Source organism: Paramacrobiotus metropolitanus, unplaced genomic scaffold, assembly GCF_019649055.1.
Source record: "Paramacrobiotus metropolitanus isolate TYO unplaced genomic scaffold, Prichtersi_v1.0 Parri_scaffold0000004, whole genome shotgun sequence".
Taxonomy (NCBI): domain Eukaryota; kingdom Metazoa; phylum Tardigrada; class Eutardigrada; order Parachela; family Macrobiotidae; genus Paramacrobiotus; species Paramacrobiotus metropolitanus.
Genome location: NW_026570224.1, coordinates 405,596 through 1,445,662, shown reverse-complemented (window position 1 = coordinate 1,445,662; position 1,040,067 = coordinate 405,596). Strand labels below are relative to the sequence as shown.

The 1,040,067-nt window shown below is 41.4% G+C and overlaps 218 protein-coding genes, 9 long non-coding RNA genes, 1 other non-coding gene and 2 pseudogenes across 346 annotated transcripts in view; 108 read left to right on the top strand and 122 right to left on the bottom strand.

Annotated features, from left to right (window-relative positions):
* LOC129580737 (spindle pole body component 97-like) overlaps nucleotides 1-6,655 on the bottom strand; it is a 7,786-nt gene extending 1,131 nt beyond the window's left edge. Inside the window, 11 exon segments of the mRNA XM_055471395.1 lie at nucleotides 93-228; nucleotides 297-498; nucleotides 576-640; nucleotides 710-1,063; nucleotides 1,123-1,431; nucleotides 1,838-2,476; nucleotides 4,018-4,584; nucleotides 4,626-4,792; nucleotides 4,794-5,312; nucleotides 5,835-5,954; nucleotides 6,244-6,655. Coding sequence (XP_055327370.1) covers nucleotides 93-228; nucleotides 297-498; nucleotides 576-640; nucleotides 710-1,063; nucleotides 1,123-1,431; nucleotides 1,838-2,476; nucleotides 4,018-4,584; nucleotides 4,626-4,792; nucleotides 4,794-5,312; nucleotides 5,835-5,954; nucleotides 6,244-6,640 — 3,475 coding nt within the window. The 5' untranslated portion in view covers nucleotides 6,641-6,655.
* A 95-nt stretch (nucleotides 6,656-6,750) lies between these two features.
* On the bottom strand, nucleotides 6,751-11,536 carry LOC129580736 (junctophilin-2-like). Its single transcript, XM_055471393.1, has 5 exons — nucleotides 10,325-11,536; nucleotides 9,493-9,519; nucleotides 9,155-9,427; nucleotides 7,203-7,249; nucleotides 6,751-6,948 (listed from the first exon to the last, which is right to left on the bottom strand). Exons 1-5 carry the CDS (start codon nucleotides 10,464-10,466, stop codon nucleotides 6,751-6,753), a joined length of 687 nt encoding a protein of 228 aa, XP_055327368.1. The 5' UTR covers nucleotides 10,467-11,536.
* A 965-nt stretch (nucleotides 11,537-12,501) lies between these two features.
* On the bottom strand, nucleotides 12,502-14,791 carry LOC129602614 (gamma-aminobutyric acid receptor-associated protein-like 2). The gene is made up of 5 exons (XM_055501686.1): nucleotides 14,343-14,791; nucleotides 14,191-14,246; nucleotides 13,762-13,934; nucleotides 13,525-13,564; nucleotides 12,502-12,975 (listed from the first exon to the last, which is right to left on the bottom strand). Exons 1-5 carry the CDS (start codon nucleotides 14,374-14,376, stop codon nucleotides 12,928-12,930), a joined length of 351 nt encoding a protein of 116 aa, XP_055357661.1. The 5' UTR covers nucleotides 14,377-14,791; the 3' UTR covers nucleotides 12,502-12,927.
* Nucleotides 14,792-17,339: 2,548 nt separating this feature from the next.
* LOC129602583 (uncharacterized) lies at nucleotides 17,340-23,375 on the top strand. 5 transcript variants are annotated; one of them, XM_055501638.1, is made up of 7 exons: nucleotides 17,340-17,585; nucleotides 17,685-17,734; nucleotides 17,872-18,049; nucleotides 20,501-21,175; nucleotides 21,282-21,412; nucleotides 21,469-22,292; nucleotides 22,886-23,375. In XM_055501638.1, exons 4-7 carry the CDS (start codon nucleotides 20,645-20,647, stop codon nucleotides 22,978-22,980), a joined length of 1,581 nt encoding a protein of 526 aa, XP_055357613.1. In that variant the 5' UTR covers nucleotides 17,340-17,585; nucleotides 17,685-17,734; nucleotides 17,872-18,049; nucleotides 20,501-20,644; the 3' UTR covers nucleotides 22,981-23,375. The 5 variants fall into 5 exon arrangements, with proteins under 5 accessions (XP_055357613.1, XP_055357612.1, XP_055357611.1 ...); XM_055501637.1 differs by having other exon boundaries at nucleotides 17,840-18,049; XM_055501636.1 differs by having other exon boundaries at nucleotides 17,340-17,734.
* Nucleotides 23,376-23,399: 24 nt separating this feature from the next.
* Nucleotides 23,400-26,338, bottom strand: LOC129602584 (RNA-binding protein NOB1-like). The gene is made up of 8 exons (XM_055501640.1): nucleotides 26,018-26,338; nucleotides 25,559-25,691; nucleotides 25,039-25,175; nucleotides 24,852-24,932; nucleotides 24,296-24,718; nucleotides 24,136-24,233; nucleotides 23,905-24,046; nucleotides 23,400-23,713 (listed from the first exon to the last, which is right to left on the bottom strand). Exons 1-8 carry the CDS (start codon nucleotides 26,099-26,101, stop codon nucleotides 23,447-23,449), a joined length of 1,365 nt encoding a protein of 454 aa, XP_055357615.1. The 5' UTR covers nucleotides 26,102-26,338; the 3' UTR covers nucleotides 23,400-23,446.
* Nucleotides 26,339-26,814: 476 nt separating this feature from the next.
* On the top strand, nucleotides 26,815-35,090 carry LOC129580735 (1-phosphatidylinositol 4,5-bisphosphate phosphodiesterase gamma-1-like). The gene is made up of 27 exons (XM_055471392.1): nucleotides 26,815-27,346; nucleotides 27,445-27,588; nucleotides 27,719-27,821; nucleotides 28,521-28,562; nucleotides 28,635-28,716; nucleotides 28,791-28,870; nucleotides 28,935-29,127; nucleotides 29,286-29,401; nucleotides 29,596-29,681; nucleotides 29,756-29,876; nucleotides 30,077-30,162; nucleotides 30,232-30,314; nucleotides 30,384-30,841; nucleotides 31,083-31,358; nucleotides 31,427-31,558; nucleotides 31,632-31,845; nucleotides 32,219-32,269; nucleotides 32,355-32,458; nucleotides 32,537-32,864; nucleotides 32,970-33,069; nucleotides 33,143-33,233; nucleotides 33,300-33,424; nucleotides 33,506-33,657; nucleotides 33,738-33,852; nucleotides 33,925-34,172; nucleotides 34,238-34,413; nucleotides 34,485-35,090. Exons 1-27 carry the CDS (start codon nucleotides 27,175-27,177, stop codon nucleotides 34,609-34,611), a joined length of 4,005 nt encoding a protein of 1,334 aa, XP_055327367.1. The 5' UTR covers nucleotides 26,815-27,174; the 3' UTR covers nucleotides 34,612-35,090.
* LOC129600411 (60S ribosomal protein L3-like) lies at nucleotides 34,830-37,338 on the bottom strand. Its single transcript, XM_055498911.1, has 8 exons — nucleotides 37,201-37,338; nucleotides 36,908-37,100; nucleotides 36,620-36,788; nucleotides 36,290-36,425; nucleotides 36,005-36,191; nucleotides 35,499-35,764; nucleotides 35,201-35,296; nucleotides 34,830-35,132 (listed from the first exon to the last, which is right to left on the bottom strand). The coding sequence occupies exons 1-8, from the start codon at nucleotides 37,201-37,203 to the stop codon at nucleotides 34,974-34,976; spliced, it is 1,209 nt and encodes a 402-aa protein (XP_055354886.1). The 5' UTR covers nucleotides 37,204-37,338; the 3' UTR covers nucleotides 34,830-34,973.
* Nucleotides 37,339-37,535: 197 nt separating this feature from the next.
* LOC129600294 (uncharacterized) lies at nucleotides 37,536-40,111 on the top strand. Its single transcript, XM_055498777.1, has 7 exons — nucleotides 37,536-37,806; nucleotides 37,906-38,022; nucleotides 38,112-38,454; nucleotides 39,015-39,207; nucleotides 39,325-39,491; nucleotides 39,569-39,978; nucleotides 40,041-40,111. Exons 1-6 carry the CDS (start codon nucleotides 37,735-37,737, stop codon nucleotides 39,634-39,636), a joined length of 960 nt encoding a protein of 319 aa, XP_055354752.1. The 5' UTR covers nucleotides 37,536-37,734; the 3' UTR covers nucleotides 39,637-39,978; nucleotides 40,041-40,111.
* LOC129600300 (chymotrypsinogen A-like) lies at nucleotides 40,078-42,019 on the top strand. Its single transcript, XM_055498789.1, has 7 exons — nucleotides 40,078-40,235; nucleotides 40,327-40,401; nucleotides 40,611-40,720; nucleotides 40,823-40,848; nucleotides 40,940-41,393; nucleotides 41,572-41,651; nucleotides 41,726-42,019. The coding sequence occupies exons 1-7, from the start codon at nucleotides 40,202-40,204 to the stop codon at nucleotides 41,808-41,810; spliced, it is 864 nt and encodes a 287-aa protein (XP_055354764.1). The 5' UTR covers nucleotides 40,078-40,201; the 3' UTR covers nucleotides 41,811-42,019.
* Nucleotides 42,020-43,436: 1,417 nt separating this feature from the next.
* Nucleotides 43,437-44,749, bottom strand: LOC129602681 (superoxide dismutase [Cu-Zn]-like). The gene is made up of 3 exons (XM_055501783.1): nucleotides 44,413-44,749; nucleotides 44,159-44,308; nucleotides 43,437-43,932 (listed from the first exon to the last, which is right to left on the bottom strand). The coding sequence occupies exons 1-3, from the start codon at nucleotides 44,624-44,626 to the stop codon at nucleotides 43,736-43,738; spliced, it is 561 nt and encodes a 186-aa protein (XP_055357758.1). The 5' UTR covers nucleotides 44,627-44,749; the 3' UTR covers nucleotides 43,437-43,735.
* Nucleotides 44,750-45,347: 598 nt separating this feature from the next.
* Nucleotides 45,348-52,021, bottom strand: LOC129602680 (delta-like protein B). The gene is made up of 8 exons (XM_055501782.1): nucleotides 51,752-52,021; nucleotides 48,953-49,243; nucleotides 48,198-48,288; nucleotides 47,829-48,086; nucleotides 47,534-47,594; nucleotides 47,247-47,377; nucleotides 46,767-46,936; nucleotides 45,348-46,606 (listed from the first exon to the last, which is right to left on the bottom strand). Exons 1-8 carry the CDS (start codon nucleotides 51,896-51,898, stop codon nucleotides 45,452-45,454), a joined length of 2,304 nt encoding a protein of 767 aa, XP_055357757.1. The 5' UTR covers nucleotides 51,899-52,021; the 3' UTR covers nucleotides 45,348-45,451.
* Nucleotides 52,022-57,539: 5,518 nt separating this feature from the next.
* Nucleotides 57,540-59,003, bottom strand: LOC129580608 (uncharacterized). The gene is made up of 3 exons (XR_008689371.1): nucleotides 58,568-59,003; nucleotides 58,071-58,217; nucleotides 57,540-57,930 (listed from the first exon to the last, which is right to left on the bottom strand). It is a non-coding gene; the product is annotated as an uncharacterized LOC129580608 (long non-coding RNA).
* A 420-nt stretch (nucleotides 59,004-59,423) lies between these two features.
* LOC129601320 (uncharacterized) lies at nucleotides 59,424-81,099 on the bottom strand. 2 transcript variants are annotated; one of them, XM_055500106.1, is made up of 21 exons: nucleotides 80,754-81,086; nucleotides 80,627-80,692; nucleotides 78,028-78,953; nucleotides 76,515-77,662; nucleotides 71,711-76,266; nucleotides 66,170-66,294; nucleotides 65,645-65,703; nucleotides 65,196-65,263; nucleotides 64,911-64,951; nucleotides 64,784-64,848; nucleotides 64,591-64,685; nucleotides 64,222-64,428; nucleotides 63,708-63,851; nucleotides 63,188-63,629; nucleotides 62,280-63,080; nucleotides 61,949-62,220; nucleotides 61,598-61,753; nucleotides 60,841-61,421; nucleotides 60,581-60,655; nucleotides 60,304-60,496; nucleotides 59,424-60,150 (listed from the first exon to the last, which is right to left on the bottom strand). In XM_055500106.1, the coding sequence occupies exons 1-21, from the start codon at nucleotides 80,784-80,786 to the stop codon at nucleotides 59,794-59,796; spliced, it is 10,410 nt and encodes a 3,469-aa protein (XP_055356081.1). In that variant the 5' UTR covers nucleotides 80,787-81,086; the 3' UTR covers nucleotides 59,424-59,793. The 2 variants fall into 2 exon arrangements, with proteins under 2 accessions (XP_055356081.1, XP_055356090.1); XM_055500115.1 differs by lacking the exons at nucleotides 59,424-60,150; nucleotides 60,304-60,496; nucleotides 60,581-60,655; nucleotides 60,841-61,421 and having other exon boundaries at nucleotides 61,834-62,220; nucleotides 80,754-81,099.
* Nucleotides 81,100-83,980: 2,881 nt separating this feature from the next.
* LOC129580779 (paramyosin-like) lies at nucleotides 83,981-89,909 on the bottom strand. Of its 2 annotated transcripts, XM_055471446.1 has the most exons (17): nucleotides 89,582-89,909; nucleotides 89,434-89,479; nucleotides 87,978-88,034; nucleotides 87,820-87,906; nucleotides 87,551-87,717; nucleotides 87,415-87,493; nucleotides 87,086-87,331; nucleotides 86,828-87,024; nucleotides 86,639-86,771; nucleotides 86,338-86,554; nucleotides 86,034-86,274; nucleotides 85,720-85,915; nucleotides 85,509-85,637; nucleotides 85,170-85,364; nucleotides 84,909-85,085; nucleotides 84,644-84,844; nucleotides 83,981-84,584 (listed from the first exon to the last, which is right to left on the bottom strand). In XM_055471446.1, exons 1-17 carry the CDS (start codon nucleotides 89,599-89,601, stop codon nucleotides 84,372-84,374), a joined length of 2,601 nt encoding a protein of 866 aa, XP_055327421.1. In that variant the 5' UTR covers nucleotides 89,602-89,909; the 3' UTR covers nucleotides 83,981-84,371. The 2 variants fall into 2 exon arrangements, with proteins under 2 accessions (XP_055327421.1, XP_055327420.1); XM_055471445.1 differs by lacking the exon at nucleotides 89,434-89,479 and having other exon boundaries at nucleotides 89,521-89,908.
* Nucleotides 89,910-91,294: 1,385 nt separating this feature from the next.
* On the bottom strand, nucleotides 91,295-95,579 carry LOC129602695 (uncharacterized). 2 transcript variants are annotated; one of them, XM_055501801.1, is made up of 2 exons: nucleotides 95,240-95,579; nucleotides 91,295-92,841 (listed from the first exon to the last, which is right to left on the bottom strand). In XM_055501801.1, the coding sequence occupies exons 1-2, from the start codon at nucleotides 95,296-95,298 to the stop codon at nucleotides 91,512-91,514; spliced, it is 1,389 nt and encodes a 462-aa protein (XP_055357776.1). In that variant the 5' UTR covers nucleotides 95,299-95,579; the 3' UTR covers nucleotides 91,295-91,511. The 2 variants fall into 2 exon arrangements, with proteins under 2 accessions (XP_055357776.1, XP_055357775.1); XM_055501800.1 differs by having other exon boundaries at nucleotides 91,295-92,888; nucleotides 95,240-95,350.
* On the top strand, nucleotides 94,392-94,463 carry Trnar-ccu (transfer RNA arginine (anticodon CCU)). Its single transcript has one exon. It is a non-coding gene; the product is annotated as a tRNA-Arg (tRNA).
* Nucleotides 95,580-96,035: 456 nt separating the features above from the next.
* LOC129602616 (structural maintenance of chromosomes protein 3-like) lies at nucleotides 96,036-101,765 on the bottom strand. Its single transcript, XM_055501688.1, is given in 12 exon segments — nucleotides 96,036-96,593; nucleotides 96,749-97,039; nucleotides 97,294-97,512; nucleotides 97,633-98,546; nucleotides 98,611-98,733; nucleotides 98,901-99,578; nucleotides 99,581-99,856; nucleotides 99,859-99,949; nucleotides 100,027-100,482; nucleotides 100,735-101,128; nucleotides 101,414-101,453; nucleotides 101,456-101,765. Coding segments are annotated over 12 exon segments (3,774 nt in total). The 5' UTR covers nucleotides 101,526-101,765; the 3' UTR covers nucleotides 96,036-96,371.
* A 345-nt stretch (nucleotides 101,766-102,110) lies between these two features.
* LOC129602615 (afadin-like) lies at nucleotides 102,111-110,639 on the top strand. Its single transcript, XM_055501687.1, has 11 exons — nucleotides 102,111-104,107; nucleotides 104,494-104,848; nucleotides 105,240-105,772; nucleotides 106,131-106,390; nucleotides 106,570-106,906; nucleotides 106,971-107,056; nucleotides 107,672-107,782; nucleotides 107,902-107,967; nucleotides 108,152-108,341; nucleotides 108,407-108,996; nucleotides 109,347-110,639. The coding sequence occupies exons 1-11, from the start codon at nucleotides 102,862-102,864 to the stop codon at nucleotides 110,367-110,369; spliced, it is 4,797 nt and encodes a 1,598-aa protein (XP_055357662.1). The 5' UTR covers nucleotides 102,111-102,861; the 3' UTR covers nucleotides 110,370-110,639.
* Nucleotides 110,640-110,773: 134 nt separating this feature from the next.
* Nucleotides 110,774-112,009, bottom strand: LOC129602621 (uncharacterized). The gene is made up of 4 exons (XM_055501693.1): nucleotides 111,805-112,009; nucleotides 111,379-111,728; nucleotides 111,079-111,182; nucleotides 110,774-111,003 (listed from the first exon to the last, which is right to left on the bottom strand). Exons 1-4 carry the CDS (start codon nucleotides 111,851-111,853, stop codon nucleotides 110,991-110,993), a joined length of 516 nt encoding a protein of 171 aa, XP_055357668.1. The 5' UTR covers nucleotides 111,854-112,009; the 3' UTR covers nucleotides 110,774-110,990.
* Nucleotides 112,010-113,039: 1,030 nt separating this feature from the next.
* LOC129580734 (atrial natriuretic peptide receptor 1-like) lies at nucleotides 113,040-119,441 on the top strand. The gene is made up of 21 exons (XM_055471391.1): nucleotides 113,040-113,693; nucleotides 113,849-113,912; nucleotides 114,049-114,204; nucleotides 114,401-114,546; nucleotides 114,627-114,670; nucleotides 114,733-114,771; nucleotides 114,899-115,120; nucleotides 115,272-115,322; nucleotides 115,406-115,588; nucleotides 115,732-115,873; nucleotides 115,966-116,053; nucleotides 116,495-116,615; nucleotides 116,683-116,856; nucleotides 116,970-117,146; nucleotides 117,424-117,748; nucleotides 117,884-118,118; nucleotides 118,179-118,277; nucleotides 118,341-118,560; nucleotides 118,676-118,811; nucleotides 119,006-119,054; nucleotides 119,136-119,441. Exons 1-21 carry the CDS (start codon nucleotides 113,336-113,338, stop codon nucleotides 119,317-119,319), a joined length of 3,213 nt encoding a protein of 1,070 aa, XP_055327366.1. The 5' UTR covers nucleotides 113,040-113,335; the 3' UTR covers nucleotides 119,320-119,441.
* Nucleotides 119,442-119,867: 426 nt separating this feature from the next.
* On the top strand, nucleotides 119,868-127,106 carry LOC129602617 (atrial natriuretic peptide receptor 1-like). Its single transcript, XM_055501689.1, has 19 exons — nucleotides 119,868-120,302; nucleotides 120,811-120,874; nucleotides 121,388-121,689; nucleotides 121,817-121,860; nucleotides 122,010-122,048; nucleotides 122,234-122,455; nucleotides 122,934-122,984; nucleotides 123,118-123,300; nucleotides 123,454-123,601; nucleotides 123,681-123,774; nucleotides 123,934-124,075; nucleotides 124,142-124,327; nucleotides 124,462-124,638; nucleotides 124,739-125,057; nucleotides 125,332-125,662; nucleotides 125,750-125,969; nucleotides 126,066-126,207; nucleotides 126,289-126,337; nucleotides 126,565-127,106. The coding sequence occupies exons 1-19, from the start codon at nucleotides 119,945-119,947 to the stop codon at nucleotides 126,773-126,775; spliced, it is 3,282 nt and encodes a 1,093-aa protein (XP_055357664.1). The 5' UTR covers nucleotides 119,868-119,944; the 3' UTR covers nucleotides 126,776-127,106.
* A 419-nt stretch (nucleotides 127,107-127,525) lies between these two features.
* LOC129602620 (cytosolic-abundant heat soluble protein 86272-like) lies at nucleotides 127,526-129,045 on the top strand. The gene is made up of 2 exons (XM_055501692.1): nucleotides 127,526-127,885; nucleotides 128,412-129,045. The coding sequence occupies exons 1-2, from the start codon at nucleotides 127,645-127,647 to the stop codon at nucleotides 128,960-128,962; spliced, it is 792 nt and encodes a 263-aa protein (XP_055357667.1). The 5' UTR covers nucleotides 127,526-127,644; the 3' UTR covers nucleotides 128,963-129,045.
* Nucleotides 129,046-129,542: 497 nt separating this feature from the next.
* On the top strand, nucleotides 129,543-131,195 carry LOC129602618 (cytosolic-abundant heat soluble protein 86272-like). The gene has a single exon (XM_055501690.1). It carries the CDS (start codon nucleotides 129,912-129,914, stop codon nucleotides 130,725-130,727), a length of 816 nt encoding a protein of 271 aa, XP_055357665.1. The 5' UTR covers nucleotides 129,543-129,911; the 3' UTR covers nucleotides 130,728-131,195.
* Nucleotides 131,196-131,791: 596 nt separating this feature from the next.
* LOC129602000 (protein elav-like) lies at nucleotides 131,792-139,061 on the bottom strand. 2 transcript variants are annotated; one of them, XM_055500938.1, is made up of 8 exons: nucleotides 138,842-139,061; nucleotides 138,662-138,743; nucleotides 138,281-138,511; nucleotides 137,868-137,971; nucleotides 134,257-134,410; nucleotides 133,388-133,847; nucleotides 133,020-133,242; nucleotides 131,792-132,788 (listed from the first exon to the last, which is right to left on the bottom strand). In XM_055500938.1, exons 2-8 carry the CDS (start codon nucleotides 138,690-138,692, stop codon nucleotides 132,633-132,635), a joined length of 1,359 nt encoding a protein of 452 aa, XP_055356913.1. In that variant the 5' UTR covers nucleotides 138,693-138,743; nucleotides 138,842-139,061; the 3' UTR covers nucleotides 131,792-132,632. The 2 variants fall into 2 exon arrangements, with proteins under 2 accessions (XP_055356913.1, XP_055356905.1); XM_055500930.1 differs by having other exon boundaries at nucleotides 138,662-139,061.
* Nucleotides 139,062-139,936: 875 nt separating this feature from the next.
* Nucleotides 139,937-142,326, top strand: LOC129602700 (28S ribosomal protein S31, mitochondrial-like). The gene is made up of 5 exons (XM_055501805.1): nucleotides 139,937-140,654; nucleotides 140,742-140,894; nucleotides 141,046-141,231; nucleotides 141,438-141,658; nucleotides 141,877-142,326. Exons 1-5 carry the CDS (start codon nucleotides 140,299-140,301, stop codon nucleotides 142,149-142,151), a joined length of 1,191 nt encoding a protein of 396 aa, XP_055357780.1. The 5' UTR covers nucleotides 139,937-140,298; the 3' UTR covers nucleotides 142,152-142,326.
* Nucleotides 142,327-142,931: 605 nt separating this feature from the next.
* On the top strand, nucleotides 142,932-145,376 carry LOC129602639 (uncharacterized). The gene is made up of 4 exons (XM_055501715.1): nucleotides 142,932-143,415; nucleotides 143,815-143,902; nucleotides 144,104-144,146; nucleotides 144,705-145,376. Exons 2-4 carry the CDS (start codon nucleotides 143,833-143,835, stop codon nucleotides 144,964-144,966), a joined length of 375 nt encoding a protein of 124 aa, XP_055357690.1. The 5' UTR covers nucleotides 142,932-143,415; nucleotides 143,815-143,832; the 3' UTR covers nucleotides 144,967-145,376.
* Nucleotides 145,377-145,383: 7 nt separating this feature from the next.
* LOC129602637 (serine/arginine-rich splicing factor 1B-like) lies at nucleotides 145,384-148,706 on the bottom strand. 2 transcript variants are annotated; one of them, XR_008692429.1, is made up of 6 exons: nucleotides 148,168-148,705; nucleotides 147,912-148,008; nucleotides 147,532-147,767; nucleotides 147,019-147,191; nucleotides 146,602-146,931; nucleotides 145,384-146,340 (listed from the first exon to the last, which is right to left on the bottom strand). XR_008692429.1 is itself a non-coding variant. In XM_055501714.1 (5 exons), exons 1-5 carry the CDS (start codon nucleotides 148,241-148,243, stop codon nucleotides 146,659-146,661), a joined length of 855 nt encoding a protein of 284 aa, XP_055357689.1. In that variant the 5' UTR covers nucleotides 148,244-148,706; the 3' UTR covers nucleotides 146,347-146,658. The 2 variants fall into 2 exon arrangements, 1 of the variants encoding a protein (XP_055357689.1); XM_055501714.1 differs by lacking the exon at nucleotides 145,384-146,340 and having other exon boundaries at nucleotides 146,347-146,931; nucleotides 148,168-148,706.
* A 401-nt stretch (nucleotides 148,707-149,107) lies between these two features.
* On the top strand, nucleotides 149,108-151,258 carry LOC129602632 (homocysteine-responsive endoplasmic reticulum-resident ubiquitin-like domain member 1 protein). Its single transcript, XM_055501710.1, has 4 exons — nucleotides 149,108-149,647; nucleotides 149,727-149,804; nucleotides 149,882-150,144; nucleotides 150,407-151,258. The coding sequence occupies exons 1-4, from the start codon at nucleotides 149,516-149,518 to the stop codon at nucleotides 150,996-150,998; spliced, it is 1,065 nt and encodes a 354-aa protein (XP_055357685.1). The 5' UTR covers nucleotides 149,108-149,515; the 3' UTR covers nucleotides 150,999-151,258.
* Nucleotides 151,259-151,433: 175 nt separating this feature from the next.
* LOC129598917 (alanine--tRNA ligase, cytoplasmic-like) lies at nucleotides 151,434-155,984 on the bottom strand. The gene is made up of 10 exons (XM_055497008.1): nucleotides 155,673-155,984; nucleotides 155,422-155,610; nucleotides 155,199-155,344; nucleotides 154,644-154,835; nucleotides 154,422-154,566; nucleotides 154,174-154,319; nucleotides 153,329-154,049; nucleotides 153,019-153,138; nucleotides 152,668-152,949; nucleotides 151,434-152,489 (listed from the first exon to the last, which is right to left on the bottom strand). The coding sequence occupies exons 1-10, from the start codon at nucleotides 155,814-155,816 to the stop codon at nucleotides 151,656-151,658; spliced, it is 2,919 nt and encodes a 972-aa protein (XP_055352983.1). The 5' UTR covers nucleotides 155,817-155,984; the 3' UTR covers nucleotides 151,434-151,655.
* A 1,396-nt stretch (nucleotides 155,985-157,380) lies between these two features.
* LOC129602627 (proline-rich transmembrane protein 4-like) lies at nucleotides 157,381-159,289 on the bottom strand. Its single transcript, XM_055501703.1, has one exon. It carries the CDS (start codon nucleotides 159,153-159,155, stop codon nucleotides 157,701-157,703), a length of 1,455 nt encoding a protein of 484 aa, XP_055357678.1. The 5' UTR covers nucleotides 159,156-159,289; the 3' UTR covers nucleotides 157,381-157,700.
* Nucleotides 159,290-160,997: 1,708 nt separating this feature from the next.
* LOC129599952 (oxidative stress-induced growth inhibitor 2-like) lies at nucleotides 160,998-169,138 on the bottom strand. Of its 3 annotated transcripts, XM_055498323.1 has the most exons (6): nucleotides 168,815-169,138; nucleotides 168,647-168,744; nucleotides 165,365-165,717; nucleotides 165,164-165,294; nucleotides 163,055-163,628; nucleotides 160,998-162,054 (listed from the first exon to the last, which is right to left on the bottom strand). In XM_055498323.1, the coding sequence occupies exons 3-6, from the start codon at nucleotides 165,459-165,461 to the stop codon at nucleotides 161,333-161,335; spliced, it is 1,524 nt and encodes a 507-aa protein (XP_055354298.1). In that variant the 5' UTR covers nucleotides 165,462-165,717; nucleotides 168,647-168,744; nucleotides 168,815-169,138; the 3' UTR covers nucleotides 160,998-161,332. The 3 variants fall into 3 exon arrangements, with proteins under 3 accessions (XP_055354298.1, XP_055354305.1, XP_055354312.1); XM_055498330.1 differs by lacking the exons at nucleotides 168,647-168,744; nucleotides 168,815-169,138 and adding an exon at nucleotides 166,407-166,745; XM_055498337.1 differs by lacking the exons at nucleotides 168,647-168,744; nucleotides 168,815-169,138 and adding an exon at nucleotides 166,421-166,745.
* Nucleotides 169,139-170,464: 1,326 nt separating this feature from the next.
* LOC129599973 (CKLF-like MARVEL transmembrane domain-containing protein 8) lies at nucleotides 170,465-173,156 on the top strand. Its single transcript, XM_055498350.1, has 5 exons — nucleotides 170,465-170,773; nucleotides 170,845-171,018; nucleotides 171,767-171,842; nucleotides 172,203-172,261; nucleotides 172,828-173,156. Exons 1-5 carry the CDS (start codon nucleotides 170,630-170,632, stop codon nucleotides 172,918-172,920), a joined length of 546 nt encoding a protein of 181 aa, XP_055354325.1. The 5' UTR covers nucleotides 170,465-170,629; the 3' UTR covers nucleotides 172,921-173,156.
* A 1,898-nt stretch (nucleotides 173,157-175,054) lies between these two features.
* Nucleotides 175,055-179,492, top strand: LOC129602457 (uncharacterized). Of its 2 annotated transcripts, XM_055501478.1 has the most exons (4): nucleotides 175,055-175,695; nucleotides 176,522-176,542; nucleotides 177,822-178,066; nucleotides 178,384-179,492. In XM_055501478.1, exons 1-4 carry the CDS (start codon nucleotides 175,602-175,604, stop codon nucleotides 179,380-179,382), a joined length of 1,359 nt encoding a protein of 452 aa, XP_055357453.1. In that variant the 5' UTR covers nucleotides 175,055-175,601; the 3' UTR covers nucleotides 179,383-179,492. The 2 variants fall into 2 exon arrangements, with proteins under 2 accessions (XP_055357453.1, XP_055357459.1); XM_055501484.1 differs by lacking the exon at nucleotides 176,522-176,542.
* An 816-nt stretch (nucleotides 179,493-180,308) lies between these two features.
* LOC129580766 (ecdysone receptor-like) lies at nucleotides 180,309-196,042 on the bottom strand. 2 transcript variants are annotated; one of them, XM_055471427.1, is made up of 4 exons: nucleotides 195,851-196,042; nucleotides 195,644-195,762; nucleotides 185,305-186,081; nucleotides 180,309-181,719 (listed from the first exon to the last, which is right to left on the bottom strand). In XM_055471427.1, exons 1-4 carry the CDS (start codon nucleotides 195,958-195,960, stop codon nucleotides 181,172-181,174), a joined length of 1,554 nt encoding a protein of 517 aa, XP_055327402.1. In that variant the 5' UTR covers nucleotides 195,961-196,042; the 3' UTR covers nucleotides 180,309-181,171. The 2 variants fall into 2 exon arrangements, with proteins under 2 accessions (XP_055327402.1, XP_055327403.1); XM_055471428.1 differs by lacking the exons at nucleotides 195,644-195,762; nucleotides 195,851-196,042 and adding an exon at nucleotides 189,521-189,851.
* Nucleotides 196,043-196,727: 685 nt separating this feature from the next.
* LOC129580767 (serine/threonine-protein kinase PLK4-like) lies at nucleotides 196,728-200,758 on the bottom strand. 3 transcript variants are annotated; one of them, XM_055471430.1, is made up of 9 exons: nucleotides 200,571-200,758; nucleotides 198,959-200,408; nucleotides 198,619-198,865; nucleotides 198,426-198,558; nucleotides 198,265-198,356; nucleotides 198,081-198,195; nucleotides 197,798-198,015; nucleotides 197,169-197,478; nucleotides 196,728-196,989 (listed from the first exon to the last, which is right to left on the bottom strand). In XM_055471430.1, exon 2 carries the CDS (start codon nucleotides 200,179-200,181, stop codon nucleotides 199,234-199,236), a length of 948 nt encoding a protein of 315 aa, XP_055327405.1. In that variant the 5' UTR covers nucleotides 200,182-200,408; nucleotides 200,571-200,758; the 3' UTR covers nucleotides 196,728-196,989; nucleotides 197,169-197,478; nucleotides 197,798-198,015; nucleotides 198,081-198,195; nucleotides 198,265-198,356; nucleotides 198,426-198,558; nucleotides 198,619-198,865; nucleotides 198,959-199,233. The 3 variants fall into 3 exon arrangements, with proteins under 3 accessions (XP_055327405.1, XP_055327406.1, XP_055327404.1); XM_055471431.1 differs by having other exon boundaries at nucleotides 197,214-197,478; XM_055471429.1 differs by lacking the exon at nucleotides 196,728-196,989 and having other exon boundaries at nucleotides 197,022-197,478.
* A 431-nt stretch (nucleotides 200,759-201,189) lies between these two features.
* On the top strand, nucleotides 201,190-203,504 carry LOC129580732 (PIH1 domain-containing protein 1-like). Its single transcript, XM_055471390.1, has 9 exons — nucleotides 201,190-201,273; nucleotides 201,418-201,493; nucleotides 201,566-201,633; nucleotides 202,102-202,219; nucleotides 202,294-202,440; nucleotides 202,495-202,585; nucleotides 202,752-202,896; nucleotides 202,991-203,143; nucleotides 203,219-203,504. The coding sequence occupies exons 1-9, from the start codon at nucleotides 201,190-201,192 to the stop codon at nucleotides 203,246-203,248; spliced, it is 912 nt and encodes a 303-aa protein (XP_055327365.1). The 3' UTR covers nucleotides 203,249-203,504.
* LOC129601868 (pyruvate dehydrogenase protein X component, mitochondrial-like) lies at nucleotides 203,425-206,667 on the bottom strand. 2 transcript variants are annotated; one of them, XM_055500787.1, is made up of 8 exons: nucleotides 206,405-206,667; nucleotides 206,242-206,308; nucleotides 205,984-206,094; nucleotides 205,053-205,266; nucleotides 204,697-204,834; nucleotides 204,339-204,482; nucleotides 204,172-204,218; nucleotides 203,425-204,066 (listed from the first exon to the last, which is right to left on the bottom strand). In XM_055500787.1, exons 1-8 carry the CDS (start codon nucleotides 206,448-206,450, stop codon nucleotides 203,775-203,777), a joined length of 1,059 nt encoding a protein of 352 aa, XP_055356762.1. In that variant the 5' UTR covers nucleotides 206,451-206,667; the 3' UTR covers nucleotides 203,425-203,774. The 2 variants fall into 2 exon arrangements, with proteins under 2 accessions (XP_055356762.1, XP_055356772.1); XM_055500797.1 differs by having other exon boundaries at nucleotides 203,427-204,066; nucleotides 204,345-204,482.
* A 194-nt stretch (nucleotides 206,668-206,861) lies between these two features.
* LOC129599841 (26S proteasome non-ATPase regulatory subunit 6-like) lies at nucleotides 206,862-209,852 on the top strand. Its single transcript, XM_055498181.1, has 8 exons — nucleotides 206,862-207,028; nucleotides 207,148-207,363; nucleotides 207,754-207,959; nucleotides 208,016-208,161; nucleotides 208,286-208,505; nucleotides 208,903-209,011; nucleotides 209,081-209,301; nucleotides 209,494-209,852. Exons 2-8 carry the CDS (start codon nucleotides 207,186-207,188, stop codon nucleotides 209,614-209,616), a joined length of 1,203 nt encoding a protein of 400 aa, XP_055354156.1. The 5' UTR covers nucleotides 206,862-207,028; nucleotides 207,148-207,185; the 3' UTR covers nucleotides 209,617-209,852.
* Nucleotides 209,840-211,594, bottom strand: LOC129599849 (NADH dehydrogenase [ubiquinone] 1 alpha subcomplex assembly factor 2-like). The gene is made up of 5 exons (XM_055498193.1): nucleotides 211,252-211,594; nucleotides 210,937-211,044; nucleotides 210,581-210,621; nucleotides 210,293-210,428; nucleotides 209,840-210,224 (listed from the first exon to the last, which is right to left on the bottom strand). The coding sequence occupies exons 1-5, from the start codon at nucleotides 211,385-211,387 to the stop codon at nucleotides 209,962-209,964; spliced, it is 684 nt and encodes a 227-aa protein (XP_055354168.1). The 5' UTR covers nucleotides 211,388-211,594; the 3' UTR covers nucleotides 209,840-209,961.
* On the top strand, nucleotides 211,573-214,980 carry LOC129599835 (tubulin-specific chaperone E-like). Its single transcript, XM_055498167.1, has 7 exons — nucleotides 211,573-211,914; nucleotides 212,040-212,124; nucleotides 212,377-212,544; nucleotides 212,848-213,327; nucleotides 213,459-213,588; nucleotides 213,762-213,911; nucleotides 214,385-214,980. The coding sequence occupies exons 1-7, from the start codon at nucleotides 211,821-211,823 to the stop codon at nucleotides 214,853-214,855; spliced, it is 1,578 nt and encodes a 525-aa protein (XP_055354142.1). The 5' UTR covers nucleotides 211,573-211,820; the 3' UTR covers nucleotides 214,856-214,980.
* On the bottom strand, nucleotides 214,060-215,829 carry LOC129599866 (uncharacterized). The gene is made up of 2 exons (XR_008691976.1): nucleotides 215,272-215,829; nucleotides 214,060-214,719 (listed from the first exon to the last, which is right to left on the bottom strand). It is a non-coding gene; the product is annotated as an uncharacterized LOC129599866 (long non-coding RNA).
* LOC129599824 (paramyosin-like) lies at nucleotides 215,242-220,056 on the top strand. Its single transcript, XM_055498157.1, has 7 exons — nucleotides 215,242-216,056; nucleotides 216,677-217,167; nucleotides 217,704-217,832; nucleotides 217,914-218,103; nucleotides 218,612-219,097; nucleotides 219,157-219,306; nucleotides 219,562-220,056. The coding sequence occupies exons 1-7, from the start codon at nucleotides 215,985-215,987 to the stop codon at nucleotides 219,745-219,747; spliced, it is 1,704 nt and encodes a 567-aa protein (XP_055354132.1). The 5' UTR covers nucleotides 215,242-215,984; the 3' UTR covers nucleotides 219,748-220,056.
* LOC129599860 (uncharacterized) lies at nucleotides 220,007-221,108 on the bottom strand. The gene is made up of 4 exons (XR_008691975.1): nucleotides 220,841-221,108; nucleotides 220,447-220,496; nucleotides 220,249-220,340; nucleotides 220,007-220,155 (listed from the first exon to the last, which is right to left on the bottom strand). It is a non-coding gene; the product is annotated as an uncharacterized LOC129599860 (long non-coding RNA).
* A 9-nt stretch (nucleotides 221,109-221,117) lies between these two features.
* On the bottom strand, nucleotides 221,118-226,054 carry LOC129580731 (atrial natriuretic peptide receptor 1-like). The gene is made up of 13 exons (XM_055471389.1): nucleotides 225,400-226,054; nucleotides 225,044-225,110; nucleotides 224,352-224,668; nucleotides 224,067-224,110; nucleotides 223,630-223,668; nucleotides 223,458-223,535; nucleotides 223,251-223,400; nucleotides 222,760-223,011; nucleotides 222,354-222,492; nucleotides 222,217-222,298; nucleotides 221,809-222,091; nucleotides 221,556-221,732; nucleotides 221,118-221,276 (listed from the first exon to the last, which is right to left on the bottom strand). The coding sequence occupies exons 1-13, from the start codon at nucleotides 225,716-225,718 to the stop codon at nucleotides 221,118-221,120; spliced, it is 2,106 nt and encodes a 701-aa protein (XP_055327364.1). The 5' UTR covers nucleotides 225,719-226,054.
* A 933-nt stretch (nucleotides 226,055-226,987) lies between these two features.
* Nucleotides 226,988-229,994, bottom strand: LOC129602562 (receptor-type guanylate cyclase gcy-3-like). The gene is made up of 8 exons (XM_055501607.1): nucleotides 229,549-229,994; nucleotides 228,798-229,113; nucleotides 228,432-228,651; nucleotides 228,203-228,353; nucleotides 227,912-227,960; nucleotides 227,697-227,746; nucleotides 227,523-227,620; nucleotides 226,988-227,174 (listed from the first exon to the last, which is right to left on the bottom strand). Exons 1-8 carry the CDS (start codon nucleotides 229,922-229,924, stop codon nucleotides 227,124-227,126), a joined length of 1,311 nt encoding a protein of 436 aa, XP_055357582.1. The 5' UTR covers nucleotides 229,925-229,994; the 3' UTR covers nucleotides 226,988-227,123.
* A 164-nt stretch (nucleotides 229,995-230,158) lies between these two features.
* On the bottom strand, nucleotides 230,159-236,074 carry LOC129580730 (uncharacterized). The gene is given in 14 exon segments (XM_055471388.1): nucleotides 230,159-230,289; nucleotides 230,449-230,721; nucleotides 230,812-230,896; nucleotides 231,433-231,568; nucleotides 231,643-231,873; nucleotides 232,176-232,313; nucleotides 232,419-232,496; nucleotides 232,719-232,757; nucleotides 232,882-232,925; nucleotides 233,072-233,341; nucleotides 234,530-234,846; nucleotides 235,173-235,239; nucleotides 235,432-235,564; nucleotides 235,566-236,074. Coding segments are annotated over 13 exon segments (1,902 nt in total). The 5' UTR covers nucleotides 235,755-236,074; the 3' UTR covers nucleotides 230,159-230,289; nucleotides 230,449-230,546.
* Nucleotides 236,075-237,131: 1,057 nt separating this feature from the next.
* On the top strand, nucleotides 237,132-241,338 carry LOC129602208 (DNA polymerase kappa-like). Its single transcript, XM_055501198.1, has 10 exons — nucleotides 237,132-237,535; nucleotides 237,701-237,845; nucleotides 238,263-238,746; nucleotides 239,013-239,118; nucleotides 239,277-239,366; nucleotides 239,458-239,567; nucleotides 239,843-239,939; nucleotides 240,023-240,191; nucleotides 240,298-240,658; nucleotides 240,902-241,338. The coding sequence occupies exons 1-10, from the start codon at nucleotides 237,302-237,304 to the stop codon at nucleotides 241,017-241,019; spliced, it is 1,914 nt and encodes a 637-aa protein (XP_055357173.1). The 5' UTR covers nucleotides 237,132-237,301; the 3' UTR covers nucleotides 241,020-241,338.
* Nucleotides 241,339-241,374: 36 nt separating this feature from the next.
* Nucleotides 241,375-248,355, bottom strand: LOC129601313 (protein fantom-like). The gene is given in 16 exon segments (XM_055500092.1): nucleotides 241,375-241,668; nucleotides 241,735-241,941; nucleotides 242,215-242,690; nucleotides 242,693-242,887; nucleotides 243,134-243,732; nucleotides 243,911-244,213; nucleotides 244,283-244,510; nucleotides 244,574-245,005; nucleotides 245,071-245,334; nucleotides 245,456-245,818; nucleotides 245,883-246,029; nucleotides 246,098-246,265; nucleotides 246,370-246,537; nucleotides 246,788-246,911; nucleotides 247,051-247,195; nucleotides 247,321-248,355. Coding segments are annotated over 16 exon segments (4,029 nt in total). The 5' UTR covers nucleotides 247,427-248,355; the 3' UTR covers nucleotides 241,375-241,564.
* Nucleotides 248,356-248,659: 304 nt separating this feature from the next.
* On the top strand, nucleotides 248,660-250,383 carry LOC129602787 (uncharacterized). The gene is made up of 4 exons (XM_055501937.1): nucleotides 248,660-249,163; nucleotides 249,229-249,281; nucleotides 249,440-249,777; nucleotides 249,945-250,383. The coding sequence occupies exons 1-4, from the start codon at nucleotides 248,877-248,879 to the stop codon at nucleotides 250,083-250,085; spliced, it is 819 nt and encodes a 272-aa protein (XP_055357912.1). The 5' UTR covers nucleotides 248,660-248,876; the 3' UTR covers nucleotides 250,086-250,383.
* A 563-nt stretch (nucleotides 250,384-250,946) lies between these two features.
* LOC129599499 (aldehyde dehydrogenase, dimeric NADP-preferring-like) lies at nucleotides 250,947-254,787 on the top strand. 2 transcript variants are annotated; one of them, XM_055497766.1, is made up of 12 exons: nucleotides 250,947-251,213; nucleotides 251,413-251,619; nucleotides 251,696-251,791; nucleotides 251,894-252,029; nucleotides 252,288-252,373; nucleotides 252,447-252,610; nucleotides 252,795-253,022; nucleotides 253,081-253,207; nucleotides 253,400-253,586; nucleotides 253,936-254,065; nucleotides 254,142-254,277; nucleotides 254,348-254,787. In XM_055497766.1, the coding sequence occupies exons 2-12, from the start codon at nucleotides 251,422-251,424 to the stop codon at nucleotides 254,426-254,428; spliced, it is 1,569 nt and encodes a 522-aa protein (XP_055353741.1). In that variant the 5' UTR covers nucleotides 250,947-251,213; nucleotides 251,413-251,421; the 3' UTR covers nucleotides 254,429-254,787. The 2 variants fall into 2 exon arrangements, with proteins under 2 accessions (XP_055353741.1, XP_055353733.1); XM_055497758.1 differs by having other exon boundaries at nucleotides 250,949-251,213; nucleotides 251,350-251,619.
* An 851-nt stretch (nucleotides 254,788-255,638) lies between these two features.
* On the top strand, nucleotides 255,639-259,677 carry LOC129600650 (histone-lysine N-methyltransferase EZH1-like). Its single transcript, XM_055499193.1, has 5 exons — nucleotides 255,639-255,807; nucleotides 255,881-256,436; nucleotides 256,700-256,986; nucleotides 257,254-257,818; nucleotides 258,042-259,677. The coding sequence occupies exons 2-5, from the start codon at nucleotides 256,004-256,006 to the stop codon at nucleotides 259,385-259,387; spliced, it is 2,631 nt and encodes an 876-aa protein (XP_055355168.1). The 5' UTR covers nucleotides 255,639-255,807; nucleotides 255,881-256,003; the 3' UTR covers nucleotides 259,388-259,677.
* Nucleotides 259,678-265,195: 5,518 nt separating this feature from the next.
* On the bottom strand, nucleotides 265,196-271,326 carry LOC129601388 (dorsal-ventral patterning protein tolloid-like). 3 transcript variants are annotated; one of them, XM_055500187.1, is made up of 7 exons: nucleotides 270,632-271,326; nucleotides 268,320-268,545; nucleotides 267,260-267,534; nucleotides 267,019-267,073; nucleotides 266,785-266,901; nucleotides 266,283-266,545; nucleotides 265,196-265,841 (listed from the first exon to the last, which is right to left on the bottom strand). In XM_055500187.1, exons 1-7 carry the CDS (start codon nucleotides 270,678-270,680, stop codon nucleotides 265,762-265,764), a joined length of 1,065 nt encoding a protein of 354 aa, XP_055356162.1. In that variant the 5' UTR covers nucleotides 270,681-271,326; the 3' UTR covers nucleotides 265,196-265,761. The 3 variants fall into 3 exon arrangements, with proteins under 3 accessions (XP_055356162.1, XP_055356169.1, XP_055356176.1); XM_055500194.1 differs by lacking the exon at nucleotides 270,632-271,326 and adding an exon at nucleotides 268,948-269,063; XM_055500201.1 differs by lacking the exon at nucleotides 270,632-271,326 and adding an exon at nucleotides 268,881-268,933.
* Nucleotides 271,327-273,825: 2,499 nt separating this feature from the next.
* Nucleotides 273,826-275,125, top strand: LOC129601436 (U-scoloptoxin(01)-Er1a-like). Its single transcript, XM_055500240.1, has 3 exons — nucleotides 273,826-274,243; nucleotides 274,403-274,507; nucleotides 274,690-275,125. The coding sequence occupies exons 1-3, from the start codon at nucleotides 273,972-273,974 to the stop codon at nucleotides 274,862-274,864; spliced, it is 552 nt and encodes a 183-aa protein (XP_055356215.1). The 5' UTR covers nucleotides 273,826-273,971; the 3' UTR covers nucleotides 274,865-275,125.
* A 2,236-nt stretch (nucleotides 275,126-277,361) lies between these two features.
* On the bottom strand, nucleotides 277,362-278,969 carry LOC129601426 (uncharacterized). Its single transcript, XM_055500230.1, has 4 exons — nucleotides 278,555-278,969; nucleotides 278,290-278,470; nucleotides 277,945-278,084; nucleotides 277,362-277,884 (listed from the first exon to the last, which is right to left on the bottom strand). Exons 1-4 carry the CDS (start codon nucleotides 278,645-278,647, stop codon nucleotides 277,570-277,572), a joined length of 729 nt encoding a protein of 242 aa, XP_055356205.1. The 5' UTR covers nucleotides 278,648-278,969; the 3' UTR covers nucleotides 277,362-277,569.
* LOC129601413 (protein NDRG3-like) lies at nucleotides 278,787-284,282 on the top strand. Of its 2 annotated transcripts, none has more exons than XM_055500218.1 (12): nucleotides 278,787-278,802; nucleotides 279,182-279,479; nucleotides 280,406-280,514; nucleotides 280,581-280,701; nucleotides 280,845-280,907; nucleotides 281,295-281,355; nucleotides 281,506-281,670; nucleotides 282,000-282,100; nucleotides 282,322-282,387; nucleotides 282,918-283,017; nucleotides 283,110-283,197; nucleotides 283,766-284,282. In XM_055500218.1, exons 2-12 carry the CDS (start codon nucleotides 279,339-279,341, stop codon nucleotides 283,810-283,812), a joined length of 1,062 nt encoding a protein of 353 aa, XP_055356193.1. In that variant the 5' UTR covers nucleotides 278,787-278,802; nucleotides 279,182-279,338; the 3' UTR covers nucleotides 283,813-284,282. The 2 variants fall into 2 exon arrangements, with proteins under 2 accessions (XP_055356193.1, XP_055356186.1); XM_055500211.1 differs by lacking the exon at nucleotides 278,787-278,802 and adding an exon at nucleotides 278,990-279,128.
* A 330-nt stretch (nucleotides 284,283-284,612) lies between these two features.
* Nucleotides 284,613-288,739, bottom strand: LOC129602598 (uncharacterized). The gene is made up of 5 exons (XM_055501662.1): nucleotides 288,035-288,739; nucleotides 287,612-287,918; nucleotides 286,358-287,024; nucleotides 285,345-286,290; nucleotides 284,613-285,259 (listed from the first exon to the last, which is right to left on the bottom strand). Exons 1-5 carry the CDS (start codon nucleotides 288,437-288,439, stop codon nucleotides 284,801-284,803), a joined length of 2,784 nt encoding a protein of 927 aa, XP_055357637.1. The 5' UTR covers nucleotides 288,440-288,739; the 3' UTR covers nucleotides 284,613-284,800.
* Nucleotides 288,740-288,861: 122 nt separating this feature from the next.
* On the top strand, nucleotides 288,862-291,583 carry LOC129602599 (GDP-mannose 4,6 dehydratase-like). Of its 3 annotated transcripts, XM_055501664.1 has the most exons (8): nucleotides 288,862-288,992; nucleotides 289,071-289,265; nucleotides 289,448-289,575; nucleotides 289,660-289,792; nucleotides 289,870-289,979; nucleotides 290,235-290,532; nucleotides 290,693-290,939; nucleotides 291,000-291,583. In XM_055501664.1, the coding sequence occupies exons 3-8, from the start codon at nucleotides 289,492-289,494 to the stop codon at nucleotides 291,226-291,228; spliced, it is 1,101 nt and encodes a 366-aa protein (XP_055357639.1). In that variant the 5' UTR covers nucleotides 288,862-288,992; nucleotides 289,071-289,265; nucleotides 289,448-289,491; the 3' UTR covers nucleotides 291,229-291,583. The 3 variants fall into 3 exon arrangements, with proteins under 3 accessions (XP_055357639.1, XP_055357640.1, XP_055357638.1); XM_055501665.1 differs by having other exon boundaries at nucleotides 288,924-289,265; nucleotides 289,472-289,575; XM_055501663.1 differs by having other exon boundaries at nucleotides 288,924-289,265.
* Nucleotides 291,584-291,801: 218 nt separating this feature from the next.
* LOC129580600 (platelet-derived growth factor receptor alpha-like) lies at nucleotides 291,802-296,378 on the top strand. The gene is made up of 8 exons (XM_055471194.1): nucleotides 291,802-292,530; nucleotides 292,789-293,087; nucleotides 293,215-293,365; nucleotides 293,438-293,834; nucleotides 294,692-294,907; nucleotides 295,015-295,409; nucleotides 295,563-295,786; nucleotides 295,865-296,378. The coding sequence occupies exons 1-8, from the start codon at nucleotides 292,264-292,266 to the stop codon at nucleotides 296,085-296,087; spliced, it is 2,172 nt and encodes a 723-aa protein (XP_055327169.1). The 5' UTR covers nucleotides 291,802-292,263; the 3' UTR covers nucleotides 296,088-296,378.
* A 399-nt stretch (nucleotides 296,379-296,777) lies between these two features.
* Nucleotides 296,778-309,064, top strand: LOC129580598 (CAD protein-like). 3 transcript variants are annotated; one of them, XM_055471192.1, is made up of 23 exons: nucleotides 296,778-296,980; nucleotides 297,056-297,356; nucleotides 297,835-298,104; nucleotides 298,409-298,467; nucleotides 298,998-299,078; nucleotides 299,570-300,084; nucleotides 300,470-301,340; nucleotides 301,413-301,601; nucleotides 301,663-301,899; nucleotides 301,966-302,103; nucleotides 302,159-302,391; nucleotides 302,523-303,007; nucleotides 303,065-303,282; nucleotides 303,346-303,639; nucleotides 304,356-304,768; nucleotides 305,356-305,778; nucleotides 305,837-306,065; nucleotides 306,141-306,337; nucleotides 306,399-306,658; nucleotides 306,722-307,113; nucleotides 307,342-307,784; nucleotides 307,844-308,033; nucleotides 308,134-309,064. In XM_055471192.1, the coding sequence occupies exons 2-23, from the start codon at nucleotides 297,266-297,268 to the stop codon at nucleotides 308,716-308,718; spliced, it is 6,813 nt and encodes a 2,270-aa protein (XP_055327167.1). In that variant the 5' UTR covers nucleotides 296,778-296,980; nucleotides 297,056-297,265; the 3' UTR covers nucleotides 308,719-309,064. The 3 variants fall into 3 exon arrangements, with proteins under 3 accessions (XP_055327167.1, XP_055327166.1, XP_055327168.1); XM_055471191.1 differs by having other exon boundaries at nucleotides 296,778-297,356; XM_055471193.1 differs by lacking the exons at nucleotides 296,778-296,980; nucleotides 297,056-297,356; nucleotides 297,835-298,104; nucleotides 298,409-298,467 and adding an exon at nucleotides 298,648-298,798.
* Nucleotides 309,065-311,425: 2,361 nt separating this feature from the next.
* On the top strand, nucleotides 311,426-315,034 carry LOC129599136 (uncharacterized). 4 transcript variants are annotated; one of them, XR_008691884.1, is made up of 12 exons: nucleotides 311,426-311,722; nucleotides 311,939-312,185; nucleotides 312,559-312,600; nucleotides 312,778-312,824; nucleotides 313,030-313,091; nucleotides 313,262-313,331; nucleotides 313,528-313,575; nucleotides 313,761-313,825; nucleotides 314,007-314,061; nucleotides 314,339-314,365; nucleotides 314,561-314,607; nucleotides 314,805-315,032. It is a non-coding gene; the product is annotated as an uncharacterized LOC129599136 (long non-coding RNA). The 4 variants fall into 4 exon arrangements; XR_008691883.1 differs by having other exon boundaries at nucleotides 311,939-312,016; nucleotides 314,805-315,031; XR_008691886.1 differs by having other exon boundaries at nucleotides 311,939-312,600; nucleotides 313,030-313,087; nucleotides 314,805-315,034.
* On the bottom strand, nucleotides 314,991-317,607 carry LOC129599125 (N-acetyl-D-glucosamine kinase-like). The gene is given in 6 exon segments (XM_055497269.1): nucleotides 314,991-315,406; nucleotides 315,408-315,592; nucleotides 315,896-316,363; nucleotides 316,918-317,079; nucleotides 317,082-317,342; nucleotides 317,443-317,607. Coding segments are annotated over 5 exon segments (1,107 nt in total). The 5' UTR covers nucleotides 317,311-317,342; nucleotides 317,443-317,607; the 3' UTR covers nucleotides 314,991-315,343.
* Nucleotides 317,608-319,106: 1,499 nt separating this feature from the next.
* Nucleotides 319,107-322,633, bottom strand: LOC129600708 (uncharacterized). Of its 4 annotated transcripts, none has more exons than XM_055499275.1 (3): nucleotides 322,204-322,633; nucleotides 321,908-322,056; nucleotides 319,107-320,573 (listed from the first exon to the last, which is right to left on the bottom strand). In XM_055499275.1, exon 3 carries the CDS (start codon nucleotides 320,431-320,433, stop codon nucleotides 319,408-319,410), a length of 1,026 nt encoding a protein of 341 aa, XP_055355250.1. In that variant the 5' UTR covers nucleotides 320,434-320,573; nucleotides 321,908-322,056; nucleotides 322,204-322,633; the 3' UTR covers nucleotides 319,107-319,407. The 4 variants fall into 4 exon arrangements, with proteins under 4 accessions (XP_055355250.1, XP_055355263.1, XP_055355256.1 ...); XM_055499288.1 differs by lacking the exons at nucleotides 321,908-322,056; nucleotides 322,204-322,633 and adding exons at nucleotides 321,239-321,300; nucleotides 321,737-321,881; XM_055499281.1 differs by lacking the exons at nucleotides 321,908-322,056; nucleotides 322,204-322,633 and adding an exon at nucleotides 321,737-321,885.
* A 1,196-nt stretch (nucleotides 322,634-323,829) lies between these two features.
* LOC129600690 (bile salt-activated lipase-like) lies at nucleotides 323,830-329,260 on the top strand. Its single transcript, XM_055499252.1, has 12 exons — nucleotides 323,830-324,750; nucleotides 325,565-325,841; nucleotides 325,905-326,118; nucleotides 326,577-326,666; nucleotides 326,942-327,127; nucleotides 327,205-327,410; nucleotides 327,549-327,696; nucleotides 327,862-327,922; nucleotides 328,137-328,266; nucleotides 328,466-328,619; nucleotides 328,720-328,855; nucleotides 328,959-329,260. Exons 1-12 carry the CDS (start codon nucleotides 324,434-324,436, stop codon nucleotides 329,092-329,094), a joined length of 2,055 nt encoding a protein of 684 aa, XP_055355227.1. The 5' UTR covers nucleotides 323,830-324,433; the 3' UTR covers nucleotides 329,095-329,260.
* LOC129600700 (polycomb protein esc-like) lies at nucleotides 329,125-331,839 on the bottom strand. The gene is made up of 5 exons (XM_055499263.1): nucleotides 331,608-331,839; nucleotides 331,274-331,410; nucleotides 330,407-331,096; nucleotides 329,702-330,141; nucleotides 329,125-329,604 (listed from the first exon to the last, which is right to left on the bottom strand). Exons 2-5 carry the CDS (start codon nucleotides 331,362-331,364, stop codon nucleotides 329,377-329,379), a joined length of 1,449 nt encoding a protein of 482 aa, XP_055355238.1. The 5' UTR covers nucleotides 331,365-331,410; nucleotides 331,608-331,839; the 3' UTR covers nucleotides 329,125-329,376.
* A 4,398-nt stretch (nucleotides 331,840-336,237) lies between these two features.
* Nucleotides 336,238-349,259, bottom strand: LOC129580705 (nitric oxide synthase-like protein). Of its 2 annotated transcripts, XM_055471359.1 has the most exons (26): nucleotides 348,644-349,259; nucleotides 347,387-347,435; nucleotides 344,896-345,777; nucleotides 343,746-344,056; nucleotides 343,257-343,396; nucleotides 342,730-342,892; nucleotides 342,213-342,446; nucleotides 341,981-342,120; nucleotides 341,658-341,764; nucleotides 341,497-341,561; nucleotides 341,317-341,418; nucleotides 340,915-340,986; nucleotides 340,752-340,781; nucleotides 340,583-340,675; nucleotides 340,208-340,305; nucleotides 339,618-339,917; nucleotides 339,396-339,518; nucleotides 338,830-339,149; nucleotides 338,490-338,750; nucleotides 338,208-338,380; nucleotides 337,780-337,976; nucleotides 337,606-337,707; nucleotides 337,196-337,469; nucleotides 336,935-337,012; nucleotides 336,730-336,840; nucleotides 336,238-336,649 (listed from the first exon to the last, which is right to left on the bottom strand). In XM_055471359.1, exons 3-26 carry the CDS (start codon nucleotides 345,554-345,556, stop codon nucleotides 336,587-336,589), a joined length of 4,218 nt encoding a protein of 1,405 aa, XP_055327334.1. In that variant the 5' UTR covers nucleotides 345,557-345,777; nucleotides 347,387-347,435; nucleotides 348,644-349,259; the 3' UTR covers nucleotides 336,238-336,586. The 2 variants fall into 2 exon arrangements, with proteins under 2 accessions (XP_055327334.1, XP_055327335.1); XM_055471360.1 differs by lacking the exon at nucleotides 347,387-347,435.
* A 162-nt stretch (nucleotides 349,260-349,421) lies between these two features.
* Nucleotides 349,422-354,528, bottom strand: LOC129580707 (uncharacterized). Of its 2 annotated transcripts, none has more exons than XM_055471363.1 (5): nucleotides 354,333-354,528; nucleotides 351,584-352,177; nucleotides 350,872-351,029; nucleotides 350,477-350,505; nucleotides 349,422-349,731 (listed from the first exon to the last, which is right to left on the bottom strand). In XM_055471363.1, exons 1-5 carry the CDS (start codon nucleotides 354,343-354,345, stop codon nucleotides 349,539-349,541), a joined length of 987 nt encoding a protein of 328 aa, XP_055327338.1. In that variant the 5' UTR covers nucleotides 354,346-354,528; the 3' UTR covers nucleotides 349,422-349,538. The 2 variants fall into 2 exon arrangements, with proteins under 2 accessions (XP_055327338.1, XP_055327339.1); XM_055471364.1 differs by lacking the exon at nucleotides 354,333-354,528 and adding an exon at nucleotides 352,408-352,567.
* Nucleotides 353,531-358,048, top strand: LOC129580706 (cocaine esterase-like). Its single transcript, XM_055471362.1, has 11 exons — nucleotides 353,531-353,626; nucleotides 353,808-353,955; nucleotides 354,351-354,579; nucleotides 354,799-354,888; nucleotides 355,042-355,227; nucleotides 355,525-355,739; nucleotides 355,910-356,054; nucleotides 356,338-356,537; nucleotides 356,604-356,757; nucleotides 356,825-356,942; nucleotides 357,030-358,048. The coding sequence occupies exons 1-11, from the start codon at nucleotides 353,541-353,543 to the stop codon at nucleotides 357,292-357,294; spliced, it is 1,836 nt and encodes a 611-aa protein (XP_055327337.1). The 5' UTR covers nucleotides 353,531-353,540; the 3' UTR covers nucleotides 357,295-358,048.
* LOC129580708 (beta-alanyl-bioamine nonribosomal peptide synthetase ebony-like) lies at nucleotides 356,991-361,022 on the bottom strand. 2 transcript variants are annotated; one of them, XM_055471365.1, is made up of 5 exons: nucleotides 361,002-361,022; nucleotides 359,968-360,479; nucleotides 358,752-359,347; nucleotides 358,350-358,507; nucleotides 356,991-358,227 (listed from the first exon to the last, which is right to left on the bottom strand). In XM_055471365.1, exons 3-5 carry the CDS (start codon nucleotides 359,293-359,295, stop codon nucleotides 358,072-358,074), a joined length of 858 nt encoding a protein of 285 aa, XP_055327340.1. In that variant the 5' UTR covers nucleotides 359,296-359,347; nucleotides 359,968-360,479; nucleotides 361,002-361,022; the 3' UTR covers nucleotides 356,991-358,071. The 2 variants fall into 2 exon arrangements, 1 of the variants encoding a protein (XP_055327340.1); XR_008689383.1 differs by lacking the exons at nucleotides 359,968-360,479; nucleotides 361,002-361,022 and having other exon boundaries at nucleotides 356,991-357,821; nucleotides 357,993-358,227; nucleotides 358,752-359,272.
* LOC129580709 (uncharacterized) lies at nucleotides 360,758-364,026 on the bottom strand. The gene is made up of 4 exons (XM_055471366.1): nucleotides 363,764-364,026; nucleotides 363,173-363,233; nucleotides 362,987-363,063; nucleotides 360,758-361,613 (listed from the first exon to the last, which is right to left on the bottom strand). Exons 1-4 carry the CDS (start codon nucleotides 363,819-363,821, stop codon nucleotides 361,057-361,059), a joined length of 753 nt encoding a protein of 250 aa, XP_055327341.1. The 5' UTR covers nucleotides 363,822-364,026; the 3' UTR covers nucleotides 360,758-361,056.
* A 2,218-nt stretch (nucleotides 364,027-366,244) lies between these two features.
* On the bottom strand, nucleotides 366,245-369,921 carry LOC129580659 (multiple C2 and transmembrane domain-containing protein 1-like). Of its 5 annotated transcripts, none has more exons than XM_055471290.1 (4): nucleotides 369,598-369,921; nucleotides 369,331-369,441; nucleotides 367,849-368,984; nucleotides 366,245-367,073 (listed from the first exon to the last, which is right to left on the bottom strand). In XM_055471290.1, exons 3-4 carry the CDS (start codon nucleotides 368,872-368,874, stop codon nucleotides 366,318-366,320), a joined length of 1,782 nt encoding a protein of 593 aa, XP_055327265.1. In that variant the 5' UTR covers nucleotides 368,875-368,984; nucleotides 369,331-369,441; nucleotides 369,598-369,921; the 3' UTR covers nucleotides 366,245-366,317. The 5 variants fall into 5 exon arrangements, with proteins under 5 accessions (XP_055327265.1, XP_055327262.1, XP_055327263.1 ...); XM_055471287.1 differs by having other exon boundaries at nucleotides 369,354-369,441; XM_055471288.1 differs by lacking the exon at nucleotides 369,598-369,921 and having other exon boundaries at nucleotides 369,354-369,588.
* Nucleotides 369,922-370,059: 138 nt separating this feature from the next.
* Nucleotides 370,060-374,482, bottom strand: LOC129580658 (intersectin-1-like). Of its 4 annotated transcripts, none has more exons than XM_055471283.1 (3): nucleotides 374,188-374,482; nucleotides 372,084-374,010; nucleotides 370,060-371,515 (listed from the first exon to the last, which is right to left on the bottom strand). In XM_055471283.1, exons 2-3 carry the CDS (start codon nucleotides 373,842-373,844, stop codon nucleotides 370,151-370,153), a joined length of 3,126 nt encoding a protein of 1,041 aa, XP_055327258.1. In that variant the 5' UTR covers nucleotides 373,845-374,010; nucleotides 374,188-374,482; the 3' UTR covers nucleotides 370,060-370,150. The 4 variants fall into 4 exon arrangements, with proteins under 4 accessions (XP_055327258.1, XP_055327259.1, XP_055327260.1 ...); XM_055471284.1 differs by having other exon boundaries at nucleotides 374,253-374,482; XM_055471285.1 differs by having other exon boundaries at nucleotides 372,084-373,911; nucleotides 374,253-374,482.
* Nucleotides 374,483-375,286: 804 nt separating this feature from the next.
* Nucleotides 375,287-378,023, bottom strand: LOC129580660 (solute carrier family 2, facilitated glucose transporter member 1-like). The gene is made up of 8 exons (XM_055471293.1): nucleotides 377,883-378,023; nucleotides 377,693-377,816; nucleotides 377,209-377,487; nucleotides 376,923-377,110; nucleotides 376,591-376,803; nucleotides 376,304-376,421; nucleotides 375,998-376,125; nucleotides 375,287-375,714 (listed from the first exon to the last, which is right to left on the bottom strand). The coding sequence occupies exons 2-8, from the start codon at nucleotides 377,763-377,765 to the stop codon at nucleotides 375,550-375,552; spliced, it is 1,164 nt and encodes a 387-aa protein (XP_055327268.1). The 5' UTR covers nucleotides 377,766-377,816; nucleotides 377,883-378,023; the 3' UTR covers nucleotides 375,287-375,549.
* LOC129580661 (solute carrier family 2, facilitated glucose transporter member 2-like) lies at nucleotides 377,710-378,909 on the bottom strand. Its single transcript, XM_055471294.1, has 3 exons — nucleotides 378,418-378,909; nucleotides 378,227-378,322; nucleotides 377,710-378,115 (listed from the first exon to the last, which is right to left on the bottom strand). Exons 1-3 carry the CDS (start codon nucleotides 378,427-378,429, stop codon nucleotides 377,852-377,854), a joined length of 372 nt encoding a protein of 123 aa, XP_055327269.1. The 5' UTR covers nucleotides 378,430-378,909; the 3' UTR covers nucleotides 377,710-377,851.
* Nucleotides 378,910-379,292: 383 nt separating this feature from the next.
* On the bottom strand, nucleotides 379,293-381,334 carry LOC129602573 (uncharacterized). Its single transcript, XM_055501625.1, has 3 exons — nucleotides 381,214-381,334; nucleotides 380,396-381,157; nucleotides 379,293-379,884 (listed from the first exon to the last, which is right to left on the bottom strand). The coding sequence occupies exons 2-3, from the start codon at nucleotides 380,796-380,798 to the stop codon at nucleotides 379,487-379,489; spliced, it is 801 nt and encodes a 266-aa protein (XP_055357600.1). The 5' UTR covers nucleotides 380,799-381,157; nucleotides 381,214-381,334; the 3' UTR covers nucleotides 379,293-379,486.
* Nucleotides 381,335-381,421: 87 nt separating this feature from the next.
* On the top strand, nucleotides 381,422-382,830 carry LOC129602574 (uncharacterized). The gene is made up of 3 exons (XM_055501626.1): nucleotides 381,422-381,811; nucleotides 381,900-382,082; nucleotides 382,324-382,830. Exons 1-3 carry the CDS (start codon nucleotides 381,561-381,563, stop codon nucleotides 382,529-382,531), a joined length of 642 nt encoding a protein of 213 aa, XP_055357601.1. The 5' UTR covers nucleotides 381,422-381,560; the 3' UTR covers nucleotides 382,532-382,830.
* Nucleotides 382,831-382,858: 28 nt separating this feature from the next.
* On the bottom strand, nucleotides 382,859-386,177 carry LOC129602572 (prolyl 4-hydroxylase subunit alpha-2-like). Its single transcript, XM_055501623.1, has 5 exons — nucleotides 385,769-386,177; nucleotides 385,553-385,695; nucleotides 384,490-385,088; nucleotides 383,628-383,902; nucleotides 382,859-383,450 (listed from the first exon to the last, which is right to left on the bottom strand). Exons 1-5 carry the CDS (start codon nucleotides 385,948-385,950, stop codon nucleotides 382,925-382,927), a joined length of 1,725 nt encoding a protein of 574 aa, XP_055357598.1. The 5' UTR covers nucleotides 385,951-386,177; the 3' UTR covers nucleotides 382,859-382,924.
* Nucleotides 386,178-386,398: 221 nt separating this feature from the next.
* On the bottom strand, nucleotides 386,399-390,504 carry LOC129600740 (solute carrier family 2, facilitated glucose transporter member 1-like). Of its 6 annotated transcripts, XM_055499338.1 has the most exons (13): nucleotides 390,326-390,504; nucleotides 390,043-390,111; nucleotides 389,579-389,917; nucleotides 389,317-389,415; nucleotides 389,011-389,218; nucleotides 388,901-388,952; nucleotides 388,595-388,719; nucleotides 388,143-388,421; nucleotides 387,871-388,058; nucleotides 387,366-387,578; nucleotides 387,177-387,300; nucleotides 386,984-387,111; nucleotides 386,399-386,844 (listed from the first exon to the last, which is right to left on the bottom strand). In XM_055499338.1, exons 3-13 carry the CDS (start codon nucleotides 389,591-389,593, stop codon nucleotides 386,653-386,655), a joined length of 1,623 nt encoding a protein of 540 aa, XP_055355313.1. In that variant the 5' UTR covers nucleotides 389,594-389,917; nucleotides 390,043-390,111; nucleotides 390,326-390,504; the 3' UTR covers nucleotides 386,399-386,652. The 6 variants fall into 6 exon arrangements, with proteins under 6 accessions (XP_055355313.1, XP_055355289.1, XP_055355298.1 ...); XM_055499314.1 differs by having other exon boundaries at nucleotides 390,043-390,504; XM_055499323.1 differs by having other exon boundaries at nucleotides 389,579-390,202.
* A 156-nt stretch (nucleotides 390,505-390,660) lies between these two features.
* Nucleotides 390,661-397,468, bottom strand: LOC129580729 (uncharacterized). Its single transcript, XM_055471387.1, has 23 exons — nucleotides 397,074-397,468; nucleotides 396,901-396,951; nucleotides 396,600-396,699; nucleotides 396,402-396,455; nucleotides 396,148-396,202; nucleotides 396,010-396,069; nucleotides 395,418-395,568; nucleotides 395,220-395,315; nucleotides 394,979-395,137; nucleotides 394,745-394,833; nucleotides 394,535-394,686; nucleotides 394,274-394,416; nucleotides 393,309-393,530; nucleotides 393,108-393,158; nucleotides 392,905-393,007; nucleotides 392,715-392,768; nucleotides 392,521-392,635; nucleotides 392,214-392,460; nucleotides 391,952-392,110; nucleotides 391,747-391,783; nucleotides 391,617-391,668; nucleotides 391,221-391,372; nucleotides 390,661-391,127 (listed from the first exon to the last, which is right to left on the bottom strand). Exons 1-23 carry the CDS (start codon nucleotides 397,218-397,220, stop codon nucleotides 390,985-390,987), a joined length of 2,592 nt encoding a protein of 863 aa, XP_055327362.1. The 5' UTR covers nucleotides 397,221-397,468; the 3' UTR covers nucleotides 390,661-390,984.
* Nucleotides 397,469-398,243: 775 nt separating this feature from the next.
* On the bottom strand, nucleotides 398,244-414,201 carry LOC129580682 (mothers against decapentaplegic homolog 9-like). 5 transcript variants are annotated; one of them, XM_055471322.1, is made up of 7 exons: nucleotides 413,848-414,201; nucleotides 402,045-402,456; nucleotides 401,310-401,460; nucleotides 400,365-400,586; nucleotides 400,108-400,227; nucleotides 399,413-399,652; nucleotides 398,244-399,158 (listed from the first exon to the last, which is right to left on the bottom strand). In XM_055471322.1, the coding sequence occupies exons 2-7, from the start codon at nucleotides 402,306-402,308 to the stop codon at nucleotides 398,746-398,748; spliced, it is 1,410 nt and encodes a 469-aa protein (XP_055327297.1). In that variant the 5' UTR covers nucleotides 402,309-402,456; nucleotides 413,848-414,201; the 3' UTR covers nucleotides 398,244-398,745. The 5 variants fall into 5 exon arrangements, with proteins under 5 accessions (XP_055327297.1, XP_055327298.1, XP_055327293.1 ...); XM_055471323.1 differs by lacking the exon at nucleotides 413,848-414,201 and adding an exon at nucleotides 412,848-412,910; XM_055471318.1 differs by lacking the exon at nucleotides 413,848-414,201 and adding an exon at nucleotides 402,687-403,179.
* LOC129580683 (serpin B10-like) lies at nucleotides 405,359-408,867 on the bottom strand. The gene is made up of 5 exons (XM_055471324.1): nucleotides 408,766-408,867; nucleotides 407,925-408,549; nucleotides 407,663-407,730; nucleotides 405,802-406,608; nucleotides 405,359-405,719 (listed from the first exon to the last, which is right to left on the bottom strand). Exons 2-5 carry the CDS (start codon nucleotides 407,957-407,959, stop codon nucleotides 405,541-405,543), a joined length of 1,089 nt encoding a protein of 362 aa, XP_055327299.1. The 5' UTR covers nucleotides 407,960-408,549; nucleotides 408,766-408,867; the 3' UTR covers nucleotides 405,359-405,540.
* Nucleotides 407,463-414,933, top strand: LOC129580685 (uncharacterized). Of its 4 annotated transcripts, none has more exons than XM_055471330.1 (7): nucleotides 407,463-407,688; nucleotides 407,933-408,145; nucleotides 408,495-408,720; nucleotides 413,221-413,574; nucleotides 413,863-414,067; nucleotides 414,360-414,479; nucleotides 414,565-414,933. In XM_055471330.1, exons 4-7 carry the CDS (start codon nucleotides 413,261-413,263, stop codon nucleotides 414,583-414,585), a joined length of 660 nt encoding a protein of 219 aa, XP_055327305.1. In that variant the 5' UTR covers nucleotides 407,463-407,688; nucleotides 407,933-408,145; nucleotides 408,495-408,720; nucleotides 413,221-413,260; the 3' UTR covers nucleotides 414,586-414,933. The 4 variants fall into 4 exon arrangements, with proteins under 4 accessions (XP_055327305.1, XP_055327303.1, XP_055327304.1 ...); XM_055471328.1 differs by having other exon boundaries at nucleotides 407,933-408,293; XM_055471329.1 differs by having other exon boundaries at nucleotides 407,933-408,332.
* LOC129580728 (intersectin-1-like) lies at nucleotides 408,929-412,396 on the bottom strand. The gene is given in 4 exon segments (XM_055471386.1): nucleotides 408,929-409,266; nucleotides 409,268-409,668; nucleotides 409,671-410,340; nucleotides 410,852-412,396. Coding segments are annotated over 4 exon segments (2,259 nt in total). The 5' UTR covers nucleotides 411,791-412,396; the 3' UTR covers nucleotides 408,929-409,017.
* Nucleotides 414,934-415,016: 83 nt separating the features above from the next.
* On the bottom strand, nucleotides 415,017-417,078 carry LOC129580684 (nuclear transcription factor Y subunit alpha-like). Of its 3 annotated transcripts, XM_055471325.1 has the most exons (7): nucleotides 416,739-417,078; nucleotides 416,530-416,661; nucleotides 416,421-416,465; nucleotides 415,814-415,937; nucleotides 415,721-415,747; nucleotides 415,418-415,608; nucleotides 415,017-415,338 (listed from the first exon to the last, which is right to left on the bottom strand). In XM_055471325.1, the coding sequence occupies exons 1-7, from the start codon at nucleotides 416,853-416,855 to the stop codon at nucleotides 415,240-415,242; spliced, it is 735 nt and encodes a 244-aa protein (XP_055327300.1). In that variant the 5' UTR covers nucleotides 416,856-417,078; the 3' UTR covers nucleotides 415,017-415,239. The 3 variants fall into 3 exon arrangements, with proteins under 3 accessions (XP_055327300.1, XP_055327302.1, XP_055327301.1); XM_055471327.1 differs by lacking the exon at nucleotides 415,721-415,747 and having other exon boundaries at nucleotides 415,817-415,937; nucleotides 416,739-417,076; XM_055471326.1 differs by lacking the exon at nucleotides 415,721-415,747 and having other exon boundaries at nucleotides 416,739-417,070.
* A 990-nt stretch (nucleotides 417,079-418,068) lies between these two features.
* On the top strand, nucleotides 418,069-422,250 carry LOC129599624 (prolyl 4-hydroxylase subunit alpha-2-like). Its single transcript, XM_055497910.1, has 7 exons — nucleotides 418,069-418,236; nucleotides 418,402-418,593; nucleotides 418,886-419,040; nucleotides 419,116-419,660; nucleotides 419,910-420,154; nucleotides 420,213-420,574; nucleotides 420,815-422,250. The coding sequence occupies exons 2-7, from the start codon at nucleotides 418,409-418,411 to the stop codon at nucleotides 420,967-420,969; spliced, it is 1,647 nt and encodes a 548-aa protein (XP_055353885.1). The 5' UTR covers nucleotides 418,069-418,236; nucleotides 418,402-418,408; the 3' UTR covers nucleotides 420,970-422,250.
* Nucleotides 422,251-422,274: 24 nt separating this feature from the next.
* On the bottom strand, nucleotides 422,275-423,897 carry LOC129599632 (cytosolic iron-sulfur assembly component 2A-like). Its single transcript, XM_055497923.1, has 3 exons — nucleotides 423,708-423,897; nucleotides 423,322-423,603; nucleotides 422,275-422,843 (listed from the first exon to the last, which is right to left on the bottom strand). Exons 1-3 carry the CDS (start codon nucleotides 423,811-423,813, stop codon nucleotides 422,692-422,694), a joined length of 540 nt encoding a protein of 179 aa, XP_055353898.1. The 5' UTR covers nucleotides 423,814-423,897; the 3' UTR covers nucleotides 422,275-422,691.
* Nucleotides 423,898-425,310: 1,413 nt separating this feature from the next.
* Nucleotides 425,311-429,838, top strand: LOC129601376 (prolyl 4-hydroxylase subunit alpha-1-like). Its single transcript, XM_055500178.1, is given in 6 exon segments — nucleotides 425,311-425,882; nucleotides 426,012-426,163; nucleotides 426,658-427,166; nucleotides 427,168-427,218; nucleotides 428,517-428,761; nucleotides 429,121-429,838. Coding segments are annotated over 6 exon segments (1,662 nt in total). The 5' UTR covers nucleotides 425,311-425,706; the 3' UTR covers nucleotides 429,650-429,838.
* A 689-nt stretch (nucleotides 429,839-430,527) lies between these two features.
* On the top strand, nucleotides 430,528-434,255 carry LOC129600221 (prolyl 4-hydroxylase subunit alpha-2-like). The gene is made up of 6 exons (XM_055498678.1): nucleotides 430,528-431,297; nucleotides 431,554-431,720; nucleotides 431,997-432,559; nucleotides 432,781-433,025; nucleotides 433,213-433,346; nucleotides 433,622-434,255. The coding sequence occupies exons 1-6, from the start codon at nucleotides 431,119-431,121 to the stop codon at nucleotides 434,047-434,049; spliced, it is 1,716 nt and encodes a 571-aa protein (XP_055354653.1). The 5' UTR covers nucleotides 430,528-431,118; the 3' UTR covers nucleotides 434,050-434,255.
* Nucleotides 434,014-444,824, bottom strand: LOC129600209 (serine/threonine kinase SAD-1-like). Of its 2 annotated transcripts, none has more exons than XM_055498665.1 (19): nucleotides 443,986-444,824; nucleotides 443,645-443,899; nucleotides 442,151-442,245; nucleotides 441,984-442,069; nucleotides 441,346-441,486; nucleotides 440,843-440,959; nucleotides 440,659-440,692; nucleotides 440,080-440,148; nucleotides 439,891-439,948; nucleotides 439,731-439,819; nucleotides 439,295-439,381; nucleotides 439,064-439,176; nucleotides 438,017-438,427; nucleotides 437,346-437,714; nucleotides 436,831-437,190; nucleotides 436,417-436,603; nucleotides 436,019-436,289; nucleotides 435,347-435,790; nucleotides 434,014-434,992 (listed from the first exon to the last, which is right to left on the bottom strand). In XM_055498665.1, exons 2-19 carry the CDS (start codon nucleotides 443,895-443,897, stop codon nucleotides 434,487-434,489), a joined length of 3,690 nt encoding a protein of 1,229 aa, XP_055354640.1. In that variant the 5' UTR covers nucleotides 443,898-443,899; nucleotides 443,986-444,824; the 3' UTR covers nucleotides 434,014-434,486. The 2 variants fall into 2 exon arrangements, with proteins under 2 accessions (XP_055354640.1, XP_055354632.1); XM_055498657.1 differs by having other exon boundaries at nucleotides 434,015-434,992; nucleotides 443,645-444,200; nucleotides 444,280-444,823.
* An 870-nt stretch (nucleotides 444,825-445,694) lies between these two features.
* LOC129602561 (selenocysteine-specific elongation factor-like) lies at nucleotides 445,695-449,097 on the bottom strand. The gene is made up of 6 exons (XM_055501606.1): nucleotides 448,283-449,097; nucleotides 447,811-447,900; nucleotides 447,479-447,736; nucleotides 447,089-447,260; nucleotides 446,400-446,906; nucleotides 445,695-446,005 (listed from the first exon to the last, which is right to left on the bottom strand). Exons 1-6 carry the CDS (start codon nucleotides 448,745-448,747, stop codon nucleotides 445,836-445,838), a joined length of 1,662 nt encoding a protein of 553 aa, XP_055357581.1. The 5' UTR covers nucleotides 448,748-449,097; the 3' UTR covers nucleotides 445,695-445,835.
* A 162-nt stretch (nucleotides 449,098-449,259) lies between these two features.
* Nucleotides 449,260-454,251, bottom strand: LOC129580727 (uncharacterized). The gene is made up of 11 exons (XM_055471385.1): nucleotides 453,873-454,251; nucleotides 453,655-453,748; nucleotides 453,245-453,585; nucleotides 452,640-452,931; nucleotides 452,525-452,535; nucleotides 451,343-451,567; nucleotides 450,950-451,043; nucleotides 450,655-450,869; nucleotides 450,209-450,325; nucleotides 449,740-450,034; nucleotides 449,260-449,674 (listed from the first exon to the last, which is right to left on the bottom strand). The coding sequence occupies exons 1-11, from the start codon at nucleotides 453,982-453,984 to the stop codon at nucleotides 449,563-449,565; spliced, it is 1,908 nt and encodes a 635-aa protein (XP_055327360.1). The 5' UTR covers nucleotides 453,985-454,251; the 3' UTR covers nucleotides 449,260-449,562.
* A 212-nt stretch (nucleotides 454,252-454,463) lies between these two features.
* Nucleotides 454,464-457,000, top strand: LOC129580669 (mitochondrial ribosome-associated GTPase 2-like). Its single transcript, XM_055471303.1, has 4 exons — nucleotides 454,464-454,838; nucleotides 454,961-455,108; nucleotides 455,561-455,898; nucleotides 456,332-457,000. The coding sequence occupies exons 1-4, from the start codon at nucleotides 454,638-454,640 to the stop codon at nucleotides 456,890-456,892; spliced, it is 1,248 nt and encodes a 415-aa protein (XP_055327278.1). The 5' UTR covers nucleotides 454,464-454,637; the 3' UTR covers nucleotides 456,893-457,000.
* Nucleotides 457,001-457,367: 367 nt separating this feature from the next.
* Nucleotides 457,368-462,490, bottom strand: LOC129580670 (protein Wnt-16-like). Its single transcript, XM_055471304.1, has 7 exons — nucleotides 461,897-462,490; nucleotides 461,236-461,522; nucleotides 460,541-460,827; nucleotides 458,897-458,956; nucleotides 458,568-458,775; nucleotides 458,131-458,226; nucleotides 457,368-457,937 (listed from the first exon to the last, which is right to left on the bottom strand). Exons 1-7 carry the CDS (start codon nucleotides 462,007-462,009, stop codon nucleotides 457,837-457,839), a joined length of 1,152 nt encoding a protein of 383 aa, XP_055327279.1. The 5' UTR covers nucleotides 462,010-462,490; the 3' UTR covers nucleotides 457,368-457,836.
* A 480-nt stretch (nucleotides 462,491-462,970) lies between these two features.
* On the bottom strand, nucleotides 462,971-464,728 carry LOC129580677 (lipopolysaccharide-induced tumor necrosis factor-alpha factor homolog). Of its 3 annotated transcripts, none has more exons than XM_055471313.1 (6): nucleotides 464,613-464,728; nucleotides 464,206-464,289; nucleotides 463,905-464,061; nucleotides 463,700-463,791; nucleotides 463,467-463,497; nucleotides 462,971-463,259 (listed from the first exon to the last, which is right to left on the bottom strand). In XM_055471313.1, exons 2-6 carry the CDS (start codon nucleotides 464,273-464,275, stop codon nucleotides 463,187-463,189), a joined length of 423 nt encoding a protein of 140 aa, XP_055327288.1. In that variant the 5' UTR covers nucleotides 464,276-464,289; nucleotides 464,613-464,728; the 3' UTR covers nucleotides 462,971-463,186. The 3 variants fall into 3 exon arrangements, with proteins under 3 accessions (XP_055327288.1, XP_055327287.1, XP_055327289.1); XM_055471312.1 differs by having other exon boundaries at nucleotides 464,566-464,720; XM_055471314.1 differs by having other exon boundaries at nucleotides 464,562-464,679.
* Nucleotides 464,729-465,933: 1,205 nt separating this feature from the next.
* Nucleotides 465,934-467,761, bottom strand: LOC129580678 (LITAF domain-containing protein-like). 2 transcript variants are annotated; one of them, XM_055471316.1, is made up of 5 exons: nucleotides 467,448-467,761; nucleotides 467,048-467,180; nucleotides 466,644-466,735; nucleotides 466,414-466,447; nucleotides 465,934-466,217 (listed from the first exon to the last, which is right to left on the bottom strand). In XM_055471316.1, exons 1-5 carry the CDS (start codon nucleotides 467,482-467,484, stop codon nucleotides 466,142-466,144), a joined length of 372 nt encoding a protein of 123 aa, XP_055327291.1. In that variant the 5' UTR covers nucleotides 467,485-467,761; the 3' UTR covers nucleotides 465,934-466,141. The 2 variants fall into 2 exon arrangements, with proteins under 2 accessions (XP_055327291.1, XP_055327290.1); XM_055471315.1 differs by having other exon boundaries at nucleotides 467,433-467,742.
* A 984-nt stretch (nucleotides 467,762-468,745) lies between these two features.
* LOC129580675 (titin-like) lies at nucleotides 468,746-470,527 on the bottom strand. Its single transcript, XM_055471310.1, has one exon. The coding sequence runs from the start codon at nucleotides 470,023-470,025 to the stop codon at nucleotides 469,075-469,077; it is 951 nt and encodes a 316-aa protein (XP_055327285.1). The 5' UTR covers nucleotides 470,026-470,527; the 3' UTR covers nucleotides 468,746-469,074.
* Nucleotides 470,528-471,020: 493 nt separating this feature from the next.
* On the bottom strand, nucleotides 471,021-478,336 carry LOC129580668 (metalloprotease TIKI1-like). Its single transcript, XM_055471302.1, has 9 exons — nucleotides 478,050-478,336; nucleotides 477,879-477,950; nucleotides 477,174-477,552; nucleotides 476,466-476,704; nucleotides 473,145-473,306; nucleotides 472,593-472,755; nucleotides 472,261-472,351; nucleotides 471,857-472,162; nucleotides 471,021-471,385 (listed from the first exon to the last, which is right to left on the bottom strand). The coding sequence occupies exons 1-9, from the start codon at nucleotides 478,107-478,109 to the stop codon at nucleotides 471,193-471,195; spliced, it is 1,665 nt and encodes a 554-aa protein (XP_055327277.1). The 5' UTR covers nucleotides 478,110-478,336; the 3' UTR covers nucleotides 471,021-471,192.
* A 1,775-nt stretch (nucleotides 478,337-480,111) lies between these two features.
* Nucleotides 480,112-481,953, top strand: LOC129580671 (neuroplastin-like). The gene has a single exon (XM_055471305.1). It carries the CDS (start codon nucleotides 480,443-480,445, stop codon nucleotides 481,535-481,537), a length of 1,095 nt encoding a protein of 364 aa, XP_055327280.1. The 5' UTR covers nucleotides 480,112-480,442; the 3' UTR covers nucleotides 481,538-481,953.
* A 227-nt stretch (nucleotides 481,954-482,180) lies between these two features.
* Nucleotides 482,181-487,047, top strand: LOC129580667 (uncharacterized). The gene is made up of 6 exons (XM_055471300.1): nucleotides 482,181-482,382; nucleotides 482,533-483,323; nucleotides 483,401-483,503; nucleotides 483,999-484,343; nucleotides 484,707-485,889; nucleotides 486,000-487,047. Exons 3-6 carry the CDS (start codon nucleotides 483,450-483,452, stop codon nucleotides 486,638-486,640), a joined length of 2,223 nt encoding a protein of 740 aa, XP_055327275.1. The 5' UTR covers nucleotides 482,181-482,382; nucleotides 482,533-483,323; nucleotides 483,401-483,449; the 3' UTR covers nucleotides 486,641-487,047.
* Nucleotides 487,048-487,420: 373 nt separating this feature from the next.
* On the top strand, nucleotides 487,421-489,639 carry LOC129580673 (rRNA 2'-O-methyltransferase fibrillarin-like). Its single transcript, XM_055471309.1, has 6 exons — nucleotides 487,421-487,604; nucleotides 487,664-487,894; nucleotides 488,123-488,292; nucleotides 488,349-488,522; nucleotides 488,771-489,162; nucleotides 489,332-489,639. Exons 1-6 carry the CDS (start codon nucleotides 487,592-487,594, stop codon nucleotides 489,351-489,353), a joined length of 1,002 nt encoding a protein of 333 aa, XP_055327284.1. The 5' UTR covers nucleotides 487,421-487,591; the 3' UTR covers nucleotides 489,354-489,639.
* A 1,480-nt stretch (nucleotides 489,640-491,119) lies between these two features.
* Nucleotides 491,120-492,381, top strand: LOC129580676 (uncharacterized). The gene has a single exon (XM_055471311.1). The coding sequence runs from the start codon at nucleotides 491,338-491,340 to the stop codon at nucleotides 492,001-492,003; it is 666 nt and encodes a 221-aa protein (XP_055327286.1). The 5' UTR covers nucleotides 491,120-491,337; the 3' UTR covers nucleotides 492,004-492,381.
* A 3,383-nt stretch (nucleotides 492,382-495,764) lies between these two features.
* Nucleotides 495,765-499,247, bottom strand: LOC129580672 (sideroflexin-5-like). Of its 3 annotated transcripts, none has more exons than XM_055471307.1 (6): nucleotides 498,812-499,247; nucleotides 497,937-498,325; nucleotides 497,797-497,827; nucleotides 497,174-497,332; nucleotides 496,204-496,767; nucleotides 495,765-496,139 (listed from the first exon to the last, which is right to left on the bottom strand). In XM_055471307.1, the coding sequence occupies exons 2-5, from the start codon at nucleotides 498,288-498,290 to the stop codon at nucleotides 496,250-496,252; spliced, it is 1,062 nt and encodes a 353-aa protein (XP_055327282.1). In that variant the 5' UTR covers nucleotides 498,291-498,325; nucleotides 498,812-499,247; the 3' UTR covers nucleotides 495,765-496,139; nucleotides 496,204-496,249. The 3 variants fall into 3 exon arrangements, with proteins under 3 accessions (XP_055327282.1, XP_055327283.1, XP_055327281.1); XM_055471308.1 differs by having other exon boundaries at nucleotides 496,246-496,767; nucleotides 498,826-499,247; XM_055471306.1 differs by having other exon boundaries at nucleotides 496,246-496,767; nucleotides 498,812-499,245.
* A 109-nt stretch (nucleotides 499,248-499,356) lies between these two features.
* LOC129580680 (transmembrane protein 256 homolog) lies at nucleotides 499,357-501,077 on the top strand. The gene is made up of 4 exons (XM_055471317.1): nucleotides 499,357-499,449; nucleotides 499,601-500,022; nucleotides 500,161-500,206; nucleotides 500,675-501,077. The coding sequence occupies exons 2-4, from the start codon at nucleotides 499,861-499,863 to the stop codon at nucleotides 500,812-500,814; spliced, it is 348 nt and encodes a 115-aa protein (XP_055327292.1). The 5' UTR covers nucleotides 499,357-499,449; nucleotides 499,601-499,860; the 3' UTR covers nucleotides 500,815-501,077.
* LOC129580681 (uncharacterized) lies at nucleotides 500,910-502,208 on the bottom strand. 2 transcript variants are annotated; one of them, XR_008689377.1, is made up of 3 exons: nucleotides 501,636-502,208; nucleotides 501,495-501,543; nucleotides 500,910-501,360 (listed from the first exon to the last, which is right to left on the bottom strand). It is a non-coding gene; the product is annotated as an uncharacterized LOC129580681 (long non-coding RNA). The 2 variants fall into 2 exon arrangements; XR_008689376.1 differs by having other exon boundaries at nucleotides 501,499-501,543.
* Nucleotides 502,209-504,030: 1,822 nt separating this feature from the next.
* On the top strand, nucleotides 504,031-505,074 carry LOC129580725 (ubiquinone biosynthesis O-methyltransferase-like; annotated as a pseudogene).
* A 1,036-nt stretch (nucleotides 505,075-506,110) lies between these two features.
* LOC129601562 (ESF1 homolog) lies at nucleotides 506,111-509,779 on the top strand. The gene is made up of 5 exons (XM_055500400.1): nucleotides 506,111-506,814; nucleotides 507,019-507,447; nucleotides 507,549-507,901; nucleotides 508,181-508,643; nucleotides 509,135-509,779. Exons 1-5 carry the CDS (start codon nucleotides 506,361-506,363, stop codon nucleotides 509,614-509,616), a joined length of 2,181 nt encoding a protein of 726 aa, XP_055356375.1. The 5' UTR covers nucleotides 506,111-506,360; the 3' UTR covers nucleotides 509,617-509,779.
* Nucleotides 509,780-510,061: 282 nt separating this feature from the next.
* LOC129599641 (protein O-mannosyltransferase 1-like) lies at nucleotides 510,062-514,635 on the top strand. 6 transcript variants are annotated; one of them, XM_055497966.1, is made up of 10 exons: nucleotides 510,062-510,221; nucleotides 510,744-511,014; nucleotides 511,078-511,229; nucleotides 511,636-512,207; nucleotides 512,503-512,825; nucleotides 512,898-512,994; nucleotides 513,068-513,278; nucleotides 513,435-513,655; nucleotides 513,845-514,158; nucleotides 514,224-514,635. In XM_055497966.1, exons 2-10 carry the CDS (start codon nucleotides 510,833-510,835, stop codon nucleotides 514,393-514,395), a joined length of 2,244 nt encoding a protein of 747 aa, XP_055353941.1. In that variant the 5' UTR covers nucleotides 510,062-510,221; nucleotides 510,744-510,832; the 3' UTR covers nucleotides 514,396-514,635. The 6 variants fall into 6 exon arrangements, with proteins under 6 accessions (XP_055353941.1, XP_055353934.1, XP_055353926.1 ...); XM_055497959.1 differs by having other exon boundaries at nucleotides 510,727-511,014; XM_055497951.1 differs by having other exon boundaries at nucleotides 510,062-510,249.
* Nucleotides 514,570-515,570, bottom strand: LOC129599676 (uncharacterized). Its single transcript, XR_008691946.1, has 2 exons — nucleotides 515,158-515,570; nucleotides 514,570-514,965 (listed from the first exon to the last, which is right to left on the bottom strand). It is a non-coding gene; the product is annotated as an uncharacterized LOC129599676 (long non-coding RNA).
* An 813-nt stretch (nucleotides 515,571-516,383) lies between these two features.
* LOC129602807 (neuronal acetylcholine receptor subunit alpha-2-like) lies at nucleotides 516,384-517,988 on the bottom strand. Its single transcript, XM_055501963.1, has 5 exons — nucleotides 517,697-517,988; nucleotides 517,202-517,356; nucleotides 516,900-517,060; nucleotides 516,756-516,812; nucleotides 516,384-516,668 (listed from the first exon to the last, which is right to left on the bottom strand). The coding sequence occupies exons 1-5, from the start codon at nucleotides 517,934-517,936 to the stop codon at nucleotides 516,541-516,543; spliced, it is 741 nt and encodes a 246-aa protein (XP_055357938.1). The 5' UTR covers nucleotides 517,937-517,988; the 3' UTR covers nucleotides 516,384-516,540.
* A 3,119-nt stretch (nucleotides 517,989-521,107) lies between these two features.
* On the top strand, nucleotides 521,108-523,796 carry LOC129602634 (zinc metalloproteinase nas-7-like; annotated as a pseudogene).
* A 911-nt stretch (nucleotides 523,797-524,707) lies between these two features.
* On the top strand, nucleotides 524,708-531,102 carry LOC129580635 (V-type proton ATPase 116 kDa subunit a 1-like). Its single transcript, XM_055471250.1, has 20 exons — nucleotides 524,708-525,031; nucleotides 525,175-525,253; nucleotides 525,531-525,628; nucleotides 526,064-526,192; nucleotides 526,325-526,528; nucleotides 526,616-526,698; nucleotides 526,978-527,071; nucleotides 527,234-527,446; nucleotides 527,638-527,788; nucleotides 527,950-528,089; nucleotides 528,652-528,791; nucleotides 528,887-529,070; nucleotides 529,186-529,223; nucleotides 529,283-529,520; nucleotides 529,591-529,683; nucleotides 529,775-529,852; nucleotides 530,251-530,365; nucleotides 530,467-530,601; nucleotides 530,680-530,716; nucleotides 530,783-531,102. The coding sequence occupies exons 1-20, from the start codon at nucleotides 524,915-524,917 to the stop codon at nucleotides 530,886-530,888; spliced, it is 2,472 nt and encodes an 823-aa protein (XP_055327225.1). The 5' UTR covers nucleotides 524,708-524,914; the 3' UTR covers nucleotides 530,889-531,102.
* A 562-nt stretch (nucleotides 531,103-531,664) lies between these two features.
* LOC129600107 (protein NEDD1-like) lies at nucleotides 531,665-535,209 on the top strand. Of its 2 annotated transcripts, none has more exons than XM_055498519.1 (9): nucleotides 531,665-532,098; nucleotides 532,175-532,441; nucleotides 532,597-532,748; nucleotides 532,809-532,892; nucleotides 532,982-533,174; nucleotides 533,257-533,350; nucleotides 533,526-533,729; nucleotides 533,840-534,057; nucleotides 534,145-535,209. In XM_055498519.1, exons 1-9 carry the CDS (start codon nucleotides 531,808-531,810, stop codon nucleotides 534,247-534,249), a joined length of 1,608 nt encoding a protein of 535 aa, XP_055354494.1. In that variant the 5' UTR covers nucleotides 531,665-531,807; the 3' UTR covers nucleotides 534,250-535,209. The 2 variants fall into 2 exon arrangements, with proteins under 2 accessions (XP_055354494.1, XP_055354486.1); XM_055498511.1 differs by having other exon boundaries at nucleotides 532,982-533,195; nucleotides 534,145-535,208.
* LOC129600124 (uncharacterized) lies at nucleotides 534,535-540,172 on the bottom strand. Of its 6 annotated transcripts, none has more exons than XR_008692026.1 (5): nucleotides 537,433-540,172; nucleotides 536,644-537,301; nucleotides 536,208-536,333; nucleotides 535,780-535,932; nucleotides 534,535-535,020 (listed from the first exon to the last, which is right to left on the bottom strand). XR_008692026.1 is itself a non-coding variant. In XM_055498530.1 (5 exons), the coding sequence occupies exons 3-5, from the start codon at nucleotides 536,293-536,295 to the stop codon at nucleotides 534,770-534,772; spliced, it is 492 nt and encodes a 163-aa protein (XP_055354505.1). In that variant the 5' UTR covers nucleotides 536,296-536,333; nucleotides 536,644-539,166; nucleotides 539,407-540,149; the 3' UTR covers nucleotides 534,537-534,769. The 6 variants fall into 6 exon arrangements, 4 of the variants coding, with proteins under 4 accessions (XP_055354505.1, XP_055354513.1, XP_055354522.1 ...); XR_008692029.1 differs by having other exon boundaries at nucleotides 536,644-537,243; nucleotides 537,433-540,171; XM_055498530.1 differs by having other exon boundaries at nucleotides 534,537-535,020; nucleotides 536,644-539,166; nucleotides 539,407-540,149.
* A 516-nt stretch (nucleotides 540,173-540,688) lies between these two features.
* Nucleotides 540,689-542,684, top strand: LOC129602705 (synaptosomal-associated protein 23-like). 3 transcript variants are annotated; one of them, XM_055501812.1, is made up of 3 exons: nucleotides 540,689-541,033; nucleotides 541,371-541,414; nucleotides 541,576-542,684. In XM_055501812.1, the coding sequence occupies exon 3, from the start codon at nucleotides 541,638-541,640 to the stop codon at nucleotides 542,400-542,402; it is 765 nt and encodes a 254-aa protein (XP_055357787.1). In that variant the 5' UTR covers nucleotides 540,689-541,033; nucleotides 541,371-541,414; nucleotides 541,576-541,637; the 3' UTR covers nucleotides 542,403-542,684. The 3 variants fall into 3 exon arrangements, with proteins under 3 accessions (XP_055357787.1, XP_055357786.1, XP_055357785.1); XM_055501811.1 differs by lacking the exon at nucleotides 541,371-541,414; XM_055501810.1 differs by lacking the exon at nucleotides 540,689-541,033 and having other exon boundaries at nucleotides 541,047-541,414.
* Nucleotides 542,685-544,970: 2,286 nt separating this feature from the next.
* Nucleotides 544,971-545,459, top strand: LOC129580724 (uncharacterized). Its single transcript, XM_055471383.1, has one exon. It carries the CDS (start codon nucleotides 544,971-544,973, stop codon nucleotides 545,457-545,459), a length of 489 nt encoding a protein of 162 aa, XP_055327358.1.
* A 1,796-nt stretch (nucleotides 545,460-547,255) lies between these two features.
* Nucleotides 547,256-552,549, bottom strand: LOC129600583 (uncharacterized). 2 transcript variants are annotated; one of them, XM_055499145.1, is made up of 7 exons: nucleotides 552,410-552,549; nucleotides 551,954-552,222; nucleotides 549,617-550,831; nucleotides 549,316-549,455; nucleotides 549,142-549,227; nucleotides 548,882-548,979; nucleotides 547,256-547,688 (listed from the first exon to the last, which is right to left on the bottom strand). In XM_055499145.1, the coding sequence occupies exons 3-7, from the start codon at nucleotides 550,764-550,766 to the stop codon at nucleotides 547,552-547,554; spliced, it is 1,611 nt and encodes a 536-aa protein (XP_055355120.1). In that variant the 5' UTR covers nucleotides 550,767-550,831; nucleotides 551,954-552,222; nucleotides 552,410-552,549; the 3' UTR covers nucleotides 547,256-547,551. The 2 variants fall into 2 exon arrangements, with proteins under 2 accessions (XP_055355120.1, XP_055355119.1); XM_055499144.1 differs by lacking the exon at nucleotides 552,410-552,549 and having other exon boundaries at nucleotides 551,954-552,353.
* A 3,450-nt stretch (nucleotides 552,550-555,999) lies between these two features.
* LOC129602834 (uncharacterized) lies at nucleotides 556,000-558,931 on the top strand. Of its 2 annotated transcripts, XR_008692447.1 has the most exons (4): nucleotides 556,000-557,536; nucleotides 557,658-557,745; nucleotides 558,103-558,260; nucleotides 558,439-558,931. It is a non-coding gene; the product is annotated as an uncharacterized LOC129602834 (long non-coding RNA). The 2 variants fall into 2 exon arrangements; XR_008692446.1 differs by having other exon boundaries at nucleotides 556,000-557,960.
* Nucleotides 558,932-562,771: 3,840 nt separating this feature from the next.
* LOC129602826 (uncharacterized) lies at nucleotides 562,772-563,936 on the bottom strand. The gene is made up of 4 exons (XM_055501990.1): nucleotides 563,727-563,936; nucleotides 563,308-563,493; nucleotides 563,055-563,242; nucleotides 562,772-562,988 (listed from the first exon to the last, which is right to left on the bottom strand). The coding sequence occupies exons 1-4, from the start codon at nucleotides 563,809-563,811 to the stop codon at nucleotides 562,968-562,970; spliced, it is 480 nt and encodes a 159-aa protein (XP_055357965.1). The 5' UTR covers nucleotides 563,812-563,936; the 3' UTR covers nucleotides 562,772-562,967.
* A 2,284-nt stretch (nucleotides 563,937-566,220) lies between these two features.
* Nucleotides 566,221-568,851, top strand: LOC129602084 (uncharacterized). Its single transcript, XM_055501045.1, has 6 exons — nucleotides 566,221-566,701; nucleotides 566,760-566,950; nucleotides 567,024-567,182; nucleotides 567,894-567,962; nucleotides 568,042-568,227; nucleotides 568,345-568,851. The coding sequence occupies exons 2-6, from the start codon at nucleotides 566,887-566,889 to the stop codon at nucleotides 568,518-568,520; spliced, it is 654 nt and encodes a 217-aa protein (XP_055357020.1). The 5' UTR covers nucleotides 566,221-566,701; nucleotides 566,760-566,886; the 3' UTR covers nucleotides 568,521-568,851.
* A 406-nt stretch (nucleotides 568,852-569,257) lies between these two features.
* LOC129602076 (uncharacterized) lies at nucleotides 569,258-576,996 on the top strand. Its single transcript, XM_055501032.1, has 8 exons — nucleotides 569,258-570,134; nucleotides 571,342-571,783; nucleotides 572,247-572,351; nucleotides 572,582-572,880; nucleotides 574,507-574,615; nucleotides 575,311-575,847; nucleotides 576,089-576,196; nucleotides 576,523-576,996. The coding sequence occupies exons 1-8, from the start codon at nucleotides 570,045-570,047 to the stop codon at nucleotides 576,711-576,713; spliced, it is 1,881 nt and encodes a 626-aa protein (XP_055357007.1). The 5' UTR covers nucleotides 569,258-570,044; the 3' UTR covers nucleotides 576,714-576,996.
* A 387-nt stretch (nucleotides 576,997-577,383) lies between these two features.
* On the bottom strand, nucleotides 577,384-580,754 carry LOC129602666 (uncharacterized). Its single transcript, XM_055501756.1, has 5 exons — nucleotides 580,542-580,754; nucleotides 579,176-579,277; nucleotides 578,872-578,995; nucleotides 578,209-578,328; nucleotides 577,384-578,093 (listed from the first exon to the last, which is right to left on the bottom strand). Exons 1-5 carry the CDS (start codon nucleotides 580,622-580,624, stop codon nucleotides 577,992-577,994), a joined length of 531 nt encoding a protein of 176 aa, XP_055357731.1. The 5' UTR covers nucleotides 580,625-580,754; the 3' UTR covers nucleotides 577,384-577,991.
* Nucleotides 580,755-583,155: 2,401 nt separating this feature from the next.
* LOC129602665 (uncharacterized) lies at nucleotides 583,156-586,286 on the bottom strand. The gene is made up of 5 exons (XM_055501754.1): nucleotides 585,614-586,286; nucleotides 584,407-584,508; nucleotides 584,176-584,299; nucleotides 583,885-584,007; nucleotides 583,156-583,726 (listed from the first exon to the last, which is right to left on the bottom strand). Exons 1-5 carry the CDS (start codon nucleotides 585,766-585,768, stop codon nucleotides 583,622-583,624), a joined length of 609 nt encoding a protein of 202 aa, XP_055357729.1. The 5' UTR covers nucleotides 585,769-586,286; the 3' UTR covers nucleotides 583,156-583,621.
* A 2,292-nt stretch (nucleotides 586,287-588,578) lies between these two features.
* On the bottom strand, nucleotides 588,579-589,987 carry LOC129602784 (uncharacterized). The gene is made up of 3 exons (XM_055501935.1): nucleotides 589,759-589,987; nucleotides 589,284-589,527; nucleotides 588,579-589,163 (listed from the first exon to the last, which is right to left on the bottom strand). The coding sequence occupies exons 1-3, from the start codon at nucleotides 589,923-589,925 to the stop codon at nucleotides 589,062-589,064; spliced, it is 513 nt and encodes a 170-aa protein (XP_055357910.1). The 5' UTR covers nucleotides 589,926-589,987; the 3' UTR covers nucleotides 588,579-589,061.
* A 5,203-nt stretch (nucleotides 589,988-595,190) lies between these two features.
* LOC129602647 (uncharacterized) lies at nucleotides 595,191-596,733 on the top strand. The gene is made up of 4 exons (XM_055501727.1): nucleotides 595,191-595,357; nucleotides 595,732-596,086; nucleotides 596,173-596,201; nucleotides 596,388-596,733. The coding sequence occupies exons 1-4, from the start codon at nucleotides 595,321-595,323 to the stop codon at nucleotides 596,483-596,485; spliced, it is 519 nt and encodes a 172-aa protein (XP_055357702.1). The 5' UTR covers nucleotides 595,191-595,320; the 3' UTR covers nucleotides 596,486-596,733.
* A 304-nt stretch (nucleotides 596,734-597,037) lies between these two features.
* LOC129602645 (DNA excision repair protein ERCC-1-like) lies at nucleotides 597,038-602,371 on the bottom strand. The gene is made up of 11 exons (XM_055501726.1): nucleotides 602,343-602,371; nucleotides 601,945-602,218; nucleotides 601,740-601,843; nucleotides 601,546-601,645; nucleotides 601,195-601,271; nucleotides 601,019-601,118; nucleotides 600,831-600,902; nucleotides 600,668-600,736; nucleotides 598,196-600,593; nucleotides 598,077-598,132; nucleotides 597,038-597,387 (listed from the first exon to the last, which is right to left on the bottom strand). Exons 2-9 carry the CDS (start codon nucleotides 602,203-602,205, stop codon nucleotides 600,510-600,512), a joined length of 867 nt encoding a protein of 288 aa, XP_055357701.1. The 5' UTR covers nucleotides 602,206-602,218; nucleotides 602,343-602,371; the 3' UTR covers nucleotides 597,038-597,387; nucleotides 598,077-598,132; nucleotides 598,196-600,509.
* On the top strand, nucleotides 599,174-600,402 carry LOC129602648 (keratin, type II cytoskeletal 2 epidermal-like). Its single transcript, XM_055501728.1, has 3 exons — nucleotides 599,174-599,332; nucleotides 599,604-599,843; nucleotides 599,971-600,402. The coding sequence occupies exons 1-3, from the start codon at nucleotides 599,293-599,295 to the stop codon at nucleotides 600,201-600,203; spliced, it is 513 nt and encodes a 170-aa protein (XP_055357703.1). The 5' UTR covers nucleotides 599,174-599,292; the 3' UTR covers nucleotides 600,204-600,402.
* A 218-nt stretch (nucleotides 602,372-602,589) lies between the features above and the next one.
* LOC129600838 (exocyst complex component 5-like) lies at nucleotides 602,590-605,995 on the top strand. The gene is made up of 4 exons (XM_055499454.1): nucleotides 602,590-603,098; nucleotides 603,258-603,688; nucleotides 604,035-604,606; nucleotides 604,953-605,995. The coding sequence occupies exons 1-4, from the start codon at nucleotides 602,713-602,715 to the stop codon at nucleotides 605,874-605,876; spliced, it is 2,313 nt and encodes a 770-aa protein (XP_055355429.1). The 5' UTR covers nucleotides 602,590-602,712; the 3' UTR covers nucleotides 605,877-605,995.
* Nucleotides 605,902-608,783, bottom strand: LOC129600932 (uncharacterized). The gene is made up of 9 exons (XM_055499615.1): nucleotides 608,327-608,783; nucleotides 608,061-608,211; nucleotides 607,602-607,688; nucleotides 607,119-607,258; nucleotides 606,970-607,056; nucleotides 606,848-606,911; nucleotides 606,597-606,652; nucleotides 606,403-606,528; nucleotides 605,902-606,343 (listed from the first exon to the last, which is right to left on the bottom strand). Exons 1-9 carry the CDS (start codon nucleotides 608,593-608,595, stop codon nucleotides 606,226-606,228), a joined length of 1,098 nt encoding a protein of 365 aa, XP_055355590.1. The 5' UTR covers nucleotides 608,596-608,783; the 3' UTR covers nucleotides 605,902-606,225.
* A 658-nt stretch (nucleotides 608,784-609,441) lies between these two features.
* Nucleotides 609,442-612,107, bottom strand: LOC129600961 (phosphatidylinositol transfer protein alpha isoform-like). The gene is made up of 9 exons (XM_055499652.1): nucleotides 611,669-612,107; nucleotides 611,566-611,596; nucleotides 611,223-611,386; nucleotides 611,064-611,163; nucleotides 610,886-610,963; nucleotides 610,727-610,807; nucleotides 610,234-610,311; nucleotides 610,065-610,160; nucleotides 609,442-609,989 (listed from the first exon to the last, which is right to left on the bottom strand). Exons 1-9 carry the CDS (start codon nucleotides 611,683-611,685, stop codon nucleotides 609,816-609,818), a joined length of 819 nt encoding a protein of 272 aa, XP_055355627.1. The 5' UTR covers nucleotides 611,686-612,107; the 3' UTR covers nucleotides 609,442-609,815.
* Nucleotides 612,108-612,450: 343 nt separating this feature from the next.
* On the bottom strand, nucleotides 612,451-615,664 carry LOC129600908 (cytochrome P450 2U1-like). The gene is made up of 6 exons (XM_055499580.1): nucleotides 615,274-615,664; nucleotides 614,875-615,105; nucleotides 614,073-614,600; nucleotides 613,522-613,698; nucleotides 613,194-613,454; nucleotides 612,451-612,923 (listed from the first exon to the last, which is right to left on the bottom strand). Exons 2-6 carry the CDS (start codon nucleotides 615,077-615,079, stop codon nucleotides 612,691-612,693), a joined length of 1,404 nt encoding a protein of 467 aa, XP_055355555.1. The 5' UTR covers nucleotides 615,080-615,105; nucleotides 615,274-615,664; the 3' UTR covers nucleotides 612,451-612,690.
* Nucleotides 615,665-616,063: 399 nt separating this feature from the next.
* Nucleotides 616,064-619,720, bottom strand: LOC129600915 (adipokinetic hormone/corazonin-related peptide receptor variant I-like). Its single transcript, XM_055499591.1, has 2 exons — nucleotides 617,962-619,720; nucleotides 616,064-617,065 (listed from the first exon to the last, which is right to left on the bottom strand). The coding sequence occupies exons 1-2, from the start codon at nucleotides 618,451-618,453 to the stop codon at nucleotides 616,328-616,330; spliced, it is 1,230 nt and encodes a 409-aa protein (XP_055355566.1). The 5' UTR covers nucleotides 618,454-619,720; the 3' UTR covers nucleotides 616,064-616,327.
* A 1,089-nt stretch (nucleotides 619,721-620,809) lies between these two features.
* On the bottom strand, nucleotides 620,810-624,346 carry LOC129601001 (arf-GAP domain and FG repeat-containing protein 1-like). Its single transcript, XM_055499697.1, is given in 5 exon segments — nucleotides 620,810-621,617; nucleotides 621,619-621,888; nucleotides 622,493-622,846; nucleotides 623,545-623,638; nucleotides 623,708-624,346. Coding segments are annotated over 5 exon segments (1,491 nt in total). The 5' UTR covers nucleotides 623,872-624,346; the 3' UTR covers nucleotides 620,810-621,008.
* A 1,938-nt stretch (nucleotides 624,347-626,284) lies between these two features.
* Nucleotides 626,285-627,783, top strand: LOC129600971 (cytosolic-abundant heat soluble protein 86272-like). The gene is made up of 2 exons (XM_055499665.1): nucleotides 626,285-627,109; nucleotides 627,291-627,783. Exons 1-2 carry the CDS (start codon nucleotides 626,610-626,612, stop codon nucleotides 627,457-627,459), a joined length of 669 nt encoding a protein of 222 aa, XP_055355640.1. The 5' UTR covers nucleotides 626,285-626,609; the 3' UTR covers nucleotides 627,460-627,783.
* Nucleotides 627,784-628,586: 803 nt separating this feature from the next.
* On the bottom strand, nucleotides 628,587-633,316 carry LOC129600864 (neuroendocrine convertase 1-like). Its single transcript, XM_055499496.1, has 13 exons — nucleotides 632,915-633,316; nucleotides 632,197-632,427; nucleotides 631,834-632,037; nucleotides 631,602-631,737; nucleotides 631,436-631,473; nucleotides 631,021-631,359; nucleotides 630,670-630,882; nucleotides 630,524-630,593; nucleotides 630,353-630,383; nucleotides 629,705-629,932; nucleotides 629,483-629,640; nucleotides 629,283-629,416; nucleotides 628,587-628,984 (listed from the first exon to the last, which is right to left on the bottom strand). Exons 1-13 carry the CDS (start codon nucleotides 633,071-633,073, stop codon nucleotides 628,832-628,834), a joined length of 2,094 nt encoding a protein of 697 aa, XP_055355471.1. The 5' UTR covers nucleotides 633,074-633,316; the 3' UTR covers nucleotides 628,587-628,831.
* Nucleotides 633,317-633,845: 529 nt separating this feature from the next.
* On the bottom strand, nucleotides 633,846-636,150 carry LOC129600924 (uncharacterized). Its single transcript, XM_055499602.1, has 4 exons — nucleotides 635,518-636,150; nucleotides 635,245-635,445; nucleotides 634,472-634,995; nucleotides 633,846-634,275 (listed from the first exon to the last, which is right to left on the bottom strand). Exons 1-4 carry the CDS (start codon nucleotides 635,811-635,813, stop codon nucleotides 634,178-634,180), a joined length of 1,119 nt encoding a protein of 372 aa, XP_055355577.1. The 5' UTR covers nucleotides 635,814-636,150; the 3' UTR covers nucleotides 633,846-634,177.
* A 294-nt stretch (nucleotides 636,151-636,444) lies between these two features.
* Nucleotides 636,445-637,769, bottom strand: LOC129600992 (histone H2A). The gene is made up of 2 exons (XM_055499686.1): nucleotides 637,366-637,769; nucleotides 636,445-636,831 (listed from the first exon to the last, which is right to left on the bottom strand). Exons 1-2 carry the CDS (start codon nucleotides 637,639-637,641, stop codon nucleotides 636,643-636,645), a joined length of 465 nt encoding a protein of 154 aa, XP_055355661.1. The 5' UTR covers nucleotides 637,642-637,769; the 3' UTR covers nucleotides 636,445-636,642.
* A 425-nt stretch (nucleotides 637,770-638,194) lies between these two features.
* Nucleotides 638,195-641,706, top strand: LOC129600897 (uncharacterized). 2 transcript variants are annotated; one of them, XM_055499547.1, is made up of 8 exons: nucleotides 638,195-638,355; nucleotides 638,744-638,950; nucleotides 639,164-639,210; nucleotides 639,311-639,404; nucleotides 639,492-639,662; nucleotides 639,907-640,199; nucleotides 640,263-640,365; nucleotides 640,530-641,705. In XM_055499547.1, exons 1-8 carry the CDS (start codon nucleotides 638,349-638,351, stop codon nucleotides 641,285-641,287), a joined length of 1,680 nt encoding a protein of 559 aa, XP_055355522.1. In that variant the 5' UTR covers nucleotides 638,195-638,348; the 3' UTR covers nucleotides 641,288-641,705. The 2 variants fall into 2 exon arrangements, with proteins under 2 accessions (XP_055355522.1, XP_055355529.1); XM_055499554.1 differs by lacking the exon at nucleotides 638,195-638,355 and adding an exon at nucleotides 638,399-638,607 and having other exon boundaries at nucleotides 640,530-641,706.
* A 3,521-nt stretch (nucleotides 641,707-645,227) lies between these two features.
* Nucleotides 645,228-647,496, top strand: LOC129600940 (prisilkin-39-like). 3 transcript variants are annotated; one of them, XM_055499632.1, is made up of 8 exons: nucleotides 645,228-645,384; nucleotides 645,621-645,802; nucleotides 645,988-646,139; nucleotides 646,210-646,269; nucleotides 646,400-646,474; nucleotides 646,566-646,697; nucleotides 646,808-646,976; nucleotides 647,007-647,496. In XM_055499632.1, exons 1-8 carry the CDS (start codon nucleotides 645,373-645,375, stop codon nucleotides 647,170-647,172), a joined length of 948 nt encoding a protein of 315 aa, XP_055355607.1. In that variant the 5' UTR covers nucleotides 645,228-645,372; the 3' UTR covers nucleotides 647,173-647,496. The 3 variants fall into 3 exon arrangements, with proteins under 3 accessions (XP_055355607.1, XP_055355600.1, XP_055355616.1); XM_055499625.1 differs by having other exon boundaries at nucleotides 646,808-647,496; XM_055499641.1 differs by lacking the exon at nucleotides 646,400-646,474 and having other exon boundaries at nucleotides 646,808-647,496.
* A 2,669-nt stretch (nucleotides 647,497-650,165) lies between these two features.
* On the top strand, nucleotides 650,166-651,531 carry LOC129600982 (uncharacterized). The gene is made up of 4 exons (XM_055499676.1): nucleotides 650,166-650,246; nucleotides 650,569-650,738; nucleotides 650,798-650,841; nucleotides 651,024-651,531. Exons 1-4 carry the CDS (start codon nucleotides 650,235-650,237, stop codon nucleotides 651,302-651,304), a joined length of 507 nt encoding a protein of 168 aa, XP_055355651.1. The 5' UTR covers nucleotides 650,166-650,234; the 3' UTR covers nucleotides 651,305-651,531.
* Nucleotides 651,532-651,639: 108 nt separating this feature from the next.
* LOC129600904 (uncharacterized) lies at nucleotides 651,640-653,715 on the top strand. The gene is made up of 3 exons (XM_055499568.1): nucleotides 651,640-652,490; nucleotides 652,576-652,867; nucleotides 652,959-653,715. The coding sequence occupies exons 1-3, from the start codon at nucleotides 651,777-651,779 to the stop codon at nucleotides 653,495-653,497; spliced, it is 1,545 nt and encodes a 514-aa protein (XP_055355543.1). The 5' UTR covers nucleotides 651,640-651,776; the 3' UTR covers nucleotides 653,498-653,715.
* A 423-nt stretch (nucleotides 653,716-654,138) lies between these two features.
* On the top strand, nucleotides 654,139-660,682 carry LOC129600871 (multiple C2 and transmembrane domain-containing protein 1-like). 2 transcript variants are annotated; one of them, XM_055499507.1, is made up of 5 exons: nucleotides 654,139-654,498; nucleotides 654,702-654,800; nucleotides 657,287-657,908; nucleotides 659,053-659,465; nucleotides 659,778-660,682. In XM_055499507.1, exons 1-5 carry the CDS (start codon nucleotides 654,484-654,486, stop codon nucleotides 660,525-660,527), a joined length of 1,899 nt encoding a protein of 632 aa, XP_055355482.1. In that variant the 5' UTR covers nucleotides 654,139-654,483; the 3' UTR covers nucleotides 660,528-660,682. The 2 variants fall into 2 exon arrangements, with proteins under 2 accessions (XP_055355482.1, XP_055355490.1); XM_055499515.1 differs by having other exon boundaries at nucleotides 654,629-654,800.
* Nucleotides 660,683-660,741: 59 nt separating this feature from the next.
* LOC129600842 (uncharacterized) lies at nucleotides 660,742-663,906 on the bottom strand. The gene is made up of 4 exons (XM_055499466.1): nucleotides 662,708-663,906; nucleotides 661,948-662,512; nucleotides 661,377-661,763; nucleotides 660,742-661,196 (listed from the first exon to the last, which is right to left on the bottom strand). Exons 1-4 carry the CDS (start codon nucleotides 663,659-663,661, stop codon nucleotides 660,880-660,882), a joined length of 2,223 nt encoding a protein of 740 aa, XP_055355441.1. The 5' UTR covers nucleotides 663,662-663,906; the 3' UTR covers nucleotides 660,742-660,879.
* Nucleotides 663,907-664,140: 234 nt separating this feature from the next.
* Nucleotides 664,141-668,398, top strand: LOC129600888 (E3 ubiquitin-protein ligase synoviolin-like). 2 transcript variants are annotated; one of them, XM_055499535.1, is made up of 9 exons: nucleotides 664,141-664,686; nucleotides 664,806-665,164; nucleotides 665,482-665,574; nucleotides 665,961-666,162; nucleotides 666,264-666,367; nucleotides 666,449-666,578; nucleotides 666,649-666,748; nucleotides 666,812-667,194; nucleotides 667,503-668,398. In XM_055499535.1, the coding sequence occupies exons 2-9, from the start codon at nucleotides 665,012-665,014 to the stop codon at nucleotides 668,129-668,131; spliced, it is 1,794 nt and encodes a 597-aa protein (XP_055355510.1). In that variant the 5' UTR covers nucleotides 664,141-664,686; nucleotides 664,806-665,011; the 3' UTR covers nucleotides 668,132-668,398. The 2 variants fall into 2 exon arrangements, with proteins under 2 accessions (XP_055355510.1, XP_055355501.1); XM_055499526.1 differs by having other exon boundaries at nucleotides 664,799-665,164.
* Nucleotides 668,399-668,994: 596 nt separating this feature from the next.
* On the top strand, nucleotides 668,995-674,255 carry LOC129600851 (DNA topoisomerase I, mitochondrial-like). Of its 2 annotated transcripts, none has more exons than XM_055499478.1 (11): nucleotides 668,995-669,148; nucleotides 669,417-669,508; nucleotides 669,851-670,503; nucleotides 670,974-671,095; nucleotides 671,228-671,350; nucleotides 671,415-671,666; nucleotides 671,956-672,180; nucleotides 672,437-672,691; nucleotides 672,783-672,897; nucleotides 673,068-673,440; nucleotides 673,507-674,255. In XM_055499478.1, exons 3-11 carry the CDS (start codon nucleotides 669,861-669,863, stop codon nucleotides 673,607-673,609), a joined length of 2,211 nt encoding a protein of 736 aa, XP_055355453.1. In that variant the 5' UTR covers nucleotides 668,995-669,148; nucleotides 669,417-669,508; nucleotides 669,851-669,860; the 3' UTR covers nucleotides 673,610-674,255. The 2 variants fall into 2 exon arrangements, with proteins under 2 accessions (XP_055355453.1, XP_055355459.1); XM_055499484.1 differs by lacking the exon at nucleotides 668,995-669,148 and adding an exon at nucleotides 669,242-669,265.
* A 721-nt stretch (nucleotides 674,256-674,976) lies between these two features.
* On the top strand, nucleotides 674,977-677,621 carry LOC129601302 (Parkinson disease protein 7 homolog). The gene is made up of 8 exons (XM_055500081.1): nucleotides 674,977-675,222; nucleotides 675,513-675,538; nucleotides 675,657-675,686; nucleotides 675,755-675,893; nucleotides 676,241-676,301; nucleotides 676,399-676,526; nucleotides 677,233-677,291; nucleotides 677,358-677,621. The coding sequence occupies exons 1-8, from the start codon at nucleotides 675,144-675,146 to the stop codon at nucleotides 677,457-677,459; spliced, it is 624 nt and encodes a 207-aa protein (XP_055356056.1). The 5' UTR covers nucleotides 674,977-675,143; the 3' UTR covers nucleotides 677,460-677,621.
* On the bottom strand, nucleotides 677,366-679,689 carry LOC129601292 (adhesive plaque matrix protein-like). Its single transcript, XM_055500070.1, has 3 exons — nucleotides 679,469-679,689; nucleotides 679,160-679,307; nucleotides 677,366-679,003 (listed from the first exon to the last, which is right to left on the bottom strand). Exons 1-3 carry the CDS (start codon nucleotides 679,478-679,480, stop codon nucleotides 677,865-677,867), a joined length of 1,299 nt encoding a protein of 432 aa, XP_055356045.1. The 5' UTR covers nucleotides 679,481-679,689; the 3' UTR covers nucleotides 677,366-677,864.
* A 1,204-nt stretch (nucleotides 679,690-680,893) lies between these two features.
* LOC129600507 (trafficking protein particle complex subunit 8-like) lies at nucleotides 680,894-686,596 on the top strand. Of its 2 annotated transcripts, XM_055499073.1 has the most exons (8): nucleotides 680,894-681,075; nucleotides 681,195-681,843; nucleotides 681,976-682,622; nucleotides 682,774-683,566; nucleotides 683,733-684,044; nucleotides 684,234-684,682; nucleotides 684,843-685,250; nucleotides 685,527-686,596. In XM_055499073.1, the coding sequence occupies exons 2-8, from the start codon at nucleotides 681,480-681,482 to the stop codon at nucleotides 686,361-686,363; spliced, it is 3,810 nt and encodes a 1,269-aa protein (XP_055355048.1). In that variant the 5' UTR covers nucleotides 680,894-681,075; nucleotides 681,195-681,479; the 3' UTR covers nucleotides 686,364-686,596. The 2 variants fall into 2 exon arrangements, with proteins under 2 accessions (XP_055355048.1, XP_055355041.1); XM_055499066.1 differs by having other exon boundaries at nucleotides 680,894-681,843.
* LOC129600534 (uncharacterized) lies at nucleotides 686,349-687,895 on the bottom strand. The gene is made up of 3 exons (XM_055499093.1): nucleotides 687,718-687,895; nucleotides 687,164-687,523; nucleotides 686,349-686,787 (listed from the first exon to the last, which is right to left on the bottom strand). The coding sequence occupies exons 1-3, from the start codon at nucleotides 687,755-687,757 to the stop codon at nucleotides 686,555-686,557; spliced, it is 633 nt and encodes a 210-aa protein (XP_055355068.1). The 5' UTR covers nucleotides 687,758-687,895; the 3' UTR covers nucleotides 686,349-686,554.
* A 29-nt stretch (nucleotides 687,896-687,924) lies between these two features.
* LOC129600523 (uncharacterized) lies at nucleotides 687,925-689,711 on the bottom strand. The gene is made up of 4 exons (XM_055499084.1): nucleotides 689,593-689,711; nucleotides 689,270-689,506; nucleotides 688,507-689,199; nucleotides 687,925-688,384 (listed from the first exon to the last, which is right to left on the bottom strand). Exons 1-4 carry the CDS (start codon nucleotides 689,645-689,647, stop codon nucleotides 688,275-688,277), a joined length of 1,095 nt encoding a protein of 364 aa, XP_055355059.1. The 5' UTR covers nucleotides 689,648-689,711; the 3' UTR covers nucleotides 687,925-688,274.
* Nucleotides 689,712-690,315: 604 nt separating this feature from the next.
* On the bottom strand, nucleotides 690,316-693,431 carry LOC129602592 (uncharacterized). The gene is made up of 4 exons (XM_055501654.1): nucleotides 692,705-693,431; nucleotides 691,565-692,526; nucleotides 690,954-691,373; nucleotides 690,316-690,784 (listed from the first exon to the last, which is right to left on the bottom strand). The coding sequence occupies exons 1-4, from the start codon at nucleotides 693,343-693,345 to the stop codon at nucleotides 690,606-690,608; spliced, it is 2,202 nt and encodes a 733-aa protein (XP_055357629.1). The 5' UTR covers nucleotides 693,346-693,431; the 3' UTR covers nucleotides 690,316-690,605.
* Nucleotides 693,432-693,800: 369 nt separating this feature from the next.
* Nucleotides 693,801-697,678, bottom strand: LOC129580609 (medium-chain acyl-CoA ligase ACSF2, mitochondrial-like). The gene is made up of 10 exons (XM_055471207.1): nucleotides 697,322-697,678; nucleotides 696,987-697,255; nucleotides 696,277-696,520; nucleotides 695,928-696,195; nucleotides 695,654-695,819; nucleotides 695,380-695,531; nucleotides 695,168-695,275; nucleotides 694,911-695,059; nucleotides 694,512-694,782; nucleotides 693,801-694,373 (listed from the first exon to the last, which is right to left on the bottom strand). Exons 1-10 carry the CDS (start codon nucleotides 697,417-697,419, stop codon nucleotides 694,218-694,220), a joined length of 1,881 nt encoding a protein of 626 aa, XP_055327182.1. The 5' UTR covers nucleotides 697,420-697,678; the 3' UTR covers nucleotides 693,801-694,217.
* Nucleotides 697,679-698,966: 1,288 nt separating this feature from the next.
* On the top strand, nucleotides 698,967-703,647 carry LOC129580611 (tyrosine aminotransferase-like). 3 transcript variants are annotated; one of them, XM_055471213.1, is made up of 11 exons: nucleotides 698,967-699,118; nucleotides 700,235-700,471; nucleotides 700,766-701,041; nucleotides 701,192-701,296; nucleotides 701,470-701,537; nucleotides 701,625-701,783; nucleotides 701,964-702,238; nucleotides 702,393-702,462; nucleotides 702,712-702,840; nucleotides 702,917-703,099; nucleotides 703,227-703,647. In XM_055471213.1, exons 2-11 carry the CDS (start codon nucleotides 700,279-700,281, stop codon nucleotides 703,389-703,391), a joined length of 1,623 nt encoding a protein of 540 aa, XP_055327188.1. In that variant the 5' UTR covers nucleotides 698,967-699,118; nucleotides 700,235-700,278; the 3' UTR covers nucleotides 703,392-703,647. The 3 variants fall into 3 exon arrangements, with proteins under 3 accessions (XP_055327188.1, XP_055327187.1, XP_055327186.1); XM_055471212.1 differs by lacking the exon at nucleotides 698,967-699,118 and adding an exon at nucleotides 699,148-699,555 and having other exon boundaries at nucleotides 700,249-700,471; XM_055471211.1 differs by lacking the exon at nucleotides 698,967-699,118 and adding an exon at nucleotides 699,148-699,555.
* Nucleotides 703,648-708,006: 4,359 nt separating this feature from the next.
* Nucleotides 708,007-710,008, top strand: LOC129580612 (uncharacterized). The gene is made up of 5 exons (XM_055471214.1): nucleotides 708,007-708,283; nucleotides 708,415-708,568; nucleotides 708,759-708,827; nucleotides 708,912-709,336; nucleotides 709,501-710,008. Exons 1-5 carry the CDS (start codon nucleotides 708,124-708,126, stop codon nucleotides 709,797-709,799), a joined length of 1,107 nt encoding a protein of 368 aa, XP_055327189.1. The 5' UTR covers nucleotides 708,007-708,123; the 3' UTR covers nucleotides 709,800-710,008.
* On the bottom strand, nucleotides 709,766-715,582 carry LOC129580610 (chitotriosidase-1-like). Of its 2 annotated transcripts, none has more exons than XM_055471208.1 (9): nucleotides 714,989-715,582; nucleotides 712,616-712,792; nucleotides 712,254-712,492; nucleotides 712,027-712,142; nucleotides 711,780-711,823; nucleotides 711,287-711,363; nucleotides 710,851-711,159; nucleotides 710,377-710,761; nucleotides 709,766-710,256 (listed from the first exon to the last, which is right to left on the bottom strand). In XM_055471208.1, the coding sequence occupies exons 1-9, from the start codon at nucleotides 715,215-715,217 to the stop codon at nucleotides 710,018-710,020; spliced, it is 1,815 nt and encodes a 604-aa protein (XP_055327183.1). In that variant the 5' UTR covers nucleotides 715,218-715,582; the 3' UTR covers nucleotides 709,766-710,017. The 2 variants fall into 2 exon arrangements, with proteins under 2 accessions (XP_055327183.1, XP_055327185.1); XM_055471210.1 differs by lacking the exon at nucleotides 714,989-715,582 and adding an exon at nucleotides 712,906-713,140 and having other exon boundaries at nucleotides 709,772-710,256.
* Nucleotides 715,583-716,202: 620 nt separating this feature from the next.
* On the top strand, nucleotides 716,203-719,985 carry LOC129600565 (nuclear pore complex protein DDB_G0274915-like). Its single transcript, XM_055499127.1, is given in 9 exon segments — nucleotides 716,203-716,760; nucleotides 717,208-718,180; nucleotides 718,325-718,610; nucleotides 718,693-718,744; nucleotides 718,804-718,863; nucleotides 719,029-719,076; nucleotides 719,079-719,175; nucleotides 719,288-719,598; nucleotides 719,659-719,985. Coding segments are annotated over 8 exon segments (1,707 nt in total). The 5' UTR covers nucleotides 716,203-716,732; the 3' UTR covers nucleotides 719,451-719,598; nucleotides 719,659-719,985.
* Nucleotides 719,986-720,451: 466 nt separating this feature from the next.
* Nucleotides 720,452-724,145, top strand: LOC129580702 (uncharacterized). Its single transcript, XM_055471355.1, has 9 exons — nucleotides 720,452-720,773; nucleotides 720,879-721,795; nucleotides 721,953-722,217; nucleotides 722,287-722,341; nucleotides 722,415-722,480; nucleotides 723,052-723,202; nucleotides 723,451-723,577; nucleotides 723,697-723,784; nucleotides 723,882-724,145. The coding sequence occupies exons 2-9, from the start codon at nucleotides 721,473-721,475 to the stop codon at nucleotides 723,971-723,973; spliced, it is 1,167 nt and encodes a 388-aa protein (XP_055327330.1). The 5' UTR covers nucleotides 720,452-720,773; nucleotides 720,879-721,472; the 3' UTR covers nucleotides 723,974-724,145.
* On the bottom strand, nucleotides 724,060-727,178 carry LOC129580700 (uncharacterized). Its single transcript, XM_055471351.1, has 5 exons — nucleotides 726,363-727,178; nucleotides 725,384-725,912; nucleotides 725,007-725,110; nucleotides 724,765-724,899; nucleotides 724,060-724,494 (listed from the first exon to the last, which is right to left on the bottom strand). Exons 1-5 carry the CDS (start codon nucleotides 727,042-727,044, stop codon nucleotides 724,223-724,225), a joined length of 1,722 nt encoding a protein of 573 aa, XP_055327326.1. The 5' UTR covers nucleotides 727,045-727,178; the 3' UTR covers nucleotides 724,060-724,222.
* Nucleotides 727,179-728,309: 1,131 nt separating this feature from the next.
* LOC129580701 (soluble calcium-activated nucleotidase 1-like) lies at nucleotides 728,310-734,679 on the top strand. 2 transcript variants are annotated; one of them, XM_055471354.1, is made up of 5 exons: nucleotides 728,310-728,630; nucleotides 732,614-732,934; nucleotides 733,428-733,577; nucleotides 733,963-734,078; nucleotides 734,148-734,679. In XM_055471354.1, exons 1-5 carry the CDS (start codon nucleotides 728,573-728,575, stop codon nucleotides 734,613-734,615), a joined length of 1,113 nt encoding a protein of 370 aa, XP_055327329.1. In that variant the 5' UTR covers nucleotides 728,310-728,572; the 3' UTR covers nucleotides 734,616-734,679. The 2 variants fall into 2 exon arrangements, with proteins under 2 accessions (XP_055327329.1, XP_055327327.1); XM_055471352.1 differs by lacking the exon at nucleotides 728,310-728,630 and having other exon boundaries at nucleotides 732,409-732,934.
* Nucleotides 728,660-730,982, bottom strand: LOC129580703 (uncharacterized). Of its 2 annotated transcripts, none has more exons than XM_055471357.1 (3): nucleotides 730,463-730,982; nucleotides 729,304-729,388; nucleotides 728,660-729,131 (listed from the first exon to the last, which is right to left on the bottom strand). In XM_055471357.1, the coding sequence occupies exons 1-3, from the start codon at nucleotides 730,826-730,828 to the stop codon at nucleotides 729,007-729,009; spliced, it is 576 nt and encodes a 191-aa protein (XP_055327332.1). In that variant the 5' UTR covers nucleotides 730,829-730,982; the 3' UTR covers nucleotides 728,660-729,006. The 2 variants fall into 2 exon arrangements, with proteins under 2 accessions (XP_055327332.1, XP_055327331.1); XM_055471356.1 differs by having other exon boundaries at nucleotides 728,673-729,179; nucleotides 730,463-730,970.
* Nucleotides 734,680-736,021: 1,342 nt separating the features above from the next.
* Nucleotides 736,022-743,587, top strand: LOC129602659 (VWFA and cache domain-containing protein 1-like). The gene is made up of 12 exons (XM_055501743.1): nucleotides 736,022-736,516; nucleotides 736,712-736,992; nucleotides 737,162-737,495; nucleotides 737,572-737,722; nucleotides 737,998-738,145; nucleotides 738,213-738,548; nucleotides 738,737-739,171; nucleotides 739,306-739,743; nucleotides 739,958-741,086; nucleotides 741,280-742,421; nucleotides 742,487-742,750; nucleotides 743,108-743,587. The coding sequence occupies exons 1-10, from the start codon at nucleotides 736,405-736,407 to the stop codon at nucleotides 741,909-741,911; spliced, it is 3,996 nt and encodes a 1,331-aa protein (XP_055357718.1). The 5' UTR covers nucleotides 736,022-736,404; the 3' UTR covers nucleotides 741,912-742,421; nucleotides 742,487-742,750; nucleotides 743,108-743,587.
* LOC129602660 (ATP-dependent DNA helicase DDX11-like) lies at nucleotides 742,918-748,586 on the bottom strand. The gene is made up of 20 exons (XM_055501744.1): nucleotides 748,223-748,586; nucleotides 747,996-748,090; nucleotides 747,896-747,924; nucleotides 747,659-747,801; nucleotides 747,272-747,457; nucleotides 746,986-747,093; nucleotides 746,715-746,912; nucleotides 746,557-746,652; nucleotides 746,036-746,330; nucleotides 745,838-745,953; nucleotides 745,742-745,778; nucleotides 745,565-745,666; nucleotides 745,284-745,396; nucleotides 744,891-745,067; nucleotides 744,668-744,820; nucleotides 744,523-744,591; nucleotides 744,284-744,460; nucleotides 744,140-744,218; nucleotides 743,871-744,025; nucleotides 742,918-743,787 (listed from the first exon to the last, which is right to left on the bottom strand). The coding sequence occupies exons 1-20, from the start codon at nucleotides 748,355-748,357 to the stop codon at nucleotides 743,758-743,760; spliced, it is 2,493 nt and encodes an 830-aa protein (XP_055357719.1). The 5' UTR covers nucleotides 748,358-748,586; the 3' UTR covers nucleotides 742,918-743,757.
* A 555-nt stretch (nucleotides 748,587-749,141) lies between these two features.
* Nucleotides 749,142-751,341, bottom strand: LOC129602656 (activator of 90 kDa heat shock protein ATPase homolog 1-like). The gene is made up of 5 exons (XM_055501739.1): nucleotides 750,875-751,341; nucleotides 750,359-750,552; nucleotides 750,076-750,282; nucleotides 749,663-749,973; nucleotides 749,142-749,532 (listed from the first exon to the last, which is right to left on the bottom strand). Exons 1-5 carry the CDS (start codon nucleotides 750,952-750,954, stop codon nucleotides 749,308-749,310), a joined length of 1,017 nt encoding a protein of 338 aa, XP_055357714.1. The 5' UTR covers nucleotides 750,955-751,341; the 3' UTR covers nucleotides 749,142-749,307.
* A 283-nt stretch (nucleotides 751,342-751,624) lies between these two features.
* On the top strand, nucleotides 751,625-753,761 carry LOC129602287 (gamma-aminobutyric acid receptor-associated protein-like). Its single transcript, XM_055501287.1, has 4 exons — nucleotides 751,625-751,807; nucleotides 751,999-752,208; nucleotides 752,681-752,776; nucleotides 753,253-753,761. The coding sequence occupies exons 2-4, from the start codon at nucleotides 752,002-752,004 to the stop codon at nucleotides 753,301-753,303; spliced, it is 354 nt and encodes a 117-aa protein (XP_055357262.1). The 5' UTR covers nucleotides 751,625-751,807; nucleotides 751,999-752,001; the 3' UTR covers nucleotides 753,304-753,761.
* Nucleotides 753,762-755,877: 2,116 nt separating this feature from the next.
* Nucleotides 755,878-758,997, bottom strand: LOC129602270 (ubiquitin domain-containing protein UBFD1-like). Of its 2 annotated transcripts, none has more exons than XM_055501269.1 (6): nucleotides 758,792-758,997; nucleotides 758,573-758,666; nucleotides 758,104-758,342; nucleotides 757,611-758,016; nucleotides 757,496-757,538; nucleotides 755,878-757,280 (listed from the first exon to the last, which is right to left on the bottom strand). In XM_055501269.1, the coding sequence occupies exons 2-6, from the start codon at nucleotides 758,649-758,651 to the stop codon at nucleotides 757,205-757,207; spliced, it is 843 nt and encodes a 280-aa protein (XP_055357244.1). In that variant the 5' UTR covers nucleotides 758,652-758,666; nucleotides 758,792-758,997; the 3' UTR covers nucleotides 755,878-757,204. The 2 variants fall into 2 exon arrangements, with proteins under 2 accessions (XP_055357244.1, XP_055357253.1); XM_055501278.1 differs by having other exon boundaries at nucleotides 758,573-758,663.
* Nucleotides 758,998-761,423: 2,426 nt separating this feature from the next.
* On the top strand, nucleotides 761,424-763,392 carry LOC129602749 (uncharacterized). The gene is made up of 5 exons (XM_055501884.1): nucleotides 761,424-761,587; nucleotides 761,673-762,156; nucleotides 762,527-762,618; nucleotides 762,709-762,799; nucleotides 762,897-763,392. The coding sequence occupies exons 2-5, from the start codon at nucleotides 761,767-761,769 to the stop codon at nucleotides 763,176-763,178; spliced, it is 855 nt and encodes a 284-aa protein (XP_055357859.1). The 5' UTR covers nucleotides 761,424-761,587; nucleotides 761,673-761,766; the 3' UTR covers nucleotides 763,179-763,392.
* A 312-nt stretch (nucleotides 763,393-763,704) lies between these two features.
* Nucleotides 763,705-765,612, top strand: LOC129602699 (40S ribosomal protein S3a-like). The gene is made up of 6 exons (XM_055501804.1): nucleotides 763,705-763,885; nucleotides 763,970-764,073; nucleotides 764,282-764,469; nucleotides 764,602-764,727; nucleotides 764,854-765,046; nucleotides 765,420-765,612. The coding sequence occupies exons 1-6, from the start codon at nucleotides 763,824-763,826 to the stop codon at nucleotides 765,539-765,541; spliced, it is 795 nt and encodes a 264-aa protein (XP_055357779.1). The 5' UTR covers nucleotides 763,705-763,823; the 3' UTR covers nucleotides 765,542-765,612.
* Nucleotides 765,613-768,091: 2,479 nt separating this feature from the next.
* Nucleotides 768,092-779,771, bottom strand: LOC129580723 (uncharacterized). The gene is made up of 16 exons (XM_055471382.1): nucleotides 779,571-779,771; nucleotides 778,528-779,064; nucleotides 775,803-778,154; nucleotides 773,521-774,117; nucleotides 772,958-773,407; nucleotides 771,200-771,506; nucleotides 771,091-771,123; nucleotides 770,918-771,028; nucleotides 770,650-770,837; nucleotides 770,502-770,566; nucleotides 770,301-770,400; nucleotides 769,874-770,032; nucleotides 769,351-769,695; nucleotides 769,098-769,271; nucleotides 768,533-768,995; nucleotides 768,092-768,433 (listed from the first exon to the last, which is right to left on the bottom strand). Exons 2-16 carry the CDS (start codon nucleotides 778,546-778,548, stop codon nucleotides 768,276-768,278), a joined length of 5,523 nt encoding a protein of 1,840 aa, XP_055327357.1. The 5' UTR covers nucleotides 778,549-779,064; nucleotides 779,571-779,771; the 3' UTR covers nucleotides 768,092-768,275.
* A 2,248-nt stretch (nucleotides 779,772-782,019) lies between these two features.
* LOC129602649 (paramyosin-like) lies at nucleotides 782,020-785,024 on the bottom strand. The gene is made up of 4 exons (XM_055501729.1): nucleotides 784,888-785,024; nucleotides 784,082-784,798; nucleotides 783,235-783,755; nucleotides 782,020-782,894 (listed from the first exon to the last, which is right to left on the bottom strand). The coding sequence occupies exons 2-4, from the start codon at nucleotides 784,698-784,700 to the stop codon at nucleotides 782,145-782,147; spliced, it is 1,890 nt and encodes a 629-aa protein (XP_055357704.1). The 5' UTR covers nucleotides 784,701-784,798; nucleotides 784,888-785,024; the 3' UTR covers nucleotides 782,020-782,144.
* Nucleotides 785,025-785,565: 541 nt separating this feature from the next.
* Nucleotides 785,566-792,062, bottom strand: LOC129580722 (atrial natriuretic peptide receptor 1-like). Its single transcript, XM_055471381.1, has 18 exons — nucleotides 791,681-792,062; nucleotides 790,949-791,302; nucleotides 790,811-790,854; nucleotides 790,600-790,638; nucleotides 790,432-790,509; nucleotides 790,184-790,327; nucleotides 789,971-790,021; nucleotides 789,722-789,898; nucleotides 789,434-789,651; nucleotides 788,998-789,304; nucleotides 788,641-788,826; nucleotides 788,236-788,545; nucleotides 787,299-787,641; nucleotides 786,963-787,182; nucleotides 786,669-786,807; nucleotides 786,267-786,315; nucleotides 785,911-786,049; nucleotides 785,566-785,830 (listed from the first exon to the last, which is right to left on the bottom strand). Exons 1-18 carry the CDS (start codon nucleotides 792,060-792,062, stop codon nucleotides 785,747-785,749), a joined length of 3,264 nt encoding a protein of 1,087 aa, XP_055327356.1. The 3' UTR covers nucleotides 785,566-785,746.
* Nucleotides 792,063-794,162: 2,100 nt separating this feature from the next.
* LOC129602760 (MAM and LDL-receptor class A domain-containing protein 2-like) lies at nucleotides 794,163-818,129 on the bottom strand. The gene is given in 70 exon segments (XM_055501904.1): nucleotides 794,163-794,400; nucleotides 794,735-795,376; nucleotides 795,430-795,779; nucleotides 795,850-796,713; nucleotides 796,947-797,777; nucleotides 798,007-798,348; nucleotides 798,495-798,833; nucleotides 798,914-798,985; nucleotides 799,052-799,139; nucleotides 799,240-799,405; nucleotides 799,473-799,589; nucleotides 799,892-800,067; nucleotides 800,140-800,474; nucleotides 800,542-800,700; nucleotides 800,821-800,863; nucleotides 800,922-801,098; nucleotides 801,317-801,681; nucleotides 801,750-801,843; nucleotides 801,999-802,141; nucleotides 802,224-802,358; nucleotides 802,434-802,621; nucleotides 802,816-802,859; nucleotides 802,920-803,070; nucleotides 803,134-803,248; nucleotides 803,330-803,530; nucleotides 803,593-803,937; nucleotides 804,078-804,206; nucleotides 804,266-804,373; nucleotides 804,441-804,546; nucleotides 804,613-804,750; nucleotides 804,809-805,038; nucleotides 805,150-805,515; nucleotides 805,668-806,004; nucleotides 806,137-806,540; nucleotides 806,743-806,878; nucleotides 806,880-807,103; nucleotides 807,166-807,324; nucleotides 807,416-807,472; nucleotides 807,535-807,625; nucleotides 807,691-807,989; nucleotides 808,051-808,258; nucleotides 808,337-808,806; nucleotides 808,873-808,969; nucleotides 809,034-809,305; nucleotides 809,434-809,779; nucleotides 809,841-810,247; nucleotides 810,437-810,790; nucleotides 810,875-811,027; nucleotides 811,109-811,165; nucleotides 811,236-811,326; nucleotides 811,387-811,685; nucleotides 811,751-811,961; nucleotides 812,042-812,337; nucleotides 812,404-812,583; nucleotides 812,887-812,983; nucleotides 813,059-813,327; nucleotides 813,395-814,117; nucleotides 814,201-814,466; nucleotides 814,523-814,790; nucleotides 814,857-814,913; nucleotides 814,985-815,075; nucleotides 815,224-815,516; nucleotides 815,579-815,710; nucleotides 815,838-815,928; nucleotides 816,020-816,309; nucleotides 816,373-816,537; nucleotides 816,791-816,887; nucleotides 817,220-817,509; nucleotides 817,631-817,780; nucleotides 817,872-818,129. Coding segments are annotated over 70 exon segments (16,065 nt in total). The 5' UTR covers nucleotides 817,930-818,129; the 3' UTR covers nucleotides 794,163-794,379.
* A 2,496-nt stretch (nucleotides 818,130-820,625) lies between these two features.
* Nucleotides 820,626-822,491, bottom strand: LOC129602673 (uncharacterized). 3 transcript variants are annotated; one of them, XM_055501764.1, is made up of 3 exons: nucleotides 822,168-822,491; nucleotides 821,594-822,040; nucleotides 820,626-821,300 (listed from the first exon to the last, which is right to left on the bottom strand). In XM_055501764.1, exons 2-3 carry the CDS (start codon nucleotides 822,023-822,025, stop codon nucleotides 820,863-820,865), a joined length of 870 nt encoding a protein of 289 aa, XP_055357739.1. In that variant the 5' UTR covers nucleotides 822,026-822,040; nucleotides 822,168-822,491; the 3' UTR covers nucleotides 820,626-820,862. The 3 variants fall into 3 exon arrangements, with proteins under 3 accessions (XP_055357739.1, XP_055357740.1, XP_055357741.1); XM_055501765.1 differs by having other exon boundaries at nucleotides 822,267-822,491; XM_055501766.1 differs by lacking the exon at nucleotides 822,168-822,491 and adding an exon at nucleotides 822,104-822,165.
* A 1,709-nt stretch (nucleotides 822,492-824,200) lies between these two features.
* On the top strand, nucleotides 824,201-826,789 carry LOC129602767 (uncharacterized). The gene is made up of 4 exons (XM_055501910.1): nucleotides 824,201-824,367; nucleotides 824,586-826,312; nucleotides 826,404-826,433; nucleotides 826,515-826,789. The coding sequence occupies exons 1-4, from the start codon at nucleotides 824,296-824,298 to the stop codon at nucleotides 826,591-826,593; spliced, it is 1,908 nt and encodes a 635-aa protein (XP_055357885.1). The 5' UTR covers nucleotides 824,201-824,295; the 3' UTR covers nucleotides 826,594-826,789.
* An 85-nt stretch (nucleotides 826,790-826,874) lies between these two features.
* LOC129602768 (tyrosine-protein kinase RYK-like) lies at nucleotides 826,875-830,820 on the bottom strand. Its single transcript, XM_055501912.1, has 9 exons — nucleotides 830,407-830,820; nucleotides 829,927-830,051; nucleotides 829,539-829,644; nucleotides 829,279-829,407; nucleotides 828,250-829,177; nucleotides 828,012-828,171; nucleotides 827,838-827,864; nucleotides 827,592-827,701; nucleotides 826,875-827,443 (listed from the first exon to the last, which is right to left on the bottom strand). Exons 1-9 carry the CDS (start codon nucleotides 830,495-830,497, stop codon nucleotides 827,332-827,334), a joined length of 1,788 nt encoding a protein of 595 aa, XP_055357887.1. The 5' UTR covers nucleotides 830,498-830,820; the 3' UTR covers nucleotides 826,875-827,331.
* Nucleotides 830,821-830,977: 157 nt separating this feature from the next.
* LOC129602765 (ubiquitin carboxyl-terminal hydrolase 43-like) lies at nucleotides 830,978-835,386 on the top strand. Its single transcript, XM_055501908.1, has 7 exons — nucleotides 830,978-831,313; nucleotides 831,665-832,560; nucleotides 832,714-833,028; nucleotides 833,103-833,343; nucleotides 833,401-834,138; nucleotides 834,221-834,472; nucleotides 834,536-835,386. The coding sequence occupies exons 2-7, from the start codon at nucleotides 831,697-831,699 to the stop codon at nucleotides 834,898-834,900; spliced, it is 2,775 nt and encodes a 924-aa protein (XP_055357883.1). The 5' UTR covers nucleotides 830,978-831,313; nucleotides 831,665-831,696; the 3' UTR covers nucleotides 834,901-835,386.
* Nucleotides 835,387-835,787: 401 nt separating this feature from the next.
* Nucleotides 835,788-839,148, top strand: LOC129602766 (hepatocyte growth factor-regulated tyrosine kinase substrate-like). Its single transcript, XM_055501909.1, has 4 exons — nucleotides 835,788-836,734; nucleotides 836,991-837,354; nucleotides 837,496-838,166; nucleotides 838,336-839,148. Exons 1-4 carry the CDS (start codon nucleotides 835,982-835,984, stop codon nucleotides 838,762-838,764), a joined length of 2,217 nt encoding a protein of 738 aa, XP_055357884.1. The 5' UTR covers nucleotides 835,788-835,981; the 3' UTR covers nucleotides 838,765-839,148.
* LOC129602763 (FACT complex subunit SPT16-like) lies at nucleotides 839,146-844,508 on the bottom strand. Its single transcript, XM_055501907.1, has 15 exons — nucleotides 844,253-844,508; nucleotides 844,086-844,187; nucleotides 843,376-843,603; nucleotides 843,030-843,269; nucleotides 842,803-842,957; nucleotides 842,475-842,738; nucleotides 842,084-842,270; nucleotides 841,621-842,022; nucleotides 841,154-841,514; nucleotides 840,844-841,046; nucleotides 840,652-840,777; nucleotides 840,144-840,491; nucleotides 839,941-840,087; nucleotides 839,646-839,856; nucleotides 839,146-839,500 (listed from the first exon to the last, which is right to left on the bottom strand). Exons 1-15 carry the CDS (start codon nucleotides 844,319-844,321, stop codon nucleotides 839,397-839,399), a joined length of 3,147 nt encoding a protein of 1,048 aa, XP_055357882.1. The 5' UTR covers nucleotides 844,322-844,508; the 3' UTR covers nucleotides 839,146-839,396.
* Nucleotides 844,509-844,731: 223 nt separating this feature from the next.
* Nucleotides 844,732-848,037, top strand: LOC129602675 (ras-related protein Rab-35-like). 3 transcript variants are annotated; one of them, XM_055501773.1, is made up of 9 exons: nucleotides 844,764-844,850; nucleotides 844,925-844,973; nucleotides 845,317-845,481; nucleotides 845,572-845,637; nucleotides 846,063-846,110; nucleotides 846,510-846,539; nucleotides 846,664-846,849; nucleotides 847,485-847,612; nucleotides 847,673-848,037. In XM_055501773.1, the coding sequence occupies exons 3-9, from the start codon at nucleotides 845,385-845,387 to the stop codon at nucleotides 847,733-847,735; spliced, it is 618 nt and encodes a 205-aa protein (XP_055357748.1). In that variant the 5' UTR covers nucleotides 844,764-844,850; nucleotides 844,925-844,973; nucleotides 845,317-845,384; the 3' UTR covers nucleotides 847,736-848,037. The 3 variants fall into 3 exon arrangements, with proteins under 3 accessions (XP_055357745.1, XP_055357746.1, XP_055357748.1); XM_055501770.1 differs by having other exon boundaries at nucleotides 844,732-844,947; XM_055501771.1 differs by having other exon boundaries at nucleotides 844,732-844,973.
* An 865-nt stretch (nucleotides 848,038-848,902) lies between these two features.
* On the top strand, nucleotides 848,903-851,817 carry LOC129602708 (galanin receptor 2a-like). Of its 4 annotated transcripts, none has more exons than XM_055501816.1 (4): nucleotides 848,903-849,018; nucleotides 849,127-849,414; nucleotides 849,481-851,308; nucleotides 851,387-851,817. In XM_055501816.1, exons 3-4 carry the CDS (start codon nucleotides 850,343-850,345, stop codon nucleotides 851,588-851,590), a joined length of 1,170 nt encoding a protein of 389 aa, XP_055357791.1. In that variant the 5' UTR covers nucleotides 848,903-849,018; nucleotides 849,127-849,414; nucleotides 849,481-850,342; the 3' UTR covers nucleotides 851,591-851,817. The 4 variants fall into 4 exon arrangements, with proteins under 4 accessions (XP_055357791.1, XP_055357793.1, XP_055357789.1 ...); XM_055501818.1 differs by having other exon boundaries at nucleotides 849,127-850,004; nucleotides 850,158-851,308; XM_055501814.1 differs by having other exon boundaries at nucleotides 849,127-851,308.
* Nucleotides 851,818-852,605: 788 nt separating this feature from the next.
* LOC129602704 (uncharacterized) lies at nucleotides 852,606-854,781 on the top strand. Its single transcript, XM_055501809.1, has 4 exons — nucleotides 852,606-853,389; nucleotides 853,808-853,926; nucleotides 854,060-854,118; nucleotides 854,257-854,781. Exons 1-4 carry the CDS (start codon nucleotides 852,864-852,866, stop codon nucleotides 854,414-854,416), a joined length of 864 nt encoding a protein of 287 aa, XP_055357784.1. The 5' UTR covers nucleotides 852,606-852,863; the 3' UTR covers nucleotides 854,417-854,781.
* A 707-nt stretch (nucleotides 854,782-855,488) lies between these two features.
* LOC129602529 (60S ribosomal protein L13-like) lies at nucleotides 855,489-856,964 on the bottom strand. Of its 3 annotated transcripts, none has more exons than XM_055501569.1 (4): nucleotides 856,808-856,964; nucleotides 856,458-856,705; nucleotides 856,212-856,388; nucleotides 855,489-855,843 (listed from the first exon to the last, which is right to left on the bottom strand). In XM_055501569.1, the coding sequence occupies exons 2-4, from the start codon at nucleotides 856,695-856,697 to the stop codon at nucleotides 855,580-855,582; spliced, it is 681 nt and encodes a 226-aa protein (XP_055357544.1). In that variant the 5' UTR covers nucleotides 856,698-856,705; nucleotides 856,808-856,964; the 3' UTR covers nucleotides 855,489-855,579. The 3 variants fall into 3 exon arrangements, with proteins under 3 accessions (XP_055357544.1, XP_055357552.1, XP_055357561.1); XM_055501577.1 differs by having other exon boundaries at nucleotides 856,458-856,722; nucleotides 856,808-856,959; XM_055501586.1 differs by having other exon boundaries at nucleotides 856,458-856,719; nucleotides 856,808-856,958.
* Nucleotides 856,965-857,476: 512 nt separating this feature from the next.
* Nucleotides 857,477-861,552, top strand: LOC129602661 (uncharacterized). 5 transcript variants are annotated; one of them, XM_055501748.1, is made up of 4 exons: nucleotides 857,477-857,563; nucleotides 859,833-860,032; nucleotides 860,481-860,828; nucleotides 861,016-861,552. In XM_055501748.1, the coding sequence occupies exons 2-4, from the start codon at nucleotides 859,894-859,896 to the stop codon at nucleotides 861,303-861,305; spliced, it is 777 nt and encodes a 258-aa protein (XP_055357723.1). In that variant the 5' UTR covers nucleotides 857,477-857,563; nucleotides 859,833-859,893; the 3' UTR covers nucleotides 861,306-861,552. The 5 variants fall into 5 exon arrangements, with proteins under 5 accessions (XP_055357723.1, XP_055357724.1, XP_055357722.1 ...); XM_055501749.1 differs by lacking the exon at nucleotides 857,477-857,563 and adding an exon at nucleotides 857,823-857,840; XM_055501747.1 differs by lacking the exon at nucleotides 857,477-857,563 and adding an exon at nucleotides 858,564-858,758 and having other exon boundaries at nucleotides 859,520-860,032.
* A 541-nt stretch (nucleotides 861,553-862,093) lies between these two features.
* On the bottom strand, nucleotides 862,094-866,106 carry LOC129600284 (N-acetylneuraminate 9-O-acetyltransferase-like). The gene is given in 6 exon segments (XM_055498765.1): nucleotides 862,094-863,105; nucleotides 863,291-863,575; nucleotides 863,657-864,250; nucleotides 864,496-864,758; nucleotides 864,761-865,002; nucleotides 865,200-866,106. Coding segments are annotated over 6 exon segments (2,619 nt in total). The 5' UTR covers nucleotides 865,610-866,106; the 3' UTR covers nucleotides 862,094-862,280.
* A 295-nt stretch (nucleotides 866,107-866,401) lies between these two features.
* LOC129602835 (neuropeptide-like protein 33) lies at nucleotides 866,402-867,490 on the bottom strand. The gene is made up of 4 exons (XM_055501998.1): nucleotides 867,332-867,490; nucleotides 867,097-867,242; nucleotides 866,715-866,747; nucleotides 866,402-866,657 (listed from the first exon to the last, which is right to left on the bottom strand). The coding sequence occupies exons 1-4, from the start codon at nucleotides 867,335-867,337 to the stop codon at nucleotides 866,618-866,620; spliced, it is 225 nt and encodes a 74-aa protein (XP_055357973.1). The 5' UTR covers nucleotides 867,338-867,490; the 3' UTR covers nucleotides 866,402-866,617.
* Nucleotides 867,491-868,476: 986 nt separating this feature from the next.
* On the top strand, nucleotides 868,477-871,874 carry LOC129601784 (PRKCA-binding protein-like). 3 transcript variants are annotated; one of them, XM_055500687.1, is made up of 10 exons: nucleotides 868,477-868,777; nucleotides 869,328-869,401; nucleotides 869,863-870,029; nucleotides 870,144-870,210; nucleotides 870,272-870,361; nucleotides 870,442-870,558; nucleotides 870,614-870,747; nucleotides 870,813-870,905; nucleotides 871,016-871,211; nucleotides 871,402-871,874. In XM_055500687.1, the coding sequence occupies exons 1-10, from the start codon at nucleotides 868,722-868,724 to the stop codon at nucleotides 871,653-871,655; spliced, it is 1,248 nt and encodes a 415-aa protein (XP_055356662.1). In that variant the 5' UTR covers nucleotides 868,477-868,721; the 3' UTR covers nucleotides 871,656-871,874. The 3 variants fall into 3 exon arrangements, with proteins under 3 accessions (XP_055356662.1, XP_055356653.1, XP_055356670.1); XM_055500678.1 differs by lacking the exon at nucleotides 868,477-868,777 and adding an exon at nucleotides 868,788-869,219; XM_055500695.1 differs by lacking the exon at nucleotides 868,477-868,777 and adding an exon at nucleotides 869,182-869,237.
* Nucleotides 871,875-871,996: 122 nt separating this feature from the next.
* On the bottom strand, nucleotides 871,997-873,203 carry LOC129599103 (elongin-C-like). 2 transcript variants are annotated; one of them, XM_055497247.1, is made up of 4 exons: nucleotides 873,049-873,203; nucleotides 872,693-872,954; nucleotides 872,499-872,547; nucleotides 871,997-872,397 (listed from the first exon to the last, which is right to left on the bottom strand). In XM_055497247.1, the coding sequence occupies exons 2-4, from the start codon at nucleotides 872,868-872,870 to the stop codon at nucleotides 872,256-872,258; spliced, it is 369 nt and encodes a 122-aa protein (XP_055353222.1). In that variant the 5' UTR covers nucleotides 872,871-872,954; nucleotides 873,049-873,203; the 3' UTR covers nucleotides 871,997-872,255. The 2 variants fall into 2 exon arrangements, with proteins under 2 accessions (XP_055353222.1, XP_055353216.1); XM_055497241.1 differs by lacking the exon at nucleotides 873,049-873,203 and having other exon boundaries at nucleotides 872,693-873,042.
* Nucleotides 873,204-873,227: 24 nt separating this feature from the next.
* LOC129580720 (uncharacterized) lies at nucleotides 873,228-874,425 on the top strand. The gene is made up of 4 exons (XM_055471380.1): nucleotides 873,228-873,715; nucleotides 873,785-873,788; nucleotides 873,828-873,896; nucleotides 874,004-874,425. Exons 1-4 carry the CDS (start codon nucleotides 873,615-873,617, stop codon nucleotides 874,109-874,111), a joined length of 282 nt encoding a protein of 93 aa, XP_055327355.1. The 5' UTR covers nucleotides 873,228-873,614; the 3' UTR covers nucleotides 874,112-874,425.
* Nucleotides 874,399-877,766, bottom strand: LOC129599083 (urea transporter 2-like). The gene is made up of 4 exons (XM_055497227.1): nucleotides 876,791-877,766; nucleotides 875,792-875,984; nucleotides 875,133-875,415; nucleotides 874,399-874,969 (listed from the first exon to the last, which is right to left on the bottom strand). Exons 1-4 carry the CDS (start codon nucleotides 877,354-877,356, stop codon nucleotides 874,683-874,685), a joined length of 1,329 nt encoding a protein of 442 aa, XP_055353202.1. The 5' UTR covers nucleotides 877,357-877,766; the 3' UTR covers nucleotides 874,399-874,682.
* Nucleotides 877,767-878,243: 477 nt separating this feature from the next.
* Nucleotides 878,244-881,102, bottom strand: LOC129599093 (C-1-tetrahydrofolate synthase, cytoplasmic-like). Its single transcript, XM_055497236.1, has 11 exons — nucleotides 880,741-881,102; nucleotides 880,521-880,593; nucleotides 880,378-880,459; nucleotides 879,848-879,961; nucleotides 879,720-879,779; nucleotides 879,574-879,650; nucleotides 879,407-879,507; nucleotides 879,156-879,292; nucleotides 878,965-879,076; nucleotides 878,800-878,892; nucleotides 878,244-878,699 (listed from the first exon to the last, which is right to left on the bottom strand). The coding sequence occupies exons 1-11, from the start codon at nucleotides 880,955-880,957 to the stop codon at nucleotides 878,626-878,628; spliced, it is 1,140 nt and encodes a 379-aa protein (XP_055353211.1). The 5' UTR covers nucleotides 880,958-881,102; the 3' UTR covers nucleotides 878,244-878,625.
* A 260-nt stretch (nucleotides 881,103-881,362) lies between these two features.
* LOC129599073 (uncharacterized) lies at nucleotides 881,363-884,590 on the top strand. The gene is made up of 2 exons (XM_055497215.1): nucleotides 881,363-883,027; nucleotides 883,442-884,590. Exons 1-2 carry the CDS (start codon nucleotides 881,737-881,739, stop codon nucleotides 884,533-884,535), a joined length of 2,385 nt encoding a protein of 794 aa, XP_055353190.1. The 5' UTR covers nucleotides 881,363-881,736; the 3' UTR covers nucleotides 884,536-884,590.
* A 1,432-nt stretch (nucleotides 884,591-886,022) lies between these two features.
* LOC129602013 (uncharacterized) lies at nucleotides 886,023-889,825 on the bottom strand. Its single transcript, XM_055500949.1, has 14 exons — nucleotides 889,747-889,825; nucleotides 889,623-889,680; nucleotides 889,436-889,545; nucleotides 889,159-889,266; nucleotides 889,014-889,077; nucleotides 888,881-888,947; nucleotides 888,715-888,813; nucleotides 888,451-888,582; nucleotides 887,909-887,966; nucleotides 887,605-887,848; nucleotides 887,287-887,501; nucleotides 886,996-887,206; nucleotides 886,886-886,932; nucleotides 886,023-886,544 (listed from the first exon to the last, which is right to left on the bottom strand). Exons 4-14 carry the CDS (start codon nucleotides 889,235-889,237, stop codon nucleotides 886,345-886,347), a joined length of 1,416 nt encoding a protein of 471 aa, XP_055356924.1. The 5' UTR covers nucleotides 889,238-889,266; nucleotides 889,436-889,545; nucleotides 889,623-889,680; nucleotides 889,747-889,825; the 3' UTR covers nucleotides 886,023-886,344.
* Nucleotides 889,826-893,278: 3,453 nt separating this feature from the next.
* LOC129602838 (putative gonadotropin-releasing hormone II receptor) lies at nucleotides 893,279-898,439 on the top strand. The gene is made up of 5 exons (XM_055502001.1): nucleotides 893,279-893,867; nucleotides 893,930-894,143; nucleotides 897,122-897,265; nucleotides 897,418-897,519; nucleotides 897,787-898,439. Exons 1-5 carry the CDS (start codon nucleotides 893,409-893,411, stop codon nucleotides 898,074-898,076), a joined length of 1,209 nt encoding a protein of 402 aa, XP_055357976.1. The 5' UTR covers nucleotides 893,279-893,408; the 3' UTR covers nucleotides 898,077-898,439.
* Nucleotides 898,440-899,413: 974 nt separating this feature from the next.
* On the bottom strand, nucleotides 899,414-900,956 carry LOC129602770 (prisilkin-39-like). The gene is made up of 2 exons (XM_055501914.1): nucleotides 900,530-900,956; nucleotides 899,414-900,216 (listed from the first exon to the last, which is right to left on the bottom strand). The coding sequence occupies exons 1-2, from the start codon at nucleotides 900,591-900,593 to the stop codon at nucleotides 899,660-899,662; spliced, it is 621 nt and encodes a 206-aa protein (XP_055357889.1). The 5' UTR covers nucleotides 900,594-900,956; the 3' UTR covers nucleotides 899,414-899,659.
* A 988-nt stretch (nucleotides 900,957-901,944) lies between these two features.
* Nucleotides 901,945-903,244, bottom strand: LOC129601260 (uncharacterized). Its single transcript, XM_055500021.1, has 3 exons — nucleotides 903,116-903,244; nucleotides 902,513-903,000; nucleotides 901,945-902,301 (listed from the first exon to the last, which is right to left on the bottom strand). Exons 1-3 carry the CDS (start codon nucleotides 903,192-903,194, stop codon nucleotides 902,242-902,244), a joined length of 627 nt encoding a protein of 208 aa, XP_055355996.1. The 5' UTR covers nucleotides 903,195-903,244; the 3' UTR covers nucleotides 901,945-902,241.
* A 739-nt stretch (nucleotides 903,245-903,983) lies between these two features.
* On the top strand, nucleotides 903,984-907,299 carry LOC129601225 (uncharacterized). Of its 2 annotated transcripts, none has more exons than XM_055499989.1 (4): nucleotides 903,984-904,848; nucleotides 905,264-905,740; nucleotides 905,961-906,717; nucleotides 906,777-907,299. In XM_055499989.1, the coding sequence occupies exons 1-4, from the start codon at nucleotides 904,087-904,089 to the stop codon at nucleotides 907,109-907,111; spliced, it is 2,331 nt and encodes a 776-aa protein (XP_055355964.1). In that variant the 5' UTR covers nucleotides 903,984-904,086; the 3' UTR covers nucleotides 907,112-907,299. The 2 variants fall into 2 exon arrangements, with proteins under 2 accessions (XP_055355964.1, XP_055355958.1); XM_055499983.1 differs by having other exon boundaries at nucleotides 905,264-905,752; nucleotides 906,777-907,298.
* On the bottom strand, nucleotides 907,050-908,763 carry LOC129601252 (39S ribosomal protein L21, mitochondrial-like). The gene is made up of 7 exons (XM_055500010.1): nucleotides 908,427-908,763; nucleotides 908,200-908,344; nucleotides 908,000-908,094; nucleotides 907,743-907,906; nucleotides 907,558-907,610; nucleotides 907,385-907,488; nucleotides 907,050-907,299 (listed from the first exon to the last, which is right to left on the bottom strand). Exons 1-7 carry the CDS (start codon nucleotides 908,500-908,502, stop codon nucleotides 907,196-907,198), a joined length of 741 nt encoding a protein of 246 aa, XP_055355985.1. The 5' UTR covers nucleotides 908,503-908,763; the 3' UTR covers nucleotides 907,050-907,195.
* Nucleotides 908,764-908,938: 175 nt separating this feature from the next.
* LOC129601242 (WD repeat domain-containing protein 83-like) lies at nucleotides 908,939-910,407 on the top strand. Its single transcript, XM_055500000.1, has 2 exons — nucleotides 908,939-909,552; nucleotides 909,620-910,407. Exons 1-2 carry the CDS (start codon nucleotides 909,157-909,159, stop codon nucleotides 910,148-910,150), a joined length of 927 nt encoding a protein of 308 aa, XP_055355975.1. The 5' UTR covers nucleotides 908,939-909,156; the 3' UTR covers nucleotides 910,151-910,407.
* Nucleotides 910,408-910,501: 94 nt separating this feature from the next.
* Nucleotides 910,502-914,044, bottom strand: LOC129602717 (uncharacterized). Of its 3 annotated transcripts, none has more exons than XM_055501832.1 (6): nucleotides 913,651-914,044; nucleotides 913,415-913,574; nucleotides 912,736-913,004; nucleotides 911,809-912,198; nucleotides 911,289-911,503; nucleotides 910,502-911,011 (listed from the first exon to the last, which is right to left on the bottom strand). In XM_055501832.1, exons 2-6 carry the CDS (start codon nucleotides 913,508-913,510, stop codon nucleotides 910,854-910,856), a joined length of 1,128 nt encoding a protein of 375 aa, XP_055357807.1. In that variant the 5' UTR covers nucleotides 913,511-913,574; nucleotides 913,651-914,044; the 3' UTR covers nucleotides 910,502-910,853. The 3 variants fall into 3 exon arrangements, with proteins under 3 accessions (XP_055357807.1, XP_055357808.1, XP_055357806.1); XM_055501833.1 differs by having other exon boundaries at nucleotides 913,845-914,044; XM_055501831.1 differs by having other exon boundaries at nucleotides 913,415-914,044.
* Nucleotides 914,045-914,839: 795 nt separating this feature from the next.
* On the bottom strand, nucleotides 914,840-917,447 carry LOC129600161 (mitochondrial uncoupling protein 4-like). Its single transcript, XM_055498584.1, has 11 exons — nucleotides 916,953-917,447; nucleotides 916,750-916,887; nucleotides 916,467-916,529; nucleotides 916,275-916,359; nucleotides 916,033-916,155; nucleotides 915,833-915,945; nucleotides 915,644-915,772; nucleotides 915,521-915,569; nucleotides 915,367-915,459; nucleotides 915,227-915,263; nucleotides 914,840-915,112 (listed from the first exon to the last, which is right to left on the bottom strand). The coding sequence occupies exons 1-11, from the start codon at nucleotides 917,062-917,064 to the stop codon at nucleotides 915,041-915,043; spliced, it is 1,014 nt and encodes a 337-aa protein (XP_055354559.1). The 5' UTR covers nucleotides 917,065-917,447; the 3' UTR covers nucleotides 914,840-915,040.
* A 628-nt stretch (nucleotides 917,448-918,075) lies between these two features.
* LOC129600178 (uncharacterized) lies at nucleotides 918,076-920,287 on the bottom strand. 2 transcript variants are annotated; one of them, XR_008692030.1, is made up of 6 exons: nucleotides 920,089-920,287; nucleotides 919,904-920,022; nucleotides 919,412-919,652; nucleotides 918,796-919,041; nucleotides 918,685-918,727; nucleotides 918,076-918,482 (listed from the first exon to the last, which is right to left on the bottom strand). XR_008692030.1 is itself a non-coding variant. In XM_055498608.1 (5 exons), the coding sequence occupies exons 2-4, from the start codon at nucleotides 919,996-919,998 to the stop codon at nucleotides 918,814-918,816; spliced, it is 564 nt and encodes a 187-aa protein (XP_055354583.1). In that variant the 5' UTR covers nucleotides 919,999-920,022; nucleotides 920,089-920,280; the 3' UTR covers nucleotides 918,078-918,482; nucleotides 918,796-918,813. The 2 variants fall into 2 exon arrangements, 1 of the variants encoding a protein (XP_055354583.1); XM_055498608.1 differs by lacking the exon at nucleotides 918,685-918,727 and having other exon boundaries at nucleotides 918,078-918,482; nucleotides 920,089-920,280.
* A 134-nt stretch (nucleotides 920,288-920,421) lies between these two features.
* On the top strand, nucleotides 920,422-922,484 carry LOC129600167 (eukaryotic translation initiation factor 6-like). The gene is made up of 5 exons (XM_055498596.1): nucleotides 920,422-920,822; nucleotides 920,990-921,075; nucleotides 921,323-921,498; nucleotides 921,701-921,877; nucleotides 922,068-922,484. The coding sequence occupies exons 1-5, from the start codon at nucleotides 920,716-920,718 to the stop codon at nucleotides 922,260-922,262; spliced, it is 741 nt and encodes a 246-aa protein (XP_055354571.1). The 5' UTR covers nucleotides 920,422-920,715; the 3' UTR covers nucleotides 922,263-922,484.
* An 894-nt stretch (nucleotides 922,485-923,378) lies between these two features.
* On the top strand, nucleotides 923,379-924,608 carry LOC129599945 (uncharacterized). Its single transcript, XR_008691987.1, has 3 exons — nucleotides 923,379-923,762; nucleotides 923,869-924,071; nucleotides 924,392-924,608. It is a non-coding gene; the product is annotated as an uncharacterized LOC129599945 (long non-coding RNA).
* Nucleotides 924,609-924,775: 167 nt separating this feature from the next.
* On the top strand, nucleotides 924,776-926,788 carry LOC129599926 (uncharacterized). Its single transcript, XM_055498294.1, has 4 exons — nucleotides 924,776-924,908; nucleotides 924,993-925,611; nucleotides 925,704-925,844; nucleotides 925,998-926,788. The coding sequence occupies exons 2-4, from the start codon at nucleotides 924,993-924,995 to the stop codon at nucleotides 926,369-926,371; spliced, it is 1,134 nt and encodes a 377-aa protein (XP_055354269.1). The 5' UTR covers nucleotides 924,776-924,908; the 3' UTR covers nucleotides 926,372-926,788.
* Nucleotides 926,690-929,087, bottom strand: LOC129599934 (immunoglobulin-binding protein 1-like). The gene is made up of 6 exons (XM_055498306.1): nucleotides 928,820-929,087; nucleotides 928,480-928,592; nucleotides 927,930-928,293; nucleotides 927,617-927,790; nucleotides 927,252-927,528; nucleotides 926,690-927,129 (listed from the first exon to the last, which is right to left on the bottom strand). Exons 1-6 carry the CDS (start codon nucleotides 928,907-928,909, stop codon nucleotides 927,089-927,091), a joined length of 1,059 nt encoding a protein of 352 aa, XP_055354281.1. The 5' UTR covers nucleotides 928,910-929,087; the 3' UTR covers nucleotides 926,690-927,088.
* A 176-nt stretch (nucleotides 929,088-929,263) lies between these two features.
* LOC129599905 (uncharacterized) lies at nucleotides 929,264-931,825 on the top strand. Of its 2 annotated transcripts, XM_055498262.1 has the most exons (8): nucleotides 929,264-929,559; nucleotides 929,629-929,799; nucleotides 930,180-930,424; nucleotides 930,477-930,550; nucleotides 930,757-931,129; nucleotides 931,227-931,313; nucleotides 931,382-931,482; nucleotides 931,570-931,825. In XM_055498262.1, the coding sequence occupies exons 1-8, from the start codon at nucleotides 929,433-929,435 to the stop codon at nucleotides 931,712-931,714; spliced, it is 1,323 nt and encodes a 440-aa protein (XP_055354237.1). In that variant the 5' UTR covers nucleotides 929,264-929,432; the 3' UTR covers nucleotides 931,715-931,825. The 2 variants fall into 2 exon arrangements, with proteins under 2 accessions (XP_055354237.1, XP_055354246.1); XM_055498271.1 differs by lacking the exon at nucleotides 931,570-931,825 and having other exon boundaries at nucleotides 931,371-931,560.
* On the bottom strand, nucleotides 931,803-934,339 carry LOC129599919 (general transcription factor IIH subunit 2-like). Its single transcript, XM_055498281.1, has 10 exons — nucleotides 934,107-934,339; nucleotides 933,918-934,032; nucleotides 933,750-933,836; nucleotides 933,576-933,681; nucleotides 933,111-933,307; nucleotides 932,743-932,907; nucleotides 932,630-932,660; nucleotides 932,501-932,555; nucleotides 932,177-932,389; nucleotides 931,803-932,116 (listed from the first exon to the last, which is right to left on the bottom strand). The coding sequence occupies exons 1-10, from the start codon at nucleotides 934,175-934,177 to the stop codon at nucleotides 931,957-931,959; spliced, it is 1,200 nt and encodes a 399-aa protein (XP_055354256.1). The 5' UTR covers nucleotides 934,178-934,339; the 3' UTR covers nucleotides 931,803-931,956.
* Nucleotides 934,340-934,466: 127 nt separating this feature from the next.
* On the top strand, nucleotides 934,467-938,478 carry LOC129600774 (armadillo-like helical domain-containing protein 3). Its single transcript, XM_055499358.1, has 14 exons — nucleotides 934,467-934,899; nucleotides 935,004-935,057; nucleotides 935,138-935,203; nucleotides 935,345-935,443; nucleotides 935,650-935,748; nucleotides 935,905-935,994; nucleotides 936,128-936,289; nucleotides 936,451-936,507; nucleotides 936,573-936,671; nucleotides 936,817-936,939; nucleotides 937,019-937,273; nucleotides 937,330-937,701; nucleotides 937,782-938,066; nucleotides 938,132-938,478. The coding sequence occupies exons 1-14, from the start codon at nucleotides 934,816-934,818 to the stop codon at nucleotides 938,345-938,347; spliced, it is 2,061 nt and encodes a 686-aa protein (XP_055355333.1). The 5' UTR covers nucleotides 934,467-934,815; the 3' UTR covers nucleotides 938,348-938,478.
* On the bottom strand, nucleotides 938,161-939,745 carry LOC129600783 (uncharacterized). The gene is made up of 3 exons (XR_008692131.1): nucleotides 939,269-939,745; nucleotides 938,958-939,011; nucleotides 938,161-938,778 (listed from the first exon to the last, which is right to left on the bottom strand). It is a non-coding gene; the product is annotated as an uncharacterized LOC129600783 (long non-coding RNA).
* Nucleotides 939,746-939,963: 218 nt separating this feature from the next.
* Nucleotides 939,964-944,786, top strand: LOC129599534 (M-phase phosphoprotein 8-like). 2 transcript variants are annotated; one of them, XM_055497813.1, is made up of 8 exons: nucleotides 939,964-940,831; nucleotides 941,152-941,247; nucleotides 941,475-941,561; nucleotides 941,754-941,990; nucleotides 942,312-942,499; nucleotides 942,579-942,840; nucleotides 943,374-943,400; nucleotides 943,673-944,786. In XM_055497813.1, exons 1-7 carry the CDS (start codon nucleotides 940,384-940,386, stop codon nucleotides 943,379-943,381), a joined length of 1,326 nt encoding a protein of 441 aa, XP_055353788.1. In that variant the 5' UTR covers nucleotides 939,964-940,383; the 3' UTR covers nucleotides 943,382-943,400; nucleotides 943,673-944,786. The 2 variants fall into 2 exon arrangements, with proteins under 2 accessions (XP_055353788.1, XP_055353779.1); XM_055497804.1 differs by lacking the exons at nucleotides 943,374-943,400; nucleotides 943,673-944,786 and having other exon boundaries at nucleotides 939,965-940,831; nucleotides 942,579-943,250.
* On the bottom strand, nucleotides 943,253-951,851 carry LOC129580719 (uncharacterized). Its single transcript, XM_055471379.1, has 18 exons — nucleotides 951,455-951,851; nucleotides 951,156-951,300; nucleotides 950,903-951,087; nucleotides 950,577-950,751; nucleotides 950,244-950,395; nucleotides 949,875-949,970; nucleotides 949,510-949,639; nucleotides 948,978-949,405; nucleotides 948,822-948,917; nucleotides 948,616-948,756; nucleotides 948,465-948,554; nucleotides 948,248-948,405; nucleotides 947,950-948,102; nucleotides 947,678-947,872; nucleotides 947,382-947,590; nucleotides 947,034-947,063; nucleotides 945,721-946,720; nucleotides 943,253-944,824 (listed from the first exon to the last, which is right to left on the bottom strand). The coding sequence occupies exons 1-18, from the start codon at nucleotides 951,603-951,605 to the stop codon at nucleotides 943,718-943,720; spliced, it is 4,641 nt and encodes a 1,546-aa protein (XP_055327354.1). The 5' UTR covers nucleotides 951,606-951,851; the 3' UTR covers nucleotides 943,253-943,717.
* Nucleotides 951,852-952,700: 849 nt separating this feature from the next.
* On the bottom strand, nucleotides 952,701-955,812 carry LOC129599543 (uncharacterized). Of its 3 annotated transcripts, XM_055497843.1 has the most exons (3): nucleotides 955,796-955,812; nucleotides 954,818-954,938; nucleotides 952,701-953,868 (listed from the first exon to the last, which is right to left on the bottom strand). In XM_055497843.1, the coding sequence occupies exons 2-3, from the start codon at nucleotides 954,831-954,833 to the stop codon at nucleotides 952,964-952,966; spliced, it is 921 nt and encodes a 306-aa protein (XP_055353818.1). In that variant the 5' UTR covers nucleotides 954,834-954,938; nucleotides 955,796-955,812; the 3' UTR covers nucleotides 952,701-952,963. The 3 variants fall into 3 exon arrangements, with proteins under 3 accessions (XP_055353818.1, XP_055353800.1, XP_055353809.1); XM_055497825.1 differs by lacking the exons at nucleotides 954,818-954,938; nucleotides 955,796-955,812 and adding an exon at nucleotides 954,072-954,343; XM_055497834.1 differs by lacking the exons at nucleotides 954,818-954,938; nucleotides 955,796-955,812 and adding an exon at nucleotides 954,102-954,341.
* A 374-nt stretch (nucleotides 955,813-956,186) lies between these two features.
* On the top strand, nucleotides 956,187-958,535 carry LOC129599563 (zinc metalloproteinase nas-8-like). Its single transcript, XM_055497851.1, has 8 exons — nucleotides 956,187-956,455; nucleotides 956,534-956,680; nucleotides 956,763-956,898; nucleotides 957,039-957,196; nucleotides 957,308-957,379; nucleotides 957,525-957,590; nucleotides 957,673-957,837; nucleotides 958,189-958,535. The coding sequence occupies exons 1-8, from the start codon at nucleotides 956,383-956,385 to the stop codon at nucleotides 958,245-958,247; spliced, it is 876 nt and encodes a 291-aa protein (XP_055353826.1). The 5' UTR covers nucleotides 956,187-956,382; the 3' UTR covers nucleotides 958,248-958,535.
* Nucleotides 958,536-959,722: 1,187 nt separating this feature from the next.
* On the top strand, nucleotides 959,723-968,423 carry LOC129599512 (mucin-2-like). Of its 3 annotated transcripts, XM_055497786.1 has the most exons (8): nucleotides 959,724-959,934; nucleotides 960,329-960,457; nucleotides 960,542-960,677; nucleotides 960,745-960,971; nucleotides 961,160-961,396; nucleotides 961,492-964,371; nucleotides 966,482-967,648; nucleotides 967,691-968,423. In XM_055497786.1, the coding sequence occupies exons 1-8, from the start codon at nucleotides 959,871-959,873 to the stop codon at nucleotides 968,191-968,193; spliced, it is 5,343 nt and encodes a 1,780-aa protein (XP_055353761.1). In that variant the 5' UTR covers nucleotides 959,724-959,870; the 3' UTR covers nucleotides 968,194-968,423. The 3 variants fall into 3 exon arrangements, with proteins under 3 accessions (XP_055353755.1, XP_055353761.1, XP_055353767.1); XM_055497780.1 differs by having other exon boundaries at nucleotides 959,723-959,934; nucleotides 966,482-968,423; XM_055497792.1 differs by lacking the exons at nucleotides 966,482-967,648; nucleotides 967,691-968,423 and having other exon boundaries at nucleotides 959,732-959,934; nucleotides 961,492-964,671.
* A 4,935-nt stretch (nucleotides 968,424-973,358) lies between these two features.
* LOC129602687 (exonuclease 1-like) lies at nucleotides 973,359-976,958 on the top strand. Its single transcript, XM_055501791.1, has 11 exons — nucleotides 973,359-973,489; nucleotides 973,578-973,746; nucleotides 974,024-974,143; nucleotides 974,350-974,473; nucleotides 974,827-974,964; nucleotides 975,050-975,301; nucleotides 975,400-975,590; nucleotides 975,689-975,791; nucleotides 975,847-976,027; nucleotides 976,089-976,329; nucleotides 976,392-976,958. The coding sequence occupies exons 2-11, from the start codon at nucleotides 973,586-973,588 to the stop codon at nucleotides 976,714-976,716; spliced, it is 1,836 nt and encodes a 611-aa protein (XP_055357766.1). The 5' UTR covers nucleotides 973,359-973,489; nucleotides 973,578-973,585; the 3' UTR covers nucleotides 976,717-976,958.
* Nucleotides 976,959-978,048: 1,090 nt separating this feature from the next.
* On the top strand, nucleotides 978,049-984,394 carry LOC129580715 (beta-2-syntrophin-like). The gene is made up of 8 exons (XM_055471371.1): nucleotides 978,049-978,458; nucleotides 980,103-980,807; nucleotides 981,268-981,344; nucleotides 981,440-981,481; nucleotides 981,956-982,267; nucleotides 983,007-983,146; nucleotides 983,817-984,043; nucleotides 984,102-984,394. Exons 2-8 carry the CDS (start codon nucleotides 980,201-980,203, stop codon nucleotides 984,392-984,394), a joined length of 1,698 nt encoding a protein of 565 aa, XP_055327346.1. The 5' UTR covers nucleotides 978,049-978,458; nucleotides 980,103-980,200.
* A 2,929-nt stretch (nucleotides 984,395-987,323) lies between these two features.
* LOC129602841 (UPF0711 protein C18orf21 homolog) lies at nucleotides 987,324-988,707 on the top strand. The gene is made up of 3 exons (XM_055502003.1): nucleotides 987,324-987,726; nucleotides 987,802-988,034; nucleotides 988,230-988,707. Exons 1-3 carry the CDS (start codon nucleotides 987,447-987,449, stop codon nucleotides 988,602-988,604), a joined length of 888 nt encoding a protein of 295 aa, XP_055357978.1. The 5' UTR covers nucleotides 987,324-987,446; the 3' UTR covers nucleotides 988,605-988,707.
* A 7,515-nt stretch (nucleotides 988,708-996,222) lies between these two features.
* On the bottom strand, nucleotides 996,223-998,528 carry LOC129602643 (uncharacterized). Its single transcript, XM_055501721.1, has 2 exons — nucleotides 997,858-998,528; nucleotides 996,223-997,238 (listed from the first exon to the last, which is right to left on the bottom strand). The coding sequence occupies exons 1-2, from the start codon at nucleotides 998,348-998,350 to the stop codon at nucleotides 996,490-996,492; spliced, it is 1,242 nt and encodes a 413-aa protein (XP_055357696.1). The 5' UTR covers nucleotides 998,351-998,528; the 3' UTR covers nucleotides 996,223-996,489.
* A 1,310-nt stretch (nucleotides 998,529-999,838) lies between these two features.
* LOC129602860 (bone morphogenetic protein receptor type-1B-like) lies at nucleotides 999,839-1,004,028 on the top strand. Its single transcript, XM_055502029.1, has 7 exons — nucleotides 999,839-1,000,202; nucleotides 1,001,068-1,001,479; nucleotides 1,001,758-1,002,098; nucleotides 1,002,594-1,002,888; nucleotides 1,002,976-1,003,157; nucleotides 1,003,222-1,003,415; nucleotides 1,003,596-1,004,028. The coding sequence occupies exons 1-7, from the start codon at nucleotides 1,000,139-1,000,141 to the stop codon at nucleotides 1,003,722-1,003,724; spliced, it is 1,617 nt and encodes a 538-aa protein (XP_055358004.1). The 5' UTR covers nucleotides 999,839-1,000,138; the 3' UTR covers nucleotides 1,003,725-1,004,028.
* Nucleotides 1,004,029-1,004,094: 66 nt separating this feature from the next.
* LOC129602863 (uncharacterized) lies at nucleotides 1,004,095-1,005,996 on the bottom strand. The gene is made up of 3 exons (XM_055502033.1): nucleotides 1,005,390-1,005,996; nucleotides 1,004,883-1,005,282; nucleotides 1,004,095-1,004,588 (listed from the first exon to the last, which is right to left on the bottom strand). The coding sequence occupies exons 1-3, from the start codon at nucleotides 1,005,532-1,005,534 to the stop codon at nucleotides 1,004,387-1,004,389; spliced, it is 747 nt and encodes a 248-aa protein (XP_055358008.1). The 5' UTR covers nucleotides 1,005,535-1,005,996; the 3' UTR covers nucleotides 1,004,095-1,004,386.
* Nucleotides 1,005,997-1,007,565: 1,569 nt separating this feature from the next.
* LOC129602861 (protein SHQ1 homolog) lies at nucleotides 1,007,566-1,010,220 on the top strand. The gene is made up of 7 exons (XM_055502030.1): nucleotides 1,007,566-1,007,733; nucleotides 1,007,848-1,007,949; nucleotides 1,008,086-1,008,153; nucleotides 1,008,248-1,008,309; nucleotides 1,008,364-1,008,784; nucleotides 1,008,851-1,009,103; nucleotides 1,009,369-1,010,220. Exons 2-7 carry the CDS (start codon nucleotides 1,007,875-1,007,877, stop codon nucleotides 1,009,879-1,009,881), a joined length of 1,392 nt encoding a protein of 463 aa, XP_055358005.1. The 5' UTR covers nucleotides 1,007,566-1,007,733; nucleotides 1,007,848-1,007,874; the 3' UTR covers nucleotides 1,009,882-1,010,220.
* Nucleotides 1,010,221-1,010,439: 219 nt separating this feature from the next.
* Nucleotides 1,010,440-1,012,462, top strand: LOC129602866 (DNA-directed RNA polymerases I, II, and III subunit RPABC2-like). Its single transcript, XM_055502036.1, has 2 exons — nucleotides 1,010,440-1,010,714; nucleotides 1,011,814-1,012,462. The coding sequence occupies exons 1-2, from the start codon at nucleotides 1,010,604-1,010,606 to the stop codon at nucleotides 1,012,090-1,012,092; spliced, it is 390 nt and encodes a 129-aa protein (XP_055358011.1). The 5' UTR covers nucleotides 1,010,440-1,010,603; the 3' UTR covers nucleotides 1,012,093-1,012,462.
* Nucleotides 1,012,463-1,012,626: 164 nt separating this feature from the next.
* LOC129602864 (uncharacterized) lies at nucleotides 1,012,627-1,014,015 on the bottom strand. The gene has a single exon (XM_055502034.1). It carries the CDS (start codon nucleotides 1,013,649-1,013,651, stop codon nucleotides 1,012,941-1,012,943), a length of 711 nt encoding a protein of 236 aa, XP_055358009.1. The 5' UTR covers nucleotides 1,013,652-1,014,015; the 3' UTR covers nucleotides 1,012,627-1,012,940.
* Nucleotides 1,014,016-1,014,509: 494 nt separating this feature from the next.
* Nucleotides 1,014,510-1,016,815, top strand: LOC129602865 (uncharacterized). Of its 2 annotated transcripts, none has more exons than XR_008692449.1 (3): nucleotides 1,014,510-1,014,842; nucleotides 1,014,903-1,015,253; nucleotides 1,016,416-1,016,815. XR_008692449.1 is itself a non-coding variant. In XM_055502035.1 (3 exons), the coding sequence occupies exons 1-3, from the start codon at nucleotides 1,014,818-1,014,820 to the stop codon at nucleotides 1,016,500-1,016,502; spliced, it is 447 nt and encodes a 148-aa protein (XP_055358010.1). In that variant the 5' UTR covers nucleotides 1,014,511-1,014,817; the 3' UTR covers nucleotides 1,016,503-1,016,815. The 2 variants fall into 2 exon arrangements, 1 of the variants encoding a protein (XP_055358010.1); XM_055502035.1 differs by having other exon boundaries at nucleotides 1,014,511-1,014,842; nucleotides 1,014,919-1,015,253.
* On the bottom strand, nucleotides 1,014,674-1,018,479 carry LOC129602862 (uncharacterized). The gene is made up of 3 exons (XM_055502032.1): nucleotides 1,017,958-1,018,479; nucleotides 1,017,078-1,017,706; nucleotides 1,014,674-1,015,270 (listed from the first exon to the last, which is right to left on the bottom strand). Exons 1-2 carry the CDS (start codon nucleotides 1,018,295-1,018,297, stop codon nucleotides 1,017,093-1,017,095), a joined length of 954 nt encoding a protein of 317 aa, XP_055358007.1. The 5' UTR covers nucleotides 1,018,298-1,018,479; the 3' UTR covers nucleotides 1,014,674-1,015,270; nucleotides 1,017,078-1,017,092.
* A 226-nt stretch (nucleotides 1,018,480-1,018,705) lies between these two features.
* On the top strand, nucleotides 1,018,706-1,021,353 carry LOC129599342 (nuclear receptor-binding factor 2-like). Its single transcript, XM_055497562.1, has 3 exons — nucleotides 1,018,706-1,019,013; nucleotides 1,020,012-1,020,096; nucleotides 1,020,198-1,021,353. The coding sequence occupies exons 1-3, from the start codon at nucleotides 1,018,978-1,018,980 to the stop codon at nucleotides 1,020,914-1,020,916; spliced, it is 840 nt and encodes a 279-aa protein (XP_055353537.1). The 5' UTR covers nucleotides 1,018,706-1,018,977; the 3' UTR covers nucleotides 1,020,917-1,021,353.
* On the bottom strand, nucleotides 1,021,338-1,023,218 carry LOC129599334 (26S proteasome non-ATPase regulatory subunit 7-like). The gene is made up of 5 exons (XM_055497549.1): nucleotides 1,022,892-1,023,218; nucleotides 1,022,726-1,022,818; nucleotides 1,022,560-1,022,657; nucleotides 1,022,056-1,022,228; nucleotides 1,021,338-1,021,973 (listed from the first exon to the last, which is right to left on the bottom strand). Exons 1-5 carry the CDS (start codon nucleotides 1,023,073-1,023,075, stop codon nucleotides 1,021,535-1,021,537), a joined length of 987 nt encoding a protein of 328 aa, XP_055353524.1. The 5' UTR covers nucleotides 1,023,076-1,023,218; the 3' UTR covers nucleotides 1,021,338-1,021,534.
* A 168-nt stretch (nucleotides 1,023,219-1,023,386) lies between these two features.
* On the top strand, nucleotides 1,023,387-1,025,597 carry LOC129580618 (tRNA N6-adenosine threonylcarbamoyltransferase-like). 2 transcript variants are annotated; one of them, XM_055471219.1, is made up of 7 exons: nucleotides 1,023,387-1,023,783; nucleotides 1,023,944-1,024,063; nucleotides 1,024,127-1,024,240; nucleotides 1,024,361-1,024,434; nucleotides 1,024,604-1,024,928; nucleotides 1,025,118-1,025,349; nucleotides 1,025,409-1,025,597. In XM_055471219.1, the coding sequence occupies exons 1-7, from the start codon at nucleotides 1,023,669-1,023,671 to the stop codon at nucleotides 1,025,446-1,025,448; spliced, it is 1,020 nt and encodes a 339-aa protein (XP_055327194.1). In that variant the 5' UTR covers nucleotides 1,023,387-1,023,668; the 3' UTR covers nucleotides 1,025,449-1,025,597. The 2 variants fall into 2 exon arrangements, with proteins under 2 accessions (XP_055327194.1, XP_055327195.1); XM_055471220.1 differs by having other exon boundaries at nucleotides 1,023,389-1,023,783; nucleotides 1,024,139-1,024,240.
* LOC129580615 (microfibrillar-associated protein 1-like) lies at nucleotides 1,025,538-1,028,893 on the bottom strand. The gene is made up of 5 exons (XM_055471217.1): nucleotides 1,028,469-1,028,893; nucleotides 1,027,877-1,028,222; nucleotides 1,027,242-1,027,414; nucleotides 1,026,670-1,026,960; nucleotides 1,025,538-1,026,195 (listed from the first exon to the last, which is right to left on the bottom strand). The coding sequence occupies exons 1-5, from the start codon at nucleotides 1,028,570-1,028,572 to the stop codon at nucleotides 1,025,763-1,025,765; spliced, it is 1,347 nt and encodes a 448-aa protein (XP_055327192.1). The 5' UTR covers nucleotides 1,028,573-1,028,893; the 3' UTR covers nucleotides 1,025,538-1,025,762.
* A 144-nt stretch (nucleotides 1,028,894-1,029,037) lies between these two features.
* On the top strand, nucleotides 1,029,038-1,030,262 carry LOC129580620 (LYR motif-containing protein 4B-like). The gene is made up of 3 exons (XM_055471224.1): nucleotides 1,029,038-1,029,262; nucleotides 1,029,676-1,029,796; nucleotides 1,029,911-1,030,262. Exons 1-3 carry the CDS (start codon nucleotides 1,029,189-1,029,191, stop codon nucleotides 1,030,007-1,030,009), a joined length of 294 nt encoding a protein of 97 aa, XP_055327199.1. The 5' UTR covers nucleotides 1,029,038-1,029,188; the 3' UTR covers nucleotides 1,030,010-1,030,262.
* A 686-nt stretch (nucleotides 1,030,263-1,030,948) lies between these two features.
* Nucleotides 1,030,949-1,035,720, top strand: LOC129580617 (glycogen-binding subunit 76A-like). Its single transcript, XM_055471218.1, has 2 exons — nucleotides 1,030,949-1,032,196; nucleotides 1,034,617-1,035,720. Exons 1-2 carry the CDS (start codon nucleotides 1,031,710-1,031,712, stop codon nucleotides 1,035,213-1,035,215), a joined length of 1,086 nt encoding a protein of 361 aa, XP_055327193.1. The 5' UTR covers nucleotides 1,030,949-1,031,709; the 3' UTR covers nucleotides 1,035,216-1,035,720.
* An 85-nt stretch (nucleotides 1,035,721-1,035,805) lies between these two features.
* LOC129580619 (uncharacterized protein C6orf136-like) lies at nucleotides 1,035,806-1,037,785 on the bottom strand. 2 transcript variants are annotated; one of them, XM_055471223.1, is made up of 3 exons: nucleotides 1,037,591-1,037,785; nucleotides 1,037,287-1,037,475; nucleotides 1,035,806-1,037,037 (listed from the first exon to the last, which is right to left on the bottom strand). In XM_055471223.1, exons 2-3 carry the CDS (start codon nucleotides 1,037,391-1,037,393, stop codon nucleotides 1,036,161-1,036,163), a joined length of 984 nt encoding a protein of 327 aa, XP_055327198.1. In that variant the 5' UTR covers nucleotides 1,037,394-1,037,475; nucleotides 1,037,591-1,037,785; the 3' UTR covers nucleotides 1,035,806-1,036,160. The 2 variants fall into 2 exon arrangements, with proteins under 2 accessions (XP_055327198.1, XP_055327197.1); XM_055471222.1 differs by having other exon boundaries at nucleotides 1,035,808-1,037,037; nucleotides 1,037,287-1,037,460.
* A 127-nt stretch (nucleotides 1,037,786-1,037,912) lies between these two features.
* LOC129599789 (uncharacterized) lies at nucleotides 1,037,913-1,039,780 on the top strand. Its single transcript, XM_055498115.1, is given in 3 exon segments — nucleotides 1,037,913-1,038,764; nucleotides 1,038,992-1,039,038; nucleotides 1,039,041-1,039,780. Coding segments are annotated over 3 exon segments (945 nt in total). The 5' UTR covers nucleotides 1,037,913-1,038,336; the 3' UTR covers nucleotides 1,039,511-1,039,780.
* The last annotated feature ends 287 nt before the right edge of the window (nucleotides 1,039,781-1,040,067 follow it).

The following is a 1,040,067-nucleotide window of genomic DNA, read 5'->3' as shown; positions in this document are numbered from 1 at the left end:
TTCTCACTGTACAGCATTCTGGCACCAGCGTACCAATTCAAATATCTGCTAAACAAAAGATATTTTCGCCATTCCCCCACCTTGCTTCTTACCTGAAAAATTCGAAGCGCCCGCTTTCGGCTTCAATTCCCGTCGCCATAATGCACACAGCAAATATTCAGCTCGCTTAATCCGCCATAGATGGCTAAAAATTCTCTTGTATCTGTTTATGGCGTGCTTTGTTAAAACCTACAATGAAAAGGTGACGGTCAGCTATAATGAAAGACTGGAAATCGTTTAACCCACAACGGTCGTACATTAATCAACGGCCCTGTGATCCGGTACTCTAAAGAGAACGCATCCCAACCAATTTCCGTATCGCTTCTCACGGAAACCATGACTGTATCCAAAGCTTTGATCACCTCTGCTTCTTCCAAGTCCATATTAATCGCTTCGTACAGTGTTGCCGTAAGATTAGCAGAATACATTACGTTCACTGTGGGTTGATCCAGACGGTCACTGCAGCATGCCGGAAAAAAAGTGTACAGATAAATAAAAAAAAGATTCGTAAACACGTGTACCAAAATTTGTCTTACCGCAAATTATCCATAATAATCTGAATGAAGTCCCCACGGCTCATAAGGAAATACTTTCTCAGGGCCTATTCCGACAATAATCTTCGAAATTGATCCCGATACAACACACGATTCAAACTAAATTATGAACTTACCAGCAAATGAAGGTCAAGTTTATGGTCAACGCAAAGCATATCCACCACATATTTCGTCGCAATTCCACTGGCTGTACAAAGACTGCGCAAATATTGCGGCTTAATTCTGTTCTCCTGGTAATCCCACACGAGATCCATCGATTCGGAATTCCATTCACTGTTGTACACCTCCATTCCCGGAATATTGCACCGCATATTACAATGAGTACGAATAAAAGACACCGACTTTCCGCCAGAAAATAATTGGTTAGCCACTTCCGCTGGAAGAAAGTACGGTATCATGGAATCGGAGATTCTGTACCGATCTGACCAGAAGGATTCCGCGCTCGATGCGTGATCCAGAGAGACAAAAAACTGAAAAAACGCGAAATCTTAGACTTATTCTGCATAAAACATAAAAATCTGCGTTTAACCTCGTGATACGGATCGTGGAGGTAACCAGAATAAACCCACTGGCACAACTGAATTAGAAAAGGTTCCACGGCCGCAGCAATCAGTTTACCGCCCAACTGTCGCACGTCCGGATCGCCGTCTTCAGCCATTCTGTGAAGAAGCGAGGTTAACAATTCTCCGCCTTTGCCGGTTGATGCACCACGGATGAGATTGAGAAGGGAATCGAGACGCGTTCTGATGGGAAAAACAGCTTGCTCAAATTTGCGTAAGGTGAGTTGCCCAGAATGGAGACCAGAATCGGTAACGGTAGTCGGGTTATCCCGATGAACCTATCCAGCAAAAGCAAAACAACTGCGTAGACAACTGCAAATGCGATTACAACTACAAGTCAAGTGTGCTTGCAACTTCAAGTGACATGCAAAGTTCAACAACTCAAGGCAAAAAATCAAAAGCAGCCAAAAATGCAAGCAGTCAAAATGCTAAATGAAAGTAAATGTAATACGAATACACTTAATTAAATGTGTAAATACATAATTATTTATTATTACCTTATTATTCTTTTTTGTAAGTGAATCTATTTTTTTGCCATGTGTAGTTTTATTTGTTTTAGTGTATGCTAACTGCGAACCCACAACCCAAGTAAGCGGGAAAAATAAGGAAACGTAAAAATATCGAAGACACAGATATCACGAATAAAAGTCCAATAAATCATAAATCTGTGGTTTTGTTTCTAACCTTCGCATCAAGCAATGACACCAACTTCCGATGCGACTGTAATTCATCTTCCACGACAGCGCACATTCGCTGGCTGCATAACCCACCAACTTTATCCGTTCTCTTCTGAATACAAAACTTTTTCAGTTTATGACAAATCCATCCCGTGTAGGCAATACGCAGCGCCATTTCCTGCATGTGAGGCTCAATTTCTCGACTCTGAACGAAACGACACCCATCATGAACGAACTTTACAATGCTCCCTTCAAACCCATGCACCACGCTCAACAGATCCCGTATCAGCTCATTTTCATTGACTATTGGTAGATTACACACGTGTAGCGAAGTAGGCGGACAGGGTAGGAGCACACGGGTTTCGGGAAAGGGAACAGTCTTCCCAATGGTCGCTCCAGGGAATATTCCTGCTGCAGGGCCATCCGCAGGCGTTGAGGCGAATCCGGATTCCGGAGATAATGACTGGTAGTTGCGGTCGATGGAGTTCAGCCATAATCCATCACCAATGGGGGAATTACTGGTCTGAGAAAGAAAATGGAGAAACTCGACTATTTCGGGAATTCTATGCAGGGAAGGAGACTTTTGCAGATCTTCGCAGAGATTCGAAGTGACGGATCTGGGATTCGCTAGCAGAAGATATGGCAGCTAGCTGGCGTTTCATGCGATGGAATGCCGTGACGATATCAGAGCCTCTATGATTTTTGCTGGATGAAAAACATGTCATGCAGTTCGCGAAACTGTTAACAGCGTTGGGTCCACGATCCGCAGTCGAAGAACAAAGAGACGCATGTAGGGCACGCAGACGCTGCTTGAGAGCGTCCTCCATTTTCAATGTTGAGCGGCCTGCACATTAAGTTTACAAATAAGTTTCGGGGCGATTAATCCCAAATAAAAACTACAAATACAATTAGATTATTAGAGATTACAAAGCAGTACACTTCAATTCCATTGTAAGTTTGTGACAAAAACAAAAGTCACCGTTTGAATGAATTGAATGACGTTCAGTACCATACGGAAGTGCGTCACTTTTTACCTTAACGTGCGCATGTGCACGGAGTGTGCACGACAACCCGACACGGCGACAAACAACAGTTTTCTTGTTAATAAAATTTATACGGTCAAGAATCAAGATGGTGAAGATACGTACCAAAGTGAATCAAAGTATCTAAGCACGAAATGTAAAATTATCTTTCTTAACAATAATAATTAATATACATATTATACAGTCACTATTAGTCTACATATTACTAATATCCTACAATAATATACTTTTGAAGCATAGATTTGAACTCGGAGTCGGCATGTATCTGTATCGACTATCGAATAAGTACTTCTACCATGGCATACCAAATACTCTAGTGTTAGTTTGCCACGCTTCTACACTCTACAGTTCTACTTGTAGTCTTGCACAGAGTACCCCTTTTTATGGGATGAGGCTGAGGCTGATGAGCATCCTGATTTTTAACAGCCTGCGGCCAAGGATGTAAATATGGGCTCAGCATTCCATGTTTACTTACTAGTTACTACCACTCGCTTTGTGCAGCACTGATAACAAACAGCAAACATTTTCTGTCAAGTTTTTTCTGTTCACACAGTTCGCTGGAAAATAAGCCATCCTCAGACGTTATCATTCAATCGTACGTAAAATGCTTGAACAGTGAGTTGAACTTTAACAGTACAAACTAGAAAGCACTTCTGGCAGACCAGAATTTCGCAAATTTGAGTTAACAACCTGCTCTGTTAATTTATTTGTTTTGAAAACGCACGGCGAAGCACACACACCCTTCTTTGCCTTGACAGAAAGATGCGGAATTTACTGACAACCATGCGACCCATCGCTAATAACACCAGAACAAGGCTAACGTTAACATGACGCGTGTGGATGATGGATAAAAAAAACCATTTAGATATCAAAAACATCGAACGTAACAGAGTGTGTATAATCGTATTTAACTACGATTCCAATCGGCATGCGGGTAAAACCTATTAATAAACAACCCCGAAAGTGGATGTCGTTAATTGCCATGTAATAGATCCATAAATAAATAAAACAAAATCATATTTAGTAATCCCACTAGTAAAATCATATGGTGCCGGTACAAAAATTCCTGCAAGATCAATTCACAACAAATATTAGTAATTATGTCTCAGTTCTCAAGAAATAATGCTGATAAGTGAATACGAACCTTAACAGCGGGATGGAATATAAACAATAACGGATTCTTCCGTATCCGTTCCTCTTCTTCTTTCATTTTTCTAACCGCTTCCCGCCTCTCAGAGCTTAACCGGGACACTTCTTCCCGTGAGAGCGGCGGAGGCGCTTCGACGGTTGCGGCTTCGAAAATATCCGGCATACTGACTCGAAACGATGCCCCCATATTAATGGAGCCCAACTTGGGGATTTTCCCAAGCGCGGGATTTCTCCCCAGAGCGCCACGTGAGCCGTTGACCGCATTTTGCGATGAGCGATTAGAGGGGACATCCTGGGACGGCTGCCGCGGAAGGGTTCCCAGGGATGTCTTCGTCGTCATGGTTGTATCTGACGGACTATGGACAATGGTTTTCGTATTGAGCGAGCTTCCCGTACTACCGTTACGGCTCTCCTGTATAGTGGTCATTTGTGACTGGGGTGTACGGGGCGGTTTCGGCGGTACGACGATCTGTATCATGGGGTCGGGAATAGCCGCGGGTAAAGTGCTGCGCCGGTTGATTGGTGATAACGGAGGAGGCGCCGTCCGCAGCGGATGGTACTGCTGCGTACTGGTGCCGCTGTCCACTAACATTGGAGAGAAACCCGACGGGCGGAGAGAGAGTTCTGTTGGACGGAGAGTTTATCCACTACCTGCTGCATGTATTCCGGTGTGCCTAATTGGTTGACATGCAGCGGTGTTAGCAGGGCGGGATTGGGAGTGGCCGCATAATATGGTGAACCGGCGTCGGTGTACTTTAATTCCGGTACCGGGAGATTGCGGGTCGGCGGCCCCAGGGGTGTGGCTTTCGCCGGGCATTTCCATGACGGTGGCTGCCATCACGGATGTGGTGCCGTGATCGACACGCCGCGGAGCCAACAGATTCGCCGATCGGGCCTGGGCGTTCTGTGCGGTAAGCGAGCCTTCGGGTGTTCGGCTCGAACGGTGGGAGCGCACGGATTCACGCATGCTGGTCTGTCGCGGAGAATGCCGATTGAGAAACTGCTCCGGTGCGTAATCTTCGTCGGTCATGGGCGGTACCAAGCTGTGGCGCCGACTTCCGGTCGGCTGGTCGGCCACGTAAGCGTCGTCGACAGTTAGGCGTCCGCCGATGCGAGCGGCTATTCCCGACGGCATAAACGATTCCTCATCGGTAACACTCGAACGCATTCGATTATCTGGGATGGCATTGGCAGCAGCCGGCCGGCGACCGGCACCGTACAGAGACTGGGCTCGCTGGTGAGCAACGGCGTCGATTTGACTGATCACAGTATGAAACTGAGGCTGATCCCCTGAAAAGTGCAGTAGTTAACACTTTGTGTCCAGTTAACGTTGTTACCTGCTTATTTTAGCTATTGCTTAAAGATCTGTTGACAACGTTAGCATTGGCTGCATACTGATAATAATTATAACAACCGGAAATTCTGAATGAAAGATCATTATTATGATAAATTTTTCTTAATAATTATATGCCTCGGTTTTCAAGCGCTTAAGTTTATACGTTAAAGTAATGGAGCAAATCAGTTGGTTAACTTCTTGCAGAAAGCCGGAAACATTATGTAGCACTATTAGCCGCCATTTTTGCCATCCTTTCATCAGGTGGTTAATCATTTTGAAAAATTTGTGAAACTAACGACAAGATGTCCAATTTAATCGGAAAGTGGGTGTAATATATAGGGCATTCACAGGACAGAGAATTTTTTACCAGTCAATCAGACGGACGACTGCCGTCTATCCCAAAATAGCTACTCTCATCTGGCCAAGTGCTGAATGGAAAAGCTTCTCTATTCCTGTATAAACAACCTCGGTCTTACCCTGCCTGAAGTCGGGACCAAACTGGCTGGCATACGCTCTCGCAATCTCAGCATCTTCTTTGGCATTCATGGCAGCGATTTCCGCTTGTTCGGCTTTTCCTCGAGCCGTAGCAGTTCTGTCTCATTCAAAACCACGATAGTGAACACAATCTTAACAGCGCATTAATTTTGTGACATCCACTGCGCGCTAGCTAATGCGCTTATATTAACCAGTTATTAGAGGGGAATTCTTCTCCTAAATGATGGTTAATTTTACCGAAAATTCGCGTAGTTTTCATTTATCTGTAAAAATAATTCTTTTACTTTTCTTTATTATACGATCTCTTGATGCAAATAAAACCAGTATGAAGTAGTAACTACGAGTAGTAATTCAGTTTATTTCGAGAATGCTTATTTTACGTAGATGTACCGGCCCACGGCAATATCGCTTTTGAGCAATCTGGGACGCTGCGGAACTGGCCCCTGGTGTCTTCTCTCATTTTGCTGCGCAACATGAAGGTGGCCTTTTTCTTCTGAGATGATATGAGAATATTGTTCTTGTATTTTCCTTCCTCTTTGGTTCCATCCTTAAAGTACGTCACACCGTAACCATACTTCCGATTATTCTGCCATTCGCCTTCGTATTTCAGGCCATCGCTCCGCTCAGCCACGCCCCACCCAGTGCGCTTATCGTCCTTCCATTCACCCATGTACGTTTCCGTGATATTGGGATCCAGAATCTCATCCTGGCTGATAAAACTTATGTTGGACGCCGAGCCATCCACCAGAGCTGCATGAATTCCTACTGTGCCTACGTAAACTGCCATGCATGATGTTAGCAAGGAGCTACGCATATGGCCCACATATATGCAGTATACAATATACTTTACTGTCTTTAAAGTACAGTATTGCATTCAAGATTTATAATTTCTCGCGCTTACTTTCTGGTCAATGTCACCAGTGCTGTGTTGTTTCCTAAGCCGAAGTCCACAATTATGGAGTTTTTCATTTGGTCTTTGCTCTCCGCGAAGGTTTTGCGCTTTTTCTCCACAGTCGGCTCTTCACTATGAGCTTTTAGTATAAAGCCACCGCGATTCTGCTCTATTTTATGGTCCCGATCAGCAGCGGGGTCCTCCTAGCATTAATAGCAAAACAAAACTGAGGGGATTTTTTTGTAAACAGGGCGGAAGTCTGACATCAGCCACGTATACCTATTGTGTGCCGCATGACAAGATACGAGTATATTGTACGCCGCCGTGACGCCGACACATTACTATGAAATTCCGCCTAGCCACTGTACATTTACCTGCTCTTCTTCCGGCACATGGGTTTCCGGCTCGCTGGTGGGAATGCAATTTTTTTGCTGATGAACAGTAGAAACGGGCGAACTCTAAACCGTGCGTAGAAGACACGTAACCATTGTCCTTGAAAAGTGCCTACGATGAGCAGAAAGAAATCATGATAACGAAGAGGTCATGGCAAAAATATATCTACGACTACGATTATCCATAATTATGATACGAACGACAATTGACCACAATTGTATTATCGGTTCTAAACCTAAAGATTATCATTATTATTGGCTCATGCAGAACCTCTCAGGTTATGCCAGACAAGATGTTGGCGTGTCGAAGTGATTACCATACCGGTAATCAGGGAAATACCATGGAAGAGTTGCAATAAATGAAGCTGCACTGAATCTGAAATAGGTCATATATATACATTACAGTACATAGTTTATTACATTAATCAACCATGTTGAGGAGAATTTGCGTTTAGAGGTGGACACTGGAAGATTCCCAAAACCTACACGGGTAAGGTATATATATATATTTGTATCGCTCAAATGTCTTGTAATTGTAAGAGGCCGGGCAGGTAAAACAAACGGAATACTCTTGTAATGTACGTAAGAACCACAATTTAATTTCTAAAATTGGATGGCCTTAATGTTGTTGTTTGCTGAAACTAAAACCCCTGAAAACAAAACAATTGCGGGAAATTTTAGAAATATGGCAAAGTTTGAAAAAATATGAAACGTGATTATGGTTAATTTTACCTATGAAGCAGGAGAACTAGAACTATTGTTACTTGAATAGCTGCATACACCGTAAATCATTTTCAGTTTGGCGGACGGCTTTATCAAATTAACAAGAGAATTAAGTGCTATAGTACGCGTATATATACTGCGGTGTAGAGTCTGTAGACGTAGATATGCATGCATGCATGCATGCGCGAATGCAGGCAGACCTGAAATGTACTATCATTTCGATCATCAAGAAGAAACCGCACTCGCATATTTGGGAGTGCTTCACCACATCAAACTGTCTTATATTGCTCTCATCTGCGCCGAACTGGCCGCCTGGTGGATCTTCTTCGGATCATCAAGAAGCAACATGAATTTGGGAGTGCTTCGAGATGATATGAATATTGCTCTTCAAATTTTCCTGCCTCTTTGGTGCATCCTAAAGTACGTCACACCGTAACCATACGGAAGATTATACTGCCATTCGCCTGTATTTCGCCATCGCTACGCTCAGACACGATCACCTAATCCGCTTATCGTTATTCCATTCACCCATGTATCCATCATATTAATCCACAATATTTCCTGCTGATATTGACGTATGTTTCTCGCTTGCTATCCATATAACCGGTTTGCCCAATGTATGTAAATTCCCTCCAATAGCTGGTTTGCCCAACGGTTTTCGAATGATGTATTTAAGTCTACAATGGAGCTACGTATTCACCTAATAATCAAAGTATTTAATTAATTGCCTAGCCTGGTGGTAGTACGTAATGGCTTTCAAGATTTATGTAATTTCTCCCAGGTTACTTTATCTGGTAAAATCAAACCAAAAAAGGTAAAATTTTCAAAATTAACATAAAAAAATTTTCCAATAAAATTTTGGTTTAGCAACGGTTTTCACCTGAGGGTAATAAGTCTCCGTAATGGAGTTTGGCTACTGTAGTACGATAATAATAATAATAATAATAATAATGTACACTGCGGTAGCAAAGAAATCCTAGTTAAGTTAAGGCAAACAACGTTTTCAAAATCAAGCTCGTACTTATTTAAGTACTTTCATTGATTTTAAGTTAGCAATAGTTAGCAAAATAGTAGTTCTGTTACCTTCTGAAAAAGAACTGCAGTACAACTAATTAACTAGTTATTTAAGTAACGGACAAAGTAAACTGATCCTCGAGAATCATAAGCCATGAACGAGGAAAACATCAAATTTTTGGTATAATAAATTATGAGGTCACTCTGTACACTAATTTCAACTGAAGAAAATCGAACGCTCGCACCACTGTGAAAACAGCGTTGAACGTCTGGTACCTACCTCCGTCGGCATAAGTTTCCGTGCCATATCCATCCTGCAGGCCATTGGAGAACGTGCCTTCGTATTTGGCGCCGGTGGTCAGACTGGAACGGGTACCGTATCGCCCCTTGAGGCCCTGATTCCATTCGCCACGATAAATCCAACGCCCGCGTGTCTCCACACCGAGCCCATGCCGTTTACCGTTCTGCCACTGACCCGAAAACGTATTCCCCGACGGCCACGTATAGCATCCACTCACTTCGAAACCCAGATGCCAGCTCCCAGCGTATTCACCTTTTTTTAGCGAAAGCTTAGTTAATTTTGATGGTTCCCAATTGTGTAGAACGATCGCACAATACCTTGATTTCGTGGACCAGTGCATATACCTAGCGGAAAACAACACCAAAAATACTTAAATTTAGTCTAACTGAATTGTTCGGACGCTAGTTGGTTATTATAAGGAACGAGAAGACTGCTAAAAACCGCAAAATTAATCTGTTGTCACTGTTCAACTGTTCACGAGTTTGACCATGATCAACTAAAAAGTTCCTTATTATGTTTAGTGATACTAATGTAGTATTAGGATGAATAAGCCGGCACGGCAAGCTAGAACCTCTATCGTCGGAGAACAATGTCCCGTTTAGAAATATATTCGAGTAAACAAATTTAGTCTTACACCTCCTCAGTTTGACTTGTAACGGGGCCACAGCGCTGTGGAATTATTTGTGTAATCTGCTAGCAAGTAGCAGATAACAAAAATAATTTGATCACTACTACATCATACACTTTGGTGATGAAGAAAAATATGAGAGAGAGAAAGAACTGTATGGAAGTAAGACGTGTACTTCAATCGTACACTTAGGACAATCATTTACCCCTTATACACCTTGCTTATAGTTATGACAACCCCATCCTACAGCTGCAAAACTGTAAGCAAAAGCAAAACGTTCGCCTCACTTTTACTATCCAGACACGCTTACCATATGTTCTATGAGATAATATCTATATAAGAAACAAATTTAATAAAAGTTTATAAGAAAATCTAAGCATCTCATATGTAAATAATTTTTAACGGTTTTCGTCCGTAATGGACTGCAAATGGAAATCACCCACAGGTGGCACATCAAATATGGAATGCGCTGCTTAAAGCAAATGCCACGCTACCAAGACGACGCGACACATGGGACTCACCGTGGCCTGTGGCCTTCCCTTCTTCCCATCCGCCACAGTACATACCGCCATCGTCAAAATCAAATCGACCACCCGGGAGCTGTTGCTGCCCCGGCTGCTGCACCTGGCGACCTTCATGTTGGATTGAATTTTGTTGCTGCATTTTAGCGGGAAAATTTAATTGTATTCCCTCAGTACTATCATCGTGTTAGTGGTGGTAAATGCTAACTAGCCACCAGTATCGCATTCACAGCATCGTTTGGATGGTCACGGTAATACTACATATAATGTAAGCGGTAATACTACATATATGTAAGTACATATATGTAAGCGAGCATATGTCGAATAGATCCGAATAGATGTCATAAACTGCATAATCCGCGAAGCTGCCAAGTGTTCACCGGTGATAAAGAACCAAAATTAAAAAATACAGTGTGAAAAAAAAGCAGAAATCAAAACCAATTTCCGATTGATTAGAAATAAAAATTTATCACAAGCTAAACTCCTCGTTCAGCCGTATTCGTGTAAACATAAACGAGGCATGATAATCCATGCGCACGCGAGAGATCGCATGTTTGATAACCTTTGCAATCCAAACTAGATGGTCCTTCATCAATTCCATATAAGCACTTTACTACACATTGCGCGCGGATTTATGTCCAAAAAAACTTGAGAGATAAAAACAAATTTTTCGACGACATGCGTCCCCAACAATGGGGACTCGCATTATACGTCCATGATTACAGATTTATAATGTGTCCAAAGTGTCGGCATACGCTCCTCTTCATTCACAATACAAAGCGACTCACAGCCTAAGTATGCGGTACAACTCCCGAAACGGAAAAGTAGGATGGGCAAAGGATGATTTAATTCTTGATCTATGATTTTCCCGTCGCATCAGATAGCGCAACGTACCACTTTACAGAGAACTAATTGCCAGAAAAGCGTCGTAGACCTGACGCGCTCCAGCATGTATAATCAGCCACGGCATCATCGTCTCCTCCCATCTCTGAGCTGGTCGGCTAGTGGCGACGGTCTACTTGTCTCCGTCGGAAATGATTTTAAGTGCTCGTTTGGGCTCTGTGCGTTCTGTCCCAGCTTCGCAGATCAAGCGCCGTATGTAGAAAGTCCGTCATTTATGAGATATGTATTCCTTGAAACTGCACCGGCATGTCCGACGTTCAGTTTTCTTTGATAAACATAGCGTAATACTTAGCCGGCATGGCATCGAGCACACCGCGACCATGCTGCAGCGTGAAGATATTCATCCGTTTAAGCAATATACGAGTAACGTAAGTACCTTACCCGGCTTCAACTGCAAACCCTTCCGCCATACCAGTTATTTTATTTTCAGTGATTATTTTGGGCGATATGGATGCTACAGCATCGCATCCAGTAAGGAGGGTAAGACATCTGTAAGACCGATTCCATCGGCATCACATAACTTAAAAGGCAGAAATTTAACCACTCATGTGCACTGCAGAATCAAAATGCTGCGCACTGGCGCAATGCTCCACTATGACTAGCCATAAGGAGATTGTAGAGCGGTGACATGAGGCGGTGGCTCTTCATTCGTGTGACCCTAGCCTGTCTGCAAGTTCAATTTATATTGAATTTCGCAATTGTATGGTCAGTTGGGCACTAATTTAAAAAAAAAGCACAGAATAACAACTCAAATCCAATAACAGAAGTCAGCAAGAGCGTGAGGTGGCTGTTTTCACAGAAAGTGACCTTTACCGATCGCGTACTACATGGTCGGGAAAATGCCGGGACAAGCAAAACTGCTGTGCGAAAGAAAACGAAGATTTGTTACTGTAGGAAACAAACACACTAGTAGTGCTAATCAAGTGTCTGAAATAAGTTTATGAAAATGCAACGCTGAGTAATTTTCAAAACAGTTATGTGCATTTTGGAAGTCTAAACCGCATATATACGTATACTGTACTCTTATCAGTCGTGGTTTACTCTCCAGTGGGATGCATTTTTGAGACTGTCTTAAGACAACAAATCCAGTGACAGTTAGGTACTAGTCTTACAATTTTGCAGAATATGGAACGACTGATATATATAAGAAAAATGTAAAGTGGTATAAACATATGATGCAGATCACTTTGAGGGTTTATTTGGCGTATTCAAAGGCACCTAACCAGCCTTCCGCAAAAGTATCTGTTTACGTGAAAACAGCAAAGAACGCCAGCCACACGTGCAAGGGTTTCCATATTAATATCACTAAAATAGAGCGATAAATATAGCGAGATTACAATTTACAAATGAATCAATCAAATCTGTAAAAATACACCAATTAAGCCGCATTCTGTTTGAGACTGCGAATATCATCGAATAATCAGCAAACGCCAAACAGGCTAATCCGAGAAATCTCGCAAATTACAACATCGATGTTTTAACACAGGAAGCAAAACAGCATACCAAACGATTGCGTAATTAATAAGTAAATAATAATTAGAAAAGCAAAATACTCTGAACAGACGAATGTATTCGCAAATTCTCACAGAAGCATAGCAACTCTGTCAATCTCCAGAAAAATACAAATCCCTTGTTTGAGCACTCGTCATTTCCGAAAGTCCAACTGAGAATAATCAAGTCAAATCCATACCGTAGTATCTTCAGCCGAATGTATTCTCGCCCGAATAACATACGTACAGAAAACCATCCTAAAAGCGTAAAATAAAGATGTTTCGATTCAGCGTAATCCGTATCGAATCAAACAAAAGCCTGCTGCAGTAATCACAACATGAATTAACACAGCCTGTAATTCACTTACTACTCGCAGTACTAAAACCAACAACGATTCATCTCTGGAGCTTACAATTGTCAGCCAAAACATGCTAACCTCATGCTGACATAAGTCTGCACTGATAAATTGAAAAAATAAAGTGCTTAACATTCCTGTCATAAATTATGCAAATTTTTAAAAAATACCGAATATCAGAACCAACATTTTAGGCGGTATAGAGTGCAACGAAACAAAACTTTTCCTGAAGAAATAAAAGCTGCGAAGTAAAGCAATAAATGAAGGAAATGAAACATGTACTGCTTCGAATGCATCGTTAATTATTAGAGTCTGAAATTTGAAAATGAAATGGATATACACTCTAAAAATTGAGTAAAAAACGTGTGAGGCTCATTGTGATTTGTGAGCCTTAACGCCTGCTTGACCATCGAATGCTACAGGTTCAAATTACGGAGCACGGTTCACTTACCGCATCTTTATGCTCTTCGTAGATTTCACTTAGACTGGCACTGTAAACAAAACAACACTGCAGTTAGCAACTTAATCGATCACTTTGACGCGATTTTTCCAAGAAGCTCGTTAGAATAGGTTAATCAAGATGGGTACAACGATCATCCATGACGTCAGATAAGGAATCACAAGGTATGCACGACACATAGTGCAGCGCTGATAACATTCCTTACTCACGCCTTCGAGAATCACCGACCTGCTCTGCGGAAGAACTTTTCCAACAAAGAGGAAAATGGCTTTTTCTGCGGGAAGTTGGATACGCTGTCGAATTATCCACATAAACTGAGCAACAGATATATCACTGGGTACAAGAAATTTTCGCTTGTCGATTTCTTGAATGTTACTTCCAGGGCCTTTTTCGACAATCACCTGTTTGGGTACAGCAAAAAAACTTGAAACGGTACAACCAGCCACACTTAAGCCCTATGGATACAACAAGTTGAAGTTTCATATAAATTACTTCTATACCAAACGATCTATAACTCCCACTTTTAGCTGACTGTTTCATCGTTTATCACTATATCTTATGATTTTTATCCAGAATATTAAAATAACATGTGCGACACCTGGTCGATCATTACTCTGTATTAAAGATGTGAAGAACAATGTCTCCCAGGGAACTTACTGGTATGCGTTCAGGATATTTCGCCCGAATTTTTTCACTCTCCTTTTTTCTCTCCACTGAAAGCGTTAGACAAAAAAAATTAGGGACACCTGACTTCAGTGACTTGCACACTTCCATAGCAGAGAATTAACACCGAAGTCATTGTTTATTACCATATGGATGGAGCTCCTTGAATTTCCACTTCATTTTTCCAAATTCGAATAAATAAAAAATAGTACAGAACTCTAAACTAAAACCGAAAATATAGCTAAAATAATAAAATCAAATTCCACTCCTAAAAATGCGAATCCACAAAAAAACTGAAAGCTCGCGCTATAGAAACTCGCGCGCTACTGCTCGCTATAGAAACCACAAAAACTAACCCGTACACGGCAAATTAAAAGTGGCAAGCAGACTTTATGTAAGAATATTTAATATCAACTCATTTACGTAGGGTTAAGCGAAAACAATTTGCATCATAAGAATTTTACCAGAGCAGCAAAAAAATTTACGTAATAATTTGCTAACACTGAACACTACTGTCGAACAGTTTCTGAAAATTGTCTTCCCAAAACGAAAAAACGGAGGCAGAGACCGCGCACACACTTCGCTTTATGTTTAACCATAAGCACAGGCCCGGTATGACTCGAGCTACGCTACGTATGTAGACTGTAGAAGAGGCCAGAGGCGGCCAGGTGCTTATGGCGGGCACCATATGGCGGAGTGCACTAAGGCGGGTTTCAGTATCAGTGGCGGGCACCGCCAATTACACATTACTGGGCATCAAGTGCGCTGCACTTACCTAATCGGTAGTGCAGTTCTACTTGCCACGAGCCTTTTAATTTTAAACTTTTGTGTATTTGTCTTTTGTTTTCGTAACTAAACTCGTTCTTTTAAAACTGTAACTCTCAAAAAACGAACGTTTTGTAGTCTTTCTGTTTGTTTAACTGTCCTGCATGTAGGCAACACGTTCAATCACGTGACCACCTGAAAACAGAAAAGGATCAAGGATGTGAAGCTATATGACGTGGATCGCTTTGACACCTTCAAAATTTCAGATATTTTATTTTGTAAAGTTGAATATAAAAATAACGTAGCTGACACCATATATATTTTTCAAGCAGCCGTTATATATGGTTATCTACTTTAAAGCACCAAACAAACTAAAATTACCTTTATATAAAAATTAACAGCAAAAATTAAAAATGGTGAGTTACGTAGATAAAAAAAAGTGCCCAAATTTTAAAATAACAGTAGACTTCGCAAATCGGTCTCGAAACGTACAGAATGATATTGTCAGTGGTAGCTATTTAGCAGGCATAATGTATTTAAATGCATAGAAACCGTACCGTATTCCCACAGAGTCTCGGGCATACTCTGATGCCCGGAAATTAAGCAAATATCATTCTAATAATTACGATTTTTTATCGCTAATGAAAAAATTTAACATTCGATTAAGTCTTCTAGCCGTACCGTTAAAATCTACGAGATATTCAGGCTGCCAGTCAGAGACCAGCAACAGCAAACGCAATTCGGTCTACTAACTGCTTACATATATGTAAACCGTCTTTGCTTTAGTCCCATACAACCTTGTTTGACACCATGATGGTTTTCAAAACAAATTAAAAAAGGTTTCAAGCTGTATCACATAAAAGGTTGAGAAAAACGCGATTTACTCAACGCTTTTTTATTTTATTACTGCAGTTTGCCAAATTTTTCATTAATTAAAGGCCACAGCCTAAGTGTTTTACATTCATTTACTTTATCACAGAACATTCTTTTACAGTACCTGTTTTGATCTTCAATTCGAGCAGGAATTGGAAGGCTTATTTAAAATGCATTCTTTGTTAATAAACTGCAGTTATCAGATTTAGGCTGTGGCCTAAGTTGGTAGCCCTGAATCAAAACGTTCACGAAACACTCCTTTGAATTTAGGTTTGCAGCCTATTTCGTTATACATTAGGCTTTCCGTTTGATGTCAAGAAATGCTGTTACCTTTGCTTCCGCAAGTAAAGATTGCAATTGTAAGACCCTTTTAGGATTGAAGCAAAATTGGTTTTCCCTTTCAAAGTGCCTCTTTTTTGGTTCCACTTCGGTCGAAAATTGTTTCTCAAAGCAGCTGCTTTGATCGCTTCGATTTTTCAAATATCAATAAAATCATCTTGTTGTTCTAAGCGATAAGCTCATAAGCACGTGCTTAAAAAATGATATCTTTTATTATTTTTTTGCGTCTCTAACAACTTATAAATGAAAGCCATATAATTGGCTCTGTAATGCGCTAACGTTGGACAGTTATTTAAAAAACCAAACTGATTACATAAATGCATAATTTGGCTTGCTGTAAAGTATTGATGATTTTCAGTGCATAAATGCACAAATGGCATCGCTGTTAACTGTAGACAGCTACAATTAAAAATTAAATTAACCTGGCGCTGCTCAAACCGTAGGCGTAAATATTGGTGCTTGTTGGGAGAAGTTGCCATCTCATATTTGAATGCGGAATGTTCGTTTTATTTATTAGTATATCAAACTGCTTGTCCTAATTTTATAACTGTCATCGTCTCCACGCAAGCGTTTTGAAAACAAACTATATATTTAAATATTTTGCGCCTGTGCTTTCACCTTTGTATTTTTGTATAAAAGAAATTAATTCGTTTTAGTGCTTTAAAAACACCTACTAAGTTTAAGTGAATGCTGGAGCCAGTAGAGAATAAATCCGCAGTCAAAGTAATGGGTCACTGGGACATTTATCCTGCATTGCGTATTTTTAAATATAACTAAGCAACAACAAATCGATTTAGAAAGATCTGGGTAAATCTTTTTTGTAAAACAATATTGGGGTTGGTTTAAAGTATCAATAATCATAAAGCGTGGAGTAGCGTTAGCAAGTTCTTTAACGCTAGTTATGACTCGCACTAGCAACTTGAATGCGCAGCTAGCGGGAAAGTGCACTGTGCAAATGCATTTCTGCATTGCCCGCTACCGATGCCCACCTGATGGTTTACACCCGCCTTATCGCACCCGCCAAGGCGGGTGCCCGCCATAAGCACCAGGAAGAGGCGGCGAGCTTGCGTACGCGGTGCGGTAGTACTCGTACGTATGCCGTATGTATTTCGTAATCGTGCGTGCTCTTTCGCGTACGTTAATGCCCGTGCCGGATCCCGCCGCGAACAAGCTTTCCTGGGTTAGAAAAACAGAAAAAAATTCGGCTTGTTGCTTGCGTTTTCCTTATACAAATTAATTTGATTTTTGCATTGATTTTCATATACGTTATTTTTTTGGAAGTATTAGTAGAAGTGCCGCTTTGCGCAAGACGCCGAAAACAGTATTCAAAACGATAGATACTGTTTAAAATTAAACTGTAGAGTGTAGACAGTAAACGGAGTAAACTGTAAACAGAATAAACTGGTTTTAATGTAAGTACAGATTATATACATTCCTGTGTGCGAAAACTACGAACTTGATTCCATTATTTCCCACTGTCGGACTTGGTGCAAAAGTTTGGTGCCCTTCAGGGTAGTCGAATCGCGGGAATCGCCTTTCCGCCGTCTTATGAGCTGCCGAGGTAAGGGTAGGAGATTGGCTACGTGCAGTTATTAGTTGTTAAGGATTGTCCATATGCGCGATTTGACAATACTTACATATATACTGTATTTATATACTTCTACAGTCCTACTCGAATGATCTTGGATCATGCTCCAGGTCCATATTCCACTCTATGCAACCAACAATATTGTAGCCCATGTTGAGAGCCATCATATACCGAAACCTGGGAGGATTCTTGTGGTTGAAATCCTTATGGACATTATGGTTATCCACAAGCCTCATGAGTGAAAGTGTCACAGAAGCGAGGTTTTCGACATAGTCACGTAGCCCTAGAGTAAGCATTTTCAAAACTTTGGAGACTAAGTACTGGTTAAACTTTAACGGTTAAACGGTAACATTCTAAATTGATTTCTAAAGGTAAATCTGATTTCGTATGCGTAATGTTTCTGCATGTACGTAGTTCGAAATATCTGTATGATTATAATGTATCTACTGCAGTCCTTAGAATAGTGAGGTAGAAATGAACAGTTACTGAATTGGTTATCAATAATCATCATCACAAGATTCACACCCGAGAGGTTCTGTAGTTACACTACTCATGTCATCGTTTCAGTGGTTGATTCGAATTTCGAAAAGGCTGGCGGAAAGTGTTTCCAAGTTGCTAAAGCTTTTCAAATATGTTTTTCTTGTTCTTTCCGCTAGTTGAAATTGTATCGATTCGGATTTTGGTTATATATTGTTAAATTATCTGTATATCCTTCTGCTGATGGTGAGACTCGGCGCTCTCTGTCTGGTTTAGTACAATCCTGTGTAATACAATATAATGTACTAGTAGACGCGCAAATTGCGCGGAGTAAATAATGCATTGGATAAATCACAACTCAGCGCAAATTAAATCTCATAACTGCGGTATGTAAATATATGTAAACTCATAACTGCAGGTTTCATGAACGAAGCGTAGCATTCTATACACAAAATACACAATTATGTCCCTGCACACTGCACAGTTGATGTCACGTGATGATAACTGGAAAATTTGCTGACTGTTTAATTGACTGCGGAATGGCTAAAACCTGAAATGCAAAATTTTTAAAGTTATTTTTCTCCCAAAAACAGGTGACTTTTTTTTGTTTCCGATCTGTTTATTTCCAGATCAGTCGCCATCAGTTAAATTTCGTGCAGCTGCTACATAGGGACCCTGTAATTTACAGTATTAAAACATTCTCCCTCTTTTTCTTACCATTCTGAGCTTTTCAACGTATCCGATAACAATTTATGGCACTTTACATCCCAGATTGACCCCTAATGCACCACTGCACCTGCCCTTCAACAATCAGTACACTAACGGGTGATAAATTAAAAACAGTAATAGTCACCTTTTCACTATTACTTTGACCACAAAACAAACTAAACCACTTTAATTAAATGAGGACAGAAGCATTTCGCTGTATTCCCTTCTCCGCTGATAGCTATTTCTAAAATCGAGGACTTGTGCAAAATTTCTTGCATATTTGCTGCATCATGAGCAGACTCACCTTATGTTTTCAAACTAACGGAAGTTTTAAATTTCCCAAAACATTCTCTTGTTCTCAATAGTCGCTGGTCAGTAGTGAGCATGCAGCTACCTTGTAAGGGATTTGGCCGGTACATAGCACAAATTCGTGTATCTGTGCGAAAACTTCCACTCGAGCACTCCCAAACCCAATTTTGCTTTGTTTTATGACATACTGCAGCCAGAGGATTTGTATACATTGGCGTGAAAACCGTTTGAGCGCGCAGCACCTGGTTCAGGACTTATGGCTGTATGAAAATTCAAAAGTTTAAATGCATCCAGGTCTTTCAAAAGTCGTTAGCCTTGATCTTCTTCAAATTCTGCATGTAAACGCACATATGCATGAATATGGTTTTACACGGAGGCAGTTCTGGCACTGTTTTCACATTTAAAATGAACTTAAAATTCACGAATTTAGTACTATGTACCGGGCCAAATACTTTAACTGCGGTTCTCGCCTGATGACTGCCAAGCAGTCGCTAAAATGTGCGGCTATGGCTTGCTGTCCTTTAAATCAGCCCCAGACACGCAATTCCGCCCTTCTGGAACATAATTGTCCACAGAAAAAAAAATTAAAAGTTTTTTTTAAATAGATCTGTAAATTTTTAACTTCAACAGCAAATCAGTACCAATGGCAACCACCCGTGGAAGCGTGGCTACTATAAACGGGTTAAACCACCGCGAACGACAGTTCCTTGAGAAAAAGTTTTGAGCAGTTGCACTGCGGCTTCATACTCGAAGACTTTATAGGTCTTTTTTCTCAGTTCTTCTTTTTCTTGAAGCTAACTATCAAAAAAATTTATAAATTTATTCAAGACTATGGAATAATACATAGTCATGATTCAAAACTTCAATGTTTTTCACAGTCCTAGCAAATTAGTAGCGCGTGAGGGCTATCGAAACAGTGGTTGGTCGGTTTTGTGATGGTGGATTCTTGACTTTTCCCATTAGCTTTCTATGTTAATGTTTTCTGAAGTTTTTCCAAATGTTTGATTTTCTTTAAAAACTGGCTTTTGCTGTGGCAAATCTGTACGTTAAGGGCTATCAGACGACCTATCGACGTCGGGTTTGGTTGAGAGCAGCGCTAACGCATCGATGACACACACCGAATTTCGTTAAGGCTTATCCTTTTATTTATATAGATGACAGTACAGTCTTTAATACAATTACAAATTAATTTGATATTATGAAATTCTCAGTTTTATAGTTTCTTGATTTATGTCTTCTTCTTAGTTTGATGATTCCATCTGTCTGGATTAACACGCATCCGTCTTGCTGATCCTGATTACATTCCGATATTTCGAATGCTCTGACATGAGTCATTGAGTACGTGTATATGAATTATGCGGTTCCATATTCGCCGGGAATTGGTTTACCATGTCTTCAAGAGCTTCTTCCGGTACAAGCGAGTATACAGCACCCAAAGTTTTGGCCTGGGCACGTGGTTTGGAAACATTCGAGCGCATGGATTTCGTCTACCTGTTGATGCATAGCTTGTTTCCCACGGAATTACGCTATATTCATGGAATACTTGATGGGCTGCTGAAACGGGACGAAGCGCTCTATGCCGGTTCCGTCAATCAGGCCAATGATTTTGTCCGTCTTTCACATTTTTACGAGAATTATGATCCGCGCACGGTTATGGCAAATGATGGATTGCGGCGCCAGTTTATTGTGGACCTTTCGGCATTGCACCCACTGAATTTTTATTGTGCTGACATCTTTTTCGGTGTTTTGCAAAGGGCGGAGTTGGGAACGTGGAGTTTTAATTCCGACAGCCAAAAACTTTTGCGAGAATTAATTCTTATAACACTTATGGTAGCCCGGCACGCAGCTTTCCGGTTCGACAACCGATTATTTGTTTGGAACATCTCGAGAACGCTTACTCAAAAATTAAAAATCTTCAGGGTTTGTTTTGACGAAGGCCGCCTAAAATCATTTTACAATGTGTTTTACATTTAAGAACTAAAAACAGGCTGCTTCAGAACGGCAAAATTATGTTTTGTTATCACAGGAAGCGGAAGAGCAAGCGGAAGTATCCAGAGAAGAAACCGAAGAGGAGCTGGAAGAGTTGAAATCCCATGCAGATATTCCTGCACTTACCCCGGAGCCGGTTGAGCAGCAGTCTACAGTCACTGCTTCGGGGTAAGACGTTTTAGTCATAAACTGGCACAAGCTAAAGAATTGATTGCAACTTGTAGTTCCCTGGTTAGGGCTGACAGACTGCCGAACGGATTATACGAATCTCCGCCCCCGTTCGGACGTGCACCTTACAATCACGAGAAGCGAGAGAAAAAACCGCCCACCATTAAGGCCGATTTCCCTCCTCTGGGCGGAAATGTAAACCACAGACCTAAAGCTCCAACGATTTCTGCCAGGGTGCTGGAAGTGGCGCCTTCCATGAATGCTTACGAAGCCGCGCCTTATGGTGATTCTCGAAGCAGGGCTGTTGAGCAGGCACTTGTTATAAATACCCATGAAAGTAGTTTTGCCGAAAACTGTGATTTTCAAGATTCTCGTTTGGCCTCTAATAAAGAGAGTTTTGCTGCAAATAAGGAAACAAAGGGAAGCAACAAAACAGTAAGCGCGCTGCCTGTATCCTCTTCCACGGAATTCCCGCATTTTGCCCATCAGAACATGCCACTCGTCGCACCCTCCCTGTCAAATTCGGTTGCCCAGAACTTCCCTAAAACCTTGGATGATGACGTGGAATCACTGCGGAGAAATGCCGCTGAAGCGGAAGATGTGGTTCATATGGTTGCAGCACAGGAGAAGTTTTCGATAACGAATAATAGACCAAGTGGTAGTGCACCAGGAATAATTGGTGCTTTCCCTCGTGTGTATTCCATAACTGGGCCGAGCGGTCCGCGGTTGCCCAGTCATGTTCCTTACAGTTTACCACCGCATCATAACTTTGCCGTTCCGCCTGTTTTCCCTAAACCTGTTTCCTGTTACAACTGTGGATTTTCTGGACATCTCGGCGAGTACTGTCCGAAAAAGAAGCCGCTTGATTCAGAGCAAGCTGGTAAGCTTACTGGTTAAGTACTTAAGCTTCTTAACGACTACTTTTAAAAGTTTTGGTCTCGGACTTTGTGTGAGTTAGTGCACATTAATGCGCTTTGCTGTACATGTATCTCGAATCTTGCGAAACGCAGTCGGAATCGTACACTAGAAACACGTAAAAAGTAATTATTTTATTCTAAAATAACCTCTAATTAGTACAGCGTGGTACTTATAATGTCGTCTGTACTCCTGCCACCGTTGATTGTAAGTTGAAGGGAATCCTCATGACGTGACCTTAAACGAGTGTATGTTAAAAACTTAAAAATTACCCAAGTCAAGTTATCATAGGTAGAAATACAGATATAATGGTTCCGAGATGGTAGATAAACCAAACCATAAAATTTTTGCTAGGGATTTACTAGTAAGATTTATTACAGTGCTTTTAGATTCAGATTTTGATATGTACTCGATAACCGATTATTTGTTTGGTACATTTCGAAAGCGCCTGCTCAGAAATTAAAATCTTCAAGGTTTTGTTTCGGCGTCTACACTTTCTCTTCTCTAGTTGTACTGATTATAAGAAACATTTGTTTTGTATTTTTCACAATTTTTTAGATAAATACTGCTCTCTGCAGCGTGATGCCAAAAGATACCCTGAGAAGAGTCGACCATCAACACGATTGCCTGGACCTCACAGTCATCATCCCTAACGGCCTTTGAAATACTTCTTTTGAGGCTGTTAGACAGGTTTCCGTGATGCCTTTTTTGGATAAGTCAACATTCAACAATGGACTGCCTTGCCTGCATCTGGCTACAATCTCATGGAACTGGAAGTCAAGATATAGTTGTCTGGCATTATCCTTGTGCTGAAGATGGAAGCATTTTATGGAGCGATAAGTTTGCAACATTTCCGCTCCCTTTTTTATTGAATTAGGTTGCTGTTTTGTTAAATTTCGATTCGGTAAAAAATAGTGAACTGTATCTGCAGCTCAGTGATCGTGCCGCACTGCATCTGCGCGATCGGCACTGTAAAGCGAATCACCCTGCTCAGATAGGGCTGTAAATAGAAGTAAATACTTACTGTATGTTACTTGTATAAGCATTGCTTTTTTTGCACGATTTATGAAAGCGGATATATAATTTTTAATCGGAAGAGAAAACATCCCGCCAAGGAATTCAACCTTTGGGTTTGCGAGCAGCATTAGGATTTTTCGTCATCCAGTATTTCGTTTCGGTCAACTTATTTCCACGCCGCCCAAGCTGGGATGCTTTACTAGTTAAATCATTAGTTAAAAATGGAGAGTCCCGACAAATATAATCCGTGTCCATTGCATTAAGCTTCTGAAGGGATTTTTTGGAAGCAAAATGGTGCGGTTGAGGTTGATCTTCGCAAAGGATGGGGTTAACGGCATGCTTTCCGCCCTTCGGCAGGGGTAAAGAGAACTACAAACAAATGCACACTGTTATAGCTTACAATCTTTCAGGTTCTGAACACAATCGCAGCTTTCAGATTTTCGTACGCAGGTATAAACTGATTCGCACTGCACAAGCCATAAAGAAGCACAATAAAACGGTCCAACGCCATACTTTTTCGGATCAGAAACCACAGTACGTTTATAAACGTATGTACTTACCTTAGTTCCGCGAGTGTTCAAAGGCCGTTTGGTGGAAATGTGATATTTTGGTTGTCCGTCTTTATCCACGGTCATACAAACACGCTTCAACGTCGAATTGCCGCAGGATGGACAAAATTTTTTGGTTGTATTGTGAGTAACTCTAAAAAGACGAGGCAGTGTCATTAAAAAATTGAAAGAATGGCAAATGCATCACGCATGCAACTGGCATCTATGTACATACTGACTTACTTGAAACAAGCAAAACAGCGCAAAACATAAGTCCGCAAAGATTTAATAAGCATGCCATCCGGCCCGATAACTTGCATCCCCATTTGTAGTACGACGTTCTAAACAGGTCGTAGGAAGCATGAAAATACAGGCCGACAGAATACGGCAATAACAAACAAACCTGAACAGAAAAATCCGTAGTCAAGCAGGCAACTTTATTGCTGTTGGATGGCTGTTCTCGTTGCACGCCAATTTTCTCATAAACTCGTTTAACGTTTGTCGGTGTGATCCAGCCTTCATCGTCATCAAAGTTAGATAAAGCGCCGGTCTGTACGGATGGTGCTGAACTTGAATCGTCTTCCTGACCACCACCGGTCGGTTCATCCTCCGTTTCCGATAGGCGGAGATTTTCAAGGTCTACAGCAACTGCTACAAAATCTTCTTTATTCTCACTGTCCAGCGGTAAATTTTCACTTCCGGGATCACAAGTAACATCTGCTGGCGACTCGCACTCAGTATGTGGGATGTCGTCTGCTACGAAACTACATTCCGAAGTGCGAGTACTTCTGGACCGTATGGAGCAGGTAGTTGAATCGTCTTCATCCTGTAAGGAAAACGATGTATGCCTACTGATCGTAATTCAAATATTAATAAAAAAAAATTACTTTCCAGCAAACCCTGTAAGCAGCAACGCAGACAGCAGCCGGAATAACTATGATTCATGGTGATAAGCGCACCTTTGGAAGAAAAAAACCCGGAACGGAGGATTGCCGCACATTGTTATCTGAATCGGTGGAAACAGGATTGTGTATCAGCGTCTAAAAGATCAAACGAAAAACAAATAAAGCAAAACAAAATCAGCCAGACAGGGTACTCTAAAGTCTAAAGCTGCTACTAAATCAACAAGGAATATTCAGGAATTACTTTGCCAGTAAGCGGATTAGTCCGGATGTGGTCCAGTCCGTTATTTTCTTTTTCCAACAACAATGTCAGGGCAATCACTTTAATATCCGTTGGTGACAAATTATTAAAATCCCCCGTTTTCTTTGCAAAATCGGTCACTAAAACAAGCAATATTTTCGATAACGGCATCACATCCAAACCATCAACAGCCAACAAAGGCTGTAACAGTAAGTAAATAATAAATAACTCCTGACAACTAAGAGCGAAGGCTTTAGTGCATCTTCGGAATAACTGTAGTGCAGCTTTAAAGCTCTTCTCCGCAATTATCCGAAGAACAGTAGTTATAACTCACACTGATCTCGCAATTTCCATTTGCATCCAAAAGCAATGTACTTTTAGACGTCACGGAACTGCTTCATACTTTCCATTACAATTACAAAGCAATTAATAACTTGAAAAATACAGAAAAAAATTTAAATCGTATTTTCTTATATCCGCCAACATAATTACAGTGGGGCCAGTCTCCAGGGGTTTTGCATACCTATTTTAACCACTTCAACGGGAGGCTCCCGGAAATGAATTTCGTAAGGCAAGACCGCAAGGCGCTCCTTTGTATTCTTGTCTTTTATTTCCGCGACGACATCGTGTAATGTGTAAATCCTGTGACCGAGATTCTAAAAAAGCAGGTCCCGGTGTTAGCACACATAGAAGGTCTCTGTAATCGGTGCTGTGTGTATTCGTTCATACTCGTACATGAAAATTTACGATTAAAAGTCTGTTACCTTATTACTTATGATTTATGGTGGTAATGAGGTAATCTGTTAAATCCCGTCAGATTTACTTATAATCAGAAACACAAGAAGTAATTAAGTACTGTAATTTGAAGAATTTACATTATTTAAAGTAAGTTCTGCAATCGAAATAATACGAAGTCAATGTAAATTTTTAAGGTTCCAGATGGATTGTCACTCGCAGTTTAGCGCACTGCATAATTTCGTACCTGTAACTCCACATGGCGAAGAAAACCTCCGGCATCTACAACCAGGTTTTCCACTGCTCTGCTGCGGTTCCCAAATGGGTCCATGCCTGAATTCAACTCACCACTTCGATAATAACTGAGGCTGTTCTCTCTATCTCAGACTATTGACGTGAGGTGAAAAGTAAAAAAGTCCAAATTTCGTCCAGCTTTTAGCTAATGTGATGATAATGGACGACTGATCCTCGGGATATCGAATGCATGCAGCGCAAAGTTCAAACGTAAATCATAAATGATAAATGTTTCAACTTTCAAGCTTCCACAGCAGTATAAAGTACGTACTGTAATGAGTTATGGAAAGCGCGTCTGTGACGGTCTGTCAAGCACGTTCCTATGGGATAATTATGTGGAAATCCATACGCTGATTCCATTTCCAGTGATTCGTATAGCGCAATTGCACACGGGCTGATGGTACTGGAAATGCTGAAGTTCCCTTACTGAACGGTCAATAATTATACAATATCTATATTTGTTTTCCTATTGAATAAACTTTGTCTTTAAATTCGTGGTTTCATTTTTTCATTTAAATTTTAGTGATTTTACTTGATACGCAAATTACTTTCCGAATTTTCATATTAATCACCTGTTGAATTACTAGAATTGACCTGTTTAATGTAAACAGTCTGGAAATGCAACCCGCGCTATCACGTTACTACCGATGTGTGCAGTTACTTTAACACTATTGCTGCCTTATAACTTATGAGCTTCCGTGTGACTCACCTAGATATCAAGTCAGTTCACACGTTGGTCAGATGGTGAGCGGAGCACTGACAGTGCAACTCCGATTTTTCTGCAAGATTTGCCATTTTGTATAGTATCTTCCGATTTTCATTAAGCGAACTAACAATTTACTCCAGCGCGAGCATTCCTTTGATTAGTACTTCTGGAGTTCGTGCTTACTGCTTTGTATAGGCCAAAACGACTAGCTACACGGCTCTATCCATTTCTTATTGTTAGCTTCGGATGAGCGTATCATACCTCTATTCAAATTTCAGGCATAACTGAGAACTGTGTCTGCATTTCAGACATTCTGTCACAGAATCTGAAAATACAGGCCAGTACGATGTATGGAATGGATTAACTGAACAACCGGACTGTGGATAGAGTGAATTACTTTCACAATGACTCTGGACGATATGCTAGATCATTTCGCTGACGCCGGTGTAGTGCTGACTAAATTTTATCCGAAAAGACGACCAGAAAAGCGTTTGTTTGTTATTCGCAAGGAATCTCGACAGCTTGGCTGGAGCGCACACCTGCAGCATTTCCGGTCCAAACCTTTAGAAGGACTTGGTGAGACCTAGACTCTTAGTCAACTTAAACTGATGCAAAATTTGCCGATGACTACTTAATTGCAGTCAACATTTCCGTTCTGATTACTTCTTTTACAGTTGACATTAGGGATATTAAGGAATTGCGTAAAGACAAAATATCGCGCGAATTTGAACGAGTCGCTGAAGATGCCAAACGTTTTTTGTTTCCGTTGGTTATCCACTATGGAGCGGAATTTCGTCTTGCCACGATTAGCTGTGCTGGTACGTTTACTAGAGCGTTGCTCAAGAATCATTGCGGTGATCACTTTGATCCTGTTATCCGTAGGCCAAAACTGAATTAAAATAGTTAGTGCTCCTTTTTTTGATTTTACAAATTTTTTCTTTGTTTTAGCGGAATCCAGGCAGACGCTGGACGATTTCCACAAGATTTTGCAGTCATTAATGCAGGATGTCGAAAAAGCAAAAAGTCTCCCGTACAGCTTGCATTTGGAGAGGTAATTTTATGGTTTACGACTACGCGCTGTAACGCGCATTGCTTGCTCAATGCTTTTTAACGTTCAAAATTGCGAATATGTAGTTTTTCACATGCCTGTATTCTTGTCACACTATGCAGATGTTTTATGTGGATTTTTGTTTGAATTGAAATGCGTTTAGTAATGCTTAGATTTGCCATTACATATAAAGAAATTAGTGATAAATTTAAACTGGAAAAAAGTGGTAATATAATATTAATCAACATTCTGTGTGGTTCAAAGAAACGTTCTTAAATGCAATCCCCATTTTTTCTGGAATGTGGCGGTTTTTCATTCATTAGCTTCTTGTCACATATTTGACTATTTGTTTTCGGTGTTACGTATTCCTGGATAGATAATACTAATTATGAATATATTTATTGGTTTATTTGTATGTGCAGTAGTGCGATAATTTCATATACTATATAGTACTTTTCTGGTTTGATACTTGTATCAGATAGTTAATGGAAAGACCGGAAATAATAAACGTTTGGTAGGCCACGTATGAACAACTTAGCCCTGAATTGACGGTAACACAGATGATTTTGTCTCCTGCTTAATTATAAATTTTTCTGTCACAAAGAAACTTTGTTGGCTCTGTTTGTTTGCGCTACTTGCATTAAGTCTTCTGGGCGAGTGTTTTTATGGGGGTTTAAATGCGGTCGTTGATGCTTTTTTCAGATGGCTAAGCAAGGAATTTCATCAACGGGGGCACCGCATGTGGTAAGTAATGTTTTCACCGACTGTTTAGTGGTCATTTGTCGCGGTCCGGGTGAATAGTACTTCTTGTTTCAGCATAAATTTTGTCGATACAAAAAATTTTCTGTATCGTGCCAACTGCAAAGTACAAACCGGACGATTGAAAGATCTCTTCCAGGTGCATAAAAGTGGTCCCATCGGGACGAGATGTGCATGTCGTATTTGAACTGTAACAGATCACTGTGTAAACAGGAATTGGATACAAGCGGCCGTGGGGAAATTAATTTCAATGCTTTTGTCGCCATATGCTGTAAACTGTTGACAGTGGAACAGGTTCGACACGCTCCGATGAGTATAAAATTTGAATAACATGATCCAATAAACCTGACTTTGCAGATATTTTTTGGATTGCTTTGGTAATTACTCCGGCAACAGGCAAACAGTGAATGACAAAGAATTTCAGCGCTTCCTGTTAACTGAACAGCACGAATCCTGGGCGAAGCGGGATGGGAAAGTTGTTGAGCTGATGAATCAGTTTCAGTATGGCCTGCGCCGGAGTTCGGATGAACCATCATTCAATACAACAGAAGTTCGTAGTCTTGTTTATTTTCGTAACCTTTCTATTTTACACGAACTTTGCCCGAACGGCAGAAAGGAATCCGTAAAAGCGTACTTAACAACTTTCACTGGATAAGGTTAATTTTTTTGAATTTAGATTTAATGCTGGTATGGTTTAATCTGGTTTAGGCTATGAATTACTTGTTTTCGAGGCAAAACACAATTTGGGATTCCACTCATGATCGCATTACCCAGGATATGGACCAGCCTTTGACACATTACTGGATTGCTTCTTCTCATAATACGTACGTGGGTAGCAGAAGTAAATTTAGCAGCGGCTTAGAAGTGGGTAGCAGAAGCATAAAGAAAGAAACGAAGCAAATGAATTTTCTGAAATAATGGCATTGCCGAGTGGATTACAAGGTGTTCCAAAATAAAAATCGTTTTGTTTTTATAAATGTTAATTTGGCATACTTCAAGTACAGAGTACATATTATAGATATCTCACCGGAAATTCATTGACAAGTGACTCTGCTGTTGAGGCTTACGCCAGATGTCTGCGTATGGGATGCCGATGTATAGAGCGTAAGTTGTACAGATTTTCAAGATATCATGTAGAATCTGTGTTCTCCTTTAATTTTTTTATTTTTTCTTTACAGTTGACACTTGGGATGGACAAGATGATCAACCATGGATTTACCATGGTCATACCTTGACCTCACGGATTAAATTCTCTGATGTTGTGGAATGTATACGAGATCATGCGTTTGTGACGTCTGAGTAAGTGCAATGGATTGACATTTGTGAACTTCTCAAAAAACGATGTAAACGTACTGTAGTAATATTTATACATTAGAATTTGTATATCGTTCTGGCCTTGCTTTGCTAATTTTTGTATTGAACTTCCAAGTGTAGGTATGAACACAGCGGAACGGGTCTTTAGGAATTGCATGTCAGTACTTCCATGTCGTGATTTTTAGTTACCCTGTGATACTGTCAATTGAAGATCACTGTTCGCTTCCGCGGCAGAGGAAAATGGCTGAAACTTTTCGGAGTGTACTGGGAGGTATGCATGCAGAGTGTATGAATACGTTCTTTACGAAGGCGAAGAAAATAAAACCGACGTCCGTTTCAGATCTTCTTCTTACCGAACCTTTCGATATGAATGAAAAGCTGATGCCATCTCCCAATCAGCTGAAACGGAAAATTATCATTAAGGTTCGTATCTGTGGTTAACAGGTATTTGTTAAGACCAGTTTTGACAGCTGTGTCTCATTGTATTTTCAGCATAAGAAACTGCCAGAGGGCGTGGAGACTTTGATCCGTACCCCGGTTACTTTAAAAGAGGATGACAGTTTCCGCGACTCCCTGGAAGCTTTGGACGTCAGCCTGTACCGCAACGGCATCATGTTCCTTCAGGAGCACGGCAGTCACGAGTGGCTTCCACATTATTTTGTCTTGACAGCTACGCGCCTTTCATATATGGAGAAACCACCGGATGATGAAAACGGGCATACTCAGACCATGGAAGAAGGAAACGAAGAAAATGAATTCTCCCAGGAACCAGATTTACGGGAGTCTGCAGAGGACTTGCATTTGGCGGAAAACTGGTTTCACGGAAAGCTGCCTGAACCTGCTCGGGAAAAGGCTGTTGAGTTAATCTTGCAGCATGCTCATTTGGGAGATGGAACTTTCCTGGTCCGGCAGAGCAGCACTTTCGTTGGTGATTACAGTTTGTCATTCCTGTAAGTTTATGTAGGGATGGTTAAAGTGCCTTTTTAACATGATAGGCTGGGAAATTTGAAAAAGAAGCCAGATACCGTTGTTACAGATGGAACAGATTTCTTCTGATGATAAAAATAAATATAATTTTATGATATTATTATCATAACGGGAATACGATTTACAGTATTTCAGTGACTGTGCTCGTTTTTGTTTATCTATTACGGCGGCTCGTTTCCTTCGAAATAATTTTTCTACTTTTAGAAGAAAAGGCGATGTTCATCATTGTCGAATCCATTACAAGCCAGAAGCCGTGAATACCAACGGCTCATGTTCGGGTGACGGAACGATTAATGTAACTGATCGTAAGCTTGGTCCACGGCGCTCGACGAAGTACAAGTATTATTTGGTGGAAAGAAAATCCTTTGATAGCCTGTACGATTTGGTCTCATACTATAAGAAAAATCCTCTCAAGAGTGCAAAATTTGATATTATCCTCGCCCACCCGGTTCCTCAACCTGAAGCGCATAGACATAAAAGGTATATAATATATCGGTATTTTAAAACTTTCAGTCAGTTAAAATAACGTGCCGAGGTCATGTTTCCAGCTGGTATCACGAGAACGTATCGCGGGTGACTGCGGACATTATACTCCAGAGGCTGGCTTTGAACGGTGCTTTTCTTGTGAGAAGAAGTGAGACCTCTGAAGCGGATTGTCCCCGATATGCGATATCATTTAGGTATGGTACCATTCTGACGAGAGATTTGCAATTGAATCATGACAGATAAAGTCTAGTGCTTTCGATCTTGTAGAGCCGACAAACAGAATAAACACTGTCGCGTTGCTCGTGATGGGCGGCTTTATCTGCTGGGATCCATGCAATTTGAGAGCCTAGTTGATATGGTCGAACATTTTGAAAAGACGCCGCTCGTTAAGGATGTCCGATTGAAAATCCCGATCACTCCTGAGTTGCTTAAGCGTGTGGATTTGCAGGCCGAAATTGTTAACGGCGAAATAGTTCCACAGGTGAGCAAAGGATATTATTGGGGCAGCCTGAAAATCATTTTATCGCCGCAGCTGAAGGATGGCAGTTTTTCCTAAAGGCCTTTTATTTTGAAATTTTTGCAAATTTTTAAATAGGCCCGCATCTAATGTCGATCATTTACGAGACTGTTAAACCCTGCTGAAGTAATGTGGATTTGTTTATGAATTTTTTACTTATGTACGGTTGGCTTATCCAACCATGCGCTCTAGTGTTGTTCTTGCAGTAATTACTGCTGTAAATGGATGGATACTAAACTAAGTTTGTGAACTACTAACGCGCTAAAGACTGCCGTACTGCACTAGCTCGCATTCCGAATCGATATGTTATACATACCGGTGTCTCTGTTGCTTCTAGGATAAGGATTCCTCTTCGTTGGATGCCGAATACTTCAATCCAAATTTTGTGGTGAGTTTGAGTTGTGGATTCTGAAGAATTATATTTTATTTCGTACGTGTTGACTATCACATCTACCGGTGATATGGTTTTCCAGGTGACTTGCGAAGCCCTCTTTGCATATACTGCTCAGCGTCCAGATGAGCTGACTTTCCCCAAAGGAGCAAGAATCAATAACGTTTACAAAGCTGAAGGCCAATGGTACGGTAAAAAATGGTATGATCAGTGTGTGTGGTAAAGCATGCAGTAATTTTTTGGAACCCTTTGAATGTTGTGCAGGTGGAAGGGCGATTATGAGTTAGAACAGCGGTGGTTTCCCTCTAATTACGTTCGAGAGATTACTGATGACGATCAGCGCCGGGATTCTTACATTTCTTATGGCGAAAACACGATTTTTGGGGCACAACAAAAAGGATCATTTGATGTGACCGATTGCGTTCTCCATGAGCTTCCGGGAGGAGTAAGTGGAAAGCAGTTTGTCTTCCGACTGACCATGTTCCCTGACCGACCGAGACCAGAGGCTGTGGACTTGGCTTGTGAAAGTGCCGATGATATGCATCACTGGGTGAACGCTATCCGACAAGGAGTGGATATTTCTAAAGAACAGGTGAACCGTGTCATGTAAACGTGTCATTTGGTTTTAAACTCTTAAATTGTTTTTGTTGTTTTTTTATCCAGAAATTATTTGTAGATGACATTGTGTTAATTACAGAGTCGGCTCACATTTGGGCAGGAAGTCAAAGTTAACTGCGCGCGGGAATTGTCTGACTTGATCGTGTACTGTAGATCTGGCGTTCCGTTTGATCCTTACAGTACGGCTGCAGTTTTTGCATCGCGGATTTGTTACTGGACAATAATTAACTGAAGTTTTTTTCCTTTTTGAAGGGACGGATTTTGATTTTCGCTGCATGTCATCATTTTCAGAAACGAAGGTCGAAAAATGGTTAACACCAGCGAATTGCAAGACATTCTTGAAGTAGAAGAAACAGACTATTTTGGTTTGTTACTGATCGTTGTATTAGCATGAATTATCGTTTAATAGGTACAACCAGACCCGGTTCAGTCGCATCTATCCCATGGGTAAACGCGTCAACTCCTCGAATTATGATCCCACTCGGATGTGGAACTGTGGATCTCAAATGGTTGCTCTGAATTATCAGACTCCGGGTAATTAAAAACGTTAACTCACCGGTTGTGCAGCCGAATTGTGAAAAGTGCAATTACAGTGTTACGTTTTGACTTCTGAAGATGCTCCGATGCACCTTAATCAAGGACGATTTATGCAGAACGGAAAATGTGGCTATGTGTTGCAGCCGGCTTTTATGCGCAATGAGAACTATGATCCATACAATGCCTTAACGCTGAAAGGCATTGTTGAGCCGATAGTTTTGTCTGTTACGGTAAAAAATACGATATTTTCTAACTGAATATTTGTGTTTTTGTCATTATTACGAGTATATACGGTTGCCGTTGTGTTAAGGTGGTCGCCGGCCGGCATCTCCTCAAATCGGGAAAGGGTATTTCTAGTCCATTGGTGGAGGTAGAAGTAACGGGTGCGGATTACGATTGCAACAAATTCCGAACTGATATGATCAGTAAGTGGATTAAGTTACTGTAGTAGCGAAGTAAGAAGTTTATAGTGTGGATCAGTATGGTTCATAATTTAGATGATAACGGCTTTAATCCGTTCTGGAACGAAACATGCGACTTTGACATCCGCAATCCCGATCTGGCTCTGATCCGTTTTATCGTTCTGGACATCGATATGTTTAATGATCAACATCTAGTGGGTCAGGCCACCTTCCCCGTGCGTTGTATCCGACAGGGATTTCGATCTGTACCTTTGAAGAACGGATGGAGCGAAGATCTCGAGTTATCATCGTTGTTAGTGCGAATTCAAATCAAAACGCTGACAGTAAGTTGACCCTGTTTTCTTCCAACTGCTCCACTACGATAATAGATTTTGTTTCGTTTCTTTAGGAGGAAGACAGCGATTTATACCAGGAAATACAACAACTTCGTCATGAGAAACGGGATTTGACCAGACAGATTGACGAACTGGAACACTCAGGGCAGAAAACAGATACGCTCCAAGCCGAGCTCCGTGAGAAAAATAAGCAGTTGTCAGTCAAATCCGAGGAACGTCAGCATAAATCGTAAGCTGTTTTTATTTCAGTACTCCTTTAGGATAGTTCCTTTAATCTCAACTGTCTCACTTTATCTGCAGAAATGTTCAACCTCCGCAAAAGAAGCGAGTCGCTAAAAAGCTGAGCAGTATTAGTAGTGTTACCTCGACCATGAGTGGCCTGTTTTCCTCTTCATTCAGTAGCGGATACAGTGGAAGCGTCTCTTGATTACTAATTACTAATTACTATATTGCCTCGTGAAAACCTGCCTTCAGCGTAATTCCAGAATACTGACAGGAATCAGTCATTTGTACCTGGTTCCTAGTTCCAACCTGTTGCCTGTGCTAGAGTTTTGATATTCTTGTATTTTTCTGGTTTTTAACTTGCATGTATATGATTGAATTTTTAATCTTCCTAAAGTTTTACACTGCGAGAATCGTTGCCTGTTTTACACGTTTGAAATTTCTGTATTTGGTTGTGTTATGTCTGGGTGTAGAAATAAAGTTACGTACGCCCCCGTTATATTTGAAGGAATTTAATTTCAATTTAGCACCAAAATCAAGAAATAAAAAGCCGCAGCACCGAAAGTATTATCCCTTGGGCTTGACTTTGTCCTTCTTGAGAGGACCCATGAAAGAAGCCTTTTCTTCGGCTGTCTGGAAACGACCATGCCCGAATTTGGACGATGTATCGATGAATTTGATGTTGATTTTTTCCAGGGCCGCACGTTTGGTTTGCACCAAGAGGGACTGAAACGGCAATATTCACGTCAGTGACGCGAATAAAACAACTAGTTGAGTCAAATACAACAGCTCACCTTTCGAATTGTAATAACCCGTTTTCGGGGACCCATGACGCATCCTTTCAGCATGATGTAATCATGGTTTACTTCACCATAATGTTTGAATCCGCCCTGAAGTCCGAAACGATTAATAAATAATTGTTGTTTCAAAAAGTAATGCACAGCAAAACAAATTGGTAAACCTATGAAGGCAGCCATCAGATATCCGCAAAGGTTCAACACTGATTTCTGTATTACGTCCCATTTTATCATCCTGTCATTTTGCCAGTGTAGGTTCTTAAAGAATTACGACGACAGCTAAACAGCGTCTTACCATGGGAGTAATATTCTTCTTTGTCATATCGGCGGCCGTGCTGGCGTTAAAGGTGTCCGTATTGATCTTGCCGTCTTGGAAGATGCCTTTCCCGATTTTGTACACTTTCTTGTTGATTTCAGTGCGGTGGAAGAAGCCTTTCTGACCAGCACGTGCCACGTAGATGCTGACGCGGGCCGGATGCCATGCGCCGATACAAGCCACTTTGCGCAGACCTTTATGAGTCTTGCGCGGCAACTTCTTCGTATGCCAACGTGATGTGACACCTAATAAAAAAAATTTATCAACCACGAACTTCTGTGACGTTAGGCTAAATTGATTTTTTTTGCATTCTTAGTATAATACAATTTCGTGGTTACATTTTCAGTAGGAAGGCAGCATACTGTGTCGTCATATATTTCAGAAAAGCACACAATGCATTCATCACAGTAACCTCAAATTTAGGCTGAATTTTTATGATTGTGTTTTAAACCTGCTTAGAAGTTGTTAAGCCCATTCCGGCTTACCCTTTCGTCCGTGTCCCTTCGTTACACCGATGATATCAATCATCTCATCCTCAGCGATGACATCAGTAATCGAAATAGATTTCTCGAAATGCTCGCGCGCCCAATCAACTTTCTGCGGTATCGTGCCACCATTCAACTGGATCTCCATGATGTGGGCTTTCTTTTGGCGTTTCTTCAGCAGTTTTTGCTACAACAACCAGCCTCATATAACAAGCAACGAACCCATAATTTCTTTGAATATTCTGGTAATAACCTAATTTAATAATAACGCTGACAGGCATTTACCTGGGTATGGGCGATGATGCGGATGACCGAGCAGTACTTCTTCATTTTAGCCAGATCCCGTTCAATATCGGCTTTGCCTTCCTTGTCGGCCCATTTCTTGGCGTAGCGCGTGAAAGCCTTGCGCTTAGCACGGAACCTTTGAATGGGGAAAATCGAGTCTCATGAGTAATACTCAGCGGAGACTCAGTGTGTCCTCAACAGCGACAGAAACGGTTTGTAAACAGGCTCATCTAGCCGCGGCTAGAGAGGAGCCTACACCGGCCAATTCCCCTGCGTGAAGTGTCGCACACCTCACATTTCATCAGCTTATGCACAGAAAACTACACATACCAGTTCTTATAAAATCGTCGACGGCAGTCATCACTCAGATGCTCAGCAAAGACGGTCTTGAATTTGCGAAGACCCTTGGGAGTGTCGATGTAGCCGACAACACCGACAACGATCATCGGCGGGGTCTCCAAGATGGTCACGGCATCAACAACCTCCTTCTTGTGCACCTCTGCAATTTTTTTGAAATACATTAATTTCAAAATTTTCAAAAGTCTTTAATGTTCATAAAATAAACTACGGTGTCTTCGTAGTTCTGGCTACCGAGGTTCACACTTCTGAACTACTTACTTGAACCGGGCTTTTCCACTTCACGCACAACATGCGACATGCCCGCTTTGAAACCCAGGAAAGCGGTCAGATGGATAGGCTTTTTCTGGTCATCTTTGGGGAACGCCTTGACGCGCCCACGGATCTTACGTGCCCGGCGCTTGGGAGCGAATCCCATGCTACCATGGCGTGGTGCGGAAAACTTACGGTGGGACTGCAAGCACGCACGCAAATATTTAACAGCATTCTAATCATTCCAATGCATATTTTCGGTCTTCCAGTAGAAGACTTTCAAATATTCTTTTCTCCCTTACCATTTTATACAAAGATCTTCCTATATATATTTACAGTTCGGCTTCGAGAAGAATTGGATGGAAACTATGAAATCTAGAATAACTCAAGAAACCGAAACCAGACACGAATGAAACGGGTCGCCGACTCGCCAATGCACGAAAATCGTTTGCTTGCAGAGTCGGTACATACGGAGCCAGTAATAAACCAGTAATTCAGCAGTAGGTCCAAAAGAGACAGATGAACCTGTTGTGACAATAAACAGTCAGCCGTTCAAATCCAAGGGGATTTTTTCGGATAGCCACCACTCTGCGCCGGCAGTTTGATTATATTTCTGGGGTAACCCCCCCGGGGCCCATGTTGAAAAGGTTTTGACATTCTACGACCCTGCTTTCGAAAATCTTGATACTTGATAATTTTTGTTTTTGTAATTTTTTTCTCGTTAGCTTGCTTACGTCTTTCACGTTAATCTTATTCTTACGGATACCGTACCTACATGCTTATGCATAAAAAAACTGGTGCTGTTGGAATCGGAAAAGGACTTTTCTACACATTTCATGGAGTTACCAGAGGAGCTAACTGCAGCTGAAAACGAGCTGAAGCAGATTTATGCGGAATACCACACTTTGGTAGATATTTCCCTTACATCATATAATATGTTAATGTTTCGCATTCTTATTATTGTGCGAAGTTGGGATCGCTGTATGATAGCCTGTATCAATTTGCAGAAAAATGAGGAGCAAAAGAAGAAGGAAGCAGCGGAAGCGGCCGCGTCTAAGAAGCGTGTGAGCGATGTGGTCGCCGAGGATTCCAGTACTGTTTTGAAAAAACTGAAAAGCTCTGGGGTAAGGCCGTAAGCACACTAAATTGTGTAAATCGAGTCTCGGAGTCCTCAAGAAACAGCGTATGCTACTTACTTATTTTTACATTTCAGCTGTTGGAAAAGCTTCACTCCGAGAGCTCGGCGCCGAAGACGCAGTTCAAACGCGCGGGTAACCTGGAACGGCGTTTACAAAATCAGAAAACTACTGTTCCACAAACGCTTTCCGATTCTTCCCATGTTTCCGGCGACGCTGGTGATATTTCCACTAATTTCGACAGTCGACACGGAATACCACCTGAATCGAATTCGAGACCACCCCTCTCCGGATTTTCTGCGCGCATTCCCAAGAAAGAATCCTTCAGTCCACCCAAACCGCGAAGTTTCTATGATTCTTCCTTTTCTTCCAGTTCGAACTCTTCCGTCGATAAAGCGGCGAGTGATCGTTCGGAACCGAGTAAGTGGTATAATTTTTTCGAAAATTATTCTCCTCTTGCTGACAAGCGTTTGATCAGTGGAAAAACGTAAAGTGGGTTTTTCATATTGCTTCCCCTAATTTCTTTACAAATTAGCTGTATATTTAAGTGGTATATTAACTTAAGTTGTCTACATTAAATCCTTAGTCCACACAACCATCGCTTTCGAGCGGTTTTCAATTTGCAGAAATGATGGTTTAGTGACCATTAGAAGATTTTGTGGTTATTCGCGTTTGCACAATTTGATGCCTTACGTCGTTGAGTTCGTTATTACCCGTATAATTTCTAAATAAGTGGAATGCTTGTTATAAATGTTCTTATGCTAATCAGCTAATGACAAGTGAAGTTGCTTATTATTAGTATATAATAGCTAGTTCGTGTTGATGTAATTTGCAATAAACCTTTCTTCGGTTTGCTTTGACTTTTTGTAACAGTAAAGAATAACTACACGGCTGCCGATTTATGTATTTGCTAGAAGTACTTAAGTACATTTGATTTCGCTCATTAATAAGTCGTACATTGCTTCTGGTTTATTATGCAGATCGGGAAAGAGCTCGCGAAATGCCTCGGGACGGAAACGGTTATCGTCCGCGCGGATGGAATAATAATGGTGGGGGAGGATTTCGACAGAAGATGGTTTACGTCGAAGCGGATAGGGTGGATGAAGGTTTCATGCGGCCTTTGTTCGAAAAATTCGGTCCATTAATGAGAGTAACATCTGTACCACAAGCAAGGTAAGATCGTTTTAGAGCTATCTTCGTCGTTGAAAATTACGAAAAATGAATGGTTTTTATTGCGGGGCGCGGTGTCAGTAAGTAGTTGAATTATATCGTGCATTGTATACATTGCAGACAAGCTTTTGTGTTATTCAAAGTATGGGAGGATTCACAGAGAGCAATACAGGAAATGAATAACAAAGTTGTGGACGGTGTGACACTACACGTTACTCTGGCGCCGGATCGCCGACGACCCGACCATACTTCTCCTGGAATTCCGCGACGCACATTTTCTGAAGCCGGTACGAATTATTGATGTGTTGGTAAATTTTTACGTAATGCATTTATTATGTGTTGCTTGCTTGGTTTGCCTACTTAGGTTCGGCTTCCGAAGCAAAACCCGATCACAGGGAATTGGTTACATACGAAGAAGGAGAAATTGTTTGATGCCGTTGTGCTTTGAAGGACATCGCAAAGAGTTAAACTGTCGTGATACACTTCAATGTGAGCCTTATGACGAATTTTGTGTTGGGTTGGTGAATCTCGTCTACGTCTCTGTTGTGCTAAGTATTACATTGTTTTGCAGTTACTCATACTCTAAATTTCGCATTTGTAAATGCTGAGCCTATATCGTTGTTCCGGTTTTGTTTTATTGCTGATATTAAATAAACGATAAGAAGCGTACTAAGTGCTTAATCATGCTGCATATCCAAGTGGCTTGCTCCCATGAAAAGTCTGGATAAGATTGCTTGTGGATAGTTTTTCGACACTGGTGATATCAGTTCTCAGGTGAACAAAAGAAATACGCGTGACGGAAAGCTCTGCTTGATAACTCGAAGGTCACATTGCAGAAACCGATAAAACGAAACAATGTTCCTGTTGGATTTCGATTCAATAGCAGAAATATAGTGAAATCAGAAGCGCTACTTGCCAGTTAGACCCGCCGACGGTTTTCTAATTCAAGTGCAGTGAGTGGAGCGCTTCATCTTGTTTTTACTGCACTTGATTCAAGATGAGGTCTTTCGTAATAATCCTAACCATTTTAGGTAAGCGCGCATCCTTCCTGTCTTTACTTTTATTTAAAGGAATTATTAGCATGTAAAGTGATTTGCTGAATCAAGACCGCTATTTCTGTAGGTGCTGCTTTTGCTCAGCAATGCGGCAGGCCTGATGTTGACCCCGCTCGCAGCGACTCCGTCGACAAAATCGTAGGTGCGTGCGAACTAAGTACTTCCAGTACCAGTTCTCTGTAACTAAAACGCCTTAACTTGTAAGTAATCAAAAACGTATTAATTCGATTTTTAAAAATTTAACGGGCAAAAGACTATGGAGTGGAGGCAGAATAATTTTTTGAGAGAAGTTGTACGACCTTGTAGCGCTGAATCTTACGAAGCTTTAATCGTTTTTACGGTTTTTGCCAGGTGGGACCATTGTGGTGAAAAACAGCCATCCATGGCAGATCCACTTGGGCTACAGAAGTTTTCTTTCAACTCAGTGGATTTGCGGAGGCACCATTATCGGCTCCAAATGGGTATGGTTATAGAGAAAATTCAATGCGTCAGTGTAACTTTATTAGGGTAAGTGGCAAAGCAAGAGCCGGTTTGAATTTCGATGATTATGTTGTTTTATGTAGGTCCTGACCGCTGCCCACTGCATCGTGTAAGTTGCCCTTTTCCATAACTTCGTGATCGTTTTCTATTAATATAATGTTTATCAGCCAATCAGTGTTCTTATTGATTTTAAATCACAGGACCACAAGTGCAAGTGCCTACACAGTTCGGGTTGGCCAGCACGATTCCACTCTTCAGGAAGCCACCGCCAAAAATTACAAAGTGAAGCGCGTTATTAAGCACCCGCAGTACAATGACAACACCATCAACAACGATATCGCCCTGCTGGAAATTGACGGCACCATTGCCTTTACCGGCTCCGTCAAGGCCGCTTGCCTACCGCCCTCGGGCAAAGACTGTACCGCCGGCTCAACGGCCATTGCCACCGGATGGGGAGAGACCAGTCAGAACGGTCGGGAATCCATTGGCACACTGTTCCCCTGGATACAGGAGGAGCGCGCCGTCAGCACCAAATTGCGCCAGGTCAAAGTTTCATGTGTGGCACGCACCACCTGCAACCTGGCTGATTATTATGGAGGTATGATCACCACCTCCATGATGTGCGCTGGATCCTATGGCAAAGACTCATGCCAGGTAAACCAATATGACACAATTACATTATAACGAACCTGCTGTATCCGGTAATTTTTAATTAATTAATTAAAACGGCGTCATAGTGCTAACCCATCGTAGTTTGGAATAACATAAATCTAAAATAAGCAACCATATGTTTTACTTCGTGACCTTTGACGCATTCTTTTGTCGTTTTCAGGGTGACAGCGGTGGGCCGTTCGTCCAGAAGAACAGCGCTGGGAACTATGAAGTTATCGGTGTTGTAAGCTGGGGTATTGGGTAAGCGAAATTATTTGGTACTAATTAGGTTGATAATTTCGATTACGACTAAGTTTTGGAAAATTTATCAACAGATGCGGAGCCAACAAAAAGCCAGGAGTTTACGCACGCGTTGGCCAGTTTGTCCCATGGATTACCGGATATACTGGTGCATTGTAGATAAGTGCAGGCTAGATGCAACAAGTGTGTGAAGGTCCTGGGCACGAGAAAACGAGGCGATGTCGCATACCATGCTTCCAATGTTTTGTTTTTCTGTCTTTCACGCTTATTGTTTCGTTTGCTGTAAGCGATGTTGAGATTTAAAACTGATGCAATCCTAAACCTAAACGACGGTTGTACCGAAAGCACAAATTAAAAATATTTTGTAACTTGTAGCGGAAGAGAAGTTGAGAAGAGAACTATGCCTATCAGAACAGTATTTATACGTGTACAGATAGGTACAGTAAAACGGAAATGTCGCTTTTGTAAGTTTTGTAATGCCTGCGTAAATGTAGAAATAATAATAATAAAACTAAACATTATCTAATAAAGTACAAATCGATTCTGCAATTATCCAATTAAAATTAATAAACCTTTTATTACAAGTTAATGTGATTCGCGAGGTAGTTTGTTGGTGAATAACGGGATGGAAGTTTCCACATAAACAAGCAGCCAAATATAGCCTCAAGAAGCGAATGTTAGTTTGTAAACAATACATCCCTAGCTAGACAGTTGTAAGTTGGCTAGATAAATGCGAGTTTACATATAAGGACCTATAATATGTAAGACAATTTGGTGTCATTTCGAATACCTGCTTTGGGTAGATTTCAGTTTTGTGAAATCCTGCTTTGTTGTTGTACATTACTTGTACATTGTGGTACAACATACGATCGCCATAAAAGTTTCCAGCGCCATGAATCCTGGATTCACCGCCTTTTTCCTGATTCTGGGTCTGATTATTACCGTATGCACTGGCTGTCTTTGTATAAGTAAGTTCTCTCGCTATCGAATCTTTTCATATAAATCGTATGTAGAATCGTAGATTATTCTGTAAAGAGGCTTCACAGTCTACCGGAAACGCATTAAACAGTTTTCTGCTAAAAAGCAAAACTAGTATAGGCATATGAGTATTATTTCGTTTATTTGATAACTGGAAAATTACAAAAATACACTGTGTGGCCCAAACATATATTGTAGTTTATTCTTTTGCCAGTGCAAGTAGTAATTCGTATATTGAACTACAAAAAAATGAACTTTTGTATTGAACTTTGCCATTTTAACCGAACAAAGCATGGACGCCACCTGCTAAAAATGCTTAAAAATTCTTATTTCCAAATATCGAACATTTTCAGGAAGTAACTGTGGTTTATAATGTTTCAGTACTGCTACTGTAGCGACGGCAGGAGAAAACCGACAAAATGGGTGGATTACGGATGCGCAGGGCTTCGTACGCTGCAATGCTGGTCGTTAGGGAATGGCTAGTAAAGTTTGGGCAACCCGGAAATGTCAGACAACGGATTGAGAATTACTCCAAAAATACGAGTACTATACTTTCGAAAATAGGCATATGAACAATAAAGTGTATTTTCATTAGGATGGTATAGATATTTCGCTACTTGTACAGGACGCAATGCGTGTGCAACCAACATTGTTTCCACAGTAGTTCACGAACGACACGTAAAAGATGTTGTAAAAAATTTACAAAAGAGAATGCAAACCAGTAGCAGCGTACCTATGCACGATGCGGTCACAGCATAAAATAATGAATATGAGTACCCGTGCTTGTACAAACGCTTGGTCTGTACACAATGTCGCCTACATAATTTATCGTTAATTGTAACTCTGTATTATACAAAGGATGTCACAACAATAATGTATTATCAGAATGCACAAAAGCGTTTTCTCCATTAACGGCACTTATACTCGTACATCATCCTTTCCTACAGGGGCAACCACAATTTTTGAGCGCACGAAAAGGTTTTATTACATGTATAGGTGATGTAATCACATAGTCGTGTTAAAAATTACTGCCTATATTTATATAATGACAAAGCGTATAGATGATTTGCCACAGTGAACATATGTTTCCCATAACAATTTAGGTATTACGCATTTTGCCGGTAACCAATGATCCCACAAGCCAGTCGCGGCCCGGAATTGCCATTAGCCAGACTTGTAGCATTTCCGCCTTTTCCCAGATCATCCATATTCTGGTGAAGAACGAACAACCGTCCAATCACTGAGTTTGATCCGACCAACTGGGACACCGTATCCGTAATGGATATGGTAATCACACCGTTAGCTGCAATCAGAAGATGTTAAGCAAAAATTATAATACCGTACTTACGCTCAGGAAGTAAAACACCTATATCTAAAAAAAATGAATGCTTTCGTAGTAAAATTAAGCACTCCAAGATAAAAAAATGGAACAAGTATTGCGATCGTGATAAGCATATTACCGTATCGCTTTGTTCAGTTACTCGCAAAGAAATATGCGGCACGTGCCAGTCGCCACTGCCTGCGCTTACCATCCGCTACGGCATTTCCTAAATCCCCGACATGGCGGACCATATCGGTAAGGCCTCCGTGGGTCATGTTCAGAGGGTTAAAGTGATCTCCTCCACTGGTGCACCCATTGCTGAGATCACCGAAGTAGTGTACATGAACTCCGTGCTGACCTTTAGGGTAAAAACATGAGTATACCTGTAGACAGCTGGTAATCTTCAACTTTCTAGTTAATCTGCATTTCAGTCTAACGCCCGCCTCCAGATTGTAAACTTACTATTAGCAGGAAGTCCAGAAATCGTTCCGGTATACATAGTAGGCTGCCCTGCTCCGGCCTGGTCAATTTTAACAGTACCGCTAACCGTGCCGCTATCTTTGATTAATGTGATGGCTCGGTAGGGCGCGGGCGCCATCGAGCAGGATCCAGGGTTGCTGTAATCCTGAGCTGCGGTCAGCATCACGGTTATGGAGAACACGAGAAACTGCAACATTTTCCTGTGGATGTATTGCGTTGAACCACTAAATGCGCGAGCAAATCAAAAAAGGCAATCAAGAGATCTCAAGGACAGATGTGAATTCGCTACAGAAAAAATAAAATGATGCAAAGCGGTATAGTATACGGATACCTGCGCTAATCTGATTGCCAGCTTCGTGTACAGGTCGACGTCATAGGTTGCTTGCGGATATTTTTCACCTTTACTGTAAAATTGCAGATTCATCGAAAGCTGCCGTAGTGGCAGTGCTTCTTTTGATTGCTCACAGAACTGTACAGTTTATTTTAAATGTCGGTATGTCCAACAGGTGTTTTGGCCACGTTGGAGCCAAGTTCGGGATGTGAATGACCTAAACTTGTGCATCTGTTCGAATCGGGTCGGTTGTTACTTGTTGATCGATAACGGATGCGATAATGCATTCGCTGACCAGTGTCCATATACTCCACACAATTTCAACTACTCTCGTTATACTTTCTGAATAAAATAAAATCAAAATAAAAAAAGAGAATAAGTTATATAAATAATTTGACGCAAGGAAAACAATTCTTGGATGCCATTCGAAGACCAAAATAATAATGTAACATGGAGTTAAATTAATTTTGATACTTATGGTAATTCACGCAGCTTTGCAACGGGACTTTGAACGCAATAAATGCAGTTATTATTGAGCCACTAGGATATCAGTTTCACACCATCGTGGCTGCCATCAGTCCACGCAAAGGCCTAATAACAATTTATACAAGATGTAGAAAAATTAACTTGCTTTAAAAATGTTAACAGGAAGCCCAAAAGGCGATAATAAAAGTCATATTCTCAATCAAATCAACAAACTGCATAGCTGCGCCGCGGCAGAGTCTTGTAACCAGAAAACGATTCATCAATATTACTGGAATCAAGTAATTTATCAGCATGCGAAATGTATGATTTACGATAGTTGTGGTGAGAGTGATACGGTGGTGGATCCGTCATGACTTTCATATAAATCGCATCTTTCATTAACGGCCCACTTCCACTCGCCGCCAGCGGCATGGCTGAGGAGCTGGGCGTATAAATTGGCGGGCATCCATTGTTCCGTTTCGGCAGCACCGCGTAGTACTCCTCCGCTTCCGTCTGCACCGTCACAATTGGCTTCCATTCCTTGGGACCGTGAGGGATCGAATACGGAGCCTTATGGAGGTTGTTCATGCTGAAGTTCACTTCCGTTGCCGGTGTTGCGCGTTTTCGCTGCTCCCGCTGGCGGTTCTTCATAGCGACACAGCGCCAACCAGCCCAGCCAACCAACACGATGAGGACCACCAGTACCACCCCGCCGCCGATGGCCCCGTACAACTGGGCGGATGTCAGGCCGTTTGCCACAGAGTTGGCGCTCTGTAGGCGCAATGTTGATCCGGTCATGGATAGGCGTTCAATACTGTTGGTCTCATCGGGGATATCGCACAACTTGCCGACAAATCCCTGCGGGCAATGACAGAGAAAACCGCCTTCTTTCCGATCCTCACAACTGGCACCGTGCTGGCAGGGATTATCGGCACACTTATCGTAGAGTGGCTGCTGGCATAGGGCACCATCGTAGCCGGCCGGGCACAGGCAGGTGTAGGTGTGATGACGGTCATCGTGGATGCAGGTGCCAGCATTCAAGCACGGAGTGAGTGAGCAGTTGTCAACGGACTGCTGCTGGATCACTTGGCAGGTGGAGCCAGCGAATCCGGCCGGGCATGTGCAGGAGAATGTGTTCAACAGGTCAGCGCATGTACCGCCATTTTTGCACGGGTTCTGACTACACAGACCCACACGGTGCTCACAGTTCTTGCCGGTGTACCCCGAAGGGCACGAGCATTCGTAGCCGGTGGCGGGGTTATCGTGGCACAGGCCTTGATTTCTGCACGGGGAGTCAACACAAGTGCGGGTGGTGGATTCGCAATTTTTGCCGAAAAATCCTTCTTGACAATCGCATGTATAATTTCCGGGTCTGCTCGACTGCAATAAAACATATTTCCAATTAAGATTTATTAGATTAGAATTCGTCAATATTACTCATCATTACATAATAATTATAACCCGCTTTTACGCATTCGGTTATAAGCTTTTAATACAGCAAACTTTTTTTGGTTAGTTTGATTAATTAAGTAGCACTCACTCGACAAACTCCATCATTCCGGCAAGGTTCAATAACACATGGATTCTTCCGCAATTCACAGTTGCGTCCAGTGAAGCCGTCGGCGCATGTGCACGTATAACTTCCTTGACCAGTATTGGCACACGTGCCACCATTGTCGCATGGCTGATGGTGAGTGCAGTAATTCAGATCTGCAAATATGAAAAATTCACCTTACAACACTCCCATTTTCTAAAGACATTCAGTTAAATTTTAATGAGATTCTTTCACATTGTCACGTCGGTTTTCATTAGAGAAAGCATATGCCGGCAGAATTTTTGGTGTGGAAAATTGACTCAATTCCTCTCCACCCCCTGTGACGTAGATCACACGTGCTGGCGTGTAGACCATGTTAACTGCCATAGAAAATCTACACGCCAAGCCAAACCACGTGTTACCCGACCAATCAGGATTGTTGGTCCAGCCTTTGGAATAGTGTCAATTGTTGCGGAAGTAATTTACCTAGACTACAGAAGAGGCCACCCCAACCCTCATCGCAATTACACTGGAAAGGCTGCTGGCATGTGCCTCTCTCGCAACCGGGATAGCGGATACATTCCGAACAGTCACGCCCTTGCCAACCAAGACGGCACCTGCAAACGATCGCCATTTTAATTATTAATACAATATCTATATGAAGCGACGATAATGAACAGTAATGTAATTTAAGAAGAAAACCATCGAACAAGTGGGTTTAGATTTAATCTTAAAAATTTAGCGTTGAACCATTGAGCCAATATATAACTTACTTGCACTCGTTTGGAACTTCGCAGTATCCATTTTGCGCGTGGCATCCGGGGGAGCAAATTGCTACAGAAAAATAAAATTATTAAACAAATTTTATAATTGCATTAAAGTATGACTAGAGCAAAGAAAACAATAAATTAAATTATTAAATTATTAAATTGCATATGTGAACTGATGTTACGTTGTTTTCGACCATTTGAGAAATTTCAACATACAACTCAACAAACTTGAATTTTTATGTCAGAGTTTGAATAAACGCTGACATAAACTCTTATGAATAAAAAGAAATGAACTTACGAATTTCGCAATAGGGGCCAGTCCATCCGTTTGAGCAGATTTTGGCGCCATTCTTACTGCACATGTAATGTCCATGGGTATCATTGCGGGCTTGGCAGAAATTTTCACAGCCGATCCCATAGTAGTGCTCATTGCAGACAATGCGGTACGCGTAGAACAGCGGCGTATTCGTACCCGTGCTGAAAGCCGCCACCTCCGTCCAGTTGGCATGGGGTCGGAGGGTGTGGTGGGCTGAGAACTGCGCAAGCAGTTGGTCATCTGCGCCAACACACACATAATTTGTAAATTAACATACAAACATGGCACATTTTGAAAATCGTCAAATTTCACATCAAACAAGTGTCGAGTGATCTGTATTTAGATGTTTACCAGTACGACTGCGGTTGTCCTCCATTGCGTGATGATCGATGGGGGATGGCTGCGGTTGGTGCCAGGCTTCGATAACTACCGAAAATGACTCCTGTAAATAAAAACTTGGATTGCGAAAAATGTCGTAAATTTCCCACGATGACAGATGCAGTCATGCGCTAGATTAGTTAGTAGCTATCCTTACATACAATGCAGACAAAAGTTACTGTTAGGTAATTGCGTAAGCAATTTCAGCTACGCAAGACTTTACTACGAAAATTTACTAGATTTCTACAAATAAACAATTAAGCAATATGGCAAGCTGAAATATAAAAATTTTTTGTCACATATGCAACGTAGCCGTTATAAACGCTCTGATACAAAATGTTTGGCTGAATTCGCTCTCCATTTTGAATTACGTTCCCAGTTTTCGCAAAAAGAAAGTGCGAATTGTAGAAATGTATGCAATGGAATATTTTTGCCCGAAGCATAAAAATGGCAGTCCTGCTGGCATATTTGCTTAGAGGATTTTACAGCGGAAAGGAAGTCATCATTTTATATAGAGCCGGATTTGTGGTCAAATGCTAATCTGACAGCAACAGGCATAACATGTGACAATGGGGAAAATTCATCTTCCATTCTGTTAGGAGTTTGTGGTGAGAAAATCCACTGAACCGTTTGACAGTACCGGTCTGGTCCAGTCGCCAGCGTGGATAAAACTTCTTACATGACTGATCAAATCATACGACAGATACATGTGTGGACATATAACCTACCGGCCATTTGAATTTAAACGGGAATGCCTTGGTCGTAAATTTCTCCAGAATTGAATTGTCCACACCGTCGGCATCAGAGGTTGGCGAGATTTTTACCGCACCGAAGGTGCAGGGTGGGTCGGCAACAATATTACTCTGGAAGTGTTTCAGGCAGATCCGAAAATAGGCATTACATTCATCGGAGCATTCGCCATTAGCGTTTTTGCAGCAGCCTCCCACACGATCAATTGTAAAGGTTAATTTTTCCACGGTCTTTAGTCGGATTTCAAACACCCCAGACGCCTGTGTTTGCTGCAATGAAAATATACAAAACATCAAAATGTGCCATAAAAAATGCCCACCAGAGCGTAGCATTTCTATTATAGCGATTTTTATGTTCTATTTTTCCCACTTCTAATTGAAAGCGGCTTTCATTGGGACGCTTTCGTCTGCTTAAGATTTATTGCTAGAAGGAATAGTGCGGCTATGTGCCGTGCGGCGCAAAGTGCGATCGCATTACAATAACCATCTGCTGGGCCATGGACATATGATTGCTGTAAAAATAGAGCACAGCCTGTTGATCGAATATGTCCGGCTGCAGTCCTGTGCTGCATTATGGCACATTATACACACAACACACACATACACTCAGTGTCCAGCAGTTGCACGCACGCTCAATGAAGACTGCAGTGGCAGACAATGGACAGGTGTGGCCCGGAGCACCTTAGAACGATCTGCTTGTCAAAGCTCCTTGAGAAAACTCAGCTACCTCTCCCTGCTGCGCTAAGAATGGGATCAAGAACATAAAAGATCCACGCGACCCCAACCCTGCGCAAGCAGATTAGATTTCCGCGCATGTCTGACATGCTATGGACCGTGCCGGGCTGCACCGGGCATTGTGCACGCGCTTATCACCGGCTTCGCACAATGCGAAACCGTTGCAACGTGGTCACCGATACAGTACTGGTAATGTGGAATGTCAGGCAAGCCAAATTAAAATTATCAATGCTAGTAGTATAACTGCTATTAATAAATTTTGCATTGATCAGTGATACTAATTATGACGATAAGTTATGGTTACTAAAAAAATTAAATGTTATGCAGTACAGATAATAGGTTAGTCGGAAATTAAAATTTTATTTACTCTGGAGAATACATTATTTTTTTGAAAACGTGCATCGACGATATTCCATGTATTTGTTTCGAAGAAACAAAAATAAGTAGTAAGTACGAATATGATAAAGAATTTTATGAAATTATCGTTATTCCTCAACAGTTGCAAGCTATCCGCTTTGGGCATCGAATTCGGTAACAACTAATTGTTAGAATCAGAAAAGCTTGCAGCAAGCGGTGTGCAACCTGCCATATGTCAGCACCTGTTATGGACTAAATATGACGCCGGCAGTGCGTGCGTCCATCTGACTGATAAGCTACCCAGTTGCGCTAGCTGTGAGCATATCGGTATTTCATTGCCGCTAATACACACCATATCCCGCCAGCGCAAGAGGGAACAGACAGACCGGCAGGCTAGCTGGGCGCAAGTTTAAAAAGGACGCCGAGATAAATCGAACTGCTGAATCAACACATATCCATTTTGATCGACATCAAGTGGACAAACGCCACTGATCAATGCCTGCATGATATTTAATATGCAGCGTTGACCAAGGCCAGCACATAATATTATAACCCACTCAAACACCATCATCCCTACTGAGACTGGACACTGGACACCTGCCAGCTAATAAGAGCGGGTGATTGTCAATGCAGTACCGGGATGGTGCGGATGCTAACATGGAAAATCAGACAGCTAGACTTTACCACGCCAGGCGACGAAAAAGCTGCTGACTTATTAGAAAATGTTGCGGAACACCGGACTTTGGTACTTCCTTTCGCCATTTATTCAAGAGTCTCGCGGCAGAGTTTGTATTAAGCGCCTCATTATTTAGTTTACTGGTAAAACAAAGACACAAATTCTCTAAAATCAATATACTCTTCTGTCCGGCGCTGTTGATCATAACTGTGTTTACGATGTATTGACGGCGTTTACATGACACATACACGCGCAATGCGCGGCAGGTTCTCACAGACACTCCCAATGACTGGACTTTACAATTTTACAAGTAGTGTAAGCAACGCTATATCTATATTTGTAATGTTAAAAATTGGAAAAAAAGTTAACTAACTAACGATAACCAGCTTTTAACCAGTGCGAAATTTGAGACTCTTTCAATGAATCTCAGGATCTTGAGTAAAAACAAAGATTATATATATATACTGACACCGAAACTCGCACAATATATTGCATATCTTTACACGACAGCAGAAGCACACGGGTAAAGTAACCAAAAGTGTCATCCCTTACAGTATTTTCAAATAATTATGACTATCCTGTTGCACGTAAACTACTTCAACCAGTTTTAAAAGAGGATATCGATTTCGAATGGACTGGATAACGTGACTTCTAAGTTTATTCTCTAATTCTTGGATAAGTCTTAGGCAGTCCTGCAGCTGACCAAGAAGTGCTACAGGTAAGTATTCGTGTTACAAGTATTACAATACACTCATCAGTAACTCATAAATTTTTTGAAAGCAATGCTTAAAAATTATAAAATCAAGCATAATCGTCTTACAATTTTATGAAACAATTTGACGCGGGTCATTATATATTACTGCTTCATCGTCACAATTCGTAATATTATCAGATAAAATCTTGAGGCAATAAACGTGAGTGACGCAGATAATAACAACTGCTAAGGAATCTCGAATATTATAAAAACTTTTCAGACAAACATCCTTATCACATGCCGGCAGCACACTTACCGATTGACCAAAGGATACAACGAGCAGGATTACCATAACACACAAATTAATGGCATACATTTTTTGATACATTGATATCAGATGCATGGAAACGAAAATTGGCGCATCGATACAATAAAATGAGCTCAATTCTGATAAAAAAAGCATCAAAATGTTCAGTGCATGCGCGATATCCAAGATAATCACATATATTCCGAAAATTGGAAAAGCAACAGCTGGCACTGACTGAAATGTCCACTCGCGCGACCACTGACTTATTCTGTTTCCCGATTGTTGTTGGAGCGTGATCGACATAGAAAGCACATAGGCTTTTCATATGCACCGGCTGCATTTACTAGCCAGTGGTATCCATCCAGACGGGAATTGTAGTGCACGGGCACCCACGAGCCAATCAGCATACAAGCAGCTGCCAGTCAGAGCACGGCAGGACCGCCCCATCGCGGGACGATTAGCACCTGTAAATTTCTAGTAAGAATAATACAGAATTCAGTGAGGCTGCATATTGGAGCAGGCTGCAGACATAAATTCGTCGCGCTGCACTGGCAAATATAATATGGACCTTGTTAAAATTACGCAGGGAAATAGTAATTTGCGATTTGCAAAGTGGCTAGTGCACGGGATACCTGTGCACATCTCCAGAGAGCGTGACAAGTACAGAAATGTGGTACCTAAACCGTAAACGCACTGCTGAAACCCTATAAGCATTTTGGGCAAATAAGACTTTGAGTAAAATATTGTACATCTAACCAGTAAGCGGTAAATACTTCGGTCAATCAAAATTTCATTAACCAATTTTACAGCGTTTATTTAGTTATTTAAATTCGCAAGTTGATTTTCTCGCTTCAGATTTGTCAGTTGCTAGCCTTAACTACTTTGTATCTTAACCATGACCTTATCTTCGCTTCTTCCATAAATGAAGTGATATATCCTTCCTTTTCCTTCTTCATCTGTCTTAAAAACTATCATTGCAGCAAATCTGAATAACAAAGGAAAACGTCTATTCTTCTCCATCTCAACAAAATAATTTCTCCTAGTTGCGACAGTTGGTTGACCGGGCCTCACCCAAGCCAAATGGTTTTGTTTAGAAAGAAACGACTGGTGCATAAACGAACCCTTATCGACCAAATGGTCAATATGAGAAGAAATTGCTCTGCTAATTCATCATCAACTGGTGTCTATCGGCAGAATCAGCTAACTAGCCTGAGATCGTCCTACCATAATAAGGAAAGGGTCGTTATATTTCAAGGGTGCAGGTCACCTGCTGCTATTTCTTGATCGTGACTGCTGTCTGCAGCACAAATGTAGTTGTGTTTGTAACGGATTTTGCAGGTATATTTGCAGAGAAAGCCGAACTCAAGCAATGCCGAATGCAGTCAGAACACATCTGCAAAAAAACAATTAAAGACGAAATAGTTTTAAGCTAATTTTCGTTCTCTATTTCTTCAAACAGATCAAGTAAAATTTAATGTTCTGATCTTCGCTTTTTGCAATGTGAATTATTTTCACGCCTAAATCTGCTATGATCTATCGCTATAGCGTACTGTTTGACGCTCAGCTGAATTTTGTAACCTTACTAAATGATTTGTAATCTCTTCCGTAAGGATGAAAGAAAATTCGCATACAGTAAATGATTTAGAACGGAACAGTCTTCACTGTCTCTGTGATTTTGATGGTTCACGCCTGATTTCGTGGAAATTTTTCGGTACGAAAGGGATTCTGGTATCTTCCAAGTTCCAACCAAGAAAGCGAAAACTTCCGAGATTACCGGTATGCTTGTCACTAACGCACCCGATAAGCGAATACCTGTTGCAAACATTTTGGCTGTCTCGGACAACAACTAATGTCTTAACCGCTGAAATCTGCTGAATCGTAGTATTTCACTTAATCTAGCGTATGCGGTATTGTACGGTAAACGTAGTAATATTTCGGAAACTGCCAGCATATGCGGAAATGGACAAAGAATGACCGTTTTGTGATGGGGAGAATAGCAAGCATTTTTCATTCATTTACACAGCCAGCCCCAACTTATCAATGGCACACAATGGTTATGTACTTTAAGTTAATGGAGGAGACGAAAGGGAGTGAAAGAGCGAGACCGACACAGAGAGTTGACGCGCGAACAGGCAGCTATATATAAGTCCATGTAACAGCTGCTGTTGGTCTTTGTCCATTTGAATGAAACCGCACCAGTATGAACCCGTCTTGACTTGTTGTGTGGACAACGGATGTGATAATTGAGGAAGCGAATGAAATTTCAATTATTCCTTCATTTACACAGCCCTTCTTAATGAAAGATGGCTAATTGCTGATTTTCATCACATTCTATAACGGGCACAGCCGCACATGGATTCAGTATCACAAGCCGAAGCCGGCATGCTCACCATAACATTTGGCGTATTACGGTCTATTAATTAGTTTAACTTATCTTTAAGCAAATTTATGTACATCCATCTTTATTGCTGTCTAAACGTACTTTGAGAAGATCATTTTTTCGTACGAGAGTTTCCAAAAGAAAAGGGCACCACACTGTACATACACACAAACATGAAAACATAAAACATTTGAATTTACGCATGCGTACTCAGTACTGTTGATCAACCTGATTTATCTGAATCTCTTGATCTTTAGATACTTACGTGCTCCTGTTTTTTCGTAGTAGCGCAACATTACGATTAAGATTGTGAAGCATTTAATCGTCACTAACCATAACTAATATTCTGCAGTCATTTTTTGCACATATTAACAATATTCTCATCCGTGATGGAAAAACACATCCTCTGCGCTTTCTTTTGCACTCGAGTCTGTCAGAATTTATACGCTAAATGTTTGCTAAAGATGCTAGAAAGCTTTTGAAGAAGGCTCGATCTAATGATGGACAGGTGTGGACTGTCTTAAGGAGCATAAGCCTAGTGTTTATTCCTGCTGACCGGTGTCCATCCGTCCGTTCTGCTCTTTGATGTGTCAAACAGGTTGATTCCAGACAGTGAGCGGCGGAACACAAGCCGGCGTACAGTACAGCAGCCGGTCAGAATGAATGGATTTCGATCAGCCACGCGTCCTACCATGCATAGCGCAGCATACGCCATTTACAGAAAATACGATCCGTGTTTGGGCTAATAAAGCAGCTGCCAGCAGCAGCAGCCTGTTGCTTCTCGATCATTTTTCCTGAGGGCGCACGCGCGTTTCTTTCCGCGCGCTTCCCGTCACCGTGCCCCTCTTAAACCGCTGCTAATGAGACAATCCCTTAATTATATGTATATAGGGCAGGATGGTGAAGTGCATGGTGAAGATGCGACGACGCAAGCAACAGCTGAGCCACGCGTCTTTATGGTAATTGACTAATTACCAAATGAATTCGTTTCTGCTCAAGCATACTGGGACCACTCGGTGGCGGAGATGACGAACGACTGGGCCAGAAAACAATACACTGAATAGTCGTTACTCTACAGCGCACAAAATAATGCAGAACAGTCCAGAAGGTGCCTGCCGATCGTGCGATATGGATCATCCACCGCAAATATGAAGGTGCGAGCATTTACACGCGGTTCAGAATGGCCGATACAGTCTATACAGTCTATTACGGTTTTTGGAGCTTTATTGATCATTTGTTAACTACTCTGTACTGTAGTTGTATAATTTGTAGTTTGTTCTGTTAGATACAGTACATAAGCACTTCTTTTTATCGAAGTGTTAGTCCACAGAGAATTACGCACAGAATTACGTTCGAACTATGGAATATCAATCAGTTTAACCAGTTTTAAATCCGAACTGATTTTCTTATATATTGGTTGTTCGGCTGACAATAAGGACCTATAACTGAATTTATTCCGCTCCATCCATGTGCGCAAAACAGATTATGCCAACAAATGTTCGTATGACATTAATATTACACGAAACCGCAGAGATTATGAATGTTAATAAGACTGGTGATTTTCGTGTCGGTCAAGTCAAAGCATTGTGTTAAGTATTCTATGCATCTGTAATTCGTAGTGCGCAGAATAACACAATGCTAAACATTGTTGGCATCAATAGTACACACAAGCGTAATTCTGCGCAATAACTCTAGTTCATTCGCATGCCAATGTGTAACAGCGTACTACACAGTGTGACATTTTGAGTGAAATAACCAGTTTCCATTCTACTGTATCATTTTACGCAATGGTAATCTGCATTATTAAGAATCAGTTTTTTATGTTCGATGCGCCGGCAGCATGCAGCACAAGATCGATACACACAGCCCAACTTCTAAACTCGGAAAGACTTCGCTCCGAGACTCTTGCGTGTGTTTGCTCTATAAACTTACGTACCCCACAACTATACACAGAGAAGTTATCTCTCGTGGTGTATCGGAGTGTTGTCATCGAAAGATGGCGTGAATTTATTTTAAGAGATGCTGGCAATGCTGACAGGGTTGGCGTGTAATCCGCTGCACTTATCTTTGGCTTTTTAACTACGTTCACGTTGCGGAAAGCCGGAAACCGCCTTTAAAGAACGGAATGTGATTCTTTACACACAATTCGCTAGTGCAAATCTGGAAAACTCGGATTACAAAAAATGCTCAGTCTTTTGCTCAAAGTATTCTTTTCTGTCCTGGCTGTAGTACATTTCGCCACAGGAGCAGCAGGTAGGACATTGCACAATTTGAAAGATGACTGCTTACCAGATTTACAAGTTTTTTGCACCGATCGAAGTTATGCAGTATAGCAGTATAACAGTTATGAAGTTATGCAGTATAACAGTAATGACACTGATCCTTACTAGAGTTTGCCAATCTACGCTGTTGGTCATGTAATAGCCGCAACGCCAACGATGGAAGAGTGTGTGAGACTCTGAGTTCTGCCTGCAAAAATAACTACAATTGCCGGGATAACTTCGTACAGCATTGTAACAAAGATGGAGCCGATACGTACAATTCCTGCGCCGTCATCTATTATAAAGATGGTAAGTAAAAATTAATAACGTGATTCCCTAGTATTAGGTCTACTTTATCAGTATGAGAAAGTGCAGTGCAAGTAACAATTTGAAACAGCGGCGTAATTTTCTTAAGAGCAAGTATACTAATTTTGTAGTTTTGTGTACACACTTCCGTTATAGCAAAATTTATCAATGAGTTTTGATTGAATGTTGGATTTACCAAATTTTAGGACATATATGGCGGGGTTGTTACTACGATCAGACTAAGCTGCCGATTTCTAACGATCAAGTGTGCGAATATAAAGACGGAAACCGCCAATGCCTTTGCAAAGTAGAGATGTGCAATACATCATCCCGTACTTCCTGGAGCTTCCTCACAGTCTTCCCGTTCACACTGGCTCTGATAAAATATTTGTAGGATTTATGAGTTGAACTTATTGTTAGCATATGTATGTACAGTACAACTATCTGTACAAATACTGTATTTCTTCCATGTGAGAACAGATCTTGTGTTCGTGTACAGTGTGCTTCTTGGGCAAGTGCATACTGCATAGTGATAACTTTAGAATGCATTTATAAGCATGTTTTATGCGAAATCTAGTCACTTGCCAGAAGAGAGTTGCGTAAATGTTTTATTTTTATGTGCCTCTGCCTTAATAGTGTCATTATGTAAAGCGGCAGTTAAGGGAGAGAATATTTGCTGACGCAACATACTGGATTTGCGGCGAGTTAGTTTTTACCGTTAGCGCACTTAAACAACAGCTGATACTCAACTTAACACTTTGGCTAGCATCCTTGGACTTTGTAGAATGCTCCTCAGTGCTACATATTTTGGAGGCACAAACAGTTCTGCATGTAATAATCAAAAGAGCAACATAGTACTAGTTTTAATATCGCATCATGGCGGAACCGTATCACAGGAAAGACAGTGCACAGTACATAGCTCATTGCTAAATAACGAAGAAATCACTGTTAGTCAAGAAGCACTGATTTTTTTTCGGCGGCGCGCAGATAAACAGATTTTCAGGATATGATCAATATTGTGGACAGAATGATAGAAATTTTTGACTCGAATCCAATGTTTCAAACATAATTATAACAAAGCGAAAAAAGAAAAAAGCCGGAATAAATAATGCCCACGCGCCATTTCGCACGATGCGAGTTATTACATAAATCGGTATCGCATGTACATATGATCAGTCCTCGCTCTGAAGTGCATCGGGATTCCGTTGACATCACTGCCGAACAGCCGCGTATGATTTTACCTGGAGATGACAATCATAACAAGTAAGTATTGAATATCTCTACACACATTTATTGCTCAATATCATGAACCGGACTGATTAAAAAGACCTAACTGCAAAATTTAATTGTTACATTGAAGTTTGATTAAATAGCGCCATACTTGCAGGTCCAACTGTTTTAACGCACTGTGTCACGTTGGATATCCCGGTACAGTCAATCAGGTATTCCCCTAGGGCTTCGGGTTTAGGGGCTAAGGTGCATCCAGGATGTATGTCACTGTCACACTGATAGCAGTGCAAGCAGACCCCTAACACAGCCCAAAGTTTAAATAACCAAAAGAAATGTTTCTTAGTCGCTTTAAACAATGCGAGTTGGTATTAAATAATTTTATGCATTCTTATTCGATAAAAGTCAATACAGCAAATATTGAAAAACAATATAACAAATATTAGCAGCAGTTTAAAACGAATATCATTATAATTGGTTAAAATTAATTTGGTTTTGTTTTTCACCAACGAAAATATGTTTGCATATATATAAGACAGACGACCTAAAATATATCAGACAACGACAATTAATTATTATATATCGAATGAGGTCTGCTTTGCGGCAGTCTTCCGCGTAAAGCGTGGTAATTTCCCGTGTGTACTTGCTTACCTTGTTCCGCCATGGTCACCAACACCACGATCACCACCCATATTATATATACACTGTTGCGCTGAGACATCCCCATTATTATTGTTAGTCCAAAAATTCCTTCCGGTTTACCACATTTCCATCTTGTCCCACCAAAGCAGAAAACCGGCTGAGTATAGCTAAGCTGAGTAGTATCGAAATAACGAGAAGCGATGAGAGCAAATGAACGAAGAAATACTTAAATCCGAGGTAGCAACAGATTTGAACACACAAAAATTTGCATCACTATTCCATGTGTTGGTTAACCTCGGACATGGGTGTATTTCTCAGCACTGTCCATGAGGTTATCATAACGGCAAACTGTCGGAGTCTGTAGCACAACAGTTTTACAAGTACGGCGCTACCTGCATGTCATCTTTCGCGGTGCGGCAGCCGGTGCCAACTTTGCATGTTTATGGTGCCGGTCATTTATAATCTGATCATTGGTAACACAATGTTTATTTTAAAATTACAAGGTGTTTTGATGGTTGACGGCTTGCTATCGGGCACCCAGTAGAAGCACTAACAATATACATGTCCATACTTCATAGTACTCCATACTACACTAATACAGTATCTGGGCAGTGGGCCAGTGGCAGAAGGAAGACCTGTGAAGGAACTAGCATCTGTGAATGTCGGCCGATCGTCTATTAATGATCGTCGCACATAATATATTGTACGTTGTAGATACTTCTGCTAGATGTCTACAACATATTACTCCTTTGTATTACCCTGTAGTCTGTATTACCACCGTAATGATACGGTTGCATTTTATGATGTTTTGTATCTTCGTGGTTCACATTGTTGACTGACAGTGGTATTAAGTAGCTAACGTCTAAATAACGGATTTTAATTCTTTAAATTGTTTTATCAAAGCTCAAGACTACACAAACCACGAGCAAACGGCCAGCTCGAACCCAAAAGATCTATATACAAGTTAAAACCATCATAAAATATTCAAATGAACCGGATGAGCAAAGCAGCATATCTAAAGGCCAAAAATACTACTGCAGTATAAGAAGAACACTTAGTACGTAGTAACTTCGCAAATCTGATTAGGGCAAAATCGGAGCAAAAAGCACAAAAAATTTGGGGGTTAATCACAAAAAAATGCGCGTCAAGAGATTACAAATATCGCAATCCCTTTTTGTGACACGAAGAATAATTAATCTCTACAAATAAAAAGCCATAAAATCTATTCGGCCCAACTACTGCGGCCCATCGACTTCATCCAGCTTCAGCGTTCGTGTACGGCGCAGGGATTTGCGATTAACAATCCGTGACGGTTGCTTTTTCTTGTCGGCTCTATCGGCAGGAGTTTTACGGCTACCAGTGGCAGATTTCACCAGACTCTCTAGCATCGCATCCTCTTCCTCCGTGTCATCACTGGCACCCTGTGCAATAGCTGGCTTGGCCGGCTCAAAGGACTGCCGAGTGCGCACCTTCACACCGTGAGTATTCGCCACTTTGCTATCGTTAGCCGTGCCGTTCTTCAGAAGATTTTGTAGAGCTTTATCTTCTGGATGAGCACCAGGTGTCGGTGAAGTACCAGCGAAATTATCCGTCTACAAAATGAATCATAAAAATTAATCACTGACTTCGATTTTCAAAATACAACATGCATCCAAACAAACAGCAAAATAAACAAACAGCAAAATATTGAAAATACAAGCTGCATATTCTAACAGTAGCATGTAAGTTAAACAAATTAGATTCACCTCGGTAATAAGCTTGCCGCGCGTTCGCTTGCGATCTTTGTACTTAATCTTTGACTGGCCCTTTTCTTTTATTTTCTCCCGTGTGGTTCTGTACTCCAAAGCGAACTCACTAATTATTTTACAAAACTGATGCGGCTTTGTCTCCTTTGATTGGGACATCGGAAGGCCCATCCATATCAGGAATTTGTGATAACTGTGAAATTATGCAGAATTCTTCAGTGCCACCCAACTGAAAGGCTGATAATGCAAATAAAGCATAAACCGTATACTAACTAACCGGTTCATCACACGCGTATAGACAATCTTTAGAACAATAATCCGTTCCGCCGCATCGCTCAAAAATTGCGTAATCCTGCAAATGACGGAAGTCAAACCAGGCTGTTATCCGTTTTGTTATAATTATTGTAGACTGCGAAGAAGAAGTTGTCCTGTACAGATCGGCAATTACTCTGATTTACTGGTTAGTCAGATAACAGCTCACTGGAAAATTGGACCCATTCCAATAAATAAAAATATCATTTATCACGGAAACCTTACTTCTGCTTCATTTCTCCTTGCTCGTGCTTCGCGATCGCCTTCAAGTGATCCCAAGACGCTTTGCATTCCGTTTCCATTTTATCGAGACTCGTCTTCAGATCATCAAAGTCTACTTTGGAGCAGCGTGAGATTTCTCCCAGTTCCGAATGCAGATCAGTGGACTGTGGGAATTTCTCCTGCATCATGTCACAAACGTGATGCATAAGACTCTCTTTCCGCACTGTATCTTTCACTTCCGGAACTTTAGTCAGGAAATCAATCTGGAAACCTTTGGCCTCTACACCGTTCAGGAAGTTGCCCACTGCTAGTAACATGCCCAAAATATTCTTGAACGTTGCGCTTTTCTTAAGCTTTTCCATGCCGAGTTTCAGATCTAAGAGCGGTTCAGCAACCTCCTTTTCAATATTGGGGAAATCCAATTGAAACAACCACAACTTCAGCCGCGGAACCAGATCAGTAACAGTAGTCAAGGTAATCAAAAACTGTTCTGCCGAAGCCAAGGGTAATTCAGGGTTCGCCATTTGAGCATCCAAAATTTTGGTCCTCTCTTCATCGGTTGGTAACAAACCAGAAAGTATTTTCTGCAAACAAAATTAACTGTGCACGAAACATACAGAAAATCCTCGTTTACTAATAATTCGTAGGCATACCGCTTACTGTTTTTGAATTTGTCACACAGATGTTGCAAAATCCCGACACATCAACCACCGAAACATTATTTAGCCGATTCAAAAATCAAACTCTTGAAAAGGCTTACCTCAATCCCCTCTTTGCTCATGATCGTACTGTCCATCTTCATAATTGCTGTCTTAATAGTTCGAGCCGGTGGTAACTTGGTCAATGCGATGTTAATGGCGTTTGATCGCTTATTGTCCAGAACGACGACATCTTTGATTTTCTTATCGGTAGTGGCCTGTTGTAGACAACAATAGCGAAATGTGAACACAGTTTTCCAAGTCCATATTAGTTTAGTGATTCAAGGTTATGCCTTACCTCCACCTGTTAGTCAAACAAAAGTCGTGTGTGATGACGACGCACAAGAACAAAAACCCGCATAATTAGCGAGATCAGTTGTTAAATGACGCGTAACATGGACTGCTGCACAAACCTTGGCAGATTCTTTCTGCTTTGCCTCGAATAAGGCTTCCAGTTTTGTTTTATCAATTTCGACCGGTTTAACATTGTCCCAAATTGTTCCTTCTTTAGCAATCACAGGCGGTAATGGCTGATTTTTCGTTTCTTTCCAGAAGACTTTGACCATTTTCTTGCCAGGTTTCCCACCCGGTGCGGGGGAGGCACTCCTGCTTCCCGGAGGTCCGGGAGGAGGTGGGGCTAAACCCGGAGGCGGAGGAGGCCCAAATCCAGGAGGAGGGGGCGGACCTGTCAAAACAAGAAAATAAGATTAGAAAAAGCTGACCAAGACTTCGTCAAGGAAGTACCAGGAGGAGCTCCTGGTGGTGGTGGAGGTCCGAAACCGGGAGGAGGTGGCGGCGGACCGAAGCCAGGAGGTGGTGGGGGTCCTGGTGGAGCACCCGGGGGCGGTGGGGGACCACCGCCTGCGCCCATCATCATCGCTTGAGGTGCAAGCACGTCGAGATCATCCCCGGCTACAAGGTCAGTGAAGTCCATTTCGTTAAGTTTCAGGGGTCGTTTGAAGGTCCTTTCCAGATCTTCCCAGAGTAAATCGGTCTCAGACTTTTGTGCTGGCGCTGCGGATGGCGCACCCGGCTCGTCAATCTTCGATAATCCTCGACTGAGGTTCTTATTAGTAATAGCACCAGCTATAGCGGCAGCCTGGGCTTTGGCAGTCATGGGAGCCGTAGGCGAAGTCGCTGGTAGTGGCGCAGGCGCTGCATCTGGTACCTCAGGGGCGGCTGTTAGGCCACCACGCGCCTTGGCCAGTTTTTCAGCAAGTGAACCAGCTGGAGCTGCAGGAGCAACAGGTGCCGGCGCAGCCCCTGGGACGGGATATCTGAACGGTGCAACTGCTGGAGAAACCGCAGGTGGCTGCGGAGTGGGGGAGGTAGATTTATCCGGGGTAGACGCGTACATCATACCCATAGCAAAACTTTTCTTCTCAGTCATAATGGAATCACGGCGTCCGGGCTCTGGTGCAGGCTCATTCACCGTGGGCTTGACGCCCATACCGGGCGGTGCAGGACGCGTAAAAGGAGATGTCGGCGATGGTTTAGGAGGCTCAGCAGCGGGCTTAGCAACTTCACCATATCGGCGTGGCGCACCTAGTTTGGAAGTAAAATTTCAGACCAAACTCAGAGAACTTTTCTGGCTTTCTGATACAAAGTAACGATCGAGAATAACAAACAGTAAACTTGCTCACAAAGCTCACCTCTTCCCGCTTCCACAGTCTTCCCAGGTGCGTGGTTGGTAACGGCATTATAGTCTGCAGAAGTGGACACTGGACTGTACGTACTGGAAGCCACTGACGATCCTGAGTCGTTTCGGTCATAAGGCACTTTTCTGGCACGGTTGGGCGAAGGCGTTGTCAACTGATTCCGTCGTGTATCCCCAGGATCCGCATAAGGTGATTCAGATCGCTTTCGCAGTGTGGACGGGGATGCAGGCACTTGAGTTTTGGCAGCTTCAGGTTGCAGAAAAGAAATCGGTTTGGACGAATGACCGTTCGGCTTTCCATTGACTTGTTCTGGCCCGGCACCGCCATGTCGACGACTCTTTCGTTCTTCGCCGGCTTTCTTGGTCCTAGGAAGCTGTCGAATGTTCGGCTGATCGGGTAAGGCACTTTTCATACCATCCTCATGCTTCAGCACAGCCTAACAGAACGAAAGCGGGTAAAGGAATCGAAGGTACATACAACCGATACAAGCACTATCAAGGATGCACCCACTCACATCATATATTTCGATCTGCTGTATTAATTCCATATCCGAGCCTTTTCGCTTTTTATGATATTCGCAAGCATCAAGCATACCCAGTTCTTCGAGATGGTCGACGACGTCATAAAAGGTATCCTGGTCTGGAATGCCTTGCACGGTCTGTCAAAAACGATACACAATAGTTCACATTTAGGCATTTAGGCAGGCACATTTTCGATTCAATATAATGAACAACCGGTACCAAGTCATAATACGTTTCAGTACACTATAAACTACTATTTTCTAAACGCGAATCAAAGTCTCGCAGAATCTTAAAATGGATCACTGACTTTTCTTCAACACATGTGTCACAGTTCAGCATAAGATGCCGTTAACTGATCTTTTCGCAACATAAAGCAACAATCAATTAAAATATGTGCTCAACCAATCAACGTTTCCAACAGTCTACTTGTACTGTTAAGATAGCCGTACAAACCATAAACACGAAAACAATGCTACGGAAGCAGCGCCTGGCTTCGAATCTCATTACCATATTGATCAGTGTCATGGCGAAGACGAGCAGTTCCGGATCGCTGGGATCTTTTTCGCTTAAAATTTTCATTACATTTGACCATGGCTTCTCGCGACTGACTCTGTCAACCGCTTCAATAGCTTCAACCAGGAGTTCGCAATTGCTTTCAGCATACTCCACAAAGACCAAGAGAAGTTTCAACGCAGTTTTTTGCACAAGACGGTACTGCAAAAAACGAAAACAAGCTGCTTCCGGGAAGCTACATGTCTGACCACAAAATGCATCCTACTTTAAGAAAACTAAACCAAGCGCCTTCTGCTTTCAAAGCGATTCTATATTCAAAACACTATTCATGCACCGTTCAGACAGCTGGCACTTGAAACTAACCTTAGAGCCAAGAAGTGTGTACAACCAACGGACTGTGTCGTTATGTTGGATAACGCCGTTCATCCCGTCCACGTACAACATCACTTGACCAAGTGCTGCAAGAATAGCGGAATCTTTACCCACGTCAAAACCACAAATTTTTTAATCGGCGCCACAAAGCTCACGATAAGTATTAAAAGGTGACCTGGCGTACCTCGCAGAATGTAATTCTGATAGTTATGATCGGCTTCGCTTCCGACTTTCATTAAACAATCCAATCTACAAAGCAAAACATTAGAATCATGTTTTATCTCTTCCCGCAACCTCTTTAGATATCTCACCCATCATGTGTAACAAATTCATGTACAAGATCCTTATCATCCTGCAAGCACAATTTTGTCAGCAGTGTAAAAACACACTAATTTTTCCCTCAATTTTGCGCAATTTACTTAGATTAATCTTAGCGATCACTCATCTGCACCCGAATACAATGTAAACGTAAATTCGAGCTAACACACATTAGTACAAGTGTTACTAAAATTCTAACATATATAGATATTATACATACATACAGTATTCACTGTCATACATATTTATCATGGGCGTAAAAACATATCAACACTTGCCTGGAAGATCTGCTTAAGGGAAAACAAAGCCCTTCTTAACTCCCGTCCATCTGAGTGTAGAAGCTTTTCTAGAAACATAACAAAATGGTCAACAACTACGACCAATGTGGTACCCAACTTTAAACATATGAATGACAACAACTGATGCTTATGCACCGCAACGCCTCCGCTTTGCGTGGAATTCACATCATATGGTTCATGACTAGCCGCATAATTACACAACTTCAATGTTTTTGCGACACCATGACCGGTCATAAGCATAAAAATACCATATCGCAGAACGTTAATAATCACTACTACAGATACGTCAAACAATTCCAGCACAAGAAAAAATCAAATTTTTGTGGCATAAACCTGGTTAAAAATTGTTCAACACTCTTCTGCTATATAACATGGTCATTATATTAAATAAATTATTGTATAACGGCAAATTTACATTTTGCACTTACCGACGATTGTATGCACACGAACCGTTAATGATGTCCGCAATATCATGGCGTTCCGACGACTGCAACCAGAGACACAACTGGGAGACATGCTCGGATTCGTGAAAGTTTCCACTGAACAAAACTCACAAATCAACTGTAGGTTACGAAGATGCGACGGTCATTAAAATAAAAAGCAAGCTGTACTAAGCAAATAATCTGCCAAATGAGCTGTCTAAATAAGAGCGAAGGGAATCTTATGAATCAAAATACAAAGTCGACGCTGTATCTGACATTAGGAATATTTCATAACACAAACAGTCTATAATTACATAATTAATATTAAGTCTGCTTTTTCATCTAATTTGAAAAGAGCGTGAAGACTTCAAGTGAATCGTATTAATAGATGCAAAGGAAACGCCCTGCAAACCCATACGGTATCCCGTTTCATAACCGTAAGTGCTTTTTTGTTTACACTCGTACACAGCGTAAGGTAGACTGTAGACAACACTGATGCTGCCAGACGTAAACCATAAAGCATTGACATACTTATGGAAGAAGCCGTCAAATTCTTCTCGTTGTTCGTCAATACTTGACTCAAGATCAAGATACGAGGAGTTTTCCAGCTGACCGGCGTCATTGTACCGCCACAACTGTAGGGCACAGTCGTCAACCTGTAAAGCAGGAAGCCGGTAAGTCTTCTTCGCGAACATTTGCTGCCACCAGTTCTGACCGAACAGGACTACGCTCCACAGAATACAATTATGTATTACCAACGAAATTAAATGATTTACCATTAACTGTCAGATCTACTAGTAAGTACAGATACTGCAACTAAATTTGTATTTACGGTTCTGGAATTCATTCACAATTCCCATACTGAAAAGGGCAAAAAACGTGTCTAAGGTGTCTTATTGGATTCTATCCATACAGATTCAACGAGGAAATACTACCTGGCCAGGATAAAATAGAAAACATACTCCTGTTGTAAAATTTCTGTGTGTTAGATTTTTTGTTGCAGCTGCTTTACATTGTCAAAGTTTTTCTGATTAAGAACGGCTTTCTGCCCTTACCGGTAACAAAACTTCTGAGCAGTCAATGAAAAAGATGTATCAGCCAGTGCCATTTGAATACATCGTATCAGCAAAAAAGCTTTCGCAGCTTCAGCCACGCTTGAGTACACGTATTGAGAGGTGAAATGTTTGCACCTGCTAGCTGACAATGGCAAAACTGCCGCAGATTTACAGGTATAGCAGTGAATGTTTACACTTGCTAATCGAGCTAACACTGATCACAGAGTAAGTGATAATCAGAAACCTGCACAGAAATAACCCTATTTCGTGAAAAAAAATTCTAGTGCCAAGACACACTTTTTCTTGTTTAGGACCGAAACACCTGCTAATGGGCATCTGACAAATGCGTACCGTTAAAAACTTAAAGCTCCAAAACAGAAAATGTCGATGCCAAAATAAAATTTTTTTCTGAATTATTCACCGACTTTGTTTGAACTATTCAGCCTTAATTTGTAAGTGTAGCATGTACTGCGATAGCGCTTAGCGGCGCTGCCGGTACACAGTAAGTACTGTGTTTTGCGATGTGCAAATCATTAGTTACAAATAAACACACCGGTATCTTTTCTGCCATAATTTTCTCATTAATTTACAATAAAAACAATTTCGCTTTTCTATTTTGCACGAAGACTTCTGACCAAAGCAGTTAAGCACTAGGTCAAAAATTATAGTTCGACAAAAACTGTACAGTATTCGAAACCAGCTATTAGCACAGAAAGCCGCAGGCTCCATTGAAGAAAATTCGCAATGAAAGCGCTGCATCTGCGCTGGTGCCCTGGTGCAGAGCCTGTCCCAATCTCAGAACGTTCAAAGTATGGATGACAGTTGGTTGGAAATCTGACACTAAAAATAAACCGTTCTATTTCTCCGTTATACGTCCTGCAAACAAACTCTTCCGCATGCAGATTTCTGGAGATCTGTCGCGCATGCGCACTTGAACGCCAGCAACTAAGCCACTGAAACTATCTGCTCTGTTGATCATGAGGAACCCACGACGATACTGTAACGAGCCATTAACGATGCTGCGGCAGTGCGGCTTTACATAGGACAGCCGTTTCAACCTCACCAGAATACCGTAATAACAAGACGTCTAAAACCACAAAATTAAGTTAACAATTACCCAACGCTCAATCGAAGGAAGGACAAAAAGTTAATAAGCAGATATGTTCGCATTTAAAACTGAAGAAAAGTCAATTCAATCGCTGGTCGTGGCCTATGACCAAAATTTTTGTCAGAAAGCTTTTAGAAAATATTGCTCATACGGTCATGGTCATACCTTTAAGTTAATGATCTGTTTCATCTGTTTATCATAAACACAATAATGTTAATGCAAATGCAGCTCTAAATAGATTCGTTAAAAATAATGTTATCAACGCAAGTCTTAAAATGTCTTACTCTTTGAGGGGGTCTCAACAACCGATGAACTGCAGCTATTTGCTCTGACAGCGGAATGGAATCATCGAATGAAAAATCGGGCGGTCTAGTTGGTTCTGGATACTGTGTACTCGAAAACGGATCGGTATCGTTTAAAAACTGAACTTTTATTACTAAAGTCATGATGAATTCCAAATCAATCAGCGAAAGCTAACACCCAAATCGCTTCAATAAAAATGATTAATCATTAATCCAAACAAACAAGACTTGAGTTTGATCCATCGTAGGACCATCGGAGAAATCAAACTGAGAAGAAGGATACGGACGCAGGAATGTTTGTGCGCTGTTTTGATCAGTTATACATAACTTCCAAAGTCGTTACGCATACGTGGCGAGAACAAAAATTTTTAGAAAACGGACTGTTTCAAGTCTCTCATGGCTACAGTAAAATAATAGTGGATGTTTTGGTTTGCAAAACAACGCCAGCAACAAAAGCGGTTCACTGTGCAGTGTCGCAAACGGCAAATATCCTATACATTTAGTGGGCGGGCATTCTTGTCTGCAGCCTATCAAAGCCAAGTAACCGGAAGTACGTCACTGCGGAAGTCCTAATGGGCTGATTTGGCTACCCATACTAGCTACTGGGCTCTTGTCCACGTACTTAGAAGAAATCGAACAGAAAATGCTATTGAAAAATTGATGGAGAGACCGAATGCTTTAACAAATGGTTGTGAGGATTGCGAAAACTGAAACGCATCGATTGGCCCTCTGTTGCCGTCAGATGTTAAGTTCTGAATGTTCTAGAATTGTCAACAAGACACTATTTCCGTTCAGGACCTGACAGATGTGAGAGTTGTGCGCTGTAGCTATTTTTAAGCGTTGTTCGTTCGCAGTCACAGAGCAGAAACAAATGCTGGTGTTTTGCGCGCCACAGCGGCGAGGGAATAGCATGGGTTCGAGCGGCGTCTGTCATTTGCTGCAGTTTGGCGAGTTTTTCTATCGTTATTCCAAGACCACGAAATGCGCAAACGTAGCTTCTCTTCGCCGTTTGCAGATCGTGGGCGAGCCCAACAGAAGACCTTAATTGCTTTTGCCCTACGGCAAACGCGCGTACGTAGCATCATGCGATTCTTAGGATACTCGTATATAGATATGACGCAAGCATGACATATGTATTTAAATCAACAAACTGGAGATTCGGTATTAGCAATTTTAAAGCTATTATTGAATCGGGACAGTTATGACGACTTCATGATTCCACTCAAGTGTCACTCTCAGTTTTAATCACTGAAATATTATTAAGTATTAGAACTAATAATTTAGAAAACATACCGGTTATTTTCTAAAACCGGACCGCTCATTTTGAATACATAGTATAAGTAAGTACTGTACCAACAAACTCAAAAAAAAAATAATAATATACGATATATCCTAATTCAGATCTGTATTCCCACGAATGGAATACACCAGAGCCGGCAAATCAAAAAAGACTGACCAAAACCAATACTATATTCTGAAAGCCCGTAGTCAAAAACCCGGCCAGATAGTATTCATTTCTTTCAAAACCTCTCCCGCTTCGAACGCCAAAGCGGAAGAGTTTTGATTACCTTCACCAAATGCAACTAAATTACTGTAATAATAATAATCATCGTGGTATTTTTAACCAGGCAATGTTGCCTAAAATATAGCTAAAAAATGAAAGTCATTTCTACTATTTAAATTATCAGAATGAATTTAATTAGCAAACCGATATTACGACAAGAACGACTACAAATGTAACGTTGTCATCGAGGACAATTCTGCACGAGTGCCGGCCGACCAAGTGACAAAGCTACCGGTACTGTCCAGTGTACGGGACCCGCTAGGTGAGTGGGTGACCGAGCAACCAGTACTGTCCAGCGCAAATAGCCCGTTAGGCAAACGACCTAGCGGGTGACCGAGTTAACGGGTGCACAGAGCCCGTCAGACGAACGAGTGACCAAACTACCGGTACTGTGCAGTGCACGGGGCCTGTTCGGTAAACGGGTGACTGAGCCCTCGGTACTGTCCAGTGTACGGGGCTCGTTAGGCGAGCGGGTGACCCATCTCGCGAAGCTGTCCAGTACCCGTTAGATGAGCGGGTGACCGAACTGCCGGTACTGTCCAGTGTAGGGAGACCGTTAGGTGAACTTGGGACCAAGCTGGCCCTACTCTCCAATGCACAGATCCCGTCAAATGAACGAGTGACCGAGCTTCCACTACCCAGATTCATGAGGTTGAGGTCCACAGAATCATGAATTCAGTTGTGAGAAGTTATGGTGATTTGAGAGAATCATGAACTGATTAAAAAAATCATATAAAATTAAATTCCGTGTTTTATATAAAATCCGTTTTGTTGCGTTAATACGATGTACCGATTATGATTCGACGAAATATGTTATTCTAATAAATATTTATTGAAAACTAAATAAAGTGACCATTGACCACAAGAAACGCGGATGCAAAGCCGAGGCCGTTTCCGAGCCGAGCCGAGGCTGAACTTGAAAAGAATGCCGACTGTATACTGCACAGCACGTCAGGTTTCGAGCACGTCAGGTTTCGGGTGATCACTTCGGAATATCATATTATAGTGACCGAGCTACCGGTATGGTCCATAGTGTCCAGTGTGCGGAGCCCGTAATGTGAGCCTGCGACCGAGCTCGCAGAGCCCGTTAGGTGAACGAGTGACCGAGCTACCGGTACTGTCCATTGCACACAGCTAGTTAGTTGAGTACGAACTACCAGTACTGTCCAGTCTGCGAAGCTCGGAGATCGAACTGCCACTACTACTATCCACTGCTGCTATCTGACAGTGTACAGAGCCCATTAGGTGAACGAGTAACCGAGCTACCGGTACTGTCAGTGCAGTGTGGAGCCCGAGTGGCCGAGCTACCGTTACTGTCCAGTCTGCAAAGCCCGTGAAGTTAACGAGTGACCGCTGTCGGTTCTGTCCAATGGGCGGGACTCGTTAAGAGAATGAGTTACCAAGCTACCGGTACTGTCCATAGTGTCCAGAGTGAGTGACCGACCTACCGCTACTGACAATCAACAAAATGAAGTTGAGAATCACGAATTCAATTGAGAGAATTAATACTGAATGGAGAGAACCATCAACTCATTTTTATATTAAATCCGTGGTTTTGCGCGATAAACCGATTATGGTTAGGCAGAATATAGAATGCTGATGTTGTGCCAATATAAATACTCGTTCGAAATCGAATATAGTGGCCATGGACCACAAGAAACGCGGAGGCGAAGCCGAGGCTGTTTCTTGTATGTCTTATGTTCACAGACAGCGGTTAGTTTTGTTCAGTAGGAAGTAGGATTGCTTCCGGTAAGGTAAAGTAATAAGCCTCAAAGTTACAAATATTTTCTCAAAATAAAAAATTTCAAACCAGTGGCGGAAAAATTAAATGGTCCTCGGCTTAGCTATATATGGCCAACGTCGATGCACGGATGTCCTTTAAAGTCAGATTTACGTTTTTCTTCTATGTACTGTACAGCATACTATTGTATTACAACATACTAAAGCATTATTAGCAACAAGTGCTTAGAGAAATCGCAGCACATGTTTGATAGGCATTTGATCAAAATTCACAAGTAGATACTACAGTAAGTTTTTGCTCACCTTGCCGTGTTTATTGCAGTACGAACTTTTTCCGGGAATTTTAAAGATATCATACGAGGTTTGGGAGCTCCCAATCATGGGGTCTGGCAAAGCGGGCAAGCCCAAGAAGACATCCACATCGGGGCGTAGACAGCGCCTTAATTCATGCCACACGCGTTTTCTTACATAATCTTTCTTCTCCAGCACAACGCAGGGCACAGCAGGAGAAGCAGGAGAAACACCTTGTGCAGGTTGTGCTTTCCCGCTCTGCCCTAAAGCTTGTTGGCTGTTAGTCTGGTCAGCTGCTCGATCACGACTCTGAGAGGCACTGCGTGAGCCGGGGCGTTCCTGTGATCGAGTGCGAGCCGTTTGTAGAAAATTTGTTTTACTGCCGCCCAGCAGATCGTCAATATCCACTACCCCGCCAATGTACGATCCGCGGGAGCGTTGCGGCTTCAGCTGTCCTGGTGGCGGGGGACGTTGTGCAACATCCGGTTCAGCATAGACAGGCTCCGGCTGAACCTGGTGCTTGCTTTGTTGGCTCGGGGCTTGCTTGTGCGGTTGTCCTGTGCTCTGAACGGGCGGTCGGCCAGCATCTACCTGAGTACCGGCAAATTTATCTTTGATCTGCTGGTTCTGATTCTGTGGTTTTGGTGGTGCCCGGATTATATTAACAGTTTTTACGGGACCGGGCTCATCGTAAATGTGCTGCGATGGCGCTAGCGGCAAGGTCGTAGGTCGCGGAGGTTGGCTGATGGATGCCGGTAAAGTTACTTTCGAGAGTTCACTCAGATCTCGTGGTAATGGTGTTTGAAATGGACTTTGCGCGGATACTGGCGTCGTCGATGTTTGTGGCTGCTGTTGTGGTTGCGGCTTCTGGGCAGTTAATGCTGCCTCTGGCGGCTGTACCTTTTGCGTACTATTTGATACCTGGGCCTTTTGTTCTGCCATTTTTTGTTGAGGAGGCGTGAAAGCTTTTTGCATAGGCGTTTCGGTTACAGCTTGTTGCTCCCACTTGTCTTTGAGGGAACCGACTTTCTTTTCTGTTGGCTTTGGAACGGTCGTGACCGCATCCAGTGGAAGTGGTTGCGTCGGCTGGCGAGCAGGCAGCTTTAACGATGGGTCCAGCTCCGGCGCGCCTCTCATACGCTTTTCATTCTGTTGGCGCGCTTTTTCAGCTTCCGCTTCCAGACGGATTCTTTCTACTTCCTTCTGCTCGGTCATTTTAATTTGAGCTAGTTCATGCTTTCTCCGTTCGGCTTCTTTGTGACTTTCGATATTTCTTTGGGCGACGTCTGAAATTTCTTTTTTATGTTCATCAATCTTTTTAAATTTTTCCTCATATTTTTGTAGTTCTTGCTCCTTGCGTTTCTGCCTTTCTTCTTCTTTCCGTTTTCGCTCCTCTTCATCCCGTTTCCTCCGCTCTTCCGCTCGCCGTTTTTCCTCCTCTTCTAATTTGCGCTTCTGTTCTTCGAGTTTTTTCTTCTCCGCTGCAAGTCTTTCCTTTTCGGCTTCTTCCCTTAGTCTGATGGCCTCTAATTCCTGTCTGCGTTTCTCTTCTTGTTCCCGGCGCTTGGTCTCGCGTTCTTCCCGCTTACGTTTTTCTTCCTCGAATTTTTCTTGTTCTTCTTTTCGTCGGCGTTCTTCGTCCGCTTTCCGCTTTTCTTCCAGTTTTTGTTTACGCATCCGCTCTTCCTCAGCCTCTTTCTTTCTCTGCTCCTCTAGTGCTTGTCGCTTGGCTTCGCGCTCTTTCTTCGCTCTGTCCATTGCGTCCCTTTCCGCTTCCTCGCGCTTACACCGCTCGTCTTCCACTTGTCGTTTTTCTTCTCGTAGTTTTTCTTCCAGCTGACGAATGCGCTCTCGTTCTTGCCGTTCTTCCTCTTCCTTGGCTTTCCGCTGCTGCTCCTCGGCACGTCTCTTTATTGCCTCTTCTCGGCGTTTTTGCTCTTCTTCCGCTCTTTGTTTCCTTTCTTCTTCTATCTTCCGCAATCGTTCCTCTTCTTGTCGCTTTTTTTCAGCCAAGCGTTCCTGTTCCTTTTTTTCTCTCTCAATATTGCGAAGCCTGGCAGCTTCTTGTGACGCTTTTAGTTTTGCTTCTTGCTCACTTAACTCAGTTGTTTCCATTGATGATTTTCGTGATCCTAATGGTGAAATATTTTCCGCTGATAATTTTCTCACACTGGGTTGTGCTACTGAAAGCTTTCTTTGTCCGAACGGGTCCGACGGTTCAGGCGTGACCGCTGCCGCTTGCATTTTACTGAGGAGTCTATCTTTCGCTGACATAACCGGCGGTTTTGACTCGATATCAGTTTCAGCGTATTTTGCTGACGGGCGTTGTCGACGTCGAAGTGTGCTATCGGGTGAATCGGTCTCGCCCTCCCGTGAATTAGACTGTGACCTTTGTCGCATGGTGGTCATTGGATGAGGTGGTTCAGGTGTCGACCGTTGGGCTGTAGTTTCAACGGAGCTGGACCGGATTTTCGTGCTATCTTGTTGGGGAGTCTGTGTCGTTGGAGATTTTGGCTTAATCTCCACTGTAACGACGGGAGCGGCTAATTCAGCCGATTTATCCGCAGGTGTTTTAGATGAGGGTTTCGTCTCAGGTTGTTTAGGAAGAAAGCTAAGAGGTGTCACATCAGGAGTTGCAGCCGTCACCGGGGTTTTTGGTTCGGTTGATTTAGGCAAAAAGCTGAAAGGTGATTCCTGAAGCTGTTCCCGTTGCTTTGTTGCTTGTGCCGGCACTGGCGGAGAAAATGAACGTCCACTTTTTATGTCAATTTTCTCCGGTTCCGTTGTGAAGATGGAAGCAACAGTACTGGTTTGGGAAGTCTGTCGTTTAGCCGCATACGGACTTGGACTTTGTGGTGGGCTGAATACTTTTGCACTAGGTACGTTATTGTCACTTTTGGGCTGGAGAAAACTGATTGGAGATACTTTTGCCTGCGATTTTTCCTCGCTTGTTTTTTCGGTCTGGAATGCCTTTGAACTGTCTGTAACTGGCGAGGATATATTGGAATGCAAATTTTCTGCGCTGCTTTTTTCTGTAGCGATTGAAGACGACTGCCTTAAGAAACTGATTGGCTGATACTCAGAATTTGGCGACTTTATCGACATCTTTACCTCCGATGCTTCCTTCATTTCACTATCTTTATCGGATATATCTGAGCCTTTTGCGGTCAGAAAGCTAATAGGCTTCTCGGCCGAAGGAGATATTGTTGGACTTCCAGGAAACACCGTATCGGCAGCAAAAAATTTCGGTCCCCGCACAGGACTTTTTGGGATCTCTGGAGTTGCCGAACCGGAATCCACCGAGCCACGCGATCGCTTGCTGGCCGGCGAAGGTGAAGGTGACCGTCTTATGATGGGCGGAAGAGACGCCATATTAGTGCGTGGTGATCTGGGTGTCGGAGGCAGCTCATTCGCGGCAAACATATCGTTGAGAGACACTTCGGCGGAGCTCGTGCGCCGAAGAAAGCTAATGGGCGGTGGGCGAGATTTGGCAGCCGGTTCCGCTCGCGTCTCTTCAGTATCCGCAGACTGGCTCCGTTGCCGCAACAGGGACAACCGACGCTTCGGTTCTGGCGGTGTCGCCGGTGTCGATGGTGTTTTCGTTGAGTTATCGCTCTGTAAATACGGGGAAGCCGGCATGTCTTGGTCATTCTCCCTTGCCAGTGCTTCGGTGTTTCCCGGTTTTGAGTCGCCTAATGGCAGGCTGCTCGGTCTGGCTAGTTTTGATCCGCTTCTCGCGTACGGAGATACTGCGCGTTGAACCTCTGAACCAGATCTATCGTCGATCTCTTCTAAATCATTTTTTTCCTGTCGAATATTTTCCGGTCTATCGTTGGCGGGATTAATTTCAGCCCAAAAATCAACAGAGTCGTTGCTTTCCAATCTCTTGAATCGCGCATCGCCTGCTTTTGTATTGTTGTTTTGCCCTGGATCGTCGTTATTGCGCGAAGGAACATTTTTGCTGCTTTTGTCTTCGGTGTCGGCATCATTACTAATTTCCGCCCAAAAATCCGAGCCGCTGTCCGCCGATTCTTGATGTTTCAGTGACCGCGCAGCTGACTTCTGTTCTCCTTCGTCTTCATTTCCTAACTCCTTCCAGAAATCAACAGACTCCTGTGATTCATTCTTTTTCAGTTTTGCCTTGCTGGTGAATGTTTGTGGCTCATTGTGAGCTTCGTTAATTTCCGCCCAGAAATCAGGCGCGCTATCCTTGGATTCTTGGCTTTGCAGAGATCGGCCGATTGTGATGTTATTGCTTTTGTCGTCTTTGCCTAGTTCTTCCCAGAAGTCTATCGATTCTTGGGATTCGTCTTTCTTCAGCTTCGACTTGCTGTTGGATGGCTCTGTTGACGAGTTTAATTCTGCCCAGAAATTGCCGGCTCCATCTTGCGATATACGGCTCGTAGTCTTGCTGGTTGCAGTATTATCATTCATGGCATTATCATCCGGTAACGGCTTAGATGGGTGTTTCTCTTCGTGACCTTCGTTGTCACTGAGAATTTCAGCCCAGAAATCAACAGAGGGTATTTTCTTTAGTTTTGCTGTTGTTGACGGACTTTCTGGCGTTTCTAGTAATCATATATTCAGTTATTTCATCCACTCAGCTCCAGTTTATTGCAACATGAGGCTTTTCAAAGCATAATATTGTTAATTACCATATTTACAGCACCTACATTCGGCAAAATGCCGTTGTTCGTACGCCGTTACGCAAAAATTATTTTATACGGCTATCTAGCACAGACGGTTACATTTTACTCGATGAATATTTTATCCATTTAAGTACTGAAGGTAAAACGCATTGTGAAAGGGCACTGACCTTTATCTGACGCGCCTGGAAACGCTTCGTCATCCGCATTTTTATTGAAGTTCAGAAAACTGAGAAATGGAGTAGTAGGAGATTTCTTGCTTACTAATTCGTCTTTCACTCCGTTGTCAATGCTTAGTCGTTTTTTCGAAAAAACATCGAAACGCAGATTATCGTCCGTATCCATACTTTCATAGCTGACTGGTGCGGTCGAAGGGTCAGCTGACTTCGAACGTGGCTTGTCGTCATCATTAAACGAATCCCAGAAATCGCTCTCGACGCTATCGGTGCGCTGCTTTTTTGTCTCTTTTTTTTCTTCCGTATTTGGTGTAGTTTCCAGCTCATCACCGGCTGAATTGGTTCTCTTCAGAAAACTTAAAAACCCGCCTCTACGATACGGACTAACGTATGGTTGGTCTTTCGGGGCATCATATACGGAATCGCTGATATCAGAACTGGACTTCCGCCTGGAAGTCTTGTTCATACTGCTCCAGTTCCGTTTATCATCTGAAGAATCCAGTGCACTATCTTTGCGCGGCGGTGACACTTCATGCATCGTGTCGTCGTCACTGTGCGCAGCCGACTCTTTACCGATGATCAACGTGCTGGGCTCATCCTCGTCCGCTGCTTTTGTACCAGAACGGCTACGATGTGACACGCGTAGTTCCTCCTCTGAATCAGATCCTCGGACAGTTTCGCCGAACTCCGATTCCGGTAGGCCACTGTCCGAGATAAAATCCAGCTCGCGGCCGTCTTCGCTGCGTTTTGACCTAACACTGTCGGTGTCCTTTTCACCCGTTGTTCTACTGTCCGTCGTGGGCAAAAAGCTGATATGCTTCCGGTCGAAATTATCGGCGGAAAGACGGCGCTTAGGTACTGTTGGCTCATCTGTTGCGTTGTCGATATCCCTCAGATCTTGAAATGATGAACAGCGATTAGGCCGGCCACTGGTAGTTGATTCCCGACTGTCACTGCGCAAAAAGGATATTCCGCGTGGTTTGGCTGGCGGAGGTTTCGACGTGTTTAGTTTAGTAATTTGCTCGTCTGGACTAGGCGTTCTGGGAATATTCGCGCCTTCCTCATCTGTCTCGAGATTGTGATCGTCGACATCAGCTAGGGATGATTGAGGAGGAGAACCTGCTGAAAGCTCGCCGGGTGTTCTACAACATTAAAATAATCATTGCAGCGTATTTAGATAGGTGCATTTTATACCATCTTATACGGCAGTTATGACTAGGCAGCTAAGACCTTTTGTTTATGTTTATACTCCTATTATGGTTAGGTCTGACTTTATAAATTCGTAATTTATTTAGTTTACTACGTCTCGGCAATATAATTTAAATATAGCACTGATGTTTTCTCAAGTAGTTTATCCCCGGACAGGGATTCAACGATTCCTTCAAACTACAAATGTTTGACACGGTACAATTTATAATGTGTATTCTGTGTACAGATAAATATCACATTTAGGCAGTGTGATAAAATAATTTTTGGTGTAATAGTAATTACTGTATTATGCATTAACCTGTATGACATGGTGTCCATTGCATCGCTACTGTCGGTTTTGCGAAAACTGAGATACGGTGACGCTGTTCGTTTATAAGGACTGACATCTTCCTTGGTGGAGAAAAAGGCCTCCCCGTCGTCAGAGTCTGTATCAAATGTCGAGACCTTTATCTCCGGAGTAGCGTGATCTGGCAAGCTGGTTTGGGGAATGGAACGTTCAGGCGTTTCCGAATCCAGGCGTTTCTGCCATTCTGAGACTTTTGTGATACTGTCGCTAACATTGGACAGCGACGGTTTACGAGCGGTTGTATGGTCAGCGTCCGCCACAGAATTCGGCTGCTGATTTTTGTGGGCTGCATCCGCGTCAGCTTCAATTACGTCCAAACGCGTTGGATCATCATGGCCACTTGGCACCAATCTTGAACTTGACGGTATTGCCGCTACCTCCGGACTGTGATAACGAGTTTTTTTATTAGCATCTGCGTCAGCAGCAGCCTCATTTTCGCGTTCATCAGGTTGTGGTTTTGATGCTGATTCGTCGCGACTGCGATAACGGCGATAGGGTGAATCAGATGCTGTTCGCACGGTTGTACCGGCAAATGACATGTCCGTATCGTTGGCGGGGAGTCTATCATAGGAACGTGAGGCGCGGGATGAAATTAAGGAACTGGTGTAGGGCTCGTGATCGTATTTATGCGCGCCCGACCGTGTACTGTAATCTCCTGTGCCAACAATATCCGACGTGCTGGAGTACTTTGTTGAACTTGGTTCGTATGATCGTTTGTAAACATCGCCAACGTCATGTGAAGAGCGTCGATAGCTGCTACGCGGAGTGCTGAGATATGTGCTGGACGTTGATGGGTAGGCCGGCGGTCGACTGGGGAGATAGCTGCTACTTGAAGGGGAATAGTTAGAAATGTGGGGAGTATTGCTGTAAGAACGGCCCTGAAAACCAAAGGGGTTTGCAACATTATTCAGGAGATAATTGGCCAAATCGTTCAATTATCGTAGCTGCACTATTTCGGAAGACGAAAGCTGCAGATGTTTTCAAAACTTTTTGCCGGTATATGAACTGTGAATGCTGAGAATATTGATTACTGTAGCTTGTTATGCAGACTTACAGTATAATTTTTGGTTAAGTTAAAGCTTGTCTGATAACTACTGCCAGTGCCACGTCTAACTAATTACTGCTCACCAGTTAGGAGACTGATTTAAGAATTTTATTTATCATCCGCAATACACCACAAAGGGCGGAAATTTTTTAAAACATAATTTTTTTCTAGAAACACGTAGAGTGATATACTCACTTACTAACTTACTACCGTAAGAATTGAATGTGTCAGAATTGACCGTATACAGGGTATAACGTATTGTATAATTAGAATATATTATCTATTGTTTTTCATTGTATTTTCTTCTTTGTGGAGTAGGAACATGTACACTTAGAAATTTTGGATTTCAGAAGTCGATATTTTATGGTGTACAAATGATAGAGTAACATTATGGTCGCGATATAATTGTAGTAAATGTAAAGGTACAGACAGCTCTGCGCAAAAACCTAAGGAAATATCGCTAGTCTCCAGACACAATTAAATAATAGTAGCACGAGGATAGTTTTCTTAAAAATTCTGCTAATCCTGATTCAAGCGCGTTAACGTTATTTTAAATGGGTGGCACAAATTGCAAGCGTCAAAAACAAATTTGAACTTCTGTTATAATTAATCGATATACAAGTACATAATACGGCAGAATACTAAGTTAACCCAGTGTTAAATATTTATAACAGAAATAACAGAATAATAAATATAACAGAATATTACTAGACCAACTTATGTACGTCGTACTCTTATATGCAAGCGTTGCCAGCAAAAGTCTTGGACTTCGTAATCCTGCTGTATCACAAAGCTAACTGCTCAGATGCGCAAATAAGTAATGCCGCAGATAAGTTCCAACTTTCAAAAGGAACAAGCGTAAAACACATTACGTATATTATGTTGCACAACAGTCCCAGTCTTTTGAGATGAGCACGAATGTCTTTCCGGCCAAGATACAGCGGTTATCATACCGGAAAATACATCTATCGCGTTTCGAAGTCACACGCGGTATTTTAAGTGGTTGAGCAACTCAAATCCACGTTTCACAGCCAAAAATAGCGGCAGAACGATTGGAGGTAAATTATCCTCGTGCCCAACAATACTTAAAGGCTTAAGGTTTTGGATTCGCAAACTGACCGGTAGTCACTACTCGAGCTCAATGAAATATTTGTGGGCAAGCAATCCTGATCCATTAAATCTAGGCTAAATGTTGAACAAGTAAAAAATCGTCCGATTACGTTTCCTCTCTACTGGATATTTCCTTTTCTCGGCCACAGAATCGACCGGAAGTTTTTTTATTAGTCATCATCAAAAGTAAATAACAGTCCAGCTTATAAACATCTGCGCAGCACTTCAAGTGTGCACATACTCGACCGTTCAGCCAGCGAATCTGAACTTATCATGTGCCATAGCGGCATACAGTCGGAAATCTTATTACTAATGCGGCAGTAATGCTTACCAAAAATATCATTCAAATTAATCGCGTTTTACAGCGCTGAAGATGTACAGTATACGTTCACGTACCGCCGAATACCGTCTGGAAGATGGCGTCTGATAGTCCGCGGATGAGCCACTTGATCGAGTGCCAAACTAAACACAACCAATATGGCCGTTGTGCATTTTGCATATCTAAAAGAAAATTTCAGCTTACGTGATCTGAATGGCGGGATGTGCGGTAGGACATTTTTATCTACTGGATACTGTAAAGGTCAACAGCTGCACAATCCGCTGACGTGCGCAGTATCATCAAAAGACGAGTGGTCACAGGATACTTTAATAATAATCACGCCATTGCATTGCCGTGGCGGGGAATACAATCATCAACAACAACTGTTTGGGAAAAACGAATGCTGCAATGTGGTTGCTTGTGCTGTGTCAGCAGAATTTTCGGAATATGAATATTTAACATTGGCTGAGAGCGTGGTCGGTCTGTGCAGGATGCGGGATGTTCCGGCAGGCGCATTTGAGACGTACTAGCAGTGGCGTTAAGAAAACGAGTTCAGGGTATTTGGGAGCGAGAAAATGTCAGTGTGACGCGGGTTATGTTCTGTTGGGTTTTATTGAACGCGTTTGTATGTGATGGTTTACGGTGAACTGCATGGATGACGGTTCTTTGCAGTTGTTCAGAGCGAGTAAAACATTCTATTTTTAGTTCTTATTTGGCGGTCGTGGATTTTTTGATTTACTTGCTAACTGCGTATTTAGTTCAGCGCTTATATTGAAAACCCATCCATATGACTTTGGCAACGCAGTTTGAGAGAAATGCTTGCCGGTAATTTTTTGTGAGATGTTTTGCAAAAGAATTGCAGCTGATTAATCCAGAAGTCCCAACAGTGTAAACAACATCTTATTGCGATATGCATTAATTGCATTTACAGTACTTAATTTCCAATGTCCAAGCCAGTGTTATTTTCGAATTCCGGCTGATCTTCTGAGTTTGCACCTGCTAACCGTGCAGTACATCATAACAGTTACATGAAGAAAAGCGCAACACCTGTGAAATATTAACATTTCTCACAGCTGTTGTTTTCAGTGTGAAACAGTTTAATTTGGTGTGCTTGATCATTAATTGAGCAAAGCAAACAATAAACATCTGTACTGGTACATAAAGATTTAGATTTGATGCATTACTTGTAAAATGCCCTCATTCAGGCTCATTGTATGACTCTGGATTCCGAAGTTCAACTCTGTAGGCCCGCACAGCATAGTTTTAGCATCGAAATCTGATGGCCTTTCTGAAATCATTCAGTGCGTCCTTTCATAAACAGTTCCACAATGCCAATTCGTTACTTCTCATAAAAAGTAAATGAAGTTAGAATAACCAACCGTTTAAGGTGAGTTGTGATCTTCAAATTTTTGATATATACTGTACGAGGCAGTTGTGGATTTGCTTGTTACGTATATATGTTTTACAAGATTTATTTCCGTATGCAGCGTGTAAATTATTCGTATACCGGTACTTCTGTTTTTGTGGATTACCGGTATGCAATACACTTAAAGTAAGAAAAACTAACTAACTAGTGACACAAAAAAACAATGCAATTAGGATTAAAGGAGAAAGAAGTGGTAGAGTATTACTAACGGCTTTCGAATTTCTGGTAACAATTGGTATAAACGCACTTCTCGAAATTTTTTTACGCGGGGAAAACGTATATCAGCTTAGGCAATTCAAATACTTTTGCCGCACAGACAATTTCACGTTTGTATACAGCAGAAGTAAGTACAGACTGTACAGTAACAGAGAACCATAAACCGGTTCCAGTCTCGTTCAGGGTCGATCCAGTTCTTGTTCCCATACAAGCACTTAAATATTTATATTTTATTACAGTTGTGTAAATTATGAGCTTCTGCATATGCAGGTAACCTTGATAAACTGCCCTTATTAATGTCGCTGTTGTTTGTTGCAGTGGCATGTACTGTAGTTCTATATACGGAATTAAGAGCACAGAATTCTGTATCGGTGAACATTGCCGATCAGATTATTTTTTAGGTATTCCCACTAATTTTAAATTCTGTGTCCTATATTACGAACATAAAAAGTAACGAACCGATGCAGTGCGCTTGTGGACACGAATCAGATGTTTTAGATTTACCATGCTTTAATAAAAATAATTATGGTATACAGAACGTAAATAGTGTTAGACATTCAATTCGGGTTTGACGTGGACCATGCAGAATCCAGTCTCCCAAATAATAAGTACTCACATAAAGATCCATGGGAATTAAATTCAGGGAGCGCGAGATCCTCCTCAAAAACATTTTATCTTTTGTTTGAAGACAGAGTAGGCAGTGCAAGTACTTAAAAAATGGTTTCATCGGCAATGGCCCAGTGGGCATGGCAAAAAATCAATTTAAAATAAAAGTAGCGTATGTGTTGTCAATGTACCGTATTACTCGTACTTACTATACTGTACAGATACTGCTCCTATTTCGCCGGTGAAAATATTTTTTTGGGCCTACTCTAAGATTACCCGTTATCACTGCAAATTTGCCTCCTCACTCGATTTTCCTTGAATAAGTGACTTGGCAATATACAATCCTTAATTTTGCGTTTTCCCTTGTCGCCTTAATGACTAGCATTTGGCGCTATAATGCATGACATTGCATGTATTGTTTGGTGAAGTCCGCGTAGTACGCATCTCAGAGCTCGATAAGTGGGAAAATTTCCTAAAACGTTTATGTTGGCAAACCGTTTAACAAATTATTCAAGATCAATAGAAATCAACGGGCAGCAGACACTATGCTAAAAAATACATTTCACCGACGAACCAGGAGTGTAAGTTGTACACAGACAATATACGAGTATACGATAAAGTGCCTTTAGAACACAAGTATGAGTTATCATTAAATGTACCTTTATCCTTTAAATTGGGTTTTAGCCACGCCTACTGAAACATTGCCGATCAGATTATGTTTTAGGTATTCCCACTAACTACTTTATTAGCAAAGAAAACAGGAAAATTTTCTGAGGGGAAGCCTGTCAACGTTCAAGGTTAGAGCATAAAGTGCATTTGACTTCGAGCTATAATTTATCTGTTATTTACTGGTGCTCTATGAATTAATCAAAATGTTTCAAAAAATGGCTACGTACTTCAAGGTCACAAAACGGTAAAGCTGTGCTTCCTTTAGTTATCAACTTATCAGTTATACGTTTATCTGTACAGTACACCTAAAAAAACGTATACGCTCTAAAAAACGTATACACTCCAAAAAAAGTATCATGCATGTACTGGGTGATCCTTTTTTACTCAAACACCGTAAAGCACTAGTTAAACCTTAAATTACGACGGCTGAGATATGCGGGTACTTGGTAGCGAGTTGTCCAATGCAAAACAAAGGAGATGTATCACGTTACGTGCTGACCACCGGTATGCAAAACAACATTAACGTTTTTATTACAGTTGTGGTTGTGGATCAAGTGGGATGTCGAAATAGACAAATAGTTAATACTCACGGTAACAAGACTTACTAGAATATTGGCTTTCGATTAAATAAAGCCACATCTACGCATAATTAAAGTGACTACCACAAACAGAAAAATATGGGAAAAGCATAGAAATTGCGGATGTTGGAAAAAAACCGCTGCCCATTAGGTTTTCTGCCTCCGTCGTTGCAAGGAGGCCCGTCTAACATACAACATCAACCAATCGAAAAGCTCGAAAGCTCTATGAAACTGACGTCTAATCTCATCAACAGTGACGACACCTTAACGACATTAATTAGCGCATGCTTTTGGAAGTTAAACTAAATTATTGTGAGTGACTTTCTTCTAATAATTTCTGCTTGACGTGTAATCTGCCCGTTCTTCAAGGACATAAACATTTCCGCGAGCAGCGCCCCCAGAGCTGGTAGTTACGGTGCTTCGGTGTTTGGCACGGATTAGAGAAAGGTTGCTTTCAGCCATATCAGCCCGATCTTCGGCAGCTTCCATCTCCCGCTGGAATTTTCGTACTTTGGTAACATTTTGTAGAGCCAGAGACTCCTGCAAGTAATTCTCTGATGTACAACACCGGTGACCCTAAGATGTTGATAACTACATACGGCTTCGTCAGCTTGACGTTTCAGCAGCTTGCATCGTTCGGTCAGTTTTTCAACTGAATCTTGAAGGAGAACAACATTCTTGCGGTCCTCCTCTCCCTGAAGCTGGACTTCCTTAATGCGTCGCTCTTTCTTAGCGCAGATCTTTTGGGTTTCGGCGTGGCGACGACGTTCCTCTTCGAATTCGGCTTCCATATCGCGAATCTACAGATCGACTTGATTAACGTTTCCTGTTAACTAGAGTACACACCGAAGACTGAAAACTTACACGACCCTCGAGTTTGGAGACCAAGCGTTTTCCACCAATGAGAGCAGACGCCTCCATCTCCTGCAGGCGGACCTGCAGCTCTTTAACCTGACCTTCAAGAGCCTTGCGCATGGTGTCGTATTTCATAGCCCGCTCTTGTTCCTCGTGCATTTGTTCCACGGCTTTGTTCAAATCACCCTGCGAATGATGTTATCAAAATTTAAATTATGTGCAGGTAGGCATTTGATGTCACGCAACAGTATGCGACTTTTCGCCTCTTACCTGAGCCCGAGTTGCACGTTCTTCAGCACCCTTCCATTCACGGCTGACTTCATCGAAGTCAGACTGAAGTGAGCCATAATCAGTTTCCAGCTTGCTCTTGGCGGCCAGAAGAGTAGCATTCAAGGTGGTCAGTTCTTGAGCGCGAGCCGAGACCTCGTCAAGCTGAGCCTCTGCAGCCTTGCGGCCACGAAGCGCCTACAAACCGTAACAACAGGTTTAGAAATAGACCTTACATATATTCAAAGTTGGTAAACTTTGTAAATAAATAATGTATTCGTTAAGCCCCTACAAATAAAGTGGGTGGTGAACAGTTTAATGGAGATCAAGCTACTGCTGCACCTGTTCCGCGGCGACGCGCAGCTCATCGTTGTCAGCTTGAAGAGTCTGGACACGTTTCTGCATGATGGTCAGTTGATCCAAAGTCTGATGTAACTGACGCTGGACATCTTCATAATGAACTTGGAGTTCCTGTAACCAAAGGCTGGTCAATGTAAATTTTTCTGCTGCAGATTAACGTTTTTTTAATCCTGTAATGCATAACCGTGCAGACCTGAATGTGCAGTTGCTGTTTCTTGATGGTCTTATGGGCTTCCAGATTGGCGCGGTTGGCATTGTCCAACTGCATTTCCAATTCGGTGATCTGAGCCTGCATCTTCTTCTTGATGCGTGCAACTTCGGTCTTCAACTTAGTTTCGGCATCGATCAAGCGGGCAGTCAGTGTCTCAATTTCAATGGTCAGTTGCTTCCTGGAAAGATCGAAGGTCACAGTTCAAAAGTATGCATTATTAAATCGGAACGGAAACCAAAAATGGTCGAATGGCCAAATTGGCAAAATGGCCAGATAAACACCGCAATAAGTTTTACCTCATTGCTTCGTATTCCTCTTCTTTGTCATGGAGACGACGTTCGTATTCAACACGGATCTGTTGGTTCTCAGCAGTCAAGCGGATGACCTTTGCTTCTTCCTGCTTACGAAGAGATTCGGCATCTTGATAAGCCAGACGCCAGTCATCACGTTCGCCTTCCACACGACGCAGTTCGATCTCCAGTTCATGGAAGCGGCGAGTGGCATCCGCCAGAGCTTCCTTGGACTCGTGGAGGTCATCTGTGCACATGTTATGAATGCGGTGATTAGTCTAGTACCTCGTAAGCATCTTATATGATTTACCTTCAAGTTTCTTTTTCTCCCGAGCCAGAGCGTCACGCTGCTCGGTCAGTTTCTCGACAGCTTGTTTCAGTCGGTTGACTTCACCCTGAGCAGCGCGCAGGTCACGCTGGGAGGTTTCCAGTTCCAGGCTGATTTCATCGATGCGACGTTTCAAGCTGTTGACGGTGTCTTCCAAAGCAGCATTGCGTTTTTCCAGTTGCTGAACAGCTGAGTTAGCCTAAAAAGACGTCCACATAAAAATAAACACCGTCTTGATAATACAGTGCCATGATTACGCTTGACCGTTGTAATAACTGCGTACCTTCTCCAGATCAACAATCAAGATCTCAACTTCGGCCTGGAGACGACTCTTCTGCTTCTCCAGGTTAGATGCACGGGCTAAAGCGTTCTGCACCTGTTCTTCAGCTTCCACCAGGCGGAGATGGAACTTCTTCCTAAAACATATCTTAATAAAGATACAGCTGATTGTCACAATGCCACGTAGATTTACTTGATGTCTTCGACTTCCAGCTGATGGGCAGACAGTTCAGCTTCGTATTTGCTCTTATAGGTGGACGCTTCCGTCTTAGAGATCGACAACTGTTTCTCGATCTCCATACGGAACTCGGACTCCTCTTCAATCTGGACCCGGTAGGTCTCAATATCCGTCTCCAGGTTGTGGACAGTTGTTTGCAGAGTTTGGCGAGACTGGAAAATATTTTACTGTTCAGCGCTATACCGTTTTGTATGTCGGACGTATCTCTCATACTCGCTCTTCCTCCTCCAGTTTGCGTTTGGTATCCTCCAGTTGACGAGCCAGAGTCGTTTTCATAAAGTCAAGATTTTCAATGGACTTCTTCAGTTCTTGCATGTCACGGATCAGGTCGTTGTTTTCCTGAACCAGCCGAGTCTTGTGGTTGTTCAAATCCTGCACTTGCCGATTGTACTCTTCGGCACGCTGAGTAGCCTGGGCGGCCGCAGCTTCCGCCTTGTCGTACTTCTTCTCAGCTTGGTCCTAAATATTCCGAAAATTTAGTATTTAATGAACAACGACTTAAACATTTAAACATCGTAATATCATTTGCAGTTATCGTTTACCCGTTCGCTGCGCAGATGGTCCACTTGGGCGACCAAATCGATGACCTCTGCCTGAATGCGGCTGCGTTCCTTGTCCACCCTAAAAACATCAGGTTTCAGAAAATAGTTAGGAAAATTTTATAATTTCAAGAAGTACTTTTGCTTGGATTTCTGAAGCTGGTCAATTTGATCTTGCAGTTCAACCAGTGATTCGTTGTGCTTCTTGCGGAGTCCAGCGGTGGTCTCTTCACCTTCCAGGTGGACATCTTCAAGCAATTTTCGCAGTTTGGCAAGCTCCTGATCACGTTTGCGATTCAGTTCCGTCTGCAAAGATGTAATGCCTCGTCAGTAAACGCCTTTCATACTATTAGCTGACGACGCAATTGTTGCTAGATTTCTTCTGCTCGAACGTGCTCCATGGTTTACCTGCGCCTCCTGAGCTCCTTCAGCTTCCTCCAAGCGATCGTTCAGCTGGACCAGCTGAACGGCTAAGTCGGATCGTTCCCGCTCAATCTGATGATGAATAAAAAAAATTAAAATTGATTACGGTCTGTACAGTACCGGCAGATACACGATGACCTTACCCGGGCTCTCAGCTCCCGTTCAGTTTCGAGATCTTCCTGCAGTAGCCTGATTTTGTCCTAAACATCCATGTTTGTAAGTAAGTAGAGTTAAATCAATTTAGTTGTATATGGTAACACAAAAGGTCAACACAACTGGGGCTGATTGGGTGGAGCAGAAGGGAAGGAAATGGAAGCAGCCGGCAAAACATGGACGTCCGGGTGGAAGTTCAATGGGCTTGCAATTAACAGGGTGCGAGGCAATCAAAACGATGCTTCACCGCGCAAAGTTTGCACCAGCATAACGCTTGTGCGGCGTTGAGTACGACTTGCCACTGTAAACTCAAGGCAGGTGGTCGAGGCCACTGTAAACTTAATGCAGGTGGCTGGAACATTTTCCGATTAGGTAACATAACGTCTGCTATCTAATTAGACCGGGACTGATTTCGTAACAGATTCATATTCCAAGGATTAGTTGCAAAATACTGCCGCCTCGCTACATATCTTGTGGTATTTCCTGCCAGAAAACAGCCAGAAATTTTGCCTTGACACTGGGTCTGTTAGCCTGTGCTTTACTGTAAACTGCCATATAGACCCTCTCCAATAGTAGCGCGCGATCTTTTGCGAGTCTAAATTAAACATTACGAAAGCATCCGCCGAAAACGCGCAATTTTCAGATATGGTAAACGGAAGAAAGTTATTTTCAGAACCCTGGCTCTACGCCTGCAGTGTGATGACAAACGATGGGCGGCAAGCTTGGGAACTGCTTCGAAACTGTTCAATCAAGGCGCGATCTATTCCTACCGCCTAAAACCAGTAGACTCACTTTGGGTGATACAATCGATATCAATGCGTTAATTCAGAATAAAGTACGTAATTTTTCAGATAATTTAATCTTTTCGGTACCATTTTAATGCCATAATTTAATACTAAACCATAATTTAAAATTAATTTATGATTTCTTTTATACGTAATTATGTCGAAATTTTAATACTATCTCCTCTTCGGTTATTCAAAGGCCGAGCGGTAATGCTAACGAGCAAAACGCAGCAAAGCACAAACTTGCTAAAGAAAACCGGCGACTATATCCTTAATAATGTCACATATTTTAAAAAACGATACGGTTGCACGGAGCTAAACCGGAAGTTTCGAAAAAATATTTTCTGTTGCCGCATGAGATCACAAACGAAAGAAAACGTTATCTGATAAAGCGCAACTAGATTGATATACAATTAAATTCAACCAAACAATGTACAGGCATCGGAAGGAGCATTGAAAAATACCGATGGTCAGTTGCGCTTCGAACAGAACGGAAAACCCAGGAAAAAATGAACGGGTGTGTTAACACACAAACTATTGAAGGTGCGGCTAAATAGCGGACAGCAGGAGAAAGGACATCTTGACCTGGGTGACACGCGCACGAGCCAGGTGACACGGACGGGGACATGAACCGTTGGCCATGTTGCAGCCCAACACTTACCTCCAGTCTGCTCAGCACCCCAATATCAGCGGCACTTGTCGTTGTCCTAGAAGAGGATGTGGTCACACCGTCTTTTGTATAGCTTACCTCAAGGCGGGACAGCACCCCGATGTCGGCCGCGCTGGTTCCCTTGGTGGATGTTGTATACCTGGATGCGGAGAAATCCATCGTCCGAACGGGTTATCGAACTGATCCACAAGAACAAAAGAGTAGCAGTTAATATCCGGTGGTTGGTAAGAGGAATTACTGGACAGCTGTGGTCAGGTTAACGCCTAGGCGCAAGCTTGAGGAGAGCAGTGAACCGTCAGAGCAGCTGAAAGCTGGCGAAGAGCACGACAGCAATTGTGCAGAATTGCTCTCTTCTGTTAACGGGAATCTACGGATGGCTATCTATACACCCCATGCACCCAACATGTGTTGCCGACTTCTCTAATACATGCGATCTCGCGCTCGGGTTTTTTTGCCTCCGATGTCTGGTAGTCTAAGTGGTGAGAATTTTTAGATTCGGAAATGTTCCTGCCCATTTTGTTTGCTTCAGTCAGCTGTATATGCGCCCAGCATATGTGTTAAACAGCGCGATCTATTACGTGTGTGTCAACCCGGAGCAGCCGACTGACTGACTACAAGCAAACAGCAGTTGTGCACGGCCGGCATAGGCGGGTAACGCTGGTCCGCAGCAGATGAGAAAACGAGATTCACGATGGAATATCTTTCGGTTGTGGCTCCGTCGTATGATACGCGTGAAGAACGACTTCATGGCTTAAATTACTGTGTGCGTATTTTAGGAAGTCCTTTCTTGGATCAGGACCTTTTTTGGAGTGCAGTTGTACACCATAGTAGTAGTGTCTTTTCTGTCTCTTATGCTTGGTTGAAGTCCTTGTACGAAAACATTGCTCACGGCATGAATCTTCGCTCCTGCACATGCAGACAGCAGCGCTTATGATTATTGCGGAGATCTTACGATTAGTCAAGATGCCTGGAAACAATCCGCTTGCTGTTATGCTGAAAATATATAGTGTGGTGCGGTACTACAATTTCGCAATTAATGGTCAAGAAAATTTGCGCAACCTTATTGTCAGAGCTTAAATTAATTTCAAACACCGCATCAAAAGCGGAAGCCGGCACGTTTACTGTAATTTACTGGTAATCCTAATTGCTGTACGCAGTCAGTAGTACAGTTGCAGTGGGAAAGTCTCATTTGACTATTCAGTTTGGTATTTACTTCGCAAGCATTTCTTGCGCTCATATCGTGAACGTTAACTGATCCTGATTACTAAGGCCGACTAGTCGACTACAATAAAATATTGCATTTTATAAGTTATAAAATGGCTGTCATTAGCAGTGGTTCGACCACAGTGAGAAATAAGCTGCATAGTGCATGCCTACAGAGTTTATTATATTATTTTTTCACGGTACCTGTACACAAGTTAAAGTAACCGCATTTACTGTATATTATAAGTTAAAATTTAGCTGTAAAATTAAATCAGGTCACCGCGTACGAAGACTTTTCGCTTATGATACTTCGTAAGTTTAGGCGGATCGATCAACTGTCTAGTACAAGCCGATTCGCAAGATGCTAACTGATCTTCCACAAGTAAATGAAAATAACAAAGGTGCATGGTACCTACAACACTGACATAAAATTTATGTTTGATTACAGCTTACGCTGCTGTATATATAACTGTTTAGTTCAGCGTTGAAGCAGCTGAAAATTCTCAAATAGAAACCGGTACGATTATTCTTTCTACCTTTAATTGTTCACGTATGGCATCGAAGTATTGCTATTGTATTCGATCTGTTTAAAATAGCACGGGTGTGATTGTAGCGCGCAGAGCGCAATATCAACGAACTAATCAATATCAACGTCAATATCAATGCACTATTACGAATATTCCTATTTAAAGAACAATGCTGTTAAACCGGCTCCAAGAGTACAGATAGCATACAATATAACGTACATTTTAATAATTATATGCATGCATGCGGTACGAATAATGATGTGGAATTTGAAAAGAAACCGATTGACAATATGGGGGCGAATATCGTCAAAACCACGACCTGTAAAAAATTGCAGAGATTTAGGAATCGGATTTCGGTAGCAGTTTTGTAACCGCTAAGGGTGATATCATCAAATTGTGCTGTCGGCCGGTGTTCACCGATAATCCAGAAACTGGCGATGGACAGAAAGAAGAATCCGACGATTCACTAGTACTTCGGGGTTTCCGTTTGAGATGCAGCTGCGGAGCGGAACCTTGCCGTTCTATTAAATGACCACCTTGTAATGCATTTTTTCTACATTCCCGAGGCAAAGCCCGAATCAATACCGCCGACATATCCCGTGGCTTATTAATGGAGTCTTCCACGGAGCGTGATTTGATTAAAATTGGAGCCGAAGCTGCCGGCAGTGAAGTGCGGCGCGGCTCCCGCTCGGTGCTTTCTTCCTCAATGTCGCCAAGCACGTCGGCCTGTTCGCTCTCCAGGGGTTCTGGAGTTTTGTCGAACGGATAATCCGTTTCGTCCAGGTAGATACATAAATTGTGCGTTAATTGTGCGAACTGCAACGCACCGGAAGTCTCTTTGAACAAGCGCACGTCAAAGGTTGCGCTGCAGACGCGCCGCATGACCTTTGAGAAATTCACGTCACATGTACCGGACTTGGATGTCGATGTGGTGTTCGTGCGGTCTTCACTGGTCCGTCTCGTCTCCGCAGCGGAGTTTCGAGGTTGGTTGACCACCATCGATAGAGGACTACTACTGGAGGCGGGTGAACATGGTGACACCCGAAAGCGAATACCGTTAATAGGCGTTCCACTCAGCGGTGAATTGGAACTCTCGGCAAACACGTTACGTTTGGGTGACCCTTCCAACATGGCTGGAACTTCTAAGCGGTCTCCTCTGGGACTCAGACGTAATTTTTCAGTCCAAATATCCAAGTTGATAAATTTCAGTTGTAAGGCTGCACATGTTTTAGCCCGATAATCTGGGCAAATCAGTCGTACAACGTCGGTACGCAATTTAGCAGCTGCATAAATCAGTCCTGACAGTTGGTTGTGGTTCTGCAGCTTTGGATCGGCACCATTGCGCAGCAAAAGTTTGACGATTTCGAGATCTGCACCATACCGCACGGCATACATTAGCGCATTGTCTCCTTGATTATCAATGGCGTTTGGATCGATTTTAAATTTTTCCAGCAAAATTTGTAAAACTTGATACAGCGTCTTTGGTTTGGTTTTCTGGGTCTTGCACAGTAGAACTAAAATAGGTGTCTGTCCAGATTTTGTACGAGCCCAAGTGACCCGATCCAAACCGAAGCGCTTCCGTTTTTCATTATCCAGGAATTTCACCAATAAGGAATAATTACCGTGTTCCACGGCCTTCAGTAATGGATGGTAATCCCACTCAATCGTTCTAGGATCAAATTCTTGTTCATTCGATGGAGTCATTGTCAGCGATAACTATTAAAATTACTTGTAAAAATATCTCTTTCTTTTATACAGCACAAGTAACGGTTAGAGTGCAGTACAAATCAAAGTACAATGCAGTGCTTTTCCAAAGAAATATTTTCACCAAGTGTCCAGGAGAGGTTTTAGAAATCCGGATAACCAAACCTGTATATCAATCCGCATATACAACCGTGACAGACTAATAACGGTAAAGTAAGTAGAGTATAATTATAACAGCAAACGCCAAGGTCAGCATGCGGTTAATTCCAGTAATTACATAAATATATAAATCTTGTCACATAAAATTAATGATTTGGCTGGGCCGGCTGCGAGAAGAAACAAAATTCTATTTCGTTGCTTTCAAATGTAGATACACTGTAACCAAGAAATATTTTGTGTCAGCGAATGTTCACTAACGAAAAAGAAAAGGTTGCTGAACCGAAAGAGAAAACCTTTACAAGTGCGCGATACGCTTTGATCACGATCTGAATCATCGGTATCCAAGTTCATAGTGTACTTATAATTAGGACGGTAACAGATGGAGGTTGCAGCTAGGTATCCTATGCGTTTAATGAAAGGGTTAAAAGATACAAGACACCTGTCATCCTATTCTACTTACGTATTCTTTTGTTATGTAATGGACCCCGAATGGAAGGGCAACAAATGGATTGTGCATTTGCAACAAGACACCTACTGAGGCTCGTGATGCTTTATTCGATATTTACGTGCGGCTTAAGCTTTACATGTTCCTAGACACTGCCATAAAAATGGCATATAAAGCATAATAACAATAATTATATAGTGATTAAAATCTGTCCAGATCACGCCATACACCCTTGGGATTCATCCGGTACTGACATGCAGTGTTCACGATCGTACTGCAGAGTGCAGATTACGACACAAAACAGGCATTCGCGCGAGTTTGCAGTTTATAAAGGTCACCATATGCATGCTTCAGTTTGCTATATTTATGTTAATAATACTGCGTACTTGTACGCACGATTCCATTATTTATGCGTGGCTACATGTTCAATTTACGTACTGTGACTATTTATGCTAACTCGTAGCCTACGAAAATATTTTCCCGCGTAAATATGTTTGGCTTCTGTGGTGCATACAGACTGTACGTAAGAATACGTATAAAACTGCATATTAGATTTAAATGACAGCAACATAATACCTAATTAAAATTCATTGTACATAGTAATTAAAAATGCAGCACCATAGTGATTGTTTTCATACAAACACCACCTTCAGCTGAATTTTTTATAGCGTTAACTGTTAAGGAGCAAATTCAACAAACATAAAAGCAAAGTATTTATGTATCTTAACTTTTTAATTGAAAAACGAATTACACAAGTATCAGTAAAAGAAAACATTAAAATAAAACCGTTTATGTGAGTATTAGTTCTACGTATACGTAAAACCTTTAGGCTTTAGTTTCTCTTTAACTTCATGAATCGTAATGTGCTTTTCTGTTGCTTAAAGAATTAAACCAAACTAGTTGAACGCGTAGCCCCTGTAGCGCAGTGGAAGCGCGTCGGTCTCCTAAACCGAAGGCCGTGGGTTCGATCCCCACCAGGGGTGCATTTTTTTATTTTATTATGGACTTTATGGTCATAGATCGATAGTTTATTGGTATATACAACTTATTGGAGGTGGTCACAAACTGGGGATAAATTGTGAACAATAGCATTACAAAAGTTACGTAAAATGATAACAAGAACTGGCCTAACCTTGTATCACAAAGCGCATGCCGAATCTGTGGCAAAAGTCTGTCACCGAACGGCACGTACCTGATTCATCTCGTTATATACACGCGACCGCCCTTGGAGAGGTGTGCTTGACAAAGTTTATTGCAACCGCCCCGAAGGTCGAACTACCTGATGCGACGACCACTCGTGTAATTATATTACAGTATATTAATTTTTGCAGTCTAAAAATATATTTTAAAATTTAACGGAAGAAAATGCGAGTGCTCAGTTTTTATTATTAGTATTTACGAGTTAGTGAAATTAATGTTCTTGATTGTTTTCTGTTCAGAAATTTTGCCTTGTGCGGAGCGACTTGCGTTGTTGCTTTGTATTTTTTACTGCACTAATGCTATTGAATAATAGGATATTTCCAGTTGCACCGCTGCATCCTAATGGTAAGACGGCTATTACAAAAAAACCGTATTCTAATATATCGTAAGTAATCTATCTATATAAATCGTACTATAAAGATAAAGTTGGTAGTATAAACGCCATGTCTGCTTTACAGCTTCCCTTGAACATTCTATTTTCCGCCACCGCGGGATTCGCGGGAGCTCTGGCGTCAGTTTCGGCGAAGTTTGTGATGGGAGATGCTCCTGAGTTTCTTACTTTGATTGTTCCGAGTGGAATCCCGTCCTTGTACTTGCTGGCTGTCTTCCGATTGACATTCATCTTGCTCACTCTGCTCATGAATGGAATAATGTGGTTCTTTTATGTCAGGGCTCTCCGGTTATCAAGAAACTCCTTGCAAGCACTGGCGATTAATACAGCATGCAACTTTATGTGCTCCGCTTTGTTTGGGTATTTTCTCTTCAGTGACTACATTACGGTTACCTGGTTATTTGGCGCTTCATTGATGCTTGTTGGAATTATATTGATGAATACTGGACACGTGTTATTGCCCGGAGAAGCTTCCTCCGATAATGAAGAGCGCACAAAAAAGACTGATTGAACGTAGTTACGTAATAATAAGTAATAATGATAAAGCAGAAAAATTACTTCAGTAATCGACTTCAATAATCGTAGTTGATCGTCTGAAACTGGAAGCTTGTCAGTTGACACTGTTTAAATTCTGTACAGTTCTGTTTACGGTCTCTTTTGCATAAGCTGTTTAGTGCTTACGGAATAGCCTCGGCGAAATGTTGATTATGATAGAAAATAAGTAATTATTTCGGTTTTGAGCGCATTTTTGCACTATTTATAATTGCAAACGTTTATTAGTACGAGTATTTTGTTGAATTATTTGCTTGCACAATACTGGTGTCGATCTCCGTTTGGGTGAAGTTATAAATCTGAATTAAACAGGTATCGGATTCAGACTGCAATAACGGCATTTTTAAATGTGCAATTGAACACGCCATGTGTTTTTCCCGGACGCTTTTATAATTTCGTGCTTAGAGAAAAACATCTGCCTTTGGGTTTTTTTCCGCCTGTCTTGCCACTGTACCGTGCACAGAGTCACGTAGGAACGTTATAAATAAAAATGAAAAACACATCAAAGAAAATCTGATTTGTAAATTATGTGCACACAGCACATTGGCTTAATTTACAAACAACCCCAACGCACGCCTGACTTATTTCGGACTGATACTGCTTGTGCAACACCCTGGAAATTTTAAAACTAAAATAAAACTGGAGTGCCCGCTGCGTTCAGCAGTGTTTGCCATCATGGAACTGACAGGGCGCAGAAACAAAAAAAACAACAAAAACAATAACATTCAAGGCGTCACGAAGTCGAAGCTCATTCTTCGTCGACAGATTCGACCGCGACTGTCCCGTCGAACATTTCAACATCTCCTGCAACGTCCGAAGTTTCGTCAGCGGCATTGAACGACTGTAATGATCCATTGGCAGAAAGATTTTTGAAATTCGACGAAGACGCCAGTTCAGTGTTCCCCTGACTTTCGTCGTCGGCAATGAAATCCTGAGCTTCCTGTTTCTTGATAGCCTGAATGCGACTGACCTGAAATCCCCACAGTGAATAAGAAAACTACTAGAAAGTTAAAAACTCCTAATCGCTGTCATAATTTCAGAAAAAAGGTCTCACTTAACAAATAATCACGCTCGCACAAGTATTACACATTAAACTGAATTTTCGCACGACTGGCAACATTTTACCTTCAAATTAGGATCGTATTTGACTCCGTAAAATTTATCTGCGTGTTCCAACAACTCACTCCGGAATGTTGTGGTGATAAACTGTGCATTATTACTTAATCTCTCGATCATACGTCCTACGGATTTACGGTGATCAGGATCAAGATTTTGGTCGATTTCATCAAACAGATAAAACGGTGCTGGATCGCATTTCTGAATGGCAAATATCGTTGCCAAAGCCACCAGTGTTTTCTGACCACCAGAAAGCTGATTCATGTCCTTCATTTCCCCTGTGCCGCCAGTAAAAGTAACCTGTAGCAGGAAGACCATGGTTCAGAAATATTATTACCAACTTCTCCCAGGGTGTAGTAAACATTATTACCAACTTCTCCCAAGAATATGTATGTATGAGCAAAAAAAGGTTCAGACGAGCAACGTAATCGTACTGACATAAAGACAACTATTTTTTATGCTACAAGAAAAAACATTTTACGAGAAGAATATATAGAAAGCAGCTCGCGTCATTTTTCGGTTGGAAATTAAAAGAATTATACAATTTTGCTTACCTTAACGCCGATACCAGTAAACTTATTGAGTTCTTCCATGGATGGCTGAGTATCTTCCACAGTGGACTCTTCCGATCCCTTCAACAATGTCAACAGTCCCCGGCCTTGAGGAACCAACTCTTTAAAAACAAGTTCGAAGTTCCGGGTAACTTGCTGAAATGTGCGTGTAATAGCTTCGTATTTCTGGTGTTCCAAGTTGTCCATAAGGTCAGCAATCGACTACGGCAATAGCACACCAGCAAATTAGTTCATTTGTCAGTACAAACATATGAACCACTTCAGTAACGTTAACTGCTAAAGTAATAATGGATTTCACCACCCTAAAACCACCAGATCTACCTTTTCACCGCGGTCAAGCTCGTCTCGGCGACTCAATAGTTTGGTACGTTGCTCCGAGAAAGTGACGTACTGATCAAGGGCGCGTTGATTGACATGGCCAAACTTCTTCAGTTCCTCGTTGACTTTGTCTAAATCCCTCCCTAGTTCTCGAGCAGATTTCTTCATATATTCCGAATTATCCACTCCCGCAGGCAGAGCCGACAGCTCTCGAATTTTATGTAGGCATTCATCTTTTTCTTTCTGCATAAGTACAAGACGATTAATAATTTTATCAAGCTCCCGCGATTCGGCCAAAATCTTTTCTTGTAGCTCCCTCTCCTTCGATCGCAGCCGTTCAAGTTCGGCAGCCGTATTTCGGCGTTGATCTATCAGCTCGTCCAATTTTTTATCCAGTTCAACAATATCATTCTGAAGCTTTGCTACGGCCCTATTAACCATATCTCTTTCCTGTTTCAAGGATAAAAGCCGGTGCCCACTGCTTTCCGCCGTAGATTCTTGAATAGAACCCTTTAATTCATCTTCACGACGTTTAAGGTTATCTTGAAGACTGTTCTGCAGATTACTTTTCTGCATTTCCAGATTACGACGTTTTTCGGACAGGTTTTGCATTTGCTTCGTCAAGTTCCGAATTTCAGCGTCCAGAGAATCGATATTACGACGCTCACTATCCGATAAGACGCTGGTCAACTCGGTCCCTCTTTCCTGTTCCAACGTGTGCTTGGTGGTTTCCAGAACAGCAATTTCCGTGCGAATTTCTGCGATACTTTTTTCTCGTGGCTCAATTCCGTTTTGCAAGCTCCGAAACTCTTCCTTAGATTTGCCCAGCTCGATTTTATTCCGCTCATTTTGCGCTTTTATTCGTTCCAGCTTTGTTTCCAGCGAAGAAAGTTTATTGTTCTTGTCCTGCAGATCGGCTAAGAAACAACAAAACAACTGAAAAGTCCAGCTCAGCCCTCGCGCCAACTTGCGACATCTTACCTTCATATTTGTCCAGTTCGGTTTTTACTTCATCAAGCTGCTCCTGGACTCGTTGTTCTTCCTTTGTAATTTCACGAATATACTTCTGCAGCATCATGCGAGACTCTCTGCGGTTGAGGTAACCTGTATGCAAACAAAAAGGGGATTAAAGCGAATAACGAAACTTGTACCGCCTAGTCGATTGTTTTCGTCCTTGTACAAATCAGATTCAAAACTCAGATGCCGACAACTGCCATTCATAATCAGTGTACTATTTGATCACACTGCCTTCAAAAAAAGTTTTATCATACCTCCGGTCATGGTTCCACGACGACTAGCAGTATCCCCATCGGGAGTGACACAATCCATATTGTACTGTTTACAGAGATCAGTAGCAAGCTCAAGGTAGCGGCAGACTAATGTCTTTCCGAAAATGAATTTCACAGCCCGTTCCACCTCTTGAGGAGATGAGATCTTGTTGATTAAGGGAAGCGCCTCCACATCACCCAAATCCGGATACTCCACCTCCTTAACACTCAACCGGTTCAGTGGTAAGAAATTGAATTCTCCTGGCAGATTGCGACGATTAACCTCTTCCAGAATTTTTGCTGCGATGGTGTCGGTGTCAACGACATGATAGAATAACTTATTTCCAGCAACAGTATCCACCGCGGTATAAACCATCTCATCGCAAACGATGCAATCAATAAGAAGACCATGATAACCTTGGACATATTCTTGTTTATTCTGGTCCTCATTCCACTCGTTCATCACCATCCGTACACCATCAACTCCGCGGAGAATTGATTTACCCATTTGTGACTGCAGATCATTTTTTCTTTTGCGAAGCTCATCCTTTTTCAGATTTAGCTCTTCCTGGAGACTATGCTGCTTCCTCCAGAGGTCATTACGCGTCCCTACCAGTTCTTCTTTGGCTCGTTTATCTTCGTAGAAGACAATCTGATCGCGTTTATACTGCTCGCTTTTTCAGTCACAGCTTTTTCCAGACCGTTAATACTATTTTCCAGCTGCTTGATTTTTTGGCGATCGCCGTCCAGCTTCTTTTCAGCCGCTTTTAAAGTATTGCTTTTGTCAGTAATAAGCGCACCAACGCGTTTTAGTTCCGTTGATAGCCATTTATCCCGTTCTTCTTTACTGCGGAACCGGTCACCGCGATTCTGTTTGGCAAACAATTCGCTTCGCTGCTGCTTTTTAGTCTGTAAATCCTTATTAACAGCATCCTGCTCCGCGACCGCCTCGTTATACTGGGGGCCAGTTGTTGCAGCCTAATTTCTGTCTGTTCGATCTTGTCTCTCAAATCGCGCAATTCTCGGTCCCATTGTCTTTTATTTGATTTCACCTGTGAATAGCAGAAACAGCCGTGTTTAAATCATTATAAATTTCAAAACAATTTGAACGACTTGTGCTAAAACTTACCTGTTCATCGTCGGTCTCACAATCTTTTATGCTGAGTTCCAGCTGTGTTTCTCGATGATGATGCTCTTCCAGCTCCTGTAGCACCTGGCGTTTTTCCTCTTCAAACTGGGCCACCTTTGATTTCGTCTCACGGTGCACTTTCTCCACCTTCTGGATTTCATCACCAAATTTGCGCATTTCGGCTCGCAGCCCTTTCAGTGATGTATCCTTTTCTTCGCTCTTGATCTCCAGAGCCGACACTTTCGCGCGGACTTCTTCCAAATCTTTCGTGAACACTGTATGCTCCAGAACGCGCCGTTTTTTATCGAGATGCTGGTATTTTTTCAGTTCTTCCTTCTCTTCTTCTAGCGTCTTCAGTCGATCTTCCATGTTGCTAATTGCTTTGTGGATTTGTTCGCTTTTTTCAGACGTCTCCTTCATGGCCTCCTGGCTTTCAGCGCGACGCTCATCGTATACCTTTCAATAAGGAAAGCAACAAATGAAACAACATGTAATGACCACAAACGAAAGAGAAACCAAATTAAAATTAACCAAAAACCAGAACAGAAATAAACGACACATAACAAAACTGCGACAAAAAAACTAAAAACAAACGAAACATGCAAGAAAACATCTCAAAATTTTTCGCGAAAAATAAAGCTAAAACATGCAGTGTGTCAAACCTGTTTTTTTAAAAAAGAGTTTGTGATTTTTGTAGGTTTTACGTACTTTCGTTCCAGCAACTTCCTTCAGCAAATTCAAACGCTTCTCGACTGGCGCTGTGGAGAGCTCATTCACTTTTCCCTGTTTCACGATATAATAGGGATTACTCTTGGAGAATCCAGCTGTCTCGAATAGATTAGCCACATCCTGTTTTGTGGCTGTTTTTCCATTCAAGGTGTACTGGTCCTGCTTGGCGGAGATGGTGCGACGGATAACGACTTCATCGCCCTCGACGGGGATTCGACCGTCCGTGTTGTCGAACACCACTTCAGCGTACGCTGTGTGGACTTTATTTCCGGTTCCTTCATGGAGAAGGCTCTGACGGGAATCAGCACCGAGACGTGCTCCAAATTCCGATTCATCGCCCAGAACAAACTGAATCGCTTTGAAGAAGTTGCTTCAAGGAAAACCAAGCATAGTGTAAAAGAAATGTATCTGCACTGCAACAATTTTACATTAAAATGATTAAATCCTTACGAAATAAAAAAAAAGTGCGAAGCAGAATGCCTGAACAAATGAAAAGCCTCAGCGATCACGTTCGCGGCTGCTCATCTTTGCAATATAACGCACAACCACGCAATTTTGCAGCAGACGTATTTTAATTTTAACTACATTACAATTGTGCCTAGCAAGGCTGCTGAGAAATAGTTTTCGATATTAGCAGTTTCATCTAGGTACTGTACCTTTTCCCGAGCCATTTTTTCCAACGACAACGTTATGCTTAGGGAAAATGGCTCAACGGCTGTCTGGTCCTTGTAGCTGCGAAATCCTTGAATTGTCACCTCCTTGATGTACATTCTGCCCGGGCATCGGTGAGGCAGCAACTTAACTGTGGAACATTAAAACAACGATAATTATTGTGGAACAAAGAATAACGTCGTACAACACATTTTGTTCTGCACGTAAGTGAAATCATTGTCACAATAGTAGCTTTGACTTCCGCTTTCAAATTTTTTGGTGTTTGATTGTGGGCCTTGTTGGGGGTTGCCTTCCGCAAGTACGGCAACAACTCCGTACACCGCGAGCCGCGAGGGGCTGTCAGCAGCCATGTTCTTACACATGAAGTAAGTAGCAGAATCCAAACTTACTAATTAGTGACCAATAGTATTAGTGACCAGTGACCACTATCGAATTCATTGCAGTTCTGATCACATCGAAGTGTATATAGGGTGGGTATATATATATAAGGTGGGTGGGTATATTGCAAGGGTGGGTATATATATATAAGGTGGGTGGGTGATGGGTATATATACCCATTATGCATCTTGGTTTACAGTTTACACTTTACCGCTGCTTACACACCGTATCTGCAGTATCTATACCTATGCGTTGGCAGAGGATGCTGAATCAGCCGCAAGGTCAAGATGGCCTCTGCGCTCTAAGTACTGTACTTTAAAGTAGGAGGAGCTAACGAGGCGCACGATTGTGTCTACGCTGTGTGTGCGGACACACTCAAGTGAACGCATGGACGCTCCGTCTCGCTCTTTGACCGATTTAAGTGCCTTGCTCGTCGTCCTGCAGCTCCTGCTACTATTCCTGTGAGCGGCGATACAGTTGTGCACTGACTGTTCTCCTTACCTGAATATGAATATTATTTCGATTAAAATTGAAATTCAGCACCGTATGTGTATATGTAGTCCAGTATCCTTTTGTTCACAACAATATAAATCCGATAAGTTAGTCGGTTGACTCCTCCCATTTACAAGAAAGATCCGCTTGAAGCTTGAAATGTTCCTCCATCCGTCGTCAGCTACTGACGTTGTCAAGATGCTCTGCAGTGCGCATATGCTGCAAGTTTACGATTCTTATCGGGTAATCGTGTTATGATGTTATCAGAATTTTATGCATTCCGGAATTCCTTTGCGTCAAGTACATTTATGGAATATTTTTGCTCGGGGAAGCTTAAGCGTACAAAAAATTTTCGATCGATATTGAAAATGAGTTAGTGCTGGCTGGATATGATTCACTACTCAGACTACTGTTACGCTTGCTGACTTGACCGTTGGAGTTAATCTGTGCAAGTGCAACGCGGATCAGAGTCAATCTGAATTGATCGTCATCAAATAAACCCAACAGCTTTAATTTTCGGACAATGCAATTTTGCTTCGTGGATGATCGTGTAAGAGCCATAAAATGGGAGCTCCTGACGGGATGGTAGCTGCTGTAAGACCCAGCCGAACCAACGTCGTGATGGATCCACGATCGCATGATCGTGATACGCTGCGGACGATCATTGCACAGTGGAATGCCAATCGTCTGGACTTATTTGAACTGAGTGAGCCTGATGATAACATGCAGTTCTACGGCGTAATGCGCTTTTATTTCCAAGATGATTCTCAGAAAATTGCCACCAAATGCATTCGAGTGTGCAGTGCGCAAACTGTGCGCGAAATCGTCGAAATATTAATCGAGAAATTTCGACCCGATATGCGCATGTTATCAGTTCCTCATTTTAGCATCTATGAAGTGCATGCCAATGGTGAGGAAAGGAGACTACGTGACGACGAAAAGCCTCTGTTAGTTCAGCTGAACTGGCACAAAGATGACAGAGAGGGACGATTTCTGTTGAAAAATGACGACGGTGCCGAAAAAACAAAAAATGGAGAGCACTCGAAAAAGTCTGCTCGGATTATGTCGAAGCAAGAAAAGAAGGAACTGAAGAAGAAGGAAAAGGAGGAAAAATTGAAGAAAGCTAACGAAGCTCTGGGTATTGTTTACGATTCAAAAGAAAATGATGCGGAACGCCTGTTTAAGCAGCTTCCGGAAACCAGTTTCCATCGCAGCATCTCCAATCCGGAAGCCGTTATGCGTCGTAGACGGCAACAGAAACTGGAAAAGAAATTACAGCAATTCAAAAGTAAAGATGGTGGTCCGGATACGGGTGGGACTTTGAAAATCTTTGGTGAGAGTATTAATCCGGATGTTCCATACAAAACACTGCTGCTGTCCATCAACGACACAGCGGAAATGGTCATTAAACAGACGCTGGAGAAATATGGTCTGGAACGTGACGATTACTCCGATTATCGACTGGTGCAGGCCGTTTTGCCGGTGGGATCGGATGCTGGCACCGTTGATCCCAGTCTGATTAAGGAAAAAATACTCTCACCGTCCGATTGTCCGCTGCAGATTTTGATGAGATTTCCTGCTCAAGAGGGTATATTGATATTTAATTTGAAGAAACGGTCCGATTTAATCGCGAATGACCATAAAACGGAAAACGGAATCACCAGACCGTTGCTGTCCCATAATCCATATTTGGTGGAGGTATTGCCGAATGGGCTCGGACAGGCGGTGCAGTTATTTCCTGGAATTACTGAAGTGGGAAATGATCATTTGCGACTGGGCGCTGCCAACTTTTTCCATCTCAGCTCTCCAGGTGGGTAGCATTAAGCAGGAAGTGAATAAATGGCTCGGTCATTTTTAGATTCAGATGTTTTAGAATTGGTTGTTTTCTGGTAAAATAATAAATTTCCGGCATTACCCACTTCCACCCTCCCTATTGTTATTAATTAAAAAACGGAAAACAGCTTGGCAACTTATTACCATATTTTTCAACTCGGTTGGGTAAAAAATAGGCATTCTGTGTTGACTCTCTGCAGTTTCAAGATTTCTCCGCGATTTTAATATCGTTGTAATTTACGTTCATTTAGCTTAGAACTTATTTTTAATTAATATTTCTAACCCTCGTTCATCAGTGTTTAGATAGAATTCTATGTCAGTAAATCCTGATGATTTAGTATATTTCTTGTTGTTGGGCTATAGATGTTTTGCCCATACATTGTGTATTTAACCGGCTGGAGGCTACAGTGACTGTTTGTCCAGCGGTCCCAAGCGCTTTCCTCACCATTGATGGAAGGAAAATTGAAAATCGTGCAATTGTGGAGAATGGGGTGGCTATTCGAATTGGGCAGTGCCATGTTTTCCGCTTCTTTTCTCCACAGAGTTTCAATGAGACAGCTAAACCGGTTCCTTCTTTAAACCGCGACAAATTACAGCTTCCTCTCGCGTCGGTTGCGCTGCCGAAACGATCTCCGGATGGTGATTTGCGAAAACATGTGGCCTTACAAATGGATACGAGTGAGCATGACATGATGGATACTGGATCTTCTGTGCACAGGTAAGCAGGTGGAACCGGTCATCATGGGCATTGTCGGTCAGATCAACAATGCCCCCAATTAAACTTATTTGGTGACTCATTTTCTTGAAAATTAATCATTCAGAGTTATCGCCGGTCTTTACTAAAGCTTTGCAGGAAATCATTCTTACCATTAGTTGGTAAAATACATCAGTCTGGAATCTGGATCTGGTAAATTTGCTACATAAAGTTTTCCGGATTTTTGAAAAAAATGTGTAGATGACATATGGAAAGATTACGTAATTATTTCAGTATGTACTGCCTTTAGATTATGTGCACCACGCAGTATTTCTTGGGTGTGGTCTTCAAGAGTGGTTTAAGTGATGCGGGCATATTTGCCTTATTTTTGCACTTATTTTACCGATATTTTTAGTCATCGATCGTCTCCGGATGTGCATGTTTTTGGTCGTCATAACGGCTTATCCAGCAAATTGCCTATTCTTCCGGCCACAATTGAATTCCGCGAAGATCACGAAGATATTTTCCTGGCCGGGGTCATTCTGCATTCAAATCCCATGCAGATCACGTTCAAATTATCTCCCGCCTATGTCCTGTACATAGCCGCCCGATATCGTGCTTCGACCAATTTCCGCCCAGAGATTGTTCCCACGGAGCGTGCCCACCTGCTGACCAAATTTCTCCACAAAATGGCTACCGTTTTCGTGAGAGTCGTGGAAGAGCACGCAATGGATGGGGAATATTTGGCGTTTTGGCTGGCTAATGCCTCCGAGCTGCTCCATCTCCTCAAGCTAGACCGCCACATGTCGCCGTATGGAGCAGATGCCCATGACATACTGGCCGATTGCCTTCATATGGCTTTTCATCACCTGACACTCCAACAGCAGGAGCAGTTGGCTGGTGTATTACCGGGGCTATTCAAGCTTGTCTCATCCGACAGCGGCTGGGGTATGTTTGTCGCAGTGTGGTGTGTGTAGTGTAGATCGTATGGTGATCTGATTATTCCTCTATTGGGTAGTACTTACGGTTAGCATGCTTGTGTGATAAGTTTGAACAGCCATAGGGTGAAGAGATTAGACATCTGGCAGATTCGTTTCGCATTTTTATTTATTGCTTTTGGAAGGCTGTTTGCGTAAATATTATTTTGACTGAACATTTGTCTTATTATTGAAAATTTGGAGATGCACTATAGACACGATTTCGTTAAGCAAGATATTGCACCCTCAGAATGATGTTGATTTCAGTCTTTTGTACAGAATGTAAAAAGTTTTAAATCAAGAAGTTTAACTAGTGTCACTTTCATTAGGTGATGTTTTGAATGTCCTCTCAGTGACCATGTCGCTATTGCGGCGATGCCGACTCAACGCCGCGCTTACCATTCAGCTATTCTCGCGTCTATTTCATTTCGTTAATGTGTGGCTTTTCAATGCTTTGATCCGACATCCCGAACACTGTAATGGACATTTTGGGAATTGGTTACGAGCTGGATTGGATCATGTTCTACAGTGGGCTGAAAAGCAGGGCTTGGAATTGGCTGCTGATTGTCATCTCAGTAAAATTATTCAGGTTGGTATGAATAGAATGCTTCTTTAGAATTAGCTGAAATCACTGGCGATGGTGCTTGTCACATTTCTGCAGTCACTTGTGAGTTGTATGCCCAGAATGGAAAATTTCGTATGAAATTGATTTCTATCAGAAGAAGATACGTGTTTTGGATTGGTGGTTTACTGAGATTTATGCTGTAGGTCACTAATCTGCTCGATTTGCCTAAGGATGAGTCGTTTTTCGCCAACTTTGCTTCGGCCTGTTATCGGCTCAATTCCATTCAAGTGCGCTTTATTATGGAGCATTACATGCCCGCCCCACAGGAATACGTCACGCGTGATCTAGTCGACAACGTGGTATCCATCGCCAAGAATCTGGTCGATGAGCCGGCCCAACTGAATGGATCAACGGTGCAGTTAGAGGAAGACATGGCTTTGTCGGCCCAGTTTCTCATTCCAGAAGACGGTTACTCTGTGGACGTTGTGTGTGGCGTTCCAACTGGACTTCATGAGTTCCTTGAACCACTGTGCCGCTCAAGTACTGCTTATCCATTTTGCACTGCATAACGAATTTGGTGCTAGTGTTTGTTTTGATGTTTTAGAAATTTGCGAAATGAGTGTTCACCCGTTCTCCCAAGGATTGTGGACTGTCTATCTGACACCTTCATCTGGAAATCACTCTCCTTCAGTAAGTTAACAGTAAATTATCAGCAGGGCTGCTTATCGTTTATTAAAACAGTGAAAGTTATTAATAGAATATGCATGCTCCTATGTTCATACAAAATTCTTTACCTATTGTGTAAGCACTACCTGAATGCGTACATGCTACTAGCCTGTTTGGTGCAGTAGCTTGGTCAGTTGAGTCATTTCACGGTCGTAAGCTGGCTTTCACTACGGTGTGTGGGGGCGATTTAACAAACCAAAACGCTTCGAGCGACGAGCGACTCGTGTAGGACAGTTTGAGTGAGGACTGTTTATTTGCTGATCCGTCATTGTTCGCGACGGTTTTTTACAATTGTATGTATTGGTAAGTTCAGTTGTGAATGAGTGGATCCACATGAACTTGCCAGATTTAACAATCTTATGCGGCGGATTATGCACAGCTTTTATTTTTTTCCTGAAATTAGCGATTTTTGGATGGCTGTAAACCACCTTATTAAATTTATCTTTCATTTGTGACGGTGCGATCCGGAGTCTATCAGATTTTGTTGCACAGTGTACTTTTATGGTAGGCATAATATACAGCACTTTGAATACGAGTACGGTTGGTGCTGATTTATATGCATGTTTCTTTTCTTTACAGACATCGTATGATGGTCGAGTCATGCATCCCACGCAACACCTCCCAAACGTAATGGAAATAAGTTTCCAGAAAGGCAGCAGCGGTATTGGACTGAGCATTGTCGCAGCGCGAGTGAGTGGGGCATTTGTTCACATCTTTATGTTTTCAACTTTTCATGTTGTTTCGAAAATCTCTCCAGATCCTCGATAATGTTATCTTATTTACGTAACTTGTGCTCCTGTATTCACCAGGGCTCAGGGCAAGAAAAGCAAGGGATCTATATTAAATCCGTTGTTCGTGGTGGCGCTGCTGATCATGTAAGTGCAAATTTGCAGTCAGATACATAAAAGAGGGCAAATTTATAATTACGTATGTAAATCGAAATCCGCTTCTATGAAAGGGTGGTTTCATTGTAGCTGTTTTAGATATGGTGCTAGAGAACAGTTGAATTCTTACTACTGGTTATTTTCTGTTGTGCCATTGATTTTTCGGCGCTTCTAGGATGGACGTTTGTATTCGGGTGACCAGTTGTTGAAAGTAAACGGAAAAAGTCTGATCGGAGTAAGTCAGGATCGTGCCGCTGAATTGATCGCCCAGAGCGGTCAAACAGTTCATTTGGAAGTGCTGAAACAGGGAGCATTCGCTCATGGCCTTGCCACTATGCTCAACAGCCCTTCACCTCCTCCAACTGGTTTGTTAGCGTGATGCGATACGTATCTGTAATCCTGCAGCGCTAATTCAACATTTTTTATGTAGCAGTGAAGCCTCCCATTGCGAACGGTATCGATCGCAACACCTTGTCATTGACTCGGGAATCCAATCCCTATTTGCGCAATGGCAGCGGTTACGTATCCCAGAATTTCACGGAATTCATGCCACCGGAAGTGAATAAATTGCGTGTAACAAAGCCGCCTACGGATGTGAAATCACCTAATCAAGCGCCCGCAAATCGTTTCCAGTTCCAGACTGATGGATATCAGCCGCCGCAGGGATCAGTGACCGTGCGCTCTCCATCTCCGGTCCGCGAGCTGATTGCCGCGCAGATGCATTCGCAAAGGGATAAAATCCGTCAGGAAGCAAAGATGCTGGAAATGGAGGATGAATTGCGTCGACGTCGCGAACAGATTCATCAGAATTCGATTAGAGAAAGGTCTCCGGTCCCCGTCACTCGTCCGCCTCCCGCTGTTGTAGCACGACCGTTGGGCGGTTCTCAGCGCAGCGTGAGCATGGAGCGGATGGACAAAACGGGAAGGCCACCAGGCGAGAAACGGGTGCAGTGGGCAGTTGATAGTCCTAACCAGTCTCCTAGCCCTACGATTCAACTTCATCCTGTCAATGTGCAGCAGGTATGCGTTGGTAATGAAAATTAAAGGTTTTCATTAGTTTTTTTTGCTGCGTTTTTAGTTGTTGTTATTCACAAGACAGGCGGAATGTTACAGTTGAATTTATGATACCATGCTGTTGTCGAATTTATATACAGACTTGTGTGCATTGAAGCCTGTATTGTGGTTTTGCAGTTTAATTATTACTGACACTGAAACCAATAGGTCAGTTTCCAGATTATACTGCAAATGCATGGACAGCTCGCTGTTTTGGAAACTGAAAATTTGTAATTTTTGATAATCTCTAGATTTTATTAGAAAGCTACGTGCCAAAAGGGTTGTGTTGAGTGAATTTGATGATTGTGGTCTTCTAGGTACGTCCAACAGAACAGCCAGTTCGCATTGCTGTGCCTCCACATCCCGGTAACTCAACTGCTCGAGTTCCGATAGCCCAAGAAATCCAGTCGTGGTCTCGTGGATTTAAAGAACGCGGCGAAAATGGTGGCTCACCTACATCATCTCCATGGAACCGCGAAGAAACACAACGGATAAAGGAAGAACGCATCGCAGAAGCCCGCAGAGTTCGAGATAATGAAATCGCCGCTTTACAGAACCGGGGCGATCTCAGTGAACATGAAGAGGAGCGATTGCGAACTCTCCTGCTGGAACGAGATTTTCAACGCCGAGCGGAAGAAGTACTGCACCGCGAAGACGAGGAGGAGGAAGCCGAGGACGATGATGAACAAACGCCTAACCTTCGGCAAGTTCCGGTTAACGTTGTACCTGTTCCAAAAACATCCGTTCCGAAGAGCGCTCCCCATCTGCATCACCCAGCTGCTGCCGCGGCTCCAGAGGTGTACCGGACCAAACAGCAGGAGGACTATGACCAGTTTCTGCGTCGACAAGAGGCTCATGCTATTAACGAAGCAATGCGACGAAGTCGGGACCATTTGAACAACGGCAGTAATGGCGTCCAATATGTTCGTGTCCAAGAAACAACTTACCCGTTGCCTGCAGTGGCTACGGGCCGGGAGACGTCGCCAAACTTCACAAACGGCTCCAAACATGTTGCTGAGATGAACGGAAGTCATTGTACTGATGTTCCTGTAACTGTTGTCAAACGGCAGACAACCGGCATGGAAATCCGTCAGGAAGTAGAGGCAGCGCGACCAACGGCAGTGGCTGTAGTCGGTATTCATGAAGTTTACAATGATCCACGGAACCGAATTTTGAATGCGAAAACAAGACTGCCTGTTGTGGATGAAACATCACCGGAGAAATTGTCCTTCAAGGATAAGATGCGGATGTTTGCGTCGACCGTGGGAGAAGATCCAAAGGATCGCATTATGGCATCTAGTAAACAGAGGGATTTGGAAGTTGCGTTTGTTACACCATAAGGTTCGCTAGGAGTGACGTTTGTTGGATTTTCTCGATAATATTAGAAGTCTTTGATGCACAGGACCAAGGAATTTGCACCGCTTGACGCTCGTTAGCACATTTTGTTATAGGTTTTATATTGTTTGATGCGTAGTGCCTATCCATAATATTTTGGTTAGAATCTGAAATTCAGTAATCTCTGTCGGCGGACCATTCTGTTTTATAATCGTCTACTGTAGTTCTGCTGTAATTGTGCCTTTAACATGTTGAAACAACACTTTTTTGTGCTTCCTCGGTGATAGTGCATGACAGTTCAATTTTGCTGATTATTTTTGTACTGCAATAAGATTTCCAGTATTACTATGGACCACGAATAATAAATTCACAGCGCTAAAGATTTCTGAGGCTTCTAATGATGTACAACGTACATTTTTACTGGGACAATTGCCACCGTCCAGGTTCGACTGAGCTTTACAGAGTATATGCACAATGAATAACAAATAAGACTGTAAAAAAATAAGATCAGGCTAACAGAGAATCAAGAAATTCGCCGGAGACTTGCATTTGGAAATAACACAAAAAAACATGGGCAACGCTCTTCCCTTTTAACACCGAGCGCCAAAAACTTGAAAACCGCGGCTTTAGCTGCAGAATCTGAAAGTTAAGCTTGCTCACTAATCACTATATACAGCTAATCAACTAACAGTCATCATCAGAAAAAAACCGTACCTGGGCGCAAATGGTGGAGGCAGGATCCATGCTGTATTTGTGCCGCCGTTCCCCGGAAATACGGGATAGTTACGCTGCCAATTTCGATCACTGTACCATCCGTCCTACAAAAAATCGAAAATATATCACGCTTCTTGATAGAAACTAAAGCATGTTTAAAAACAAAACAAGTACATTTTCAAGAAAACGGATAAGCTGAAAATTATATAAATTCAACCACCGGATACAGGACATACGAAAGACCGTAATAACCTTACAGACCACTGACAAGCAAGACCAGTCACCCGTTACGATCCTTACCGGTGCAACCGGGTCCGTGCCCTTGTAGTGGCGAGCGTCGCTTTGATGGTTCCACTGCTCACCCCGGTACTGTTGGGCCTGGTGCTGAAAATGAGCGTGATAGGCGATATAATCCTCGTAACTCTTTTTGAACGCCTTGGCCAGCTGCAGAATCAGCGGGCGCAGACGCTGGCGATTCTCAGCGTCCTGCGGAGCGAAGTGGAGGTTGGGGCACCTGTTGCCGTTCGGACACACTACACCGTATGCCTGGTACGGGCACGGTTCCGTACGCCAGCCCGGCGGCTTCCAGTGCGCTCCATTCCCTCCAGCAGCCAATCCATAACCCCAAGTTCGTCCGTATCCTGCGTTGACTACAAAAGCAAATGGGATTGTTATCAGCTAATGGCAGACTTTTGGGAGAACGCTGAATAGTGAGCTGCTACTGACAAGAATCTGTCAACATAGTCCATCCATTGAAATACGTTAAACCCTGCATTTTTTCATTAGACAGTCAGTTTTGCGGCACTTCGTCAAATAATAAAACAATAACAGCCCTAATTGTACATAAGACAATGAAATTTGTGGCGCTAGAATTGTCGGTTACTGCAACTTAAAAATTTAAAACAAATAAAGTTCAAGTAAGTTCTCTCAAATTCCCACGAGTGTGATTAACGATAAAAAATTCGGCAATTCTTACGTCATGTGCTTATAAGGTTGAGCTGGGATGACACTCAGCCTTCTAACGAGCAAGTGCAAAATAGCACGGTGCGTGCGTAAATTTGCGCAGCTCAGAAAACGGCGCGAAAACGTTTGTAACGTTAAGTGCAACTGTGCAATGTTCAGCTAAAGTTCAAACACTTCTACACGCACAGTTTTCGCTATTTGTAAGCGAGTAAAGTTATAAGAGTGTTTTAATTCACACTATTTCAAATTTATGATTAACATATTGATAATTAAAAAATGGGATGTTTTGCTTCGCCTCAGTGGTTTAATATCGATAGTGTCCAGCCAGGTGCTGATTACCAAATTGCCAATGTATTCGTATATACTGTATGGTTTTTGGATTCAAGGAATGCGAAATGTAATTATGTGTAAGTGCAACTAAAATTTTTTAGTTTTGCAGCCCAACCGGTAAATAAGTGATCTCGAAAGGGACGAATCAAATGGAAAACACTAATTCATTCAGGAAAAACATCTTAATATTGTGGCAATGACTACGTTTCTTTGAAGACCGCGAGAGATTTTGTAGCGAACGAGCAATCACCGAAATCCGCTACCTTCACGAGTATCAAGTAGCTCGTACGTATTTTTGACCAGTGTTCAATATTATTTGTCACACCTTAGACGAAGGGCACTAGAAATATTGACAAAACACCTGCTACTCGCATGTCAGTAAAGAGTGCAAATGCAGTTAAGTTCCATTACATTGGATTACAACATCCAGCCATGATGGGCTCATAACACTGGGATTAACAGTGAAAGCCCCGTTTGATCGACTCCACATCGCTTTACGATGGGACGGGATATTCCTTTTCCTGATTGAGTTCGTTCCTTAATAGACACACTTCCTGCATCAATAACCTGTTTGTTCTGGAAATATGATAGCTTAATATCGAACAGCAATCTTGCTTTACAACATTGACGTACTTACTTGTACATTGATCTACGTAGTATCGTAAAGATTAATAGTAAAAATCGGACCGAATGTCGGAGTATGATCCGATGTTCCTCGCTGTGTTTTTTTGCGGATCGTGCATTTCTTTTGCTGCGTGACTGTCGTGACTGTCCATTTCATTGAATTGTCTCTTTGGTACTTACTACAACCTCATTCTGTTCATGTGACTGTAACGCACGATGCTGTTCAAGCGGAAGTGCTCATTCAAAGCGCCACTCATATATTCAAGTGACCTTTATTAATGCCGTATTCTTTCAGAGCAGCTAGTGCTGTTTTCTTAGTAGTTCATTCTGCGATCATGATATGAGACGGACTTACGTAGAGGTCTTTATATGGATTACCTCAGTTCTTTGGCAAGGAATTCACGTGCAACGCGCTGATGACGATGTTTCCGGTGTCCGCACCATAGAGATCGTCACACTGGGATATCGCGAGCCGATCGGCTATCCTTCGCTGGCATTTTCGGCTCCTGCCATTGACTCTGCCATGGTCGAGATACGAGCTAAATACAAGGAACGCTTTGAATTTTTGCATACGTTCTTGTTTTTACCAAATGGAACAATGGATTGTTACGAGATTGAAGCCCAAGCTGCTTATGCATTGTCCGAGTGGTACTACAATTCAAAAGAACGATGGGATGCGGCAGCGTACATCGCCCCAAGTAAGAAGCATGCAACGAATCACCTTCTAAGCACTCTAATTTATGTTTTGACAGATCATATCTCATATTTATTTAGCAATTATATTATTCCAAAAATTCTACTACTGTGTCGATACTTACTTATTTCCTTGATTATGACCCGCTGACCTTTTCAGCATGTTCGGATATGTATCAAATAAACCAACTGGTTGCCGCATGGAATCTTCTAATGATTACGAGGTTTTGTATTTACTACGTAGTGTTGACATAAGCTTATTGAATATGCCGAGCTTATAACATCGCATGGCATAACAATTAATTATTCTTTATTGCAGCTAGTGAAATTAACTTTTATATCTATATCTGCTCATTACAGTTCTGCAAGTGGAATTGATCAACGCAACAAAACTCTTGCTCCAACCTGGATAGCCGCTGTTTCGGCATCGGCAACAAATTACATTCTCCTTCCGGTTAATTTATTTAAATACTTCAATTGGACAAACATTTTTATGGTCCTAGATTTGGATTCTAGGTGAGATAATATTTTGATCTGATGATTGTAAACCAAGTTAAAGGGTGGAGTATCCAGTATCTGCATCAGTAACTTAAACTGACATCCACCAGCGGGGATCATGGTAAAGTGCACCATGGTAAAGTGCACCATGATTGCCACAAAAGCATCGTATATTACGTATAATACTCGTAATAATGATTATAAAATATTCCAGTCGATCATACCATGCTGGTGTGGATGGAATTTTGAAGTATTTGCCTAGCCAGATTCCCGGTTTTCAGTCAACGGTAATCTCGGTCAGGTCAAGCGCCGGCATCGATAACCGCGCCATACTGCTGGAATTCAATGTCACCAGCAGAGGTTTGTACTCATATAACATGTCGCAATGCTTATTGTTGCCGCATTTTGATAAAAATTGGCTAATAAAAACCTTTTTTCAGTGTTGCTGTTTTTTTCTCATTCGGATAATCTACGAAAATTTATGGTAAGCTTAGTGATCCACTTTGGTAGAACTGTGCTTCACTAAACCTTGTCAATTTTTCTCAGCTGCAAGCTCACGCGATGAACATGACGAATGGAGAATACGTACGTACTCCTATCCATGTAGTGTATTTATTTGTAATTTTGTTTATTCCAAGATTTTGCTACAAAAGAATAAAGTGGATGCTATTTTCTCTGGGATATACCGTAATGTGGTTTCTGTTTACCCTAGGTTTATGTCGCTCAGCAAATATTCCACGACATTATCGAGTTCGGAAATTTTAGCTGGCATTATGGTGACCAGTTTGATGAAACTGCCAGGGAAGCCTATCGATCACTACTGTTTATCGAAGGTGATCCAGTCATCTACAGTACACCATCCTCAAAACTGGTCAACGAATGGAAACGGCAATCATTCGCAAATTTTCACTTTAAATACGAAAACAATGAAGAGGTGATTCTAATAACTTATTAAAATGTTTTGCGGCCTGCTTGTTGTCCCTGGCGCTGGAATTACTTAACGATGGAATTATTTCTCCATGCACTTGCGCACAGAAGTATGTATATTGGATTAGCTTACTACCTGCATCTGTACATGTCTACAGGTGAATCCAGTAGTCACCGCCACTTACTTATCCATCCTCATATTCGCACAGGTACCTTGAAGTTTATAGAGAAAGAGAAATGGTTTTTAATCATGACTGCATTAACAATAGTGCGCTGCTGCGAATTTGTCTAGGTCATAAGCGATACACTAGAAGCTGAGCCGGACTTCAATATATCCGATGGAGCATTATTAGCATCACAGTTTTACGACAGCAGTTTTCATTTTAATTTTACTGACGTGTACTTTGATCTGGCCGGAGAGCGCAGCACAAAAATAATGATTAATGACCTTAATTATACAACTGGAAAATACCAGGTGCGTAAAATAAAGATGACATTCTTATCGTCAGTCAAAAAAATTTTCTGCATTCTATTTGTTATAAAAAGCTGGTGCAAAACTGCAAATTGGATGATGTGACGAGTCATATAAACTTGGACCGCGTTTTTCCTTTTTTTTAGGTCGCCATGTTTCAAGATGAAAAATTTCGCCGCTTGCATGCCGTATTGCCGATTGACTGGGGAGGAAAAAGCAACAGCAGTCCCTTGAATCAACCAATCTGCGGTTACAGAGGCAATCGAGGTCCCTGTGCACTGATATCTAGTAAGCACTGTAACTGGAAAAACGCGGACTCGAACAGAGAACCATGTTGTCGGGGTCAACATAATAAAACTAATGCAGTACTGTATAAACAGCGGACGAAAAAAGAACTTACGCAACCATTTTCGGCGCGCTTTTGGGCGTTCTCTTGGTGATTTTCTTGTGCTCCATATTTGCCATCAGGTCAGTGCAATGATAAAGCATTTTATAAACAGTTATTACTGTTTCCGGCACTTTCATACCGCTCGATTCTCGGTCACAAACTATATAATAAATAGCATGTCTATTTTCTGTGCGCATATCAAAAACAAAAACTATAGTTTCCTAAGGTCCCAAAATAGCGTAAGCAAAGCACACATACAAAGCACTGCAAAATTGCTTTTTTTAATTGCGTAAATGTATAAGGGATTAGGTTTTGCAATCACTAATTACAAAATAATGCACAAGAAATTTACTATAAAGGATAAAAGTAAAATTGATAGATTGATCTTTTTATATAATTTGTTTAGTGATAGCTAATTTTGCGAATTTGTGCCTGATTTATGTCGGCAATCTTTTGACAATTTAGTTAAACCGGCTATCAGGTAGAAATACTAAACATGCCTTATTTCTTTCGATTAACAGGCGCTACCGGTATATCCAACAGTTCCGGGATGCGTGGTGGCTGATTGACCGCACGTACCTGCAGTTTCACACTGCTGGGAGTCGTATTTCGGCAGCGGAAAACACGAATCTCCAATACTTAGTATGCCGCAAAGCATTTTCATGCGCAATAAGAAATTTAACTTAGTGGATTTAATCTGCAATCCTAGGGACAAAATATGAAGCCAACAAAAGGTATGGCGCGATACAGGGACATGGAAGTATGGGCCGACGAAATACCTTTGCCGGATGATGCCGACAAGATGTTCAGCGACGGGGAGAAAATACGGAGAGGTTTTGGCCGTATAAATTTTTCTGCATCCGTCTTGGATATTTTGCGAACGGTATTCGATAATTTGTACACGGCTATATAATATGCAATACGTAGGCAGTGCACATGATTGGTGAGCGCGGCTATTTTTCTCTGCTGTTTATTAAAATATATATACTTGTATAGCTGCGCGACGCTCCTTCCGACAACATTAACAAGTTTCTTGGGATGTGTGGATATCCAGACCATCGAATGCTATTTTTCATTAGTAATTATTGTCATAAGGGATCCCTGCATGATTTATTTCATCAACCGTATTTTGAAGATCAATTTCGAGTGTCCCTTATTCTCGATTTGCTAGAGGTACGACTGTTAAGTACTCGTAGAATTCTGAAACGTGCTAAACGACACGCTTGGAGTATCCAATAATCCAAGTATTAACCAAAGATTATCAACTACCGTACTTAATGCTGCTGCAGGTGAACGTGAACATTATGTTTATTCTCACATTATTGATAACTAATAGTCTATAAATACGTAATATAGTTTTAATCACGTGTTGAGTATCGAAGGAGCAAATCGTGCTTTGACCGGAAAGCAAAATGCCGATAAGCCTGACTTTCTTCCCAATTGGTTGTAGGGTCTAGTTTGGATACACTCATCGTTTGTGCGCTTTCACGGTTTTCTCACGGGATGGGTGTGTCTTATTGATCGACATTTTGCGCTGAAAATTGGGCGATTTGGTTATTATCACTTGCTCGACCAGCCGTATTATAAAACAATGCCGTACTCCATTGAGAAATTACCAACCGATAAGCTCTTTTGGACGGCACCGGAACTCCTTAAAATGGCCATAACGGCTCCCAACAGTGCTACAGACATTTTCGCTACGGGAGTCATCCTTAACCAGATAATCTGCAGCAGTCTGCCATACAACGACCTGAAAGAATACTTGGCAGCAATTGGCATGTCACTACATAATGCAAATTTTAAATTGATTAAAACCAGCGTTGTATTGTGAATGATGTGCTTAATAATTTAGCGGCAAGCAGCGCTGTAGCATGCCATTTTCAGCCGTGACCTTTGTTTGGTTGTTACAGATTTGTTGGAGCAAATACGAAAAGGCCAGAACCTTCAAACGACGCCAAGGCCAAGTCTTTCCGAGAGCAGCTACTTAGGAAAACGGTTGAATTTTGTGATAAAAAACTGCTGGGACGAAATACCACAAAGACGAAAAACTATCCAAGCCGTCCGCAACGAAGTTTATTTTGCTTTGAATATCAAAGATCGACGGCGCGGGCATCTCATGGAGGAAATTCTGAAGCGACTGGAAATGTACGCCCAGACTCTGTTAAACTTGAACGTACAAGTTATGTTGTTCGCTGCTGGTGACAGGTACGCTCAGACTCTGGAACGGGATGTGACAAGTCGCACCCATGCGCTGATGTCCGAACGGAAAAAATGTGATGACCTTTTGCGGGAAATGCTGCCGTCGTAAGAAATCATATGAAAAATCGTTTTCTTTAACTTTTTTAATATTTGCTGTTATTGTCTTAGGTCTGTTGTGGAGCAACTTCGAGCCGGACATACCGTTAACTCGGAAAACTTTGATTCGGTGACCATAATGTTTAGCGATATGTTCGGCTTCAGCCAGTACGCGGCAGGGTCTTCACCAACGGATGTGACGGAATTGCTCAATGCGGTTTATTCGGTATTCGACAAAGTCCTTGTTGTATTTGACGTGTACAAAGTGGAGACGATTGGGGAAGTGTATATGGTACGATTTATATACTGTGCTACCAATATACCAATATTCTTCATATTTTCAACTTTCCCATCATTGAAAACAGTATCACTGCGGAAAATATAAGTTAATGCTTTTATTTTGACAGGTAGCTAGTGGTGTGCCTGTACGTAACGGTATTGCCCACGCAAAAGAAATCTGCTCTTTAGCCCTTGCACTGCAGCAGCATTTTGCCGCTAGTGATTTCGCCCATTTTCTTTCTTTACGGAGTGGAATTAACTCCGGTAATTAACCCAGTCGTTGAAAATTTGCTGTTTTACTGTATGCGACTTGTAAACAACGAATACAACAAGCTCGCCTGTTATTCAGTAAACCAAAAAATATCAATGAGAATTTTGGTACCGTGACCTTTAACTTCCGGTCGGCGTAAAAGCAACCAATGAAAAATGTGTAAAAGTATGCATTTGTGTGTTACCAGGATCTTGTGTTGGAGGCGTCGTTGGTCTTCAAAAACCGCGGTATTGTTTGTAAGTCCGTTATCACGTGTTATGCTATCCGCTTTGCTATACTATATGAGCTTGTAATCTTTGGGCAATTGTTGCTAACAGATTTGGAGATACTGTCAATTTCGCCTCAAGAATGGAAAGTACAGGATTACCCAATCGAGTGCAGATAACCGAAACAACCCGGAAGATTTTACTGGATTACCATCCATATTTTGACATTGTACTACGCGGTACCGTTTTTGTTAAAGGCAAAGGCGACGTCAATACATATTGGCTAAATAACTGATACGCATGCATGCAGCAAGAATATTGTTGCGGCTGTATCTGTCTGCCGGTTAATATTGCCGCGTCGCAAAGAAGCGAGACATTATGCCGTGTCTTCAATAACTTCTCCAATAACTTGCGTAGTATTCAGAGCTGTAGTATTTCATTTTATTGTTGAAGCGTGCATTACAAAACCGCCAGAAGAACTACTACGATGGGTATCACCATATCGGTATAAATATCCAAACATAAAATTTCATTCAATAGCAAAATCAATAAATTTCATCTCCGTCTAAATGAGACTTTTCTACGAAATCCAAACGGAAAATTAATAACCGCCAGACTGCACAGCAAAAACATGTAGTGCAAACTGGATGTAGCACAGAAAAATTCTGCATATATCAGTTATTGAAACGTAACTCTGCAAAAGGTGAATGACGGGAAATCCCAATCTGAAGCCGCATTATTAATACTTCGTGATGCACTGAATACAATGAATTTCCGGTTCCTCTTCTTGACGTGTCCTTCCTGCATGATAATCCGATGAAATTGCATTCCGGTGATGAAAGCCCATACGCATCTAACCGGGAATCAGTGCTCGATTCTTACCGGTCGGTCAACGCATCACCATTTTTTAACCAGACGTCATGTTAACCGTTATACCTTCATCGAGCTCAGGGCCATTATTGCTGAATCGTTTCATTTTTTTGCACTGTTTGCATGTTGCCAGCTGTACCTTCACAGTGGAAATTCTGACTCTGGGATTTCGTGAACCTGTAAGTTACTCCTCATTGGCGTATTCGGCGCCGGCTATGGACTCTGCTGTGGAAGAGATTCAACGAAAATATGGCGAAAAAATTAACTTTTTGCATACATACTTGTACTTGGAAAATTCTGATAACTCATCTGTCTGTCGAATGATCGAATCCAATACATCCTATGCTTTATCGAAATGGTACTACACAAGATCAAGCATACCGGACTTGACGGCCTTTATCGAACCAGGTAACTATCGAAAAGGAGAGCTTCTTAAAGTAGACAATAACAATGAAATTTCCAAAGATGAAATCGTATAAGTCAAACTAACACGGATTTGAGTTTATTACGTGTTTATACTTTTTATATCTGTATGCCATAACACTGCTTAACTGAATAATGTAGTTATGAAATGATAAAGCAATTAATCAAGGTATTTGAGTCATTAATAATTATTGAATGCTGAAATATTGAATAACAGTGTATTAAGCTCTTTATAGTCTTCAGCTCTCAAATACTTCCAAATTAATGTTTTATTTGTGGTTTGCATTCCTGTTTGATGTTTGGATTGATAGGATTAGTTCGAATTCTTTTCAATTTGCTTATGAGCGAGTACAGTAAACAACTGCTACAATACAAACACAGATCTAATCGTAAATACAGATCTACCGGTATATCTGCGCTGTAGCTAAATTTTTTAAAATTATGTACACACAAAAATGGTCCTTTACAACTTTTGCACGCATATCATTTGCAGGATGTGATGAAAGTATGGAAGTTAATCGGTTAGCAGCTTCCTGGAACATCCTTTTGATAACTAGGTGAATGCCACTGCGCTAATGGTAGCAACCCTTCAACGTTATATTTCTGCAGAAATTCTCGTAATAGCAGAATCATTAGGGTATCGCGTATGTATTAATCTAACGTGACATGTCATACGATGTACGGACGACAGTAATTTAATTCTATCTTGGGATACTTCTGCAATCGAATTTTCGGTCCACTATAAAGGTCAAAAACTAGAGAATAGTTTTATCCCCTGTAGTATACGAGTATTGTTTAAAGTAGACTGCCTGCCTTTAGATGCAGTACAGTCTTTCCACGTACTTCTTCTACAAATTTAACTTATGAAATATACTTGTGCAACATAACTGATTTTATTGTCCTATGTTAATAATATACTATGCCGCTGTCAGCTGTGCGCTTTACAAAACGAAAATCGTTTGCGTCCTCAATCATTTCTTGTAATTTTTCCTTAATCTATATTAAAGCTTCACAACTTTAGTAACTTTCATATCAAATTGAATAAGGAAATATTAATTTTGTGGTTTCAGCTCCTCAAGCTTTGTAGATCAGCGCAATAAAACAATTGCTCCCACATGGGTGGCTGCAGTCTCAACGTCTCCGACAAATTACTTATTACTTGCTTCAAACGTCTTCAAGTACTTTCACTGGATGAATCTATTTGTCGTTCTGGATCTTGATGCCAGTCGGTCTTACCAAGTTGGAATGGAAGGACTGGCAAAATATCTGCCGGATCTAGTACCTGGGTGTCAGTTAACAATTAGACGAATACGCTCTACAAAGGTGGAAAATGACACAGAAATTTTAAAGGAATTCAACACAACCAGCAGAGGCAAGTACAGAGTACTATGGTTTTTTATTCTGCAGTTCCGATATTACTTTACATCAGTGTCCAACCTTGCGATTAAAACATATATACAGTAGTAGCATATAACGAAGCAATAATTTATTATTTACAGTGCTTTTCTTCTTCTCTCACTCTAACGTCTTGAGGAAATTTATGGTCAGTATAAAACATATTTTATTTACAAATAATCTATCCAAGTACCTGTACGTGTGAATAGTTCTATCCAGCTAGCTGGGTTAAGATGATAAAAGGATATAAAAATACATTCATCATGCACTTTAATTTAGACATCTAAAATGTTGCAGTTGCGAGCACATTCCCTTAATATGACAAATGGAGAATATGTAAGTTTAATTTACTTTCTGGCGCTTCCGAGTTTTTTTAGGCTTGCATAAGCTAGTAACAATAAGCGGCGCAAGCAGCAAATTCATTTTTTTGCCCTGTACTGATAAATTCATTCAATAAACCATATCGAATAAAATATCGAATTTTTAATTATAAAAAAGTTAGAATACACTTTTCAATGTAGGTTTACCTTACGCAAGCATCCTTCCATGACCTTGATGAATTCGGCAATTTCAGCTGGCACTTTGGAGACCGATTCGATACCGCTGCCAAAGAAGCTTACCGATCATTAATTTTTGTGGAAAATGATCCAGTTATTTACAATGTTCCGTCCGTAGCGTTGGTGGAGAAATGGAAAGAGCAATCTTGGAAAGAGTTTGGTTATTTGTACAAACCGGACGAAGGGGTAAAACCATATAACGAGTTTGTATGCCAGAACAAAACTTTATTATTATTATTATTATTATAATTATTATAATTATTACGGCACAAGAGCAGACTTCAAGTCTGGTCGAACAAAAACAATTTTCTGCTAACAAAAACATTTAGGAGAGATTAACAGATCCGAGTAGAAATCTGAAAGAAGGTACATAAGCCCTTCTTCATAACGCTTTAGCTCTTCATAATACTTTAGCTCTTCATAATGCTATTCATAAATTTCATATGGATTGTTTAAATCTGCAACAGATATTTCGAATTAAACATCTGAGAAGCTATACATACTCGTATTTATAATTATACAGTATACGGTTAGTCCAGCTCCTAGGTAGAGTAGAAGTAGATTTAGAGAACAAAGTACAGAAAGTTCCTGCTAATCGTTGGAAAAATATATGCACAACGCCATTTACTGTGTTTCTGTGAAATAACAAGAAATTTTTTTGCAGCTACAACCGGCAGTAACATCTACCTATTTGGCGGTTGTAATATTTGGTCAGGTACGGTTCACGTCCTTGACGCATCACACAAAACACGATGTACTTTGTAAACTATAAATCATACGAGAAACAGTGGTCGTGTGGAAACCGTATGTATTACTTACCAAGGCACCAATAACAATGTTTCGCATAGGTTGTCAGTGACCTTTACGAATCCGAGCCGGACTTCGACTGGAAGGATGGCACAATGCTTGCAGCACAGTTTCAAGATTCGAAATTTCATTTCAATTTCACCGATGTCTATATTGACATAGCCGGCGAACGCAGCACGAAATGCATGGTGAATGACCTTAATCCAGAAACAGGATTATGGCAGGTAGGCAGCAAGAATAGTACTGTGCAGTCCTGCAGTACCAGTATTTACTTTGATTTTACGAAAGCCGGATTTGTTTATTGTATTGTGTTGCATTTTGCAAACACAAACACTTAGCTAGAGCTATTAAATGCGAAACTAATGATATTTGGGCAGGTCGCAATGTATCAAGACGAAAGTTCTCGCACATTACGTTCAGTAAAGCCCATGGATTGGGGTGGAAAGCGTAGCAGCGTTGACGTTCCTCCCAATGAGCCGGTCTGCGGCTATCGAGGCGATCATGGATCGTGTGCCACCAGAACAGGCAATTACGTAACCTTTTTGCTCATGCTAGCACTCACCTTTCGAACGCACTGTTTAACCGTTTCTTTATATTATTCCAGATACACTTTCCCTGAGCCAGTTTTATGGATTGATTCTGGGAGTACCGGTTTCAGGGCTACTTCTCATCTTAATTGCATCAGCATGTATAATTAGGTACTACGTACACATCGTTCGCCTGTGCAAATGTATTTAACGCAATGTAATAAAATTTTTAGTTCTTCAATCATATTTTGCTTGAAGGTTTAAGGATTTTATTTTCTTGATCGCTAACGTAAAAAAATCATGAAAAATTAATTGTTATGTTGCGCACAGACAAGTACGCCGAGCAGCCGAGCTTCGGAGCACGTGGTGGTTGCTTGATCGTCCGCAGCTGTATTTTCGACAACCCCAACAGTCAGCGATCTCCACTATTCTGATTACACCCAATTCGACACGAAAAGTTCTGGACAATACAGTAACGCGAAAAATCAACTGCATCAGTCTCTGTATGTATGCGCCTACCGGCAGGTCGCCTTTACAGGATATTATGGTGAATAATACTCCGGCAAAAGGTCATGCAAGATACCAAGAAATGGATGTCTGGGCGGATCGAATTCCTGTCCCGATGGAAGCGGCTAAAGTTTTTGACGATGGAGAAACTTTAAGACAGCGCGATAAGCAGCACTTAATCAAATATCCTAAGGAAATCATAAAAATATTACGAGTGGTACGTTAAAGAGGCAGTACATCCACTTCATTACTTTAGTTGCACTGTACCTACGATCGCGAGCTGAGAAAGTGACAGGAAGCTAAGGATTTCATACGCACACAGGTATCCTCTAAATCATGTGTTTTTGTCAGATGAAAGAAGCGCCACAGGAGCATATAAATAAATTTATTGGCATGTGCGGCTATCGGGAACATCAATCATTATATTTCGTGAGCAACTTTTGCTCCAAAGGATCTCTACACGACCTTTTTGAGCAGCCGTTTTTCGAAGATCAGCTACGCATCTCGTTCATTCTGGACTTAATAGAGGTGGATATCTTCAATTATGTTTAGCCCGCTGAGGACATTTTATAATTTTCTTGTAATTGTGTATAGAATAATGTCATTTCATACGAAATGGTGACGACAGGGTTTGCACTGGATCCACTCATCTCCTCTGGCGTTTCACGGCACTCTTACAGGATGGAACTGCTTAATTGACAGACATTTCTCATTAAAAATAGCTAAGTTTGGCTATTATCACCTGCTAACGCACCAGCATTACGGCAAGCTAAGTCCGGCAGTTCAAGAATCTGACATCTGGAGAAAATTTTGGACAGCACCGGAAGTACTCAGGGGTGCAGCACCGTTGTCAAGCTTGACGGATATCTACTCACTTGGTATAATCCTCAATGAGATTTTATGGAATTCGTTACCATATGTGGAATACAATCGATTGACGTCTTCCGGTAGGTGCAAAGTGCAAACCGTTTTGTCGATTCACCGAACGGACGGGCAAAGCCTAGCGACTTTTTTATTTTACTTATTTCGCTATATAATAATAACCTAATTTAATTGTAAACTAAGTTAAGTTATAAGGTTAATTAAGTCGGCCTGCAAAAATTTTGGTTTGAATGGAGCGAACGCTTTATAAAATTTTGCTTGTTGGTTTCGGCTTTTTTATTTCGTTGATTTGAAGAACGGAAACGTTTTTGGCTAGTAATTAATGGCGTTTTATAACAGAAATTATTTTTGCGATTGAAAATGGCGGTCAACAGCAATACTTGATGCGACCCATGCTGTCCCATGACGGCAATCTAGCCGGTCGGCTGAATCCGGTAATCGAGCAGTGCTGGTCGGAAGATCCAAAAAACCGCCGGGATATCAACTCGATTCGCCATGACACCTTGCGCGCTCTCGATATGAAAGGTCGTCAGAGAAATCTTCTTGATGAAATCTGGGATCGCCTGCAAGCGTATGCGGAAACACTGGAAAACGAAGTTGCAGCACGCACACAGGCAATAGTTGCCGAAAGGAGGAAATGTGATAATCTCCTTCAAGAAATGTTGCCAAAGTACGCACAATTTTATGCTTGCACGACGTGATACATAATACAGTGTTTAACTTAACATGAAGAATATTTTACTGCAACTTGTTTAAGGTATGTTGTGGAGCAACTACGTACCGGCTACAGCGTGCTTCCCGAAACATTTGATTCTACCACGATACTCTTTACGAGTATATTTGGATTCGACGGTTTTGCTGGGAAGGCGACACCTTCGGCTATTACTGATCTGTTGAACACTATCTATTCCTTATTCGACAGGACTCTGCATCGGTTTGATGTGTACAAAGTGGAAACGATTTTGGAGACATACATGGTAGCATTAGAGTTTATTACACGTTTTCGTTTGCAAACACCAAAATTTGCCGTTGTCCAATTACGAGTTACATTTAAAGTGTGGACCTGATTAAAGGTTTCAAGTGGCGTTCCCGAGCGCAATGATGTCTTTCACACCAAAGAAATTTGTTCGTTTGTTGTGTCGCTGCACAATAAGTTCACAGACACTGCCGCAGCAAAATCAACTGAACTACAACTGCGAAGTGGAGCCAACTCTGGTAAAAATAATTCTTTGGAATCCAGATTTTGGCGCTTTGGATTTCACAACTAACGATTGTGAGAAAGTGATTCCTCTTTAGGGCCGTGTGTCGCTGCTGTGGTGGGCAACCAAAAGCCTCGATATTGCTTGTATGTTATTTTCATCTGTAATAATTTCCAAAAACAAGTGAATACTGATAAGTATAATTATACGATGTAAAACTGTGTAAATTTCACAAAATCAAAGCAGCTTTGCTTAAGGCTATGAACCAAAAATCTTCTCTTTGCACTACTGCCACACTCTGAAAAATAGTATAACCGCTGCGTAACACAAGTATTACCTGTATCACTACAGAGTACAGCACGATTTTTTGCAGATTTGGTGACACTGTTAACACGGCTTCGAGAATGCAGAGCACAGGAGAACCTTCCAGAATTCAGATAAGCACCGCATCGGCAGATATTCTGAGAGAATATTTTCCGAACCTCTTCGACATCTACCCAAGGGGTTTTGTAAAGGTCAAAGGAAAAGGCAACGTCCTAACATACTGGGTCGAAGGTTCCAGAGAAAGGCTGACTACGATATAAACCCAACTCGAGTTTGGGCATGTACTGGACATATAATAATATCAATGTTTGGCTATTACCAGTCGAAGGCGCTTCGAAACGAAGCTGTCAGAAGCATTGTTTCGTCGTTGACGGCTTCTATATCTTCCCTCTAACATTGTAAGCTCCACTGTCTGAGCAAGCACATGTACGGATATCTTAGCTGCTGTTACTTTCAAAAGAAATGTTATAATTAAGTAGTATACTAGAAGTATCTGTAAATGCCGACACTCAGAATGTATTAATTTTTCCTTTGATATGTTGAGAGCAAATTACTAATTTTGTACAGATGTTCTAATCGTTTAAAGCAAAATCCTCGTAATTTGAGTCATTATCACAGGATTTTGATGATATCCACCTGGCGAAAAGCGAAACCACTCGGGTCAAACTTACTTACTGTTATTCTGGTGCGAGTACTTACTGTCATGGCTACAGAAAAGAAATATCGGGTTTTGGCGGCTGATCCGACTTACCCTTATTTTATTTTTTGAAATAAGTGAGAGTACTTACTAATTATTAAGTACTAGTTACTACTGTACTTTGCCAGCATTACACTACTGCTTCACATCTTGTTGTTGTTGTTGTTGCATAAACATACAGCATAGTCCTTTAAAGGACTACGTGAAGGCTATGTGAAGGCTTCACATCTTAATAATCATTATAGTAAGTACTACTGTATCTGTTTGACTGTTGGTGTCTAGCAACGTCTCCCAAATACACATCTTAATGCAGAGTACTGCCCGTCAACACTGTCTGCATAAGTATGTCAGTCACTTCCGCAAAAAATACAACGCAAATAATACAAAGCTGATTCTTGCTTTTTAAAATAATTTCACCTATATACAGCGAGCATGGCGCAAGAAGTCAATCACTCTGAGCACCGAACGGACTTTTCCGATGCAGAAGGCGGTAGCTTCGAGAAAACAGTTGAGCTAAAGTGCGAGTTCCGAGCTCCGTCGGCCACATCATCTGGACACTCCCAAAGCGAAAAAAAGGAAAATGTCAGCTATACTTACACTGATGTCCGAACACCGCAAATCAACCCGCCAGCACCAGTATTAATCATTTCCTCGGCTGCGGGATTGGCACAAGGTATTGTATTTAATAATTAACTATCTAGGTTCCCATGCTTCCCAGGTTTAAATTCCCATGCTGTCTGTGTATGTAAAACAGCAAGTCTATGGTCCACCTGTACCGTTATAAAACTGCAGTTGTACAGTATTAACCTTTCTTCATACAGTAACCTGTAGGCCATTTCTTCCCAGTGACTTTACGACTGTGAACTGTTAACGATCCTCCTAAAGTGGTTGCACAGCTATTATACTTGATAAACTAATGGCTGGCAGTGCAAAATTCAGCAAATGCATTAAACCAATTCAAATTCTAAATCATTTTTGAAAAAAAACGTAAATATAGAGCACCCATTATCCTGAAGACGTGACAATCCCTAAAATTTATTGTTTCGTCTTAATAGGTGTAGTACTGCTTGTATGCTATATAATTACGTACGTATTTGAATTACTGGTAGATGCTGGATTATTCGTGTTGAAGACTCGCCGTACAATTATATTATAACATTTTTTAAAGAAAACATTACGCTCATCTGTACATTTTGCAGAAATTGTTGGCGAAGGCTTTTCTGCCTCCGCGGCACGCGTGACCGGAGCCAGCCCGCAGGTCACCGTGACCGAGACACTGACTTCCCAGGAAAAATACCTCCGTGAACAAGAAAACTACCGCAAAGAACAAGAAGCTTTGGTGCGTAAATATGAACGCGCCGTCGAAAAGATGAACGAAGAATATCGCAAGAAAACCGAGCAGGAAGCGGAGAAAATCCGTAAAGAGATGGAAAAGCAGCATGAGCGCGATATTGAATTCCGCAAGGAACTGATGGAGAAAGCCATAGAGCGGCAGAAAGAGGAAATCGCCCTGGAAGCAAAATATGCCCGCAAGGAGCTGGAACGGCAGCGCGAGATGGCAATGGAGGCACTGGATAAGACAAAAAAACAAGCGGATGTCCAGGTCAATCTGGACACAATGGCCGGCCACACGGTCAGCGAAAGCCAGAGTCAGAGCCAGCAGATGGAAGTGGTCGACATCCCGGCTGATCAAAAAGAGCCTCATAAATCGCTGAGTGCGAAATTGCGTGATACTTTTACCAGTAAATAATTTGAAAATCTTTATTTGTTACTTCAGTGTGCCGTCTCCATACTTCAATATTTTTAAATCGGTGTTAAAATGTCTCGACAGGATTATCTTCGCGGTTGTTTACTAAGTGCTTTAGTAAAGCATTTCAAGTCAACTGCATAGGCGCGTTACAGCGTTACCGCATTATCAGAGCAATTAGGCGTATTGTCGTTTCCGCTAATATCCTCCTTCATGCGCGCGGGTTAACCGTGAAGGGCACCCGGCCGACATCAGGCTTAACAAGAAAAGCAATCGATATTACGGGAATATCTGACGGTTTATGAATAAATCGATACTCAAGTACCTACACAACTACACTTGTCGGCATTTGCCGCTTTCAATATGGACGCCGACCAGCCCTTGGACTGGGAAATCAGGCGGTTTGTACTTCGGAGTCACAACTGCAGTCTAACGCGCTGGTGCAACCCAGTCGAAACCGCCGGCAAAACATGACTGTTTCTTTAATTTTTCATCATTCTAATCTTCACACCAAATTTAAACTTTATTCTAAACTGTAGTCTAAACCGAGGCGCTGTAAACAGGAAGGCAAACGTTGTTGCTTGCTCCCGTTATCCCGTAGCAGAATTTGCGACGATGAACGGTTTTATACGGGACCGGCAGTTATCCTATCAAGAAGCTGACCGACAGAGTACCGCACAGTGGCGCACTCGGTCCCGTTGTATATTAGATCCCAGCTGTGAATATTTCATCATGTAGTCTGCCTGATCGATTGACATTTGCAATTCTGCTAGCTGCACACCATCCTCAAAACAACATCCCTCTTAGCTGTTCTGCGATTATGACTTTATGAGTGCATTATTGTTTTCCCGTCACATGCTCTTACTCTCAAACCTAGCGTGTACTCCCCTCTGACCTGCCGAAGCTACACTTTATTTTATTACATTTCAGCGGAAAACATTAGTGTCAACACATGGAACATACGGAAACTCGTAAAACAGCGGTGGATAGTGCCGCTGGCCGCACGTATACCAGTATGGAGACCGAAACAGTGATTAAAGATCAGCCTGGATCGACGTATGAGGCCCTCCGCGAACACGACAACCATTCCCCTACTTCTTCCCACCAGTCATCCTTCCAAGAAAAGCAGACTGTATACACGCACACGGACGCCCGCAAACCCAGTTTGGGCAATGTCCAACCTGTCGTCATATCCACCGCCACGGGGCTGGCCCAGGAAATTGTGGCCGACGGATTTCAGGCGTCGGCCGCTAGTGTGCATGTTTCAGCCGGATCCGCCGCCACCATCACCGAATCGCCACAAACCTACGAACTGAAACTCCGAGATCTCGAGCATTATCGCCGCGAACAGGAATCCATTGCCCGAAAGTATGAGAAGGAAGTGGAGAAGCTGACGGAAAAGTACCGCAGAAAGACGGAAGCCGAAGCGGAAAAGATCCGGAAAGAACTGGAGAAGCAGCATGCCCGCGATGTGGAGTTTCGTGAGAAGTTGGTGCAGGAAGCAGTGGCGCGTCAGAAAGAGGAGATCCTCCTGGAGGCTAAGTACGCTGCGAAGGAGTTGGAGCGACAACGGACGCTGGCGATGGAAGCACTGGAGCGGAGTCGTCATCATGCCAACATCCAAGTTAATCTGGACACCGTGGCCGGACATACGGTCAGCGAAACTCAGAATATTGTCACGCACTATCAGTCACACGACAGTATCGGGGCTGATCACAAATCAATCGGTGCGAAGATCAAGGAAGCCATCATGGGCAAACACGAGTAAAAGATGGAAATCGTACACCGAGTCGACAGTCTTCAGGTCTCTCGGCGCGGACGACAAAGAGAAATCTTTTGGCGAAACTTTTGCAACGTGTATACAGCTTACCGATTTTGTGTAATTAGTACTAAATTAAAAATCGTTACTGCCAGTTTCATTCAGTGAGAACTGTAAATTCTGCTACAATTTGTACAGAGTTACATACCCTGCACTACTTTGTCTGCATGAATTTTTTCCGCTTACGTCTGTGTGTTCCACGATAATCTGCGACTGCAGTTACCATGAGCAATTGTTGCCGCTGATGTGTCCGTTTTGTCGACATCTTTAGTAAGGCTGTCGAAACTCTTTGTATGTTGTAACATTTAGCTCATCAGCAGGTGCTCGTGACGACCTTTGAAAATTAATGTTGTTCTGAACTTGACCGAAGCTATCTATACTAGGTACACTGTATTTATAGATTATACTAAATTAGAAAACAGGATGATGTCTTATAAAAAATTGCATCTGCCTCGAAAAAGGTATCGTTTTGCATCTTTACACAGAAGTTGTCACAAATTGCAGTTATAAACTTCAAAAATTTATACTACCGTGATGGCGTAGAAACGTAGTTAAAAAGTGCCAGAATACTAGAATAGCACAATAATTAATATCACTTGAACTCGGAAGGTCTTCCGTTTTGCGGTTGGTCGCTGTTACTAACCGCGGTACATGCATTTGTGGTCAAACACTTGGGGAACACGTTTTTCCAGGCATATTGTTGATAAAACATATGTCCAAATGGAAAACACATTTCCGATTAGCACATATAGCCTGTTCCCATATCGGGTATCCCACCAATATCGGCTATGATGTGTGTAAATTCTTCACAACTAAAATGTTTTACTGCAGCATTTTCTTTGCAAAAGTCTGCTTTTAAGCCGTAATTATAATTCGCAGGGAAATGGGTTTTTTGAACAGAAAACGATAATCTGCATGTACCCAGGAAACGCAAGTAACGATAAAATCTGGGATCAACTGAACTATTGAAGACATGTTTTTCTCCACTTACAAGGGACGAATTAAATTTATCGCCACTACCGACTAACATTTGCGACGAAGCATTAATTATTTATTGAGGTGTACCAGAATCCAGTTAAAATACGATAAAACATTTATGCGAAACAGGAATGTTAACGCACAAATTGAGATCAATTGAAGCTGGATTGCCCCACATCCATTTAAGGATATACGGGAACAATTTCAAAGATTAAATACACAACACAGGATTTACAAATTAACAATATCACCGCTTAAAAGGTTAAACGGAATAAATAGGAACATTTCCGTGCTCCAACGGTCATCAGTCAGACGCTCGCCCATGGAATGCATGACGAAGTTGGAATGCCAGTTACAGTATTTGTGCAATGGCATGCTACTTAACTAACAACGGTGCACATAACAACACATACAAAATGCACCTAAAACGACAATTAGCACAAACGGGAAATATGGGCGTATTAATAACTGAAAATTAAAACAAAAAGCGACTAGCTCCTTAGACTCTGCTGCTTTGGTATGCTTTGAGTGCTCGAATGTTTAAAATGGAAAATCAGAAAAATGACGATTGTATTATTAGCACGGAACTAAGAACATAAAACACAAATAACAGCACGCACATAACTTAATAGCACCGAGTAATTATTAAAACTCAACTGAATCAAATAAACATAAAATAAATTTAAAACACTACTGAACTCAGTACACCAAAAACGAGTTACGTCGATATAATGAAATAATCATATCAAGATCCTTCTTCCGGCTGCACTGAGAATACATGTACGAGAAGACGAAAATTAAGAGTTGAACGCTGTCCAGTGAGATTCAGCTATCCTCCGTGAACGGTTAGCATATGTACCAGATTAAAGTGGATGGTCACTTGCGATTATTAGATTTGAAGGAAACCTGGAGTACCCGATTGCCAAGGATATATCCATTTAAACTTTGTATTGCCATAACTGCTTCTTCGTAGTTGGTCATGGTTACGAAAGCAAATCCCTTGCATTTTTGGGAAACGGCATCGCGAATCACCTGCAATACGAATCAGTGCAAAGCTTCAGAATGCACCAACGTTACTCAAACGATGTCTTCTTATAAAGCTATCGCATTTTATGGAATTCGGAATGACTGCGGCTAAACTTTGCTTAAACAGACGAAAACTGATTATCAGTAGCTTATTTTATGTCATTACGTGCTTTACGGCATGCACAATATAAGCGTGTACAAGTCATTAAAATACGTTGTTTAATTTCATACTGTTACCTTCACGCTTTGAATACCACCAAAAGGACCAAACAGTTGCCACAAAGTTGTCTCTTCCGTATCAGGAGCGAGGTTGTAAACGAAAATACTCCATCCGCTTCCAGAACTGGCACTATTACTGGAAGAGAACCCTGCCGTTGTGTTGCCTAATCCGATGCCCATTAAATTGCTTCCCAGTAGATTACCAGCGGCCAGCATGTCATTAGAGCTCATGGGAGAGTACCTAGTTAAGGAAACATACGATGATTATTATAGGCACATGTGTAAATAGCTAACCATAAGCATTGCACTTACAAGCAATGTAAGTATTCCCTAAATTACCGGTTGTTCAAAAAGCTCCCTATAAAATTAGCCAGTATATTCCGTACCGAACGCGCGGTGTCTGGTGATGAATGGGACCCATTGCCGTATTGCGATTTCTGTGACTTCCGGTTGATGAGGACGACCCGGTGGATGCCGTGGCCACCGACGTCCCCAGGCCCAGAGGCGATGCTAAACCCAAACCCAAGCCCGCTGTTCCGGCACCGGTCAAGGCGCCGTTGTTGGCAAAGGCGGCCAGCGCAGGAAATAAAGATCCGTGCGGCAGGAGTCCATTGGCGCCGGCGTACATCCCGAAGCCCATTCCGCGTCCGGTTAACGGTGGTGTGATGGACGCCGCGGCGGCTGCAGCCGCGGCCAGTGCGGTCGCCGTGGCCGATGGATTATTAGCGAACTTCACCTGGATCTGCTCATTGTGGCCTTCCGGTGTGACGCCGTGCAGATGCTCAATAGCCCGCTCCGCTTGGCTGCGCGTGTCGAAACGCACGAATCCCACGCCCTTACTGAGTCCTACAGATAATAAATAAACGTTAGATTATTTTCACGTACGATATGCTAAATCACAGGTTTTTCTAATGCGGACTTATTCAGTAATAAAAATATTCTGCCATATTCATGTCGTACAGTGCACAAGGCCTGATCGCTCCTTCTACAAGCTATCAAGAAACGATAAAACAATAACCGTGGACCGTGGTAAACCATTTTTTCCTTATAAGTTTTGCAGCGGCTATATTTGGTGTGAAAGAAACAAAATGATTTTACTTACATCTGCCGCATTCTAACCGTACAACCGCGCTGCAAATTACGAAAGGACAACAATTCAGGAAAACAAGAGACATGGATATAATTTAAACTTAATATTGTTTGAATTTAAAAACGTGGCACTGTAGTCGTGAAAAATTTTGCCGAATATACTTACCGGAGACGGAATCGCTCAAAATTCTGGATGTAATGATTTTTCCATACGGCGAGAAAAACTGTTCTAAATCCTTTGGCTCCCAACGTTTCGGAAAACCGCTTACGTAAAGATTTGCTCCTTTAATTGTCTCACTGCTGGGACGTGCCAAGGAAACCTACACATACGAGTATAATGTAAAGAAATCCTCAGTTATTATTTAGTTCCGGAAATTAAACTGGAGAGCTGCTCTACTGCTTCCCGTCATCCTGTCCAGTAGCACGACTCATTCTTGTTATGCATCTTATGACTAACTATTCTGGAAATTTTCTCACATCCAGTTTGCATTAGAGTCCCATTATACAGTATATAAAAGGTCATAACATTATTCTGATGTCATTATTGATTTTGACTTCTGCTTTATTTGATTGTTGTCACCGCATGAGTCACCTGGAGATGATTCTTTATGTCCGATGACATATACACTACGTAAAACTGCTTAACAAAGTTATTGTTGTACTCATGCAAAAGAACTGCGAGCCTTTCAGGCACAAATTATTTTTGTAAAATATTTAACAAATTAAAGGCATCAAATGCATATCTCTCATTTCGGCATTCGATCATCATGGATAATTAATCTGGCAGCCTATTTCGAAGCCAAAGAAGCAAGCGTATGTTAAATATTCACTAACTTTTATGCCATAAAAATGCATGCTGGCGTTTATTGGCTGATCGGAGCAGCGAGACGAAAGTCCGTTTAACTTATTAATATGGCAAATTGCTTGTTCAGATATCACAAGTCAGTGCCAGTTTGGACCGAGCATTTCATTGGATGCTTAAGTCGGATTTCTTCCCGTGTTTGCAGCAAGGCTCATTTTGCTGTTGTAATACTTGCAAATTAACTGAAATATGGGTTTAATGTGATATGTCGCTTGGTGTGCCACAAATTTTGAAGTCTACAGAAAGTACAGTATTGAAGTAATTTTGGAGAGCACAATTCATTGGAGAAACACACAATTCATCGAACGTGCCCCTGTTTGAATTTCTTCACCCAACGGCCACACGTCTGTGTGTTGAGTAATAATAAGCGGAGCAGAGGGAAGCAGATGGTTAAAAACTCTGTGGTTATCATTTTATGATTATCATTTTCTCCCCTGTACATTTCACCGGTTGGCCGAATGGCCGAATATGGATATTCACCTATTACTGACAGTTGGTAAATCTGCATAGCAGCAGTGTGTCTTATACATAGATGGCAAAAAGGGTTGGTTCACCAGAACGTTTACAGCATGGTCATGATCCCTTTTCAATTGCCATTTTGAATATTCAGTCAAGCACTGTAAAGCAGATGGCCGCTCCCTGGACACGAGACGGTCTGACTTCCTACGGGGCATTCAGGTCAATCTGATCAGTAGCCAGCGCTGCACAGCCGGCAACCATCGCAAGCCCATTTTCAAATCCATTCGCACCTGGCGACTCTTGTTTATCCTCAAATAACCGCTATTGCCTGCCGTGCCCGGTCTGCGATATGTGTGATTGTGTGTGTATACTAGTGCGTGCGACTGCTGATCAATGAAGCCGTGTCCTTACGTAACCTGAACTGATTGACCTCGAATGACCGGAAACTGTCTGCCAGGAGAAATTAAGAGTTATTGTGATCCATCGTAAGAAACTCGCAGCCAGATGACGTCCATACGAAGAATTTATCACTACGTTTTTTACGAGGGTGTAGATTTTCATATAATATACTTTAAATTTGACGCAGCAATTTCACAGTTCCAGTTTGTATCTTTGATATGTACCTTTCTCGTCGTACAGAGTACTACCGACATTGCAAGCTATTCACAACAAAACAAACTGGATACGAGTATCCGTGACACATAATAGCGTGCGACTTCTTAGAAATACCGTAACTGCAGTCTGTTGTATGTGAAATTTGTTACAGAAAATTGTGCACGGGCATTAAATTCTTTCCTTCCTGACAAGAGATCATTTTCGTATATTTATTGGTTGAATATACCTAGCAATTTTATGCATTACAATACTGCAAAAATTTGTACCACTAATGCGTACAGCACTGCTATTCTCGTCTACGGTGTTTGATGCTTAATTAAGTTAGGGTATCCATTTGGCTACTAAGAATGCAAGGGAACAAATTTCTCCCACCCAGACATGCTACCTAATGTCGAGTTCAAATAACATCCTGCAGCCATTGTGTTCGGTATTAAAAATACGTCCCCGATGATGGATCTCTCTATTGGATTGTAACCTCATTTCCGTCTGTAAATCGATTTTTTACAATCTAATGGCGACATTTCAAGAGGAGGAATATGCAGTATATCAAGCTACAGCATCACCAGGATAATAGTGTACACTGTACAGTACACTTCGAAAATAAAATTTATGTACTACTGTACTTATACTGTCTGTACGAGTACTCGCACTGGGTTCTGTATAAACGCACCATTCGCGCTATTGCAGGGTTTTGTTAACAAAACATCGACCAGCATGTGTTTTTGATGCGGAAATAATATTTCAACTTGAAAACACAGTGTATCCAGCTGCAATCGACAAGCCGAGCGAATGTAGCCACTTAACTTGTGCTGTCGAGCTCACTAATCGCGTCGGCGAGTAAAAGCGACTGTACGGACCCTGCAAAGCAAAACTGTCCCTAATTTGCTGTATGGAGTCGGGACTGAAAGTCTGATCATCGGGCATGGCGGGATGAAATTTCATCTTACTGCCGTAATAGCAACATGGCGCCCGCCAAGGCTTTATATATGCATTTTGGCAACACTAGTCACTAGAGAAACTATTACTTTTAGCCGAAGCCCACTGTGCAATAATTTTAACTCACTCGTACTGTTTTTAGCCAGGCCAAAAAAACTTTTGAAAGAAATTCTAGCTTCAGATATGCTGATCAACTAGCATCCGGTTCGGGGTTGTCGAATACTTTGTCATATATATTCATTGATTTGTTGCCGGCTTTTTCTGTATTCAAGCTATTTAATTGATGGCGTAGTGGGCCCGCGCTTGCAGTTTATGTTATTTTGATTGCTATTAAAGAATAAAGTTAATAAGATTTACATTGGATAGTAACTGCTATAATCTTGCGAGTGCGCGGTCTTTCAGCCACCAGACCAAACTAATTATATATATAAACAGAGTACGATTATTACAATTATAAGTGACCTTTTCACCAATGCTCTATTTTCACAACTACAATTTTGCAATCTTTTCGTATGTCTTTTTTTGTATTCAAGGAAACGCAGTACTGTATGATCGATTAGGTACTTACTGCAAACATATATGCAGCGCGAATATTCTGCCGGCTGCATGCGTTACTTTACTCCGTTCAAGTTTCCTTGATGTGTAATGCATTTGGTGTCATCCTATTTTCTTTTTCTGTGTCGGGACGTTATAATGGGATCTGTTGCAGTGTACCCTTAAAAGGTGGCCTTTGGTAATCAATAACTAGCCTCAATGATCCGCGTGCGTGTGTGATGTTGTATGGGAGAGTTTCGATCAATGTCCCATAGAATTGTGCAGTGTTATGATGTGTGTTGCATTTTCCCCTACTTGAGCCCTTTAATAGATGGACACATTCGATCTAACGGTGGAGCTGCTTGCGGTACCTTAATGACTTTCTGATGTAAACGCAGTCCATTGAGTGTAGCCAGCGCTTTCTGTGCATCTTCCGGTGAGACATAATTAACGAAGCCGTAGCCAAGACTTTGACCTTAAAATAAAAACGATAACATAAGAAACAAAATCAGGTTGAATCAAGAGAATGATGATAAAGAGGGAAATCAATAATATAACAATATGATTCATGCACGGAAAGCTTCCAATCAACAGAATGCAGTGAATTAAGTACGTATGACTAGTGGGCAACTGATTGTGAAAACGCCAAAATTAAATGCAGATAGAATCGATTGGGTTGCACCGTTGCAGCTGCCGCTGACGTCAACCAGGTTGAACCGTTGCTTTTTGTGAATTAAGTTCATAGCAGTACAGTTAGGTCACAATTTTGGGGGCGCGTTCTTACTAGTGATCTTGTCGCGAACTAGTTTACATGATTCCAGTGGTCCCTTGGATGCGAAAAGGTTACGAAATTCCTCTTGTGTCATTTGCTGTGGCAGGTAATTGACAATCAGGTTAGTATTGCGGTTGTTTGAGGCCGATCCGGTGCTGCCGCTGTGCGGACTATTCGAGCGGGATCCGTTGGAATGGACATCGACATCGTCAACGTACAGACCGCGTTCAATGTCGTCGCCTGCTATATACATTTAAAAACAAATAAAAACTAATGTCAACACAAATATTCAATAGCACGCCACATGCACAAAATATTTTTAACACAACCGACGAAGTAATTTCAATTGAGAAAAATCAATATATTCCAACGCCGGCCAGAGCCTGCAGTTACCCAATGGAACGTTTTGGCTACGCGGTGCCATAGTCTCGCGCGCGCTCGGTCAAATAAGGATGGAACTTATTGATAAAATAACCTACAAGAAAAATTACGCAATAATAAATAAGGAGTATAGAATAACATGTAGAAACAAAATGTGATGAACAACGATAGTCTGATAAAACAAAACCTTACTGAATTAAAATCAGCCGATCAACCGAACTGAAACAATAGACGCGTATATATAAAGATTACATTGATGGCACTACTAACATAAGCGAAAGCTAAAGTGAACTAAGACAAAATAGAATATACATATGTAATACACAAGCCGGACTGGAACGCTTCACCAAACAAAATGAATAAAACTGAAACTAAACCGCCAACTAAAAGAATGAAAATTCACCTAGATACACTCGGCAACCAGGAAGAAAAATCAATGATACGATTCCAGAATCACCCATAGTAGCGGGTCGGGACATCCCAGAAAGCGTGCGCATAAAATGGGATCAAACTGCAGTGGAAGGCCAACCCCTACTTTGCGCCAGCAGCCTATCAGCAGGCATCGTGCAACAATCCAAAAGGATACAGCATCCCCTGTACAAACTGCAAAGCCTGTTGGCGGCAGGCGGGAAACCATGTGTGCACATTAACTGACTGATGAGCGCGGGATTGCTTTCGTCGATACACAAAACCGTACCGGCGCGTGGCGGAAACGCGTCGTGCCTCATGCTTCTTGGCGCCCGTATGTGCTGCCCGCAACATCGCCACTGTTCCAGTTTGCTCGTATTCCATCTACAAAGTAATATGGAAGTACAAATATAAATATATGGTCTATACATGATACTCGTACATCGACAGTAGTACAAGTATTTAATTAATATGGTTACATTTAATTTTTTAAAGCGTTTTTACATTATTTTTGGAAAATGACTGACATGTCATTAATGGCAGAAGTAGTACCAGTGTACAATGTACCTGTACGGTACATGATCAGGTGCGACTCTGCTGTACGATATTATTTTTTTACACCATAGTTTCGAGCGAAAAAAAACTGTTATTTTCGTAAAATTTAAATAAGCAAGTCTGCGAAAATATTAAGCTTGTAAACGGCTAAGCACCAACAACACGTTTTTTAATGAAATTTGTTGCGATTTTTGGAAGTTGAAACGTGAGACAGGGGTATCCACGAGACGTTCGGATACATACAGTGACTGCCTCGCCACGGTAGTGCACATATACCGCTATGGGCTTTAAGGCTTTTAAGCTATACTTTTTTACAGCGTTCCTGCGTTCGTGTTGAGGTTTTTGCTTTTTTCTACTATGTATTAATTTTTTAGCATTTGTGCCTTTTGCCATTTTTGTTGTAGGATTTCGTTAGTTACAAATTAATTGTAAATAGTGGCTTTGCATGCTCATATACACTTCACAGTATACCAGTTAACAGTAAATGAAATTGCAAGATAGATTTCTTCCTTACGATATTCGGTGCCCTGTTTGTAGCTTTATGGAGCTCCAGAATCATTGTTTACAAAATTTATAGTCCTTGGGTCTGCCTGACGTTTGTCGGGTCTGAAATCTGGCTGATTCCTTGCAAAATTTTACTCGACGAAGACGAATTCGAGAACTTCAGCAGCCGAAGTTTACTGACCATGTCGCATCGTAGTATTTTGTTGTATCTTCGATGCATAGAATCAGCACGCCTGCATGCTGGTGGTGTGCTGCAAGCGAGGACTGCATCCACGACCGCGGTCGCGATGAGACCATCGGATAATGATTCCAAGAAGGATAAGGAGCCGCTTGTCCTGGATCTGCGGACTCCCAAGACTGATCGTCCACATCCATCTCCGATATCTAAACTGAAAACTGTACTGGCTGGTATGAAAGTCGATGGCAGCAAACAGTCATCGGTGGATGAAAGAGAAAGAGAGGATGTGCGAAAACGGCCTGCTTTTACCCATACAGCAGACGTTCCGCGCAAGGAAGAGTCGACGACCGCTGCTCCGCGGTAAATATTTATGATTGGGTTGCAGAAAATGAAGCACCAGTAAAAGTCCTGTGTTTTTGTTTTCTTGTACATCTAATTGCATCTCAGGGTGGATCCTCAGTTAGTGGACGCCGTGGAAAAAGTATCTCTGGCATTTGCACCGAAAATCGACCCGGCCACGGTAAAATCGGAATTGCTTGCTAAACTCCTCGATCATGCCGAGCAGACGGATAAAGCTAAAGCGTCAGCTGCTGATTTAAGGTTGGTTTTTGTCTGGCTGAATTGTAATGTTGCGGTCTTTTGCCCGTTTGTTTCTTAGGTGCTCACAATTTATATGCCAGTGAAGTGTTATTTTCTGTTAGCCAGTGAACTGTAAGCAGGCAATAAAGCCGCTACGTATCTTTGTTTACAGTCATCTAATAGCGGGAATGAAGATCGACAGATCGAAACCCCCCGTCGAAGTGGGAGCTCAGGTGCCCTTCCAGGCTTTTGAGGAAACTGCTCAGAAGCCTATCCGAGCGATGATGGAGACCGTTATGAACGATAGTGCCGTACCCGCAGCAAGCGATCGGGCTCGACCTCGACAGCCCCCGCCTGTGTAAGCCACATACAATTTTTCCCAGTTATGGTAACACCTTTTCAGTATTTTGAATTTCTAAAGCGCTTTCCGTTGCGTGTAGTGTGCCTCCAATGCTGCACGAGATTTGTACTTTCAACTCTCAAACCACTTTGATGCTTGCATCGCTGTGAACATTTCGGTGCACAGTGTGCACTACAACTACGTTCACTTTTTGGATGTTTTAGGATGGAACGAATAGACATATTTGGTGGTCGGCCTTTGGAAATATTCAAGGATGTGGAATCATTACGGGCAAAGCCTCAGTTCAGGCTAAAGATTTGGCAGCAGCTCGAAGAAGAGTCTCTGCAATCGCTAATGTCTCTGCCTCCCAGGAATGCATTTGAAGAAATGGTGAATTGGACCAAAGAAGGCAAGCTCTGGAACTTTCCTATTGATAATGAACAAGGTTTGTGTTTAGTGATGGCAATGATAATTAATAATTGAACAGTATGTTTGTGCTTTGGAAACTGAAATTGAGCTAACAATAAGGTGTTAACATCGTTTAACGCGCGAGATGTGAGAAACAATGTGTTTTAGAAAGGGTCAGTTCCTGCAACTGATCCGCTCTTAAATAACATGTATAATTGTAAAACGAGAAAATCATGTTTTTGTTTTGTGATGCAGGGGTACTTGATCACGAGAAGAATGTGGATTTCTCTGAACATGTATTTCTTCACCACCTGCTTGCTGGTTTTCCCAAAAAGGGTCCTATCCGACAGTTTATGGATATCGCTGTGTACGCCTTATCGAAAAATCCTTTCCTTACCGTACGAGAGAAAGAAGAACATGTTGACTGGTTTCGAGAATATTTTATGAAAAAACAGGACCTTATTGTCGATGTGATGGGCCAAGAAATGGGAACGGTAGCTTCGGTAAAAGAGAACAAAACACAGTGTTAGGTCGGCCAGAAATGCGCAGCCACCGGTATAAACTTTTATGTGACAACTTTCGGTTAATTTTTACTGTTTTATTCTAGAATGAATGTGATCATTGTTTGAGCTCTTGTAAAAGCATGGATGTAAAAGCACGGATGACTTTACTCTCCAAGTTTGAATAAAAATTGGCATAGCGAAATCTTGTCGTTATTTATTTATTACGTCGTTAATGGACAATGCTTACAAATTGTATTTAACGGTAAATCAGTAATTGTAATACGTACAGCTTGTATTAAAATGTACAATTAGTGCAGGAATATCTAGAGTAGTCCGTATAAGTTGTGCTGCTTGTGCAGAATACAGTGCTCAAAAGCATGGCTTTAAAGTTTAAACTCAATTTAAAGCACTTAAATACAAGTAGATTTGGTTTGATAGATGTAGATTTTTTGGTTTGATAAATTGATACAGGCAGTCCTGCAACTTGAGGCTTACAAAAATAATACTTACTTTATTAATAATAATAATAAATAAATTATTATTATTAATAATAATTCATTGTTTTCTTTACCAATGTGAAAGCACATTTCACAGTTACATGTGGTGGTGATTACTCGTTTATGGTCATCTGTGAAACCGGTTTGGTTCGTGTCGCCGGCTTACGCTCAGTTTCTACTTCCTATAATATCGCATCAGATCTACGGTCTGTACCGTACATGTACAAGTATACCGTCCAGTGTTGTTTTCACTTTCATAACGCTGTATACCATTTTCTATTACTTTGGATTTGCGGTAGAAGCAGGTACAGTCCAAAATTAATAGTTCCGCTGTGATTTTGCGTCGAGCGCCTCGTTTTTTCTGTCGACTCTTGTCCACGTCGAGCGCCGCCAAGCGCCAAATATCGCTATAGGTGCTACTCTGTAGACTTGGTCTACAAACTCCACATCAAACCGGAATATGACTGAACACGTTGCACGCGTTAGCGAAGCTCAGCGACTCACCTGTAGGAAGACTTATAAAATGGAAAACACTTTCATTTTGACCTCGTTTTAACCACATCCCGAAGCCGTGTGAAAACCTCGACGCAATCGATTCATTTCAGAATTACAATGTCTTTACACATTATGCTACCGATTATTAGATATATATCATCATAATTCAGCCTCGCATAATTTATACTCCATGGACCGATTGTGGGAAAACTGAGCTGCTACAAATTAGTTGGTTCAGCGCCTTCGTTTTACGTAATATATTGAGCTGTGGAAGATCGCATTTAGTCGTTTACTTCAAAGTTAGTGCCAACTAGTTAACACTCATATCATTCTAATGCACGCGCCTATATATTTGGAATAATCGTCACCAAACTGTGCGATGGTTTTCGCTGGGTGTGATATGCATACTATTGTACATATAAGATCATATGTACATAATTTAGAATTATGTTAAATCCAACGTATAATGCTCCAGTTGTCTGCAAATTCTAATTCAATCACGTTTAACTAACAACAGAATGCGGCAATTGAATGGCTTTTGCATTTGGTTGAGCCAGATTTTGTATTGACAAATTTCCTCTGGACCGTGTGTTGGACTTTGACAAGTTTTGTTGATATTTACACCGGAACTGCAAGCACTGACTTGAAAACCAGTATTATTTGATTGCTGTTATTGTCGCTTTCGGTCATTTTTATAGTCATTACTGCCAACGAAAATGTACGAAATTGTGCGCAAACTGGGATTATTGCTGCTCACCGTGTTCCTGTGCTCTCCTAACGTTAACGGTAACCCGAAATTTCGCCCTTTTCCAGTTTCAATATAGATATTAGCACACTCATAAGTTGTTGGAATTAGTACAATATGTACTACCCGGTAGTCTTAAAGACTGCATTTATTTACTTATTTATATCTATATTCTAGCCAACTAAATTTTGAAATGCACCCATGCATGTTTCGTAAAAAATCCAAATGTGGGAACTTTTCAGGACAGCTTGGATATGCGCAATATCAAAATGCTATGCCGGGCAGGTACGCACAGATGCACCCAACGCAAAATATAGATAGTAGTATATTTAATGTGTTTAAATGGAACTGACATCCAACTGTATACAGATTCGTGAACACTGAAGTACCAGTACTGTACTACAATTATCCGGTTTTGAGAATTGCCTTTCGATTCCGGCGATTATTTATTATTTTATAGTAAAAAATTTAAATGTTTGCCTATATCTCGCTGAATAGTCGTGCTTATCATGCAACATCACATTAATTTGAAAGCAAGCAGTCTTTCGCAAAGCGCAAAGGATTTGTATTTTCTGTTTTTAACAATAGCTATGTTTTTTATTTCTTATGATATACAGAGAAATTCATAGGCGATCTGTCGATGGACTGAAATAGTCTTACATTGTACCATTGATGTAATAAGTACTCAGTGGCGTGTGCCATCAAGATAAGTAACAAAAGCGCGTGGTGACATTAGCTCTTCGAAAATATAGTACTTAAAACATTTTTAACTGTATTCATACAGTAATAACTTTTTTTAAATTTTTTTAACTGTGGAACTACCCAGACTTTCCTGGTTGACAGCAATTACAATCCCAGCATGTACGGGCCGCGGTACGGTTCGGGTGGCGCCTATAATGGATTTAGCTTCAATCCGGAAGTGGGCGTAGTTGGACCTCCGGGATTCGGCGGTGGCTATGAGAAACTGGGTATAGGACAGTATCCCTTCGTCGATCCGCAAACGTACTGGTTTCTGGCTGGGGTTAGTGCAGCTAACAGTATATCGCTGCAATATGTTTTGCCCATAATGTGCACAATGTTTCTGGCGATACGCTTGCTGCGGTGAAAATGTTGGATGCCTCTTATCTGGATGACCATATACGACCGCGACCGGATGCAGGGCGCTTTCCGTATTCGCGTGACAGCTGCAGCCAAAACACCCGAGATTTCCAAGGCAATCTACAATGTTGGTTGTATGGTCAATGTCTTGCATTTTTCGAGTTCTCTTGAATTTCTAAGGTTTTCCTGACGCTGAATTGCATTTCTGTACTTATTTTTACCGAAGTATTGCATTGTTTCTTTTGTATGTCGAGGTTGCGCTGCGCTTGCACAATACGTACGATAAACTGTACAGTAAGCGTATGAACTTGTTACTCTAAAATTTCTTAAGTTGTGTTTTATTTCCAAATTCCCAATCATTGTCTTGATGTCATCTCGCTGACAAAGGCAGAAAACCATACAAATGCAATTAGGTCGCTTTAATTCTCTCCCAAGTGATTTTCCTGATTGTTGTATTCATAACGACTATACACTAGTTAGTACAAGTACATAAGGAAGTTTATCATGCAAAATATCTATATAAGGAAAATTATGTACAATTACAATGATGCCGGTAGTCGACAATTTGCACCACTATCATTTATGCCCATTGCCCACCATTCGAGTCCGGGGATTAGATGTTTTGATCCAGCGAACTGCGGGACCGACAGCCAACCAATCCAATGTTCGCTTAATATTAATTAATTTGAAATAATCATGTTCAACTTTCAAATAAAATGTTGCACTGTCCAACGTCTGTGACTCCGTGGCACCTGCATCCACACTGCCATGAGATGACAACACTGTTAACAGGTACCAGTTTTATTTATTCTGCCTTCATAAATCAAAAAAATTAATACTGCACAACTTATCATAAATACCGCGATGTGCGAATCACAGCCTGGACAAAGGACAGCATGTGATACAGTACGGGTTTCACCAAGTTTTGGCTGGGAACCCTCGTGCAGAAGCGTATGTCACATCGTTATCGTTAGTAAAATTACAAACGCTGGAACATCCCACAGCTGCTGCTCCAGCACGCGCACTTGTTCAGCATTACGTTCCCTACGCGATACGCCAAAGCTTCGCTTTCTTTCCCCTCCAAGCGAGCGACATAATCGTTCCCATCCCATCAAATCCCAAACAAACTATTTTTCTCCGACGATATTGTCCTCCCAAATTATCGACCAAAAGTACCATATGCCACGTTTCGTGCCCCACGACGACCGCTTGCTTGCACATGGGAAAGCCCAGATAATGCCGATCGCCATCCGTATCAGACGGCTTGCAGGCCCCATGCTTAGCTCGCAAAACCCGACTCGTTAGGCTCATCCTATGGTTTTTGTGTCAAATCGAACTCGAAGCCAATTTACGATCCGTCCTCCAGACAGAACACATAGCTCTGAGAAACACAAGTGCAAAATAAGTGCAATGGGTAATTACATCGCTAACATGTACATAATGTTGACAATAATAACATTCCAGAAAACACGCTTCTTGAAACAAAACAATGGAATTCTATTCAAAAAATGCATAGTGGTATAAAAAGCAATGTGCTACCATAATACCATTAGGTGACATAATAACGATGAACTACAATGCCATAATTCCCATTAATGCCTTCAGTCGTAATGAAGATAATGTGGTTCGATTAAACAATTACCATTGTTCACACAGAGCAGCCAAGACGAATACGGACCAAAAACTGTGTGATACATGTTCATTCCTTCTCCTGCGACGGGCTACGCGAAGCTGGTGTCTTACTACGGGAACGCGATTTCGAGTGCGAAGAGCGACTACGAGAGCGCGAAGCTTCGCGCTTCACACGCTTGCTGTCTCTGTCGCTTCCCGGCTCATCTCTGGGTGAGTCGCGTTTAGAGCGTCCCACTGGAGAGCGACTACGACTGCGTCCAGCAGGAGATCCCGAACGGGAGCGCGAGCGACGACTATCATTGCCTTCAGCTGCTTTCACTCGAATGTACGATGTGTCTCCCTAGAAACGGGAAAGTTCGGATTAAGGTGCTTAGCACAGCAAAGTAAGTAACCGCATTCCTCTGAAGGACTAACTACAATAACGTACCTCGTGGGATCGGAATTTGCTGTCGTCCAGCTTCTTTATTGCATACTTCATGTCATCCTCGCGAATGTACTCAACCACTCCAGTTCCATCCTTGTTGACGTCAGCAAAACACACGTCGCCTGCTTCACGCATGTGGTCTTTCAGGTCCTGCCAACTTCCCGAAATCGGCAAACCTATTCGAAACGACATTTCATTTAAATAGGAACAATTATGACCATCATGATGCAATTTATGCTCAGGCTTCAGCTGCTATTGCAAAGACTTCACTACAGTGATATCGCAGTCTGTAACAAGTTCCGTCTAAAACGCTTTTAATTTAGCTGTCCTCTGCCATTTTTGAAATTCTAAGTTTTACGAGCCGCACCTTAAATTATAAATATATCTGCTTGCAATCTTATATTAACTAACTATCTCGACGCAGTAACGCAAGACTTTCACGCTATTAAGATTGTAAATAAAATGCAAAAAATAACAAATTTCCAAGAAATTCAAAAGACGGGGAAAGTACTGCACCTGTAATATTCACGCGGTACTTCGAACGCCGCATGGAATTTCCTGAGTGCCTGTTAAACGTGTTCCTGGATGGATAATTATCTCCCCTGCGATCCCCTCCCCGGCGGTCCCGGTCGCCGCCACGGGAGTTCACAAAACGACCGTCAGAATTCCTGTAGGCCCGCGGAAACTCCACACGGATCCTGTATCCATCCAGTTCGTAGCCATCACGAGCACGGACGGCGTCATCGGCGTCCCTAAAGAACAGAGCATATAAGAACCGTCCCTAAAGGCTCCCTAAAGAGTAAGCGTTCCTAAAGACAATAACATCTACACCAAAGCTGCTAATTGGACCACTGGTGACTGATACAAAACATTAATAATAGCAGCGTGGTAGTCACCTAGAATCATCGAAGTCCACAAAGGCAAATGGAGGTCCAGTTTGACTTTTGTTTCGCAGATCCATCTGCACGATTTTTCCGTATTTACGGAATACATCTATAACAGCACTGCTCTTGAACGGAATGAAAATTGAAATGGACGTAGTAAGTCACTCGACGACGTCAAAAAGAAACAGCCTGATACCACCGTTTGGCAACAAGCCGTACAAGAACCACGGCATTACTACGGAATACGGATGGATCCAAAGTACCATACCTTTGATCTCGCTTTCTCTGATATCAGGAGGCAGATTCCCAACGAAAATTCGCGTGCCAATACCTCCACGGCTCATGATGATTAGAAGGAACGACTGGAACGTGGATAAAAGGAAAACCACTGATTTCGGAAAAGCGCCGAAGGTATCAAGCGACTAAAGCTCAAAACCAACTAAATATAATGCCAATTTTTATTTTCTCAAAATATACGAAATGTACAACTATTGTGCACTATTTCAAATCGACCGAAATAATGCCAGATATTCGTTGCTGAAATGCTTCGTCCCGTTTTCCTGAGAAAATGCAGCTTGAATGATTTGAATCTCTTGACTTTCGAGCAGGGACCTCAATCATAAGGTATGCTGTACAGGTGTATCATGGGGTTCCGCCTCGATACTTACATTTGTATGGGAATAAACTGGATAAGCAATACGGCTCAAACTACGTATCTCTGTACCCGCGCAATTCGCTGCAGTACCGGACACCGGTAAGAGAGCCGGTAAACCGTAAAAGGTATCTTGAACTATCTTCCTGCTTTTAAAAGAAACTGGTTCTACAGTTTGCACCAATGGCCAATGCACAGTAATTAAAATTTAATATTGACAAGTTTCTTTTTCATTCATTTTAAGAGAAACTGGTTTACGAACGCTGATTTCAACACCGCAACACGTCGGGAATTGGAAAATGTCGCGCGACGCCGCGACAAGTGTTTGTGGTGTAGCCCGGTTTCAGACCGATTCTGGCAAGCCGGTCCTTAGTCGAGCCGAGGCCCGTCGAACACATATGACGACATTCCGTAGTCCGTACGAACATTTTCACCCATCAATCTTGGAACCAATAAAGGGGCGGGGTTTTCCTTTACGTGCCGCTACCCAATTGGTTGCATATGAAGCCCACCTGATCCATTGATTCCATTCTATCGCTTAGCTATTGCCATTCCTGTTTCTAATCAGCGTACGATTTCCGCTCAAAGTGAAAGTTGGCTCGAAAGGCACGCTGATTTGAGATCCCAGAAAGGACGAAAGTTTTTACCCTGTTTAGTGTTTTACGTGATTTGTGTGAAACGCTAATAGTACGAGTACTACCCAGATTCTAAAATAATTTCTGTAGTGAAAAGTGATTTTACGATTGTTGTAGTTTTACGGCTTTTTTTTAATCCTTTGTAATCTTTGTAACTTATCACTTGAGAAGCGTGGGTGTCTCAGTTTGCGTCTTTACTCAGTTTACTGTAATTGTTGTGTGAGTTTGTGGTTGGTGAGTCGCGCTGGAATTTAGCTAGGCCACGGCCTACGGGAGTTTTGGAGCCCCTCACCTGCGTTTCTATTCGTTTTGATTTAATTGGTGGAATCATGGAGCACGTTCCGGTTGTTATAAAGGTGCCGTTTGGGGAAGGAAAAGAAGATTTCTCCACCAGTGTATTGCCGTCGTGGACTATATTACAGTTGAAAAAGCACTTGGAAGACACATTGCCCAGAAAACCAGTAAGCGCAGTACTCGCATGCAGGGAAGCGATTTTGTAGCATTTTCCTGTTTTTATTGTATGACTGTGGACTATTTTAGAGAGCCGAAGCGCAAAAGTTGATTTTTGGAGGACGGATTTTGACCGATGATCATCTGCTGAAGGATTGCATTAAATCGGTAAGTTGGCTAGTTGAAGGATTGTAGGTACTGCTGCTGCCAGATATTTTCTAATATATTGTTTTTGTTTTCTAAAGGTCCCGAAAGGTTTTCCACCAGTTTTGCATTTGGTACATTCGCGATCTCAAGAGGAAACCCCCACACAGCATGCCGCCCCTGATGTGACTGAATCCGACGGATTGCGTCAGCGCCATGTACAGCAGCCCGCACAAGAAGCCCCAGCCAATACTTCGTCGCACGTGCCACCCGCGTGGACGCCATATCAGTATGGATTCGGATATAATGATCAGATGGTGCAAGAATACCAGAATTACATTCAAAGCTACATGCACCACATGAGGTAATTGGACATCTACAAATATTCCTTGTTAATTTGTGCTGGTAAATTCAGTTAAGTGAGCGCAGTGATTTGTGAGCGCATTTGGGGCATACCATGCTCTGCTATGGTAGTAAGTACTATTTAGTTTTTTTAAGAATGCGGTACGAATATCTTTCTTTTAAGACTTAAATATAAATACACGTATATGGGTCTCTGTTAGTGGGAACAGTCCAGCTTGTTTGAGATTGCGTAACGCTGACGTGATGTGTTGTATTTTTTGCAGCCAAGCGATGCCTGGAATGATGCCAATGCCTTTCAATACGTTCGGATTTCCCTACCAATTTCCAGGTCCTGCCGCTGCACAAGTTACCCCTGCCCCAGCACCCCATCCGCCCAATCGGGCACCAGCAGTGGCTGTTGTCCGCATTCACCGCGCACAGGTTGCCCATGTACCAGCTGTCCAGGAAATAGGAGCTGAAGAAGTTAATGCCCCCGGACACAGGGATGTGTTGGACTGGATGTACATATCTCTGCGGGTGCTGCTCTTTGTTCTCATTATTTTTCTGTACTCATCGACGGCACGCTTCTTCTCCGCCTTTGCCATATTCGCTCTGGTCCTGCTGTTCAATACGGTGCGAGATTTTCGCCGCTGGCGTGAACGTACCCGGCAGCAACAACAGCAGCAGCCGCCGGCAGCCCCACCTGTCCCGGGTGCAGCTGAAGGCGCAGTGGACCCCGCCATGGCTGGTAACAATGCGGATCGGAGTATAATCAATGTGACGCCTAATCAGCCGGCACAAGGATTTTGGGGTGGATGTGTCAACTTCGTTTCCGGATTGCTAGCTTCGCTTGTGCCTGATAACAATGGTGTGTAGCTGTCGCATCGCAAATTGATTAGAAAAGCGTATGTAGTCAAATAATGATGGGTGAATTGTGTTTATTTTACGTGTATGCATTGTTCAACGGATTGTGTTGTATGACTTTGAAGTGATGAGAGTTGATAATCTGATAGTATCGGTTCCCTACATGATCGTATTAATTTGCTTACCTACGTTCAGAGATTTTATTTTATCGGTGTTAAAACAAATTCGGTATGCTTTGTTCTGTATATATTGATATTAAAGCGAAACCGCTGCCACTCGGTGCGTTCTTAGAAATCCTGGTAAGTTGTGTTCTTACCTCCTGTTCTTTTATTTCTCAGCATAAACTGGTTTCTCTGACTGACTAAAAGTTTTACCACGAAATTCTTCTGCCTTGGCAATGGATTTCCTTTCGATTTAAAAAAAAAGAATCCGGTGCTTAGGTAGACAAACATCCGTAGTTTTAATGTGCTAACCAAAGATTGTGCACCGAGTACAGCGAGAGAACAGTAGTACATTGCGCGGTCCAGCACGAACAAAGCAACATAAAAGTCTGGCAAATTAAAAAAAATTGTTTTCGTAAAAGACAAGCAACGAGTTACGCCGAATCTAGAAAATTCCAGTTACTTGTATTAACAACCCAAAATTGTATTTAAAAAAAATCAATTTCATTCAAGATCCATTCAGTTTTAATTCAGCAAATTTCTTAGCCATTTCCATGGCCTGGTTCAAAGCCTTCACGTTACTTCCGGTGGCCTGCGCGGACAATTCCTTGCCTCCACCTTTTCCACCAATCAGTGAACTAATTTGCTGCACCCATTCGTTGGCCTTTAGTCCCTTTGCCACGTCCTTCTCGCTTACTGACGACAAAACGAGCAGCTTTCCTTCATCCTCGTCAGCACTGAAGACCATAATAGCGGCATCCGGTGCCACACTTCGGATTTGCTTGGCAGCCGCATCCAAGGCCTTAGAATTGCTATCCAGGTCCAAACGATATACCCTGATCTTCGAATCCGGTTCCTTTCCGACCAAATCCTTAGCGTGTTCTAGAGCTTTCTGGGCCTTTTCTGCTTTCGACTCTTTATCTTTCTTATCAAGCTCCTTTTTGATGTTAGTCAATTCCGTCTGCATTTCATCTTTTTGCCACACTGGAATGGTCGAACGGGCCAACTCCTCAAAAACGGCATTCAATTCTCCTAATAACGTTCTGTAAACGTATTGAGAGCTCTTGGCTCCACGGATTTTGTCTACCCGAGCACGGTAGGTGCTGGAACGTTGCAGAGCATTTTGCGCTTCCGGTCCCGTCAAAGCCACAATACGGCGGATGCCCTTGGCGATGGCCTCCTCGGTGACAATTACAAAGTCACCAATATGGCCACTGCGCTGCAGGTGGGTGCCACCACAAAATTCTACAGACGTCTGAAAACCGTAACCGGCTTCAGGATTGGCCAGCAATTCATCAACCGGTACACCAACACTGATAATGCGCACTGGATCGGGATACGTCTGCAACAACAAAACATAATGTCAGCAAAAACTAACAGAATACAATCAGCTATATAAATATTAAATCAAAGAACTTCAGTGAGAAATGTCCACAGACGCGATTCGGACCCGAAAGATGGTACATCACTAGTTTTGCATTATTAAGTTTTTACAAGGCAGGTAACACAAACAAGCCTACCTCGTCAAAAATGGCACGAAGTCCCTTCACGCTTTTAGCTTGTGCCAGTGGAGCGAATTTGGCAAAGACTTCCTGGTTCTTTCCAATCACATCTTGGGCGATCTCTTCTGTTTTCTTAATCTGTGGTACCGTCATGGCAGCATTGGCAGCAAAATCAAAGCGCAAACGGTCCGGAGCTACCAATGAGCCGCGTTGATCGGCATCTTCACTCAGCACGGTTCGCAGAGCGTAGTTCAGAATGTGCGTCCCTGTGTGGTTGTTCATAACCAGCTTTCTCCGTTCCTTTGAAATATTCGTTATATTCATAATTAAAAGACATGAATTTCATGAAAATCCTTAACGAAAACTTACTTCATCAATAAACAATTTGACTTTGTCGCCCACTTTCAATACTCCATCTAGTTTTCCTGTATGCAATACATATCCGCCACGCACTTGGACATTGCTCACTTGAAATTCCGTACTGTTATCCTGCAAAAATTTAAGAAAAAACGGTGGCTTCCATAGCATGAATTATGCAAGCAAGGGTTTAGGCGACTACGTAATGGTATTAACTCAGGGAGAATGTGTCCACATGGAAAATTCGGACCCGAAAGATGGAACATCATAGAAAAATCCTTCTAATTTCATTCAAATTAATTTTAAAAATAATGCGTCTAACCTCATTTCCGTCAGCACCCAAACGAACGATAAACCCCTCGTCGAAGATTTGTCCACCCTGTTCTGCATAGAAATTACTGCGATCCAAAATCAGTCCACACTCTCCACCCTGCATTTCCTCAACAAAGCCCTTCTCCACTCGGATGGCCAACACAGTGGCGGTGGCTTCCGAGAACTGATACCGCACTTGCGGGGCCGGCACGCCATTATTATATGTATACGCATACTTCGGGGTCTCATCCGTCACCGGAACACCCTTGTCCTTCAGCGCACCAATAGCGTGTACGTCCAGATCCAATTTAGCAATGCCCACGACACTCTGGGCTTGCGAGACTAGAACAGCTTTCTGTTTCGCCTCCTCATAACTGGACATATCCACAGAAAGACCCTTCTCCTCAGCCATAAGCTGGGTCAGATCAATTGGGAAGCCGTAAGTATCATACAGCTTCCAGGCAATGTCACCGGGTAAGACTTTACCGTCACCCATCTGGCCGATGGTGCGCTCCAAAAGGCGTCGACCGCGTGTGAGTGTGCGAAGAAATTGTGTCTCTTCATTGTCGATTGTTAACTTAACCATCGCAGGGTCTTTGCGCACTTCCGGGAAGGCATCACCCAGGAGCTGGATGACAGTTTCCACCAAGCTTCCCAAAAATCCTGGCTTGGCATTCAGTTTTTCGGATGCATAACGGATGGCGCGGCGCAGTATACGGCGAAGCACATAACTACAGAATGAATCAGATTCCATCTACAGATCTACAGTTCCTGACAACTGCATTTAGATCATTTGTGGGTCATTTAAAGCGCTATACAAAGAGAAAAGACATGAACACTCATCGTTTTACCTACCCACGACCCACGTTATCCGGACGACCGCCGTCTGACAATGCAATAACAAGAGTGCGGATGTGGTCGCCGACAACGCGATAAGCCATATCTATCTTGTCCGTATCTTCGGCGCCAACTTTTCCAGAGTATGGACGAGTTCCAGTACCCTGGAAATAATTTTTTAATTCAGTTTTGATGTAATGAAATAACCTGCACAAGGAAGCCACTAGTATTTCGCTCAATAAAACCGAGGTACTGTATATTCGTACCGCTTCGATGGCTTTGAAGATCGGCATGAATAAATCCGTGTCATAGTTGGACCTCTTGTTCTGAATAACAGACACCAAGCGCTCTAAACCCATTCCAGTATCGATATGTTTTTTCGGCAAAGGCGATAGCGAACCATCTGGCTCACTGCAAAAGATTGTCAACTGAGCCCTTCGTTCTCACAAGCTGCCCATGTGGGTTTACAGTATCAATAGAAACCTTACCGGTTGAATTGGATAAAGACTAGATTCCAGATTTCCAACACATCGGGATCGTCACGGTTAACCAGCTGCGATGCATCCCGGTTACCAATCCTATCAAAGTGAATTTCGGAACAGGGACCACACGGACCAGTTTCACCCATTTCCCAAAAGTTCTCCTTCATGCTGAACGGGATCACACGATCTGCAGGCAACCTATCGAGAGCGCATTTAGTAATGCATCCAAAGGATTCAAACTACAAGCGAATCAATGTAAAGAATCGTTCAAGAAAATGAAGCAAGACTGACAATGACTTATGTATCAGTATGACTGATTTATCATAACGAAACAGCTGCATTAACAAAACATTATTAAATATTATAAAATATTAAAATATGAAATTCAAATAAAATTTTCAATTCAAAAATTGAAATAAAAAATAATTTAATAAATATTAAAAGGGCTAATACTAGTGTACCAAAAATGCTACAATAGTAACGATACTTATTAACGATAAACAATCTAACGACAAGTTTATACTTAACAGCGGTAAAATTTGGCATATTTTGTTTGCCTACCCAAGTTGTAGCCAGATATCGCGACATTCATTATCGGGCTCTAATCCCAGTTCCTTTTTGCCTTCAAAATACGTTACATAAAGTCGGTCTTTTGGCAATCCTAAATAACCCGTGAGGAACTCCCAAGCCCAAGAACAAGCTTCTTGCTGCAAAACAGATCAAGAACTCTGCAAATTTCCCTGAAAACGTCACAAACGATTAACGAATGCCACGCATCACGTACCTTAAAATAATCTCCAAATGACCACGTTCCCAACATTTCAAAAAACGTATGATGATAGACGTCTTTGCCCACATCGTCCAGATCGTTATGTTTGCCGCCGGCGCGGATGCATTTCTGGCTGTTCACCGCACGAACCAGCCGGGACATGTCGCTGTTGGGAGCGACGGTGCCCAGAAAAATCGGTTTAAACTGTAAGCAAGGAGTTGACTGAACGCAGGCTATGGTCATCCCTAACGTTCTATCTTCTGTACCTGATTCATGCCGGCATTCGTGAACAGCAACGTGGGATCGTCGAGGGGAATCACAGAGGACGAGTGCCAGTATGTGTGCTCCTTCCCCACGAAGAAGTCCACAAAGGCCTGGCGCACGTCTTTTGCGTTCTTTATTTCCGGCATTATGTTCCTCGGGTGATTTGTTTACTACTATCAAAATTATCCAAAAACTGGACAAAACCAGGTTGTACCTTCCTTAAATACAGAAATCAGGAAAAATTATTTCATCATGGGCATTCTAATCAAATTTCTATTTCAAGTTCGTATTGGGCCTATCTGAAAATCAGGGCTTCGACCGATGACGGTGCTGACGACATTGCAGTTTTCGCTTGCAGCACCGAGCCGGTGCACGCGGCATATTAAGGTAGCCGCTTTGCGAGGCGGTAGCGATATCGTTATTATTCCGCGGGTCCTGTATGTTCAAAAAAATTAAACTAGGGGCATATGTAAGTCACAAATGTAGATTAAACTAATTTTTATTATTATTATTATTATTGCAACTACAGTAGCCAAACTCCGTTAACGGAGACGTTTTACCCTTATGTGAAAACCTTTGGGTTTTAAGGCTATTTGAAAATTTGGTTAATTTTGAAAATCTTTCGTTTCTTGCAAGGTTGCGTAGAAAATTGCATACAGTCTCTGGTCAGCTGCAAGCTGAATAGTATTGCGTATTTACTTACAGTAATGGTAAGTACTACGGTAACTAGAATTTTTTCGATTCGGTAAAAATATCCAAAATTATTGCTAGCTGTTAAGGTCTTTGTATTGTTTTATTTTCGCGGACTCTGCACGCAACAGTGCTGATTACTAGTATTACTCAACATACTAATACCGATTAAAATTTACAGATACAATACAATATTGATGAAAATACTGTACAACCTGCAAAAGAAATATTTTTTCAGAGGATAAGGCACAGGCGGCTGGCATGGCGAAATTACAAAAGTCCATATGCTCAATATTTTTCTGTTAGGTAATAAAGCTATACCATCGCACTGTACAGTGTATGCTGTATCTGCGAATATCTGTACACATACTTGTAATCTTGAACCATAGAAAAGGAAAATACTGTGAAAATACTGTGTACACAGTATTTTCCTTTTCTATGCTTGTACTACTATAGATAGTAGGGTAGAGACTGTGTACCGTATTCGAAAAACATCACATCACTTAAAATTCGTTCGTTTTCGGCAGCTCGAGCTCCCGTAGATGATAGACGAGAGCACTTCAAACACGTTTTCAATTTGAATACAGTATTTCATCAGATAAACGAATGGTACAACTGCAGATTAAGACTGCTTGCACATTGTCAGTGACTACAGAATTTGCACATTGCAAAGAGCCACAAAAGCTTTCAAATCTGTTCGGAAGCTAACTCAACCAAATCGCTACATTATTGTCGGCACCGTTAATGCTACATTGCTCTTGGTATTTCAACTGAATTATTTGCAGAAAGCTTATGGTACATATATCTATCTATATACGACCAGCAACGCTTTATTGGAGCTAAAAGTGGAATAATGGCAGTACAATTACATATCAGCAATAATCCCGATGCGACAACTTCCGACACATAACAATTGAGCCGGTTAAAAATTCTTGCATAGATTGTCTGATTGTGCTGCGTATAATAACCGGGCTAAGGAGTCCGGACTACGGATTACGGTTTCAGATGCAAATGTGCACACAACTGTGATCGTTTAATGTCTAAAAATATGCACACATTAAGATTTGACAGGATTCTGACGCATAAACTGCATCACTGGCGTAAGTAAGTAGGAAACATTAAGTTAGTAATCAAAAGCTTTGCATTGGAGAGTTAAAAATTAAAAGGCTTCGCGGTAGTTAACAATCAGAAGTTGATAGTTATCACATATCGATAAACAAAAGATTGAGACATTAGAAAACAACAAAAAATACAAATTAAGCAACATTATTGGTAAAGTAGAAAACAAGGTAAGTAGAAAATAAATGCATCGGAATTTAACGCACATAAGCCATTCTCCATTATCCATACCGCTCGTACTCATCTGCATTATGTATGGGATTAGTCTCCAGAAGATGACTGTCCACCTTCCGTGCCACCCCACTCCGCGCCCTGTTCGCCATCACAAATCGTTGTGGAAGAAAGAAATCACTATCATCACCCTTCCCACCCTCAGGATTAAACGTCACCGGGAAATCCCTGCGATTCTTCGGCACAATACCAGGCGACGGAGGCGGGTTGCGGATGGACTGCAGGCGCATGCCGTCGGGACTGAGCAGACCCTCACGGGCCTGACCCTCTTCTTTCACGACGCGACTGGGCGGCAGCGGCGGCGGGATATTATACTGCCGCGCCGCTTTCGTCCAGATTGTCAAAGAGGCCACAAAGGCCAAGAGCGCCGCCAGCACCAGCTCGGTTATACGCGTTCCCACATGGAAGCCATACCATTCCCACGGATCAACCAAGTCGCTGAGATCCTTCAGAAATCCATACACCCGGATCAATCCGTAGACGTGCAATCCGGCAAAACACAGCAGCAGCATCGCGATGGCCAGCATCATTTTCACCGCTACCGCCACACGCCGTGTACCCGTCAATACCAGACCGTCAGCGTCTCGCGCCGCATCGACCAACCGCCCAAACATCACCAGGTAGCCTAAACCCAGTCCCAGACTCCACGCGATAAAATACGTCTGGGACGCCACGGCCACTGCGTTAATTTTCTGTGTGGAGAGGAAGACATCCACCACGATCTCCGCGGAAATAGCGAAGGCAAAATTTCCCAATAAAATCCCCAACAACAGGTACGTATTCATAATCCCTGCCTTCATTAGTTTCATCTTCGTTGTGCGTACCAGCGCTGCGAGGACCATACAGAATGCCGATGTAAGGCACGGGAAGGATAAATGCAGAAACACCGCCGCCACCATTTGGGGCAGGAGGTTTTTGTGATTATAGGGATCCAGCAAAAGAAACACCGCGCGACTGGTGCCAAATAAAAATATTAAAAAATGCAGCAAAGAGAAATACAAACGCACGCCTTTTGTGTTATTCATACGGCATAGTTGTATAATGCACAGGAAACTGTACAGTGCCACGACTGCGAACAGTGAACCCAGTGCGTAAATATGCAGATCCCACGTCCAACCGAAAGCAGCTTTGGCTTGCACCCAGCCAGGACTCGGTTGGAGAAGGGACGGATGGTGCAATGTGGATGGCAGAGGGACTGCCGTTGAGGGTATAACATCCTGACGGTATGAGGTGAGCGATGTCGATATGGAAGATAACAACAGAGGGATGGAGGTGAGCAGTGTTAATTCCGTTGTTGGCTCAGACAGCAGCATTGTTTGGGATGGAGTCACTGGAGTGCTTGCTGTACTGTTGGCTGCACTTGCAGTGCTTTCATGCTCGCTGTTGAACTGATCAGTAACGTTCCAGACTGTGGCGTTCATATCGGGTAACCCCAGATCATCCATCTTCCATTCGAATTTTCAGAACAAAATAATAAAATGGTTCAAAATAAAAGAAAAGAACAAATGTTAAACAATTAAGCAAGAGTAATTCTCTCGCGCAAGTATAATACACAAAAGACAAAACGACTTCATCCAGCGCTGGCTGCCCCATTTGATACATTTTCGGCTATTTTTACCGTTGGGGCTGAGCCACTTGCATACTCACAGTAGCAAGTAGAACAGGCCAGGGTTGGTGGCCTCCAGTGTAGCGGAAGACGCTTTACAAAGTTACAACCTAATTGTCTAGTCTTCCAGGACCGGAAACGGGTCAAACGATGCAATATTCAAGGTTATTAATAGTTTATATCAGCTATGTAGGTTGTGGTTGTCCAATATCCAAGTCTGGATACAAATAGGCCATAGAATCTGGCCAGCCAGAAAAATAACGCGAAATTTCTTTTAAAAGTATGCCGTCTAGCGGCGGTGCCCTCTAGCCTGTCGGCTGTCGCCTGTAAGTCAGGAGTCAGGACGTCATGAAATATGGTGCCGCGTCGCACAGTCCCACTCCCCATAACCATCTAAAGTCACAAACTGATGCAGTAGCAATAGGCTAGGATAGGATTATTTTTTCCGGGAGGTCGTTGCTAGTTGGAGATTGCCCATACAACCCAATGAACCCACTGCATGGATTGGAAAAAAGGAGAAGTACCTTTAAGGATACTGTATGCTACATATAAATTATAAGCTACTATGTAAGTATGCTATAGCAATGCCAATACGTAACTGAAAATACGAGTATTGTTACTATTGTAACTAGGAAAACCAAAGCAGTTGGACCTGGACCTAACCGTAATTTATTAAGGACACTCCAGTTATAGTCCGGTATAAGGCAGAAAAGCGCCATGCCTAATCCGGTGCCACGACCGTTCAGTGGCATTCGATAAATACGTTATAACTTATACGAAGCTTACTTTAATTGATCGTTGTAAATGTAAATCATTAATGTCCACTTTGAGTCCGCATACCTCCATTTGCAATTTTTTCCTATTTCAAATAAAATAATTATAACCATTATGAGGCAAGGTTGTAACAGTTTGTTACAACCTTGCCTTATAATATCTATAGTTATAATTATTTACTAACAGTATTATAAAAGGTTACTGTGATATTTTATGAAATCGGTAGGTTAAGAAATTAAGATATACAATAAGCATATCATTACAGCTTCAAATTGCCGGTAAATTTCATTTTCAAACTTTCGAAAAGCTGAGAAGTGCAAGGAGTATGACAACTGGAAAGCGAAACAGCTTTTGAAGATCCGTGAGGCACGCCGATGTCCCTGTAGACGATTCACCGGTGACCGGAGCAACCGTTGATTTATAAATTAGCGTCCTTCGCAACGCTTGCAATCTTTGATGGAAAAAATGCGGGTATAAAAAAGGGTGCAAAGGTTTAATGCGGAAATATTACTGTATACATAATAACATATATAAAAAAAGATGTCCCAGTTATCACTATATATTTTATAACAATCAACTTTGAAACAAGTAAATGGGGTGTAAAAAAATGGGGCTTGTCAAAACCGTAAACCGTCCAAAAGCACGGTATTCCGTAGAGGTATTCGTAAGGCGCAATGGGGCCGGTTGGCGATTATTCATCTGCCTACTTAGTGGAGAAGCTGTTTCAGTCAGTATTCTTGCTGGATGCGCCGGTATCTCGATAATGTGTTCGATAACTTTGTTTTTTTCATATATTCCGATTTCCGAAATATGTAAGTAGCGTGTTAAATCCGTGCTACAATACATGTTGTACACTTATATTGTTTTGTTCAGTGTTCACGAATGCTAGTGCATAAATGGTACTAGATGGTTCGTAAACCTTTATTGCAAACAGTCAATCCCAACTCAATAGATGTTCAACTTTGATACAATTTTAGCAGATCTTCGCTTCAACAGCACTAGCAAGCAGAGTACAGCGTCATTAGTTCAAATACAGAGTATAACACATAACAATTTTGCAGGTCAACGACGTAATAAACTAAAGAATAAATAATAGCGTAGACAAAATAAAAACCCCATAAAATTTCGTCACGCAAAAAATACCCCCAGCTTTCATACAAAAAAGCCACAACTGTGCGGTCCACCTGTCTTTTGACTTAGCCTTTCGATTCATCTCTCCAACACGAAAGTTACACCAATCAATCACAGACACCTTGTCAAGTCAGCAATCAGACTCCGTGCCGCCGCCACACAGCCACCCGGGATAAACCTAACGTAGTTATCCCCGCACAACGGCCCCAGTGCAAACAGTCCCGGCTGGTAAATGCTCTCGTGCGTCAGTTGATCAATCGCCACCGGATTGCGCTTGGAGTCCAACGGCATCCCGGCTTTGATCGGCAGCTTGCGACTGATGTCACTGTTCAAATAGGACAATTGTGGTGACGATCCCACTAAAACAGCCACAAACTCGATCTTGTTCAGGCAGATCTTTTTCCCATGTTGGCTCTCCACGCACACGGTATGTTCACTGGTAATCTTCTCCACCTGACCGTAGGGAAAGGGCGTGTAGTGACCGGTAAAATTCGTGGACTGCGCGCGGGTTTCCCCGTTCATCAGCTTCCAGATGGCCGCATAATCGGGATACAAGCGCTCACTGAGTTGGGATAGAATGCTATGCTTCGGGTCGAATATGTGGTAGACATGACAGCCGGCTGTTAGCGCTTCAACAACTGCATCCGCCGCGGTGAGACCGCTGCCCACGATGACGACTCGGGACCAGCAGCGTTTGGCTTTCTTCGTATTCTCTCCGTGCTCGTCCAAGTGGAGATTGTCCGCGATGAAGTTGTGCATGTCATCGTATGTATGGCCTGTCCAACTGCGATGCTCACCAATGACGTGCAGCTGTTTGGGGTTTTCGGCTGTACCTACAATGACATCATCCAATTAGTAAACATGTTTTACAGTCATAGTCTATTTGCAAGAATGCCTCAGCACTTTCACTGGTTTATCCAGTCATATGCAATGGACCTATCACAACCCTACCAGCTAACATAAGTATTTTTATGGAACTTTCGATGCACAATGACAATACAACTTCGAACTAAAATATGTCGTGTCGGCACCAACAGGAACGCATTACTACCATCGTAAGCAATCTTTCCGCGCATCTTATCATCGCACCGAGGCACACTGCCAGCATTGTAGGAAGTGAAAATAAACAACCATTGGCAGCGTATCTCGCAGGTATTCACTGTCAATGTCAGCCATTTCAAAGCTGTACTCACCTAATTATACCGGAAAGCTAAACTCTACAGTTCTTCACCACCGATAAAGCAGTACACAAATCATATGACGCTCAAGGATCTAGTCAAATTACTGGCGCCGTTTCTTATAAATAAGTTCGTAAATATGGCCGGTTTTATCAACATTCTAAGCGGTAAAAGTATGATTAAAAGATGCTTTGTGTATTTAAACCGTGCTGACATTCTGCCAAAGGGAATGCATGGAAACGGACTTTTCAGTCACTTTCAGGAAAACATACCGTTCAAGCTTAAACGGTATGGTTTCTCCATGCAGTTAAAGTCCAGTCGGATTCACATACACCATAAAAGCCGGAAATATAACAAAAGAACCAGTCGTTCTCGCGGTCTAAATGTAAACCTATTTCAAGGTCACACAGGCGAACCCATTCAAAAATCGATCCCCAACCGAGCCTTTCCGTAATAGAATATACACCAGAATTTCCACCTACTAAACGCCTCGTTTGATCGCGGATGAATAAACACAAAAAGACTTCACGCTAGTAGTCTCCCTCGAATACTGCAGTGTTGAAAGCACACAGCCTCAAACCAATCACCCAGCCCATGCTCTTTTATTATAACAACGAAAGAATGTTCTGTGCTGCATTTTTCAGTACCAACTCACCAGTAGCTAAAACAACTTTTTTGGCATGAATAAGGAATGCTTCCGGCTCGCCGTCCGGTCCAATGCGCTCTCCTTTAATCTCCCAAGGATATTGTAAATTTTCACCATCCTCCGTAACATTCTCTCCGGTTTCCGCGTCTCCATGAGCGGCGAGATTCCGTACCGAAGTCACATAGTACCCGGTCCGCAAACTATCCTCCAGTCCCACTTCATGTGGATAATCTTCGTAATAGTGCTTCCATACCGCCAAGGGTAGCCGGGAGTTATCGGGAAACCGCCGGCGTAAGCAACATCCCTTGCGAGTCACCCATTCTTCCAGAGGGAGACCCGGCAGTTCCAGCCAGTTGTTAAAACTGAGCGCTTTCTTGGAACCGTGCATTTTTTGCCATGCGCCACCAGGCGGATGTGGTCCAAGAATGAGGTGAGGAACTTTGCAATCCACAGGTTTCCAGGAGACACAGGATGTTAAGTCTACGTCCCCATACACAGTGGACGGGTGGAGGAGCTGGTCGAAGAGATTAGCCACGAGATTGCGGGACTGCCCGGAAACGCCCGAAGACAGTTCACCAAAATCCTGAACAACAGGACAACATACTTTATCCATTGGCTATATTATTACAAGATAAGAAGTCGCAGCCGCTCTCCCATAACGGACTACGTAGCGGTTTCTTCAATAAAATGTTATGAACTTCGCTGACATAAAGGCAAGGCAATACTTTACATGTTCTGGCCAATCCATTAATTAACAGAGTAAATAATTCACAGTTCTAAATACGAAATCTTGACCAGATTTATAGTGCACCTAATTCTCATCGGGGTAATTAGCAATTCAAACGCCTTGAGTTTCAACAGAACATCCATAATTATAAAACCGCGTATATCGGTGTAATTTTGTGTTTTTCCATGCTTAATCAACACTATTAGTATTCCCCATTTACCCGCCTGCAAATCTATAGCAAAAGGCGGTGGAAAACTGCCAATCAAAGCTGGATAGAAGGGTATTTTTAGCTCTCCCCTTTAATGAAACCAATGAGTGCGACGTTCCGCACGTCACCGGCGCTATAATAAAACCAATTAGAAATGAAAATTTTTCTGCTGTGCAGATAATCGCCACTGTCGCTGTGTGCATTGCGGTTATTGATTTTGTGTATTGATCATCTTAACGATTTGGCAGTGGAATGTCACCACAGAATGCTAGCTGACTATGAACAACCAGACCTTGTCAGAAAATCATTATACGAGTATATCTTAGAAAAGAACACTTCTGCCAAATTTTTCTGAGGTGTAACATGCACCGCATTTTTCACAATACGTCATTGGCAATCAATGGGCAGCCAATTTATAATCCTGCAGTTCCCCACCAGTAATATTCATGTCGTACACTGTACAGGAGGCATCCACCAACGCTGAATTACCTGAATCCCTTAAGAAATGGAAATCATTACCCACCAACGTCATACAGGGCTAATTTACACTTCTCCAAGACGTGACGAGCATGACTGAATTCCGGTAAAAATTCAATTAACTCGTGCAAAGGTAACAGAAATTGCTTCCGATGTGGAAACCACGAAACGGGCTGCTTGACTCACAAAATACAAGTTACAAGATGCCGCTTATCGTCTGTAGTGTCTGGCTACGTTTCACCGATACGCACAAGCCACTACAAGATAACTCGTTTTCATATCTTTCGAGAAAATTCGCCCATGATGTTGCGGTTTCCGTCGTAAATTTTGGCAACTTATGAACATATAATGGGGCCACCAAATATAGCGACCATACATCACACATTACAGTTCAATAGTATCAATTACTGTTCACCAGATAAACGCTAAAAACAAGTTAATGTAAAAAGTTGAAAAAGCCGCTCGTATTGCTTGTAAATGAATCGTATGATTTCTGCCAAATCAAGCCCAAAAACCAGAAATACTGCGGTTTACCGCCGTTTTGCAGTGCCTCTACAGAACTTTTCGATCTGATTTTTCTTTCTGCGATTTCCTTCCAAAACAGCCGCTGCTAATGCAGGTTCGCTATATGATCTACCTTGCAAATTTTGTAGTGTAAAACGTACAGTTATATATAATCTTCAGTCACGTTGCTGCTTGCACGTACCGTTTCCAGGATAGACTTGTTCTTGTAGTAATTCAATCGGGCATGGATAATTTCATCCGGATGGCTTCCATTGTAGTATGGCCAATTTCCGTTCAATATAAAGGACAGCGTTAGCGCAGATGGTCCATTACCTAATCCGGAAAAAAACAATACAGTCGTCAGTCAACTACTGATTTTCGTGCCTGTTAATGCGCCCTTTACCGATAACAGCAACATCGGTGGTCTCGGAATGTACGGCGGATGTTGCAGGAGGCACAACATGGCCGTGAACAGCAGGAGCAACAACAAATGTCTTCATTCGCAGAGTTCAAACAGCAGCTGCCTCTGAACGAATCCAGTTTTGACTGCACGAGGAACTTCCTGACCAGAAGATTTCTCCCTATCCCTGGATATTCACGATATATACGAGTATCGTTTCTATCCAGAAAATAGATGGGTGTCAATAGAGGGGAAAAGCTATTCGAAATGCTCCGACGATGACGCGTTTCGCTGTAGCTGAAATGGTTCCCGTGGAAAGTCTTTGAAAAGCGCGCCGCTTATATATCACATAGGTTCTGAAAGGGAAAGAAAAATCGATAGTACAGTACTTGTCGCCCGTCAGCACTGTGTGCAGTGACAGCGCTGTGCTTCCTTTACAGTACGTTTGTGCTGAATCAACCTAATGGCCAGACTGAACAGTCATTCTAAAAGTTTAGAATTGTCAGTTGTGAATCGTCTGCAACAACCGCAGCATACAAAAATCGATAGTTTGTCTTCAAATATTCCCACGCAGTAGGGGCTAGATCGGTTTAAATACGGCCCATGTGCGCTTATCGTCTCAACCCGACCTTGAGAATACATGCAATCCTTTTAAGTTTTAACGATAACAGCCTTATCAACAGCGACATGTCATTGCTAGGCATTTGATGTTAGTTTATATCTTGTTGCGCTGTTCCAAAATGGTTAACAACACAATCTTTCGTTCTATGATGAACACCGAACAAAGTAATACTTTGTTCGGAAGTAAACTACTGTACAGCGCCGTACGATAAGTTCGCCGCACACACACACGGCATGTCTGGGATGCCGGCAGACGGCATACACAAGGCACTGGTATTTGATAAAATTCTAAGAAGTTGACATAAGAGCGTAGAAACCCTCTATGAAAAATGTCTGCTGCCTTTCCCGGGAATTCCTTCAATATAACTGAACCCGGCAAATGCGTAACAAACAAAGATACTTCTATACTTACTACAGTACGTACCTATTCCTAAGGACGAATTCCTAAGGACGATCAACGATAAAATTTTGTGTAATCACACAACAGGATATTTCAAGAACTTATTAAAAGTGCAATTGAAAACAACGTCGTCGTATTCCGATGTACACTGACACTCATATTGTTCACTGTCGGCGACAGAAACTTGTAAGGCAAGACATTCACAAAAAAACTGCATGCGCTGCAAATTCCAAAACGTGCAATGGCAGTTCATACAAATGATTCGGCCTTTATCTTCACTTCTTCACATTTATTCATACAGCAGACTTTTCTTACGTAATCTCGGGTAAGGCAGACTGTTGTCGCGACTTATGAAAACCAGTCGACAATTTTGGCATGGACAGCCGAAATACGACTTCCGGCAGAGTGGGCGTGGTGTATATCTAAACTTAAAGGACTCACACATTCATCGGTAAACAGCTAGGAGAGCTTTTAAACTTTACCGGCTTGGAATAAACAAATTAAACAGTTTGGCATTGTACCAAAATTTCGAAGATTATGATCTCTGAGCGCATGCGTGTCATATGCAAGTGGCTTCTGCCGTTATTATTCCACTGCGGAAAACCCCAATGCACGAAGAGAAACCGAGAAAGGTTCATTCAGCTAGTGTATTTACTGGAAAATATGTCTGTCCGGACCATCGGAAATTTGGGATCCAAAAATAAACGCGGAGTGATTCAACAACACGCGATAGTTCCCGAATGAGTGGTCACCGGTTCGGTCATTGTGAATCACTACGTGTAGCGAAAGCCTATACGAGTAGTATTTAGTAAGCTGCCTAGTGCCTACTCACTGACCAAGAGCCAGAAAACTGAACCAGGCAGCTACAGGACACAGTAAAAAGTTTAAGGGTTTCGGGCACTTCTACACCGACTGCGAAAAAAATGGCTACAAGGCAAAATTAACTTTTCATTTTTTAGTGCATTCTGTATCCGGCAAAAAATGCACGATCAAACTAACAGTCAATTTTCAATTTCCGTCGTCTACACAAGAATAATGGTAGGTCGAGAACCATTTCAAAGGTTTCTGGAAAGAAGACGGACAAAAGAATCTTGTTTAAGCGGTTCAATGAAACTAACCAACCAAATCGCAAAGCAATTATTATAAGTAAACAACACTAATACGATTTGATACGATTCAGATTGTAGCTGCACATAGTACACCAGGCCATCAGCTATGACCATCTATCAGACTACTGCCATTCAAAATTTTTTGCGAAATTTTGGCATAGATATGCAACTAATGGTAAAGGCAGTAGAAGTATCTGTACTTGTACGGTTCTGCCGAAACATCAGGGCTGACACCAATAACGAGGTAAAGAATGAACAAGCAGTGTGTGCGAGCTGCACGTCTCAAATGGAGCCACAAGAAAATATTGTATCTCCACCGCGAAGTACACATATAGAAGTGGAAAATAAAAAGAACAAGAAGAAAAAGGACGTTGTTGCAATCTTTGCAGCATTAACGTGAACGGAGACTGAGAAATGAACACTGAACCCATCGGAAAGTAGCAAGTACAGTAAAATCTAGCATCAATCACTTAACCCAAAAATTCAACCCTAACATTTTAGCTTATGGTGTCAACGAGGTGCCGAGGACACCCCGACTGCTACCGCAATCATACTGTATGTACTGTCGTGTAAAACAGGAAGTAAAATTCATGAGCACCATAATAAATTACTTATTGTTTTTTTGTAGTACCACGCAAAAGCGTGGTACTGCTACCGTATTAACTTAGAATTCTATCTGTGCTAGAGGTCGGACATTTTTTACCTCGGAGTATAAAGCTTATCGCTTTCATGGATTAATTTTTCCGCATTCAGCATGTAGTCCCTGAACGAAATGGATGACCAATGCGCCCTGCCCTGACTGGCGTAATTCAACCAAACACAGGGTTACCGTACGGCGTACTGAACTCTTAGTTACTCCAAGAAGGACCTACTGTTTATACCTGTGCTGTGCACTGCGCAGGCTGTATGTACACTGTACAGTAGCTCCTGCTCTAAAGTGGTATAAACTAGGCACCGCATTCCGATTTCTGGATAACGCATACGAAGGCCAAGCATAAAACGTCTGCGCATGATTATGGATTTCAAAGCAGAGCAACAGAAAGCTTCTAATCATCTAACGTATTAATTATCATTCAGTAAGAGTGCAGGCTTGCAGCATCTATGGAAACTGGCTACCATATTGGTGTGGTACGAAAAGCCCCTCATCCCACGTACCTTATTACGACTGCGCAACGAAATTTGAACCATACGTCTTCAGCTTTTAACGTTTCTGCTCCTGGGCGTCGTGATGGAATTGGGGAATGGCGACGACCCTAGGAAATCCACTAATACCGTACTACTGTAGTAATATAAACGGGAAACTGTAATGACTTAGTCACTTACTAACAAGCACAGCGTAGAGTGGGTACGTCTCGTCAGGAAGCGTTATTCGTTGATCTGCCTCGTCGCGATCACAAACCAGGCGCAATATTAACACCACAAGTTATACGCGGAAATAATGGTTTATCAGGAATGAATGTCGGAAAATCACTGCTAATAAATCAAACCGAAGGTACCAAAAAGTTGGAGATCGACAAAGTCAGAGTGGAACAATTATTATTAGTTTTAGAGAGGATCGTATTCATACTGTACAGTAGTAGGCTGCTAGTTAGTATTGTACTTTATAAAGGAAATCGAAGTCTCGGTGTGCAGTACGAGAGACTTGGAATGAGACTTGGAACATGGTCTGTGTATACACAGACCATGCTTGGAACGTAGTCGGCGGTTCGTCTCGGTTCGGTCACTCGTGTGAGTCACTCATGTTTGCAGGTAACCGCCGCTCCAAATGATGAATATACTGTTTTAAACTATTAAATAATTAATGCCGTCTTGGGTATTGCCGAATTGGGATGATGTTGACTAGACTGTTGTTGAGCCATGTCCCTCTGACCCAATTGTTTTACAGTACTAACTGTAACTACTAACTATATAGTTCACTGAAATAAGAATAACGCGAGATAACAACATTTAAAAACCCATCCAGCGCAGGTTTGATTTGCTGTGCGCTCAGTGTTCATTCCGCATATCAAAAGCAGAGTGCGACAAAAATTGATGCATGCTAATGACTGGCAACCACAACGTTCGCTGTACAGCAAACTCCTACGGACTACATCGATCCAACGTACTCGGCGCCAACGCTTATATAATTACGAACTTATACGGTTCACACAGAACGTTTTCGAATCATATTTACAGCGAGTTGACCTTTCGTGGAGGATCGATGTCGCGTTTCTTATTTTGGTCGGATATGTATTGTATTTACGAGTTAATTGTTGTCTAGTGGATGAATATAGATATTGTTACTTTTTTTCGCCATTAAAGTATGCTTTTGTAATTTATGCTTGAATTTCACAGCTACGCAGTTACGAATTCATAGCAGTTACGAATTCATAGCCATAACAATAGCTAGCTGTATCTCTTATCTGCGCCACAAATTCCAGTACTAGTACTGTCGCCTGTACTATTGTATTTGTGTATGTGACTTCCTCCAACGCACCTACAAATAATTTCGAATGCTCGTATTTAATTAAGTTTGCGTCGTAGTCCACTCTTTTTAGTTTCTGACTGGCCGGCGCAACGCCAAGAAGATTTAAACTTAACCTTACAAGTTAGTTACCTGAATCGGCGCATCATCGATCCAAATGTCCTCACCGACATAAAGGTACATATGCATAACGCTTGCGATCGAATGGTCAGTCTTGCTAACTCGATCGTACTGCTAATTAATTTTGATGACTATGGAATTCTGGATATACTTTTTTACAGCTTACAAAGTAAAAAGTTTATCCTTTTAAAAAACCAGCTCGGAGCAGTTTGGACGCAGCAGAATGAGCAGTAAAACCGGTTTGTCGCGCACCCTCGGTGACAAACCATAGCGCTATTGTCGAAATCTATGCGTAATAATTTACTAACGAAAACCATCTACTGCCGTACAGGCTTGCGGTCAGTGCCTTCGGTTGTGCACATAGTCAAAGGCATTGTATGCGCAGTTATTTCTTCTGTTGTAGACGAAATCGGTAGTTTAGGCATCACATAGCGCTAATGTTTGCTGAGTTTTTCCGGCAGCAGTAATACGTCGAAATAGTGGAAATACCACAAAATCACAAGAGATTTGCTATATATTTTTTTACGGATAAGATTTCGATTTCAGTGTGTGTGATGGATATCAAGCCTGCACGTTCTTCAGCAGTTCCTCCGCCGGCTCGTTCTAATCCTAGCGTCGTTCAGTCTACTAGAAAAATGATGGGCGTTGATTCACGCTACTGTATTTCGATTCCAGGATGTCTTAAAATTGCGGAAATTGTGCGTTGGAACCTAGGAAAAATTTGCCAGTATAATACTACTACGAAAACTTTGATGTTTTTCATTTGTAGGTGGTTGGTGTTATATGCGGCGCTGTATGCCAGAGAGCATACTTTGCCGGGAATCAATTCTTCCTGTTTGTGGTGATCTTGTGCATTATTATTTCAACTACTCTATTGTTCCTGCATTTCGCAAAAGTGCCAAAAATATTCACACTTCCCGGAGGAGTCCAGTGGCCATTTGTGGTAGGTTTGTAATAATAATGCTATTGCAGGCCTAGGATCGCAGTGTACAGTTCGTTTCGTTTTTAATTCCAACGCCACATCGACAGAGCTACTCTGTATAGTTGGAAATTTCAAGTATTAAAGCAATAAAAAGATCTCACATACTGAGCGGTCTGCAGGAACTAATTAATGCAGTCGTAGTTCTTTCCCGGCTAGGTGCTACCGTATATGAATATTATTTATGCCTGAAACACAGTCTCATACTTACAAAACATCCTCGGCCCATGAAAAAAATTTGTATGAAAGTATGGTACTTCAAGTATAACAAACAGCAATTTCCACGATTGCGCTTTTATTAATAATAAGCTGCTGTCACATATTTTTTTAATTATTAGATATGGATAATCTTGCTATAAATACATATTATTATATATAAATGCACATAATTTCCATAAAGAAACATAGAAGTATATAACAATGTTATGTCTGTCTATGGGAAGTATGTGCATCTATACAATATTTGACACTATGTCATAGCGTTTCAAAAATACGGATAGTGGAAATGTGCAGTCGACCTGACAACAGTATTACCGCAGTAAATGCATTTTGCAGTTGCATTTGCATGTTTCAAAAGTTCAGTAATGAGTCTTTTGTTTGCATAAACATGCAGTGAATATTGCCGCACGTAAAATTTGCATTACTGAAACACCGAGAGACCTCTATACGTGAATTACGTGTATAATCAATACGCTTTTACTTCTGTTATTAGGAATTTGTCTACGCTTCCGGTGCAGCCCTTTTATATGCTATAGCTGCCAGCGTCCAAGTAGCACGCACAGTTATAGGTAAGAAAACTAGGCAATAGAAAATAAAGTTTCGAAATCCATGTGGTGGAGTGTGGAATCTCATTTAAGTGGGATAAAAAGTAAAACTGGGCTTCGCTAAAATGCAGTTTTTGTATATGCATATATAATTGGTGTTACCTTAACTTAGAAATACGAGACTTAACTCGTATGTTGTTTGTCGTATACTTGCGCTGCGGTTTACTGCGCGGAATTATTTTCCTTACTGCACTCTTGGGTAGCGTCTTAAAAGTATAGTTTTTCGTAAAAAAACGATTTTATAATTCAAGTAAAATGTGAAATTCTAATTGTGTTGAACTGTGGGAAATTGGGAATTATAAATGTGATGTCTGTTGATTGCAGGTGACAATAAAGAAAATTCCGACAAGTCCTCTACTTATGACCGCTACTTAGCAGCTGGTGTACGTATGACGATTGAGAAGTTGATTTGAAAGTTCTTATTCTAATTGTTTCCCATTGTTTTATTCCTTTATTCTACTTATGCCTATTGATTTATTCCTCTTGGTGCAACTAGTTCTTTATTGTTAATGCAAATTGCCTTCTTAATGCTGTAGCACGGTTCTACGTAAAACCTTCGCAGTTTTTTAAAGGTGGTACTTCGTAAATTTTCTAATGTGTCAGTACCCTTCCTGACCTAGCTCAAACGCGCATTTACACTCCGTATGTACGTGCATGCAGATGCGTACTGACCTTGCAACCTCAAGTCCAACTAGAGCCCTTTGAGGGATGATAAATGTTTTTGGTTTGAGATCTCGCAAGGGGTCGGGTGGGAAAAGTTGTCATCTATCTGGTCCCACCTAAAAAGTTATACAATTAAGTATTTACGTATTTCAATAGTTGAATGACCTGTACCATAATTATAATAAATTCAACCGGGGCGCACAGCCAAATTCTATGCGCGCCGTTTGCCGGGCGCACAGCCATTTCGTTTATTATTTTAGTCAGTGTCCTTTTTATTCTCTTGTAGATCATTGCATTTCTAAACGTCGGGTTGTACAGCGCCGATGCGTTCATCCATTACCAACAATACCGTAATAATCAAGTTCAAGGACCAGTTTGAAATGCCGCTTCTGGAACACTACCGCAAATTAAAATTCATCTGCAGCGCGCAGGCGGGTTGCTTTACTCGAGCTCTTGCGCCGCAAAAATCACATGGTTTTTTCTGGTATTTATTGTACATAAGTGATTATTGCAACATTTAATATCTTACTGACAGCACTGGGTTTTGAGGAACAGTGTATATTTTTACGTACTACGTTTTCTGTAGCCCAAGCAAAGTAAAGATATTTTTATATGCATCCTCTTACTCGTATTTAAGCGTAAGAAATTATGTTAAAGTGTTGTATGCACAACATCTTAAAGTGATTTTGTAGCTATTTGAATTATGCTTGGCAGCAGTTCTTACAGTTCATACGAGTACTTTGTAGTAATCATCAGTAGAATGCACGACGGGCTATCGTTTGCAATACTTGTGAGCAAATTTTATTTTAGCCAAAAACTGCGTCGCAGTTGTGCAAACTGCGCATGCGCATTCCGTTAGTTTTGAAAATTCACGTTGTGTAGCAGTTAAATAATACTCCTTCGATTTCCGTACACTGTACACCCGAAACACAAAAAATATAGCGAAAAGCTGAAAATCTAATTTCCATTATGGTTATAAGCAAATGATCGAAGCTGCCCTCAGAAACCGTATCCTATCGTATTAGTGATTTACCCCGCCCAATTTAGAAACCCTCCCAAAATAAATATCCCACTGAAGGGTCTTTTTGCAATCTCCCTTTTTTGAAATAACAATTTTTCCCGAAGTAATGACCCCCACCCTTAAGCCCCTCCAAAAAGGGAGTTGCAATCCCAACTTGCATTACATTAATCAGTTAATACAGTAATGTACAAAAAAAGCACTGCGAACTTTTATTTAGCAAGTAGGCAACCTTTAAGCAATTTTTTTATGATTTCATTTTTGATACATCTCATGCAACAAAAGCAGGTAACAAATACTTCACCCGAAAAAACGCTGTACTACCTGGAATGAATTATGATACAGTATTTACCTAAGTCTTGTAAAACCAAGGTGTGAGCTGATTATGTACTCAATACTGTACTGTATTGTTAATTTAATATTAATGTTGTAGCCAGACGATCCAAAAACGAAACTGGAAAATTCAAAAGCTACTCTGTACACGTACTCTATAGAAGTATATATAGATATATTATATAACTGCTGGTGCACTGCGTAATTTCTACGTACATATCGGATGGCCATTGCTCCTATGCCGGCAGCCAGTAACAAGTTCAAATGAAACACCAAAGGGAATCTGATAAAAAACAGAAGCAAAAACTGGTAAGGACTAAGGGTAAAGAAGTTTATCAAATTTGTAAAAAGCTGCCGTGCATTATTACTGTGCAGTGCCGCCGAACGGAAGTTGCCACAGAGTAATCCAGTTGGGTCATTTTTGCAAGCACTGTCCACCACCATCCACCACTACTATATCTTTTTCGAATTTTTAAAGTATTTACGTGCTGATATTTTTGAGATAAAAAATTTTCCATAAAATTTAAATGCATTATAAATGTCACACAATGTTTAAAATTAAGTACTAACTTTAAAACTATCAATTATATGTAGACATTTACAAACTAAGAAACATGGATCGCATTGTACATTTTTTACTTGGCCATCGGAAAAAAGCAACCGTGAATCCAAGGAAAATTGTATCACTATGCAATAGTAGCACTAATGGTACTTGAGCTGATACTTTTAATACTCGTAATTAAATTTTCCGATGTATGGTCGATTAACCTTTTGCAGTGTGGAAACCTGAACATGTTACACAGGAAGAAATCGCACAATAAGCGATTTGTACACCTTATTACTGTATTCTGATGATGTATTCGACAGTACAATTTGATTTTGATGTTCACTACGAAGTCATATAAGCCGACGGATAGCGGAAAACTTCGAATTACGAACTGGCTTCCGATCGGAACAAACGCCAGCAGCAGATAATGTAACACAGATACGTCGCTGTGCATGACATGTTGATGCCGGTACACTGTTTCGTCGTAAAAGCGCGGCACGGTGCATTACCATCGGCGCGCGCAGGCTAGGCTTTGCAACAAATGCGTTTCAGGCAGCGATCCTGAAATTGTCTAATAAATCAACCATCACATGATAAATAAAGTGTCACAAATCAGTCAAATGTCAATTTCTGCAGCACCAATCCGGATTGCCAAGCAATTCATCTATAAGGCTTGGTCTGTTCAATTTTCCGAACATGAAACACACAACAGCGTTTTGGCCGTGCCTTCTAGGCTGTGCACTTCGAACATGATGTTTTATGCACCAACTATCTTGTACAATTCATGAGGCTTTTCTTGTTTCCCTTTTGCATTCTCCGTAATCAGCCAAATTATTAATTCCGTATAACGTCCTGCGGTTTTATGGATTATCCGATTATTATGTGCTTAAAATTTGAGCAATGGGCCAATGGCATTTCTGCATCGCCTCTGTAATTGCATATGCTTCCCCCTAGATACAATTTTTTGAAACGTGTGTTTAATCTTTCGGCACTTTTCGGATAGTTATTCTTATAAATTACTCCTTATTCCACTCGGTGAATGGTCTTAGTTGAAATATTTCTATCATCTAATATTTTGAGTTGTGACATAATGCCGCGTTTACGAGTATAAAAATTGTTTTGTCGCATCCGTCATCGTTCACATAACATTCCGCCATATTGAATGACCGTTACATGGTTGCGTGGTTGTAAAGCTATCATGGGGAAACGCAAGCAAGAGTGTCCAAGAAAGCACTCCGGAGCCAGCCCAAAACATGGTTGGTAACTTGGTATTATTGCACAAATACCCGCGTTCAGACTTAGGTTTTGTGCCTTTGTAGTAGTGTAATTAATTATATTATCATACGCTATATACTAACTACACTATTACCTGTTAACGACTTGCATTACATTACTGTGAAAAAATAATTTCGTACTCTAGTTTGTGTATTTGATAGTATTGTAAATTGCAGCCAAAGTGGTCGAACGGTAAGCGATGAATTTCTACTTTTTGGACAAAACAAAAACGGTTGTCATACCATTATAATTTGTACTATGCTGTTACTAATAATGTGCATATATGATAATGCGATTGGCGGTATCACCTCAGTAATTTAATGATTGTGTATTTTACTTCCGCAACCGCATTGTTTACAAGCCCTGATCTCTTGCGCGTCATGTTTGTTTCACAGCTTATTTTATCAATTATACTCGTATTAGTAATAAAAGACTTTAACATCTGCTCATTGAAACGAAGGAAATGTTATGTGTTAACTACTAACAGTCACGAGCCGGCAAAATGGCGAGCGAACGGAATATCACAACCTATTATTTTGTGACGAGATTGTGGATGCAAACACAAACAGTATTTCACACGATCGGAAGTTTAAAAATGATTCATAATACACGTGTTTATTGTAGAATAATTCCTGAATTATTTTTGCTTACTTACAAGATGAAATTTTTAGTTCGTGAAAAAAGCAGGAAAGTTTTAGCCGAAACTTGACCTGGAACGGTATTTTACTTATTAGATATTGCATTAGTTTCCCTTTAATTTAATTGTGCACCGAAATCTGTAAATTAATCTGCGTCTTACATTTGCAGGCAACACATTTGAACTGCTAGGTATGTTACGGATAATTTTATAAGTGATTTTTAACGCGATCATGTACTACCGTTACATAATTCGTTAATCAAGCCGGCAACTGTGCCAGCATGCAGATAGAGTGCTTCGGTGCGACAGCAGCAGTCGGTTATGGTGAATAATGATGAAAGTATAAAGGGGCGAATGCGGATAGACTTTTTCATCTGGGAGATAATATTATAAAGTATCATGCTGTGGCGAAATTCCTTGATCATCCATCAGTGTCAAATTGTCAGTCCAACAAATGTCATTTCATCAGTCATCGATCCACAAACTTCCCGTATGTCAGTTCTTATGCTGCGTTTATATGACACGAAACTGTTTCGCTCCTTTTGTCGGCCAGAATGATATCATTGATTTTATTCTCTGGGATAGACAATTTTTAGATCCACTAAGATGCTCTCGATTGTGTTCGAAATTTTATGCCATGATGTCGCTGCAGGATCTCCCATTCAATTACTTCCGTAAACGCAATACATACGGAGCACTAGTACGGTACATGCGCTATGTTAAACGTGTACTACGAGAAAGGCCCACCGCTCATGTAATTGTATATTATGTATACGATTATATCGTACTATAGTACTACACTTCCATCTTTTTTAAAGTGATCATGAAGATAACTTCCGGGTACCACTGCGTAGAACCTGTACCAGAATATACCTGCAACCGTGAAAATTTTGTATGCATACACGGTGCACAGAGAAATTAATGACTCTACAGATGATTTTTCCAAGGTTAGCAAGAAAGTCTGCAGACTGCGTTAGGTACATTAAATACTATTACTTGGTAAGACTTTCAGACTTCCTTCGTGTTCATACGAGGAAAACTAACAACACCAAAGACATTTTGTGGACCGCAAATTCCCTTAACCTAAAAGCAATCAAGAAACAGAATTACCAAAATGAATGCTTCTGTTAAACTCACAGGCATCAGTACAATGAGTGCAAAGCCAAATTTAAATATCTTTCATTTTTTAAAAATTCATTGCCACCTTACCGTATTTGGTTTACTGACTGACGCGTTCCACAAAACCGTAATTCAGCCAACCACTACCTCGTGTTAATAATAGTAATTTTTTGTTAGAACGTCCACATGAAAAACAAATTATTTGGCAGATAGATTACTAATTGTGAATGCGCCAGTAATAATAGGTTCTATTATTTTTTTTCTGAAGCAAAGCGTCGAATATGGACTGATATCTATCTCTAGATTCACGTTGAAAACGGTTCATCGGTAACTCTGTTTGGTTAATCGCAGAAACGACCGAGGATGCGTCCAAGCTGGAACACGTCGTGAAAAAACTGAAATCGAAAAACGATTCGGCAGAGATTTCACCCAACGACACCGGAAGTCGGGATCTCCCTGACGTTTCGCGCCATGCACACATCAATGGTAGTCCCCTCCGAGCGAAAATTACACCGAACGTGCTTTTTCCCGGTCTCACCCAAACGGAACCGCTCGATTTACGCACATCGCAATCGCACAGTGCATTTGTTGTCAAAGTACGTATGCAGCGATACGTAGCCAGCTGAAGAGGCGCATTTGGATCAAATTAATTTAATTTGCAGCGTAAATATTACCGCGTATCAAAAATTCGAAACAAAATAATAATGTACATTACAGGATACAGAAATTGTTGTAAAGTGTAAAGCACTTCTCTTGTTGTTCAGATATTTTAGTTTCCGTAAGTATAACTTGGTACATCTAATGCATTCTGAGTACATACAGCAGAACGTTAACTGATTTCAGCGTATTTAAACGAGCTGTGAGTACTGTTATAATATGATAAAAATAATTACCATTAGAATGTTTTATGTAGAATATTGCTTCTGTTTCACGTGATGGACAAATTGCACAAAAGAAAGGCGATCCGGAATTCACCGCATTGGATCTTTCGCGCTCCACTCACCATGGCCACCCTATGTCCACTGCATCACCACCCCTTCCCGCAACGTTCCAGCAGCTCTCGGCCAAACTGGAAGAATATTTCGCTACCGGGATCGTTGCTTCGAAATTCCCCAAGAAAATGGTCCGAGGTCAAGATATCTGGATGCAGGACATTGAACAAAAACGCGCCATACTAAAATGCCTGAAATGCGGTGCATCCTACAACAGTCTGACCGAACTGGCCAAGCACATCAAAAAGAGTGGCCACCACGACGACGTCGGACGACCCGTGGAGAAACTGACCAGCCCGGAGCCGACCGCCATTGTCCCGCTCCCATGCAGACGTTCTTCGCCCTCCGACCAACCGCATCCAAAACATACGAAGCCGGTCCATGTTAAAAGTGTGGAGTACAAACCGGATATAACCAGTCCATCCGCGTTTAAACCCTTGCGCACCGATCAGCGCATCAAGACCTTCCAGCCGAAGAAATTCGAGCAGTCCCTTCCCGTTGGTCACGCCGATCCGGGATCCGGGCGACGTGGCCGTATATTAAAATATTCCCAGAAATTCGACGTGGGCCGATCTCCAGTCATCACTTCCCACAGACGGTCACATCCGCTTACGCCAGAATGCAGCGTGCCGAGCAGTGACAAGAGCGATTCCAGTAAGGATGTCACCACCGACCGTAAAGTAAACTCCACTAAATACAGTATTAGGAACGCACATTTGGAGCGTACGGAAGAGAGCACCGTACTTTCGTCGTCCTCGTCGGGATCATCGTCAATGAATCCGGCGGAATCGAAGTACCCAATGCCCACTCCCGTGCTGGGTTTAAGCAACACTGTTAATCCCTTGTTTGCGTTAAAAAAATTCTTGGACATCGGGATACCACGGCTTAAACCGACTGGTATAGACGGCGGAAGGATTTAATATAAGGTTCTCTTGTAAACTCCCTAATATAAAATGTCTATGCAGATTGCTGCGGCATATAAGAACGTGAATATCATCGGTTCCCGATGTGCTGTACTCTTATGAATAAAAAAAAGCAATTGCCATTATTTGACTATTCGATTGAAGCATGCATACATGCAAACTTTCGTACCTTCATTATCGTACTTATTAGTTAATCTTACAATTATGACAAGGAATTGTAGTTTTACAAATCTTCGTCTAAATCCTTCGTACTATATAATATGTATAACGCCTGGAGTTTTTACACAACAGCATTGTAACAACAGCCAAAGTCTGCTTCGTGATTATTTATTGGAGTAGGTAAGCTGCACTGGACCAATATGGATGGAGCATTTGTTTAAACTTTAAAGGTCACATCATTGACGTTTATTAGGCTTATTCTTATTAATAGAGAGTAGTATTATAATTATAGAGTAGTGCTATTATTGACCGAAGCGAAGGGGTCCTCCATGTTCAAGAAAACGGACTTCTGTCGGTTACGTCGGTCACGCATTAATGATGTTAAGTAGTACTTTTAAACACATGGAAATGAATTTTGAAAATTGTATTTACATAATGAACACATAAAAATATTAAAAAAGGGAAATTTTTTTTAAAGTTTTTAAGCACCCTCGGCAAACGGTTTATTCAACTAAACTCAATAAACTGTTTGGCGAAATTCTGCGGGAACCAGATTTGGGTTTCCCGCATTTTTCGGTCTTTCGATGCCATCCAACAGCGGTGCACTTTCCTAATGTAACAATTCACTCCAAACTGAACCCGAAGCCGCAGCTGTTTCTTGTTTATAGATATTATCCTGGTTTTTCGCTTTGCACCTGTGGGAAGTCAGATCAACAGCATCTACAGTGCGTATCAAATACTGCAAATACAGTGCGTACCAAATACTGCAGTGCTTTATTTAAAAAAAGAAAGGAATAATATACAGACTTCTCGTCTAAAAAGGAAGAACAGAACAAAAAGAAACATGAGCTAATCAGTAAGAGAAAACCGGGAACATATAAAATACCAATAATAAAAAAAGAGAGTCATATATCAGCAACATACACAAGCTTAAGCTGTCATAAAAGCAAATAAAAATCCATTAAAAATGCACAGAACCCGGTAAAAAGAAATCCAAAAACATAATGTACAAATGATTAAAAACGGCTATACCCAGAGTTAAAAGCGTTCGAATGTACAATTTTAAAAAAAACCGGTCATGAGATGATACTATTCTTTGCCGGGCGCATGTGCATGGCAGTAGTTGCTCCATTAAATAAACAGGTACATTTTGTAAGGCAGGCACGGACAGCGTAGCACACACGAAGAATGTAGTATCCCGGGAGACAGTCAGTCTATAATGTGATCCGAATACAACGACGAACCGGATCCAGTCTCGGGCTTATCTTGAATACTTTGGTAAAACCAACGGGGGAAGCATACAACCGGATCAGCATTCTCCTACAAAATCCTTCCACCCTGTGTGTCCATAACTTTGTCCAGGAAAAGTGAGAAAGTAAGAGAGAGTTCGCTGTTCCACAACAGATTAAATAATCGAACCATATAAATAATTACACACATTTTCCTTCCCCCAATTAAAGCATCTGGTGCGTAGAATATCTCGTTTTCTACCAAAAATGCGTCTGCATCCCCCCTTTTCACAAAATCCATCCATAACGAAAGTGTGCAATCAACCGGGTTGTTTCGTTCCAAATGAGAAGAAAGTAGTAGTGAAAACGACGATAAACTATGGACATCAACGCCAGCGTTATACCGGTCTACTAATCCAAATTTCTTCCAATAACGGCGGCAATTTACGATTTTCGAGTTTCAAAGAGAACAACATCTCATTGAAATCCGAACCCAGTGACCTTAATTTGGTCAGTATCATCAGCAATTTGGCCAATGCATTCGGTTCGCTGTTGCGTCGCATCTTCACGTAATCTTGAAAAATATCCAAATACATTTCCTGCCATTTCAGCACGGCCGGCAGGTTTTCCAGGTCGGGTCGCGGTGAGAAGATTACCAGCGCCGTCAACAGTGCATATTCCACATTGTCCACTTTCTGATTCACGACATGCCGGCAAAAATTGTAGATACTGTGTGCACAATTAGACATCATGACGCTTTTATAACATTCCCTTGTAATGGCGTGATTGGAAGAGAAAAGGATGCTGTCGGTGGACACGTCGTAGCGGCGTGCCGTGCGCAGCTGAAGAACCTCCACGGAGCTCTCCTTTAACAGCACCAGCTGATCATTCAGGACCAGTGTGTCGAATCCCGGTAAATGTTTGGCGAACCGTACAACCAATTGCACTATAACAGATAAAATCTTCATTAAAAGTTTAGAACGAAATTTCACATTTCGTGCCCACAGAAAGAAATGAATATTAGAAGTTCACGACATTTCAGTTTACGAAAATAAGTTAGCTATACAATTTTCCTGTCACTTCTTACTGTACGTGATAGAGAGACTACAAACGGGAGCAATATTTATCATAATTCAGTAAAATCGGCCCTGTTTTCGCTTTAATTCACTGTACTGACAACTACAAAAACCTTTTCGTTGACAAAATTTTAAAACAGTTGTTCGTGGATACAGTCACACATATTACATACTAAACAAAAGCACTTGTGTGTTCCGTCATGAGTCTACGCTGTGCAGTCTAAATGGATCAAATACAATAAAACCTCTTTTACAAATCACCGGGGCATCCGTTTATTACCATGTTCACAAAACATAAGCCAACACAAAAAGTTCTCAATAATTTCTGTTCAAGCTTTCGACTACATCGCACAGCTGGGTCGCGACAATATGCCGGCGAGAATGCGGTCAGCGTCGACCGGCAACGAACTTGCTTCGAGCCATAGAACACCACTTTTCCATAAAAACTCCGCTATACCAACTTCGCGCGCCGCTGTAGACATTAAACATCATTACCAATTCGGTGGGTTATTGAGCAACGGCAGAAGAATACCCTCATTCTCAAAATACCATCTTTTTCTTTCAACATGAAACACGCGCACATATGCAGGTGCATCAACCAACAAAAGCAAATTTGGTTTTCTCTGAACAAAATTATCACGACGCATCTGGAACAATGAACAGCAGGTAATTATGACAATCGATACACACTTTCCTCCTACAGTTTCGATGTGAATTATTCATAATTTAATTCGCATCAAATTATCTTATTGGTTACTGGTTAGTGCTAGTGTTAATAAAACTAACGGGTCCAAAGAACACTTTCCTAACACACATACATATGCCCAAATTTAAAAACAAGCCTTCCACCTGGGCAAGGCCACGTCTGAGCAAAAAACACTATTCGATATCCGTCATAGTGCCTGAAACGTACTGAAATCAAAAAGCAAACACCAATTTGCAAAATTCTGCAAAAAAATTAAATTCCACCTGGCCACACGATAAGTTTGTACAAACAATTTGCATAATCAGAGAACACTACCCTAGCGTTTAAGGCCACTAGATTTGTCACTACGCAGTGTAAGCAAAATCCATTTTTTGGTTATACAGAAATCGTTAATCTCAGCGCTAAAGCTGAGAAAACCATCTTGGAGCTCGTTGAGACTGTCAGATTATCGTTGCTCAATGATGGTGCTCAACTGATGGTCAAATTATAGCTACCAGATGATTATCGCTACATTATCTAGTCCTGCACTTCTGCTGCGGACCTTATGGTTAGAGGTTAACAATAATCTCAAACATGAGAACAAATTTTGTGAAACGTATAGGGCAGTGACTACACAACATAGCACCGAAGTTAACTTTCAGTTTATTAGTGCGTTATTTGCGGAATTTCAAAAAACTCGAAAATATTTCACACTGAATTAAGCCATCACCAGTGGAGAGAAAAACCACAATAGATTTTTCCCGGCTGACGCAAATCAGGTTATCCAGTTCTATTTTCTGGTATTTTTCTCACTAGTCAAACCACTTATCGCGGCATGTCCAACAATATAACCCCGTTTGTGCCTTATCTCGTATACAGAAACCTTCAGTAGGCCAACGTTTGCCTTAAACGGGAAGCAAATTGATTGTTAAGTAATCAGTAATGGGTATATTGCAGCATTCAAGCACCCCCGGCTCACTATGTCAACAAAAGCATATATATATATGAACGACATATACGGTTACACAGCACAAGACCCAAACGAAGCCCCAGTTTCTGGGTCAGGAAGGCACTCAATAAACATTCACTTTGCTTCTTCAACTGTGGCACACCGAGACTACGCCCACTATAATGCACGAGTTTCGAAAAAAATCGATTTTACATGACAGTAGAAATAATGATTATTAGAACATAAATGCTTTCAAACAATTCTTCAAAAGTAGGTTTCATGTTTAGAAGCTGTTGACACTTCTTTTGCATTAGCGCTTCAGAATTCAAACATCGCATGAAAAATTATCTAATCCAATTCCAAAAAAACTTTCAAAACAATTCATTTATTTTTTTTATTGACAACTTAAGATAATACTGTAGACTGTAGTTTAGGAAAGTACATATACAGCATACTCAAACTCCGTTTAAAACGTTTACGAAGATTTTTTTCACATGATGAGCCGCTAATTTTAAATAATTATGTGATTCATAGATACAGTAGACTGTCGCGGTTCTTCGCCAAACCAGTTGGTAATTGGACCAAGAGACCCTCCACTGACCGATTTCGCACACGCTCGCACAAATACAGACGCACCAACCACAAAAACGCTTATAACCTACATACAATTAGCCGAAATTCCATTGTTTCAGTAAGGGTTCTCAGTGATATACTTATACTTATTTCTCAACTACATTGTACAACACAGCTAAACCCAATATGTGCACCAGCGCACGAGCTGGTCTAAGGCTACAAATAGCCACATACTACATTATTGGTATACTTTACTTGTCTATCGAATCACTGAAACCATTTACGCGCACTCTAGTACCGAAAACCACCGTCGCGCTCCAAAGGTTCATTACGTAAGAAAACATACCAGCATTCCATTAGGCCTGTATGTTAAACTCTACTGACCCAGTTTCTCGCTATTGGTGTGATATTACAAGCGGCGGACCATGAGCAAGTATTTGCGCCATAAAAACATAATTGTTTCTCTCTCGCTCTCCTGCTATGCGTTATCAAATATGGGAGCGCCCAGTGAAAGTTCGTAATTAATATTAGCAATTTCCATACATTATCGCTGAATCCGAAACGCTGTCCCGTTGTAGCGCTCAACTTCCGCTGTGACGTCATTAGTCACCACGGATCTTGTGTTTTAAAACTGTCAATCATCGCAGAAGCGACAGTCCGCTAGTCCTCGCCTATGCTTACTTTAGATCATCTTCCATTCTAACTTGAGCGCCGGAGATGTATCATAATTAAGAAATATAAATAGTATAATATTTAGCCAACCTACTTTCCCCTTCTGAGTGTCCTCGTGCAACAGAACGGGTGCCATCTTAACTGACATCTCCTAATTGCTCAAACCACTCCACTATCACTTATCGTCCGTTTATTGACGATATCAACCCAAAAATGTTAAACAATGCAAATCTGTTTCCATAATAATTAACCAGACCAAGCGATTACATCAAAAGAAAATCCATTACAGTTCAAAGAAAATAAATTAAATATACTTTTTCTAACGCAAAGAGTAAGGGGGGAAAAAGTTAAAAAACTAATTCACATCAAAAATAACAAAACCAACTGAAGTCTAAAAAAAAAGAAAAAATATGGATATGCTATGAGCTGTTTAAAAACTAAAGTACAGAAGTGTTTTCGTATTGGGATAACTAGGCAGCAAATATAGAACGTCTTGTGCTAATATATGCACATAATCCTACAAGTAGCAACAAAACTTACAAATAAAATATAAGCAATAAATCAATATCAACTTACCGGCTAGTATGGTAAGCTCGGCGAAATGCTCGAATCCCCGTTGTTTGTCGAACTGGACATCACCCGTGAAGGCAAAATTGGTCAGTTTTTGAATATCATCCGTACTGGGTATATCAAATATCTCCTGGTAATACGTGATAATTTTAATAGTCTGTTGGTGAGGATGTTCCGGTAGGGAGGCGAGACTGGCGTCACATGCACTGTGCGTCACAGAGGCCGGCGAGCTCACCGATCCAGCCGTTGTTACCACAGCGGGAGCCGGACTGGATGTCGAGCTGGCAGGGGACCGATGATCAGGTGGCTTAACATTCTCTCCCTCATCGGGATTCTTCGGAGTATTCGGATCATCCCGCGCGACCAAATCCATCCGCATCCCAATACGAAAACACTTTTTTAACCGACACTCTGGGCATTTTCTCCTCATGAACAGATCGATTTCGCATTGTCCGCCGTACTTACACCGCGGGACTGTCTGCTTTTCGATGCAGCGACGAAAAAACGACTTGCAGCCCGTGCACGTCCAGCCGCCGTAGTTTTTACCAAGTGATTTCGTATCCCCACACACCAGGCACTGGGAAGGAGTATTCATGGTGAACTGTGTTAAATTCCCCACCGAGTATGTGGAGCAGACCGGCGGATAGGTCAGCCCTCCATACGACATGTTGCTGGTATCAGGAATCTGAGGAATGGTCTGGTTGACCGTATTGACCACTGTGCCACCCGGTGGACCCAGTCCGTTCACGTGCAGTCCAGACTGGCTGACACCATTTAGACCGCCTGGAAACATAGGATAATTTAGTCCCATCTGCATGTCAACCATGCGACACGATGACATCGCGCGAATTTGTAGTTTTCAATACAGTTGCATCTATCAGAATACTATTTCGCAAAAAAGCAATTCTCCGAAAAAGAGTTTCGAGTGCGAGGTAATATTAGGCAACGACCTGCACGCTAATAGATCGGATACTGAGGACACTCGAGGTTAATGCCGTTTCTCTGCGCTAGCCACCAGTTTGTAGGAGATTGTGCAATATGCGGGCGGAAAATGTGGTCTATTATCAAATCGCGGCCAACAACACTGCACTGTGTTCGTGGTGTGTATGCATGTGTAGTCAGCCGTCTCGTACCGCGGCAAATCACAACCGTACGTTCAAAATAACGTCACCGATTGGAGCAAAGCGTTTGTACGAACTTATATAGATATGCATATTACAACAAAAATGGCAGTCCTAAAATATTTTAGCAAAGACGATAGATCAGATCGCCCACCTCCAAGTTAATAATTTATCCTGTACGAATTCTCGATGAAATCGACATAATTATTATCACTTCCAGTGTATAATTTCTAAAAGGCTAAGCAACTTAATGATATTCCCATTTTGTAATAAAATGACTGCCAAGCGTTCTCGTACATTTATCAGCCCCCGTCAAATACACTTTATTAATTTCATTTTCATCCTCCAAAGATTAATATTAACAACTACAGTACTGTACAATATATTACAGCTATCCATGAGCTGTCACGCAGAACTTGCGTAGAAAGTTCAAACGTTTCATAAAAACAGAGTAGAAACCATGGTAAAAGTAAATGCACATTCTGAAACTGGGCTGACAGCTTTATCTGAGGTTTATATCATATAATAATTATTTATATTTAGTACGAGTACTGCATTTGTAACGATTCCTTGCATGCCTATGTGACAGCAAAACACACTTCCATATCATGATCGCTGAAGGTTAGCATTCATCTTTTACACACCCAGATGTCAAATTTATGAAAAATTAACTGCCGCCAACAAAAACTGTTTTCAGTGGTTTATTACTCACTAAAATAATATATTTATTAGTATTTTAAACGCTGCCGAAAATGCATCTTTTAATTCCTACATTTGATTTGCGTGAGTACACAATACAAAACATAGGCCCAATTACCTGAAATTCTTATCAAAAGTATACATTTATACGTGAGCGATAGTTCATCTAACCGATATGTTCAGTATCATGTATGCACAAAAAATAATCCATAGCTTTTGATGGATTACTGCGAAATTAACCTGTGTATGAACAATAACAAAACTATTATGTCACAGCTGCGGTAATATTACCGAGTCCACTTGTAGGTTGATGCACTTTGCAGAACATATTACACCAGTCAAAACTGAATCGACGAATTCCTTAACATAACAAACACGACCTCATCTTGTCAAGAGGTGATCGTACAGATTCCGTGAAGGTAAGTGCCGCAAAGCACACATTATAATTTACATCGTGTGCTTCCATCGCGGATTAATCTACCTAATATCATCCCCTGCATGATACCCGCATTTCAATTCGCAGTTAGAAATGTGTTCACATTACAGCAAATTAAGAACAAAGTCGCTGCTAATTAAATTTATTTAAATCAGCATCAGCCAAATGGCTACTTACAGATGGATACCGCAGTTTGACGAATACCAGTTGAATCAGTTACGCACTGTTGCGCGACATGGCAACTTATGCATACATACGCTGCAGTGGCTCAGGTTTTGGGAACTAATTGTTCGAGTTTTGGTCAACTTAATTAATTTCCAAAATGAATGACTGTTGGGCCCAACACTATCTTATCTGAAGTGCTAGACACCGGCACCATACCATGCGTTTGATGACCTTAATACTTTCCTGAATTACAAGACTCAGTTCATTTTAAAGCCTCACTATTCTGTAGATAAATTACTACTTACTAGTGATGGCCGAACATTAGGATACCATCTGAATAATTTTTAAAAAAAGGAAACATCTAGCTGGAAATCTAGCCAAACCGGTTTGTATTTAAACACCGATTGTTCTCTCGTCGAAGTCCTAAGGCGTTGCGCAGTTCGAAACATAAACTTAAACAAACAACAGCTGATAGAAACTAAAATTAAAACGCGGATAACAGGTTAAACCTCTCAGAATCTGATTAAAAAAGCTCTCAGAATCTTCGTTTGCAAGCCCATAAAATCTGTATTTGAGCTGCTAAAATTCTAATTAATATTTAACCCCAACAGTAAACAGTTAGAAACCTTTCGGGTAAAAACATTCCTCTAAGTGCAAAAGTATAAAACTTTACAATTTACATTATTTATTCTCTCTACTAAATAAACACTGTCATCCTTATCAAACAGCGGAAAAAAATTTCGAGAGCAGCTAAGCTTTTTTACAGCAATCGCCCCAGCTCATTTTCAAATGACGTATCATGCCGCGTACCCACATCAGCGGCTCCCGGTACAATCGCGACTCGCGGGTACTACATCTCTGAACCATTGCGCCTTGAACACCGACTGCATATACCCTATCAGCGTGATTTCCGTTCAAGTGGTTTGCTCAACCCCGCGCACGCTGCCAGGTTAAATGAACTTATCTCAGCTGTCCACTGTCCTGACAATTATTTTCTCTAAGCAATGGAAAGCCAAAACCCATCGCGGTGCTATTGACTTGTTAAGCAGGAGAATTAGTTGAATATTAAGCCGGTTCATCCGGGCCTCACGTAGCGTTGGTAAAGTTCATGCAAGTGCGGAAATGCACGCGCAAGTTATGTGTCCAGTCACAGCCCACGCTGCATTCATTGCATCAGAATTCACACGAGTCCAACGGACACCGGAGGGGGACGATGCCCGAAAATCTGCGGAAGCCGGAAGTACAAACAGTACGCTACGCCGGCTACGGTGTGTCCCTAGTGGAACGCGCGCTTTCTGCGGTTGGGTTATCATAAACTCGTACCACCTTTTTCAAGGCCCACCCATAAAACGCCATACGGTAACACCAGATGGCAGACGTTATGCAATATGCATTATGCAGTAATCAAGCTTTCTCATATCCTACACTGAGGCTACACCGCATATCTACGGCCCGCTGTCCACCAAAAACGTAATATTAATGTAACGTCCATGATCCATCATACTGCATATGCATACCATACTGCATACCCCGTAACGGTAAATCACAAACCCAACAAAAATAAGCCAGATAACAATACACTATACAATACTGTAATCCCAGTTACAGTTGATTAGCGTTCACACTGACTCGTTCTCAACAAATACAGTACTAGTAGGTACTATTTGTAGTAGTCAAAACCTATGGCAGACTGGATGGCAGACTGGCAGCCAGCAGGCCGCTGAACACTTTCTGATAAATTTGTTTTACATCCAGCACTAAAACAAAACACAAAATCTCAACTCTGTAATCAAAGACTTACAGAAAAATTCATCCAATATTTGCCGTTCTGAATCTGTATAGTCCATTTGTACCACAGCCAGCTTAAGCGCAAGGACTATCAAGGCCTTCCAGAAATAAATGTTTTGATAAAAAATAGCACATCTACTTAGCTAACAATCCTTATCGAATTAGTACACAGAAGCAAAACAATGATACAGGAAGAATGCATTAGTGTGGAGAAGAAAGTAAAAAAGTTTTCGCCGGTCACAGTCGCCAACACAATAAACAGGCACAACACGAAGCAAAAACACAACCACCGAAAGCCACTCGAAGCAAACAAATAAGCATGGGTGGTCTATTGCGCTTGTCACATTATGTTCTATGCCATAGAATATAACCCAAATTCTGATTTGAAATATTGCAACGACACAAGTCAGTATAATTGTCGTATGAAATCTCCCAATCACAAAAATTTAGGTTTCGACTATCTATGCAACTCACGCTTGGCTCATGCACGCCGTCGCCGACCGAGTATGCACCGCGATGACGTCACAAATAGTTCCTTATTAACTGCACCAAAACGTATAGCCTCATCGCATTCCGATCGGCGAATTATACAAGAAACATGATGCATTAGTGATATTACCGTTGTGGTAGAACTCTTCCGGGCCGAGAGAGACTCGTCAACGACACGATGCAGCACTCAATGGCATAAAAGACAAGATATTACGATATAACTAATGTATTAAGGAGTTTTCTTCGCAACGAGAACATGTCATCGGATGACAAAGAAGTCACCAAATTCCCAAACGATCTAAACGAGCTACAACAAGCTATAGCAAATCAGGTCGACATGTCCGAAGACCCACCAGAAACAATTGATGATCAAAACAAGGCCGCCAATAACCAGCAGCCAACCTATCAACAGATTTTACTTTCTGTTGGCCTCAATCGATCAACCAACTGGTACCGGTCTTCTTGAAAATACCTAAGATAACTGCTTAACTTTCTAAGCAGCCACTTGTCAAACTTTCTCGGGAGAAAATTTTTATTGTTCACATCTTAACAACATTTCGGAAAAAGTTCCGTGAAATAAGAAAATTTTAAATAGTCAAAAACATAACTTTATATAACTTTCCGTGCGTCAGACAACCTGTCGAAAATCGGCAACCTCAGCCCAGTTTCCACTGGTACAGGTGTGCACATTAATGATTTCACATGCTGAAGGTTAAGTGATAAATAACGGTAAATCATAACAAAGATAAGCCTATCCAGAGCAGACGAGCTCAAATTAATCAGACAAAAACAATGGAAACACTACAGGTTCACCCAATTCTTTTGCAAGCGCAATATAGAGTTTACAAAATTCGTAAGTCACTCGGAGTTGGAACCATAAATCAAGAGAACTGATTGCACATGTTCACCGTTCACGAAGCATTTCAAACACCTGGTGGTATACTGCTTCCAGAATCCATACAAAGCGCAAACTACGCCATTTTCTGACAGGTTTTCAAATCAAGACGAATGTACCACAAAGATTTTATAGCCTATTACACGATCCTCCACTTTATTGATCGCTTACCGTAGCTAGCTTATTGTGAAAACCTCTCAGAAAACATTGGCAACTTGTTATTAAATAATGTGGTTTAAGGAATATCGTCGCACAGCGGATGCAGAATTATCAAAATAACAAATATAAAAGCGTAGATGTTTTCAATGCATATCGAAGACTGCAGTGACAACAGCACTTCACACTGTTGAAAAATTCTCGGGCGAAACATGGCATTTTCTGATTTTAAACAGTACATGCTTTTTGTGGAAAAAAAGCAGAGCAAATTCAGACAAACTTAGTTCACATACACTGTAATTCACTATCAGAACTCTGACCAATTCAGATTCCCTGAAGTAATTCAACAGCAAGCACCAAGGGGCTTGATCGGATTGCCTTGAATGTTCACATTACACAATTCGCAGCCGCGCCAACACAACAAAGATTTCAACCAAGGTAAATCATTCACAGAAAGCCCGTCGACTGCTCCACGCTTACAGATGTACAATTACAAACGACCACATGCACTCACAAACCGACCATTACACGCTCTGAATTCTGCCGAAGAACTCACTACTTTAAGATTATACTTAAGGTCCGTCTCCGTAACCAAACTACTCATAACAAAAGCAATTCTAAAAATTTCAAAAAAGAAGATGATCATACCTTAAAAACAAAAAAACGAGGAAAACATCATTCACTGACGAATGCGAACTGCAAGTTACTTCTCGTTTCAGGTGTTTCTCCTCAGGATCAGAGTCCAGCCGGTTCCTCTACAACATCCTCATATTCAGCACCCCATTTCTTTCTAGAGTTGGCTTTGTTCCGAAATCTGGAAGTACCCGATCAAGAATTAAGCAGAAGAGCAAAAGTAACTAGCGTGTGAACTGCGTATTGCGCAACACCACCTCGTCATAAATCATCGTTATTTGTAGATTGTTTCAGTCAAACCTTACAATTAGTGTTCTGAGTGACGGTTTTTGTAACAAGCACAAAGCATGGATGCAGTTTGCGATATTCTTTATACGTATATTACGAGTCTTCCCTAAAACTGACAACAGGAAAAATAATTATACATCAAATGAAAATCATGTAGCGATCGTCTCATCATCTTGTACATGTAATATATCATGTGATTATTACCCACTACCCAGTCCGAACGATCGTATGCTTTAGCATCCAGCGTCAGTAATTACGCTACATATATCAGCCGATAATTGTACCAGCGTTCAGACCATATGCAAACAACACGGCGACTATAACCTTTAAAGAATGCACTTGGAAAATTTTCTACGCTGGTTACATTATTTTTAAAAGTTTTGTTAAATGGACTTTAATTGTCAACAGCTGCAGTTTGTGTGCCAGTAATAATGCTTCCGTAAAGTACTTAAAATGTCTAAACGTTCTCCAGCAACGTTTCTCCAGTAAGTTAAAATTGGGTCCAGTAAGTTAAAACTGGATTAAGCACACCTGCACAAGCAGTAACCGCAAAAATAAAACAAATTTAACAATTAAACGTCCGTGTATGCATAACTCAGCTATTTCACTGATACACTAAAACCAGAGTAAGAAAGTTTTGAAGATCATTACAATACAAAACGCGCCATAGTTCCACGCAGCCGCAGATCTTATCGCTCCAGATTTGCACCCAATAAAATCCGACTGAGACATCCAGTCACAGGCTCGCAGTCGTTGCCGGAGACGACTGGGCCTTCCTTCAATCGATACCACGTCCGAAGGGGACGAACGAAAAATACACAAATATGCTGGTTGACCTAGTTTCTATTTTAAATCCATTAGCATCAACAGCTTTTACAGTCGGGGGCCTACTTTCGAGTTTGTAAGTTCTGAGTCCACTATATTATTATGGTAGCGGTACGTCTACAACTCTACGTACAGTATTATTTACAATTTAAGTATTGGGTGTTCAGCGGTCTTTTTCCGCATTGTGTAATTGGCTTCTGAACGCACCGGAAATATTTTTATCTTCCCGTCCACATGCAGCTAGTTTTTGGTTTTAAAGCCACTTCCATCCACAAACAACGTTCTCTAGAACATTTCTAATAATTAATAAGCAAACTATTCTACTCTCCAGTCTCCATGCACTCTGCATATGCACAGCGTCAGTATGTACTAGAACGCAAATGTGACAACCACACCCAACGTTAACAAACCAGATTTATCACGTTAATCACAGCGATTTTAATATCGCACACTTACAGGGCAAGCGAACATGCTCATAATAACAAACCACAAATTCCAATTACGTCTCCCCATCTGATTTGGCACTGCCAGATCGTTAATTCTACAAACTCTATAGAGAACCTTCTGTTTTCCTATCATTATGAAGCGACATAAGTTTTCATTAAAATAAAATAAAAAAAAAACCCACAAGGTAGCGACCGATTGGTAAAACGTGGTCTGTAGACTTTCAGATTTCAAAAATCTCCATTCTTCGGCGCCTTTATACCAGTGTTAAAATGACCGATAATACTCTGGGTTTATTATCATATCACGCTATTTCAGGACCAATAAAAATTAATCAGCAAGTTCATCCTCAAGTTCTTACTGTTTTCAAAAACATATATACGTACTTAAAACCATGTAAGTATCTAAAAAAATGCAGCTGTAAGCCTGTAATCGCGAAACAAACATTGTTTTGTACACCTACAGTACAATTCAGCAGAAAATATCGCGTACACGCAGAAGACGTTTTAGGAATTTGAGACCAATACCAAATTGCACTGTAATGCACAAGCTGGGACAACGAAATTATTTTAACCAGATAAGTAACCAAACAACCTAACAATAAGTTATAGTTTCTCATTAATTATATGTTACCTTAAGTAAAAATAATAAAAATAATAAAACCTGGACTTCAAATTTTTAAATTCTATTTCAGCAGCTTTTAAGTTTTAATGTTTATTTTTTAGTTTTTTCCTTCGTGAATATCAAATTATCAACGCTCTAAAGCACCGAGAATTAATTGTAAATTATGAGTTCATCAGTCCGAAATTTCCTTCCATGCTACCATTTTACGAATGAGCTGGAATTCATAATCAGGTAAAGCATTAACCTCTCTTCTCCACTTTCAAAGCGGGACCAGCAGCCAGCAGAGACAGATGTCTAGCGTACACGATCCCGTCCGGCGTCCGGATCGGATACGTGGCACACATGACGGGAAAGGTCGATATACTATTCGTACGAAGAGTACCGTAAGTAAAAGTGCTGTTTCCAGGCTCACGGCTGCATGAACGGATTCGAAAATTTCAATTGTTAATTATAAAAAATACCATATTAAACCACATGATACTTACTATGCATTATCTCTATTGCAGTCAACTGTGTTGTATACTTGTGTTATATCCAATACTTACTCGTATTGTATTATGTATATATTTTAACATCGAGATATAGATTCAACGAAAAAATCGCATACAGTCCTACAGATACCGCCATACAAGTATTAAACACTTCTATTCGTACAAATACACATTTGGCTTTACCATATTCATTACATAATATCATTTTATGCGTTTCAACCTTATCTTAACAAAGCAAAAAATTCGGAATGAACCGAATAAAATGTTTTAATTTTATCATCACATTTTTACATTTGAAGATTCTTTTAGTATTAAATATGTCCGGACAGGCTCACAATCATTATGAATAATAAGTACTACTACATACTAGTAATAAACATCTACTACATCAGACTAACAACAATACATATTCACATTTCCACTAAATTGTTTTCAATAAATAGCCCACGATTCATTATTTTCGACTTCGTACCTTCCTGTAGATTTCGTTACTGTACTACAGGTCAGGCGAATCGATGCTTCATCACATAACTAATAAAATAAATCCTGTAACTTCTTATCATTATTAATAAATATTTAGCTACATGTAGTTTAGTACTCGTATAAAAAGCTGCAAGTGCACACCAGTTTACACTTTACAGTAGTGAGTGCAGTGCGACAGCGAAGTCTGTTCATAACATTTTCTCAAGGTCGTCGGCTCGTTGATGACGCTATGCTCAAATGAGCAGCATCCCTGTCAATCCGTAGAAGAGTCTATGAGCTATACGACCATGCCACCTCCGCGCATAGATCAACCAAACCTCCTCACTGTCCTCACCGTCGGCTTTTAAACGCACTATTGTCAGCCGTAAAAAACTTTCCAGCAGAATCATTGACCCATATCTAAATTATCGCGCTGCCTATTGATCATTTCATCACAAAGTACAAAGTACCATTTGCCACAACTACACCAAAGAGAAAACTTTCTTCATTTCGTTCACTCGAGCGTCCGTTACTAAGCAAGTAGCACTGCCGTTTCCTTCTTCATTCGATAAAAAGAACGTAAAATTAACCAAGCCATGGTGCAGTGAGTGAGGTGGCACAACAACATGTACTGCAGTCTGCACCTGCATTGCGCTTCAGCGTCAGATTGATGATCGAATTGCACAATAACACATACTGCAGTAAAACCTAAGTCATAAGTTTGCAACTGCAGAAAGAAGAACCCTGTCAAATTACCACAGGGTTCCCCGATCGCCTGCATCCATGGCGCACGGATTACACTGCAATAACAAACGCAGACAAAACTCACCTCTCGAGAGTCGGGATAAGCTGTCCGTCACTTTGGCGTAATGCGTGGAGGAGCAGCAAGACGACAGGCGCCAGATGCTGATAGCAGGAACTGATAGGCTATCAGTTACGTAGGACGCACTGCAACACAATAGACCTTAAACACAGTTGGATACAGGATTGGGGTTAACGGAGTCCGTCCGAGACCGAGAATGCGATGTCTTTCGACCTTTTTCCCTTGAAGCTCGTAGTGAGATACAAATGTACGCGCACAACATAGTTGACTTGGACGGCGTACAAGATGAGATGGTTGATCCGATCAGACAAGTTCACAATCATTTGAAACTGGTTGATTTGACGGCATACTCGTACAGTACATTTTGAATTGTACACGCAATTCCATGGTGCTGTGTGTGGTAGCACTTGTGACCGCCTCCTAAACGAATCGACTTCCGGATAACAAGTTAACAGTACTGCCGTAGCGCCGTCAGTACTTTTAAGTTTAACCGGTATTCAAGGTTGTAATTAAATCAATCCAAAGTTTTAATAGCAGCTTTATCTTAAACATCTTCAGCAAATTACTAATTCAGAAAAACAAAATAGTTCGAAGGGTTGTATTACACGCATTTCGAAAGATAGATTTCTTGTAGTCTAGCAGCTTCTGTACGTTCACGGGTTTCGCTCCCGTCACGTACAGTACAGCTTTGTAAGTCTCTACTGAAAAGTCTAGACCGATTCACATTTGGGAATAAACTAGGCACTAGGCATAATTTTCTAATCAGTAATAACAGCTGCAGTGAAAACTCACGATCAAAGATCGTCGCGGCACTGATCCCAGCGAGATTATTACCAGAGCTACAAATCAATCCAGAAAACAGAATGAATCAAATTAAAACTTAGTAACAGAATAGATCGAATGATAGCGTTACACTCATTACAGTAAATAATAGTGTACTTGTACCACTGGAACTTAATAATAGAAAAAAAACATGAACAAAACGGCACAGTGCAATAACAATTAACAACACACCTCGTACTGCACGTACTGTAAGGTTGCAATTAAGTTTAATGAGAAACGTAGTTCATGAGTTGAAAAACGCTACTGCCTCCTGAACTTTACAGTCATTGATTCCTGTTTCAACACAAACAAAAAGGGAACAGAAACAAAGTCATTAGAGACTTTAGAGTTACTGGCAAGTACTTGTACACTACAAACATGCAATTACAGTAGTGCAATCCTGTTACAAAAAGATGCACACTCCTACTCACTGGCAGACCGGAACCAAGCAGCTTGTCTTAGGTTACGTCCATTTGTGCGTTTTTGCTGAGTTCGCCTCGCTCCCATCGGAAACTCAAATATATGATAAACTAGAAAAAGATTTGAGTAAGCCAAGATAACAGGAGTAGCAAACACTTTTCGATTCTGTTTAATGATATTTTCATCGTTGAAATTTCAATCAATCACTGAAAAGTGCTGAATAAAATTAAATCTCCAGTCTGAGTTCTGGTTTACAACTTGATGCTAAAACTAACGGGGAAGCACTAACACTGTAACAATAGATAAATACAAGAAACCGAACCAATCGTCGAACCTTAACGAAAAGTAAGCTTATAGAAAAGCAGCAGCGGTTACAAGGAAGCATCTAATCCGTGTACATGAATCAAAAAAAGACACTTTAAAAAATACTGCGTTCCAAACTGAGAGCGGAGATCTCCAGGCTTAACATAGGTAAAACCACGATGCGAATTACAGTCATCTAACTGCGGCTTTACAGGAAGTTCACTTTATCCTGAAGCATTCTGTTGATTTGTTCGATGTAAGGCTTGTAATACTCCGGAATCTTTGTCACTGGATAACTACAAAAAGCAAAATGCGTAATTATTAAGGCGTTTTAATACGTAGGAATATTAACAGACAGACACCGAGGCTCTACGAAGCTGCTTAACAGTTAACGAAAGACTTTCGAAATGCGGATTATTAAACATGCACCGAAAACCTGTCCACCTCTCACCCTCAAAAGGAATACCGGCTTTTATGGTATGTAAGATAGTACTTCCATATAAGATATTAAAATTTAAGTATGCATAATAAAAACCTAGTAGTTGACATATCACTAGAAAGTTCTGTTATGAATTTTACCACGAAGCCCACATTTGTCTGTGAAAACAAACTTACTAAACGGTGTGACCATCCGCCGTTTTGAAACAGAATTCAGATGTATTAATCCCGGATACGACCATTCCGTCAGGAAAAGTCTTCTTTCCATTTTTCAAACTCTCATCTGACATGTCTCTGTAGCCTAATGCAGGTGACGAAGGCGGTCGAGATGGCAAGGAAGACGGCTTAAGATCGCTAAGAATATGGGATCCGAAGCGCAAATCCTGGGGAAGCACCTGAATCAACAAAAGGCTGATGTCATTACCAACAGGCATATTTGGTTTTACTTTTGCTCGCTTACCGGAGACCGAAAATTCCTGGATGATTCCTCACATGAATTATTACCATTGCCGGTAGTGCCAGCATTCACCGGAGGCCTTGTCAAATTGTGCACATCTGACTCCGGCCTTTTCAGTCTGGAAAATCAAATCAAAATATGTACCACCTGAATGTTAGGGTCACGATGCATTTCACAAACTGCATACTTTCCATATCCGAATGCAACAACTTTTATCTCGGAAAACCTCGAATCACCATCGATAGCTTGTGAATTTTGGAAAATAAGCCGCCGTCTGCACTGTAAACATGAAACATGTACAACAGAATACACAACTCTCGGCATGCACCGGTAACAACAAAAACTTACCCAAACATGGTGTTTCCAGTAGGAATCGAACTCGCCACTGGGCGGCGCATCTGTTGAAAAGGTGAGCTTGTTGTGTGTGGGTCACTGGACGGTTTCACCGTAATGGATTTAACGCTGTGTATAATTTTAACACCTAAAAACGTAAATTGATAACGAAATTATCCCAGAAATAAAAAAAAACATTGTAAGCTACCGTCATAAAATTCAGATTCTACGTTGGGATGAGGATCGTTCCGCATTAAACAGCTTCGAGCTTTGTCAGTGGCAATCCAATGTTTAACGGTTTTGGATTTAACGAGATCTACAAACTGGTAGGCAATTTGATAGACAGCTGCATATCGATTGCATAAACTGCTGAAAAGAACCGTCTCCGGATTCTTTGGCAATTGTGGTGGGCCCATTTTCAAAGGTGTGCGCTTGGTCGGTTTGTACACATACATCTAAAACATGACACAAACACCAACATAACATGTCGATGACCAGTAAATTGTTATAGCACAATGCCACAGATGACGGCAACATCCATAACGTACAATATTCCCATCTCCGCTTATCCGGAACACTTTTTTCACAAATTTCGCAAAATTCTCCTCTTCCACCAGTTCAAGAACGACCTCTCCGCTTTCCAAAATGCTCCGCACCACTTTATCAGTCGATAATACACGCTGAGGCTTCAGATACTGAGTATTAAGCTGAATCAGGTTGGAGGTTCCAGAATTACGCGCACCGGCATCTCTGGATAGCTGTTTGCTATCTGGCGATGATGGTTTCTCTTGAAAATCGGATGTGCTGCTCTCAGCAATCGGCCCTAATACCCGGTTGGAATGCGATAACGGCAATCGAGATTTCGACGACGAAGCCGAACTGCTGGGCGACTGAAAGACCCATGTCCGCTGTCTGCTGAACGGTTCGGCGAGGTAAAATTTCTGAGGCTACTGGAGCCATCCAACCACGGATGACACAAGACTTTTTCCAACGAGATTCTCTTTTCCGCGTCGTACTGCAGCAACGAAGTAATGAGATCAGCCGCTGCAGCGCTGACAGCGGAAAACGACAGTTCTTGCGCACGATATCCGCGAGCACTGCTGGGTGGCTTTGGTGGACATCCCACCACCATCGTGTAAAGGAGAATGCCCAAGCTCCACTTATCCGAATCAATTGTGTGCGAGTTGGATAACACTTCCGGTGCCATAAACGCAGGTGTGCCACACAGTGTCGTGTGTTCCGGCGCCGATCGTGAATACCGTGTAGCCAAACCAAAATCACATATCTTTGCATCGTGATTTGCGGTCAGCAGAATATTTCCGGGTTTGATATCACGATGTATGATGTTTTTGTCGTGAAGATAAATCAATCCCTTAACAACTTGCCGGAATATATGCCTGGCCGTGTTTTCGTCGGTAGGCCGTTTATCCAGAAAATGTGCCAGATCTTGCTCACAGTACTCCAGAACAAAGTACGAGTAGTTACCGTCATCAAAGTACTGGAGCATCTGGACAATCGACGGATGATTGAGCTCCATGTGGATGTTACGCTCATTGTCGATGCGGGTGAGGATATCCTTTTGTGCGGACCTCCGGTCAACACACTTGACAGCAACCTTCTTCTTGAAGATTCCGTTCGGGTGTCTAACTGCAGCCACAGCTTCGTATACATGGCTAAACCCACCCTTGCCAATTTCACGACTGATAGAATAGCTCTCTAACGATGTGCCAAAGTCTTGCTGACGAAAATTCATCCTTACTTCAGTGAGCATACAGCACACAGGCAGATGAGGATTCCCTTTTGAGGAAAAGTTCGGTAAGCCATACCAAATGGTAAAGAAGAATGAAAAACGCTCCAGTTCCTTTCGAAAAAATGGAAGATTCACGACCAATTCATCTCTGATAAATCTGTCCAGCAAGTCTATAACTAAAATTCCGAAGGTTCAGGGACCAAGATATAACTCCAGCAGCTGCTCGAACTCGAGAACGATGGTTCAATCTACAATAAAACAAAATTTATAATAAACTAGCGAACCCAAGAATTCCGCTTTTCAAGTTAGAAATGAAAATGTCCACTTAAAAATTGTCCAGATCAGAAATCTGACTGTACACTGAACACTGTAGAGATAGAAACTGAAATAAGTTTATCATGAATAAGTACCTCTATCTAAGTATTTGCATCGAAAATAAACTGACGGAAAGCTAAAAACGTCTGCTGAAAAATTGGTTTAGAGCAAATACAAACCCAAAGAAACTAAAAGTCGAAAGGACTCAAAACTTTAAATCTGTCTAAATTAACAATGCTTTTTACTTTCTTAGTTTCTAATTTAAAAAATAAAATGTTTTAACTTTTTTCGTAACCGTACACAGTGATAACGGGCCAACGGTCGATGGTCCAAGTAATAAATGCTGAGTTCCAGAAGTCAGACAGAGCAAAGCCGCCATTTCGATGAAGGCTGTGCCAAGCACTCGTGCCAAGTCAATGGCGGAGTCTGACTGCCTTGTTCTGCAGTCTGAAGTCTGAGCTCAGCAACTCACAGATGCTTACACTCGTCTCGGTACGCCACAAACCACAACAAAAGAGAAACTCATTTTCTCTTTTGAATTTTTTCTTTTGAATTAGCAGCTGACTGGTGAGTAGGACTGTCAGGACTGATGGTGAGGATGTTTGCGACTTACTGTCCGTCATTTACACAACCGTCCTTCCAAATTCAGCAAGATTCGTTGGTGCAAAACCTCTTATGCATTTATACGGATTATAGTACTTGATCATAATTATCATGGCCACAAACAAAACCCTGTTGGAGCTGGAAAACCGGTTAACAAAGAGCTATGATTCCCTCTCTGGAAGCCCTTCGTTTCGCGTATGGATGGATTTTTTAATGCGCATGCTTTGTACAATTTGTACAATATCTGCAATTTTTGCTTTGGCAGGTACCGTCCGCAGCAAGGGCACCCAGGGAAAACAAGGCAGAAGAATTTAAAGAGTTTGCGGAGAATGTATTGAGTGGCCCTTCGACCCCGTGAAGATAGACGAGCTCAACAGCAAACTGCAGGGATATGTTACCGTGATTCCTGAGCCAGGTGTGTACCCGCACATGGAGGCTGAATCGGTGCGAATTAGTGTGTCATGACTTGATTTTCATCAAATTACAGGGATGTGCATTAAAATGAAGACTACGGATGGAAAGAAAGTGTTCATCAACGTGTGTTTTTCTGAGAAGGTACGACCGAATATGCTCTTTAGGCTATATGGACCTTACATTCTTTTTCGGCTTTGAAATACCATTTACTATTTCGTATGGTATTAAGGTAGTTGTCGAGTGCGGCGCGTTGACGGCCACTGAATACCTGGTTTACGTTTTAATTTTTAATATACAAATTAATGAAATTTAGGCGAATTTAGTATGTTCACAAAGATTTTAAAACCAGACACAGGATAGTACCATCTACCGATCGACGGTTTTGTCGGCCTTTCAAAATAAAATTTAAAATAATTTCGTATGGTAGTAAGGTAGTTGAAATGCTGATGTTATTACGATTTGCACATCCAGGAAAAAAAAACTGTTCCTTTCCCGGTAATCAGTAGGGACAAACCAAACATGTTCTATCATAGACTACTGCATAGAGTATATGATATATTAGTACAGTAGTACCGTAATTATGTTTTACTTTTCTGTGAAATTTTTTAGGTTCCGCCGCTAGATCAAGATTTGACCGAAGCGGATCTTGCAGAGCGGTTGCAGTCGTCAGCAGAGTCGATGCGAATTCCCATGAGTGTCGGTGATCCTCACGATGAAGTTGACCACAGTAGTTCTCTCTCTTTTCGACTTAATCTTTAATAAGACGGTGAACTAAACACACTTTTCTTTGCTTTGTCTTAGGCGGAGAGCCTTGCCGTGTTTATGACATCGTTGTTCATCCATCCCTTTATCAAAAAATAGAGAAGAGCGAATTATTTTACCACTTTTTTATATCGGTGGGAATGGAAGCACTGGAAAACAAATTCAGCCTAGCTATCGATCGCAGAAGTAAGAACTGCAGTTCGGAATGCCGGAAATAACCTTACCAACATTTGGTTTTAGGCGCAGTGACGCTAAAAGGAAAAAGGTTTTTTGGTAAGATTGTGGAACAGCGAGTGCGCACCAAACCAAAGTTGGTCCAAGAAATTCAAAAGTGAGGCCCACTTCAGCGGCTTTTTAATTTTTTGTAACGTGTTTGTGATATTAAACGCTGTTAGCATGAATACGATGTGTATGTACGAGTATGTATGTATCAAACTAACAAATGATAACGATGTATATGATGTAATTTACTAATTGCTGATTATGCCGAATTTTAGCCACCCTGTTTCCGTATTGACGCAACCGAGGGTTCCTCTGGAATCTGGCTCTAACAATTACTCAGTACCCTATTCAGAACTTTGGATGGATCCTGAGGGATGTAAAACACGGCATTTAAAAGTCGAAATCAGTTTGGGAAACGTGGTAGGGATTCTTACTGAAGGGACAGAGGAAGGATCTTTGTGAATTTTTATGGACTGTGGTTGATTAATTAATATTCTGTTTATTTCTGTTCCAGAATGACTTAAAGCAGATTAGCCTAGCGGTCGGCGACGACAGGATATTGCTGACCTCTTCTTCAGTAAAGCCAAAAAATTATAGGCTGGAAATTGGATTGCCCGTGCAGATCGCACCCCAACAGGCAGCAGCAGTCTTTAAGCTTTCCACAAAAGTAAGTGCTAGCATTAACAAGTGAATAAGTAAGTAGCCAAACTTGTACACTCGGGATTTCCTTATTTCTTTGCAGATGCTTGTCATTGGTCTACCAATAGTGTGACTCAAATGTTGTACATTCTCAAAAAATATCATTTACAGTGACTGAAGCCTGCAGCTTGTTCTGAAAGAATAATTATCACTGCAGCACTCACCATTTCAGTTTTCTACATACTTGTACGCACATTTCTTGGATGCGCATTTATTTTTTATCGTTATTTGACACTGAAAATTGAAGGTTCACCATTAATAATCATCGAGTGTCGTCGAGCACTTAGATTACTAAAGAACTATCGTAGGTTATATCTAGAAGTACTTATATCAAGTGTACCATTTCCTCTCCATCCAGCATTATTGACTACCAGTCTACCACAGTAAATCCATGTATGCTTCGGTTACTACGGGTAGTACTTATACAACTAACCAGCACCACCACACAGTCAAACAGCGACATCAAAAGAATATGCACTTCACAGATTTTCAGACTTCTAAATAAATTCACTGCACAATTAAATAAATACGTTACATCATGGGCTCTTGGTTGAATAACGCCAATAAACAAGAACTATCGCAATCCCACAAACCACGTATCACAAAGTATCAACTGCATTATTATCCATTTGTGGTCGCATACCACCTATACCGAGCAAAATAAATACCGGTCTCTCGACCGAATTTTTCACGTTATCAAGGAATTGCGAAGCTTCATATTCCGAAATTATAGCGGAGTTGTAAGTGAACGCCAGCGTAACGATTTTTGATGGCGCCTTAGTTTGTGCGTCGATACGAGTTAGTGCATCCCCGACCGACAGAACCCACGTCTGCGCGGGGGTCAGAACTTCCGTAATTTGGTCTAACCGACTCCCAACGAGACTGACCACCCTGTGTACACAAAACACCGATGTTAAAGTGCAAGTACTTATACGGCACAACCTGCATCGGAGCGGTTCTATTAACTTTTAAGCACCTAGCGTGTCTACTCTGTACCTTTGAGAAAGATGACTTGTTTTAGTCGAATCCATTTGGCCACTTTCCTACAAAATCCTTTACGTTGAACGCATTATGCAGGATCCGTGCAAGGAAATTTTAAGTCATCGTTTCACGATCATGAGATAAGAGCTTTAAATAAACAGGTGTTTACGTATGTAGCACACACGTACCATTAGCTGCTTGCTAATATCTTTTATTCTTAGCGCGTTGGCTTTCTTCAATAGGCGAGTCTCGAACTTTCCATTTCTGAACGATTGCACACCCAGATCCAAATATTTTTCCTTTGAGTACAATTGTGAAAGTGCTTTCTGAAACGAAGATATTTCGTGTAATTGCAACAGACTTCAGCTTTACACCACCCAAAAGAAAAATCTTTCGCTGTACTGCAATGTAGTCGCTTCATATTTACGCAAGAATTTCCACTACCGGTAGGTCGAGCTGAGGAAGCTTATCGCACATTTATTAAACGTACTTACTTCCAGCAACTACGTACATAAACACAACACTTTCGGGGTGGCTCACCTGAGCAGCTGATGCCGCAGCCCGTACGATTACGTCAGTTAAAGTAACAGGCTGTTTATCTTTTGTGTTTTCTGCAAAATACTTCAGCGCTTCGTCCACTCTGCAAGTTGCATACAAATAACCATGCGGGACAGCTGTCTGCAACAAAACATTGTCACTACTTTCGTGATGCCGATCCGTCACAAGAGAAATTCGAAATACGTTGCATATAAAAAGAAAATCCGTTGTATACTTTTTGGGGCAAATATTTCTAATGTCACTATAATTCCGAAAAGTAAAATACGAAAAATAACGGTGGCCTTAATTTTGAATAATGCCAACAAAAATCAGCTTCGCAACTGTTCCCGACTTCTTACCTTTCCCTTCACGACAGCAGTGGAAGATTCTTTAATATCGTGAGGAACGGGAACGTCAAAATATTTTATACGCCCTCGGGAGTCTTTCGGTCCAGGCTTCCCAGAGGGCACAGTCGTTTTTGCCGGCGTAGCAGAGTTACCGCTGGATACAGGAAGTGGAACTTTAATGACCGCTGGTTTTAGCTTCTGGCTTTGTATAAAATGTAAAACATCTCTGCAATATGATAAATTCTGCATTTCAGCAAATCAGTCACATGCATTACTAGAAGAGTAAGTGATTAAGCATTTCTAGACGATTCGTTACAAATTTTCGATCCACGGACAACCAACGGGATAACAATTCTGCAACTATGTGTGCAGTTGCAGTATTAGAGAAATAGGTCGCTCCAAAAGAGTCAACCAAATTCTGCCAAAAAATAAGTGAATTGATTTATACCATGATTTCAGAAAATGCTTTCCGTGCTAACTGCTAACAAATATTAAGGTGGTATTCCAGGCACTGCATGATTCAGGAACAACTCAACATACCGTACCAAAAACAACGAAAATATCAGGAAACTAATACAGATTATTACAGTGTACTGCAATAATCAATAAATAAGATGATTAAGATCGAGGGAATATAATAAAAAAGAGTAAAAGACACTTAATCGAGGGAGTATAATAAAAAAGAGTAAAAGACACTTTCCAAAACCAAAAACATACAATTCTAAAGACCTTTATTGGACTTTATTCTTGTTTCTATTCTATTAAACCGTCGAATTACAGTATATTAACTGGAAAAACTTTTCACAATTTTTGCTGTTTATCATTTTCATGCGTTTTACTTATGCTTTGTCTGTAACTTTCTGTCGCTGTCGCTGAGGTAGCGATTGAAATTGAGAAAATTAAATAACAAAGTACTTTAATCATTTATGGTTTATTCTATTACCCTTTAAGAATAACTCCCTTTGGTCCAGTGCCTTCGATTTTTTCCTTCGTTATCGCATATTGTTCCAGTAAATTCCTTACTGCTGGACCCATCAAACCAACAGCGTGCGATCTACGAACAGGAAGACACACTAGCTCAACTTCGCTCAGACATAACTGTCAAAAACAATGAGAAACCCCTTCACTTTTGGTTCAAGCAGTAAAATTAAGTGTAAAATCACTGCAAATTCTCACGCCATACGGTTGTCCTTAAACTTACGGTCGGCTGGCTGAGGTGGCGGTACCTCTTTTCGCGAGATAAAACAAGCAACTAACCGCTCCTTCACCTACAATCAAGACTGCAGTATTGAAGAAAGACTGCAAATTATTATCGCACTAATTCGCAGTAGAGACTTTGCTAATGATAAAACAGGAACACCAACCGTATCTAGGAAGAGCCATTAAGCCAGCGTATCCCAAATGGGACATGGTGCGTATGTAGATGGAAAGTACTATCGCAAGCAAAGTACGAAGAAATTCTCGATCATGGGATATGAAATTTTGCTTCTGAATATGCTACCCGCTCCACAAAACCCTTTTCAAAGAAACTCGAGATGGTTTGCGAAAAAATCTTACAAATTTATAAAAAAAATCGGATTTTCATTTATCATAACTCATAAGTAATAATTTTATGATTTTTATCATTAATTTTATCGGATATCCTTATTCGGGGTTGACATTTCCTCCAGCCCAAAATTTCCTATGATACATACAGTCGCATCCCGTTAGCGGCAGGCGACTGCTCTTTTTACAACTTCCAATGGAACTGGATTTCTGCGGTTGTCAGATTACGAAGCAGTTTCGAAATAATGGAGTATGTTTGCAGTGTGAGTTTTGCTACGAGTATGCATTAGATGATTAGCAGTGATTAGTGTGAAAGTTTGAAATTCACTGTTTCTTACCCTCGAAGTTTTTCAGATACAAATTTCCTAGATCCAAAGCACCAGAATCTTTTGTTATTGAGCCATTTCCTGGAAACCCGCGTTTAGACCAGATCCTGCTCTAGTGTAAGGATGCTCTCGGAACGGAGCAGTAGTGAAAGGCCTCCAAGTTCTTCTGCGTAGTTCTCTGCATTGTTTTCAGGAGACCTGGAGGAATACAGTTTCGATTTTTCCTTTTTTCGTAGGTGTTTTTGACTAATCTTGGATCTGTTTTGAATTCATCATGCCAGACGTTTCGAGTGCTTCTACAGCACCGTCTGAGGCCTCAGATGGCAATGAGGACAAAGTGGAGAAGAACCCAGATTTCCAGATTGCTCAGTGGTTGTTTTTATTGAAAACTGACCAGTTCAAAAACGACTCAGCGGTGAAGAACTCACTAATGGAGGCAATCAAAGCCAATGGTTTGTCCAAAACCTTTTATGCCAGTTCAGATTTCTTTACATACTAAACATCTTTAATGGTTACTCAGTGCGTGCTTTGGCAGCTTGAATGGAAGTTTACAGTACAGTTTTACAGTACAGTTCTTTAACTGTTTTTAATGGTTTTAACAGTTTTTTTGTTTTATTTGTATACGTAGATTGGTCAAGCTTTTTCGTATAGTCAGTTACGATTTCATCAGATGTCGAATGTTTTACTGAAACTTGGAACCGTTTCGATTTGTCGAGTCGCTTAAAAACAGAATGCAGAACTACAAAATTATTGATTCGTAAAGGCGGTAAAGCTTTTGTATTCGTGAGTTGATTGCTAAGAATTTAATTTCTGACGTATTTAATTAATTTTTGACATTGTAGAAATGGCGCCGTACTATGAAATGGTGACGAAAACATTAGGGTTTAATGCGGACACTTCTTTACTTAACCAACTGCGGCAAAAGAACGAGCAAAAAATTAAGGAACTTGATGCGGCAATTTTGGATGCCGAACAGAATTTGGGATCCATTGAAGTGCGCGAAGCGTACCTTGCGAAGTTTAATTATCTTTCCCGCACTGGAGACAAGGTAGGACCATGTTTGAAGAAATTCATGTTTCAGAATGCCCAACTTGATTTCACTAGGAAGCGGCTGAAAGTGCGTTTCGACAGTGCTTCGAAAAAACCGTAGGACACGGCAACAAACTCGATCTGATCTTCCAAATGATCCGTATTGGTCTCTTCTTTGATGATTTGGATTTGACCACTCGCAATTTGGATAAAGCACGCAGGTGCATACTACTTGGCTTATATACTTATTTTCAGAAATTTCTGCCGTGTTTACTTTATTGTCCGTGCATATCATTTCTGGCTTTTGCCAGTTTTTATGAGCGGTTTTCATTTTGTTATGCACAGCCTAGTGGAGGAGGGCGGTGATTGGGATCGGCGAAACCGGTTGAAGGTGTACGAGGGTTTGCATTTCATGAAGATCCGTGAGTTTCCGAAAGCCACCACCAATTTCCTGGACTCAGTTAGCACATTTACCTGTTCGGAGATATTGGACTACGATACCTTCGTGACGTATGCCGTCTTGTGCGCGATGTTGACACTGGAACGAGTGAAACTTAAAGAAAAAGTAGGTGTTTAAGTCATTTAAAAGTGGGGATAAGGATCTAACTGTGGTTTTAATTTTTCACTGCGGTGCCCTCTGCCCATTTGTACGTAAAGTTACTTTCGCTTTCATGAAGGCATTTAGTTGCATTGTTGAGTCGAATGTTGACCAAAGTTATATTGTACTGTACAAGCAAGGTGTATAGTTAATAGTTATCCCTTATACACCTTAGTCAAGTACATATTATTCTTATGATGACAAGACTGTCAGTGTTATACAGATACAGCACTTGCCCAACATACTTGTTTGCTGGTTTTGCAACTTTTCACTGCGACCGGAGCGAATACCGTAGATACAATAATTATGGCCGTTGCTTCTTATAACGCTGCTAATGACTATTCCTCGAATATCATTGTATTAGGTGGTCCGGAGCGCTGAAATTGCGGAAGTTTTGTTCAGATTGCCGGATTTGCGACAGTTTCTCAGCTCGTTGTATGGATCGCATTATGCTGAATTTTTTCTGCAGCTGGGTAAGTTTTCCTTTTCGAAAAAGTTATTTGAAGTTTCAAAAAAATTGTGTGATTTTATTCAAATTACAGCAAACGTTGAGCAGAAACTGAAAGTGGACCGGTACTGGGCTGACCATTACCGCTACTACACGCGGGAAATGCGTATCCTCGCCTACAACCAGCTGTTGGAGTCCTATCAATCCTTGACGCTCGATTATATGGGCCAGGCTTTTGGCGTTACGGCTGGTTTTATTGACAAGGAATTGTCGCGCTTTATTGCCGCTGGTCGCCTGCATTGCAAGATTGACAAGGTCAGTAATTTTGTAACTTATTAATTCTTATGAAAACTGCTTATCTTAAAGTATCGCTGCTCGTATAATTTGTAAAACCGGAAATCCCCGGCGAATCGCAGATCATCAGTCTCTATAATAGATGTGCTTCAGTTCTGCTCTGGTTGTGATGAACCAAGGGAATATGGCATTAAAGACCTGTTTTTCTTAAAGGTGAACGGTGTAGTGGAAACAACCCGGCCAGACAACAAGAACCGACAATATCAGTTGTTCATTAAGCAAGGTGATCATTTACTGAACAAGATCCAGCGCCTCTCGAGAGTTATTAACGTCTGATTTTTCTCTTCTGTTTTCCGCTGTGTCATGTATTCTTTATCACATTTTTGGTCACTTCGCTGTTGCATCAGGTTTGCCACTTTTACTATTATGGAGTTCCATAATTTTCCTAATTATACCGTCATAAAGCCTAACAATGAGTTCGTGTACCGGCATAATGACGCTATAATGTACGCTAGACTACAGTACTTTTGCTGCTGTCGAAAGCATGAACAAGCTTCTGTCCCAAAGTCTTCTTTTCACTTCACGCAATCATTTGGAGTACCATACAGAATCCATACAAGTAGAGTGCAAGTACAGTTTCAAGGATAAACAGCGGCAAGCCACTGAAGTATATTAACATAATTATATTATAGCACACCTTTCTGAGCAGTAAGCAGCACCAAGCACGCTCCACAAACTACTGCTAAAACCGTACAACCATTTGAACTGTTCAAAAATCGTTCGACGTTTAAGTTCCCACACTGGCCCAGCACAAAAGGAACCCGCTCGTCGAGGTGTCATATCAACGAATTGTTCTATCTCGAATAGTGGCATGATACTCTGGCTCAACTTTGGAGCGATCTTGTGTGGCACTAACATTAAAATCATCGTACCGGGAAAGGGAACTGAAACAAATGTATGATTGTTAGTGCAACCTAACATACTGCATTTAACAAAATTTGACTTATCGAACCTGGGGCATCGGAATCCACTGGAGCCGGCACCGGAAGCCGTTCAGAAGCGCTGGCTAACTGTTGTCTTCGTTCAGCTTCCAGACGAGCACCGTTAGCTTGCTTTTGGAGCATCAAAGCAATATTTTGTTGAATTTCCTATTGCAGAAAAATATCCGACTGCTGAAGGTTTGCTTCTACATACGTAATTCGTCCATCACAATTTGTAATTTGTCCAATTACTGGTGTGCTAACGGTGCTTAGCCGCACAATCATAGCTTACAGTTCATTACTGCGTAGTGCGCACTTACCTCTGCTGTAGGAGGATCTTTCCGTTTGTTGCGTAACCACGCTAAAACCCATTTAACTTTTTTTAAAGAACTGCTTTACATAAATAATATCTACTCTAGGTATATGAATATATAAATTTAGTAATTACTTGGGTCTTCTTTTCATAAAAACAAATCTGGGCTTAAAAATTAATTAGTACGACTGTACAAGTACTTACTAAAACAAGTTTACGCTCATGCATGAAAGAAGTAAGGAAGGATGTTTTCTTAGTAAGAACAAAAAAAACAAGAATCTAAACTTAAGACTGCAAAAGCGGCAAAAGTTAAAGAGAGAAATCAGCTTTACGGCTGAGTTACGAGTATCCGGAAAACCGTACCTTCCCATTCCGGAGGAATTTCTTCCCATCGAGCGTCATGCTCGAAGTGATATTTATGCCTGTTCGCAGGTTCCAGAGATCTAGCTAATTTCCTGTTACTTGAGTACGCTGCAAACACAAACGGTGTTCAATGCACAATTAATGATGATTGTGAGCCACATCGTAACAACTAAAACTTATTAAAGTTTTGAACCAAAAGTCCAAAACTAAACTAGAAGTCAAAAATTTATTTACAAGTCTAAACTCTAAAGTACTCGAAAACAGATGTTCCGAAATTCAGCCTCGTATGTTCACATACGACATTCTTTCACTTACGCGTGGGCTGTTCGTAATAACGGTTTCCCAAATAGTCTTCGCCAATAAACTCCCTTGGTGGAGCTTTTCTAAGTGAATTGACGAAATTAGTTATTACTGTTCGCCATGCTGACGGTCTCACTCTGCCACCACTCATGCTTTGATCATCAGAAGGAAACCGGTATCGTCAAAACACGCGCAAACCGCAAATAATTAAATATGTTTTACAATGCAGTCTCCAATCGCGTTAGTTGAAAGTTCCGCATAATGCAAAAACAAACTCAAAGAAATGTTGGGCGACGAAAGTCCACTGAGATTGGATCCAAGTTCTTATTTATGATCCACGGGAATACGGATCCAAATAACGAGCTAAAATGCCAATCCCCAATTACATTTCGTGATTTCCATTTCCAAACCACGAACTGGAATGATGTTGTGTGACTATTTTTTTACTGCAGGACATTTGGTCGTGTTTTAAACTGTTTCCATTGTTTTGTTAAAATTGCTCTGACGACGCGGTCGGCTACCTTATTGTCGATGCCTTGATGGAGTGTTAGAAGTTAACACTTGATCCTTCTCACCGTGGCAGAATGGCAGAACTCAGGGTGGGAACGCGTGTTATGTACGGTGATCGAAGGGGCACGGTGTGCTTTGTTGGAGCCCTTCACTCTTCCGAGCATCCAGGTATCAATACAGGAAATTTGCTTGTGGATGGTCTGATTTCGAGAGATGTACCAGCATAGATGTTCTTCTACTGTTTTGGTTTGCTCTTGGTACAGACGCTAGACGGTATAATGAAACGTTTTTAGGGATTTTCGCTGGGATCTGCTGGGACGAGAGTCAGCCTGGCCTTCACGATGGGGTTTTCAGAGGAATACGCTACTTTCAGTGCAGGTAGGACTGGTAGGTTGAAGCGAATTTGTTATTATTTTTAATTATAATTTTTGAATTACTTAAGTAACCTCCTGGTCCTAGACTTTACAGTACCTTACTGAATGACTTGATACATACGTAGTTACGTACTTAATTTAATTTTATTTTCGGATGTATTGTCTTCCGTGTAATAATTATTGTAATTCTTGTCTTAGTACGAGTATTGCATGAGTCACGATAAGTGATAAGCATGTGCCGCTGTTTAATAAATAGACCCTCCAGTGGCTCGTTCATCCCGATGAGTAAATTAAATCAAGGCGAGACTATTATCGCTGCGCTGATGGAAAAATACGGGACGCCAGCGGATACGCACCTCGGAGTTAGCTTTGGAAATAAGGAAGTTTTGGCTGTGGGATGGGAGAAAGTCATGAAAAAAATAAGGTAAGATAGCATTTAAATTTAATGATGAATTCTGTGGCAGTAGTCAAATTACTGTAAGTATTACTAAGTAATTTCTTTCGTGTTGAAGTATTTAGTGTCAAACGCTTTCACATGAAAGAAGAATTTTTAGAAACCGCTCCCGTACAAAGTTAAGCAACTAAAAATGTTTTATGAATGTTAAAGAATTGGTAGTACTTGTAGTATCGTGCTTTTATCTTTCTTTCTCGGTTGCAGTAATTAATTAGTGGCGCATAGACATGTTGCACGTTGCTGATGACCGTGTGTTGTTTTGGGTACTTCCAGTAACCTCGAGCGTTTGACCCTTGTGGATTTGACTGGTCTAAACGTGTGTATCCCGATGCCCTTGAAAGACGATCTCAGTCAGTTGATTCCTAATGTCCGTTCTTTGGGTCTTGGACGGAGCCTGATCGGCTGTTGGTCCACTGTCATGTCGCTAATTCAGTCTCTGCCCCGTCTGGACGCCCTGGATCTTTCTGATAACCGCTTGGCCTTCGACGTCGATCTTCATTCCTCGCCAGCAAATAGCAGAGTAAAGAAATTGGTCTTGCGAAAAAATGTGCTTGTATGGGAAGATGTCATACGCATTTCGGAAATGTTTCCTCGTTTGGAAGAACTGTATCTCTCAGAAAACTGCATCCATAGTTGTGGAAATCCGGCTGTTGTCGGGAATAATTTCAGCACGCTTAAGCTGATTGATCTCGATTCCCAATCCCCACCGATAGCAGACTGGAACGCTTTGGATCCTTTAGGTCGGTGTGTTAGGTGAGTTGCAGTCTGGTCCTGCGAAAAATGAATGTGGCCATAATATGCTTTATCATGTGGTACCAAAAGCTTGCTTACGACATGTGCTTTACTTGTACAAAATTTACCTCTTGTTTATGTGGATTTTCCAGTTTGGAATCCTTGCAACTCAGTGGCAACAACATCGGAGAAATTTCGTTTTCCGGAACGTCGGCTGGAAGCAAGACCGATCTTTTTTCGAATTTAACGCATCTGACGATTAAGCTTAATGCCTTGAAAACCGTGAGTTCGAAGTATGCAGTATTTTGTGCCACTGCTACGTAGTCAATTCCGTGATACCGGTAATAGCTTTGTTTCAGTTTCCTCTGATTTTAACCCTCGGCACTCATAAAATACTCTAACCATAAGTGTGAAAGTGTACAGTATGTATTACGACTAACAGGGCTAATCTGTAGTGGTCATCGGTAGATGAGCTGAACAAACTGAAAACTTTGGAAAACCTGAAGATTACTGGCAACTCATTCCTGGACAGCGAGTCTCCAGAAACAGCACGGCAGTGGATAGTCGCGAAGATTGCTAATTTGAAAATGCTAAACCAAAGCCCGGTATGTAAACCTTTGTTATCACGCGTTATACGCTGTATGTTTTGTCTGTGCTCTGTAAATGCTCGTAAAATATCACAAAACTGCATAAGAATTTCAATAGATGTTTTTCGGTTTCTGGATTTTGACTTATTCTAATATGTGTGAATCGTTTTGATTAATATACGGGTTTTCAGTTTTTTATTTAAAGCTATGGGTGCATTTGAAATAGCATACGGATCGAGGCGAAAATAAAGTTGCTAAATGATATATACAGTGAAACCTCTCTTATACGTACACCTCCGTTAAAAATTTCGTACGTAATGTAGAGGGTGTACGGAACTCAGAGGTGTATTTTGCAGTTTACAGTAATTTTGAATAACGTTTTGGTGAACTTAATACAGAGGGTGTACGTACATAAGAGTGTACGTATCAGGGAGGTTTTACTGTATAGAGTTGCTGAATGAAAATAAAGTTGCCAAATAAACTTTCTCTAGATCAGTACGAGTGAGCGGCGCGATTCCGAGCTGGATTACATGCGGCATTTCGCGCGCGAATATCTTTCCTGTTCCGGGAACGACGAGCGACGCTCCCTGTTTTTATCCCGTCATCCACGCTTTCTGGACATAGTTGCCAGACTGGGACCTCTGGAGCAAGATGAAGTTATCCCGGCTTCTGCTATCCAGCTGACACCGGCTCCTTTGACGGTGACACTGCAGCACCACGACTGCCAGCACCAGAAAACCATTCCACCGACCATAAGTGTCATGAAACTGAAGCGTATATTCCAGCGTCTGTTCCGTGAGCCCCTTGAAGTGGCACAGGTTCTTGCCTACAAGACGCCAAGTCAACCCGGTGTGGAGTTTGTATTAGACGATGATCAGAAAGAGATTGCGCACTATGATTTACGGTCGGGTGATACAATTTTTTTGAAGAGCGGCAATGAGCGGGTGCCCGTTGTTTTTTAAGTATTTTATTATTTTCAAGACAAGTTACAGATTTTGCGCTGCGTACTGAATGAACAGTGTAAAGCGCTTTAAATTTGTTCCAACTTTTCCAGAAATCGTTGATCGGCTTCTTCGATTCTTCTGAATAATTTTGAGAAACCAAAGGCATGAATATTTCCGCAACTCGTGAATGCGATAGTTTAGCTTCTGCAAAACTAACAATTTTACTAAAACGTGAAAATATCTCAACATATTCGCGTTGCATTTTGCATAAAAGAACTACCGTATCGGCTTCATATAGCATCTTAAACGGTATCAAAAAGCGATCTTAATGATGTGGTTACGCAACAGCCGCACCGTGTTGCATGCAATGAGCAATAAATTTCCTGTTTCTGTACCGTAGCCTAATGGCCATGGGACTCATTTATCGTACTCACCCCTGGCGCAACGACGTATGTGATCGATCCAGAAACTGAGCTGGCACGTTACAGCGGCTGATCCCTGTTTCCCGGCTGCGCTCAAGTGGTGTCTCTTTGAGTAGAGCGCTCAACTCCACGTGTAGAGTGTCTGCCCAATACGGCGCCCAACTGCAATGCGACTGATACTGCTTCCAGCACGTCACGTCATGTCTGGTGCTCTTTGAATTCTGATCCACAATTTTCCACGGCCGTATGCTCCTGTAGCCACATTTTACGCTGGATTTCAATTTAGAACTAATGGTTTTTTCTGCATGTTGCCTGCTGTGCCATATACTACGCTCTACCAATCTTATCTCGTGCATGTCAATGTCAAGGCTGGGGCGTGAGAACCGAATGAAACCGCTCCGGCTGCTGCTGTAAAGGGTATCAGGGTAGCAATTGTTCCTGCAGTATTTGCTGAAAACGTCCAGACTTCTGTCAACGATCTAATATTTGCACTGCAATTCTTTCATAAACCTCTGAACCGCAAGAGCACACTACAAGTGATTGTTTTTGTCACCATCAGCCGCAGCGTGTAATTTTTTATTTCGGCCGGGTGAATCGATGCAGATACGGCTTTTGCAAGCGTTCGTTATTCCTAGCGACACCCATCTGAAATAATTATAGCGTAGAGCATTCAGATACAGAGGTTGTACCGCTGCAACAGGCCTATTTATTTGTTTGTTAATGGAATGTCGGTTGCTGAATTTGCTTCCACAAGTGTCCTGAACGGAGGTTCCAAGCATGACGGAAATACCGAGAAGGTGAGAATTAAATTACTTAACTAATAATTATAATTCACTATTAAATATAAAAGAAAATCGTGCGTAATTTGCGCAGATACTTGTCTCCCGAAATGTAAGAACACTGTAGGATGAGACAAATAGTGAATGCAAAACTATTTATCATTGTCTTCAGCTTTCTAAGAAAGTTATGTTGTAATGTAGAACGTGACTTACGTGAGTACAGTATGGAGATTAGATATCTATCTAACACATATGTAATTACTTTCAAGGTGTGTAGGGTTATTCAGAAAATTGAAAATACCATTAATTATGACCGAATCTGGATTCATAATTTTCGCCAATGCTAAATAAAATAGAGCAGGGATAGAATTCGTAATTGTTGCTGTGAATAAGTAAGTACTTTTACTCGTAAATCGTAATTATGTTGTACGAGCATACTGTACGTCAGGGCGGTAAGTACAATACTAACAGTACGAGTAAATTCACAGCTATGCAGGATTTCATGGTTAAGAATATAGTATATTTCTAGCAGTAAGGGTACTCGTAATTGTTGCCTACCGTAGCCCAGGAGGTGCTTTACCAGTTATTAGAGTTCTGAGCAATGCTCGGACTTACCGTTACTGTTTTTTGCCCATCAGGGGATGCCGGCTTCTTATGGCAGTGAAGTGCAGCATCGCCGTCATCCAACTTCACTTCCGCCAGCCAGCAGCTCCAATGGAACGGCTGCGGTTAATGACCGCGGGGATAGAATTGCGGAATCGCGAATGAATCTGCGTATCGATGAATTAGCCCGCGAGCGAGACGGTTATCAAGAGCTTCTGCGGGATGCCGTTAGTCGCATATTTGACTTGGAAACACAGCTGCGCCTGGAATCGGAACATCCGGAATTGGAACTGCTGCAGCAGAAGGCCATTGAAATCTATAAAAAATCCAAAATGACCATTAATGCGCTGAATAACGATGCGGCTGAGCTGCGACAGATGTACAAAATGGAAAGAAACGAAAAGGGAAAGATTCGCCTGGAACTGGTGGCTGCTCAGAAAGAGCTGGAGTTGTTGCGAACCAGATCGAAATTGCAGGAAAATAATTTGAATGAATCGGAATCCACCATTAAACGTCTGACGGACGAGTGAGTAACGATTACTGCAGCTCCGTGATGCCCAGCAGTCAATTTCTTTTCGAAAACTGCTTAAATTATGAATTATTAAAATGGGTACACACAGTTTAACAGCAAGTTCCTGAAATTCGAAAAGAATTTTGCTAATATCAGGACTTAAAAAACAAGGAAAACTCTTAGAATGGTACGCCGGTACATCGTATAGATAGTTCTAATACATAATTTACCTAAAAATTCAATTTCTATAATTACTTATGTGTACCTTTATTTTCAATGCAAACGGGATCTACCTATTTTTGCAGGCCATCGTTGTGGTACTTTTAATTCGTACGAACACGTACAGACAACTCAAAGTCACTTAAAAGTACAATCATGGCATTATATAAATTTAAATATATAGTATACATGTACAAGTATATGCTCTTTGCCAGCCCAAGTGTAACCTTGCATTTGATATTCGGCTTGAACAAGCAGTGCCAGTAATGCATGGGTTGAACATTCCTCTTTCCAGTTGAAAACACGTAAATAAAAATGTGCTATTTTATTAGATGTTTTAGCTTACAACAGGCGCTGGCTACATCAGAATCCACAATTACGATGTTTAAACAAGAGCGAAATGTGCGGATGAATGACAGTCAAGCCGCCGTAGAACGAAACTTAATTCTGGCGCAAAAATGGTAAGGTGGACCGGAAACGCTGACTAAACATACAGTATTTCGAAAAAGGCAAAACATACTTCATGGATGTTTATTTTTTAGCGAAGAGTTAGGTCGCAATAATGCAGAAAACATTAATAAACTGGAGGAAGCCGTAGAATTCGGTGAAAAAGCAATTCGGGCGCGCGATCAACTGGCTCAACGGCTGCGGGAACAAGCGGCGGAAATGGCCGAACTTCGCGAACAAGAAGCCAAAACATACAACGATTTGACAGAAAAATCCAAACGCGATGTATGTATGACACACTCATACGTATACTGCTGGTAGGCCACTTCCTAATCTAGTGCACTTACATATTACAGGAACTGCAATATATCTGTAAATAATTTTCCGTACAATTTATGCTGTCTACACAATTTATGGTTCATACCGTTTTTCTAAGCGTTCGCAATTTTATTGAACGTAATCCACACAATTCGAAATTAGATTTTGAATATCCCTATGCTAAGGCTCTAAAACTAGCAAACAAAAACCGAAAAAACGAAACGAATACAAGACTACAAAGTAGAAGTGTTTACGAATTCAGTTCTCTGCATTCCGCGATGCAAAAGTGCGTACAACACTGAAATAATTCAATGTCGACCTGCATGCACTCAACTGCCACAATGCCACTAGCATCGATATGCAAACCGAATTCTGCAGAATATGCACTCTACAAATTAAATGTACAAAATTATCGAGCTGCTTACTTATTTAAATTGCTGTATTTTGTGAGCATTCCATCAAATGTGCATTGTAGATTCAGCAAATCAAACAATCCAGCGAAGACATCGTTAGTCAGCTGAAAGAGGATGTCCGCCAACTGGAGAGTAAAGTGATGGATAAAGATATTGAAGTGAACCGGGGACTTCGGGAGATAAAAGCTCTCCAACAACATGTCAACCGAATGGAGAACGACGTCCTGACGGCTAACCGGCAGACGACAACGCCGGAAGAGCTTTACCGACGTCTGCATCTCGTCGAGCAAGAACGGGATCGATTAGCTCTACTAGTGGAAAGTATACAAACCTCTTTAAAGCAGAAAATCGAGGAAATGAACCAGCGGGAAATCAAATTTGAGAAGAGCATGAAAGATCAGAATGATCGCCTGAAACAGACCGTCGAGCGCTGTGAAGCGCTCAATAATGAGCGTGTACAGATGGCCGAAGAAATTCACCGACTGGAAATGGAATTGGGGGTCAAAGACAAATCTTTGCAAGTTATGAATCGGGAAATTCAGTCAGAGGTACACCGTTCTCACGCTTAGCCCTGTCATGAGAAAGGTTTTCAGGGTTACATTGACAGGTTTTCACCTTGCGGGAAAAAACGAAATTAGCGGAAGCTGAGCGTATTGCGCGGGAAATCGCAATGGAAGAGTCGCAAAAACAGAGTTTGTTGGATATGCAGCAAGTTAACAAGCTGCTTCGTCAACAAGTAGCACACTGGCAGGCTGAGGTATACCAAACATACAAACGTAACAAACAATACTACTTGAAACAAAAACAGCTATCTAAAGCATTTCTAATATGTTTAAAAAGATGCATAATGCATATATCATCATTTCTAATATAATTTTGAACAATTCAGATGAAAAATGAATCAAAAGCTTGCAAAATTGTTCTAATGCGTCAAGCAGCAGTATGTCAGTAACGTACGTATCATAAACCAAAATGTTAATGCATCTCTGGTGACCTATACTCTGTTGTGCAGTTCAATAATCTTCAAAATATCAATGAGCTCCGTGTCCGTGATCTGAAAGAAAAACTGCAGCAGTCGAAACAACGTCAAGAAACATTAGAAAGTGAAGTAAGACGTCATGGTCTCCTAAACACCGAAATGTTGGTACGTATGGAAGAAGTGAAGAACGCGATGATGTCTATGAACACTGGGGAATAAGTGTGGCATAGATATGAAAAAGCTTAAGGATCGGCTATTCGGCTTACATCTCTTTATTGACGTTTTTGTATTATTTTGGTCCGAAATGCCTAATTACACTGCCCGGTATGGTGTGCCTAATCTCAATTACTGAAAAATATAGGATTGTATTGATGTATTTACATAAATATGTGGTGTCGAATGTCGATCCCCTGTTCTTGTCTATTAATCTGCTGATTTTTTTTACTTTTTTAGGCTAGATTTTTTATTGATTCCGCCTTTTATTTTTATGTTCACCTTTGAGGGTAATCTTATATACGCAAGCCCAAACTGTAATAAAGGATTGCAAAATAGATCTGTGCGTGAAGAATCCTACACAAGCATATATTAGACATCTGACAACCAAAAGGTCACGATTTTTCCCTTTCCCTGCAATAGAAAGCCAAAAACTGCATTAAAAAGACTTGGAAAGCTTCGTATAATTATGCTACAGTAATGTCGTAGATGAACCTTATAACTCACCCTAATTTCTAGAAATCCCCTTTCTTGAATTAAAAAATCAGGATATTTAGCCAACAAATTTTTTGTTTGTTCCGAAATGTGAATCTTTCCGCCTAGAATAATGGGTGACAAGCACTTATTATCAACACGTGTGCCATGAGCGAAGAATTTAGTAATGCATTTTAATTATACCATGCACTGTAGGTGCATAGTGCGTACCTTCTCCATACGCCTGCATTCGACTGGCTGTATTGACTGTGTCCCCAAATCTGCAAAAAAACACTTTTCAATTGCTCTATAAAACAAAGGTATAACTGCGACGGGCGATAAAGCCGTTAGTTACTTTGTTCAACAACAGTGCTGCCAACAGGTCACGATCGATTTTATGGTTGAAGGGTGATCGATTTGAAAATCTTGTCAATTATCTGTATATGTTGCCATTAAATGCAACAAGACTGCCGTAAGAAAACCAAAGTACGAGACTACGAGTATTAAGCGAAAAGGAATTTCCTTCTACTTTAAAAAATGAAATAGAATGAAATAAAAAATTCATTTAAGCATTTTATTTATCCCAACGATACTTTGTCGCAATAAGTAACAGTTTTGGGCTTACACACAATATCGAGGAAGACGATGTCCAACAATACCCGCCGCGCAAGGTCCTATGGGAAATCATCAGTTACTTATTCCCGCAAAACATTTCGCGGTTTATCATGATTATGAAAACGTGCAAAAGGCCGAGATACACAATGCTGGAGTCAGGGCTGCACAGATTTTCTAAGAGTGATTAAAGTGCGTCGTACAGGCACTCAGGGCAGTGCAATGGGAATTGTATTTATTCCGGCGAAGACAAAGTCAGGCATAACTTCGGACGAATACATAACACCAGTCTACCTGTTAGTGGTACTTTTACTTATAACTTTGTCAGCCATTAAGCGTCTTGTGCCAATTGAAAGAAGTTTAACGGTTAATCTTCGATCAACCCAACAGGTAAAGCTGGATAAATTTCCATGGAATGGGACATTGGAACGATGTAAATATGCTATACCCTGCACAATCGAACAGATAACGCATCCTTAGTAGCATCCGAATACGACCGTTTTCGTATCGTAATCGTTTAATTCCTTATCTTTTTTTCATCCGCACCAGGTTTATTCGAATTTGCAACAGTATCTGTATTAATTTTTAATTTTCCTTATAGCTGTTTTCAGAAGGGTACCTATCTGTGATAAACTTACAAACCAGGAACAATAATAAAGGTGATCCGACGAATAAACAAATTCAAGTATCGGGGCAAAAGTGCATGCACAATAATAGTTCCTCCTTACCCCAAGTACGTCCCAACACAAAGACAATTTCATGGGCATGTCAAAATGTATGTCTTCGGCGTCCAGAAGCAACCGTAGCGGACCTCTTGACTCACACGCCCACACCACTGCCACAGCATTATCCCATATTGTAGTTCCGATAAAGGTGCCAATATTTACGTGCAATAAACCTTTTATCTGATTTAATACAGAAAAAGTTAAAATGGACGCTATTGTGGAGCCAGTGAGTATCCCTGAAAATGTCGTGGCGTACATTATTCATTAGGGCGATGCTTTTCCGACTATTTGGAATGTGTGGTTTAGAAGTTGACTTGTGCACCAATAGTTCAAGGAAAACCAATGAATTCTCGTACAATCGCACTTTATGAAATCTGGAGTTGGAGTATTTCTTTATCCACGGTATTACAATGCTCTGCGCATCCGTGACCTTTGTTGATGTTCTGTTAGAAACGTGACTCTGGGCTTGAAGTGGAAAAAGTGCAGCAGGATTTAAGAGCCACCAGGCGTTATTCTGCATGGCGAGAAAATTTGACCATCTAAATAAATTAAAGGTAACAAAAACCTATACAAATTCTTTTTTGGTGAAATGTAAAGGCGCAATATACCATTTTATTCTCATGGACAAGTTTGCAATGTAACAACATTTCTAATGCAATCATACCTGATGGCAAAGATAATCACTGTAACCGTTAGCACGATTCCAGCAACAGCAAAAAAGCTTCCAATAAGAATTGTTCTTTGTCCTTGAAAACTGTTTCATATTAAAATTAACATAATAATAACGATTTAAGATCATACCGGAATCGTCATAGCACTCGTCGTCGCCGTATCCACATTTTGGACGATTAGGTGGTGGACCGCTACTATTTGGCCACGCTTGGGAAATGTTCGGTATAGCCGCCAATGTGAATTGGGACACATTAAAAAACCATCCTTCCTACAAAAGCAATCTACTTCATGATGTTAACCGATTGTATTTTCGTTCCGATGATATTGTTAATACAAGGAACATAATTCATTAAAACAAAGTAATATATATTATTACAAGAAAACATTTTGGCGTACTCTTTCTGAACGGAATAATAACTTTGTTAGTTTAACGTTCATAAATATTGTAAATAACACATATGCCTACGGCGGACCTAATACAGAGTACTACTACGAGTGACCCATTTAACATGTTTTTGCAAAACCATGATTTCACCTCGAAACGTTTTGAAATGGCATTGAAACGTAGAAATACTGTGTCCGTTCGCCTATAACCATAGGCATTCAAATGCACGATTCCAGAGTCTAGATAGAAATGCCGACTCCAGAATTGCTGGACGAATTGCAGTGTTAGCTCTGGCGACCTTTCCCGGACCGAAAGATAATGTTGGGTTAGAGTACTGTTTTCTTGCAACATGGATGTTATCACCATAAAAGCCTCATAGGCAGCGACGTTCAAACTATTCACCTGCAAAATCAATGTAATCAATGTAATGGCAAGCGTATGAGCGAATCTTCCGCTGGAAAAGAAACTAGTTTTCGTATACTTATTTACTCTTATCAGAACATGCTGCACGTGCAACAGTGCACAATATGCAGTATATGACATTATATGTCTTGGTTTTTAGCTTATATTGCTTATAGACAAAAGAATTCTGTTTCACTTAAAACGTAGCTGCAAACCCCTTTTCGTTCCTGATACCCTACCGTCACTGAAGGGATCCCAGTTTGGTTACTGCTTCTGGTGCTATCGGTGACTGAACTCGCTTGTATTCCTTGTACCAAATCGGAAATGACATCCCAATTTGGTCCTTTATTTGCATACACAATCATTGTCTTAAAAGCTTGAATTAGCATCTGCAAGTTACACGAATCTCAATTTAATCTGGTGTTCACGTAAATTTGCTTCCCTACCATGTTATTAGAATCGTTCTTATTCCAGATTCGGTCCAGTTGGTTTTTATAAACGTTGCTTTGAGGCGACAGAAAAACCTATTAGAACATTTATGTTAAATGCAGCATATGCAGTTGGGTACAGAACCGCATAATGCAGTCTTAATTAATCACTTAATCTGGATCAACTCACGTAGTCCCCATTTGTCATGTTTAGGGATGCTGCTTCCATCTAGAACATGTAAATTGTTTCAAAGGCTTTTTTGCTTGGGTAGCAAAAATTCTGCAAGCAGTTTCAATTTTCTACCTGCACACACTCGTAATTTGACAAGTTTCGAAATCTTATACTGTCTGGTTTATAAATAGTTATTGCCGCGCCTTAGTAGCAAAATAGGTGTTAGGGACTTTCTTAGAAAAAATAAAGTAAATAAAGTGAATCAAAGAAAATGAGAAGGTCATCCTTATTATTCGCTCGCAGCGACAATTTATTTTAATTATATGACTGAAGCTGGTCATATGCTGACTTCGTAAGTTGTAGAGCAGAATTAGTTTGCAAATATCCGTAAATTAATGGCTCTTCATTTAATTGCGTAGGGCGATCTAATAATTATAAGCAATAACACGAATTACCATCGCTTGCCGTACGAATGCAGCATCCAGACACAGAACAATGACTGAAAGACATGAAAACTCGTTGCGCCAGATGTACGAGTATCCGATTTTATATAAATCGATCTACATATATAATCATGATCATTAATACATGATATACATCTAATGAAATTGTGTAGACAGACAGGCCACATATATTCGAAAATATTATTATGTGTAACACCCGCCGCACAAAATTTTAGCTATCATATTTCTCGTATAGCTGGAAATATTAAGTAACGCAAGCGTTTAGAAAAACCGTACTTCTTGCTCGAGATTTGGACTGCGATAAATGGTATGTGTAATCGGTTTGGATTTCGGGATTAAACGAAGCGCGATACACAACAAAGCGTTCTACTTCGTTTCCTGTGGTCAACACGTTGTATAATGTTGAACATGTGGACACGTCAAAAGGTTTAGCACTAGTGTACTGCGTCCCACACAGGAGCATTATAGTTGACCACTGATATGTGCGGAAAAACTGTTTGGCTCCGTCCGCCAGCGATCGATGATCAGCTGGACCAAAATTCAGTGTGTTGGGGAAACGTTTTTTATCCAGAAAAGCTGGATCACCTGCTGTGCTATCAAAATACAGGACTAATTAGTTGTGTTGATAATAACTTGATATTATAGAAATTAGCGTCGTTTACAGAACATCATGTTATAGCTGTCGGATGTGAGACAGCGATTTCGGTGCGTGTGCGAAGTAAATTTTATGATGCAAATCAAACCTTGTACTACAGCGAAAGCGAGACGTGCTAATTCCGTACAAGTATACAAAGCAGTGTTGCAATTGTTCGTTATATTAACGATAAGTAAACTGCACATCATTGGAGCACGACTACCGTCACCTGATGGCCTGGTGTCAATATTATGCAACGATAGATTACCTCAATTTTATGGGTATAAGGTGCCAGAAACATTAACTACTGTCGACGAAGAAACTTTCACTTTACCTTATCAGCATTGGTATATTCAACTCTCTCGCAAAATTGCCTAACAGCAGTGCCACATTTGTGCATCCTAAAGAAAGGTTGAATTAATTAAACAGAACTAATTGTAAGCATATTTTAACTGTTTAGGAATGTTAGATCATAATTCGGTTAAATGGTTAAAAAAGATAAGCAAACGGAGATCTGTTAGTGCAGTGATCATACCAGCTTTTTGCTAGTTTCCAGCATCTTGTTTTAAAAATTAATTCTTATAGGTAGGATTGAATCTAGATGCCACAAGAATGCTATTGAGAGCAGCAATTTTTCGAAAAGCGCTAATTAACAGTATTTCTAGTTCTACAATACGCTACGCTACTTGCCGGTGGTCTGCATCACGATCGGGCCATCTAGTTGATATATAAGTTGATAGATCTGTGTGATTTTGGAGAATGCCAGATTCTCTTCGTCGTCACAACTTTTACTGATTCCTCGTTCGAAAATGTTGATTTCTTTAAAACTGAAGTTTCCAAGGATGTTGTGTGCTGCTTGAAATGCAAGTTTATATGTCGGCACTGACAGTTTGTACTCGTAAGCAGGATTTCCGCCTAAAACGATGCTGACAACGTGGATTAAGCCATTCCCCATTGCAATGGTGGACAAAGAAGCACAAACAGCAATAAATGGGATGAACAAAATCATACTGGTACTGATATAATGGTTCCAAATGCAAACAGTTTAACCGTGCAATATATTAATACACAAGAGGGTGTAATTATACGCTAAGACATCGCTGTTGTTCAGAAGTTTTGATAATCTAAAGATCTGCGGTTTGCGTTGACCTTATAGCAGACATAGGATTTCAGGACACCATTGCAAGTGCTGTACAGTGCTGTAGATGATTTTTGATTATTCGCGCACAAAATCCCGTTAAAAAGCTCCAGAAATTTTGGAATGCTATTTTTTTACAAAACACCACACTGCGGGATGACGACTATAATACTTCGTGCTGTACGTCGGGTACCACTACGGAAATCAAAAGATCGTACGAATGTATTGCACTGTTACAGCCCAATGTACGGTGCCACAACTCCTGCAGACCTCCAGTATGTTAAACTAAACAGCACATACCGCATTCTAATTTGATGGTCGAGTACCGCCCTCAAATTTTTGTGAAATGCCTGTCTGCTGCTGCTTCCTTGTTTTAATTGGCCGTATAATTATCACAATAGTAAGTATTATTTTTATAGCTGCTCTCCACGATTGCGTACGCAGAAAAGTCTGTAGATCAATTATTTACTTTTTGTTAATTGAACTTCAAGGCGGCTTGTGTATCCAGTGTCGGAGTATAGCTTTACTGATAATATTATTTCTGGCAACAAAAAGTGCACCATGTACGCCAGTTGAGGCCCGGCTGACCGACACCAAAAATTCCGTAATTACCTCGTATAAAGGCTGATCGTGTTTCGAATTTTCCTTTTTTTATTTTATTCCATATTCAAAACACGAGGAAGTATGAGTAATGAGTAGCAGAACATGCAACCGTCTCTTCGTTGTTTGGACCGGAAGTACGGATAGGTAGCTTTAATCAGTCCATTGCCCACCTTTTTTGTATAAGGCTATATTTGCGTTAGTAGGTGTTGGATGAATGTGTAATGACCGGTATTCATACTGTAAAATTTAATGATAGGATTCTCTGCTGAAACGACAGTTTCCAGGAGCTTTTGACCTGCCCCCGAACAAAAAATAAGATAGTCGCTTTTGATACATTTTTTGTTCAAATTTAAATGAAAACCACTTAGCGGTAATTCAGTCAGTAAAATATAACGAGTTTTGAAGACACTTCTGTGTCCACAGACAAATAGTTGTTTACTAATAATTACGAGTACCAATTTGACGAGTATATTCATGTATAGGACATTCTTTATTTGCTGTTATCTGAAGACTGCAAGGTAAGTCATAATGAATCGGTTAATAAAATCATTTTTGTGCCATATATACGCGCTTAAATTTTATCAAGCTCCATCAATAACTGCGAGCGTTAATTGTATAAAAAAGGAACTCAGGTTCCAATTAAATACGACTCTTTAACAATGGCCAAAGATTTTTAAATTTTTATGGTTGGTATCAGCCAGAATGTATCCACTTCTCCTTTTCCCTGTTAAGAAAGGCAAAAATTTATCAGTGCAAAACATTTCTGAATCATAATCGCTCTTGCTAAATGGAAATTCTTCGGGCGCTAACTTATTACGTATGTTTAATTAATTTGCGCATTATATTTACATCACAGATGCGCAGCTACCAAAGTAAACCCTAAAAGGCCACCTATATATCGGTACAAACATTTGCATCAAATTATCCATAAAAATTTTATTGTGTAATATCGTGTGTTTTTCTACAACTTATCTACAAAATGATGCAATATGCCATATAATGCAATATGTACGTAAGACATCAATACAGCAATATTATTGTACTGTAGTACGATTGTAAGCTGCTGTTTTACCTTAATATTAAGAATTCCCCTTTCCACGATGTCAAAATTACTGCACGGGTAGTCATCCAGTAGGTCTTTTGTTTGTTGCCCAATGTGTATTTTGTTTACTAAAATCGTATAATACTGGTATATCGGAGAAACTCTCATATACAAAGTACGTGTATCGCAGAAATTCCAGCTGACCTTCGCCGTAAGTCTGCATGCGGCTTGCAGTGTTCACGGTATCACCAAACCTGTGAATTTCACAGTTTCTTCCTGAACGCAAAATTCGAAGCACCTGCTAGTATGTAGCTGCTATATAGTCTTAAAATTACAGCGAACTCTAGATCATACGCGTATATACACACAACACTTAAATAGCTTCAACAAATTTATTATGCTTTCAAAACGTTCCGTACAGACAATATCTCGGGAGCCGGTGTCCAATAATACCAGCCGCACAGGGTCCTAAAATACAAGAATTTTGCTTAACAAGAGTACTGCGTAGTTGTAAGCTTCCAGACATCAAGCATGGCATCGCTCATATGACGCGCGGTAGTCGACCTTAAATTCTTAATATTTCTGCTATAAAATAATTGTTATTACGAGTAAGTGCGTACAGTATTACAACTAAATCTCGATTCATTATTAGTACTGCAAAGAATATGTGAATCTAATGTATTTTATAGCTATAGACTGTACGCGCATACCGGAATGTATGCCAATTTGTAATTGCAGTTTTTGTGGTATTTCGGCTGAACTGCCAAGCTCTGCATTACAACCATCCAGAAAGCTGATTGCCAAAAGTGACGCTTCCAGTGCATGGCGCGTACCTATTCGCTGTGGTATTCCACTGGCGACCTTAAAGATAAAGGATTTTCTGAGATGCAGGGTTTATAAAATACCTAGTTTAATCTAGCGGAATTGCGGCTTACTAACCATGTAGCTATCAGTAATAGCCTCGACTTTGTAAACTTCGTGCGCATAAATAAGGTCATCCAGAATTCGATACAAGGTTGTCAAAATTTGAATAATGTGAATGCCGGGCCATGTGCTGCATATAATCAGAAAGTTGGGAATTTTACTGAAGAGCACGGTCGCCGACTCAAACATTTCTGGATGCACTATTTGATGATTCCGAAGCAGTTTGGCAACTGAGCTATAACATAATTCTAGTCATATAATGCACGCTCAAAATCAGACTTATCAGTGTGACTTACTCGATGTATATTATTAATAATAAAATTTTTGTAGGCTTACAAACACTTCGTACTAGCACGGTATTCAGGAGCTTTTATCAATTACCTTGGCATTAGCAAGGAGAGGATTTCATCAGTTTTGGCTTTTTCTTCCTGTAGTTCAGCTGTACGCTCCTGCATGCGAATTTCTAATTCCGTCGCATATGATTCCAGCCGGCGAAACAGATTGTCCATTATGTTCTCGCGTGGATAGCGGTCCATCATCAACGTTATGAAATCTTTCAGAGTAGGCCGTTTATTCGGATCGGTATTCAAGCAGGCAGAAAGGGCGGAATGCAGTTGAGGAGGCACTTCCGGTCGCTTGACAGATATTCGTGAAGGCCAGCTGCCTCCAGGTGTCGGAATCAGGTTCCATAAGGCTTCTAATTGTAATTAACGCATCATACTGTATATCAAGGAACGGAAACACCAGATTGCGAATCTTTGGATAGGTTAATTAAAACGCAGATGTAACACGTGAATACCGCATATACTGCATATCATAATGTGCGCAGTCTTTCGCTTACAGTAATCATTTAATGAAACAAATTACTCAAGTATAATGTGATAAAACGAACTTATATATAGTGGTTAGCTGTGCCATCGTATCAAAATAACAGAGCGGTGCGAAGGTACATAAAGCAGTTTATATTGCAAACGTCCTGTCAATAATAATTGTCACAATATATCACTCACACAAGAAAAACTTAACGTCCATTTATCTCGGTTAAAATTTATTTCATGACTTCCGTAATTCAAGTATGCTCAATCTATATAAACAAACTAGCTAGTAGCTACTTAAAATTCAAACTGCTAACCTTGCAGCGCTAGAGGTTTTCGGAGGGGCACTTTGAGGGGATACTGGTTGCTCCAAATTTCACCAATCACAATAGCTAGGCTGAACATATCACCAGACTCGGTGGAGACCGCCAGCGGATTAAGTAAAAGTTCTGGAGCCAGCCATAAATCAAATACCGACTGGGGTGCTACATGGTCATGTGACTTCCCATGTTTTGATAGCAGAGCACTGATAACAATTCTCCGTAAATCACGGGAACCTATTCCCACTAACTGAAGCGACAGTCGGTCATCCACCATGCAGGTTAAACTGGATAAGCTCCCGTGGCATTTTATTCTTGGACAGCTTTGAAGATGATGCAATCCCTGTAAATATCGATATGTTACCACATTCATACAAAAACTTTTGCCGGGTTGAATTACTGAATTACACGGAATTAGCAGATATTATAATACTGGTACAGTACATAAATAGTTATTGTACGATTAGTAGTACATGACTACATGTAAACATGCGGGTCTTTCCATGTAAGTTTACGGCACTGCACTTATTCACTTAATAGCAAGCACCAAGCACTGATCACCGATAATATGTCCCAGCATAAGGAAAATTTAACAGTAGAATCAACTGGATACAAATCAGCGTCCAGAAAGTGACGGAGCGATCCATTGCTTCCATACCGCCAGACTGATGATATCGAAAATCCGTTCATGAGAATCCCGTAAAAGTAGCCAACATTGCGATGGGAAAGGGTGGCTATCTACGGTTGTTGCAAAGGGAAATTTATAAGGAACTCCAACAGACCACACAATTAATAATTTATCTGTTATCGTAAAATTTTATATTTTATGTATGCAACAAAATGATACAGTACTTTAGAACGGAGGAAATTTAGCTGGGCGAACAGTGGCTCACTTACTGCAGAAGCAATATCGCTCACGCAGGTGAAATGGTCAAGGAGCTTGTTAGGATGTTCCATTATATTATCAACAAAAACGATGTCTTTGCCATGCACCATCATTTTTCACCATATCCATGTGTAATACGCTTCTTCAGAGTTACTCCTGTTGGGTTTGTCAGTGATTCTACTAAACCCATGCGGAGGGCGTGGGAAAGGTCATAGAGGACAAAGGAGGCTGCATCCAACAGCCACCGACAGGCGAGGTTTTTTTGCCCCAAACTATTGATGCGCCTAAAATCAAACAGAAGCGCACGATGTGATATATATAACCTCCCATTAAATCTGCTGGCTGTTCAGGTTCTTGACCCACTCCGAACGTACCGAATTACGAAAAACACACCCACGCTGCTCAGAAATAATGTAGCTAGCACCACGGGAATAACCACCGAAAGGATAAATCTCTGGCCTGAAACAATTTTTCTCATAGTTAACAGCAAAATACGTATAGTATGTAACTGCATAATATCGCAAAGTATAGGGATCATTTACAGGACACCTCTCCTAGCTTCTTACCAGGATTTGTGAAACTATTAGGACAGTCATAATTCAGCTGAGACAACGAAAATTAAAGCAATTAATTGAATTATATTTAATTTGAGTTTATATCCTTTGACATTTCATTCTAAGTTGGCGAAGACGCTCCTAACGACCGCATCCCGGGTGCAGAGTTAAAGCTCCCTCTTATTAATTATGGCGGTTGACTACTACAGCGATCGTTGGATAACACATTGCCAGTTATCAGTATATCTATATATACTTCTATATGTATATTAATCAGATTACGCAATACAGCTTGCACCCTAAACAAAGTGGCATCTGTGAGACTATGATGTACTGCTTACATCATGCAGGAGTAATTAATGATAACTGCGTAAGACACTGTATACCCACGATATGCATTACAAGTTACACGGCAATTTTTTTACTTTACTAAAGGCTGACCTTTCAGAACATCACATGATTCATCAATATAACCACAGGCAGGACGGTTTGGCGGTGGACTATCTCCTGGCCAGCTTTCGGCTAGATCGGAGACTGCCTCCAGTGTATCCAAAAAGGCAATGAATCGCCATGTTTTCTACATTATAATATTATCAATCATCAAACCGAATAGCAAAACTTTTTATGCATATGTACGGAGGACAAAATTACCTCAAAATCTTTAGTACGGTAGGAAAAGCGTCGAAAAATTATATCTGGGTTTCGGGCAACAGCGTCGCTAAGTCGAACCTCTTCCGTTACAAAAGAGAATCTCCTTTCAGCAAACATCTGCGCAAATGATGCACCCGAAAAGTTTTGGCGTTTCTCAGTTTTCAGGTACTCATTAAGCATCTGGGCACTGGCCATGAAGCCTTCGTACGCCGCAAGATTTAACATGTTAATCTAAAACAATATGCCCCTAATTAACATTTTATTAACATTTTACGAAAAATACCAGTTCGAACAAGCTGAGTTAAAGGTGTAAATATACTTGTATACCAAGGACGTAAAATTTAATCATTACACAAAGCCGGTAGCATTAGCATCCGCAGCTATATTTGATTGTCTTGTTAAGCAGTACAGTAAAATGTCCTGTAATAATGTTCCTATAACAATACTTATATTATGCCAAAAGAATGTTACTGCACCACTGATAATTATGTATTTATACGATACGTATAAATTGGTTTTTTTGCCTTGCTCACTTCGGTCAGGTTGACTCGAGTTTTCTCATAATTGCTAGCAGCAGCGAAAGCAATGCGGTCCATGAGAACTCCCGATTTCTGCCAGTCCGGCTCCATGATGTTGTAAATTATTAGCGATCGATAAGCCAATAATATCTCCTTTACAAACAAAAGGGCATTGCAATGATTCTGCAGTTACATATAATGTCAACAGAATTAATCATGTATCCAGATAATTATAGTTTTCTACTTTTCAAGTCGTACATCATCATTGGTATCACTAGCCGACCACGGCCGTTTGGTTTGTCTCTGATATGCGACGCTCTGTGGCGAAAGAAATACCTACGAAAATGAGTTTGCCCATGATCAACACGTGCGTAAAGAAATTATGTAATTTAGAAACGTTTTTTTGAAATCTTATGATCACCATCCTCAAAATCAGGCATCCACCTATCCCTTAATATATTATTCTTATGATGTGGCTGGCTTAAATCACACGCAAAAACCACTAATAATCAGCGACAATATTTACATAGCATTCGATTTACTGTATTATGCACATACGTAGTCTCCTTTGGTCATTCCCAGCGCGTGCGCTGCCGACTGCAACGAAAACACAGCATTTTTATAAACATATATGGAATTTGTTTTAATAGCGGATATCTGTACGTGGTTTGAATTAATAGTGCGAGCATGTAATGTGACATATGATTGGGTAAAAAGTTACCATAATTGGTCGCAGAATTGAAATCGCACACGATAGAAAGACAACTATAAAAATAAAAACATATGAGAATTTCGTGCATTCATCCAATATATATAATCTGTAAAAAGCAAATATTAGCACAACAAGGTTTTTCTTACCATTCGTACATATATAGATATACAGGCGTGACAAGATTGATTTGCTTGCTTACCTCTAGATTGTCGTCTTATGTTCTGGAGAATAGAGAGATAGCTGGTAGTGTTTTCCGGGTTAAATCCTAGAATGTGGACATCATAGTCAAGCGGATGGGCTTTCAGGTGCTTTTCCAACGTGTTGCAGGTAGATTTATCAAATGGGGATAATTTCTCACTGTCCCTAGGCCTGGCGCACAATAATGTTACAGTGGTCCAGTTATAATTCTGTAGAAATCGCAATGCAGCATGAGCCAGCATGGAATGATCGGCCGGGCCAAAGCCAATCACTGTTGGGAAACGAATATCGCTGAAAAGTTCAGGATTGCCGGCAGTGCTGAAAACAAAATGCACCCTAATTCCTTGTGCCATTTACAACCTATGTATCTTAACAATAAATAACTGGTATCCCGATTATTATTAAACTGCAAAAGTTAAAAAATGCTGTTCCCGGTAATGACTTTTGTAACATTTGTTCCCTACAGAAAATCCAATTAACTTGGAGAATACGGCATTTGCATGATTTTCTCATATTATTCAGTGTTTTCGACCTGCGTCTCATCACCTTTCGCCAAGAGATTGTTTTTAAAACGCATAGGAAATTGTTGGCGAAATCGCGAAACTATTGCTGTCGAACAGCACTGACAACTTATAGTTTACTTACTTATAGTACCTTATATTACCTTATACCTTACAAGAAACAGCCTCGGCTTCGCCTCCGCGTTTCTTGGGTTCTAAACTCCTTGGCCGGTTTACGGATTGTTAACTTAGAACGGATAAATCTGAAGAGCCCGATAACAAAAATTTTATAAAAAAATGGATGTTTTGGTTTCGTGCAGTCGAAAGCAATTACTTTGACTTTACAGATCATTTTCTCAGTAATATTGCAGTTTGGTCATACGTTTACCTAACGGCTCTGTGCACTGGATAGCGTGCGTAAAGAAATTATGTAATTTAGAAACGTTTTTTTTTGAAATCTTATGATCACCATCCTCAAAATCAGGCATCCACCTATCCCTTAATATATTATTCTTATGATGGCTGAAACTTAAATCACACGCAAAAACCACTAATAATCAGCGACAATATTTACATAGCATTCGATTTACTGTATTATGCACATACGTAGTCTCCTTTGGTCATTCCCAGCGCGTGCGCTGCCGACTGCAACGAAAACACAGCATTTTTATAAACATATATGGAATTTGTTTTAATAGCGGATATCTGTACGTGGTTTGAATTAATAGTGCGAGCATGTAATGTGACACATGATTGGGCAAAAAGTTACCATAATTGGTCGCAGAATTGAAATCGCACACGATAGAAAGACAACTATAAAAATAAAAACATATGAGAATTTCGTGCATTCATCCAATATATATAATCTGTAAAAAGCAAATATTAGCACAACAAGGTTTTTCTTACCATTCGTACATATATAAATATACAGGCGTGTCAAGATTGATTTGCTTGCTTACCTCTAGATTGTCGTCTTATGTTCTGGAGAATAGAGAGATAGCTGGTAGTGTTTTCCGGGTTAAATCCTAGAATGTGGACATCATAGTCAAGCGGATGGGCTTTCAGGTGCTTTTCCAACGTGTTGCAGGTAGATTTATCAAATGGGGATAATTTCTCACTGTCCCTAGGCCTGGCGCACAATAATGTTACAGTGGTCCAGTTATAATTCTGTAGAAATCGCAATGCAGCATGAGCCAGCATGGAATGATCGGCCGGGCCAAAGCCAATCACTGTTGGGAAACGAATATCGCTGAAAAGTTCAGGATTGCCGGCAGTGCTGAAAACAAAATGCACCCTAATTCCTTGTGCCATTTACAACCTATGTATCTTAACAATAAATAACTGATATCCCGATTATTATTAAACTGCAAAAGTTAAAAATGCTGTTCCCGGTAATGACTTTTGTAACATTTGTTCCCTACAGAAAATCCAATTAACTTGGAGAATACGGCATTTGCATGATTTTCTCATATTATTCAGTCTTTTCGACCCGCGTCTCATCACCTTTCGCCAAGAGATAGTTTTTAAAACGCATAGGAAATTGTTGGCGAAATCGCGAAACTATTGCTGGCGAACAGCACTGACAACTTATAGCTTACTTACCTTATGACGAGGGGCAGATCCAGCTCACGGGCAAAATCTCCTAACGTGAAAGCAACGGAGTCGCAACCTACGCGTAAATTATGCATATGATAAAACATCCAAAATCACGTGTTTTTTCGATTTTTTTTCGAACAACACTTTAGGTATTCTTTTTATTTTAATGTGTAATTATAACACCGACTCTATGACTAATAAATTCAGCAGTGGAAATTTGAAAGTCACTGCTCGTCAAAGTTAGGTGTTTCATGGTTTAACCTACCGGAAGTTTGTATTATCGTGGGAGTGCCACGCATTGCAGTTAGATTTTGATAAATAAATCCTATTTGATTATGAATTAAGTCTTCTTCCTCTTCGCAGTTTTTCGTCCGTCCTATGCTATAGAAACAAATACGACGAAACATTTCGAAGAATGTCGGGATACGTGGTCATCGCATCCTCCAAGGCAATGTCGTAAGTGGGAGCGGTTAATCCATATCGATAGGAAGGAAATCCACCGAGTGTCACCGACACAATATTCAAATGCGCAAGCGAAGATATGGCCAAATTAGCGATTACAAACCAAAAGCCAATTAGAAGGATCATCGTCAATAAGCATGATTAGTTGTGATCCTGATTATTAATATTTATGGATGCGTACAGTAACAGTCGTGGTTTTCCGAAACAGTCTTAATTTTACATGATAGATAATCGTGGCAAAATGGCTCCCCAAATTCATTACTGTAATGCCCATCACGTGATATCTTAGCATACGGTGGACCGAATCTCAGTAATTTACTAATCACAGAACGGATGGATATCTTGATGAACAAATTCAAAAATAATGATGACGATAAATACGATTCTACTCTGTTATAGACGACGTATTGATCTGGTGGAATAGGATGTTATATTATTCGTTCTGCTTTTCACTGTATCATCTTGTGATTAATCATAGAATAGGTGATTGATGGAAATAGAAATGCTCCGAAGAAAGAAACCCAGGTAGATTTACTGCCGGCCGGCATACGCTTGCATGGATCGATGTTCATTAACCAGATTAAAAGGATATGAGAAAAGGGAAACCGACTCCAACATGCAATAATCCACCCGTTCGCTTTCGTGCGCGTAATGCAACTAACTAACAGCCGTATATGGTGGACGCACAGGTGGTCTTAATTATTTTTTAATTTACTAACAAGAAAAGATTGCTTGATTCTTAGAAACGTGAAATGCATGCGCGCAGCTGCGCAGTTACGACTTCGACATCGATGTCATAACCTTCGATAATCATGACCTTTTCTGAAAGTAGCTGGTATAGTTGTCATATACCTATGCAATACTGCGATTTATGCAGTAATGTTGCGGTTATACGCGGAACTCTTGCAGTCAGATACCACTACAACAATACGTGTACAGTATTTTCGAAAATTTATAATATTTCGGTCCATTTTGACAACCTCACACTGGCAGCAATAGTACATTCGTCGACGTGATTATTCTGCTTTGATTATGCTGAAACTGCAGTTCATGCAGATGGCAACAAGTGCAAATAGTGTATCTTTCGTTGTATCAGTACTTACGATTAATAATCAACTTGAAATTCTATGGAAGGCAAGTGAGCAGCTGTATAAGGGCACGTTTTCAAACACATACGCTAAAAGGGAACGACCACGAGAAGGAAGCTTGCCTGTGTTCTACTGATACTTACATAACACATGTATTGTGAAATTCTTTTTAGTAAGTTGTTTTTGAACGTTAACTAATATTATTAATAAGTAGTTTATCACATCAGCTGTGAAAGTATAACTTTCAACAATTTTTCCGTTTTGGAAGTAGACTCAAGTACTTACAACTTTCTTGGTACCGAATACCGCGAGCACCACCGCAGTCGGGCGACAGTGTTTCATTGCCATGTGTCGCTATTAGCCTATTACATGCCGTGCAGCTGTGCTCACTGCTCAGTTCCCGCTTTCGCCAACAACTAAATTAATGGTGTTACTGAAATAATTATTGGTTCGGTACTATTATACAGACACCGAAAACATAATTCAGTTCTGTTTTATTAGTTCTAAAGGTTGAGAATTCTCTTGGAGTATTTTGTGGCTTCCGCACGGTGAACTGGGGTTGACGATCCCAGTTCCCGATATACAATGGCCGATTTCAGCGGGGGCATGTTCCGTTTAAACGACAACAAAGCGGGTCTTTCGCAGATGGATGGACTTTCCAAAGACGATATTAGTCGAATCCTTACGGAGGCCTCCAAAGGTTCTCTATTTCACGAAAATAAGAAGGTTAAACATAAGTTGATAGAGGAAAGGATTGCCTCGAAAAAGGACGTTTTGGCGAAAGCGTCAGCGGAGGACTTCGCAGAAGCGGAACGGAAGGTATGCATTTTAGAACTGCATATCAGCATATGTACACTGTTTTATTAAGTTGTTATTCTCTAGATGACGAATGCCACAATACGGGCAATCATACGTGCAAGATTTAAAACGTTTGTCGTTACGTCAGTGTTTAGCCCAAATATTTACTTAGATTTGGTGTTGTAGGCCAAGAGGCTTATTGAAGAATTGGAAGACGAGCGGGATTTGAGCCGCACAATCGTGCATGTGGACATGGATATGTTCTTTGCGGCGGTGGAAATGCGCGATAATCCTCAGCTTAAAACCAAGCCTGTAGCTGTTGGATGTTCGTGTAAGTTAATCTCATCTTTTTTTTGTAATAGTATTTTTTCTGACGCACTGGACAACTACTAGTCTACTACGATAGAACGGTTAGTGGATTTGGTAAAAAAATTTTTTTAATTTGATTTTTTATTATGGTTTTGATGTGCTGGTTTGATTTAAACCCTCGACGCGATGAATCCTTGTTGCTTTTAATTAATGCCAAATGGTTGGTACAAGTTTTGGCATTTAAATCAGTTTCTTGCTCAACAGAAGAAAAATTAAATGGGAATTGTTTTAATTCATATGTAAATGGAAAATTTGAGATGTGCGATTAGTGGCGGCTCAGTCAGGAAAAATAGTTAAGTAAATAAATTTAACGCCTGTGTCTTTTTCCAGATTTGTTTTAATTTTTCGCTTTCGTAGCGATAATTTTTATGCTTTTTAGCAATGTTATCTACGTCAAATTACGTGGCCAGGCGATACGGCGTGCGCGCCGCTCAACCGGGATTTCTAGCCAAAAAGCTCTGCCCTGATCTCATAATCATTCCACCGAATTTCGTGAAATATCAAGATGTGGGTCGAATCGTACGACAGCTGTTCGCGGAATACGATCCCAACTTCGTTTCGGCATCGCTGGACGAAGCGTACCTTGACATTACGGATCATCTCCACAGGCGAAGTCAGTTTTCGGAAGCTCAGCGCACGGTGTGGCAGTGCGACTGCTTGTATTTAACTGAAAAGAAAGCATCGATTGACCCGATTCATCCAGACAGTGGGGCGGAAATAGAATCATGCTGTCCCCGGTGTGGGCGTCCAGCTGAGAAGATTGTTGCCGGGGTGGATGCGGATGGTGCTGTACATGAGCTGCGAATAAGAATCTTTCAGAAAACATCCTTAACCTGCAGCGCTGGGATTTCTTGTAACACGATGTATGGTTTTCCTGCAAAAATCAACGAATTCATAATCATTTGCTTTTTACCTTTGTTATTGATTTTTCATATCACAGTTTTCTCAGTCTCGTTTTGTATTAATTGACTGATAGTTTACTAATATGGTCCTAGTCACTAAAAATAACACAGAATTTTTAAGAGTTCTGATACGTATAAATTCAGTAATATGCAGTAATAAATTTCGTGTACGAATACGGTATAAGTATTAGTTTGCATGGTGCTGCAGTAGGTTCATATGGTTGTAGGCTTGCCAAGATCTGTACGGATAAGAACAAACCCAACGGTCAATATCAACTGCCTTCAGTTAGAGATGTGATTTTGGAGTTCATTCGTGATCTCCCAGTGCGAAAGGTAGGCAACCCCGTTGTTTTTCGTTGACTGATTTCATTTGAGCAAACTAATGTGGGTGTACTGTGTACACTGCAAATGCGTCATCCGTAAAGGTTGCGCATTGATCATAGTCTGTTTCCTTTTGTTATTTCTTTTTACGGATTTTGAATATGATTTAGGTACCAGGTATCGGTGCGGCAACGGAGGAGATTTTAACTGCACTAGGTGTAACAACATGCGGTGATTTGAATACGAAGGGAGACATTCTGGTGAGTCTTTCATGCATAACAATGGGGAATTAAGGACGCTGTCAGTGGAAACAGCTTAGCACTGTGTGAAATCAATCACTTATTTACACAGGCGTTGGTGTTTTCTGATTTATCCCTGGAGCATTTCTTGCGGGTGTCACTGGGGATAGGGTCTACTGTCTTGGATAACGATGATGAGCGTAAGAGCATCAGCACGGAAAGGTAATTTTCACTTGGTTCAGACTGTTGGTTTTCATAATCGCAGCCTGTGTGACTGGCGCCAGTAAAGTGTGAGTTAATTGTTTGCGTTTACAATTTACCGTACGTGGATCGTTGTATCTGGGCGTTTACTCCAGGTCTCGCACAACTATTTTGTGATGTTGACAGTTGTGCAGATTGTGTTGTTTTATGATTCTTTTGTTAAATTCGGAACTCAGTTTTTGCCAGAACTTTCCCTTCAGATTTAGGCATATTTTTTACTTTTATCGCTTTTTTAGAACATTCCGAGAACTGTGGAAACCAGAAGATCTGTTTAAGAAACTGGAAGAGCTTACGGAAGATTTGGGAGAATCCATGGAAGAGAAAAACATATGCGTAAGCCGTTGCTCACGTTATTATGCAAAATATTGGCGTGAAAAATTAGCCTGCAGATTCTGCAGTCGGCATGTCTTATACAGGGAAGATGCGTAACCATTAAGCTCAAGTTAATCACATTTGAAACCTATACTCGCGCTAATTCTGTGCCTCGTCTGATCGGACATGCGGATGAAATTTACCCGATTGCTAAGAAACTGCTGGAAACGGAAATCCGGAACGCAAATGGGAAACTGCGCTTACGGTTAATGGGTGAGAAGATTGCCGAATATGTGACGAAATGCCGAATGACGACAGAATGCTCCGCTTTACAGTAATTTCTGCCTTAGTGCTAATTACGCGTGGTGTGTTTGTCCAGGCGTGAGAGTATCCCAGTTACAGGATGTTGCTGCGGCTGATGATAAATTTAAACAAAAGAGCATTTCGCAGTTTTTGGTACCTGCAAAACAAATCGACGAAAGCAGTCCAGTTCACGACACTGACGGTGCTCATACAGAGATTGAATCCCCCATAATGCAATTGGACGAAGAAGTTAACGAGTGCAGTGTGATTTCGCCAGGAGTCGATCAAAACACGTTGGCGCCGGCAATATCTATTGAGTGTCCGAATTGTGCACAGACGGTTCAGACAGATCCAGATTTCGTTCAGCTGAACCAACACATCGATCTTTGCCTCAATTCCGAACAGCTTAGTGATGTATCTTCCAAAGGGACAAAAAGGTGTGCTTGAGACTTGAATTAGTAAACTGATGCATACGGTAGTTGTTACACTTTTCAACATTAAGCAGTTGTTACATGTTTTATGTTGTCCCGCTTCTGGCATGCTCTTGATGAAATCAAACGTAAAAAAGTTTTACACAAACATAATTTTGCAAGTTACGATTGGTCCGCTTAGAAGGCAGCCAGTAGGTTGTTTTCTGGTTTAACCGATGTGGAATGAACTGGTGTTGAAATGTGTTCTAGATTAAAGTTAGAAGATCCCGTTATCGCAGTCCGAACGAAAACGCCCCCTTCGAAGCCAAAGACGAAGAGAATTACGGATTATTTTGCTCCTTCGACATCCAAAGTAACGGAATTCTAAACCAAGGATATATGAAATCTCCTGTGATTTTAGCGGCCGGCTAAGTGCGCATTCATACTTTGTACTGATGAAAACGTCATTGCTGTCTGCTTGTATTTTTGCGTTTGTTTTGTACTTTAAATGATACCGGGTAAATGTATGGTTAAATGTTACGGCGATTTCGTGTGCATTTTGACAATCGGGACAATCGGGAAAGGTGAAACTGAGTCCTTAAGCCTTTGTGGATGCGAAATGCGAGCACAGAGCCATTACTATTGTTGAGAAGTTGATAACGTGATGTGATAAAATGAATTTGCTGACAAATCTGTAGTTAGGATAAAGTCTCTCCAACATCATCATTGATTTATTTCATAATTTAGCATTTTTTGGTGACAAAGATCACAAACAAAAAAGCCGGCACAACCGCGTATTTAAGAAGATCAAAATGAGAAACAGTTCACAAATCAGTTATGTTCACGTAGAGCAGCACTCAACCACCGAGATTCATTTCTTTGTACAGTAATCGAAATTAAGCAATAATTCGTTTCTGGAACCGGGATCATAAATCACACCGACTGTCTATACTCCTGTCGAATATCAAGCAGCACTTGAACGGCATGGACGGTAACTTTAGCATATCCAACGGTCACTCGATCTGCTGGATTTATTACTGTAAAACACCAGAAAATTAATGCATAAAAAGTAAATTATCGTACAAAGCGCATAATAAACCCACACTTCAGTTCGGCCTCGATTGCATCTTGCTCTTTTATTAATAGCCTGTTTAGACTCAGAGCGGCAACACCGATCAACTCAGAATCCGAATCCTCGTCATCTAACTGCAAGTATACACTAAACTGAATACGTCCGGATGGAGAGGAGTTAAGCATATCAAACACCAGTCTACGTTCCTCGGAATGGGTCTTGGAATTCATAGGGAAAACTAAAATCGTAACGAGGTTTACGTCAAAAAACAGGTAAAGATTGCTTAGTACAATGTAATGACAACACATGCGCATCAAAGGTGCATGAGGAAAACTATGAGGCCGGGCCGGTGGTCGCAGTACCGAATGTTTCTATCTCTTCGAAATAATCCCCCTCTTTACGCGTAATTTCAAGTTATATTCTACTTTTGAAATGACAAAATGATATACGCAACACTTCTGTTATAAATAATCACACAAATGAGAAACCGAAGTCTATCGGGATGCAGTACCTTTCTGAAATTCAAAGGTCAGATCCTTGTTAGGCAAGTTCGGCTTGATCACAGCCAGAGGAGACTCGTATTCCACGGATAAAAACTGAATCACTACAAATACTTCCCCAGGCCTATCATCACTGAGGACAGAGGCTCCCGGTATGAAATACAACGAATGTACAATAATCACAACGCTATCTTCGGGGATATTCCTTGGACTCGTTCCCATCTGTGCTTGCCGGACGTTCGAAGCATTGGAAGGTTTTCGGGTGAGATCGCCATTTGGCACTGAGTGCAGTTCCGCTCGAACAGTCTGAACGTGATCAGGGCTCATCAGTGCTGTGGCATCACCGCTGCCTTCCGTAGGCGAACCTATTATATTTCCGCGACTAGAAAGTGCGCCTTCCGAACGAGGCGTATCCCGTATCCTTCGCGGTGGGCGGCGAGGAGCCTCCAGATTTCGGGCAGACGTAGGTTGGCTGGCATTATTTCGATTTATTTCGTCTTTCGATTTTTGAGTGACATCGGAGTGCGGCAGTGCCGTGCGGGATTCCTCTGAGTGGTTATCCCTGCGTTGTGGAATCGGGTTGTTCGATGATGTCTTTCTGGCTGATCCGCCATTGCGGTTAGTTGGGGGTTCGGAAATACTGTCAACCGAATTTCCACGCTGAGAACGACCGGATTCGTTTTTCTACAAGTTTAATATTAACAGATACAGAGAAGTTACTGAGAAAGAACATGGACCTCAGTCATAAATAACTACTAACATTTAACTGTCACATTGCTCAGAGATTAAAAAGCAGCCCGCAAAAAAACCAAATTCAGAATTGTAAATTAGGGCGAATGATCCGCGGACAGAAGACACTGACCACGTTACTAACCAAAATATTTCTTCCTCATAACACCTCCTTAATAACATTCTGTAATCACGACTCACCGCTTTGTCTGCATGTCCATTTCCGTTTTCCACAATGTGACCCTAGTTTGCTCAAAGCCGCTACTAATATGATTGACAGTGCGATGATTGGACGATGATGGTGGCGAAAAGTAATCATTTCCCTTTCGTGAGTCCGCCTGCATTGCGGCATTAGCTTGCATGTCAATTCGGATACTCTTTCGCGGAATAGGATGTGGTTCTTCAGTTTTCTGAGCCGGCATACCACTTTTGTCGATGGTAGGATGACGGGATGGACTAGTCGTATGCGGCTCGTTCGGCTTGTCCACCTTTAACAACTTTGCGTTGTGTGTCACGCTAACCAAACTGCCTCTGGGGGTGAGACTGACTCGATTAACCCGGGCGGAAAGGTTAGGCACATGAGCTGCAGAATAACCGTTGCTGTCTTGGTGTTTTCCATATGGTCGTTCCCAATATAACGACACCGTAATAGTACCGTTGGGATGTTCATTTTGAGCGAAAAGCTGCAATTCGCGGTCCAGTATGGGATGCTCCGTTAATTCCGACAAACTGATCTGGCAATAGCCCAGGAAATGATCGTCATTATAATCCTTTGTATCGGTTACGTAGAAATCCAGTTTCTGCAAGCACATTACGCTAATACTGTCTGCATCTGCGTGACGATGTTTAAATCATGTTTTCAGGGATGAAATCTTCTTTGCATGTCCATATTTTGGCATAAAAAAAACAACAAAATACTGCTACATTAACTAATAATACTCTACAGTAATAAGCAGTTCTATAATATTACTGTAATACTTTGTGCATAAGATAATGTCGCAGATCTTCATCCTCGGTAACACGAAACGTGGCACGGTGCTCAAACCGGGGATTCTCGCTGGAAATGATGGTCGGTGTGTAAGTCGTTTTTCCATTATAAAACTGGTACAGCACACACGGGTTTGGAGGTGAGGAACCGGTTGAGGCCTTCACGCTGCGACAGTTATTCACTTCAATGTGCAGCAAATTAGCCAGTGAAGATTGTTCCTGCAGCCAAAGCTGATCGGGATCGGGTAATCCGTTCGCCTTACTCTCGACATACGACAACGCTTTCTGTCGAGCCTACATATTGGCAAAAATTTGGGGCAATTTTCAAACGCCAAACGTAACAGCCCTGAAAAAACCGCTTACCTTGAAAAGTGCCTGAGTTTCTTGCACATCAAATTTCAACCGCATCCAATATACCATAATGCCGAAATCCTTTCCGATATTGAACTGACTAACCAGTGGCACCTCGCCACGGATTCGATTCAGTTTCAGATTGGATTCGGTCAAGAATTTGCGACAGCTAAATGTAGCGAAAGCGAAGGCCCTTGAAAAATCATTCCGAATGCCGACAAGTTCAATGCGGATAAAACCCTAAAAATAATTAATGAAAAAACGAAAAAAAAACATCCAAGTATTTTATCATCGATTACTCACTTCAGCAATGTCCTTCATAATGCGTTCGTCCATTGTAATGCAGTGCACAGCTGTGAAATCGAAATCCGGTCGTAACTGTTCTGAATCCTGTGCGAACATATCCTCTCCAAAAACGCTCCACTTAAGTCTCCATCGAGAAATCCGGAGGGCATCAGCTTGGGCAAAGAATTCTTGATTAAAAGCGAATGGCCCAAAGTGTAGCTGCAACAGGTTATCCCCATGTTGCAGCACAATATTATCCGCACTAAGTCGACTTTGATCCACCAAATCTTCCTCCAAATTGTACACCATGCTGCCTTCTGCAATGTCGCGTAACTGACGCTGCAATTCCTCAACAAGTTTTGATTTCTTCGATAATTCACGATGGCTTTCTTCCAGGTTTTGCTTAAGACTGGCAATTTCTGTCCGTGACCGATCAATGTCCACTTGCACCTATACAAACACGTAAAAATTACGACCGACGCACTTTTCGCCCATTGTTATATCTGGCTTCGTACGTCATTGTATGCTCGTTGGTTTTGCATATTTTCGGCACTAAAAATATCTCGAGCTTTTCGCAGCTCTTCTTTTGTGACTCTTAGTTCACGATTCAAGCGATCCAGATCTCCTTTCATTAGATCGACTTCGTCTGTAGCCAATTGTTTATCTGGCACATTGGATATCCGTTCCGTAAACGGCTCTGTAGCAGTTCCAGCATCACGCCGTGACTGGAAGGAATCATATAGGCGAAGGGCATGGCCAAATTCTTCTTTGCGCAAATTCTAAAAAAATATTTTATGAGGTTTTTTTCAAAAAATCAACCGAAATCGAACCCATGAACTTATTGTATACTTATGCGAAAGATCAAATATAAAATTTTTGGTATTACGAATGCGAACTAACAGGGGGAATTTTAAACCAGCCGTCAGTGTCCTTTAGTGGTTCAATAGCGTCATGCACTCGATTCCGCAGATTCTCACACTCCTTCGTTAACAGAACATGAGCACTACGGAGTTCCGTAATGTCCTTAAGAAGTTTCTCCATTTCCTGCTCACGATCCGTCAGACGCTTCCGCAGTGCTTGACTTTCTTTGTATTCCTTATCGAGTTCCGATTCCAAATTTTTTATCTGCTCCTGTAGCACGTCTTCAGTAACCTTGTTCCGTGGAGCATTTGGCTGTTCTCGGCACGATTAGACAGAGGGTGCCGTTTCCAGACGCCTTAACCGGGTCAACTCGTTTTCCATTCTGGCTATTCGTTCCTGATCCTACAAACCAAAACAAGAATAGGAAAATCGTTTCTTTCAGCGAAGACATTTTTCATGCGCTTACTTGTATGCCTTGTAATGACTTCTCACGCGCTTCCCGCAGCTGTCGTTCTACACTGTCCACGTTCTGAACATGGCGTTCCACTTCCCATTTTAACCGCTCATTTTCCCTTGTAAGGATGATTTTGTTGATCTGCAGCTCTTCAAACTTCTGTACAAAAGGCGAAAACAAAATTATTAAGATCTCGACTGGTGCCAGTACAATCAAACCACGCGAACCGGCTTAATCTCATTGTAGTCACTTCTCAGCAGTTGCAGTTCTTGGGAAGATTTCGATAATTCTCTGGTCAATCGTGTCACTTCCATGTTATCTAACATTACTGAGCGGGCGTTATCGTTTGCAGATTTCTGCTTCAGTAGCTGAATTTCGTTTTGTAATTCTGTGACCTAAAAATATTCCCACTACAGAATATAAAAACTTAAAATACTAGTAAGCGACAGCAATTATCCAGCAAATCTTTAAATACAGTACAATAATTTAGGTGTTTTACATTTTGGGCGTGGTGTTCCTGTTCCTCCTTCAGCTGTACTTCTAGTGCCTGAATCTGATTCCGTAAAATGTCGATTTGACCTTTGTTGGAAGCCGGCATACTTGGTTCCGGTGTGCGAGATCCTCTTCTGCCAGCAAGTGATGTTCCGTACACTTTGGCAGTTTTTAACTAAAATCAATTATTAATGAGCACTCTCCGAAAGCCCAACAGCATCGATACGTGATGCACTCGTACAGGCATCGCTCTAATCTATTTGAAACGACCTTAACTTGTAAATTCTTCTTACTACGCTACCTAATCAAGCTTTAATTGTCAATAACGGTGTGGACAAGCGTATGCAGCATACGTATGTAACAGTGTTATGATAACTGGAATTTATTTCGTGCAATATTTTTCACATAAGTAATCTCGTACGCACTTGATTTTCCAGACTTCTGATTTTTTGCTCCATCTCAAGGCGCAAAGATCCATTCAGCGTTTTATTTCCTTCATCATGAAACAGATTCTCGCTCTTCTGCAGCCTCAGAATTTTTGTGGATAGCCTAATTACCAAAACAATCCTCCATTAAGGTACAGTAAAAAAATACCAGTAATTCTGCCAAACCCCAGCACATCTTGATATGGGATAATCCAAATAAACAACGCCTCGCAAAAAAACACCTGGGCTGCTGCTTATCGTACCTCTTGATATACAAATCTTTGGTGTTTGAATCTTTTTTCAAAATTTCTAGCTCCTCCAAAAGATGTAAGTGCTGATTTTCCAAATCATCCCTGGATAATTTGGTCACCATGCTGCGCTGCTGCTGGATCTTCTTCCGCAGCATATCTGTGTACAGATTGGAAAGCATTCACTCATGGAAAAATATCTAATAATTACGAGTCATCAACAGTGCTATGATATCGTGACAGATAACAAATACTTGTACGGATTAATTGATTACAAGTACACACTCAAATGGAGCTGACGATCAGACGGTGGTCTCGGACCAGATCCACGTGCCATCTCTTCCACTTCAGCCAGATTGATATCATCCATTGTTCTCGATAGCTGCGACATTCTGAATACTAACAAATCACACCGGTTCAGTAATGGCGCGAATCAAGCGAAAAATCCTGCCAGCTGATGATTTGTCCCATGATTTTGACCAAACAATCACATTGTGATTATTTGTGAAGTCCAGACAGTCCCGTCCGTAACACTATACTACAGAAGCTCCACCAAATGAACTAATATGCATATCTTCGCGTTTTCCGTGGACAGTTGATTAATGAAATTGTTATTCCGAATTCAGCTGTCAGGCACAGCATAAAAAATGAGAATCGAAATCCGATTCAACAAAACATGAGCCAGAACCACCACACAGAGATGTCTCCGCAACCCCCCAACAACGACAAGTTGTAACAATTGCAATCAGAACACCAGCAACTGGAGAACACCTTGGAGACTGAATAGTGGATACACACTATGACACTGGGAATCGTATAACAGTAAACACTGTAAACTATCTGAAAGAATCTAGCAGATCCGATTCGAAGAATAGTAAGTATAAGAATCCCAAAGCAGCGAGTCACTGCTATTCAACAGCTAGTGTTTTGGTAAGCCACTTTCAAATAAATTTCTCCGGTACCATGTTATTATGGCCGTTGATCAACCCAACCAAGAAACAAGATTAACGCATTACAGAGGGTTCACTGGAAACTGGATCACGCATCCCGGTTGATTTCTCCTTCGTGAATGCAATAATCAATATTCCTGACAACTGTCCAGGTTTAAATCGTAGAAGCAAGTGCAGTACATATATTGTACATATATATGTAGGTAAAAGCTGCAAGTGCACAGGCCACAGGGTCACAGGTGATGCCTGCACGCATTACAGGTGCGCATAACGCTGGTATGGGTAATCATTTTGCGTTGTAAAGTTAAAATGAAACACTTTTAGAAAAACTTAATCAGGATGTACTTACTTGCCTGGCTTACAAATTACAATAGTCCAATTTAGAAATCTTCAATGGTTTTAAAGTGAGTAATTAGTAAGCATCATCAGACGACTCAGAGATTCAGACCTGCGCCAGCGCGGTAAAGTGCCGCAAAACGGCTGTAGTAAAGTCGCCTGTTTTACACGCAGACACCCTGTTGTCATCAAAGCGCGGCACAAATTAATGAGTCACCACAAAATTTATAGTGTAACCCAGGGCGGACGCCGATATCGCCGGTATGAGTAAGCCTTAATGCTTTTGAGTCCCTGACATCTGTTCATGACTTCCTGTCAGTTTTGCCATAGAGTTTTGCTGTTGCAAATGCAGGTTTGGGCCTTTTGGCTGTTGTTTCGCTTTTCGAAACACTGGTGCTCGTAGTTATCCTCTTGCCTTGCATAATCCGTGCACGCACGATTAGTTTTTTCTTTCCTGTTCTGTCTTGTTATCGTTCACAAACATGGTACATTTTAATTAGCTCGACTGATCGAGTCCGAGTATTTGTTTTGAGTGACAGCCTTCGAAAATTACCAATGGAATTCAAATGTGACACACCTTTGCCGCCGCAGTTTGCCATGAAGAGCGAAAATGATCTCTCGTATTTTCATTTGTCAATTCCGGATGAGCTGCCTATGCAGATTCATAACTTAGCCCCACTGTCACCTAGCAACCCATTGCTTGGGGGAAATTTGAACCTGCTGGAGGGATTTATATCTGGGATACAGATAAGCGGAACGAGCCATGACAGACCCGTCATTCTCGCGGTAGCAAACGACACGCCTGGAGCGCGCAAGGTTTTAGCGTCGAAGATTTTCATCCCGTAAGGCTGAAGGATTTTTGTTTCTTCAAAGCATATCAAGATTAGTTTGTGCATTTTTGTTTTAGACCTTCCGAAAGCGAGGCAGAGCTGTCTAAGATGATCGGCAGTGACAGGCGAAGTAAGTGCTTAGTTAGCTTTCGGTAGTACCCACAATAAATCCGTACTTCCTTGGCCTGTAGAATATTCAGAATTTAGTACGTAACAGAAAAGTGCTTATGTTGTTCGACTTCGCAGATATTTGTGTTTGTTTTCGATAAATTTCTGTATTTTTTGTAGATGGCAGTCGCTGCAAACACTGTGCGGCTGATATGGACTGCGGCGATTTGTCCGATCTGCAGAACATGCCGCATTTGCCGACGAAGACCAAACTATCCATGTTGTTGAAGGACATCCATACTGCAATATCCCACCAGCACTCGTTCCACCAGGGGTCACGTAGAAAGAGAATACGGCGCATGCCTGAGGATGATGCTCTGGATTCCGTCGTTGATGTGGTTGAAGCATTCGAGATCGACATTAAGAGAGTTCCCACCATGGATACTGCTGGAATCCTCAGTATGGTGGAGAAATTGTTTGGATCTGATCAAGCGGTCTGTGATGCCTTTCGTAAAGAGGTGAAAATGAGATTTGTTCGTTGATTCGCAGTAAAAAGATCGATACTTCACGGTTTGTTGTCTCTCATTACATAAACTTTTCAATTAGTTATTAAACTTATGGGATGGTTGTCCGTTAAATAATGCTTTCATTTAATTCATGAAGTGCCTTGTTTGTTTTTGTGCAGCAAATCGATGGAAGCAGTTTCGTCTTGTTGTCAGTGGATAGCTTTGTCCGTCTTTTGAAAGTTCCGGTAGGAATCGCAGTCACTTTGGACGGGATCGCCAGATTGAGCCGACGAGAGCACGGCATAACTTCGCCGGTATGATTTTTTGCAAATCCACAAGGAAAGTGATTTCGGAATCTTATGTTACTGACGTGGTCCAGAGCATTGCTATGAAAACTTCGGGTGTTTTTTTCGGTCTGGACGTTATATAAATATTAGATTTTTTGTATTGCGGTTTTCTTGGTATCTTTCATTATTAATCTGTTGTGTTGTTGATATTAAGACTTGTTCTTAGGCAGTGACGGAGTACACTGTAATTGTTAATAAATGCCGTCTTCATAACTTTTTTACTGTAGTTGCTTTCGTTTTACTTGAGGAATTAAAGATCACCTTCAGTGTGCATTTGTATGTGACATTTGTATGTTTGTTTGATCGCAGCTGTAAAGTGTAAACTTCGAAAAATTAATAGGATTGTAAGAGTTTCGTACTCCCAACGTTTTTTCGCTCGTAGTTTTTGTGGTAGTACTTGCATACTTCTACCATAGAAAAGGATAATTTTGTACCGTGCTTCTACCATAGAAAGTAGATTTTTAAGGGATATGCTTCTACTGTATTTTGTTTAGCTTTGCAACCATGGTGGCTGCCACCCGGTGTGACTACTCTATAGAGCGTCAGGTGTTTCGTTTTTTTTTCAAAAATATTTATTAATCTATAGTACGTAGCTGTGTAGTTTGTGTCCAATAATTCCATAATCCCGTTATGTCCAATAATGTGACATTTTAAATAATTATTTTTACACCAGTGTAAGTATGCTACCCGTTGCTTCTTCGCTGTAGAATGTGGATACAACCATGCATGTGTAAATTTACAATACATCCACATACACGTACATACGTGGTATCTTACGATTATTATACGTGGTATCTTATTATCGTTATTACCGTACTTCTATACTATGAAGTGTGAACTGTCTTGAAGTATAGAAGTACGTATGCGAGCTGTCGCAGTTCTGCAACCAAAAACAGAAATCCACAAAACCTGTTTGTGTTGTGTGTCATTTGTACAAAGTATCTGAAAGTTAGCTGACGACTTCGGTCAAAGATGAAAAAGTTGCTAGACCTGTTATTTGCCCATTAAGGAAGACCTCGTTATCCTTTTGGTTGTGTCAGAAATTGATAAGGACGGACAAATCATAACTGATGACCGCGAAAGTTTGCGATCAAAGTCCAGGTGCGTAAGTCAAAAACTGACAAAGGAAAATTCTAATCTTTAACTGCTTTATCAGAACTGCTTATTCGCTAGTTACTATAATGAGACCATTGACCAAGTATTACAAGTGCAGTGTAGTCTGTTTTGCTTTTTATAGTTCTCCCCCTGCGGAATATCGGTTGCTTCTGTAATTTGCTTCTGCAGTCTGAAGATTTTACAGAACAGCACCATGAGATTGTCACCTTCCCAAAATGGCGATACTAACAGCGGCCATCCCAAAGTCATTGTGGAGCGCTTGAATGCAGCGTTTCGCACTGGGAAGACCCGATCATATGACTTCCGAAAAGCGCAGCTCACGCAGTTGCTGCGCTTTTTCGACGAGAACACCGACACTCTGTGTGAAGCACTATGGAAAGATCTGCACAAGGTAAATTTTGATCGGAATTTTTTGTTGCTGTACACATATGGTTGCTATAAAAATAGCGTGCGATATGATTTTGTAGCCTCGGCAAGAGGCCATTCTGACGGAGATAGAGATAGTGAAGAACGAGATCCGGAAGTGCCTGCATGATTTGAAGAAATGGATGGGACCGCATCCGGTATATACGCTTGCTGTGACACTTGTGTTATGTTATCGTTACAGAAGAATTATCAATTTAATATCTTGAAGCTTGATCTTATCATAGTGGTAAAATATCCAGGTGGAAAAATCCATCTCCACTCTCATGGACAATCCGTACATTCTGTATGAACCCTACGGAACTGTGCTGATTATTGGCGCATGGAATTACCCGGTGAATTTATTGCTCAGTCCCATGGTTGGCGCCATCGCAGCTGGTAATACGAATAATTTTTCATTTCTAACGTCGTATTGTATTTGAAAAAAAGTTTTCCACAAGATGATTAAAATAATTTCCGTATTGTATATGGGAAAATATTCTGAATGAAGTCTTATTTAACGAAAAAAAGAATATTGTAGAGTATTAATAAACTGAATATGTATTTTCGAATATTTTTGGTTGATTAGATACAAACAAAATTTTGTTAATAAATGCTTTCTGGGTGGTTAGCGAGTTTACGGTAGTATTTTGATAGGAAACTGTGTGTTGCTCAAACCATCCGAAGTGTCTGAAAACACGGAGCGCACAATTGAGCAACTGCTTCCGCGATACCTGGACAAGGTACAGCTTTGAAATATAGATATTTGTTGCGAAATCTAAAACCTTGATTTAATTGGTTAATAATTCTGTGTAGGATTGCTTCGAAGTTGTCTGCGCCGGTCCTGAAGACACTGGGAGAATATTAAAAGAAAAGTTTGACTATATTTTCTATACTGGAAGCACTATGGTCGGGAAGATCGTGTATGAAGCTGCAGCGAAGCATCTTACTCCCGTTACGCTGGAACTTGGTGGAAAAAGGTTAGAAGTGGTATTCTTGCGTAGATTTTGCTGCTAGCAGTAATTGCGGTACTGGAAAAAGGTTCAGCCTTGAAAAGAATCTGTCTTAAAGGTGATGCTACTGTATTATATAACACTCCGTTAAACTGGGATGGCAGTTAAGGCTTTCTGATAAATTGGTTCTAAAATTTTTTTGTGGTTTCAGCCCGGTTTTTGTGGATTCGACAGCCGATATGTATTTGACAGCCAAAAGGATTATGTGGGGAAAGAACCTAAATGCTGGCCAGACATGCATTGCTCCTGATTACGTGTTGTGTACTCCTGCCGTTCAAGGTAAGTTGGTCGATGCAATGAAAAAGGCTTCCAAAGATTTGCTGGCCGATCCTAAACAAGCTCCGGACTTCTGCCGCATTGTGTCCACTCGGCAGTTCGAGTAAGTTACTGAAAAACGGTTGCTTTTTTCTGTACTGATGTTTTCATTGTCTTCCTAGCCGATTGAAAGGATTATTGGAACAGCAAAATGTTGCTTTCGGTGGCGATGTGGATACTACATCCCGTTACATTTCACCCACAGTGCTGAGGGACGTGGATCCGGAATCGCCCGTTATGAAACAAGAGGTGAGAAATTGCCATTTTGTTGGCTATAACAGCTGGCGCCTGGCGGACATTTGAAGTTGTTGTCTTTGCAAATTTCGTGCGTTTGTTCAGGTGATTTTAGGCTTCGTTTTATCTCTCACTAAATTTGTAATTTTTTTCTGTAGTCTGTACAAGTAAACTGTCATTGGGAATTCTATATACCTTTTGTTTCAGATTTTTGGGCCGATTTTGCCAATTGTTCCAGTTAAAGATATCGATTCCGCGATTAATTTTGTCAATAGTGGCGAGAAACCATTGGCCTTATATGTTTTCACAAACGATAACAACGTGAGCGATAAGATTCTCAGGCAGACTACTAGTGGAGGAGCTTGCATCAACGATGTTATTATGCATTGCGCAGGTAAGATTAATAGTCCGCTTTCCTTTCCGTAATTGATTGACTTACATATATGTAAACCCCGTTCTCAGTGTATAAACAAGCTGAATTCTTTTGACTTCCTTGGAAAATTTATTATTTGATGTTGCATTAAAAATTACGCTAATCTGACATATTTCTGGAATCGCCTAATGAAAACTTAAGACTACTGTATATTGATTTCCAGTTATGCCGTCGAGCAATGACGTTGTGGTTTATTTCCATCAAACAAATTCCTAATAAAGTGTGATTTGCGCGTATCCAAGGTCTCATTGAAATAAATATTGGTTCATTTTTGCGTATTTCAGTTACATTTGGTTTGGTAACTTTACAGTTGATGCACTTCCGTTTGGCGGAGTTGGATCCAGTGGAATCGGTTCTTACCATGGCTTTTCTAGTTTTGAAACGTTTTCTCACAAACGCTCTGTGCTACAGAAGAAGCTCGGATGGGACTTTTTGCTGGCGTACGAATATTCTATTGTTGCTTAACTGCTTAACTTAACCAAAACACGACTATTAACATTGGTCTGTTTGTTGTAGATCACGTTATCCTCCATATTCAAATTCGAAAATAAATACCACCACGGCGTTGCTGAAATACCGACCGGCTCTGCCGAAATGGCTGGGAACAGCCATTGTATTTGGCGCCGGTGCCCTATCTGGATATGTGCTTCGTGTAATTCTTTCTAAATTCTTTCTGCTGAAACTCCTGTTTTCCGTTGGTTACCGTGTGTACAAAATTGTAGCTCCTGACCAATCCCCAGCAGCTCCCACGGGAAGTTAGGGAAGTTGTCTATGGCGACGTTCCCATGCATGACGGCATGTGAGCCTGGGCGCGGCAGTTCTCTTGTGGCCAATGATTTCACACTCGGTGATTTGGTGAATTAGCGGAAAATGTTCGACGATTTTCTCTTTTATTGCAGCTGATGATAGAAACTATAGTTTTTTCATTTCTTGATTTTTTTTGTTATTACTTGGTGTTGGTGTGGTGTTGGATTGGTGAAGGTGGACGGTGGTGAACGGAGTGTGTCAATCGTGACGCGCCTTCGTAGAACTCTGCTGTTAAGAGTCATTTTAAAAGTCGTTTTACTGAAAAATTAAATATTTTCAACATTTAGCGAGAAGAAATTCAGGTCCACTTCAAAAGTTTGCCGGCCAATGGCTCAATAAACAATTTGCCCGGTGCGCTCGATACGGTACTTGCACTTATTTCAGTTATTTGATAAAACTTTTTCCGGCTACAATGTCTGAGTTATCGGGTATCGCGGTGGTCTCACACCTACCCCGTACAGTAGTTGTTCTATGAAATCATGTTCACAACGAAAGACTTCCGCTAGGCAATCGTGGTCAGGAAGCCTGCCATATCGCTGCTGTTGAATTCAGATTGTATACGTAGCCGTTGCCGAAAAATTCCGTTCGCGCGTTTCTCACCTGGCCGGTAGCGGCTGTTACTTCGTTTCCAATTTGTTCACAAGTACAGTATTTTTTCGCTTTTCCAGGACCCAAAAAAATCGAAAGCAGATGGAACAAAACTGAATCTTGGTTGTAGCCAACTGTTCTCATAAAATTATTTCCTCTTAGCTTGCAGCTCTACAGCAGCGCCGAAGACCACGGAAGTGCCAGAAATACAGTACGAGTACGTAATAATGTAACTGATGTAAGTACTTATAACCATAAGTTACGTATATCGCATCCATGCACAGCAAGTTTATACCTGGAATCACAATATCACTGAGTATCACGTAAAGATTGCCGGTTTCCCAACTAGAACGGAACCAAAGGTCTGACCCTGAAAGATCTCATAGAGTGGATGTATCAATAGGTAGAACCGTAGAATTATAGATACGGTCATACGGGTATCTGTCCTGGGGAGCACGGAAATTTAAAGCCGTTTGCCGGCTTCAGGCTTGCACGAACGAGCTGCTGACGGCTTTCCAGCAATTTCGCGGCGACACATTTCTTGCGTTTTTATTGGCTCCACGGTGAGTTCTATCTCCGAGTCCGGAGTGAGGGACATCTATTATTGTAAAGTTGAACTGAAAAAGTGTTACGGAACATTCTTCGCCTTGACTTTCGGGGGGACAGAGGAAATTCGTGCTCAGCTAACGCTTTTGTTACACATCGCTTCGCTCGGTGCAACAGTCGTTGTTACTAAGCCAGTGATAACTACCTTGATATCCTTTATCATGGCGTTATTTTCGCATACGTAAGTTGCTGTTAGTAATATGCACATTTAATTAGTTTCTTACAGTCTTACTTTCATTTTTTTATTTGTGAAGAAGTTTTGGCTATATGGAATGCCCGTCCGATTGCGTAGAGTGAGGCGTATCTCTATCCTCTGGTTTTCGTTATTGACCGTGCTTTAATTGTCGTCTGTTGGCTCGTTGAGTTGTGCTGTCAACATGGAGCCTTGCGAGGCAGGACCAAGTGCGTCGAATAACAAACCTCCGTCAGACACCCAGGGTGCCAAAAAGCGTAAACGAAAAGCTGAGGCAGGCCACAATGAAGCCGATCTGTTGGTGGATACGAAACCGCCTGTCGATCCGGAACTGCAGGAACTTATCGATGTGGCGTGTAAGTGTGCGAAAAAACTGGAAAAACGCATGCATTCTACAGAAGAAGAAGAGGGACGAGAGAAGTTTCTGGATGCCATTAAGGCCATATCGCAACACGGCCACAAAAACGAACGATGCAGGCCAGCCGATGTCTGCCATCCAGAAATGCTGGAATTGCCAAATTATTATAATCCATGGGAGAATCCCGTGTCTCCTGCCCGTGACGTCGACGGGAACCTGCTTGCGGAATCTCAGTATGTGAAGCGATCCTATCTGATTGGTAAGTGTTCAGAAAACAGAAACCTATTCAAGAGAAGCGACGAAGTTTGTTTTATTTTTTTTCACCAGAATGCCTGTGTTTTACGTTTTTCTGAAAAGTCCGCCAAATTTTTGGCGGTTTGCCAAGACGCATTTTGAAATTAGGGCGCCCAATTAGTCAACTGTTTTTAACATCATCGTCTTCGAAAGCTTCTGTAGTGTCTGTAACAGATGTTGTCTGTTGAGATTCGCATGATTCGTCTCATGTCAGAATGGTTTGGTTAGGCAAAACAGTGGATTCAGAATGCGGGCCAGCCCGTGAATTGCCGTTGATTGAAAAGCTGCCTGGATATTTCGCCTGGTCTTCCTTGCCGCGGAATGAGGTTGTTGAAGACGAGAAAGTGTTCGCTTGTCCTGCTGTAGATCAGCTGGATAGTAAGTTTATAAAAGAGTACGAAAAACAGTACGTGAAAACGGCTCAAACTGTGGAATGTCGCCGCACGAGAAATCTGTTTTTGAGTGACAAATGGATCAAGGAAATCGTGGAATCAGTGAATGAACATACACTGAAGGTATATCTGATTTAAATAAACTTTTGTTGCATGCTCGGAAATTGCTTGAGAAAAACTCATTAACAGTAATCGAGGATTCAATTTTACTCTTTAATTTGACCGTAAATGATTAGTTTTGTTAACGAATTTTGGGAATTTTGTTGACGTTTTACTATGGTTTTATTTAAATCTTGCATGTACTCTTTTTTATCCCTTTCTACAGCAGTAAAATCTGACACGTCAATCAACCGAATGCATACAAATAAATCAGTAATGGAATTTGTGTAGGAACCTAGCACGTCTTCAAATGGACCTCAACAACAGAACATTCCGGAAAAAGTCTTTCATGCCATAAGTGAAGCGTTCGGGGGTACGGAAACACCTGTTGGTGTCATGCATCGGTATTATCGCTCCTTGGGCCAACCGCGACACACATACCTGCACAATCTGGGTGCGGAGACCGGCAAGCCCCCCACAGTCTCCCGCTTTATTGACTCCATCAATCGAATCCTTTGTACGCGCTGTTTCCGGTATGACTGCTTGGAGCATCCATATAAAAGTAGTCGTAATGCGGAAGTGTATCCGCTGGTTCCCCCCAGTTTGGCTAGCAATCCCTGTGGTGACCATTGTCACCAGAATAAGCCAACGAAAACCGCAATTCCGCTGTCCGATTGTGCGCCGCTGACATTAGCCGACAAGGCTATTCTAAAGACTTTTATGACGGAGGGCGATGAACAAAGCTATAGTTACTGTGATTTGGCCGTTGTTGTCGATCGACCGTGTCAGTTCACGCACGACGCCATCCGGGAATTGCTAATGTCACCTGACGAGGCGGAATATGACGAGACTAATGGTAAAATTTTATGTCATAGTTACGGTCTAATTTTGAAACCACGCGCAGCGAATTTGATTTTTGTGATTTCCCGCATCAGTCCTGAGTTGATATTTCTGATAACACAGCGTTTAATGTTCGTTATAAATCGTATGATAACCATGTGCCACATGTGCACGGTAATCACGTTTTAGACTTGCCAGTTGGTGCGCACAGTTTTGAGCTGGTTATTATTTTTTCGCAGGAATTCAAAGACGCGCTCGTGCAAGACAAAAGGCCGCTCGACGCTTCGCCAGCGCGCCAGCCGGTCGCCGAATGCGCCAGGATTTGATGAAGGAGGGCCACGTGCGCCATTTCCAGTATATTCCCTGTAACCACGGGGCGAATGTTAGCTGTGATGATGAAGAAATTTGCACATGTGTCGATCGGCGCACCTACTGCGAACGGTATTGTGATTGCCCGTCGAATTGCGCCAATCGTTTTCCGGGCTGCAACTGTGTGGGAGATTGCAGAAATAACCGCTGTCCGTGTTATGTGGCCCGCCGCGAATGTGACCCGGAACTATGTCGTTGTCAGGCCAAACTGGCCAAAGGCGGATGTTGTAAGAATACCGCCATTTTGTTTAATTCGAAGAAAAGGGTTAAATGCGGCCCGTCAGATATCCACGGATGGGGAGCTTTTATCATGGAAGATGCCAAAACCGGGGAATTTATCATGGAGTACACAGGGGAAGTGATCAGTCAAGAGGAAGCAGAGCGCCGTGGGAAACTTTACGATCAAATTAAAGTGAGCTACCTGTTTGATTTGAATGTGGAGTGTGTGGTGGATGCGGCGCGGAAGGGAAATAAAATTCGTTATGCCAATCATTCGAAGCTTAGTCCCAATTGCTATCCGGAGATATTTCGCGTGCAGGGAGAAAATCGGATCGGAATTTTTGCGAGAAGGGATTTGCTAGCCGGGGAAGAGTTGTTTTTTGACTACAGCTATAGTGCGGAATCGTTGAAGTTTGTCCAAATTGAGCCAGCGAAAGCGAAAGCCGCTCAAAATGGAAACCAAGACTTCCGAATTGCTTGCATCGTACAAAACATGGAAACGCGCCAGATGCGGACACCCCGGCCAAAAAAAGGAGGAAAAAGCGGTAATAAAGTAAGTAAACAAAATATACAGTTCCGCGAGATGCCAGTAAAGGTGCGTTTGCTGAAAGCAACGATGGCTTGCGAGAACAGTGACGATGAAGAGGAAAACAATAAAGAGCTGCAGAGCATTATGAAAGGGTTTGACTTAATTGAGCCGTCGGTGTTGCGACCGGTGGTTGTGGGCGAGGATGCTGAAGGAAAAGCGTTGGGCGCCGATGCCGTTAAAGCTGCTTATCGAATGAAGTATCCTTCTTATGAGGACTGTCTGAAGGATCCCTCACAGTTTAGTTCGCGAATGGCCTTTCTGAGCTCCTTGGCTCAGCGCGCCGAGCAGGCCGTGTGCGGCACGGTGCCGGGTGTGATTTTGGATTCACCGGAAATGTCTTCCCATGAACCAAGCTTGACTGGTTCAGGATCCGGAAGTTTGAAGAAGGAGTTGGGAGCGCGAAAGTAACGTTGTTTTTTTTGTCGCTTGTTTTTAGTATTTGTTTGTGTACCTAAATGAGCGAGTTAGTTGTTTTTTTATTTATTAAGTTCAGGGAAAGTTTGGTTGGCTTAGTAGCAAGGAATGGTGTGACAGAAATTCTAATATTCTGGACGGATTTGTAAATTTTTATCTGTTTACTTTGGACTTTGCTTGTGGATTTTTGCGGTTTTGTGAGCGTTTTGTGAGTACCTTAATTACCAATACAGCATCACCGTATAAATTACCGTCAGGCGTCAGTTGACATTCGGTTTCATTTACCGTAAATCGGTTTCATTTACCGTTTACGTACATTTTACTAGCGTGGAGTGAGAATTGAGATGTTCATCGACGTGCAAAAAGAATACGTAGTTACGTACGCTTTTTGTAAATGAATTACCGCTTTTACCTCCTTCAAAAATCGACAAATGTTTTAGAATTTTATGGTATTGCTGTTTTTGGTTTGCGGACCGCGCTGAATAACTGCGTCGATAAATAATGTCGTTTCAGCGAATATCGTTGTACCGCTGCTTTGCGGTTGATACGTATAGTAATGAATCTAGTGATCCATTAAACTATTTTGGCGATAATTCTGGGTACCACAGTTTGTGACAGCGCTGAACTATCGCATTTACTAATCACTTTATCGAGTACTGGGCGCCGAACTTCGGTCTAAAACCACAAATAATTTGGATCTATTGTATCCAACAATTCAGGATCCTTTGAAATTATCTTGCCGACAACAACGATGGTAGTAGTTAACTGAACCATTAATAATCTGTCCGTTGAACTCCGTGTATGTATGATACAGGAAATCGGCTGCATGTTCTGATTGATTTAAACTAACTGGCATTGGCATGTTGGCTTATATACTGGGCTCCATATTAATTGCAAACTGGAATTAATTCGAAGCGGAATTACGTTTGGTTTCGACGTTAAACTCGGGATGTCCGTTCGCGGCTTGAATCACATGCCACGGATAGCTCTGGGCCTCTGGACTCTGTGTACTTGTACACTGACTATTGGAACTAAAGCTTTGATTGAACTGCTGCGGAGTTGTACAGTATCTCCGTAGATGAGGTTTCGTTGTACGCAACAGTCAAGAGTCCAAAACGTGAAATATATCGCACTATCCGTACTCGTACTTATATTTTAGTTTACTACTATTTAAAAAATACTCGTAATATCTACCTGTGCAGTAACTTTTCATCGATTAAAATTTTTGATTTAAACATATCAGAGCGCAACAAAATCTATGAAGACCATGATTACGCCGACTTCCGTGTGAGGCCGCATCAGATGTTACCCTATGGATAGCTTTGGGCTTTTGTGGCATCTGCAACGTGCGATTTCATGCGGAAGATAGTGCCGGCTCGGTGCTGGCGCTGGCGAAGAAAGGATCTTGAAGAAGCTATGATTAAACAGCTGCAAGGTGAAATTACCATGGTAGTGAATAATATACAGCTGCCATATTGATCTTAGCGTCATATTAAATCCTCGGTTACACATAGGGCATCTGACGGGGAAAAAGAAGTGAATCATGGAAAACGCAATTAAGATCAGGAGAGAAAAAGTTTAATATGCCAGTGGATTTGGTTTGCCTTTTGTGTGTGTGGCCGGGGCGCACGAGTTGTGTTAGATGAGGCGATGATCCCGTGGGACGTCAAGCAAGCTTTAACTGACCCAAATATGATTTTAATCATTTGCATATGCATCGAGTACATTGCGTTTAAACTTGACAAGCCCATCCTCGACATGATCGAAAAACTGCCACCAATTCCACGGTAACACTGTCCAGCCTAACATTATTAGCCCGCGTGCTAGCCACGCCATAACATCATGCAGTGCCGTGTTTATTATGTCAAACCAGTTGGCGCAGTTTTTTCCGCGCCCATCGGCAGCATACACACAGAGGCTACTTTTCACCACACTGCCCTCCCAGGTGGAGCAAAATGGACATAACACATAATCAATCATTGACCACAGTGCGCTGGCACAGCGGAAAAGAGCGCTATCCGGCCCCACTATGCGGCCGAGTGTGTTGTTCTGTAGCCAGTGGGCTACACTTAGCACTTTACTGACAATCTGCGTCGCCGCAAATCTCCTGCTGATCAATCTTAACCCACTTTCCCCCATCCCAACCAGCAGTTCCGCCGCTGCTAATGACACACCCAACGGCCACTGTAACAGGCGCATTATGGCCGGCATTATCAGTAAATCCAGTCTCATGATAATTCGCTGGAATAAACGGAAGATTTTACCTAAGAAGGTCAAATCCCACAGCTGACGCTGCAGATACATATTCACTGATACGGTGATCATGATCACACAAAACAGCGCTGTCCGGCATCCACTGTAATTATCGAAATAAGCCGATAAAACGCGTAAGATCAGGATCGCCCGTACGACCAACATAAGAAAGGTCTGAAAAACGGCGGAGAAAAAATCGGCGGCCCGCGCGCCAAAATGCGTGTAAGAGCCGGCGTAAGTTTTGATCATTTTAGCGAATTTATAGCTACAGTAATAGTCATACTGGCGCTTTTCCATACTGGAGCGCAGATATTGCGCTCGACTGAAGATCTTCTCCATTCGACGGTCAATGATGTTAGACAAATAAATCAGCATATTCTCGCGTTCTTGCTCAGTTTCGAAATCCAAGCTTTCCTGACCCAAATATGATTTTAATCATTTGCATATGCATCGAGTACATTGCGTTTAAACTTGACAAGCCCATCCTCGACATGATCGAAAAACTGCCACCAATTCCACGGTAACACTGTCCAGCCTAACATTATTAGCCCGCGTGCTAGCCACGCCATAACATCATGCAGTGCCGTGTTTATTATGTCAAACCAGTTGGCGCAGTTTTTTCCGCGCCCATCGGCAGCATACACACAGAGGCTACTTTTCACCACACTGCCCTCCCAGGTGGAGCAAAATGGACATAACACATAATCAATCATTGACCACAGTGCGCTGGCACAGCGGAAAAGAGCGCTATCCGGCCCCACTATGCGGCCGAGTGTGTTGTTCTGTAGCCAGTGGGCTACACTTAGCACTTTACTGACAATCTGCGTCGCCGCAAATCTCCTGCTGATCAATCTTAACCCACTTTCCCCCATCCCAACCAGCAGTTCCGCCGCTGCTAATGACACACCCAACGGCCACTGTAACAGGCGCATTATGGCCGGCATTATCAGTAAATCCAGTCTCATGATAATTCGCTGGAATAAACGGAAGATTTTACCTAAGAAGGTCAAATCCCACAGCTGACGCTGCAGATACATATTCACTGATACGGTGATCATGATCACACAAAACAGCGCTGTCCGGCATCCACTGTAATTATCGAAATAAGCCGATAAAACGCGTAAGATCAGGATCGCCCGTACGACCAACATAAGAAAGGTCTGAAAAACGGCGGAGAAAAAATCGGCGGCCCGCGCGCCAAAATGCGTGTAAGAGCCGGCGTAAGTTTTGATCATTTTAGCGAATTTATAGCTACAGTAATAGTCATACTGGCGCTTTTCCATACTGGAGCGCAGATATTGCGCTCGACTGAAGATCTTCTCCATTCGACGGTCAATGATGTTAGACAAATAAATCAGCATATTCTCGCGTTCTTGCTCAGTTTCGAAATCCTCCAACAGCTTTATGATTTCCTGCTCCTCCGAGACATAATCCGCAATTTCGATAATTCTTTCCTGTTCGTCATAGGTCTGCGTGGTTTTCTGCATACTATCTTCCACATCCGAATAGCGGGTCTGTTCTTCTGCGTCCTGTGTGTACAGACGACGCCGTAAATCCTCCACTTGGTCGCTGTAAATCAGCTGTCGTTCATACAGATCCTTCAGAATGTCAAAAGTGATTTTTTGCTGTTGCCGGACTAAGGGGTTTTCCGTGCCTGATTCCACGATTGGCTGCAGGTGCGTGTCTTTGACGGCCATGGAAGCACGGAAGCGAATGACGACCGGAAACGTCAAATAAGGACTCGCTTGATTAGATACGGGCGTAATGTTTTACGAGTGCGTTTTTTAAGTGAGAAAACCGTAGAGGTCGGACTTTTAAGGCACAATTGCAAGAGGCACAGTGTTGCCAATATGACACGTGTACTTGCTAATCTTCTGTAAACCATGAATGAAAATAATACCATTATTAACGATACAAAATCTACCAGTGTACTAATGCAATTTATTGTTAGTAACGTACTTGCTTATTCACTAATGTAATTACAGAACTGCAAAGACGTACAGCATAATATTATTATTAATTTAAAAAATATAGTAATCATTATTATGAAGCCCAATTTAAATAACTACGTGACTCATCTGTTGAGTGAATTTTGGTCATCCATGGTAACATTATATAACCCAAAGAAATTATCCTATTTGCTAATAACTAGCAAAAAATTATTATTCGGAATAATTATTATTCTCTTGATTCACGACTAACTGTACGCGTAAAATAGGTATACACTATACACTAACAACTGATCGTGAATTGTGGATCGATTTATGTACATTTGGCCCGGAAATAGAGAATAATATACACCGATGCTTCACAAATTAACCAAACAATTATAATCTTGAAGCAATTAAACTATTATTTAAAATTTTTTAAATGAGTACTGTGGATGTGTTTTGTTTTATTTCTGAAAATTAAAGCTGATAATGTGAAAAAATATTATCGAAAACAACCCATTTCTACTGTGCAGTATCACCATTATCATGATACTCGTGCAACGACTTTTAGCGGTTTTTCTTGTGTTTATGAACACAATCGCCAACTAGCAGATACGCACGAAATAGTTCTCACGGTTCCGACCTAACTGTCCGCGGGCAATGATCGGAAGATTACGCTAAGTGACCACACGCGGAGTTTGAAGAGGAAGTATCGGGATTGTTAATTGAACGGATGTCAGAGTAATTAAAAGCTATCGGAACAGATGCTGCTGGCTCTAACGTAGAATTATTATAATGCTTGCTACTGCATTTGAGCTATTTCCTTCCGGCCCCGTATCCTCCGCCAAACATCCATATCCCGCTCCATATATAAACACCAGAATGGACGAGATCCGAGCTGGATAGCATACACACAGGACAACAAATCGATGCACATTACAGTCGCAGAAGCTAACGTATTATCCAAACATCTATTCAGCTGAAGGACACTGGATAGTTTGAGTATCCTTTAAAGGCCATCCCTTTACGAGCGTGTGTCACATCCAATGGCCTTAAGTGCGTGATCGAGAATGCCGGAATGTGATTAACACTCTAACGATAACATATTATACTGTATATATTTCTTAATGTTGCCCCGTCAGTATTATTTTACCAATCATCTAGCAATTAAATACCATTAAATTCAAAACAGGACAAGTTTAAAGAGATTCCCACTTTTAACAGAAGTGACGAATATAATCGAGCATACGGATTCACCAGCTCTAGACAGCAAGCCGCCGTAGAAGACATACTTTGTGAAAATTTATAAAGATGTGAATAAATTTCTTTTCCACGGCGCAGTAGTACATGTTTGCGGCTGCTACAATACAGCTGTTATATATACAGCTACAAGTTTGCAACAGCTGTTATATATACAGCTACAAGTTTTTAATTTTGGCGCTAATCGGTACATAAAAAAAGTTTTGTTTTGTAAATGGTTAAGCGAAATCGGCTACATAAACTTCATGATCAGCTCATTACCTGAATGTCGCAAGTATCTGCAGCCGATAATTATTTGCTATTGCAGTTTGTTCCTCGTACGAGTACTATTTTGAAGCCTTAGTATTATAAGAAGAACGATGAAACTTTATTCTACAAAATTAGCTTGGAATTTGTCAGAACAAACCACAGACAATTTTGAGACAGGAAACACTTATACAAAAACACATACAAAATTTATGACAAGACTGACACACATCAGTGACACATCCGTTTGGGCGTTCGTTGTTGGTATAACCATCAGATACGGGAAGTCACCCTTTTGTCACCGGGAAGTCCACTTACAATCAATCAACGTAATGGGGGAAAATGCTTATTCAAACACACTTGACAAAAGGATAAAACTTTGGCTACGTATAAATATATATATAATGAGGCATCAAATTAGGAGACCGAAACGTAGAGGAGCATCAGAGAGAGCAGACAACCAAACGGGTTTGGAAAACCGAGTGGCGCTGTAAATGCTTTTTGATTTGTCCACAAAAAGAATACTAATACCTTTGATTTTGTATCCTCTTTGGGATACCAACCAGATGGAATGCTAACCAGATATCAATTTTTCACAACGCCGGCTCAGCGCAGCAAATTGGATTGTGCAGACATCGGAGTGGAATGGTCATCTTGCAATTGACTCTTGATAGCATGTTACTTGTTCGCGTTCCACAGAACCAGCACAACAATTAGGAAGGATGTTAATAGAACCATGTCGTATCCATTTCGAGAGGCTGAAATAACAATTTTAAACCTAGGTAGCGGTACAAGCTTTACCGAATGCCACCAAAACCTCGCTTTCGAATTAAATTACTTACTTGTCAATAGTTTTCTAACGGATGAGCATCAATATTATGATTTGATGCTACACAAAGAAATTGTTTAGGAAGAAATCGCAATTGTTTCTTCCTAAATAAAAGAAACAATTGCGATTTCTTCCTTGTTGTAGAACCCGCCCAAACAATTGTTGATATTGTTTAGGTGGGTTCTACTGCGGTACCTTGTGTAACAAAGGTTTCTAAAAGATGCACATGGATACTGAATAGATACTTCCATAGAGTTTTATTCATTTGTGAAGTTAGTAATTTCTTATGCAAATGGCGAACTGTCAATCGAGTAAGATGCGGTACCGGTGTGAAATTTCTGCTGAAATTCGGAAGTTAAACAGTTCTTACAGCTAGCCGGGAGATAAATTCCTGGATGCCCGAAGAAGGTGTAAGTCCCTTGGAAACCAAGCTTCGTCCGCCATTGTCCGGATTTAAAAATTACATTAACAACATTGCTCTTAGAATTGAGCTCCGGTGGGGATTTGTAGCCACAATATAGCTGGCTGTTGGACTGCCGTTTTGCCGGATCCTCTTCGGCCGGAGCAGCAAACTCTTTCCAGTCATATTCGCCCTCTTTAATCTGCAATATATCGTCATCCGATCGTCGACAACTGCAAATATAAAACGGAAGCTTGAACATTGCCAGCTGATACAGTCGTGAATCGATAGGAAATAAATCACAAGTTTATTCCACTGCGCAACAGTATTGCAAAAACATAAGTCAGAATACGAGAGTTTCCGTGTTGCGCAAAGAATACAGTATATCCAACCACGTATTCTGGCTTCTTGCGTCATTTATGTACTTTTTTGGATTTTTACTATTTGATGTAGTCGCATTTAACTGACTTACTCTTGTTGTCCTTCCACTTCAAATGTGTTAAATCGCAGTCGAAGGCTTTGATTGTTAAATGATCTAAATGTGTAAATACAGTTGGTGGAAAACGGATAATATCCTCCAAAATTTGGGCTGCAAGCAGCACAAACAATAAATAACAAATGAAATATACAACAAAGAAGGACGTGATATAATCGTGGGAAATTTGAATCCGAATTAGTCAAAAGCCGAAATCAAATTATCAGTTACCTTTCAAAGGTTCCAGTGGCCGGCACTCTCCTTCCATCATATATGAAATGACATCCTAAGCAATTTAATGTTATTATCCAAAGTAGTATAATATGGATTACTGATGACAGCAACACTGCGAATAAAGTACGCAAAAACGTTAAAATTATTGTGATATATGCTCACAACACTGACCACGAGTTACTAACAAACGCTTTTGTAGAACATCTGCTTTGTAATATCAGCGCCAGTACGTCCGTACCTGCTGTGCGGTTTTGTTGTGCAATCGTTTTGCTTAATCCATAATCCTTAAGGAATGTGTACTTGGCTTTAAACATGTACACCGAGCTTATATTAGGATTTTCCTTTGCCCGTACGGTAAACAAGACGGTCAAAGGTCTTGGTCCAACGGCCATAACTACCTCAGGTTGCTTGCGACCACAGTATTCCCCGATCTGATTTCCGGGATCGGAAGTGGGCCGACTGTTGGTGCCCACGAAAATCTTGACAGAGTCCGACAAGTCGCAGTTTAGCGATCTGTAAGAATACAGTACATCATTTTTATTCGTATCTGTGTGCATCTTACGTTATTTCTATTATGGCAATTACAACATTTGCGGGCTTTGGCTATTCAGCTTTGGTATTTCACTAAGTGGAAATTTGTTGCTAATTTCCTGATTACAAAACTGTACTCTCTCGATCAATTATGGATGCTTTATGAGGCATCTCCGGCATTAAATGTTATAACAAACATTTTTGGAGATTCCATTTGAGGCAGTTAATATGAATAAACGTAAGGCTAGAGCGACGAACTACAGCTGGGTAGAACTAGAAACGTCACAGACCAAAAAAATGAGGAAATACGGGGTCTTTTGTCGCGACAAAGTAAAACACTTAAAATTTTGTACTTCTACTATATATTATCAACACGATTAGCCTCGCAACACAAAACAACGTTTTATTCTTTTTAATTTTATAGTGTACCGATTATGATCAATACAAAAGTGTGGTACTGCACATTGGGTACATGCGGTAAGGTCATAATATTATAACACCTGCTCTTTTGTGTTGCAGATCTCAACCTTTTGGATCGATACTACGCTCATTCACAATTTCAAAGCAGTTCAAACACCAGTCTGCAACCTTTGTAATATGCAAGTGCGCGACAATTACGTAAGCATCGTTCAATGGAAAACGTAAAGTATGACCTTGTGAAAAAGTATGTCTTTATGTCAATGTACGCATCTTAAGAGGTACATAGATTATAGTCTATATTCTGCATGCATACAGTGTTAGCAACTAGATGACAATGTTATACTCACGCTGGGAATTTGTCGGATTCCCGAAGATTAAAGTAAGTAAACGTTAGCTGAATTTGTTCATCTGCCTTCGGTAAAAATTTAAACGTGCATTGCATATGCTCAGCTGGATATGATTTGGCATGATTAGGTGATGCAATGTATCCCCAGTGGCTTCTGGGAGAACTTTCAATAATCCGCGGTGATCCAGCACATAGTAAGGCTTCCCCGCTGGCATCGGTTACTGAAACTGAAATTTAAGAACTTGCTGGTTATATCAATGTTCTTTGCGTTAATCGGCAATTTATTATTGCGCTTTAAGGTCAATCTTCAGTGCGAATACGTACAACTTACGATTTTAATGCTGCCCTTAAGCCAGATTTTATAACTCCTTTTTTCTTTAGTTATAAACGCTCTTAGTGAAAATAAAAATTTAAGATTAATCTACAGCGGTCTGTTTACACTTGCTTCATTGCTTGTCGGTAGATCTACCGATAAGCAATGATCAATGCATCGAGAACACAAATTTAATGATTATACGCATACGAAACCAATAATTAATTTTTGTCCTAACCCGTATTCTACCTTCACAGCGTTAGAGACGTTCAACACCACGATATAATTGCACCACCGTTTTTGGAGTTGCACTTACTGTCACATAGTCAGAAACTTCAAGCATGTTATATTTCTGGCAATTTTTAACAATTTACAATGCAGTGACGTATCACTCAGCATGCGGTGTGGTAAGTAGACACATAACGCACTTTGATTAGACATGGTTATGGGTATCATGTGACGTTTTATATTTATCCCTATGCGTTCTTATCTGCGTTTCCAGCTCATAAGTTTAGATTAATTTATTCCCTTTCCTTCCCATCTATCACAATATCACATGGAACGAGCCCAGGCCAAATCACATTAGGCCCGTGCTTGTGCAATGGATACGGGATAACACCAGCGATATATGCTGTATGCGTGACGTATGTCTTTCCCGAACCACTCGCTTACGTAATCTCTGATTATTCTCCAGTGAGTTTTCATGCCCGGAAAGAGCAATTTCGCAACAAACGCCCAATGTTACGCAATTACCGAGCTGCTGCACTTCCTTTCTGGATCCATAGGACACAACGCACAGAGAAAGCTTTTTCTTGTGCTTTTCTTGGAATCTTGCGTACTACAACCGCATGCTGCAGCAGCTGGTTTTGTGTTTCTACTACAACATCACGTATAGATGAATGCTGTGTTTCTCAAGGACGAAAACTGACTGTAATTCAATGCTGCTAACCGCATAAATCCACAAAGAAAGCCCATAGTTAAACGTTGCCGACGCAAATCACTCATCAGCGTGACAATTTTTTTTACAGATTATGCCGAGCGGTTTTCTAAATAACCCAAGCATACGTCTGGTACAGTTAAGTATCATACTCGTATGGATTAACCTCATGATATCCCGATAGTTGATAATAATTATAACAGGAAAATGCCATATATGTATAGAAGCAAGTACGAGCCAAAAATTTATTATTTACTGTCCACTGCACATAATTAAAAACAGCCTGACTGTTTTTTGCAAAAGTTGATAGAGACGATCAACAAATCACCTTTGAGGTGGGAGTCGTGGGAAATGTTCTTCTAAAGCGAATATTAACCCTGCCCATCTGTGCGTATATTCTTATGGTTAGTTCCACGTTTTCAAGCACAACTAGTACACAATGCGATGCAAATACGATAACTGCAGATTTAAAAATTTTTATTTGCTGTATAATACATATGTTGGATGACCACAGTTATCACAAAGCAAATTAATTTCTAATAATCGCGAAAAAAGTGAGCGATGTGCCAGCGATGTACTTACCAGGTAAACTGGTCGATATAATAATCTTAATAAAGTGCCGCTCTACAGTAGTGCAGCCTACTGACGAAGTCTGCACTATTAGAGAGCGGAACTGATTAATTGAAAGTTTAAGTAACAATAAATAATCCACGTACTCAACATTTGTGCTTTCTTTTTTTATGTGGTGATGAAGACAAAAAATAATATCCATAAACATGTGGCTGGTTGCATGAACGTTAACGTTATGCGTTCGGGAATTTGATTGCCGCACTAGATTACCTACTTACTGCAGACGTTGCTTATTCCAGTCATTGTGGTACACAGGAATTGTTAATTATTTAAGTTACATCAGCACACAGCTGACGGTTTCGAATGAACTTTTTTAGATGATTTTAAGTGAGGATAACTTCCGATCGAATTGAGGCATAACGGTGCAACGATCACACCCGGCAAAAACAAGCGTCAAAACGTACGCATAAGATTTGGTACACAATTGGCTCACCTGCTATTAGCGTAAAGATCAATACGCCAAAATCCTTGATACGAATCATTCCTGTGGATTAGGGGAATATTTACATCCGAATGCAGTTAACTGTGGCGAGTATCATCAGTAAGAAAACAGCACGAAAGACGACAATTTTGCAACGTATTGGTGATTACGCAATATAAGCATCATCCGCAGCCGTGCCACACATGCGTATTCCACAAGTACGAGCCGGTATATGTCATGAAAGAAAGGGTGTTTTTCGCTTTGAAAATGAATCAGCCCTGACGCAGAAGCCTCAAAGGAAAATTGTGGAAATATAACTGTGTTAATCTGCACACTTAATAGTCTTTACCGAAAGGATTGGCAAACAGATAAATGCCTCCGTCATGCAAGGGTGTATAAACATTAGAGCGTGAAAACGCTTATAACAGCAACCACAGTACTGTATGCTTTAGTAAACCGCAGAAAAAATAATTGAAACTGGACATTCATGTATCTCACTTGGTGGGCACTCAAGAGAAATTTTTCGCTAACACACCGGACGACACACTTCTCCGGCGTTGTGTGGTAAAAGATCGTATAACAACGGATATTTCTTATGCTTAACAAAGAACATGGTATCCGTCATCTTCAAGCGTAAAAAAGATGAATCTCTCAAGTAGTCATGGGAAAGTAAGTCACATGCAAATAGCAATGCTACAGCATGCAATACAAGCTTGCGCAATACTGACTTGATATTGACGGCTATATAGAGAGGGGAATCATCCCTGGGCCTGGCGCTGGAGCAGTGTTTGTATTTGCCAGTGTAACACTCCCATGTGTCATGAACCTTTTTCTTATTCCCGCCTTCTTATCCCACTGTCAGGCACGGGCAGAGTGCAGTACTCGCAATGCACGCATCACAAACGTTTGTTGTATACTGTGCCGGCAGCACCAACAACAGCATCGTATGCATATTCATTGCAGATTTGGCAAATGCAAAAATATGACTTTGATATATATTGCACGGGATACTAAAGTATAGATTTTGTATGATATAAGTGCTAACACATGTGTTAGCCTAAATTATCAGGCTGTACAGCCTGATAATTTAGGCTTGCAGGCTTACATTTGCAATGATCTGCTGACCAGAACTAAATAAATTCGCATGCAATAATAAGCAAACTAACATTATTTGCTTATGTGGAGCCACCAAAACTACAAATCTTGTAGTAGTAAAATCTCACAGACAGCAAATTGCTATCTGGAAGATTTCACTTTACTTGTATAAGATGACCTGTACTTTGCGTATCATGAATTATAAGTCTGTTTGCTATTTAACCAAAAAGTATTACGCAACACATACGACACATAAGCACATACTACAGAATATTATTAAACAAATTCCACCTAAATTTTGAGGATTGATAAAAATGTTTCTTATGTATTATTGTAAATTCTGATGCTTTCCTATATGATATGAATATACATGATATTTGAAAAATTAGACCGAAAGTGTGAGTATGACCGCAGATTCGCAGTGCTTGAACATGCGTTATATAGAAGCGTGGTTTTACATCAAATACATGACAACGATTCAGCAGCTTGAACTGCCGGCCAATCCCATTTTATGAGCGCATCACAAAGACTCTTCCCTGGCTTACTGGAAGTAGGGTCAAACAACCACACAGTCCTAATGAAACTTCGATACACGTCATCCCACAGGTCGAAATCTCTGTATGTACAGTATATATCGACGTTGATCGGCCATGTGCGCGTGCCTTTGCACAACACGGTATATATTTACAGTTACGCAACCGTATATGCAGTGTGCAATAATATTACCCATTTTGTGCCGCGCGAGTCCAAAGTAGTGGTGCGGTCGATAATCGACAGCAGGCAATTTTCAAACAGTTTTATTGTACTTCTACGTAAAGTATTCTGGAGAATGTCAATCACCGTTATGACATATTTTAACTCTAAGGCCAATGTTTCCGGCCCGTCAAAAAACGGCCAGGGTAATGATTAATAATACTAGTAAGTTCTTCTTAGCAAAGTTAGGCGCACATGCATCGTAAATGAATGTACGCTAGAATTTTTTTGTCTAAGCGTTTGCATTTCACAGTTGCCGGTAGGTAGTTTACAATTTTAGATTTTATTCAAAATAACTAATAATTCTTTCATATGATTACGAATGCCCGCTCTCGTCTACATAGAGCCTGGAGTTGAGTTTGCATTAGCGCGCGGTTGCCTCTCGCCATCGGTGTAGCTTGCCACTCAAACTTCAAACGCATTGTCATTAATTTTGCCATACACTGTACAGTAGAGTACATGAAAATTAAAATAAACCGTTGCAGGTCACATTAGTATGTACGGTAGGTATGCTCCCATCCAGTTTTGCTACCATTCAGTTCATAACAAAGTATCACCTTGATCAGACTGATGTTCAAGTAATACAGAGTACAATAAAGTGAATCATATTCTTATATCATCATTATCAAAAAGATCAATTACAGACGATAAAATTTATTACAGATATTATGTGTCCGCTATAAGTACATACAGCTCTAAAATTATCTAATACAAACGATAAAAGCATGGCAAGAAAACGCTCGATTAAAATTTTATACAGCAACATTTTTGAGGTAAGAAGTTTGGGGCAACATCCTACATTTTTCTTATGATTGTTCTTTGATCATGAAACGTGAAACAAACTTTGCCAATATCTCAACTATCAAATAGAGGTACAAAAATTATGCTAAAACCCTTACTCTTAGTTTTCACACTTAGTTATTCATCCGTATAATATATTACAATACCACACACACCACATTACCAAAAGCAAATGATCCACAAAACTTCCGCTCGATGAAAACTAGTTTGCGATGAAATGAGGTAAGGCAGTTTAGTACGCACAGCAGGTATGCCAGTAGGTACTAGGTAGGTGTCTTCTGCAATACGCAACACAAATGTATAAACAGCTGCATTGTCTGAGTTTATTATTAATTGTTACGGTGTGGTCAGAAGCGAGTGAACTTTTTTACGCATTCTTACTTCTCACAATGCTACCCAACTTGAAACAGCCAGTACTCCAAGTCCTAAGCATGCGGAAGTTTACTGAAAGAAATCAAAAACTCATCGAAATAATAATTATGATTCATAATTCACGAACATAAGCAAACTAGAATAAATCAGAACCATCTGTCGGATATGGTATAAATACTATTTGATTCTCAGGGTTTAGGCTATCCTCACTACTTGGTTAACTGTTTTTTTTTGCGGTACGGACTTCTTTCAGTACAAAAAAGCTTCTAGCAGTACTTTTACTACTTCTAATTTTTGAGTTCTAAACCTAAGTAAACCGTTGGTGCAAACCATGAATGCCATTAAATTGTTTTTAGCTTTTGCATTCTTTGTCGGCCATCTTGCTTTATTTGTCGTCGGGGATAAACAGTATGTTTTTGATTTGTTAAAACCCGCCCTGGACGTGGATCAGGTCATGGATATATTGTACAATGCGAAGCCGGGCGAATCATTTCCGATCCGTAAAGAAATTCCCAAAGACATAACCTTCGATTGTAGCGCTAAAAAAAATCCGGGCTTCTATGCAGACACTTCCCCAGCCTCCAGATGCCAAATTTTTCACCGGTAAAGTGGTGTGCTATTACTCTTTAAAAATGAGATGTAAAGATTCCTGATGTTCTGTGATATATTTGATATCATGTTGCCCGTATAAAGAAAATATGAATTGTTAAAATATGCTTTGAGTAGTTTACGCATCGAAAAAGTCATGTTGAACATCTTTAGGTGCGATGTAAACGGAAATATGACAAGCTATTTATGTATTCCTCCAACTCTCTTCAACCAGATTACCTTAGTGTGCGACTATTTTTTCAATGTGGATTGTGAACGGTAAGAATTAGATGTTCGTAATTGTTCTGCTTTGGCCATAACCATAACTTAATTGAGCAGTTAACACTAGGACAGCACTGTGTTCCTAATTCAACCCACAGCAGTGTTTGACTTTTCACAAGTTGTATATTTTATTACAGTATTTTGAAAACTTATCAATAAGGCTGTACGTGTGGTTTCAGATTCTCTAGTTATGTCGACTTTGCCAATTCGCGTTTGTATACGGATCAACCGCTTTTTGATACACCTCCAAATGACTGGATTCCGTCGAATTTAAGAGGCTCTGCAGCTCTTTCCATCACACCTAAATCTTCCGGCAATTTGGTGCCCAGAAAAAAATCACCTCCAACCGCTTAGGCTGATGTATTTCAAGAACCGTGTTCGTAAATGATACGCCTATGTCGTACGAAGACTGTCCTACAGGTCGAAGCTGCAAGGCTTTTCATTATATTTTAATGCATCAACTTCTTTTGCTCATTCTAGTTGTAAATTACCCATATAAATATTTTATGTTACTGTTTCAACAAATTTTTTAACTGATCATGACAGAGCGAACGACTTTGAGACTGCGTTTGAATCATGTTAAAGCGACAGGACTCAAAGGAACAAACAAAAGTAATGGAAGACAGTGATATATTATAAAATTAAATATAAGCAACTATAAAGAGTGTTAAATGGATTACGATATGTTGAAAAGAGTAGAAGTAGTACACATAAAGCCTGCAGAAAATTACGACTTTGGCACTACATATGGTATCTTAACAGTAACTTACTTATACAGATACAGTTCTGTACACTCCGTGTACAGTATGCCCTTCATTACCGACAATAAAATGAGCATTCAGAATTACAGAACTCAAATGAGCGTTTAAGATGTACAAAGCAGAAATCCAAGCTCTGTACTTCCGGTCTAGTTCCAGGATTCCCTGCCATAAAATATTATGGTGTCGTGACATTTGGTATGTGTCATGTACGCGTTATAATATTATATAAATAATTTTACGTTATTACTTTGGTCCTTTATGCAATACTTTGCAAATATAATTCCTTCTTCCTTATGTATGTGTCTTCGAGAGCGAAACCTGACCTATTAAAAATTTGCTACTTTTAATGCAGTGTGCTTTTATCTTTCGTATTGCGTGCGCAATCTGGGCACTGTATAATGTATTGCAATCAGAGTGCCAAACCAATATGTATTATGGGCCAATATCGAAAATATACTTGGTTAAAAATATATAATGATTTTAAATGGTGTACATTGTCTTCGTCGACGAGGGGGCTTCGTGAACTTCAAGGGAACCTATCTGAGTAGCTTGGGCAGGAATGGAGACGTCTGTTTTTTTTTGGGAAGAAATTCCGTTCCCGGGAAACAAGCCGTTTCGAAGGAAACGGGAGAGAGATGTTTCTGCTTCTCCACTGACCCCTCTTGGAAAAGGTCACGCCGCTGCTGACTGTACTATTGCATAGAGTATGTAATAGATATAGGGCACTACGATATAATTAAAACTTTAACATAAATATTACCCTATGTAACTGTTTGCAGACCTAAATAATGAAGACTTATGGTTAATGCAATGCTGACAAGGTATTGAAGGTAGGTATATTCAACGTCAGGTCAGGTTTGATAATGTTGCACGATCTCGGTGGATTAACCCTACTTCATCCAAACTCAACAATTAACACCTTCTTACGAAGAGAAGAAAGCTATGCATGTTATGGTTACTAGTATAACAAGCCCAGCACGGGTGAATATTGGCCGATGACTACTAAAAATAAGTAATTCCAAGGATGTGTTGCTTTGCGGTCGCTTACAAACTGTCATAATATTAATGAACCCGTACGTATGTTTAGTATAATATCTATACAAGCCGAGCACGGATGAATATTGGCTGATGACTATAAGAATTAGAGTATAATTCCAAGGATGTGATGAATTTGGTTGCTTACAAACTGTTATGATACTGCGAAACCCGGACGTGCATTTAGCAATAATTATTTTGACACGCTGTAGTGATTGTATATAAGTTAACAGGACTGTCTACATACTGTACGTAAGTTGCATTTTGGGGTGATGACTGCCATTTTAACATGAAATTTTACTTTGCATTGTGTTCATTGTTGAGTAGGACTGTAGGAGCACAGGGTAAGTATTTCTACAGTTCTGGGTCAAGTTGTGTTATAACAGTGTGCATTTCTCATCGCGTCCATGGTAACAAGCTTATGGCTGACCACTGGACCCAGCCAAATGATTTTGGCAAAAGGTTGACCATCTTAGATCCACCGCTGCGCTGAGAGCATTCTTATGCACTTTAAAGTAGCAAAATTGGTAAAGCAGAAGCCGGGATCCTTTGCCTCAAAGGAGAGAGGCCGAAGTCCTGGCACAGATAATCAGTATTCATATAATTATATATATATGATACATTTTGCATGTTAATCGAAACACGGACTGTCTACTTGAACATCCAGTACTGTACATAACTTGCAATGACGTCTAACGTGTTAAGTTACAGTATATAGATATGAATTTTTTACTTTGTACGGTATTGTACTCGTACTCGTACTTATTGTTAAGTAGCAGCTCACTGGTCAGATACGTATTTCTACTGTTCTGGGCCAAATTGTGTTAGAACAGTATGCATTTCTTATCGCGTCCATGGTAACAAGCTTATGGCTGACCATTGGACCCAGCCAAATGATTTTGGCAAAAGATTGACCATCTTAGATCCACCGCTGCGCAGAGAGCATTCTTATGCACTTTAAAGTGGCAAAATTGGTAAAGTAGAAGCCGAGATCCTTTGCCTCAAAAGAGAGGGGCTGAAGGTCTGGCACAGATAATTAGTATTCATATAACAAGCCCAACGCGGATGAATATAGGCTTACGACAAAAATTTTGCAATTTTATTGCATTTAGTACTGTAATAAACTGCAGGAATAACTTGTGTAGTCTGTATAAGATGCAGGATGAATGAACTTAAATCAAGTTTATTGTATTTCACAGTGCGTCGGCATGACAGGAATACGAAAGATAGGGATAAGGAAAAATAGGGATTACGAAAACGGTATCATGGATTTGATGGGTTTGATGGTTGGTTGGTAGTTGGTTTTGACCGTTTAGCTTTTTCTGGTGTTGAATCATCGCGTTCCGTGCGCTTCGTGCTGGATTGCGCAAGCTGCGATCTTTCTTGTTGAAGCTGTTCCTCGAGCAAGCCGATGTCCAAGGCCCAGTTTGTGATTGTTGTTGCTGGTGTACTTTCCGAAATATAATAATAGGTCTTATTATAACTTGACTGCAAGCCGCCGTTGTTGTATTGAGTGTAGAGTAAGTTGTTGAAGTAAACAACTTTTTTTTCATAAATCGTAGGAAGGAAGATGGTGGCCTTTAAACAGATTTATAATAATTTATGTTTGCAAATGTAGGCCGTAATATTATAACTTACGATGTGGCCCCATAAGTCGATTCTGTATGATGCGGTTTGGGAACAGTCCCAGACTTTGAGGCTACGGAACGATCGTTCTCCGTTTCGTGTTTTCTTTTTTTCCTCCAGGTGTCCGACAGTTTCCACGAAAACCATATAAGCTAGCAGCACATAAAAAAAATGCAGAAACTGTAGATATGTGACTAACAGTCGTATAGTAATTTATAGTTGGTAATTAATAGTCGTATAGGCTGATACTTGTTCATGTCTGCTGGGCTTTTTTATCTGAGCAATGGAATAAGTAAATAAGCCACCACCAGTATGTTTGTCTTTGTGTTTATTTTATAAGTCCAGATAGAGCCTTACATTTGGCATCCGAATGCTCGTGAGCCTGGGAAAGCGGCGTAATTGTTTCGTTGTCGATGTCATTCTGCGTGGCTGCTTCGATAGTTGTTTTTGGTTTGATGTAAAATTGCACCGAAACGCTGGCTTCCTTGCGGAACGCTGACTTGAGCTCGCTGATATCGTACATTTTCATGCGGTACGTCTGAATGAAATACGATATTCATTCACATGAGGCGAATTAATTACTGTTAATATAATACTTCATGGTTAATATTATGTTGTTTACTTTGCCGGGAAGAAGCTGCTGTCCTCTTTCTGTATCGCTGTTCAAAGCCGAAAGAATAGCGCTTCCGGTGTGGTCAGCGATCATGATGTTCATTGCTTGGCCGCCATGATTGGTTGGATATGGGATAACTACTTACTTATATGAATATCGTGAGCACTGATCATGAGCACAGAGCACGGTACTAATTAGTCTTACGCTCCTAACTCATGGGATGGATAAAAAACTGGATAGCACTCTCGCATCGCACCGTAAGTACTTTGAATGGAGCCTGTGGAACGCGGAAGGCTTCCGCGTGCCCTTTGGATGTGAATGGATGCGTGACTCACGGTCACGTTTAAGTTTTAACGCAATAGCGAATAGCATACGCAGAAAATACTCGTACTTGTACAGTATTGGGTGTTGTAGCTGTGTTAAAGAAGTACAGTACTTACATCTAAAGCGTAGCACTATTGCAAGACAGCTCGTTTTTTTCCGAAAAGACAGTCCGTAGTTTTGCACTTCACGGTCAGCTTTGTACTTATGTGCGCATCTTTATCTGATCTGGCAGAGTTGCGTGCTAATTAATCGATGTTTGGTGCGTATTTCTTTCATTTCCCCTGGCTGGATTCTAGTAGTTGCGCTTTACAGGTTTCAGATCTTCATTCGGTTGATCGTGGATAAGCTCGCTCAGCAGTTTTATCTTTTCTGCTGCCTAGCGCTGTCGGGGTTCGATATTGTGCTGCAGCTGTAATTTACAGTTAGCCCTCTAGCTTATGTTGATGAGTTTTTGCGAAAGAGATTGATAATGGCTGATACTGCTAGCCGCAATGCAGAATTCGTTCGAGGTGCAGAAGCTTTCCCTGATATAATGGAAATGCGGGATGTGCACGTTGTTGTCGGTGGGCCAGATGGAATGAATCCTCCACAATATCACGAGGACCTTCAGGTTTGTCCTGTGCAGTACAGTAATGTCGACCCTGGTGCTATCTGTGCGGATGGAAGCAATCTTGCAATGTCAGGCTGTCTAGAGTGGATAAGCCTGGATTGTTTCAATTGAGTTCTTGAAAAATGCAGCACGCTTTTTGCTACGCATATTATTACAGTATTAACGCTGTTGGTAATACGTTTCATGTAGTAACACTTTACTCTGTGTGTGTGCTATAATTAGAATATCTGTGTCAGGCTCTTGACATCGTTGCTGGCATTTTTAAAGAAAATAGTCGCCGAGGATATTTAGGAAATGTACTTACCTACTATGTAGGTATCGATCGGTAGGGTTTCGAAAAAAATGGTTTATTCGATAAGATACTTGCAGCATGGTCTATGTATACGCTGCAGTTACGCTGCTTGCAGCTTGCTGATGATAAATGGAAATTGTAAATAAGCGAAGCAATAAAGGTTCGGTGCTGGTAGAGTGGTGAATCGTGGGTCGTGACGAGTTCTTAGTAATTTTTTTACTAGTTAAGACTAAAGAGTTTGCACTTTTTGCCCTTAACGTATAATTAGTTATTTTTGGCCGCTCGAATTTAATTGAAAACATCTGAAGGTAATGGTCATCGGTCTAGAATTTTGTGGTATTTTAGTAGTCAGATTGGTTTCACTATTGTTGTTAATTCTTACCTTCAAGGTTTTCAGTCATAGTTAATTTATTACTAACGGCACCATTATGGTTTTGTTTTTATTATGTTTGATTTCTCATTTAAATATGCTAAATTCCGTACACTAGAAGAGGAGCAGAAGCAGTTGTATCATAAATCATTTTCGATTTTCATCATGAAATCGTTTCAGTCGGTTGACTAATTTATTTCTGGGCAATATTTATTAATTAGTGTTGAAATATTGTCGCAAAATGTTACTTAAAATCTTACACAGGAGGATAAGTTCGTCGCGGACGAGACAAAAAATTGGTACTTTACTGTCTGGAAGCAAGGTGACCCGAAAAAAGTTCCCATCATTACGTTCCACGATCTGGGCTTGAACGGTACGCGGTTGATGGATGATTACTGCAGTATGTATAAGTTTCACTCTATTCTTTTCCTTCGACCAGGTTTTACTTGCTTCCGGACCTTCTTCAACCATCCTGACATGCAGGCAGTGACAAAACATTTTAGTATTTATCATCTGACTGCTCCCGGACAAGAAGAAAGCGCTCCGAATTGGCGTGAGGGGTTAGTCTTTAATTTTAAGTCTTCTCTGTCTGTGCGAAGGAGATAGGTTTAATGGGAAATGTTTTAATGGCACTGCGTGTCAGTTGTCACTGTACTGTTCAACCTGGTTAAATGCATGTCGTGTGACTAAGGCCTTTCTGCAGCATACCCTACCCCACCATGGATGATATGGCAGATATGATCGAGAGCTTCCGGACGGCCAACGGGTGAGTCGGAAGATGCTGGCTGCAGTCGGTAAAGTGGGCACTGTTTGTTGATCTGGCATCATGTGCTTGCCTTTATGGATCGTAAATGCCAAATAACTATAGCCGATACAAACAATTTTACTGATGTAAAATTCATGAGGCATATTATTATACAGAGCCAGAGGTGATTGACATCGTCTTGAAATTATAAAATAACATGACAAAACGTCTAATTGTTGTCGTAACCGTTAATCAATCTTTCATTTGTATTCGTTATCTGGTAATTCGCCTCCGACCCCCCTGTTAAAGTATTAATTTACAAAAACTTAATTTTGGTTTCAAGCAGACCCACTTCAGTTTTGCGATACAATTTTTGTGAGTTATAGAAGTTGACGTATTTTATTGCAGTATCCAACATTTTATTGGAATTGGCGTTGGCGCTGGAGCAAACATTTTGGCTCGATACGCGGTACGATGAGGAAATGTTAATGATTGTTATGTTCTGCATGAAAACACAGTTGTTATATGTAGCAATTTATTCTTTGCCGCAGGGCATTTGATTCTGGCTGGTGAATTCTCATGATTAACTATAATCAACAAAGCAGTTTTTTTTCGGTAGATCAAGTATCCCAGTCAAGTGGATGCACTAACTCTCGTCAATTGTACCTCACGCGTGGCTGGATGGGGAGAATGGACATCGCAGAAATGGAACAATGTGCAACTGCGCTGGCGTGGAATGACCAATGCGTCTCTGGATTATTTGATGTGGAATTATTTCAATAAGGTACTTGATGTAACTGCGAGATGTGCATCTCTTGTACTTTGGTTTTGCGCAAAGGCATAAATAAAGTATAGAAAATGGATTGCACGAATCCGTGGGTTCCAGAATTTTGGTTCCTGTGCGGTTGTGGCTATTCTTATATTGCCTTCACTTCTTAAAATGATAAGGAGAGGAATAAATAAGCTTTAAAATTGAACTTAAGGCTGGCCGACCTGTAAAAGTAGTGGCCATTCTAGCTATCAGATTTACATAGGACCGAAAAGAGGTAGGCATCTTTATATTTTGCAGATAATAAAAAACTACGGTGTTTAATGTGAAGTTTTGCTTTACAGTATCAGGAGAATCGTCCCGATCTCGTCAGCTTTTATCGCCAGCACTTTGCGAAGAACGTCAATCCCACCAATTTGGCTCTCTTTATTGATTCTTTTATCAAGTACGTACTAAGTGGCTAACCACAGGATCTTCCATATTCTCAACTTGGAAGATGTACAATAGATTCTAACCATTTCGTTAGTGGCCATTAACACAGAACAGTGCGTTAGTTTAGCTGGCAGCAGCTGCTGTTTGCCTGATAATAATGCTGGTAGCATTTGTTCAGCGTTAGGTTGTCGTTCCACAAATTAAATTCCATTTGGTTGTTTTGTGCGTTTGCAGCCGCACAGATTTCAATATTTATCGGGAAGGAGATCCCGCGCGGCGCCAGTCAGTTCCGCGCATCACGTAAGTAATGGCTATCTCAAGCGGATACATTTCCGTTGAAGCTGTTCTTTCATGTATTGATGAGAATGCGGCAAACTTCGCATACGAGATTATGGAATTCATTATTGATTTTGTTACTTACCTCCGAAAGGACCCAAAAATAAGTGCTTCGTGAAGTGTGTAGATTTTCGTTTTTTTTGCGCTGTCGTTAACCAGTTTTTCAGTGTCAGTCGCAAAATTGTTTTGCCTGCCTAGTATAAATTTGTGATTTTATTATGAAATTGTTTTGCTGATCGATTGCCATAGAAGGCCGTAAATGTCTTTCCGTACTTCTATCGATTTTATTGGGCAACGTGAGATAACTGTTTAATTAAAGTCGGTTTTTTTGCCGAACGGAAACACCATATCTTTACGAAAGATAAAGCTATTCATTGAGGTGTCAATAAATATTCTGGTGATAGGCGATCAAATGAGAAATGAAACTGTCCTTAGACAACTTGGACATCTTTTTGGTTAATAATGAGCCGTTCCTTGACTTTATTCTGTTTCAGTTGTCGTGTCCTGTTAATCGCCTCCAGTGAGAGCCCATACTATGAGGAGACGATCCAGCTGAATTCTCGCCTCTATCCTGAGACCTCAGAGTGGCTTAAGGTGCGATAATGAATGTAACGGAACCGGGCATTCCATTAAAATGTCAAGGCCAATCTGGGAGGATGTGAAAGTCAATTTATGTTTCTCCTTAGATCCAAGATACGGATGGGTTTGTTTTGGATGAGGAACCGGGCAAGGTGGCTGAAGCCATTCTACTGCAACTTCAGGGCATTGGATATGGTGGGTGATCTGGTAGCACTTGCTTAATGCAGCAGTATGTCAGATTGGCTTAAATAGGGCTTTCGATTAATAATTAATTAAGTCATTACTTAATGTAGTGTAGTTCTATACTAGAAAGCACATGGCTTTAGATAAAAATGTTATCCCAGAATGTTGCTTGAATCCTGCAAGGCCAGTTTTGTTGTGTTCTTGGCTATTAGAAATGTTCAGTCAACGAATGTTTTATTTTGTACAGAAATTATTTCAGTTTTTGTTGTTAACATTTTGAAAACTTAAGAGTTGTATTTTTTGCATGAAATGTAATTATCATATGTTTCTGTAGTAAAAAAATGCGATATTTTTAAATGTAACATTCCCGGTTATTATTTATGGATGGTTGATTCGTATAACTACGTACGATTTTAAACTAGTCATGGCGAACAGTAGTTTTGGGCTTACATGTCAGCGTTTGCTTCTTTATGTGATTTACATTTAATTGATTCACATTGAAAGATCAGCATACCCAACCAGCTGGGCAAAAAACGCTTGATTGAGATGTGGTTGATGTAGTGTCATTATCCATTTACAGCTGTCAATGAGCGACGCGCCTCGATTGACAAGAAAAGTCAATACTGATTGGGAAAGAAGAAAGCGTTAACCGGAAGCTAATCAATTGGGTTTGGCGCATTCCTTTCTATGGCGGAGTTCTGGGTGGTTTTTTGCGGCGATTATTGAAATGGGCTGAGCGGCTGTGTGCTCTCATCTTTGTTCCGCAGATGACAGTGGAAAGTTTGGCTTTAATATTGGGTGGTTTCCTTTCGAACTAAAAATTATTATTTGTCTCGTCCGAATTAGGCTCAAATAACCAGCAGAAAACGCCCTTACCTTTTCCAACGTTTATTTTGTACGTCATGCTTCTGCTTAGAATAGCTATGCTTCGGTGCATGCTTCGTCAGTTTTGTTTCGCGTTGTTATATCGACATGCTGTGGAATAAGGTTCGCGTGACCTCTGTATTTTCACTGTGTGGTATTTTATTCAGCTTATCAAGTTCCTTTTGGACGTTTTCCATTTTTTGAGTTTTTGTAAATAAAAGAATCGATTGTGCCTTTCATAAGCCAAAGTTACCGATAGCACTATAGGGTAGTTTGCCATGATGTTTATGGTCAAATCTTGGTAGTCTTTAGTAGTCCTTACAAAATTAAATGTTTGCAGTCAGTATTGAAAAGCGATTTTTGGAATATCACGTAAATTACGTAATAAATTATGCAGGTTTTAGTAAATACTCAGCTAAATACCGTACGTCGTCAAATATTGAACCAAACGCCTGACAAAACTGCAGCACGGGAACTTACTATTAGTGTCAATTCATGCGTTTAATTGGTAAAATTCAATTGCTCGGTATGATAAAGAAAAGCCAACGTAACCAGCACGCAACCGAGCAATTAAAATATTCAACACATTACAGTATGTAAATTTAAATATAGACACTATTAAAACGTAACCGAAACTCGAGAGAAAAGATGAGAAATTTCAGAACGTCACCATAAAACTTCGAAAACCGTTCAGATATGCTGATCAGCAGAAAATACTTGAAGACGCCAGCAACAATAACATAACAAAATTTCACGGCTTTTTCGGTGGTAGATACGACAGCCGTGGCTGAAGGCGGTGCTTTTGACCCTCTTCCGTTATTGTGGTAACGAGTGGTGTGGAAGCCATTCGTTTCTGGTGGTCAATATTGCGGAAGAACTCCGCTTCGCTTTGCGGGATATAAGGTAAAGTCTGATCGGTAAATCCAATGCTTTTTCTCCCACTGAAAGTTGAATCGAACTCTGTGCTGGCATCCGCTATAAATCCCGTAATGATACTTTTTCTCGGGCCGGTTTTGCCAACCGTAAGGGTCTGCGGTTCCGGAGAAATGCCAACTGGTTTCTCCGGAACGATCTCAGCTTCTTTCTCTGAATCGGAATCGATGACCTCAATGAAATCCTTGTCAGCGAGTCTGTCTGGTGGAATGCCTGGATGTTCCAGCGAATCATTTAAAACACCAGCCACATGGCGAGGTGAAGCAACAAGCGGACCCTGAAAAAAATAACACAATGACAGCCCTGCTGCTTTATTTTCCAAAATTAAATAAGGGCCTGAACCTAAATCATGCCTACCATACCGACTCAATTGGCGGCGTGTTTTCACGATCATCATCAGCCGGCTGGTCGGCATTCTCGCTACTCTTCCCTTCTACCCGGGGAATCATCGGTGGGTCACTGGAGGAATCCCGGAAGATGGAAAAATCCGCTTTGGGCAGCACTTCGCTGCGCACAACCGGGACATTTTCTGGGTCTTGAAAAGCGCTAGTGTGCATAACCTTTGCTGATTTTCTTGGCGCTAAGGACTGGCGAATCGGTAAAGCAGTCACCATTCCATCCACCTCGGAAACACTCCGAGCCATGACAGTGACACTGCTAACAGTCTCCTGATGCACAATAACGTCCGGCTGAGTATCGGAGAGCCTTGGAAAGGCATCGCGAGCCGATGTAGTGTTCAGGGTTTGATTCCACATCGCTCGGATGTAGGGATTACTTTGCTCAGCGGAATTCCGCTGATGGTTGACGGATGAAGAGGACGAAATACTGCTACGAACGATATTTTCTTTGGATGCAAGTTCGCTTTCAGTGAGCTCGCTCTCCCAACCCACTTCGTTTTTTTCCGTCACTGTCTGCAAACGATTAGGCTGTGGGATGACAGCGACAGAATGGCGTAATTTACGATCTTCCGACGCATGGGACAAATCCGAAACTACCGAACGAATGATTTCGAGAACAATGAGTTCCCCGGTAGTCTGGTCTGTGGAAACGGTATCAAGTTTATGCTGAAGATTTTTGCACAGGTTTAAAATGACATCGTTAACATTGATGTCGTCATTGTTGATATCTTTACGCATTTGTGCTAAACATCCGTGAAGGTTGTGCAAGAGCTTCTCCAAATAAACGATTATCTGTTCCGAGCGATACAACATGTCCTCCAAAGAGCGCTTTCTTTCAGTGGCTAATTTCAGTTGATATTCCGTGGTATGAAGCTGACTTTCCGTTTTACGACAGTGATCTTCCAATAGCCTGAAAAAATTTTTTCATGACAGATACACATATTAACTTCATATTAACTTTCTGAATACACTTGTACCGTCTTTGATTTTCAGCTGCTCGCAGTCTGACTTCAGCCTTCTCACACTTGTCGGTCATTTCTCGAAACGAACGTTCAAATATCCCCGCTTCTGACGCTTTCTTCCGTAAATCATTCAGTTCTTCCAACAATGTTTTTTTTCTTGATTCGGCGCTCTTCCTGTATATATCAGCCAGATTTTCTTCAAATGACCGCTCATCGTCGTTTCCGGAAGAGAAAATGCAATGATTCCACATAAAAGCACTTCCATCGGGAGGACCAGGGCAGATTTCTTTGACCGTTGCTGCGGTGGGGCCCTTATTCCGGCTTGGATCGGCATAAAGGAGATTCGACCACTCAGAATCAGTAGTATCGACAACATGTGCTTTTTCCGAACCAGGAGTGGCTTCAGAAACCGATTCTTCTTCTTCAGTGGACTCTTCCATGGGGACTGATGCTCCTAATGCAGAAAGGCGTGCGACATGAAGCCCTTCATATCGCTTTATGCACAAAGAATCCCGAGGTTTTTTTGGCTTTGAACTGGTGACATGGGAGTCACCGGTAAATCTATCGGAAATCGACGCTCCGTAAGCCGAATCAGCCAGCGAACGGCCAGATGGTTGGTATTCCAATGCATCACTGCCGAATGTTGTTCTGGACGCTCTTGTATTATCCAGAATACCTTCCACTGAAAGAATGAACAGTATTACTGTAGATTACAGAATACGACTAAAGGCTCAAGAACGAACACCCAGTATCAACGGTAACACCGTATACGCGCACCGCCGTGAACGGACAATAAACATATTGCGGCTGCCAGACTGTCACTTTTGTTTTTGTTTGCAATTGCATACAGTCCCCAAACGTCCTCAAGCTCTACAAAATTCCATGAATGAAAACGTTTCCGAATTTTTTAGCCTTATCACCAACCGAACCGAAGGTCCTCCATGTTCAAGAATACGGAACTTTTGTCGGTAACATCGGTCACGCCTTCACATTTTAAATAAAATTCATAAGAGGGAAATAATGTTGAAAACTATATTTAATGAACACAAAAAATAATAAATGAACATGAAAAATTTAAAAAAAGGTAAACCTCCTAAAGTCATAAAGTTTTTATTTAATTTTGTTTCCCGCTTCGCTTCAACATTTTTAACATTACCATAGTAATTCCAATGCTCCTTTCCAAATTACCGTAGTTTGTACAGAGTACAAGCACTGAAGATACAGTGTAAAATTGCATACATACGAGTTTTTTTTATAAAAATATAGTACCTTTTCGCTCGTTGGATTCACAACGCGCATGGTCACTGCCCTGACTTCCCAAACTGTAGCACGGTGAAGTATCGGACTGAATGTCACGGCTAATTTTAAGTATTCTCTCTCCGGATAAATCAGGAAATGCAGCTGTATGCCTAGATAAGAATTCCTTGTACCAAGCTTGAACTACCGAAGCTTTAGCCGGATGGATGCTGCAGGCTTCAATGCCACGTTCCAACACTTTTCTGGCTTCTTGAAGATCGTTCGTCAGTTCTAATTCTTCGGCCCATTTTGTATATAATTCGGGAAATGTGGTACCAATCTGCAAAACACAACATTATCAACAAAAAAAGCAGCGATTTAAACAATTCCCCATGTCGAATTTATTAATGTCTTCAATTTACATAGTTGCTATCAAGCACTTTTCTTAGATCTTACCCCATGCTCATACATGAACTGCAGAGTGGAAGTGGCGTTTGTGAAACTGATAAATTTCATCCACAATCCAACATAACGAGGATCATCGAAGTATTTCTTTGTCTCTCTGCCTTCACTATAAAATTTACGGCACACATTTTTCAGATTGTTATACAGTGCTCCGTTCGCGTCATCCCGATCCGGACAATTCTTATCAATCCACTCGATATAATTCAACCAAACGCTCAGCGGATCACTTCCCTGGTAGCTTCGTACCCGTTGCTCTAAGTTTGCTAATTGCTGCCGCTGTTCAGATGACAGTCTTATTTGGACACAGGTCCTCTGGGCGTCAGCAAAATGCTGCGTTAAACGTGGTACGTCTTTTTTGACCAGATTGTCTCCTAATGGTGCGTTGAAACCAGCCATTCAGAGATAAAAACAAATCACAGGTGACAGATGGCCCAAATCCGAAAGAGCACATCAGATGCTGCTGAATCCTTGATATATCCCAGTCCAGTATTTCTCCACACAAACGTAATTCCACAATATCCACGCCTTCACGGACTTAAGAATACCATAACCGGAATCGAATTCGAGAAATTGCATGACATGCATAGATCGCATAACTATGCGATTATGTATAGTTAAAATGAAATTAGGTGAAAACAAGTCCTGAAATTACTTAAATTGTTGAGGTTCTCTGGTCTCCAAAGAGAAAAGACCGTTGATTCTGTGTTCACAGAACAGTGGCGCGTATACTAGCATGACTCATTCATAACAGACACACCCAGTAACGCTTCTGATTGGTTATTTCTTGGTGGCATCCAGTAAATTCTCTGTTAGAGGCTCGAAATGTCAAAATTTCTTTTGAGTTGCATTCACGAAGCATTTGTATTTCTCTCACCTTCAAAACAAAGCGGCGAATACCGTGCATTTGTCTATTTAGAGTGACTGCCACGTTAGCGAAGGCTTCTTACAGGTAAATGGCTTATTTTTGTAACGTAAAGGTTGAAACGGAGTGGATCCGTTATCGCTTTTTTGCTTATCTTTTGAGAAGTTTTCTTCAACAAAATCTACTGTGCCACTGTTGACGTCGAGTCGTCCGCTGAAACTCGTACAGGTTTCTGCAGCCGAAGTGGAAAACGTCGCACGCACGCAGAAAGTCCTCTTTACTTCCTGTGCAGCTGGAAAGATTTTGTTGTGTGTTGTTTGGCCGGATCTTTTCGGTTGTTGCTTAAACACTCATACCAAGGTAAGACCGTACATAAACGCTTTTAACGTTATCTGTGAGTCTGAGCATTGATTTACGACTTCTTATTTACTTACTTAACGAGTAGCTTGCGCAATATCCCAGTAGGCAGTAGCTACCGCTAATCTTTATGGAGATTAGCATGGCAATAACTCTTACGTTTAAATAATATTTTCGGTTTCCAGACTCTGGTTGCCGTTGAAATTTAGTTGTTGCCAAACTCGCCAGCATGGGAAGCCTTGTAAAGACGGATAATCGCGCTGTGGGAGATGGCAGGCAAAAAGTCGCTTTGATAACGGGAATCACTGGACAGGTAATCGCACGAAAATGAGATCAGGAGTCAGAAACTATCATAAGGAGCTGCGGAGATTAACATCGCTTTCACTTGATTGAACAGGATGGATCGTATCTTGCTGAACTCCTGATCTCAAAAGGATATGCAGTGCATGGGATTATTCGCCGGAGTAGTTCGTTTAACACTGGACGCATTGCACATCTGTATGATGATCCAACTACCCATCGCCAAGGCTGTAAGTAGTCACTTCCACAGCAAATAATTCTCGCCCGTGATTGTAATTAATACAATCTGTTTTATGCTTTTTTTTAGCAATGGTACTGCATTATGGCGATTTAACCGACAGTACTTGCCTGGTTAAAATTATTAACGAAGTGCGACCGGATGAAGTGTACAATCTCGGTGCTCAAAGCCACGTGAAAGTAAGCTGAATAAATATAATAAAATAAAATTTACACGCTTTGGCTACAGCGGAGTTTGAAAATGCAAAGAAACAGTTGTTGTTACATATAAATACGATTATGCCGCCGCTGTTGTGTGCTGACATTTTCTTCTGATCACTTAACTCAGCTTATCTGAACGGTGCTCTTACAGTTAAACAACATCTTTGTGCGCAGTGTCTTGGGTGGTTATTCTAATTTTATTTGTGAAGGTTCTGAACATGGTGTATATCGCAGGTATCGTTTGACCTGGGAGAATACACCGCAAATGTCGACGGCGTAGGCACACTACGCTTGTTGGATGCTATTCGGACGTGTGGTTTAGGTGATACTGTCAAATTCTACCAGGCTTCGACAAGTGAATTGTACGGAAAAGTACAAGAAATACCGCAAAAGGAAACAACGGCGTTTTACCCGCGATCTCCTTATGGTGTAGCCAAATTGTACGCTTTTTGGATTGTGGTTAATTTTCGCGAGGCATACAACATGTATGCCTGCAACGGGATTTTGTTTAACCATGAAAGTCCGCGTAGAGGTAAAGATGTAACTTGCCAATTTGACTTGTTCTCACTATCATGACAGTGAAAATTTTAAATCAACAGAATAATCATTTTCATTGTGAAACAGTATTTTTTAGCAATTGATGCAGGAAGGATGAATTACTTAAATGTGGCGTAAAAATTTGTATCGGACAGGTGAGACATTTGTTACACGCAAGATTACTCGCGAAGTAGCAAAAATTCATCTTGGATACGAACAGTTTTTTGAACTGGGTAATTTGGATTCCAAGCGAGACTGGGGCCATGCACGGGACTATGTGGAGGCGATGTGGCTCATGTTGCAGCAAGATCAACCTGAAGATTTCGTCATATCAACGGGCGAAGTCCATTCGGTTAAAGAGTTTGTTGAAGCTGCTTTCGGCGTGATTGGAAAAACTATTCGGTAAAACCAGGAAGTACCGCAAGGGCTGATGGGAGAGGTGCACTAATGGGTGTTTTGCAGATGGGAAGGGGAAAACGAGAACGAAGTCGGGATTGAGGTGGAAAGCAACAAAGTGCGCGTTAAAGTCAACCCCAAATACTACCGGCCGACCGAGGTGGACTTCCTACAGGGAGACTGCAGCAAGGCTAAAACACAGTTAAAATGGACACCGTCTACAACATTTGATGCGCTGGTGAAAGAGATGGTGGAGTCAGATATCAAGCTAATGCAGAAAGACCCTACTGCATAGACGGTGGTTGTAATGGTGGTAATTCCAGAGTTGCATAATAAGTGGTAGTTTTCATTGTTTTCATTCCTGTCACAAATGATTGATTGTTTTCTACAGTATGCTGTTTTGTACGTTTGCTGTTGAATATTCAGATCGTTGTTTTGTTTTTGTTTAGAACTAAATATTTTATGTCATAAGTGATTAATAGCTGCTGAAGGGCGGTTTGGGTGTTTGCCTTTTTTCATAGATAAACTGTGCGTCGGAATGACCTGTGCGGTATGTTTCAGCGCACAGGTCTTCAGTTGCGAAGAAGTTGGGGAAAAACTAGCGAATACCATGTATGAAACTATGAATGATAAACATCGTTACTAGTGTACTACTGTCTCGTAGCGCATACAGATCCACTCAGAAGTTTTTGTGTGATTTTCTACACTTACCGATAGCCAGCAGCCATTTATGGCAGCCCATTCCAGCAATGCATGCCATTAATAAATCAGTTTAAAACGTGTACTAGTAATACTCGTCTCAGTCGTCTGATACATAATGCGCAGTTTCAACTTTCGTGGTACTTTACTACAAAACATAATAATGTTTTTAGCCAATGCCGGCGACAAGAAACGTTCTGAATTACCACGGCATGTCGCTGCTTCAGGATTATTATACGTAGGCGAGAACATTCTTTTGTACTTAGCGACAATAGTGTTGTACAGGTACATTCTTGTAGCCTCTGGACCGGATATGTCACAGTGGCGTGCTTGGATGTGAACTGGCAGGAGTAAATGGAAACCTCCTTACTTTACAAAATTAGCACACTTTATAATCTATACTAACTTAACGTTGTTTCCCGGTTCCGTTGCCCGACTAGTACTCAAGACATTCGACTAAACTCCTGAAGAGTTTGAAGTCAAGTCTATCTTGATAAATCGACTCTGCAATGGAAAAATAGCACACCCGCTTTGATTTTTTACGACATTCAGATATTCTGGAAATACATTCTTCACAAGTTTCGATGCGCATTATAGAATCCGTGCTCTGCAAATTACGGCATATAACGTCATGGCACTCGGATCTTTTCGACTACTGTTTTGTGTTGCACTGCTTCTTCTGTTCATACGGGAAATTATGGGTGAAGAAAGTCTTAAAGAGGTGTTTCGTGATGATTTCGATGGTGACACAGTAGATTTAAGAAAATGGTATGTTTCTGATACACCGTCCAATGTCGACGGCGAGCTCCAGTATTTTCTGCCTAACAATGTAATGGTTTCCAATGGGACTATGACGATTACGGCCAAATACATTGGTCAAGACCGCAACAGTACCCCAGTGAGTATGCACTGCACATAAAGTCACGCATTGATCTTTAGAATTCTGTTGTGTACAATGTCATTTAAGGGTCCGATGAACAAAAAATAGTTATTTATTGTGCGCTATGTCAGGTACTTTTGACATAAACTATTAATTTCGTAATATTTTATAAATACCAGCAACATGCATAACATGTACAATACACAGCACCTACGGTAGGTTAACGTTAAATTAGGCTGGGTATGATCGATGCCTGTACATAAGAGCAAGTTGTAGGTGGATGCATTCTTTGCAAATCGAAATTACACATCGGGAATGATTTACACCATGAACAAATTCTATTTCAAATATGGCGAAGTAGAATGGCGTGCTAAAGTAGCCAAAGGGAAATCCATTCTATCGGTGATCTTCCTCTTCAGTCCGATGTGCACTCCCGTTTCCAAGTCGTGCAAAGGTTACTGGCCACCGTCCGTTACCGTAGTCGGCGCTTTAGGGGAGCATCCCCGAATGATTGAAATGAAATCGTATTACATGGATGGTCAAAAGCCAAGTTTAATCAAAAGCAATTACACCAGGTAGATTGTAATTCTGGCACAGCTGCATATGTAGAAGTATACCTACTTTTGCTACCGAAATCAATACTATCGAATTATGATTATAATTAGCAGCTTGCTTGATCTTATCGCTTGTTGGTTTAATCAGCACTGAAGATTTCTCGTTGGACTATCACACTTACAAACTAATCTGGACAGAAACCTATTTGGGATGGTACATCGATGGGCACGAAGTGTACAGCATTGCGGAAGTGAAACAAATCCCGTCAGTTGTTTTGGGGCTGGTTATGAAGTTGGGTGTGAGAAAATTTCAATTACAGCTATAAAAATGTATAAAAACTTACGCAGTAACGTATTTTTAACTAAAAAAGGTTGGAGGCGCGTTCGCGGTCAATCGCCATCCGGACAATTCCATTTTTCCAGTGCATTATATGATAGACTACGTGGTTGTGCGCATGTATTCCAATGGATCTTTTTTTCTGGCGCTGAACGACGCTGACGCTGACGGATCACCGTATCTGGCTCCAGTCCTCGGCTGCGTTATCACGTTTGTGGTGTTGTTATTCTCCGGAGGCGCTCTGGGTGCCATTGTATGGCGCCGCAGGCATGTTATCAAAAAACTGAAAACAATGGAGATATTAGCAGGGGGAATGCGGAAGGACTCGATGGATAATCTAGCATACTCAAGCGTAGAAAAATCAGAAATGAACCCGGCAGTGATGAATTATGTCCGTCTGCTGGAAGTTCCGCTAGCAAACATAGAGATGAGTAAGGTCACTACTATCAATTGCAGTAAACTACCCTAGGGTAACGGTTTTGGCTGTTTTTTATGTTTAAATCTTGAATCGTTTTGAGTGGTACTTAATAGTTAGGGTGAGACTATAGGCACCCCTTTCACCCCCGTTTGCTATAGGCACCCCCTTTTGCACCCTTTTTTACTACAGGCACCCCTTTTCTGTTAGATAAATCTTGAACCCCGTTTTTTCAGCGAACTAAAGGCACCCGTTTTTATTTTTTTCCCAGAGGTACAGTATAATAAAAATTCTTTGACAGGTTTTTTTGGGTCACAAAGAAGTTTTGTCTCATAATCTTATCGCTTATGAGACAAAATAAACTGATCTGCGCCATGCAGCACCTGGACGCATGCCGCCTTTACGAATCGTTTAGGCGGAAGTTCCGCAATCTTGACATGACCGGCTTGCACACCTTTCTGGCTTCGTCCCATCTCTGCTGAGCGTAATGTGGCGGCAAGTTAAACTACATGAGCAGGGGAAATTTTCTAAGGTTAAGAAAAAAAACACAGCAACGGACAATTGGGTTTGCCTATAGTTTTCGCACGCGACCGGGTGCCAGGAATTAATTAATCGAAAAGGGGTGCCTATAGTCTAAGTGGGTGCGAAAGGGGGTGCCTATAGCTATTTCCTAATAATTAACACGTACTCTGTTCGATATTGTATTGGCTGGAATACAGTATATTAAATATGTCACGTGTGTTATAAAAATTTTACTTACGTTGTTCGTTTAAAAAGCCATCAGTTATTAACATGGACGTTAACGTAGTCATGCTGACGGTCTGTAGAATAGCTATGATCAGTGTACAGTTTGAAAGTTGCCTTTTATTGCAGGTAATCTCGTTCTCGGAAGAGGAGAATTTGGAGTTGTTTGGAAAGGCATTGCAAACGGATTAATCAACGTTGCGTGTCCGGCAGAAGTTGCCATTAAGACGGCGCGCGACAAAAAGAACCCACGACATGTTCGCCAGCTGATGGAAGAAATGGCAATCATGTCAAAAGCCGGTCGTCATCTAAATATCTGCAATCTTATAGGGGTGGTTCTTAAGGGTATACAACAATAAAACGTTTCGACTGAAAACTCAACATAATATGTATCCCTGCGGGTACAATCGTTCACCATATTATATTGAATGGCTGTTCTTGTTAAATTCCAGGGGAAACTTTGTTGTTATTGGAATTTTCAAGATACGATTGCCTAGCCAAGTTTCTAAAATGCCATCGCGATGCTTGGTTCTACAGCCACACAAGTGCTACCGGTGACCTTTTGCCGTTCGACGACGACGAAGCCGACCGATTGCAGTGCATTCTGGATCTTCAGCTAAAAAACAGTGATAATAACAATAAATTCGATGGAAAAATTCTGTCGACCAATGATCTTATGAGCTTCGCTTTTCAAATCAGCCGTGGAATGGAATACTTAGGCAGTCGCTCCATAATCCACAGAGATTTGGCAGCGCGCAATGTCCTTGTCTGTGACGGACGCGTGGTGAAAATTGCCGATTTCGGAATGGCTAAGCAAACGCTCGAATACGTTCTTATGGATCAACAGGTGACGTACGAATCACGTTTTATCCATGCAGTTGTCTAAGAAATTTTGCATAATTGTTCATACGAGAAATGCGCAGTTGTCAAAGCAGAGCAGAATGATTGTATTGTACTATATATACTGTATTAGTCTGTTTGTATACTCAACCGTCCGTAGGCATTTCTTCCGGTCCGATGGATGTCCCCGGAAGCGATAACAGAGCGGAGATTCTCTGTTCAATCCGATGTCTGGTCGTTTGGCATTGCAGTGTGGGAGATATTTAGTTTTGGGGAGCATCCTTATGCCAACATGAGAACGGACGTTGGGGACGTTGTGGAACTTGTGAAGTCACTGCGAGACGGTTACCGTATGGAACGACCGACATCGTGTCCAACGGCCATGTACGTGATCGCTCATCTGAGTTCGGATTCCAAATAAATACGCTAAAAGTTTTACTCTTGTTCGTATTGTTTTTGCAGCTACGAGTTGATGGTTCAGTGCTGGAATTTTGATCCGAGACTACGCCCGGATTTCACACATTTGACACAGAGATTACGAACCGTAATTGGGAGGGATCTGCTTTCAGCATATTTATGTTTGGATATATGCTACAGTCAATTCAATGATCAGCATCGGGAACAGCTGAATGTTATAAGCCAAGTCGCACCGGAAGCAGGGCATAGTCACCAGACTGCCCTTTAGCAATGCATTTCTTGTGCTGTTATCGATAAAGCCAAAGTTAATCAATAGGTTGCTAATTTTACAGTTGCACACTGAAAACTTTTTCTCGTCAAGATACGCAAGATACACCTTTATTCTTTTTTTTGCACTATATTGTTACCGCATGTTGGACTACAGTTTTCATATCTTCTTTACTCGCATGAGGTGGTTCTCGTGGGATGCATTATGCGGCAAGTCCGAAAGCGTTTGCGCAAGTTTTGAGGTTTATTCGTTAATCCCTTGCAGGATTGCACTATAAAAACAGCAGCGTTGCACTGCTGCAGTGAGATCGTGGTGCCGGTAGTGGACCTCTTTGAAATTACGTATACGCTAAAATCAAACCCCCTTTTTTAAGTCTTTAAGCTAACTTCAGTAGGTCATGTGTACACGTACCGTAGAAATCCGAAATCTCTTATCTTAAGGAGTAACTAGGTAAAAGTGTAAAACTAGAACATAAACTGGGGCAGTAGAGCGGGATATCATTCTGCATGACTCCAGTGTGAAACTATGGGCGAAATTGAAGTGACGAAACCGAGTGTCGGCGAGTTACCGTGGAGGCGGCTGGAGCTGATTAAGTACACTTTGACCGTAAGGCGGGCAACTGCCATCCTAGGAGGGCAGGCTTTCCACTCGAAGCAGAAGCTGTGCTTTGTGACTTCGTTCGTGAAAGTCAGAAAAGTGTTCACTGCCTGTTGAATAGTTTTCGTCGATAAGATCAGTCCTAAACTTGATAGTCAATCTTAAAACATTTTGGAGTAGACCGAAAGTCTTTATTTAGTTCTTTTTGGGCACATTTATGAAGCCATTGGCAGTTGTCATTCTGTCATCTAGATTGGCTCATAGCGTGAATTCACTTGCCACTTGGAGGCTGTGGAGTACGTGAAATATTGTTTGCTTTGGATACCCTTCTTGTATTACCTGATTCCTCAGAACATTTGTTTATCTGGCAGTACGTCTTGCTTAAAGTCGACGCAGTAATCGGGTTGCTGGTGCGTTCTACGAAAATCTGCGTTGTCTCCGAGCAGTAGGGGCGAGTCAGGAGTATCCGTGCGGTGAACGCACCGGCGAACTCGAGGAACCTTTTGCGGGTATCCTCGTCGTTCTGAAGAGTGCCTGTGGAGTGATTGCGCATCTCTGTGGGTATCGCGTGGTGGGTTATTATGGCGTCTACCGCCACCTTGTACCTAAAGGATGGAAGCGTATTTCGCGGGAAAGTTTTCGGCGAACCGCACGATACTGAAGGCGAAATTGGCAAGTAACGTTTTACAACTGTTTTGGAAATTGGTCTGCGGCTCGTATTTAGGAAAACCTGTTGACGAATAAACAGCTGCGAATTGTGGATTGTGTCTAAAAACGATGAATATATCCTGCAACTTGTTGAGGTTGCGGAGCGATTCAGAAAGAGCAATTCTGAACTTCATTTTAATGTTATCAAAGTTCGTGTGCCTGTTTGAGTTGCTCGCTTCTTTTGGTCCAAGGCTTTGGATTGCGCCGAAATTCCAGCAGCTCTTCCCTGTATAGCTATTCCAGCAGCTTTTCCCTATTCACATTCACAATGGCTTAAATAAAAATGCTTAAAATTTTGCTGTATTAATACGTAGTAATTTTTCCATAAAATTGACAATCTGTAATAATTATTTATTCGAAAAGCAGTTACTCATACAGTGCTGTCATCTATTAATATGTTGATGATATATGAACTGATGTCGATTGTAATGATTTCGTACAGTTTTCCAAACCGGAATGGTCGGCTATCCGGAATCCCTGACCGATCCATCGTACCACCAACAGATTCTGGTGTTGACGTATCCAATGATCGGCAATTATGGAGTGCCGGATGACAGCTGTGATGAATTCGGATTATCGCGATGGTATGAATCCAATAAAATCTGGCCCATTGGATTGATTATCGGAGAGCTCAGCCAGCATTTCAGCCACTGGAATGCCCGCAAATCGCTTGATCAATGGCTGAAAGAACATAAAGTTGTCGGAATCGAAGGCAAGTTTTGCACGGACAGTCGTTGATTCTGTAATTGCAAATAACTTTTTTTACATGAATTTTCGTATTGAATTATTTTAATTCTTTTTCCCGAATTTCTGAAATATTTTCGATTGTCATTTCCGGATTTTTTGAAGGATTTTAACTTTCGCGTGATTTTTCAGCTTCGCGTTTTAGATCTGGTGTTTCGCAATAAGTTTTGCAGTTGCCAGCCAGTATTGTCGCATAAAACGTGCTTAATTTGGAGCTGCTTCACTTATCACAATTTCAATCATGTTGTGATGCGCTTCCTGTTTGCTTTCAGGCGTTGATACGCGATCTTTGACAATGTGCCTGCGTGAACACGGAACGACTATGGGCAAGGTAAGAGTCCAGTTGTGCGTAATGAGTTATTGTACAGTAGTTATCCTGGGGGAGCTTTTATACTGTGTCCATGTGCTATCTGTCGGAGGCATCGTTCTGCTCTGATTTCCTGGCCGACAGTAGCAGTGGCGGTAAGATTCATTCTGGCAACATTTTGTGCCAGTAAATTCATTCCGTGTCGTTATTTACTGCCTGCATGGCCATAGTCTTAACCATTACGATTAATCTTGCTGTTTATGCTGGTTTGTTGTTGAAAGTCGAAATGTTTAGCTTAGGACGTCCGTTTAGTTTAAGGTTTTTGAATGCCCGGAAAAGCGTTCTAGGCAGTAACGTAATTATATAAACAACTCTGGTTCCCGCCGGCACTGTTGTAAATTTATGTTAACTTGAGCTCACCAATTATAGGAACAGAAAAGCTTTATTTCTCGCTTTATTTATCATTTATTTATCATTTAAAAGCTTTACTTCTCATTTTAGGAATCGTGAAAATTTTAAAATAATGATATTCAGTATAATTTATTTTGTTTCAGATCGTGCTGGGAGATCGCATACCAAAAATGGTGTTCGAAGATCAAAGAATGCGGAATTTAGTTGCCGAGGTCTCCATTAAGGTAAAAAAAAACACAGCCGGTACTTTGCGATTGCTTTATGCGGCTAGTTGTTTCGAAACATATCTATAAGTTCGAAACATTGTATTGTACATATCTATAAGATGGCAGTGCAGTGCAGCAGTATATCTATAATGCAACACTAATTAACAACTTTCAATAATTCGCTAGTACACAATATAATCATTGTACTTTGTACTACAATTAGAATTTTAAAATAATCTCAATCTCAGATTTTCATTAAACAAGAAAAACGGCGAAGGCTAAGGACGAGTAATAATCTGTACTGGAGTAGTCAAAATCATCATATTGTACTGAGATTTGTAAATCACCACTGCACCATTTATTACCTGGCACAAAAATTGCCATAGTAGTTATGAAATAGGTTTATTCATAGTGTTATTATTCTGTAAGTCGCTGGAAGTTGTCTGTATTGATTAGACAAAAATAGCACAATTGTAACATACATTACAAATGGCTTTTGGTACTTGCAGAAACCATCAGCTAAACTGAATCCCACCGGATCTCCACATATTGCCATTCTGGACTGTGGTTTGAAATACAACCAGCTGCGGTGTTTTCTTCGACGCGGCGCATCCGTTCAGATCTTTCCTTGGGACCAACCCATTCTTCCTCTGCAGAATTCGTTCGATGGTCTGTTCATTAGTAATGGCCCGGGCGATCCGCAGTTGTGTACTCCACTTATCAGCAATCTGCGGGCGTATCTGGAACAGCCACAGATTAAGCCGGTGTTCGGTATTTGCATGGGGCACCAGATGCTGGCGTGGGCGGCTGGAGCGGAAACCAGAAAGATGCTTTACGGAAATCGGGGGCATAACCAACCTTGCACACTTTCCGGTACGACCAGATGCTACATCACTAGCCAGAATCATGGCTACGAAGTGGATGTAGAAAAATTGAAGAGTGGAAGCGAATGGAAAACGCTCTTTGTCAATGCAAATGATAAGAGCAATGAGGGCTTAATCAACACCAAGAAGCCCGTGTTCTCGTACGTTTTTGCTGATTATATCTTCTGTTACGATTGGTGCAATATTTCCTGTAAACCCAGAAATGTTTCGTATTCGTTTCCATAAGTATCTTAAAGTTATTCATTGCTTATCTTGAATGAATGTTTCTCATATTTGGCAATATTTAGTTTCAAGAGCTAGTCAGCGTGAATCGACATCGTTAAAAATTGATTAATTAAATTAAATTGATCTTGAGGGTGAAAGATTTATCGTCTAATATATATAGGCGTTCTCCTCACCCAAATAGCTTTATTATTGTGATGATGGTTTTGCATTGGTTTTGCGTAATTCATTTTCGCATTTCCTGTTCGCTCTTTTCGTGATTGTTCAGTGATATGTTTGTTACACGAGTGTGCTTTTTTTCAGTGTACAATTCCACCCTGAGCATATGGCTGGACCAAGTGATTTGGAGTGTCTCTTTGATGTCTTTCTTAATACCGTCCATAAGTCCAAAAGTGGTGCGGCCTATAGCGATCTCAGTTTACCACAAGCGATAGATTCAGCTCTAAAGGCTCCTCCTCCACCCTATCCTGTTTTTGCACAAAAACCGAAGAAGGTTTTAATCTTGGGCTCCGGCGGTTTAAGCATTGGACAGGCCGGTGAATTTGATTATTCTGGGTCACAGGCCATTAAAGCGCTGAAAGAAGATGGTGTATCCACAGTTCTGATTAATCCCAATATCGCTACGGTTCAGACTTCTAAAGGTCTGGCCACAGATGTTTATTTTCTACCAATCACACCCGATTACGTGGAGCAGGTAATCAAGGCTGAATGGCCGGATGCCATCATGCTCAACTTTGGTGGACAAACGGCTCTGAACTGTGGGGTTAAACTGCATGATCCGGATCCGAACCACCCAGAAAAGAAAAGCGTTCTGGAGAGATACAATGTCAAAGTTCTGGGCACTCCCGTCGAAGTAATCAAAGATACGGAAGATCGGGAACTGTTCGCTTTGAAGCTGAAGGAAATTGGATACAGTGTAGCACCTTCGAAAACTGCCACGAGTGTGGCAGAAGGAGTACAAGCGGCGGAAGAATTAACCTACCCAGTATTGGTGCGGTCGGCTTACGCTTTGGGCGGACAAGGATCTGGATTCGCGAATAACCGAGAGGAATTTGAAGCGTTAGCCACGAAGGCTTTGGCACAAAGTTCGCAGATCATCGTGGATAAAAGTTTGAAGGGATGGAAGGAAGTGGAGTATGAGATCGTTCGAGACAAGTTCGACAACTGTATTACTGTGAGTGCAACTTACCTATGACTTGCCGCTTCTGGTAACAGTTTAAAATTAATTGGTTATGCTATAATATAGGTGTGTAATATGGAGAACGTCGACCCATTAGGGATTCACACCGGCGAGTCTATCGTCGTTGCACCCAGTCAGACTTTGTCCAATTCTGAGTACCATCTGCTACGCCGTGCTGGTATTGAAATTATCCGACACTTGGGTATCGTCGGCGAGTGCAATATACAGTATGCACTGGATCCGTTATCAGAAAAGGTATAGTATTTAGTGGGTGCACTGCTTTATCGGTTTCCATCTTTGCTGTTATTCGTAATAGTTTTACGTTGTGGAAGTCAACGCTCGTTTATCGCGAAGTTCGGCACTGGCTAGCAAAGCAACAGGTTATCCTTTGGCCTACATTGCTGCCAAAGTGTCCATGGGCCATAGTTTGCCGGCACTGATGAACAAGGTGACTGGTGGGAAGACCACAGCCTGCTTCGAGCCAAGTCTGGATTACTGTGTTGTCAAAGTGCCTCGATGGGATTTGAACAAATTTCGCCGCGTTTCTACAAAGGTAAAATCGCACTACCATCTACCATGCGCTGTTTTTTATTATGCTTATAATTTTTTATCTACGCAGATCGGGAGCTCTATGAAAAGCATCGGAGAAGTAATGGCGATAGGACGTAACTTTGAAGAAGCCTTGCAGAAAGCTTTACGAATGGTGGACGACCATTTCATGGGTTTCGACCCTGACGTGCACAAGTTATCTGACGATGTGCGTTTCTTACTATTTCTATCTTTTAGAGGTTTATATATCGTTGATATTTTAGGAATTGGAGAATCCAACCGATAAGCGCATTTTCACCATCGCCACAGCATTGGCCAAAGGCTATTCTGTTGACAAACTGCATGACCTCACGAAAATTGATCGGTGGTTTTTGTACCGTATGGAAGGAATCATTAATTTTGGAGATAAACTGAAAAAATTATCAACTGATCGTTTCACGCGGGATATAATGCTGGAAGCCAAACGTTTAGGTTTTTCGGATAAGCAGATTGCTAAGTATGATTTTTAACTTCAATAACGGTAAAAATATAAGGTGACAGTGAATTGTTTTATGTAGTCATTCAAACAAATCGATGAAAAGCCATTAAAAAACTTTTTAAACAAGGTTTTGAACTTTCTTTTGTTAGGCTTGCACATAGTACTGAATCCGTGGTGCGAACAAGGCGTCTGGGTCTGAACATTCATCCCTTCGTCCGACAGATTGATACAGTAGCCGGAGAGTGGCCGGCGCACACCAACTATTTGTATTTGACTTACCATGCGGAGCAGCATGATGTCGATTTCATACCCAACCGGAAGAATCCCATGGTCATGGTATTAGGTTCCGGAGTGTACCGCATCGGATCCAGTGTCGAGTTTGACTGCTGCGCGGTGGGCTGTCTTAGGAATCTGCGAGAAATGGGCCGCAGCACCATAATGGTCAACTGCAATCCGGAAACAGTTTCCACGGATTATGACGAATGTGATCGACTGTATTTCGAAGAAATCAGTACTGAAGTTGTGATGGAAATATATAGCCTGGAAAATCCCGATGGGATCATTCTTAGCATGGGCGGACAGCTGCCGAATAATATTGCGACGGATCTGAATCGGAATGGTGTCAGAATTCTTGGTAAACGCAAGCAAGTCAAAGAAAATGACAAAGTTTTTATAACTGCTATTATTGCAGGTACGAGTGCCGAATCAATCGACAATGCGGAAAATCGCTTCAAATTTTCGCGTATGTTGGATAGAATTAAAATCGAACAGCCCAAATGGCGCACATTAAGCAGTATGGAGGAAGCTAAGGAGTTCTGCGAAGAAGCAGGATATCCGTGTCTGGTGCGACCGTCTTACGTACTTAGTGGAGCGGCGATGAATGTTGCCACGTCTGCCTCGAATCTGGAGGTAAACAGTTAAACATAGTATACACAAAACACGACGTACATATGCATAATAATTTCGTTATAGTTGTTTCTGCAACAAGCCGCTGCTGTGAGCAAGGATCATCCAGTTGTAATCTCCAAGTTTATTGAAGAAGCCAAAGAAATCGATGTGGATGCCGTGGCGGCCAATGGCCAGGTGGTATGCATGGCGGTATCCGAGCACGTGGAGAATGCCGGTGTTCATAGTGGGGATGCCACACTGGTAACACCACCGTATGATCTGAATAAGGAAACACTGGATCGTATCAAAGGAATCGTGCGCGATATTGGACGGGAACTGGAAGTTAATGGGCCATTTAATTTGCAGTTGATCGCGAAGGTAAGTTAGATAAAATGAAATGTGGGAAAAAACGAATGTTTATTAGATGTGCCAGAGGGGTTATTCAGGTGTCAAGTGCTTGATCCACCTTTTCAAATAACGATTGATTCAGTTGTCAAATTGCATCTATTTCGCTGAGCCGTCTGCCTTAGGTGATTTTCTTCTTTATTGTCGCGCTAATTGGCAAATAAGCTTTCTTATGGTTATGAGTAAATCTTTTAAATATATTTTTGAGGTTTCTGTTTCAAAAGTTTAGGTAAAAGGCGAAGTAGTCCGCTTTGATTTTTCAGGCAGATGATGTCCTTGAGACGTTACACTTACAGTCTTACTGTACCTATTACCCAGATGTTTTCGTATTGTTTTCGAATTACTGTTGAATGATCAAGAATTTTGTGAGCACCGTATTATGTGATTCCTCTACAGTATTGATTTGATGCGATATTGACAACTTAATCTATTTGATTGACTCCTAAAGCGTTCTGCTGACAGAAAATTTAATTGAATTTCGGTATTTAGTACTGTTATGTCAGTGCGGCAGGCCATTTAACTGCATTAGTCTCTTTTTCCAGTTACTGGCGATTAGTTATCGTCGCATGACCATTCGTAAATAGTGTAAATGTTGAAAAACCCTTTTTCTCGTTTTCTGGTATGTCGAATGTCAAGACTTCAGTAATACTAAATAGGAATTACCTACTTCAGTGATCGTTGCGTTTCAGGACAATCAGTTGAAGGTCATCGAGTGTAATCTGCGTGTTTCTCGGTCCTTTCCCTTCGTTTCGAAAACTTTAGATCACGATTTCGTGTCAGTGGCGACCCGTGTGGCACTGGGTGAGCCCGTGGAAGCACAGGATGTGATTTTCGGGAAAGATAAACGGGTTGGTGTGAAAGTGCCGATGTTTTCCTTCTCCCGTCTGACGGACTGCGACGTGACATTGGGGGTGGAGATGTGTAGTACGGGTGAGGTTGCCTGCTACGGGATCGATCGGCACGAAGCTTTTATGAAGGCCATGATTAGCAGCGGGTTCAGATATCCGCCGGCCAACGGAAAAATCTTTCTCAGCTTTGGGAGCACGAAACTCAAAGAGGAAATGCTGAATAGTGTTCAAAAACTGAAAGGCATGGGATACCGGTAAGGTTATGATTGTCAGCGTTAAGTGATTCTGGATTCTAGTTAAGTGTATTATTTTACTTTCTGGATTCTGTTGAATGAGTTTAGTACTATTTTGTGTTTTGGTTTTCCTACAATTTTAATAGTGGAGCATTTCATTGCTTTCAAGGTTATATAGCTCTGATCGCTGATATAATTTGTTTAGTTAGGGTTGCTACCAACCTACCATCCTGTGTGTAACGATGAGTATTGTACTTACTTTTATATGCGGCTTGCGGTAGTTTCTTTCGCTGTTGAAAGCACCGAATGTAGTTTCTTTACATTGGCAGTTTCTCGAACGAGGAATGGTGAAGTGTCAAAATCGTAACATTTTTGCTAGTTGTACAACTGTCACTGACGAAGGTTGGTTGACATGTTTTCGTCGCGTTAATCGAGTGCATGCGGCGGTGCCAGTGACGACTGCAATATTTTGAAATTATTGTCGCGTAAAACACATCTGGTTGTTGGTCAACAGATTTGTTATATATACTGTTCAGCGGCCATCAACGATACTGCTCTTGGATGCCTAACTGTTCACTCATTTGTTCAGTCTGCTGAATTGATTGTAGTTTGTTCGGGAGTCAAGGCACCGCAGAATACTATACGAATCGCAATGTTCCTGTCACTCTTGTGGACTGGCCTTTCGATGCATCTTCCGGTTCTGTCCAGCAGTCGCAACAGCTGCAGGGCATCGCCAGCTACCTACCATCCAAAGAATTCGACTTAGTGATTAACTTGCCAGATCGGAAAGGCGGATCACCGCGCGTGTCCACGCTAATACCGTCACAACAACCCACGCGAGGCTACCGGACTCGTCGGACTGCGGTGGATTTTTCCACACCCCTGATTACCGATGTGAAAGTAGCCAAACTGATGGTTGAAGCCATGGAAAAGTTTCGCCGGCCACCCGAGTTGCGACGTCGGACGGATTGTATCACCAGTCGAAATGTGATGCGATTGCCGGGATTAATTGATGTCCATGTTCATTTGAGGTAAGCGTTTATGCTGGGGAGTTAGCCAACGATATTACCCAGAGTTATGGTACCCTAGGGAACCGGGAGCGACACACAAGGAAGATTTCGAAAGTGGCACAGCAGCCGCCTTGGCTGGTGGTGTGACAATGGTGCTGTGCATGCCCAATACCAACCCCTCCATTACGGACAGAAAGAGTCTGACGATGGTGCAGAAGTTGGCCGCAGAAAAGGCACGATGTGATTACGGACTGTTTTTGGGTGCCAATGAAGACAACGCGCCGGTTTTGCGAGATCTGGCTCGTGAGGTACAAACTAAGTACAACTTATCGTGATCCGTGTGACTGTTGTTGCTTTAGTATTTTTTGTTTTTGCGTCATTAGGCAGTAGCACTGAAGATGTACTTGAACGAAACAAATTCAACACTTCTCCTGCCGGATATGACCTCGTGGATGGCTCATTTTCAAAAGTTCCCCAAGGACCGGCTGATTTGCGTCCATGCGGAAGGCCCCACTCTGGCAGCAGTTTTGTTGTATGCGCATTTGTACGACCGGCCAGTACATTGCTGCCATGTGAGCAGGTTAGTACGTAAGGTTCAGTATGGGTTGCGCATAATTGTTGACCGCTTGCATGATTTCTAGACGCGATGAAATCCTGTTGATCAAAAAAGCAAAAGCGCAGGGAACGAAAGTTACTTGTGAAGTGGCACCACACCATTTGTTTTTGACGCAAGAAGATTTGCAAACCGAGCCGATGAAATGTCGTGGTGCAGTGAAGCCGCCGTTGGCTACGAGAGAGGATCAGGAGGCACTGTGGACAAATTTAGATGTTATTGATTGTTTCGCTACCGACCACGCCCCCCATACAGTTAGTGAAAAAGAGAGCAACAAATCTCCACCAGGTTGGTGCCAGAAAGATCTGTTTCTGACAAACCAGATTTGTTTATCGGAATGCTTTACGAAAGGTTTTCCCGGTTTGGAAACCATGCTTCCTCTCCTGCTGACCGCCGTTCACGAGGAACGTCTCACATTGCAAGACATTATTACAAAGCTGTATGACAATCCGCGCCGGATCTTCGGCCTTCCGGAACAACCGGACACGTACGTAGAAGTGGACTTGGATGCGGAGTGGGTGATTGGAGGACAGGGTGCACCGTTGTTCACCAAATGCCAGTGGACGCCGTTCGAGGGCTGGTCTGTTCGGGGCAAAGTCAGACGTGTTCATTTGCGCGGAGAGGATGTTTTTGTGGATGGGCAGTTGGTGGGTCAGCCGGGGTATGGACGAGATGTGCGTAGCGATCGTTATGACTTTGAAGTCACGCACCGCCCACGCTTGGAACGCGTAGCTACTCCGCAGGTGAGTACTGATACCGTAACAGACGTTTTGGATGTAAATCTAATATGACATCTGCGGTAACCAGGTAGCCGCAATCCCAGAAAGTGTACTTGACAGCTGAAGCAAAAGCGTTTTAATAGTACCACTAGGTTTGCATTGATGTAAACCGGCTTGTTCAAGAGGGTGCTGTATTACTAACAATCTGATATTTTTTACCACTAAATATTTGTCTGACGATGTTTTGCACAGGACTTCCATTTGCCGAATGGGTTTCCACCTGAAGCTACTCCCGGCTCAGCACCCGGCGAGTCTCCACAGAAAGCAGCGCGCTTTGGCCGAGAGCGATCGCGAATGTTGAGTGAATCCATGCCGGATGTGAATCATCAGCTGGCTGCCATGGATGGAGTGGGTGGTTCGCGTTCCGCATCGCCCCTCGTGCCGCTGCATCCGGCGTTAAGTGTTACACCCTCAATCAACGCCTTGCAACCTGTTCTATCTAGCCACCATGTCGTTTCTGTCAGCATGTTCCAAAAACAGCAGCTGGCAGCTTTATTTCGTTTGGCAAAAAAGTTCAAAGATACCTTGCGGAAGAATATTAACGTGGAACCGTTGCTGGTTGGAAAAATCATGGCGTGCATATTTTATGAAGCTAGCACCAGAACCATGAACAGCTTCGCTGCGGCTATGATGCGGTAGAGCTATTTTGTATGATCATGTCTCGTATTGTGGTTAATAGCTCCTTTTTCTATAGCCTGGGCGGAAATGTATTGTATGTCAATCCGGATACCTCGTCAGTGAAAAAAGGCGAATCCCTCGAGGACACTGCCAGTATGATGGCCAGTTACTGTGACGTTGTTGTGCAGCGACATTACTTGCCGGGTGCGGCAAAGAAAGCGGCGGAACGCTGTGGATCCAAAGCGTTTATAAACGCTGGGGACGGGGTAATTGTCATTAATCTTCTTGAACTCCGTTAGCCAGTTGTTATTATTCAGTTCTTTAAATACCGAAAATTTGTCTGATTAATTTTGGTGTTTGGTTAAGGTCGGCGAGCATCCGTCACAAGCGTTGCTGGACGTGTTTACCATCTGGGACGAGATCGGCACGGTGAACAAACTGATTATCACGATGGTGGGCGACTTGAAGCACGGCCGCACCGTGCACTCATTGGCTAAGCTGTTGACACTCTACCGCGTTCAGGAGGTGCGCTACCTCTGCCCCCCGGGTCTGGAGATGCCGGAAGAGATCAGAGATTTCCTTACCGCCCGTGGTGTGACTCAGAAAACATTTGAGAATCTGGAAGAGGCCCTGCCTGATACGAATATTCTCTACATGACGCGAATTCAACAGGAGCGCTTTGCGTCCGAGGCGGAGTACCGAGCGGCCTGTGGGAAATTCATCCTTACACCAGCGATGATGACGCAGGCGCTGGAGGAAGGACGAGATGGACCGAAGATGCGGGTGATGCATCCCCTGCCACGGTTGGAGGAAATCGCCACAGAAGTGGATAGCGATCCGCGCGCGGCTTATTTCCGGCAGGCTGAGAATGGGCTTTATGTGCGGATGGCACTCTTGGTTGCGTTACTGAAAGGCCGGGAGGGCCTGGCGGCAAGCGGCGTTACGTTTTGAAAAGTAACCATCGCTCTTAACGTCTTAGCTTTTTAATGATCCGTATTATTCCGTCTTCTGTGTGCTGCATTCAGCATGTTTATCTGGTTCGCTGTGGTTCTTCAGTTCTGAAGATTTTCGCGCATAATTTCTGCGATGTTTTGGGCCCGCATTAACTGGAAGATAGGTGCATATTTTAATATTTTTGGTAGTTTGTGTCAGCTGTCAAATTCGTTTACCTCGTTTATGCTCTGTATTATAAAGTTGTAACTACTTGTGTTTGCTGTTGTGTTGTTTGTTTTTGACATGGGAGACCTGCTGTTTCTGGTTTAGCCTCTCAGAATAACTCTATAAATCATGAATGTGATTGTTTGGATCCATGTTTTTCCAAAACGATGTAGACTGTTGAGGTCATTCCTGTTGCTTCATCGCTTTGTATCTATGTAAGTGCTTTTCGGAACTTCGTTTGTTATAGCATTTCAAGGGCGCTTTCCTGCTGCTTTCCTCTGTGAACATTCTTCAGATAAATAATTATTTCATGAATCGTTATGAATGGTAACTGGTTATATGAATACTGATTATCTGTGCCAGGACTTCGGCCTCTGTCCTTTGAGGCAAAGGATCTCGGCTTCTACTTCACCAATTTTGTTGCTTTAAAGTACGTACATCAAAATTTTCTAGGTGTAGCGGTGGATCCAAGATTGTTGAATTTTTGCCAAAATCATTTGTCTAGGTCCAGTGGTCAATCATAAGCTTGTTACCCTTGACGCGATAAGAAATGCACACTGTTCTAACACAACTTGACCGAAAACACAAGAAATATCTATATTTTGAGCTGCTACTTAACAATAAGTACGAGTACAATACAAAGTAAAAATTTATGTACGTACTTAACTTAACACGTTAGTCATCATCACGCTAGTGATCATTGCAAGTTATGTACTGTATGTACAAGTGGACAGTCCGTGTTTCGATTAACTTATGTAAAGTGTATCATAATATTACTAAACATACGTACGGGTTTATTAATAATTATTATGACAGTCTGTAAGCGATCGCAAAGCAACACATCCTTGGAATTACTTAGTTTTTAATAGTCATCGGCCAATATTCATCCGTGCTGGGCTTGTATCATATATAGAAGTACTCGTATTACACAAAACGATTTCTGGTCCTTAAAACCCGTTCTTTGTATTTTCCGCTGCTCGTTTAACCGAACAGCGGAAACGATGAAGTTTTAGACCAAATTTTCTCTGTGATTAGGCCGCCTCTGTCGATTGATGCTTAATGTGATCGTTTCTGAAGTTGTTGTGAAATTTTTCTGTGAACAGTTGTTTGATAATTGAAAAACTACACAGCATACTGTAAAAAAAAGTTTTAACGTAAGTACTCTTATAAAACGAAGACAACAGTAGTTGCTATACTCGTACACCGGCAAACACTAAGTGTTTGCCGGCACTGAAATGCATCCCTCAAGTTCTGACGCTTCCCGGCGTATTTATACCCAGAAAAAAGTTATTTTATTTTACAAGTAAAATATTTAAGTGAATTACAAGTTAATAAAATTGATATGAGTATGGAAAAAAGTACTAGTACTTAAGGCCATGGCTAGTTCGGCTTTATTCATAACAGGCCATTTTGCAGAAGTAAGGCGCTTTACAGATTGAAGACTGCTCTATCCGATGGTAAAAACATTGAAGTGATAAAATTCCAGGGTTATGAAATATAAATTTTTTAAGTTAGCTGCCTAAACTGAGTAACGATGCTAGCAGTGACTGGCCCGGCTCACCATTACGAACGCATATGCAAGTTAGCGCACCTGCGATGAAATCAATGGAGAGCACAGAATCGGGCTACGCATCTTTTGTTCTACTGCTAGCCATAAAACAGCACTGGTCAGCGGAATCAAAGCAAACACCGAAAGACAATAGATTTTGATCACACTCAAGTGTGGTAAGAAGCGGGCAATGGCTGTCTGGATAGTCACTATGGTTTGATATGTGTGGTGGGCTGAAACAGTCAACATGCCCATGAGTGATATAAACTTGCATGAACTTTCGAAGGCTACCGTTCAAATTGCACCAGATAAAGTTTGAAAACTAACTCCTAATTCAGGCGATCTAACATAATTTTTAAACTTGATGCATTGGGTGTGGAAATGCCTTAGAAGTATAATTGCGAGAGCGATTTTGAAAAAAAATGTTTTAACTCAAGTTATTTACGAAAATCGAAACCCTAAATGTGTTTTTTTAAGTTTGTGAAGTTTACAAAATTTTTTTCAAAAAAAGCCCTCGCAAGGTGCAGGAGGACTACGTTTACGATTTTCTGGGTGGTCTATCTAAAATTCTGTATGGTTGCCTGAAGACTAGTTAATTTTTTAGCGTGATTTATTCAGTTCACATTTTAAACTGTGTGTTTAAAGCCAATCTTTCCGGTTTTAAGTTGTGAATTTTTCTCAATTTAAACTGGATATAACAAAGTATCAAAAAAGAAAATACGATTTCAAGAAACTTAAAAAACCGACCTTCTTCATCTGACTCTTGAATAAAGCCAAACTAGCCATGGCCTTAATAGGTACATAATAGGGTGTGACTGTGAACATATGGTGTAGCGTACGTGTAGCGCCGCCTCTCGTGGAGCAGATCCAATCAAGTGTTTCGGTAGCTGGATATCATGCTACAGCACAGTACGGTATCTGGTTTCAGGCAGTCGTACGGCCCAACTGGGCCATACCGTAGCCTTCCAAATCGCGACCGCACATTTTTTCTTCGAGAACCAAAATTTCTGTTTATCATCACTTTATGAGTAATTAGCCATTTTCATTCGTTTCTGTTGGTTCTGATTTTTTGAAGTAGTATTGATCATCACACGAATTTCTTACAAAGTTCAATCGCGATTATGGTTTTGAGACTTTTTTTAAAGCGAGAATTTCTGCTTACACAGCCGGGAAAATTTGCTGTTTGAACGTCTCGGAGAACCGGTCCCTGTGTGAAATAGGAAACCATGAATTTCATATTCGGTGCCGGTAAGTGTTGGAGTACGGAAGTTGAATCGTCTACGAGAAGAACACAGTTCCTAATAACACGTTTGGGCCGCTAATATGATGAACTTAGGCTAGAGTTTGTGAATCCTTCAAGGGTTGTGACCATAATATTAAGTCTGAAGCGGTTACGGAATCAATTTAATTAGATTTGTTTCCAGTTAGCTTCGATCTCTTTGTGATTTAATTTTGTTCCATTAGCGCTAATGGGGAACCTGAACGAAATCAGCAACCGGCAACCCGCGGCGTCGGCAGCAGTGTAGCAGGTCTCCATAAACGGTATGGACCGTATGGTGTTATTTGTAATTTGCTAATTGGAACTGTTGAGTTGAACTTACTTGTGACAGGTGTGTAATTTTTGTTCGCAATGTTACGCCAGATTTTTTATCGTTAATGTTTCTGCGGTTTGTTAATCGTGATTAGCCGTGGACAAATTCAAGAGATTTCAGTAAGTAGCTCTTCACTGTGTTTAGAGACCCACGGTCTGGTTCTTCGATACCGGTGTTGTTTGACTATGGTCCAACTGATTGCGCAACCTGCGGCAACTCAGTGCTTTAATGGGCTGTTATTTATTTTAATGGAACTTCCTTGAGCGTTTAATGAAAATTGTCTCTGCATAAGGCGCAATTGATGACTCAAACTAGAGTCGCTGACAGAATTCTGAAGTACAAAATACATACTGAGCGCCGGGAATTTTTATATATTTTTGGAATTCGCCAGTTCTGTTTTGTTCATTTTTCGTATTGTCTCTGAGCACAACATACGTAGGGAATAGGGATGTGGATGCGTTATTCCGGTGGTGATGTTATGCCTGTTTTTAGGTTACAAAATTAGGAGCACGAGTGATGGCTGTTTGAGAACAGGTGAGTCACACTTTTACCGTAGTAATCCATTCGCCGTTTAGCGTTAAGGATGAAATCTTTCTGACACCTCTTATGAGTCGCTGTGATTATTTGAATTTGGTAACATGTCTGAGATCGAGTATGGCGCTAAAAGCGTTGTGTTAGCTCTTAAAGCGTTCTGACCTTGCGATTTTTTAGCATCCTCATAGAATCCCTCTTGTTGGTTTGCGTGATGAAAGGATAAGGTAAGAATTTCGGAATAGACAAACAGAGAAAATGCCCTCTTTTCTTGGTATGGTTTTCCTTTTTGGAGATACCATATATGCTAATTATGGAGGAAGATTGTTGGCGGGTGATTTCATGCCTTCGGTGCTGGAACCGACCCTTGTCATTGTTACCAGTCCCATCCTCTAGAAATCGCACAATTTTTTAGTAACCGTTGTTTTATAGAAACTGGTAATGGAGGATATTGCCCTTGTGTACTTTGTCAAGGAAGCCGCGTTTGATAGTAGGTTGGTCTAACATCTTTTTGGGTGGTCATTGCCGTGTTGCTTGGATGAATTCTTAGTCTCGTTGACCTGAAATGCTGTGTAGAAGCGCACGTCTGATATTCTCAACGAAGTTTGCGAAATATTTTCGACTTTCATTGATGGGTAATTAGATTTTTCGTTGTTTTTTTCAGGTGTCGATACAAGCATGACAGGCGTCTCGGCCGGATCGGAAACCAATTAAGTGAAGATTAAAACTGGAAAGTAAGAATTCATCAAATTTTCTCTAGATATTTTGACATTCGTGTCTGGGATGAGTATCCTGCAAATTTGACACACTTTCGGGTGTCATGGAAATTTCACTTTCGTTCTTCTGATATTGGTACAATGACTTGACGCATTGATTCTCTCTTCGGATTTGGTGTGCTGGGATTAATGAATGCTGTATTGATTATTGCAGGTTTGCCGGAGTACTGGTTTGTCACAAGTCTCACAACGGATGCATTAGGTAGGCTTCTGGCTTCGCCACATCATGCCAACTTTTATCCATGATGACAGATAACTTCTGAGCCTTTTGATGTTAAACGCATTGAAATCGAGCTTTTTAACCCTGATTGTCCGTTATAATGTTATATTAGTGGGCATTTATCACTTGGTAGACTCTACATTATTGAAAATTCTCTTGTTGTGCAGACCTGATGAATGGTACTTGCTGTTGTTTGAATCATCATGGTGCTTGGCCGACTATTCATATACAGGTGAGACTTGAGAGCCACACTTCCTGAAATAATTTCTTCGATTCTAATATGATGAAGCAATATGAGTTGACACCTCTTGCATGAATCGCATTGATTACAGTACTATTTTTACCTGAAAACTGTTTTTGAATCTCCTATGTGGCATAGAATAAACGGTCGTGTTGATGTCGCTTCTTTTTAGGAACTTCTGTGGGCTGCCGTACCAGATTCAGTTTATTGTATTGGTCGTCAAAAAGGTAGGCAGTTATATTATATGCATGCTGACTTAAAGTGATTGCTCTGGGATGTGATGGTTACTCGTACCATTAAAAGCCTGTGATTAGCAGTTCAGGAGCATATCGGCGATAACGCTGGTGTGATGACTTGAATTGAGCACTGCTACCCACACTCTATGAGGCACTAATTAACAACCAGTTTTGTTAATCCGTAATGTGTAAAACTTGAAGAAATCGAAAAAAGCGCAACAGACGACACCCTACATAGGTGCAGGACATAACGTGTTCTGTGTTGCAGATCGCTAACGTGGAAGGATTAGATAAGGTGAATACTTAATTTTTCGCTTCTTTTAATGTGGAATTATGTGTGCTTCTTTAGTGATGATACAACTCATGCGCGTCAACTTAGAGAACAATGCTGATTTTTGTTATTCAGATCTGATAATTATCTCGCGCACTATGATTGTGCATTTCGAAAACTGTTGCGCTGCGAAGTTAACTGTTGACTTTCATTTTGCAGTTTCTAGCCAGAAGGTTCTTTTACATCTCACACAGGATTCGCGAATAGTAAGTGTTTAATGAATGTGATATGTTTCTGTTTTTGTAAGTTTTTTCGCCTTTCGCCACCTGTCTATTCATAATGTATTGAATAGGACGAGGCCAGTTGAAAGGCAAGAGCGAACGAGAGCGTGTTAGGAAGCAGTTTAGACCTTATGGTTTAGTTCTGTGCCGAAAAATTCCCGCTACATGTTTGTTTTTTATAGGTTGCGCTGCTGCAGTGGACTGCTTGCCGCTATAGTTTTTGGCTAACTCTGCCTGGAGCTGAATTTTTGTATTCGATGCGCATTTGAAACTCTTTCTGTGAGGAAGTTGTCAGATGTCCTTTTTAGATGTTACCTTTGTCCAGAAGTATTTTGTTCAAGAGTCGAGGAGATAGCAAAATGGAAGAATAAATTTACAGCTCTGTAAATTTTGTTAAGCTCTGTAAAATTTGTTACGCTTGGCAATACCGGTATCATGAACACTTTACCATGATTAGCCACAATTATCCCTCCATTAGAACGAACGTGCCTAACCTAACAAGCGACCGGTTAGGATAAAAGAATAAAAACACAAAATTATTACAACGTGCATGCGTTGAAATTGCAGCTGTTGCATGCTTAGAACAAAGTAACACAAAATTCAGGCTAAAGCTGCTCCGAGCACTAGCAGTATACTAAAAGCGCTTATTTCTAGCAGTAAAGGAAAAACATAGATTTCTCAGTAAACACGAAAATCGAAGCCGGGCAGGAAGGACACCGTACTAAGTATCGTCCAACACAGATTCCTCAGTGTGCTTGCGTTCGCGGATCCAGCGCATCTTTTTTGCTCTCCTCCAAGGAGCAAGTAGCGCCATCGAACTCGTAAAACAATTCAGTGGGGCGAAGATGATCGATGGGCAATCGCACCCCGTACTTCAAACCAGCTAAGTAAGCCGCGCCATATGCTGATGAGCCACTGAGGCGCATTAGACGAAGAGCCGGAATACAGTGATCGAGCCCTTCCAAAAAGCCTAAAAGAAACAACCCAATCACCTTTCAAACAACATCATTATTTTTAGTAGCTTTTTTTGTTTTCATTTCAAAATCGTTTTGTAATTATCCAAAAACTACTAACGCCACAAAAAATTACAACCACTTCTGGGTACCTCTTCATCGAACTGGTTTGCAAGATTGTCGTAAAAACTTTCTGGTATTATTGCTTAAAAGCACACACTAAAATTATCATAGTCAATAATATGCAGTGACAAAGTTCCACAGCAGTCGTGCTTCAAACTAGCATTACTAATAATATTATTGTCATGCGATTTATTTACCATCATGCAGATGTTGCCAGCTTTTCCAGACAGATCCCACACAAACCACCGGGACTCCGCCGTTTTTCTGCAGCAACTCATGGGAAATGTGCGGCGTAATAGCTTTAATGTGTTGTGCCAGACGTTTTCCGGCATCCTGATACAAAAATTTACACAGGGGGTCGTTCTCGGTTGCTCCGTCGGCAATGGCCGCTGCCATATTGGCAATAGCAGACTTCTGGAAAGGTGCGTAGAAATACGGCAGAATTTCGGAGCGCTGCTTCACGTTGAAAAATTTGAAAACATGCTTTCGCAGTTTATCCGCGTTGAAATCACTTAAACGGTAATTATCGTCATGGTCAAAGAGAATCTTCACGGCGCGCAAGGCTATCCAGTACGCCGAGCCTTCGTCGCCCAGTAAATGACCCCATCCACCACATTTGACAGTGCTTCCATCCGGATTGCGCAAAACGCAATTCGAGCCGGTGCCTGTTCATAAGCTACATCTTTGAAATCCATACTTTGGATGTGAAATAATATGCTGAAACAACGGTTTGCCGCATCGGAAACAAAACATTTCTAACAGAACGAAAACTCTTAAGTTAGCTGTAGTGCAATAATTCATTGCTGATTAATATTAATGAATAAGGCAATAATAAGAATTAAAATATTATATAAGGAAGTCATTATCAAACAAATGAGTTCCACTTCCATCTTTGATTGATAATTTGACAAGCGGTATATGCGGTTTACTTTACGCTATCTATGCTTATGCAGCACGCAGATAACGTGAGCAATTATTTGCACAAAAATGTTCTAGAAATGACTTCAAGGCAAAAACTGCTGATTCATACAGCGCATACGAGTTTGTCTAGAAGGCGCGTTTGCGCCACCAAAAATTGAAAATTCACTCAATTAGTTAAAGCGCACTGGAGCAAATGACAAATAAGCATAATAAACCGAAAAACTCAAAGGAAAACGCAAAGCAGTGACAAAAATTACGACAGCAAAACCAAAACTTCAAACTGCAATTCATTAATTACCTGAAATTAAAACGATCCCGGACAGATCAGGAAGAGCCGTGGCCAGCGACCCAATGGTGTCCGCCTCAATGACATATTGCTCTGCCAGATGATATTCCTTGTCCAGGGCATCCACGAGTTTCTTGTTCTCCGTGTCATCGTCCGCACCCGACAGGCACAATCAATTCCCGCGATCTTCTCTCCGTCCGGCAGGCCTGCCTGCTTGCGCAGATCGACAACCATGGCCCAGATATTTGCACAAGTGGCTGGAATGCCGATGTTCCACATGTTGGTGGTGTCGCCCTTGCTGGTGGCCAGCACTTCAGCCTTGCTGCTCAGCAGGACGGCGTTCGAGGAGGTACCGCCGCCTTCCACGCCGACAAAGTACTTCTCAGATCCTTCCGTCGGTGGCATGTTGAGTGGGCTTGCTGCTTGCAGTGATTTAACTACAAAGTGCGATTCTTAATGTGCTTGAACGTGAGGAGAAGAACCATACCGGAGTTGCTTCCCAACTGACAGCCGTTTGGCCCGTTTCTTCAAGCGTACCTTTTTTCCTGTAGAATTCGTAGCTAAAACAAGTAGGACAGCGAAGTACCACCACGCCCGTGGAATCGTTCTCGACGACTACGCTAGGCCGCAACAATTCAAGAAATTTTCTTTTCTGGCTAAAACCGGTTCCACAGTTGTTATGAACATAGCTACGATCATACGAGCAAGTACAGTCTGTACTGAAGTCTGTACTGATCTACCATCTCGTGCCTGGATCGATCAGTCTGCGGCTGGATCAGCTGTGCACTCACAACGTCACAAGTCACACCTACCGTATTGGGAAATATAGTATAGTGCAATGTACTGCACTCGTACTCTTTCGTTTTATGTTATTTATGTACTTATTTGAATAAATTAAAAATTTTGTATAATAATTAATACTCTGTGCGGTTGGATTCAGATTATCTTTCACAGGTGTAGGTGGTATACTGTACAGTCTGCACTTGTACAGTTGTACGAGTGCAAACTGTACAATAATAACATTTTGTACTGCAGTTAGACAAAGCAGTATTTCGGTTTTATTGACTAAGGATCTCTGATTAACTTTTGCATTTCAAATGTTAAGACCCTGTACACAAAAAAACTGCAGCACTAGAATAGTTATACAATACCTGAATTCGAAATTAATTAACAATAAGTAACACAGCCTTTTGTGTCTTCTGATCGTGAGTTTCCGGTGCATCTGGAGTCGGTATTCGGCTCTCTGGAGTCTGGAGGACAAGATTTCAAAAGGTCAGAGTCGCGATCCACTAAAATTCTGGATTCGATTCATCTGCCACAGACTTATTTCCAAAAAAAGCCTGAAGTGACCAGAACCCATTTCCCATCTCCTAACCTTAAGTAGACGTTTGTTCTTTGCATGAATAACTTTCGTTGCCTTCTTATCGTTTTCTCGTTACTTTATTACGGTACGTAGTACATACTGTAGTAACTGTACCACGATTTTGTTAGTCTGGGAGAGTCACATATATATGCTTCCCCGCCTTTCCGCCTTGAATACAAGTACTTAACTCATTCAAATCAGATTACTCTTATAAATAAAATTATTTTACTTATACAAAAATTACGGCTCTCGTAAGCACGTATAGTCGTATAGGGCCCAGGCTAATTCACCTAATTCACATATGTGGACATCTTGCATAAAGCTGTGCTCCCTACCATCGATGCCGGTGCAGTTGTACATAGGTACTTACTGTATAATTTTATATTTTGTTATGACTGTACAATAATCTACGTAGGTACAGTACGTTGTACGTATATTATAATTATATGTTTTAATTTCAGCATTGTACCATATACCGTACTGTTACTCAGACTTTGGATTGGATGTTCAATAGGCTGTCATTTTAAAGACGAAGACAATCATAACGCAAGTCTTGTCCGAAGTAATGCGTAATAATTAATCTACGGTAGCCCGTAGCTTCTACTGTAACATGTCAACTCATAATTAAATCAACTTTATTCCCATGATTAATTTGCATTCTTAGATTTATATCATGTTTTGTCTTTGTTCATTCAAGGTTTTTTGCTTTTCTACAAACAGAGCACCACAGCGTTCAGGAAAGATTTTTTGAAATGTTTCCGCTGGCGACATTTCTGCTAATCGCGAGCCGTAGCATGCTTTGCAGTTTGTTATTCGCCCATTTGATTTTCATGCACATGGAAAATTGCAAACCTCGCAATTTAATAAGATATCGACGGTACACACGGAGATAAAAGATATCACATTAATAAACCAAAACAGCCTTTTCACTACTTCCTTCTATAGTCTAATTCCATTTATAGCTTTGCCCACATACTTCGTCAATCTGTTAATGTTTTTCAAAAAGATGTAAGCACAGATTTACACAGTTCAGCCAAAGAGTAAACGATTAACGAGGTGCAGCCATGGAATGCCAGATCCGATCCGATTTTCTCTTCATAGTCTATACGCAGCACGTGTATCTCCCACACCAGCTAATTTTATTTGCCGTTCTTATATAAATCAATTTGATGGTAGCCGTTACTGTGGACAGCATGGGCAGGGCGATAAGCTGCCGTCGGATTATTAATTGTATTGCGTCCCGGATACAGCAAGCCCTGCATTTCCGGCGCTGTAGCCGGTGATAATTCCGGCGTCGAAGAGTGCGGTGTTTTGATTAGCAGGACAGCGCAGATAACCAACAGCCCAGTGAGAATCGCTTCCGTTGCGCTGGTGCCCAGCGCGCACAGATGTCGCAGCACATCAGACCACACTGACTGATCGCTCATCACACTCTTACTCCAGTCAATCCCTAACCGCTCGGTTAGAAATCCCATCGACAGGAACATCACATACACCAGCGCGACAACGGCCGCTAATAATCCCACCAGTGCCGCGGTTAGGATACGCCGCGGCGCGATGGCAGTTGCCTTGGCATTACGCCCCATCGATAAAGTTTTCGGTAGCATAAAAATGTAGGCAAATCCCATGATGCAGAGCAATGTCATAAAGTACATGTCGCAGGCCACTTGTAAGGCTTTCCCGACCAATTGGTCCACGTTAACGTGCCATAAAATAGTGGGAACCGCGGCAATCGCGTAGTTAACCAGAATGCACGCTATGCACGCCAACTTGCTGGCGATATTGGCTTTGACCAGCTCCGATTCGGCACTGCGTACCACGGCAATAAAGGCCAACCCGAATATGGAGCAAATCGATACCGTCCGGATACTGTCGGTCCACGCCAGGATCTGACGGATTTCAGTTGCAAACGCTTGCCCGATGAGCAGAGCACGGATGGCGGAGAAGAAGAATGTGAGGAGCAGTAGACCGGATATCAAACCACCCATATGATTGTGGGCTCGATAGTGAAGTAAATAAATCAAATAGCCCAGGGAAAGCAGAGCATTTAGCCCAAATACACCGCCGACCACGTAGGGATGGTAAGTGCTAACGGCCGTTACAGCCGGGGATGCTTCAGTGGGCGGCGTGAATGGCGCTGGGCCCATTGTGCTGCTGTTATCCATGTTCTGTTTTTTGCTCTTTTATTGGACAACGGACGCGGTGTGCAAATACGCGGAAAAACGATGGGTCTTTTAGCAAGGGGATTGACAAATCACAGTCACGATGGCTTTGTAGTCTGTGGCTGGATCAGCGGCATATTTGTCTGTAAGGAAAAGGAAGGAAAAATCAGATTGTGGGATCATACGACAAAATCAACATGCCAAAAGATGAATCTTCCACATTTACGCATTTATCCTTCCTGCACACTCACAAAAAAAGCCATACAATAATACCGCTTCGTGACAGGATGAAAAATAATATCTCATCTCTCACGCAATTTGATTTCTCTGGATACTTGCTATTAAAATTTAGTGGAGTTACTACTACCAACTACCAACAATTCTGCTACTACCAACAATTCTCCTACTACTACTTCCAGTACTACCAACAATTCTAATGCACTGTAAGTCTAATGCAGCTGTTGTTGTTAACAACGAGTAATTTCCACGGTACATTTGGCCTTCTGCTGTCTGATACTACTAATTACATATGCAAAGTAATTTAGATTTTTATTCTTTTCATTCTTTGCAATTACTTTAAGTAAGTCAAGTTTCCACTACAATTACGTAATTATTTACAAAATGAATTTTATATGTTTAAAATAGCGTTTAACAACTCTAGATGCCGGTATCAGTCAACCTCACTGTCAATTATTGCATAAAAAGCTTTGGCATGCTCATATCAAACGTGCAGTGAGACCTTGGAAAATAGTAAATGTTTACTGTACTTGTGAACTTACGTACGTGAACTCAGTTAAAATTGTCTTACAATTTCTTAACAACCGCAGGAGTGTTGGGGCAAAACTTGGGAAGATATGTTGACAAGAAACCCTACGAGTACAGAATTTTAAAATCGGGATTCAGGTTAACGCCGCATAATTGCAAAAGTGGCGCATGCGCAGACATCAGTCTATACGAGTATCAATGTGTATATTAAATTAAATGAATATGTATTATGCCCCAAAAGTCAAATGCAAGTGGTATTCTGCATATTGTGGCTAGGCTTATGCGACACAAAATATGGCGGACAGCGCCACGAAAGATTAAAAGCGGGAATTGTGTCTACTTATAAAGCTGTTAAAATCTACACAAAGTACACAAAGGTGTCCAATCAAAAGTTACCCTACTCGCAAACCAACTTCAGTGAATCTACTATGGGTCTCTACATAACGCTCAATAAAAATTTTGTTGGGTATAATCGCTTGCATAAACTTTTAAAACTCTATCGCTGCGTCATCGATGAAGCAGCATACCGGTATATACGCACCCAATGCACCAACAAGATGCCGATGAAATGGTCCATATTCAATTTGTATAATAAATCGTGAAATTTAAACGATGCAAAACACTAGTAAAGTCCTCATTATGCATAACTGAGTGCAGTGCAAGGTACTGAAAGTATAGATATGCAGCTAAAAGTTTTCAAGTGGGTGTTTACCTGAAAATCGCTTCTTATCCACTGATTGTTCATTCATCGAGTATGCCGGCGCAGCAAGTGATCCAGTCATTCCAGTGTAAAATCTGTGCGATTAATAAACGGCGCGGTGCTGGCAGAGGCAAAATAATCGAGCTCGTTTCCGGTCGAACCTTGATTTACGCAAGCAGCAGAACTATTACTATTTGGGTCAACGGTATATTTATATTGCACAAGGATTTGTGCTGGTTGCTTATCTAATTGCAAGTTCAGGGCATTTCACACAGACTGGGATAGAAGAACTCTCACTGTATACCCACAATGATAGATAAATTTAGTAGAAAAGTAGACGAATATCAGCTTTGCTCGCCGTCAGTAAGGAAATGCAGCCGAAATCGCCACACTAACTCGCACGGCATTACTAATTAATAATGTAATAAGTATCGTTCGCTTCCTTCGCATCCGGCAAATTTTGAACAAAAGCTAACAATTTGCGGTAACACTTGGATGCAGTTTCACGAAGGATAAACGCGTTTATACATAGAGAGAAAATCCTATCTCAAATTCCCACTTATGCACAAGCTCCGGTCGGTGAAAGAGTAGTATTAATATTTGCACTATGTAGGTCGCTCGGCGAAAATGGGCTTGTGAACGCGCTGGACGATAAATGGCTATTTTATCGTCTCACATATCCTACCCTAGCGCATGCAAGTCTGTGTGCAAGTCAGCTTTACAAAATTGATGGTATGCTACGGCCATCCCCATGCATACATACGTAGTGTACTTCGTATTTATTAGTCACGATTTCACATCTGCTCTAATGGCACCGCTTGGACTATATGACGAATTTTATAATAAAACAGATAAAGGGATAGCTCATCGTTTGTAACTGGCTAACATAAGGTCGAGGAAACCACCCCCTTCCTATCTAACCCGACAGCGGAGTGTCGGCGCTACTGTGTGCGGTACTATTTGTACATTTGCACCATAATATGAGATCGGCCATTGCCGGTCGGTGTATTTGCTTGCAGTGTTCATAAAACATCCGCCTCATCTGTTATGGATATGCTTTCTCTTAACAATTATGAATTTATTCATTCAGTGCATTAGTCAATGGCGGCAGTAGTGACTCATCCCCTTCAAGAATACGCTAGAATGTTCCCATACATGTTTTACACAGAAATGTTACAAGACATTACTTCGATTAGTTTTCGGTTAGCTTCTAAAATTTAAAATTTTGCAGTTATATCAAACAGGATGCTTAATGTTTTTCACACTGAAAGCTCCAGTATTGGTGCTTTTGATAATGCTAGCTGGAGACGTTAGCGGTCGTGACCTTATCACCATTTATGAAGTGTGGGTCAGAAATGAGAACGGAGTGGCCGCCACAGTCCAGCTGCATCCTAAACTGATCACGAAATGCAAACCAATAGTGCTGAGAAATGATCCTGATGTTGATTTGGTCCTGCTGTCGCAAATGATATCCTCTCCAAATGCAATTATCCCTTCATTTATCACATACTGGCAGCGAAACTGCGGATTACAACTGCCAAGACGATTACAATTTCGTTTTACACAATATGCAATTTATATTTGTACGCTGCCGTTACAACTTTTGATTGACCATCACAAAAACACAGTGCTTGCTGTTAGACTGCAGAGTGCAGACATTTACGCATCAGTTGTTAAACCTCAGGCAAAATGCAGTGCACGTGTACATAACGTATTGAACTACGCTACAGAATATAACGACAAAAACTATTTCAAACAGGCATGGCAAACTATTTCTACACGGTGGCCATTCATTAAGAATTTAAAGCTTTTGCGTGGCTGTTGTTTGTTGTGCTGTACTCAAGGCAAGAAAGTTGTTTGGTACGCGCTGTTACCGTACGACTCACACTTCGGATGTGGCGCCAAAATCATTTTACTGCATTTGCAGTCAGAGACCAGAAGTCCATAACTGCACAGTCAATCGTAAAAAATGCCGTTGTATAAGTTAATAAAATTCTTCGAAGTTGGCTTTGTTGCTTTAATTATACGCAGTACTTTTCTAACGATAGAAATCTATTGTAAGAATGTGTCGAGCACGAATGCATTCCGGTTTTTACCCATGACCGGTCTGTGTTGCACGTTTCGGTTATTTGCTTATTGTTAGATGTTTACCGTGTTTCCTAATGCACTGTCAATTATTCAATTAAGAACAATGCCGTAATACTTTTCTCACACGATAATCGTCACGATACTAGTACCTCAAACCGGTGTGTCATTCACGGCCATCGCAATAATTGCAGCGTTATGGAAAATATCTCATTAGCACGTGGGCAAACAAAGTAGTAATTCGCGTTTTTTTCTCGTTGCGGTTCGATCAGGTAGCACGTACCTAGTTTAAACGCATTGAGCCGCCATCGGCAAATCCCTTCCCGTAAAATTGTATAGTCAGTAACCAAACCCTGCACCCTATCCTGATTTTTAAATTTGGGAAAACGAAACAGTTTCATTCTAATTTGTGTACAAAATCGGGTTCCGTTGCGATTTATCGAATAACCAACCATGCCGCGAATGTATAAATGTTTGTTGACAGTGTTGTGGATATCGCATTCATGTACAGAACTTGCAAAATGCGATACGACTACTGAAAGTTCTGATATCGCCTCTACTTCTCCCCGCGTTAACCTAACCGCCAACGTGGAAGGCATTGGGCAGATCGTTTCCAATTTGGGCTGGCTATTCGGCATTACAACCACGGCAGCCACAACAACACCAACAACAACACCAGAGCCGACGACCACACCGACAACCACCACTACAACGGAAGCGACCACCACGACAACAACTACCACGACCACAACGACTACGACAACTGAAAGGTGAACTAAACTACTTATACGTATCATGGCGGTGTCGCGGTCGTATGGTGTTGCATTTTCTATGCTAGATAGCTATGCTTATATTACGTATTTAAATAATTATTATTTGTTTACTTTCGATGTGAAAAGTCTAACGGTAGGCTGGTCAGTTTCCTAATACCTTCTAGAGCTCTATTTGTAGTTATTTTACTGATGAGCAAGCTGTAAGGTATTTAATACGTAATCACGGGTAGTTTTAATTAATTGGTAGCCCTACTTCTATAATAAATTGCTCATGATCAGCTTCTTGGTTATTCGTATAAATAGTTATACCTAAGAACATACGTATATAAACCGCGCGGTCAACTTTTATATTAGTATTGTTAAAACGGATTGTTAATCAGCTTCGAGAATGAACATTAAACGCGGTTTGTGTCACTTTTATAAACATTTTGTTGCAGCGGGCCCTTTTTCTCATAATATAAGTTTCGCGCGTTTTAATACCCGTCGCCAAAACCCATACATTTGCGGTGCACACAGTGACACAGTTATATCAGTACTGTATAACTTGTAAAAACGAATACAGTACAAAACGAAAAATTTTTATTTCGTCTGAAATCGTTTGTTTAGAATAGAGAAAAACTAAAACGTCGATCTCGAAGAAGCTGGCAAACTGTACAGTGTACATGATGGCTTCTACATACATTAATGGGATCAGCTGATTCAGCACGCGCTCTAAAATAAAATGGGCAGGTTTTCGTTGTACTGTGTAACTATACTGTGTAATATGTAAATATTACATTTAAATTATTAAATCCTCGGCTCTTCGTAACAGCACCACCACTCCCACCACAACAACAACCACTATCCCTATCACAACTCCCACAACAACCACGGAGGCTACTACTACCACCACCACTACCACCACCACAACTGAAAGCTCTACCGAGGCACCCGTTACACCACGCACGCCAAATCTCTGCCCGGGACAAAGCGGTGCGGTCGAAATTGCCGGCACCACCATAGCAGCAACAACAACGTGGATCTGGAAGGGCGATCTGAAGTCGTTCGCCTATTATGGTCTGAAATATGGAACAGCCAGTAGATTTAAAGTACGAAAGTTTCCTTTCGAGAGAAAACTTACGACGAAAATTGTAACTGCATTCGGTCATCAGGCGCCTCTCCCGAATTATAATTTTTCCTACTATGGCCAACCGGATGTGCCGCTGACCGGATTTCAGTGCATTCAGCCGGGCGTGAAACCAAATCTAATATCCGAGGATTGTTTATACCTGGATGTCTACATTCCACCCGGTCCCTTGACGGACGAAAAAGGGGCATGCCAGAAATTTCCGGTTATGGTTTTCCTTCATGGAGGGGCATTCAAAAGTAAGGATACCGGGAAAAGCCAGTAAGAATTTACTTAGAACTTAATGTGCCAAATCATTGTCGTTTTCTTTCCCACGCATTCATTTGTTGTGAACCTCAGAACCTTCGTAGACATTAGACACGGCTAACGGTAATCGGTAAGCAGCCCTAGTAGGTGCACCGTTGTGATTACTTTAGTTAGCTCGTGCTTAAACCATGTTATGCAATATGCAGACGTGGTTGTTGTAAACACGTTTTTACTTGCACCGAGCGCGAAGCGCGATGTGCTGCAATTAACTGATCGTCAAGAGCATAAATTTGTCTGACACCACGAAGAGCGTCATGGCTCACTTTCCAATTTCACAAACCCAGTACCACTACTCAGTGGTATTGGCGCTCGCGCTCGTGAAATAATGTGGTTAACAACCACCGCTAGTTAAATCTGAGTGGATAAAACTGACTCTCGAAACTGTTTTTAGGTGGTAGCAAAGATATGTATCCCAGCGCAAATTTGTCCAACATCCTGCAGTCTGTGATCGTCATTCCGAATTACAGATTGGGACCATTCGGTAAATTAAGTTCGTTTGAACGGTGCAGTTTTCGCACAAGCGGCACAGCTATGCCAGTAATTTATGACTGCTTACCAGGTGGCTTGGTATTACCAGCAGTCAGTCTGAAAATTAATACAGTAACTCGTATGGATAATTCAAGTCTTTTTGGTAGTGCAACTGCAAAGTGTTTACGAAGTTACCCAATTTTTGCACACTGTATTTGTGATTATGAATTCTCATGCTGCTTATAAATACATATGCAATTTATGTAAAAATAATTTTTAAGCTAACAGGTTTCTTCAGCACTGGCGATGACGCCATTTCCGGCAACTGGGGCCTTTATGACGCCAAGCTGGCACTGGCGTGGACGGCCGGGCAAATTAGCAATTTTGGAGGTGATCCAAATTCTATCACACTTATAGGCCATAACAGCGGTGCTGCGTTGGCTTCTTATCTGATGCTGGATCCGGATAATGGCGGTGGGTTGCCCTAATTGACTAGCAAAAAAGGTGCAATTTATTTCTTTATTATGACTACCTAAAACAATATTTTACAGCCAGTTTGGTCCACGGAGTTCTTCAAATGAGCGGCTCAGCGCTGGCGCCTTGGGCGTTTGCGAAAACTCCGTTAAACTCGGCCATTGATTTAGCGAAAATTTTGGCATGTCCAGTGGATTCAACGGATGCGATCCTGCAGTGCATGCTACAGTTTGATGCCAATACCGTAATGCAAGCCGCGTCAAACCTCACCAGTTTAGGAAAGGTGATAATCTAAACAGCAGTTACTGCTGCTAATTAACTTTAGGAAAGGATATATATGTGAACTCTTTCACAAAATTTCATCGGAGTACATAAATGTTTATAATTTCTCGGCAAATAATAAAAATAATTTTCTTTGCAGTATTTCATACCCTTTCTTCCTGCTGTTGACGGGATTTTGATAAAAGACGAACCGGCTAAAGTGTTAAGCACTAGGACATGGCAGCTACCTGGAGGTTACACCAATGGATTCCTGGCTAGAGATGCCGGTATCTTACTTCAACCCGAACGTAAGTGCTGATTGTGCGGTGTGTGCGCTTTCAAAATCATCACCACGCACAGGTATATCGAGCTTTGTCATTGAATGTACGGGATTCTTTTTTGGAAAAATCGAGCATTTCATCAAAGTTTTTTCAGATTAGTTTTGAAACATTTAACTGTCTTCAAATCCTTAGTGTTTTGGAATCAGCAGAGCGCTAATGCTTTGAACGTGGTCGATTGGTTCCCAAAGGTCAGGTATGTCGACAAAAGCTTAAGGTGATGCATGGTGTATCACTGTATCAGTCCAACTGTGCAGAGACACAATCAAATCGTATTTTCTGAATAATGATTAAATGCATGAATTAGCTATCCTAATGATGAATTATTACTTGCAACTTACGTCATTTAGGAAACGGTAGTTTTGCATATTAAGTAATCATTATTTAAAAAATGTAATTTTTTTCCACAGATATCCGGATTCCATTCATTCTCTCTTACGCTGCAAATCTCCTCCAACTGAAATTGTGAAGTCGATTTACAACTTTTATGGATTGGGAGAAAGCCAGTCGTCGGGAGAAACTCGAAGAAAACTTATCGAGGTTTGGGTTTCGCTTCATCCAGCAGAACAATTAAATTTTGAGAGACTAACAACTATTTATCAACAGAGAGAAGTACGGATCGTGACATAATACACATATTATTAACGTTATACGATTCTTTGTAACAAAAACATATCGTCATAAGGAACCTAGTGTTTCGTTTTATTCGTTTTCCGTACTCATGAGCGCTATCATGCAGATAGCTACGGATCTATTCTTCGCTATACCAGCCGTTAGGGAGGTGACCTTATATTCCAAATACAACCTGGCATCAAACGGAAGCATCCTGTACAACATTTCATACAGCAAGTTTGGAAGCAAAACATTACCAACTGCTCCTGAGAGAGCACTCGGTATACCTATACACATCTAGCAAAAATTGCCTCTTCATTCTGCAATTAGCAGCATTACCATCAGGCATCCGCTAAGTGTTAATATTTTGTTTTCTAACAGGAGCGTTCCATACGCTGGACTTAGTCTTCCTATTTGGTCAAGCACTGGCCACAGACTTAATCGCCACTTCGTCGCAGTCGTATTCGGAAATATCGCTTCAAATGCGCAACTTGGTTCGCAACGCCATACAGTTCGGGTACTGCAATCCTGAGGCTTTGCCAAAACTGCTCTGCCAATTTTCAAAACTCGTTTGCAATGACAATAGGGTTATAATTAACACAACCGGTATTTCATTCCAGATATTCTGCTAACCCATCGTATTCCTATTCCCCCGACACAGGCACGTACCTGTCACTAGAAGGTCCTGAAGGATGGGTATTAAGGTCTAAAAACTACACAAAAGTTTTGCGTTTCTGGGATGCGCTTGGTTGCTAGAACAGTAGCTTGAATAAACCAAGAAGGGTGTCAATTTTGTAAGTCTTAATAAGACAAGGCATTGAGTTCTTAAATTAAGTAGCTAAACTATCGCATTTGTACAATGAAGAATAACACACCGTATCTATACAACGCTTGTATAACAGAGTAACAGACGAAAAACTAATAAATCCGGGCACGGATTACAAATAAATACAATACATACCGAACCAAGGTATAACGGCAACGTTGAGCAGTAAATGCATGAAAGTAGAAATCAAATCAGACTTTACACCATTCCATTTAGTAGTCTTCCATATCGTCCTCGGATCCCGATTCAGTAACGCCGTGCCGTGCACTGTTGTTGGATTTACTTGCAGGGATGCCGTTGAGACCGAACATGTGTATCATTCCCTCGTCAGTGCCCGCCGCCAGAAACAGGCCGTCTTTCGAGAATGCCACACATCGCACCACAGCTTTATTAGGGGAACTAGGTCTGTTCTTTTTCGTTTTGATGATCTGCTTATGCTGCTGCAAGAATAATATCATATTATTCCCGCAACCCTTTGAAGAAGATGAAAAAGGGGAAAATGCTAAACTACACTACATCCTACACTGCACCACCTACCTTTCGCTGGTGCGCCAGTGCAAAGAGATCAAATATCTTGATACAACCCAGATCGTCACCGATCGCCAGCCTGTAGAAAGGGTGTCGAAGGTAGTCGAATTTCACAAACCAGAATTTACTATTTGGAATGTTCAACGTGTAGCAGATCTGCCAATCCGAACCAATGCCGGATGTTTTACTGGAATGGGACAAACTCGGTGTCCATATCTTAATGCGCTCATCACTGGCTTTGGACATAAGAAAGTAGGTTTTGGAACTCTGATGAATCCACCGAACACAGTCAATCTGGCGGTCATGAACATCTTTTACGGAGAATACAGGCGTGTCGATTAGGGCTGGGTGAATATCAGCTTTAACAGCATGCACCCGAATAACCTCCAACAACGTCGAATTATCCGGCCCAAAAAGGTTCCATATTTTTATGGAATTATCGTACGCTCCTGAAACGAAAAACAAAAAATTGTTGGATACAGAAAAATCGTTCTTTTTTTGGAAAATTTTAAGAAATTCAAACGCAAAAATTCACTAATGCAAATATAGTCTGAAAAAGATTGAAAGAGAGACACGGATGTTAAAGAAACAAGAGCCAAAAATGTATGCCCGAGAATACGGATAAAAATTAAACGGATATATTTGAAAAATTCCAACTACTGTGCTGACTGTAACTCTGTAAGTATAATACAAAGCGGAATAAAAACCGCGTACCAGAAACAAAATAACGCCCGTTAATGTGCATATCCAATGTAATGATTTCCGCGGTGTGTCCCTGAGCGCCTTTGAAGATAGCCAAACAGGTCAAATAGCCAATGCTCCAAAGCCGAATGGTATGGTCTTTGGACGCCGACAGCAGATAGCGCGGATGTTCTTCACAGTAGCACAACTCGTTCACCGCCCCCGCATGTCCGTACAGCGCTCCGGAGCGCGCTGGCGCCGCACAGTAGTCAATAACCCGAATCACCCCGCTTCGTCCCGCCACCGCCACCGCCGACCACGTGCTGAAGGAGCGCGGATCCTTGATCCAGTGGACGGTGTAGAGATCCTCGTTGCAGTCGGTGGAGGGTTTGTCCTTCTTGTCCTTCTTCGTCTCGGCCGCGGAGACGCGACTGGGAACGATACTGACTTCCACGTGCTCGAAAGCCTTCCCGTCGGCCGACACCCGCACCAGAATGACAAACTCGGCGGTGACGAGGGCGACGAGGTATTTGTAGGAGCCTACCAGATCGGCCGGTGGCTGCGGATTGAACTGCAGCGCGTAGATGGTGTGGCCGACGCGAGGGGCTTTGCTGTCGGGTTTCTTGGAAGACGTGGCGACGCAGTTGTCACTCTCGTTGGCTTTGGCCCACGGATCGTGGATGCCGACGTACGTGAAGTTGAGGGGATCTCGGTGAATGTCCTCTACAACGAAAATACACGTTTACGCAATCTGACACCCCCCAAAAGCGTGCAACTGCCAAACTGGAGCAACAACTGCAGTTCTGGCATACAATAACATACACCACAACGAAAAAGGCATTTTAATATTTTTACCTGACTAGCTACTGAGCGCACCATTGTAGATTGTGTATTTCTTACCTGGAGTGGCAATGCCGTTGGAGTGCGGGACAGCGACGATGTTCGGTTTCCCATTGGAACTAGTGCCAGCTCTTAAGCTCCTGTTTGGCATCGCGGATTCCTGTAGTAGTGAAATAGTTCTCCTTCCACGCTCTCACCTTTAATACCAATAACATAGTGCTAAATTAACTTTGGTAAGCACCGTAAGCAGTCTTCTAAGTATAAAAGCGTGCTGCGCATACGTAGGTAGTTCTCTATAAAGTGCAGCTATGTTTCACTGGTTTTACGCATTAAATTTTATCGGCCCGCAATGTCCTTATTCGAACCACATAAATTAGGAAAATGACAGACTTACTGAATTCGGCAGATCCGCCAGAGCTTGCTTGGATTGCGGAATTAATTTAAGTACCAACGGTTCCGATAGAGGTGCTCAACAAACGAAGACTAAAGTCCAAGCGCTTTCCATGATTCCGCAAACAGGGAACACCGCAACAAATAAATTTAACTAATGTCGTACAAAGTTTCACTTGTCAAGAACCGTCAACGATGAACAATAAAGCCAACAAAAGAAAGCTGAACTTGATTTGCTGAACAGTTATAAAAAATAAAAATTTATTATTAGTACGTACTAGTCAAGCAAGCGAGCGAAGCGAGCTTGCGTTATTATAGATGAGATTTGAGTTTTCTGTGACACGGAGACCTCGAACCCGGGTTCCTGGGTTCGCCGCTGACTTTTTGCTGCTAACCTGCACAACTCGACACGCTGAGTCGAATGGCATCGAAGAACCCAAGAACCCGGGTTCGAGGTCGCTGGGTCCCCGAGGTCGCCACCGGGATTTTGCACTTTTCTGGTACAGTTTAATGTGGCGAGTCTAACCGAAGTACCCGGGGTCGAGGTCGCTGGGTCCCCGAGGTCGCCACCGGGATTTTGCACTTTTCTGGTACAGTTTAATGTGGCGAGTCTAACCGAAGTACCCGGGGTCGAGGTCTCGGGTTCCACGAGGTCGCCACCGGGATTTTGCACTTTTCTGGTACAGTTTAATGTGGCAAGTCTAACCCAGTCCCCGGGTTCGAGGTCTCGGGTTCCCCGAGGTCGCCACCGGGATTTTGCACTTTTCTGGTACAGTTTAATGTGGCGAGTCCAACCGAAGTATCCGGGTTGGTTTGTAAATGACTTTTGATGTACGAAAAGGATAATCTAGGATTTTATTATGCTGCTTTTGCAGAAGTTGTATGTAGCTTATGCATGCAATTATCTTAAAATATTACTCAAAGTATTTTTAGAATTTCTTTAAAATAAATTTCTAAATATTACTAAGATGTTTCTAAAATGGTTCAATATTTTTAAAAACTGCTAAATTTATCTAAATATTTCAACCTTTTCTGCAAAAGATTTCCAGTAGTTCCTTATATATTTCTAAATATTTCTGGAAATGTTTTTAAATACTAAAAAATATTTTCAAATATTTTTAAAAATACTACATATCTAAAAAAGTTAAATAAATTTAAATAATTTGTTAATCTTAAAACAAATTCAGTGTTTCTAACCAGGGTCCCGTCACCGGATGTTAATTCAAAAATTTTGATCTTTTGAAAGACAGATGAATGTTAGACTAAACGAAAAAATGTATCATTTGCTGTGGTCAATTGTCGTGGCCAAAACACAATTTTACAACAAATTCTACGCTATGCTTTGGTTTATATATATATGGACAATGCACCGCATCATACGTTGTGACGTTTAACTGAACAACTTGTACGGGGCCAGTTTAAGTACTCTTAACAAATCATGAAAGGGGCAGCGCTAACCCTCTGGACTGAAAAAGAAGTGTTAACTGTACCTTCTCCTAAAAGGCTGAACAATGACTACAGTGCACTTCATAAACTCATATTTTCATTCATATTTTGCATCCAAAGCCACATAGTGCTATGTGTAGATATTGTGCAACATCATTTTGATGTTCCAGACATAAGTTTTGAATAAACTTTTTAATAAAGATTTCGAAGTCCAAGGATAAAGTTCTGAACGAGCGTTTGAATTAAATTAGTATTTTTAAACATTTCTAAGAATATTTCCAAATATAATTAACAAATGTTAGTAAAAATAATTCCAAATATTGCTAAATTCATTTAAATTGCTCTAAAAATTTCTAAAAATATTCTCAAAGATTTCTGATATTTTCATATGTATTTCTAAGTGTTACTAAAAATATTTCTAAAGATATTCTATAAATATTTCTAAAAACTTTTCTACATACTTTTGAATATTGCTAAATTCTCCTAAATATTCTTAAATATTTTTAAAATGCTTCTAAATATTTTAAAATAACTTTTTACCTATTTCTAAATATTTCTGGAAGACGCTGAATTCTTTTGAATGTTTCTAATTGTTTCTAAATATATTTCTAAAGATGCCAAATTTTTCTATTTATAATTCTAAATGTTTCTAGAAATAATTTTAAACTTTTTGAAAAATACTTCCAACAATTTCCACATGTTTTTAAACATTGCTAATTTCTTCTACATATTTCTGAATATAGTTCTAAATATTTGTAAGTATTTCTGATTATATTTCTAGATATTTTTAAATATTTCTGAATATTTCTCAATTTATTTCTGAATATTTCCGAATATTTTTGAGGAAACCGTTATGGGCAACTCCTAAAATCCTTGGTTATTATAGGCACCCCATTTCGCAGAGTGTTTATTTTAGGCACCCGTTCTGAATTAATAATTATTATGTCCAATATTATGTGAACGTAATATTATTTGCATATTCCGACTTTAAATCATCATTGTTTTATACTGTTGTTAAATTGTTATGAACTTAAAAGCTAACCATGTGCAAAAGGTCAGTGTTAAGAATAATGTTTAATGGAAGGGGCAATCGAAACTTCTGATTTAGAAGTCGTTATCACTGATATAGTATTCCCATCTCTAGAAAATATCGAACACCAGAAGGATGCAAACCCTTCTTTCGAGGAATTTGAGAAAGATCTTCAGGCATTTTCTTGTCGACTCACTTGGCAGCACCGTTTTGTACAGTGAGTTATATCCTATTTAAATCGGATGCAACTCGCCGAATGAAAAAAATGCCAAGTTGACTCGACAGTACAGATACAGTGCTTCCCAGATGCATATATCGTTAAGGTATATCTTACGTTAGCCGGCATCGCAACCTTGACGTCTTGGTAGTAATTAAGATTGTTTGATGAAATGATAATGATGATATTTGCGTTATTCCACATTCTACATTATGTACAATAATTTTACAAATCTTTGCCCCACTTTCAGCACTTCCCCACATTGGAGGTGGCATCTTGATTCTTAATCATCCGTAATATGTTCTGCTGATTTGTTTTTATCGAGAAAACATTAAATAATCATGTTTATCGATAGCAGTTAGTTTTCGAATAAAACAAAGAATTTAAGGCTGTCGGTATACTCGTATCTCCGACATATCGGTGCAATATTATAATTTTGCACAACGTAACTGAGGCTTACAGTCGTATTAAATGTTGTCATAATATTATGTACCACGGGAAATATTACTTTTTAAGAAAATAATTTTGAGACAAGTCATTACTTGCATTAACACTAAAAACATACACTAAAATGTCGGTAGGAATCATCATACAGTGTTACTGGGTTTAAAAATTAACATACTAATCATTTTGCACGTTGCTTCGTGCGCCATTTCTTTTGTTTATTTGCCGAATTAAGCAAAAAATGCTAAGGGCTTGCACTCCTACGCCTACATACAGCTGCAATATGGGAGCCATCCTTGATGCTATCTTTGTTTTTGCAAAAAATGTCTATATGTCGCTCGCTTGCTTGCCCTTAGGGCTGCTGAGACCTATACTAGTACCTAGTAGTACCTAGAGTACTAATGGTACATAAGCACTACTGTATGCAAATCCGCATTTTGTTGTCGGCTTGTGGTTAAGTGGACCGCTTGGGGAGGATGTTACTTCTTAATGCGCAGATATCCGCTTGAACCAATTCCGTTCAACAGTTTTCGCTCCGCCACCATTGCCCAGTTTTCGGATTAAACAAATTTGTGACTACTAATCTGAAAACGAACCTTATTTGCGTTGTGTCTTGCAAGTTGTAACGTACTTACCACCATAAATGGGTAAGTTAATTATCACGCGAACATGTTAAGTTAACTTACCGGTTAGTTAAGTAAAGTACTCTTAAGGTTTGCTCGGTGCTCGGTTTGCTGTGAATGCTGTCCTTTTATAGACGGCAATATATATGTTCAGGCTGTTTCTTCCGGTGGTCGAGGGAGCTGTATTGGAGAGCATAATTCGCACAATGAGGCTCATACAGGTATTACCCTATGCCTATGGTACAAAATCTGCGTATTAAAAATGCGCCAAACCCGCGGCGGTTCAGCTGTTTTCCTGTTTCCTACGATTCCTATGTGTTGACAGGCGTTTTTCCGCCTCTGACGCGCGTGAGAGACAGACGCGTGGTAAGCGCTTACAACGCGCTTCCATGGTAGCACAGTAAATTGTTACTTATTGATGCATTAACGAAAGATAGGTCTATCTTATAATTATTGCATCTGTGCGCGTACTGGTTTTTTCTTCAAGCAAATACAAACAGCTTTCTTTAGTATCAGTTTACAACATGTGCAGTAGTGCAGCAGTTTGCAAATTTGGATGGACAATGATGGTACAGAAATTAGCAGAATCAATGTCAGTTTTGCCGATATACGGCATATACCCGTCAAGATTTCTCAAATTTTCAGCCGGGTTTACTTGTTCTGCATTCGATACCTTTTGGTTAAAACAGGACGCAAAATTTCTACTTCTTTGTACTCCACAACTATCAATTTTGGTAATCACGACGCCAGTTGAGCGAATTTAACAATGTAAGTGGCAACTGGCCGGGTGCCGCCAATAATCCGTGCTCTGCAACCTCCGCGTCATGTTTAGGGTGCATTATATTGCAGCAGTACTCAAACACACCTTGTGCTTCGTTATCAAGCTTTATAAATTAGCACTTCTACATACATATGTTCTTTCTCTAATTTATAGAAAGCTCTGCCGGCAAATACATGCAGCAAATTAATTACCAGAAGGATAATGTATTCAGCCAAATTATCCCAAGACTAGCCAATAAAACAGTAAAAACTGCAGTATGTCGAAGTTCTGCTAATCAAAAAACGTCGTGCTCCTTAATTTCACATTCACATTTTTTCCGGCTGGAAAGCGACATACTGTTGCCCGCTCCAAATTAACAAGCCCGGTGATGACGCAACGCAAAGATAAACATGAATGCCGCTGAAACAGTTGTCCCCTAGAAGAATACAACGATCCATTTGGCTCACTGGAGGCCGGAAGCCATATTGTAGTTGCCAAAAATGTCTTCATGATACCGATCTCCGCTCTGAAATATCAATTGCGTTCAGATGTTGAAACCGCAGGGGCATACATGAAAATAACGATGTGTGACGTGTGTGTGTTTACTCTCAAAGAGTCCAGAACGTTTTCGGCCTCCATCTCAGTTTGACCTCGTGCGACAATGACATTCTTAATGGCATCGTGAACACCTGCTGCCATTCCGACATCCCCACAAACCTACGAAAACGATCTTAGTAATGTGTCTTCCCGAACTCTAAGCAGTAAAATAATCAAAACAAAATTGCGTTAGCAGCACAGGTCGTTTGCTTACATAAATATGCGCGCCGCGAGTAAAAATATCCGTATGCAATGTTTCTCCAATCAAGGGTATGACATCTTGCACGTATGTCTAAACAAGATAGCAAATGGACCAATGCACATGACCTTTCTGGTTATTCTGTGGATATCATCGCCTTTCTGCTGGAGAACACTTCGAAGGTTCAAGCATGCAACTGGATTATAGCTTTCAAAAATATACTTAGTTCTACGCCAACTTTTGCAGGCAACATTTTAGTGAGGACAGTTTACTTACCTTTGGTACGCCGGGTTCACGGGAAAGTGCCAGGTGCAGTTTTCGTAGTAAACCATACTTTTGCAGGTCTTCAATTTCTTGCTTATAAATGTGATCCATCTTTTGGTTTCGACAACCAAAAACAATGGTTATCTCTGGTTTGCGACCAGTCGGATTGGCTAGATATGTGTGGAGCAGATGCTGCCAGAAACTGCGGAAGGGCGCAATGCCAGTTCCGGCTCCGATGAGATAAATTGGAATGGATATTTTTTCCGGCAGACGGAATCCCGGGGCACTAACGAATTATGGTGATAAATAAATTATTATACAGCATTAATTCCTGGTGAAAGCTAATATCAATAATTATCAACCTTGTTGCGGATCTAGTACAGACCGGAAATAACTACATACATTTACGTGGATGTATTTACCTTCTGAGGTAACAGTACACTTTTTCGCCGATGGGATGTTTACTAAGATAGGACGAGCATACGCCGCGATGCAAAGGTCCATTGCCGTTCTTGGTTTGATAACTGGTTTATTTTCAAAGCAGAATTGTTAACAATAAAGTATAAAAAGAAAGGATCCCGCCATGCATGTCTTACGTCACTATTCCGACCGTAGCGTGCACCTGCCGGACACTGACCAAAGGGGACGAACTAATGGAATAAAACCTTGGCTGCAATAAAGGAAGCTCAACCAGCAATAAGGTGGGGTCCATTTCTATCGAAGGGAATTCTTCTAAGACTTCGATTAGTGTTGGCCAGTTAAAGCGTTTCCAAGTTTCGTACGCTTCTGTATTCTGCAGCAAAAAATCGTTCATGAAGCAATGAAAACACAGCGTTTCCGGGCCACATATAAAAATATTATATACAAAAGTACATACAAAGCATTCCGGCTAAATTAGTTTAGAGTAACGAAATTTTACTCAGATTAGCATTTTAAAAAAAATTAATAACTTTTGCCAGTTTCGTGACTCAGTACCTTGCGTTTACACTTTACAGTTACAAAGGCTCAACAGCATAATAGATACCTTCGAGAGAACGATTAATCGCTCCTGTTCGTCAGGATCAGCTGCTAATGATGCCAGATTTTCTAGCAGCATTTGAGATGGGGGTGTCGTGATGTCCAGCAGGGATGAAAAGATGACATTAAGAGGAACCGACGGTAGTCTCTCCATTGGGCACCATGTCTTGTTAGATCCACCTACATCCAACCACAAAAGCCCTTATACTACAGAGTACTACCCTAGTTTATTGTAAAGACGAATGCTGTGCACATGAGTTGGACATGACCATTGAAAACTGGCACGCACCTACTGCCGGCTTCTCCACCAAGACCTCCATCTGGACCGGTGAAGGAGAAACCTTAATGCTCAGGCGCTCCAACAGTGCGCTCACCAAGGCCGGATCGTTTTGCGCGAACAGCGCCACATGGTCCCCGGGCACATATGAAAGATCTTCGGCACTATCCAAGTGAATTAGCACAGTCTGACGATTGGACTGGGCACTTTGGAGATTTTTCCGCTCACTCAGTGTGCATGTCAGAATGGTCTTATTATGGGTGGCAGCCAAAGCTGTAGTTAAAAACTCTCGTTGCGACTCTACGTTCCCAAGATTCTGCATATGCTTAAAACAGCTAAGCAAATTAGTTACCGGTTTGCATATCTTCGGCCACACCCCCGGTCACCGTCCGAATGCGATAACGCCCACGCGTCCACGAACTGTCGCCTTGGAAGAATGCTGCTTTAGCGTCGGCCATGTTGACGTCATCACCCAGGCAGAACACATCACATGCCATCCGGAAGACTTCCGGTGCCCATTTCTTGAAGGACTGATCCTGGCCACACAGTTCATCACCTGTGTGGATAGGTAGTATACACTCAGCGCCCAGCTTATTCAGTGCTTGATCGACGTAATGGGCGAATGCGCAAAAGTGCGGGTACGAACTGGAACCCAATCCAAACACCGCGTATCTAAACATACCCACAATTAAAATAATTGTACCTAGAATTAAAATAATTGTACTTGTGGAAAAATGTACACTTGCGGCACTTTATACAGTATTGCGTGCACAACAAGCATTCAGTAAATAACAATCAGTTGTCGCTCAAGAACTATTTTGTATTTTGTATTTTCGCTGCAAACAATTAACAAAGCAAGCCACAATGATAAAATATAATATTTTTCAACTAATCAGTTGATAATATACATATCGTTACCTCACGTTTCCTAAAGGACCGCCGAGATCCATCATACCGATTTGTGGAGCTTCGGCCGCTTGTATTGATGGGCGCTGCGTGGACAACGGGTGCGTTACTCGCGAATATGTTGGCACGGCTTTGCTAAAAACACCGAATCAATAAAAAGAGGGTAAGATTGTAAACAGTAATAATTTTTGGAAAGTCAGTCTCGAAACAGTTGCGGAACATAAAATTGCCGACCTGGTGGTGTCATCCGGACATGAAAGCTGATGCAGATAACTAGCGAAATCCTTGCCGTTATCGGGCGGATCGCCATTACCAAAGGTGCTTGTAACAACGAGAATCAGCGCTTCGTGTTCTAGATGTGTTAAATCGTAGTTCTCTGCTGAAATAACGTTCACGTCGAATCCGTACTTGAACACATCAAAGAGTGTTCTGGCGTATTTTTCCGATTTTCCCGTTTCCGTAGCGTAAATTATAGTCGCTCTAATTCTTCTTGCCAGTGCTTTAGACATTAGCTTAGCCGAAAACTTGACGGCTCTAAAAAGGTCAAATCGATCACGTTTTTCTGTATATCTTTCATTTTCTAGTCGTTGGGTGGTAAATGTGAAAATTTATGTCAAAACACTTAAATGGCTGGAAATAATTTACAACCACGGACCACTTAATCAATTTTTTGTGGCGTACCATTCTCATTAATTAATAAACATAATCTTATGCTGCATCACGAAACTTCCCGTAAGCTGCGACGGTAGACTGCACTTCGCGATGTGCAGTTGTGCGCATACGCCCTACAGAAGGTAACGTATTTCATTTGGTTGACCGCTAACCTTGCAATTTCCCTAAATCCAAATTTACGCTTCATAGAGTTTCGGTTGCTCGACTTATTTTTATCCTTTTTCCAAATGTGTACCCGCCAGGCTTCTTCCTACGAAATTCCTTTTATTAGCCGCATTAAGGTGTGTCGGTATAGAAATTACGCAAATACATATTGTATGGAGTTTTTGAAACGTTCTCTGTAAATTGTTTAACGAGGAAGTAAATGACTGGCCCGAGCCATCTATAAAAAATGGTGTTTCTTGTTCATGCGCACCATAATAATTATAGTTTGAATTTTACAAGACTCAAATTTTGACACATTAGTAGTAAATAATTAATATTATTCAAAATGCGTACGCATATATCGCTGCCTGTTAAGTACTAACTTGATAATCATAGCAAGGAGAAAGCTTATAGTTCAGCATCTCCTGATGAAAAACAGGCAACAGACTTCCGCCTAATGGAGGAACAATCCAAACCTACGATACAATGCTTGACGTATACGTCACTTATAAATGCGAAAATGGCAGTCGAAAATTGCCATTTTCCACGCACCCAATCAGCCGGGCATCCTCCACGAAGTTTCTGCATAATTTAAGCACCAGAAAGATTATCTGATGGGAAATAGTTCGTTTAAAGGTTTTACGCTACTTCCAAATAAAAGAACTTTTAAAAATCGACATGAAAATTAATGTTATGGCCGCTTTACAAATTGTACCTGCTCATTTTCCACGTGTTTCATGAAAGATTCTGACGCCGAATGATGATCCACGACAGTTACATTAGCCGTCTAAGAAAACCGTCAGCATAAGTATATTCCGTTGCATGCCAAATTAAATGGAAATTATGCATGTTTACATAATATACAATCAAGCTGTTTTTGTCAGGACCTCAAGGTTGTCTGAGCCTATAGTTAATTTATATATTTTTGCAAAGCGCCACAAAACGGTAAAACGTTTCCTGTTTTAATAGATTTGTTACCGACGTGAGCTTGGAAAAGTAGTAGATACGAACAGACTTATAAATCATTGAATAGAAATATTAATCGTTCTAAAATATAAATCTAATAATATAAATGCAAGTCATATAAATCGTTCTGAGTAAAACTAGCGTTATTCACCTGAAAACTGTGCAATATTGCCTTGTTAAGTTCCAGAAACGTTTGATCTTTCCATAGTGAAGATACTCTAGTAGAATCAAATCCAAAAACGCTGGCGACATCCTAAAATGCATGTTTATCTGGTAGGGTTGACCAGAAAAAATAAAGACCGTAAACGGTCTATCCTAAATAGGAACTTGCCTCTAGAAGGTTGTATCTACCGGTATCACAGAAATCTCTTGCAATTTCTGTATTCATATACCAACCTAATTAAACCAAAAGGGCAGTCAATATTTTTCCATAAATGTCCATTTATATAATTTTAAGCTTAAATATTTGGCATATATACAGAAAGGGCATACCGCTAAAGGCAACTGCCGGAAAAAACACGCCTCCGACATCAAAGGTCATATTCGACACAGCAGGAACAGCATACCACTTCAGTCCCAAATTTTCAAGTTTTGTGTACCTGTTTATGCAATACTTTTTATCAGTTTCTCCCACACAAACAATCAAGAAAAGGTGTAAGTTTTGTGAACTACCGTCGAACAAAGAAATTTATTAAGTATTCTCGCACACTAAACAATAGTCACCACATGGAATATCACACACATAAGTTTTCGTATTTACACGAAAAACAGCGAACACTGTAATCGCTTTTCTATTTTTATTTTAGTGTACTTACTCTGCGTGTTTGATCTGGACTTCGAGAACCACTTCCCGGGGCAGATCAAACAGTTCCGGATCCTGTCCGTTGGCGGACACCATGATGGGCAACACATCGAACCGTCCACCTGGCCCTTTCCAGCCCAGCTTTTGGCACACCTAATACCAATATTTACCTACTGTTAGCAGAAAAGAACAAATAACTTTTCCATCGACCGACAAATTGCTGATATAATGCTGTTGTTTCAGACCTCAGTAAACTCCACCGATGCCGGATCACCAATAATACTGCCGTCTTCCTGCCGGTAACCGGCGTAGCGTATCAGCTGCGCATTCCAGATGCGATAGTCCTGCTCGGGGTTGTTGCGTTGTTTGAAGATGGTTATAGCAGATCGGATATTCCCGCGATTTGTTGAATATTTTATGTGGTTTAATAGCGCTTGGAACATAGTGCGCGGCGTGTCCGTAAATCGTGAATCGAACACCTAAACATATATTTACAAGCTCACATAATTTATGCATAAGATAGTAATTAGCTCACTGAAGTAAATTTACATATATATACATGCAAATGACAAAACAGCAGTTTATGATTTTGTACAGGCAGACCTACGATGTTTAAAATTTCATGTGCTACGTAGTATTTTGGGGCTTCGCAATGTTCATAAGAGACGCGATGAAGATTTTGTTTGTGTTTTCGTGTAGTGTACGTCTTGGTACGACTACATTAATTTTGATGTTGTTGACCATGAAATAGGTGTTAAATACCTGCAGTTTAGACCACTGTATGCGCCCAATACAGCGCTGGGAATTTCTCCAGGCCGTTTTGGCTGCGAACGTCAATTCTTGCTCTTTAAATTCATAACTTCCACAGGCGCGAATTTGAGCTTCCACTTCCGCCCATCTTGTTTCATGGGCTGGAGTGTTTAATCTAAATGACCATCGCTTAAACCAATATTTCTTTCCGAGCAACAGCGCATGTGGCATATAATAATGTATACAAATTTTAGAAGCCGTCACTAAGCAGGCGACGAACAATTTCTGAGTATCAGAGTTGCAAGTACAAATGTCAAAGCCGAGAGCGCTAGAATTTGCATATTATTTGTTTGCTTTCTGTGCGTCAGTTAGTAAATTTCGCCATTTGTTTTTTCAGTATGATACAAAGCTTTTATCTGCTTAATTTAACAAGCAATACATATATCCAATATAGATCTCGATACTGTAATTGTAGGTGCGTACGTCACTCTGAATATTCAATGCATATGTCTTTGGGCATATTATCGAGAAATCCTTACCGCTTTATTGATTCGAAATACTGCCGTATGAAATCTTTGGCTAATATTAGCACTTCCTCTTTGGATCGGGCTTGAGAGTTTTGGGGCTTCGCAGTGTTCATAAGAGACGCCGTACAGCGATGATGATTGCACCCAACGCTCTGAAATTTATCCAGTACATCATTCAGTAATGCAAAGTCTGAAGTCATCAAATGACCTTTCCCTTTTGCCGAGATAACAGGAGCTGCTGATTCAAAGCTGCTTATAATTAGCTATTAGATGCATAACAGTTTAAAAGTTGAACTTCCTACCTTGTACGTCTAAATAACCATAAGTTGATTAGTGGAGGAAGACATCTCTTTGGGTATTATACATACGATCAAAACTGCGTCAATAATTTAAATAAAAAAAATGCATGTGTACTAACTTAACTCGCATAAGCGTTATTAATTGGGCTTATTTGATAACTGATAATTTTACCGGTCTTTTTACCAGCGCTAACATACGTACTTCGCTATGGGCACGGTGCAGCGTATCCATGGCCGTTTTCCCGTCCATAACATTGCGCAACTTGACATATTTTCGATTGACCAGCGTGGGACTGGGCGATCGTAAGCGCAATGCTTCCAGATGCAGTGCTAATTCCGGCTCCAATCGGGAGCCTCGACGAGCGGCTAGCTGGTTGAAACCGGTGCTCAGGTTGTCCAAATGTACAGTCTTGCCCATGCCGTCATCGTCATTATCGCCGGTTTTTGATGGGATAATGGAAGTCACGGCTGAATATACGGCACGCGGGACAGGACCGTTCATGCGAACGTTATCTGAACCGACAATGTAATAACACAATGCATATTTTTAGTAAAAATCTGTCAGTGTCGTGCCGTAATTTTTTGGGTAATTATTGACTGTTTAAGTAAAAAGACGCTTATAAACAAACCGCAAACATTTGCTTGCGTAAAATTAACGCATGCGGAAACAATAATGAGACTGGGACGGAATTTTCTGAGAACGTTTCTGGAAAAGCGCTGCCTTATACGGCTCAGAAACAAGGAAAGCAGCCACAGCAAGCGTTTTGCTTGTCTGGTCTTCTTGACTTTCCAAGATATCAATCTATCAAGATGATTTAAGAGAAATACAGCAATAAAAATACTACCATAACTGCAAGTTAAAGTGGTCTGATGTATGATATGAAACTGCTACTGTCATAACAAACGAATACAGTGTACGAGAAATCTATTGATTAATTTATACGCGTGCAATTGGACATATAGATATAACGCAATATATATATAATGTAACTTCGTGTTCTTAGTAGAACATGCGCTATGCAAGAGCATGCCTCCTCTTTTAAATAAAAATACCGTCTGCATAAAATTAATCGAAACACTAACCCTTTTTGCAATGATTCGCTATCGCCTTGCGCGGTTAATACGAAAAGCTATAATTTTTATTGATGAAACCCCTATTATCATGTACGATAAGATACTTCGTATTATATTAGATGTTTAAATTTCTGTTTATATCAGCGTAATCGTTGTCTCATATTTTAGAGTTCAGTAAAACAAGGACGAAAGACCTTTAATCGATGGAACTTAAGTGGCACCGTTTGTAATAGATGCAGCGTTATAATATTCGTGCACTTCAGCAAGTACAGACGTACCACTGATATCATCATTAAGATTGTGACCTTTGCGAGGGCTGACCACAACTTGTTCCTCTCCCCTGCCTCCCTGCACACCCAAAACGCTTTTCGTATGAACAATACTGGCTTCCGGAGCGACTGGAGCCGTGTTGACCGCATTTAATACTCGACATGTTCCCTGAATGAACTCTTCAATGCGCGACAACCGCTCCTGCAGTTCATTGCCAAAGGCCGCCAAATTCATAGGCGGACCGTTTTTGGGATTTCCGGCCTGGCGCGTGTCAGGCTGCAGTCCATTTACGCTGATCTGGTTGATACTTTCCGTATGCCGAATCGTCACAGGTGACCCGTCCGGTGCAAAGGTCGTCACCAAATGTGTTCGACAATTTTGCGGACCTTTCAGCAGCAGAATGACAGGTGTTTCCACGGGGACTTTGCCTAGGATGGCTAATACTTGTTCAAATGGCATATTCTCCACGGAAATGGAATTCACTGCCGTGATCCGATCGCCGATGCGAATAAGGTTACTTTTTTCCGCTTCGCATCCCGCAATAAGACCGGCTACCACGGCGCTGTTATTTTCGTTCTTTAAATGAAATCCCAGACCGTGAATGGGTCTTTTGATAATGCGAATTTTAATGCAGTTTGCTGGGGAATTATGATACACGCCTAGATCCATTATTGAGCACGTAGAAGAATGACGCAGGATAAAACGATGCAGGTCGAATGATATAAAAGTTGTGGGAACGATTTATCTACAGAGTATATAGCGACTGCTTTGCTCGACTGCAGTACGGGCTTGCACTGAATCCCGGTGTAATCGAAATCGTATCCCCGTGAAAGTAATCAGCTATTGGATAATCGACGGTAGACAATGTGTCCGGTGTTTGGTGTTAATCCCTGCAGTGTACGAAACACAAACACTGAAAAGTTGTCTTCGCGGTTTGCATGGTTATCGGCTAAACAATTGTAAATTACGGGCGCACAACGCAGCTATCGGTTTGGTGTGATCATGCATGCCCACAAAAGAAAAAGCGTTGACGCATCTTATGCTATCATAAACACAAAAAAAGGAGAACAAAGTAAAGACCGTACTAATCTTTCCGGATTTGTTAGTGGTATTTGTTACTCATTGTATGCTGTTAATGCTCACCCACGCTTTTAATGTGGCGAAACTAGATAAGTTCGGGAAGAAAGTGGGCAATATTACCATATGCGAAAAGATTTGATTTTGGTAAACAAAAATTGTACAGCAAGCGGAAAACTGCTGTTAATTTTTATGCTGCCAAAATATCTTCGTGGTTGCAAAATAAATCAGTACATATGTAATATTTGCAAGTGATTTTCATTCTCTCATTCTATTTTGTAATAACTGAACATTAAAAAATTACCATTATTGGGAAATACTGCTGAGCGAGTCTAAATAAAATTTATCTGACTAAGTAAGGCTAACTATGTACTTAATTAAACCGCCCTTAAATTGTGCAAACACTGACCGTGAAACAATACAAAAGCTGGAGTTATACTTCTACTGTTAATCGCAGGATAACCATGAAAAATTATATGGCCGTAATAACACATCTGCAAATGGCGATTTCATGTAGGCTAAAGGTTTTATATGTCTCGCAAAAAATTGAATTGACAGAGTGGTGCTTATTAAGGTTGAGTATCGATCAATGTTTCATTCTTCGTTGCAACCACATCCTACTCGTCTATTACAAAATGTCTCACGACAACCATAAAGATTTATGGATTACCTTTGAGGTAGTGTAACTTCGAAAGAATAATGGTTAAAATTCTCCCTGAGCTGGGCCTGCAGTGTTGTTTTATGCTGTTTTAATTTTGATTTATTCTTTGAGCATTATTATAAAACTACGCACAGTAAATAAATTATTATGTCATGAACCAAAATTGTTCATACTAACTTTCGAAAAATTAAAGCCTTACTGCTTTTCTTGGCTTATTTTATTCGGATACAATGTCAACAATTTTAGCAGACCAACAAGCAAATTTAAAATAGGTAGTCGATGGTAATTACCCAACGATAAAAGTGGCCATAAAAGTTTTCAATAACGTAAGAGACAGTGCACTGATATTCAAAAATTCTACAGGCAAGACTTTCTGGGGTATCCATGTACATATTTATTTAGTCTTAGTAGTTACGAATTTATGTCAAATGGTACATACTGTTGTTCTGTGACCTGTAAATATGCTACGAAGCCCATAATTGCTCGCATACGCATACAAAAGACTGCTGCTGCAAATTATGAAGGTATTAATTGAATGCGAGCAGCGCATATAACGCTAACCTTTACACTGATGTAAACAACTCTTACAAACCTAAATGCTTATCAAACTATACTCGATGATGTTATTTCGATCCCTTTTACACTTGGTACTGCCGATCTTATCCAGGTACATTCACAATATTTAACAAATAGTTTCAATACCGACTGGTTTGATTGTACTGTGCCGCATGCACATGAACCAAACAGTAAACTTGACTTACCAATCCACAAATCGTCTATAAGGATCCATTTAATTTGAGGCAAAAAGCCCTAATGGAGCAAAACAAATTTCAGCAGACTTATTGTGGAACCAAAATTTCAAAATGTCCCGGTTCTATTTGAGAAAAAAGCGCTCATGTTTTCTTCATCCAAAAGATGTCCTTAGGATGGGTGTTTTTTGAGTTTCAAAAGGCCATAATATAGTTCCATAGACCATGTATTTTAGACGTAAAAATGTATATGAAAACGGGCTCCATAAGTATATTGAAACATGCCGCTCTAAAGACTGCGTGTTGTGCTCCGCCGATGTCTAAAGCACGTCAAAAACTTGCTTGCCGTAGAACCGGGTGTGCATTTGCCGTCTGCGCCGAGTATAATTGTCCAGGTAACGTTGCAAAAAATTGCATTATCAATAAACTGCATTATATAGAAATAACTGGATACTTATCGTTAATAATAGCATTTCACGGCTGTTTGGAGTTAAAATGTCTTGGGGACCATCCCCTGCACCTTCGCTTTCAAGGCTGGTAAACGGTGATAATGATTCAAGCTGATAAACACTTTTAGTTTAGGTATTCGTTACAATAGCCATATTTATAAGTGAAATCTGTAAAGCAATGTGCACTAGGATAATTATTTTTAATTCATCTGGGGGGATGTAGTAACTTCTTATAATGCACGTCATGCGACATCCGCAATACGACCCGCATATATGCACACTTCGTCTTATAATTTGCGGTATGGTAATCTTACTTTATTATCCATAATTATTTGAACGCTATTTAATTTCCTATGTGCGTAATCTGGAATAAACATTGGAAAATATTTAGGAAAACGTGCGGTCTTAGGTGGTGACAAAACGGGAGATATTATCCATATTTCAAGTTTTGCAGATCATCAGGATCCTCTTTTAGCCCAAGGCATAACACACCAGGAAAGCACCGCAGTAGTAATGCTAGAGGGTTTCTAAATTTATAGCCTCAGCCCGAGTTTGCCTGATAATATTACAGCCTCATTAAAACCGGTCAGTATAACAATATTCACAATTAAACGACAAACAAGATTACTTACATTTCGACAGTTTACACTACTACATTACCCTAAGCACACACGTAAAGGATCAACGAAACTTTGAAGCTTTCATAGCTTAGTTTGTAGTTTGTCTACAATCCAAAATATTAAAGCAAATCTAAAGTCCGCTCTTTTATGAAAAACGCATCACCTACGGTAATTAGAGGACAGAACTGGACGTGGCTTACCTCCAGTACCAAGGATGGATCAGGATCTTAATTATGAGATTTAGCGTATATCACGAAGTATTTTTGAAAATTTTTTAGATAAGAAAATCCGGTTCCACGTTTAGCGGTAACAATAACAATAACGGTAATAATCATAATACTGGCCGGCAGGTCATGATCATCTGACGCCATGCTGTACCATTTCGTGTGTACAACCATCAGACCTGGACATGTTACATCAACACTTCGCTGTAAAGCTGATTAAAAAAATCAGGCCATACTTAGTGTTCATCCCGTGATTATATTTTTGATGTGAACAGAATCTAATTTGATGAGTCTTTGATGTTGACGTTCACATAAAAGGGATTATGATCGTGTTCGCAGGGACACACATAGATATACAATACTCCATATGCAGCGGCACAGACGTTAGGCGCAGTCTCCGTAGCCGTTTTGATTAGCCCTTTAAATGATTGGCCCATAGAGCCGGGAAGAAAGTCTCGTTGGCGACTCGGCAGCTTACATCCCAATATTGGGGGAAAATGTTCTCCCAAGTAGAAAACGCAAAATGGACTAACAACCATACTTTGTGCAAATGTTATTTAGCCCTAAATTAGGTTCGTTTATTCATAGAAGGCTGTTAGAGCGCATTACAACGATATGGAATTTACGTGTACGATTCGCCGTGCGTACACGTATACAAAAATTGTCTAAACTCTAGGGCAGCTAGTGCGCGCCGCATAATGTATTGCAAGGCAGATTCTGAATTACTGTAAAAGCACAGATTATAATATGCATTTCGAAATGTACCCTACGAGATATTAATTCTTCAAAGAATTATTTCATCCAAACTTATGTTGACGTAGCGTAAATCTTATAATCTTTAATTTTGGTTTGCGTATTAACTCGACACCTGTTACTGTAGAACTGAATTCAAGTAGCTTCCGGTAGACACTACGTACTGCATGTGTTCGTCAGTGTGTGGGAGTAAGTACAGGCGTTCATGTTGCGAATAATTGTTGATGTGCCTGCTATCCAGGTATTTAGGCACAGGTTGTTGCGCTTTGCAGGTAGGCTGGTTCACATTTTGCAAAAATCCCGCTAATGGACTGAAAATGGGGAAACGTGACCCGTTAGCGTACGATACGAAAACATGGTGTAGCCTGCAGCATTAATTAACACGGAGAGTAAAAGTGTATAGCGCAACGTAAACAGCGACAAAGAAACTTGCTTTCTCCAATTTTGGATACGCGCGGCTGTTGTCGATTCAACATAGTGTTCCAGACTAAAGAACTAAGGGTATGGTGCAGATAACGGAAAACCAAGAGCAGTTGAGCAGTAAATTTCGGTGAATACCAAAATTAAAACAAAGACAACGAAATTTGGTGATATTCTACATATTATTATAATTATGCATTTTACATCATACAGTATATGGTACGTATCAAGAACACCTAATGTTTACATATCTATAATTATTCGATACCAATAAAATTATCACGTCGTGAGTGCAGCTGCTAAGCACGATTAACGCTTATTATAGCAGTCCGACATTGTTTTTGTATATTTCTAGTAGTTATTGGTTCATGACGGCGGAATAAATATGGATTTCTAATTAAAAACCTTAAGTCTCGATACCTCATAATTATAAGGCGACTGGTTACAACATCCGTTGAAACCAGTCAGCTTAAAAACCTTTTGCTGAGATATGGAAGACAAAAGTTTTAGTTCTTCTTGGCGGGAAAATTGAATGTTTCGTATACATCAACAGTCATTCTGAAATAATCTGGACATGTAGGAAACGGTATGTTTCCTGTCGAATCTCTCCATTTATTCACATAAACTTCGCCGTACCGAATGCATCCCAAATGGGCGGATATATCCTGAAAAGTAACCGCAAGGCAATGAAATGTACATTATTTTTACTCAAGCCTCGAAACCCAATAAATATATAAGAATTCTAAGCGTATTCTAGCAAATATTGCAGGTTAAAATTTCAGATATTTCCCTTTTCTAGTCGATTTATGTACAGCATGATATTTAAATTTTCGTTTGTCGCAAACCGCACTTGTCCTTGCAGTGTGCAAAATTTCCCTTCCGACACTTTGAGCGCGCTAATGGTACTTACTACTTTTCGTACTACTAAAATTATAGTGAACCTCATGTAATACAGTAAGATGAGGTGTATATAATTGTAAGAACTTCAGTTTGGACAGAAACCATAAATGTTACTGTAGTCGTCTTATTACCTGCGTTACCGGACTTGCATTCTCTGCAAGAGTAATTTGAAAGCGCAACCGCTCCGCCAGAAGCTTGTTTTCCACTTCCACCATGTTTATAAGAACAACGTTTTCTTCCGGTGTATTTTTCACCGATGCCCCAACAAACAGTTTTGTGAAAACGATTCCTGCAATTAGAAGCTTTTAAGGATCGTTTTATTATTCATAAGGCCAGAGAAACCATAAATGTCGCTCAAAAAAGCACGCAGTGGACGCCAGATAATATGTGATACGTATTAATATTTATAGTTTCGATATCTCTTTTGCGCTGCATTACTTCAAGGTACTGACATCAGTAGGACTCGTGTCGCTAGATAGATATTCCACATAAATCGATTACCCGTACACGCGCGTCTAAAGTAACTTGCGTCTTTTTGAGAAGGTTAACTTATATACATTTGAGAGCGAATTTTACTGTCTGCTTATTTGCTAGGCTTATTTATGCACAACCTAGAAATGTTACTAGTAACTGATTATACACAGATTTCTTGAAAAATAAGCTTTATAAAATTTTTTAGCTCGTGCAGCTCGTAAATTATCAGTCTCACGCGTTATGCATACGATTGCTTAAAAAACAGTATTTCACATTTAACACTTTGATGTCGCCCTGCAAAATTCACGCTTTTAAGTTGCTTCATTCCCTACTGTAGGTTAATTAAGTCTCCATTTTTATTCAACGTACCTTTCTTTAGCTCAGGGTTGTACTTATGTTCGGCAGGTTTCGTAATCTCGTCCAGCATTTCTCCAATCTTAACGAAGTGTGGATGAATTTTGTCAATCGGTGCGTTGGTCAAGTCTACCTGATCCGCATTGAGAGAGGCGGCTCTGGGAATCCCTTTTTCATCCACCACAGCAAAGCTGTATTTGGAAAAGTACACCCACCAAGTTTTAAACATATCCACAAAATCATTGACTGTCATGTTTCCAGCGGTGCTAAACATTTCACATTTTTGTGTGAAGCTTTCCCCAATTAGAACGAAGACCTGGTGTACAAATCCTTCTTCGGCATCTTCCAAGTACCGCACGGAAAAGTTGTATCTGGGCCCACTTTCGCCGGATGGTGCAGAATACTGCATCAAGGAATTGAGATCTTGCTGCATCAGCTGTTCCAATGTAACGGCATGTCCGGCTTGCTGCAGTTTTAGGATAGTGGACAAAATGTTGATCGATGTTCCACCATGCTGGGAATAGGTTGACGATCCGTCTATGTGGGTGGCAGGTACTCCGAGATCACTGGCGACGATGCTTTGAAAATTGTCCCACGGACTGGCGTAATCTGGCATAAAAGACAACGCGCTGAATAAGTTCGACCGAAATGCTCGTACTAAGCGATGACCACTATGACGTCACGGTAATTTACAGCCGCCCTAAGCGATGTCGTATACTATGACACTTTAAAATTAGAAATAATTTGATATTACAATTTGCTAGTAAGCAACTCTGCATTTTCCATTACGCATTACAAATTATTTTATATGACCATTAAATCAAATCGAAGGAGCATACCGTCTTCCATGATTGCAGACCCAAAAAATACTATAATCGTTAAATAGTATTAACTGATGAATGCATAAACGTATAATTAAGACTATTCGGTACAATAACCAGCAACAACCTACAGTTCCTTGCTTTATTATGAGCTCTGATTTTGTTGCTTTTGCAAAGTCCTACATTTACGGCTTCTACGGGCGGCATGCGCGAGGAACATATCGTAGAAATAAACATACAAATTTGACGTGTACCGTAATGTCCCGAACACTCTTTAGTTTCGCCCAATCGGCACTTTGAAGCAGTGTGGAGGAAATACCACACGTAGTACCATACGCCATGCTCATATACGTGTGGTATGGGATAAGAATGTACAATACATGCATACGTATAGTCTATATTATGGATACTGATATTGCATTGGTACGGCCTATACAGAATACAACCTATACCGAACACAAATCTCTCGTTAGGACTCCTGAAATGCACTGCAAGTATTGCGGTAACTTTATTCATCAAGAATGCAAAGCCGCGAAACACCAGATTTGCAAAAGTTATTACACTTTGAATACGTAGCATGGCCCATACACCTGGACGCTCAGTGTCGTTCCATCGTCCGCACTTTGTATCATCTGTACAGCTGTGGTATGGAGTGAAAAACTACAGTTGGTTTCTCTTTTGGTTGATAACGACTGTAATGATAATCGCGGATACGATAAGTACTTACTTTAATCCAAATTCTGTAGCGAAGGTAGAACTCATTTCTGATAGGCTGGGTTTTTTCTTACTTTCTAGTGCCGAAGTTGTAAACCAACCGGCATTTTTCCCTAACAGTAAGTTACGAAATGCGTGTTACGAAGCCAAAAAGGTGCCAGATGCGACATATAAGGCGCAGAATCTGCACAGCAGCAATACCGCACAACAACAATACTGCAATTTTAAATTAAAGTTTCCTTTATATGTAGCATGTGCAACATTGATGTTCCGGATGTCAAGAACGTTGACCGCTACATATGGCAACATGTAAAACAGTTGTTAATATAATTTGGTGTAATTACCAAATCTAATAGCACGTCATCACTATATGTATATTCAGTGATGACGTGCCGTCTGATTTCCAGCAATCCTGTCTATTTACTGATGCCGTCGACATGTTCATGCAAACGGCTTATAAGCTGCCTATTGTGCAAACACACAAAGGCTATTATGAAGATCATCTAACAACAACAAAATTAAAGTAAACAAATAATTACGGCAATGCTTCAGTAAAATTGTGGCAGAATTATTTTCTATATATATCTACTGCATGCAATTATATGGAATCACTGTGTACGCCGGGTTGGTTATAGTCTGAAGATGGCTTTTATAAATTTGGAATTATTTGCAATTATTAGTTCTACAATTTTTTGTTCCACTAGAGCGAATATTGACTGGAATGCCTTATATCAAGGGAACGTTAAACTGGGAAATTATCTCATTGCTGGGGAATTAATTAATACTACGGTTTCTGGGTGGAATGCTTGGGTCTATCCGGGAATAAAATATGCCTCTGCCAGGCGCTTCAGTGTAAGTTGTCATAATTAAAATAAAGAAGAATTTCAGTGGTACTGAAAATCCTACTCAGCATATACTGTAAAATCAATCTACCCATCAAAAAGAATCGTTGAAGGCTTGAAGCTGCCACATCTTAACCGTTCATATCATGATATACATATATAGATATATATTGTAGATACGACGTATATGCCCCTGCCCACAAAACTATGTCATGCACCATTAAGTTATCGGGTGTTAATAGCTTAATTATAAGTTCGTAAATTTGTGGGTTTTTGCGTATTAGCATGTCTCAGTACAGAAAAATTCATAATATTTATTTCCTACATGTATTGAGAAATTTAATACCTCTGTTTTCCGGTGGTATTTTTAATACACGCATAATTTACCTTGATTTCGCATACCAGAATCCAATTCTGAATGAGGATTTGTCGTATTACGGTAACATCAACAATAATGTCGACAAACACGGGCCGGCATGCTGGCAGAGTGCTAGGATTTCTCCGGACATCCGAATGGACGAGGACTGTCTCTACCTGGATGTATATGTCCCACCGGTTGCCCCAACAGCCAGCAGCAATTTCTTGCACCCTGTTTTATTCTGGGTTCATGGATCGTTTGGAGCCGAAGGCGATGGTTATTATAAAAACACGTACCGTAAAATTTAAATTTTATGATGAAATGTATCACAAGATGTACAGTAGACGTACATTACTGTCTTCTAGTAGTTCATAAAATTATAATATTATAATGCTGTTTCTATAGATGATGTTTTTGCCCCGATCGTATTGTTCGTAACTAATCAGATATAACAGTAATTTTACCATTGTTTTACCGCACTCTGAAATTTTTTAGTACTCGGTGGTCAAAAGAAGGGAGCTGGAAACATAGTGCAGACGATTCCGGCTATCGTTGTACCCGTGCAGTATCGAACTGGTGTTTTTGGTAATCGTATAATCTTCCCCTGTTTTTCGTAATCGTATAATCTTCTTAGTTTACTTCTAAAGCTTACAAGTTTTAATTATGCTATGCTGACGGACGTAATTTCCAGAATCTATAATAAATTCCCATGTTTACTCATTCCTCAATATTTTTAAGGATTTCTAAGCACCGAGGATAGCGTTGCGCCGGGAAATTGGGGGTTAGCTGATCTCAAAGCCGCATTCGAATGGTTGTACGCCACGGTTGAAGCTTTTGGTGGGGACAAGAAGCGCATTGTTTTGGGTGGGCACGATACTGGAGCCAGTTTAATTTCAGCAATGATGCTGGACCCAAATATACGAAGTACGTGTACCTTTCGTATGAAAGCTGTCTGAATATGCAGGAATGAAGGAATATAGTATAATGATATTTAATATGATTTCTTCTTGCATCAGTTAAATTAGGTAGTATTAACTCTGTTAAATCAAAGCACTCGAACGGTGTTGGTAATATTTGTGCAAATCGGTTTAATTTGAAGCCGTTCCTGGTTACAGAGAACCGACGCACCGATTTACAAAACGCCGGTTTACCTACATAGTTTTACCTATAAAAGCGTATGGTCATGGTCAGTTTAAAAGCTGTGCTTTTACTTACCATCAGATCGCGTTCACAGCACCTTGCTTATGAGCGGCTCGCTCCTTGCACCGTGGGCGATGTCAAAGGATTCTAGTTCGGACACAATGAAATTAGCCGCCTTAATGAACTGTTCCGCGGTACAAATGACGTCGGCAGCCATTTTTAATTGCTTAACCAACCGCAGCGCCACCGATATGCTACGAGCAGCTGATGCGATCGCTCTGACGGACCCATCAATGGTAAACTGCTGCATGCAAAAACTGATGGCCATAAGAGTCCAGATATTTGTCCGAACGGAACATGTTAGTGAACTGAGCTCGGATTCAGAGCAATGGTTTTTTTTACGAGAAATGCAGTATCCATATAATAAACTACATGGTAAGTGACTAACTCTACGTTGTGCTGGCAGCGACATATGTCCTGGAAATTAGTGGTGGATGGTCATCACATTCTGTACGATCCGGTTGTTCTTTTCGATGACCGGCATCCATGGAATTTTTCTGGGGGAAGTGTGTATACAGTGCAAACCGCAGATGCAGCTTCTCTAATTGGGCGTAAGTAGACAACTGTCTTAGTAATTAAAAATACTACTCATAATTATTTCAACTGTTTTGTCAGAAATATAAGTCGTACACGTTATAAGAAGCGATACCTCGTCGAATACTGTACTGCGGTAGTATCGTTAAAAATGCAAACCTAATGACGTGACAGCCACACCAGTAGCTAGCACTTATTTTCCCAAGTACTTTGTGCAAAGTGTATGCAGGCTTTATATGTCTGACTGCATGGAACGGTTTTACACTGCGCGATCTGTTTTCTAATGCTAAATTTGTATAGACCACAAGCAGCACATGTTTGGCCAAGGACTGCCGAAAATCACCTACGCCCTAGACACATATATTAACGACATTATACCTATGGGAACGGGATGTCATGCCCTGCCTAATGCGACTATGGACGCTCTTATACAGAAGTACAACTTGCTTGGTGGTCCCGAAGGTGCGGATCCCGATGTCTTGCGTTTCAACATGATTCGGGTAATAGTCAACCAGTCAACCAGCAGCCCCGTGTCTGTTCGATGAACAGTCGTATTGTTGTTTTAGTTGGCCAATGACCTTTTATTTGTTACGCCTATTACACAAGAAGCTGCTTTGTATGCCATCCACAATCACGCTGCCAAGGGAACACAGGTTGTGGTGCTGGACTACGAAATGGCCAACGAAGATCAAACTCCTGTCCAAAGAGAAAATTTGCACGGTACGCTCTGTTCTGGGCGGTCACAGCGCCGACCTTCCGGACCTGTTAATTAGTTGTTGTCATACAGGCATTGAATTCGGAACAAGCATAAAACTGCTGGCCAGTCCCAACCACCAAAAGGACAGCTCGACAACACTTTTGACGAGAGAACTGAGCATGCTACTGAACAGCATACTGCAGCGCGGGTAACACGGATATTTAATTACATATGACAAATGATGACCGTACTGCAAGTTTTTACGTTGTAATGAACCAGTCTCTTATAACAACAGATATGGATTTGGCGAGAATTTTGATCCAATGGTTGGCAACTATTTGGAATTGGGTCTGGCTAAGAGATGGACAAAGAAACGCAGTATGAGCTTCCTGGGCGAGCTAAATTTTCACGATTTCTTGATGCAGCAGGGTTGTATCGACCCCACCGAATCCAGCAGGCAACGTAGCGGCGTTTTCAGTCGTGACCTATCCATCTCCCCTGCGCCGCCGATCCCCGAACAACCCAATAATCCCGGAGCGCCTTTAATAACCAACCCGTAATTCCGCCGCCACCCTTTCCCCTCCCATTCAACATTGAGACCATTCTACAGAACCTAACGTTATTAGCTAACGACCAGTTGCTGCGTAATATCAGCGCGCTCAAAGACCTGCGCCAAATGGTGGAACAAAACCAACCGCCATTTATGCCGGGAGGCCCAGTGAACTTCAATCCAGCTGCAATGAACGGTCGACCGGCAACGTGCCTCCACCTTCCAATGCTCCGTTTCTTTTTCCACCCAACGTGGCGATGGGATCGCCACTTCAGCCGCCGTCACCAAGTGGACCGGGTGGATTTAACATTAACCCCAATCAGGGTGTGCCACGGGGTGGGCCGCATATGATGCTGCATGCACAGACTCCAATCGGACCTGTGCCGGTTCTGCCGCCCGGACAAGGCAATTTCTTACCAACTGGACCAATTGCTTTACCTCAGAAATCTGGATCAACCGCCGGAAACGGCAACGGACGAGGTGGAACGGCTTCGAATCACACAGAGAAAAATGCCGCCAACAAAAAAGATTCAAACACTAATAAATAAAAATCATTTGAATTTTTTAAAACGACGAATTAAGATGTGATTGTTTTGGTTTTAAATACGACTTTACTGCTATTATGTGTCCAGCTAGTTTTTCTTTTCGTTCACATGGTATTAAGGAGCTTTGCCGTCTTTTTTAGCAAGTTAAATTTTTCGAACTTACACGTCACATATACACACGGGCAATTCCTAAACTGAGATTATAGTCTACAAATAAAGCCAGAATCTCAATAATGTTACTTTTACTCTTTCTCATCAAGCTTATTTAACTCAAAAACGTCGACGGTCACGTTAAAATCCATGCTACAAGCGGCAAAAGGTTTTTGGCCATCGGCATCTTCCCATGTGCAAGGATAAATTTCTGCACAGCGCGTACAACCCAAATAATCCGATATTTGCTACAGAGATAGAGAGAAAGAGAGAGTGATTTATTAGCCACATGGAATTTTTGTTAATATACCGCACGACGATTAAACAGGTGTGTTTTTTAGGTAATATTATGGGAAGCTTATCGTCATACCTGCGTTAACGGGCTCACATTTTCTGCCAAAGTAATTGTGTAATGCTTTTCTTGGGCCAAATCACGCAGTTTTCGCTCCATGAGCAGGAATAAAGCAACATTTTCTTCGGCCGTATTGTCTGTGGCGGCTCCAAGCATAAATTTTGAAAAAACGACATCTGTCAAAAAAGTCATGATATATAGCCAATGTATCGCAGCACCTTTTCTCACGAATCACGTGCATGATTGTATTTATTACTGCAAATGTGGCGGCATTTCAGGAGCATTTACCACAGCTGCAGATGAACTAATAAGATATACGATCGTATTCAAACTAAAGGGAAACTTAATGATTTTTTTAGTTTACATGAGTGGTTTGCTGCAAATTAAAAATGTTTTAAAAAGTCAGATAAATTTACGCACTCTGACGATTTTGAGGATTGTACTTGAGCAAAACTGGTGTGGTAATGGACTGTAGCATATCCAGTATCGTGATGAAATGCGGATGAATATCCGTTAAATCCAGGTTCTGTATGACCGTCAGGTCTCCGGCCAAAGATGCCGCTTTCATCGTGCCATCTTGGGTAAGAACAGCGAAACTGTCATCGACCAGGGCATCCCACCACTTTTCATACACGGTCGTGAGGTCATCTGCTAGCATATTGCCGCACTTAGAATACCATTCACATTTTGCCATGAAGCTGTCGGACAAGAGCTTCTGCGCGGCAGGAATTAGTTCGATATTCTCCTTAAGATTTTTTATAACATAGTCATGCTGATGGTTAGTATTCGCATCAGCCGACGTCACTATCTGCAACAACGCATCCAGATTCTGATTGCGCATAAACTGCTCGACGGTGACGGTATATCCGGATTCTTGTAACTTTAGCACCGTCGATACAGCGTTCAATGACGTGCCTCCCATTTCGGCGAAACTGGATGTTGGCTGTATATCGGAGGTGGTCATGCCGAGATGTTCGGCAACAATACTTGAGAAATTATCCCAGGGCTAGCATAATCTGATAAGACACCAAACAAGAAATTATTTAACCGCAATTGTTTTGCTTTCTGCACAATAGAAACATCAGATTTTCATGACTAATGCCATATCGTTCAGGGCACGTTTATCAAACCGGATTGCGCTTTTAATTGCACAAATCATGCAATATTATCTCAATGATAATAGCAGTTAATTAAGACAAAAAATTTGGGAAACCTCGTGGATAGAAACAAGAAAATATTCCCAACCGGTTTAAACGCATGGAAAATTTTTGTAGAGACATGTGCATAAAATGGCGTTATGGGTAATGTTACTTATAAAAGCCGTATTGTGTTAGACGCGTAAGCCGTGCAAATGCATGCACTCGTACGTCCAGAAAACAATAATAAAACTGTTAGGACTACACTTTTACCGGCGCTACCGTCGAATAACTGAGTTAAAAATTTTTAAACTGTTGAAATTAAAGTAAACGATAGAAAATTGACTGAATTTTATTTCTGCGGTATTGGGTTGATATTTGATGTCGACCCTCTACGGTAGAGCAGCAGGATGCAACGTCCCGAGCAAAACAGTTTGTAAAAAAACGTTAGCTAAACGTTGGTTAAAGGCCAAAATTCGAACATGCGTACGTGCGCTTACCTTCTTCCATTTCCGCAAACCAAAGGACGTGTCTTGTCCACAGGAAGATGGTATTAAGAAACGGAGCAAAAGGGAAAGAATATACTTATGCTATATTATGTCTCTGAGGATTGTCCGTCGACAAATAAAATAATCAAATCTTTCTAGAGATTGTATCGGATTTAACAATCATGCACGATACATTTGCTACTAGAGAATAAATAGTACTGTTCAGTCTGTCCCTGAAAAGTTTGACGGAAACTCGGGTGATGGTGTGTTCCAGAACGATACTTACAACCTTGTATAACATTTAAAAGGCTTTGCTTTACACTTTACATTTTGCAAGAAGACCAGAGCACGCGATTAGGCTCCCCTGCAGGAAGGATTACTTTAACTGGCTGGCTGATGTTTAAAGACAACGAAGTTGTGCCGCAGTGCTTGCGTACAACATTGCCCTTCCACTATCCAGACCGTTGATACAGGCAACAGGATGGCGGAAGTAAGTACAACCTGGGATGCTATCGAATATCGATCTGAAACCGGCAAACAGTTTGAATACGATACCATTATACGGACACAGTCGTTTGCCAATCGAAGCTGACTTCTGTTTCCGGCAGTCAAACCGCTATCCGATGTATTCGTATACTGAATCAAAGTGCGTCGCAGCGCAGTTGCAAGTATCAAAAAGTTTAAAACTGATATGATACGTAATAAAATTTTTATGTTGTATCGGGTAATAGATATAATATTATATTCAAATAAGAAACAGACAGTGTACCATATTATATGGGCCTTGAGCATGATTTTAAATTTTATATGAAAGGCACAGTGTAATTAAAGTTCACGACAATGTAAGCGCAGCCGAAGTGCAACGTAAAATAAAAATTATTACTTCTATGTATAATGGATTAGCAGCAGAATAAGTAGTATTGCATGGTGCTGTAGCACAAGCGGCAGTGTTGTGCGGAATAATAAAATTCTTATTGTTAACAATAATTCAAAACGATACAAATACTGTTGGAAAGAGCCTCCAGCTTTTTCATGACCGTACAAACCTGGAGGTTGGTCAAACATACCCATACGCAGAGAAAAAATGTAAAGAAAAGACTTCTACTTCCGGTCGAAGATGGTGAAATTCCTCCGGCGCGGTCTGGTAATGATAGGGCGCGTGGTGAAGATAGGTCGTTTCGTGGTAGTGGTGGATTCCTCCGTTGTAGTCGTCGTCGTCGTCGTCGTCTCCGTGGTGGTCGGTGTGGTAGCCTTGGTGGTGGAGCGGGTTTTCTTGCGAGGATTATCGCCGTACGTCTCATCATCCTGTTGATCAGCGTCGTCATTAGCCTGCTTGCCGCGCCGCATAAATTTCTCTTCCTCGTTGGTGACAATGGCACGTGAGTCGGAAATTTGATTCTCCATGCCAACGATGTGCTCGCTCTTGAGATTGCTGGTCAGAGCGAATTTCGGGACATTAACGTTGCTGTTGTTGGCAACAACTTTGGTTTCGGTGGTAATTTGGCCCGGCTCAAGATTATTACACCCATCACCACGGCACTGATAGAAGGCCACGGCACGATCGATTAATTTGTCGTTTGTCATTATATCGCACTCTTCGCTGCCGTAACCCCACGCTTCCACATTACCCGAACATCCCCGATTCACGATGATTTGGCCTAAATAAGGCTTAAACTTATTTATTTTTGGAAGGCTTAATTACATTTTCAGCTACAGTACATATAAAACCCCCGTGTCATTCTTTTGTATCTTATCACTGCATTGCACAGTTATCCAAAACCTATATGAGTAGTGGTAGTACCGTACAGTACAAGCCTACGCAGCTGCATCGATGTGCTGACCATTATGTCAGGTTCTACGGACAAAAAAAGCTACGGTATGTAGTATATGCTACTCAAATTTTAAATAATTTTATAAGCAGTAAAAAAGTACGTAATGATTAAAATGCAACAATAAAATAGACATTCAAAGATGAAGGAAAGGGCAGGAAAGACTTCCATCAGCATCAGTGATTATTGACTAAAATCCAATATGTTAGCCGAATTATTTTGTTGTATCAAATTTTTATAAGGAAGCGTTAATACTTTTATTTTTCACCTGGTTAATCCTTCAATATTATGAGCATTATGTGTAGTGATGCATGCACAGGAATTTGTACATGTGGCGAAGAATAGTTCATGATTTACTGTTTTGGCGCTATTTGTAGACCGTTTCACTGTCAACCAAAATCACACAAACAGAATTACATAAGGCATGATAAAGCAAGGTATTTCCTCCTTGACTACATTACAATGATGTTTTTGCTTCCATATTGGCATACCTACAGAAAACTAAGCCGTGTACGCACTGGCGGAATATTTTCTCATCATCAGGGCTATAGGTTGTGCTGCTTACGAAATACAACACCACTACAACTATGCACTGGTAAGCGCGAGGTGTCAAAGACCTATGTATTGTGTGCCGGTATGCCCATTAGCCACTGAATAATAATTAATGAGGTGTATATCTACATGTTTATCAAAAATTGCTTTAATTGTTCAAACCATAATGGCGTTGTATGGGTACGTTAGAGGTACAAGCAACGAGCCGGCTCTTTGAATGAAACGTGCAATACTGAAGTGATGTCAAACCATTCGTTCTCTCTATGATCAAACCTGTTAAATGTCCAACGACGTAACATAACAAAATAAACTTAAAGTATAATTAGTGTTTTATTCCTCTTTCTTTACAAGCTTAGGCAGTTACTGGTACTTCGAACCAGCACAGAAGTACCTTACATGGAGTTTATCCTTTAATTACACGGAAGTGCCCAGGTATGGTACTTCGTACAGCAAGAGTATTAAATATAATTATGTGCATGTATACAGTTTATAAAAGCGCAAGTTTACATATACATACTGTAATTATATGCAGGTTAGCTCTTAAGTACATGCTTCCTGTGAATATGTAGACACTAGTTTTCTATAAACTGTAAACATAGAAAATAATAAAGGTACATAGAGCAGGATACAAAGAACTACGGAGACCTTACCATCGATATCGGTGATTATAGCATTGCAATGGTCGCTTGTATCCGGACAATCGATAAGACGGGCTGCTGATAGAGATCTACAAACAACGAAAAAATGCCCATGGGTATTTTGAAATTTTCTAGTCACCGCCATGCGTATTAATTAAGATTGATTCTGTTAACACCACTAAAATGTATTGCGGATACCTGCAGTCCTTGTTGAGCAATAGGTTGGCGGTACAAACAAAGCACTGCAGTGCTTGGTTTTCTGTGGAAAGAGACAGCCATAATTCTTTAAGGTCGCAAAGCAAGGCGTAACATCGTTACGCTGATATTGAGATGCATACTATAATATCTATATATGAATCTAATATTATTAGTAATTACGGTCTGGGCTAAAAATACCATGGTAAGCATGTCTGCAGCATTACGTACTTATTAGAACATTACGCATTCGCAGTTAATTAGTACGAGTATCTATACTTGTAGGAACAACTAAACAGAATTATTATATGGATATAATTAAACTAAATCGACGACAGTAAGCGCATAATTTCGCTCCAGTATTTCCAAATACAATTTACCAAAACTTCAAAGCGCAAAAAAACAGGATGACTGTCTTATTTTTGCTTTAACGATGATGAGCCCAGCTAACCAAACCGTTAATGCATAAACCAGAAATTTTTGATATTAACACGCGTTAATTTGTAGTAATTAGTTAGAAGTTGCAATTATCAGCGCAGTTAGTTTTTGATATAATAATTGCATGCAATCGGTCAGTCGGTAAGTGCTGCTTACCAATAACGCCCAATCCGATGACCAGATAAAAAGGAATGAAAACATTTCGGTGATACATGGTGGCAGGAAACACTCCAGATAAATCCTTGGGTAACAAAAGAACTCAGATCAGGAGGGAAAGTCGATAAAATCTTATGGAAGTGGTAAATATCCTATTTGACCCGATTTGTATTTCTCTTTCCTATGCACCATGTATCAGCATAAGTGAATATTTGATTGCCTAGATCATCGATAATAATATGGAACCACCAAAATGGTTCAGCTTCTGGTTTTTGAAGTATTTCACTAAAGTGCCAAGAAGCCACAGGCGACTTCATTCATTGTGGTAAACGTGCAAAGTTATTTGGCCTATCACAGGTGGGTTTTAATGTAGTGCATATTTCATAGTATCCAGGAGAATTTTGCTAATAAATTACCGGCTTAAAACTTCATTCGTCAGCCTGCCGCCTCGTTTACTGTTTGATCATTGTACTAGACGCCTATAAGTGGTGGTTTTTTTATAGCGAATCCCTTTTTGCTTTAGACGATAGATAGACAATAGAGACTGCGACCGGCAAATGCCAGTAGATCAGTATTTCCGGCATGGTACTATATTGGAAACTGGTTCGTGCAGATACCAGAACGATAAGTCAACCGCTCTACTACAATTATATAAGTAAGATTTTCAACGTCATTCATGCGAATTAAATAGTAAATTTTCTGATAAGTGCATACAGAGTAGATTCCGTCTGTACTTTATGATTACTTAGCACCGCCTAAATTCCATCATTCAACCGGTGTGCTTCCAAGTTACGTAAAAGGCTATGGAAGTCAAAAAAGCGCTACTCACAATCAGGATAATGATGAAATATTTATATAGATACATATAGCATATGTTAAGCGAGAATTAAAGCCATTCAGACGTATATGAATGCGTCAGAATGTACTCGTATAAAAATTAGTATCAGGAAAGTCCATTTATCCGCATTGAACCGCCCAGATCAATTTAATTTAAGTTTTATATGTTAATACCACTTTGGCCGACTTAAAAATTCGGTAGATTTACCGTAGTTGTCTAGACGAGGAAAACTGTATTTCCGAACCATTTGCTTGTTGCCGTTACTGAACGAATGAATATATGTTATTACTAGTATTATCACTATTTACTAGTTCCAAATATTTGTCCTGTCCTTTGGATCTCTAATCCGTCGAAGGATCGACGTTAACGTTACAGAAGGTGCGTACAACATGTCATCAATATGTCGTTCTAGAAGGTTCTACATGTCATAAATAAGTAAAGGTTTAGCAATGTTTGTATGAGCCAAAATAAGCTTTCAAAAATCTGCATTTTATGATTGCGTGCTTTGGTCTTAACTGACTTGATTACGTCTATTTTCAAATTGCTACAATAAATAACAATAAGTGACACAAAAACCATTTTCAGCGAAGGCATTTCTTCCTTCAAGAAATTATCGCAGCATATTAGATATCATAGCCTGTACCTTTGTACTTCTGGTGACAACAAAACTTCACTTTCACATCAAATGCGGTATTCCCCTCTCTTCCACCCAGAACGCGCGGCAATGTACGGTACCGCTTAAAACATTTAATCATGTTTATTTATGACCTGATAGTATTATATCATTGCCACACACCATTAGTCATAAAACAGATTTTGATCACACATCCACACTTCCAATTTTAATTGATTATATATCTGTATATCACATACAAATATACTAATGCATTTCTGCGACTGTATACGTTGTATAAGATAATTAATTTTTAAAAGCCTAACGGCGTACAAAATATTTTCAAATTTTTTTTATGTTACATTTTAATTAAAATTTAAAAACTAAATAAGAATTCTTTGACATGTCAGCAAGCAGTGCGGCGGTGGTGTGGGGGATGGGACTGTCATAGTTTTTAGGAACCTCAGTTCTGCCCCTTTGAAAACATCACCAACCAAAATTTTGTTACTGGCTTTTCTGTAGCTGGGAACTACGTATTGAGTGAGCCATAAGATGTTTGTTATTATATAAGCACCCAAATAATCTTGCGCTTGCGAGATTGATGCACGAATGTCTCGAAAGAAACTTAGAGAAAAGGTTTAAGATACTCGTACCATAAGTAGACAGGCTACCACCTTTTTAGTATTGCAGTTAACTTTCTGAATCGGCCGGTTTGTAATCGCCGACGGGCATGGGTAACATTGATACCACCGCACTGCAACGAATATTTTACATCGGCAAGGTTCCTTTGATCGAAAGTTAGTAAAATCTATTCATGAAGGGTTAACTCGAGGTGCACAACCAATGCTTCTGATGGTATTAGCTATCTAGTAATTAATGTAACAAGTATTCGTTGTGCACACAGATAGTCTAGATCTATAGACTATACAAGTAGTGCAGGCGAGCGCCGCGAAATAACACTTTCTTTAAGTCTTACCAACGTATAATAAAAAAATTAAAGAACATGCAACAACCGTCGGTAATACCGATCGCGTTCTTTTTATTCCGCTTGCGCACGTATTGCTCACATATATTATCACAGTCGGTACTTAAGTATAATAAATCTAAACCATTTCTTTATACATCTTTCGTTCGTGTTTTGTGTGCACACGAGATAAAAACGCTAGCAGCTCGAAATTATTATATCCAAAATAACCTTTGGAAAATTCGTACGTTCCCCACATCAGTAATATGGTGCGAAAAGAGCACACATAAAATAAGACCATGGCACCACACAGCATATAAACGGCCATGAATGACAACCACGGTACAGTAAAATTAAATGTGTTGCATAGTCTTTCATAAACGTCTGCCAAAAATTCCAGAACATGCTGTACAAATCGTGCTTGGTCGTGTGCTGTGCGGGCATTATTCACCAAATTGCTGCCGGTTTCGCGACTGAACACTTTCCGCCAAAAGGTCCTTGAACTGAGATTTTCCGGTAGCATTTGTAATAACTCGCTGGTTGCTCTAAATCTGGTCAGGGGATTCCAGGTTTCCGTTGTTCTCGATCCAGAAGTTGAAGCCGACGATACCACGGAAGCCTCACCAGAAGCGTTGTCAAACTGTGCCTCATATTCAGTTTCCGGAGCGTCGCTGTTCTGGTTGGATAGCCGATCAATATACCCTTTTAAGAATGATGCTAACAAAAACACTGGTATCCAATACAACTGGAAAAAGTACACGATAAAGATATACAGGACGTAGGCAATGATGGAGTAGGTAGGAATTTCCCAAGATAACAATGCGCGAAGGAGATCCAGAGCGTCGGAGCAAATGCTTACTACGCGTCGAATTTGATTAACTTTATGTACCAACATCTGCAAATGCAAGAAAATCATAGTCGCTGACTTGCTAGTACTCACTGAGATCCGTTCACACGTTTAGTCGTATACAACATAATGTTTTAACGACTAATAACATTTAACAACACTTCTGCAAGAATTATGCCACTTAAGCCTGAATTTATTTATGGAGTACATTTGACACTCCAGAATTTTCGCCACTCCATTCGACATATTTTTAGCGCAGTATAATTGAAATATCTTATTAAATAAAAGCACTAATGAATCTCGATAATTTTTCAATTTCTACTCTCTGTTTTAGGTCGAATGGCAGGCTTCTTGACTGTGTACTGCACAGCATACACAGTTGTATACATTTGCTTGCAATTAACAAGCATTAATAGCAAGCACCGCCAGGAATAACAAATGATGCAGCACATAGCCAACTGGTCAAAATAATTCATAGAGTACCAGAAGAAGTTTGAATAGTAAATCAAAATGACTCATTCCAGGTGCGCCCGCAAAGCATTGAAAATAAATAAGCAACCTCGCCACACATCTTCGAAATTCTACTCAAAAATATGACTACTTAATGGTAAGGTAAAACAATTGCTTATATAATTATTATCTGTTGCAATACGAGTACTAATAAAAATTTTCGTATTGGCTCACTATCGCATCAGAAAAGGTGAAAAAAACCAAACATTTGTTTAAGAAAACAACCATATGATTCGCCGCAGTCGCTCTACTGTTATACATATTTATTAATCAAGTTTTTAATTAATTTAGTGTCTGGTAATAGCTGACCTACCTGACTTCCAGGTTTTTTGTCCAGTTCAGACCCGACCACTTCCTGTGGCTGAAGCGTTCTCCACGCCGCCAAAGTGAGATCATAAGCCAAGTTCATCTGCAGCCAGACCGTTGGCTGGAGAAATCGCATCAGTCTCGCATCCTTCAACCTATATCCCTTGCGAACACCCGAGTGAACGTTGAGCAGCGGAACTGCCAGACAGCCTAGAATGTTTTTCCTGCCTTTGGCATCCTTCTCCATAACCACGATTTCCAATGCCGCGTGCACATCATATACCGGAAATTCGTATTCGCTGTTCCATTCCGGACTAGTGTTTCGCGATACATTATGTGTCTGATATTTCACCCGTCCTAATTGCAGAATACAGTAAACATTCTTGGCAACACTTCCACCAGCGTCTTGCACGGCGATTAGTTCGGATAATTTCTGCAGGTAGACCGTTAACAATCCCAACGGTTTCCGGATTGTGGGTGTGGTTGGTTCCGGCACGTCGTCGGAATTCAACGACAAATTGTCCCATTCGTGCAGATCGTCGACCACTTCCGCATCATTCTTCATTACAACATCCCCATTCTCTTTAGAGATTTTACGCTGCTTTTTATTGCTACTGTCCTGCAACAAAATTGAGAGATGCACCGAACCCCGATGGCTTCCTTTTTCGATAATGTTCACCCAGAGATCGTGTCTGATTCCGTACGACAACACCGCGAGATCAACCTGTCCGCGTCCCATCACTTCGTTCTTCAGCGCCCGATCCCAATCCCACACGCTGACATTCAGTACACGACTGTCAGATTTCTGCAGATAGAAATTGAATTCCTCCATCCACTGCGGATTCAGCGTTTTGCGGATGATGCGCGATCGGAATTTGGAGTTGCCGATCTGGAATTTGCAGAAAGGGTCGCTTAGACCGTTGCGATCCATCGGTGGTAAGTCTTTGGCTTCGTAAAGGAATACCGTCACTTGAGTACGGTGGTCGGACGGAATTTGGCTGGACGAAGGGAAAACAGAGTCTGATGTCGACATTCTTTAGGCAGGTGCGAGATTATGCAATTCTGCAGGGATCAACAACGTCTTCTCACCGAATACCTCTCATTTCCGCTCCGGCAATATATCGACTCGACTAACAATTTTGACTAAAAGGAAACAAATTTAATTACAATCTCCGGATTTCGGTAGAAAGTCTGGTAAAAAACTCTGCTCACAAGCGTGCAGGAGACGCCACTTTCTTGCGCGCGTTATAAACAATTGTGTACACCGTAAATAAATATGGATACTTGTGTGTAAGTATGTACTGTAACTGCGACTACATACAACTACAACAGACAAGTAATTAGACATCTGCACATATAGATATCACATACAATGGCGTTAATAAAAGCGGCAAACGAGAAATCTAAACAGTTATCAGACCACAAGAACACTTGCCCCGATAGCATTAAAGCAGTAACTGTACGGTTATCGGACGTTTGTTATTTATACCTGCCTCCGATTTCTCTACGTACCCACATCAACATGCGCGGATGTAGTCCGCTCCTTAAATAACGAACGCAGCATGGCTGATTCAGCGGTAGTTTAGGTGTGGTGCTGTCACTGTCAGTAAAGGCACAGAATTGAGTAGGAGTACAGTACTTGTAGTTGCAAACCGCGCACGCGATATTTACAGTAATGTACTGATATGCTTTCAATAACAAAATTAATAATTTTAATATCGTGGGCAAGAAAGTCGGCACGTTAATCTTCGCGTACTTAAGCTGATTGTAGTTGTATCGTACGTAGCACTGCAATGTTGCAAAGCCACAGCAGATCCTTCCACCGGAAAAAGTCTTCAGCTCTGGAGATGCATTATGAACCCATATAGCGGGAGCGATGCGTGCCAAGCAAAAATAAACAAGCGATCAATACGTCGATAGCTATGGCTATCCTACCCACTACGTTCTTCAAAAATGCTTAACTCAAACTCAAAGTCAATTTACGCGGGAAAACACCACGACTATATCTAAAGGTAGGTAGAAACTGTAATTTTTATTATATTCGTTTTACTACTTACAAGTTAGTAATCCGCGCAAAATATCCCGACATACACAAATACTGGTAGGTAAGTGGTATAAAATGTACAGCAGGTATGTATTAGGTACACGGGTAAATAAATGCTAAGCTCGTTGAGCCAAATGTTTTTGTAAACCAGAATAATTTAAATAAACGGTCAAACAAAACCCATGGAATTTTATTGGCATGGTCATCTGACTACAAAAGCAAAATCAACACAAAAAACTGCAAACTGTACAGTAAAAATCACAGACTAATGCATAGTCATTAAGGGCATCACCGCGGGAAGCACAGAAGACTCGGGTGGGAATAACTGTATATCGATTTTGACGACTAGTTCACCCGACATCACTTCCTGCAACACCAGATTTCTGCTTCTTGCCATATTCGAGCTTTTTGTTTGCTTGTGCATATTTTTCAGTCTCAATTCTGTCCGCCCTAGAAATCCGTTGGCAGCGAAGGAATTGTAGTCAAAAACCGTCAGCGAAAGAAATTCACTCTCCAAATCGTAGATAATAAAAGTCATATTCTTATCCCATTTCGGATTTATTGTGTTCTCGATTACGGCAGTCCGCTGTTCTTGTGATCCCACAGATACTTTGCAAAATGCATCACAATGTCCTTTTCGAGCACTTGGACACAGGTCTATTCCTTCCACCAGGATAAGCCGGCAACACCCCACGGGAGTATGTAACTTGATAGAACGATTTCTTGGTGAATTAATCTGCTTTTCCATTTCGCTGAAATCAGTAACGGCTTTCTGAAAATGTTTATTCCAAGATTTACACTCGTTCGCGGTGGGGGCTTTTAGCAAGATACTGACGGAATGGGGAAACGATAAGGCAAACGTGTTTTCATCCGGTAATAAAGCCACTTTGCAACCGGACAACAACAACGGCTTTTTGTACAGTTTCAGCGTGCAGGTTGTCCACTGGCGCTTTTCAAACGTAAAATTTCCCAGACTGTCCACTAACGGGCGTGGTGGTGTAGTCAAAAGGAAGAAATCGTTGAATAAAAATCCAACCAATTCTCGGCCGCTTTTTGCCTTCAAAAGACTTCCGGCATAAACGAGCGACCGAGGCCCCATGAAATTAGTCTGCGAAGTAAACTGGAGATTTTCCGCAAAGCTATCCATGTTGACGTGTTTATCCAACCAGTCTAAGCGTTCCGTTAATTCTGTTGCGCGCACTCCTTCATTCACCCGGTCACAGAGCAGTTCGCTTTTCCGTAGCGCTTCCTTGAGATCAGCACAATCTGGATGATGTTCGGGTGTTAAATCTAAGATGCGTTTGATTAACAATGGATACTGCGTCATCCGCTGCATGGGCTTCATATAAGCTGCCGCTAAGGGAAGGCCCTGCATGCGAGGATCCTGCGAACATTGCCGAATCACTTCCGCAAAAGTCGGGTTTGCTTCTGTTTTTTCTCGGATTAATTCACCCATTTTTACTTGACTGCTGCAGAAATTCATGTATGGGGTGATGTTGGGTAAATATTCGCACAGAATATCCCCGACAGTCTCCAGTGCTCCGTCCTCTGTCAGTTTGCTGCGTACATTGAACGCTTTGACCAGGGTAGCGGTGCAGTCGATGATATCGCCCCACACCGAAAACAATTGCTGCAAAGACAAAACAACCACCATGAATCAAACAAGTATGCATTGTTATATAATCCTGCTATGCAGGAAGTCACCGACGCGGAGAATGGTAAACCTCCTGTTTTGAGTTAGTTAGCGGTAGCTATTGTCACTTGTCAGCTGTGTTGTTAACCCAGAAATTAATGACCAGTCAACTGTCGCGTGACGACAAATACCCGCAGGCTTCCTACATATTTCGACGAAGATTCATTTCATATTTGTTAAAAAATGTTATGAATCGTACTACTACAAAGAATTGTAACCGGAACACCGCGAATTACGTAGCAAAAGGCCATGAATTGGGAATTTAAGTCAGACACATTCAAAATCTTTTTTTGAACAAAATAGTGAATACGGTAAACCTGTTAAAAAAATTGGATCTGTTTCCAAACAAGTAAATTTATAAAATGACTAACAATATTTTATTCCAAAATTACTGCTGCTGCTGTCAAAGTTATATATATTTTTCCGTATACTCATAAAAACCGTTGAGTACAAATAAGCAAAAACACACGGCAACACAACGAGTTAATAGTATTCCAGGGCTTACACTCAGTTCATCCTCAGTACAGGCGTGGCGTTCTTTCAGAGCAAAGGAGTAAACTTGCACCACCGCGGTTATTAGGTTCAAGTACTTTTCCTCGGTGCCAATCAGCTCCCGAACGGCCAACTGACGTTTTGGACTCACTTTTACCACGGGCGGCGTCGGTTCGGCGTCAGGTTGTTTCTCCATCTCAGAATTAAGCCTCAAATAATTAACCGGAACCAACCCGCGTTCTCCGGTTCGACTGCGTCCCATGTACCAGTCATTATCGAGCCCATCAGCCGGGATTATGTCAATAAGTTCGTGCTGATTAAACGATAGTTCATCCGAATTTTGGGCGGCATAGGGATAAAGAGCTAGTGCCGAACGAACGTTCTCTTCCTTCACCAACTCAGATACAGATTCGCGGCGATCGCTAGTTTTCAAAGCCTGACAGAAATTAGCTGGAAAATAACCTGTGTTGCCGAGGGAATTCTCTCCTAACCACCATCCATCAGTGTGCTTTTCTGTAGCCCGAATAATATCTCCTTCTACAAAGGAAAGCTCATTCGCAGTTTCTCCGGTGTAGGATGCGATGGCCAGTAACGTCTCTTCGTCTTCCGCGATTACAGAATACGAACTTCCGGAAGTGGTGTCTGTGTTCAGATTCTCGATCAGAGTTCGCTTTTCTTCGAAAGCCTGACACAATTCCCGGTTTACTGAAATCTGTTTGGCACCTTGCTGAACCAACGAACGAATATAGCCCATTTTATCTCTCATTGTTTTTCCAAGCAGTTCAATACTCACTTCATTAGAGGCCGCAACATTTCTTGAGCGCTCCAGACGGTCCAGCGTTTGTGCAATGTGGCTGTCCAGCGTTGAAAACGATGTTCGCCTCACAGGTTCACTTGACCGGAGCTCATCATTAGCAGCACGCAATTCTGTCAGCAAATGCTGCTTCTGCATCACATCGCTATCCCATGTAGAACAAACTGTTGCGATGTTGTTAATTCTCGTCCTCAATTCATCCACCTCATGCCGTTTCTTTCGTACCGTGCCGTTCATTTCCGATAAAAATCTCAAATCCGCTAACCTCGTCTTATTCAGTTCACTGAGGGTGTCTTTGTACGTATTTCGTTCGGAGCGAAGCTGCTGTACATCTCTGTGCAGCTGTTGCACTTCCTTCCGTTTCTGCAAAATAATCTCCTTGTATCTCGCAACATGATTAAGTCCATTTGTTGTCCGATCGAGATTTATCTTTCCGGAATGCGCCGGTAAAGACGGCTGCAAAACACTAACAGGTGATAGTGGTCGTACTGGTAAAATAGGAGTTTGAGATAATTTAGGCAAGACATTTGTGGAAATATGTGTACGGGGTTGATCACCGCGAAGAGAAATCGGAATGCTCGAAATACTGCCATTTTTGGGGGGTGATGTGCTACGCAAAAGCGGTGCGCTAGTTTTGATGACAGGTGGCAATGGAGACACACTGAGCTTGGATTGACCATTCTGCGCATTTTTCGATCGTTTATCCTGACGGATGGCATTAACAACATAATGCATAGCCACGCAGAACTCATTGAGATCCAGGAATCCATCCTTATCACGATCGGAGGCATCCCAGATTTTTGCTAGAATGTCGTGTGATAAACCCGATTTTAAGAAAAAATCCCGCGCGGTAGACTGATCGATTATCCCATCTTTGGATCGCAGTGTTAAGAAATGTGCATGATACTTTATCTTTTCGGCACTGGGTATCTGGTCTGCCTGCACTGATAGGAAATTCATGATGGAGATGATCGCCCATGAGGAACAGGAATTTCACTCCACTGACTTCAGCAAATACCAACAATTCCTGTAAATCCGAACGAACCGATGTTGAAGACATATGAAACGGTCCAGTCACAAATTCAAGATACAGTGAACTATGTCAACAACCCACATTCGCCACAACCTGGAAAGGTAAACAAAGTCGACGATAAAACTTCGTATTGTGATTTTCCTGTACAAAGTTGCGAATTTGCTAGCATATCTGCGACAGCCAAACGAGTTTTCAACTGAGGTTACTGGGTTGGATTTTAAATATTAAGGTAAATATTAAGGTATAAACGATTAAGTGTCATTCCCTTACCGCACAGTTCTTAACGTTCACAGCAACCTAAGGAAAAGTGCGAGAAGCGACGAGAACTCACTAACCGATTTACTATTAAAGAGCACTGGATACAGGTACAGTCCACAGTACACTTTCTCACAAAAGATCTCCTTTGACATCAACCATCCCCCGCCCTCTCAGTGCAAGTATTTCGGCAAATTTTTCCAGCAAGTCACCTGACAGTTGTAAAGCTATTAATTAATAAGAACAAGATAGAAGTTACTGTACTCTGTAGAACAAAACATTTGAAAATTGAAACTGGTGCGACGCGACTCCTCGCTGGAAAAGGATAAATGATACAACACTACTACTGTATGTAATCGTAAAATCGTACTAAGGGCTGACCGCCATGGTGGCGAACGTTACTTGCAATAATTTCAGCTGGACGGAAGGAGCGGACGTCCCGTGTTATTTCGCTGTTCGCAATACTTTCAGCATTGCTCACTCCACGGGATCTATTCCGTTTAGGTCGCCGTATCTGGATCATTTCCTGATCTAGCATTATAGTAGGTTAGTAGCGATCGTACAGCGGGCAAACAGCAGTCGCATGAAGTCGTTTCAGAGTTCATTTCCTTTCCTCTAGAGACCAGAATGCCTTGTATAGCTGCAAGAATCCTTTCCCATTAGACTTCTTTAAAAATTTACAAGGTTAGTTTGCGAGACTCTCGTGTCTCGGATAATCCTTCTGAGCGAAGGAATTTTAAGAACGTCCGGCGCGTGACGGAACTGGAACCACCCGACGTGGCAGCGTGATTTGGCTTTGTTTTAACTTATTAATTGTATTCGTCTTTGCAAGTTTTTTGTAACCTTTTTTTTATAATAATTTTTGATTCTGATTCTGAAAAGTGTGTTTTTCTGCATTTGAAAGAGGAAGAAATAATTACGGAAATTAATTTGAGTGGTGAATGTGCCATTCTGAATCAGACTGCGCAATGTCAAGTTGAATGCTAACGCGGACTGAATAATTATTCTATTGTTGGTAACGTATTGCTATTTATTCATATGCCTCTTTGGTCTTTAATCGGCGTTATACAGATATAACGCTAATATTCAAAGCACGATGTCATCAGCTAACAAGAATGCATCGGTGGAGTTTAAGCCAAGCAAATCTCAGATTGTCCGAAACATTTAACAGTTCACAGCTAAAAAATTGCACTTGGACCGTTGGACGGGACAAATTATTCACGCTTCTCGAAAGCAAAAGATTCCAGATCAAAAGTTTCTAACGTTACAGTATTTAATGAATAAGAGAATTTTCCACAACAGATCCTTTTTTGGATTTACTGCTAATACTGCTGTTGCCTGAAGTGTTAGTGCATTACCGCTCGTCCAGAGGAACGGTTAGGAGTCACGGCTGCCAGCCCGCTTTCCATATTTTTGTTTAAGTTCTTCGACCACTTCTTCTATTTCTCTCCCCTTTGTTTCTGGTAGTTGGAAAAACGTAAAAGCAAAGTAGAAGACCAGAAGAACAGCGTAGATGACGAAAGTGTATGCGCCAATGACCGACTGCAAAACAGCGAGAATTATGCTTATCGTTTTTGGATCAGAAGCTGCAAGTCTTGTACCACATGAATGACTGTAAACTAAACAAATACAGTATTTACAAGTATAACGTACTTATTACAGGTGTCGCAAATAGTTATGCATAAAGAATCTACTACGAGTGTCTCACACCTATGGAAATACTTCACCACTAAGCTGCCAGTGAGACTTTACAAGTCCCAGTAACAATTTTTACTGCCAGTTCGAGTCAATATGCGGCATTTCTACATGTATGATGCAACCGTGCCTGGATAATGGGAAAAGTTCCCACGAGTATCAATTCCGAAATCCAAAGAATGGCTAGAGCCAAACTGGAGGCAGCCGGTCGTGCATCATCCGTAAACAGTTCATCAGTAATGAATGGTGGAATGGTGCCTGCGAATAACCACAAATTGTCACAAGTCTGTGCAAAAGAAGACCACATAGAATAATATTAACATTAACATGGACATAAATTAATTAACAAAAACTTTAGATTATGCTTTGGGGTTAGCAAATAATTTTGCATTATAGTATCATACGATTGCTAACTTGTTCTTCTTTATTCTCGTACCTGGACCAATGGCAAATGTGACTAACAACAAGAATATAACCACCATAGTAGCATATGGGGTCCATTCATAGCCGGCACCAACGGTTCCAGATTCACAACCATTCGGATGTGCTTTTTCCTAAGATTAACGATAAATTTAATGAACCTATTTTTAGGTGCAATGCTTAAACGATCAGTTGGACTGTTCAAGAACTGGTAAAAAGTCCCACAACAATCAACGAAACGGGCAACCCAACGTACTCTGTACTTGAAATACTGTAACACCAGGTAATGCAACCTGTACTTACAAAAAGAGCAAGAAAAACCGTCAACATAGCAGTAAGGACGCACATGGCACCCAAGCCGAACAGTAACAAGATTCGGCGTCCAACGTGATCGACAAATAAAGTTGCTGCAATTGTTGAGACAAGAAGAACACCACCCACACCAACGGTAGCGTATTCTGCGCTGTCTCCTGTTAACCCCCCACTTCGAAATATACCGGTTGAATAATAAATCACCTATGAAAGGAGAAGACGAAATGAACAGTCCCATTGATTTTAACAGCAGAAAGTTGTAACCCGTACTGTATTCACCAATAAGGGCGAACTCCTGCGCCTCATTCTACAGCTTATCTTACCGTGTCATGGCCGCACAGCTGCGAACTGCTAGTGACAACTCCAGCAATTAGTGCCACGCGCATAAGGAATTTATTTTTCAGGAATTTCCTTATCGGAAGTTCTTTGCGATGATGCAGATCTTCCTTTTCTTGTAGCATGACTTCCCATTCCTGATCATATCGCACTGAGCCTCGTAATCGCTCAAGTTCTGTAAAAATAAGTTAAACTTACAGAGTACTTAAAGCGCAGCAATTGTTCTACACAATCGTATTCTCGCCATGGCCTTTGAGAACACTGTAATATTACCTTTTTTTGCTTCACCGGGCTTATCCTTATCCATAAGCAAATATTTTGGACTTTCCGGACAAAAAGGAAACGTAAACAACTGAAAAAGGCTGGGAATGACAGCTAAACCAAACAGTACTGGCCATAAACCGGCTTTGCCCAATAGAAATGGCAAGCCAATGATTTCCGACAATAATATTCCAAAAACATGGAAGCACTCGTAGAGTCCACCAAAAACACCTCGAATTTTCAAAGGAGATATTTCAGTCATATACATTGGTGCGATCGCACTTGTAATACCTGCAAGCAGCTGCAAATTCTCATTTCCCAAAAATAACATGTCAGATTCAGAGTAGGCAAACGAATATACAGTAGTTTTAAAATAGTATAAAAATATAACTAATTAGTAAGTTTCCAAATAGAATAAAGTATCGGTAGATCAATCTTGCAGAAATACCTACAAAATACACTTGTAAAATACACAACCAGAGAACGAATCGCTTACCAGCGTTTAAACCAGCCACAAATCGTCCAACAATAAGCACTTCGTACGAGCTAGCAACATACGAGGATGCCATTATTACAACAGCAACCACACCCAGGACATTATTGACTAGAGCGATCTCTTCCTACAAGGAAATTTTTTCAAGGACAGTGGCGAAGATTAATGCTGCATAGTGAACTTTTTCACGTACTCCCCCAGGAGATCGATGATCTTTTTGCTACCGAAAGCCGCAAGTGTGCCTCCGACACAGAAAATCGCCGCAACCAGCGTCCATATGATATTTAGAGTATAATTTTTTTCGAAAAGATTTTCTTTTCCGTGCTCATCTAAGGGGACGCACCAAACCGCGGTCTCATTTGGATCTGGCGAAAGCGTAGCATTCAATCGTGCACACTGGATATCGCGAATCCAAATGCCAATCACCTGTATGTGTAAACAGTGTTTGTAGCCGTTTGTCAAAACTTGAAACTGTCTTAATAGTAAGATAATAATCAATACTTAAGTAATAATAAATTCAGTACCATGCTCACTTACGGTTTGTGGTGCATTGATGATGCCCAAATTATATCCATACAAGAACGGCGAACCAATCCCTACTGACAGCATAGAGAACAAAAGCGTCCTGGTAACCTACAGAATCATTACAATTTACAAACAAAATCGATATGACAAGAAAACAGCTAGTCTGGATCTAGATGTACGATAGTCAAGACTCAAGAACAAACCTCCTGCTTCATTTCACGAAGAACCTGCAGTTGGAGGCAAAATCGAAAGCCCAAAGCCAAGGGTCTGATACTCCTCCATTCGAAGAATGGCAGCGGGCACAGTCGTCCGCAAAATATATGCTCCGTAACCAAAGGACCCTAAATCAACGCTTCCACACCGAACAATGCTTCCCGTGGGGCATTACTGATAGTAAAACAAAAATACGCCATCGAGAACGGTTCACTAACTTCACTGCAAGAACTGTTGCAGTGTTGCTTTCGCTTTTCACGTTTCACCATGGAATTTTCCGTGGCTCATCATGTGCTAAAGAACTATCTGATTTCGGACGAAGAGGAAACGAAAACATTATATAACAATAACAGTAAAGTACGCCGACTAAAAATAAAGTTACAACAAAGTAAATTTACGTAGGATATAGTAAAAGTGAATTAATAATAAAAGGGTTGCAAGACTAGCAAGAGTTAAAGATCTGTATTAGTAAGTTTTAGCGGGCTCTGTACAATCAGCGACACTTATGTACTTACGTTTCACAATCATTCACAGTAATTTTATGAATGGCGCACTACGCAGTACGCACGTTGTGACGTCCCATCGTGACACAGTACCGTCAATGAACTTGTTTACGAAAATGTTTACTACTGGTCTACTATGATTTATACGGTGCCTGTACTACGTCTAGTATCCACTTATCGCAGGCACATCGGTGACCGCATGTTTATTCTTTTTGTACACACAAACGCTGTTACGCTCGTGTTTTGTTTTGCTGATAATTATCCGTAACTTATTATTGAATTTCGGAAATGTATTCCAGCGGAAAAGAGAGAACCATTTTATATGAAACTTCCCTATGCAAAAGAATAAAGTATCGATAGTGCACGTTTGTTTGCATTTAATAATGCACCCATGAAACCTACAACAGAACCTATTTTTATCGTTAGACAATTAGAATTTTAATCTGCAAGTGTACAGCAACATTTAAATTGCAAGACCACAATAAGTAAAAAAACTTGAAAACATGATCCAACGGTGCAGTAAAAATGTCCACGTGTGCTGCTGTATGCGAAGATGTCAAAATTCGGGTGCGGTAGGCGTTTTCTGAGGGTGATCGAAACGCGTAGCTTCAGAATACGACGGAGGGTCTTCCTTGACCGGTTCGTCAATATATGGATATAAACTGGAGCTTGGCGCAGACGGTCCTGCTTGATAAGGAATGGCTCCGGCCTGGTATGCCCCGGCCCCATATGTCGTTGAAGGCGGCGCAACGGTGACCGCAACCGGCTGCACATGCACTTGTTCCGCAGAAGAAGTATGCGACTGCACCATGGGAGATACGCAGCAGATCATGATCATTTGGTTCAATGCGAAGAACACTCCAATGCCCGTCGCAAGCGGTCCCAAAACAAAATTAACGTACCACCAAGGATGCGTAGCGATCAAAACGATCCCCTGAATGGCGGAGGCAACAGCTGCAACGATTCAAAATAAACATGTACGCGAAAAAGCGTATGCACTCTTGCATTTTGCAAAAGTGCATATCACGCATGTCGCACCGACTCGCACGGTAGCAACATCATCAACAACTCTGCACAAAAATTATCATCTTCTCAGATCTATTGCTGCAAATTTGAAAACTGATGCAAACAGCAGCAGTCTGCATTAATCTTCTCTACTGACACAAAATACAATGCCACTAAACTTTCTTACTGCTCCCGAAATACCTAACTCGGATTGCTATACAGCAGAACAAACTGCATTGCTTAAACCAAGGTGGATAGGGTACCTTATATCCACCTTGCTCAAACGATGCACCTGCGATAATCCACTCAATATAACCAACAACTTCAAATCAAATAGATTTAAGCAACCTAATTCTTATTGCCGCTTGCTTAACTGCGGGGAGCTTAAAAGGTATTAGTAGTGTAATCATGTACACTGTACAGATATACACTCCTTGCATCTTATCACCTTGTTATTTACCTAACAGAAACCCAACGACCATCATTCCCATGTAGAACTTTGGAAATATGGGTGGCACAGTCATTATTTTTTGAGTTCGGGTGGCTGCATCGTACTTCACCGATGTAGAGCTTTTATTGGATGACAGACAGGCTCCGATACATCCAACCATCCCTGAAAAAGCCAGCCAAGCACACGCTGCTATGGTCACAGGATTTTGTGCCAGCAGCAGGACGGGAATGAGGGAAAATCCACCAAAAATTAACTGCAGGAATCCAGTTAGAAAAAGTCGGACTCTTCGTCCCCGCACTCTGGTTTCTGTCACTGTTGTGGTTACAACCTGCCGATCCATCGTGATATGTGTTCCTGTCAATGGAGTGGTCACGGTAGGTCCACCAGGGTTAGCAACCGGATACGAAGCCATGGCTGATTCAAAGTGATTAGAATTCAATCGAAGATGCTATCATTAAAAATTGATACGATGATGCACGGAACACCTCAAGCTTCAACCAAGGCCAAATGAAGATAATGGCGAATGGCTCGCAGCTCCAGGCGGCAAACTATCCTCCCTCGCTGGGATTCCTATATTTACTTCAAAGGAAGCCTTAAATCGCTGAATTCTGGAAGGGCGAGTGGCGGGAATGGCAAAGAAGTTTTGAGGCGTTGGTTCTTGCTCCCAAATTATCTGACGCCAGTCACGTCATTCATAAAAAATGACCATGAAATCGAAGTGAGTATTCTGTATCGTGTGAAAACCCGTGGGAGAACTTTTCGGGCAGTGCACTATGTAGAAACAAAGGTTTAGCGAGCAGCAACAGAACGAAACGTAAGGTAAATACCTTGATAAGCGTTAAAAGCGAGATTTCTCGATCCGATGGTTCTGATCGAGCTTTAACATGCTGTTGTGGTTTTGGATGACTCCGTTACTTTGTCGACATTTCTTGGCACGCAGCCGATGAGAGCAACGTGTGAGTAATCACCGATCACGCTAGCTGCCGTCTGGGGCAGAGCAGTTAACACAGAGGAAAATTCCGGATTTTTGTTTACGTAGCTTGCGCCCGTACCGACTGCCGTCCGTCTCCCAAAATCTGAAAGAGGTTTTGTTTTATTTGTTTGAAGTTTAGAGTAGGCCATTAGATTTATCATTTATTCATAAATCATAACGATCACTACGTGACTTACCGGAATGGAAAGTTTCAATCGTTTATGGAGCGGCATACACAGTGGACGATTAGCTGTTTTCTCGAACATCTTCGGCGGTGTATTCCAGCCAAGAATACCAGTCCAAATGTGCAGTGGCATCTACAGAAGCTGTAGTTTGGCTCCTCATCCTCTCATTTCTTCACGGGAATTATCTGTGATGAAATCCAGATCTTGGGAACGACCCCGAAATGACATTATGTCTCGTGCAACGTGCGAAAACCTTGCTGGTGCTCGGTAAATTTGCCGCTTGTAGGCGTTGCTGTAGTAGATTAGCTAGGTTTCGTTTGATCTTTTAATTGTGCTGGTTTGGTCCTGTTTTCAGGTGCGCGTCTGTGGACGTGGGGCAGTCCCTTAGCACGCCTAGTGCGGAAATAATGCAGTCCTTTCCGGCTCGCGTAGCCGAGAAACTAGTGGGAGTTTACCGCAAATACGGATTTACCGCTCTTACAGTGCATACTGCCGGTGCCATCGTATCACTTCTCTTTTGGTGGGGTCTCGTTGCAAGGTGAGCGCTAAACTGACTGGATGTTGGAATACGATAATAAACCTCGTATCAATTACTGTATATAAGAGCAGGAAGGCAAGAAAATTTATTCAGACTCTTAAAATAAATTCGTGCATGGAATTTTATGGAGATTGAACAAATCTGCATGACAGCATTTATTAGAAACTTTCTTGTGATTGTCGATTCTTGCGATGGGCGCTATCAGCTATTCGCTGTAGATTGACATTCATTTGTGTTTTAGCCCTGTGGATGTGATGAAGATTTTTGGGGAAATTGGCGTGTTGACACCGCTGACGCTGTTAGCTACTCGCCTTGCGGAAGCTGTCATCCCGGGATCACTTATCATTGCTTATTGTTTGCACAAGGCTACTGCCCCGCTTCGATGGATCATCACCATTGCGTTAACGCCTTATTTGGTCCGGAGACAGGCGAAAATTGTAGCTCCATGAGTTCAAATTAAAGTGAACAGCTCCAAGTCATTTATAGCTTGCTCTATATTATGGTTGGTGTTTGGTTATACTGATTTTGCGGTTCCTAATGTTATTGAAATTTTTCATCTTTTGATTGGTAATTTTGGTAATTTCTTATAACAACAGGATCTCACTACGGTCACTATGTCATTAATATTAAAAAAGAGTTTTTAAGCACTTACGAGTGTGTATGTGCGATAATTACTTGTGGAAATGCATAACTTGGTGTTGGTGTTAAAATTTGACGGACTGTAAATGGGATAAAGCATTCGTCTGTGCCAGTGAGTGGGACAATGTGATTTACGGATATGATATTTATTTCTTTCCTAACAATAAATTAAATTCTGCAGGGCTTATAAACTCGTTGAAAGACTAGGCATTCTTCAGATACATTAGGATTTCCGATATCCTTGTCACTATTTTAGTTGCCTGGGTTTCGGTCGGGCTATCCGGTTGCATTAAACATGGTCGAATTAGTTCCTGTCCTTCGGTGCGAATCCACACATTCAGTACCCATTTATTACCGGCCAGCACCGGACATCCAGCATGCAGAGTTCCCTTGTGGCCTTTGCCATCTCGATGCAAATTGTACCAGAACACAGCATCGCCTTTCCTTGGCCAGACGGTTATGTTTTGATTTATGAAAACAGTAGCACCGCCTGCTTGTACGTCAGTCAGGTACACCATAAATGTTGCGATGCGTTCTTTTTCGAGTTCTTTTGGCTCCATGCGCGGATCACCATGGCCGAAATAATCGTAATGTGGATAATAATGACCGCCAATTCCATAGTTAGCCAACTGTAACTGTTCCGCTCCAGACATGTCCAAACCAGTGAACTGATGAATTCGAGCGCTAATTGCGCGCGTCAGTTCGTTGTAATCGTGATTGAACCAAGCCCTAACAAGAGCACGTGTACACCTAACTGGGAAAAAATTGCATTGAAAACCTAACATAATTAATTTTAGTTTTACTATAATTTGTATCAATAATAAAAAATATACTTCTGTTTAAAATAAAATCGCCAGTATCTCAGTTTTTTTAAATGTTTTTGTTGGCTTACGCACGTTTACGTACGTTTTCGCAGTCCGCGTAAAGGTCACTTGATCCATATCATAATCCGTTACAGCTTGGGAGCCATTCAGATGAGTTGGCCTTTGTACCACTGCTCTGGCCAGGAACTCGGTACCAATTCGGATCATGTGGTCAGTTTCTTTGGGATGCATAAAATTACGATAGATAAGGATGTAGGGATCAGCGCTCAATTGCTCCACCCGCACTGGTTGGGCTTTCAAAAAAGGCTTGTCAAAAGAAATTTGATAGCACGGCCGTTTTTGTTTGGTCCGGTGATCCTGCACATTTTTTTCGAAACATAAATACTCATAGTCTTACACTATGATGGAGTTCGCAAATGAAACGTGGACCACACGAACAGGCAGCCCACCATGCGAGAAAATGAAAATTGAAATGACGCATGTTTATGCTCGTGAACCGACCAGCGATATGTTAGTATATAAACACTGCAATCCGTCCACTGTATTGTACAGTGCAAAACTTGCAAGTAAAATATGTAGATACAATACTTGATACTTATACAACACAAAGAAACATAGGCCCAGAACCGAAAGTGCAAGATTACGTAAAGGAATTATCACTCCACGAAGTTGACAACTTTAATAATAAGTAATAACGTCATGACACTTTATTTTGACTGCGGTTAGTTTTATGGGCGGAGAGCTCGAGAATTACGCCGAAGATGCGGACCATTGGACGAATTTTTATCACAGTCGGAAATGCAGATGTTTACCGACAATAAAATTTTGTTAATCACAATTGAGAAAGCAGAGCACAAACGAACAGCAGTACATTTTGAGCATCATTTCGCGACTTTGATCAATTAACGCAGACTCCGGTGCCTTTATCGCTGACCACAACCTACCCGGTCATTATCTTCGCCGCGGCACAGTGAATCAAACCGGTCATCCCGATGTACAGGATGCTTTGCATCGGACTGGTCGGACTGTGTCCAGTTCACCAGATCCTCGTGATAATCCGATAGCGGCGTGTAGTACAACTTGATATAGTCCAGTGCATCGCGATTGGACTCTTCGTAGGCCAATGCTTCGGCGGCTTGTAGCACTGCCGCTGTCGTGTTCATGTCCACATGGTACAGGATGTAGCTGGATTTAGCCAACGCACTGGCCACGACGGATGCGGTACACTCGCCATCGGGATCCGGCAGCAGAATACCACTGGCCCGGTTGGTGCAGCGATTCCACACGATTTCGAACCATTCGTAACTCTGATCGTACCACTCCTGTTTGAAAAGCTCGTTTGCCACGGTATAGCAGTCACTGACCGACATTTTAGGCTGGTCGGTGGGGAGAGCAGGCGAACTACCGTCCGCTAATTCTTTGGCGGTGATCTTGTAGGTGCGCTGCAGGCGAGTCAGGGCGATAACGGCGCCACGCAGATCGTTCTCGTCGGGGGCAAACGGCTGCTTCTTCCGGAAAGCCCGTATGGACTCAGCTTTTTGTTCTAAACAAAAGAGATCCCAGAATTTATTAACTACCAGGTACGCTGAAGACAGAAAAAATGCAAAAATTTCCAGACACAAACGAAAAGAATATCGAATTGCAATACATAGTACAGGTAGTGTAGCCCTTGTAGGTACGTAGTAATGTAGTACTGTACTGTACGCCTCTGCAATACCTACTCTACGAGTAGAAATTACAGCACATAGAATCTTTTGCCAACACCGATGCATCCAAAAAAATAATTTTTTGCATGGCTTTAGTTTTTTAATTGTTACATGGAAGCTGCTCCAAAAATTACAGATTCATATGCAGAATTGCAGCAGTGCATAAAATTACCGGAAAACAATATTATTTTTTAGCCGGTACATGATGCATCACTACTCTAGTATTGGAAGCGCCCGAACAAAAAATTAATGCATTACAATAATTGCGTAAAGGGAAAAATGCCGCAAGCATTTTACTTACCTGCTTCACGGTGTTTTGTGTAGTACTCAATCAACTCATCCAAATCCCTTGACAGTACTTTGGAATGAAGGAAGGCCACCGCTGGATGCAAAATCCCATGCTTCTCCGCATCTTCCGACAATGCAGATAACTTATCTATGTACCTGTATGTCGCCCACAACGTGCAAAAAGAGTGGAAGAACATCTGCAGAATTATAGTTCAAAATATTTTCTTACTTCGCAAGCTTGTCGACTTTAGCTTCCTGAAGCGCAATATATTCCTCCAGCTGTTTAACCATTTCGATTTCTGTTGAAATCACAGACTGCATATGCGCAGTAGAAGAAAACACTTCGCCATAACATTGCCGCCATATTGTGGAGATTATTATTGGAACAAATAATGCAGGCCACTGTGTCATGTTTCTACTGTATGTGGGATCTCCTTTGCAATCACCCTCAACAATACGCGAATTTCTAGATCACACTAACCGCAGAAGCCCGTACTGAAAATTATGAAATATTATGTGAGAGCGAAGCCTTATTGTTGGCAAAACGATTTCGGCCTTTTTCGAACGGAGAAAGTGGCTTTGAGCTAATTGACTGCATGAAAGTGAAAAAATCGCTGCCAGCAATTCTGATCACACTGCATCTGCAGTCGTACCGCACACCGCTACGAAATTACACAACTGCCGGTTGCAGCGCATTAATTTTCTGCTTCTGCCGGCATTTTAACCACTTGTGCGACATATAATAGTACAGGTTGAGCTACAGTAGACTGTAGAGCGACACGTTTCGCGTGATATAAAGCACCACAGGTACGCAATATGTACTGTACAGGGACAACCGAAACAATAAAGATACTGTACTGTGGCTGCGTTTAAGTCACAGCCGCAATTTATTTATTTACTTACATAAAAGTAAATAAAAATACAGACACACCCAAATAACAAAAGAGTATCTTTGCATCAAATACACGCTGGGAGGACATAACACCTTTTGAGTCCACAACGAAGCAAAATACAATACAACTTTTAAACATCCCAACACTAAACTGGTCTGAACACCCAGTAGTGCAAGGTACACACTACACAGACTGGAAGAGATTGCATAAAAATAAAAATTCAGGCTTCGATTCGAGTAGATTTGGACGGTGCTTCTTCATCGGGATCAATTTCGACTTTCCTCCCAGATAACTCTTCTAAAATCTGCTGGGTGGTTTTACCCTTGGTTTCCGGAAGTTTGAAGTACGTATACACAAAGTATAAGACCAATAGAACAGCGTAGAAAATAAATGTGTAACCTTGAATAGCCGCCTGAAACAGCAAATAACAAATTTGTACAACACATTTACCAATAACAGTCGAGTTACAACGAATTATAGTCCAATAATAGGTGATATTCTTAATACTCATTTAAAAAATTTGCAATAACAACTTTCTAGTTTCTACTAACCTGCAGCAACGGAAAGGTAAGCACTGTAATCAAGGCACTCAACCAGTTTGTAGCGAGTGCTATACTAGATGCCGCTGCTCTAGGGCGCTGCGTAAACATTTCACTGACGAGAAATGCCGGAATCGTTCCTGCAAAAATGGATATCAAGCTAAATGATTCGCGCAAAGAGTTAAGCACAACTGCCTCAACATACCGGGTCCAACGGCATAAATAATAGTGTGCAAAAAGATGCAAACTATAATAACATAGGATATCCAAATGCTATCATCTCCTATAACCGTTGTTTTTGTTTCCGGTACCGTTTCTATCTGATTATCCTGTGCAAAAAAACAGAACTGTTGTAGAAGAAATGTGTAACCTAAATTGGAGTATTCCGACTTACAAACATCACAGTGAACACTGTAAGTGCCACAGTCAAAACACACATTCCACCCAATCCCAAAAGCATCAATGGTCTTCGTCCATATCGTTCCACAACCGAGGCCGTAGCAAAGGTTGATATGGCGTACAATATACCCATTCCAATGGTTGCATAAATGGCGTTCAACCCAGATAAGCCAACTGACTCAAAAACTGCTGTGGAATAATAAATGACCTAAAACGATAAAACAAACTGCATGTCAGTCAGTGGATTGCTATAGAGTAAAGCGATAAAAGATTTCCATATTCGAAGGTACGGGATCATGGACTCATCTTTCGAACTCACAATAATGTTACACTGCAAATATATATAGTATATAAATATTAAAATATACATTGTTTAAAAAAAACTTTGTATATTATCATCGCTTGCATACCTCTACTAGTATCAAAAGATGATTCAAAACTTACAAAATCATTACGCAGATTCTCATCCTCATGCTGTGGAAAAAGATTCTAAAACTCACAGTGCCATGTCCGGAAAGCTGTCCACTACTGGTAACGATTATGCCGACAATCATAATACTTCGGAGTAAAGGATCTCGAAATATGCCCAAGATATCAACGGGCGGATGTTCACGTATGCGTTCGTTCTCTTCCAACATTTCTTTCATCTCCTCTTCATATTTTGTGCTTCCGCGTAAACGCTTCAAAGCTGCAAAAAACAACTGAATTCCACGAAGGTGTTAATGGTTCACCCATAAAGTTCCCCAGTTGAAAAAACCCGCATCGAAAGTACCATGTTCGGCCTTCTGATTATGATCTTTGTCCAGGCACAAATACTTCGGACTTTCAGGGCAAAACGGTAGCGTGATTAATGAAAAAGCAGCCGACGCTGCTCCAAGACCAAATAAATACGACCAGCCTGTCGCATTACCAAACACCTGAGGAAGGCCGAGAATTTGAGCAATCAGGATGGCGAATACAATAAAAAACTGATGAATTCCACCCAATATTCCACGAAGCCTCAAAGGAGGAATTTCCGTGATGTATAAGGGTGCCACTGCAGACGTCACACCTAGAAAAGAGCAAACAGTCACATTTAAAACCCTACGGTAGTACTTATTGTACCCGTAAATTAGTAATCACTTAATCAACAACCACATAATTATTAATTAAACCCCCTCGTTGCGTCTGGTTTCCCTAATAACGATTCTGTATCATCTTTACAGACCATTTTGGACGCTTTACCTCCATTCAATCCCGCAAAGAAACGACCGACGATGACCATTTCCCATGAATTCGCCATCCGTGCGAATGCCAACAACAAGGCGCCAATAAGACCAGGTACGGCATTTATAAGCAATGTTCCTTTCCTGCAAAAATTGATCAGATAGTGAACTGAAAAATCGAATCTCTTTTGCATCCAAAATTAAACAACGCAAACAACATCCGAAAAGTGAATCATATAATTCGATGTAACACTATCTAGTACAGCAAAGTAAGCACGCTTCAGAGAAGCAAAATGCATAACAGCGAAAACTTGATGTCACTCACCTCCCGAATTTCGCAACCATGGCACGACTGCATAGTGACCCAATGAAACCACCTGGAAAACAGTCGTTTCTAAACGAGAAACGTGCGTGTATAAAACAAACTTTTCACACCGACACAGAATATCGTAGCGACTGCTGTCCAGATGGCGGTCAATTCTGGACAACTTTTGAAAATTTTTCGTCGTTCTTTCTTGGTTAATTCACGGCACCACGCATAACTTTCTCTGGAGGAATTAAATGAATCATCACCAATTAGGGAATAACCGGAAGATGCATTCAGGCGCTGGCACTGAATGCCGCGAATCCATTGCCCCATAACCTGTACTTTCAAAAATATTTTAGAAAGCTCATAATACTGTTTCATAAATCATAAAAAAAGTATCAATGATGTGATCCAACGTTGACCGGATAACGTACATTTCGCGGTGCATTGACGGAGCCGATATTAAAACCATAGAGAAATGACGATCCCAGTCCAACGGCAATAACCGCAAGCAGCAATGTTTTAGTAAAACCCTGAAAAACAGTTTGTAAAGTTATATTAATTACGACAACCGACGTAAAATTGCAACGAAATAAATCCAGAAGCTGAAACTGCAGTTTAGACTCTAATTAACAGAACTTAACCGAGACGAAAAAAACTGAAAACTGTGTTTGGAATGCTGATACGGGACTATACCTTTGGTCTCAACATCGTGATTCCCACGGATCGAAGCTCAAGGAGATTTTCACGCGCAGTTCTTCCACTCCGCTGAGGAGAACGAGAGAAGTATCTGATTTCAGTCCTTTAAAGACTGAACTCCCCGATGCGATACTTCATAATACAGCACAACAGTAACACAAACCAAGGAAGCTTTTAAGCTGGCATAAGGCTAGAAGCGAGTGTTGCCGTTGTGGGTGGAAGGTATTGCGCAATCTTTGCTGCAAGAGCTTTTAGCGACGCTTTATCACGATGAACGGTTGCGCTCAAAACTGAATAGATCCCACATTGCACGAGTGGTCAGAAATTTGCGATCGACTGAGAAACAAATAATTTCCGTTAAAAATAATATGATTACCGATTAAAAAGACATGCAATACAAATGCAAAAGCATCGCGACCCAGATGGCTCTGCTGTGCTGTAATGCAACGGCAGACGTTCACCTGTCAGTCAAAAATGGTACAAATTTCACCCGAGCATCGAAACCAAAATGTCGAACAGTATGGTATCGTCTAGGAACAAAAGTGGTAAATCAAGATGCTCCGATATCGTTCTCTGCTACTTTCTGCTGCATGTGTGGTCACTGGTAATGGTGAGAATATCCTTCGAATTTCAGAGTACATTCACAGATGGACAAATCATGATGATCAACTTTCAGGCTTTCTGAATCATACTTCAACAACTGCCTCGAAAGGCTCATCTGCTTATGCAGATACTCGTACTTACTTGCATGCATAAAAGGAATACGAAAGATATCAAACCGCAACCAATTGTTGCATATAGATATTTTAGTACTCAGAAAGTCAGTAAAGAGCAAACGATAACCAAAACAAACGGTTACAAAACCTTTTAAGTTTAAACCGGTTAACAACAAACGAACTGTGAATAAGAACTTATCATGACGTTACCACACCAAGGGTCCCAGCTGGCAGACGGCGGAAAATTCCGTGGATTGAACCGGCTGCGTCTACCGGTCTATGTACATTACACTATATAAAACAGTATACTTGTACAGCGTTACTAGCATACAGTAGGGTAGTCATTGCAAAGTGGCCTTGACGTCTTCCCATAATTTCAGTTTATATTTCACCTTGCACAATCAGCAAAAATTAAAAAAGTACTGTACTTCACCAGTTAGAGGAGATGCAGCATGTACGAGTACAGTACAAATATCAATCATTTCCGGTCAGTACTGCCCATCACGTATAAGTAGCAACTAACGATAAATATACTCTTATTGTCGGCGTTCACCACAAAGCTATACGTAAAGCCGAAGCAAGAAAACAAATTATACAGTAGAGCTATTTTCAATATGTTTACTATCATGCAAATTCGCGCGCGAATCAGTATCGAATGTTTGACAGTCAATTTGTAATTTAAAAATTTTAGGTGTGTGTTCGAAGAAGTCGGAATACTTCAGGGTAAACATATTTGTTGGCGTCGATACCCCAAAGGAAATCCAAATGGTTCCATTTTGCATAGGGCACTCGATACGTGTCGACAACGGAAGTTATAGTAGACTCTAGCCCTACGATTTATAGAAGAACTGGTTTACAATTAGAACCGGGCTGGCTTTTGAATTGAAAGTGCATTTTTGAGACTAATCGAGCCAAAAACTCACTCATGACATCTACCGGCGTAGCAAGCCAATCGTTGTCAGCATACATCAGTGCAACCGGCACCGTCAGATTATGAAGTGGATATTCAGGTGGCACGGGCGTGCCGTAGTTCTTAAGATTTTCTTTTTCAGAACCGAAATCAAACATTTGGCATCTGTTGAATATAGTGGTTAGATGGTTACGATCAGTATATCAGTCAGCAACGATCAGCGGATAAAAAATTAAGCTAAACCTGCCGGATAGTGCTGGAAAAACGGTGACCTCAGCCAATGCTCTATTGGGTTTTATGTGAAGTGCTTCCGTAATAAAAGGGAACCAATAAATTGTGCTCCGCATGCTACCCGTATTGGTAGGTTGTAATTTGTATACAGTCTTTAAACATCAGAAATCCGACTCACTTGTCACTGTGAACCAGCTGAGCGAAATGCAGAACGTTCTGTGTAGATGTTCCTGTGCAAATACGCCATTTAATTTTTAATAAACATCCTAACAAAAGCACATTTGGAGATAGGCGGTAGGTTTTCTTACCCGCGGGAGTATGAGCCAGATACACATCCAGTCGAGACTGGAATCAAATTATACAGTATTATAAAAAATCCTGTACATGTAGTTGCACTCGCCATCGCTGTTACGGTAAGTGAATATCTATACGAGTACTTCTAGGGTAGATATTAAATTCGTGAATGTCATCCAGTGTTAAAGCGTAAGCAGGACATGCAGTATTATATCGTACCGAGTTGGTTTGGGCAAAGTCGTATCCGCACAGCAAGAAGAGGACATTTTCGCAGATCTCGGTTGGAACAGGCTGTGCTTCGCAAAAGGTTTTTCCAAGGTATTTGATTATAGGATAGTCCGGGAGGAAGTCTCGATATCCGAACAACCGGAACATAAACTGCGAGACGAAGAAAGTCCGAGCCGAGTTTACTGCTAAGGTTTTTTACTGCAGTAGTACTACGAAAGAGCTAAACAGTCTATTTGTTTAACAGCGCACGCACCGCAAGTTCCCGTGAAAACGGAGCCAACAGCAACAAAGGAGGAGATTTTATATGGCCCAGAAATCCTACCGGCCCCATTGCGATAAACAGTTTGACCTTTCTGGCCAGTGAATGGTCCGAGGAAAATTTAGCGAAGCCAATTAATGTGCCTTGACTGTGGCCGATATAGACAACTTTGTCTTGACCGGAAACACGTATTGCTTCGTTAATTATTGCCGGTAGATCGTACTGGGCCATCTCATCAAACCTTCAGACAGCAAACTCCATTAATCCCATTCAGCTCTTTTTTAATATTTACTTTACTCACGAAAAGTCCCAAAATTCTTTTGAAGTTATTGGGTAAGTTCGATGACCAAGGCCATAAAAGTTCCCACGCATATTTCCCAGCCAAACATCATATCCAGCATCCGCCAAAATAAAAGCTGTGCAAACAAAACATTCGAATCCTGGTTCGACGCGACGAAACCTTCCCCACTACATACTCGCATGGTTATTTCTCACCTAGGCTTTGATGGGGCAGGTTCGTTATCCAATGAGCACTACTCGAAAGCAACCCTGCAAAAAAGTAATGATCTTTCAGAGGCAGAATCCGAAAATGCACTGGGAAAATGTTTTAATAATTATTAATTATCAGGCTCACTTTGTCTAGTAATGCAAATAATTCTACGGTGGTTGTGAAACAGCCTTTTACCGTGCTGTAGAACTATGACCGGTCTTTCTGATGGCTCTTTTTTCGATGTTTCATTTCGACCAAATGGAATCCGCTGAATGTATATCAAATAATCGTCTTCGGTCTGAAAAGAAAAAAATTTCGCAGTTCCATTTACAACCCTATGATTACGTATTCTGCCATTAGCAATCAAACTGGAAAAAAACTGCAAGACATTCACTCACTTGAATCCTGTATTCTTCTGCCGGATATCCATAATACCTTATAATTTCTGTCTATAAATTAAAAACACGTGCTTGAATCTACGCATACAAGTTCAATCTTTTATATCATGTTTCATTTTCAAAGCACGGGAATTCGTAGTCTTCGATGTTTGGACTGTCTGCCTGTATTAGCATCTACTATATTAATTTGGGAACACATACCACGTTCATCGATGCTTCTGGATCCGGTATATATTTGAGACCTTTTGCAAAAGTTTTCAAGTTACTGGTTTCATCACGAGCATTGTGGTTCTTTGGGAACAATACACTGTCAACTTCTTCCAAAGTAATAACCGTTGCAACAATTATTCCGAAAAGAAAGAAAAAACATCGCGAACGCTCCCCATTTTGCACTGCAAGGCTGTAGCCGGTTTCCATACTTCTTTATTAGTTAGCTATAGTACAAGAAAAAATGTGACTACTACTGTTCATTCAGAAATTCCAACAGGAACGGCATTAAAGTAATAAAGTTTCGTTTTTATATCCACGTTATAAACCAAAATATCAGTCTGGTGTGGCAAAGGCAAGCTAATGGTAAACTGCTAGGGTAATACTACGAAATCATACTGGAAAGTGGATGCATGGTTATCTCTGGCTTATCAGAAGCAAAACATTCGCACATGGTAGAGTAATGTAGTACTCTAGAAGTAGCGAGTTAATTGTCTATTATCTTTTGTTATACGAAGTGTGATGTAAGGCTACAAGGGGAACGACGCTTTGCTCTCTGTCATGACACACATGTCCAAAATTTTAATCAGATCATCTACAGGAACCTCACAGAAATAATAATATTCACAAAGTCAGCTCTTAAATTAATGCAGTTCAAAAACATAGGTCACAGCGCAGTATCGTCCGAAGGTGAGTTCAAATTCAAAATATTTTTGTAATGTACTTGTACACAATAACAACAAGCGTAGACGCATCATATCATACCATCTAATCTATCGGAGTCACATGATATTGAAAAATTTACTTTACATACAACACAGCGGCAGGATAGTATTTACAAATATATCACAGCAGGCCTAGGAGCAGGCATATTTAGTTTGTAAAGGGACACCGAAAAGATAAAAAAATTACTTTTTGTATTGTTTTTTGTTATCTTTCCACGTGCAGTCACATTTTCATCCCGAGTACTTTTTTACTACACGCAGTATTTCCTGGTACACGTATTTGTTGGCTTCTATGCCCCAAATAAAATCGAGGTGCGACCATTTATCGAACGGGACCTTGTACGATTCCACTAAGGACGTTAGTGTGCCCTGCAGTCCTGTAACAGAAAACTTCTACTTTGTACTGCGCGCTGGAAACCAAAGTTGCAACCGCGATTATGCGTGTGCCAGCTACATGCTGATGAATATAATATCTATATGTTAAGGTATCCTTACTTGCAACATCCGGAGGTGTGGCCAAAATATCGTTTTGTCCGTACATAAGTACCGTGGGAACCGTTATCGCCGCAAGGGGATATTCCGGGGGGATTGGCTGCCCGTAATGCTTTATATTCTCTTTTTTAGAGCCGTAATCAAACATTTGGCATCTGTTTGACCAAAAGGTAATCTTTGGAAAGAGTAACGCAATAAATTAAGCGAGATTACCGATCGGAATCGACTAGTTGAGCGAAATGGAATACGTTTTGGGTGGATGTGCCGGAAGGGTTGTGAGCAATGTAAATATCGGCACGGGACTGAAAAACGATTCGCTAAGCAGGGTAGAAGGTTATAAAGCAAAATTAATGTTTTTATGGTCACAGTAGAAAACAATATTTATGCAGGGCATCGCAACGGTCACAGGATTTGCGTTGCAACGCGTGTCCGTCTCCTTATAATTACATTGTTAAACTGATCATGGTCAAAACCACCGAAAAGGAAAATAATGTTCGCGCACAGTTCCGCCGGGATGGGTTCTATAGCACAAAATGCTTCTCCCAAATGGTTTAACCAGCTGCCACCGGGTAACAAGTCACGATCTCCAAAAATATTTAGCAGAAGCTGAAAATTAACACGCCACCATAAACTGAACACGGTTTGATATCTTGAAAAATTGCTATAATATCGCAAGGTCAGAACTCACATCGATTTGGCGAGCATACGGAGCGAGTGCTCGGAAAGGTAAGCTTTTCAAATGCCCCAGATATGCAACAGGTGCCAGGGCCACAAAAAGTTTAACCTAAAAGGTTAATAGTGTGTTTTCATTCGCTTATAAATGTTAAATGTTGAATATTAAATATATGCCGTACATTGAATATTAAACTGTGTATATTCGCAATACCTTTTCGGAAAACTCAGTATCGGTGGAGAATTTTGCAAATCCGACGAGATTGCCTTCGCTGTGGCCGACGTAAATTAACTGCTTCTGTTCACTTACTTCCAAGGCTTTGTTAATAATTGCCGGTACATCGTATTTGGCCATTTCGTCAAAACTGTAAGCCGACATACACAATAAAAACGGAATTTAAGTACCAATACAATTAATCCGCCGGGTATTGATCCAATAATATTGCTTCACTTTTAATTTTATAATGAATGTCTGTTGACAGAATTGGTTCAGGGTTGTAGTGGTTAAGCTCATTAAGGTACGAAAACGGCATAGAAAAGAAAGTAATTTTTGATATTGGAATTTTTATTATAAGCTGCCACGCGTTTGACAAAGCAAAAAGAAACCGAATTGGGCCTTTTGTTGTAACAGCTTAAAGGTCAAACACTACAAGGCAGTTCTGGTTTAGTCCCCTTCCAGCTAAATAATAAAGAATACTTTTAATCTGGTGCAGAGTTACTGTAAGTTATTCGAGTGGCATGGATTTCATACGCATTTAAGCCACAATTTTATAATCGAAAAGTGGTCGGGACCTTATTCCCTTTACCTGAAATCCCAAAATTCCGCGGAATCGACAGGGTATTTAATGTGTCCTCGTCCATAAAAGCTAAAGCCGATAGAAACAAAAATTCACCTTGGACTGAAACAAGGAAAGAATTTTTATTATCCCATAGCACTGACTCACTTGCCGCGCATATTTCCAAGCCAAACATCATAACCAGCATCCACCATTATGTAAGCTGCAGAAGACAAAAATTTATCGTACTGTTATTTAAAGTTTAAGTTCTTAAAGAAAAAGTGCTAGGTGAATTCTGCTGTCGGTCAACAACTAAAATTTCATCCTGGAGTTGCGAACTGATGCTGATGTAATATTATATTTTATTACCAGTCGTGACGTAGGAAGAAAACTACGAAACGAAACGAAACTCTGAAACTAACCGAGGCTTTCTTGGACAAGATTTGTAACGAAATTGGCAGAACACGCTTCCAATCCTGGCAATCCAAAAAACTACTGTTAAACGCCTTTGAAAATACATAAAGAAATATTAAAATTATAAACTCGGACTCTAATATGTATTGCACTAATTGCTCTAATATGTATCAATTATCGTATAAGTTTTTGATGCTACGCTTCACCATGTTGCAACACTACAACTGGGCGTCCAGAGCAGCCGGTTTTGCTCATGTTGCGACCGCATGGAATTCTTTGGATATAGATAAGGTAGCCGTCTTCGCTCTGCAAAAATAACATTGGAATTTTAAAGATTTCTTAAAGTTTTCTCAACGATTTCTTAAAATCAGTTAGGAATAGTTTTACGCTGGTATGTGAATCGGACTGTCCAGTGTTATCGCATGCAGTTATATAATATAAGCTCATGCACATATACTCGTATATATAGATATTATTATGTACGATCATGCTACATTGCTACTGTACCTGAATGCGATATTCCTCCACTGGATATCCATGAAAGGCAATAATTTGGGACTGCAAAATAGCACCGAAACAATTTTGAATCTCCCGTCAGTCAGGCTTAAGTTTTATTTTTCTGAATACTAGAAGTCTGCAGACTTTGCACACTTTGTTTACTGAATATTGCAAGCGCATACAGTGTTTAGTTTTGCTTCCGGATTAACTGCCATAATTTTTGCACGAAATTCCCCGTCCTCCATAACATTATGGAATCGTCGGCACAGCACCGGGCTGTATAAAAAGCAAGCCGTAAGAATGATGAGGACACAAAGTGACCAGTCCATGATTGCACGCTAAATAGTAAATACCATACAACGATTGTTCTACACCAGTATTAATCGATTTGTTGAGTGAGAAAAATTAATATTTCGCAATTTTGCGAATCTGCAAACAAGGGAAGGCGATGGGGTTACTGATCTGAACAGAACAGCATTTGTTGCATCAGAGAGAAACTGTCAAATACGGGGAAATGATGGCTTATATTTTGCAAATGTGTTTATTAACTACGGGCGAACAAAGACGGGATAATAACCAGCGCAAATAACTGTATCAAATTCTCAAAGCCAATACAAAACCATGTGATGGCCAAGTGTATAAACAAAGAAATCAAAAATTTGCGTAGGATAAGATAAAATTACTATTGTTTATTTTGGTGAGAGCACTTAGCCTGATTTCTGTAACACCGCAACACACATAACCGTAACATTAGCACGATTTTAACCTGTAACAGTGGGACATCAGTTTGGATGAATTAGCATACATCTTATGTGAATGCCAGATACTGCTTTCCATTACAAAATAGAAACTTTACCATATAATTTTTGTATTCACGAATTATGTATCGTTTTCCAGTGTCAACAATTACCAGTACCGTATTAAATTTACGATTAATACCGAGAACATTATGTTGAACGCAATATCGTTGCATGTTGTTAACTGAGTTTGCTGTTCATTTTTCGGTGACATACGAAAATACCTTCCTTTAAGTAAAACTCTGCATCCTTCGGATGTAATCCGCAAACCAGAGTTCAACTTTTAAGGTTTCCTGCTTTGCAAGTATTAGTAAATGTCAAGCAAGATAGCGATGCAACATGGTAGCACAACTCTTCCCCTCATAATTACACAATTTCCCGGCTCATGAAAAAAATAACGCAACTTGTTCGTTATAATTATGTTATATGTTCTTGTTATTCGTTCGTTATATGCGCAAGGAACTCGTCTGTTTGCGCTCATAAACTTATTGTAGCGATAAATAGCGGTCGAAAATGCGAAACCGTTTTTATTGGAAAACAAAAATTACTCGTACTTGTACAAAAATTCACCTTACCATTAGTATGTAAAGAAAGCGGTGAAACTAGTAAGTAACAATGCAGCAAATGAAACTACAATAACAATATTGCTATACGGCATAACATGCGCTGCATAGTATTGCATACATGCCAGCCAGTCTACCAGTCCACTTTAACAATTATACGTATTATGTATTATGTATTATGATGCACTAGGACCGTGCTGTAGAAGCACAGTAGAGAAGGAATGAACATCTATTTTTGGCAGTTTTGCTCATTCGTTCTGCACCTCGTAGAGCGCGATTCTGGCTGCGCACAGTATTATGTACAGCGCAAGCAAAACTTGCGGTAAGTGGCAAGACATTATTGATGCTTTATCAAGCTACGGTATTGAAATTAACGGCTGCTACATAACCATATAAAAGGAAAGATGTCAAAAAAGAAAGCGAAAAACTGGCCGGAATTACTGCTGAGATTTTCGTGAAATGGCTTATGGTTAGTCAATTGTGCTGGGTGATTGTTACGTGTCCGACTGCAGCATGATGGGCGGAGGTGGCAATTGTGTGAGGACTTTATCCAGCCAAATCATAGGAGCATGCAGGCGGATTTCAATCCAACAGGGCGTACTAGTGACGTCTTGCCGGTTATAATCCGCTCCCCAACCCTTAACGAAGCTGATGCGGATGATGCACATTTTCTGCAGTTCAAATACAGCATCATACGCATTGATCTGCGTCGATTCAGCCCGGCTCTGGAGAATCTTGGCGAAATTAGCTGTAGAAAATATCTTTTGTGACCTTTGATGCTGCAGCTTCACGATTGATGCTTGATTCAGCTGATGACGGACATTGCTTTCTTGGCTCTGAATGAATATGGAATGTTTGCTCAGACATTCCGCATAAACGTCTCCATTGGTGTAGTACAGTCGAACCCCTGAAACGCAGCGTTAAATCGATGAATTGTGCAAGAGGAATCACTGGAGATTAGAAAAAACTATTAAAAACATAAGTGAGCGTTTTCTCGCTGATTGAGTACGCGTATAATTTATGAATGCTTAACACAAACCGATTGAGAGAAAAAATTCAAAACCACTGCAGCTTATACAGTACACTGCTTAAAGCATTAAGTTATCGAGAAAACGTACATAGATTATTAAGGAAAAAAGGAAAAGTAATCGTTAACGATACCATGTCGGATACAACGTCGCGTATTTTCAATGACAGAATTTCTTTGAAGATTGGATAGCAGCCCCAGTGAGAATCGCTTCCCATTAACGGTTGGATCGGTGAAGCCGTCCACATCGATGCCATCCGGCCCCGTATAACGTGGAGCATTGAATGGTTCCCCAACGCGCGCATTCAGTTCATAATACTGGATTGTGCACCACATTTCCGTTTCCTCCATTGGAACCATAGCTACAATGTCATCTATAAAACAGGAGAAAATTACCCTAAAGCAAAACGAATTTCCATTTTGCAATATTGGGAAGTACATGCCAGTGATGTCACGGATGTCAGTAATATTTACCTGTACATGTATATTTACCTATACATGTACAGTCATAGCACCATTGAAGGCTGTTATGCGCCTTTACTGATACTATGGTACAGTACATAAAAAGTGCTTTTTGCTGGCTGACTGGCAGACCCTGGCCCCGGTATCATACAACCAGCAATGTCTAGCGTCAGAAATATTTTCTGAATGTACTTTCTCGCCAATGAAGAAACTGAGGATTAAGATTCCTTGCCTGAATATATGTGCGCAGGTTTTCTGCCGCACACATTTTTTTAAATGCACGAGTAAAAAATATACTATACTTCAGCATATGTAAAGAAAAACTAAACCATATTATTTTGTTTTATGTCAGGCCGCGGCTCTGTACCTGGCTTTATATTCGGTGCCGCTTGTGTGCTGCCCCCCATTTCTTCGTCAAGCAGGTTATGCGATTGCGGACCTGTGTAGCAGTGTGGGCTATATGGCTGCGAAGATGGCGAAGGAGGAACTGAAACGTGTACAATAAGCATTAACAGCGCCATAAACGTACACTAGTATTAGTACTATATATAGCAAATGCTGCAATATGCGCTTGCTTGCTTGCTTCAATAAAAATTTTCGAAAAATATCGTGCAAAATCCTTACAAGAGAATCCTCCATTGGTAAGTGGACTGCTTGACGTGCTTTGGATGGGGCTAAAAACATGCCGGTTACCAGCCATATCAGGACTGTGAGGCTCGCCGTACGTAAAGTTGCGTGGAATGGTATATTCTTCATCTTTGAGCATTTGATGGAACAATGGCGGATTGGCATGAGTTGGACTGTATTCATCATGTCGCGGCACCAAGACAGGGGGCATTTGAGACACTAAAGAAGGAGATCGTCCAAATTGCTGGAAATGCACGACTATGCACAATATATGTCAAAGACCACTCGATTCTAATTAAACGGTCAGGGACGTTTTTTTGTGATACTTCAATAATTTACCTATCGAGAATAAATCGTACTATCAATTTTAATGTGAGAAAAATAGCAGCTATACTAGATACTGTACATATATAAATTCGTTCGCATTCTTGTCACGCTTTGCGTAACTAAATGCCAACCCGAGTAAAACATTAGGTGAACGGATGTGTCCCAATTTTGGCCGCTAATATTTAGCTAACGTTTTTTTGTAAGTTGTTTTACTCGGGCAAGGACATCCACAGACCTAATAACACAATGATGACCCAAGCACACTACATGATAGTATACTGTGACCGGAGTGTATGGAAAATGGAGTCCGTTTAACGATAATGGCGTTGCAACTAATAAGTAATACAGCTACACAGAGAAAGTACGCTTTTATGCTTGAGCTGGAGAAAGCTGACCTTTAGCGGAATTCGAACAACCACATGATTTCCGCGAAAAAGACTGAAGACTACAGTGCATGCATACAAGCACGTACGGTAGTTGACTTATAGTTAAAACTTTGAGCATTTTAACTGCATGCGGTCGCATTTCGATAAATGTCAAGGGATATTCACTCGAATGGACTACTTCCGTCGAGCTAGAACCTTTTAACCAACCTAGAGTTGGTTTCGGACCTACATGATTGACTTTCGATCCGTTCATAATGAAATGGATTTATGCAGACGTCTTTATTGGTATTGTTCTCAAAAGGATTCTGGCAGCTCTGCACGGCTCTCAGTTCATGATGATTTTGTAAATCTGGCCACCTCCACACACGGCAGTAAATTACCTGAAATACATTAAAATCGGAATTTTCTAGAACAGAAGTACCCAGTAGTATTTTTCTGCCAGGAGAATCGAGGCAGCATTGTATAAATGCATAATAAGTATATATAAGCTTAAGTGTGTATCAATGCATGTCAATAGCATATGTACATGTATATGCACATTCATAACACTCTAATTACTGTAAAGTTACTATAAATACATACATACGAGTATTACAGTTAACGAATATTTATGTAAATTATGTACTAAAATATAAAGGCATTCAGCATCCGTCAAATTATTGTCAGTGCCTTAATCATCTTCAATTACAGCACCTCAAGGCGCCCACAAGATACTTTATATGCGCCACATTTAAATGGACCAGGGCTATGGCAGAGAATAAAACCACTTCTTATTCATTTCACTTCTATGAGCCTAATAACAAACACACTTCTGACTTTAACTTTAGTAAAAAATCCACAATAATGTTTCATAATAGTCATTACGTTATCCATTTAAAAATCGTGTCCGTCATACCTGATAATGTTCACAAACAAAATTTCACAAACAAAACATAATACTAAGTACTGCAACTGTCACACGTACATGTGGTAGTCCTTTTCTGTGGCTAACTTGCAAGCGTCCATCCTGTGATCTGGGAATAGTAATACATTTGGAATTAGCGCTTCGTACTTCCAGCGCTCGATCCAAATCCTCCATTGCACCCTTTCGGTTTTTTAGTTTCTTTACCAAGGCATCAATGGCCTTGGCCGCCCATGCTTCGTCTTCGTCTCCCTGCCGCCATCCCAGTAAACGCCGGACAGCTGAACTAGCGCGATTATGCCCATCGAACCAGGTAGCAAAGGACATGATTCGAAATCTTGCGGATTTGCTGTCAATAGACGTATCACATGCAACCGTGTTGATGATGAATTATTCCAGAGGTTGCCGAATGAAGGGATAGTTTCAAGCTTTCAGCCAAACTTATATCCGCGGATCAATTTAGTTCCGCTCTGAACTACAGTAAAAAGAACAAATAATGGAATGTATATTTAAGATAACGCTGATCATGTGACCGGTGGAAGCAATTATTCCATATAAAAATTTTATGTGTGCAGCCTGTAGGTACCGCACGGTACATGTTTTACAGATATTGATTTCTTGCATTAAGTACTTCTTCCACTAGCAGAGATTTGCTGATTTGCAACCAGGTTTATAGCCGTGACAGAATCGAGCACGAGTACCTACATATGTATCTCTCTTTACACGGCACTACGAAAGCTTCGAGTAGCGGTCGGTACGATGATAATCGAACCGGCCATGGGCTACGCATGATCAATGGATGCTCACACAACAACCACAAGCTGCGATTGTCATTTGCTCACTTGGTCGTTATTAATGCTGAACAATAAGGATATGAAAAATCAGAACAGGATTAACAATTATTATTTTCGGATACATCATACGTGAAAGTTTGAAACAGTATCTCCCAGTTTTTCACAGGCTTGGTATTTTGTGGCGCGGTTGCAGACCGTTATGGCTCGAAGGAAACGGTCTGCCGGATAATTCCGCTGGTCACTTATTACTCATTTCAGTCGCAGATTTAGTAGTCGCTGGCCGACAAGTGCGCCGTGGAGATTGAACAGACATCTATCCCCGTGCTCATTGTTATCAAAACATTTATGAACAAAGAACATTTAAGACAGGGTAACTGATAGAATTTAACGATTCTTGTCGCTCTTGAGTCTTGACAACGACGACTGGAATGAGCAGCAGAGTACATGCAGTTAATGCTCTCCGCAAACGGGCCATACCACTATAAGTGGATCCTTTTGGCTCCAGTTTGTCGCCGCTTGCTGTTTCTCTCTGTTTCTGTTTGGTTTAACGACTTGAAGAGAATGTTAACAATCCGTAAAGATTGCAGTATTGGGAACGAGTGGCATTTACCATAGCACTAACCACTAATGAAGGCGCATATTAAGATTGCGCTTTAGGTACGCTAACAGTCATAAAACATTTATCTATCTTCGCGACAGGCGGCGTCGAACGCTTTGAAAGCGCGCGCTTATGTAAACATCAGCCGGCCAATCCTAAGCCGGTGACCACCAGCGACCGTGCCGCCTTTTATAAGGCATCACACAGCGCGTCTGACCACCGTTTCGGCCGATATGCGAAACGATTATGTCCACCAAACGCCATAGCCTATACGGTTACCGCGTTATTACAGCGCAATCACATGTGCCATTGACGCACATTTCGTGCTTCATTGGATGCTATTATAATTATTATAGTTAAAAATCCTATCCTAAACAATATTATAATATAACGTTACTAACTGCTTATCCCGGAGAAGTGGATATTTACTGTCTGGTAATATAACGTAATGAATTAAATACTGTACGGTAACACTAGTGTTTTACGACTTAGCTTGTTGGCGAATAATGTTGTAGAATGTAGGGAAATAACTTGGTTAAGTAATTCTAATAATTACAAAACCTATTATAATAATTATACTGTATGTACTGGAATAGTTATTTGCAACCTATATTATTTATTGACAATTCGTTGAACGACAAAAAAGCACAGAACAAAAAGGTAATACAGAAAAGTTGACACAGAATGATAATTAATCAAAACAATTGCAATATATCCTCGAACAAACAAAACAAAAAATCATTGCAACGATTCATTCAAATCAGCTGGTGCCGATTCCAGAGCTGCATTACCACCATAATATTTACTGCTCTGGCGGTTTTCAAAAGAATGTTTACTAGCAACTGCAGAAAACCGCTATAATAAAAGTCACCAGAATAGCTAAATGAAAAGCGTATCAACTGTGGCTTGGTGCATGGTATTCAAGTTTCACCGTTTTTCTTGCAATTACTTCTGAGTCTCACATTACAGAGACTCTCTAGTCAATTGGCCAAATGCAAAATGGGGAAACCATGGCGCATTCTCTTTTGGTACCAATAATTTATCAGGAGAATGCGCTAGGAAAACGAGCGATTAAAACCACGAGCGATTAAAACCTGAGTTAGGAAAGTTTTTAATCGCTCGTCTTTTTAATCGCTCTGCTAACAGAGTGATCAAGAAATTTTGCAAATTTTCTTGATCGGCCAGCTTCTTAATCGGTAGTGATTAAGAAACTTCACTAGAGTGGCATCAGCTAGCCAATGGCAATTGCGTAACGAGTTCGAAGTTCAGACCAACTTCTTAATCGCTCAGACTTTTAATCGCTCGTTTTCCTTAGCGCATTCCCCTGTATCTGTCCGCTACCGTAACAAAGGTACCGTTATAAGCCTGTAAACTTACCTAAGTAGCTAGCCCCGTGTGAATGGGGAAACCATCTTCGCTTTCTATTGTTACCGGTACAGTCTGTCTGCTACCGCTATACGTCTACGCGCAGATGGTAATAGTAAATAGTATGAATTGCACAGACTAAGTAACAACGAGTAGGTCGGTCAAAGTCCAGTAGGCCATGTTAAATCCGAGATCTTGTCGCGAAGATGGTTTCTGTCTGAGACACTGGAATTCTCTGAAGTGGATGTACCTGTCCTGGTCTGTATTGTATATAACAGACCTTCATTTGTGCTATGCATTTACATGGTTGCTAACTTTCGGCACTTTTTAAAGTGCTTCTATAATGTTTTTGTGAAGACATATCAAAATATAAAACGTACGTACATACGCACGATTACATGAAGTACTCAAAGGTCGTACCCCTACAAAAACTTCTATAGAAAATATATTAAATAATAGATAAAAATATCGAGGTATTTCAGTACGAGCTTTGCGAAAATCTTCATTCTTTCCTCCAGTAGCATATATATTTGACTGAACAGGCACGACCTACGTTTTGTCCTGGTTCTACGCGTTTTAAATTCTTCATTCTTGACCATTGGCTAGCCCTGAAAGTGATAAGTAGCACGTAATGAACACTTTTATTATGCAAGCTAACTGTGTGCGGCAGTCAACACGCATGCGTGCAAAAATGTATAGTATCTTTCGAAAATGACAGGACAGACTACAGACAAGATAATATGGTAACTGTGTTGTTGATTAGGCCTTATGAGTTATGAGTATGCTATATGGACAGTATTTTCTAAGCAGATGGATCAGTAACATGTCCAAAAAAAAGAATAGCATTGGTTGAATGGTGTCGAATAAAAATGATGGAAGGCCGATCAGCGATAAATTCAGCTCTTGTATCGAAAGGAAGACAACAGTTGATCATTGTTATAACCGTTGCTGCCGCCGCTTCCGTTCCTTTTTCGTTCACATCTACGGTAGGAAGACAAAGATTAGATCACAGACAAATGGTTGGAGTTTCCTGCTATTTAACACTAGACAACATACCGCGTACCGATAAATGCCTTCTGCTTGACCTTATCGATACATAATCTCTGCGCGGAGATTCCCGAAAAGTCGGCTACCATTTCCAAGAAAGCAGAGGGCATGCCCAAATCTTTCAGCATTTGTTCCATCTCCAGATCTTTCTCTAGGCAAAATTTTGAAAGTTGAACAGTTCCATAGGTAACTTGCGACATGTTCTGAATAGCACTGAATAACTTTGCAGGTGTTAACGATTGCTGCAAAATTTTCAGTCCATGGTCAGAATCCTCCGGCAGAACAGCTTCATCAGGCGAATGAAAACAAGCCGATAGCAAATGCTTTGCTTTGTTTTGGATTTTTTTCTGCCCGGGCAGCACAAAATATGCGCTACAAAGATCTCCGGAATACGACAGCTGCAGGAATTTGGCTCCTCCTAATTCTTTACTTTCATAATAATTGCACTCCTGTACGACATGCATGGTGTCTCCCATAACAACGGTACTAGCTACTGTCGTAAATGGCTTTTTTATGGCCCGCTCTTTAATAAATTGTTTTTCCCAGTTCGCTTTGAAATATAGTGCATTGACCAATATTAGTCTCGTCTGATCGTTGACATCGGATGGGGAAAGAATATCGCGAATCTTTCCCCTGGTGTGCTGCATCACGAACTCGTTCACACGCGCTACTCCGTCATCATCGTTGTCTCCGTCAGGAACAAAACTAACGGATTGACATAGCGCACCGAAAGAGTTCTCAAACTCACTGAGATATGATTCCCTGATAGGAAAATGTTTTTCCACAAATGCTCCGTTTACCATATGATTTTTGTATGTTGATCCTGTAATAACAAAAAAATTCAGTTTTTCAGAGATTGTAAAAGTATGGTTAGCTGAGTCAGCTAACCGAAGAAATTATCACCAGCTTTGGCTTGGGGATAATTATATCTAGATTGTATTATTAGGATGCAGGGGGTTCCATATTGTGAGAAACAATTCGCAGTCCGCGAACGGCTCCATAGATCATCATTCCGTTTGCTGGAACCAATGTGCTACCGCTCTCTATAACCTGCTATGACGTACAGTAAATCGATCGATATCCTCACGCAGCGTATCTAGGTCAAGGTAAGGGGGGATCCATAAATTACGTACGCAGCGAACCAGGGAGGGAGGGGTCCAAAAAGTGTGACAAGCTGTGACGGCCTCGACGAACCCAGGGGAGGGGTGGTCAGCTCCATGTATTACGATTGAACGAACCAGGGGAGGGCTCAAGCAGACGTGACGGACCGCTACGAAGGGGGAGGGAGGGGTGAAAAAATCGTGGTTTTCTGCGTACGTAATTTATGGATGCCCCCTAATATGCCGAGCTGCTGTAGTAAGAGTGCGGCACCAGCTAGCCGGTAGGCGGTAGCCAAACCTGTTTGAAATGTGTATTGCGTGCACTTTAAACGCTACTTTAATCAAATTTTAAACTATCTTACAAAAAAATACCGAAACCGAGGATGTACATAACCAGAAAACAACGATAAATGCCATAGCAGTCAAACCGGCTGCTGTTACGAATAATTAATCCGAACACTTCCGTCCAGCTGAAATTATTGCAAGTAACGTTCGCCACCATGGCGGTCAGCCCTTAATACGATTTTACGATTACATACAGTAGTAGGGTTGTATCATTTATCCTTTTCCAGCGAGGAGTCGCGTCGCGCCAGTTTCAATTTTCAAATGTTTTGTTCTACAGAGTACAGTAGCTTCTATCTTGTTCTTATTAATTAATAGCTTTACAACTGTCAGGTGACTTGCTGGAAAAATTTGCCGAAATACTTGCACTGAAAGGGCGGGGGATGGTTGATGTCAAAGGAGATCTTTTGTGAGAAAGTGTACTGTGGACTGTACCTGTATCCGGTGCTCTTAGTAAATCGGTTAGTGAGTTCTCGTCGCTTCTCGCACTTTTCCTTAGGTTGCTGTGAACGTAAGAATTGTGCGGTAAGCGAATGTCACTTAATCGTTTATACCTTAATATTTGCCTTAATATTTAAAATCCAACCCAGTAACCCAAGTTAAAAAAATCTCGTTTGGCTGTCGCAGATATGTTAGCGAATTCGCAACTTTGTACAGGTATATCACAACACGATGTTTTATCGCCGACCTTGTTTACCTTTCCAGGTTGTGGCGAATGTGGGTTGTTGACATAGTTCACTATATCTTGAATTTGTGACTGGACCGTTTCATATGTCTTCAACATCGGTTCGTTGGATTTACAGGAATTGTTGGTATTTGCTGAAGTCAGTGGAGTGAAATTCCTGTTCCTCATGGGCGATCATCTCCATCATGAATTTCCTATCAGTGCAGGCAGACCAGATACCCAGTGCCGAAAAGGTAAAGTATCATGAACATTTCTTACACTGCGACCCAAAGATGGGATAATCGATCAGTCTACCGCGCGGGATTTTTTCTTAAAATCGGGTTTATCACACGATATTCTAGCAAAAATCTGGGATGCCTCCTGGCTGATTCAGCGGTCTAGGTGTGGTGGCTGTCACTGTCAGTAAAGGCACTGAATTGAGTAGGAGTACAGTACTTGTAGTTGCAAACCGCGCACGCGATATTTACAGTAATGTACTGATATGCTTTCAATAACAAAATTAATAATTTTAATATCGTGGGAAAGAAAGTCGGCACGTTAATCTTCGCGTACTTAAGCTGATTGTAGTTGTATCATACGTAGCACTGCAATGTTGCAAAGCCACAGCAGATCCTTCCACCGGAAAAAGTCTTCAGCTCTGGAGATGCATTATGAACCCATATAGCGGGAGCGATGCGTGCCAAGCAAAAATAAACAAGCGATCAATACGTCGATAGCTATGGCTATCCTACCCACTACGTTCTTCAAAAATGCTTAACTCAAACTCAAAGTCAATTTACGCGGGAAAACACCACGACTATATCTAAAGGTAGGTAGAAACTGTAATTTTTATTATATTCGTTTTACTACTTACAAGTTAGTAATCCGCGCAAAATATCCCGACATACACAAATACTGGTAGGTAAGTGGTATAAAATGTACAGCAGGTATGTATTAGGTACACGGGTAAATAAATGCTAAGCTCGTTGAGCCAAATGTTTTTGTAAACCAGAATAATTTATATAAACGGTCAACCAAAACCCATGGAATTTTATTGGCATGGTCATCTGACTACAAAAGCAAAATCAACACAAAAAACTGCAAACTGTACAGTAAAAATCACAGACTAATGCATAGTCATTAAGGGCATCACCGCGGGAAGCACAGAAGACTCGGGTGGGAATAACTGTATATCGATTTTGACGACTAGTTCACCCGACATCACTTCCTGCAACACCAGATTTCTGCTTCTTGCCATATTCGAGCCTTTTGTTTGCTTGTGCATATTTTTCAGTCTCAATTCTGTCCGCCCTAGAAATCCGTTGGCAGCGAAGGAATTGTAGTCAAAAACGCTGTTCTTGTGATCCCACAGATACTTTGCAAAATGCATCACAATGTACTTTTCGAGCACTTGGACACAGGTCTATTCCTTCCACCAGGATAAGTCGGCAACACCCCACGGGAGTATGTAACTTGATAGAACGATTTCTTGGTGAATTAATCTGCTTTTCCATTTCGCTGAAATCAGTAACGGCTTTCTGAAAATGTTTATTCCAAGATTTACACTCGTTCGCGGTGGGGGCTTTTAGCAAGATACTGACGGAATGGGGAAACGATAAGGCAAACGTGTTTTCATCCGGTAATAAAGCCACTTTGCAACCGGACAACAACAACGGCTTTTTGTACAGTTTCAGCATGCAGGTTGTCCACTGGCGCTTTTCAAACGTAAAATTTCCCAGACTGTCCACCAACGGGCGTGGTGGTGTAGTCAAAAGAAGAAATCGTTGAATAAAAATCCAACCAATTCTCGGCCGCTTTTTGCCTTCAAAAGACTTCCGGCATAAACGAGCGACCGAGGCCCCATGAAATTAGTCTGCGAAGTAAACTGGAGATTTTCCGCAAAGCTATCCATGTTGACTTGTTTATCCAACCAGTCTAAGCGTTCCGTTAATTCTGTTGCGCGCACTCCTTCATTCACCCGGTCACAGAGCAGTTCGCTTTTCCGTAGCGCTTCCTTGAGATCAGCACAATCTGGATGATGTTCGGGTGTTAAATCTAAGATGCGTTTGATTAACAATGGATACTGCGTCATCCGCTGCATGGGCTTCATATAAGCTGCCGCTAAGGGAAGGCCCTGCATGTGAAGATCCTGCGAACATTGCCGAATCACTTCCGCAAAAGTCGGGTTTGCTTCTGTTTTTTCTCGGATTAATTCACCCATTTTTACTTGACTGCTGCAGAAATTCATGTATGGGGTGATGTTGGTTAAATATTCGCACAGAATATCCCCGACAGTCTCCAGTGCTCCGTCTTCTGTCAGTTTGCTGCGTACATTGAACGCCTTGACCAAGGTAGCGGTGCAGTCGATGATATCGCCCACACCGAAAACAATTGCTGCAAAGACAAAACAACCACCATGAATCAAACAAGTATGCATTGTTATATAAGCCTGCTATGCAGGAAGTCACCGACGCGGAGAATGGTAAATCTCCTGTTTTGAGTTAGTTAGCGGTAGTTATTGTCACTTGTCAGCTGTGTTGTTAACCCAGAAATTAATGACCAGTCAACTGTCGCGTGACGACAAATACCCGCAGGCTTCCTACATATTTCGACGAAGATTCATTTCATATTTGTTAAAAAATGTTATGAATCGTACTACTACAAAGAATTGTAACCGGAACACCGCGAATTACGTAGCAAAAGGTCATGAATGGAAATTTAAGTCAGACACATTCAAAATCTTTTTTTGAACAAAATAGTGAATACGGTAAACCTGTTAAAAAAATTGGATCTGTTTCCAAACAAGTAAATTTATAAAATGACTAACAATATTTTATTCCAAAATTATTGCTGCTGCTGTCAAAGTTATATATATTTTTCCGTATACTCATAAAAACCGTTGAGTACAAATAAGCAAAAAACACGGCAACACAACGAGTTAATAGTATTATAGGGCTTACACTCAGTTCATCCTCAGTAGAGGCGTGGCGTTTTTTCAGAGCAAAGGAATAAACTTGCACCACCGCGGTTATTAGGTTCAAGTATTTTTCCTCGGTGCCAATCAGCTCCCGAACGGCCAACTGACGTTTCGGACTCACTTTTACCACGGGCGGCGCCGGTTCGGCGTCAGGTTGTTTCTCCATCTCAGAATTAAGCCTCAAATAATTAGCCGGAACCAACCCGCGTTCTCCGGTTCGACTGCGTCCCATGTACCAGTCATTATCGAGCCCATCAGCCGGGATTATGTCAATAAGTTCGTGCTGATTAAACGATAGTTCATCCGAATTTTGGGCGGCATAGGGATAAAGAGCTAGTGCCGAACGAACGTTCTCTTCCTTCACCAACTCAGATACAGATTCGCGGCGATCGCGATTTTTCAAAGGCTGACAGAAATTAGCTGGAAAATAACCTGTGTTGCCGAGGGAATTCTCTCCTAACCACCATCCATCAGTGTGCTTTTCTGTAGCCCGAATAATATCTCCTTCTACAAAGGAAAGCTCATTCGCAGTTTCTCCGGTGTAGGATGCGATGGCCAGTAACGTCTCTTCGTCTTCCGCGATTACAGAATACGAACTTCCGGAAGTGGTGGCTGTGTTCAGATTCTCGATCAGAGTTCGCTTTTCTTCGAAAGCCTGACACAATTCCCGGTTTACTGAAATCTGTTTGGCACCTTGCTGAACCAACGAACGAATATAGCCCATTTTATCTCTCATTGTTTTTCCAAGCAGTTCAATACTCACTTCATTAGAGGCCGCAACATTTCTTGAGCGCTCCAGACGGCCCAGCGTTTGTGCAATGTGGCTGTCCAGCGTTGAAAACGATGTTCGCCTCACAGGTTCACTTGACCGGAGCTCATCATTAGCAGCACGCAATTCTGTCAGCAAATGCTGCTTCTGCATCACATCGCTATCCCATGTAGAACAAACTGTTGCGATGTTGTTAATTCTCGTCCTCAATTCATCCACCTCATGCCGTTTCTTTCGTACCGTGCCGTTTATTTCCGATAAAAATCTCAAATCCGCTAACCTCGTCTTATTCAGTTCACTGAGGGTGTCTTTGTACGTATTTCGTTCGGAGCGAAGCTGCTGTACATCTCTGTGCAGCTGTTGCACTTCCTTCCGTTTCTGCAAAATAATCTCCTTGTATCTCGCAACATGATTAAGTCCATTTGTTGTCCGATCGAGATTTATTTTTCCGGAATGCGCCGGTAAAGACGGCTGCAAAACACTAACAGGTGATAGTGGTCGTACTGGTAAAATAGGAGTTTGAGATAATTTAGGCAAGACATTTGTGGAAATATGTGTACGGGGTTGATCACAGCGAAGAAAAATCGGAATGCTCGAAATACTGCCATTTTTGGGGGGTGATGTGCTACGCAAAAGCGGTGCGCTAGTTTTGACGACAGGTGGCAAGGGAGACACACTGAGCTTGGATTGACCATTCTGCGCATTTTTCGATCGTTTATCCTGACGGATGGCATTAACAACATAATAACTGTATTGCGGTGACTCTCAGATCGCTACATCGCAGCCTCGCAGAACGGTCCAAAAGCCATAAAAATGGCAAGCGGTCTGAATCAGACCCATTCTTCCCTGCAAACCATCTTCTGTGACGATCCTGCAGCACGGTCCAAATCGCCTTTTTCAACCGGTAGGTATTGGTGTCCTGCAGCTCCCTGCTCCCTTTCAAAAAAGACGCAGGGAAGGGCAGGTGTCCTGCAGCTCCCTTCTCCCTTTCAAAAGTCACAGAGAAGGGCAGGCCAGCTACCCTTTGCTCTACACGCGCTTTTAGCGGTTATTGTACATCAGATCTGTTGGTGCTGATGTGCTAAACGCCTGCTATGTACTTTGCATATTCGCAAGCTTCTTTCAAAACGCAGCCTTTTCGGATCAGCCGGCAGAGAGCTGAGATGTAGCGGTATGCTGAGATGTAGCGATCTGAGAGTCACCGCAATACAGTTAATGCATAGCCACGCAGAACTCATTGAGATCCAGGAATCCATCCTTATCACGATCAGCTACTTGCTAACTTTATGACTGAAGTGAACACACCACAACACTGAGCGAAGAGCCCGATTCAGTCGCTCTCGCATGCGCGCCATGCCGCGCCCACTAAACAGAAAACAATGAACGGCTATAGCCGTCAGCCAATCAGAAGCGAGACATAACGGACACGTAATGATGTCGTAATCCAGGTGGCGTAGCGTCACTGGCGTGAACGCTAGTGATCCCGCGCTCACACTACTAAAGCTCGCTACGCATCCTTTGTTGCCACTTTCCGCACTGCAGGGCATCCCATCGCATTGTGTTTAAAAAGTCGAAATTTGTAGAAATGTATAAAGTTTAAATCTTCCAAGTCCTTTTGGTGAAATGGATCATAATCTGAGCATTGAATCTGACGGCACTGTTAATCAGTCTGCATCGCTGGAGACATCAGAGGATCTCTCGAGTCAGAGTTTTAATGCAGATGTGTGTGAAACGCTGCGGAACCTAGACATTCATGCAACCAGCTGTCGATTGCTGGACATTCAATCTGTTTCAAAAACTGCTATTTGCTTGGCCCTGTGTGCGATGGCTGAGCGCGAGACTACTGTGGATCGTGCAATTTTTAACGCCGAGCGAAACCTTAAACATCAGGAAGAAATGCGCGGCGATTTAGAAAAGCGTTGCGGAAAGGCACTCAGGTATGTACGGTACATGACACTTCCATAATTATTTATTTACCCCTGACATAACGAACTATCCACTAGGCCACTACGCAGCTTCGCTGTGTTACATCACTGATGTAACACCATCGAGACAGGAACATACATGTAACTTACATGTATGTTCCTGTCTCGATGGTTTCTCGTGGCCCTCTTTTACACTGCAAGTAGTCACTGTAAACAAACTACAGTTTTAACACCGAACGATAAAATTAACGTTGTTCACTACCTTAAGGAACTAACATCGCTCACCGTTGATCTTTGTAGAGAAGCGGAAAATGCTCCGGTTTTGATTTCATTTGACTCGAACCAACACATCAAATTTTTTGCGAACGACAAAGATTCGGGCGATAAAGAAAATATACGGGATATTGTTTCTCCAGGCGACAGCCATGAGCAGATACGCTCAGTTTTAAATTTTCGTGGATATTCGGAGGAAATTGACCTTGACAACCTGGAAAAACTAAAAGAGGTGAAATAGCAAACGCTAAATAAACAGTGAACTGGCATAGCATTGCTGAATTTTTGTGGCAAAAACTACTCATGAAGATCTAGAGTAGCGTTTTTGTGCAGAAATTTAAGAGAGTATACTCAGTAGAGTCAGTACTGATACAAGTACTGTACTGATACAATCGTACTAAAAATCTGATGGAGATGCTTCGAAGCTTATACCAATGAAGCCATCACAGTTTGTGATTCACAAATTATTAACTTTATGATTACTCACTTTTCTTGTGATCCTTAAATCCTTTGTGTGCCTGCAGAAAATTCGTGATCTCCAACGAAAGCGTAATGCACTGAAGGAGGACTTACAGCAAAAATATCGCGGTCTTCCTGCGAATATGAAAGAAGCGCGTGCTGTTTTTGCCGCGAAAGCTGAAGAGGTAAACTGGTGAAATGAAATGATCAGTTATGCAGGAGGAGTGTTACACAGTAATAATCCTTCATTAAATTAAAAATTTGTTTTAGCTGTCCAAGCCCTTAAATTAGCGATTGGCAAGGAGCGGTCCCGCATCATATTCATTCATTTATCAAGATTATTAAAGACTGACTGAGAAAAGGAGCTGTAGGCTTGCAGAAAAACAGGAAGCATGCTTTTTATTGACGATAGGGAATTTTTATTTTGTTAAATTAATGTGAGCGTTGAATGCCGCTGTAAATTATTCTTATCACAGATTGGAAAGATTTTGATAAATACATGTATGTATTAACCAGTTTGGCATTGTGCGGCGAAGTTGGTGTTTAATTGTGGATCGGTTGCTTTGTACAGTACTTTCGTTCACGATAAATTGCGGTCGACTTTCTTCAACTTTTTTTTGTATTTTCCTCCTTGAACAATACATGTCCAAAAATTTGAACGTGTTCACTTTTGTTTACTGTTTACGTCTAACGTAGTCAAATTACAAAATTATACCAATGGGTACCAACATGTATTTACTAATATAGCAATATACAAAATGTGCTTCTAAACGAAAAACGTCTTAGCTCATGACACATCAAATATAAAATTTTACAAGTACAGCATAATAAAGCGCAGTGCATAAAAACTTCAGACGATAGTCAGAGAACTTGAAAGTTGCAGTGAGAAGAGTCAACACTGTTTCAGATAAAAACCATCCGCAACGCCGATAGGATCAGTATCCGCTAATCTCCGTCGCCTGTTTTTGAGGCAGACGAAAAGCGACCTCCTTCTCCACGCACTCGCTTCACAGCGTGTCGGTGCCGGGATTCATGCAAGTATTTCTAAAGGGTAACGCAAGTATTCTTTCTGTCCTTTTCATCGATACTATTCATGATATCCGCAAAAATATGCACAACTTACCTGACGCTCTTTTGATATAAGACCTTGGGCTTCTAGTTTAGCTCGAGCTTGACGACGCTTGAGAATCCGATGGTACTGTTTGGCATTCACATATAAAGGCTCGTCTTCTTCCACTTTCGCGGACGTTCCAACCGTCAATCCGGAGAGATCCACCTGGCCTCCGCCGCCTGATAAATGAAAGACTTGCTGGCCTGAAAACAACACAATACAATAACTTCGCACGTTCCAACACATCGCTTAGAAAATACAACACTTTGGGTAGGAAGCCTAATTTAATGAACAATTCGAAGCTCAAAAGCTGACTTGGGAATTCCAGCCAGCAGTTCTTCCCTAAAAGACCACTTATCATCAACAAAACAGAATATCCAAACGCAACGAGTGCTCCAGATTGCTTACCACCAGAATTAGCCACATCATTAAGATTCGTCAGAAGTCTGGCTAAAAAAGGTTGGCCATCGGTTGTCTGGAGATTTACAGGTTGTGTTGTCCCAAGGTTAGGTGTTCCAGTGGTTATAAAGTACTAAAAAGACAATCAGATTTTAAGTCATATCTATATAACCCTTCTAGAATCGAACAGTTGTTGCGCATAAATGACAAGTCAGTACAAGTGGTCATAACAGCGAAAGAGCCTCAAAGAAGCAACTGACTGCTACAATTGTCTACCTAATTATTCTACAAAATAACAGCTTGACTGTAATAAAATTCTTAAATGCGAATGTTTTTTTCAGTTGATGCCAAACTGAATTCGGAAACACCCAGCGACGTATTTTTGACTCCTTAACTTCGAAAAAAAACAGTACTTATTAGATCTCCGTGTGCGTTTGAAACCGGGAACGCAAATTCACGAATTGCACCACAAAATCTGTGCTTCAGAGTCCCGCAGAACAAAACTTGCTCTGCTACAAATACAATTATAATTTGCATATACTTCAGATTACTATTCATTGTCAGTTAAATAAACGAAATCAGTCGGTACTAGGCAGAGCTGCAGAGGAAGACGCACCTGTTGCCCATCCGATCCAATTAGCGTTTGGCCTGCTGTTAACACCTTTAAGACGAATGCCGTGTTAAATGAACAGCTGAAGTTCTGAATGAATTTTCCCATTAGGTACCTGTCCGGGAGAAGTTTGGATAGACACTGTGGTAGGATTCGTAGCAGTGGCTTGGGCTGGCACCGCTTGCAGGATGAACTGCTGGCCGTTTGCCGTGACGATCTGAGGCTGACCACTGGCTGTGGTTAGTACCTGATGGAAACAACATTTGCATAATGCGGGAAATTCAGAGGATCAACTGAGCAAGCGCAAAGATGATGAATACAAACTTGAGCCATAGCGTTGGTCGAATAAGTAAGTACTGTCAGGCCGCAGTTAGTGCAATTAGATGTGCACAATGTTAAAATCGCTTTACACAGGACCAGTATCAAAGAAGAAAGTAACATCCACTCAACAAGAAAGTAACATAACACACATCCGGTACTACGGTTCTCCGACAACTTAACAGCCCGCTAATCCTGAGGAAATCCGATTTGAGGAACGTTTCTTTTGAAGAACTTTCAATTGGTTGGTAAAGGCTGTGCTAGAACTTGGCATTCGCTGATATGGGCTGCGATGCTGCCAATCCACGAAAAGCATGCCGATATAGGTAGGTAGCACAGTAGTAAAGGTTTCGCCACAACCGTCAACCATTGCGCTGTCTGCTTCGCTGGGGCAACTAAGTTAGGGGCCATCCATAAACAACGTAACGCCAAAAAACGCCGATTTTGACCTATCTCCCCCTACATAATACGGGCTGTTGATGTAAAATTTATAAATCGCCGATGGAAAGTAACGATTACGATATGTTGTTTTTTTGGACCATCTTTGGGTTATTTTTATATTTTCCCTTTGTGATCAACAGTGATATATAGAAAAGTGTCAAGTGCCAAATTTAGGACAATTACGACTTACGTGTACGATTATTCTTTGTACTTTGCAGAGTACAGTTAAGTAATTTTCTAGTAGCTAGTAGAAGTATGGATTCTGTTTAAAACTGCATAACTCCATAAAAGCGAGCTGCTTCCGGTGCTTCTTTCAGTTCTTTGGTTATGCCATTTACTATAACCGTGTTCGTTTTCTGGTTCATAATAATAGTAATTCGTATTACGAGAGCAGATTGTAGTCGTATGCAGTGCTCGTGTTCAGTTATCTACAGTTGGGTATTTTGGTAAAAACAGTTTATAGAATGATCATACACTACTCATGATCATATTACTGTATTTTCATTCCCTTGCATCCACTGACGCGGAGTTTACAACTGTGTCTGCGATAAGAATTCACTTCAGCAAAATTGCAGAATGTTATGCCAACGTATACGTCATTGCAGAATATTATACGTCATTGCAGAATATAATATTATACCTTATAATTATGTGGTAGCACTTTTACTGCGGCATATATACGTACAAAATGTATGTACAACTGGAGCCTCGTGGGCATATACCAGCATTAACTTTTCAAATATGAAAAGCGAAAGCATAGCCTAACTGCCGTGTGAACGTTCGTATCAATGTTAGGTTTTGCCCTTTTATAAAGCTGTTCGTGCTCGAGGCGTTACATCTCGCAGACTTAAAACGACGGTGAGGCTTATGCTTGCTTTCAAACGTAGATTGGAAGAAGTTGTCGCAGACTCGTAGGTGCTCGGTCGCCGTGTCCCTAAACTTCGTTTTGTTGCTGTAACTTTCATATTTTACTAATTTTGATATAACTGTTTAAATGGTAACGACATAAATTTTATTGTCTTCTTAAAAACTACTGTTGGGTTCGTGCCGGTGGAGCAATAAGGTGAATTACATATATTGTGAAGTACAGTACTGCACAGCTAGCTAGTGGATACAAATCACAATATAATATGTGCAACTTTAAATACGTTCGGCTAATCTTTATTTAGGCGAGTTAAAACGACAGTGTGTTGGCGTTTTTTCTCTATTTTTGCATCATTTCTTGTAGCCGAAATATGGAGTTCCACATAAAAGTATTTGCCGTTGTCGTCCTGGCCTCACTGCTACCGATTTACGTTTCTTCTGATATCTTTGCTTCGATGGTGGATGTCGAAACATTAATGGATACGGAAAAGAATCTGCTTGATATTTTGCGGGAAACAGCACAAAAAGAAATCGAAAAGCTCACCTTGGCTAAAAGGTGACTGGATTTATTCAACTTTTACTTGAAAATTTTTAGGATAAGTATAGATATAAGCTGCAGAGAAAACTAACGCTGGAAAATCTACAAACTTCATGCGGCTGCCATTGCGGCACAAGAGGCTTGGGGTTCTAACCATAAGGGGTGATGTCTATTTTGATCATATGAGCTGCACTGCAGTTTTACATATGAGCAATACCCTGGCACTCTAATCAGTCTGATATTATCAATAAATACCCGTATTAGGTAATAATAATATAATATAAAAAATTATTTGGATCGTTTTTGCCAGGTACATTAGCAAGTTCAAGAAAGCTTACAATTCCCACGTGGATGATACTTGGGAAGATATTGCCACCTCACCCATTAAAGCCTTCCAGTTCATTAAACACGTGACAGCAGATTGGAAACTCATGAGTACAAAAATCGAGGAAAGCATTGTTAATGGTACACGTGAGAATTACCAACTTGAGTCACTCTGCACAGCGTAAATGTCGAACGTTTGGACTTTTTGACTGTTAGACCGTACTGCGTCCGTGCGACTGCTGCGCAGTGAACGGCGCTTCCCGGATGAAGACGACATTAAGGGCAGCGCTTTGGCATTCAATCGCCTGCAGAACACGTACAAAATTCAACCACGAGATATCGCCTATGGAAAGGTGCCGGGAACACGAAGAACACCGGCGTTCACCTCCCGTGAGGCTTTCATTGTGGGTCATCAGCAGGCACTAGAGAAACAGTTCAACTCGGCGTCTGCTTGGTTGGAAGTATCCCTGGATATCTTCAATACAGAAACGGTTAAAACGCAAACGCATACGGAATTGCTGGACTGGTTACAATATTCCATCTTTCATGATAGTGGTAATGCTTACCGCGCTTTGGAATTAATGAAAGATATACAGAAAATTGATCCGACGTACGCCAATATTCCGGACAATCTGAAGACTTACGGAGGCATTGTGGAGAATGGTACAGCAGCGGAACTGGAAAGGATGAAGTCAGAGGTCATCCAGCCCAAATATATAGATGACCACTACGCCGCATTATGCAGAGGAGAAGATTTAATGGTAAACCGTGGGCTTAAGTATCCTGGGTTTATTATGCAATTGCATTATTAGAATTTTTTTCGGATCGTACAGATACATATATGCTGAATGTACTACGTATAATTGTCTCGGTTAGGCTTGATGGTAAATACAAGATGCGGAGACTTCCTGTGTAACTATTTTATTATCAGTAGGACCTGCACATCGGTATGCACTATCAATTTCATATGTGCCCTGATACATTTCCGTTTTTCTTGAACTGTTGACTAGGATCCTGAACTCAGCCGTGATTTAGTCTGCTATTTGGAAACATATGACAACCCGTATCTTCTTATCCAACCAGTCAAGCTTGAATTGGCAAATCTAGATCCGGTTGTCTATGTCGTTTATAATGCCATTTTGGACTCCCAGGCGGAAAGAATAAAAAAGATTGGCCCGCAGCATCTGTTTCGAGCCAAAGTTATTGCGCAAAATTCTACACAAGGCGTGAATTCGGATACAAGAATATCCAAGATGTATGACATAACTGTTGCAGCTCCTAGTTAGATTTTTGACGATTAAGTTTTGTCTTAGTGCTTTCTTGGAGGAATCCGTGGACGAGGTGATCAAAACGGTCAACGCCTACACAGGACATGCTACAAATTTGAACGCATCTCTGGCCGAACATCTGCAAATTAATAATTACGGTGTCGGTGGATATTATTATTCGCACTACGACTTTTTCCGCGATAAAGAGGGGGTGGGTCACCATCTCATAGAATCAAAAAAGGGCGACAGAATAGCAACGTTTTTGATGTATATGAGCGACGTGGAATCCGGGGGTGCAACCGTTTTTCCACACCTGAACGTCACCTTGTTTCCGGTGAAGGGCGCTGCGGCATTTTGGTACAACCTCCATATGGATGGCGAACCGGATCAACGGACTCTTCATTCAGGTGAAGTTCTGCGTGTTATGGTTCTATCATCTATGGAGCATAAGACTATCGGTACTAAGATTACACATATACAGAGTGGTCCTAGTTCGAAGCACATTCGGACAAACCGTTTAATGCATTTGCATGCAGTTAAGGGCTTAGCAGTCAACAGTGAAATAATATCGTGAAACAGTGAGATCTTGTAATAATATCGTGCACAATAACAGTACAGTAAATAACGCAGCTTGTGCTTGATTGCAGGGTGCCCGGTTCTGTCGGGAATGAAATGGGTGTCAAACAAATGGTTTCGGGAAGGTGGCCAGTATGTTACCCGGCCATGCGCCTTGTTTCAGGACAGTCCCGAACCCGAGCCGAATGTAGTCAGCGCAAACACCATCGTTGTAGCAAGTGCATAGAATGAATACTTTGTGATAAGAATCGTTGCTTGAATGTGCATCGTTGTTTAAAAGAAATTCCGTGCATATTACAAATGCTAAAACATGCATTTTCTACCCGTGCCAAGCTTGCTCCCTCGGAGTAGGGTCAGTTGCAACTGGGAACTAGTAACCTTAAACCGGAAACGTCTGCGCTTACACTACGAGTAGTCCTGCTCGTACAACACAAAAGATACTTGTGCTAACGGATCAGAAGGCATAATGCGTCAAACAGTCTGCCGGAAATGTGCAGTGTGCAATCGAAAACTGAATGTTTTCGTGCAACCAGATACCCGACGTCGAAAACTTTCGCGGTGATTTCTTCGTGTGACAAACCAGACCCGTGGTTTCGTAGTTAAAGAATCGGAAAATTCATCCCTACTTTACCACAAATATCTGATAGTGTTAGGAATGTTAGATGTGTAAGATACTGCAATTTGTTGCACCATAATAATAATTATATCACAAAGAATTACCATAATTATATCACAAAGATTCCGATTTCGAGTGCATTGGTAAAATGCTCCCGACTTGCCGATTTTGTTAGTTTCTGCATTCAGTGGCAGTACGGCAGAAATTCAACAGGTTAGCATGACCCCTCAATGGCGATGTTTGACCTCGAACAGATTGCTTATTACGAAAAAACGAATGACAGGATATGAGAGGAGATCATCGTAGCCGAGAAGGAAAGCGGACCATGGCGACAACGTGCGGCAGCCGCAGAGCAAGTTTAACTTTATTTATAATCCACTACATATTGCTGTTGGTGTGAAGGTGAAGTATTTCTAGTTTCTACTGTAGAGGATGGAATACCACACTAGTGGACATTTTGGCTATAGGGCAATAAATGCATTCTATGTCGACTTTGCGCTTATCGGACACTTGGTTTGGCTACAGAGTCTACCGACTGGAAAACTCTGCAACTTATGACTTATCCGACTTATGACCTTGGAAAGTGTACGTAAATGGTCCGGATCCGCGCATCAACAGCACCGTCTCGGTACTTGTTCAACGAGATTTTCCGGGAAGATGGTAAAGTTCAGAAGTGGGAAAACTGTCTCTCCACCCGTTCACCGGATACCTTTTCCGACAAATGCACTTTTAAAGTGGTCGCTATCATTATCTCTTTCTACCGTTTATATGTTGGTGATTCTCGCTCCTACTGAGCAGGCGAAAGAATTTGATGAAAGCCACGTTATAATAATGGCGTGAAATGTATTCTTCCTTCTACTGAGTGCAACACGCCAAATACATGTTCTTTGCTGGATTTAATTGTTCAATAATTCTTTCAAAATTAAGAGGGAAAGATCAAACGCACAGGTTAATTTTTGGAATAAAGTCAAATCTTCCCCTTAGTACCCGAAACACTGGCTGCATCAAACTATATTTATTCCAAAAATGGTTTAAAAGCTCGCATTCTTACTTTAAAATCCGTTTGTAAAACAAAGCATCTAATATATATGCCATCCATCTGTGACAACTTTCAAATTATGTTCAAACGGCAAATCACACCATTTATAACGAAAGAATCAGATATATGATAATAATGAACTAGACATATCACAGTCGATGAAAAGTCATCAAAATAAATGACTACTTCCACCGTATTATAACAGTACAAAAGCATATCACATCAATAACACACCCCAAATTCACTGCACATGTAATGTATGACGTCGCCAACAATCTCGCATATTATGCCATTTATGCGTATGATATACACTCCATAACAAGGTCCTTCATCTGAGAATTTTCCATTGCTGCGGCCACTCGTTCTTTATCGTTCAGCTGTTTAGAGATCTCCGCTGCTGTATTGTGCGTCCCTTCTTTCACACAGACGTTTAATTTCAACTGCCCTAAACTTACAAAAACAAATTTTAATCCCCACTCACCCGATTTCACACCTCTCAAGTTCCAAAGCCAAAGTTATATACAAAAACTTCAAAACTAACTTTTGTTGTACTTCTGTCCAGGTAATTCATTTTCATGACAAAACGATGAAAAAAATATAGAGAAACCTAAAAGACAGAACTGACCACAACTACGAATAAACTTCTCCAACCCAAAGGGATAATTATGTTTTCATTAGTGTACGTTTTTGGGACCATTCATTTCCGGTGAAGTGAGAAATCTATATGAAAAACTGATAACGCGACAAGGGATGGAACATGGTATAAACGCGACATGCTAATACTGTAGTCGAAGTCTCCGACTAATCGCAGTTATGAAGTGTTGCATAATAAATTCATCTTACTGCTCTTACATTGACACTTTACAGTTTATTTCACTGAATTTGCGAAAACAGCTAAATAACAAATCAAGCAACAAGCGTACCTGGATACGCTTGTTCCAGTTTCACACGGATGCACAACCCAATGAGTGTGGCCAAGGAGCAGTGTGGAACTGTGGGAGTGAATTCCACATAAACATTAAGACGTTCATCCGAGCTTATAGTATCGGCGCGAACATTCCTGGTAGGAATCGGAATACTGGGTTGGCACTCGTTCAATTCCTGGTGTCTGCTTCTGTGTTCCACGCGCACACCTTCCGCGTACACCACTTTAAGATCCTCAAGAGTCTGTGGATGTTCCGGATCCTTGATATAGCGTATGATATCTAGAAATTATTTAAAAATACCGCATGGATTACTGTAGTAAATCACAGCGAACCACCAAACGGCAAAGGCACCGTAATTATTTACGACAACGACGATAACATACCGAATATTTCCATTTGGTAACTGGGAAGCCTCTCTAACAATGCCATGCTTGTCGAAATCGTGGTGTAAGATAGGGAATGAAATGTTTTGAACAACAACAAGAACATCAGCGATTAGACTAGCATTAATTTTTCGATGCAGTTGTAATACGCAGCAAAGGAAAAGTACTGTAATCTGTGGCTGTGCTTAAAAAACAACGTGCTACACAAGTAGCAACCAAGCGAGGGAAGCATGCCTTCACGTCTTTCTCTTTGTTACAAAAATAATGACACTACTGCCGACTGCGTTCCAACTTCCAAAATACTGTAACTTTCCCTAATTTTGTATAAAGTGCAGAGCGACTGTTTGATAAATTGGTATCCAAAATTGTAAAGCTCTAACCTGCCAACATAAACAGTTTTGTATGCAAAGGTTACTCTAAATCTTAAAAGGAGGAAATTTTATTTTTTATTTTTTTCCTGTGTGCAACATCTATCAAAAATTCACGAAATTACAAATTGTGGCTAATAAATAAGTAATGCATAGTTCTACAAGTTTATCAGGTAAAAAATGTAATACGTGTGTAGTAAAAATGTAGAAAAGAATAAATTATTAGTAGCAAAATTTTATCTACAGTTATTCGCGGATCTATGCGTAATCTGCACAATACGTACCGTAATCATGCCGGTCTTTTTCGGCAAATTACGAGTAGCAACCGCAAGCTCTACAGCATGCAGCAGTCGCTTACTGTAGTTCACCAAATCCAAAGGTACTCGTACTGTATATCCTCCGATAAATCAGACCTTTTGACGAGTAACTACGACCGCTCTCTTGCACAGATTTGTGGCTGCAGGCTCCCATGGTGGCCATGAAATATGTTTGTATTGTCAACATGAGTTAATATAACAATTCCATAATTTGGTTTAAATCGCGGTAGTGTCGACGACTCGACGATCGAGTAGACACAAACCACAGTCCTATACTAAATAAAGTAGACACAAACCACAGTCCACACACAAACAAAGTAGACACGAATGTCAATTTAGTATGAAACAAATTTCGTTTTCATGCTGCCTGCATTTAAAATTTTCAATTTGCATGGTTAAGAGATTCCGATCCTTTGCATTAGCAATTACTGCAGTTTTCATACACAAAAATGTAAATAAGTGTCTTTGTGTCAATTGAAGTCTTAGATTATCTATTTTGTCTAATAGGATTTAAGATAATAATACAGGATCAAAGTTACTGAATTGTAACACGCAAAATCAGGTCTTAAAGGCGTACAGCTTAGGACAAAATGGTCGCATACCCAACATCTCCACATTCAGTACGAATGCCGCGCAGTGCACTGTACGACTGAGTTCAAAATATCCGTTTCGTACAAGTGCACTGCACCGCTTGCGTACAGAATGCTGGGTATGGGGTTATGCGACCATTTAGTCCTACATTGTATGTATAGGTTTCTTTGCAACCGGTTTTCAGCCGATATCTATTAATTTTGAACTAGCCGGTTGCTGATTGTCATTTAAGAAGTTGCTGGCTGTGCGTCAAACTTGAATCACCAGAATGCAGCCTGTAATCGCAAATCCAAAAAATTTCTTGCCGCCGATTTATTTTCCGAATAAAGCGCCAACAGCAGGTTGGTTGGTGAACGCCACGTTTTTTGCATCCGTTATGTTGAGGTTTAGCACTAGGTCGATCAACGGCGCGGCTTCCACAGCAACTACCTTTAAACACGCACTTTAACAGTACAATGCGTTAATACTCATATCACCAGCTACGATCGAATGATTCGCAGTTTTCTTCAGCGTCGCGGGTGTATGATCATAGATTCATAGACCAGCGCGTCTCTATATTTATGACGTTCCACAATTATATGCAACTCGTATGTAAACTCGTGTTTTAGAACGTAAACTGTCGGTGTGCTATTTTTTGTTCTCTTCTTACTTTTACTTTACGTTTTGTGTAGAAGAATTATGCAGTATTACAATCGTAAGCATTAGTTTCTTTTCTCACCAGCCATGAATATAAGTAAGTTATTTTTTGTTAGTTTTGTCTTTTTATTTAAAAATGTGTGGGCGGAGGTATTTACCTCCATGGCGGACGTGCACAACCTTATACATACCGAAGGACGAATTCTCAATATTCTGGAGCTGCTAATTGAAGCGGAAAAGGAGAAAATTGCGGCCATTGAAAAGTATGTATGTGTGCAGGCAAATTTTAAAACTTCCACTTGTAGAAATATCTGAGTGTACATGTGGTCTGTGACCAGACGGTCTGTTGATTCTTGCCGTTCTCAAGGAAGTAAACAAGTGTCCGCTTGCAGTTACATCCAACAGTTCACAGACGTCTACGAGCTACCTGGCGCGGATGTGGAACGACTGGTCTCACATCCGGTTAATGCCTTCCTCTTGGTGAAACATCTCAGCGCCGACTGGGAGAATCTTAAGAGATTTTTGCTGTATGATATGGGTGCAGGTAAAGAAAAAATATTAAGTAATAATGAGCAAAAAACCTATAAAAATTTTAATCGCATAATTATATGACGAGTGCGACCTCTGTCTTTCGACGAAATTATCGGAGGCATGCAGAATGATCGAGATAGCCGGCTAATTACAGAAAGAGAAATTACAGTAAATCTGATCCATATTTATCATAGCTTGCTAGAGGTACTACAGTATATCTATGGAGAGGCGTGTTCTATTTCGCTGAGCACATTATAATTATGTTATACAACTGTACCACATAGAGAAATATCCGCTATAGTTTCCTTTCTAAACAAAAGTTTTATTAATAAAATATCTTTTCATACGTGATAAAATTTTATAAATGCATTTAGCATTCATTCGTAATATTGACTTATTCTCTGCTCTCTAGTTCGTCCTTTTGAGCTAGCACTTTTAGTCGGTAATTGAATACTCGCTGGAATGACTCCAATGCTGTCATTAAAACCCAGATTATTTCCATTCCAGCGGCTGTACGCGATATTGAAAAGGAACGATCGGCTCTGCGCTTTCCCGAAGAAGAAGACATAAAAGGTGCCGCTGAGGGATTTGTTCGTCTGCAGCGCACATATAAAATTACCACTGAAGATTTTGCTTCTGGAAAAATTCCCAACTGGAATGTGACGCAGGTGCCGCCTATGTCCGCACTGGACTGCTATTTGATAGGTCACCGACTGGCTCAGGAAGGCGTTCATGATTATGCGGCGAACTGGCTGGAGATTTCCCTGCGGAAGTTTGATGAAGAAAAGGAAGAGATGCCAAAAATCAGGAAAGTTGACATTGTTGACTGGCTGCAGTATGCGTATTATCACGGCGGAAATCCAGTCCGGGCCTTGGAACTAACTGAGGTTGTCCGTGAACTTGACCCTGATTTCCCAACACTGGAGTCTAATTTCAAATTCTATTCGGATTTAATCGCTGAATTGGACGTCGCGACGGCACAAAAAATGAGGGATCAAAGCCGGCCTCCCCCCAGTTGTTCAGTATGACGGCCATTACGAAGCTCTGTGTCGCGGAGAAGGAAAGTTGGTTAGTGAGTAGTGCGATAATTATATTTAAGATATTTATTACAAAAATACAGTAAACTTGACTTTTAATAAATTTTGAGCAAAGCCTAATTTTAAGAAAAGCGCGGTGTAGGAATGTGCATTCATTTCTAAATGTATAATTTGTTCGTGTTTTTCACTAATTTCCCTTTGCCCAAAATTTGTTAGGCTTAAAGATTTCAAAATATTAGACTACTTTCAGATATATTTGTACGAGGTAGTACGCATGTGCACGTACGGATCGGAAGTTCCGAGCATGCTTAACCTGATAAAGGCTGTTGTTAAAGCGTTTTTGAATGCTACCTGTGTATCCACTACAAAAATGTATCACAACAATTTGAAGCGCGTTCTGTAGAGATAGGAAGAATATGCGTAATCAAGTGTTTATGAACTTCCCCGGTAGGCACAGTGGCAAGTTTAACGATGTGACAAAGCATATGAAATTATTTTTAAACTTATAATGTTAATAAACTTGTCGTGGCCAGGGGCTTAATGTGCCGGGTTTCACTTTCAAAATAACACTGTACGCACTGAAAGCGGTTTTTGCTAATGCAGCAGCGTAATCGAGGTGCAGTGTTCCTTTGCGCTGCATCTGGTCATTGCATATACGAGTGCGTATAGTATGTCAGTCTGCTGGCGGCTATGTAGGTGTTTCCGGTGTCGGTGATTGCCCCACATTCATTTTAAATTTGGCGTAAGACTTACCAAGCGTAGCGTTTGGATAGTCTTATGCAATCTTCGATGATCTACTTGAACAGATTGAAAGGTTAGCCGCTGGTAGACCATGCACGCTTATTGCTTAACAATGGTCGGACGGGATAAAGTCCGCGTGCGAAAAAATTACCAGTTCTTATCTTTGTGTTTGCTAATTTGGTTGCGTTTCGCCTACAGTTAAATGCTTTACTGCAAGTAAAGCAAAGGTGGAATATGACCATACGCATAATTAAATATGACAAAATAAATTTGCTGTAGTTTGCAAAGTACTGTAACTCCGGTTGAAAACTTTGTTTGGTCATAACTTTGTTATATAAAGCTAGAATCCCGCCAATCTGGCGGACACTTTACGTTTCATCTTTACGGCGTTTACGCTACGTAAATACTCGAACAGATTCAAGTGAATTTACCTGGATAAAGCTTTTAACAAAACGAACATATTACCATAGGTTTTGAAGCACGTTGAACAGCAACATTTATTTTTAGAAAATTTGTTATATAATCACAGTACTAGTGTATTGTACTTGCTGGGATCCAGAAACGTTTTGGAAATCATGTTCCTTGCAGGCTCCAAGAGTTGTACCGCACTTGAAGTGCTATTTCGAAACACACAATAATCCATACCTGCTGCTCCAACCGGCGAAATTTGAAGTTGCTTATGTGGATCCTGACATATATTTTGTCCACGACGTGATCACCGATAATCAGATGCAGATGATAAAGGAAGCAGCAATGGTTTCCCTCCAACGGGCTACTGTTGTTAAAGCCGGCACAAACGAAACCGAATACGCGAAAATCCGTATTTCGAAATCGTAAGTACACGTACTCTTTCCATTAAACCTTCCGATTGCTATAGCCTCCGTGTTTTGTAAATCAGTGGGTCTATAAACCTTAAAACCGCACGGCAGAATCAGCAATTAATATCAATCCCAATAGAGCGTAAATCCCAACGGCGTGTTGATGAATGCCACGAAATAACTTGAGGATAAAGTGAAAAGTTTCAGTACTACATATTATACTAGAACATAGTACTTTTATGTGTGAATACTCGTATTGCTTATATTCTTCGTGTTTGAGTTTTAGTTTAAAAGTATTGCGTTTCTAATTGATTACTCAGTGTTACCTATTAATTTAATATTAGTTATTCTGCTTATATATTGCCCTGTTGCAGTGCATTTTTGGGCGAACACGTTCATCCGGTAATTCCCGAAGTGAATCGACGCATAGGTCATGTAACAAACTTCGACATGAACCAAGCCGAACAGCTGCAAGTGGCAAATTACGGTATCGGGGGCTTCTATGACGCACATTATGATTTCTTCCGCAACCCCAATGATATCAACACCAAACACATTGAAAAACACCTTGGCGACCGTATTGCCACCTTGTTGATTTATATGACAGACGTGGAAGCCGGTGGCGCAACCACCTTTCCTGTGCTCAACGTGACCTTATTCCCACAGAAGGGATCAGCGTCGTTCTGGTTCAATCTAAACCGGGATGGGCGGGGTGATGTGCGGACTTTGCATGCCGGGTGTCCGGTATTGTCCGGCAATAAGTGGGTGTCCAATAAGTGGATAAGGGAAATTGGACAGCATGATAGGCGACCTTGTGATTTGGTGCAGGATAGTCTCTCAAGACAAGTGCCCGGTGTGGTTTGGCCTGACATGGAGCCAGCTAAGGAACAAATGGAGCGTTAATCGGCGTTTTAGAATTTTATTTTTGGTTATATTTATTTTAATTGCTTTTAAATTTTGTGTGTACGGGATCTCGTTGTTATTGTTGAAGATTTTCCTACTCGAAGGCGTGATGTGAAAACGGCGACTTACCTCTGACATGACAAGCAGGAACACTGCGCTATTCAGCAAAATAAAATAAAGCTAGCTTGAGCGCATTAATTATGTTTAAGGAAAACATTCAGTTGGCACAGTTCACACGGCGATTCTGAATAAGCTTCACACGTTGTAAATACACAACAAAACCTTAATGAGATTAACATCCACGTCATTCAATGTGCGAGGAAATCATTCTTTTACTACACAATATTACAAGAAACCAGAGAGATCAGCCGAAGCTTTGCTTTTCTAACGTCCGGTATCCACCTTGCGCTGTGCAGCAGACTGAACCCGAAGCATTACAAATTAATGCAAGTAAAAGCGCGCTAGCTGGATTGTGCTGGTAATGATAACATTTGTTGAAACCACAGCATCGATAAACACGAATGAAACATGATATTGTGAGTGCGTTGACTAAATTTCACTTCTGAATATATATAAAAAAAAGCAACTATTTAAAAGATACAATTACTTTGCGTAAACGTTTTTCGGTTTTAATGATGTGGATAAAGTCAAAATTGGTATCTTTGATTTAGTAGCTAGTATCTATATGCTGCCACAATGTATTTAATTATTGACATTATTTATGGTAACAGTCTCTCATATACCCTACACCGTTTTCACGTCTCTCATATACCTTACGACGTCGCGCGTGATATTTAGCGTCTTGCCTAAAGGCATTTGCACCTTGCAGATCTCTGTGCGATTGCAGCAACTGGCATTTGAAAATGTGTAAAAAACATTCTCGCCGTAAAGAAATCTTGATAGCAATGCAAGCTTATGTGATGAAGGTGGACACACTCCGTATCACACTATGCTCAGACTTTAGAGGTCATTATAATGCCGATTGTCTGATCGTTGTCAAAGGATGCTGAACTTTGATATTTATCGACAACACAATTGATCAGCTTTCTTTTTTTACGTTTGTGTAGTAGACTTCTCTTGCTTGTATTTTTCAATGTTAGACAACAACTGTTTAAGGAAATAGCCGGTGTTTATTCAACATCAGATAGCGTAAAACTGGAGTGTTGAATCTGTTGATATTACGTTAAATGTAAACCACAATTAAAATCCCTGTGATCTTTTTTCGCATGTGAATTTACACAACGGGACAGTACAAATGTACTCGTAGTAAAATGTTGATATGCTGAAAATGATGTTGCAACATGCATTTTCTAAACCATCGTACATGATCGTTTTGTAACGGTCTCATGTAACGGATAATGTGGACACAATTCTTATGATCGATGTGTGGCCGCGGCAATCAGCTTCCGTAATTCTGTTTTATAATCTCATTTACCTCAAACCTGGAATACGCAAATTCATACGCCAACATGATTTGCTGGTGGAGTTTGTTCTTGTTAATTTTGGCGATTAATATTTCTTCGAATAATGGAGATGTGTTCACATCAATGGCGGATGTGGGAACGCTTGTTGGATCAGCACAGCGATTAACCCATGTCCTGCAAGAGCTCGTCCGAGCAGAGAAAGAGCGAATACAGGTTATAGAAAAGTATGTCTGTCAAATAAAATTAAACACATCTGTGATAAAAAATTTCCATTTACCCGGTTGTGATGAAATTTATGGAAGAAGAGTTTGGAAGTCCTTGTGCGTATAAAACATGTCAAACCATCATGTACTCTAGACTACTCTGTAAATACTTCAACGGCATGATAAATAAACTGCCCTATGCGTAGCGGTTTAGTTAATTTGGTTAGTTTTGGTTTACATCGCCATTACGTTCACCGCAAGACAAGCATTTCTGCAGATTTGTAAAAGAACAAAAGGAATTCAATCAGAATCTACTAATCCGCTCGAACAGGGAAGGAAATTCCGCACAGTTGTACCATCCCATCACGGCATTCCGTTTTGTCAAGCACTTGGGCGTCGACTGGCAATATTATTCCCAGCTTATTGGCTTAAATCTTGCTGCGAGTATGGATTCTACATGAGCACACATATTTTTCTAATTTTTCGTATTTGATTTTGTACAAATGTGAATTTATTCGTTGGTGATCTAAGTGCACGATAGTTGAAAAAATTAATAGATGATAAAAAAAAGATAAAATTAATTTTCATCAGATGAAAATTAATATCATAAATATTGTTAACGTTGTGGCGTTAGTAATCATATAATTGTGTGGCACCAAAGTAAACTAAATGCTTACAGTATTTCGCTGCTAAAATTAATAATCTGATAAACCTTTGCAGCTGCCGTAGATGAGGTGAAACGTCTATCGGATTCCCACCAAATAAAACTTCCTGTTGAAGATGATCTCAAAGGTGCATCGGAAGCCTTGGTGCGCTTGCAACACACCTATGATTTGGACGAAGATGTCGTCGCCAGCGGAGATATTCCGGGCGTCCCAACGAAAACCAAAAATCTCACGTCCGTCGATTGCTTCCTCTTGGGCATCAATCTAGCGCATCTGCATTTTCACGATTATGCTCATCGTTGGCTAAATCTCTCCTTAAGCTTGTATGAAAAAGAAGATAAAGCGCCGCGTGAATTCGGCCAGCCCCAGCTGCGCAAGGCGGAAATCCTAGATTGGCTGCAACATTCTGTGTACAACCATGGCGATGCGCCGTGGGCGTTGGAGTTATCTGAACAACTCCTAAAACTCGACCCGGAATTTCCCAATGTTAAGGAAAACATTCAAGTATACAAAGATTTCATCGCTAGCAAAAATCTTGAAGGAAAACCAGCGGACAATAAACAGAAATTAGTCCGGGGTGGTCACTACGAGCGCTTGTGTCGTGGAGAAGGTCAACTGGTAATTTCATGATATTCGTTGAACCTACTTTGGCTGTATACTTCGAGAAAACTAAATTTCTATTAAGCACCTGGAAGGCTGATAAAGAGTACATGTCAGACTAGTTTAAAAATTTTTTTTTAAAATACAGATATCTTATCTGTGGTTTGTGTCTGTATGACTGTATAATATAATTATAGCGCACGTTGTGTATAACACTTGTACAAGCTCACATTTTGCAGAACAAGACCGTACTGTCACTACTGCGATGCTTTTACGAAACATGGAACAACCCATCCTTATTACTGCAGCCGCTGAAATTCGAGATGGCTTATACTGATCCCGAAATCTACATTATTCACGATGTGGCACTGAACTCTCAAATCGAACGGGTGAAACTGGTGTCCAGAAAGCACATGAAACGGGCAATGGTAGTGAAAGCGGGGACTGGTGATTCGGAAACTGCGCGAATTCGAATTTCCAAAAGGTATAACTCTCAAACGCAACCTCAAAGCTCGTGATTTTGCTGTTATTAGTATTATAAAGATCAAGTTTATTTTTGTTACGTTTAAACGAATAAATTAAGCCAGAATTAAGCCAGCTGCGCAACATTTCCCGCAACATCGGAGTTCGTGCAGAATTTGGCAATCAAATCATTTTTTTATTCTTTTTAGCGCATTTATAGCGGAGCAAGAAGACCCCGTCATTGGTGAATTGAACCGCAGAATTGGACAAGTTACGAATTTGAATATGGAAGTTGCAGAAAATCTTCAAATGGCCAATTACGGAATAGGCGGTCATTACGATGGTCAGTTTGGTTTTGTCAGCTTCCCATTTTACCAGGTTTTCTCAATTTTCTCAAATTATTGAAGCCCGTAAGGCTGTAACGTACCATACATATTCATTCCATATAAAAATAATATTGCTGAAGTATGAAAGTAGACTTCAAGCAGTATACGTACGAATAAACGAACCTTTTCTGTGAACATGATATGCTTACGGTAGCGTTGGAACCAATGAAATTAAAAACATAGTACTGTACACAACCGCCAAAGGTGTGCATTCCTTTTTTGGTGGTTGCAGCCCATTTCGATCACTTTCGCACTCTGAAAGAAATCAACTACGCCCAAATGCATGAGAACTGGGGCGACCGGATCGCCACCCTGCTCGTCTACCTCAGCGATGTGGAAGCCGGTGGGGCGACGGTGTTTCCTCGTTTGAATGTGACCCTGTACCCGCAACGCGGAAGTGCCGCTTTCTGGTACAATCTGCACCGCGACGGTTTAGGCAATGAAAACATGCTGCACGCTGGATGTCCTGTGCTGTCCGGTGTCAAGTGGATTTCTAATAAATGGATCCGTGAGAAATTCCAAGATCCCGCACGACCTTGTGGACTACAGCCGGATAGCCCTGAGTGGGTGGACGGCTGGCCGGACCCACCGGGTACAGAGAAGAAAAAAGCTGATGACTATTCGTCACATATTTTTGGAAATGGTTCTCCTGTGAAATGATGCCGCCTTATATTTCTAAGCGATGCTGTTTTGTTGAGTTTACGAGATTTTATAAGGACCAATTTGCAGTTCCTGTGATATTCACTCAGCTTTACACTGGCATGAATTAAGAAAATATTAAAATTTTATTAGCAAAAGCACGGCGTAAGTAGAACGAAAGCGACTCGTCCGGTAGGAGTTCCAATAAATTAGAGCTTTTCCTTTCATCGAGATCAGTGGAGAGAATCGCATGTGATCATAACCAACCTCTTTCCAATCAGCAAAATCATTCTCAGAATCAGTTAAACAATTATAAATATCACCAATTTTACTCGTAATACGCCGTCTGTGGTGGATTGTACATTGCCTCTTTTGATGGCATACATCGCTCGAGCCACCGTGAAAGGATGCGCCGGAATAATTAGCCCAATCAATTCCAGTACATCCTGAAGAGCTGGTCATACCGCTGAGCTGGAATTGATGGACGATACCAGATTGGAGCACAACTGATTCAACAAATGCAGACTCTCCTCAGTCTCCTGCGCCAGCCGTTCGTCATCATTCAAATTGACATACACCGGACTAACCGGATCATATTCCAGCTGCAGCTGATGAGCCAAATCTATATCATCCAGATCCGGTCGCCGTAGAGTGTCGGTTAGCACACTGACGCTGTTGACCGGCGCGGCGAAATGGGATGCCCCGCCACCACCACCGCGGCCCAGGCTCAGTCGCGAAGGCGACGGAGCCGGTGTGCTGGGAAATGACCAGTCTTGAATGCCGATCGGCGCGTACGCCGAGCTCGGTGCGGAGTCGTAGGGACTCAGCGTCTCGTAGTTGGAAGAGAATGACGACTCGCGGATAAAGGTCACCGGCGTGATGGTGTCGTTTAGAGGGGGATCGAAGGGCTGAATCAAAGCCGATGCAAGAGGCAGAGGAGGTACTGGAGGCGGTGGCGTATAATCTGGAAGCCGCACAATAATTCTTAGTATATATATACAAACATTTGCATTTTTTTTCACAACCTTGACCAAGTACACCAGTACACATAAAAATTTATTGTGCACGCCAATGAAACAGTGCAGTAGTACTTATTTGCTTCTGCTTCCTGGTCTTTCGTTAATTCGCTCATAATAACATGTGTTTTGCTAAAGGTTTTTGTCATATTTATAAAAACTAGTTATCGGAAATAAACTAAGATTTTATATTTAAATATGTAGTTTACATCCAAAGGCTGTATGATGTGGCAATGTTAGTCGTCCACCCCGTTTTGTAAGCACTTCAGGTTTTTCACTGCTAATAATGGGTTATCACTTACCGATGTTTAGTATATCGCTGTCGTTTTGAGCATGTGTATAGCCTGCAGCCGCGACTTCCGCCGTGATGCGGCTAATGAGACTGGCCGTGCTCTCCAGTCGTCGCCGACGACTACTGCTCCCCGCTCCCGCATCGAACATTTGCGCCAAGGGATTCTCAATCACCATTCCTCCCCCAACGTTGCTCTCTTGCGGTGGAAGGGGCGAGGGAGCAGGCGGGGGTGCCGAGACGGGCTTGTAGCGTCGTGTTTCCTCCCGGGTGCTAATGCTGGACAGTGCATCTTCATCGGCATCCGTGAAACGCTTAACCGGTGCCGGCGACATACCGCGGGAGCTTATATCAGGTTTGCTGGTGGAAAAGGATTCGCTGGACCGCTGACGGTGAGCGGCTTGCATTAAACACATTTGTAAATGCTCACAAATGCGTTTAAAGCGCCGCACTGGACCTACAAAAACCAGAGCCGCAAATTATAGGCAGCCTCAATACAAGTACAATAGTTAAGTACTTTTATCATACTGCCCTTTACCTGCATGAATAAGAAAAGAAATTGTGCTTGATTAAACATGTTTTAATGAAAGCACTGGTTAGGTCGACTTTAACACAGTGCAAAATGTTTTGGTGTAATGAGAATTATTTTGGTTTCGATAATCAAGCAGACGCATCGATGTCATACCGGATAAAAGTTTGAAGGTAATGCAAATCCCTCTTCCGGAAATCTCATCGCCCGTGGCTGTCAGTTCCGTTTGGAACTTCACTGATCGCTGCAGATTGGATAAAAACTGACCAGCCGAGGACAAAATGTTGTTCTTATCAGCCGAAAAGCCACCACGTGGCGTACTCGATGCTGACGATTGTCCAGCGCTGTTGGTTGCAACGATTCCGCCACGGCGGTAATGTACGATGTACAGACTGGGATTCTCTTGTTTTGCAAACAGATGGTGCACCTAGAAAGAAGAGGCTTCCAAAACAGCTTTCACTTTGGACGCCGGCGTAACATATAGCTCTTACATGTTTTCATTCGCGAAATTAAATTATTTTTAGCGAGTATTCTACGTTTATAAAAACATTTACCGTTTTAAAGGCTTCCTGAAGTTCCTGTCGGATGTCCGTAAGATTCTTGTTCCATATGATGAAGGAACAACATTCTCCGTCTTTATCAGCTACTAAACCCGTGGACATCGAACTGGTAGTGTTGGCCATCAGTGTGCGGAACCATGAGCGATTTTGGCCGTTACTACTCAACTGACTGGTCACACTCCTGCAGATTTAAACAATTATGATATTTCGAAAGCAGGCGAACGGAGATAGTTCATAAATTATGTTTTTGACAAAATCACTGCACATTTTCTGCTTGCTATCATGTTTTTTCAGTTGTAAAAGGAAACCACATGACCTTTATGTAACGTATATTGTTTCACGTTTCTGTGAAGCCCGGTATTAGCCAAGGCACTCGAGATTTATTGTCAGCCACTGCACAAGACTTACTCCGTAGACGGATCTCGAGAAACCTCTCTCTTCTTAGCCGTCGAGCGATTCAGCTTATCCATCACGCTATTCTCTTTCATGTAAGACGTCCCGAATCCGGAATCCTCTTCCACACTGTTCTCCGATGCCATCTTATTCCGCCGATGGAATCGCGGTGTGCCGATAATGGTCTGCTTCAAATTGCTCAGCTTGGAGCGCCACGGTGATGGTGAACTGGGCACCGACGCGGAGGCCGAGCTTTTCCGGCCGGGATATTCATTCTCATTGGCACTGCTCAGTGACGGTGTTCGTTGTGTTACAGCCGGCTGTCGTGCTGTCTTGGCGTCGCTATTCGACGGCGCGCTCACCGTGGACGAAGCTCTGCAGACGTGACAAAGAGCGCTTTTTATTTCACCATACACAGTACACGCCACCCCTGCCAGCCCCGCCGGCCAAGGTTATAATTAGACACACACAGAGAATGCTTTTGTTTGCCGGGATTTTCAAGAGATTGTCAACAAGCGGAATACACGCACCTGGTGGATGGGGATACAGCACGTGCCGCTTTGGCATCGCGGACGGTTGGCCTGGCATCGAAGGGATGCTGAAAGGGCTTGACGACGGGCTCCGGTGGATTGTAGGCTTTGTTGGGCTCGTAATTGAATACATCCTGATTAAGCTCCTGATTAGTTGGGGGAAAATTGGCGGCTTCATGCGCGGCGGACGCGGCTGCGGGATGCGACGACGACGGCGGCGGCACGGCAGTCGCGCTGGCGGATTGATAATGCGTCCTTCCGGCGTTCTTGTTGGCATTCTGGAATATTGATTCTATGGATGAGGAGGAGGATGAGCAAGCTGCCGATGGATTGACACCGGCGATGGTGTTGGTGCGGCGCGGACGGTTTCTGCACAATGCAATATTACGATAAAATATAACGTTTTTTTTGTAGGAACTACAAATTAATTTGATTCTTTCAGTTTTCTGGATAAGCTAGGTACCAAATAACACATCAACGAAAGCAAAGTATTTCAGCACAACGTCAAAGCATATAAAATGAGGCTCTGTTGACCTTTTACAAAAATAAAATTCGTCTCGAGGAATCTGGAAATCATTAACATAAACCAGGTACAGGTAATCAACTAAAAAATAAATAAAATATTTTTGATGTTTGAAAATATTTGTTGATCCATTAAACTCTAATTTTACCTGAGCTCCGGAGTGACCGTTAAGGATCCAGCATCCAATGTCTGGAAGGACACGCCCCGCCTCTTGCCGAATACCGGCGAGCCGAGTGTCAGCTGCGAATAAATCCGTCCACTGGACTCCACGCCGTTAGTGCCGGTATCGTCGTAGCGGCGCTGATCGACGCGCTTGCGTGGCGGATCGAGTGAGGAAAGACTGGGCGTGGACGTGGGATCGGCGCATGCCGAAACGGCCCGCCGCTGGCTGTGGCCTTTGGTGGATTCGGATCGCGAGCGGACCAGCTTATTATCCAATACTGGCTGCAGGCCGTTGTTCCCTCCTGCACCACTCTCCGGCTCATGATCATCATCGTCGGATGGCTTACGGCATTTGCGATCCAGCAGGAGAAAGTAAATGACTTTCTCCATGTTGTGCCTAAACGATTACACACCATCAACCAAACTATTTCCCTTTATCAAGCAATTATATTGCTTTTATATATGCCTGAAAAAAGTGTTGCAAAAAATTTAATTACGATGCTGTTTTATATACATGGTAAGCAAACATTGTCGAAAATAATTTATTTTATTATTCCGATCCTTGTACTGCTATTATACAGAAAAGCACGTTCACAACTTCTTCCTCTCAATATGTACCCAAAGTTGCCTTTTTTTCCACTCAACAAGGTTGAAATACTTACACTAAAATGCCTAACTTTTAGGCTAGCAGGTAATACAGAATACTGCCGATATAAGATTTAAGACGGCTTAAATTTTATTATCCTCTTACGGTAAGCGACGAATTACGATACACACAACCAGAAGAAAACTGTTTACAAAATTCTGCAATTAAGCCAATTTCTGCACTGATGGAAATCACCTTCGCCGTGTTCAGTAACAAAGTGCCTTCCCGTAGATGTTTTGCTATTTTTCATGCAACGTCGGCGTAAATAATTAAGCCAAGAGCAGTCGGCAGGACACCTTTGTACACGACATGACTCGCTGGCGGACTGTACGAGATTAATTAATGATGGCACGCAAGCAGCAAATGGCTCCTATGTACATTGCTCACCGATTGTTGAGCATTTCGGCCAGGAGCTTCTGTTTATCTTTAAAGCATCCCAGCGATGTCATACACGCCAGCACATCTGGATCGATGGCATCCATGGTCGGAATGATATGGGTCTGCACAAATACGAAATCGATCAGCAGCTCGCAGCTACATCTACCGCATCAACAGGACCACTGCCACCGCACAATGGCCATGGTTAAGACGCGAAAAAACGTTGAGAAAATCATTTACCTGGACGATTTGCACCACCGGAAGCTCCAACTCCAGCTCGCCTTTACCACCGGCACATACCCATGGATGCCGGATGATTTGAGCGATCTGCCAAGGAAACAGCAAATGTCAAAAACGAGTCGGAAATGGAACATCTCAAATGAAAAGTCAAAATCGATGTTTTTATATCTAGCACTAATGTTAAAAGGACTTTACAAATAGCATATACTACTGCAATTCGTTGCGAGAATATTACTGTTTACATCGATGTGAACTGGTTTCACCACATCGCGTAATTACTCTGTCTGACAGGCTTTTTAGGAAAAACAAGTAAAAAAATGCAATATTTAGCGCATTTAAGTAATCAGTCAAAGAACCGGCGCAGTAGCACTGCGTCGCCTGGGCCGCACAGATCTCACCGGATTTAATTTTATTAATGCTTCTTTTTTTCACTGACCGTCATCCTTTTATTAGGATCAACTTCAATCATGCCGCGTAATAGGTTCTGGCATTCGGGTGGGACGAAATGTGGAATATGAAAGACACCTGCGCAGAAAGAAATATAATACCATGCAACCTTGTCTCAGTAAGTACGCCTGTTTTCGCATAAGGTTCACCTTTTTTGACCTTTTCCAACAGATTGCGCAAGTTATCGTCATCGAATGGCAAAGCACCCTGTCATGCGTGAAATGTGTATATGCATTAGAAGGGATTTAATGAAGGTAATGAGAGAAATCGAGACAAGGTCGGGATCAGAATCGGGACTGCCGCCGACGGCCGAAAAACAATCCATATGCTCCACTTACCACCAACAGCGCATATAGAATTACACCGCAGCTCCACACGTCCGCGCGCCGTCCGTCGTAACGCTCACCCTGAAACGTCCATTATACCAAATCAAACGCAAATAGAAAGCGCTTTATAGTTTCAACAGGAAATTTTTAAATACGAAATATCCGGATTTTATGCACCATAAATATTCCCATCGATCAGAGCAGTATGTAACAGTCAAATTAAAGCATAGGGACGGAAGAGCGTTTAATTCAACAAATCATGTTTTTAATACAAATGGTCCAAAACTGTAATTTAGTTTAAAATGTGCTACAATCCCTTCAAGCAGCAAATTATGCACAACAGCACAAGTACTAGTACACACTTTCAGGCTATTCTGCTGTTGTTAGCTTTAAATAAAGCGAGAATTTTATAAATTTCCGCGCACATATACTGTATACCGAAAGAAACAAGTATGTATACGGACAAATCGATTTTCCTGAAGGAGTAATCACTCAGAGCTGAGTAATTGGAAAAGTATTCGGTATACATATAAAGTCGCCATTATGATTATGCCCACACATGCACAGTACAAGCCCATGATTTAGACTTACGCGAATCACTTCCGGTGAGGCATAGTGCGGGGATCTGCAATGATCAAGTCAAGATATTTTTGGTTAGTTACCATTATGACACCGGGAAGATGCTGTTCAATATGCCGGTGCCGGCGCACAGCAGGCGGTCATGGTGTGGATAAAATGAATTACGGCACGGCTCTCTGTATGCGACTTTTCATACCCGCAGCTCGTCTCCAGCATCGACCCATTCATCTGCAGCGAAGCCATCCCAAAGTCGGCTATTCGAATGTTGGTCTTGTCGTCCAGTAGAAGGTTTTCTGGCTTCAAATCGCGATGGCTGCGTACAATAAACGCAACGTGTACAATAAATTTTGTATTTTATAACCATAAATCGCGACGTTCATGACACCTTTTATACGTATAACGTGCCATTTGTTTGGACATTAATTTGACTTGATCTCGTACTTATGCGTTAATGAGATCTTTTTCACGTAATTCGTCAAAAATGGTTCGAGTGAAATAAATTTTCAATGACCTCAAAAGCGGGTCTTCAGATATCTCACCTCCTGTTTCAACATATTTTTATTGCGACAGAAAATCAATTAGCATAAGCTTAACGAGCGCAAAGCGATACTCAAGAAAAAGTTAACCTTTCGTTAATGGCTATACTAGCGGTGCGACAATTAAGGTCTGTCGTGTGAAATTACGCTCGCGCGTGCTTACCATATACCGTGACTGTGGCAGAAATCCAGAGCGGAAATGATCTGACGAAAGAATTTACGGGCTTCCTTGGGCGTTAAGCGGCCTTTCTTGACTAGATAGTCAAATAGTTCACCCCCGCCGACATGTTCTAACACCAAGTACCTACAAAATGTAAATAACTACAACACGGGCTTTCATTAATCACATCGGAAACCCCATAGACACTGTCACTGCATTCTGCCGACGCAGGCTGCCAGCCGACCTTGTTCTAATCGTAATGTTCTTCCTAACCTAGATTTCTCTCAAATTATCCAAAATTTCAATATTTCCAATGTGCATACTAAATGACCAACAATATATATATTAGTAAAAACTGTCATGAAATGGTTCGTATAAAATATTCTTTAAAATAGTTACACATTTCTTGCTTTAATTAATTCAGCGTTTTATATGCACGCCAGTCTGAGGTAAATAGCAAGATAGTGCCGAACAATAAAGCATAATTAAAACCCTTAGCTTATTTTATAAAGAAGATTGATAAAAACGCAAACAACACGGTTTTACTGCAGCAATAACATCAATAAGTCAGAGATATTGAGCCGTTTTCTTTCCTGTCAATAACGACATATTTCCCCAGTCACGCCATTCCCTTTACTTACAGGTACTTCTTGTTCTCGTAGACATCATAGAGTGCCAGAACATGAGGCTGCTCAACAAGTTTCATGATGGCAATTTCCCGTTCCACCTACATTACGCAAAACAACACATCAACAAGGCAACATTAAAACATCTACGCACATAAGGCTTCCGTTTATTTGCCACTGACCTTTGTTAAGACGGATTCACTAAGCTTTTCTTTATTGATAATTTTTATTGCCACCTTCTTGCCGGTAACGCAGTGTACACCCAGTTTAACAAGACCTACAAAAACACATTTCCCGTAAACAAAACACTGGATTGTGCGTGTTGCGTAATGGTAAGCAAAAGGATTTTAATTATACGTATGACATGGTCGGTTTGACAGTAAAGTGGCAGCATAGGACACCCATTACCAGCAAATCGTCTCCTCATTGTTTTAAATGATACCATAGCGATTACGAGCGCGCGCGTACTGGCATTGATTTCTTCATCTGGAGTTGCGATGGAACCCAGAAACGGAAAGGGGAAAAATCAATAATACCAAACGAAATCTGACGGTTCTCTAAATGAAGCATTTTACGTAGACCAGACTCTAAGCGAAGCGTTTTTCAGACGGCACACGTGATTCGACGACGATAATTCACATCCAGCTACTAATCTGACCACCACAACGTCGTTAACGAACCTTTCGATTATTGTTTGTGGCGAATAAGAAATAAGTACACTTTACAAAATACCGGCAGCTCATGCTGTTACGCAAACCTAAAATCTTCTGAGACTGTAAGATATCCCATCCATAATCGAAAAGATTACCGCGTCGCCAAATCTTCGTTTACATTTTAGTCTCGACGATGATTATTAATTACAGTACATTGTTACTCATCGGTTTAATTTGAAGATTCTACCGGTACCATGCTTGTCATCGAACGTGTATGCTTAACGCCGCATATTAAGCTATCCGACAAACAGGTACACAAAACATAAGCACAATTAATAAATCAGGACTTCTTGATTGTTGTAAAAACCACCATAGCTATGTACAAAATATATATGAGCCTACGAAAGCGATCTGTTTAATTATTTAGGTAAATAACAGTGCTACGTAATTTAATGTACACTGCAAATAATATCTATATGTGGTATGTGTATTTGTAAACATCTACTGTGACTTCCTAAATAGTTTGATTGCGGAAATTAAAGAGGGTTCATTATACGTATATATATTATGGCTTCAAGAACTGTTAAGTTCATAAATGACGAAAATTAAACTTTGAAACAGTGAAATTCCATAGCCCTGCATAATGAGTATAGTAACAGCTGCAATTTTTTCTAGTGAATTTAAGTGGGTTTTGGCCTAATAAATTTGTAGTGCGTTAACGTGGGTATTTTACTCCACCATTTATTACGCAACACTGGAAACTCATTTGCCGAGAGAAAAGCTACCAGTAAACTTGGTCGCTCTGTCTCGCGAAAACCGTTCAAAATCACTATTTCCTCATAACACGTTCCCCTCGTGTAATCAATCGTTATCAAAGGGTCGATTATTTGTTGATGAGGAGTAGAAGGGGAACACAGGCCCGTACACACCGTGTTCATCATCATCCCGAGAATGACAACTACTACCATTACCACACCGACCACGCCATATACAGTACACTGCTGTACACTTTGCCCAGCATACCTGTTTGGCCTTTGCCTAATGTCTTCTCCAATCGATAGGGACCCACATGCTGCACTTCATGATGATGCGCCGTGGACGAGGAGGACGCGTGAGCACTGCTGGCTTTCCCGGGCGAAGCCGTACTGGCGTCCTTCTGACTACTGCGCGACTCCCGCGATTGCCGGGCGGTCACCGGCTCGCGACCACTACTGCCGCTGGCCGCTTTCCCATTGGCTGTCGCGGAGGGGCCAGCCGGGTTGGTTGGCGATGGCATCGCTACATAGACGGCTTGTCAAAAAAGTCAACCTTCAAAACAGCAGCCGACTTCCTGTCGTAACCGCCACCATTCACTCATTAAGCACCGTGTTGGCCGTAGTGTGCAGGCTAATCAGCAGTCCAGATGGGTCACAGACATAACCACGTCTCGTTTTATCCATTTAATGCATAAGCAGCAGCGAGATATATATCCCCAGTGAGAGTGCGCGCCACTACAAGTGGATGGTTGTTTATCACACGCGGGATAGAACGGGGCAGAGATGCGGAGTTGAATAGCAATACAGGGGGAATGAAGGATTATCTGTAGTGTGAAGGGGACAGTTACAGAACGATTGGGGAGGATAAAGAGCGCACACATATAACACAGACAGCAGCCGTACATGTATACAGCGGCATAGCACAGTGCACAGCTATGCCTCGCTGCACGGCCAAGGAGAAGCTGGCGAGTGCGGCCTGTGCTCCCGCGTCGCCGATTCGCTTATCCCGGATGACTCATCATCTTCCCCAATGCTCTTATCCCAGTCGCCGGGAAATGTTACATGGCCACCGTACAACTTAGTGTGGAGTTCGCCGTCGTGTGGATGTGTGTACGCGGGGCGCAAGAAGAATAATAGCATGTGTTTATTGATTTTTTCGCGTTGTGTGCCGGGGCGGTAACGAACGCCGGATTAATCATCTCACTTTAGCCAATACACTTGGCATTGGAGCGGCGAGAGGATGCTGGGCTGGGTGTGCTGGCAGTTGCGTTTACCGATTTCATAAGTACAAGTGTAATCTGACTTTCAGTCGAAAATAAACATCCAGTCCCCCGTCGTCGTCGTTCGCTAGCTGGCTAAAAGGAATGGTGAGCATTAACGAGTAAAAAACCCCGAACGACAGATGCGGAAAGGATATGAAGATGTTAGCGTTATTGGCTAGGATTACTCAACAGTTCAAAGGTCTCGCCATCGAACATGCATAGCGGCTTATGTACATGACACTAATGATGAATTCTCTAAACAGCTTCCGAGATTTTCAGCTACATAAAACAGTATCGTGTTCGCCCTCGACTACTCTGTACAGCTTGCCGGCAAATAAATCGTACACAACTTAACAAAACAAAAATGTCCATCTTATAATGTAAATAGTCTTATATATACTGGATTAGAATTACACTGATTGCGAGTCTATACAAAAACAGGTAATAAATAATATCAAGTTGCATTTACAATTACAAAAATACAAAGGCTACAAAAAATAGCTACAACAACAAATAGCTACAAGTCTGGCAGTGACAAAATTATAAAAAAAAACGGAAAATTCAGTTAATGACATAGTAAACAGAAATATCGAACCAATTAATGTACTTTTATGCAAACAGAAAGTCCGCTAATGTCATATTGCACAAAAACAACACTGAATGGCCAAACTTCCATTATTGAAGTTGATTCAAATGTTTTGTTCTTCCGATACAGCGCCGATGATAAATCAAAAAAGGTAAACAGCGATACGAGTTCCACTAATTTTCATGAGCACATCGCCAGTCATCTTGATATAAACTATCGTTAATCACTTTCTGCGGGGCTGGACAAAACTGCGGAAGGAAGCGCTACTATTCCATTAATAAGCAGTACAGAGTGAAAATTTGTGAATGTCTGTCATCACAATGCGGAGGAAGCACGTACTAGGTTAAATGCTGCGCAAAAATGTTGTAACGTTAAAATAGACATAATCAGTCTCATTATGGATGCACTCACACACATCTTGCTGCAAATCCTGAAATTACTTTGTAAGACGCTCAACATGCATGTACGTATAATAATTTGAACTTTATTTTTTATTACTAACGGCACTGTATGCCAGCTAAAAGTATTTAGCCAACCACTCACATAGTCCAATGCAAAAAATTTACAACGTAACACCGAAGGATCAGAAAGAGCAGCTAAAATCACCGACATTACGACTGTATCATTCTCTTTTTGGAATCATAAACATATCTTTTGAATATCATCTTCACTTCTATGTTATCCTCTGTTTTTAGGGCCTTTGTATTATCACCAGTATCTTCATCCGTTCTCTTTTTGTTCATTCTGCTCAAGAGATCGATTGTTGTTTGCTTTAAACCATCTGAAATTATGAAACGATATTCAGCAAAAGTATCTGTATCTGACATGAGTATTCGTATAGTATAAAGCCTGCCTGATCACTAAAATCAAAAGAAAAATTAGTCGATGCCGATTACACAGTACAACAAAATGGCAACAGACGTGAGAGCCGTGTAATTAACCCGATACACAAATAAATAATACGTGCACAACATTCACATGTATAAAACAACACAATAATTCCAACCCCCGTAATAAACTTAACCAACCACAGGCTATATGGCACAATAAAATAACATAAAGGAGCAGCTCAGCACAATACTACAGCACTGTAGAAACCAAGCGGAACTGATTTTCATAAGTACTCCGAAGTATTTTTATAATTACTCCGAAGTTTAGACACGTATTGTACGTACCTGGAATGCGGATTTTGATTTTCCCACTTTTTCCGAAAGAACCATCAATTATCCCAGCTTCACCGGTGGATAACTGCACTTTCAGTCCTTCAAATTTTGTCGTATCCGTTTCTTTTTTTACCAGGTTTTTTACGATAACAGAATGGGGATCCTGCATTCGTTCCACTTGTCCGCTTCTAAATTTCTCCTTAAAGATTCGCAGTTTCGGCAGGAATGCACTAGCGTAATCCTTGTCCGAAAAAGGCTCGAGGATCTTTCCATAAAATGCCAGTCGACACGCGTTCTGGTGGATATCGGCGTCCAGACGAGAAGCTACAATCAACTGTCCTCGCTGACCAATAACTGGAGATTCCAGCTCGATTAATGCAAAAATCACAACATTCTCTTGATGTACGGTTGCATCGACAACTTCTTCGACGAACGCGTACTCCGGATTCGCATCGAAATTCTCCCCGCTATCTGGAACACCTGAGAACAGTTGGATTTTCCCCATAACTGTGTCATGCCCTGGAAAACAAAAGAGAATTAAAAATGCGGGAAAAACGTTTTATGCCAATGAAACTGTCCTCATGACATCCGCAAAAGGAGAAAACATCCTGCCAAATTTCAAGGCTGGTTTCAGTTAACCAAATCGGATGAAATCGTACACCAGTAGCCTGTGCTTAGATATCCATATTGGAATGTCTTACCAATCGTCACGTGGAATTTTGATCGGCTTTTTATTGAAGGCTTAAAGTGCTGAATCTTGTGGAGTTGAATGATGAAACCGTACAAAGTAGTCAACGTTCCCGGCGCTGCTGCGAAGCCTCTTTCGAGTAGCTTCGCATCGAAATTCGCGACACATATTCCGACTCGATCACCCTAGAACAAAATTAAAATATCTGTCCTGATGCAAAATTTTCACCAGCTGTAAATATCTCATGCACAAAAAGAGCAACACATCAATCTGAACCGGCATTTGAATAAACAAATACCATCAAGAAAAAAACTCTCGTTGTAACAATACTGGTCTTGATTTTCTCCCACTTATTGGGGATAAAAAGGTACATAAACGGAAAACAGCCTATCGTGCCCCATACCTGAATCGCTTGTTGTACCGGCTGGCGAAACATCTGCATCGATTTGACTTTACGCGTTTCTTTCAGCGTCACAATTTCGATGTTGTCGTTAATGCGCACACTACCGGATAGCATAGTTCCAGTCATCACCGTTCCCTGTCCGCGAATGCTGAAGCAGTGGTCCACGGAAAACAGTAAGGATCCCTTGGCATTCCGCTTCGGAAAAAATGTCTTTTCGGCCAACACGTTCACTAAATCCTGGAGGCCAATCGCTTCACCCTACAACGTCCTGATTGATGTCGGTTAAGAAAAGAGAGAAAAAAGATAGGATACACAAATACACGTGCACATACCTCCGAACTGCCGGAGTGGGCCGCTACCGCCACGATCGGGCATCCGGTGAACTTCGTTGTCAGAAGGACCTTTTCCAGACGAGATTTCATCTACAAACAATTACAAAATTGACCAACTTAATTCAAAAGATTGTTCTAATTATTTTATAAAATCATCTTGAAAACCAGCTAAACAATGCTTACAGAGTCACATAAAAATCAAAACTAAAAATTCAAATCAAATGCAGTCTACCGACAAGAAACAAGACTTAATTGGCTGTTTATTACAGCTACAGATATTGGTGGACATGACATGGACATGTGGAGATTCTGAGTTATATGCTGATATTGTTTTGTTTAACTGCCTTTAATGTTCGGTAGATTTACGAATTTTACACGTTGTCTTTGTCATGTTATCATCGTACTTCACAAGAAATTAAAATAGTCAGATGGACATCTGAGCAAGTACCAATTTAATGAGAGTGCGGTGTACCTTACTGATGCTTGCTTCGCGCTTGCTCTCCGGTAGCAAATCAATTTTATTCAACACAACGATCATATGCTGACACGTTATTTCGCCGATAACCAGACATTCCGCGGTCTGCGTCTGAATGCCTTTGGTAACATCCACAATGAGTAGCATCAGATCCATGATCTGCGCTCCCGAAATGATGGTGCGAATGAGTGACGCATGACCGGGACAATCCACTAAAGTATACTGAATGTATCTGATCTGATCATTCGGGGCGACGAGATGCGATGGCAACGGTACGCAGAAGGAGGAAAAGCCCAGGTCCAGCGTGATTCCGCGCTCCTGGCTTTGTGGGTTCTTGTCGAAGGAGGCTGTGCTCGCCGTCGTACTGATGGCTTTGCAGAGAGACGTTTTCCCGCTGTCAATATGGCCCAGCACTCCGACATTAAAATTCAAACTATTTGTGGGTAATGCGGCGGGGTCCATCACGTTAAAATGCACAACTGTACACCAGGCCGAGGACAGAGGCGCAACTTCTACACAAAACAATAATTGTTACTAGAATAATATCCACTATCCAAGGCAGATGCTTCGAAGGCTCTGTGGTTTGTTTGTTCACTGTTTCGTATAGGGGCGGCTGGAGCTTCTCGGTTTGGTGGGGGCGGGAGTATTGGCTTTAGCGTGAGCCGACCCCGTAGACTGCTATGTTAAAAAATTTTTGCGGGGGCCATGGCCCCCTGGCCAAGGGGTTCCGGGGCTGATACACAAACTACATTACAGTATTTGCAATCTACCATCCTAAAGTACTTTTTACTACGACAAGATTACAACTCATTATGCAGAGACACTTAACATCACATTACACTGTTTACCGTATAAATAAAAAATTAAAAAACAATCTGAACACCAAAACTTAACACAAACACCTTGCACTATCGTGTAACAAAATTACTCAACACAAGCACCTTGCACCTTAATGTTGCAAAATTGCGTTGCGATTAAGTTTAATTAACAAAGGCTCTGGCTATGTATAGTATATTACAGTCATTTACTTACATCTCATTGTCAGATCTGATGAGAAAAGTATCGTTTACCGTACACTAAAGTCAGTAAAGTGCAATTCAATCTACAGAGATTAATGAGTTCAAAACAACTGTCCCGGAAACAAAAAATTTTTGATCGCTGCCATAACAAAATGTTTCAGACACATAGACAAAACATCTGACACCGTACAAAATCCTTGAGAAAATTGAGCAAATTGTACCAGAAGAGAGATATAGACACGAAAAGCGGAAATTCTTTTAGGGTTCCCACACTTCGTGCAGAATTTCCATAACGAGGTCATAGACCATGAATGTTATCGCTGTTTCTAATGGCGTCCTCATTAAGCGAGCCATCGTCCCCTTGTAGAATCTGTAAAACAACGAATCAATCAATTAACAATACGTAATCATACCAGTTAAAAAACAAAAACTTACCCAGAAAACCCTTCTTTGCTGGCAATCAAATAAGCACAATGTACAATATTCCGGTATTTCTTAGCCTCAATACCTTGGAGGCGGGATTTCATAACATCCAAGGGTGTATTGCAGAATACGGATACAATACCACCGATGGCTCCAAAAACAGCTGTTAGTGGCTTGCTCACTTTGGCTTTAGGATTGCCTTGTTTGCGCCAGTCTTTTAAGCTTTCCACAACGAAAAACCTTATGGCTTGGTTGGTCGAAGTTTTCATCACAGTCGGGACTAAGCCGGCATATATGCCGCGTATACCTAGAAGGCAAAAATTATCGATTCACAACATTCACCGGGTCATAATATAAAAGTTTTCACACAAAAATAACCATGGGCTGCTTAGTACGAGCAGAAAAAAACAATACCAGTGACTAAGTAGAAAAAACAATACCATTGACTACGTATAACCTATTAATTTCGCTGTCAAAGTACCTTGCTTTCTTAAAATTCTCCTAACTCCTTGGAACACTCCTTCATACTTCTGGGTCGGAAAGTTCAAATCATGGATAAATTTCACCTTTACAGATTCGATCGGTGTGACAGCCAGAGCTAAAAGAGAAGTAATATGGCATAAAAGCGAGTGAATGTCAGTTTAATATTATAGAAGTCTGTATGGCTATTTCTAACCCATAAATCAACTGCGAACAAACAAAAAAATTTTCCTGAAAAAAAGCAGATCTGAAAATAAACGTTCAGTTTTTCTTCTTTAAGGGCAAAATCACGGCAATGCCCTGGTCGGCGAAGAATGAATTATTATTACACTTCACGACTACAGCGTGGTAATGGTCAATTTTAAATTAAAGTTTATTAAACTGCCCGGTAAATATCTAATTATGCAGAATTCGGTGTTGTGGGCAAAATTTGTTCTGTTATCTCACCGGCTTCGAATGCTCCGGCAGCCAGTCCGCACAGGAGTTTTCCATGAGCCGATAAATGTCCCGTGGAGTCCAGATTCAATTTCTTGAAAAATTCAAACGCCTGAAACCTGACCACCGTTTTGGGACTCAGCACTGCAACATTCCATCCACGATAAAGACCTTTAATGCCGTGGGCATGGAAAGTTTGCTTATACACGTCCATCATACCGCAAAACCTGGCAAAATATACAAAGATGAAAAATTCGTCGACAGCAGTACAACAATGGCTGATCTCTGCAAAAGAGCATCCATCTACCTGGGTTTGTCAGAACGTGCGTCTAACTGCATCTGGATCTTAGCATAATCGATGGGGTACGTTAGACTGATTTCGAAAACACCAGCGATTGTGCCTGTAAGAATAAGACAATCATTCACAAACTTTAAAATTCAATTTAGTGACTTCTGCTTCGAGTAGTAATTTCTTTGCATTATGCATATTTAATTACCGTAATTGAAAAGCACACAAGATATGGAACGTCTCAGTAAATTGCCATGAGAAGCAAATATTGGACGTTCAGAAACTGCCGCCATGCTAATTCAGTTCCTGGATACTGCTTATATTTGTGATTAACTTCGATTGCACTTTGACAAAAAATTAGAAATAACTGGCAGTATAAATATACTTTCCAGCCATAAACGAATAACTTACCAGCCACAAGCGCCTTGGTGTGATGCTGTGCTCGTTTATTCTGGCGCACTTTCTGGGCTCTGTCCTTCAATAGTTGGCTTCTTGATGGCGATCCCTTGGCTGACGTCTTCTGAGGTATCGGAGAAAGTACTGTAGGGTCCACGCGCTCAGGCGAAAATGTTTGTAGAAAATTTCTTATCATCGTGATAGTTAAAAATATCCATACACTGAAAACGTTGTTCCACCATTAGAAACCGTCCAGCACACTCAAATGCCGATTTCTACACTTTCGAAATCCCCAAAATGCGTCCAAACTTCGCGAGATATTCACAACAGTGTGGCATCATTAGTCTCAAAGTTACCGTTTAGAAAAGAATTCGTAGCGGCAAAATATCACAACAAACACACCAAAGATATACAGAGTTGGTACGTTTAGGAATTTGGAACTGTGTCAATTTTTTCCACCGCGACGGCAATTTCCACATTTTAGGAATACATAGAAAAATCGGCGCACTGTTGAGTTCATTGTGAAATAAAATTTCCTCTCTCAGCGGTCTTTACCAGACGGTGGTCTGATTGGTTGGAAACAGATCTGTTCTCTGAATGAGCGACTGTTGCGTTGTGAAGTCTACGAGAAGTACGGGAAGAGGCGTGGTCGATCACTTCGGGTTATGTTTACTAACAGAGCTGCGTAAGACGTGATGTCGCAATCATCGAGCCATCATGGATTTCCTTCGTAAGTACTTAGTAGTACTTAGTCTTACTAAATTCACTAAATAATTCACTTCACTACGGAATCGTTTTATCAGTGCATCCTTTACCGAACCGGTGCAGAATTGCCGAATAATTTTAAATTCAGTTGCAGATATTTTGACTATTAAACCAGTCTGAAGCATTTTAAACACCCTTTTAAATTCAAATAATCATAATGATAATTCCACTCAAATTGTTTAGGGAAAATTTAAACACAAAGTACATATATTATTTTAAAAAATCATTCGTTCCATTATCTGCAAACTTCGGCACGTATGTCGGTATGTGCATCATGATCCACCTTTTTAAAATCACAGACAACCATGTAATTGCGTAGGCACAATCTAGCGCTGCATTAAAATATATGATTCATGGCGTTGATAATGATGTCGTAGACCGTAAACACAATGGCAACTTCCGTTGGCACTCGTACTAAACGAGGGATGGTACCTCTATAAAATCTGAAAACAAAATTCAAAAATGCTGAAAAAAGGCACCGAATTTCAGTTGATTAAGTCTCAGATTCCGTAATTTCGCGGTCTGAAAATGGTATAAAAAAACTTACACTAGTAAGCCTTCTTGTTTCCACATCCGATAAAAACAATCCACGGTATTTCGATATTTGCAGGAATTCAAACTTTGCATACGGGATTTTACAGCATCAAATGGGGAATTAAGAACAACAGACGCCGCACCGCCGAGAGCTCCAAAGAGTGCGATCAGCGGTTTACTGGCGGGTTTCCCGGTTGATCGCTTCCGCCAGTCTTTCAAAGACTCCACAACAAAGAATCGCGTTCCCTGGCTGGTGCTGGATTTCATAACGGTAGGAACGACACCCTGGTAAATTCCCCGGATCCCTTTAAAAATCAAAATTAAATGCAGATAGAACGCTTATTTATGTCTGCATGCAAGTATTGCAACAAAACAACCTTCTCAAAAAGGCGCAGACACTTACATAAGAAAACCTTCCTGCATTTCTAATGGCAACGGTAGCACTGTTGAAAAATAAATTTCTTACGTAGAACCGCTATTCGTGATTAATCAAAAAGAAAAAAGTAGTCTTACAGACAAGACTCACGGTTTTAAAAATAATCATAACAAACTTTTAGTTCCTTAAATTCCAACGGATGAATGTGCCGACGTTAAAGCAACTGATTCTATCATCCATACCGTATTCCCGAATAATCTGGCGAATGCCTTGGAACAGTCCAGTATACCTCCTGACGGGAGAATGCTGATCATGGATAAATTTGACTTTAATGCTTTCTGTGGGGGTTGTGGCCAGCACAGCTTCACAAATCCCGGCGGCGAAACCACAGAACAGTAATGCATGAGGGGATAAATTCCCATTACCATCCGCCAGCAGGCTCTTCAGCTGCTCAAACGCACCAAACCGTACCGCTGTCTTCGGATTCCAAATAGCAACGTTCAGACCACGATACAACCCGCGCACACCGTGGGCTTGAACAGTTTTACTAACAACGTCAATAGGGCCGGTGTATCTGCAAGAACTTCAGAATCACTGCTAAACGAACCAGATAACAGATATGGTATCGAAAGATGGAGAAACGTATGAATACCTACGTGTCACAGACTTCTCATCCAGTTGTAGCTGCGTTTTGACAAAATCGGTGGGAAAATTTATAGACATTTCTATCATCCCCGTAATAGCTCCTACAAATTAAATACGAGTAATTTAAATCTCAACATAAGATCAGCATGTTAAGCCGGACATGTTTCAGCTTGATGCTTGCAGTATCAATACGCTTGTACAAACAAAATACACAACTTCTGATACCTGCGGCTACTCCACGAAGTGGAGAGTTGGTTTTCGGAAAACTCCGCGAGATATCTCCTTGTCGACGCAACAAATCGGGAGCGCTGGGAATAAGATCGATTTCTTCTGCCATAACTATAAGCACAATCGACAGCTCCACTGCTCTTCACTCTTTAGCACGTGGGCAGCCGATTATGAGACACAATCCCGTTGTATATACCGATGGTCCGATGGTATGATAGCACACATCAAATATAGCTAAGCAGCAAGCATTTTAAACAGTATACTATTTTATTTTTAGTTTAATTATAACGGAAATGTAAATCAGTTCTTGTGCTAAAAAAACAAATTCCTTTGAAGATCTGACCATTTGTTTGCTAGAAAAACAGCTGACTGATGCAATAAGCTCATTCCAAACGCCCATCGCACTCGCATGCTTCTGTATCGCTTCCGCGATGACGCAAACACGAAGGGACGCTGTAGCTGCATGTCTAGGGCGGATGGCAGTTTTAGAATAAAGTAATTATGTTCGCCACCGGATGGCAATTTTGAAAAATATTTTTGCGGAATAGAAACAGTTTACTGGAGTCACGTTTACTGCAGTCACGCAGTGCTGCTTAAAACTTCTGCGATTTCTCATTTCTTCCTCGAATTTTCGGATTTTTGCGCTTCTAGTTCTGAAAACTAAAAAGATTGTTACCCCTGCCTGTGGATATTATTATTGAAAAATGCAATAAAATTGCAGTTATCTTACAATAGGCGAATCGGCGCATCCGCGTGTTCAGCATGTTGACAAAATTCTGCTACTCTATCTGTTATCGAGCTTTCCGTTCTGAAAGTTCTTTTGTCCGGAATCTCTCCGAAGCCTTCTCCAGCAATAAAGCAATTTTAAATGCAGCTATTTGCCGTTCGGTTTCGACATCCGTGGATCCTGAGCAGACGACACCGCGCCCATTGAAGCGGAATAAAACCAAACGAAGCCATGAGGTAATAAACGAAACAACTCTTTATTAACCGTTAACGTAATGCGAATATCCGAGAAGATACTTTAGCCTGCTTACCTTTGCTTCTGTCTTATCCCAATGAAACGATGAAAGTATATATTGCAGGCCGAAAATTTTATCGACTGGCTCGAGGTGAGAGTTGCTGCAGGCCAAGGCGGAGACGGAATGTGTTCGTTCTTATCGCTTCCGATGACAGAATATGCGGGACCTGATGGTGGCGATGGGGGAAATGGGGGACATGTGATATTTGAAGGTAACAGACCCACGTATAAGTACAGTCTTGCAGTTATGGGGCATTTTATACAATTTGTTTTATCAATCTACTTTTTGTGTGATTTTTAAGAGAGTGGGACTGCTTGGTTAAAAAACGTTTGCTTGGTTATAAAAGACGAATGATAATTTACAGCGACATTAACTTGTCAACAGGTCTGCGTTTGGTCGCTGCTCATTTTTGAAGTAATAAAAAACCCTTTGGTGCATTGACTATTGTCCGGCTACTAAACCACTTACACTACTACTGATCAAGTGGAAATTTGGTTTTGTGAGAGGGATTAGAAGTGACATTGACATTAATAATTTACAGAGCTGCTGTTACTTTGACATAATGATGATATGGTCAGTTTAATTTAACTTATTTTGTTTATTTCGTAGTGTTTTCCTTGAGTTTGTTTAAAAACTGATTTTGCTGTTTGTTTTCTTCCGTAGCGGACACCAATTTGAACAGCCTCAATCATTTGCGGCTGAATATTGCCGCTAAAGCGGGCGAAAAGGGGCGCAGTAAGAACTGTAACGGTCGTAATGCCGACCATTTGATCGTAAAAGTGCCAGTTGGAACTTTTTTTCGTGATACGAATGGAACTATTTTGACGGAGCTGAAGCAGAATGAGGCTAAATTCTTAGCCGCCCGCGGTGGAGCCGGTGGTAAAGGGAACGCTTTCTTCCTGAGTAACGAAGTACGGGCGCCTGTTGTGCGCGAAGTGGGTGGTATGGGAGAAGTGAAGAAATTAACCGTGGAAATGAGAGTTATCGCCCATGCCGGTCTGGTAAGTGCGTCTGTCTCCTCGTGCCGCTTTTAGTTTGTGATAAATGTCTCCTGCATGACATGATTTGACATACATGTAGTACTAGCTGTCTGATTGTTGGTTTACATATTATTCTTATTTTTGTTTGCTTTTCATAGACAAAACTGAATCGTTTCCTGGTAGCTTACGTTAGAATTCTTCGATGACTTGCTTGCAAGAGTTTGAGTACCGCCATGATTTTGTTGTTTTGATTGTCCGAGTTTTAGCTGTGCTTTCGGTTATTCATAATGAAAGAGGTTGGTTATTATCGATATCCAAACTTTGCTAACTTTGATAAATTTACGTCTGTATGTTTGGTTTCTTGTTCCCGGGTTGCAATATTTGCATGGCCATTTATGCTATGACTTTCTGTTATGAACTTATGATACCATTTCATCAGATCGTTGTTGTTTAGGTGGGATTTCCTAACGCGGGCAAATCGACATTACTAAGTGCACTGAGTCGAGCCAGACCTAAAGTCGCAAGCTATCCCTTTACTACCCTACATGCCCACGTCGGAATCATTGAGTACGAAGACCGCACAAGTCTGGCGATCGCTGACCTCCCGGGTATTATTCCCGATGCTCACAAGAATCGCGGTCTGGGCTTAGAGTTTCTACGGCACATCGAGCGCTGTGTATGTCTCATGTACGTCATTGATCTGTCCCAGCCGGAGCCCTGGCTGCAGTTGGAACATCTCCGTTACGAACTTGACATGTACAGTCCAGGACTGGCCGATCGACCTTGTGCTATTGTCGGGAATAAGATCGATCTCCCTGAAGCTCAGGCAAATTTATCCGAACTGCAGTCCAGAGTCGACCTTCCGGTGTTCCCTATTTCCGCGAAGAAAGGCATTAATGTCACATCCTTGTTGATCCATTTCAGGAAACTGTATGACGAACATCACAAAGATATCACGACGGAAAACGTAGAAAAAGATAGTGAACAGTCGAACGACAATAAAGTGATCCTTTGAAATTATGTTCAGTTCAGCCTTGAAAACTTTTTGTTATTCCGTCTCCATTAGAATCGCTTTTGATCGGAATAAACAACTCAATGCAGCCATTGGACAAGCAGAGGGCTTTCACTTGCCCAGGCTCCAGCTATGTATTGTACTCGGTAGTATGTACTATGTAGGTACAGTAACGTAGCGATAACTGTAGTGTACGAGATCATGTGTGGAAGACTAGAAGTACGAGTACATGTTTAAACGTGCATATGTAATTGTACACTGTACAAGCTTGTCCGGTAATTTCTGCCGGTTCAATACAGCGAAAAACACAAATTTGCGTGTTAGGCCAAACGTAGTGTAGTGGCAATCGCTATAGCGCAAACTTCGCGCTAAATATTTATATTATGTGCTATCTGTACCTTTACGACAGAAATTACCGGACAAGCTCGTACATATGCGCAGTTCGTTTATGCTTTTGTTTACTTAATCACCTGTTGCATTCATCCCGCGCATGATCAATTCATAATTAAGATTGAAAAATAACACATTAACAGCTGCAAATTTCTCAAAATCTAAGGACTGCAAAAATGTATTTATATGATTGTATCCTTGCAGTCGCTTAAAATGACAAAATTATACCAAACGGAAAACAATGAGTAAATTAACTGCACTGCGAAAGCCCGGCTGTTTAATGCAAAAGAACTACAACGCTAGACCAAAATAACGTTACTAGTGGGTTCTGAAAAGCGGTATACCGCTCACGATCAGACAATCAGATCCATATTTCAACAACAATACTGATTCCAACAGATAGCGATGACCTGAAAGACGCATGCAATATTCCTAGCTTGCCTTTTCCGACTCTCGTGGTGTCTGTAGGGTGAGCAGAATCCCCATGCTTATGTCTGGTTATATTTGTAGTATGTGATGTTAGCGGCGTCGGAAGCTCCAGCATTAAAACTTCAAACTTAGCGACAATAATTGATTTCGTATCGTTTTTGGCAGACTTCGCACTGGACGTTGCAACACCATATGAATTTGCACTTGCAGCGATCCTTGCGCCACACAACTAATAAATTAAATTTTTTGTTAGTGATAAATACATCATGTACGAGTATTCATTATCTATGACTGCGTAGTACTTTTTGAAAGTTTTTTAGACAAAGCGCTAAATACTGATAGGAGCAATGTAAACTAAGTACCACAGTAAATATGTACAATCGTGCAAGGTATTTTAGAGTATCACGAAATTTGGTTCTCACCTTTTGTGTAGTGACCTCGTCCACAGCACATTCTTTTGCAGCTGTTGGAAGCCGCAACGGAACTATTGCATATTCTACCTGTCGTTCCAGGAATACCTGCAACATTATTTATAACGATTCTGCAAAAAGACAAGACGACAAAAAGACAAAAAGAAAGACAAGATTGCTTTGGGTATTGCATTGCTATTAATAACGATTTTATTGTTTCTTCAACGTGTAAATTTGTTAGAGCAGACTCGTTCTTTTGTTACTACTCGTATTTCTAGACCACTAATCTTTTAAACAAAACGATACTACCCAAAGCTGACCGTAAATGGCAGCTAATAATACACTTTCGCTTCCGTTCGATATCGCCAATCTCTTGAATGTACTCAAAAAATAATATTCTGGTTACGTTGCAGGACTGTACAGATAGTACTACGGCTGATGCAAGGTACCTCGCTTTCTGTTCGCTCTGCAGTAATCCGGTGATTTATCAATGTATACCAAGTCATCCTTTCGAATTGGTTTTCGTTTGCTCTTCATCTCCCTCCGCTTCAACTTGCTTATAGATTTTTTTGCAATCCACACTGCGCGCGAGTATTTCTTTTTTAGTGCCGAACCAACAACATGGAAGTTCTGAACAGTATTCCAGCAAGTTTTCATCTATTGCAGAAATAAACGGCAAAACATATTGTCATTTAAACTGATCATGAACGAAATAAATGTTTATTCGCAGCTAAAAAATATAAAAACAGTTGATCGTTTGTATTGGACATTTACAAACCTCGCAACTTCCACTAACTCCGTGGCACCGGCATTGTATTTTCATGGATCTCTGAACGGCCTGCAAACAAAGCAACAGTCAAAGCAAAAGACACGCAGTAAGACACGAGTTCTATAAAATGCCCCAACGTATGCTATAATTATGGTCGCATAAAACTTTGCGAGAAACGCGGTTTTCTTAACGAATTAGATGGCGGGGAATTTTTACGATCAAGTAGCGTATTTGTGAGATCGTCTGAGGACAAATTACTATTAGACATTAGTCGTAAAAAGGTCGTATCCTGCTTTAACCGCTATTGTTAAAAGAGAAAAACAAGTCAATTGATTATGAGTTCATTGTCTGAGAGTCGCCTGGTTTCAGACCATTATCCTAACCGTAGGAATGCTAGTGGAAGACCAATGCTCATATAACTGCGAAAGACATAGCCCAAAATTCGATGTACATATTGCAAAAGCATATGCATGTATGTCCTGTCCTGGCCACGCGCAAGCCGTGAAAGCCAAGCAGTTTATTATAATACTCGTACAGTGTTCTTCTGAACACATATTTTAGCTACCTTGAACGTCATTAAAATGAATTTGTTACAATGTTACGTCATTAAAATGGATTTGTTACGTTAAATATGTCGTCACATTATTCGGAAACAAGACCGGATATTGGGTATTTGCGACAAGGTAAACGTTCTACTTTGAATGCTTACTGTAGAGAAAACTAGCTTTCGTTCGCAGTTTCCTGCCAACACATTATCAGATGTCAGTCAAATCCAAACGTTTTGATCCTGGATGTTCACGAATCATAAGGAACAGGAGTTATCTTTTCTGGTGTTAGAAATGCTTCACATATTTATATATCTTCCGTATGAAATGCAATAGTTTGTTTATAGAAACTTTGTTGTGGAACTTTTGAAGCATTCAAAATAATTCATAGTACTACAATCGTGAATTTTGATTTCGATGCAATAAGTACGCCTACTGGTAATCGAGGATAAATACTATGACGCGGGGATCGCTGTGCTATGTCCACTTTAGTCTTTGGCTGACTGGTGCGCACACGTCTGCGTTTGGAAAATATTAGACGCGTCAGTGAGCACTGTAAATTTCATTTGTTGGATTGAAATTCATTGCAAGGGAATTTGTAAAATTTCCATTGTCGGTGTAAGTCGTGTCAACTTGAAATGGACAAGCATCAGCGGTCTGCATCTCCGCAACACCAGCTACAGCGCCGCTTTCGGTTAGGATTTAAGAAAAGCTGCCGGTCATAAAACATTATGGTGGCGCAGTTCCTATCTAGTGCCAGATTTTACGCCTAGACATTTCAACCCCGAAAATGGACGTTTCTAGTCCATAAAAGCTGTTATGCTATGCCGTTCAGTTTAAACTGCGGGGTACACTCTGCCGTCTGCAAACTGGTCCCTTAAATCAATAAACGTCAAAAATTCATTGGAGGTCACTGCTGCAGAAAGTGTTAAGGCAGGCGCTAACCCAACAGGTCGCATACGCTCTCGACGGTGTTGTGTCGTCCCATTGCACACATGTCTGAGTTAGCAGCTGTCAACACGGTTGAAATCTGCGTTTGTGTTAACGCGTGCAATTAAACAAACTGTGCCAAAGTCCCTGTTGACACATGACTACAGACGTCGCATACCATTCGTCCAGCTGCTTTGTTGTGCAAGTGCATAACATCCCGTATACTGCGGGAATCATGACGCTTAATGTCTTCCGGAGCGTCGTTGAAGAGACGCGAAAATTCCATGCCAAACTCCACGTTGTCCGAGCAGCCGCTCCATTTCCATCCGTTAACATTATCACGCTGGCCTTCACGGCGCATATCACATGAGCAGTCCGTTAAATTACCGGAACTGCAGGCGCGGACTACCGCGTGGACCACGGCGGCACTGGAGATGGCCGCAATGAAGGCCGTTTCCCTGTTGCCTGAAACAGAAGTCGACCGGTGGTTTCCCAAACTGATATAACCGGCGAAAAGCGTACAATGAGGTCGGATGTAAGAATAATCTCTACATAGTTCTCCGTGATACCATGTAAAGTCTAATCTGGATTCTCGAACAAGCCAACAAAAAAATTTTAACCTGGATATTATCCAATGAACACAATTTTAAAATATATTTATAGACGCGGTATAAAGAATTTTCGGATAACTGTATGGCGGGAACGAAAGTTGTCGCTCAGAGCTTAATTTTTGAATAACTGCATGCTTATGTACATATTAGAAAAATTAAACGCCGTGGATCGTGACACACCTCAGAGAAAACGACTGCCCATTAAACTTCTCATATGTTGTACAATTCGTCAAAGGTTATTATTACATAGTGGATTACTTACCCTTAACAGCCACTTTTCCAAAGACGGTATGATCATTAGTGGTGGTACAATTCCAAAGGTCATGACGAAACTGATTCTGGCATTCCATAATGGCCAATTTGGCGGCACTGGATACTTGAGCGAAAACAATGGGAGTGCGCCGGCAAAGCACAAGCTGGTGATCAACCAGACCGGGGATGGTACTGCACCAGGCAGTATCCGGTGTATTTTGAGTATCACTGTGAATCTGGGGATTTAGTACAAAATCAGGAGCTTGGTATAGGCTGGATCCGGCAATGCCGATATGCCTGCAAACCACGCAATCTAAATTTTCTAAAAAATAAACCGCGTGTCGTTTTTCATTTAGAAACTGCTTGTACTGTAGAAGCACTTAAAGTAGTCATGCTATCGTTATAAAGGTCATCACGCATATTTGTCTCCGCATCGGTTGCGCAAATCACGTATTTTGAGTATGTTATGGACAAGAAAGAGTTACTGACTGGATAATTATTAATTTCGATTAACTAATGAGAAACAAAAGCACTGCATATTTATTAAACTAACAAAAGCAATGAAAGAGAAAAGATATGCTACCGTGATTGGCTGCATAAATAGCCAGTTAAATTACAGACTTTAGAGCGAAAAAAATATCCTATTCTGTTTTACAGAATATTATACTTACATCCAAGTCGCCAATGCTCCAGTGGAACAATGTGGATGGACAAAAAAGATGAACAGTATTGTAAAAACAGGTAAAATATGCCACTTTGCGCTGACAGAGTTTCCTGGGGACATTGTGTTCGTTCATAGTTAATTATCATAAAAACTCCTGCTTAACATGCCGACTTTTACGACTCCTACGGTAACCTTCATGTACGTAATGATATATATGCAGTAATAATCTTGTAAGGAGAACGGACTCTTGGTAGTTTCCAGTGCAATCTGCACACGACAGCTGTTTATCAGAAAAACACTGAAAAGAAAAAAGAAACTGGGCGAAGAACGCAGATTAATAACGTGGATATGCACAAACTGAACATCAGATCACCATGTAAAATAACGCAAAATTTCTTAAAATGAACACAGAAGTAACAAATCTGAAAGGGCATAGGTCGTATTTAAAAGTGCTCGACTTCACCCTTCTCGTCCGCTCATTGAACAAGCTTATTAGTCATTGGTCATAAACGAAGCCGTCAAGAATCACTGACTAAACACCAGTAAAAATGCTAACGGAAGGCAAAATTGTACTGCAGCAACGAATAGGATCAGTCAGGGAAATTTAACGAGCGCAAGCCCTTTGTCTACCGGAAGAATGAACCGCGCAGGTACTTGTGCAAACGTGTGCTGTACGGATACTGGTATCAAATTTATTATCAAATCTGTTGAATATTAGTCTACATACTGTGCACAAAAATACGTATTTCCATGTAGCTCACGGTTATAGCACACGGTTATAGCAGCTCCACTTTTTTGATGGTCCGCAGCGCATTGTCAAAATTAATCTACCATTTAAAGCTGCTTATTTTAAAGCTGGACTTTTAATGAGGTACCACGTATGTTCCCATGTATCTGTAATTGTGGTTATGTATAATGAATTATGAGAATCTACGAAAAACCTTTTAGGCGCGTCAAACGTCAAAGAAGCAATCGCGTTATATTTAGAAGAATCTCCTTCAAAATTCTCACTGTCAACAATTATATCGCCCAAGACAGAGGGTAAGAATACGGGAGCAACCAGATTTCAGCGCTAGACGAGTTTTTGAATAAGCAATCTTAGCAAAAATTTTTTATTTGTACTAAAGAACTTATTTATGTCAAATAACACAATGTCCAATCTTTTGAGCGAGTCCAGGACAGAAAATTCAGTTCCTCAGTACAGAGACTCTGTATATGTTTCCTGGACAAGGTACGGCTCGCATGGACAAGTTCCATTGCATATAGACGTACAGTATAGTTAGATGGAATAATGTCTTTAACGGGTAAACCGTCCCAAAAGGGTGTTACAGTTTGGGCAGTAGTGCAAGACATCTTGCATGGAATCCACTCTGTAATTAATATGTAAATATAGATATGCAAGGTTAATTCTGCACATGCCTAGTTGCATTCTGGAATAAATCACTGTAAAAGTTTATAGAACTGTATTATACTATACTAATAATCGTAAGTAGAGAGTATGCCAAATTTATGTATCGTACACTAACAACTCTCGGTGTATTCTAATGTAAGATATTACTTTGAATGGTAGCACTTACACCAATGGAATCCAGAAACACAGTACACCACCTAGAACCAAGACGGGTTGTTACTTAAAACTAGTGCATTAATTACAGTTTTTGGATCTGAACGGTTTTTTAAATACTTATTGTTACGTATGCGTTAGTTCAAGTGTATTTTGCGAAAGTACTGTATGTAGTTCGAAGTCGAAGCGCGTAACGCTCCAACGCATTGCAAAGGTTGTAAAAAATTAACACCTACTCTAGCTTACCCAAAATGCAAAAAATCGCCATCCAGGTGTAAGCGTGACTACCTAATTCGTGATTTATACGGGTCACAATGAATTGTCCACAACAAGGGCATCTGCAAAAAAATCTCCATAAAAGCAGCAGATATGAAAGAAACGTATGCTTAAAAACTCTGTGGTATACGCACAGTAGACCGCATCCTGATTGTACTCGCACAGTTCAACTTACACTCCTTGGGAGGGCTCCGGTCCCAGGATGAAATGGACAACCGATGGATCGGCACTGGTGGGCCCTGTAACCACCACCGTTGTGGTATGCGACGCTAGCGCTACGCCAGGCTGACCGACGTATGGTGTGTAAGGAGGAGGTGGAGGAACGTGTTGACCTAACGAACATTTTTAGAAATTTGTGCATTTTTGTCACTGTATATGTACTGCGGTTACCAATACCATTACCGTAGTCCTATATAGATGCCACCATTAAAATCGTGGGTTTTCATTAATTTTCTTTACAATACGTATACACTTACCGCCTGGATTTTCTGGGTTAACAGCTGCAGGCAGGCCTGATTTTTCGAAATTCCCATTTTGAGGATCCATGGCTTATGAAATTTCTGGAAAAGACTTTCAAAGTTCGAGCTTTCTACCTCCGGCAAGATGACAACTCAATATCGTGCCGCTTTTGAACGGTACATTATTATGCGAAATTTAAACAATGAAGTGTCGAGTAGAATAACAGGAATGCTACGCACTGCATACGCGCAAGGAGAACTTAACGTCTTGGCAAGCCCACCAAATTAATATATATATGCTTGGTAAATTACTAATACTCGAATATTACTTATTTTGCGTACAACAGCAAAAAAAAACCATATGAAAAATTTACCAACCGTCTGCGTTAGATTATTCCTAAAAACTTTGGTCAACGTAGAAGTACCTAATTTCCGCACAAGCTGAAAATCTACTGCACAGAAGTTCTATTAGCGAGGAAACTTTTAACTGTACCGGTCGTACGTAAGGGAATTGTTGTATTTGCTTACGCATTTCTAACATGGAACGTGATGGAAGTGTCGATAATGTGCGATAGGGTTACTTTAAGCCTGATCAGAACATGACAAGGTTATCGGTTAATGTGGACTGATACGGCAATTATTGACACTGCAACGATATGAAATCACGAAATATATGCAACGTAACAAAGAAGCGGTGAGTCGTTTGGTTTATTATTTCATTTCATCAATTAAGCAACTATAAACTATTATATCTAGATCTGATTTCTAAAACTCCGATTCACTAGGTGACGGTGCATCCTTTACCCAGAATATATGCCAATATGTATATTACTTTCAGTACTTAATCTTATAACAAATTCACGAATACTGCTTCAAAAATAAATTTCAAAAACAAAGTATGCCAAGGAACTATAGCGACGGTATCACATCTAGGGTACGGTTATGGCAATCAAGAGAAACTTTGTCGTGGTAATTATAATGTTATTAATGCTATTATTCAATTTATAAAATTTACGAAATGGCTGGACGCGCCAACAAACCAGCCGCATAGAAATTGGCTACAAGATTATTATTACAACGTTATCCGGCGGCAAAGACGCACACTGAAATTTTTTTTTATTTTTTCCAGATAGTTTTTGTTGGAACATAATACTGACGTTATGGTTTTTACCTTTTTTTTCCATCTTTTTTGTCGCCTGGCCATGGCATTAACTGGAAAAGTTACTTCAAACACGATAGCATAATCAGTCTGGCTTGGCTGTTGCTGCGTTTTCGACATTTCCAGCGAAGTTACAACGAACATTCAACATACCCAGTTGGTTATAATACACGCTATTTGTTTGCGTAATTGCAGAAGCGGGATAAGAAAGTTCAAATATGCACAGACAGCTAAATTACAGGATTAAGAAGAAGTCCAGCAAAAAGAAACAAATTGCCGGAAAAAGAAAAAAGGTTCAATTTTTCTGCGCAGTTTTTTGTCTTTCCAGTAAATGTGTTCCAGCGCAACAATAAGCCTTGAAACACCGAAAGAAGTGGAGAGCACATTCTGCGTGATCTTCATCCTGCAGGTAATGTACTGAACTCTTATTGAGGCATCGCGCGCTTGACCTTTCATTGTTAGGCTATTAATGTCCTGTGTGATGTCTATACCGTATTCAATTTACTTTGGTCGATATTCGGTTGTACAACATGAATATTAAAACCCTACAAGAATACTTTTTTGTCTGAACAAGCATATCGTTCCAATTTCGATCCATCAAGAATATGCAGATATTGCTACTAGCATCATGTGTTTTACAATAATCAGCTATTCTGATAAAGCAAATACATGCACCGCCACAACAAAGAAATCCAGTTTGAGTAATATGACTAACTCACAGATTAGCTGCCATTAATTGTTCTATTGTGTCCTAATCGGCAGAGATAAGAAAATACAATATAGTTCGCCTTGAAATTAAATTCTCTTGTAGCGCCCCACAAAGACTTTGCAGTTCGGACAAGTATGGAGGACGTCTTTGCATTCATCCACACTGTAACACACGCAACATACCTATTTATTGGTAATAACTAATAAGTATTATTAATTGTAAGAAAGCACCAACAAAACACTTTACTGTTGCTTTAATTTCATTAATTATCAATCAATCTTAACCATAAAATATGTAGCGAAACCAGTTAGTAATGCATATTGTCAAACTGACTCAAAAACCAATTATCTGTACGCACCATGTGGGAATCAGGCAACATCCGAGCCAGCATCCTACAATTCAAAAAAATAAAAATGCAGGAAGGATATAACCGGCAAGTTGAACTAAGGTTTAAAATTAACCTAACCATAAGCGTATACAGATAGATATGTATAATACAAGTAGAAGCAGAACCAAAAGTGCAGTAGCAGCGCATATCAGGGCAAAAATTTTAAAAAAACCAGCTGATCTGATACACATATAACTTACCGAACAAACATAAAAGTCCCATTAGCGCATAAGTTAATCCACCATTTTCGAATTCAGTTGTCGTTACAACATGTTGCCGACAGTTTGGACACCTGTAAAACGACCGACGCATAGATCACACCAGATGCGCTCTTCAAGGAAAAAAACTTTTAAATTATCGTTTTCATGCGCGCGACTTTACACAAATAACTAAATCAAAATTAAAAAAGTTACTGGATAAATGCTTTCAAAAATGCTTTTTTGATTAACACTTTTCGAAAACTCAAAGTCTGTTAACCATTGGAGTGTTGGTAGTTACAAAGGACAAAACGCTGAGCCTGCGTTCGCAAAAAAACGATGACCCTGCTTCCTGTAGTTACGTACTAGAATTTTAATTGAACTCTCGTACGAAAATGCGAACTTACTCCAATTGTGTAGGATACTGGCTCAAACAAACTCCCGGTGACGTTATGATGACGGTGCTAACAGGGGCTCCATGTTGATAGCTGTTGGGTGGTGGATACGGATATGCCGGAGGAGGGGGCGGCATTTGCTGGCCTGTGGAGTTTCAAACACATGTTCGAAATCATATGAAAATTCTTTTCGGTTCTTGAGGGGTGAAATTCTCAAAGTTTTTTATTTAATATTTTTTTTACCACACACATGTTAGTACAATTTATTTGCAACTCCAAGAATGCAAATGCATATACGTACGAGTTTGTAATTATTCAGTTTAATGTCAGTAATTAAACACGCCGAACTCAAAGCGGCAATAATATTATGATATTATAGGTAAGTAGTAATTCGTACCTGCTGGATACGGACCTGGCGCCGCAGGATAATCGCCTACAGGATTGCCCATGTTAAGAAAGTATCCTTATTTGTATGACTTTTTTGCACAATAAGGAGACAAGTTGAGAATCAAAATTTTCGGAGAACCGTACACCAAATGTGCAAAATGTGCAGGCGGTATGCGCTATTAAATAACCTCATCCGCGGACAACCAAAAACGAATATGAGGTCACTAATTTGGGTTTTAAGCTGAGGTGGTGTGACCAAATAGCGCTGGACCGCCTATTTCCGATCTATCTGTACTTGTACTGGCAGAATTATGTACTTAACGTAAAATTGCTTTAACTCACAATGCCTGATTTAAGGAAATAAGATAATAGTGTCTTATCAAACACATAAAAAGGCACCACAGAATTTGACTAACGTCATACATCAAAGGTTGTCCATAACGTATTTTGGCATTTTACTGAAATTACTGTAATCAATTAATGCGATCACACACACGCGATAAGTGGACCGACGAAACATCTATGAATCGCACATGTATTCTGAATTTATGCAGATCTTCGTCATTACAAGGTTTCCAATACCAACGGAACTCATACAAAACTGCTGTGTTTTATAAGGTATAAAAGAAATTTACAGTCACATTCACCTTCCTATTCAGTTTCGAGTGATCGACTCCGTGTTATTCGGTGTATGCGATGTGTACAGAGATGTATTTGCAGTATGTATTTCTTCGGTATTTTTCCTTGTAATAATTATTTCTTCGGTATTTTTCGTAAAGCGGTTATGATTTACGCATCACATTTCCTGATAAAAACATGATCGCGCTTATTTAAAAATTACAAAACGCGAGACCACGTTCTTGTTGTAGTTTCTGCAGTCAGTTTCGGTACTTCAACATCACTTTCCCAGCACCTCCTGAATCAACCTTTGGTTTACTTCACAGGATACTAGGAAGTTGATGTTTAAACAGTAATCATTATAGTAGTTCAGTAGTTCAGTTTGCAAGTCAGATTTATTTAGCATTATAATGCAGCAAACTAGTTTAGTTAAACAACAACAATGCAATGGGAATGGGCGGGAGGGAGAAAAATTTCCCTTGCCAAAACTGCAGTAAATGATTTCAACAAAGCACACAACTCTCAATCAAGGAGCAAGCATCTCAGAATCTCCGATTCTGAGGAAACAAGGCCACCCAACAAACCAATGATAGCCGACAAACGGCCATAAACCCAAAATGGGAGGGATGTGCACCCACAATTAACTGTGATTAAATACATTTAATCATTCATTATAATGCAGGGTTACGAGTAGGTGTTTGGAAATGCAAAGGTCATTGATTAGCGCAGAACCCCAGAACCCTTCGAAGTCATGAGAAATTTATACCCACACTCTGATGTGAAATCACGCTGTTGTGCTGTAAATCGATGATCGATCACATATGGCCGCTGCTGCACATCAGCAACTAATTAGGCATAATTATTTCAACATTCGAAGCGTAAGGAAAAAATTATTTAAGAAATATTAAGTGCCTTATATATAGAACTTCCCAGATTTTTTTATGAAGAAGAAAATACAGGACGAGGTTTTATAAGAAATCAACAATCATTTAGTCCGAAATTCAACATTCTTCTCCGAAATTCAAGAATCACGATCAGTCATGAATTTCGCGATCTTGAAGAGCCTTGTAAGAAATAAACGAAGGTTCGCCTTTCGGTGGCACATTTACCGCCACAATCTCTGGAAAATTCTTCACATCTCCTTCGCGTACTTGGTTTCCTCCAGCAAAAACCTCTTTCAAATCATCCTGCTCCCGGTTTCTCGATCGTTTCTTTCGCCACTCATCAATGCCAAGTATGACTGCCAGTATAAAAAGCAAACCGAAGCATCCGGTAAACGGATACAGCCAACATCGGGGACTGCGCACGCGCAGCAGCAAGTTTGCAGTGTCATTGCCATATTGACCACTCACAACGCAGGTGTACAACGCTCTATCCAAGTAATCCACCGTGCCAAATATCAGTTTTGCATTGGTGTTGTTTTGGGCATTCGACGAAAATCCAATCTGTGGATGAGAAAACTCGTTCATAATTTCTCCATCGCGCAACCACGAAAAGGTCACATTTGGTAGCGGTGCCGCCTGCAGGCACTCGATCTCGACGTGATCGGTGCCCGCGTAGAAGTGTATACCGTTGGCCGGATGGATAAAAATCCAAGGCAGGGCTTGTAGCTCCACTACGGCTTCGTCCGTTTCATTTAAGACAATCCTGTAGTGTCCGACATCCGCCCACGCCGGATTGCGAATGGTCAGCATAGTGCTATCACCGTCAATTTGCACCTGATACCGGTGTGATGGAGAAATAATTATTTCGTCTTCCGGAAAGTTAGCTGTACTGAACCTTGTAAATTTCCATGTTACATTTGCGAGATACGAGTAGGAAGATTGGCCAGCACAAACAATAGTGGTAGTTGGGTTGTGCCCAAGGCGAAATGTGTGCGCAGACGGGCATTTTACCGCTCCGTATTCGTTAATCAGGAAGGAAAGTTGTAGTATGCATATCAGCAACAAATACTGCGACACTGATGAAAATATTGTGGTATTCATTTTGACGATCAATACCACCTAGTATCAATTATCAAATGGAGATAAGGCAGTTTCAAAATATGGGAATTCGTGAACTGTGATTGTCAAAGGGGGAAACCTTACTCATTCAATCTTCCAGCGCAATATGCGTAAAATCCTTTTAAATTGCGACCATGATGCATCGTTGATCCCAAACGCCAAAAAATGTAACATCCAAAAACATGCAGCGTTTGTGGGTGTCAAAAATGTCTGCAGCTGGGTGGAATTGCAGTGCAACATCCACTGACGAAATTCAAAGTGCGAGTCCGTACATTAATTTTTCTACTGACTGAAAACTTGTGCGGATTTTAATTCAGTACACTAACAAGTGCATTAAACTAGACATCGTAACAACTGTTTTTGATATCACAGTTTTCTGCTCCGAAACCAATGTATGCGTTAAAATTTGAAAATTGTAAGTAGTACTGTATACATCACAGAATTCTGGCGCATATTAAACATCCAGTTGCACAACTGCACCATGAGAACTTCCGGTGCGGCGATATTAAAGTGTACACTAGGAGCATGAATAAGCGTGGCTAACAAAAGACAAAAAGGTTTGTCACGACTTACCCAGTGATTCACTGCAGTTCTTTGACCTGATAGCTATCGAAATTTGATTGCTGCCGCGGATGGTAACATCGTGAACGAATTTTAAAAAAAACAAACTCTGAATTTCTTTGCTGTTTTAAACTAAACATCAAAACATTATATTAATTCAGCTACCGTAGTTGTTGGTGCTATTTATTTTGGTCATAGTACGTATTCAGATTTGGATTCGAGAACACTATGCAAATTAGAAAAGTGGGCCTCGATCTGTTGGAATCTGTATAGCACTGACATTCTAATTTTTCTGTTCGTTCTCCGCAATCCACATAGTTACTTAGGTAGCTAACTAATTACTTCAGTGTCTTAGAAATTGTGCAAGGTTAAGCATTTGTTGCATGACCTTTTGTAAATCTCTAAGAGAATTCTATAGCATTTCGCAGTTCTATATTAACTGCGCAAGCTTATTTTGTGCAATAGATAGAAATACATTCTGCATGAATTACAGTGCACACTTGACACAATCATAGCAATCTCCTCTGGAAATTTCGAAGCAAAAATCTTTTTGTAAAACCTAATTAAATCTTAACGAGCACTGTATTTTTAACGAGCACTGTATTTCAGCGTCATAAATAAATATACATTTGTTAATAAAAAATGAAATTGCAATGCATAAGAGGAATTCTTTGGTTTAATTCCACGAGCTGAGTTGGGAATATCCCAAAATCTGGAGTGAATACTGGGTTCTCGGACGGCATGACCGGATTGCACGGTAGCATTGGGCTTCTGTGGATTTCTGGTATAAAAACAGAAACATCAACTTTTCAGAAGCGGTACGTTTTGAATGCTATAATGCCACAACACACGCGTGATACGATCGAGTTTCTGCCATATCACCACTGAATATGCGTTTTCACTGATACTATGTTTCTGCAGACTTTTACTGTTCGGTCTACAACTATGCCAGGTTATATTTGATTTCTCAATTAAATTGCTTTCATAATTATACTGCTGCTACATAATTTAGGTATATATCAAATCTATATTACTCTAGGTATTAAAATCGCCACCTAGATGCGGGTTTAACTTTCAACCAATTTGTAGACCGACAAATTACGGCAACCAGCTGTCGATTTAGTAGTTATAATTTAGTTGAATGTATGTTTCTTTCGAAGACAGTATCGTAAGAGATACGAAGATATTACAAACATGGTAATGTAAACGAACAATGCTTATAAAGTTCTAAAACCAACAAGGAAAGCCTTACGAAGATTCCTCATCGGTGATCCACAGCTGATTGAAATGTCTGTTAGGCGGTAGTATGGTGGTGGTTCGGCGCTTGGCCAGCTGAATATTATCGGCATTAAACCGTGGGGCCGGTTTCCGGTGGCCTCTGGGTCGCTTGTACTCTCCCCGATCCTCTACGTAATCCGAGCGTAGATTATGGAGAATGTGCTCCTCCGTTTCCTGTAGGGACTTCTCATTGGTGTGCCAGTATGCCAGTTGGGAGATGTAAATGTCCCTCTCAGACGATCTTTGATGGACGGAATTGCGCTGGCGATTCTTCCTGCGACTGCAGTTAATACATGCATATAATACACAACTTGGCCAAATTGAAAGCAATCGTCTTGAACAAATTCATGCTAAATGCTTGATCGGCCAATCAAGTACCTTTTAATTTGATGATTTACTGCTAGATGGGTCACATTGTAGCCCATTTCCTTCATGTAGTGAATAATCGAGTAGTTGCCCAAGAAGTGCCCTGCACAAAACATTCCCAGTTACAACTGTTAAAGTAATTAATTAATCTATCCATTCAGATGCACATTCAGACCGAATATCGGTTCCATTAAAACTTATGCGGCGTTCATAAAATAAACACCGTTTATAATCTTGTTAACAGTAATTATAATGCGAGATTTGCCATACTGAAATGAAATATCACTGCGTCAGATTTGCTAAAAGTGAACGTCGGTTCAGATTTAAAATTTTTCCTTCCGTACCTGCACCAAATGCGAAGAAAAACTTTCTTTTCGGATATGTTTCCAGTAATTCTATCACTCGCTTGGCCATCCTTCTGTTCCGCTTCTGAATTAATTCTCTCTGAAAATATTCATCTATCTGTGCTCCTTGTAAATCCTTTGCTTCCCAGGTTATCGGCGATATCTGTATACAACAATACCGCGATTATCTGTCGAACACTGAAGTACTTTACGCACTGGTTACAGCAATATCGAAAGCTTTTTTTAAATATATCATAATATGGAATCTCAGCAGTTCAAAACGATGATCTAATAAATTCTGTACATATCGAAGTATCTGTAGAAAAATTTAGCTGATCAAATACCGGTAATGCTAGAATCTCAGTCACAACCAAAAGTCCATGTCAGCTAAAGTGAAAAGCGGAACAAAGGCTTCTAAAACGAATTTTTTAAATTTGGACAGGAAATTTTTGAATTATTGCTGCTTTTGTAATTCCACAGTGGAAGAAGTTAAGGTGCCAAAAATACCGGCAGCCAAACTAAATTTATACAGATTACAATTACAAAACCGACCTGAGAAGAATCCCTTTTAAAAATCACAGCATCCAAATCACCACAATTATAATGATGTATGAGATCGTCTGTCGATGTTATCGGTACAGCTTGCAATTGCGTGGCATTCCCGGCTCGTATACTTTCATGCTGATGAAGTGAACTATTCAGGGCAAATACAACCTGCAAGAGAAATATGCATCGTATTAAAGTGACATCGATACCAAGACATTCCATTTTCTGGATTAAAAGCTTGAAACAGCATGTTTTAAAAAGAAACAGATAAAATCTGCAAATATCAAAAACCTATTTGCAGCCATTTTGTTCTAACCAAAATTTCATATTATGGTAGGGTGCTGAATTGATGATAGGCATTACAAAGATCAAATCTGTCAACAGTAGCCACATGCATAATCACTCATTCAGCAGTCTCCTCTGAAATTTTGAGCTTATAGAATATGAAATTATGTTGGTGTGTTAGAATAATATTTCACTCACACATTCTTATAAAATGACAGAACAGAATGTCCGACCACGCCATTCAATCTATAATATCATTCAACAAAACGGCTGCTCTGTAGTTTACAAAATCCTTTTGATCGTTTGGTAATCGATAGCGTATTGTCGCTGTTGTCTGACACGAGCTGATCCAGTTTCCCAATCGTCAATAATAAGATACGCTTAGATTTAAAAGCCCTCAGAATTAGCTTTCATTGTGCCCACCTATTGATCAATCAAAGAGGCCTTTTCTAATACAGTACAAAACGATGAAAATTATCGGCGATCCGAGTAATATGAGTCCAGTAAAACAGGACAATGAATGCCGGTACGAGTGTGATTATATTTTTAATGCCAGCAGCAGCATGAATTCGACTGCCCATTGGGCACATCACTGAATGTCCATTAAACGGTAAGGCGTTGGCTGCTCCGCGGGTGGTAGAAGCGCACTGCGTTCCGTCTCCTTCTGTTGTGCAAAATTTTAATACAAAATTTAGACATCTCTTATTCGACTGAAAAACATTTATTAAGCAAATTTTTACTATCTTCGAATATACGCAACTTCACATTAACAGAACACGTACTACATTACCAAAACAATAATAAAACGTATATAATCAAATAGTCGGCACCGATGTAAAACCGGCGACGTAAACAAATGAGTACGTTCCAATTTGCGCTGCAGCTCCGTATTGATTAAAGACATCATTTTATGTAGATAAAACATTTTTGACAATTTTTTAAATTGCCAGATACGTACAAAACCATGTGCTAAGCCGGCACACAGCTACCAAGAATCCCATAATAAAATACGGCATCTACACGAGCGAAAAATTGTTCCGTCTTCCACTAGCAACATTTCCGTCGTAATTAATTCCGTTCAAACTAGCAGTAGGGCAGTCGGCAATTTCTTCCTAAATTACTCAAGCAGTCACGTATTAAGCTGTCAATCGGCCCGTAGTTGGGAAGTATTCAACATGAAGTCTAATTTTAAGTGCAACTCGCTACCATTAAGGAAACCGCACGTTCCATAGCTGGATATTGTAAAGGTCTATCAGTCACTGCTAGTAATTTCCACTGACAGGTCATCTATAGCGGCTGTCTAAAGTAAAGATTTCTTTCAGCGGCAATTTCATTGAACACGACAGTAAACATTAAAACAAACAAAGCATGTTAATACAGGTGAATAGGAAATTTTTGCGATTTTTATCGTATTATATGCACTAAAGACCTGAGCGAATTCGCAGTCAAAATAGCACCCAAGATAAAGTTACGATTTTTTTAAGTGTTGTATATTTATAGGAAATCGTTAGTTTATGGAACCAGTTTTTGCCATACAGCTACACCACTAGAAAGCCACACTTAAAAAACGCCTCCGTTGAGAGCATAATGTCATAAAGGTTGGTTATATTGCGCGCACTTTGTAGTGTATTTATCCATAATATAACATTCCACCTAGCCAAACCAAAGGTCATTGCTATTTTGCAGGACACACTAGTAATATAGTAAATTATGTAGAAATATACGTGAGGCAAGCTTTTATCAGCACGAAAACAAGGAAGGTTAACTATGCAGCAGTACACAAGTCACACCAGAATTTGTTATTCAGTGGGAATCTCTTGACAATGAATGTTTGCTCATACATTCAAGCCAGCAGCAGCAAAGTGCCTGCTCTTTTGAAGTCGATTCTAAATGTCTACTAAACCGGCGAGATTGGACATTTTCAATATCTGTGCAAATACATTAAGTAGCGCTTCCATAACATTCGGTAATGATCGTGCACGTCCGCACGAGCATATTTATGGAAACTTGATATACATACCAGCGATGCCTGTCTGTATAACCACGGCATCCTTATACCTACTTTTGAAAAGGTATGCCTTTACAAAGGTCACTCGCTAATCAAACAGGGGCAGATTCATGCACCTCCTGTGTACGTAATTAACTACCGTACGATAAGTTCCCTGCATCGGGCTTCGAAAAATACGTATAAACAGAACTGCTCAGTTATTAAAACATCATTAAATTAAAAACTGTAAGCATATAAAAATCAAAAGGTATAATCGAGCAGCATCATCAAAAGGTCTAATCGAGCAGTAACCAATGCATACTACGACACCAGACAACAGCAAACATAAGCTGCTACAAAGTTATAAACAGCAAAATTAATACATCCCGACGCAAACATAATATACTATCACTGGCTGTACAATTAATTCTCCTTGAATGCCACCTCATCTAAAATGTAAAAAAGCATGAAACCCTGATTAATTTTGTCTAATACATTTAATTTTAACATAAAGGTTTTAGGAAGTTACGAGTGCTTCATTGCCTCGTGAGGCACTCTGGTGTGTTCTGTGCATGTGCGCTCGCGCGTATTTACGATGTTTTACCGAGCATTCACAGTTCCGACAATTGATGAAGGGCATCGCGTCGGCACTGTTGGACGCAGTTGTAACCGACAAAAAATAAGGATTTCATATTGACCGGATTACGGTGTCCTGTGATGTGTGTATTATCCTTAGAACAACAGAGTGCTTTACAGGCTCGCGCCCTAATCACAAGAGATAACAAAATCGGAAGACAAGATTTGATCACCCACCAGATGCTTTGTGCGCTGGGACGGTGTGTATTAGAGCAGCCGATGAATTATTGTCTAATCATTTACGAAACCAGCGGGACTTTCGACAAAAGTGCGGCCTTAAGAAAGCACAACAGGTAAAGGACGCCTGTCCGCCATTCATTAACAATCGTGCAGTCTTTACTCTGCACTCGTGTACTCTTATTAGTTTGCGTGAAATGAGTATTCTAGCAAACCGGTGCCCACTTCAGACACCTTTTTACCTGCGACAGATTCATGCTGTTTAACGGCAGACATTGTTCTTCCACGTGTTCCACTGCACCGGTAAACTTTTGTAATCGTGCCGCTTCTTGTGCCAAATACAAATCCAGCACCGGAATACCACGCGATTTAATATCGCTCTCCGTCAACGAATTGATCATCAACATTATCCAGACAGGACGCTTTCTCTGCCAGTTATTCGTTATCGCGTTGAATAGATATTCCGCATAGAGACCGCGACCTTTGAAAATATAGGCAACTGACGCACGCGGCATGATGCCCAGAGTCGGCGATAATTTTGTAGCAGTACACAAAGATGTATAAGTAGTTTGACATTTCGGCTTGATATTTAATTATTTATAAAGCTGTATCAGCTTCGCAGCTTGCTAATACGTGATCTAACTTGAAACGAAAACAAAAAAGCTAAACAACTTTATGCCGAGAAAATTAAAGTATTTGCGAATCGCAAATGATACTGCAACAAGAGGCACCTAAATTGTAATAATTATTCGAAACCTGCTGTTAATTACACAATGCATAACTTCATGAAAAATCTATTCAAATTTTGCTGATGGCAGTAATTTATCGAGTTTCATCCAATCTCGCGCTACTTTTATAGTGCTAGAAACATTCCAGCAACAAAAGAACAAACAAAAGTTATAAAATAAGCCGAGGTTTGTTTAGGGCTTAGAAAGATCCATATTACTTACCCTGCCGATTATCTGTCATCCATATTGGCATCATATTCTCTATGTAATCCAAATGTTTTTTCAGGCGACTATAGAGATCACCAGGTAAAAGGCTTGACAGCTCCGCACCGTTTGGCAACATTTGACAACTACTCAACGCCTTTACGGTGCCGGGATTAGTTAGATCCAGTTCAAATATCACATGGTCAGCCTCGTGAAAAGCCTGCTTGCTGGCTCTTGACACATGATCCCAGACCTTGCTGTACGGCACATGTATGGTGCCAAAAAAGTATGATCGGGCCACAGCTGGCCGCGCCGGACGTCTCGCCTGATCGAGAGATCCATCAACTTCCGGTGCAATTTTATCCACAGTCCATAAGAAAGAGTTCTTCTCCGATCGCTGTGGTAATTAAAAATGACATCCAGCATTTTTTAAAACGTGCAAGTCAATTAGACACCATCCTGAGGTTGTTATACGAGCCGAGGGCTTGCATACAGTAATTGTACTCGTATCAAGTAGGCTACAACCGACGCTTTCACAATTTCAGAAGTCGTAAGTCGGCATTGATGTTCAGTGATAATTTATTGCTTACTGCCGCTTTTACCGGCGGCGCACATATGTACTTCATACGAGTAACTCATTTAAATTAATATTATTAAGTTTCCATAAACGTAGAATGCAGAATGGTGTATATATAGATTGTGGTGAAGAAATCATGGGAATACCTCATTGCGACCATTTCTTTCGCATGCGGAATGCGGAGTCACACCGGAAGCGTAGAAGGCAACAAAATTAACCTATGGAGCAAGAAAATGATTGTTCTTGCAAGGCGAAATGCAAAACTTTACGCGCGCTAGCGACAACATTCCTGACCGAAAGCGCCTTATTACGCTTACCTGGCAAAAAAGAACTATTCTGATAGTTAAAACGATCCCATGTCGATTACCAAAATCCATAACTAATCATAGACCGACGCAGAAAACTATTCTCAATGTACATCCTGTTCCACACCGAAATACACCGCGCTGGATTGTTACTGAATTTTGTAAAACGTCTCGAAAACCGTCTGTCAGTATCCATTAAATATATTAATTTACTGCATTAGAACAAATTTAGGCGTAAGATATCATTTCCCATACTGCACGAAAGGACGTTACGCAAGAAGAATAAGTGGCAAAGTGAATCTCCGAAGTCTTATTAGAGAAACAGATGATAAACTTATACAGTACGTACAGTATATGAATACCGGCGAGCGCAGAACGGCAGAAGCAAGCTACGTATCCTGGAACGTAATGCCGTGTCCAGTTCAGTTCGACCGGTATGCGTACTCATTCGTCTGCATTTCGGAACTGGGCGGGAACAGTCGATAAAAATATTTTACTTACAACCGCGGAAAAGTTAATGATAGATACAATGTATTGGCTATCGTAGATAATATTTGTTATGTACTTTATCGACTTTTGGAAAAACTGAGAGTAAGTACTGGTTTCGATAATTAATTATGCAGTAATCTTGTTTTTAACTGTTCCATTTAATTGTTTTTTTTTCGTGAATCACGTGTGGCGTGACAAGGCGATAAAACAGTAGCCCCAAGCATTAAAACAGTAATTATGATAATAAGAACATGCGGTACAATTACAAATAACTAATTAATAGCTAAGATCTGTTAACTTTGAAGTATCTAACTTGGCAGTTTTCTGCAGTATTCTCGCTAATAATCAACAAAAAATAAAAACTAAAACATAATTCTCACTAATAATTAATAAAACTAATAATAATCACTATCAATAATTCTCACTACTGATTCTCACTAATAATTAACAGAAAATAAAGGATATATATGTCAAAATTAGCGCCAAATAAAGCTTAATTAGTTACCAAAACGTAGGTTCATGTCTAGCTTCTTCGCGTCAAACCATCACTGGGTGGAGAACTCACGATTTGTAGATTAGTTATAATTGTCACTCCGTAACCCAATCGCGCGAGTAAGTACTGTATACTGCAGGGGGTATTTAATGATACTACAGGATTTCTCAGTAACATAAAAACGAATGCCTCGGAAAAGGTGTGCGCATTCCAGAGGCGCGATTGCATAGTTCACATCTTTTAGAGAAATTAAAGTTGGTAAAGACTAAACGCAAAAATTACAATGCCCAACAAAGCATAGTGAAGTAGCAATAAAAAAAATCTCCGTTTCGAGACTTCGGTTTTATGTGTTATTTTTATTCTATCCTGTGCGGTGGTGCTGTGCCGCCTTATTGAATTTTGGGTTATTACGCGACATGCAGTAAATCTTGGCGTATAGCTGTCCGAGCGTTAGTTTAGTTTCGTTTGCTCGCGTAACAAAACGTAAACAGTTTTTATAGGTTGTTTCAATATTAGCCTTATCGCTGCTGTGTCGCATAGTTTTATACAAACGAAAGTAAACTTCGTTAAATATACGCTTGACAATTTCGTAAGCTGTAACAAACGCGGCGACAGATAATATTATTTAACCACTAAATCGAATTGGTCTAATTCCTTAAAGAAACATAACATTCGTTCGTATACGACTGTCTTCGGCAATCGAACCCCGTTTTCCGTATATTAAATGTAGGACGTGCAGCTTTTCATGGCGGGCTTCACGCTTTATTTTCGCATATAAAAAATTCATGAACTTGCATACTTCCGTACAACGTTTACTAATGGTAAAAATTAATGTTTACCTTTTTTTCGAAGTATATAGTTTATGTGCATGCATACGAGTAGTACTGTACTTACCTTTGTGCAATAATTATACACAATCATACTTACGTACGTAAATAAGAATTTCTAAGAAAAAAAACGATGTAAAAATAAATAGATAAGTGACTGCAGGTATTGTTGCTAGGTCAGGGCTTGATTTGATACGTACTACGGTAATTGGTTTAATCCGGTGGATTGAGTTAAGCACCATAACTTAATCAACAACTGCCGTTACAAAAACACTGAAAAAGCATGCGTGGAATAAAAATAATCACTTCTAATTTAAATATCCTTGTTACGACGTGTGCTGTAAAACCGAAGTTCACGGTAAACAGCAGCAGCGTGCAAACAGGGGTGAACGTGAGCAAGAGGGCAAAATTAATCTGTCTGAAAGTGGTTAATTTTCGAACTTTTTACAATATTTTTTAACTGTTCCTTATAAACCAAATTCTACCTGTGATACCTGCGTATCAGTTTGTCAACGAAGTTGAAAATAAGACTTTCTTAATCAATACTTGATTTCCACTCCAGGGGTAACTACTTCGTTCAAAAGATTTGAGGCTGAATGAATCTGCACTCTGTCAAAATCCATTTTGTGCCACTATTTTTAAATTTGTGCCACATCGTGGACAGTTTTCCTGTTACGGATGGCTTTTTACCACCAAAGGTTACTGATAGTAACAATGGGGAAGTGCTTAAATTACAAGCCGGAACCGCCAACATACTGCAACCGAAAGCGCGCGAAGAGACGATTAGGCCTTTGCAATGCCCACCAATGGTAACCTTTCGGGCTAACGGGAAGCCACTGAATATTTCGTGTCAGTTACTTCAGACATCGCCTGTTCAAGACGTGGTATGGAGGTACAGCCCTTTTGGGAGTCTGAATCACACAATGACACTCCTGGATACAAACGGCCCCAATTACTCCAAGCGCGAGAACGGCGACCTAACACTGACGATCCACGCAGCGGGCTACAATCATGCCGGGATCTACGAATGCGATGTGCAGTTTGCTAGTGGTGTTACAATGTCGGACAGGGTCGCGCTGAAACTCGTACCATTTGTGCTACAGATGGCAAAAGTGATCCGTGTTGATCGAGGCGATCCCACCACAATCGAATGCATCGAAAGCGGCACTCCAAATGTGACCTTGCTATGGTCATTGGATAACGTAGCTTTTCCGGCAAATAATTCCCGAGTCCAACGGAACAACAAACAGCAGCCCAGTGGATTAATCATTTTCGATTCGGTCGAGTATGCTGACGCCGGGAATTACACGTGCGTGGCAGTAGGGGAGAGTGGCAACGACACCACGAGCACAGTTCTTAAAGTCAAAGATCCTCTGCGCTGGTTCTATCCACTGATTGGAATATTCATCTGCATTTTAGTATTGGTGGGGATACTGGGGACGGATGACTGGCTTAGACGAAAATATCCGGATAGAGTGACAACAGAGCCCAGTGACACCAGTGTGGTCGTGACAGCCTCAGCGGTAACCCATCAGGAAGGCACCAGACAGGATAGCCTTCCGCTGAGTAAAATGCTTCAACAAGCGAAAGACCATGGATATCCTCACAGCGTGGTTTATGCGGCGGTTAAATGGCGAGCAAAGGTCGAAGAGCGGAAACGATCGAACATGGTTTTAGCTACGCGGGTGTAGACTTGATACGATTTGCAGAAATCATTTACGATGTCATTCGTAAGTTGTCTGCGGATTGTGCATAATGGCTCTCCCTGTCAGTGTTGCAACGTGGTGGACGACGGTCGCGATCGTGTCGAAATTAAACTGATCATGATGGCAGTTGATGTGGATTGTGGATGACTGTCTAAGTTCCACAACCGAAACAGTTTTCGTCTGCCAACATTTACATGTGCAATCTTTGTCCCGTTCGAGGACGTCAACGCGAGATACAACTTCCGCCGGAAAAAAAGTTTCGTTTCACCCGTGGGTAGTCCACTTTGATACCCAGGGACGCCGTGTGTTGCTCAAATTGGTGTACTTGGTCAACCGGACACCGCTAATATTGTCACCAAGGGATCGCTTCCGGTCTTTCTGTGCGGTGCAAATAAACATAACCGGGCACTTTACCACATTTTCAAAGGGGTTCCTTTTGAAAAAGCGCTGCGACTCTGTTCGCGAGAGGCCGGCATTAGTTGATACTTGATAGGGCACACGCCGTTACAGTACTTGTAAGTGTTCAATAACTTCATAACTTGTACTACTTAAATTTGCCAGCGATTTAGCGATAAGGCGTATATAGTGACGATGAATAACACAGCAGTACACAGAGTCAGCAAACAACAGTCGCACGAGGTCTAAGAACAGAGAACAATCTCTAAATTTGCTCCCGGTTGAGCTGCTCCCTGAACGAAAGATGCGTTCCCGGCGCTTCCCTCCCGCGCTGGATTTCTATGCTGATACACTGGCCTGGATATACCGTTGCTCGTCACAGCTCGTGCCTCGCCGGTTTCTTGTCGTACTCTTCTACCCATTTCCGTGATCAGGTGGGTACAGTAGCTTCTGGTGCATTTAGTCCTAGAGTTTCGAAGCCCAAAGCGCTGACAGGTAGTCCGAATGTCCGATCCTGGACGATGTTCTGGTACTTACGGCCTACAGAGTACATTTAGTTGCTTTATCCTGTTCGGCCTTTCCAGTCGCTACTCCACCTCGCACTGTTGGCGCGATAAGGCCACGTGCTATCCCAAGTCCGCATTCTCCCCCTTTACCATGGATCTAGTTGTCGACTGTCGGACAACCGTCAATCAGAGAGAAATTTGCCCTAAACGGCTTACCAAGGGGTGAACGATGCGTATGGGACTGTATGCTGCGGAGCGAAAGTTTCGAATGACTTCACTGATTTAGTGATTTGGGACTTTTTATCGGACGATGTTCGGTACTGTACACTGTACGTCGATTTTTCCTTTTTGTTTCGAGTTTCGGTTTTTATCCTGAAAACCTTTAATTTTAAATCGATCGTTAGCGCTTATATAGGTAATCGATGGGGTTGACTACCATGCAGTGACTAATCAGTTACCGTGTTTAAGTTTTAAGGGTCCTGACTTTTGCTTAAGTAGTAAGTAGAACTGACTGACGGCGCACATACTGTACCAGTCTGCTGTTGAGTGTTTAGCTATAGATTGGATCCACCCAAACCGATGCGAGTACTTATGCGTTTTTCGTGAACTACGGGTAGCAACCGCTGCAGTGATGTTGTCGTGATTCGGGATGCAGTACAATGAATCCATTGTCATTTTTGATAAGGCAGCGTGGTAGCAAAATATCTTTTTGCGTGAATGCTTAAACTTTGTCAACCTCACCTGATAACCTCGGTTAACCCACCGTCGACATCTTTGAAAGTTTAAAACATTCCCTTGACGCACTGTGAGCGCTGACGGCTGCTGGCGCAGTGCGCACTGGACGGCAACCATATTTATTACTGCTGATTGTGAGTGGTGACTGATCCGGTTTCGCCTGTCAGGTGCAGTTAACCGTGATATATTCGGGCTTTACGTTATCCATTAGGTTGGAGGGGACATTTCAGCATTCTAAATTCTAATTGTTAAACTTCAACATGGAGGAACCTGGAATTCAGGCCCAGGTATCCGGATCTCATTTGCCAGAATCTGTAAGTCGGCTGGGCGTTTTGGGCCTTTTTGATAGCTTGGTGTCGTCTGTGGATCGGTACTGTCAAGTGTCACCGTCTGTTTCTTATTTTAATTACTTACCATTAGTGTTCGGCTGTGCCGCTGTTTTCGGCTTCTTTTATAATTTTAGCAACATTATAATCAATCAATCTTACTCATGTAAAGAAATGCAGTATTTAAACTATTTCTGAAATGGATGGTTAACCGGGAGATTTGAAGTGTAACAAAAAATGATACAGGAAAATATGGCTCGAGAGCGCTTGTTTGCTGCCGGTTGTCAGTTTATGCTTTGCGATGGCAAATAATTTTCTGTCGAAACTGAAACATCAAAAAGATAATTAATCAAGAAATTTTTCATCTACTCTACTCAGATTAGGCAGAAAAGAATGAACTGAAATTTGGAATTGGTTTACTCGAATCAATAACCGCTCTGCTAAATAAATATGGCATTGTTGTTTAGTGATTTTGCGTTGCAGACTCGAAATAATTCTGAACCTTCTGCAACCGAATCTATGTGGACAGACAATGGACCGGCATCCAACAACGACACCCTTCTTCTGCAGAGCGGTGTGTCGACAAACGAGATGGTTGATGATTCGGAGGATAGCCAACCAGAGCCCATGTCGTGGCAGCTGGGTGCTTCCTTTGCTCGCCCCGCAGGAGATAATGCAGCTCCGAAGGAGCAGGACTCGGCCGCTGCTACCAAAGCAGAATTCAAAGTTCCCGAACCTGTACCAGCCAAAAGGCGCGGCCGGCCGCCGGTTTCGTCGAAAGCATCAGAAATCAATGCCAGCAAATCACCTGCCATTAAAAAACCCAAGGTATGATTGCGACATTGCGTTGTCTTTTGGCTTTTCATTATGCACGAGGTTTTTGTTTTACCTTTGGTACTCTATCCTAAAAAGCGTATGTTTATAAAGATAAATGGCTTTATTTTGCGCATGTAACTTGTAATATTAAGTGTCGTTTTACTCTTACTGCATCTATCCAGTTTGCAGTTTTCGATCGGACACTTCAAAATATTAATAATTTAATAGTAGGTTGTGTTCAAGTTTTCCCGATGCTTATTTTTATGGGTTTTGAACGGCTGCGTGAGGTGGTAGACAAAACCAAGGGGTTTAAAGAATATCTACGAGTCTATGACCGTATTTAAATTTATTTGAAAAACACTGTTATGATTGCAGCCAAATCGTCGAAACAAATCTCGACGGAAACGGCTTACAATGAGTAAAGCCGGACGTGCTGCCAATCCAGCAAAAAAGGTCCCTGCACGGCCTACTGCAGCACCCTTTAACGGTCAACCCGTCAACCGCATTCTCACGAAGGAAGAGCGCAAAGCACGTTTGGATCACTTGTTCGAAAACTGTTCCGAAGAACTGTCCACCGATCTGCGTTCAGCTACACAGACTATCGAAGCCATCTGTCACGAAGCGGCGGCTTTCCGCGAGAACATAAATACCAAGGGTATTCAAGCATCCAGCATTGAAACTTTCCAAGAAGAATTGGCCGTCGAACGGAAGGCGCGGCAGTCCCAACAAGATCAGGAAGATATTAATCTGACAGAATCGTTATGCGAACAGACTATGCAGTTGCAGGTTGCCATCTCAACCGATACTGTAATTCCTCCCTCTGCGTTATTTATCGACGGGCCGCCTGATGGGAAAATCCAAGAGATTCGAAAAATTTTATCTCTACCACCGCTAGAAAAATCTCTTGGCCCCGTGGATATGAAAATACTCACGGACGATTTCTTGCAGTCAGTTGGATTGTCGGCAGATTCGAGGATATCATTGGATAGTGATACTTGTGTAAAAGCGGATGTTAAGGCCGAAACGTTCCAGTGGACTGGTTCCACTGGCCTTGTTAATCGATCTCATCCAAAGGACTTATCGCAGCAGTTACTTGGTCTGCTGGGCAAAAGTGTACAACCAAGAATGGAGAGGCGTGCCGCCCAACGAGCACGACGTGCGGCTCAATCCGAAAGCGTTACGGAAGAATCTATGGAGAAAACGTGTGCCAGTTACCTGACAACCATGGCCGATCTAGCATCTGTGGAAATACCGAGCGTCTCTCCGAAATACCATCATGTTGTCCGAAATGAGAACGGGCAGGAGGCTGCTATCTCTGATTTTTATGATAATTTCGTTAAGCCATGCTCCTGCAAGGGTGGCAGTCGGTGTGATCTGTGTCGGAATCTTCCGGCCTGGAAACATCGTCTTCCGGCCGCTACCAATGTTACGGTTCCCGCCAATGCTATGGTATATGACCATTGCATGACGTGCAACATGGCTTATCAGCTGGATTTTGAGTTTGCCAGAATATTGCATCCACGACATCGATATGACGCAGGCGAGCCATTACAGTTGTGTAAGTCTTTAAGAGCTGTGTATTAGTTGACCGTTCCGGTATTGTGGTATTTGTCTGTGTACTTTAGATTCGTGGTATGTAGTTCTAGTGGTTATATCTTGAATTTTCAGCTAAATTGTCATTTTGGCCGGAGTTTTTAACCGGTGATGAGGAACGCGACCTGACTAAATGTATCAATGCTCGCATGTGGATGGACGGCGGATCAGGATGCCGGCGCCAAGACTACGGACCTTCGGTTAACTATCAACGACAGCGTGTTAATCTGCAGAACTTTACAGGATTACCCCATTTTGCTCAGCTCTTGCTAGGCCGCTTTAGCCGATGGAAAGAATTAGATGGTTTTCAGTGTGTGGCTGTGTCCAACTGGGAACTGACCAGCGACAGGATGTCATCTGTACAGTCCCGTGTGGAGGATGAGTGGATGTGGGGTAACCGCGTAGTGATCTTCAGTATACTGGCAGATACGGTGTTGACGTTTTCTCCACGGAAATGGGAACGGAAGGAGGTGTATCGACCTGTTCGAGTACAAATCCCGCGGCGATCACTACTAATCGTTACCGATGAAGTACGCCGCGATTGGAACTATTCGGTATTGTCAGCGGATGTCCACGAAAAGCAGATCATGATGGTGTTTCGCGAATTAAGCGACATTTTTAAAGAAGGCGGTGCACGCGAGGCCGTAGGAAAGAAGATGCTTAGTATTGCCCATACTTTTCAAGGGAAGGTTGTCAAAAGCGGCGGAAGTCTCTGAGTGGTCAGATTTTGTTTAATAATAATTTTGTGAATTTAGTGTCAATAACCGACACAAGTTTTTAATTGGCTTTTAGAATTTTGACGTCCCATTCGTATTGCTTTCCACAGACTGTGCTATTTTGTTGCAGCTTTTCAGATCAATTTTCTGTCGAGTTCTTGTTGGATGGTGTGCGTATGCGGCACCGTTACTTAATTCTTTTCTTTTGTTTGTTTTGAGTTTAAACGTTATTGAGATAGTTTCCATTATTGCTACAGGACTTCTTTTCCCTTTCTACGTATTGTCACATAAATAGATTCGTTTTGTTCTATGGCTATACGTGTTACTTATCGTTACTACATTCTGCACAGATCTTGTAATCTATACATACATATTGCGTCTGCAACGGACAAGAAAGTTGGAATAAAAAGAAGAGGATGTTGAATTTCCGGTTCCCTGTTAGAAGACTGTTAGTAGCAGCCGGTTACTAACCAATGACCATACAGAAATCAAAAGCTTCAATAAATCCAAAAGAAAATGCAAATCAAAAGTTTTTGCAGTTTTTTAGATTTCGGAATATGCAGGTTGCAAAGGAAGCTGGGCTCGACCTTTCGCAAAAAAGCTGATGTCTCACAAACTACTTAATAGTACTTATTAATCGGTTTATACCGCAAGTAGCGTACCTAGTCAAGTATGTACTGCGCGTGCATTCGTGCAATTTAAGCATTATTATGAAGCGAGCGTTTCGTCACGAACGGTTTTACATACTGCCGGCACGATTCATCCGAAAATCGGTGTTGTAACAAAAAAAGCAAAATCTTAATTCTTAAAATTGTTAATGATAAATCTTTCCAATAGAAGTGCAGCAGCATTCACGATCTTTTTTTGCTACTTGTTGGTGTTGCTCAGAATTAGTTTAAGTATCTGTGCGCTATTTATTCGGAAGTCATCAGTTTAATTAAGAAGTCCAAAATGGGATTCGACAGTACGTGGAAATCAGTACCCTTTAAGACCTGTGGCAAACCAATGCGTTTTCAATTACAGGACCAGACCGCGGCGGCGGACGCGGTGGAGGGTTTCGTGGTGGCGGCGGAGGATTTCGAGGCGGCGATCGTGGTGGAGGATTTAAAGCGGGTCGGGGAGGTGATCGAGGCGGACGAGGAGGATTTGGTGGTGGCCGCGGGGGCTTTGGTGATCGCGGTCGCGGTGGATTTCGCGGCGGCCGTGGCGGGGACCGCGGTGGAGGTCGCGGAGGTCCCCGCGGTCGAGGTGGACGTAAGTGGTCTTTGCGCTTTATGGAACCTTGAAATGGAGAATGCTGGTTGTCAGCTTCTGCTAATCGTAAAGGCAAACACTTTTAAAATCCTGGTATACCTCGAAGCGCTGGTTGCATGCTGGAATTAGGGGTTGACGATTTCTGACTACGGAGTACCAATAAAATTTGAAATATCTCGTTAAAAATGTGCGATAAAATATGCGATAGTGGAATGAAGTTATTTCTAGGTGGCGGTGGCCGTGGTGGTGGTGCAGGCATGAAAGGAGGCAAAAATGTCATTGTGGAACCCCATCGGCATCCAGGAATTTTCATTTCCCGGGGCAAAGAAGACGCGCTGTGTACTATCAACACTACACCTGGTGATTCCGTGTATGGCGAGAAACGTATCAGTGTTGATGTAAGCCGACGTAGTTTCATCTACTTATAACAGCGTTTAGGAAAGGTTTTTCACAGGGTGCGGAAGGAACGAAAACAGAATATCGAATCTGGAATCCTTTCCGCTCCAAGCTTGGAGCAGCTATCATGGCTGGAATTGAAAATATTTGGATCAAACCAAAAAGCAAAGTCCTATATCTCGGAGCGGCATCCGGGACTACTGTTTCCCATGTAGCTGATATTGTTGGCCCGGTAGGTAGATATTTTTGCGAAGTGTTTGAAGCTTGCTGCTACGTATTGGTAACACTTGTATACGCGTATTATTTGAAGTTTCGTAGAAAGCGACCGTACTGCGTTTGGCATTTGCTCAGTTTTATATCCTTGTTCTTGCGTTTGCCATGGTAGTGATGGTAAATTAAGTTTATTTCATAATAATAAATTTGTTCAATTACATAATAACTAAATTTGAATTTTTAACAACAATAAATAATTTATTGTAGGAAGGTTTGGTTTATGCTGTTGAATTTTCCCATCGTTCCGGCCGAGACCTGATCAATGTTGCCAAAAAGCGGACGAATGTGGTACCCATAATCGAGGATGCCCGGCATCCTCACAAGTATCGGATGATCGTTGATATGGTGGACACGATATTTGCGGATGTTGCCCAACCAGATCAAGCACGTATTGTGGCACTTAACGCCCATCACTACCTGAAAAACGGTGGTCATGTCGTCATATCGATCAAGGCCAACTGCATTGACAGCACAGCCAAACCGGAAGCGGTCTTTGCGGAAGAAGTTAAAAAGCTACAGAGTGAAAAAGTTAAACCGCTTGAACAGATCACCCTCGAACCGTACGAACGTGACCATGCGGTAGTATCTGGAATCTACAGGTCGGTTTGGTGGACATTTGCAAGTGATTTTTGATAGTGCACTTAATTAACTCATAATGTTAGTAGTGGCGACATAGTGTTTCTTATCGTTGGATACTTTGTAGCGCCCATGGGCCGAAGTTATAAGGAGTTTGTACATTTGTACTCATGCTAGTCTTTTATTCCCTAGAGCTCCAACGAAACAAGGATAGGAAGCGCAGGGCCACATTCTGCTGTGGTAATGATTGTTGAAATACGTTATAAAATTTTTGTGTCCATAAAGTACAGTACTATAGTTTGTCTCTAAGACTGTTTACCTTGTATATTTTCAGTTTATTGTTGACTTGTTATTCTTTTTGTCCGTTTGGTAGTGGGGCTTTATTTCGCTGGGCTAAACGAATGCACCTTTTGCAGGTGCTGTAGTATTGTAACGATAAGCGTTGCATTAAAATGTCGCTTGTTCCGTGTCTGGCCCGTTATATTAAAAATTGCTGTAAATTGATCCGCCTTCGTAATACGATTAGAAGTTCTGTATGTGCGTTTTAATTATTTTTTTCAGTGTTTGTCTCGGTATTTATAGTGGCAATGGGATCGAATAACGTTATGCCGTACCAGTAAACAACTTACAGAAACAAGTTTTCCATCTGGTTTAGAGTAGAAATCAGAATCACAGCAAAGTAGTATTATTGGTCTGTGGTAGAATGCTGGCATATCTGGATTACATACTTGAAAATTTGGAACCATACATTTATTGCACAGTTTGGAACTGTCAAAAAAACAATCCATACGGTAGGCGTCTTAACAGTTATGGACTGAACAATACGTGCAAGTTTGCAACGCATAGTACAGTATAATAAATTGTTTGATCATTTTTACAAACAAATGTACTTGTAGACATAGTCACATAGCTTAGGAGAGCTATTAGCATGATACATTAGACATGTAAAATGTAATATTAGATATCTATACATTAGTATTTATCGTTAGTACTATTACTCATCGTCATAATTACAGTAAGTCGTACTTCGCGATATTCTAATCAAGGGGTGGTAAGGCGTGCAGTTATCAGATAGACCGATTATTGCAGAATGCAGAACATCCGGTATTTCTGATCTTGAGAGAAGTATTCGAAGCAGGTCCGTCTTGGGGAAGAGGCTTCACTCCCCCTTCCGGATGAAAACAGGAAAACGGCATGGAAAGAGCTGGTGCAAACGCGGGAACATAGATGGGTTTTAAGCAATTTTTCTAGGTTATTTAAAAAAATTTTAGTTCGTTTGCATCTGGCGCGAGGTCGCTCCCCCCGTCCTGAGAAGTTAGACGGGACTGTAACCTATCGCAGTGCTGACTACGGTATATCGCAATTGGCACGTAAAATCATAACATTATAAATACTGTTTTTTTTGTTGCACTATAGCTATTATACCTCATTATTCACGTGATTACAAGTATTGTTACTATTATAATAAATGAGTATCATTGCGCATTTATTGCGGGTTCTTTTGTGATCGTGCGGTGAATCACTGCTGCACCTTTATAATAATTATTGATGAAGCCGGCATAACTTATCTAATGACTTTCTTTCTAATCTAGCTACGGTACATAAAGATTTACCTACAGATTAGATTTCTTTAACACGGTATTGTTAGGTGTACGGTGTACCACTACAGTCGCCAATGACTCGCCATGCCTCGCGGATCTATTTTACAATTTCGAGGAATTCTGCCGGTAAAACTGATTTCGAGCTAATCCCGGAACGAAAGCATTCCCGAATTTAGCGATAAAACTCATAAAAGTGATGGCGAAATGGCATGCACTGTGGGCAGTCTTCGGCATAAACCGTGCTGAGCCAGTGCGCCTCTTTCGTACGATGGAGGGAGTAACCGAACATTCACATTGGCCGTTAGATGGGGTTTCCCCGTGCAAGGCGGTGACTCAGAGAGAACAGGCCAAACCGGTTTGACATAAATGCGCGGCAAGAGAGCTTAACACTGGATGAGTGAGAGAGAGAAAGCTTCAAAGCACGCTAGGAATTTATTCACATCTAGATTTTCAGACAGCAAGCGCGTAGCGGTTTTAGTAGTAACGAGTGCAGCAGTGCGATTTGACTTTGTTGAACTGTGCATCACTGCATACCGGCTGTATTTTAAAATTCGCATCGGAATTTTCTCTTGATTCCAGTGACCTTTAATCGCTAAAATGGTGACCACGACGACGAAAACCCTGAACTATTCTATCACGAAAGGATCCTCCACGAATTCCGTGAATGCCACCATCACCAGTACACCGGGATTCAACAGCAACTATCTGGGGAAAATCCCCGGCATCCTGAAGTTGTTGGAGTTCATCCTGGCCGCGGTGGCCATGGGTCTGGTAGCATCACGCCGACAGGAAATGCGCATCACGGAGACGGCGGACGCTCCCCGTTATAATGCCGAATACATGAATAACAGACCGGAACTCTGGCGGAATGATGTAGTCACGTTGAGCTACTTGCGGGAGCTGTTCCTTGTCGGTGAGGTGTACTTTCTGTGTGCGCACTCTGCCGTTCTGACCGTACTGGCAATTGTCCTCATCGCATACCTGTTCCACACCACATCCGCCATGATTGTTCCGAAGGCCACCACGGTTGAAAACGTGATGAACATGCTGTTGGCCCTGATGCTGATTGCTGCCGGGATCGTGGAGATTGTGATGACCGAGAAGTGGAAATGGGATGGCGATAACAATAACCGACCCCTGATGTACGCGAACGAAGAGGCGGTTCGCGTTGCCGCAGGCGCCATCGCTCTGTTGAACGGAATTCTCTTCCTTGTCAGCTTCTTCATGTCCAAAAAGGAATTGGAGGGTCCGAAGACGCTGTAAGTGTGCGTTTCTGACTTGCAGAAGAGTGTCGTCGCGTGGCCATACGTAATTGTTCGGAATAGTCTGGTTTAATGTACTCTTTTCTTGGGACAGAAGTGGATAGTTTTTCCTTGTGTATCCTAATAATATAGTTTATACTCTGGAGAATCTCAGAACTGAATATGTCTGAGTCATTCGCTGCTTGTTATTTTGTACCTGTATTAATTTTTATGGTGTATCTTTTCAATTGTATGAAATATTTGTCTACCCTTACTGTCGCTTTTCCTGAATAAGTGGACAGCGCTGTTGAACGTTGGGTATTTTTTTACCGTACATTACAGTTTTCTCGGTATGGTAGATGGCATTTTCTTGTGTCTGGTATTAAAATGTTTTTGATGCGGTCCGATTGTTGCGTAATCGTAGTGTAAGCATGTGTGAGAGACCGGGAGAAATACTTACCGTTCGAAAATGTGTAGTGTATACATGATTGTGCTGCGTAGCAAAACATTAAAGCAATCCGAATCCACAGCGCCGTAGACTGCGCAGGCTATAAACAGCAAACGACATGATCCCGTTCAAAATTAAAAATGCACCATGACAGATCAGTTTCACAACGCGAGTCTGCTGCTGGAAACAGCAGATCTGAGAAGTCCTGCCCTGGTTTTATCGATCGCAACCGGCTGTATATTTCTTCAAATTTGATGGCGAACAGGTCAGACCGTCAGAGGCCGTCAGTCTGGTTAACACATTGGCACGGTATAAGGAAAATGATTTATAACGTTGACCAGATCTAAACGTCAGGAAAATAAGCAATCTGCAAAGGATGCGATACGATGTTCATATTAACCGGAAATAGACTGCGAATGTGTGCGCTACCTCAAGATGGCTAGTGTTGGATTTCACTGTTCAGGGACGACGTCGAAAGGCCAGATACGGCTGATATGATCGCATGCTTGCCTTTTGACGTTTGTGACTTGGTATGTTAGGCGGATTTCATTTTCATGCCCGTCAAGAATGCTAGCATTCAGTTGATCGGAAATTCGGAATTTCTGTAAAGTGAAAAGTTGGACTTCAGCATGTAGTTAAATACTGCGGCAGAAAATACGGTATATATACTGTATAAAATAATTGTAATGCACATTGTACATACATAAAATATAAAATACAATAATGTCTATATATAATAACAACTGTGTTATACATATCTATATTTGGATACATAATACATGTAGTATTTGGATTGTTTTACGGGCCTTTTACCACTATGACATAATGCGAACGGAACTGTACTAGTTTTGACCCAGCAGACTTAATCACTGAAGTTGCGAATTTTGCAAACTATATAGACATATCTGTTGACACGTGATGTCGCTTCGATTTAATTCCCCGTGCTACCTGTGCTCTGCTTATGTTTGTTAACTGGCCAATGGCCATTCGGAAACCACTTCTAGTATTCTACTGCAAATGTGCTTACACGATACCGGGGTACCGGCAACCCTTTAACTCTAAGTCCCGTAGACCACAATAATTAGATCATTAATACGAGTCTTATAAATTAATAGTAAGTAATTATTAACATTCCCCAATCTTTACTCATCTTTGTAAATCGGTTAGCGGCGCGTAAGTACGGCACTAATACCGTACTATATCACATCATTTACATGTACTCTTGCATTTTAAGATGAATTATGACTAATGTCCAGAGAACGCCATGGTAGATTGTTGCCATTCTATTTGTACAATGCGCAAAAGATACGGATGCCGAATAGCGATCGAATGCTTTGCGGAAAGCAATCGATCGTACAAGGAAATAATCCAGGAATGTCCCCAAGAGCGAAAAATTAAGCACTTGAGTCACGTTACGTCGAGCATGCATTGCACTGCACGTTCGTGTCTGACCATCGTTCGCCATCATAGGATTCGTAACAAACAAACTGCGGATTCTGCCCACAATTCCTACTCGTGAACTACAATTGTCAGGTGAACAATACTGCGGTAAACAAAGTACGTAATGTATCCATGGCTGGTAAGCATTGTACCTGTTTACCTGATGTCGCATGGTATTTGTCAATTTTGATGCTGTTTGACCTTTATTTATTATGCTTACAATTAGGCCATTATTAATAATAATTATCGACCCTCGTCAGTTCGTTTCGAATAAGGTGAAGGCAATTTAATGTTCCCATATTATTGGTACTGTCATATTAATTTTCGTACATATTCTCTTCTCAATCAAACTGGAAACATGGATAAAAAGACTGATCTTGATTACGATAACGGTGGACTACAGTACGTAATAAATATCTTAATAATAATTACGTACTGTATAATATTATTGTACGGCGTACGCGTACTGTACTTTTTAACCTGATTTTTCCACTGGTTTTCCTATTAGCAAGCTACTTGTAAACAAAAGCAGTCACTTAATTAATAATCACTTTGTACAGTACAGTAGTCTATGAGTACGGCCTCCATAAAGATATGCCGACAACAGTTACTTGCTACTCGGGTAGTTGTTACTCAAAAAGGAAAAATTGTCATTTTGTAATATGACTGTACCGATTTAAGGTTGAACTCCGAGTCACCGGAAGCATGGCCACTGCCCAGGTGTTGTCTGGTGTTGTTTCGAGAATTACTACAATTTTACAAATAAAAATAATAGAGATAAGATACGTATTACAAATTGTGCAATGAGGGTGCTAAACTCAATAGATTTCTAGTACTGTACCGGCATGATTAACAATAACTTATTGTATTCTATTGTGTTGTATTCTAAAGTTTTTTTTTGTTTTTTTAACGTTTAAATTTTAACTGTAAAGTAGTGTGCCCGCGCTTGCATTTGTGTTGTTATGGCGGCTATTGCCCAATAAATTCACTTATTGTATTGAGATTTCCGAGCATTAGTTAACATTCTAAACTTCTACAGGTCTGCAAATACACATTCTTATGCCAACAGTATCTGTTATATTGCTACTTATTTTTTAACTATATCATGTTATTCATGTATGCAATCGTCCATTTATTATAAGACGACAATTGCAGCCAGTAAGAATTTGCTGCGATTTCTAGTTTCCAACCACGCAGTCAATTAGCGAAACAGCAGTTACATAACCGCCGGATGTGGAAGCCATGAGCGTGCGCGTGTGCTGCGAAGTAGCTACGGAGTGCAGTAGTAAGAAGTCTGCTGAAAAGTTTCTACATCTAATCACGGTCGGTCTACTTATGCGATTGTATAACTTAAGGTTTTGATTTAATTTTAACTAGTGCCAAAAACCAGTTCTTGCGGCTGCCGGCATCTAAAAATAGCGATCAGCGCTTGCGGTCGTATGCTGACTCACGACAATTTTTTCTCTTACGGTGCTCCGCTAATTCTCAAAAAATGCCATTCAGTTTGCAATCAGTTGTAAGGTGCTTGGTTGTTGGACCATGGCTAATAACTTAATAAAGTACTACGTACTTACAACATTAATACGTAGACTACTGTACACTGTGTACTAGTACGTATCGAAAATTTGTGGGTCGATCCGTGTGGTGATAATTAATGGATCTTTCCTTATTGTTAGAGTTGGTACATAACTGCTTTAAATTAATACTTAATTTAAAGAAAGATTTATCGTTAGTACTATAACAATTTTCTTTTTGGCTAAAAATTTCTAATGGTTAAGTCCCGCATTTCCAGTTCAAAAGTCACTGTGTCTACCATTTACAACGGCAAGCATAAAGCCAAGGATATGCAAAAATGTAAGCAAGCTCACCAGATGGATAACAGACACATGTTCTGATTGTCCTTAGCAGGAACTTATTATTTATTATCACAACATGCAAAAGCATTTCCCAGCACGTTTCTGGCTATCTTCAATAGCCATAGGGTACACCGTTGACAATAAACACAGTCAACACTCACCATATAAGCAGTAATTATATTTATATCAGCACTGAATCGCCACGAAAATGTAACCAAAGTCGGAATTTAAAACTACAGTAGGAATAAACAAAATAAATAACGTGACTACATTTTCCAAAAACCTAAATCAGTATGAAGTAAGGTAAATTTAACCGCTTAGCAGTCTTTCATAAATGCACTGCACCCACTGGGAAGAAATTCACTCCAATATCATCCACTCAACCTTCCTGGTCCCAGTCATTCAGACCACACACTGCAAAAGCAACATGGTAAGTCTCGATTACTGGCGAATACACACCTAAAAAAGGGTAACTTACCATTAGGTACTACCAGAATTGAGAATCGGAAAGAATACTTACGGACTCATAGCCCTTTATTGTAGAACAGAAATTCATCGCTTGTCTTATCCTGTAATTCCTTCTCCAGTTTATTTCTGTGAATAGTCGACTCCTGCGGGAACAGCCCTATGGCTAGCGGAAGTGCTAAGCCAAACGCCAGGGCCCCTAACGTAGCATTAATAGGCAAATAGCTTCTGGGATAACGCTTAAAAAGGGGAGTTTTCTCCAATGCGGCCATTATCGCCGGAGGGATGGTCAGGATGGGAGCGGGTAGGACTATACGGGTCAGCGCTGTATCCTTAATGGCATCAAATGCCGCGATTTTGGAGATACCAACAACATTATGGGCTTTATCGTGGACCTCGATGCCAGTATTTAATTCCTGGCGACGCATTAAAAAGACATTGCACACATTAGCAAAAGCCACAGCCGGAAATGGAACAAATTTTTGGATGAGGGCACGTGTGGCCGGTGGCATACTGGTCGCGCGGCTGATTAACTGGTTTAATCCCACGGCAACACCCACTGCTGTGGTTACTGCGCCTGCAGATGAGCAACACAGGATCAAATCGTAGTAAACATCATTTCCGACTATCGTCATACACACATAATATTTAGTTAGTGATTAATCATTACTACAAAATTATGCGCACGCTCCATCGACCGGAACACATTAAATTTTATAAACCCCAAGATCTCACCATCCGGGTAGTCAGAAACACATGGCCTGTCGGCATAATGGAAACTGTGAGGAAAGTTTGCAAACATTCCAAACGTCATGACAGACGACCAAAACAGATGATACCCGATACCCAAATATATTTCCGTTATTAAATTTATATCACTATTCATGATCCTTACTCCACAGTACTCCACGCTATGTATGTAAACCTAATTTACCACAAGATAAGCTATGATATTAGTGACAGCACTGACATGTTAAACGTACCCAAATATCCTTCAATAAATTTGCTGAAAGGGGTCGGTCGAGTAGCGTTCCTGTTGCAATAATTTACACAGGCATTATGGCTCTGATTAAGCCATTGCCAGAAAATTATAGAGCCAAGGGATGGATTAGGCAGTAACAGGCCTGCCACGATCGGTGAACCTAAAACACGAAACAGTCACTGACACAAATTCAACACCAGGAATCCCTTCCATGTTAATTTCACGTATTTCAGCAGCAGTTCTGTTGCGAGCACGGAGAAAGTGGTATGTATACTGAGTAACTCGTATTCTTAAATCACACAAGCAACTCAAGTTTCGTTTCCTGCTATTAAAATTATTGCAGTACTTAAATTCATCACATAATCATAAACGATATAATACTGAATAAAAACTACGGTAAATTTTCAAGCAGTTGTGCACTGCATAATGTACAGTGTTGTCGAATGTCGATGAAGAACATACTGCCGAATCCCGATGAATGCTACCTATTGAATCGCCGAACAACGCTAGCCGTACACAAAAAACCGTACACAGGACAATTTCAGCCATTTTTAAATTATTATTCGAGTAGAATTATCGTTAATAAGTACCAAAAGCGCACAAACGAGAATGGATCAGACTCACCGAAAGGAACATAGCCGGACATGCGAAACGGCTGAAAAGAACAAAATTCACATTTCAATTAAAGAACGTGAACTTCGGAACTTTTCAATAATTTAATTATTAATACTGCAGTACGTCAAACCGTGCACAAAAATACCAACCATAGGTATTTTCTCCCCAGTATCCGGATGAATAATGGCCTGCACCACTTTCTGTGCTTCCCACAAGTCCTGATCTGTGATTCCGGGCGGTAAGGTGCCATTTTTATAATTCTCTAGCAGCTGCCGACACTGTTGCAACTTGGTATCCGATGTAAGCAACGTGCGGGGATCAATGATATTAAAGAAATGGCACACTCGTCCCGTATACGTGTCCAAGTTGTAGCGCGATTTGCCTAACTGGAACATTGGCCATGCACCGAAAGCGGGACGTACCGGAACAACTGTCGAGCTGTCGTTGGGCGATGGCACAGCAATGGTTTCCACTCCCACCGAGCTGGGCTGTCGAGACGGCATAATGTCAACTTGGACGCACGCTTTTGGCAATCGGCCTGCGAAACAACAAAATTAATGGATAAAGCGTTGCTGTTTGTAACGGAAAGCTTCCAAAGAAATGTTTTTTTTTCAAACGGCGGAGCTCATATGCACAACGACACGGTTAAAAGGAAGAGCCAAATAAGCAACGAAGAGCATTTTCAGATATGCGAGCAAAGGCCGAAGGGCCAAAGCCCAAAAGCAAGTGACAGAAAGACCCTGCTCCTTCCCAACGATCTGTTTCCTGCTGTAAAACAACAGCGACTAATGACAAGCCAAGCTATTTCATCGATTAAGCAAATTTGGCGGGAAAAAGCTAGATGAAAAAATCGATCCTTCTTGGCTTCTTGTTAGCACCAGAGAGAGAATGACGTAAAAGTCGTCATTGGAAAGCTATCAGCTGGTGCATAGCTGCTAATGGCAGGCTAATCACTGGTACTAGTAAATCAAAACTAAACCGTTTATCAAAACTCTTAATACTGTATTAGAATCCTGCAGCTTACTGATGCAACTCAACTGGATCCAAATGTTTTTGTCCCACACAGTAGGTGATACCGTGAATACTGGAACCACAGTGGCCAAGAATTAAACTGCAGTGTGGAGTTTGGCAGAATGCTTGCGGCCTTGCCCTTGAAAGGTTTAGTCGGGTTCCAATTCAATGCATTTCCGGTCCCTCGTGGTTCACAACTCACAGCCTTGCAGGCTACAGCTGATTATGAGAACGGCGATGACGTATAAGGGTGGTCGACAATTCAGGGCACGCTGCATGCAAGATTCGATCAAAATCTCAGAAACTAGATCACCCGCGGACATTGCCATTAAATGTACCAAATACCGATTATCTACTGCGAAAAAATTGCGAATCCCACTTTATTTAAATTTAATTCGCGCTTTATTTTTAAGTTTTTGCTAAGGTAAACTTGCTTTTAGGAAAAAAACAAAATGTCAAACACCTTTGATGACAGATCAATCATCAACCAGAAAACATTGCAATTGTGATTGGCCGTCGCTGTTTTATCAGAAGATCCATCCACCAGCCGCAACCAATAGGAGCAAATCAAAACAAAACTGCGTTTAATAACTTGAAAGCAGCAAGTATTTCGTGCATTATTGATTCCATTGAAGATTGAACCCATAAACGGTAAACCGTAAACGTAGCAGAATTACCAGGGTCGGCAAAAAGTACTGCGCATGCAAGATAAACCATACGGAAAAAACGGTCCTGATTTTTTCCTAATAATTGTCCATTCTCGTAAGTGATCCGCTTTCCGTATAGCCTGCGTTTCATTTAGGGGTAAACCTGGGGTAAACCTGGGGTAAACCTGGGTCTCGCATTGAGCTGCGGTTGAGTTTCTGCCGTGACTATGGCCATACCTGGCACTGAACAAATTCAAGAGGGTGCGAAAAAGCCTTGAATTACGTGTTTTCCTGGGTTACCACCGAGTCGGACCAGGGCAAACCTAACCCTAAGGGTCCCGTCGCAAAAGGAAGTTTGGGCAAAACCCAGTGGCCAACACAGACTACTGCAGTCGGCGGACCCAGTTGGAGCACGATGATGATCCCTCCTGCTGCCCGATTTTTCGTTCAGTTAGCTGGCGTTTCTGGTGCTGCTGCAGTCATTCTTGGTGCTTACGGAGCACATGCTTTCAAACCTTCCACACCGGAGGCACGGGAGGTGTTTGAAACCGGGAACCGATATCATTTAATTCACAGCGTAAGTGTTATGCATTGCATGCACTATGAATTTTTGCCTTGCAGTTGGATGATTAAGTCCGGATAATTGTTGCGAACTTCGCTTGTCATTAGGAAAGTTCTGTTTGAATGGTGTGATGTTAATCCAGTCTTCCTGCAGGTAGCCCTGGGTTTGGCACCGTTCTCTCGTCATCCGAAAGTGACAGGTAACAGTAGTTGTGAGCCTTGTGACGTTGTCTAACAAGTTACAAGAGGGATTCTAAGCCTCAGATTACACTATCAGTTCAGTTACTTCACCTTAATGTGGTTAGGTTTTCCCTTCCTTTTGTAAAATTTTTTAGTTTCGTACTCATGGGCCGTGGACATGGGCATCGTATAACGTAGCTGTACTGTTTACTGTTTAGCAGTACAAAAATAACGGAGTTCTCGTGATGATGGCAGAGTTCTCGTAATTTTTATACTTATGTGATCGGATTTTGATGATTGTAGTGAAAATCGTATTCTCTGTGATATTCGATTATTTAAGGACACCAAGACGATATTTTTATACTTATTTCATACTTCTTACAAATATTAGTACCGTTTTTTATTTACCGGTTAAAAGACTGTTCTCGTACGGCGGAGATGCTCTAAATAGGCGCAGGATCTGATTTGCTATTTTGCTCGTTGTTTAGGACTGTTGTTCACACTGGGAATGCTGGGCTTCTGTGGTTCGTGTTATGGATATTCCTTGGCTCAAAGTCAGACGCTTCGACAAATGGCACCTTATGGTGGAATCTGTTTGATCCTTGCTTGGCTTAGTTTGATTTTCTAATTTTATGGCTCGATCGGTGTGTCGGACTAGCAGAGATCCCTGCATCATCACTTTCTGTTTTTTACAAGCATGAATACAAGAAACTGGACGGGCTGAACACTGCTATGTGAATCGTTCTTTTCCACAGATGACAATGTGCTCTACTCTTTCATTTTGCTTTTATCGTCACTTGTAAATTTGATTAATATAATCAGCTTTTGCGCTACTAAATGTGAAAATGCAGAACTTCGAATGTTACCATTTAAAGCAGTTTGTTTCAAGTGGATCTTGCACATTTCGATTTGAATTTAATCGCGCAAAAATCCGTTATGTACCAGCTGGTAATGGCAACTTGTGCTTGATTCGAAAGATTCCCGATCGTCACAAGAGCTTACAGTTAGGAACATTACGAAAAAGACAAAAACCTGGATAACGTCAGTATAGCCCAGCCGGCCAGAAAGCAGTACGTCCCGAAAGGTTGCAGTTTTTTCAGTCGCTCATTATTTGACCAACAAAATGCATAACACGATCCAGAGTATAATGCCATTCCAGCCGTGAACATCATGCCTAAAGCACAAAATTGAACTTATCGTTGGATTTATAGGTTAAATTAGGTTTGCTTGTCACACAAAAACACCATAGCGTAAAAGTAATTTGACAGCGACATTAGTGGTCAGAGCATTTCTATTCTTGCACAATACCTACGCCATTAATATGAGGATGAAAGGGCGGTATTGCCATCAGTGCTAACTGCAACCACAACAAGCAATAAAATATAAAGTATGTATAATGTTAATTTAAAACCGGCGAGTACGTGTTAATATGGCACTGTGATCACTTACACTATGGAAAACATGCATTCTGAGTCCTGCGGTGTAGTAAATGTATTTGTTTGTAGTTGGTATTGTAAGCCGCACATCTATGGGTCCTGGCATACCTCGGAAAGCAAATTTATCGATGATCACCGCTAAACTCGCACTTGCACAGCCTATAGTGAACCATGGCCATGTACTCAAGGAAATCAAAAACTTCGGAAGATATTTTTGCGCTTGGAGCGTGAGAAAATCCGCGGTTAATTCACTCATTTCATGGTGGCCATCCATATTGCATTCGGTTATGTGAAAGGGCTACGAGTACCAGTTCCAGGTCATGTCTTTTCGGGAACTGATCTCAAAATCAAGGTAGCTTCAAGCGCAGAGCACTATGACACAAATTCATACAACCATGACAAGAAGACGTCGTTGGGAACGGGGTTTTGGAGAATAAATGCCGGTTTTTATATTGCATTACATATCTGAAAATTCTGCATTCTGAAAGGCCCGAGGTGCTGATAAAAATATCATCAGGGTAATAAAATATAAACTCGTTGAACTGCTAAACTCTAAAGCCTATAGGATATTATGAATAAAACTTGTAATTCGTATCACAACTACATTCGATTGTCGTACAATCGGTGCATGTACAGTCTGTATATGTAATGTGTCCGGAAATATAATTACATATGATGTTAACAGAATCTGTCAGCCTATCGTTTACGATCTTAACCATCCAGATGCTGGCTAGAACAGATGTCACAGCAGGAAGGTAGAAAAATATTTTTTAACTTTTTACATCGAACGCCTAGTACTATAATTTTTACTTTTACTGCTATTCAATATGCTGTGCTCTACAGGTCCACTTGTTAAGAAAGGCCCCAAGTAGTAATATACCTTGAATTTGAAATTTTATGGAAGTTTTCTGGATAGCTATTATTATTTTGTAATTGGTCCAGTTAAAGCGTAAATTTTATTATTTTTGTAAACCGTATAAAGTGACAACTATTATACATCATGCTGCTTCCCGTTTCCTAACATGCTGTTTCCCGTTACTCTAGGAGTACCCTAGGAGTTTCTCGTACTCCTAGTCCTAGACTAGGAGTACGAGGGTTGGTTGATAACTCGACGCTTGGTTGATTGGTTGATAGAGTAATTGGTTGATAACTCGACGCTTGACAGTAATTTCTGTTGATAATATTACTTAATTTTCTGTGGCGCGGCACCATAGAAACAACTTTGTGGTTACTGGTTCATGTATCTCAGTTTCCGAAATGATCAATTCGAACTTTAAAGAACTAAGGTCACTAACTGGTAAAAAAATTTCGGCTTTTAATTAGCCAGCAAATCGTGCAGTAGTATTCGTACTTCAGATATTCGGTTAGCAAAGAAGCTTCGTAGATTTTTCGTAGCTTTGTGATAACTTTCTAGCTTGTGAAATATTGTATAGAAGTGCATTAATGCATTGGATGACTAAACTCTTTATGTAAGTAACACTTTGTACTCTCAAACTGTTATAATTAGCGCAAATTTTATTACAAAGCTAATGCGAAATTTGCTTAAAATTGCGAAGTCAGAACTATACTGTCCCTTGATCGTACTCATAATACGGATAAGGGCAACATGGCAAATTATTTCAGCCAAATAATGCAAATAGACTGCTACAGCTTGTCGTGTTTTAGCAATGTAATGAACGTTTGTATCGAGCGATCCTGTTTCTAAAACTTTTCTCGAAAACAGCAGATCCGTGTATCAGAAATTGTCAACTGCAATATACTCGTACCTGTAGCAGATGTCGGTTTAATAGCGACCCTTGGCCAGTGACTTCCGGGCGTTCCGGCGAACCTAACCCAGCTGACCTGGTATGAGCGGTCAATCGTGTAGCATGCAATTATGTACAAAACACATTTTCACCGGTCTTCCGGTCTACTGGGTAGTCAAAATTTAAAATGTTAGCTTCTTTTCTATCTTTACGGCAGTCGTCTGAAATAACTGATAGAAAGTTCTACAAGTAAAGTAAGCATTCAAACTTGTAACCTGTCGGCGGTCACGACTCACGATAATTATTTGGTTTGATGCGTAGCTTTTGTTTAGCCGGGATGAATTTTGTTTTTTGGAACGTATGTTCAGGATTTGCAGTCCTGTGTTTTACTCACGCATACTCGACAATTAATGGTAAGTTTGACCGGTTTGGTAAGACAAAAATACTCTAGGGCTACTGGCCAACTTTTGTAGCTTACATTAATATATACAGAGTACGGTCATATACAAGCAGTTCTAGAACTACTCGTATAACGTACCAGAAAGTCACATATATAATGCACATTTTACTATTTCCTTTCTAAATTTCTCGTGCAAAGACAAAGTAATAAGGAAAGTTTCGCCTATAGGCTATGCAAGGCGCTCTTCTGGAATTTTTTGTGGGATGGCTGATGACTCCATGGCGAATTTGTGCGGAACTACTTACGTATATTTTTCCCTGGTTATAATTAACGGAAAGGAGTATTAAGGACTACTATACTAAAGTATAGATACGACAAACTAGGACATTACTATTGACCAGCGCGAAATGACACACTGGACTAAGTTATCGCAGCAGCGGTGGGATCCTGAAGGCAACTTTGTCTTGCTGCAGAGATATAACCATTGCCGGATTTCGATGATTTTGAATGTATAGAAGTATAGCAAAATTAATATGTTGCCCTGAAGCCTCTGCCGGATACAAATCCCCTGCGTGGTGCGGAGATCATCAATATTGGGTGTGGCGCTGGATTCGTTTCAGAGCCGCTTAAGGAATACGGTGCCGATATTACCTGAGTTGATATGGTTCCGGAAATTATAGAGGTAATAAAATTAAGCCTGATTCTGTCATTCTGGCCAGTGGCCGTGCACATAACAGTTATCGGTATTTGAGGTGCGATGATTTTTGAATGTCCTTCTTTACGTCACAACATAGCCGACGAATTTTTCAGGGCCTATGGTTAATAATTATTGTAAGTAAAGAAATCCCTGCAAAAGAACAGTAAAATTCATGTAAAAAGTAAAACTCATTCAAGACTAAATCAAGAGAACAGCACATTCTTTATCGTGTAGATTGCAAAGCCCATTGGAAAGAAATGCATTCGACCGGAAAAGGTCCGGCTTATCTTTGCACTTTAGTGGGAGATATCTCTATCCAGCGTCCCGAGGAATTCGCCATGGTTCTGTCACTTCTGTGATTGGAGGTGTTGGATCATGTGGCCAACTGGGAAGAGTTTGCGGTCAATGCTGCCGACTGCTGCGGCCTGGACGGTGTGTTATTTTCACCACCTTCAACCGGAAATGGCGGCATTGATCATTGGGATCATTGGCGCCGAACACCTGTTGCGCAGCATACCCATGGTCCATGGATACGCACCATCTGCGCAAATTTGTTAACCCAAGCGAGGTGGAGTGTGAATGGAAAAAGCAAGAATGTGAAAGTAAGTAGTAAGTGCTAGAACGCCATAGCGGGTTTTAACTCCTGACAAACAGGTAACGCCTGGAATCATGTGGCACGTAATACTGTACTATTAATATAGATATTACGTCAGTACGAGGTACGAGCACTTCTTCCGGTCGCGTTCATGGGGTCATGCAGATATGTAATAATAAGAGAATACTGAAGCAAAATGCCGGAGTTTGTAACAGATAAGCTGAGATAACACTTAAATTTTGTTCAGGTTGGAACACTGTTCCCTGTAAATTGATAATAAAACATTAGCAAGATACCTGTGATCAATCGAGATGGAAAATTTAAACAAAAGCGTTGCATATCGTGGCAAATAATTTCAAGTCTGAGCACTCGGGGCACTCAGTTTCCGGTACTCTGAGCTGTCTCCACTAACCGTAAGTCCACTTCCATGCGCGCAAGGAAATTTTCACATCAGTTCGGAAGTATCAAAATGCCATTTGGGGGCGGTCAGTAGTTGCCCACGATTCGTACAGCACAATCGCCTTTGCAAAAATGCAAACAGTACGATACAGTAAGTACTGACGGGAATGCGAAAACAAGCTGCCGTTTGAGTGCAAATTTCAAGTTGCAGCGTTAATTCAATATACGCCCAGCTTTTTCAAAGCAGCTTCAATTTTGTAGAAGCAGGCAATTCTACTTAAAAAAACCCTGTGCGTATGAGAAAATCCAAAGGAACCTGCACGGTAAAGTTGTAAATTCAAACGGCGATATTCGTAATTGCAAGACGGTAGTAGGTGAGCAATGACACAAACACAATCTGAATTTCGGACATGTTCGGCAACAACCCCCAGCGTCCCCGCACACCTCAAAACGATGTTGCCAAAATTTTAAGTTTTTGGCAACATCACAAGCTGCTTGCCAGAGCCATGCTGCCGAGCAAGACATGATTCCAAACGGGACGAAAAAGGCTAGCCAATCACAATCGTTCAGTGACGTCATGAATTTTTAATTTCCGCCGGCAGCATCAAAAACATTTATCGCCAGCAGCACGCCCTGAGTTTTCGCATTCGCATCACTGTATGGTGGCCCGATATACGAGCAAAATGGTAAAATGCCAAAATCCACATTTTAACATTGGAAGGGAAAACCGGAAAACGGAAAATATCGGAAGTTTTGTCTTTTTGGATTTTCACTTTTTGACTGAAGTTCTTACGAGTGCCTGAATAGTTTGGTTTTTTCACTGATAGTGAATTTTAGAGGATCATAGCTCTTTTTAAATCCGAAGGGCTATACAATTTCACAGGCTGACAGACTGTTACAGAATGGCGAAGACCCCATCGGCACCCAAAAAAAAAGCGGGCTCAACTCATGAGAGGAGCAATAGGTTCAGCAAGAGGAAGAAAATCCAGGCGAAAGAGCATCAAGCGGTAAGTGATCAGGATCATATTCTGAAGGATGAACGATTTTCAAGAATTGCCACGGACCCTCGATTTCGAGGAATTCCAAAAGAAGAGAAGAAAGTGCGGATTGATCCCCGATTCCAGACTATGTTTACGGATACACGATTTAATCAGAAACATACGGTGGATAGGCGGGGTCGACCTGTCAATTTTGCATCGTCGGATAATCTGGAAAAGTTTTACCAGTTAAATGATAAACGGAAAAATGAAGAAAAAAGTAGTAATGTTAGAACGAAAACGGATAACTCGAAGAAAGCTGGTGTGGTCCGCGATGAACGGTTTCATTTGCCTGGATCTCAGTTTCCCCAAGATGCCGGTGAGTAGCTTTTCATTCACATTTGAAACTCTCACCTTGCAAATTTGACCCGATTCGTTGAATTGGAATTTTATGATAATTACGAAATTACTTAAACAATACTCCGGTTGTGGGTTGTGCATTTACACTGCAGCTGTTGTAGTCGTAATCGAAATTTGATAAGGATAATTTTTGCAGCATTTTAATCCATGGTTTATAAAATAGGCGCACCTGAATCTGGATCATCGGACTCTGAGGAAGACGATCTACAGCGCGATTTTTCTCGTGGTATCGGTAACCTTTCCAGCAGTTCGGACGAATCGGACGATGAATCTGAATCCGAGGTTGCGGAGACAGGGGAAATTGAACATCCATGGGCCGAAATGAGCGCCGACGCCCCAGATACCAGTGAAATTACAAGGCGACTGGGCCTCGTTAACATTGACTGGGACAGTATCCGCGCTGAAGATATTTTTATGGTTTTGAACTCCTTCAAACCGATTCAAGGAGTAATTAAATCGGTTGCCATTTATCCTTCGGAGTTTGGACTGCAGCGCATGAAAGCGGAAGAACACAGTGGCCCAATGGAATTGAAAGATTCTGCTAGAAGCCAGGATGATGAAGAAGAGGATGCTGTGGAGGAAGACACTGAAGGTGAGTTAGAAAGAAGAAATATGCTTACCAGTATTTTTTGTTTCGTTAATTGAGCTTGCGTTTCCAGTTTGGATGTGCATTAATTGTCTCGAATTTTTTAGATACAGCTGTTGCGAATGAAAAATTACGGAAGTATCAGCTAAACCGTCTGAAGTATTATTATGCAGTTGTTGAGTGTGATTCATCGGAAACGGCTAATAAAATTTACGAAGAATGTGATGGGTTGGAGTATGAGAATTCATCGGCCGCGCTCGATCTGCGCTTTATTCCTGATGAAATGGAGTTTGATCATGAACCGAAGAGTAAAGTTACCAGCTTGCCCGCTAATTATAAACCCAGTGAATTCGTAATTTCCGCGTTGCAACAGTCCCGTGTAAGATGTTCGTGGGACGAAACTTCTAGAGACAGAAAACCTTTGACAGCTAATGAGTGGGAAAAAGTGGATGACTTGCAGGTAACAAATTTAATACAATATTTCGTAACAGGGAAAAAAGAATCTAATTGATCCTTTTTTTACGCGCACGCAATGAACTGCTAAAGTTTTACAGAATTTATTTCTTGTGTTACAGTATTTTGTTTCTCTACCATAATTATACAAAAATAGTACGGTGTAGACTCATATTGGCCATCGCTTACTGTTCTGATCATTTCTAAATTGTTGTGACATAATTAAAGATAGCTTTGTTCACCGCGTATTTGTTTTTTATTCTTCCTTCATATGCTTCCATTGTAGGCGTATCTGGCGTCCTCTTCATCTGAAGAAGAGGATGAAGCAGAGGATGAAGCGACCGAACTGGCTGACACACGTTCCGTAGTGTCTAATAAAGACCCGGCATCTATAGCCAAATACCGCTCGTTACTGAACCAAATAGACAACAAAAACACCGGTTTGGCGGTTAGCGACGAAGAGGATATCGACATGGAAGCCCATTGGGAACCTGACGTCGAGACAACTGCTAAGGAACAACTGAAGATTAAGCAAAAACAGGATTCAGTAGCGAAGATGACACCTTTTGAGAAGATGCTAGAGAAACAGAAAGAAAAGAGAAAAGCCAAGAAGCGAAGTCGCAAGCAGAGTGAATCACCGGATTTAGAAACTGCGTGGAACGACGAGGGCAGCGACGATTTAGAAGGATCATCTGAAGAGGATTCTGAACAGAGTTCGCAAGATGAAGCAACAAAGCAAGATCTGAAAGGTAGGAGTAGTTATTTTAGTTTATTACTTATATGGATGCAACAGGATTGCAAGAGGTCCAGGTCCGCTTCTGATCGCCATAACATTACACTGATGGTAACAGCGGTACAAAATGTGCACGAGTTATTATTGTCCGGTTCTATGTTAGTTTACTTGAGTTGCTTCTTTTACTATGAGTCTTGTGTGTTGTTGATTAAGCTGTTCTCAAATTCACAGTCCAAAAAAGTAATTCATGTACTTTTTACTGAGTATTTAAAAATTTTTGAACCGGTTGAATAGAATTTTAGTTATTTACGTTAAAAAAACCGTGGCGAATCACTCTAGCAACGCCACGGGAGCCCTGTACACTGAGGCTGCACTAGACCAAAATTACTAATACAGTAATAAAAGAAGCGACTCAGCATCAGATGAATTAATCGTGAAGTGAGCGCTGCTGTCAGTACTGTGCCATGCGACATTCACATTTCACAGTAAATTATTGTATGTTAATAGGGGCCAAACGAGCAGTGGACTCCGAAGATGGTTCTGACGTTTCGATAGAGAAGTCTTTACCTGCCGCGAGTTTGGAGCTCCTTATGGGAGAGAAGGATAGTAGTCGGCACTTTAATTTAAAGAAGCTTCTGGTGGATGCTAAGGATACGAAAGCACAAAAGAGAAAGCGAAGAAAATTGTTAAAAAAGTCGAAGACCGTTCTTACGGAAGGACCATCTGATGACTTTATCATGGACCTCCAAGATCCTCGATTCAAAGCGTTGTTTAACTCGAAAGATTTTAATATTGACATTTCTGATCCATCTTTCAAGAAAACCAAGGCGATGGAAACTGTTATCCAAGAGAAACTGAAGAGAAAAGAGACTGCAAAGGAGCGGGGTGTTATGGCTTCGGCGAAAAGTGATCAGCCGAAGCTTCGACCGGATCTGTCATCTCTTGCGAAAAGCGTTAAAGCTAAATTTAATGGTGGGAAGAAAAAATAGTTGCTTTCGAAAATGCAAGTTCGTCAGAATATCTTTTGAGTCTAACGGTCTCTGTGATGTTGCTCGTTGCCGCTCTCGGTTGGAACTTGCTAATACTAGTAATTATTAATTTTGGTTCCAAGTTCTAACTGCTAAACCAGCTGAATCACATAAATAAAATTGATACTCGTACTTCGACCACCTAACAACATTTAATTGCAGATCTTGTGAATCAATTAGCTACCATATGTCCTAGCTTCATAGTTTTTTTTCTAATAAAACGATCTGATACGTACGTAAAACTGTTATCTTGACCGGAAGGGATTTAGCCTAACCAGGTAAGCCCCTACGGTAACCGCCTACGGTAAGCGATGCCGCAGGTCGAAGTCCATGTATTCGTAGTTTCGTACTCGTACAGTACTTTTCAGCAGTCTGCTAAACTTCCTGAAACACAGACCCGACCACTCAGGCGACCAGTTAACTGTTTATGTATGAGTTTATTGTTCATCTTGGAAACTTCGAAGTTACGACATATTACTATATGCTTTGTGCATTTGTTACGGTGGAATAACTACGGTATTTTTTTATCTGTAGATTTCTATAAAGTGTTATCATCTGTTACGCATGTAAGCTGGTGATTCTTCCTCGGGAGAGGTACTCTGGTTCTTTTAGGGTTGAAATTCAAACGACTTTTGGCCGTTTTTGAAATGATTTGAAATGAAATTGATTTGAAATGAAATGATTTGAAATTTGAAATTTAAAAATGAATTGTTTTATTAATTTTTTATTCGGATATTTCGAAAAATTTTTCCTGGTATAAACAGGGATATTAACTAAATGGTTAACAATAACAGTTTTTTCACAGATTTTATCAACAATTTCACTTTATTGTAAGAACTTTTAAGCAGATTTCATGGTTTTCTCCACTCAAAAGTAATTAAATAACACTTTAAAGGAAATTTTTTTCCATTTCAAATCGTTTCAAACGCATTTCAGGTGGTTTCATAATTTCAAATTTTCACATTTCAAGTCATTTCAAATCACATTTCAAACGGACCCTCGTTTGAATTTGAAATGATTTGATTTGAAGCTTGAAATGTGAAATGTTTGAAATTGTGATTTCAACCCTAGGTTCTTTGTTGATGCAGTGAACACTAACAGCATCGGTGCATCACGGTTCATCTAATGAGATTTTGCCGAATGATGGGAACTTCGTAGATGATTATACGTTAGTCCCATGGATTTTCTTTCGAAGAAGCCGCTGATAAAGGCGGAGAAAAATTGGGCTGGGACTAGTAGTAAAAACGATGCGTCCCACGCAGCCCGCGGTGAAGCAGCTGTGGACTGGCCGCTATGGATTTTGACAGTGTTATCAGCTGTGACGCGCTTTTGGCGGTTGGGCTATCCCAATGTGGTGGTGTAAGTCTCCCGGGTTCGAACTGTTTTGTTACATTACAGAATGAACATGTAAAATGCTTGAAGGTTCGACGAGCTCTTCTATTCGCGCTTTGTGCACATGTACGTCAATGGAATATTCTTTTTCGACTCCAATCCACCGTTCGCCAAACAGCTGATTGCTGGCGCTGCATACCTTGCCAATTACAGTGCTCAAAACGAAACCTTTGCTAAAATTGGTAACAAGATCTGTTTTTATTTTCCTGTAGATATTAAGCTTATCACATTATAAATTTGTTTTTGAGATTATTAACTATAGATATTTATAAATATCTACAAGATAATCTGTGTATTATATTAATATTGGCACATTTCCCGATGATTTCCGTAACAATTCCGTTATCCGCCAGATGGAAGTTTGTAATGTTGATTAGCATCGTCATATTGTATCTGGCATCATCCTATGATAAGTTTGTGTTAACAATTATAGTTATTGTAATACTGTGTGATTAATGTTTTCGATGCTTTTTTATTGTTTGGGTTGTTTAGTTGTTTTTATTATTTTGTTATTATTGTTGTTATTATACTTACCGATGAGTGATGATTTTTGGAGAACGGGGATTTAATTAGTTCCCCTCTTTTTAGGAGATGCATATTCACCGGAAACACCAATATGGGTGCTGCGTTTCATTCCGTGTCTTTTTGGAACTCTCTTGGTGCCTTTATCGTATTGCATAGTACGGAATCTGGGATATTCCCAGTTGGCTGCCACCATCAGCGGTGTGTGTTTTCTCCTGGATGGCGCTCTCATCACGGGATCTCGTTTCGTCATGACAGACTCGGTGAATCTTGCCTTACTTTTATCATCTCTTTTCTGCATTCTCAGATTTGTGCAGTCTCGCCCTCTATCCGGAAGCAGTGTGTTGTGGGGTTTGTTGGTGGGACTATTTATGGGATTGGCCATTAGTACAAAATATGTTTCTTTTCCATCTTTGCTATGGTTTACGTGGATTATCTTTCGACATTATTGGAAAGTGTTGGACGATTTGAGCATCAGCGCGAAACGGCTCGTAGAATATTTTATATACTGTGTGCTGATTGTGATATTCGTTCCGGTGGCAGTGTATGTGGGATCGTTTTTGATTCATTTGACGGTTATCACGAAAGCTGGACCGTATGATACCATGATGTCCACGCGATTCCAAGCTAGCCTTGAGGTTTGTACTGCCAGAATAGGTTGCAACGTAGTTATCTTCGAGGTTATCAGAAGTTTTTGCAAAGCACGCCGTTCTCATCAGATATGCCGTCATTGTTTACTGAATTTCGTTCAGCATTCAATGGTTTTTTATTTTTCGACGCTGGGTACTGCTACATCTTATAACGAATTTGATCACTAATTCATCTAACAAGTAAAACAAATATAAAATTGAACTTATAGAGATTCTTGAAAAATATTAAAAAAGCTCTCTAAATCTGTAGTTGACATAATTATTGTAATTTATGAATTTTTAGGGAGGATTAGCGGCGATCTCCCGGGGTCAGCCGTACAATGTGGCCTACGGATCGCAGATTACCCTACGCAATCATGCCGGTGTACAGGATAATGCTTGCTGGCTGCACTCACATAAAGAGGTGTATCCTCTGCGTTATGATGACGGACGAGGTAGCTCTCACCAGCAACAAGTGACATGCTATTCCTTCAAAGACGTCAATAACTGGTGGATTATTAAACATCCCAACAAGACCATTTTGGAGGTTGAATCGCCACCGGAGCATGTCAGAGATGGGGCTGTTGTTCAGTTGGTGCATGGCGTGACCGGGCGTCTGCTCAACAGGTTAGTATTGGTTTGGGCGTTTGCTGCTGAAACCTCCGTGGTTTTAAGTCGAATTTGTTGACTAACTTGTAGCCATGATGTTGCGGCTCCAATATCTCCGGAGTGTCAGGAAGTGTCATGCTATATTGACTACAATATAACTATGCCGGCTGAAGAGCTCTGGGAAGTGGTAAGAACGTTGGAAAAAATGCCTGCGATCTGGATATGGTGTTTACGATTACCATGTTGTTCGCGTTGTATAGAAAATTATCAACCAGGAAGCGGAAGATCGCTACTGGCATGCGATACAAACGAACGTTCAGTTAATTCACGTCAATTCCAAGACCACGTTAAGCATTTCTGGACAGCAACTTCCGCCATGGGCATTCAACCAGTTCGAAGTTGTTAGTAGCGTTCAGTTAAGCAAATTTACGCTGTCTTTGTGGACAGTGGAAGAGCACCGCTACAGCACAGGTACGAAAACTGCGCACTGCTTAATATCATAACAGCAGTATGGGAAGGTGCTGCTGTGGGTAATAGATAAATTAAGTTGAGTTTTTGTTGTTGGGCCCATTTTTGTTGGAAGTTTCTTTGTGACTACTTACCGTCTTAGTATTCTGTATTCCTTAGCTCACTCGGGACAGAAAGAACGTGAAGCCGCCTTGCTTAAAGATGAGTTTATCCCTGACAAAGCCACCGATTTATCGTTGTGGAAGAAGTTTTGGGAACTCCAATGGAGCATGCTAGGTTTATCTAGAGACACAGTGGAGGAGCATGTTTATGGATCTAAACCTTTTGACTGGATTATGAACGATAACGGTGTGGCTTTCTGGGCCCAGAAAGGCAGTAATGTAAGTCAAGCGCTAAATATGTACTTGACTTACAACAGCTACATATTTACGATAATTCTTCGCCGTTCTGCAGTCGTTTTTTATTCATTTTGTTGAGTTTTGTTTGGGTTTATTTTTTGCAATACGTTTTATTTGCATGGTAATTTCTCGTTACTTTACGGAATTGCTGAAATGGCGTTCGTGTTTCAGAGGCAAATTTATCAACTTGGAAATGTCGTTGTTTGGCACACTGGCGCTTGTGCCCTTCTGGTAACAGTCGTCGCACTTAGCCTCGTTGTGCTGGTCCGAATGAGATTCCCCGAAATTTTTCCAAATCATCACATCCAGTGGATTCGCGTGTGCTTTGCAGCTGAAGTGGCACTTGGCGGATTTGTTGTGAATTGGCTGCCATATTTCTTTACGGACCGTACCCTGTTTTTCCATCACTACTATCCGGCTTTGGGTTTCAAGTTTTTACTGCTCGGAGGCTTTATGGGGGAAATCATGGATTTGTGTAGAAACAAGTGAGCCCGGATGCGCGCAAACGAACTGCTTTGAGAAGTTGACTCATTTTTACTGATGTTTTCAGAGAGTATTTGGCGAAAACCGTTCAGGCTCTGGTTGCGGTGTGGATTATGTCTGTAATCTACACATTCGTTCGTTTTGTGCCTATTACTTACGGCTTCGATGAATTAAGTGCGAGTGAGCTGCATGGTCTGGAGTGGAGGGAATCTTGGAATTTTATAATTAGAAATTCGTGAGAAATGCCGGCTATCCTTTTTATGGAAATTATGTTTTAGATTTTATTGTTAATAAGATTTTATTCAAATTTCGACTTGTTTTCACTTGTTTTCTGTTGAGTTGTAAAAAGTGTTGAACCACATTTTCCGGTGCACCTTGCGGCGGGACTAAGAGACAGTTATATATCATACCTGCTTGGATTTCGCTTTTAATCGGTGTTTTTAATAGATTAGTACCGACAGAATAAAGAACTAACATATACATAAGATGGTACAGAAAGAACAGGCAGGGTGAGCTAAAATAGCAGACACGTAATGGCCCAGTTTCCGGTTATGGATAATACTGACGCAGGAGCCACGTTGCAGCAGTGTGTTTTTGGTTTAATAAAGAACAGCCTTTTTGCAGGCTCTACCTCCACACCGTTTACTGCAGCATTTATAATTCACGCCACAATCAGCATCATCCTTGCAGGTTGCAAAGCAGCCTTGCTCTGCTCCACGCGGAGGAGGGCAACTTCCGGGGTGCGTCACTGCGCGACAAGCCGGTCGCCCAGATTTATAGACGCATCGTGTACCGGGCATGCACATTGCCTGTGATTCAGGATGAATAATTAACATTCTGTGTGCTTTTCGTAATTAGCAGTCTGGGTAGAAGTAGTTTTGAATATCCCGAATTGCCGTTACCGGTTACTGGCATTTACATGCAATCACGTATTTGCTTTTTCTTAATTAACGTTTCAGTTAGCGGGTGCCTCGGTGGCAGCTCCAGTCGTAAATACTTACGCATTTATCAGATAATTCCTCGCTGGAATCTTTTCCTGCAGTGAATCCACAGCAGAGGAGGAACATAGCACTTGCAACCAGGAGCATCATTTGGGATTTTTGCGTTAACAGGGATTTAAACTTTTACCCTTTACCGTTTTTTATTCGATAGAAATTCTAGTAAGAATAGATCTAACATAACAGATTAACTAACAAGGTTTATAATAAACGGCCTGGTACACGTAATATAATAGTAAGCGGCTGTGTCGGTAGTCTTCCACGGTGCATGCAGTAATGCAGGTGAGCTGAACTAATCTCAGATTTTCGTGACCACAACGTTAACTAAAACGCATATAAATACAATACCAGCAATGAAAGCAAATCCAGTGAAAAAAATTCCGGACCAATGGAACCACATACTTACTAGCTCCCTACGCTTAATCTGCTTTACTACAAATTATGAAACATCACAAGCTGTACGGGGAAAATCTGCTGATACCTCTTTGTTGATCCGTATTGTTGCCCAGTTTCGAGAACTCTTCGTTGCGAAAAGGCAAAGTCATCAGTTTTCTAGCAAAAACGTACGAGCATTCCGGTTATTGACACAATATTCATTTACCGGTGCCGATAACGAAAAAAGATAACTTGGTCATTGTCCAGTGCTCAAATATTTTGTAGCGCTCATGGCGGCACAGTCATAAACAGTAATTATGTCTTCCATACGAAACAATTCGAAAATGTTTCCTGAATAATATTGAACCTAAGGTGATAACTGCTTCCTTCCAGTCAGTTCTCTGGTACTGTTCTTTGTAACACCGAAAAATGAGACCTGTAAACTTACTAGCAAGGCCATGGTATTTTGGTCGATTATAGAATAATTTGGGTTTATTTTCGGGTACCGATGTGCAAACAAATTGAGCGAGAGTATGTTATCACGAAATATTGTAAAACTACTTCTTTGTTGTTGTGTGTCTCGGTACAAAAAACTCAAAGATACGAGTGCATGTTGACAATGCGATTACGTATTATACACTCATGATCATGTTTACAGTTACAAATATATGCATATGCTGCTAGCGTTGAACTCAAGGTTTTTGCTGTACTTTGTATAGATAACCATATTACAATATCGCTGTCATCCTGAAATCATACTTAATACATTTCGACAGTTTCTTTGCGGTAGCGGCACTTGAAACAGTCTCATTACCAGAATCGGTTTTAATTATGTGGGCAAAATGATGCCAAAATCGTACTAACACTTTATATAGTATTCCAACAACGCAGCAAAAAGTAACCGGCAAGATGTTGTGACGTGACCAATTAGCTCTTCAATAGCACATCGCATTATTGTCGATAAAATAACGAAATCAGCATGAAAGGAGTGAAACCAAGCAATAGTTTAAGTTAAACTCTTTTTGCTGTAAAGGTTATGTCGATAGACGGGTACGCCTCTTTGCAGCAAGGATAGACAGCTGAGTTTCTGACTACCTTGCTGTCGGTTATGCGATAGCTCGAACCGAGGTATAAATCGTCTGAAATAATTAACATAATTTATTATCTACATGCAGGACATTTGTGTAAAGCTATTTCTATTTTCGGCAATACAGTATAAACCGTACCAATTTTGTCGCTGTCCGCTTGAACGTCAATCAGCGTTTCGTCGTATGTCCAAGAGCCTAAATCATAAAACAAATTTGCTTACAAGAACTGACAAATTCTTCCGTCAACTGACGATTCGGGACGCTGGAAACTACTGCAAGTACCTAGCTTAATAAAGCAATTCAGTTCGCCACCGTCGGCTCTGGTCTCCGTGCTATTGCAGCTTATCGGGAAGGTCACGGGAGGTACCCATATCACACTGCCATCAGACATCACAAGGACCAGCTTTTTTTCCTCCGAGAACACTCGGCTGCGCGCATCGAAGCTAATAATAATAATTAACATTGATTCCATATACAGTTAGCAAAGCTATGTACGTATGTTTATGTTGAAGACTCAAAAAATGAAAAATGTAAATGCACAATGCAATGCGTTTCATTTTATCCTTAAAAATTGGCAGACTAACTTATTGAACAACGTGATATCGGGCAACCACACATGATCCGACGGGACTCGTGCAACGGTAATATTGTTGTATTCCAGAGGTTCCCAAGCTAAGCGGCTGTTCTTCCATTCCAACTTCAGGAAACCGTGCACTTTAACCGAATTGGATTCGGGACGCTACAGTCGCCAAACAGAACAAATGCCACGACATTAACAGAAGCGGAATGACAAGTATGAAATCACAATTGTATGATATATATTTACACAACTCTCGGTCATTTACGTTTACAGTATATTAGCGCAGCAGCTAGTGCATTTTAGCACACTTTTGATATACGAAAAAAGAAAATATGTATTAATTTAATTAACTGATTAACCTCTCTCGTAAATAGGTTTTAATTTTACGTTTGATCGAAGAACATGCAAACTTGCGAGCTAATAAGTACAGACAAAATGTAACGATTAGCGAGCGGCGAAATTATGCAAACGGATAAGAATTTACTGCAGCCACAATTACTTCATGTTGTATGCCAGTGACGCTAAGCCCGATTTTCACAACCACCGGTTGCCCCTGTTGGTCGGCATTCGGTTGTACGTGGACACTGTCAGAATCCATAAGATGCTGGACTAAAACAGAAGTCATAACGGACCTGGCAGAAGTATGGTGGATTACTACTGCACTGCAGCAAAGAAATATTATTATGTTATTGATATACATTCTGAGAATATTATTATTAACGGAATTTGTAATCAACATAAGCGGTCCCAGACCCAACTACGATCGACTACCAAACTTTGTAGGCTCTCAATGCCGACTATATCACTTGTGAAAGTGATAACTATCTGGTAGAAGGCAATTTTAAATTTTTATCTTGATTGGTAAGTAACGTTCACACTTGTACCTTCGAATACGTGCAGTGTAAAATTGGCAAAATTCCATAGTGTACTTTAATCTATTCCGTATCAAAATACTATTTTATCTTTTATAACTGAAGGATTACTGTACAATACTACGCATATGCAGACAGACCAATACCCTGACTGGGTTTCTAGTTCAAAATTGCCTACATTTTCCGACCTCTGCTCGAATATTGCGTATGAAAAAATTGCCGGAGCGCAAAGATTACTCTGTACTCTGCAATAATAGATCATGCCAATCTGCTTTACAATTAGGAGCTAATTAACCAAGCAGCATATTCGAACATTTCGTATATCAAGCTTGGAGTAAAATTACTGTATACGGCTACGTATGCTTCTACGGTACTAGAGCACAGGTACTACGCTGATTGCAGCAAACTAACCGAGTACATATTTAAAAAATGTTTTTGCGCAAACTTTTATCATCTACTTCTTTTATTATTTACTATATTCACGTTCACATAATTTTAAATTATTGTATGACTGATACGATATGGCATTTACCAAAACCATCCAATCAGCATTGATGATGTTGTAAAACGCATTATGCAACCAGTGGGAACTGCGCAGCACTAGAGTAGTTTCTTCTGCAACATCGCCAAAATTTTTATTGTGAATTTCATTTACTTATTTAAAACCAAAGAGAAAGATGTAGCAAAATGTAATTAAGGCGCACGGGTTTACAGCTTAAACTGATGATACGTGCGTAATCAGGTTACGGCCGGACGCGCGCATCCTCCGCAGTTAAAAGTAAATTTGTTAACGTCGTTACAAACTAAAGTTTAATCCTTGTTCTTCCATATCATAATTCGAAGTTTACGCTTTAAAGTTTAAATTAACAGGACGCTCACACGTCCTAATATCTCCTAAAGGAAAGATTTTGAACAACGTGCGGTAGGTAGTACTGCAACTGCAACACGTATATACTGTAGGAGCACGCATTCTATTTGCATAATTAACATGAATGTTGACCAAATTTTACTGTTATGTAGTGAAACTACAGACTCTGTAGTCTGTACTGTATGCCGGTTTCATGAAGATATTATTTGTCTTATTTGAGAATTTAAAGTTGGGAAGACAGATTTTACCTGTAAATACTGTATAATTAGTCTACTATAATCTTTGCCTTCTGATAGTCGTCGAGCTGTTTTGTGAAGCTCTGGATCAGCGTGGATTCCCGACATCATTTTCATAGTGAAATCGGTCATGGACAAGAATAAACATGGCTATATCAGCATAAATGATTATGGCAGTAAGTCTTGCGCAGCCAAATTAGCATAAACAGTCGATTAATAACAGACCGTTTTACCTCATTCTGCAGGTTGCGCCTATTGCATTTGCGTGCAGCGACCATAACTTCCGCGTTTACCGATGCCATAAATCATTAGGTTCCAACGCACGCTCCTGTTTTTGATCCCGTTCTTACCACCCTATTTTCAAATATATATACAATGTAGGCAGACAAACTATCGTTCGACCTGAATTATGGTCTACCAGGTGTACAAGAAAATACGGTTTGTCTATAACATACTCCTCAGCTCATCAAATTTTGATGTGTTATTTTATTAAATACTGATTTTTCTTTATTGATTACTTGCAATTACCCGGATACCACTAATATTACTTTTGTATTTCTGTACATCTTTGCTAAGACGCGACAGATTTTTGATATGGAGACGTTGATTATGTGGATCTATATACTAGGTGTTTGTGCGGCAGCAACTTCGGCATGCTCCAATGAATATCCCAATCCAATGGCTGCTTGCGATGAGGTAGTCAAAAATGCCCGCCGACACTGTCTGCGACTGACCAGAAATATGGGATGGTCCCCGGATCATGTTTCACTCGTTCTATGGCATTGCATGGACCGGGAAGGAGTAGTTTACAAAAGACCATTGATAGAATGAAAGAAGCTGGAGCCTTCCCGGATGACCTTTTCAAGTTCCAGTAATAGTTGCTACCTTAATTAGAGGTTGGAAACCCTAGTAAAGGTTGCAGTACGGGTTGCTGCTTGGCTAGAAATTCATTGTTTTTTAGTTTGAGAGGGGTTCAGCATGACTGGTATTTTTTTGTTGAAGTTACCTACTACAATAAAATGTAGTTTTTAAAACCTTTTTTCTTTAGTTTTGGTTTGCAAATATTACTTAGCTGTAAAAGTTTTCGTTTGCTCATGTTGTGTTCGCTCCATAGTCGACGGTGCTAGCTGAATGGCGGCTGTTATCATTACTAATAAACTTTGATATCTTTTGTATTGTTAATGCTAGCCGCTGCTTGGTTCACGAATCGAAAGATGCAAATACAGATGTGGTGTGACCTTTCTGGAAAGCGACAATCAAAAGCGGTTACCCTGCCCATGACAAAGCTCTTGTTCGATGTTTTATTTATTCTTATGGAACCTAGATGGCTTGATTAAATGCACATACCACGCTCGCATAGAATACCTCTACGCCATTTCCGTAAATAAATGCTGGTCGTAAATGCATTAAATACGTTAGCGTAAAACCGGCATTAGCGTGCTTGGAAGCACTCAAGCGCATCTAAACGCTTAAGCAAATTTAATATTTACTTTATTGTGTAAGATGGTTCTTTTAGCAGGTAATTAAATAACTATTGTCAGAATAACTAATTTTGCGCTTACTTAAATAAACAAGATTTTAAATTTTGGGATTTCTCCAGCCCCGGCATGTAGACCCTACTGGCGCGGTGCGTGTGACGAACTATTTATTACAAGAAGAAATAGCTCCTTTTTTGTATTACACGCGTATTAAACATTCTTAGCATAACGCACTTGCATCAAGTAAACTACAAGCTGCTACCAGTTTGAACATTGTTATCGATACTACAAGTGTTTCATCCAGGCACCAAAACAGCAAGTCTACTCAGTGGTACGCCAAACGATTTTCCAGATTTTACTAGCACTAGCCGAGATTAGATCGCACCGGCATCAAATCAGGCTACATGTATGCATATTCTGAAGCTTCTCTTTAGTAAACCAAACAATAACAAACAAACCTGTTCTGGTAAGTAATTTCATTCCCGGAATACACTGCACGATCCTTTGGCACACACCATGCAATTGCACGTGTACCTTTGAAATAGGAAAAGGGCCGTATACGCGGTGCTTCCAAAATTACGCATCGTCTCAGTCGCTGCTGTTAAATATTATTGCGCCCTTTACCAAGCGCAAAATACTGTGTCTCACCTGGTCAGGTTTCTTAGAGTGAAAATACGTTTAAAATCATTAAAAAATGGGCTCTATGCGAACGCAGCTGGTTCTGTTGTTATTGACCGGCATTGTTGCTTTGAAACACCAAACACTGGCGGCTGGATCGCGAAACACTCAACCTGTCTTCGACGACACCGACGGTAAGGTAGTAAGTGGTTTTTAACACTTAATTTTAAGGGTTTATTTGATTCTTCAATTTACTGGTGGGCGCAATGTAAATCAAACCAGCGATAAAGGAACTGTAAATTTGGCAGTTACCATATCTAACAATTGCATCCTGCGATGCTTACAAGAACCGGAAGGGTTGGATCGACAGCGGAATCCCTGGAAAAGACAGTGCGGGTCCACCTCGGCGTGTTTTTCGTTTGTGGCCGAATGGAGAAGTGAAGTACAAAATTTCCCCGTCATTCGGAGGTAATCAAAGTTTATATATTGTTATAAAACTAATGAATATTGAGATTCCGGCGCTCGTTCACTCGGGTTTGCCTCGGGTTAACTAAGAACATTTTAAAAAATAACAGAAATCAGAAACTGCGTCTAGACTTTTCATGTGTAGTATTTGTGACAAAAAACCGTAAAGTATAATTAATGGAGCAAATATTGCCATGTGTTATACACACGAGATCTTAATCGCTGGTGCACCTTATCAGATCTTGTGGTTAATATTTCCATTTCCTGAAAAAATCATATTAAAAATATTTTAATGCAGCTGTACTGGTACACGCATATAAAAATTAAACAAGGCATTGCAAATTTTTACGAAGTAAGCTTCTTGAAACAGTATTAGCCATTACAGATCACAAACATTAGTCGTCTTTCTGCACGTACATAAATAAAAGTTAATATTAAACAACAACGACAACCAAAATCCCCATTCTTATTCCGGTTTTGCAGTATTGTTAACATACAGCTCGGCTACAAGCACACATCTATCCTTGCAAAATCTTGCGAAAATCATTAAATTTTGTCATTTTGTTCCACTTTGACATATATTAATGCTCCAGTGCAACACGTACTACTTATCATAAATATTTGTATTGCGAGTTACAGCTGATGAAGTCACCAAGCTGAAAAACAGCATGAACGCCATATCACAAAAGACATGCGTCCGATTCGTTGCAGCCAGAGGAACAGACACCAGTTACGTCAGCATTATTCCGGGACTGAAGTGCGTAATTATTCTGAAGATCTTGACGTGAAAAGTGTTCCCAAATTAACTGAATAATTCGGGAACACTTTTCCCGAAAGGCGGAGATGACAAAACTGGCTTTGTCATAACATAATAATAACTAATATTGTCTTGCAAGAAACAAATGGTATGAGTACAATGTACTGTAAACGTTTTACCATCTGCCGGTAACGATATATACAGACACATTAATGTCTGCCGATGTTGCATATGCAGGTGCTCTTCGATGATCGGAAAACAGGAAGGTGTCAGCACGCTCATGCTGTCTGTAAAAAGTAAGTGAAAATTCTTTGGATGGATAATGAAATGTGTCAGTTGCATCCCAGCGAAATATGGAGATAACCAGGTTAACAATAATGGTCCATGTTAGTAATATTTTGTACCATCTTTCGTTTGTGTACGTGCTTTCCATATATTTGTACTATGTGACTTACTAATTGCTTTTCAGAGTGCTTTGGAAGCGGAACGTTGGCTCGGAATTTTATGAGAGTTTTAGGTATTATTAAGTTTAAATTTTTGTCAAGTGCAGAGTATAACTACAAATTGGTATTTTATGGGAATATCATCATTATGGGATCTATTACTTAACGATCATCATTGTACGCAAGCGCCCTGTAATTTTGTTTTACATAATTATTATGGTTACTCTGTTATTAAGATTTCATCACAAGTAAGCAAGGACTATTGTTTTCCCTAGGTTTCACTTTTGAGAATAACCGCGCCGATCGCGACAACTACATTCAAATCAACTGGGACAACATTGCAGAAGGTGAAAAGAAACTCGTGATATCCTGTGTTTGTTTTAGTTTGTATACTTCAATGTTTGAAAAAAAGTCAGATCATATTTGCATTCATAATCGTACCGTAATTGTTGACATCTTCTACAAATTACAGGCAACAAGCGAAAATTTACCAAATTGACGGCAGAAGATTATCCCGTTACTAATCTTCCGTACGACCTTATGTCGGTCACTCATTACACTTCCAGTGCCTGGGCCATCAACAAATCGAGCTGACAATCCGGGCGAAGAAAAATGCCAATCAAGTCCTGGGAAACAACAAAACCTACAGCGATGGAGATATTTCCAAAATTAAAAGTCTTTATAAATGCCGTTAGTGGCAGCGCAAAAATCACTTTTTAATAAGAAGATTGTTTACAACAGTTTTTACATTACAAGGGCGATTGCAAGGACAAAAGCTCGCATTCGATGACTATGACTTGCTCGATCTTGTTTGCATTATACAGTACATAGCTAAAACCTGAAAAAGACTTCCGTTTCGTTATTCCGACAATAAATGCAACTTTGTATAGCTGCATGTTTGCTTGATTACAATTACGTAAACACGGAAAATGCGCTTATATGCGCACTAGCCTGTCGCCATGAACTGGAAACGTTTCTGATCAAGTTCGACAAAATTTCTCTGGAATATTGTGATCTACTACGAGTATTACTACGATACTGCATAGCAGAAGCAAGTGCATGCCGGCGGTATATGCAAGTCAGCAGCGCACCCATTTTAATTGTACGACACGTTGGTTGAAATTAAAGGCGTAGTACTAATGTTAAGAATAACGATGATACTGTAATTGGACACACGTGTAAGGAAATGAATTACTTGAAAGAGAAGATGCACGAAAGATACATAAAGTGAAGTACTTAAACTATAGTGTGAGGTAAGCTGTAGTAAGTAGCTATAGTAAGTTCCTGATAAAGTATACAATATCTGCTCAACTCCAGGTTGTCGGCAACTGCAAATTTACAACCCAGCACAGTTTATAAATGCATTTGTGTGAAAATTAACATTTTGTAGTTTCGGACAGCAGTAATATTATGTGCAATATAGTGTACTGTGTACTGCATGCTCTGGAAAACAGTTAAGCTGTTTACTTCTGAGCCTAATTAACGTTACAAAGATAGACTATATCAAAATTTAATAATGTTTAAATAAGGTTTAACTTAATAAAGTAGAAGTGCGTAATAATAAAATTATTATTGTTAAAATACCAGCATTCGAGCTTTGAACGTGAAAAAATTTATAAAATTCCGTCCTACTTTTCTGATAAGATAATCGCAATATCTGCCAAACACTCAAGTTATGACCAACATAGCATATGTTGCACAAAAAGAAAAAGCGATAAAAATTTAGGTGTTACTGTATATTCGCTATTTCTGTGTACCGTACCGGTGTAAACGCTGTATCAGCCAGCTTGAAGTGATTGGCTGGCCATAACCGCAGCAAAAATGTGCGCCGTGCCAGCCGACTAGCGTACGCTGCAGTTAAACGGACTGATACGCCCGTTTCGATCACACTTCCTGAGGCAAACAAGGTCGAAAGCCCATTTGGATCGTTAGTTTTTTAGCGGAATTTACCTTTTTTCAATTAAAAAACGCAGCGCGAAAATGGGAACCTTATTCAGGAGCCAGCGTATGGTGTTGTGTCAGTTTTATCTTCAGTCCGAGGCGGCTTACTGTTGTGTGGCTGAACTTGGAGAGCTTGGTGTTTGCCAGTTTCGAGATGTAAGTCAAGTGTTCTCGGCTTCGCATGGCCGGACAATGTTAATAAATCATGTAATAAACATGCTTGGGTTTATTATTCTTTGACTTTACATACTCTCGAAATACAAAAACCTTTATTTTATTAACCGGTACTGTATTCACAGTTAAACGCAGATGTCAATGCATTCCAACGTAAATTCGTTAACGAGATCCGAAGATGTGACGAAATGGAAAGGATACTGCGTAAGTGACTGCCGTAGGTAACATTTTCCGGCTGATGTTTGTGATCGCTGAACATTCAAGGGACAAGCCGATGAACGTTAGTGTAATATCCAGAGTGCTTCAGAATTATGAGGTGTATCAAATTTTTTTGATTTTTTTTTGTTTATAACAGAAGTATTATACGATACGCTTTCATAAAAAATTAGTAAATTATGGCCGTATATTTTCTGTGTTGTAATATGTGTACATATGTGTTATCAGAGAGCACACTCACCTTGACTTGCCGTATGTGAAACAGGTTTCTTAACAAAAGAATGCGAACGCGAAGAAATTCCCATCTTAAGAGTCGGTGAGAATCCGGCAACGCCGCTGCCACGGGAGTTGGTCGATTTGGAGGTATGTACATAATAAAGCATTTTTCTTCAAGATGGATAAAATGCTTTGGAGAAAAATGCATTTTATCCCAACCATTTTATTTTGCATACACCTTTACACTGTACGTTTCTGTGGTTGTGCACTATGACACGGAATTTGTTGGTATTCAATTATCATCCGGTCTTTTTTAACCTAACTGTTCCAGCGCATTAATTTTCGTTATTTGCGTATTTAAAACCACCACACGTATTTCTTTATACATAATTTCCTTACAAGCGAACGCCATTAAGTGGGCTTTTCGATTTGGGATCCAAACTCTCCCTATTCAGTCTTGTTCTGGATACTTGTACTGCATTTTTAGAACGCTAAATACGAATTTTTGATATATTTCTGGATAGTCTATAACGGTTCTGCTGAATGCACTTGACTAAGCATGTTTTTATACATATTTTATAGGGAACAATGGATAAACTGGAGCATGAACTGAAGGAAGTCAACGGAAACTACGAAGCGCTGAGCAAGAATATGATGGAACTTGTCGAGCTGAAGCACGTTTTACGCCGTGCACAAACCATATTCGATCAAGTAAATGCGCACCACTGTTTGTTTTCTCTAAGACAGCGACTAAATAATAAAATGTTGTGCTGCATTTAACTTCAGTAGTACTCATACACACGGTACACTGCACCATAAAAACAAGCCTGTTTCTTTCTCTAGGATGATTTAGGAGTGCACGCCATGGGCGGACAATTCGATGCGCCCATACCGGGAGCTAAACGCGAAGCGCAGATAAGCTTTCTGGCTGGAACTATTCTACAGCAGAAAGTGCCAGCTTTCGAGCGGCTCATCTGGAGATTGTCACGAGGAACTGTGCTCGTGCGGTGCCATGATATTGAGACTCCATTGGAAGATCCCCTCACGGTAGATACATAGATCATGTATTTTCCGCTGTTAAATTAGCCTGCGACGTGTTCGTTTTATTTAAGTTCGCATTATTTTTTCTATCAGGGAGCGGAAATACGAAAATCAACTTTTTTCGCTTTTTACCAAGGAGAGCAATTGAAGGTTCGAGTAAAAAAGATCTGTGAAGCGTAAGTTTCATTTCGATTTAAACAGCCAGTGCGAGTGAGTTAGTAAGTGCTAACTGAATTCTTACCAGATCAGATCGTAATTATTTTGAATGTCGTATGTCCAGGGCTTAAGCATGTGCTGTCTACTACCAGATTTTTTCGTAAAAGTATGTTGTTTATATTTTGATAATTTGATATTGTGCGTTCCGTGCTTTTGATGATTTAGCTTCGAAACTGACGACACACTTCCTTACTTGCGCTTTAATAATGCTTTGACTTACGTTTGCGGTTCTGTTGTAGCTTCAAGGCAACTATTTTTCCATGCCCGGAAACCAGTGCAGAAATGCGTGAAATGGCGATTCAGGTTATGACCCGTATCGAAGACTTGAAAACGGTAGGAATTAAAAATGTTTTTGAAAATCATATAGGCGCACGAAAGTGGATGATGTTGCGTCTGCAAAATGACGCAGCACTTTTTGCATTCGTTTACTTGAAATTTGAGAACATTATATTGTAAACGAAAGTGAAATCGACGCTTCAGTAATTATGATTGTAGCTTATCGGACACACTCAACAACATCGCCTGATGGTCATGACAGCGTCAGCCAAAAATATTGATTTGTGGTGCAAGAAGTTGCAGAAAATCAAAGCTGTTTACACATTGATGAACAATTTCAATATCGATATAACGCAGCGCTGTTTTGTTGGAGAAGGCTGGTGTCCGCTTAAGGAACTCGACAGAATTCGTTATGCTCTTGGAGTTGGAACGGTAAGCTACCAAATCTCTTTTAATTATTATTAACGCACTACAGTAGCCAACTCCTTTTAATGGTGATGTGCGTTCGCAGTTGAAGTCTTACTTTGTATTTGACATGTACACTTTTCGCATGTTGCTAATAGCGCAATTACGCCACCGTGAACTAGACAAATACGCTAATGATATAAAAAATTTGCTGGTAGGAAAAAGCCGAATGTAACGTTCCGTCCATTGTTTCACCGATTCCGACAAAGGACACACCGCCTACGTATCACAAAACGAACAAGTTTACATCCGGTTTTCAGGGGATTGTCGATGCGTACGGGATGGCAAACTATCGAGAAGTTAATCCAGGTACTATATCGTTATGTGTAAATCATTCAGCATATGTGTAAATCATTCATTCCCTAGCCCTTGTTTACCATTTTGACGCTGATATTTCACAGTGACATGTTTATCCAAGTTCTGATTGGAAATTCTGTTTGTAGTTCAGTCTTTTGTATTTTTGTTTGTAGCACCGTTCACAGTCATTACGTTTCCGTTTCTTTTTGCTGTAATGTTTGGCGATGCTGGTCATGGAGCAATTATGGCAGCATTAGCAGCAGTGCTGATTTGGAAGGAGAAATGGATAGAAAGCCGGAGAGGTTTAGGCGAGGTAAGTAAAATTTATTTACTGTACTGCTACCCTTCACTTGTCCAGACTTTTGTACGGTTTGAGTCTACTGCACTGTAGGCGAGTGAGAGCTAAAGCCGCTCACGTTCAGTCAGCTGCCTGCACTCTCGCACGCAGTTGCAGGCCGTGTATGTGAATTGTGAATGGGCTCATACAACGTACGTGGGCCTGCACTGCAAAATAAATGGACAAGTGCAGGGTAGCAGTACAGTACTTGTTTTAAATTAAATGTGTAGTTTACTTGAAATTTATAATTTGGTAATTTATCTTTTAATGCAAGAGCCCTGGAAGAATCGTTTGTAAAAGCGGTGCATAATATCCTCTTGGCTTGTTCATCGTTCATCGGCTTTAAACAGACATGCAGAACACTATACGGAGCTGAATTTAACACACTTTAATAAACTAGAAAAAATGTGTTTAAGTGCCTTAATCATCGGCTTATTTGTATAAGTAGGTAGTTTATTTTCCCTACGGTAAAAATTAATGAAGTAGCCATTTTCCCTGCTCCGCAGCCTTCGAAATGATTAAATGTTTTAATTTGTAGATTGCTCTTACCATGTTTGGGGGAAGATATATCATTTTCCTGATGGGTCTGTTTAGTATCTACACAGGATTTATTTACAACGACATTTTCAGCAAATCCATGAACATTTTTGGATCGCGCTGGAGTGCAATGAACTACAAGTAAATGGATGCCGTATTCACAATATACCGTTATCGATAAATATTAGTTATATTCTGGCAGCTGCAGATATATAAGCTTGCTTGATTTGTTTTAGTATGTCGGACTATCCGGAAGGACAAGAGCCTGCAATACAGCTTAACCCGAATTCTTCGGATTACATTAATGACAATGGTCCGTATCCGTTCGGGATTGATCCAGTGTGGGCCATGGCTAGCAACAAGATTAATTTCATCAATTCCTACAAAATGAAGATGTCCGTCATTTTGGGTGTTATGCAGGTGTGTCCAGATTTTATCGTTGTACCATCATCAGCATCTTATCAATTCCGTTGTCGATTCTGTTACTGTGGTGCCAAGTCAGTATCATTAACGAGTTCCGTTTTGTCGTTTGCAGATGATGTTTGGAATTTGTCTGAGCGCCTTCAATCACACGTGAGTTGCCGCTGTGGCACGCTTTGAAATGTCATTTAATGGATTTTGGTCATTTGCAGATATTTTAAAAAGCCGCTGAATATAATTTGTGAATTTATTCCGCAAGTGATCTTCTTATTGTGCATGTTTGGCTATCTGGTGGCTCAAATTTTTACCAAATGGATTATTTTCGACGCCAGCGTATCCAGTTGCTCACCGCAGCTACTGATTGGTCTGATCAACATGTTTTTGATGAAATATAGTCAGGAAAATCCCAACAATGGCACATGTAAATTGTACACATTTTATCCTCATCAGGTACCCTTTTTGAAATATCCTTTCTGTGATTTAAAATTAATCACTAACTGGACGTTGTTTGTAACTGCAGAAAGAAGTACAAATAACGCTGGTGGTAGTTGCCGTATTATGCATTCCCTGGATGTTATTTATTAAACCCATCTATAATCGGGTTCGCAGCTCGGTAAGTGTACCGCCGATATTTTCAACTTACCGTTAGATGTGTTGACCATGAAAAGAAAATCGAACATGAGCATTTTTTGTTCTCCAATTAGCGGGCGCAGTATACAAATGTGGATGATGATAATTCCACGACCAACACAGGCGGCCATGATGACCACGCCAGTGGTGAGGTAAACAGATAAAATTGCTGACACATGGAATTGAAATAGATAGAAGTACCGCCCGGTTCTTTTGCGGTAATAATTACCACACTGCAAAATTGTTTTTACACCGGTGCTATAAAATTAAGTAGAAATAATACGGTATTATTACTTCGCCTGCAACCTGTCCTCTTGATATGACAATACTTAAAATTTAATATGGTGCGAAAATAACTCGGTACGGTACATGCTAACTAACTTGTAGCAGTATCTCATTTTTTGCTGCGAAATTCAGAAAAGTTAGTAATCTTGCCTGTTTAACGGTTAATTCACCGTCAGGGTGAAACCGGTGTTAATGACGTTCTGTAATCTGGCGGGACGTGCTAATGTACCGGGTGCACTTCCGAATCTCCAATATGTTTTTGCAGTCATTCTCTGATATTATGATCTACCAAGCCATCCATACCATCGAGTTTTGTTTGGGGGTTATCAGTAACACCGCATCTTATCTTCGGTTATGGGCACTAAGTCTGGCACATTCTCGTGAGTGGTGACGTAAACCGTAAACCTTTTATACGCGATCGTGCGAATACTGCAGCACTGTTAAAGCTTAATCAATATTTATTTTATGCCGAATATTTTAGAATTGTCGGAAGTGCTTTGGACTATGGTGTACGTAAATTCCTTCATGTTTAATAACTTTGCCGGGTTGTTTTTGGTATTTGCCGTGTTTTCCGCGTGGGCATCGGCCACTCTCGGCATTCTGGTGTTCATGGAAGGTACGCAGTGAAAATTGTTTTAGCCTATTTAATTTTCATAGAATTGTGAAGTGTTTTATGTTTTGTTTTCTTTATTAGGCATGAGTGCATTCCTGCATGCTCTTCGTTTGCATTGGTAAACTCTCAAAACAATGTTGAAATTGTTTATTGTTGATACTTAACACTGGAGTATTGTTTCTAGGGTGGAGTTCCAAAACAAATTTTATGGTGGTTCTGGGTACGCTTTTGAGCCGTTTGACTTCAAAAAGATCGACGCTATGAACGCGATTGCGGAAAGATCGGAATAGCCGGTCGGGTTTTTACAGTGGTTATGTATCTGTGATTTGTTAGAAACAATGTAGGTCGTCCTTAAAAACTCTGTGATTGTTTATATAATTATGGCTGATCTTGATTTGTTATACTTCTATGTTCAACTGGGTTTGCTTGCTCGAGTATCAGCAGATGATAACTTTCGAAAATATCGTTTTTAATAAAATGTGATGGTATTGGAAATGATTCTTGATTGAGGATTTTGCGCCTTCCTTGAAACTTAAGATAAAAAATGTAGAAATTGTTCTAAAATGCTGAACAAGTAGACCACTGATACATAAGATAGCGGGAAGCGGAAACAGTCCGCGAGATTCCCGTAATTCATTTCGATACGTGGGAATTTGGGAAAGAAAGCAGTGTGTGTCCAGCGTCGATCCTGTCGAACTCGAACTGGTGCGTAACTGCGAAATAATATGACGGAAATTCGCTTTTTTGATAGCGAATGCCTCAGCAAAGCGCTTCACAATTCTCGTAATAGACACCATGAGAATATAAAGGAAATAAATTTTACGAAAGCCTGCCAGAAGAAGCGCTTTCTTGGGAAACTAGGGAAAGAGTGAAAGTACAATTGTTATAATTTTACGATTTTAATCACCAGCAGGCAGATGGCCATGGCCCATGCGTGACCTAGGACTTCCAGCAACCCTATTACAGCGCAAGCGCAAAGAATCCCTGCACTCCCATTACATGGCGCTATTCATTTGTTCCTGTGTTTGCGTTTTTCAAGTTGTCAATCGTTCGAATTATTTGTAATTTGTGGTTGGATCTTCGAGAGTTTTTCTCTTTTTCTTGTCTGAAGTGACTGAAGTCGCGTTTTTAATAATTGATGCTATTAATTATTGCCATTAAGTGTTCAGTTTAGAAAACTGCTCCAGTACGTTGTTGGTGTACAGCAGTATGGCTGCGTACTTCTTGTCCGCTGGAGACAGCTTGAAAGTGTGGGACGCTGAGAAGATCAGCGTCATCCCGTCCACATCGTCCACGGATTTTGTATCTGTTGTTCGAGCCATCTGGTCACCAAAGGGAGACTGCATCGCCGTCGTTGGCTTTCGGAAAGGCAGCGATGTCGCTAAAATTTACTTGCTGAGTGTTACTCGCAACGGAGGCATCGGTGCTCCCGTTGAGATTTTTGCTGCTGAAAGTGATAAATCTGTTAGCAGTGGATCGCGTGATTCTTCCTCATCCAAAGTATGTGTCTTTTGACGACCTGCAACGCATTGAGAGTCTGAGACAATTGCAAAACGTAGCTCTGCATCCATTACAGCGTATTTCGCGAACCCTGGTGGCATTTGGCAATGGCAATGGGCAGATTGTGGCAGGCGCCAACAAGGAAGGATTGGTGCAGATCTTCGATCGAAAAACCACGAAAATTACTACGCTTCCTGCAAGCACCATAGGAAGCGAAATTAAAAGTATTCTTTTCAATGCGGATGATACTGCTCTCATCATTGCGGATGCGGAAGGTGACCTGTGGTTTCGATCGACGAAAATCGAGCAGTCGAGCTTAACAAAAATCAAAGGACAATCGAAGGTTCGTGATTGTGTAATGCACACGCCCTAAGTTTATTCCTATTTTTAGCTCATGTTCAGATAATTTTTAGTTCAAACAAATACGTTTGTACACTATCCAGACCAATTGCATTGCTTGTCGCGTCAGTTTTTACCTATTTTTTTTTATTTTTGCAGGCAGTTCTGGTTTTGCAACCATTCCCAATTGATCTGCGCACCTTGATTTGTGGGCACGAAAGCGGAGCGATTACTTTTTTGGATACGATTAAAAAAGAGTTTTCGTACCCGTTCGAAAGCATTTCTACCCATCTGGCTGCTTGCAACGATATGTACTGATGCGCAACTCGACTTCTATAATTTTACAACACCACTAATTTTCCACATTTTAGTGCCTTCTCCCACACTAATCCGAACCTTGCTGCATCTGTTGGCATGGATAACCAGATTATTATTTTTCACATTGGACAGAAAAAGTAAATTTTTATTTTCTGTTAAACAAGGATGAACGAGGCTTTACTTGGATTTTGCTTTAAAGTGTACTGTAATTGTTTTTATTTTGCAGAATACTCAACAAAATCATGTCGGACTGCTCGCTGTACAGTATTCTGTTCCTTCCAACGGGGAATGAAATTCTTTGCGGTACGTCCACGGGAAAGATCCTGCTGTACAATCTCACAAAAGACCCATCGCCGCAGCGGATGTTTATGGAGCACAACGTGCCTGTGGTGGCGCTAGCTGTGCAGCCGCAAGCGAAGGTCAATCCTGCATTGGGAACTGTAATGAAACCTTCTGCTACGTTGAAAACTTAAAGTATCTTTTATCCTGTTCAATTGGCAGGATCGACATACAGGCCTTCGAGCCAATGGAAATCAAGTGACACCAAAAGTCTCGTTGCCGGTCACGGATCTGCGTCAAGGAAAACGTGGATCCAGTAAGCTGTGCATTTACCAGTCATCGAAGATCTTACTTTATTTTCGGGAATAGCGTGAATTCCTGAAAAATTAAAATTTTTACGCGCAATTTTTCTGGAGTTTTGTTCCAGCTATGATTAATTTCTTAGATCGTGACGATATTATCGTAATTTCCCTTTTCGATTTATTTTGTAGACCCAGAAGTGAAAGATGCAATCTCGCGAAATGCAGGACGTGTGCATTCTAGCAAACCTTCGGTAGAAACAGCTTCCATCTCTCTATCGGCACCTTTCGCTACTGTTCAACGTATCCAGCCAAAAGAGTTGTCAGAGGGGGTTGCCTCCCAAACGCTGCCAGTCATGACGTTGTCACCAAATATTACCGTGCGCAATAACCTTGGTACGTTTGTAAAAGTAGACATTTCCACTTTCTGTGACGTATAAGTATTTTGTTTCGTCTCAAGTGCACGACTGAAATGGAAAAATTCTTAATGTTGTGTACGATTATAGAAAACAATGCAAGCTCTCCGATTGTTGAACCGGCCGATACTTTGACGGGCAGCAAGCCCTCGGACAGCGAGCGTGATTCGAATTTTGCAGATCAGTTGCAGAATTTGGCCACGAAACTGGACAGTGCCGCCATGGAACATCGTGTAGCGGTATTGGACATTCGTGATATGATTTATGATTATGAACACGAAAATTGCGAACGACTTATAGAGGCCGAGGTAGGAAGAGCGAACCGAATAGTTTAGTCACCGTACCGTACCGTGAGTTCGTAGCTCCATACTTAACAAATCAGATGAATTTTGTAGAAAAAGATCGGAAAGTTACAGGAAGATACCGCACACAACACAGCCTTATTGGAGTTGATTTTTAACGAGCTGACTGCAATTCGAAAACGCCTGCCATACCTTTAATGTAGTGCATAGCGTTAGTGATTTTCCGATAGCTTGATAAAAACTGCGTTTTGTAATTTATTTTTGTTTCTTGCTTCCGTGAACCTCCAACGTCTGTTCTGATTCAATGATTCTCATTTGTACACCCTTTTTTAATAGTATTATCGTATATGCTATTGCTTTTTACAGTTTTGACTAGTTTCCTTGTATGAGTTTTCCCGGTAAGAAATACAATATACAAAGTACGAGGAAACTACGAGTGCATTGGACTGCATATTGGCGCTCATAATGTGAATTGTCCAGCTCTGGGGAGGAATCTGTACTGCCACTTTAATTCTACTTCAATCTAATTATTAGAATGTTATTCGCAATAACATGCTCGTGTTTCTCTAATAATGTCTATTTTACCATGAAAATGACCTTCATGTAAAGAGCTTCTTGTAACTTAAGTAATCTTTTTTTCACGAAAGATTTGCTTGTCAGTTATTTCGAATACAGTTATTGACTAATCAGCTTTACTGCCAGGTCTAGCTGGAGACGGTTAATTAGAATCGGCCTTAGGTGTTTCTGGACGAGTTCCTTTAAGCTTTCTGAAGGTTTCCAGAACATTCCGATCCAAAACCGGGGGATCTGGTTGGTACGCCGGTTCCCCGAGTTCGACGAATAAGTCATCAGAGCCATCGGATTCGCTGTCCGGTGCGAAACTGTTTTCATGGTGAAAAGGAATTCGCTTTATGACCGGCTGGATGGCGTCCCGGTTCATCTTCTGATTCAGGAGTGCCCAGTATTTCACTATAAGCGTGACACTGACATACATTCTATCACATTAAGCTGGTATTTTTTATAATTTTTGATTTTTTAAGCGAAATGTCGAATCTGCATTTGGGTCCTTTCATTACTGTCATTTTCATTGCTTCGCTAAAACTTACTGATTGCGATGCGAAGCTTATTGCGGTATCGGAGATAGTACGACTGAAAACGTGTTAGTCGGAAAAATGCCAAATGTAAACAACCATACTTTTTACAATGAGTTGTACAGTGCAATAATATTTTTCAAAATCAGTATTTTAAATTTCCTACCGTATCCATAGGCAGAGGTTTAACAAGTGTTCTGTCATACGTATGAGGTGGGTAATAAGTACTGTACTCGAAGTCGCACGAGCGGTATTTACAGTAAGTCTAGGCTAATTATTTTTATTTACTTAGAACAATCCATATTAGTGGCAGTGTACCAGTTTTATCTCGAGACAATTCACAAGAAAGTCTAACTACAAAATAAAACGAAAGTATTGATTAAATAGAGGAATAATTTACAGGCGTGGATAATTTTTTCGGGTAAAGCACAGTACTTTGCACAATGCGTTGATGCACAAAACGTGTTATTCGCAAATTGTGCGCTGGAAATTACAGTTCGGAATTAGAAAAATTTGTTCAACTGTCTCAATAAAGATATTAAGTTTTATTATTCATTATTTTTAAAGAATTTTATTAAACTGTCGCGTGGATCATGCTTCATTTTATTTATAATTATTATGCACAATAAGGACTTACTCATGGCAAATGGATAATTAATTTTTGGCACTTCGTTCAAGCCGACGTTGTCATCGGTGACTTCGGGAAACTCGTTTTGGGCGTCAATGTCCGTATACAGCCCATTAAAGCCAGAAATCAGTTTATCCGATTCTTGACGCAAGTTGGGCTTTTCTGTAAATTAATTGTATACAGTACTCTACTACGTCATATCAGAAACGGAATGCAAATATTCTAAGCACCATTAATACGAATAATAATATAATTAACGAACGAGAGCTTGTTAAATCCGTAAATCTACACATCATAAGGGAACCTTCTTATACCGGTAAATCAAGAGAGAAGAGGATGTTGCATATCTGCGAGCTAATATTCAGAATTTATTTACTCGTTGTTTACTGTACTTTTCTTCACTTGTAACGAAAATGCAAGAATTATTTATCACTTACGAGTCAGCCAGGGATATTTAATCCCGTTGGCAAAGCACAGCTCCCAAGTAAACGAGATCGTCAAATACAGTATGAGTTTTGCGATCATTGTACCCACTCAATCGTAGATGCCAGTTTCGGGAAGATCTAAACAAAAACTTACAATATAGAAAATTGATTTGATAGGCTGAGAAATTATCGTGCATAGCAAACGCAGACACCGGTACCGATACTTTATAAGTACAGCTGTACTTTACAAACTGATTGACCTTTAATATAGTTATCATATTTACCCTCTAAACATGTATGCAGCGATAATAATTAATCTAAGCAGCAGCACCGTTAAATTTAATAACAAAAAGTAATGGTATAAGTATAACACGTTAAAAAGTCATTGCTGTTAAGGTCATCGTTTAAAAGGTGAAGTATGCTTCAACAGATGGCTTCAAATTCTTACCAACTATCAGTGGAAAAACCAGCAAGAACTCTAAAAAAAGGATATATCGGAAGGTTCTTGTTAGTGGCGGACAGCTGCGCTCCAGTGTAAAAGATGACGGCAATCGCTGATCAACAGTTTAATTATAAGCGGTACCGGATGTGCTCGTCGTATCCCATCGCTACAAATAGAAAGCGGCACCGGTGTTTTCGAAAATTTGAAGTGTCGCCGGTATCATTGACACAGTGGTGCACATTTAAAATTTAAGTGCACGCAGACTGGCTCAGTAATAGGTAAAACTCCGTTCTCCAGTGATGGACGCTGTGCCGAGTTTTTCACAGGTGGCCCGATGCCTGGAGTTCAAGGTGAGTGATTTTTGAACTTTTTTCCAGCATCGCGCGAGGGACATCAATCCAACCACGATGTCTTATCGAACCGGTTTTTTTCTATAGTCAGACATGTACCGCATAATAACCAAATCACAGCTGCGCTCCGCTGGTGCGCAACCAAATTGATCCAAATTAAAATATGGCGAAATTAACCGCAGCCCTAATTATAAGGCGATGCGGCTGCTCATGTTGCGAATGACGCAAAGCTAGAAGCGGTGCTTCCGGGTATTGTCTGGAATTAAAGAGCCGATCAATGTTGTTGAACCATTCTGCTCTTCTCGTCACGGTGGCTGTAAATCACGGTCACATAAACATTAATGGCTAATTTTCTTATTTAAATTTTCAAGAAAAATATCACGAGGATGTTCCTTGTCACGAACAGCTGCACCCCGTTTGTTATGTGAATAAACTTTAAATATACCGTATGTAAACAGATCCAACGCCAGCCTTACTGTTTCCCGCGGATTTCTGCCGCATGATCAAGGAATACTTCTGCGTCTTTATATGACAGACCTTGAAGAGCATTTTATGAATAAAAGATGTTATGTAACTCTCGTGATGCAGATTATTGCACAGTGTTGTACACTCACCGCATAACGGAAATTAGCCAAACATGTACAACTACACATACTTACACTCTGACCATAAGTAGTATCTGCAATAATCGTACTCTGCACGGTTGCACCAAAAGAACCTTGAATATTTCATTTATTGAATCAAATGGCTTTGAGATGCAAAATTTTATTGTAAGCACCGAGGCTCGTTGGTCTCACTAACACTGCTGTCAATCCTGAAAAATGTAACAAATACCTACCAGCAGAGAAATTATAAACAGATGGTAATTGTTTATGTTCTCCTATACGTATTTTTTGCAAAAAAAACATAATCTGCATAAACGATAAATAATGTACAGCAGCCAATGGTACCCTAAAGGGCTTGAAGATTTTTGTTCATGTAAAAAGGCAGCCGTAAACAGAGTCTCTTTGAAGTAAATGGGGCATCTCAATATTCTTGCTGTACTAACTGTATTTGTACAAAAAGCAGAACCGAATTCATCGTTATAGAACGCAAATTGGCGCTTTTGCATGATCTTGTAGAAATAAGAAAAAATTTAAAACACTGTGTGAAATTTCGTAAATTTTAAGTTAATTCGAGTTATATGGATTAATATGGGTGTGTAGCTTTTTACAAGTATTAACTTTCGCTTTGTTGAACGCTGTGTAAAAACTAAAAATTAGTCTGGAAAAAGCTTAAAACATTTTTAACATGCAAAATCTGCGCCAGCTATACTTTTCTCAGTTTTGAATTGGAACGTGCAAGCATTATTATCGGCGGTTTTGTTTATCGGCTGGCGACAAAGATAGAATTTTCGATGGACGGAGTATGTGGTGGAGTATGCTGTGATTAAAGCAATTAATGATAATCTCCACGAGTATTTTCTTAGTACCTGTCTGGTGATATCTGTTCGAGCGCATTGTTCCTTACACTCGCCGCTGTACTAAAGGTCACGAACATTATGTTGAAAAATTTATGGATGTGCGAACCGGTGCCAAAGCGCCTAGATATTGTTAGTTGAACAAGAGAATTACTTTGGAGTGCTTGATAACAAAATGGCGCTGAAAGTACAGAAAAAAGCATATATAAACCGCCATTTTCACAGGTTCTGCAGCGCTCCCAACACTCAGACACCTGACTTGTTAGCAGCAGTTGGACTTGCACTTTTGAATTGCATATCATTATATGTTCAATACCATGGCCCAACTGTTCAGCGGTAAAGACAAGGCAGATGCCAAGAATCTCAGCCCCAGCAAATCACTGGACGACAAGCTTAACGCCATGGAGAAGATTGGGGCACATGGTGACGATGGTGAGACTGATTTGCTGAGCCCCATGATCCGCGAGCCGGCTATGCCGCAGATGGCTGCCAGCTATCGCGCTCTCCTAACTTCCATTGGTGAAAATCCTGACCGCGAGGGTTTACTTAAGACGCCTGATCGTGCCGCTAAGGCCTTCCTTTTCTTCACCAAAGGTTATGAGGAGAAAGTTTCTGGTAAGCTTGTCAAATTACTTGGGTCCACAAATGTACGAATAAAATCCGTCACTAGCCGTACATAAATTTATCAAAGCTACCTTTACCAAAATTAACAGCGGTAACCTAAAATAAAGAAAACCTGATATTAGAATAAAGAAAACACTCTACGATTTAGTACACCACTGGCACTTTTTGCCGAGGGCTGCAGTAGGGTCACTCTTATTATTTTGCACTACAACAGAGCAATTTTGTTGTTTCTGCTTATACTCGTACAAGATTAATGCTCACATAAGCTGGATACCAATAATATGCGGAGCACAAATTATATTTAAACGGCACTCAATTCACCGAAAGGTTACCTACAATCGCCAGTGGAGATAAGCCTGTCACAGTTACGAGTACAAGTATTTTTTGTCGGCAGATATCCTCAACGATGCCATTTTCGCTGAAAACCATCAGGAAATGGTCATTGTCAAAGACATCGATGTCTTTTCCATGTGTGAGCACCATTTGGTGCCATTCATGGGCAAGGTCCATGTGGGATATCTTCCCAAAAATCACGTGCTGGGACTGAGCAAGATCGCCCGCATTGTCGAAGTCTTCAGTCGCCGTCTGCAAGTTCAGGAGCGTCTGACTAAGCAGATTGCCACCGCCATCCAAGAAGCACTTAATCCTGCCGGCGTGGCTGTGGTTATGGAGGCAGCGTAAGTTTCCCTTCGTACTGGTATAATTAGTTTGAATACAGTAGTATAAATAAACCCATTTTCACATCAAGAGCAAGATTAATAAAAGTACTCCTTTTGTATTGCAGGCACATGTGCATGGTTATGCGCGGAGTTCAAAAGCCGGGAGCCAAAACAATTACCAGCTCGGTTCTTGGTAACTTCCGTGATGATCCAAAGACCCGTGAAGAATTTATTTCCCTTATCAAACATACATAAATAAAATTATTGGGTTTTGCTCATTTATATTTCCTTATATTGCGCCGTGTCATTCGGTTTTCTGTGATGGACTTTGTAGCTGTTAAGGCTTATCTTTTCTTGACCAATTAACTTTATCCTAAACTCATTATTGCTCGCTGAATTTGTTTGCGACTTCATAATCTGTCGTTTTACACGAAGACAAAATAAATATTTGACCGCAACATGCAGATAAAGGCCCAAACAATAGTTATGTACGGGTACTTAATGTTGCGCGGATAACAATAATTCAGGTCAGCAACAGAGCACACTAGTAACGATACAACGGTAAAGTAAATACTGTAATACACTTTGGACAGCAGTCACTGCAATTAACGTAAAACTACTCGTACGGTACTTGTATTTGTTGTACAGATCATCACTGTTTATATCACACTGTTGTGGTGAATACTACGACAGTTACCGGTATCAAATTTGCCAGTATGTCACTACCTTTCAATTTATAATCGGTAACCTGTGCCAAATGACGACTTCTACTCTAGGCCAGTAATTATGAACGCACCATTCCATAAAATATTAGATTAAACGATCAATGAAAATACTATCATAAAAATCAATGAAAATACTATCTCATCTCTGCACTTTGAATGTCGTATTCAATGATAAACTGAGCTTGCGTACTTAGTATACGGTATATAATATGCGAAATTCATGGTTTATTGTTTTCTACTCATTGTCAATTCGCAGTCACTAGTACAGTGAAACTCCTCTTAACATTCACCTTCCTATAACATTCACCCCTTTACTGCATGCATGAGGCTCGGAACCAAACCGTCCGGTAGACTATAACACAGGGGTAGTTCTCTGTATAACATTCACCCCTTTACAGCTATAACATACACCTTTTATGGAACCGGTAACAGTGTTTAATACCATCTTTTGCAACCCCTGCGTAACATACGGTTGGCCAGGCTGGTGAAAAAAATCATTTCGGTGTCTTTAAAAGAAGGTTCCGGCTTCTGTTTTTATTCTGTTTAGTACCGGATCTTCCAACTCCAAGCATACAAAAGGTCAGCAAAACCAACATTCAGACCGAATAATGTCCATACTCTGATATTTTGTTAATTTTTTTGGTGAAGTAACACCCCGGGGGCTGGGCCCCTGAGCCCCTAAGGGCAGTGCCCCTGGGGGCAGTGCTTCTGTATAACATACACCCCTCTGTAACATTCAGAAAGCCTGGAACGGAGGGTGTATGTTGTAGAGAAGTTTCACTGTACTTAGTGTTTTGAACTTCAAAGTCTAGACTCTTGTCTAATGTTGTCTAATATTCTAACTTGTAATTATTTTCAGTACAAGTATATGTACAAGGTTACTCCTTAATTTTGAATTATCTTCGTAATCCTGTAGTATCCAGAATCATTATCTTGAATTATTGTTTGAATTGTCAAAAAGTGAGTTCACTCGTGATCGCTGGTGTAAGGTACTGCGCAATCTGTCGCGCAGGTGTGAGTGAGTGTTATTACAGAATTTACACCTATCATTATTGTCGTATCGTGTCGCGCATTCCTGGCACTGTGCTCTGCTTGACTCTGACTTGCTGATTTTTCCTCAGAATTTCATCCGCCTGCAACCCGTGCATCCCGTTACATTCATTAACATTACGGAAACCCAGAAATGGCCAATCGCGCAGGATTCTCGCCCTTGAACGATAATCCACGGGGTGGTCTGCCTGACAGTCGTCGCGAACTGCTCGGTCCAGCGCCCAACCAACGTGGCATCAACAATCCCAGCTACACGGCCGCCCACGCCAACCCCCAGTCCGAGCTGGAGCAGGTAAATCTGCAGATCAATCGCACCACCGACCAGTCGCTGGACTCCACACGGCGCATGGTGCGCATGATGGAGGAATCCCAAGAAGCTGGCGCCAAGACCATGGAGAATCTGTATCGTCAAGGCGAACAGTTGGATCGCGTGGAGGACAACATGGACCAGATGAACCAGGATATGCGTGAGGCCGAGCGCAACATGCAGCAGATGGAGAAATGCTGCGGTTTGTGTGTCTGTCCCTGGCGTCGACGGAAGAATTTCGAAAAATCCACTAATTATAAACGGGGTTTCGAGGAGAATCGTAGTCGCGGCGATGTGGAGGCTGTGCGAACAGACCAGCCGAGCGGAGTGGAGAACGCCCGCTTCCAGGGCCAGGAACGGCAACAATACATTCAGCGCATTACCAACGATGCACGGGAGGATGAGATGGATGACAATCTGCACGCGGTGGGCGGGATGTTGACGGGATTGAAGGCCATGGGACAGGATATGGGACGGGAGATCGGGCGTCAGAATCAGCAGCTCGATCGATTGAACACCAAGGCCATTGTGACGGATGATCGAGTTAATGCGGCCAATACGCGGGCTAATGATATTCTGCGAAAAGCTTAGGTGACGATAGTTTGTAATAAATTGATATTCGTCTAAGTTGCATTGATTTCCATTTTCTTCCATTTTCGTGCCTTATGATTCCTAATACGAACTATATGGCCCTGTGTATCTCGATTACTTTTGATCGTAATGTTCGGTTTTCTGCTTCTTCTGTGTGAGAGATGCTCAAAGTTTGCATTGAGGCTTTGAAACTTTTAAAATATTAGACATTTTCCTAACTGTTGATAGCTCTGATTTCCTGCTCATGTTGTCATAAAAATGAATGTGAAATGCCCTACAGGATGCGTCATGCAGGTGCAGATGGAAATGTATTATAGTAGTTATCATGTGTTATACAGTAGTAGTTATCCTATCCTGTACGCTGGCCGCTGCTGCTGCGTAGGAGTCCGTGGACCGTAGGTAGATTAGCATATGTACAGTACTTAATACAATAAACAATTACAGTAGTTTTACGACGGGAGTGCTTTAATTAGTGGTTAATAATGGTTATACGCCGAACATATAGGAGAACGTAACTCGTATTATAGATTTAGATGTAAATATTTTTTGGGGGACAGCAAGATAATATATTGCAATAATTAAGTGATTTGGAATTTGACGATAAACTAATAACAACAAACAAGCAGAATTATCAGTGTGGCTTATATACGTAGATACTCTTCCGTCGCGCATATTGCGTACGCGCATTCATTGCTTTCAAAATCACGGCTGCTTTTTCTTTTAACAACTGGATATACTTAACCGCTTCCGTAGGAAGTCGTGGACCGATGCCTGGGGATCACTTCCCGAATTTTTCCTTCCAGCAAAGCGAATCCTCATCTCAACGAAGGCCGATGTCCCAAACATCTCTACTGCCAGCTAGTGGATGAAACCAGTCTTCCAGGACAGTGTTTTTCTGGATTCAAGTATTCTTCTTAATTTGGCCAATAGCTTAACAGTGACGGATCTCTTCGAGCGTCCTTATACACGGGAGGTGGTTACAATCTCCTACCCTAGCGGTCCTGCCCCTCCTGTAAGCCTTCCCCACTCCGTAGTGAGTGTCCTTCACGTACGGGCAAAGGTCACACCGTTCGCCCGACTTCTACGCGAGTGTTTTTGTTAGGCATTCCTAGCGCTTTGACTTGGAAATAAAAGCCGGCAATTTCCGAAGTCCCGCATTTACTTCAACCCGAGGTGTCGAGATAATTTTTTGGTATGTATTTACTTTTTTGCCCAAAAACGTGTCACACGCTGTTGCAATTGACGTAAAACGAGCGCCAAACAATATAATATACCTACTCTTCATCCCTGTCGGCAATGATTTCCGGGGGTCAAATTTTGACCGTGCGCCTGGCACCAGCTGTGTTACTTAAAAATTGAAGGATATTCTAGAATCCTCCCACACTTCGCGTTTGCCATATCGAGCACGTGCGGTTCGACTTTCTGTATTGAATGATGTGTTACGTGTGCAATAAAAATGTGTGTGTTAACGTTGACGATTCGCACTAAATTTTTCGTAATATCGTATTATTACTGTATTAGTAAAATGTATTGGCATTTTGTAGTTGCAGGAATACTCTTACTTTTACCGGCGTTTTACTTTTTAGACATACAGTGAACGAACTTGTTCAGCTTGGGTCACTACCTTTTTGCGCTTCCTTTCATTTGGTGCACTACCTTTTCGAGTGCTACTTTTGGCTCCGTACACTGCCATTTGGCATTACCTTTATTTGCGTGCATGACCTTTTATTTTTTACTCTCGGCACCCATGTGCCGGTTTTTCTTCACAGGGTTTTGAACGAATTTTCGACCCAGTTTCGCGGTTCTCTTCCCGTGTAAGAACTTGTCGCTGGGTCTTTTCCATAAAGGGCAGAAGAAGTACAGTTTCAAAGGAAGTTTACCGAATAAAAGGTAGCGCCCAAAAACGTAAGATGTGTGAGGAATAAGAGAAAAAGATAAAGTTAAGTGCGGAAATCTAGTGTACGGATTTAATGTACTTGATTATGTACAGATAATAGATACAAGATTTCGGATATTGTACGTAGTATTTATTGTAAACTATAGTTAGGTACGCAAGGACTGGATTATTTTAACGTCACTATACAAATATTTTTATGCGGTGTTTTTGAGGCGGACAGTAGACTACAAACATCAGTTAATACAGATATTGACAGTTACTTCACATAGGAAACAGAAGTACGATTACGTTTTGCCCAAAGTTTCTTAATAAAAGATTCAAAAATTCGTAAATTATACTGAATTGGAATGTTGTTATCTTGTGGCATACAATACTTTGACTTATAGGGCGGACATAAAATATGTAAGTACATAGAATACTAAATTTTAAGTATACAGTAATTAATCAACTTACTCTAGATATTTTGTTATATCAAAAGTTTAGTAATGTTTCAACCAACATAATTATAGCTTGGCAACATCTTTGACTGGAAACGCGTAGATGTACTTAATGCAGAGACGATTGTCAGTAATCAAAGGACTCCGCAGAAATTTTTTTCTTGAAAAATATTTTTGTACAAAGAGGCAGGCTGTACTGTAATAAATTGTAATTAGTTGTAACTGCCACCAAAGATGAAGACCATCGTTGTGCTACTCGTCACCCTCATCCCAGCGATCTTCTCCGAAGATGCGCAGAAAACCGAAATGAAAGCGCTGCCCCAACAGCAAATGGCTGCCGCCGCCCATCCCCTTCCGGTCCAGGCCGAAGCTAAACAGAGCCACATGGCCAAGCAAGAACAGCCCGCTGGCTTTCGCATGAATCAGCCCGCTGGCTTTCCCATGAATCAGCCGTTCATGTTTGGTATGCCCATGCCCGGCGCCGGTGGAATGCCTTTCCCACAACCCATGCAGCAGCCCCACCCATCTGACCTTGATAAGGCCCGCAATAAACCGGCACGCCAACAGGGAGCCGATAAGGGAGCGGCCAATCAAGCCCGTCCACAAATGAACCCGGACCCCATGGCTGCCATGTGGCAACAATTCGGACCGCAGATGCAAGGTCCAGGCATGGGATTCCCCTTCCAGCATCCGTTCGCTCCTCAATTCGCTTACCGTTACTGATTCCAGATAAGCCGTCCATCCTAACTGATCTTAGCAAGATCTAATCCTTGAACACAACTACTACTCACTATTCTAAAATTAATTAACGCAAATGCGTGTTAAAATTTGTATCGCAGTACGCAAAATGCGCATTTGTCCAGTATAGGAGTTTTGATACAATAATTATATAATGGGGCAAATGGAAACCTGAAAGCTGTAGTATTTGACCTTCATTAGCTTTACTATTAAAGGACGAACTGCGCATTTGACAAATTTGGTGTAACTTTCTAACTCTGTATTCCGTAGAAGTATTAATTCTTGCTGCTACCGGTAATGCTTTCAAATAAACCTCTGGCACGACAGCTACGGCATAAACTTCGGAAGATTAGATTTCATACTGTAGTCAAAAAAGATTTCATTCCCAAACCGAACGAGCAAAATTATTTTATAGTCATAATAATGCAAATTAAGGTGGCAAAATATGTAATTAAGCAGAAAAATTAAATAAAATGTATACCAAACATAAAATAACACTGTCCTGTCTATGACACTCAAAACCATGGGAAACCTGGACCCAGCACCAACCATTTAATTTCGCAATTTGATAACGAGTACACAAACTGGAGATGGAGAGTACGGGCGAGGCACTTCCTGACCAGCGATGCAGTTTAGAGAGACAACGCGGTAATGCCGCTACTCTAGTATTCTGGGGTCTGCTGCGCAGCCGCTATCTAAACGAATAATTTTTAGATTAATCTGAGAATCATTGTATGTAGTTCATCGAATTATCTGCTCTGGAGGAGGTTATTACTCATAGAAGATAATATTAGTTACAATTTGCGCACACAAGGGATAACAGTAATTTCCAAACACTTGGTGCTACGAAGCAAAGCAGTCTTAGAATTTCGTTCTCAAAAGTTATTTTAAAATTAGCAGTTATTTTTTTCAAGCTGTGCCGGAATGCGTTAGTTTTCTCATGTTCTATTGTTACACAGCATTATTCTAGCATTTGTATGCAACCGGATGAAGCGCATTGCAGTTACGTTGTCCTGAGGCACCCAAATCGCGCGACCAAGAAAAACGTTTGTGCACCCCAGGGTTTTCGATCAATCATGAATCATACTGCATTTACAAATCTGTACTTGGAAATGACAGTGAGCTCTTACTCTAGCACCAGCAGCTTAGAACACAATAACGAACAATTAAAGGGAATCTTGTTTGTTTTATTAAGCAGTTAACTATTTATACACAATCTAAATATCACCCTGGCCATTACAGTAATCAGCGAAATGCTAGTTGTTTACATTCGGCGTATACTCAAGTCAGATCGATCGAAAACTTAACGCACGAAACTGAATCATGCCGGCAAGGCCATATGCATCAACTTGGAATTAATTTAATAAATTCTTTCTACCGCAAGCAGAGTTGTAAAAAAAAGGCTGTTCGCACACTTTAATTATTATGTACGAGATATCAAGAGGTCTATAGATAAATGCTGACGAAAACTTCGAAGTCCTCGTACGGCCACAGTCTCTCAGTTCGCAACTCCCTGTACGTACGCGTTGGTAACCCGTGGAGAGGGGAAGAGTCTAAATAAGCGATTCAATTCAAGATGAAACGAGCATTTTGAGTGTCTTCTGACTTCTAGTATACGATACAGTAAGCCGCAAATAAACATTTTGTCTGGATTTTCAATCTTTAAAGTTTATTAATTTTCATTTCCGGATATTCATGCACAGCGTCTAAGTGCCAAACCAAAGCAGTGCTGCCACATCATTCCCAAAAGGCAGTGATCAAATAAAGGCATGACGTTAACGTACACAAACAAAATTTTAAAAGTAACCATTAAACTGGAATCATAACCATGTGGACCACTGCATACTGAAGCATGAAACGAATGCATAATTATAGGGCTGAAAATTAAGTACATTGCACAATTGAACATGCCAGTATCACCACCACATTACAAAACTTGGCAACAATAAAAAATACCCAACATTTTCAAACCGCTCCAAATCTACGACTGAGAGACCGAAAAATTGAGGAAAAAAGATCAAAATTAATATTACAAAGAGAATGCAAAAAGGCAAAACAACTTCAGGCGATGGCAGGATCAGTAAATTTTGCCCTTGCATTTGCATGTAGCTTTACACTTGTCTTCCAGACCGTACGATTTGTCGGTGCAGATGCTGAACTCTTTCTCCAAATCATCACAATTGCCGTATTGATTGTAATATGGACAGGTATTAGCTGGAAAGAAAGCAAGGTAATTGATCATGCACTTAAAATAGATACTGAATAAGGGCGTTATTTACAACAAAATACACGCAGAAAGATGAGCATTTTGCCAGTCAATCAAACAGTTTTCTCTTGAACAACTATGCAACAGAAGCCATATAATCCTAGCGGCAATATTTTCCCTGGAAAAGATTTTACACAGTGTACCGTGCAATTTTCTTTTCAGACTGCTAACGAGTTTGTAATTTAAACGTCCTTGACTGAATAACGTCAGTTCGATGATCTGGCGCTGTTATTTCCTCTTATACCTTGGCATCTTTGAAGGTGTTTGTGCACCGTTGAACGGGCAGTTGCCAGCCGGCACAATAAAGGACATCATAATAAAATAAGCAGTAATAATTTACAATATGCAATACACTACCCTGTTCCCTTGTTCTAGACAACGATCAGGGGAGGTAAACTAATAATGAGCGCCAAAGCTCGGTAGTTGTAAAAACTGGTTATGGATCAGGGCTTGCGTTGTTTCCTGTATGACTGTCGGCTCATGGTCAGGATCATAGTATATTGCACAAATTTAAACAAAGGAATTCGAAGGCTCTACTTATATTACTCAGCTAATAAATTTTACAGTGGGCTAACTTTTGAAACTGTTCCAACTGAGCACTTGCTACTTAGCAAAGTGATTTAGCAGGAGCATTACTAATGCAGTTGTTACCACTTGTAAAACGAAAAAATACCTTGCCGCAACCAGACGTGATCGATCGGCATGGCAAATCAATTCATCTACTTTAATTTTCCCTTTTGACAGGGAGAACTCGCTGATCATCGCGCGCGAACCGCAGCGAAAAAGATCACGCGCCTTTCATAAGTCCTTTGTTGAAAGTTTGCACGGAAAACTTGTTTGTGCATGCCCGTTTGGAAGACAAAAGTGAGAAACATAACATGTGCATATATCATTCCCTGTCGTACACGATTCGCGGCGCAGCTGCGATCCTTGCACAAACGCACCTGTCGTGCGGCTTTAACAGGAACGTTAATTAAGTCAATTGGCGCTCGTGGCCATGATTACATGGCTGTTTAAACAAAAAGAGAGCATCCGGCATAAACGGTCTGATTTTAACTGCCTCGATCTGCTAATTTTTCAACGATCATTAATTTTCTAATGACAGTCAGTTGAAAAATTTTAAGCGTTTTATTGAACTTACTGCACAGCGTGCCAGATTCATCGCAGTCATTTGGACAGGCAGCGCAGGCTTTAGGCGTATCTTTGTACGGTTTGTATTTTCTTGTATCCACGTTTCCCCTGTAACAATACCATAGGGCTATTTAAGGGGTCAAGCCAATATGCTATACTTTTGACAGAGGTCATCCATAATTCTCATGTTTCATAAATAGAAAAGATAAGGCATCTGTATATAAATATTTAAATTTGTGTATTTAGAAGTGAAATTTGCCGTCTACTTACGCAGGACAGTAGTCGCAGACGTAGTGGTGGAAAGTTCCGCAATCTTTGTATCCGCAGCCCAGCTGATAAGATTGCGCCCAAACCAACTACAACGAAATGACGTCATTACAAATTGTAACCAAGTTTCAGTAACATTATTCCAGTTTTTTAAATGGACACGGAGGGTCGACATACCTGCGTGTAATGGCCAACCATGCCTCGCGGGTGACCATCGAAGATAAAATCTTTCCTTTCGTCAAACCACAGCTGCATAGTCAGATTCCAGCTCATTGGTTTAGGCCATGAACGTGCCAGGTTTTGGCCGCATTTAAATTCTGCAACATTATTTATTCGTATGGCTGCTAAACGCTTGACAGGACACAAGAAAAAAACATGTAATGGATTATTGATTAGGTGGCATGCATTTTGTATGTAGTGAACGTATGATAATGTATCGTATTACTATTAGGCAAAAGCGGAAACAATTAGCACTCACGTTGCGTTACACGGACTTCGCCTTTGTCATGCTCGAATTTGCATTCATTAGCCCAGCGCTGTGCAATGCGGGCGGCTTCTTCGTTCCATTCCATTTTGAGCATGTTGGCAGCGGCCGGCATGACCATGGAGCGGAGGACATTGTGTTTGTCCACCATTAAATCTTTCAGCAGCGGGTTTTTTCGCGGATCAAGTTCCATGTCAAGTTCCTTGCGGGCCCACGTGGGAAGGTTGTCCTGATTTGGAAAGCGGTCAGCATCCTTCTTATCGTTGATCCCGCCGATGATATCGTTGACCACATCGGCAGCCTCTTTCATGCGCGCGGCTTCCTTAGCAATTCGTGGATCGACGGTTGTCGGCGCTTCGGTGGTGTCGTCTTCTTCCGTGGTGGCGACGGTCGTGGTGGTGGTTTTCTTCTTGTGCTTCCTTTTCTTCTTCTTGGTGGTTTCGGTCTCAGGAGTAGTGACTTCAGTTGTTGTCAGCTCAGCGGTAGTTTGTTTGCTGGTGGTGGTTGAAGTAGTCGTGGTAGTGGTTGTTGTGGTGGTGGCGGCAGTTGATGGGTCATCTAAGCCGAACGGCCGATCCTCGGTGCTTTGATCGTCGACAGCAGGTTTCGTGTTGGTGACGCTGTTCTCATCCATCATCGACGAAGCCATTTCGTCTCCGACAAACTGACGAATAAATTTTCTCCGATTTGATTGTTTGAGTAAACGCGGCGGTTTTTTCGTGGTGCTGGGCGTACTAGTCGCCGGATCCGCTTCCTGAGATTTTTTCAAAAAATCTTGGTAGCGACTGCGATAGGCTAGCTGCCATGGCAAAAGGTCGCGTTTTTGCCGTTTAAACATTTCGGGTTTAACAATAAAATCGGGCTCGTCAGGGTGAACTAAAGGTTGGGCGGTTTCCGTGAGAACTTGTTCTTTATGGTGAAACCTGCGCCGTTGTAGCACATCTGGAGACTTTGTGACTTCCTTATCGCGGACCCTTTCAATGACAATCGCATTGGCGGAGTCGTCGTCCGGGAGGATATCCAATGTTGACAAGCGGTAACGCTGCGTTTCCCCGGGCGCATAGGATTCAGCGTATTGTTGAGGAACGATCGATGGCAAAAGCGAAACAAGTCCAATCAAAACCATGCTGATTGTTTTATTCATGTTGACCGCAAATCTTGTAACCGTAATTATAAACGAATTTTCTCAACGAGGTTTTGAGGTTTGACCTGCAACAGGCAAATAATGGTGGGTTGATCTGATCGTGAGAAAGACAGAAAAGGCATGTCATATAAAATGCAGTCGATGAATAATTGGGATGCACCTTGAGGGATCAACAAGTCTAGCGGTTGGCTGTAATTTTTTGGTAAACGGTTTTGCATCTAGACAACCGCTGTTGTTGGATAATGATAAATTATCGATCACTTAAGGCAATGACTTTGACACTGACGGTTCCTGCTTGTGCCGGCTTTTGCTTAATTAGATTATTGACTAGTTTTCCTCCAATTTGCAGATTTCGGGAAGCACTACATAACTTTAACATGCATGGGTGACGGAGTGTGAAATTTCGATTATCAATGAGCCATCGTTACGAAGTGCTACCGAAAAGTGCATTCATTTACCTGACACGTGCCTCAGCAAGTTACATAATCTGCCTACTAATCTAGATATTTGTGTTTTTTCCTACCCAGCTTTGCACTGTTTCAGTATTCTTTTAAGAGAAACCTCAAGAAGCAAATTTTAAACATATTCCGTACTACTAACGTATCACGTGCCTATTCAATATTGTACAAAAATGACGTTAGTTAGTTAGTTAAAATGACGTTATACGTTAACGGAACATTACAGCATATCATAATATGCTTTCGACGAAATTTTGTGAATGCATGCTCGAGAAATTATGTAATGATGTCATTGTTGTATGTATACTCTTATTTGCATATAAAACTGCAGGACATAAAAGTTTAATAAAGTCAAATTTACCCATCCAAATTAATAACAACAAGTAAGTGGCATAATAATAAACTCAAACTGCAACCACATTTTGACTCTTGGGGTACTTCTATATACGGTGCTGAATATGCAAAGAAACAAAGAGCTTCCACAATTTTTAATTATGCTCGCAAAGGCAACACCGGCAAAACAAATTTGAACTCGTAATTATTTCAAGTTAACCATGCGGTAGTACACGCAAATAATTTTACAATTAATACATTATGCGGAGGTTTTTGATAAGAACGCGCGCATACATTTTTACCACATATTCTGGCAGACAAAATATTTTGAAATATGATAATTGCAATAGGAGATTTCGTAGCTAGAATTCGTGAGAAAAGTATGGTAAAGGTTACCTGTTAAGTTGGCAGGTGAAGATGACTGCTGTTATATTGTTGACAAGTGATGGTCTTGGTGTCCAAATATTGGCAAATTATGGGCCAGTCACTTAACAGGAAGATTGCCTTAACCGGGAAGCCGTGCGAGCGTTAGACCAAAGTTCCCAGATGGGATTTAGTACTAACAAGATACGGTAGAATCTGCTACGGACTTGCAGTTGTCGGCAAAGCTCGACGAAAGGCAGCGTAGCAAGGCACCCGGGTGACAATCAAAACTCGAATGTTAACTATCAACAGAAAATGTTTTGCCGCTCGATTTATAAAGTGTTTTGCTACAGACGGTAAGTGAACGAAGAAGCTAGGCTATGCATAGCCTGTAGCATAGGAGTTTAACTTAAACAAGCATAACTTGTCAAGTAACAAACACGGAAAGCCTCGAATATATATAGCAGAAAAAATATCGAAATGCAGTACTTGTTCGTGACGTCCATGCCTTGCCCAAACTTCATAAAATGGTTACTCAACCGACCATGTCCACGGTTCTTTTCGATAGCTTTGTCGAAAAGGCAATTGAATTTGTGGGTACGGTAGTGACCACACAATTGCGATTTAATTTATATTGTTTTTTGTGGCCCTATAAAATTATATTGAACACGAGACAGATGTACACCCCGCAATACCGGCCGCTGTTAACAGAATCGCGATTAATGATGATGCGTAAGAACCTTCCGGCAAAACTTTACCTTGGCCGAGAAATTACGATACTGAGGAGATTAAGTTAGTCCCGCCAGACTGCGTTGCGCCAACTGAACAATTGGTCCACGGATATCATATAAGTCAGCTCTTTTGTGTTGAATCTGTCATTCATTGTACAGCACAAAAGATAGCCTAAAAAACTGAGACGGTAAATCGTATTTTTACAGTCCCCAACTACGACAATAACGTTAACGTTACAATAATCACGGCTAGTAAAATAAAAGAGTAGGGATATAGCACTTACTCGAGTAAGTGCTACATCTCATGCACAGATATAGCACTTGTTATAATACGGCGCGGGGATAAAGTCAGTAAATTGTTGTGACGTATCGGAAATTTGAGGAACTATACTCCAGAAAACGAATCAAACAGAACCAGCACAAAAAATTATGACCCAAAAATGCTAAGGACAAAGGCTAGTTTTGAGGTACCGCTAAACAATAACTTTACAAATTTAGCGACTTCATCAGCTACCTACTCGCACAACGTTCGTTGAATACAACTGTTCAAAGACGTAGATTCTCGTAGCCTACATACTGTAAATTGTAAATGCATGACTACTACCTCTACAATGCATAAAGAACTTCAGTTGCTTATGCTTGGTACTTGGAAATAATTGCGCGTTTCAAATTATTGCAATAAACCATTTTGAATGAATTCAGTTCTAAGTAGAGCAACTGAAAACTAACAAATGTCGAAGCTGTTTTACACAGTTTGCAAACATTACACTGCAGCTATATATTTTCAACACTACAGCTATATATCAAAAATGGTATTAGTAATTACGAACTGGCACCAAGGGTTCTTTTGATCCGCGGTGCCAGTTAGCAGCCAGAACTGCACTGCTGTTAACGACAGCACTGTGTAAAATCCCCTTTATATTTAGGGATGAACTGGCCTGGACAGGAAAGCTGTTAGTGTAATCTGCCGGTACGAAAGTGCACCCTTTACTGCGCTTAACAGCGGCCTAATCCGTTACACAAAGCCAGACTAGACTGGATTCTTATTTGGCTACAGGTACTCTTACGTTTCTTTGCAACAATTTTGCGAAGGTAAATACTGTAATAGCAACCGGTTGTGCTAGTGGGTTGGTTTCAACTTGGTTGATCACCTTACCACGATCTGTCGGCTGTTAGTGTGGGAAAGGCTGGCTCGGTCGGCAGCGATGCTGACCGGAAGCTGACTACGCTTACACAGGTGACAACAATGGGAGAAGCACCATCATCCCATGGCGGTTAAGCAACGTAACGCAAGGTCATCGCAAAAAGTTTATTAGAAAGTACAACGTAGCAAGATACAACGAGCAACGCGAAGTGAGGAGCAAGAACGCATAAGCGTGAGGCAAGAAACGCGGAAGGCGCAGAGCAAGCTGCAGCAATACTAATTTCAAGATATTTCTGACCGTGACATGCGGTCAATAAAATGTAGGAAAATAAGGATTCTGATCTTCATAACACAACAACCAATAATCCGTAGAGAAAGGCAATTGACACTCTTGCTGGCGGTACATTCTAATTTCGATCGTTACAATACTCAGTAAAGTTATTCAGAATTTTAATACCGAAGAATAACTATAATTACTGATTCTCTACGAAAATTCCTCTCGCGCATTCAGTTCCCAAAATTGCAGCTGCATTTCGTCTAACAACTGTTATACTCTTAAACTTTGTCTCAACCCCGAAAATCAATAGTCCGGTTCAAAATAGACCGGAAATTTAGTAAATCCTGACAATTGTGAAAATTCTGCAAAAGCTGAGTAACGCACGAGATAAGATAAGCGCTCATAACTGGTCCATATTGCGATGAGGTGTCTTTTGCACGTTTGTATCCACGCCCCAAATATTCGTAAATGTTGCTCTAGAAAAGCTACTCGAGAGTAGAATATTCGAGCGTCAAAGTCGCCAATTTGGATATTTCTCATGCAAACTCATGTGCACACATTTTAAAGCTTACATTTCACTGCGATATGCCGTGATCGTACACCTCAATAATTATCCATTAATAAGTATTGCTAACGCCTATCGGGTATCGTCGACACTGCTACGTGCACAATCTTAATAACTAATTAATAACATTATAATTAGTGTTAATTGGTCATGCTGACTCATGCAAACACATTCTGGTAGCGTAAACCAGAAAGTGCGCGTAGGGCGCATAAGTCTCTAACATAACTTATAAGTTACCACGACGTGTTAAAAAGTCTAATTATAATTAATTAATTAACAACGGGTCCATTAGATTTAAAAATTTTGCGGATAAATGGTGTACAGAGTATTGATTAATTCGCTGACCGGCTGGCGGTTATTAACTTGCAACTGGTAGCGTTAACTAACTGTTTTAAATTAATCGTTAATTATAGGAACTTTTTTAATTTTTTAGTTAATTTGGAAGCACTGAATTCGGTAGGCAATACATATATAGGTAACAGGCAGCAACAAGGTGCAAACTGCAAAGTGAAGTTACAGACTGGAATGAAAGCACACCATAAGGGAAAATGTCGCACGTTTTTGCGCTCCCAAAATTGCCCGCTCGATGCAGATATGTGATGCATCATTGCCGTGCAGTTATTTGATGTTTGTTAAGGTTTAAAGTTCGATTTTTTTAAGCGTGTGTCACAGATTTCCTTCGCTGAAATCTTCATAACTGAATTTTGAGCCTAACTAATGTGAATTGACGATTTCTGGTAGTATTGTGAATTTTCCTGCCATTCTCATAAAGCTTTGTATTAAAGTTCCTTGAAAACTACTTCTTACAGACCTCAAGATTTCTATGAGTAAATGTAAAAAATTAGTTTACCTATTTTGATTCTCATTTTTCGGTCGCTATATTGCATTGTGTTCACAAACTTTAGCTACCTTTTATCGGTTCACAGCCTCAAGGAGTTCACTCTAAGATTTTCTTCTTAAACATAGCTACCCGTACTAATGTGGATTGCAATCAAACGTTGTCCTAATTTAATCTGTTTCGATTAAGTTACTGACCAGTTAGATGACCGCTTCCGTATAACAGTAATTATGGTTGTGGATGGACAGCCATAAAATACGTTAATGCACTAATTTCTATGAAATGTGTTAAGTATTATACTACCCTAGTGATGCGTGATCCTGACGTGTGGGAGTAGGATCACGCCCTGGATGTACGTACGGATGATGACTGTCCGCCTTCCACCTGCAATATAAACAATAATCTAGTCAATCAACGCTGTGATTTGCTGTTCTCTTTTACTAGCGGTGTATATGATCTCATAGCGCGAAGTCTATATAAGTTCTTGTTCTCGCTAATATCGGCATCAGTCTCTCACTGAGAGTCTTGGGATTCACTTCTTGAGACTGTTTTTTAATTACAATTTCCTTGTGTTGTGGACTATGTTGAGAATTGGATAAAGAGACAGCAATACTTAATTGTTCCTTCTGATGTACATGATCGTTCCCGGATTATTGCATAGAATACTCGTGCTTAGGTTTGCTCGTGACACAATCGTCCTAGCTCTTTTCTGATCCTCATAGAACCTGCGACCGGAAGTTGTAGTTGGAGTGTTCCTGCTTGGGGATTCCTGATTCTTGTGTTCCTAAGTCGTTCTTCATTTCCACCATAATCTAGCTGTTACAGTTTGTTATAAGAGTTGCCTACCGACTGACATTACAGGCGTGGAAGAGTAAAGATGGTTCATGGAGCCTTAATCGGCGTGAACGCTTATACACGACAATCCCATATGTCACTGTGTTTTGTGTTATTATAGTTAATGTCTAAGTGGCGAGGAGTTTCGATAAGCAGGATGTAATATAATGTAGGAAATGACTATTGTCACCCCCTTGCACCCCCTTTTGATTATTGCCACCCCCTTTATTTTAATAAAATAAACACCCCCTTTGACTATTGTCACCCCTCACAACACGCCCTTTTGGCTATTGTCACCACCTTTCAATTTATCCTTATAATTTTGCCATCAGCGGCTCTTTTTCAATTTTATTCGTGCCAGTTAGGTTGGCATTTCTTGACCAGCGATCGAGGCAATCCTTTGCACGAAACAGCGGTTCCTTCTGGTGGACGTTCGAGGCCATCGTGTGACGACATGGAAGCCCGTCTGTACATGATGCGAGACAGTCACACTGATACCGCATGGTGCTTTCGTCAGAATGTACGTACTAAGCATTCTGCCCTTCGCGTGCGTTGGAACGGTCGTTTGCTCGTGGTCTTTGCCGTATGCGCTTTGTGGCGGATTTATAAACTAGAGTCTTGCGCTGGGGATCGTTTTCTGGCAACTTTTTCGATCGATCAATGACGAAAGTCTGGTTGGTGGCTTAAGAAAACCTAAGAAAACCTAAGAAACTTAAGACATCAAAACAATAAGTACTATAATTATGCATATTTTATTCTATCAAGTATACTTACTATCAAGTACTGTAAAATACTATTACTAAGTTGGCTGAAAGGTCAACCCAGCAACAATGTTGAAAAAAATGACCGACGAGTGGCAATAGCCAAAGGGGGTGTTTATTTTATTTAAAAAAAGGGAGTGACAATAGTCAAAAGGGCGTGCAAGGGGGTGGCAACAGCCGAAAGGGGGGGTGACAATAGTCGCACCCTATAATGTAATTCTGTGCTTAATACATCCTTCTGCATACAGAGGTTTTAATATTGCAAACTATTGTTTATTACCTGCTTGCTCTAATTAGCAAATGTTTTGCAGTTTTATTCTGTTTTGGAAAAACAAGACAACGAAACTGCAATATCTACAGAGTCTTGAGCGAAGCCGGTAACTTATTGAAGAAGCCCTTGGTAATGTTCTGAAATCCGTTGCAGCCAAATCCAGAACCTCCAGCTCGTTCATAACTGCCATGACAGGTTTAGTTTGCAAATTACACCAGATTACAAAAACACTGATTTTCACTGTTGTTGGTATTTAATTTATCCTTCTTACCACCACTGGTTCCGCTTAGCACCTCTTATTTTCTTGCATGTTTAGATTGTCTTCCGGTTTTCTTGACGAAATTGTTTTCTTGGACTCTTTAAACTCTAAAACGACTTATATCCAGTCTGGGAAGCATTGCTAGGTATGAACAGCTCCGGCCGGGTTTGAACGGTCAAACAGGTCGTACGCAAACGCCGCCGCAAATTTGTAAACGGTCCTCAGTCGAAGTCTTAATAGGTTTTGCGCTGCCGCGTACAGCGAACTCTCAGTTGTTGTTTGCAATCGCAAATGCAACTCCGGTAATCCATGGATACGAAGACACCTGCCTGCTTATGAGCTGTCCCTGGCTCTTCTAGAGTCAGTTCGTTTCTCAATATATTTAGAATAAAACTCAACTTCCGGCGCAAGTTGAACTTGCAGTTACTCTTTGGCGCTCAGCCACTAAACATTTATTATTTCGTAATATCCTGATATTTATTATTTTTTTATTAAAAATTAGGTGGACATTTCACTACTTTTCACTCGTTCCACAATTCTTCATGCTACCTTTTGCTCCATGTGCTAACCTTTGGCACTACCTTTGGTTCCATGCACAACGTGATATAACCTTTCTCGACGCTGCCTTTCGCTCCGTTCACAGAATCACAACTTCTACTGGTTGGTCCAAATCGCGTCTAGATGATTTCACCTGTTACTTAATTTTCGCTATGCTAACTGTTTTAAAATCGTAATTTTCAAGTTCTGTTAAAGTTTTGCTAGGTGTAAGTGCTTTATTTTCGTGGTCGCACCAAATATGTATACTTCATTCACATGTTGATTTTTAAATCGGTTTCAGGATGTGAGATCCAGAATTAATTTGATTGAAACCGGGTTGACCCGTTGGATTTCGAGCGACAGGATTTCGATGGAATTCAAGGAAGCGAGGTAAACCAGCGTGCTTATGTAATCGCTGTCCAATCTCCTTGGCTAACTATCACCGGCCCCGACTTCCCCTGGCCTTAGCGTTTCGAAAGCTAGTGGCGCGAATAGATGTACCTAGCTTCCAGGCACGCGTATAAACGGCTGGATTTCTCATCTTAATTCTTCCGTCCGTGCTCTTGCATATCCCACAGCAACCGAAATGGGTTTGATGTGCAAGGATGCGGCGCACATTTTTTGCTGCACTACCATTTTACTTGATAATACTCTTTGTGAGATATTAATCGTTGTTGATCAAAATCATGGTACATAGTTACTGTGTTTGCAACTTTTGATAGTATAACTCTAAATTGGTGTCTGTTAAGAAAAGATATAATATAGTAAACCAGGGTATATAGGCAGTAGATAATTGCGAACGGCGTAATCAGCCAAAGATAATATAAACTTATAAGTAATTAAAATCGGTGATGCTCCGCGCCCTCCGCAACACCACCTTTCACCAGCGCGTGACCTTTCAGTCTTTCGATATACCTATTCCGTCTCGTATTAATCAATGCAGCTACATGTTCTTGCATGACTTTTTAGGCTGCTATGGTGCCGTACCAATAGCTTTGCCACATCACCAGTTGGCGTTTTGTAAAATCGAATTTTCAGCAACCGGAGAGAGACGCCCGAATGAAACCATGTCCAAAACACACAGGATGCGCAGTGTGCGTAATTTGAAAAGATGGATGGAAACGCCGTACGCTCGGACAAGCGTGCGGAAGTAGTTTTTGAAGTTTGCAAGTCATCTGAACGTCAATCCAAACAGATATACAAAGGACTACAGGAGTATAGTTTACGAGAAGAGCGTCCGTGCCAACTAGCGGATATGGCGAACCAATAACGGAATGTGCGACATGGGCGCTGGCACAGGCGAAAGTAACAAAAAAGGACTTTTAAAACGGATTATTCACTATAAAAAATGGAACGCAAGGGAATGGGTGGAAAATGATTACACAGAAAGGTCATGCGCGAAACATTAACAGCAAAAGCTGTGGCATGATCATATATGCATGTCGATCGATTGGACTCCGGTTTATTTAGGGACTTGCATCTCCCGACGGTAAAATTAGGCCGAAGACCATTAATCCAAACAAAAAAATTGAAAAAAGTAATGGTTAATACAGAATACTGCCGGTATAAGTAGCACTGGTAAAAGTTTAGCTATTCATCTGTAAGGTCGTGAGAACCATGAACGCGGGATAGATGCGATTTAACGCAGTCTACGGTAACAACCACAGCAGCGCGTAACGATTCAATTTTATTTGGGCATTAGGTGAAGACACTAGCACCGGAACACGGGACACCGGCGCAACCGGCCCAGCTGTCCTTGCTAAAACAACCCCCCGTCTCCTCTCCAAAGAGGGTGGGCGGGAGGGAAGAACAACTTGTTACACGAGAACAACCTTTACTCCAACACAACAGGAACTGAAAATGCACTAACAGAAATGCACAATCACTACACATGAATAAACATCCACAACCGAAACTGCATTGCTTATACAGCATCGGGATATGCATCCCAAGACACACCCTAATGGGTTTTCTTGGCTGGACACTGGTCAACCAAGTCGTCCAGCCTTGCGATCGCCTCCGCTGCGTTAACCGGAATTAGCTTTGCTAATCTCTTCTCTATATATTAATAGCGTAAGCCTTAGCAAAATTCCATTCGTATCTCCCTTTTGCAAACGATACACTGAACCAAACTTTGGTGTCTATAGATCGTTCGATAGCGCTTCGATCATAGATCAGCAGAAACGGGTTAGTTTTTCTAAAATATTTGAGACTCAAAAGAAAATTAAATTTTAAAAAAGCTTAACATACGGAGTCTACGGGGAAAGTCAAGCACCCACCACTGCAAACCCAACCACACCACCACTGTCTCCAACAGAGTGAAAGTCTGTGAGACAGCCAGAAAGGCAATTCTGACAACTCCGCTAAACACAATACGGAATTAAATTCAAACCTTAGCGTATATCATTCGGGAGCTTTTGAGCTTATTGATTTTTCATCGAAAGTCAGTGTCGAGGAAGAAAATGAAAGGGTTGAAAGAAGATTTTCAAAGGGTTCACGATCACATATCACGGTGGGGAAGCGGGGACTGAACTTACTGTTAGTCTGAAAGATCTGCAGATGAAGTAGCTGCCTGCCAAAGCGGTTTGATCAGTTTTAAATTTAGGGCTCCGACGGCGGGTGTGATCGACGCGTCTTTGTTGCCGAATCTCATCCGACCTTTTGTGGGAGCAAATTTTTCGAAATCTTTGGTATAGAACATTTTTTAGAAAAGCATTGCACTTGACGCTTGGTTATAACATGATTATGCATTATATTTATGCAGTCTAAAAGACAATGAGATTTCCTTGACGGTTTAATTTGGGGCCTATGGATTAACTATCTTATATTAAGGAGAGTCAGCGGTCTGTTTTTACTGTTTAAACTTTCAATCATTTTAATTAGTTTCTACCAGCGCAAGCTTATTGTTATGTGAACTGGCCATTGCCGAATTAAAAGTATACTATCTTATGTCACAATAATTGCAATAAAATTTTAAATAATTTTAATGTTGCGTATGAACTATCAAAGCAACAACAACTACGCATTGAAAATAATTATAATTGAAGACATTGTGATTATTAACTGGGAAGTACTGTAACCAGAAAGTGGAATCAAGGACTATAGCGGTTGCGAATCAGTTGGTTGCTATTAGCGGGCGGAATGAAATTTAAAATGCGCAGAATGGGCGCAAATAATTTTTGGGGATATACTTACAGTATCTGAGCGAAGTTCGATTGGTGGCTGACTCTGGCTGTTCAGGTAAAAACTAAAACAATTTCTTAGGAAACTGCTCAAAAAACAAAACTTTTTCGGAGTAAAATTCTCACATTTTTAATGTCCAAGGTTCTTTTCAGTCTACGCATTGGAAATGCTAAATGTACACATAAAAATTGTGAAATCATGGATAGGCGTCAGTGAGGTATAAACGAAGCTTGGATTAATTGTCCTTTTGTCATTACTGTATCTGTATTTGCCGGGGAAATTGAATTATTTTACGCCCCATTTTTTTGCAACAATATTATAGTCCTGCAGGTTTGCAGTAACGAAAATGATTTCACAGTTTTGTAGTAAGTATTCCAACGTTGATTTAATCCGCGCAGTTTGCGCGGGGTCTACTAGTTCTATTTAATGTATGTACCATACCAGCTGTCACCAGTACCGACGTGGAGGTTATCCTAACTCGGTCCAGTGAAGATGTACTGAGCTACCACAGCGCCGTAAGTACGACACGTTTAGGTTGCAAACCACCGAAAAGTTAGGCTATTTCCACAGTCTTCATGTTTTCATTGTTTTGGAAGGAAATTGTTAGGATTAGAAGCTGGTCAGGCATTCTATTCGGTAGTGTTGTTCATGTTGACGATTTTCGAGCTTTTCTTAACCAAAACATCACATCAGTCAGCAGTCAAAGAGTTTTCGCATCCTGCTATGCATCACTCGAATATCGTTACCTTCACCCCTCACTTTTTGTCGCCATGCTGGCGGCCTCTGGAATGATCAAAACCGTTAACGTTATTGATAAAAACCAATATCGGCTGTTTGTTTTGTTGCTTTTTTGTCAAACTGGGCACAAAAGCTCGTTTTTTTCCGGAATTCTAGCAGTCCAGCCTGTCATTCTATGGTATCGCTAAATGAATAAGAAACAGTATTAGGAAGAAAAAAATCACCAATAATTAATAATTATGTATATACAAGTACTAAATATTTTGTATGCCAAAACTCCTTGCAGAAAACAACTTTTCCGCTAATGGCTTGCAAAGAAGACAATGTGCAGCGGCTTTTATTTATGGGCTTTCGATCGATTAAAAGAACAGAACAAACAATGAGACTTGGGGTTACTTACTGTTACTATAAGTATTTTTTCTAAAATAGGGGCAGCAATTTGGTAAATGCATTCACAAGTGTCTTTAATGATGAATGCATTATGTTCGTATGAAGTTGAAGTATAGATACCGGGTATGAACATTAATTTTTGTGTTGCGGGTAGTATGTACGGCGCTGTACGCGCGGTTGTACGGCATATTGAATTCTACGGGTAACATAAATTACTATTTGAGTAATATGCGTTAAATTCTCTGAATATTAATATATGCCTTAAATTCTTTGAATATTGTTATTGCGTGTGCAACTGGAACAAAGACGCCATCGTACGGAAATTCAAGGATATTGCTTTTTAATCGTATGACCTGATGCAGGTTGGCCAGGACGCAAAATTAAAGTTGACAAAGCAACGCAATTACAAAAAACAGTTGTTGACATATTTACATGCAGAGAGAGTAATGGCAACAATAGAATCTAAATCACATTTTATGGGCAGGAACTATGTACAGTACGGCAGAGAATCGAAGCGTATCATGATCTTGCATTCTGAGCCTGAAATAAAGAAATGACAGTTGCACCAAATAGTAAATTAGTAACAACTTCAGTTTTTTAACTTACCGCAAGTTTTTGTTCCCTTAATCTCAGAAGGATAGTTCGATCAAAAACTGGCAAATCCGGAATGTATTCAGGTTCACCAAGTTGATACTGTTGAGAAGGTTGACTGCTTCTCATCGATAGCGTTTTCTGTTTTTCAGAATCGTCCGTACTGGATTTCACATTCGGATTTTGTAGGTTCCATTTTTCAGCTGCAAGAAGGGATCAATAAGTACTGCAGCCTATGTTAAAGGTAATAATTATAAGGTACGCATACCGAATTTTTTAGCATTAAACTGGGTCTGTATGTCATTCGTGGATTGTTTGGATGATGCGTAAGAATCATTGGGATTTTCCGCCGGTTGTGATTGGGCGAAATCAGTGTCATCATATTCGCTGTCATCGACATCGGTATTTGGTGTCGTCGTTTCACTAACATCCGGTTCGCTGACAACTGTTGCACCTATCGATAAACAAAATACTGACATGTATCGAGAGCACGCCGCAACCACACAGCCGACAGGTAACACTTTAATTAAGGCGGAATGTAAACTATTAAAATTACTTCCGAAGAGTTCTTATGGAGTTTCTATGCAGCGCACCGCAACATACGTAACATAGCTTTGCTAAAGTTACAAATCTCTGGACCGCTGTGTTTGAGAGGTTATCAAAGATAAGCGCGATTATTTTACTTACCCGAATCAACTAAGGGAGCCGAAAATGTGGTCATGATAGCGGCGCAAAGCCAAACGGTTACGAATATGCACAAGGAGGAAGACATATTTTTGGTAACGGATTACGCTGTAGCTAAATCTTCGTAGCGGTGATGTGGTTGTAAAAACGTCTTTTAGAACATGAAACAGTCGGTCTGCAGTACCTTGGTATAAACACCACAGCTTGGCGAGTATAAATAGTTTTTGCAACATTATGGCTTCTCCACTAATAATGGTCCGCAGAATGCCCTTAGGCAAAAAATGATATGGAATGCATTTTACGTCTGATCGATTTCTGTAGTACCGGCACAATGACTCTAACACCGGGCCGGCATTTACCGGCATGACGAATTTTGTTTGTCAAACTCTACCAATGCGTACCGGCATTATGAGTCAATATTTTCGTCAAATTACTGCAAATGGAAAACAAGGCAAGAATCTGTTAAGTACCTCCATGGCGCCAGTGTAGTAAGACTATGTAATGTTTTTTTCTTTATGTCCTGTCACTCACTGAACAATGCATTAGAAACCACGCTTATCTGTCATGAGGATCAGCAATTAAACGGTCAAGGGTATTTTATGATTTTTAAATTATTAATTAATTTCTGATGATGCTTTTCAAAAGTATACTTCGTACTCTTTGAGAATTTTTGCTTTCTTTGTAATAACTTCTTGTGGCACTTGCTTCGAGTTCTTTCTTGTTTGCAAAAGAATCGGTAGCGACTGCAGTGTAAAATTGGAATGTATTTATGTAAATAAGCGTACTTACAACTACAAGTACGTTTTATGAGGAGAATGTATTTTGGTATTTATATAAACTAAAAGCCAAAGGATAATAATTATTATTTTGTAGAAATTCGTACGTACAATACAATACATCTGTCAGCGACATTGCTTGTCTAACTTAACACACATAAAAACCAATACCCAGAATGTGATACTGACATGATTAATTAAATGCCTGGCTTTAACAAAAGCAATCTAATAAATTAAAGTTTTAAACTTTTGTCCGCATAACGTACGCTTGCATGCGTATTATATGTGCTTTTATTGTCTGCATAGTAGCCCTGTAACACGGCGATTGCTTGTCAAAAAGCTTCTTCAAAGCTACAGCTGCGAGTACTTATACCTTTGGGTTGCTGGTAAAACTCGTCGTAAAATTACTACAATGACCGTTAACTTTGTTTGCGGCTGGTCTGACTCAAAAGCCAAAGCACTGTAAGAATTGTTAGAATGCCTACTCACCATCAGTTTTGCCCTTTAAATCGGTACTTCCGCTAATTAATAATATCAGTGTACGAAATGTTGTACCGTGGTTTTACTACTGACATTTTTTGGCTGCAGATCGGTAGACTGCGGGCTGCATATTGCGTACGCATAGCGTAACGAGAAAAAAATAATGCTGCACTTTTAACCAATAACTGGGTGATAGGCGTACTCGGAGGGTTTTAGTCAATAGTAACAAACAATGTCAAACATCGTCTTTCCGGAGATACAGATAACCGCTTGGTTCTTTAATTCGACTGACTTGTGAGTACTGCACTGTAAATTTTAAGAAACGAAAGTCTGCCGCCTGTCGGAACTTATAGTTGCAGCAAAAAGCAAACTATGTAGCTAGTTCGACCCCGCGCCTTTAGTTCACTTTTAATTGTTTTTTGTTTTTTGCGTAACCGTGGCCAAACGGTCAGTTGAACCAGTTATAAAATAATACGGAAAACGGTGTTTGGTATGTAAGTCATCGTGTCAGTTATTTATTCGTTGCGGATCAGGCGACACGACGCCAGATCAGCGCACCCGCCAGTATTTTGCATAGGTGAAAAACATAGCGGCACCACCATTTGCCATTGGCTACGAATTTATGAATCAATAACAGCGAAGAGGCATTTAGCGGAAGCTCGGGTGAGCAATAAAAAGCGTTGTCCTTTATCTTCTCAAGGTCGCACGTTTCTCAAATGTCCGGAAGGAACCGGAATGCTTAAGACGTAATAAGAAACAACAATTCCGGTTAAGGATGAGCCTACGTACGTTTTTAGCCAAGTACCGGTCGTGAACCGTATTTTATTATGCCAGTACTAGTATTCGATAGTATCATCAAATCCCAGTACAAATCGATGGCTGTTTAACATCCATCGTCGCAAAGTTGGGATTGTTCAGATATGTATTTTGTAGATTATTTTAAGGTCATATTTTTTTCATTTTGATACAAATAGCGCTATATATAGGGTAGTGTGGTGTATTCGCGCAAGACAAAATTAATACAATAGAGCGACTAATTACCCGCCTAAACAGAAAATCACACGCCAGCACATTGTTGACGCACAAAGCAAAAAATCAGGTTGTAAAATATTTTTTTTTATACAGATATGGTGATGCAGTGCATGCAGCCCGATCCGTAGAACGTACCGATTGGTACGCCAACGTAAACGCTTTAATAATCATAAGCGCGGCCCATGAAACCGGTACAACGAACGGTCTGTACGTTTTAGCCTGTACGAGTACTATGACGTTTTGATTCGCGCAGCGATATCAAAATTTCCTGTAATAATCCCTGCTAAGCTTGCAGTTTCTGCTACCCGTTATCTGAAGCTTTATATAAACGTTAACGTGGAAGTGGTTATTTGTAAAGTGTCTGGAGTCGTGGACAAAGGCGAATCTAACAAAAACCTTGGCATAATTTTCCCGTCTTTTTAGACGAGGGGCTGCGGATGATAGAGATCACAAAGCAATCACAGTAACTGTTTATATACGAAGATAACGCTATTTTGCAATTTAACATTTGAAAATGGACTTGCATTTTGCGATCGTTGAATTTCTCCTCCCAAGGAAGTCGATCAGCACTTTTAGTGGCGACAACATTGAAATGACTTCATTAAATTCCGCTGTTCCAACTTATTTCGACATGGGCACCAGGAAAACACGTATGGATGGTCATTTAAAAACGCTCTCCTGGCCAGTATGGTAAGCATGTAATCACCTTGAACACAGTTTTTGCAATCACCACTTTTATATATCCCAGCGCATCGTTGTCGACACCTATGCTGGTTGGGATATCGTCTGTGCAGCTGGTAGTGGCCTGATTGTAACGCAAGGCGCCGTCGGCATATCAACACTAGTGCAGCATAACCCATTCGGCCAGCATCACGATGACCCAGAAGAACTGGTTATTGCCGTTACTGATATGCGTGATTCCGTTCCTGCCAGTGAAAGGTAACTAGATGCCAGATGTTTTTTGGTATAATTGTTACGAAAAAGAATTTATCTGTCGCCGGGTGTGTTGTAGGAGTGGAGGGTCAACGGACAGAGCAAACCGCAACGCTGAGCGCCAACGACCAGGTGTTGTGCCAGTGCGGTGGCTTTGCATCCAAAGTAACCAAAGTATGTGGAACCGATCGTCGGACGTACGATACTGTGTGTGAACTTGCCGATGAAATGGCTAAAAGTAAGATTTACTTAACAGAGGCAGAACACTGTTTTTCTAACAGAAATACTTAACCCCAGTTTTACATAAATGCGATGAGGTACAAACGGACTTAGTATGCTAAGCCTCAGTTTGCCAATTGCATGCTAAGCCTCAGTTTGCCAATTCCAAAGGTCATGGGCCGTGTCAGTATATGCTGATACATCTACTGTTCTAAATGCGTTGCTATTAAAACTTCACCAATTTTATTACAACTGTACGTCAACTTGAGGTCGAAAAAACTTATTGATCAGCGTGTTGCTGGGCCCTATACGAACACCAGCTGTATTGTCGTCCTTTCCATTCGCCTACTGTGTAAATGCACAATGCGTGATATCAGTCTGTTTCAGCTGCCCAGTTATTAGAATAGATTTCGCTACTTCTGCAGTACACATAAAATCAGAAAAGACAAAGGTAAATATTATCACCATCCAAGTTTGGCAAGTCTTAATTCAGATTTCGTGTCCAGTTGGTTGTAAGATTTGGCAAGACTAACCTTTCACTCGAGTATGATAATTATACCATTTCTACGAATCATAGTGTAATTAGTATTGTGCTCGCGCCACCGATTAGGAACGATATTCTACGATTTCGGCACTAGTGCTTGCGGTTACGCTGTAGATTAAAAAATACCCTTGAGTTATTTTTTGTGTATGGATTACCATTGTCTCGTGTACCTTGCCATTGTTTCAGACAGTTCATTAGGCCTGCTATGCAGAACTCCATGCGAGAAATGCCCCAAGGCGTCCGCTTTAAGATCGAGTAAGACAGCCAAGTAACCGACGTAAACAATTCTTCGAGCTCGCCGGCATGGTAACACGTGTTGTTCGACCATTTACAGCGTGCCATGCGAAGACCCATATGCTGACTAATTCCCACCACAAAATGCGTTCCGTGAGCTTGAATCTACCCAAATTACACAAAGCTGTGACGGATCCCAATCGCACCACATTCTACTGCTTAACGGACGGGACACAAGCCAACCGGAACACTGTGTGGTGTCATATACAGAAGAAAAGAGAATTAAGTATGCAATCCTGGTGTTTTCCGCTATAATAAATTCTAGTTTTTAATCTACTGTTCCACTATATTAAGTTCTGATGATGTTGTTCTGTAAAATAACTTTATAACAACTCCCTTCCAGACGTGGGAATACGGTGCATGGACACATGCAACAAGTGTGAAGGCGCTGAAGGTCGGATTGCGACGTGCCCAACACGGATGCTGGAGCATCTTCCTTTGTTTGACGGTGCACCTGTCAGAACTGCTAGTAGATCCGCAGTCCAAAAACCCGAGGACAAAATGTTAGAAGTCAGATAATTCCACAATGATAGAAACATTAATACCTTTCGGACAAAATGACGGATACGAGTACGTATCTTCTTTGAAGGAATTCTACCAGATTAGCCCATAATTGCACATTCAGATCTGTTTATTAAATGTTTATCAAAGTTTATTTAAATGTTTTTAGCGTTATGAAAACATGCCTTTTGAACGACGTTCCTTGTTGAAATTCTTACAGACGTTTTTCTAATAACAAGGAAGATCGATGGAGTCATATGACACCATACGTACTGTACGATCTTCCTTTTATTAAATGTACTGAATAATCCAGAGCGGGAAGTAGTAAAAAATTTTATGTTCGTTATTATTTCATACTAAATTTAACCCAGTACCGCTCTCTAAGCGTATGGATGAATTTCATTTATGCGCATTATGGACTTACCATGTGTATTAGTAGGCTACCACACATTATCCAATTCTATCCAAATTACCTACTGTAAAAACCTTGTTAGCCGGGCAGTACAGTAACGAAGCGCTAATTAACCTTTGCGGTACATATGCGGGCAGAATTATCATATAAGGAAGCGAATTGCTGTGAAAAATCGGGTTCGACAGCTGAATATATGTTGCTTGACTTTCCCTGCGTTCATAGTGCAGTAGTGGACTGCATGTCGTCATAATTGTAACGGATCTGCAGATAGCTTCCGGTTGATTCAGTCTTACTACATTAGCTGTAAACTGTGGCGGTCTCTACTGTGCACCAACAGAAAGAAATCAATGCGAAAGCCTTTCTCGTAACGTGTTGCCGCTGCAGGAGTAATGCGATATATTCCCGGCACATCTCGACTTCTTTTTGCCTGTTCGATTACAAATAAACAGTTCCTTATAAACCAATTAGCCCAAGCCAGGAAAAACTGGACGTAATATGCCGGGATATTATTATCGTTTAAGTACATTGCACCACACTATGCAACTGCAGACGACGTACTTATACGACGACTATGAGGATGTCATTGGCGTGGATCTGGTGCAAATTTTCCGACACAGTAATCATCCTGTGGAGATTGCCTATCTTCAAAATCAGAGACTATACACAGCACACGCGCGCCGCTGCATCCTCATACCAAACTCCTTAAACTATTCGTATACTGTTACTATTTTTGGGTGATCTTAAACTGACTAAGAAAATCTAATGGTGGGATATGTTTAGACATATTTTCCGCAGCGGGATTCATCTAGTCGGCTTCTTGGGTAGTGCTCTTCTATTCTCTAGCCAGTCTGTTGTGCCTTTTATGTGGTGGCGGAATTTTTCCGCCTAATGACAGCGAAACCGCGATCATCGGTTTCCTTTTCTTAACTGCTGGGGCATCCTATGAGTGTGTGTGTGTGCGCGTATGGAAAAAGGCGTAAACAGTCTGTCAGTGCAGTGGGAAACGGTTTTCAATTGGTATTAGGGAAAAACTAACTCAAGCCGATTCGTAATTAACGGATTGGTGTTGTGCCCGGGGCGGCAATATTGTGTTTTTGAGGATTACAACGAGGACCGTTTGAAAACTGAGAATGGACATGCGGATTATAGCATTATCACTGCTCTTCCTGTCTTTGGGATATCCGATCAGTATAAATGCCCAGGAAGCGGAGCCATCAACGGTACACTTAATTACTAAAGCAGAGCAGAGCAAAGCCCGATGTTTTGTTTTGTTGTGCCTATGCTGTGATTTCTGTACACTTTTAAGGAAACGTCTGCGTAGAAGCGAATTCAGTCCCTAAATCGCAGAGCCGAAAAGGGTCACAGAGGTTATAAATAAATTGATGAATTGAATTTCAGTGTACGTATATTCACTATATACTGTATTGAATACAGCGATTGTATCACGAAATTGGATCGATATTTTAAATTCTTAGCGGCACCGTAGATATTAGCATAATTGGTATGTATGCATAATGTAAGATTGTAAGTGTGCTCCCGCTCTATATGTCAAGAGGATTATCAGACTCTTGTGATTAGCCCAGCTGACCGGCAGCAGTTCCCATATGGTTTTCGGCTTTTTACGTATTCAAAAGTTTCCAAAAGTTATTCAACTAATTTTTTTCTTGCATTATTAAGCGTGTAAAAAAACAGTTCCAGGCCAATCACATCGCTATCATATACCGTATTCTCGTCCTCTTATTGTTAGGTACGGTATTTTATTCCATATTGAAACATTATTTATGATGTATAATAGCCAGTTTTAACAGGAAAATCTAAGTTTTGATTTTGAATATTTTAGCCTAAGTGTGTGGTGCAGCTCTGCAGTAAAAAAGAACAACATGCATATAATTTACCCGGAAGAAGACTTCTAAACGAAGAAAAACTGTAGAACAAAATTAGTGCCATCAGATACGAATTTATCGTGCAGCACGTATGATAATGCCGTTAATGTATCGAATCATAAGGTTGTTTTATAAGGTTGTTTTATGCACTGCATACTTTGCTAACGTATCGCAATACCACAAAGCTGAGATCATAAAGTTGGTTCGCAAAAAGGCCAACATAGTTAAATTACGCATTCTTCAGTAATAATGCAAAAATCTCTGTGAATACTGTACGTAATACACACAAGGAATTCATGTAGTGCGAGCTTTGGCATTTGTTTTACGTAAGGATTAATGTTTATGTAGCACATTTAATTCGTACATGTTGTAAATACATCAGCACGTCGCTAATTTGGCCATTATCTATAATTTAGCCTTGTTTGAGTTTGCTCACAACATGCAGTTTAAATATAAATGGCCGGCTTTGTGTCCATCTATGAATGAATTCCATTGGGGCTATCTGATGCATATACCCATACGTATACAGTACACGCGTGTACAGGAAACGCCGCTAGTCAATACAGAAGCATCATCTACGCCAGCCGCCGCCGCCGACGTAGCAGATGTGACTGATCATCCTCATCCGGATGATCACTCGCAGCCTGCTGAGAGTGACCCGAATCAAGCACCAGTTACTGATCAGCCCCCTGAACAACAGGAGCAACACCCAGAACAGCAGCAGCATCAAGAGCCGCCGGCCGAAGCAGATCCGGAGGCGCTGCACCGTACACAGCCGACGCATCTCCCTCCTGCACCGGATGCGGAAGACAATCATGTTCATCCAGAAGAGCTGGGCGGCTATCCTGAGCCCGCGCACACGGCACAGAGCGATATTCCGGTCAAAACAAGCGTCCAGTCGACATTTAAGTTCGGCAGTGAGGAGCGCTGTTTCCATTTCCTTAAGCGACTCAAGAGCAAGGGAAAAAACGAACATAGTGATCATCGTACGTACTTCACGTTATTTCCGTCAACGCATTTATGTGACAGGAAAATTCACCTAACCTACAATGTGACCTTAATTGTAAAGCGGTGCAATAAGAAGCTATCCCTGCATTAGCAAACCAAAGCAGTATGGATAAAAACGTCTGGAACAGCTAAAAAAATACGTGCTCAGTTTATTTTGAACGATGGATAGTTAAGACTTAAGTGTTTTTGCTGCTCGTCAGATAATGTAAAGAACCGGTGGTAAATAATACTTTTAGTTTGTTTATACAGCATCTACGTAAACGGCTACAATATACGACTGATTAACGATTCTTATTTTGTACGCCATATTCAAAACACATATGGCAATATAGTTGCCTTGCGCAATGTGTAATAGACTCTTTATGCGTAACTGCTTGCTTCTATTCGTTTTTGCCATCACACTTCAGCAGCAGTCCACAAAACCTGATTGTGTATTTTTAGCGCTGACATGCGGCCAGGCCTTCGATGGATTACTGTGCTGGCGTCCAGCCGATCCCGGTGAAACGCTATTACAAGTTTGCCCCGATGGTCCGACGAATACACGATGTACGCTTGTCATATATGTATTTTAATGTCATGTCTTTGTGAAGCGATTGACTTTATAACTGACCTAAATCGAGATCGTCCAAACTATGGGGCCAATTACCGCATTTTCGCAAATTACGCAATCAGTGTGCGTGTCAGCGTGTGTACACTGCATAGTGGGCATGTGTATATAGAACAGTTGAACTGCCGATAAATAACATGTTACACTATATCCATGGTTCTCGTTGCAGCGTACGCCAAAAGGGAATGTGTGAACGGACGCTGGAGAGACTACGGCAATGTGAATGAGAATTTGGTGCTGCGTGGCATCAAGGAAAGCGACTACACCGACTGCATGCAAGTCCCGAGTTTCGTAAGGAAGCACGCACAACTTGTGCGGCAGGATCTACCAGCACCGCACAGTGCCGAGCTGCAGCCTGGACAGGGCGGCGGCGTGAGAGAATACGGTTTCTCATCACCTGCTCCCACCATACAGAATCAGGAGCATCCTTATGGACCCCGACCGGAAGAGCAGCACACCACAGCCGCGGTAGGTCACTTTGCGGGAATAACTAATTAATCAACACTTGAAGCTAGATTAGCCAAGTTCGTTCAACTTGGGATCGATACCATGCGACAGATCGTTCTGCTTAACATAAGAAAATCTTCACACAAAAGCCAAACATTTACCAGACGCCAAATCTTTATGAAAGACATTTTCAATATATACATTTATATATTTATTTTTTTAATATACATAATTTACTTGACAATGAAATCTGCATCTCATTGCATAATAGATTGTTTTAGATATAAATTCATTAGCCACAATTACCGTTGACAGATATAAATTATATAATAGATATAATAGATATAAATAGATATAATAGATTACAATATAATAGATATAATTCATTAAGAGAACGTTTTACGACATGGAATGGTGGCTACGGCGAAATATTGCACTTGGTATTAGTGAAGTACAGATACGAACGCTAAGAAAAGGTTACCACTGCTTCGAAATTCGAAAGTGTTAACACCAAAATATAGCAAAAGCCACAAGGCATGTAACTAAATTAATTCAGACCAAAATCATAGTAAAAAGCATTTTCTTCTAGCTCTGCAAGCCATCTACAACATTCGCAGCGTGTTTGCTGGTGCAGTTCTGATTTATCTACCATACGAGTACAATAATTACACACTTTTATTTGCTCATTCCCTTGCACAAAAACCAGTGATTCGCCTACCGTTAGATTACACGTGCTGCTTTGTTACGTTAATATTGCACTGATCGACCAAATCGAATAGGTGAATTTCCGCAGTTAATTAAGAAACAAAAATACAGTGCGTTAATCATGAATAATTGCTCTGACAAGCTACGTAAGTACATACATAGATGTTAATAGGATTGTCCTCCAAATAAGCGATTGAATTACATTTTGGAGGCATTCAGGAAATACCTTTTGATGCGCAGTCGGAAGTCATCTCTAGTGTTTCTTTTTCCGGTTGAAAACTTTTTCTGTTGACATTTCGCCTTATTTTGTTAAGTGTCTGGCCACAAGTTACGTTTTCACGGATCGCTAAGTATGGGCCGAATCTTCGACGTATTGCTGGATGAGTATCATCCAAGTGCTCTTTTTTCGTTAAGCTAGGCCGGTCTTTCAAACGCAAATCCTTATGCATATGAAATGTTTGCAATCTCCCACAGTTTTATTGCTTCCGTCCCTGCGCAGCGGTATGCCATTTTAGTCGGCACTGCTGTTTTTCCTTTTTTTAGCCAAGGAAATTGTCACTTTCAAAATGTCTTTCATCTTTCGTTTCACTGGTTCTGAATAGTTAAAATATGTTCCAAGATATTTACGTATATTGTTTGCAACGAACATTGTTGCTCCATTTGTTCCAAGTAGGCGCAGTATAATCGTGGCCGGTTTTGAACATCTGACTTATGGAGCACTTTGTTTGGGCAAAAACCATACTTAACTTAATTATCGTATTTTACCGCGTATGAACCAGAACTTGTATTTAAATAATCTAGTAGTATAGTAATTACTTAACAACATTGTGCACAAGACATACTGTACAGTCCAGTCACGTACCACAGCGGACTGCGGCAAACTGGTTATACACAGAAAAATTCTGTTCTGATAATAATAATTATGTATTGATATTATTTTAGACGTACGATCCTAGCGCCTCGATTGCTCCGCCTAAACCATGGAACTTTGTGGATGTTAGGGAATGCGAAGATCTCCTCAAGCGCTACGGATTCGAGACTAACGCTGATGGTAAATTTAACACATGTTGCACCTACAATAGTTAACAATTTACAATTAGATATTAGATATTTATTCACACTAGATTTATATTTATTTGGGATTTTTAACACTTCTCTTAAAAAATTATGTAGAACTGTGTGGTATCAAAAACTTAGTTTTTCTTAATACAATATATATTAAAGGTATTCACACGTAAGCAGATACTCGTAGTTCTATATATAGATATGAACTGACTCAGATCATGAATTATATATATATAATTATGTAAACTGCAGCGTAAATCAGGAGGTTTACTGTAAGTATCTGTACCAGTTTCTTAGAAAGCTTCTTAATTATTCACCACCATCCAGTCAGTTACTTAAAAATTAAAGTGTGGCTGCTGTGATGCTAAATGAACCCGATCGCTGCTTGCAATTATTACCGAAAACATTCCATCAGTTGGATACCAGAACCTATAGGAAACCAGAAGCTACAAAGGGAGCAGCCACTGAACTGACCACATGTCCATTCCACTTATGGCTTGATGAGCTGTATCGTAAATCATCCGAACAGCTCATCAGCCCAATCTGGTCATAATCTATTACATAAAACATCCCAGTATAATGGTCATTTTTAAAATTGCCCTTTTAAGATATCTGCTTCGATCGTATTCCGAATATCAAACAGCACCTGTTTGCATTTATCTAAATTACCCAATAATGCAGGCAGCGGCTGCCGTGGCAATCACGATGGTAAGATGTGCTGGCCAGCCACTGCTGCCGGTACGGAGGCCCATCAGCCCTGTCGACGACCGGCGTCCGGTCAGGATCCGAGCCAAATACCCCAGGCTACGCGATACTGCGGCACGGACGGCACCTGGAATGCCAGCAAGTCCGATGGAAGTATCGCGCCGGATGCGGATCCGGTGAACAATATTGGATGGACCAATTACGAAGCATGTGATGCGTACGAAGCGGCACTTGCTGCAGCTGTTAGTGCGGCGGCTGCGGCTGCTAATGCCGTCACGGAAGCACCGATCGCTGGTGCCGGGGTGGCGGGACAAGGGATCGTACTGAAGCCGGATGCCAACACGACAGCGATACCGGTAGCAGAGGTAACAACCGAGGCGGCAGCGGTGACTGGCAGTACCATGGCCTTAACGTCCAATGCCGGTGCCGCTGTACAGCAAGCCATGTGGAGACTGATCCCGGCCCAGTGCGATGAGATGCTGAAAAGGAACAGCCAGCTTGAGCCTAAAGAAGGTAATAATAATATCTGACTAAAAAAACTGATGATGTTGTTAGACCACTTTGTCAAAATCCGCTTCCTTTTGAGCACAAAATAACACGATAAATTTACAAGTGTTTGTTAAAGTCAATTGCAAGCATTGCAACAGATACTAACAGAACATGGGCTACTTTAGCATTTAAATACGCTCGACGAGAGGGCAGTAAAAACGTCGATGTATTGTTAACATAAGAATCAAAGTTGTTTCTATTAAAGCTGGTGGATGTCGAGGAGGTACGGACGGTAATATATGCTGGCCAGCCGCTAATAAAAACTCGGAGGCAATGCTACAATGCCCGCAGATGATTGGTCTGGATCAGAGCAGTAAGTTGGGATATTGTTATGATAAAGAGAAGATGTACTTGTCCTACTCTACAATATTAGTGAAAGGTCATACCTTATCATAGATTATATTATTATCTTTTTTCTGCGTAACGATCGTATGAAAGGCATGTTTTTGTTCAATAAGTGCAAAATATTGTGCATGGAATCTAAGAAACTGCTAACCCTCTGTACTGAAGGATGTTAAGCAATTTGTACGCTATTAATGCCTATTACGTACATAATAATAAATGCCTATTTATTATTATGTATTATTATGCCTATTTATTATTATGTAATGCCTATTATCTACATAATAATTTTTGCAGAGAAAATCTCCAGAAAGTGCGATGCAAATGGTGCTTGGACCAAAGCAAGCTATGTCGATTGTCTGACAGCGGAAATCAAGGATGTTGTCCAGCACGATTATCATCTTTTACATCCCAGCTCCGCACCGAAAACCCTTGCACTAATGTTGCCTTTGGTTTTTCTAAATTTTTTAATAACTGTGTTTTTGTAACAACAGTGGCAATTTAATGATCGATACGGTGCGACTGCCAGATTTTTGTTACGGAATTTTATGATGTATTGCGCATACTCGTAATATCTCGCATCGGTATTTTCCATTGGAAAACACAAAATAATTAATGGAGCGTTTGAACATACAGGGTGGTATCCGTTAGTTGGTTAAGTTTGCATTTGATTCGTTAGTTCTGTTAGTTTATGTTTAATTCACAGATGTAAATGCAAGTACAGATTACGAATATGGTTCGAGCAAATTAAATTGTGAGTACTATGTGGAACCTCCGATTAATGTACGTACCTTCTCGTTCCCCCGCGGCTGCGCAAAATTAAAAGTTACCGGTCTTAGGAATTTAACTTGCAACACTACTTACAAATATTCATATCCGTGTGTAAATTTTACTACGTACCTGCTTGAAACTGCGACTGCAAAGCCGCAGTATTGATGCCCCTATTTTTAAGAAAATCAGCTTTTTCAGTATTTAAATGGTTTGCTTGATAAGCAGATAAGCAGCCAAAATTTTCTAAACCGATTACGTTGGGTTCATCCGGAAAAACATTGTAAAGCGAAAAGAATGATGTAAACCATATATAGACCCACCCAAAGAATTATGTGTATCTGTACACTGTACAGCGTATGTACAGAGTATGTAGGGCATACCGGCAAGTGTAGCGATGACATCATTTATTTCCGACTGCACAAACTCGAATGGAATTCCGTTTGCAAAATTGCAAACGACACACCCAAAACAGTTTCAAAAGGAGTCAAATGGTGATGAACTTGAAATGTACCACAAAAGTACAAAAACAGGTTGCAAATGCTTAAAAAACCCAAAAATAAAACCATGAATGACAAACTATGCTATAACTTGACGTAATGGACTTGACAAAATACGGTAAACTTTCACTTTTATTTACCGGCATGCTTCAAAACCACACAACCCAGCTAGAGCGACATAGAAAATCATCCAGTTACAACTTCATTTTGTTAATCCAAACTGAGACGAAACCATCCGCATATTCGCCATGCAGGCGTCGGGTAATCATCAGCTTCCGGACAAAATCCGAATTAAAAGTTGAACTCCAGACTCTTCGAATTATTAACCGATCAAAACTGTCAGTCCGGTCTCTTCGAAATGAATCTTGAGTTTCCATCATTAAGTTACGAAATTGTAGGCATTAATGAATTGCATTGAATTCATTGGAGAAAAACTGCACGAAATTCTTCCAGAAGGGTTTCAGAAAGTTAGAGCGCTCATCGGCCAGAGGGGATGCATTAGCTCCGTAAGCGCACAATGGGACGCGCATGGCAGTGCAGAGCAGCCAGATCATAGAACTTGCGCAACTCTTCGTCCTCGATGTGATCAATCGCAGCAGCCTACAAGGACGAACACGTCATAGGGTAAACATTATTGATCTGAATGACGACATTTCAAGTTGAAAAAAGTCAAGGGACCGGGCGTGAGAGTGTAGCATGAATGCCGCGCGTTTACCTGAATCAGCATGATGTTATCATCACCAATTTCGCTGCTGTCCTCAATCCCATCATTGTATTCCTCAAAGTATTCCGCTGACTTCATGTCTATCAACTCCCATATATCTTGGCACACCAACTAAAAGATAAACAAACAAACTTTAGCATAGAGAAAATTAGTTGATCAAATGGAACGTAATACACAGCGCAACAGACGGACGGATGCTCTTTTCATAATGAGTACCTAAAAGTCTAACACCTGTAATCTTTTTCCCAGTTTCGAAAGAACAGTGTTATTCAGTTTTTACAAAGCTTGGTGATTGCTCAATGTTCAAAGTTTAATAATTACGTTACATATTTAACAATGAATCAATAATTTCGCTGCTGAAAATTATTAGATTTTCAATTAAACATCTGCAGTTTGACCATGGATTACGTTGACAATCACAGAGGCGACTGCAGTGATACTAATGGTATTACTGAAACCAGACTCTCTAATGACCTGGGCGTAAACTGTAAAACGCTACCGCTTAGCGGCGCTCAGACATTGGAGACGTACGTATACGCTCATTCAGTGTTTCACAGAGCACGCGTCGTCCGTCGGTGTTCGACACGCCTTGTCACTCGGTCCGTGAGTGATCGTAATCCGTAAGTTCGTACCCAGCGTCTGACCTGAACTCACCTTAAGAACGCGGATATTGTTTTCTTGACAGTAGGCCTCAATCAGCAAAAGCTGCATGTGAGACAGTGGATCTTTCATATCCGCACCCAGTGCCTGAATGCACATCAGGACAGAGTCCGGTGACCTGAAAAATGGACATAAGCAACTGAAGCTGAAAAAGCATACAAAGATCGAAACTGCATGGAAGCAGCAAATAAAAGAGGCTTTTTATTTCGACTGCATCTTGCGTTATAGTGTATCTGCTCCTAAATTCAACCGTTTTCGTAAATCATTACCACGTATAACCCATTCAATTTTGACTTACACTTCCAGATAATTGAGACAACGCTCAAATCCGATGCGAATGCGATACTCTTCTTTGGCTAAATGGAGGCAGCTGACCAATGCTTCCACTAGATCGCTCTCCCTAAATGATAAGGAATCCAGTGAATCACCTGACCCACCCGCAACAGTAAAACTGATCCTTTGATGCATTTTCGGAGGTTCCAGTTTATTATCGCTGTCCGCATTAATAGTTAACGACACTTTCTCTGTCGATCGCCGTTTAAACAGCGTAGCCAAATTGGGAGTTTTATATTAAGGCGTAAGAACTTAATGTTAATTACGACTGGGAAAGGGAAAAGCGAGCAGGGATCAATGTATCAGATAGATATCTTCCGTGTTGAAGAACTTTATGTTAAGCAGACAACCGACGACTGTACTACAGATATTTGAATCCGTAAGCACACTATGCTTTAAAATGAAGCAAACGTGTCGATGCAGGCGCCGTCGCGTTGGAATAGACTACAAAATAGTGCCTAAACGAGTGCTACCGTTCAAATGGCAGGAGTACACGTAACGGATTCAATTGAGCAATGCGCGGCGGATTTGATGCTGAGTAATCGTAGACAAACAGTACTGTGCAAGCCGAAGATAACACGCCTCCTATTGAGCTTTTTAGCTTTATCATGCTGTGGCTGTAACAGCATGTACGGTACAAGTCTCAGAGACGGTTCTTTTTGGCTCGATGTAATTAGCACGCTGGCATTTCTTGCATTCAGCAGATTAAGCTGCTGTGATAGTACGGTAATAATGGTTGCAGATATGAATTATTATGACGTATTAACAGGAAATATAATTGACAAGTGAAATGGATGCGATATGCTGCAACGCAGACGTGAAGCTGCAGAATGCCAGTTTATGCGGCAAAACCGAATAAGGCAATAAGGAACTGCGATCTGTTGCAACTTTCCCACGACGCTCGACCAAATTTCGTCACACATCCTGTTTTTTCAGTATGCCAAAACTCATGAAACCGCTAGCAAGCCCGTAACAAAAGTATTCTCAGTTAATACCGGTTCCTGAGGGATACTCGTATAAATTATCTGTCGAGTGTCGACTACAGTTTGCAGACACTATAAGTACTCTATAGTGTCGACAGTCGACGTTCAGGCGATCGCCATGCAATACCGTAAATTCAAAACTAATAAAATTGATTGTTACCGTATAGTTTATGCATAAAATAAAATTAGATCGAATCGCACTTTTATTCTTTCCTAACGGGCAACGCACGGTAACACTACATTCGAAATACAGATAGATACGTGAATTTAGAATTTCTATATGTACAGTATTTGTTTACAAAATCACAAATGCAGTACTGCACAGTTAATACAAATTTACTAACTTACCAGCAAAGTTTTAGTGAGCACGTCGTGTTAACAGGAAAGCGAGGAGTTTGCATTGTTGGTAAGTATTTGGAAAATATGTTCATTGGCGGTCAATGACAAAGAATTAATCCTCTACTACCAACAGTTAATAGTGCGACAGGAGATGACTATGGCAAAAATATACTTTTTCAAAATTTCCACAGACCGACTGTGTATGAGCTACGATTGCAACATCGTCGGCATACAAGTACAATTTAGAATCAGTGTTACCTAATTGTTTCAAACCAGAGCGAAGTTTTTGCGGTAACAAAATCAGATAAATATCTTCAGTTTAAGCTTATCATCATCAGTGCACTCACCGCAAGAACGTGTGCTTCCTCGAGTCTTGAATTCTGTAATCATGGGCTTTGACTTATGCGGTACTGTGCAGCTGCTCAATTACAACAGTTTTTGTGCATGTTGTTCTGTAATTGCTGCTTAATAAATCTACTCGTAGGGATGTAAATTAAAGAACACGTGGATAACTGTCGCCAGTTGGATACATTATCTATCTTTACATTTTTAATAATATGGTTTTACGCTTACTGGATTTACTTAATCTTGCAACGCAAGAAATTAAATCGCATCCTCGGCATATATTTTGATGCATGTTTGGAGAACAATTTACCGTTGCTAAATTGCTAACTAAAAGCTTTTTTTAAGAATTTTAAAATTTAGGAATTTCGAAAATATTTATATTTTGCACGCATTATTTTACTACCAACAGTATTATTGTACTGCTTCCCTTTCTTCTATAGTGTCGGGAAAAAAATTGATTTATCTGATATTTACTTTTTGCAACTTTTCCGTCAATACTACAAAACTGTAGCAACTGCACAGAACAGTTACGTTTAATTGGAAATAATCATGGATCATTCAGTACAGCTTTTCCTGTCAAGAAAATCGTCCATCGCTTGCAGGAATATGATTCGACTGTAAGATATATGTTTTGTCTCGAATTCGTGCTTGAGCCCTTTCTGAGAATATATTGTATGTATTAAAGAAGTGGTTTTTTATGATAGTAAATCATTTATTTTGTGTCTATTCAGTGTTAGTTTCATAAAAAAGTATATCTGTCTCGCAGTGTTTGCTGCCATTCCTCGGCATGCACAACCTTAAATTGCTACAAGTTATTACTGTATGGGTGCAAAACTTTTGAAATATTAACAAACTAACATGGTGAGTGCCCTCGCATGACGAAGAATTGCAGTTACTCTGTGTACTAAAAGCGCGAAAACGTTACTAGAAAACCATTAAAAATAAATAAAAAAATTTCAGGGTTATCTGATCACCAGCGCTCACGCGATGAAGCCAGTTTGTGTTACAAATAAGATCTAACTCTACGATGTAAAAATAATTCGTGTTATGTCATGATCACGTATAAACCTAAACTGCTTGTACCGTGTTTATCGTATAACGTAATGCAACTACCTTATTCTGCACGCACTCGTAACTGTTGCACTTTAAATGTACTTTAATTGTCCTTGCAGGCTGATGCAATGTAGGCATCAATTAAGTTAGCGCAAGATGCAACAGATAGATATACGGTATAACTGGTCTTCTGTTCGGAGGTCATCGAGCTCTAGAGTAGGTTTTCCCGTGAAACGTTTTCTAATAAGAATAAGCTAACAATAAATAAAGCCAGATTTATAACAGAATATTTTTATTACACTATTTGCCGTTTTTATTTGTTCTAACACCAACTGCAAGCTGGTATGTTCTTGATTTAATAGTTGAAAATAGGCAACTTCCAAGTTGGTAACTGCTATACTGAGGTACAGACTCTGTACCTGTAGTTGTTTACACCAAAAATACAAGAAAAAAATATGCAAACTGGCAAGAATGACGCACAGCAAAAGTTTTGGAAAAAAATCTCGGTAACTGTTTGCATAACCTTCATAAATGTGGCATCGTCTCCACTAATATCTTTTACGTGTATTGTGATAACAGAAATCTGCAATTGTGGTGGTTGTACTTGTACACCTTCGCAGTTTGCATTAAAGTACAGCTGTAATCCGACATTGCGTGCTGCAGTATTTACCAAAACGGCTTTAAAAATTATTAAAACTATAGAAAAGTCATACAAATTTACCGTACAGATATATGCAACTGTCGAATTATATCCATGTATGTACTGTAACTGCATGGCAGTTAATTGTAAGTCGCAGTTGCTTATATAGCATGTGCAATATCAGACTACAACTCAAATAATTTAAGAGAAAATGTCATGTCTTTATTTCATCTTTTTGGGTACCATTTAATCTTGTTATTTCATTTCTTCACTTGTACTCGACCAGTACTCAAGAAATTTTAAGGAAGATCGCGAGAACAGCAGGTTTACGATTCGTGAAGCTAATATACTGAAGGTGGTCCAAGTCGAGCGTAAGAATTCTAAAAGAATACAAGCTTTAATAGAATCATGCTTAATTTTACAAAGTTAGTGTTACTGCGCTTTCGGAGGGTGATAGAGAATTCACGTTCGATAAGTACACAATCCTTTTGCGTAGAGTTAAAAGTTGCTTTATGAAACCTATAGTTCATGCAGCTACAATGTGAATCGTAATAATTAACGTGCATCATAATAATAATATCATTATGGGATTTGCTTTATTTTCTCGCTCGCGAAGCGGCTTCTGCGCATCAGTGGTCACCACTTACACGAATAACAGAATCAAACAACTGTAGATCCAAACTAAAGGCACGTATTCTTGCATAAACCGCAACAATTTCGACGAAACCTTACATATTTGTACTGCAACTTCCGTCAGAAAGGACACGCCAGAAGCAATAGTTATTTAATAACAATACATTTTTTAACAGACATCTTTTCCATGCATCCTTCATTCTGCTCGAAAGCCCGCAACATATCCGAATCACTATTTCTCGGGTACATTATTAACATGTATCACTTGATCACATCTGCATTGTGTACAGCGTCGTCGGCATTGTTAACTGCTGCTTCAGATCGGCTTTTTGGTAAATAGGCATTACCGCGCCAATGCCATACGCTTAATATGAGAGAATACGAATTGATGAAACGGTTGCGTCAGGGGAACGCGTTTTCATCCGCTAGCTAAACGGACAATGGGATGACTGTTCGTTTCTGCTGCAGCGATTTCGTAGGCTGAATGTAAAAGGTCATCCTCTGGACTTTCATACTGCGAAGCCTGGAAAAAGGAATACACCAACTTGGTACACTGGGAATTGCTCCACAACACGTAGCTACCAGCGTCACAAAACAAAAATACTTCTGACAAGTATAGTTATCGGTGCTACTATCAGCGGGTTATGGATGTATAAAGTTGTCAAGATCGGCCGCACTTACCAATATCAGCACGATTCCATCATCACTCTCTTCGTCTTCGTCTTCGAAACCTCCCTCTTCATCTTCAATGTCGGTTTCGTTATTGTATTTTACTATGTTCCACAAATTTTCAGGGGAGTGGACCTATACAAAAACGGACGCGATCAATATCATGACTGTGCCGATTAGTCAGCGATGCCGTTGCAGAAAAATGCAACACCAGGTACTGTAATAAATATAATACTGACAATAATTGACTGTATGGGCAATATTTGCCAAATTCTGTTGCATATGCCCGATATATCGTTGTACCTTCAACAGCGGTATCTTGTTTTCGCTGCAATAGGCTTCGATAAGGAGAATCTGGACATGTGATAAGGAGTCTGTGTTGTGCTCGTTTATTGGAAGTATACAAATGGAAACCGTTCGAGCGTCACTACAACAGCAAACATTCAAGGTAATTAATCTTACAACATACAAAGAATGACAAATTACAATAGAGACGCACGCTACATATGAATTCCACAGTTATACAAGTCTTACAATTCGAGAATCCGTAAACATTGCGCCAATCCCATACGGATACGGAACTGTTGTCGGGCCACGCACAAACTTCTCAAAAGGGCGCGCTCCAGATTGCTCTCCCTGCAAGCATAAATTGCACCATTGCAACATATGGAACATTGGCCTTGTCCTATTTAGTAAAATATTACGGTTTTTTCCTGCTCACTGTTTTTAGTTTGGTAATTAATACTACATGCACTTATGCAGCAGCCGTTTCCGCCTCAAATCAAGTAGCAGTACGCAGATATTAGATAGCACTAGCAGTATTTAATTAATACAAGCAATTCCCGTTTGCTGTATTTTTTAATCGTTAGCATCTGACTTATGATAAGTTCCTAGAAGCACTTCCTTTAACGATCATGTGTTCGCACAAAACGATTCGCCGCAAATATGCAAAAGAGAAAACATTTCCTCTCCAATCGGTTCCGCAGCATGTCGTGTGCAGTGTGCACCACCCTATATAACTAGACTCGTGATCGTTTAGCGCCTGCAGCCATAAAAAACTCCTAAGAACTAGTTTGTTTTCAGACCTTGTTAAGTCAAAACTAATATGTGTCTGTTTTCGGAAATAATCTACCGCTAATACGGCAATAACTACTTACTGTTACTCAATCGTTTCGACTTCGACATCTGCATTTGCGGGCACCTCGAATAAACAGAACAAACTAACAAAATTTTTATATAAGTATCTATGATATGCAGGTGCGCCTGCAAATAAATCAGATGGATCAGAATGGAAAAAAAATTTAAATTGGGATTGAAGCGAAATCGAACGCAGCCGAGGTAGCACTAACAATAAGTAATGCAAAACGAAGCTGGTTTACCAGAAATTAATAAAAGTTTCTTCTTCACGGATCAGTTTAAAACATTGTAGAAGAATTTAAAGTAGCGTAAAACTTCAAAACATCTAGTATCAGATGCAATATATATCTTGTGACTCGGTATGCAGATTTGCCGCAATTGTGGAAAATACCGGATCACAAGCTAGTATAAACGACTGGCCTGGGAGTGCCTACCTATCGTACATTAATAATAGCAGTATTACGCAACTGCAAAACACAGCTACAATGCAATATTGCAAACACCTGCATTATGGCTGCATATGATATGCAAATACAAATAGCAATTACGTATTGGGCAACTTGCAGTTGCATTATTGCAATGAGACACGATTACTAGCTCTTACCAATCTTTTTTCAGGCTGACTCGTAAGGAATAACGTTTGGCAGGAACATCTCGCTTTTGTTCTGGGGCATTATTGCTCAAGGTTGCGTTGCTCTTCTCCACATCGAAGGATTTTGTTACAATCCCCATATTCAAATAAAAGCAATGGGCTTGCATTTAAAAAAACAAAAACAGAATTACAACGGGCGCTGACATATGTAACTCTAATCAAAACCAATAAAATCCAGGCGATCAGTATTCGTGTCACAGAAGTGTAATTTTTACTTCATCACGTGCCGATCATAATAATAACACTAATAATTAAAACCACTCGAAGAGATCAGTTTAAACTTAACCCATAAGCAAATTCGTCTAGTGAAAACGTATTTTACATTTAGATAACAGAGGGAAACACCACTGTTTATCGCCAAAACGGTATACAAACAACAAACGCGATCAATGTAGGATCCTACATACGATTTAATACGGCAAATTCCGTATACGCTAGCATGCACAGCTCAAGCCATGCCATATACCGTAATACTGATCTTGCACTATAACTCAAGCCTCGTTCTGGAAATGACAAAAACTGCCGGATCGATGAAGTGCCCGGTAGTGATGGCGTAGCGAAACGTATGCAGTGTCACTATGCACTACTGTGCCGCTTTTTCGACGCAACGGAAGGTACGAGTACGGGTTTTTCGGGTGCGACAAATGGGTTTTCCGATTGGCCAACGTTTCGTTGGGTTCGAGCCGTCACCGCATCGTTACAGCGTGTCTGCGCATTTTGAATATCACGCTTGTCATGTGCGACGGCAGCAGCGGTAGTAGATTATCTCTAGCCGGCTACCGCAATGTTCTTACATAACAACCTCGATTTATGAGAATTGTTAGCCGGTAAAAAACCCAAGAATCCGCGACAACAATTATGCGAACGTAATCAGACCCATATTAAGTGCAATTTACCGCAATCGAACCTTGAACATAATTACAGTCTTCCGATAGCTCCGAAGAGGCTATAATTTTTGGTGCATGAAACCATAAGGAATTAGGTATTTCCTTATGCAGTGCTTATGACTTATGAGGATTAAGCAATATCCAAATTCCGGTACAAAGTACTTTTCCAGCAAATGGGTGGGTCGTGTTATTGTTAAAAATGGTATACTTGTACATCAGTACAATGAGTACACTGCATTATGTTATGTTATTGAACAATACACACAATAATTCGTAAAATTTGTTTGAACTTCTTGGCACAGTCACAAAAAAAAGCAGCAGAAGTCCGGATGCAAGCCTGCAAACAATGCGAATTTAGGCATTTCAAAGTATTCGAACTACATCAGTTTATCCGAAAACATAAGCATTACATCGAACATAACATAAACATTACATAATTTTGTACTAGGGCCGGGGATGCTTGCGACTTGGGATTGAAAATTAGCTAGCATAATCCGCAAACTTTCGCTTTATGCTTCTTTGTGTTTTCCTATTTTCATAACTGCAGGCTCATAAACAACATTAATGGTGTGTCTTGCCGAATGATAACGTGTTTTTATGCATCTTATAATTCATTATTAGGCGCTTTTTTATAAGATAATGAGCACATGTACATATTTATGGTAGCCAATACGTACATTACACATGCCTGATCAGCATGCGTAAATTTACAATAGTACGTACGTACGTTAACTGTATCTGCACATCTGCAGATCTTCAGGTCAATCAAATTAGTCAGTCAAATCAAATAATCATAGCAATAATAATATTAGTAATAATCAAAATTTTCTGTATTACTATAGTTTAATAAAATCTGATACTGCAAAGTAATTAGTTGAACGATGCAATTGCAAAATTTAATGTTACGTATGTTTATGTTTAATTGGCATTTTTGTCATACATTTACCAATAAAAAACTTCAAATGCAACACTTTTTTATTCCACAGGCAAATCGTGATTTAAAATTAATATAATGCACTTTCATGGTGCCGATAAGAATGCTTACTATAACGAGAAGTAATGATTTTGCAAGTTTTAGTCGCTATTTTGTATTCGGCACATGTCGAGTCTTCTGACGGTGCTTTATCAGAATGCACATCTTGCTTTCTACGTGGTATCTGCAGCAACACAATTTCCAGAACGCGATCAGGTGTTTATACTGTTTAAGGATAGCTCAATAAATTTACAGCAATAGCATTACAAAATTAGCATCTGTACGCGTAAAAAAGCTGATGCAATAATATCTGAAGAAACTCTATTCTGGATATTATTTTACCGGGAAAAATCAGCACAGTAATGCATTGCGCAGCTTTCAGATAAACAACGCGAAATTCAAGAGTAATTTTTTATAACGTGGTCACCGGGTAAATTAAATTAATTAATGCTATTGTGTATCTGCTTATAAGACGTCATTTCTAATATTATTCATTATCGGAGTGGCCAAATGCAACCACCAAACATACGCAAGTATAATGTATATTTCTGAAGTACATATGCGCACCACCGCACGCACCTTGAACGCAGACGTAAGTATGCGAGTAAGGTAATCAATTACTTCTAGTCCTCTATTATATTTTAATGATTTTCATCGGTTCTGGGGAAGACATCCTGCACCGCATGATGCGATCGCGCCATCCACAAGGGAGTGAGTAAACCATGCGTGTGTCGGTATGCGGTTGGTGACGTGTCATGGGATGACGTGTTCCTGTATCTCATGATCTTGTACTCGTATCCGATCTAATGTTATCGATTCCACCAAGTGGAAATGCCGCATCATGGTGATGCCGACTGTCGAGATGGCTTTAACCTATGTGGAATGTGCACTACTTTGCGGCACCTTCCGTAAGGTTCTTATTTTCCAGTTTACGCTGGATTATTCCAGATGCGTCTCGAGGTAATTGCACCACGTAATCACGTAAACAATACCGATTTAAAGGTAACGTAGTAAATTGCTACAATGATGGAACTGATCGCAATACTGGCGCCGAAAACAAATTTATGGATTTATTGGTCTAATAAGCTGCATTTTCACTTTCTGATTCAATCATTCATGAGAATGGTCCAATTAAACATACCAAAAAGGCGAAACGAAGGCGATGAAAGCAAAATTTACAGATTACAAGAAAATGATATAGAGAAAGAAAGGCACCCATCAAGGTGTATATCAAAAAACCGTTTCCGCTCGATGCATTCCGCTGTTCGAAGGCAAGCATGAACCGGGACAATTGTTGCGTTCCACTTTTCCATCGTATCCATTGACCTTGGAAATCGTATGCAACCTCTTCCAGGCTTAACCCAATTCAACAAACCAATGCTCCAGTTCTCCCTCTCGTCCGATCCGTGGGCTGGTAACAGCCGTTCGGCACTGCATCTGCCAACAGTCAGATATGGGTCGCCCATGTCCACCGAGTATCGTCATCCGCTACTAACAGCGTGTATTCCGTAATACTGTAGTGAGTGCACTGGCTGCTTTTTTAACTGGGCAAGTGGATGATAGGCCGAGCACTGCAGTGCAAGCTGGCGCAATCATATATCTTCTGCAACTCATAATCCGCATTGTGCATATGATGGGAATTCTGTAAACACGAAAGATGTAATTTAACTAACTGTTTTCCTGTATTAAGAACAACATTGCCCTGTTGCTTATGCAGTCCGTTGCAGATGCGCTAACTGGAACAGTTAGTACAGATCTTTACCTGTATAACAATTAAGCTGCTGCAGTCATCATCCATAAAATCATCTTCCATATCGTCCGCTTCGTCATCGGTCTCTGGTAGCGGTTTAACAATGTGGGAAAGTTCATCCGAGGATACCACTTTAAGCAGACGTATTCCGTTTTCGGTGCAATATGCCTCTATTAACATTACCTGCAGGTGCGATAACGGATCTTTCTTATCCGTGCCAACTGGCAGTATGCACATAACAACCGATGAGGGGTCACTGAAACAGCAAAGGCTGTTGTTTATTTACGTTTCATCACCGGCGCCATTATTGCTATTAAATTAAAACTGTACTCTATACCAAAATAGTAACTTCCGTGCTGTTGATTTCAAAATTTTTTGTTAAAGAATCACATGGTCAAACAAGTCGGAAAAATTTTACTTAAAAATTATGAAAAATTAACTAGAAAATTTTAAAAGCTGGCATTTAAAATCTTGTGGCTGTACTTACAGTTCCAAAATCTTCATTGCGTTGTTAAATCCCACCCGAATACGATACTCGTTTTGAGCTATCTTCAAACTTCGTAGCAAGGCATTGATTAAATCCGCTTCCCTATAAAGCAGGGAATGATTGACATAGAGCTTGGGAAACACGGGTTCTTCCATCAGCGGCAACATTTTAGATAGTTTCAGTAACAATAAAAAATAAACACAATCGCAATGTTCGGAAGTGAACTAGGAAATACACGGTTGTCCAAGCACACTTCTTCTTATATAGCTAGACGAGTCCAAGTGCAACTCCGCCCCCACATTCGTGTTTTGACGCGTTTCGGTAAAACACGTTCAAACTCGCAATGGGCTACCTGACTGGTTTAAACCTGAACGGCGCATACGTACGTACAAAAAGTTTTATCCCATCCTACCAAGCTACTGATTGGCCAAGCGTAGGGTGATTCATAGTACAAACAGAAATGAATGGGCTTTGTTGTACGTGCCGCCTGGATCATTACTCTCTCGTAGTCCGTAGTAACAGAAAGGCCCGCGCTCAAGCTCTGATTCTGACTCAGACTCTGACCGCTCAAACTCTGACTCTGACTACTCAAAGTCTGACTCTGACTGTCCGAACTCTGACTCTGACTGATTAACCTAAGAATAACTTAAGAAACCTAAGAAACCTATGAAAAACTAAGAAACCTAAGAAACCTAAGAAACCTAAGAAACCTATGAAAAACTAAAAAACCTAAGAAACCTAAGAAACCTAAAAAACCTAAGAAACCTAAGAAACCTAAGAAACCTAAGAAACCTAACAAACCTAAGAAACCTAAGAAATCTATTAAGAAACCTAAGAAACCTTCAGAGTCAGAGTCAGACTTTGAGCGGTCAGAGTCAGACTTTGAATAGTCAGAGTCAGAGTTTGAGTGGTCAGAATCAGAGTCAGAGTCAGAGTTGGAGTCTAGGCCTAACAGAAAGTAAACGTTCGCAGTTTTTGACCCTATCGGCTGTCAGGCTGATGTGAATGGCACTGAATGCATCTAGTCCAGCGAACGTTTTTCTCTTCCGTACAACCAGGTACCGAGTTAAATAGTTCTTGGCCGGTTCTTTGACATTTGAATCTTCCAAGCGGAAGTCGCATACACAACAATACAACAATCTCGTAGACGTGATGTTACCAGGTGCAATCGCCGAACAGACCTTGAAAACACTACAAGCCTTTGACCGCTCTACTCCAGTACTGCGCGAAAGTGCCACCAAGGCAGCCAAAATTATCGGCTTGTTCTTGGCGAACTGCTTTCCACTCCACCCAAACGTTGGCGCCGTTTTAAAAACTTAACAATATCGTAACGCAAATAGTTACAATATCTAACGAGGTTTTATATCTGACCATAAGGACTGAAATCATTATTTTTATTAAATAATAATATACGTATAGTCATCGCCAACAGTTTAAATACTGTACTGTACTTTGCCTTATACAAATATACGAGTAACTGCCGCTAAATACTTAAAAACAGCTCTGATTATAGCCTTTCTCCTGCCGGTTGCTTGTGACGTTTTGCGCGGTGTATTTGCAACTTTGCACGATTGACGTTTAATCCAGAGCGATTTAGGATTGTACATACATGCATAACAATAATTTAATTGAACATACGAAACTTTCTTGATGATGGGCACGTTCATTTATAACGAAATCTTGCGGCGCATGTTTGCAACTGTACTATTACAGATAATGTATGGAAAAGTAAAATTTAATATAGTGTTTACGCAGTAAATATATAGCAAGTATCTTGAAGCAAGCATGCATTGTTTTGGGTTACCACTTACCAGTTATTGTAGCAGTTCCATCCCGATTGGAGGTCGGGATCAAACGACTGTGGTCTTGTTGCATTTACGTATTCGTAAATTTGGATAACTTCCATGATATATTCGCGGGGATTCATTGCTTCGGTTGCGCTGATAATGCCGGTAACCAAGATGCGCATTACCAGAGCAAGAAAATCAATAATTTTCCTTAAGACGGCCGTGATTAAAGCTAATTATCATACAACAGTTGCAGCTTTTGTGATTTGCGGAAGTGAATTTACTAGTAATTTTTGTCAATGCAATGCGGAAGGACTTTTGTAAAATCAAAAATAGGTTAGCTTCTAATAAAATGCAAACAACAAATTTAGTCGCCAAACGCTATATAGAATTAAAAGAATTGCGTACAGTATACTATTGCCAACACTGTTATAGGCGATTGATTTTAACGGAATAGCAATTACTAGCTCGCATAAGAAAATACGGTATACCCTACCCTACTCTAGTCTATCTATATTACGTTCTACCTAATTTTACATACGAAAACTGCGCACAGCAGGTAGAACGATACCCTACTAAATTTTATGCCGGTATCGCACGAGGCACGTTGCTACAACCCGGGGATTTTGGTTTAATGCCCTGGATAATGTCGAGCTGCATCCTAACGTGTAGGTCAACAACCACGAAAGAAAACGGAACACAAGGTCGCTCACATCATCACATTGATCGGAGTGAAACCATAATCAGGTGTTTGTATAAACAAAAAACGTATGGGTTACCGTACGTCTGAAAAAGGAAATCGCTTGATACGCTCGCTACACGTGCGTAATATATTTGTATTGTACATCGGACTGTTTGCACGTACATGAATATGTCCAGTACATAAATGCGTCCAGCTACAACTTGCAATGAAATGCTTATAATAATTATAAGCATAATTATAATTATAATAATTATAAGTATAGTTATTAAACTATTGGACTCGTAGTACTCTGTACAGTAGGCGTGTTGATTATTGCTGATTTTCACAATTTTCTAGATTGATGCGATTTCACAATTTTATAGGTAACATAGGGCGCAGTACTTATAGAAATTCATATAATAACGACTTTCTTATTCAAAACCTTTATCTGGCTAGTTTTAAAATTCATGCCACAACTTGCGCATTTCGATTTATTTTGCTTAATAAGTAAAATAAATAAATGAGTTTCTTTTACTTGAATTATTGTTTGGAATAGTATTATTATTATCACACTAGTTACATCATCCAAGTACGGCAGAAACATTCGTACGTTGGTAGACCGTAGATGTACATACAGTAGCAGCACGCCGGATGCAACAAATTCCGCAAAACAACACAGAACTTTACAACTCGTGATGCCCACAAATAACCACGCATTCACTCTTAAACCCTACGAGTACGAAACAATAATTAGTAAACTTTACCTGGCTGTACAGATACATTTTGTTCTCTTTGCGGTCCCACAAAGGGAACTTACGCTGCAGTAATCCTTCACATTTTTGTTTCTTGTTTTGTTTTTTGGTTTTGCTTCCTTTATCGTATAGATATGCGAAATTACTTATGCTTTGTTACCAATGTCCATCACTATGGCCAAACTATTTGTCAGTTGTTATGGTACCGCCCTACAATGGACAGTACTGGTACATCACGATAAATTTCATGAGAAAATCACGCGCTGTGTATTCATGGTCAGCGACTCAGCATTTTTCCAAAAGGGCGATCATCAACTCGATTGATGTAATCAAAAGCCAGCGCCCACTTCACCCACAAACCAGAAAATTTCTAAGTGATTGCATCAGCCAATTAACCACAATCAAGATGGGCATCGAAGTTGTTATTTTTATGTGATTATGTATCTGCCGCACTGCAATATTTTAGCAGCCAATTTTTTTTGGAAAAACATCAGGCACAGACGATGCTTTTAATTATTAAAAGAATTTGAGTTCTGTAAACTCTACGGTAAATTATATGATGGAGCTGCTATCTCCGGCTTTTTCACTGCTAAAGAAAGGCGTAGGTTGAAGGCCGGTAATATATGTACGAGTACTGAACTAATTCAACCAACAACTAGCATGACCTTTGCGTTGACAGCAGTTGCAACAAGACTATCTGTACGAGTAGGGAAATTAATTAGCATTACCTCACTGCACGTTTAAACAGTGTAGTGAGTGTACCATGCAGTAAGGTTCCACAGTCGCATACCATAACGAATTGTGAATTATAATGAAACCTCGAAAATCGACAAGATTTGTTTGCCTTGCTCATGGGAAAACCATGATAAAAATATTGAAAACGCGCTTTTGCTTGATCCAATTAGTCTGCGTGAAAGAGCTGTTACACTACGAATATGAAGTACGAGTACAAATAAAGTTAAAAACAGCTGATTAAAGCAAATCAAAGTTGTAGTTTGTTAAGCATATGGTGATGGATTCTAAATCCATAGTGTCTTGATTATTTATGAAAAAGTATTGAAGGTATGATTACTGAAAATTGCATTTGTAGCGTACCGGTACTGAGCAGTGTTGCTCAAAATAAACAATGTCAAATTGTCAAATTAAATGTTTATAAACGAAGTAAATCCAGATTCACTCTTACCGCTGACGAAGCGCTATTGAATGTACCAATTTTGCTTGTTTTGTTTTGTGGAAGCACATTCAATTACTAAGTATGGATGGGGAAATGCTTCAAAAGCACATAGCAATACAATGTCGATAGCCAAAACTTTAAACGAATAAATAATAGTAGAAATAGTCATCTGTAATAGAATCTGTTCTAGATATAAACGCAGTGTACGATATTCGGTTAATACTGATCACTCTTTCTTAAACATTACAACAAATTGAAGACTTCAAAATTTCTAATAATACAGCATATTAGCTCCTGTTGCTCTTTATTTTTTAAGAATAAAACTGCTAAAGTATAGCCTGGGTTGTAAAAGCTATGGCGAAAATTAAGGCAGTTGTTCCTTGTTCGTAATTTGTCTTAACTCTTTGTAAAGGAACTGGATGTGGCAGTATTAAAACTGATAACTTGACGAAAGAAAAGAATGGGACTAAATATTGGTTGTAATCGTTAGCAAACGTGTCCAGAGTTTTATAGGAAACCACGTACTTTACCTAACCTGTATTTCGAAGTACATAAAGCAACGAACAACCAGTAAGTTTTTTCTTTACGGAAGCATTCGAATTCGTCAAAAATAAAGTCGATGTAATTAATAACACGTTCGCGAACTTGAGGTTCGACATTGCAGCCTTGGTAGCCGATGTGAACGGACAGAATGCGCCGCGCCATGTTAACTTATACAAGTAAAGCACAATTTGTAAAACTTCGAAGTTTTGAGGAGGCAACGCGCTTTGTTTGCATTGTATGGATTATCGAGCAGATTTTTAAGAAGTTAACTTCCGACGTATTGCTGCAACACCACTGGTACGCTATACCAGAATTAAAACAATACTCTTATGGAAAACGAACAAGAAAAAAATGTGTAACTGTTCGAACAGTGTCGCGCTGCATGTGAGAGCACACTGGAAGCACCTGTCAAGTTCGACACCCCAACATTCTGTGGTTATCCAATAATTCTTCGGTCGAATCAGGAAAACCTGACTATATATGCCTAAGCATTCATGTGTAAAAAGTGTGTCCAAAGTCGCTTTCTACATTTTACTGTATTTTAAATCTTGTTAGCTGCTCTTATATTGCGCTTCCGGCACCCATCCTTTACCTACCTACTTTCCCGCTTTTCTTTTGTCAAAAATGAGGACTGCTTTCATTATCCTTTCCTGCTCCCTCGGTAAGCTAGTTTAGGTTATTAGTTTTCGAAGCTATTTAGAAAATTATTTTGCTACTGTTTCATATGAATACGCCTTTTCCTTTAAGTAATGCTACTTACTTACGTATATGCTGATATGGCTTATAGCATTCGATAGAGAAGAAATTCATTGAAGAAAGAAATAACTGTAAAGGTTATTCGATCCATATGCATCTAATTACAGCATTTACCATTATCCTCATTTTCCTGGGTTTGAATTCTGTTTACAAAACTATCTTGTGCGTTTGTAACACTGTGCAAGGCACGTTGAATACATAAAGTTCGGTGCGTCACCAAGATAATTAAAAAGCACAATATCAATGGTTACCAGCCAGATGCGTTTTGAATTTTCGTAGCCGCCGTCAGTGCCATCGGATTCGGTGGTGGTGGCTTCAGTGGAGGCGGTTTTGGCGGTGGTGGTTTCGGTGGTGGTTTCAGCAGCGGATTCGGCGCCGGCGGTGTGGGCGGATTGGGATTTCAGGGGATTGGTGCCGGCTCCCGACAGTTGAGCGGCTCTAGTGGATCGGGCTATGGATCCAGCAGCAGCAACAGCAACTCTAACTCGGGCTACGGCAGCAACAGCGGCAGCAGCAGCGACTATGGCGGTATTGGCTCCGGTATTGGTAACAGTGGTACTTTCGGTGCTGGTTTATTCGATGGACTGTTAGATATCGGCAACTTCTGGGGACCTGACTTTTGGGGAGCTGACGGGTAAAATAATGCTCATAATAAGAATTTCCTTGTCGTGATTTATATAATAAGTCACACCTACTCATACGCTTACTGTTACTTTGCAGATTCTGGGGAGTCAGCAGCGATTATTCAGGTAAATTAAATATTGGCTGATGTACGGAGCTAGAATGTGTTAGCTATTACTTAATATGGAATTTATATTTAATTAGTGCGGCATATTACAGTATATAAGCTATCCAAGGCATACTTGATTTTATGTTTGCAATAACAATTATACTTCTATTGTAATCCCTGAATAAGATTTTTTTTGTTTTTGCAGATTATGATGACTCTAGCAGCAACTACGGTGGCTCGTCTGGATCTTATGGAAGCGGCTCCAGTTCCAGCTCGTCCGGCTCAGGCTATGGTCGACGATAAACCACTGATGTTCAATTTGCAAACGCTCTTTTTACTTTTGTGTTCTTTGTATCCTCGCAGTATTTGTAATTTTCGCGGTCTAATAATTATTGTACGATTTATTACAGTGTCGGTAATTTCACCGTTACTGCTTCTCGATAATTTATTGGAAATGGAGAACAAAATGTACATTAAAAGCATGGGCAGCTAAATTAATAACGACGATTCGTCTGCTGGAGCTGGAAGCAAATTAATTCAAGCAATAATGGCTTTTTGTTTTTTATCGTCTGTACGAGTACACTAATAGGCAGTCACTCAGTACGTTACGGGTATCATAAACAAAGGGTCTCAAATGACTACAGAAGCTGGGCAGTCGTGCAACATAAATGATTATACAATCATAAATACCTATCAATAGATGTGAATGTATTGCGCAAGTGCCTTAAATTACAATATTTCTATGTAAAGTTTGAGCATGCGGACAATGCAAAAATAATTTTTTTGTCTTTCTCAGCCAAAAATTTTGATAAAACATCCATCTGGGTTGATAACTGTAGTTTTTGTGAAGCTGTTCACGTTTGTATTAATAAAAAAACTTTCAAATTTTGTGGTACCGGTTTTAATAAAGGCGTCACTATACTGTGAATTTACTGTTCAGTTTTCAGAAAAAGGTCTACGCTTAATGTTTCACCATGATAACAGTAGCTTAAGAGCAACACAAGCAATCTGAGAGAAAACAACCTTCCGAAAGCAGTAGCTGTTCTGGAACAGTAGATACAAAGCGTTGCACATTAAAAGGCCCCGCTTTAGATCTGGACATGTGCTGCCAATTCTGCTAATCATATTTTCATAGCCGTGTGGCGTACACAATTAATTTCAGATTCCGCAGCCCTGTAGAACATTCAGTTTAGGATTCCGGAGCCCTGTAGAACATTCAGTTTAGGGTTTTTAATGATTTATTCTTACCGCACAATGCAAATGTAAAATATTCTGTTGTGACCCTGTGTTAGATGTGCCTTATGCAACAGTCAGTGTAATATATTTATGACCTTGCGCTAACACTGTTTTGTGCAGATCCTGAACAGCTTTGCTCATGGCTTCTCTACTAAATTCGTTAGTCACGGAATAATTAAATAGAGATATTTTTTATCTTGCATTCGCGACTCAACAGATCAGTAAAAAAAATGTGCTGCAGCTTTTTTCCGTAAAATGAGGACCATATCATGGATCCATCATCCATTGTAGGCCAAGGTTATGATCTTACACTGATAAGCAAAAGAATCAGATGAGAGCAATATAGAATGCTGTTACTGTTATTGCAGTGTTATTACTGCTATTAATAACTGTGAACAATAATTACAAATATAGTTGTAAAAAATTTATTTGAAATTGTATAGGTGCAACTTATCATGATATTCGAGATTTGCATCAAGATGTTATATATGTTCTTCGAGGCAAGATAAATGCTTGAGTACTGGCATTCGAATTTTATTCCAGGTAAAAACTATCCATTGCGTACTTTACGATTGCTTTATTAAAATTTTAGTGGAGGACGATAGGCACCTTTTCGAATCAAAACCCGCGCTTAAAGCCTTTATGTTCAGGAACTTACTTCTTAATTAATTATCTTTTTGATAACGTCCAGCTGAAAACAGTTTGTAAAATCCCCTGTAAGAGAAAAAACTGTTTGTGCTAGTCATATAATCGTCGGGCAAAATTCACCAAAATTACCTGTATGATTCTTGTGTATGTATAATTCAGTCATGCTGGCTGGAGAAAACTGCAGTCAGCGCGATAGTTTAATCAAATTACTGGAAACGATGAAATCCAGGAATAAATAGACATTATGATATGGTATACTTTAAGTATTGAATTCCCGCTTGAAATTCAGAGAATTGACAGCTGCTGTGGTAAAAACTCCACGACATTTAGAAACGTTTCACGAGCTATGCGCACCTTTATCTAGGTAACGAATGCGTCAGTCATTTCAGTGACTGCGCAACTAATTACTGTTGTTTTTATTAATTTATTTCAAGATCATCATAAAATTCAGTGTCAACGTTCAATCGGACTGGAAAGAACATCATGCAATAATTACATAAAAAAGCATCCTATTCCGTTGCCCAAACGGAAACAAATCTTTATGGGCACAACTTGCACAGGTCAGTTCCGTTCCCCGATGTGTCATACACTACGAGTAGAGTAGAAAAGCAGAAATACTGTTACATAAAGGCTAAAGCAAAAGCAATTCATGTTCGTGGATGAATTTTGAACCCGTTAATTAATATTGGAAACGTTCGTCGCTTAACAGGAGTAATAAATCTTGCACCTCAATTTGTTGAATTTGTTTTCTGCATACGGAAACATGCAGAAAATTTTGCTGTACTCACTTGATCAGTACAATCATCGGCACATCAGTAAATCGTAAATACAGTTATAAATATATGCATTATATCCGCAGGCTTATTATGAGTGCATTCGTAATACGTATCATTATTATCATTATTATTATGAAAAAATGATTACCTAAAAAATTGTGACACAGCTGTAAAAGGCACTGCTACATAGTGGTATCGTTAATGTGGTAGTGGAATTTTATGGTTCTCGGCTAATTAATCGCTAGCACTCGGGACAAGCGATTAGCGATCGGTATAACCGTTATTTAATCGCGTTCGTGCATTATTTAACGTAAATGTAAATGTCAGCATGATGTTTTGTATGGTATATAAAAAAGGTGGCATTCAGAGCGAATACCATCATTCAGTTCGGTTTATCCTTTCATTTCTTCCTCCTGCTATACCTAGCTAAGCATCCTCACCGCCTTCAAAATGCTGCCTTTGATTGCCTGCATCCTTTTAGGAGTAACAGGTATCGCTAGTGGATAGTCACAGTTGCAATATCTTTGTTTTTTCAAGTCAGATTCTCAGTAAATAATCTTTCACACCTGCAGTATTTCTTGAACTTTATTTAAAAATTTTTTTGAAGTTAAATTTAATGCTACGTGTAAGCAGATTATTGGTCCCCGGTCCAGTTTTAGCTATAGTATTAACATGACCTTTATCCTATTATACTTGTACTTTGCAAGTAGCTGGCAGCACAAGTATAACATCGGTTTTTTTGTGTTTTCTACTTAATATAGCCACAGTTCACAGCGCTGCAGTCGATACTGGCGCTTCTGCACGAAGCTACAGCGGTGGCAGCAGTAACGGCTATGGAAATAACAACGGAAACAGCTACGGAAATAATGGGGGCTACAACTCCGGTGGTGGCTATAACAACGGCGGTGACTACGGCAGCTATGACTATGGCGGTTTTGGAGCGGGATTGTTTGACGGACTGCTGGATATCGGCAATTTCTGGGGACCCGATGGCCTTTGGGGTACCCTTATAAGTTTTTGCAGCCAAAAAAAGCGATCATAAATTTACTGTAGTATAGTCACTGTATAGTACGATCACTGGCGCTTCCAATGCATTGCTGACAAGTGAGTCACCTGTAATTATCCTAGGTGCTGGTGGATTTTGGGGAAACAGCGATTACAGTGATTATGGCGATTATGGCAGCTCATATGGTGGTGGATACAGCAACGGTGGCAGCTACGGAAACAACAATAACGGAGGGAGCTACGGAAACAACAACAACAATGGGGAAGCTACGGAAACAGCAACAACAATGGAGGAAGCTACGGAAACAGCAACAACAATGGAGGAAGCTACGGAAAATAATCCTGGCAACGCGTAACTTACCACTGTACTATGGCACTGCCGGTGCACCTTTGTGATACGTCTTTTTCTACTCCCTTTTCCTGGCAATAAATTAATTTAACATTTTGTGCTGTTTTCATACTTTCCTTTATTTATAAAAATTTTTGTACACTAAAACAGGCAAACATGTGCAACGGCTCGAGACAATGCAGCAATAAACACGTATAAACATGCAATGCTGTTAATTATTGCAGAGTTTCAGATCAACGATCATTAAAAACAGTATCCCCTATCACAGATTTTATAAACACATGGAAAATTGTCTTAAAATTCATGCTCACACTCAAATTTCTGATAATTCGTTATCGGGATGTGCATTTCGTTTCTTGAGGAAAGGTTGATGCAGCACATCGTGCAGCCTTTTAGCCTAACAGTAAATTACAAGATATAAAAACAACATGGAGTACCACACAGTTTGACTTTCGCCATAATACTGCTGACCTTTTGCATTCCGAAACCCGGCAACAGTGAGAGATCGTCCTTTGAGGCGTCCACCATAGCAGTTAATGACTACAGACAAAAAAAATAACTGCAAACATTATTTCCTTCCTATTAGCCAATTTCTTATTACAATTAACCAATATTTCAAATTAGCTTCTCGTACCCTGAAATGATTGGACAACGTCTTGGCATCGGTCTTGTTAACAGATTTTACGGTAGTCAAAGCTTCGGTCAGCTGTAAAATTAAAAAAAATCGTCAGTCAGTTAATTAACTCAGTTTTTTAATTATATAGGTTAACTCTATCCGTTTTTCAGGTAAAAAAAAATTCGCTTAGTTATCGAAGTGCTGACTTGTGACATGTAATCTCCTTCCACTTGGGCGCGGATCATATCAGCCGGTTTATTCTCATAGATCTTGTATAACTCCAGATATTTCCCAGCTTCCTCCGGGCTAAAACAGCGTCAGATATATAGAATCGCATCAAATTGTCAGAATCCAAAACTACGTTTCCATTTCCATATCATACCTCCACGCCGGGACCAAAGTAACGTCCGAAAGAATGGCAATTTTAGCCAACTCCTTGAGAGGATGATGAGGCTCTTTCTGCAAAGATTTCTCTCGTAATAAATTACGGTATCGTAAAGAGGTGTAGCTACAAGTGTTCAAGAGGAAATTCAAATACTAAACCGTAAAATTCACTACAGACTTACTGTTACATACTAACTAACTGAGAAAAACGAAATTAAATTTCAAACAACTAATCAATGCCAATGTTTCGCTGCATTCAAGTGATTATACATCTTAAACTGATTTTATGATCTATCAGCTGTATGCGTAGACTGAAACAGAATATTTTATTGCGGAAATAGATTTTTACCACATCAACCAGTACGAGAAGAATTTGGAGTTCATAGGATCTGCCCAAAGCCTTCAGTCGGTCATGAATATATTCCGGATTCAAATTGTGGTACTTCAAACTGAAAGAACCACATATACAAACATTTTAAAAATAGACCCATTAGTCAGTGCCCTATTTACATACATCTCCCACAAAAACCAACAGCAACTTACCTTAGGAAAAGCGCACAAGAGGAAAAGCCCATAACATAATCCGGCATCACATTCCCGAATTCCCATGGAACGCTGCGAATGCTTTGGAGGACTGGATTCCCGCGCTATTATAGAACCATGCACTTTTAAGTATTTATTAAAATATACTCGTACGGACTTCGAAATGCAATTGTGAATTGTTGCGTGTAATACACCGTCGCCTAACCTGCCTCGGGTTGACAACAACACTGTTGCTTGTTGCTCCGAATCGAGCACTTTGTCGAGCTGAAGATGATTGCGGATCTGCGCTTACAGCTGTTACGGATGCCGCAGCATTCGTTGCCTTCGCCGTCACGGGACTGGGAGCTGTAAAAGACTTTGGCAGGTTCGAGCCTCGAACGGTTCCAGATGCAGGTTGTCGGCTGGAAGAAGGTGGATTCGACAAAGGTTGTTGATTTGTAGGCTTCGATGTTGATGGGAAATCCATCGCTGTACAACAACTGTCAACAAACGACGATCTGGCTGAACTGATTTCAACAGTCTTACTCGTTACAGCAAAAACACGAACAAGTGTTTAAACACAAAATGAAGCAAAATTCAAACCAACCAGAACAAATTAATTACCTTCAAAATGTTTCTTTGATAAGCGAACTGTGATAGTAAAAGCTGTAAGCAGATTGTTAGCAGAGCATTCAAGTTCGGAAGCGAAACTTAAAACTAATTCAAACTATTCAATCGTTCAAAAAACACAGCGCCAATAAAACAAATATTTGCCAACGGTTAGATAGCATACGAGGGCGGCTGTGTGCTCTAATGGCTATTGCAGAGGCTCCCACCTGATATGCTGCAGATTCACAAACGTCATCGCAGAGCACAGCTCTCTGGGAAACGCGACAGATTCCAGCGACAAACGGTCATAGTCAAAATGGGGCAAACAGCAAGCAGACCTAACTGAAATTTTTTTTAAAATTGACAAGGCAACTGGAAGCCCAGAATGCTGTCATCTGCGCTGGTGGATGTGGAAGAGCTGCGTCATGAAGTCCAGGATCCTGATTTCAATGCGGACGAGTATCTGGAATCGTACATTCAGCGGAACATGGGAGTTTTCCCCGGGAGCAACACGGGTCAGCTGATGAACCTAACCGACATGAAGCGTCCTTCCAGCACTCCGACCACTCCTCTAGGAGACTCGCCTAGTAAGAAAGTGTCGCAGTTCGATCCTGTGCGCTTACTGCAGAGCCTGGATGATCTGTTCGATGCGCTGGTGCAGATGAATAATCATTCTGCTCTTAAGTATCACCAGTGCGAGGCTGATGTGGAACGGAAGGAAATGCAGGCGACAGAACAGCTACAGAAACGCACTGAACGAGTGGAAGAAAGGTAAGTCAGTCCTTAAATTTTCTTTATGATGCGGTCAGGGATTCGACAAAAATTTTTGATTGTTGACCATAGAGATTTTTGGAAATCTTTTTTTATTTTTACTCTTACTCGTGTTTTCTCTGATTCTGGATATTAGTTTGATCCAAATGCATTTTGCAGCCTGGAAAAAGTCGACAAATTGGAAAGCGAACTGACAGATTTAGCCCGAAAAGTGTATTATCTCTGCGATAATATTAAGTCCGTCAGTGAGCCGCGTGAACGATTGAAAGACGCCAGAAAATTATTGACTTACTTCATGGAACTGAATCAGGACAACCTGGCAGAATTTACATTTCCGGAGTTGAGCAGGGAGCGTAGGACAGTGGAGGATTTTAAGCAGGCGGAAGATACCATTTTGCGGTTGTACCGGATTGCGAAAGATATGGGAACAGCGGAAGATAAAATCTACAATAAGGCCAGAGATCGGATTTTCGACTGGTATGCGCAGTTTCAGAATGAACTGGTTATGCTGTTCACTACCGCTCATCGCCAGCGACCAATGGACATCTACACCATGCAACAAACCGCAAATATTTTGCAGAATTTTCAGGGTAAGTTTCAAATCTTTACTTGTTTTATTGGTTTTCGAAAACGTTGGCCGTTATTACTATTCGAAAAAGAACATTCGCTATGAGGTTGCGATAAATTTTATGGAAATACTCTGGAGCACCTATATCTACATGGTTGCCACATGTTGTGTTTATGTTATTCAGTAAATTTTTGAATGGTTTCCAACGTTTGTTGATACGGATGCAGTTCCAAAAACTCTGCAAGTATTGCAGTTGGTACAATATTGGTGGTCTTCAAATGGTTTCTTACTCGGTTTCCTAAAAACTTTCTAATCAGAATAAAACCTGTGAAGACCACCCTAATTGTAGCTGTTTATTTCTTGTTTAGCCGGATATCAACAGTGCATTGCCAGCTTCGTACAGCGTTCGGCAGAAGCGTTGAACAATGCCTCCATTACGGACATCTTTCGGAATGTTGTGCAGATCTGCGAAGATACTTCGAAAATTGTCCATGAAATATTTCCAGCACCGGACACCATCATGGAGAAGTTTATCTCGTACATTATTGAAGACAAAGTGCGCACCGTGGTGAAAGCGAAATTGGATACGAAAAATCTGGCGGAAGGTCAGGAAGGTTACTTGCGCGATCTGTATGAGCTGCACAAAAAGACAAAAGCGCTTGAACAGTCCATGGCTCGTTTCCGGTTGTTCCGGATGGAAAAGATTATGAAGACGTTGTTTGATGCTTACCTAAACACTTACATGCAGACCGAGGTGGCGTTTCTGAAAAACCGCTGTACGGGAATGGTGCAGCAGTATTATGATCACCTGTTGACGGATTGGCATTTGCCTAAGCCGGGGCCCATTCAGATTCTACCTGACAAAAAAGATTTCTTTAATGTCGGTATTACTATAATGTCAGCAAAAACTATTCCGGCGATAATCTGCGATCATCTCAAGGTGAGCATAATCTTCCAGCGTCAGTTCCGAAAATTACAGTTTAAATAAACACTCAACCTTTCGTGACATTTCTTTTTCTATAGCCTTGGGTGATGAAATAACTACAAGTACTTATATTAATCGGTGTAAATTGTGACATGTTCGACGAACTAAAAGCCCACAAGTACAATTTGCTGTGTGGATAGACTGTAAACTTGTTAACGTATGTGTAAATATGGCAAGGATTATAATCTTGCTGTTTTATTCAAGTCAAGTTTGGGTAGCGGAAATTGCATGTAAACGAAGAGTTTTGTAAGTTATAGGGTAGTAATTTAGAATTTGGGCTGAAATTTCGTTGGCTTTTTAGGAACGACCTACAGATTATTTGGATACACAAACGATAAACGAATCCTTGGCGCTCAATATTCTCCATGAACTGCGTCAGAGCGCCACTCGGGCTCACGCACTAGCTCCAGAAGAGCAGTTGGGACACTGCCTGTTGCAGCTGGGACAGGCGATCATCACCCATATTGTACTGATTCATATGGACTACGGATTGGAGATTGGAACGAATATGCTGCCGCCGTTGGATCCTAAGAGTGAACCAAACTTAATGTTCCTGAAATTAGTTCACTTGTGCACGGTAATGCACAACCTGACTGTCCAGCAGCTGAATGACTCGCTACGTAATCTTCCCAGGTATCCCACACAGTACCAGAAACTGCGAGAATTGACACGGGAAGCCAAAGAACGCCTGGAGCGCAAGTCCAGTGCAGGTTTAGAGCACTGCTTAAACGCGGCGATGAACTGGATCCACGTTCTTTTATCACAGCAGAGAAAAACCGAGTACGCTGAAACCAAGCAAACGTTTTCGGCCACGAGCACGGCGCGGAAAGTGGCACAATATTTTTTAAAAATTGTCCGCTTAGTGGAGGAATCCGTGGATGGACTGAACCGGGAGTGTGTATTTATGGAAATGGGGTTTCGGTTTCATCGGGAGATTCTAGACCGACTGCAGGAACTGCCCTACACCACCGACGGGGTGATGATTTTGATTTGTGATGTGAGTGAATATCGGGAGTGTGTTCGCTCGATGAAGGTGGATGCGGTAACCAAAATGTTTGACCAGTTGCTGTCCTTGTGCAACCTGTTGGTGGCCCCACCGGTTAACTTGCCTAGCCTATGTGATAGTGTTTATAGCGTGTTGGAGCAGAAAGAACCAATTGCGGCGTTTTTAAAATTGCGTTCCGATGCCAGGGTAATTGGAGATTACGTGCGTTCCTATTTGTAATATTCGCGTGCGCATCGTTGCTCGGTCCACCGTTTTATTGTTATTCCCGGCATATGGAAACTGGGTTGGATTTATATAAGAAAAAATGAAAAACTTACAATATCGCCTCAATATTTAACAATTTCAGACTCTTAACAATTATTAATTCACCTTTCCAGGCGAAATGATTCTATAAAAAATACAAAATCAAAAATAACTGGTTAACAACCACCAGTATAAACGTAAAATCACATCTTAACAGAAATCAGTAAATCTGCCACCTCAGACTTAAATCACCAACAAATGAGATTTCGACAGAATTCAACAAACAAGTAAACCTTTTGAGATCAGCATAAACGCTTGCGAAGAATTAATCGGAATTTTCCTTTTGATCCAAAGACCCACCATATTTGCAGTCTTTTTCTCCGCATCGACACGCAATGCCCTCCTCACCCTTGGCCGCCCAGTAATCCGGCCCGTAATCGAGTCTGTCAAAATTCAAGAATGTAAAATGAATCCCTTATCGGAAAATTCAGCGGAAACTTACAACAATTCCTCATTGGCAGCCACATCGCAGACTGTGAAAAGACACAAATGCGGCAGGCCAGGAGTCCAGCAATCACCAACAATTTTGGCCATAAACAGATTCGGAAAACACGAATGGTTTATGAAGCTAAAAATAAAAAAATCAAATCACAATAAACTTAATTAATTGTAAGAGGCAAATATTTTTGAACCAACCGGGTAAAATTGCCCTTGCTTTCAGCATTAACACTCATATCAACACCATCAATGGTCTGCAAAACAGAGTCTGAAAGGTACAGTAGTACTAGTAACTGCCAAACTATAAAATGTGGTTTAATCAGTAATAATCACATTAACATCCGTTACCGAATGTACAATACTTCAGCAAAAGTCACAAACGTGTACAGCTAAAAAGAATGGATACCACAATCAACTTATCCTGCCAGTACAAATACGAGTACACTTGCCTGTCCCAAACTAAGGATGTAATCACCGCTTTGCTTGGTTTCTTCACCGATGATGCCGGTATACCTGCATCCCAAGATTCAGTTTGCAAAACGCAGACACAAACTCCAAGCAGACTGCTTACTCGCCAATGTATTGGCCTTCTCTCAGTGCCTCTCTCGTTCGCACTCCCCATCCACGATCGGCAGTTTTAAAAATTTCGACTTGAACCCTGCCAACAAGAAACTTTGACTATTTAATAAGGCAGCTAGCATGCTCTCGTGGAATGCATACTTTGATTTTTTAGCAAAAACCCGATTGCCGCACCGAAATACCGATTTTTTCTTTTGACAGCAGCAGGCGGATCCACATTCACGAATAATCATGGTCGAATTGTCGTATGCCTCCATTTTATTATATACAAGAAGGTCATTCTACGATATAAATTCTTCGTTGTAGCCATACTAAACGACACCGAAGAATTCAGAAACTTTAGCCAGATATACATTAACCAGCCCCGCGCTTTCGTCAGTTCTTTGGTGTATTATTGATTTGTAACAGTAAGAAACGTTCACGGTCAAGATGGCTCATCACCCGATGTTCTGCCTTCGTAAAAACAAACTGTTTATGAATTTTTCGAGCTATACTTCTTCAAAATCACGCAGTTGCTTTTCCAGGATATGATTTTAAATTAAGCTAAATTTTTCATCGCTCAAGTTAGTTTTTTCATGCGAATATGTGAACAAACCAATAGACATTTTTTCCTTTGAAGTATACCTGGTAAGTGATGCCTTCTCCGGAATATAAGCGACAAGGGCATGTATCGTAGTGACATTTGTTCCAACAGGTATCTTTGCTGCAGCACTAAAAAATGCTCGAATGATCGCAACTTCCATTAATACATCATAAACCAAATAAGATTTGGTATTTTTAAAAACGCAAGTTTAATGATATTTTTCTCAACAAGTCCAAATCCACGGTTGAGTAAGTAACTAAACAACCGTAACAACGGAATATCCTAAGCCATATGCTGAGTGTTTATTTCGTAAAATACAATCCACAAACAAAATTATTATATATTCAAAGCTTAGTAACTCAAAATTGTAGATCCGATAGTTTTCATTTCTACGGCTGCAGAACTGCATCAAAACACCGTCGACAGTGACTACAGTACCTCTTCTGATTTCGCAGAGCGTATAAGAATAACCAAAGTGCGCTGGTAATGCATGCTCTCACCGTCTTAAACTTTTCCGTCGAGGCTTTTACCACATCTCGCAGCTGTGCGGCCATATGGCGCACCGTGATATAAGTGAATGGAGACAGGGATTCCGTATCCACACAGTTAATGGCAGCAATCTGAAAGCGTTCTTTACCTTGCGAAATATCCCTGAAAAATCGCAACAGTCATGCTTCTTCCCGGATTAGTCGCAAACGTTAGCTCTCTTGTCCCATTTATCAGTCAATGACTCACTGCTCATGTATAGGATCCCCAAACAGCGTACCTTTCAACAAACAGCTCTTGTGGCAGCAAACGAAGATCGTCATCTGGTGAGAAACGGTTTGCCTCAACATGTTTCCTGGCAGGACTATCTGACCCTTCGTCCGATTTCGGTGTACCTACACTTTCTGCGACTCGCGCACCGGTTACAGTTGAACAACTTGGACTGGAACCCGGGGAACCAGTGGCTATCTTGCACGTAGATAAGGTTCCGGGAATAACACGTTTCGTAGCAAACCTTCGTTTCTTGATAGGACAAGTTAAAGTATCCATAATTTTAAGTGCGAGCCGTGAAGCGCAAGTTCACTTGACACTTTCTAGTAATGCCCGCGTGCCCATTTAGAAATCACACATTCTTCTGACTGAACGTAACATTGTTCATAAAATTAATCAACTGTAAAATACTGTACCGTTGAAACACAAACACAACAAGAGAATTTGAAATTACTCGTACTTATTAATCGTCGTGAAGGTCGTTGCCTGCGTGTTTCCGAAGTACGGTATGAGCCGCTCTGGTATACGTAGTTAGTAACTGGCGCCCGTAGCGTTTGCGCTTCGTCCAACGCAATACTGCAGTAACCCAGTGTATGGAAAGTACATACTGTACAGTACTAATTGCCTTCTTTACTTGCCTACTTGGCTGAGTTGGCTCTGACTTCCGCCTATTGCGCCCGCAACCTAAAGGGTAAAGGCTGAAATGTTTATAAACTAATAAGTGTTGTAGTTGGGTCACTCACCGGCCTGGCGGGTTCTGTTAAATGAGCAGGATAGGTATTTTGGTCGCTTACTGACCAGCCACCAATGGTGGCCAGCTCGGCTCACTGTCTCGGTGTCTCAATCACATCACCACTATCCAGTGCAAAGAACGCGCCGGGATCGTTGCCCTGGATAGTGGACGCCGGACAGTGGTTGTGTAGCTTTAGCTGCTCAGCTAGTTTTCATGCAGAACTTCGGTTTGATGGCAGTAGTGCATACTCCTTTTCCTTTTTACAGTAATTACTTTAGTAAAATTTTAAATTTTTGGGAATGACCTTTTTTAAAAGATTTTGGTTGGTTTACGAGGCAACATCGCCTGGTAGAAAAAGCCATGATAATTATAATGATTTAATGGAATCTGGGTATGAGCATAGTGAGTTTAATATGCCGCGATATCACCATTCAAAACGCCACATACATCGTACATTTCGAGCGCCCACTTGACAAGAAAGCTTCGTCATATTACGAAAACATTCAGAACACGGTAAAGCAATAAAACAAACCAAAAAACGATTAAACTCAGAACGACTTTTGGGAGTCAAAATAAACAACCGACAACATGAAAACAGCACCGCATTAACATATTATCTTTACGCCAATGCACTGCCGATCATCATATATTAAACACTTTCATCATGCGCCCAGGAACGCAAAGGACTGACTGCCAAATGCTCACCGACAAAATCCGATACACAAGAAACAAAACCGACGTACATATATCCCAGTTTTCCCACCCTTCACTCATCCCCGGCTGCATACTGAGTTCGCACTTCACCCTCATGGCGCTGTCGGTCAAGATCTGCTTTGGTTTCGTCCTCAATGCGCCGGATGTCGTCCATCGTCAGTCCATACCACTGATCCATCCAACAAAACACCTGGCGATGGAAGTTGAGAAACAGTTTTCGCTCAGCCTAAAACGAAGCAATCAAATCCCAAAAAATATTCCACCGCATAAATGGCTAATTGATTGCTATTTTTACGCCAACCTTGTGCGCCCAGGATTCCACTTTATTCTGCAGACCGAACCATTTAAATTCAATCGTCACCAGCTTATAGCAGCACATCACCGGCTTAACGTGTTGCTGAAAGATGACAACATGGTCAGGTTAACACACCCGTTTGAAATTGTTACTCATCGAAAAATAAGAACCCCACCCTCCAGTTACCGCCAAGAGGTCCACGGTCAGCCTTTTCGGAATGGAACTTTCGTGGGTCGAATTCCGGTTTATATTCCTGAAAGGATTCCAATTCACCTAATGTTATGTTTTTCATGATTTCGACAGTATTTCATTTAGTACTTGATTATGCATTCGAAATCCTTTTAAAGATCTTTTGAAACAAACGGCTCAAAAAAACCGACAATTTTTTTCACTGATCACCCGTCAGAGCGAAATTCGTTATTGCGCTGTAGTGGCTATTCTCCCATGATTTTCACAAATTCATAAAACATACAACAAGTCTTCAAAGTTCATACACTTCTTCAAAAAATCTTTAACCTCAGATTAAAAACCGGACAGAAGTCCACAACCAAAAAACAACAACAAACTGCATTAGTCACTTCGTCACCACTGAGTAGTCTGATGGCAACTGTGATTACGTAACCTCAGCTACCGGAGAAAACGATCTCGGAAAATCCGAAAACACGTACCTTTGCATCCACCGGGTCGTTCGCGATATCAATAATAATCACCTCCCGTTTTTTCAATTTTTCAGGGGATAATTTGTGGACCTTCATAAGCAGTGCCAAAGAATAACAACTAGTAAAGCATCGACAACTTCAAACCAAGTAAAAGCATGATTTTCATACATTGTCCGAATCGCCTCGATCAGCCACGTGAAGAGACTCCAGCGTCAAATAGAAGTTTTCTTTCATATACTCTGGGTTCTAAAAATTAGTGTCTAGTAAAACAAGTGGTAAGAAATCAATCGTTACTGCCATTAAGAACGTATGATGATTACTGGCACTAATAAAAAACGCCACATACGGAAAATTCCGTGCGACAGTAAGGATACGCATTCCAGGCTTTTTCGTGAAACTCCAACGATCCCTTCGGCGCTAACGCACGAACCCATGCCGGCACTTTGCTATAGCGTTTGGAAATCATAAAAGAATGATTTGAGATTTACGGAATCGTGATCCGTACCTCTGAAGGTAATAAACTTTGTGAGTATATTGACCGTGCGTCGGCTGTCCCTCCAAGAGCTGAAAATTGTCGTACGGCTCGTTTTTGAGAATTTCGATCCCTTCCCCACCGCCAGTTTCATTTTTGGAGGCCTCAGCTACCGAATAAAGTTGGGCAACCTGATACTAAATTAAAAAATGAAATTAATCATCAAAAAATTTCTCTTCCAGTCGACAATGACAAAATTAATCTTCTCGATAATAAGGATAATTCCAAGTAAAATGTTAAATTCGGGAAATATGTACTCGTTTTCCTGTTGTGTACGATGTAATTGACTACGTCGAGTACAGGAAACCAGCCTTACCTCTTCCACCGTCATAGGCAAAATGATACGACTACGAATGAAAAACGTTAGTCAGCAGCAAAGCATAAACCGTAAGCTCGCCGGAAAAAAAGACGAGACTTACTATTCTTTGATTATCATTTTGCTGGAACTCCACAGCCCACAGTCAAAAATAAAAAAAGAAATCCAAAATACAAACGAAACGATAAAATTATCTGGAATTAACCACTAATCAATCCACCCCGCCGCAGCCGCAGGAAGCGCAGAAGTCAGACTAATGTGGTTCACGCTACTGCTGGTAGTCTATATAAACAACAAATAAAGACTGGAATGTAACGGGTCTGCCAGTTCCGGTCCCGTTTGCGCAAACCGCTCGATAATCACCTACATGAAAATTGACCTCTTCGCCCAGTAATACGCAGGAAGATGGAGTCCCTGAGTCTCAGTTGGCAGTTTGTGCTATACAGTACTAAGTAATGCAAGTGATTATAAAAGCTAGAAAAGTAGCACCCAACAAAGTCGGTTCAACGGTGGAATTATTTTGCAAGCAGGCGCAATGACAATAAAGGGTTTTCACAAAGTCGGTCCAATGGCAAAAATACACAGTAAATCAGATAATATTTTATTATTACAGGCAGTAGGCACTGCTCTGCGGTAGAAGTCGTCTTCTTCGTGAAAGGAAGTAGCTGTGACATGCTGGAAGCCGCCTTGCAGAGATATTGCATTACAGTACGTATAGTTTCTGCTTGCAACGCGCAAACTCTAACAAATTATAAAAAAGTCTCTGATTCTGTGGAAGAAAAAGATTTTTAATAAAACATTCAATGTATTTATAATGAAACTGGCTCACTTGTTGTTATCTGGACAGTGGCTAATTTCGACAAGGAAGATCAAATATTATCATCGCAACGTTAACACAATTTTGCTCAAGAAGTAGCTGGATGAGAAAGAACAAAGTTACATTATCTTAGAGACCGTGATATGTGAGTTTGAAGCGATATGAAAGCATGTAAAAAACATAGCATTACTACTTTTGTGATGTTTTTTTAAAAGCCCCAGTACATACAGATTACAGATACAGCTGATGATGAGCAAAACCGTGAATACATAATGAACGACAAAGTGAATTATACGAGGTAGTAGTGACTAGTGATCCCACTGACGATGACCAGTGCTGAGGATACTGAAACGTCGTCCTCCCGAGCGCGGCTGAAAAACAACACGGAAGGGTATGGGTGCATTCACCAGAGCCAACATAGAATCTGTGGACGTGACGGTTTCTCCTCCCGGAATAATGAAGTTGAAATATTTGACTAAACTAGCCACGAAGATGAACAGCTCCATCTTGGCCAACGCTTCTCCATAGCAGTATCGCTTCCCTGTAAATGATAAATTAAGGAAGCTCTCAAATGGGCTATGTAAATGTAATACCAAATTTATAATGGGAATTACATACGGATACCTTTCTAAAAGTATAGTTAGGCAAACTGTCTACATGTACCAACTATTAATATTTTAATTATAACCAGTGCGTCAGTTTAAAAATTTGTATATATAATTAGCTTTTACCAGTTAGAAATATAATGTGCACTGTGCAGTACTATGAAGTACAGAGGATATTATAGTGCAGTTATACTACAATATCTTACCCACGGAAAACGGCATGTAACCTTCCAGTTTTTTTATATTGCCGTTAGCGTCCAGAAATCGATCGGGGTCGAATTTTTCGGGGTTGGGAAAAAACTTTGGATCCATGTGGGCGGAGTAGAGATTGGGATAGATAACGGTTTCCGCCGGTATCTCGTATCCGCCTAATTCTGTTGTTTCCAGGGTTCGGCGAGCAGGAATCGGTATGGGATCGGAGAGGCGTAAAACTTCCATAATGAAGGCTTCCAGATACGGCATCAAATCTACGACAAACATTTAGCGTTACTACCATATATTCTTCAATGAAATGTATGTATCAAATGCACGCACGTTTATTCTCGTAATTTGGGAATCCTCCGTCGGGAATATTTGCATCTACTTGCTGGACAAGACGGCGGTGCGCGTCGGGATTTTCAACTAGGAACACGATCGACCAGACGATTGTCGTCGCTGTTGTTTCCACACCGGCGCCAAACAGTGTCAAAATAGACATTTTCAATTGCTCTCCTAAAATTCAAGCAAGCATTGCGTTAGTATCAGGGGTATAAGTTAGCCACTTAATTTGTTAAAAAAAGGCTTACCGTTAGGTGCTACAGTAGCTCTAAATTAAATGAAACACTTTTCTGAAAGTGTTAAATAATACATATTTAATTCAACAATACAACATATTCTGTACTCGTACTAGCGTAAGAATTTAACTGATATCAAATAGTGGGCAATTTTACTGCCACTTGCCGCAAGTTCTGTTGTTGGTAATTGCCATATTTTGAATTGATTACTTCATGTATCGATTACTGACAGAAGTGACATTGAATTACGCACATAAAATGTTTTGATAATTACTAATTTTTATCAGCTAGTCTGTCAAACTTTTTTCTTACTAGTAAACGTGGTTTGTCCGGACGCTTTCATTTGTTTCTGCTGCTCATTTAAGAATGCGTCGATATAGTCGCGTGCTTCTCCTTCTTGAAAATTATTCTTATGCTCTTCAATCAGACTTTCCGAAAAAGCATCGAGCTTCGCGTAGTTGGTAGTGTAGTCTTCGTAGCTCTTTTTGAAAGGAAGGAATGGAATGTGTCGAAGCCAAGGAAAGAAGTTAAGCACTTGGTTTCTGCCGGCCATTTTGATAATACGCGAGGTCAACAGCGCCAGTCTCTGGAAGTGGCGGTTATTGTGGTCGAAGCGAGTACCGTAGCTGATGGCGCACAGAATGTTCGCTGAACTGTGCGTAATGACACCAGCTGGATCGGTTGGTCGTTGTTTGGTAGCTTCCAGATCCCGAATCAAATCTTTGGCTTCCTCCACGATGGTCCCGGCCAACCAGGGCTTTCCTAGTCCGAAATCGCGTAATGTTTTCATAGCGAATGGACGGTGTTCTCTCCACAGTGGGCCGTCGCTGTATAGTAGCCCTGTATAAAGCGGAAAGCGTTAACATGTATTGCACTTGTTTATACTCGTATATTAACTGACAACTAAGTGAGTTGTTGATAGGATTGTGTACTCATATGCAGTAAAATCTCGTGTAACATGGCATGGAATATTCGGAAGCAAAATCATCACCTTTCTACACCGTTTGAAAGAAAATGTGAAATCGAAATACACGCAGTTAAATCATCCATTTGTTTTTTAAAAAAATTAAATACAGAAAATTCCAATAAAAGTTTTTAATCTCGCAATTCCAACCTAGTCGCCGGAAGAATAAATCAGCAAAAAATCGCTTTGGCCTTCCAGTAAAAATATCCTCATTCAACACACGTTTCATCAGCTCATAGTCGGTAACAACGACTTTCGGTGTACTGCCAAGATAGATCGTAAATATTCCTCCATATTTTTTGCCAATCTCGTCCATTAGCTTCAGACGACCGATGCCCTTTTCTTTGATCATCATTCGAAGGTTACCCAATATAATCTCAGCTGCAAAATGTTAAACTTTCAAGATTTTTTAGTACATTATGAGCCAACATTAAGAGCGATTAAGCCGTTTTATAGAAACATCGAAAAATAGAAAGCTCATTTTTTTGTCCAGTTTTTGCGGTTTTCGCAACCTTATGACATCAAAGGCAATATGCGTAAATTGCTTACGTTTTGGTCCAGGCGGCAGTTTGACCTTAGGCTTCTTTTGTTAGGAATGCATCATAAAAAAATGTCCACACACTTGTGATGACGGTATAAGCTATCGATAGAAACCACGTTGAATACGTAATGATGTAATCTAAATACATTTTTGCGCCCTTTAGTCAAAACGCAACATAACACTTATATGCTAAACAACAATATGTACAATCGAATTTGGCTGTAATATTATTGGAGGTTTACTTGCAGAGGTATTTGTTCTGCTATTACGAAAAAAATTGATTGAGGTTACAACATGTTTTGATATGAAATTCTAGGCAATGAATAGCAGAAATAATCCGTATGCTCCCGATAACACAGTTTTGGGTAGATAATAAATTCTCTGCTTGTCGGGGCGATAAGGACGATAATGGCCGATCCCTATCCAGGAATAGTGATAAGATTAAGGTTTCTTTTAAGCATTCCAAACATACAACGTTTGTTAACGTTGTGAACGCACAAGACCTTTCGGAGGGAATGTATTAGTTTTAAGTTTTTAATTATAATTACGATCTACTCGCCTCTTAGAGTCTAAGTTGCGTCATTAATGATAAATACCGATGATAGCTGTCTAGGTACTCTGTATGTTATTTACAGTTATCACAATTTATCAGTCGTACAAATAGAGCGATTACCACGGGTGATATGGTGTAAAGTTAAATTTAAAATTAACAAAGATATAGGTCCTATCACGTTTTTTATCCGATTAGCGATTTCTACATAGGGCATACTGCTGTTGGACGTTGGCATATAAGTTTTAATTCAGTGCATAAGAAGTTCAATGCCAAGATCACCAGATTATTGTATCCACGTATGCATGAAAAAATAACTGTAGTAGGTATCATTTTGATGTAATAATATAGTAATGATAATAATTTCTAGCCACTCAGAAAAACACTATTAAGTCGGTGTTTTTGGAAATATATCAAACAACTCTGACGTTTTATCAAAGGTAAGACGATGTCGCCACAAAAAAATCGACACAGCTACAACAAAAGGTCGCACGAGCAACTCAGTTAAGTGATTACACCACATGCGCGCGCCGTTGCAAGCATTTTTTCCACCACGGTTTTAAGTGACAGCGACGAGTATGGAGCATATAGCAGCCATACACGAGCGGGTTCATAATGGTGCTGAAACTCAAGGAGAGCATTAATAAGGCCTCCATTATCTGCGAGTCCACACCACCCTGCAACGTATCCTCCATGCGACTATCACTGACGAAGGCCGTCGTGATCATGGCCGTGTAGGGTGTATAGCAGAGAATGAATGCCACGACAATTAAAATGGACAGCTTAAGAGTGCGCGAACGTGCTCGGCGTCGCACCACCGTGTCAGAGTGGCACAACTGCAGACCGGTATTCAGCCGGGTCCGTAGTGGTTTCAGGGAACTACTATCCACACTATTAGGCGACGGAACCGGTGATAGACCAGTCTTCCGGGATGCACGCGGTGGACCGGCAATAAACTTTGGTGAAGGCGCCTGATCAACAATTGACTCGTTGGTACTGTACGTGTCCGAACATATACCGGAAATGGAGTTCTCGTTGGTTATACTGCTATGAGCGGCTGCTGGCTTGCGGATAGTCCACAAGAGGAGAATACTGACAATGAGGATGATAATTAGCGGTATGACATACATCAGCAACATGGCGATAATGACATAGGCTTTGTCGTAGCGCTCATCGGGAAACGTATTTAAGGTCACACACTGGGCAAACTCCGGGACGTCCGGATGGTATTCCAGATGGAAAATAAATCCCTGGATCAAACAAGAAAAGCTTTCAAAGCATGATACAACATAAGTACCCGAAGTTAGCAAATTTTACTAATGGACGGAAAAGGTTACTTATAAAATATCCTGAAGATTGCCAATATTTTCCGGTTATAAGCGACACTTACCGACAATGTTTTAAAACTACTTCATTTTTAAACTACTTTATTCTTACGATAAAATACACTTCATTATTTACTCATAACCTCGAGGAACTCTAAGTTAAAATTGCTGATAATTTTATACAGTTTTGGTGGATTATTGCTATAGAGTGGCAAACAGCAGTTATGGTTTTTTTTACGCATTTGTAAACTTTGACTGCTGAACTACCACTCCTCAGAATCGAATTGGTGATATCAGGTCCGACATACCAAGCCACGTTCACTTTAAAACTGTAATCACTAATTACTACAAATCAAACACCATGAGCGGCTTGAGTGACGAAAGTAACGATACTAAATAGTTTGAAATTTCCATATTCTTGCCATTAGCTTCGCAACCAGCCTTAAATAGAACAAATGATGGGCACTTTTACAAACTACTTTAGCCTGTTTTTATACTTGCAGATGAAGTTTCGGAAAATATTTCATTAGTAACTCCAATTACTTGATTAAATAACGCAAATGCCGAAAAATGATTACCATATTCACCTGATTAATTACGTTAGTAATTCCTATGAGTGGCAAATATCTGGCTCACGCGCATATGTTTATCTTGAAACCGCACGTGGCACGTCTATCTTGCAGTATCGCAAATTCGAGATCGTATACAGTAGTATTATGCACCTTGCAGTGGTTACGGAGATGAAGATACTGGAGTTTTAAAAGAAGTTTGAAGTTGGTATTTCAAGAGTAAGTAAGTATTAGCAGAGCTTATTGATTTACCTGTGGTAAACTGAATATGACCGCTGCTGCCCACGATACCGATAGCAAAATTCTTCGCCGTTTTGCCGGCGCCGTGCGCCTCAATGGAAACATCACAACGTAGCACCGATCCAGTGACATGGCCAGGACGACAAACGCCTCCGAATACAATCCAATGGTCTTTGTCGTGCTGAAAAATCGGCAGCCGAGGTCGCCGGCCGTCCAGCGAATGGTTAACCGCCACCCTAATTCCAAGGAAATGGTAAAGAAGCACACTGTCAGATCGGCCACTGCTAGGTTGATGAGAAACGGTCGTAATCGGGAATTATTGTGCAGTGGTCGTCGCACCAGCAACCAGAGGAAGCCGAAATTCGTGACCAGTCCCAGTAGCAGTACAATAAAGGTCAAGAATGTACCATTGTTGTACGTGTGCATTAGCTCATTGTAGATGCTGTCGGCTAATAATTCCGAAGCATTGTCGGCCATGTAGTAATAACTCGGGTATTCCTCCATGATTGGGAAAGCAGTTTCTCGGGGCGATTAGATTATGAGATTTACTGGGAATGTCTCGCACGACCCACAGGGACAATCCAGCCAGCAGTACGCTAACGATGCGACGTCACTGCCTTTCCCATTACACATTCAGCCTGGGCTTTTTCCGGTTAGCGATTACCTACGCGCGCGTCCGCTTTGTGGATTTTCTTTTTGCTGGTTAATTGAAAGTTCAAGCAGTCGCGTGCTTATCAAGCGACAAGGAAATTTTTGCACTCGGTATATATGTATCTGTATCGGAAGATTAAACAGCATCCAATCCAATATCAAACTATGACCGTAATTTCAGTTAATGCCATCCTCACATACACTTACATGTTACCACGAAAAAACTGACTTCGCAGTTCTGAACGTAACAATGTACTGTACTGGCACACCTGCCACAGTTATTATGCCTAAAAGATGTTCGAAAATGAGCACTGTATGTAGAGTACTGCGCAGCATAGACGCCGTCCGCTGTCAGGATTCCGCGGTTCATCCCGTGATTATATAGATATATAAAGCTTCTCTGTCCTGCGATGACGCCCCATATCTCAGGAGATTACTATTAAATGAGCAATCCTGGTCCAGGCTGTGCTGTACAATGGTGATGATCCGCGCCGTGCGCGTTGAGCGCCCAGTTGTCTTGTAAAGCTTCGCATTACGCACCTCGCGCGTCTGCCTCTTAACCTTCTAATAGGGGACAATTAAGGAAGAGGTTTCGCGTACGCGCCGCTCCACAAACAGTTCTTTAGTGAAAACTGTTTTGTACAGGCTCACACACATACGAGATGCTGGGTGGATCGGGATCGAGGAATACCGGCACAAACAACGAGTAATGCGATGCTGTGGATAGATAGCGTAACCACGAGTCAGAGATAAACATATACCATTGGCTAAAAAAGGAGATAAACAATTTCCCATTAGGTCCAATTAGCGGAGCTCACTTCTTTAGAGGGTTGCTGAGATTTCAATCCCCTGCATTCTGATAAGGGTGTTGTTAATACGTGCGCAGACTGAGACGTCCCATTTTAGCAGAATCCAGTGCAACCACAATTTAATTATGTTTGCGCACACCGCGGTGTGGCCAGAACAAGGCTTCGATCTGATGTTCGTAATGGCGCCAGTAAGTGCACAGACATTAGCAGACAAACCTTCCAGTCACAACAACCTGATTTTTCCAAAATCAAAAAACCTGACCTTTGTAAGTACAAAATATAAAACACTGCACACAATTTTTACGCCTTTACTGCGTTATTCAATTAGACGTGCATAAGTAGTATAGCGGCAATTACTTAATATTGGAACCATTATGCAGTACGAAACAGCTGTAGTTTACTGTGATTTCCGTGTAACAAATTTAATTGTTAACTGTAATGTGGAACTTTCCAACTTCCTTTATACAAAGTACTTGAATTATGACTGTACTTGTCAGCCAATGACAGCCATACGTTAATGTGAAATACCGTATTACGAGTGCAAGAAATAAATGCAGCGCTCTGTTGAAAAAGCATTACTGTCACGAGCGTACAACAATCCAGCGTTTATCCCTCTTGTGAATTACGTATGTTTGCAAACACAAAGCTTAATCCCGAATTTATTGGTATCGGTGTGTACAGCGAGTTTAGCAGAATTTCCTGCGACCTTATCGATTTACAAATATCGCTCTTCTACAAGCGGAGACAATTGTTTTTATATCCCATGTTTGCAATTGTATCCCGCAAATGATTGACCGAATACAAGCTTCGAGTGACCTATGCGCAGAAATTGTGATCCACGTTAAATCATCACGAAGAAAGGAATGCCAAGCCAACGTACTTGCATGTTAAATAACTTTCAGAAATGCAAACCAATGCCCTTGAGTGACTGGTGACAAGAATCTGGTAATTTGATAAAATATGCAAACTGTGATGCCAGTATGAGGTGGCTGATATTAAGTACAGTGTATCTGCAAATGTCGAAATGGTCACGATGACAAGTACTGTAATCAAGTGGAAGGTATCCAAATCAGTGGAATTCGAAGCACCTAATCAAGAGCCATTTCTTTTCCGTCTGATCCTGTCCTGGCATTTCACGGCCGATAGTCCAAATGTATGCGGTGTGCAAAAATCAAGAAATTACACTTTATGAGGAACAAATTATTGTGAGAAAAGAGGGAAAACTTTCGATCGACTGAAAGATCGCATACCCATTCTGATCATTCACCAAATCATGAAATTAATGATCATTGTCTAATTATCTAACAGCAAACCTTTTAAACTTTGTAGCATTTGCTGACGTGCTTGCGAAATGTACTTCTTCAGTGCTTATTATTAGCAGCAGAGCTACCATCATTCAGTTCCACTTCGAACATCTAGTTTATTAGCTAAATACTACCGACCATGTCAAATTAAACAAAACAGACATTTCCCACCAAAAACTCCCCAAAATCTGAAGAAAAAATATCAAATTATCTCGGGCTTTTAAGAACCGGCAAGCAGACACACTACGCCGTTATTTTCAGCATCAAACACACATTACAACCTAGGGAAGATCCATTATAGAAAAGGGTTCGTCGGATGGACACCCTGCTTGGGCTGACCAAATCCGGCATTCGGCGTAGGCCCCAACAAAAACGGATTCGTCGCTGTATCGACATGCTGCGTCTGACCTCCATAAGCCGGCATCTGTCCCCACACGTTGCTACTATCAAACGCTGACGCCGTGTTCCCTCCTCCAAAAGCTCCCGCTCCGGCGCCCCAACCGTCTTTCACCGGTGCTTGGAATGCATTTGTATAACCAAACGGATTACTCTGTTGTGAAACAGGAGCTGCCGGCCACGACGGCGTCGGCCGAACAAACGTGTTCGCTGGATTCTGTGGAGCGCCACTCCAACTGGCTCCAAATCCATCTTGTCCTTGGGACTTGGGCAACGAATTCTGTGGAGTGCTCCCGGCGCTTCCTCCATGGAACATTTCGTCCAACTCCGCCAGCGCAGCATATTTGTCCGAGGCTGTTTTAGCTGGTGCGGGATTGTTCGGCACACTTTTAGCCGGGGACACGGCTTTCGGTGTGGGCGCCATCACCGACATAGGCTGCATGGGTTTGGCCGGTTCAAAAGGGGAAGCATTGAATGGCACCGAGTGCGACTGCGGCAGAGCGTCATGTGAAGGGAAGGCTGCCGTTGACGGCTGCAACGACTGCATGGTCTGTGAGCGGCCGAAATTGGCCCAGTCGTTGGAATTGGACGCAGCACCGGTGTGGGGCTGGGAACGTCGGAGCTACCGGCATCTGTGGCTGTACAGCAACAGGCGCTGGAGTGGATGCCACACTCAGCCCGCCAAATACACCCAGTAGATCATCTGTATTGGAAGAAACAGCAGCCGGTGCAGGGAAATCCGAATTGTGGGTAATGGCATTGGCGGTATGTGAGCGCGGCTACAATGAAGACACAACCACATAGCGCAACACCAGAAGAAATCTATGACAAACCTGCTAGTTAAGACTTAATCGTTTGCAGCAGATGTAATGAAATGCTAGAGTAAGCACTTCTCATTTAATCCTTAGTTAAATAAGCTCCTAACACTCATGTCTACAAGCAAGTTATGACTGCTAACTGCTAGGCTGCTACCATGAGCCCATGAGGGAATCCGGGACAACCGGTTATCGATAATCGATGCACAACCTATTTTAGCACAATCGTATCTCCTGTCATTTGAAGCTGTTATGAATGAAAGCGGTGATCGACCAAGTGAAACGCAAATGCCTGCGTGGTAAGAAAACCAAAAAATCGAAAAAATCTCCGTTTCATCTCTCTTTCGGAGTTTACGATAATGTAAGACACTAACTGAGTAACTCATGAAAGCACATCATTCTGGTAATTATTAGTAATCAGAAAATTATGAAACTTCGATAATATAAAAGAATAGCAGAAACAGCAAATTTCAAATCAGGGTAGAAACCAAAATTGATAAAAAATTCAAGAGAACCGAATAACTAACGTTTAGCAACGGCACAAACTGATTGTGAAAAGTAAACTTACCAAACTGATGCTTCCTGTGCTGTGGGTTCGTGGCTGATTGCTGGTGCCATTTCCCGTCGATAAGGGCGAACCGCCGTTACTCAGTTGCGAATCATGCCGCAGGCTTCGTTGTGAATTGCTTGATGCACGACGGGATAAAGAGGTTCCGGTGTCCATTTCGGTTAAACTCTTATAGCTGCCTGTATCATCCTGCTTCAATTGATCGCCAATATTCAGCTCATTCGGCCCACTGTACCATCGCTTCTTTTCATATTTGGCTATCAAAAAATCTTTCATCTTTTGATCATCTCGCACTTCGGGTGGACGCAGATTGGTCTGAGGATCGTAATTAAACAGCCAAACTTTTTTGCAGAACTACAAAGAAAACAAAATAATCAAGAATGTCTATTTTCACGGCGCAATTATGCACACAGACTTTAGTGAAAATAGACCTCCCCATAGAATAAACACTAAGTTGAGCCAAAAGCTAATAAAAGCGCGCCAATAAACCTTATCGACGGTGACGATATCATTGGCTTTATCAAGCTATCGCCTAGCGCTGTCACTCGCCGTCAAAGTGGTAGGCAGCACGCTTTCCCATTCCTACAGGGACCTGTCAAAATCAATTTAACAAAAAGCTCCCACTCTAAACTTTAGCGCAGCGTAGGGAAAACCTGAATACCGAAACGTTACTGCTTTGTACAGTTCAAATTTTGTTACCGAAAATGGTTTACAGAAAAATCTGCCATGAAAAGAATTCTGTCACGTTTTCAAAAAACAAATTTTAAAACAAAAATTCACTATCACTAATCGCAAAATAACTTGTCTAAAATATTCGCATTTTTTCAATGAACAAGTATTTGGCAGTTAAACAAAACCATGTGTTCGATTGTTCACTGTTAATAGGTAAGAATGTATATTTGTACTCTGGAAACTGCAAGCTTTCTACGCAGCATTCGCGGGAAAAGGGAAGTGGCGAAATAACTATAAACTCATCAACACTTTCGCCCTCGGGCGATCCGCTTTGTGCGCAGTCATATCCGCAGACATTCCACACTTAAACGCTGCTTTACCGCATTTCCACGAAACTGCATGAATTTCACTTCATCCTCCGCGAAGGTTCCCATACTGATGGACTTCACTCGATGCGGAGGATTGAGACCGCGCCTAAAACACAGAAGACTCCTTTGGTTCCTGCATCGTCATTGTCGTCATGCAGTCGAAGGAACACCTTACAGAATGCCTGAACATCCTGTACACACAAAGGCCCCGATAGTCAAATCCACATAAGTGGGTCCTTTCTGGCCGCAATCGAAGCAGTTCTTGTTATGAGGAAGCTGGCTGATCTGGCGGATGAGTTTGGAGAACTGCTCGGTTTTGCTGGCGTTCTTGGCTGTCATTTTCGATGTCGCTGCACGGCTGACTGCGCTGTGGGTCGCCACTACAATTCCAGTATCATAAAAAGGCTTGAAACTACACGAAACAACATTCAGTTTTGAGGGAGGCTGATAATCCACACGGATGATCCAGATAAATTCAGGAGTGTGATGGGAAGAACGATCTTTCTTGAAACCGAGACCAATTCTGCATTACTGATAAGGGGTGTACGGCACACTGAATTGTCAGTGCAAAACGCGCTATGGTGTTAAAAATTCTTTCAAAAACAATAGATCTCAGCAGATAAAGATTACATCAATGAATTAAAGGTGATAAACCGTCACCAAGGTAAAGTGAAACTGCACAAGTTTCAGTAAGTACGGTCAAACAATTTGGAACATGCGCTGTATCCGTACACTGTTGGGAAGGTGTCACGCTACGGCATTTAAAAATACACAGATGGCAATCGTCGACCGACCGCAGCATCGTCCGTGTGTCTGCGAGCCATACGAATCACTTCCGGTTAGCTGAGCATAGAATATACGGCGCATATGAGTACTGTATAGCCCACGCACAGAATGGTGCACTACTGTGCAAATTAACCAAGACTCTGCGGTCGGTCAAAGGTTACAAGCTGCCAGTGATACCGATCACTACATAAGTCATGCTCTGCATTATTTACTTTAATACTGTTATCAAGTTTTATTTGGAACAATATTTTTGCTTTATGCATATTTTTATATTTAAAATAAATTTTAACAGAGCTTCTGAACTTTGAGTATTTTTCGAAAGAGAAAAGATTAACAACACTAGCAACAATTCAGGCTTTGAATTTTTACGTACTTATTGTATTGTATTGTATAAATTTTTACGTATTATATATTTACTTTATACTTACTATCACTCACTTACTTACTTACTGTAAATTTGTATGATATATAATGCACCATAATGTGTACAAGTATACCAATTATGCCATTCTTCTATATCTGTACCGTAGTGGTTCAAGTAAAACCAAGCTGACAACAAATTAGAAGTAAGCGAAAACTAGCAAATTAAATAATATAGTATTTATCTTACAAAACTAGCTTACACAATTAGCTTCGTAATGCGTCGCATCTACATATTTTACATTGTGTTTATTTTTAAAAGAGCTTCTGCTTTGAAGTTTCCAATACTTTAAGGGGCCAATAAGCGCAGGAAGGGAGATACTGCAAGAAACGAAAAAAGACTATTCCTGCTACTTATACTGCGCAATGCGGCATCGTACAGTACTAATATTGTATAATAAATACTCGTACTTATTGTTATGCTCACCCAAGGCGGCGATCCACTCTAGTCTAGATCTGTTATCATGTGTATGATAAATTTGTATTAGTACAGTACTTACTTTTGATTGCTAACAATTTATTTAAATTGTTTGATTTATTTTACGCGGCTTCAAATTGTATTGCTAAATGCTTATTTGCTCCTTCCGTTGTACTGTAAGATTTTGCCCTAGAAGCATCCGCACAAACTCACAGCTAAACTGTTAAACTAAACTGTTAAACTATCTGCAAAACAGCATTTAAATTTTGATTAACAATGTTATAGTAGCACACAAAAAAGCTTACCTAAATTACATGGAAGCATTAGCTCGAAGCAAAACTTTGACCAATATTTTCCATTTACATTGGCGTAACTTTAGGCAAATCTAACGTAAGTTTGTACAAATCCGGTACAAAAACTAATTAGTTGCGAAAACTAATCCGGTGCAAAAACTAATCCGAAATCGTTAAATTTGAATTAAAAAGGACCGGTATTAACGAAAAGCTATTGTTTCCAGGGATGTACAAGCGCCAGAGTAACGTTTTGGGACCTTTCGCGCATCGGTTTCCACACGAAACCTGCGTTGAACAAACTACCTTTTCGTGTACAGATTACTACAGACCAAGTACAGGGGCATTAATTAATTATTGTGATGTGATTTCGCACCATATTTCGTGAGCAAATATTGGTCTGTGCTTTGTGTAGCTAAGGTGTATACATACGGTAACATACCTGTACTACAGCTTGTCTACCTAAAACGCAGGAGTCCTCTCTACCGAAACAAGTTGAATTTACGCGCAATCTGTAAACAAATTTTCACTGTTTTTGACAACTGTAAAACCCTATTCTTTTTAACTGTTCTTCTTTTTAACCTATTCTTCTTACCGTGCGTAGTATACACAATTACCACATACGAATATGCAGTGGCAACACATGATTGATGTGCGAAGCTGTACGAATTTACGATCAAAGCCTCGTACCCGTCGGTTTTCAGTCTATACGACTGCATGGGCCGTCTTTAATCCCATCAGTTTGTACAGTTGAACCTTTTATTACATTTTCACGCCAGCGATTGCTGGATCTAACTCGGTTACTCCACCTAGAGCACAACATCGGTATCGGAAATCAATTCTTTAAACGCTGCTCCTGTACAGTTTCTCGTAGTATTCAATTTTCCCTTCTGCAGAGCCGGCTCTCGCTGCACCATTCCACGGAAAACGGCAGCTCCCAACCCAACCTTTCAGTAACATTTCCTGAACAGAACGTGCAATATAATTGCACTCTAGTACACCTTTGGCGGCATATATACGAGTACAATTGACAAGCAATACTCGATCTCAACTCCCTAGTTTGAAGTCTGCAAATCTCACACGAATCACAACAGAAACTTGAGTTTGTTTACTCTGCCTTCTATACGTTTGCCTTGAATATTAAGAATTTCCGTTTGAGGAGAATGCCGCACACGCACGAGCATAAAGAAATCAAGGAGGTCCGCACATCCGATGGTCATCTGGTGGAGTCAATCAAGAACGTCTCGTCCAGCACGCATGTCGACTCCGACACCCTGGATACGGCGGTCACCCGTACGACCATCAATGCACCGCTCATCCATCCAACGACCACCGCGGTATCCGTGAATGCCGTCAGCGGATTGGCACAGGAACTGCTGGGCGAAGGCCTGACCGCCTCGGTGGAGCGCGTGACAGCGGGAGCGCGTGACGAGATCATCTACGAAACGCCGGAGCAGTTGGAAAGGAAGCGGGATCGCGATGAAAAGTATTACCGCGAAAAGGAGAAGATTCGCGAGAAGCATGAAAAGGAGATAGCCAAGTTGACGGAAGACTATCGCGAGAAAACCGAAAAGGAGACGGCGAAAATTCGCAAGGAAATGGAGAAACAACATGAACGGGATGTGGAATTCCGGAGCAAATTGGTAGAAGATGCCATTAAACGGTATGACAAGTAGCCACCGTCTGCAATATAGACTAACAGTTTTTTTACATAGCTTTCGATGAGAACTGGTATTGCAGATCTAAATCTAGAGTAACTGTCCTTTATGATCCTTGCGCATTGTAACGGCTAATAGGGTCTGGATTATGCAAAATGATTTATCTAATATGTGATCTTTTCGCAGGCAAAAAGAAGAACTGGAACTGGAAGCCAAATTCGCCAAGAAAGAACTGGAACGACAACGGGAACTGGCGCTGGATGCACTGGAAAACAGCCGCATGCACACGGATATCTCGGTCAACATGGATACCACGGCTGGACATACCGTCAGCAGCGGTCATGTTGACAAATAGGTCATGAAAGCAAATAATCATAATCCTTCAATCACAATTAAAGCACCACTTTCACATCAAAACTGGAAATCTTTCGACACTAAGATAAACACCTTTCTCTGGCGTTGTAATGCGCCGATTTATTCGCACGTACGCATTTCCCGAGTTCATTTGATTTTTTAATCACAACGATGTACAAGGATGTACGGTACTATTTGCACTTCTCAATATGGAACGTAATTTATAACCGGAGGACAGGGAATTCTTTATGTCTCATGGGTGATTATTGTGCCCCGTACGAATGCCGTTGCAGATTTTTGATGCTTTATCAAGTGCCATTTTATGTTTGTTTGTAACGTTGCGTTCGCCATCAAGTCGTAAATCGCAAATACCGAAACCACGCGGCATGGAGTTAGCCGGTTAGCGTAGCTAACTTATGTATGTTGTATCGCTGTGAACTTTCACCGACGTATGGATGCATGAGAAGAACAATTAAAATTTATTAGGCACCGGAGCCTGAAATGACGGCTTCTGCGATTTATTTTATTTGTTTTGAAGTGGTTATCAATAAGGAAACTTGTGTGTATTCTAGCAAATGTTTATTTCTACTGTTCATGCACATACTTATTAATTTCGTAGCAAACAGCAAGCCAGATGCAAACTGTTTATTGTTAATGTTAGCGCCCTGCTTGCACCTTTCCGTAAACTGTTGCGGCTTACAGATGCAGAACGTTCGACGGTAATCGATACCAGCTCCTTGCTGATGTACTCGTTATTGGTTTTCTAAGGACGTGGGCCGACACATAATAGAAAATATTTCCCGCAATAAGCGAAAGCCAATACCTTAATAACAACACAGGCTAATTTGTCGTTGCCACGGCGGGAGAATGAATTCGATACGGTATCCGTGTTACATTTAGTAGTACTCATTCTATCCTGTAAATCGTGGCATTATTATCCTGCAGACTGGCAGCTTGCACGATGTACAAGTACTATAGGGTGATTTCATGTACTGAATGGTCCGCAGCCGCAGTTAAGTACTTACGTAATAACGTTAACAAGCGGTATCGATCTCGCTAGAGCAATCCCAAATCCTTTCAAAATAAAAGCGGAATTAATCTGAGCAACAAAGCGCATTCTTTCCGTTTTTGAGTTTATTTTACACATTACACACTCAGCTGCCGCCGCCTAGTCAACAGCTAACTGTAAATAATCTACTTCCTTAATTATCGTCTATAATATTCTCCCAGCGGACGGAATCTGGCAAAACAATCGAAAGCCCGGGAACAGTGGCAAATTCAGAATAAATTACAGTAAAAATAAACAAACAGAAACAATATTTTATCTGGAATACTGAAAAATCGGAAGTGTTATTGGTTCGTTATCCTAACTGTTAGGAAGGCTCCTTATCAGCTTGTTGCAGAGCATCTGATGTTTGCTGCCTTCGCATCTCCCGTACTACGCCTGTTGATTTCGGTTCCTCTTTGGTTCCATGGAAAACGACTTTCAGAGATTGCAGAGCTCCAAAAAGTTGTGAGTTGTTGCCCTATATTTGTACACAGTCAATGAATTTGGAAACTAATTCGAAAGATAGAGAACTGCAACTTTAAGATACTATTAGCCTACCGAAAAACAGTTAAAATTTATTGTGGATTTGCTCCAAATTTTTCACAATTTTTTATACAACACCTTGTTGCAGCAGTTGCAACATTTACAGCAACCACGAAAATTACAGTTACATTACAACAACTGATTTATTTCTGCGAATCTGTCAATAATTAGCTGTCGACTTTACTGTGTGCATGTATCTCTGCAAATTTTACGTGAACATCCTGGTTTCTTACCTGACTCTCGAAGGTTACTTTCCACGTCCCATACGGATTCTCTCCCCAGTTATGAACGGAAAGAAAAGGCCACTCAACGAATCCGTTAGTAGACAAGTCATTTCGACGTTTCGGTGCGATGAGGGTTCGCGTTCCTAGATTTTCATTCAACAGCGGCTATGAGATACAGTTAAATGCATTTTGCTTTCTGCAGACAATACCCATTGGACTTTCCAAGTATATCTGCACCACGCCTCGTCGGAGATGCGATAACGATACAATCACTTCCACGTGTTCCAGATACCGAATCTCATTTACAGTGTTCCGGCAGGCTCGAGTTGTCACCGGTACAACAAGGCTTTCGTTGTGAGAAAACAGGCTGCAAAGGTCAACGAAACCGGTTAAGCCGTGTGAAACATTTAACTCAACTGGCTAATTCTTACGCATTCTCTATACCGGCTTTACGAATGGCACACTTGGTCTTTTCCGGTACAGTTTCCCACAGTTGTCCTGCTTGTACTAATTTGGCTGCATCCATTAAGCCGAACCCGAAAATGGGATGCACTAACATGCCCACTCCATTGACGTACCAGCCTGGAGTATGCAATAGCGGAAACGGATTAGCCGTCCATGCTACGAGGTGTTTTACATCTCTCCATGTCAGATTATTACTGAAATCAAAATTGGAGATTGAAAACTGCTAAAAAATTTGTACGCACCTCTGTATTCGGCACGTACATGCCTCTTTCTTTAATTTCTTAAGGGTAAGGTGAAACAAAACCACGATTAGGCACGATTTTTCATGCATGCATTATCTTGGTTAGCCAGCGATAATTATAAGCACAAAGATGATTTAATTTAGTATTACGATCAGCAATAAAGCAATAATGGCAGTTTAGCCTACATAATCCGAGCACTAGCAACATTGCGCCGCCTTGCGGGAAAACATGGACATCTTTCTGACCACTAAACTGTTCATTCAAGCCAGATCGAGCTAGATTTTGCATTGCGATGTTTTCCTGACCGCAGTTAACAGTCAGCTTCCAAATTATGTACTCGTCTGTGCAGTAATTATCGATAATTTGACTTACTTCGCTTCCAGGAGTAATGCAACGATAGCAGCTACAACATTCAGACAATGCTGTTATTACCGGAGTTGCCGTTGCCGATGATTAACAGTACGAGTACACGTAATTTTACTGCGAGCAGGTGTAAATCAACATAGAAAGTATAGTGTAGAAATGTAGATGTTCCACTCTAACCTGCTAGCGGAGCGGAAGCGGACGTTCCGGTGTGACTGGACGTGCACCGGTTTAATAAATCGGTGCTGACCTAAAATTCATGCTTCTATACAATACTATCTTGCTGGCTCTTGTTATTCGCAAGATTTTTTGGTGCAATTACATACAATCTTTCCTTCGAAGTATGATCCACTGGAACAAGTGCACGCCATTGTTGACGGGCACTGCTCAGCGTAGATGGGCACATGACCGTATTCCGTGGTGCTACCGACGCTTAAGGTATTGATATTGGATGCATAACCGTCATAGGCGCAAGAATCGCCATTAATCCCGCCATTCCCGGACGCCCACACGTAAAGAGAGCCTTTTCCCTGGCGTCCCTGAGTTTTACCAAAGGCACACAACAAACATAAGCATTAAAACACACAAGAGGTCCTAAAGTTTAAATGCTTTATACGTAAATACTAAATTCTATTAGGCACCAGCTTATCTGGTGCAGTAAATTATAAAGGTCATACTTCTTTTACGCCTTTCTCCAATGCCCTCGCGGCCATTGACCCGGGTTTTTCGACAGTGCGCCCGTTATCACTCGGTCCCCAGGATGAGCTGTAGATGTCGATGTAATCGTTGTTGAAAGAAAACGACTCGGCTTCCACGCGGTCCGTCACCGTTCCGTCTAGCATACGAACGCCACCAATACGTGCATCATATGCTATTCCAACACCGCAGACGTTGTTGTTGGCTTGCATGGCCACTTCGCCGGCGCATCGTGTCCCGTGGTGCGTGTCTTCGGGATTCTCATATCGTGGGGTTGGATTCCGATTGTTGCCGTTAATGTTGGTACTGGCTTCCGCATCCTTCGGAGAACCATCGTATATGCATTATCAGTGTTTCAATGTTGTGAACTGTACGCAGACGTCTATATGCACGTACGTAATTGACGGCGAGATCGCTATGATTACTTTCCAAACCTATACAACACAAAAGTATAAGTGGATGCATTTCAGTTGTGGGACAATTCGTACAATATTTAGTTAAGATAACATTAGATTAACGTATGTACAATATTTAACCAAGTAGAGCTGATGTGCACGCTTACCATCATCCAGAATTGTAACTACAACGCCTTTGCCGGTGATTTCTTTTTGCCAGACCGGCGCAACTTGCAGACTGATTGGCGAAGAATCTTGCAATGCTCTCATATTACGATCCGCTGATTTACTGGATGGCTGGTGCTGCAAAAATCCAAAATTCAGACACGAAGAAAAATATCAGTGATTTACGGAGATATGCATGCGTACATAACGTTAACAAAAAATATTGAGACATACTAGGTACCACTGCGTAGCCCACAGTGGATCATTGAATGCTTCGGCGTCTGGTGCCGAATTGGATGCAGGAAGAGAAACCGATCTGGTGTCGGTGGACGATATGGAAAATGCATTATCGTTATCGTCGATAAAAAATAATTTTGGGGTGTCCTGGTAGTCTCGCTTGGTACGCACGAGAACTTTTTGCTGTTCTGCCCATTTAATCTGTTGAATACATTAATTAACTAGTTTGTATTATACATTTATATATATTATTACATTATACATTTTAGTTTTTAACAAAAACATTGCGTAACAAACTGCTAACAATAAACGAAGGCTACAGAGCGACGTACAAATTTTGTAGGTTTTTTTATAACTTACCCGAGTGTCGCGTTCCAAATTGCTAGCCGGTTTATTGACCAGTTTTGCTGCAATGGGATTACTATCCGGAACTTTTCGTTTAGATCGGTGTACGGAAGTAGCCGATAGCGAGGTGCAGTTTAGCGTCGTATTGGAACTGCTTCTGGAATCGCCGAGTGTACAAAAAGTATCATTGGTGTGGGAGGTGTTGTCCAGTCTTTTAAACTGAAACACTTTCGGAAGTTCCGGTAGCTGCAACACAACGTCGGTATTCATAACCTGATCATGGCGGTAGTAGTTGTTCAATGACTGTATTGAAACAGGAATTAAATAAGGGACGAAAAGAGCGAAGAATTTCAATCGAACGCAACAAAAAGCAGGCATAAATATTGATTCCAACAAACGCCCTTTATTCATAAGTAACTATCGTAGCCGGAAACGAAGTCAAAGTTTGCGCGCACAGTATTAGACCCGACGCCAACAGTTCTGAAGCCAATTACAGTTTTGATGGCAAAAAATGTACATAATGTATACTTTGACGTGAGGTGCGGGTATTAAATCCGCGTATTTACATTTTCATATTATGCACAGAAGTGGACAATCCGAAGTTAAAATGCTCTTTCATTGAGAGTGCCTTCTACATAACTCATTTAATCACATAAAGTTATATGTCTGCACAATTTGTGAAATTTATAAAAAGGTATATTATTCTGCAGTTCGTGACAGCTCCGCTACAGACCTCTTTGACAACGATAAATCCATGTTCTTTCGCCACTTGCTGCGCCACGTCCAATCCACCAGGAATTTCCACCAGCCATTCGTTAATAAATTCTCCATTACCCATGACAGATAAAAATATCCATGGGAAAAACATCATTGCACATGGCAACATTTGCATTATAAACTTAAATATATCTGTCTAATTTTAATGGGCTATGGATTCGAATCTATTTTAATGGTCGCAAAAATAGCGGGAAGAACAATTGGCCGACCAAACCGCTAGTACATGTACACACAATTATCTGCACATGCGACCGACATGTGCAGCAACCTTAATTACTACCGCGATCGCAGCGGAAAACTTTGTGTGACTTTGGTGAACAATAACAAAAAAACTCTTCATATCGTCCTTCGAGGAGGTTTAACGTGGTTTTCTTCAGGAACAACTACTGAGGAATTCCGAAACAATACACTGCGGTACTAAATAACATTAGAATGACAAACGCTGATACCGGTTCCTGTTCCCGCTGCAGGCGTACTGTAGCATTGCTAGCAAAATTTTGGCAGTTATAACTCATAACCTTTCTAGCCGACTCACTGCACCTTTCTGCACAACTGAAGTTCGCGGTGAATTTTCCAGTACTTTTTGCTCGAATTTTTAAATATTCTCTGGTGATGCACAGCTCCATCAGAACACGATCATGCAAATGTCAATTCGACAAACATTTCTTGAAAAGCAAATTTAAAACTGCAAACTCCAAATTAAAATGCAAACTTGAGAGTATTTACAGAGGTGTAATGTAATTAAATGTAATTACGGTATTGATTAATGTAATTACAGTATTGATTTACTGTATCGCAGTACTGGAACTGTAGTTTTATTACTGCACTGCTAAAACGGTAATACCACTTACAACTTTGTACAAGTAAGTAAGCCATCATAACGGGAAGTTGCACCGTGAACAGATCTAGTTTAATCACAATAACTTTAATGAAGGTCGGTATATCAGTGTTGAAAAATCATATCATAGCTGGCAATAACAGCGCATGCGAAAAGCGGAAGTACCGAAAGCGATTCGTCACCGCCTTTTAAATCGTTTACCTGCACAACAAAACTAAGATCTACATAAGCACGGTAAGTAACTTCATTACACGCAGATTTTCAGTGGAACAGCAACTGTATCGCAATGAAGCAGTTCTCCAATTCCGAAACTTGGAAATATCTGAGTGGCTAAATCAATGGCTCTCTCGAAACAGAGGAAGGACTTGTTTTTAATCGGTCCTATTTCGAGCGATCTTTCTGGTCTTTTGCCTTGAAACGTGGCTTCAGATGAGCATGCATTCGATCACGTTTCCAATTCCATGAAAGAAGCAACCAACCTACACACAGCACAATCACAACAAAGACATTAATTCTGCAGTAACAACGCGATTATTCTATGGCGTTTTACAGAAATTTATAAATGGCTTTGTCCAGCTCGTTTTCGTTATCCCAAAACACCATAAAACCCGCAATACCCAAATCCTCTCCATTACGTTATTACCCCGCTGAAATAAAATAGAAAAAATTACTCACCAAAGCAAACACAGCCGGTTCGGACGGCATCCATAATTCTCCATCTGCTCAGCTCATTCGTCATGTCAGAGGAGGAAATTCCCGGCTGCCGACTGAATTCCATCAACAAGCGCACGGTGGTTATCTCACATAAATGGGTCAAAGCGGCTGCACCGAAATACAGCACTAGCGCCACAATGGATTCGGAGTTCTCCTGTATCAGCGTCCAGTCCACGCGGCCAAGCAAATCCGTACGACACAGACAGGACACACAACACACAGCGATCAGCAGCTGGTACACGGTCTTCACCCAGATCGCTTCGGGAATATAGATTTCGGCGAAAAGATCCCAGTTAGATTGTTTCGGAGGGGTCATGGTGTGGACGACAATACAGTGGAATAAGGCCAGACCAGCCAGGAGTCCGTGCGAAAACAGACAGGCACGCCGGAAGAAGAGGAAACCAAGGTAGATGTACGGGATGGAGGATGCAGATGATGTTTGGGCTTGCGCAACAGACGGCGGCGAATCAGCCGAAGCATTCCATCTAAAACAATAAAAAACGGATTTTTCGATGCGTGTTGTTGAAGCCTCCCTTGCTCATCTCGTTCATTATCATTTAGCGCTAAATGGCTCTACGTACTCTGCTAAACAGAATGATATAAATGTTTGCAACTTTAAAATATCTCAGAGAAGCGAGAACTGTAAGTTGCGAGAACAGTAACTGTAAGTCTACAGTAACTGTAAGTTGCGAGAATGCAATTTCCGTTGCATTTAATGTGAATCCGCTGCTTACTGTAGTGGTCGATGTGAAAGGGCATAGAATCGACCTTTTCGCTCCACGTACACCTTCTCTGAATCAACGGTATGAACATCAATCTGTCCCATATCAGACTCGTGGTGAATAACGTTGTGGAAGTCATCATTCGATAATGCTACGATATCTTCCTTCACACCCGCTAAGTTCATGGCTAATCCGCGCTCCAAATCGAGAATTCTGAGTACAAACACACAAAAAATAAGCCTAGTAAATATCACCTAATCACAGCAACACTGGAGGAGAACGTACTGCGAGCGCACTCTTCGTGGTGTCCTTCCATCCAGTTCGTCCGTAATTGGGGTGATGGTTTCGTCTTGTACCAAAGGCAAAATCGGAGGCTGACGATCAACGGACTGATCTTTATCCAAACCAGCTTTCTTGTACACATTTTGCAGTTGCGTGCCCTCTTTCAGCTCGTCATCATAATTCGGGAATTCAATGACCGGTTGGCGTAATCGACGACGTCGCTGTGTTTCCACGTGGCGGCTCTGACCGCCGGGTATAATGTCGCCATTTGGAAGACGGTCAATCACAACTTCCGCCATCGCAAAGAAAGAGCTAATTAACTAACCTTTACGACTGAGCTGAACCGGCGTTTTGTAACATCTAAACAAGATAGCGATTTATACGTGAATGCGTCAGGCATATTTCATGAGCCCATTATAGTGTAACATTACAGAAAATTATGAAGCATCGTACTTCCAGAGATTCCGCAGACTTCAATCCGCTACGTCAAGTAAGTAAGAAAATCGATATCATTTGCACGGAAACACCTCGTGCAGGTACCCAAACCGTCAATAACCGAGCCAGTAAAATTATACCCGATCCTCATTCCCCATACGCAAATTATAATTAAGGTGCATGTAAAACGCGTACATATCTCCTTCTCCAAATAACTTGTTTTCAATTCAACTCACAAAGAGCGAATAAAAGCGTCCTGATTAATGCTACACCGCTTCCTGCCCGTATAGTCCATAAAAATGTTCACACACGAAATCACGAATTGTGATCAAGAAAATCGTTTAATTTGAGTATATCCACACCGTAGTCAAACAAACAACTCGCGTGATTTAAGTAATTCTGCGCATAGAATCACAGGTTTCCTTTCATATTATCAAAAAGTAAACATATATACATATATATTATTTCTGTACAGTTGACAGATTCAACCGGTAGTTTACATTATCTGTAAATTTATAAAAACCACAAGCAGCCAATCAAGCTCGCTTCTCCAATAAAAGCTAAAAAGCCGGGACATTCCATTCCAGGGTAGATAATATTTAGCGAATTTTTAGCGTGGATAATTAAGAGCATGTGCAAGCATACTACGCACTCCAATGAAATCAAAATCAATGTACCGTGCGTTTACGGGTATCAAGATTCTTGAGCCTCTGAACGCGCTTCTCCGCCACTCTTCTTGACTTTCGGCTTCGCTGATCCTTCACCACGTTCACCTCCGCCGCTGCTTTCTGGACCTCCTGTTTTCTTCGGCAACAATGTTGGCGCAATATTTGGCAATACACCACCTTGTGCGATTGTGACTCCTGACAGGAGTTTGTTCAACTGCAAGTATAGTTAGTCACTGTTAGTGACCGTAAATGCGAAAAAAAGCAATTCAACTAACAGAGAAAACGAGGGGTTGCGGTTTCTGATGTTATAACTCAGAGCCTATACAGCTACAGGAAATCTTGCGCAAAGAAAAATACTGTAACCGAATTTCTAATTCAAATAATGGACTTTTAACAAAACGGAAAAGCCATAATCCGCAAACAAGAAATAGGTTAAGTTTTAGAAGCGCATTATGCAGTGCTGCTATTTTTTTAAATGACTGATCACTGATGCCTTTCTTATGGTGTGGATTTTTTTCAAACTTACTGTTGGGGGAGTCGATTTTCATCTGAGGGCTTTTAATCACTTCTACCATACACTGAGTTCGGAGCTTTTCCTTTTTTTGCATTCACCAGCCAGGCTTAAAATCCCAAACTAGATTGTCATCTTAGCCGGAAATGGGCTACTTGCTCTGGTTTGAATTAAAAATTAAGAGCCAACTACGAATTAATTATAACTACCAACTACTTATACGGTTATTAGTCATACCTCTTCATCGTTTCTGATGGCCAACTGCAGATGTCGCGGAATAATGCGAGTCTTTTTGTTATCTCGTGCCGCGTTTCCAGCCAATTCGAGTACTTCTGCAGCCAAATATTCTAGAACAGCAGCCAGATAAACTGGAGCTCCAGCGCCAATACGTTCCCCGTAATTTCCCTTCCGGAGCATACGATGAATGCGCCCCACAGGAAACTGAAGTCCAGCTCGACTGGAGCGAGACTTGGCTTTACTTTTAACCTTGCCACCTTTTCCTCGGCCAGTCATTTTATGATGAGTAAAACGGATTAGTCGGAAACGAAATTAAAATCAGTTGATGCTGAAGCTACACAAATTCCACACCGAGAAAAACGTTCAACAGATTACGTACAGATCCAAGGCCGAGAAAGTTTCGTAAATACATTAGTAGTGAATGATGAACTGAACCATTTCTGAGCCGATATCAGTATTGATACCGTGAGCAAGAGCCGTGGGAACAAATATGAACCGACCGTGGCTGACTTGGCACATATGTTTTCATTTGAAACTGCGAAAATTAATAGGCACTTTTTGTTTGTAATAATTATCGGAAATTTAGCTCCTTAACCTGCTCCTGTTATTAAATTTTGTTGCATTAAATTAAATCTACATTTTTTAAAAAAGGAAAAGCTGATTGTATTAGTGACGATGGCCATTCATCATTAATTTTCATGGCCAAAATCATACATACATACATGCCTGCGCTCTCGCAGATGCAGTCGGCTTCTTTCTTATTCGGTTAGCCTGCGGTACCATTTAACTGTGCTGTAAGTCGCTCCATTGATCGTTCACTGTAAAAGTTTTGAATGAAGCAGCGCGATCGACTGTCTGCTTGCCAGCCTAGCACTGCAGCATTAGCCAGACCGTGACGGTATGCGCTGTGAATGTGAGTGTTTTTGATAGTTATCTTCCTGTATTTAGTTTGGATCATCTTTCTGTGTCTTTCATTGTGGAAAATGAGCGGTGAGTGTCCTATATATCAGATGAGTTTTTTGCATGTCCGGAATACCTCGATGTGATCAGCTGGAACGTTTTACAGCAGGCATACAGTGGTCCAGTCGATTAGCGACGTAGACCGCGACGTGGCATGGTCTCATTTGCAAGCTTACTTAGTCGACGGTTCCCGATTTCGTTAACTGTTTTTTTCGTATTGGGAATAGAATTGTTTTTAGGATACCTTCGCCTGCTGCTAGATTATAGCGTGTTTGTTCGGTGGTAGTTACAAACAGTCGTTTTACTTGTGCTCTTAGTCTTGGTTGCAGACCACTCTGCTTACCATTAGCTGATTAGCATATGTGTTATTCGGAGCCAGCTTTGGAAACTCAAACTGATAAACACTATCCTTTTTCAGATATTCAGTACGATACCCGAACAGGAACAGTAGTAATGGCTGGAGGAGGAAGTGGAGCAGCTAAAATAACCGCTGCAACGAAAAAACGTTTGAATGCTCTGCGGGAAGTATGCCCGGAAGCAAAAAACAAGAGTAACCAGGAATTAGTGCAGCTATTGGAAAATTATAATGACCAGACTGATATGGTCGTCGAAGCACTCCGTACAGGTATCAGATTAATGTTGTAAACTATTTGCGAAGTAGAAACCACGAAAGAACTATTTTCGCGCATGATTTATAAATTTCGTTTTGCCGATTATCAGTGATGTAGTCTCATGTACGTCCGGCGTCGGATGTTCTCACTTGTCAGTGAAGTGTCATAGTTTTTAAAGCTAGTTTCGCTAATTCGTAAGCGGTAAGACTGTTAATTTTGCGTAACAGGAGATGCGGAAGATGTGATTGGCGGTTGGGCTACTACGTCGAAAAAGGTACGAAATTGTAAAAGTAATTCTTGTGATGCAGTTGACACAAGTTCCAAGATGGGCCGATGGTCAATGAAATTCCTTTAATTCTGGATTTCTTGTACAGGGCAAGGCGGGCAAGAAGAAGAAAGTCAGTGAGAGCGATACGAAGGACAACCTTAGCGAAGCTAGCAGCAGCCGGCCACCAGCAGTCATCCAGGGTAAATGCTAAATGCGCGTGTTGGCGTATTAATGCTGAAATCGAGCTATTTTCCAGCATATTTTCTTTACCTCTTCTAATATGTTAGATAAAGATGGCGTAATGGGAAAAAGCAAGAGCAGCGTCACTGCGAAACTAAACGGAGAAAATCCGTCCGTGGCATCAAAAGCCAGTGTGCAAGCCCATCCCAAACGTGATAACGTACCGAAGAAAGAGATTCAGGAGATTGCACCTCCGAAACAGGCGATCGTTCCCAAAGGTAACGGTGATGTATGTGTACAGTCTATGCAGTCTTCTTCCATTTCAGTCAGTATTAATTTTTATCTATGTGTTTGTGATTGTATTTACGGATTTGACATTTAACATTTTGGTGAGATAATCAGTTTGTGTACGATACTTTCTTATTTCGAATGATTTTAATGATACTATACTTGTTTAGGAGGCTCGATTTACGATGTAATATTAGCGGCTGTACATATGATAGACAAACCGCTGTTTTGTAGAGGTGCCGATACCTGACATCCATGTTCATGCCTCCTCCTTTAGTCGTCTTTTGACACAGTTAACGGAGATGCACATGGACGACATAAAAAACCTGGATTTTGCGTTTGAACAGATCCGCCGGCTGGTAGAGCACCGCTATGAAACGCTTCGTCGTAATATGGAGCGCAGCGAAGATCAAGCTAGTCAAATACTTTATCACCGACACAACCAGAGTGGCGAACTGGTTGATCGGGTAACTCAGGCGACAGCCCTGAGCCCAAAAGAATACGCTGACTGGCAGCAAGATTGCGGTGTTAGTATTGTCTATTAGGTTTTTCAAATTAAGCTTTGAATAAGTTCTCATTTTCCTTTGTAGTCATTTACGAAGGATTACAAAAATGACGTTCATCTAGCCACCGTTCCACGATTTTCCTACTCCTTGGAAAGTTTACAGAGAGAAGTTAATAAGTTCGGAGATGGTTAGTAACACTGAAGTCTGAAGATTATAATTTTTTACACTGAAGATTATTATTTTTATACTCATTCTCACTGCTGCCTCTCAACGAATGAGTAAAATATCGATTTTTTTAATTTATTAAACTTTGGACGCGATTCCTGTTGAATAATGGAGTTGGTTTTACAGTGGAAATCTTTATGCCGACATATACATATAAGCCAGCAACTTCGGTGCCGCGTCATGTGGCGACCGAGAGTCACAAAACTGCGCCACCCTCTCAGTCAGCACCTAAACACGTTACAAGTGCTCCTGCTACCTCCCGCACGGAAGCTGTTAACCAACGCCCTACTCCGCCCGTGGCAACGCATACTCAGGTGCGACCCGAAAGCCAATCTTATTCAGCGATTCCGGAAAAGCGTCCCGAAGCCCAGCGAGTCACCATCATGCCAAAAGACGGTGGCAGTTTTGCGCCCATGGAATCACTGGTGATTTCCGGTGGTAACCTGACCGCTGAGGAACTGGCAAGCTTGACGCAGAGTCTGCAGAATTCACTCCAGCTGGGAGCTGCGGATCACACTCGCAATGGGGGTGCGAAGGTGAATGGAGGATTTGAAAGCACTGACTACTCGGAGCAGGATATTTTCAGCGGCGGTGCAGTGTGGACGAACAGTAATGCTGGTCACTTTGGTGGTGGAGATAACTGGAACACCGCAGCACCGGATTTCCAGCCACCGGCTGGTTTCGTCGGGGATGGAAGCAGTTTTGGACATGGCCCGAGTAATGGTTTCGCTGGGAATGGTTATCGCCAAGCGGGGCCACCCAACCGAGGGGGACCGGGTTATCGTGGTCCGCGCCGAGGCGGACGGGGTCCAATAGGTCGCGGTGGGCGTCCACCGCACCGCGGAAGTGGAAACCGTGGGGCAGGTAGCAATCGGGGACAGTAGCAGACGGAGAATGTGCATAAGCTGTTCACCTCCTTTTTATATTTATTTACACCTTCGCACTCTGCTACGGATATTCATGGGGCACTCTTTTCGAAAAGCTCATTATTTCCGTCGTTATAGCGTTATTTGCTACGTTTGTTTTCGTTTCCGTCGATTGTCTTGTTGTTAGGATAACAACTATTCATATCAAGTTAATTTGCGAGTTGAAAAGAGAATGCATGATTGCACGTACATTTTTTGGTATGATATGCTGTACTCCGGGTGCTGAAATGTTTTAAACTCTGAAACGATAGAAAATATCTTTTTGTTTACTTTTTCTGTTGTGCTGTTTTTAGCTTTTCTTCCTATTTTTCGATGTTTTTGCTACATTTTTAATGCGAATTGTTTATATGGGTCGCAACATAAATATTCTTCTGTACAAATTCTGCAATACGGATTTCGATGAGTTGTCTAAAACAGGACTGTCGAATACGAAGCCCCAAAAACACATACATTTTGGCAGTCTTGGTATTCTTTAGTTTTATAAAAATTTTGTCTTCTTAATAATTTTAAGCCTTTAATTTAGTTAAAATTTAGTCTTCTTCGATTGCAGTCCGTAATGGGCAGCGCTCACTTCTGTGCAGTTGTTTTATAGTGCAAGTCGACAGTCATTAACCAATCCCATAATACAATAACAAACTAAACAACCTGTGCTCGTACTTCAGTCTGTCCTTAAATTTAATGTGAACACGTTTTTCGTTTTGTGCTTGTATCAATTTTAGTCAAAGAAATAAGGAACAGGCATTGCACAAGACAATACAAACACCGGTACTCGTGATACAGTATCAATAATATATATATTATCATAATAATGACAGTCTGGTAGGTACAAACGCGAATTTCACTGAAAGTGCCAATGTGGCAAAGTTCTGGTTAGAATAAAAAATTCATAATACAATCAATCCGATGAATATCAGTATCTACAGACCACAGTGGATTAATTTAATCTTGGGAAGAAAATCCTAGCACGTGGCAGCATCCTCACCACACCCTTACACTTCCATCTCGGCTTTCAGCTGTTTCGCCTCCTTAGACGGTACCTCCTTATTGCCAGAGCTTATCTGGGCTGGCTTTTCCGCATCACCTGCTGCCTCCGGTTCGGGAATGTCCCCGACGCCAGGCGTTCCGCGTCCGGACGCCTGCGCATTGTCTGCACCAGTCTTCTTCCCAAATGTTTCCTGGAAATCAGCATCCGTGGGATTGGGATCGGGATTTGAGCCACCTTCACCTTTGGCTAAGGCCAATCCTTCCGGATTGTCTTGTTTTGTGCCAAAATGAGGAGAGACGCCAGGAGCAGTAGCGCCAGTTCCTGCCACGGGGGATTTGGTTTCTGCCATTCCAAACACAGACTTTTACACCCAACTGAGAGTAATACTCGGAGTCTGGGATCAGATTGCACGAGCAGAGCAACAGCAATCGGTCCTGACAGATCTAAACGTGGATAACGAATAAAGATGTGACGTACTGTAGTCACGTAGTGCAGGCTTGTAGCTGTGCTAGATTTCGTTTTAGTATGCTCAACGAGTCAACAGAGACCGATCGACCGTGAAATAGCACGTCTGCTGTAGCAAGCTCAAAACAGCCAACAATTTGCTATTTCCCCGCTCCCGCCGTAACTTGCACAAACAAATTTCGGACTTAACTAAACAGTCTACAGTCTGTAATCTACAACAATCAATTCCTTATCATTTGCCATTTGCAAGTAATATTCGAAGACTGTAGTTGTGGATTAATAAATTGTGTAGAGTCAACTGTAGACTGTGTTTCCCACAACACTGCGTGGAAAATGGAATGACCCAAACAAACTTCACCACGCAACTGCGCTCGCATGGTGGTGCGAAATAATAATTTCGGAATAAGCCCTCCAGGGGGGTGGAACAGCACACAGATTAGCGCAAAAAAATCCATTAACGATAAATAGAGTACTGTGTTCTCTATTATCGAACGAGTATCCATTCCATAGTACCGTCAAAACCAAACAAGATCTTTTTGTCTGTTGCTGTTGGTTGTCAGCAGTTGTGATGCGCATTAAAACTGATTCAATATTATTTTCCATTTAAGAGATTTTTGAAATTTAGTCCCGTGTGGCCTTTGCCGACACACGACATCCAGAGCTACGCAAACGCCGGATATTGCGTTTTTGCCGATTGCATTATTTTTTTTAATTTGTATGTAGTCATGTAGATAAAATATAGGAAGTATGCTACAAAAGTCCAAGTTACAATACCAACAGTATACTTGTATACATATTGTACAGAAGTACTGTGCATACATGCATCAGAAATTACTCTTACCATTAGATTTACGTGAACAAATTATTTGTCAAAAGAGAAACTTTTCCGAATAGAATTTCTGCATTATTTTCGGAGTGAATGCGAACTATCTATATAAGAACAAAATAATATTCTCCATTCGCAAGTAGAAACGCTGCAATATTTTATGACTATTTTTACTGTCTGTACATATAAGTATATTGATAATTATACAGGAATTCTATAATAATAATTATTTATACTCGTATTGAATTAGGCATCTAAAACCCAATCCGTGTTTTAGATGCCTAATTCAACATTTTGCGCTCTGTACTCTGTAGTGCGATGAGCTCCCAATCAGGCTAGGCACGGTATATGTAGATCTATATACGGATGACCTATAGAGAGATTTCTCCAGGGTATGCTTTCTCGCAAAAAAGCCGCTTTCTGATATTCATAAAAATCTGTTTCGCCGCACTGACAAGTTAGGATGAGCTATATTTCAGATGAAGCAGTTAGTTTAAAGTTTAAAACATCACAGTTACAGTATCATAACACTATAATTTTAAATAACAGTATACAATATTTTATTCATATCAAGCACGTCAGCTGTACCGCCCCACCCGAGCCATCGAAAACACTCAGATTGTTCTGCAGTTGGACAGCTCGCTGATGCGGAACTGACATCAGCAAGGTCCACTACACGAAGGTAAGAAAAAATCCACCCATGGCATAAGCCTATAATTAATGAACGGATCTAATTAAGAAAAAGATGGAATGATCGGACAGCGCTGATGTTAATGATTAATCTGGATCGTAAGACGAGGGCAGTTTTTTCCATATTACGAAATCCAGCGAAAATACCGTAATGCGCGGTAGCGTTTCACATACGCGCACCACCATTACGTCCATCACCGCGCTTAAGCTGACATAACAGTATCGAAATGGGCGATCAATTCTGAATAGAACTCTACCGCTATGACGATATCCGGATGATATTGTATCACGACGGACATCCCACCAGCGTACGGATGTCGGGAGACAAGACCAAATTGTTTATGTACACGAATAGAGCGGCGCTCAATATTTGCCTTTGAATTTGAAAAAGAAAAAATTATATCATTGAAAATAGTGTTACGTACTAAAATAACTAATAGGCAGACGACGCGCGCGGAGTTCAAACGCGACCAGCCTGACCGTTGGTCTCTTAATTGCCCTGTCTAGTTTAAACTGACAAGAGAAAATGATGTAAGGATGAGCCTCAAACTATAATTAACCCACGTTTGTCTACTTGAACTCTTTGATTTTCGTTTGATTTAGTCGTTTTCTGCATGCGATTATAGATGAAGAGTGTAATCATAAAGCTGGTTATATTATGCAGAGCAGTTCCCTAACCAGGCGCGGGCGGACCTGGCGCGCGTAGCCGTCACAGTGGCGGTAGTTGGCATAACGGAAATTATGCCCGCTGTATGATGAGGCGCAGCGCACGGCCGGACGGAGTACACTCTCGAGTGTCTGCATGTACCTAAAGTAGGCTCAGAGTCATTGATGTGAGTCGTCCGCTTGTTTACTCATTCAAAACAGAGGTAAGAAATCTTTAATTTCTTTTTCTTTGCACTTCTAACTGCCAGGCAAGCAGAGAGTATAAAATCCTTACTAATCATTCGTCGACATCATCCAGTTGTGTCCAGTCGACAAACGCAGTGTGTGCACACGCTACAGTCTCACGTTTCACTGCTGATCGCGTTGGGATCTATACGTTTTTCTGATTAACGTCGACCACTTCCGCCAACCATGCATCAACAGGTAGCGTTGATGTGCACGTAGCCTGTCCTTTTAGCTTGCCCCATGTAGTATCCCGTGACCTTCCTCTAATCTGGATTATTTGCGACTCGTTGTTTTTCCATAGAATTGGGATTGTATAAATTTAGCTATACGACAGTCAATCTATGAGCCGCGATCGCTATTTCAGTGGAAGAGGAATTTATACGTAACCAAAAAGGAATAAATTTTACTTTGTATTAAGTTAGATATTATTCCAGGTTGGATTATGCCTGGCTGTGCTTCTTTTTGGACTAGCCGCTTGTCAGAAACCGGAACAACCAAAGAATGCCACGGTAGCCGGTTCAAAGGAGGTCGGGATGCCGGCCGAAGACATGCAGCCGGCAGCTTCCGGTTACCAAAAGAGCTATGATAAGCCAAAGCCAAAGAAACCTTATTACGGGTAAACAACTCTTAAACCATGTGGTGCTTGAATCTATTGGATTATTTAGCTGCTGACTGGATAGTGTGTTTGATCAGTAAAGGTCACTTAATAGCCTATTAGAAAGCGATGACCGCTTCGTCGTCGCGCGTATGGCTTGATGGTCAATTGAGCAAACAATGAAGGTTGTTGCTTGTTCGTTGTAGATATGGAGGTTATCCTTCACACTACCCTGGATCATCGTACGATTCTCAGTATGGCTATGATAACTACGGATATGGTGGCTACGAAGCTCCCGCCTATGGCTACAAGCAGGACTATGGATACAAACAAGAATATGGTTATGCCCCTGCTCCATGTAAGAATTCATTGTACACTGCACCATGAACCGCCATCAGATCTGCATGTATAAGCAGCATATTTTGCAGATGGCCGATCGTACGATTCTTATGACAACAAGCCCAGCTATGGATACCAACAACCTAACTGTAAGTACATTACTGCAGAATTAGAATTAATATTGGACAATTTTCAAAGTTTGCCGATAAGAACACCTGTGACCTGATCACGACATTGTGCGCACATAAAACACTATTCTATCTGCCTTTTATTTTAAAGATGGTTATCAAAAGCCGTCCTACGAAAGCTACGGTTATCAATCGTATGATAACTACAAGCCGTCTTATCCTAGCTGTAAGTAACTAGCATACTGATTTGAATTAAAATTTAGTATAAAACTTGTTTACGGTCTTCTGTATATAGTCGTATAAACATTCTTTTACAGATGGATACCAGAAGCCTTCCTATGACTACAAAGCGCCTTCTTACGAATACAAGGCTCCTTCCTACGATTACAAGGCTCCGGCTTATGACTACAAGCCATCTTACGATTCCTACAAACCATCATACGATAGCTGTAAGACAATTATTATTCTCAGCCTGCTACTTGTATTGCCACCTTTGCATTACTTCCGAATCCGCTGCGGGTCATATCTGTGGCAAAGGTCACCGATGTCTGTGTTGCAGACGGAAAGTCTTACGACAACAACTACGGATATTCCAGCTATGACTACAAGCCATCTTATCCTAGCTACGGTTACGAACAGAAATCCTACCAGGCTCCCAGCTATGGGTATGAGCAGAAATCATACTCTTATCCGAACTATGGTTACGAGCAGAAGTCCTATCCCAGCTATGGTTATGAACAAAAGTCCTATCCCAGCTACGGTTACGAACAGAAATCCTACTCCGCTCCCAGCTACGAACAGAAGTCATATGGTTATGAACAGAAATCTTATGGCTATCAAGAGCCATCGTATGGATACTCCAAGCCGTCGTATGGTTATGATGATTATAAGCCATCCAGCTACCAATCCTACTCGGCTTATTAGGCTGGACAATGCAGTTAGCAGTCTTTGCACTGAAGCAGCTTTCTGTGCTGCTTCCTCAAACCCCCAAACCTTGTGATCAATTAACTCGTTTTTTAGTTGCTTCTTTTGGATATCTTTATCTTTGTACTATGTATCACCAATCTTTCACTAAGCCAAATTTTTATACTGCGTTATATCCTTAAATATTTTTTATACCACTGGATGAGTTACTTTACAGCCTGTCTGCTGCATTTTAGATGTAAATTTACGGTTATGAATTTTGGTCAGCGCTGAATGATAGTCCGAATTGAAACAAAGATGAAGTTACATAAATGAAAATTGCCGGAAAACACACTTTAAATGGCGGGTTTAAATGTCACTGATATCGTTAAAGAATGTTTTAAAAACCATAATGATTAAGTGATTATGGATTGTATAGAGCTTGTTGTTAAGATAAAGACGGGATAGAGCATAATTATAATGTCTAAAAAACCATAATTATAGAGTGGTCATGGATTGTTTAAGTCTGCAACAAATGCAGAAAAGCCTAAAAGCTCGCGGAAGAAGCACAAGGACGGTTGCGCTTTTGTACTCGTGTTATACGTAGATGAACTCGACTGCAATCCATTGTTTGTCAGTTTAAAGACCATATAAAATGCGATGATTTTGTGCCGTATTTTTTAAGCTGGTTATGTATACATTATTTCATTAATTTTTCAACTAAACACGGGATTAATTTATCTCCAGCTAGAAGCTAACGAAAACATTTCGTTTTGACCACGTGCGCACAGGATCGATATCAATCTGCGAAGGAAAATACCAGCTTTCATTACCGAATTACAGCAATTCCATGTGGGAACAAAAAAAACTATACTGGGGTTGCTAGAGGCATTAAAGGGCATGAAGTAGTGTAGTAGTCCTAAGCAGTTGGCGGAAGTGTAGATAGCGCTTATCGTGCAAGTGGGCAGCACAAAGCGTCGTGTGAACCCCATTGAAGTGCGGTTAATGCGCCTTTATGATGTAATTCTCTTGGTTAAGGAGGAGTAAAGAGCGATCCTAATTTTTTTACTGATTGCCTGGCAGCACACCGATAACGACCTTGAACGAACTGGTTAAGACTGTTGATTTAGACAAGACTACTAAATGAGCCCGCTAATTATTTAAGTACAATGGACTTTTCGATGTCCGATCATTAATACAAACTTAGACCCCTTTCATTAAAACCTGCTGCTGCCACTTCGATCGTGCGAGGAAAAACGATTGTGACCTGCACGTGTGACTCTACTCACAGTGCACCGTTGTGTCCACTGCTAACTTTGTTAGCTTCGAGGATCAATTTAATTACACGTGACGCCGATTTTAGACTTCTTACGTGCACTTAAATTCGATCACAATATGCAGATACCTATACGTTTCTGACGTACGAATGGCTGAATTTGTGCAAACCGCTCTATAATTGCTACCGGAATGTACCATTGAAAGAAATGTTTCCATCAACCCCGCCGTGATCAATTTTTTAAGATTATCACATGAGTAATTTTATTAAGATTATCAGTACATCTCTAATCTGGTCGCCCAGAAAACGGAAATTAATTATATCCGCAGTCCTCGCGCCACAATTACCGGTTGACACAAACATTTGCACACATACTGCAAAAGGATTGTAAATGATAGCTACTGTAAAGTTCCATCTGTTAAAAAGTAGCAGAAGAAGCAGTGTTTTACAATAAACTGAAAAGATACATACCGGTGCTTGTAAACCCACAGCATCTTTGGATGGCAGTGAGTATACAATAGCTACTACAATGAGTATTGTTACCAATTGTAGTATATCTGTCTATTCTCTTGTGAATTATTACCGATGTTGCTCTACAGCATTGTAAGATGCTTTCTATCCAGATCGATTGTAAGTACTCAGTCCTGTAATCTGTGCATAATCGATATCGTCTTATCGGCCACCTAAAACAACCGATAAACTGTTCTGTTTTATTTTCTCTGCATAAAAACATGCAAACGATATAAATGTGAGCAAATTGCACAACGCGGATTCTTTGCAGTGACCCGCAATGATTACAGAGATGTAAACGTTCAATTATATTTGGCTACACGTTCGATGTCTGTTCTTGAAACCGTTAAGATTGTTAAGAAGCGATTATAGGTCTTTAAGTGATTACACAGAATAAATTAAAATACACGTGAGCTGAGCACGTACCCAAGCCTGTTTGTGTTTAGAACGTACTTTCAAATTAGGAGATTTGTAATTGTGAAACTCTCATGCTTATGGAGGTAATTTAGGAAAATTTCTTTTAGTCATACATATTCCTGCTTGCCCAAAACTGGCAACCCTTTTTAATCCCAAACGACGCTGCTTAACAAAAATTAATGATTTACAGTACTTAACTACAGTACCAGAAACTATCCTGGAAAAGCCACGGAAAACTACAGCAGCTAAATTTTCAGTTTTATTAAATTCAATCATTATAAATGCATTGTAAAAAATATTTGCAGTACGCGTTAAATCAATCATTTAAATACTGGTATTGCCTGTCAGAAAAAGTTTAGAGGATGTAGTATGTTTATTATTGCCGGCGACACGTATAATATTGTAGTGGATTATGTCAAGACATAACATCTTCCCAACTTGTAGATCAAGTATACGTGTATAAGCTGACTGATCCGGTGGTCAAAAAGGATCATCTCAACAGTAAAGCATTTGAGAATCCTTCTAAATAAACGTTAGAAAACTGTTGACTTGACGGACACATATCTCTTTACTTATTGCTACTTCAAAAATTACCTGCAACATCCCGCATATGGCTCCACCTAATCATACTTATGGGTTAAATGTTAATGCACGTTACTCTCTCTTGTACACATCTCACCGTCCTCTTGTCGACAAGACTCATCAAAAAATCAAAGAAATGAGACATCTTAGCCAAACTAACAACAGCCGGTTATATGTATGTTTAAAACATAACAGGTACAAGGAGTATATAAAGCAACCGTGATTGACCAATATTCATAGCGACATCGTCCATTTTGCATACATACAGTTCAACAAATAAGGATTTTTCGCATCCACCATGATTCGCTCAGTAAGTCACGGTATATCTATTCCATACTGCCATCATTTTGATAATATATTATTACTGACTCTCATTCCAGGTCATAGTTAATTAAAGAAAGATTACATTACTTTTCGAGCAAGGCTTGCTTACGTACGCGTGTTGCTGAGTTTTTATTAAGCGGCAGGGTATTGCTACTTTTTCTTAAAAAAATAGCTTTTGTTCAGAAGTGCACAAGTATTATACAAACTCTAAATTTGTTTACAAAGTTGTTTGCAGTTAGCATTTTCATAAATAACTTACTTTCTTAATATGGCTGTATTTGCATAATGGTTAACCATAACTTTTATAGATCGTTTGGTGCATTGTTTTGTTTGGCGCCGTATTCGCGCAACAACAACAAGCTCAAAAAGAAGGACTTTCGGAGCCGGCTCCAGCGGAATCCAGCCTGTATGGGCGATACCGATCAGGTGGATATGGCGGTAACAGCTACGGCCACATTGATCCCCGCTACTTCGACAGGTAAATTTTTAATCTTTAGTCACATCAAGGTACCGCTTTATCCGTCCCAAATTTTGTAGGGGAGATACTCCTCACTTTGGATTGGCTGGATTCCCTTTTGGATGTGAGTTTTACTGCAATACTATTATCGGTTATCTAAACTCAACCTTACATATCTTAAGTCCCATGCATTTTTATTTTTTATTTTGTATTTAGACTCTTTATTAAGAAAAGAAACGGTTGCATTTTGGACAAAACCTACAGCAGTACGGTGTAAGTTGTAATTTCTGTGTAAATTACTTTTAGATGAGCGACGTTATTACGGCCAAAATGTGGTCTATGACAATTCGCTGGCTGGCTTCCCTCTGAATTACTATAACTACCAACAAGACTACAACAACAACAACTATGGCGGTGGTTACAATGCCGGCTATAAAGGCTCGAGCTACAAGCCTCAGTACCGATCATCGGCTGCTTACAGTCTGCCCCCCAAAAGCTACGGAAGTTATCCTTCATTGGAGTACGGAGCTTATCTCGGACATGGCAAGCCGTCCAGCAACTACTACAGCCTGCAGTACGGCTACTAAGACAGTCTACTCTGTAGATGAGGGCTTCAGTCGCCTGGATCAGCTAAATCTGCAACCGATTCCGCGCATGCTTTTCGATCAGTTTATAAAATTTTTGTGGATAAAAAATTTATTTAACAGAATGATGTAATTTTGTACTTGTTTCCACTCACTACTCAATTCATGTGATCGGCAAAGTTTTGTTAGCTATTTTTATGAATGTAACTCAGTAAAGCTATATCCTCCAGCGTGTACAGTATCGTTTTGTGCAGTTGTAGCAAATCAATCAAGCTCTTACGATTCCATAGTAACTTTTGACGCTTTGCCTCATAACAATGAATTTTTTACACACATGACGAACGAAATTCCTATACCTTAGAGTTTTGAAAAAACTTTCTTGGACATATTGGTCTCATTGCATATATAAATATCATCCAAAAACGGCTGCATCTCTTTTTTTTATTATGAAAAAGAAACTTTTGAAGTCAAATAAATGGCAGGTCCAGGTATGGTATTAGTGACTCCTACATTTGCAATCGAAACCGATGTTGTATCAACCACAAAAGACAAGCAGCTGGACTTCTCGTACGCCGTGGTTCCATCTTTGTACACATCGATTAGCGGACATTGCTCTCCTGAGGACAACTTACAAACGGTTTTATCAGCGGAGTTACAAATCCAGCAAGCGGTTAACAACTTTCGCTCGCGGGGTAAGGACACCGAGACACTGCACCATTCCGTCGCCGATGGACTGCGTAAACATCGCCTTCTAACCGATCACGGTGTGCAAGTGGCTCCTGGTGACCTTTTGGATTTGAATGATGTGGATGATTTTATTCATCGTGTGTGTGATCAACTCCAGGCTACCGATACGGAATACAATCACATGTTCGATATGATACCCGTGGAAATTGATCGGCAAATCGGGGAAGTTTTCACAAAACTCCATGGCCAAGTGGCTGAAGGAGTGCGAAATGCCCAAAAAAAGTCCCTGAAGAAACTGGACCTAATGGAGAAGTTTTTCGATGAACAGTATGAAGATGCAGTCGCCAGTTTGTTGCGTTGGTGGAAAAAATACGACGAGATGCAGATTAATAATTTTCAAAAAACCGCCTGCTTAGCAGACGACGATGCCCAGGCGATTGTGAGGAAGCACAGAAAACAAATGGCACTGCATCGGGAAACAATTGAACGTATTAATAAACAGGTTTGTTGCGTTGCTTAGCCCATTACGGTCTATTTTTTGGCATTTATGTTTGTATTTATTCTTAACCATATTTTTTGCAGTGTAGACCATCGCTCTTAAGAACCACTTAGCCGAATTGAATAATCCTAAAGGTCAAGCCGAAGAAGCGAAGTCTCGCACAAACATAATCGATGCACAAATGGAGTTTCCGGAAGTAAACAGCGTTCTACCATCCCAGAACGTGGTACAGAAAACGGAAGATGAAATTGTTGCTAATCTGGTAGAGGTCCATGCTCTGAGAGAGCAATGTGCCGCTTTGGAGATACTAAACGAAGCAAATAAGAAAATTCTGGTAGATAAGAAGTTGTTTTTGGATCAGTTGACGGCGGAATTAGCGGGTAATTAATAACTATATAATTATAAATAAAAATAATTAAAATCACTTATTTCGATTTGCTCTAAATGCTAGTCAAATATTAAAATATTTAGCTTCAAAGAGAGAACACCGGAAAACTCTCGATGAAATGCATACAAGACTCCAGGAAGAGCGTCGATCGCTACAAATCACACGTGATGAATACGATCAGCTGCTTGAGCAGCTACTGAACCCGGCTCCACCTGATCCGGCTGAGCTGGCTGAGGAGGACCAGCTGCGGCAGCAAATCGCCCATAGCCAACAGCAGCTTTTCCAACACAATCAACAACTGCGGCTGATCCAGCTGGAACTGCGGAGTATTGACAAAATATACGACCAGCGCTTCCAGCAGTTGCAGAAGATCGGTTTTATGCTGCGGAATGAAACCTACGTACGGCGGACGTTAGAGAGAAAATTCTTCAAGAATGCTAACTATCTTAATCTGAAAGAACTGATGCGCATGGAGGGAAGCGGACAAGGAAAAAAGCCGGCCTTGGATGAACAGGATCTTTATGGGACGGAATCGGTCAGCGGGTCTGGTGACCAGCTGCAAGAAGCGGTGCACAACGAGCGCGGGAAAACGTATGAGCAAGAAAATTATACTATCTGGTGATTCGCTAATAACGTTTAGAAAATATCAACTATAGTTGGCTAAATCAGTTGAATGCCAATTTTTCTCTGCTAGAAGTTTATTTCATTCAAGTAATTAAGTAATAAATTAAAACTAGAATTAATATATGATTGCTTGGTTGTGTCTTGTGACAATCGATACGAGCATGTGTTACTGGTTGCTGCCGTTTTGGGAACTTTTCTGCCTCAATTTGCGGAAGATTTGCCGGTATCTTTCCGAAATCTAAGTTAGTAAATAACAAATGGACATATCGTATCATATTTGACAACGTTAACACTGCCACCTCTGATCGTGTATCCCGTGTAAGTCATATCAGTTTAACAAAATTTCAAGAAAACAATGATGCTACTAATTATTAAAAACTGGTGTTATATTTAATCTACGACGCATCATGCAGGCATGATAATTAATTGTACAGCAATCCCCGGTTTTGAGAACAGAATAGTTTCTACATTCATTAATGTAGCACGGCTTAAAAAGGATGTATAGCTTTCTTATGGAATTGACACGTATACCCACCAAGCTCCGTATACACACCTACCGCACAATCGCTGCAGGCAAAGTAACGATTCGCAAGTTCTTGGCGCTCAAGTGCACGAGGGCCGCTCTCATGATCTTACTTGTAAATAATTAGACTAGTACACAACGTCTTGCAGTACGCATGTTTAATGTGACCGAATCAAACAATCTTTTATCGGAGTAGTCCAAGCTGGGAAGTCAGTTGAGTTCGTGCAGTTCCGGCGCCTTGTCTAAACCCTAATCTTTGTAACTTCCGGTTGCAATCCTGATGGTCCACGGATAGACCGTTACATGCTGTCGCTTACCATCAGCTGCAGTACCATGAATGTACAAGGATCATTGTGGGAACATCTTCATTAAATGGATCATTTGGTGCAGACTGCAGTATTCTCACTTCGAAAATCCTGCGCCGCTAACAATGGTGGTTTTTGTGACCTCTAAATACATGTATGCGGCTTTTGGGGGTAGGTACTGTACAGATACTTAAACAGATTTATACGAATTAGTGCATGTTAATTTTTAACTTGAATGACTGGTTGACTTGAAGGCACATCTCAACTTGGTGCACTAACTTGGTATATCTTTTTCCTACAGGAGTTTAAGAGATACTTCATGTACTGAAGAACAATTTGCTCTGGAAATTAAGCTTGCTCGAGCAGATTTACAGATGAAGTCAATCAAGAGCGCTTTGTCCAAGAAGAGTGACGAATCCGCGAAAGAGTCTAAGAGAACTGTTGTGGAACTTTTGGAAAGTCAGCTGACAGAGGTACAGAAAAGTTTTTCAAGAGTAATAAATAAATTATCGAAGCGGAAGTTTGTATGAAAAGATTATGAAGGATATCAGGATATAACAACTGGTTAACCAAGAAACATCTGACTGGAATTGCATGAAGTGCAGTTAGCAATAGCGTTGCTGGTTCGGGAATTAGTAAACGAAATATCGAGTCCTTTATCAGAGCAGCAAAAATCTTTGTGTTGCTGTCAAACCAATACCATCGTTTTTGTTAGCGCCAGCAGTGGATCAAAAGCAAGAGTTAAAGAGTAATATACATGCAGAGGGCTAAAAAGCATTCGACTTCACCTAATACGATTACGTGTATATACCGTAGTTATAGTTTATAATTATCACGCAGAACCGAATCAAAAGTTCGCAAACCATCGCACAGAAAATTAGGTAATAACTGTAAATTATCTACCCAAAATTAACGTTGAATATTTTTCTGACTATGACTTCTCTAATTATTTCATATTATGGCCTGTGTAATAGACAGATTATTGGCTAATTTCTTTAAAGCGTTTTCAAACAAAATAAATGAAAACCACTTCTTCAATAAAATTGAATAAATGCAGTTTACCGGTACATATTTGACTGTTCGCGTCTACGTGAATCAGTGCGCATATAATATAACTCGTAAGAAGCTTTACAAACCCACGGTGAAAGATATGTATGAAAATCATCTTTAGGAAAATAAAAGATTTAAGATAAGATTGTCCAGCATCCAACAGCATAAGTTAATTGGTGTATAACCTGCATGTATGACTTACGTGTCAAATACTGTATTCGCTCGCACATCTTGAACCACAGAGTGTGTGTACGGGAAAAGCATTCAATATACACACTAACCGGGCCAAATGCGCGATTCGCGATTTGATAAATTTCTGATGTCTTTGCAACATCACTGTGGAGAACTTCTTGAATATTAAAAAAGTTAGAGCTCTAAGAATTTTTTAACCATGTTTATGCTCGAAAGACAGTAACATACAGCTTTGTATAAGCACGAGTTACAAACTGATTTGTTGTGGTTTGCCTGGAGGGGTACGTTCAGCGTCAATATTCTTGATGGCGATGAACCACAGACAATTCGAGCTTTCAGCTACAGAACCTTTTTTTCAGAGTGAACTGTCATTTAAATGAAAAGTCTTGATTTATTGGATAAGTCACAAGAACTGTTCATCTTGAAACCAAATGAGCAATATTTCGTAGTCGTGCATTTTGCGGTTAGTGTGTATATTGAATGCGTGTTTTCATTACACACTCTGGTTCAAGATGTGCGAGCGAATACAGTAAATAGTATGCATGTAAATTGTACGTGGTACGGATATCAATGCGATTTATCTGTACAGTTCTGTACATTTCTGATAGTCACAGCTTAAGTTTTACTTACAAAACTCTCGATTCTACCGTTTTTTAGAAATTTTATTAGGTTTTTACTGATTTTCTTGCTTAAAAAATTTTGGCAGGCCTTAACTCAAAGAACCGACCAAAATATCTGATCTGCTGAACAGAAAGCTGCATTAAGAAAGCCCGAAGGGAATGACGACAAAATTTTTTTATTAATCTCGAGCTTTGGTAATCACTCCCATTATACCAAAAATGGCACGCACATGTACTCTACAAGTATATACGGTTGTTGCAAGTTAAAATTAATATATATTTGTGTAATTTGATTGCCTTGTACAGTTATAATGACTTCTCACGGAAATGGCAACTAAACGTGGATGCTCATTTGTCGATAAAATCTATCAAAGCATAATAATGCAGAATGTGTATTAAAACAATACTTACACACTAGAGCACGAGCAAAAGATTTTGCTAGATAATTGCGCTAAAGAGCGAGAACACGTGAAAATTTGAAAGGAAATCATATAATTAAAATAGCAGTTTTCGAACAAATTTTTTTTAGTTCCTGCTAAATTTGAATAACGATACAACCATAACCGTATATCAAAGGCCTACGTCACACCAACCCGCCCGTCACTCATGCCAAAGAATAATGGATACAACGATATAATAAACTTACTACACCATACCGTACTGTACTATACCGCCCATGTAAGTAAAACTTATCATAATATTATAATTTTGAATATCATTCGCAATCGAAATCTTTTATCCAGTACAACTGCACACAGGCACATGCAACTAGTTGTTTTCTTATTGCAGCACAATTACCAATTCGCAAAGTGATAAGTTTATATTTTTTCCGTTCAACTCACAGACAATTGTAATTGTTTTAACATCAGTTTGAATGTTCCGATATAATTGTGTCAGAAAATATGCTGATTATTGCCGATTTTACTCTGATAAAACGGTTGCATGAAACTTGCATCGAACATCACACACCAACACACGTCGGCGTACGATTGTATCGTAATAAGTACTTATGCCAACACCCAGTATCAGTAGGAATACCAAAAACTGTTTGCATAACTTTCGTGGGTATGTTGCGCACACTCGATTTATTTCTGCAGCCCGAAGTAACAATAAACGGGGATGCCTCCAAGAAAAAAGCGCCCCCTGCCATCGTCCGTGGCCAGTCAAAATACGGTCTGCAACCATGGATCAACAGCGTGACCATCTTCCTCTTCGAAGGCCGCGATCTACCGGCCATGGACCGCAACGGTCTCAGTGATCCCTTCTGCAAATTCCGTCTGGGCAGCGCCAAATATAAAACCCGTGTGGCGTATAAAACCCTCAATCCGCAATGGATGGAGCAGTTTGACCTGTTCATCTGTGACCCCGATGACCGCACCGTGGAGATCACGGTGTGGGATTGGGATCGGGGCATGCGCAATGATTATATCGGGAAGAGCGTCATTGATCTGGCGGCGATTGAGGCGGAGAAAATGAAAGATATGTGGGTGGAGGTGCGGAACGAGATGGGGGAAGTGTGTGGATCACTGCATCTGTCGCTGCTGATCAGTGGAGGGAAGATGACGGCCGACAAGATGGGCGATGAGACGGATTCACCCCGCGAGGAGGGTGTCAATGGCACTGGCATGCAGCGGACAGCCATGCTGGAAAGGTACAGCTGGAAAAATTCCCTGACCGATATTGGGGATGTTGGCATGCTCACTGTTAAAGTTTTCAGAGGTAAATGTGTACTTACTATGACATTAATATAATTTGCGTAATGCTGTGCGTGCTGCTACATTAGTTCTAAAAACACTTGAAATATATAGCCAGTTTATCTGCATTGGTAAATGTTAGAAAAGAATGTTTACCTACACATGCACGTCTGTAAGTGTACCGCGGCTGCAAGATAGTTTGAACAATCTGCTCGGGTATATATAGTATACTATGCATGAATTGGCAAACCGGCGACAAGTTTCAAAGGTCAACAGTTAAGCAGTGAGTTACTTTGGCAAACAGTTACTTGTCTTTTGTTGTGGCTTGCTGCCATAGATCTAACATACACCAGTAAACCTGATCGACTGCACGAAGCAGGATCGATAGCGTACGTACATGATAATTAACCCATTAGAATATTTTACCATTAACCGTTGCAGCATAGACTTATTATTATTAATCATTTGTAGCCCTGTTCAGGTTCAGACTAATTTACGTACTTTACAATAATTATTTTGCCGTCTATTGTTGACCGGGATGGTAGATCTTAGGGACCTAAAATTAGCTGCTCTGTCAGACATAGGCAGCTTTAAAACAATTAGGATGGCACAAAAGGACATACTGTCAAAATATGGCTACTGGCAAACCCATAAAGATGTGCAAACCTAATCTCGTGCCAATGTACAGAGTGCATACATAGCTTCCATACATATTTCAAGAAATTCGATACCATTCCAGAATTTATAACAATGTACAAGCTTCTAATTAGGAAATCAATATATGCGCTCCTTGAACCTGGCGCTTTACGTACACACAGCGCACCTTTTAGCTTCCAGTATTTTATATGCATTTTTTGTTAATCGAATCGAACACGTAGATAACATTTTATATGCATGATCTACATCTCTTTTTAACAGAATGACTATACTACTGCGAATACAAGCAGATACTATTTCTACGCTATCCAGTTAATACTGGTTTATGGAGGTAGTCGACTACTGCTAGCATGGGAAATAACTAGCATGTGGGAAAATAAATAGCGTGGTAAAAAGGTAACATGATCCATAAAACAAGTGTCTTATGGTGGTTACAGTGATACCTCATTTACTGCCCATGGCCACAAATTATTCTGCAATTTTTAGTTAAGCTTTGCAGTTATGCTTTGCAGGATGTTCATTGCGAGCTGCCGATTTAAATGGAAAATCTGACCCATACTGCATATTGCAACTAGTTAATGCCCGTCTGCAGACCCAAGTCGAGCCCAAGACACTCGACCCGGAATGGAACCGCGTGTTCACCTTTCCGGTGAATGATATCCATGCAGTACTGGACATCACAGTCATGGACATGGACCAAGACAAAAAATCTGATTTTCTGGGTCGTATCGCAATACCATTGCTACGAGTACAAAATAATGAACGGCGTTGGTATGCCCTGAAGGATCAAAAGCTGCGAGGTCGGGCCAAAGGATCGATTCTGCTGGAAATGGAGATGATCTATAATCCCTTTCGAGCCGCTTTTCGCACTCTTCATCCCAAGGAAGTTTACTTTGATAAACATGAGGGGAAATTTAAAACACAGGTAAAAAATATAAAGAGAAACTGCTTTCAATTATCTACAGGATATTGTGACACTATAAGACGACACTGCCTGTCGTGCCGGTGGCGGTAATGTAATATATATGACAGTTAATTTAATATTGTGGCTTAAGTTATCGGCATTGGAAATCCATATTCTGTACGAGCATAATGCGAACCTTTCCATTACGTAAATAAGTAAATAGTTAACATTTGGTTAAATATTAAAAAAAATAGTTAACATAAATAGTTAACATGTTAAAATAACATGTTAACATGTTAACATTTGGTTAAATATGCACATTTTTGATCCTAGGTTTTCGTTCGGAATATTACGCGCTTGAAATGCATTATGTTACCGGCTCTAGAATTTGGCCACTTTTTACAAAGCTGTTTTAACTGGGAATCACGAGTTCGTTCCATGACTGTTTTTATCTGTTATCTTCTGACTGTGTATTTTTTCGAAATGTGGATGGTACCTGCGGGATTGGTGGGGATATTTTTATTATACTTCCTTAAATTAAACTTTTTATCTTCGACATACACCCGCGATCCGCGCGATGATGAGCTAGCCGACTACTTAGACCAAAAAGTTGATTCGGACGATGAGGAAGACGATACCGTTCGATCCCTTTCTGGCAGCAGCAAAACATCCAGTGTGACCTTAATGAGCCGCATGCGCGTGGCACAAGAGCAGCTTAAAGTCGTACAAAATCTTATGGGATTCGTGGGTGATTTGGCTGAGAGAATATCCAACACATTTGACTTTACGGTGCCGTGGATATCATATTTCACTATAATTCTGCTCACTGCGGCCACCGTGGTACTGTATTTCATTCCAATCCGTTTACTGCTGCTGATTTGGGGAGTCAACAAATTCACAAAAAAGATACGGAACCCCAACGCTTTGGGCAATAACGAGATACTGGATTTATTGTCCCGCGTATTCACGAATGAAGAAATTAAAACTTACAAAGAACTTCGTCCAAGAGACGTTCCAAATCAAGCTGCTGTAGGTATTGTGTCCACTAACGGGACACTCACTCGTGGACAAGGAGTTCGATGAGAAAAAGTATTTTTAACCATCCATGCTGCGCTTATTGTTAGTTCATTCCTGATATGCTACGCAACTTGTGATATTGTATTAAATGGAGTAGTTTCGATAACGGCAGTCTGCCTTTAATGATCGATGTCTTTCTGAAATTTCTAATAAAGATGATTATAATATTTCAGGCACCGATTTCGACACGGCATTTCTGTCAAGTCTGTAGAGCAAAAGGGCAACCCGGGATGTTGATGTCAGCAAAACCAACAAATTTCGACGAATAACAAACAAATTTAGTAACGTAAAGTCATTACAGTGTCTCACATCTGGTGGGAATCAGTCAATAGTATGTACGCACGAAGTAAGTACTTAGCTAAACCCTTTGATCAGCAACAGGTTTTCCCTTCGTCTGAACGCTCGGCGAGTTATCCAAACCCAACTGTTTGTAGGCAAAATTTACAGTGGGATATTTCAACGAAAATCCAGGCATGTTAATCTTGATAGGTTGAGCAAGCATCCTTTTCAACTGATCCTTCAAAGATTTTGCTTCCCTTGACTGACCCTTTCGCGAAGAGTGAGTCTGGATATCCAACTTCCTAACATCACTATCATCCAGCTCCAATCCCGCATCCTCTGCAGCTTTGATAAACCATTCATCTTTAGATGAATGTTTCCGCAGCCCATGTTCAACTATAAAATTTGGAAATTTGTATTACAGAACAAAAGCAATTATGCTACTGACAACTTAGTGTATTTTAAAGGAACAGATGCCAGGTTGTCTGAGTTAGCACACCTTTAAACATTAATCCTGTTAGTAGAAAGAAACATTTCGCGGCAAACGTGAAGTGGCACATTATGAGACTAACAAACCTGCATCTATCTTCCGTGCTAAATCAACGCGCTGTTTGGCAAAATGCAGAATTTTCATATCCACATCAATACGTGAAAAGTCTTCCTCTCGTTTAAGGTTTCTCAGAATATCGTTATAAGATTTAACATCTGACGGATCCAACAGCAGCACACTGTTTCCAACTTTGAACGATCGTGCTGTCCGACCGCTACGATGTACATACAGATCGGGATTCTGCGGCACTTGGTAGTGAATAACATACTGGACGTCGGGAATATCTAATCCTCGGGATGCCACATCCGAAGCCAAGAGTACGCCTCGTGGATTCGCATGAAATCGTTCAAGATTCTTCAAACGTTGTTTCTGATGCATACCGGCATGAAGAACAAGAGGTGAGCGATTAGTCTCTATAAAGGAACACAAAAAGCAATTAGTTTCTACAAATAAACCAATATCACTGGTTGTACTGTAACTTTAAGAAATCGTCGCTGCCATAACACCGGCAAAACCCAAACGGACACAGTCAGAGGTCCAATAATGGATAATTTGTAAAATAAAATATGAGAATGAAATAAAGATTAATCCACTCACCCGATAAAAGATACGAAAAAACACCGTAAAGTCTTCGAACACAATCCAAACTATTGCAGAACACCAAAGTTCTGCCCATAGCTTCCGTCATCAACAGGTAATAAAAATAATAATCCTTTTCCTTATCGCTGGGACAAGGAAGCCGTTTTTCGACTAAACTGTCCGCAATTCCCTTGGGTCTGCTCAAGTTTACCACGGCAGCATTACTTTTCAGGCCAATGAATTTAGTGAGATGGGTTAACTTATTAATTTCCTCATCCTTGCCCTCTCTGACTTTCCTATGCCGCTCGACCACTGCTGCGGCATTCAGGCACAATGTGGCAGAAAACACGAAATTCTGTCTTTTGGATGCCAACCTGGCATCTTCATTCAACCTCTCCATGATGCTGGTCAGTTCATGAAAATGACCCTGCTCCACCATTCGATCTGCCTCGTCAATCACCAGATATCGCACTGTTGCCAGATTCTGCAGATACGGAGTTCCGCTCTTGATAAGGTCGTGCAAGCGACCAGGAGTGGCAATAAGAATATCCGGTTGGCGATTTAATAAGCGCTCTTGTTTCTCCTGGAAAATTAATAATTTATAGCTAAGAAAATGCATTAACTCATTGCTAATAAAAAACAGAATCAATACGAAATTCCCAAATACTGAATTTTAAAAAATAAAATTACAAGAAATATTTTAGTGGCGACAAGAATGGAACCTTCTGCAAAAAAAAAATAAACTCATAAAATCTGAAGGACTGTTGCAGAGACTTACCTTGAACATGCCTCCCACAACCAAACAGATGGAAACATTTGCATACTTCGTGATAGACTGGAGATGTTTGCGAATCTGCACGGCTAATTCCCGCGTCGGCGTGATCACAATGCCCCGTAATATCTTTTTAATTCCGGTCTTTTGTTCTTCATTGTTTTTATCCTCCAAAATATTCTGCACCAATGGAATCCCGAATGCTAGCGTTTTCCCGCTTCCGGTTTCTGCAGCACCAACGACGTCTTTCCTACTGACAATGGCTGGCGGCAAACATTGTTTCTGAATGGGTGTCGGACTGGTGAAATTCAGCTCCGAAAGAGCTTTCAAAATATTGGACTGTACGTGCAGCTGTTCCCATTCGGACATACTCATCGCCGAATCTATTGGAACCGCGATCTCATCGTCCGTAGCTTGCTGAACGGATTCCGAAACTTTCTTGGCTTTCTTCTTCTTCTTATTTTTCCCGGTAGTTTTAACTTCAACTTCTTCAATACTCACACTCTGCTTTTGCGATGTTTTGATTTTCTTCCTTGAAAGTTTCTCTTTCGACTTAACCCCTTCCGGGTTGGAGGATATTTTCGCCTTTTTTTCAACACCAGTTTTCACCGGTGATATACTGTCAGTGAGTGCTTCATTGGTTATCTCTTTCACTTCACTCTGAAGATTCTGATCATCCGTTTTTTCTTCCGCTCCGTCTAAAGCCTTTATTTTTTTCCTCGCAGATTCTTTGCTCTTTTCACGCTTCCGTTTTTCGTTTTTCTTAGTATCTTTGGTGTCTTTCTTCTTAGCTGATGTTTTGGTCGGTTTGCCTTCGATGTGATAATCGGTCATCTCTTCAAAATCCACCAATTCGGAAAGACGTATGCTTGTCCCATTCTCCAGGATGAACTGCTCATCCACCGCTACCGGTGTCCATAGCCCATCAAAACTGACTTTTCCAGATTTTCTCTTCGACATTTTCAAAATAACTCAAAAAGTACGACGAAGGTATGCCGGGAACCCTTGTACAGTGGCACCACAGCGTTTGCAGATACCGCACAAGTCACTCCAAATCTAATTTCTCGTATCAATGTTAACAAAATCCGTTATGTTTTCAACAAATCAGTAGCTTGAAGTCTCGAACAAAACTGTTACACAATCGGCGCTAGCGCATCCGAAACTTTTAAATTTTAATTTTATCTGTAAAAAGTAAATTTATATAAATCCGCACTAATAAAAATATGAGTGGCATTCACATTCCACTGGCGACTCAGCGAGTGCACATTCCGAGCTGCCCTGCCACAGTAGGATGTTACGTTGGAAGATTTCCCCTTCTGAAACGCACCCGCTTGCGGAAGTCTATAGTCCATGGTTATGGTACATGTGACCGCACCGCTCCCTTTGAACCTGCCTGCCATAGCATAATTATTGAAGCCAGTGATCATTATGCCGGCCAATTTAATTTTAATAACCAATAAACAGTAGTTACACTACTAGTACTTATGTAGTTATTATAGTGTCAAAATTTTGTGATAAATATTTTTTCAACAAGCAAATTATAAACCCAGCAAATAAATAAAGGAAACTTATTCCTTCGAAGATTCGAAATTCGGAACTTCTTCGACATCAACAAAAGTTGGCCCAACTGACGTGGCGTCTGCCATATGGCGAGCTTTGCAAGTTGGCAGCTTGCGGTTTGATGTTACGGTGGCTGTTGACGGGTTTGGGACTATTCTGTTGGCGTGCCAACAAAATTTGTTATGATTTTTAGTTTTTGGCCAGTTTTGCTTTATCTGCTTTTGAGGACTTATGTAGAAGTGTCGAAGACTCGACGTGATAACTTTTGATCAACTGTGCCCCTTTCAGTGTTTAGTTTGTCTCTGATTGCGCTTTGGTTTATCTTGCGCCCCCGAAAAACGATTTGATTTAGCTTGCGCTTCGTAATAAACCATATGATGAATCGATGATCCCTACTGGTACTCCATAACAAGTTTGAACTTGGCGTGAGTTGATTTCAGATTTTGGCCGAATTATTATTTGCCAGTTATTTACTTTAGCCGCTTACGACCCTCATTCCTTTTTGTGTGTTTGATAATTAAGATCGTTTTGTTTCAGCTTCCAGGACGGATAAGAAACTGATGTTATGGAACGGAAGTCGAAAAGAAATCTTAGATTATTATCGCTTTCTCGGGATTGTTTTTGTTCGCGTCGAAGTTCCCTGGAACTTTATTTGTTTTGAGTCTGCGAGCGTGCAATGCCCAAAAACTGACCGACCCATATCTAGGAGAAATCTGTCATTGAATTTGATTTAAGCAACCTGCAACCAGGATGATCGCAGCGTGGACCAGAAATCATTCGTATTTGCTCATTTTTCTGGCTAGCGTGGCCGCAACATCAGGTGTTATCGCAAATGCCTTTATGCAGAGGAAACAGTTCTACCCCGCAGTTGTGTACATTAGCAAGTCAAATGCATCAATGGCGGTAAGTTCGCTGGTTTGGTATTCCAATTGCGCTAAACTTCCATCAAATGCAGTTAAGGCAGCTTTTTTCGAAAATCACAGTGCTTGTGCCGTTGTAGAAAGTTTGCTGAAGCCAGGAAGGGTGTATTTTTGTCATTCTCACGGGCCGTCCGTTTAATTTTCATGTACATAAAAGACTAAAAGCAACGAAGTGCTTACGATTAGTACTCGAACTGTAACTGCATTACTCTACCCAGTCTACTGCTTACATTGTTGTACATTTTGATTTAGGCTATATTGTGGTGCATGTGAAACTAAAAGTGTGATTTCCGTTGGTAGGCCGTGTATTTTCAAGGCCTCACGATGATGTTTCTGGCTTGGAAAATAACTCGCTGGATATTTTTTGGTCAGCTGCGACCTGCAGAAGTCGAGGTAAGTTACATTGTTGTCTGTTGAGTATTGTCACTATTGTGGCATGTTTTGTGCAGTTTACAGTCTACTTTCTGCTTGGCGGCAGGCTCCTCCAACGGTGTTCGCTGTTTTAGTCATTTCTGAATTGCTGTCTGTCGTCGTAATTTCTTTCTTTCGTTCGCAAAATCGGTGCGTGTAAGTAACTTACACTACAGTTTTTGAATAACTTACAGTAAGTTACTTGTATTTAAAAACTGTAGTTTGACAGTTTTTCGATGATCGCTAAGTGTGAGTTTTGTTACCGTGTTTGCGGTTTCTTAATGTTTTTACAGATTTAATTTTTCATTGATTTAGCTTTTTATAGTCAGTTATCCGCTTGATTCTAAAGTTAAACTTTACCATTTCAGCATCTCGTTGAAAAAAGCTGGTTTGCGCTGACGGAAACTTGTTTAGCTTTCACTGTATTCCGGGATGATTTCAGCTCGCATTTTGTGGCTTTATTTACGTTGTTGTTATTCCTTAAATGCCTGCACTGGTTGGCGGAAGACCGTGTGGATTTCATGGAGCGGACACCAGTCATCTCACGCGTCTTCCATTTGCGCGTTATAGGTGAGTTTTCACTTTTCAAAATCAATAATACCGTCAATAAAATCAGTCTTAATAATTGCTCTACATTATTTTGGTTTCATCCTCCCTCATCGTGGTTTCAGGGTTGATTTTCACATTGGGATTATCGGATATGTTCTTCACGGCTTATGCCTACCACAGTCTGGTAACAAAAGGGGTTTCGGTACAACTAGTGTTTGGTTTTGAGGTAAGCACATTTCAAGGACTTTCTGAAAATAGTTTGTAACGAGATGTGCCGGTGTGGTCTAACCATATCTTGGGATTTTAGTACGCCGTTTTGTGCACTTCGGTTGTCTTCATTACCATCAAGTACGCTTTACATTGCATTGATTTGGCAAACGATCAGACACCGTGGGACAGGAAATCAGCTGTGCTGCTGTATTCGGAGTTGTCGATTAGTAAGCTCTACAATGCTTCACCATAACATGAGAAAAATTGTTCGTTGGTTACTAACCTTTATCTTTTTAGATTTTTTCAAAGTGGTACTGTATGCGACATTCCTTGTTCTGATGATGCGCGTGAATAACTTCCCGTTGTTCGCTATACGTCCTATGTACATGGCTGTAAAGTATGTGATGATTTGCCCTTTGTTTCGTTTTCTTCGTCATCCGTATGTCTGATATTATTGCAGGTCATTTAAAAAAGCTTTGTACGATGTGATAATGTCCCGTAAGGCGATCCATATGATGAATACTCTTTATCCCGATGCTACTTTGGAGGAGATTCGTGCTGGTGATACCACTTGCATCATTTGCCGAGAAGAGATGATTTCTGGCTGCAAAAGGCTGCCATGCAATCATATTTTCCACACGCATTGCCTGCGATCGTGGTTCCAGCGTCAGCAAACTTGCCCTACGTGTCGCTTAGACATCCTGCGACCGGTGCGCGTAACCGCCTTTCAGCCGGCTGCAGCCGGAGCGCAGCCACCACCAGCTCCACCTGCAAATGGTCAAAACAATGCTCCTCTTGTACCGCCTCCTGGTGGTGTACCTCCGGTCATGTTTCCCCCTGGAGGTGAAATATATTTCTTGGGAAATTGATCGTTTTTTATCTAGTTTGTAAAAAGCTTAAAAATGACCCACTGCTTCATTAGCTTCTTGAGAAATGGCATTTTCGTCTGTCTCGTAGCAGCCTAATGGAATTTTGCCGACTCTTGTTTAGTTGCCGTAATTGTTAACACGCGTAATAAGTAATTGTTACTTGACTGGACTGAGTCGGTTTGCATTTTCGCTTTCTTTACTTAAGGCAGTACTTTTAAAATAGTTCCATCATCTTAACTACTATTCTGGTATTTATATGTAATCAGTTGTTTCGATTTGAAGGTTTACCTTTCAATTTTCAATTGCCCCCACCACCTGCGCCCGGTGCAGTGCCTATGTTCCAGGTACCGCTCGGACCAGCACCACCAGGGGCACCCCGCCCGGCAGCGCCGTTTCCTCCACAGTTCCCAGGAGTCCCATTTCCGCACTTTCCAGGAGCTCCGGTGCCGCCACAGTTTCCAGGAGGTCCATTTCCGTCAATGTTTCCTCCTATGTGGCCTAACATGCCTTTGCCTGTTCCTCCCATGCCAGTCCCAAATTTTGCAGCGTTATCTGACCAAGACTTGACGCGTCTGGAAGGGGATCAGCGTCGCGCTTTGGAATTGCGCGTGACCCACTTGCGCAACATTCAAGCACTTCTGGATGCTGCCGTGATTCAGTTTACACAGTATATATCGCTGATACCGCCGAGTGTGGGTCTGTCGCCACAGCCATCCGGCGCAAATGCAAGCCAGCTGGATGCTCAACAAAATTCGGATGCAGCGCCGTACGTCCCGTTGGAGAGTGCACCCCCAACTTCCGGTAATTCTGCCCCGCAGAATATATCTGCAAGCCGGAACGTTCGGACAGATGCGTCCAGTCAGAATGAGTCCGATGAAGTTCGAAGACGTCGATTGAATCGTTTTGCATAAAGTGTGATAATCTGATTCCTTATTCGCACCAGACTGACTTTTGTTTTTATTATATTTATTTTTCAACTTTATTTTATAACCCATTTTCTTTTGGCCGCAGTTTCATAAATAGACACGAAAGAAAGAGTAAAATTAATTGTGTATAGAACTGTAGTGTTGCTCCCTACTGCTGTAAGCTTACCGGTTAGGTGCTTACTTAAGCAGAGCGCAATTCTGCAGTACTTACTGAACTATAAATTTGTACTACCCCATAAACTGATCACTTAACAGTCTTAACTAAATTCTGAACGAGTTGCCAACTTGCCATTTAACTTGAGAAAGTAGAACTGATAATCTGTAGCAGGGCAGCGGGTATCGCGTTTGAAACAGAAATTTGTAAGTTGTTGGAAAAATAATTGTACTCTCTATAGTATTACACAGATCATTTTCCTTAAAATAATTTTAATGTAAAGCCACTTTGAGTTTGAGCTGTAGTGTTGTATAATTATGTACTCGTATAACATATGCCGGCTCCTTTCAGTTCGATAACTAATAGATATATATAAATAATACAGTAAAATTAACGACTTGTGGAATAATAATAAATTCACTTCTCTGACGCCAATAATTAGCTTTGTGGTTTAAACTTGCGGCATTATTTTAAAATAAACTGTAATAAAAAATCACAGTTTATGGGACACAAACAAAAAATTAATATTTAAACCACGTACCAAAGGTAATGTACCAAATGTGGTACGTATTTAAACGTACACATTGTGGCGCATTTCGGTGCACACCTGTTGTGTCGTTGTCAGCGGTTCCCTGTAGGATGCTGTTGCCGTAAGCCGGGTTGGACTTAGCGTAATTTTCGAAGCACGACAGGCGTGCTTTGCAGCTTACAAGTTACCAGATCGCACTCAAACTTTCACAGCAGCTTGAGCACATTTTCACTTTGCAAACGTTTAGGCTCGTTAAATTCAATCTTTGTTACACGTCATTGAACTTGGTTTTCTAACCTATTCCACTATAATCCAAAAGGTAAGAAATTGTGAGTCTGACGTTTCGGAGTGGATTGCGTTTCCAGAATACCATGTTCAAGAGGATTGTTTTCACGTCGTCTACTTATGGTGTTTGTAAATATGTGTTAGAGATGCAGTAAGTAGCACGTATTTGGTTGAATTTTTGAAGTTAGCGAAGCCGTGGCCTTTAAATAAACTTGTTGCCGAGGAATACATATTGGTTTTTTCTACTATTATATCATAATTAAATCTGAAATGAAAGTTTTAAGATGTCTTGTAATTTGTAGGTTCTAGAGTTTCAGTTGGGCACTGTAATCGTGGACTTAGATTTTTTCCTACCTCGGATTATCCAGACAGAGTCCAAATTCCTGTTGTACTGGTGAGTTATGGAGGTTACAGGTGGCGCCAATGTCGACTCTGTCACTTATGATCGCGATTTTTCTTGCACCGAATGCCACCTACAGGCTTTGCTTTCTCAACAATTTTACGGTGAAATTTTCTAAGTTCGCGCTAGCAGACTTTACCGATTTCAGTACTGTACTGTTGACGTGATATGTTCAACTCAGCGTGCGTGCCAGAGGTTAAGTCCATTTCGTAGTATACCGTCTGCTCATATGCTCTGTTCGTCGTCTGTATGTTTCAGCGATGTCGAACAGGGAGGCTTTTAGTGTGACCATTTGCCATTGTTGTGTTTTTTTCTGATATGGAATCTTTTGGGCAGATATACAATCATGAGTCCTACCGCCAAAGTAAAAACAGAAGTAAAGAAAGAAATACACTCAGCTGACGGCAGTATTCCCAATGGTACTACGGATTCACGGCCAGCCGAACACCAGTCACCCGCAGCTGTTAAGCGCGAATTAGGAGAAGCAGCGGAAGCACTGCTCATGTTGCAGAACGACGGTGGTTCATCCAGCAAGAAGCGGCAAGCGCAGAACGGTGATCACGCGTTGAAGAAGGTCAAATCCGAGCCCGAAGCTTCGACGTCCAAAGACCGAACGAATGGATCTAGTGCGAAGAAAAAAAAGAAGAACTATTCGGACGACGAAGGTGACAGTGATTATGAGGTTGCGCCAAAAAAGAAGAAAACACAGTCGAAAGACAGTTCGACTAAAGAAAAGTCCAAGGACAAATCAAAAGACAAAGCTAAATCCAGCTCAAAAAATGACAAAAAACCAGTCAAGAGTTCACCTGGATCCAGCACGGCTGGTTCGCCGCGTAAGAAGAAACAAGAAGAAGAGCCTGAAGTGTGGAAATGGTGGGAAGAGAAACGCGGTGACGATGAAATAAAATGGAAAACACTTCAGCATAAAGGACCTGTGTTTGCGCCTCCATATGAGCCAGTTCCGTCACACGTGAAATTTCTTTATGATGGTGAGTGACATCAGTCTAGAAGAGCATGGTTAAAGTTGTCTCATTTTATTTTGCATAGACGTATGTTTGAAAAATCCTACCTTGACGGTGCTGACATAGAGAATTATTGGCTGCTCTCGGCTTATAAAGTACAAATACGTATTTTTCTTTAGTGTGTAAGAGACTGAGTTTTATGGTAAATTTAAATGGTCATAGATGCTGTTTCACTTTTTAATGCGTGCTTGTTGTTTAATATTAATTTTAACATTTTAATTGTTAGATATGGCGGAGTAAGTTAGTAATGAGTTGCGTCTCTCAGTCTCTGGAAGTTGCTAAAAAAATGGGCATTGAAGAAGGATTTTTTTACCGATATTTTTGTGTAATGAAAGGATATGTTTTGATTTAATCTCCAGCAGAAATTCATGCAAAAAAACTTTAGTGTTGATTTTAGGGAAGATGATGCGGTAATGATGAGGATAATTTGATTTTAGGGAAGGTGATGCAGTTATCGAATGAAGCAGAAGAAGTGGCGACTTTCTACGCGAAGATGTTGGACCACGATTACACCACGAAAGAAGTTTTCAACAAGAATTTTTTTAAGGACTGGAGAAAAGTATGTGCTGTACATACAGTATTAGATACTAATCTCAAATATCGTATTTGGTCATTTATTTTGGCGATATTCATATAAGATAAGTTGGACGACGCAGCAAATTCAGATTGTTAGTTCACGTTTTGCCTTCAGGTTATGACTGCAGAAGAGAAGAAGAAGATAGAAGATCTTCGGAAATGTGATTTCACTCAGATGGCCACTTATTTCAAAGAACAAACCGAACTGCGAAAACAAAGGACAAAGGAAGAAAAGCAGGTAGTTAAATTTTTCTACAAAGATCATGGCCTGTATCTTAATGGATTATTTTTGCTATTGCCAGAAATTAAAGGAAGAAAACCAAGCTCAGTTGGAAGAATATGGATTTTGTTTGATGGATGGGCATAAAGAAAAGATCGGTAACTTTAAAATTGAACCTCCCGGGCTTTTCCGTGGTCGCGGGGAACACCCAAAAATGGGTATGCTGAAACGACGCGTTAGGCCTCAGGATGTCATCATTAACTGCAGTTCGGATGCTACTGCACCGAAGCCTCCACCGGGCACAAAATGGAAAGAAGTGCGCCATGATAACAGGGTGAGCAAAACATTTTCACAATTTTATCTCGACATTATAACTAACTGAGTATCGTTGGACTAATGGAAGGTTTACTTTAATGGTAGCATAATTATTGCGCCGATGTTTTTTACCCAAATGATACACCGTTTTGTAAGTTTATTTTGATGCGTCATTAAATCTGCGATAGACCGAACGCAACAACTGTGATTTTTATGTTTGGATGTTTCGTGTATTGACTCAAAGGCCAAAGCATCACTGATTTTCCTCAAACTGAACTGGCTAGTTCTAATCTGGAGTGTATTGATAGGTAACATGGTTGGCATGCTGGAACGAAAATATCCTTGGAACCAACAAATATATCATGTTAAATCCCAGTAGTAAGTTAAAAGGCGAAAAAGATTGGAAGAAGTACGAAACGGCTCGGAAGCTCAAGTCTAAAGTAGATGACATCCGTGCGACTTACCGGTCTGACTGGAAGTCTAAGCAGATGCAAGCGCGACAGCGCGCTGTCGCGCTTTACTTCATCGATAAGGTAAGCCTTGAAATAAATATACCGCTGTGTATAACATAAAAAAGCTCTACGCTTCTACCTGGCACGGTAGAGTTATCTTTCCCGTAAAATGGTTGGTCGTTTGATAAGCGCTAAATGATGCTTTGCATGTTGAACCCTGAAGCACGGTTGATGAATTTTGTATACCTGATTGTGTGCGCCAAGTTTTGCTACTTCGAACCAAAAGGATTATGTGAAGTACTGCTAGACTTAGTTTTCATGACTTACTGAATTACAGCTAGCGCTTCGAGCTGGTAATGAAAAAGAAGAAGGTGAAACTGCCGATACCGTGGGTTGCTGTTCCCTGCGTGTTGAACACATCAAATTGCACGACGAAATTGATGGGAAGAAATATATGGTTGATTTCGATTTTCTTGGTAAGGACAGCATCCGATACCAAAATCGTGTGGAAGTGGAGAAGCGCGTTTTCAAAAACCTCAAACTGTTTATGGCAAACAAGGATCCTGGTGACGATATTTTTGACCGGTTAAATGTACGTGACCATTACTTAACCATTAGTTGCACCATTAATTTTACAGAATTCTGTAACATGCACGAGTAATTCATAACTGGCTTTATTTTAGACTACGACTCTCAATAAGCATCTGAGTGAACTGATGGAAGGTCTGACAGCCAAGGTGTTTCGTACGTACAATGCTAGTATAACACTCCAGGAACAGCTGGAGAAACTCACAAAAGGTGACTTGTTTGTGCTGTTGTTGTTGTTGTTTTGAGTTGATTTTAGTACTGCCGTTATTAACTGGCATCAGGGAACGATTCGATTTAATTACGGTGAACGATTTCCCTTGATTGGCAATTTGGCAGTATCAAGTAACCTTGTGCCCTTGACAGTGGTTTTTGTTTTGTAGACAAGGATTTATTGGCTGGTAAGATGTTGTCGTACAACCGCGCTAATCGCGCCGTGGCCGTTCTCTGTAACCATCAAAGGAGTGTACCGAAAACATTCAGCAAGCAGATGGAGAACGTTCAAGCAAAAATATCCGCGGCGAAGGATAAAGTTAAAGAAGCCAAGAAGGGTCATAAGGAAGCCAAGGACGATTATAAAAAGAGCAAAAGCGCCACAAATAAGTCAAAAATGGATAAAGCAGAACAGAAGTATGAGCGGGCCAAGGAGGCACTGCATAAGCTTGAGATTGCTGCCACGGATAAGGAGGAGAATAAGACCATTGCTCTGGGAACGTCCAAGTTGAACTATCTGGATCCCCGAATTACGGTTGCATGGTGGGTAGGAAAGCTGAAAAACTAGACACTATGCATCAGGAATTGACTGGTGGTTTTTTTCTGCAGGTGCAAAAGTAATGATGTTCCCATAGAAAAAGTTTATAACAAAACGCAGCGTGATAAATTCCGATGGGCTATTGATATGGCTGGTCCAGACTTTGTGTTTTAATGCGTTTGGCATGGCTTTCATTCGCCGTCATTCTGTATTCCTCTTTGGTTACCTCGCAAAATTGGAAGCCTGATGATGGATAATTAACCCGTATTTTAGAAGTTTTTTAATTGGAGCATTGAAAGCTCATTGCGTCCATCCATTTTTAAATTTATTAGTTCCGGAAATCCTACCATTCAGGCCCATATGTCGGTGATTCCTGTCATTGTTGTATCCATCTCGTTAATTTTGTTCCGCTTTGCATGGAGTTGTGGTTTGGATTATGCAGTGATCCTTGAATGACGCGGCAGGGTGCATTTCTTGATTGTGTTTATTCCCGCTCTTCTAATTCTTCGCCTGCTGCTGTGTTAACTGTTGTATGGAGTGTGGCCCGGAAGTACTTCTCCTTTTTGTATTAATTTAATCCATTCGACTGTATTTTCATTGTCATGGTAGAAGTTATCTCTGGGTAGGTATGTTGTACATTTCGATTATATGCAGTATGCACTATTCGATTGATTTAGCCTTTTAACTTGTAAATTCTGATCTATTGCGCTCGTGGTTTGGTTGATTTCTGATACGTTTTTGTTATGCAAAATATTGATCATATACATTTATATATTCTCAGTGTCAGCACTTCGATGCCGAAGTAAAATTGTTGCGGTGTCGTCTGCGATGGTGCTTCTTTTTGGCCTTCAGACTTTCGTAACAAGATATCGTAAAACGATACTTACAGGCTCACTGCCAATATTGCTACGAGTACGCATTCTTACAGTTACAGTACGATACTTCAAGTTTTCAGCAAAAGGTCAAAAAATCCGGCATTAGAGATGGTTTCACACAAATGCTGCATGCATCAGCCATAGGGTGAAAATCTTAAAACCGTATACACAAATAAAGTATTTGAGGTTAGTTTCCACAAAGCACTGTGATTGTGTTAAAAGTTGCAATCTGTTTCCCATTATCCTAACAAGTCAGCCTTTTTTTACTTTAAAATGTTCTTTACTTAAGAAGTATCGCAGAACGAACAAATCTGAGAAGAAGTACAGTGCTTATAACATAGCCCACAAACAGCGGAAACAGGCGGTCGGATTTCCGAGAACAAAATTTTGATCTAAATAACCCGAAGATGGTTCCGGTGCCGGGATGGATGCTGTGTGGCATAACTGGCTTTTAACCGCTGTATTAAACGCGCTTTCAGTTAGAGTTTAAATTAAACCGTCCGTCATCTCACCATCAGACCGGGTCGGTTCGGCCGAAAATCAATGAAACTGACTGCTAGAGTGGTTGACAATTGGACAGTTTGAAATCATCGGCGACATCAACTGCCTTTATCATCTTTGGAAATTTCCATCCGTGAGTGGCATTCCCTGCTTGTCGTTGTTTCTGGATTTGTAAGTACATACTTCACGCTGGCTTGCAACTTCGCGCAGTTTTAAACGGTGCTGCGAAATCGAGCTTCTTTATGACTTTATCTGCTGATTTTTTGCAAACAATACGGAATCGCTTTTAGAAATTTGTTGTTGGTCCGCTCCGTCATTAATCAGTCTACAATATGGACAAGGTTATCGATGCAGTTTCCGATGCTTTGGGCACCAACACCCCAGCCAAAACGGCGCTGATTATTCTGTCCGGTAAGTTGCGGAATATGAAACCACGAGTTACGGATTACATATTCGGAACCGGTCACATTCAAAACTTTTGTGTTCTTTCGCGATTGATTTTCTTGGTGAACTTTTAATGCGCTGTATATTTTGTACACGTTGGTATTTTTCTTCCATGTCCGGTTTGCAGGCGTACCTGGCTTAAACTGTTTAGCCTAAACTTGAGGCTTAATTAGTCGAAAGTTTGCCGGTTGTCAACGGGTAGTAGTCTTCGGGTAATTTCAGGTTCCATCTCGCTTTGACTGATTAATATTTTTTAGATGGCGCTGAAGAGTCGGAAGTTGTTGTAAGTCAATTGTTTTCCCTTACCGAAAGTGATATATTGAGTATTCCGTATTCGCGTATTTATTACGTACGTAGTTGTTCGTTAATGAGTATTGATTATTCCAGTGTTTGCGTTTTAGATCACTGCCGACGTTCTGTCCCGTGGAGGCGTAAGTATTCCGTATGCGAATGATGCTTCGAAATATGGCATAGTAATAAGAAACTGCGGGCGTTGCAGTTTAAAGTTACCATTGCTGGATTCAGTGGGGAAAGTGCGGTGAAATGCAGCCGCGGAGTGCAGATCAAGCCGGAAATGAGTCTGGACAAAGCCATGGACCTTGCTGAAACGAAGCCCTATGATGTCGTTGTCCTGCCAGGCAAGTGCGATTGCAGACTCATAACCAGAAGCACAGTGTAGCAGGGTGAATTTAGAATTTAGAAGTCCACACGCCCTGAGTGTTGCAGTCCGTCTTTACTTTATTATCCGATCGGTTAGTCATTTTTTTTATATCTGCATTTTGTATGCGAGATGCTATATAACATTTTTAGTTTTTTTTTTGACAACTCTGGAAAATAACTGCTCGTTCAAGAAATCAGTAGCACTGATCGATCGGTGTTTTAATTCCGCATCCACTGTCGTACTTGTGCACTTCCTGTAATTTTGGTTTTATTGTATTTGGCTCGTTGTGCACCTGTGATAAATAAACTGCGCTTTTGTTTGCAGGTGGCCCGCAAGGAACGAAAAACCTGACCGAATCTGTTGCTGTAGGAAATTTGCTGAAACGGTAAGCAATCTTTTTGTTGTTGGTAGTGTTAGAAGTTATGGTTATCTTGTGCGTAAAATCACGCTTTGCGATAATTTTCCTATGGCTGATTTTTCAGCCAGGAGATGAATAATGGATGGATTGCTGCTATCTGTGGTGGTCCGATGGCGCTGCGATCTCACTCTATTGGCGTGGGGAAATGCATAACTGCTCATAAATCGAAGTGGGACGAGTTGAAAGCTGGAGGTACAGTACAGACTACACTTACAGTTATAAACTTCTAACTTAAATTAAGATATGTGATGTCTTTGGTAATAGTTTTCCTGGGTAAAGCGGTGATGTTCTTCTGTTCGCTTTTGTATTAGGCTTTAGATTTGTATCTGTTATCTTAGTTGTGAATAATTTTTTTGGTGTACATGTACGCCGTTATCGTAGCCACTGACCAGTACCACTGTCAGGGCCTGTCACCGGCTCCAGGCTCGTCGTTAGGTGACCCGGCAGTCGGCAGATTTTCTGCAGTTTTTGCCGAAGGCGCGTAGACTGTGTGTGTGTGTTGTTTTCTCCTTCACTGGGACTGACCGGCTTCCACTCCGGAAAATTTCATTTTTCATATGAAGAAAAGAAAAGTGACCTTTGTCCTTTGAACGAAACTATGCCAACAGTCAAAGTATATATTACGATATATGCAATACGTAATTACTGTTTTGCCAATGAAATTCTGTTTGGTGGCGCCCATGATCCTATTTGAATATGGACGATGAAAGCAGTTTTTTAAGGTTAACTTTACTGTAGTGTTATTGTATCTTGTTACAAAAGTGAAATTTTTCTGGAATGGGAGCTGGTAACCGATCCCTGATGAGTGGTGAAGCACTTGTGATCTACTTCTAGACTCTGGTCATATTTGATATTGGCGTGAAGCATTGCCTAAAATCATGTTTTATAACATTTTCAGGACAGCATAAAGTCTGCACCGCTCGAGTGTGTATTGATGGTCATCTCATCACCAGCCAGGTAACTACAAAATATTTCAATTTCCGATGTTTTAACATCAAACAACGCGTAATTTTATGGTTTCAGGGGCCGGGAACCGCTTTTGATTTCGGTTTGGCTATTGTGGAGAAGCTAATTGGGCCGGAAAACATCCCGAAACTTCAGGAAGATCTGGCATTAAAAATCTGAAAAGCTTTGTCGGCTGGCTGATTTCTGATCTGCATGGTTCTTCTGTGTTTCCATCTTTTTTATTCTCTCTAGTTGTGGCGTTAGTTTGGTTAAAGCGAGCTGAAGAATAACTATGTTCTGGACATTTTTGTAACAGTACGATAAAGAAGAAGACTATTTGTGCTTGTCTTTTGGAGCTTCACTGAAAACGCTTACTTATAATTTTAATAGCAAGTAAAAAAGCCGCTGTACACTGAACATCAGATAATTGCACCTAATTAGGTATTTCACTTACAATCAAAAAGAAATATACCTACTACCTAGCATTTACCATGCTGGAAAGGTTACCCATTCGGACACAAACGTTCGCTTGAATTTCGGAAAGTCACAACTGGTTCATACAACCTTAATTAACGACATGCTACTCTAGTAATTGGAATAAGCGGCGTAGCCATACGTCGAGTGCGTGGTTGCCGGCGGTACGGAAGTGGCGTAATACTGATATGTGGACGGTGCTGGAGGGTAGTAGGGCGGCGGTGAGGGCATCTCGTAAGGCTTTGGAGGATAATAGTAATAATACATAGGTTGATAAGGTGGCTGATAATACATTGGCGGAGATGCTGCGGGATAATAAGACTGCTCATAGCTCGGTGGCGATTTCGCAAAATCATACTGCATTGGCTTGGATTTGTCGTAATGTCCTGCCTTTTCTGGATACGCAGGTTTCTGGTATGGTATATAGCTGGGTTCTTTGTAACCTTTCGGTTCATAACTGTTTGCCGGAGAATAAGTGACTTCCGGTTTTGGCGGTTTCTGCTCGTATGCGTTGGTCTCATATTTGACCGGTTTGTGTTCATAGGCTGGGGCGTACGGCTCCACATACTTCGGTTTGACTTCGTACTTCGGCTCATAAGATGGTGTATATTCCGGGTAGCGCGGTGTTTTTTGCTCGTATACTGGTTCTGGATACGTTTTGGGGTATGGTTCTTGGTACGGGATTTCATTATATTTCATCTCGTATTCCGGGACGTATTTTACCGGTTTCTTCTCATACACTGGTTTCTCATAGTTGTATGCCATCGGCTTTTCATACACTGGAGCTTTAATATCGTAGGAAATTGGCTTTTCATACACGACCGGTTTTGATTCGTAGTAATTCGGATAGTACGCCGGTTTGGGCTCGTACATGGCCTTTTCGTCCGGGTAGTATGGTTTTCCATAGGGCATTTTGGAGTCGTATTTGGGAGGTGAGGGTATGGGGTAGGCTTCGTAGTTATAGCCGGGATACGGCTCCGTAGCCGGGATCTCATATGGAGCGACGTAGGCTGACTTGTTGATCTGACCGGCGTCAGGTGCGCCAGTAGCCGGGTATGCCGGTGGCAGGTCGAAATGCTTGGGAATATACACTTTTATCTCGTAGCTGACTTTTTCGGGTCCTTTGCCTTCGTAGGTTTTTGTATAGTACGGCTTTTCCATTTCAGTATAACGCTTATTGTATAACTGTGGCTTCCGCCTGTTGGCTTCCGACGAAAAATCGTAGAGTTTCAGATCGGCGATTTTTGGATCTAGTAGGTTCAGTAATAAAATCATAGATCATAATAACCAAATTAACCAATGTAAACCGGGCCATTAAACTGTGAGAGCCAATGAGACCTGATCATTCACAAATGATATGTCAAACGTATATTATCAAATATTATTATAAATTTGTAATCACATACCGTAAGATGTAGCAGCGGAAAAGGGCTGAATTTTCAACGTTGGCGACTGGATGATGGTAGTTGATTTTGTATTTATAGCAGGAGATACTTTTTGCAACCATACCACAGGAATTAATCCAGCCATGAGAAGATAAAGTCTGGGTAAATTCTGTAATGATGTTGTCATTTTGGTACTAACAAATCTTGCAATTATAATACAATCCGACGAAAAAACCTATTTATACTGATTAGGAAAAACAAAAAATAATGTATTATGTATCACTTATGAAGAATTTTAGTATTGCAGAACAATGGTATGTTGCAGCAAACCTCAGGTGACATGGTGGAATATAAATAAACTGTATCCCATCAACAGTACCGGAAGTCCTGCCTAGTGTCAGCAGAGAGTCACTAGTATAAACTGTGTAATCACTTCAACGGCAACACAGAAGTTAACCACTGGAAAACATAATAAGCTTATGTTGCTGCAGCTGGTATTAGCTGTTGTATATGCGGCATTTCTAAAATCGTTTGATAATTTTTTGCCTTCGTGGCCGATGTAATGGTCAAACTTATATTATCGTTTATGACGGACCGGTTGATTAAAATCGGAGACCATCATCACAGACCGTTTAAGTGTGTTTATCTGTTCACTGCCGGTAAGCACGAACGTTGGCGCTGAAGAAGGAAACATTTACAGTGGCCAGTGACGCTGGTCAGCGCGGGGATGAATACAACCGCTACGCGTATACACCAAGCAAAGGGCGTCAACCGGCTGGCTGTCCTGCTTAGCCACATGGGAACGGTTCACTTGACTCGGTTCATGCCGGTGAATCTCTATACCGGTTGAAGGATACATTTAAAAATGCGTGTCAAGTTCACTGTCCAATTATGTTTACCCCGTTGTACTACGTAAAGTTGATTTACTTTTCCGGCAAATGTCCACGCTAATAATTAGTTTTTGACTGGCATACGCCAAAAGCGCGCTGCGAAAAGTGGTTATGTGACTGTGAGTGAAAATGATGTTTGTTCGCGCTGTTCGAAAACAACCTACACAAATAAAAGACTGTCTTTGCAAGTTCGTTTTATACAGCAGAGTAGTATTTGTGCAAAATATCAATTAATTAGAGCTAAAAAGATAGAAAACTGTAAAGCAAAACCTGGTAGGCATTTTTTTGCATAGGCCTTTTTCACAGTGAAATGTTAAAACAGGCTGTTGTAAACCTTATGGTTATAGTCTTGATGCCATGGAAGCCAAACAAAAAAAACTACACTACTTAAAGGTACAGAAATAAGTAAATCGAGCTAACTAAACGTCATAAACGATTCTCAGCGATGCTTCTAAATTCTAAAGATTTAAAGCTAGCTTTAGTAAAAACAAGCACTGCCCCTCATGATATGCGTCACAAAAATAAGCTGCGTATTTCTTAAAATATGTATAGCAATAGCGTAGCCGCCGTAGCGTTTTAAATTTGGCTGTATAAATTGTTGAAGGCCTTACATTCGACAATTATGCACTTCACAAGTTTTAAAACCAAACGCTTAATTTAATTAATTTAATTACGCTTAACTGCGTAATTTTAAGTTTAACCAATGTTAATTTGAATAACCCATTAAAGAAACAAACTCTTAATTGTTTGTAGTTTTCAAGATAACATTAGAAACACACATACGAATTAATGGATTATATTGCAGCTTTTATTGCTCGTGCTCGTATCGCACCCGCCTATGGAGCGGCTCAGCTTTGGGGATATGGTATCACGTCACCGGATGGGAAAATGTGGACGATGCATATTAAGGTCCATACGCTTCCATATGGAATTCACCGTCCCATTACGCTTCGCAATTTCCATTTCGCATACGAGTACTGAAGTAGCTGTGGAGCGGTGGATGTTCTGGATGTAAATTACCTGACGGATTGTCGTTCTCCCATTCAAGTAGGAAATAATTCTACAACTTACAATCGGAATATTATCGGTGTTCCGTTTATTAGCAGACGGTTTTTCGGAAGTTCTGTACTTATAAGTTATAAGTACTTGAATAACTTGATATTTAGTGGAATGGTGCCTAGCTGAGCTGGCTGCTCGCTCGACTTCAAGAAAGGATTTCTTCAAATTGTTTAAAAACTTTGCGCTGGCCTCGTCCACTTAGTCCAATCCCACTGCGATCTCCGGAAAAGGGGAAATGGATTGTGTCCATTAACTTCACGACATTTTCGACAGCAAAAATGAAATTCTCGTTATGTGGAATATTCTAGCAAATGTGTGCAAACTGGGCAAGCCCCAGATTGGGGAAGCACGTCGATAAACCAGCTAGTTTAATTTAACACCAATCGTGAATCATGTCCCAGAGTAAGCGATCACCAAAAGAATTCATCCAGGAATGTTTTCCGCCGAGATTGGCAGTGCTGTGGAGTCAGGATGCACACGACATCTGTCAGAAGAATAATCTGAATTTTATCCAGCTATTGCAGCCATTCTGTCGGCCGAACGCGGAGCTCATCGCTTCGGACTTGACCAACCATAGATTCTATTTGAAGAACTTCTTCTTGCATCTGTCGACCATCGAACAGGCCGTGCCACCGAATCCGAATATTACCAGGAACATTTTTCACAGCCGTGTGGCAAAGACTGTTGAGGCATTCGACGAGCGGAACGTTTCACAGATAGATGTACATGTGAGGGACACTATCCTACGGATTCCGGGTGAGTGGCATTTTCTCAATTTTTTGGCAGATCTTTTGCTTGTTTGTTTTAGCTGGAGTGAATTTTAGTTTGTTGCTTGAAGACCGTTTTGGAAAATCATTGTTGATAGTTTTGCATTTGAAATTTTTATAGCGGTTGCTCCATGGTACGAAGCATTCCGAGACGATTATATTCGCCTTTTTCCGCTGTCCGATCATGAGTGCATACGAGACTTCCTTGGTTGCCTTTTTGTCGTCTCCACATCTGCTCCGGATCCGATTGCTCGCGCTAAGCTGCTTCTTGAACAGCAAGTGCAGCAGCAGGCTAACCAGAAATATCCTCGCTGGTTCGGGCCGAACACTTTGAAGTTTTTTGTTGTGCTGGATGACGCCTCCATCGTTAATGAGGAATCTAAGTCTCGTGGCGATACAGCACTGCATTATTTTGCTTCCACGTACGGCGAATCGAATTGTTGTTTGCTGCGGATTAACAGTCGACGGTCCAATGATGAGCCGTCTACGGGTAATGCATGGAGCGTTCTTGCTCGTGAGGAAGTCAAGCAGAGCTCGGAGATGCTGAATGGATCGGCGGAAGAGAAGAAAGATTCAGTGGATGGTGCGGTGGTCGACACGCATCCGCTGTCGCCATCATTTCAAGGAAAAATGGATGTTGCACAACCGGAAGTTGGAAACTTGTTGAGTTCGGAAGACGCGGAGGGAATTCGTGAATTTATTATTGATTTAGTCAACAAGTGTTTGATTCCCTATGCAGAAAAGCAGATAAAATCGTTGAATGAATTGGTGCGTATGTTTTACAGACACGGGATGTATTTCACTTAGTTTGATTCATGTTGGCACCGCGTATAAATAGAGCTATCAGATACTTTTCTGTAATAGTGACAGTTTTTGATGCTACTGTTAGTTTTAACGCATGCTGCGTTTTATTTTACAGATAATATCAAAGAAAGGCATTCACCGTACTCTCGTGAATTTCAGCAGCAAACTTCTGGGGCCCAAAGGGCCTCCGAAAGGCATGCAGAAGGCTGGCAGTGGCGGTAACCTCAGTCAAGTGGTATATGTAGGCGAAGCCGTGGAACTGCAGAATCGCAAAGCGGGAGACTTGTCGTTCATGTTTCAAATGTACGACCAGGCATTCCAGTTTTACCAGTCCGCCCGGCGCGATTACAGCAACGATCAGGCGTGGAATTACTATGCTGCGGCTTCGGAAATGTGTGGCTTATCGGTATTTCTGTCGCCCACTGCAGGATTTTCCCACTCAAACGCCAAAGGTTTTCCGCTGCAGTATTTCGATGCGGCTGTTAAGTCGTACTCAGATATGAGTAAAATGGCGCATCATAGCTATAGAGCCGTTCTGTTAGCCTCGGAGGTGTGCAGGGCGTTGCATTTATATCTTGATGCGGCCAATTTCTATAAAAGCCGAACACTGGATGATTTCGATCTGTTGTATGGATTGTTTTTGGAACAAGCCGGGCATTGTTATTTGCGATTGCCACTGAATCCTAGTCCGAGGAAATTCACTTTTCAGATGATTTTCGCCGGGTTCCGTTACTTTAAAGCTGGCCAAAAAAGACTTGGAATATTAACTTATTCGAATGCTTTGAAAGTGTTAGAAGGTCGCGGTTGGATGGTAGCTGAAGACCACATACGGATACATATTATCCGACATGCAATGGCGCTCAAGCTGTACTCGGATGTTTTACAGCATTTTCGACCCCTTCTAACAGGTATTCTCGGATTTTATTTTAAGGCTAGTTTGTTATATTTCTGTCGTTTTTATTAAATATTACTTCATTTTTTTTATGATTCGTACCGCTATCATGATACACTTTTCTGGGTTTTTGTGGTCTGAGTCTTCTCAGATTAATTTTATTAAGCGACGTTTTTCTGCAGGAATACCGCGGCAATCAGCAGCGCAGCAGTATAGTATTCTGAAGGATTTTATTTTTTGTCACAAGTTCGTTCATGGTGATGCGACAACCGATGTCAACTTGCCTGTGATTTCTTGCCAAGACATTCGGACTGTGATTGGTTCCGCTTCGGATTTTGCTGCCAGTGCAGTAGAAGTGGTCGATGAACAGTGGTCCACATTAGAAGAAAAGACAGTGGCTGTTAAAGGTAACATTCATCCCGTCTTCAAACATCAACAGTTCATTTTCAACAGTGTGACCGATAATCGCCACCATCCAGTTTCTTCTGTCGGAGGTTAGTACAGCTTATTGTATGCAGTTATGTGTTGAAGCCGTTATTCATGGCATATTCGTCAGTTACGGAATTTTAAACTGTATTTTCATGATAAATCTGTGCAGAAGCGGAAATTTTGAAACTGACTGGAAAATATTAGCTTACCACCTGAGTTGCATGTGGCTGATACAAATACTTTGTTTTGTGTAGAAATAATATCTGTGGAGATTCCATTGAAAAATCCGCTAGGGACAGCTATTTTTATTAGTCATATTGTTTTGAATTCTGAGTTTCGGCATCGAGAAGGATCTCCAAATGATGGCGATCTCCACGTAACGGCCCAACCGTCGGAAATAAGCCTAGCTCCACTGAGCTCTTCCACTGTATCGTTTCTCATACAAGTCGACCACCCGGGTTCCTTCAAAATTACAAGCCTTAGTTATACGTTATTTGTTAAATCGGAAACTGAAGAAGAAATTATTAACGTGCGCGGGGAACAGAAACTGTCATTACGCGGATGGCGGTTGAATAAGAGTAATGCTGAGCAAAAGAGCGTCGTTTACGCGCTGGATCGGCGATTGGATTTAATCATTATTCCTCCTCGTGGAAAGCTTGTTGCGAAGTGGGAAAATTTTCCAAAAGGGGTTCTGGCTGGGCAGGTAACTTGTGTAGCACTTATCATTAGAAATACTGATTTTCTGATTCTGCATTTTGCTTTGTTGTTTGAGTGATTAAATTTGGCCATGAGACTTACCATCAGTTTTATTGTTTTTCTGTGAAAACCATATTTTGCACTATTTCCGCTTCTGCGTATCATAGGTGGTGCGATTGGGGTTAACAATTGAAAACCAAGGCCGTCGGGCCGTGGACCACGTAGCTATCGCTTCCTCCTTGCCAGACGTTCTGTTATTTTTTGGATGTCCGAATGAACAAGGCGTTATCACCCTGCAGATCCCCAATGGAACAATAGAACCCGGAAAGAAGGTTGTGCTAACAGCAGTGTTTATGGCACCGGCTTGTCCAGGCTCGTACTCCCTGAAAAGCCTGTTGTATTATGAATCGGTGCCGTTGTCGGAAGATAGGGATAAAACGCATAAATATCGGGTGTGGCGGGTGCAACATGACTTTGATGTCTTTCCCGGGGTGACCCTACGGGGATCGTCGCAGTCTGTGGGACCAGCGGGACGAGACTTGTTAACAACCTTGCAGGTCGCTCATGTCAATGAGGTAATAAAATCATGGAACATGGCTGTTCATAGCAGCATGTTTCGAATAATTAGTGTTCCGCGGTATTGTGCGTTATATGCGTAGCGGATCAGGGGGATTAATGTTTAACGCAAATTACGCACCTGAAATCATTGCGTATTGATAAATCCTTTGATACCGTACATCGGTTTGTTGTGTTACCGGTTGAGAGTTATACCAAATTTGCAATGCTTGTCAGTTTTCATATTAAAATAATTAATCAGCTGAGTGCTGAGATAATTCTGAATTTTTTTGTAGGTTCAGTTGGAATCGTTGCCGTTTGCTTTGGTGGAAATATTAAGTACGGATCCGTCGTGGGAAGTTCGCAATCTGAGTTCTCCATTCTCGGATGAGGGTTTGATTTACCGTAACGAGGAGCGCTTTATCTCGTTGTACGCGACACAACATCAGGAGGCGCCATCAGCAGCACTAAGTGGTTTTACCATAGCTGCCAACCTGGATGCTGCTGACCACAGTTTTGTTAAAGCCGCCCGGCGTTTTGTGGAGATTGTCAACAGATCAGACAAAAGACAGTTGGGCCTCCGCTTACTGTGGAAAATTACCCTGAGCTCCGACGGGCGGCCGACCAGTGTTTATGGCACCCGCTCCATAACTCTGCCTCTTGCAACGCAAACCACACCCGACATTGCAGAGATCCTTTCGAAATTTAGCCACGATAAGTTTCTGGCGGGGCCTTCACAATTGGTGGCCGTAGAAGAGCCGCTGAATATGGATGTAATTGACTGGCGAGTGGAGTGTAAAGAGATGCCCCAGGGCGGTTGGAAGAACACGAACGTGGTCCCGATGAGCCTGAGATTGGTGTGTTCATCTGTGATAGCGACGGCGACATTCCATGTGAATGTGGAGTTCCGAACGGCAGTGCGCAGTTTTCCTGTGGGTGTGCGTCGGCAGATGCTGACCATGCGGGCAGGTGACGTGCAGGAGTTGCCGTTTGTCTACTGTTTTATGACGCAGGGCACATATAATATGGCTGAGTTTGTCAGTGTCAAAGCGATTTGTGATGTGATTCCCGAGTTGAAGGTGCCAAAACTGCAGAAACCGTCGAATAATCAGATGCTCTTCAAAGTTGGCTGAAGCCGGTTGGCCGCATTTTACTGTTTATAATGTCTGTTGCTGAATGAAAAGCTTGTTCTCTTTGTTTAGATTGTCACGTGATTCGTATGCGGGTAGTAATTTTAAAAGAAATGTGACATTTTATATGGGAAACACAAAAATTACTGAAGTGATTCATCCAGTTGCGTTTCAAGGCGTGCTTGAAACAGCACCTAACCGTAGGTACAACCGGGATATGGATAAGTATAATAAACACCATTGCATAGATATCTGGATCCAGTATTGAAATTATTGCCGTAAGTGCATCCAGGATAGGGATAGGTGTAATAGACACCGTTGCATAGGTAGGAACTGGCAGCGGCGGTGTTCGCGACTGCTGCAACAGGAGTCCCGGTGGCAATACCGTTTACCGGATTTGAGTATGTACATCCAGAAAAAGCGAAAGCTGCAATATTCAAACGAAACCACAATAATTAATGTAGTACTGATTCCCATGCTTAATTAGTGGTGGATGTGAAGTAATCGGTTTGGCTTTCGAATGCAGCGCAGTTTTATAATTTAATCCTAAATTTTTCCAACACCCTTACTTTATAATTTTCAAATTTATGAAAAGGTTGCAAACAGCCCACGGCAGAAAAATGTTGCTGGCCACTGGCCAGGGTAGTTAACGACGTATGAGTATTGACAAAAACGGCTTCAGTAAACTGATAGCAAAAGTAAATATAATTTCACAACTTTCCAGATCCGTGGGTCGATCATGCCGCTTAATTTTTTTGTGGTTTTCAAATATAAAAATTACGAGAAAATTGGTATATACGTACTGTAGAGCACTCCGTTACACGAATATTGAATCGGAGGAGCGGTAGTCGCGGGAGGTAGTACCGTTCCTTCGAAAATCCCATTAGTCGGGGCAGCGGGATAAGTGCATCCTCCAAAAGCAAAGTTATAAACGACTCCATTACAACGATAATTGTTATTGTTGGATACTACTCCCGTGTTAGCAGCCGCATTAGCGAGATTATTGTAAGTACACCCCGGATATGGATAAGTGTAATAGAAACCATTGCATAAATACTGCGTTTGAGCGGCATTAAAGGTGTTGTATGTGCAACCGGCAAAAGGATAGGTGTAATAAACTCCGTTGCAGAGGTATTGTTGGGCTTCGATACAAAAAAAATGCCCTGCCAATAAATAATGATTTGTTAGATAATATATTTTGATAAATAACTACAAAATACTTATGAGTTATGAGTAATTATTATTTATGCAGTGCTTTTTTATAGTCACGTACGGAGAAAGGTCAGACTGCGCAACTAGTTACGATGCCTTGCAGTTAACCATAAATATTTGCAAAAATGCTGTAAGGCAGACTCACCAAAAGCAGCCACAACTAACAGGGCGGACACAAAATGCATTCTTAATAGAAGTATAAGGTGCCAAATTCCCGTTATTTAGAATGATAACAAAAAATTTTGGACTGGATGCCCTGTTTCTGATATGTCTGTTTTGCTGCTATATTGAACCTTGGGCGAAACACATTGAAATCAGCAGTACTTTATAGCGTCTGAAATATCTTTATGCATCATCTCGGAGTTATATATTCCTTAATTGGCGAAATTGAGATGCAGCGGACCAGTTCGCAAATTATGCACGAGGTAAGCGAAAAATATTGAACAGAAGACTGGCAAAATTGATTATCGCAGATGTAGGGCATGCAAGGGGTGTTTCCAGTCTACTGTATAGCACACAGATACGTATATTTGTACATTTTTACAATATATGTTACACAGTGGCGATTTCGGTTGCATGCAGTAAGACATACATTTTGTACACAAGCAAAGTTATTGCTAGTTGACTGGAAAATACTAAATACTATGAGCAGGAAATTGAAAGGGTTCCTTGTGAGAGTCTGGGTAATCCTCAGGAAATGCTTTATCCTGTCAATCCTGAGTATGTGCATCCAGGATAAGCATAGCTGTAGAGGATGCCATTGCATAAATATTGCGTTCCAGTGGTGCTGGTGGTGGTTGTCGGATAGGTGCCTAAATTAGTAGAAAAGCAGATATCTTATTACCAGAGTTAACAACAATAACTTTTAAGTAAATAAAATATAAATTGTGGCTACTATCATACTGAAAAGAACTTTGTTCACTAATTCACTTACATCCCGAATAAGCATAGCTGTAAAGGACACCGTTGCACAGATACTGTGTTCCGGTGGTGCTTGTGGTGGTCGTAGTGGTTCCATAGAATACATTGTTAACCGCTGCTGTCAAATACTGACACGCCGGATTAGGCAGTGTCGAAATTGCTCCGTTACACGAAAACTGCACGGTGCTTGTGGTAGTTCCGGTAGCGGTGACCCCGGTGAACTGGTTGTTGACGGCTGCATTGGGATAAGTACATAAGGAGTTGTAGGTAGTGGTCGTCTGCCCGTTGCACAAAAAGGTGTATGTCGGTTGGTTATTGCCGAGAGTGCCGACCAAAATGTTGTTATTCGGAGCAGTGTTGTAGGTACATGCTGGGTTGTAAGTGGCTGATGTTGTGCCGCCGCATTGGTACTGTACACCGGCCGTTAGGAAGCCGTTATACACCGTACCGGTCGGTGTTGTCTGGTAGATACAAGCCGGGTTGGGCGTCGTCGTGGTAGCACCGTTACAGGTGAACGTGGCACCTGGGGTGTTCGTCGTCGGTGTACCGGTGGAGAGACCGTTGACGGGCGGTGTCAGGAAGTAGCAAGCGGCACTCGGGGTGGTGGTGATAATGTTATTGCAGACGTAGGCGGTGGTTGTACCGGTGGTGCCGCTAGTGAGGACGCCGGTGTAGACATTGTTGACGGGCGCATTCGGATATGTACCTATTGCGTATACGCGAATACACTATTAAGGTCACAGCAATGATAATGGTGAGCTGGCGGCGGTGCTTACACAGGGTGTTTGGAGTTGTTGAAGTTACTCCGTTGCAGACAAACTGCACTGTGGAGGTGGTGCTTGTTGTAGGATAGGTGCAGCCAGAGAACGGATAGGTGTACAGGACTCCGTTGCACAGGTACTGGGTTGCCGTGCTGGTCGATGTTGTGGAATAGGTGCAGCCGGGATAGGCGTAAGTGTAGTAAACTCCATTGCACAGATAATATGTTTGGGCGCTCACCAGTTGTAAACAATCTGTAACAAAAGTGTAAACAGATGAAAACACTTTAATTTTGCATTGCTGTTGGTAAACGTGGGAAACCGCAATAGTCACTGCTTACCGAGGATGGCATACAAAACCAATGCAACAACGCTGTTAGCTACTGTCGCCTTCATTTTGGATAACTATTGCAGCTGGAATGTATTGACTTGTGATTAAATAAGCGAAGAAACTTAGAAAGTGGAAGTTGATTGTGAATAAACTGACAGATGTATTGTCTTTAAATACCGAAACAACGATGCTAACGATGAATTTTGCGAAACTGACAGTTTTAGGAATATTGTAATAATTCAAGTACAACATTTTCTGGACGGTGTTCAAGTAGCGCCACATACGGCGATGTTATTTGTCAACAATATTGTAAGCATTCTGTGTAAGGTCAGTTTCTTTGAAGGACACTGAAATGCAGCCAGTGCTTGGATCGAAAACTGCTGATAACCGAGATTTTCAGGATGTCGGTCTCTCAAGTGTCAACGACATTGCACAATCCTCTTCATATTTTTACATACATTGTGCGTATATATAGCGAACAGTCTGAAACGGGTGCAGCTTAGTGAGTCTCTTTATCGGATATTTTATTGCTGTGGCTATTAGTTAGTTCAAAGCAATTGGCTGGACCTGTGCAATCTGTTTCCAGATTTTATATGACCAGCAGAGAGCCATATAAGCCCACGCATTTCGGAGCTAAGTCAAACCTTTGTAAAAACGTTTTGCTAATTGCAACCACTTCTTAGATTTCACATTTAATCCCACGACAAAATCAGTCAGATCTACCTTAATTAATGATGTTTAATACCATAATAGCACCCATACTCTTAATCACCGGCGATAGTACTTACAAACAAGCAAACAGCTAAACACCAAAAAATCACATAACATGCGTTCACGCTCACACACAAAACAACTCGCGGCCATGAAAACGAATTAATTTCCCACCGTATTCTGCCCGAAATTTTAACATGGTTTTATCTTCAGATGCAACAAAAGAAAACCGGAAAAGGCAACATATCACAGTCAAAAAAACAAAATAAAGATCAACTTCAACAAAAGAAAACCAGGACGATTTGGACAGAATCAAGCGGCACTTTGCTGCTCTCTCAGTGCGTTGCTGTTGAGATCGATCAGCTTCCTGTAATCAGAAATCAAGCTGCCCTCCTGGACGTCCGTTTCCGGACTTGTATCAGTGAATGATTTAGGCAAAGGCTCGTGGTTTAGACAAACCAGAAACACATCTTTCCACAAGCTGATGCGGTCTGCAAGATTAACCGATTTTATCTTCCGAATTTCCAAAGCAAATAACTAATATTGCAGACAAAAGAAAACTAAGAAAATTCTGATATTTCCGCTTCAGATTCAAATAACCAATATGAAAATAAATTTTACCACATAAATTCAAGCCGATAGCTACCAGTTTAACTTCACCTTGACATGCCTGCAGCAGTTCTGAGATTTCCACATGGGCTGCACCACGATCCGCATCAGTAGCCATCCATTTCTTCGCGGCAAGTTCTGCACGACGAAATATGGCAAAGTCTGTGAACCCAACAGCTTTAAGCAGTACTTCATTTTCTGGACGCTGGCTGGGTGCAATTTCTTTTGGACTGCGGCTAGTCATTCGTTTTGCATTGGAAGCTTTAGATATCTGCCGGGAAATCACCTGATTAGGGGCAAAAAACTCTGCGACTATCTGGCACTCTCGCAAGATCAACAGGTGGTCGATGTCATCCTGGCCATATACACGAAACCACATTTCCAAATTTCGAAGAGGCGGCAATAAATCGACTTCATAATTATTCAAGATATCCGCTCCGACTTGCAGCAGCCTTGTTTTTGCAACGAGCCCTACAAAAGCAGCCGATTTCTACTTACACTGAAACAGCACCTGTAGAAAACTATGAAAGCTGCTTCATTAATTCAGCGAAAACAAAAGCAGTAGCTGGAATTTAGAATTTTGATTTTCAAATAGGAGAATGTAATTCTATTGTATTCCGAACAACTTACGTTGAAGAAGCAACAATGGGCTCAACGCGTACCTTTAAACCGATCGCAATGTTCCGCTTCGTCTATCGATACTGGCGACAACAGGAGCATCTGGCACAAGACGTCAACGATGGGACGTATTAGCAACAACGACAGCACCATGGTCGGTGTGGCAATCTTATAAAACAGTTTGATCTCATCGAAACGACAATACAACCATATACCAATCAGAACGCCGCTCTCCAAAAACTGGAACAGGCTCACCAGGATAAACTGCATGCGCAGTCCCCCACGAATCCTCGCGCACACCGATTCCTTTTGGCCATGCTTCCGCCGCTGTGCATGCTCGTGCCAGCTGGCCGTCGGCGGCAACAGCACACTGACCAGTGTCGCACGCAAATGATTAATCGTCGGCGAGCGATGTGAACGATACCCGCGGAATTCCTCATGTGATTTCAAATGCAAGATCGGCACCTCCACCTCCTTCTTCCGGCGGGCCATTAGCACGAAGCTGATGTACGTTACAGCGATATGCAGACACCAGAATGCGGGGACCGTGATGTATTTCGGTTCCACTGTGAAGTAGCACGCAACCGACGCCAAGCGGGGTCCGGCACACATCACGTCGAGGATGATGCGCACGATCAGCTCCAGATTGGACGGCTCAAAGAGGACACGCACGTACGGTCGCCGATAGGCCACCGTCGCTTCGTAACTCAGGAGCGACGCGATGGACATACAGATGGAAAACCACATATTCCATGTGACGTCGTCCGCCCCTGGGTGCTCGAAACTGGATTTCGTGGAAGTGGACAGGAGACGGGCAACGAAATAAGCCTGCAGAATGAGTTCGGGATAGGATTCCAGGTAGGTCTCGTCCGCCCAGCCATAGTTGGTCCGCTTCTGGCAATTGGCTAATTCGTGCGTGTAATGGATGAACTGCACAGCGGTCTCGTGCGTAACTGGATCTTTATACTGAAGCTGCTTTTTATGAGCAGCCGCAGTCTGTAACGACCTGTAACGCAAACGAAAAATTACCGAAAAATTTGATAAAATTCAATCTACTCTCAAACTAGGGAATCATTAAAAATTACGTAACGAAATATAAATAAAAAATAAATAATCAAGTAGACAAATTAAAAATCAAAAAGTAATCGAAATGCGCCATCCCACCGTTGCAGATTTGTGCTTACCAGTATACTGGGCCCACAGGATGCACTTCGTACCACTTGTGCGCTCTCCGGTACAAGACATGATAGCCCAATGCAAAAACAATGGCAAGAATGATGAAGGACATTGTTAATCCGGCCCATTCCACATGGCCCTCTTTGAAATGCGTCCACGAAACCCAGACATCGGTGCCCGTATCGGACAAGACCAGAATGATGCCATAGTACGCACAGATCGTGGGCATTTTGTAGTAGTAATAGTAGTCCGGCCAACAAACCAGCCATTGTATTATGGCACGCATAAACCGTCCCTTACTGCGAGCATGCAAACAAGGAACGGCCAGCATTTGGTAGACGGCGGCGGGAGATTCCGGAGCAGGATCTGGGGCCGCTGCCTCGGTTCTTGCGTTGAGCGGCTGTCGCAGTTCCAGATCTTCTTCCATGTTCACAAGCCATGCGTAATCGACAGACGATGATCTAGGATAGGATCGATGCTGTCTCCTCTTATCAGAGTTCCAAATCATAGAACGAGTATATTGGTAGAAATGTGGCACTGCGTTCACGGGCAGAATCAACAAATCAAACAGTTGATATGTACATACTGCACCTGCAAGCTGCAGATAACAAAATTCAAATAGATTATCGAATAAAATAAGTGAAGTCATCAATAACGGGCATATGTGCACGTTACGCGGTTAGCACATTCCTGTGCGAGTTGCAATGCCGAAAACTGGCGAAAAGCGCACCAATGAGTAATGATCAGCATGCAGCCATGCAGTGTGCATCAATCAAGTTTTATTAAACCGGGATAGGTAGACGATTTTAACTCGGAAAAGAATAATAATAATGTACGGTATAAACTTTATTCTGAAGCTATTTCTACTCTGCAAGTCTGCAAACAAATTTTAAGGGCGCATTAGAGTTTTAGTTTTATATTGTACTTACAGTACCGGTACGATACCTTTTACGGCAACGGCAACTGCACATTTTTCTGGAACATTAATTTTGTTAAAAGTCCGAAAAATTGGCGGTTGCCATAATACTCCAAGCACGCATCAAATTAACCCAGTCGAACGGCATCAAAATCATCAACCATAACGATAACATTTAGTAGCATTTTCGCCCTTTTTTGTCTTTTACAGTTTTCCGCTGCCGATAGCATTAAGCTCTAAAAAAACTTGACAATAGCGCACGCACCACTGCGGCACCATTTTTTTAAATGAAAACCGATTCATCACTTCATTAAAACATTGCGATCTTTACGATATTCCATAAATTTTCAATTTGGCAATTTCCAAGAGGCCTAAGTTAAAAGCGCGTTGTGCGTTAAAACATTAATAAAAACTGCGAAAAGGATAACATTAATAACAGCATGCTGAAATCTAAAATTCTTTATAAATTACACCAACCGTGTGATGCAAACCCATACATCTGTAAGCATAATAAGCCATAGACTACGATGTACAAAACAAATCTTAAAAATATGAAAACTGACAACTTCAGCCAGAAATGCATCATAATTTAATTTTATCAGAAATCAGCTGCTCTGGAAAGTAGTCTTTCCTCCCAGTCCTAAACGTGTTTTTGCCATGTCCGTCAATTCGAATTTTTTCACCTTTCCAGACGGAGTCATGGGAATATCCAATGGCGATTCATAAAAGATGTAATATCGGGGTGATTTGTATTTTGCCAACTAAAAGCAGAAATGAATAAAAATAACGGTAGTCTTGCTACACACTATCCGGTATCTGCTCTTGATCCAATAAACACAATAAAGCACTAAACACAAAACTAAAAATTCCTTGTAATTAATTTTAGATATTTGTCGGACCTTTTTGCGCACAAATTCTGTCAAAGCAGTTTCCAGTTCATCACGCGCTTTGATCATTTCCGCATGATCGTGTAGGCGAATCCATGCACAAATCTCTTCTCCCAGTCGGTCATCCGGCACACCGTGAATGTGCACATCCAGTACGTGTTCATGCTCTAACAGGACATTTTCAATTTCCACCGGATAGACGTTCTCACCACCCCGAACTACCATATCTTTTGCGCGCCCGACAATTTTCAGGTATCCTTTTTCCGTTAACTTAGCCAGGTCGCTGTGAAAACGATTGCAAATGTTTTCGCCGAATCACTGAGAAATTGCAAAATTTCTACTACAGCAATTCTGAGAGATAAAGGGCGCAGATGACAGTTCTGTAGCAGACCGGAAAATCTTGCCGCATACCCTGTTTTCATCCACCGATCAGGCCCAATAATCTCCCTTGTCTTATCTTCTTCATCCCAATAGCCAAGCATCGTTCCAAAGCTGCGTGTGCATAATTCACCTTTTTCCCCGATTGGCACTATTCTGCCGTCCACATCTATCACTTTTGCCTGCATATCAAATGCTGCAAAACTTCTCACAGATCAGCCCAGTTTATGAAACTAACAGCTTGAATTTATTTCAAATTAGAGATATATTTCTGAAGGTCAATTACGCACTTCAACATGAGACAGAGGATATCCGGTTGTTGTCGTAGAAATTTCAGCAGGATCGCCAAGAATTCCGAAAAACGTCGCCACACTCTGCTCGGTTGCTCCATATCCGGCCTAAACAGCTATGCTATTATTGCTTTTTTGGTCTACTGCTTTTTACCTGCGTTGTAAAATTTGTTGTGATATACGTGAGAAATGGAATACGAGTGCTAACTTACTGCCACTTGCTTTATCCCGAGTTTCTCGTTCAGGGCCTTCAACAGTTCCGGTGGACATGGAGCGCCACCCATCAACGCAACATTCAGGGAAGATAAATTGTAATTTGCCAAATTTGGATGATTGACCAAATCTCGGAACATGGTCGGAACGGCTGAAAAATGCCAAAAGTATACGCACAAATCTTGCAACAGAAGAAATATAAAACCAAAAACTGTCGGCAGCACTGATTTTTTCACACCAAGCAGCAATGCTGTAAAGTGTAGACTCGCTAACCAGAAATGCTTTGGCATTCTTCGTCTTGTATGGCTTTGAAAACAGCTTCCGGTTCAAACCGCGGCGACGGGAGTACGCATTTCATTCCAAAAATACACGATATCAGCAGGTTTCCCACACATCCAAAGATATGGAAAAGCGGCAAAGGAACGACCATTGCTTTGGTCTGAAAGGTCATACATATAGTTTTACTACGCATTCCCGCTATAAAAGCTAGTTTAAACACGAAATAAATTAAGCAAAATTATAGCTGTAAACCAAACTAAGCGCATACTTTAGTCATAGCACCTAATCGATGACCACAGAAATACGCGGCGTTAATGATGCCAAAAGACGACAACGACGCGCCTTTTGGCGTTCCCGTTGTTCCCGAGGTAAACTGGATGTTAAATGCGTCATCTGACTGGAGTAGTTTTGTTCGCTTTTCCACTTCGCGAACGTTATCCTGGCGTTTCATGCTCACAACGGCATCGTACGAATAAGTTCCCGGAAATTTTTCCGGCGTTTTAGTAAGCATGATTATATGCTTCAGATGTGGAAGTCTGTAAAAAGCAACGCCACAATACACTCCTTTTACCATTAGTGCAATATATGAACCGTTTTAAAAGCGCTTTATATGTGACCTCGTTGACTGCAGGTTTCCCGGAGCGCTGTTATGAATTTCTGGATGCAATTTTTGGAAGTAGTCGTAGTAATTCAACGGTCCGACACCCTCGGCTGCAATGATGGCTTTCATCTGTACTTTGTTTAAGCAGTATTCCAGTTCCGGGACTTTGTATGCCGGATTAACATTCACCAGAATCAGTCCTGCTTTTGATGCGGCAAAAAATATTACCATCCATTCATAGGAATTTGTACCCCAAATGCCTAACGCAACAACGAAAAATTAGACACGTGCTCAAGAAACTGGCCAAGGAAAATTTATATAGGTACTCGTATTTTAAATAAAGTGGTGTCCAGAATGGACGGTCATTGCAACCAGCCTATATTTACAAATTTACACTGCAGTCAAGTTTCGCTGTATCATTTTCTTTCACACTAGAGTAGAGATAAAATTTAGAGGTGATGTACATCACTGTGTAGTTTTCTGTACGTATCTTTTCCCGTGTTGTCAGTATGCAAATATTAGCAGCTGTACTTGTCAAGTTCAAATATTTCCGTTACAAAAATAGTAGTAGAATACCGTGCTACAGCTACCAGTCGTTAGTGCGCGAACGAATTTCATAAAACTACGAATTTGCGACTGATTGCTTTAGAAATTTTCCAACGCATAGGAGATGCATTGCAAAACCGACTAAAACGGACAAATCCATTCTAGTCCGTCCATTCTTACCGATCCTATCTCCAGGCTGCAGTCCCAAACTAACCAGTCCGTTGGCCAGATCGCTGGCGTCCTGGCTGAACTGCGCATACGTCTTGCGGATGTTCTGAAACGCCACGACGAAGCCCACGCGATCTCCAATGGTCCGCGCCTGGTATTCAATGAGACGACCCAAAGTGGTCGACAGGAAGGGGATTTGTGACGGATTGTGAATGTAGCTTTCCGTCAGATGGGTTTCCGGCCACGAAGGACCGTTCCCAGGTATGACAATGTGCAGTGCTCTAATCAGGCCGTGACAACTTCGTTAGGCATGTTAGGAAAGATGTCAGGTGCAAATGTTTGGGTACCTCTGCGCAGGATAGTTGCATCGTGCAGGATGAGTGAGTAGTCGGGATATTTTTGGAAAATTCAACGAGTACAGCGCTTGCAATCGTAATATTGGCATCCTGACGAAGGCGTTGTCCACTAATTAATAGCTAATTTAGGAACAGATGCGCACGCTTTGTGAAATATGACAACAAAACAAGAGTGTTGCAGCTTCGTCGTGTCGGTACCGTTTGCTGCAGGTGACTGGCCCGTGAACATTTGCAGATTGCGCAGTAGTGCCGCACTCAATCTTGTCAAAGGTAAGTACCTTTTACAGTGAGTTTTACTCCAGGCAAGTGCAACAGGTGTCATCCGCTTATCGTTCTGCCTATTCTAGCCGATACAGTGTTGCGGTATTATGTATCAACAGAAATTGCGTTTGATATAAAACTGAATAAAATCATTGTGAGAGTCACAGAGAGTGACTGATAGAGCCAAGTCTTTTATTATTACTTACGTGTTCCTGCTTGCTCCTGCGTAAGTCAAATAACATATTTGCGTAAGTCTCATAAATAGTTAAATAACATATTTATATATTTATAACATAATATTTAGCACCAATTAATTTAATTTCCACTACTATTTCTTACATACATAGTATTCGTAAGAAAACATGTCTATAAATTATAATACTATATTAATTTTATTATTATTAATAAACCTGCGGTGTACTACATACCGCCCACAGGGTACTGTTTAGTATCTTGCCGCCTTCAAAAAATCATCATGCCGCTATAATCGTGCCGGCATCAGTTGTAAATTGTAATTGCTGTTTACGATTAACACAATCCGCAGGAGCAGTAAGTTGGTAACCTATTTAGACAGGTAGACTTCAAAAGTTTTATGGCTTAAAATATGTGTAAAACCATCTAAAAAATTATAGCATTTAGAAATTTGGTAGTGCAGGTTTTATTGTTTCATACATTTAATTACTGTAGGTTTTCGTGGTATCTGTAGAGATTAGAAATACAACCAGCAGATTTTGAAATAATTTATTGTCAGAAGAAAGAATAATACCGTGTTTCTAATGTATAATTGGATAGGTTTGCGTGCAAGTTATTTATTCATGCCGATAAGTTATTGGTACATAGAAACAGTAAACAATTTTGGAAACCTAGAAAATTGTACGTGATTATGCTTATGAAAAAACTTTAACTTCTTGTTTATGTTTATGGGAATTATTTGCAAAAATACTTTGTACCAAGTATCGTAAAAGGCGCCCGATTGAAAATCAAATAACTGATGCCAGAATACTAATATACGAGCACTTTTTGTGAGTGTGTGCAGTCACTGGATTCCTTAAAAATTATTCGAATTCAATGCATCGGTTTGCAACTAACATATTTTATCATCTTTCCAAGGATCACCATACATTTTCTTGTTACTTTCTAGCACAGATTTTCCGCTCTAATTGTACCGATAATCCGTTATGTGCGCGATAGATATCGACGTTAGTTTGCTGATTTGGTGATGTTATCAACCACATCAGTTTGTCATTTGATTTCGTGTGATAAAATTCGTGGAAAACAATTCTGTGCACTATTGCAAATAACAAACTGCATAAGCGTGCTTAGCGAGCACGCAAATAATTCCATAAAACGAAACTGTAAGTCCAAACAGAAAGTGCTACCGGAAATGGCCAGATTTGCGCAGGTGATGTTTTCGCTCACACCCCCTGGTTTATGTTTCGGGACCTACGAAACGCCGCCCAACTTTGTCCATCTGGGATGTCCGATTTGTTAGATAATATCAGCGACTCGAATTAACCGTTCGGCATAGTATGATTAATTACCACTAACTTTATTGTGCATACATTATTATATACGTAGGGTAAATATAAACCAGACTTCATTTTGGACTTGTCATTTGAGTTATCATTTTTGAAAATACACACTACTGCTACAAACGACTCTAAACGCTTTTACTGTAATTGTCCACTAATTCAAATTGTATTTTTTATTAGTTTCCTCACAATCATGCGTTGTCTTTTTATTTAATTATATGTGCAATTAAGTTGTTGGAGTATCTGGCGTTACGTACGATGGACGGTAGTGCGCGAGTTATGTCTCAACGGTTTATCGCTGAAGATTCTGTCTGCCTTGCACCATATCGCTATTTTTATTATTATTATTATTTTGTAACGCAGTCAGCCTAACACTTACTTGTTGTAAGTCACTCGATTAAATCGAATTGCCGCTACTTTGGATTCATCCCTGTAAGTTTTTTTATTTCAAAAGGTTGTATTTGGGTTGTAAATAATGTTATGCTGGAAACAGCTATTTTTTGCAGGCCAGGTATTCTTGAAATTAGTAGGGTTTTCGAGCCATCTTTGATCTGGCAATAATAATTTCGTTGCTGCTTTGGTTATTTATTTGGCGTAACTAAATTAGATTTCATATGCACATTGTTGCGTATACGGTATAGCAGAAATATTATACCAGCAGACACCTCTAAATTTACCGAAATTTGAGTTGAAATAACTATGATGGTGCCAAAGGTCACTGGCTGGTTTTATTTGGATGTCCTTACGTGACATAGTTTTGGATGTTATAATTTTGATCTACACCAAATCAATCTATACGTTCAGCTGGGTCAACTGTTATACAATTTTTTTGGCTAGACGTTTGGAAATTCCTTTTTTATGTAAGATTAAAATTTTGATTGTTTCCACGTTAAGCAACTGCCTTCGTTCTCATACGATAAACAACGCTTAAAAATCTTAACGGTTTCAATTTGATATCAGTTTGTAACACTATTTTAAGCAGTACATGGCGTGCTGTCCCCCAAAATGGTAAACAAAATAGTTTACAGCGCTGTGACTTACAGGTTTGCTACTTAAAGATAAAAATTTTCGTAGTTGTAGTAATTGACCTTATGATAATCAATATTTTCAGTCTGGTCAACCCAGCTCCATTGAAGCGTTATAGCGCGTGGTAATATGGAGCGCCAGGAAAACGTAACTTTCGGTGTTCGCCAGCATCAGACGGAATATTTTGACCGGATGCGGGCAAATGTGATGTTATGCAATGGTACCATGGAGAATGGCCATAGCATGCATACGACTAAGTGTCTGACGAGCAGGGCGACAAGTCTCCCGGAAACAAATTCTGAGCCTTTCCCACTGAATGCAGGTACCCTAAGTCGATGCTATGCAGAAAACACACCGTTATAGGCATCCTTTTCTGGTTTTTAGGACGCTAATATGGGCATCCCTTTCTACCCTAGTTTATTATAATTATAGTCATTTTTTGTGAACCCTCTTTATTATAGGCATCCTGTTATTAACTAATTTTAGTATCTGAATGTTAATTTAGTATTGCTCAGTGGCGGTAGCCTTCACGATTCTCCAGCTTTGTCTGCTGGAATTGTAGGAGTTAATACGGTACTGCGAAGACTGCTGAACTTATCATAAGGTCACGTTTTAGGAAGCCCGGAACTGAACGAGTTTGGCTTACGAAGACGAAATTCCGTGCCAACTGACGATGTTGATTCCGATTACGGTGTGCCGAGTACAGCCGAGTCATGCTCACCGCGAGATGACGATAGCGATATGTGCTGCGCCGTCCCGACGGCTGGGCGCACCGCATGGAACGTTAAGAGTTCCTATATGGCAAAAAATACCTTAAACCCCATTCGGCAGATTGTGGACGGCTTGAAGCTAACGCCTAATCCCGAAAAACCAATGATTGCCTTATCAATAGGTACACCCTTAAAAGGTTATATGAAACCAGTTACGATTTGGGATAGCCATTCCGTCTATTTCCGAGGATACAGCATTTCCAGTTTATCTCTACGAATAAATTATTTAGCATGATTTTATTGTTTATAATTTACAAAATCATAAAAACCAGGGGATCCTACTACCTATGGGAACTTCAGTCCTCCAGTGGAAGCGGTAGAAGCTGTCGTCAAAGCTGCAAGAGAGCAGAAGTTTGACGGTTACGCACCTTCTACAGGTCAGCATACTTAGTAATGTGTACAATACATGCTAGGAATGCACTAATACATGGAATGAACTTTTAAAAACTTTCTCTGGAAATAGCAAGCTCAGTTCAGTACTATCTCTGCGAAAAATAAAGTGTATCAGTGTTGATTAGTGATGTCTCTGATCAAAAGTTTTCATATTTAGGAATTTTGTCGGCGAGAGAGGCTGTTGCAAAATATACCGCCCGGCCGGAATCACCTTTGACTGCCAAGGTATTACACATTTTGTATACTCGCAGCGCTAATTAACAAATGCTGTACAGAACGCCATTTCAGCGATTTTAACTGTTCTCTTTGTAGGATGTCATTTTGACCAGCGGTGCTTCTCATGCCCTGGAACTGTGCATTTCAGTATTATGTGATCGCGGAAGTAACCTTCTGCTTCCCTGTCCCGGTTTCTCTATTTATAAGACTATCGCCTGTTCTCTGGGAGTGAAGTGCCGATCCTATCGTCTGCTGGTAATACATAACCACCTAAACTTGGCCGCTCAAGGTTTTATCCACTCGATTATGTAGCATGCGGTCTGTTTCGTAAATGTGCTCAACCTTGAAAAGGTCGCGTGATGCCCAGATAAAGCTTATACAGTTAGCGGTTGTTTGATAATGATTACGAAAGTGTTTGCCGGTTTGTGCGTGTAGCCGGAAGCCGATTGGGAAATTGATCTGCATCACTTGGCATCACTGATTGATGCCGATACGGCGGCGATTGTGGTCAATAATCCGTCTAACCCCTGCGGATCCGTGTACAGCAAGGAGCATCTGCAGGACATCCTGGAAGTGGCGCATTATTATAGAGTTCCAGTTATTGCCGATGAGATCTATGATGATTTGGTCTTCCCCGGTCATGTTTTTTATCCCTTGGCATCGCTGACTGACTCGGTCCCGGTTTTGGCCTGCGGGGGTCTTACAAAAAAGTTTGTAGTTTTTTTTGCGAAATCGTTTGAGATGTGATTGTACATTACTTTAGTATTTTGTAATTGCTGAACACCAACTGTACAACGCAACTCTTTCGATTCCCCTAAACATTTACCGTAACGAAAATCATAAATTATGTTATGTTCATGGCAGGTTTATCTGTCCCGGTTGGAGAATGGGCTGGATAACTATTCATGATCGCCATGATATTTTTGAAACAGAAGTAAGCTGATAATATTGTCAGCGACATACTAAAATCATCGCGATGTCTGACGAAGAAAAGTCTTTTTCTGAATGTACAGAGTGATACCTAATTTATGGCTGTGTTTATATAAATGTATCTTTATTCGGCAAAGGTACATGTGCAAATATACATATGTATACCTATATAAATCTATACTTTTACAAATTGTACATGTGCAATTTTTTCAGTGATAAGTTGATAACTAACGCGAATACCTAATGTGTTTAGGTACGATCGGGTCTGACATCATTGTCACAAAGGATACTCGGTCCCAATGCCCTTGTACAAGGTGCCGTCCCATCGATTCTGGAAAACGTGCCACAAACGTATTTCCAGTCTATCATCAACACATTAGAAGTAAATAACGCATTAATCAAGAAAGACGATTAATTCGAATTTCTGTTGATGAAATGCAGTTTATATGTATTTAAAGACTAATGCAATCATTGCATTCGATGGGATGAACGCCATACCGGGTTTATCACCCATCATGCCAGCCGGTGCAATGTACATGATGACCAAAATTAATATCGAAAATTTCCCAAATTTTACGGATGAGTTGGCCTTTACATCCCAGCTAGTCAGCGAGGAGAGCGTGTTCTGTCTGCCGGGTCAAGTAAGTTCAGCGCACCAGAAAAAATGCAGGAATTCAGCACAATAATAGGAGATTCACATTATTAGCATGATTACCGGAAGTTGACATTATCATTATTCATTTTAAATAATGTCGTTTTCTGTTGCAGTGCTTTGACTTTCCGTACTATTTTCGCATTGTCCTGACTGTACCGGAAGACAAAATGAAAGAGGCAGTCTCACGCATTGCCAGTTTCTGCGAGCGTTACTATGTTGAATCGGGAAGGACATCCCCGGCTGATGACAATCTCGGTTTGCAGCCATCGCAACGGTGATAATCCTTAAGAACGGTTTTTGAATACCTAGTCATCTACCATTGGTTTTCTGACAACGTTTATTTATACTGCAGTATCACGTACTTTTGCTTAGTAAACAGCATTTGATGGAAACATTTATGCATATAGTATTGTGTATTATGAGTGAATCAAATGTTCCCCTAATTTTTATTTAGTTAAGTAACCGTAGTTTGTGACCCTTCATTGTTTTCGAGTAGTGTCGCCAGTACAGTTAATAAACAACTGACACTAATCAGCAGCGTCAACTATTTAATACATTTGAACTTCAAGGCTTCAAGGAAGTATAGCTAGTACCAAAACGGAACGCACTGGATATTTGGATAGTTTTCGTAACTCTATTCCTTGTACCGTAGAATTGTGAGCGAATGAGTCCAGTGAGTGAATATAATTTTGATTTCCATGTGCTGAAGTATCATACCCACATGTTTGTTATGTACGAAAAGTTTTGCTTTTGGTGTATTTTAACACAAACATTCGTTCGTATTGTTATGTCAACCGGTAGCGTGTTGTCTCATGCTGGTAATACTTAATCAATATCGCTACTTTTGCTGCTACGCCTGCCACCGGAAACGGTTTCGTTTTTACTACTAAAACTGCAAGCGTTTGCAAAATAATCGAAATTAGCGGGTCTTGTTTCAATAACGTGTGGATATTAACGGGTTAACGTGTTTTTAAGTAACGTGTGTAGACAAAAATAATAATATGTGGATATTGGTATATTTCAAGGACAATAAACTTCACTTCACTAAATATTTCTGTGTTTGCAGGAATAAGAAACAACCTATTATCGTTTGATAAACTTCCTTCTAATGACCTGTTTTAACAACGAGTGTAATGCAGCTGATAGCCGTCATACTGATAATCACTTACGCGAGCAATACATAATCGGAAGTTGACAATGGAAACAACATTGCAGGACTGACGTTGCAGTCGGCTGCTGGTTACTTATGTCGAGGGTTGTTTTGCACGTAGCGATATGCTTAATACGCAGCCGAAAGTGGTGATTAACTACAGGGTTTAGTTTCCCATAATTACTTTACATAAAAGGACACTTCCGTCCAATCAAGCCAACTTCCTGGTTACGGATATGGCGATATACGGGAAATAAGTGTTGAGTGCGCCTCAACTGGTGTCATTAGTCTGATCATTAGGCACACAGCCTTGTCACGGGGGTTGCGCCCTGCGCCCGCGCGAGCGCTTGTCTGCAAAAAAAGAAACACCCATCTGCGGCATGTATCCAAATGCCGGCTTAATGGTCAAGACACCCCGTGTCCCTACCGGGGTCAGATATCTTTTGTGTCAACATGGTACTCTCTCTCCCTTTTGAAAATGTGCCTGTGTTTGGGATTACACTGTATGGGCGCTATTATTTTCATCCGGGAACACTTACACCCGCGTTCCATTTACACCATTACAGCGTATACGCAAAGATTCCCATATCAGCGTACACACGCTCGACTCTCCACAAATGGAACGACGACGGCTAAGGCAAACATGTGTATGAGCAAAAGATGAAATGATGCGCGTCAGCACAATCGAGTTTCCGGTAGGGGTAAACGGGATTAAAGTGCCTTTTCCAGTACGTTCGCCAGCGTGCCCTTACCTCATGGGATGCGCGTTTCTTCTTCCGGTATCTACTGTCGCTATGTGACTAAGACAGTGTGGATTTTGATTACATCAGGGGCATAGAAATCCCGCTGTTTATTGACGCGTAACTCTGACAAGAAATTAATAGGATTAATATGAAAAAAACAGGCATCTGCCCGGTCTAACGTACAACATCAGCCACCAGGCACTTTACTTTAATTTACTATTATAACACAGTGAGTTCCGTTGCGCAGTCCGTGCGTACAAAGTTTTTTTTGTACTTCCAGTTTTCCAGTCATAAGGACGCATTGCTTGGATTTTGGAAATACTGACAGAATCAAATCTGCTTTGCAAAATGCGTGGACTGTCTTTACTGTATAACATATTTTGTATTTCTTTAAGAGACACAGATTGATGCGTTTTTGTGATCATTCCAAATGTTGCGTATGTACTATGTAGGTGTGACTCCGTAACGCCCGCGTGCCGGCAGTTAATAATAAGTTCCATGCGGTTATTAATGCTCTAGTTAATAGTAATTTAATGCTGTAATTTATATGTTGTTTTTTTAATGCTGTAGTTAATAGTAATTTTTGCGCGAAGGTGTTGTATGGTCGTATGGAGTTTCAACTTACATATTATTAAACGCACTGTTTGTTCGGCTAAATCATACATATAACATTGAGACGCCATGTCATCAATGGAATTTGGTTCCGCTATGACAACGCCTGAATAAGATTCTAAAAGCAAGATCATTCCAGAATATTTTGTCCACCCACGCACATGTTCAGATGTACGAAAAAAACAGCTAGACATTCGTATCAAAAACACTCGTATCAAAACAGCTACTGTAGATTGCAGAAAAACTTTGGCCATGGAGGCTTTACGATTTATTCCCATTATACTGCTTCATATAATTAAAAAAAATATAACAGCTACTACATTGATTATTACTGAAAGTAACACTTGAATGATTCTTCTTCACTTAAAGTCACACTTGCAAATGTTTAGTTGCACTTATATGATTCAAACTCGAATACGAAAACTAATGCACAAAGCGTTGACATCGGTTGTGTTTAAAAGTTGAGGCAACAAAGCATCCACTGAGTGTTACAAACAACGAGGTCAGTTCTTCGAGGAAAGGTCAACTTCTAGGTTTTGACGTTGTAATAATTATAAGAAATACGAACACCAATATAGTAAACGTGATGTGTCATCGTTGGGTTGATGGCCTGAAATAACTAATTCCCATGTGATTCAGTAATTAATCGTATCCTTCCTGCTGGGATTCGTATGCGGGTCTGGCATAAACAGGATCATATTCAGGATATGGCGGCACATAGCCATCCACACTGTCCTGGCGATTATATTCCATGGACCCCGAGCGTTTACCCAGTCCAAAGCCAAATTTACTGCGATCACCGTAAGTGTCGTAGAAGTGCAGCAGCTTATAGCTCGCCGGCGGACGTAGTGAACGGTACTTTCTGGCGATCAGTTTGAGTTTGTTGCTCAGATGGGCTTCGGAATTAATGACATCCTTGGAAGGTAGAGATAATGCTGCTTCGGACAATGTTGCCAGCAGGCATAGCACGCACCATACAACAGCAATTTCCTTGTGCATCGTAGCGGTTAAAAGACAAGCGCGCGATTGTTGACAGAGAAAACACGAAAGGTCATCAGTACTTAAGTGTACGCCGCCGAAATGCCAAACGGTGATCAAGCGTTGGGAAAACGCACACTTTAGGAGGACGAGGTTGAAGCGACACAGGATAAAAAACAGCACTATGACTCGCGAGAACAAACAAAGACCGCAACTTTTAAGAGCGTCAAACTGCAATAAGAAAGTGCGTAAGCCGGCGTTTAAACCTTAATGACAATAACGTCTCGGTAGATATCCTGAGGGAAAGTTTTTCGCGCTGTTGCGAGCCGAAAAAGAGGCATCAGGCTGGATGATGCGGCGCGGGCTCGGTTTATCGATTGGCCGGCACTAACGATCTGGAAAGAAGCGCGCGCAATACTTTGAAATGCTAGAAGATGGCCGGCAATGAAGGCGGGTATTTTTGTTTTAACCAACCCCGCCGCATTCAAAGTGGCCATCAAGGCGAAAAATGCCGGAGGGCTTTACTCACTTGAATTTATTAATTTCAAAGGTGTTGTGCGTCCTGTTGTGTCGATCTGGATAACGGGATGATGATGATGATCAGAGAGATCAGCCGCGACGCACTATGCCTTTTTACTCTAGATTTGCCTTTAACGCACAATATGCCTCGTGCAACATAGTAATCAGAACCAAAACGTTGACACAAATACATAGGAACAAATATATGCATATTTGTATATGTGTACGAATAAGCCAAATTAATGTCTTAAGAAAAGAATTTGTACGCTGCAGCTTTTCTCCCGAAACCCAGCTATCGGTCAAAGTAACTCTAGTTAGCGTACTGTTTCTTTGGGCACACTGGCTTCGACGTTTCGCACTATCTTTGTTGCATTAAGATATTCCAGAAACGTATCAAGTCCCTTCTGGTAAAAGAGTGACTAATACCGCACAGTTGTATTAATGCAATTAATTTAAATGAATTGCGACGAAACTTCTAGCTGCAGAATACAGTTAATTATTAAAGTACAAAGTAATACTAACTATTTCGGTAAAAAAAGTACTAATTATTAAATTAAAAAATATGTATCAGTCACACTACTAAACCATGTCAAATCTTCATTCGCGCGCATTTAATTGGTCGACGTAGATATAATGTGCACCTCACTGTCAGAATTTATCTGGTGTCGAGGCACATGAAAAATGTGTCGGCGCAGCGCCTTTTAACAGATATTTCGTATATCTTGTGCCTGGCAGTTGTATCAATGCGTCAGACACTTTAAAGTAGACGTAGTAGATGCGCCAGCATATGATATTACATTTTAGAGCAGCAGGAATAACGAAAACAAACCAAATCAGCTAATATTAAAGAGACAAAATGTATCAAGCAGCATATATAAAAGGTGATGACGAGTGTACGATGTGGCAGATTATATATTCCTCTGCTTCGATTCCGGCTTATGCAACCCAGAATCGAAGTGCCCATCGAAGTTTAGTTTTCGACCGGAGGCCTCTTTACGCGTGAGGAAAATGTCTTTCAAAGCTGCTTCTGCAGTCGCTTTCCTGTGTGCGGTGTCGTTGTCCCATGCAGCCGTTTTCAACGCTGATACGCGCTATCCGCAGTGGTCCAAGAACTACGCCAATGATTTAACGACCTATGTCCCATATTTTATTGAAGCGGGCAGATATGGTATGTACAAGGAGAACGAAGTTTAAAAGTTAAATCACTCTGTTGAAAATTATCCAGCTTAACGCTCAGTATCCTTTTGCCAGAAACTAAAGTTTAGCCTTTTCGTTTCCTGAAGTTAAATGCTGTTTCAGATGCTACTACGCTCGCCAACATCCGGGCAGCCATAAGGCAGTTGAACAGTGATCTTAATGGTTGTATCATCTTTTACGAATATTATGCCGGTCCGGTTCCACCTCCTAATGTTGGACGCGACTTCATATATATTTCCAACGTTAATAATCAAGGGTAATATACATTTTCAAAACAGAACCTGTGTGTCAGTGAAGATTGACAATTCACTGAAAATCGCGCATGTCATTCATTTATTCATCGTTTTCTACTTTTCAAGAAATCGGTTACACTCGCATACTGTTACTCTGTAGTTCGCACTACTTTATTTAATAAGCGCTAATTTTTAAGGCTACATGTTTTACAGAGTACCCCAAACAGTATGCGGAACAGTCCCTGGTCGTCAATCTGGACAGAACGGAAACGGGCAGAAGATGTAAGGAAATAGTTTTTTGTCACACCATAAAGATATTACTGTAACTATTGGCTTAATTAAACATTTCCTGTTTGACAATGTCAGGTATATCGTGGGAGGAAATGCGCCCGGCAATTGTGGAAGTGTGCGTCAAATAATGGCCAGACTGGTAAATGCCATCGGGCTGCGAACAGAATATAACCGACCGGACCGTGGTAACGCAATCACTGTCGACCCCTCAAGAGTCGACACAACGCTCCAATCTTTTGGTATGTACACCGCCTACACTGCTGGAGCGGTGCAGACTACCGGCTTTAACCCAGTCAACGGTGTCAGCGTCAACACCAATTTCGACTACAACTCCATTACCATGGTGCAGCCCACAACTAATGCCCAAGCCGGACAATCTGTCTTCACCACGACAGGAAACCAGGCCGTCGGGAATTTGAACCGACTGAGTTTTACCGACTGCATGGCCATTGCATCCAAATACCAATGCTCATCGCTAACCGGCCTCACTTGCCAAGACCGTACGTCTCAGCTATACCTACTGCACTTCGCATTGTATAATAGGCAACAGCATTTTTTAATAAATGCGTCAGCTAGAATCAGTTTAATTTGGTTTGTACAAACACAGATTGGTTTGTTTGGTTTGAATATTAGACCCTGGAATTCAGGTTTACTATTTTTTCAGCATACGGCACCGGCACTGGTGGCGGCGGTGCGATTCAGCCAGGCGGTGGCGGTGCAATTCAGCCAGGCGGTGGGGGCACACCACTTCAGCCAAATGATCCCAACTCCCCGCTTCAGCCCATCAATACCGGTACCAACACCGGCACCAACAACAATACACCCCTGCAGCCTGGTACCAACACTGGCACCAACAACAACACACCTTTGCAGCCTGGTGGCAACACCGGCACTAATACCGGCACCAACACCGGTACCAACAATAACACACCACTGCAGCCTGGTGCAGTAATTAACTTTTAAATTTTTTGTGTTTGGGTTACCAACTGCTACAAAAATATGTCGCTTTGCAGCGGGTTGTAGTTGTGCTGGCATAGATTCAGGAGACCCAGAGCAGTTTGCCACTTTGCGCTTACCGTTACATTGTAAGATCTTTTGTCTAAAATACATACAAGCTGTCCCAGCGCCAACAGAAAGAATACAACATTTAAAAAACAATAAAATGGAAACAAGTAGACCGATCAAGTGGTAAGAAATTTGTTTTCGTATATCGCTTCCGGCGATTCGCCGTTAAATCGAGTGCATCCCTCCACAAGTTCCTGCCAGTTGCAGTATTTGTTTGCCGCATCATAAACCAAGCCACCATTACATTCCCGACTGTATGGATTACTTCCTGCATCGCAGTCGCAGTATCGTGATTCGCATCGGCCAACTGCAAATGAACCCGGTCCACTCCATATGCAGAAATTCTTGTCACAAACTATAGCAGTAACAACAATAAAGTTTATTTTATGAAGCAAATGGGTAGTAATCTGCACAATAGTATAACCTCGTTCGAACGTAACCCACAAAATAATAAATGAATGTCGTTGATACTTGCTTTGTTTCTCCAAAGCTATTCTGGGTATCACGGGTTGACTGTTACCGAGCACCATGGAAAAGGTCACCCGGGGCTTAGTCACCAGGTGTTCGTGTGCAACGCGCCGGGGCATGACTGTAGCTGGTGTTGTTGTTTCCGGTATGATCGTGGTTGGCGTTGACCTGGTAGTTGTTTGGGTGGTCATCCTTAAAGTGGTCGGCCGGAATTTTGTGGTCCCAGGCGACGCCATGATTGGGAAATCGTTAGAAGTTCTCGTATTAGTGAGAATGTCACGTATAACGTGCAGTAAGGGATTGATTCCTAAGCCACAAATATTGTGGAAATCATCTTGCGCCAAATCCCAAATATAAACACCACCGTAGCCGTTTGTTTTTGCCCATTTCGTCTAAAACATTTTAATCAATGCTTTACAACCTTTTTACAAAACGATGAAATAAACGAACGCCGCAAGTGGTAAACTGCATTATACGACACCTTGGCAGCTACGGTCAGTCGGTCATCGAATCCTATCCAGTAGTCTTTGGTAAAGGCATAGGCGGCTTGAATTTGTTTATCAAATACATAACTTGCATTGTCCGTTTTGAATTTGTCACAGATCTCATAATAGGGCCATGCACCAGCTTCACTGGTGAACTTGCTGGTGGATATGGCACCCTTGGCAGGCGATCCCAGGCTGTATGCCAGCGGACTGGCCATGAGCCAGCCGCGGCCATACATCGGCAGACCTAGTATCAGTTTATGCTTCGGAATGCCCAGAAGCTCCCACGACTTCATCGTGGCTGCCTGTTATTATTAAGCTGAAGATAATTATTAGTTCACGAACTGTATTCAAGAAAACCAAAAATAAAGGTATATGGGTCATTTATACTGGACACCATCAACTGGCGTAACTTTATGGTTATCAACGTACAACGGATTGGGGGGATTCTTCGGCAAATGGACCTTTGAACAACGGCGCGTGATGGCCGATTTTGTCCGGAATCCAAGCTGCAGTTATGTAAACAAGCCTCGTATACCGGTAACCAATTAAAATTGTTTTACTGGCAAGACCTCGATTTTGAGAAAGGAAATACTACTTACTGTACAGTGCTTTGGTACCTTATAAGTTATTTAAAAGCAAAATCACTACGAGTAATATTCATGTGGAACTAATCGATGTGTTTTAATCATCACAGTACTTAATCATCATCACGGTACTAGAGTAGTATCTTAAGCCAGTACATTATGTAGTCAGGTTAACGTCGCAATCATATTAACGATAAATACAAAGTTTATAAGATGACCAGAATAATTTTCTGTGCCAAAAAAATTTCTGAGTCTATCGTATTCCACTCAGAGGAACAACATTGTACAGGGTAATTATCATATAATAATTATCATATAACTATTAATTTTGCACTTACCCCCATGCAAATCATAAGCCATTACGTTAAGAAAATCCAATGCCCTGCAACAGAAAGTACAAACCGCTTAAGGAAGTTATACAAGTATGTTACGTACTTTTAAAAATACAAAAGGTGTTAAATTATTTGTACAATGTAGCCTTTTTATTACCATTAAATTATCGGTATGCATGTATTTATTATACCGTATACAGTGCAACAAAACTGTTTTGTCAGTTTAATGATTGGTAAATTTGTGCGAAGTTACTGATTCATTATCCGTCCATCATATCCTCCGTCCGATGTGAAATGCACTGCAGCTGCTAATATCAATCGGGTTTTCTTTGATCTTTTGGCTTCCTTTTCAAATGCCTCCCTCAGTTCCTATAAAGAGCTGTTTCACATATTAAACAAAAAAGGAAACATTTTGCCTTATAATAAGTTGATCAATAATCAAGCACCGATTATCCTACAAATATTCTCTACAAACTGTACCAGCAATAGTGAAGAATATTCTTCTTTTGTCGCTGCGTCTGGATATTCCCAATCAACATCCAGTCCGTCCAGTTCCCAGTTTCTTAAACTGACCACCGTAGAAGTAATAAAAGCGTGACGAGTTTCAAATGTCTCGGAGACTGCCACCAGCTGATTGCTGAGTGTCCATCCTCCCACACTTAATAAAATCTTCAGGTTTGGATGAGTCAACTTGTACTGATTTAAACGCCGAAAAGTTTCTGCAATTAAAATCATGAGATGTTGTACGTATCTTGAATATAGTCGCCACTGTGCATGAGGGACGGTAGATTCATGTTTTAAAGGTGGCCGACAATATCCTCATAATCGAGTTATGTATTCACCTTCGTCGTTCCATTCTAACGGTACGAGCGTGTTGTTCTCAATCTTGGCAAATGCAATAACAATATACGTGCATAAATCCGGATCAATATCAGCAGCGGTAAACTTGGCTTTGCCCTTTCTGTATTGTGACCAGTTGGTAAAGTAACATCCCCGGTGTGGAAGATCAAAATGGGGATCTGCAATGATATAACATAACATGTAAAATCCGTCAGTTTCAGGAGTTTATATTGGTACAACCAGCGAGCTTATATTACGAGCTTATAATACATATACGCTGGTACAACCTTACCGTTTATGGCAACCGTCGTCGTAAAAATTTCCACTAAAATTAATACAATCAAAAAGATTTTTGTGAGCATTTTTTAGATTTATGAAGGACTTCTTCAAATGTTATCCACTATATGCGGTCAGTATGGTGTTCCGATCATTTTCTGGTAAGCTAGAGTAAGTAATATGGCCAAATGAATCTTGCCAGTGTGGATGCGGCGTTACGATCTTATAGTTGAACGCACAAGTCAGTACCAAAAAGCCCTGCTGTAATATGGAGACGATTTTGAAGAGGTTACTGTATCAGCTGTATGTAAACACTTTATGGACAAACAACATCATTGGCTTCACCTCGGCTGATGGATGGCATTTTCGGTTTGTTTGGGTCTAAGGACGAAGAAACGTTCCACTGTGTGTTACGTTACAATCATTAGGATTTTGAGTATGTAACGATCAAGTGGATGTTGAACTTGTCATATTACAGGACAGTAAAGTGGATGATTAACTTAATTTCTAAATACATTGCGTAACGGCAGCAGACTTGTTGTCGAACACCTGTTGCGCTTGTTGTCCTACCGCCCTTGGTTTCGTCCTCTAATCGACCGGTGTGAGGCTTATGTGGAGCGATGCATCATGCATGTTGGTGGGCATTTTATCCGTTTGTGTGCGTCAAGGTGCAATTGTACGGTACATCCTGTGTTTCCGCTTCCGATAGCGCACTTTCAGGTCCTGTGCCAATTATCGGTCTTCAACCGCACGATTTCTGTACCGCATATAGTAATTATACGGAACTGTCACCAGATTTTGAATTTTTGCTGTAATTACAGATGAATATAGGACAAAGGATGAATATAGGACTGGTACAAAAGATATCGTAGCTGAACAGAAATTTTCTGTTCTTTTGTTGAACTATTATTTTGGGCACTAGTGTACAGTACTCTGTAGTTCACTAATACGGTAACACCAGTTTCCACCACATACCGCGTAGAAAGTTGGCAGGTATTTCGAAGAAAATGGCCGAAGACAACTTTTGTTTTGCCTAAAATGCAACACTGAACGGCTGCTTGAAACCCTCCAAACCCTCCAAGTGCGCCATCGGAAGCGGAAATACAGGATGTACCGTACAATTGCTCCTTGACGCATATATACAAACGGATAAATTTCGAAAGTGCATTGTACTCGGACCGTAATACTGATAATTACTATTTTAGTAGCATCCATCGCATTTGTAACTTTCACTTAAATTACAACTGAAACGAAATATATAAAACGAAACCACCTGCGGACCCTTAAAGCAATTTTTGTATATTGCGATCCGAATCCAGAAACTATGTACTTGTAATCTTAACCACGCCGTGAATTATGAGACAACCCTAGAACTTCAGTTTATCCTACACTGTTTGCGGCAGTGACCTTTCCGCCTTCGCCTAAAGGTACGGTACGTTCGAGATAAGCTGGAACCAGTGTGAATGGCGTTCTGTTATAAAGAAAATTCCTGTGCTTGTTATATGTTTTTTATCAAAACTCACTTTCAGCAAAAAAACAGGTGTAGTCATTGCACAAATTATATCCATTGTTCATGTTACCACTAATTAACGTTCACTCGATTGTAACCATAGGTAAAAACTCAACAAGAACTCTGAATCTTTGAATTACTGTTTGGCAGTTAAAAACACAGGTTTGCAAAGCCGTGTACAATTAGAACTAACAGATTCAAACAGCTAGCTAGAAAAACAATTTTTCAAAGCTAAGAAAAATTGTCAAGCCTGCAAACTGCAATCAGCATTACAAAGTAACTGATACTATTGCAGAAGGCATCTTACACGTCACAACAGATGGCGCTTAATATACGTCGCATGGGTGTAGTTATAATCACGGTGTTTGTGTTAATGTGGTCAGCCATGCATACATAATACAAGCAGTAAACGTTAAAACATTGTGACTGCTGTTCATTGTTCAGCTCCAATTAACGCACGATAGTTTTGTGCTCTGCAAAACTCGGTACTGATGACACTGCGTACTGTACTTACATTAGACAAGATCTCATAACATCCAGCAAAATGTGATTTCCTAACATACCGATTTTACAATGTTACTTCCAATACCTTTTAACTTTCCCGTGACCATCTTCCTCTTAGGAGGTGTATTTGGTGGCTTGTTCTGCAGTGGCCAACCTATATGGCTGTCCTGGATATTCGGCGTTACTCTAGCTGTCGTCCGCTGGCGCGCAATTTTCTTCTCTATTCGGACAGTGAGGAGCTGGATATCCGGCCCAGTAGAAATTTTCAGTTTTGACGACATAAACGTCATCTCGATTCTTTCCGGTTCACGCATACCTTACTGGAATGTGCTTTGCCATTGTCCACTAGATTTGGACCAATCTTATAATTATGACCGTGCCAATGCAGCTGTTGATTATACAATATGCGAATTAAATTTGGTCCAGTTAGCGAAAACGTTTGGCTTGTGTGAACGATCTCATTTACTTCTAGTCGGATGCGGTATGGCTGGAGAAGCAGTGTTTTTGCAGAAAATAACAGGGTGCCGAGTCACATGCGTGGACACAGATTTCAACAAGGTGCAACGGCTGCTTGAATCGCTAATAAACATATATATTTATACATACTATGTTCAAATCTTTCGACGATATTAGTACAGTACTTGAAATACTCGTAATGTATGCAAAACATAGACTGTAGAAATTATCTAATTAGGCTTGCTGTTTGCACCATCTCTACTTCCAGGTACAGATCGTCCATCATATGTAGGCTAAGCCAGGCTAATTATTACTTTCAAAACTGAAAGCACTAATACTTATAAGCTTACACCACCAGTCTCTGCTTGGCATGTTGCTGCGGTCTTCCATGACACTTTCTAGTTTTCCTTACTTTTTTACCCTCTAACTTATCTTATTTTTACCTTTATTACTAATTACTAACTTATTTTACCCTTATTACTAACGTAAGACTAACTTATCTATTTGTATGCCATAGATGATGGATTAACACAGTATTAAACAGGTTTTCCTAGATGCTCTGGATGAACAAGGTTCTTCTTCTTACATAATTTATACTGACAAGTAACATGTCGGTGATTACTGCTTTTACGTCAAGCCAAGGATTTGGTAGACTCTCCCAGATTACTGAGAAAGTACGCTACGGCCCGCCTACTTCGTACTGCTCACTCTACAGGTTTGCGTACGGATTGACGTCACTCTCCACCGAACGCAAATGCCATCACGTTAACTGTTCCACACAGAGGTAATGCATGAAGGTGCTTGGCGAGTTTTTTATGGCAAATCAAAGTAAACAAACCGTAGGCCTGAGGACTTGCGCGCGCGATGTTGCTACCGCGAAATAGTTATCACATACAGCTCATTGCGAACCAGTTTTCCATCGGCGCTTACACAGGGATATGCTAACGGAATCAAATTTCGCATTTTCATTGAAGTTTACTTGCAGCTGATTCACTGGATGGCATGTTGAACAAAGCGGAACGGAACCCAATACTCACCATCACTGACATCATGTGAACAACGTGTTTGCATCGCCGATACTTTACAAATATTGATCGATATTTCATATTACCTGTGGTATTTTTGCCTGTACGGCGTACTGTAGCGGTAATCCTGTATCTGTTGGACTTGTCGATGAGTAATCATTATTGAGGGGTTTAGCGTAATTAATTTATGATTTTTTATCAACATTCCTTCGTAAGATGAGGGGATCTTAAGATTCTGAAATTGTACGTGGTTTTGACCCTGATCAGTTACGTTACGTACTGTAATTTTAACCAAATCTTGTTTGTACTGGAAGACACATCTGAATCCAAATTCAAACAACATCATCCATGATGAGACAATTCTGGTCTTCATTCGGTGAGTTTCAAAAGACTTGTTAATTTTGAACATAAAGAGGTACGCAGTTATTTTTATATAAGTAAAATGGTTATTATGCTTCAGATATTTGTTTATATTGTCTTTCTTCATAATATTTATATTATGTTTACGCAGTATTAATCACTGATTACTGAAATGTCTTGTTAGAGGAAATAGTAAACTATATAATATATTATTATGGACGCTGCTTTAAACTCTACTGCACCTGCATATTAAGTATAAATATTCTTAAAAAACTAAAATAATGATGTGTGCATTTTGAACACTTCTTGTTATGAAGTACATGTATCATGTATGTAAGTAATGACGTCATATACGGCGAATGTGTTTTAAAAACAACTTAATCTTCCAACGACAACGACACTCATACACTGACTGCCGCCATCACAAACTAAACTGTTTTGTTGCTTTTTGTGCATATTTCAGTTTCCACCCTCTTATCCGTGATCCTCCTTGTCCAGTTAATTGAGCCGGTATTATCAGGAAGGTCATCGGGTGGTGGTGGGGGTCGCGTTAGTAGCGGAGGTGGATTCGGCGGCAGAAGCAGCAGCAGCGGCGGCGGGTTCGGTAGCAGCGGAAGCAGCAGTAGTCGATTCGGCTCATCCAGTCCTTCCGGCTCATCGTCCAGTTTTGGCAGTGGGAGCACGGGTGGCGGAAGTCGCTTCGGGTCGTCTTCCCCGTCGGGATCTGTCGGCGGGACGGGAGGAGGAAGTAAATTTGGCTCGTCGTCGCCGGCTGGGGCGGGCGCCAGTGGCTCGCGTATGTCCAGCGGCACCGGGGCGGGTGCTAGCGGAGCAGGTGCAGGATCGAGCCGATGGGGAAGCTCCGCCCCCAGCGGGTCTTCGCGACCTAATTATAATGCCGCCGGAAATTCCGCCTCCCGGAGCGCTGTCAACCGACCGGCGGCCAACGCGCCCGTTCCCTCGCAGCGCAATAATATCCAACCGGTGTACAATACGCACACCACCGTCATCAACAATTATGGCGGTGGGGCCTTTTCCCGTGGTGGTTTCGGAACTGGAAGTTTACTGCTGGCCGGTGCGGGTGGCATGGTTGGTGGCTATCTGCTGGGCAGTATGGTGGCACATAGCCTGTACTCGCACAACGGTTGCTGTTATTCATGCGGATGTGGGTATTATGGACCGCCACCGCCATGGTATTACGACTCGTACGTTCCTTACCGCTACCGTTATCAAACGGAAACCAGCGTTACAACGACAACTGTGGCGCCGGTAGTGGCCGGTGGAACGACCGCAGCACCAAAAGCCAGCAAACCAACGGATGTTTGCACACTGGCGCGATGGAATATGGAGCTTCCGTTTACGGAAATGCCGAATATGGCGTTGACGTTCCTAGCGAGTGATAATATCTCTGGAGAAGCGATTGCGGACAAGGCCAAGTACGCTATCAAAACGCAGAAATTTCCTTCGCGTGTGTTGTTTCAGACGTTGTAATTTATCTGGATAAATATTTGCCGTTGAATGTATTCTTTGTTCTCTTCTTCAAGGTTGTGATTGATGACAAGTGTTGTTGTTGTTTACAGGTTTTTCTACCAGTTTTTAAATAGCACTGCTGAACCATACGGCACATTACCAGCGACGACCAATGTTTTCCAAATCGATCCTGCGAACAATCTGCGAGCCTGTAATTTCAATATACCGAAATTATATGCCACTGCAGCGGTGTCGGCAGGGAACAGTTCTACCAACACAAGTGCTAATAGCACCGCTACGGAACGGCCATTTTATGCTGGTGCACTTCTTGAGCAGTGGCGTGAAATGGCCCGTAATGGCAATACGGCTGTCTGCAAAATGTTCAGTTACGCTAGCGTAAGCACATCTACTCGCGGTCAGCAAAGCATGCTTTTGGTTTTGAGGGTTTGTCTTGGTAAACCGTAACAAATATTTGCAGATTCCTGAATGTCTGAACCAACCGTCAGGCCCGGAAGAACCCTTTTTTACAGGTTAACAGATGGAACGTTTACTTCGCCAAGCTGAATTATAATAGTTGCGATTTTTTCAGCCATAAAAAGACTGACCAGCCTTTATACAAATGCCAGCAGCGACGCCACTCTGTTATCAGGTACAGTACTTCTACAATTCTGTATTATTTACATAACGTACCGCTACGGAATATAGAGTAACTATTCTAACACGCGAATGACTTATAATTTTGTTGGTCAAATAAGAAGAGACAATGAGTTATTACACATCTTGTTCGTAACACGTGCATTTCTTTTTTTTCTAGAAATCGTATCGTCCGCTAAGAAATGCTATCCCAAAGACATTACGCCACCAAAGAGATCATTCCATGTTTGGATTACTCTGTGGATGTGGCACAAGTCACGTCTTTAGAAAATCCCGCTTCCATATTTGGAAATGAGGAAGTGTGTCGGTTAGTATTTTTCTCATTGTAATTTTTGGTTGCGCACTGCAGTGTTTGGTTTACAAAATGTGTAATTGATTATGATGTAAAATGGTAGATACTAACCAATTTCATTTTGTAGAAAATTCTTAAACCCGGACATTACAAAGTGTATACCACAAGGCTCAACCTTTCCGTGCACCGTCAGTGACCTTACCAACCTGAATGTCTTCGCCAGAAACTATTACTTATGCAAGGATCCGGTGGATCCTCAGCTGGTAAGCATGCGTTACTTGCACATATGAGAAATATTACTAGCAGAAACCTTGTCTTGTTTCTGTGTAGGTGGCGCATTGGAAGCGCGACAAAGTGGGCAGACTGCAAACGACGGAGTTCCGAGTCCAACAATATCATCAGTGCCAAATTCAGTGCGATCAGGAGCACAGTCTCAAGGTAACGGGTGGCCCAAATTGTAAAAGGATTGGAAAGATATCAAGCATTTGTTTATTTTAGGTTCCGGGGGAAATGCCGCCTCGAATACATCCATATCGTTTTTTGCTTGGGTCTCGGGTGCTCTTATGCTTATCTTCAGATATAAGAACGTGATAACATTATAATTAGAGCAAATATTTTTGAAGGAAGCACAACTGTGAAAAATTCTGGATTGTTTATTTTTATTTTATTACATGCTGTTAACTGTTTTGCAGGTAAAGATAGCAACTGTTGTTTTCTCTCACTGAATCAGTCTGACAGTGGTGCTTGCAGTATATAGGAGCAATAAGCTCTTGGTCCTTCTATATGTGGTTTATAATTGATTTGATGAAAAAATTTAACGTTCAACCCAGTATTGCACTGTTTTAACCATTCCGATTTCCGAGCGAAGAAGTCAGATAAACGCTATATATAACGACAACGCTTTGTAACGCAACAACAGATAAACACAGCTCTTTGTAACGCTACATTTAACGACAAATCTGAATTAAATAATAACATGTTGAATATATATTTGTCGAGATTCTATATCACCATACCGACATCACATGCATTGCTCATACCTAATCTGTTATACATTGAAGAACCCATATAATATACAGAGTAATCTGCAGCAATATCAAGCGCAGAGACGAATATGTCTGACCTTAGTTGAAGTTAAGATTTGTAAAACGCGTGCATTTGTGCAGTTTCGCGTGATTTGAGTGTGATAAACCCCAGAAGGCAAAATACTTTACCCACCTCCAGGCGTTTTTCGTCAGTATTACCCGTAGATAACTTTAGCAAATGAAGTACCTGTACACTTACCAGATACCATTATTAGTGAGTGTTAACTAACATAATACGCACAAGAATTATAATCGACCGAAATAAATCGTAAATCAGTAATGCTGCTTACGGCATCTGTATAATTTACCACTGTTCGAAGCGACGGAGAGTGGCAGGGGTGGACTGAAAGTTCTTTCATTAATTAGTAAAAAGTTGCCGAAGTTAAGCTTGTTCGGTAATGAAACACGGATTTTATGATTCCCGTTCGTTAATAATGTGAAACTGCGCACCCAGTGAACCCGTCATCGCGCGAAGTTCGGCTCTTGACAGGATTATCATGCGACGTTGGGGGCCGTGTCACATGATCGGTATGTACGCTCACTTCCGGTACAAGACCTTATATCGAGAATACTGCTTTTCTAGTTGCAGTTAGAAACTTCCTTAAACACAGTTTTCAGATTCAAGTACTGCAGGTAATCGCGTTCTCTGGATCATAATACTGCTGCATGGAATCCAGGACTCCTATGCGAAACTAAGTCCAAATGCCGTGCAAATCGCCGCCCGATTACAAAGCGCATCCCGGATGGGAACCGATCGCTCCAATGCGGACGCAGCCTCCGCCAGCCGTCCAGGTCGAACTCGTAACCGAACAGACAGTAACCGTCCTGCCTTGCCGGAAGTATCCATCGACCCTGCTATTGTGAATTCCGCCCGCAATGAACAGGTCATTAATCAGCAGCGCTACTCCTTCCAGTCAGCCGTCGCCCGAATGCTTGGCACATCTTACGGGGTCGTCGGTTTGGCGGCCGTTGAGAGTACCATTGACCGTCCGATTCTGAATATTCCTGATTCAGTGGACCGCATCGCGGTTCAGCCGAAATATCTCCCCGACAATATCTCGCCGTTCTTGTCGAAAGGCAACGAGGGTCATGCGTGGAAGAAGAATTTTGCCGGTGGCTACTCGTTGTTACAAGGTCCAGTTAGCCCTGTGCGCGGCTACATGTTGGGACGAATTCTATTGCAACGGTTGGGAAAAGACACTGTAAATCAGTTAGCGCCTAGCTATAATGTTTCCATGGCGGACTACTTTAATACGTACATTCCATATCGTTATCGGTTTTCTTTCGATGGCGGTGATACGACGACCACGGCCAGACCGGATGCGACTGCTGCCGAAATCCGTTTTAATCAAGCTTCCGACTTTAGTGAGGGTCGCACTGCGAACTCAGGATTTGAACTTGACAAATCTAAATGACGGAGCGGTAGCAACGGATGCCTGTTATCTGGAGCGATGGAACAAAGAACTACCGTTCAGCGAACTGCCGCATATGCTCTTGACCTTTTTATCCAGCGATGATATAAGTGGTTCATCCGAGCAAGATAAACTTAGGTACGTTGCTCGCTTCCGTCGCCGACGTAAGCCGAAGACTTGAAACAAAGTTTAATTTACAATATTATATACAGTAAACTAATAATTCCTGCAACTAGATGGCATTGCTGGTGTGATAACGTATTGCACTCACATTTCGCTCTTTGACACCTTTTAGTTTTTTTACGGGTTTCTTGAACAAGAGCCAGGCTGCGTATATCATCAAAGACAGCAAGTCGAAGGTGTTTGACATTCCCACAAAGTATAGCAAGTATATTGCCAAGTGTCCAACTGCACTGGACACTTCGCAGGCAGCTCTGGACAGCGAAATCTCTCTTAATGCCACCAACGTCACCACGTGGAATGCGGGTGCACTGGTCCAGTGGAACACAATGGTCAAACGAGGGGATCGGGCGATCTGTGGCGTTACGGGAATTCAAAAGGTTAAATTTAACATAATCATGCAATCAAATCCATAAGTAAGTCATATAATTATTACTTTAACATAACAGCCACAGGGTTGCAAAAAAAGCCAAGAATTAAGCAGCCTGGACCCCTTTTATGTCGGTAAGATTCCAAATCTTATGAGCAAAAATACAAACTTCTGAAATGCATTTCTTCGGTTTTTCGTCTATCGCAGGAGTTGACCAGTTAATAAGAATGTACGGGGACACGCGCACTTATTCGAAAAGCAAAATGCTAAAAGGTGGGTTTGCAATTTTTTGTACCGCATGGGAATAAGGAAATTATGCTTAAACTTTCGAAGTTAGTTTGATTACTGTTATGATTTTATTTTTATTATTATTTAATACAAGGATCGGTAGTCCCCATTTGGCAATATTGACATTGTAGTGTGGGGTCATTGCATGCTAGTGTTAAGACGCCAAGATGAACTGCTTTTATTGTTGTTGTTCGCGTAAGAATGTATACTTCTTCTAGTATTAAAAAAAATATTTCTTTTACTGCATGCGGCAAACATAATTTGACAAATACTTGCAATATTATAATAATTTTATACGTACACTTTAGCATAGAAGTGCAGTTTTGATTTCTCATATGCATGTGTACTTACATAGGAATAATTACATTATTAGACATAGACTCATAGTCACTAATAAGATAACTACGAATGCACGACTATGTATTACATATAAGGGAACTGATGCAGTCACCATCAGGTTACTGACGGTTATTGCCAAATGTCTTTATGAATGATGGCATGCACTGAAGTGTAATTTAATGGTAATATTCATGACATATGACCGAAATTATTGCAGATGTAATTCAAGCCGCAAAGCATTGTTACAACGAAAATTCGTTTCCGGACAGCGCCAGGATGATCCCATGTCTAGATTTTGCAATAGGAAGTGGCCAAATGAGAAATCTCTCTTCTGCTAGATCTATTTTTGGAAACGAAGAAATATGCCAGTAAGATTCACAAAAGAACTAACTATAGGTTTCAATCAGATGCAATGGATTACATAGGGTAGATCTAGAATGGCTGATCTACGAGTATAACCTATAGTTTTTCGATAAATTATAAGATTTAATTGTTGACTGTTGGTTGTACAGATACAAGTAGCTGCCAAAATTTGCACACATACAGTCTGTACCTAATTGATCTAACAAATTTTCTTGGCAGTTTGTATGTTATGCACATATTGAATGCTTTTCAGAAAATTTTTGGCCTCCAATCTGGATAAATGCCCATCAGCTGGAGAATGTACGCAAACGGATATAATCAACATTAACGTTTTTGTTCGGAATTACTTTTTATGTGCCGAGCCGGTTGACCAAACGCTTGTACGTACCGCAATCCACACAATATTAAAAATACCATCGTTTAGAATTGAATCTTAATATACTTTTAAATATGTTCCTTTAAGTTGTTTTTAGCTTATACGTTAATTTGTATTTTTTAGCTTATACGCTTCAACCGAGGGTATGTTCCCCGCGTAACTGATCTCACTACAGTCAGCAGTACTGCAGTTTCTTTGCACTTTCTCCCGAGTAAGTCTAATTATGTTGTATACGTAATTTACGTTACATATCGTATGTAATTTTGTTAGCCTTAAATTGTATTTGCTCAAACATATTCGGTTTACAGGACTCCACGATCTTTCGATGTTCCACACTCCTTACACCTCAATTTGCCTAATATGGCTAATATGTTTTCATATGACCTTCCACTTATTTTAGTAGCTTTGTGTTAGTTAAACTACAAAGGCCGGAGTTTATCGTGTTTGCTATATGATTAAGCAGTATTATAAGTACATGAAACCGATATAATATGGATGATATTTGGTGTGATTTAATTGTTAACTTCGATGTGCTTTCAGACAGCTGTCCAAAAGAACTGCGCAGCTCTCGATCTGGTGACAAATATCATTTGAAATTCAGAAATACATAAATACCACGAATTAATAGCGCACTTATACTGGGTACTAGCTAGTTATCTCTAACTATGGAGAATGTCGTATATGAGCTGCCTTCCGAAGACGCGGAACCGGAAACTTTGTTCGGGCGACCTCCAGATTGGTTACCGTTATCCTTCTGAATGTTAGTACCCTGGGCAACAAGCCCCTTTCCGACCGCAGCCGACGATTCACAGATAAACATGTTTTCTTTTGGCAAAACACAGCGAACGTCATTCCAGTCCGAGGTGTCCCACAATTCGGTGCAGTCTTCACCACCACTCATGTCGTTAGGCTGACCTTCTCCTGCATAAAAATTACTATTATAGCTGTTGTTGATTTTTATTTCCCCCCGTGGTTTTTTTGCAGCGTTTTTTATTATTATGCGGGTATAGTCCATAATTAGTCGTTGGCTTCCGCTTTTCCGGCGATTGCGGAAAAATATTCTTTTCAACTTTTAATGGAGAGGAACGATTTGCAACAAATTGTATGTATTCAGTACAATATATCGATCTGAATACTGTTCTGTCACTGCAGTTTCTTTCCTAAATGACTTATTGATACTAATATCCTCACCCCAATGTGTATAACGGATCGGATTTCCTGTAGTTGCGAAGACAAAAGCCTTTTTGTTGGTGTCGTACCGCATACCCATCCACCATCCTCTGCTTGGGGAAGATCGTCTTGAATCTTCCTTAACGGCATCGATCACTACAAAATTTAATTTAGTAGATAATTTTCATAGTATAATGCACAAGTATCGCGAACGGCATAATGCACAAGTATTTGTTATTTATGCCTTTACACGTATTACTTACAAAATTTCATGACAAGCTTTTGCTCATCTGCATCGTTGATTTCCAGTAGATCCAATCCAACCATCTGGCAAAAATATTCGGCAGTTCGCCACTCTTTAACGCCTCTAAACAGTAGAATATCGGTTTATGCAAAACTAGCTGAGACAATAATGTTATTTTATCCTATTAAAAGCGTAAATTATCGGTCACAAAATAAAACTCAAATGAAAACATAATTTATTTAGCTTTACTGTGACCACACACTATGGTGCAAATAATACTCATTTAATAATATGCACCTGTTTACCGTAATAAAGCAGCATATATATGCATGCATGATGCAGGTGCATATTATGAAATAACGTTTCATATCACTGCTTCCCAGCCCGCGAACTTACTTCGCGCTCATATAGTAACATCTTTGTGAATCGCAGCGTACTCCGGCACCCGGCATGTACTGCTTCAGTTTAGCGGCCGTCTGGCTCTCAACGTTGGAAATTGGCGGGCGCTTTGTATCCCGTCGCGGATCGAAGTCTTTCGGTGCGCGGACAGGATCCTCCACATGGTAGACTACATATCCCGGATCCTGCTTGGGAGGCGGTCGCGGTCGGTTGCCCTGGATGAGCTGCATGCTCTGTTTGGTCAGCTGATCGATCCGCTTATTGCCATCACAGGTGGGACAGACCGCCTGACCGCCGGGATTCAGGTAGCGAGTCGCTTCGATATCACAGACCTTCTTAAAACCATCGCGGCTTTGGGAAAATGAAATGAGATCTTCCAATCCTTGACAACTTAGTGGGTTGTTATGGAAAGAAACGTCCTCCATATCTTGGGAATCCTCCCAGATTTGGACTAACTGCCCGGGAACGGTAGTCAACTGGTTGTTGTCAAAAAGGAGAACGCGTAAGGAAAGAAGTCGTTGGATACCTGTCAGAACAATAGTGAACCTGTAACTTACGCCTGTTTTGATTCCTGCTTAATTTTTGCGTCCGTTCAGACTTTTGTTGGCAAGCTTATTTTGTATCGTATTAAGTAGTTTAGTTTATTAAGTAGTTTTTTTATTTAAAAGGAGATAAAGGACCACCTTAAAATCTTAAGATATCTATATGTTTTGTAAATTAAAAAGGTGTTCCAATATATTATGTTGATGAAAACGTAACAATGCTGCATAAAACTCTGATGTATGTATTAAAGTATTGTGTATTAAAGTATGTTGTAGAAATTTGGGGCCAAGAGTAGCTTAGAAGCTTATAAAACGCGAACACGTTTTAGGTTCAGTCGAACTGATGTGATTTCTAAAATACTACACTACTCATATTGCATCTAAAAGCTTCCGCTGCACCACTTATGAACACAGAATTATTAATATTATATTACCGCGAGGTATTTCGGTGAACTGGTTATTTCGCAGATCCAGATGCTCGAGCCTAATAACACTGTCAAACAGTGCAGATGGGAGATCTTGCAGACTGTTTCCGTTCAGTTCAAGATGGGATAAATAGGGTTGATTGGCAAAAGCGCCGGCAGAAATTCTGCGGATTCTATTATTAGAGAAAGATACGGACACCAAATTCCTTAGGCTCCGTAGATCATCATCCGCAATATCGGTTATTCCATTGTTCGCCAATTGCAACACTTGCACATTATTCAACCCATCGAAGGATAAATCGCGTAGGGCGGTTATGTCATTCCCCACCAGATCCAGCGTGTTGACATTTCCCAACCGTTGCGCGACACCCATGGAGATGCGCTGTATTCCGGCACTCCGCAGAATAAGTCTATGCAGACGGTCGAAATTACCGAAGGCATCCGGAAGAGTGCCGAGCGGGTTGCGTCCAGCGCTTTGTGGTGTCACCTGCAGAACGGTCACATCACGATCGACATCCCGGAAATTGATGGCGTCGCTGGTGGGTGGGTCACAAGTGACTTCCCGTTCGTCGCCGGACGACTGACAACGACATGCGGAAGGACAGCGCGCCCGTTGTCCATAGACCAAACCCGTAATGAGCAGGAGTGACACAACGACAAGACACAAGACTGAGTGTCGATGTCGTACCATCTTTGCATAAAGCCTGATGCAGGAAGAAACAATGCGCCTCCCCAACTTGCGACTAATTCACGGCAATTTTCGATATATGTAGGCGAGAACATAGGTACTTGGGAGAATATGTGCGCCATTACTACCCTAAAGGATAATTTTTTGAGAAAAGTTACATTTTTCTAACAGGAAAAACAAGTTTCCTTCCGGCCGTACCTGCAACAGTCATTTTTGTTATTCATGTTTTGGTGGATTTTTTTGCAGTCTGTGCAACAATGTGACCGGTGTGCGAACCAAATGCATACACAGCAAAATGCCAAATCGTAATGCATCCACTGCATTATCACGCAAACGCAAAACCAAATGATTATAATATTTTCTTTGTTATTACAGGATTGGTTTTCACTGGATATAATAAAAATACTTGTACCAATAGTTTTGGTCACTGTGGCTCTGGGTTAGTTATTTTACAAATTCTCTCAATTTGATTATTTGCTGCCGTTCTTTTCTAGTCAGTAGTCAGCCACGCCATGTAATTAATTACCTATGAACAACGTTCTACACATTACATCCTGTGCAGAGCTTTATAAGATACATGTAAAATGTACAATAAACATTTATGCTTATGTTTTAGCATAACCGTACTTAATTGTACGAGCAGTCATCACGGTGTATCTGTATAATGTACAACTGTAACAAAAGTCGATCTGGCTGCTAACTTCTAGTGGGTCTGCTGATTCACTGTACCAGCAATAAACAAAGGAAACGCTGGCACGACCGGCAGCGATTTATCCCGGAAGCCGGCTTAGCGTTCACAAGGGGCACAACAGTTGGCGCACGACCATCACAATGCGGTTCAACAGCATAACGCAAGGTCATCGCAAGAGTTTATTAACAAGTATACAAGGCAACATCGGTGTAAACCTTATAATAGGGCGGGCGGGCTGCCAAATGCTCGATCATACTTCTTGCCGTATTGGGGAAATCTTTCCCGTAATTAATCACAAGAAACTACTCTGTATCTGTTGCAGATGATTCACGATTCGTATCGTATAGATTAAATCATTTAAGCATTTTGACAGTAATATTCGCACAGTACGTTGCATTTGCGCGATTTACGAAACAATTTTAATGAGTACCGGTACATCTAGTGAAAATTCCGGAGAATTCTAGATTGACCTTTGCACTGGACATGGTTACCGCAGTCAATGGCACGGATTCCGTCGATTTTATCACGCACATGGACCTTGTCTGTTACAGTACCCTTAATGGCGCCTTATAAGGGATGAGAGAACGCTCAACCTTGGTGGAGACGCACGAGTGGAAACCGTCAGCGTAACCTTGCTTTCATAACTTATCAATTTTAATAGTGACTCTGTGCGCTCTTATTTTGTAAAAGAGTAAAAATTTAGCTGCTACTGAAACAGCAAAATATTATTTGAAAATAGTAGCGATGTTCTGCGCTTAACCGCATAAAATATTATTTCTCAGCCGCTAAGGTTGGTTACGCTTTCTTCCTAAGGCAGCCTTTGAATTTAGCTGCCTTAAAATGGCTTACCTTCGCCATCGTCTCAGGCTGCTAATAATACTGGAAATATTTTATTTGGGTAAGTTTCACTGAACTGTATTCATTGTTGTAATTTCAATAATTTTGGAATGTATATATACAGGCACACACACGCTGCGGATGTAAGTGCAACAGAACCTTCACTACGTAGGGTACGAAGCGGTTGACAATTTAAGTTGTAAAATGAAAATGTACATATGCAGTACTTCTATAAGCATTCAAGAAACGAAACTCGCAAGTCAAAATGAATGGGCAGCGTATTGCTGAATTGGTATCGTGCAATTACCGAAAACAGTTGAGGAGCACTTGAGGCTTTACGACAGTGAGATACAGATAAGTACTGCGGTTTGAGAAATTGAAGTCAGAAAATTACAGGTTTTGTATAGCAATTTCATCTGCATGCAGCATCGTGCAGATTACGCCATAGCGGAAGTTGCAAGAATCACAGTCAATTCTTCTTCTTGGTTTTTTTGCGGGGTTGCTGGTCTGTTATTGCTGCTGGCAGGAATTTGCACACTGCTTGCTTCCCCGCCTTGGGTATCTGGAGTATGATCAACGTTGGCTGATAAGGAAGTTTCTGAATGACTGCCTAGGGTAGTGTAATAATGATATGAAATATATTTGTATAATTATTATTTGCGGTTTCAAAAAGTACCAAGAATGTTGCGCCTATTAACCATATCTCTGAGTCTGATCATAGTGATTTACCGTACCTTCGCTGGTGGCGCACGAACTCCCGTCATTTTGCATGCTACTGGTATCCATGCGGGGTTCTTGGCCGTTCGTTAATGAAGTAACCTGTTCGAACGGGCACTCAGTAATCAGTTAACGATTGCAACTATAAAAATATGGAAACACTCTTTTCAGAACCACGTTGTAGTGACGATTAATTGCATCCATGGACTTAAAACCGGATGGTACAATGTACAGAACAGTACACAAAGCTTATGGATAACCACACAATTTAATTATTCTTCAGTTTACGCATGCGTACAGTTGTACAAGCAGCAGCATTATGACTGCTGTACTTCTATGGTTTTAACCATAAGTTTTCAAGTGCAAAAGCTGCAAGAAATGCTATTGTACTGCATGATTGAGTCATATGATTTTGAGGGTTGTCTTCGTCAAGCTGTGAACCGGTACGAACATGCTGTTAAAGCCAGTGCACAAAATTCATTTAATAAAAGTATACAGTCCTCGTAGCGATCGAAGTTTCGAAAAAGCCCCGCTCTAGGGTAGTTTGTATACGTAGTGATGAGAATGAAACTCGTTCCAGGACGAAGTTCCTTCTCAGCCGGCTACCACAGGACTTTTTCGCAAACTTCAGAGGCGTAACAAAGTCATGCAACACGACTTCTACCAGCTGCAGTACCGTAGCAAGTCGTGGTTGTACTTTAACAGTTTAATATGGACGCATTATTGTATTAAGTATTTCAACAATTTAAAAAATACATTAGCGGTGGTTGATAACCACATTATTGCACCGAGCGCGAGCAATAGCCACTGAGATCTGTTACGCATTCCCAACTCTGCTGTGGAAGTATATACTCTGCTATGGAGCGTGTAGTCTTGACGATCAGTTAATTGCAGCACCTCGCGCTTCGCGCTCGGTGCAAATTACATCATATAATTATTTACAGATATAGTTCTGTATGTGTACAGATATAGATACCTGCATGTATGTACGGTAGGTGTACGGTACATTTACTTGCATAATTGTATTACTGTATTTGATTAAATGTGTGAATATAAACAGTCAATGATCCTGATTCCTGGTGAATGCTGATGATCTGCAGCAGTAGCAGCAACGTCTTTATTCAAGCATTTGCATTTAAGTAGCATTGCGATTAATTGGCTTAATTACGGTAATACCTGCTGCACAGTCGGAGAGCTGTAATTAATGTAGCCGTGTATCAAATTGGTAAGATTGATTGTCCGTGCACTGGGACTCAAAAGGGGAGAAGGGCTTTTTACGGCGATATTTCCAGTTCCAGATGCGATGGCTGACTCCGTGTCTCCGGTAATTGCAACAAAGCTGTCAGGAATCCATCCTGCATACGACGATCCCTCGTCGGCTTTCATTGCAGCAGGAACATTTTCAGGAGCAAATATTGGGTTGTAATCATGGTAGCCATAGAGCACATGGCTTAGTCTTACGTTACGGCGTCGGGTCTCCCTGATACCAGTACTATGGTAACCATTGTCAGTTAATGGTTGATCGCTTAAGTTGAAATCCATTAGCAACCTCAAAATCAACGGCTACCGTTTAGTTAAGTGCAAAATAATACCTCTTTTATAAAGTTCGGTAAATTGGCGCGGATGCCTATTTAAAGTGAAGAAACGCTTGAAAGTCGTTACAATAATGGTTTTATCACATATTCAGCACAAGTAGCATTCATAAGTAGCTCATGAACAGGTTGATTACAAAAGAAGTATCGATGCAGCAAGTTTTACCGGGTAGACTGTACAGGTTAGAATTTGATGATTTTCGCCGGTAGCCAAAAACACTCCTCGTGTTTGCAGTACACTGAGAAAATGAGTAAATGACAAAAAACGCTGCCTTCCGCAGCTGCCTGTGAAGTATTGTACAATAGACACTTTGACTTTAACTACAGCGTATGACCTTATCGTGTTTTTATTTGGTTCATTTGGTCAAGATCGTTTCCTACATGTTAGCATTTCTTAGACAAGTACGTGATGCACATCCACACAATTACAGACTAGTACGAATTACAATAACCTGGAACGGTTTTGGCTGGATTGCTTTGTTGATTTAAAGTTATAATATACGATCATGCATCATTAATCAGCCAGAAATTTTTCTTGTCTATTGTGAGTTTTAATCATCAAGTCCCACCTCTTATCAAAAAAAGGGGTCAGATTGGCCACTACATTCAGTTGTTTATTTTTTAGCTTTAGCAAGGCGATACCGCGTACGAGCTGAGCATCCTGGCTAGCAATAAAACTGTTTTTGAGGTCAACTTAGAACTGCAATTAATAAGTATGTTTTGCTAGAGTAGTAGTAACTGCATAGGTTATACATAATGGCTAAATGCATATTATAATTATCAAAAATGCAGCACTTGATTCTCAGATTAATTTAAGTGGAATATACAGTAAACAGATCTACAGTAAATACCGTGTTTGGTGCTTATGATCAGGATTGTGTTGACTAAGCGTTAAACACTAATGGCACTAAATAAGGCAATTGATAGAGATACCGTACTTCATCAGAAAACACCCCATTCTTTTACTGTAGCTACACGTGGTTCTTCAAAACTGCTGAATCTGCTTCCGCTACAGTTGCGTACATCCTAATATTGTTCTAGATAGAAGTGGTATATGCTATAGTTCGCTGCCACACTCTGCTGTGGAATCGGCTCCGCTCACAAGAGGGCGCACGTGTGCGAAACGCGAACTACGACATGGTTCATTCACACCTGGAAAAAACTGACATGAGGAAACCAGTATTATTCTTGAAATGGCTTTCAGGAAGTCGCTTTAGAGTTAACGAATTATTCCCCTTCCCGAAATTTATTGGTTGCTTAACGAGACATCGTAATGAAACTCGAGGTGTGCATGTCCCAATAACAGCCTACAACAAAATCGCGCTGTGTAAAATGATACCGTAAGTTCCCGGAAAATCATCGAGATTTGCCGGTGGGATATAAGTGATGTGCAGGTGGAATATTTTGTGCACCACTATTACACCAATTGTAATAAATTGTAATAGTAACCGTTGAATTACAAGGCGGTTGTCACTACACAATCCTCGCGATCGTCTGGTCAATAAGTGGTTTTGTTGCTTACGGCGCAAGATTGCCAATAGAATTTATGGCGAAGCGTATTTAATAGCAGGATAAGCCCAAGATTTTTCTGACGACGCAGCAAACATGGTCCGCGTGGAAAATGTTAATTTTATTGGAGTACTGTTTGTAGTAATTAAACTGTTCCATGCAGTAAATACGAATCCTTTCCGAACAAATGATGCATACCGGCATTCCAATATTTCTTTTCCATCAGGACTAGCTGCGTCCGCCCCGCTGACCAATCGCCCTTACAATATCACGTATCCGTTGACGGAACCGGTGATAAAAGACGATGGATCGGTGGAATATAAACTGGCTATTATTTCCGATCAGGATATGTTGTCCAAACACACAACCGGTGCATCCACATGGCTAAGTTACCTGAAGATGGGAAAATTAATTATAAGAGCAGACTGGACACAAGCTGATATTGTTTGGGATGCCAGCAAGCCCAACAACACCCAGGCAGAACACACTGTGGCTTCCGACACATTCAGTGGCGCTGGACAAATAATACTGTCACAGTTTGCTTTTGGTAAGTTCCGATCTGTTCAGCAAGCAATTAAAAATTTGTAAAATGAACCAAAACTTAGTATGTAGCTAGTCTGCAAAAGTCAGTGCGTAACCTATGTACGAGTATGCTGATTGAGTTCTTACACAATTAATCACAATCAATATTACACTTCTTTTAAACTGCTATTAACCAGTAACGATAGAACTGTATATGCAGTATAGTGCGTAGTGAATACGATATACTTGTAATTCAGTAAGTCATAAATGTCCAGCTGTTTTGATTATTTAAACACAAGTCAGAACAATATAAAGCAGGAACTACGTACGTCTATAATTCATAATTTACAGTTTTATTAGTTATATTTTAATGCGCACTTCCTGCATAAATAAGCGTTTATGTTACCTGAAAAATAGCTGATCAGTAGAATCACATGCGCGACAATATTATGTGACAAAAAGAATTAATGGTATTGTTAGTTTTGATGCATACATATATGATAGGAAAGTGTTAACAGGAAATCGTGGAATGGAACTTTCTGATATTGTGGTGTTCGATGGGAGGTTATTTGCTTGTGAAGATCGCACGGGAATAATATTTGAAATTGTCGACAACCAGGTGGTTCCATGGGTCATCCTTGCCGACGGAAATGGAAGAAAGCAAAAGGGTAAAACACTAAGTTTTTACTGAACAACCATAAAATAAGTTAAGAAAAATATAATCAAAAATTAAATCTAATTGAATTTAGGTTTAGAATTTGTGGTAGTATTTCTCTTTCGAAGCATCTACTTATGTTCTCTTAAGATATTTAACAGAGTAAGTATTTAGCAGTTCACACTGTCATAGCAGCAAATATATTGAAATGCGCATAAATGAAATTAGGGTAACTGTTTCATAAAATCCAAAATACGGTATAAGTACACGAATACACATCTGTACGCCGCTCTGTTATATAACAAGTACACGAATACAATATGAACATAGTAAAGTAATGTAAGGCACTTTAAACGAGTGAATGATTACCGAGTGTATGATAGCGTTCGTTTGATCAGGTTTCAAATGCGAGTGGTCAATCGTGAAGGACGAGCATTTATTCGTGGGTAGCCATAGCGCGGATATCAAAATTCCTAATCCTGGTGGACCATCGGTCGAAGCCAACCAGCGATGGGTAAACCTTCAACGCTGCAAGCACGTTTGTTTGTATTTTCACTTTTTTCTAAAAATAGTTAATTTGTAGGTTAAAAAAGTTTCCAAAGATGGATTTGTGGAGCATCTAGATTGGAATACCCAGTACGCAGCCATCGAAAAGGAGCTAGGTATTAAACCACCGGGTTATATAATGCACGAAGCAGTGCTGTGGTCGCAAATACGGCAACACTGGCATTTTCTTCCTCGACAAATCAGTCCGGAGAATTTCACCGAAGAAAGACATCCTTACACCTGCTCTAATGTGATGCTGTCGATTAATGCCGATTACACGCAGTTTCAGAAGCTGAATATTGGTGAACACAATCCTTTATACGGTTTTTCGGCAGCACGATTCGTTCCAGGGACTGACGACAATGTTATTGTTGCACTGCGAATCATGGAAGTGGGTGACACTTTCACTACTCGCATTATTGTTTTTACCATTAACGGTAACATATTAATGGAAGAAGAGCTGGTGTTAGATGGTTTAAAATACGAAGGAATAGAATTTGTATGATCATATGGATCAGTTTTGTGATTTCTAGTCAATCTTAAAAAACAAATTTTTATGTATACAAGGAGCTCATCTCTGTTTCGCTTGTTTCGGTTTAGCTAAATTGTCGCCTTGTCCATAGCTTATTATTGCTGCTCATGCTGGTCCACTATTGGGCAAACAAAGCGCCAGCACATTTTGGTGCGGATTGCGGAGAACAAACTTATGGTTTTAAACATTTCAGCCTTCGTTTCCCACAGAAAGGTCACCCCCTAACTCTAAAACAAACGCTTCAGTAATAGTAATCAACAATAACACTGTATTGTAGCCGTACAAGTGAGATCTGTAGCGAAGATGTACATCTCATTGGTGCTAGTTCAACCGGAAACATCTCAATGCGTACTTGTACGAAATGACCAGTTCTAACGTCGATTCGTCGTAGCGTTTCTAGACTTCTTAGATTGTCTGAATGTTCTGAAATCATTCTTGCTCTTGCCCTTGCCCTTGCCCTTGCTCTTCCCCATTGACTTTTCAGCTGATTAAAAAATGTGTGTGCACTTTGACAATCGCGCCGGTATCGGTTAAGATGTTCGCAATTGCATAACTGACTTTTGGGTAATGCGTTTACTCGTAAGATCACTGACGGTCACCGACGAACCATCAAACCTCGTGTTATCGTGGATTCGTGGTACGGGTGGACTAACGGTCACTCATTAACCCACTCCACTAGCGGCAGCTTAGAATTAGTTGTCATTGCAGTATTAAGCTTCGCAATCAGTCTCAAAATGGTCATCTCTTACCGAACTAATATCCTTTCTGCATGGGTTACTGGTCGTGTGTAGTTTCCGGTTAACATTGTACATTGTTTCCGGTTAACGTTGTATTAGCCACGACAAAGGTCCTATTCCAGAAACCGGTCCACTGGACAGCGTAGGTCTGAACGCCTTATGAACTACGTACAATATCGTACAATATATCGGCAGCATCGGAGCGAAAAGTACAAATGTTAGATTACATCCAGGCTCCAGCAAATCAACTTATACTGCAGAAAATCTTTGTTGAAGCAACTTGGTAGTATTAGTAAAACGAATGCAATCGATATTGGATGTGCGGATGAAAGTACAGGGAACGAAGTATATTGTACAGTACGTATGTATGCATGCATCTTAATTTGCAAAATTGACTGTAACTGTAACAGGCTGCATAACAAGTGTAAGAGACGCTGTGGGTGGTCACTGGCCAGTTGATCGGGCTGCATGGCGAATGTATGGGAGCTAGGCAGACTGCAGCGCTACACGTACTGGACTCAGCGACGGGCCCCGTGGGATTTCCAACAAGCTTGTCTGTCTTTGCTTTGACGGCAAAATGAGCAAACCGTTCTTCCCGATAGATGGAGTACTCGTAGAAGCTGACGTGAGAATTCCACTGACTGTCAGGAGCGCTGCATTTGCTAAAGAGTTGCTGTTTTTGTTTATTTTCTTTATTTGGCTTAGGTTTTCATCATGCAGATTGCTGCTAAAAATATCTATCGGTTTTTTTTTTCTGTGGAAATATGTTTCAACGCGATACGCGACACTATCACCTTGAACCGTGCAATAAACGTGGATGCCTAAATGAGTCAACAGGACACTGGTCTTCTGGGATACTATACATGTTGCTCGTTCTATCTTCTTCCACAGATGGTCAATGGTTTATTACATATCATTTTGCAGATATGTTGTGTCCATTTCGATTGTGAAAATCAAATTTATCGTATTGACAGACTACCGTAGTGCTAGCAGCGGCGCAACCTGTCGAGGCTGTAGTGGCTGAAATGGATCTGACTCATGTTATCCTTATATTGTTTGGGATTCTTTCGTGCTGCGGTTTCCTGCAAAGCCCAAAACTGCAAAAAGAAGCCGTAGCAGATAGCAAAATAACCGGAGGTAGAGGAAACAAATTACATTGAAGATGTTTAAATTCTGTGTGACTGGCAAGGAGGATGCAGACACATACAGACGATACTTTTACAGTACTTAATTAATCCATTAGACTTATTTATATCATGCATATGGTTCAGCCCTGTTTAAGTCATCTCTGGGCATGTCACAAAGCTGTTCAGAAACAATATTATTTTGCAGACTCGAATCCATATCATGGGAATTATGCCGCGAAACCCCATATGCCGCAGTTTCCGCCACCAACAGGCGTTTCCGAAAGTGGACTAAATGAATGGCAGATGACTGAGCATATTGTGGACATGGGGCAGGAATTGTTGGATAACCAGCTAACATCCTCTATCGTTGATTCAACGCCAGCATCGGACGTAATCGCTGACTTCCGAGTTGTAAAGGAATCTCGAAAAATTGCATCAGCGCTAAGGAAAACTGCCAATGTGGAAATTGGCGTGGCTAATATGCAGGTAAGTACATACCGTGTATTTCATAAAGCCCGCTATCAATTAACTAAACGAAACGTCCAGAACCAGGCTGTCGAAAAGCTTAAGCATTGCTTGGCATTTTTTGTGCATATTAAACAACGATAATGAAAATTTTTTCGTTAACGGCAAGCTCACAGCGGTATTCTTGCAGACTTTGTATGATTCCGTTCCATTCACAATGACTGATCCCGATGAGTCCAGTGTGTTGTCCTTTCTCGTGGCGGATGTCAAAGGAAAGCTGAATTCTTCGGTGGATTATCTGAAAATGTCTCTGGCGGAAAGACATTCTTCAGAATGGCCATTTTCTGGAACGTTTGATCGTCTGCGTATAAAAAACGATGTGGCAAAAAGTCGACTGTATGGTCGGTCCATTTATTTGTGCTATGATTATTCAGTCGCGCAGGTGCAGTTTTGCACTGTAACGTGGCTTATTAATGGTTCGGGGAGCGAAACGTTGCGAGAGATGATGTCAAATGTTACTTACAGTAGGTGTTTTCCGCCGAGCTGGGATGAGTAAAGTTTCTGGTAAAGTATAGTTTAAAAAGAATTTGTTTGTTGCAGACTTGTTGGACGTATGGGTGGGTTATAAGGGTTCGAGATCTCGTTACTCGTCCATCGTTTTGTCTTCAAGTTACGGAAAGGAATCTGCAGCACGAATCATGGAGGAACAATTACTGCCACCGGAAAGCGTGAACCGCTTTGCTCGCCGATGGTACTATGGCGCTTTTTCATTTGATTACATTTCTTCAATAGCTAATGCTAGCGACCGCAGAACATAGCGCAGACAATGGGTTTAGTTCTCTGATTTATCGGTATATATCTAAAAACATTTTTGTCCGATCTACCCGATAGGAAAATTTTTATATTCTGTAATTTGTCCAGAACAAGCGAGGTACGGCTTGCGAGTTGCGTTCGCAATCTACAACAATTACTAATTAAGTATGTTGAATTAAGTGTGCAATGAAAAAAATACTGGATGTTCCATAGGGCTGCACTTAGAGAAGCATCGGCAGACAACGGAAGGATTCGCAGCTACATTTTGATATTAGATTTCAATGGCGTGGGACAAGCGGAGTTCAGTATTATGAAGAATACGGTCTATGCATTGCTGCGTACATTCCATGTTCAGGATGAGGTACGTTGATCGTTAAGAGTTTTCTGGGAATACAAACTGCCTTAAACAGTTTTCATTGTCTCCACAGGTTTTGTTGGTTACTGCTGGCACAATAACATGCGACATACGGGCTGCTGGATGTCGCGGTTCACCAGCACTATTTTTGGATGAAAACTCGAGGGAGGCATTTGATTATCTGGACAGACTGACATTTCGTCCAGAATACTCACAGAAGAGAAATTCAACATTATTCTGCAACAAAAACAACACGTTTCTAAAGGATTTGCCTGTTATTGTCTACCTGACCACCCTTAAAAATTTTGGACCTGGATTTGACCTGAAACAATTTTTGCTTGCATTGGCGCTTCCACAAATACACCGTGAGGTCCACATTGGCATCGTCTCTAACTCGCCACCAACTTCTGTAAGTGTGCCATCCCTCGATCGAGAAACAGGCGGTTTTTGACTGCTCCTGGCTGTTTTTAATTACTCGTCACTCTGCCGTAGCACTTATATCCATAGATAGTATTACGATTTTTATAAGTTATACTGTTGTTTTTTATACTGCAGACATAATACACTTTACACGTAATCACATCCGCATTTCTGTAGGACCCTGGAATGGCACAGCTTACCGGTCTTGGCGAGGTCACAACGACTTATCTCAACTCTATCAGTTTTCCTATGGCCCTTTTCGCTCGCATCTTTTCGCTGGATACAGTACTACTACCTTACGAATTGTCTCACATATCTGATATTTCCTCGGAAGGTACCGCGAAATCTCTCAGCCATTACGTCACTTCGGTGAATGTCTTTAAAACCTTCGTTTTGAACGACACCACCACCGCAACCATTGGGATGGGGGCAGATTTTGCTATCGATTATATTTTTGAACAATGTCTATATCATCGGATGGCACTATCAGCTGGAAATTCTTACTGCTTTGTGATAAATGTGAACGGTTATGCCATCGTCCATCCGGAACTGGATAGGCGAACAGGTGCCATACCATTAGTTGACCTTTTGGAGAATTTCGCCGGATTTCAAGTGAGCTTCGGCTTGGTTTTGTAAACTCTGAAAATTATTCTTTTTCGGTTTAGCCCAAATCTATTATTCGCAGTCCATCTGATTGCTCGAGTGAGAGTTTATTCATAGTGTGGATTGTCGAAATTTTGTTTTAGGACGTTAAAGCTGCTATGCTTGCAACTGAGAGAGCCGAATTGATGACGCCTTCCGGTCGGTTCTACTTATGGCAGCGTGTGTCCGGAACCCCTTTTATAATTTGCATCGTACGATCTGGTCATAAAACGCGAATTCAGACCATAGAAACTGACACGTGGGTTCTGGACAACTCTTCGCCCAATCTCACGTACCATCGGGCTGATTTAGCGCAGACACCTGGTCAACGTTTGTGTTTTTATGATAATCAGCTTGCAAGAGCTGATACTTGTGGCTTATTTCTCTCTGCGAATGCCTTCCTTAACCCCTACAGCCATTTGAAGATTCCCGAGTCCAAATCCGACATCGAAATTTTTATGACATTTTTGACAAGACAGTCGGATGCACCAGCTGGGAATTTAAGTTCCATCATAAACAAGCTGTTACCTGTGAAATCTGAGGTATACTAGGCAGTATTTTTGGATAAGCGCAATGTTTAACTGCGTTTCTTTAACTGCGCACAAACGGCCGTTTTGATTTGCGATATTTTGATACGGTGCACTGCAACCAACGGCTTCCACTTAATATGCTTGAAAGTAATTAATAACCAAGTTTAAATGTAATTGTGGCAGCAGTCTGAAACAATGAAACATTTTTATTATTATAATTATGTAGGCAAAATTATTACGCAAAATGTGTGGAGCATGGATGGACATTTTTCATACCAGCCTGCTAAACGGCAACATAACTCGTCGCTTTGCTGCCACCATGGACGGGGTTCTGGTATCTTTTCCAGCCGTCTTGTTGGATGGGGCGTACAATCCCGCTGAACAAGAATGGTTTCGCGAAGCCGTTCGCTTTCCCGGTTGGATTGTGCTGGCTCCTCCCGTTCTCCGACAGAGTGGTCCACCTGTTACCATTCTTAGCAGATCCATTCACGAAGCGAAACATACAGCCATGCATACACCATCTGACCCAGTCGCCATGGTCATTGGTGCGGAATTAACCGTGCACTACCTGCATTCCCTACTACTGGACATCGTACCAGGGTGTGGTCAAACTGGAGTACGTTGTTTCCTACTTGACATTAATGGATACGTGATTACTCACCCGAGACTGAATGCGGTAGCCTTTGAAAAGGGTCCGTTGGAGCGGTTCCATGTCGCTCATGTTGAACCGATTGTGGCCACGGAGTTGTTCAGTGGAAATAATCCGGTGTTGCAGAAGAAAGTTTGTCAGGATGGATCCCGAAAAACATGGGAAAGGTATTACGAAGGGAATTTGACATACTACGGGCCCCATGTCTCAAGCAAACCTTGCTCAACGTTCGCTGCCGCTTTGGTACCTGGCACAAATGTGTACCTCGTGATTGTTAATGGGAATTGTTCACGGGATGAACGGGCGTTCTGTCCATGTAGTGTGGTTGACCGGTCGTGCTTGAACTGCCGGCGTATGGAGGTCAACGAATGTGAGTGTCCCTGCCGCTGTGGCATGCCGCAGCAGGGAATGTGCGCCGCGCACAATTTTGGTTTCCATCATGAAAATATCTCATTGTGTCCCAAAAGAGTGGATGATATCAAGTTGAGGAGCCTGGATGAATTAGCAATCACGACTGTTCCACGGTGCAGTCAGCTGGCATGCACTGCCAGGAAGTCCAAGACCGCGTGTTTAAAGGATACGGTATGCGATTGGTGTCCGTATGAGAAGCGCAATGGAAACACAGGTTGGTTCTGTTCCTTTCATGGCCGGTGTGCTAGTGGACCCGGTGAACTTGCAGCAGAGGACGATGACGAAGACCATCGGGGTAAATTACTCATAAATATTAGTACGCACTTGAAACAATTGCTGAAAACGTGTATAATCGTGAGTAGAACAACAAAATGCGCAATCAGTACGACGCACGCTGCTTTTTTCAAATTATGCTTCTTGACCAACGGTTACCGTTGGTACAAAACTATGTTAAAATATACCGACTTATTGACGTTTCGTGCTTTAAGGTGACGATCGGAAAATTATGGTGCTGGAAAAAAGTTCCGCCATTGTCCCATTGACCTGCGGTATTCTGGGATGCTTTGGTTGTGTTTTTGTCCTTACTATATGCTGCCGCTACTACCGCCGTGTTGAACTCGTTATTCCGGCGCTGGCCGCCAATGATCCCGAGAATTTTAAGGTGACGTATCTGGACAACGACGAAGAGTGTCCGAACGCGGCACTTTTGGAAAACATGGGCCCTCCCAATGGATACGGTGCTGCAGGTGTTGACATGGACAATATTATCTCAGCGTACCAAATTAATCCGGGTTATCGACCACCGGCCAACCGGATGCCGCCAGAAAGCAGTGACCACGGGTATTCCACTGCGACCAACAGCCAGGAGGATGCCCAATCGCAGTGGATGCAAACGATAGCGCCCAGTGAAAACGGAGACTTGGTTATCGGAGCAGCTGTTTGTTCGATAAGGAAGCCGTCCGTCAACCACGATCGGGATTTTCCTGGAAAAGACCGGCTGAGCTATAGTACTGGAGTCCGTGCAGAAAGCAATACGACGACTGAATCCGTCTGCGCTGGTTTCGAAAGGAATGGGTCGGCATACAAAGTAATTACTGTTGCAGATGTACATACGCACTAGTTTTACTCGCTCCTGATGCTGCAGTATTATTGCTTGTTTGATATCTCATATTTGTTCAGATTTTTTGTAGTTGTTATTAATTTTATTTATAGTCGAATCGATGGTTGTTTGGATGACTCACGCTTTTGTATTTTTTTTTGTTTTTGGATTTTGCAGAATGTTGCTTATACGCTTATTACAATGCATATCTGTACACACTGTATGCAACTATGCATATGCTTGTATGGTCCTCAGAAAATTAAGTATTATTTTCTTAGTAAGCTGAAATTACATTGTATTGAATTGAAAACGGTGAGCACTAGTACAGCACATCTGATATTAATGAACCGACATTCTGTCTGGCCACACACTTATGGTTTATAAGTGTTACGAGTTTCTTCGGACTTGGCTGATCGGTACGCCGAAGTTTTTTGGAAGTACAGACGGAATTTCCTGGGGGATAATTTGGCGCACTGACAACAAATCATTTCACGCTAACAGGGCTCTGATCCGGATATACGATGCGTCTTGGTACTATTAAATTATGAGTAACTGGAGTTAGGTTATTGCTCAACTAACGGAAAAACTGGTTATAGACAAGCAAAAAACGATTTCTGCACTTCCTCCCCAACCGAGGCAGTCCTATCGCACACTCGTTGTCAGTAACTTCTATATAATTAAAGACCAAGGCATGTGTTTCAGTGTTTGAACCGGGTAAAGGTAACCGGCGAGGCTTTCTGATTTTTTTACATTCAGATAATTGTGGATGCTATTACCAAACTCCACCACGCTGTGAAAAATGCTGCCCAAATCCCTGATGTTAGCTCTCACGTTATCTCTGGTAGTCATCGGTTATGCAAGTAAGAGCAAGGACTTGATGTTAACAATAAATGTCGCTAATTGATGTGTTTCTTTTCGTTCAAAATAAGTAAATCAACACGCGCGTATCGCATGATTGATCAAAAGTTTTTTGTTCAACTCGTACCAAAAACGATTATTGTACGTCCTTAACGTACAGAATACCGTAATCAAGTTAATTCACTCTGTAGTCAGTCCACTGATCGCGAAATAATTACCAGCTGTTTTGTTGGTCATGTTAGAACGACGCAGACGGAAACACCCCACAGAACTGGAGTAAACTACGTGAAACTAATTAAAAAGTTGAAAGTATAAATTATGATAATACATACAGGCAGAGTTTGTAACTCTTTTCGCAGACTGCCAGGGCATATGGAAGCGTGGAACGGTAGGCAATTTGATCGTTTACACCGGATGGAATTGCAAAATTGTATCGCTGGACGACGCGCCCGGAGTATGCGAAAAGAAGAATAAAAATGTCAAAGGTGCAGGCGCGGATAAGCCGGTTATGGGGGAATTTTTTAAATTTGGACCAAACTGTTGCACAATCATTGGCAAGCGGACTTAAAAAATCCTGTTTGAAGCAGTATTACATCTTCCACCTCTAGAAAAAACACTCATCCAGTTTTCGTAAAGATGGTGCTATTTTTGATTGCTCATTTACTCGGGTTACTAGTAACCGAAATGGCCTTTCTGTTACAACATGCTGGCTTATCTCTTCCACCCAACATCAAGAAAATAGTGGATATACTGATAAATAATACTCGTAACTGATTAAAAATCTAAAAGTGGTGGCATTACACGTTGTACCGTAAAATCCCTACCAAGTTGAGATTGTACAACGGCTCCAGGACGCAGAACACTGGAGCGTGTTACGAAGGAAAGTAGCGACTGAACAATTAGTTTTTTACCATGAAAACCGAATTACATAGAAACGACATACTCGTACACGAGATTCAACTTCAGACATGAGTCGTGGCCATCGTGGAACATGTATGAAACCGCTGCTTTAAATCTTTGTCTGCAAACGCCCAAAAAACTAAAAAGAAAATATTAATTAATTAGGCTAACAGCTGGGCAAAATGCTTTAGAAACAATGTAAGATGGCCAATGAATACATACTCGTTTTATTTCCGCAAACGCTTCCGAGAATTGATCAGCTGTCTTCAGCTGCCCACCGATCCATTTTGGTAGTGCACGGGATACGTTAGGATGTCCATACCTCGAGTCCACCAAAAGGATTACGGCATAATCATTCTTATGGCGGATGGCGCGGCCTATTACAAAAACAGTTTACAGGTGGAAAAAAAACTATAAGCAGCAACGGGAAAGAATATTACAGAGTACATCAGTCAAGGAAAAATATCGCTGCAAAAAAATTTACTCAATACCAATTGATTGATTAACGGCCTTCATGCAAAGATTTTCATAATGCATTTCACCCGGCAGAGCTCCGGAAACCGATTTGACCTGTCCAAAGTTCGACACCAAGTGCTCGCAACAGCAACCGCAGGCATAACCAAAGCACAGTGTACCAGTTTTCGATTGAGGAAGTCCATTTTCTCTTGGAGTTCCACGGAAAATCGATTAGGATACGGCATGCCCACCATCATAACGCACCGGCCTAATTCATCACTGAAATTAATGCCCTCGCTGAGTTTCCCGCCTACGACAGCAAAAAGTGCCGCTCCAGTCCGATTTTCCGATGGATTCTCAAAAGAAAAACCTTTTGTACATAACAGCAAACGTTCAGTAGACCAATCAAACCATATACCGAAATACATTTAGCGTAGGCTTCGAGCACCGATTCCACATCGGCTGACCGCTTTGGTTCGCGAAAAATCTGTAACGGGAATGTAAATTAGCCAATTTCGGAAACGAATGTCAAAACCTCATCCTATCCGGTAGCAAATACTGACCTTCTTCTTTTTTTCGACATTCCGCAAAAGCTCACTATTTTTCACCAGAATTTGAAACATTCTTTCTTCACAATCATACGATGGAAAAAAGCATACAATCCCACCCGGAATGATAGTGGAGACATTCAGTAAAAGGCGCAGAAACTGCAACACCTATCCCAACCAAATTTATAACTTACAATTGTTAGTTAAGTAGTGCGACTACAGTACACTCAACAGGTACCATTCCTTCGTCCCCTCGATTCTGATAACTGAAATGGAACTGAGTTCCAGCTGGTCCTTTGCGTAACACGATTGGCAGCACCCTGTCCGGTCCAATAACATGGCCACAAGAAAATTTGTGGATGCGCGACGGCAGAACACCGGCTAATAAGAGTAGCTGATCCTCATAATCTGACATCTGCGTAGACACCAACATGATTTTTACAACAAAATAACACGAAAAACCTTTTCCTAATGTTAATAAAGTATTCGCCTGGGCAATACTCAGCCTCTGAGAAATACGTTTTAATAAGATCGAGGTTAATACAAACTTTTACCATGAAAAGACACAATATAGAGACCGATAAAAATTATTTTACTGTCGGCGGGGATTTAAGAGAATGAGATTGTTTACCGGCTGCATGGTTCCTCCGGCTAATATCACAGATCGGGCTTGGGCAAACACATCTCTGACGAAAGCAGCTGGGTTCAACAACATGAATTTTGCTCTTTTCGAGCCGGACGATTCTACAACAAAAATTCCCTAAGCCATTTGAAGTTTCGATACAATCCATCATTCTGTATAATTTAATTTAAGTCACGGTATCCCAAATCTATATACTCTGTACTTCATCAGCTACCCTGTGCTAACTAATGAGCAGAGGAGAATGCCAAAGGGTAACAACAAGTCGATACCGTAAAACAGGAAAACGCGACTGTCTGCCGGTATGGTGGTCAGCATGTCAAGAAACGATTCAATAAACATGAAAGAACTGGAAGATGATGCGGAATCCTCTCCTATTAAAAAGCATTCTGCGCTGTGAAAACAGGGAAATTTTTTTTCTGTTTTAGCTAACGAGCGAAGTCGCCTACCAGTTGACTCCGGATATCTTTCGGCAAATCCCATAAGCTAAATTAAGGTATACATTAATATAATACACATGCGACTGCAAGCTGCGGTGTTACTACCTTTCTTGCAATCAGGCTTCGGTCGCAGTAATTCAGAAGATCTCGGAGGTTAATGCTTTCTAGTCCGCACAGGATCAAAAACTGGTCGGTATTCATTACAGCCGTTTTGACATTTTCTGGAAATAATTAAGCCGTGCTGATGCCACATCAGAGACAGGAACATGTCAAATTTAAACATTATTGCAATGCTGTGATTACCACTGCCAGGGTTTCTTTTCCATATATTCTGAAGTTTTTCCAGAACGAACAACAGTTGTCGTATATTCAACAAGTTCATGGCCGACAAACGCGACTTATACCGATCATGATATTGTTGGAGTTGATTCAGAGCTTTTCGAATATGCGCTTCCGTAATCTCGCAGGAATACATTCCGGCTATTGATTCCAAGATATTATGGGCTTCGTCGATAATTACCACCTGATCGAGCAAGGAAATGCCGCTGGCTTCTCTCGTGGCTTTATGAAACAAAATATTATAAGGAAGAGCAACAACCTGCAAAAATTCCGAATGCATAACTGAGTTCTCTTGAATTCTTTCAAAGGTATAAACATTTCCAGTAGTCTCCATTACAGTACCAGACAACCATATTAATACAGATTTCTAAAGCTTTACGAAGAATTTCGAAATCCAGCCCAACGACTTTTCAAGTATCGACATACGGTGAAAACAATTTGCGACACTAATTTTACCATAGCCGCATAGCGCATCGCAAACTTACCTCTGCATCTGGAACAGCCAACCGGCTCCCGTAATACGGACAAGCTAATTCGCGAATTCCGGCTTTCGTCAAATCTTCGATATCCTTGATTTCGTCCTAGGCAATAATTCCAGTCAACAGTTTACCACTATATCACACCATTAACACAGACAGCCTACCAAAATCTGATTGCTAAGATTTTCAAAGAGATCTTTGGAAAAGTACGGGCAACTGCTCTCTGACTCCGGATTTCGTTTAGAGCGCTTTTTGGTCCCATCTTCACACTTTTTCTTGGATCCTTTCTGAAGCTCTATGCATCTTTCGTTGATCATGTGTACACTCTTCAGCTTTTGCACCGGTTCAAAAATGCATAAATTCTAATAAAATTCGATGTTTTTCGGTCTAGTCGTCGCAACGGAAAAGGTTTAGGTAGTTTGCATGTTTACTAACTTGACGCGAAGCCAGCGCAGCGACACGGGTTACAGATCCAAAAGGACTTCTTTTCAACTCGCTGATGAACTGTGTCACCTGAGAGTGTGTTCTTGTGGCATAATAAATCTGAAACGATAAGCAGGCGGAATCGTTTTCGAATGTTTATAACATTATAACAATCATAAATAATAAACCGATAAAAATGGGAGAACACAAGAAAGTGAAACTAATTTTAAAAATTCTTCGTAACGCAAAATATCAGTCAAAAAAGGTATCCTAAATCGCTTTGTCATATGTTGCCTACTTTCTGCACATGGATCACGGTCTGCTCTTCGTCTATCTTAAAACCATCACCAAATTTATCCTCCAACTGGAAATCTTCTACCAGTAGATCTTTGTCAGACTGATCAGCCTCGCCTCCATTCTGGCATTCTTTCAACACACTTTCTATCGAATCCAGACTTTCCTGAAGGGCGTCTGATTCTTTCTCCTACCGCAAAAATTAACAATGCACACACAACAAACCTCTCTCGCAAACAGAATATGTTACGAAGTAAAGTGCGTCGTTACAAATGTCTGTCGTTCTTAAATTTCAAATTACTGCTGCTTAAAATCAAAAATCCCAGAAGCCACCCCCGAAAATCCCAAGCAAGAGTTCGTTAAGGATGTATTTAATTTTCATAATTCATACCTTCGTTTTCTTCTGTAAAAACAACTGATCACGCCTTTTCTTCCAATGTAATTCACGCTTAAGCAGACCTTCGAGCGTGACTCGCTGAGATCGACAACTCTCTTTTTCTTTGGAGCACTCATAATCCGCCGCCAACCAATTATCTGTAATCCGCAAGACTCCGTGCAGTAGAGCAGATGTGCGAGTATAAAACCAAGACTCAACTAACCACAAGTGCGGAGCAAAGACAACACATACCTGCTTTCGCGTTGGCAGCAAGAAGTTTCCTAAAGCAGTTTCTTGCTAACCATTTGGCATTTTCATATAAGCATTAAAAAAAAGAGTAAAATGAGCATACTCTTGGCTGAGGACATTTCGCAAACGTGTCTCAATCCCGATTTTGTACTCCTTCAGCCACGTAAGGGCTCCACAAATGATACTAAGGGATTTCCCCTGGAAAAGTAAAAAACCCGCAAGGCTGTGAATTTCGTTTTCATGGTTTACCCGCTCTCACCGATAAAAAGAAATTCTTCAGTCGACTTTTAAAACAGATAATTACTGCACTACGTGTTACAGCTGACTTACAGTGCCCGTAGGACTCTCAAACAACCCAATCTTGCGCTCCTCGATGGTCGTAAAAATATCTCGCATGAAGGCATCTTGGATAGCGTACGGCTCGAATGGAAAGCTAAACTTTTCGGGAGGCTCCAACTTATCCATACTATGAACTATTGCTAACTGCAAACTGTCCAACCACCAGCCAGTTCCACGGCAAATGCGTAACGAATGCAAAAGTTCAAAACTGTTTTCGCAGCAGGATACAATGCAATCAAGATTCCTGATTACAGAATCTGGCAGAAATGCTATATGTATAAATTCGCGGGCTTATACCATGCGGTAAGCTTACAACACAGAAATGTTTGAGGAATTTGTGGTAAACTCCGTAAAATTGTTTGAATCCATTCCAAAATGGTCCTGATCTTGGAGTTCCCATATCCATGTGCGCAAACTACAAAGCAAGCCGCCAGATACTTATAACACACGACCCAGTGCGGCTGGCAGCCCATTACGAATCTGTTGAAGTAAAACATTTTAACATACCGTATAACGAAATTCGAGCTGGAATCCGTTCCACTTTGTGTCATTTCTTAACGTCTAAGTTTCAGTATGAAATATCCCACAAAAGTTCAAAACTACAGTTTTTTTTCGCTCCTCGTACAGGACTTTGGCGGGATTTGGACGATTTTAATTTTAACTTGTAGGTAGTGGAGACGTACTGCACGTTGCACCGCTTGCACGTACATGCATTTGTGCGGACCTGCTGGACTGTTCCAGTGAACATATTGATTCTGCACGATTTCGTAGAAATTGCAACACCAATATTAAAACTATTCCAGTTCTGGGATTCATTAATGTTAAACAGTAAATACCAACCGCATCAGAGTGAAGTGTTCTAATATGCAATGTAAACTCATGCAGCCAACAACGGTAGTTTGTTCATAACTCAATATAAAACTTTTGTTGTAAATACGATATCGTGAACTGCGAAGTGATTTTATAACATAACATTTCAATTCAAACAGGCAAATGCAACAGCGAACTGGAAACGACTAAAAATTCCATGATCAAACGCTGTGTCAAGAGAAATATCAAAACATTTGAGAAGTATTTCAGGTCAACAAAGCCCCGAAACCGAAAGTAGCCCTGAGACTATCCCAGTAATAATTTTTCCAACCTTCTTTGGTGCGGACGAAATCGTTCGACGGAATACCGGTTTGCCTAAGCTGCACAGTTGTGCCACTGTCGTTCTGCTTGATATTAATCGTAACTATCGAAAAATGAGCATCCGGCCACGATCTGAATCGCCACGTCTGAACAACCTTTTCATTTTTAACCTAAAAATGTGAAAAAAAGCCTCTTAGAAAACAGACCAAGCAAAAGGATGCTTCGACGGGAAGCAGCTTTCTACATGCCAATTTGCGTTGAAAACAGGGCGAAAACGGTTTTAAGATGCACAACTCTTACGAGATCAATATTTTCCCCGGTCACGTGTCCATTGAACAAACTGAATTTTCCACCTTTGTCTGGCTCAAAAATTCCTCCCGACGAACGCGTAAATGCGAAAACCATTTCAGGCACAGTTAACGCTTTGTACATGTCATCCGCAGTGCAGTGGAATTCTTCAGTTAATTCCAAATCTTCTGTAGAAATTTTAACACCGACCGGCTTCTTGCACTCATCTCCTCCCGCTTTGGCTACCACTGAGCTGGCAACAACCGGCGCAGAGTTGGGCTTTTCGGTTCCTTTCGTAGGGAGAATCACGTCTTTACTGTATTCTACAAAAAAGGATGCATAATATATACATAAATACTATATCCATACATCAAAGTCGAAACCTCAAGACAGAAAAACGGGAAGATACGGTGACACACCCATACCTTCTCGCAGTTCTTTCAAGTAAAGCTCCAGCTTCTTTTTTATCAATGGTGTTCCTTTGGTTTTCATCATCAACTTCAGCTGCTCATCGGCGGTCGAAGAACCCTTCACAGATATTTCCACATCGACTTCCTTTACCGAATACTCCTCACTGAAATTCGGAATTTTAACTTTCCCTTCGTGGGCAGAATCTTTCCCCGCAACGTTTCCTGTTCGCATCCGCACGTGTCAGACCGGCTCTTGTCAAGAAAAATTCCAGACACAACAGCAGCTGCTTCGACTTACCTTTCCATTCCAGTTCTAGCTGCCATTCGTAAAACACTATCAGCTTCGATTTGCGGTTGTTGAGGTACGCTTCTCCAGTCATTTCAGAGACTGATGTTATTTCGCAGCGACCGGTTTTCTCGTCGTCAATTACCAGTTTGTCGAACAACTCTTTCATACGCTGTTTGCTCCATTCCGTTGCGTTTTTCTCGGTCCTAGAAAATTTATTTTTCATTAGTTAGATACTTTTTGTCGTCGCTAAGACGAGCTGTAAAACTTCGCAATATTTAAATTTTAAAGTATCCTCCAGCAGTTCGAGCCACCATCGCAAGGTACTTCCCCCTTGTCACCTTGTGTAACAGTTTCTTGCTGGCTGCATCGGACCATACGAAGCGATACAAGTAACAAGCCGTTTAAAACCGCTTAGTCTCCTTTCTTAGTTCATCGAGGTTCCTCAATTTATGACTATGTGGAATCCACAATGACATAAATAGGCAGTAACGCCCGTAACGGTGTCATTCATGTTCCAATTCTTACCAGTGCCAGTTGTTAACGTTTGTGGCGTCCGGTCTCTCTTCCACAATCCAACGCGGATCACCCTCACCCCACTTCGCCATAGTTATCACAACTCAAATCACAAAGATAGAGTAGAAAATTATCCTCACAACGTCGTCGTCACTCTGACAGTATGTTTTAATATCTCAAAAACTGGATCGCCGATCGACAATCGCCAAACCTGACAAATGACAATCATAAAAATATAAAATCTTCACTGAGTTCACTCGAAGTCGGAAAATGAAAATTTCAAATCTTGGAGTTCTCAACTCTCAAGGCAAGGCAAGCGAATTTTTGTAAATTTTCGAAGTTTTTGTCCCAGGACCGGTTTTAACTTTTATACTAAGTTATTCAGAGCAAACAGTAAGTACGGCTCTAAAGCCTCTAATTAATTTTAAAAATTTTATTCAAATTATTTTAAGTTTTGAAGTAAAAAATGTGAAAAAGAACTTCGGACTTGTATTGCACCCCTGCACACTGCGCAGCTGCGATTTTTCTGGAAAATGAACACTGCACGGCGCGGCTCACAGGCGCATATGCACATGCTCTAAGGCGCAGCTGTTCCTGGGGGAGATTCTTTTCTATTGGCACACAAATGATCATGTCTTTCGCTAACATTTGATTGTGAAATAAAAATTTGGCTTACTGGGGCGTTACTTTATTACTGATCCGCTTGCCTGATCATCGAAGTCATCTGACCACTTTCGCCCCAGCAACAACACGCTTTCGATGTTGTCATTTTTCCTTTTTTCTTTCGTAGTTCTGGCACAGTCATATAATCCTGTCACTACCGATCATAAACGATATTAAAATCCAATACTAATAGTTTAAAAGTAATACGTTTTCGCAACAGTGCTAAAAAATCCCTAAAAATATTCCCTTTGCTTTTTGAAGTATTTCCCACTTTGTTTACAGGTGAGTAGACAAAGAGACGAAATTTAAGTCGCAGCAGCCACCGTATTCTTTTTCCGAAAGTACAGTATCTTATTGAACTTTAATTGCTTGTTGTGATAAATCGTACAACATGTATTTTATAATTAAGTATATTAAATTCTCGAGTTTGCTAGAATTTGTCAAGTTCTGTAATTATTCTATATCTTTGATAGAGAATGCGCTGGCAGTACAAGGAAAATCATTCATTTGAAAAGCGAAAGGCTGAAGCGGAAAAGATGCGCAGAAAATATCCTGATCGAATCCCTGTGATCGTCGAAAAATCTCCCAAAGCGCGATTTGCGGACCTCGAAAAGTCAAAGTTCCTAGTTCCTAGTGATTTAACCGTGGGACAATTTTACTTCCTTGTGCGCAAGCGCATCCAGGTAGGAATCGGGTAGCACTGTAAAAAATAATCGTTTATTAGTATCAAGTACTTACAACATTGCTCAGCGCTTTCCCTCGTAAATCAGCCTCCTGGTTACGATTTACTGTACGGATGGCCATAGACAGTAGCATGTTATTACAGGGAAGAAAATGTTTAAGGGTTCAACCACTAGCAACTCTCGTTTTTTACGTGTTGGTAGTGATGTTTTATTTGGTTTGGTGTTTTATTAATATTAGTGTTAGCTACCGCCGTTGTTTTTTTGCGTCAGAAGTGTTTTTGATTTTTTCGTAGTACCATACTAATAATTTTTGTGCTGTATCATTGTATGTAAGTGTGACTGTCCGCAGTAATTTGTGGAAGTACTTGTTATGAGTGGCCGACGTTCCAAAAATTTAACACTGATCGTGCATTTAAGTATTTTTCAAATGTTGTACTAGTACGTACGTTGTGAAGTAGTTTTCGTTTTGCAGCTCCGACCGGAAGAAGCTCTCTTCTTCTTCGTGAATAATGTGATACCACCGAGCTCTGCCACAATGGGTTCCTTGTATGAGGAACACCATGATGAGGTAAGCATAAAGAGACTGATGAATTTATGTTCATTAGGATTGTTATTGTTATTTAATGTTTCTTTCGATTCTTATTTGAGCTTTGCCTTTTCTTAAAGTTGATGTTGCTGCTGTTTTTCCATGAATTGAACGACAACAGTCTTGATTAATGCTCGTTAAAATTTAACTGCACTGGCAAGTATTGTAAGACCATTCGCTTCAAAGCTTGATTGACAGTTTTATTCATAAGGTAATCATAACTTGCTGAACGTTTGGATTACGTAATTGCAGCACTGCATAAACTTTCGCATAACATCTTATTAACGACCAACCGTTTAAACGGTGTTCTGACTTATATACATTCATCCGGACTGCTCAACAGCGCAACGCTGTGAATACTTCTATGCGATAACGTTTGCTAGCTTACACAGGATTCGTAGTTTCTGTGATGTAACTAATTTTTGTGATCAGTCATCAGTGGTTGCCATGTTTTTTAGGATGGCTTTCTGTACATCGCTGTATCAGACGAATCTGTATATGGACATTAACATCTGCATTGGACGTGACTGTATCACCACGATTCTCGGATACGTTGAAATGAGTTGTTGATGAACGTACATCTGCAAGTTCGAATGGAACTCGGGATTTACTACAAAGATGTTAAAGTAACTTCACTTTGTTTGGTGGTATGCCTAATCGCTATTTGGCTTGCAGCATTTCCACTAATTGTAAGAAATGTAATATTGGTGGCTTTTGGTTAAAGGTCGCAGTGGATTTTTAGTTTTTACGTTTCATTATTAAGCGATTAAACAGTAGAAATGCTTAATCTCGTACAGCTTTTTTTGTGCGTAGTTTACGCGGATATTTTAATTTGGAAACTCGCTTCTCAAAGTTGTCAGGTTTACATGCGGCGCATTTGGCATGAGCATTCGGGAGCATGAATCGGTAAATGTTTTGTTATTGCACCAGAGTTGTTACGAGGATTATAATAATTGCGTTGATATGGTATTTTCGAGAGTGCTAAAGTAACAGTACAAATAATTGTAGTAAGTATTTTTAGAAATACTTCAGATATTAATAGCACGCCATTTTATTAAAGAAATTTTGGATATTGTAGCTTAAACTTTATGTGCTTTAATTACTTTTCAGTTAGTGTTGCTGGTGTTGCTTCTTTAATATATTACTACAGTATCTGCATTTATTATTTACCCTCTCAAATTTCGATATTTTCTTTAAGTTCATTATGATTAGGCAGGATTATTTTTGGTCACCACTACGTTCACCCTCACAGCCTTTCACTCGGTTGACGACCTTCTCACTACTTTTCACTAACAATCAGTTCACTTTTCACTCTTCTATAATACGTAATACGAGTAATATAATACGTAATGACGTATCTGTTTCGCACTCGCCAGTAAACATTAACGAATTAAAGGCACTGCCGGAAAATGTTGTGCACACTGCACAGAATAAAAAGTATTGTCAGAACTTACTGAACGGAGTGAAGGGTGGTACGAAAGGTTGTGAACGAAGTTATTCACCACCGAACGAAGTTTATCTGATCACCTTATTTGTTTATTGTAATTCTAGTTGTATCCATGCTGTTAGAATTCAATTAGTTTGGTTTTAAGAATACTCGTACTTCTACAGATGAAGTTCGAAGTGTGTTGACTACTGGATTATTACTAGTAAGAAAAATCATGCGAGTTTGTCTTTTTACATTTCGCACTTCGTTAACTCAACGTCCAGTTAAATCAAAATAATAAAACAGCGAAAATTTAGTTACTTCAACAGTTTTATTACTACTATCTACATTTCTGGTTTCTCACTTTCAGTAAATCGAAACATAATCGTCCAGCATACTGTAATATCTGAAGAATCTGTACGAGTACTGTACAGTGTATGTACACGGCTCGCTTTCGCTATCAAAAAACCTTCTTACGTGAACGATGTCACAGTTAAGAGTCATAAACAATAAGAAGTACACTGTGGTACACCGGACCACAGGCCCGAAATCAGTAATGTCATTATTAACGCTTGTCGAGCTCGCTCGCGATCATTTGTTGCCGCTTGTGGATGCCGGGGCAAGTGATCATGGTCAGCCTGGGTGATGTCCAGACGACGCACTGAAGGGCGGTCGCCGGTCACCAGGTGTATGATACGAGCCGCGCCGGACACCCTTTAATCACCATAAATGAACAAATTCACAGAATCAATGGCAAATGAACACAGAATCAAGGAAGAATAACGAAAAAACAAGCATCCGCTATGCGGGTATACGGTAAGACGCATCTGCTGTGCGTATGAACATGAGAAGTTTGAGGACGCATCTGCTGTGCGTATGTCGTATAAATATGAGGACGCATCTGCTGTACGTATGAACATGATGATAACGCATCTGCTGTGCGTGAAAAGCAGCGGGAGGGAGGGCTGCATTTTTCTGGTCGCGAAATAATGAGTTTGTGAATGACAACATGTCCGTGGAGCACGCTGAAGGAGCTTCCGGTGTTGCTAGACACACTCGCTCGCTCTGCGTTAATCTCATTTAACGCTTGGGCGTTAAATGCTATTAACGCTTGTCGAGCTCGCTCGCGATCATTTGTTGCCGCTTGTGGATGCCGGGGCAAGTGATCATGGTCAGCCTGGGTGATGTCCAGACGACGCACTGAAGGGCGGTCGCCGGTCACCAGGTGTATGATACGAGCCGCGCCGGACACCCCAAACCGACAGGCAGCCCCAACCGCGCGCGGAAGACAGAGAGAACAGGGAAAGAAAAGCGAAACAGATCTGCAATACGGCATACAGGAATGTAGTCGAAAGTTACAGGAAATTGCGAAATTAAACAGATGAAGAGACTAAAACTCAGTGGAAAGGAATGGAAAGAGGTTGGGCACAAACAGTGTGCAGAAAAATTTCAGCTGATGTGGGGCAGTGAGGAATGGGCGACAGGAAATGGTTTTCGCATTGCGGAGGGTTGCACGGAATGGTAGGAACCGCAATATACAGCAGTAGAATGGCCAAAGGCTACGGGACATGGCGTGGCAGCGCGTTGGTTTTGAAATCCCAGGTGGTGTAATGTGATCCCGAAATCGCATGTAAAAACATGCAAAACAAATGCGAATGATCTGCCTGCACTGGCTACATATTATTGCAGTACGAATAATGATCATGAGAGATCACGTACAACTTACAAGTACTAATTGCATTATAATATTGTTACAAATTAGCGTTATGCAAGCAAACAAACATTAATTATTATTATGATAAGAACTGAGTACGTATGCAAAGTTGAAAACCTTATGTATATATAATTTAATAATTATACTTAATGTTCAGAAATATTCGGTTAATTAGACAATCTTAAACCTCATGGTATCGAACTTTGATAATATTAATTTTTAGCAAGCTGTGCGAAGAGAACTGTGATAGTTATCAGGTACAATAGTTTTCGGGTGATTTGTTTAGAAACTGTGTAAATAGTACAGTTTCAACTTATGGTACTCGTATAAATTAATACGGAAACAGTACGGTGAAATAATTAATTAGGTACGTGCCCAACTGTCAGTAAAGGCAATATTTTGTCAAGTTAATATTAAGCAGTTTTTATGCTAAGTAAGGTATTAGAAACTCCAGACATTTTATTACAGAATACCAAAAATTTTTTCATAATGTGTACAAACGCTTGGTATAATACGCTTGGTATAATACTTGGTATACTGTCAGAACATTATGTACAGAAAGTCGTGAGTTGGGTTTCGATCCAAGTAATCGCAGATAAGGACTTAGTATTAATCAGCTGATAAATCAAACTGAGAAAATATTTCCTTGATCGCATCCACATATTGTATGGTATTAGAAACTCCAGACATTTTATTACAGAATACCAAAAATTTTTTCATAATGTGTACAAACGCTTGGTATAATGTTCTGATATGGTCGCGGGAGACGGTGGTGCTGGATCCACGGCATCTGCGCCATCCTGGTTCGCAGTTTCTCGGCTACGGTGTGATGTTAAGCGAAACGGAATTTTCAGTAGGCTGTGAGATGGGCGTGGCAAGGTACAAGCGTCCGTCGAGCAGGAATACAGAATTCGACCTTTTCTTGATTCTAAGGCATTTGGAAGACCATCTGCTGTGCGGGTGATAAGCGACGGGTGGGATGTACACAAAAGTTTCTGCGTTCACGAAAAGCTTTTTTTCTGCATTTTTTTCTGGTCGCGAAATAATGAGTTTGTGAATGACAACATGTCCGTGGAGCACGCTGAAGGGAGCTTCCGGTGTTGCCTAGACACACTCGCTCGCTCTGCGTTAATCTCATTTAACGCTTGGGCGTTAAATGCTATTAACCTTTTTCCAATCATTTTGAACTCAAACTATACTGTCAGAACATTATTAACAGAAAGTCGTGAGTTGGGTTTCGATCCAAGTAATCGCAGATAAGGACTTAGTATTAATCAGCTGATAAATCAAACTGAGAAAATATTTCCTTGATCGCATCCACATATTGTGCAGGAACCCAGTACAACCTATCAATAAAAGATAAGCACACATAGTCAACAAAGAAAAAAAATTCAGCGCAAAGCCATTTTACGACATGATAGTCAAAAAGAACGTACTGTCTAATTGCTAATATGTCAGTAAGTAAATGAAGCGATGTCGAAAACTTCAGAATCGACACACTTCCACTCCTACTCTGGGCAAAATTAACGATAGATTTTAATACCGTTTACTTCTTTCTTACCAATAACGGGAAGCTTCCGTTGGACCCATTTGCAGAGCAAGCACTGTGAAACAAACAAAGCAAGCGAATTAAACAGCTGAAAATACTTTGCTTAAACCATTAAGTTAATTCGTACAGTGATACTCTTCATGTCCAACGATGGGTTCACTTATCACATTTCGAATAGATCCAATCTGCACTTTTTCTGTTCTCTCTTTGGTGCCAATCCATACTTGATCCATCTCCAACTTGAAAGTCAACCGTACCGAACTGCCTCGTTTGTTAAGCATTCCTGATAGGGGAAATGGTGGCAACGCTTCGCGTTCGTTCAGAATTCCCGGCATCACATCGGACGGCATTCCTTTATCGATCACTTTTCGGTGCATGGTCTGCTCGCAAAGTTTCTCGGGCTTGTCGCTACTCTGCTGCAAGGCGTTGAGCGTCGACAGATCTGGCTTCGATTGGACATTACTGATTTCCTTCTCAGACGAGCCGACCATCATAAATTTCGATCCATTCTTGGCACCAAGTTCTTCTATCGTCTACGATTTATCAAACGTGGTCAAAACTGTTCACATGACATTCGAGAAACAGGACTTTCATTCGCAGCAGAAATCAAGATAAACTACCTTATCGTCTGGACAAGGGCCTTTACTCCACATTAATTTCTGCTTATCGGCAGGAATTCCGGTTAGGACGGCCAACATCTCCTTTAGGTTTTTGACGGTCTGATCCAGAGCAATGGTTACGCTCATCAGCTGTTTATTATGAGTAACTTTCAGTTCGACCGTGCTGGCTGTAGATACAGGATCTTCCCCTTGGAGGTTTTCGGGATCTATTCCCGTTGGCAATCCCATGGCATGTAATACTGTTAATTTTAAAAAGGAAGATCAACGAACCACGAACAATGTGGGGCTCCAAATAAACAACTTCAGGCTACTGATGGTGAGTTACAACAGCATCGTGCAGCGATTTACAGTAGCGTAGCCTTTCAGAATTTAGAGTTGCAACAATAATAACATTAACATCATCGTAAATTCGTAATTTACTGTAATGCATCATACTGATCATAGTGCTAACGTGACAACCAGCCAATACCTGCTTTTTCCGCTCCACTACGGTTTTCGGCGATCTGGTCCCCACTCACCTCCTGGTGAGCCGCACCATTAGAATCCATTACGATGAAAAGCTACTAAAAGATAAGAATAATGTTGGGCAAGACTCTGAAGTTAAGTATTGTACAAGCATTTGTTCATTAAAAACATTCATCGCCATCCTAAAATTTTTATCAGCTTACGCTTACGGCTTACTGCTTACCAGTTTCCAACAATCTCCAGCCCGGATATTATTTGTGTATTGACAGTATTGTCATCCACCAAATAATCACAAGATCACTGGAAGGTTGCTCATTTCAGCTGTTTGGGTTCGTGGGTTCTTTCATTATTGTACGAAATACAAGTACAGTACACAAGTTAATAGTTAATACAACATTCCAGTTAAAACAATAAAATGAAACACCAAAACCAAAAATGACTCGGAAGTCGAAGCGTATTTTAATCTGACTACCTCGGGACCTGATCGCATCACCGTCCGCAGGCGGTAGTTTGTTGTATTCTGTTCTACATGACGGACCGCCAGGCGGGCCTGTTGAATGATTTTTTAGACAGGCCTGGAACTGGAAGTCCAACTTCAAAGGCTCCACAGTTCTTTTCAATCAGTGAAATTTAAAAATCCAAACGAAGATCAACTTCAAAACTTACAGAGATGCGGATAAGGACATGCGACTGCACTGCCAATGCGTTGAGCGCGCTGGTGTTCGTTGCGACGTCGGCCAAGTGCAGTGGGGGTGACGTCGACAAGGCATACTACCTCCAGATGTCGCAACACCGGCAGTAGCTTTACTGTGTTTAACTATGCAGTTTGCAGTCTCATAACTTATTTCTGATTTTTTAATCGAAAATAATTAATTTTTAATATCTTTGTCATTTGAGGTAACAATAAGTCGATAATTCCAACTACTGCTAAATTCAGTAAATTGCTAATGCTGTTCACTATGCACTTGTACATCAAAGTTTAATTCTACGCTGCTGTTGATTTCAATAGTTCACTTTGAAAATTTGTCGATTTGATTTTGTATTCATAAATTTTGTAAAATCTTAAAAATATTACAATAATTAGTGCACATTCAGAGCCCGCACTGTACTTTCGATCGTACTATGCTAAATTATTCAAACAAAACTTTTGCTGTTGTTTAGAGTGCTTATGAACCAGGTTATAATGCTGAGGTCTAACAATCAATACTCACGCATGCAGTAAGTTAATAGTGAATTTCTCGTTATATAATTACAGTTTACGTATGTTACAGATTTTGAGAATTAAAAAAAATTGCATTTTACAGGTATTGGAGCTGATTGCACTGTAATTAAACACTTACAGATCATACAATAATGATAAATAAGTATAAGCACTTGTGCGCTACGATAACCTTTTTTTTCTCGTATATACACCAAAACATTTGGAGGGACGGCAAACAGACCGTTCGTTTAAGGCATGAATTTATCATTTATGGCAGACCAAAGTAAAATGTAAAATTAAAAATACTCGTGTAAAAAAATACACAACGGCAATGAGTCATTAGTTCGTATTTAGTCCTAGTCGTGCGGCATTGTTGTGCACCACGGTGTCTCCAAATGCCGATAATTACTGTCCACCACAAAAGAATTCATAACTTTTCTGAAAATAATCATTTAGCGCATAGTGCTGGTGTGCTTGTGACTCCTGTTAACGGTTAACCAGAATCATAATTTTATCCTGCGGCTATTTATAACTTTTTTATTCAAAATTAAATGTGTTGCTGTTGCAGTATTAATTTTTATCTCACTTGCGTTATATTACGCAGATATACTAACACCACATCTGGTATTATATGTGTAACATTATATGTGGAATTATATAAAATAACTTTATAGATGCAAACTACAGACTTGCACGAGTGCTACAGAGTACAGTAGTCGGCTTTCGGCCAGCACCTGATCAATGGTAACTGGCAAATAAAAAATAACCTTAATACGTTTAGCCGCCTGATGTTGCGAGCCCATTTCTTTAAAAATTATATCCCCGGTAAGTATGTACGTGTAACTTACGAAGTATTATTTTTTGGTACTATTGGTATTACTGGAGAATTTTAGACTGTATGCTTTTATTATTGTAAGTGAAAAAACATTTTAGTTACAGTACTCTGGAAGCCGGCATCTGCCTACTTCGAAGTGTTTATTTTTGACCTACAATTCAATGCAAAAAAATGATGAAAAAAACTGCGGCAAAGTCTTTGGCGTAGCGAAAATTTCACCCGAGTGAATGCAAGAAAACGGAAATTTTAAATTTTTTTGACGGAGTTTTTTAAAAAACGGGGAGTCAGAAAGTGCATTTTTATGCTGGTGCCTCATTAAAAATTTTATAAGTGATTCACCGATGCATTCCACAAAATTCGCCACACAATTTTATAATTCACCGGTACATTCCACAAAAATCCAAAGGCGTCGCGAAATTACTGAAACGCACTACCAGCCAAAATACGAGCGTATAAGAGCTTATTCTTTAAAATTGTAAACTGGAATTTCGTAGAATGTTCCGGTGAATTATAAATTAAACTTTGACGTACGTAATGAACAGCATTAGCAATCTACTGAATTTGGCACTAGTTAGAATTGTCGACTTACTGTTAGATCAAATGACAAAGATATTAAAAAGTAATTATTTTCGATTAAAAAATCAGAAATAACTTCAAATAAGCTATGAGACTGCAAACTGCGTAGTTAAACACAGTAAAGCTATTGCCGATGTTGCGACATCCGGAGGTAGTATGCCTTGTCGACGTCACCCGCATTGCACTTGGCCGACGTCGTAACGAACACCAGCGCGCTCAACGCATTGGCAGTGCAGTCGCATGTCCTTATCCGCATCTCTTACAGCTTACACTTTACAGCTTACTTAAGTACTAATTTTCAGTTTTACGCTTTCGGACAGGCTAGAACCATTTCACATTTTATATAAGTTAGTAAGTTCAGTATCATACTTCGCCGTATTTACTTTGAGTGAAGCCTGCTAAAAAAAGTAAGTGCTGTGCTAAGTAGCCTGTTAAAGTGTACTTACAACTTACTGTTTTCTTTTTCGGTTATCACCATTCTGTGTTTTGCAGGGTGCGCTGCTTTTAGCGTCGACGCATCGATGCTTGTTCTACTTGGATTTTGCTAGTTCGTTTTTATTGATTTGTATTATTGCATTGTTCCGCAATGCATCGTCCTCAGTTCGGCGGAATGGGACCTCAAGGAATGAACCCTGGTTCGAATAGCGCAACCGTCCCGCAGCCGTTTTTCGATAGCCATCCGGTGGCAGGCAACACGCAGCAGCCGCCTGGTTATCTTCCAAGTAGCACTACCAGTTCCTTAGCAGCTGCCGGCTCAAATCTTACAAGTCCCGGTCAGATGTCTCAAGCTATCCATGGAGGTTACCCTGGTGCGACGGCGGTCACGAATTCTACCGTTGCTTCGATTCCGATTGTACCACTTGCCAACACGTTGACTTTCACTCCGTCGGGTTCGGCCAGCTCGGGTGGACCTTCGTTCAGAAACATCAAAACCACTATGAAAGCCTTATCTGACAACTACGAAACGGCCGTTGGGGTAAATCTGCTGCTTAAAGCTGTTCGTAAAGGTTTTCAAGGTATTTCTTACTTTATTTTCGTAATTCGTATGAAAGCAAGTTGTCGCCGGTTAATAACGCTGTGCTTGTGCACCCGCGTGCATTTAAGTAATATTGGACCGTCCGCGATGCTAAGCAATCTGGAGAAAATGGGCAGTTTGTAGACTTGTTTGATTCTAAGCAGTCTACTCTATGATGTCTGCTGCTTCCCGCTGCGCGTTTTCCATCCTTCGCTTTATCACTTCGCTTTTTTTCGCATTTATGCGTCTGTGTAGTGCAGTCTATGACTTTCTGGCAGTTGTATGCAGATTACAGTATTTTTACCCTATTCCAGTTTACTGTATTTTATAGACGCAATTCAAAGCGGATGCCGTGTTTCTGCAAAATTACCTATCAAATTTAAGTCTGATGGCCGGAGAGGGTAGTGGAAGATTGTCCGACAGGTACTGTATCAGTACCGTATCACTAGCAGATGTTGCTCTGACCCTTTTGAAAAAGTAGTCGACTTTGTAATCACAGTTACATGTTTTCAGTGTCACAGATGCAGACGATAAAATGTTGGCTGAGCTGGACATTAAACCTGATGCGGAAATTTATGCGCTGCTGCAGGAGTTGTCCACCTTGGTAAAATTAATTGGGGAAAATTCGTGCAATAAATAGACTGAATTTTTTGTTCTATCATTGCGAAACTGCGCGTTCATTTTCGAATCTGCCGAATTAGGATACCTTCAAACAAACTGCCGCGCAAGCTCTGTGGACCGCACGGCATCTTCCGCAGACAGCTACCTCTCTTCTCGATGCTAACTTCGAGCTTCCCCCCAATTTGGATAATCCTACATTAGTTGAGCTGCAGCAAACTGCCATCGATCAGATAAATTTTATAAAGAAATACCGAAGAGCGTTTGTGGACTGCATTGCAACGATGGCGAAAAACGTAGAAGATCCCACTGAGGCCGATATAGAAACTTTTTTGAAATCTGGAATATACAAATTGCAGGGTTAGTCTTTTTTTTGTAATTGTTGGCGCTTTACTGCTGGCATGGAGAGAAAAATCTGTCACGCTACTGAATTAATAATTCATCAGTGTCATGTTTGTGTTTGCAAATGTCTTTGTACCAGACAAAATGTTGCTTGGCAGACTGTCCCGGATTTCTGATCTGAATGTTGAGATCTGGTATCTCTAGTTCGTACTTTCTTTCTAAAGGGTTTCTAGCAGACTGGCACTGTACACCGGCGAAATTGTAAGTTTTTATTGTTGATGAAATTTCGGAAAAATTCGTTCCAGAATTCGACGTGTACTCTGTAACAACGTCAATAATACTCGTATTCAAAAATCTTAGAATATTGTGACTGACACCCTTGAGAGGTAGACTGATCGGAATGGGTTGGACCATATTGCAGAAGTGCCAATCATGATTGCGATTTTTTACCCTGCGAATGGCAACCAATGAGCGCTGCGACTGGTTCAAAGCGTTCATATGAATGCAGAAGCCGAAATGTTCCCTGCACGACTCCGTATGCGCGTGCAGGTTTATACGATGTACGGACTCTTATCGTGTAGTGAGAGCGCGGTTCCAACATTTCTACCTGCATTGGTTCTCCGTTTTGATTACCAGTTTGAAGTCGCTTGATTCCTCGAATTTTAATCATGGCGGTAGGAAAGAATAAGCGCTTGGCAAAGGGAGGCAAAAAAGGTGGAAAAAAGAAGATGTAAGTGCCGCGAACATGATGAGCGTATGCAGCCGGTTGGTCACGGATGGCTCTTCAGTTACTCATGAATTCGTGTGTTTGCAGTGTTGATCCTTTCTCTCGAAAGGATTGGTATGATATCCGTGCCCCTTCGATGTTCAATACGAGAACCATTGGAAAAACTATTGTCAACAGAACCCAGGGAACTAGTAAGTCTCCGATTTTTGTCTCTAGAATTAGTTTTGTTACGGGCACCTCGAGTCAGGTGAATGTACTGGTGCTGAAGGAGTACTAGCTCTTAAATTATTACTGAGCTGAGCTGAAGTGCAAAATCCATTTTATCGCGGTTCATACGAGTCCAAAATGACGGGAGTGCGTTTGATAACTTACTAAGGAGTGGGTCATGAATGTTTTCAGAGATCGCATCGGAAGGTTTGAAGAACCGCGTTTTTGAGGTCGCGCAAGCTGATATTCATAATGACGACATTGGATTCCGTAAATTCCGGCTGATGTCGGAGGATGTCAGTGGGAAGAATGTCTTGACAAATTTCCATGGAATGACTTTATCTACGGACAAGATTCGCTCCATGGTCAAAAAATGGCAGGTCCGAAAAAAATTTGCTTCGCTTACCAGTTAATCGTTAATACCACACACACTATTGTCACTACTATTGTGCCCACATCTGTCTGGCTACGTGGTCTGGCTCTACTGTAATCGGCATGGTTTGTCTCTTTAGACATTGATCGAAGCCCACACCGATGTTAAGACCACTGATGGATATTTGCTGCGCGTCTTTGTCATCGGGTTTACCAAGAAGCGCCAGAATACGCTCCGAAAGACTTGCTATGCGCAAAGTTCGCAGGTTTGTGCAGTTAGCAAACAGCCTAAAAATCTTGTCAGACATTTTACCCATGGAATGGTTGTTGAAGGGTTCTTACTTCTTAGCGTACCGGAGCGATGCTTTAATAGGAAATGTTTAATTTGCTAGGTCAAAGAGATTCGAAAGCGAATGATCAACATCGTGACTCGAGAAATTTCCTCCAGCGATCTGAAGGAAGTTGTTAACAAGCTTCTGCCAGACTCCATCGCGAAGGATATTGAAAAAGCATGCCAGACGGTTTATCCTTTGCACGATGTTTATGTGCGAAAAGTCAAAGTTATGAAGAAACCCAAGTTTGAATGTAAGCTTTATAAGCGATTGATTAGTATTAATATGATAATTCTACAGTGAAAGCATCCTATTGATAGTTTTCTATGCATTCACATGGGCTAGACTGTTCGGTGACTTCTAGAAAACTAAATTAGCAAGCAAGTGACTTTATGACAAATCTGTAAATTTGTACCGAATTTTTTGGCGTAATACGGCGATTGTGACAGTTTATTAATTGTAATTTTAATAAGGGTATACTGAAACTGAATACTGATATATTATCATATGGCAGTATCCATATGTGCTTAATATTAGCATATAAAAGTTGAATAATAAAACGAAGGTAGACTTATGTTGGAATAGTGGGTGTTCTTTCGGATTGCGCTGATCTGTTTCTTTTGCAGTGAGCAAACTGCTCGAAATGCACGGAGAAGGTGGCAAAGGTGCCACAGTGACCACGAACGCCGAAGGGGTAGCCGTTGAGAGACCGGACGGATATGAACCACCTGTGCTTCAAAATGTTTAATAATTTTGTGGTTGGGAAATTGTCATACGTTTCGGGAAATTTGCAGATGAAAAATAAAATAACACGCTGAAGTTATGCTGTGCTCGCGGTGTCGCAGGAGTCTGACCGGGAATGCTGGTCATAGGATTATTATTTCGGTACTTTACTTACGGCAAATTTTCCGTTTATTGTCATCATCATAAATGCGTATATCGTTCCCACAAAAACCGCATAGCCACAGTATTGATTATAATATAATCAATACTGTGGCTACGCGGTTTTTGTGGGAATAGATATATACAAGTATCGGTCGCGCTAGCGCGCGACCAGTTATGTTCGAGGTATGGAAAAATGAAAGAAATACAAATACACTTCGTACAGCAATAAAAAAGATTTTAAATATTTCAAATATAAAACCCCAGCGAGGCCAGCTACGAAAATATTTTAAACATGTGGAAATGCGGACAGTTTTCAAGCTTTCCGGTTAAATTCGACCAGTTTTATAAAAACTGAAAACCTCCGTAATTTTTCTTTTTGTTTGCCTTTTTCACGGTTCTTTTTCCCGTTTTCAATGTAACTTTATATTGCCGATTCTAACGAACTTGAAAACTGTATTTTTTGGTAAGACAGTATAATATTTAAACGGTGATAAAATGGATGGAGTGGGATCATTTAAACGATGCCCATAAAAAACCGTTCAGCCGATATTTCAGCGCAGAATTATTGGAAACTTGTGGGAAACAATTAACGGTTGCCCAAGGTGACCTCGCACGCTGCATGTAAGATTGTAAGATTTTCAGCCATTCAGTCAAACTCTTCAGTAATTATTAAAATAAAATAAATACATATATTATATTATTAGATTTCGAGCTTAGTGAGTACCCAAGCTATCGCCAGTATTACAGAGCAACGTGCAGTAGGTTAGTGAGTGCCCAAGCTACCACCAGAATTACAGAGCCGCTACGTTAGTGAGTACGGTAAACGGGCCGCGGGCCGGCTTTTAGATATTTAGAAATTACACATAAATTAGACCATTTAAACCGTGCGATATTGAGATACTCAGATTTCTAGATATTTTTAAAATTTTGAAACTCTGGAGGCTCAGAAAATTAGAGGTAACGACCCCGCGCAGCGGGGCCGAGTCGAAATATATAGAAATATTTAGAAATTCTGAAAATGTAAAAGCTTTGGAGCCGACTTTGGATAAATTTACAGTTATTCTGAGGTATTCAAACGCATTTAGAAACATCTTAAAGGTTTCTAGAATTTGAAAATGTATATTTAAAAGTTTGATGTAATTGACAATTTTAAATAACTATTGTTTAGGTGCTAAGTTGCAAAACCTGTGTTTGCTCATTCGAGACGTTTCCAGAATTTACTGGAAATTTTTATGAACTTTAAACGCTAAGTACTGAAAGTTTAAAAGGGTTTTTGAAAACGTTCCGGAAACCAAAATTTTTTTTCAAGCAGCAGGTAGGAGCTGTGGGAGATGCTGGATTTTCTAAAACTATCAAAAGCTTCACAAACGGAATCTCGAGTTAGGAGATATTTTCCAAAACCAACAACCTTTAAGTACTACAGCTTTTAAAAATTTTTTTAGACCTTCTCCAAAACTTAAGATTTTTTAAATCTAAAGGTAGGAATGTTTGTGCGATGCTCTATTTTATAAAAGCGTCATCTTATTGAAACAATCAATTTTGATTTAGGAGATAATTTTCAAAAAATAAGGACGTAAGGATATATGAATCTGTTGATATGTATATATCTATATATTATAAAGTTGCAGCAAGCTCGATACACTCCCTCTCTAGTTAGGGAACTTTGATTGCAGGGTCTGGAATTTCTCTCACTAAGAGACGCGAAACTGCAACTTTATACCTCAGTGATTAAAGCTACTATGTTCCACTTATTTTTTAACATTATTTTTATGTATCGTTTTTTGTACTTAAGGTATCGATTTCAGTCTTTTCAGGTGATCGTGAGATATGCTTATTAAATTTGGTGCATTTATTTCGACATACGTACTTTCCAGCCTTGTACAGTGATTCAGATTTCAGATTGTAATTACGGATGATCAGTGATTAGCACTGATTACCTTATTTTGCTCGAACTGCTACAAAGTAGTAAATTGATGCATGTAAAGCCCTCGAGCTCAGAATATGATTTTGTGCCACCGTTGCATAGTCCGCAGCACAATGTCACTGATACCGGAATTACAGGTGTACCGCACTCCTTTTACACCTTTATTGATAACCTAATGCATTTTGTGGTGGCATGCAGGGCCTTGCAGGCCATGGTACTTAACACTATCCTGTTTCCCTACCATCTTTCCGCATCCCGCACGCGAATGGACTTACGATTTTTATGCCTAGCCACCGGACAATCCAGCGGATCAAAAAGTCCGATTATCTAGTCAAATGCCGACTACTGTACTTTTGCCGGCAGAATGCTTGGTCAGATTCCAACATACTCGCGCAAATGACTCTCAAGTCGCCGACATCGTCGCACAAAATTAATGTTTAAAAATAATAATGTTATCCGGGGACGATGTTTACAACTGCCAAACCAAAACCGATAACAATAATTTATTTGCAAGCCGTTGTTTGTTGACTGGCCATAATTCAGCAAACGTAAAAAACTGAATATCGCGAAAATTTTGCAGATTATATTAACAAAAGGACGGTTAATGTTAAACAATCTGACTAGAAAACAGAAACCAGCTGCACGATAACATGCACAATATGTCACAGTAAAATCAATCATCAAGTTGAGACCGGGATTTCCTAATACCATAAACGGCATCTATCACCGAATCCTTGAGATAATCTTCCGATAACTGCCCGCCCGAAGAGCTGACTGACTTCCCAGTTTCCACGACGAATTCACACCTCATTAACATTTTCTTGACATTTTCTATAAAAGCGCCAAGACCATGAAATCAGTTAAATAACGCTTGATTATGTCTGTATTGAGAATACTTACAGGCTGCACTACGTTTAAAGATTGTCTCACCTGAAACAGCACAAACAAATACTTGAATCTTCTTTTTCGTACATTCTTTGTGTAACTTCTTCAATGCATCCACTCCCGAAATATCCACAAACGTCACCGCTACCATATCGACAATTAAAGCCGGATTTTCCTTGAGAAGATAATCCCTATCTTCAGATTTCGCACCGGCAGGCAAAGGCGGAAAACTAGATATTTCCGGCCACGCTTGCTCTTTCATCCGCATCAAGCAGGCTTCCGCGTTGGCGAAGTATAGCGGACCTTTCATTCTAATTATACGAAAATTTTCGTTCAGATCTGTCACCGGAAAACAATCGTAGCTTCTCTCTACTGCCTCCAACTGATCCACAGGGGACTGTTGGGACTGATAAATAACGGTGGCTATAAGCGAAAAGATCACACCCACGGCCAAGCCGATTTCCACATCTAATATGATGATGCTGCAATAGGGCACCAGAAACATGGCCTAGAAAATGAAACCGAACATTAATAATTCAATATCACGATTCACGGTAATAGTAGTAAAATCACAACTAAAAATACGAAAGATTTCATTTTTTTCGCGTACTGCTTCGGTTTTAGAAATGCGCCACAGACGCTTGACGTCTGTAACGCCCAGCAAGCTTGGACTAAGAGCCACGATTATGATGCATCCCAGACAGGATTTGGGTATTGGTTCCAAAAGAGGCCCGACGAAGGCAATCACCAGACCGACAACAAGACCCATCAGAATACTGACGATCTAGTTGAGAAAATAAAAAACAATACTGAAAGCTTTATGTAACGTGCACAGATAAGGACATTTTATGACAGTTATATACCTGAGTGCGACCTCCACTAGACTCTTGCACAAGGCTCCGTGCCAACGCGACACCGGACGGAAAACACTGGAAAAATCCAGAAAAGAAATTGGCAAACCCCAAAGCACGCAGCTCTTGATTCCCATTTATAGTGTATCCGTGCTTCTGTGAGAATACGCGACCAGCCGAAATTGCCATGGAGAAAGCAATCACCGCAATCAGGAATGCATCCACAATAACTTCCTGCACGAGAGAAAAGGGCGGCAGCAGCGGCTGCGGCAGTCCTAGTGGTATGCTCTTCACGGTGTCAACACGGTAAACTGTTTGCAAATCCATCAAATACGACGTGAGTGATGAGAAAATAATCTGCAAAGTTAAATATAAATTTTATGTTTAACAGTAAACCGGAAAGCCAATAATAATAATAATTATTACTTATAATAATACGAGTAGTCATATTAGTCGTGAATACGCGCACCGAAATTAAGGCACTTGTACACAAACAAACTTCTTTAATTAACCAGCACAAAAATAGCGTTCGTACCACAAGCAACTCAATCGGGATAGGAAATCGTATTATTTTCATCACACGAGCATTTCCGTTAAGGAATTTCGCTAAGACCAACACGGCGAAGCATATACCGGACACCAATAATGTACCGAGATGAATGTCCGGTATCCTACAGGCGACATCAAACAGCCTCTGCAAAAAACTGAAACGGTAAAGTTTCCATACAAAATGGAACAATTCTTCTGGCTACAAAATACCATAAAGCAATACAAAAAAGTGTTTGGGAGCGCGCAACAGCGAAAGTTCCCCTGGATGTACACGAACTTGGTTCTATGTACCGAGCCAAATCCCTTAAATTAGCGCGCTAATGAAAACAAAACTCCAACATGCTGAAAAAGTCCTGATGCGTAAGATATGGAGAAAGAAAATTCTGAATTCGAGAAACAAGAGAAAGACGTACATAAAACAAATTGAATGGTCCACGACGTTTAGGGAGAGATAAACCAAGAATCCACTGTAACTGCGTGCACAATATATGAACAGCGGCCCCACATGCAAAACTACACAAGAAAAATGACGTAAGAACAAACAGCTACAGAAATTACCCATCTGCTGCTAACATAAGCCATGAGCTGTTTCGCATGAATTTTTTCTTCCTTACGCCTTGATCACGCGGTCAGAGAGAAACACAGTCAGAGCACCCATACCAAGGAAGCCCAGCAGAATCTAAAACCGACACAGTCAATTAAGAAATTTACAAATTCTTACAGTTTTCAGGACGCTATCTTTGCACTGAAAATCAGTCGTACCTGCCACGCACCGACCATAACTGCTAGCACGGACGCTACTTCCGATGAAGATACCGCCGGCGCTGATGTTATCGATGACCGATTAAACGTAGCGTTCGCATTATCAACCACGATAACCGCAATTTTCTGTCTCTCCATCACATCCGCCACGGTTTCTCCGCACATCAAAGCCACCAAAGCGAACGTCCCTTAGAAAAAAACAGAATAAATATAAAATATAAAAACTTGTACTACATTCGAGACATCAGAATACGTCTTAATATTTTACCAACGGACACATGCCGGGAAGTGCCGAACAACGCGTATATAAACGGGGCTATAAATGAAGTGTACAATCCAAAAATCGGTGAAACACCCGCCACAAGTGCGTATCCCAAAGCTAAACAGACAAGCACTGCATCCAGACATTTTCGGCAATCAGACTTCGAATGGCTGTTTTACCTTGCGGTACAGCCAGTGTGCCAACGGTTAATCCTGGAATGTAGACCGCATTAAAACATATCAGGCAATTCTGGAATACGAAATTGGGGAGAGAAGGCAATCATTTTACCAGAGATAACATCTCGAAAAAGATTATCCTTGACGTCATATTTTACGATCCACGATAAAAATGGAATATAAACAGCCAGCCAAGACCAGACGCGACTGTCGGTCGAAGGGGAACTGGTTGAGAAATCTTCGGGTAAGCATTTCTTTATTCGTCTCCATATTGCATATCCACGAGAATTCGGTTTCGCCTCTTCTCCGGATAAAGAGTCCTCGTGGCGGATGGGAATAAAAACAACTTGTTTATGACGATCTTCGTGCAGCATTTTAAAATTAGCTTCCACGGTCTTGGACATTTTTCGCAGTTGTCGCTACAGCTAGCGAGCTCAGTTCACATGTACAATCCACAGAAGCAGTCCGGAAACTGCAAAAACTAAATGTGGTGCACCTTGTAATGCAAAATAAGGATCAGACCGCATCTTACCTAATCACCTGCTGATGAAATTCTAACCATAAACTGCACCGTCATCGGCAGATAGGTATTAATGAGTGTTGACATTGGCTACAGGTTTTTGCATCCAAAGCACTTCATAGCAGAACACATGACTAGTTCTGAACCTTTTCATTTAGGCAACCTGCGGAACAGGGCCTACAGGCAGGGCCGTGGTACAGGTAACTGATGTGAGGTAAGGAACATAATGTACTGTAAATACAAATTAATAATACGTGTACTTTATTAGTTATTACACGAGTACCGGTACTTCTGTGCAAGTTGCTATAATGATTAATTAGCGGAAACCTGGTAAAAATGTTCGAAAGCAAAAACGATACTACAATAATAAAGCTGCCCGCCTGCCCGTACAGTACGATATTCGGATACTCGAACGGGTCGGGTCGTACAGCATTAATTTTAATAAACTTTGAGACTGCGTTGAAAATTAATCAACAAAAATCTTAAGCTACTTGCTAGTTGCTGGTAACAGTTCCCGTGTCATCCCGCGGTGACGGCATCATGAAAAAATAGTTCGAAGAATTTCAAAGACTAAATTCTTGAGTTTTTCTTCAGGCGCATTTCCTAAACCTGTTCTCATAAAATGCATTAAATCTATTAAACCGGTCTCGTCTCCAAGGATGATACAAAAAACAACTCAGTTGTTAACTTGTTAAGTGCACGGCAGGGCGTCGACGGGCAAATCGAACCAAAATGGGATCAGTGCAATAAGTGGACGAGTATACCTACGAAAGGTGGCATTCATCTAGGTCAGCAAACTTCTGGAAGTTTTCAACTGACCATGAGCCCAAAGTCGCCATCTTTAACAAAAGCTACGTAATTACTGTTAACTTGTAAGTGAGTAAGTACTTCCCTATTCTACTGTACTCGTACTATCTTCACATAATGATGCACTACCGCCCGGTTTCTTTTGTGGCTGCGCTTTTTCTCACGGCCCATAACAGGCCATGAACACGCTTCAGCACTAAACAATAAATATTTGTATTCTTTTTAGCGTGGACATTTCTTTTTGTGCCACTTGCGAAAATCAACTTGCTCGACAGACAGGCTTCCAAGTAACTGAAGTATTAAGCACTTAATAAAAATTAAATACGGACCGAATCGAAGAATACAAGGAAGACGATGGATAAAATTGCGAAGACAATATTGTTTGTACTTTATTCTAATTTAGAAATATGCGTTTAGTAAATATTTTAATATTTACTCTAATTCAAAACCGTACAGCACTTGTAATTTGTTAGGACATTATGATTGTAATTCATCTTCATCTGCTTCGGTCCACGGTGAAAGATATCGCCTGATCAACGGCACCGGGCCTTCTTCCGGTCGCACATACTCCATAATTGTCATAGGATGGCGTCCCGCTAGCGCCATTTGAAAGACCTGACGTGCTTCCTTCACCGTATCATAGATATCCAAAAATCTCGGCCACTCCGTTGTGTCCCGCGCGGCACGCATGCTCTCAACCAGGGAAATTAGGCGCTTGGAATAATGCACAGCTCGGACGGCTCGCTGCACTTGTGCTGATTGTTCCCTACGATTGCCGTTAGATTGTCCGAACAGCGCGGTGGATGCATCGGCCGGCAGTGATAACTTGTCCAGTATTCTACCCAAGCACTGCACAGCGCGTCTCTCGGATTCTTTGAGATAATAATCCGGAGATATGTCGAAAAGCGGATCGTGGCCGCCGGGCAGGGCGCCGTCGAGATCGGTGACCACCACGTAGGGCGGCGGTCGATAGTGACCCGAGCTCCGCGGAATCTGAATAATTAAAATTGAGTATTATAAAATCACTAGCCGTATGTAAATAGTATGCTCTCGTATGTAAATAGTATGCTCTCGCCGTAATCCAAAATCAAAGTTAATATCGATACCTGCGAAGAAAGATTGGGAAAATCATGAAGTAAGGGGTTTTCGAGGAGCAACTGACAGCCATCGAGGGCGTAATAAATATGGTCCAAACTGAAGTTGTTATAAACCAATCGGCGATTATGATGAATATGGATCAGACCGAGTACGACCTTTTCGATTACATCCCATAAAAGCAACTCCGGAATGATTAGTTTTCGGCATGTTTTCAGTTCGTCGCAGACACGCAGGGACATGCTGGTGCCTTGGAAAATGTGGTAAATCCGCCATGGCGGAACTTCCCGTACTGTTGTGATGTACTGCATGATGTTAGGGTGGCGAATGGCTTTCCATGCCTCAACAGTTGCACTGGGCAAGACGAATGTGGATGACACCATTTTGACGGTATAGATTCGGCGATCCAGCAGGCATTCGGCGGCATGGATATTGCGCAGAGTGAAGTGATTTAGATAGTGCAACCAGCCAAAATTGTCTGGCTTGATAAAGTATTCTGTAGGGATTTTCTTGAGGTAGGATCGGATTCGTCGGGGGATGCGGATGAACTCCAAGTGCTGGATGTTCTCAATGCCGAACTGTCGGAGGATGCAACGCTTGCAGAGTTCCTGCAGCGACATCAGCTCAAACACATCGCCCGGAGTACGCTGTGCGCTACTCGACCGGAAAAACCGCGAGCTTGATCGATGAAGGGCGCTGGCGCGGACAATGGCGCTCGGCTGTCCGACTAACTGTCCTTGTGACATTGTCGAACGTTAACGCTTTGCGCCGCAGGAGTATGTCAGAAAGTTAAAGCATGTGTACGAGTACTACAAAAATTCCCGATTCCCTGAGGTTCTGTATCGTTCTCACGAGCATGCATTTTTATCGTAAATTAAACTAGATTTTTTTATGGTTTGTCCTCGCATACTTTCTAATGTATCTGTGTACTGCGCATTTTACCGTGAGATACCGGCTTTTTATCAAAAAATTACAAGGTCATGTTTTCATACGCACATGTTTCTGTGAGGCTCTGCATATTGCAGTATGATGTTATCACTTACTTTGTTTTGGCAGTATGTGTTAGTAAAGAAACGGACTACTAAGTATACGTACTGCAGTTAAACGGATGCCCTGTCTGCAAAAACCGTATTAGATATTAATTTTCAGTCAGTATTCTGATTGCTGAAATTTTTACAAAGTAACCACGCAACTTGATTAACCATTGTATTGGGCCGTCTGCAATTTCGCATGAGCTGCTGTACACTTACTGCCTTGTGGGCACCTGGTTGTAAGGACGTATTGGTGAGCCGTTGTTGATTGCAATTTTTTATTGTTATTATTATCGGATGCCATTGTGCTACAGTAGCATTGAGAGTAAGTAATTTAGGTATCAATGTTGAAGATTAAAACGTAGACTTGTTTACAATTAGGTTTTTTGGGTTTCGAGAATGTCGTTATGAACGGTCATGTTCAACGCTGTTTTCATGGCTTTGTAAGAACGATATTAACGGCATTTTGTGATGTACCAGATTTTCAGCTGAAAGTGTTACTTCACTACATTTTTATTATTTTGATTAATTGGATATTTTCTCGCGATAACCTCCACTCGTAACCCATAACGTCATGTTGCGTTATTCAGATACAGCATGAATTTCCAACGCGGCCGGCGAATACAGCCACGCTTTTGTTAACATAACAGTCTAATTGTTGTTAATGGCATTTTGAAATTAGATACGGTAACCTGCACAACGTTGATTGCCTAGATGATCAGCGCTTTTGTTACGCGTTTTGTTTTTACTGTGCTGTTTTTTTGGCTGACACCGTTTGCTAATTAAGAAGTGTGTAGATGATTGCAGCGGTGATGGGTTGTTTTTCGTTCAATAATGAAACGTTATAGATTTAACGCTTTGTGACAATGGTCAGGTACTTATGATGGCACAATGATATTGAAACCATTCCTGATATTGAGCGGACATTGTCCATACAAACCTATTGTATTGCTAAAAGTGCAAAAATAATGATAATGCAAAGGCACATATAGAAGTGGGCGCTTACATATAAAAGATTATTACATTAACCAGAACAGCGACTGTATTTGGCATTTTTAAATATAACACGACGAATCAAAAAACAGCAAAGACATATCGCGCTTGGAAAAAAAACCCGGCCTGTACAAAAAGTTTCATTTTGGCATTTTGTACACCAACGAGCAAAACTGTCAAAACTGGAAGAAATTTTTCTTGTATACTGAACCAAGTAAAAAACGATTAATCAACAGATTTAGTTAAATAACTTAATATTTCCCATAGGACGAAAGTTGTGATTTATAAAACTGCGATGACGATGGATACGTTTGAGCGCCGGGACTGCTGCTGCTACTGCTGCTGCCGGACTGCCTGTACGAACTTGAGATCGCTCCGTATGGCGGTCGGTATGACGACGCACTGGATGACGAAGCGGAGCTGGATGGGGACGATGAAGACGGGGAACTGGAGCTGCTCGAGCTGGATTTCGATGAACCGGACCGGTAACCATATCCTCCATAGCCACCGTATCCGCCACCTCCGTAACCGCCACCACCATATCCGCCATAACCACCATATCCCCCACCACCATAACCGCCGCCTCCGTATCCACCACCGTACAGACCGCCGCCTCCATACTGGTTCAATCCATAACCGCCGCCGCCGTAGCCGGTATTACCATATCCACCATAACCGCTGCTACCGCCGTAGCCGCCATAACCGCCGCCAATTGGCGTTCCTACAATGACATTACCGGTTGATGAGCCGGCGACTGGCGTTCCTACCACGGTATTAATAGCAAATTGACGGGCTAATGGGCTTGACAGAACGGACGATGACGAAGTGCCCTGGCCTTGAGTGGGCATGAAGGATAATTGGCCTTGACCTGTCGCAAGTGCACGGTCAATTTCATCTACTCCTGCTACAGGATCAACTGGAAGTGTTGCCGCTAATTGTGCTTGAGTTATTACTTGTCCTGCCACTGCTCCTGTTCCTGCAACAGGGGTGCCGACAACCACTCCTCCTGTTCCTGTGCCTGCAACTGGTGTGCCAACAATCACATTCCCACTGCTTCCCAGGGCGCCGTAACCGCCCGTTCCGTAAAGTCCACTATTGCCGTATGAATTAGTACCGTATCCGCCTCCGCCATAGCCGCCGCCACCATAACCACCGCCGCCGTAGCCGCCACCTCCATAGCCACCGTATCCGGAGCTTGCGTACGGCGCGTAGCCTCCAGAATAACCGCCATAACCACCGCCGCCATAACCACCACCTCCATAACCACCGTATCCCGAACTCAACCCGCCGTATCCGCCACCACCGTAGCCTCCGCCGCCGTAGCCCCCGCCATAGAGACCGCCGCCATATCCGCCAGAGCCGTATCCACCACCATACCCTCCGTAGCCCGAATTCCCCCCATAGAAGCCTCCACCACCGCCGTATCCACCGTAACCGCCCCCTCCGTAGCCGCCTCCACCATAGCCGCCGTAGCCTCCGCCTCCGTAACCGCCTCCAACCGGCGTGCCAACGATGACATTGCCGGTGGTGCCTGTGACCGGTGTTCCGACGATTACGTTGCCGGTCGTCCCAGTGCCAACCGGTGTGCCAACAACAACGTTTCCGGTGCCGACGGGGGTCCCAACAATAACATTGCCGGTGTTTCCGTAACTTCCGTAGCCTCCGAAGCCACTTCCGTACGTGCCTCCGAAAGTACCGGTAGTACCATAGCCGACTGGTGTTCCCACAATAACGTTGCCGGTGGTTCCCGTAGGTGTTCCCACAATCACGTTCTGACGATCAGTTAAGGTTGAGCCAGCCGCTGTGCCGGTTGTGACTGTAACGGAAATAGGGTTAGAGGTTTGGCGCGACGTTAAGCCGCCGCCGCTAGCAATGGCATTGAGTGCCACGTTGAGGGCGCGATCAATCTCATCTGTTGTAGTTGGATCAATTGGCACTGCTGCTACGTTGGTAGTCCCGGCTGCCACTAAACCAGCTGCTGCGCCTGCTACGCCTGCTACGGGGGTCCCAACCACCACTCCTCCGGTGCCAGCCACGGGGGTGCCGACAATAACGTTACCGGATCCAAAGGATCCGTAACCCCCTCCACCGTATCCTCCGTAACCGCCATAGCTTCCGTATCCACCACCTCCATAACCTCCATATCCACTTCCTCCGTAGTATGAATACGGATTGGTGTAACCCCCGCCACCGTAACCACCGCTACCGTAACCGCCACCACCGTAACCGCCACCACCGTAACCGCCGCCACCGTAACCGCCACCACCGTAGCTGGATCCGTAACCCCCGTAGCCGCCACCGGTACCGTACGAGCCAACGGGAACGCCCTGTATCACACTTCCTGCTACTGGTGTACCTTGAATAACGGTCGGCGGGACGCCGCCGACGGGTGTTCCAATAACAACTTGATTAGCCTGTAATTGGCTGGTTATTTGACTGGTCAGCTGCTTGGCTAAGGCTGATATGGCATCTCTTTGACTAGCTGTCGATGTCGGTGCTGATTGTTTGGTGGGAGGAACGGGTTCTTCCGTCGCTATGAGGGATAATCTGGGGTCGTGTTTGGGTCTAACGGCGGCGGAAATAACATGGTGGAAATGTGATGTGGAGAGGAATAACAATAACTGTATAAAAGAAAAAATGGTACAATTACAAATTCCAATGTTAATAAGCGCATTATACATGCCGACAATAATTAGCATAATCGAATGGATCAATGGTGAGGTGAGCTCACTATGCAAACGAATGACTTTTCACGGCTAACAGATTAAAGCCAAATAGAATAGATAATGAGACAATAAGGACATAAGTAAACCACTTAATACAGGCGTAGCGCACAAACGCCAGCATGCTACGGAAATCTTGAACTGTTCTGCTAGTTTGTTAGTGGCGTGTGCCGCATCAAAAATTATTTCATAATTTTTCTAAAAAATTAACATACGATAAGTGCAAAACATAAATTATGACTATTACTACATGGGTAAAGGTCACACGTACCAGGATGAGCCTTAGCTCCATGTCCTCGCTAGCGACAGCTAGATGTGCGGCAGGATAGATCCGTTTTGAAAAATTATACGTGGTATAGCGGCTTGTGGCAAATCAAGATTCGGCGGCTTATTAGGCAAGGGTGTACAGATATAATGCGGTGATGTACCGCAATAAACAAGTATTCCTGACCGATTGGAATTAGCGTCCAATGAGACCAAGGCAGGTATGTATGCACTAGACTGATAGACATTAAGAGATGAGGGTTAAGTTATATACTTCATTTTGAAATGCTCCCACCTTAATTCCAACTCAAAGTTTACGCACGAGCATATAGTATTCTCACAAACAATCTAACATTCCATGAGGTTATAGTACAGCGGCATTTTATATAGACATGGACATAATATGCAACTTAGAGCCCTCCCCGTCGTCGGGGATAGTCCTGTTGGCTGACCAGTCCATTTCTTAACACTGCTCCAGTTGTTTTTGCTGGCTAACCAGTGTGTGGGGGCGGTGCATTTACATGTACAAACCAATCCCTAGATCCTACAACAGTGCAACGCAAAAACTGGCTCCACACGTTGATTGAAAAATTGCCATTGTACAATATGCGAGAGATTTATGATACTCTAATTGAGCACGCGCGCCGTCAATGTATAATACGGATAGCTAGCCTTCACACCGCCACTGTACAGATCGGCATGAGCAGTAAAATGAAATATTGTATACAAACCTGCGTATACAAGGGGCCGATCTGCATCTAATTATTGACTAAAGGCTTTAGTCAATAATTAAATGCCGGTCTATAGGCACTAGTTCGGGGCTCTATGACAAAAAATTCTATTGATACAGTCAGCGTAATGCCACACGTCATTTTCGGCTAATTTACACTTTCCCTCCATATTTACACATTTCGAACGAAATCGCGCAATAATTTCGACCCACATCAAATTTACAAATAAAATTCAGCGTCTGATGAAATGAATTAGGGGGTCACACACTTGACGTACAAATACTAATAAGGATACGCTACCTGATAGCCGGCACGGTACCTGCATATGAGCCATTTATATATATAAGATGCAATATTGCGATAATGTACCGTTAATAATTGCAGTCGCAGATGGACGCAATTGTATGGATATAGTCCTTAACGTGGGTTAGATGCTAGCGTTGCTTATCATTGACAGTCATTAGCATCCAACATTTGATTTCCGCATAAAGTGAAAATACGTGTCCTCATACTAAGAGAGCTGAAAAAGGACAAATCGTTCACTTATATATCGAGCGATACACGTCTTTGGTTTTGAATCAATTTTTCTTCAGAGGCTCTTAAAGTTTAAGTTCGTCTCCTGTTGCGAGAGAGGTCAGACTCTGTGGTTATTGACCATCTATTTGAAAATCCACAAATCGGACACTGTGTGTAAAGTTGAACCGTAGGTATTGGGTACACACAGATAATTGGTACGTACCGCGCCTTTGGGCCAAGAAGACATTGCACACCATCCACTACGTCGTCTCTTCCCGCGTGCCAACCACGAAACGGTCAATTCGCGTAATTAATTATGTTTACCGATTAGCAGTTCACATTTCAACACGAACCAGTTTTTCTATCCATCCACATTTGTCCAGATACGATTTGCACACACAGACACATGCAGATGCAGGTACGCGCGTTGATATGTTCTATGTAATCACCAATGTTCTGTCCGGCAACACCAATCTCCTTTGCGAACATGACCGCTGTCAGTGCAAAACTGACATTTGCCGGTGTTTGCCGTACTATTATAAATTTTCTCTAACAAGGTTAATCACAGTATAATCCTACCAGAAGAAATTTAAGTTACATTACAGTTCTAATGGTACTGTAGTTCGTCCGGACGTGCATAATCACAGGTATAAACTATAGTAGTATCGGTTAGCTGAATGGTATGGACAAGTTGAGGGACGTTATCATTAAGCAAATCAAGTGATCCACAACGCCACCTTCCGTGTTTTACGGAAACGCTGAGAAAAAAATCCGATCAGAGCTTAATGTCGGCTCGCACTATCTGAATGGATTGTGTACATATTAGCAGCTGACCACAAAGAGGCGGCTTGCATGTTCGATAGCATTTTAGACGTTTTCGGCATACATCTAATCTTGTAAGCACTAGAAGTATTCAAAATTTAAGTTTCCCGTGATCTATCATCCATTGCAGTGGAAGTCGCCATGATTATCGTCCTAATGAAAATATGCAGTGCTACTGTAGTACTTGCTGTATTCAAATGGATTTGCGGCACATTGCACAACATCAGTTATTTTATTTATTGAAAACGGATAAACGCGGTACCTGTCTATGTTGCTTGGAAGGCGTGCATGTGGGAATATTCACGATCACAATTACTTCTAGCAATAATAGCACGCACTTCAATTTTTTTATTGATAGTACAACTATACAAGTATTGTTGGAGTTTTTTAGTGCCGCTCTATACCAATAACTATCTTCATTAGTTTGGCAATCATTCGACAAATGAAATATATGTATTTTAGGAGAGCGCGTGCATAGATTATTTAGAACAGATCTTCTTGTAACAAATTATTTATTCCAAAATTGTTTATTGCAATGTTGGCATGTCAAAAGTGGCGAATGTGAATACAGAGCTGATGTAAGCTCCTGTAACCGCCATTTTTAATTATTTATAGAGGTGCAAGCTTTTTTTGCGTATTAAATTCCTAAAATGAGTAACGATTTGGATTCATTTCCTTTTGCAGTTTTACCGTTGGAAATAGCTATCATTGCACATTATGCAAAATTTGTAAATGGTCTTTGATTATAAAGTGAAAAGATTAAAATTAGCGAAATGTCAAGATCAAGAACAAGTCGTAATCAGACAAATACGATTACTCACAGACTCTCCACAGTTCAAACAGTGACGATGACCTACTCAACACTAAACACACGGCGAAATCAACTATACAGTGCAGTACACAGTTCCTTAAAGCATTTCTCAAGAATAAATCCCCGAAATTAACGTCTGGCAAATCAGTGGTTGACCACGCATTTTCATGATTTCCTGTCTTTCAACTGCTACCACTGCTTGCTACAAAATGCTGCCAACAACGGACAAACCTGTAATCGAATCACGAATGCGATGGATTACGGACATGAGCTTGTATGATTATGATTACAGATTACTGAAAAAATACAAAAATATATACGCAAAAACTAAAATAACGTTACGAAAATAAAAAAATTAATATTAAAGATTTGAATTCAAAGACAAGTTATCCAGCTCATTACTACAAAGCTAGACATCACACTTGTTTGAAGCCGGTCTTCCACTGCCAAAAAACGATTCCATGCATTGCAGCCATATAATTATGTAGATTGTAGATGCGTGTACTGAGCCGTGTCATTAGAAGAGCAGTCTGTGATAGCAAAATCTAATGTTCCCAGTAACCAAAAAATATGTAGTCACAGATTCATATATTTATGGCAGCATACTCGGTACGTAGTTTTCAAGTTGCATTTGCTTCAAATAAAAAACAATAAAGAAGATTAATTAAGTGATTACAAGCATGAAAGATGTAGGCAGTACAGCGCTAGCTAGCACTGGCAAATAATTTTCGAAGGTCACGTTCACTACTCCTCTCGACTAATTTTGTGGGTGGACTGTATAGCCAACAATTGGGCGGCCAGGCTCTGACACTCGGCTAACAACTGCCGATTGAGCTCCACCGCACTGCCGTATTTATGGCTGACATCTACATGAAACACACTATTCTCCAACCGCTCTTTCTCCTGTACCCCGCGTACACTGTCCAATTGTCCGGCCAACCCGGCACATTCATCTTTGAATTTCTCAATCAGCTGGGTCTGACGCTGCCACAAGTCCTGCAATTGTTCGTCGGCCGCGGCCGTGTGTTGGCGCAGCTGTTGCAGTTCCTTCTCACGCTGCTCAATGCGGCTCTTTAAGACATCAATTTCGGCATCAGCCGATAATGGACGATGATTACTGACGGCTGCACTGTGCTCAACCTGCCGATCAACGTCAGCCAGTTGCATTAAGAGCTGGGCGTTTTCCTGCCCAACGGCCGCCGAGGCTGTCCGTGCCAGCTCCAGCTCATGCTTTAATTTTAACAATTGGTCTTCGTTGTTTTTCCACTTCGTCATGTAGTGTTGGCGTTCGCATTCGTCATGTTGATGCTGGATGGATGAGCGCTCCTCGGCCGCACTGGCCGCTGCACGCAACTGCGCCATTTCCGACTGGAGCTGCTGTACGCTCTCCGCCACAATATCGTCTACGTTGCCTGAGCGGATCTTTGCTAGATGCACTTCTGCTTCAACCTTTTCCCGGCGTAACCGCTCTTCAGTGAGCTTCATTTGAATAGCCTAGGAAGTTTACATCAAACTCTGGATACTTCTGTAATTCTGTTGCTAATTTAATTTAGGCGTTAACAAACTTAGCTAAATATTTTATTCAGCGTTTAGTAAGACAGATTAGCACTACACACCGTTAATCGATCAAATCAAATTAACCAGCCTATTTTTAATTCAACAAACCATTGTTTCGATACAGAATTGATTTTTAATTACATGATAAATAATTATCGTACTGAATAGGTAATCGTGCAACAAACAAGTCTAGTTTTTCAAAGTGTTTGTATTGATACGGTTTTATCGTGCACTACCCTAGATTTCAATCAAATTCTAACATATTTTAGTACGGTACCTGCAACTGCTCATCCAAATCTTTCTGGCGCAATTGTACCGCGTCTGCATTATCACGTGACTCACTGACCAGCCGCTCATTCTCGGACCGATATTTTCTCTGCAACGAAAGCATTTCGCTTTCCAGCTGCGTTTTCGTCATGCTACTCTGAATTTCCTGACGATGTACAACGTCTTTTAAAATGGTATTCTCCGCATGGATCTGTCCAAGTTGTTCTTTGACCACAGCAATTTCCGTCAAAAGGTTTGCTTCACGCAGCTTGAGTGTCTTAATATTACTGGACAAAGTGTCCACTAAACCTTCCATATCCGATACGGATGTTGTGGAGGTTGTCGGGGCTTTCTGGAGCTTTTCCTGCAGCTCATCCACAGCCGAAATTTTATCTTGCAGCTGTTGTCGAATAAAGGTGATTTCATCGGCCAGGCGTTGTCGTTCTTGCTCTTTGGCGGTTAGTTCGGCTTCCAGCGCTTGGACCTGCGATGCTAAGGCATTCTGTACAGATTTCACTGTACTGGCCGAACCTTTATAGAAGCGATTTGGGTAATAGCATTGGAATGCACAACTATTTAAAAAATTCAGCAAACTGATTCTTTGGTTGTGCTATTTAAAATCCATTTTGCAAAAGCTGGCTTTTCCCTGCATAAATAAATTTATTTCTGAAATTTTAAACTAAAGTTAATTTTTTTACTTAACTATTTCTTCAAAGTGATATAACCAGTTTTAATATTACCTTTAAAGGTTTGGCGAAATTATTTATTAGGACATATAAGGATTGTTTTATTTTAACCATCTTACAAATGTATATTAATTTTGTACGCAAGTGTGTCGTGTGTACATTTTGTCATACCATTGGTCGGCGGGACATTTTCAATGGTTCCGACAGTCTGCAGAAGGTAGTCCATGTTGGACTGCGCCGACCGCAGACTGACCACCGATCGCATTTGATTGTTCTCCTCCGTAACGAGCGACAGCTCCCTCTCCAGCATCCGCGATTTAGACGACAGATCACGGTTCTCCGTGTTGAGTTTGTCGAGCAGGGCCTGCTGTGCATCGATCACCACCACCAGATCGGCCGTGCTCAGTTCATGGAATTTCTCACCGTATACCAGCGTGGATCCGGATCGGTCACCGCGGACCGACTGCATATTCTGCCCCGTTATCTCACCCGGCGAGGGAAAATTCTCATGATTTAAAGGAACGGTATCGGCGGTGGTTTGCGGTGTAAAGTAGAAAGAAGAGGACGCTTTGACGGAGAGCGGCGATGTCTGCTTAAGCAGCTTGCGAGGTCGTGCTGGCGCCACCGGACCGTTTCCCGATGAGGAGCTGGAACTGGAACGGTGCAACAGTGTGTCGTCCTGGACAGGCATCACGGCTGCAGTATCCGGGAAGTTCACAGAAGGCTCTGCGTCAGTTTTCTCGGGGTCAGTCGTGCAATGGATGCAAGTGCTGTAAATTGGTTGAATCATAACACCGCGTCCAGGGCTGGAATTCAAGCCAGACCATTCGCATCTGTGTGCAGTGGGTAGAGATGCTTGCGTCTTTCATTTAGTAGCACTATTAACAGCTTAACCACAAAAAAGAAATCATTTTGATGCTCAACAAAACGAGTACACAATTCATGCCAGTTACAGGTTTCCGTAATTATGCAGTTACCTTTTTACAATTTGCTGCTTATTTCGTCATCGTTTAATAGTTTCTTAAACGCGAAAGCCACAGCACCTTGCGTACTGTGCAATACATAGTGAATGCTTTCCGTATCAGATCAAATAACTCTGCAGGTACAGTATGTGTTCGAATCCAGACTGACTTGGGAGCAAAACCAATCGATAGTTGCAGGTGCGGCAGGAAGCTGCATGTTGCTAGCTTTGGTATCTGTACTATAAATAATACATGCTGCACCCTGAACGTAATACTGCAATAGCGCAGAGAGATAATCAATATCAATTTATTTTTTAATAAAAATGAACTTAAGGGCGGACTTTAGTTTTTTAAGCTGCAAAATGGACCTTCATAATATGTCTTGACGAGCACGTCGGCGGTACAACAGCTGGAAAATACATAAATAGGAATATAACTGTAGTGAAATCTCTTAATTGGACCTTTGGAAGACGATATAACCATACAGCTAACCCTAAAAAATCAGAAACGACGCACATAAGTAAACAACTGCATTTAACAGTGCAATAGTTACTAATTATTCCCAGACGTCATAAGAATTGGACCGAAGAATTACCCTGTTGATAATGACTGTTGACCCCTGGTCTTCTACGAGTGTACAGTATGCTCGTTTCTGCACTGTCTTTATCTTTCCTTCTTAAAACACGGCCTGAACTGCTAGCTGGTCATTAACTTCTTATTTAACACAAATTCGCGAAAATACGGATCAACAGAAATTTTTTCCGGTTGAGCAATGCATTCAACGTGTAAACCGAAAAATCACATGCATGAAAATGTAGGCAAGAGAATCAGTCCGCAGCAAATATTGATGAATTTGGTTTTTCGGTTCAGATGTTCAGATTTTCAACTTCTTCACAGGTATATCTTTAACTGCGCCATCTTTGCTGATAAGCCAATATGTAATTAAATTTCCTTTCCCCTGAAAGCCAAGCGTCATGATACTGACAGATAAATGCATGCATATATCGTTCATTCTTTCGGGCTTTTTTACATGCATACCTTTATAAACACTTCACCTCTCGGTTCGATTACAAAACCGTATTCTTTAGCCAGAGAAGCCGCTGCTTCGCTCATATGGTTTTTGGACGGAACACCATTACTTTCCATCCTTGATGCTGTGTTGATTGTGTCGCCGAACCTGTAAAGTTGCAGAACGCATGCCGTAAAGAACAATCTAACTGCCGAATACATTATTATGCAGTTGTAATTATGGTACTGTACTATGTAGTTTTCGCATCACTATTACTATTGTATTGCCAGTTATTTTTTACACGCGGAAGCAGTGTGCTCGGAATAAAAACATAACTAACACTGACTAAAAGAATGACCACTCTTTAATTTTTATTTTTTCTTACAGGCAATACCGAGGACACTTCAGCCCCACTACACCAGCCACCACGGGACCTGAAAACAATTCGTATCAAAGGCAAGCTGAACTTACAGATAAGCTACAGGTGCACGCGTGTTAGTTATTACTTTATGCCACGATATAGATATTTTACGCTGTAAAATACAGCAGTCTTTAAAAAATTCCGCCCTTTCGTACAACAGCCATTCTGTGGATCCTGACTTCGCGTTTCCACATTCCTGATTTCTTATAGAATGATTTAACTTGCACAAAATGTTGATAATAATTGCGTCAACGTTTTGTGCAAGTTGTGCAAGTTTGTGCAAGTTGTGCAAGTTGATAATAATTACGTCATTAGTGCATATCATGAGTGCATAAAATTGTATAATTAATTGCTTGATACGAGTACCTGAGTTTATACCGACACGGAGCTGCAACTGCGTTTGGCTGAACTTAACAGCGAATCGACTCTGCAATATCAGAGCCATTTCACAAACATGAGCGGCATGGATGTTGTTGAATGTACGCGTAGGCAAACCACTGCACACCTACAATTTACAAACAGTACAATTTACAATTTACAAACGATTTTGGCAACATAACTGCTATTATGATTATAATTTTTTAAATTCAATGTAAATGTTGCTTTAAAAAAGCGGAAGTACGCAACGCTATATTATTCGTAAAGGTCAATCTTTCTAACCATGTACGAGTCGCTGATTGTTTCCACCTTGTAGACTTCTAGTCCATCAATACTGACATCGAATTCCAAATAGACACCGTTAAGAAACTGGATGACAGTCATAGGAGGAGATGAAATAGCAAAATTTAGGAATCCGAAGATTGAACTGAAGTATATTGTGGCACATTCAAAGTGTTCGGGGTGCACAATCTGACCGGCTCGTAATTGTTTCAGAATCTCCCTACAAAAATACAAAGCCTATGTATATGTGTGTGTTACACCTGAAACTGCATAATAAGTTTTATGAGATAATTATTTTGCACTATTTATATATATACACATGTGTTATAAATTTACTTCGGAAGCATCTCTTTCAAAAGCATATCGCAATGGTTTCGTTCCTCAATCAGCTCCTGTGTTCTTTCAGCTACAGTATGCTCCAGCGTTCGAGCATGAGCGTTAAGGCGTCGCATTAAACGATCAAAAAGTGATCCCTTTGTTCGCATTTTCAATTGTTCCATAACAGTATCCAGTTTCGTCCCAGCCTGCCGCATCGTGAACCGGTCATCGGGATTTTCTGCCCAACATCCCTGAAGAAACGTTTTGAATGCACTCTCGGCTGCCGGAATGAGTTGCAGACTCTCCAGCGAAGGCCGAAATGGAAATTCTTCAGTATTTTTTTTAACTTTTTCCACCATTGCTAGAAATGCAGAGGAAAAGATTGTTAGCGTAGCAATCAGATGTAAATCATGTAACATAAACTTGCTTGTAAAAGTATAGCTCTTGGACCATTTTGGTAATAACTATTTACTCAGACACTAATTAAGACAGGTAAAGAATGGGCTTTTTTTGATGATGAATGAAAATGCTGCTAAAATCGATTTGTTGCATGCAGCCTCAGCACACATCAGCTTAACTTAAAACCACTGCATGTATTGTACCTATAGTAATATTACTAAAGAATGGTCATGTAAAAGGGACGACCAAGTTTGAAAAGCAGAATTAATACGATAAACAAATTAACACAAGAAGCAAAATCAGTGCAGTAGATTAATAAAATTAATACATTTTAATATGTCCTAGTATTTATTGCGACACTATAGGAGCAATAGCACAGCTGGAATTCTCTCAGATACGGAACTGCATAATTCCCGGAGGAAGTGTAATCGTATACGTGTTTTCACCCGCGCAAGAACAGTTATTAAACATAAGAAAAAAGGTTTTCTTTAATTGGTTATAATTGGACGTGACTAGCATGTCTCTCTACACAACATTATTAAATTCTGCGTCTTACATTCGAGGTCCGCAGGGTGCAAAGTTTTTGTATTAAATGGCCCGGATTGTGTGAAGATTTCAACAGCAATTATTCCGTATGTATATATGTCGCTTTGTTCCGATGGCATCCCACCACGCAGCACTTCCGGAGCCGTCCATAGCGTATAATAGACAGATGCCGGGCACTGTGCACGCCGGCTTAAGTAGCACCACATGCGCTCGTTGCCTACATCCGACAGCTTCAGCGTGAAGTAATTATCCAACAGGCATTTCGTACTTTTCAGATTTCCATGGAACTTTATTTGCGAACTATGCAGAAAGCGCAGAGCCTGCCAAAATGTGGGCGAGGTTAACCGACAAGATTTCATCTCTATACCTTGGAATAGTTACCATGCATTGGTAATCAAACGCTAACTTTACTCACATCCGCAAGGTCAACGAGAAAGGAGAATTTCATGTCCCAGTCAAAACCGCTGCTCCCTTTTGAAAAACTGCTTTGATTCATGTCATAGATGGATCCTTTCTTTCGATATTCTTCCACAAAATTGTACTCTTTTTCCAAACATGCTCCCACAAAATCATTGATGTGTCGATGTTGTACTGTGTGAAGCTGCAAAAACCGGTAGTTAAAATTAATATTATGTTCGGAAACATCAAAATGTGGCTAGAATGGAGACTTCTAAATACAATTGTTAAACAAGGAGTTTACGAACTTCCAGATTTAAACTATACAAAATCTTAACATAGATTACTTGTAACTTTTGCACGCCTTGTTAATGACCTTTCGCATAAACTTGAGAAATGTTCTGTTGGGCACAATAATGCTCTGCTTCTCCTTTTCCGTTGGAATTACAAAGCAGGTAGTCCACACCATGCGCTCATTAAATATTGCCAGCCGATGACTGTTTGTGTTGTTTTTTGCAGTTAGAGTCTCTTTGATAGTTGTCTGTTGATATGCGGGGCTAAACACTGCTTGGGAAGCATAGAGTGATGTTGCGCCGTGCACAGTGGATACGGGCAGCGTTGACAGATCAGCGAAATCTACGCGCCACCATTGAGATAACAATTCAGCTTCGCGACGTTGCCGGCTACAAAATCAAACTAAGGTTAGTCTGTGATATAAAGTAATTATTTAAATTTTAAAAAACTTCTGGAAACGCTTGCATCTTTTAATTGTGCCGCGAGTTACAGTAAAGGTCATTCATTCACAGGCCTACTTCAGTCTTAAGACCACGACAACCGCGATAGCCGCGATGGCTAGAAATGCTCCCACGACCGCCTCGATTATCATATTTTGATACGTATGGTCGATGCAGTATTCGCCATGAAGCCCACACGCTGGACGATCGCGTGGAACTTCTTTTCCTTTCCATTCTATAACTGCGCCTTTGACTGCCACCAGTCTTCTTGTGACTGGATCAGTCACATAGACGGTCTGCGGAAAATGTTAGATATATGTATATGTTGGTTTTGAAGCTTCTTTTAACGCCATAGCTGATTATTACCTCGAAATCTTTCTTGTTGACGTCGTACTGTACAACCTCTAACACAGTCTGCCGACTTCCGCTAGGCGAAATTGTCAGTTTCCGTGTTTCTATTTCTATGGATTTATTAAAAAACCGCCGAGCAAACTCCTTTCCACTAATGTAATCCGGCAGCGAAGTGTAAGTTTCATTAAGTACCTGCAAGGATTACGTAAAAATTAGATTGGATGATCCAGCGAAATAAATAAATATATTTTTTATTCCATTTACCTCAGCCAGAGCTTCTACCGCTTCCAAGCAGCTAAGTGACAAGTCATTTTCCTGCAAAAATACGCGCGTATACCGATGTACAAAGTAATTGGTGATAACAAAGAATGAAAGGGAAAGTAGCAGATTAACTATACGGCCGAGACTGTATTCTAGGGGTTACACCCCTAGAGTACAGACTTGGTATGGCATAGACATATATCTGCAATTACTTACTCTATAAAAACTTGCTGTCTCGTAAGATTCATGATAATACTCTATGCGGCGATCAATTATAGCATCGGTAACATCTTCTATTTTTGTCCAGTTTACAGGGGGATGCCGAAAGATGAAAACATTTGGCAGAGCTTTTCTCACATTCTATAAAAATATTGTGTGACACTTATTACGATATATACGTATTGTTAACCCTAAACTTCAAATATATTGTGTATAACATACTGTGCTGTGCTACTCGTACATACCTGGTCGATGGATTCGTTACGGTTCCATTTGAGAGCTAAATCCTTTGGAACAGATCCAATGAAAGGGCTTATGAATACCTAATTATGAAACATATGACTTTAGGGCCGTATAAAATCATGCAACAATTAAAAAAGTCAAGATCAAGTTCAGTTGATCGGTTCGCTTACATAGTCTCCGTTAGCCATGTTATTTTCGTAGGCGGCAGACTGCAGAAAAAAACATACAGTACTTTTGTAACGGTTTGTTAGTACTCGTATGACAAAAAAACCTTTAACGAAATACCGTTGATTTTTGCCAAAGTTACGCAACTTCTTTTCAGCATGTAAATAACAACATTTGCGACATTTTTTTTCATCTCTTGCGAATACATTGATTTACCAGAAACGTCCTCTGCACTCTCGTAGTTGTACACAACAGAACAACTGCAAAGAAAAGTGCATTGGATATAATCATCCACATACACGGGGAAGGGCATTAATTTTAATAAAGCTGCAAAATTTGCATAATGAGCCATACTTCGACTAAAGTTGGATATTTGCCACAATACTGACGGCCATTCAAACCCAGCTGCATCGGAATCAATCGGTATTCGCAAGAACTGCATTGTGCCATTCTGCATGCGACCTTCCAGCATTTTTAACGAACCGATACACATGGAGTTATATCTGTTAAACAAGTCTGCCCCTTTGGAAAGCGTATCCGACACAGCGACAATGGACTGCCAGTGATACTGGTCCATAAAGGCGGACAACGACGACGCCATTTGAGTGACAGACAGAGCGCCAAACGCCAGCACGGAAGGATACCGGCTTTTATCACTCATTTTTTCGTCAAACGTCCCGCTACGAAAAACTTTCTTGTCGCAGTTCACTAACTGAGTTTTACCTCAATTAATGGCACAGTACAAAATCATGTTAATTATATTTTCGTAGTTCTTACCATGCTATCGCTAGTACATCGAGTTCTGTGAAAGCAGCAATAACAAAGGTCATCCCATGTTTACAGCTTTTTACGATACTGATATTTATTTTTTTCTACCAGAACTTTTTTGTGAGTCTTTTTCGTACCTCTACCAATGTCTCCCAAAATCGAAAACGCTCGGTAGCATGCTGAAATCGATTGCAGGTAAACAAATTGTTATCGAAAAAGGTATATACATATATTCAGTACGATTGTCTTTATGCGTAAAATAAAATAGCCGATATATAATAGCCAATATTGAAATAGCCGATATGACAACCATGATACCTGAGGTCACAAAAACAGTTAATCCTGATTGATTGCGGCCTGAGAAGTCCAATCTTCCATAGAAAACACTGGATGCATTCAGCCACTGTGCGACACCTTCGCTAATAGCCGAATCTTCAGCTGCATCACACGGAGCAATATTGCTCCCGTTGTACGGTGAGGCTTTAGATATCCAGTGGATATTGCTAAAAACATTGGGATACTGCTGCTTAGACCGCTCAATGGCCACATCGATGGTCGGTACAATGGCCGCGTTGCCCTGACTGGCCTCTTTGCCGGCGTAGGCGAATGAGACAATGTTGACACGCGACGACTGTGTCGGCGCCGGTAAATTTGGCAGAAAACCGACGCTGAACAAAATTATCGTGACCCAGCCTTGCATCGTGAGTGATGTGGTGGTTTTTTTTTGTTGCTTCCACAAAATCAGTGAGAATTTCCAGCGGTGTGAGTAATTTGATGCAAAATTAATTAATCTGCAATTTCCTGGATGGGGATACGCAGTTGCAGGTTGATGAACGGGATACGTCAGATGACATTAAATCATTAGCATGCAACTCGAGATACCACTCGAGTAGTGCATACAGCAAAGGCATAACAATAGTATCCCTAGTACTAGAAATGTAAAGGAAAAAGGTCAAGATTAGCTGTGGCATGTGGGTATCGAATTCCGGATGTTGCAGGTTTCTCGCCGATGTGATACCTAAACAGATATGACAACACAGTACCCATCGTAGTCGTATGAAAAGTTCCGTTCTAGGAACCTCAATAAAGACGCTAACGAAGGTAATATCGACTGATTCACACGCATCTACTGCACCAGGAAAGGTTACTGGACGACGGATCGGAAGATTGTGATAGACTACTGTACTCGCAGGCTAATGGTAAGTACGTCATGCGTACCGGCATACGTACACCGTCTGCGAAGAAATCACAACTTTACTGTCCAACACAATTTAGTAACTCTTTTGATGCGGCACTGGATATCTAATTCGCAGCAAATAACAACATACATAGCGTCGGCACCCAACACATTTAGAGAAGAAATTTTTATGTAACATATGATGAGCCAGTTCGTCAAAGTTGATACGGGAACTTAGCGCGGATTGGATTGCGAATTCTGGAATTCGTACTAATTGGTTTTGTTGCTTGGGTCATACGGCCTGAAAATACAAAACATACTAAGTCTTATACACACATACATACACATGTACATTCACATTTCCTGCATACGGTGCCCACATATCTGAAGAATAGTAGGATATCCATAAACTGGCAGTTATGGTACACCTCATAGCGATAAATTAACATCCTTTGTGGAAATCAATATATAAAAACAGATTATTAAAATATAGTTTATGCAACGCTCGCAGCAAACCGAAAATGATTTCAGGATGTATTTTAAAGAACGAATAGAAATGCCTGAGGTGTGCATATTTTCATGTGCCGAACTTGATCTAAGTAATTAAATCCTTTCTTGATTGTCGGTTAGTAAGGTAAATTAAGCCAATCGTCGGAATTTAAAGTACAATCATAATGAAATTTTCTAATGTCAAATATGATTACAGCTGCTTTCTTTAAATATTGCTGGTAAAGGGGTTCCATGTTACATTGCACGGATTTCGTTCAGACATTCTCGCGGTCGGAGAAGATATCAATTATCAATTAAAATATCGTACTGCAGTAAAAGCGTAGCGTCGTACAGATACTTACCTCGTACTCATTTTCTTTGAAAGATCTCATAACGCAAACATCAAATGCGCGACAGAATAATGTACTGTACTTGATAACAGATTTCACAGCATATAAATGTATACCGGAGTAACCGGACTAATTCTTAAACGTGATCGAAACCGACCAAAAATCGTGGGAGTATCTTAAATGGCATTTAACATCGGCAATTTCACCATAGACCGGAAGTGGAAAAGCTTGGAACACGATTATATGATAAAACACGCATAGAACCACGTTACCGTTTGGCAAGGCTCAAACAATACTAGGCATATGCATGGATATTCCACAATAATATTAATAACTGCGCCTGATGGTCATACTATGTCGGCGATCATGAGCGCATATTGTATTTCATACTGCGCACAAATGCCGGTGGACACTAATGTATGCCCGTACCGGTGGTATGCCGGTAGTAATTCAATCCCGTTTTAATACTCGTATCAACAATACACCAAAAAAGTTCACGCCACATCCCGAGGAAACCATTACGGCGAGGAAGCGATGAAAAACCATAAAATTGGACACCGTGGTTTTGATAATTGGTGTATCAATATCCCTTCCGGCTCGCATTATGGAGATTGTCTCGCCCGATCATGTACGGTATCGTCAGTGCTGCGCATTTATGGACTGAATCCATAATGGTGCTCATACAATTGGGATACAGCCCTAATTTTACCACTTATACAACGAGTGCAGTATTTTTTCCATTTTGGTCAGGCGCCACCGTATGCCCAGCGTCGATAGGTAACGGTTGTATATCGATTTGTTTCAAGTAATTTATTGCACATGCTAATTTGCATATTATTAACGCAGTCCAACAGCATTTGTACACAAAAACACAACAGCAAGGGCTTAGCTTTCAGCACCCTCACTATTAATACCGACAAAAATAGTGAAAATTTGAAAAAAAAATCAAATATTGCTTGTTATATAACGCCCTCTTATTCGCCCATCTCCCGAAGCCGAAATCACAGATCCTTTGAAAATATCTGAAAAAAAAAATTATGTTATCAGGATCCAAAACATCCTGAAAGTAGAACAGGAACGAAAATTTCAGTCCCAAAGAAATAATCGATGCATGCCTTTGTAGAAGTAAAACTTCATAACTATAAATACGATTTACGAATTAATATTACATATGTACAATCACTACAATGTACATTGTACAGTTACTAGATAATAAACTAAGAGTCAATTTTAATATGGACACTAAAGGGCCAGCCATTAGAAGTGAAATGCTTTACGGTTTACCGGGTTTTTCCAAAACCAAAAAACATGGGTTTAAAAACCAGCGAACGTCATCGGTAAATAAACGGTACTTACATCATGGAGAACTTTATTCCCGACATGGTCACTGTCCTCATCCGCCGGTCCATCCAGTGCACCGAATGTCGCATAACCAAGGGTACTGCGCTCCGTTCCATTCTGTTTTCTCCTCCTATATATCACAACATATGCACCAGCTCCTGCCGCTCCTACAGCAGCTAGCACCGCAATCACTATCCCCGCAATGGCTCCCGGATCCAGTCCGCTCGCGGGTGAGGCCGTTGGGCAGTTGGCCTCATCAAAACCGTCCTCACAGTCCTTCTTCCCATCGCAGATGGCGCTCTGCTCCAGACACACCCGACTGGTCGCACAGAATCGGTCAGGACAGGTCAGTTGTGAATGTGTCGTGGTACTGCCTGCGGAAGTGGTCGGTAGTGGTGGCGCTGAAGTCGATGAGCGGCTGACCGGTGCAACTGTAGAGGAAGGAGACTGCGTGCTCGACCGTGTCGTCGAGGAAGTCGTGCTGGTGGACGAAGAGGTAGTCGAGGAGGATGCCGTTGTGGCTGTGGATCTGGACCCTGTGGAAATCGTCGAAGGTGCGGTTGTGGTTGGCGCCATTGTTGTTGTTGTGGTGGGCGGCAGCGTTACCACGTCAGGTTGGTTGAAACACGAACCGCTGAATGAAATATCGTCCACCGCCTGAAAATCTTTTATACAAATATGGTTCGTAAAGAGTGAAAGGGAACACTTACAATATCACTAGCCAGACCACCGAGTTGAGCTTCCAGGACGACCCTGATGTTGGCGGCTGGACCACCAATGCGCACCACAGACTTAACCCATTTATCGCCTAGACCGACGTTGTCAATAAATAACTCGGCAGATGAACCGAGTCTAAAGACTCTCAAGGCTCCCATCGTATTCCCGTACATATGACGATAAAATCGCAGTATGCAATCATTAGTGAATGTCAGTGGTCGCGATAGTAACCGGCCACGATTTCCCGACCAACCGGACGAAATGTTGTAGAATGTGGAACTGGCGTAAATGAATCCGCCATTGCGCAGTCCGGTTGTGTGGTCTCGAATCGGTCCCGTATAACCTAAACACAATTGCACAAACTTAGAAACGATTTGATAAAAATTCATAAAATCACAAACTGTTAAACGCACCGCTTAAAGTACGATAATTCGTCCTGAGCCAATCAAAGTTATCCCCGGCATCTTGCGTCCAGTCACAGAAATCGTCGTCAAAATCACATCGGAACGGATGGGATTGCCGGCAGTTTTGTTCGTCTTCGTAGTAGCCACAGTCATCGGCGAAATCGCACATGAATTCCGTGGGGATGATACATGCTCCGCTCTGCGGACACTGCCACTCGTTGGCACCACAGGACGCCTGCCGTTCCGGAAAACCACAATCCTTAAATATGACCTCATCCACACCGATGCTTCCATTCGTCTCGGAACCTTTTCGCGCGCGGAAAACAATCCGGAATTCACCGCTATGACGTCCGACATCCACAATCCACAAATTCCAGTGATTTTTCACTCCCGTATTATGGTCGAAAATGGCAATGGTCACGTCGCTATCGCCGCTGCGTAGTGTCACAATCATCGCACCCGGATCTCCTTCCAGGGAATAGACGTACGTCCAGAACTGCAGTCTGCAGGTTTTGGATGTCTGACGGATGATGGGACTGTCGAGGTAGGCAGCTGAACGATCTGGTCCATCTTTGTTATCTGCTAACATATAGTACCGACTGCCTTCCACGGTGTTCGTCGGGACTGGTGCGCCGGCGAATCCTGATGGAACCCGGGTCCAGGTGTAGTTGCTGTTTTGGAATACCGTGTAACCGCACAGATCGTTCTCGAAGCCACAGTTTCCGCAGTTCCGTTCATCGTTGCCGTTAGTGCAGTCGACACGATTATCGCACTGTTTCCATCCTTCGATCATTATGTCGTTATCACACATGAAAACTGGATGTGGACCGGTATCTGTGCACCTTCCTTCGGAGAAGGAAAATTCGTCGAGCGCTACAGAATGTACAGAAATTACACAACCATTTATTCTTCAATGTCTTTCTTAGCGTCCTGTCCTAAATTTGCGAAAACAGGCAACAGTTTAATTGTAAGGAAAAGATACTAGAAAAAAATTGGTACACATTAGCTACTAAATTTGTTGGAGAATTAGTTTAGTTTAGTATAGTGTTTAGTAGTTTAGTTACGCATATGGACATCAGAAATGTTTTAACAAAATTTCCGCTCACCAATATCGCTCTTTCCTTTTTCTCCATGAACTTTTCCTGTAAACATTAGGGCAAAATCCCCACCAAAGTCGATTCCCTCGCTGAGTTCAATCGCCTCGCGCATCCACTGATTTCGTCCCGGTTCGTTGCGAAAAAAAATAGAATCCGATGTCTGTCCACCGGACACAATGCTCAAATCCAACGAGGCATTAGACCGTCCATCGATAAACATGTGGTAATAAAAGCTAAAGCAATAAAACGACACTTTCGGCACCACGCGCTGTGACACCAGATGGGCCGCATCGTAATCATCTGCGTTAGGATAGTCGTTGTCAATGTAGATATAATGTCCATAGGGATTACCCAGAGCATCGGCGGACGGACCGGACACCTCATTCGGCACACCATCGCCGCGATGCACAATCCATTCAATATTGTCCAGAATGCCGTTGCTCCATCCACACAATCCATCCTCAAAAGTGCAAGCCAGAAGACCTGGACACTCGTCATCGATGATGTTAATATCGTCCACCTGGAACGCTGTCCCGTTATCGTTGCGGGCGTCAAAAGCCACTTTGAAATCCTCCCCGATTTCCACGGGCACTGTTCCGTATTCCCAAGTATACTGATCGATGTTGGAGCCGGTTACTGACCATTTCGGGCTGCTGAAGTCATTGCCGGAAGCAGCGCGTGTGATGTGAACCGCCAAACGGCCTCCGTCGGGGTAGGGGGTGATTTTGTACCAAAAGGTTACACACTGCGGTGAGTTGGGGATGCGGATGTAAGGCGGACTGACTAAGTATGTCCGGGCGCCTTTTCGGGCACCGCGGCCGTCGGCATGTGCAATGTGACCTGAAGACATAATGCACAAGTAAGATTCGCTCAGAAGTCAGAACTGATATGAAATATTTCTCAAACAACGAGTACGTATTTTAGAGCTAATAAACAACTGCAAAAAGTCCCTGTTATTTCATAATAAGTACAATAGGTCACGCGCCTGGTGCTGAAGTTCAAAAAAGGATACTCAATAATGAGTCATTTTAGCCTTATGTTAATAATTTAGGTATTTCACAAAACGTACCATGATTTGATATGAATGTATGATCCACACCAAGAGGCACGATATCCATGACCTTTACGTGATTCCAGAAGAAGCTACCAGCCCCGTCTTCTTTAACGGATCTGTATCCACAGAAAAATTTTCCTTCAAAATCGCACTGGTAATTGCTGATGGCCTCGCACTGTCCTTCATCAAAACGGATGTCATCCAAAGCAATGTCCCCAAATCGTGATGGACCCATCATGGCCTCGAAAACTATCCAGTACGGCTGATCGTTGACATTCTGAACGTTTACACGAGCTTCGATCCATCGTTTGCCCTGGTTTCCGTTTCGCATGAATTCAATCCACGAATCTCCAGAATCTGAAAACACCCATAATTAAAACATCTAATTGTACTTAAAATTCGCCAGTCGTCCAAAGGTCACACAGCGAAGCCTTCATGCCAATCTCATCCACTTAACACAGATTTCTTTTTAATGATGCTATTGATATTAAATCTGGTCTTACTTGAATTGATCTGGACGGTTAGCATTCCTGGCGCGCCGAACATGAAATACCAGAATTTTAAGCAGTTCCTTTCTCCCGCTACGGTCTTCGATGTGGTCAGAGCTGTACCGCGGAAGCCGACGTTAGGATATGTAGCATTATTACAAAATCGGCTGTTAAAGAGCAGATAATGTCCAGTTGAATCTCCCAGTGTGTGATCCGATGACGGGCCTGTCATAACAGATTGCAGAACGTTGACGGGAGACGACTGCACAGTCCATGTGCACTGATCTAAATTGTCCGCGGCATTCTGCCAAGCGCACATATTGTTTCCCTCAAAATCGCAGCTGACATCAAAATCTACAAATAAAAGTGCCTATACCAAGCGGTTCAGGTGTATTGCAACGTTTTAGTCGTTGCAGCATGGCTACGGGATATACCTAATGGGTTGTGTGTTGTGGGTGGTGGCGTCGGTGGGTTATAGCTCGGGGAAGCTTCTTCGGGAAGAACATCTGCGCACACCCAACAGTCATTTTCTTATACTGTGCGAAGCGCAAAAACGACTTCGGCAAACTTACTTGGTGTACAGGCATGATCCAGGACCACCAGGTTATCAATGGCCACAAACAGACCTCGGATGCTACCAACTTCCGCTTCGAAGACCAACTAATTTAAAAGAAAACGTACAGGCATGCGATAAATAAAATTATAAACCGACCCTTGTCAGTATACTAACAAATAGTTTCGCAACCGTTTGTTCACTCACACTGCGAAGCCAGGGCACACCGTCCACTTCCAGTTGCCCCGCTGTCCATTCGGATCTCACAGGCGTCTCGATTCTCCATAACATTTTTTTGTAAAACTCGTTACCAAAATCAACACTGAGAATGCGGAGGATGTTAACCTGGTTATCCACAGATCCCATATAAAACCTATCAGAGCAGCAAAACAAGATTAAGTGTCAAGTTTTAGTATGGCTTCTTGACTTTGCGGGCGTACCAGAATGTCAAACAAATAGACGTGTCTTTCGGAAGGGTTTGAGACATTAGCCATGCCAGATCCCTAGGTTTCGAGGGAGCATCCGATGTAATCAATGCAAACCACCCATTTTGAGCACTATAAATGCCAAACCCAAAATGACATCTGCGTAATAGTCACACAATAAAACGTTTTCCACAGTAATAAATAAAAATAAATAAAATTAAAATAAAATTAAATTAAAATAAAATAAAAAACACATGATAAACGCTCACATCTAAAAACAGAAATACAGTAACAAACAGAGCGGACTCAACGGTTAAAATACAGTAACAAACAGAGCGGACTCAACGGTTAAAAAGTTGTTACTCCACTTCGTAAGTCCGGTGTATCAGCTTTTAGTAATTATAATCGTAATTATTACATCGAAAACTATTTACCCCGAAGAATCCACAGGAGGGCCGCTGGAAATACCCTGAGAAGGAGATGCTGCTCTCCAGTGGATTTGATTGGCGTTTGGAACTGCATCGGCATTTCTCCATAGGCACAACGAATCCCCGGCAAACTGACAATCCAAGAAATGAACGCACGGTCCCGGGGTCACCGACACATCGTCCTTAAAAAGAACGAAGCCCATTACCAATTTACTATATTACCGAATACAATTTAGTAATAAATCACGACATACAACAGCAAAGACAGTTGCCGTATCATCAATGGTAGCGGTAAACATAACGGAGAACGCTCCCGTTTGACGAGGAATCGGGTGCGTGGCCATATGCCACTCCCATCCCTGATCACCGGCTAAGTGTTCCATGAAGACTTGTTGTGCACCCTGGAGGGGAGTGTACGTAACGACCAGATTATCCGTACTGTTGCGTGGTCGCGTCTGCATGGCGTAGTAGAAGCGGAAACAGTGGTCCGTGTTGGCCTGTAGGGCATTGGTGTAATCGTACACCGGTGACCGGATCTGGGCTAAGCTGGTCAGGGCGGTGTTGTGACGATTAGCCATTAGGAAATAACCTGCCAATCAACCAGCGGCCACTAAATATTATGGCCTGTTTTAAATAATTATTATTTTTAAGAATACCTTCTTTAGTGCCCGTTGTAACATCGATGAGCGGTGCTAGATTAGGTGGTTCCGAAGTATTGAATGTTCTGCTAATTGACACACGACGCCAGGTCATGCCATCCTCGTTAGGGAAATGCGTAAAACCACAGAGTCCATTCTCGAATGTGCAATGCGAAACTGCAAACAAACCGTACAGATGCTGATCGGAAGTTATCTACGGTAAAGCTCGTGGCAGAGCCAAGCGCATTTCTTTTGGCAGTGGATTTGGTTAACAATAATGGTATCATCGCATTTTACCGGTTTCTTGGCAGGGCGTTGGTAAAACGGTGATGTCATCCAGCTGTAAGACATTACGGTTAAGAATCTATTTTACGAGCTTGTTTCGCCGACGACCTTACAGCAATATCGCCTTCGATCTGGTCTTCCGAGCCCTTTCCGCGAATGGCTTCGAAAACAATTTGGTATATACCATCATGAGACATGGGATGGGCGCTGACTGTGGTTTCTCCAAACTGCCACACTGCGCCATCATCTGGTGAATGGCGACTCCAGTGAACAACTTCGCCTCCAGTGCTCTAATTATCGCAGACATTTTAAATTTCAGTCTAAATGGTCTCGTAATGTTACGACTTAAATATAACTGCGATGAAACATAGAATAAGAAAATAATTTTAGCTGCTTTCTGCATAAGCCGGGGTCGCTGCCAGAAATAATAATAAAACTTACATTAGTAATTATTACAAAGCTAATATTTTAATATCAAGCTTTAAAAAGCATCCTTTATTAAACGTACGCTGTGGGAACGGACATTCAGAGTACCGACGCGTTGTCCAGCGGCATGGTAATAAAACTGAACACAGGCTGGTGCCTGTAGCGTCCCGCCTTGTATTCGCGCACGATCACCCTCTTTGCCCGTTCGAGGATCAAACACTAAATACCATCCCGAGCCTTCTTGTATCGTATGGTCCACCGCTGGACCGTTGCCGATCAGGTTTTGGGTTGCCGCCCGCGTGCGTTTCCATTTCATACCGCTCAGCGTGTCGCTGTTCCAGCCACAGGTGTCCTGTTCGAATGTACATGTACCGTTAGGATTTTGTGTCGGTTGCAGCGTGGTGGGGGGTGGTGTGGTCGGCAGCGGAACGGCGATTTCAGGTTTCACTAAAAAACCATTTCGTCAAATAAAACTGATAAAAGACTAGCCGATAAGAACGGATAAAAATGCGTACGTTTGCAGTCCGCATCATTATCGACATATGACATGTCCACTTCATCGACAGCAATGTTGCCCAGAAGTCCGTTGCGCTTGGCTTGCAAAACAATCTGGAACAAATTTCTTCGAATAAAAAAGCGCTGGAACTGCACGTACTGTGTACATCGGCTACCTAATTTTAAATAAATTCGGCAAGATGTCATGGCATAGCCGCAAATCGGAGTTTAATATTACAAAAACTGCAAAACATAAATTGCAATCATACTTGATAAGGCGCCTCGCGGGTTGCAGGAGCAATTTTCACTTGCGCTGAATGCCATTGATTTTGTTGGTTACCAAATAATTGCCACCGAACTATTTCCCTTTCCGATGTTTCCACGAGATTCTTTTGAATAACCAACAGTTCACCTGAATAGACATAATTGTATCATCCAACGTAAGGTAAGTACGTGTTTCTTTACATTCGTGCGCATCTTTGAACCGGTCTTACCAACATCGACTCCGAACATGTGATAATGAAATTTGAAACAGAGTGCCGCGTGCCCTTCGTTGTCGATTGGGGTACTCAGCATGCGAGCAGTATCTTCCACATCTGCCGAAACAGCTTCGAACAGAAGATATCCTCCTAAGAGCGCAATTTTATTTTGTTACCAATGCGTAAACTTAACTGCGGTACTCGAGTAATGTACAAAATGACTACCGTCAGCATCGTTCAGAGCATCGGAATCCGGGCCGGTTCCCTGTACTTGTGACGGACCGTACTCCAGCACCCAGTTGACATGGTCGTCCGAAAGACCGTTGTACCATTCACACGTGTCTTCGTCGAAACTGCATTGGATTACATTTCGGGGACATAAACCTTCCGTTATTACAACGTGATCAATGGCGCTGTAACAATACAGAAAAGGTCAATAAATGGAACTTCTGAGAGAGAACACTAAACGTGGTGTCACCCTGCTTGTGTGTTACACAAGCCAAACGATACAAATAATGCGGTTTCTTAACCTAAAATTTACCGAATACAGAAGTACTAGTATACATAGTTCGTACTCTGTAAAGGAATGTAGAAAAATACAACTTACACGACAGGCTGATCTGGAGATACAACTTCTGCGTTCCAAACGATCTGCAGCATTACGACCCGTGTTAAATAAAAGGCCGAAAAGTTCTAAAAGCTTTCCTTAACCTTCCAGTTTTCAGCAGGGGATGCTATTTCTAGCATAACTGGTTCCCAGAAATCACCACCAATCATGTTTTCGTCCGACCAAATTGACTCGGTTGCTTCTTGATTTTTAAGGAGGTAAACGTCCAGTATGCCCGAGAACGACTGCACAGAGCTGAAAGAATCTCAAAATAAATCACTCAGTATTCAATAAAGCCAAACACAGACACTACCTTACCGTCGGTAGTAATAGAATTTCACACAAACACCGGTGGTAGGATCGTGAAGAGTGGAAAACAATTTCGCGGAATCCCCCACCGAGGCATCCTTGGCACTGATGGCCATGTAGTGACCTTAAGCGCACAGTAACACATCAGCAACCATTACAATCTTCTGTATACTGTGTACGCTACTGCATTAATAATTTCACCAACCGTATGCGGAATTCTGAGATTTGTCGTAAAGTGGGCCGGTATCGTTAAGAGCGGCAGTATCATCACCATTCCGCCATGCCCACATAAATGCCGGCACCGTCGATTCCGGTGCATAACCACAGAAAGCATTTGTATCGAAATCGCAGATCGTGTCGTCAAACTGATCAGGGATCTTTCCAGCCTCAAATATGATATCATCCACTACAACACACCAATATCTTGATAATTAAGCAAACGTTTTGTATGTTCAAAATAGTGTGTACCTGCAATGTATGCATTGCTGTCCGAGAAGAAGTCCTCTTTACGAACACCTTCCAGAGCCACCTTGAAGTCCTCAACGCCCACCGGCAGCACCAACTGTTCAAGGAACCACCGTTTGCCCTTATCGCCACGCAGCGTCCATTTGTTCTCCCACAAACTGCTGCCGCGCTGCTGAGTGTTAACGCGTAGTTCGTGAATGGCACTTCCGTGCATATAGTACCAGAAGCTAAAAACGTAAAACGACGGTCGTTCCTCGCTGCCGCTCCATTCAATATAGGGACTTTCTAGGCGGCCCGAAGTGGTGAAAATATTGCTCGCCGGATCCAAATAAGCAAAATATCCGTGTCCTGCAATTCCCAAAACATAAACACAAAACAGGATTACAATAAACCAGTATTAAAATATATTACCAAAATTCACCAAACCGAAAAATTTCGGCTAGATATAGACAAATGAAGTAAAACCGTTGCAAACAATGTTCACTTGCCGCTGTGATCAGTTGTCGGTCCCGAAGCGGTACTAACTTGAGTGTTAGACACTTTCCATAGAATACCGCTTTTGCTGGTCCACAGACACAAGTTCCGTTGATCAAAATTACAGTTATACTTGCTTACAGCTGAAAAGAAACGTGTTTCAGTTTTTCAAATAATTTCAAGCTATCAGAAAGTCATTTACGGGTTTCGACGGGAGGCTCTGTTGACGGTTGCACCGTCTCGACCGTAAAGTCCAATGTTGTAGATGGAGCTGTCGTTGTGACAGATGGGTTAGCGTAATCGGGAGCATCTGTTCATGGAAAAAACAAACTATATCAAAACCATAAAGATGTTTAGCGGAATACCAAGATGCATACATGAACAAGAGGCGGCAGTATCAATAAATACGTCATCCACCGTAATAGTTCGGTGATGTCCCGGCGTACTGTCGGTTAAATCAAGGAAGTGCGCTTCAAACGATAGCTGCAACCATACAAAGAGTTTTAATACAATCACAACTTCAGTATGAAGTACCGTAAAATTCTGCACCTGAATGGGATTGGTTCCTTTGTTGTCCAGTGTAACTGGCGCGCGGGCATCGATAAAAGCAAAGGAATTCAGCTCCAAACTGCCCTCTAGTCTCCAAATATCCGTGACAGCGGGTGGACGAGATCCTTCCGGTGGATACTATTGCACATATTATTCATGTTCCGTTACAACGGATTTGCAACATAAGCCCCAATACCTCGATGGATCTGACAAGGAGGACAGCTTTCGCATCCGCCATGAACTTGAACCGAAGACACAGCTTCTGCTGGGCTGGTAAGATATCAGTCCGGAAAATGGCCGATTCTCCGTTGGACATATAAGCGGTAACAATCGCTTGATACAGCGTGGGCGGCGCATCCCAGTGCCCCATCCCCTGTATGGCATAGGGATTGAACTGGCACCAACCGTTGGAAAAATCACAGTTTCCTGTAATAGTTTTTGGAAAGTGCTGATTCTCATACAGTAACTAACGCGTGTTGATAATTTTAACTAACCTAATAAGGTGCAGTAAAATTACTAAGAAATATCGGGGCTTACCTTCAGTTTCGCACGCTCCATTTTTAAGGGAAATACTGTCGATGCCGATGTAGGATGTTGCATAGGTTCCGCGTACAGCCTCAAGGACAATTTGTCTAACGGTGGACTGTGTAATTGTCCAAGCTGCACCGATCCACTGGTCGCCGTAATTCCGTCCGGTGAATGACTTTGGTGGTTTCCAGGTCGTACTAAAGGATGGACCGTCCGTTCTGACTGTGTAAACATTGATTTGCCCCATTCCGTTTCCGTTCATATTGTAGAAAAAGCGGAAGCAGTATGGAGTTCGCTGGTTAACGGTGGGCGAAAACAGTCGCGCTTCGTCACCAGTGGTTCCACTCGGAGCATCGATGTAGATAAATTTCCCGTCTACAACGCGAATAAAATACTGTTGCATTTAACAGCTTAACAATTGTCTTAACGCAAGCTTGTGTTTCAATGTGACCTAATCCACACTGTTCCATCACGGTTTTACGGGAAAGGTGTTGTATAGGAAACAATCAACAAACGCCGGTGCTCACCGCGGGTTTCCGAATCATCACCCAGAGCCGGCCCAAATGTCTCGGTGCTTCCCTTCTGGCCGAGCAAAAACTTGTACTGGGTGTCGTCTCGCTGTGTCCAACCACAAAAGTGGCCAGCATCAAAGTTGCATTCGAAACTACTGGGTGCTGCCGTGGTCGTGGGACGCGTCGTCGTCGTCGTGAACGGTGTCGGAGTGGTGATCGTAGCATCCTGCGGAACCGTTGGACAGTGCTGGGCGTCAGGCACGACCTCGAGTTTGAAGTTATCAACAGCTATACCATGTGACCCTGATGGAATTGTCACGTTCAGGTCGTTAGCCATAGCCTCGATCATCAACTGCAAAATAAAATAACAATAGACCAAACAGCTTCCATAGGTCGAAGGAAAATCGAGATAAGCGCAGTTTTCATGAATTCACTAGATTCACACTTCACAGAGATTACAACATGAATTCATCGGTTACTTTACCGTCCATCTTTCGCTTCGGTCAATGAAAAACTGTCCTGTCTGCCATTTTCCGATGTTGTTCAGTCCTCGGTTTACCCATATTTGCTTGTAATCATAGTTATTATTCTGGTTGAGCCAGTACAGCCAAATGGTTATACGCCCGACATTTCGTGCTGTGATAAGAAATTCGAAGTGGAAACAGGAGAATGTGTTTCCCGGCAGCACTAACGTATCATGACGCATCAAAGCCGTTTGCCTAGCTGGTGTGGATGGACGGACGGGGACGTAAAGGAAAATCCCGCGATTTACCGCATCATCGGCACTGGGTAACATACCGGACACACCATATAACCAATCCAAAACCATGTTGCCGGTTCCATCGTAGTAGTTCTCCCAGTTACACATTCCGTGCTCGAAGTTGCATTCTAGAATAAAACATTTCAGTGTCAATGAATATGCAACAGGTACATTGAATGTGCTCTAAAAATGAATGCCTGTCTATCTCACAAAACGAATATAACCCACACCAGCAGAAACCAAGCTGGTGAATTTAAAGTTGTTTGGAATACTAGTAGCAGTATGGTTAAATTATGATTGCCACAAACATTATGATTTTTTTCCACCTACCAACTTGAATACAGTTATGCGGCAACACAGCAATGTCATCAATAGCAACGCCTCCTTGTCCAGTATCCGTTGTGGCGAATGCGTCAAATTTCAGCTTAAAGCTCATGATATCCAGGGGCACTTCGTATTCACGCATGTACCAACGTCCCGTAAAGAATGTCTCTTGGGAGAACGCCGTGAATGCCTGGTTGTCCCCATAAGTTCCACGCACATTTAGAACTCCAATCCGATCGCCAAACATGTAATACCAGAATTTTACACAGCGCGGATCCGTCGGCTTTAACACGATCGTAACCCCGACTGACCACCGATGCCGTGCTGCTGACTCTCACGTTGGTTAAATTAGCATACAAAAAGTTTCCTGCAAATGATACCATTGGCATTAGTGCATAATAAAATAAATGGTTCAAGGTCACCTCGTACCCATCGGTTCCACAGTGGTGTGATCGATAGTCGGGACATTGGCCGATGTCTGCCCAGCGTAGCCGGTCAGCATCTCCCATTTCAACGACTGCGAAGTATCGTGTTGCCAGTCGCACATGGGATGGTTCATGATATCGTCATCAAATGTGCACACCTCCGCTAAATAAAAAATTAATATATGTTACGTACAATACAGCAGATCTCTGAGCACGACATAGTCGAAAATTTTTCTTTCAATTATGTTCCTTACAAACATCTTCGACCGACGGCGTAACAGTGGGAATCGGTAGCGCGTCCGCTGGAGTTACTGAAATTTTTACCACATAAAATTAATCGAGCTTCTTCGACATAAAACGTATGCGGACTTACGCGGACACGGTCCCCGTAAGAACACCATATCGTCGATAGCCATGAAATACGGTACGTTTGTTTCACGACGGACGACACCTTCGATTAAAACCTAGAAAAAGCATGCAGCTGTAGTACTGATTTGATAAGTGTTCACTTCGTTTATCCGCCACTAACCAAAAAATCAGAAACGGAATTTGAAGGAATCGGAATCTGCGCGTGATGCCAGCCGTTGCCGCCCAGGGTGGTGTTGGCTTCGTCTCGCCCATAATCCTCCCACACCGGATTATAGCTTCCCGTGCCGGTTACTTGCTCAACCAAATGAACTCGTACTACCGCCGCACCGGTGGAATTCATGAAATAGTTAAAGGTCATACACAGATTGTCCTCGTAGAACATGGTAGGGCTGTAAAGGAGAGCGCGGGAACCAATGGGATTTCCGGATCGTGGACCGCCTTGGAAATATATGTAGCCACCTGGACAAAAATGGCAGAATATGTATCTTATAACAGGAAGCTGAAAAATCGCGGAACCTACTATCTTTAGCTGGTCCACCATTTGGAAGCCCATTTTTCCACTGCATTTTCGATTCCTCGCTGACATGACGCTGCCACATGCACAGCTGTACGCTCCCGGTGTTAAAACTGCAATCCCCTACGTGCTGGCAATTTTCGGGAACGATGGCAATATCGTCAAGCGCCACTGCAGCCCGGGTTTTTTGAAATCCGGATACAATAAAAGAGACCTAAAAGGCGCCAAATCAAGATACTAACACTAACACAGCAACACTGAACGGATTTTTAATTCGATTCAGTCAACCTACAGTGAATGGATAATCGGCTGTCTTGTTGATGGGCGTAAACGAAGCTTTCGCGCCCACCCATTTCTTTCCGTGCGCCATGTCTGAGTTAAAAATTGTCCACTCGCGCTCCCCATCGGTGGCGGAAACCGACAGTTTGGCCGTGCTGGTGCTGCTGGGGATTCTGACGTGCCGGTAGAAAAATGTAACACACTGTTCACCGCGCAACGTGTGTACCCGTGATGAGTAGGTTGCAGCGGCGGTGGTGGTGGTTTCCATTTTGGGGCCTAAGTATGCAAAAGCGTAATGTCCTTCGATGGACGATAAAGTATTGTCCTCGGACGGTGTAAGGTCAATCAGCATCAGATCACTGGTGGTGCCTAACATTTCGCGCGAAGTACGAGTCCAGCTGACAATTTCGCCCCCTCCTCTGTTAACATAACCGCAGTCATCTTCCTCGAAATCGCAAAATACACCAGGATGTTCAGGTAGTTCTGTAAAAAAGTCACGTATTTTCAATTAGCATCGATATTGAATCAGAAATTAAAAGCTGCTCTTACGATCATTGGAGCACTTTCCAAGTTCGAGCACATACTCGTCAATGGCCGCGACTCCAAAAGCATCTGCTCCGCGAGGAGCGTCGGCTCGAAACATTATCTAAACAGCACGCACAGCGTTAGCGATTATTTAATTCGCAACTGCAAAACAGTATAGCACGTACTTGAAAAGGTCCTTTTGCTTGGAACGGGATATGTTCGGCAGACCACTCCGGCCGTGCTTCCCCTTGATAGCGCTCCAAAACGGTCTCACGATTTCCGTTATCTTTTCGGATAATGCTGATTTCACTGTTCTCTTGCGCTTCCACATAAGCCCAGAAACGAAGACAGTAATCTAACGACTGGTCTTGGGCTTGCACAAGCGGCGCCGTGATTGATCCCATTTTATTCCCATTCGGTCTTCCGGTTGTTTCAGCAAACAGGAAATAATCATTTTCTAAAAAAAACCTCCGGTAAATAAGTATGCAGCACACTCACTCGGAATTCCTATATTTAGCTAGCCTGTCAGTATTCATTACAGATGTGAGAGTCTGGGTTTATCCGAATGCTTGTAAATCTGCATACTTATATTATCTGTGCGATAAGGTATAACCCATGCCTCATCGCCACTAGTGATCGTCTGATGAGCCCGGTGCCATTTGATAGTAGAGCCCGACACCACAGTCCAACCGCATTCATCCTTGTCAAAATTGCACGACTGCAAAATCGGGTTGCCGATGCCGGACGTCGGACGAGGCGTGGTTGTGCCAAGCGTTGTGGTGCGGCGAGTTGTAGCGGGTGCCGGGCGTGGTAGCTGGGGACAAAGGTCAGCACTGGACACCAGCTCGTGCTGGATGTTGTCAACGGCGATACCATGCAAGCGATTGGAGGTCAGCTCGCCTTGTTCGTTCCCGACGGCTTCGAACATCAGCTAAAAACGGATTTCAAACACAAATAAACCACCAGAATTAAAAGATAAACGCTCAACGCACCGTCCAAGATGAATTTTTATCAAGGTAAATTTGCCCTTTTTGCCAATAGCCATATTCTGGTTCGCCGCGGCTACTCCAGACAGTCGCATAATCGTATCCGTTCTCCGCGTTGACCCAGTAATGCCACAGTGTTAGACGACCGACTTGTTCTCCTGTTATTAGGTAGTCAAAATGCAAGCAGAAATTTCGCTCCACATTGCCTTCCACAAAACTATCGTGTCGCAAAAATGACTGAGCTGCGCGTGGGGTGGTTCGTAGAACGGGTAGGTACACGAAGACACCACGATCTACTGAATCGTCTTCACTTTCAAGCGTCTTGGCAGTGCCGTATTCGAAATCATATTGTTGTTTTCCCGAAGCGTCGTAATAGTTTTCCCAGCTACACATTCCGTGTTCAAAGTTGCAGTCTGCAAACAAAACATCCTCATGTAATTATAATTTAAAGAGCGAGATCAATCCAAAGTTATTCGTAACTTGTACGTTACCAAAACTATCTATAAAAAGTACGGTGGACACAAACAAATATAATATGTAGTGGCGAATACGGTACATATTATGTACCGTATTCGCCGCTACAAGCCCAGTAGCCCACTTACCAACTTGTCGGCATTCTCCAGGAGAAACAGCCAGATTATCAAAAGAAATTCCACCGTCAGCAAAATCCAACTGGTCTCTGCCTTCGATCTTTAACAAAAACTGCTTCACTCCCACCGGCAGCTGGACCATGTACTGATTCCAACGCCGACTGTCCCAGCCGGCAATGGCATAAATTTCCTTTTCTGGGAAATCCTGTCCCTGCATACTAATATGTAATTCGCCGGGGTTGTGGCCTTGCATGTACATCCAAAATCGTAGGCATGTTGGATCGTTAGCATTTTGACGGGTATATGGTTTCGTGATGGCAGTTCCAGCCAATGGAGCCGCACTTGCGTTAAAATACAAGAATTTCCCTAATAATAACCAATGTCATTCTCACACAACACCGCGTCGTACTACCAGGGCTTATGATTACAGAGTAAATTACAGTTACTCACCGAAACTTTCCATTGTGCTGTGATCAAACGGAGGAACATTGGGGTCCTTTCCCTGGTCTCGACCTGATAAAAGCTCCCAGTTGTACGGACGCGATCCGACTGATTGGTGAGTCCATCCACACATATCGCTGTCATCGAATGTGCACACATTCGCTATTAGCAAAAACGCCCAGCATTAGACCAGAACGTTGATAATCGTTTTTTGTCAGCAGAAAATTTTAGTGTACCAGGTACCTGTATCATCAGTAGGTGGCTGCACGGTTGGAATCGGAACTGAATCCATAGGCATTACTAGAAAAAAATACCGAAATGCAGTTAATACGTGGAAACTTCACATTTCTGTGTTACTTGCGATTCTTACGAATGCAAGCTTGATTCAAGAACACAACATCTTCGACTGCAATGAAATACACAGCGTCCACTTCGCGTTTGATGTACCCTTCGATGGTAATCTGAACAACAGCAGGCAATTATTAATGTACATTTACAGACAGACAGCAACAGATCCTAACCAAAAATTCCTCTCCATCTTTAGGCTTTTGCAACGGAATCTGCGCTGGATGCCACACCGATTCCCCTTGAGACATGTTCACTTCTTGTCGACCATAATTTTCCCACAGTGGATTCCATTCGCTGGGATCTTCCACCTGATGTACACGCACAGCCGCAGCACCCGAAGCATTAGAGAAGAACTTAAAGGTCATGCACATCGCTTGCTCCAGTGGCCAGGTAAGATATTCACTGTACAACACGGCGCGCGATCCCGGAAGGTGACCGGTAGGACGGCCACCTTCGATGAACAGGTAGCTGCCTACAACATCACAAAAAAGTGGTAAAAATCATGGGAAGCGAACACTTACAGATATGTGAACTCACTGTCCGACACCGGTCCGCCTGCTGGCATACGATTAGTCCACTGTATCGTGGCGTAGTCCCCAAGAGGTAGATGCTGCCAGTCACATATTCCGTTGTTTCCAGTATTGAATTTACAATCGCCTGGGTGTTCGCAAGCGCCTGGTGTCACCGCAAAATCGTCAATCGCAACGGCTCCTTTGGCTCCCTTTGCACTGTTAACCGAGAACGTTACCTAAAAGTCAATCCCCAATGTTACGAAAACGTTTACCGGAAGTCACTCAAATACAAACTTTATTATACAGTTGAACATACATCCAAGTCGTATGTGTCATCCAGCCCCCGTGAAAGAACGCTAGCTTTGGCAGCTATCCATTTGCGCCCGTGGGGAATATTACTCGTGAAGAGCGTTCGCTGAGTTCCTCCCGCATTCATGAGAACCTTCAACTCCGGACCATTCTTGACCGAGCCTTTCAGTAAACGGTAGAAAAATGAGACGCACTGATCGCCAGAAAGCGCTGGGATGGGCGAATATTTCATGTCTGCTTTCTGGGCTCCAGTGCCAGTCCACGCATCCGTATTTGATCCAAGGTACAGGAAGCCGAAGTGACCTATATATCGTAGAACGGTATTGCATAAAATGAAAGCAAAATATATTGCAGATGGTATGAATATACCGCCTGGGGCGTTATAGGTATGGTCTTCGGTTGGCTTGACCGACATTATAAATGCATCACTGTCCGTCTCGACATCGTGCCCGTTTGTGATCCGCCAGTGGAAATTGTCCACGGTTGACCCGACGCTAAACTTACAGGGCCCTTCTTCAAAATCACAAAATTCGAAGGTCGGCGTAGGCTCTGCGAATAAAACACAGGTCAGCAGTCGGTTTACAGCCCTTCTTTTTGGTTCGCAATTAAAATATCAACAGAAATTACTGGCCGAGGAAAAGAGTTATTTTTGTGTCGACAACAAAAATTTATTGCGTAGTTTGGAAAAATCTATTCTGCTTGGGATAATAGTGTTAATGGAAAAAGTAACAGATGGTGCGGTTAAAAGTGTATGGGAGAATTTTGTAAGTCAAACAAAAGTAAGGGTATACAAGTTTAAAGCTTATAATATGGCTGTAATTTGGAAATACCAAAGCGTGATAATCGTATTACCATTTGCCGAGCATTTCCCGTTTTCCACGATAAATTCATCGACAGCAACTCCTTCGTACCGATCAAGATCCAATGCATTTTGCACAAATAGTCGAATCTACAATATATTCATCGGCAATCATCGCTAAATTAACAGAGTACGAAAGTTTGACGAAAATCGTTAGCCACCAACCTGGAAATTTTTGTTGCGTCGAACATTTATACTTTTGACCGTCCAAGGACGCACGACACCGGCAAAGGTTTCTAGAACCAACGGCTGCATTGGTCCATCAACCAGTGAGACCAGTAATCGGTTATCAGAGAAGCTGTCCATGAACACCCAGAAACGAATGCAGAAAAACTGGTTTTCGTTGGCGTTAACGTCAATTGTCGGCGATGTGATGGAGCCAAATCGGTACACTGCTTCTTCATTCAAGAAATTAGCGTACAGGAACTTGTTGCCTGTTTTTCGAGAAAAAAAACGCATTAATTTCAATCAAAATCGTTTATATATATATTCCAGACATGCCTCTAATTGCACTTGGTCGATTAGGAACCGTCCACTCTTCCGGCAAGCGCTGCCATTCGATCGTGGAAGCCGGGTCAGTTTCAAAACCACAAAGATTTTCATCGAAGGTGCACATGTAAACGATGGAGTTATTCGAATGCGGCGAGGACACCGTAGTCGTTGCCGGCGTAGTGGTCGTCGTTACCAGCGAATTCACCGGCAACGAAGGACACGTCTGAGCATCACTAACGATGCGGTGTCGGATATTGTCAAGCGCTACAATCTGCAGCTTCTCGGCGGGAATGGTGGAATTGTTCGGTCGAGCGGTGGCCACTAACATGACATTCCATGCTTTATTCGACTGGATCAGTGCCTGCCCGGTCTGCCATGCACCGAATGCTCTCGTCTGCTCGGTAGTCCAGATTTTCGTATAGTCGACCACTTCGCCTTCCTTGTCGTACCAGTACAGTGCCAGCGTGCCCGTTGTCACCGCGGTGATGTAGTAGTCAAATTGTAGACACACGTGTTCGTTGGATTTCATCACTTCGTAATGCTCCAGCATGGCTTGGTGACCGGCCGGCGTTGTGCTTTCCACGGGGACGAAGATAAACCGGCCATGTGGCTGCGCCGGATTCTGCACTTCCGGGATAAGATTTTCATTGGTAAACTCCCACGCCAAATCCGCCGTTCCAAAGAAATCAAAGTAATTGTGCCAACTGCAAAATCCTTCTTCGAAATCACAATCTAGAGCACAAACGGATCACATTAAAGAGGCAAAAAGGTCACTGACCGTCCAGCCCACTCAATATAAAAATATTATGACATACCCATAACCTTGCATTCAGTCATGGACACCGTAATGTCATCCAATGCGGCACTCAAATAGCCGTTATCCTCCATAATCATGGCTTCGAATATAATCCGAAACGTGGATGCTGCGGGAATACTGGCGCTGGCCAGTGACCATTCGTACGCCACATTCAGCCACCACGTGCTCTCAGCCGAAGTCCATACCAAGTTATCCGTGTCGTTAACGCGCGCATACACATTAAGCTGTCCAGCACCGGGTCCTTCGCGGAAGTAATACCAAAATCTGAGAAAGCAGTAATCCATTATTTCTGAGACGATGTGACGAGCTTTGCGTATTACTTCAAACATCGTGGATCGGCCGGGTTTTCTCGCTTATATTCCGGCGAAATCTGCCGCGCATATGTTCCGCGTTCGGCTTTGATCGGGGGGAAATACAGGTAGCGCCCGTATTCCTCCAGGGTGGTACGATCAAACATCGGTGCGTGCTCGCTGAAATACTCGTCGTGAGTGTTACCAGTTCGGATATGAAACTGCGCCGTAGCGTCTTCATCCGTGATGTAACCACAATCTTCATTTGTGTCATCGTTATCAAAGTTGCAGACGGAAGCTAATTAAAAACAACACCGCTGAAAATTCGTTCAACTATTGCGCATGAATTTGCAGACAAAGCTACCTCCGTGTTCTTCGGGAACTTCTTCGATCGGTAGAGGGGCAGCAATTGGAGGGGCCACTACAGAACAGAAGAAACGATTGAAAACCCAACTAACAAAGAATATGGTGCCACAATAATTATGTACATACGGGTGCATGGATCCTGCAGGAACTTAACATTATCGATTCCTACAATATACTGGTCAGAGATTTCGCGCCGAATTATTCCCTCAATGGTCACCTAAAGGGCGAATCTTTTTTAACAGCATAGGTAGTCGCAATAACACTGAAGAATATTTATTTGGATAATATAACGTTGAAAATTGTACTGTATGCGCTGCGAATGCAACGCAACCCAACTATGAGCCAATAAGTAGTTCCCTTCTTACGATAAAATTTGCGTGATTCAGCGACAACAACGGCACTCGGGCCAGTCTCCATCCGTTATAATCCGTGGATGTGTCGCCTTCCGATACGCGTCCGTCGTCGGCCCACAGTATCCTTTCTTGATCGATATCTTGAACTTGGTGGATGCGAATTTCCGCCGCGCCAGTTTTGTTGATGTAATACTGAAAGGTCATGCATTTGCTTGTATCGTAGACCATCTGCTCGCTAGCCAAAAGAGCGCGGGCTTTCAACATGTTTCCCGATCCACGTCCACCGCGGAAATAAAGATAATCACCTACATCGAAGGTATATTATACCATCAGGCCAGAAAGGTGATTCATCTATACAGGAACTTACCGCTTGTGCTAACTGGGCCAGTGGGTTGGCCGACAGCCCAAATCATGTTGAGCTGGAACTGGTTGCCCGTAACAACTTCCCAGCCACAATATCCATCGGGATTTTCAGCATTGAGATCAAAAGTGCAGTCGCCTAAGTCCAGTTAATAGTTCAAGTATATTATTTCAAATACAGTACGTATGTAGTACGTGCACTTGAAACTGGATGCTGCATTAGGTCTGTAACTGGCTTCTTGAACCAACCGACTCAATCTTCGTACCTGTTTTTAAACATTTTCCGGTAGAAAACGATATATCGTCCAACGCGACATAACCTTCTGTATTAGATAGGGAAGAAGTCAAAAATTCAACCTAAAAAGATGAGTAGCTACATACCATACTAGCCGAACCACTATGGCCGAACAGTGTGACCTTATTGCTTTTGTTGAAAGTCATGACAAACCTTGAACGGCTTCAGCTGATTGATTCCTTCCGGAACAGTGAACTCGGCTTCAGCAGCCACCCATCGAAATCCATATGCCGATGATGTTGACCAAATGGTTGAGGTTTGCGTTTCGTCATATATGGCTTTCAGCATAAATGTTATCGGATAATAACCAGGAGTAACCCGGGAGATTTGATAGTGGAAGGATATGCAATGCGAGCCGACTACTTGTTCCGGTACGGAGATCAGACTGGCGCTTCGTATTCCTGAGCCGGTCTTTCTTCGGATACGAAAAAAGGCGTAATATCCTTAATATACAGAAACAGCCCTGTGAAACCAACTTTAGGATCGAGGTATTTGTTTTTTCCCACCATTTTCCGTATGGTAAGTACTATCTTCTTGTGGTACGTCGGTCGGGCCCAAAGGTGAAGTGCTTTTGGATGTACGGTACCAATTGTCGCCACCGTCGTCATTTTCAGTTTCATAACCGCACATGCCTTGCTCAAAGTTACAGCTGATCTGATTCCCGACAACCGCTATGTTAAAAAAATTTGTTACGATGGGTGAAGTGGTTATTCATGCTTCTATCAAGATTATATCCGACCTCGGCGACCTCCTATTTCCAGTGCTTTTAAATACTCAGTTTAGCTTACACATTTTAAAAAGGCCTGCAGAACGCGTTATAAGATGTACGCAGAGTGTTATATAACCAACAAAAGGAATATTTATATATAGCAATTTAATCCAGCAGACCAAGCCACTGTTACCACGTCGAAAAATATTTTTTACCGTTAGGACACTTTCCCGGAGCTAAACCAATATCGTCAATAGCAATTTGAGAGAAATTCGAAGTGGATGTCGGCAAAATCATTGCGTATAACTCCAACTGCAACAAACATAAATTTGCACTAGAATTGCTTTAACATTTCTTGTGTTGCGTATTTATTTTCACCAGATATTTTTACAGTTGTACTGAATAATAAATGCTCATTTTGAACCAGTATTAAATTAATTTACTCGAACATGATTCGAGCACTCAAATAATATTTCCGGGAATACGTAGATGATTTTTTTATTTTTATGTTGATGGCCGTATACGAAAAACCGTACCAAGTTCACCGTTTGATAAAGCACAGTAACTACTAGTCTACTACTAGCATTATATGCAGTTTGCATAAATTTCGATCCTGTTATTAATTTTGGTACCACTGTGTTCACCTGAAAAGGATTAGATTGTTGGAAATCAATATATTTGAATCTCCATGTTGGTGCCGCATTGCCCATAAACCGTTGCAGCACCCGGTATACACTTCCGTCCGGTTCCGCAGCCGAAATTCGAAATTCGTTCTCCTGATCGGTGGTCATATATATCCAATACGACAAACAAAGATCAGCCATTTGATTAACTGGAGCAGAACCTCCAGCTAAGATATTTGTACGGGCCACGGCCAGACCCGGCTCTTCCACTTGACTGGTGTGCCGAAGCGGCAAATACAAATACCACTGATCTGAAAAACCAGGCGAAATATCGAAATTTGTGTTGACCAAGGTGACAACGGTGGTAACTACATTTGTCTCGTGAGAAATTTTTGTAGATTGCGGTTTCGTCTAAAATACTGCTCTCCTTACCGCCAGCCACTTCATTTGGCCGATTGGGAATATGCTCAGATAGCAAGTATGCCTTATTTTGACGTGTCCACGGAACACCAATTGGACTGTTCTGCAATCCGCAAAGGTCCACTTCGAAGTTGCAGTAAAACGTGCCCGCCACAACATCATCTATTCGCAACGAGTTGTATTATTCATTTTTCACTAATTAGTATCACATCTGTTTATGACCGTGAGCACGTTATCCTTTGACTGGTATTACCTAGCGCATTTCCGGCAAGTAGCGACGCCCCCAATATCAACAGGCCTAACCAGGCCATTTTTTGGGGAATCTCACTTATTAAGCGCAGACAAAATACTGCACGCTGGTACAAACAAACTGGAACAACTCGGCCGTAAAAAATTGGATAAATAATGCAAATCTAGAAAAGCATCTTTGCAGTCCCAAAATATGACAGCGAAATAGCGCTCTACTAATCGCTCGCTCTAATAAACTATTTATTTTTATTAGGAAGGTTATTTGCCGTACTAAAGACGAATTGTTCTGCAGCATATCAGCGATCTTTAGCGCGAGGCCAACTAAAATGTTGTTATCAGTGACAGAGACAGGATTATGTGCAGTAGAAAAGGGAATTTTATTACACCATATCATTTCGCTAACTGACATTGTTGCTTATCACCTGCCAACACAGACAGAAGTTTAGTCAAACTGATAAACAGTAACCTGATTGACAACATAGTAAATGTTAGTTTCTAAACATTCTTAACTCAAAGGATGCGTATGAACTTCGTATTAAGTACAAGATCTATACTACGCGCGGCGCCCCATAGTTTTGAGATCTCTATAACCATAAAACTTCTGGAAAAACGGACAACGCCATTAGATCCGGGATAGTTCAGAAGTGGCCGGCATGTGTTTTTTTTATGAAAATATCGAGCCGGCATCAAGCCGGCATCAGGACCAGATTGATCCAACCCATCTTAAAGGTCACCTTGAAACTTAGAAATATTTGCCTAGATACAATACAAAACACCAATTGACATACTTATTACACTAATTAAACCGAAAAATAAATAAATTATTGTACTTATTCAAACACTCGCGTTATTCAAACATTGCTGACGGTGTTGCCGAGCTCGAAACACGTTTAAAATCAACCGATATAAATGTAAAAATATGAAATATAAAATCAATACGAAAAATCACTGGACGAGTGAGTGACCGAAACACTATCACCGACCACTGAGCGGAATCTCTAGATGAGTGGGTGACCGAGCTACCACCACTGACCAGTACGAAAAATCTCTAGACAAGTGAGTGACCGAAACACCATAACTGCCCACTGAGCGGAATTCTAGGTGAGTGAGTCATCGAGCGGGCTTTGCTCTTGCTCACCTAACGGGCTCTGTGCACTGGACAGTAGTTGTAGCAGGGTCACTTCCTCACCTACGAGTAGCGATTTTTCTCCTTACCCAGCGATTTTCCTTACTGGACAGGTGGAGCTCGGTCAGTCACTCACCTAGTGATTGAGTGCTTCAAAAAATTGCTAGGTCAGTAAGTGACCGAGCTACCACCACTGTCCAGTGCCCAGAACCCGTTAGGTGAAAGAATGACCGAGATACCACTACTGTCCAGTGCACAAACTCCGTTAAGTGATCTAGTGACCGAGCTACCACTACTGTCCAGTGCATAGATCCCGTTATGTAGATGGCTGACCGAGCTACCAATACTGTCCAGTGCATAGATCCCGTTAGGTAGATTGGTGACCGAGCTACCAATACTGTCCAGTGCATAGATCCCGTTAGGTAGATGGGTGACCGAGCTACCAATACTGTCCAGTGCACAGAGCCCGTTAGGTGAATGCGTGACCGAACTACCACTACTGTCCAGTGCACGAACTCCGTTAAGTGATCTAGTGACCGAGCTACCACTATTGTCCAGGGCACAGAGCCCCTTACGTGAACGCGTGACCGAGCTACCACTGCTGTCCAGTGCACAAACTCCGTTAAGTGATATAGTGACCGAGCTATCTCTACTGTCCAGTGCATAGATCCCGTTAGGTAGATGGGTAACCGAGCTACCACTATTGTCCAGGGCACAGAGCCCCTTAGGTGAACGCGTGACCGAGCTACCACTGTTGTCCAGTGCACGAATTTCGTTAAATGCTCTAGGGACCGAGCTACCACTACTGTCTAGCGCATAAACTCCGTTAAGTGATCTAGTGACCGAGTTACAACTACTGTCCAGTGCATAGATCCCGTTAGGTGAACGTATGACCAAACTGCAATATTACTGAGCAAAATAGAAGAGGGCCCGCTAAGTTCTTAGTGGGTGACCTACCTAGCACCATTGTCTAGTCTTAGCGTCCTTTTAGTTTGTAATGTGGTACTCTCATGGGTGATTAGATTCGGATGGTTTTTCGCTACGAAAATTTAACAAAAAATGATCTGTAAAGTAAAAGTAATTGCGTTCGACTGCACGAAACCTAAACATCCATTTTTTTATAAAATTTTTGTTATCGGGCTCTTCAGATTTATCCGTTCTAAGTTAACAATCCGTAAACGGGCGTAGGAGTTTAGAACCCAAGAAACGCGGAGGCGAAGCCGAGGCTGTTTCTTGTATTTCAATATGATTACCTCATTTCCATTTGTGAATGCAGATCAAACAAGCGAATCGACCCCATAATACCGCTTCCTATTGCCGTTAATGCCATCAGCATTTGATTGCATTCCAGTGAACACAACTGGCGAATGGACATAAATTGTGAAATAAACTTAATGCACCCTTACGAGAGTCACACGAGTGTTGGCCAATTGCTGATAATGATCCTATTTAACAATAAATATACGTACGAAAATTAATTAAGGAAAATAAATATAAGTAAGAAAAAATTGAATTAATTAAGCACCATGAGTGTAATTAAGCGATTTTTGTGCCCCAGCCTTAATGCCGACAAAATTTGAAATGTTTAGCATATGATCGCGTTGACTACACATTTAACTTCCACATATGAAATCGAATGCAGCTAGAAGATTATTATTGATAGCCCACCTTAGAACATCAAGCGTGGAACGCAAAACTTTGCATAAATGCTGCAAATGAGAAGGCATCAAGAAACACGTTACACGATATCAAGTTATCAACAAAGTTGTACAGCAGGAACGTTGTCCAGAGAGCGCTACCAGTCAGTGTAAAAAAATCAAAACATTTCCTACCTAACAGAATGGGAAACATTCCAACATTTAATGAAAGTTACTTCTTTTTCTGCTCATTCGGCTTCTGGCCTCCCTTAGCCTTCTTAAACTCCTCCTTAGCAATTTTTGCGAGATCTTCATACTTCGCTTTACGGGCGTCATCCATAGCCCTCCATTCCACGCCGGCATCACTTAACAGCATGGCTTTTCCGCTTCCTCTGGAAGCTTTGCCGTAATCGACGAGAAATAACGCATAGCTTGTGGGAGGGCGCTTGTATGATTTAGGCTTTTCTGGCATGGCTGCTTTTTCTTCCTGGTACCGTGCAACGTCCTTGGCGTGGAGTTGATCGTACTTGGCCCGCTCGGCGGAATCCAGTTGTTGGAACTGCTTTCCCAACACCTTCACGTAGTCTGCCATCTTCTGGTCCTTCGGACGATTAGGTGCTTGGTCACGAACGTAGAAATTGTACGAGGATAGGCTACGCTTGGGTCCCTCCTAGAACGATAGTAGTGTCTCGAGTTATCCTCCAAACATTGTTCCTTTATACAGATGGTAACAGATCACTGATTACCAAATCTACCAGCTACCTGCACGACACCATAACGATTATAACATTCATTATTAACTAATGTGGTTAAATTTACAAATTGCCCGATGCAACAACTTCTGTGCTTTCGGACCAACTACCGACCAGAACCAAGTTCAAGTAATTAATATTTCTATGTAAGTTACAGTACTGAAATCGCCAAAGAATGTTGATTAAACAATTAACAGCTTTGAATACTTACCTCAGCCGCCTTCTGTTGTGAATATTCCTCTCTCAGTTGAGCCGCTTGATCTTCGAACTTTTTCTTCTCAGCTGTCTTGAGGCGTTTGTAGTTCTTCGCAGCTGAAATAAACGCTTCCTTGTGTTCACCTTTTTTCCCACCGCGGTGCGCCAGCAGCTCGCTCTTCAAGTAGAGATTGTAGGCCGTTGGCGGACGTTTACGCTTTACTTCTTGTTCCTGGCCTGAAGCTGTCGACTGCACACCTCTTACGAAGATACTCGGCATTCCCTTCCTTGGCAAAAACTCATCGCAGCCTGCAGTTTTGCTAGCTGGTAAAATTCCATTTCCAGAAAACGACGCAAAACCATCACGATGTACGGGCAGAGAACTGCAGCTGGTGATGCGCAACTGGTGCGCCAAGGAACGGCTCAGTGCAATGCTGCAGAGCGACATGGTCCTTCGATGAAACTGAAAGATGTCAGAGATCCTTCTGAATAATGAGTAATGCAGTATAACTTATTAGCTACGCACATTTCCTGATTTCCATTTACACCTAAGCCGTTTCCGTGTCCGTCGAAGTTTCGAAAATTCTTACCTGAACTGTGTAATCGTATGCTGTATGTTAGAGAATTTTTGATACGTAGATTGCTGCCTTGCAAGCCGTTGGATAAATCAACAGACAGACGTAACGTACCGTCGTAACTTGAAGAAACCTTTTCTTTAATTCACAAATACAAATCAAATACAAATCACAGCACCCGCCACCCTGTATCACAAGAAATTAAGCATCTTGTAGCACAATGCGTGAACTATGACTAACAGGAAAAAATATCAAAAATTGGAAGATCTGATAAGCAATCAAAAATCGGGTCCTCCTATTGACCTACTCATTAGTCTGTTGAAAATGATGCAGTACTGATCGCGGCTGATGAGTACAAAATTTGGTTGGAAAGTTGAAATTTTAATGGCAAAAATTCCGAACTCTACAGGTTTTCAATAAAAGGCGCTGTATTTTACACATCGCGTCCCGCGGGCGCTCACAAGTCTGCACAATGCACATGCCAGGTGAGGTCGTACTCGTTGTGGACTGTGAATAACCGGAAATTGACAAAACTAGGTGATACTGTTTGGTTATTTCATTGACTATCCACTCCGTCATGTCAAGAATTTGTAAAATTAAATACAAAGAAAAACGTGGAAATGGTCAAAATTATCAGGCCGCACTTGCCAGCTGCGAGCAAGGAGATTCCCGCCAGGCCCGAATGTTTCAGAATCAGCGCAAGGCTCAAAGCACTTCCGGACCAGTTCCGGTAGCGTCCATTGGAACCTTTAGATCAATCCAACCCAAGAGTCGCTCTAATACTACGCTTGGGAGTACCGGTACTTGTATGCATAATGCATTCCACGCCGGTGTACATATTTTCGGCAACCTACTGTAGCGGACGGCCTTGGCTACCACTGCTCCAGCTGTATATAAATGCAGCGCGGGACAAAAACCAGTCCAAGAACGACTAAACATAATCGTATTTTCGAGGCGGAGTGAAAACGAACTGAGCCCCTGAAACCTCTTGATTAAATCGTTTGGCAACCCATCAAACGTAACCTCGTTGGAAAAAGAGGGCTACCTTGGGATATACGGTTATTATTACGGTATATTATTATGGCTGATCGGCCGATGCATCTCGATCTTGACGTTGTCGCACATTCAGTTGTTGCTTGTGGCTGACCTACTCTAGGGTAGGGAAGACGCGACAGTTTGAAACCGGCTTGAAGCGAGCCACAGAGTACGAGATAATCTACGTATATACAACATTGGATCTGGAGATGCTGAAGTTCAGCTTGGAAACGGCGCCATCGACAGCGAATCTGGAGTAGATGATCATGAGACTGTTCTGTAACATACGTAGATATCTGCATATCTGTGTATTCGACCGGTTAGCTCTCAGCATTAAGATTGTTGCGCTCCGATCCTGCAGTGTAAGTGTGGGATGTTGTGATGCATTGGCCGTCGATTTTCCAAGTATTTAGGAGATAGCGAAAAAAGTTAAAAAATTTGCCGTACGATCGCGCTGTAAGCCCATTTTTCATGGGTGCAATAATGTAGAAATTACAGTATCGGTAGCAAAAATCGGGTGCAAGAAAAGTAAGTAAATCTTGTGACAGATCATTGTCAGGGCTGCAAATTGCAATTCTCACTTTACGTTCGATGAAGCGTTAACTGCCGGCTTAGTGTATAACAAATGAAAGTCCCAAAGTAGTGCAGAATCCTGCTCTGTATAGGAAACATTGGTTATGAGTTATGAGTATTGGGACAAACTTTGCAGGGTTACACATAAGCAGTGTATTATACAAACAAAATAACAAATAAATTACTCGTACGTAGTATAGCACTGATATGTTCATCCGTATGAATGCGGGAAAAATCCTTACAAGCATTTGTTGGTCAGACCTGGCATCAAGCACTAGTGATCGACTAATTGCATGTTAGGTAAGCAGTTTTTGTGACTACAGTCAGTACAGTGTATGTTGATTTCCGATATCATAGGCTTTGTGCTGAATGCGTTATGCGGATATATAAATCGGCGCCGTCTGATCCAAAACTGATTTTAAAAACTAAAGAAGCCAGTTTTGCCCAGTTACTGATTCCCTGGCTTAACAGCATCAAGTTAATACTAGTAATAGCGCATTATCCCGCTCTCTAATTTATCCGGGCACAATATAGAATGGGACATCATACGGGGCGAATCATCTACTTGATTTTAACGATTTTTGCCGCTTGCAGTGCTGTATCCCAGGTAGATGCTAGGTAGCGGGGCGACCACTTCTTGTTGATCCACTCAAGCGACAACTAAGATATTTTTTTCATGCCACATCATCACATGTTTACACAAAACTGACGAATAAGTAAACTGTAATGGTTAACTATTGCACTAGAATCTTATAGAATACTGTATATCATCTAGTCCATACTGTATAGCTACGGTTCGTATAATTTGTAGTTGTTTCTCTGCAGGTATCGATTCGAGATGACGAAGTGCAAAATTTGCCCGGCTTATCTGCATCCAATAAATCGCAGTCAGTCATAATTCCCCATTTAGCATCTACTTCCACAGAGAAAAAAGAAGGTACAGAGACAAAGAACGAATCCAGCGCTGCCGGCGGAAACCTTAGCGCTGATACCGGCATGGGATCATTGCAAACTTCCGCTCCATCTCTGATCATTCCATCTCCATCTGGGAACGTCCAGGTTAGGCTTCCTCTCGGAAACGGAACAATTAAACTCACTATCACTCCACAAGTACTAGAAGGAAGTTCTTCGACCAGCATAAAACTTAATGGCAGTCCTTTCGATAACTCGGCCACACTAGCTTCCGGTACACGCAGCACTAATGTCACAACTGCACAAGACGCTGTGAAGACTTCATCAACACTGCTCGCATCCGATCATGACCTTATACTTGTACAACCTGAGGGAAATACAATCGGTAACATTACTGGTGTTCAGCTGCAGACAACTGTATCAGTTAACGGAATCACAATGCCACCAAAGATTTCCGCTAACAGTACTAAAGAACTCATTTTACCTGTAAACACCGATGCAACGCCAGTGAATTTCCATCGGTTGCAGTTAGTAATCGACGCTCAGACACCGGTGTCTTCTTCAACGGGAACTGCAAATAATGAGCTACTGAACAACACTTTATCTGCTGGTGACCTCATGACAAACCCGACGTTTACAGAACCGCCGTCAGCAGCCACGACCGGTCTTCCTATGTCTTCCACAATTAATGTGAACGGAACAGTCGGTGAAGTTCTCTCTTCGGGAGATCAAATTGAGCCCGTTCTACCAACAACGACGTCAATGATAGCGCATATCGATGCAAACGACATGTTTGTCGGGAAACCTGCTTTCTTGGTCCAACCGCTACCGCTTAAAGAAAACCAGAGTACAGTACAGGTTCTTAATATACAGTTACAGCAGTCTCCAGTGCCGGAGCAGCTGGACAACAGCACAGTTTTTGGCAGCGGTAATGCAGTGTTTCCTCCTACGAACATTAGCGCTGCACATCTTGGTGCAGCGACAGTCACTGCTGTAATAACCTTGGGATCACAACTGCCGGCAGTTGCTACTGTAACAAATATCAGCGAATCCGAGGTAAAGGGTTTTTCAGGACTGAACAGCACTGCCGATTCTGAATTGAGAATAATGGGTGCATCCACAAACGATGCCGCAGACAACCAGACGGTTGCCTTTTTCGCTCCGATTCCGGAAGAAGGCATCGATACGGTCACGGAAAGCGCAGTTTTCGAGGTGGTGCCTGACGTTGCTGATAACAACGCGTTGGTAGAAGGAGCGATCAAGGAAGCGCGAGCACTTAAAGGAGCGGGCAATCAACAAGACGGAGTACAGTTTGCTGCCAACTTCAAGGTACTGACTAAACCCAGCGTTCAGAATCCATCAGTATGGTCTGCGTTGGATGACCTCCGCGGCAGAGAAAGAATGGATGTGACCTCCATTCAGCAGATTCTCTCGGCCGCTGTCCCTGGACAGGATTATCCGAATTTGGTAACTATTCCCGACACCAGTTTCAGCTGTGAACGAGTAAATCAGCCTGGATTTTATGCTGACGCTGACCCCAGTAGCCGGTGTCAAGTTATTCGCCGCTGCGATGCAAACTCGATTCAGTGGAGTTACCTTTGCCCGAATGCGACACTTTTCAACCAGATTACCCTTACTTGGTACGTCAAGTTTGAGACTTGTTTACTATTTTTATAACATAGGGTTCGGCAGTACACTGTATGAATTTTTACATTACTATTTGTGTTTTAGCGACTGGTTTTTCAACGTCGATTGTTCCAAGTAAGTACAATTTCGAATAGAGCCAGAAAACGAAGCGTCCCTGACTGAATTATTAGTTGTCAACCAGTTGTCGTGTTTCAGATCAGTGAATTACTATGATTATTCCAACTCCCGGCTTTACAATGCAGCATGGATATTTTTGGATACTTCTAAAGTTTGATACCCCGCATTAAAGAAATTCTTGTAGTTTTCGAGAACAATTTATTTAAATGATCGTCGAAATTCTTTTCGCTGTTCTTGAACAAAAAGACTTGTACAGATATACTGAGAACCTGTTGCGGACTACCAATACGAGTAGTGCGCGTTGATAATCTTTTCAGCAGCAACGTGAAATGTACTAAAAGTGCATAAAAAAAGTACAATACATAAACAGTTAACTAGAGTACTGCAGTTAACCAAACGCGATACGGCCATACGCGTCAGTTTGAATAGTTTTGAAACCAAGGTCTTAGGTCTTTAGATTAAACACCAAAACATTCTCGCACGTTTAATGTTGATCTAACAACAACAAAAGTGCTGTAATTAAAATAAATAAACAAATAAATTATAAACTGCAAACTATTACGGTACAAATTATTTTATGAACAAACTCTGGCATACAACTTCCAGAAAGAGTGCAAACGATTGGCAAACAACTGGAATTACATAACATCACCGTTTCCGGGGCGCATGCCTTACAGAGTGTGCAAATTAAAGCACAATACAGCAGTCGCCACTAAAAATAACAAAAAAAACAACCAGCAGCCTCCAACAAATTACGAAAGACTGCCTTTCCACTTCATTGGTTTAAAAACACAAAGGAAGCTACAAATGCTTTGGTCAAACCAGCAAGAAAGCTGTATTTTGTGCAACAGTTATAAACACTATATAGTACAAAACCACCAATATTAAACAACATTTACACATAATTCATTAAATTACAGTTGAATGCAGTAAGCTCGAAGTTGAGTTGCTCCGCAAGTGGCCTTGATTCGGGCGCCAACGTCCAGCAAGCCAGCATAATTTTTCGCCTATACGATACAACATCATATTAAACGAGATTTCATGAAGGATAGAAGTACTGTCGACGTCGAACACAATGCGTAACTCAATCATATCATTGTAACATAACATTCAACTCTTTGAGAGACGAGAAACTGTAATAGTGTTCAAACTTACAGGTCTTCTGGACAGTCAGTTGGAGGAGGAGGTCGCCATCCGTCTTTCAAAACCAGTTCCATCTCGAAAGGATCGATTAAAGCGTAAGGCATGTCACCATACGTTAACAACTGAAAGTTTTCAAGAAATTAATACAATTTGTAAAAAAAATAATACAAATTTTCAAAAATTAATACATTCTTCAGTATTCTGAAAGAAAAATTATTGATCAGAAAGAGCGGAACCAAGACCGAGTTAGAGACGTACCTCCCATACCAACACGCCATAACTCCACTGTAGAAAGAAAAAACCAAATTATCATCACTGTCTGCTGTTAGTCAATAACTCAGTATCAACTGGTCTCTTTCAGGAACATGGAAGTTTTACAGTACATCTATTCACCAAAAACTTTAGTGCGCGTTAGTAACTACTGACACATACGATATCACTGGGACGATGGAATTCTCCAACCGTTAGGCTCTCGTAAGCCATCCATTTTAATGGTCGGTTCTCGTTATCTCCTAAACAATGATAATCCTCCGGAAATAAATCGCGAGCCAGAGCATTATCAGAAATCTCCACTTTCAGATCAGGAGATATTCTAAAAATGAAGTTTTCACAACACGAACGTAAATGACAAATTTGATTTCTAACGACGGAAATCAGGACAAACGCTTACAAACAATTTCGCAGCGCCAAATCTTTATGGACGATGTTTTTGGAATGAAGGTACTCCAACCCGTTAATAACATCCACAGCAAACTTCGTCAAATGGGAAATACCCAAACCATGGCGGTTTATAGGTTTCAGAAAAAATATTTTTAAATTCAGTTGTCCTAATCCGACATAGAGAACCATCGGCGACTCAGACCGGTCAACATACGCCAGCAGCGGACTCACGTTGGGGTGCTGCAGCCCACGCAGCATTAATCCATCTTCTAACAGCAATCTTTTCTGCATGGGCGTCGCATCAGGTTTCACAGTTTTAATCATGATATCTGTAGGCGGCTTCACTTGACCCGGGAGTTTCAAGTAACCCATCCGCACAACACCAAATGCTCCACTCTGAATTAATTCACCACACTCCACATAGTCACCACTGATTTCGAAATCTAGTGGATTACGCTGAATGGGATCAACCGAAACGGGTCCGACCAAGGAGGGCTGGATCAAGGACGTGGGGACCAAGGAAGGAGGATGAAGAGCAGATGGAGCTCGGACAGAATAATTATCATCATACAGCTGTTGGTCTGATTCGGGTATATTCGGCTGGAGCTGCAAGGATGGATACACTCGCGGTTGAGGCGAAAAATTAGACTCTTCGACTTCCCGCAGCTGCATATCCAGCAATGGTGGCGAAAGCAGTTCATCGGATGTAACGGGAACAGAGCCAGGTTTCGGTCGGGATTTGCAGCAGATTAGCACAATAAAACTTGCAAAAACTGTAAACAACGATGCAATAATAACAGCGGTGATGACCGGCCTGTTGGTCGCGACTGTCGTTGGTTGAGTAAGCTGAACGGAATTAAAATATTTATCATCGTCACTCAACCGGCTAACATTGAGAGCAGGATCTTCGATAGTCGAAACAGCGTCCGCCTGGGGTTCTGTAACATACGTTGTACCACCATCAAAAATTTGCGAACGAAATCACATTACATAATTGTTATGACATATCTGACGGTTCAGCATCACAAGCTGGACCTACTTGCGGAGCAAAATCTCCTGCGCGGCAGAGCGAGTCTCGTCACCTCCTGGCCGATTGTTATGTTAAGTTGGATAATTACGTCCACCGCCACATCTGCTTTGACGGCGCAGGGCAGAGTAACGATAAAACCTGTCAAATTCACAACACCTGTTTTTGTTGCACACGGCAAATTTCTCAAAATATACAAGCGTTTGCCACTATATACGTATACTGCAACCAAGTTACTCAATTATTCTTCGCGACAGAAACATGCTACTTACTCTGCAAACGCTTCGGAACTACACCCGCAGCAGAAATATTCGATGACCATTTCTCCAAAACTGTTGTTGCTTGATTTGTATAACTGACATCCAACGAGTATTTTGCCTAACAAAATTTCGTGAATTATAGCTTCTGAATTTGCAGTATAACTGAAACTGTTTACCACACAGACATTCGAAGCTAGTAGTTAGACAAACGAATGGTGGGACAGAAAGAAAAACAAACACACACGAGAGAACTGAAAAGATCCCAGCTTGCCATTAAATATAATACAATAAGTACGCCTAGACACTCCAAGTACTTATCTGAATGGATTTGATGTCACTATGTGACCAAAACTCAAAAATCTTCCACTGCAAAACCATTAATGCAACAAATTGCACTTACTAGGGCTCCTTTTGATCTCCAGAAAAACTGTAAAGATGAGACGTTGGCTTTTATGTGCAGATTATAGTTGGCGGATTGCTCATTAATTTGCAAATCCCGCAGATAGTAGATTTCCCCCGCCACGCCTGCGAAAATCATGTACTGGCATTGATTATAAATGCTAGTATGATTAGTATGGGAATCCGTCAGCCCTTGTGAAAGAAAAAGTTAAAAGTGGAACCAAGCCATCGTAACAGCGTGATCGCCATGCCGTTGCATGTGTAATCTTGTACAGATACTGTTTTCGTATTCGTATTTAAGCACAATCAGCTTTACAACATCTCAAAGCCGTCAGTACTATTTAACGCTGCTAAAATATTGCTAATCGTCAATCGGAACTTCGTATTAACTTATGGTACTCTGTCAAATAAGGTTAAGCCTGGCGATAAAACCAGGTATTTACGGATAGCCATCCCATTCATCGAATGTCTTGTCACGTACCGATTAACTTTTTGTTTTCGGCTACGGTGGTAAACAGGTCCACAGACGCCTTTGCAGACGCAAACGCCAACAAAAAGCAGATGAAATGCATAGTCCAACGTTCACAATAAACGCATCAGATACTCAAATAATACCCGTCATGATGGCGTTATCCTCGAACGCAGTCAAGGAATTCATGATTTTCTTGAATCATTTCGCCTGATTTCGGACGAATGGTCTGGATCGCTGCAACGAAGCGTAGCGGAAGGTCCAGAAGTTTGCAGACTGCAGAGTGATTATCCGTAATATTAACTAAACTACTGAACTACACATGAATAATGAACTATAAAAAGATTCTCTGTTATGAGTCAGAGAGTTATTAGAGTGATAGCCTACCAAAAATTTTTTTGAAAATTTATGAACAGGTGTGACAAAGAAAAATATTTTTTTCGTAAAACGTATCTGGCGCATCTGCTATGATTCTGCTTTATCCTCTATACAGTAGTGAAGGCGTAATAGGGAGCACTCACCCCAAGACTAGCAATACAGAGATGCCATTTATGTACTGCATTACAACTTCACCTATAAAAAACTTGGAGCTGAAAAACACTGTTTGTTTAGTTTACTACGCATTTCTTTTTTCAGTTGTGCGTTTTGATGTTCTGTTGTGATTAGAGAAAGAAAAACTTTTTAGTGACTTTAAGGAAAGAAATTTCACGATGTAGAGCCAGTAGAGCGTGAATCTGGCATTCTGAATGCGAATATGAAGCAATAACGCTCTCCAGCTTCAAGGTTTTGTCTCATTAAATTTTTGCAAATCCATCCTGCAGGTGAGCCGTGAATCCTGCATAGATTCCCTGTATAAGTGGATGCTACACCAATGTGCACAACAGGCACGTTGCGGTTGTGCCGACTTGATAACGTGCAGGTATGTATTGTACAAATTTGTTGATTTCGACCATAGAAGGAATTTGTTGTTCTGGTTTTCATTGATTTTTGTGATACATTACTTTACTTCCCTTTTTATTTATTTCGAGCCTTTCAGCAGTAATGTAGTAGGCGAAATGAAGAGGGGCCGTCGAATTCGCTGAGTAACACACAATGTCACACATGAAAGAAGCAAGTCTATAGTAGCTTGAGCGAGTCATGCGAAATTGCGAACATATCTGTAAAGTAGCATTTCCCCGCTTTGCAGTACTTTGTTCTGCCATTTAAAATACTGATTATATATAGAACGTACATGTACCGCCACTGTTGAACGTTATGTTTTTCCTAATAGAGCACAGAAAGAGTACGGGGCCATTAGTGGGAATGGCTTCCAGTCGGGGCTACATGGTCAACGGAAGCTCTAGCTTTCCTCCGAACGAGCAAGGCCACGATGACGATCACGCCGTTCTGCTCAATCCGACCCGACCGCCTGCAAACAATACGTCTGGTCAACAGCAGTCAGTCCTGTCGGAGACGCTGATGAACGAATTCGCCGTGAAGAAGAAACCTCCACGCCGATCTGGCTCCTCTGTGACACTTCCGCGGGCTTTTCTCATGCGAATGAAATCGGAGGACAACAATAATAAAAACGATCAGCGTGCTGTTCCGCTGGTTCCGGGCGAATCTCTCCGCAACTCTGACAACGAGTCCCGTGCGTCCGAACCAAAACTCCGCCGCAAATCATCCTTCAAAGTTCTGTTGGATAGATTTCGTCAGTACCAATCCACTGATAATCTGAGTGAACGGCGACGTCGACCGGTGGTGCATTACGTGGAGGAGACACCTGGTCGGCTGGTTGTTCCAGTGACCGGTCTGCAGAATCACGGCAACTCCTGCTACATTAACGCAGTCTTCCAGTGCTTGAATAATACAGCACAGATTTATGATTTTTTTATTTCGGGCCATTATCTGAAAGAACTGGCAAGGAGAAATCGGGAAAATTCTAAAAAATATGGAACAAACGGAGAGTTGACAGAAGCCTGTGGCATGCTAGTGCAGAGTTTGGGACGGGCCACCTACACAACCGAGAACAGTACCGCTTTGATTGGCACTGTCGCGAGACATTGGAAGCAGTTCCATGATGGTGGAGGTGGAGAGCAAGATGCCCAGGAATTTTTGAACTGGCTGCTAGACAGAATCCATGAAGATTTGAATAGAAAAGCTAGGAAGAAACTCAAGATTAGAAAAGTATGGGGATGCTCGTTCTAACGTAATTTCCGTTCTAACGTCCGAATTTATAGAATTTTCCCCCCCTAGTAAATTTTCGCTCTCTCAGTACACATTTTTATGAAAGTTATACTGGTTCAAGAGTGACATAAACAAATTTTTTGTTATTGTTAGACAAAACCGGACGATCGTCTGGCAGCTATGACGGAAGAAGCCTGGGGTCGCAGCTTTATTTCGCGCTTGTATCGCGGCTTGTTCCGCTCATCCCTTACCTGCGTGCAGTGTGGTCAGCAGAGCAATACCTTCGACCCCTTTATGTGTCTTTCTGTTCCATTGCCCCAAGTGGACATGCGGCCTATCTACGTCAACGTCGTGTTCTTCGATCTCCAGTCGCGCATCACGCGTTATGGTTTTTCTACCAGCGTGGACTGTTCCGTCATGGATGTCAAGGACCTGGTGGGGCAGCGAACCGGAATTCGAGCTGAAGAGGTATTTATTTAACATATAATTATATGGGAGAGTGAATTCTTTTGCATATCTTTTATTCATTTAATTTGGTATAGATGGTGGTATTGGAAGTGAGCAATAAAGGTTTCGAGCGGACGTTATCCAGTGAACACGGCAGTGACATACTGCAAGATGTGGATGAACTTTATGTTATCGAAATGCCTAAAGCCAGAGCCAGTGAAGAGGAAGAGCATATCTTTATTCTTCTTATGCACACTTCCAGAAGCAATAATCAGGATTTCAGAAAATTAAGTGATCCACGCGTCGTGCAAGTGTCTCGCGAAGTGACTTACAGAGGTGATTTCGTTGTGCTAAATAACGCATACCGAATTGGTGAAGTGCATTTATTTTTAGAGCTGGTGGAAGCCGTGTTGGCCAACATAGAGGCCGCAACACTGTTCAGGGAAACGATAGATGCTCCTTTCCGGTTACGTCTTGTAGAGCGATCGGAATACATCACTGCCCAGGTGGATCATCCGTTATATATGGAAGCCGTGGATGAATGTTTATCTTTTAATCAAACGTCCACTGGCCCTCGCCACTTAAAATTGTACGTGGAATGGGATGATAAGAACGCTGATTTCGTTGCCCACCGCTTGATCCGGGAAAAAATTGTGGACGATGTCAGCGTAGCTACTATTCGCAACATGCCAGAGTCTGCCAAAAAGACCGCTCTTTCTGACTGTTTGGACCTGTTGATGCAGGAAGAAAAGGTGGGTATGGATGAAAGTGATCTTAGTTGGGAATGCCCCAGTTGCGGCGGCCGCCAAATGGGCACGACCAAACGCGGCACATTGTGGAATCTGCCAGAGATTCTGGTCATCCATTTGAAACGTTTCCGACAATCAGCCAGTACGCGTTTCAAATTGACAACTATGGTAGATTTTCCTATTAACCACCTGGACATGGCGCGTTATCTAACCAAAGATGAAGATCTCAACAGGGATCGCCGCACTAAGAGTAGCAAGACGTCGTGGTTTATGTGGCCAAAGCCGCGCCGGCCACCCGATTCGGAGGTGCATAATATTCACTCGTACAGTCTCTTTGGTGTTGTGAATCACACGGGACGGCTGAATTCAGGACACTATACAGGTGAGACAAGATAAATTTGTTAAATTACAGCTTTTCACAAATTGTTGGGAGAAGAAAAAAAATTTGCTTCACTGTTTTGCAGCGTTTTGTCGCCACCCTGCGGACGGTGCCTGGTACATGTACGATGACTTAAAGGTGAAGACCGTCAGCGATCCCCGGGAACTTGTGACCAAGGATGCTTATCTTCTTTTTTACCAGCGCGATCCTTTGGAAACGTATCCCAACCTTTATTACAATGATTTCGAGCAGGTGTCGACACATAATGGCTACAAGATGTGCCCGGTTGTTCAGCGTCCGTCCCGCTCGACGGAAGATATCCCCCACGCGCTCACTGGTACTGCAAAAGTGCCTTCAGTTTTATAGCATTTACGGTTTTAAATCCCGTCCATGGTTGCAGATGAGGACCAAAGAAGCCCGATAGCCACCCATACAGAGGAAACTGGCAACGGCTTCACCCGAACCGCTCAAATATATGCTTCCCTGCCGCGGCCTCGATACACTCGACGGCCGCTGATTGTGCATAAACCAGTCGCTGATTCTTCTGCTCTTCCGCCGGTGCTGCCAGAGTCTTTGGACTCTCCGATCCTATCACAGGGTATACCTCATTCCTTCTCCCAGCCTAACGGGAATCTGTCCAACGGCTTTGATCGTTCTCCGCCCCAGCATGTCTCCAGTGCGCATGCCCCGAATGAACATTTTTATCAGCGTCACTGGAATCATAGCCGAGACAATGCAAGGCAGATCAGTGAATCCTGTTTATAGGTGTGCTTTCGAGGTGATGAAAAGGTGCTTGCTTATCTGGTGAAGATGAAAGTGTATTTTGGATATTTTATCTTGAAATTTTATGGGGTTTTGATGGAGTGATATCGGACTGAAATGACTAGTTGTATGCATATTAAGTGGAATATGTCCTTCGTTCTGGTCCCTTTTGCCGCTTGTTTTCTGCCGTTCTTTCTGGTGTGGTTGATCTTTACGCAAGTAGTCTTTGCGGGGTTTTTCGTGTGTCTAAGGCTGGGTTTACGTTTATTTTGCAGCTCTTTTAAAGGTTTTGTTGAATACTAGATGGTGATGGCCACATGGCTGCCTGCAGAAATGTTTTGCTACTTCTGCGAAATCAAATTGTCCTCTGCTGGAACTTTTGTCCCGTTGTACACAAATTTGGAATTTTTTGCTTGGCTTGTGAGTTAAAACTTCTTGAATATTACGAAATTGTAAACCATTTATGACTATAAAAATTTGAATGCATTATGATTAAAAAGTTATGTGGCAACATTAACACAGCAGGACGCGAAGTTATGAGAATACGTATACGAACTTTACGGCAAATACCGCAAGTTGAGCTCTAGGACATACAATACAGATTTATACCAGATTTTTCCAGTTTTCCAACGTACACATGCGCGTACCATCATCAGTTACAGTATGCAAAAAAATGCAGAATTTCGCTGCCAATCGCTAACACACAGCACCTATAGTTTACTTCCGGTAGAAAGAATAGACATTTTTTAAAGCTTTAAATTCTTCTCGCCATACGTGGACGTTTGTTGTTACCGGTATGCGCCGCGGAAGGCAGTTACGTAGTGCAAAGATGGTACAGTGACGTGTACAGTACACTGTACAGCATGACATGATAAAAATTTCACATTTTCTATCAATTAAATGTCCGTATCTTTTATCAATTAAATTATTAAAAATTTGGTATCACATGACACTCGATGATCACAGTCGACAGACTCACTTTTCGTAGGAGCACAGAATTCCACTGTGAATAATTTTAAACTTCTATGAGAACCTTTATGAGTTGAGTGACTGTTGCCGTGAGCTCTTCAGATCGTTTTCAAAAATGTTCAAAAACACGACTTCCTTCATAAAGAACGTGGACCGTGCCACCAGCAGTCTGTTACTGGAACCAGACTGGGACGCCATCCTGGCTATTTGTGATGCTCTGCGTCAGGAGGACGTCAATCTGAAGATTGCCGCGGAAGCCATGAGAAAGAAACTGCAGGACAAAAACCCGCATTCCGTGCTGCAGTGCCTCCAGTTGTATGATGCTGTGGTGAAGAATTGTGGCAAACGTGTTCACGATGAGATCATCACGCTGGCCTTCATGGATGATCTGGTGGCGCTGGTGCGAAAAGGTCCGGATGACATTCGCAATCGTACTCTGGAGGTGGTCCAGTGTTGGGCCCATGGATTTCGCGATAAACCCCAGTATCGTGTGGTAAAAGACACTGTGGACCGATTAAAGATGGAAGGATACAAATTTCCTGTCATGAAGGAATCTGATGCGCTGTTTGTTGCTGAGTCAGCTCCAGATTGGGTCGATGGCGATGTGTGTTATCGCTGTCGTGATAAATTTTCAATCACCACCAGGAAGCATCATTGCCGAAATTGTGGACAGATTTTCTGTTCCAAGTGTTCGTCTAAGGTGTCACCTCTGCCAAAGTACGGAATCGAGAAGGAAGTTCGTGTGTGCGATTCATGTTATGATCAGCTGAATGTATCGAAACCCAGTTCAACAACTGCTGTCACGAAAAAAGATGCTGATAAGGAGAACGATTTACCCGTAGAATATCTGAACAGCGCGCTGGCTAAAGTGAGGGAATCCGGATTTTACAGTATTTTTTAATTCGAGCAGTTTTCATTTGTGCATTAAAATTTTGGTGGAAATACTGAAAATCATCTAACGAATTGCACTACTTTAAGGAATTCTCCAGAAACTAATTATTTAACAGACGATTCCCTTATAATTTAAATTATCATTCATTATATTCCTAGTTAATTTATTTGATATGTGCAATAATAATGCCAGACTGTTTTTTTGATTTTTATCGTATTGGCGGTTTTGGTAGGAACCACAGATACCAGCGAAAAAGACAGCTGAGGAAATCCAGGAGGAGGAAGAGTTGCAGCTGGCCTTGGCGATTTCGCAAAGTGAAGCGGAAGCTAAAACCAAACACTCTCAGCCTAACTCGTGGTCTTCATCTGTTTTAAACGCCCAGAAGACGCCAAGCGAGAAGACAGTGGAGAATGGGACAAGCCTTGGTGACAAAGTGGCGAACATGACTTTGAACAATTCTACCAACAGCAGTAGCAATGAACTGGATAAGTACTTGAATCGCCAGTATTGGGAAGATCGACAGAAGGACGCTCCAGTTTCAGGTCCTGTTTTTGTTCCGAATGCGCCATCGGCACCAACACCGTCATCAACGCCATGTAAGTCCTGCCTTTACGTCACCTGTTTGATCATAACTTCTTTTTTAAAATATGTGATGGTGTTCCTATTTATTACCTTCGCTTGTGAGAGTTTAGTTTTCTTCTGTATATGATAGTGCTGATCTTTTGTCGTCTCTCTAGCGACGGTGACGTCTGGAGATATGTCGCACCAAAAATTTTCTTATCAAAATGGCGAAACGGACGACGAAATCCAGCAGTTCATGTCTGCTTTAAAATCTCAAATCAGCGTCTTTACTAATCGAATGAAGTCCAATATTAGTCGCAAACGTCCATTAGGAAATGACGCGACAGTGATTTCCATGTTCAACAATCTTCTTCCCATGCGCCAGCAGCTCCTAGAGTACAGTCAGGCACAGGACCACTGGAAGGAATATTACGAACGGCTGCAGGAAAAGCTGACTCGTCTCAAGGAAGCACGCGAGGCCTTGGACGTCTTACGCCAAGAACATCGGGACAAGATCCGTCTGGAAGCGGAGGAGAAACATCGGCTGATGCAAATGCAGATGATTGCTAAATTAGATAATTTACGGGTGCATAAACGACAGCTGTTGGAATATCAGCGGCAAATCGCATTCCAACAGATGCAGGCTCAAGAGGAAGAGCTGCAGCGACGGAAACAAGTCTACCAACCGTATTCGTATGTTCCGGGTGGGGGCAGTACGAGCTACGCTGCGTCTCTGCCGGGAGATCAGCGGCTTCCGCAAAATCAGCAGCCTGCTGTTTTTGGAGGCCCTGTGTCCATTGCGCCGCCGGGGTACGCGATGCAGGCGGGATATAATCATAACGAACAGGTTGGTAAAGTTTTTGCTAAAGCAATCAATGATTGATTTTTTAATTTAAGTTGGTGTTCCTTAGAACAGAAGTAACCTTTCGTAAGCGTGCGTTCTAGTTCTTGAGTGTGCTGGAACAAAGGAACTTTCTTGAATGCATTTGCGTTGAGAATTGCGATGTTTTTCGTAGATGTACCAGCCGGTTCCGCAGCATCCGCAGAATGTTTACGGCATGCAACCGTCCGTTCAACCTGGGATTTCAGCTGGAGGCCCACCACTGTCTGCAGCAAATTATCCATCGTCTGTGATGCCGAGCGCGATGTACCCAACGGGACCCCAGAATCAGATGAATTACCCACAGCCAAATAGCCAATACGGAACGTATCCCATGCCGCAGCCATCTATGACGTTGCCGGGTATGCCGATGATGCAGCAGTATCACAACCCTGTCCCACAATCAGGATACCAGACTGCGCATACACCCGCAGTTCAGATGGGCTATCAAAATCAGGCACAAGTGGATAACGTGCATCCTCAGCTGCACCACCAACAACCACATGTGCCAAATGCACCTACCTCGGGAGGTTTAGATGAAGCACCTCTGATTAGTTTTGATTAGGATTTGTAGCTAAGAGTTGATTGAGTTGTTCGTTACAATCGGCTGAAAATCCATAAAATACTGATACTTTTATTACATTTTCCGTTCAAAGCTTGTACTTCTATTTTAGTACTCTATACGTTTGGATGCTGTCACCTATAGTGATGCTGGTTTGCCGATCGCTTTTAATTTACGTTTTCTCCTTTGAAGCTTACTTTCCCACATTCATGGATTTGACTGATTTTAGCATCATAACCGTTTCAGCCGTACTTAAGGTGCAGTAGTTGGCGTTGATTATTATTCGTACTTATTTGAAAAGGTACATGAATGCACCGCTATCCGTCAGGTTTAATGGTAGTGACATAGCTGGCAGTATACTGTTATTGAAGTAACTCTGCTTCCTGAGTTCGTCACATTTAATTCACCAAAAAATCAAAACGATAGGACAACAACCATTACATGATATATTTAAACGAAGTTCCATAGTTCCAAGTCAATAACTGCTCAAAAACATCAAACTTCTGCAGGCTGTCCAATCCTGCACTTGTTCTGCATGACCAAGAGGAATTGATAAAAAACTGAAAAACACTGAGATTTGCCAACAAAATTTGCAGTGACCATAATACAATACACAGCGATAACGATTCTTGTTATCAACGCCGCATTTTCTTGCCGCCCCCACCACCGCCTCGTTGAGCCGGTCGTTTCGGCATTCTTGACATTTCTTGTTCCTCTTCCATGGCCTTCTGCCTATCAGCTAAAAACAAACAAACGTGTAAATACGCTCACGTATACGAGTACCAAAACACCGCAAGTATACAGAATTAATTCATACAATATCTCAAACCTTGCGATTTAATTACGATTACGCAAGTATGCTGCATTAAAAATCTGTAATTAACCTTTGGCTGCCTCTTCTTCAAGTTCATCCCAGTCCTTTCCGGATTCCTCGCCGGAACTGAGTTCTTCACTGGCCTCATCATCTTCATCTTCGTCTACCGCAGACGAAGCTTCTTCCTCACTCTCCGATTCGGCTGACTCAGATTCGGATGGAGCGTAAGCTTCGTCGTCCTCCTCTTCCTCTTCAGCATCTGCAGCCGCTTGTGCTTCCTTCTGCAAAAAAATTGTGCTTGAACACCCTTCCTTCATCATTCACACCACACCAGTAATTATTCAAAACTATTCAGAAAGACTCACGTTGGCATCGTTTTCTGGCTCAAGGAAATCCCAGCCACCCTCTTCAATGAAAGCCTTCGGATCATCAGCAATAGTTTTCATGATCTTTGTCCAGTTGAGACTCTGAATGCCCTCCGTAAAATGTATATCGCATGAATCCAACCATGACTGCAAAACAATGCCAGTTCTAAATATCAAACGCATTATCGTTTTTCAAGCCTTACCTTAACGTGTTCCAGTAAATTCATCGGAACAGCCGTAACGAGAACAGGTTTACGGCTGTAATCTTTGAAAATGAAAACCATGTCGAAGTTTTTAATGTGGAATTGTACACGTTCAAAGTGCACGAGTTCAATTTCTTCCAACGTAATCACAAATGGTGGGGTTTCTGCTAAATTCACTAAGCAGGTACTGGTGGGTTGTAGCAACACGGTAGCACGGTGTGGAACACCCGGAAATCCCAGATCGCGAAAAGGAGTATCGAAGTCGACATCACCTCGCGATATTGACTCCACCTTCTCTGTGAAGCTTTTAAAGGCCGACGTCAATTTGGTGCGCAATTCCCGCTCCGCCTACCAGAAACAGTTTTTGTTACGTGAATCTTTCGGTACAAGTATACGATACAATGTTCAAATTACTACCAAAGATTTACACTGCTTAAAACTCTGCGCTTCCATGTCATAACCATAACATAATCACATTCAGTCGTGATCTGTCATATACAGTTTTTACCTGCTCCGAGGCCAAATCATCGCGATCATGCATATGATAATGCTTCCCCAGATCCGTGGTCAATTCGCCGACCTCGGTATAGAACTGGATATCAATAATTTTTCGCTTCTGATAGATGATGTGGTTCTAAAATAATATCTTAATCATCAGAATAAACTTCTCAAAACGACAACATGTCGCAATTCAACTTGCCTTCAAATGAAAATGCAGCAGAATAATCATTTCACCCTCACACGGTTGGAAAAAAGCGTGTTTGATGTTGTTGTACAAGAGATCTACTTTTTCGCCACGCAGAGTGGTATAACGGAAACCGTTTACGTGAGCTTCCAATGTGCCGGAAATTCGTTTCTGCGACAGCGGAGGACGGATAAAGAGATCCTTGAGACGGGGTTGATCTGGAAGCAGGAAACAAATCATATGATACCAGTGAGACGCAGAAACTGGCGTCTCGTAACTGCTGAAATTACCACAAAAAAACGTAAACGCAGTTAATGTTACATACTTTTGTTAGGATTAAGAACTAAGGTATCCTGCTGCACAACACCCTCCTTTTCACGTTCCTCCATTTCTCGTGTCTTATAACGCTTTTGAAGTTCCTTGACTAGGCGGAACGTGTTGGTCAGGTTGGACGAAGGAGCGGATAATTCTCCGGGTTCTTTGGTATTACTGCTGCGGAATGTCAATTCTTTGACGAACTGTGCTTCGGGATGAGGGAACTGCATTAGTTCTTTGCCACCGATAACCGCTGAACCAGGATGATTGAAATTGATACGCAGGTATGTATAATCCCCTTCCAGGGAGATCGCCACGCTTTTGATCATGGATATGTGAAAAGGAACAGGTTCACCAAACAGAGGCAAGATCTGTCAGACAATCGGCATCAAACTTTGAGATGCAATTTATGGTTTTTCACCAATATAAAAATTTTAATTTTACGGCTAACTTGCAAATCGTGAAACCAAACTTTACCAGAGTTTCGTTCTTCCGATCAACAAAAATCTTCAGCTCCTTGACTTCATCATCGGTGGGCATATCCGTGGCCCGTTTGTAGGCCACGTTCGATTTTCTCAACTTCGGTTCCGCCACTTCCCCCTTGCCTTTATTCAACCGTTCCAAAGCGCGTTCGTTAATCCTAGCGGCCAATTCTTCCTGATGGCGCTTTCGACGCTCTTCGGCAGACGCTTCGTTTCGTAGCCGATCTGTCAAGACAGCTGTACGTCGACTCCTGGCATTGCCATTTTGATTATCGGCCAAATTAATAGTTTTTTCCTCCTCTTCTTCGCTCTCCTTTCCCCCTTCGGGTTCCAGCACCATACTGATTTGTTGTTGCTTCTTCTTGGCTGCGGCTGTTAGGACTGTTGCAGCTCCGGTCTACAGGCACGCCAATAAAAACCATAACCCATACATCTATGTGGAAATACTGGTAACTTACATCACTAATAACTACGGTATCACCCAGCCAGATGCCGAACGTCTTCTCCTCCTCCGCCTTTCCTTCGGGATTCTTTAACTCCGAGAAACCCAGAACAATGCAGAAAGTCATTCCTTTCCGTGCGAACGCTGTCGTTTTTGAATTGATCACCAGGGTACCCTCGCGAAATTCCAGCCCAGTGGCAAACCTAAAATTATACAGTCACTATAGCAGTGCTGTATTACCTCGGCCATGGATCCGAAACCGCTACCTCTTCAACTATTAACAAGAAATTATGAAAGACTGTCGATGGCATTTGTATGCCAAACTGGAATTCAAATTTTTTTAAAAAAGATATTGCACAACTCCATCAAAATGGTTTATATTTGCAAATGCTAGCCAGCAGTCATACCCAAATGATTTGGTCATGTGGTCGACCATATCAGGTTTTTTCTTCTCGAGCCATTTAACACCAGCTTCATAAATGTCACACAACTTCACACCCGGTTCCATCTTTTTGATGATGTATTCCTCCAAGTCGTACGCCACATTGTACGCTTCGACGTGGTATTTGGTGGGCGCTACCATCACCGTCCGCGCAATATTAGAACAGTAACCCCTGTACCGCAGGCCGAAGCTCGCACAGATAATTCCGAAGTGCATCACGTCGGTGTTACTAATTTAGAAATTCATATGAAAACCTCTCAACTTCCTGCTCATGTTCAAAATTTCAAATATACCTTGTAGTATTGAATTTAAAGTTGTATTTCCCACCGCTCTGTACAATGGGCGGATAGCACGTTTCCAGTTCATCAAGTTTATCAACACTTGGTACGAATTTCTTGTCCTTGATTGCAGAGTCGAATCCGTCTGATATTTTGCTGTGTTTCACTTTCTGTAGAATCACATATCACATTTTATTAATGGCAAATCACATCCCTTTCTTAATCCATACAGTTCTACAAACCTTTTCCTGATCAATAGCCTTCACCACTTCTTCATAATAGTATTTCTTGAAGATGTCGCACGAGGCCTGACAGGATTTTTTCATAAGGACCAACTCTTTCTCATCCTTGGGCGCCATAAGGTATGCGATATAAACGGAAACATCCACTTTCGCGAATCCCTCCTTCTCCATTCGCTCATTCCACGGTTTATACACGTCGATGTCCATTTTGTCTTTGGTGAACATACCCACGGTTTTGCCCTAAACAATTTTTAAGATCTCTTATACTTCGCGTTCATACAAATTCCAACGCTCCATAAGCAATGTCATTTCCATCTCCCATTAAAATTATTCAACGAGGGTTCACCTTTCGACTCTGTCTGATAGCGTCAACCAGGGAACCGAAGTACGCCGAGCCAGCATCTCCCTTTTCTCTGACCATAATCTTAACACTCGGCAACCCATTTGATAGGGTTTCATCCACTTTTTCCAAAGGTTTCAGAAATTCAGCTTTCTTTTTGGAAGCCACCGCATAAATTCCGTTCTCGCATATCACCAATAAAGTCTCCATCAGTTCATAGCCAAAAATCCATAACTGCAAACCCATCCAGCACAAAAAATGTATGCCATACAGATCGATTTTCAATCCTCACAAAACAGTGCGAGATTGTGAATTGTAGTACCTATATTACTTCAAAGTTATCTTACTAAAATTTCATTGTGGTGCGGCTGTTGCCTGTTTAGATTCAAAACCTGCGTTTAGTGTTTTACGGCAAGACAAAGAGATGTTCTTTAAAGTCAGCACCGGAATGACATCATTACTCCTGCAGTTAAACATTTGTTCCGTTCACAGTGCGAGGTCCAACTGACAGCAACAAATTTATCATTGACTTCGAAGAGAATTTTTATTACTTACTGTAATAATATTATATTCTCTCGCTCAGTTTATTCAAAATTTGGCAAGGTTTAAGCCAAAAGCAGGAACGTACAGATATTTAACTGGTAAGTCGTACAACCTTCGTTTAGGAGCACCCAAATCAGAAACCATCTTACAGATTCTTAATGCTTACTGCTTACATGAAACGCTTGGGATTTGGAGTACACCGCTTCATCATCTTTTTGAAGTCCGATAACGAGCGCATCCACTGAAGCAAACGCACCACCGCCATCTTTGCTCGACTAGAAACAGACGTTATGATTAAAATCAATAGGAAATCCAGATGTTACGCTCCACGGTCGAGTACCTTCCAATTTTGAAATACACGCTTCAGGCGCTTGAAAAACGATTCTCGGTCCAACACTGGTTGTGCCATTTTGACAATCAACCAAAGTCAGTAGATCAGAGATAGGACCACGCGTAGCTAAACCATCGTCGCTCACAGGTCTTTTTAAATGTTAACTGGAAGATCAGGGTTCACAAGAAATCACTCCAGGTCCTATTCCAATCAACGAGTACGTACCTTACGTTGTGAGGAGAAAAGCCACTGAAAACTGAAATGAAGCCTGTGTGAAAATTTTTTAAAGAACGGATGCGTGGTCGGTGTGAGCGGCAACAGCCAGGGCGGTTTGGATTAGGTGACTCCAAAAAGTAGGCGGACTTTTATAAAATTCGAGCCAATTCAAAGTTTTCGCTAAATATAGTTGGTCCGTTCCGACATGGGCGGTAACGTTTGAATTTATGAACGAATATTATTATAAACAAAGCACCATGGGCTGCAGTGTTTTGGATTTGTTAAAATTAATGTTAAGTTTTTTTGTCGTCATACGTATTTGCGTATAAGTACTTTACTTTTGTTAATTTATCTTCCAAAAATTTTAATTAGTAAAAACTTCAATCGATCGGTGAGTCCATATAAAGAACACAAAATAACAACACTTGGACCGTCTTCACTCGTAGACTCGTAATGAGTTTGTAGATGCGTGGAGGTCGCAGCCGCAGGTAACTGAGGAAAGCGAAAACTATAGGTACTGTACTTAACTGCTACTAATTTATTCGGGTTTAGGTTGTTTAAGTGATTTGAATCAGCAGACTTCAGACGATTTTAACAGTGAATTCGATATTTTAAATCTCGAAGCGATATCGTAATTTTAAAATTTGAACGGACTAAAAGCCTGTGAGATTAAGATGGAAAAGAATTATGATGCATCCCATATGTTGTGGATAAGTTGTTGGTTTTAGGTTTAACCATAATATTGCTAAACTTAGTAAACTAACAGTTTAGTAGGTTAGTTTAGTAATAATTTGACAATAATTTATGGTTTAACTCAACAATATATTATTTGGGATTTGTTTGTTTTAAAATATTAGGCCTTCCAGCCGAATTTTCAATTACTGAAACGTGAAACTTCCTCCTATTCAATACTTAGCGGAGGAAAATGGTATCGCCAACGGAGACTGTCCGTCAGTGGGTTTCTGACTTCGTTGAGAAAAAAGAGCCGAAGTATTCTTATAAAGTGCTGTTGATTGGAGATTGTAAGTACTTGCTATGTTATTTTTTATATGGTTTTGGACAATAGATGCTAGTTATTGAAATGTTTGGTAAGCACTGCCTGTTTGTCGTAGGTGTTGGAAAATCCAGTCTACTTCTGCGTTTTTATGCCAATGATTTCATCGAAGATGCAGATATGAGTAAGCGATGTGAGCCACTTTGGGAGTTAATTAGTACTATATTCTCTTGTGACTTATCCGTATATCGCGATACTGGTTTTGCGTGTAGAGATTATGGCTCCAGCAGTTCTTAAAACAAAGGAGTACAATTCGAGAATGCACGATAGCGGAAATTTAAATTTTATTAACAAGCTATAAACAAGTGGTATTTTTATACAAGCAACTGATATTGATGAAACTATACAGTTAACCCTTGCAGTCGCAAGGGCAACTGTATAGCTATAGATATACGCAGTCGCAAGGGCAACTGTATAGCTATAGATATACGCACAATAATCAGCTGCTGGTGCTTTCGGTGACCATGCGCGAGTCGAAACTGGGATTACCTGCTGATTATTGGTACAGCCCGGTCGCGTTTAGTTTAAATTGTACTTCGTGTTTTGCAGAACTCATTCCAATGACAATTGGATTGGACGTTAAATCAAAAATCCTAGGTATGCCGATAGAAAATTGAATATCGGAATTATTTGGCTGTACTTAGTACTTACCGTAGCCAGAACTGACTTCACCCGGACCTCCTTCAGCACCTGTATACGAAGTTACAGGCTGCAGAAAATGCATACAATCATAAGAAATCTGGAGCATTTTCGTTTTGCGGTTTAATTATTATTTCCACTGGCACATTTGATTTCAGCGATGTGTTATCTGAATATTGTAGTGTCGTCCGGTTTAGTGTAGAAGTCTGAACTTGGTGTGAAGGTTTTGACCATATGGGTCTGATTCTTGAACAAATCGATTGACGAATGTTTTTAGACAAAATTCATCTTAATTTATATTTTTATTTGCTTTTTTTTGTCGTTGTTGGTTATTTTTGACTTATTCTCCGTTTGCAGATATCGAAGGTCCTGGTTATAAAGAGCAAGGTGCCTACTTATATACTACACTTCGTATAATTTCGTTGGACTCTCGTATTTTGAATATTTTCGTTCGTGTTTTCCTTGACCTGTCGCAGATACCTACGTTTGTGTTTTTTTGTTGCACGATTAGTGACTCTAAATATTTGGGATACTGCTGGCCAGGACAGATTTCGGTCCTTAAATGGGCAATATCTCCCGAGTGCGGATGCGGTTATTTTGTTGTATGATGTACGAAATCTAAACAGTTTCAAAAACTGTCGGTATTTTGTGGAGGACGTGGAGAAGTTTTGTGACGATGATGTAGTAAGGATACTTGGTAAGTTTATGCGATAAGTCATTACTCATTAGCGCTCGATCTTTTTTAATTTCGCATTCAGATCGTAAGTGCATCTTTATCAAATTTAGTATAAGAAGACAAGAGAAAAAATTGGCAGGATTTCAGTAGAGTGGAGTTTCGTCTCGCTTCTGGATTTGCAGTTTACTAAGTAAATGCAGGTGTTACGTAACGTAATCTGCCGAATCGTTTTCGCTAACATCGGGCGAGAAATATTGGCATTCGGCTTTCTTTCCTGTTCTGCCTTTAAAAATATCTTTTAACTAATTAATGTAATTGCATACGGCAGTACGTTGTAGTACCTCGTTGTTCATTCATTACTGTGTCAAAGTACGATGATGGTTCAGATTAGTGTAGTGTTTTTCGAAATTTTCGCGAGCTGCCGTGCGCACTTTGTGGTATCACAATTATGGTAGTATGCTGTACGTAACCACTGCTTGCCAAGGTGTCTACCTATTTTGCTGTGGGATAAGATGGTTGCTGTGAGTTTATAACTGGTACTTTGCTTTAATATTTAACTAACAGTTGCAGAACTTATTTCTGCATACGAGCATGCGTAATATAAACAGCATAGGTTGCTTTTACAGTTTGCTCACGAAATGGTTTTGTGTTGTTAGTTGGGAACAAGGATGACTCTGATGATAGTTTAAAGGTCGTCTCGTCGCAACGCGCACACGACTACGCCGTATCGATAGGATTTAAATTCCTCGAAACCAGCGCAAAGGACAATCGCAATGTTTTTGAGGTAATTTCCCGATGTCATTCATAAATTGTCATACTGTCTGCATTATGTGAATCTTTACAGCTGTTTACGAAGGTGGCGCAGCTCTGTTTTGCCCGTCAGATGCAAATGGAACGATTACAGTGAAAACAATAATTGTCCCCGTCCACACACCGGCTCCGCTAGTCTTTGTGATAATTCACCCTTCCCCGTTTTGCCGTTCCCTCTGCTTAGAGCTTTCTCTTGAATATTGATCAAGTATGAAGGTTATATTTTGAATAAGTTATTGTTTTGTTTTCTTGGAGCAAGACGATCTTACTTGTACAGTTGTACCATTTGCTATGTGCCTTGCTAGTTTGTGCTCCATTTCCGCACCTGACACGTTGAATCTTCACATATTTGTTGATTTTGTACGAAACTGGATTTCAAGAAATGGTTTATTTGTGGAAGCTTGTTTGTGGTTCGATTTTTGATTAACACAAATAGTCAATTGGCGGTGAATGTATTTTTAGCGGTAACTTTATCGAAATGACTGCGAGCTGTGTACGATAGTACACAGAACACATTCATTTCGATAATGTTGACAAAACTATTGGAGTCGAACAGCACTAGTTTTGTGCTGTTTGTCAGATACGCAACTAACACGAGCACAGATAATTATAAACTCCTGAATGATATTGCAATGTGCGGTTTTAACTCGTACAACACGATTGATTGCTAATTTGCTACGCAGTAATTATTGCGGCAGCTGTTGTGACAACACACTACGCATTGCGGTTGTGAGTGGTAATGAATTCTTTACCATATAATCCGGTAAGTTGTTTGACCTTAACGTAATATGTTGGTGCAGATCCAGAAGTGAGAGCTGTCACGAAAACAATTTGGGCAAACGACCATGATGCAGAAATACTGAATGACATATTTTCACTACAGAATGCACATGCATACGCATTCAGCATGGTTGAACGTTAAGTATTATAATGAGTGCAACCAGAAATATCACTGCAGTGACTGCAACCGGAATTTTCCTGTGCGATGATTAATGTTAGTTTGGTACTCGTATTTCGATTATCGATTTTAATTGCTTACTAACGCACAGCTAATGTTTTCCAAACTGGAAATTAGCTGACTATGAGCTAAACTTTTTGCAACCGAGACGCACTACGGTAATCTTCGAAAAGAAACACAGTCGGCGTCAAAACTATGTACATTTTAATAACTAGAGAGAAAAGCTAGATGAAGAGAACAGTTAGGTAGGTTGTTCTGAAAACGCTTCGTACGAGTCTGAAGAGCATATTCAGCAAGTTGAGAAACAATTACTGGAAAAGTAGAAGTATGAGATTCCAGGATATCCCAACGTACCGGTACTTTGTGTAATATAATTTTGCTGTGTGCCGACTATGACGGCCAAGGATGGGCAGAAATATACGGTAAGGCCAAAACTGGGTTCATCGATGATCGATGGAGGTATCGATCAATTTGTCCCATAGGGAATTACCACTTGGTGAGAATTTCAATCAAATTGTGCATTTCCGTAGGTACGTCGCACTGCCAGTACGTGGATACTAGTGCACATCTGCATAGATGCGGGATCAATTATAAATAGTAACATGTACGCGGCACGCGTACACAAACAAGTGGCATGTTTACAAAAATCCCGTTCCGCTTATGTGCACACCACACCCCATTGATGGTTGTTCATAAGACACCGCTTTGTGGTTACATGACTAGAGTAAATGGGAATGATCTTTTTTAACAGATCAACACAGTACATTCAATTATTGATTAGCGCCTGCGACGTACATGCACGTATGTTGTGCACGACGGTACGTCTATATGCGCTACCGAAGGGAAACACCTTATAGCGCTCTAGATTTGCGTGTTATTTTTAGCGTCCAACATGAATGGTGATCAAAAATCCAGGATATTTAATGTAATTGACTGCACCCGATGGATCATTTGTTTTTCAAGTGCTGAGGGGAAACGGGATGTTATTCTTAGAGTCGTGCACGATAAGGGATCATCATTAGGGACGTCTGCTCAATCACGACCATTCTACGAGTGTGACAGATTCCAGTTTTCTGTCAATGTAAAGCTGTGCGCATCCACACGACCAATTGACACATGTAATTTTTCTTGTTGTTATCATCTGATATGACGCTGTTCATGTTGTTGATATTGTGCGCCGTACATCATTTATAAACACGGGCAGCAAGTGCGCTTATATGACTACTGCAGTACTATTACAGAAAGGTTACACCCGCAGTAGATTATAATTTGATCATTTTGTTAGTGTAATTTATCAATGGAGAAGGGGTCTGATTAACACCTTTTTATCCGACTGATTTCCCCCAGAGAGCGTGTCTTATTAGCTGGAAAATCCGGAATTTGCAGGGATCGGCCGGCATGGATTTAGGTGACAAGTCTGATGATTCAGTGACTGATTAGTGATTGATATAATTCGTAATTATCCCTACATTAAGGGAATTTGCGAGACAATAATTCTATGTATCCTTTGGTCGTCCTGTTAATATCTGGTTTGGATAGTAATGATAGCGTATGTGAGCAGGTGGAGACTATGTGTTACTCGCATACCGGCACATCTCCATATAACTGAAGTGGCATCGGCGTTGTTGCACCGCACAAGCGTACATCCGGTCACACTATCGTGACATTCTTCCTATTTCAATAATTTTTAGGCATTTTTAGGCTTCGGTTAATCAGTTATCTCAAAGTGTTAAGTGAAATTTCCTCATGATGCTGTCAGGGCCTTCGACGGATTCCAGCCTTCAGGCTGGTCTCGTATCCGATCCGGATTTAATCATTCCTTTTGACAACATCTCATCCGCTGAGCCTTTTTCGGCTTCCAACGTCACACTGGCAAATCAGCAATGGATGACAATATGGTGTATCGCCAATCTCTTCCTGTGTGCATTTGGCGCCCTGTTGTGTTTTTTACTGATAGTGGTCATTATGTCGGACAAGACAGCACGCATCGGTTCCGGTTGTTTAATAGCTCATTTATTGGTTATCGATCTCATGATGTGCGCCATTCATCTCCCAATCAATACCATTTGGGTTTTTGCCACGGAAATTTTTGCCGGTCTCATGGACCATTGTGCGGTGGTGTTCATGACCTTTCAGACCACCGCTTATGCCGGCTCCTGGGTGGCCTTGTTTCTGGCACTCAACCGCTTCACGGCCATTATACTGCCCTTGAAATACGGAGCATGGAGTACAAATAACACATTAGCCAAAATGACCATTAGCAGTTGGTTTATGGCATTTTTATGTACTGTTCCATTTTGTTTCGGCATCGGCGGTACCATTACCACTGTGCCGCCCTGGTCCGCGTGCGGCGTCCGCAAAGCCGGCAGCAATGTGGTATTTACCCTTTCAAAGGTCACGGGAATGTATGCGCCACTGATTATTGTGTGCGTCATCTACATTGCTATGTTCTCGTGGCTGGCGGTGCGCCGGACAAATGTCGTACGACTTCGTTCCGTGGAGACTATCCTAACTGAGGAATTCGTCAAACAGCGCCGAACATGCCGGCGACGGTTAATTATTTCCAAGATGCTGTTCGTCTCGTCCGTTTGGCAGTGTGCATGCTATTTACCCTATATGATAATCTCATCAAATTCGCAGATGGCCACACAAATGCCAGTTCTCGACCTCATTCTGCGCAGTGTTTTTCACACTGGTTATGCGACGAATCCGGTAAGATTTCTTGGATCGCGCGTCACGACATTTAACAACTGTTGTCATGTTATTAAGAATGTCAATTTTATTTTGCAGTTAATCTTCTTGCTTATGAGTGATAATTACTGGAAAGGTCTGCGCCGAGTCATTCACAATATTGGTAACTGCTTGCCCGCCGACACCGGAAGCCGACGCAGCAGCGCCACAAGTTCGGCTGGATCGTTCCGATCACGAACCTGGTCCAAACTGAGCACCGACCAACTGGTTGACCGGATACGACATCGTGCTTTTACGTTGTAAAACGTTGGCCATATAGCTAAACCGTCCTCAAAATCTCGGTGGTATCCTATAGGCAGTTTAATAATTACGGTACCACTGTCATTGTGTGCTCACACAATATAATATTGCTGTATTTTTTTATTTTGCTGCTTCCACATCAAAATGGTTTACATCAAAAACCTTGTGCATTAAAAGTATAATATTCAATAAACAAATTTAGCGCTTAGTACGGACTTTCATCGATTTTGTCCTGCATCGCTTGAATACAATACGTAGACGTACTGTACTACTTTGTAATAAATTTCATGGATAAATATTTGCGCCGGTGCTGGTTGTGGATGCACGGTTTAACAATTACTGACTATTAAAAATAAATAAAAACGTTTCCCGCTCTACTTGCGGTTCGCTGCCCCACGAGCTGAATAGCTGCTGCAACCTGGAAGATGAAGGCGTCCTTTAACTAATAACAATAAGTTAATTATTACGAAAGTGCAGTTACATAATCGGCGTTATCATAGGTATGTATGATCAAGTCAAGCTACTTGAGGTAACAATAATACTCATAAATGGTTTCTTAAGTAATTTCGCACAATAATAATAATTATGATTGCGATCCGACGTACAATTAATACTTACTGTAATCAACAAACGTCGACACATGGTAATTATGTATTGTACAGTAGTACCGACTACGGAGGTTCGGCCAACCGGTATCTGTACTACAGATACTATACCTTCTGGATTTCGTAGATTTGCATGTGTAAAGGTTGCGGCCTTTGTGGCACTCCCATTTTCCAGTTCAGAAGATGGTTCGAAACGCATCTGCCTCACAGGGTACGCAAGTATCTGTATTGCACTTTTATGAGGCCCCGCAGCACACCGAAGTAATGAGGGCACCCGTATTAAACGGGAAAAGGCCCAAAAAGTGAGAAAACGTGATTCACGATGGAGCTGCCTCAACGGACGGCAGTCACTTTTCAAATGAACAACACGCTAATCAACAGAAGAGTCACTTTTCGAGAGTACATTTCGCATAAAGCCAAAAGCCAAAATAAAAAATCGCACTCGTTTTTATTGGGTCCGTTTTTATTCGCCCGCAGTCGGATTTTTTTGCAGGACGTGAATCCTCTTTAGTAATAGTAAAAGATACCGCATATTCGTCTTTCCATTTTGAAATCTGTGTTGATGTAAACGGCCAACCTGCATCAAAATCTGGAATCCAAACAGTTCTTAGTTTCTGCGTTTGCTTAGTTCTGCTGGTAGTCTCTGCTGGTAGTGTTGCATAGAAGCTGCAATGGTTTCTCCCCGGAGTAAGAGTCATCAGAGTGCCAGCGGAGCGCCAGGCAGGGCATTCCAGTCCGAAGATAGCTGTGATTCCCAAAACACGCCATCATCCTGCAGTTCGGATTGTGCCAACAAAGAGCGCACCAACGATAGTGCCAAGATGAACTCGACATCCTACACCTGCCTATGGCATGAATGCAATTTTCTTGCGGACGAACCGGACGTCTTCTTTAATCATCTGCAGAACCACGTGCAGGCCAACCTTAAGGGACCGTGCCGTTGGGATACCTGCAGTGTGAGCAATAATCGTCAGACGCGCCATGAATCGCGCTTCATGGAGCACCACATCAAAACGCACATGCCGAAGAAACAGTTTCGATGCCTGATTAATCCCTGCAATAAGGCGTTTGATACTCCGGACGAACTAACCAACCATATGTTCAACCATCCTAAGCCAAAGAAGAATGATCGGCCTGATTACAAGCTGGACGATCCTTTAGCTGGACAGTTTCGCTCGTCACTCATCGCGTCGCTGGGTAAGCTTTTATTTTATCTCGCTCCGGTAGATGTAACGGTGACCCAAGTTGTTGTGTAAGTGTTGCCCAAAACTTACTTATATCTATATATACTTATTATACTAGTATAGTACTGTAGTATTCTTTGCAAGTTGCGACTGACCACAATTCCAGACGCCCCAGCTCTCTTAAGGGAGGGGAGCGGGTGCCGCTGCAAATTAACACTGTATTAGACGACAGGAGAAAAAGCGGTAACCTGTAGTAATAAAATAAAACATCAGTAGATCCAAAGCTTGTCAGACTTGTCAAGTATTTTGTTATTAATTTTGCAGTATGACGCAAAACAACGGTACAGTGCATGTCATTTGGCTGATGCAGAGCGAGCGTCCAAATTTGCTTTCTGATGCTGCTTTTGAGTGCGAAGATATTATTATTTTAGGTACTGCGGCGGAGCAGCAGCGAAGAAACCGAACCCTTGAACTGCAACAGTATTTGCGCGAAATGGGGATTATATATACAGCGCATCTGAATGAGTATTACGTGAAAGTGCACCTGGTGGTAAGCAGAATTTAAAATTAATTGCTTTGTGTCATTAGTACTACATGTTTCAACTCATATCCGAAAGACGTTGTAGGCTGATTTTTGTAATTTTTGTGGGACATAATTAGCAAACGCCGATTGTTTTTGTTAGCCTGTAAAGACTTCGGAAGGACCAAGGTACAAGGTTCACTTCCCTTTCGCACCGGCTTGGTAAGTGAAAGCAAAAAAGTCTATGTTGTTGCTGTGTACCATAAATTTTTCGCATCGTTTTTTTAGTTGCTAACTTGCTTGACTGTTTGTACTTGTTTCGGACGGAATGTGAATTCATTTATTTTGGCCTTCATGTAGGATCAAGGATATCACGATCGAATGTGCACTGGAAACCGAAGGAACCGAAACGATCGTCTATGAACTGGCGCTATCGAATTCCATATTTAAAGAGCAGCTCCGGTGGTTTGTAAAGAAAATCCAAGCGACGATGGAGTCCGGAAATGCGAATGTGATTTGACAAATGTCAAATAGAAAACAAAACAAATGTCAAAATTAGATAGGGATTGACATTTTCTGATTTCGTGCATTGCATCATAGCAAGGCTGTCGTTGCCCTTTTTCACTGTCATTTTCATTCTGAATTCGAGTTCCTGACTGGCCAAGGGTTCGTTTGTTGTCTGGCGTGACTGGCCCAATTTTGTTGCACCTTTTTTTGCTAGTGTCGCTAAGGGAATCATTTTGCTGTGTTGAACAATGCTGTCTATGCAAACCCTTTTCTTCTATGCGAAAAGGGGTCGAGCCACTGCCAACTGCGTTGACAGTTTCAGTATTTTACATAACTGTACAGAAATCAATCGATAATACAAGTTAACAAAATCCAACTTCTGGACATTCATTATTAGCCCGTGTTACGCACTCACCGATCAGACTGCACCCGCTTTCCTTTGCGCAGTTTGTACAGTTGAAAATCAAATGATACTCGTAGGTAGGTCTTGGTCATTACATTTCCACCACAGAGGACCGTATTTATATTTATAATTGCTTTTTGGACAAAAACTTCTACTGTAACAGCAGTAAGTTGCCAGTAACAGTTATAAATTGGAAGACGTGCGCCTTCACGTCAAGTCCAATGAAAAATTGAGTCTTCGCGTGACTTAAACGTGCCGTATTGAGACTATGGACTTTAAATGTTCCGTTATTAACTGTAATTACTAGAGTAGAATTCAAATTTAAGTCCTGCGGAAGTGTGAAAAGACGATTGGGGTTATATTAGTAATTTCGTATACGTAAATAACGTAATTACTGTACATATCATAACACAGTACTGTACTGAAAATCTTGTGGGACTTCATATCAAAACTTTATAGGTAGTTTTGAAATATCGATGTTGTGTTATTTGTAATGCAGAGGGGCGAATTTCTTCCACTACGATAATAATGATCTCGTGACGGGAATTACTGGAGAGAATATGAAAAAGTTTTCTGCCATAAACGGAAGTCACTGAACACACGCACCGCACATGCTCGTATCAGTCGTACGAGAGCACCGGACGGTCAAACGAAAACAGACCGATATAAGTGAAGAGTATAGTCACGCTTTTGATGGTTTTATTCGATACTCGTACAATAATTAACGTAACTATTATGCAACATAAAACTAACACCAAATGACCACAGCAAGTTTATTCTTCGCCACCCTTCTTCTTCTTGGGCTCCTTTTCCTTGGCGGGTTTGACGGGGGCCGCAACTTCCTGCTCACGCTCCTTAGCCTTCTTCTCCTTGCGGCCAACGGATCTTGCGATGCCTCGGGCTTGTCTGACAAACTGGTATGCATCGAAGCCCTTATCCTTGTCACTGACATTTCGTGCTTTCTCCCGCGAATGCTGCTGACGGACTGGCATCACACTGGCACGCGGAATCTGAACTGCCTTGCCTTGCTCTTCTTCCTGTAGACATTCAGTTCACATTTTACCAGCTGACAGTACACCTTACCAATTACCATCACCATTAGAAAAGGGTCAACGCGGGAAAAGAAGTTTCAGATTAACGAAATTTTAGATTTAACAAATAATTATTTACAGCATTACAGAGCTAACAGATTAGCTTCTCCCTGAACTAATTAGCTGCGCTTCTTCCCATAACAAATAATTAATTAATTCAACGATGTAAAAATTAAATGACACAATTATGTGAAATGCAATGCAGTTTGACTCGAATCCAAATTTACCAATCACAGCCAGACGGATTCAAGAGCGTGCAAAATATTACCGCACTCTGAATGCTATGATCAAACCGACACAATATCATGACTTACGGTAGCTTCCCCTTCCTTCTTAGCAGCTCCCTTCTTGCGCGGGAATAAGATGAGTTTAGATTTGTATTCCTTAAGGCGCTGGGCATTAAGTTGGAGGCTTTCAACAGATTTATTACGGCGCCGATGATCCACGGCGATGCCAATAGTTCTTGCGACTTTCTTGTTAATACCAGCAGCCTACAGGACCAAAAATTCTGTCGTTTTTTGGGAATTAAGGTTAGGGGCTCACAGTCAACCGAAAATTACCTTCAATTCCTCGATGGAAAACCCACGTCCGGCACGAACTTTCTTGTTGTACCTGATGGAGGGACAGCGCACCACGGGGCGCAGAAGACCGAGTGGTCGCGGGGCAATCTCCCTGGCTTTCTTCAAACGACGGCTGGCACGGCGCTGCTTTTTAGCGGCTTGGTCGAACCAGGTCTTGACATGGTTCTGCCACTTCTTGTGGAAGTGATTGCCGTGGATGACTTGATTGCGGTAATGCATCGTGGAACCTGCTTTCAATAAACTGCTGTACCAGAAACAGAAACTAATTAGCGGCTATCTGTAGACCGATGGTAGAATAACAGATCTCCAGATGTTCAAAACCAGCTTACCTAGAAGAATGCAACAATTTTCCCGAAAAATCAATCAATGGGATGCAAATGTAATCCTTCAGAAATTACCAGATGGATTTGGATTACAAATTTCTCCGTGGGTTCTTCAGTTCGCGAAGTTATTCGTGTAGCACTGCAAACCTAATGGCAAGCAGTTATGTCCAAAATGTGCACGGTACTGAAGTTGTGGGGCGCACTGCGTGACAGGCTGACGCGTAAAATTATAAAACCACCCTCCATCCGGAAGGAGTTCGCCTTAGAGGCACAAAATGGGTATCTTATTCTACGAGTAGGCAGAGCCGTCAAACGCTGCAAAAAAACTGGTAAAGTATGTATGCATAGGCCCGCGCTGGTACTGTATTTTCACGAGTTTAAGGAACACGAAAATACCCTAGGTCTGCTCGCAGCCACCCGGGGCCTGCAGCTATGTTCAAAGCTGTTCACTGAGCTGAGTGAGCTCTAAAATCAACAATTGCATTTTACATCATTTTTGAATTTACTGCAGCTCATTACGGAGCACCATTTTACAATTCACAGAAGCACATTACTGTTTTTTGAGGTATCCATTATTATTTTATTATGGCCAAATTTGCTTTGATTTTGGCCCAGAAATGGATCTGGCTTGTGTGTGGCAGGGCCTGCCCTGGGGGCGCCCCTGAGGGCAACATCGTAAATCTGTATTTCAGCAGGCTTCGTTAAGCTTGGGCTGTCATTTAGTTTAATTTTTTCCTTGTTCGGATTCCTAATTTTGACGAGGTAAGACCGTATTTGAAGACTGTCTGAATCAGTCCGAGTGTTTACGTGGTATTCTCAATTCTGCAGTACTGACATGTGAGTTGCAGAATGCATTGTCAGTGAACCAGTTTGAACGTAGCTTCAGGCCCCGGGTGGCTGCAAGCAGACCTAGGGTATTTTCGTGTTCCTTAAACTCGTGAAAATACAGTACATATTGTTAGTGTGATAATGTTTGATTTTTAAATTTACAATTTCAGCTTTTTTTAATATAAGAACGTTGAGTGTTACACGCTTGCAAGTAAGTGTATAGCGCAGCAGTGAATTGTGGCTTATGTACAGACAGGTCTGTTAATAGTCGCTTTTTAGAAATTCATGAACATATGTACTTGAAATTTGGTAAATTTCTCTGTGCTGATCGTTTCGCACTTTATGTGAGAAGTGACCATAGTTATTATAAAGTTTGAACGATCGTAAGAAGTTTGAACGATCGTAAGAAATCGTTACGTTAATATAAGGTGTTTTTCATTAAAAATGGGTGACAATGCCGTTGCGTTATTGGAGCCTCCAGGTTATTGGAGGAGGCAAGCCTGTTGGAATTATTTGGAGTGATATGCTCTACTCATATTAGAAAATTAAAGAACTATAATTATAAACACCGTGTTGTGTAATTAGTACGCTTCCCAAATTGAAAAACCACCCCGCAACAAAGATTCCACTAGTGGGTAGTTTTGCATTACTGAACTCGTTCCCCTTTTTAAAGTCATTTTCCTCAGAAAAAGGTCCCATTCAAAATTCTTATAAAATATGTAACAGTGACGTTAGATCACGAGCTTGATAAGTGCGGTACGATTAGAGATTTGAACTTCGTGCTCGTGTGCCGTGCCAATATACATTGCCAATATACAGCATTTATCAGACAAATTTTAGCCTGTTAAAAAAAGCTGTCGCCAGTATACTTTGTACTTGGATTTCTAGTGCCTCACGTTAACGGTCAAAGTTTTGAATAAGACATTTAAATGACAATTTAAAGCCTAAACAAATGATATTGAAGAAAGTCGTTCTGATTTGCAATTTTAACCTACCGGCGTCAATCGTCCAGAACGAAAAAGAAATTGCCGCAATAAGCACTTTTCTTAACCTTTAAATCCATTGTAATGGCTTTAGTAATATTTGCTTAATCAGCAGCAGTGTTTGTATGCAAACCAGGCATCTAATGGTAAGTGCATTTGACAGTGCAGGTTGAGGTGTTTGGCGCACTTTAAAAATTTGTTAGAAATTTCCATTGTTAGAATGGTGATACTTATGCATACACAGCCACCACATGGAAATTGTATCTCAACTTATCGGTTGAATGGATGCCAGTCTTACAATTACTTACTTAATATTACAAGGCCTACCCGTAAAAACTCAGATGCCGGTAGTTATTTAAGACTGCGTCTACCGTGTGTGCCTCATAAAAACAACACTTTTTCTCGTCTGCTGTTTGCAGTTACCACACCGCTGCATCACCAAATTTGGTTTCGCTGACTTTGGTTTTTTTGCGGTATTGGTATACATTTACATGCATTCTACCGGTTTTGAAATATTTCCTTGCAGTCGCCGCTTTGCGGCCTGTTAATTCGTAGTCTGAATACGGAAGCACAAGTCCAAATATACTTTCTGATTTGAATATTTCAAAGCACTCTCATTGCGATTCGGTTTTTACTCAATGATACATTTTATGGATGGCACATATCGTTACCACAGTATCTGTGTGTAACCGCATTTGACGTAAATTTTTCAAGAGTCTGTTCCGCATTCGCATTATTTTGAGTACATTGTATGTCGGCTTCGGTAATCAACAGTTGGTTCACCGATTATAGATTCCAGTACGCATCTATTGTTAATATATATTCGACCCATTTTATACGTAAACATTGATGGTATATTTTCCATTAATGTATTCATTTTGACTCCATTCCTTTTTGCTGATTGCAGCTGCTTCCAGTGCAAGATGGAAAGGAAATGTTTACTCCAAATTATGTGTCTCTGTGATTGATTGTAATTGACGCCGCACAATTGATTTTAACCAATACCATTTTTGAGTTATTTTGAACTTCCTAATTAATGTCGAACGCCACAATCCACATGCAACCGGGCAGATTAAGCGAATCATATTGAACGTTTTATTGTTATTCAGCCTGCAAAAAACATTGCATTATAGTTTTGCTGGCGTGACCGGCGCTCACGAAAACTTCTGGAAGCACAGCTCATTGAGTCTGTGAACAAATCCTTTTTGATTTCACTTCAGGCAGAATGTGTGAGAACGGTTTTGCCCGTTTTCCCAAGAGGAATGTGGCTTATCTAAGGTCATGCGGGATCCTTGCTGTAACGGATTATGTGATGATGCGAACAGTTTATGGAAAGAGCGAAACGGGTTAGCTGGATTTTTGACCAATTTCACCAGGGCAATACTGGGAGCAGCAAATAGCCCCGCCGATCGTGCTCCAGGTAAAACCTATTCGCGAAAATAAGGAAGAACAATTTAATATCGAAGGGAGTGTCGATGGTTGTTTGATAGCTTATCAGTAGCACGCGGATTTTATTGTATGCAGTGACTTAAATTAAACTTCAGCTTTACAATTTGGAAGATTACTTATTCTTGTCTTCTGCAGTAGTACCAGGCTAATTATACGATATGTTCGACCGTGCGCCATGAGTCGATATTACCTGTATTAAACATACAGTAGGGTATTTTTTTTCCGGCGTTCGCTGAACTGATCATGATTGTAGTTAATACTGGAAAGTCATCGAAGCGCTTGCATACATTATGGTGTTTTTGAAAACATTAGTTTAGTAAATCTCTAGGACAAAATTAACGTTAAAACAGTGGTAAACCGAATTTCACCTAAAATATTACTGTTCTTTGTTTGAAGTTTACGAGTATTTTATTACACAGGCAAATCTGAACCGCATTCCCACATCCGCCGAAACAGCACGTTGTTGAGCCACTACCCCGTTCGCCATATTGCCGATATGGCCACCAATCCCCGTATGCGCTTTCGAAATGCACATGAAAATGGGATCTTATCCGATTGGGATTCCAGTGCGGAATTGGGCAGTGATTATGGTGAGCAGGCGTCTCCCGGCAGCTACGAAGCCATTGTTATTGGCATTACGCTGCTCATATTATGTTTACTTGTTATCGGCATAATATTTGTCATGGCATTGTACCGGCTGCGGCGAATCCGCTTAATCAGCGCTATTAGAGGATCCAGCTCTCAACCGGACACCAACGCGCATATCGGTAATATAGAGTATTTCGCATGCCGGCATGAATTACATGATTATATTTTTTAAAAAACGCTCCACATAACTGTTTGAACAATGTACCGGCATGCATAACTGACGGATCACTTCCTCAATAGCTTTTTGATTCATGAATGATAATCCGTTTCAATATGGTAATATTATTTTGATATGCTTTATTTCAGCCGTATCGACAGCACCGCTGCCGACTATATCGCAGATAATTCAGGATCCACCACCACCTTACGAAATGTGGAAACCGGTTTGTGCGGAACCACCACCAAGCTATGAGCAGCATATTCAGCTACAGACTATAACTCCGACGCAGTCGGTATCCGCGCCAGGGGAATCTCCCAGCGTGACAGTGACAATCAGTGCTGATAGTCAGACAAACAGCGGTAGTACCGCAACTTCCGCCTCTACTCAAAATGACCTCCGGTCAGTGTCGGCATATAACGAAACAAATAGCGCTTAAAGTTAAGTACGAGTACAGATTCTACAGAACGATTACAGTACGACTGCAACAACGCTTTCCTTCGAATTTTTTCCTTTCTGGTATTGATCTGCCTTCTATGCTGTTCACCTTGTTTTATTCCTGCCGCTGGAAAATGTTGTGGTTTGTTGAACAGTTTTGAGAATCTAATCGTGGCAGTTTTGAGTTTTGTTTTGTTTCTACTTGACCATTTCTACGGTACAATATAAAATCCGATATTTACCACAATATTCTGATTTAAACTGGCATCGAGTATAAATTACCGATTTAGGTGGGCTTTGTGTAGCTATATTTATTTCGTTGTTTTTTTTAAACTGATATCTTAGAAAATGATATCGTAAACTGCATTGAACTCTAGAGGCAAGTTCAGACTGAGTTATTTTTACTGAATTCACATTTTAAATGGTTCTACTACTGTTAACATTGGAAAACTATTTTGTATGGATTTACCTGTATAACCACCAGCTTTTGAAGAAAATTAAAACCAGTTCGGTAAGGTGTCACTAAAGATAAATCGTACTGTGTATTGCACACATTTAATACGAATACTAAATACGAATACATCTAATACGAATGCTTTTACGCCATGATCCTAATCCAATTTGCAGTAAGTACTTATTTAAATCGCCTACGTCACGAATGTCTACTACGCAACAATTAAAAAGGAACATTTCTACTGCGTACGATAATATAACTTGGAAGAAAATCGGTGTCGTATGAGCCTAAAATGATCTAATGTCAAAAAAGGCGATTTGAACCAACTGACCAAGTTCCACTTCATTTGCGTTTACTTCTTTTCCGTGACTATCAAGTGTTTTACCGTTCTTACCAAGCCCATAACCTTATAAAAAACGAAACATTCACTGTGACATATCGGTCGTATTTGTAACAAATAACATATTTCAGAGTACCGCATGATAAATCAAAAAATTACAGACAACAATAAATTTTTCTAACTTACAATCCGTAACACACAGCCAACAAGGCCAACAGAAGACAGAAAACAACAAGCGCCAGTAGTAAATACTTCCAATCTTTCGGTACCAAATGCTCAGCTAGGACACCGGTGATCACATGCACCTCATGGGCAACACAGATATAGATGAAACTAGTAAAAACCACATTCAGCATGGGATAACCTGGCACGAACACCAAAACTCCGTAAGTGTCAGCCGCTAACCACACATGAAACTGAACAATAAACAATTCCAGTGAGATCCGTCCAGCCCACGCAAACAGCGCACTGAACCGTCTTCGCACCATACCAAATGTGTTTCTCAGGATAATAAATCCCAGTATCGGAAAGACCACAATATAGCTGTGCACATCATTGCAATCCACTTTCTTCGAGCACAGAATGGCGAAGACAAAATAACCGATCATTCCCAGAGCGCCCACCCCAACCACCATCACAGATTTGCGGAGAGGAAATAAATTCTCCGATAATGTTTCATTCATCCAGCCAAATTTCCTCGCCAGAACCACCAAAAACGCAAATACCATACCCTCGAGTACAGAGAAGCGGTCCAGTTTCCATCGGAAGAACCACTCATTACCGGAAGCATCATAGAGGAATAACGCCGACCAGGGCTTAGTTAGGAAGATTCTGTCGAAGAATGTCTGCGATAAATAAAGTGACCCAATCACCGCAAAAACCACAACAAATTTGAGCACCATGTAGAAATAATGTTTGGTATTTATTGTCGAAGACGCATCGGTTAGACGAGGAGGAAGTGCCATTGTGGCATAAGTCACAAGAAACCAAAATGTAACCAAAGGCACCTGCAAAAATAATAGTTTATAAATAACAGCGTATTGAAAACATCAGAACATTGTTGTAGAAACTTCTTTTCAATCACATTCAACTAGAATTCAGCTGCATTTTGTTTGCTTACTCAAAAATTTAGTACAATTCTGAAAACAGTCAAATACCACGCGCACAGTATAATTAACCCTGGGATACTTACAAAATAGTAAAACTGATAGGATCTGTTCATTACAATGCAAAGGCAAAACACCAGGAGGTTCATCCGGAAAACGATTTGGAAGAATCGATGCGCACTGGTGTCGCCCTTATTCCAAAAATACATAAAATGTGCGTATCCATTTAGAAACAGGTACGATGAAACCAAAACACGAACGTGCATGTAAATGGACAACCGTGTACTGCCTGCTGTCATATGGTACACCAGAATCACAAACTGCATCCAGCCTTTCCACTCATCCGTCTGATCACGATGCAGTAAAGACGACTAAAACAAAAATTTTGTTTCATAAAAGGAAACCATTGTAAAACACAAGCTCTATCAATCAAGCTCGTTCATAGTTCATACCTGTTCAGAATTCTCCGAAAAAAATATCCCCAAAAGGAATATGTACGTCAGCGGGACAAAGAAATTAATATTGCTGTAATATTTGTTTTCCTTCATGAAGAAGTCGGTACGATCACACAGAACAAAATATCCCATAATAAAACCCATTTTGGAAATCGCCAGGCATACTTCATAGAGCACATCGTATGGGGATTTGACTTTTTTCGGAAGCTTAGCATCCTTGACTCTGATTTTATCGTGATGGGCAACACCGTTAGTGTAACTCGGAAGGAGATGGTATTTCTTAAATCGCATCCGGATCAGTCGAGTAACAAATGCGCTATATTTTTGGCCAGTCAGTACTATGGACAATGCAGTAAATATTCCGAAGACGCTCAGAGCAGCAATTTGCATAGAATTCAATTCCTGTCGCGGAGCGCAGCAAGTGGCATCGCGATGACTCAATTCTCGATTGCAGTAGTAATTCAACAATATCTGCGTATTCATACGCAAGGACTCATTGCCCTGATGTAGCCCGTCAGGGGAATCGCCGTTAGAGGAAAACACCGATGTTCCAGATAACCATACCATAACGTAAGAATCCAGTAATAATTCCTAAAAAGAACAATGGACTGTAAATCAACACGGATCTGCACAGCTATGCAGCTAATTAGTGTCCACTTAGGTGATGATTACTTGCACTTCCAATAACATGTGCACTTCGAAGATCGAACACGGCTTTGAAACTACACCCAACAGTTAAAACAAGGTAATTGCTGCAATTTTAACCGAACGTATCACACAGAATAAATTATTTCAAAGCTGAAAAGCTTGGAAAGGTTTTCCTAAACGGCACTTACTTCCGCTACATAATTATATCTCCAGATGTGATAATCCGTAATGACTTCCCTATCCGGCGAGAGGAGATAATGCAAAACAGGGTCTTGTTGCACCCACACCGTCCTTGTCCGCTGGCCTAGCCGATTCAAAAGCGGCTGCAGAGACGTTAAATTCGCCTTGTATTCCCGAAAAGCTGTTTCGGAAGAATTCGACAATTTCATCGTCCAAGTTCCGGACGAGAACAAAATCAGCGTGGGAAGAGTTTCCTCGTTTTCCCGAGAAATTCCTCGATAAACGACCGCATTCGCCAGTCGACCATGGTTACCCAGTAAAATTCCAATGACAACTTGAGATCTGTGTCGGTAGTAGTATGATTATTATGTTTTCCCGCTGGGTAGACAGGACTTCTGCCCGTTATGTACAGAACTGTGGCATTGTACAGATAACGCAATCGGGAATCACCGACGAAAACTATTCGGTTAGTAGTGCGCCGCTGCGTAACGTGGTGCATACACCTTCTGGCATCCCTGAAAAATACAAATACAGTTTTAAAAATCCAAAACAATTCCTGAAGTATCCTACACGTCAGTAATTATATGTAAATCAGAGATGTTTGTTTGGCTTTCTCAACTACATAAAATATACTAAAGTCGGTTTTTCTGAATTTACCAAAGTAGGTACACTGAACAAAACACAACAAACGATTGTATGGTGTGCAGCTTACTGCGAAGTGTATGGATGCATCATGCATCCGTTCGGTTGCCATAAATATCCTCCCTGAATTCTTCCCTCTCGCATCAGCCATCGGCAGGAATCATTGGACTTTCGACTTCGCTGAACTCCGTGGTAGGTTATGAAAACCAGAATCAGGATCAGAGCAAAGAGTTTGATATTGCGCAATGTGAAATACTGGAACGGAATGGGTGACGTCTTGGCAAAGATGACGGAGCGCGCACGGGCCATGTTGGCCTGCAGCCCACGAAACGATCCACAGATCAGATCAGGCTCGTCCTCCTCGATGAGTTCGTTATCCGCATCTTTGGTGGTTTCCCGGGTTGGGGATAAATCAGCAGAATTAAGCAGATTGCGCGGCGGTTCGGGAGTATCAGCCACATCAGCGTCCGCAGTTGTCATTCCGAAAACAAAGAACCAGACACAGAATTGCGCTGCTTGAAACAAGAGACTAGTGGATGTTGTTGGATTCGCGCAAACTGACTGCCAGTAATCAGCACATCCATGACTGAAGACCAAAAAACTGCGTGGTTCAACTTCGATTTACGTTTTGGTTCAATAGAGACAAATAGCTACAACAGCGCAAATCTTTGGCGAAATCCATAGAGCGCATTTGTTATGGTTTACAATTAGGTGCAGATAAGGTGCAAACGTAATCATGCAAAAACATAGATGATTTCACGCACGACCTGCATGCGCATTAAGGCGGTTGTTGACAAACTGACAAATTAAAGTAAGTAACAATCAGCTGACAGAAATCTACTTAGAGAAAAAACTAGAAACGTAAACGGGGTGCTAATTTTACGATTATTTACAAATTATTACTAACACACCTACAGCGTACTCTGCTCTCAAATGCTGACAACAAAAAGGTAAAATGATGAAAACATTTCTAACTTTGCGGAGAGAATAACGTTTTGCGGTACTTAACATGTCTTGGGTTTTGCTCTATTAACTTTTTTTTACGCTTCATTACTGCACGTAATTACATCTCTGGTGCTTTCCTGCATTTTTATTAAATATTGCGCTTACATTTCTTCGGATTATTAACGCATTGCAAAGTAAAGTATAAATATGTAAATGTGAGATTGACCAGTCAGTATAGCTTGATCACCATTGAGTTCTGCGTCGCTAATTGCCGCTTATCAGTGAATTCTAATAAATAAGAGTTACACAAAGCACCGGTCCGACTGATCATGATCCCACGACCTTTAATAACTTTTCCACCATATAGTAAATTAAACATTGAGAATAAATATTCGACCGTAAAATTACATGCACTTTAAAACCGAGATGGACAAGTTAATGACATGATCACAGGAATCACAAAATGGCACATGATCCGAAGGCGATGAGGAATGGGATCCACCGTAAGCGTCGCAGCCGGGGTCAACAAACCGGAAAACGAACTCACTTCTTCCATCCTCCCCAACCGCCCCATCCACCCCAACTGCAAATCAAACCGATAGTATTCATGCAAAATTACTATTCTTCAACTGCAGCTTACCCGCCGCCATAACCTCCCCAAGGTCCGCCCCAACTGCAAAAGCACAAACACGGAAGTTAGTAACACGCAACACAATAATCTCCAGAAATACGATTCTAGTCACGCTTACAAAAAGCTTTTTCAATATACGGAATTTATACGTGCAGTTAGGCAAAAGTTGAGGATTAACCTGCCAAAGTACGACCAGGAGATCCAAAAGATTACCCTTTCCCAGATTACCAAAAGCGAATATTAAAATGAGCGTAACTTCCCAGATATTAGCTATAGACACAAATTCTGCAAAAGCATTGCTGTTTCAGTTCATAAAGCTACTCGATCGTACCAAAGGTCAACGGAAAAACCTGAACCATTAATCGTGCTACGACCAGCGTGTTTCACTTACCCTCCCCAGCCGCCACCGCCCCATCCCCAGCCATTTCCGCCCCAACCACCCCATCCGCCGCCACCCCATCCGCCACCAAATCCACACTCAGCGAAGGACAAAAATCCAAGGAGTAGTACGGCGAAAAGCCAGAGGGATGTTGTGGTCTGCAGGAAACAGCATAACAGTTAAGCACATGCAAAAAAAATTTCACATGACGATGAAAAAATGAAGTGTAGTAAAGCAAAGGTCATACTTTCATGGTGGTGACTTTTTCACACTACGTGAACCACTATAAAAACGCTCTATGCGGAAATATATGGAAAGTAACACTGGAGTAGCAATAAAAATGTCGCGATAGCTGGCTGGCAAAACGCAGACTGGTGAAATGTCGGCTTCGAACCACTCGTTTATAAATCCAGACAGCCCTTCGAAGAATTGTGCGGTGCTGGATGCGAGCGGTATACTGTACGTACGTGGTGCTGCGATCGCCAATGGGCAACGTTTAAAGATATCGTACTGTCGGTACTGAACGCGTCCAAAATCTGTGCGGAAGCTGTCTTTGTGTATCGTCGGCTGATTCGGCTCTGTGAAAATGCACAACTGCATAAAAAAATATCTACCCGTAGTACATTAAAGATGATAATCATCAGATTACCGAGTAGAGTAGGTTTTCAAGGTGCGGCATGCACAATAAAGTTAATAATTATAACTAATACGAGCGGAATACCGTACTTCGCTTCGTACAATACTAAAAAACCGATATGCAGAGGAAAAGGGGATGTGCCTCTTTGAATACTGTCTAGTACCGCAGGTTGGCTGCCACCAGCTGGCCTTAACCTGCAAGTCCGACGACACCGATCCGGCGATCCCTGGGATGCTACTTACTGGAAACTGCGTTTTATAACGGAGCTAACCTAAATTTGAATTTATTTTAGTTTTACAGTTATGGCACATACTATTGTACATTACAAGTATAGTCGGTGTAGACCATAATAAATACTGTATTTCTTCTACTTTTGTTAACAAAGCACTTACACATCATTTTGGTATAAAAACCAAGCATTGTACTTAAATTTAATTCAGAATTCTGCGGCATGAAGTAAACGCGCGAAAGAAAGGGTTCATATCCATATGAGAAAAATAACGCAATGCATTAATTTTTACGTAATGAAACAACGATTTTAACAGTGCTGGTACAGTACAGAAAACAGTTGCATGAAACTGGATACGATACTGTGCTAGAAACGTACAGCTGTTATAGTAAAAGTAAAAAATATAAAATAAACACAGATTTTAAAGAAAAAGCGCTTTAGCTGTGCTCTACTTTGAGCTTAGCAGCTCAGGAGTATAGCAGCTGCCAGCTGACAGCTGGTATCCAGTCTGTGATCGGTGAATGAATTTCCGCTCGATTCATATATTTTGATAAATTGATCGTAACATTGCTTACGCCTTACGGGTATGCAAGTGTTCTTAGTGGAATTCTTGAAATAATTTGTTTACTAGTGCTTGTGTCAGTATGGAAACACTAATATCTGTTTTTTGAATGCTCAAAATTCAAATCAAATGAAATGGAAGACCTGCGGTAGACGATTTCAGATTATGTCTGGGCGATAACGAGACAACGACCTTGTGTCCTTGCGACAATGAAGAACGAGGATTTCGATTACGAAGAGGATTACTATCTCGAGGAAGACAGTCTGTAAGAATTCGAGGTTAATGGCACAAGGAACTTATCAATAAAAATGGAACTTCGTAAACATTTACTGACAAGTCAAAAATAAATACTGTGTTAGTGATGCTGACATTTTGATGAGGAATAATAGCATAAGTGATAAGCATGTTGCCAGGTTTCTCTTTAGTCGCTGTTCGCATGGGTCCCCCGATTTCTCAGTTGTAGGTGTAGCATAATATCCCGTGATATGTTTGTGTTTTGGGACAATTTCAATGAATAGGAATTGGGTTCTTGAAGCAGCAATGGCAGGGGTTACGCCGTATGGTATATACGGACTTTATCCTGGCAATCAGTATGGTAATGGTTCCTTTGACGGTCCTCCGCGTCGCTATGTGGTACGCTCCCATTCGAGCTCAGACGAAGACACCCCGCGACGTCGTCGTGGAGGTTATGGTTACGAAGACACCATGTAAACAGTTATCAGCCTGTAATAACCCACGAACGTGATTTCTGCGAGATTTGCTGGTTTTTACTTTGCTGTCGACGCAGACATAATCGTTTGGTTTTTTTGTTTTAGGGGACTGAAAATCACTTCCGGGAAGCTAGTGCTAACCAAAGATGATAGAAATATGGTCGGAATCTCCATTGGAGGTGTGCAGTTAATTTATTCAGCTATTCGAAATTGTTCTGATTACTATTAGTAGTATCGTACCTGAAAAATGGCTTTCGAAATTGTTGCTGCATGACAATTTTTCAATGACATCCCGTCGTTTTTATAGCTTCACCTGCCAAGAAGTGAAGTACTGTACTCTTAGTAGTTAGTACTGTACTGCAAAATGTACAGTATTTTATAGATTTTTAATTTTTTATAATTTTTTGCTATATTTTTCAATTTGAATGTCTGTTATTTCCTTATTAAAGCCATGTTCAAATGGATTTTAGCTATAATTGAAAATGTTGTTGGAACTGACTTTTCTGGTAATGGTTAATAATAGTTGTATCTTGGCGTGAAATTCGTGTAATTAATGTTAATACTGTGTTAATGTTAATCATATGTCTTAAATTACCGTTATCTGTTCCCGTGAGCTAACGAATATTGTGTGGTGTTACAGGAGGCTACCCGAATTGCCCTTGCGTTTACGTAGTCCAGATATTTGATGGAACACCAGCAGCAAAAGATGGGATACTGGAGTCTGGAGATGAGATCACTGCAGTTAATAATAAACCCGTCAAAGGAAAGACCAAAAATGAAGTTGTTCGCGCCATTCAAAACAGCCCTGTACGTGTCATGGTTATCACCCACAATTTAAATTTGTACTTGGCGTAATTTGTTGGCAATCGCATAAACGAAGAAACAGCGCGAATTTGAGTTATAATAGAACTTCGTTTGCAGAAAGAAGTTATTCTTAGTTACAACAAACTGCACGCGGAACAGGAACAGGGAAATTCCTTGGATATTGGTTAGTTAAGTTTTACTGTGCTGCAGTTCCGGTTTTTCAGTGCGTTGGCTTGCCTTTATAGTTTTGAAGAAAGTTAAGCACCGGATTGTGGAGCATATGAGCAGTTCCACTGCAGACTCGTTGGGCTTGAGTCGTGCTATCTTGTGTAACGGTACGAAAACGTTAGATTCCAGTAAATAATTACGATAACGGCATTTTGTGGAAAAGAACGTGGTTTGCTTCTGGCTACAGATACGCTGGTTAAAAAGCTTCAGGAACTGGAACGAAATGCTGACCTTTACCGTGGGTTAATTATGCACATTCAATCCCTGATGAAACATTATTTCGAGCTTTTTCGCGTGCATAAACGTGAGTGGAACTGTTGTCCGTCTTTTTCGTGCATTTCGAACATCTCGAGTTATAGAATTGGGGGATGTTTTTTCTGAAATTGCGGTGCGAGAATCCTTGGAAAGAGCTAACAATGCTTTCCATAAATATGGAGAGACCCATCGGAACATGGCCAAAACGGGTGTCAAAATGTTGAAAATTTTGAAACCGGTAAGATTCAGTTCATGTATTATTTAAATATTCTGGTTTTGACCTAGATATAATTCTGTTCGTAGATTCTGGCTGATTTGGGTACGTTCCTTAATAAGGCCATTCCGGATACCGAATTGACCGTTCAAAAATATGCAGACGCGAAATTTGAATATCTGGTATGAAAAAAAATATTTCTCGATCCGGAAACCATTCTTGAGCATAAGCGCAGTTAAATTCGAAACATTTTCTTGGTTCGGAACTCGACATACGCTGCTGGTAATTTTAGTCATACTGCCTTAAAGTTAAGGAAATGGATGATGAAGAGGTGACGTTCAATCAGTTACAAGAATCATTGTATCGTGTGGAGACTGGCAACTACGAGTATCGGCTCGTACTGCGTTGTCGCCAGCTTGCGCGCAGCAAGTTCTCTAAATTGCGCTCGGATGTATCCATTAAATTGGATCTTCTCGACCGAAAGCACAGTAAGTTTGTTGTTATTCTGTCTGTGCTTTTTGTGGGAGTGTTTTCATTGTTAAGTGTTAAGTTTTTGGTTAAAACTCCCAAAGATACGTAACAATTTGTGCTGTCATATTAAAGAAGAGAATGAATGTACGAAAAGGTTTTGTACACATTTCATGACATCTCTGTGAATATATGCTTTGTGTTCATTAGTTGAAGACATTTTATTCCAATTGCAACGTTTTGTTGCGGCGCTGTGTCGGTACAACGAAGAAGCTGCCAAAGAAATTAAGGGCCTGATTGGTTTATTTCCGGTGGAGATGGATCTGAAGGAAGATGTCTTTCAGTACAAGCAAAATCCGTTTCACCGATTTGATTCTGATGATCTCGAGGAAGGCGCAAGATCTGCTGTCCCGACAAGTGAGGCTCCTGCGCTGGACACAAATATTATTGATCTCGATCACTGACTGTTTTGTTTGAGTATGAATGGTTTTGCAAAGTGAATTTTAGCTTCTTGTGTGTGGCTGCCATAAACCATAAATGGCTGTCTTTTTTTACCTGTGTTTGTAAATGATCTCGGCTTGTGACAGTGGTGAGTTGTAAGTTATGTCATTACTCATTAGTATGACTGGAAAGTTTGTAACAACTGGTAAAACTGATAAATTAAACGGTTTCGAGAAGAATAATTAAACGGTTTCAAGAACTGCATGTTTTTTCTGTTTACAGGTTCGTAACAGTAACTTTTCAAAGGCGCTTGCTTTGTACCATCGCCATCGTGCCGTAACTTAGCCTTTATCGAAACTTTGATTTGAAACTTTTAATAATTTTCATCATGTCTTAGGCAAAATAATAAGTGGAGGTTACTCGTTATTTTTGAACAGGTTACTCGTTATTTTTGCTCAGTACTTTCCAAATCCCATAATTTAGCATGCATACAATGCATAACTGCGGATGAGAGATTACGAGTAATGCTCTACGCAACAATCTGAAATCAGAAACAGAAGCCACATCACTGACATCAGTTTCAACTTTCAACAAAAAATCTTCCCAAATAATGGCGACAGCTCTCAACAGTCCAAAAAGTTGGCAGCCATTAACAATTCAAGAGCGATCTCCGGAGGAATAGGAAATTCAGGAATCTCGGTGGAGCTGTTGGTGTAGCGGTGCTTGTAATTAAAATATTGACATACTTTGGCCAGAACATGCGATCTAACAGAAAGCAATGAGATTAGAAACTATGAGCACGCCCAATCAGCCAAACAACTGCAAATACAACTTTGTACTCAGACTCAAACAGAAGGATAACTTACGGGATCTCTCGAAAATGCACCTCATTCGCCTCATTTTCGGCAAACTGACCTGCAGAAAATAAAATGAGCTAGACGTTCAAGAAGCCAAAACGTGACACAGCAAATATTCCGAGACCCGACAACTATTTCAAACAAGTCTCGGGTACGGCTTCTGAGGAATACTATCAAAGATAATACAGAGACGAAATAAGTACCTGGTCCACTAAGCATAGCTTTGATGGTTCCCGATGTGAGAGCTAATTCTTTGGCGATATAGAATTCATGCCCATCCTGAGATATAAGTTTGACGAATTCTGCATTTGGTCCCTCGCAACCTCCTCTCTGCGGAGTGCTTTTGCCATAGTTTCCACGCTCTTCATCATCAACATCCATTTTCGATACTCGTACAGATGTTTATACAAAACACCCCGTTAGGTCTTAGGAGTACGTATCCCGATTTTTGCGAGACGTAGAAGACTAAGAACATCAAAGGTCTGCCCTTAATTGTACGCGATAGAGGTACGGAAATACAACTGCTTTGGCCTTTGGGCTTTGTAGTCTTATTGCTTACCAGATCTTACTACTCTAGGAAGTAGGAACGCATTAAAAAAACCAAAACCAACTCAAAACTTCTCATTGCCATTTCCAGTGTCCACGGGCACCGCTGCGGGCAGGAGTCGCCTGCTGTAGTCGCACCACCAGGCCGACAAGCTTGTTTATGTTTATACAGTACTGTTTACGGTTTACGTCATATTTTGTAGTGCATAGAATAGAGTTCATGGTGTCAGACTATTCTAAGCATTTACAAATACTTAAGTGTTACGAAATCTTTCCCGTTTCTTTTCAAATTTCGTTTAAAATGTATTTCTCAACCACTTGTTAGGTTTGTGATTTTTCGTCTTGACAAACCTTGTAAAATCTAAAATACACTGATTAGCTGACTCGTGAATATATTATTCTTCGGCTCATATCGCCCATATCTGACAGCAAGAAAGCGATAACGACAAGTCGTTGCTTGTGTTGCACAACTCCGCCGATAACAAGATGCTGGAATGAGAACCACAGGAACTGCATTTCTGTGAAGTAGCCATTTGGATTTTGATAGTTGGGATAACTTGCAGTTTAAACTTTAAGGGAATGTCGTGTTTATTTGCCACTTGTCAAGCCCCGATTCAGGCCGTCATACGTCCCGCTGTATGGGTTCCAGGGATACGCAACCTGCATAGTCGCCGAGAAAAGTAAGCGTCTAACAATCTATCTGTAGTATAATATTTCCATAATCTGTAATTTAGGGTTCTTTGAGCAAGATGTGTTGAACTGTAGTTTTGAAATTTGTTTACGGTTATTTAGGCTTATTCTTTCTCATCTGGTCTGCTACCCCTAATGATTCCTCCTCCAATTCCCCTTATTCTAAATGTGGTAAGTCTTACATTAAGCGAGATGTACAGTGTGGGCGAGTTAGAAATTAATTTGTTGAGATTTTAGTACTCCATACAAATGAAAACGCTCTTCCTGTATTCATTCAGATATTCTTTTTTGTCCCGTTTTGGGATAATGGATTCAACAAAACCTGGCTTGAGATCATTCGAAGAAACATGGATTTGGAAATTTTAGCTGAACACTCTTTGGCTTGATGTGTAGAACAATCTGTACTTTCTTTTTGTATCTGTTTCGTGTTTTCATTGTTTATGTTTCTATTTTGTTTTTTTTCCATTTTTTCTGGTTAGATGATATCATTCCTAATGTGTGACTACAATTCTTTCGAAATTACGCACTTATGACGCTTTTCCGCTGTTCTGTGATTGTGTCATACCCTGAAAATAGTGACGTATACCTGTACTGTACAATACATTTTGGTGTGAAAGTGTTCCGTTCAGTCGTTAACCTGCTGTGAACAGATACGGCGGAACTGCTCCCTAAATTTATGCGAACAGAATAAAAGTACATGTTATCATACTATACATTTTTGCAGCGTTTATTAAAAGTCAGTAAAAGAAAAAATATCATAAGAACGCTGCACTGTAGCTTCTACAATGTTAAAATGATCTCATGAAATTATTTTAGCCATCACTTAACCCTCCTAAGGCTTCCTTCGCTTGGTGTTTCGTTGATTTGCTAGATTGGGCATCGACCGAACCGTATCACCAGAAAATGCAGTGAAAGTGAATAATTTACGATATTGAGATATCGACTAAAATGACCAAATTATGCTTCATGAGAAAAATCGTTCATTTTAATAGTGCTATCTGTCGTGCTGTTGGTAATGGTCGCCGTGCTGTTGCTTATCTTCTTTCTGGCATGGTACAGTTCCCAATGGAGTTCGGGATAGCGAATATCCACGGTCTCAACGCGCGGCAACCAGTTGGCCCTATAGGCCCCCACGGCCAGCAGGAATATGGAATCAGTGAGAAACAATGGGAGCGCCTGGAAGGGCAGATTGAAGTATCCCAGCGTATGATACAGTGTTCCGGCCATTACACACGCAAAGGCGGCTGCAAAAGTGCGACATTCAATTTGGGACGTTGATGTAATTATGCCTTGAATGACAAATTGACCCGGCACTTCAGTTCGCTGCGTGACGGTACAACTATCCGGTTTATCCCACACTGGCAAACAAGGACAAGGTCATATTGATACGTATTACTTAACGCTTACCGGCAAATATTGACACGATACAGATGATTGGATTCCAGACGTAGAAGAAACCGCCGACCGAGCCGCACACCAGCAGACTGTTGAAACTCCACATTCCGCTGGCTAACTGCTGGGCGTTGACACCCAGCACTACGGCGATGCCGGTTCCCACGCAGGATCCCAGGATGCACTGTGTGAAGAGCAGAGGCGATGCCAACAATACCGCTAACCAGGCCAAGGTCACCGACGCGATGTTGTCGCAGCCGTAAATGTTGCTGATGGAAAAGAAGATTCCTCTGGCTACCTACATCGCAAGATCACTGTGAAAGCTTTTCTTTTCTAATAGAAGCAACGGAAATGAGTTCAGACAATGTCATAGCGGATACAGACAATTTTTGCATTATTTCTTCTGACGAAAATAGTAATCCTTGCAGGCAATCCAGATGCGTATTCGTATTCATATTAACGACACACGCACATAATAATGTTCTAGTCTATACTGAAGCAGGGTTGCAGTTTAAATACGTAGTCTTATAGACAAAGCGTGTCCGATGTGCAGGGTTGATTTCGATATGTTATTGCAGACACACTGAGTACATTTGGAAGCGGTACTCCACAGATATAATATTCTTGCTATTTTCTTTTGTGTCGTACTACGTTAATTAATTTTGGATACGCACCAGACTGCCAGTATAGTGCTGCTGTGTGTAGTTGTTGTATTGGGCAACTGGACTCATTCCAGCCGGGAACAGCGGAGACGGAGTGGATCCTTGACTAGCTAAGAAGCAGAGCGTCGTAATACTAAATGGGGAATTCAAGGCGGGCAGTTTGTAATCTTTGAGGACAGAGTGAAAGGCAGCTTTTATAACGGTACTGAAATCAAATTCATACAAGTGGATGGTGACGTACTCGAGCTTTAATTTCAGGTGTTAATTTGCTATCATTGGCATATTATTCATAATCTATTGCAACTAAAGAATCATGTAGCATTATTATTACTTGCATAATTTTAATACACAAGGCGCAACTCAAAATCCATTACAGTAATTCTTTGAGAAGGGAAAAATGTAGCCACACTGCGGTTACTACTGTACATATGTAGTGCAATATGCTTGTTCGGTTCATCGAAGCGGACTTTGACGTTGTTCAAGTTAATTTGTTTTAATTTAATACTTCGTGCACCTGAACAGATTTTGGTACACAAATTTAAATAGATTTGATTTTCCATCGTAACAGGAAAAACAAAAAGCACTTTGTAGAAACGCACCCCCTACTCCAGGTGGGCAATCTTATTAGCAAAACACAACGCAACGAGAAAATAAAGAATGCTTTCACAAATTTCGTGAACTTCTTCCACCTTCTAAATTCTACAGTTCTGTGCTTGGATTTGCATTTTTAAAAAAAAACTATGGCTGCCGTTAAATGAGCAGACACGTAACTATTCTAACTGTAATGGAATCGACCCCATTTTAAAACGTCGTACGTATACGCAGTGCCTCGATTAATTTACAGAAATTGTGTGTAACATAAACAAAAGGAATATGCCGCATGCGCATACATAATAATCCTTGATAGTCCCAGTACTTACAAGTATAATATCTAGATAACATATCATTATTTAGATATTTCTGATAGCACTCATAAGAGAATAAAATACCATTTCAATACCCGCAGTGTACCTGATAGCGGCAAAAAAGCTAGCAGGAAATATTAGCCAGGCATTCCATATAGTCCCGTTAAAGGGAACAGCCACATTGGCAATAAACTGCGCTACCATGAAACCGTTAAAGGTCGCCACGCCATTCCGCAGCCGGCTGGCCGGTGCACAGAGCAGCATGGCAGTGAAATACGCCGTTACCATTCCCAAAAGCCCAATCAGGGTGGAGAAAGGATTATGGATGAAAACAGCAACCAAAAACAATATTCCACTCCAAAAGTTATTGACAAATATTAACGCTCCAAATGTGCGCAGAAGCGATTCAAGGAAGCGTAAGATCCATCGTATCGGATGCTCCCAGCTGTCCACCCACACTGAGACAGCCGGACAATCGCCCATTACATAGCGACGTAGCCAATGCTCCGGGAACGTTGAAGCACTGACAAACACCGACGGTCGCCGACTACCCATGTCCGTGTGACGGGTTATGGCGAACAGCAGCGGTATTGGGAGATTATCGGCTCTCCTGACTTTCTGCTCTTTTTCTTTGCGCGATTTATCTTCTTCTACTGAATTGAGTTCCGGCATGTTTTTATATATGGACCAAGGATGCGAACACACAATATTACACTATGCGTACAACAACTCTTCACAATTAAGTCAATGTTTTTTCGTTCATCGGTAATCAATTTCTCACGGAAGTTAATGATTAATGGTACAAACGACTGCGACAACTTGTCGGAAAAAATTGCGTTTCATCGATTTATAGGGATTAATAATTGACCTCGTAAACAAGCAGTAAAGTCTCACAGCATATCAGTTGATTTGTGCACCGGCACTGACAAATCAGTAATTAAGTATCGTAAGGTCAAAGTCTGGAATCATGTCCAGGCTCCAGCTGTTGCTGTTGTAGCGCAAACAGTTGTGCGTATACGACCCATTCATTTTGTGCGCTTCTTTTCGAGATGAATAGACCGAGTTGTTATTCAAAAACTAGATTTCTGCGCACAGTTGATATTTTCATGAGTATCCCGGAAGTACTTAGGTTTTTATGCTTACGACCGATCCCAGTTGGTTTGAAATGAGCAAATTTGATACGCCTGTGCTTCATCCACAAACAAACCCAGTGTATGTATGATACGTAGCAGAAAATATGCAATGTATCATAACTTCGAGTACCATCAAGTCATTTTCGTGTTTACCGGAAGAACGGAGATAACGCCATATGCCGGCCATGATCAAATATGAGTATTATTGATCTCTGATCCACTGGACGCCATACAGAGGCCCGGTGAATACGATCACAGATTATTTTTAAAAGATACACAGGCACAGGTGCAAGCCACATAGTGGAGAGCTACAAGCCCCGGTTACCACTATGTACCACAACTGTATCGGCATAGGAAGTGTGCCTTCCCTTATTTTAAAGGCTTCTGCACTTCCTTATTATATACGTACGCAAACCGTGGCATCGGCTGGTGATTTCTTCAACTCCCATTGCGACCACCAATTCTTTAAATGTAACATCAGGGATTACACAATATTATGCAATCGTGAACATCCGTTGCAGTTCCACAATAAAAAACACGAAATGCAAGCATTATGGAGTCATGGCATAAATGAATCCAAGTATATATTTCAACAACATAACGAAGTCAAACCGGAGACACCATAGAACCTTTAACACAATGAATTCGCAAACAAATACTTACAATTAGGTTTAAGGAGTAATATGTCAAAGAAAAGCCTATAATTAAGCAAAATATGAAAGGCAAAATATCTAAACGACCAAATATGAAAGCAAAAGGGCGGTAAAGTTAATGAAAAGAGATTCGAAAACAGGTACAGACCACCGAATTATAGTTTGGAAGATTTCTGAGCAGATTCCAGAGTGTTTTGCAGTAACATGGCTACGGTCATTGGGCCGACTCCTAAGAAAAACAATTTTCTGCAATCCTGATGCAATCAAATACCCTGCATGATTCAACTGAGTTCAATTTCCTAAGTTCACTGAAAAATAAAGTTAAATACCTCCAGGAACAGGCGTGATGAATGATGCCGTATCTTTCGCTGCAGCATAATCTACGTCTCCGACAATACGTTGTCCACTCTTCAAGGATGAATCTGGACCAACGAAAAATAGCTCAAAGCATGTCAATGTCCACTTCTCAGCTATTAACCATTGAAGTTCTTTACCAGGAATGACATTGATGCCGCAATCGATCACTACCGCACCCGGCTTGATCCACGACGATTGAACGAATTTTGCTTTGCCGATGGCAACGACCAATATGTCCGCTTCCCTGATCTACAGTCAAAAGGATACTGGAAGTACTAATAATAAAATACACAATACTTTATTATAGTACTAGAAAAAAAGAACGCACAACTGCTGGCAGATCAACTGTTTTGGAATGGCACACGGTGACAGTAGCATGATGCCAAATTAACAATTCCGCCATGGGACTGCCGACGATTTTGCTCCGGCCCAGAACAACGGCTCGACTGCCTTCAATTTTGACACCTGAAACCAGCGCAAAAAATTTAAGTCTTATTAAAAAACCAAATTCCCTTGGTTGCTCAAAACCTCGCAATCAATGGTTCAATGTAAACAGAACAACTGCATAAAAGCCAGTACCAGAACGTTTGATCAGTTCCAAACATCCACGCGGCGTACACGGAATGGTGCAGGACTTCAACTCGCCTCGAGCGAGATGACCGGCATTCATTGTAGTGAGTCTACAAAAACATAAGCGTATCTGTTTTACAAAACAACCTTTTGTCAAAATTCCGAAATTTTATTACCCATCGACATCCTTTTGAGCAGAAATCGCGTCTGTGGCCTTGGACGCGTTAATGGGATTTTTGCAATCCAAGGGTAACTAAAATCAAGCAGCTGCTGCTTTTTAAGCCCCACCAAAAAAGCAATGCGTCTGGCAGAGGAATTTCACCTGCAGTATGATCCCGTGGACTGCGGGGTCCGCGTTCAGTTCGTCAATTTTCTGTAGCAGCTGCACAAGTTTTCACGTGATTATCATCACAGGCCGAAAATCAAAAAAGACAAATAAAATCGATCCACCTCTTTCTCGGAAGTGTCCGATCCCAAACGCACGTGCTGTGCATTGATTCCCACTTCGGCCGCGGTTTTGGTCTTCATCCGAATGTACACATTGGAATCGGATCGATCACCAACCTGTAGAAATTCGATCTTAACCTACACGACAGCGACGGGAAATTCCCGGTGCACACATCAATATTCACCGAAAATCAAAAGGATGGGAACTTTTGCGATCACACTCAGTATGCATTATGCAAATTATAAAACTGCTAAAATAGTGCTACCAGAAAACCAGAACCGCCACCTATACATTGTTAACTGCGCAAAAAAAATAAAAACGACTATTCCAGTTTTGCATACTTTACATCATCATCACTGCTTAATTTCGCACAAGAACTGAAAGCATTAATTACAAAATGTACAGCATAATACATACTGTGATATTATTCCAGGTAATTATTTCATATATTTTTCAAACTGAAAATCAACGATCTGTCACTCCGTAACATGCTATTGAAAACGACTATGCAGTGCATGCACTATGCAAATACCTGGACAATGGCCAATCCAGGAACCACATTGCTTTGTTCCCGCAGCTCAGTCACCTGTTGAGTGATGTTTTTCTGGATATCGCTATTAGTTAAAGAAACCAATTTTGGAAAATGCGACGAACGAAGTTGCTCAAGGAACTCACCCAGCAATGAGCTTGCCGTCTAAAACCTGTCCCAATTTCTCAATGTTCTCCATGACGTTCGTTCGCGGGTTTGCTGAATATGGACATACAAAGCAAAAACACCATGGCAGACCACAAACCATGCTGCTCTTGGAAATGAAATGCTTATGCAGCACGGAATAGTGATTACTCTTTTGCTATTTAACACAGCATTGCATGACTGTTTCTACGTTGCCCTTACCGGTGTGATATGTGAAGGTAGGGGTTTGAGGCGAGCAATACGGTGTTGTTTGTCTGAGAATCACTGTAGATAAGGGAATATTTGTTGTCCCGAAACCTCGACTAATATTTTTAACAGAAATACAGGAAGAAATCGCAAAGGAGATGGATGGTTTACAAAAGTACCGCAGATTTCGTAAAGTGCAGAAGGAAAATTCAAATAACATGCATGTCTGCATCCTTCGATCAACTTTTTAAGCCGATGATTTTTTTAAAAAAATGAACGACGAAAATTGGCAAATAGCAATTTTTTAAGTCGGTGTCTCTGTAGATACCACACAGAGAAACACGTAGCGCCAATATATTTCAATGTTCTCTTCTCTTATTCTCTTGGGAAGCTTCTAAGTTATATTTGTTCGAGTTCTTTCCATATGGCTTCTTAAAACAAATTTCTTTTAACTGTTTTACATTTGTGGAAAACCGCCCATACACGAAGTTCTGCAAATTTATTGCCTTAATTTGTCTAGCGCGAAACCCTTCCGGTAACTTCCTGGTATCGTTCGTTCCAAAGCCGAAGTGACGTCATCGCAGCCGAAAAACCAAACATACACGATCAGATGCTTTACTTGTTAGCAAGTCAAGCTTGGACCACGTTGCACTGCCCTTCGGCAGTTTTGCTTCTGTTTATTGTTTAGCCACTTTTTGTTTGAAATTTTAAGTTAATAAAAATTCGTGCTTCAAAATTCATGCTTCAAAATTCACGCTTAAAATTCATGCTTCTGGGACAGTTTTAAAGGTTTTCTCTTCATTCTCTCTTTCGGACTTATCGACTGCTTGTGCCACAGCTGTGTGTACTGTGTAGCACGGTACCAGTAACAATTTGGCTCCTCAGTCCTGCATCAATTGTAATGTTTTCTCTTCCATCTGCGAGCTTGACTGCTCAAGGTTCATGCATGCTTGTGAGGCAGTGCAACTTGACAGTTGGTATTAAAATATTATAGTTGCATCCGCTATCTCGATGGATGTGGAGAATCTGCTGAAAACCCATACAGTTGCGCAGCTCAAAGACATCGAAAAAAAACTGCGCACCGATGTCGAGCGCAAAAAGGAGGATTTGCGCCAGCTGGTGTCCAACCGCTATCGCGAGCTGATTGATGCTGCCGACAAAATCAAAGGGATGCACGGGTCAATTTCCAGTGTAACCAACCATCTGCATATGGTTCATCAGTTATCCGTACAAGCGAAACCGGATAAATCCCGATCTCAAACGGAAAACACGGCGAGCATTTTGGAGCCGTCGATTAGTCAACTTCTCCGCGATGCACCGGAAATCATTTTCCGCGCTCTGGAGAGCGACGACGTGCTGATGGCAGCAGTCGTGTATTCCTTCGTAAAGAACGTCGTCTGGCAGTGGAACGTGGGACCCGTGGCCTTCACGCAGCAGCCGCAGTGGCTGTTTTTGCGGTCCTATGGGAACTTTATTTCCAGTCATCTGCACCTTTTATTCGAGAAGATCGAATATGATGCTTTGGAGTGCAGTCGATATTTTTGTGCTTTTTTAATTATGGCGAATTCCACTAATGCTCTGGATGCTCTGAAGAGTTTTTTGGAAAGACGCCAGCGTGTTTTGGATAATTTATTGACCAGCTCATCCGCGTCGGTTCGTGACACGTTGCGTGATTCGCTGCTGTGTTTGCTTTCCACGTTGAGAACCGTCCATGAGGTGTTTGTGACACATAATTTATTGAAATTTATGGATAGTGAAGTGGTGGAATTGAGAGCGATGATATTTTCCAAGTTTTTTCCCGGATTTGTTCCGCTATCGGAATTCGGAGTTTCATACGATGGCATTTTGAATTTTGGTGATGACGATCAGAATTTTGATTTGGTGTTGGAAGTGCGGAGACAACTAAAAGAGTGGCTGGAAGGGGTGCTTTCCAAATTCAGTGCCTTGGTAAATGTATTGTTGAGCTGCGTCCCGTCAATTCAGTCCGTGCTGACCGTGAGAAAATGTCTTGGAGCGCTTCTGTCCGACGAAAGCCGGAAATCGCCTTCTGTGAAATTCCTGGCTAAAGATTTAGATATCAATGTCATTGATGTGTATGGACGCTTTGATTTTGCAACGAAGCAACGGTTTACGGAGTTAGCGAACGAAAAACGAGTTGATCTGCTGCAGAATGTGACTGAAAAATTGCGAAGGTATTTGGGCGATTCCAGTGCTCTCCATGGATCTGACGTGTTTTTTGTCGCTTCATTGACCGGCTTAGAAATCGGAAATCATTTGACAACCTCTGGAACACGGTTCCCAGGTATGTTGCTTTGTGCTGAACAGTAAATGAAAGCATTCATAAATCTAACTACGATTAGGCGTTTTCAATAATAGTTTGACTAAAGTGTTAAATGATAATGCACGATGACTTATTTTGCTTTTACATGCGCATTTTTGTGAAATACGACACGACTGAAGGCTCACCTGATTACTTAATCAGTTTTTATCGATGCTTATGGAGTCTGGATGGCACGGAAAATGGCGAGGGAATTATTTACGGTTTTGCATTGACAATTTTAACATACATTCACCCATTAGCATGTATAATTTTTTCACCTTGATGAAGATCAGAATTGAACCATGAACTAAATTGTCTTGTTTACGGTCCGCAACTAACACACACCGACACTCGAATGTCATTGCGATAAAAATTTAATTTGTATTCAAATTGCAGGTCGAATAAAACGTACTTCCGCAGCCTCGAAACCGAATTCACCTGTTGATTTTCGGCTGGACATCGTTCAACACATTCGCAGTGGGCTTTCTTCGTTGCTATCGGACATGCGCCTGGCAGATTTATCGGACGAGCTGGAAACGCATTGGTTGGATAATGAGTTTGTCACCGTGTTCGCTGCCTTTTTTAAAGATTTTACAGATTTAATTGGCTCGCTTATCCCCCGCTGTAATGCCGGTGCCTTGGTGGCTCTCCACCGAATCATTCGCTTTCTGATTGCGCACAAAACCGAGTTTATTGATGATCAGATGCGCCAACTATTTCGAGAAAATGCCCTGAACGGTGTGACGAGCAGTTTAGAAGCTTGTGCTCAGGCAGTCTTTCAGCAGTGGCTGTCCATCGTTCTACAGAACTGGAAACTATCCACACTGGAACAAATACAGCAGGATCTGGATCCGGTCATGTGGTCGCTGCGGTGCATTCCCTTTGCGAAAGTAACGGTTGACGAGACTAACGAAGCTGGTGAAGCAGTGAAATACGCCATGAATATTCCCGCCAAAACGTCACTTACTTTCTGTCAGTGCTTGAAAAGTCTTCACGATCAGTTACTGGATTTTGCCAATGGCCAACCGAAATCGTTAATTAACGATGCTGCCATCAATCGGTGCTTTATGGTCTTATCGCAGTGCTACGACGAAGCTCTACGACCACCATCGCGCTTAACCAAAAATCAAGCTTTGCAGATGATCTTTGACGTGAAGACGGCGATGGCTCTAGCACGAGGAAGAAAGGCCTTTCCCATTGGGAATGTTCGGAGCATGCAGGCTGTAGTGGATCAGATTGCGCAGTTCGTCGATCCCATTGATTACAACGTGTTCTTGCCGTACTTGGAACGTAATGTGGCGGTGCATGCGGTGGCCATTAAAAATTTATTTCTTGTATTGACCGTTATTGATAATGTTGCAACGGGAATTTCGCAATCAACTGCAGAAATCGGGAAAGTCGAACAAACTTCGTTAACAGTTTTTAAGCCGGTCTGGTTTTCTCAGTTGCCTGTATCGAATTCTGTAGCAAAATCTTATGAGAAAGAATAGATTTGTGCATGGGAAAGTTTATAATATCGAATAGATATTCGGTGAAGTTACAAAATAAACTATGTTTCTTAATATTCTCGTCGAATTGATAGCACTATTCTGTATGAATTTGTAGATAGTGTCCAGGCTTATGATGACGCCACACATATTTTGAAAGTTACATCGGCATACAATTTACTGCAACCGAAACTAAAAAAAGGTCAAAAATCACCCACACATTTATACTAGTAGGTTTAATATTAACTTTTCATGCTATTGCTAGACCTCGATGCTAATTATACAGTACTTTGGGGAAGGAAAAGCATTGCACGTGTCGGATCGTGGTGTGTTCCAAAAACGGTGCCCTTGAGAAACCGTTAATGCGAACTGAAGTCAAAACACCTTGGTAACAAAAGAAAAGAGTGGTTAACTTAAGCAATTCCGAAGTTTAGAACAAATGAACGCAAGTACGACCATACTTCTTTGTATATTAGCTGACAGCAGCAAGTGTAAGCTTGTTCATTAGAAATGTGGAGGAATTTATTACGTATTTTTACATTGATCCTGATGGGAGTAGCTTTAAGTAAGTCGCCATTCCATTTACTCATAAAACTTGGCATTTTCAGAGTGATTTCATATGCCAATTTGTTGTACATGTCGTTAAAGCATACCCGAAAATCCGCATTACCATTTTGTGCTGTCGTAATTAATCACGGCAGTCATGACCTTTAACATAACGTGAATTAATTTGGTGTAGGCTACGCATTCCAGTGTTATGTATGTACACGTGGCGATGATTCTTGTGAACAGCCCAAGAAGGAACAGCTGCATGAGTGTAAATCCGAGCGCGGGAAGATAAAAACCTGTCTGAAGGTGGTAGCTCAAGGGAAGATCGTCCGTACTTGTGGCATTCCGGATGTGAGGGTAACAAAATGTTCAGCGGATGCTGGTGTGACGGCCTGCTTATGCGAACGAGATCACTGCAATGCTGGAACTAGCCTGAAACAAAATTTTGCTGGTTTTGTGATGGTATTATTTGGTACTCTCTTCGGTATTCATCGCTTACAATAACAATAATAAAATTATAAAAGCGTAATTTTAACTTTTTAACTTGGTACGTACTCAGCATGGTTGCATTTCGAAATGCCATGGTTTCTTTTCGGTGTGAGTTTCTCCGTCTTTTTCCTCTCAAATGAAATGGTTTACAACTTGAAATGATTGCTGACAATGGAGTCTGGCAGTTTAGTTCTGGAAATGATAGAAATTAGATGCTGAACGCTCGATACGGTTACGTCTTTGTTCTAGCTTTAAATAAATTTAATTACATAATGTAATTGTATCAAAGAATGTTTCCATCGATGTAAGTGATTATTAATTAAATATATATCTGTGATTTGTCTGACTTGTCCGTACGGCGTACAAGTCCGAAATTTTTTTCAAGGATTGGACGATGCATATTCCTCCTCTTACATTCAAAATCTTCATCCTTATTATGTCTCGTACCCAGCTACCCACAAAGTATTTTTATTAACGTTACACTGGTCAAAAAATCAAACATGCAGTTAGCAAAACACAGTATCACCAAATAAACATGACGTACCTATTCAAGTATAATTATACGTACAAAAATCACAAACGTCACCACTATTGTTGCTTTGCACCTTTTTGTGCACATTTTTCAAGCAGAATAAGATCGCAGGATTAGCCCTTCCACTTGAGCAGGAACGAATCAAAGTCACCGACATACAAAATTAAAACACAGAGAAAGGCAAGAAAGCGAACAACAAACTATGTACATCAATAAGGAATCTTTTCCAGTTGAGCCTCAGTTCAGGCCATATAAATCTGGACTCGGCCGAGTACGGACGCTTTGCAGTCCGGACAAAAGTGAGAACTCTTAGAACAGTCTCCACAGGACACCACGTGAAGACAGGGCAAATACAGCTGAGTACGGTCCCTTTTTTTGCAGGTGTGGCATGCACGATTCCCGCGCAAATACTGGTTTTCCGATTCCAATAAGCCAATTTCCACTAGAACAACGGTATATTTATATATTTATTATATAAACTTCAACCGAAAGCTAGAAGCATGATACAAAGCCGTCTGAAAATACCAAGAATTGGGAGGGGACCGGAAAGGAGAATTATCATAAGATTTCAATCGCCATTACAATACAAATATCAACTCCATGCCGATGAATGCAATGGAACGAAATGTCAGTGTGAAATATGGATTTAATTTAATCAACTTTCCGCTACAAACGTCCACAAACCCCAAACATCTTACACTATATTATGTTGTTAGTATCAACAAGGCACCCAATTACGTAGAGAAGTCCACTGGTCAATTAGTACCTAATTCAGCGCAATACCTGTGCGAGAAGACAATGTTGCATTATTCGCTCTAGTTCCAATTCGCCTGCAAGAAGACTATCATGTCTCTAAATGAGTTAGCAATACCAATTACCGACCAACCACGTACTCGTCCATTTTTGCCGCCTTTTTGAAGTATATCTGCGATCGCTTGCGACGGCATACAGGACATGATTCTTGATTATTGGCACAACCTTGGCAACAACAGAGATGTCCACACGGTATGAAAACGACTGCCGAATCTTCTTCCATACAGATCTTGCATGTGAAATAATCCCGTAAATCTTGATTTTCCTTGCGCAAAAGGGTCAATTTTGACTCTGTTACAAGAAAGCAAAAATGATCTCCAACATTGCAGAAAATCATAAAATGCTGGCAGTCAAGCCTGCGCAAAGCTTACCTTCAGTCACGGGTTGGTTGTTAGTAGCGGCCACGCGCTGCTGTTCTTTGATCACCTGCATCTCCATCAGTTTTTCAATTAAATCCTCGAAGTGTTCGTAGGGAACAGTGTTCGAGTTCAAGGCATCTAAAACCGTTCCGGAAGAAAATCCCATCTCTTCAGCTTGTTGAATCCAAGAATTGAGGCGAAAATCCTCAGAATTATCAAAAGATCCTCTACCGATCAGTAACGGGGTAAGTTTTTGACAATGCAACAGGCAGCATGAACTATACACACAATTTTTATTCAATTAATAATTAATCAATCTGAATGACTCACATAATATCTGCGTTATCGGAGTCCTGCAAAATAAGTAGCTCTTCCAGCAAATCGGAAAATGTGTGGTACGTCTTTGGCTGACCCACACCGTCCACTGCGAAGAGAGCACGCTCGATCAATGGCAGAACGAATCCCATTTTAATGGCTTCATCCTTCAAATCCTGCTCCATCCGCGTGAGATTGCGTCTTCCTGGCGTCGCAGCTTCCTTGTGCGCACTAGTGTTATTATTTTGTCCGAATCGTTCTGAAAATTTCAAATTCCGCACTTTAACCAGCTGGAAAAAATTAAACTCAGACTTCTCACCTTTCCATCGCCGTTCATATGGATCAAGAGGCAACATTATTTCATTTGGATTAAAATCCTAATAAAATGAAAAATTAAAATACATTCTGCTACCAACAAGAAAACTACCAGGAAGCGCGTAAGATAGCAAACACGCATACCGCGGACGTTTCACAATACAATTACTTATCGTCTTATACTGCGACTGAAACCGAAAAATAGCCATTCATTCCGCGCTTCATACAGTAAATTCGTTCGCACATCGGCACACACAGCATTTATGCAGACAATGAAAAGGTGTGTTCATTCAGAATAGCGCAAGTGTCGTCAGCGAATAGACTCAAAGATTAAACGATCGCAGAAATATCAGATAAGTTACCTCACTCCAAACAGATGATAATCATCATACCGTATAATTATGATAGCAGCACTTCGCTATTAGATACAAATTGATAAAATATGGCATTTCTCTACTGCAAATCTGGACTCATTAGTGCCCATTTTATTGCAACACATTGTTAAAAAAAAATACGGGCGGTAACATACAACGATACGAGTCTTACCGAGATATCCGAATCGCTTGTGTCGTCGTGCTCGTCTTGCGCATGCCGTAATTCCACAGAATTCGAAGCACTAGAATCATCACTTCCGGATGTTGACGAGTGGAGGCTAACGTTTTGTGCACAAATTCGTCCCTGCAGCGGCGTAGCCAGTTGCATAAAATTGTCCGTATGTGCACATTATTTGTATGCTCCAGCACTTCTTCATTACAACTTGTTTTTTTCGGAACCGTGAAATTTCATTATTTTTGATTTTTTTTATTGTACCCTTTTACGTGGATTTGGGCCCAAGGCGAAATAGACTGTCTTTCCATGGAAGTTTGAATGGGCGTCCGCGTTAGTGCGTGGTCGCGGAACCAACGATGTCTACGGTAATATTAACAGAAAACGCGCAAAAAATTTTTGTTTACATAAGAGCAAGCCGGACACTCACAATATGGAAGAAAACCCGCTGCAGTCCTTGCAGCACAAATATCATCTCATGAGGACTGCCAGGCTCGCTAAACCGACGGTAATTCACGTTAAGATGGAGGAAAGTACTGTTAACGCGACAATTCCCAGCTCACATTTCAATGAATCCATAGCCTTTCGCGGTGTCGAAAGAAGTGACTTTGCCCTTGAAAACTTTGCCTGCCGAGGCACCGAGAAAGAGTACCAAAATTTAGCTCCGGATGACAAGATCCTACTAAACAGAGCATTAACATATAGTACCCATGAATTCCGGTCGCATCTCGGAGCGAGCAGTGGCAGCACCGCGGGCTACTGCATCCAGCATAGCTTGCACGTCCATTTCCAGTGGATTGTAGATATTCAGAAACGCTGTCAAACAATGCACAATCATTCATTAGGCTGTTTCTTTCTGCTGCGCTTAACAAACAAGCAAAACTCGAAGACGAGCTTCACAATTCGCACAAATTACTGCAACAAATCAATAGAAAAACCGCGCAAAGCAAAAACATTCAGCAAGCTGGACCTAAAAAACACTTGCCAATTGGTGCTCCGGACTGGAACGTTTTCGGTTCCCAATATTATTTAAGATGCTAGGAACCCAGTTTGCGGTGTGTCCCAGGAAAAATTTAGGTACGTACGCAAATAGCCCTAAAATATGCATGCCACTGCGTGCTGAGCCAGCGCGTACTGCAGATTGCTGTTTGGGTTGTAGTAGAAGTACTTACTTTATTGCTTGTGGCGATTGTAACTTGTAGCAAATGTAGGCAGTCTACGAGGTTTGCGCTGAAAAGTGAAACTTGCGAACGGGTGACTCATTAGCGCTATCATTACCAATAGTCCAATACCAACCAAATATGACTGCTACTGCAGAACGGCATTCACATAAGTACCATCGAAGTTAAGCGCCATAAGTTGTACGCCAAAGCAAAGTCTTAGCTCGAATTCGAAAAGTAAACACATGTTCTCGGATCCTGGAAGGCGGGATATTTATCCTGAAGGACCAAGGGGCAAACATGCCAGACCGGAGGTCGCGGTTTGTATGTAATTTGTAAGTGGCTTCTCATGGCGGCTGACAGGTAGCTTTAAAGCTGAAAACTGGACACTGTCCCTATGTCGGCAGCAGTGTCCCAGTTGTTAATTACCGTACGTAGACCATAGTTACGGCCTTATGGGAAAGATCACAAGCATTTTGGTTGGCATTTGTAAAGTCACGGACACCTCCGCGCAAAATCGTTTTATTTTCTAAAGCGCACTATCGAAAAAGTAAGGCAAAAACGATACTCTTTTTACCCGAAGCGCGAAGAGCTGTTTCTCAGCGACAGCCCGAAATATGGAACTTATTGCGCATCACCGGCCTGCCATATTTAATTGAAAAGTCAGTTAAAAAATAGGACACCAGAATGGAATGCGGGTCCAATAAAAAATGGCATGGATGGAAATTTATGGGGAGAACCGTTAGAAACGCAATGGGATCATGGGACATGTTTAAGGTAGAAGTGTACAAGCTCTGAGTTGTTGACCTTTGCTATAGACGATTTCAAGGTTTGTGCCTTTAGAAAACTGAGAAAGAGTGGGGATATTAAAACTAACTGATTTCGGTGTATGTAACTGATTTCGGCACACTCTGTCACCTTTTCAGAATTGCACGTAGCGTTAAAACTAAATTATTAATCTGACCATGAAAAATTAAGCACTGAAACACGAAACAGACTAAACAGTTAACTGGCGACTGATGGTCCCAGATCCCCGGTGCAGGAATGTTGTACGTCAATTTTACTCTCATTTCCAAAATATTCTCAACATATGGAAAAAACAAACATATGCTAAACATCTTCTAAACATATCGGAAATATTCTAAACATGCACGTTCTCGCAAGCGCAGAGCATTCATTTATAAAATATTGACCGTTCTGAAATCTCAACCGAGTGTTACTAGTATTGTCTTAAGTCATCACTCTCTCATACATCTCATAACAGACAACTATTAAATTTTGTATTTACAACATAAGTGTCGTGAATAATTTTATTAACGTGCGTCAAAATTTATTATTTAAGAAGTTGTGGTATGTAAACTTAGGTTATAATAAGATGAATATGTATCAATAGAGCAGAATGTAATGTAATAGTCGCACAGCGCATGCATAACGACGACATTATTGTATTTTAACATTAGAGATCGCGAAAGTGATAGTTAAAATTAATTATAAGACTATTTTCTTTTTGTTCCACTGCACGTTGAGAGATCGCATTTACATACTCGCACAGTCATACTCAATTGCAGTAGAATTATTCTGAATTTTAATCGCCAAACGCGGCACGCCGAAATGCTCGTAACTGCATACAAATATAAATTGTACAGTTTAAAAGCATGAATCAAGTGCGAGTACTAACAATAAGCAGTAAGGGAAAACAGCCGCTGATAAATTCACTCCGGAAGTAGCTGACCGGCTTTGTTACATTATACGCAACAAAAAGTTCATTGGCCCTCACGTGAGGCCTCGTGTACAAGTCCCAACTCTAAGGTTTCGGTCGCAATGGTCATACAAATTCGATGTATATTGTGCTATATTTGTTGCGTAGTTGTTAATGGTTTGTAATCATGATCTTCATCTTGGATCACCATTAAGTATACGTGCTGAGAGACAAAGTTTGGGATTAATTTGTACCTACGATAAGCGAGCCCCAGATTGCAGTCATGGGATAGATGCGGAGAAGGTCAAAGACTTACAACAATTCACCTTTTTATTCATTCATTGCATCCCTACACAATAATTATTCAATTATGCTTAAGCACAACATCTCTTTATTAATTTTATCTTATACAAGTACTCGTATTTACATAATAACATATTATATAGATATAGATATAAGTACAGTATATCCTGCATGCTATTAAGTACGTTAAGTTTACTATTGATGGTTAGTACTGACCATGAGTTATAATTATACGTGTATTACTGCTACCACTGTTACGTACGAAAGAGGCGTACGTGCATTTTTGTTGCCTTTGAGAAAAGAATTAATATTATCACAAGGACAATCAGTGCCGCTATTTTGAATGCAATTCCTGAATTCCATTCAAAACTCGTACTGAAACGAGTCGTTCTGGCACCTTGTAATAATAAATACCACACGCCGGTTTCTTATTGTGCACCGGTTTGATATGTGAGCCAATTTTGTGGCAGAAAACCCGAAGCATCGGAAGTACAACACCGGAAAAAAATATATATCTTTTTATCCCTTACTTTAATCGAAACGCTGGGTGTGATTAACCCGGCTTTAAACGAACTTTTACATTTTTTACATAAGCCGAAAAATTCCTGAATTGACTGTGTAATTGGTTTGGAGCGCGTTTTATTGGTTTCCTCGAGCAGTGTTTTAGTTTAACGATTGCTAGTGTCGTATACGACTATAAGTATAATTACGTTACATATATATATTTTACATCGTTACCCACCGGAGATACAATTTTTGTTTCAAATTTTAACTGTAAGTTGTGTGTCTGCGCTTGCACGTTTTGTATATTTGATGGCCTATAAAATCATTATTATAATTAGGTACTTATTACATCATCAGGTGAAACCTGTTAATGTTTATAGAAAACGTTATAAATAAACGAAAGGCGGTGCCACCCTCTTTTACTATTCGTGAGTATAAGAAAAACATTATTGTAGCGCACTCATATTGCATCAAACTCCTAGTGGTGGTATAGAAACTGACATTCTAATAAAGCAGAAACTGCGAGTAATTTAATATTTAAAATAGAATTCAGTTTTTCTTAAATCACTTTTGAGTGTGAGAAGGGTCCGTGCATTAAGAGAATTATACTTCTACTGGTCCACACTGTTGGGGGGAAAATTATAGCGGTAAAAAAGTTCAGCAATTGCAGTACAAACTGCAAAGCAGCCACCGTATTTAATTACTTTTGTCTATACAATATCAGTTGACGCGTAACAGTCGGGATGTGCAGTATTACAGTACTTTGATGAGTTTGATCGTACGTGGTCAAGATTACAGTCGGAGATAATTGTAATTGTATTGGTATCCACGGTTTGTTCCGATTACTTTAAAAAATGAGATTTTTTGCACCTCAGCATGACGGCATGGGACCACCTGGCGGCCGCAGCCGGCACTTATCTCGAGTAGGGCTTAGCTTAGTTTTCAAGTCTTTATCGGTGCGTAATACGATATGGGTGGTTGTTAAAGAGCGCTGCGCTGCACATCAGTCTAGTCTCTTCCTCCATCCAGACTCCAGACACTCCCATGACAGTTCCAGTGGGCTGTCCCTTCGACAACACGGACAAAAAATCCATCAGGATCGTGCTAACTATGACCGTGTTCGACTCGATTCCGCTTTCCCACACTCCCCGCCAGCCGGCAACGTGTCTATTCTGGGAAGATTGTAAAGGTTAATTTCGGTCGTTTGCCAGCCTTGCTCTCATCTCCAGTCGGCATGTCCTGACCAGGACATTTTTACGCATAATCCTTTAATATATTCCAGAACATCTAGGATGAATAATCAGAGTAGTCTGGCGGAAGATAGTGCCGAAAGGTCAAGTCGGCAAGTACAGATCTATGTACTGTTTACGCTGGCTGGCCTGGCGGCTGTGGGCAATGTAGCCATTATGAGTGCGTTATGCCGGAAGCGTCACAAGTCGCGGTCATTTAGTAATATCAATTTTTTGATTCTGCAACTGGCGATCAGTGATACGTTAGTGGCGGCGTTTTGTCTGTTGGCTGACGGAATCTGGAAATCCACTTACCAGTGGCTAGCTGGGGATTTCATGTGTAAATTTGTCAAGTACATGCAGATGTTTGCACTGTACACTAGCACTTTCATAATCGTCACCATAGGTGTTGACCGTTGCGTGGCCATTCGTTGCGCTATCACCAGATTTGACCATCAACGTCTTGTAAGATATTTGTCTACTGCGGCATGGATTTCCGCTGGATTTTGCAGTCTTCCTCAGGTAATATTTTAATACTCGATATGTCTAGCACTTGCAACTCACCATGTACCGATATTTTGCAGATTTTTATTTTTCGGATTTTAAGGGCACCCTTTACTATTGAATCAGGAAGATTTGAGCAGTGCGTGACATACGGCGCTTATACGAAGGACTGGCAGGAACCAGCCTATATCATTTTTACCTTCTGTGCCATGTTTGCTATTCCATTACTGCTAATTATTATCAGCTATACGTTGATATTTGTGAAAATCAAAAGGGAGTCTGGTCCACAATCAAGTAAGTTCCCACGAGCTACGAGTAGTACTTACATCCTCGCATCTGCAATGATCGCGTCTTACGTCATCGTCTAACAAAACATAAATTTGCATGCTATGGAAAACATTTTTCGTTTATAAAAATTGCACAGTGTGTTTTGTAATCTGTAAGAAATATCGATATTAAAGACGTGTAATATAGTTATGATCAGCACAAAATTATTTAATGCAACACGCTCGCGAAGTACTTAACCATAATTCACAGACAAGTCGCAGTATTATTATGTTAAGTACGAGTAGTACAATTTTTACAAAATTCCACATTATGCAAGTGGTCATTATTCGTCATAAAATTGCGACAGCCTCTATATTTCTTTTGCTGAAAAAACTTTCTAAATCAGAGTGTGGTTTCCCTGGGAAATCTTTGGGAAATTTTATGCATTTAACCATAAGATTTTAAGAACCACTATAAGATTAACGAAAACATTTGAACGTTTATTCAGTTCCATTATAAATTTACTTATTTTTCCTGCATACAATAGGCAAGCAGTTGTTAGCTCCTCCTCAAAACAGCTTTCATTGTTTGTTTGTTTAATTTGGTGATGGCATGTCATAATTTGTAAATATGAAAAGTAAACACTATGTATATTTTGTCAGCGTCTGGTTACAAGTTCCGCGTTGTGTTTCCGTCTACCATTGCAGTGTAAACACGTCAGTCAAAAGAGACTGAAGCCGTATCGTTTCTACCGGTGACGTATTTATTTACTTTCTGTATAGAAACGATTATCTCTGTAGTATCAGATATTGCTTTTTAACGTCTTTGAGGATAAAGGGGAAAAGTAGAATCGGTGACCTCTTGTGCACAGTGAACAAACGCACTCGTAGTCCTTCTAGCTAATTTCCGGCTGTACCGCCGAACGCTGCAACAAAACATTTTTTATGACGTCGTGCTTGTGACATTCTGTATCCCATAGACAATCTGTCTCGCGCGATTTCCATGCTTACAATGTTGAATAGATTTATCTTCCAAATTAGCTTTGGGAAAATACTGCCAGTCGCTAATACGTAATGTGATTGCATCTGCGGTTTGCCTGGGAAACTGCCACTTATCTGCAAAATCTGAATCAGAACTGGGAAGGCTCATGGGATATGCAAACAATACTATACTGATATCTGTCATTATCAGGTTTTTCCTAAAATCGTAGTGGCACATGGTGTAACAGTCATTCGGGACGTTGGCGATGCCCTTGTGTAATGCACGTTGCTTATTGAATTTCCGGTCGGTAATGACCTTACGGGATAGTTGGAATTTTTGCCGCACTTGTGAGCGGAAGATACCGTTTTATCAAAGTATTAATCAACTCGAATGGATAGATTAACCAGCTCAGTTTGGCTGTTTTTATGAATTTACATATTTGGCCATTCAGCGGTACACAAAAGATTTTTTTCCCCTCCGCTATACAAATGTAAATCCCTGGACAGATAGGCAAATCAGTAAAAATTAAATGTGAGTGACAATGAAAATACGCCTCTTCTTGCGCTATGAGTGGGTGTGGGCAGAAATTACAGAATTATACTGCATGAGTCTTTATATCTCGACTACAGAGCTCGTTTTCCGGGTTTTACGCGGTAATGCAACATAAGGAGTGTGGATTTAGTTATTCAAATCGCAGGACGACACAACCATGCGTGCGTCCAGAGTCTTATGCACTACGGGCAAGAGGCTGACTATATAGGTTGTAAACATAATCCATGATTAAAAATACGTAGATAAAGGTGTATACAAAATTAATGACTAAGATTCGGGAGTTATTGTTTCGATGTGGTTTTGTGCGCAGACAACATACAAACGTGCCGAGACCACGTACAGCGTGTGTAGCATGACTAATAGTCTAATTCTATTCGTTCAAAATAGAAACAATATGATTTTTGCCATCGCTTGATAGTTTGTAGCATTTTGAAATTCGAGTATTAACTGCATGTGTGAGATTTTTAAAAATTTGGCAGGTCGTACTCACAATTAAATATGGGTGCGCTAAAATTACTAGTAACCATGATTAGCCCAATAATACCAATGAAAGGTACGTAATGTAATTTAAGTTTTACTTCATAGAGTGCCCTTTATCACTACTTATTTCTATGCAGCATACTTTATCACTTCCTAACAATGATGTTAATGAGTTACGTTAGCGAGTAACAGTTTCGACATGAAGCGGGTGTCAGTAATACCTTAATTTTGTGATGTGAAATCTAAATGCAAACACTTTCTGTTTGTTGTTTTAATACATCCTTTAAAATAGACTAGCAGTTTCCAATATCGCAAGGCACGATGCATCGTCGACAGAAATGCTTGGAATCTGGCTAACCTTTTAAGCCAGTGTTATAACACCGTTCTTAGCAGCTGTGATAGCTCACTATTATTCAGCGTTCATAATTCGCATTTCGCACTAATGTAAACCATAGAAAAACTTACATGATCCTAACTCTGGGGTGCGCTTAAACGTCGAAACCAATAATCCGCAATACTACGGAAGGCTAAGTACTGTTAATGTCAAAAATGGATAAGGAAAACATTAACAAGTTTATTGATCGTGCATCGGCTTTAGAGTCGCTACTGCAGTGAACAGCAATCTATGCCAAAACACAATGCAGTAAGATGAACGTTCATACTTAAATCGTCACATAGAAGTACTGTAATAACGCCTTAATGAATAACTTATAACTTAATTTGTGTTCACGATAACTGTGCTGTTTATACAGTTATCAACGAAAGAAAAGTCTTTAAATTTATTACAGAGCAAACTAAGGTAAGAGCATCCTCGGCTAATATCACTTTCCCACGAAATCTTAGAATAAAATTTAAATACTTTAGGTAGTGCTGTGAGTTTACTTAACAAAAATTTCAAAATAAATAAGCTGCATCTCAAGCTGTGTATGCTGTATCATAAATAGGTACGAAGTACAATATGTTGACTCTAAAAGCTAAATGTGTGCTTACAGGTATTAATTCATCAGCCGACTGCAGCCGTGTTAATTCGTTCAGCTGTAACACAGCTGAAAAGCGGGATATTCGGATGCGGAAGGCCAAAACCAAAGCCTTATGCGTTTCCATTTTGGTTATCGTCACATTTCTTTTGTGCTGGGGTAAGTAATTAATCACAAGATATTTGCGTGACTTTTTCAAAAAGATTGGAACCAAAGAATAATGTAGGTCATGCCGCATACATATAGCGTTTACTGTATTAAATTACGTGAATTTGTTTTACATGTTCTGATAAACCCCGGTAATTTTTCAGCTCCCTACTATGTCTCCGTGCTGTATTACGTGATACTAAGTTACTCAAGTGACGGACAACCCGCCGCTGCCTACCACCTCTTTCAAGTTATCTTTTTCTTTGGTACGCACAATGTGTAAATAATACTTAATAATTTGCATGGAGCAGTGTAAATATCTGCAGTGTAAGTAATGTAGATTTGTAATGTTACATACAGTAAGGGCGGCTATTATGGCCATGCTGCGTATAAGCTTGTCCATTTTAAAGAACGACACAGCTTGTAAGTAATGTCCACAGCTTGTTCATTTTAAAGAAGTGCGAAAACGTCACTACGCTGAAAGTACTACCGGTATTAATATTATTTCTGGAATTTTTATTTGCCTATTGCAGGCATGAGCAATTCTGTGTTAAATCCAATTGTCTACGGGGCATTCCACATGGCTCATCGTTCACAATTAGCCTGGCGCAAATGGCATCGGCGCAGTTTTCCCCATGCACAGTCTTCAACAAATCACGTGCTGGGCGATCCCGATTCCTATTCCCTTGTTTTCAGTCCGTTGATGCGTGTTAATACTCTATCAAGTTACACGTATACGGCGTGTAAGGCTTCCCCCAAAATCCAACATGTACCCCTTAGTGCAAAGAGCGCTGTGGGATACACGTCCAGTCTCGATATTTAATTATCAGCTCTACCGCCAAGTGCCAACCAATGTACGCCGCAATTTCCCGGCCGACCGGATCAAAGGTCAAAGCCCGGTCATCTTTACAAACTCTTTCACGAAGTATGCGTGTGCGCTGCATATTATAGATATAAACGTTTTTGTATTTGTTACAAATGTTACTTTATATAGATCTTGTATTTTTGTGCATTCGTCTCTGGTGTGCAGTCCGCACGTGCTCGTGTACAGTTACGTATACTTCAAAAGTACGGTATTTTGGGTTTGGCATATATTCAATGTATTACAGATGCGGTGATCGCAACACATATTAGTTGTTCCCTGTTTCGTACAAATTAACAAGGATATATGTCGGACAGTGACCAATCAGTCTATGTACGCGAAAGCAGACCAGATTAAAAGTACAATGTAAGTATTCTAAAATGGCTGTTTTAATAATTAATATGGAATTGAAACATGTCTTAAATATGTGCTCCAGAATATGGTTTTATTTTTGGCAAACTGGAAATGCGCATAATACATACACGAATTTGGATACTTATGGGACACAAATATAAATGTGCAAGCCAAGAAAAGCACTTTTCTTCACGTCACAGCGACCTCCCCTTTACGGCAGTTGGTCCATAATGCGTGACGCAGATATGCAGAACGTGCGTATCCCGCCCAGGATAAGCAAAATAAAGAAACTACTCCGGAGTAGTTTTTTTGAAATGGCAACCCAAATAAGTGGCTTATTTCTCGTACTACAGCAGCGTGCTATTCTATAATTTATCTTTTTTACTTTTGTTTGGAAGTTTTCCTAACATTTCTATATGCCCTAACAATTTACTCTAAATAATAGTATTGATTAACCAATTTGATGAATTTGTTGTCGTTTTATAATTTAAATGATGGCGGTACGCAAAGGGGCTCCCAAAGTTAACAGCTTAGTCTTACAAGATAAGCTGATGTTTATTGGAAGCCTCCGTATGACTCAACTTAGGCTGTGACGTGAAAAAAAGTGCTTATCTTCGTTTGCGTATTTATATTTGTGTCCCATAACTGTGTATCCACACTGCTGTAGCAATATAATTCTGCTCGTTTTTCCACTTATTGATTTTTATTAACTATAGAATTATATAACTGAACATTTAAATTCATAATTCAAGTACTTATTCGAGCCCTACTCTAACTAAAGATGAGAGGTTAATCGCAATGTGCGTGTTGGCGCTTAAAATCTTATGCACACTGAGCACACTGCCTCACACATACAAACATTAATTGCAGTTACGCTATTCGTTGTATTTTAGAAGTGTGCATAATTATAATGGTGTAAATTACACACAGGCGGAAATGAGGAATAACGCTAACGATTTCTCAAGATCTCTTTTCTCTTTCGATTGCCAAAACACCAACGAATTCAAGAAGGAACGATGTGGAACAAACAACAAAACAGTAGCAAATAGGTTATGAGTGCCATCAATTTCCATGTAATACAATCTCTGCAGCGTCCGCCCGGGGGCCAATCAAACTGAAAGCTCGGTGTCCGCCATAAATGAAGCATAATGACACACGTGGTATCACATTGCAGCCGGGCCGCCGATCGCCTAATAGTAGGCAATGATTTGACCACCCGGGCCAAATTTGTATCCCTTGTAGACATTACTGGGCTTATACGCTGCCGGTACTTCCTTAATTTCGTACTTCCCACCCCGTGCCCCGCCGTAGATGCCATCATAACTGCCGAATCCAAACAAATAAGGATTATAACCGACTACCGGTGTGCCGTAGTACGGGATGCCGATGGGTCCGTATGGCGGCGGTGTGTAGTAGGGATAGGGAATGGAATACGGCCAGCCGATATTCGGATAACTCAGACCAATGGGCGGCTTGGGGAAATCGTATCCGTAATAGCCGAAGACTTTCATGGCATCCGCGTCGTATCCGCAGTTGGTGAGATTGACTCCCGGGGCGGCTGTTGTGGCATAACCGTAAGATCCGCCGCCGTATGAACTTCCGGATCCGTAGCTGGATCCGTAGGATCCGGAGCTGGAGCTGTACATGGGTGTACAGTTGCCCACGAAATTAGAGTAGGATCCGGCTAAGGAGTAACCACCCAGCCGGCCGGCATAACCGCCATACGCTTGACCGCTGCATGGAATAGCTAGAATTGCAAAGTAAATTAAAAGCCGTTTGGAACGACTCTGTATAACAGGTACTTCCTAATGCATTTCAGCTAGGATTACGTCAATGAAATATCTGAACATATTTCGAAATTTAACATTTTTCTCTCGAATAGGCTCGCACAGGCTTCAAATATTTTATCGTTTACTAATACAGTGTATGTAGTAAACACCTGCAAAATGCAGTGAGATAGTTGTGGTTATAATTCGAACAACTACAAATTTCGTGATAGTAAGCACAAAATAATAAACGCATTAACATCGCCTTGGATAATTATCACAATCGCTTCTTACCGGTGAGTAGCAAGGTAATAACCGAAGCAATAAGGATATCTGCTAAATACACATTTATGGCCATTTTCGCGATACTAAAGCCAATATGTCATATTCCCCCGCTATGGACAGTGCGCCGAAGAAGATGCTCCAATATAACAGACCATGATGAGACGTGATGATCATATAAAACCGAAAGCAAAAGCGCCAGTAGGTTGTTGGTAACCCAGATCGTTTTTAGCAGTTTTACCGGCATTTTTGCTTAACCTATTTCACAGTGAAACGGTATGAATGTTTTGAATCATCATATATTGTCATTGTTATAATTAGTTTAATTATCTAATGAAGCGTATGAACGGCTCCGAAAAGGGCGACCATGAAATTGTTTACGAAACGGTCACAACGCACTTGCTCAATCGGCCGACCAAACCCATTTATCTGGTGCTCGCGAAAACGCAGCTGATTATTTTTCATGACCACTGTGAACCGCATTACCATCTTAATGCAGTTTGTGTTGGGGAAGTTATTACTACGTACGATTTCTACATGACTGTAGTTTATTTTGTTTTTATATTGGGTCTTTTTTTAGCTTCGAAGTAACTAGTACTCTCAGATGTCACTGCAGTATACGTAAAAGCAAGTTCAGAAGTAGTAAAACGGTGTAAGAATGTACCCGTGCGTCATGTGTACAATATCTGCCTAATGTTCGTAATAATGCGCTGACTAATGGTTAGTACTCGTACAAGTATACAGAAATCCGCACAAATTTGCAGTTATCAGCGCATTCCACCATACAGCATGTCTTAAATACTAATTTTAAAAAGTGCAGTTTTTACGAATGTATAGATTTGGGAATGGAGTTTTCATGTGTTATATTTATATAAAGAAGTATGCTCAGTTAAAGCAATTGAAAGTTACGGTATCCATTAATTTTTAGGCTAAAAAAATTGTAAGTGCAGTGCACTACGAAAGTACCGGTAGCATCGCGGCTACATACAAAAACATATGCGGTAAACAGTGTTTCCTACAATCTGACATACGCTTTGCTCGAATAAAACAGTACAAGTATTGTACTTTTCTTATTGTTGACAGTAATAGGGCAAAGCAATACAATTCTCGTTTCAGTTTGCAAATTTGCACTGATTTTGTTTACCGACCGCGTATCCAGTATATGCTTTCTCAACTAGTGACAAGATTTTGCTGTGTATTACACAATTTCATGATTTTATGTTTGTTAATAAACATGAATTTTTTAATTATATTTAACTGCCAAACGATTACGTAGGCCCTTAAGAACGTCAGTTAGAAATTTACCTACTGCGTATATAGCTAGATTTTGGGAAGTGTATTTTCAGTTATCCGACCAGATAGCATGCTACAATAATGTAAACTCATAATCATATTATTAAGTTGTTATGAACTGTTTCAGAATTTAATTTGATCAATGCGGTTCTATAATATCATCGTCTTTTCGGTTTACAGTAATCCAGTAGGCCTTCAAGTAGACAATACACAATGTCACGACTATTTTGTTAGCCATCTTGCGGAAAACGTTTGGCACTTCTACTACAAACATATATTCGAAACTATCATTCGGAACATCTGCATCAGCAACGAATTTGCAACAAACAAAACAAAAAAATTAATAGCAAAATAAACACAGCGCTTATTAACAAAAGAAAGTTCCGTTGTAACGGAAAAAATTACACCTTTAGTAGAAGAATATTGCACGGTTATTTCTTGTAATAGTCCACGACTTGTCCTCCAGGTCCGAAGCGAAATCCTTTGTAAACCTGATAAGCACAAAAACCTAATATTTGACACATTTTCAGTTAGTATATATGTGGCAAAAATTATTAAACCGATTTCCGCTGGCAAAAGTCTGGATTCAAAGTGCACATTTTGCTTTACACACAATTTCTTTCAAATTTCAGAGGCATGCACTGCGATAGTACTTGCGTAGTGATCGACAACGACCATATTTTCAGCATGATTTTTGCTTACCGGGGAGTTTAGCGTCAAACGAGGTTTCGGTGTCGGTATCGCGTAGCCAGGATTACGCGCGCTTCCATAGATCCCGTCATATCGACCAAAGCCAAAAAGATACGGATTATAATACGCTACCGGGACGCCATAATACGGAAGTCCCACAGGTCCGTATGTTGGCTGCGTAAAGTACGGATACGGCATGGAATACGGCCATCCGACATTGGGATACGACATTCCGACTGGCGGTGCCGGTACTTCGTAGCCCCAGTAACCAAAGGTCTTGCTCTCCGCGGGATCAAAGCCGCAGTTATACACTTGGGAATCCCCGGGACCGATGGTGGTGGACACGGGCGACGCGGTGGTTGTGTAGTAGCCCCATCCGACCGGCCGGAAGGAGCAGTTACCGGAGAATCCATATAGTCCACCGCCCAGTGACCATCCGCCTAACCGGCCTCCGTAGCCGAACTGGGTCGGAGTGTACACCACGTCCGTGTATCCGCATCCTGAGAAGATCGAAAAAGATTCTGAGCGTAATTTTCGTTGATAAGCAAACTTATTATTTCGCTGATAATTAAGAATGTGAATAATACTGAGTTACTGGGTCAGTATCTATTTTACCTGTGAACAACAATAGACATATGCATAAAAGTAATAATACCGAACAAGAACGCACTACTTCCATTAGCAGATAAGCCATATTTGCTACTGACCTTGCAAAAATAACAATAATATTACAATGGCGTTGAGATGGAGTGCTGCAATAAAATTTAGCGCTACTATTTAGTACGGAAACTCTTTAGTGATGACCGTTTAATGATTTTGGCCATTTTCCGTATGAAGAGCAGCGAATCAAGGTCGCTAACCGTCGTTAAAATCGCAGCACACGAAACGAACCAGGTTGAGTAAAAGTGGTCGCCTGAAGTGTTAATAAAGAATTACCAGAATTATATGGCGCCGGTAAAGTTGCAACGAAAATTGTCGAGCGCATTGTATTACCACATCGACAAATACTCGTTTTGCACTGTAGTTTTACCACGATTATTGTCGCTTGAGAAATTATATAAGTAATAATTACAAACAATGCGTTAAATCGTTAAGATCCTTATCATCTTAAGGATTTTACTATCTTTGCTAGTACATCCATGGAAAAATAACGGAAAGTGTGACGACATGTACAAGAATGTAGTACATTGTGTTGTAATACGCATAGACCCGTATGTTTTTTTACGGACGCGCGCGTTTTAGAACTTTGCATTAGGCCGCATATCTTATAATTGTAGTCAACTCAGCCCATAAGTTTTATTAAATATTCCTCAAAAAATGTTTAAAAAAACATAAAACAATACCGGTACAGTAAGTATAATCGAGTACCGCGTATACTTATTGTACTACTCTCTTGCTGCATAAAAGGTTTGCCATAATACTAACTCAAACTCTGTTACTAAGCATAAGCAGCCAAAACTGACATGCTATACTATAAGTACTTAAAAACTATTCCCATAGGGTAGTAGTAATGCACAAGGCTGCTGCAGAGAAGCGGATTATGATAATGTACAAATATGTGATATTAAATAAGGAATCCCCGCGGGATGCAAACATGGAAAGCATTACAGAAAGAATTCCCGGGCATCAACGGCAGCATCGATTTTCAAGCGCTGCAGTGCGCTCTGAACAACGCTGATCAAGACTGGCTGACGAACATTGCCGTTCAGCTCCACCACGAGGAGCCCAAACATGGCGAAGTGTCTAAAAAGCTGATAAAGAATAGAGATGGCTGTGTGGACGGTATTGGGAAGCTGCGACAGGAGATCAGTCGGCTGGAGCAGGAAAGCACGTCCATTGACCAGCGCATCGTCTGTGCACAGGACGCTGTGGATAAACTGCAAAGTGAACGCAGTAATTTAGCCAAAACCATTCAGAAAATCCAGTGTGATGTGGCAAAAAAGATTGAGTGTGATAAGCGAAAGGCCCACGAACTAAAACGGAAGATATCCCGTAATCGGCGCAAAGTGCGCGATAAGATCCTCAGTCGGTGTGCGCAGGTGATGGTGCTGCGCGCTGGACAGATGATCCATGCCGAGCATCTGGAAGATCTTATTGAAAAGAAGCCCTGCATTCTGGCCAACTGGAAGTATGATTTGAAGTGTAAACGTAAAAAACTAATGCAACTGCAGACGAAACAGCAGCAGCACGATCTGGACAATGAGTATGCACAACGCGAGCAGTTAGAAGAGCGGAGTTGTCAGATTCGTCAGAGGCAGCAAGATATTCAGGTGTTCAATGAAGAACTGGATCATATTCGCCAGCAAAAGTCGGATATGGACTGTCTGATACGCCGCTATACTGATGAAGTTAGTTGACACATGACATTTCGTGATAGAAAAATTTTCTATCAACTGATTCGTTAAACAAAGGTCACAAAACATATAACATAAAGTGCGGTACATACATCGCATTTACTAGTCCCCTTATTAATAATTACAGTATATACCGTAAAATCCGATATTGACGCCCTGGGCTTTTAATTTTTCGATATCTTCGAGAGGGGGCGCTTAAAACCGCAGAGGGCGTTAATTTCGGGGGGCGTCAATATCGGATTTTACGGTACGTACCATATTAAATAAAAAATTTATTTTATTATGGTAAAAATTATTGCAGTCCTTTTACTGATTTGCTCATTATATTGTACCTGTACACGCTTATTACTTAAACAGCCTAAAATGAAGTTTTTTTATCTTGTCGATCACTTCGTTGACCATTTGATAGCTAGTGAAGACCGGCGAAACACCAGCGGATGTAGCTGCAGTTCGCCGCTTTTTCCTGAGCTTGCATGGGTGTGACAAGGAATGCCCGACTGTATCGGTTATGCTAACTCCGGAAAATGAGGGATTGTGGAAGAAAGCGTTGGAAATTCATGAACTGCAGAAACAACTGATCGACAGATATGAAGAGAATTTCCTGCTGGAGCATAATGTCCGTGATCTCGAATTGGACGAAGGCGTCTTGGCCGTTGCTGTAGATGCTGATTTCCCACCGGTGTCAGCGTGTGAAATTCCCAAACCGTTACAGACCGGATTTGTGCGCCCGAGCGCCAACAGGAAATGCAGAACGTTGAGAACAATGCCACGCTTATCGAGTAATCGTCCAAAATCAGCTGATGCATGCAACCGTGGCAGCGTTATTGACCAGTGGGCTGGATTCGTTGTTCCGCCGGAAGTAGAAAAAGATTGCAATGGTTTAGAGGTCTTTGAAAAAGTAATCATTGATTCACCGTCAGTATAACTTATGCTACGCATGAAAACATTATTCTTTATATGACCGAGTTACTTATTTTATACCGTATTCTGTTTAATTTCGGACGCAGTGCATTGGGTGTTTGTGCATGTTACTGGGCATAAGTTCACTTTCCTAGTTAATTTCCGGTTTACGTCAAACATATTCAATGGCCAATGGTCATTTGCAGGTCAGCTTTGGTCGTAAATCACGCCCCATCACACCAGCGTATGGCGACTGCCCGCTAACCGAAATTAAAAAGCGATGTGAGAAAAGCCTTCCTACTTGCAAACCACTTGTGAAGAAGCCTGAAACGTGCAGAAAAGAACCAGCAGTACAAGTCGCATCGTTTTTGCAATCGGATTCTCAGTTGTTCCGTGCATTTAACGAAGACTGCAATGCCGAAACGCGAAAACAAATCGTCCAGAAACTGTCACGCCGGCAGCGTTCCTGTTCCCAACCAAAAACTTCTACCAACCGGTATAACAAGTACGAAGTTGCGCAGATTAGTCGCTGCTCCAACAACAGTCTCAGTGAATTATGCTCCAGCGGTTGCGAAACGTCTGATCAATGCCCCAAGAAAGCCGTCCGAACGTGTCAGATCGAGAAAAAAACGACACAAACGGTGAAAAAATCCTACAAAAGCCCGTTAGCCAGTACGGATAAATGCAGCGTTCCGATCCGGGAATCTCCGTTGCAGTGTTATGACGAAGAACGAGTTATCCGGGAGGATCAGAAAAGATGCGAGCAGAAAAGTTGTAACCCCCCAAAATCTTCTTTAATGACGTGCTGCAACCGCCAGAATCTCCCATCCTGCACAAAAGCTCCATGCCTGCACGCACCAGTGGATGATCGAGAAAATCCCTCACAGAAATGCTTTAAGAAAGACTCCCGGAAATGCGAACCCCTGTTCTCGTCCAGAAGAAATTTCTGCAGCCATACTGCCCGTAAATTGTCCCAATAATTTGTGATTTTATGAGCAATTACAAACTCTAATAATTTACAGAGACTCCTGAATGGGGAAAACCGCTGTACCTTGTTGTGAGTGAATACGAATCATCCAGATGCCCGGCGTCGTCGGCGAAGTGCGAGCGCAAATGCAAAGACTGGAACAAGATTGCCAAAAGAATGTTGACGTCCCCACAGCAGCGCATGTATGCCCATCAAGCAGCTCGACATCCGCTGGCACAGTGCGAACATCCCAGCGCAATTCGCCAAGTCAAACCGGACCGATGTGACAGCATCAGTTGCGCTACTCAACCCAGATCAACAGTCGATGCATTGTCCTTTTTATGTAGCATTTCTTCCGATTTATTAACCGAAGAGGTCAAACTCCTTTAAAAACTGACGACAATGTAGAGATTTTCCGTAATAGTACAATCAAACACTGCCAATGCCCAACAGCAACGAAACAAAGACAAAATATTAATGAATCGTATGTACAACGTCATCCGGATGCGTCAAATCGTTAAGCTTCCTTTTAAAAGTAATCTTGTTTATCCTTATCATAGTTTCCGGGTTTCTGAAAACTAAATAAAAAAATTTTATGGATACCGTGCGTCAAAAGTCACAGGATTCACCTACAATCAGACCAATGTTCATGAATCAACTTACAGCGCCGCCTTCGCAAAGAAAGAGGTTTAATGTGCTGAAATTTTATGATGGGATAAGCCAGAGATTTTTCGATGCAGGTAGCCTCGATATCCACCAGATTTCGGCTACAACAACGGCACTATTACAATTAAATAGAAACGCGGTTTGAGAGCAACTGCAGAAGAACTGCTTACTCTAATATTGGACGACCAATGAGCGAGAAGTCAGCACAACCAGCTGCCAGGACCTAAAAAACACCAATACTGCACCAGAATCAGTGCCGCAAGTCAGTTAACGTATAAAAACATTCCATTAGTAAAACATTGTAATAATAATTTTCAGAACCATAAAAGTAAGCTAATGAAATACAAATTTGTACCTTTTCAAATTTAATCCTTTCTCCAACATCCAACGGAAATGTATGCTCGACCATGATGATATCTCCTTCCGTCACTCGGTACTGTCTCTGTGAAACGTGAATCACCGCAAATGGCCTTCCATAGCTCTCCTCAGATATCTGGGTATTTATTTTCCCGACAATATCTGCAAATAGTTAAATCGATCAGCGATAATCCTTTACAGCATTCGGTAGTATGCGATTTCTCTTAAATACTTGTCAAAGTTGATCGTCATTACCTTTATAAATATCTTCTTCAACGGGACTCAATCCCTCCAAAGGATCACCGTATTTCACTTCTTCGGGGTACAGATTAGGATTAAATGGATTTTTGCTACAAGAAAACTCAACTATTTAAAAAACTCAGTAGTTCTACTTCACCATAATCCGCAAACAAGAAAACAAACTGCGAATGAGCGATAGAAAACCCCACGAATACCTTTGATCTCCCAAAGTGTTAACAAAACTGACACGTCCATTCTTAGAGTAGGGGAATTTCTTGTTGCTCCCGTCCTTTGGATTATCATCGGATATACATCGGAAATGCAGAGGAATCCCACACGGAAAACTTATAGGAGACGACGCTAATAAGAATTATAAGAAAATGTCAAACGTTAGCCGAGCTGCTAATGCTACATTTTTGGCATTACAAAGCAAACTGCTTACCAAAATTAACCGGTAAAATAAGTCGTGCAGAGGCTAACGCTCGTCGAGAAAAGAGAGCCATCCTAAAGCAATGCATACAGTTCTCCGGCGTCTGCAGAAATACTGTTTTCGTTTTGAGAGAATCTTGTAAAGACTACTCGAAGAGGTATTAGGATTCCATTGGACAAGTCCAGCGGCATTCACGATAAGCAATAAGCAAACAACACCGTTCAAAATCTACTGAAACTTTATCGCAGGTATTCCAGTATTTTAGAAATTGCATATAAAAAGTGCGATCCCGATGCGAAAACAAACAATATTCTGCTGGAACCGAAACAGCAACCTGCAAAGGACTTACAAAGTTTAAAGTTATGATTTTTGCACTGCAGAGTTTTCATGGGCTGTCGGCAGCTGATCATCTTTCGGGGGCGGTTGTAATTGGGGCAAATGCACGACTTGCTGTGACGTAGTCGCGTAAGGGAAGCTGAACTTACACGAATTTTGAATTTTTGGTGACCAGATCTGTTGATGTTTTCATTGTTTTGGAATGTTTTCAATTTTGAATTGTTTTGAAACACTGCGGAATGAGTGTGTGTTGAGATATTAACTTTTTGATTTTGCCAACTTGCCCTGAAAACGAATAACATCTGTTACGGCTTTTATGGCTTCAAGCCTTCAGCGATTCTAATTCATTTAAAGTTAATCGTGATACCTCTTAAGTTTACGTCATAATTTCTAGAAGAATAGCTAAATGACAATGAGTTCCGCGCATTCCCAGACACTTTACTCGTCTTCCCCGGAGAGCTTTGACTGTAAGCAGGGCGCCATTCGCGCAGCACGTTTAAATGTGGACGGCAATTACTGCATCACCTGCGGTGCGGATAAATCCATAAAATTGTGGAATCCTTATCGTCAACTGCTACTCAAGACGTACGCGGGCCATGGATTCGAAGTCTTGGACGCAAGAGGATCGTTTGACAGCTCACAAATCGCCTCCGGTTCTGCCGATAAAACGGTAATGCTGTGGGATGTTGGGAGTGGAAAGGCTTTGCGGAAACTTCGAGGCCACATGGGCAAAGTGAACTGCGTGTGCTTCAATGAAGAATCCACAGTTGTTCTCTCGGGGAGTCTTGACTGCACTGTTAAGGTATGATTGAATGGTTCAGGATGTCTGCCATCTCGTTTGTCCACTGCCGACATAGTAGTTTTTTTAGGTTTGGGATCTAAAAAGTCAAAAGCAGGAACCAGTGCAGACCCTAGACGAAGCTAAAGACCAGGTGATGTCCATTGTGGCTACCAATTACGAAATTCTCACGGGATCGCTCGACGGACGGATTCGGCGCTATGATCTGCGCGCGGGCAAACTGCACCAGGACTACATTGGGAAATCCGTCACCAGCGTCTGCTTCACCAACGACAGCCAAGGCATCCTGTTGGGCACCATGGAGAGCGCGGTGATGTTGATGGATAAAGATAATGGGGAAATGTTGGGAGAATACGTCGGACACAAGAGTGCCGACTACCGGTGTGATGCCGGTCTGAACGCGAAAGACACCCATGTCTTGTCTGGCTCAGAGGATGGCCAGGTCTACTGTTGGGATTTAATTACGGGACAAATAGTGCAGAAACTGGATCACGGGTTAGGGGAGACTGTCATCACCTGTGTTGCGCATCATCCCAAAGATGGTTCTTTTATAAGCACGGCCAAGAATAAGCTGTTTATCTGGAAAGCAGTGGACACCTGATTGACGTCTGCATCGATGCGGCAAATTTTTGGAACTTTTCCCTCACTTAACTGAAAATTCGCGATACATACTGTGATAACGCTGCGGGCATATTTACTTGTGGATCTCTGCATTTGACCGTCTTGTTTTAACTGAAAAAAACCGATAAATTATGCGTTTCTGCTGGATGAACTGCTTTCCTCACCTGAAGGACAAGCGATTGTTTCAAAATCGATTTTTTGTGCATTAGAGCACATGAGAGTGTTGTTCTGAGGAAGATCAAGACAAATGATTTGGTTGTGCAGTTCTGTGAATGCATCCTATCTTTCCGTAAAGCTTGCAGTATATTAGTACATTTTATTGATCTGTACGGTCACAAGTTTTGATGAAAGGTAATCCGTTAATGTTGCACTGGTAATTGCGTCAAGTTAAAACAATCTTTGTTAAATTTTTTTAAGGTATAAAGTGGAGCAACAATAAAACTAGTTCGTTTTAAAAATTCAGGTATTTCACTATTATAATTATACGTTAGATAAATAATATTTGCATCTCGAGAGCCCATGGTCACTTCTAATTGCAGAAATTCCAATTGCAATGATTATCATTGCTGGAAGAAAATATCCAGCATTTTTTCGAACACAAATCCAGATCCGTGTGCCTGTTAAACAACGGTTGTAGCGTGAAGTGCTCGATGATTTGTAGAACAAACAATGCTGTAAGGCAATCAAATGTCAACTCCAGGAGGGATTCCTAGTAAGATGTACAGCGGTGTTTGGGCCATGGGTGGAGTGGGATCCACATGTTCCGATGGACTCATGAGAACACCATCCGGCATGGAAGCGGTGGTTGAAGGAGTTGTGCTTTCGCTTGACACACGATTTTCTATAAAATTTTAGCAACTTGCAATCGGGTTATGAAATACTCATTTACTGTACTGTAGAAGTAACCAATGTGTCTGCAGTCTTTATTTAATCAGTCATACTTTTACACATACTCGTATTTTCCATGCGATAACAAAAAAGAAAAACTTATTAGGTGCGGTATCACTGTATGATCGTACTATATGATAGTTATTCCGTATCTTTGTTCTGCCGGCTAATAGCATTTAATGGTATGTACCGGTCGCATGCTAAGGAACCCTAACAGTCGACGTACTCACCTGAACTGACTTCTGTTGATGAATGGTCAAAAGCTGGCAGAATGTCTCGTTGACGCTCGGGATAGCAATCCACCAGAACAGAAACATCGACCAACAGCGATTCTGCGCAGTCACCCAAACTGTCCGTAATATTTAGCGATAGTACGCTTTTAAACCCGTCTCCTGCCAAATATCCTCCCATTGCCACGCTCCCGTTATTAAACACCACAAAATTGCTAAAAAGACGTAACAAAATTCTTCAACTTTCTGCTCTGTGCAATGTTTTTCTGAGATGACGGTCCTAAAAGTACAACCGACGATTAAATACAGCCGTAATTAATTCCGGTCATAGACGTGGTATGTATTGCAATATGTCTGATTCACCTCCCAACACCGGCAACAGGTTATATATTCGCTTACTGCTAGCACTTGCAATAGTGCACTGGGCAAACAATATGTATCAGACAATTGGCACTAACTGAGCCTATTCAAAATACTTTTGCAGTCCTGCTACTCCTCTGTACATAAAAATGATACTCACCTTCTGGATCGCAGAAAAAAGGAGTAATTTTTCGCTCCTTTCATAATCAATTTTCCTACAATATGATCTGGCGGTATATATCGAATGTTAGGATCGCTCTCCAGTGTCACGCAATTGACAACTAAAGTGCCATCACTCGGCGACACGAGCCGCGGTGGACAATCTGGCGAAAAACTTTTCCCATGAACTGTAGCAGGTGAGTCAGTTGCACTGACCGGTAGTTGCGTAGTCGGGCCAGTTGGATTGCATTTCACGTTGATTACCACGGTCACCAGAACGTAAGTCCCACAGATACTAGTCACGGCCACCGAAACGTTATAGCTAGCAGTGGCGTTAATGGGCTGTTGCAGTGTTAAAGTGCCATCCGAGGAATCCGGAAACGAAAAGACCCTGCAAAAATGCCAACATTACTATCGAATAAGTAAGCGAATATTTACGCTACTGGATAATTCAGCATTGCACATATCGGAACCTTTCCAACCGGATGCAACAACGCTGCTAAGGCGAAGAAAAGCCTGCAGATGTAAGGTATTGCACCTCTGCGTTAATATACATTATGCACAATTATACCGGCGTACGTCGGCATACGTTGCGGATAACAAAGAGAAAACAAAACACTGAGAGGTTTCCTTTGTGCTTTGAAAAACGCTGACCGCGACAAACATTGAGTATAGAATGCACGAAATACACTTGTGATCACATACGGTGACTTATTGATTGCAAAAACGTTTTTACCTAATTTAAAGCTGGTTATTGCAACATCGGAAATAATAAGTATGATATACTCTCAGAACTACAAGCGCCACAAGTCAAAAACAAAATAATATACAACAGAAAACTGAATAAGCAAATTAATTCCGAGATAAACTTTAACCAGTTTGACATGTTGGGTATACAGATATCTGTACTGTACTGTATCGTACTTACGGATGCATACCGATAACGAAGTACTCCACCGGTAGACCCGAGTCACCTCCTATATTAACCATGGGTGTTCCCTTTGGCAGTGGACAATATTGATCATCCAGATTCACTGTCATCGTTTCATTAAGACCAACACCACAGTCCTTCGCAGTGGAATCCTCAATGAAAAGGCTCCCGTCGGTCATTTGCATAGGAATTTCATTCGCGCTATCGTCTATGGTATCATTGGCTTGAATCAACTGGATTTCTTCGCTCCGAAAAACTAGTTTCTCCTGATACAAAGAATTCCAAGCAAACGGGTAAACATACCGGAAAGCAGCTAGCATTTGTTTACTTTAAATAACGTCAGCTTCAATACAGTCTTTAGCGCTTCTGTGTGGTAGTTTGTTAAAGTTTATTGTACTTAGTAAACGTACTATTTACGATTATAGTTAATCGGTATAAAACGATACCGGCATGGTATTATTTGGTATCTGGCTGTTCGGTGGAAGACATCAAAATTGCTTTATAATACTGCATATGATTATATCCATTCAGTTTAATTACATTAAATTGTCAGTCAGTCTCCACAAAAATTTATCATATATACACAACAGACGTCACTTGAAAAAAATTCTGATGTCGGCATTACAACCCACGACACAGTGGGCAAAATAATAAGGATAACGTGGTTAAATCTCACCTGTACCGGCCCCAACGAATCATTGCTTCCATAGAGGAGACAGTTGACGGTTGGGAAAACAGCATAAACAATGGCAAAAAAGTGCGTCAAATCCATTTGTCAGAGCTGCGTTGAGCTAGTCTTGGATAGAGCAGGCAACAGTGAACTTATTCACCTCTGCCTATAATTTTCCGCAATAACAAAATAAAATGCACCCAGAATTAACTGCTTTGTTATTTATGAACGATAGCACCAACCTGCTAGTAATCTTAAACTGCCGACTTGTAACGCAGGTAGCGCGGAAGGATTTAATAATAACAACCGATTATCATTTGCGATCACGATTTCACCGGATATCAAGCAGTCAACACAATTTTTGATTTAACTTGCACCAGACATGTTACCACTTTGCTGAAAAAAAAACACTGGCGGCAAGAACGGTACGACCTACTGTAAAACAGATCGCAGTGATTCGGAAACATGAATGCCGCTAACAGGCAGATTTGCAAGAAGACTAATTGGTGTACAGTTGTTGTAAAAAAATGAATCTAACAATTTCTACTTCACGATCTTCGGTATACAGTACAGACGATACAGCACAATTTTTATTGGATATTACGAAATCAGATCAATCTGTCGTTCAGAACAGAAGATCCATGACTACGCACCAATTCGTCCGGATACTGACTACTGTATAGGTACGTTGCTTAAACTTAGGACACCAATCATCAACCGGTGTTTCCGTACATTTCAGTCGGCTGTAACAGTAAATATTATTGAAAACAGTTGAATTTGGATAACCGTCAAACCGGTAGCCAATTGTGTAATGCCTATTGCCTACTTCGACGTACTGCAGACGAGTAGAGGAAGCACTATGCGGCAGCAACCATTATTGTTTTACTTATACTTACGATTAGTTGCAACATTACTTTTCCAGATCGTTCGATTTTTTTGACCCGATCGCCATGAAGACACTTCAACGCCCTTAAGTAACTGGTAAAAAGCATTTGATGCCATCGAAACGATCTGCTCGTGATAATCCTTTCAAATACGTAGGGCTATCCAAAGACAATCGGGCAACATCCCGTGATCAGATTTGGATTAAGTGCCTACGTATTTGCCAAACCTTACGATTCAAGGAACTATAATTACATATTACTAAAGTAATCACTAAGCTCTAAAACGATTCTTGTAGTGGAAGAAATTCAGTTCCCACACTTCCTCCTTAGCAAGCATATTATGTATAGCTATTTCGATAACGATTCAATTTTGTTCGGTATACATAAATACATAAATAAAGTTCAAATATAATTGCAACAAACATCCTGAGATTTAATTTTTATTTCGTTTAACAAATTCTGTTCGACTACCATAGTTGATATGAAGTGAAATACAGTTAAAATCTCCGTAAAAACAACAAAATTGCATACAAACTATCTACATGAATACAAGTGCAATAAAATTCAGAATACCAGAAATATATTAAAAGATAAAATCTGCAACATTCTAGAGCTAATCCATCAAGTTTCAAGGAACAATAAGGAAAAGAAACAACGTATCAAACCTCAAACGAACCAGCAGAAACACCACAGAACCGGGACCATCCTACTGACCATGAGCACCAGTCCTGTCTGGCCTTCAGCAATATTACAAAACAATAGTATCCACTGGTTGAGCACTGTGGCTTGGTTTGTCCAATCTTCTCAGCTGTTCATACACCTGCAGCAAGTCAAGTAGAACATCAGAATTCCAAACGGAATAAAACTAATCGAACATCACGAGAACCGCAACAAAATGCCTATCAATCTTTTTCTTCGACACAGATTCCCATACCAGCCAGAAAGTCATACTCCAAGGACCCATTCTCATCCTAGAGAAAGTAAATATGTAATCATAAATAACACCATAACGTCGAACAAAGTCTGCGAAATGTCAATCTTTTAAATCATGAAAGCTAACAAGGTATGGCTTACCATGCAGGAAAAAAGCCTTTATAAATGGCTAACATGCCCTCCTCTCGTACGGTTTTGGAAAGACACTGGAGAGAAGACTGATAGAACAACGGCCTGCCCAACAAAACCACAAAATGTACACAATATGCGTAAGACTGTGCGAAAAGGAAGATACCTTCCGGTAGCATCAAAGGGCTGGTTCATCATTCGAGTCTTCACAACATCTAAACGCAACAAGGATTGGTCGCGGGGAAATTAATAATCACAGGCAGAAACACCTAAAGAGAAAATCACCAACCTGCTGGAGTAGCAAAGATCGCCGCTACAATTCCGGATAAGAGACTAGACAGTGCGTGAGTCACAGGGCTATCTTTGAGGGGAGTATGCGTCAAAACAGCGTGCTTCACAGTATCGTAAGCGGTTAAGTCTGAAGAGAAAGAACTTACAGAAACCAATCAAGAGATGCTATTGTGTAAAAACTGCTCACCTCCGAGATTGACCAGCGCTGCGCGCTGCATGTTAGGAAGCCATCCTCGCATTAAGCCTTTCCAACCACTTTCGGCTATCACAGTCTGGAAAGCATGGGTCATTCCCAAAACTCTATGAAAATGCGCCGAAAATTAGAAAACCCAACACATTCGACATAAGGAATTTAGAAGAAAAGGTTCGCCAAATTCAAATGCATACCTAGGTGGCTTTCCTTCTAACCTGCGACGTCCTTCCATCTGCAACATCACTTTCACCACATCCGCTGGATTAGCTATCACTTGACTAATTCCACCGCAAGTCATGCCGAGGAATGTCGCCTGCCTAAAGGAGAAAAGTTGTAACTGTAAAAGTTGTAATTAAAAAAAAGAGTAGTAATTTTCAAAAAAAAGTTGTTGTAAAAACTTGTCTGTTCAAACTGTTGTCTGTTTTCGGGCGGTTACCATAAAGCAATGGAATCTTTCGACGAAGCATGGAAAAGCTTTTCCCGAGCTTGTTCATACATCGTCATCCGGGATCCAGTATAAACTGTACAATGTCAGACTTCGTTAAAAAATATATTACAACGGGAACAGGAAAGTAATAAAAAATTCAGTCAGCCAAGTATCATCGGTATTCAAGACGCTCCTGCTTACTTGCATGACGAACGAGTGCGGGAGGCAATCCATACCACAGTTTTGTAAATCCCTCTTCTTTGACTAAAAGTTAAAACAAGATAAAAGCATCACAAATTCCGAAACGGCAAAATACATACAGTACCACAACTGTCAAAATTCTCAGTACTGCCCACGTAAACACAAGGCTGTGTTCTTTTAATTCTTGTCACCATAATTATGCAACATCGCCGAGCTGGATATACGAGGAAGCTGCTTTTTGTAAGGGATACGAATCAGTCGTTTTTCGAGTCTTGACTCTTACCGATTCCAACAGCCGTTTTGAACAGCCCTCGATAGGCCTGCGGCGAACTAATTTTTCTGGTTCCATTTGCTATCACTGAAGCGCTCTTTTCGCCCTGGATCTGTAGTCGCGTCTTGGCCAAATCCAGAGGATACGTCACTACGGCACCAATTTAAAAATGAAGATATCTGCAGATGGGAAGCGAAATCGAAAGCAGCAGTTACCAAATTCGGCTACGAAAGCACTGGCACTGGATAACACATATTTCACTGCAATACTGTCGCCGCCAGTACTCTGCAGCGTAGTCTGGTTCTTCGGTTGGGAGATACCAATCATGGTTCTCTGCGGAATGAATAGATCTATTCTAGTAGGCAAACGTTGTGTGCAGGGTTCGAGAAAGCATTCAGGCGATTTATCTTGTCAGCTTCAGCACATGGCCAGTGGAAAGGAAAATCCGAATGCCATCGAGTCTTGCAAATCAGTCCTTCGAAAAATTGCAACGAAACACAGAAAACTGCATTAAAATTTGAAAGTCAGTCCGACTTGCATAAGTTCATAAACGGAGCAGTGCTGCTGCTTCCACCAAATAAAATCTAATTAAACTTCAGACTACAATAGCCAACGGTATGGATTGTACGTTGAATCCCAGTGTCCTGTCAGCAACCAGCTAATCCAGTTCCCACGGATTGCAGGTGGTTGCAACATATTAGACTGCGAAGAATGAATAAGATGCAGGCAAATAAGTGTGCCGAAAGAAAACTGGAGCAGAGCCAAAATGACGTAGCAGACATGCCTAATACGCGCACCAATCAGCTGATCGACGAACTCAAAGCACCATGACTCACCCAACCCTGGGGCCATCATATGGCAGGCCGAAAAATAACCGAAAAATTCGTACTAATTGCTTGCTGCCATGCTTATTCCAACCCTAATTTTGTAGAGGTTCGGTTTGTTGACCTAATTTAATACGTATTGAGAAACTGCAGCCACCTTCAAAGTAAAATAATTGCAAAGTTGCAAATTTACAATGGCGTAAACAAATGATTACAAATCCAAATTAACAAAAATATGGATCTGTGGCTTGTGTATATGGTAGCATGAGAAAGTTGGAGAATTCGGTTGCGTAAACTGCAGGTATTTTAAAAGGTGTAAATACCGTATAACGAAATGTATTCAACAGTTCGATTAGCAACACTCATTCGACATGCGGATTCCGGAAGCTTATGCCACCTCATAGAATGACTTTAAACCTCATAACACAATAAAATTAATTCTGCAACATATTATTCTTACAGCAGATGCTCATCTAGAGCGAGAGAAATATTGACCAGTGAGCACTGTCTGGACTCTGTAATTTTTAACTAGAATAACTAGGGTAGCTTCTGCTTTTTTGATAAAGTTAAAATCATTTCAACGGGCAGGAATATCTCAACGGTGTGCCGGAAACGAAGAGTCGGCACAGCAGATTATCAAACCATCAAAACAAGGGAAAAAAGGAAGATTGACAATAAGCACAGAAGTATCGGTAACAACATAATAGTAGTGTACAGCTCGCATCAGCAAGTGTTGACATGGTACATCGGGTGAGCACAATCATCGATCAGCCAGATGATCAATTAATAAATTCAAACTAATCAAATAAATAATAAGGCACTTCAATAATTTATCCATCAACAGTAATGTTCAAAAGTCTGCAATTGTGACCGTCCGAAGATAACAATGTACGGTTTGATGAAGGGGGAAAGCGGGGGAACCTGCAATTTGATCGAGCAAAATGCAAGAAAATCAAGTGGTGAACAGGTGCAGTTGCTCAAGTGATTTGAACGTAAACCTTTCCGCTCCACACTATATTACATATCTACTCTGCTACGATCTCCATTAGAATGTTAATTAAGTAATTATATTCTGACAAGTAAGTTATAAACAGCAGTAGCAGCTGCAATCAGCAGAACTTACTGAAAATGTAACTGTTCCAAATTTCGTTTAAGATGCGCAATTACTGTAGAAGAATGTGGTGTGGCTGTGCAAATAAAAAAATTTAATTATGCCATGCAAGAACTTTCTTACCTTCAAAGGGAAGGGGAATCAACTGGAATATGAGAACAAAGCTTCACAGGGAATACTTGGTGGCAGTTTCTGACGACCATGCAAATACGACAAATCAACAACAATAAAACATCCCAATAGCTTTCCGCCTTCATGGCGAACCAGCTCTGACGCAGCAGCCATGGATCCACCGGTGGCCAAAACATCATCCACCACAACCACACCCTGACCAGGTTTGATAGCACCGGCTTCCATTTCAAAAACATCCTGTAAAGATTACAATTAGGGTTTTTTAATGCTTCGCGAAAACAATGAAATAAAATCACACCAAGCGACAAGATATTCGTCGTTCATAAGTAAATCGAACAACAATATCTTGCGAAGTGATGTGAACATACAGATAGCTACAAGCAGTCCACACAACAAAGCACAAGAAAATTATCATTCCAGAGTCATTACATCCTCAACCTGTGCCACTCCTCGCAAAAATACAATTCAATACGTTTCGCGCTAGCATAATTACGAATCACGGAAACCGACAAAGTGGAAATCATAATCTACCCACTTAATAACTGCATAGCCTTCTATGAATTAATATGATCTTATGATTAATTTTCCGTAAGTCAGTGTTCTATACTTTGCCATATTCTTTGGCGAATTCAACACGCGCCACATTTCCCGGCAGTTTTCCTGGCTTCCTGATTGGGGCGAATCCACAACGGAGTTTTAATGCAACCGATGGACCAAACAAAAATCCTCGTGATTCCAGACCGACAATCAGGTCGATAGGCCCACCGAACTTTTCTTTGATTCGTTCAACGCACACGTCAACAAGTAGCTGGAAAATTTCCGGATTCCGGAAAAGTGGCAAAATGTTCCTGTAAAAGGCAGTAAGTGCATTCCGGTTCCTGTACTTTACTGACGAGAGTTTGATGACGTAAGTTTTAAATAATAGAGTTAAACATAATTATAACAACTCGCTCCTGGCGTAATTTTAATACTTGCTTTGTTGCTTACGCCCGGTGAAATGACTGTAATCCAGAGTAAAAGTAAACCAGGTTACAGTATATCTTAACAAATTTGCAATAAATATGTATAAAATCTGATCTAATGGTAAGCTCTTCCAAACCTGAATCGTACGCCTTTGATGGGAAAGTCGTCGTGGATTGTAAAACAGGACGCTATCTGTCTCAATCGAGGATCGGTTAATTCCTGTTCCGTCATTCCTCAGCAATACTACTGTAAAGTCTGTAATATTGCAAAAAATTTTGAAAGCACGGCACAGCGAATTCCAGATAAGCTGATCATACTTACATTTGCAAACTTAACCGTTGACTCTGAAAGCAAAAATACAAAGGATAAGGGCCCGAAGGCTAAAAGGTACCAGGTACGGTACTACCCCCAAATTTTCCGGCAGTTTTGCCAGAGTCAAGATACATAAATGTAAATTGAATGGTTTTTGGTTAGTTATTTAGCAGGTAACTGTTGTGGCTCGTATTAGTAATTTAGTAGTATCTCTCAACCAGATGTCGAGCGGTGAACTATGGAACAGCGCGTAAGCATCACTTCCGCATAAGGGTGGCAACAGGAATATTTTGGAGAGTGAATGACATCATACATATTCTGTAAAAGTGTGCTAGTGATGCTGTAACGGTGATAAGTGATAAGTTGATAACTAATCATTTTTTTAAAAACTAATAGAGGATAGTTAGTTGACTGTTGAGTACAGTTACCGCTAGACTAGTTGTTTTTGATACCATTATTGGTTTTCGAGAAAACAAACTGGTTCCACTTTCCAACTTGGCGCGACAACAGCTGTGCGCGTATGTACATATCGCGGAAGTCTTGAGTTTTGCAGTAACTCCGCAAGAGACGCGTCCGGTGGGACCGAACTAGTCCTTCAGGTTTCTGAACCCAACTTTGGGTTCTCCTTATTTCAATATGGCTGTTCGTATGCAGTTCGAGAGCAGTAACGAAATTGGAGTTTTTACCAAACTTACCAATTCATATTGCATGGTGGCGATCGGAGGAGCTCAAAATTTCTACAGGTATTTAATCATCTTGTTTGCGTACGAGTACTGTAGACTGTAGAGATCTTAACTGATGGCTTTAAAACACTTGACTTTGAGTCTTAAGCTTTTAACAGTTATTTGGTGCACCCATATGTTTTATCGTGACCTGTGAATGATTAATACGTACTGCTGTACTTGTTTAGCACTTTTGAAGCGGATCTAGCGGACTCAATTCCCGTTTTTCAGTCATCGATTGGCGGTAGTCGGATAATTGGTCGTTTGACTGCCGGTAAGTTAAGTTACTTAAATATTAAACGATTTGCTCGTTAATAGCAAATGGCAGAATTAAATTGGGATTTCACATAGGTATTAGGCCTGTGTTCTATTTTTTCCCCTTTTTATTCACATCATTCATTGAAAGGACAACAGAGTCGCAGTCGCACGACATAAAAAATGTAATCGTAAATTTAGGCATTACATAATTAATTTAAGTAATTCTTGATCTATGAATCTGTAATCTTCACGTTGTTTCATAGGGAATCGGAACGGTCTCCTTGTACCTTACGCCACAACGGATCAGGAGCTGCAGCATATTCGTAACAGTCTTCCGGATGCCGTTGCCATTCAGAGAGTGGAAGAGCGCCTGTCCGCTCTGGGAAATGTGATCGCTTGCAATGACTATGTGGCTTTAGTCCATCCCGATTTGGACAGAGTAAGAAATTTACCGCATGCTGTCGGTATCTGTGTCGCTGATACGATTTTGTTGTGAACTGTGGCAGATAGGATTGAGGGTTTATAATCATTTCATTTTTGTAGTTTTCACAGTTACACGAAAGCTTGTATAGGGGTTCGGGTTCGTTGTCCTTGGGTGGTCCTCTGACTACGTATTTTTCTTATTTATCTTTTCTCCATAGGAAACTGAGGAAATTATTGCTGACGTTTTAAAAGTGGAGGTTTTCCGGCATGCGGTTGCAGAAAATGTCCTTGTTGGAAGCTATTGTGCGTTGAGCAATCAAGGTGGATTGGTGCATTCCCGTACGAAAATCGAAGATCAGGACGAATTATCATCATTATTACAAGTGCCTCTCGTTGTAAGGCTCAAAACCGTTAATTGCACCACGAGACCACCCTATCTGACAAAGTTATTCGTTCGAGCTGACGTCTGTTTGTTTAATTTTAAATTGATATTGGCGTCGTTATTCATTTATGCCGGTCGACGATAGTAGCGGTTTATGGTAATTACTTTCTGCTGTGATTAATTATGTCGCCTTTTCTTTGTAGGCTGGCACGGTTAATCGGGGAAGTGACGTTATTGGAGGCGGAATGGTGGTAAATGACTGGATAGCGTTTTGTGGATTGGACACAACTAGCACGGAGATTTCGGTTATAGAATCGGTGTTTAGGCTGACGGAAGGGCATCACCCTTCCGCAATCGCAACGCAGATGAGAGATTCCCTTATAGAAACACTCTCGTAAAACAGTATGAATTTTTTTAGTTAGTTTGCCAGCCAAAGTTGACGGTTGGTTGCTATCTGATTTCAAAGTGGACACTTTGTTGCTTTTCTCGTTCGTTTATTGGTTTTCCATTTTTTAACAAATGATTGGTTTTATATAGCTTAATAGCTGTAGAAACATCTTGTTTTGCACTTCTGGAGATATAGTATTTGCGTCTCATGTTAATAAATTTTGCTGACTTGGGTCAAGTTAAGTACGTATGTAGAATATTTAGTTGCTGACCAACTCACGAATGACGGTACAAGTGCATGTGTAGTAATCAGTAATCAGTAATGCCGGTAAATTAGTTTCGAAAACGTTCTGATTAGCGAAGTTTATTATTCCACAAACTATAACATGGACAATTGGACATGAACAGTAGCTTTACTCCAAATTGGCGAATGGCGACATCCGCTAGCGCTACGGGTAGTGGAGGAGGAGGACTGGGTTTAGAGGATTGAAAACATTTTTCTAGTAGCCAGATTACAGTAGGTATACCATAAATCCAGGACAGAAATAGTCAGTACCGGGCTTCTTTTACTGAAAGAACTGGATTTTAAAGACGTTGTAAATTTGGGCTTGGAAAACGGTATACATTTCGAGGCTTTTAGGATTCATAATTTTGCGCAGTCCTAAAACTAACCGGATTCTGGGACAGTGTCACAGTTCATAACTGACTTCAGGAGATCAGCCTCGGAGCGGAAGCAGTAACGAGTAGTAGCCGACTACTTGCGAAACGAGGCATATAGAAAGGTGTAGTAATTGTTTTTTTGTATACAGTTGCATTAACTGAGTTAACTGTTTTGGCTCGGGATATCTCTAACTGGAAATGGTTACAAATTTTGAACTTAATGCACCTTTCCTACTAAAGAAAACGAGTCTGAAATCATTATTGTCTTTAAACGGCAAACTAAAGTTTGCGTGAAAATCCAGCCGGTTATCTTCGAATACCCTAGATACGTGACGCACCTGACATGCGCCATGCAGAGATATCCTATGGTAGCGCCATCTACAACTGGAGACGTATAGATCTCTCATCTCGGAACTGAACTTGACAACCTCTCCGTGTGCTAACTACGAAAATGGAAAACTTTACTGATGCCGTGAATTTCTGTACGTCCCTCACTGTGTTTATTCGGGATCAATAGGTCCTTTCAACGTATCGTATGAATGCCAAAAGAAGTGTGGTGTATTTATTGTGAAATTTTAGATTTTGATGCTTACGGAACGAAAACCTTGGTGCGTATTTATCTTGAGAAAGCTGAGGAATGATTGTAGTGGAAGTATCTATATACCAGAGGTCACCTGGAGGCTGGAGCTGTGCGATGATCCTCGCGTGAGCTTGGCAAGAAACTGGATCTTTACGGATCATACTGCGTTGTTGATGTTCTTACTTCACAATTCGAAGGCCTGATTCAGGGACCCTGGATTAATTATCACTAATTGCTTAATCCTCGCTCTTCTGCTCTTATAGCTGCAACAGTAAGTGAGAGACAAATTGAAAAATCACCAGCGCAGATGAGCATTGTTTGGGTTCTACTTGTTTCTCATCATAAGTGTGACAAGACTGACGACAGCTAATTTTTAGGGAATTTTGATTTGTGCATCATGTGAAAGTTTCGGATTTTTGTGTGCGAACCTCTTTCGCGGATTCCGCGTCGTTGGAAGCAGGAATCTTTCTATTTATGGATGCATTTGAAGCACTGGGAGCGTGTTTAACCATCATGAAACCCAGCTCTCGCTGCTGAAGCATTCGCGGTTTATTGAAAGCTCATTAACAGTTCGACCTAAGTATGTGGTTTCTTTCTCCTGGCCTTGTTGTATTCTGCATGTTGTAGGTTTGTGTACTTTAATTTTATTAGTTTCCACAGCGTACGTTTTCTTCGTAAATGCTTTTTTATTATCCGTTCTTACATCTGGATCCTCCTCAGTCAGTTTCAGGCGATCTGTCGTTGTGCAGTGGGTGTAAGCTTTTAATGATTGCCACGATTATGTAGCGGAAACGTGAAATTTGTTAATTTTTGACTTAGTCGTGCAAGGCATGTTTTGTTATGTTATCCATAATTTTTAGTCTTGCCTCTGGAAAATTAAGTTTTATTCAATCCTGTTAGAAGAATCCCGATTGTGGATGATGATTGGATAGTTCGTTGGAAGTGGAATGGTATCGAGAAAGATGCCGAGCAAAAATCCGAAACCGAAGTCGCGCAAGCGAAGTTCTTCTAATTCATCTGGATCGGCTGAATCGCAGCCGAATCATATTTTTGACGATGCACAACTGCGTACCGCCGGTGTAAATCAAGATGTTGCAATGATGTCCCGCCCAGGGGAGAACCCTGGGGCATATTATCCGGGCTATAGAGACGCCATGTCCATGGGAATGGCACCGCCTCCCGGAATGAACTACGGAAACAACAATATGCCGATGCATTCTGCACCCCCTGTCCCCGGTGCCATGGGCCGATCCAACGGGCTAACGAGTTCCCCTGGTGGTGTCGGACCCCTTCGTCGTTTAATTATTCCCAACCGGGCAAACCGGCGGGTCCTGTTGTGGAGAATGGTTACAGTCATTCTAGTCCGTCGCCCTCGACCAGTGTTCATCCCACGAACGACCGTGATACAGTTTCTAAGGTACAAACGATAATAGCATGGTTCATACGGTGTTGTACTTCAGTTGACTGAATAACTGTAGAACGTTCCTTTGATTTGTTTTAGATGCTTGAACAGAATGCTCAGATTATTCTGCAAATTAATCAAGCCATTATGGACGGTCGATCGGAAGTATTTGGTGAATTAATGCCGGTTCTAAACAAAAATATCCTGTATCTCAACGGTTTAACTGAGCAGCAGCCGGCTGCGGCCCAACCGCCTGCCGTTAATTCTATGCCGCCTCCTTCTGAACCGGTACCATCACACCATTCTCGAATTTCCCAAAGTCCTCATATGTTGAGGCCAACATCTCAAGGCACTCCACCCCAAATGAGTCCTCCACCAGGGTCGTATATGGCCAATGGACAGCAGCAGTTCCCGCAGCCGTCGCCGCATTCCACGTACGGTCATCCAGCGCAGCAGCCTCGACCGCAACCGGTGTACTCCCCCCTGACGCAAAGCACACAGGGTCCTGGTCAGCCCTTATCGCCGAATCTCTCGTTCCAGCCGACGGCCAACGGTCCATCGCGACCACAGGGTTACGCACAAGGATATATGGCCAATTCTCCCATGGGAGCGAGCAATCCGGTAACGTCTCAGCACCAACAGCAATCACCGACAGGGAATGTGACGAATAATCCCATGCCTCCTCCCATGAATTACCCTTACAGTGTGCCAACAAGGGGTGAGTGATTTATTTGTCCAGCATCCTTTTTTGAGCTTTGATGCGTGGTGATGACCAGATGTGTTTATGCCCTTGCTTATTTGACGAAATAGGTGCCAACACGCAAAATTATGGTGGCGGATATGGTTATCCTACTCAAGAAAGCAGTGACCCTAACTACGCTGCAATGCCTCCACCCCAAATGCAGCCTAAACGGAGCATACCTCCCGGTTATCGTCCTGCTGCGCCTCAAGGTCAGGCAGTTATTTATTGAGTTTAAGTGTTTTTCCTTCAGAATTTGACCTGATACATGTACATAGTTTTAGAATTGCGCGGATATTTCTGTTTTTTGTGTGTTTAAATTTGAAAAAAATTTTCGTTTTCTGCAAACTGCTTTATTCGGTCAGGTCCGGTCCACGAGCAACAGCGGCCACAGGGTAATTACCAGTCTCGGATGTACATGGATAATTACGCACAGCAGCAACAGCAAGTGCAATATCCCGGTTCGCAAGTATCGCAGCAGCAATCTGTACAGCAGATGCACCACCAGTCACAGCAACATCAGCAGCAGCATGTCCCCGCGCAGCATCCTTCCGGCATGATGCAGCCCCCCTCCAACAGTTACTCTCAAGGAGGATATACGGCGCCCCTTCCTTCTGGTCAGTATTCAATGCCCTCTCCGACACAGCAACCTGGACAGTTTAGATCCCCCGCCATGCCCTCTCCCGCATCTCCGTACGGAATGCCTTCCCCGGCCGGTTCCACTGGTTCGTCCTCGTAAAGGCAGTATGTTTTTCTCAGCAGTTTGAATTCTGATCGTGTTTGATGGTGGAAAAATCTCCGATTGCCTTTCCAAAGATACTCATCTCTTGGAGTTAAAATTTGATTGGTTTGTGTGCGGTGAATTGGTTTTACGGTAGCTGCATTTTGGCGGATAGAATGACCGGGCATTGTGTGGCCTGGTCGTTTGGGGCGTAAAGGCAGAATTTATTGTAGCATAGTTGGTCCTTCTGTTACCCTGTACAGCACAGTGTAACATGTCTGATGTAGATTTTGACTACGCTTTAGCGCTGCACCAATTGTTCAGTTGTTACGTTGTTTTTTTGTATTGAAGATTATTCTGTTTTTACTTCTTTAGACTATTACAAAGCATGTCATTCTGTGGACAGTGAGTGGTCAAACTAAAAATTTTCGAAATTCTCGCATTTAAAGTGCACAGTCAAAACCCTAAAAATTATCTACTGTAGACACTTTTAAAATCCACACGCCCTTATATAACTTAATCTAAAAGTCTTAACTCATTGTCAGAACAAAACCGTATTTGCCAAATGATCACAAAGCTAGTGAAGTCAACAACTAACCGAAAAACCCGATCAGCTGATTGCGCAGTAGCAGCAGTTCCCGTGTTCCAATTTGTTCCATACGCCGGCTCTTCGGAATCAGTAGCCGGCCTCAAGAATGGCATCCCAATGACGGTAGCCAACGATTAAGCACTGTATTATCCTTGTCCGATTCGGTTTCCCCAACCCCGTCGATGGTCTGCCAAAAGCGAACAACTTTTTGTAAATACAAAATAGGTAAAGAGTCCGGCTCAGTAAGTTGACTCAGCTCCATGAAACACAATTACGACTACATAAGCAGCGCACAGCACCGAATCGTACCGTCCTTCCAGTCGTCGTAATCACGCGCGTTACGGAGGTATTCCGGATTGTCGGACTCAACATCCTGCTCTTTTTTAACGTCATCACTCTCCAGTTCAGCCTGGGTAGGACCCATATAATTGAGGTTCTTTGCGGCTTTGGATCCTGGGGCGGGCAATGCTCCTTCTTGCACCAACTCCTGATAAAACTCGTCCACGGTTAACAGGGGAAGACTCGGATAGCCGGCACCGAAAACTTGCTTCTGGAGTTCATTCTTGACTATTGTTACGGGCTTATTCTAAAATGCATGCGCAATATTAATCAGAATAATTGTTTGCCTCCAGCTGGAAATAAACTACACCACCATACAATATTTCACTTCTTACAAATTTCGACAAAGTCTTCGACATGGGAGACTGCACTGGCTGTTGTTCGTCTTCCGAAGCGCCTCTGGACAATTTCTCCCGGTGTTCCAATAATCGTTTCTCTTCCCGCACGAAATCAAGCTCCTCCATCAGATCCAAAATCCACATGTTAAAAAGGTTGTAATAATATCCACGCTAAAAATAACGATTTTACGAGTCAAAAAAATTTGGCACAATGCCATGGCAGTGATTCGTCGTTTAGTACAAATCAAGTACTGTACCGAATTTTTATATAAAACGCTATAATGGGCGCTTTACTATTGAGGAAATTTACTTGTTCATTTTCATCAGCACTCCCATCCTCCAACTTTTTTCTTAAAGCGGCAGCCTTTTCTTTACTCTCCAGTTTGTGCTTGAACGCGGCAATCTTCGCTGCCCGTTTATTTACGGCTTCGGCTATCTGGTCTTGCGGGGATTTCACGGTGGACGTTTGCACTGCATCAGTGTCCGATGAACCGTTTTCCTGAATACTGATTTTCAAATCTTTATCTGGGATAGCATTACTGCCAGGAACGCCGTAATCTTTACAGCGCTGAAGATAATCGACGATATAGATCTCCGCAGCATCCAAGCGAGCTTTGCGACCGTCGGTTAGTTTTAAGGTAAGTCTGGCTAAGTACGCTGGCAGCAGAAGATACCTGCACAAACAACACAACTGCCTCGTTATAAAAAATAGTAGAGCGAAACAATTGATAAGAGTATACAAAACGGCTTCACGCCAAAAATCTGAAACCCAGAGTGCATATCTTGTGGTGGATTCACTTCCGCTTTGCATTTATGGTTTTACACAAAAATTCTAAGAGCTTGCGGTGCTTAGTGCTTACCTCAAATCGGCAGTCGAAATTTCGTCCGCGCTCTCGTTACGGCTAAATAGTCCCAAAATCGATACGAATTTGGTTGCTGTTTCAAACTGTTTGATGAGGGCACTGATGCTTTCCTAAAGCACATACACAAACAAATAGCAAAATACAACAAAACAAAACACTAATATTTCTGTAACTACTCGTAACTAGCTGTTACTAAAGTAGTAATACATGGATGACGCTCATGATTCGCAATGCCAATACTACACAACCTTTAGCAAAAACTGGCAGTATTCGTTGGAACATCAAAACAGCTAATGGCTTATCTCGTATCGTAAATAATAAAATGAATGGTATGTACCGGGCTCCTTTCCGAGTCTTCTAACTTTTCCATTTGAATTTCCGCTCGGTTGAAGAGCTGGGGCAGGCTTTCTGAGTCCTGATCAGCCATTGGATACGAGCGAGCAAAACCGTTCTGCTTCCGGTCTGAAGCGGTTTGAAGTGATTGTAATTTAAAAATTAAGCTTAACCTTTCAAAGATTTTACATAAAATAAATTCAAAGTTTAAACGGTTCTATGAACAATAAATGTTACGGCGCTTGTTTGTTTTGCTCACTTCAACATGCGGGAAAAATCACAAAACAGAGTAATTGACAGATTCAAGTTCCAAGGCAGCAGAGTCGAGGGGGCCTCGAGGCAGACTGGCGAAGAATTCTTTCAGAAAGTTACCGCCCGCCCTGGCGGGCGCAACAGCCAGCGATTCGCAAAATAAGTGCAGTAAATTCTCTTTAATTTTTTCCTGCATTTTCAGTTTCTTCATTTCGTTTTCACAATGGCCAATTTTTCAGGCTCCTCATTAATTCGGTTTTGCATGCTGTGGTATTCGTGATCCCACCAAAATGTTACCTTAATCATTTTCAATTGTAGCAGTTGTGATTTTCAGCAAAAAACAAACCAGTAGTGATCAGTAAGCCATGTCGGCCGTTCTGGATGGCACGATCGTATTGGACGATGATTCCGATGTGGACGAGGACGTGATTTTCGTGGATGAAATACGTTCGCATTCGAACAAGTCTCATGGCAAAGCGTCAGATTCCCAAGGTGAATTATTCCAGTTAATGTTACGCTTGGAATTCTGGATTCATGGATCTGTAAAAACTTGGTTTGCAGGAACCAATAAACGGAAAAGCTCGGAAGTGATCCCCTTATCAGCTGTTGGCGCTATTCGTACCAAGCATCCAGAAGGTGCGGAGGTGATCACTTCCTCTTCGCAAGCAGCATGCATCCAGGAGTGCTTAGACTCCGTCACAGGAAATGTGCACAAGAAGAAAGTATTCTCAGGTATGGGCTGTAATCCACCAGTAATCCGAATACATGTTTAAATTTTTCTTTAGTGATTTTGATTGTTGTGCAGTGACCAGATCTTACAGAAACGTAAAGTATTTTGTTGTACTCTGTACGTCACTTTTTCTGTAAATACGGTTAAACTGCATCAGCATGCCACGGTAGTGATTAACATTTCAAAGTGATTAATATATAATGTCATAAAATTAATATTAATCACTTTGCAGATTTGTTTTCCAACTTGTTGCAGTCTTTCGTTCGTATGAAAATGGATGGTTCGATTTTGATGTTTCTGTTTCCGTTAATTTAACCTGGCTTGATAGTAGTTGATACTAACATAGCGATTTTGTTTAACCTCTGCTATTGCATTACGATAGTTGCTCGCGTTTCGTCTCCACAAACAAGTATTCATCGGCATGAAGTCGAAAAATCCAAAATGGTCAAATGCCCTCTTTGCGATGAAAGCGTCCCAAGCATTTCGGCAGTGATATTTGAAATATGTCGGCATGCCTTTTGTCGGCAGTGCGTCAGTTTGGACTTCAGAAGCCGAATTCGAAGGAAAGATCTGAAGCGTTTAACTTGCTTGAATGAAAATTGTGCGACGCCTGCTGATGATGCCATGGTAGATGCTTTTGATTGCCCTTGGAAAAAGTCACTAAATCGACCTTTTGCAGATCTCAAAACTGGTCGATACGGCCACTTTTAATCAGTATTCAGACAAGATTTCCCAGTTGTTTCTTTCAGAAAAGTGAGTACATTTTTACGGCTTGTTGCTCGAAAAATCCTGTTACCACGTTGTTAGATTATCGTACTTGTTAACCTTCTTATTGCTGTTGGTGATATTTACTGTGGAATTTAATTTTGTGATTTTTGGAACACTTCCTTATCGTGATAAGTTTTACAGAACGAAATAATAATTTGAATTTTTGAAAAATGCTTTTCGTTATTTTTCAGTCCGCTGATGGTAAGGTGCCCGAACGATACGTGTGGTACGCCAATGGAGCTGCCTAGAAATGACCGACCATACGAAATCCGATGCGTAACGTGCGGATATTGGTTTTGTTCAAGTTGCCTTCATGCACAGCACAATCCACTACCATGTCTCTTTGGAAAAATTATGATGTTAAGCGCACAGGAAAAGAAAGATGTATTTGACACATTTTTGGCCGCGCAAGCTGCGAAAGAAGTTGTTCCGGGATTTCACGAGCAGATCACCGTTCCGGAAAACGGGACAAGGTTCGGTTTTCGTAGAATATTTGAAAGGTGTTTGGATTCAAACATTGCGACCGTTGAGGTGGATGATCCATTTATTCAGTCGCCGTTTCAAGTATGTTAATCCACTCAGTTTTGTTTGTTTTCTGCTGCAGTGCTGCTCATAATAAATGGTGATTTCTGTGTGAGTCTTTAGCAGTTTTTTTTTACAGATCCAACGGTTTGTAGAATTTTGTTCCGTTGTTTTAAGACTCGCACCGGGTTTACGAAAGATCTGCCTGCGGACAAGAATTTCTCCGGTATCTGCTCCTTTTTGTATGCACATGAAACGCTCTTTATTGAAACTGTACAGTCAGTATTTTTGCAGAAGGGAAACGAGCAACTGAAAAGTTTTCGTAACTCGCTTGCCATACGAAATCTTACGCTGGATGTAGAAAATAACCCGCATCTTCATGATAGAGAAATAAGGTGCATGTACTTGAGTAATGAATGTTTTCGTTGATAGCTACGCTTACGAAGAGTAGAGGCTAAGTTTGTCGCTTCGCCTACTTTTAGATTTGATAATGGATGGACGGTGAAAATCGGCCGCGGCTTAGATTTTCAGCGTTTTGACAAGAAGGACCCTCTTTCGTGTGTAGATTTGGATTTTCGCAGATGTTTGCCTACCACAATCGATTATTTTTATAAGCCGAAAAAGTAACTAGTTTGTTCCCGAGATTTTGTATCGTTTACACCTTTTTGTGGCCTTGGATTTACGAACGCGTTCGTTTTACGTTTAATAAAACAACAGTTCACTCCTGCTTGTGACCACTGCTACTTGCACAGTAGCTCAGCAAAGCCGCTTTATTTCTGGAACGTTCATTTACGTCTGACATGCAGCATTTTACGTGATCACGGCTGCATACGACATAATACGAAAGAGAGAACCTGTATTCAAAAAAGCTATTCCGGCTTTACCGGGCTACTAGCACAGCCAGGACAACTATGCAGTGTTTCATGGACAAATAAATCACAATCAATACAGAAAATATTCTTGCAACTTTTGCATTGAAACCAATGAGATTTCTCCTCTTCATTTTTGGCCATACATCCGAAGCATGTTCTGCAAATGACACAAGTTAAAAACGCATGAATTTCGGGAATGAAAACGCTTGCAAAATACCTTGAGGTGAAGGCACGTAATTGTTCTGAAGATAATTCCTGAAAAGCTTCCACAGGAAAAAGGTGGTGGTAAGAGCGGGCCAGATGTGGTGCTGACACCAAGGTTAGCCCACAAACCTTGCATTCGACTGGTAATTCACAATATTTACTAATGCACACTGGACAAAAGTATCCAGGTTTCCCATATAGTGACGAATTCAACTGGTCCAGATGGCTGAAAACAGACACAGTCTTCTAATTTCAATACATTTCAATACAATACATTAATTAAAGTTGTATGCAACAGATGATGCATGACTGATAAAAAAAACTAAAGCCGCTTTACCATATGCAAAATGAGTATTCATCCAAACGCTCATGAGCTTTCTGCTGAGGAAATCCTACAGTTAGCACGCAATTTGTTCGCAACAAGCCACAGAAGGAACTTATTGGAAATATAGATCACCAAACATACCCATCTTTATAAGGAACGAGTCAGAGTTCGCCTACAAATTCACCAGAGAATACACATTTTGTCACTGCTTAATGTACAAGTACCCCAGCAAAACATCAGGAAAGTTGACTTACACTAACAGGAGGGGGAAATACTTGTGCCATCATAACATCTTTTAAATGCGATTCATCCAAAGCAACGCTGTATTCTCCTACAGTGTCTTTCGCCAGATTTCGACAAATTGAAACTTCTGCGGATAGACCGATCACCGAGCATCGAATGTTGCACTCTCGAAGCATCTAAAAAACACCTCGTGGTAACAATTAAAATAAGACACGCTGCCCTTGCTGGTAAATAAAAATCTATAAATACATCACATTATTAAACCTGTAAGCACCGTATATAATATTTGAGAATAATGAACAATCTAAAAACACCAAAACAGAGCCAGTTCGGCTGTATGTATCGCTTTCCGGAAGCAGTGGATAAAACAAAATCTCACTCGCGCAGTATCGAAAATATTTCCGGGGTCACAGGAAGTCAAACTGCCCATGACGACGATGATCTCTCTACTTGCATGGCTCGGAATGTTACGCAAGGTCTCAGCTGCCAGTTCCAAGGAATTTTGGAGGGATGGCTCGCCAGACAGATCATTTGTACGTAATAAATTTAAAGCTGCCAGGTGTTTTTTGGCATTACCTAAAAAAATCAAATTAGAGTTAGATAACCCCAAAGTGTCCCCAACAAAAATTATAGGATCCTAAAGCATTGTCTTTGTTAAAAAGCGGGATTTCGTAGGATTTGTTTTCACTAAATGAAAGTACTGGGCAAAGCAACAAACTGAGAAAGCCATTAAGCCAATACTGAAATGCATTTTGCACGCTGAAATTGCTAGAACACATATGAAAATATGCGCGTAATGTATTTAATTTTAAATACAGCACGCGCATATTTTCTTAATTCTTACCACTGAGTTCCGTCATTCGCTCTGCACGTTTGTTCTTAGTAGTAATGAATCCAATTTGTCCAATCGGATTTTGATCGAAAAATTCACCCACAAAGTACTCCAGTAACTGCAAAAAAACTCACTCGGGACTGTATTCTTGCCACCTACAAACTGACAACATGAATGGCCGCCTACCTTTATCACACAGAATGCTCGATTCGGTTTGAAGTCTTGATCTTTCATAGAATCCGACATGTCCATGATAACGAAGACATGTCGCATCTGCAAAACCATAAAATAATACAAACGTCCCAAGTGCACTCGCATTCGTTACAGACTTTAGACGCATTATAAATCCCTGACCATGCCCAAACGCAAATTGGGTTTTTTCTCGAGCAGCCGTCGACGCTTCATGCCCAGAACCACATCCTGTACGCTGGCTGTCAACGATCCCGTGGCATCTTCTTGTAGGACTTCCCTGCAACAAAATTCAAGTTTACGATTTTTTCTCGCTTGTTTGTGTCTGGGATCGGGAACGCGACATGTGTTTACCATGTTCGCTCGTATTCTGTTTCCCATCGATATCCCTGAGCATCTGCATCGTCCAGTCCTGGGTCGGCCATTTTATACTGGCAATCAGATTGTGACCAGGTTTTCTAGCGGAGGGAGAGTTGACGGCAACAAAAAAATGCCAAAATAAATTCGAAGATGTGTCTGATGAGGTGGAGAACAAGAGACAAATGTAGAAAAATAAGAAATACTGTACGAGGCTGAGTTACGAGCAGTGATACTTACATCGGTGATCACTAATCTGCGCGATTCAGCAATCAACAGCAGGCAAAACAATGAGACTCATATGCAGCCTTGCACAGGCGGCGGCTGTGTCTCACACAGCAAACAGCCAAAAAAAGCCAAAAAAGCATTTTTTCATTTTTGTGAATAGGAATGTTTCTAATTTGAAGTACTTTTAAGTACGTCATGCTAGCTACTTATTAATTCTGAATTCTTGTTTCGTTTTCATGGCTGGACGAAGAGTTATTTTTGAATACCGGTTCCAGGTGTCTTTCGGGATGTTGTGGTAAAGGCTATACAATGCACTGTGATGCAGTGTGGTGATGCAGGAAATGGCGTTGTCGCTGTCGATGTATTGTAAACGTCCAATTAAAGAAGTCCCAGTTCCTGCAATTCCGTGCATTCACTCCCTCCATCAGCTAGTATTCACCGAGGATTTACACTATAGCCATCTTATCTGATAATAAAAATGATACAGGCACAGCGGCCCTCTGGGCTGCCGAAACCGCAGCTGAGAGAAAAGATTGTGCAGATGTATGACGATTTGCTCTGTGTAAGTTACAAATGAATGCTAATTTTCCTTTTTGTTGCTTGCTAATTAGTATAAAAATAATTTAACAAAAAACGTTAAATATTTATGGCTGGTGTGTTTTTTAGGCGAAGAATGTTGAGCAACATGTTCATTTTTGGGATGAGTTCTTCGTGCTAAAGGTACGCAAAAGTTGATTGATAAGGACGTATACATACACATTATAGAGCATTTCTGTTCAATTTTTTCCTTCTGTTTGCAGCCGAAAGTTCTGTATTTTACCAAGCAGTTAGACTCTTATTCAGAAACGGATTTGAATCAGAAAAAGGTTTGAACTTTGAAGTACTTGATGTGCTTTGTCATTGATGCATTAATTATGGTTTTTATCGTAATCAGATATTTAAGATTTTGGATTTTGTTTTGCACTAGAGGTGCGTGAAGCTAGATTAATTCAAAGTATGTTTTTTAGCTAATACTGCACAAGTTTTCGCAAAAAATTGTGGAGCGTTTGGAGAGCGACTGTTTAGATGGCCATTCATCCGGCAGTTCGTCGTATCATGCACTGATTGTAAGTTGTTTTGTCTTTTTGGTTGGTTTTTTGTAGAAAGTAGACTTTTAAGCTTGCACAATGTTAAAATATTCGATTCCGGATTAATCTGGTGCTAGACATTGTTAGTAGCAGCTTAAGTTTCCTTGTATTAATAAAAAATGGAACTTTGTGGCTGTTTTGCCCTTGATAAGCGTGCATTGATAAGCGGGGTTTTTTTGTTGCAGTACCTTTGTATCCTCATAGAGATTCTTTCGAAACGGAATATTGACGTTTCTGAAATTCTGCTTGGACATACTCAGACGAGTCGAGAAATTCAAGGCAAGGTGAGGCTCAATTAGATGATTATATGACTTGCGAAAAGTTGATACTTTGTGAGTGATGTTTTCATTAATTTTGCATTCTGGTCCTCAGGAACAGTTTAATCATTTTGATCCTGAATATGACGGCTGAATTTACTGGTGCTTGTTTACAACTTGCAGATATTTTCTGAGACATTAAGGGCTACTATAAGAGGCACAAACGATACCGTTGTGAAGTTGGCTTTTCGCGTGCTGCTAAAACTTGTTGCGGTGAGTTTGCAGTTCTTCTGGGAATGAACACCAGTCTCCATGGCAGTCCATGCCAAAGAAGTAGATAATTTTGCTTGTATTGGAGTTGGCAAATCAAATGCACTCTGAATTTATTCGTGCTTTATTTTTTCAGCTAAATGACAACATCAATCACAACCCTTTTTTGCCTTATTTGATGCATTACTCCTTTTTCGAGGATTTCATGCGGATAGTGACGGATCCCAGAAAACGCAAAGTGGTTGGATATGATGTGATTACTTTGCTTGGAATACTTCCGCATTTCTTTACTGCTGAGGTATGTTTTCACGTTTCTTTCGCATATTTCTTCCAGAAATAGTTTTATGTGTTTGTGTTATCTTTTGGTGGTCGCTTAATGGTTCACTAATGATTGTTATCGTTTTTAAAACTTGAAGCACAGTACACTTTATTTATGATGAAATTTTGCTTTGGTTGCAGCCAGAAGCAAATCCTTACATGCAGTTATCAGTATTGGACCCTGCAATTGAACTGATGGTAAAACACAAAAATTATGGAGCTTGTATGTATTCTTTAGGTTAGCGAGTGTTTGCTTGTTGCAGGGCATTGCAGCTGTTATTGGGGAGTCTTTCAGAAATTGTACGACAGCATTTTTCCAACAAGTAATTGCCTTACAAAAAGACCGTTCGTGGATGACTTGGGTAGGAGCAACTTTATGCTGTTTTTAAGATTGATATTCGAATATCAGAATATATCGTTTATGTGGTGGACTACTGTATTCGTACAAACTCGAAATGCAATTATAGGAGTGCTGCATCGCAGTCATAATGCATTACAAATTTACAGATAGCAAAGACGGTAACTCGGACCCCTGCAGCTTCGTTGAATGTGGTGCTGGAAGATGCTGCACTGCTCGGGTTATGTACTGGTTTGAAAATTGGGCGCAATTTTGTTCATGCGTTTTCCCACGTGAGTCTTTGTTTTCTAAAAATTATAAATACAACATCTGTACATTTGTGATGATATTTGACTAATTTTGTTGATTTAGGCACAATCCGAAATTCTCGTTGACCCTCCCCAGACAAACGGAACGGGACACGAAAACGAAAAGAACCAGATTCCGGAAACAGCGAGTGAACCGGCTGTGGTGACCCCCTTGGACCAGGCGAATACAGTGAATGAACCTTCCAATTTGTTCGTGGAATTTCTCCAGTATTCCTCCATAGTGCTACAACATATTCGCCAAGATAAGCCCTTTCTCCACGCAAAAATGAGTCTAGTTATTCTTTGCACAATAACCGAGGTAATCGAATTTGTTCACTTTATTCTTCTTCTGTGGATAAAATTTCGGTTTCCCAGGACCATTACACGACGCAGTTTATGCATGACTTCAACATCAATTACCGAGTGCAGTTTTTCCGTGCTGCCTCGCGTTACCATCCTTGCCAGATTCTAAAAAGTTCCAAACCGGAGCCGCTGGCTTGTGCTGTATTGAATTTATTGTCAGAATTCATCATGACCCACATGATGCTGAACTTTCCTCACGATCTGTATTTCCGTTGTTTGCTTATTGTTTATCGCTTGATGGATTATCAGAAGCGAACACGTTTCCGTTTACCTTATCAATGGCGAACACTCTGGGGAAGCCTGTTGTCTTTGCTGAAATTTCTGGAGGCTAACGAGAGCCACTTAATGGAGCAAATGTCCAATTTCTTCCTTTTGTGCACCCAGGTTGGTACCAACCTTACACGCCCTGCACTTGCCGAACATTAAGGTGTAGTGTTTGATTTGTCATCCTTTCGTTCACACAGGTTGTGAATATCCTTAATATCTTTCTAATTGGCGGTGATGCGATTTTGTCCCAAGTTGGCAGCTACGATGACTTGTGTTATGAAATCGTCCGCAACAGTTCTATGGTGAATAATGCCTTTGCCATGGGACTGCGGTACAGTGCGGTGCAGTCGGCAAGTACGCAAGCCGCAGCGCGAAAATACCTCAGTGCCATGACAAACCTTCGTTCGGTGATTAACCACTTCACTCCCAAAATCGAAGCGTTTTCGGCTGAGTATCAAAAAGTTACCATGGAAAGAGAAGAGGTTTGTTTGTCTTCGAAACTCACTTGTCTGAGACTCTGCTTTGACTCATTCGTTGTCCTTCGCAGATACTGGGTGTGATTAAGAAAAACTACGACAGTTTAAGCCTTCGATTGGTGGATATGACGGAGTGCTTTGAAAAACATGCCAACGGGACCGGTGATAAAGAGTTTATTGAGAAATACATTGCGCATGTTTTATTGGAGATTCGGAATTCTTGCTCAGTAACGAATGAGAACTGTTTTAATTTCTCCTATGATGAATGCCATGTTCTTAAAGAGTAATTAATATTCGCTTCAGTTCATTACTGAAGGATACAATGCCGGCTTCAAAGCTTTTTTTAACATAAAGGTTACGAGCATTTTTACGGAGATCGAAAATATGCCGGAACAATGACGGAGATTAACGACGCAAACAGTGCCAGTATTTATGTACTATTCCAAAATCGTTTGTAATTACAAGAATTATACCAATTAATTACCAATCTTAATTATCAACCAAACTGCGGTATACACATTCATTACCAGACGGTGTACAGATTCATTCTTAACAATATCAATCTTGTATTCTTTTCCATATCCAGTGATGATTGTAATCTGTTATTATTTCCATCTCTGAATGGCGAAAGTGCGAATCGCTGTACGCACCAGAGTCGATCAGGCACTCAGGACTGGATCACCGACGGTACTGATGTACAATCCCTTCTCACAGCATCCTAAAAAAAGATAACCAGATTTATTTGTTAACGAAAGAGATATCTGCATTAACACCTAATTATTTGGAATGCAGTCAGCGAGGGCAAGTTTGTCGTCAATAAGGTCGGAGACCAGAGGTTTTCATCACAACCATTTCGTAGAAAACGGTGAGGTGAAGGCTACACTAATAAACACTCACCTACGGCTAATATCCTCAAGGAGGATTGAAGATACCAGACATCCCAGCCACGATCTGCAAAAACCGAGGCCGTCAGTATGTATGTATCTGGCTTTCAAATTGATAAAACTAAAGTTCTATTTTACATGGAACTATGACTAATTATTGGCTAGCAATCAGCTCTTGGTGGTTATGTCAGCAGCCAGGCACTCTAAAGAACCCACATCTGACAGGAGTTTTCATCATTTCACGCTAGCGTTATCATAGAATTAACAGCGGGTACCAAGAAAACCTGCTAGCTTATTCCAGATGAAATCACTACCATACTGTACCTCATGGATTTCGCTTGACATTCCTGTAGATCACAGTAGGTTACCGGCGAGCAGAATCAGCAGTTGCGCTTCAGCATTGCTTCGTCCGTGTTCAAAGGTTTCATTCTGCCACATCCGATTGCAGACTATCACATTCCTCCAGTTTCTCTGGAAGATCTTGTCAACGCAGACACGAAAACAAATCTTAAAAGAGTACTCTTCTGAGTTGAGCAAGGTCATTTCCGGTCGTCGGCAGTTGCACTCGGGGAGTGAGGTTCCACGAATGGGTTCTCGTTTTGACTTCGGAGAGTAGGTTTCGTATCGTAAAGCCGGTAAAGGCAGATGCAACCGAGCTGAAAGCGCGACAAAATCAAGTTTTATATCTATCAAGCTGTTTAGTACATTTTTATCATTTAAAAAATTGGTGGTACTAATTGTTATTTACAGCGCATAAATAAATGATAAATTAGTGTACATATTTGTAACCCTCATTTTACATTTAACCTAAATTTGACAAATTCAACACAATTTTTCGCAGCTTGCCAGCTTCTGCAGAATTAATAATGTAAAAGTTGTATATGATGAAGTGTTGGCACTTTTGCCCTTGCAAGGCAATAGAGTCGCAAGCGCAACCACCTCTAGGAATTATGCTGATGTTTTGCAAACGGCGCTAACCGTTACTACGGTACTGTACCTGACCCTGGCTGACAGTGCTTTGTAGTGACATAGTCTTCCCCCTTTTTCATTTTTTTCTTTTGTAAATTTGTTTTTGTGAAAAGTTATGCGTTTGCGGCGGTTTGCCATTCCGAGGGTTCGATCTGGTGCTCTTTTGCGCTGCTGATTACATACTGGTATCGGCAACTGGTCATTCGCTATTGACGATAGTTTCAGAATTAAGCTCTTGAGAATGATTCAGGTGGGACGAGGGTTATGTCTGCGCTCTCGTCGAACGGCAGTGGCTTACTTAGTTTAGTGGCTACTAATAAGTGTCGCTGTGTGTAATGCAGGTTGCAGCTCGCATCGTTTTTTCCTGCTTTTGTTCGTGATTATTTCTGGAATTTGGTTGGGTTTTGCTCAGCTCAGGCCTTGGGGCTTTCGGACTGACTTGAAACCCATTGGATAATTTTACAGCGCAAATGCCGAAGGCAAACGTTTCTGAGGATAACGAAGTCGCTGATGCGGTTAGCGATGTCAGCGACGCAGAAGATAATTCGGAATTGTCGGAAGAAACCTTCGATGTGGAAGCTATCGAAGACGAGCGACGAAGGGGTGATAAGATACAGTATTACATCAAATGGAAAGGCTACGGCCGAGAGGCTAACACCTGGGAGCCGCAGGAGAATTTACTACAGTGCCAAGAGGCTTTGCGACAATGGGAAAAGACAAAGCGACAAAAGCAGCAGTCAGGAAAGAAAAAGAAGCGGACCTTCGCAGATCTCGATTACGATTCTCAGCGCGAAGAAATGCCTGATACAGCGACAACAGGGAAGGAGAAAATTGTTGTGGTTAAAGGCACCGACACAAAGCGTCGCAATGGAGCTGTCAGTGAAGGGTCCAGCGCGAAGGGTCGCAGTTTAGTGACAAGTAAACCGTAACCGTAACAACTTGCGTGCTTTACGGGGATTTCGACTTCCTACATATACATGTAATTAGAATAAAATATTTTTAAAAGTTGTTGATTACGTGAAATAAATTACTGCGTTCAATATTCCGATACTGGGGCAGCTGGGCTGAGTTGTATGTTAAAGATCTTGATGTTAAGCTAATCAAATGTAATATGGTGAGTAATGTTGTCAAAGTAATGATAAGAAATGTTTTTAAGGTTGAATTTTAAAATATTTTATTGGTCTGGTAAATTTATGGCTAGTTAACTAGTTTCGCTGACTGCTTTGATTGTTTTAAAGGTGGCAAAAAATCGTCCGACTTGGCCATGGTTGATTACCACCGAAACTCTGAACGCGCATCCGTAGCCGATTCTTTAGTATCGGACGCTGGAACAGGTATTTGGTTTGATGGTTGAATTTTAATATTGTTATGTTTTCGTGAGTGTTTTCTTGAGGCTTTACCTTTGGAAATGTATCCGATTGGATTAACTGTGGTGAATGCATTCAGTGCTTTTTTTACGTAATGGGTTTATGTATCATGGCACATCAAGCGACGTGATTGATGATACGGCAATTTTAGTACGAAGCCGGTAATATTTTTGTCATAATGTTGTCTTATATAGAAGAATCCGCGGAGGTTCCATTTGTTTGTCCGCCTGTGCCACTTGGAAAATCAAAGAATAAAAATAACCCTGCACAGCGAGGAAAAGGTAGATCTTTTATTTAGTGTTTGTGTTAGGTACATTTCGCTTATGCTGTGGTGCAGATCTGGAGTTTTCCTCTCGGAAATGTTTGAAAAAATATGAAAGTCTACGTCGTTTTAGAAGTACTGTACAGTCTGTAACTACAGATACCTGCTACGTTTCTGATTCATATCGGAGGGTGTTTTTTTATTATTCCAGGAACTCCAGGCGGCTCCAAGTCAGGCAAAGTACTCAAACACCCAAGCAGCAAGCTGCAGAACGGCGTTTCCACTTCCGCTAAGAAGCTTCCCAATCGTTCTGGAGCTGGTTCTCTAGAAATATCAAATGGCATACATGGGAAACGAATTTCAGTAGACCGTGAGGAGTCTCCTATTACTGGGATGGAAATGTCGCTTACGGTTCCGTTAAAAAAACCCAGCGCTAAAAAAACTGTTGGTAAGTATTCATGTTGTGGTAATATTTTCATGTTAGGAGTTATGACTGTATAGTAAACTGTGATGATACTATTGATACAGTACGTACCGTAGATACAGTAAGTACGTACAAGTTGCTACTGTATTTTTTGTTGTTGCTCGACAATGGTTGCACGCCTGAGGCGGCACTTGTGCGTTGGTTTAATTTCTTTGATACCTTTGTAAGTGTATATATACATAATACAGATTTTTATTTACATCGAAGAACTTTTGCTTGCCAGATTTTTAATTAATTTTATTGCAGTAACATGTGATAACATGTTGAATAATTCGGATTTTGCAGGTGATGCGGATACATTTCGCAAACCTCGACCAGTAAGTCGTACGAAACCCTCCGTAAACCAGGCAAAGCGGAAACGCGAAATATCCATAAATCGCAAAGGAAAGGAATGCACTAATCGGGGTGTTCAAACTGAGCACATAGATGATGATCCTATAACATGCCCCATTCCACCGGAACTGGCGAAGGAGGTAGGAAAACTGAGGGTTCTATCCACAAGATGTTAGGATCTGGTTTGTATTCATATTTGGTTTTCTTCGTGTTTTGCAGAACACTCAAATTGAAGATCTCCGCTCTAAAGCACTGCGTGTTCTTCGGGTTCAAGGAATTTTGCAAAGAAATAAACATTCTACGACACGTCCTCTTGATAACGATGATGCCTTGGTCGTGGTTGTTTTGGATGAAGGTGGTGGGAAAGAAGTAGCTGAACTGTTTAGTAAACGCGTTGTCCGTTTTGTGCTGCCGATTCAGCTGATTGAATTCTACGAAGGTCATTTGAATTTGCCGGTCAGTGTGCGGACGTTTGTGCCAGGTAGAGATCCTAATGATGCTGAGTCCGTGATATCGGAGCAGTTTTAAAACGGTTAAACTTGAATCCCTTCTGAGAATGGATGGATGCTTTTAACAATCGTGAGCGGAACTTCTTTTTCGTTTTCATACAATTTTAACAGTCGTTTGATGCAATATTTTGGCTGGTGGCTTAGTTGAAATCAGTTATCGTAATAATTTTGTACCATTTTGTTGCCAAAGCGGTCACTGTAAACCTTTTGCGATGTTCATCTCAGCAGTTTTCAATGCGGAGATGAACTTTTGAATACGGAAGCAGAATGCGAAACTTTTTTTTGCAGTAACTTCTTGCTGCAATATCCGAGCGTCCAGTATTAAATTAAATTTTGCGGCCTCTTATTTACGATAGGCACAGTATACCAAGCTACAAAAGACCCCAAGGAAATATTTTATCCCAACCAATCATTCACTGCGTTTTGACAAATTGCATACCTTGTGCTTTCCTTTGCATTTTATGTTGTTAGTCTCAATTGTAATTCAAACAAGATCTCTTTTTAGGTGCATGACGGTTGGTAGATATTAAAGGTACGTTAGGATATTTTAATGTCATAACTAGGCAATGCGACATGCCGCAATAATCCGAATGTCTTTCTATTACACGAGTTTTTAATGTGTTAACGCTGTTTTTATAACTGAATGCGCGTCGGATGTGCCGGCACAAAGCTTTTAAAAAGCAAAATTTTTCCATAATCCATATTTACTTACACATTATCAAAGAACTTGAAGGCGCACTGTTATCTGTAGTCATACAATAATAGTAAATGAGGATTACCACGCCCTTATCCATATGCATTTAGGGATGGGTATTGTGGCGGGTAGTATAACCGGCGTCCAGGAACTGTTCAACAGCGTTTTCCGCTATGTTGGAAGAACAGTTTGTTATCACCCCAATCCGAAGCCACGAACTGACTGTTCAGGATCAGTTGCCCGATCATCTCGTCACGTCCATTCTGCGCCGTCTTGGCATATATCTGGTACAGCATCGTATTAACGGGAATCTTGGCCAAAGATTCTCTGAAATCTGTAGAGTCGGTCGGGCTCAGAGCAATGGCTTGATTCGGAGCGAAAGTCAGAATCAAAGGCGCCTTCGCATTGGACGCATTTTGTCCGTTCGGCTCCACCATGGCGTGCTGCATCAACGGCAATTTGTTCTCATCCAAAGGACGTCCACACGCACCGCCTGGCAGTGTGCTGATAGCTTGATGAAATGATTTCCCCAGGTTCTGTAGGAATTCGTTGTTGGGACTCGGACTCGGGATCCAGTTACTAAAATTCTTAGCAAAGAAGTTTCGATTAGACCCCTGACCTTCCAAGCCCTTCTCGTTATCCATGGCGAAAATGTTGACAGACGGTTGACCAGTGATGAATAATTTGAGCGCTACACCCGGGAGGATATTGGTCATATCGTACAGTGCCACCGACAGTCGGGCCAAACCAGGAACATTGTTACCCGCCTTGAATACACCGGTGTAGGGCGAATTGGACAGCATTTTTAGCGTGACCTTTCCCACCGTACCAAAACTGTGAAGGAGTTTCTGTCGGCCGGGCGGCATTTCATCGGAAACAATAGTGAAGGGCTTTTGAGCGAAGGTTGGATTCAGTACGTTGGGCAGCACCGTGTTCATTAGATCCGGACCTTGGGTCGGCAACGGCTTGTTGGATGGATACCGGCTGGAAATGATGTTGTTCCATAATGTCGTCTGTTTTTCTGTTCCTGTCAGGGTCACGTAATTGGCCGGCAGAGTAGCATGTGATGTGCTCAAAGAGCCCAAAACGGTTATTGCAATTAAGCTTATGAATGTGGACATTTTTAAATGGACCATGTGTAATCTAGCGCAGCAAATGGATATATGCAGTCTGCTTACTGGCCTTAAGAAATACCTTAGGTGTACCATAAAGTCGTCTGCTAGGTGTGAGGTTCTTTCCGTGCCGTAAATAGCGAAGCGAAACTTTCGTTCTTATTTTTTTATGAACCGGAACGGAAATTAAATTGCTTACACTCAAAGATTTTCAATAAAAGTCAATAGTTGTTTTCTCAGACTGTATTGAGCTAAACTTTTGAAACATTTTCCTGTATATGAACTTTTTCAGACATTCAAAAAATAAACAGATAGACTGGTTTTGTCTATATACAGTTGACAAAACACACACAAGTGATAAGCTGTAGAAAGCGTTTAATTTTGGATTTAGCTGACAGTGCAACAGCTGAACGTTGTGTTCACGTTACAGAATTCCTTATAATATGTGATGTTGTCAACGCAGGCATGTTGATGACACGATTATGCAAATACTGTGGGCGCAGATTTGGGCTGGTTGATATCAAAGCAAACAGTGTAATCCTTTGCGACGCGAATCTTTTGCAATTCTTATGCATTTGGATATCTGATAACAATTTCTGCTGTTTTTGTAGATTTTTTGCTTGACCTCGTAATCATGGTCTCCTTATACGGTTTTGTCTGCTCTCACGATCGGTAATCGTATAACAACATAAATTTTTTGGAAATAATTAATGCGCAATGTGTCGACTAAGCTGTCTCCTGTTTGCTGGCTTTTTACAAACACACTCAACGGTAGTGCATGACGTTTTCTCAGTGTAACGCAAGTTACAGAAGATTGCAAAATGTTAAGAAATTAATACCTGCGTTATATGTATTATTATCTAACAGTTTTGGTGTGTGCATTGATGATCCAGTTACCGGCACTAACAATTATGTAATAACATGTAATAACATTCCAAATAAGTACTACAAAATTTTATTTTTATTTTTTATAAGGGTACATGGAACAATGCCACGCTAAATACTCTATATAATGGTGCCAATGCCTATTATACCAGATGCGTTTAACAGCGCTGTGCATGATGCTTAAAGAATAAAGTCTTGTCTTCGTACTCGGAAGCCACGAAAGAGCTGTCCAGCACCAACTGTCCAATCGGATCCTCTTTAGTGGACGTCTGGGTGGCCTTGGCTTTGACCGTATACAGAACGGAGCCCACGGGAATCTTGGCCAAGTTAACACGCAGATCATCCGTGGAAGATTCTTTCCAACCCACTGCCGGATTAGGAACAAAATTCAGAACCGTGGGCGCTTTTGGCAGACCCACAGCGCTGCCACTGTGCTCCAGCGATGCCGGTGTGAGCAGCGGCAATTTGCCTTCATCCAGCGGTCGCTCGCACTCTTTGTCTGACAAACTCTCGATCGCCGCATGGAAGCGGGTAGCCAGAAACTTCAGTTTGAGGCTTTCCGCCTCCGGAATGAAATTGGTGAAGGTCTTGGCAAAAAAATTTTTGTTGGCGCCTTGTCCATCCACGGAGTTCATCACCTGCAAATTGTGCGAAGGTTTGCCGGAAACCAGAAACTTGAGTGCCATTCCGGGAATGTAATTGCTGTCATCCTGCTGGGCCAGTGACAGACGCGCAATGCCGAGATTGCTAGAGTTGGCCTTAAAGAGACCGCTGTAGGTGGAATTAGGGAAGATCTTGAGGGTGACCTTTGCGGCACTTCCAAAGGTATGGATGAGTTTGGGACGCCCGGATTCGATTTCATCGCCATCCCATGTAAAGGCCTTTCTATCGAAATCTGACATCAACAACTGAAGACTGGTGATGGGGCCGTAGTTGTCTTTTGGTAGGCTGCCGGCTGCGTAGGGCGTGGCGCTGATCTTGGACCATAAAATGCCCTGTTTTTCGGCGGCTGTCTTGCTTTCATAACCGGATGGCAAGGCGGCGTTGACCACCGCAAAAGCGATCGCTAAAGATACAAAAACTGAGAACATTTTGAAGAATTTGGTATTAAGGTAACAAAATGAGAACGCCCAATATGACAGCGACGTAATGAGTTTTCCTCTAAACAGTATTTATAAGCCTGAGGCAGCCTTGTAATTTTGTGCTGACCATCTGACAAAACGAACTGGAGAAAAACTACTTGAAATGCCCGTAGAAAGTACGAGTTCAGATATTTATAAATTTGACTTCTTTGTTCTTTTCGACCCTGGAAATCGGGCATTTTATTGCAACGAAAGCGCTTATTGTAGGCCGATTTTGTCAGACAAGCAGAAAATATCACTTAACCTTGTTGAAAATTGTAGCCAGTCTATCAAATTAGTACAACAACAAGCATAAACTCGAGTTAATATCTCGGTGAATTTAGAAAGGGTACGGCATCTGATCTTCGGTCTCTTTCTGGAAGCTAAGAGAGAATAATACTTTAAATACAATAAGTCGTTTTATGCTAACAATAAATTGCAACGAATAGTGCACGGTCTTCTCTAATTGTACAATTAGTCAAGCTGCACATCGCATAGAAGTACCACTTTCCTGTAGAGCATGAATAGGTAGTTTTCATTATGCAGTCAAAGCATTCGTTTCAGCTGACTTAATTGCTTTATTCGATCGCTGTGGCTCTCGGTATAAACTAAACAGCAGAAACAAACCGGCAAATTTTTGCGCATTATAAAGAGAAATAAATAAAATACTAAAAACGTCCCAACACCACACGGATTTTCTCTATGCAACAACGTTCTCAACATCTGACGACCTGACGCCCGGCTTGCCGCCTTTTCCTGGGACAATCTGATTGTGGTACGCACGTTTCATCAGCTCAACAGCACTGGAAAGAGCATTGGTTTCGCTAAGCTTCACTCCAACTTCGTCGTCCTCTTTTAAGACGTTCTGCTTGTAAAAGCTCACCGAATCGCTGGTGACCTTTTCCCATGACTGCAAAAGGAAAGGGTTATCGTGCAGCAGAGGGGGAAGCTGGAAATTAAAAGGAAACGTTAGGCATCTGTAGATCATAACACCAACCTCATCTTCGTCATTGACCACGTTATCGGATTCCGGCGCTATGACCGCTTCGATTAAACGTTTTTCTGCCACTGTAAGTTTCTGGTTATTTATTCGAATCAGCCAGTGTATCAGGGATATGGCACTCGTCAATGTGGATCTAATAGTAGCCAGATTCGCTTGGGTATTTTCCAGTTCCTGTAGGATGGCTATTATCTGTGTTGACATTTTCAACGTGGATTAGAGGCCATATATTGTATTTCAAATGTAAGCAGTCGGACATGTGTACTTACTTTGTCTTGCGTGGCATCCAGCAGCTCTTCCAGCTGATGTACAATACCGGCATCATGGTCTTTTAAGCGTGTTAGAAAGCGTTTTTGAACGGCAAACAGTTGTATTGTCCAAGCGTTTAGGTCCTCTTTAAGCGCATCATATGATTTCTGGACCTGTAAAATATTTCTATTTAATTCAGTTACTGTACTTCACAATATTTCTGTAATGGCGCACTTAGCTGGCGGCAATTACTTTGTATAACCAAGGCAAGAAACTACGCTAGTCCAAATCATTGCGCTAATCACAGGCATTCATTACCTGAACTTTTTTATCTAACAGTTCTTGTAAATATGTAGTCGGAAGTGGAGAAACACATGTCATATTGTTCCCGGGGTAGATGAATGGTAGACGTCTGCGCACTTCTTCGCAAATAACACAAAGCAACCCGGAATTGTCGCTTTGAATGCGAACCTTTGCTAAAAACAATAATATTTTTTTCGACGTGCCCAAAGGCTGCAACTAAATCGGTACTAACATTCTTGTTTCTTCGAGATCAACATTGTCACCAATCCTAACCCGTAAAAATCCACAGTCATCCCAGTCTCATCTTGTTGGGCTGAGAAATCTGAAAACATGCTGTTGTACATTTCTGTCTTTGGTAGCGAAATCATTTTCCACGATCGTACCCGGGAACATTTCCGCAACTTTCAAAGATTTCGGTCCAATTTCAAAGTCCAACTTTATCGACCCCTTTTTTGATAAAGGAGCACTTTGGGCGACCATGCTCAGTGGGATTTGAAATTGTTCTTTTTGAAGGTACAGGCGATCTAAAGTGTGTAACGTGATGAAACACAAGCTAGCTTGAGCATGCGAGCGATAACCGTTATATTACCCTCATTGGTGGCGTACACAATGACCTCCCCTCGTAAATCGTAAGGCGACGTCGAGAGATTATTTTGCAATGCGAAGTCGACGTTCGTCAGTTTCGCTGAAAAGCAGACCTATCAGTTCGAATAAATGAGATGGCAACTGCCTACCACACACGCACTTAGTGTCCCGATTTGCAGTTCCACAGGGTGTGTTATAAAGGGAACCGGAACACGAATTTCGGCTCTGACATCCGTCAAACCGCTCCCCACTGGAGTAACGCCTAACTGGCTTTTCGTGGAGGGAAAGCGTTGACCGGAGCTGCTCTTTGGATCAAAAGCATAGATGACGGTACTGAATTCTTTCACAGTTATCGATAACAATTTGGCGTCGGTTCCCAGAACAGGATCCCGTTTTATTTCGTTCGGGTTGTCCTCATGCTGCTTTATCAAACTGGCCAGGCGAGTGGTTTCTAATTTCATTTCTTCTTCTCCAAATTTGCGCGTGGCCACAACGGTTTTCACTTCGTAAATTTCCGGATCGGTACCAAGATACCATGCCGTTACGTGCCCATCTTCGGCGAGTGTAACGAGAATGCCCTCGCCATTTCTGCAGCGATTATTACAAGTATGTACAACATTCATATTTTCTTAGTCAAACGACTCCAACCGCTACGTGCACGTCATCGTTTCACGCAGCTTCTCGCGACTTACGCTATCCGAGCCACTTTGACATCCATAATAGTATACGGAAATTGTGTTGTCCACTTGGGAACAAAATCTTCGTACACCAATAAGGTTTGTGAAGTTGACGCCAAAAGCATATTGAACGCTGACTCTTTAGCTGAAGTCAAAAAACATAGCGGCACACTCGTACAATCAGGATGTTGCGTATTATTGTAACTACGGCGAAATTCTAAATGGCTTTTAATGAAAACTGGTAAATTTGTAGATTTTTAAGACTGCAAAGATTTGATAAACTACCATGTACCAACAATGTTGTTTTAATTATAGCAGACCATGTTGCACGGACGAGTAAAAATGACACATAACGTATCCCGGCACTATGTTAACCTTACCTGCAGGGTACAGGTAAATTAAACTAGCAGGAGCATCGAGCCGACGTATCGATCGCATGGAACCATTGGGATCCAGGAGGAAAATATGTCGCTCACCTGATGCATGAGATTACATTAACAATGTGTTTGTATGACTTGTTGTACAAGAAAAATTGTCCACAACGATATAGACTCTTTATAATATAACAACACAATCCACCTAACGTACACAAACATAATCATAATTAGACTAATTCTATCTACGAGGTCTTTTTCGATAAATGCGGCATTTGAGCATAAATACGTGAGCTGTATAATGTTTTAGGTATAATGCACAGATTTTAGGTATAACTTTTAGGTATAATGCACAGATTATTACAGACAACTTACCGAGCACGACAATCCCATTTTTAGGGCCATCACCAGTATGCCTAATATCGATTAAGTGCTCGCCGCAATTATATACCCACGTTTTCCTTATTTTCACAGCTTGCGTGGGCTTCGATGTACCGATTCCGGCTTTCGACGCCAATTCGCTGTATCTAGAAATTACAAAACGTTAATAATATGTATTACAGTGTACAATGAATTTGTTTGACGAATTTTTGTTTGACGAATTTTACTGTCAAATAAAATTTTACCCGTGTTAACAGACACTTGTGACATCGCACTGTGACCACAAATTGCTTAAAAACCTTTTTAAACGAGAGAATTACAACTCACGAATAGCACTCTGCTGTCCACGAAGATGTCCCCATGATGAAATAGTCCCTGCTTGGCACATAGCAAAGAGGTCCTGGCAGGAGAAAATCATCCAAAGTTGGTGTTTCTGTAACGGTTTCCTGGTCGATCAGTGTCAGTTTCCCGTCCAACCGAGCAACGCACAACATCTGCCGACCTGCACAAAACAGACTTCAATAACATATTACGCATTTTATGTACATCGGGGTCATTTATTTCAGCTAGAAATTAATACATACGCATGGAAAAATAATAAGTACAGTCGTATATGTGGATCACTCGGAACGTCCCGTACAGACTGTACTGACCCTTTACGCCACCGAATGTGCCGATAACCATGCAGTAAGCGGGAGCTGTTAATTTGTAACTTCGTAAGGGAAACAAATCCACGTTTTCAGAATCACTTTTGGCAATCGTACAATAAAACATGCTGACTTTCTCTGAGTGCAGTACGGCCAACTGGAATCCTCCAGGTCCAGAAGTCGACGGTCCACTGCAAAGTGCGTAATAGCTCCAGTTAGGAAGCAGAAGAAGTCGGCAGGCACAGTGCATTATGCTTACAGTATGAAGTTGCCGACTTCCAGTTGCAGTACCGGAGCATCCAGAGCTTTCTCAAAAAGCAGCTGCTGAGAAGCATAGGGTACATTGTCTGGAAAAAAACCACGGAGGATGCCATTCCAGGTTCCCACGATTATGACATCGGATGCTAACAATTAAATCCACATGTTCTCTTCGAATACTTTAGTAGGAATTTCTGATGTCTTTAACATTACACATGTTCGCATCTCTAGATCTAGTAGATTTGTTTGATTTTACAAGCATCGCTAACCAGTTACTTATAGTTGCTAATGTCTATTCACCGGGGCTTTCGGCAAGTCTGACGGTGCAGAGACATCCACGCGAACAGCGAACATCCAGAGTGGCGGCACAACCAGGAATAATGCTCTCGTTGGATGTCACTTCCTGCATGCGTGGGGCATCCCAGTATTCGCGGGCTTTCCATACCGACATTCTAAATCGGTAACCATCTGAGTTGTGGAAGCAACGTTCTAAAAACAAGTAATCTTGAGTGTTCGAAGGCACTATCCGTTTCCAGCTTTCACCGAACGTTGCAATTCGTATTACTGACAATATGATGCGGTGACTAAATAATGTAAGTGCAGTACAGATAGAACGATGCAGCAGTAATACCCAACCCGTTCCTTTAGAACTTAATTAAATCTCTATAATGATTATACCGCACAGCAAACCATGTTTGTAGGTTATTGTATCAGTGTGTAATTGTGTATCAAAATACAGTACTTGTATAAAGGTCTATATAGATATGCCTACAAGCAAGACAGTGCCCGTACTATATTATTATGGGCATACATTTGTGCGTAACAGTGATATCATTGCAAAACTTTTATGGAAATGCTAAATCACCAAACGCAACGCATTGCAGCATTATGTTGTATTATGACAAAAAGACAGTGTACATACAGAGTACTTCACAAACGCAGGTGTGTATTTATCATTATTGACAAAATACAAACATTTTATTAGCTCTGTTTCTCTACCTGTATTTTCAGTATACCCGATTGCCCCTTCACAAACAATTACGGGCCCTCACTACTCGTAGGCAGACGCTCGTAGTTGTAAATTCTACAGTTGTAATAAGAAGGGTTATATCTATTACTGGGCGGAAGTTAAGTAAAATTAGCTTGCAACGAAAAAAAAAATAGTGAGCAGGTATTATTAACTAGTATAATAATGACGCACGGACTATAATAATTTAATAGATGTGTATCCACAGAATACTGTTGTATCGCAGCTATCAGGAACAGCGTTAACTGTGTTTCGCGTTTCCACGAGCAGATAATACTTACAGCACTTTCTGGTGAAGAAAATCTGGAAATCTTAGTAATCGACAGTCGACCCAGAACAAATAAAATACGTAATATCTGGAATTGTTTTTACAGAAAGGTCAATGAAGCAATGGCGGCAGATCGTTGCATAAATGATACATTATAGCTCGCTGTAAAAACTTCAGTCAGTTTCACCATAGCAACAAAACCATTGTGTACTGCATGGCTCGGGTGTAATCTGTCAATCTGTAGTGATAAGCAGCGGGCGTTCTTTGTTATACTTAAGTATTTGAATATCTGCAACTGAAAATCTGAAACAAATTGGTGCTTCGAAAATACAATCGTTTTGCAAAAGGAGCGGGTTACATACAAAAGTCAGGGCCCTTCCAAACGCGTAACTTTTAATACCACAATTCACATACAAGAGATACTACCCATTTTTGAGTTTTTTCAGCTGTAGGAGTATCAGTGAGTAGTTACGTAAACTGCAAACCTTTAAGATGCACAAGCCGTTCAACTGTACTACGATGATTGCCAACGGTGTCTAGCATGCTGAAAGAATAATATTTCATCTCCATATCGCGATGCAACAAAGCGGCTAGTGCTAATAATTTCGCCAATGGTCTCCGCTTCCATTCGCAGTCCTCTTTTGGCTGTAACCGTATACAAAACCGACCCCACCGGAATCTTCCCCAGATTCACTCGCAAATCCTCGGTTGTATCCGGTGACCATGCCAGCTCCGGATTAGGTGTGAACGAGATTTCGTATGGCGCTACCACCGGCGAAACGGCACGCCCTTCATTATCGACAGCCGCATGTTCGTAAAGTGGCAGATTTGTTTCCGATTCGGGGCGATCGTCTCTGCCGCCCGGTAGAAACCAAATAGCCACTGCGAAAGCTTTGGACAGGAGCTTCAGCTTCATTGATGAGGGAGCGGGGATGATATTCCGGAACGTCCGTTCAAAGAAATTTTTATTTCCCCCTTGCCCTTCCAGCGAATTCATCACATGCATGTTGAGAGACGGTTTACCATCGATCAAAAATTTCACTCCCATTCCCGGAATAAACGTATCCTCACTCTGTCTGGCCAGGGAGAGACGCACGAAGCCGATGGCGCCTGATCGGAGCAATCCCGTGAACGACGTGGTGATGTTAGGGTTGGTACGGAATTCCATTTTGGCCACACTTCCGTATGTATGAATCAGCTTCTGCCGGGTGTTGGGCATCTCATCGCCATCATGGGTGAAGGATTTCTTGAGAAATGGCGGAAAAAATAGATTGAGCAAGGAGAAGAAGCTGGGATTAGCCGTAGGAAGCTCATTTTCCCGATACGGATCACGGGCGATTTTCTGCCATAGTTGATCCTGTTTGTCTTCGGCAGGTAGTCTATCGTAGTTAGAAGACAACAATCCTTTAGCCGAATCACCTAAAATAACCACAGCAAGAACAAATAAAATCAAACGGAACATTTCCCAAATGTTTAGTTAGCCAATAGTAAGCAGAAATTGCTGCAGTGGCAGCTTTTTAAACCGCTATGTACATCAAAGCCGATTGTACACGAGTATTTATAGACTTCTTAACTACGGTGGCACCGCAAAATTAATAAGGATAGCGTGACACTGATCGTACAACTTCGCCTTGCTCCAGCACAAGCACAACCTTTCAACAAAGATAATAATATAGATATTTGCTGACGATAATGGCCATGGTACTGTATACCGAAACAACACCTTCCGCTGAAATGATCGTAATCTGGCTTTGTCACTGCTAATTGGTTTAAAATCCATAATGAGTCGTCGTACACTGATACACACCCCAACGGAATTGCCGGTATTATTACAAGTACAATGTTCATACAATGTCATTTCCATGGGTTTCGCAAAAAAAAGTAGGCTTGCGGAAACAATCAAACCATTGGTGGCAAAGAGCAGGGCGTTTGAGCAGATACAAGCCGATAATATATTATACCCATTTTGTACGAGTAGTCAAATTTACACGTTAGGGTTCCGAATTCCACCGTTCCATGTAAGGTCCTTAATTATACATTTAATCAACACATTTATGGCAATGGATGTACAAGTGGTCTTCGTAAAGATGTACTTATACCAACAGCCGATAGCGCTATGTGTATCATCAGTGTATGGTTATGAAAACAAGCAGAGCGATATCAAGCTGCCTCATTAAAACGTTTCGGAAACGATCTGCTTACAAATTCTTGTTTACAGCTTACATACAAATGACAAATCACTATTACTGAACACTGAACAGCAGAGGTTTCGACACTTTTCACATAGTAAAATCTACTGTTCCCATACATAAGTCTTAAAATCTAAAAATTATGTAAGCCCAACTGTTGTAGCAGCCGACAACCATACCTTTATTTCCGTCCATTCCAGCGCGTGCTCGTAGAAGCTAGCCAGTAAGCGTAGCCCTTCAGATAAGATGAGGACGGGTGCAAATCAATGACACGATCCCACAACCCAAAGATCTCCAACTCTAAGTCCAGAACTGCTGTCACTACTAGTGAAAAACTGTCGAAAACGCTTGCTACTGCTAGTGATATACTGTACTTTAGCGCATGTTTTCGATGCGAAGTTTCGAGGAAGAATAATCAGTTCAACTGTGCAACCATTTTACAGTCGCAACGTACACTATTAAAACAGGATCCTGACTGCAAGACGCTAGGCTGAGCAGCTTTACACCTGACCTTCAAAAGAACTGCAAGAAATTTACTTAATTGTCGAGATCCGAATAAAAGCAAAGCAACAAACATCTGATGCAAATTTTTGCTTCATAACCATTTTGCAGTAGCGTGTGCAGTAGCATTCGGTTTTCTTGTAAACGAAACCACCTACCCGGGAAGGTAGCGTAGTCGCAGTCAAGTAACATCCTTCTCGAGAGAGGCCAGAAAAGTTGAATTTGGCGACTGGTCAAAGTCGTCAGCCATTTCAGAGTTTATTGAAATAAAATAATTCCACTAAAAAATTAACTAGTCTGCACACGCTACGGGGAAAATTCTATGTAAGCAGCCAAAAAATCAAGAACTTAGTCCTCTTGCACCTTGCGAGGGCTTTTTTCAAAAAACAAATTTTTAAACTTGCAGCTTTTAAAAAACACTTTTACAATTGCTGGTTATCGTTATAACTCAAGTAAAACCGAATATTTTTAAATTCGCCCTCGCAATTAAGCTTTTGAGATATTCTTCCATCTTATTGCGCGAGTTTCAAAAAAGTTCTATAGCTCCGAAATTAGAAGTTAATTTTCAAAGTTATTTGGATGCATTTTTAGCGGCTCCTTTCGAAAGTTCATGCAAGTTTATGTCTCCTGTGCACATGTTGGCTGATTCCACTCACCACATGCATCCCGCCACAGAGACTATCCAGACAGCCGAGTGACCGCTTCAATCACACTTGCGTGTGATGTCTGAGTTGTCTGTCTGTATGTCTGAGTTTTTACGGAAAATGCCATTTTAGCATTAAAGCCAAAATAGCCATGGCCTTAAAACAGGTGAAGTGACTTTCGCATACTATTCGAGCACTCGCACCTTGCAGTAGTTACAGCAATTACAGTATTTAAATGTTGTAACGAGCCTGTACAACAGCTACTTACTATTCGTACGTGTATATATGTGAGTACATGCATCCTGTGACGATTTATGCCGAAGCGAGATAGATTTTCAGTCGTGCTTCCGCAGCAATTTCACCCCATACTGCTGGTTGTAAATTTCCGGTTCAAGATGGCAAACGTGCTGAATGTGTTAATTAAGCAAAATATACCTAACTTTTTATCTTTTGGTAGGTTACGCCCAGTTTCTGTCTTGATTTCAGTGACTTGAACTGTTGGAGTCGGCAGCTAAGTTCGATACTACCACGCGCTTCCAGTTCCGATCCCCAGATTTTCTCTCGGGTCGGAAGTGAGATTCAGTAGCTCCGGAGTCAAGATGACAGCACTGAGGATGTTTATTACGAGTGCCGTTATCATTGTCGCTATTGTGGCAATTAACAGCGCAACAGGTAGGCAGTCTTCGGCGTATCGTCGGTATGCGTGTGTATTTGGTATAGTATTTTTTTATTATAAATGAAAGTTTTCAGCTCAGACGGACCTGAGGGATGCGCTGGGATTTGAAAGACCATCGGCCAGATCCAACCTGCGGGCGGCGTTCGTCCCTTACAGCACCCGGCATCAGTTCTGGTTGTGGCCCAAAAAGACCATCACCTACTGTTTCGATGCCTCGTACTGTATGTCGGCCGCATTATAACTTACATTGTAACTCATATTATTTTTTGTTACGCAATTGACAATTGTGCGTTGACGTTGCAGCTCAAGACGAGCAAGACCAAATGACGAAAGCGATGAGAGCGGTAGAAAACGGTGTCAGGAACTGCACTAAATTTGAGCAAGTGGCTTGCAATGTCACCAAATACAAACTGAGAATCACTCCATTTGAAAAAGACAAGTATGTGCTGCTGCCATTACACTGCTACAGAAATATTTATAAAATACAAGTTAAGGAAGCGTGAAAAGTTATTCCTGACTTTGCATTTATTTATTAATTTTTTTCAAAAGTGTGTACTTACTGATTTATCTATTTACCAGCAAAACGGCTGCTAAGTATTGTGCCTCCTGGCCCGGAATTTACAAGGCTTACTTGGCCGACAAAAGGAAGTCGGAGCAGCGCTTGGTTATTGCTCGTGGCGACGATGGATGCATGGGAACTCAACATGACCTTATGAAAATGTTCACTATCAGCATGGGTAATGCGAACAATGAATAGCATGGTTAGCTTGCGAGCGCGCTATTCTATAAATAATGAAGATAAAATATGCGTAAATGGTTTGCAGTTTTAGCAATGTTTTCTTTGTCAGGAAGGCGCAACGAGCATCAACGCCACGATCGGGACGAACATCTAACAGTAAATATGAGTAACATACAACAAGGTAATTAATGATTTTGTATCGCAATAGCCTGGGTTGAAAGAACCTTCACTTTGCAAAAAATGATTTTCGGAAGAAAATTTCGAATTACTGCTATATATCTGACGTTGGCTTCCAATTAGTTGATTTTTTTGCGGTTGACCAATAGGTGCCGAAATTGCTTTCCGACCTCATCCAGTGGAATCATTTCTCTACATTTGCAATTATGATTACTGTACGTAATTTTGGAACAACATTAAGTGCAATATATGTCTGTATTATTGTGCCACAAACTAACGTAGTTACTTATTGCGCAGGCTCAGTTACTCATAACCAACCGAGCGACTTCGCAAAACGGGGACTGCAAATGTTCACAGTGAAGAATGCTCCGTTTTACATACCAAAAACTGGCCGACTCAGTGGGTGCGACTGTAAAGAACTTACGGAGCTTTACGGCTGTCCATCTACTACCTGCGAATTCTGTAAGCAGACAATCGAAGTTTAGCGGTTGACATTCCGATGCTAAATTATCGTATTATGACCATTCGCAGCGTTTTTCTTACAACTACAGTAGTTCCTACCTTCCTGGTGATCTCCCGTAATATACTTAGTTATCTACTAAAAGATGAGATTCTGTAGTATGCTCTGCACAGTTTACAGTACAAATTTTGGAAAAGGGTGTATGTTTAATGAACTTGAACTTAGAGAGATAGCAAACCTAAACCGCAAAACATATAACTAATTATGCGGTACATTATTGTCCAGCGGCGCGATTTTACGTTTCCATCGGGCTTTAACTCAAAAACTTCACCTGTGTTTTTTTGTAATTGTAGTTGATTGCGAGTCACAGCCTCCTCCACCAAATTCTATCCCTGCCGGCCCAGTATCCTAATTGCTCCCTTATGGGTCGCCAACAGCTGATAATTAGCAGTGTGTACATGCGAATGGAGATGTCAAAGAAATGCTAGCACCACCACATACTTAACTATGTTCTATGTAAAAGCAAAATTATACGGAATTACAGACGTGCTCACTGTAGCCAAACTCTGATGCTTAGTAGTGTCGCTATGCATTGTGATACTTACGTACTTATGCAGATATAAAAAAACTGTTATTTGATTTGTGCTCGCATTTGATCGATCGACCAGGCTTAACGTCCCTGATGGGTTCTCCTGCTCTTGCGTCGTAATAATAATAAATAATAGTAATAACCAATTAACCCTTGTACAACAAATATTATCGAAAAAATTTTTCGACGAAGCTTGCATTAGTTTACCGAGCTGCCGGAGAATAAATGCAACTCATGATCAGATTCCGGCATTAAAGCAATTGGAACCTTAATTTTAGAGAAAAGCAGAACAGATTCAGTTCCAAAAGTGACAAATTAACGCAAAACACAGTCGCTTCGAAGTTGGCGTATATAATTTGTTCCGCCACATGATAAGTAACTAAAAAGGAATTGAATAATTTTAATTTTCTGTTTGCCTCATCATTTTCAGTGCAGGTTATTGTAAAATAAAGAAGATAATCGACAGGTCACTAAATTGAAGTCGTAGTAAAGTTGTTATCGTAGGTCGATACTTAATTGAAACAAACGATACAGAAACACTTTGATTCAAACTTCAAGACTACTCTACTGTTTTCGTCAGTCCGATTTTTAATCCTGGCAGATTTTAAGTTCTACACTATATGTTTAAGTATTTAACTTAGAGCTAAGTAATACATCAGAAAAATAAGTGTTTTAAGGTGTATTACTTAAATTTAAGAGTGCCGAAAAAGCCCTTTTACTACTCTAGCACCTTAAAGTCATCGTTGTGAACTCCTGCAGTACTTCTATATACTTGTAGCACTAGGGTAGATGTGCGTATGCACACTTCTGCAGTAATTCTTCGTGGTGTATCAATTTTATATACTTACATGCTAATCGGCAACACATATGCACGGGTTGCAACAGTGTTGCAACCCGTGCAACTGAAAACAACCACTTGCAGCGGTTCGAACAATAAGGCAAAAAAAGGCGTTTTAGCTACTTTTTCTGCTTGAAGTGCATGGAAAAATCGAAGTTTTCCTGAGGATCAAGCCATTCAAACTTGCAACCTAAGCACCTCAGTGACTTGCTGTAATATTTTTGTTCCCACTTGTTAACCTTTTTCTAGGTGTGTTTCTGCCAATTTCACGTGAACGATAGTAAAAACAGTTTTATATGTACCGCTGGATGCGTGGACATTCGGTCTTTCGAGCGACACGTTCCGCTGGCGCAAACACTTCGCTCTGGTCACCGAGTTAGCCCATCGAAAAGCTGCTGACAATCATGTCTAATAACCAAATAAGCAGAAATTCAGGGAACCAAATTAGAGAACAGGTAGATAATCCAAATGACCAAAAAGCGGCCGATTTCAGTCGGTAAACCAATAACATCCGGACTAGCACGCAGGAAGCAATCCACACTGCCTTAACTGACTGCTGTGATATCTTCCGTCGCTGATACGCTGGCGCTACAGCCGGTACATATACCATGAGATCTTCTTTATTACTGTCAACGGCCGTGCTGGTGGTGCTGTGCATTTCGCGGATAGCCGGTAAGCCCATAATTTAACAAATCTGTAATTTCGATAATTAATTTGCTATCTCCAAATCGGTAAGCCACCGGTTGACTACCTCCTCTGACATTCGTTTCTTCCGACACTCCAATGCAGAATAACAGCAGTTTTTAGGGATCGATTGCAAATGAAAATTGTGTAGTTATAAATTACAATTTATCGGCAACACTTATTTCAAACAGGGACGTAATTATGGTAAAGGTCATGTTGGAGTAGTTTACTGTAGATGTACTAGCTCATTCTTCGCCTTCAGAGTTGCCGAGCTATGACCTGACCTATACAGAAAATGTCAAAAGTGTCACATAGGTATCTGTGTTTGTCCCGGTTGAGCGTGTGCAGCGTACAGCCACTATACAAGCGTTCCTGTTTGTAGCCAAATCTGTACAATCCGTGGACGAAGCCGATGCTGTGGAACATGCTCAAACGAGGGGCCTTTTCGGACCAACAGTCGGAGCTTCGTGGCCTAGCGCAACTATCCCGTACACCATCATAAGAGGGTTCAGTACGTTTCTTTACCATTGACCACAAAACTCAACATCTCTCTGCAGTGTGTGCGTTTACACTCTTTAACGAAACAACATTGCAGCTGACGGGCATGTCAGGCTTATCAAGAAAGCACTGGACAAAATCACAAAAGATATGAACGGATGCATAAAATTCCAAGAGGTGGCACGCTCCAGCTGGACGTTTAAGATTCTGTTCACGCCTTTCGAAAAGGACGAGTAAGTAGCCTGTAAATGATATCACTATACTAACACCGTTAGCTCATTCATTTGTTTCGCAAAACAGCCGCACTCCCGCCACCCGCTGCTCCGCATACTCTGGATACTCCAAAGCCTTCTTCAGTCTGGCCACTGAACAGAGAATCACCATCGTCGGACGCGGTCCACATGCCTGCTCCAATACGGTGCGCGGCATCATGAAGTTCGTCGTCATTTCACTGGGTCTCAACTCGGAACACAGACGTCCCGATCGCCACAACGCTATCGAGATGTTCCTCAACAATATCATTCCTGGTAAGCGAGCTGCTAGCTGACCGTAACACGGTAACCGTAAAATGTGGCGCAAATAATTCACTGGCATTATAAGTGGCATACAGCAATGGTGAACTTTTTTTAAAACGCAAGTTTCGGTAGGCGCGCTAGTAGCTAGTTGCTACTTCCTGCAAAGTGAAGAAATATGCATGATGATTTTGGCTGTTCAGGTTTGGAGATTGCTTTCCCTACATATAATGACAACTCGTTTGCCAACATTTGCCCGTACGATTTGTGCTCCGTTACCCACAATCAACCGGAAGAGTTCAGCAAACCCGGCAAGCCGGTATTCCACGTTAAAGTGGCGCCGTATTTCATTCCCCAGTTGGACGAATTGTCACTGTGTGACTGTAAAAAACTGGCGTCGAAGTATCCGCGTCAATGCAGTGCAGCAAATTGCCACGCCGGTAAGTGCTGTAATTGTACTGTACCAGTACCATACTTGTCCATTCAGAGGTGAAATATCAACCGAGACAAAAACTGATGGAAATATTTTGTCTAGTTGATTGTAAATCAGTTACACGTCCAACAACCATTGGCCCATCGACCACACCCACCACCACCAAAGCATCGAAACCCAGCACCGAAGTGCCACATCTGGCTACCACACCGGCACCAACAACGACCACAACAGAAGCGACTACACCAACTACCACCGAGTCGACTACCACTGATACCACTACAGTCGAAACGACAACGGAAACAACAACCGAGACTACTACCGCTGAGACCACTGCTGAAACCACAGCGGAAACGTCAGCCGAAACTACAACCGCCGAAACCACTTCCGAAGCTAGTGCAGAAACCACGCCCGAGGAAACAACAGCGGAAACCACCGCGGAAGTCAGTGCGGAGACCACTCCGGAAACGTCCGCGGAAACGACGAGCGAGTCACCTGCGGAAACGACTTCCGAGGCGACGCCCGCTGCAGAAACTACCGAAGAAGGTCCGGCGACTGAATCAACCATTCTCATATCGACTGAAGAGACAACGGCCAGCGAGATCACTGATACAACCATCGAAGGCGAAACATCGGAAGCATCGTCTCCTTCCGGTGAATCCACCGCCGCGGACACCACTACGGAAACCGCAGAACCGACACCATCGGCAGAAGAAACAACAACTTCCGAAGCGGCCGAAACCACCACCGAACCCGATGAGACACCTTTCACTGAAGCGAGCACCGAGTTGGTGTCCACTGAGGAGACCACACAAGCGGAAACCACTGGTGAGTCTACCGAAGGTGATACCACGGAAGCAACGACCCCAGCTGACGAGAGTACGACCGAAGCGGTGTCAGATGAGACCACATCCGAGCCCGACGAAACGCCGTTCACCGAAGCCAGCACTGAACTGGTGTCCACAGAAGAAACCACTCAAGGCGAAACTACTGACGCAAGCGAGACCACGGAAGCATCAGTGTCCGATGAGACAACAGCGGAGGCAGATGCTACGACTCCCGCGGAAGAAACCACCACTGCGGAATCGGCCGAAACCACAGCCGAGCCGGACGAGACGCCCTTCACCGAGGCCAGCACCGAACTGGTATCGACGGAGGAAACCACCGAAGGCACGGCTGAGACTACCGAAAGTGCAACGAGTGAATCATCCCCGGCCGAGGACACAACAGCCGGTGAGTCCACTGGCGAGACGACCGAAGGCGACACCACGGAGGCCACATCACCAGCTGACGAAACCACCGAAGCGGCATCGGACGAAACTACCACCGAACCCGATGAGACCCCGTTCACCGAAGCCAGCACGGAACTGGTTTCCACCGAAGACACCACACAAGGTGACACCTCCGACACCACTGCCGAAAGTGAGACCAGCGAAGCCACGTCACCAGCCGATGAGACCACGACACCGGCGTCAGATGAAACCACCACCGAACCAGATGAAACTCCGTTCACAGAAGCCAGCACGGAGCTAATGTCGACCGAAGACACTACCCAGGGCGAAACCACCGATACCACTGCTGAAAGCGAAACCACCGATGCCTCGTCTTCCGACGAAACAACAGCTGCTGCCCCCGATACCACTGCTGAGACAGCCGAATCAGGATCCCCGGCTGAGGAGACCACCACCTCCGAATCGGTGGAAAGCACCACCGAATCTGACGAAACACCGTTTACGGAAGCCAGCACCGAGCTGGTTTCCACTGAGGATACAACGACTGCTGAAACCACGGGAGAAACGACCGATACCGAGACAAGCGAAGCATCATCACCAGCCGAAGAGACAACAACAGCGGCAGGAGAGGAAACGACGACGGAGCCTGATGAGACGCCATTCACCGAGGCCAGCACTGAGCTCATGTCCACTGAGGAGACCACTCAAGCAGAGTCAACTGCCGAGGCCGAAACAACGGAAGCCACGTCACCCGCCGACGAAACCACTTCCGGACCGGAAGCGTCGACTGAGACGGAAACCACTCCGGAAGGCACCAGCACAACGGGCGCGGAGGAGACCACTGCGGAAGCTTCCACCGGAGAAACAACCGCCGAGGCTGCATCCGACACAACCACGCCGGAATCAGTGGAAACGACAACGGAGGAAGATGATACACCCAGAACCGAAGCCAGCACCGAGTTGGCGAGTGATGCTACCACCGAAGCCGAAACAACTGCTGGATCCACGGAAGGTGACACTACCGCCGCGTCGGAAGCTTCCAGTCCGGCGGAGGAGACAACTGCGGAAACCAGCGAAGGTTCCTCGCCTGCTGGTGAGACGACTGTGGAGGACACTACTGCAGAAACTACCGAAGGTGCCAGCACATCGGCGTCGTCGTCCCCGGAAGACACAACTGCAGAGGCGTCTACTGACGCTGAAACCACAGGTGCCGAAACTTCGGAGGCAACCACCGGAAGTGAAACTTCCGAAGCGGCTGAAACTTCAGTGGAGACAACTGCGGAAGCTTCCACCGAGGGGACAACGGAAACCGAAACAACCGCCATCTCCACAGAAACCACCCGTGATGCCACGGAACCCGAACCCGACACAACCGTGGAGACCACAACACCAGAGGAGACTACCGGCAGCGAAACCTCAGCGGCAGAAGAAACCACTTCCGCCTCTCAAGAAGAGAGTACTACTGCCGCTGAAGAAACAACTGCCGCTGAAACCACCACAGCCGGACAACCAGAGCAGACCAGTGAGGCGGGCGCAGAAACCACGGAAGCCGCAACAACCACCCAGGCACCCGAAGAATCTAGTCAATCGACCGAAGGCGCCACAGATGCCGGCACCGGCATGACCGAATCGGAATTGGCGGCCGGTACTCCGGCGATCGATGTGACCCTCAAGCCCAACCAGCAGGTCACCTTTAAGCCCGAACTTGAAATGTCACAAAGAAAAGGTCACGGCGTTTTAGTTGCACAGGGTAAGGAAACATCCAGCGACAGCATTGATGATAACACAGAGTCAGAAGGTACTGGATCGTCTTAGATGCTAACGGCATTAAATATTCTCGGCTAACACTGGTCCAACAGTTTGGCCAGGAGAACAAGCAGCGTGGTGCTTTCAGGGTTCCAATATGTATTTCCCATCTTACCGTACATGTTGGATTAGGTATTCTAGATTGCACTGTGGAAACGCTTTATTATCTTAATGTTTGCCATTTTAGTATTGCAGATATTAATGTGGCTTGACTCAATAAGAATTAAAAACTGTATTTGCTCTGCAGGAGACTTTGCTTGTACAAAAGGGCTGTGAAGAAACAATTCAGTGATAACAGCACTGCATTCTGTTACCCTTTTTTCTCCCCATGCCACCCAAAATAGAAATTCAAAGATTTTTTTTACAAATTAGTATTAACTGCGTTTCTGTAGAGCAAATACAGTTTAAATATACCAAAAAAATTGCGATTGCAGTGCTGTTATCATTGAATTGTTTCTCATCAGCCCAAAAAATACCACATTTTGACCTACGGTGTAAGTTTACAACACGCCAAAACACATCCCAGCACATCAACCGCACGGCGTTCTAACAAGTCACAGTAGATTACATATCTGTACATACAGAGTACAACGAGTGTGATTTTTAATTATTATTTGTAAGGTCACCGATGAGCGACTGATCCTATGCTACAACGGTAAACTAATCCTATCAATTTTACGCAGGCGCTGCACGGTTGAAACGGGCAAGCCTAATATAACATATGGCAGACGTAGTCTGTCTATATATTATATTAGTATAGGATCCAACGTGTAACTGAAAGGTTACTGAAAGGTCAGGATGATTCTGTCTGTTCTGAGCTTTTGCGTCTGTCTATCCTCTAACGGGGAAAAGATGGAAAGTAAAGGACACTAAAGGTTAGCCTCTATCCTGCCTGTTCAGTTGCCGATTCTCTGTCGGATTCCCATTCGAAGAGATGCTGTACGTGTATCGCAAAGCTGAATTATATAGACTGTCGGTATTCCAACAGCAATCACACAATCGTAGGGCAGCAGGCTTGCATTCGTATTGTAATACGATAGTATCAGTGGATGACTCCCCTCATTCTCCATCCTATGTTTCAGCGCTTAGAAAAAAATCATTGAACTAGAACATTTAATTGCTCGTTTCCCAGGACAAAAATGCAGTGTCCAGGCTGAGCAGGAAAGTATGAAATGAAAAGGAATGCAGGTCAAGAAAACGTGTTGCTGTACATCAGAATAGTTCAGACATTCCCAAATTCTAGAAATTCCACGTTAGAACTGGACAACTCGTACGCAGAGTCGCAGATAACGCATTGTTCCGATTTGACTAGCATCAATGAAATTCAAATTTTCATTACGCACATTCTCTTGCCCGGCTGCAGTATTTTGGTTTTTTTTCGCATTTATTCTTAACCAATCCACGCGCCTGCGTAAGGCTTCCGTAGGAAGCGTTCCGAAGGAGTTTTTTAAAGACGCCTTCAACAAATAAGACATACAGGAAATTGTTATTGTTGGGCCTTCAGCCAAACTGTTATCAAGAAACGAAAGTTGACTAATGCAGAAGACTAAACAAAAATTTTCGTCCATTCACCTGTATGAAATGATATTATTTTAGGCTTTAATTTTAGATAGTGATGTACTGTACATTCCGTACGTATGTCGGTTGCCGAAACGCTAATTATCAAAACGGTATTGCAAAAACATGTCACGTCAGAATATGTAGAAGTACCAATCATGGACTGGCAGATCTATATAAATTTTTTATCGTTCGCCACTATTAGTTAGCTGTGCCTGTGGAGTGTGGACGTTCGATCGTACGATTTATGATAGAACATTAAAACTACAAAGTAGTATTATCGTGTACTGTGTATTAATGCACCATCACACTCGCATATACATACAGATGCAGTATTTGTAGCGCTAGAGTAGTTATTGTAACTCAGCAGACCAATAATTTCACGACATAATCTTGCGAAATATTTTGAGAGCTCTTTTTACACAGCAGATCTGAAATAATCTGGGTGCTGTTTCGTTTACAAAATTTTCGACCAATCAACGCTTTTTGTGTTATAGAGAGAAAGATAAGCACAGCGACCGAAGTCCCCGTGCAAACAAATTGGACCGCATCCGCATCGTCGATGCCCAGTAATTTTTCAATCTCAACCACGCCAAGCTCAATCCCAGCTAGCGTTACAAACAGCACCACATTTATGGGTTCCAGCACAACCGGCAGTAACACAAGTAATTCAACATTATCGAGCACCTTTCTCACGACAACGCCCTCCGTGCAGCAAGTTTCAACTACGACCACCATCAAAGCGGTGTCGACACCTGGACACGGTTCCCCTAACAGCACTGCCGCCTTTAGCACAACAGCCAGTAGTTTGATAACCACTGCAACTCTTGGATTCACCTCTCCGAATGGCTCCGTTACCACCCCCAACCTGAACCAGACATCCAGCTTCACCGTAACCACGGCACATTCAACTAATGCAACGGGGCTATCTACAACCGGTAGTCCAAATATCTCTACCGTAGTCACCACAACCACTAGTTCCAATCGGACATCCAGTGTCACTTTGACTACAGGGCATTCGACTAATTCAACGTGGGTACCGACTACCGGCAGTTTGACAAGTACGGTTGCGGTAACCACCACATCTAGTCCGAAACCGACATCAGGTACCACACTAACCACGGGACACTTTACTACTGCAACGTTTTCTACCGGCAGTTGGAATGCAAGCACGAACCACTTGAACTCAGTTTCTTCAACGTCTGCCACCCAAGCAGCGACGACGAACTGGACTACGACGACTCCTGTGTCCAGTACCAGTACAATGACCACTACCCGTACAACGACTTCTTCGACGATAACTACGACTTTTGTTGCTAGCACAACGACGGGCAGAACAAATACCTCTTCTGCGAACTACAGTACAACAGGGCATAGTACAACTTCCGTCCCTAATCCTAATTTGAATGCAACAAGTGCCCTGACGAGCCGTTCCCCAAATTCCAGCGTAACCGGAAACGCCACAACATTTCACCACACTAACAGTACTGGAACACTGACCACTCCCTTACCGGCAGTTTCTAACGCAACTGTTTTCGCCAGTGTTCCCGCACATTTCACTGTAACCGGAACTGTGGTCACTCGTTACCCTAACAGTACAACCGGAATTCTCAACACTTCCGCCCAAAATCTTAATGTAACAGGGATCTGGACAACTACACCCGCTTCCAGTAACGCGACACTAACGACTAGTACTGCTGGAACACATTCTCCTGCTACGACTACTTCCCCGAATTTTACTGTAACTGCAAGTGCAACTACTCAAAGCTCTACCCTGAACACAAGCAAGCTCTCCACTGCTTCCGGAAATCTAGCAACAAATTTTCCGAATGTTAGTGGAACCGGAAGTGTGGCCACTCTTTTCCTAAATGGCACAATAGGAACCGTAAGCGCTAGCACGGTTTTCCCAAATTTTAATGTTACAGGACCACACACTAGTGTATTCCCGAGTTTCAATGCAACTGGCGGCGTGACAACTCCATCTTCCAGCTTTAACACAACTGGAATTTGGGCGACAGGTCTTACAAATTTTATTCCTACTAACTATAGTGGATGGACGTTCGGCTATAACAATACGGCAGTCGTGCCCAGTGGCGGAGTTTGGAACTGGACCACAGCAAATGCCAACGTCCCCGCTTCGAACACGACATTTTCGCTACTCAACACGACACCGGCGTCCCTTAACACTCCTCACAATATGTTTTTCTAATCATTTGCTCTATTAATTGTGAGTATTACGAGTAATAATGGGGTAGTCACTGTTTACTTCTTGGACACCCTATTCTGTATTTCTATATATCTACTTACAGTGCTAGTGCTTTATTATTCCTTGCTTCAATTATAGAATTATTAGTGATAATACTTTGTAGTACGTATTGAATCATCCAGCTCCCTGCTCGTGTTCATACATCCAATACAAAACTGGCGTGAAGCTGTTTATCGGCGCAACAAATTTTTTTAGATAACTAGCCAGCCTAGCCTAATAAGATTTTATATCTATAGTATAAAATTTAGTGCTGACAGTACCTACGTATTTCAATTTATGTATGATTTTCATCATATCAGTACTAATATTTACACAATTGCTTTATATAATTAGATTATTGTGCATCGCACATCTCTTGCTTACTGATGCCATGTGCAAAACTTATTAATTTAATTGCGGACTTAATAACATATTAAGCCGTATGCGCATACGGAAAACGAAGAATTATAAATCGTATACAACTACTGTACTACATTTGTAGCAGAGTTTAAAAAATAATTGTAAAAATACAGACTTACTGCGACGTGCAACTGCAGAATATATATAGGCTGTATGACCTTACAACCTTACATGACAAGAGATAAACATAGACTGCAAAGACAGTCTCGCCCTTTTAATGTACAAATCACAAAATACAAACTGCAGTATATTGTGATCAGCTGTATGTGAATAATAAAAGGAAGAAACAAAACATCATTTCGTTTTCGGATTTATGGTTAGCATACAAATTAAAGTCTTTCTGGTTCCGGGTCATTTTTGGTTACTCTTCCCCACATAAAAGATAAAAGATACAGTGGAACCTCCTGTAAATGAAAAGATGAAAGGAAACAAGGAATTGCTGTACTGTAATTGTAGTGAGCGAAATTATTTAGGATTCATTAATTTCTTTGCTGTATTACAGTAGTTTAGAACTACTTTTATAAAAAAACCACAGTACGAATACGAGTATAGTGCAAGTACAGTACAGTCTACTGACTAACCCGGCTGCTGGGCGGCTGGTACTCTCGTGATCGGCTGTGTGCGGTGACCCTGGGTCAGCGAGAAGCCGGCCGACCGGGGGTCGGCGCAAGAGAGCGACCAGTGCCCTGCGCAACCGAAGGCCCCTTTATTGAGCAACGCGAAATAACAGCAGCACAAAAAGCAGGGTGTGGCGGGTGGTAAAGAACAAATCACTCGCGCGCACACGAACAAGAAATGCAAAGAACATCGGCCAGAAATGCAGAACCCAACGCGGGCACAGAAACAGTGCCGAGAGCAAAAAGCAGGCGCGTGAGTGCCGGCGGCTGCTTTGATCTAAGCGGCCACACCGACTCGCAGCGCCACCAACACAGGTAGCTGCCTACACACGGTGAAAAGGGAAACGCGGGAGCGCACATCCTCCAGCTAACATTAACATCAATTAACGTTGTTAATTGTCATTTAATGTTACCGCTTCCGGAATCCACTGGGGGGTGCTGGAACCCCGGCTGCTGGGCGGCTGGTACTCTCGTGATCGGCTGTGTGCGGTGACCCTGGGTCAGCGAGAAGCCGGCCGACCGGGGGTCGGCGCAAGAGAGCGACCAGTGCCCTGCGCAACCGAAGGCCCCAAACAAACCCCAAACAACATCCATGATTAGACGTCTGGATTGATTACGTCTGTCGGCACTTGGCTCCGAAAATAGATGGCAACACAGTTGCTTTTCCAACGTCGCTGGACCCAGCGGTAGCGGCTGTTGTCGTGCCCCAGATGCAGAGCGATGGGTTTCGTGACGGTGGTGGCCAGGTAGGAGGCGCAGCAGATGATCCAGCGTACGTTCAACGCGTTGACGAGTCAGGTAAGCTCTGCTAGACAGAGTAAAAACTGCCCGTCCTTGCTCTAGTTCAAGTCTTAGCCGCGCGTATGTCGTGAGAGCATGAACTGGATAGACTGAGCGCCCTGTCGTACGCAGTGATAGCTTGTAACCGTGACTGTACGGATCGGTCCTACTGTTAGTCGATGTAAAGGACACGAGGATACTGTCGCCGATGCGTGTGAACGAGGATAATGTGATGTCCTTGAGGAGCAGCGTACGCATGGTAAGTTGGTGATGATGCCGTGTACTTGCGGACTCCCCGAACCCGCAAAAGGCTGTGGTGAAGGACTGAAGGTAGCACACAAGAGATCTTGTGATTGATCTTGTGATTGATGGTACCCAGTGATATGCAGACGTTAGTCGCGACGGTTTCGAGATAACCGCTGGTAGCCGTGCATTGCGTGATTTGCAATAAACGTATGCACTGGATAGAGCAACTTTGGCAGGAACAAGATGTGCAGTAGCAAGAGCAGGGTTTCCACTGTCGCCGGCAGGCTGCCTTCGCCATGCGCTCGGCAGTATACAGTAAACCGATGACGTCCGGAGCCGTTCATACTGCAGGTGAACTGTGCTGTACGGGCGTCGCAATGGAGATTTTAGGTTCGTGCTAGGTGACGGAACCATTCCACCTTATTGTCAGAAATGGTGCAGTTTGCCGTTGGTGTCTTGCTTTGTAGTTGAAGGAAATGCTGCAGTCAATGGCGGCCGGCTTTGCTGTCATAATCAGGTGCGGCCGAAGTCGGAAGATCACCTTGCCGCGAAGAATGATACAGCCGTTGCTGGATGCCTATTTTACCGACTGAGGTAGGTGCAGCCGAAAATGGACGAACCGTCTTGCTGCCCATAGGATTTAAAGGCTTAGTTGGGTGCATTCTTTGGCAACGGGAAAAGCGTAGCTTGCCGTCGGAGGGGGGCGCCGCCCGTGCTGTGGTGCTTGTCTGCCGTCCTAGAAGGGTGCAGCCATCCTTGCAGCTCCATCTTGCCGTCGGAGGCAGATGCAGCCTCAGTAAATGGTCTGCTTTGCCGTCAAAGGAAGGTGCGGGCGTTCCTTGGTGGTTTATCTTGCCATTAAAAGACGATGCTACTGTAGTTGAAAGGCTACCAATCCGTACGAAGTAAGGCAGCTTTCTCCAAAGCCTATCTTTGCCGTCGGAGGGGTAGGTGCGGCCGTAGTTAGAGAGCTGCCTCGACGTGCCGCCGTAGTAGGTGTGATGCCTTGCCGCCCAGAAGGTGGAGCTGGCGTCACTGGGAGCCTGCCTAGCCGTCCCAGGAAAGTGCAGCTGTAGTAGAAGGCCTAACTTGCCGTCAAAGGAAGAGAGCCGCCGTTGTTAGGGGTTGCGTGCCGTCGGAGGAGGGCGCCGCCGTGGTTAGAGTGCCTAACTGCCGTCCGAGGAAGATGCGGCCGTCGATGGTGGGCCTGCTTGCCGTCGGAGGAGAGCGCCGCCGTGGTTAGGGGGCCTGACTGCCGTCCGACGAAGGTGTGGCCGTCGATGGTGGGTCTGCTTGCCGTCGGAGGAGAGCGCCGCCGTGGTTATGGGGCCTGACTGCCGTCCGACGAAGGTGTGGCCGTCGATGGTGGGCCTGCTTGCCGTCGGAGGAGGGCGCCGCCATGGTTAGGGGGCCTGACTGCCGTCCGAAGAAGGTGCGGCCGTCAATGGTGGGCCTGCTTGCCGTCGGAGGAGAGCGCCGCCATGGTTAGGGGGCCTGACTGCCGTCCGAGGAAGGTGCGGCCGTCAATGGTGGGCCTGCTTGCCGTCGGAGGAGAGCGCCGCCGTGGTTATGGGGCCTGACTGCCGTCCGACGAAGGTGTGGCCGTCGATGGTGGGCCTGCTTGCCGTCGGAGAGGGCGCCGCCATGGTTAGGGGCCTGACTGCCGTCCGAAGAAGGTGCGGCCGTCAATGGTGGGCCTGCTTGCCGTCGGAGGAGAGCGCCGCCATGGTTAGGGGGCCTGACTGCCGTCCGAGGAAGGTGCGGCCGTCAATGGTGGGCCTGCTTGCCGTCGGAGGAGAGCGCCGCCGTGGTTATGGGGCCTGACTGCCGTCCGACGAAGGTGTGGCCGTCGATGGTGGGCCCGCTTGCCGTCGGAGGAGGGCGCCGCCGTGGTTAGGGGTCCTGGCTGCCGTCCGACGAAGGTGCGGCCGTCGATGGTGGGCCTGCTTGCCGTCGGAGGAGGGCGCCGCCATGGTGAGGGGGCCTGACTGCCGTCCGAGGAAGGTGCGGCCGTCAATGGTGGGCCTGCTTGCCGTCGGAGGAGAGCGCCGCCGTGGTTATGGGGCCTGACTGCCGTCCGACGAAGGTGTGGCCGTCGATGGTGGGCCTGCTTGCCGTCGGAGGAGGGCGCCGCCATGGTTAGGGGGCCTGACTGCCGTCCGAGGAAGGTGCAACCGCCGCTGGGGGTCTTCTTGCCGTCGGAGATGGGCGCAGCCGGATTTGGTGGCCTGGTTAGCCGTCAGCCTCCTTGCCTTTGGAGGAAGGCGCCGCCGAGACTTGGGGCCTCTCTGCCGTCCGAGGAAGATGGACTCGTCACTGGTAGTGCTGCTGCCGCTGAAGGCCCTTACAGTCGTTCCTGGTGGGCATTATTGCCGACGGTTGTTGGTGCGGCCGTCGCCTGAGACCTCACTGGCTGGAGCCGTAGATGAGTGGGCCGCCTTACCGCCCGAATGAGGTGCAGGGGACATTGGTTGCTTGCTTTGCCGTCCGAGGTAGATGCGGCCGTAATAGGTGACCAACTTACCGTCATAAAACGGCGCAGCCGTTTTACGTCGAGGGTAGAAGGGGCCGCCGTGTGCGTCGAGGGTAGGAGGGGCCGCAATTGAGGGCCTCGCTTGCCGCGCAATAGAATTGCAGGCTTCGTTAGTTGGATGCCGCCTTGTCCCGCGTCAAAGGTAGGTGAAGCTTTCCTTGGTATTGCCGTTTGCGGCAGCTAGCGGATGGCAATTTCCCCGCTCGTCGTGTTATTGCGCTGAGTGGTGGTTGATCTTGTCCGCAGTTCGCTTCGCACTAATGGGTCTCTGTATGGCTGCTTAACGAAAGAGCTGCGTTCAAGAGCTGCCAAGATCGGGAGCTGTTGTACTGACTCCTTCGGATAAAAAAGTGCGAATTTGAATGACAGAATGCGCTAATATGAAATTCTGAAATTCTTTTACAGAATTTACGGTTGCCGCTCGAACTGGGAGCCTGAACGTGCGCGCTTACGTGCAGCCGGTGTGGCGCATCCAAAGCGGTTGGGCATATCTTCAGCTGTTTGTCCTAGTCGCTTTTTTACTTAAATTAAAGAAAAATCAGAAAACTTGAAAAGTTAGGAAACTTCTTACTTTATGCGCTTTGATTGTTTTTGAACCACAAATTCTTCTTCATGGTGCTAGAAAGCCAAGGAAAGGAGTAATCTGAACGTTGACAATTTAATAGTAACTTCCTGGGAACATTTTATCCCTCGGCATACGAGAAGCAGCACTCAACAGCAACTGAGAAGCGCTCACACGTAGTCTTTTACAGTTGTTGAAATGGGTATCCAAGGTTTGCTACCTTTTGTAAAAAACGCTTGTCGTCCAGTCAACATTTCTGAGTTTTCTGGTGCTGTTGTTGCCGTGGATGGGCATTGTTGGTTGCATCGAGCAGTTTATTCTTGCGCCGAGCAGCTGGTTAAGGGACAAGCCACAACACAGTAAGTGCGACGATGCAGCCTACAAGGACAGAACTAGAAGCTACTTTCAAGCAAGCTACCTGCTAGTTATAGTAGCAGTAAAAGTGGTTATGAGTATGAGCAAACTTTCGATGGTTTTATAACTGTTATTACTTATTTATAGCTGAATGTTGAGTAACTTGAAAGCGGTCTTTGTCCGTTAAAATATGGGCCCTGTGTTTGTTCGGTTTGTTACTTATCGTAATTTGGCTTTTGGATTCAATCATACAGGCATACAATGTTTGAAATTTTGTTGTAGATACGTTTCATTCTGTATGAAAATGATCGAACTTCTGAAAAAGCACGGAATCCGGCCCATTATTGTCTTCGATGGTCATTCTCTTCCCGCGAAAAACGGCATTCACAAACAGCGGACTGAGTGAGTTGTTTATCAACGCATTTTGCTATTTCTTAAATATTTTATCAAGACCTGATTATCGTTTTTTTTCATTAAGCTGATAATCACGAACAGTGCACCTGACAGTTCAAGTTGATACAAAAATCGAAATTAATGATGTACATCGTTTTGTTACTGTCTATAACCAGATGTTACTCCATCCAGGAATGATTTATGTTTCTCGGTAGGCGCCGCGAGCTGATGAAACAGAAAGGGGAACAATACGAAATGCAAGGAAACCATAAAGAAGCGCGTCAGTGCTTTGGTCAGAGTTACAGCATCACTCCTAGTATGGTTTTAGAAGTTATCAAGGTACGTACAATTTACAAAAAGTTGAATAAAGCTGGCAAATTGATGGAAATACAGAATATATACTGTTTTATTCGGAAAGTAGAACTGAATAGCGCAATTTTACGCTGCGTAAAATAATACTAGCTAGGGTAGTACTGACGTTAAAGTTGCTTCGCCGGTTTTGAAAAGTACTTAGTGGAAGCGAAATGTTTTAGTTTTTTTCATTTACTTTTGCGGTAGTATACGTGCTGAATTGTGAAAATGGAGATACCAACATGTTTAATGTGCTGCAGTGTAGAGCATTCGTGCAAAAAAATCTAGAGCAATCTGCAATATGCAATACTGATTGCACTTTTTCTGTTCATTTTTCTTAGGCCTGCAAAAGCGCTGGAGTGGATTGTTTAGTATCGCCGTTCGAAGCGGATGCACAGTTAACGTACTTACTGAATGAAGGATACGTTCATTTCGTGATCACGGAAGATTCCGATCTCATTCCTTTCGGATGCAAACGGGTATGCACATTCATTCTTTGTTTTGTTTATGTGTTTTCGCAGCCGTAGGAACCGAGCGCCGATAAGTTTTCTGTGATTCGTGCAGATCTTTTTCAAACTGGATCCCAACGGCAGTGGCTTGTTCTATGAAAGACACAATCTTCATAAATGTTTGGGAAATCGAGCTAAACTTCTGTTGTCTCCCGGAAGAAGCAGTGATGAAATGCTGTTTACACGATTTCGCTATGCCTGTATTTTGACGGGATGTGATTATTACCCGGGAGGATTTAACGGTCTCGGGCTGTACAAAGCGTCCAAGGTTGTGATGGGTTGTAGCAATATTATTTCTGTTGACCGGGTAAGGGAAATTTTTCTGCTTTTTGGACGTGAGACGGCTTAAAATGGACTGGCTTGTTACATTTTTTTCATTTATATTTACAAGATCTCGGTTTGCAGATGTTGAGCAGATTGCCACAATACCTCAACAACATGCATTTGGTTGTGACACCTGAATTCAAAGCAAAATTCATGAGGGCGAATTACACTTTTCTGTACCAAATAGTGTTGGATCCTGCGCAAAGAAAGCTGGTGCCGCTTCATCCTCTGCCGGCTAATCTGGACTCTCATAAGCTGAATTTTGCGGGACAGTAAGAAAGCAATTCAAAAATTTGTTTTGTGTTTGATATTTTAATAACTGACACCCATTTCCGACTACGGTAAAGTGTAAACAACGTTGCGGTTTTAGCGGTATGTTAACGGATACTGTAGCGTTTAAAATTGCTGTCGGAGCCATCCCTGTGGGACAAAATGCGGAAAATTCCTCCGAAGAAGAGTGGCGATTTTCTCAGGTAAAGCGGGAAACTGCTTGTTGCATTCCTTGTAGAGCGCAGTTTTGTCATTTAGATTACTTCTTCTCCGGTTGATTTGGAACGACAAGCTACTGATGGAATATGGTCCAAAACTTACCGAAAACCGATGCCATTTACATCTCCTGTCAAGACTCCGCTGGTTAAAAGACGAAGCACCTTGGGAGAAACGGTGGTTCTCGATGCCGATCCTATCGATCAAATGTCCGGTGCATCTGGTTAGAGAAGACTGACTTTTCGTTTCTTTGGTTACAGAAATTATTGTTTTTTGTTTTGTAGGGGTTGAACTTTCGGATTTGTCTAAAAATCCCTTCACTTCGTCCTGTGATGTGAATCACTGCAAAAGAAAGTTGTGGACAAACGGCGTCGAAAACGGTCTGTTGGTGTCTCCGCAACCTTTAAAGAAGCGAATGGTGTCCTTTTCGGCGGTTTCCACGAAACAGACTCGATCTTTAAAATATCGCCCTAACACTACGGCAAAAATGCAACTGGAAAAGCAGGGAGATGTCGTTCATAGCGGGTATAAATTCCGTCTTCAGAAGCTTTCACGATTTTTGTAACTCTTAATGGGCTCCTTTTTAGATACTTCGCAAGCTCCGATGATTGTCTTATAGTTGAACGTCTGCTGGAGTTACCCACAAATTCATGTAAAGAAACTGAACTGAAGCCCCTTTCTCAGTCGGTTGCGCCGGATGTGTCACAGGATGACGATGACCTTGAGGTGATCATTTCCGGCAGTACCAATTGTAAAGCGAACTCTCACAGCTCCGAAAAAGTCAGATTATCTGCCGTTGACGCGCACAAAAAATCTGCCAGCCTACCATCTATGACATATCAGAAAGATTGCTCAGTAAATCGAAAAGTTTCTTTTGGCCATCTTGCATTTCAAAAGACATTGTCCATGTAAGATTGATTATTTAATTTCTGGTGATCTGTACGAATGTGGTTGCCGTGCCTTTCTTATAAGCTGTTGATCTGAATTATGAATTTATTTGTTGGCTTGTTTCAGTCGCCTACGACTGGCAGGTGGCTGGTAGTCTTGTGGAATTGTTGCATCTCATTTGTACCTGATTTTGTTTTCTGATTTCCGTGAAACAGACACAGCCGCTTCATCGCTTTCTTGTAATTTGTACTATTCAGTTTACGGAAAGAACAGAGATTCAACAAATTTAAAACGATATACATTATACACGATTTACGTTACTATCGTTGCAGGCAAAACGCCTTCAACGACAACGCCTGCAACGGTGGTGAACATTTTATTGTTTTTGTATTATGTTTCTCACGCCGTGAAGTGCTCCTAGCTGGAGGCTTAAGAAAAGTTGTAGAAAGGTCGTGTGCGTCACTGCGGCGCAAACGTTCCTCGTGGGTCACACTTGTGCTTCCAGCCTCCCATGCGACCTGTGGAACCACGCATGAATAAAATGCACAAATCTTTGCTAGGATAACCAGCTGTTTCGCAATTTACCAAGAGAACAAAACTGACAAAAAAATGCCTGGCAAAATCACCAGATATGAGACAAACGGTGTAGCTCCCGCTGAGTGTCCCGCTCCATATGAATGGCAAAAGAGGAATTTGAAGCCGAAAAATTTTTTGGCTAGTGGCGTCACGAAGCTACTTTTGAGGGTAGTTAACTCGGACGAAGGGGCAGCCCAACAGACCTTACTACTGGTCGGTTGCCTATGTCCCCTCTTTCAAGCATCGATTCCGCATTGAGAAATTATAAGCCAAACACTAAACACAAACACATTCCATGACGCTGAAACGGATTAATCAAACAAAATACGAAGTTTAAAATTTCCAGTACCTTATTTGCATTGCTTTTATGTTATCTGCTACTGTCCAAAGATTATCATACTTTTGTCTATTTGCAAAGCTCGGATTGGCATGGTATTATGACAATAGTTCGTGTCGCAGGCTGCTGGGGTGCGCTTATTGCGCTAAAGTGGGCCAACGTCAGCCAGCATGGAACTCCTGTGTTTTTTCTCCATGCTCCACCGGAACTGGGTCATGTCGGCTTAACCTTGCGGATGCCTCACTTGTAGTGTAAGTTTGCGAGTTCCTTACAACAAGAAATGTATAATAATAATAAAAAACCCAGTCAGCATGCAGTGGTTTGAAGGGATTTTCATGATTTATTTGAGCTACCAGTGCTTTGGAAGAATTTTTTAATGACTTGTTGGTCATTATTTTGATCTACTTTGTGGGTATACATCGCGTTGCAATAGTTATGTGAGTATGGAATTTGAATTAAGACATCAACTGGCCGAGAGTGTAGATGCTGGTGACCGGTTGGAATTTGTATGATAAGTCAGCTTGTCATTTTTTATGGCATTCTATTCAGTCTTGCGTGCTTGTTCTGACGCGACAAGGACGTTCTTATAGCGACTTTCATGTGTTTGTGTTTGATTTACATTTTGTTTGCCAGAGTGTTATGCCTTCACTGGATTGACGCCTGTGAGAATGCATCCGTTTTGTTGTTGTCTGGCATATGTTGAGAACTTGAGTATTGAGACATAAAGGTTGCAGTTTGCACGGCTTCATAATATTTTGAAAACTTGGATGTTACCAGTTACATTGTTGAATGTTGCATAAATTCTTGTGCCGTGATTTAATCGCCTGGACATCGCATTTATAAAACGCGTGAAGTACGTAAAAGTAAATAATGCTGTGTTTACAGATTTTGTAATTTTTTCATAAAAACTACCGGTTGTCTGTGACAATTTTATATCGCACTTTTTTGAAGCAGTTCTTTTTCTCAGTATCTTTGGAGTGGTGCTTGTCTGCAGAGATTCTGATTATAGTATTTTAATCTTTTTCCAGTTTTTACTTTTGAGAAAGGGGAATTATATTATTTGTCGTAACGATAAGTGCAGTTTTTATTGTTTCCGCAGCTCATTTCCTTAATTTGGAGATTAATGTATTAATGTTTCCTAGCAGATGCAGTTGATAAATTTCTAGTCGAAGGATTTACAGGGCTAATGAGATCACATGGAGTTAAACGGCAAAATTACCACGTTAGCTTTAAGCGGATTACGCAAGCAATTCCAGCCCGAGAGGAAGGACGGAGCAGTGCAGAAACTGATAAGGATTTTGTTTATATGAATATTGAGTGCAGTTAATTGCATCCTGCCACTTGGAATTATTTTTGCATTTGAAGGGCTAAGCGTTGGTGGTAGCGATGACAGCTAATGTCGAGTATTAGCAGTGCGCCATAACATGACTGCATTAGCTTTAGAGAAAAATAAACACGTCGTGTAGATAGAAATGAATGAATCTTTTGTGCAACTGTATCGATATCCATGGCTGTCTAGCTCAGCGGAAAATTAGCATCCTAAAAATCTCATGTTTTCCTAACTGGTTAAGTGTGGCCAGACTTTTTCCGCTGGTGCAGCAGCAAATGGTTTTCCTTTTAATTTGCTCGGAACGGATACCAGTGTGTTTATGCTGTGCGCGGGCCTGCGGAAGTGATAGATTTCCGTATTTTGCTGGTCGTTTTAACGGACAGGTTTGGAATCTGTTGTGCCACTTGTACCAGTAATCTTTTCCGTTTTTCGGACCGTATTTTTGCAAAGTGTTTATCGATCGGTATCACGCACTGCAACAGTTCTAACCTGTTAGCCGATTACCCGGCTTTTCAGTTTGCATGCTTCAGACATATTTGGAATTTCGAAGCTGTTAATGTATGAGGAATCTCGAAATTATTTTCATTAAATTTTTATTACTGACGCGCTGTGCTTGTGATTAGTGGAAAATCACGAGTCAAAGAAGGATATTAATGATTTATGGCCTCTTGCGTAGTGATAGCTGGCGTTCTCGCACTTCAGGAATTCTCTTGAGAGTTGTGATCTGTTTCACTTGTTTAAGAATCATTTAAATGGCTCTTCAGCAGGGATATATATCGGGATGAATTGAGAAGATCAACCTATGCAGTATGCACTATGCACTATTCATAATTTTCGATTACATGAACGTAGTTCAGTCTTGAAAACCTTGCGATTACGTATTTTACGGTATGTGTAGGGTACACTGTATACTGCTTGCAGTAATTGATTCTCTTGCAGTTAGCATTGCTGTATAGGTCCGCAATATAAATATGTGTTAATTTTCCTTGGTAGTAAAACAGATGAATCGTTTTTAACGCTAACCATGGTAATTGGTTTCATTTCTGCTGTGTTTGCGCAACAACGGGCTTATATTTATATATATGGTAGAGTAACACTGTAACAGCATCTTGAGCCGTTTGCCCTAATTGAGGCCATCGATTCAATTGTCTTTTAATTTTATTACAGACTCATGCGCTTTTGTGCTGAAAAAATCCATAATTATCCCAGCATCAATGAAAAATCACTCATCCTTGATGCGGCGCGCTGTTTCCTGAAAGCGCGTCATGTACTACAATTCTCTTGGACGGACGAGAATGCCGGCTTTACGCAATCCCGAACCCGGCGTTAATTTCAATGCAGCCTACGTGCTCAGCCAGCACCATTCCACATGGATACGGACCATTCTCACCCTGGAAGATGATGCCCTGATTTTGAACTTCGAGGATACACTGAACGATGACGATGCCGGTTATCCCTATGGAAGCAGTTACGGTTATGGATCAGATCGGAATTACAACCATATCGCAGCGTCTACAACAAACACCAACAGTCACAGTCGATTTAATTTCGCCAACCACGACATGTCCTCCTTTCCCTACTCGAGTTCCAGTAATGTTGCACCACCGCCGCCGCCGCTCACCAGTGAGAAACGGACAGTAAAGATAGTTAAGGATGCCGATAGTGGATTGGGAATCAGTATTAAGGGAGGCAAGGAGAACCGGATGCCCATCGTCATCAGTAAAATCTTCTCCGATATGGCCGCTGAGAAAACGCATGAGTTGCATGTGGGCGATGCAATATTATCATGCAATGGCCATGATTTGAGTGCTGCCTCGCATGATGATGCGGTTACGGCGCTCAAGCAAGCCGGCAATATTGTGATTTTAGAAGGTAGGAGAGTGGAGGCTCATTGAGCGATTTTCACATTGCTGTACGGGAAAATATTCATGGAAATTAGTACTACTTACGTAGGTGTTGATCTAATTTTCCCAAGTTTGGCTGGTCATATTCGCCTCCTGAGTAGTAATTGGCGAGAAAACAAGAGCACGCATTGGGTCATGCTGTATCACGCAATGTAAAGGATAAGGAACGGCAGAATTATTATATAACTGAAACAAATTAGTGAAATTACTATAAAGTAGTATTCCAGTTGTCTGTTCGGTCATCAGAGACGAGGGCGTTTTTCATTGCTTGCTGTTTGATGTGCAGTTTCGTGTGATAAAATATATTGTTAGTTCTGTACCTCTGTTCTTAATTTATGTCTTTTTCCGTATCTTATTCTTCGATTTGGAAGCACGTAGTACAGTTCCTGATCATCTTTTTTGTAGGCTTTACAATTTGATTTTCGTAGTGCAATTCTGGCGGGAAGCCACAAAAAGGATCGCTTTGAATGATATTGGATGGGAGCTGTCGCACGGTTTCTTAAAGGTAAATGAAACCGTATTAGTACAGAATCGTTTTTTTTTCGTTTTTGAAAGCCAGTGGCTCGTTTTCTTTACATTTTTCGTATGCTTGGTTGACAGAGCCCACTGCGACTAGCATTTTCCTCTCTCCTGAATTTTGAGGTGCGCGTACTGCTGTTCACTTCACTCTTTTAATGATTGCAAGATGTTATTCTTTTCTTACTTCTGGGATTTAAATTAGAACGTTCTTGACATCCACGAAGCTTTTGGATATTGCGTTTATGCTAACGCGTGCTAAAAAGATGACAATGCTTATCGTTAACCTTGGATTCTGGAAATAGTTTATGCCGATATTCGACTGTCGGCTAGTGATATGGATCAGTCAGTTGACTGATAATTGAAAACACTTATTGTTTACAAATTTGCTTGCTGTTATAAATGTGTGGGTTTGGAATGCCAGTTAATGTTGGATAGTCTTATAAGTATTTAGAATAAGAACTTACAAGTATTTCTTTCGAAGCGAAAGACAAGTTATGGCTGGTGCACCGATCGCAAAATCTAACAATTTTGTTGGTGTCACATGAGCGTTTAACCCATTTCAGTGTTGTTTCATTACTGTTCTGTTTGCTCATTTAGGAAGCTATTTCCTCTCCAGCCCGCAACCTGCGTTCCGATAGTAAAGTCATTCCTTTATTACTTTGTTACCTATCACGCCTGGTGGAGCAATCACTAGAGGCTGATGCCACAATATTATTGCTTCAATCGCCCAATTTGCGACATTCCTGCCAACTGAAATTTGCCGATCCCACCAATGGGACTTCATGGTTCAACATGATCCATTCCAATATTGCTGCACTCAATAGTAAGCTCCTGGTGCAGTGCAATCGGGTGCTGCCCAAAGTACTGGGCGGCAGTCATCTGGCGCAATTGGGCTGGATGGCCGAGAGGGTAAGCAAGCGTTTATGTTCAAAGAGTAAAGTGTAAATGTTCTGCCGGGGAATGGAAGGGCTTCCGCTCCAAAGCGTTGGATATAGCGGTGGCTAGGTCAACGTTCAAGTGCTCCGCAATATTTTAACTCATGCAATTTTCGGTAGGTTGAACTTGGAATTTTATGCTTTTTAAGATTTAAGTCACACTTTGATTTTTTAAGTTTGTCACCATTTGCAAGGAAAATGCAAATTCAAGTTATTACTGAATATAAATTAATAGTCCCATCCACCACTGTCAGACTTACGTACGTAACAGCGCTTGCTATATAGGTCACCGATAGAGTTTATGGTTTTGCAGCGATTCGTAGCAGTAAAAAGTCATTCGAGTTACTGATTTTCTTCGAAATGATTAAAGAAATGGTAAAAATGTTTAGGTTTCAGTGCTTTTTTAAATTTTATTTTGTCTTCAATCTACAATCCGTTTTGTAACCATAAATTGTTAGTTTACTGGCCATTTCTTCGAAGGCTTGTAGATTATTTTGTTGTGCATACGTTTACTTTGGAAGCAACTGGATCGGCTGGTAAAAGAGTCGCTACCATGTCCACTTTAATCGAAAGAGGCATTTCCTCATTTATTGCACAGTGTTTTATCGATTATATGCTCCGATAACTTGTTTCATGTTGCAGACGGAAATTATTGTTGATTGCTGAATGATTGGGAATTGACTTTTATGCCTGATGCATTACTGTTCATTCAGGTGTACATGGATGGTTTGGTGCAGCTTAAACCGGTATTTGCGGCCTTAACGGAACGGCAGATTATGGTATTTGATGCGGTGCCCTGGACCAAAGAGGAATGGGCAACACCCAGTTTTACATGCGATTTACTGACGACAAGGTACATATGTATATACATGTACTGCAGCATCCGTGATTGCGATTAACAATGCATATCGGAGCGTTTTTTTGTTGTTTTTTGGCTTGGGCTGACATGCATGCTGGCGAGATAATGGTAATGGGGTGCTACTTATGTTGTGGAAAAACAGAGCTGTCTGTGGTGAAATAATTTGGGTCAATGATATGTCAATCGTTCCCTACACATGATCGTGTGTGTTTGTCAGTGTGTGCAGGACGAGTAGATTATTCCGCTTTTACGACACGCTTGATTTGCGTGGAATGTGATGTTGGATTTAGCGGAAATTGTCAAATCTTGACAGTGCCCGGCTCCATTGAAAACGTTTAGTGCATGCAAATCATGTTCACTACGAGTGACAGGAAACAAAAAGTTTCATACAAATATTCTGCTCATACAAATTTTATGAAACTGCTAGCTGTGTTAGGGCAATCTAAAAGCTATTTTTTGTCCACACTGGCGAGATTACTATTGTCAAAATGTCTGCATTTTCTCAGTCGGTAGCTGACGCTTGGCGAAGGTCTTAGCTTACAAATTTAGAATGTTTTGGAGAAACTTTGTCAGCTTTAAATTTCGAAATCGTTAATCTATTAAGATAACTGCATTAAGATTTCTGTTAAGATTTCTGGTCAGACATCGATACCATGTATTGCAGAGTTTTATATTCATCATCAGCATCGCGGCAGAATACCCTGTCCAAAATACAAAAAAATATCGATCTGTCGGAGCCCCCGATAACCTTCCTGATTCGCGTTGGCACGCGTAATGGTATCGACTGTCATGTCTTCAAGCTGGAAACGTGTCGGGACTTGTCGAGTTGGGTGAAAGCCATTATTCAGGGCACATTCCGTGCCGTGGAGGTCATACAGGAAATGTCATGGGGTGCGTAGCTGCGGAGTGCGTCCGATCTGATTGGGAATGATAGTTTTTTTCTCCGTAGCTTGTGCCTGGCAGAACCATGATTCCAAGCTCATCGTTCACTGGGAGAACGGCTTCACACTGATGTCGGCCAATCCATCCAGACGGGAGATATTTTGGCAGCAGCCCTTTGAGAAACTTAAGGCGACAGCTGATGATGGGAAACGGACTTTATTTTTAGAGTTTATCGATTCCGCTGACGCCTGTGTAAGTACATCATGCACAAGGGCCACTAATTATGGCTTATCTTTCTTTTATTTAGATGAACGTGAAAAAAACCTACTTCCGAATCTGTACTTCATTTATTTAAATTAGATTTGCTCGTGTGCAAAACCCTTTTCCATAAATTTTCAGTGATCTTCTTAATTTCGTAGATCTACTTTTAATTTCATTTTGCGTAATTAGCGTAATTCGGTTTAACACAAATACTTACTTGAGCTGCCGTGGTACACAGTGGTGATCAAGCTGCGTCTTCTGTTCGGCGGAATTATTATTCAAATTAATGCGCGCATTACTGTTACCATAAACTTTGCACAACCTTAAAACTGAACCAATCAATTTTTTCTTTGCAGTCGAAGCAAACATTCATAATTGTCTGTTACCGTCAATAATGCATATACAGTTAATGGGAATTTCGAATAATAGTTCATGTTTTTGTGCCAAGCATGCCGTCATGTGTTGTGAACGCTGACATTTAGATTTAGGATCTTATTTTCGTGGAATGCGATAAGTTGGAATTTATTCTTAACTTTAAATGATGGTACATCTGGTTTTAGTGATTTTATTGAAAATTTTATAATTTAAGTTGACATTAACGATCTCTGGCTGCCCAAAAGGAGACGACAACATCTGGCGTTTTAAGTCATTAGCCGAACCAGCGGCGGAAAATTAATGATAGATAAGATTTAAGCGGTGCGCATATGCAATAACAATTTAAATATATCCCAAAATTCATTTCTGCACATTACATTGAGATAAACCATTACCGTTACCATCGCGAGGCTTTTCACATCTGGCCATCATCAAACAAATATTCAGCGAATCAGCGCTGTCAACCTCAAAATTTTCTCACTTATCTGCCCTTTTCTCAATAACAATAAATACTGCTGCAGCCAAAATCAACGGGCAGGCATCATTAATAACTCAGTACAATAATATAATATTAACAAAATTTTCAAAGAGCACTTTAGTTTACAAAACCGAAACAAATTTTCACGTACGAACGACAATTAGACCAGAAAAGTTAAATCTGCCATCTCGAATACGCCGGTTGTGCACTACCGGTGTCCTGAGATTCTGCAGACCTAAACTGTTGCGCCTGAGATGGTAATTTACCGGATGTGTTAAAAGTCAGTTGCTGCGTTGTTGGTGGATGCTGTGCTGCACCGAATGACATCGGATAACGATCTTCAGAATCTTGTTCTGCCTGTGCATACTGTGCCTGCGTAGAGTGGCCAGCTCCAAACGGGCAAGCATACGAAAGATGATCATAGTTACCGCAATTAAAGCATCCATTGTCTTGGCTTGGCGCATCTGTGAGTCGAAGGGTTGACTGGTTCGCATTACCCGTTAAGTAATTCTGAGAAAGATCGTATGCCCTGTGATTCGTTATTCTCCTGTAAACACTTTATTTGTTCAGCAAGATGCTTTAGTCTTTCATCCAAACCTTTCAGGTTATGAGCGACAATCTCTATCTGATTAGAGCTAGGCGCTGTCGGTTGGCTGTATAGCGACGAGAGATTTGACTGATCTAACATTATTGGACGCCTGGTATGACGAATTTTTTGATTCTGCATCGCGACATGTGTTGCTTAACGGACACATCACGTAAACGATTGAAAAAAATCGGCTACGGTTCTGGGGCTGTTAGTCACGAAAGCTGGTTTAAATTCAAGGGGCAAAGCTTCGAAGAGACGAACTGTCTTTTCTGCTTCGGTAGCTGCGGGATTAATGACTTCCACGTAATCAAGGACACGATGGACAAAAGTACGAGGATCTGTAAATGCTAGTGTACGGCAACCTTCATTCACGAGATCGAGTTCAAAACGAGTTTTTCCAAAAGCTGTTAAAAAATGGGATCGAAGGTCTGGCCATGTGATACCTGCTGGTTCTGCGGTATACCAGCGAAGAGCGTTATTCCTCAAACAGAGCGCAAAATGTTGGATTCTGTTAGCTGGTGTGAAGTTATTAGCAACGGCCATCGTCTCAAACTGTGTTAAAAGTCCTGAGCGTCTTCGTGGAAAACCACCAAACTTCGGCAAATCACCCATTTCGAGAGATGTTATACGGGTAACTGCAGCGGCATTCTGGTTATTCAAAAAATTCAATAAATTCTGATGTGCAGTAGCGTTATTCTGTAGGCTTTGCTGTAAAGCTGCATTCTGCTGAGCGGAAGCGGCATTAACGGTGTTAAGAATATTCTGCAGTGCTTGCGGGTCTAGAGCCATGATCCTGACTTGCTGGTAATTAGTACTTATTAACTATTGCAAACAGCCCATAACTGCGGAAAGCTGACTATACGATCGTTAATTAATTACTTAAAAAATGGCGCGTTACGGAATTCGAAAATGGTATTAGGATCGGTAACAGTTGAAATTGTTCTTTTTGAGAAAAAAAAATTGGACGTGATACATAAAGACTTACCTGTTGAAACAGGGAGGCGGAGGGGTAGCGGTGGTAAAAGTTAAAGGGCACTGTTCAACAGGGAGGCGGAGGGGTAGCGGTGGTAAAAGTTAAAGGGCACTGAAACTGTCGACTTGAAAAAAATTTCGTTCTCGGTATGCGACTCCAAGTATAACGGGCAACGGAACCGGCTGATACTGCTCGAAATATTGCTAACCCAACGACTGAAGATACCGCAGGAAATACATCGCTATATATACTGAACCGCTCGTACAGGAACAGGAAATACAAGAGGCGGGACAACCAAGCACATACTCGTACATACTAATACATGAGACAGGAATCCCCCGTTACAAATAGTAAAAACAATTAAATCACAACACTGGATCACAGTTTCACAAGACAGACAGATGTAGAATGGTTGCACTTCAAAGTTTCGGAAAGAATGGTCCCCACAAATACGAATACTCGTAGAAGTACGAAACCAGCTGCTCGAAGACAAACCTTATCAGTTACGTCTGTATATGGTTTCGTATTGCGTTGTCGCATTGGCATGCACCGCGAAAGGGCAGTCGTACTTGTAACAGTGCGTACTCTTCGCTTGTGCTTTGAAAGAAAAAACGTTTTGGAGATTTCGCTTTGGCCCTTTCAGAGCGATCTTTTTTAACCGTAATATCTTATTTTTAATAACCTGGAAAGATTTCCGTCCAGTATTAGCTTAATTTTGAAACATATTTCTTTCGAGATGTGCACGGAAGCCTCGACCATTAGTGGTTACGGGGGGACATCTGATCGCGACGAAACAGATTTCTTATTATCTGCCTCTCTTTTCCAAAAGTCCGCCGCTCAGCTTTTCTCCGACGACAAAAACAACCCTGTTGGAGCTTATTTTTCCTCGCTCTGGGTTCAGGAATTTCCAAGTAGCAATGCAAGTATGTCTTGCTGTACCGGCTACCATTTGGCCTGGATAATTGTGTTTCGTTTCAATTTGCTCTGGAAGTTGCACAAGGATGTCAGTCTCAACTGTGAGGCTTGCTGTTTACGCAGTTACGCTCATACATCATATAATTATCTGTGTAGAAAAATTTCGTGCTTTTCAGATTGGATGAAGAGGGTCGAACAGATTTACTGCCCATTTTGTGGTACATCACGGGATGCTCAGAATACACGCGTTCGCATAAAAAGTCGTAAAAGGCAGACGAAGGCGCTTGCACGATCCTTAGGCCGTAAAGTCTCAAAGTCCATAAAACGAAATTCTAATGTTGCGACCACAACGAGTACTGCGATAGATGAAAAACACATTGGACGATTCGCCAAATCAAAAAATAGACTGGTAAGAGTACGAATCGATGAATATTAGTTGATTTAAAAAAGACTTGTAAAATGTAAATGCTTCTATGCACGCACAATGGGGATCGAAGAAGTGAGCAGCTGCTAGTTCACCAGAGTGCAGTTTTTTTCGATTCATTTTTTTTTCCAAGCCGCAGGTACCCAAAATTAAAACTTGGTACATATATTTCTGTTTTAGACTCTTTATTGCAATTCCTGCCATCGAAGTTGCACGCAACCTGGATTGCCGCGGGACGTCCAGAAAAACATTCTGTCTCCTTCTTCGCGAACGTCGTCGGTGTACAGCGATAACACTGCTCAGCCTGCTTTGTCGGCGTTCTTATCCAGGATAGCTTCCGCTTCCTCCCTGCATGCGAAGACCTCCTCGCCGAAAATTGTTTCTTATTCAGCGCCGTGTTCGCCGAGCCCGTCAGCCTCCAGTAAGAAGAGACGGAAGAAAGATGCAAACGCTGGTCTCATCGTTCCACCTTCCCTTCTCAAGAAAACCTTGCCAGTCTCTCAAAATAAAAGCAACGATTTTGGTGGAAATTTGCTGGAAAGATTTCTGTGTTAAAGTTTATGTGCCTGTGCAGTTGCTTCGTCAGTCGGTAGTCCTCGTTGGCTAGGGGTGTTTTTTAAAATCAGCATCTGTCTTCTCAACTGGATATCAAAACTCGAACAAGATTAATTAAATAATAAATACTTTAATCTCAGTGGTTGCTGTACTTGAGTCTGTGAGTTCGTATACTTAAAATTAATAAGAGTATTTATCGTGTACGATACTCTCCGTACGTACGTAATTCTGAAATACAAAATTCGTAGACTTTGCAATTTAAAACATGTTTAAAACTTTTTTGACTTATGATCTTTCACAGCACGAACAATAAACGATACATGGCATAAAAGATAGGGAGACTTTACCGCCATAAAACACAAAATAATTGTAAGTACTGCATTGTACATCGTACCTGTACCTCACTGAAATCTGGTCCATAGTACATACGTCTCTGCAGTTGTCTTCAAAAAGCTTAGTCCCTATGGGAATAATTCTTCATTATTATTAACTTTTTTGAAACACAAAAAAACCTTTTCAAAGAACCTTAAAGAGCGCCATGAGCATCAGACGTATGACGTACTTGAACTTATTCTCAAGACGACACGGAACAGCAAACACTGTTTAATTATTATTAGGGGGATGCTACGATATATAATATATTCGTAGGGGGAGGGGAGTTACAATGCTACGATATATATCCTATTGTAACTCCCCATGAATGTAAATGCGGCGAATGGGTAGACGAGTTCGGGAGACATGGACTGCGGTGCAAACGATCAGCCGGACGACTACCCAGACATGACATGGCATCAGCAAGGAGTTCGCTCGCGCGTTAACGACGGGTGGTTTCCCTGCCAGAGTGGAGCCGAAAGGATTGGCCTTAGTAGGTAACAAAAGACCGGATGTAGTTACGCTTGTCCCCTGGGAACGTGGTAAACCACTCGCAATAGACGTAACCTGTGTGGACACTCTGGCAACTTCATATCTCGACCGTACAGCCGTCAATGTCGGTGCCGCGGAACTAGCCGAAGCAAAAAAGCTCATAAAACATGCGTGGCTTCAGCCAAGGTGCAATTTGTTGCCGCTGCCTTTGAAACATACGGACCTTTGGGCGACGGAGCTAAGATGCTGGTCGATAAAACCGGACAGCTCATCGCGACCACTACCGGGCAACCACGCGAAAGAATTTTTCCGGCAGCGGATCTCCATACAGATTCAAAGGAAACTATGTGCGTTATGGGCACAATACCGGATCAGAGAAGTTAGAGGAAATTTTCTTGTTATAGCATGTGAAAACTGCATTTCTTTTTGTCTGTGTTTGTATTATTTGATTTTTTGCTTGAACGATGTTAATGTAGTGGCTAGTGACAGTATAAGTTTTCCATGGTATTCAAAGACTGCAACACGATATATAATATGCACCCCTTGTTACTGTTTCTTTGTAGTTTAACGTCGCCGCCTTGATACGTTAAGATACAACGTTTCTTTACCTGATTATTGCTGCATTTCTGGTAAAACCCATATACAAACAATACTTTTACGGAGTTCTACCTATGCCTACGTTTCCGGTCTCACAGAAACTACACGTGTCGTAATTTCCTCCTATAAATTATATGAGGAAATTACGACACGTAATTTCCTCACAAGATCATCTGAAGCGAAGTCGAAGATGACTCTTAGTCAATACCACTACTATCTGAAGCGAAGTCGAAGATGACTCTTGTCACGACCACTACTATCCAGAGCACGCAGCCCGCTAGGTAAACGAGTGACCGAACTACCACTACTATCCAGAGCACGCAGCCCGCTAGGTAAAGGAATGACCGAACGACCACTACTATCCAGAGCACACAGCCCGCTAGGTAAACGAGTACCGAACTACCGCTGCTGTCCAGAGCACACAGCCCGCTAGGTAAACGAGTGACCGAACTACCACTACTATCCAGAGCACACAGCCCGCTAGGTAAACGAGTGACCGAACTACCACTATCCAGGCACATGCGCTGGGTAAACAGTACCGAGACTAACACTACTATCAGGTGCACAGCCCGCTAGGTAAACGAGTGACCGAACTACCACTACTATCCAGAGCACACAGCCCGCTAGGTAAACGAGTACCGAACTACCGCTGCTGTCCAGAGCACACAGCCCGCTAGGTAAACGAGTGACCGAACTACCACTACTATCCAGAGCACACAGCCCGCTAGGTAAACGAGTACCGAACTACCGCTGCTGTCCAGAGCACACAGACCGCTAGGTAAACGAGTGACCGCTACCAGCATCTATTGCAAGCATCCTTTAGTGGAAATTTAGTACCTGGTAGACTCGATCAAATTCGGGAGGGAGAAGTTAACAAAAATTCCCTTCTGAGTGAATGCGTCTGAGTGCACAAAAGCCATAAATTCACTTTTTATTCTATCTGCGTTTTAGCGTATTTTCGGATCATTTTGTTTCGTTGAAGGAATACAGTGAAACCTGGTTACTACATACACCTTCGGTTAAAGCAAAACCGTATGTGCTATTCCGGTGTATGTATTACACAGTCTATGGGACGCGCCGGTTAAAATTTCCGCGTATGTAATTTCCAGGTGTATTTACCGGTGTATGTAAAGACAGGTTTCGCTGTAAGATTTGATGTTAACTAAATAGCTGATCGAAATCATTTGAATAAATCGGCCGTAGACTGGAGACCACAAGAAAAGCGGAGGCGAAGCCGAGGCTGTTTCTTGTATACAATATAATATAGATGTAATTATTTTAAGACTATATATGCTTCTGTATAGTCAGGTTTACTGTATACGTAAGCGATGCAAAACAGGGGAAATCAAAAATCCTGATGCCGCAAAAGCATCACATTAGCCGAATTAATCTGTAGACGTACAACACTTTAATCCTTAAATCCTATTCATACACTCGCATTATAAGCAGTGTCGAAGTCGACGGGAAATATGATCCGTGAAGTGGTCCCTCTTGTTATTGTTTAACTGCAAAATGCGACTGCAAAAGCTAATTAGCCATTTTAATATGGAAGAGTGTGAACATTTTAAGACAACCTGCAATTGTCCGGCTTCCACATACGGCGCTGGCGTGCTGTTACGATAAGCATCATCAGTTTTCGCACCAAATCCCACATTGTTTTCCATCTTGGTTCTGACGGTCCCAAAGGGGTTTATTATAGCAATTATGTGCCCTTTGATAATCTTTATCATATACAACGGTTGCACCGCGACATGACCTCATGGGCGCCTTTTGCGATATTACTGTATTCAGTAACAGCTGATAACAATGTAAAATTGATTGAGATGTCGATGGCGAGCGCCATGCAGATTGATATGGTTCAAAAGTGACCACTGACCACCCAGGTGAATCGCTTGTATTTAGATTTATTAAGTGGGCAACGGTCATTTAACTGTGCACAAACTGACGACGAGAAGTTAATTTAATTGTCTCCAGCTGGGGATCGAAAGCGCATTCGGGAATTAGACGTCGCATTTAAGACATTTCAGTTTTGCGTTTTTTTTGTTCAAAATTATTACACTCTAATTGTGCACTCGATTTTGGCAACATATGAATTACATAGATTCGCAAGCATACCAGTAATTAATATAAGTACGTAAGTAATTGCAATATAATATTTCGTGTCATCCCTGTGCTATTATATGGAACAATATACGTATTTTATTTTGCAATAATCTTATACATACGTATTTTAATTATATGCACCTGCGGACTTATCGAAAGCATGATTCCATCAAAGTATTAGTATTGTGTGAAGTCTCATTTAACAGCAGGGAAACATAATTAAAAAACAAAACAGGCAAAACAAACAGCAAACATACGTTCTGAGAGCGACAAAGAGGTAACATAACACCACTCTAAATATCGACCAATTAAGCCTACGATTTAGACGATTTGGTGACCTTTGCCGGAGCCTCGGAAAGAATACTTCTGAGAGCCGTAATGTAACTCTGTGCCAACAACAGTGTGTCATATTTTGACATTTTTCCAACCTGCTCGGCATATCCGGGAATCTGCAATAGTCGTTCTTTCAGCACATCGAAGGCTTCTTTTAAACCGTGCATACGTCGACGTTCCCTGGCATTGGCCTGCAGCCGACGATTCTTCAGTTCCTCCGGCTGTATTGCTTTGGAGGGATGCGTTCTTTTCCGTTTAGTGGGGACAGCGGACCGAATCGCCGACTTTGACGAATTCTTTGGTTTGGGTTGATGGGCTAATTCTTTGCCGGTATAACACATGCAGCAATCGTCACCATCCAATTCCATCGTTGCAGTAAGGAATTCCTGGGATACAAATGCCCTAAATGTGTAATAAATAATTGCGACTGTTCTGAATAACCCACACAAAACTAAGTGACCATCAAAACTTTTAAAAACTTTAGCGCGTCGAGCCTGATGGGAAATGCATCGAACAGTTAAAGCCGTACGGGTATCAACCAGCTGATCATGCAGTAACTCCGCATTGGAACATTAGGAAACTGGGAAAAGCTCAACAGGTTCTAAAGCTGACCAGTGGTCAGTGGACGGGGTACAGAACATTCTGGGCACAGTATCACGTATGAAAATTGTGTATTGTGGTTGGCTTATTCCATTCCATATTTTGATAATTGTAACTACCACCAATAGAGCAAATGCACACAATATATGAAACCGATGACGCCCATTGCGCATGCCGTTCGACCGTCGATGATCGTCGGTGATTTGCTACAGTTATTACAGTACACAATTAGGCACTGTGGCGAACAAAATCTTACTTACAAGTAATTATATAAGGCAGTAAGGACTGCTACTGCAGTTGCACAAAGCCTCACTCCAAAACAAAGTTAATTTTCTTTACATGATACATTTTAAATTGCACTAGCCACTACCCATAAAGATTGATCTTGCCATAATTAAAGTGATAAAGGCTGTGTTAGTATCGAAACTGTCGGAAGGCACTTTTGTACGACCGGGTTTAAGAAATTCGGCAAGATGACTAGGCATAAGCAATTGTATGCATGACTGTATCCATCGTTACTTTAATTTTCACTGGATTATCAGAGACCGTGACAAATTAAATTGTCAAAATAAGTACTTTGTATATATTTACCTAGCACGCAAATTTATACCTCACGCTGATCTTAAGTCCGTAAATCATATTTACAGTACTAGTACTAGTAAATAGTGAATATTGTTCACGTAGGGCTAAATTTTCATAGAACATAGGAATACTGGGGTAGAATTCATTTCTACGCAAACGTCCAGACTATACTCGCTACAGTCATATCTCTAAAAAATATGGCACTTTTGCATTCCCTGGAAGTCACGCGGTACAACGCCCTACAAATCCACAACAAAAGCATGCACTGACCTTGGACGACCGACAAGGGCCCTAAACACGTTAATTGACTGCGAATGACTCGCCGACATAATACACGCACTAATTGATCTCTAGCACACTGTGCAATTAGTTTGGTTAATTAATAGGTAGTTGATATTAATGAACCGCACCGCAACTCAAACCAGCGATCGAATGATTTCTCGAACTAACTGTTCATTTGTAGAGAATCTGCACTGCACGGTGCAGTACTAGTCTAGCTAATTAATAATTATGAACTCGGTTCATTATGTAGTATAGTATGTACTGCAGCAGTATGCAGATATGTATATGTCTGCATGTCTTACTTGACTGACGGCTCATCATTAATATTGACCTCTTCTAAGGTACTTTATTGGTCAAATCAATGCCTCAATACACCAATTTCAAGAAAAAAAACACGCTAAACTATAACAGAAAAATTTCGTTCAGCTTATCCAGTCCTTCCATCGTGCCCACAAAGCACTGACGCCTGTATTTCCCCGTTGAATTTCTGGACAATCGCTGCCGCAGAAATTCGTGCGAGCGTGCTTCTCCGGTGTGCTGCTGCAGTCTTTTCCCAGTTCTTTGAAGATGGCGATCGCCGACGGTCCCCACGGGCCCAGTGTTTCGAAGGCGATCGGGACGAATAGGTAGCGGCCAACCAGATAGGAATATAGTCCTGATTTCCGTAACTCTGCTTGCATGGCGGCCGCTCCGGCTGTGGTGGAAGTGGCCTTGACATGTGAAAGCGCAACAGTGTCTACACAGGTCACGTCCCAAGCGAGGCATAATCCGCGTTTCCATGCAAAAGTCGTGCAGCCATCTGGGCGGCGTTCATTGGTGTGTGTGGTGTGTGACCTCTTCTTGTGATAATAATAATATTAAGAAGCCGCGGCCACCGTGTACACGTGCCTTGACATCTAGGTGCGTGCATGTGCAAATTTTGCATATCTATGTAGAAATTATTGTTTTGCAAACCACAATCACCAGACTGTAGTGACTACAAAGACGTGCACGTCTCTATATGTCCACCCAAAATAAAAATAAGTAAGGTCATTCGTAGGGTCGTTCCTATTTCATTCTCGGGCAGTCGTTCCTACCGAAGACAAGAAGCAGCAGGTAACTTACTTGCAGCCTTTGCAGGATCACACAAGTTTTCGAACAAGTTACAGGCAATTTATTTGCGAGGAAAAGATCCATATCAAATTGCTTCTTCACACTTGTTGGATATACAAATGGAAACGGAGCGCTTCGTTAAAATAAAAGTTTTGGCACCCACATTTCATATAAGGACAGACACGCAATCCGAATGGATGAACCAATACGTTAATAAACAACAACATACTGTTAATAACTGTTAATGGGAAACGGAGCGCTTCGTTAAAATAAAAGTTTTGGCACCCACACATTTCATATAAGGACAGACACGCAATCCGAATGGATGAACCAATATGTTAATACGGTATGTATTGCTGATTCCATATTAATATTATTTCATTCGCCTCTCTCATCAATTTTAATCTTGGCTGACGAAGTGTTTGAATGATCTTTTTGATTTAAAGAGAGACACGTGTAAAGGTGACGGGCTGGAAAATAGTCCATAGGCGCATACGTATACGCACCTCACCATCAGTTTATTTATGAAATTTCCGTGGATAATAACATGTATGCACAAGGTAAGCGCTGGCGCTTTGCACCGACATAGTGTAACTGCAGATCACTTCGGTAGTACAAGTGCATTTACAGGTACTACTCTAGTAATTGATCGATTTTAGATTGCAGTAGTTTTCTGGATGGGGATGCCTGTTGCTTACATGACAAATGACAATACACTGTAGACTGTAGTGCATTTTCTGTTGACTGTTGACAACTGGCGTTACCGATTTAACAGTACATACGGTATACTGCATTCTTGCCACTTGTGCATAAAATATCGTTTTCGAAAAGGCCATGCCGAAACCGAGACGTGCGATGGAATCAAAGTTTTTAACCGTTTTGTTATATTAATGCGTGTAAGTCAATATAACTTTCGCGCGATTTCGTAGAATTGGGCAGTGAAAGTTGACTGACAGTTGAAACACGCATTGAAAACTGATACAGGAATTTGACAGGAATTACGGCCCCAACAATGCTCAATATTCGTAATACGTACGCATGATTCTTGAATTATTATATCTATATAAACTGTATTCAAAAAGTATTAAACGTTTCCGACCGGGCGTAAAGTGTACGTTCATGCAGGACACTATAATTAAGTACGAGTATTGTATTGCTGCCCGAGAACACCTTTATAAAACGTTTGAAGAAGGCTGCATAAAATAATCAAACTCTCCGCACCCACAGCAATGGTAGCACTGATAACAGAAATCTGCAATCACACCATTTTCAGTTTAAAACAGCACTGCATAATACTCGTAGGTTTCAACTTCCGATAATTGTTTGCGTCAACAAACGTAAGAACTTTCAAATGTCCACTGATCACATGCAACGTACTAATAACAAATTCCCACTCAAATCAGTCGATTCTCTCCGATGAAGCTTCTTCTCTCTATGTCTTACTTCCTTTGCCCTTCCCCGAATGCCGGTTCATACTCCTCCATTTTTTCAGTTTTGAATCCGCATCCCACATCCTGGCCATTTCCGTTGCCGTTTCCACAAGCGGGTTGTCACTCGGTTTGTTTCTTTGGCTTCTGCTGTCGGCTGCCTTGTTTGAATTCTTCTCTTCAACTGCTTTTTTCCCACTTGAACTTTCGCCTGCGTCTGCATTATTCGGTGGTGTCTCCGACGGAAACCCAACGCCTGACTCCTCTAGAACTTTCCGTACTACATATCCCGCCGCTTCCTGGGGCGGTAGGTAATCCTGGAGGAAGTACAGATTAGCGTAATGGTTGCCAATGTAGGCCAGATCATCGTAGCGTAGCACGTTCCGACCTTTGCGCTGAGCATACTGGTAGGCTTCTTTGGTGAAATTTCTGACGAAACATTCGAGGGCGATGGAGACAGCATCGACGGCCGGATGACTAACACGGATGTCCTCCGTGCAGGTAAGGAAAGTCATGACTCGGCGCACCGTCTTCGGTGGGAAGCGGGCCGGCTCGCGGGGCAACTCGGGGTAAGTATTCTCCGGTTCAGCAGTGGATGGCCACGCGGCGGAAGGAATATTACGCAGAGGAGAAGGTATCAACTGGTTAGAGGAACTAGGCTGGGACTGGCTGGACAAAGCTGGTGATTTATGATTTTTCGATTTCTGATGCTGTTTACTACTTCTTCGCTGAGAGGATTCATTGGGAAAATATTCTGAAGCAAAACAAAATCATAGGTACATTATTTTATGAATAAAGCATAGTACATGCATAATGCAATAATATTATCTTACGATGTTTTCAAAGCTGCAATACGACTCACAACTGGTACACCAATTTCTCTCAGCTAATCACCAGTGGTCAGAAAAAAACAAAGGGTGACATCGCGGTGGTAAACATAACCGCTATAATACAATATATTTAAAACATGCAATTATTGAACCATTTATAACTATCCAAATCAAAACAAAACCTCCCTGTTCTCAAACTAGTAGGTTAGTGTTAACAGAGCGTTAAATTAGTAAGTGTGAGCAGTTATTTAGATTTAAAAAATAAATTGGTTGGAGAGCACGGACAAATAGCATACTGAAAGCCCATCAAACTACGCAAGGGGCGGCTTACTACGAGTAGCAGAGCGTCGGGTCGTCATCTGAATACTCCGAGAAAACCGCGCACTCGTAAATGAAATAAAACTAAAACCTGAGAGCGCGTCTGTGTAATACTATTAATATAACAATATATTGACAAAATTATTAAAGCGCAGCCGCTGCATGAAACACTTAGGAACAATACGAATTACAAAAACAATAACAAGAGTCAGCACAAAGACTTACGATTCTTAATAGTCTCAAATGTAAACGGGATAACCAGCTTCGGAGGCAAACCATGCTCCAAATTGGAATAATCAGAATCATCATCTTCGTCAACGATCATAGGATGCACCAAACTATTCCGCACAAGATCTTCCTTCCCTGACGATTTAAGCGGATCTGCACTGGACGGCTGATGTTCGGCCTCCGTATCAGACTCGGGTGGCTCGTCAAGCTCGTTTTCATCATCGGAGTACTCATCGGAGCTTCGCTGGAGTTCTCCAGTGTCTTCGTCGCGGTTGTCGCGTACGATCTGCCACATTACTTCCCCAGTCGCTTCCTCTTCTCCCTCCTCATCAGTGGAAAGATTTTCATCCGAAGCTTCCAAGTCTTCCATCTCCAACTCATCCATTTCGCTGTCCGACCCAACATGATTATCCTCCTGCATATTATCCTCGTCTGTTGACACAGGTTGATCTGTTTTTGAAGGCTCTGAAGGAAGTTGAGTAGATGACATATTAACGATTGCAGAGATCACAGTGTTTGACAAACGGAAAGTTTCATAAGCAAACCTTGTCACGTTTGCTAATAATAAAAGTTAAAACTGTGGAATTTCTGCTAAAAATAAAATACAGATCTGGTGCGACCGTTTCTAATTTGGAAATTGTTTTCACAGCGAAGCACGGGGAATCAATCGCCAGCGACAGAAGCCGAAGACGCGCAACGAAATGCTCGTGACTGCCCCCCAGTGGTGCCTGGGAACAAAAACTGACAATGACAATATTACTTATATTGTTTACGATGAATCATGAATCTTAAGTTTTATTAGTGCTCGTACCTTTTCATCCGAAAAAATGACAGTCAGATAGGCTTGTAAATATCTATTCCCTAGAATGGTTCTTGCAAAAAATATCTGTTTACTACGAAATTCTTGACATACTTACTCGGTAAATTCACTTCAAGATTACCGGTATAAGGCTCACGAATGGCCGGCCCACCATGATTATAACTTTGTAAGCGATGAAAAGGCATTTTTGAATTAAAATTTTCATTATTGTATCATGCTGTTTTATACACGGTAAGTAGTGTCAGTCTGTGCCTCTGTGGACGACAATAAATACTCTTAATGAATACACAGTGCGCTTTACACAGAATACTTGGATTGTACGAGTATAAAGTTCCTATAGGAAGTATTCTAATTTTAAGACATTGTATAATATTGCAAATCATAATTTTTCTTCTGTTCTCTCACTTGTCCCGTTGAGTAAATTCATAATGACATTATCAGAGAGCGTCAACAATTACGCTGTTTTACGATTTTCTTATTGTTAGTATGATGGGGAAACAATGCGCATTTTACTGATTATACGTATATATTTTATATTATACAAAAGATACACCGGTCTTATGTCAGTATTAAAACATAAACGGCATAGTATGTAGTCACTATGTACTATGTAGTAGTACAGTGATCGTAATATTGATACAGTGCAGCAATTTTAAACGTTTTAAACGTTTTTAAACTTTTAAACAATTTCATTCAAATACTGCCAGCATTCAGCAGAAGAGTTTTTTATTTTAAAACTTTTCCACGTGTATAGATATTCGCAATTAAGTAATTACATGGATTTTCGCCACACAAACTTAAAACCACGGTACAACAGTTATTGATAATGCTTTGTAGTTTGTACTATTCTGAACACACAGACACACAGTACTCGTAGACCAGACATCAGCATTCAACTTCCAGCTCCGTTTCCAGTGTGAACCGAAAAGGAAAAGGTTTCGTGAGAGCGCCCGTAGTACAGTACAAATCGGTCACTCTTTTAGACACAGAAAGAGAGGCATATATTTTGCCAGTCAGACCGCCCATAAAACTAAACAAAGAATGGTAACAAGGCAAAGACAAAATGGTAAGTGCGTTTAGTGTGCATGCGAAAGAAGCTGGCAGAGAACGCTGCAAATATATGACTCAAGGCAGATAGATATGCACATCATAACCATACTCGCGTGACGGTTATCGCACAGCTAATAAGCAATAACCAGTCGACAGCGCGAAGACCTGCGCTACATCTACGATCGCGAATGATTAGCGAAGAACCTGTTAGACTGTATGAAAGGATGTTCGAAATAAAAACTTACTTTCTGGAAGCGATTGGTTCGGGTACTTGACCCATTTATACGGGACAGAAGCATAAAGGACACTGCATCTGCCGCCACTCAGTTAATTCCGCAAAAATGTGATCTGCTTTGCTTTACGACTATTTGGTCTTCTATCGGATTAAGGATTTCTACTGTTGGCACCATGGATCATCTTCCTGTATTTGTAGCATGCGCTTGTTGTGTAATTATCCAGTTATTTTTTCCCGGTGAGCAACGAAATGTTTGTGTTATGCAAAACCTAAACACTACACCTGTAAACCACTACTGCCAACCAGTACTGGTCACTTATAAACAGATGGTGGAATGATAAAAATGCTTATTGGGCATAAATGTTCACAAAATTTTTGCGGAGCATCGTTTTTGGTGGAGAATATTTTTCTCATACATTTTTTTTTAATTCAGCTCCTTGGATTTTAAAAACTTGAACTTACCTGGTTATAGATTGATAGTATAATAATTATGTAATGCCTGGTTGAGCCAGTTAAAATGCAACTGAATTGTTGTCAGCCAATATTGTAGTGAACTTTACAGTACGTACAGTACCTACAGAAGGTAGAGAACTACTGTAGAGATACAGTACTTACAATGCATCTGTTTGTGCAGCTAGTTGCAGGATAATTAGATAAACTGATGTGTGATATTGTACAGCGTAAAACGCAACGCTGATATTGTAAATAATTCTTCGGAATGAATTACGATGCCATTTTTCTTCTGTATTGCGGTTTAAATCACCGTGATAAGATTAGCAGTGAAAGGGATTGAGACGTTACTGCTGTGCATTTCTTTATTGATGTTGTGACTTCCTGCATCTAGCGTGACCTACGATATGGAAAGGGAATGCCGAATGCAAATATATGTGGTTTTTATACTTGTACCTTATTTAAAACTTAATAAACTGTATAGATTGTGTTGCTGCCGAGTCGCCGACCGGATTAAGTGAGAGAACATGGAGTACAAGACTTTCTCATTTATGATTTCGAAATTTAGAAACTAATTGCCAAGTTGCTCCAAGTACGTAGTGCATGTGTAATCATTTTCATGCAACGCAACTCGATTTGGATGGTTTTGCAGTTTTCGCGTTGGATTGTTTCTGCGAAGAAGATGCAGGCTGTCCGGAGCATGCGGTCAACAATACGTGCACGGCCAAGGGGAAAAGTAAATGTTTTGCATCGATCAGGGAGAGCAAAGATGCGTCAGGGCACATCGAGGAAATTCGCGAATACGGCTGCTTGGGAGAGGATGAAAACAGTATTATGCAGTGTAAAGGCAACAAGGTTCCGCACCGCCCAGGTGTCCGCTCGTGGATCGTTTGTTGTGACCACGAAGACAGATGCAACGAATTCTTGGAGCCACACTTGCCCACCTTACCACCGGCGCCGGAAATGGTTCCCGCTCACAAGTATCTCACCTGGACCATTGCTGCCGCTGTTAGTTTCTTCGTTGTGGCTATCGCCTGCGCGTTTGGATTTTATTGTTGTTACCGGTGCGAAAGCTTAAGTACTTGCACAACGTTCTTAGAATTACTTCTACTGAATTTAACTATCGAGAGATCAAAATGTTAAATTGGAAAAAAGTTTTTTAATCGCTCTCGAAAATGGGTTTAGATATGTACTGCTATGGAACTATGTGTATCTCTATTACTCTTAGCATGTACTGCTTTTTTTATGACTCTTAAGTTAACATGTACTGCTTCACTAAAAAAATTAATTTATTTGTCGTTAATTTTGCGCAACAGCTGCCTATTCATCCGGTTGGTTTTAGGAGAAGGAAAATTCCCGGCGATCCGTTGTCCGCATTGGAAAGTCAATCCTTAATGGGACCTTTGAAGCTGTTCTCATCGTCCAGTGCGGCCAAAGACCAGATGGAACAGTCGATGACTTCCGGTTCCGGTTCTGGACTTCCGCGCTTGGTGCAGACAACAGTGGCCCGGCAACTGCAGTTCCAGCAGAATATTGGCCGCGGGCGTTACGGCGAGGTCTGGCTGGCACGGTACCGTGATGAAAAAGTGGCGGTGAAGATCTTTTCAACACTGGACGATGCCAGCTGGGAATCGGAGAAAGATCTCTACCAGACGTGTATGTTGCGGCATGAAAACATCCTCGGTGAGTGTACGGTCGTTTCAGTGGCACGAACACCGACGTAGACATGTAGTTAACCGTAAAATGTGCTAATGTAAACGTTTCTGGCGCCGCCGTGAAATGATAAGTCAACAGCAGCGTGACAAGTAGGTTGTGTATGTCGACAAAATAGCAACGTTTAGTTGCCGCCACGGTGACACGACATAACCGCATAACAAGCTCTTGGACAACCAAAATGTCATTAATAAAGATATTTTAAACTGTAAAGTAACCGGGGTAAAGTTGTAATTTTTCGTTCACATGTCTAAAAGGAAGCTCTAATGGTTTGCGCTGACACGGATCTGACTAGAACGTACACAATTGTGTTTGTTTTTGCACAGTCAGGTGTATGAAAGTAAGGTAAAATTAATGGTCAAATCATGTCTCATTAGAAATGCGTTTTCAAAAACTGAAACGAAACTACAACTTCAAAATATAATATAGCGATAATATAGCGTAATCTGTTAATTTTGACTGTAGGATTTATTGCTGCCGATATTGGCGGAACTGGTTCCTGCACACAAATGCTGCTGATAACGGATTTCCACATGGCTTCGCTATACGACCACTTACGGCAGTTGCAAAGTCGGATAAGTATAGCCACTATGGTGAAAATGGCCCACACGATCGCATGCGGACTGGATCATTTGCATTCGGGAATACGCGGCACTGAAGCCAAACCGTCCATTGCACATCGTGACATGAAGAGCAAAAACATCCTCATCAAGATGGACGGGGTCACTTGCGTGATCGCCGATTTTGGGCTGGCTATCAGGTAGAAGCAAGTGATGAATTTGTCCAAAAAACGGAAAGCATTGCGTTTATGCATCGGCAATAACTGGGAATGCTTTCATTTTAAAAGGGAGGACAGTATGGGCAGCAAAATGCACGATTTAACAAAACGAGAAGGAACACGGCGGTATATGCCTCCGGAACTGTTGGACGATTCCATCCGCCGACAGGAATTCGATTCCTACAAGCGTTGCGATATTTATTCTCTGGGATTGGTGTTGTGGGAAATTGCTCGATGTGCTGATGTTTCCGGTACTGCACAAAGGGATATTACACCACCAAGTGCGGTATTTTAGTAATCGGTGTGTGCCTGTAGGAGTTTGTGAAGGCTACCAGCTTCCGTTTCACGGTATGGTGGGAACTGATCCGAAATTGGAGGAAATGCGTCAAGTTGTATGTTGTCCAGAGAAGTTAGAGAAACTTCGCTTAAGAATGGATGACTTGAGGTGCCGACCGGTCTGCCAACATGGGCAGCGGCCACCGATCCTTGATTGTTGGCGCAAACACGAAGTATGCTGTGTCGATAATTACTTCTGCAGTAATTTATAGGGATATACTTGTAAGAAATTCAAAAACATTGAGAATCTGGACATCTTGACAATATTTGCGCCAGTCTACCACACATTATAACTGGAAGTAAGTACGTATTCATTTGGTGCACATTTACAGTTGGCTTGCTTTTCGTTGCAGGTAACGGGTAAATATGTTTCGTTGATGGAGGAATTGTGGCACGATATACCTGCTGTAAGGTCAACTGCGCTGCGCACCAAGAAGACGCTAGCGCAGTTGCTCGGGAATTCTCTGCCGTCCTCTCCATGAAGTTGAATTTGAACATGTATTGGCCCATGTGCTGGCCGAGCTAATGTGGTTAATGTCTCGTACAATATCTGGATCAGTTAACGTTGGTAGCTTACTGAGTGTACATAACTGTAAACTGTTTTTAAATGACAGTAGTATGTGTTCGTATTTTTACCTTTCTTTAACTGAATATTATTTGCACCGCTGATATTTTTTTATTATGTGTAAAGGTTCTTGTTCAGTTGTTTCTAAATATTTCTCGCCTACCGCTCACGTTGGTGCATTTAGAATCTTCGTTTTGTTAGAAATAAATCGTTGTTGATGTTACCAGGTTGGCTTAGGAATTACCGAAACACCTTAACAATTATAGTTAGAAGACGAAACTTATGCGTTGTTCGAATTGTGGTGGTTTTTTCTTATCGAAGAAAATGTACATCTAGTGCAACCGCTTCGATCAAAGACCCGGGATCAGCAATATATTACGGAACCATTCAACTTTTCTTCACAGTTACACATTCTTTATCGTATATTTTAATGTTTATTGTAACTACTCTGTATACGACAAATTAATGTGTTTGACAATTACTTATTGCTCAGCGAAGGTTTGACCAGCCGGAAGAATCAGAGTGTGAGCGGAGCTCTCTTATTAAAAAGCGTTTGAGCTCTGCATGCTTGAGCTTTATTCAAGTGGTATTCCGAGGAGTCTGTTCGCCTGCCATCTCCTCCGTCTGCACCGCTTCGTCGTAGGTCGGCGGTGGAATCTGGTCGTATCCCGGTGGACTGTCCATCTTCAGAGCATTTAACGCGTGCAACTCGGTCGGCAGTCCGATGGCCAGTCCTCGCGGATCGCGTACAATTCGATAATCAACTGTTGTGCGGATTATTCTGCAGTTCACAATAATGCGCATACGTTTAAGGTTAAATCCCGTTGTAATCTTCTATCAGTGCGCTGTAAAAACTTAAAAAGCATAATTTTTAACTGAATCAAACAAAAGAAACTGACCATGGTATTGAACGATAATCCTGTTAGGATCTACCAAAACTGCTCAAGATTGACTATTCTACTTATACATTGGAGTACGTAAAATATACTATGAAGCATAGTGTAAGCTGTGGGTTAAAAACATTTGTGTAAAATTGTATTTCCCCGATACGGGTGCGCCGGCAAGTGGTACTTACGGTCTTGTGTCTGTCAAATTCCGTCTAGACTGTGGTAATCCGTATCGTGAACATCCAATTAAATCACGTATGACCATAATTACGGCAACAAGTTCCAAAGATGTCAGTAAAGCGCCGATGCCGATTGCCGGTCCCAAGCCGGCCACTTCCGGTCCGTCGGCAATCCGTGATCCGGTAATTTTAGTATTTTTCCGCAAATGCGGAGAGGTTAGCAGTAGTGTTCCCTGCACCACGGTAGCCACACCCAGTGCCAGTCCACAGGACAGCATGCATATGTACAAACAGGGCACCAGACTGGGGTGTGCGGATGTTTTGGGCATTAGGAAATGTGTAAAACAGAACCCAATCAAACCTGTCAGGGTCATCCACGTGACGAAGTATAACGCAGTCGGAAGTTGCACTGTAAAGACGCAATACAAATATGCGTTCGATGCCTTTTGGAAATTAAAACTTGAGATCTTTGTAATATTGTGCATAACCCGTAATTTGTTATCCACATTTACTTACCATGTAGTACAACTGCAAACATTATGAAGAATATTGGTCCAAATAAAGTTTGTGTGAGGCTGATATCCCGAAACAATCGCTTCCGGCTCTCATTTCGTAAAATCACAGTCAAGGTTTCCGATATCGAGAAATTGTCGGAATTCATGGTATAGAATCCGGTAGCAATAGGATGGAAAAAAAATTTACTTTTGAAGTTATCTTATTTTACACATTATTAAGGGGGTTTGGGGATATATTACTATATTACGACAGCTGTTCGGAAAGGCGCCCGATGTTTCTGAATTTTACAACCAGTAAGGAACATTTGACAAGAAGGCTAAGAATTCTTGGCCGCATATATAAAAAACCCGCGGCAGATAAGAGATCGATAATTGGTGGAGCAGGAGAGATTAAACACCTCAGTATAAAACTGCATTAGCGCAAGACGGAACGGCTATTTTCTAGAGTAAGGACTACTAATGAAGATTTTTTTCTACCTGGCACTCGGACAAAAACCTTCCGTCAACAATGGCTTATGCTAAGCACCACGGTAGTGTGTAGCATGTATAAGTAGGCTGTAGACATTTTATTTGTTACTGCTACTGTAGTATTCTACCTGTCTATTGAGTACGCTGATTGCTTACGGCGCAAAAACTGTTCAACCATTATTGGCGTTATGGCCGGCATGATTTGAACGGAAGTTTGATGTTACTCACTCAAATGTTCAGTACGTATCACTTGCCTACATGCAAAACCGGTTCGTCAAGATTTTTCGTTTTTGGGGGAAATTTTTGTTACGGCTCTGGCAAGCCGACCGCATACGGCAGCAGCATATGCCATACAGTATGGTTAGTAACGTCAGTTGATTAGAATACATACCGTCGATACCGGTAAAAATCCTACAGTAATTTTTGGGACTGGAAATCAGTAAATGTGTGTAATGGTTGGAGTGTGCGGAATCGGATAGCATTAATAAATAACGGTGCACCTTGCAACGAAAATTTTAATTGACAAACAACATAATTTTTAACTTTTTTGACTTACTCTTGGCCCGTCTCTTGGGCATATAATATATAGGCATCCCGTTGCCAGTTGCGCTACTGTTGTATGTAGATTTCAGAAGTCAAGTAGTTAGTTATCATGACAATCCAAAACTTTTGTCCCATTTTTTTGCAGATAGAGCCACTACACATAGCAATATTGAATTACATAATTCTGCAGTGTTCGGAAATTTTGTAAAAATCCTGCTTGGAGAAGATCTATTGCATTTGCGAGTGTATTTTACAGCATAATAACAAAAGTCAAAGGGTGATTCCATACGAGTATGATGAACTTGACCATAGAAAACAGTTACGTTTTTGTTCACTACGGCACACAGTACGTGGTGGTCCACTGGTGAATGTGCCTAAATAAATAAAATAAGATACCTTTCGCTTTTTTTGTTTTAATTTGTTCTTTTTCGTGGGGTTTATTACACGTTTTGATACCGTAGAATTTTTTTTCGAAAGTTTTAAAGCCGGCACGAAGTCTGCAAAATCTACAGCGCACCGAGTCTGTACTCGTGTTGCACATAGTCAGTTCATGTACGTTTTATACTACGGTATAATTCAATGAACAGTACAGTAACTAGTGAACTAGCCGATAAACTATTGTACGAAATGCTTATGCAAAATTATTTCTTACTGTTTAAGGTCTGAATCATAACGAAAGCTTTCTGAATCAAGACAAGTTAAGACAAGTAAGTAGTACTAACTTGTAAGTACTAAAAAGAAAAAGATGGGAAGAGACCGGCATGTTGTACAGACTTCCGGTTCCTGCTGTGTGTTGAGCAGCTGCTGACCGCCAGGAGACTTTTAACTTTGTGCAGTTCGGCTTCTCACTGAACATTGAACAAATACTGTGTATGCATAAGTACAGTATAAAGTACAGTACCGTAGTACTGTACGAGGATGCACGCAGTCGAACCGACAGTAAATTTTTTCAGCGAGACCAACCGACAACCACGCTCACAAGTGGATTATTTTTTCACATAACGGCCACCCGTGGAAGGGAGGTGTCGTTTGCACTGTATGCGTGGTACAGGTGACAGCCATCCGTGGATGGTTGGCAGTCGCTTGCACTCATGTGCACGGTTGTCGGTTGGTCTCGCTGAAAAAATTTACTGTCGGTTTGACTGCGTGCATCCTCGTAGTCAAAGTCCTAACACAAAGGAGGATTACATAAGAGCAGTTCAAAGTCGAACATAATCGACCGTTTTTCAACATTTTTTAGCGCCAGATTAGGTTTCCTCTACGATTGCGCTTTCCTTTGAGATAGCAGTTCAATATTTTTGTGTTTTTGGATTGCACTCTGCCTGCAATCTAAGGTATCTGGATTTGAATGATTATTAAATATTATTGGTTGATATCTTACTGATGTGAAGTTTTTTGAAGAATTTATTATTTTATACAGTATTTCACAATTTTCTGTTGGTTGTCAGTTGTCTGGATTGGATGAAATCCTCCAAATGTTGACGCCGCGCTTCAAGATCTCCCAGAACGCAGAGAGTATACTGGTATCGATTCGGGCTCCATTTGCTAAGGTGAGTGATTGTGCAGTGTTTCGTTTTACTTATTCTTTTATCAGTTTTATGTGACTCGGCGCAAGACAACGCGAAACTGATTCGCAAAATGTACTGGAAGGAGCTCCGTTTCTCACGCATGCTTTTTGCGTTTTAGATCTCTGAAGCCGAGATCGAAGTCGTGGATAACGAACTCCAGTTCTATTCAAAACCATATCATCTGCGGTAAATCACCAAATACCGTGTTTGAAATACGCCATCGATCGTCACGCGCTCATTTTCTGCGGACTTCGAATTAACGAAGACGTTTTCTTTTTAGCTTGTACTTTCCGGGAGATGTCGCGGAAGATGGCGTGGCCACCGAGTACAGTGCAACTGACGGTAACGGAAATACTGAAGTGCGTTGCGTAGCAGTCTAACATTTCGCGATTGCAGGAATTTTCGAAATTCGCATCGCCAAGAAAGACCCGGGCGCACATTTTGCGGACTTGGATATGATTACAAAGCTCCTGACTCCGCGTGGAACGTGGAGAGTGCCGGTGCTTCCCGTGGAAATCAATGGAGACGCCAGTGTGGATGGCGACGTGGATTCCATTGCGGGCGCTGATCTCGATTGGCGATATCCACAGGAAATGCCTCCTGAAAACGACGACGGTGCTTCGGTGTCGGGGAAGACAGTGCGGCGACATCGCTACGGATTCGGCCTGCGCCGAACGGGAGTATTCTGCGAATTGAGCGATGAATTACGCATGATATTAGATTTGGAAAATGTGGATGATTTGTCACCGGATGAAATTACGCAGCAGCGCGAAGCACTGGAAGCGGATGATTTCTGCCACAATGATGAACATTATTTGTAATGGCCTGATTTGCCAGCAGTGGAAAAATGCTTAAGAATTTTTATTTCAAATTATGATTTCAGGTCAAATTTGTTCGATGAAGAAGAGCTCACTAAGATTGAGGAGATCTGCTGTTATCAGCCGTGGTGGACCACACTAGCGGGGAATGGCGAGCAGAAAGTGGATTTTGATGGAGAAGAAGTGGATGTTTTAAAAGAACTGCCCAGGCATGAGATAAAAGTTTCCCCCGATGTGGTTCCGATTGTGTGGGCTACTTTGGCCGAAATAATTTTTGCATATGCCTACGATCATCGAACGACAATGGGAAATTCAACGGTTAGTATTTGGTTAAAAATAAGTAAGTAGTTACAGGCCAAGATTGCGAATCCTTTTCTAAATCGCGCCTTTTTATTGATTGTGATTCGTCAAAAAATGCACTCAGCATTAAACATTGTTAGCATTGTTTATTATTATTAAGTAATACATGGTATCGTTATTTAGTTCAGATTTTAAAAAAATTATTCGAATTTTATTTGCCATTTGAAACTGTTAGTATTTTCTTGGAAGCCGTAATTGACTGCTTTTAAAATTCTGCTTCTAGGTGGAATCTTCATGGACTGTAGCGAAACTATCACCGTCGCTATCGTGTACCGATCATTTCACCTCTGTCACCGCGGCGCTAAGAGCATGTATCCGGCGCAGCTTGTGTTATCCGTTGTATCGCAACTGGAATTTATCTCAAACTGTAATTCGTGACGTAAAAAATATTGTTGCATTGGGAAGAAGTGCCATTTTGAAAACGCTGCTGCACGTTCGAGCCGCTTTCAGTTCCAGTCAAGAAAACCGTTACATTCTTAATGACCTGTATATCATTGATTACTGTGTGTGGATCCAGAGTATTGGTGAAGGGTCGGAAGATTATCAACTGTTTCGCAATGAAGTGGCAGAGGTGCGTATTCAGAAGGACGACGTGGGACTGGATCTCGAAATCACCGAGGAAGCCGGTCGATTGGCGATGGAGGAACGAGGCGCAGCGAATGATGAGACAAGCGCGGATCTTCAGGAGCAAATTAAGAAGTTGGCTCTTTTGGATTCTGATGATGACGAGGACTGAACTGGAGTTTTGTTCCTTCGAATTTGAAATATACTGAGTCGTACATAGCATTAACTGATCTGGATGTAATTCCGATATTCTTCCTTTTAAAATCGTTCCTGCCGGTTAACTTTTGTAGTACAGATGCATATGTACAGATACTGGACTGCACTTACTTACAAAGTATATAATAATAATATTCTCGAATAGGACTTTCCTGTGCTAAGAGGCGCTGAAAGCGTGCTGTTGACACTGCTGCCAAAGATATTAATTGGATTTTTGTGAAAAGTGAAGCGATTGTATAGATTTTAAAAGCACAAATGTATGTACCATGCCCCATGGGTCTGAAAATTAAGTGCAATAAAATGAATAAATTATAAAAACAAGCGTTCGGTCGATTACTTACTGTGCTACGAGTCCACCCTGTGGATGGTGTGCGGTTGGTCAAATTTTACAAAGTAACTTTTGACCGCACCGATTTGATCATTACGTTGTTTTTGGCAATTGTACCGCTTTAGGCTGCATTTAGCAGCACAATCACATCGCTAGATTCGGCCATTCGGGAATCGCTATTCGCTACTGCACTGGTTCATACTGTATTTTCATAGCTTAAAAAATAATGAGTTGAAACAGAAACATTAGTTTAAAACTGGTTAAATTTGAAGCTTCCGAATTGCAGAAAACTGCTTTGTGAGTGGATACTGTTCTAATTCTTTTAGGCGGCCATTTAGCATCAGGTCATAATGGATGACGATTATGAGGGGGGAGATGATTTCGCGGCAGATGACTTCGAGCCTCAAGAAGAAGAGGAGCCGCTGGAACCACAGCAAGACGAGGATCAGGAACCCATTGAGGTGAATCAATTTTCTAGACTCCTCTTGTAAACTATTAGGGTCGATGATAACTGATAAGCTGTATGGTATATAAGTAATACGAAAGAGTTGGTAGTTCGTGAAATCACTCCCTTGATTATAAAGAGACGAACTCCTTTCATGACAACCTTGATTGGAGTCAGTTTCTTTTGCTGGATTCTGGACTGCGCTAGACATTTGTGGAACTCACCAGTTACGGATTTATAAAGCATGAATTTTCAAATTAATAGAAAACATTTCTAGCTTACATCTGATCCTTACATCTTGTTTACTATTACTTCCTAATATTAAAGACATTTGAAGGCTGGATATTCTTTTTCGTTTTCATCAAGGTGTGCATCCCTGATCGTCGTTATGTGTTACTTACTTTATACTTTAAAGTGTAAGCTGTGAAGTGTAAACAGTAAACTGTTCAGTTATGATTTTCCATTATTCAGTTAAATGGTTCAGTCATTACGTTGGGTTACTGAATCACACATTTTCGATTTCGGATTTTTTGATATAATTTACGCTGAGGTTTGGTTTGCGGTATTTTAACTGCTCTGTAAATTAGGTGCAAATGACAGTTTTAATTTGATGTGTTTTAATTTTTCGATGCAAGAGTTGTATCTGGTATCACCGCTCTCAGCCGTAATTTCTTGGTGTTTAAAGTTTATATTGAATCTCAAATTACCCAATAGTTACTGCAACGAAGCTACAAATAGTCACCAGTAAGTTTTTTTTTAACGTTGGTAAATAACAGATTTGAATATAGTAAATTGTGATGGTTAATTGTGAAATGGAATCTGCATTTTTTTGCTTACAGAATTGTTTTGCTTTCTGCATTTTTTTGCTTGCATTTTTTTGCTTTTTGCTTTTCTGTACCTCGTAATCGTCTATTGTAGGTACAGTACATACAGTAAATGGTGCAAGCTCAGGAATAAGTATCAGTTCGTAGTTTTAGCCGTAGGGGAATCAGATTTTTATTTTGTTTGTGAATACGGGTACTCTAAGTGTAAAAGAGGTAATTAACATTTAACAATGTGATGTACAGACAATTAAGCACGGCTCGAATAATAATTGTGTTGCTTCCGTCTGACAGGTGGTAACAAGTGGCGTGGTACATCCGACACCGAAAGACAAGCGCATCACGACTCCTTACATGACCAAATACGAACGTGCTCGTGTTTTGGGGACCCGTGCACTCCAGATTGCCATGAATGCGCCGATTATGGTTGAAATTAAAAACGAGACCGACCCCCTCGAGATTGCCAAGAAAGAACTGAAAGCCGGAAAAATCCCCATGATTGTGCGACGCTATTTACCTGACGGCACTTTCGAGGACTGGAGTGTAGAGGAGTTAATTGTGTCCGATAATTGATCGGTAGGATGCCTGGCGGGCTACATGGATGGATGGGATGTTGTTTGATTGACGGTGCTGTTACTGAAATGGGTTTTTATATGGATAGACTCCCTGAGCCCTCTTATCCGCGTTGCCACTGGATCGATTAATGATTTTTTGCGCTTCTCTTTCACTCTGTGTATTCTCTCTTGTTTGTATTATTCTCAATATTTGAGGCCGCACCTGTCGGATAATGAAAATTTCCGTGCGCTAAACCGTGCGCATATGCTTAAAGAGAAGGGGGTTTATTACGTTTCTAGTTTCTGCTTTGGAAATATGGTCATCAGATGGTTGTTTGAAATTAAAATCAATATATGGAAAATTATACTTTCCAGAACCGTATGTTCTGTGCAAGGCTTTAAACGAACTAAAATTAAAGTTGCAGTACAGAGTGCGGATAAGCGCAATAACTATAAGGCATTTGCTTAATATCAAATTCATAAAATTTATTTAACAAAACTGACGATGTTGAGTTCGATTTTGCAATATCCGAAAAGGCTTCCAGTCAACACGCAACCCGAGCCAGCTTTTAATCTCGAATTTCTCAGGCTATGATCAGCTGTTCCAGGCTGTAGCATATACGAGTACTTCTAAAGAATCGTAAAATCAAACGATCTATGGAGTAAAATTTAAAACTTGGCAAATGAAAGATTCATATGACACGCGCAAAAACCAAAATTTCCGAAGCTAAATAACTTTCCAGAGTCAAATTCGTCATTACTGGCCCTCTGCACCGTACCTGAGACTAAAGAAATACAACGCTAATATATCGCAGACCCGAAGGAAACATATTACATAGCTGCCACAAAACAAAACCGGCGAACGTCTTAGAGAGCACTGTTCTCCTTCATGACTTTGGTGATGACGTCCTTCAGCTCCGAGTAGGCCTTATCCAAATCATCATTGATAATGGTATAATCAAAAGTTCCCGGAGTTTCGCCAAACTTCAGCTCGGCAGTGGCGGCATTCAGTCGCTTCTGCACCGCTTCTTCACTCTCCGTTCCGCGGCCGCGCAATCGCTTCTCTAATTCCTGCACATTCGGAGGCTTAATAAAAATGCACACTGCATTTAAATCCGTCTGCTTGACGTTGCGCACGCCTTGCATGTCAATATCCAACAGGCACAGTTTGCCCTGCTGCAGAACATTCAATACCGCGCGTTTGCTGGTACCGTACCGGTTCCCAGAAAACGTGGCATGCTCCACGAAGGCATTATCCTGGATGAGTTGCTCAAAAACTTCCGGAGAGACATAATGATAATGAACACCCTCCTGTTCGCCTTCGCGCGGCTTACGCGTGGTGTGGGAGACGGAGAAGCCGATTTTGTCTTTGCCGATGTCGTCCATCAAGCGCTTGATCAGCGTGGATTTTCCACAACCACTGGGTCCGGCCAGGACCACCGGACGCGGAGCTTTTTTCGTGGCACTCATCGTGGCGAAAGAGGAGGCTGAAAAAAAGGCTGCAACGATCTGACGGTGCACGGAGCTACTGACAACTGAGCCCAGACGCGAAACACATGGAATGCAGCTGTGCAACATGGGCTGCCTGTGTGTGTACTGATGCTATGCAACACAGCCGGGGAAAGTGCGATGAATGGGCTTCCTGTCCCTTTGATGGGCAACGGAAATCATAGATCGAATTATTGGAAAAAAGATGATGGCCAGGTAGGTACGGTGTATTTGCGGGAAACAGCAATAATTAATGGGATGAAGGATAACAGGCGGCAGTGAGTACTTATGCAAAGGCACATAATAAGAGCTGAGCGCCGGATTGAGCGCAGAATGTAATTTTCAACCATCGCCGGCTGTGGGCGCGGCGGAAATGCGTGATGAATCCTGGGCAGCGTCAATCAGGTGATCTCACAGTCAGATCGTACTCTCGGATGTCTGGATTTCTATTTATTATATATATATATGCATAACCTGTACAAAATAGGATTGTTTTCATTTTTCATAATTTCAGAATGAAATTCGTCGTTTGTAGTTAGCATTTACGTTAGTAGATATGAATCGGAAGCATGTCGAAATGGAGCGCGTTTCGTAAAGTACAGACTGCACACGGTATATAGCACTTACCCCCACTTAAATTCTTTTTTATCTATTTACATCTATAGAAAATCGTCTTGTTCTCCTTACAAGATACGTATATTATAATTTCGTATATTATAATTCGTATATTCTTATTTATTATTATTCTTCTCGTATATTATAATTTATAATTATTTGATATCTATCAGAAATGTGAACTGTTTGCCTGTTTACAGTGTCCACAAAAAAACATGGTAACGATACTAATATACTAATGATACTAATAATTTAATCGATACTAATAATTTCGGCTAACGATCAATTACGGATTTGTCCATTTTGAAACAAACACCCGCAAGCTAAAAGCTTTTTGTCAGTGGATTAGACCGTACTGCTGTAACATATTGTACCAACTGGCGATTGTAGACAGCTTTTAAGTGCACTAAAAAGGTGCAATACAATTTTTAGTAAGTACTTACAATACAGAAACATCTAATGTATACCGGAGTTTAGTAACTTTTCCTATTATTATTAACATTATTACGGAGGTATCCAGTAGAATATAATCGAGTGTATTTTGCACATCAGTTTTTATGTACTACATACAATTCCTGGGTTTTTCGAAAAGATACGGTACACGTTTTCGCCAACAGCTGAAAGAAACGTAACTTGTCGCAATGCCCCAAAAGCCACAAGTGTCAGGTGAGCAGTTTATGACTAGCAATACAGTTCAATGAAAGCATTGTGCAAATGGATTTCCAGGATGTGATCTCTGCAGTAATAAAACCGAACGGTAATTCCTGTGAATCGTCTCCACGAGTTAACAGTCTCCATCCGGGAAGCACACTAACGTTTGGACAAATTTTACATTCCCCCGGTGGATCAGTCGAACTATCAATAGACAAAGATGGGAATCTGGCTGTTTATCGGACCATCGATCGCGTGCAATTATGGACTTCTGGTACAGAGGGAAAATTTACCCCAGGAATCCATGCTATCCTGTTCTCGAACGGGAACTTCGTTCTAAGAGCAGAAAGTGGACATGTCTGGTGGCATTCGGGAACGCGGAATTTGAAAGATCCTTGGTTGACGGTGCAGGACACCGGTTTTATGGTGCGTGCGCGTGACACCTGCAGACATCATTTTAGTCATACCCACAAATCAAAACATTTGGTGCATAATTCTTAACTGTGTAAAATCTTGCGTACTCGTACCAAAGCAGACAAATGGATTAACAAAACTCAATTAAGTACAGCAGAAGTACAGAAACCTTGTTCTCCTTACAAGATATATTATAATTTATAATTATTTGATATCTATCGGAAATCTGAACTGTGAAAACAAGTCAATGTAAAAATTAGCGTAACGCAGAAACAAGTCAGCGTTAAAAATAAATTCGATACAATTCGATCCAATACTATTTTTACCTAACTGTAAGTACTGTACTCGTATATCATTCCTAGCCCAAAACTTAATAATCAATTAACAGTAAGAAGTGAACTGAAAAAAGAAAAAAGAGCTCGTTTCATTCAACTGTCTGTGGTCATCTTCGCGAACCTCCTGGCTGGTGAATCTTCCGAGCTCTATGGACTGGCGAATGGGACGTGGAAGTCTGGAGCGGGATTTTCTGCTTGTTGCGCACGATGTGATCTGGGGTTATTAATTCAACGCTTTGCGTTTCGACCGCTAACCAGTGACCTAGTTTGTGCAACATGTGGGGAATCTGTCTTTTAGACTGCTGCTTATCTCGTTTGTCATGTTTTCAGGATTGGTAGATTTGCTGTCTGCGAATTTTTTGTTGAAAACCTGTATTCCATTTGGTTAATCATTAAATGTCATACCCCAGACTGAAATAAGGAATAATCTTTAATTAACATGGGCGCTGCGTATCAGACTTTACAAGTAAGGCTAGAGCCATCAAAAGCAGTTGCGAAAAATATGCTTCGGAAATGCCTATTTCAAATCTTAATAATGTAAAAATACCTACAGTACCAGCAAAATAAATAAAATAAACAAATAATGTAATATCATTTTGCAAGTCGCAACTGACGCTGCGCAATCAAATATAATACTTGGTCTAATAGTAACACTTTATAGCCTAACAATTATGAGATATAATAGCCTAACTTATTGTATCTGCTCCAGAATTTCTGCCAAATTACTGCAACTACCGCGATGGCAAAAAAATCCTGTGCTAACAACTCGGCAGAATTCTTTCACAGAAAATGCCCAGCTTGTCTAATGCATTTTGTCATTATTCTTCAAATCTTTGCAGGTTATTCACGATGGCTGTGATCCCGTACCAAAGTGGACAACCGAAACCCATAACGGGATAAAAACCCATATGAACAAACCAGTCTAAAATGCCTCAATCAAGATAAGCCCCATTAATAGCAAGAATAAAGGCAGAATGAATTGTTTAAATGAAAACGATCCATAATAATTATTATACTGTACAATTCCTCAGTTACCGAAGGGCCATGAGTATCGAATTCTTCAGAAACATTATTAAGCTATAAATTTAACTTACATTATTGAACTACAAATTTTATAGCAAGCACTTATACTAAACGCTTATAGCGCTTACGCTTGTATTTACTGGTCTACAGTTTACACACAGTGTTTAAAACGAAATTAACTAGTACTAAATACCATACACTCGTATTAACACAAAATATTAATGCCAATTTACAGTACTTGCTAGTACATTTTGCGCAACAGTGTCGCTTTTCACCACAAACCGTTTATACCACAAACGGCATTATAAGAGCGAATCACATACTAAGAGTACAAAATTAATTTGATACTCGTACTTATGGTGACAGCCTGACACTAATTTCCGGAATACTACGAGTACAACAAAAGAGTCGATTACAAAGCTTTCTCTCTCGTATGAAAACCTATAAAACTGATTTCACGCATATCACCCACATTTACCTCGACAAAAACATTCTAATATCCGGAATGATGGGGCGTCCGATCAACAAGAAAGTCGGCAAGAGCAGTTTCCGTTTCGTCCAAGAGAGGGTATAATTTTTCCGATGCATCAAGCACTCGTGGGAAATCTTTCTGTTGAATAGCCAAGACAAAATCTTTCATCCTCAGCAAACCCACCAAATCGAGAAAACTGACATAACTGTGCCCGTCAACGGACGCTCTGGGATCTGTGAAGTACGAAAACATTAGGCTATGGTAGTGGGACATCTTTTTCGGAGTGGGTTCGGTAATGAGCAGCAGCAGAATCTGTCGTGTTTCGCATTTTTGTGCCAATTTATGGTAGTATCCTGGGAGTTTGCCAGGTGCTGTTTTCAGGAATCCAGCCAACACGCAGATCTCTTCGTATGTGTTCAGCGCATCGACAAGGCAGCTGGCCTGTATGTAGGCATCAGCCAGAGATCGCAGAATAACTAGGCGCTCACGAGTGCCGTTTTGCGCTTTATTAAGATCGAGGGCTTTCAGGAATGTTTGTATGGCATCGTGTGGACGCGCTAGTTTCAGCATCACTCTCGCCAGCTCCAGCAATGTAGTTACGGCTAAATGGGTCGCTCCAAGGTTTTCATAAATATCTAAAAAACGCACAGGAGCTCAGTTAATTTGCATAGTTTTTAACTCAAAGAATTATACGCTTGTTAGCGAGAAATGTACCCAGTCATCATCCTCACCAAGCCATTTTACACTGAGCCATTTTACAGATTATGTGCAGGAGTTCAAAACGACTACTGTACAATTTTACTAGAACAAACATTTTAACTGCATCGTCTAGTTTCAAGAAACTGCATATTCAATCTCGAACACAGGCCTGATATTTACAATTTACCAGTAGCTTTATTAATGTTATCAATGGCGAAGTACAACGAATCCCAAGTTGTTGGTAAACTAAGCTTGTAGGTCTCCTTCTCTTCTTCCATATGAAGGCGAGCTGCGCGAACTAATGCTTCGGCTTCTGCCACTGGATTTTCTGCAGTACCCTCACAAGCAGCAACTCCTTCCGAACATGCCGCCGCAAAGATCCGCAGATCATCTGATTCCAATTGGCGTGATAAAGCATACAATTCAGCCGCTGCATCCGCGCATGCAGGTCGTTGCGATAAACGCTGTCGAATCTTTTCGGGAAGACCGAATTTTGTTATAGTCTCCGCTATCGATGACATGTCCATACTTATCAACGCAATCACTAGAAGTACTTATGAAATACCAAATCTGTGGTTTCCATAGTCTGAATCTAGCACGAAACTGCAAAACTAAAAAAAAATCTGTGGAATCTGGAAACCTCGAACGATGAAAAAATATGTACCCTCTGAAATAAAATGAAAACCATAAAATAATAAGTAGAAGTATAGTCTTGTATAGTCTATAGATATTCATATGACATTGTATGATACATACACTACTGTACTCGTAAAAACCAGTCATGAATCACTGTTGTACGGTATGTACAGTTCTCAGTCAGATGTTAGTGTTTTGATACCGCCACCCGCATGCTGCCTGCGGATAGCCACATCTCCTCCCATGGATTCAGTTACCTGAACTTTTCCAGCTGGACCAGCCTTGCTTTTATTTTACTTTTTAAAAATTTTTTAAAAGAAATAATCGTGAATTTAAATTGTTTTATAAAATTAAGAAGTGAAAGAAGGCTTTTATCAATATTTTATCCGTTTGGAACGCACAGTTGTAGATTCCTGGTACCAGATTATTTCTCAGAACGCTGTTACAGTAGAAGCGAAGTCAACTGTCGCACGATGACATGACAACGATGGAATTTGACGTTCTGGGTGCTGTTCTTTATGGACAAAACGACTGTGTCATGTTCACGATTTATGTTTGAGGATCTACTGGGATGATGGAAGAACTGGCTAGAGCACCTCTTAACAAGGTAGGCGCTAGGCAGCTTACTGGTTAAGTGGGGACTCTTGAAGATACAACATGTGACATGTATTAGCTGGAAGCCTGGAACCAGTGGAAAATTATAGTTTGGCGTTTGTAACGGTTTGTTTACGTAACCCTAATGGGCCTGTTAAACCAATGCTAACTGTACGTACGTAAGTTTATGATTTTTTTGTAAATTTTATGATAATAATTATCACAAGAGCACGGATTACGATATTAACAGTAACTACCGTAATAATTGTTGTGATTCTTTCAGGAGAATTAGCAGTTAATAGTTATGTTGTGTAAACACTAAACAAAATCGTATCCTTTTATGTGTTTATTGTGGCAGGATATGACGGCATCGTTTTATTTGTGTTGCACTGCTGCAAAAAACGTTTAAATAAGTTTTCACATTGCCTCTTACTGTATGATTTCGTGATAATCGTTTTTCAGTAGCTTGAATGTAAGGGGCATATCTTGAATACTATGATGTTATCCACGAATACTATGAATACTACTGCAGATACTGCGTTATTGCATAAAAAAATAAATAGCTGCTTTATAAGTTTTGCTCATGTGTTTAGCACTGTTTACTACTGTAGCACCGTTCCTTCTAGTTTTTCCTCAAATCTTCTTTAATGTAGAAATGTTAGAGTACAAGACATCTTAGGACAAACGACAGGAAGTCTATGGGTGCGACAGGGTTATTAATTTTATACTTTGTACTCTGTACAATACAATACTTTTCAGTTTACGTGTGACGTATATCGGAGTTTACGTCATACAGTCTTCGAACTTTCTTTAATAATTATAGATTAATGTATGATTACTGTTCTGGTAATGTAACCGTAAGGTATGGAAATTCGAAATTTGTTAGGTATATGTGTATAATTAAGTGAATTTCAAAATTTCTGTGAATTTTTTACATAGTTTTAGGTTACTGCTAATTAATTAATTAATTACTGCTAATTGTAAATTAATGTTGAATTGTGAATTTCTCAGGCGCATATCCTGGATCGAAGCGCTGAAACTTACGCCAGGAAGCAGCTATTTGAAAAGGCTATCCAGTGCAGAGAACAGGCAATTGGTGAGCCCGGTATTCTCATAGATACTTTGAAGTAGTTATCAAATCAGAACTCGTACTGGATAAGATCGTTAATTTGTCTTTATCTTGTTCTCGTTGTACAGAACACCTGTTGGCAGTCAAGACAAATCACTTGATGAATGAATCCGTAAGGTCACTGAATGACCAGATAGCCTCCCATCAACACCGGATTCGATTGTTAAAAGAAATGCACCAAAATAGTACCAAACGTGCGAGAGTGTCTTTATCGAAAGTGGACAGCAGTCCTGTGCGCACTTCAATTCCTGAAACGCCTTACGATACTGCGCCTCGAGGAAGTATTGATTCCAATATCTCTTCTGCGTTGGAATTGGCCATCCGAACAGAAATTTCTAAGGGGGATAAGCTCCTCGAAACTCTGGTGTCTCAGAAATCAGAAAACGATTTAGTACATGGGAAAAACGACGCGCTCATCACGTCGGCAATCAAATTGCCAAAACCCACAGAACAAGTCTTAGAAGAATTGCAGTTACATAATAGCCAGTTGAAAAACCTTGTATTTGGTTTGCTAGAGGAGGTAGAATCCTTGAAGGAAGAGAATGGACGATTGCGATTGACCATCACACAGTTGGAAGGTGTCAAGGATTCGACCGATATGCAGCGAAATGCTACGACAAGTCGTGCTGCTATTTCTGAGAAATCCAAATCGGTTGACACTACTTTTGCCACGGATTCCGTATCCGGTGAATTACCACCTCTGGAGCCGTTTGAAATGCCTCAAATCTCTGTTGGAGTTAAGCCGAGGATCAAGGTTGGTCCGAGAAAAAGCCGCACATCTGAGTGAATATTTCGTTACGCGGATATTGTTTGAGTATTAGCTATATATCAAATTTTAATCTAGACTTCTGCTTTTTTTCTTCCGGTTCCTGTAGTATTTTACTTTTGAGCTTAAATTTCTCCATTCAATGAATGTGTGAATCTATGTTAAAAATGTACATGACACTTGTAGATTTATAAATTTAAAGCTGATCAGATTTTATGCTTGTTTACTGAAGCATGTTTGATTTGATTTACGCTCGGTGCTTGGTTTTCATCGCTTACAGTTACAATTGTTGTTAGATTTAATTCAACCTGCTATATGATGATTGCTAATCGCCTACTGTATCACATAATCACATTCGACGTTTTAAACTACAGATATTGTAAGACGAACAATGCAGAGAAAAGCATAATGCCGGTTTCATTACTGAGAATGGGTACTGAGTCTATTGACTGTCAAATTTATTCAAGAAAATAACAAAAACCGCCTGGATTCAACAAGACGTATGTTTTTTCTAAAACTTCGCGAAGGCTTGACAGCGCTACTGAAACTGCGAAATCTGTATAAACGAGACGCGCACATCCATTTATATATAGCCAATGTAGATCAAAAAAGAAGCGCAGTTTACACAAAAGTTCATGCTTATTTTGTTGCCTTCTTTTCTTCCTCTTTCTTAACGTCCGTTACTTTTTCATCCTTGTCCTTCTCGGCTTTCTTGGCCACCAGATCGCTCTTCTCTTTGATTTTCTTCTCAACTTCCGATTTGTTGCGAAGTTTATTATCGATGAGGTTATGCATGGCTAGAATGGATCGCACCATCGTCGACAAGTAGATAACCATCAGCTGATCATTTGTTTTATTGGTCATAGCATCGGTGAAGGAAGGCGCATTGATGTTGGGCAGGAGGTTAAAGATATCTTGCAAATTGTTAATGATATCCGGTTTCAAGGGAAGCTCTTTATTCTGAACTTTCTGGAGATAAGAAACGATGCCTCCCAGTTGAGTTCGCAGGCCTTTCAATCCGGAAAGCTGGTTGGAAACCAGTTGAGAAAGGGAGCCAACAGTGGTGTCTTTAATATCACTATGGACAGCAAATTAAATTAGCGCTAAATTTACAACAAAACCAAAATTATTTCAGTGAGCTGATTGTGTACAAGGCGTACCGCAAAAGGTGCTCCACTCCGACCTCTTCAGCTTCTTCAGCGCCCATTTCGCTGGGAACATGCTCGAATGTTACGCGGACCGGAGTTCCATCATCCCGAATTTCCTCTACTGCGATGTACGCCTCAGCTGGCAATTCATTCTTTTTTGGACTGACTTCGATTATAACAAGCACCTAAAGCAAAAGTCAAATTTTTCGGTTCTAGCAACCGCAGATATCCACAATCCGCCGTTTAACATAATCGATAACAGTTCTATTTCGCGAGCACTGACTAAAAGCAATATGTACGAATCGCACATATTGTGAAAATTGTAAAATTAATTTTAGTATAGTGTACACTGTACAGCTACAGCGGGCACTACGTTGGCAGCAGGAAGCTACTGTACCCATCTATCACAAGATAAGATATATTCACGACTCTCTCAGAACAGTTTGTTAATTTTTTTGCAAAACACGGTACCGAACAACGGTGACAAGCGGAGAACCAACTATTATCCTCACATACCGAATTCTGATTGTACTTGCGGATGAGCTCGTTAATTTCCAGATCATTAGAATTAAGCTTCGGACCAGTGTGGTACCACCCGACGATCTTCTCTCTGGCTAAAAACATGGGAACATAATTATTATGGCATGCAGTGAATCTTTAGTGAACAGTGAATTCTACTAACCATTAACTTTCTTGAACATAGTGTACATGTTCTCAAGGTATTCATGATCCAAGAACCAAACGGATTTATTCTTCTCGTCTTCGTCGAACGGTACTACAACGAAAGTCAACAGAGTTTAGTTACAGTACTTTTCAATGAGCAGACATTTGAAGCGGCCAATCATTACCTGCGAAGCTATTGGAAACATCCAGCTCTCCCGTCGTATGGTTCAAACTTCCCAGGAGAAGACCAACAACTCTGCGAGCGTTTCCCACATTTTTCATACGATTAAAATGATCAACCACACTTAAAAGAACCAAAGGATGGACAACTACGCGTTTCACGACAATTTCACCGGTGTGAACAGGCATGGTTCAGGTAATAGTTTTCTCAATAATTTCGGCCACAGGAACGGAAGCCGTAAAAAATCTTGACGTGTGGAGAATCTATGTAGTCTGGAATCTGGTAAATCACATAATAATTCAAAATGTCATCTTTGATCCGCGACGTCGAAGCAAGAAATGCACAATCATCGGCACAATTAAGGATTGTGTGCGATTCGCTGGCATTGGACAAGTAAGGTGGGCTTTGTGTACAACAACAATGTTCATTGGGTGTTTGAAATACAACACCCAATCACGAGGTCGACTAACAAAATAAAGTTTGTTTGGAACGAATCTTCTTTCCCGATTGTTTAAAATTTCTAATTCCTTTCCAGAGCTGATGGTTTGCTTTTGGTTATGAGTTTTTGTGCAATAGTTATGCCATAACTTAGTTAGCCATAACATAGTTATGGACTTTTGAGACACCATTTGTACAGTTTAGGCGAAGCTTTCTTAGCAGATATTTGTAATTTACAATTTTACGGAATATATTCTCATTCCTTGCTGACATCGTTGACTTCACGAGTTTGTGGTCCTTCGAGTGTGACTCCTTGCTACGACTTGTTGCATTTATTTTGAAAATGGTAATTGCCATGGGATTTGAAGGCTCTGCCAATAAGCTGGGTATAGGAATAATCAAAGATGGAGAAGTTCTGTCGAATCCGCGTCGAACATTTATCACTCCACCGGGCACCGGTAAGGCTGTAAGTCAGTAAGTTTTTTACATGTACTGATGTACAGAGTCCGTAATCAGTACTTACATAGTCACTCTTCGCCGTTCGCCACGTATAACTAGTTTTTCACGGTTACTCTTTTTGTTTAGTTGCAATTCTAGACGCTTACTCCGTTTATTTAGGTTTCTTGCCCAACGAAACTGCGCAGCACCATCAGCTGCATATTTTAAATTTAGTTAACGAAGCGTTGACCATTGCGGGAATCTCATCAAATGAGGTGGACGTGCTATGCTACACAAAAGGTGTGACTGTGTGAGGAAACCTTTTCAGAAACCGTGACAAGTTTTTTAGTGTGATTCTTAAAGTGCTTATTTTAGGACCGGGAATGGCGCCGCCGCTCATGTCCGTCGCCGTCGTAGTGCGCACACTTGCTCAGCTGTGGGAGAAACCTGTTATTGGAGTGAACCATTGCATTGGGCGTAAGCATGTTTGACATAATCTTGCTTGTTAGATCCTGGAGTAATTTCGCATATAGTTAACAACAACTTGAACACGTTGTAACAAGTAATTTTTACAACCTCGGTGTTTTTGTTTTTTAGATATCGAAATGGGTCGAACTGTGACTGGAGCCGACAATCCGACTGTTTTGTACGTGAGCGGCGGAAACACACAGGTGCGTATTAACTGAGTTTTTTTTGTCGTTCTGTGAATTGTTTCTTTTGCATGCCTCTTTGTTTGATCCAGTTGAATCCTTCTTCTGACGTACATATACAGTTCGAATACAGCGGTATTGTTCTAGCTTTTCTGGATTTTGCCAGTTGTTCGGAAATGAATTTCTACAGGTGATAGCGTACTCCCAGCAAAGATACCGCATCTTCGGAGAAACAATTGATATTGCTGTAGGAAACTGTTTGGATCGATTTGCTAGAGTGCTGAAACTATCGAACGATCCCAGTCCGGGATTTAATATTGAAAAATTAGCAAGAGATGGAAAGAAGTTTCTTCCCATGCCTTACTCTGTGAAAGGAATGGATGTGGCCTTTTCCGGAATATTAAGTTTTATCGAAGAAAGAGCGGATAACCTCCTGGCTAAAGGCGAATATACTCCAGAAGATCTGTGCTTTTCTCTGCAAGAGACAGTATTCGCTATGCTAGTGGAGATAACAGGTGCGTTCACAATATAGGGCACTTTGTACATGAAATGAATTATGAAAGTGATAAACCGTTTATACTTACTTTATTTTGAATACTTGAAATTTTGAATTAACTTGTCAATAATTGTTTTGTTGAAATATTTCAAATTTTTTTAGGGAAATTATTTGTTGTGGAGAAATTTACGAGAAATGTTCTTTTTAGAGCGAGCAATGGCGCATTGTGGTTCTCGGGAAGTACTACTGGTGGGTGGTGTCGGATGTAATCTGCGGTTGCAAGAAATGATGGGGCAAATGGCCGCTGAGCGAGGAGCTATGCTCCATGCCACCGACGACCGCTACTGTATTGATAACGGTGCCATGATTGCTCAAGCCGGTTACTGCCAGTATTTAACGGGATGCACCACGGCTTTGGAAGATACGTTCGTGACCCAGCGGTGCGTGATGAACAATCGATTCTTCTGTTCTCATTCTCACTTATCGTTTTGCTTTGCAGGTTCCGAACTGATGAAGTTTTCGTATCGTGGAGGTCTTAATCACTGCTTCATTTAAGATCTTTTTGTATGTTATGATTTTGTGGCCTTTACGCATTGGCGGTTCTTGACTTTTTTCTTTGCGGTATCATAAAAGAACTGATTCTCAATCAGCTGCGTAAGAATTATTTTTAGTTCATAACAGATTAACAGTTAACACTCTGCCGTCCCTTCGCAATGATCAGATATTACCACAACAAATTCAACCATCGGCAATACAAAAGCCCATTCCGTAAAAGTTCAGACTTCGTCCAAATTCCCAAACATGCACGGAATGACACACTCACTGTCAGAATTACAGTATACTAAAGCTAAATCTATACATTCGGTTTTCTCCGCTTAGCCGATGGCCGGTCGAACACCTGCTTGGTACCACCGGCTTTGCCAGCGAAATACTTTAAATTTAGATTGCTGTGCTCCGTCCAGGCAGCGTCGAAGCGTGTTGTATCTTGATCTACCAAATGTGTATACTTTGTCCGACCTGCTCGGCCAAAATTTTTGACTTGCATCACTTTTGGTAGCACTGTCTTATCATGATGATCTTCCAAAGTCGGAGCAGTGAAGTCCCGCTTATAAACTTCATCTTCTTTGTCCAAATAAAATACGCCGCGATGGTAATACTTCTGCAGGAATTTCATCTTTCCTTTATCAGTTTTATTAATGACTGCTCTTTCCGCCTTGGCTCGCTGGTTCCGTTCTTCCTCGGTCAATGCGTTAAGGCGCTCCCGTTCCTCTTCGACTTTTTGTCGTCTGTACAGACAGAAATCATATTTATTTACGTAGAAACAAGATGATAAATTATTTCAATTAAGTAGCTCGAAGTATTTTAAGATGCTAGGATTAATACTAGTGGCAGTCGCAGACATACACTGCGCTTCAAACTGCTTATGATGCATAACAAATTTCGATTCAAGTGAGAAATAATTTGGAAATTTGTTATCCCGCATTAGTTCATTTGCTCATAAACATGAGAAAGTGTTCGTCCGGGATAGCTGGCCTCCTACTACTGGGACGGGTAAGCTGCGTGGCTGTTTCGCCCCCAAGCAAGTACATGTAACCACATCACTCTTCGTTCGTGATTAGCTTGTGCTATTAGCCGATCAACAAACTTCTGACTGAGAATACTTGTACATATAAAACTAATACATATGCAAATATTAAAACTCGGTCAACCATCATTTGCCGGAATTTCAACAATCCCGGAATGCACTGTTCGCAACTTACTCGTCACGTTCATCTTTATCCCGTTTTAATCTGGTTAACTCGCGAACTTTCCATGCTTCGTATTCCGCTTCCGGGTCTTCATTATCGATTACAACAGGTATTTCAAACTTTCCGTCGTCCAAAGCACTAGTTTTCTTCTGCAGCTGTTCCTGGATTTCTCTTTTCACTTCTGCTTCCACCATCCGACGCGATTCCGCTTTGCGTTCATCGGCACGCCGCTCGGCTTCTCTTTCCTGTTGAATGCGCACCCGTTCTTCTTCTTCACGTTCTTTCAAAGTCACACGGTCGTGTCTAAAAAGCAAATGGACTGCCTGCGTTAAAATAAACAACCAGTGCTCGAAAATATCTGCCAGGTTAATTTCTCGCAAAAATAGCACAAAAAAAGGAAAAATTCGTTCACGATAGTTTCTTTAAACCAAAAAACTGGCTCGCAAATTTAGAGACATTTTCCTTCGGCATCCGGTGCTCGACTTGGGAGTTATTAAACATTGTCACAAATTTACAGCGATATCCTGGTGCTACGCTCAGTACGCTGTCAGCTTCTTAAATGCACAAAAGCGCACGGCACATACTTTCGGATAAAAACGGGTTTAAGACGGGCGCTGGTTTCATCTTCGGAGTCGGTGGTTTCATATTCGGATTCTTCGTCACTGACCTCCTCCTCTTCCAACTTAACAGCCGCTTCTTCGGCATGCATACGCTGTTGCGCCCTTTCCCGAATCAACGCGCGCCTCCGCTCAATAGTCTGCAATGTAAATATTCAGAAAATGTTCACAAAATACAGCTCTTTCACAGTACTCGTACTCGTCGTATAAAATGCAGAACGCTTGCAAAATTAAACCGGACAACAAAAACTGACATTTAAAAGAGACAACCGTTCGACGCAAGGTCAACAACAATTGTGCGAAAACTTAATAAGGTTGGGAAGCTCGAAGCGTTGTCAATACTTAATAGTCAATAGCATTAGCTGCGCTAGAAGCGCAATACTAGGGTACTCATTCGCAGTATTCTTGTGAAATAAAATTACGCTGATGCTCTTCAAATTATCCGTCAACGTACTTTTTATAAACAAAAATACTGAAATTCGAAGCAAATACTAAAATTAAGCATATATCTGCCTGAGAACAAATTCTGAGTGAACACTTAAAAGACATTTTGGTTTCCCTTTCTTCTCCGTGTTCTTAGCCATTCTGCCGCTAACACTAACCTCTTCATCTTCATCGGAATCTTGTTCGGCCTTAAGACTTATTCTCTGGAGGTTGATTTGCTCGGAATAACCTTCATCAGCGCCCGCAATAATTTCCGGTTCAGCAATAATACGTCGCCGTGAGGAAGACGGCAGATTGTCCGTGCCAGACTTTGCGGGCTCCTCGTCGCTGGCCTCCGCCAGCCGACTCTGCAGGCGCTTCAGTCGTGGATCTCGAAAGTCCTTCTCGTCATACTCTGCATCTGCAACTACTGGTTTCACACGACTGTACCGTGATTCAGCATCCCCTTCGACGAGAAATTCATCCTCCTCGTCACTGGATTCGTACTCGGGAGCATAATCAGGTCTGCAATGGCAACGGAAACAAGTGATCACATTTTCCTTACAAACAAAATACAGATTTGAATTCTCTTCAGTCTTCAGTGATAATAAAATTTGTCCTGTTTGGTTTCTATACCATAGAAGCAACTGCGGCCCTAGAAAATTTTAACGGTACGACCAGAAAATGATCATGTATTTTCAAGTTTGTGCTTACCAAAGTATAATTAGCCAGTAACCTGTCATAACCAGTAGAGTAGACTTCATAGCTCACCTTTTGCCAGAAACGTATCGCGTTACTTTCACTTTCTGCATCGTAACTTGTCCTTTCTCATTCCTCACGGGGACAGCTCCCGCTGTAAATGTCGACGAACTCATTTTGGAGAATGTGGAGTCGGAAACGAAAAAACACCTATGCCTCGCGAACAAAACTAGAGTTCAGTTTGGATGATTGCGAGCCAAACCCAGAGCAAGGCAAAATGACTGTTGCCTGCTTCGTCTTCGTAGGGGGCTTCCTTCCGTAGCCGTAACGAGCCCAATTTAATGGCACTTGCCACTTGAAGTGACTACTCTAAAAATCAAATTTCAAAAAGATTTCTGAATTAACATATTCGTAAAACAAACACCATTTCTACGACTTTAGGACAGTTTAGGTTTACGTATGAACTATGGTCTATGATGTAAGTATCATTAAGCTTTTATTTTGAATTTTGTTTAGGTTTTAAGTTTTAACCATTAATTTTAGCGGAGTTGGCAGTGTCGCAGCAACCATGACCACGGAGTGGTGACTGCTTTAATTTCAATGTATCCGTCTGCCATTGCCAAGTACTGTAATTTGACGATTGAATACATTTTGTCTCTGGTCCTATTTTCGCAAAAATCTTCCTTTTTTGAGTTTTAAAATTTGACACCCCAACATCTTTCCGACTACATTGTTCCAGTCTGATGTAATTTTTGTTATTTTGACCAACATTTTGTTGGCTGATTGTAAGAGATGACTCGAGAGGCTTTAGCGCTGTACAAACAGCTTATACGTGCTTCTAATGGTTTTTCGAATTATAACTACAGGTATGAAATCGTAGTTCGTCCGTAGTCATATTCTTGAGTCTTCCCCTTTTGCTTTTGTTATGCTCTGCACACACTTATAGTGAATGTTGTATTTATTAGTGGCTGAAGTCCGAGTCCAGCCCTTGTAGATATAGCCATAACTTGTAACAATAGTGTGATAGTGCGGAGTGTGAACTGCGGGTTGCCGAATAGTTGCATCGATACGGGATCTTTTGTCAAAAGACTCAAGATGCATTTTTACGATTTACCTTTTATTTGTTGATTCGAGTGTAATTTGCGCTTTGAACCGTTTATTGTTGTCAGAATAGCAGCTTTCACGTGACATTGAAAGAATTTCGGGAGTAAATCTACTTGTTTACTTAGAAATGATTAATTTGCGCCACTTACACAGTTACACTTGCAGTTCATTGTAGATGTTATGCGATTCGACGGGTACAAGAAGAATTCAAAAGGTCCCTGCACGAAAAGGATCCTCGCAAGATTAGTCAAATGTTTTCTAAAGCGCAGACGAATTTGGAAATAATTAAGCGGCAGGTGCGAATGCAGCATTCAGATTACGCTTATTTTAAAAATTTTGGGAATCTACAGATGAATGTCGTTATTAGCTTATCATTATTATTATTATGTATTGGTAATTTGTTATTACAGGCTACGCTGTCGCAGTTGTATCCGTCTAACAGATTGGTGATAGAAACGCTTGGGAAACTCCCGGAAGCTCCAAAAAGTGCCACAGTCCGTACCGCATAAATCGTTTGTATACATTCTCTGCGAAATAAAGAGGGAAAACCCGAGTTTGAGTTGATGGGTGTACAGAGTACAGTACTTACAAGTTTTTGGTTGTCAGACGAATCTGGGCTCTCGGGGATTCTATTGTTATTTTAGCAGTTGACTAAAATAACTGATGATAAAATTTTTTTAATGTAAAGTTGATTGGTGCATTTGGTGAGCACCGTTGAGGTCTACTCGTAATCCTCTGGAAAAAATAAACCAAGAAATATGTGGTGATACAGTTGAATGCCGCCATTGAAATGTTAATTGATTATTGTTTCAGTTTGAAAGTAGCGTAATGCGTAAATGTAGTCGTTGTCAGTAGTAGTATCGTAGTATCGTGCAATAATTCATGGTTACATTTTGTACGAAATTCCTAAATAAAATTAAATTCATTGCATGTGGACTGCTTCCTCTGTTTTACCGTGGTATCTGGTGACCCACGCTTAAGTGTACAGTGTACTTACGTAGGTAATAATAATAATAATAATAATAATAATAATAATAATAATAACCTGCCCTTGCTTAAAAGTATTACATAGTAATAAGTGACTAATACTAATTTTGTAAATTTTCTTAATTCTTGCGAGATAACAGCAGCTGGCAGAACTCAGAGTACTCGTAACAATAATAAGGTTTTCCTGGCCATATTTCCGACCGGAAACAGTCAAACAGGAACTGTAGTAGTAGTTCCTTGCTGTAAGCCCGAACAAGTACTTATTATATAGATATACCGTACTTCACAGATTTTCCAGTACTGCAGGAAATCTTTAAGTCTGGATGGTTAAGTATAGTGATCACTGATCACAGAGATAAAACATTTTTATGACTCCCGGTGACTTTTGCCTGTCGGTACGTCTTATACGTGTTCACTGCGTGATCTTGAAAACCAGAATAGCACTCTTTTATGTAAGCGCGTGTAAGCTGTACTGGCCAAGTATGCTTGTATGTATAAGCTGCGCTATAAAAGTCGGAATCTGCAGTAAATGTATTAGACAGAACTGGACGAGTGGAACGAATTCAAATTAAAAGCAGCTGTGTACTGTATGCAGCTTTCTGCTTCCGGTTCTGACGACCTTGTGCACTGGAGGAGCAAGTACGGCGTGGTATTCTTGCTGCTGCTATTAAGGAAACTGCGTATATGTATCGGCCGCTTTCCAGTAGATTTTCGATGCTAGCTGAACTTCTGTAGCAGAGACACATCGATTTTTTTAATTCGCAACTTTGGAATACATACTGTATTTAGTGCGATCGATACCTGCTGTTTTTATTATGAGTTATGATAAATAATATTATTATACCACAAGTGTTTTTTGTATAAGATGTTAACTACTTTATACTGTTATAAGCATCCGGGCGGCGGACGCATATTTATTTCGAAAACGCATCGTGAGCGGACGCGATAAAGTTTTTGCGCACAGGCTCACAGCTGATTTTACCAGTTGGTCTATTTGCGTTGCTGACGTTTAACAAGGCCCAAGAAACCCACGGGCAATTCAGTTTATTGCACATCAATTGTTGATAAACTACACGATGTTTATCAGGTTGTTTGCTTGATTTTGTGCCTGGCAATCGCCACGGCAATTAATTCGCTGAAAAACATCAAGTTCATCAACCTTGAAATGTTGTAAGTAATTGTGTGTGCGTAATCCCGTAATTTCCCACAACCCTTGTCTATCATGGCGTTGTTTGCCCACACCACCCCGCATCCCGTGTCCGTTCTCAATGGAGGCATGGAAAAGCTGGCACTGCGCGATCCCGAGGCTGATCTGACGCATAGCCTGAAAGTCTCTCCTGTCAAAACGAAGAATGCTGTGCCTAATGGCAAGGCGCACGGGGATCACGACAGCAGTCCCGTTAACAAGGAGCCCATGCATTCAATCCTCAAGACACACAGCGCTGGTGGGGATGACAAGCCAGCGCGATCCGCTCCGGTGGATGTGCCCATGAAAAAGAGCGCCTCCATGCCCGCGGCGTCGGGAACTCCCGCTTCGGCGGCGGCCGATTCAACTGTCATGGGCAGTTTCTCCTCTTCCCCTTCCCATGGAAGCTACCAGGACATGTATAAATTATGGGGCGATGATCAGGAGGATTCGTGCGAATTTCACAAAATCGTGCCTCCGGCGCGAAGGAGCCTTTCATTGAAAGCACACAAAGCACCTCCTGGTAAGATTGATTACTGTAAAGATTGGTTGAGGTGTTGTTACGTGTTGTAGAATTAGTAAATTCTTCTGAGAAGAAGAACAGCTAGTCAGTTGAAGTAGTCAAGCTGACGATTCCTTGGTGGAACGTTGCGAAGCTAATTCTAAGTCCTTGGTGTGGTAACTTGGCCAAAGTTAATATTGCACTGGCGAATTTTTTAAATCCGTGTATTTATGAGCTGGAAACTTATGTTGAGATTCGATATTCAACTTGTAATGCTTTATGTACATTAATTAACTTTGCCTGCATCTGGATGCACCGATGCATAATGATAATTAGGGCATGTAATTGTAGTACGTAAATTATCCAAAGAATCGTGTGATATAATATGTTGTCTGTAACTCTGTTGATATTAAATAATTCGGTTACTACCAGATTTTTCCGGGTCATGTAAAAAATCGATGAGTCAAGTTCGGTTTAATAAGAATTAGTACCTGCAGATTCTTAATGCCATGGTCGATGCAATGGCAGTTTTTGGTAGCAGGTTTCGGTTTAGAGATCTGTATCTTTGCTGACCTTGCTTTTAATTGCAGAAGAAGAATGCATCTAATAGTAGCCGTAGAGTTTTTAACAGCTTCGGAGATATTGTATGGTTTAGAAATTTTTGAAAATGAGCTTGTTTGCTTCAAGTGCATCCTGTATGAGGACGTCTGGAAGGTGACATCGTTAGAAGAGAGAAGTTATGAAATTTCAGGATCGAATAAGGTTATAAAAATTTGTCAAAAGATCGCGCTTTTCAAAAGTTTAGATTTATATATGGCCAGTTTGATTATTTCTTATAGAATATTTTAGCATCCTCCTCTCTGTTCTTTGGATGGGACTTCCTAATTTGGATGGGATTTTATTGATAATAATGATCAGCTTGTGCGTGCGATGATATGCATCTGACGACGAAAGATTAATCTTTGCAGATCTATTTGCATTTGAAAATGTTGACAGAATGTGCTGCATTGGCTCCAGAATAGCACATCGATGACCTATTAGCTGCTACTGTCTGCAATTTTTTAGGAATATATTTCTGCAGCTAGGCGCATGCGATCTCATCCACAGCATCGTCTGCTGATGCAATTTCCTATAGGATGAGACTCGGCGAATTTAGCTGAATTCAGGGACATGGTCAAGGTCATATGGTGTAATCTTGGGAATGAGTGCGCATTTGTTTGTGACAGAAAACGTTTCTACGCGGCTTTGTTGTCTCGGCCGATTGATCAAGTAATGCGATTCTCGCTTGCTTTGTCGGGATGCTATCGATTTTCGTTCACAGATGTAGGGATGCTGTATCGCCAAAATACAAGTGATTCAGTAGTAAAGTCAACAATATTACAGCGGGAAGACATGCCTGATACTCTTCACAGTCGTTGTATAGATGTTTTGATGTTAATTGGTACAGTATTATCGATTATGTGGCGACTTATGCCGTCTGTATCTGTAACTGTATTTTTGTTTAGGGCATAGATTGTGTATTTTACCATATTTACGCTCGAAACTTTCGTCTTTTTGCTTGTTTAACAATGTGGTTAAAAACCAGAAAATAAGTTAAACTCTTTGGGAATTGCCCCTGCTCTGGTTACGCCGTGTTGATGACGACGAGCACTATTTTGCCGGCGCGGTAAATATAGTTTTCGCCCGTAGTGCATGGTTAGCCAAAATTTGAAATCAGTTGAACTGCGCAACCGATGGCACTTTGCCCACGTTTGTTTTCCACAGCTACATAGATATTTTTAGAATGCCACGGGTCTGTCTTCGCCATGCAGCAGCTGATCACGATACCAGTGCGTGTCAGAAGCGTACTGTAGCCTCTGTTACAAACTTAAAGAGACAAAATAAACGTAATAATACCATGTTATTAAGATACGAGTATGGAAATTCAAAATATGCCACTTTTGTGTGTACGATTAATACGAATGGTGAAAACTCTTCGGAATGATAACTCTCATACACATTAACTACTCGTAGTAATTATTCAAAACTTACGCAAAAAATATGTTTAAGTTATACTTGTGATGTGGAAGTACAGTATATCGTTAAAGAAAATGAGAAATGTTCATTTTGCACTGGCATGTTGTCAGCTATCGTTATCAAGTTTTATATATAAAATTTTGAAAATAAAAATAATATTATTATAAAAGGTAATTTGTTTAAATAAATAATTATTTTTTAGGTTTTTCGATTCCTGCTCCTGCCTCAAAAACTCCAGTTGCTACTGTGTACATAAATAAAGATAATAACATAGATTAATAATAATACAGCAATAACAGAGATTACAGCAATAACATAGATTTGAAGCGTAATGTTGAAAATATTTGGAGTAAATGCTAATAGAATAGTGCATCCCTTATGCTTCCTATAGTTTTAACTTTTATGAAACAATTTATTTTTTTTAGATAGCGCTGGTCCGAAAAAGATGGTCCGGTTTGCCGATGCCATGGGTCTGGATCTTGAGAAAGTGCGCCATTTCTTTCAAGATCAGCTACCCAACACTGGCGTGGAGGACACTCCGATATCCTCGCTACCGGATGAAAAGTATCGGCATTTCACTGCCAAATATCTCACGCCCGCCTTTCCTCAGCCGTGCCTATCCAGCTCCTACCTCGATCGGGTGCGCAACCAGAAAGTATGCGTGGATTCGGTGCAGGCGACTGATTTCTTGGTGACCGGATTGGTTCGAGTTCTGAACATTGCCTTTGAGAAATCTGTGATGGTTCGGTATACGTTCGATAATTGGAAGACCAGTTTTGACACCATCGCCCAGTACGTTCCTAATTCAAACGATAATTTCTCGGATCGCTTCCAGTTTCTGCTTTGTGCTCCACCCAGTTTCGATATTGGACAAACCTTACAGTTTGCGGTGTGTTTTCGAGCTGGTGGGATTGAATACTGGGATAGTAATTACGGGCAGAACTACTCGATGATCTGTTGTGCCGGGCAAGCTTTTACTGGCATTGCACAGTCGCCTTCCTCCAATACCAATGCTTTCTTATAGCCATGACAGCGATGATAAATTATGGCGCTAATTGAATGATTATTATTGATTACCCTAATCTGCCAATTCTCTCATGCAATCTCCTTTGGATCTTGGATGCTCTGGAGTCTGGAGTATAGCTCGTTTCGAAAAGTTTTCAGTTTGGCGTGTGCTGTTTTCATCTTAAATGTTTTAATCTTTAACACTTATTTACCGGTTTAGTGTGGGTTGTCCCCTTGGTTTCGGCTTGTTTGGGAGTGGCTGACTGTTTACAAATCGCTTCGAAATAGTTGTGATATTCGCGGTGCAGGGAATGGCCATATTTTCTGATTATTTATTAAAATTTACCCGCTTTGAAGCAACTTTTACAACTGGAACGTGAAATGATTTCGTGCCATTGCAATACATATGTTTGGGTGCTTTCACTGAAATTATTTATTTTCCCTGGAATACTACAATGCCTGTCATAACGCTCTTTGCTTTCGTTTTTTGTTTCCGCTTGAAAAAAATTATAAGGTAACATTGACTTCGTAAATGAATGCGATGTCGAGAGACGTTATACTTGATGGAAAGCCGGAATAAATCGCCAATAATTAATGACACGCGTCTTCGCCGTCTTGTTTTAATACTTACAACAATTAGTACCAAGATAAATCTGCGTAATAGTATGAACGTTCTATAGTAATACAATAATGCTATACGACTACGGTGATCTCATGCCTTCAGATGTCCATCTTCTATTGCTCTATTTCTAAAACTCGCGCACCAGCAGTTTAAGGCGCTACTTACACTGTTAACCAAAACCGCAGACACACAAACTGCTCAAAAACTGAAGAGTTTCGCTGAACACGAAGATAATAAATCTACTCAAAGAACACCAACATCTCAAACGCTGTCAGAAACGAAATGCGAAAGAAGTACCTTCATATGTCACAGCTTTGCTTTAATTATTCAGCAATTGAAATCTCAATCCATTGATGACAGTCCAATGAATCCAACAAATGCCGCCAATTTAGCTAGCTTTTCCGGCATTTTATTCGTCACCTTCTCGTCGTCCGGCATCATTTTATCGGCGATATGCTTGTGTATCTTCCCATCTTCCCCAATCACGAATGTGCTGAACCCATCCAGGTACTCCCTTACTTCCTCCTTACCTTGCTTTGTCCACAGTCTCCAGAATGTTAAAAACGGTCGCAGACCACCGATCATCGTAATTCTCCATCGAACGCGCACCGTATTGTCTTCCGGATGTTCGGTAATCTTCAAGACATCCAACTTAATATGGGCATAGATGATATGTCCCAGGCTTTTGTATTTATTCAACTGCAGAGCATAGTCCTTCAGTCCTTTAGTCACAAGTCCCCGAATCCGATTCTCAAACACCACATCCAGGGAATAATCACTGTAGTCGAAGCGTTTCGTGAAGAAATCCGGCAGGCTGTCGCCCATCTTCTCCGCAATTTCACGGAGCTGATCTCTGCGACGATTAGCTCTCTCCTGTTCTTCCGTGAGCTTTTTGGGCTGGGCGTCGTCTGGCTGCTGCAAGTGAGCTGCCTGGGGCTGCATCTTCAGGATGCAGTCCTGCAGGAAATGCGCGTGATAGCTCTGAATGGTCTCCCAGCTGCGGATCTGTGACAGATACTGCGCGGTAGTGGTGCTGGGATCGGCATAAAAGTCGTCGGAGGATACCGTCCACACAGGGGAATACGGCACGCGGTCGTTGACATACAAGTCAAAGGAGTCCAACGAACCCAGACGGAAACTGGACAAGTAAAAACTCTTGTAGTGGTCGCTGGCGCCCGCTCCGATAAAGCGCCCTTGAGTCGGTCTGATCGGAAAATGACTGAAATACGAACATATGATAACTGCCGTAGTTATAATCCATTTAAAGTATAACAGAATATTCATAAACAAAAAGCTGCACCAGCCCATCAATAAGCGATGAAGATGATGAAACTATTTATCAAAAAAGCTCAAAATTCACACCACCGCGATTAACAAAACACAGTATTCTGTTATGATCATCAGCAAATCATTGCTTCGCAGAATCATACAAAAGAACCACGTTTTACCATTTCAACCGTTGACTTACCTGTTTGCTGAGCTGTAAGCTGCGATGTACGATCCTATGGTTCGTCGCTTCGCGTTGACAGCTCTTCGATAGTATCTCACCAGCTTGGGTGCGTAGCGAATGGCCATTGTCGCGCTTCAAAGTCCGCAACGCCGTTACTAGACGCTAGGAAAGTCTTTCAAGCCCCAGAATAAACTGGAAGAAAACGTACTAGTGTGTGTTAAAAAATGGAAATGAGAAAATTCAGAAAAACAAAAGAGAACGACTGAAAGTGCTGATAACAAAAGCTCGACGTAGTAAGTAACTTGCGCTTACTGTGACTTACATGAGCAATACGAGTTGATAAAACGGTTTAAAACCACAATTCCGGAGAAACTAAAGCGGGAGTTTGGGAAAATTGAAATTATTTGAACGGTTTGGCTTTCGTAAACAGACGCATAAAACACAATTTTTGTTGGATGAATTACTTTAGCTCCCCTCGAACTACAAAACCCCCAGAGGCTCCTTCCTTTTCCCTGGGTGAAACGTACGCCACTTACTGTAAGTGGCGTACGTGAAACAGCTGCCTATGTGAAACATTGTGCTAGTGGCTGCCATCACGGTGCGGCAGTTTTGCAATACTCTGGATGCCTGTCTACGGTCTCCACTAAATGCATATCTCCACTATACTCACGACGTTTAGATGTCGCAAAAACTCCTCAACTTCAAAAGCAAACTCTGAAGGCAAAAACGCTTTCAAAATCAGCTTTTTCCAGCTATTTTATCCGTTTTGCTCTTTTCTTCTGAATGATCTAACTGCTCAAACAGACGAATCCAAATTAGGGTATTTTGTAGTCTTTTCCAGTCGTTAGAGTGGGAACCGGGAGAGTCTTCGATTTGGAAAGTTTCTCAATGTTCCAACCCAAATCTCACATTCTCACTTGATTTGCTTTCTGTTATCTAGTGCGATCCCCCGGACGTCCTCGATATATCTCTATTTCTTTCTCGATGTTCACATAGTGAATTAGTTGCCATCCCGTTGCAGTCTTTTAGCAACCACTTGCGGTATCGCAGGACGCGTGAAGACTGAAAATGGAGCACAACCTGGATCTTCCCAGTCCCGCGTTTTCCTCGGGCGACCATTCCATCTTCGGGAGCTATCCTGGTGGCCCGGGAAGCACACCACAACGCGACCGCCTAACCTCCTATGCTATGCATACTCCTTCGGGAGCGGAGGATCGTCATGCTTACACAGCGCAGACGCCGTCGGGAAACGATGATCGCCTGGGAGGCCCGTTATCCGCGTCAGCATCTGGCGCTGCACACCTGCATAAACAGTTCTCGGCACCCATGACGCCGTCTGGTTCCGGAGGAGGTGCACATCCAGAGACGCCGCGCAACCCGGTGCCGTCCGTCAGTGCGTATCGTTCGCAGCCGTCGCATCTGGGAATTCCACCCGCCACGCCAATGACTCCACAGACCCCCGCTACAATGGACAGCGGAATTGTTCCTCAACTCCAGTAAGTGCCCTGTTGTTGTTTCTTTAAAACTACGATTAAGTACTACAGCATAGTTGTGCCAGCGTACTAAAATATTTAGGTTTTTAACGATAGTGGTGGGTGCTTTGAATTTTGCCTTCTAAAAAATCAAACGCATTTTCACAATAATTTTTCCTTTTTTGTTTTTTCTGAAATCGTACCCGTTTTATTTTGCAGCTACTTTAAAATCTTGTACTTCTGTGTTGTAGAAATATTGTTGCCACTATAAACCTGGGATGTAAATTAGATCTGAAAAAATTGCCCAGCACGCTCGCAATGCTGAGTACAATCCCAAGCGTTTTGCTGCCGTCATTATGCGCATTCGCGAACCGCGCACCACCGCCTTAATCTTCAGCTCCGGGAAGATGGTGTGTACTGGTGCCAAAAGTGAAGAAGAATCCAAGTTGGCGGCTCGGAAATATGCTCGCATTATCCAGAAGTTGGGATTTGATACCAAATTCACCGACTTCAAGATCCAGAACATGGTGGGCAGCTGTGATGTGAAGTTCAACATTCGACTGGAGGGACTGGTGTTGCAGCATGCACAGTTTTGTAGCTACGAGCCGGAATTGTTTCCCGGCTTGATTTATCGTATGGTGCGACCCCGTGTGGTGCTGTTGATCTTTGTCTCCGGCAAAGTTGTGCTGACGGGTGCGAAAGTCCGCGAGGAGATTTACGAGGCTTTTGAAAGTATTTACCCGATTCTCAGGAGCTTCAAAAAGGCTTGACAAGACCGTATGATCCTTTTTGGCATGCCGGACTGGAATGCCGTTGGTCGTTGTTTTCTAGTTAATTCAGTCGTAATATTGTTTCTCTTGGAACTAAAAATCAGTACTGTACTTTGTATATCTGTAGATGTGATCCAAGTATTCTGAGCTGTTTTGTTAATTTTTGGATTTCTTAATGAACTTCATTGGCAAAAAAGGTGTGCTGATGTGGAACTTGTGCAAGTTAGTGTTTTTTTTCGCACAAATATTAAATTTGGCATTCGCTGGAAATAGGTTGAACTGAAAATAGCGCACGTTGCAAGATATGTAAATTGGTCTACATTTGCAGTTCTGTACTCGTACAATAAGGACGTAATCTGAACGTTCAGTGCAGGCCCAGAAGCAATTAGCAAGCAATATGATAGTTATTTTATTTGTTGCAGATCTAGAAAAACCGCATAACCACGGACCACATTGCATTACATTATGACATTTATTTGCTAATGGTAAGAGAGATGGCAGGTACGATTGTACGACTTTCTGAAATGATTACGTTCCTTACCATTAGATTGACTGCA

Bases quoted from the DNA above. Each gene is read 5' to 3' on its own strand.
- LOC129580736 (XM_055471393.1), bottom strand. From the start codon at position 10,466: ATGCAGCAACAAAATTCAATCCAACATGAAGGTCGCCAGGTGCAGCAG. The intron at 9,428-9,492 runs GTATTGTGCGAT...CGCTAAAAAAAG, and splicing joins CACTGGTCCACGAAATCAAG to GTGAATACGCTGGGAGCTGG. The intron at 7,250-9,154 runs GTAGGTACCAGA...TGCTCATCGTAG, and splicing joins GGAAACTTATGCCGACGGAG to GCACTTTTCAAGGACAATGG.
- LOC129602614 (XM_055501686.1), bottom strand. From the start codon at position 14,376: ATGAAGTGGAAATTCAAGGAGCTCCATCCATATG. The intron at 14,247-14,342 runs GTAATAAACAAT...TAACGCTTTCAG, and splicing joins CAAGGAGCTCCATCCATATG to TGGAGAGAAAAAAGGAGAGT. The intron at 12,976-13,524 runs GTAAGTGAACCG...TTACGCTTTTAG, and splicing joins ACGAAGAGCATAAAGATGCG to GATGGTTTTCTGTACGTATG.
- LOC129602583 (XM_055501638.1), top strand. From the start codon at position 20,645: ATGTCTTCAAGAGCTTCTTCCGGTACAAGCGAGTATACAGCACCCAAA. The intron at 21,176-21,281 runs GTTTGTTTTGAC...TTGTTATCACAG, and splicing joins AAAAATTAAAAATCTTCAGG to GAAGCGGAAGAGCAAGCGGA. The intron at 22,293-22,885 runs GTAAGCTTACTG...ACAATTTTTTAG, and splicing joins GCTTGATTCAGAGCAAGCTG to ATAAATACTGCTCTCTGCAG.
- LOC129602584 (XM_055501640.1), bottom strand. From the start codon at position 26,101: ATGGACCCATTTGGGAACCGCAGCAGAGCAGTGGAAAACCTGGTTGTA. The intron at 24,719-24,851 runs GTGCGCTTATCA...TTTTCCTTACAG, and splicing joins CGGGTTTTTTTCTTCCAAAG to GATGAAGACGATTCAACTAC. The intron at 23,714-23,904 runs GTAAGTACATAC...ATTTGTTTGTAG, and splicing joins TGAACACTCGCGGAACTAAG to TTCTCTTTACCCCTGCCGAA.
- LOC129580735 (XM_055471392.1), top strand. From the start codon at position 27,175: ATGACTCTGGACGATATGCTAGATCATTTCGCTGACGCCGGTGTAGTG. The intron at 29,128-29,285 runs GTTCGTAGTCTT...AATCTGGTTTAG, and splicing joins CATCATTCAATACAACAGAA to GCTATGAATTACTTGTTTTC. The intron at 34,414-34,484 runs GTAAGCTGTTTT...CTTTATCTGCAG, and splicing joins GAGGAACGTCAGCATAAATC to AAATGTTCAACCTCCGCAAA.
- LOC129600411 (XM_055498911.1), bottom strand. The intron at 36,192-36,289 runs GTAAATGCCTGT...TGGTTGTTGTAG, and splicing joins GCATCATCGCCCATACCCAG to CAAAAACTGCTGAAGAAACG. The intron at 35,133-35,200 runs GTGAGCTGTTGT...TTGCCGTTTCAG, and splicing joins GGGTTATTACAATTCGAAAG to TCCCTCTTGGTGCAAACCAA.
- LOC129600294 (XM_055498777.1), top strand. From the start codon at position 37,735: ATGGAGTTACCAGAGGAGCTAACTGCAGCTGAAAACGAGCTGAAGCAG. The intron at 38,455-39,014 runs GTAAGTGGTATA...TTTATTATGCAG, and splicing joins GAGTGATCGTTCGGAACCGA to ATCGGGAAAGAGCTCGCGAA. The intron at 39,492-39,568 runs GTACGAATTATT...TTGCCTACTTAG, and splicing joins ACGCACATTTTCTGAAGCCG to GTTCGGCTTCCGAAGCAAAA.
- LOC129600300 (XM_055498789.1), top strand. From the start codon at position 40,202: ATGAGGTCTTTCGTAATAATCCTAACCATTTTAG. The intron at 40,849-40,939 runs GTAAGTTGCCCT...TTTAAATCACAG, and splicing joins ACCGCTGCCCACTGCATCGT to GACCACAAGTGCAAGTGCCT. The intron at 41,652-41,725 runs GTAAGCGAAATT...ATTTATCAACAG, and splicing joins GTTGTAAGCTGGGGTATTGG to ATGCGGAGCCAACAAAAAGC.
- LOC129602681 (XM_055501783.1), bottom strand. From the start codon at position 44,626: ATGTTGCAGTTTCTCGTGTTCTCCATAACCGTGATGCTGACCGCAGCT. The intron at 44,309-44,412 runs GTAAGTTTACAA...TTTACCCTAAAG, and splicing joins TTCTGGACTTCCTGCTAATA to GTCAGCACGGAGTTCATGTA. The intron at 43,933-44,158 runs GTAAGCGCAGGC...TTCTGATTGCAG, and splicing joins AGGAAATGCCGTAGCGGATG to CTAACGGTGTGATTACCATA.
- LOC129602680 (XM_055501782.1), bottom strand. From the start codon at position 51,898: ATGCTTTTTTTATCAGAATTGAGCTCATTTTATTGTATCGATGCGCCA. The intron at 48,087-48,197 runs GTAAACATCTAA...GTGTTGGCGCAG, and splicing joins GGACAACCGCAGTCGTACTG to ATGACCAACTGCTTGCGCAG. The intron at 46,607-46,766 runs GTGAGTGCTACT...GTTTTATTGCAG, and splicing joins GGAATGATGGAGTTTGTCGA to TCGAGCAGACCCGGAAATTA.
- LOC129601320 (XM_055500106.1), bottom strand. From the start codon at position 80,786: ATGTCCTACCGCACATCCCGCCATTCAGATCAC. The intron at 64,429-64,590 runs GTTAGTTTCAAG...CGTTTTTTGCAG, and splicing joins ACACACTTCTTGGCTCTAAG to TACCGTCTTGTGCAAAAAAC. The intron at 61,754-61,948 runs GTTTGTGCAGCA...TGTCTACAACAG, and splicing joins AGCAGAAAGAATCTGCCAAG to GCCACTACCGATAAGAAAAT.
- LOC129580779 (XM_055471445.1), bottom strand. From the start codon at position 89,601: ATGGATTTCTCCGCATCCAGGTATACAACATCCACCAAGGGAACCAGC. The intron at 85,086-85,169 runs GTAAGAGGCGAA...CATCATTCGCAG, and splicing joins AACGTGCAACTCGGGCTCAG to GGTGATTTGAACAAAGCCGT. The intron at 84,845-84,908 runs GTAAGTTTTCAG...GTCGATCTGTAG, and splicing joins TCTCCAAACTCGAGGGTCGT to ATTCGCGATATGGAAGCCGA.
- LOC129602695 (XM_055501800.1), bottom strand. From the start codon at position 95,320: ATGAGCAGAGTGAGCAAGATGAATGTCAATCGGAAGACAGCCAGCAAG. The intron at 92,889-95,239 runs GTAAGAAACTCA...TAATTTTAATAG, and splicing joins TTCCACTCGGAACAATCAAA to TTATCGCTGACAATGACTCC.
- LOC129602615 (XM_055501687.1), top strand. From the start codon at position 102,862: ATGGGAGCTCCTGACGGGATGGTAGCTGCTGTAAGACCCAGCCGAACC. The intron at 106,391-106,569 runs GTTGGTATGAAT...TTTATGCTGTAG, and splicing joins ATCTCAGTAAAATTATTCAG to GTCACTAATCTGCTCGATTT. The intron at 107,057-107,671 runs GTAAGTTAACAG...TTTTCTTTACAG, and splicing joins CTGGAAATCACTCTCCTTCA to ACATCGTATGATGGTCGAGT.
- LOC129602621 (XM_055501693.1), bottom strand. From the start codon at position 111,853: ATGCAGGGTTTAACGTATTTCAATGGATGGACTATGTTGACAGATTCT. The intron at 111,729-111,804 runs GTCAGTAGCAGC...TTGCTTTTGTAG, and splicing joins GACTATGTTGACAGATTCTT to TCAACGCAGGATACGGACGA. The intron at 111,183-111,378 runs GTAAGGATCGTA...GATTTTTTGTAG, and splicing joins GCACGGACCCGGTTGCACCG to GACGGATGGTACAGTGATCG.
- LOC129580734 (XM_055471391.1), top strand. From the start codon at position 113,336: ATGAGACGGACTTACGTAGAGGTCTTTATATGGATTACCTCAGTTCTT. The intron at 115,121-115,271 runs GTGATTCTAATA...ACATGTCTACAG, and splicing joins AATACGAAAACAATGAAGAG to GTGAATCCAGTAGTCACCGC. The intron at 115,874-115,965 runs GTAAGCACTGTA...CTGTATAAACAG, and splicing joins TCCCTGTGCACTGATATCTA to CGGACGAAAAAAGAACTTAC.
- LOC129602617 (XM_055501689.1), top strand. From the start codon at position 119,945: ATGTTAACCGTTATACCTTCATCGAGCTCAGGGCCATTATTGCTGAAT. The intron at 121,861-122,009 runs GTCAGTATAAAA...AAAATGTTGCAG, and splicing joins ACGTCTTGAGGAAATTTATG to TTGCGAGCACATTCCCTTAA. The intron at 123,602-123,680 runs GCAATTACGTAA...ATATTATTCCAG, and splicing joins ATCGTGTGCCACCAGAACAG to ATACACTTTCCCTGAGCCAG.
- LOC129602620 (XM_055501692.1), top strand. From the start codon at position 127,645: ATGGCGCAAGAAGTCAATCACTCTGAGCACCGAACGGACTTTTCCGAT. The intron at 127,886-128,411 runs GTATTGTATTTA...TACATTTTGCAG, and splicing joins GGCTGCGGGATTGGCACAAG to AAATTGTTGGCGAAGGCTTT.
- LOC129602618 (XM_055501690.1), top strand. From the start codon at position 129,912: ATGGAACATACGGAAACTCGTAAAACAGCGGTGGATAGTGCCGCTGGC.
- LOC129602000 (XM_055500930.1), bottom strand. From the start codon at position 138,692: ATGGCACCGCGTAGCCAAAACGTTCCATTGG. The intron at 138,512-138,661 runs GTAACTGCAGGC...AAATGTATATAG, and splicing joins TAGCCAAAACGTTCCATTGG to CAGGCGACGACATTGAACGC. The intron at 134,411-137,867 runs GTACCGCAAGCA...TCGTATGTGTAG, and splicing joins TACATCAGAAAGTCATTAAG to GTTTCCTTGGCACGTCCCAG.
- LOC129602700 (XM_055501805.1), top strand. From the start codon at position 140,299: ATGTCGCATCGTAGTATTTTGTTGTATCTTCGATGCATAGAATCAGCA. The intron at 140,655-140,741 runs GTAAATATTTAT...ATTGCATCTCAG, and splicing joins TCGACGACCGCTGCTCCGCG to GGTGGATCCTCAGTTAGTGG. The intron at 141,659-141,876 runs GTTTGTGTTTAG...TTTGTGATGCAG, and splicing joins TCCTATTGATAATGAACAAG to GGGTACTTGATCACGAGAAG.
- LOC129602639 (XM_055501715.1), top strand. From the start codon at position 143,833: ATGTACGAAATTGTGCGCAAACTGGGATTATTGCTGCTCACCGTGTTC. The intron at 143,903-144,103 runs GTAACCCGAAAT...GGAACTTTTCAG, and splicing joins GTGCTCTCCTAACGTTAACG to GACAGCTTGGATATGCGCAA. The intron at 144,147-144,704 runs GTACGCACAGAT...CCTGGTTGACAG, and splicing joins CAAAATGCTATGCCGGGCAG to CAATTACAATCCCAGCATGT.
- LOC129602637 (XM_055501714.1), bottom strand. From the start codon at position 148,243: ATGAGCCGTGGAGGTATTGGCACGCGAATTTTCGTTGGGAATCTGCCT. The intron at 148,009-148,167 runs GTATGGTACTTT...GTGCTGTTATAG, and splicing joins CAGAGAAAGCGAGATCAAAG to ATGTATTCCGTAAATACGGA. The intron at 146,932-147,018 runs GTACGTTATTGT...TCCCGTTTCTAG, and splicing joins GCAAATTCCGATCCCACGAG to GGAGACACATCGTACATTCG.
- LOC129602632 (XM_055501710.1), top strand. From the start codon at position 149,516: ATGGAGCACGTTCCGGTTGTTATAAAGGTGCCGTTTGGGGAAGGAAAA. The intron at 149,648-149,726 runs GTAAGCGCAGTA...GGACTATTTTAG, and splicing joins ACACATTGCCCAGAAAACCA to AGAGCCGAAGCGCAAAAGTT. The intron at 150,145-150,406 runs GTAATTGGACAT...TATTTTTTGCAG, and splicing joins AGCTACATGCACCACATGAG to CCAAGCGATGCCTGGAATGA.
- LOC129598917 (XM_055497008.1), bottom strand. From the start codon at position 155,816: ATGCCGGAAATAAAGAACGCAAAAGACGTGCGCCAGGCCTTTGTGGAC. The intron at 154,320-154,421 runs GTACGAATATAC...AATTATTTCCAG, and splicing joins TCTTCAAAGCCATCGAAGCG to GGTACTGGAACTCGTCCATA. The intron at 152,950-153,018 runs GTAAGTTTTCGT...AATATTTCAAAG, and splicing joins TCAAATTGTTTATTGATGAA to GAACGGAGAAAGCTGGTTAT.
- LOC129602627 (XM_055501703.1), bottom strand. From the start codon at position 159,155: ATGGATGATCTGGGGTTACCCGATATGAACGCCACAGTCTGGAACGTT.
- LOC129599952 (XM_055498323.1), bottom strand. From the start codon at position 165,461: ATGAAGACATTTGTTGTTGCTCCTGCTGTTCACGGCCATGTTGTGCCT. The intron at 163,629-165,163 runs GTACGTGCAAGC...CCTGTTGTTCAG, and splicing joins ACAAGTCTATCCTGGAAACG to GATTTTGGTGAACTGTCTTC. The intron at 162,055-163,054 runs GTGAGTTGGTAC...ATGTCATTGTAG, and splicing joins AAAAGTTGTTTTAGCTACTG to GTACAGCCGAAAACCCCAAA.
- LOC129599973 (XM_055498350.1), top strand. From the start codon at position 170,630: ATGGATATCAAGCCTGCACGTTCTTCAGCAGTTCCTCCGCCGGCTCGT. The intron at 170,774-170,844 runs GTGCGTTGGAAC...TTTCATTTGTAG, and splicing joins GTCTTAAAATTGCGGAAATT to GTGGTTGGTGTTATATGCGG. The intron at 171,019-171,766 runs GTAGGTTTGTAA...TTCTGTTATTAG, and splicing joins GAGTCCAGTGGCCATTTGTG to GAATTTGTCTACGCTTCCGG.
- LOC129602457 (XM_055501478.1), top strand. From the start codon at position 175,602: ATGACCGTTACATGGTTGCGTGGTTGTAAAGCTATCATGGGGAAACGC. The intron at 176,543-177,821 runs GTATGTTACGGA...GGTTAATCGCAG, and splicing joins CAACACATTTGAACTGCTAG to AAACGACCGAGGATGCGTCC. The intron at 178,067-178,383 runs GTACGTATGCAG...TGTTTTATGTAG, and splicing joins ACAGTGCATTTGTTGTCAAA to AATATTGCTTCTGTTTCACG.
- LOC129580766 (XM_055471427.1), bottom strand. From the start codon at position 195,960: ATGATTGTGAACTTGTCTGATCGGATCAACCATCTCATCTTGTACGCC. The intron at 195,763-195,850 runs GTCGAAAGACAT...ATTGTGTTGCAG, and splicing joins ACGAGCTTCAAGGGAAAAAG to TGCGTCCTACGTAACTGATA. The intron at 181,720-185,304 runs GTAAGTTGATAT...TATCTGTTATAG, and splicing joins CGAGCTTACCATACTAGCCG to TGCAATTGGTTGTACGGTTC.
- LOC129580767 (XM_055471430.1), bottom strand. From the start codon at position 200,181: ATGCTCACTGAAGTAAGGATGAATTTTCGTCAGCAAGACTTTGGCACA.
- LOC129580732 (XM_055471390.1), top strand. From the start codon at position 201,190: ATGGCCACAAACAAAACCCTGTTGGAGCTGGAAAACCGGTTAACAAAG. The intron at 202,220-202,293 runs GTAGTTCTCTCT...GCTTTGTCTTAG, and splicing joins TCACGATGAAGTTGACCACA to GCGGAGAGCCTTGCCGTGTT. The intron at 203,144-203,218 runs GTAAGTGCTAGC...ATTTCTTTGCAG, and splicing joins TCTTTAAGCTTTCCACAAAA to ATGCTTGTCATTGGTCTACC.
- LOC129601868 (XM_055500787.1), bottom strand. From the start codon at position 206,450: ATGTCCCATTTGGGATACGCTGGCTTAATGGCTCTTCCTAGATACG. The intron at 206,309-206,404 runs GTTGGTGTTCCT...TCTTGATTGTAG, and splicing joins AATGGCTCTTCCTAGATACG to GTGAAGGAGCGGTTAGTTGC. The intron at 205,267-205,983 runs GTAATAGAATAA...ATCATATTGCAG, and splicing joins AAGGGAGTTATTCTTAAAGG to AGATGTTTTACATTTTATAC.
- LOC129599841 (XM_055498181.1), top strand. From the start codon at position 207,186: ATGCCAGACGTTTCGAGTGCTTCTACAGCACCGTCTGAGGCCTCAGAT. The intron at 208,162-208,285 runs GTGCATACTACT...TGTTATGCACAG, and splicing joins AATTTGGATAAAGCACGCAG to CCTAGTGGAGGAGGGCGGTG. The intron at 209,012-209,080 runs GTAAGTTTTCCT...TTCAAATTACAG, and splicing joins TGAATTTTTTCTGCAGCTGG to CAAACGTTGAGCAGAAACTG.
- LOC129599849 (XM_055498193.1), bottom strand. From the start codon at position 211,387: ATGAGTGGTGGCAGAGTGAGACCGTCAGCATGGCGAACAGTAATAACT. The intron at 210,622-210,936 runs GTACGGTTTTCC...AATGGGTTTTAG, and splicing joins AATTCCTCCGGAATGGGAAG to CGTGGTTACGCAACAAACGG. The intron at 210,225-210,292 runs GTTCGATAAGTC...CATTTGTTTCAG, and splicing joins AGTGGATTCCGATGCCCCAG to TTCCCTTTCCCGGTACGATG.
- LOC129599835 (XM_055498167.1), top strand. From the start codon at position 211,821: ATGGCAGAACTCAGGGTGGGAACGCGTGTTATGTACGGTGATCGAAGG. The intron at 212,125-212,376 runs GTAGGACTGGTA...TTTAATAAATAG, and splicing joins ATACGCTACTTTCAGTGCAG to ACCCTCCAGTGGCTCGTTCA. The intron at 212,545-212,847 runs GTAAGATAGCAT...GGGTACTTCCAG, and splicing joins AAAGTCATGAAAAAAATAAG to TAACCTCGAGCGTTTGACCC.
- LOC129599824 (XM_055498157.1), top strand. From the start codon at position 215,985: ATGTCGGTTGCTGAATTTGCTTCCACAAGTGTCCTGAACGGAGGTTCC. The intron at 216,057-216,676 runs GTGAGAATTAAA...TTTGCCCATCAG, and splicing joins ATGACGGAAATACCGAGAAG to GGGATGCCGGCTTCTTATGG. The intron at 217,833-217,913 runs GTAAGGTGGACC...TTTATTTTTTAG, and splicing joins TTAATTCTGGCGCAAAAATG to CGAAGAGTTAGGTCGCAATA.
- LOC129580731 (XM_055471389.1), bottom strand. From the start codon at position 225,718: ATGATTTTGTTCATCCCATTTATTGCTGTTTGTGCTTCTTTGTCCACC. The intron at 223,536-223,629 runs GTGAGTTGATCC...ATGTTCTAATAG, and splicing joins ACATGACAAATGGGGACTAC to GTTTTTCTGTCGCCTCAAAG. The intron at 222,299-222,353 runs GTATGATCTTAA...ACAGTTTTCAAG, and splicing joins CGAGTGCTATGACGATTCCG to GACAAAGAACAATTCTTATT.
- LOC129602562 (XM_055501607.1), bottom strand. From the start codon at position 229,924: ATGAATGTGGTAACATATCGATATTTACAGGGATTGCATCATCTTCAA. The intron at 228,652-228,797 runs GTAATTGATAAA...ATTATGTTATAG, and splicing joins CTCTCCTTGCTAATGCCAAG to CTCAGTTGCCAAACTGCTTC. The intron at 227,961-228,202 runs GTATGCGCGTAC...CTTGTATTTTAG, and splicing joins ACAAATTGGCATACATTCCG to GACCCTGTGCGGCTGGTATT.
- LOC129602208 (XM_055501198.1), top strand. From the start codon at position 237,302: ATGGCCGATTTCAGCGGGGGCATGTTCCGTTTAAACGACAACAAAGCG. The intron at 239,568-239,842 runs GTAATTTTCACT...TCGCTTTTTTAG, and splicing joins AAGAGCATCAGCACGGAAAG to AACATTCCGAGAACTGTGGA. The intron at 240,659-240,901 runs GTGTGCTTGAGA...AATGTGTTCTAG, and splicing joins TCTTCCAAAGGGACAAAAAG to ATTAAAGTTAGAAGATCCCG.
- LOC129602787 (XM_055501937.1), top strand. From the start codon at position 248,877: ATGGAATTCAAATGTGACACACCTTTGCCGCCGCAGTTTGCCATGAAG. The intron at 249,164-249,228 runs GTAAGGCTGAAG...TTTTTGTTTTAG, and splicing joins GCGTCGAAGATTTTCATCCC to ACCTTCCGAAAGCGAGGCAG. The intron at 249,282-249,439 runs GTAAGTGCTTAG...TATTTTTTGTAG, and splicing joins GATCGGCAGTGACAGGCGAA to ATGGCAGTCGCTGCAAACAC.
- LOC129599499 (XM_055497766.1), top strand. From the start codon at position 251,422: ATGAGATTGTCACCTTCCCAAAATGGCGATACTAACAGCGGCCATCCC. The intron at 252,374-252,446 runs GTACAGCTTTGA...AATTCTGTGTAG, and splicing joins TTCCGCGATACCTGGACAAG to GATTGCTTCGAAGTTGTCTG. The intron at 253,023-253,080 runs GTAAGTTACTGA...TTGTCTTCCTAG, and splicing joins GTGTCCACTCGGCAGTTCGA to CCGATTGAAAGGATTATTGG.
- LOC129600650 (XM_055499193.1), top strand. From the start codon at position 256,004: ATGGAGCCTTGCGAGGCAGGACCAAGTGCGTCGAATAACAAACCTCCG. The intron at 256,987-257,253 runs GTATATCTGATT...GAATTTGTGTAG, and splicing joins TGAATGAACATACACTGAAG to GAACCTAGCACGTCTTCAAA. The intron at 257,819-258,041 runs GTAAAATTTTAT...ATTTTTTCGCAG, and splicing joins GGAATATGACGAGACTAATG to GAATTCAAAGACGCGCTCGT.
- LOC129601388 (XM_055500187.1), bottom strand. From the start codon at position 270,680: ATGATTCGTATCAAGGATTTTGGCGTATTGATCTTTACGCTAATAGCA. The intron at 268,546-270,631 runs GTGAGCCAATTG...CTTAAATTTCAG, and splicing joins GATCTTTACGCTAATAGCAG to TTTCAGTAACCGATGCCAGC. The intron at 265,842-266,282 runs GTAAGAACTGTT...TTGTTATTTCAG, and splicing joins AATTTATCTCCCGGCTAGCT to CCTCTCGAAATGGATACGAC.
- LOC129601436 (XM_055500240.1), top strand. From the start codon at position 273,972: ATGAATGCCATTAAATTGTTTTTAGCTTTTGCATTCTTTGTCGGCCAT. The intron at 274,244-274,402 runs GTAAAGTGGTGT...GAACATCTTTAG, and splicing joins AGATGCCAAATTTTTCACCG to GTGCGATGTAAACGGAAATA. The intron at 274,508-274,689 runs GTAAGAATTAGA...GTGTGGTTTCAG, and splicing joins TTCAATGTGGATTGTGAACG to ATTCTCTAGTTATGTCGACT.
- LOC129601426 (XM_055500230.1), bottom strand. From the start codon at position 278,647: ATGAACATCATGATCGCTGACCACACCGGAAGCGCTATTCTTTCGGCT. The intron at 278,085-278,289 runs GTAAGGCTCTAT...ATGTGCTGCTAG, and splicing joins CGAGCATTCGGATGCCAAAT to CTTATATGGTTTTCGTGGAA. The intron at 277,885-277,944 runs GTAAGTTATAAT...ATCTGTTTAAAG, and splicing joins TCGACTTATGGGGCCACATC to GCCACCATCTTCCTTCCTAC.
- LOC129601413 (XM_055500218.1), top strand. From the start codon at position 279,339: ATGGCTGATACTGCTAGCCGCAATGCAGAATTCGTTCGAGGTGCAGAA. The intron at 282,101-282,321 runs GTACGTACTAAG...GTGCGTTTGCAG, and splicing joins TTTATTGATTCTTTTATCAA to CCGCACAGATTTCAATATTT. The intron at 283,198-283,765 runs GTGGGTGATCTG...ATCCATTTACAG, and splicing joins ACTTCAGGGCATTGGATATG to CTGTCAATGAGCGACGCGCC.
- LOC129602598 (XM_055501662.1), bottom strand. From the start codon at position 288,439: ATGGCTGGTTTCAACGCACCATTAGGAGACAATCTGGTCAAAAAAGAC. The intron at 287,025-287,611 runs GTACTATATTTT...TCATTCTTTCAG, and splicing joins TGAATCCAACGAGCGAAAAG to TGGAAGGTATTCTGGATAAT. The intron at 285,260-285,344 runs GTATGGTAGGCA...TATTTTTTTCAG, and splicing joins ACACGCCGCCAATTGAGTCG to GGTCCGCTTGTTGCTTCACC.
- LOC129602599 (XM_055501664.1), top strand. From the start codon at position 289,492: ATGGGAAGCCTTGTAAAGACGGATAATCGCGCTGTGGGAGATGGCAGG. The intron at 289,980-290,234 runs GTAAGCTGAATA...TGTATATCGCAG, and splicing joins GTGCTCAAAGCCACGTGAAA to GTATCGTTTGACCTGGGAGA. The intron at 290,940-290,999 runs GTAAAACCAGGA...GGTGTTTTGCAG, and splicing joins GTGATTGGAAAAACTATTCG to ATGGGAAGGGGAAAACGAGA.
- LOC129580600 (XM_055471194.1), top strand. From the start codon at position 292,264: ATGGCACTCGGATCTTTTCGACTACTGTTTTGTGTTGCACTGCTTCTT. The intron at 293,366-293,437 runs GTGAGAAAATTT...TAACTAAAAAAG, and splicing joins GGCTGGTTATGAAGTTGGGT to GTTGGAGGCGCGTTCGCGGT. The intron at 294,908-295,014 runs GTATACAACAAT...GTTAAATTCCAG, and splicing joins TATAGGGGTGGTTCTTAAGG to GGGAAACTTTGTTGTTATTG.
- LOC129580598 (XM_055471192.1), top strand. From the start codon at position 297,266: ATGGCGTCTACCGCCACCTTGTACCTAAAGGATGGAAGCGTATTTCGC. The intron at 298,105-298,408 runs GCAAGTTTTGCA...GTTTGCTTTCAG, and splicing joins TAAAGTTGTCGGAATCGAAG to GCGTTGATACGCGATCTTTG. The intron at 307,114-307,341 runs GTGAGTACTGAT...TGTTTTGCACAG, and splicing joins AACGCGTAGCTACTCCGCAG to GACTTCCATTTGCCGAATGG.
- LOC129600708 (XM_055499275.1), bottom strand. From the start codon at position 320,433: ATGGATAACAGCAGCACAATGGGCCCAGCGCCATTCACGCCGCCCACT.
- LOC129600690 (XM_055499252.1), top strand. From the start codon at position 324,434: ATGCCGCGAATGTATAAATGTTTGTTGACAGTGTTGTGGATATCGCAT. The intron at 324,751-325,564 runs GTGAACTAAACT...TCTTCGTAACAG, and splicing joins ACGACTACGACAACTGAAAG to CACCACCACTCCCACCACAA. The intron at 327,697-327,861 runs GTAAGTGCTGAT...TCAAATCCTTAG, and splicing joins TATCTTACTTCAACCCGAAC to TGTTTTGGAATCAGCAGAGC.
- LOC129600700 (XM_055499263.1), bottom strand. From the start codon at position 331,364: ATGCCAAACAGGAGCTTAAGAGCTGGCACTAGTTCCAATGGGAAACCG. The intron at 331,097-331,273 runs GTAAGAAATACA...TTTTCGTTGTAG, and splicing joins CAACGGCATTGCCACTCCAG to AGGACATTCACCGAGATCCC. The intron at 330,142-330,406 runs GTACGCGGTTTT...TTTTCGTTTCAG, and splicing joins CGGGCGTTATTTTGTTTCTG to GAGCGTACGATAATTCCATA.
- LOC129580705 (XM_055471359.1), bottom strand. From the start codon at position 345,556: ATGGATCTAGGCGTGTATCATAATTCCCCAGCAAACTGCATTAAAATT. The intron at 340,306-340,582 runs GTTAGTACTTAA...GGAATTTCGTAG, and splicing joins CTCCTTGCTATGATTATCAA to GAAGAAGCCTGGCGGGTACA. The intron at 338,381-338,489 runs GTGCGTGCCAGT...GGTTGGATGTAG, and splicing joins GGTGGAGAAGCCGGCAGTAG to GTGGATCTAACAAGACATGG.
- LOC129580706 (XM_055471362.1), top strand. From the start codon at position 353,541: ATGTTCATGCAAACGGCTTATAAGCTGCCTATTGTGCAAACACACAAA. The intron at 356,055-356,337 runs GTAAGTAGACAA...AAATTTGTATAG, and splicing joins TGCAGCTTCTCTAATTGGGC to ACCACAAGCAGCACATGTTT. The intron at 356,538-356,603 runs GTAATAGTCAAC...TTGTTGTTTTAG, and splicing joins TGCGTTTCAACATGATTCGG to TTGGCCAATGACCTTTTATT.
- LOC129580707 (XM_055471363.1), bottom strand. The intron at 351,030-351,583 runs GTACGTTGAATA...TTCTAATTGCAG, and splicing joins CAACCCTGAGCTAAAGAAAG to GAATCGTTTTCACAAAACTG. The intron at 350,506-350,871 runs GTAATAAGACGA...GTTACTTTTCAG, and splicing joins ATGCAAGTCCGGTAACGCAG to GATATATCCGCCCATTTGGG.
- LOC129580708 (XM_055471365.1), bottom strand. From the start codon at position 359,295: ATGACCACCTCCGATATACAGCCAACATCCAGTTTCGCCGAAATGGGA. The intron at 358,508-358,751 runs GTGCGTAAATTT...CTTTTTTGACAG, and splicing joins CAATCCTCAAAATCGTCAGA to ATGTCGTTTTTTCAAAATTT. The intron at 358,228-358,349 runs GTATGACGATAA...CTATCTCTGTAG, and splicing joins ATGTGAGCCCGTTAACGCAG to CAAATATCGGATTATTTGGG.
- LOC129580709 (XM_055471366.1), bottom strand. From the start codon at position 363,821: ATGTATCACCGAAATGTTTTCATTCCTTTTTATCTGGTCATCGGATTG. The intron at 363,234-363,763 runs GTAAGCAGCACT...CTCTTTCCACAG, and splicing joins CATCGGATTGGGCGTTATTG to AAAACCAAGCACTGCAGTGC. The intron at 363,064-363,172 runs GTATCCGCAATA...CGTTGTTTGTAG, and splicing joins TTGCTCAACAAGGACTGCAG to ATCTCTATCAGCAGCCCGTC.
- LOC129580659 (XM_055471290.1), bottom strand. From the start codon at position 368,874: ATGTCGACATCAGACTCTGTTTTCCCTTCGTCCAGCCAAATTCCGTCC. The intron at 367,074-367,848 runs GTAGGTCAGCTA...TTGCATTTGCAG, and splicing joins ACAAAAAACCTGGAAGTCAG to ATGTTGGTACATAAAGTTAA.
- LOC129580658 (XM_055471283.1), bottom strand. From the start codon at position 373,844: ATGAATTTCCTATCAGTGCAGGCAGACCAGATACCCAGTGCCGAAAAG. The intron at 371,516-372,083 runs GTAAGCCCTGGA...TTGTCTTTGCAG, and splicing joins GTACTGAGGATGAACTGAGT to CAATTGTTTTCGGTGTGGGG.
- LOC129580660 (XM_055471293.1), bottom strand. From the start codon at position 377,765: ATGGCATCCTCGTATGTTGCTAGCTCGTACGAAGTGCTTATTGTTGGA. The intron at 377,111-377,208 runs GTAATATTACAG...TTATTTTTACAG, and splicing joins GCCCGGTGAAGCAAAAAAAG to AACTTGAGCGATTACGAGGC. The intron at 376,804-376,922 runs GTAAGATAAGCT...CTCCTTTCATAG, and splicing joins AGCTGTGCGGCCATGACACG to GTGATTTATTATTCAACCGG.
- LOC129580661 (XM_055471294.1), bottom strand. The intron at 378,116-378,226 runs GTAAGTGAGCAT...TTACACATACAG, and splicing joins TCATCAATGCACCACAAACC to GTGATTGGCATTTGGATTCG.
- LOC129602573 (XM_055501625.1), bottom strand. From the start codon at position 380,798: ATGGCTTCGTATCCGGTTGCTAACCCTGGTGGACCTACCGTGACCACT. The intron at 379,885-380,395 runs GTAAATAACAAG...GAATCGTTGCAG, and splicing joins GGTCGTTGGGTTTCTGTTAG to CTGTTGCCTCCGCCATTCAG.
- LOC129602574 (XM_055501626.1), top strand. From the start codon at position 381,561: ATGGAAAGTTTCAATCGTTTATGGAGCGGCATACACAGTGGACGATTA. The intron at 381,812-381,899 runs GTAAATTTGCCG...TCCTGTTTTCAG, and splicing joins GAAAACCTTGCTGGTGCTCG to GTGCGCGTCTGTGGACGTGG. The intron at 382,083-382,323 runs GTGAGCGCTAAA...TTTGTGTTTTAG, and splicing joins TGGTGGGGTCTCGTTGCAAG to CCCTGTGGATGTGATGAAGA.
- LOC129602572 (XM_055501623.1), bottom strand. From the start codon at position 385,950: ATGACACAGTGGCCTGCATTATTTGTTCCAATAATAATCTCCACAATA. The intron at 385,089-385,552 runs GTAAGTAAAATG...TCTTTTGTTTAG, and splicing joins CACAAAACACCGTGAAGCAG to AACAAAAAGCTGAGTCCATA. The intron at 383,451-383,627 runs GTACGTAAACGT...TGCTCTTGTTAG, and splicing joins TTTACGCGGACTGCGAAAAC to GGCTTGGTTCAATCACGATT.
- LOC129600740 (XM_055499307.1), bottom strand. The intron at 388,953-389,010 runs GTGTGAAAAGTT...ACTGTTTTCCAG, and splicing joins CGCTACGATATTCTGTGTCG to GTGGTTTCATTGGGTCACTA. The intron at 388,059-388,142 runs GTACTTTCGATG...TGTTTTTTGCAG, and splicing joins TAATCAGAAGGCCGAACATG to CTTTGAAGCGTTTACGCGGA.
- LOC129580729 (XM_055471387.1), bottom strand. From the start codon at position 397,220: ATGGACTGGTCACTTTGTGTCCTCATCATTCTTACGGCTTGCTTTTTA. The intron at 396,203-396,401 runs GTTAGTTTCAGA...TGTCTTCTGCAG, and splicing joins TCTTGTCCAAGAAAGCCTCG to CTTACATAATGGTGGATGCT. The intron at 393,008-393,107 runs GTGAGTGAATGT...TTTTCTTTTCAG, and splicing joins CAGAAGAATACAGGATTCAA to ACCGAAGACGATTATTTGAT.
- LOC129580682 (XM_055471322.1), bottom strand. From the start codon at position 402,308: ATGTCCTTTGCTACCTGGTTCGATGGGCATAATCGCGCTAGTTCAGCT. The intron at 401,461-402,044 runs GTACGTGTGACA...AATGTATTTCAG, and splicing joins ACAGAAAAGGACTACCACAT to GTAATTTACTGCCGTGTGTG. The intron at 399,159-399,412 runs GTATCGTTAACG...GCTGCGTTTCAG, and splicing joins GCGACGTTGTATCCGACATG to GGGTTCGACTGTACTACACC.
- LOC129580683 (XM_055471324.1), bottom strand. From the start codon at position 407,959: ATGTCAACAACCCACATTCGCCACAACCTGGAAAG. The intron at 407,731-407,924 runs GTAAACAAGGTC...TTACGTTCACAG, and splicing joins ATTCGCCACAACCTGGAAAG to CAACCTAAGGAAAAGTGCGA. The intron at 405,720-405,801 runs GTACGCGGTATG...TTCCTACCGTAG, and splicing joins CAAGCAGAAGGCATTTATCG to ATGTGAACGAAAAAGGAACG.
- LOC129580685 (XM_055471330.1), top strand. From the start codon at position 413,261: ATGGATCATAATCTGAGCATTGAATCTGACGGCACTGTTAATCAGTCT. The intron at 413,575-413,862 runs GTATGTACGGTA...TGATCTTTGTAG, and splicing joins CGTTGCGGAAAGGCACTCAG to AGAAGCGGAAAATGCTCCGG. The intron at 414,480-414,564 runs GTAAACTGGTGA...AATTTGTTTTAG, and splicing joins TTGCCGCGAAAGCTGAAGAG to CTGTCCAAGCCCTTAAATTA.
- LOC129580684 (XM_055471325.1), bottom strand. From the start codon at position 416,855: ATGTTACTTTCTTCTTTGATACTGGTCCTGTGTAAAGCGATTTTAACA. The intron at 416,662-416,738 runs GTTTGTATTCAT...TGTTTCCATCAG, and splicing joins CGACCAACGCTATGGCTCAA to GTACTAACCACAGCCAGTGG. The intron at 415,938-416,420 runs GTGCGTCTTCCT...TTGTCTTTTTAG, and splicing joins TTGGATCGGATGGGCAACAG to TACTTTATAACCACTGGAAC.
- LOC129599624 (XM_055497910.1), top strand. From the start codon at position 418,409: ATGGAGTTCCACATAAAAGTATTTGCCGTTGTCGTCCTGGCCTCACTG. The intron at 418,594-418,885 runs GTGACTGGATTT...CGTTTTTGCCAG, and splicing joins AAGCTCACCTTGGCTAAAAG to GTACATTAGCAAGTTCAAGA. The intron at 419,661-419,909 runs GTAAACCGTGGG...ACTGTTGACTAG, and splicing joins GCAGAGGAGAAGATTTAATG to GATCCTGAACTCAGCCGTGA.
- LOC129599632 (XM_055497923.1), bottom strand. From the start codon at position 423,813: ATGTTCTTGTTGTTGTTCAAAACATTTCATTCCCTATCTTACACCACG. The intron at 423,604-423,707 runs GTATGTTATCGT...AATAATTTCTAG, and splicing joins TTACCAAATGGAAATATTCG to ATATCATACGCTATATCAAG. The intron at 422,844-423,321 runs GTACGCTTGTTG...TTGTAAGTTTAG, and splicing joins ACTGGAACAAGCGTATCCAG to GGCAGTTGAAATTAAACGTC.
- LOC129600221 (XM_055498678.1), top strand. From the start codon at position 431,119: ATGATTTGCTGGTGGAGTTTGTTCTTGTTAATTTTGGCGATTAATATT. The intron at 431,298-431,553 runs GTATGTCTGTCA...GCATTTCTGCAG, and splicing joins CGAATACAGGTTATAGAAAA to ATTTGTAAAAGAACAAAAGG. The intron at 433,347-433,621 runs GTCAGTTTGGTT...TGGTGGTTGCAG, and splicing joins AATAGGCGGTCATTACGATG to CCCATTTCGATCACTTTCGC.
- LOC129600209 (XM_055498665.1), bottom strand. From the start codon at position 443,897: ATGCCATCGCCAACCAACCCGGCTGGCCCCTCCGCGACAGCCAATGGG. The intron at 436,604-436,830 runs GTAAGTCTTGTG...TTAAATCTGCAG, and splicing joins TCTCGAGATCCGTCTACGGA to GAGTGTGACCAGTCAGTTGA. The intron at 434,993-435,346 runs GTAAGTGATAAC...TGCGGCTTCCAG, and splicing joins CAGCGATATACTAAACATCG to ATTATACGCCACCGCCTCCA.
- LOC129602561 (XM_055501606.1), bottom strand. From the start codon at position 448,747: ATGGACCCCGCCGCATTACCCACAAATAGTTTGAATTTTAATGTCGGA. The intron at 447,261-447,478 runs GTATGGGGCACG...ATTTTGTTCTAG, and splicing joins CGGTACAACAAGCGATTCAG to GGTGATCGAGTCGGAATATG. The intron at 446,006-446,399 runs GTACGTACAATA...TCATAATTTCAG, and splicing joins AATCAAAATCCGCATTCCAG to ATGGTTTAAAGCAAACAACA.
- LOC129580727 (XM_055471385.1), bottom strand. From the start codon at position 453,984: ATGGCAGAAGAAATCGATCTTATTCCCAGCGCTCCCGATTTGTTGCGT. The intron at 450,870-450,949 runs GTAGATGGATGC...ATATTTTGCCAG, and splicing joins GCACGTTCTGACAAACCCAG to GTTTTGCGGTATGATGGACG. The intron at 450,326-450,654 runs GTGAGATAACAG...CTTCTCTTTTAG, and splicing joins TGCCGGAGCATTCGAAGCCG to CTCTGGCTGTCACACCGATC.
- LOC129580669 (XM_055471303.1), top strand. From the start codon at position 454,638: ATGTTGACAAAATTCTGCTACTCTATCTGTTATCGAGCTTTCCGTTCT. The intron at 454,839-454,960 runs GTAATAAACGAA...TATATATTGCAG, and splicing joins AAACCAAACGAAGCCATGAG to GCCGAAAATTTTATCGACTG. The intron at 455,899-456,331 runs GTAAGTGCGTCT...GTTGTTGTTTAG, and splicing joins TTATCGCCCATGCCGGTCTG to GTGGGATTTCCTAACGCGGG.
- LOC129580670 (XM_055471304.1), bottom strand. From the start codon at position 462,009: ATGTCCCCAGGAAACTCTGTCAGCGCAAAGTGGCATATTTTACCTGTT. The intron at 458,957-460,540 runs GTATGCGACGTC...CTTTGTTTGCAG, and splicing joins ACAAAGCAGCTGGACGAATG to GCCGTTCAGAGATCCATGAA. The intron at 457,938-458,130 runs GTGAGAACCAAA...TTAATTTATTAG, and splicing joins ACGAGGTCACTACACAAAAG to TTGTGTGGCGCAAGGATCGC.
- LOC129580677 (XM_055471313.1), bottom strand. From the start codon at position 464,275: ATGGATCCTCAAAATGGGAATTTCGAAAAATCAGGCCTGCCTGCAGCT. The intron at 464,062-464,205 runs GTAAGTGTATAC...AATGTTCGTTAG, and splicing joins TAACCCAGAAAATCCAGGCG to GTCAACACGTTCCTCCACCT. The intron at 463,498-463,699 runs GTAAGCTAGAGT...TCTTGGTTCTAG, and splicing joins GGCGATTTTTTGCATTTTGG to GTGGTGTACTGTGTTTCTGG.
- LOC129580678 (XM_055471315.1), bottom strand. From the start codon at position 467,484: ATGGGCAATCCTGTAGGCGATTATCCTGCGGCGCCAGGTCCGTATCCA. The intron at 466,736-467,047 runs GTAAGTTCGCAT...GTCGTTTTACAG, and splicing joins CAGTATCCTACACAATTGGA to GTGTCCAAACTGTCGGCAAC. The intron at 466,218-466,413 runs GTGCGTACAGAT...CGTGTGTTACAG, and splicing joins TGTTGCCTGATTCCCACATG to TGTGGATGAATGCAAAGACG.
- LOC129580675 (XM_055471310.1), bottom strand. From the start codon at position 470,025: ATGAATACCACAATATTTTCATCAGTGTCGCAGTATTTGTTGCTGATA.
- LOC129580668 (XM_055471302.1), bottom strand. From the start codon at position 478,109: ATGGATTTTGGTAATCGACATGGGATCGTTTTAACTATCAGAATAGTT. The intron at 472,352-472,592 runs GTACGGAAGGAA...TGTTTTGTGCAG, and splicing joins TTTCTTCGCATTTGGTGCAG to GGCACTTCTTGGGCAACTAC. The intron at 471,386-471,856 runs GTAAGGCTTTCC...TTTTTATACCAG, and splicing joins ATCACCGATGAGGAATCTTC to AAATCCACAGAAGCCCAATG.
- LOC129580671 (XM_055471305.1), top strand. From the start codon at position 480,443: ATGAATCTGCACTCTGTCAAAATCCATTTTGTGCCACTATTTTTAAAT.
- LOC129580667 (XM_055471300.1), top strand. From the start codon at position 483,450: ATGGAGGAACCTGGAATTCAGGCCCAGGTATCCGGATCTCATTTGCCA. The intron at 483,504-483,998 runs GTAAGTCGGCTG...TTTGCGTTGCAG, and splicing joins GATCTCATTTGCCAGAATCT to ACTCGAAATAATTCTGAACC. The intron at 485,890-485,999 runs GTAAGTCTTTAA...TTGAATTTTCAG, and splicing joins AGGCGAGCCATTACAGTTGT to CTAAATTGTCATTTTGGCCG.
- LOC129580673 (XM_055471309.1), top strand. The intron at 488,523-488,770 runs GTAGGTAGATAT...AATTTATTGTAG, and splicing joins TAGCTGATATTGTTGGCCCG to GAAGGTTTGGTTTATGCTGT. The intron at 489,163-489,331 runs GTCGGTTTGGTG...TTTATTCCCTAG, and splicing joins GTAGTATCTGGAATCTACAG to AGCTCCAACGAAACAAGGAT.
- LOC129580676 (XM_055471311.1), top strand. From the start codon at position 491,338: ATGGTGACCACGACGACGAAAACCCTGAACTATTCTATCACGAAAGGA.
- LOC129580672 (XM_055471307.1), bottom strand. From the start codon at position 498,290: ATGCCGTCTCGACAGCCCAGCTCGGTGGGAGTGGAAACCATTGCTGTG. The intron at 497,828-497,936 runs GTTGGTATTTTT...TGTTCTTTTCAG, and splicing joins CTGGGGAGAAAATACCTATG to CCGTTTCGCATGTCCGGCTA. The intron at 497,333-497,796 runs GTGAGTCTGATC...TTCGTGTTTTAG, and splicing joins GTCCGGCTATGTTCCTTTCG to GTTCACCGATCGTGGCAGGC.
- LOC129580680 (XM_055471317.1), top strand. From the start codon at position 499,861: ATGATGATCCCTCCTGCTGCCCGATTTTTCGTTCAGTTAGCTGGCGTT. The intron at 500,023-500,160 runs GTAAGTGTTATG...GTCTTCCTGCAG, and splicing joins GATATCATTTAATTCACAGC to GTAGCCCTGGGTTTGGCACC. The intron at 500,207-500,674 runs GTAACAGTAGTT...CTCGTTGTTTAG, and splicing joins TCGTCATCCGAAAGTGACAG to GACTGTTGTTCACACTGGGA.
- LOC129601562 (XM_055500400.1), top strand. From the start codon at position 506,361: ATGGCGAAGACCCCATCGGCACCCAAAAAAAAAGCGGGCTCAACTCAT. The intron at 507,902-508,180 runs GTAACAAATTTA...CTTCCATTGTAG, and splicing joins AAAAAGTGGATGACTTGCAG to GCGTATCTGGCGTCCTCTTC. The intron at 508,644-509,134 runs GTAGGAGTAGTT...GTATGTTAATAG, and splicing joins AACAAAGCAAGATCTGAAAG to GGGCCAAACGAGCAGTGGAC.
- LOC129599641 (XM_055497966.1), top strand. From the start codon at position 510,833: ATGGATTTTCTTTCGAAGAAGCCGCTGATAAAGGCGGAGAAAAATTGG. The intron at 512,995-513,067 runs GTAAGAACGTTG...CGCGTTGTATAG, and splicing joins CTGAAGAGCTCTGGGAAGTG to AAAATTATCAACCAGGAAGC. The intron at 513,279-513,434 runs GTACGAAAACTG...TGTATTCCTTAG, and splicing joins AGAGCACCGCTACAGCACAG to CTCACTCGGGACAGAAAGAA.
- LOC129602807 (XM_055501963.1), bottom strand. From the start codon at position 517,936: ATGTTGATTACAAATTCCGTTAATAATAATATTCTCAGAATGTATATC. The intron at 517,061-517,201 runs GTTAGTCTGCCA...TATTATTATTAG, and splicing joins GATATCACGTTGTTCAATAA to CTTCGATGCGCGCAGCCGAG. The intron at 516,669-516,755 runs GTACGGTTTATA...TAATTATTTCAG, and splicing joins AGCGGACAGCGACAAAATTG to ACGATTTATACCTCGGTTCG.
- LOC129580635 (XM_055471250.1), top strand. From the start codon at position 524,915: ATGGGAACCTTATTCAGGAGCCAGCGTATGGTGTTGTGTCAGTTTTAT. The intron at 525,254-525,530 runs GTAAGTGACTGC...TATGTGAAACAG, and splicing joins CGAAATGGAAAGGATACTGC to GTTTCTTAACAAAAGAATGC. The intron at 530,717-530,782 runs GTAAACTCTCAA...TATTGTTTCTAG, and splicing joins CATGCTCTTCGTTTGCATTG to GGTGGAGTTCCAAAACAAAT.
- LOC129600107 (XM_055498511.1), top strand. From the start codon at position 531,808: ATGGCTGCGTACTTCTTGTCCGCTGGAGACAGCTTGAAAGTGTGGGAC. The intron at 533,196-533,256 runs GTAATGAAACCT...TTCAATTGGCAG, and splicing joins TCAATCCTGCATTGGGAACT to GATCGACATACAGGCCTTCG. The intron at 534,058-534,144 runs GTAGGAAGAGCG...TGAATTTTGTAG, and splicing joins AACGACTTATAGAGGCCGAG to AAAAAGATCGGAAAGTTACA.
- LOC129600124 (XM_055498530.1), bottom strand. From the start codon at position 536,295: ATGATCGCAAAACTCATACTGTATTTGACGATCTCGTTTACTTGGGAG. The intron at 535,933-536,207 runs GTAAGTGATAAA...ATTAATTTACAG, and splicing joins TAAATATCCCTGGCTGACTC to AAAAGCCCAACTTGCGTCAA. The intron at 535,021-535,779 runs GTAAGTCCTTAT...TCACGCTTATAG, and splicing joins TAATTATCCATTTGCCATGA to TGAAATACTGGGCACTCCTG.
- LOC129602705 (XM_055501811.1), top strand. From the start codon at position 541,638: ATGGCCAATCGCGCAGGATTCTCGCCCTTGAACGATAATCCACGGGGT.
- LOC129580724 (XM_055471383.1), top strand. From the start codon at position 544,971: ATGAAGACCATCGTTGTGCTACTCGTCACCCTCATCCCAGCGATCTTC.
- LOC129600583 (XM_055499145.1), bottom strand. From the start codon at position 550,766: ATGAATAAAACAATCAGCATGGTTTTGATTGGACTTGTTTCGCTTTTG. The intron at 549,456-549,616 runs GTGAGTGCTAAT...ATAATGTTGCAG, and splicing joins CGAAGTCCGTGTAACGCAAC to AATTTAAATGCGGCCAAAAC. The intron at 548,980-549,141 runs GTAAGTAGACGG...GTATTGTTACAG, and splicing joins GTCTGCGACTACTGTCCTGC to GGGAAACGTGGATACAAGAA.
- LOC129602826 (XM_055501990.1), bottom strand. From the start codon at position 563,811: ATGTCTTCCTCCTTGTGCATATTCGTAACCGTTTGGCTTTGCGCCGCT. The intron at 563,494-563,726 runs GTAAGTAAAATA...GTTTATCGATAG, and splicing joins GGCTCCCTTAGTTGATTCGG to GTGCAACAGTTGTCAGCGAA. The intron at 562,989-563,054 runs GTAAGTTAAAAA...TCTTTATTTCAG, and splicing joins TAAGGGAACAAAAACTTGCG to GCTCAGAATGCAAGATCATG.
- LOC129602084 (XM_055501045.1), top strand. From the start codon at position 566,887: ATGACCCAGAAGAACTGGTTATTGCCGTTACTGATATGCGTGATTCCG. The intron at 566,951-567,023 runs GTAACTAGATGC...GGTGTGTTGTAG, and splicing joins TCCGTTCCTGCCAGTGAAAG to GAGTGGAGGGTCAACGGACA. The intron at 567,963-568,041 runs GTAAGACAGCCA...GACCATTTACAG, and splicing joins GGCGTCCGCTTTAAGATCGA to CGTGCCATGCGAAGACCCAT.
- LOC129602076 (XM_055501032.1), top strand. From the start codon at position 570,045: ATGGACATGCGGATTATAGCATTATCACTGCTCTTCCTGTCTTTGGGA. The intron at 570,135-571,341 runs GTACACTTAATT...ACGCGTGTACAG, and splicing joins AGGAAGCGGAGCCATCAACG to GAAACGCCGCTAGTCAATAC. The intron at 572,352-572,581 runs GTACGCTTGTCA...TTCTCGTTGCAG, and splicing joins TGGTCCGACGAATACACGAT to CGTACGCCAAAAGGGAATGT.
- LOC129602666 (XM_055501756.1), bottom strand. From the start codon at position 580,624: ATGAACATATTTTCCAAATACTTACCAACAATGCAAACTCCTCGCTTT. The intron at 578,996-579,175 runs GTAAGTCAAAAT...TCCATTTTTCAG, and splicing joins TGTCTCAATTATCTGGAAGT to GTCACCGGACTCTGTCCTGA. The intron at 578,329-578,871 runs GTGAGTTCAGGT...TTTATCTTTTAG, and splicing joins ACAATATCCGCGTTCTTAAG to TTGGTGTGCCAAGATATATG.
- LOC129602665 (XM_055501754.1), bottom strand. From the start codon at position 585,768: ATGCAAGCCCATTGCTTTTATTTGAATATGGGGATTGTAACAAAATCC. The intron at 584,509-585,613 runs GTAAGAGCTAGT...TTATGCTTGCAG, and splicing joins GTCAGCCTGAAAAAAGATTG to GGAGAGCAATCTGGAGCGCG. The intron at 583,727-583,884 runs GTAAGTGCGGCC...TCCTTTTTCCAG, and splicing joins ATGGAATCGTGCTGATATTG to GCTTCGCAGTATGAAAGTCC.
- LOC129602784 (XM_055501935.1), bottom strand. From the start codon at position 589,925: ATGTTGCCGCTGATGGAAGAACCCGTGTTTCCCAAGCTCTATGTCAAT. The intron at 589,528-589,758 runs GTAAGTACAGCC...TTGCTGTTTCAG, and splicing joins GCAATGAAGATTTTGGAACT to TGACCCCTCATCGGTTGTTA. The intron at 589,164-589,283 runs GTAAAGATCTGT...TCGTGTTTACAG, and splicing joins GCAGCTTAATTGTTATACAG to AATTCCCATCATATGCACAA.
- LOC129602647 (XM_055501727.1), top strand. From the start codon at position 595,321: ATGAGGACTGCTTTCATTATCCTTTCCTGCTCCCTCG. The intron at 595,358-595,731 runs GTAAGCTAGTTT...GAATTTTCGTAG, and splicing joins TATCCTTTCCTGCTCCCTCG to CCGCCGTCAGTGCCATCGGA. The intron at 596,202-596,387 runs GTAAATTAAATA...TTGTTTTTGCAG, and splicing joins AGTCAGCAGCGATTATTCAG to ATTATGATGACTCTAGCAGC.
- LOC129602648 (XM_055501728.1), top strand. From the start codon at position 599,293: ATGCTGCCTTTGATTGCCTGCATCCTTTTAGGAGTAACAG. The intron at 599,333-599,603 runs GTATCGCTAGTG...TACTTAATATAG, and splicing joins CATCCTTTTAGGAGTAACAG to CCACAGTTCACAGCGCTGCA. The intron at 599,844-599,970 runs GTACCCTTATAA...TAATTATCCTAG, and splicing joins GGGACCCGATGGCCTTTGGG to GTGCTGGTGGATTTTGGGGA.
- LOC129602645 (XM_055501726.1), bottom strand. From the start codon at position 602,205: ATGGATTTCCCATCAACATCGAAGCCTACAAATCAACAACCTTTGTCG. The intron at 600,903-601,018 runs GTCAGCACTTCG...TTAATTTTACAG, and splicing joins AAGGAGATTACATGTCACAA to CTGACCGAAGCTTTGACTAC. The intron at 600,737-600,830 runs GTACGAGAAGCT...TTTTGTCTGTAG, and splicing joins CGTTGTCCAATCATTTCAGG to TCATTAACTGCTATGGTGGA.
- LOC129600838 (XM_055499454.1), top strand. From the start codon at position 602,713: ATGCTGTCATCTGCGCTGGTGGATGTGGAAGAGCTGCGTCATGAAGTC. The intron at 603,099-603,257 runs GTAAGTCAGTCC...TGCATTTTGCAG, and splicing joins ACTGAACGAGTGGAAGAAAG to CCTGGAAAAAGTCGACAAAT. The intron at 603,689-604,034 runs GTAAGTTTCAAA...TTTCTTGTTTAG, and splicing joins TATTTTGCAGAATTTTCAGG to CCGGATATCAACAGTGCATT.
- LOC129600932 (XM_055499615.1), bottom strand. From the start codon at position 608,595: ATGGATACTTTAACTTGTCCTATCAAGAAACGAAGGTTTGCTACGAAA. The intron at 606,912-606,969 runs GTAAGCAGTCTG...CTTGGGATGCAG, and splicing joins GAAGGCCAATACATTGGCGA to GTATACCGGCATCATCGGTG. The intron at 606,529-606,596 runs GTTGGTTCAAAA...TTTTATTTTTAG, and splicing joins AGCAAGGGCAATTTTACCCG to CTTCATAAACCATTCGTGTT.
- LOC129600961 (XM_055499652.1), bottom strand. The intron at 611,164-611,222 runs GTACGGATCACG...CAAACGCTATAG, and splicing joins AAAGTTTATTACCTTCAGAG to CAAAGTGCCGGCATGGGTTC. The intron at 609,990-610,064 runs GTTGGCGTAAAA...GCTTCGTTTTAG, and splicing joins TGGAATCCTGGGCGCACAAG to GCTGAGCGAAAACTGTTTCT.
- LOC129600908 (XM_055499580.1), bottom strand. From the start codon at position 615,079: ATGATGATCAAAGAAAAGGGCATCGGTCGTCTGAAGCTAATGGACGAG. The intron at 614,601-614,874 runs GTTGGAATTGCG...CGCTTTATACAG, and splicing joins TTTATTCTTCCGGCGACTAG to GGCTACTATACAGCGACGGC. The intron at 613,455-613,521 runs GTGCGTGCATTT...TGTTTGTCGTAG, and splicing joins CCCAAATTACGAGAATAAAC to ATTTGATGCCGTATCTGGAA.
- LOC129600915 (XM_055499591.1), bottom strand. From the start codon at position 618,453: ATGGAGGAATACCCGAGTTATTACTACATGGCCGACAATGCTTCGGAA. The intron at 617,066-617,961 runs GTAAATCAATAA...TGTTTGATCCAG, and splicing joins TCATATTCAGTTTACCACAG to GGATTTATTTTCCATCTGGA.
- LOC129600971 (XM_055499665.1), top strand. From the start codon at position 626,610: ATGCCGCACACGCACGAGCATAAAGAAATCAAGGAGGTCCGCACATCC. The intron at 627,110-627,290 runs GTATGACAAGTA...ATCTTTTCGCAG, and splicing joins GTAGAAGATGCCATTAAACG to GCAAAAAGAAGAACTGGAAC.
- LOC129600864 (XM_055499496.1), bottom strand. From the start codon at position 633,073: ATGCAAATGTTGCCATGTGCAATGATGTTTTTCCCATGGATATTTTTA. The intron at 632,038-632,196 runs GTAAGTTATAAA...TGTATTCAACAG, and splicing joins ATTTGGAACGCGACACTCGG to ATTAAATGGGCAGAACAGCA. The intron at 630,594-630,669 runs GTATGTAATTGC...CATGAATTTTAG, and splicing joins CATACTTCGAAGGAAAGATT to GTCAGCACCGATTTATTAAA.
- LOC129600924 (XM_055499602.1), bottom strand. From the start codon at position 635,813: ATGGCGGAAGTTGTGATTGACCGTCTTCCAAATGGCGACATTATACCC. The intron at 635,446-635,517 runs GTACGTTCTCCT...GTTTGTACTCAG, and splicing joins CCACGAAGAGTGCGCTCGCA to AATTCTCGATTTGGAGCGCG. The intron at 634,996-635,244 runs GTAAGCAGCGGA...TTATTGTTTTAG, and splicing joins CTTTCACATCGACCACTACA to ATGGAATGCTTCGGCTGATT.
- LOC129600992 (XM_055499686.1), bottom strand. From the start codon at position 637,641: ATGACTGGCCGAGGAAAAGGTGGCAAGGTTAAAAGTAAAGCCAAGTCT. The intron at 636,832-637,365 runs GTATGACTAATA...CTATACTTGCAG, and splicing joins CCATCAGAAACGATGAAGAG to TTGAACAAACTCCTGTCAGG.
- LOC129600897 (XM_055499547.1), top strand. The intron at 639,211-639,310 runs GTACGAAATTGT...TTTCTTGTACAG, and splicing joins GGGCTACTACGTCGAAAAAG to GGCAAGGCGGGCAAGAAGAA. The intron at 640,366-640,529 runs GTTAGTAACACT...TTGGTTTTACAG, and splicing joins AGTTAATAAGTTCGGAGATG to TGGAAATCTTTATGCCGACA.
- LOC129600940 (XM_055499625.1), top strand. The intron at 645,803-645,987 runs GTAAACAACTCT...TGTTCGTTGTAG, and splicing joins CCAAAGAAACCTTATTACGG to ATATGGAGGTTATCCTTCAC. The intron at 646,475-646,565 runs GTAAGTAACTAG...ATTCTTTTACAG, and splicing joins CAAGCCGTCTTATCCTAGCT to ATGGATACCAGAAGCCTTCC.
- LOC129600982 (XM_055499676.1), top strand. The intron at 650,739-650,797 runs GTAAATTTTTAA...CAAATTTTGTAG, and splicing joins GATCCCCGCTACTTCGACAG to GGGAGATACTCCTCACTTTG. The intron at 650,842-651,023 runs GTGAGTTTTACT...AATTACTTTTAG, and splicing joins GGCTGGATTCCCTTTTGGAT to ATGAGCGACGTTATTACGGC.
- LOC129600904 (XM_055499568.1), top strand. From the start codon at position 651,777: ATGGCAGGTCCAGGTATGGTATTAGTGACTCCTACATTTGCAATCGAA. The intron at 652,491-652,575 runs GTTTGTTGCGTT...TTTGCAGTGTAG, and splicing joins TTGAACGTATTAATAAACAG to ACCATCGCTCTTAAGAACCA. The intron at 652,868-652,958 runs GTAATTAATAAC...TAAAATATTTAG, and splicing joins GTTGACGGCGGAATTAGCGG to CTTCAAAGAGAGAACACCGG.
- LOC129600871 (XM_055499507.1), top strand. The intron at 657,909-659,052 runs GTAAATGTGTAC...TATGCTTTGCAG, and splicing joins CACTGTTAAAGTTTTCAGAG to GATGTTCATTGCGAGCTGCC. The intron at 659,466-659,777 runs GTAAAAAATATA...TTTTGATCCTAG, and splicing joins AGGGGAAATTTAAAACACAG to GTTTTCGTTCGGAATATTAC.
- LOC129600842 (XM_055499466.1), bottom strand. From the start codon at position 663,661: ATGTCGAAGAGAAAATCTGGAAAAGTCAGTTTTGATGGGCTATGGACA. The intron at 662,513-662,707 runs GTAAGTCTCTGC...TTAATTTTCCAG, and splicing joins TTGTGGGAGGCATGTTCAAG to GAGAAACAAGAGCGCTTATT. The intron at 661,764-661,947 runs GTGAGTGGATTA...GTTCCTTTATAG, and splicing joins TTTTTCGTATCTTTTATCGG to AGACTAATCGCTCACCTCTT.
- LOC129600888 (XM_055499535.1), top strand. From the start codon at position 665,012: ATGATCGCAGCGTGGACCAGAAATCATTCGTATTTGCTCATTTTTCTG. The intron at 666,368-666,448 runs GTAAGCACATTT...TTGGGATTTTAG, and splicing joins AACTAGTGTTTGGTTTTGAG to TACGCCGTTTTGTGCACTTC. The intron at 666,749-666,811 runs GTATGTGATGAT...ATATTATTGCAG, and splicing joins CCTATGTACATGGCTGTAAA to GTCATTTAAAAAAGCTTTGT.
- LOC129600851 (XM_055499478.1), top strand. From the start codon at position 669,861: ATGAGTCCTACCGCCAAAGTAAAAACAGAAGTAAAGAAAGAAATACAC. The intron at 671,351-671,414 runs GTAGTTAAATTT...TGCTATTGCCAG, and splicing joins GGACAAAGGAAGAAAAGCAG to AAATTAAAGGAAGAAAACCA. The intron at 672,898-673,067 runs GTGACTTGTTTG...TTTGTTTTGTAG, and splicing joins GCTGGAGAAACTCACAAAAG to ACAAGGATTTATTGGCTGGT.
- LOC129601302 (XM_055500081.1), top strand. From the start codon at position 675,144: ATGGACAAGGTTATCGATGCAGTTTCCGATGCTTTGGGCACCAACACC. The intron at 675,687-675,754 runs GTAAGTATTCCG...CGGGCGTTGCAG, and splicing joins ACGTTCTGTCCCGTGGAGGC to TTTAAAGTTACCATTGCTGG. The intron at 676,302-676,398 runs GTAAGCAATCTT...CTGATTTTTCAG, and splicing joins GTAGGAAATTTGCTGAAACG to CCAGGAGATGAATAATGGAT.
- LOC129601292 (XM_055500070.1), bottom strand. The intron at 679,004-679,159 runs GTATGTGATTAC...TGAACCTACTAG, and splicing joins TTCCGCTGCTACATCTTACG to ATCCAAAAATCGCCGATCTG.
- LOC129600507 (XM_055499073.1), top strand. From the start codon at position 681,480: ATGTCCCAGAGTAAGCGATCACCAAAAGAATTCATCCAGGAATGTTTT. The intron at 684,683-684,842 runs GTAACTTGTGTA...TGCGTATCATAG, and splicing joins AAGGGGTTCTGGCTGGGCAG to GTGGTGCGATTGGGGTTAAC. The intron at 685,251-685,526 runs GTAATAAAATCA...ATTTTTTTGTAG, and splicing joins AGGTCGCTCATGTCAATGAG to GTTCAGTTGGAATCGTTGCC.
- LOC129600534 (XM_055499093.1), bottom strand. From the start codon at position 687,757: ATGCATTTTGTGTCCGCCCTGTTAGTTGTGGCTGCTTTTG. The intron at 687,524-687,717 runs GTGAGTCTGCCT...ATTTATTGGCAG, and splicing joins GTTAGTTGTGGCTGCTTTTG to GGCATTTTTTTTGTATCGAA. The intron at 686,788-687,163 runs GTACGTATATAC...TGAATATTGCAG, and splicing joins GTGTAACGGAGTGCTCTACA to CTTTCGCTTTTTCTGGATGT.
- LOC129600523 (XM_055499084.1), bottom strand. From the start codon at position 689,647: ATGAAGGCGACAGTAGCTAACAGCGTTGTTGCATTGGTTTTGTATGCC. The intron at 689,507-689,592 runs GTAAGCAGTGAC...CTTTTGTTACAG, and splicing joins GGTTTTGTATGCCATCCTCG to ATTGTTTACAACTGGTGAGC. The intron at 689,200-689,269 runs GTAAGCACCGCC...TATACGCAATAG, and splicing joins AACAACTCCAAACACCCTGT to GTACATATCCGAATGCGCCC.
- LOC129602592 (XM_055501654.1), bottom strand. From the start codon at position 693,345: ATGACTTCACTTATTTTATTCGATAATCTATTTGAATTTTGTTATCTG. The intron at 692,527-692,704 runs GTAAGCACAAAT...TTTGCGTTACAG, and splicing joins CCTGTGGGCCCAGTATACTG to GTCGTTACAGACTGCGGCTG. The intron at 691,374-691,564 runs GTACGCGTTGAG...CTGCTTTTGTAG, and splicing joins ACATTGCGATCGGTTTAAAG to GGCTCGTTGCAAAAACAAGG.
- LOC129580609 (XM_055471207.1), bottom strand. From the start codon at position 697,419: ATGCCAATATTACGATTGCAAGCGCTGTACTCGTTGAATTTTCCAAAA. The intron at 697,256-697,321 runs GTACCCAAACAT...CGGCCTGATTAG, and splicing joins TGCAACTATCCTGCGCAGAG to AGCACTGCACATTGTCATAC. The intron at 696,196-696,276 runs GTCACATATAAA...TGCTTTTTACAG, and splicing joins GGAAACCTGCAGTCAACGAG to ACTTCCACATCTGAAGCATA.
- LOC129580611 (XM_055471213.1), top strand. From the start codon at position 700,279: ATGGAGCGCCAGGAAAACGTAACTTTCGGTGTTCGCCAGCATCAGACG. The intron at 701,042-701,191 runs GTACACCCTTAA...CATAAAAACCAG, and splicing joins AATGATTGCCTTATCAATAG to GGGATCCTACTACCTATGGG. The intron at 702,463-702,711 runs GTAAGCTGATAA...TAATGTGTTTAG, and splicing joins ATGATATTTTTGAAACAGAA to GTACGATCGGGTCTGACATC.
- LOC129580612 (XM_055471214.1), top strand. From the start codon at position 708,124: ATGTCTTTCAAAGCTGCTTCTGCAGTCGCTTTCCTGTGTGCGGTGTCG. The intron at 708,284-708,414 runs GTATGTACAAGG...ATGCTGTTTCAG, and splicing joins TATTGAAGCGGGCAGATATG to ATGCTACTACGCTCGCCAAC. The intron at 708,828-708,911 runs GTAAGGAAATAG...TGACAATGTCAG, and splicing joins AACGGAAACGGGCAGAAGAT to GTATATCGTGGGAGGAAATG.
- LOC129580610 (XM_055471208.1), bottom strand. From the start codon at position 715,217: ATGCGTGAACCGGAAAGAATCGAGATGACGTTTATGTCGTCAAAACTG. The intron at 712,493-712,615 runs GTGAATACATAA...TTTTAATTGCAG, and splicing joins GTTAGAATGGAACGACGAAG to AAACTTTTCGGCGTTTAAAT. The intron at 711,364-711,779 runs GTAAGTGCAAAA...ACATAACTGCAG, and splicing joins GGCTTATGATTTGCATGGGG to CTTGGATTCCGGACAAAATC.
- LOC129580702 (XM_055471355.1), top strand. From the start codon at position 721,473: ATGTTTCCATGGCGGACTACTTTAATACGTACATTCCATATCGTTATC. The intron at 723,578-723,696 runs GTACGTACCGCA...TGTATTTTTTAG, and splicing joins AGCCGGTTGACCAAACGCTT to CTTATACGCTTCAACCGAGG. The intron at 723,785-723,881 runs GTAAGTCTAATT...TTCGGTTTACAG, and splicing joins TTCTTTGCACTTTCTCCCGA to GACTCCACGATCTTTCGATG.
- LOC129580700 (XM_055471351.1), bottom strand. From the start codon at position 727,044: ATGGTACGACATCGACACTCAGTCTTGTGTCTTGTCGTTGTGTCACTC. The intron at 725,913-726,362 runs GTAATATAATAT...TTGTTCTGACAG, and splicing joins GTTCACCGAAATACCTCGCG to GTATCCAACGACTTCTTTCC. The intron at 724,495-724,764 runs GTGAGGATATTA...ATTTTTATGCAG, and splicing joins GATCCGTTATACACATTGGG to GAGAAGGTCAGCCTAACGAC.
- LOC129580703 (XM_055471356.1), bottom strand. From the start codon at position 730,828: ATGGATTTCAACTTAAGCGATCAACCATTAACTGACAATGGTTACCAT. The intron at 729,389-730,462 runs GTATTACCGTAA...CCGTTCGAACAG, and splicing joins GCTCTCCGACTGTGCAGCAG to GTTACTTCATTAACGAACGG. The intron at 729,180-729,303 runs GTACGGTAAATC...ACACTACCCTAG, and splicing joins TTCGTGCGCCACCAGCGAAG to GCAGTCATTCAGAAACTTCC.
- LOC129580701 (XM_055471352.1), top strand. From the start codon at position 732,484: ATGGTCCGCGTGGAAAATGTTAATTTTATTGGAGTACTGTTTGTAGTA. The intron at 732,935-733,427 runs GTAAGTTCCGAT...AAGTGTTAACAG, and splicing joins ACTGTCACAGTTTGCTTTTG to GAAATCGTGGAATGGAACTT. The intron at 733,578-733,962 runs GTAAAACACTAA...TCGTTTGATCAG, and splicing joins AAATGGAAGAAAGCAAAAGG to GTTTCAAATGCGAGTGGTCA.
- LOC129602659 (XM_055501743.1), top strand. From the start codon at position 736,405: ATGGATCTGACTCATGTTATCCTTATATTGTTTGGGATTCTTTCGTGC. The intron at 737,496-737,571 runs GTAGGTGTTTTC...TGTTTGTTGCAG, and splicing joins GATGTCAAATGTTACTTACA to ACTTGTTGGACGTATGGGTG. The intron at 737,723-737,997 runs GTACTATGGCGC...GATGTTCCATAG, and splicing joins AACCGCTTTGCTCGCCGATG to GGCTGCACTTAGAGAAGCAT.
- LOC129602660 (XM_055501744.1), bottom strand. From the start codon at position 748,357: ATGGATAAGTTGGAGCCTCCCGAAAAGTTTAGCTTTCCATTCGAGCCG. The intron at 747,925-747,995 runs GTATGCTCATTT...AAACTGCTTTAG, and splicing joins CGAAATGTCCTCAGCCAAGA to GAAACTTCTTGCTGCCAACG. The intron at 745,667-745,741 runs GTAGGCGACTTC...GCTTTTTAATAG, and splicing joins AAGATATCCGGAGTCAACTG to GAGAGGATTCCGCATCATCT.
- LOC129602656 (XM_055501739.1), bottom strand. From the start codon at position 750,954: ATGGCGAAGTGGGGTGAGGGTGATCCGCGTTGGATTGTGGAAGAGAGA. The intron at 750,283-750,358 runs GTAAGTCGAAGC...GGATGCGAACAG, and splicing joins GCTAGAACTGGAATGGAAAG to GAAACGTTGCGGGGAAAGAT. The intron at 749,533-749,662 runs GTAAGAGTTGTG...TCACATTTTTAG, and splicing joins CCGGGGAAAATATTGATCTC to GTTAAAAATGAAAAGGTTGT.
- LOC129602287 (XM_055501287.1), top strand. From the start codon at position 752,002: ATGCGCTGGCAGTACAAGGAAAATCATTCATTTGAAAAGCGAAAGGCT. The intron at 752,209-752,680 runs GTAGGAATCGGG...TTCGTTTTGCAG, and splicing joins TTGTGCGCAAGCGCATCCAG to CTCCGACCGGAAGAAGCTCT. The intron at 752,777-753,252 runs GTAAGCATAAAG...CATGTTTTTTAG, and splicing joins ATGAGGAACACCATGATGAG to GATGGCTTTCTGTACATCGC.
- LOC129602270 (XM_055501269.1), bottom strand. From the start codon at position 758,651: ATGGATTCTAATGGTGCGGCTCACCAGGAGGTGAGTGGGGACCAGATC. The intron at 758,343-758,572 runs GTATTGGCTGGT...TAAAATTAACAG, and splicing joins TAGTGGAGCGGAAAAAGCAG to TATTACATGCCATGGGATTG. The intron at 758,017-758,103 runs GTAGTTTATCTT...GATAAATCGTAG, and splicing joins GCCCTTGTCCAGACGATAAG to ACGATAGAAGAACTTGGTGC.
- LOC129602749 (XM_055501884.1), top strand. From the start codon at position 761,767: ATGCATCGTCCTCAGTTCGGCGGAATGGGACCTCAAGGAATGAACCCT. The intron at 762,619-762,708 runs GTACTGTATCAG...ACATGTTTTCAG, and splicing joins AGTGGAAGATTGTCCGACAG to TGTCACAGATGCAGACGATA. The intron at 762,800-762,896 runs GTAAAATTAATT...CTGCCGAATTAG, and splicing joins TGCAGGAGTTGTCCACCTTG to GATACCTTCAAACAAACTGC.
- LOC129602699 (XM_055501804.1), top strand. From the start codon at position 763,824: ATGGCGGTAGGAAAGAATAAGCGCTTGGCAAAGGGAGGCAAAAAAGGT. The intron at 763,886-763,969 runs GTAAGTGCCGCG...GTGTGTTTGCAG, and splicing joins AAAGGTGGAAAAAAGAAGAT to TGTTGATCCTTTCTCTCGAA. The intron at 764,470-764,601 runs GTCCGAAAAAAA...TTGTCTCTTTAG, and splicing joins CCATGGTCAAAAAATGGCAG to ACATTGATCGAAGCCCACAC.
- LOC129580723 (XM_055471382.1), bottom strand. From the start codon at position 778,548: ATGGAGCTAAGGCTCATCCTG. The intron at 774,118-775,802 runs TCCTATGGGAAA...ATGTCGCTGCAG, and splicing joins TTTATAAATCACAACTTTCG to GAACTCTGCAAGCGTTGCAT. The intron at 770,838-770,917 runs GTAAAATATTAA...TTTTTTTCTAAG, and splicing joins TTCCCGGCATGTGTCCGTTG to GGACGTTCGCTTTGGTGGCT.
- LOC129602649 (XM_055501729.1), bottom strand. From the start codon at position 784,700: ATGATTCAACCAATTTACAGCACTTGCATCCATTGCACGACTGACCCC. The intron at 783,756-784,081 runs GTATGACAAAAT...GCTTCTATAAAG, and splicing joins AAATGTCCCGCCGACCAATG to GTTCGGCCAGTACAGTGAAA. The intron at 782,895-783,234 runs GTACCGTACTAA...TAAACTTCCTAG, and splicing joins ATTTGGATGAGCAGTTGCAG to GCTATTCAAATGAAGCTCAC.
- LOC129580722 (XM_055471381.1), bottom strand. From the start codon at position 792,062: ATGCAAGGCTGGGTCACGATAATTTTGTTCAGCGTCGGTTTTCTGCCA. The intron at 788,546-788,640 runs GTGAGTAAAGTT...ACATTTTGGCAG, and splicing joins TTCTCGTTGACCTTGCGGAT to GCTCTGCGCTTTCTGCATAG. The intron at 787,642-788,235 runs GTAAGACGCAGA...CTGCATTTCTAG, and splicing joins GCACCCTGCGGACCTCGAAT to CAATGGTGGAAAAAGTTAAA.
- LOC129602673 (XM_055501764.1), bottom strand. From the start codon at position 822,025: ATGTCGCTCTGCAGCATTGCACTGAGCCGTTCCTTGGCGCACCAGTTG. The intron at 821,301-821,593 runs GTAAGTATTCAA...CTATCGTTCTAG, and splicing joins CACAACAGAAGGCGGCTGAG to GAGGGACCCAAGCGTAGCCT.
- LOC129602767 (XM_055501910.1), top strand. From the start codon at position 824,296: ATGGGACATCATACGGGGCGAATCATCTACTTGATTTTAACGATTTTT. The intron at 824,368-824,585 runs GTAGATGCTAGG...GTTTCTCTGCAG, and splicing joins CTTGCAGTGCTGTATCCCAG to GTATCGATTCGAGATGACGA. The intron at 826,434-826,514 runs GTAAGTACAATT...GTCGTGTTTCAG, and splicing joins TTCAACGTCGATTGTTCCAA to ATCAGTGAATTACTATGATT.
- LOC129602768 (XM_055501912.1), bottom strand. From the start codon at position 830,497: ATGCATTTCATCTGCTTTTTGTTGGCGTTTGCGTCTGCAAAGGCGTCT. The intron at 830,052-830,406 runs GTACGTGACAAG...TGATTTTCGCAG, and splicing joins CGAAAACAAAAAGTTAATCG to GCGTGGCGGGGGAAATCTAC. The intron at 828,172-828,249 runs GTAAGCGTTTGT...CTTCATTTTTAG, and splicing joins TTGGCGCTGCGAAATTGTTT to AATATCTCCTGATCTGAAAG.
- LOC129602765 (XM_055501908.1), top strand. From the start codon at position 831,697: ATGGCTTCCAGTCGGGGCTACATGGTCAACGGAAGCTCTAGCTTTCCT. The intron at 834,139-834,220 runs GTGAGACAAGAT...ACTGTTTTGCAG, and splicing joins GAATTCAGGACACTATACAG to CGTTTTGTCGCCACCCTGCG. The intron at 834,473-834,535 runs GTACTGCAAAAG...CCATGGTTGCAG, and splicing joins TATCCCCCACGCGCTCACTG to ATGAGGACCAAAGAAGCCCG.
- LOC129602766 (XM_055501909.1), top strand. From the start codon at position 835,982: ATGTTCAAAAACACGACTTCCTTCATAAAGAACGTGGACCGTGCCACC. The intron at 837,355-837,495 runs GTAAGTCCTGCC...TCGTCTCTCTAG, and splicing joins AACACCGTCATCAACGCCAT to CGACGGTGACGTCTGGAGAT. The intron at 838,167-838,335 runs GTTGGTAAAGTT...TGTTTTTCGTAG, and splicing joins GATATAATCATAACGAACAG to ATGTACCAGCCGGTTCCGCA.
- LOC129602763 (XM_055501907.1), bottom strand. From the start codon at position 844,321: ATGGCACAACCAGTGTTGGACCGAGAATCGTTTTTCAAGCGCCTGAAG. The intron at 843,604-844,085 runs GTAAGCAGTAAG...ATGGGTTTGCAG, and splicing joins CCAAATCCCAAGCGTTTCAT to TTATGGATTTTTGGCTATGA. The intron at 842,023-842,083 runs GTAAGTTACCAG...GCGTGCCTGTAG, and splicing joins ATACCGTAGTTATTAGTGAT to ACCGGAGCTGCAACAGTCCT.
- LOC129602675 (XM_055501770.1), top strand. From the start codon at position 845,385: ATGGTATCGCCAACGGAGACTGTCCGTCAGTGGGTTTCTGACTTCGTT. The intron at 846,540-846,663 runs GTGCCTACTTAT...TTGCACGATTAG, and splicing joins TCCTGGTTATAAAGAGCAAG to TGACTCTAAATATTTGGGAT. The intron at 847,613-847,672 runs GTAATTTCCCGA...GAATCTTTACAG, and splicing joins ACAATCGCAATGTTTTTGAG to CTGTTTACGAAGGTGGCGCA.
- LOC129602708 (XM_055501816.1), top strand. From the start codon at position 850,343: ATGATGCTGTCAGGGCCTTCGACGGATTCCAGCCTTCAGGCTGGTCTC. The intron at 851,309-851,386 runs GTAAGATTTCTT...TTTATTTTGCAG, and splicing joins CTGGTTATGCGACGAATCCG to TTAATCTTCTTGCTTATGAG.
- LOC129602704 (XM_055501809.1), top strand. From the start codon at position 852,864: ATGGTTTCTCCCCGGAGTAAGAGTCATCAGAGTGCCAGCGGAGCGCCA. The intron at 853,927-854,059 runs GTAAGCAGAATT...TGTTTTTGTTAG, and splicing joins ACGTGAAAGTGCACCTGGTG to CCTGTAAAGACTTCGGAAGG. The intron at 854,119-854,256 runs GTAAGTGAAAGC...GCCTTCATGTAG, and splicing joins TTCCCTTTCGCACCGGCTTG to GATCAAGGATATCACGATCG.
- LOC129602529 (XM_055501569.1), bottom strand. From the start codon at position 856,697: ATGCATTACCGCAATCAAGTCATCCACGGCAATCACTTCCACAAGAAG. The intron at 856,389-856,457 runs GTAATTTTCGGT...TTGGTCCTGTAG, and splicing joins TTTCCATCGAGGAATTGAAG to GCTGCTGGTATTAACAAGAA. The intron at 855,844-856,211 runs GTAAGTCATGAT...GAATGTCTACAG, and splicing joins AGAAGGAAGGGGAAGCTACC to GAAGAAGAGCAAGGCAAGGC.
- LOC129602661 (XM_055501748.1), top strand. From the start codon at position 859,894: ATGCGGGATCCTTGCTGTAACGGATTATGTGATGATGCGAACAGTTTA. The intron at 860,033-860,480 runs GTAAAACCTATT...TTTATTACACAG, and splicing joins CCCCGCCGATCGTGCTCCAG to GCAAATCTGAACCGCATTCC. The intron at 860,829-861,015 runs GTAATATAGAGT...GCTTTATTTCAG, and splicing joins GGACACCAACGCGCATATCG to CCGTATCGACAGCACCGCTG.
- LOC129602835 (XM_055501998.1), bottom strand. The intron at 866,748-867,096 runs GTAAGTGAAACA...GTGCTTTTGCAG, and splicing joins GGCGGTGGCGGCTGGGGAGG to TTGGGGCGGACCTTGGGGAG. The intron at 866,658-866,714 runs GTAAGCTGCAGT...TTTGATTTGCAG, and splicing joins TGGGGAGGTTATGGCGGCGG to TTGGGGTGGATGGGGCGGTT.
- LOC129601784 (XM_055500678.1), top strand. From the start codon at position 869,023: ATGAATAGGAATTGGGTTCTTGAAGCAGCAATGGCAGGGGTTACGCCG. The intron at 870,030-870,143 runs GTACGTGTCATG...CTTCGTTTGCAG, and splicing joins GCGCCATTCAAAACAGCCCT to AAAGAAGTTATTCTTAGTTA. The intron at 871,212-871,401 runs GTAAGTTTGTTG...TGTGTTCATTAG, and splicing joins TCTTCTCGACCGAAAGCACA to TTGAAGACATTTTATTCCAA.
- LOC129599103 (XM_055497247.1), bottom strand. From the start codon at position 872,870: ATGGATGTTGATGATGAAGAGCGTGGAAACTATGGCAAAAGCACTCCG. The intron at 872,548-872,692 runs GTACTTATTTCG...TATTTTCTGCAG, and splicing joins AGCTATGCTTAGTGGACCAG to GTCAGTTTGCCGAAAATGAG. The intron at 872,398-872,498 runs GTAAGTTATCCT...GCTTTCTGTTAG, and splicing joins GTGCATTTTCGAGAGATCCC to ATCGCATGTTCTGGCCAAAG.
- LOC129580720 (XM_055471380.1), top strand. From the start codon at position 873,615: ATGTCGTGTTTATTTGCCACTTGTCAAGCCCCGATTCAGGCCGTCATA. The intron at 873,897-874,003 runs GTAAGTCTTACA...GTATTCATTCAG, and splicing joins TTCCCCTTATTCTAAATGTG to ATATTCTTTTTTGTCCCGTT.
- LOC129599083 (XM_055497227.1), bottom strand. From the start codon at position 877,356: ATGCCGGAACTCAATTCAGTAGAAGAAGATAAATCGCGCAAAGAAAAA. The intron at 875,985-876,790 runs GTACACTGCGGG...ATTTGATTTCAG, and splicing joins AGCTTTTTTGCCGCTATCAG to TACCGTTATAAAAGCTGCCT. The intron at 874,970-875,132 runs GTAAGCGTTAAG...GCACTTTTGCAG, and splicing joins TATCGTGTCAATATTTGCCG to CCGCCTTTGCGTGTGTAATG.
- LOC129599093 (XM_055497236.1), bottom strand. From the start codon at position 880,957: ATGCAGACATGCATGTTATTTGAATTTTCCTTCTGCACTTTACGAAAT. The intron at 879,077-879,155 runs GTGCGTTCTTTT...TTTTGACTGTAG, and splicing joins CAGTTGATCTGCCAGCAGTT to ATCAGGGAAGCGGACATATT. The intron at 878,893-878,964 runs GTAAAGAACTTC...TCGTTGGTCCAG, and splicing joins CGGCATCAATGTCATTCCTG to ATTCATCCTTGAAGAGTGGA.
- LOC129599073 (XM_055497215.1), top strand. From the start codon at position 881,737: ATGGATGTGGAGAATCTGCTGAAAACCCATACAGTTGCGCAGCTCAAA. The intron at 883,028-883,441 runs GTATGTTGCTTT...TTCAAATTGCAG, and splicing joins CTCTGGAACACGGTTCCCAG to GTCGAATAAAACGTACTTCC.
- LOC129602013 (XM_055500949.1), bottom strand. From the start codon at position 889,237: ATGGACGTGCAAGCTATGCTGGATGCAGTAGCCCGCGGTGCTGCCACT. The intron at 889,078-889,158 runs GTACTATATGTT...GTGCCTCGGCAG, and splicing joins GATGCGACCGGAATTCATGG to GCAAAGTTTTCAAGGGCAAA. The intron at 886,933-886,995 runs GTACGTGGTTGG...GTCTTCTTGCAG, and splicing joins AAGGCGGCAAAAATGGACGA to GCGAATTGGAACTAGAGCGA.
- LOC129602838 (XM_055502001.1), top strand. From the start codon at position 893,409: ATGAATAATCAGAGTAGTCTGGCGGAAGATAGTGCCGAAAGGTCAAGT. The intron at 894,144-897,121 runs GTAAGTTCCCAC...GTGTGCTTACAG, and splicing joins GGAGTCTGGTCCACAATCAA to GTATTAATTCATCAGCCGAC. The intron at 897,520-897,786 runs GTACGCACAATG...TGCCTATTGCAG, and splicing joins TCAAGTTATCTTTTTCTTTG to GCATGAGCAATTCTGTGTTA.
- LOC129602770 (XM_055501914.1), bottom strand. From the start codon at position 900,593: ATGGCCATAAATGTGTATTTAGCAGATATCCTTATTGCTTCGGTTATT. The intron at 900,217-900,529 runs GTAAGAAGCGAT...TTGCAATTCTAG, and splicing joins TATTACCTTGCTACTCACCG to CTATTCCATGCAGCGGTCAA.
- LOC129601260 (XM_055500021.1), bottom strand. From the start codon at position 903,194: ATGGCTTATCTGCTAATGGAAGTAGTGCGTTCTTGTTCGGTATTATTA. The intron at 903,001-903,115 runs GTAAAATAGATA...CGATCTTCTCAG, and splicing joins ATGTCTATTGTTGTTCACAG to GATGCGGATACACGGACGTG. The intron at 902,302-902,512 runs GTAAGCAAAAAT...TGTGCTTATCAG, and splicing joins GTTTGACGCTAAACTCCCCG to GTTTACAAAGGATTTCGCTT.
- LOC129601225 (XM_055499983.1), top strand. From the start codon at position 904,087: ATGCAAACATGGAAAGCATTACAGAAAGAATTCCCGGGCATCAACGGC. The intron at 904,849-905,263 runs GTTAGTTGACAC...ACCATTTGATAG, and splicing joins TACGCCGCTATACTGATGAA to CTAGTGAAGACCGGCGAAAC. The intron at 905,753-905,960 runs GTAATCATTGAT...GGTCATTTGCAG, and splicing joins GTTTAGAGGTCTTTGAAAAA to GTCAGCTTTGGTCGTAAATC.
- LOC129601252 (XM_055500010.1), bottom strand. From the start codon at position 908,502: ATGCATTGCTTTAGGATGGCTCTCTTTTCTCGACGAGCGTTAGCCTCT. The intron at 908,095-908,199 runs GTATTCGTGGGG...GTTTTCTTGTAG, and splicing joins AACACTTTGGGAGATCAAAG to CAAAAATCCATTTAATCCTA. The intron at 907,300-907,384 runs GTAAGTTGATTC...TTTTTTATTTAG, and splicing joins TTCTTTGCGAAGGCGGCGCT to TTTTCAGAAACCCGGAAACT.
- LOC129601242 (XM_055500000.1), top strand. From the start codon at position 909,157: ATGACAATGAGTTCCGCGCATTCCCAGACACTTTACTCGTCTTCCCCG. The intron at 909,553-909,619 runs GTATGATTGAAT...TAGTTTTTTTAG, and splicing joins GTCTTGACTGCACTGTTAAG to GTTTGGGATCTAAAAAGTCA.
- LOC129602717 (XM_055501831.1), bottom strand. From the start codon at position 913,510: ATGGATTTGACGCACTTTTTTGCCATTGTTTATGCTGTTTTCCCAACC. The intron at 912,199-912,735 runs GTAAGTACGATA...GCATTTTTGCAG, and splicing joins TTCGTTATCGGTATGCATCC to GGTCTTTTCGTTTCCGGATT. The intron at 911,504-911,808 runs GTGAGTATCATT...ACGTCTTTTTAG, and splicing joins TTTTTTCTGCGATCCAGAAG to CAATTTTGTGGTGTTTAATA.
- LOC129600161 (XM_055498584.1), bottom strand. From the start codon at position 917,064: ATGATTGGTATCTCCCAACCGAAGAACCAGACTACGCTGCAGAGTACT. The intron at 916,888-916,952 runs GTAACTGCTGCT...TTGGTGCCGTAG, and splicing joins TGCTTTCGTAGCCGAATTTG to TGACGTATCCTCTGGATTTG. The intron at 915,773-915,832 runs GTGAGCAGTTTT...CTTTCTCTTCAG, and splicing joins AGCGCTGGTCAATCTCGGAG to ACTTAACCGCTTACGATACT.
- LOC129600178 (XM_055498608.1), bottom strand. From the start codon at position 919,998: ATGACGGAACAGGAATTAACCGATCCTCGATTGAGACAGATAGCGTCC. The intron at 919,653-919,903 runs GTTTGGAAGAGC...TGCCTTTTACAG, and splicing joins ATCAAAGGCGTACGATTCAG to GAACATTTTGCCACTTTTCC. The intron at 919,042-919,411 runs GTATAGAACACT...TAATCTTTACAG, and splicing joins TCGCCAAAGAATATGGCAAA to GATGTTTTTGAAATGGAAGC.
- LOC129600167 (XM_055498596.1), top strand. From the start codon at position 920,716: ATGGCTGTTCGTATGCAGTTCGAGAGCAGTAACGAAATTGGAGTTTTT. The intron at 921,499-921,700 runs GTAAGAAATTTA...TTTTCTCCATAG, and splicing joins TCCATCCCGATTTGGACAGA to GAAACTGAGGAAATTATTGC. The intron at 921,878-922,067 runs GTAAGGCTCAAA...TTTTCTTTGTAG, and splicing joins TATTACAAGTGCCTCTCGTT to GCTGGCACGGTTAATCGGGG.
- LOC129599926 (XM_055498294.1), top strand. From the start codon at position 924,993: ATGCTTGAACAGAATGCTCAGATTATTCTGCAAATTAATCAAGCCATT. The intron at 925,612-925,703 runs GTGAGTGATTTA...TTGACGAAATAG, and splicing joins TTACAGTGTGCCAACAAGGG to GTGCCAACACGCAAAATTAT. The intron at 925,845-925,997 runs GTCAGGCAGTTA...TTATTCGGTCAG, and splicing joins TCGTCCTGCTGCGCCTCAAG to GTCCGGTCCACGAGCAACAG.
- LOC129599934 (XM_055498306.1), bottom strand. From the start codon at position 928,909: ATGGCTGATCAGGACTCAGAAAGCCTGCCCCAGCTCTTCAACCGAGCG. The intron at 927,791-927,929 runs GTAAATTTCCTC...CGTTATTTTTAG, and splicing joins GTGCTGATGAAAATGAACAA to CGTGGATATTATTACAACCT. The intron at 927,529-927,616 runs GTAAGAAGTGAA...CATGCATTTTAG, and splicing joins CGAAGACTTTGTCGAAATTT to AATAAGCCCGTAACAATAGT.
- LOC129599905 (XM_055498262.1), top strand. From the start codon at position 929,433: ATGTCGGCCGTTCTGGATGGCACGATCGTATTGGACGATGATTCCGAT. The intron at 929,800-930,179 runs GTATGGGCTGTA...GCATTACGATAG, and splicing joins CAAGAAGAAAGTATTCTCAG to TTGCTCGCGTTTCGTCTCCA. The intron at 931,314-931,381 runs GTATCTGCTCCT...GTATTTTTGCAG, and splicing joins TGCGGACAAGAATTTCTCCG to AAGGGAAACGAGCAACTGAA.
- LOC129599919 (XM_055498281.1), bottom strand. From the start codon at position 934,177: ATGGCCGACCCAGGACTGGACGATGCAGATGCTCAGGGATATCGATGG. The intron at 932,908-933,110 runs GTGAGATTTTGT...GGTGTTTTTTAG, and splicing joins ATATTTTCGATACTGCGCGA to ATGCTTCGAGAGTGCAACAT. The intron at 932,661-932,742 runs GTAAGTCAACTT...GTGAATTTGTAG, and splicing joins TATTTCCCCCTCCTGTTAGT to GCGAACTCTGACTCGTTCCT.
- LOC129600774 (XM_055499358.1), top strand. From the start codon at position 934,816: ATGATACAGGCACAGCGGCCCTCTGGGCTGCCGAAACCGCAGCTGAGA. The intron at 935,444-935,649 runs GTAAGTTGTTTT...TTTTTGTTGCAG, and splicing joins CGTCGTATCATGCACTGATT to TACCTTTGTATCCTCATAGA. The intron at 936,940-937,018 runs GTGAGTCTTTGT...TTGTTGATTTAG, and splicing joins TTGTTCATGCGTTTTCCCAC to GCACAATCCGAAATTCTCGT.
- LOC129599534 (XM_055497804.1), top strand. From the start codon at position 940,384: ATGCCGAAGGCAAACGTTTCTGAGGATAACGAAGTCGCTGATGCGGTT. The intron at 940,832-941,151 runs GTAAACCGTAAC...ATTGTTTTAAAG, and splicing joins GGGTCGCAGTTTAGTGACAA to GTGGCAAAAAATCGTCCGAC. The intron at 941,562-941,753 runs GTAGATCTTTTA...TTATTATTCCAG, and splicing joins CCCTGCACAGCGAGGAAAAG to GAACTCCAGGCGGCTCCAAG.
- LOC129580719 (XM_055471379.1), bottom strand. From the start codon at position 951,605: ATGTCGGTATGGAAAGCCCGCGAATACTGGGATGCCCCACGCATGCAG. The intron at 948,918-948,977 runs GTGCGTGTGTGG...TCTGCTTTTCAG, and splicing joins ACTGCAAATCGGGACACTAA to CGAAACTGACGAACGTCGAC. The intron at 948,103-948,247 runs GTAATGAATGCC...AATATTTTACAG, and splicing joins TGTTAGATAAAAAAGTTCAG to GTCCAGAAATCATATGATGC.
- LOC129599543 (XM_055497825.1), bottom strand. From the start codon at position 954,297: ATGAACATTGTACTTGTAATAATACCGGCAATTCCGTTGGGGTGTGTA. The intron at 953,869-954,071 runs GTACGATCAGTG...TGGTTATTTTAG, and splicing joins TGCTGGAGCAAGGCGAAGTT to GTGATTCGGCTAAAGGATTG.
- LOC129599563 (XM_055497851.1), top strand. From the start codon at position 956,383: ATGACAGCACTGAGGATGTTTATTACGAGTGCCGTTATCATTGTCGCT. The intron at 957,591-957,672 runs GTACGTAATTTT...CTTATTGCGCAG, and splicing joins CATTTGCAATTATGATTACT to GCTCAGTTACTCATAACCAA. The intron at 957,838-958,188 runs GTAAGCAGACAA...TTGTAATTGTAG, and splicing joins ATCTACTACCTGCGAATTCT to TTGATTGCGAGTCACAGCCT.
- LOC129599512 (XM_055497780.1), top strand. From the start codon at position 959,871: ATGAGATCTTCTTTATTACTGTCAACGGCCGTGCTGGTGGTGCTGTGC. The intron at 960,678-960,744 runs GTAAGTAGCCTG...TTCGCAAAACAG, and splicing joins ACGCCTTTCGAAAAGGACGA to CCGCACTCCCGCCACCCGCT. The intron at 961,397-961,491 runs GTAAGTGCTGTA...TATTTTGTCTAG, and splicing joins TGCAGCAAATTGCCACGCCG to TTGATTGTAAATCAGTTACA.
- LOC129602687 (XM_055501791.1), top strand. From the start codon at position 973,586: ATGGGTATCCAAGGTTTGCTACCTTTTGTAAAAAACGCTTGTCGTCCA. The intron at 975,591-975,688 runs GTAAGAAAGCAA...TTGCGGTTTTAG, and splicing joins AAGCTGAATTTTGCGGGACA to CGGTATGTTAACGGATACTG. The intron at 975,792-975,846 runs GTAAAGCGGGAA...TTTGTCATTTAG, and splicing joins AAGAGTGGCGATTTTCTCAG to ATTACTTCTTCTCCGGTTGA.
- LOC129580715 (XM_055471371.1), top strand. From the start codon at position 980,201: ATGTACTACAATTCTCTTGGACGGACGAGAATGCCGGCTTTACGCAAT. The intron at 980,808-981,267 runs GTAGGAGAGTGG...TGATTTTCGTAG, and splicing joins CAATATTGTGATTTTAGAAG to TGCAATTCTGGCGGGAAGCC. The intron at 984,044-984,101 runs GTGCGTAGCTGC...TTTTCTCCGTAG, and splicing joins CATACAGGAAATGTCATGGG to CTTGTGCCTGGCAGAACCAT.
- LOC129602841 (XM_055502003.1), top strand. From the start codon at position 987,447: ATGTGCACGGAAGCCTCGACCATTAGTGGTTACGGGGGGACATCTGAT. The intron at 987,727-987,801 runs GTGAGGCTTGCT...CGTGCTTTTCAG, and splicing joins CAAGGATGTCAGTCTCAACT to ATTGGATGAAGAGGGTCGAA. The intron at 988,035-988,229 runs GTAAGAGTACGA...TTTCTGTTTTAG, and splicing joins CCAAATCAAAAAATAGACTG to ACTCTTTATTGCAATTCCTG.
- LOC129602643 (XM_055501721.1), bottom strand. From the start codon at position 998,350: ATGTCATCTACTCAACTTCCTTCAGAGCCTTCAAAAACAGATCAACCT. The intron at 997,239-997,857 runs GTAAGTCTTTGT...GTTTTGCTTCAG, and splicing joins ATTTGAGACTATTAAGAATC to AATATTTTCCCAATGAATCC.
- LOC129602860 (XM_055502029.1), top strand. From the start codon at position 1,000,139: ATGGATCATCTTCCTGTATTTGTAGCATGCGCTTGTTGTGTAATTATC. The intron at 1,000,203-1,001,067 runs GTGAGCAACGAA...ATGGTTTTGCAG, and splicing joins TATCCAGTTATTTTTTCCCG to TTTTCGCGTTGGATTGTTTC. The intron at 1,002,099-1,002,593 runs GTGAGTGTACGG...TTTTGACTGTAG, and splicing joins GCGGCATGAAAACATCCTCG to GATTTATTGCTGCCGATATT.
- LOC129602863 (XM_055502033.1), bottom strand. From the start codon at position 1,005,534: ATGAATTCCGACAATTTCTCGATATCGGAAACCTTGACTGTGATTTTA. The intron at 1,005,283-1,005,389 runs GTAAGTAAATGT...GCGTCTTTACAG, and splicing joins GTTTGCAGTTGTACTACATG to TGCAACTTCCGACTGCGTTA. The intron at 1,004,589-1,004,882 runs GTAAGTACCACT...TGTGAACTGCAG, and splicing joins AATTTGACAGACACAAGACC to AATAATCCGCACAACAGTTG.
- LOC129602861 (XM_055502030.1), top strand. From the start codon at position 1,007,875: ATGTTGACGCCGCGCTTCAAGATCTCCCAGAACGCAGAGAGTATACTG. The intron at 1,007,950-1,008,085 runs GTGAGTGATTGT...TTTGCGTTTTAG, and splicing joins TTCGGGCTCCATTTGCTAAG to ATCTCTGAAGCCGAGATCGA. The intron at 1,009,104-1,009,368 runs GTTAGTATTTGG...TTCTGCTTCTAG, and splicing joins CGACAATGGGAAATTCAACG to GTGGAATCTTCATGGACTGT.
- LOC129602866 (XM_055502036.1), top strand. From the start codon at position 1,010,604: ATGGATGACGATTATGAGGGGGGAGATGATTTCGCGGCAGATGACTTC. The intron at 1,010,715-1,011,813 runs GTGAATCAATTT...TCCGTCTGACAG, and splicing joins AGGATCAGGAACCCATTGAG to GTGGTAACAAGTGGCGTGGT.
- LOC129602864 (XM_055502034.1), bottom strand. From the start codon at position 1,013,651: ATGTTGCACAGCTGCATTCCATGTGTTTCGCGTCTGGGCTCAGTTGTC.
- LOC129602865 (XM_055502035.1), top strand. From the start codon at position 1,014,818: ATGCCCCAAAAGCCACAAGTGTCAG. The intron at 1,014,843-1,014,918 runs GTGAGCAGTTTA...TGATCTCTGCAG, and splicing joins CCAAAAGCCACAAGTGTCAG to TAATAAAACCGAACGGTAAT. The intron at 1,015,254-1,016,415 runs GTGCGTGCGCGT...AAATCTTTGCAG, and splicing joins TGCAGGACACCGGTTTTATG to GTTATTCACGATGGCTGTGA.
- LOC129602862 (XM_055502032.1), bottom strand. From the start codon at position 1,018,297: ATGGACATGTCATCGATAGCGGAGACTATAACAAAATTCGGTCTTCCC. The intron at 1,017,707-1,017,957 runs GTAAATTGTAAA...TGCGTTTTTTAG, and splicing joins TAACATTAATAAAGCTACTG to ATATTTATGAAAACCTTGGA.
- LOC129599342 (XM_055497562.1), top strand. From the start codon at position 1,018,978: ATGATGGAAGAACTGGCTAGAGCACCTCTTAACAAG. The intron at 1,019,014-1,020,011 runs GTAGGCGCTAGG...TGAATTTCTCAG, and splicing joins CTAGAGCACCTCTTAACAAG to GCGCATATCCTGGATCGAAG. The intron at 1,020,097-1,020,197 runs GTGAGCCCGGTA...CTCGTTGTACAG, and splicing joins GTGCAGAGAACAGGCAATTG to AACACCTGTTGGCAGTCAAG.
- LOC129599334 (XM_055497549.1), bottom strand. From the start codon at position 1,023,075: ATGCCTGTTCACACCGGTGAAATTGTCGTGAAACGCGTAGTTGTCCAT. The intron at 1,022,658-1,022,725 runs GTTAGTAGAATT...CCATGTTTTTAG, and splicing joins TATGTTCAAGAAAGTTAATG to CCAGAGAGAAGATCGTCGGG. The intron at 1,022,229-1,022,559 runs GTATGTGAGGAT...CTTTTGCTTTAG, and splicing joins GCAAGTACAATCAGAATTCG to GTGCTTGTTATAATCGAAGT.
- LOC129580618 (XM_055471219.1), top strand. From the start codon at position 1,023,669: ATGGTAATTGCCATGGGATTTGAAGGCTCTGCCAATAAGCTGGGTATA. The intron at 1,023,784-1,023,943 runs GTAAGGCTGTAA...CCGTTTATTTAG, and splicing joins TATCACTCCACCGGGCACCG to GTTTCTTGCCCAACGAAACT. The intron at 1,024,435-1,024,603 runs GTGCGTATTAAC...GAATTTCTACAG, and splicing joins TGAGCGGCGGAAACACACAG to GTGATAGCGTACTCCCAGCA.
- LOC129580615 (XM_055471217.1), bottom strand. From the start codon at position 1,028,572: ATGAGTTCGTCGACATTTACAGCGGGAGCTGTCCCCGTGAGGAATGAG. The intron at 1,028,223-1,028,468 runs GTGAGCTATGAA...TTGCCATTGCAG, and splicing joins CGATACGTTTCTGGCAAAAG to ACCTGATTATGCTCCCGAGT. The intron at 1,026,196-1,026,669 runs GTAAGTTGCGAA...CTGTCTGTACAG, and splicing joins GATAAAGATGAACGTGACGA to ACGACAAAAAGTCGAAGAGG.
- LOC129580620 (XM_055471224.1), top strand. From the start codon at position 1,029,189: ATGACTCGAGAGGCTTTAGCGCTGTACAAACAGCTTATACGTGCTTCT. The intron at 1,029,263-1,029,675 runs GTATGAAATCGT...AGTTCATTGTAG, and splicing joins TTTTCGAATTATAACTACAG to ATGTTATGCGATTCGACGGG. The intron at 1,029,797-1,029,910 runs GTGCGAATGCAG...TTGTTATTACAG, and splicing joins TGGAAATAATTAAGCGGCAG to GCTACGCTGTCGCAGTTGTA.
- LOC129580617 (XM_055471218.1), top strand. From the start codon at position 1,031,710: ATGGCGTTGTTTGCCCACACCACCCCGCATCCCGTGTCCGTTCTCAAT. The intron at 1,032,197-1,034,616 runs GTAAGATTGATT...TATTTTTTTTAG, and splicing joins AGCACACAAAGCACCTCCTG to ATAGCGCTGGTCCGAAAAAG.
- LOC129580619 (XM_055471223.1), bottom strand. From the start codon at position 1,037,393: ATGGCCATTCGCTACGCACCCAAGCTGGTGAGATACTATCGAAGAGCT. The intron at 1,037,038-1,037,286 runs GTAAGTCAACGG...TTCGTATTTCAG, and splicing joins GCTTACAGCTCAGCAAACAG to TCATTTTCCGATCAGACCGA.